We start from the raw sequence: 990,940 nt of genomic DNA, 5'->3' as shown, positions 1-990,940 counted from the left end.
AATCAGTTGGGATCATCAGTTGTGTATCATATATATTTGACATGGTCTGTAATATATATGATACATTAGCATTATATTTTAATAGACATTAAACCTGTGACTGATTGGAAGAACTATGGTAGTGACTCAAGATTCTAGTGACTTGGATCACAGCCAGTCCACAGACCTCCCTGAGTCATACAACACCGAATGCCTGTGGGATGGACACATACTGAGATGCAGACTGTGTGGAGAAGAGGAACGAGGTGAGGACAGGGAAAAACAAAGGGGCCAGGAAACAAGTGCTTAAGAACTTCAAGGGATAAGGGCAAATTAGAACAACCATACTGAATTAACGAGGTAATTGAAAATAATTATAGGGAAAATAGCCACTAGATTACCAGGAAAGGATGCCTTTCCTTTTTTGGCAATGCTGTTCAGGAGCACCAAGAGAGACAGTCATGAATAGGCTCCAGCTGGAATAGTACTGACTAAGGAAAATGTGGAAGGAAGAGAAGAGAAGGACATACTAATTTCACTACTCTACAAGGATGTCTAAGAGAGCTACCAATGTGCAGATTGGAATGAAGAGCTGAATGCAAACTGGGCAACAGTGGAGCACACTCCAATGTAATGTTGGCAGGCAACAAGTGACTGGAGGAACCACAACAAATTTTCTCAAGATGTTTACTGGCTCAAAGACCATGGTAGGTCGATTTGTGTAGTACAGCATAAGGGTGTCATCATGTATGATGCTGTACACTAAAGATCTCCGCTCAACCTGCGGTACCAACCTTCCAGATTAAGATGACCAACAACACATTAACAGAATGACACATTAGACCACATTCTTTTTTCCATGCCTGTAATTCACAATTACTACACAACTCATGTCCAACCAGACACTGCATAGAGGTGAAACAGTAGACCACCAGCACCTGAACTTGTACTCGGGTGAATCCTGGCATCTCTAATGTCAGGTACGACTCAGAATATCTAGCACTGTTCCAGATGCCCCCCAGCATGAAAGACAAGCAGGCGTAAAATTTGGTCATCCACTGTGTGGTGGTTCATTTTATAGTCCACGTAACACCTTTAGAGTCGAGAAAGCTTTTATTTCCAAAAAGATGAAGAGCTCTAAATGACACCTGGCAAGTTCTCATGCTCTCTCTCCCCTTCTAGAATCCTCTCATAAACATTCTTCAAAGGAAACTTATCAGAGGATAATTAAGGATATACCAACATATTCAATTTTACACGAAGTCCTTGAGTTTTTTAGGCTTGTACCTCAACCGATCACTTGCACTTTAGGGCTCAAAACTGAAGCGCCCAGGTACGAAGCAGTCAGTGACGTTCCCCCTCATCATGAGAAGGAAGGCCTTGAGGCACCTTTGCTATGCTGAACAGGTCATGCCCACAGGGCTGTGACTTCTTCAGCCCAGCAAAGTTCAGCTCAGGCAGCTGGGAGCCTGTGCAAATAGCACATGTCTAGCTCCTGGCTGTCTGACCTGAAAATGAAGAGTGTCTGTCAGGCTGAACTTTGCTCAAGGGGGGCAGAAATGGTCTAAAATAAATTTGCCCCCCCACCCCTCCGGGGAGCGACCCTTGCCTACGGTGTCGCTCCCCTTGCGTGACATTGACACAAAAAAAAAGATCCCCGGTGCCTAGTGGTTTCTGCCCCCCTTGGGGGCAGATTGACCTAAAATCGTCCGATCTATGGCCTAAATACAATTTGCCCCTCCAGGGGAGCGACCCTTGCCTAAGGGGTCGCTCCCCATCTGTAAAACAAAAAAAAAAAAATCCCCGGTGCCTAGTGGTTTCTGCCCCCCCTGGGGGCAGATCGGCCTAATTAAAATAGGCTGATCTGCCCCCAGGGGGGCAGAAATGGCCTAAAATAAATTTCCCCCCCAGGGGAACGACCCTTGCCTATGGGGTCACTCCCATTGCGTGAAATTCACGAGAAAAAAAAACTCCCTGGTGTCTAGTGGTTTATGTCCCCCTTGGGGGCAGATTGGCCTCATATAAATAGGCCAATCTGCCCCAAGGGGGCAAAAATGGCCTAAATATAATTTGCCCCCCAGGGGAGCGACCCTTGCCTAAGGGGACGCACCCCACCTCTAAAAAAAAAAAAAAAAGATCCATGGTGCCTAGAGGTTTCTGCCCCCACTGGGGGCAGATCGGCCTAATAATAGGCCGATCTGCCCACGGGGGGCAGAAAAAGCCTTAAAAAAATTGCCCCCCCTGGAGCGACCCTTGCCCAAGGGGTCGCTCCCTCATGCCAATTTCCTATAGGAAATTTAATCCCTGGTGTCTAGTGGGCGTTTTAGCAGCCGGATTGCTTTGCAATCCGGCAGCTAATACGCTCAGAGAGACTTCAAAGGGAAGGAAATTCATTTCCTTCCCTTTGAAGCCTCTCCGGCCTCCTCCATGTGATCGCATTTCTCTTCCGATCGCGCTGGAAGCTGAGCTTGTAGCGCGATGGGAGGAGGCCTCTGTGATAGTCCGCGCGAAATCGCGTGCTGGTGTCACACGGGGATGGGGTTGGGGGAGGAAGGGGAAGGGCTTCCCCTTCCATCCCTACCTTGCGGGAGAGGGTTGAGGGGGGGGACCCCACAGTGGGAGCGCTAGCACTCCCACTGGGAGCGCTAGCACTCCCTCTGGGCTCTGTGCCCAGGACGTAATGGTTACGTCCTTGGCACACGAGCACTGTGTCGCAGGACGTAACCATTACGTCCTGGGCACAGAAGGGGTTAATATACTAAGGATGCCAAAAAATAATCCCATCAATATTCTGAGTGATCTAATCCCAGAAAATGTTCCTGATTTTATATATGGATCTAATAAAATTGCCTTTGACCAAATTTTACAAAACATTGCACTAATACAAAAACTTTTGGTCCTATGGCCCAACAAAAAAATCTTTATCTTCAACCAAGACCTTTCATTTGGATCTCGGATAACAATTCCAAAAATTAAAAACTCTGTTGTTAAACCTGATGCTCTGGAGAATCTAAAAAGAGCTAATTTAGATGATACCTTCTCTGATGTTTCTGAGCTAGATGAAGAGAATGACTTAGTAGAAGTGTAATTTGCTGAGATGATTTTGATGAAAATGTAAAGTCAGATGCCTCAGATGAAAAGAATAAAAGGATCATACCTGCACCAGAAAAAGAGAAGAAGTAAAGATGTTGATGCAGGAGAAGGCTTGTCTAATTCACAAACTCATTTTTGATCCAGAAGAAATTATACATTACCACTCTTCCAAGTGGACGTCTTCTCAAAAGAGCTGCGGCATATACATTAAACTGATTAAGAAAACCTTTTGCAAATGAAGTAGACAAGTTTTCCACACTCTAGACATAGTTCCTAAATTATCAGTATAACTGAGAAAGTTGATTGAAAACTCAAAATGGGTAATTAAAGATCTTGGAAAGACTGTCAAGATAGACTCCTAGATTTCACAGGTCCACTATCACAGACCCTTGACCTTGGATTCCCAGCTAAGGATCAAAGTACCACTATTGATCCTGACATTCTGGCTTGTTGTGCTGAGACGGCCATTTGGCTTTTAGACAACACCAACTGTGCCCTATCGGCTGAATGTCGAGGATCCATTCTGCTAAGTATTGACACCAAGCTTATGATCTAGCAACTAACAAAGCTGGACGGGCCTTCAACTGGAGGCTTACTGTTTAGAAATATGTTTGTTAAAGAAGTTTCTAGAATCATCAAAATATTTACATCTTTGGATAAGACCCAATCAGATCTGAAAAAAGTATTCAAGTCTAAACTTTTCATCAAGGCTGGCAGGGGCCCCTCCACTAACTATTTCTCCTACCAGCCTGAACTCTGGCCACATTCTATTTCTGCAATTTATCCAGAGAGACATTCTGGTCAGGTCCAGGCTGTATAATATCCTTCCACCAGCAATTTTAACATTAACAGCTTGGAGGCTGGACACAATACCATAACTGCAGAAACCAATATTAAGGGATTGTTAAAAATAACCATGAAGCCTATATTTCTCCCCATCAGACTTGATCATTAGAAAGCCTTGGAAAAACCTTTGGCCTGGATGGCAGAAAAGGCAAAACATTCTGGCTGTCTAGGGTATTAGCACACTGCTCTGTTACACCTTCAGTGGTGAACAACTGGAGGCATTAATCAGAGATTAGAATTTAACAGCTCACCGTCTTCTTCATTTACATTAATGCACTCTTTTCCAATATGAAACCTCAATTAGTTAATGCAATCTCTGCAGGGCTGTTTATATGTGACTGTGTGTGCAATCAGAGAGACACAGAATTGAACCCTGGTTTGTGCAGTGGGGAATGCAAATTGTGTATTTATGGTTCTACAAGGTCTCAGACTGCAACTGAAAGCACTATGAACTTACAAGTCATTAAATTAAAATAGAGGCAGTAGGTTAGCAACTTTCTATTTCAAGAGTTTTACAACAGTTTACAACAGTTTGAAGATTTGTTTTAGCCCTCATTGCTCAAAAGGGTGCAATTATTCATACTTGTTGCTTTCCATGGACTACATTGCTTGGTTTTACTTGTGCGATATTGTCACTCCACGTATCACACATTTGGCAGTTAAATGCCACTCATAAGTAGATTAAAACCATGGGAATGTAACACATAAGCAATCTGAAAGCTTGGCAGTGATGGAGTGTAGTTGCGTAAAGTGAAGTATGCATGGTGTAGTAGTGCACTGCAGTGTATCAACCGAAGGCCTCAACCAACCTGCAAAAGAAGAACTTGGTAAACAAACTGTATGATTTTATATGTATTTTTAAGGTGATCCTCCATCAGTTCCTATGGTGCATAGTTGTGCACAAAAAAGGACTATTTTCATTACATTTCTAACATTCGTATCTCAAAAAGTACACACCCAAATCTGTTGCTTTTGGTCTTAGAATTTATATAAAAATCTGAAGTATTTCATTAAATTAGTCTCAAGTTATTCCTTTGAGTGTGTCAGTTGCAGGATTGTTGCTGTGGATACAACAAATACTTTGCACTTCCCCAGGACTGGCCTAACTGCTCAACCAAGCTACCATAAACTTTAGAGCATTGGGTGGCCTAGTTTTTACCCCTGTAAACCAACGTGTGGTTGACTGGACTCCCTGCACAGTGTGACTAGCTTTGCATACTACATAGAGGTCCAGCCTCCTACAGCCTTCCTCCATCATACTCTGTAGGAAGCTGGAATTTTATGCTATACACCATTCAAAAAGTCCTGATGACACTTGTTGGTTTACAGGGGCTTACTTTAATAATCCCAAGTGCTCTACTTTTGGTAGTGTGGTTAAGCAGCTTAGGAGTATCAGAGAGGAGTGGTGAGCATTTGTTGTACACACCCAGTCAATAAATGAGACACACACTCAAGAACGTAATCCAATACCAATTTATACAAATAGCACAGAAGTTTATGTATATTTAGAATCCAAGATCATCAATACTGGGTAAGTACTTTAGACATTAAGATTTTGTAGAAATAGAAGAAACACAGTTGAGTAACTATTTTGAGGTATGAGCCTTGAAAGTGGTAATGTTATCTTATGGGACAAACATACACTACATATATATGTTTGCAAACACATTTGGGGGGGGTCTTCCAGGATTTAAGGAGATTAGGGGCTGAGGTCCAAGGTACCACCAGCAGTTTAGTTTTACCTGCTCTAGTGATTCTGGTTGCAGAGGTGCTGGTTGTGTTGTTAGCCTTGAGCGCTACGCAATGAAGTCTATGGAAAGGGGACCTGCAAAAGAAAGGCTGCAAGGGGGGGCTTGGGGACAGGTCTGGCAGAACCCAAAGGGGGCTTGGTTCTTAAGGGGCTCTGGCGCACAGGGACAGAAACCGGTCTGTGGTGGCAAGATGATCGACACCAGTCAGCCAACACACTAAGGGACTACCAGGTTTTCAGGGCACCTCTAAGGTGCCCTCTGGGTGCATTTCATAATAAATCCAATACTGGCATGGGCACAGATTTATTAAGACAAGGTGTTTGATACCAAAAAAAAAGAATTTTCAGTGAAGCCATCATGTAGCTGTGTAACTTATAGCGACCAGTCCCCAGAACATGACCTCAGAATGGCTTACTGAACACTTGCAATGTCTAGCAATGGAACTAAACATCACAGGGTTACATCTGCTGAATCTGATGTGCCCTCACATGTAATATGATGCACCCTGCCTTTGGGCTCTAAAGCCTGCTGTAGGGGTGACTTACATATAGTACATGCAGTGGGCATGGGCATGGCACACCGAGTGTGGGGAATGTCATGTTTTCAAAATGGTTTGCACCCTTTCACGCATTCTGCAATGGCAGGCTTCATGTGTTTGAGGGTGGGTCCCTTAGAGTGCCATAATACATGTTGCAGCCCTTAGGGATCCTCTTTAGTACCCATGCCCTGGTGCACAGGGACACAGTTGGTTTCGGTGAATCCAAGTTGGTGGGCTTGGGTGCAGCGGTGTTTGGTCCTGCGGGTTGCTGCAGTTAGAGGCTCTCACTTGATTTAGGTGACCTGTAGCAGGAGAGAAGACAGGTCAGCAGGGCCACTTTTGATGATGCACCTTGTTGGCAGGTCAATGTCGGCATCAGTGGTGTCCGGCCTGGACACACAACAAGCCTTGGTAGTTGCAAGGGCTCTGGTATTCTCAGCATTAGTGCTGTGAACCTCCTGGAGGAGTCAGCGTCTCAAGACTTGGTGAAGTGACGGGGCTGACTGCCTGGACTCACAACAACCTCATCCTGGCGAGTTGCTCCCTCGTGGGCCCAATGGCCAGCAAGATGAAGTACTGGGTCGGTGCCTGCAGCTGCAGGGGGATGGCTCTTCCACCTCCAGGGAGATGCTGCTTGGTTTTTGAATGGCAGAAGAGTCCTCTAAGGGTTTGGGGAGGCTATTCAGCTGCTAGACGAGTCCATATGCGTGACTGTCTCTGTGAAAGCAGTCAGGCAGGGTTTGGTGCCAATTTCGGTGCAGGACCTCTGTTCTCATTACTTCGGCTCTTCTTTGTCCTTCCTTCAGTTCCCAGGTAGCCAAATCTGAATCCCTGGTGTCAGAGAGACCCCAAAATACTGAATTTAGAGGTGTTAAGGGGAGGGAAGGGTAGTAGCCAATGGGCTACTTACCCCTGGGATGACTTCACCCCATATATATGCCCACTTCCCATGGAGAATGGGCATATTCCTGACCCAAAGTTCCTAATTTCATCAAAAACAAAATGGTGGAACTCTTCCTCGAGTGTCTACTTCAGGTAGCCCACCTTAGGGGAGTGACTGGCCTAAAAGTGAAACACGCCTCCTGAATACCTAATTTCTCACCTGCTCTGCTGCCAAATGGGCCTCAGGATAGGGGGTGACGTTCCCCAGGTTTGGAGGGGAGCCAGAGTTGCATATCAAAGGCAGAGGGGGCTTTGAAGCCCAAGGCTCTGATATGCTAAGTCACTAGCCATCTTGCTGGAGGAGGGAGGATCACATTCCTCTGGTGCAGGCATCGTTTCTGGCCTCTCAGACTGTATGCTCTCACCTACAGGGGGTCAGAAACTCACCTGTAGTGGCAAGCTGCACAATACCAGTCAGCCAACACACAAAGAGACTCATAGGTTTTCGGGGGGGGGCACCTCTAAGGTGCTGTCTGGGTGCATGTCATAATAAATCCAATACTGGAGTTAGTACATATTTATTAAGAAAAGGTGTTGATATACAAAAAACTACACATTTAGTGAAGCCATCATGTAGCTGGGTAACTCGTAATGACCAGTCCCCAATACATGAACTCAGAATGGCTTACTGAACACTTGCAGTGTCTAGTAATGGAACTAGGCATCACAGGGCTACATCTGCTGATGCAGATGGGCCCTCACATGTAATATAATGCACCCTGCCTTAGGGTCGAAGGCCTGCTGTAGGGGTGACTTACATATAGTGCATGCAGTGGGTATGTGAATGGCACACTTGTTGTGTGGAATGTCATGTTCTCAAAATAGTTTGCACCTTTTCACACATTCTGCAATGGCAGTCTGCATGTGTTTGAGGGTGGGGCCCTTAGGGTGGCATAATACATGTTACAGCCCTTAGGGACCCTCTTTAGTACCCATGCCCTTGGTGCCATTGGTACCATTTACCAGAGACTTAAAAGGGTGCTAAGGTCCTTGCCAACTGGGTTACAATTAGGCATTTACTTTGTTTTAAGGGAAAGATCACTGGCATCAGTACTAAGGCAAAACGTCGGGATGACCATGTCAAAAAGGGCACTTTCCTACACCCCCCCAATAGCCAGCATCATAGTCACATAATTCCTCTCAGGTTGAAGTCAGAGAAAGAAAAGTAAACACCAAGTTCCCTCGGAAGACACAGCCCAACATTTGACCTCTGTCTTTGAATACATAACAAATGTGGCAGGCAAGATAAGAATGAAATTCTTAAGAACACTCATGGAAGGATACAGTAAACAGGCTATGCTCCATGGGAGGGATAAAGACATACTGGAAAGCCTAAAAGAAATAATGCCAGCAAATAGAAAGGAAGCAATTGTGAGTTACAAAACACAAAGCCAATGGTAAGCAATGGGCGGAATCCATTCCCAGGGAAGCCATCCGAATGCCCCAAGAAGTCTTTGCAAACAAGACAGCTGCGGTGTCTGGTAGGCTTCGACCTAAACATTTTGTTGTGTGCTAGAAAAATAACATTGTACAGCCTTCTTCTAGCACACCCCAACACCCAGCATGATTATCACACAAATCCTCTCATTTTGAAGCCAAAGAATGAAAAGTAATCACCAAGCTCACTCGGAAGACAGAGCCTGACATGTGACCTCTGTCTTTGAATACACAGTAAATATCACAGGATAAGAACAACATTTAAAAAGCTGTTTACAGAAAGTAAGACCTTCTGGAAGAATACAGTAAACAGTTTCTGAGCCACTGAAGGGATAAAGACATACTGGACAGTCTAAAACTAATAAAGCCTGCAAATAGAAAGAAAGCTGCTATGAGTTATAAAACACAAAGCTGATGGTTAGCAGTGGGTGGGATTCATGCCCAATGGACCTTTCTGAATGCCCTGCAGAAGCCTTTTCAAACCAGACATCCGTACACGCCAACAGACCGAATTCAGGCAAGAGAATCCCAATGTTAGAAGCCAAAAATGTCTTTATTTTGGCTGTCTCCCGCCTGATATTGCCTCCCCTTCAGTAAAAGTCAATGAGGGAAATACATTCTCAAGATTATTTGTTTTAAATCCTCCACTTCCCTTTTCTAAAATGTTGGCATGTATGGACAGCCATGTTGTCTGGTATGCATAGGCATAAAAATGAAACAACTTATAAAAAATTGAAATGATCTTTTGAATTAATTGCAAGAACATAAGTTTCAAATTGTACAAACACAAACCATTTTACAGTTGTACTCTAGAAGACAGCTTCTGGCCCATGGCAAGCCAAGCTCTCTGTTATAGTCTAACTCTTGTTAACACTTTTTTCTGTATGCTTCGTATGTTAGTGCATCCTACAAGTGTAATTCCATGTTTTGTATTATTGCTTGGAACCTTGGTCAGTTCTTGATCAGTTCGAGCACAATGGCAGAGCTGGAGGGATGCTGGCGGATGGGCTCTGTTATTATTTGGCATATCAATAAATCTATTCTTCTACACAAGGTTTTTTGGGAGTCAATTTGATTTATCAAGAGTATATATACTTTGTGACTACAACATACTGGCAAAGAGGCGGAGCATACTCACATTGGACTGGTTGAGGAGGCAATCGGCAGCAAGGATATTGGAAGTGTGTCACAGAGCAACTGCGCTTCAAGCAACTTGAAGCAATCGCATAGGTGGCAAACCAGTAATTTGGGAGCATTAGCGGCATGGCTATTGGAGGAGTGTTGCACAGCCTCTGCGTTGGAGCAATTGCTCAGTCATCAAACCAGTAATTTGGAAGCTTATTGGTTTCAGCTGCTGACATCTGGACCTTGAGCCAATTATCATTGAGGTCATTGGAGTTGGAACAAATGCTGGTAGGCATACTATCAGTTCAACATATCTTCGGCAACGTTCAATCGTCACCCTAGTGATGATATGGTGCAGTGCAAACGTCTTTCATTTCCAGACGCATTCTGTATCCTGGTAATGAAGTTGCACAAAAGTAAACGCCTTCTTTTCTTCAGATGGGTTACTTAGCAAGCATGCGTGCTGTGCGTTTTTACGCTAGCACGCCTGCTTTGCCACCATTTTTTTCTGTCTTTATTATGATATGAAGAAAATCGGATGCACAATGTCAGTACGCTTGTGGAAACTGTGGCATCTGGTAAGTAATTATACTGGTTGCATCTTTTGTGGGGCACTTTATCTTATAATATATTGGTATATATATATATATATATATATATATATATATATAATTATATATTATATTGTGACTATTTGCACATTACCATGTCTGGCGCAGGAGGTGTTCAAACAACCTCCACACTTTTAGATAATCCAGGCAAACCCAGTTTGGAGTGGAAATTCTGGATGTGTGTTTTTGAAAACTGTTTAGTGGCTATTGATAATTTAGCAGAAAGTCTTCCTCCTCAAGAGGAGTTTCGAGATGCAAGTGTCTGGAATGTGTTTATTGACACAGAGAAGAGATAAGCACATCATTTTTTAGAAGAACCAAGTATTGTGTTGGAAGGATTTAATTTCTTTTCAAGGAAACAATCTTCTGAGGAGAACACAGACCAATATGTGGCTGTCCTTAGAAGTTTAGCCAGTACATGTAATTTTGAAAATGTGAAGAAGCAATTCTTAGAAGATCAAATTGTATTAAAATGTTATTCCAAGAAAATCGAGGGGCATCTTATTTGTTTCACAAATCCTACATTGGAAAAGATAGTGAAAATTGCAAAAGGCACTGAACTCTCTGCACAATCTGTGAAAGTGTTAGATGGTACATCAGGCAGTGGCATATCTGGCAATATTTGAAATGCAAATAATAAAACTAATGTGAATGTTGTAAAGAAGATACAGGAGAGTTTTAAGAATAATAGATTGGTTAGGTATAATGCATGTTACAGATGTGAATCATACAATCGCATGGGTCACAACTTGAATTGTCCAGCGCAAGGTAAAAGATATAATAAATGTAAAAAAATAAGAATATGACATTTTGGGGGTCATTCTCCGCCGCCCGCCAAAGTAACCCCGTCGGAAGACCGCGAGGGTCATTCCGACTTTCCTGCTGGGCCGGCGGGCGACCGCCAAAAGGGCGCCCGCCGGCCCAGCGGGAAAGACCCTTCAACAAGGAAGCTGGCTCCGAATGGAGCCGGCGGAGTTGCAGGAGTTCGACGGGTGCAGTGGCACCCGTCGCGATTTTCACTGACTGCAAAGCAGACAGTGAAAATCTTTATGGGGCCCTGTTAGGGGGCCCCTGCACTGCCCATGCCAGTGCCGTGCCTTGGCAGTGCAGTGGCCCCCAGGGGCCCCACGACACCCGTTCCCGCCATCCTGTTTCTGGCGGTGAAAACCACCAGAAACAGGGTGACGGGAAGGGGGTCGGAATCCCGAGCCCAAGCAGCGCCGCCATGGAGGATTCCCTGGGCCAGGGAAAACCCCTTTTCTGACCGCGGCGGTAAAGCCTGTTGGCGGTGCTTCCGTGGTCCCCGGCCCTGGCGGTCATGGACCGCCAGGGTCGGAATGACCCCCTTTATGCAGGTTTTTAAGAACGGAACATTGTGAAAGTTAATTGTGTTCCTGAAATTGAACAGAACGTTGCTGATTGTGATTAGAGTGTAAATAAGGTGACTATATTAACTGTTGATGTTGAGCAACCAGAGGAATTTGCACAAACTGATAATCACAATGTGGGGTTAAATTACTCCGAAAAACATACCCTTTGTGAGGTTAAAATTTGGGATGTTGAGTTAATAATTATGGTGGCCTCAGGTTCACCAGTTATTATGCTACCTGAGGAATCTTTTAAACAGAGCTGGAGTACATACAGCTTTGCTTAAAAAACCTGACATTAGACCCATAGCTTGTGGTAAGTCTGAAATTGAAATACTCTGATTTTTTGGAAGATGTGTTGAAATTTTCTGAAAAGATTATCTTTGCAAAAATGTATGTGGCAGTTAATGGCCGGAACACCATGAGCTGGGTAGATCAAAGTAGATTAGACATAGTACTTAGACCAGGAACCACTACTTGTGTAATGTTACTTGAATGCAATAATGAGAATATTGACAATATTTGAGCTAAATGCCCATTGTGTTTTCTTATTTTATTGGTACAGCTAAAGGATATGAACATGAGATCATTTTAAAGCAAGGTGCGGTACCAGTTAGACATAAAGTAAGATATGTACCCTTATCTATCAGAGAGGACTTGAGTAAACTCATTGATCAATGCTTAGACAAAATAATGGAACTGGTTAATGCAGCAGCATGGATCTGTGAAGTTGTGATTGCAAAAAAAGAAAAATGGGCAGATCCGTTTGTGTGCGGACTTGCATTCATTAAATAAAAACAGTATTGTAGACTGTCATCCACTACTGAAAATCAATTAAATGAATTAGTTTATCTACCTTAGAAGGGGCTAGGGGCCAGATGAAGCAAAGGTTTTTACCCATTCTGTGTCTATGGGAAAAAGTGTTCGTACATATGGCCCTAAGTTCTTCAGCAACATTGATCTAAAAGCGGCTTATTACTAAGTGCCACGTCATGCAAAATCACAATCTCTTACCTCGTTCATCACACCATTTGGAGCATATAAATATTGATGCCTGCCATTCGATCTTGCATCAGTAGCAAGTGTATTTCAAAAGCTGATGTATCAGTTTTTCAAAGACGTGGCAGGAGTTTTCGCATTTCAAGACAAAGGGCCTCATTCCGACCCTGGCGGTCATGGGCAATTCTGACCGCGGCGGTAAAGCCGCGGTCAGAAAAGGGAAACCGGCGGTTTCCCGCCGGTTTTCCCCTGCCCCAGGGAATCCTCCACGGCTGCGCTGCAAGCAGCGCCGCCATGGGGATTCCGACCCCCTTCCCGCCAGCCTGTTAGAGGCTGGCGGGAACGGGTGTCGTGGGGCACCTGCAGTGCCCATGCCACTGGCATGGGCACTGCAGGGGCCCCCTAACAGGGCCCCATTAGGGTTTTCAGTGTCTGCAAAGCAGACACTGAAAATCGCGACGGGTGCCATTGCACCCGTCGCACACCAGCAACTCCGCCGGCTCCATTCGGAGCCGGCTTCATCGTTGCTGGGGCTTTCCCGCTGGGCGGGCGGGCGGCCTTTTGGCCTGCCCAGCGGGAAAGTCAAAATGACCGCCGCGGTCATTTGACCGCGGTACGGTCTTTTGGCGGTCTCCGCCAGGCAGGCGCCACCCGCCGGGGTCGGAATGACCCCCAAAATTCTTATTTTTGCCAAAACAATAGTGGAACACAATAGCATTTTAGATAAAGTGCTCAAAACATTGTGTAAGCATGGTATGGTTGTGTCTAAAGACAAATGTAAGTATTTGGAAAAAACTATAAGAATATAATTATTAAGTTATGCACATACCAGGAGGTATTAATACAAGACCTAGATTGTTTATCTAGACTTCAGACAACTGAAAAGGACATAAGGCATGAGGAAGAATTGTTGGGGAAATAGTGTGCAGTGGCTAGCGTAGATATGGTCAATAGATGTCAAGGCACTATGGGGGTCATTCTGACCCTGGCGGTCGGTGTTAAAGCGGCGGCCAACCCGCCAACAGGCAGGCGGTAAAAATAATGGAATTCTGACCCTGGCGGGAACCGCCAACACAGCCCGCCACTTTAACACTCCGACCGCCACGGCGGGGCAAACAAACAGCGCGGCGGTCACCGCCAACAGATAGGCGGCAGACAATGTACCGCCCACCCTATCACGACCCACCAATCCGCCTCCTTTTCCGGGGCGGGAGCCCCGCCGATAAAAACACGGCGGAAACAGACCACGAACGGGAAAACGCTCACCTTTATACACTCCACGAGCAATCTGGACAGCATGGAACCGGAATTAAACATCCTACCAGCGATTGTCTACCTGCTCCTCTACCAGGAGCACGAACGCCACCGCAGGAGACAACGGTGAGTACTGCACCTACGACACAGGGGAGGGGGAGGAGAAAAGGTAACGGGCACACACATACGCGACACACCCACCCCCCCCCAAATCCCCACACACCAAAGCAGAGCAACAAGTCAGATTTACGCCCCCCAACCCCCCCGGAATAAAGACAAAATAAAATGATCATTAAAATAGAAGTATATTAAAGCATATTTGAACTGAAGTGAAATATGAGATATTTAAAATAAATAAATCACAACATGAACAATGTATACATAGTCCAAAAGTCCGGCACATATTGGGTACATGCCATTGTTCGTGGGCCAATGTGCATTAACACATGGGCAAAGCCCACACACGAGACCCGATTCCATTGGAGAGAACACTGCTGGGGCATCAGATTATAAAACCACAGGCACCTCAGGGGGAAGGGAAGGGGGGGCACCTCAGCCACATGAGTCCACGACGCCAGATCCACGAGGGGCCTCCATGCCCACTGTACCATCCTGGGGAGTGCAAAGCCACAGTCTCTCAAGTCTCTACAGTGGGTGGGTTGCCCACTGTACCATCCTGGGGAGTGCAAAGCCACAGTCTCTCAAATCTCTACAGTGGGTGGGTTGCCCACTGTACCATCCTGGGGAGTGCAAAGCCAGAGTCTCTCAAGTCTCTACAGTGGGTGGGTTGCCCACTGTACCATCCTGGGGAGTGCAAAGCCACAGTCCATCTGGTGGATTACAGACTCCACTGGTTATGGAGGAGGCATGGTGCCCAGAGTGCTTCGTGAAGCCCTGCCCGACACAGATCCGGCCCTGCCAATGGGCCAGCGGTGCTTGAGATGAAGGGCCCAGCGGAGCGGTGCTTGAGAGGAAGGGCCCAGCGGAGCGCTGCTTGAGATGAAGGGCTCAGCGGAGCGGTGCTTGAGAGGAAGGGCCCAGCGGAGCGGTGCAGAGACGGCGGGGCCCAGCGGAGCAGTGCTTGAGATGAAGGGCCCAGCGGAGCGGTGCTTGAGAGGAAGGGCCCAGCGGAGCGGTGCAGAGACGGCGGGCCCAGCGGAGCGGTGCTTGAGAGGAAGGGCCCAGCGGAGCGGTGCAGAGACAGCGGGGCCCAGCGGAGCGGTGCTTGGGAGGAAGGGCCCAGCGGAGCGGTGCTTGAGATGAAGGGCCCAGCGGAGCGGTGCTTGAGAGGAAGGGCCCAGCGGAGCGGTGCAGAGACGGCGGGGCCCAGCGGAGCGGTGCTTGAGATGAAGGGCCCAGCGGAGCGGTGCTTGAGAGGAAGGGCCCAGCGGAGCGGTGCAGAGACGGCGGGGCCCAGCGGAGCGGTGCTTGAGAGGAAGGGCCCAGCGGAGCGGTGCAGAGACGACGGGGACCAGCGGAGCGCTGCTTGAGATGAAGGGCCCAGCGGAGCGGTGCTTGAGAGGAAGGGCCCAGCGGAGCGGTGCTTGAGAGGAAGGGCCCAGAGGAGCGGTGCTTGAGAGGAAGGGCCCAGCGGAGTGGTGCAGAGACGGCGGGGCCCAGCGGAGCGGTGCTTGAGAGGAAGGGCCCAGCGGAGCGGTGCAGAGACGGCGGGGACCAGCGGAGCGGTGCTTGAGAGGAAGGGCCCAGCGGAGCGGTGCTTGAGAGGAAGGGCCCAGCGGAGCGGTGCTTGAGAGGAAGGGCCCAGCGGAGCGGTGCTTGAGAGGAAGGGCCCAGCGGAGCGGTGCTTGAGATGAAGGGCCCAGCGGAGCGGTGCTTGAGAGGAAGGGCCCAGCGGAGCGGTGCAGAGACGGCGGGGCCCTGTTCAGCGGTGCTTCTCACGGCGGGGCCCTGTTCAGCGGTGCTTGTCTTGTGTTCCTAGGGAACCAGATCTGGGCAATCATTCCCGCTCAGTCGCCATCCAACCTATCGCTTGCGGGGCCCTCCTGTGCAGGACTCCTGGGCCCCTGGGTGTCCTCCGTCACACCCCAAATGGGGCTGGTGGGGCCCTCCTGGGCAGCTCGCCTGCTGCCGGACTTGTCCGCCCTGCTGCCCTTGCCCCCCTTGGCGGAATCTCTGGGGCCCTTGCCTCCCTTTGTGGATGGGCCAGGTGACGGTGCAAGGGTGGTGTCCTTGGGGGCAGCCGTCTCAGGCCTGTCGCGCCGGCCCTTCCCTTTTTTGGTTCTTTTCCCATGGGGTGGGCTGGCTGTCCCCTTGCTGCTGGCCCATGTTCCTGCCCTAGGAGCTGGTGGACTCCAATAGCCCTGAATGATGGTCCTAGTAGGTGCAGGGCTTGTGGTGGCTGAGGTGCTGTTTGGACTCTTACGAGATGGAGGTGGTGGGTCAGGTGATGCAAAGAGGTTAAGTTTGGAGAGGAACAACTTTTTAGGAGCAATGGGAAGGGTAGGTGCAGTGGGTATGGGAGTGGAGGGAGAGGATGTGATTGTAGGAGAGTCAAGTGTGCTGTCTTTGGGTGCAGGTGCTTGTGCTGGAGGCTGTCGTGAGGTGGATGGCTGTTGGGTGGGTGACTGCCTGCGTTTGTGTGGTTTGGAAGAGGGGGTGACAGACACAGTGGGAGAGGACACAGGGGACGTGTAAATGGCAGTGGGGGTGGTGACGGCACGTGTGCGGACTGTTCTTGTGGATGTGGTGGTGATGGACGTACTGGCTGATGGTGGTGTGCATGCAGGTGTGAGTGGAGACGTCACAGGGAGGGAGGAGGGAGACGAGGAGGAGGGGGACACAGAGGAGGCAGTGGCTGTTGGCATGTCTGCATGTGGATGTTGCTTGGGTGAATGCTTGTGTGATCTGTGGTGCTTATGTCTGGATGAGCTGCCCTTGGGTGTTGAGGTGTGTGCGGGCTGGTCTGTAGATATGTCTGGAATAGGCAGAGGAACAGGGGAGTGGGACTGGGTTGAGGAAGTTGGAGGGGGGAGGCTAGACACAGGGACAATTGCTGCCGTCAGTGCTGAGGCCAGAGCGTTGAACGATCGCTGATGGGCAGCCTGACCCGAATGAATGCCCTCCAGGTATACATTGCTCCGATGCACCTCCCTTTCTACCCCCTGGATGGCATTCAAAAGGGTAGACTGCCCAACAATGAGCGTCTGGAGGAGGTCAATGAGGGCAGCAGGGGTAACTGGGGCAGCACCTGAGGTGCCAGGGGCGAAGGAGATGCCCGGCTTCCTGGCCGAGCGGGCACGGGGCGAACGCTGAGGGGCTGCTGGGAGGGCGGGGCTGGTGCGCTGGGTGGCGGCTGTACCTGTTGTTGCGGTGGGCACGGGTGGTGCTGCCACCACAAGGGAGGTCCCTTCCGACGACGTGTCGGTGTCGCTGACGTCTCCACGGGTCCCCGTTGTGGAGCCCCCCTCGCCCTCCGTCTCACTGGTGTACTCTGAGTCAGTTGCATGGCCCTCCGGGGCCATGTGAGATGCAGCTCCCTCGTGTGCCGATGCCACTTCTCCTCCGCCTGATGATGCTAATGCACACATGAACAGGAAAACCAAAAAAAGGGGGGGAGACACAGAAGTCCCCTGCACTACTCCGCGCACTCGGGGTACACTACTCAATTATTGTGACTTGGCCTACAAGTCAATGGACGACAAATGCACACATAGGTGAGGCCCAACCATGGATATCTGTACTTAGCACCCTACAGAGGTGGGGGGCGGGGGCACAGGGCCATGCCTAACGGAGGGGCCTAGCCTACAGAAACCGCCCTGGCCTAGAGATAGCCACAGACCTCCTCCCCCACCCAGACACCGCCACTGTGCGCTAATATAGCAGAATGTGCTGATACTCACCCCCTTGTGTCTGCTGTGATGTCCTCACGCGCCCATCCAAATCGGGGTAGGCCACCGCCAGGATCCGGGACATCAGGGGGGTCAATTGCCGTGTGGCACCCCTCCTAGGTTGGGAGGCCATCCCCAGCAGAGCCTCGGCGGTCTTTCTGCTCCCGCGGCAGATGTCCTCCCACCTCTTGCGGCAGTGGGTGCCCCGTCTGTTGTGGACCCCCAGGGCCCGGACGTCCTTGGCGATGGCACGCCAAATGTCGATCTTCTGATGGGCACTGACCTATGTGACATGGACAGGATGGAACAAGAAATATCATCACTTTCCTGCATGGTCGATGTGAATGGCCCCCCCTCCCCAACCTTGCCATGTGGCACATGCTCTCATCTGTCGTGCGTTGCACTCCCCATTCGCACCCCTCCCCACCATCTTACACCCACCCTACTCAACACAGGCATAGCCCATACTACGTGCTCCCTGTGTACTTACCTGTTGGTCTGGAGGACCGTAGAGTAGCGCATACTGGGGGAGGACCCCATCCACAAGTTTCTCCAATTCCTCAGATGTGAAGGCAGGGGCCCTTTCCCCAGTCGCAGCAGCCATTGTATCTCCCAGACCGAGGTCACAGCAGCACTTGCAGTATAGGTCCTCTCCTGTGAATGATCAGGTCTCGAGTGATTAAGCAGTTAGAAAATGGCGGTCACGCCCGCGGCGGTGCGTACCGCGGCGGTGCGTACCGCGACCGCCGGCGCACATCGTCATTGGCTCCTGAGACCCATAGGGTTCAATGTTAACCAATGCTGCTTTGCGCCGCGGTCTTCGACCGCCTACCGCCACGGTGTGCCACGCCAGCGCATTGACCTCATATCCCATTGTCACACTTCACAGGTCAGGCAGCCGCCATTTCAAGGGCCCACATGGCTTAATTTCTACTGCGTCACACAGGCCTAGGCCTTGCATTGCCACTCATACAAGCCATTCAATGCATAGCGAATCGTGTTTTGTGCAAGCTGTGGTTACGTACCTGTGGGTTGCTTGACTCTGTGCTCCATGTTGTCCTTCCTAGGCACCGTCCGCTGGGACTTGCGAGGAGATGGAGGAATCCTCCCGTGTACAGACCGCTGGTGGACCTGTCGACAATGGAAGAACGACATGTCATACTGACATACAGACTTGACAGAGCCACTATACAGGAACTGTGTGCCCAGGTGGAGCCAGACCTGATGTCCCCCATTCGCCAACCCACAGGGATTCCCCCTCTGGTGCAGGTTCTGTCAGTACTCCATTTTTTGGCAAGTGGATCATTCCAAACAACAGTGGCCATATCATCAGGGATGTCTCAGCCTATGTTTTCTAAGGTTTTGTCCAGAGTGTTGTCTGCCCTGATGAAATACATGCGGAGCTACATTGTTTTCCCTGAGGTGGGTGATTTGGCTACAGTGAAGGGTGATTTCTATGCCCTTGGACATATCCCCAACATCATTGGTGCCATTGATGGGACCCATGTGGCTTTGGTTCCCCTCAGTGGAAGTGAGCAGGTGTACAGGAACATAAAAAGTTATCATTCGAATGTCCAGGTGGTCTGTTTGGCTGACCAGTACATCTCCCATGTAAATGCCAAGTTCCCTGGGTCTGTGCATGACGCGTACATCATGCGAAATAGCAGCATCCCTTATGTGATGGAACAGCTACAGAGACACCGTGTGTGGCTAATAGGTGACTCTGGTTACCCCAACCTGTCGTGGCTACTTACCCCAGTGAGGAATCCCAGGACAAGGGCAGAGGAACGCTACAATGAGGCCCATGGGCGAACTAGGAGGGTTATAGAAAGAACCTTCGGCCTCCTGAAGGCCAGGTTTAGGTGTCTGCATATGACAGGTGGATCCCTAATGTACTCACCAAAGAAGGTGTGCCATATCATCGTGGCCTGCTGTATGCTTCACAACCTGGCTTTGCGACGCCAGGTGCCTTTCCTGCAGGAGGATGGTCCAGATGGTGGTGTTGTAGCAGCTGTGGAGCATGTGGAGAGTGAAGAGGAGGAAGACGACGGGGACGACACAGACAACAGGGACACAGTGATACAACAGTATTTTCAGTAGCACACAGGTACGAATCAACCACGCCATTTTACATTTACTTAAAGTCTCCTGCCTCTCTACTGTCTGAGTTCCCCCCCAGTTCCTGTTAACTGAGTTGTGACTTTCCCTTCCGTTTTCAGAGCTGTGGGCCCCACTGCGTGACCTCTGCTTTGTTTGCCCATGGACTACAGCTGTGTGCCAGTGGTATGTTGTCATCACAATGTAGCTGAACATTTTGGCACTGTTATGTCTAATACATTTGTTCAAAATACAAGCAGACTCCAGATTTTTTGGGTGCAAGAAGTGATTTAATTCAAGTGCTAAATTTAAGGAACATGATTGTAAAACGGGGATGGGTGATGGTGGAGTAATGTCCATGGCAGAGTCCAGTTCTCAGTCGCACAGGTGCATTGTCCATATGCCTGTGGAAGGATGGAGCAGGGGCAGTTCAAGGTTGGACAGGGTGACAATGTGGGACAGTGGGATGACATCAGGGGGTATCGTTTGCTGGCGGGGGTCTTGCAATCCTACTCTGTCTTCTTGTGAGATCTCAGGTTCCGCTTGCGGGGTGGTTCTTCTTCTGCAGGAGGTGGGGTTCTGGTGGCCCGTCGTTGTGTGGGGGCCTCCTGTCCACTAGCGCCGGTGGAGGTGGTAGGCTGTTCCTGGTCCAGGCTAGTGACAGGGGCCCTTTGTGGTGCCACATGGTCCCGCAATGTGGTGACTATCTGGGTTAGGGCCACGACAATGGTCCCCATTGCGGAACTAATGTTCCTCAGTTCCTCTCTGAACCCCATGTACTGTTGCTCCTGCATGACCTGGATCTCCTGGAACCTGGCCAGTACCGTAGCCATCGTCTCCTGGGAGTGGTGGTATGCTCCCATGATGGAGGAGAGGGCCTCTTGGAGAGTCGGTTCCCTGGGCCTGTCCCCCCCCTGTCGCACAGCAGCCCTCCCAGTTCCCCTGTTTCCCTGGGCCTCTGTCCCCTGGACGGTGTGCCCACTACCACTGCCCCCAGGTCCCTGTTGTTGTTGGGGTGGTGGGTCAACCTGGGTGCCCTGTAGTGGTGGACACACCGCTGATTGACGTGTCCTGGAGACAGAGGCATGGGCCCGCTGGGTGGGAGCTGTGCTGGTGTTCCCAGAGGGGGTTAGGTCTGGTGTAGCCTGTGGCTGTCTGTGGGGAACCGACTGTCCCGAGGTCCCCGATGGGCCGGGCTGGTCATCAGGGTCCAGGGAGACAGAGCTGCTGTCATCACTGGGGGCCTCTTCTGGGGGTGGGATGGACATCTGGTGTGGTGGCGTTCGGGTCCTGCAGGGGTATAAGAGTTTGGTTATTGCTTCTGTGTGTGGCATTTCGTGTAATGGGTGGGTGGCCGTGTCCCCCAGTGCTGGCATTCCCTTGTGGGGGCTTTTGTGACGGTGGCTTGTGGGGGTGATGGGTGTGTGCAGTGGGCATGCTTTGGGGATGGGTGTCCATGCTTTGGGGACGCACGCAGGGCTAGGTTTTGGGATGGGTGGGATGTGATGGTGAGCCATTTGCAAGGAGTTGGTGTGATGGGGGTGGGGGTGAGGGTGGGGGTATGATTTGGCATGCAGGTGGGGTGGGGGGAATGAAGTAGTGAAGATTTGACTTACCAGAGTCCATTCCTCCGCCTACTCCTGCGAGGCCCTCAGGATGCAGGATGTGCAAGACTTCCTCCTCCCATGCTGTGAATTCTGGGGGAGTAGGTGGGGGTCCGCCGCCAGTCTTCTGCACCGCAATGTTGTGCCTTGATACCATGGAACGCACCTTCCCCCGTAGGTCGTTCCACCGCTTCCTGATGTCGTCCCGATTGCGTGGATGCTGTCCCACAGCGTTGACCCTGTCCACTATTCTTTGCCATAGCTCCATCTTCCTGGCAATGGTGGTGTGCTGCACCTGTGCCCCGAAGAGCTGGGGCTCTACACGAACTATTTCCTCCACCATGACCCTGAGTTCTGCGTCAGAGAACCTGGGGTGTCTTTGGGGTGCCATGGGGTGGTGTGGATGAGGTGAGGGGTGGTGTATGTGTTGTAGAGTGTGGTGGGTGTGGTGGTGTATAGTGTTTTGTGCGTGGAAATTGTGTGGGTGATGTTGTGATTTGCCTCTGTGTGATGGTGTACTCTATGCTGTGCTCTCTCTCTCTGTCCTTCAGTCGCAATTGTGGTCGTAGGGGTTTGTGGGTGATGTGGGTGTGTGTTTTATATTTAATTGGGTGTGTGGGAGTGGTGTGCGTATGTGTCTCAGGTGTGTGTATTTTGAATTATCCAATGTGGTAGTGTTTTGTAAAGGTGTGTGTATTTTGACCGCGGCGGTGTGTACCGCCAATGGAATACCGCGGTTGAAAGACCGCTGCAGGGATTTGTGGGTCGGAATGGTGTGGGCGTATTTCTGTTGGCGTGACGGTGGAGGTTTGGTCATCGCCAGTTTCCCGCTGACCTTTGGTGTGGCGGACTTTTGTGGATGTCGGGTTTTTGGCGGTTTGCCAGTTGCAGGTCAGAATGACCGTGGCGGTTTACCGCGGCCGCGGCGGTGTTATGGCGGTCTTCTGGCCGGTGGTATGCGACTTTTACCGCCAAGGTCAGAATGACCCCCTATATCTGAAATGGAATGTAACAAGACTTACGAAGAAGATGTTTTGGAAAAAGTTGTATAATTTGTTCAACAGAGATGGCCTCCTGTTAAGGGACTCAAATGTGAAATATGTTGTTTTTGTCAAATGGCTGAACAATTCACTAAGAGACAGGCATTTTATTGAGATTGAGGAAATTTGTAATTCCTAAAGTGTTGCGGTTAAAAGTCATTGAATTGCTGGGCATTTGGGTATCACAGCTACAAAGAAAACCCTGAGAAACTATTTTATAAAGATGTGGATGATTTTGTTAACACGTCATTTATGTATTACAAACATTGGAAGTTACAGGATACCCCTTTGCTTTCTACTTCCATGCCTAAAGGACCATGGTATAAGTTACCTTTAGTTTTAGTAGGACCCATTTTGTCTTCATCTGACAAGTTAAAATATTTGATTGTGATAAGTTTATTTTTACAAATGGATCTATTCGGAAACTTCTACTCAGACAGTTATTCAGTGTAAGGAAATGGCTCCCTGTTGCAGTTACCCCCCACTGTTTTCCTGATACTGATGCTGACTTGACTGAGAAGTGTGCTGGGATCCTGCTAACCAGGCCCCAGCACCAGTGTTCTTTCACCTAAAATGTACCATTGTCTCCACAATTGGCATTACCCTGGCACCCAGGTAAGTCCCTTGTAACTCGTACCCCTGGTACCAAGGGCCCTGATGCCAGGGAAGGTCTCTAAGGGCTGCAGCATGTCTTATGCCACCCTAGGGACCCCTCACTCAGCACAGACACACTGCTTGTCAGCTTGTGTGTTCTGGTGGGGAGAAAATGACTAAGTCGACATGGCACTCCCCTCAGGGTGCCATGCCAACCTCACACTGCCTATGGCATTGGTGAGTCACCCCTCAAGCAGGCCTTACAGCCCTAAGGCAGGGTGCACTATACCACAGGTGAGGGCATAGGTGCATGAGCACTATGCCCCTACAGTGTCTAAGCAAAGCCTTAGACATTGTAAGGGCAGGGTAGCCATAAGAGTATATGGTCTGGGAGTCTGTCAAAAACGAACTTCACAGCTCCATAATGGCTACACTGAATACTGGGAAGTTTGGTATCAAACTTCTCAGAATAATAAACCCACACTGATGCCAGTGTTGGATTTATTAGAAAATGCACACAGAGGGCATCTTAGAGATGCCCCCTGTATTTTACCCAATTGTTCAGTGCAGGACTGAATGGTCTGTGCCAGCCTGCTGCTGAAAGACGAGTTTCTGACCCTGTGTGGTGAGGGCCTTTGTGCTCTCTGAGGACAGTAACAAAAGCCTGCTCTGGGTGGAGGTGCTTCACACCTCCCCCCTGCAGGAACTGTAACACCTAGCAGTGAGCCTCAAAGGCTCAGGCTTCGTGTTACAATGCCCCAGGGCACTCCAGCTAGTGGAGATGCCCGACCCCTGGACACAGCCCCCACTTTTGGCAGCAAGTCCAGGGGAGATAATGAGAAAAACAAGGAGGAGTCACCCACCAGTCAGGACAGCCCCTAAGGTGTCCTGAGCTGAGGTGACCCCTGCCTTTAGAAATCCTCCATCTTGATTTTGGAGGATTCCCCCAATAGGAATAGGGATGTGCCCCCCTCCCCTCAGGGAGGAGGCACAAAGAGGGTGTAGCCACCCTCAAGGACAGTATCCATTGGCTACTGCCCTCCCAGACCTAAACACACCCCTAAATTCAGTATTTAGGGGCTCCCCAGAACCTAGGAAACTAGATTCCTGCAACCTAAGACGAAGAAGGACTTCTGACCTGAAAGCCCTGCAGAGAAGACGGAGACACCAACTGCTTTGGCCCCAGCGCTACCGGCCTGTCTCCCCACTTCAAGAAAAACTGCAACAGCGACGCGTTCCACAGGGTCCAGCGACCTCTGAAGCCTCAGAGGACTACCCTGCATCTAAAAGGACCAAGAACTCCCGAGGACAGCGGCTCTGCTCCAAAGAAGAAACATCTTTGCAACAAAGAAACAACTTTAAAAGGACTCCACGTTTCCCGCCGGAAGCGTAAGACTTTGCACTCTGCACCCGACACCCCCGGTTCGACCTGCGGAGAAACAACACTACAGGGAGGACTCCCCGACGACTGCGACCCTGTGAGTAGCCAGAGTTGACCCCCCTGAGCCCCCCCCAGCGACGCCTGCAGAGGGAATCCAGAGGCTCCCCTGACCGCGACTGCCTGCTTCAAAGAACCCGACACCTGGTAAAGACAGTGCACCTGCAGCCCCCAGGACCTGAAGGATCCGACCTCCAGTGCAGAAGCGGCCCCCAGGTGGCCCTCTCCCTTGCCCAGGTGGTGGCTACCCCGAGGAGCCCCCCCCCCCTTGCCTGCCTGCTTCGCTGAAGAGACCCCTGGGTCTCCCATTGAACTACATTGCAAACCCGACGCCTGTTGGCACACTGCACCCGGCCGCCCCCGTGCCGCTGAGGGTGTACTTTTTGTGTTGACTTGTGTCCCCCCCCCCCGGTGCCCTACAAAACCCCCCTGGTCTGCCCTCCGAAGATGCGGGTACTTACCTGCTGGAAGACTGGAACCGGGGCACCCCCTTCTCCATTGAAGCCTATGCGTTTTGGGCACCATTTTGACCTCTGCACCTGACCGGCCCTGAGCTGCTGGTGTGGTAACTTTGGGGTTGCTCTGAACCCCCAAAGGTGGGCTACCTTGGACCCAACTTTGAACCCTGTAGGTGGGTTACTTACCTGCAAAACTAACAAACACTTACCTCCCCCAGGAACTGTTGAAAATTGCACTGTCTAGTTTTAAAATAGCTTATTGCCATTTGTGTGAACACTGTATATGCTATTTTGCTAATTCAAAGTTCCTAAAGTTCCTAAGTTCCTAAGATCTCTCTATCTCTCTATCCCACTATCTAACTCCCTCACTCTCCACCTCCTCCTATCTTCCTATCTCTCTATCTATTTCCCTATCTATCGATTTCCCTATCTATTTTCTCTATCTATTTCTCTATCTCTCCCCCCCTCCCTCACCCCCTCTATTACCTATCTTCCTATCCTCTCACTCTACCTCTCACCCTCACCCACCTCTACAACCCCCCCTCCCCTATCTTCTCAACCCTACTCCTATCTTTCTCCCTTATCTCCTAAACCTCCTAACACTCACCCCCCTCCCCCAGCTCTTCTCACTCTACCTGTCCCCCCTCCCTCGCGCTTTCCCGCTGCGACCTCCTGCACGCCCCCGCCCCCCAGCTCCCATTCGCCCCCACCTGACCCCTCCCCCCCCTCCTACCTCATATGGCGGCCGCTGCGCGACTGCGCAGCGGGCGCGGGCAGCGGGCACGCGCAGCAGGCGCGCCAGAGGCAAGCCCGTCTGCGCCCGTCTGTGCCTGGCCCGCGCCCAGCGCCACGACCCCTGGTCCCCAGCTCTCCCAAGCCCCGCTGACCCGCTACGACCCCACCACCCTCCACGCCCTCAACCCAGGACGCTCCAACACCTGCTTCCAAGCTCACCCCAAACGCACCCATGGACCCTTCGCCTGCAACTCCTGCAAACGCACCTTCCACCACGCAACAACCGCGACCACAAGCCCACGCGCCATCAACCACCTCAAGTGCATCCTAGTCAACGCTCGCTCCGTCCACAAACACGCCATTGAACTCTGGGACCTCCTGGACTCCATAGCACCGGACGTCGCCTTCATCACGGAGACCTGGATGAACGCCTCCTCGGCCCCTGACATCGCCACTGCCATCCCCGAAGGCTACAAGATCTCCAGAAAAGACCGCACCAACCAGGTAGGAGGAGGTATCGCCATCGTCTTCAAAGACTCCATCAGCGTCACCACCTCCACCGAAGACACCCCTCTCGCCGCTGAACACCTGTATTTTCAGATTCGCACCGATCCGAGGACCACCCTCGGAGGATCCCTCGTCTACCGTCCTCCCGGGCCACGCGCCCCTTTCAGCGACGCCATCGCCGACTTCATCTCCCCGCACGCCCTCGCCTCGCCGGACTACATCCTCCTAGGTGACCTCAACTTCCATCTAGAACAAAACAACGACCCCAACACCACCACCCTGCTCGCCAACCTCGCCAACCTCGGCCTCAAACAACTGGTGAACACCGCCACCCACATCGCCGGACACACGCTTGACCCCATCTTCTCCGCCAGCAAACACGTCTTCTTCAGCCACGCCTCCGCCCTACACTGGACCGACCACAGCTGCGTCCACTTCACATTCCGACGCGAGACCCGCCACCTCCGCACCCAACCCATCCCTCGTCGACAGTGGAACAAGATCCCCGAAGAGCAACTCTTCTCCGCACTCGCCGCCAACCAACCCACCCTCACCATCGACCCCAACGACGCAGCCCTCAACCTCACAAACTGGATCTCCAACTGCGCAGACATCCTTGCTCCCCTCAAACGCACGCATCGACAGACCAACACCAAAAAACCTCTCTGGTTCTCTGACACCCTCAAAGAATCAAAGAAAACTTGTCACGCCCTTGAGAAAGCCTGGCGCAAGGACCGCACCGCTGACAACATGACCGCCCTCAAGAACGCTACCCGCGAACACCACCACCTGATCCGCGCTGCCAAAAGGAACTTTTTCACCAACAGACTGGACAAAAACAGACACAACAGCAGAGAACTCTTCAGCATCGTCAAGGAGTTCTCCAACCCCAGCGCCAACGCCAACGCCGTCACGCCCTCACAGGATCTGTGCGAATCCCTCGCCACTTTCTTCCATCGCAAGATTAGCGACCTCCACGACAGCTTCGGACACCAGACCCAACCATACACCACCGAACCGGCATCCACGGTCATCACCCTCAACAACTGGTCCCACATCAACACGGAAGAAACCAAATCCATCATGAACTCTATCCACTCCGGCGCCCCTTCGGACCCCTGCCCGCACTTCATCTTTAACAAAGCCGACAACATCATCGCCCCGCACCTCCAGACCGTCATCAACTGCTACCTTCCCCGAATGCTGGAAACACGCCGAAGTCAACGCCCTACTAAAGAAACCTACGGCTGACCCGAGCGACCTAAAAAACTTCCGCCCCATCTCTCTTCTGCCTTTCCCAGCCAAAGTAATAGAGAAGACCGTCAACAAACAGCTGACCACCTTCCTGGAAGACAACAACCTGCTCGACCCCTCACAAACCGGATTCCGAACCAACCACAGCACTGAAACCGCCCTCATCTCAGTCACTGACGACATCAGAACCCTGATGGACAACGGTGAAACAGTCGCCCTCATTCTGCTCGACCTCTCGGCTGCCTTTGACACCGTCTGTCACCGCACCCTAATCACCCGCCTCCGCTCCACCGGGATCCAAGGCCAGGCCCTGGACTGGATCGCCTCCTTCCTCTCAAACCGTTCCCAAAGAGTTTACCTCCCTCCGTTTCGCTCAGAACCCACCGAGATCATCTGCGGCGTACCCCAAGGCTCATCACTCAGCCCGACACTCTTCAATGTCTACATGAGCCCCCTCGCCAACATCGTACGCAAGCACGACATCATCATCACCTCCTACGCCGACGACACCCAACTTATACTCTCCCTCACCAAGGACCCCGCCAGCGCCAAGACCAACCTACAAGAGGGTATGAAGGACGTCGCAGATTGGATGAGGCTCAGCCGCCTAAAGCTGAACTCTGAAAAAACGGAAGTCCTCATCCTCGGCAACACCCCGTCCGCCTGGGACGACTCCTGGTGGCCCACGGCCCTCGGCACCGCACCGACCCCCACAGACCACACCCGCAACCTCGGCTTCATCTTGGACCCTCTTCTCACCATGACCAAGCAAGTCAACGCCGTGTCCTCCGCCTGCTTCCTCACCCTCCGCATGCTCCGCAAGATCTTCCGCTGGATCCCCGCCGACACCAGAAAAACCGTGACCCATGCCCTCGTCACGAGCCGCCTGGACTACGGCAACACCCTCTACGCCGGGACCACAGCCAAACTCCAAAATCGCCTGCAACGCATTTAAAACGCCTCGGCCCGCCTCATCCTCGACATACCCCGCAGCAGCCACATCTCCGCACACCTGAGACACCTGCATTGGCTCCCTGTCAGCAAAAGGATCACCTTACGACTTCTCACCCACGCACACAAAGCCCTCTACGACAAGGGACCGGAATACCTCAACAGACGCCTCAGCTTCTACGTCCCCACCCGCCTCCTCCGCTCCTCTGGCCTCGCACTCGCTGCTGTCCCTCGCATCCGCCGCTCCACGGCGGGTGGGAGATCTTTCTCCTTCCTGGCGGCCAAGACCTGGAACTCCCTCCCCACCAGCCTCAGGACCACCCAGGACCACTCCGCTTTCCGGAGACTCCTAAAGACCTGGCTGTTCGAACAGCGATAACCCCCCCCTTTTTCCCCTAGCGCCTTGAGACCCGCACGGGTGAGTAGCGCGCTTTATAAATGTTAATGATTTGATTTGATTTGATTTAAGTGAAATACCTTTCATTTGAAGTATTACTTGTAAATCTTGAACCTGTGGTTCTTAAAATAAACTAAGAAAATATATTTTTCTATATAAAAACCTATTGGCCTGGAATTGTCTTTGAGTGTGTGTTCCTCATTTATTGCCTGTGCGTGTACAACAAATGCTTAACACTACCCTCTGATAAGCCTACTGCTCGACCACACTACCACAAAATAGAGCATTAGAATTATCTCTTTTTGCCACTATCTTACCTCTAAGGGGAACCCTTGGACTCTGTGCATGCTATTTCTTACTTTGAAATAGTGCATACAGAGCCAACTTCCTACATTCAGTTTTTAGGTAAGGCCTTTATTTTGGAAGGTTATCCTCAGGAGTTATTCTCTGATAATGGTGTTCAGTTGGTATCAGAAAGTATGGACATTTTTGTCAGCGACAGAGGCATTAAGTACTACTGTGTACCAATATATACACCGGAAGTGAACGGTATGGTTGAGCAGGTCAACCGTTTACTTAAGGAAGGGATTCAGACGTCATTAATGTGTGGTGTAGAATCATTCATTCTAAAAAAGTTTGGGCTTATCATAACACACCTCATAGTGTTACAGGTGTATCACCTTTTAGTTTGTTAAGGGGAAGGCAATCCCGTACAGGCTTATGTCCAATTTGGTTGAAGGAAAAAACAACAGGTGACTTAAAGGATGTGGTAGATGTTAAGGAAGTGCGAGCTAAAGTAAAGCTTGACCAGGAAAAAAATGAAAACATATCATGATAAAAGAAGCATGTAGTTGTGAAGAAAATTTGTGTTGGGTCATGGGTTAAGTTAAAGGACATGAGACCTAAGAAATCGAAAGTGGATTTCCACTTTAATGGCCCATTTAACACCTTCTGTGCCGAGGACGTAATGGTTACGTCCTGCGGCACAGTGCTGCTGTGCCCAGGACGTAACCATTACGTCCTGGGCACCAAGCCCAGAGGGAGCGCTAGCGCTCCCTCTGTGGGGTTCCCCCCCACCCCCCCAAGTCAGGGATGGAAGGGAAAGCCCTTCCCATTCCACCCCTGACCCCCCCCACCCCCCCCCCCCCCCTGTGACGTCATCGTGTGAGCGCGCGCTGACAATCACAATGCCTCCTCCTTCGCATGATCAGAAGAGAAATGCAAAGCATTTCTCTTCCGATCACGGGGAGGAGGCAGAGAGGCTTCAAAGGGAAGGAAATGTATTTCCTTCCCTTTGAAGTCTCTCTCTGCGTTTTGGCAGCCGGATTGTAAAGCAATCCGGCTGTCAAAACGCCCACTAGACACCAGGGATGTATTTTTTATTTATGAAACTGACAAAAGGGAGTGACCCCTTGGGCAAGGGTCGCTCCCAGGGGGGCATTTTTTTTGAAGGCCTTTTCTGCCCCCCCTGGGGGCAGATCAGCCTATTATTAGGCCGATCTGCCCCCAGGGGGGGAAGAAACCTCTAGGCACCAGGGATCAAAACTTTTTTTTTTTTTTTTTGGTTTAGTTTTTGTTTTTTGAGGTGGGGAGCGACCCCTTAGGCAAGGGTCGCTCCCCTGGGGGGCAAATTATATTTAGGCCATTTCTGCCCCCCTTGGGGGCAGATTGGCCTATTTTTATGAGGCCAATCTGCCCCCAGGGGGGGGCAGAAACCACTAGACACCAGGGAGTTTTTGTTTGTTTGTTTGTTTTTCACGTAAGGGGAGCGACCCCTTAGGCAAGGGTCGTTCCCCTGGGGGGCAAATTTATTTTAGGCCATTTCTGCCCCCCATGGGGGCAGATCAGCCTATTTTTATTAGGCCGATCTGCCCCCACGGGGGACAGAAACCACTAGGCACCAGGGATTTTTGTTGTTGTTTTGTTTTACAGATGGGGAGCGTCCCCTTAGGCAAGGGTCGCTCCCCTGGAGGGGCAAATTGTATTTAGGCCATTTCTGCTCGCTTTGGGGGCAGATCGGCCGATTTTAGGTCAATCTGCCCCCAAAGGGGGCAGAAACCACTAGGCACCAGGGATCTTTTTTTTGCGCCGTCTCGCAAGGGGAGCGACCTTGTAGGCAAGGGTCGCTCCCCGGGGGGTGGGGTAAATTTATTTTAGGCCACAGATCAGCCTATTGGTATTAGGCCGATCTGCCCCCAGGGGGGGCAGAAACCTCTAGGCACCAGGGCAAATTGTTTTTTTGTGGTTTTTTTTTTTGTTGGTTTTTTTAGAGATTGGGAGCGACCCATTAGGCAAGGGACGCTCCCCTGAGGGGCAAATTCTATTTAGACCATTTCTGCCCCCCGTGGGGGCAGATTGGCCGATTGTAGGTCAATCTGCCCCCAAGGGGGGCAGAAACCCCTAGGCACCAGGGATCTTTTTTTTGCGCTGTCACGCAAGGGGAGCGACGTTGTAGGCAAGGGTCGCTCCCCGGGGGGGTGGGTTGGGGAGGCAAATTTATTTTAGGCCATTTCTGCCCCCCCTGGGGCCGGCTGAGCTAGAGGCCAAAATCCACAGGTAGGCACTGTTTTCCATGAAAAAATGTGATGTGTCCACGTTGTGTTTTGGGCCATTTCCTGTCGCGGGCGCTAGGCCTACCCACACACGTGAGGTATCATTTTTATCGGGAGACTTGGGGGAATGCTGGGTGGAAGGAAATTTGTGGCTCCTCTCAGATTCCAGAACTTTCTGTCACCGAAATGTGAGTAAAACGTGTTTTTTTAGCCAAATTTTGAGGTTTGCAAAGGACTCTGGGTAACAGAACCTGGTCAGAGCCCCACAAGTCACCCCATCTTGGATTCCCCTAGGTCTCTAGTTTTAAAAAATGCACAGGTTTGGTAGGTTTCCCTAGGTGCCGGCTGAGCTAGAGGCCAAAATCTACAGGTAGGCACTTTGCAAAAAACACCTCTGTTTTCTTTCAAAAAATGAGATGTGTCCACGTTGCGTTTTAGGGCATTTCCTGTCGCGGGCGCTACGCCTACCCACACAAGTGAGGTATCATTTTTAGCAGGAGACTTGGGGAAACGCTGGGTGGAAGGGACTTTGTGGCTCTTCTCAGATTCCAGAACTTTCTGTCACCGAAATGTGAGGAAAATGTGTTTTTTTAGCCAAATTTTGAGGTTTGCAAAGGATTCTGGGTAACAGAACCTGGTCAGAGCCCCACAAGTCACCCCATCTTGGATTCCCCTAGGTCTCTAGTTTTCAAAAATGCACAGGTTTGGTAGGTTTCCCTAGGTGCCGGCTGAGCTAGAGGCCAAAATCTACAGGTAGGCACTTTGCAAAAAACACCTCTGTTTTTTTTCAAAAAATGTGATGTGTCCACGTTGTGTTTTGGGGCGTTTCCTGTCACGGGCGCTAGGCCTACCCACACAAGTGAGGTATCATTTTTATCGGGAGACTTGGGGGAGCGCTGGGTGGAAGGAAATCTGTGGCTCCTCTCAGATTCCAGAACTTTCTGTCACCGAAATGTGAGGAAAATGTGTTTTTTTAGCCAAATTTTGAGGTTTGCAAAGGATTCTGGGTAACAGAATCTGGTCAGAGCCCCACAAGTCACCCCATCTTGGATTCCCCTACGTCTCTAGTTTTCAAAAATGCACAGGTTTGGTAGGTTTCCCTAGGTGCCGGCTGAGCTAGAGGCCAAAATCTACAGGTAGGCACTTTGCAAAAAACACCTCTGTTTTCTTTCAAAAAATGAGATGTGTCCACGTTGCGTTTTGGGGCATTTCCTGTCCCGGGCGCTAGGCCTACCCACACAAGTGAGGTATCATTTTTAGCAGGAGACTTGGGGGAACGCTGGGTGGAAGGGACTTTGTGGCTCCTCTCTGATTCCAGAACTATCTGTCACCAAAATGTGAGGAAAATGTGTTTTATTAGCCAAATTTTGAAGTTTGCAAAGGATTCTGGGTAACAGAACCTGGTCAGAGCCCCACAAGTCACCCCATCTTGGATTCCCCTAGGTCTCTAGTTTTAAAAAATGCACAGGTTTGGTAGGTTTCCCTAAGTGCCGGCTGAGCTAGAGGCCAAAATCTACAGGTAGGCACTTTGCAAAAAACACCTCTGTTTTCTTTCAAAAAATGAGATGTGTCCACGTTGCGTTTTAGGGCATTTCCTGTCGCGGGCGCTACGCCTACCCACACAAGTGAGGTATCATTTTTAGCAGGAGACTTGGGGAAACGCTGGGTGGAAGGGACTTTGTGGCTCTTCTCAGATTCCAGAACTTTCTGTCACCGAAATGTGAGGAAAATGTGTTTTTTTAGCCAAATTTTGAGGTTTGCAAAGGATTCTGGGTAACAGAACCTGGTCAGAGCCCCACAAGTCACCCCATCTTGGATTCCCCTAGGTCTCTAGTTTTCAAAAATGCACAGGTTTGGTAGGTTTCCCTAGGTGCCGGCTGAGCTAGAGGCCAAAATCTACAGGTAGGCACTTTGCAAAAAACACCTCTGTTTTTTTTCAAAAAATGTGATGTGTCCACGTTGTGTTTTGGGGCGTTTCCTGTCACGGGCGCTAGGCCTACCCACACAAGTGAGGTATCATTTTTATCGGGAGACTTGGGGGAGCGCTGGGTGGAAGGAAATCTGTGGCTCCTCTCAGATTCCAGAACTTTCTGTCACCGAAATGTGAGGAAAATGTGTTTTTTTAGCCAAATTTTGAGGTTTGCAAAGGATTCTGGGTAACAGAATCTGGTCAGAGCCCCACAAGTCACCCCATCTTGGATTCCCCTACGTCTCTAGTTTTCAAAAATGCACAGGTTTGGTAGGTTTCCCTAGGTGCCGGCTGAGCTAGAGGCCAAAATCTACAGGTAGGCACTTTGCAAAAAACACCTCTGTTTTCTTTCAAAAAATGAGATGTGTCCACGTTGCGTTTTGGGGCATTTCCTGTCCCGGGCGCTAGGCCTACCCACACAAGTGAGGTATCATTTTTAGCAGGAGACTTGGGGGAACGCTGGGTGGAAGGGACTTTGTGGCTCCTCTCTGATTCCAGAACTATCTGTCACCAAAATGTGAGGAAAATGTGTTTTATTAGCCAAATTTTGAAGTTTGCAAAGGATTCTGGGTAACAGAACCTGGTCAGAGCCCCACAATTCACCCCATCTTGGATTCCCCTAGGTCTCTAGTTTTCAAAAATGCACAGGTTTGGTAGGTTTCCCTAGGTGCTGGCTGAGTTAGAGGCCAAAATCTACAGTTAGGCACTTTGCAAAAAACACCTCTGTTTTCTTTAAAAAAATGTGATGTGTCCACGTTGCGTTTTGGGGCATTTCCTGTCGCGGGCGCTAGGCCTACCCACACAAGTGAGGTATCATTTTTATCGGGAGACTTGGGGGAACGCTGGGTGGAAGGAAATTTGTGGCTCCTCTCAGATTCCAGAACTTTCTGTCACCGAAATGTGAGTAAAACGTGTTTTTTTAGCCAAATTTTGAGGTTTGCAAAGGACTCTGGGTAACAGAACCTGGTCAAAGCCCCACAAGTCACCCCATCTTGGATTCCCCTAGGTCTCTAGTTTTCAAAAATACACAGGTTTGGTAGGTTTCCCTAGGTGCCGGCTGAGCTAGAGGCCAAAATCTACAGGTAGGCACTTTGCAAAAAACACCTCTGTTTTCTTTCAAAAAATGAGATGTGTCCACGTTGCGTTTTAGGGCATTTCCTGTCGCGGGCGCTACGCCTACCCACACAAGTGAGGTATCATTTTTAGCAGGAGACTTGGGGAAACGCTGGGTGGAAGGGACTTTGTGGCTCTTCTCAGATTCCAGAACTTTCTGTCACCGAAATGTGAGGAAAATGTGTTTTTTTAGCCAAATTTTGAGGTTTGCAAAGGATTCTGGGTAACAGAACCTGGTCAGAGCCCCACAAGTCACCCCATCTTGGATTCCCCTAGGTCTCTAGTTTTCAAAAATGCACAGGTTTGGTAGGTTTCCCTGGGTGCTGGCTGAGTTAGAGGCCAAAATCTACAGTTAGGCACTTTGCAAAAAACACCTCTGTTTTCTTTAAAAAAATGTGATGTGTCCACGTTGCGTTTTGGGGCATTTCCTGTCGCGGGCGCTAGGCCTACCCACACAAGTGAGGTATCATTTTTATCGGGAGACTTGGGGGAACGCTGGGTGGAAGGACATTTGTGGCTCCTCTCAGATTCCAGAACTTTCTGTCACCGAAATGTGAGTAAAACGTGTTTTTTTAGCCAAATTTTGAGGTTTGCAAAGGACTCTGGGTAACAGAACCTGGTCAGAGCCCCACAAGTCACCCCATCTTGGATTCCCCTAGGTCTCTAGTTTTCAGCAATGCACAGGTTTGGTAGGTTTCCCTAGGTGCCGGCTGAGCTAGAGGCCAAAATCTACAGGTAGGCACTTTGCAAAAAACACCTCTGTTTTCTTTCAAAAAATGAGATGTGTCCACGTTGCGTTTTAGGGCATTTCCTGTCGCGGGCGCTACGCCTACCCACACAAGTGAGGTATCATTTTTAGCAGGAGACTTGGGGGAACGCTGGGTGGAAGGGACTTTGTGGCTCCTCTCTGATTCCAGAACTATCTGTCACCAAAATGTGAGGAAAATGTGTTTTATTAGCCAAATTTTGAAGTTTGCAAAGGATTCTGGGTAACAGAACCTGGTCAGAGCCCCACAATTCACCCCATCTTGGATTCCCCTAGGTCTCTAGTTTTCAAAAATGCACAGGTTTGGTAGGTTTCCCTAGGTGCTGGCTGAGTTAGAGGCCAAAATCTACAGTTAGGCACTTTGCAAAAAACACCTCTGTTTTCTTTAAAAAAATGTGATGTGTCCACGTTGCGTTTTGGGGCATTTCCTGTCGCGGGCTCTAGGCCTACCCACACAAGTGAGGTATCATTTTTATCGGGAGACTTGGGGGAACGCTGGGTGGAAGGAAATTTGTGGCTCCTCTCAGATTCCAGAACTTTCTGTCACCGAAATGTGAGTAAAACGTGTTTTTTTAGCCAAATTTTGAGGTTTGCAAAGGACTCTGGGTAACAGAACCTGGTCAAAGCCCCACAAGTCACCCCATCTTGGATTCCCCTAGGTCTCTAGTTTTCAAAAATGCACAGGTTTGGTAGGTTTCCCTAGGTGCCGGCTGAGCTAGAGGCCAAAATCTACAGGTAGGCACTTTGCAAAAAACACCTCTGTTTTCTTTCAAAAAATGAGATGTGTCCACGTTGCGTTTTAGGGCATTTCCTGTCGCGGGCGCTACGCCTACCCACACAAGTGAGGTATCATTTTTAGCAGGAGACTTGGGGAAACGCTGGGTGGAAGGGACTTTGTGGCTCTTCTCAGATTCCAGAACTTTCTGTCACCGAAATGTGAGGAAAATGTGTTTTTTTTGCCAAATTTTGAGGTTTGCAAAGGATTCTGGGTAACAGAACCTGGTCAGAGCCCCACAAGTCACCCCATCTTGGATTCCCCTAGGTCTCTAGTTTTCAAAAATGCACAGGTTTGGTAGGTTTCCCTAGGTGCCGGCTGAGCAAGAGGCCAAAATCTACAGGTAGGCACTTTGCAAAAAACACCTCTGTTTTTTTTCAAAAAATGTGATGTGTCCACGTTGTGTTTTGGGGCGTTTCCTGTCACGGGCGCTAGGCCTACCCACACAAGTGAGGTATCATTTTTATCGGGAGACTTGGGGGAGCGCTGGGTGGAAGGAAATCTGTGGCTCCTCTCAGATTCCAGAACTTTCTGTCACCGAAATGTGAGGAAAATGTGTTTTTTTAGCCAAATTTTGAGGTTTGCAAAGGATTCTGGGTAACAGAACCTGGTCAGAGCCCCACAAGTCACCCCATCTTGGATTCCCCTACGTCTCTAGTTTTCAAAAATGCACAGGTTTGGTAGGTTTCCCTAGGTGCCGGCTGAGCTAGAGGCCAAAATCTACAGGTAGGCACTTTGCAAAAAACACCTCTGTTTTCTTTCAAAAAATGAGATGTGTCCACGTTGCGTTTTGGGGCATTTCCTGTCCCGGGCGCTAGGCCTACCCACACAAGTGAGGTATAATTTTTAGCAGGAGACTTGGGGGAACGCTGGGTGGAAGGGACTTTGTGGCTCCTCTCTGATTCCAGAACTATCTGTCACCAAAATGTGAGGAAAATGTGTTTTATTAGCCAAATTTTGAAGTTTGCAAAGGATTCTGGGTAACAGAACCTGGTCAGAGCCCCACAATTCACCCCATCTTGGATTCCCCTAGGTCTCTAGTTTTCAAAAATGCACAGGTTTGGTAGGTTTCCCTAGGTGCTGGCTGAGTTAGAGGCCAAAATCTACAGTTAGGCACTTTGCAAAAAACACCTCTGTTTTCTTTAAAAAAATGTGATGTGTCCACGTTGCGTTTTGGGGCATTTCCTGTCGCGGGCGCTAGGCCTACCCACACAAGTGAGGTATCATTTTTATCGGGAGACTTGGGGGAACGCTGGGTGGAAGGAAATTTGTGGCTCCTCTCAGATTCCAGAACTTTCTGTCACCGAAATGTGAGTAAAACGTGTTTTTTTAGCCAAATTTTGAGGTTTGCAAAGGACTCTGGGTAACAGAACCTGGTCAGAGCCCCACAAGTCACCCCATCTTGGATTCCCCTAGGTCTCTAGTTTTCAGCAATGCACAGGTTTGGTAGGTTTCCCTAGGTGCCGGCTGAGCTAGAGGCCAAAATCTACAGGTAGGCACTTTGCAAAAAACACCTCTGTTTTCTTTCAAAAAATGAGATGTGTCCACGTTGCGTTTTAGGGCATTTCCTGTCGCGGGCGCTACGCCTACCCACACAAGTGAGGTATCATTTTTAGCAGGAGACTTGGGGAAACGCTGGGTGGAAGGGACTTTGTGGCTCTTCTCAGATTGCAGAACTTTCTGTCACCGAAATGTGAGGAAAATTTGTTTTTTTAGCCAAATTTTGAGGTTTGCAAAGGATTCTGGGTAACAGAACCTGGTCAGAGCCCCACAAGTCACCCCATCTTGGATTCCCCTAGGTCTCTAGTTTTCAAAAATGCACAGGTTTGGTAGGTTTCCCTAGGTGCTGGCTGAGTTAGAGGCCAAAATCTACAGTTAGGCACTTTGCAAAAAACACCTCTGTTTTCTTTAAAAAAATGTGATGTGTCCACGTTGCGTTTTGGGGCATTTCCTGTCGCGGGCGCTAGGCCTACCCACACAAGTGAGGTATCATTTTTATCGGGAGACTTGGGGGAACGCTGGGTGGAAGGAAATTTGTGGCTCCTCTCAGATTCCAGAACTTTCTGTCACCGAAATGTGAGTAAAACGTGTTTTTTTAGCCAAATTTTGAGGTTTGCAAAGGACTCTGGGTAACAGAACCTGGTCAGAGGCCCACAAGTCACCCCATCTTGGATTCCCCTAGGTCTCTAGTTTTCAGCAATGCACAGGTTTGGTAGGTTTCCCTAGGTGCCGGCTGAGCTAGAGGCCAAAATCTACAGGTAGGCACTTTGCAAAAAACACCTCTGTTTTCTTTCAAAAAATGAGATGTGTCCACGTTGCGTTTTAGGGCATTTCCTGTCGCGGGCGCTACGCCTACCCACACAAGTGAGGTATCATTTTTAGCAGGAGACTTGGGGAAACGCTGGGTGGAAGGGACTTTGTGGCTCTTCTCAGATTGCAGAACTTTCTGTCACCGAAATGTGAGGAAAATTTGTTTTTTTAGCCAAATTTTGAGGTTTGCAAAGGATTCTGGGTAACAGAACCTGGTCAGAGCCCCACAAGTCACCCCATCTTGGATTCCCCTAGGTCTCTAGTTTTCAAAAATGCACAGGTTTGGTAGGTTTCCCTAGGTGCTGGCTGAGTTAGAGGCCAAAATCTACAGTTAGGCACTTTGCAAAAAACACCTCTGTTTTCTTTAAAAAAATGTGATGTGTCCACGTTGCGTTTTGGGGCATTTCCTGTCGCGGGCGCTAGGCCTACCCACACAAGTGAGGTATCATTTTTATCGGGAGACTTGGGGGAACGCTGGGTGGAAGGAAATTTGTGGCTCCTCTCAGATTCCAGAACTTTCTGTCACCGAAATGTGAGTAAAACGTGTTTTTTTAGCCAAATTTTGAGGTTTGCAAAGGACTCTGGGTAACAGAACCTGGTCAGAGGCCCACAAGTCACCCCATCTTGGATTCCCCTAGGTCTCTAGTTTTCAAAAATGCACAGGTTTGGTAGGTTTCCCTAGGTGCCGGCTGAGCTAGAGGCCAAAATCTACAGGTAGGCACTTTGCAAAAAACACCTCTGTTTTCTTTCAAAAAATGAGATGTGTCCACGTTGCGTTTTAGGGCATTTCCTGTCGCGGGCGCTACGCCTACCCACACAAGTGAGGTATCATTTTTAGCAGGAGACTTGGGGAAACGCTGGGTGGAAGGGACTTTGTGGCTCTTCTCAGATTCCAGAACTTTCTGTCACCGAAATGTGAGGAAAATGTGTTTTTTTAGCCAAATTTTGAGGTTTGCAAAGGATTCTGGGTAACAGAACCTGGTCAGAGCCCCACAAGTCACCCCATCTTGGATTCCCCTAGGTCTCTAGTTTTCAAAAATGCACAGGTTTGGTAGGTTTCCCTAGGTGCCGGCTGAGCTAGAGGCCAAAATCTACAGGTAGGCACTTTGCAAAAAACACCTCTGTTTTTTTTCAAAAAATGTGATGTGTCCACGTTGTGTTTTGGGGCGTTTCCTGTCACGGGCGCTAGGGCTACCCACACAAGTGAGGTATCATTTTTATCGGGAGACTTGGGTGAGCGCTGGGTGGAAGGAAATCTGTGGCTCCTCTCAGATTCCAGAACTTTCTGTCACCGAAATGTGAGGAAAATGTGTTTTTTTAGCCAAATTTTGAGGTTTGCAAAGGATTCTGGGTAACAGAACCTGGTCAGAGCCCCACAAGTCACCCCATCTTGGATTCCCCTACGTCTCTAGTTTTCAAAAATGCACAGGTTTGGTAGGTTTCCCTAGGTGCCGGCTGAGCTAGAGGCCAAAATCTACAGGTAGGCACTTTGCAAAAAACACCTCTGTTTTCTTTCAAAAAATGAGATGTGTCCACGTTGCGTTTTGGGGCATTTCCTGTCCCGGGCGCTAGGCCTACCCACACAAGTGAGGTATCATTTTTAGCAGGAGACTTGGGGGAACGCTGGGTGGAAGGGACTTTGTGGCTCCTCTCTGATTCCAGAACTATCTGTCACCAAAATGTGAGGAAAATGTGTTTTATTAGCCAAATTTTGAAGTTTGCAAAGGATTCTGGGTAACAGAACCTGGTCAGAGCCCCACAATTCACCCCATCTTGGATTCCCCTAGGTCTCTAGTTTTCAAAAATGCACAGGTTTGGTAGGTTTCCCTAGGTGCTGGCTGAGTTAGAGGCCAAAATCTACAGTTAGGCACTTTGCAAAAAACACCTCTGTTTTCTTTAAAAAAATGTGATGTGTCCACGTTGCGTTTTGGGGCATTTCCTGTCGCGGGCGCTAGGCCTACCCACACAAGTGAGGTATCATTTTTATCGGGAGACTTGGGGGAACGCTGGGTGGAAGGAAATTTGTGGCTCCTCTCAGATTCCAGAACTTTCTGTCACCGAAATGTGAGTAAAACGTGTTTTTTTAGCCAAATTTTGAGGTTTGCAAAGGACTCTGGGTAACAGAACCTGGTCAGAGCCCCACAAGTCACCCCATCTTGGATTCCCCTAGGTCTCTAGTTTTCAAAAATGCACAGGTTTGGTAGGTTTCCCTAGGTGCCGGCTGAGCTAGAGGCCAAAATCTACAGGTAGGCACTTTGCAAAAAACACCTCTGTTTTCTTTCAAAAAATGAGATGTGTCCACGTTGCGTTTTAGGGCATTTCCTGTCGCGGGCGCTACGCCTACCCACACAAGTGAGGTATCATTTTTAGCAGGAGACTTGGGGAAACGCTGGGTGGAAGGGACTTTGTGGCTCTTCTCAGATTGCAGAACTTTCTGTCACCGAAATGTGAGGAAAATGTGTTTTTTTAGCCAAATTTTGAGGTTTGCAAAGGATTCTGGGTAACAGAACCTGGTCAGAGCCCCACAAGTCACCCCATCTTGGATTCCCCTAGGTCTCTAGTTTTCAAAAATGCACAGGTTTGGTAGGTTTCCCTAGGTGCTGGCTGAGTTAGAGGCCAAAATCTACAGTTAGGCACTTTGCAAAAAACACCTCTGTTTTCTTTAAAAAAATGTGATGTGTCCACGTTGCGTTTTGGGGCATTTCCTGTCGCGGGCGCTAGGCCTACCCACACAAGTGAGGTATCATTTTTATCGGGAGACTTGGGGGAACGCTGGGTGGAAGGAAATTTGTGGCTCCTCTCAGATTCCAGAACTTTCTGTCACCGAAATGTGAGTAAAACGTGTTTTTTTAGCCAAATTTTGAGGTTTGCAAAGGACTCTGGGTAACAGAACCTGGTCAAAGCCCCACAAGTCACCCCATCTTGGATTCCCCTAGGTCTCTAGTTTTCGAAAATGCACAGGTTTGGTAGGTTTCCCTAGGTGCCGGCTGAGCTAGAGGCCAAAATCTACAGGTAGGCACTTTGCAAAAAACACCTCTGTTTTCTTTCAAAAAATGAGATGTGTCCACGTTGCGTTTTAGGGCATTTCCTGTCGCGGGCGCTACGCCTACCCACACAAGTGAGGTATCATTTTTAGCAGGAGACTTGGGGAAACGCTGGGTGGAAGGGACTTTGTGGCTCTTCTCAGATTCCAGAACTTTCTGTCACCGAAATGTGAGGAAAATGTGTTTTTTTAGCCAAATTTTGAGGTTTGCAAAGGATTCTGGGTAACAGAACCTGGTCAGAGCCCCACAAGTCACCCCATCTTGGATTCCCCTAGGTCTCTAGTTTTCAAAAATGCACAGGTTTGGTAGGTTTCCCTAGGTGCTGGCTGAGTTAGAGGCCAAAATCTACAGTTAGGCACTTTGCAAAAAACACCTCTGTTTTCTTTAAAAAAATGTGATGTGTCCACGTTGCGTTTTGGGGCATTTCCTGTCGCGGGCGCTAGGCCTACCCACACAAGTGAGGTATCATTTTTATCGGGAGACTTGGGGGAACGCTGGGTGGAAGGACATTTGTGGCTCCTCTCAGATTCCAGAACTTTCTGTCACCGAAATGTGAGTAAAACGTGTTTTTTTAGCCAAATTTTGAGGTTTGCAAAGGACTCTGGGTAACAGAACCTGGTCAGAGCCCCACAAGTCACCCCATCTTGGATTCCCCTAGGTCTCTAGTTTTCAGCAATGCACAGGTTTGGTAGGTTTCCCTAGGTGCCGGCTGAGCTAGAGGCCAAAATCTACAGGTAGGCACTTTGCAAAAAACACCTCTGTTTTCTTTCAAAAAATGAGATGTGTCCACGTTGCGTTTTAGGGCATTTCCTGTCGCGGGCGCTACGCCTACCCACACAAGTGAGGTATCATTTTTAGCAGGAGACTTGGGGGAACGCTGGGTGGAAGGGACTTTGTGGCTCCTCTCTGATTCCAGAACTATCTGTCACCAAAATGTGAGGAAAATGTGTTTTATTAGCCAAATTTTGAAGTTTGCAAAGGATTCTGGGTAACAGAACCTGGTCAGAGCCCCACAATTCACCCCATCTTGGATTCCCCTAGGTCTCTAGTTTTCAAAAATGCACAGGTTTGGTAGGTTTCCCTAGGTGCTGGCTGAGTTAGAGGCCAAAATCTACAGTTAGGCACTTTGCAAAAAACACCTCTGTTTTCTTTAAAAAAATGTGATGTGTCCACGTTGCGTTTTGGGGCATTTCCTGTTGCGGGCTCTAGGCCTACCCACACAAGTGAGGTATCATTTTTATCGGGAGACTTGGGGGAACGCTGGGTGGAAGGAAATTTGTGGCTCCTCTCAGATTCCAGAACTTTCTGTCACCGAAATGTGAGTAAAACGTGTTTTTTTAGCCAAATTTTGAGGTTTGCAAAGGACTCTGGGTAACAGAACCTGGTCAAAGCCCCACAAGTCACCCCATCTTGGATTCCCCTAGGTCTCTAGTTTTCAAAAATGCACAGGTTTGGTAGGTTTCCCTAGGTGCCGGCTGAGCTAGAGGCCAAAATCTACAGGTAGGCACTTTGCAAAAAACACCTCTGTTTTCTTTCAAAAAATGAGATGTGTCCACGTTGCGTTTTAGGGCATTTCCTGTCGCGGGCGCTACGCCTACCCACACAAGTGAGGTATAATTTTTAGCAGGAGACTTGGGGAAACGCTGGGTGGAAGGGACTTTGTGGCTCTTCTCAGATTCCAGAACTTTCTGTCACCGAAATGTGAGGAAAATGTGTTTTTTTAGCCAAATTTTGAGGTTTGCAAAGGATTCTGGGTAACAGAACCTGGTCAGAGCCCCACAAGTCACCCCATCTTGGATTCCCCTAGGTCTCTAGTTTTCAAAAATGCACAGGTTTGGTAGGTTTCCCTAGGTGCCGGCTGAGCTAGAGGCCAAAATCTACAGGTAGGCACTTTGCAAAAAACACCTCTGTTTTTTTTCAAAAAATGTGATGTGTCCACGTTGTGTTTTGGGGCGTTTCCTGTCACGGGCGCTAGGCCTACCCACACAAGTGAGGTATCATTTTTATCGGGAGACTTGGGGGAGCGCTGGGTGGAAGGAAATCTGTGGCTCCTCTCAGATTCCAGAACTTTCTGTCACCGAAATGTGAGGAAAATGTGTTTTTTTAGCCAAATTTTGAGGTTTGCAAAGGATTCTGGGTAACAGAACCTGGTCAGAGCCCCACAAGTCACCCCATCTTGGATTCCCCTACGTCTCTAGTTTTCAAAAATGCACAGGTTTGGTAGGTTTCCCTAGGTGCCGGCTGAGCTAGAGGCCAAAATCTACAGGTAGGCACTTTGCAAAAAACACCTCTGTTTTCTTTCAAAAAATGAGATGTGTCCACGTTGCGTTTTGGGGCATTTCCTGTCCCGGGCGCTAGGCCTACCCACACAAGTGAGGTATAATTTTTAGCAGGAGACTTGGGGGAACGCTGGGTGGAAGGGACTTTGTGGCTCCTCTCTGATTCCAGAACTATGTGTCACCAAAATGTGAGGAAAATGTGTTTTATTAGCCAAATTTTGAAGTTTGCAAAGGATTCTGGGTAACAGAACCTGGTCAGAGCCCCACAATTCACCCCATCTTGGATTCCCCTAGGTCTCTAGTTTTCAAAAATGCACAGGTTTGGTAGGTTTCCCTAGGTGCTGGCTGAGTTAGAGGCCAAAATCTACAGTTAGGCACTTTGCAAAAAACACCTCTGTTTTCTTTAAAAAAATGTGATGTGTCCACGTTGCGTTTTGGGGCATTTCCTGTCGCGGGCGCTAGGCCTACCCACACAAGTGAGGTATCATTTTTATCGGGAGACTTGGGGGAACGCTGGGTGGAAGGAAATTTGTGGCTCCTCTCAGATTCCAGAACTTTCTGTCACCGAAATGTGAGTAAAACGTGTTTTTTTTAGCCAAATTTTGAGGTTTGCAAAGGACTCTGGGTAACAGAACCTGGTCAGAGCCCCACAAGTCACCCCATCTTGGATTCCCCTAGGTCTCTAGTTTTCAGCAATGCACAGGTTTGGTAGGTTTCCCTAGGTGCCGGCTGAGCTAGAGGCCAAAATCTACAGGTAGGCACTTTGCAAAAAACACCTCTGTTTTCTTTCAAAAAATGAGATGTGTCCACGTTGCGTTTTAGGGCATTTCCTGTCGCGGGCGCTACGCCTACCCACACAAGTGAGGTATCATTTTTAGCAGGAGACTTGGGGAAACGCTGGGTGGAAGGGACTTTGTGGCTCTTCTCAGATTGCAGAACTTTCTGTCACCGAAATGTGAGGAAAATTTGTTTTTTTAGCCAAATTTTGAGGTTTGCAAAGGATTCTGGGTAACAGAACCTGGTCAGAGCCCCACAAGTCACCCCATCTTGGATTCCCCTAGGTCTCTAGTTTTCAAAAATGCACAGGTTTGGTAGGTTTCCCTAGGTGCTGGCTGAGTTAGAGGCCAAAATCTACAGTTAGGCACTTTGCAAAAAACACCTCTGTTTTCTTTAAAAAAATGTGATGTGTCCACGTTGCGTTTTGGGGCATTTCCTGTCGCGGGCGCTAGGCCTACCCACACAAGTGAGGTATCATTTTTATCGGGAGACTTGGGGGAACGCTGGGTGGAAGGAAATTTGTGGCTCCTCTCAGATTCCAGAACTTTCTGTCACCGAAATGTGAGTAAAACGTGTTTTTTTAGCCAAATTTTGAGGTTTGCAAAGGACTCTGGGTAACAGAACCTGGTCAGAGGCCCACAAGTCACCCCATCTTGGATTCCCCTAGGTCTCTAGTTTTCAAAAATGCACAGGTTTGGTAGGTTTCCCTAGGTGCCGGCTGAGCTAGAGGCCAAAATCTACAGGTAGGCACTTTGCAAAAAACACCTCTGTTTTCTTTCAAAAAATTAGATGTGTCCACGTTGCGTTTTAGGGCATTTCCTGTCGCGGGCGCTACGCCTACCCACACAAGTGAGGTATCATTTTTAGCAGGAGACTTGGGGAAACGCTGGGTGGAAGGGACTTTGTGGCTCTTCTCAGATTCCAGAACTTTCTGTCACCGAAATGTGAGGAAAATGTGTTTTTTTAGCCAAATTTTGAGGTTTGCAAAGGATTCTGGGTAACAGAACCTGGTCAGAGCCCCACAAGTCACCCCATCTTGGATTCCCCTAGGTCTCTAGTTTTCAAAAATGCACAGGTTTGGTAGGTTTCCCTAGGTGCCGGCTGAGCTAGAGGCCAAAATCTACAGGTAGGCACTTTGCAAAAAACACCTCTGTTTTTTTTCAAAAAATGTGATGTGTCCACGTTGTGTTTTGGGGCGTTTCCTGTCACGGGCGCTAGGGCTACCCACACAAGTGAGGTATCATTTTTATCGGGAGACTTGGGGGAGCGCTGGGTGGAAGGAAATCTGTGGCTCCTCTCAGATTCCAGAACTTTCTGTCACCGAAATGTGAGGAAAATGTGTTTTTTTAGCCAAATTTTGAGGTTTGCAAAGGATTCTGGGTAACAGAACCTGGTCAGAGCCCCACAAGTCACCCCATCTTGGATTCCCCTACGTCTCTAGTTTTCAAAAATGCACAGGTTTGGTAGGTTTCCCTAGGTGCTGGCTGAGCTAGAGGCCAAAATCTACAGTTAGGCACTTTGCAAAAAACACCTCTGTTTTCTTTAAAAAAATGTGATGTGTCCACGTTGCGTTTTGGGGCATTTCCTGTCCCGGGCGCTAGGCCTACCCACACAAGTGAGGTATCATTTTTAGCAGGAGACTTGGGGGAACGCTGGGTGGAAGGGACTTTGTGGCTCCTCTCTGATTCCAGAACTATCTGTCACCAAAATGTGAGGAAAACGTGTTTTATTAGCCAAATTTTGAAGTTTGCAAAGGATTCTGGGTAACAGAACCTGGTCAGAGCCCCACAATTCACCCCATCTTGGATTCCCCTAGGTCTCTAGTTTTCAAAAATGCACAGGTTTGGTAGGTTTCCCTAGGTGCTGGCTGAGCTAGAGGCCAAAATCTACAGTTAGGCACTTTGCAAAAAACACCTCTGTTTTCTTTAAAAAAATGTGATGTGTCCACGTTGCGTTTTGGGGCATTTCCTGTCGCGGGCGCTAGGCCTACCCACACAAGTGAGGTATCATTTTTATCGGGAGACTTGGGGGAACGCTGGGTGGAAGGAAATTTGTGGTTCCTCTCTGATTCCAGAACTTTCTGTCACCAAAATTTGAGGAAAATGTGTTTTTTTAGCCAAAGTTTGAGGTTTGCAAAGGATTCTGGGTAACAGAACCTGGTCAGAGCCCCACAAGTCACCTAATCTTGGATTCCCCTAGGTCTCTAGTTTTCAAAAATGCACAGGTTTGGTAGGTTTCCCTAGGTGCCGGCTGAGCTAGAGGCCAAAATCTACAGGTAGGCACTTTGCAAAAAACACCTCTGTTTTCTTTCAAAAAATTTGATGTATCCACGTTGCGTTTCGGGGCGTTTCCTGTCGCGGGCGCTAGGCCTACCCACACAAGTGAGGTATCATTTTTAGCAGGAGACTTGGGGGAGCGCTGGGTGGAAGGAAATTTGTGGTTCCTCTCTGATTCCAGAACTTTCTGTCACCAAAATTTGAGGAAAATGTGTTTTTTTAGCCAAAGTTTGAGGTTTGCAAAGGATTCTGGGTAACAGAACCTGGTCAGAGCCCCACAAGTCACCTAATCTTGGATTCCCCTAGGTCTCTAGTTTTCAAAAATGCACAGGTTTGGTAGGTTTCCCTAGGTGCCGGCTGAGCTAGAGGCCAAAATCTACAGGTAGGCACTTTGCAAAAAACACCTCTGTTTTCTTTCAAAAAATTTGATGTATCCACGTTGCGTTTCGGGGCGTTTCCTGTCGCGGGCGCTAGGCCTACCCACACAAGTGAGGTATCATTTTTAGCAGGAGACTTGGGGGGAACATAGATTAGCAAAACAAGTGTTATTGCCCCTTGTCTTTCTCTACATTTTTTCCTTCCAAATATAAGAGAGTGTGTAAAAAAGACAAATGCCCTGTAATTCACATGCTAGTATGGTCACCCCGGAATTCAGAGATGTGCAAATAACCACTGCTCCTCAACACCTTATCTTGTGCCCTTTTTGGAAATACAAAGGTTTTCTTGATAGCTATTTTTCACTCTTTATATTTCAGCAAATGAATTGCTATATACCCGGTATAGAATGAAAACGCACTGCAGGGTGCAGCTCATTTATTGGCTCTGGGTACCTAGGGTTCTTGATGAACCTACAAGCCCTCTATATCCCCGCAACCAGAGGAGTCCAACAGACGTAACGGTATATTGCTTTCGAAAATCTGACATTGCAGGAAAAAGTTACAGAGTAAAACGTAGAGAAAAATTGATGTTTTTTTCACCTCAATTTCAATATTTTTCTTTTTCAGTTGTTATTTTCTATAGGAAACCCTTGTAGGATCTATACAAATTACCCCTTGCTGAATTCAGAATTTTGTCTACTGTTCAGAAATGTTGCGGTTTCTGGGATCCAGCATTGGTTTCATGCCCATTTCTGTCACTGACTGGAAGGAGGCTGAAAGCACAAAAAAATCGAAAAAATTGGGTATGTCCCAGTAAAATGCCAAAATTGTGTTGAAAAATTGGGTTTTCTGATTCAAGTCTGCCTGTTCCTGAAAGCTGGGAAGCTGGTGATTTTAGCACGCAAACCCTTTGTTGATGCCATTTTCAGGGAAAAAAAACACAAGCCTTCTTCTGCAGCCCCTTTTCCCCATTTTAAAAAAAAAAAACGAAATGTTCACTGTATTTTGGCTAATTTCTTGGCCTCCTTCTGGGGAACCCACAAAGTCTGGGTACCTCTATAATCCCTAGGATGTTGGAAAAAAAGGACGCAAATTTGGCGTGGGTAGCTTATGTGAACAAAATGTTATGAGGGCCTAAGCGCGAACTGCACCAAATAGCCAAAAAAAGGCTCGGCACAGGAGGGGGAAAAGGCCTGGCAGCGAAGGGGTTAAGGTAGCCAAAGAGACACTCTCATCAGTCAAATTGGAGGATCGACACTGGTGGGCAAAAGGGAATTCAGATTTTCCTAGCTTTAGTAAAGGAAAGTCTAGATTTTATTAAAGACACAGAGGCGAGTATTATGCTTTCCTTTCTTGCTTTAATCGAATAGCAGCCAAGATAACATATTACAAAAACTACATATCCCATGAAACATGGGGAAAAAAATCAATAGTGATGTCACAAATAAACAACCAATGATGAACGACCAATCCCAATAACCATCTTAACTACGAGCAACAAGTCCTCTTTTCTTGCAGGAGCAGGTCAAAGCGGACGGAATAAAGGAATTATAATCAAAATAATGGAAACAGCCATTAATAAAGTGAAAAAGTATTTGGCAAAGTCCAGAGAAGAAAGAGGAAACAGTTCCTTGGGGGAATCACAACATCCCGATAACGGTAAGCGATGAACATGGGAAGTGCCAGAAGAAAGATGACTCCGAAGAAGGGCCGTACACTCGGAATTGACCTCTTCAGGATGAGACGATTGGTTCAGGAGGAGCCGGCACTGAAAAAGAAAGGGTGGGTTAATAAAGCGGTGGGATAATACTCGCCTCCGTGTCTTTAATAAAATCTAGACTTTCCTTTACTAAAGCTAGGAAAATCTGAATTTTATTACAAGAAACGGAGGCTCTTATTATGCTTGTTTAAAGCATATTAACAACTGAATCAGCCATAGAAGAAATAGGTTTGCAATAAAAGGTTCTAAAGGTAGTAACATTAGACCAATCCGCTGATCTAAGAATGTCCTCCAAGCGAGCTCCAGTCCAAAAGGCCTTAGAAGCCATGGCACCTCTAGTAGAATGAGCTCCAAAAGCGGTAGTGTCAATACCCGCAAGGGTCATAACCCATTTAACCCAACGAGCCAGAGTAGGGGAAGAAACAGGTTTATGAGGTTTAGAAAATGAAATCAATAACTGATGAGAGGAGGACGTTCTTAAATCTGCAGTTCTGGCAATATAAACTTTTAAACATTTACCAACGAATAACTTAGGATGCAAAGGAAAATACGGATAATGAATTAAAGAAATGTTGGTTTTAGTTCTTCTATGAACTCTAAAAGTTACATTAGAAGGAGAAAACTGGACGGAAGATATATCCAAAGCTCTTACGTCAGAAACACGTTTCAAAGAAACTAAGCATAATAACATAGTCAACTTCGCAGAAAGACACTTTAAAGAAAGTAAATCATTATCGAGCCAAGAATTTAACAAATTTAAAACCAAATTTACATCCCACAACTGCGAGTATCTAGGAGTAGGGGGATTAGAAAATCTTACTCCCTTCAAAAGACGACACACCAGAGGGTGTTCTCCAACCGGTTTACCATCAACACGAACATGTTCAGCAGAAATGGCGGATCTATAAGTATTCACTGTTCTATATGCCTTTCCTTGGGAAGCAAGAGATGCTAAAAAATTAACAATTAGAATTACATCGGCTGAAAAGGGATCTGAGTTCCTGTCCAAACACCAGCCACACCAGACCAACCAGGCAGACTTGTAGGCCTTGGATGTTCCTGGGGCCCAAGAGTGACGGATATATTGAGCAGCTTCTTCCGAAATTCCTGGGGTTTTCCAGGCTGACCCGAAATCTTCCAAGCTACCAGAGTTAAGGAGTGGTCGAGAATCATGTCGTGAGGTCGTCCTTCTGGATCCAGCAAGAGCTCTGGGAAGGAAGGAATCAGGACAGGAGAATCTACTGACAATTCTAGAACCGAGGGGAACCAAGGTTGGGTTTGCCAAAAGGGGGTCACCAATACAAGGGAGGCTCGTTGACGACGAACCTGGGCTATAACTCTGGCAATCATCACAAAGGGAGGAAAGGCATAATTGAACTGGGGAGACCAGTCTTGGAGAAAAGCATCCATATCGAGAGCCTGGGGATCCGGTCTCCAGCTGTAAAAACTTGGGAGGTGAGAGTTCAATCGAGAAGCGAATAAATCTATTGACATGAGACCGAATTTCGAAGAAAGTTTGTTGAACACTAAAGGATGAAGACGCCAATCGCTGGAATCTTTTAGGTAGCGTGAGCACCAATCCGCTATGGTATTCATTTTTCCTGGAAGGTATTGTGCCGTGACCGACAATTTTCGTAGAAGGCAAAATTCCCAAAAGCTTTTGGCTAGATCGGCAAGGGGTTTGGATTTTGTTCCCCCCAGATGATTGATATACTTTACGGCGGAAATGTTGTCCATCTTTAGAAGAATAGAACAGTTTACCCTGTCCTTCGCAAAGGTCTTCAGAGCAAAGGAGCCTGCAAGCATCTCTAAACAATTGATGTGCAAGGCAGACTCCCTCCCTGACCATACGCCTCCAGTCGAGACGTTGCCACACCTCGCGCCCCAACCTGTCCGACTTGCATCGGATTCTAATACTAGATCTGGGGCCGAAGAGAAAATAGCTCTCCCGTTCCAGGCTTCCAAATGATCGAGCCACCATTGTATCTCTGCGCGAGAATCCTGATCTAATCGAACGATGTCCGAGTACTGAAGGCCCTTGCGGAGATGACGAATCTTTAGTCTTTGGAGAGCCCTGTAATGTAACGGACCCGGGAATATGGCCTGAATGGACGAAGCCAGTAGGCCCACAATTCTTGCTAAGGATCGTAGAGATAGATGGGAAAGACTGAGGACCTGACGTAATTCGTGCTTTATACGACTTACCTTCTGATGGGGAAGGGACAGAGATGAGGTTTTGGAATCTATGAGGAAACCCAGAAACTCCACCTGAGTTGAGGGAACCAGAGAAGATTTTTCCATGTTCACTAGAAAGCCAAGGGATTGTAGAAGATGAAGGGAAATGTGCAAGTGTTGCAACAGGGTATCCTTGTTTTGAGCCATAATGAGAAAATCGTCTAGATAGACGATCAATCTTATTCCCTGAGCTCTTAAAGAAGCTACCACTGGTTTCATCACTTTCGTGAAGCACCAAGGAGCCGAAGCTAGACCGAAAGGGAGGGCTTTGAACTGAAAAATCGAGTCTTCCCATTGAAACTGAAGGAACTTTCTGTAAAAGGGATGGATAGGAATTGCAAAATAAGCGTCCTGAAGATCCAGTCGAACAAACCAATCGCCCTCCAGCAGAATGTCCCTGAGATGCAGGATCGATTCCATCTTGAAATGATTGTAGACAACATAATTGTTGAATGATTTTAAATTTATCACTGGGCGATATTTCTTGTTTTTCTTTTGTATCAAAAATATGGTGCTGAGAAAACCCAAGGGATGGAAGCAAGTCTCTTCTATTACATTTTTTGAAATTAAAGATGAAATTTCTAGATTCATCAAACGAGATTGTTCTTGAGAGAACCTTAGAGGAAGAGGTAGAGAGGTTTGGCTGGGAGTTTGATAAAGATCTATGCAGTACCCTTGAATGGTTTGAAGAACCCAAGGATCCGCGGTAATTCGGTACCAATTTGACAAAAAATGAGCTAATCGACCACCTACAGGAAGAGGGCCAAAACATAAATCTCTTACCTGAGACCTGTCCTCCCCTTTGACGGAAGCTTCTGCTCCTGAAGCCCCTTCCTCTTTGGGGATAGAACTGAGGTCTGAAGTCCGTGGAGTAGACGGAAGAGCCTCGGAAACTGCCACCGCGGGTGGCGAAACGGCCGGTAAAGCGGCTCCTTCCTTTACCGGCCCTGGCAAAAACTCTGGAATTGAAGATCTTCTTCATTGAAAACTGAGCCTTATCCAAAGTTGCAAAGGTAGAAACATATCTACCGAGCTCTTTAATAAATGAGTCTCCAAAAAGAAGGCCGTCCGCCTGCTGTCCTTCTTCTCTGGCTGCGAAACTGCCCAATTTAGGCTCTATCTTGAGCAAAAGACTCTTGCGTCTCTCTTGAGAAATTGCGGTGTTTGCATTTCCCAGCAAACAAATTGCCCGCTGGGCCCAATTGGACAGAGCTTCAGGGTCAATTTGAGAGCCTTCCAACCTGGCATCCTCAGCTAAATCAAGGATCCTAGTTAAAGGACCAACCAAATCCAATAATCGGTCCTGGCAAACGGACCACGCACGGTCGACCCCTTTCTTAGGATCCTTACCAAACTTGGAGAAAAATAACACCATGTTAGGATCAATTACCGGTGTGGAAGTAATTTTACAAGGAAGGGAGGGGCAGGGACATTCAGATCGTAGTTTATTTCTCGTGGCTTTATCTAACGAGTGTCTCAGATGACACGCAACATATTCCGCCACGTGATCCGACGGGAACCATTCCGTAGAATTTGGATGGTGAATTAGTGTTGGATCAAACATTGGTTCCCCCATAGCATCCAATACTGTGAAATCATTAACCTGTGAAGGATTTGCATCAGAAAGAGAAAATGTTAGCCTCTTCTCTAAAGGCCCTTTCCAAGGGTCGTCAGAGCCCTGTAAATCATCATCGTCCCCAACATCATATTCCATTTCATCATCAGTATCCCTCAACTGAACATTATTCAAGGGAGAGGGACCCTTTTCCACCGTTTTGGATTCCTTACGGGGGGAAGGACCAGCCATCTGGGGAGATTCATCAGCGCTCGAATGAATTTGAACTTTGGAAAAAATGCGCTTTTTACCTTTACCCGGTTCCAAATTATTAGAACCCTGAGAGGATATTTTCTTAATAGACAACTCTAGCTTTTTTGACATTTGTTGCATAGACGAAGAAACAGCCTGTTGTACCGTATCCTGAATAAAAGAATTCAAATCAGCTCGTAAATTATCCATATCAATGACATTAGACTGATCAGTTATTTGTTTTGACATATTAAAGAATAAAATACTAATAATAAAAATACTAATAATAATAAGTAGGATGCCAGGCAGGAAAAACCCCCAAAATTGAAGGGAAACTGTTTAAAAATTAAATAGTAAAGTAAGGGTTAAAAGTGGCCAAATCGGAAAGAAAATATACAAAATACTGAAAAGGGGGCGTGTCGCGCCTCCCGCGATGAATTCGAGCCTCTCAGAAACAGCTGAGAGGAAACGGAGCCTTCCGATGCAGGGAAAGGGTTTCCCTGACGACGCGTCAGTGCCGGGCCGATCTCTTCAGAGGAACGCGTCTGAGGAAAGACGCGCTCCTCAAGAGAGATCGGCGGGAGAGCCGAACGTTCTAAAAGAACGCTCCGCTCTGCCTGTAAAGCGCGAGGCAGCGCTTCTGGAAAGAAAAAACGGCGAAGAGTCCTGAAACTGAAGACGAAATACATAAAATAAATAGATTAACAATAATAATAAATATTACATGAAGACAATTCCAAGTATAATATTAATATACACGAAATACACAAAAGAAGAAAAACGAGATGAAGAAAGAACTTATCTTGACTGCGAGCAGCAAGAAAAGAGGACTTGTTGCTCGTAGTTAAGATGGTTATTGGGATTGGTCGTTCATCATTGGTTGTTTATTTGTGACATCACTATTGATTTTTTTCCCCATGTTTCATGGGATATGTAGTTTTTGTAATATGTTATCTTGGCTGCTATTCGATTAAAGCAAGAAAGGAAAGCATAATAAGAGCCTCCGTTTCTTGTAATAAAATCTGATTCTTTTAAGTGAAATGCAAAGCACTGTTGTAAGAGACAGATTGCAACAACTTGTGACATTGTTGTTACCTCCTATAAGGGGTATGTGGACAGATAAGGTTGTTCATCAACAGTAGCCTGTAGTAATAGATAACGGCCACATTATACACTACTGAAGACTCTGCAAATCCCATAATACATACTCATGAAACTTATTCTGCATTGGATAATACCGAAATGAATACCACCAGTGAAATAATAGCAAAAGTGCCATTGAACAATGCATCTCTACTAGAGAGCTGTTTTTAGGCTGTCTAAAAAACCTAGTTATTTGAAAGGAATGCATGTCTAGTTCTGTCTTTGCTTGATTTAATTTATTGTTATATAAAGGGAGTTCTGTTGTATTCTAACTCCAGTTAACACTTGTTTCTGGTTCTGTATGTTTTGTGTAAGCGCATCGTACAAGTGCCATTCCACGTTCTGTTTCCTGCTTGGAACCTTCGTCCGTTCTTGATCAGCTGGAGCAGGACGCTAGAGCTGGAGGGACGTCGGCTGCTGGGCTGCGTTAAATCTATTCTTCCACACAGCGTTTTTGGAGTCATTGGATTTATCAAGAGTATGTGCACTTTGTGACTACAAAACTCTCTTGGCCTCCTGCAACTTTCCTATAAAACATGCAATATGTGGGAGCACAAGCGTCGCAATTCCTACAACTAGAACAGCGAACCTGGTAAACTGTAAACAGAGGGAGAACAGAAACGACCCGCAGAACAAGATGTATATTTGAGTGCTGCGGCCATTATTGAACGGGAACACTGATTCCTAATCCCGGCTCGCCCAGATTGGGAGCCGTAGGGGAAGTTCCGGAAAACATATTAGATGGCAGATAGTGGGTCCGGACGAGAAGCGAGCTGGCACGCAGGCGGTCAATATCAATCACAATTCGTGTTTAATAAAATAAAAAGTAAAACGTCTTGCCAAATTATAAATATTTATAAATAGGAGTTTCCAAAAAAAAACACACAAATTCTTGTGCAGAAATGCGAGGAGTTTTAATTATAAAATGGTGTTCCCTGGACCACGGCCGGCCAGTCCTCTTTCTGTGCTGATGATCGCTACTCCAGCGTCGGCCTGGGATGGGAGTACACCGGGATTGGGAGCGGAGCTCTGGCAGGGAGGAGGAGGCTGGCCAAGGGAAGAGACCCGCCGCAGGAAGGACGGAAGAGGGGCGACGTCGAGAGAGGGAGCGGGCGGCCCAGGCCCCCTGCGGTCTGCTCTAGGACTGTGGGCGGCGGCTGTAGTCAGAGCCTTTGGGGCGGCTCCAGATTTCATCGCTGTCTGAGCTCTGAAGCCGGCATAAGCCCGAGGCTGAGGGCAGCTGCGGGCCGGGTGTGCGGAGTTGCGGGTCGTCCTCTCCCTGTCATTAGAAGGTAGCGGCAGCTGCCGATCTCTGGGGAAACATGTCGCGCCCCGCCGTGCAGCCGAGTCAGCAGAAGCTGGCCGAGAAACTCACCATTCTCAATGACCGAGGCATCGGGATGCAGACCCGACTTTACAACATCAAGAAGGTGAGGCGGGGTCCTGTGGAACTCTGACAACACTGCTCGGGGAGTTTGGAAGGGGCAGTGGTGGGCGTTACCAGCCCAGGTTCAGCCTCATCTCTGTATTTCTAGTTTCTAATTGTCGTGTCTCGCTTCATAATTGTACGCTTACCTCTTGCACCCTAAAGGTTTCGGAAAGCAAATCAGGGCAGAGGAAATGGTAATCAAAATTCTTATTCAGAAAGGTTTACCCCCACGACTGCGTAAGAGAAGAACTAATTTTGCTTCCTATTTGTCCCTTTTCCCTGAAGAATCCTCTTCGTATGACCCCATTTCTAGTGCTTTATACACGTTTCAGTCGTTGCCACTTTAGGGAAACGTTCTGAGAACTTGAGGCGAAAGTGAGCATCATTATCCTGGCCACTCCTTACCCACGCCCCGAGAGTGTTTATCACTTTGGTCCTTGCACGCTGCACACCCGCCCCTTCAGGTGAGGTGTCCTCTGTATGGCTTACCGGGCCTTAAGATGTACAAGTCCCTACACGTCGTACACCTCTTTTGAACCATTTCGCACCACACCCAGCTGCTGCTGCTGCCAGAGTTGTACAGATTATCCATTGACTGAAGCAGTGAGTAAGCAGTCGATGAAAACTATGCGCCACCGTGCTTTTAAATGAAGTACTCAAGTACAGAGTGTTTGACTGCTTTCTGGATCCCGACCTGTAAAGTTTCTCGATGTTACGTACGTTATATGAACAAAAGATGAAGAGGCACCTGTAGACACATAAACCAGTCCAGGACAGCGCCCCATATATGCTCTCTGAATGGTACAAAATGAGGGGGATCACAAAGACTTTAAAAAAAAAGGCGCATTCACAGAGCGGAGTAAACGAGATAAATTCACAGTGTAAAAACATATCTTTTATATTGTTGCAGCACACACTTAGCTGGGTTGCAACAAAGCACTGTATATTATGAGGAGTGATGGAAGCCTAAGCAAGAATGGATACATCAAGTGAGGGTTTAATTCTTTGAATTACACACAGTTACATTCAATTATGGCATCATTCGAGATTAAGTGATTTGCCCAGAAATGCACAATTGTAGGTCAACTGCAAAGCCGGGTTCAAAACCAGGTCCCCTTGTTGATTAAGTCACTACTCCACATCTTCCTTAGTTGTATAATAAAACATTCAAAAAAGGTTAAGAGTTGAAAATGCTCCCAAAGTTTACCTTCACCAATCCTTGTGAACACTTAGATTATTTTGATGTTTCCTGTAGGCGTTATGCTCAATTCCTTGTGATGTCTAGTTAGTAGACTGAATGTAAATTTTTGTGGTATGTAAGTAATACAGAGGGATTATACCTTAATTACTTGTCTCTTTTAATGTTCAAGTTTATAAATGTGCATATGCACTATACATCAAAGTATAACATGATATACAACATAAATATTTACGTAGTTTAAAAAAAATATAATGATTTATTAATAGTGATGCATCCTCTTTGTACCCATCAGGGTGGATCAGAGATCATGGTCCAGATGTTGAGTACCTTTTTTTTTTTTTTTACTGGGATATTTTCTACCATTTAAAATAATATACAGAGGGGCGATGAATCTTTTTTTGGTCTTTGGCACTACAATCCTTTGTGAAATGGCTATGCGCTTCTCTGACAGGTATAGCACCAATATTGCAAATTACAATTATGAAGCAAATTTCTGTTTGAAAGTTGCAGGTTAAATATATTTCACAAAAATACAGCTACTTGCCAAGGACAAATTTACACCCAGTCAGATTTTTTTTTTCCCAGAATGAAAAAGGGTTGGCTAAAGATGCCAACATTTAAATATGTGTATGCTGCCCCAGAAATTAATTTTGGTAAATAATGTTGTCAGCCATGTTTATGAAGGAGCCAAAGCTGTGTGACAATAAGATTCAATCTTGTTATGGTCAGCATCAATCGCACAGGACACACTGCTGCAAGATTAGAATGAGTGATATGTGGATAACCAGATGGAGACCTGGACATAGACAGATGTATGTGGGGGGCGCAGGATAGTATGAAAGTATAAACAGTGTTGAAGCCCAGGTGACTGCCTCTGGACAATGTAATAAAAGTAAAAATACACTTAAGTAAATGGGTAGGAAAAAGTAGACCCGGGCAAAAAAGCTAAGAAACAAATAACTAATATGAACAAAGGAGGCTCCATCTGCCATTGGCTCTTGATCAGGGAGGGGCCAGTGTGAGGGTGGAGGTGGTGGCCAATGGGAGATCTTGCCATTGTATGTGAAAATTCAAACTTTCAGCAGGAGCCAGAGATCGGGAAACGAAGCCTGTGAAAACGGGAGCCCAATATGGTCTGGCGATTTCTGGATTTGGCTCCAATTATTACCCTATAGAGAAATAGTGGGTCAGCGGTCTGCAGTCATTTGGGTACTACAATAACTATATTTTAGCTGCCAATGGGTATTTCTTTAACAATGCCTAGAGGTGATTTTAGGAGATGGTCTAGCACTAGGAGATATGGCCAGTTACCGAGGTACATCTTCCAAGGGTGCCAGGGGTATCCAATTTTGGTCTGCTCTGGAATGGTTTAGGGTCCAACTTACTTACTGACTGACCTAAGAGGGCTTCCCTGATATTAGAAAGTAAATGAGTTCACCTTGTTGAGTACTAAGTAGGGATCATAGAGGAAATTTGGGGGTACCAAATCAAATTTTTTTGGGATGGAGCTTGAAGTTCCAGCCCAATAGATAGGCGTGATTTTGAGAATTTCATACATACATTTTTATATCTAGCCTTGTATTGAAATGGATGTTCAATACGCATGATATAAATATTTTGAATTGCGTCAATATCAAGAAATGTTATTTATGTATCTTTAGGAAAATATGTCTAGAGAATGTTTAATTCTCAAAACCAAGTGTTGTGTCCTCATGGTACTTCATTGCTTTGGTGGGCCTTGTTGAGTGTATTCACTCAGATGTCATTCTGAGTCAACTTCGGAGAGTCCCTCACTTGTACTAACTGTTGTATCTGGAACCAAGCTTGAGCTTTAAAAAACCCTTTTCAGGCAGACATTCAAACAGTGGGAACTATCTGTACAGCGTCTCAGCAGAAGGCGCATTAACGGACATGACTAATGTGCCAGATTGAAGTTGGCTTAGCTCAGAAGAAGGCAGGGTGGGCCCCAGCTGCTGCAGCAGTAAGCTTTGGTGGATGCAGTGTTAGATGCTGTCTGAGCACAATGCCATGTAGATCTACTTGTCAGTCCATTACGTGTTCCGCTAAGAAATACCTAGGGCAAGAGGCACAGTCTGCGTTCTTTGAGGAGGAGTGTGTAAGATCAACACCCAGCAGCTCTTGAAAAGTCGCAGTGGAATATGGCAAGCCACGTTTGTCCCTACTCTGGTGCACATGTTCCGCCATAGCCAAACTGAGTTAGACTGCATTCATTAAGTAGAGAAGCACTGTGACCTTCTGCTCTCCTCTGCTGCCTTTGTATGGAGTGTTAAACTAACTGCATGACTGTTAAATTAATGGTGTGGCCTATTATTAATCAAACCATCATCCTGACGCTAATACTGCCTGACAGACTCACAGACTCACAGGTGACATCAGCGCTTGGGAAATGTCTGGCCTTCCTTCTGGGTTTAGAACAGGCAGCCAGGAGCAATTTGTTCAGAGACTGCCCTCAGGACCATCTTTTAAATGTGCCTCACCCCACTAATAAGTGCTGGTGCCACCTACAATCAAATCCCAAAACAAAATAACTGCCGACCAGACCCACATATCCCAATATCATTTTGCATGTTCTGACATTTTAGCCAGTACTTTGAATTTTTAGAAGCAAAAACACAAGTGCCCCAGAATGCAAGATGCAGTTGGTAAAAAAATATTCTGGACAGCCTGATGGACATTGAATCACTGCAGTACCATTTAAAAAAAAAAAAGAAAACTGATTTATTCCCTTTTATTGCATGTATATAGCACTTGCTTCACCTTGTCAATGGTAGTAAGCGCTATATAAATTCAATTACATACAGTTAGGGACGCTAAAATTATGCAACAAGGGAGGACCAATTTATACAGAAGGGTTGAGTAAATTTTGTGTCAAGAAAAGAAAATTACGTGGTGTAATGTGAAACACTATTTCATTATGTTGTCATTTTTCCACTTCTAATTGTCTGGGCATAAATTGCACCTGATTAGTATAGTATAAATCCCAAATAGAGCAAAAAGCAACAGCTAGTTGACCAGTCAAGATTTGCAAAGGGCCTTTCACTGCCCAATAATGTGTTGCTGCATATTTAGTAACATTTGAACAATTTGAGCTAGAAACAAATTAGATTTTTGTTAAAATCTACAGATTATGCCGCAGATGATGGATTATGTGGTGAATGCAGTAAATCTATGGTTATTTCGAAAAATGCTAGTCTCATAGTTCTAGTAACCCTGCATACAGTATCATTTGTCATCTGTACCTTCTTTGCCTGGAAGGACTCGGGTTAACAGTCGGGTTGGGAACATGGTCAGGGCCGGACTGGGAACCCAAAGCAAAGTTTGTGAGACTAGCCTCCACAGGGTACATGGTAAGTGAGCCTGACCACCAAAATGAGGCTTGTTCAAAGCCCCTGAGAACGCCTGGATAAAATTGCCAAAAATGTTGCATTTTACAACAAATTTTTCATTATACATTCGATTGTCTTCCTGTTTAAAGCATAGTAAATGATGACCTTTCAGAGCACCAGGATACAGTAATCTTTATTGGTGCTCTTCAGTGATTCCCTTACCGTCACCCTCTAATAGGGCCTCTCATCGCTCCATAGCCCCTCTCACATGTATTTATTTGTTTTATAGTGCCTCTCTTACCAGCGTAGGGTGTTGGAGTACTTTACATCACACGCACAAAGAGAGTAAATCATACATGTGTAAATCAGTGTATAGAAAATGTTACATGAGACAAAGATGACTACAAGGTGTAGGATTCACATGTTGCATTTTTTTTTTTTAAGTGTGCTTGGTCTGGGGAAGCATCAACTCAGGATTCCGAGCGTAACACAGTGGTTAGGGTTGACTTTACTAATAACAATGTATTTATAGCAAAATTAGGATAGTCGAGCACTGAGAAAAAAACATTACATTCTAACCTGTGACATGCAGTTTGCATGCAGCTCTTTGGCAGTTCATAGCTCACTGTGCTAGATTATGATTGTAAATTATGAACTGCACAGTAACAAGGGGATCTCTATGACAAAAGCAGTATCCCACTAATTTCTGCACATAAAATAGTGTTCTGTAATCTGCATAGTACACTTCTTTGCCGCAGGCACATTAACCCCCTGCGCTACATTAAATGGGGGGTTGGGGGATTGAAGCCCCTCTAACCCAATAGGCGTTGCACACCTGGAACCAGCCATATGTATTCATGAATAATCTGAAATTAAATGTCTATTTTATATGAACAGAATAAATAAGGCTTTGAACAAACACAGAAACCTTTAACATTTTTAACCTGCTTTCATCGCTCAAAAGAGTATTCTTGGAGTTGGACTGGCACAACAACACTGCAGCTCCTTGAACTCACATATTTAAAATCCAGTAAGTCCAATTAAAGAGAGCATAGAGAGTAAACACCTGTATCCTCAGATGATAACTAAGTATGACAGCATTTACCTGCCCTCCTCTTTTATTCCCCTAGTAGAAGGCAGTCTCCATACTCTGAGCAAGGTCAAGTCAGGCTCCCAACTGGACCCCTGTCTGCGTGCAGCTATGTTGTCAATTACTGAGGCAGTTACTTGGACACTACTTGAGTTACTTAATTTGTTATCCTGAATAGTTTTAAACATGTAATGTTTATTCCACTCCTAAAAAAAAATATTGTGAAAATCTATCGCCCAATCTCATTGATGCCCTATTCTTCTAAAACTATGGAGGCACACATAGCTCAATTATTGTGCAGCAACTGCAATATTCAAACTTCCTGGACCTGCTACAAGCAGGTTTCCACCTGGGTCATAGCAAAGAATCATTGATATTCTCGGCTGTTGATGATTGGAGATGGGAAAGTGATGAGGGCCAGATGACGGTACTGGTCCTTTTGGAGTTACCTTCTGCATTCAGTGTGGTTGGCTGTATGATTCTTGTAGATAACATGAGGGCGGCTGGGCTGAGAAACCCAGCCTTGAGCTGACTGACTTTGTTTCGAGAAGCTGCTCGACTTAGTCCTTTTATCTTAACTACATCATAGCTTCCATGCAGAACTTGTTCAATGTTTATATCAAGACCTTATTTAGGGTCTGTTCACTAAAGGCTGTATCTATAATTCTGCAGATGACTCAACTCCTTTTCCTTATATATGATTCAACAGCCTCCGAGAAAGAGTTACAGAACACAATAAAACTCACGTGGCACTTGATGGACAGCAGCCAATAATGCTCAGTGCTGACAAGACAGAGATGGTCGTTTTTTTTTAATAAGCAACTTTATTGATTTATATGCATAGCAACTTGTCACAGTACAGGAGAACGCAATTCGTGACATCACACTATAGTACCATTTCAGCAACTGACAATAAATATGCAAGTTAGTCATTATCGTGCAGCCCCGGCTATCCAATCCACACCTTATTGTACTTTTTCAGGCAGCCCCTTGCTTGATACACAGGCCTCTCCATTCGGGCACAGTAGTCCACCCCTAGTCTCCAGCGGGACAGCAAGGTGGGTGCATTCATCGGCCAACAAATGCCAGCATCTCTTTTTGCCATAAGTAACGCAGTACCCAGAAATGTTTGGAGTGCGCCGACTCCTTCCATCACACCCAGCAGGACCATAAGCTGCAAGGGCTCCACGACGAGACCCAACACCCTGGAGAGTTCATTGAGAATTTGTGTCCAGTATCTCAGAATACTAGGGCAGGACCATGCCACGTGGAAAAAGTCAGCTGGTGAGTGAGGACATCCATTACACTGCGAGTCAGATCGTAGCCCAGCTTGATTAAGCCTGGTAGCGGTAAGATAGACACAGTGCAAGTAATATTATTGCACTAAGCCTAACCTGGCAGAGATTGTGACAGTACGTGGTGCCGTTATCACAACCCCCCCCCCCCCCCCCCAGTCTTCATCTTCTATTGGCCTCCCAGCGAGACCGTAGGGGTTGGAGTGAAGGAGAGGCGTTCAATATAAGGGAATGGTATAGCTGTGAGATCCCTATGGCACCCAATCCCCCCATCAGTGCCTTGGCCTCCAGAGGGCTAAATTCAGGTATGGGGGGTACCTGTGGCAATGTGTAATTTTTAATGCATGTCTCAGTTGTAGAAACTTATGCAACTGTGTTTTAGAAATGCATATGTCTTCTGGAGTTCCTGAAATGATCTCATATGGGTCCCTTCCCAGACATCCCCCACCACTGTAAGGCCCATAGCATCCCATTGTGAAAGTCCCTCCAAGTTCACTACCTCCTGCAAAGTGGAGTGAACCGGCCCCACCATCCTGTCTGTGTTTGAGCTGGGCGCCATCTGTGCAGGACCTGATTTGTGAGATGGTGATTTTAATTAAGCGTGTTGATCTCTGGTCAAAAGGCCATTGGAACTGGGCAACCCCTCCAAACCATTGGCAAAATGGGGATTGTGGTAGTCACCTTTAAAATGGCAGCTCAGACAGGTGCAGTCACTACTTAATGTGCCTTCCTTTAAAATCAATTGAGAACATTTCAACACTAGAGTTCATCAACTCTGTTTGGTTCTACTGACTGTGACTACTCAGAGGCTACAGTTTATTCAGAACGAAGCAGCACCTTCCATTTTTTAAATTGCCAAGAAGCTTAAATGCGACACCTGTCCGCAAACAACTTAATTGGCTACTTATACGACACAGAGTTCAGTTTGGGTCCAGGTGTTACATTTAATAATCTGTCCCCTTGTTTCCTGAATTAGAAAATGAGGAAATATGCGCCGGCCTGCACAACTAGTTCTTTTGGACTGACCTATTTACCTGCCCCCAAATATAAGAGAGAAGAGTGAATGGACAAAGTTTATCGATGCTGACTCCCACGCTATGGAACTCCCTTCCACAACACCTGTGAATGGAAATAAACTTCCTTAGATTTAGAAAGTACTTAAAAATGTGGGTTTTTTAGACAAGCATTTAACGAATAGAGTTGTGACTCAGCAGGTTTTACTCCTGGTAACTATGTAATCTGTGGTGACTGTGTTTTACTAAGTGAATTTAATATAACATAACAGTAGTTGCGACTGCTATGATTATAAAACAAAATTATACCTTAGATATATTGAAGCAGAAGACTTGAAATCTTTACCTTGTGGAACTTTAGCTATACAATATATACAACTCAACTCCAATATGGAAATCTATCTAATTGGGGCTCTTTTCATCACCTTTTATTAAGTTTAGGCTGAATGCCTTGTCGCCAGGCTATTTTAACATTATGTCATGCAGAAATACCCACTCTTTGCGGATGTTTATGCAGTGATGATCTAGTAGATGTTTGTTTCTTGATGTTCCATTGCTATTCATGACTAAGGTCTGGGTCAAAGCTGTTCTTGAGCAAAGTAGCATGATAACTCGAAAGCAAATAAAGAATGCTAAAATACCATGTTGCACTCTAACCTGTTATATACCATGCTAGTCTCCAGAGAAAGAGTTTACATCTGTTTTATGATTTTGCAAAGATATCAAGATGGCTAAGACCTGGGATTCTCAATAAATTCACCCTCGCCACAGACCAGTGGAGAATTTGATCTTTTTTCTTTTGTAAGGTCATTTTGTTTGTATAGCGCTATTGGTACGTCACTACAGGTTACTGTGTGATATTGTTGATTTAAAATTTATGTGTAACATTATCATGGTAAGCCTTTTAATTTTAGGATGTTTGGTCGTGAATGCTGTTAGATTGGGATTTTTAACACATTCGAACATTTGCAGTGCTTTATATACATTTTAAGAGAACAGAAGATAAACAGTTATTTGAAATACCTATATATTTTTTTCCACCTGCAACTTTTTATATTTGTGTATTAACCCCTTCGCTGCCAGGCCTTTTCCCCTCAGGTGCCAGGCCTTTTTTTGGCTATTTGGGGCCGGTCGCGCTTCGGCCCTCATAACCTTTTGTCCACACAAGCTACCCATGCCAAATTTGCGTCCTTTTTATCCAACATCCTAGGGATTCTAGAGGTACCCAGACTTTGTGGGCTCCCCTGAAGGAGACCAAGCCAAAATACAGTGAAAATTTCGTTTTTTTCACAAAATTGGAAAAGGGGCTGCAGAAGAAGGCTTGTGTTCCCCCCCCCCCCTGAAAATTGCATCAACAAAGGGTTTGCGGTGCTAAAATCGCCAACTTTCAGGAACAGGCAGACTTGAATCAGAAAACCCAATTTTTCAACACAATTTTGGCATTTTACTGGGACATAGCCCATTTTTACTATTTTTTTGTGCTTTCAGCCTCCTTCCAGTTAGTGACAGACACGGGTGTGAAACCAATGCTGGATCCCAGAAAGCGAAACATTTCTGAAAAGTAGACAAAATTCTGAATTCAGCAAGGGGTAATTTGTGTAGATCCTACAAGGTTTTCTTACAGAAAATAACAGTTGAAATAAATAAAAATATTGAAATTGAGGTGAAAAAAACCAGCAATTTTTCTCCACGTTTTTTACTCTGTAACTTTTTCCTGCAATGTCAGATTTTTTAAAGCAATATACTGTTACGTCTGCTGGACTCTTCTGGTTGCGGGGATATATAGGGCTTGTAGGTTCATCAACAACCCTAGGTACCCAGAGTCTTTAAATGAGCTGCACCTTGCAATGGGTTTATATTCTAGACCGGGTATACAGCAATTCATTTGCTGAAATATAAAGAGTGAAAATTGGGCATCAAGAAAACCTTTGTATTTCCAAAATGGACACAAGATAAGGTGTTGAGAAGCAGCGGTTATTTGCACATCTCTGAATCCCGGGGTGCCCATACTAGCATGTGAATTACAGGGCATTTCTCAAATAGAGTTCTTTTTTACACAGTGTCTCACATTTCGAAGGAAAAAATGAAACGAAAGACAAGAGGCAATAACACTTGTTCTTCTATTCTGTGTTTCCCCAAGTCTCTCGATAAAAATGGTACCTCACTTGCGTGGGTAGGCCTAATGCTCGTGACAGGAAACACAACATGCACACACCACATTTTTACATTGAAATCTGACGTGTTTTTTGCAAAGTGTCTAGCTGTAGATTTTGGCCCCTAGCTCAGCCGGGAACTGGGAAATCTACCAAACCTGCGCATTTTTTTAAAAACTAGACACCTAGGGGAATCCAAGATAGGGTGACTTGTGGGGCTCTCACCAGGTTCTGCTAGACAGAATCCTTTGCAAACCTCAAAATTGGGCTCAAAAACACTTTTTTCCTCACATTTCGGTGACACAAAGTTCTGGTATCTGAAAGGAGCCACAAATTTCCTTCCACCCAGCGTTCCCCCCAAGCCTCCCGATTAAAAATGGTACCTCACTTGTGTGGGTAGGCCTAGCGCCTGCGACAGGAAATGCCCCAAAACACAACGTGGACTGATCACATTCTCCCAAAGAAAACAGACCTGATTTTTGCAAAGTGTCTAGCTGTGCATTTTGGCCTCTAGCTCAGCCGGCACCTAAGGAAACCTACTAAACCTGCGCATATTTGAAAACTAGACACCTAGGGGAATCCAAGATGGGGTGATTTTTGGGGCTCTGACTAGGTTCTGTTACACAGAATCATTTGCAAACCTCAAAATTAGGCTAAATAAGACACTTTACTCACATTTCGGTGACAGAAAGTTCTGGAATCTGAGAGGAGCTGCAAATTTCCTTCCACCCAGCGTTCCCCCAAGTCTCCCAAAAAAAATGGTACCTCACTTGTGTGGGTAGGCCTATTGCCAGCGAAAGGAAATGCCCCAAAATCTTATCTGGACAAATCAAAATGATCAAATACAAAACTACCTGTTTTTGCGGGGGTGGGGGGGGGCACCTGCGTTTTTTGGTTCTGGGCTCAGCAGCCATTTAGGGAAACCTACCAAACCCAGATATTTCTGAAAACTAGACACCCGAGGAAGTCTATTGAGGTGTGACTTGCATGGATCCGCCAATGTTTTCTTACCCAGAATCCTCAGCAAACCTCAAATGTAGCTAAAAAATCAAAATTTCACTGTGGGATCACCGCGCTGGGACACATTTCTTACCACCCAACGTTTCCCTCAGTCTCCCGGTAAAAATGATACCTCACTTGTGTAGGTGGGCCAAGTGCCTGTGACAGGGAAGACCCAAAAACATGTTGAAATTGAGGGGGAACCAAAGCGGGTCCAAAAGGGAAGTTTGGGAAAAAATAAAAAAAAATAGGCTCACAAGTGCAGCACAGTTATTATCGGTGTAGATGAAACAATGCCCCGGTGGTAGGAATTTTCGGGATTCCTGCAGATTCTGGAATGTTCCATCACAAAAATGTGGGAAAAATGAGTGATTTCCAGCAAAGTTGAAGGTTTGCAGGGCATTGTGGGTAAGAAAATGGTGTGGGTGCATGTGAAGCACTCCACACTGGAATCACCCAGATGTTTAGTTTTCAGATGTGTCTAGGTCTTGTGAATTTTTCTACATGGCAGCGTCCCAAAGTACAAAAAGTGCAGCCCTCACCATTCCAAGAGGGATGATTTTGAGAGTTAGCCAAGCTCTCATGGCCCAAATGTAAAACAAAAACCCCACATAATCAAATGTCCTCTTGCTTGCCGTGAGATAAGATGTTTTAGTGTGTGGGTGGAGATCTGAAAGACTGTTACCCCCTTCAGTTGGGGTGGGGGCATAATAACCAGGCCCATACTGGTTGGTAGCCACAATCCCACTATTTTCTATATATATATTTTTAATTAATTACCTTGCATCTAGTATGCTTTCTGCCCCCCCCCCCGCCCCTGGGGAGTGGATCCGGGGTAATTTCCCCATCTGCCCACCGGTGAGCAGAACAACTTTGGCCCCATTTATTTGGGGTAAGGATATGGCCATACCCCCACCCTCTTATTTTGGAAAAAAAATCTTCCCTGGTCTCTGGTGGGCTTTCTGCCCCCATTAGGGGCAGATGGACCTTCCAAAAATAGGCTGCTCTGCCCCCAGGGGGGGCATATATAGCCTACAGTAATGTGCCCCCTGGGGAGTGACCCTTGCCCAAGGGGCTTCCCCTCCCACCCCCCCCCCAACAAAGCACAAACATACACACACACCAATCCCTGGTGCATAAGTGGTTTCTGCTCCGCTCCCCCCCCTTCCGTGGGCAGATTGGCCTAATAGAAATAGCCTAGAAATGGCCTAAAAAATAAATAAATCCCCCCCCACCCCCTCCCCCAGAGGAGGAGCGACCCTTGCCTAAGGGGTCGCTCCCCTTGCGTGAAATAATAATTCCTGGTGCCTAGTGGTTTCTGCCCCTTTTGGGGGCAGATCGGCCTAATAAAAATAGGCCGATCTGCCCCCAAGGGGGGCAGAAATGACCTAAAATAAATTTTCCAACCCTTGCCTAAAGGGTCGCCCCCTTGTGTGAAATCCACGCAAAAAAATAAAAAATCCCTGGTGTCTAGTGGTTTCTGCCTAATGGCCTAAAGGCAATTTGCCCCCCAGGGGAGCGACCCTTGCCTGAGAGGTTGCTCCCCATCTATTAAAAAAAAAAAAAAAAAAGTAAACGTAAAAAAATATATCCCTGGTGTCTAAGGGTTTCTGCATTCATCCCCTCCCCCGCCCCCATTGGGGGGGCGGATCGGCCTAATTATAAGAGGCCGATCTGTCCCGGGGGGGGGGGCAGAAAAGGCCTAAAAATATTTTGACCCCCCGGGGAACGGCCCTTGCCCAAGGGGTTGCTCCCCACATACATAAAACAAAAAATAATCCCTGGTGTCTAGCGGTTTCTGCCCCCCTTGGGGACAGATTGGCCTAATAAAAATAGGGGGGCAGAAATGGCCTACAAATACATTTATTTATTATGCCATAAACAAAACACAAAAAAAAAAATCACTGGTGTCTAGTGGCATTTCAGTTACCTGATCGCATCGCGATCGAGCAGCAGAAATGCTGAGAGAGACATGAAAGGAGATGAAAGGCCTTTCCTCTCCTTTCATGCCTCTCTTGCCCCCTCCACGTGATTGGAGGAGAAATGCTTTTGCATTTCTTCTCCGATCCGCAGCCTCTGATGAGGTCAGGCCGCAGTCGCGCGCTGACGTCATCAGACGACACAGGGGGCTCGGCAGGGGTGGAAGGGAAAGCGATTTTCCCTTCCACTCTTGCCCAAGGGAGACGGGTGCCAGCCCCCTGGGGGGAGCTCTAACGCTTCCCCCATGGGCCCTTGTCTGGATGTAACTGTTACATCCTGGGCACCCGAGCGGTTCTGCCCAGGACGTAACCGTTACGTCCACGGCACCCGAGGGGTTAAGAACAATGTATGCTCATTAATTTTGTGTTTCAAAGAAACATTTTTATAGTGATAGTTGTGGATAAAATTAACTGGAATTCAGTGGCAGGAATAAAACCCGAAACAGTTTGTGGTCTGAAGTTTGTTAGTTAGCAGCTGTAGTTGCCTATTTATCTTCTGTGACTCCTGCAGCCTTTACATTTTCTGCAGTAGAAATCTCACAGGACGCAAATTGCTAAACAATATATTGAAACATGAAGAGTACTCTTCTCTCACTGTTTTATTGCTATTCACCTAGAAATAGAATTTTCGATGGCATGAGGTGAAAAAGCTCCGTTTAGGAGTGTCCCTTGTGATTTGCAAACTGCTTCACATAAACTTCCTTTCTGATGGATTCCTCACCTAAAGAATTTTCCCCCACGCGCCAGCATTCGCTGGAAATTTTCTTCTAACTCTGCACCTCAACGATGACGCCACAATTGCCCGACTCCCACGTGACGCGGTATGACGTCATCCAGGCAGTAAGAGGTCCTCGTCATCCAGGCAGTTCCCTTCTTTCCGTGCCTTCGAGTAACGTTTTTTTCTTCGAGGGTACCAGGGAGCTACTGTTTCACTTCGTGTGTAACAATGTCGCAGCCAAGGAAGTTTGGTTTTAAACCCAGTAGGGAGTGCGGAGGTCGAATGTCGGTCACAGACCCACATGAGAATTGTTCGTGGTGTCTGAGTTCTGACTATGAGGTCGAGGTGTGCGGTTCATGTCAGCGCATGAATCCGAAGGCCCTTAAGGAGCGGGAGGCCAAGTTGTTCCTGGCAAGATCCAAGAAGAAGGAGAAACATCATCGCGTGAGTCTTCTTCTAAGTCCTCGAGATCTCACCGGCGTCATTGAGACTCCCGACGCCGGCATGGATCATGGCGCAGGTCAAGTAAGGACCGCTCCCGCTCGAGGTCGCCATCGGCTCGGGTCGACCGACTTAGGTCAGTCCAACTGTTAACCTTCCGCCTCAGACGACTCCAGCTTCTCTGACGTCACCACTGTCGGTCTTTGAAGTTGATCCACATCAGGAGCCGAGGGCCTCTCTGGCGCAGATGGAGATGCCGGAGCCGACGCCGGCTTCGCCTCATGCACCGGCTCCAGAAAGTTATCCGGCGTTCCCTGCCCCAGGCACAGACCCGGCCGCATTTCTCAATGCGATGTTCAACATCTTTGCCACCATGGCTCCGGGAGGTGTGCATTCGGGGCCTTCGGGTCAACTGGCCTACGACATGGGTGTTCCGGCTTCATACAGACCGACGTCCTTCATGCCTTTCCTTCCTTCGGGAAGTGCTGGTTCCGTCCCGGTACCAATGGCGTCACCTAGAAGACCAGTGACCCCCGACGACGGCCCCGGCGCCGATGAGTTCGCCACAGCTTTAATCTACCTTGAAGAAGCCTATGGCGCCGATGGATCCGGCGTCTGATGAATCTGATGGTCAACACCATCGGAGGTCTTCTGCGTCGGCTGATGCCTTATCGTTGCTGGGGATTGAATCCAGGCTCCGCTCCAGGAGGTTGGCTCTGACGCTGCTAGAGGAGCAGGAGTATGAGAAGCAGCTCTTGGATGAGGGAGAGATTGTGGAGCCACTAGGAGACCTGCAAGGCTTGGACACGGCAAGTGGTTTGGACACTTCCCCAGAGTGGGACTTGGCTTCTCCGGGGGAGTACACTGAGAAGGCTGCCTCTTTTCATCTGGTGGTCCGGAAGGCGGCAGATTTTCTGGACCTTTCTCTTCCAGCTGCGTATGTCAAGACAAACCATCTCACTGAGGTTTTGCATCCATCATCCGCTGTGGCAGAGCCGCTTCTTCTGTTTAATGAGGCACTTATTGATCCAATTATGGAGGTGTGGAAGAAGCCTGTGACTTCGGCTGTGAACAGGTCGGCGGCAAGAAGGTATCTGGTGGCTCCAGGTGACCCGGCGTTCTTATCCAGATACCCGACTCTGGAGAGTTTGGTTGTGCAAGCTTCATGCTCCTCTCGTTCTGCTCTGGATCTTTTCCAGAGGTTCCCGTGGACAGGGAGTCTAAGAGAATGGACCAGTCTGCTAAGAAGGCGTTCTCTTCATGTAGCATGGCCCTCAAGTCTACGAATGCTACTTGTATTCTAGGAAGGTATATTTATGCTCTTATGGACGAGGCCAAGATGCACTCTGAATTGCCTCAGGATGTGCTTAACCTTTTGCCGGACGCTCAGGCGGCGGTGACCCAGGTTATTCAGTCTGGGCTTGACACATCAGACTCTGGCCAGGACTATGGGCACGTCCATTGCGACAAGACGACATGCTTGGCTACGGTCTTCAGGGTTCTCTCCCGATGTGCAGACTACTCTACTCGACCTGCCCTCTGGGGACAAACTATTTGGAGCAAAAGCTGACTTCTGACTTTGAGCGGTTCAAGGAGAGTAGGGCCACGGCAAGATCTTTGGGAATGCAAGCAGCCACCTCCACTTCCTTAAGATCATTTAGGAGGTATAGGGGGTTTGGGCATGGCTCTTCCTTCCTTTCGAGGGAGGTTCCAGGCAGCATGACAGCAATCTTCAGCAGCTCACCCTTATAGATCTTTCAGGGGAAGGGGTAGAGTTCGTAATAGAGGGGCCTCCCAGCAGCACTCTGCCTCTTCCGCTTCCTCCGGAGGGGTGCAGCAAGGAAAGCAGCCTTAGTCCTCCATTACTCCCTTTACACACATCTCCTGTAGGGGAGAGACTGTCTCAGTTTCTTCACATGTGGGAGTCAATAACATCGGACTCCTGGGTGACTGAAATTGTGGGGAAAGGTTATACTCTTCCCTTTCTGGAGTTTCCCCCTCCCATCCTTCCCCACCCATCCTTCTGTTCGGAAGACCATCTTCTTTTTCTACAACAGGAAGTGCTTATCCTTTTGTCGAAAGGTGCAGTGGAGTTGGTTCCAGAGCAGGAGAAGGTTCAGGGCTGCTATTCAAGATACTTCCTGATCCCCCCAAGAAGGATGGTCGGTTGAGGCCAATCCTGGACCTGAGGATTTTGAATTGGTTCCTCAAGCAGGAAAAGTTCAAGATGCTGACCCTGTCACAGGTTCTTTTGGCATTGAACGAAGGAGATTGTATGGTGTCTGTCGACTTGCAGGATGCTTACTTCCATATCCCGATCCTCAAGTCGTACAGGAAGTATCTCCGGTTTGTGGTGGGGTCGCAGCACTATCAGTTTGCGGTCCTTCCGTTTGGTCTTACTTCGGCACCTCGAGTCTTCACAAAGGTGATGGCGGTGGTTGCGGCAGAGCTCAGAAGAAGGGGGATAGCAGTATTCCCTCATCTGGACGATTGGTTGATCAGAGCCAAGTCTCTGGAGCTCCTGTGGCGTCACCTGCAGTCGACAACTCAGTTGTTGTTCGATCTGGGATTTTCAGTGAACGTGCCCAAATCTCACATGGAGCCTTCTCAGAGCCTCCTGTTCATAGGGGCAGTACTGGACACCACATTGAATCGGGCCTTTCCTCCGCTGCAGTGGATTCAGGACATTCAGGCGTTGATTCCAATGTTCAAGAATGGAGCGATTGTTCCAGTCCTCAAAGTCTTTCGTCTGCTCGTTCTGTTCGCTTCTTGCATTCTGCTGGTCACTCGTGCACGCTGGCACATGAGGGCGCTTTAGTGGTGCATCCGCAGGCAGTAGTTTCAACACAAAGGAGATCTTGAGGAATCCATAAAGATCTCCAGAGATGCTGCAGCGGATCTTCGATGGTGGGCTGCGGACGGCAACCTTTCCCAAGGAAAGCCGTTCTCGCTGCCGCCTCCGATGGCCACAGTGATAACGGATCCCTTCACTCTAGGGTGGGGTGCGCATCTGGAGGGACCTGGAGGTCAAAGGTCATTGGTCTCCAGGGGAACAGAGGCTTCACACCAATCTGTTGGAATTGCGGGCGACCCATCTGGCTCTCAAGGCCTTCCTCCCTTCCATTCGCGGTCAGTCGGTTCAAGTCCCAACGGACAACACTACCGCAATGTGGTATATAAACAAGCAGGGCGGAGTGGGGTCGTATCTTCCATGCAGGGAAGCTCTACGGCACTGGTCCTGGGTTCAGGACCATCGGATTTGCTTGGTAGCAAACCATTTGGCCGGAGTTCTGATCGTGCTGGCGGACGTTCTCAGTCGGTGTATCTCGACCGATCACGAGTGGCGTCTTCATCCAGACCTGGTCCTTTACATTTTTCAGATGTGGGGGTTTCCTCAGGTGGATCGGTTTGCCACTTGGGAGAACGCGCACTGCCCGTTGTTCTGCAGCCTCCAGTATCCGGTGCAAGGAGCTTTGGGGGACGCGTTTCAGATGTCCTGGAAGGGTCAGTTGCTTTACGCTGCCCCCCCCCCCCCCCCCAATACCCTTGATTCCTCGGGTCCTGAGGAAGATTCACCAAGACCGGGCTCAAGTCATCTTAATAGCTCCGGATTGGCCAAGAAGGGTGTGGTGTTAGACCACCTCCAACTCTCTTTGTGCCCTCCGCTCTGTCTCTCTTACAGGGCAGACCTCCTCTCGCAGTCGCAGGTTCCCACCTCCAGAGCCTGCACCTACACGGGGCGATCTGAGTGCTTTTTCTCTACCACCTGAGGTGGTGGAAGTTATATTACCGGCCAGGCGACATTCCACGAAATCTATCTGTGCAAGCAGGTGGGCTAAATTGGTAAATTGGTGTGGAGAGAGTCAAATTGATCCCTTGAGTGCCCACTTATCTGACACACTGTTGTTTGCATTATCCTTGGCACAGAGGGGTTGTGCAGTTGCCACTGTTAAGGGTTATTTATCCGCGCTGTAGGCCTTTCTGTGCCTTCCAGACCAACCCTCCTTGTTTAGGTCTCCAGTAGTTTTGAGGTTCATTAAGGGTCTCACTAACAAGTTTCCGCCCACTCCTTTCGGTATGCCACAGTAGGATTTGAACTTAGTATTGACCTTTCTTATGGGTACATTGTTTGAACTGATGCATTCTTGCCCATTGAGGCTTTTAGTTTTAAAAACTGTTTTTCTGGTTGCCATAACATCTGCTAGAAGGGTGAGTGAGCTCCAGGCTCTTAGTGTGGGACCCCCATATATTTCCTTTTACAGGGACAAAGTGGTGTTAAGGACCCAGGCGGCTTTCCTACCGAAGGTTGTTACACCCTTTCATTTAGGACAGTCCATCACACTTTCTTCCTTCTATCCTCCACCTCATCCATCTAAGGAGGAAGAGAGGCTTCACCGACTTGACCCAAGAAGAGCGTTGAGCTTCATCGCCGACAGGAAGAGGGAGTTCAGACAGGACGATCAGCTCTTCGTCGGTTACGTGGGGAAGAGGAGAGGCAAAGCTGTCCACAAGAGAACGCTTTCCAGGTGGGTCATTCTTTGCATCAAATTGTGTTATTCTTTAGCAAAGAAGGAACCTCCTGTGGGGCTACATGCCCATTCCACCAGGGCTAAGGCGGCTTCATCGTCCTTAGCTAGAGGTGTTCCTGTGGTTGACATCTGCAAGGCGGCAACTTGGGCATCCCTCCACACTTTTTCCAAGCATTATTGTTTGGACTCTGAGGTTAGGAAGGATGGCCATTTTGCACTCTCGGTGCTGCAGGATTTCTTGGTTTGACCATTCAGGCACCCACCACCGGGGGCGGTACTGCTTTGGGACTCCATTCTTTAGGTGAGGAATCCACAGGTAGTTCTATCCATCAGAAGAACAAGTTACTTACCTTCGGTAACGCCTTTTCTGATGGATACATCTACCTGTGGATTCCTCACTCATTGAATTTTTCCCCATGCGGCAGCATCCGATGGAAATTTTCTCCTAGCTTCAGCACGTTGACGAGGACGTCACAATTGCCCGACTCCCACGCGACGCTGTCTGACGTCATACAGGCAATAAGAGGTCCTCGCCGGCGTGCTGACGTCAGTTCCCTTTTTTCCGTGCCTTCGAGCGACGGTTATTCTTCGAGGGAGCAACTGTTTCTGCTGCGTAGTTACAGCTACTGTATCTATCGAAATGCCACAACGAAAGTAGGGCTTTAAGCCTTGTAGAGAGTGCGGAGGCAAGATGTCGGTGACAGACCCACATGTGGATTGCTTGTGGTGTCTGATCTCCGACCATGAAGTGAAGTGGAAAAATTTGAATCCTGTCAACGCATGAATCCTAAAGCGTTGAAGGAACGAGAAAAGGCGTTACCGAAGGTAAGTAACTTGTTCTTCTGGTGGATACATTAGCTACTTGTGGATTCCTCACGGTCCCACCCGCCTCTCCGTTGCCTGACTGGTCTTACCACGAATTCCTTGGGTGAGTACCTGTATGTTGTACATATGTATATACTGATGCAATGATTTATATATGTGTATATAGTTGTTTCTGTATATATATTTGAACAAAGAAAAAAGAGGACATGTATATATTTATGCATATATTTCGTATTGTTTATTTATATTGGTTATGTTTCATATTAGTGGAAATAAATGTTGGTATATAAGTTTGATTGATGTGCTCATATCACATCTGTAGTGTCAATGTTCTCCTGTTCGCCTCAAAGGCACGTAAAAAAGAAAAATGGTGAGAACTGACGTCTGCACGTCGACGAGGACCTCTTATTGCCTGGATGACGTCATATGGCGTCGCGTGGGAGTCGGGCAATAGTGACGTCACTGTCGACATGCAGAGCTAGAAGAAAATTTCCGTTGAATGCTGGCGCGTGGCGGAAAATTCTTTAGGTGAGGAATCCACAGATAGCCAATGTATCCACCAGAAAAGGCGTTACCGAAGGTAAGTAACTTGTTCTTCTGTGCATACTACAGACGTATCTCATGGGTTCATGTAAAATGCTTCAGTGTCGTTTGAGACCGTTAGGTGCTGTATAAATGTCCGGTATAAACACTAAAAACAACATCTCTATTAAACTTTTCCTGGTCTGTGGTTCACAGGTATTTCAGTGGTTTTTGGGAAACCCTCTTACAGACTAACATGCGTACAGTTTGAAGTGTCCATGTGCAGAGCACCAGTGGTGGATAGTTAAATGGAGGGACGCAAAAGGCAAAACAAACATTATATAAAAGAAAAAAGGTTTCACTTACCTTTCACTGCGGAAGCACATCCCTGATGTTCAGCAGCATGTCCTTAATATTGTGTTGCAGGCCCCAGACTTCAGACTTGAGTGATCAGTCCCACAGCCAACTCCTTTTTTTCCAATCCAGACGCTGCTCTCTTGCTGTATGGAAACATTAAAAAAATACATGTCATAGCACCTGCCTAATCTGACATGGGGTACATGTGTAGGGAATACAGTATCCCTAAATATGCACCTAATGATTATATGCACACTGTCTCTAGCTTCAGTGACCCAATTAAGTTACTCATGCTGTCACAAAACTCCCTGGTGGCTTGCACTATCCCTGATTGTGTTCAGAATCCGTATGCATCTTAACATTCGCATCGGGACCTTGTGGCAAGCAGTTAGTATGTTATTGACAATGAGCATTGTTTTGTTTAAAAATACTTGCACACTGAGACAGGTATTTTTTTTTTTTTTAACTGTATAACTAATATCAAATTAAGTTAGTCTTTCTTTCTTGAACAAATTAAAACATACACTTATAAAAGTAACCCTAAAACCCAATCGACTTAATTGCAAATAAACATTCAATTTTCACTGATTTTGACAGATTAAAACAGATAGAAAACAATGTCTTTATTAATGTTTGAAAGTGGAAAAATACAGAAAATTGTGCTTCTTGAGAGTGACTCTAATATATGAATTCCAGGCCAGCAGCAGAGCAGACAGCCAGCATGGCCAATTACAAAACAGGATGTGATTTCCTTAAATACATGTATGTGTTAATGTATCTATGTATATAATGCTAATATTTACCTGTGGGTGTAGTGTTTTTGGTATATTGGGCTGCTTTATTTGGTAAAACGCGACCGGTATTAAACTATGAGTGCATGTTTATTAGTTAAATATATATGGAAATGTACAATTGTATGACTCCATTCGCAAAACACAGGATAAATATGGATAAATGCCAGTAAGATGGTAAAAAATGAACATAGATTAATACAGGCGTAATTGTAAAAAATAAATATATAGAAGTACCATAAAGCAGTGAATGTTAATTACAAAGCATATTTATCAGAATCCCAGGTGAACAAAACTCTTGTCTGAACACAATTAACTATTCACAGTTGTTTGATTATTTCATCTGATTTCAAGCCCAACTCTTGTGTGTCGAACAGAGCCCCCAAACTTCCACAAATATGCGTCAATAAATTTAACAAGGCTACCTATGAACTGCCAGTATTTCTTATGAAACCTAACCAGTTTCACGCTGCCAGTCTCACAAATTCTAAACCATGATTTGAAAGTCTTTAGCTATCAGCTTTGGGTGGATGCACAGAAGGTGTGAGGATGTCTCCTCAGTCTCCTCTCAAAGCCAGCAACAAGAGTCATTTAAATCGTAATTCACTTTTCCATTTTTGCTGAAATTCTATCGTTGTGAGAAACAACTGGAATCAAATGGTTTGTCTAATTAAATGCCATCAAGGCACTGAACCTCAGTATATTTGAGAAGTGAGAATATTCTGAGGTTTTCTCTTTTCAGTTTTTAAAATAGTTTTTGAAACAGGAGAATCCCATACTACGGACTTAAATATCCAGAGCCAAAGGGCGGATGGAAGTGCAAGACAATGGTTGCATGTCTGCCTTCTGAAGAAGTAGCTGCTTTGACAGGGTTAATAGAGACATTCTTTGGATAAAAATGCAGAGCTGGCCCACTATTAAGGACGATTCATCTTTTGCACTGGGACAACTGAGAGCCTGTCTCAAGATCAGCAAAAGGGATCACAACAAATCATGGTCTCAAACGCAGCAATGTCGGTACATCAAACATGGTATCTTGGCCAAAAGGAATCAGAAATTCCCATCTGCCATTAGTGGACGTTATCAACAATACAGTAGTTGAAATTATTGGATTGTGAAGGTTAACAAAACCTACAATCATACAAGTGCAAGAAATCCATATTTTGCTGGGCGTTAATAGATTGTAAATCATTCAGTAGAAAACGTGCCACTATATGGATGTGTGAGGCAAGAAAGGTGGGCAGGTTGTAAGGCTCATCAAAATGCCCTCACAATTATTTTAGGATATTTACTGAGAACACTTTTTAAAAACTCTACATTACAACGTATTCTTCCATTTGCCCAGATTTAAGTCCAAATCTATGCAATCTTTGATTTATGAGGGCTTAACAGTCAGAGGTAAGTTGACACCCTGGCTCAGCCAGGCCATAGATGGTTGTCTAAAATGTATTTTTAACCCACCTTAGTCTTCTATCGGGGACTCAATTAAGAATTTAATTTGGGACGAAGAGTATGGTATTTACTGTTTACTCCTGTTATAAAAATTACTGTTTTCACTTAAGGCAGGTCACAGAAGGATTCTTAATATATATGTGGTATTTTGCTAGACCTAGAGGTCATCCTTCCTTCACCTGCATTTTGTAAATTTAATTATTGACTGCTTAGGAATAGAGATAATATTGTCTAATGTTTCACAGTCTTTTGTGCATCTGGCTTTTTTTTTTTTTTTCTTTCGAGCTTATTTTTATTATTAAACATGTTCGAACACCGGTATTACATTATAGTCACAAAATTTCTGTATATCAGTACATGGGATATATTCGCTGTTATAAAGATGACGCACAGTTATGTATATCTTGTTGCCAGTTAAACATTATTTAAGCGATTGAGAGGATTAAGAGTAATTACATGAATCCTAGACTGAGGCAGTCCTACTGACATTGTTCTTTGCTTCTTTCCCAATTGCCAGCGGTAGTCCTTTGTTATCTTATTTTGTTGTTATACCCAATACTTGCTTGTCCATGGGTGATCGCCCACATGCTTTTAATTAGCCAGCAAAGCGTGAATGCGTTTTAGCATTCCATTCTTCTGTTCGATATGTATCCCAGTACTGAGCAGCTATATCCCCATTTCTGTTTCGGTATGTTACAACCCCTGGTATAGTGACATAGATCATTGCCTGGTACTGATTAAAGTTATATTAAGCAACCCTCTCCCCCTTACACTCCAAGCCTGCTTTTTCCTGATCTGTGCTCCTTTCTGAATAATGGCAATAACTGCTGTTTTGCGAGGGGGGGGTGGGCAATAATGGGGGCAGACCCCCCCCTGTCTAAAACTTAGAATAGTATCACAGCTCAGTTTGGCTGGTTGGTGCCTGTGCCCTCTAAAATCTCAAGGGTTTTCCCCACCCATTCTGTTGGAGGTGTTCCAGTAACAACTGCCACTCCGCTGACACAGAGCGTTTCCGCAGTCCCCTGTGTTCCTCTCTATACAAGGCTGCACCATCTGCCTCCCCTCAGCGGAGTAGTTCCGTTCTCCATGTTTGGTCTGACAGGAGTTTGAGGGACTTCCAGCGAATTGTGATTAACTGTTTAGCTAGTATAAGTGCTAGGTCGACAAATCTAGTAGTCACACCCGCCCTCGCCGGTCTAGGATACAGGTCCACTATGCAATGGTCTGCTGAGTCCCAGGAAAGAGAGCACAGTGATTTCACAAAGTGTGTTGCGGACGCTATTCCAGTAATGTGTTGGGGACAGGCAGGCCCACAACATGTGGAGAAAATCTGCATCCTCTGTTTGGCTCTGGGGACAAGTGGATTTGGCAGCTGGGAAAAGGGAGTGCAACCTTTGAGGACTTAAGTAGGGTCTATGGAAGATTGTAATCTGGATAAATTTACATTGTGCATTGGGGGGGATCTGGGATGCATGCTCTGTAAGAAATTTCCATTCCCTATCTTGCAAGGGGTGTGCTAAGTCTGTTTCCCATATTTCCCGCTGAGTGGACAGTGCTATATCATAGTGCGAGCGTTGTGCTTTATATAGCCATTTGACCAAGTGCTTCCCTGTCCTCAGGTCATAGAGTGTCTGTATTAGGGAACAAAAACAACTTGCAGCGGGACAGATTGTAACCAGCAAGAGACCGGGTCCATTGAGCTACTCTCCAAAGGCCCAATAATGTACATAGATGGGGAAGACTGAAGCAGTGAGATGGAATCAAACCATTATCATCAAATAGCGAAACCTCCAGAAGCCTAGCCTATTGTAGTCACACGTACCTGCAAATAGCATAGAAGAGCAAGTCATGGAAGCAAAACAAAAGCAACCATGCGAGAAAGATCTTAGGTTCATGCGTCATCCACAATTAACAAGACAACAGAAAAAGTTGAAAAAAAATCTTAGTCACAAAACAAAAAATAAATAATAGACAGAGTGGGCTAGGGAATCGTCACCAGACTTCTGGGCAGATTATGACATACTTAATTTTCCAGCAGAGATCGCAAACACGTGATAAATGAAACCAGCTTCCAGGATCACACTAGCATGGTAATTAATCAGGTGGGGGAAGGGAAGGAAGAGTCTCCTAAGGGCATAAACATGGAAGACAACCTAAATCTAGAGTAAAAAAAAAATACAAAGCGGCCCCTGACCAAATTTGCTCCAATGGCCATAATCACGAAATAGTAAAGGTCAGCTGAACCCCAACAAGAGAACAAGCTGCTTCATGGATTGAAGAGGCAGAGGCCGATATGGGCCTAGAAATATTGGCCGCAATGGAAGGAGATGAGGAAGGGGAGGCCCCACAGAAGGCATTGTCAAAAAGAAGCAGCCACCCCTGATCCTCCAGCCGGCTCTAGAGGAGCACCTCATAGCCTAAGGGAGCTAAGACTCCATTACATGTAAATAAGGAAGCTCCTAAATGTCATGAAATGTATAACAGAAAGGTTAGGACAAGTCCTGCAATTCAGCACCAAATCCAGGAAATGTCCACCCAAGGACCCAGTAACCAAGCAAGTAGAATGGAACAGGAAGGGAGACAAGAGTATCACCTCCGGGAACCCAGTCCAAGACAAAAAAAAAAGAGTTGACTGGAAGGTCAATGAAGAAACCTTTGTACATACAGAAGCTATGGAGACTGTGCAGGAGGATGCATGGAGTAGAGAATACAGACAGCAAATACCTGTAAACACCACCCAACCACAATTTTTCACAACATATAGGCTAGAGAAAGAGCGGGTGTTTCAGGGACGCACTAATACAAATAGCATAAACAGGAAGGATACCTCCAAACAGCCGACAATAATAATATTCTCTCCCCTGTATATGTATCACAGGGCTCCTAGGATATACTTAACAGAACAAACATCTTGAGATTACTGCATCAAATACCATCACAATCGACCCTTACATCAGGGAACTTGCTAACAGTAAATTTCAATAAATAGCCATGGATCTGTCCAGGAGAGTCAGCATTAACATTCTGGGCTAACCAGGACATGGTTGATAAAATCCTTGAATTTGAGGGACTTCTGGCATAAAAATTAGCATACCGAAAAAAAAGGCGCTATCCGCAAGTCCTGATAAGGGAATCCGAAGTTACGTGCCCACCCAAAAAAATCATTCAGCACCTTGAGGGGCACCCCGGCGGTAAAACCTCTGATAATAGACAAAAGCATTTCAGTACAACTAATAAAAAAAAAAAAATTGTAATGCCCCAACTGGAGAGCACTAATTTGGTCCATAGTTCTATGGGTTGGTCAATTCGGGATTGGCTCTCCACAGCCTTGAACTTCAAAGAGAATACAAATCTTTAATATCATTGGATCCCCATGCACTAATTCAGTGAAAGTTATTAAGGTCAGTTGTTGGAATGTGGCAGGGCTGGCCTCTCTCATCAAAAGCCCTAATATTGAAGTTTTTTTTTTTTTTTTTAATGCAAACATGGTGTGCCTGCAGGAAACCTACTACTATACTTTTTGCTGGAAGAAATATGGGTGGTATCGTAACATACCTTAAATTAGATCGAGCAGTGAAATTAGCCCCTTGGGAGAAATCAACGAGCGATGTACATGTAATAACCATATATGGTCTTTCCCTGACCAAAAAAGTAACCCCAATAGCAATGATAAATGTATAGATATAATCAAGTTATCGTACGATGTCTGCAGGGCCAATACCGACAGTTTGAGGACCTCGCTTAAAGTAATTTTTGATGATGCCTCGAGTAGTTGGGCCAACTACCTGAGGCAAGCCGTGGTTCATTTTGACCTAGACCCCGCACTTCTATCGGACCCCCGAATTTCGAATGCCCATCTGAAAAAGCTATTGAAAGAATATGGTACGCAAATCTCTAGAGAGACGGACATTGCCACAATCAGGTAAATTAGGGGGGCTGAGGGCTTGGCCGACTCATGCCAACCTCCAGCTGTATATGAAAGCAGCCCTGAGAGTTCGAACATTTTAGGGTATTCGACACATGCAGCTTCTAACTCTACCTGCTTGGGAATATAGATGTAGTAGGAAGCCAAAATGTGGTCTCTCTCAGCAATGCATACTGTGTAACTATCCCATCGAATCTATTGGTCATTTAATATGTTGTTGTCAGGGATTGGCCTCAGAGAGACGTCAACTTCTAAAACCCCTATTCCTGAAGCACGGCTTACGGACATGTAAAGAAGCTATTAAATACATTTTCACTGTTGAAATTCCCATGGAGTTGGCCCACTTTGGGAAATCTTTCACCATCACAAGGATAAAACTACTGTTTGCACATGACCATAGAGGCTCCGAAATCAAAGAGGGGGCGGCAGCACCAAAAGCCACGTTATTAACAAAGTGGCTGTTGCATCCTCTGTAATACTGACCCCTATCAGTTTTTACAGAGGATAATTGCTCCATGCACTGGTCATTTCTACAGGGGGTGGTGGTGTGTGGTGGAGGTCATTGCATCGTAGGGTAGTCACATTTTAGCAGAGAACAGTGGCACCTATGTCTTGTAGATACCAAAAGAGCTTTAGGAAATGGTGTGATGATAGATGTCTAGAAGGTTATGGTTTTTATGGATGCACAGGTATTTAGCCCGGTAGTTACCATAATAATTTTTTTAATGCATTTTTTGCAAAGGTTTTAATTAATCATGCAAGCAAAGTTATTCATTCATTCATGTATTAGGGAATGAGTCTGGCGGTCCTTTCCGGAGGTGGCCCATTGGTGGAGTATAAAATGTAACAAATTGGCTTGTAATAGAAATTGGGAGCCTGGTAGTTGGGTTTGGGCAATAAGCTCCCTATGGGAGAGGAGGTGGCCCTCAATGAAGAGGTCCCCTAAGCTTGAGGATCCAATCCCTTCTAAATGCCTCAGCCTTGTCATATAGAGCACCCTACCTGGGGTGAGAAAGCCACACAGGAATGTTGGGGGTGTATGGGGCCTTGGTCTTAGTCAACCTGAGCTCCATGCGTCAATATCACAACACGTTTTGCAACAGTAGGGGTAACCGCTTTGTGTGTTGCAGCCTCCCTGGCAATAGAAGAGATTGTAGTTCTCCACTTTCTAGCTGTGTCTGTGTGTAAATTATCTCCTTTAGGTTTATTCTTGCTAACCAGTAGGCCAGCCATTGTAGTTGTGCCGCAATGCAGTATGTCAGAAAATCCCTCCTTCCCCTATGGGCGACTGCATTTTGAAGACTAATATGGTGGCACCTTGTGGCCCATATTAACTCTGCCAGTAAGATGTTAGGTGTTTTGAAAATCGACCTTGGTATTTCAATCGGGAGGTTCACAAAAAAACACAATAACCTGGGAAGCATCACCATCTTGGCTAATGACAAGCGGCGAGCCGCTGGGAGGGGCAGTGAAGTCCAGAATTTGATCTGAGACCTCAGTGCGGTTATCGTGTTGTTCAGATTACCTTCAAGTAGGTCATCTGGGGAATGATAGATTTGAACCCCATGGTATCTGAATGTTTGGTGGGCTACGGGGATTTCAAGCACTCCCAATGAGACTTTGGCAGTGGTGAGCAATCCTTCTCTGAATGAAAACACAATTGAATTTTAATGGTTTATTATCAGGCCTGAGATGGCACCAAATTGTTCTAGTGTGGGTCTAATCCGCTCATGCTCATCATTCATGTCGTGCACATATAGCAGCATTTCATCCGCATAAAGCGATACTGTAAGCATTCGACCACATCAGGAATCTGCCTCCCTCCTGTCTCAGCTTTTGGGCAAAGGATTCTATCCCAAGAGCAAACAGTAATGGAGCAGTGGGCAGCCCTATCTGGTTCCCTGGGAGACCTGATAGGGTGGCGAGATATGCTTGCCTGTCTTAGCTCTGGCTGCATGGCGGGAGTACAATACTTTAATCCCTCTTATATAACCAGACAGTATGCTGAATTTCCTGAGAGTAGCAAACAGGTACCCCCAGTCTAGGGAATCCAACATCTGTTGCAGACCTAGTGAATATCATCCCGCTCTTGGGTAGGCCGCCAGCGAGACCTCCATCACCTGATACAGGTGGCGAATGTTTAAGGAAGTGCTCCTGCGAGGTACAAAACCACATTGATCCATGTCAATCAACTGAGGAAGGAGCGGCAGAAGTCTCTGTGCAAGGACTTTGCTGAGTATTTCATAAGCAGTGGTTAACATCGACAAAGGTCTATAAGAGGTAAGCTTGGTGGGTTCTCTGCCTGGTTTCAATAAAGAAGTGACTAGTGCTTGGCTCAAGGTTACGGGGAGCTCCCTGCATTCTAGTGCTGATTTGTACATTGCAACCAATTTTGGGGCAAGCTGTGACACAAGTGCAGAGTAGAATTCAGTTGGCAACCCATCGATACCCGGGGGCGTATTGCGTGGAATCTCCTTTATAGCCTGGTGTACTTCCTCTTCCGTTATGGGCCCAGCCAATTGTGTACAGTATTCTCTGGACAGGCGTGGGAGTCGGTGGTCCCTGAGGAACGCCGAACAGAGATCAGGAGGGAGGGTGGGGGTGGCGGCATATAGGGACCTATATTATTCTTGGAATGCCCAATTTACCTCTAATTGAGTGGAGCTCTGTCTACCAGATTGCGATACCCGAAGGACTGGTTCGGGGGTCCTGGGCAGTTGTAACATAAGCGCTAATAAAGCCCCCGCCCTGTCCCAGTCTGCATGCACCCGGTGTGTATAGGCTCCATAGTCATAAACCTGCAGGTGCTCAATGAGCTCTACATAACGTTTTCTATTTGCCAGTAGTTCAGGGGAGTGCCTAGGATCCTCAGTCGCCTTTCGTTTAAACCTGCTCAATCGCTCCTCTATATCTGTAGATTTACGTAGTATCTGGCTCCGAGCCCCTGCCATTGTTTTAATGGCTGCCTCCCTGATAACCACTTTGAATGCGTTCCATTCTAATACTTTTCACAAAGCGGTACCCTCATTTATAGTAAAGTACTTAGTTATGGCAGTGTTCACAGTGCTGCGGAAGGACACATCCTTGAGATGGGTTAGTTACATGTGCCATGTGGTGATTGACGAGGGGGCGTGGCCGGCGGCTGATGGAGACACACGCTTAGAGGAGAGCTCTGGGAGAGCAAACGGGGCCCGGCGTGCTGCAAACCACCGAATAGCGTCCTGAGCTGGCTCCAGTGCATTGTGGACGCATCGGAATGCGCCGAGATGACAATTATCCCGTTTTCGCCCAGAAATAACCTTGGGAAACATCCGAATTTAAGACACTTACATCCGCGGCCGCTCGAAACAAAATGGCGGCCGCGACCAAGGGATTTCCATACAGACCCGTCCCGTAGCGCCGAGGAGATTGAGCACCCGCGACGAGTCCCAGGCGGCCCCCGCTGACTGGGGGGGGCCTGAAGTGGAGGCAGTTAGGAATCAGGAAGAATCGGTGAGTGAGGGAGCGGGTGGACAACACCTTCGTCCACCCGCGGCCGGTAGACTGTCCCCGCCAGCCCGGGGACCCCCAAGCCTCCCAGAAAAAATAAACTCACCAGAGACCCCCGGGCGAGGAGGGGGGAAAAAAGAAAAAAAAGAGAAAAAGAAAACTCAGAGAGGGGCACGGGGACCCCTTTCAACACTAACTCAGAGGCGCGTTCCCCACCACACCACAACTAGAGGGCACCTCGGCTGCTCTCCGCCCCGGGCGCGTGTGAGGGACTATCCCCCATTGGGTCCGGACTAACAAATAAAATTAATAACACAGGACCGCTTGTGTGTGAGCGGTGAATCCCCTTCCGCAAATTTGAAAACCAGAGAGTGAGATGACAGGAATTAGGGGACCACTGCTCGTGCCTAGGGGGTGCTGGAAAATAGTTGACAAGACCGGGTGCTCGCGGCCTTCCCCTCCACATCAGTGCCTCGTCCTGCATCAAAGGGCGAGATCGCCCCACGCTGAAGTTCCCCTGTATATCGCACTATGAATAATTGAGCGCAAGAACGATCATAGGCCGCATCACAGGATAACCATGAGGACCCCCCGTAACAACTCAGGTCTAAGTCGAACACGGAAAACACCAGTGAAAAACAACCTGAGCTGACCTGGAAAGTTGGGGGCCCTAAAAACACTGAGGGTTCCACCCCGAAACTACAACGCAAAATTAGGAGCCGCCCATCGATGTGGAATACTCTCCCCCGCACCGAAATGGGGAAGACCAAAAGACGCGAAGAGCAGAGCCTAGACGAGGCCACAAACACTAAAACCACTAGTCACTCCACAAAATTAACCTCTCCAGATGACAAGTCGCAACAAGAAACAACCCTGGATACGGTCCTCCTGGCCACCAGGGACTCCCGGGAAGCATTGGAGAAGAAAACAGATTGCTTAGCAATGGACCTTGCATTACTGCGAGAGGACCACCGCAAATTAAAGGAAAGAGTGGGAGCAAATGAAAAAACTCAGCAACAACTCTAACACAAAACTCTACTACCACAGAGTTCACAGATCTCTCTCTACGCATTAAATCTCTGGAATCCAGAGCGGAGGACGCTGAAAACCGTGCACGCAGGAGTAACCTTTGCCTGTTTGGGATCCCAGAGAGAACAGAGTCTTCAGCAGACAGTTTAGAAGCTTTTCTGGAAAACTGGATCAAAACCACAATACCCAGGATGGACTCACAGCATTCTTAGCAATAGAAAGAGCCCATAGGGTACCCAACAGAATGCCCCCACCTGGGGCCAGGCCTAGACCAATTGTAGCAAAGTTGTTGAATTACAGAGACTACATTCTCTCACAAACACGTCAACTTGGTGAAATAACATGCAATAACCAACGAATTATGATGTTCCCAGATTTCTCCAGAGAAGCGCAAGCACAAGGGCCTCTTTTAATGACTCTAAGAGGACACTACGTGAATGTGGTATAAAATATGCAATGCTCTTCCCGGCTAAGCTCCGTGTGGAACATGACGGCAAAACACACTTTTTTCTATCACCACAATTAGCACGGGAATGGATGGAAACCTTAAACATAAACAACCCGTCTCCTCCTCCTAGAACGTCACGTAAGCCTGTCCGGAAACACAGCATATCCACCAAACGAACTCTGGAAGCAGCCCCTCCAAGACAACAATCGCTCCTGGAGATGCGGAATGCGGTAGAAACAGCAGCAGCTCTAAGTGGAGGAACCAGCCCTCGGCCTCGGACCCCGGACAATGTCTCCGACCTCGATTCTGTGGGGGCTCATCGACATCCTCGCGTGATACTATCACACGCCTACCCAAAATAACACCTGGTACTGCCGAGGAGATTATCTAATTGCTATCTAGGAGGATCAAGTTTTAGGTGATCACCAACATGGTCCTAATTAACACACCCAGGATAATAAGCAACTATCCTTTCAAACCAACTGATGGTTCATGTCTCTTGAGTACACGCTACTGGAAACAATACACTGTACAGCCGGGCCCCAGGAGCGACTCCGGGCGGGGGCTCTCGGCCGCCGACACATCTCCCGCCTAAAGGACGCTAATTTAAGAATGTTTAAGGTATGGACGGGGAAAGTTTTGGTCACTGGTCCTGGGGAGTGGGAGTTTAAATTTGTTCACATAGTTAGAGGGGTTAATGTTGCACTAATCACTAATGAATCAAAAATTCTCGTCCTGGATCCTTAATCAGTATTCTTAACAAAAAACTTATCAATAGGTCTACACCCACCCACACTTACAAATCTAAAATCCACAGATCATGGCAGCAATCTACAAAATAATAACATGGAACATCAGGGGCCTAAATAATAATATGTCCAAACAGTACAAATTATACGACTACCTCAAACGGAGGGGCACACACATAGTCCTACTGCAGGAAACACATCTGTTAGAACACAAAGTCACTGCACTAAAAAAGAGATGGAGAGGACAGATATTTGCCACTACCTACTCGGCATTTGCCGTGGGAGTGCTAATATGGATCCGACCGGAGGTTCCCTTTCAGGCACTACAAACAACCATAGATAAAGAGGGGAGATAACTAGTGGTTAAGGGTAGACTAGATGGGAAGGTGGTGACAATTGGCGGCCTATACGCACCGAATCTAGATCAGTGAGGCTCGGACCCAGTTCTTGAGATAGTTTATCAAAGAATTGTTTTTGATCTAGATCTTTATCAATGTTGAATCAAGATTATAAAATACTAAGCCGGATACTGGCAAACCGACTTTTACCCCCACATGACATCACTGATTTATCAAGACCAATCGGGTTTTATCCCACAACGCAGTACAGCACAAAATATCAGACGCTTAGTCTCCATACTGCATACCCTGCCCCCAACAATGCACCAAGCAGCGATAATCTCCGTAGATATAGAAAAAGCCTTTGATAGCCTAAGGTGGGACTACTTAGAACAGGTCATGCTAAAACTAGGACTAGGAGAGGGATTCACACGCTGGACAAAACTACTGTATACCAACCCCACAGCAAGAGTACGCACAGGCAACACCATTTCTGACTCCATCCCTATAGGTAGAGGAACCAGACAGGGCTGCCCACTTCCCCCCCTTCTGTTTGCTATAGCAGTAGAACCCCTTGCACAAACAGCAAGATCCAAGAAGTGCTTTGAGGGTATCGTAATTAATAGCTGGACACATTACATAGCACTATACGCAGATTACATGCTATTATTCCTTAAAAACCTGAATATAGGCCTACCTGGCGCAATAAACATGCTAGAAAATTTCGGTATGGCCTCCGGTCTCCGAATCAACTGGAGAAAATCCTCAATTTTCCCACTATCCATGGACTCTGCAGAACCTGCAGATACCAGGGGCTTACCCTGGTCCCCGAACACATTTAAATACCTAGGGGTCAACATATACCACACGGTAGAAGATCTGTTAGAGGGAAATGTACAGAGGGCAATCAGAGGAATCAAAGCTAATATGCTCTTCTGGAGCACACTACCATTGACTGTTTTTGGGAGAGTTGCCCTGATCAAAATGATAGTACTACCCAGGTTACTCTACTACTTTTCCATTATCCCGCTGATAATCCCGAAAAGAGTGTTCAAAAACATAGACTCCATAATTGTGAATTTCATATGTGGCCCGAACAGGCACAGAATCGCTTTTAACACCCTCCGGAGGCCCACTTCGGAGGGTGGTTTAGCTGCACCAGACATGGAAATCTACTACTGGGCAGGACAACTACAATGGCTGGCTAAATTAATCACCGAACCCTCCGGCACAATGGATTTACGAATCCCTCTAAACTGTCCTCTTGAAAATATTGTTCACATACTACTGAACCCCAAAAAACCTAAACAACCACTCCCTTTAGAATGGGAAACTTCAAGACATTGCTGGGACCAATTTCTGAGACGCATCCGTGCAAATTCCCCATACTCTCCCGAGATCCCCCTAGTAGCCTTAAACCCCTTCCTGAAGGAACTCACCACAACACACACTAGTAAACTGATAGCACACATTATGAAAGTTGGGGATTTGTATAGTAATGGTAAGCTCTGCTCCTACGCAGAGCTTCAAGAACAGTTTAATCTCCCCTCCGGCTTGTTCCTTGCTCACAATGCCTTGGTAAACACCATCCAAAAACTATGGGGAACAAAATCTAATGAACCAAAAACACATGAGAAGGGTGCCAGCTCCTCTGTAAAAACGGGAGACCACAAGGGGGCAATCTCTGGAATATACAGATCCCTACAGAGCGGCACCTGTGCACCAATGAATAAACTCAGAACCAAATGGCAGACAGACTTAGACATTATACTGGAGGACACTCAATGGTCTAGAATCACCTCTCACATCTACACAGTATCTAGGAATGCAAGATTCAAACTGATAAACCTATATATCTACCATCGGGCATACCTTACCCCATAATTGCTATCCAAATTTTACAACACGAATAGCTCTAAATGCCCCCATTGCGGTGAACTCACAGCAGACCTAGTACATATGCTATGGAGCTGCCCGAGAATTAGCTCATATTGGTTGGAAGTGTTCAGGAAAATATCCTCCAGCACAGAAAAATCACTATCGCCCACCCCAGTAGTGGCAATTCTGGGGGACTTTCCCCGCCCTTCAGCTCAAAAAAATAACCAACAGGTTTGCAGACCTGGCACTAATACTAGCAAGGAGAGGAATAACGGCACACTGGAAGGACCCGGGAGGCCCCCAAATGGCAAGATGGCAAAATGCACTAGAGAAATGGGCTGGATCCAAAAACTCGGTGCTGTTAAAAGAAGCTCTACAGGGTCAAAGGTCTATAGACGATGCCAGACATTAAGACTCTCTGCTGGAAAATGTAAAGTCTATGGATGCATCCACATCCGAGGATAACATCTCTGACAATGAACCAGAAACTGAGTAGACCGTCACAACCGCACTACCAAAACTCCATAGAGTACTGTTGCGGCTTCTAATAGCAGAAAATTGTTGTAATAAGAGTCCTTGATGATGGGCAAAGTGCACTTGGGGAGAGGGGGGTAAGATTTCGTTGCTGTGTCTAATTTAGTAAATTGTGTCATTGCATACTATAATCCCTTGTTAAAAGCAATAAAAACAAAAAAATAAATGTGGTGATTGACACCGGCACGCTGCCCCATTGGAGCAACACTTCTAGTGGGTTGTGATCTGAAAAGGTTGTAGCAAAGTATGTAGGGCCTGTAAATCGATTTGTCATTTGGGTCGAGCAGAGGATGCGGTCCAAATTGTGTCTGTAAACCGTGCAGTGGGGAGAAAAAAGGGAATTCCCTTTTGTTGTTTGCCATACGTCTGCTAATTCCCAATGAACCATCCAGTCTGTAAGGGCCTACACCTGCTTTACTGGGTTGGTATGAGGAAGTGGAAGATGGGAGCTGTCTAATGTAATATCTAAAATTGCGTTAAAGTCTCCTTCTATCTCCCACGGCACATGCAGCCATTCCGGCAGGCTGCGGAAAAGCATTGCAAGAAGATATTTAGGTCTGTGTTGGGGCTGTATATGCTCCCCAATACCATCTGTATTCCGTCCAAATATCCCAGTGCAAAGGCATATCTACTTCTATTTTGGTGTGTATAATCTGAAAAGGGACTCTTGTTCTGATCCAAGTGGCAGCACTTCTGGCAAGCCCTGAATAGGAGGTGGCTGTTACTTGACCTCTCCACTTTGATCGAAGCCAGGCCGCCTTGGGTAATGATAAATTAGTTTCCTGTAGATAGAATATAGATGCCTTACGGCAATGTAGTTGGGCTAGAACCCTATGCCTCTTTTGAGTGGACCCCAACTCTCTAACATTCCATGTCACTATCTTACATTGATATGGCGTCATCGCCATCTTTCTATTGAACGATCAGTTGCAACCTCCTCTCTCTCCTCCAGTGGGGAAGGGCATCTTGTGCAAGGCAAAGCTACATTTTGTATACCCTAATTCTTTGTTCCAACATGGAACATCTGTTCTACCAAATATTTATCAAAACTTTGATAACCACACAAGTGTAAACATAGGTGAAAGTGAACATGTGGGGGGAAGGGGAGTACCTTGGATCGTTTAAGTCTAGTGAGCTCTAATGTTCCCATGATGGGATTAACGGTAAGCCAGCCCACTGGCACCTGCACTGGAGAGCCCATATCTGTTAGAGATCTATGTCCTTATCCAGTCACAACATCCAAGGCAAGTGCTCATAGGTCTCTCCTCGGCTCCCTGGAAGTGATGGCAGTTCTTTAAGCTTCATGCATAAGTCGGGGGATCCCATAGCGGGGCACCAGTGTAGTCAGATAATAGTGTTGGCGGTCTGCAGGGTGATCGAGGGGAAAAGGGCCCCACTGGAGTCTGACTCCGCATCTAACAGGGATGTTGTGGAGTGTTGAGATGGCGACAGGTCGATCTGGCCCTCTATGTTCTTCATTTATTGTAATGCTGCCACCCTACTCTCACAGGCCTCCTGGGGCTATCCTTATGTTGTTCCGACGTGCTCTGCCTCCTGCATCTTCTGCTTGGTCATGAAACCTTTGGACACGACGTTGGAGGTCTCCAAGGTTGTCCAGTTCGGGTTTGTTGGGTGGGCCAGCTCGGTCAGGGTGCCCTCCACAGTGCGCACTTTGTCTGCCAGCTTCTTGTGATCCTCCCTTAAGATGCAGAGGTCTGAGACAAAAATGTTGATGCGGTGTTCAGTGGCCACCCGGGACTTGTGGATTTCCTGCCGCATCAGGTCTAATTTGTCTGTGGGGGGAGCATGATTGGTGGGAGGGATACAGTCCCCAGCGGCTGAATTGTAGCTCTGTGCCTGGTACGCCCCATAGTCCGCCGGGTGGGACAGAGTGTGGGTCGCCTTGTAGCGGCGCATTGTTCGCTTGCATCTGACCCCAATCTCCTACTGGCTTGGCAGCATCTCCCGATAGCAGACCCCCCTCCAAGTCTCACTATACCGTTTAATCAAGTGTTGTGCTTCAGGGCGACCGGTGTGAAATCGCCTGTTGGATCCGGAACGATGATGTGGCGCTGTAGGGCCCAATCTATATCCCCACCGGCTACTAATCTTTCCCCTGATTTAAATCAGGCCAGGGGGGGAGGGGGCCACCTCACTTCTCCTCACTGCTGCACTGCTCCTCTCAGTGGGTCCACGTTGCAGGACTTCCGTCTCGATCAGGTCCCATAGCGATCCTGGATCTTGTGGGGCTCTGCTCAATTTAGCGTGACACTGGGGGCACCAGTTCCCACAGGGCATCGCCTTTTTGAGGAGGTACCCTGGGGGTGCCACTTTCCCATGGGCCGTGTGTCTTTCTCCACCGGGCCCTCTGCCTCCAATACCTCCTCGTATCCTTCCTGGTGTGACGCTGCCGCATTGTCTCTCCTACCGTCCCATCTCAACGGCAGGGGCGAAGGGGAGGGTCCGTGTGGTTCTGGGCGATTCACAAATCAGTCAGGCCCCAGGGATGTGCAGACATCGATGGCTCTCCCCTTAGTGGTGTCCCCACTCGGCGCAGGGCCATTGCTCGCACTCACTGGAGCGCAGACGTGCAGTCCTGGTCAATGCTTGTGGGGGGTGGTTGTCAGATACCACCGCAAGTCTTCAGCGCCCTGTCTCCGGTCCCGGGCTCGCGCCTCAGGGGAGGCGGCCGGCCTATGTAAGGGCCAAGCGAGGTCAAAATCGAGGCCGTAGCCCAGGCCTGCGTAGGCCACGCAGTTCTCGCTATCGGCTGACCGGGGTCTGGGCATCAGGGGGTGGCATAAGGGACCCCGAGGGTTCTCTCCTCGCCGATCTCCTCCATCAGCTTCGACTGAGCCGGGCGAGAATCCTGGCTGGAGCTGCAGGATTCCTTGGGACTCCCAGACTAGTTGCGGGATATCAGCTATTCTGCGTCCGCCATGTTCGGTGCTTGCCCTCTTCCCCCCCCTCCCCTGTGCATCCGACTTAATGCAAAGTTAAGGTTTTAACTTTTTTCACCCAACTTCCTAGCTTCTTCAATGACATCGTCACATACATTTTCAATTTTCAGTGTAAAATCAAAAAGACACTACTCACTAGGATTATTTATGTTGCCTCATTTAAACAGTGGGTGTAGTATTGAATTACGCTTGGAATCAGGAATGAGACGTAGCTGCATACAGCCCAAAATAATAGTCAATTTAAGCACCAAAATGAAACCTTTTTTTTTTTTTTAACCATAAATTAATTGGGACCATATTGGGACCTGGGGCTTCCAAGCTGTGGGCTGTAAATAGTTCAGTCACTGTCAGTGGCCAGGTGGTCGAGGCCACATCCAATTAAAGACCTGTAATTTAATTGACCCATTCCACCACTTGGATTGAGCTATTCATGTGTTTTTTTCTTTCCACGTTTCCATTCAAATTACATATAAATTTCCATAATCTTTTTGAGTCTGTCTTTCAGCCAAGATAATTCTGTTATGTTATGAATACTGCTTCCTGTAAGTAGGAGCCAACGGTTTCAATAACATTTAGTTAATGAATTTGAGAACGATTTGATGGAATAGTGATCATATTTAACAAATTACCTCCATCTATGTAATTGGCTTGAATATGGCTGGAAAAGTATGGAGTAGCTTGCAATTTCCTGATCTCCTTATGATCGTCCTGTATCTCCTGTACATTCTGTACAGCTCTGCTTGATCCAGCAAAACTAATATAAGGCGCAAGATCTAGTAACCGAGAGAGCCTGGGACGTCTCATAATTCGGTGATTAACACAGGGATAAGAATTAAACCGATAGCGTCCCATGGCTGACTGCTGAGATTCAAGACCTCCCCATGAAGGAGGATCCTGTGCCAGCTCCCCTCTTGCTGCCTGCTCAGCAGGTCTCCCGATTGCACTCCTCGTTTGCCTTCTTTCGCCTTGCCTGATTCTTTTGGGCATTTTGCCTAGCTACTACTGCTTTGTTTGCCACCCTGCCTTCTTTCCTTTGATATCTTTATTAGCACTCCTGCAGCCCAATAGCATAGCTATTGGGCTGCAGGAATGCCCACTAGACACCAGGGAGTTAGTTTTTTTGGTGGTAAACCATGAAGGGGAGCGACACCTTGGGCAAAGGTTGCTCTCCTAGGAGGCATTTTTTTTTTTAAGGCCTATTTTAAGTAGGCCAATCTGCCCCCAGGGAGGTGGGGGGGGGCAGATGCCACTAGGCACCATGGAATTTTTTTTTTTTACTAGAGGGGAGCGGCCTCTTAGGCAAGGGTCACTCTCCTGGTAAGCAAATTAATTTTAGGCAATTTCTGCCCCCCACGTGCAGATCAGCCTATTTTAATTAGGGCGATATGCCCCCAAGAGGGGCAGAAACCACTAGACACCAGGGATTTTTTTTTTTTGTGCCACAAGTTCACGCAAGGGGAGATACCCCTTATGTAAGGGTCGCTCCCCTGGGGGGGGAAATGTATTTTCGGCCTTTTCTGCCACTTCTGGGGGCAGATTGGCCTATTTTAATTAGGCGACATGCCCCCCAGGGTTCAGGTATTTTTATTTTTTATTTTTTTTAGCAGATGGGGAGCGACCCCTTAGGCAAGGATCACTCCCCTGGGGGGCAATTTTATTTTAGGCCATTTCTGCCCACTGAGGGCAGATCAGCCTATTTTTCTTTAGCCAATCTGCCCCGAGGGGAGCACAAACCACTAGGCATCAGGGTTTTTTTTTTTTTTTTGCCAATTTCACACAAGGGTAGTTACCCTTTAGGCAAGGATCATTCCCCTGGGGGGCAATTTTATTTTAGGCCATTTCTGCCCAAACTGGGTGCAGATCTGCCTATTTGTTTAAGCCAGTCTGCCCCCAAGGAGGGCTGAAACCACTAGACATCAGGGATTTTTTTGTGCCAATTTCACACAAGGGGAGTGACCCCTTAGGCAAGGGTCGCTCACCTGGGGGACAAATTTATTTTAGGCCATTTCGGCGTCCTTGGGGGCAGATCGGCCTATTTCTACACTGGGGTGTGTGTTTTGTTTGGGGGAGAAGACCCTTGGGCAAGGATCGCTCCCCATTACTGATGGCCAATGAAATCACACATTTTTCCCAAATTGTTGTGATGGAACCTTCGGAATCTGCAGGAAGCCCCAAAATTCTTAGCACCCAGTATTGTGTCATCTATACCAATAACAATTCTGCCCCACTTGTGAGCCTAAATTTTTTTTTTTTCCAAACTGCCCTTTTGGACCCGCTTTGGTTTCCCTTTAGTTTCAACATGTTTTTGGCTCTTCCCTGTCACAGGCACTTGGCCCACCTACACAAGTGAGGGTTCATTTTTATCGGGAGACTGAGGGAAACGTTGGGTGGAAGGACATTTGTGCCGGTGCTGTGATCCCACACAGAAATGTGGGGAAAATATGATATATATATATATATATATTTTAGCTAAATTTGAAGTTTGCTCTGGATTCTGGGTTAGAAAACACTGGGGGATCCACGCAAGTCACACCTCTCTGGACTCCCTTGGGTGTCTAGTTTTCAGAAATGTCTGGTTTGGTAGGTTTCCCTAGATGGCTGCTAAGCCCAGGACCTAAAATGCAGGTACACTGCCCACCCCCTTGCAAAAACAGGTAGTTTTGTAATTGATAATTTTGGTGTGTTCATTTTGTGTTTTGGGGCATTTCCTGTCGCAGGCACTAGGCCTACCCACAAAGGTGAGGTACCATTTTTATCTGGAGATGTGAGGGAATTCTGGGTAGAAGGAAGTTTGTGGCTCCCCTCAGATTCCAGAATTTTGCAGCACTGAAATGTGAGGAAAAAGTGTTGTTTTGCCAAATTATGAGGTTTGCAAAGGATTCTGGGTAACAGAACCTGGTGAGAGCCCCACAAGTCACCCCATTCTGAATTCCCCTTGGTGTCTAGTTTTAGAAAATGTATAGGTTTGCTAAGTTTCCCTAGGAGCTAGAGGCCAAACTCCACAGCTAGGCACTTTACAAAAAACACATCCGATTTCAATGTAAAAATGTGATGCTTCCTCTCGTGGGCAGCAGGCCTACCCACACAAGTGAGATACCATTTTTATAGGGAGACTTGGGGGAACACTGAATAGAAGAACAAATGTTATTGCCCCTTGTCTTTCTCTACATGTGTAGGAGGCTGGCCTGGCTTATAGTGGGTACCTGATGGTACTTACACCTTGTGCCAGGTCCAGTTATCCCTTGTTAGTAGATAAGTAGTGTTTAGCAGCTTAGGCTGAACTAGGAGACATGCAAAGCTCCTACTATACCACTTATATCATATAGGTACTATATCATAAGAAAGACAATACTCAGTTACTAAAAATAAAGGTACTTTATTTTAGTGACAATGTGCCAAAAGTATCTCAGGATATACTCCCTTAGGAGGTAAGTAAAATACACAAAGTATACACACAAACCAAAATCGGGTAAGTAAAACAGTCAGAAAGTAGTGCAAACAGTGTAGAATACAATAGGATGCAATAGGCCTAGGGTCAACACAAACCATATACTCTGAAAGTGGAATGCGAACCACAAATGGACCCCTAGGCTAGTGTAGTGTGTAGAGGGTCGCTGGTAGTGTAAGAAAACACTAAGGGTGTCCAAGATACCCCACCCCAAGACCCTGAAAAGTAGGAGTAAAGTGATACTACTTCCCCAGAAACACACTAAACTCGTAATAGAGGATTCTGCAAAGACCATAACAGACTGCAATGCACTGAAGACTGATTCTTAGACCTGAGGGACCTGCAAAGAAAGGGGACCATGTCCAAGAGTCGTGAAAGTGTCCGGGGGGCCACTAAACCCCGGCTGAAGGTGCAAAATGGCTGCCTCCGGATAAAAGAAGCTGAAGATTCTGCAACAACGAAAGGTGCTAGGAACTTCTCCTTTGTGCAGAAGATGTCCCACGGAGTGCTGGAGGATGCAGCATTGTTTCTTTGGAAAAAGACTGCAAACAAACCTTGCTAGCTGCAAAGGTCGCGGTTGAAGAAAAAGGGTGCTGCCGGGCCGAGGAAGGACCAGGATGTCGCCACTTGGGAGAGGAAAAAGAGGGGGCCCTCAGCAACACAGAGAGCCCACGCACAAGAAGGCAGCACCCGCAGAAGTCCTTGAACATGGGTTCAAGAAGACTGAGCACGGCAGTCGGCTCAACACTACAAAAAAGGGTCCCACGAAGCCGGAGGTCAACTCAGCGAGTTGAGCAATGCAGGATGGAGTGCTGGGGACCTGGGCTAGGCTATGCACGAAGAATTCCTTGCAAAAGTGCACAGAAGCCCTAGCAACTGCAGTTCACGAGGTGCACAGGATTACTGTCTGGCGTGCGGAGGCAAGGACTTGCCTTCTCCAAATTTGGACAGTTGGACCACTGGACAGTCTGGGTCACTTGGGTCCACCACCTGTGTTCCACGGGCCACGCTTGTCAGGATGAGAGGGATCCCAGAGTACCGGTGATGCTGACGTTTGGTGCCTGGTGGAGCAGGGGGAAGATTCAGTCGACCCACGGGAGATTTCTTCGTGGCTTCTAGGGCAGGATGAAGGCAGACAGCCCCCCAAAGCATGCACCAACCGGAGACAGTCGAGAAAGCCGGCAGGATTAGGCGCTACAATGTCGCTGGTAGTTTTCTTGCTACTTTGCTGCAGTTTTGCAGGCGTCCTGGAGCAGTCAGCGGTCGATCCTTGGCAGAAGTCAAAGAGAGAGGTGCAGAGGAACTCTGGTGAATTCTTGCAAGTCGTTATCTGAGGAAAAGCCCACAGGAGAGACCCTAAATAGCCCTCAGAGGAGGATTGGCCACCTAGTCAGGTAAGCACCTATCAGGAGGGGGTCTCTGATGTCACCTGCTGGCACTGGCCACTCAGAGGATTCCATTGTGCCCTTACACCTCTGGATTCAAGATGACAGAGGTCTGGGACACACTGGAAGAGCTCTGGGCACCACCCCTGGGGTGGTGATGGACAGGGTAGTGGTCACTCCTCTTTCCTTTGTCCAGTTTCGCGCCAGAGCAGGGTCTGGGGGTGCCCTGAACCAGTGTAGACTGGCTTATGCAAGGAGGGCACCATCTGTGCCCTTCAAAGCATTTCCAGATGCTGGGGGAGGCTACTCCTCCCCAGCCCTTCACACCTATTTGCAAAGGGAGAGGGTGGAACACCCTCTCGCAGAGGAAATCCTTTGTTCTGCCTTCCTGGGACTGGGCTGCCCAGACCCCAGGAGGGCAGAACCCTGTCTGTGGGATGGCAGCAGTGGTAGCTGCAGAGAAAACCCCAGAGAGCTGGTTTGGCAGTACCCGGGGTCCATATTGGATCCCCGGGGATGCATGGGATTGGCACCCCAAAACCAGATTTGACATGGGGGGACGGGACAATTCCATGATCTTAGACATGTTACATGGCCATATTCGGAGTTACCATTGTGAAGCTACATATAGGGATTGACCTATATGTGCACGCGTGTAATGGTGTCCCTGCACTCACAAAGTCTGGGGAAATTGCCCTGAACTACGTGGGGGCACCTTTGCTAGTGAAGAGTGTCCTCACACTTAGTAACTTTGCACCTAACCTTCAGCAATGGAGGTTAGACATATAGGTGACTTATAAGTTTCTTAAGTGCAGTTAAAAATGGCTGTGAAATAACATGTGCGTTATTTCACTTGGGCTGCAGTGGCAGTCCTGTGTAAAATTTGTCTGAGCTCCCTATGGGTGGCAAAAGAAATGCTGCAGCCCATAGGGATCTCTTGGAACCCCAATACCCTGGGTACCTGGGTACCATATGCTAGGGAATTATAAGGGTGTTCCAGGGTGCCAATTAGAATTGGTATAAATGGTCACTAGCCTATAGTGACTATTCTAAAGGCAGAGAGAGCATAAGCACTGGGGTTCTGGTTAGCAGAGCCTCAGTGACCCAGTTGGGCACTATACAGGTATACACATTCAGGCCACAAACTATGAGCACTGGGGTCCTGGCTAGCAGGGTCCCAGTGAGATATATAAAACACACTGACAAATAGGGTTTTCACTATGAGCACTGGGTCCCTGGCTAGCAGGATCCCAGTGGGACAGTAAAAACACTCTGACATATACTCCCAAACAGGCCAAAAGTGGGGGTAACAGTACTAGAAAGAGGCTACCTTACTACAACATGAATCCTTCTAAATGTAGGACAGTGTGTAAAAAAGACATCTATTTGAGAAATGCCCTGTAATTCACATGCTACTATGGGGACCCCAGAATCCAGAGATGTGCAAATAGCCACTGCTTCTCAACACCTTATCTTGTGCCCATTTTGGAAATAGGAAGGTTTCCTTGATACCTATTTTTCACTCTTTATATTTTATCAAATGAATTGCTGTATACCCGGTATACAATGAAAACCCATTGCAAGTAGCTCGTTTATTGGCTCTGTGTACCTAGGGTTCTTGATGAACCTACAAGCCCTATATATCCCCGCAACCAGAAGAGTCCAGCAGACGTAACAGTATATTGCTTTCAAAAGTCTACCATAGATAGAAAAAGTTATAGAAGAAAACGGGGACAGAAATGGCTTTTTTTTTTTTTTTTTTTTTTTACCTCAATTTCAATATTTTTTATTTATTTTAGCTGTTGCTTTCTGTAGGAAAACCTTGAAAGATCTACACAAATGACCCCTTGCTGATTTCAGAGTTTTGTCTACTTTTCCGAAAAGTTTAACTGTCCGGGATCCAGCATTTGTTTCACCATCCATTTTTGTCACTAACTGGAATGAGGCTGAAGGCTTAAAAAAAAAAAAAAATGTAAAAATGGGGTATGTCCCAGTAAAGTGTTAAACTGGTGTTGAAAAATGCGGTTTTCTGATTTAAGTCTGCCTGTTCAAGCCGGGAAGTAGGTGATTCTTAGCACCGCAAACCCTTTATTGATGCCATTTTCAGGAATAAAAAACACATGCTTTCTTCGGCAGTCCTTTTTCCCATTTCTTTTTTTTAAAAAAAACAACAACAAAAAACGAAGTTTTAGCTGTATCTTGGCAAATTTCTTGGTCTCCTCCAGGGGAACCCACAAACTCTGTGTACCTATAGAATCCCTAGGATGTTTGGGGGAAAAAAAGGACACAAATTTGGCATAGGTAGCTTATGTGGACAAAAATGTATGAGGGCCTAAGCACGAACTACCCCACGTAGCCAAAAAAAAGACTCTGCACCTGAGGGAAAAAGGCCTAGCACTGAAGGGGTTAAAGTGCCTGTGTAAATCCTTATTGTATTTCTTCTTGTTTTGTGTTTTGCTCTGTATACACCTGCTTGCACGACGCTTGTTTTCCCTGCTTTTTCGCTGCTGTCCCTCCCGCCAGTTTCGCCCACAACCCACTGTGTGCTCCTCCCTCCTCCGAGGATCTACTTAATGGAGGCCACAGTGCGACCCTATAGAGCAGATCCCTGTGCCATCTGCCCCCTTGCTTCCCACTCAGCTGGTCTTCTGACTCTGCTGCTCATTTGCCGTCTGCTGCCTTGCCTTCTGCCTCTTTATTTTGTCTGCTTGGCATAGCTGCTGCCTCTGTTTTGTTTGTCACCCTACTGTCCTGTTAATTGTCTCTAGTATTTGTTTTGTCAGTATTTCTGACATTCTTGTCTTTAACATATCCTCACTGTTAATCGTTTTAGTGTTTTGCCAGTGTCTTGTCATTATTTTATTTGTATTCTGAATCTCCTACTGTTCGCTTAAGCATAATTATCTCTTACCTCCTCTCTTAATTGTCCAGCTGTATTGTAAAGTGCCTCTATTTCATTGTATTTTCTCTTGTTTGTATTTAAGTTGCAGCTGTATTAAAGTGTCTTTGTAAATCCTTACTGTAGTTACACCTATTTTGTGTTTTGCTCTACCTGCACCAGCTTCCTTGCCGCTCGCTTTTCCTGCTTTTTTTTGCCGCTCCCCTCCTGCTTCCCACCAGCCACTTCAGCTGCAACCCATCAAGGCCGCATTTTAGACGCCGACAGCAGGTGTGCCGCGAGGGCCAAATGCAAGCCCATCTGCACCTGGACCACGTCTAGCGCCATGAACCCTGGCTCTTGCTACACACAGTTACTCCACCGCCAAACTCCTAGCCCTGGACATCAGACTGCATAACAACTGCTGCTGCACTTTTCCTCGATCAATGGTAGGACCCTTCTCCTGCTGGTATAGTTTCTTTTCCTGCAACACCAGCGCTCCTGCATGCACAATGACCAGCACCACGCCTACCACAACTGCTTCAGAACAAATCTACTCCATCCTGCTCAATGAATGATCACTCTGCAAGCACACCACTGAAATCTGGCATACCATCACCTCCCGCAGTCCCAATGTCATCTTCCTCACCTAGGCATGGCTCAACCTCGCATCCGCGCCAGACATTGCTTTCGCTACTCTCAACAACAAGATAGCACACTGGAACCACATCAGCAAACATGGTGATGGAATCGCCATCATCCACAAACGAACCATCCACTGCACCATCGCCACAGATGACACTACCCCGATCATGGGATAGCGCAATTTCAAACTCCAAACCAATGACAAAACCACCATTGGAGGCACCCATACCTACAGACCTCCAGGACCACGTCTTAGTTTCTGAGACACCATCCCCGAATTCATTGTCTGCTTGCCATTAGCTGCAAACATGACATCTTCCTTGGAGACCGAAGTTGTCACCTCAACAATCCTCACAACACCAACACCGCCTTCCTTCTCAGAAGCATGGCTATGTTGGTCTTGCCCAACTAGTCTCTGACCCTACACACTACGCAGGACACATGCTGAACCCCATCTTCATGGGCAATGACAGTCAAGTACAGCCATGTCACGAGCTCCCCTGAACAGACCACGCCATAGTTAAGTAAAAAATCACAGCATCCCTCAGCACAGCCACCAAGCCACCCAGCTTCTCAGACCGCAGCTGCAACAAAGTGTCATAGATTGAGAGGACCTACACCCTCCACACCTCCCACCCTAATACCATAACCAATAAAGAACAGGTTGTGAGGAACTTCTCTGCCAGGATCACCAATTGCGCCAGCAGTCGCCCCCGTTAAACTGACCAAACGCGAGACCCACTAAGCAGGCCAGTTGGCACACCACAGAACTGAGATCCATAAAACACAACTGCAAGCTACTAGAAAGGAAATGGTGCACCAGCAGGGAGCCCTCAGACAGAGCCACCTTCAAGTCTTCCCACAACCAATACCACCAACTACTTAAGAAGATGAAAAAGAGCACCCTAGCCAACCGTATCGAAGCCAGCTGAGGCCTCAAAATATCATAAAAATGTTACTAGACCTACAGAATTAGTAACTTGAATAATCTCCTCGACCATAACTGTAATGTACTTGACCCGTAAACAGGTCTCCAACTGTGTGATCCTAGTCAAATATTTTAGTTAGTCAACTTCTTCTTCATTGTCACACACTAGGGTACCTTCAAATATGTGAGCTCAGCATTTCTGCTTTACAAAACTGCTGTTTTATTAAATAGACTAAACATTTGCTCCATGTACAAAAAGAATCTAGCTCATATATAGGGAATACATGATCCATTACTCGCCAATTAATTTACTAATAACATTTGCCATCAGGGCAGGAGGGATGTTTAAACACTCACTTTTAATAAATATATTATTAAAGCATGATGTGGTTGCACACTGTCATTTGCAGACAGAACATTTCCAATAAATATCCAAAACCCTTCCCACTAACTTGCAGCTTTACTGATAAAATTATATAATGAATTAACAATCTGTGAAAATCAGGTTTCAGAAAACATATTTATTCTTTGCACAAAGCAAAGTAAGGTGTTTTGATTTGGTTTGTTCCTATTCAAATATTTTGTTTTCATCACACAGAAGTACAAACAATGGGCTTTCACAACTAAAATATATTTTGGAAATGTTTGTACAGTTGGCTTAGCTATTAAAATATTGTGTGTTAGGAAAAACCTGACAAAATCCTGGAACTCTGCAGTGAAAAGAAAAATGTATTGTAAGACAAACTGACTTTTGTCCTCTGTCTCTGAACACAGAGCAAATGTAACAAAAACAAAAAATCTTTAGTGCTCCTAGACTTTCTGACTGAACAAAACACCTATTCTTTGTCAAGTCGCCAGAAGGGGCGAGTATGTCCTAAAAGTAGCTCAACCTGGTAAACTATGACTCACTATAGCGAGTGGGCAAGTAGATTTTTCGAGGCCTCAAGCTCTAACCACAGCAAAGAACTCTTTAACATCGCTGGAGAGTTTTCCAACCTCTCAGCCACTGAAAACGTCATCACCCCTTCTCAGGAACTCTGTGACACCTCTGCAGACTTTTTCCATGACAAGATCTCCACCATTTACAACTTACAACTTACAACCTTCAACCCACAGCTGCTGACACACTCAACATCCTCGCCCCAAGGATGCAAACCCAGATGCAGACTTGGGGCACCTGCTCACCACCTTGGAGCAGATCATCACACAAAACACCACAGCCATCATCTCATGAACTTCGTCCACTCAGGAGAGCCATCCACAGGCATAAGGAAACTCAAGAACTACCATCCCATCTCTCTGCTCCCCTTTCCCTACAAAGTCCTTGAAAAAGGCTGTCAACCTCCAAATCACAGAACACTTGGAAACCACAATCTTCTGGACACCTCCCAATCTGAATTCAGCACCGTAACTCCCCTGATTGCTGCCACTGACAACATCAGAACCTTTCTTTACCACGAAGAAACGGCGGCCCTGATCCTACTCGGCCTCTCAGCAGTGTTCGACACTGTATCCCACCACACCATCAGATTGGAATCCAAGCATACGCTTTCAGATGGATCACCTCCTTCTTCACCGGAAGAACCCAGAGAATCCACCTACCACCATTTACCCCGGAACCCCGAACATCCTCTGCGGCTCCCTCCAGGCTCGTCCCTTATCCCTACACTGTTCAACATCTACCTGACCCCCTTGGCCAACATCGTCCGAACCCACAAAATGAACATCATATCCTACCTAGACGACACTCAGCTCATCCTCTCACTATCAGAAGACCACTCCACAACGAGGGCCAGCTTCCAAAGGTGCATGACTGGCATTGCCGAATGTATGAAAATCAAATGCCTCAAATTCAGCACAGACAAAACCGATGGGCTGATCTTGGGGAGCAACACCACCCCATGCAACGACTGCTGGTAGCCTTCCGAACTACGACCCTTACCCACTCCGACAGACCACGCTTGCAACATTGCCGTCATCCTGGGCTCATCATGAAGAGCTTGATCAGCGCAGTCTCTTGTGCCTACTTCCTCACTCTCTGCATGCTCCGTAAGATCTTAAAAAAGCTCCCCATCAACACCAGATGAACCATCACTGAAGCCCTAGTCACCAGCCGGCTGGATTACGGCAACGCACTCTACATAGGAATCTCCATGAACCTCCTGAAGAGACTACAGACCATACAGCAGCCAGACTCATCCTCCACCTCCCCAAACGGACCCACACCACCTCCCCCACCCACCTCAAGAAGCTCCACAGGGATGCTAATTTAAGATGCTGATCTGCAGCTATAAAGCCCTTCAAAATTGAGGTCCTGAATACATCAACCCTCCAGACACCTGCGCTCGGCTTCACTCTTCTCCCCCCAACCCCCCCAACCCCACACACACACACCAACCTGCCTAAGCAACACTCCTCCTTCCTTGTGGTGAAATCCTGGAATGACCTGCCCCTTTGCCTACGGACCTCATCCTCTCTTCTGGAATTCAGGAAAGAACTTGAGACCTGGCTATTTAACTGAGCCCCAGAGCAGCAATGCTAACAGCGTCTGGATAGCCTCACGGTTGATTAGCTATGCTCTAGAAAGCCTGATTGATTGAAGATGACTCCAAAAAAGACACTGGGCTCGGACAGCAGAAGTTGGAAAAGGACCTAGCATTTAAGGACTGAGCCCAGTAAGTAGAATAACAAACTTGATTTCAGATGACTGAGAGGTGTGGTGAGAAACGGAGGGAAGGAATATGGCAATGAAACCTCACCCCCACCCCACCAACCAGCATGTTTCCAGCTTGCAACTGATGACCACTCAATAGGAGAAAAAGGGAGAGATGATTTTGTGTATGTCTTCCATGTATATTAAAAGTTTAGTTGTAATAATGATCATCCATACTTCTAAAGCTCTCTGTGGATCAAGATCTAGTTCCGGTCTTGATTGTACTATTTTATGACAATTTTTTATGGACTGGTCACTAAACCAAAGGTTTGAGGGGGGATTAACCCAAGGCATAGAGGGGGTATATACAGTTTGTCCCTGAGGCCTTGGAAATTCTCAAATCTTCTGCCTGTGCTTTGAAAAGTCTTTCCATACTCTCACTATATTTGGAGCTTCTTTGCCCTTTTAGCTCCTAGGCTTTGCATTTAGATCAGGTCTGTCTTGTGATATGATTTTACTCCTTTAATCACCTTTCATGAGTCAAACATGAATATTTTCCTGTTGTGACTTAGTTGCAAGGTCTGCCTATTACCTTCTGCCAGGCAGCATGTTACTAGCGCACTTAGTGTGACATGTTGCTGACACTTTTGTTAATATCTTCATGGGTACAGAGAGAGTGTAGCCAAAGGATGATGCAGCATTCAGGCTGTGACTAAAGCTTTTTCACTCTGCCCTCTTTTCAGCCTACTAAAGTGCAACTGTTTTTAGTTCAAATTCACCTCTGTAGTGTGATATAAAGTGTGGGTGGGGCTATTAATTCCCAAAGCGTCAAGCATCAGTTATTTTGGTATGAAATGCTGTGGCTCAAATAAAACATAATCAGATGATGTCACATTTGTTTAAAGTATATTTAAATACTTCGGTCAAATGTTCCACAAAACAAGGTCATGACCTGTCATCTACCAGTCTTGAACTGCTGAGAAATCTATCACCTCTTAATTTGTTTCATTGAGGCTGAAAATTCGAACTGCAAATTATCTTGTTTTTGACTTTCCTTGTACATTCCATTAATGCTTGTCTATGATTCCCAATGTGCTTTCGTGATTCCAAATGAACCACAGTTAAACATGTGGTATTGCTGAAAAATTGTACAGTTAACTGAAGGGGAACTATTCACCTGTGCGTCTTTAAAAAATATCTGCACACTTTCTTAAATTGGGGTAGATTATTTTATGGAATGATCATAGATTCTAGTTATGATAGTTAAATATTGTTTGTAAGTGAATGATAAATTGGTATATGTCAAAGTCTCCTAAATGTTGATCCCTGACATTGATCTGCAGATTTTGGTATGTTTGCCAACCTCTCCCATCAAAGTTTTAAATGCAGTAGCTTTTTTGTCTGATCTTGAAAAATCGGATTTGCCAGCCCTTGCTTGGTGCATAAGCCTCTTAAATTATCTAGGGAAGATCTCAGGTGATAACACGGAGAAGTCATTTTTCTGTCTGAACTCTGGTATTTTGTGCCATAATTTAATTTCTTAACATTTTGAGTTTTCCTAGAAATATGTGTAGGAAGGGGAGAATTGTGTTGGTGCCTTATGCAAGATGAAGACCAGCAACCTACCATAAGGGTGGGAGCAGAAGTTTGTCAGAATCTGAGAGCAGGTTGCTTGGGGAGTATGAGCGAGACACTTATGACAGTCTTGGATTGAGAATCCAGGATAGGGTAGGCTAGGGTGAGACTCAAAGTTCAAGTACAGATGATTGGCCTGAAAAATCAAAAGGGGAATCAAATTAAATACGTCCCGGCTCCAATGGAGGCACATGCAAACTGGTAAAAGAGGAAGACTGGGATAGGAGGAGGGACAGAAATGAGGAAACAGTTGGAGCATGGAACTGGAATGGAGGAACCAGAATGGAGGAACCAGATTGCACTTACGTGTTCCCCGAACCTGGTAGCACTTTGAGGCAACAAAATGTCCCCGGAGCATATTGAAGTATCCCCCACTTAAGTACTAGCTGCTTGATCAGCAAATGAAAAGGAAAGGAGCATTGGCTGATAATCCGATACACTGCCTCCACAACCAAGAGGAAGTATTTGTGTGACCAGGGGCCTTAGCACCTGCTTGTGGATGCCAAACATCTTGCCTAAATGTATTCATTTAATTACAATGTGGCAATCCTTTTCCCTCTCCAGGCCCAACTACTATGAAAATTTGGATCCCTTCATGCAGTCTCAGCCCGAGGTACAGGTTTAAGCTTTCTGCCAATTAACTCCAGTGAGCAGTTGGGAGAACCAGTTGCAAACCACCTTACATTTATGACCACTGATGTGCTTTTGTTGCACATCCCAGATAGGATGTGTTGTGCACTTCCTAGAGATCACTTGAAAGTAGAAAGCAGAGGGAAGCAGCCATTCTTAATGAATCTTCCTGCATAATTTTTGTCCTTGGCAGAATTGTGCTTCAGTTTTGCACAGAGTTTAGGGATTAACCTTGATGCACTCAGTTTTCCATTACCTTGTAGCATAAATAATTGTGTTCCTTGACAGCCCTCAGAATTCCTTTGCTTGGTCTGATCTCTTTATCTAATCTCTGACCCCACATTTCAGTTTTTTTCTGGGGACTCACTACCTATTAGTTAGGGTTTAAATTCTATGATTTTGTTGAGGTGGTCCTGAAAATGATGAACATGTGAGGTCCTATTCAAAGTGGTAAGTTCATGTGGAAATCTACGCTTATACCTGGGTGTAGACTTCCTCATTTATAAAATTCATAATTTTTTATGTAGATCATCATCTAGATTCCTGCATCACTATCTTGTGAATGAAGGGATGGAGACTTCTATGACTGAATTCATGACTTAAAAGTTACTATTACTGGCTTTCTGCCTCCTTGTGGAGCTCTCTGCAGCTGAGGCACATAACTCTCAATCGAAAGTATATTGAGGAATTTTAAGAATATAACTTTAAAAAATATATATATTTTTTAAAACATCATATTAGAAATATTTGACAACAAATTGTGATAAACTAGAGATTTTCGAACTATATTATTCTTCGTAGTCTTAGCTTGGATGAAAAGGCTATTATTGAAGGCAAGATTCAGTTAGTTGACATGGTTGTAAATTAATAGTATGGATGCAAAGCTGTTTTCTGGACTAGAAGCATTCCTTATGCAGCAATGGACCCAGTAGGTCTAGCACTGCTTTCGCTCATTTCAAAATTAGAAATGAGATTAGAACTACATGAGCTCATATACCGAGCTAGAATACGGTGAGCTGCTGATTTCTGGATAAGCAGAGGAGAAAACAAAATGTACTGCGGTAAAACCACATAAAAGGAATTATAATAGCCAAAATTCAATGTCTAAACCACTATTTTCTGAAAACTGTAATGAAGAAATTAAGTGATTTTCTGTAAGACCTTTAGTAAAAGAAAACAGATGGGGGTACACTTGGTAATATGATCCTTAAATGAAAGAGGTGAATAAAAGACAACGTCCAAGTTGTGGTCTGAAGAAGCAGAGAGAGGGGCTGAATTCCTTTCCACGTAGCCACCAGTCTTTGCACCTTACGGCAAGGAATAATCAAAGACCAGGATGTCACAAGAAGGCAGTTTTTGAATTGGGCCAGAAGATTGTCTCTCCCAAATTGACATAAACCTGATTTATGAGGCACAATGATGGAATTAAACTATAGAAATGCAGACTTGTGCATTGCTGATGCTTTCTTACACCTTATTAGAAAAAGGGAGCAGAGGTAAGGGCCTATAATTTGTAAGAATATTAGGATCGGTGTTAGGTGTTTTCAAAAGTGATACAACCAAAGCTTTTCTCCAAGCAACATATAAGATACGGAAAGATCGTAAATTGTATTACGAAAAAGGAGCAATGGTGAAAACTGAATTTTTTGCAGTTTTCATAGAGCATGGAGCATCGTAGATGAGGGAGAATTAAGAGAGTAGAGTACTAGTAACAGAATTGATTATGGTAGACTAAAGACACAGAATCATAAAGGTTTAACATTTTCCCACAAAAGGTATCAAATAGGCCAGAGTGAGATCTTCAGAAGTTGTAATCTCAAGCTGCACACTTCAGGAGATGTGAGCCCATTACAAGTTTTGAACATCTCTCGTCTGATTAGAAGTCTCATCGAAGCAATTTTGAAACTAGGCAGCCAAAAGCTGAAGAAGATTGTGTAGCACTGAAGCTCATCCTTATAAATGGATTAATTAAATACTTGATTAGTGATGTGCCATAGGCGGTCCAAAACATGGTCAGCCTCAGTCATTTCAGGGTGTACTACGGAGCTGAAGACCTTTCCTCAAAAATCCAAGTGAAAACTGATTGTCCTGGCCTCTGGCTTGAGTGATAAATGTGGCTGTTACACATGCAGGTCATTGAAATAGATATCCGAGTTTGATACATGCTCTGCCCATACTCTGTTAGGCTGAAGCGCAGGAATGAGGAGCTCAGCAAGAACCACTTTGTGGTCTGGTCTCGACAGTTCATGTAAGTGACAAGATTACAAGTAGAAAACAAGTGTGCGGCCGGTAACATATATTGGACCTGCTACCAGCTGTTTGAGATGCAAAGCGGATCTAGTGTCAATAAGATGAGAAGTCACTGAGAGTGGTCTTTAATCCAAACATTGAAATAATCTGCAGGTTGTTAGCTCATAGACAAATGGGAAAGATGAGAGATGTGATTCAAGAAAGGGTTAATAAAATTATCTAAGTAGCCCTGGTGTTTTGATAGTGAGCTATTTAAGACATTAGAAAGTTAAGTGAGAGCATTTTAGCAGCTGAAAGGGAAGGCTGAAAGAGTTGCATAATTTGAATAGGAGAAAGATTCATAACCTCAATGTGGCTGCCCACCTGAAAAGAGTGATAGCCAGTTGCGGCTCACATTTAATAGAAGGGGCGGGGCGGCACACAGGTGGTGGTGGGGGTGGGGGGTGACGGCGGCTGCGGAGATAATTAAATTAAAAAACAAATAAAAAATAATAATAAAAAAACACTTGCCGCCGCACACTGCTGCATCCGCTCTGCTCCTCTCCTCATGGATGCAGGCACAGGCTCCTAGCCTGCCATGCGGCCAGTCCTGACGCTGCTCAGGGTGCTTCCAGGCAGACTGGGAGCCTATGCAGGCTCTCTCCAGCCCAGCAGCTATGTTGCTGGGCAGGAGAGAGCCCTGTGCACATGTGTGTTTGGCCAGCCCAAGACGTCCGGCCAAACACACATGCGCTCTGAGAGGGAGTGCTTTGCACTCCCCCCTCAGTGCACGTCATCCCCGTGGCCTTGCCCCTTTTCCCAAAACACAATCATAAACACAGTTTATGATCGTGTTTTGAGAAAAGCTTTGCAGCGGGTTACGCTCCCCCGCCCTTATGGAGGAGCCACCCCTGGTGATAGAATAAGATTTTAAAACCATAGGGATTGGGCTTGTGATGTCCAGCCTAGAGCTTTTTATGAGTTCAATTACAGAAATGTTTATCCTGGCATCAAGAATTACATAATGCGATTCTGTGTCATGTTTGACTATTGAGCGAGCATTATTTAAACCACAGGCTAAAGAAGACTTCAGGTGGTTACCGAAATTGTCTAAGGGCGGTGTAGCTCAGTGGGTGACTGCAAAGGACTTACTAAGGTTGGTGCATTACTAAAAATTACAAATCTCTAATCTTAGACTCTGTAATCAAGAGGAAAATCACCAGGATCCCCCCACATATGGATCTGAGACTGACTGGTGTGTGTGTTTTTTTTTGTTTTTTTGGGACTTCATCAATTATGAGCTTGAAATGACTGGTGGTGAAGCACTATAAAAAGCTTCAGTGTTCTATTGCCTGCAGGCTACCTGAGCTGAGAGTAAATTGACTAACTGTTCATATGTATATCCTCAAACTAAAACAGCAACAATCTATAGAAATCTCTGTCACTACTTTAATAAAAGACTTAAAGACATCAGTGATTCAAAGGTGGATATTTTAGTTCACTTCTCTAATGATGTATGCATTACTTTCCTATCAAAAGAAAGTTTGTTGTGACCTTAAAATATACATTCAGCACATAATAAACTGGCATTGCAAAGCACCTCTAAATTCAAACATAATGTTTGGAAATCTAATGTATGTTGGAAATGCAACAGTGATATAGGCCCCTTCATGTACCATTTTGAAGCGCAACAAGATTGTTGAATTTTTAATACTCTCACTACTTCTATAGTAGTATCCTTCCACTGCTGATAGTAGGACCGGTTGAGGTAGTGCATGAGCTGGATGTGCTCTCGCTTGCGAGATGTATTATTTACAGTAAAGGGCTTGGAGCCCACTTTTGCTTACCATTTGTTGGCTTAGTGTCACTTTTCTTTGCTGCCTCCTAATCGGCCAGCGCAGGCCAAGCATCACTTCTGTTCCTTTCTGTGGGGCATGGACCAGGCACAGATTGATTCAACTTAAATAGTGCCTGTTCACTGCTTGCACTGTTTAAAAGTACTATTTCCTCTTTTCCCTCCCACCCAACCCTTCTCGGTGTGCTGTTCCCATGTGTTGACTTTCCCCCTTGTATTGGTTTTCTCCTCTACCATTGTTGCTGTTCCCATCCACCTCCCCTGCACATATGGCACAGCAGTGTGTGGGGCTGTGCAAGATGGCATTAAAAAAAAAACAAAAAAAAAAAAAAAAAAAGCACTACGGCAGAGCCAACATTGGTGACTTAGATTGCTTTCTTTCTTGACTTCAAGCCACATTGCACAGCATCTTGTGCTAAAAGAACATATTTAGTTTTCCATGACTGAAGAATTAAACCTAAAAAGGGTCAATAATGACCTCCTGCAGATGCATGCAGTTAATTCCCTTATTGTTTTAATGATACCTTTACCAAACACCAATATTCCCTTCACCCTTACAGCTTCATCCATAACCTCCCACCCCAAGCCCTTCATGCATAAATACTTAAGACCTTACCATTTGACACTTAAGCCCTTCACTGTTCATCTTTCAGCCCATCACCTTTCACATCTAATCCCTTTACCCCTTCATTATTCACTCAAAACCCTTCACCATGAACCCATTAAACCTTCCAATCTTCACCCTAAAGCTTTCATCCTTAAAACCCTTTAATCCTTCAACCCTGCATCGTTCACCCTAAACCATACGTCCTTCACCGCAAAGCCTTTCAGTCATCATTATTAATCTAATTGCTCCCCCCTTGAAGCCTCTGCCCATGAACGTTTTGCCCTTAAACAACTCATAAGATTACCCTGTCTCAAAAATATTATTTCTATTTTATTGTTTGTGTTTTGCATTATTCTACTTGCAATAAAATGACATATTAGCAGGTCTACAGCAGGCTTCTCCAGTGAGTAGCTCATCAGTAATTGCTGGCCCTTCATCTACCTGTAACTAGCTCTCCTGTGAACAGTGCAGCCTACTTGCTTACTTAGCTAGTTACTTATTAATCTACGTAGCTTTTGCTTGATTTAATTGGCCCCTTTGCTGCTGCCACCCAGTGCTGAGCCGTTTTTGGGATATTTGGGGTAGTTCATTGTTACGCCCCCATAACCTTTTGTCCACTTAAGCTATCCACCCCAAATTTGCCTCCTTTTTCCCCCAACATCATTGGGATTCTAGAGGTACCCAGAGTTTGGGCTTGTTGAGAAAAATGGGGAACAAAGTGCTGCAGAAGACAGCATCTGTTTTTTTCCCTGTACGTGGGATCAACAAAGGGTTTGCAATGCTAAAATCACCATCTCCCCAGCTTTCAGGAACAGGCAAACTTGAATCAGAAAAACAAAATTTTCAATACAATTTTGGAATTTTACTGGGACATACCTCATTTTTACAATTTTTTGTGCTTTCAGCCTCCTTCCAGTTAGTGACAGAAATGGGTGTGAAACCAATGGTGGATCCCGGACAGCTAAACAATCCTGTAAGGAAGACAAAATTCTGAATTAAGCAAGGGATCATTTGTGTAGATCCTTCAAGGTTTTCCTACAGAAAGTAACAGTTGAAATAAAAAAAAAATTAAACTGAGTTGAAAAAAACAGCCATTTCTGTCTGCGTTCACTTCTGTAACTTTTTCCAGCTATGGCAGATTTTTTTAAAGCATTATTCCGTTAAGTCTGATGGACCCACCTGATTGCGGGGCTATATAGGGCTTGTAGATTCATCAACAACCCAAGGTACCCAGAGCCAATAATTGCACCTTACAATGGGTTTTCATTGTATACTTGGTATACAGCAGTTCATTTGGAAAAATATAAAGAGTGAAAAATAGGTATCCAGGAAACCTATGTATTTCTGAAATGGGCACAAGATATGGAGTTTCGAAGCAGTGGTTATTTGCGCATCTCTGAATTTGGGGATACCCATACTAGTATATGAATTACACAGCATTTCTAAAAATGACTTCTTTCTTACACATTGTCTTACAGTTGGAAGGTGCAAATGTAGAGAGAGACAATTGGCAATGACACTTGTCCTTCTATTCTGTGTTCTACCCCCCAGTCTCCCGATAAAAAAAAAGTGCGTGGGTAGGCCTAGTGCCCGCAACAGGAAATGCCCCAAAATGCAACATGGACACATCATATTTTTCTAATGAAAAATGGTGTGTTCTCTGCAAAGTGCCTAGCTGTGGATTTTGGGCTTTCTAGCTCAGCCACAACTTGAGAAACCTACCAAACCCACACATTTTTAGTGGGCCTTTAACCATGCCCACCGCCTGCCCATCAATATCACTCGTTTGTGGACTCTCCTTTCAAAAATCCTTTATCATCATTGGTAAATGCTTTACGTTTGTCCCTCCTTGGGGAGGTTGATTTACCGCCTTGAACACCGACCTTGTTACATGTATAATTGCACTTTTTACCAATACATTTGACTGGGAGCGAACTTCTTTTTCCTTTTGTGTCTCTCCTTCGCGCTCACGGCAGAAGTGTCACTCTGAATCAGCTCGCTTATGTCAACTGTTTTACTTTCCATTTTCAATTTAATTGGCAGAAAATGTCCAGTTCTAACTTGATCAAACGCAAGACCCATTGCATTGCAAATGCTTGTTGAAAACTAGACACCTAGGGGAAACCAGGAAGGGGGTGACTTGTGGGACTCTCACTAGATTCTGTCACCAATTCTTGCAAACCTCAAAATTTGTCCCAAAAAACCACTTGTTCCTCGAATTTCGGTGATGGAAACTTCTGGAATCCGAGGGGGAGGCACAAACTTCCTTTCAGCCAGCATTCCCCCAAGTCTCCCGATTAAAAATGCCACCTCACTTGTGTGGGTAGGCCCAGTGCCCGAAACAGGCAATGCCCCATAACACAATGAGGACACCACATTTTTTCAGTGAAAACGGATGCACTTTTTTGCAAAGTATCTATCTAGCGGTGGATTTGGCCACTAGCTGAGCCAGCACCTATAGAAACCTAGCAAACCTATACATGTTTTAGAACTAGACACCTAGGGGAATCCAGAAAGAGGTGACTTGTGGGGTTGTTACCAGGTTGTGTCACCCAGAAACCTGTGCAAACATCTACATTCGTGTAAACACATTTTCCTCACATTTCAGAGATGCAAAGTTCTGCAGTCGGAGGCAAGCCACAAACTTTCTTCCACCCATCATTCCCCAAAGTCTCCCGATACAAAATGGTACCTCAGTTGTGTGGGTAGGCCAAGTGACTGCAACAGGAATGGGCCGAAAAACGTACTGTGGCGATAATGATGACTGACGTGAGTGTACTAATTAGTCCTGGGATCTGTAACCACTTAGGGAAACCTACCAAACCGAGACATTTATAATAAAAAAAATAATAATTCCCCAAAGTCTTTTTACCCAGAATACGCTACAAAGGTGAAATGTTGAGTAACAACAGTATTTTTCCTTGCATTTCTTTGAAGTAAACTACAAGAATATGCATGGATCCACAAACGTCTTACCACCTAGCATTCCCCAACTTGTCCTGATAAAAACGCTATCCCACTCATGTGCCTGGGCCTAGTGCCCGTGACAGGAATGGATCACACAAGGGTCAATGGTAGTCCTTGCATGAGGGCTACTGTTGACCCTTGAATGATCCATTCCTGCCACGGTCACTAGGCACAGGCGCACACAGGTGGGATTGTGTGTTTCTCAGGCCAAGTGGGGAAACACTGGGTGGTAAGAATTTTGTGGATCCCTGCACACTTCTGTAGTTTATGTGACGAAAAACCAAGGAAAAATTGTTTAAAACAAATGTCTGGGTTTCCCTATATGGCCAACGAGCCCAGGACCAAAGACACAGGTGATTGTCTTACAAAACCAGACTTTTGTGATGGGTAATTTTGAAGTCTCCACAATACGTTTTGGGCCCTTCCTTGTTGCGGTCACTTGCCCACCCACACAAGTGAGGCAACGTTTTTCTCTGGAGGTTTAGGGGAACTCTAGGTGGTAGGAAATGTGTGGCTGCCTGAAGATTTCAGGACTTTCCCTTATGGAAAATGTGTTTTTTAAGCAAAGTTTATGATTTCAAGGGGATTCTGGGTGAAGGAAAACTGGTGAGAGCCACACAAGCCCTACACCCTTGGTCTCCCATGGTACTAGCATGTTAAAATGAATCCACCACTCACACTGGTTGGTTTTAGCACTTTCAGAAATTATGGTTTCAAAGCATGAATACTTATCTGTGTATCTGAATATTGAAATCAAGCTTTCTGAAGGTGAGCCATAAAGCCACTTCACAATACCCACCGTTTTATGGTCCATTTACACGGCATTCACGCACTACACACAACACTTTCATACCGCTGGCCACGGGCCCAATCCAACCAATCACTGCACTCACATCAATTTACTGCCACCAGACAAGGGCCCATCACATTCATACGCCACAGGACGGAATACAGTTGACTACATTTACCACCAGTCAAGTAACCGCCTCCTTCTTCCTGAACATTACCGAAGGCATGTGTAAGGAACCTTGACTAATCGCTCCCATGACAGCCACATGAGGCTCAGGAAGACATGTTTTTCATGCTCCTTTAGCGCATTCACTCTGCAACTCCTTCCAGTTTGTAGATGCAAGTTGGCGGTTTCAGAGTATTCCTTGTAAGGCCTATGCCTTGAAAAGATCTACCTTTGAAATTAAAGCAGACATGCTGGAGAATTTTCAGGAAGTTCTCTAAAGAGAACGTCATAAACTATGAATCAGGGTAGTGTTTGACACACAGGGTAGTTCGTGAGAATGTAGCATATGTCCCAGCCACCGTTATGTGCAGTGCTGTGACTGTAGTGCACTTATCATACAGCAAATTGAACATCTACTAAGTTCTGATGGAGGATGAACATGGCAGGCAGGCCAAACACTGACCTATATGTGTCATTGTCCTTCAGTGCCAGCTTGGCGACAATGGGTTTGAATCCATAGGTGTAGATGATGTGCATATGTACTACCTTTACTATCTGCCTCCTACCTGTGCAATATCCCTGGTGAAGCACACCTACCTTTTTCTTATTCATGTCTTGTGCCTCATCAGAGTCCTGACTAATCCTAAGTAATTGCCAAGTGAACCTATACTAATGCCTTCAACCATTAGCTACTTGAAGCTCAAGAAAACATGTCTTTCATGCACCATCAGCGCACTTGCTGCGCTAAATCCAACTCCTTCCAGCTCGTGGATGCAAGTTGGGGGTGTCCGCGTATGCTTTGCAAGGCCCATTCCTCGAACTGAGCGAGCATATCTACAGTTGAAACTAAGACAGACAGGATGGTGAATACTACCTAAGTTCTCTAAAGTAAAAAGTCAAGCAAATATCCTGTGGGACTAATTAACCAACATTTCTACTTTTGCTTTGAAAGTGAAGCTACGAATAGAGTTTGCACACTTTAAAACAAGTAGAAATGTTGGTGAATATGTCCCACAGGACATTTGTTTGAGTTATTATATTACTCTTGTTCTCTGCAATCATGGTGGTCCTTGTTTAGCATACACATGATCCCCAAAAAGCACTTCAAAATTCAGTCACTCTCAAAAATTTTCCACACCGGGTACTGCATGACAATGTGGCATATGTTCTGTCCACAAGTATGTGCAGTATGGGCACTATAATGAACATTAATTGAACAGGACACCTGCCACGTTTCTGTCAAGCGGGCCATAAGAAAGTCTATGATTTCCTGGAGTAGATGAACTAAAATTCTGTGGCTGCTTGCCTAACAAAGCAGTGGCCCATGGACGTTCAGTATCAATGCACAGCCACTGAAAGGTTTACCCAACGTCCGCTCCACCTCAGTCGATTTCCCAGAACTTTGCTTTAGTATGATGCAACGTAAAACAAGTAGGTAAACAGAGGCCTGGCTATGACATGGATGATCCTTTTGGAGTGTTTTAGGAATGGGATCAGCAAAGTGTCGCTCCTGCAGCCTTGCCACATCCGCTAGAACATACGAAATGGAGGCTGCAGCTTCTGTAGCATCAGTGAGGCTTTCAGTTGCAGACAACTGCACAGACTTGATTCTTCCTGTGGTTGTCTGACAATAAACAACGTACGCATTGTATGTAGCCATCTGGATCAGGTGGGTAAACAGTTTCTTGTACCAAGTGTGAGTTTTACGATGCGCATTGTATGGTTGAAGAACCTGGTCGTTCTGGTCTACTCCGCCCATTTTCTTATTGTAATCAAGTATACAGATGGGCTAGTGGACTGTTGCTATCTGACCGCAAACCGTTATGGTGGAAGTGCTCTCATCATGAATTGTAGTGAGCACCTATCCAAGAACTTGACTGCGAGCAGGTCATTGGAACACAATTCAGTACTCTAGAATTTCTGGAGCTTCATGCAAACAAGCTTCTGCGAAAATTCTTTGCAGTTACAACCTACAGGGTTTAGTGTGGAGTCCTTCCCTGTATACACTCTCAAGCTGTACACATAGCCAGAAGAGCTCTCACAGCGTGTACAGCTTGATGCTATAGCGAGCTCTTTCGCTCCCAATATACTGTCTGAAGAGCAGCCGCCCTTTGTACAGGATCAAGGACTCTTCGACTGCTATATTCTTTCCAGTAGTATAGGTCTCTGGAAACCTGGCAGACAAATGTTCCACGACAGGCCAAACTTTCAACAACCTGTCTTGGTGTGGATGGTCCCAGGGCAATGCAGCACAATTGTCATTGAAATGCAGCATGTGCTGCCCAAGCAAAAACGATCTCTGCTCATGCACGGTGTGAAGATGGGGGGGAGGGGTTACTCAAACCCTGCGAGTCATCCAGTAGGACTGCAAGGTGGGTTTCTGCACTAACCCCACTTTGAGCGTAAAGCCCAAAAATATCTTCAAGTCTGCCAGCGAAGTGGAAGTCCACTGGCGTGCCCTAGAACTGGGCCCTAGAGTGCCTCCATGCTCGCTCAGAAATTGTTCTGCACGGAAATTTGTTTGCTGCACAATTTGCTGAAGGAAGTCAACATCCAGAAAAAGATGGATGTAGTCGACTGGCAAAAAGTTGGCCGTATCGACTTTACATCCAACCTCACCAGTAAAAGGTGGAATTTGGGGCTGAACTAAATTGGGGGGGGGGGCTTCCAAGAGAGCACTCTGTCTCTGCTTGCCGCTGCACGCACCTGCTCTCTGGGTTGGGCTAACCCACTGTTTTCCCGCTGCACAGACTGTGCTTGCAAAGGGACAGCATGACTGTCCTTACCGTCTCCCTCAATCACTGGAAGAGGTTTTGCCGGATGGGACTATGTCAACTGAAAAATCACTCCCAGATTGTGCTCCATTGTCCTTTCCCTCAGATGCTGTCTCAGTATCTGATGTCTCTGTCTCTGAGACTGCCTCATAGCTGTCTGTCATAACCCGATTTCCGGCTTCAGCAGCAGTCATCCAACGAGACTCCATCTCTGCTACTGGCTAAGCTGTCTCTCTAAAACACTAGCCTACGTAGAAGACAGGTGTCAGCAAAATTGCTGGTTTGTGTGTTAGTTTGTGTGATGTGTGCAACAATAAATGTCAGTCACCTTACCTTTGCTTCTTCCTTCAATCAGCAGGTTCTCTCAAGACACTGGCAAAAAACACACTATTATTTTATCTTGCCACATTCCCATCATCACAGCCTCTTGTGCTAGTGGCGCCCAGTGCGACAATCATTTTTGGCACGCCTGTCCCATGACCACCTCCTTGTATTCCCACACTACCACCCAGCAAAAGTGCCCTTCGTCTCTTCATAGCCCCCCTCTCACATACATTTAGTTTGTTTTAAAGCACAGGTAATGGCTGGCTTTACTAATCCACTCCGCTATTCACATAAAATGCAGCTGTGTTCTTTGCAGGAGGCATATAAACCTTCTGCGCTACTTTCTGGCGTCAAAACTTCCACTAGACAAAAGTCTGATCTCTTTCTCTAGCAGCAACATAATCACAAGAGTAATCTTGACATTTTTATTGCTGCCTGAAAGCGGTCTATGCCTGAAAAAAAAAAATATATATATATATATACACACACACGCCATGAAGGCATCGATGGAAAGGGGAGACTCTCTCCTTCTTTATTTCGATGCCTCCCTGGGATCTGGGAAGGCCGTTCTAGCACCCTCCCTCCCCCCCACACCAGAGTGGGGAGAGGACGCCATTTACTGGATCCTATATTTTTGCTGACTTTTATACTCTGTACACTTTAACCCTGCAAACCAGTAGTAAAGTGCCTGTGCTCCCTCTCTAAACGTGACTTGACTTCGCATATTCCTAATTGCTATATTTAATGTGCCTTTAAGTCCCTAGTGTATGATAAAAAGTGTATCAGAGCCTAGAATTTGAATGCTACTGGTGCTAAAGAATTCTGCTTTTGTCCTACCAGGCATCTGTCTGTGGGTTTGTTAGGGGTACAGATGAAGTTTAGCGTTGGATGTACTAGGATTACCATATCACACTCCCCACACACAGGCAGAAACCAAGTTGACCGAAGACATCAGCCATCTGGAAAGTTCCCAACATGGGCAGGGTTGTCCCTAGGAACTTTACTGCATTGGTTATGGTGTACCCAGGGGTCATTCCCACCCATTAGCTTGTGCCAGGCATAAATGTGGCCCCTCCAGGCACCCACTTCAGAGCAGTGCGAGACCTGAAGAAAAAAAGAGAAAGATTGGACGTGCTGCCTGTGCCCTGAGAGGATACCTTAAGGACTGGCTCTGTTCCCTGTTATACCCAGGACAAAAAAGTTGGCTCCAAGGGTTATGAGGCTGACCTCCTCTTCAAGCCACAGGCATATAGCAAGCTACAAGAGTCCTTTCCTGCACCTTCCCAGCTGACCAGTGGCAACTGGACCTGGACCGGACCCTGCTGTTGGCCTGTGCTTGCTGCACTGTGGTTTCGAAGTGCCTCTTAGTGTTCCCCTGGTGGCCCGAGGGTGGTTAGAACTGTGCTGCTGTGGTGGATTGGGACTTAAAGGACTGTCAGAAGGTAAAATGTTTGACCAGGAGGAACCTGGTTGGTTTATCCAACCTGCACTCAATCGGGCCAGCTTCAAATTGCAGCTAGGTCCCGATCAACTGCGACCATTGAATATCATTGGCACATTGTGCTTCTTGGTGCTATTCGTACTTGAAACTTAGTCATATCTCTGTTTCAATTTAGTGGATGTTTGTCATTTTTGTGTCATTTTTCTTATTCAATTGTACTCTTTTTTCATATTCATTTTGGGATTTGTGATTTGACTTTTTGACTTTATTGTTGTTTTGGTACTTATAAATACTTTACACACTGTCCCAAGGTAAGCTGTTTTCTCTGTGTGATAGCCTCCACTGCTTTGAGCTCATTTAAATTTAGTGACTTTGAAGCTTCACTCGGACAAAGGTTGTAATTATTCATTGAGGTGTATAGTCGCCCATCCCAACTAATAATCCAATTTCCCACACAGAAAAAATGCATAGGATGAGCTTCTCACACAAGGCATGGAACAAACTGGTATTTACATTACTTGTATAGTGTTGAAAATATTAGAATGTGGCTTTGCTTCAAACAAATATTTCACTCTTAAACTTGACTTGCCCTTTATCCAATGTCTGGTTCTTCAGTCATTTTTGTATTACTAACTGTATTCTGGTAAAAATGTCCTGAATGAACACAAAAAACAAGAGTAGACCTCTGCTTTTGCTTTTCTGCTTATAATTGACTGTTTGGTGTCTAATGAAGAATTCTGTCTCCACACTGGCAAACAAGAAAGGTCGAAAATCTATGGGAAAATGTTACAACTATAATTCTTCAATATGGCTCTCACCAGCTGGTGTTTGCTGATATACCAGTCTGCCTGTTGTTTTTTAACTCAGTTTGCCCAAGCCTGCTTTGCTTCAAGTTTGACATGCTCTGGGAAAGTTTTTTCGTGACTGATTGTGCCTGTTTGATTCCCAGTGCAGACAAAGACTGCACCTGTTCAGAGACTAAATATACTGTTGTCCTTATGGAGTCTGTCCTTCCTTTACTGGAAGCAGATGACCTGCGGCAAGGATCTAGCGATTATTATATTTTTTTCCTCTTCTCTCTTTTCAGGCAGAGTTGTTCATATCCAGTCCCTGGGAAGTTGTTGTCAGCCTTCACAGGGCTGGCTTAGTTGTGGCAAGTATTCTCTCAACAGCTTTGTAGTGTACTTTAGTGTGAAGACGTCTTCTTTCAGGTTCTTTCCTGTTCTTTCCTATCCATTATTTAGCGGTTTGCTTGCATGTACCTCTCCAACCAGGTATGATTATGCTGGTACTGACTGTACTACTAGTTGCTACCAGTCGAGATCTAAAGTAAAAAAAGCTTTTTCATTGTGATGTAGAAATTGGCCTCCCCTGAGCAAACAACAGGCCCATCTGATGGCTGCACACAAAAACCTTATTTCTGGCCATAGAAGGTGTAGTTTAGTTTATCCATCCTCACCTATTCAGTGCTAGGTGATGCACTCGCCTTATCTGTCTACTTTCCAGACATGGCCCTCCATCATTTGTCTGGGGATGGCGAGCCTATTAACAAGCACTGTTAAAGCATTTGTTTTCCTCTTGATTAAAGTCTTTTCACTTCTACTGATTGGCTGCTCGTGAAACCTGGAATTTGCCCTTCTCACTTTCCTGATGAATTTCACTGTGACAAAGTAAACGGGCATGATGATAACCATCACCATTTATTTTCAGTGTTCGAGTGCTATTAATGCATGCACTGAGTACTAGGAGTCCTCCCTCAAAGTTCTTTATAGTTGCATTGTACACATTGAGCACTCTATCAGGGCAGGGATTTTTATAATCTAACTGTATAGATAGATTCCAAGTCTTGTACTTAGCTTCTTCCAGGATCCGTCTTGAAGTGCATAGTAATTCCTGGAGCTCTCATTCTTTACAGCTCTACCAGCGGGTACTAGCTAATCTGAAGCCTTGATACCATGCCACAACACTTTGCTGGTTCTTGGTTTAAATAGGGTGCAGTGTCCCAAAGATGGCTATCAAGTTTCTTTAAGATTATGTAATCTTGTTAAAATTAATCTGAAATTTCATAATGCAGAAAAAACAGTGAATTTAGCTGAAGTGCCCTCTGATGTTTATAGGCTCCTGTGAAAATGATGGTTTAACAAAATGGCTGCACACCTCCTGTTAGATCACATCATTGTGCTAGATTTGAACTTAAATATCTTAACGTGATAAAAACCACAAGCATAGAATCGTTTGAAGAATGTGGTGCACTGAAAGGAGATGTATAGTAAAAAGTAATTTATACTTATACAAACCGTCCTTCCTTTGCCAAACAAAAATAACATTTCTTCTTATCAGGGCATCCAATTATCAAATGGAACATGTTTCACAAAGTTCTGACCAGCTGAGTGTGACACTTATCTTTTTACTTAACTCTGTGTTATTTTTGTGCCTGCCAGGAGATGGAACGGTATTTATTTAGCTTTATATACGTATCAAAGGTTCATCTTGCCCTTTCTGAAGATGTCAGTAGACCAGGCTTCTCTGGGTATTGAGTTTGCCATTAAACTGTTGGGTTCATTGCCCAGCAAGGTCTATGAATTTACCCAACCCTCAATTTCTGTCTCGTAGCAGGTATAAAGATACAATCATTTTGAATATTGATTTTAACAAGTGTCCAATATCCAGTACCAGCTAGAAACATGGAAAATAGAGCAATGACTCAGACGCAAACCCCGAGAATCCTGTAAATAGTTAGGACAGTCTTCCAACCATACTTCAACTTGCCCAAGGAAATAAGATAGACTTGAAAGCAAATACTTATGTGGTAAGTAATGTTGGAAATTGAGTTTCACAGGTAAATATATTTTCCCACTAAATAGTTGACAAAAAAATAATCTGAGTTTTATTTTTTGGGCAATATTCAAGCAACACTTTCCATAGTATTTGAACCAGGTTTGGCCCCTCCATTATGGCGAAGGAGCGCCGCCCCCCTTCTGAAAGGAGGAAGCAGAAAAATAAAAGCATTTTTATTATAATTTGACTTTTCCGGTAAGGTAGGGCGAGGCGGGGTCAGCATTCTCCGCATTACAAGTGGTGGGGAGAAGGAGTGCTAGTTGGACTCCAGGGGCACATGTCGGTTTAGCCGGCTGTCTAAGGCCAGCCAAACTGACATGCGCACTTAGAACTTTCCATCCTACTGTGTTTAACAGGCGGGTGGAGACCAAGTGCAGATTCCCAATCCCTCCCTGAGTGGCATTTTAGCCCGCTCAGGCCATTCCCGGCCCATACTGTGTCTGGATAGGGTGTAGGGGGGATAAGGCAGAAGCACTGAGGTGAGGTGGCGTGGTGTGGCAGGAAAGTGTTATTTTTAAATTAAAAAAAATAATTATTGTCCCCATCCCCCCTCCCCTACGTGCTGCCCCACCAGCTGCCCCTGATTTTAGCCCCAGCTTTTCTCTGGCAGTTTCCTTAAGTGTCACATATGACAGTCATCCCAGTTCAAAGTGGTATTTAAGTTCAAAGAGCCATAATTATGTACATTCCCAAAAAAGGTCAAAGATTAATTTTTGGGTCCTATCTACTCCTTAGGAAAACTTTTTGGTAGTAAAATAAACTTTTTAAACAGATCCGAGCTTGAACCAAGGAGTTCGGGAGCCCAAATATTCTCAATCAGTGGAGAATTGTGCCTATTCCATCTGTTTTGAAAGCTCAGCAGGAAAGGTTCATTCCCTTAGACCAGTGCTGGTCTGGCATTAATTTTGCTTTGATTATGACCAGCATTGGAGAAAGAGTGTGTTGTAATTTCAGGTGAAGTCCTCTATGTGCTAATGTAAGGGATGTTGCCTTGGTTATAAAACTGAATGGCATCAGTCTGGCCTTATTGTGCAAACTAATTTAAACTTAGGCATTCACAAATGCTGTTTATATGTGCTCTGTGCACAAATGCCATTTATTATATTAAACCCAGTTCTCTTTGTTTTACCAGTGCAATGACAAAAAGTAGCTAAATAAATATTACTGTCTGTATGGAATTCATGTTAGAGATAAATAAATGAATTTGACAAACAGCATGATGCTCCAGGGTACTTTTCTGATAGAAAGTAGTCCAGTATGTATTCAGAAGGAAGCACGTCCTGGAAGTTAGAACAATGCACCAAATAGTTTATAGCATGATGTGAGAGTGATACTCCTGCATGAAGGCACTCTATGTAGATTTGAAGGAACGTATGACAGTACGTCTTGCAGAGAGATGTGCTGCCAATTGAGGCCTAATGATAGTTGGCATTTAGCTGGTCTATTCTTCGAGCCAGAATCCCGAACAATTATACCATGTCCTCCTTTCCACCTACTTATTATTAAAAAACAAAAAAAAAATCATCTTCCATCTGGCCTCCTCTGCTAACATCCCAAAATATATTTATTTTGCATTAAATATGTTCAAGACCTGCTTGTTAACTTCATTAGAGTTCTCAGTAGCTTATAATAATTTGCACAAAACGGTGCTTGTCCCTTCATGATTCTTTGATCTGCTAATTGAAGTACCACAAAAAGACGGGATCTCTTCTTTAGGGAGAGCGACCTTACTTTGGCTTGTTGATAACCCAAGTCATCCATGTGAAAGCAGAACAACTTGGTGCTAAAAGGTGCCCCTGCTTCAAACCTAAGTTTCAGACTGACCCAGGTGTTATTGTTTAATCATCAAATGACTTATTAAAAATAAGAGATTAGGCAAATTAATTGCTCTTGCCACAGTAAGGTCTTCTTTGTCGTGTACAGGGTCAAAGCTAGAGTGACTTGTAGTGTCATGAACCTTTGTGTGCTAGGGCCCTTGCAGGTTTAGGCAGACTCAAAAAGGATTTGCATAACTTGTTGGGAGTTGTTAAGGTGTAGTTATCAATGGTTATGATGTCATCCGTGAATAGTGTGTGATCGAATGCAGAGGAATAAAGATGTCAGATAATGACCTCCACATATGGCGTGGTCATTTACATGCTCCCGGGCTAGTGAGGACACTTCAACTACCAATGGGTAGGATCTCTGTGTCCCAAATTTACGAGACTGCTCTTCCTGAGAGTTTTCAATGTTACAGCAAACTGTTTGTGCATGCCACATGCACTAAATCGAAGAGAAGCAATTCGAAGTTGGTGTGTGTGAAGTCGAAGCTTCACTCTAACCCATGTACAGCCCTCAAAGAAGTAGAAGGCCCTGTGAAAATCCCACCAGAATTCGTTGGGAAGTCTGAAAGGAGAAATACTGTAGTGCCATAACACAGAGACTTCATTGATACAAAAGGAATATCTAAACACAGTGACAACCAGGTAGGATGCATCAAAACTAAATGCAACAATGATCAAATACGAGAAAAGGAATCGTTACTCACCGTCAAGAAAGAAAATGACGATCTACAACCTTCGATTGGGCATGATGACCAAGGTGCGAGCCACAGCCAATGCTTGCAGAGGTTACGCATCCTGGTGAACAGCGGCCATTATCTGAACAGCATATGCTCTCAAGGGTGATAGAAAAGAGCACTAAGTAAGGTGCAGCTGTCTTTCTGAAACCACCACCGCCATTCAACACCAATAACAAGCAAAATATTGGTGCCAGATTGATGGCTCGAGATGTTTGATGACTTCATAAATGCCCTTGTAGACGATAAGAAAATCATTGAGCATTTAAAGAACTTTACCGGTAAACTGAGTAAAAGAAATAATGAAGAAAATCTCACAGACTGATGCAATATCATGCTATCTGATGAAAGAAGCCTTGGGCTCCAAAGTCAATCCAATGCCGAATGTCAACTTTGAAAGGTACATTTTTAATCAAGTGGGACCGAAAGCTGGTGAAACGATGGATGAGTTTGTTGAAAGACTTGATGTATTGCAAGTTTAGTAAAATTAGTGATGAAGTAGCCATACCCGTCAGAGCCATCAATGACTTTCTTTCAGAAGACGCATGTTGAGAGCGACACTCAGGCCCTCATTACGACTTTGGTGGTCAATTCCATTGACCGCCAAAGCCGAACCCGCCATTCGACCGCCAAATTACGAGTGGTGGCTGCTCACCGCCATTTTTGAGGCGGAGAGCAGTCATCATTCATTCTGACAGTCGGCGGTGCAGAGGCTGTTCCCTTGCCAGCACCGCCACGCCAGCATGACTCTGCCCTCTGTATTAAAAGCCGTAATAGGGCTTGGCGATGTCCTGCTGATGTGGTGGTGGCGGAGAGGGAAGTCCGCCAGGACCCATCCCCTCCCGGACATCGTCCTCGATGGAAGAGGTAAGTGGGAGTCCGAAAGGGGGGGGGGGGGGAGTAGGGGGTCTGTGGTGTGTTTGGCTGAGTGTGTTTGCGGATGGGGTGCTGAATGCGTACGTGTCTGCGAGTGTATGTGTGTGCGCGTCTGGATGAATGCGAGTGAGTGGATGTGTCTGAGTGCATGTATGCGTATGCTGAATAGTTGTATATGTGCATGTGTGCATGAAGGAGTGGGGGGGGAGAGTGCCTGTGAGTGTATGGACGGGTGAGGGTGACTGTGTGTATGTGTGTTGACGTGTGTACCGGCGACAGGAATGAAGATTCCTTTCGCCGGGTGCATGACCGCCAGGCTTTTGGTGCTGAGGTGACCACCACAGAAAGCCTGGTGGTGTGCAACCTCGTAATCCGGACGGCAGCCTGCGGCCTACTGCCGGATCGGAGGTCGTCCCCTCCGGCCACGCGGTGCAACTGTACCGGTGGGCCAGGCGGAGTTTTGGAGGTTTGGCTTCAGCCAAACCCCACAGCTCGTAATACGGCGGTCTTCACTGACAGCTCTGCGATGGTGAGACCGACACGGCGAGTCTGGTGGTCCCAAGAACACTAGACTCGCAATGAGGGCCCAAGTTTAGAGAAAATATTATTGGTTGCAAGAGCGGATGAAAGAATAGATCAACAAGATGGTGATATGGAATCAGGAGCAGCGAAAAATGAATTTGCGTTGGTCATGAAAACCAAGTACAACGTAGATGCACACCATTCAATCTCTTCAACAAAGAAAAAGTTGTGTTTTTCGATGTGGGTTTTCATTTCCCCATGATGGCAGATGTCTTGTCATGGGACAGATGTATAGAGATTGCAGGAAAGAAAACCACTTCAGAACAGTTTGCAAAACGAAAGGAAAAACAAATATGTCACAGCAAGAAAAAACAAATGGATGCAAGCAGGATACCAAAAGCTTTTTAGACATGCCCATAAGGCCAAACGGCAGTAGCAGTTCAGACAACGTGACAAAGTCGATCGTCATCAAGCTCATCCTACACATGCTCTACAATGGCATTATCAAGCTCCAGTGAAGATGATGTATGTACCATGATGTTGTTGACCAAGAAACGACATGCGCATGATGGTTGGCTGCTTGCAAGGAAGAACAACAGACAAAGGCAAACAATTAAACGAAACAACTGAACCCATTTGGACACTCCCCCTAGACTATAGTAAAAGTCAATGGTTGCCCCATCACCTTTATCATAGACAGTGATGCATTAATCAACATTGTCGGTCGACAAGTTCAAGAGACTGTATCCTGTGCCATGACTCAACCCGCCAGACCCAAAGGTATACATGTGGGTTGCCTCCAAACCGTTCAAGAGTCATCGGTCATTCATAGCAACAGTGCGACATAAAGCAGGATCAGTACAAGCACCAATTCATGTTCTTTCAATAAGCTTTGTCTAGTGCATGCCTACTCAGTTTTGCCACTGCTGCTGGCATGGGACTGCCCTGTCTTAATTACAACCTTCACATTCAATCTGAAATTGTAAGTCAGTTTCATGGCCCTGAAGAGCTCAAGACCATGAAAGTGCGACTTTATTGAGGACATTCACTTTCAAGAAGCTGTTGAGAAAGAACTAAAAGCGCTATTGAAGCTTGACATCATTGAGCGCTCCACCGGTCCTACGCCATTGGTTTCACCCATAGTGGTAGTGCGAAAAAGGGACAATACTTTGTTGACCTGGTTCATAACAACACAGATGCACACCAGGCCAACAAAGTATTCGAGAGAGAACGACATACTGGTCCACACTTAGCAGACATAATCATGCAGCTGAATGGAGCCAAAGTCTTCTCCTGACATGAGCTATCATCAACTCGAGTTGGAAGAAAACTGCAGGTACAGCACTACTTTTTCAACTCATGGTGGTTTGTTCAGATACAAAAAGTAGAGTTTTGGGTTGTCATCAGCTGCTGAAATATTTCAGTATGTTACAGGTCGAATAGGTCAACCTGTCACGCATTATTTTAATAACAGGGATGGCATACTAGTATTTAGAGCAACGCAAGAGGAGCATGACAAGGCTCTTGCACAATTGTGCCAGTTGCTTGCTGATGCAGATCTCACTCCGAACGTGGCAAAGTGTGAGTTTCAGAAAACCAAACCTAAATTTGTTGGCCACATAGTCTCTGATGGAGTAATGACTCCTAACCCAGATCAAGGGCAAGCGCTGTCAGTTACTTGCCCCCAACAAGATATCACCATGGTGTGATCTTAATTGAGCATGGCCAGTTATTGCTCAAGGTACATTTGTGACTTTGCTACAGTGAGTGCCCCGTTAAAAGACTTGACAAAACAAAATGCTCCTTTTCAGTGGTCTCCTGAATGCGATCAAAGCTTCAGAAGAATAAAAAACGTGATTGAAAATACCACAGAAATGGCCTATTTTGACCCCAGGTTACATACTGAGGTCACAGTAGGATGCAACCCCGGTGGGGCTGGGGACAATCCCTTCTCAACATAATGTTCAGCTGAATGCTCAGACACGCATCGTAGCCTATGCCAGTCGAAGCCTGTCTGACATGGAATGTGCCTATTCTCAGCCAGAAAGGCTGGCTGTGGTGCGGCCCTGTGATCATTTTCATGTGTTTCTATACAGAAAGCGTTGCACTATCAGTACTGACCACCAACCACTGCTCACTATTTTTGGAAAACCAAAAGCCTAGATGCCCCCTCGCATCGAGAGGTAGGGGTTGTGACTGCAAGAGTACAATTATGCAATTATATACAAACCGGGTAAAGGTCAGAACCCTGCCTATTACTTTTCACGAGTACCACTACATTGTCTCATTTGCTACATCTTAAACAGTTGAGCAGTACATTAACTTCATTGTGAGGTCAAGTACGCCAGCAGTCCTATCCATTGAACAGATTAATGCTGCCACTAATGCCAATAAAAACATGCTTGTCCTTAAATACATAATTTCACCTCTGCAAATGTTTACAGGCATAATTGCGAGGTTTGTGCTAAAGCATTATCCTAGTAATTGGAACTGTGGCAAGTGGTTCCCAACCTTTTGACTTCTGTGGACCCCCACTTTATCAGTATTGGAACCCAGGGACCGAAACACACACAGACACACAGACACACAGACACACAGACACACAGACACACCTCTGAAGGCTGGGGACCTAACCTGTTAATATTATTACATTTTCTAAGCAGTCGTAGACCCCCTGAGAATGCTTTGCGGTCCCCTAGGGTTCCCCAGACCACAGGTTGGGAACCATTGGTCTAGACAGTTACAGCGCACCAAATAAATTATGCAGCACAGAAAGTGTCTATAATAGTTGGGTGAGTCCACTCATTTTAGGTTTTACACGTTGTTCAGTTAAAAGAAATAAATAATATTTTGTGAAAATCTCAACTTTTTGCAGCTTTTGGACACCTCTTCATTGGGAATGCAGTGTATAATTATTGTCAATATTTTTCTGCATTGTCGGTTAAGCTATCATTTGCTGAGTAGCATATTCCTGTGGCAATAAGTGTGGTTCATTGGGCCATGTATTCAGACTATAAAAACCTTACACTGATAATTACTCCGATATGGCTCTTAAATGGTAAATAAAACCATTCAAAGTAAAGGGTAGGTTGATGTGATAGTTAATGACAGATATCCTGTAAAGGAGCTGTGTACTGCTGTTCAGTTCTTTTTGGCTGGGGATATGCAGATGGAGGGAGGACCATTTAGAGCTCATAATGGGTAGGCAAAGGAAAGGATGTTTAAGAATGAGAATGGAATGCTGCTGTGAAAAGGTATGGTTTGGTCTCCTTTTTGAGTTCTCACCTACCTAAGTGGCTCCTCTCTTGTGAATCTGCTTGTTTACAATGCAGGACTTCAGAAATCATTTTCGCAAAATACTTGTACCCATTGACATATACGTTATAGTACGGTGGGGTCAACAGAGCTGCCATCTATAACCTTTTAAAAAAGATTATTGCTTTTTTATTTTTAAGAAGACTATGGGGGTTATTCTAACTTTGGAGGAGTGTTAATCCGTCCCAAAAGTGACGGATATACCACCAGCCGTATTACGAGTTCCATAGGATATAATGGACTCGTAATACGGCTGGTGGTAAATCCGTCACTTTTCCGTCACTTTTGGGACGGATTAACACCTCCTCCAAAGTTAGAATAACCCCCTATATGCCTTCATTAAATATTAGTTCCTTTGGTATTTTTCATCGACACCATGTTTTCCTTCCTTGATCGATTGTTTAATGACATGCATTTGAGGCCTTTGATTTAAAAAAATAAATAATAAAAAATAATACATAAATGTAATTCACTGATGGTGTTCAGTTTGCATGCTAACATGAGTATTTTAGCATGTTAATCTTTTTATCTCATTATTTAATAATGCAAAATGTGCAACCTTTGTCTTTCTACCATTTCCCTTTTCAGGTTTTTAGATTATTTAACAATTGTTTTAATATGAAATCTGGTGTTAAATGATGCATACTTTTACTTGTTGTTGAAATTCTGTTATATCCTATGTTAAATGTGTGTAAAATGTTAGTTGCTGGATTTAGTCTTAAATTTGTTGTGCTGGCAAAAAGGACAATGTTGCTACGTCACAGTCCTTTTCACGTGTCAATTGTCATTTTACAAATCTATGTTTATGTGTAATTTTCTCTCTTTTTGTTTAAATGCTTCCCCAGCAAGGACAAGTTTGGAAGGTTTGCAAAGATTTTGCCTTCCCCCTTCCCGCTTGCCCTTTTTCACATCACATTCATACTCCATGGCTCCTACCTCAATATTTCACAACACTGCCATAGAAATTGATGTCAAAGCTAAGTACAAGTCTAGAGTCCCTATAAGTTCCTCAGCTACTCTTAATTGGATGACCATGGTATGCGATTTATACATTTGTGTGAATCACAGGTTTCTTTCAGGACAGTTAGAGTTCTATAACCCTTTAAATATATCGCTCAACCCATTTAAGGACTACATAGAAAGCATTCAAATACTTTTTAGTTTAAAGAAATCCTGCATTGAAAACATTTGCAACCATTATTTTCATTGGAGGTGTTTTGTCAGCTATTGCACGCACTGCTTTTTTGAGAGATTGCTTCAGCTGTAGTCAAAAACACAGCAGAAATAAGCTCAGTGAACACCACAGTGAGCCGGAAAATTGTTTACCTAATATCAGCTGCATAGTTACACTTGCCTTGGCACATTTGCATGCGTGCAGTGATTACTGCTTTGAATGTTTTTTAGCTTCTGCCTTACCCTTCATATTGTTGGATTTATTGTTTGTCGAGACATGGAATTGTGATCAAGGAGACTTGGATTATGCAAATGTAGTATTTCCCTCATTGCCTTTGTACTCTATGAATACTTGGGTTACAAATGTTTTCACTCAAGGCCGTCTACACTGTCACCCTTTGCATACATAAAATTTTATTTTCCCTTCACTTATCCCCATTATGTCATCTCACACAAAAAAGCAATTTAACTTTAGTTTATTGCAGTTTTAAAGACAATTATATTTTCAATGTTTGCTTTCCTTTGTTTTTTTAGGCATGTGGCGATCCCAAAGCAAAGCCATCCTATCTCATTGACAAAAATCTGGAATCTGCTGTGAAATTTATTGTTCGGAAGTTTCCTGCTGTTGAAACACGAAACAACAATGTAAGTAGACAGTCACCTAAGCAATTCGCGGCTGAGATTGGTTGAGCTGACACAAAATAGAAGGTAGTGATTGTACCTCTTTTGGGAAGCATGTGCGAGTCCTTTAATTGATTAGCTCATAGCCTTGTCTTGAAGAATGTGACACACTAAATATACATTTTGATATCCGTAAAAATAATTTTCTCTCTTTATTGTCTGGGCTATTGTTTAACTATACAGACTTCAAACCATAAGTGTTTAAAGTTTGTGTTGCATTTTATGATGGATTTCCATAATTTTAGTCAATGTGAGAGTCAGCTTGATTTTGTATCTGTCAGTTGAAAAATTACTGTTCCACATGACATGATGGTTACAGGTTTAATACGTGTGCAGAGTGTCTCCCTGTTAAAATGTTAACTTCACCACATATTGGAAATGCAGATCTTCATCCACAATTTATCAAACTATTAAGTGTTAAACATTTAACCTTTAGTATTCAGGAAAGCATGTTATATATTACCCACATTTACATTCAGAATGGGTTATTTTCGATTCTGTTGCAATTGTTGTTTATGAATTAATACTGTAGTCCTGTGATGTTCTTTGTAGCTGGTTACTGATAATGGCTGGTATTTTTGATTGATATCATCTCATTTTAATGGAGTGTTTAACTCCTATCTTGATTGTGACGGCATGGTTTACCATTAAGATGGTAACTTGCACCTTTAACCTCTGTCAGGTGCCTCACTTTTTTTTTTTACTGAAAAAACAGCCAGACCCACCGGTATTTGTTTGAAAGCAGTTTACTTATGGTTGGTGGAGACTGTATTGACTATTCTCCTTTTAAATGTTTTGAATCTTTTTAAAATAATCTTACCTGAATAGTGGTTTAACCTTTTGTACTGCTCATCTTAAATTCTTCCCATTGTTAGTGGTAAGAAGAAGCCACATTTGCAGTTGGTTTCCCTGACTGTTATGTTACCATTATTTTTGTAACCCACTTTTAACATTTGTTTGCCCTTTAGCATTTTCAGACTCCGTTTTTTTGCCTATAGTCAAGTATGTTGTTGCAGTGTTTGCATTGCGAAAAACTGTCCATTATGTAAATTATTTAGTATCGATTTGTATTTGGTTGAGAAGGCGGTGTACAGTCTTGTCAGGCAACTTTGCAGATTTTTAGAGGCATAATTGCGAGAAGGTTTGTGCTAAAGCATTATACTAGTAATTGGGACTGTAGCAATGTTAAGGTGGTGAGAACGTGAAAGAAAGGGAGCCTGTGAGTTTTTTTTTTTTATGCTTCCCAATGTAGTAATGCTGAACCCACACCCACTTTGTGTGGGTAGTCGCGACCATGTCAGCATCAGCAGGTAAAAAACAGGAGAATCAGCGTGGCCAGCCTCTCCCAGGAGGCAAACTTCAAAAAAGTGAGCTAAATTAAAAGATGCGACTTTCCTTTGGATGACAGAAATTGTCCCTCAGTTAGTGTGTTTGAACCTCTGTAGAAGGCAACACTTGGAGTAATGGATGGGTGAGCCTGCTTTAGGAGAGGTGAGTTTGTGGGCATGTTAATGTTGTACGAGACAGAAAAAAATCAGTGTAGGGCTGTGAGTCACTTTCATTGTTAAGAAATCTGAACTGGAACAGGTGTGATGTGCTAATATGTGCTGTTTTATGTTTGGTCACTTTTTACCCGGAAGGAAGGGAGAAGGTATGCATGCATATGGTTTTGAATGTGCAAATGAATTGGAGCTCACACATCATTTTGATGGGAGGTTGGACTGTGCTTAGCTACAGTGAGATTATTTGATCCATTCAATAGGATTACATGAAGGGGCACTGCTACAAGTGACTGTTCGTTGACTGTGAGGACTGCTGCTTCAGGAGTTCACAGTACTAAGCATCAGTAAGATAAATGTTTTAAACAGAATTATGATTTCACGTGACGATTGTGCAAGCAACCAACACTCTCTGACACACTAAGGTACCTCATTAAAGCATCACAACCTGCTGTGCAGTTTCTCCACATAATGACTCAATTGTGTTGTGAATATATCAGGGACACTAACAAGGACAGCAAGTAATAATTTGTTAGGAACAAGGCTTTATTTGCCGACTTCTGCCTCTTGGCTATTGGTTTTCCCATCAGACAGGGTAAACAAGCCCTTGGACGCTACATGACCTGAAAGTGGCTAAGAGCACTGCCATGAGTTGGTACAGAACTTGTACTACTCCCTCTGTAATCCTAATTTGGGTGCAGATGAGATTTTCAACCCAGAATGTGGGAAACATGCAGAATTTGGAGCACGAACAAGGATCACCATGGCAATTCTCAGTTCCTCAGGATCAAATGTATAATGGTGTGGTAATGCCACACCCACTAATTAGTGCACTCTGCCTTATCTGAAATTCTGTCTGTGGTGTTACCAGGACCTTTTAATGAGGGTCTTAGTTGTTATTACAGTTTCAGTGCAAAGAGGATGGAGAAGTTACTCCAGCATTTCTGGCGTTGCATAAGGGTGGAAGAGACTGTCCAGGAATGGAATGCAATGCAATCTCTGTTGCCGGCACTAGAACAGAGTTTAATCAGGCAGACATAGCCATCTCGCATATAACTACTGGACTCCTGTTATTGCTGCCTGTAGACCTGATATCCCCTCAGAGGAGTCTACTATTCATTGTAAAATATTTATTTACCCCGAAGGTTTATGAGGCTCTTAAAAAAAAACAAAAAAAAAAAAAACGAAGAATTGAAGAAAGGTAAAGCAAAATCAAGCAGCACAAACTTTGTTTTAAGCTGCAGGACAAACTAGCTGCAGGTCGAAGATGGCTCTTTCGGCGCAGTCTGACCTCTACCCAGCAAACTCAACAAAAGTAGCTACAGTCTTCATCTTTTCAACAAGGCGGTGTATGAACCAGCAACTATTCCTATTACAGGGGCTTAAAGAAATGTGGTGCTAACCTGGGCTAGCAATAAGAAGGCATCAATCTTCCCAAGATCTAAACATTGATCAGAGAGGAGGCTGGGGTCTTTACCCAAACAATAGGCGATCACTCCAGGCAAGAGGTCATTGTGTAGTTAGGTCATCTACCATTAGGAAAGGCAAATATCAGACAGAACTATTTGCGATTCTCTGAATATGAAACATCCTCTTGAGATAGTTATTTTAAGATTAACATTAAGATTACCTAATTTTAAGACAACTACTCTTTAGGATAGCCATTACAGAATACGCATCTCAGCAGGTGTATGGCACTCCTAATGTAACACAAAGTGATTCATTTAACTCAAATTGACACATTAAACCTACAGGGTGCTGCAAAAATACTTCCTAGCCAAGGTAATCTTTCTCCATGAAACCAGAAAGAGGTACTCTAGGATAATGGGAACCTTAAAGTTGCATATTGCAGATATTGTCCGGTCACTGATGTCTTTGGAAGGTGTTAAATATCACTCAAGCCCAAACTTCCACTTATTAGGACGGAATGCCCCACCCACCCTTTGGTGTTTATGCTTCATAAAATGCCTCGTCCTCAAATTAGTCAAGAATGTTGAATCACTCTGGGATGCAACCCTTATTAGAGGAGCTTTTTGTTGACCCTATTCCCTTCAAATGTAATGCAGATAAAAACAAAGGTGGGCAACAACAGGAAGGTAAAACTAATTACTAGTTGGCAAACATGTTATTCTGATCACTAGCAAGCAGACTAAAAAAACAAGAATACAGAGGAATACTTTGACCTTGCTAGAAGACCGACATGTTTAAGCCCACATGAAAATGCCACAAACTGGGTCAAGGGGCTTTCTTTACAAAAAATGCTGTTTCTCTGCATCTTATTTGAATCATTACTTTCTTTGTGTCTCTGACTAATTGTAAGTACATCATTTAATGAACCAGGTAAATACTTGGGGGGGGGGGTGTAACCTTTCACTGTCCCTTGAAACCCTCTCTCAATATGTATTGTACCTAAAACAGCAGTTTGGAGGAGATACCAGGGTTAATTGGCATGTTCCTGTGCAGCACCATCCTGCTGCGTTAGTTAACACTATCCATTGTGTAGGGGGTTATACTCTTACATTTATTTTCCTTTCTTCTCTCTTCAGGTAGTTTGATCTTATCATTGGCCACAAAACAATGTACTGATTACAGAAACAGGGGGACAAACTCCTGGGTTGACACAGGGAATACAGCTTTGAGCATTGTAAAGGTGCATATTGTACACTGCAGAACATGCACCAGGCTTGGTCAACTATCTGGCAGAGAGACAGAAGTGGGTAAATAAAGCCTTGTTCCTAAAAAAGTATGTTCAGATGTGGGCACATTTCTGGGTTTGTGACAAGGGACAATGTGATATGCCAAAATTACACATCCTGCTGCCTATTGTCCCATTTCCAGAGGTGTGTTCTTTAGTTAGGTTGGTCATGGTTATTTGTATATGCTTTCACATTTTCTATTGCTTCGGTCATGCAGAGTATAGAAGATTTAATAATATAGCACACAGAATGTGGAATACGTTGATCTAAGATGGAGTCTGTGATCAACTGTATTGACACAGTGGGATAATGAGGATGTGACTCATTATAGCCTGCATGTAAGCCAGACTCAATAAAAAACTGGATGTAAAAGGCATATTTTTCCAAGCCCAGCACAACATGCCAGATTTATAAGCAGCATTTTAATCAACAGCGATACAAGCTGCCAATTTATGATTACAAGTAACTATCATTTTTCATATTTGCACAGATGAATCAGATCAGTGATAAATGACATACACATATGTGCTGTTGTCAAAGCCAAGAGGTAGTGTGCCAGAGAACGAAAACATTAAGCAAATTTTAATTAGCGTTTGGAAGTGTGCTTTTAGAAATTGAAGTGAAGCAAAACAGAAAAGATTATTTTTGTTTAAAAACCACTGCATTGCAGAGGACAAAATACATCTAATTGCACTTTACGTAGTTTAAATGGATCACAACCTAGATTACAGTACTTGACAACAACAGATAACTGGTGCACACATAACTTAAAATGTGTCCTCTGTCTAGCAATATTAAGTCATGATTTGTATGCCACTTTATTTTGGGGTCTACGTTATTGGTATGTGTATCTTTTTATGAGTTGGTTTATTTCTGGTTACCACTGAACAGTGGCCGTTTGAACTTCTCTGTTTAAGATAATCTCTAAGAGAGGTTTTAGATGTGAGCGGATATTTTATAAAACATCAGGAAATTAGACATTACTTTTTTAAATGTGTGTCTTAGTAGTGTACTTGAAATCATTCCAATACATATTAAAGAAAGGAATGTAAACCACACAAAGATTCAACAGTAGACTATTTAACTTAGTTATTGGCAGTGAAGAATTGTATTTTCGCAATTACTGTAATGCAAAACCCTACTTTGTTGAAATTCATTGTACTGCCCCGGCTTACCAATTAGATTTTTGATTAATAATGAAGATATTGTTGACCCTGACTCCTAAGCGTCCTTTGATGTTTTATATCTAGGTAATAACGTTGTACATTTTGGTACAGGTTAATGCCCATGGCTAGTCCCGAGGTTTCATAGCAGGAACCGGTTTTAGAAATGTGTTAACAAATGTTGCAAAAGTAAATTGCCCTCATAACCTGGGCAACATAACTCATCTACTTCTAACTGGAATAGAAAAGTGTGCTTTCTACTGTGGGTAAACTGGTTATCTTCGGTGATTCCAATTTCATTTCACAAGTGGATGTTAGTTAAGGGTAGTCAGGGTAGTACCTGTTTGTGCTATTGTTCTCATAAGTCGAGAGGTCAGTAGCAAGAACAGAAAGTAAGCAGGCCTCTTAAAGTGTTGTTTCTTACTGTAGTTTATACCTCTGACCCACTCAGTTGTGAAATGGATTATAATGAGAGACTAATAACAGGTCTTTGAAAATGGGTGAGGGTGGTTAAAGGGTCTGTGATGTTACTAACCTTATCCTGGTATTTTATTTAATGGGTGCATATGGGTTTGCTATTAATATTATGCCTGTTGACAACCCACTCCAAACAGAATTGTAAAACAGTATTATTCAATAAACGTCTTTTCAGTAGGGTAGAATCTTGGAGAACGAATCCAACCCAGATCCTGTCCCAGATTTCTGTGCTTTCACTTGTCATTCAGTTTGTGATTCAAGGTAAATTGGGTCAGGTGCTGCACCAAACATGATACCTAACTCCCTCAGTGGGGTTCCACCATATAAAATAAACTTGGATGCATGTAAATATTGTATGTTCAGTCATTTCTTTAAAAAAAATAAACCTGTCAGAAGTTATACACTACATAATTCCAAGAAAGCAATTGAGTCCTTAACTTTTTAAGGAATATGTATCAGAGATCCAAAAGTGGGGGTTGTTCAGAATGAGCTAAAATGTAGATTCTCCTAATAATTTATGAAGGAAAGTCTTAATTTTATTAAAGACACGTATGCGAGTATTATGCGTTTCTTTTCTTGCTAGAATGTAATAGCAGCAGTCCAGAATAAATAAATAAACTACAAATCCCATGTGGCGAGGTTAACAAGCCAATGGGAAACAAATCGTAGTACACAGTGAACAACCAATCAGAATAACATATACATTATAATGACGTCACTTGACTGCAAACAGCCCTCATTTCTTGCTTGAGAAGTTATTAAGTTTGGAATAAAGGCAAAATAGACAACATAATAATCAGAGCCATGATAAATGAAAGAAGTTAATGACAAAGGTTCATAAATCCAGGAAACAGTAACATGTAGGGAGGAACGGAAGTGACTGGATTCCAAAATAGGTTTGGAAAAGGAACGTCAACGTGTCTGAATCCAGAAGGACTAACAGCAGAGTTATGAGGTAGGCTGTGAGGGAGCCGAAGCCGCTGTCAAGGTGGGAAAAAGCAAGTATTCAGAAAACATTGTGGTGCGACAATACTCGCCTCTGTGTCTTTAATAAAATCAAGATTTTCCTTCATAAATTACTAGAAAAATGTACATTTAATATCAAGACTGGAGGCACCTATTATGCTCGTTTAAAGCGAATTAATCACAGTTGAAGAAACCTTGTCAACAGGTTTGCAGTAAAATACTCTAAACACATTGTCATTTGGCCAATTAGTTGATCTGAGAATATCCTTTAAACCGGAACCTGCCCAAAGTGCCTTAGAAGCCCTAGCTCCCCTCGAGGAATGGGCGCCAAAGATGGAAGTATCAATACCTGCTAAAGACATTATCCATTTAACCCAACTGGCAAGTGTAGGGGAAGACACTGGCCTAAAAGGTTTTCTAAAGGAAATGAGTTGTGATGCAGAGGACATTCTTAGATCAACAGTTCTGTTCGTAACCCTTTAGACACTGTCCAACGCAAAGTTCGGGATGGTCAGGAAAATAAGGGTAAAATACTGATAAGAGATGACTTTTAGTACATCTAAAAACTGTGACCAAAACACCTGTTAGAGTAAATTGACTAGGAGAAATGTCTAATGCTCTAACATCAGAAAGTCCCTTAATAATAATGAGGCATAACAACATTGTCAATTTTGCAGATAACCTCTTCAGAGAAAGAAGAGGATTATCAGGCAATGACAAACAGATTTAAAACGGCATTAACATCCTATAATGTTCTGTATTTAGGAAGAGGAGCATTAGAAAAGGTTACTCCCTTTAATAGATGGCAAATGAGTGGATGTTCTCCCACTGGTTTTCCATTGATGTAAGGATGGTTGGAAGAAATCGCTGAGCTATACAAATTGATTGTGCGATAATCTTTCCCTTTGCTATCCTCTGCAGATACTAAATTAATAATGAAAGTTACATTTGCTGAAAAGGGATCTATGTCTTTTCCCATACACCTGCTATGCCATAAAGACCAAGCTGACTTGTAAGCCTTCGTAGTTCCTGGAGCCCAGGATTTTTTGATATAGTTTGAAGCTTCTGACGAAATGAGAGGGAAATATTGAGAGTTTCCGAAATCTTCCAAGCCGAAAGGTTAAGAAGATTGCTACGACTAGGGTGTGAGGACGATTTAGGGGATCCAACAACATGTTCAGAAATGAAGGACGAAGAATGGGGAAATCCATGGACAGTTCCATATGGGTTGGGAACCACACCTGGGATTGCCAGAATGGAGCTATGAGCACCAGAACAGCTTGTTGTCATCTTAACTGCACGAGTAACCTGCTGATCATGAGAAAAGGAGGAAAGGCGTAATTCATAGACGTTGACCAATCCTGTAAAAAAGCATCTGAGGCTAACTCTGATGGATCTGGGTGCCAACTGTAAAATTGAGGACGTTGGGAGTTGAGGCGAGAAGCAAATAGATCTATTATCAAGGGACCACATATGTGCTGAATTGACTGGAATACAGGGGGATGAAGTTTCCAAATGCTGGTGTCTCGAAGATGCAGCGAATGCCAATCCGCTGCGGAATTTAGATTGCCTGGTAGATATTATGCATGAACTGAAATTTTGTTTGAGAGGCAGAATTCCTAAAACCCTTTTGCTAATTCCTCTAGAGGTTTGGATTTGCTTCCCCCTAAATGGTTGATGTACCTTAACGCCAAAATGTTCTGAATTCTGAGAAGAATAGCACAACCTGCTCTGTTTTTTTACAAAGGAGCCGGCAAACATCTCTAAACAATTGATATGCATTCTGGACTCCTTTAATGACCATGTACCTCCAGTTGAGATTAGTCCACAGCTTGTGCCCCAAGTCGTGCCGCTTACATCTTTTTTTTTTTTAATACAAGGTCTGGGGCTGATGCAAAGATGGGTCTGCCATTCCAGGCATTTAAATGGTTTGTCCACCATTGAAGTTCTATGCGGGAGGCTTGATCTAAAGAGATGATGTCTGAATATGCAAGACCCTTTCATAAGTGTTGAATTTTTTATCTTTGAAGAGCCCGATTAATGTAAAGGGCCTGAAAAAATGGCTTGGATAGAGGAGGAGGGTTGCTATTTGTGCTAGAGATCTGAGAGAAATTGGGGAGCTAAAAGGAATCTGAAGGATTTCCAATTTATGGATTTTACCTTTTCCGACGGAAGATGAAGAGTGACAGATACTGAATTTATAAGGAAACTTAAAAAATGGATTTGTTAGGAAGGAGACAGAAGAGATTTCTCTTTGTTGATTAGACATCCAAGGTCTGACAAAAGAGAACATGTTAGAATGATGGGAGATTAAAGAGAGAGAAGACTCTGGTTCATTATGAGATTGTTGTCTAAATAAATAATGAGTGACACCTTGACCTCTGAGAAGAGCTACCACCGGTTTCATGAGCTTGGTAAAACACCATGCCGGGGAAAGACTGAACGGAAGAGAGGAAAAATGGAAGGATTGACCTAACTGCTGAAATTGTAGAAATTTCCTGTAGTCTGGATGTGTAGGAACAGTGAGCATCTTGTAAATCCAAACAAACCATCCAATCGTTTTGGAGTAACGAATCTCTGAGATGAAAAATCGTTTCCATTTTGAAATTTCAATAAACTACAAAAATGGTTGAAGTGCTTGAGGTTGATGACTGGTCATATCTTTTTGTTTTTCTTTTGTATTAGAAAAATGGAACTGATGAAACCTGAGTGGTCTGAATGACGAGGGGTGATTGCTTGTTTCTGTAGAAGGGACTGTACTTCTATGGAAATGAGGTTGGACATTTCTGTTAAAAACTGGGAAGGATGTGGAAGAGCAGACTGAAAAAGTTTTGAGTAAAGTTCGATAACATAACCTTGTACTGTGTCTAACAACCCAAGGGTCTGCAGTGATACACAACCATTTTGGATCATCACTAACATCCTATAGCAAAGGAGAGCTGTCAATCTCCATAATTATTGATAAAAGTAATTGAATTATGCAGGAACAGAGCAAAACCAGAAAGGAAGGGGTTACAATCTAAAGGTGTGGACTATAGTGACTAATCTCTGCATGTGGGCGGTAAAATGAGGAAGAGGGGCGTGTTTAAGGGCGTGGCCGTCAGAGACCTCGTTGCTAAATACAGAAGCGAACAAGGCTTGAGTGAAGCGGCAATAGAATCCGCTTCCTGGAATAAATTGATAAATATTTAGGAAGAACCTGCATGAAGCGGTGAGTGTGAAGCATAGCGTTCCTCAGAAGCAGCCGAAAATGACAACTGTTATTTGAGGAATGCGTTTGAAACTGAGCACAAGGGAGACGGTGCTTGTGAGGTGTGCAGCAACGACCTGACTGCAGAGAAATGAATAGAAACCATGTGAGTGTGCAGTCCACAAGTATTATAATAAAAACATTAATATAAAGCAGCAACATGCTGACTGTAGAGAAATTAAACTATGTGAGTGTGCAGCCCACAAGTATTATAATATAAACATTAATATAACACCCTTAACCATTACTACAAGGTCATAACAACAAGCTGAATAATGTATGATAGAAAAAAATATGGAGTACTTAACTTGACTGCGAGCAGCAAGAAAAGAGGGGTGTTTGCTGTCAAGTGACATCATTATACTGTATATGTTATTCTGATTGGTTGTTCACTGTGTACTACGATTTGTTTCCCATTTGCTTGTAACCTTCGCCACATGGGATTTGTAGTTTATTTATTTATTCTTGACTTGCTGCTATTAAATTCTAGCAAGAAAAGAAAAGCATGATATAAAATTATTTATAAGGTTTACCCCATGACGTGGAATAATAATTGTCACTAGGGTTGAATTCTAATCCATTTCTTTTGAAATTTAGGAAGAAAACCTACTTCTACTGAACTTTACTTTTGATGTGCTTATGTAGCATAGTACACTATGTACTTTTTTAAAAAAAAATTTACTTACATTGTACAGACTGGATTATTTGTGAGAAATTGTAATTAAAAAGTGCACTCATGAACCGGGGAAATAAGAGGAGCTCATGCAATTGATAAGCAAAATATAGATAAATAGGTTGGCAGTTAGTTCTGTGTTGATTTATGGATATAGATGATATCTGAGCTTATGGATTTGTGTGTTTTTGTATATCTTTTTCTGGTGTTTGCCCAAATCAAATTTCGAAACAAGCTAGGAAAGTCATACCTTTTTCAAGTACAGTATCTGAAATATTATTTGCTGAAAGGGCACATGAATCTACCGAACTGAGTCTGAGCTGCCATAGGCATTTAATCATTGGCCATTCTGAATGTTGATTCCAGTGGCCGTACTTTTCCCTAAACTTCAGTATTTACTGATGTGTATCCTTGTTAACAATATCAATTAAAATTGCATCATGCTTTTTAGCATTATTTTGCCACACATTATTTTCATGGACTTCAAAAATAAAAGCATCAATTTCGATTTTCTTTTGACACCTTGTCAATGACATTATTTCTAGTTGTCCAATATGAATGCTTATGACAACTACAGGACATATTACTTTATTTCTGTAATTAAACATAGTTCGCAAAAGTCCCAAAAGCGTATCTTTGAACACTATAGAAGAGTTACTGCTGCGTACATTCAGTTTTAATGATATGGCATACATAAAAATGTTTATTTATAGTACAAAATACAGAACAACAAGCAGAAAGAACAAACACAAATGGGTGGCACCTTTCCTATCAAGATAGCTGCCACAATCAACCCAGGAAGGAGTAGATGGGTAACCGTCCAAGTCACAACATGGCAGTCTCAAAGCAATACGGCGAAGAACTCTGAACTAGTATTCATCCCAGCAGAGGGAGTAGGATAGAGTTCTACAGCTGGTGGGTAACATGCTGGGATCTCCTTGTGCATACTTGGGCTTTGGGATCCAGCTGCTCTGTAAGGTCGCGCCCCCAGTTCCTGCAGCTGCTGATCAATAATGTGCAAGCAGCAGAAGCGAATGCACGCTGATGGCCAACTGCTGCTCCCCAATCTTTTACATGGGCCCTCACCTCCTCCATCTCCTAATGTCTTACTTGCTCTGCTCTCTGGCATACCACGATACACCAGTTGAGCTTTTGTCTGCTTCCTAGGGCCACCACAGCCGTTGGAGGCCACCTCATTGTGCCTACTGAATTAATACCCCATTAACAGAATATATTTTTTGGGCAATTCAACACTGTTCTTTTATCCTGATTGTTGACTCTCCCATGCTGATAGTCTGCTTTGGAAGCCATCGGCATCCTCCTCTTTGCACTTTGGACACCTGAACTGGAGAAAAAGGCAACACTTTTTTGACTCTTCCACCTCCAGCAATAGTTAGTTCCTCTTTGAGAGCTTTTTTAATGTTAGTATGGGGCTCTGTATTATTGTGTGGTGAGTGTTTGAGGTGTGTTTCATAATTTATTGCTCACAGGGAACTGCAAGTCCCTCCTCATACACCTTTACACACACATACATTTTTAGAATGGTAAACGAAATCAAAATAGGTATTTTTTTATATCTGTAGTTTTGGGCTTGTGTGTGCCTGTGTGATTATGCTCCTGCAGGGAGCAGGTGTGAATTTGTAACACACATACTCCCTTTGCCCGTCCATTTTCTTTTCTTTTAAGATACACATATACGATGTGAAGATATTGTGTGGGTGTGTGGGACAGGGTTTATTTGATTATCACATAACAGGTATGCCTCTTCCTCACATTGCCAAACACTAAAACATCCCCTGGGCCTGTGAGTGAGTCTACAGAAAGATATTGGGAGATGACACATCCCACTGTCCTTGCCAACTCCTTGCTCTGCCCTTGCTTATGCCACTGCTGTGTCTCTGATCTCCCATGTCCTCCTCCTTTACCTCTTCCTATAAGGTTTTTGTCCCTCAGTCCTCTCAAGGTTCTTTTTTTGTGCCTGTGTTGCCCATGTCTGTTACCTCTGCCTGACTTATCTCCCTTCTTTCTTCCTAATTTCTTCTGTTTCTCTGATCTGGCATGCCCTTATTTCTGTTCTTCTGTATTTTGAATCACTGTCTCACCACATTGGTTGGAAACGTTCTCTCTAAACATCCTGTGCCTTGTGTGTGTGTGTGTTTGTGTGTGTGTGTGACACTTCTCTGTTCCCTTGGAATGTGTCTCATATGTCTGCCTCTGTGCACCTGCTTCACCTTTGTGCCTCTGGTGTTTTTTTTTTTTTTTTTTTTTTTTTTAAACCTATGTTCTTCTTTCTCTCTCTGTTTGTTTCTAATCTCTCACATCTTTCCATTTGTTTTTTCTTTCACTCACAGTCCTTTGCCTTTAATCGTTTTGTCTCCAATTTCCTCCCTTCTTCTCTTCCTTACTCCATCCCTCCCCGGCCACAAGAATATTAGAGAGGGGGAGAGCTGTAGAATAGTATTAAAAAGGGGGAGAGCTGTAGGAGTCCTTCCTCCCAATTCACAACACCCAGTCCTCCTTTGTTGCGGGGGAGGTAGATCCATGTTATTACAAAAGCACAAGATGTTGCCCAGGCCATTGATTCACTCTTCCCTCCCCTGCAGCCAAGGGAGATGATTGGAAATTTGGGGGAAGACTGGCGTTTTCATTCTTTACTCACCGTTCGTTCCTGTTCCAGATCTTTAAAGTTAAACAAAGTAAAGGGCTTCACAGCTACTCTCCTTCCATCCTCAGGCATGGCGGCTCCCTCATTGTCATTAGTGCCAATCCTCAAAGACTCGGGCATGCAGCAGTGATGCCCGTGGAATGATGTTACACATGTTAGGAACACGCAATCTGAACTGCTTGCACTTGGCCCCCTACTGCCCACTTCCCCTTGATGCCACATATTCGGTATTAGCCGCATGGAGTGTATTTAATTAATTCTACTGTGCCCCAATTCGTACAAAATCAGGCACGACAGACAATGTATGTATATAGGACAGTTTAAGGCCCTGTAGTATTTCATAAGCCATTCAGTGATTTAATTATAAGACGTGCACTGTTGTGTTGATACCTCTAGGTCTCAGCAGTCGTTGTATTTTGTGATCAGCGTTTGCAGTGTTGAAGTATTGTAATTGTTGCTGTATTTAACAATTAAAAATAATGAAAGCTAATTGAATAATTACATCTACTGTTTATTTTCTCAATACTGTCGTAACAAGCTTTCTTGATTTTCTTCTGCCTTTTATGTTCTTTTGTGAGCGCTTTTGTTCTGTGATATTTTACATATAAAGGTTTTAGTGTTTTTTATGTTTGTATTTTCAATTTATTTTGCATGCATAACGTGGCTTTGCCTGGATGTGCTTTGGTAAGTGAATTTAAATAGGTATATATGTTTGTAGGAATACCGAAATATTAACACACTTGTCTCCTACTTCATATGGTTATTTTCCTGTTTAGCGTGTTAACTGGCTATATTTTAAATGAGTATCTCATAACCACTAAACCACTAACCACAAAAACTACTTTTTGTAAGTATGTCATAATTGACAGGTTATCATGATTTATGGAATAGTTCCACGAGCTAAGTTGCAACTTAAACGCATCTTCGTTTTTTATCTTCTGTTAAATAAATCAGTTCTGTTAAAATCGGTGGGAAATAGTGTTTTAGCCTCGAAGGCAGACAGCAGAGTGCATGTTTCTTCATTTTACTGTATTTTTCAGCTCACGTGTTCTGTAGATTGAAAACTTACAACTCAATCAATCAATCAATGAGCGATTTGTAAAGCGCAGCTACTCACCTGTGAGGGTCTCAAGACACTGGGGGAGGTAGGGCAGGGGGTGCTGAGGATCAGTCGAAGAGACAGCTCACTGGATAGTTTTGCTGGGCTGGTTGCGCTAACTTTGCTGGCCTGCCCTCCATGAATACTAAAAATGCAAGTGGAAACTCTGATGAACCATGTGGGTGCAGAGACCTGGCTCTTCTCATTTCAGAACAGGCCAGGCACCTCCATCTATGTGGGTCAAATAGCACATTCCTTGCATAGGTCGTATAGTGTTACTGCAGGAAATATAGGTGATTTCATTTTTCCTTTCTAAATAAGGTGTAGAAATAAAATGGTATACACCAGTTTGCAAGACTGTTGGTGTGCTAGCAATGCTGTTAATGTAGATGTTTACCCTTTGCCTGTATTGCACATTCTCCTGAGTAAGTCATGCACCAAATCAGAACTAGCACATCATAAGGGAATATGTTGCAGTTCTGTTTGCATTCCTCTATGAATGAGGAATGAACACAGCCCTGAGTCAACCATATGTAAAACCCTGCCACGACACACAAATATGGCGTACAGATGGATCTGCACAGATTTGTTAGGAGACATGCAGCCCATTTTGCACATGTAAACATTCTTATTGTTGATTAGTACACGTGCAGAATGTATATTAAAGTGGGAATGCAGATTTTTCTTTTTGTTTTTGAAATATCCAAAGCACTGTGAAAATGGCAAAAACCTTCACACACATTTATTAGACCAGGTCATGCCACCTATGCCTTTTGGAGCACTGGTAATGCACAACATTTAGCAGAGGGCATATTGAGACAAAGTACAGTAACTGTGCTACCCTGTCTTAACCCTCCACTTCAGCTTCCTCTATCTTAGTGTTTCAACTCCTTAACATGATAAGAAGTGGTGGTCAATGATTCCATTGGTCTTGCAAGTCGACATTTAATTTAGTTTGTTTTTTTAATTTCAGTTTTTTCCTTTCACCATGAACAAACGGCCTCATGTTTTTAAAAATGGAAACAAAAGCACAAAGGTTATGTCAAAAATGTACTCCTTTGACTACTGTGGTGCTTGGGTGATCTGCAGTTTAGAGATGGCAATTGAATGCTTGTCTTAGCATAGCCCCAAATGGATCTGCTGAGGAGAAAGGAAATTGAGGACTAGAGAACGTTTGACCCAAAGAGCAAAGGAACAAATGTTAGTTCCTGTTACTTTCAGAATTGCATATTCTAGACACTGATATTTCTCTTAAGAAATAGAGAGAAATAGGACTCTTATCAGAGCATGAGGATAAGCTAATTCTAGCTTTTCAGCTGTTTAATAAATGGCTCTGCTTGGGGACCCTACCTCTGGCTTTTGGCAAGGTGAGGGGCATGCAATGGCATCTGGTGTTGGAGCGTGGGGGGCTTGAATCAACTGATTTCCGATACCTCAGATGCATTTTAGACCTGAAGATTTAAAGACAGAAGGCCTCTTACCTCCTTTGAAATGCAGGGTTGGCATCCAGTTACCATGTGGTGGTCTGTTGGAGGGTTATGGCAGCATCCATGGCCAGGCAAGGCATGTTTGTGCTGGAAAGCAGTAGTGGGTGCTGTAAGAAAATGCCTCCTTGGCATGGTTACCCCCCTAACATCTTGCCTTTGCTGATGCTAAGTTATGATTTGAAAGTGTGCTGGGACCCTGCTAACCAGGCCCCAAAACCAGTGTTCTTTCCCTAAACTGTACCTTTTGTCTCCACAATTGGCACAACCCTGGCACTCAGGTGAGTCCTTTATAACTTGTACCCCTGGTACCAAGGGCCCTGATGCCAGGGAAGGTCTCTAAGGGCTGCAGCATGTGTTATGCCACCCTAGGGACCCCTCACTCAGCACATGCACACTGCCTCACAGCTTGTGTGTGCTGGTGGGGAGAAAAAGACTAAGTCGACATGGCACTCCCCTCAGAGTGCCATGCCAACCTCACACTGCCCGTGGCATAGGTAAGTCACCCCTCTAGGAGGCCCTACAGCCCTAAGGCAGGGTGCACTATACCACAGGTGAGGGCATATGTGCATGAGGACTATGCCCCTACAGTGTCTAAGCAAAACCTTAGACATTGTAAGTGCAGGGTAGCCATAAGAGTATATGTTCTGGGAGTTTGTCATACACAAACTCCACAGTTCCATAATGGCTACACTGAAAACTGGGAAGTTTGGTATCAAACATCTCAGCACAATAAATGCACACTGGTGCCAGTGTGCAACTTATTGTGAAATACACCCAGAGGGCATCTTAGAGATGCCCCCTGAAAACATACCCGACTTCTAGTGTAGGCGGACCAGTTCCTGCCAGCCTGCCACACACCAGACATGTTGCTGGCCACATGGGGAGAGTGCCTTTGTCACTTTGTGGCCAGGAACAAAGCCTGTGCTGGGTGGAGGTGCTTCTCACCTCCCCCTGCAGGAACTGTAACACCTGGCGGTGAGCCTCAAAGGCTCACCCCTTTTGTTACAACACCCCAGGGCATCCCAGCTAGTGGAGATGCCCGCCCCTCCGGCCACTGCCCCCACTTTTGGCGGCAAGGCTGGAGGAGATAATGAGAAAAACAAGGTGGAGTCGCCCACCAGTCAGGACAGCCCTAAGGTGTCCTGAGCTGAGGTGACCCCTGCCTTGAGAAATCCTCCATCTTGAGTTTGGAGGATTCCCCCAGTAGGATTAGGGATGTGCCCCCCTCCCCACAGGGAGGAGGCACAAAGAGGGTGTAGCTACCCTTAAGGACAGTAGCCATTGGCTACTGCCCTCCCAGACCTAAACACACCCCATAATTCAGTATTTAGGGGCTCACCAGATCCCAGGAAACCAGATTCCTGCAAGCTGAAGAAAGACGAAGGACAGCTGACCTACAAGCCTGCAGAGAAGGAGAAAAACGACAACTGATTTGGCCCGAGCCCTACTGGCCTGTCTCCATCTTCGAAAACCTGCTCCAGCGATGCATCTGACAGGGACCAGCGACCTCTGAAGCCTCAGAGGACTTCCCCGGACTACAGGACCAAGAAACCCCCGTGAACAGCAGCCCTGTTCAAAACCTGCGACTTCTTTGCAACAAAGACGCAACTTCCAAAGACTTCACGTTTCCCGCCGGAAGCGTGAGACTTCACACTCTGCACCCGACGCCTCTGGCTCGACCTGCAGAAAACCAACACCTCAGGGAGGACTCCCTGGCTACTGCGAGCCTGTGAGTAACCAGAGACGACCCCCCTGAGCCCCCACTGCGACGCCTAGAGAGAGACTGGGGAGGATCCCCCTGACCGCAACTGCCTGTAACAAGGGACCAGATGCCTGGAAACAGCACTGCACCCGCAGCCCCCAGGACCTGAAGGAACCGAACTTCAGTGCAAGAGCGACCCCCAGGCAACCCTCTGCTTAGCCCAGGTGGTGGCTGTCCCGAGAGCCCCCCGTGCCTGCCTGCAACGCTAGAGTGACCCCCGGGTCCCTCCATTGTTTTCAGTCTAAAACCCGATGATTGCTTTGCTCACTGCACCCGGCCGCACCTGTGCCGCTGAGGGTGTACTTTGTGTGCCTTCTCGTGTGTCCCCCCGGTGCTCTACAAAACCCCCCTGGTCTGCCCTGAGGACGCAAGTACTTACCTGTTGGCAGACTGGAACCGGAGCACCCCTATTCCCCATAGGCGCCTATGTGTTTTGGGCACCTCTTTGACCTCTGCACCGGACTGGCCCTGAGCTGCTGGTGTGGAAACTTGGGGGTTGCCTTGATCCCCCAACGGTGGGCTGCCTATGCCCCAAACTTGAGACTTGTAAGTGTTTTACTTACTTTCAAAACTAACCTTTACTTACATCCCCAAGGAACTGTTGATTTTTGCACTGTGTCCACTTTGAAAATAGCTTAATGCCATTTTTACAAATACTGTACATGATATTGTCTTCATTCAAAGTTCCTAAAGTATCTAAGTGAAGTGCCTTACATTTTAAGTATTAAGTGTAAATCTTGATCCTATGGTTATTAAAATAAACTAAGAAAATATATTTTTCAATATAAAAACCTATTGGCCTGGAGTAAGTCTTTGAGTGTGTGTTCCTCATTTATTGCCTTGTGTGTACAACAAATGCTTAACATTACCCTCCGATAAGCCTACTGCTCGACCACACTACCACAAAATAGAGCATTAGAATTATCTACTTTTGCCACTATCTTACCTCTAAGGGGAACCCTTGGACTCTGTGCACATTATTTCTTACTTTGAAATAGTATATACAGAGCCAACTTCCTACATTGTTGGCAGCGGTGGGATCTAAGACTTTGCATTTGCTGGACTACTCACCAATACCTGATCACACAACTAAATTCCAAAAATTGTCATTAGAAACTGATTTTTGCAATTTGAGCTATTTTTCTACATTTTTAAAAGTCCTGCTAGGGCCTTGTGTAAGTCCCTGTTAGCTTTTCTTTTAGAGTTTAAAAGTTTGTAAAAGTTTAGATTAAGTGCTAGAGATAGTTTTAGATTCTTAAAAAGTCTCCCAACTTTTAGAGAAATAATGTCTAGCACAGAAGAGATGGTGGTGGAACTCGACCTCACCCCTTACCTGCATCTTAGGATGTCAGAGTTAAGGACTCTCTGTAAAATAAAAAATATAAAAACGGGATCAAACCCTACCAAAATACAGCTCCAGGAGATTTTGGCTGAGTTTGCTAGAGACCACCCCTCTGAAGACAACCTCCCAGAAGGGGAAACTAGTGACCAGGCGGATAATTTCCCCCTCCTGTCCTACTTAGGGAGACTAGGGTTCCTTAAACCCTGACTCCACAAGTGATAGTCAGAGATGCTGCTTCTCCCACTGGGGAGTCCAGCAACTCTGGGAGCATTGAGGGCAGCCTTAATGAAGATGACCTCCTGTTAGCCAGGATGGCCAAAAGATTGGCTTTGGAGAGACAACTCCTAGCCATAGAAAGGGAAAGACAAGAGATGGGTTTAGCTCCCATCAATGGTGGCAGCAACTTACATAGGGTCAGAGAGAATACTGACATGCTAAAAATCCCCAAAGGGATTGTAACAAAATATGAAAATGGTGGTGACATCACCAAATGGTTCACAGCTTTTGAGAGGGCTTGTGCAACCAGAAAAGTAAACAGATCTCACTTTCTCCTTTGGGAAATGTTCACTGGAAAGTGTAGGGATAGACTCCTCACACTCTCTGGAAAAGATGCAGAATCCTATGACCTCATGAAGGCTACCCTGATTGAGGGCTTTGGATTCTCAACTGAGGAGTACAGGATTAGGTTCAGGGGGGCTCAAAAATCCTCGAGCCAGACCTGGGTTGATTTTGTTGACTTCTCAGTCAAAAAACTAGATGGTTGGATTAATGGCAGTGGTGTACATGATTATGAAGGGCTGTATAATTTGTTTATGAAGGAACACCTTTTAAGTAATTGTTTCAATGATAAACTGCATCAGCATCTGGTAGACCTAGGTCCAAATTCTCCCCAAGAATTGGGAAAGAAGGCAGACCACTGGGTCAAGACAAGGGGGACCAAGACTTCCACAGGGGGTGACCAAAAGAAAGGGGTCACAAAGCCTCCCCAGGGGAAGAGTGTTGAGACATCCAAGGGAAAAAGTAAAGTCTCTTCTACAGGGCTCCAAAAACCTGCACAGGAGGGTGGGTCCAAAGCCTCTTCACAATCCTCATTTGGGTACAAGGGTAAAAACTTTGATCCCAAAAAGGCCTGGTGTCACAGCTGTAGTCAGCATGGACATCAAACTGGAGACAAGGCCTGTCCCAAGAAAGGTTCCACTTCAACTACTACTCCAGTTAGCACTGGAATAGCCAGTCTCCAGGTGGGATCAACAGTGTGCCCAGAGCAAATCAGGGTTCACACTGAAGCTACATTAGTCTCTGAGGGTGGGGTGGACTTGGCCACACTCGTTGCCTGGCCTCCTAACATGCAAAAATACAGGCAGCAGCTCTTTATTAATGGGGCTAGAGTAGAGGCCCTGAGGGATACAGGTGCCAGTGTCACTATGGTGACAGACAAACTGGTTTCCCCAGGACAATACCTGACTGGACAAACTAATCCAGTCACCAATGCTGACAATCAGACTAAAGTACATGCTATGGTAACTTTAGAATGGGGATGGGTCACTGGCCTGAAACAGGTGGTAGTCACATCTGCTATACCAGTTGAATGTCTGCTTGGAAATGATCTGAAGTCCTTAGCATGGGCTGAGGTAGAACTCCAAACCCATGCAGCCATGCTGGGTATCCCTGAACTGGTGTGTGTCAAGACAAGGGCACAGTGCAGAGCTCAGGGTGAAAAAGAGGAGTTGGAGTCTGGAATAATGGCCCAACCCTCCAAGAGAAAAGGCAAGAAGACTGAGGAACCAGCTTCAGCACAGATAAAGAAACAGAACCTCTCTTCTCAGGAAGAAGTTCTATCCCCTGAGGGAACTGAGCCTATAGAGTTAGAACCTTATCAGGTTCAGCTCTTGGACCCAGAGGGACCTTCAAGGGAACAGCTGTGCAAGGGGCAAGACACTTGTCCCTCTCTTGGAGGCCTAAGGCAGCAAGCTGATGACCAAGAGAAAGGAAATGTCAGTGGAACACACAGGGTCTATTGGGAAGATGGACTCCTTTACACTGAGGCAAGAGATCCCAAGCCTGGTGCCACTAGGAGAGTGGTAGTGCCTCAGGAGTTTAGGGAGTTCCTTCTGACCTTAGCCCATGATATTCCCCTTGCTGGGCATTTGGGACAAACCAAGACATGGGAGAGGTTAGTCAACCATTTGTATTGGCCCAATATGTTGCATAAAGTAAAGGAGTTTTGTGCCTCCTGTGCCACTTGCCAAGCCAGTGGTAAGACAGGTGGCCATCCAAAGGCCCCCCTCATTCCACTTCCAGTGGTGGGGGTCCCCTTTGAAAGAATGGGAATGGATATAGTGGGTCCACTTGAACCCCCCCCCCCCACAGCCTCAGGGAATCAGTATATCCTAGTAGTAGTGGATCATGCTACTAGGTACCCTGAAGCAATTCCCCTTAGGTCCACTACTGCCCCTGCAGTAGCCAAAGCACTCAATGGTATTTTTACCAGAGTGGGATTTCCTAAGGAGGTGGTTTCTGACAGAGGTACCAACTTCATGTCAGCTTACCTAAAACACATGTGGAATGAGTGTGGGGTGACTTACAAATTCACCACACCATAACATCCACAAACCAATGGTCTTGTTGAAAGATTTAACAAGACATTGAAGGGCATGATCATGGGGCTCCCTAAAAAGCTCAAAAGGAGATGTGATGTCCTCTTGCCATGCCTGCTTTTCGCCTGCAGAGAGGTGCCCCAGAAGGTAGTAGGGGTTTCCCCCTTTGAACTTCTGTTTGGCCATCCTGTTAGGGGACCACTATCTCTTGTGAAAGAAGGCTGGGAGAGACCTCTCCATGAGCCTAAACAAGATATAGTGGACTATGTACTAGGCCTACGTTCCAGGATGGCAGAGTACATGGAAAAGGCAAGTAAAAACCTTGAGGCCAGCCAACAACTCCAGAAGATGTGGTATGACCAAAAGGCTGCTATGGTAGAGTTTCAGCCAGGGCAGAAAGTCTGGGTTCTGGAGCTTGTGGCACCCAGGGCACTTCAGGACAAATGGAGTGGCCCTTACCCAGTGCTAGAGAAAGAGTGAGGTCACCTATCTGGTGGGCCTGGGCACTAGCGGGACCCCCAAGAGGGTGATCCATGTTAACCGCCTAAAACTCTTCCATGACAGGGCAGATGTAAACATGTTGATGGTTACAGATGAGGACCAGGAAGCAGAGAGTGAACCTCTCCCTGATCTCCTCTCCACTGACCCTAAAGATGGCACAGTAGATGGAGTGATCTACTCAGACACCCTCTCTGGCCAACAGCAAGCTGACTGCAGGCAAGGCCTCCAGCAGTTTGATGAGCTCTTTTCCTTAACCCCTGGTCAGACACACCTGCGTACCTATGATGTGGACACAGGAGACAGGATGCCTGTCAAACACAAAATATTCAGACAGTCTGACCAAGTTAAGGAAAGCATCTAAGTGGAAGTCCACAAGATGCTGTAGTTGGGAGTGATTGAGCATTCTGACAGTCCCTGGGCTAGCCCAGTGGTCTTGGTCCCCGAACCTCACACAAAAGATGGCAAGAGAGAGATGAGGTTCTGTGTGGACTACAGAGGGCTTAATTCTGTCACCAAGATAGATGCTCTCCCCATTCCAAGGGCAAATGAGCTGATTGATAAATTGGGTGCTGCCAAATACCTGAGTACATTTGACTTGACAGCAGGGTACTGGCAAATAAGAATGGCACCAGGAGCAAAAGAGAAAACAGCATTCTCTACACCTGATGGGCACTACTAGTTTACGGTGATGCCCTTTGGCTTAAAGAATGCCCCTGCCACCTTCCAAAGGTTGGTGAATCAAGTCCTTGCTGGCTTGGAGTCCTTTAGTGCAGCTTATCTTGATGATATTGCCGTCTTTAGCTCCAGCTGGCAGGATCACCTGGTCCACCTGAAAAAGGTTTTGCAGGCCCTACAAGCAGCAGGCCTCTCTATCAAGGCATCTAAATGTCAGATAGGGCAGGGTACTGTGGTTTACTTGGGACACCTTGTAGGTGGAGGCCAAGTTCAGCCACTCCAACCCAAGATCCAGACTATTCTGGACTGGGTAGCTCCAAAAACCCAGACTCCAGTCAGGGCATTCCTTGGCTTGACTGGATACTATAGGAGGTTTGTGAAGGGATATGGATCCATAGTAACACCCCTCACCGAACGTACCTCCAAGAAGGTAAACTGGACTGTAGAATGTCAACAGGCCTTTGACACCCTGAAACAAGCTATGTGCACAGCACCAGTTCTACAAGCCAGGGCATTCCTTGGCTTGACTGGTAACTATAGGAGGTTTGTGAATGATTATGGATCAATAGTGACCCCCCTCACAGAACTTACCTCCAAGAAAATGCCCAAGAAAGTTAACTGGACCTTGGACTGTCAAAAGGCCTTGGACACCCTGAAGCAAGCGATGTGCACAGCACCAGTTCTAAAAGCTTCAGATTACTCTAAGCAGTTCATAGTGCAGACAGATGCCTCTGAACATGGGATAGGAGCAGTCCTGTCCCAAACAAATGATGATGGCCTTGACCAACCTGTTGCTTTTATTAGCAGGAGGTTACTCCCCAGGGAGCAGTGTTGGAGTGCCATTGAGAGAGAGGCCTTTGCTGTGGTCTGGTCCCTGAAGAAATTGAGACCATACCTTTTTGGTACTCACTTCATAGTTCAAACAGACCACAGACCTCTCAGATGGCTCATGCAAATGAAAGGAGAAAACCCTAAACTGTTGAGGTGGTCCATAACCCTACAGGAAATGGACTTTATAGTGGAACACAGACCTGGGACTGCCCATGCCAATGCAGGTGGCCTTTCCAGGTTCTTCCACTTAGAAAATGAAGACTCTCTTAGGAAAGGTTAGTCTCATCCTCTTTCGTTTTGGGGGCAGGGAGGGTAGGTTGTGTAAGGAAATGCCTCCTTGGCATGGTTATCCCCTAACGTTTTGCCTTTGCTGATGCCAAGTTATGATTTGAAAGTGTGCTGGGACCCTGCTAACCAGGCCCCAACACCAGTGTTCTTTCCCTAAACTGTACCTTTGTCTCCACAGTTGGCACAACCCTGGCACTCAGGTAAGTCCCTTGTAACTGGTACCCCTGGTACCAAGGACCCTGATGCCAGGGAAGGTCTCTAAGGGATGCAGCATGTGTTATGCCACCCTAGGGACCCCTCACTAAGCACATGCACACTGCCTCACAGCTTGTGTGTGCTGGTGAGGAGAAAAAGACCAAGTCGACATGGCACTCCCCTCAGAGTGCCATGCCAACCTCACACTGCCTGTGGCATAGGTAAGTCACCCCTCTAGGAGGCCCTACAGCCCTAAGGCAGGGTGCACTATACCACAGGTGAGGGCATGTGTGCATGAGCACTATGCCCCTACAGTGTCTAAGCAAAACCTTAATAATTTTAAGTGCAGGTTAGCCATAAGAGTACATGGTCTGGGAGTTTGTCATACACGAACTCCACAGTTCCATAATGGCTACACTGAAAACTGGGAAGTTTGGTATCAAACTTCTCAGCACAATAAATGCACACTGATGCCAGTGTGCAATTTATTGTAAAATACACCCAGAGGGCATCTTAGAGATGCCCCCTAAAAACATACCCGACTTCTAGTGTAGGCTGACCAGTTCAGAGCCAACTTCCTACAGGTGCCTTCTAGGCTCGATCTGAAGTTTCTCCCATTGAGCCACAACAGTGAGAATTGCCTGGACATGCAGTAGCAGGGAGCATGCTAAATACGGTCACAGATCTTTAGCTGAGGAGAATCCTGAACGGTTTAATGGAGTTAATCCTCTTAGGCTCTAGGACGTGTGTTGATGTATGTACCAAAGTGTTGAAATATAGCTATTTGACCGCAATTACCACATTGACCGCAGGGTGTTATTCATGGAGAACATGCTAGAGTAACTGTATGAACAAGTATGTCAGGTGCTGAAGAAGTTCTTTCGAAATGGATTGCAAGGTGGTGTAGTTAGAATCAAAGTTTTAAGACCATGAATTGGCATTACAGGGCCATTTAAAATCTATAAGTTGTGCTGTAAGCTCAGTGGTATTTTTCAAACAGGTAGAACTCTTGGAGAACAGGATGTGGACTCCGAAACTTCAACACAGGATTTTCCAGTCTTTAAATCTAAAGATATTGGGGGCATAATGCTATATTTCTTATAAGTGCAGGAGTTCCCAGTTAGGGCTCTGGAGCAGGAACTTTGAAGGAGTAACAGGCCTGATGGAATTAGGTACCCCATCTCAAAGAAGAGTGTTGTGTGTGCTGTTGTCAAAGAATGTGTTGATGTTTAGACGGTAGCATCCCAGAAGAGAAGAAAGGAGCTCCAAATTCTTAAAATGGTATGAAGAATTTAATTATTTGTACTTTGGTTTCCTGCATAGCTCCAGATGTGTTATGAGCGCACATCTCATATCTTCACTCAACTAGAGAGGTTTGTAGACTTCATAAGGTCCAGAAAGAACTCACTGATACCAAGTGGTAAAGCAAGTAGACACAGATATCATATGCAAGTCTTCCACGTTCAGACTGACACAGAATATAACCAATTTAAGGCTGGAGTAGATGCAGAGACCTTGTTTACTATGAGTAAAATGTTTTCTCATTTCCTCCCTCTGCCTTTTTATGCCCTGAGTGTGACAGGAGCACAGAGTTCAGAAATATGCATTGTTTTTTTTTTGTCCAGGAAGTTTCATTTTCCACTGAAGGGATGGTGTACCTTTTGAATTTTATGCCTGATTATGCCTAGATTTAAACCAAAAAGCAAATAATATCAATAATGACTCAAAAGACCACTGGGTCTGTTCGAGGGACAGACCCACTACTTACTACCTTCTTGAGGAAGGGGCCTCTATGGGCAATATCTTAGACAACAACTTAATTTACTCATAATACTTTTGTTGCAAAACATTGTCTTGATTTAGGTCCTGAAGCTGAAGCTTTGTTGGAGGGATTGTGGTTTAGCAAATCTTTGGATAGTTTTGTTTCATCCAAATTGACTAGATGTTGCTGGGGAATCTTTCAAATGTATTGAATTTGTACTTATTCATTTCAAACGCAAATATCATACCTTCTGATTGATACAACTACCTGTGGATTCTCTGTGCAGTCTTTGCTAATTGCTTTCTTTGCACACCTCTGATATTCAGATGCCTAGTTCACAAAGTTTATTAGGAACTGACTGGGGACTGGATAGTTTCATATGTACTTTGTGAAGTAGTACCCCATCTGCATCATGGAACACGTGGGACATGAGTGGCATTAGACAGCGTCTTGACAGTGTGCAAAAATATTCTGGGGGCCCGGAACCTGCAGAGGAGACCAGTGACCTGTCAAAACCAATGTTACTGGAGGTGGCCTTTTTTCCCTCAGTCCATGCTAGTGCCAATTGGAGACAAAATGTTTGAGAAAGTATCCCTATGTTTTTTCTAGGTATTAATGTTGTGTCAAAAGTAAAATGTATAACAATTATATCAGTATTTGAAGATTTGTCAAAGTGTGTATTTGATTTTTTTTCTCTATTTTATAAGATTAATTGGTGAACATCCAGGCATGCCTCTTTTTCTAAATTATGACCAGATCTCTGAGTAAAGAATGTTGTTTTGCCTGTTTCAGAACTTTTTTAAATGAGGCTGTTGTGAATATTTGTCTATATTTCATCATTTTCATGCTTCCTTCCAGTACAATTTCCAGGGGTTGGCAAAAACTTTCCCTTTTGTGTATATATGTCTGTTGGTGTATGTATGAATGTTATTTCTATAGTGCTGTCCTAGCCAAAAGGCAGTAGAGTGCTGTACAGAGTCAAAGATGAGCTTAAATTTGTTGACTGATAGGAGAGAAAGCCTGAGGGTTAATTCATTGTGATCTAGTATTTTTTAAAGCGATGAGTCTTTAACTCTTTCCTACATTGGAGCAGTGCTGAAGTGGTCCTGATCGACACTAGGATGTTGTTCTAGAGCCTGGAAATATAGGAAACGCCTGCTGCCTTGTTTTTTATTTTTATTTTTTTTAACGCAACTTAGGCTGCAGTCTTACAGTTTCATGGCTGCAGAAAACCACCGAGATGGTGAGTTTCTCAGCAAGTTACGTGGATTTGCTGGTCATGATTCCTTTGTAAATGACGCTTCTGGTTTTGAAGGTGGTGCGGGCTGGCAAGGGGAGCCAGTGGAATTCCATCAGGGCCGGAGTGATGTAGTCATCTTTCTTCAGGACCTGGATGAGACTTGCTGCAGCTTGTAAGTTGCAATTAGGGGGTAGGAGTGTGGAGCCTAGAAGGCTGTGGAACAGGGTGTTAGTACAATTCAGATGTGATAGTATAAAGACTTGAACAGCACTTCTGAAGACACTTGTGGAAGAAATTGTTTCACTTTCTCTAGAAGAGAGAGCTGGTACCAACCTCTCTTGGTTTTTTTTTTTTATAGTGTTTCCATGAGAGTGATATTGATGTTCAGGGTGAATCTAACTGACTTGGCATTCAATTAAATTTGAGGTTGAAAACTATTAAGATTTTTGCCTTTGAGCCAGGTTTGTACTGTTTCTTGTTTGATGATCATGGTAAGTAACAGGAATTCTGTCTTGTTTAGGTAGAGCTTCACATTGGCGCTGGACATCCAGGTGTGGATGATGTGTAGACAGTTTTTGAGGTGTTGAATGTCCAAAGTAGATGAGACTTTCAGTTGCAATTGTCTATCTTCGTCATATTGGTGACTAATGATGCTGTTGTCTGTGATTAGTGCACCAAATGGCTCCTTGTACATGTGAAGATGAAAGATACAGTATAGAACCATAAAGAACTCCACAGGGGATTGAAATCTTTGTGACCTGGAGGTGTCCATGTGAACAAACTGTGTCGGTCGGAAAGGTAGGAGGAGAATCAGGGAAGGACATTGTCTGTGAATCCAGTTTGAGACTTCAAGTTGGGTGTAAGGGTGGGGTGGGGTGGGGTGGGGTGGGTTGGTTGGTTGGTTGGTTGGTTGGTTGGTTGGTTGGTTGGTTGGTTGGTTGGGTTGAAGGCAGCTTGATGGTCTACCAATATCAGGATGCTGGGTTCATGTTTGTCTGTGGTTAAGATGATATTGTCTCGATGTGTAAGGTAGTGGTCTCTGTGCTGCAGCATCATCTGGAACCAGACTGGTAGTTGTGCAGGGCATATTTAGCTCTGACGTGTTCTTGGAGTACAACATAGACTGCTTTTTAAATGATTGTGCAGATGAATGGTAGATGAGTGATGAGCAGGCAGTTAGCAAGGTCACCGCTATCTGGTGTAGATTTGTTTAGTAGTGGGAGGACCTGCCCTGTCTTGAGAACTTCTGGGAAGATGCCTTGAGTGGGGGAGGCTTTGATATTTCCTTTGAAAAATGAAGCTCTTGCCAAATAATAGCTTTCAGAAAATTCTCTGGAACTATCTGTGAGATTGGAGAGTACTAGAGCAAACTTTGCTTCAGTAGTTTTAGTCTTATACAAATAAACTCTAAATGAATTTAGGATATGAAGTAGATTCAGAAAGACAAAACAGCAGTGTAAATATGTGATGCTGCATCAAGTGGTCCAGGCACACTGGTTAACCTGTGAGGGCAACCATCCCATAATTTAATGTCGGCATAAACATAGTTGATTCAGCCTGTTGAGGTTAACTGTGGACCTGTCACAGGAGGCTAGGTACAGCTGGGGACCTCCTCTCTAGTCAAACCAAATCTCCAATAAGATTATTATTTTTTCACATTCAGCACATAGCACCACATCATATAGAATTCTTGAACAGTACAATGATTACATTTTCTGGTGGTTCAAGGCTATTTTAAGTTGCAATGTAAAGTATTCATAAATCACTGCAGATGTTTTGTTTTAAGTACATTGCAGTAAGCAGATGAAACTGATTTGTAAGCTTTTTGAGGTGCTTTATATGCGCATAAAAATGCTTTAGTAATATTTGCATTGCATTATCAGAATCCACTTAAATGTATCTGCAGGTTATTTTAAATGTCCTACACACTACCAGCCTTTACTGGTAATAGGAAACCTGCAATAAAAGATGCATACTTGTGGCGTTGGTGCATTGATTACATTTGGATCGCTGTTTTTGAAAGCGTGATATTGTAAGTGTCCTGCTCTGCATAGTACATATTTGGATAAATAACTCCTACATCCTCTAAACTCTTAAGATTTTGTGCTTCCCTACAAAAGTTTGACTGATTACTTCTACGTGTGTTTGTTTTACAGCAACAGCTTGCACAACTTCAGAAGGAAAAATCTGAAATTCTAAAGAATTTGGCCTTGTATTACTTCACTTTTGTTGATGTTATGGAGTTTAAGGTAACATTCATATCAATTTGTTCTGTTTACTAGTATTCACCTCAAACTGCAATTAATCTTTATCTGTGTTGCTTTAGTTGTTGATACTCCTAGAACTCGATGTGAGTGGTAGGCTTTAATTAGCACCGAAGTGGAAAAGACTGTATTTTGTTGCTGGTCAGGCCCCGACATCCCTCCACTGTAGTGTGCTGTGGGTAAATATGGAGTGCTGCAGGAGCATGAGCAGCTCTCACTTTAACGTTTGGGTCTAAAACAACTCCATCCTCCCACACCATTTGCACAGCCTCTCTTGTAGTGGCTGCTGGTCACACATGGCTGTCTGTACTCCTCCCATTGCTTTTGATGAGAGGGCATCACAGTCTGCCAAAGAAAAGAAACGTAAACAACCTTTTTCTACTTTTCTTTGATTGATTGGGCTTTCCTTTAACCCCTTAGCTGATAAATCCCCACCCCCCCAAAGCCTGAGCACTTTTTTTATTTTATATTTGGGGTTGTTAATGTTTAGGGGGTCCCAAACTTTTTTTCTAGATAAAGTATCCACATCAAACTTGCGTCCTTTTTCCCAACATTCTGGGGATTCTAACAATACACAGGGTTTTTGGATTCCCCTGGAGGAGGCCAAGAAAATAGGCAAAATATAGCAACATTTTGACAAACAAAATAAGGAAAAAGTGCTACAGATAAGTGTCTGTTTCCCCCCCAAAAAATGGCATCCATGAACGGTTTATTGTGCTAAGTTCACCCTCTATCCAGCTTTCCAAAACATGCAGCGTTGATTCAAAAATCCTAATTCTGATGGATACAACTACCTGTTGATTCCTCACCTAATGAATACTCCCATGGCGCCAGCATTCAACGGAAATCTTCTTCCTAGCTTCTGCACGTCGACGAGGACGTCACATTTGCCCACGCGACGCCGTCTGACGTCATACAGGCAATAAGAGGTCCTCGCCGACGTGAGTTCCCTTTTTTCCGTGCCATTCGAAACGGTTATCTTCGAGGGAGCTACTGTTGCTTTCGAAGTTAGTGTGTTTTTCTGCTGCTTGTTTTTTTCTCTGAGGTTACTATGTCTCAGAGGAAGTCTGGTTTCAAGCCCTGTCGGGAGTGTGGGGGCAAGATGTCCGTTACTGACCCACATTCGGACTGCTTGTGGTGCTTAAGTTCCGACCACGACGTAGCTACATGTGATTCATGTCAACACATGAATCCGAAAGCCCTGAAGGAGCGTGAAGCCAAACTCTTTATGGCGAAGTCGAAGAGAAAGGAGAAGAGACATCATAGAAAGTCCTCCTCGCCGAGGTCTCATCGGCGTCATCGAGACTCCCGGCGCCATTCGAGCAAGGAGAGGTCTCGTTCGAGGTCGCCGTCGGCTCGGCGTCGGAAGACTTGGGAGGTCAGTCCCACAGTCACTCCACATCCATAGACGCCGTTGCCTTCTCCGGCTTCGCCGACTTCGCCTGGGCAGACGTCTTCAGTGGTTGAGGTGCCACTGCCTCAGGTGTTTTCTCCGGCGTCGCAGACGTCTAGGTCGGGGTCGCCTTCGATCCAGGCACCCCAGTATCCAGCTTTCCCGGCCCCTGGAGCCGATAATACCGCATTTTTAAATGCGATGTTCACCATCTTCCAACAGATGGCTCCAGGCAGTGCTCCGACTGGTCCTTCGGGCCCGTTGGCTTTCAGCTTGGGTGCTCCGGTGCCGCTACGGCCCGCACCCTTCATGTCCTTTCTCCCCTTGGGGAATGTGGGCTCGGCGCCGGTGTCGGCTCCGGTGGCTCCAGAGGTTTCGGCCCCGGAGGCTTCAGCTCCATCGACTTCGGGGTTTCGGCCAGTGACCCCGTCTGGACCATCTGAGACGCACCTCTCTTCATCCGGCTCCTAGCTCGGCGTCGAAGCTTCCTGTGGCGCCTGACATGGCGTCGGATGGATCCGGCGATCGGCGCCGTTCCTCGACTTCGGCAGACACCATGTCGACGCCGCGTATTGAGGAGAGGTTACATTCTAGGAGACGTGCTCTCCGTCTCTTGGAGGAACAGGAATATCAACGGGTCCTGGAAGAAGGTGAGATTGAGGATTCTGAAGGTCTTCATGGACTGGATACAGCTAGTGGCCTTGATACTTCCCCTGAGTGGGACTTGTCATCTCCAGGGGAGTATACTGAGGAGGCAGCCACTTTTCATGCTGTGGTAAGGAAGGCGGCTAACTTCCTTGAACTGCCTTTGCCGGTGGCTGAGGCGAAACAAAATTTACTAACTGAGGTCCTACATCCGGCCTCTACTGCGGCAGAGCCTCTTTTACCATTCAACGAGGCTTTGCTTGAACCGGTATTGGAGGTCTGGAAGAAGCCGGTATCTTCCTCGGCTGTTAATAGATCTGTGGCCAGGAGGTATCGGGCTGCACCATCTGACCCTGGCTTTCTGTCCAGACACCCTACGCCGGGGAGCTTGGTGGTCCAGGCTTCCTGCTCTGCTAGATCTGCGCCTGGATCTTTTCCAACAGTGCCGGGGGACAGAGACTCCAAACAGTTGGACTCCCAGTCGAAGAAAATATTTTCATCTTGTAGCATGGCGCTGAAGTCCACCAACGCTACATGTATCTTGGGGAGGTACATCTATGCTCTTATGGACGAGATAACATCATCGCATACGGAGCTTCCTCAAGGACTCTTGAATATCGTGTCGGATGCTCAGGCTGCTGCAACCCAGGTTATCCAATCTGGGTTGGATACAACTGACTCCGTGGCTGGAGCAATGGACACGGCGGTGGTTGCGAGGAGACAGGCTTGGCTTCGCAACTCGGGGTTTTCTTCGGACGTGCAGTCGACCCTGTTGGACCTCCCGTTTGATGGGGGACAAACTTTTTGGTGCCAAAGCGGATTCAGCCTTGGAGAGGTTTAGAGAAAGCAGGGCCACGGCCAAGTCATTAGGACTGCAAGCCGCTTCTTCTGCCTCCTCCAGGTTTTTTAGGAGGTTTCGAGGATTTGGTCGTGGCTCATCCTCCTCTTCCTTTCGGGGGAGATTCCAACAACCTACCTCCTCTCTCACCTTTAGATCAATTAGAGGGAGGGGTAGGGTCCGTACCAGGGGAGCCTCTCAGCAGCACTCTGCCTTTTCCTCGTCCTCTGGAGGGGTGCAGCAGGGGAAGCAGCCTTAGGCTTCCACCAATTCCCACTCACTCCTCTCCTGTAGGGGGAAGGTTACTGCATTTTCTTCACAAGTGGGAAGTTATCACATCAGACAGCTGGGTTCCCTTTCGGGAGTTTCCGCCCCCCATCCCGCCCCGCCCATCTTATTGTTCGAAAGAACACCTCCTGTTAGAGCAGGAGGTTCAAGTCCTCCTTTCAAAGGGCGCGGTGGAGTTGGTTCCAGAGCAGGAAAAGGGTCAAGGTTGTTACTCAAGGTACTTCCTGATTCCCAAGAAGGATGGTCGATTGCGACCAATCCTGGACCTGAGGATTTTGAATTGGTTCCTCAAACAGGAGACGTTCAAGATGCTGACCCTAGCTCAGGTGCTTTTGGCGTTAAACAAGGGAGATTGGATGGTGTCTGTCGACTTGCAGGATGCTTACTTTCACATCCCGATTCTCAAGTCGCACAGGAAGTATCTCCGTTTTGTCGCAGCACTATCAGTTTGCGGTCCTCCCGTTTGGTCATACTTCAGCACCTCGAGTCTTCACGAAGGTGATGTCGGTGGTTGCGGCAGAGCTCAGGAGGAAGGGGATAGCAGTATTTCCTTACCTAGACGACTGGTTGATCAAAGCCAAGTCTCCGGAGCTTGTGTTGCACCATCTACAGTCGACAACCCAGTTGTTGTTCGATCTGGGCTTTACGGTTCATGTGCCCAAGTCTCACCTAGAGCCCTCTCAACGCCTCCTGTTCATAGGGGCAGTACTGGATACAACATTGGATCGAGCCTTTCCTCCGCCTCAGCGGATTCAAGATATTCAGGAGTTGGTTCCAATGTTTCGAAGTGGAGCGGTCGTTCCAGTCCTCAAGGTCCTTCGTCTGCTCGGCCTGTTTGCCTCCTGCATACTGTTGGTCACGCATGCTCGCTGGCACATGAGGGCTCTTCAGTGGTGCCTCCGAAGGCAGTGGTCTCAACACAAAGGAGATCTCGAAGGTTCTGTCAAGATCTCCAGAGATGCTGCTACGGACTTGAAGTGGTGGATTGCGGGCGACAATCTTTCTCAAGGAAGGCCGTTCACGCAGTCGCCACCAGTGATCAAGGTCATAACGGATGCTTCCACTCTAGGGTGGGGAGCTCATCTGGGGGATCTGGAGATCAAAGGGCTTTGGTCTCCAGAGGAACAGATTTTTCATATCAATCTGTTGGAGTTGCGGGCTGTACGTCTGGCTCTCAAGGCCTTCCTCCCATCCCTTCGCGGTCAGTCGGTTCAGGTCCTGACGGACAATACTACCGCGATGTGGTATATAAACAAGCAGGGAGGAGTAGGGTCGTACCTTCTCTGCAGAGAAGCTCTTCGACTATGGTCCTGGGTAAAGGACCATCAGATTTGCTTGGTAGCAAATCATCTGGCCGGAGTCTTGAATGTACGTGCGGACAGTCTCAGTTGCCATTTCTCGGCCGACCACGAGTGGCGTCTCCATCCAGATCAAGTCCGTCTGATCTTCCAGTTGTGGGGGGTTCCTCGGATAGATATGTTTGCCACCCGGGAGAACTCGCACTGTCCGTTATTCTGCAGCCTCCACTATCCGGTGCAGGGGGTGTTGGGGGATGCGTTTCAGAGAACCTGGTGCGACCAGTTGCTTTACGCGTTTCCCCCCCATACCCTTGATTCCTCGAGTATTGAGGAAAATTCGCCAAGACCGGGCCCAAGTCATTTTAATAGCTCCGGATTGGCCAAGGACGGTGTGGTATTCCGACCTTCTTCAACTCTCAATGTGCCCTCCGCTCCGTCTCCCTCTCAGGGCAGACCTCCTCTCGCAGTCGCAGGGGCAGGTTTTACACCCCAACCTCCAGAGCCTGCACCTTCATGCCTGGAGATTGAACGGGGCAACCTGAGTTCCTTCTCTCTCCCACCTGATGTAGTGGATGTTATTTTAGCGGCCAGGCGACACTCCACTAAAACTATCTACGCTAATAGGTGGTCTAAATTTGTGGTATGGTGTGGGGAGAGACAGATTGATCCCTTACGTGCTCATATGTCAGATGTTTTATCTTTTGCTTTGTCTTTAGCGCAGAAAGGTTGTGCAGTGGCTACTATTAAAGGTTACTTGTCTGCCTTGTCAGCCTTCATTTGTCTTCCAGACCAACCATCGTTATTTAAATCTCCTATAGTGCTTAGATTCTTGAAGGGCCTTATGAATAAATACCCTCCAAAACCCTTCGTTATGCCTCAATGGGATTTGTCCTTGGTCCTGACTTTCCTTATGGGGTCCCCTTTTGAGCCTATGCATTCTTGCCCCTTAAGGTTCTTAGTTATTAAAACAGTTTTCCTGGTGGCCATAACATCTGCAAGGAGAGTGAGTGAGTTGCAGGCTTTATCGGTAAAACCCCCTTATACAACTTTTTATGGGGATAAGGTGGTGTTGAGGACCAAGGCTGCTTTCCTTCCGAAGGTTGTTTCACCCTTTCATTTGGCCCAGACAATTACTCTGTCCACGTTATATCCTCCGCCTTATCCTTCAAAGGAAGAAGAGAGACTTCATCGCTTGGACCCAAAGAGGGCGTTAAGCTTCTTCATAGACAGAACAAATGATTTCAGGCTGGAAGATCCGATTTTCATCGGATACGTGGGCAAGAGGAGAGGAAAGGCAGTCCACAAGAGAACACTCTCCAGGTGGGTTGTTCTTTGCATTAAAATGTGTTACTCTTTAGCAAAGAAGGATCCTCCTGATGGTATTAGAGCTCATTCCACCAGGGCTAAGTCGGCCACTTCGGCCTTGGCTAGGGGTGTTCCTGTGGTCGACATCTGCAAGGCCGCAACTTGGTCGTCCCTTCACACTTTTGCGAAACATTACTGCTTGGACTCTGAGGTTAGAAGGGACGGCCATTTTGCACGGTCAGTGCTGCAGGATTTCTTGGTTTGACCATTCAGGCACCCACCACCGGGCGCGGGACTGCTTTGGGACTCTATTCATTAGGTGAGGAATCCACAGGTAGTTGTATCCATCAGAAGAACGAGTTACTTACCTTAGGTAGCGACTTTTCTGGTGGATATATTAGCTACCTGTGGATTCCCCACGGTATCACCCGCCTCCCCGTTGCCTTTTTGGTCTTACCAAGTTATCCTTGGGTGTGCTCCTCTTGGTCTTTAGGACTGCAATAGGTTATGTATATATGGATATTTGTATATATTTATTTTTGTATATACATATTTAGTGTATATATGTATTGTTTAAAAAAAATAAATAATAAAGAGGTTTTATTAAATCTATAGCCATCTTCTTGCAAAGATGTGTAGTTTACAATGTTATGTGATGTTGCCTTTATCTTTCATTGCATTGGATTATTGTTCTCAGGCACGTAAAAAATGTTGGTACTGACGTCGGCGAGGACCTCTTATTGCCTGTATGACGTCAGACGGCGTCACGTGGGCAAATGTGACGTCCTCATCGACGTGCAGAAGCTAGGAAGAAGATTTCCGTCGAATGCTGGCGCCATGGGAGTATTCATTAGGTGAGGAATTCACAGGTAGCTAATGTATCCACCAGAAAAGTCGCTACCGAAGGTAAGTAACTCGTTCTTTTGTACCACTGTTTTGGCATTTTTCTATGAGGTAGCCTATTTTCCCTATTTTTTGTGTTTTCAATCTACTTCCAGTTTTTTGGTGGAAACCAGTGTGAAACCCCTGGGAAAAGCTATACATTTCCGAAAACAAGACAAGAATCCGAATTCAGCAAGGGATCTTAAGTGTAGCTCCCTCAAGGTTTTCCCAAGTAAAATAATTGTTGAAATAAAAAATAAGGAAATATTGAAAATGAGTAGGAAAAAACTGGCATTTGTGGCAATATTTTCATCAGGAACTAGTTGTCACAATGCCAGATTGACAAAAGAAATATTCCATTACATCCACCCCAACCCTTTGGTTGTGGGGAAATTTAGGGTTTGTAGGTTCTCGAAGAATCCAAGGTACCCAGAGCTAACAACTGAGCTGCACTTTACAGTAGGTTTACATTGAGTACCGAGTATATGCCAATTCTTTTACGGAAATAGGCACACATTTTCCTCACATTTCTGTGATGGAAAGTTCTAGAATCCATGAGGAGCCACTAAGATCTTTCCACCCTGCATTTCCCCAAGTTTACAGATTAAAAATGGTACCTCAGTTGTGTGTGTATAGACCTAGTGCCCATGACAGGAAATGGTCCAAAATCCAACATGGATGTTGCACATTTTTCCACCTAAAACTGCCCTCTTTTTCCAATGTGGGTTACTCTGGTTTTCAAAAATAGACAGGTTGGTTAGGGTTTCCTTGGTGCCAGCTTAGCTAGGGTCCAAAATCTATCTCTGGATGGACCGGCTTGTGTGGGTTTCACAGTGGTGTGTTACCCACAATTCCTTGCAAACCTCAAACTTTGACTAAAAAACACATTTACCGCACAATTCTGTGATGGAAAGTTCTACAATCCATGGGAAGCCACAGATATCCTTCCACCCCGCACGCCCACAAACTTTGACTAAAAAAACACAAAAAAGGGTACCTCAGTTGTGTGCCTGATCCTAGTGCCTGCATCATAACAAATCAAACCAAGGTCAGGGAGGGTCCCTTTGTAAGGAAGTCTGTTGATGTTAGTTTGATCATTTTGATCAGTTCCTGTCGCAGGCACTAGACCCAGCCACACAAGTGGGGCGGCATCTTTATTGGGACAAGCAGGGAAACACTGGGTGGAAAGAATTTTGTGGTTTCCCTTCTGATTCTGAAAGAATATGGCACAGAAATGCAAGGGAAATGTGATTTTTAGTCATATTTTGAGGTTTGCAGGGCATTGTGGGTAAAAAAAGTGTTGGGATCCACAAGAGGCACCCCACCCTGTTCTTCCCTAGGTGTCAAGTTTACGAAAATATCTAGAGTTGGTAAAGTTTCCTTAGGGACAATGTACACCCTTGCCGAGAAAGACAGAAAAGACAAATACTACTTCACAACCATGTATTCCTCAAGTACACACACATACTGGTTGGATTTGGCACAAGGGTGAGTGAAGGTTCACAACATAAAATGTTATTAACAAGAGATTTCACAAAAATGAAATACACTGTTAATAATTGAAAGGTCAAAAAACTGAACCAGTGACTCTCACCGCTTGTGACCTGTAAAGCTACGTAATAGCACCAACCACTTTACAGGCCATTCACACAACTTTATACATAATACACACAAGACAACACAGCTCCAGCCGCGGGCCCAGCACATTACCACACTTACATTAATAGACAGCGCCATTCAAGGGCCCATCACTTTGATACACCCATATGAATGACCCATCAGTCACAATGTCTGTCGGCTGGCGAAGCTTGTGGGCTGGGGTTTGGCTGGCAGAGTGTGTAGTGAACAGCAGCATGTCACTACTCACACACTGCCAGCCGGATGCCAGCTCACACACATTGCCTGTCAAGCTCCAGTCTATGCATGCCACCAGCCAAGCGCCAGTCCACCCACACCACCATCACATTTATTTTTTTACAGAAAAGAAAACACAAACCATTTGGAAGTAGATGCAAAACTATACCTACAAACACATCAGCCCTAACTAAATACATCACACTAATGCCAACCGTGAAATCTGAACAAAATATAAAATGATACAGACCAGTCAGTTAACTTTAACGGTCATGGTTGCTCCCAATAGCTCTGTTGCGTATGGTACAATTTAAAACATGCGGTCACACGTATCCAAGGTTTAGAAGGACACTCGGGGCAGTACATACGACTCTCCTTTTGCATGCCTCTCGGGTACAGACTCTACATCTCCTACTGGAAACTTTTTCTTTTGGCCATGGGAGGGATGTAATCAGGAAAGTGGCGATCTTTCAGTCTAGCCACATCCTCCACCACTCCAACTCTAGGAACTCTTGCCTATTACACTGCCTCTAACGCTTTTTTGCAAGCAAGCTCTTTTGGGTAACTTCACAGTTAGAGCAGATCGTGCCACATTAAACAGTGTCCACTTTGAAAATTTCCCTAAACAATTGCACACCAGTGTTGAAGCTATCTTTGTATAAATGGTGACCTTCATTAAAAAGTCCTCTACCAAGTGCCCACATAATTTTCTCACTATCTCCAAAAGTGGACACACAACCAGGGGGGGTCAATACTCAAATCCCTAATGTGTACACCCCGAAATTATATAACTATCCAGTCCTGCTCTCAGACAACATATGCCATAGAGTGCCCTTTTGTTAGGAATGTAGTGCCTAAAAACCAAATAGGCCTTGAACAGGACCAAATACTCATCCACAGCTATTTCTTTTCCTGACACATAGATCTCTGAAAATTGATCTGCAAAGTGGTCAAGAACAGGCCGAATCTCAGGGTGGTCTTGTGGCAGCGTTGAAGCATTATCAAGAAAATAGAGCATCCGAAGAAGCAAATACCGATCATGACTCATGGTTGCAGTAAATATAGCCGTTGCCATCAAGACACTAGTAGACCAATGTGAACAGCTTTCTTATCAAGCTCATCAAAAAAGTTAAACCTGTGAACCTCTTCAACTCATCCGGATTTGTGGGAGCCCATAGGATGCTCTAGAGTGGGGCTAAAGTCTGGCACTGTTGTCCCTCAAATACTGTCCAACATACAAATTAATCTGGTCAACAGTCTCATACATCGTCCATAAACAACTGAAAGAAATTTGTAGGCAAAACGTTTTCAGTATTCACTATATGGCCTGCAACACCAGTAAAGGTAGGCAACGCAGGCTGCACTGTTTGGGGCAGCCCAGAAATCATCACTTCCAACGGGAAGCCTTTCAGCCCCAGGCTGCAATCTAGATGCCTCTGGCTGCACTATTGGCACATCAATCTCCTTCCCTAAACGGGGCACTTCCTCTGCACAGACAGTGGCTTCATCATCAGATGATTCCTCTTGGACAGAAGATTCACTGCCAGAATCTTGGACTTTTGCTTCTGTCTCAGATGCAGTCAGTCTCATAATCATGGTCAGAGGAAGAATCAAAGTATACCAACAACCTGCTGAGTGGTAATCCTCCGGCTAATCCTTACTTTCTAAATTGACAAATAATCCAATAATAACCAACACTGTGTATAATAAGTAATAAAGTATTGCTCTATCACAAAGACATATATACTTAAAAACGATACCACTCACTTGCCAGAGACAGCTAGACTCAGCAGCACCTACTCGGCACAGCCACACCAAGCACCAATGATAATCTCACTAAATAGGCAAAACAAGAGAATATTACACATAAGGCAACACACTTCACATCATATACAAATCCAAATAGAATTCCACACATGATAAAACAGAAGTTAAATAGGCTGCTATTATTACACCAATTTTCAAAAAACACAATAATTCACGGAAATGATACTCATTTAAAATAAACAGTACAAAAAACTTTTTCTTACCAAACACATCCAACTACACTACCTGCAGGCCTACCAGTGCAGATACTGCAAACAGGAGTCGCAGCAAAGGAAATCATACGTTTTGCACTAGATTAAAAAGGAGAAACAAAACATTACAATCTTAAATGCAAATGATGACAAGGAATAAAACAGTTAATGTAATAAAACACTACCCATCACCACCCAAATGCCAGCCACACAAAGTGTCAGCAAGAAGCTAGTTGACACACACCACCAGCAAAATCACCAGTCCACTCACACTGCCAGGCAAGCACCAGTCCACTCACACTGCCAGGCAAGCACCAGTCCACTCACACTGCCAGGCAAGCACCAGTCCACTCACACTGCCAGGCAAGCGCCTTTCCACACACACACTGTCAGGCAAGCGCCTTTCCACACACACACACTGCCAGGCAAGCACCAGTCCACTCACACTGCCAGGCAAGCGCCTTTCCACACACACACTGTCAGGCAAGCGCCTTTCCACACACACACACTGCCAGGCAAGCGCCAGTCTGCGCACACTGCCAGGCAAGCACCAGTCCACTCACACTGCCTGGCAAGCGCCAGTCTACTCACACCGCCAGGCAAGCGCCATTCCACACACACTGCCAGGCAAGCGCCAGTCTGCGCACGCCGCCAACCAAGCGATATTCCACACGTACCCCCAGCCACATGCCAGTACAGGCAAACCACCAGCCGAACTCCAGTTCGTATTTTTTCCTTCACTCTCTCTCTATCTTGACCTCTCTCTCTCACCTCCCCCTCACCCCCCCACCCCCCCCACCATCCCTCTCTCCCCCACCATCCCTCTCTCCCTCCCTCCTTCCTTTCTAGTGGGCCTAAAAATATCGCCAGTATGTCCCCAAGGGCAGAAACGATCAAAATATGTGCCTAACAACCTAAGGGGCTGCTTTCCGAATTGCGTCGATTGGCAAAAAATCCCTGGTGTCTTCCTTCCCCCTCAGAAGGTAGATTGGCCATAAAACGAGCAATCTTAACTCAGGGTGGGTTCAACAAAAAAAAAATCCCTTGTAGTTTAGTGGGCATCCTCTCTCGAAGGTGCGCTGCAAGCAAATGGTTTCCGGCACATCATGGCTGCATTTTATGACGTCGGTGTGCCGTGCACTCACCAGATTGGGGGTGGCAAAAGAAGAGCTTCCGCTGCCATCTCTGGTGGGGTGTTGAAATGGGCCAGCGCTTCCCCCGTGGGCGAGGACGGAATGGTTCTGTCCTCATCACATGCCCACTGCAGCTGAGAACTGAACCGTCCCAGCCTCACCATGGAGCGGAGCCGTTTGCCACGTGTGTACTGCTAACATCCATAGAAGGGGCAAAGGGAACTGCTGCTTCATCACCCAAACATCCAGGAAAGAGGCTGCACATTCTTCTGTAGGGCTGCCTATTTTGGGTTTAAATACTAATAACCGTGTTAAGCTCACCTGCAGGGTAATACCGGCTGTTATTATTCCTCTTGTTACGTACTCTTCTGCGTGGCTCAGTCCTGTAACTATGGGGAGGGCAATCAACTTTTGTTATTGCCTGCAGTGTTTCTTTGGTCTACAGTTAACTTTAGTTTTCAAAATACAAATGTAAAAAGTTTTAAGCAAAGTATTTTATAATCATGCATACATTAATGATGCAACCATGGATATATTCTGAGGTCTTTGTATCGTTGAAAACATATTTATATTCGTAAGGCAAAATCTTCAGTCACATTGTGTGCACATTAATAAAGCATCACCGAAAAAGCATCATCGAACATTTGTTTCACCCCTTAAGGCACACACTCCTTGCACTTTCTCAGGGCTTATCAATAAGACTGGTTAACAACCATCAGGCTATGTGTGGCTTCATACCTAGGTAGGATGAGGAAAAGCTTTGCTGTCTGTTCCTAAGGTGTAGTATCAGTGTGGTTTGTTATACTAGTCTTGTGAGGTCAGCTGTGTGTGTGTGTCCCCGATTCCACTTGGGCTTTCATTTTGCCAAGTGAAATGCGTGCCTTCTCACCCCTCAAAAATTGGGAAGCTAATCAACCTAAATTTAGTGAAGAAACCTGAACCCGAACATGAGCCTTACAACACCAAATTGCCTTGTTATAATTTTTTACGCATTTATTTTTTTCAACCTGGCACTTCTTAATAGCATTCACTCTGTAAATACTTATACCAAAGAGTGGCATTCGTTCCAATATCCGCATCATAAAAAATGTTTTTTTTAAAACAAATTTGTAGAGTCACTCAGACTCTCAGAGGAGTTTAAAATACCACCACCTGGGCTAATAGTTTGAGGAAAATACTAAGAACAAAAACATAATTTAAAGAAGTGTTGCTCAAGGGGCTTCATGTAATATTCTGTTACGGCCATCTGTATTGTGGTGATAATTTACCTCGGGCATTTGCACGTCATTTTAAGAAAGATGGAAATTAGCCACATTCTCTTTAAGGGGACGGTAAATCCACCATGTGTGATTAAAGTCAGTGTATTCAGAACTGCTGACATTTTTCAATCCGTGAAGATAGTCTCATCAAAAGATAGAAGGGCATTAATTCATAAACTCCCTTAATGTCTTTGTTTTATTTGGTCTGCTTTGTGATTTTGCAGTCTGTCTTCAGCATTGCCAATGGTCTATAGCTGCCACATTACCCACCTATGCCCACCAATAATACAACGCCTGCAGTCTCTAAGTGGGTGTTACCGTCTCTATTGGGTGTTCTTTAGTGACTTTTCTTATAGCGCAGCCCCTTTGATTTTGGTGTCTCAGGAACTCAGCAGATATGCACGAAGATCCAAACCCTCCTCAGACCTGTATACACCCTCACAAATGCTAACTCATCCTGAGGCACACTCTGCACAACTTCAGTCAGACTCCTGTGTGCTTTCCGGGTGGATAAAGTTTATGAAATTCAAACTTTGGGGCCTGTAGTGGGCCAGACTCTAAGCGCACGCCAAAAGCTTTGTTGTACGAAAAAGATAAGAGGCCATGTGGCGATCTGTGCAAGAAATAGTTGCCATGGACAGGAACATTCTACTAAGTCAGAAGTAAAATGAGGTGCAAGAGGAAGGTGTTAGTCTGCAGTCTTATTCTAATTAATTGTGTACTGTCGTTGGCTTGGCTTGTTATACAGTGTATGTTTGCCATTGAAACACCTTCTCACTCGGTCATGATTTATCTATGGCCTGTTCCCCATTATGCCTTTGGTAGAATTCCTGTGCTTTCTTTCTTGTCTTTTTCTGTTAAACATATATTTTAAAATGTATTTTCGCACAACAAATGATCACTTAACTGTGTTTTGTTTTCTTTTGTACACTCACTTAGATGAACATATATTTTCATTGAAATGCATGTTTTGTGATTCTGTACAGGTATCCTGATTGCATTGTGTATTGCAGCTGCATTTGTATTGTGCTTCATACCCTGGCGATGAGCTGAAACTAATTGATGGAAGAGTTGCACACTACACTGTAGGGGAGTTCTTGCTCGGAAGAGTTTTACATTTCACTGAGGGAAATACTTTGGTGTTGTGAGTAATTAAACAGACTAGTGCCCTTATCCGTACTTGGGTCGCTTCGCCTAAGCCTGTAAAGGAGAGAAGTGGAGTGAGGAATAGAACTCATTCATTTTACATTCATTTTATTGCTGTGCTTGGTTGAAGAGGGTTATATAGAGTGAACCAAGAGCAACTCAGAAGCAGCGTATGGAATACACTCCCTACAGGTAGACAGGGTAAAAGAACTCTATAGGGTCCATCGAGTAGAAAGTAGGTGGGCTACCCACTAGGTATACAGCTGATTGCAGGCACTCAGTGTGAAAGCTTTATGGAGCTTGCCCTAGAGAACAGAAGAGCACCAATACCATCACTGACTGGTTGCAGGCAGCCATTGGGAAAATATACTCAGTCCAGAAGTGACAGAGTAGTAATCCATGAGCGTGTGCAAGGTAAACGCAGTCAAAGCAAATGCTCTTTAGAGACTACATGGGGATGAATGGAAGCAGAAGGGGGTTATCCCAAGGCATGTTTTGGTTACAGACAGCCAATGCCCCAAGGTCATGGACTGGCATGCAGGTACGTGAACAAATGAAACAAGCTAATTTGTGGAAAAAGAAAAAAGAGAAACACGGGCAAGCATATTTTAATATTTGATTGCTAGTGTACATGTTCTATACGGTTCTCCTAGGGATAACAGAGAAGAGCTCACCGCATGCGCTGATTAACAGCAGCCAGGATGTGCGCTTTATATGGGTTCAACAATGAGTGAGAAAAGAGAGTTTATGCTGTAAAGTCTGGTAAAGAATTGCCAGTACTTACCAAACAGATATTTCCAAAAACAAATATCTTACAATGAGAAATGTAAATATGTTTATTGTCTTAAAAAGTGTTTATTTTGTTCTTCTCAAGGACCATGTTTGTGAACTTCTGAACACTATTGATGTTTGCCAAGTCTTCTTTGATATTGTAAGTATATGTAGTAAGTGTTTTTGTTTTACTTATCAAATCGTTAATGTAAATAAAATGTGCCAAATGTAAGTCTTATTCACAGATTGCATCACATTTTTAAGAAACCACAATAGATAACACCACATATACCTATTTGTAAAATTAAACAGCTTCAGTAGAATTACTGTGCCATCATCATGATTTCTGTTTTTGGAAATGTGGAGACAGGCCTAGCAACCTACACTGGACCAAAATGTAGCAGAATATGTGAGAGATTCCAGTTTCACAGAACATAAACGGCTTAGCTGGTCCCCCTTCAGCAAGACCAACCATAAACCTGTAGTAGTTAAGAGCCCGCTGTCCCAGCCTAAATAGCAAAGGTTTGTTTTCATCAGCTGCCAGTTGCACGTACAGTCCAGATTGCTTAATCTCTGTACGCCACACCAATATGAGAAGCATACAAGGGCTTAAACATCAAGTGATCATAATCCATATTAGAGCTAATTTCTCCTCTATTCACCTTTTAGACATTACTTGATCCTCAGGTGTATAAGGCGGTTCCCTTTGCACCGCATCAAATTGCAACAGTTCCACACTTTCTTTGACATATTTCTCACATTGGAAATAGTCCGCTCTTGTGCCCTTAAGCTAGTTTTCTTAGTATTGATCATGTTATAGCATCCTCATGATTGCTGGGACAACACAACAATTTGCCGAGTCAAACCCAAATCCTAACCTCAAACATGGGGGAGGTATTGATTTTCTGAGGTTTAGCACTTCTCTTAGAAATGGTCCTTTACTAGGATCGAATATTTTTTTCTTTTCAGATTTCAGTCGATAGGTGAGAGACGTTGCATGTTGTGACCAGTGGCAAAACTGACAGACCCCAACATTTCATATGAATTATATCACATGTTGTGGAACTGGATGGTGTAGCTTAACCTTCCAGAAATACGTGCAGTAATATTGTTTCATGTTTATCAGTAAGCACACATAACATTACTCTGCAGCTTGCTCCAGTTTCCCACCAAATATTTATGATTCTTGCAAGGAGATTGTTTACCAAAGACCATAATCTGACCCTTAGGCTCTTAGGTCGATTTTAAATGTGTTATTTCTGCAGCAAAATAACTTTGCCTTGAATAATTTAAAAATAAAAAAAACTGGAGACTGATGTTTGTATGACTCAGTTGGACAGTCATAGATGTTAAGTAGAAATGCGCAGTCTCCTGTCATAGCTTGGAAGGGTGTATGTATATATATATATATGTATATATGTTCGATGGCATGTGTAGCTGCAGATACACATGCTGTGCATTATCCTGCCATCTAGTGTTGGGCTCAGAGTGTTACAAGTTATTTTTCTTCGAAGAAGTCTTTTCGAGTCACGAGACCGAGGGACTCCTCCCCTTTCGGCTCCATTGCGCATGGGCGTCGACTCCATTTTAGATTATTTATTTTCCGCCATCGGGTTCGGACATGTTCCTCTTCGCTCCGTATTTCGGTTCGGAAAAGTTAGTTAACAAACGGAAAATTTGACGGTATTGTTTGCGATCAGTATCGGGTTAGGCATAGCACATCGACACCGACGAAAAGAAGAGCTCCGGCAGCCCTTCGGGGCTTCCACTCCTCGACGGGGCCTGGTCGGCCCGACCGCGTGCATCTTTAAGGCTCATGGAACGGACCCCATTCCGCTTCTGCCCCAAATGCCCGCTAAGTATCCTTATACAGACCAACATTTGGTCTGTAATCTGTGTTTGTCCCCCGAACACAAAGAGGATACGTGTGAGGCCTGTCGGGCATTTCGGTCCAAGAAGACGCTGCGCGACCGGAGAGCTCGAAGGCTTCAAATGGCGTCGACACCGGCCGGACACCCTGACGTCGAAGAAGAGGAGACATTCTCCATCCCAGATTTGGACTTGGACGAGCCCGAGAGTGAGCAGCCGACGAGGCAACAAACCGTGAGTAAACTAACCCCTGCCAAAACTCACTCGAAAATCATGAAGGCCCAGGGGACGCCACCGCCGACAGGCCATGGCTTTACCCGAAAGCACGGTGACCAAGCATCGGCACCGAAAAAGGGCACACAGCAGCCGAAGACATCCAACTCCGGTCGAGATAACGGCTCAGAATATACTCGGCACCGAGATACCGGCTCTGACCAAATTCACCACCGAGAGATTGGCACTCCTGAGAAGGTTTCGGTGCCGAAACACCCAGCCTCGGAGCCGAAACAAAGCTCCTATACGGACGAACAGGGCCTTTCCTCACAACTACAAGGCCACAAGTTTGGACAAGAACTGGAGATGGGAGAGCCAGACCATACACAGAGGAGGCTCCATATACAAAAAGACACGGGAAAATAAGAACTCTTCCCCCAATTAAAATGAAGCGGAAGCTCGCATTCCATGAAACGGAAATGCAGCCAAAAGCAAAGGTGGCTAAAGAAAAAACACCACCACATTTTTCTCCACAGCCATCGCCACCGCCCTCACCACATCTCTCCCCAATAGCAACACCCCCAATGATGCAGTCACCAACGCACACAGGGATGAGCCAAGATGACCCATATGCATGGGATCTGTATGATGCACCAGTCTCTGATAATAGTCCGGACTGCTACCCGGCAAGGCCATCACCACCAGAGGACAGTACTGCTTATATGCAGGTGGTTTCCAGGGCAGCTACTTTCCATAACGTAGCATTACATTCAGAATCTATAGAAGATGACTTTTTGTTCAATACCCTGTCATCAACACATACCCAATACCAAAGCTTGCCAATGTTACCAGACATGTTAAAACACGCCAAACAGGTGTTTCAAGACCCGGTCAAGAGCAGAGCCATCACACCTAGGGTGGAGAAGAAATATAAACCTCCCCGTATGGACCCTGTTTACATTATGCAACAACTAACTCCTGATTCAGTGGTAGTAGGAGCGGCCCGGAAAAGGGGAAACTCACAAACTTCTGGGGACGCACCACCACCCGACAAAGAAAGACGGAAATTCGATGCAGCAGGCAAAAGAGTGGCAGCACAGGCAGCCAATCGATGGCGAATTGCCAATTTACAAGCTGTACTGGCAAGATACGACAGGGCACATTGGGACGAAATGCAACATTTCATTGAACACCTTCCCAAAGAGTTCCAGAAGCGTGCCCAACAGGTTGTAGAGGAGGGCCAAAGTATCTCCAACAACCAAATAAGATCGGCTATGGACTCCGCAGACACAGCCGCCAGAACAGTAAACACGACGGTCACCATTCGGAGACACGCGTGGCTACGCACCTCCGGATTTAAGCCAGAGATCCATCAGGCTGTGCTGAATATGCCTTTGAACGGACTACAATTGTTTGGGCCGGAGGTGGATACAGCTATAGACAAACTAAAGAAAGACACTGACACGGCCAAAGCCATGGGTGCGCTCTACTCCCCACAGAGCAGAGGCACTTTTAGGAAGCCAAACTTTAGAGGGGGGTTTCGGGCCCAAGCCACAGAACCTTTCACCTCACAGGCCAGACCCACATACCAGAGCCAATACCAAAGAGGAGGTTTTCGGGGACAATATAGGGGTGGACAGTTCCCTAAACCAAGAGGGAAATTCCAAAGCTCAAAAACCCCACAAACTAAACAGTGACTCCAATGTCACAAACCCCCAACACACAACACCTTTGGGGGGGAGACTCACAGATTATTACCAAAATTGGCAAGACAGAACTACGGACTCATGGGTCCTAGCCATTATCCAACATGGTTATTGCATAGAATTCCAAAAATTACCACCAAATGTGCCTCCAAGAGCACACAACATGTCCAAACAACACTTGGATCTGTTACAAATAGAAGTCCAAGCATCGTTACAAAAAGAAGCAATAGAACTAGTACCCAACCATCAAAAAGGAACAGGTGTTTACTCCCTGTATTTCCTAATTCCAAAAAAGGACAAAACACTGAGACCCATATTAGACCTCAGAACACTAAATCTTTACATCAAATCAGATCACTTTCACATGGTGACACTTCAAGACGTGATTCCCTTGCTCAAACAACAGGACTACATGTCAACGTTAGATCTCAAGGATGCTTACTTCCACATACCCATACATCCTTCCCACAGGAAATACTTAACGTTTGTAATCCAAGGCGTGCATTACCAATTCAAAGTGTTACCGTTCGGGATAACAACAGCACCAAGAGTATTCACAAAATGCCTTGCGGTAGTAGCTGCTCATATCCGGAGGCAGCACATGCACGTATTCCCTTACTTAGACGATTGGTTAATAAAAACCAGCACTCAGAAACAGTGTCTTCTACACACAGAATACGTCATAGAAACCCTTCACAAGCTAGGGTTCTCTATAAATTACCAAAAATCACATCTACAACCGTGTCAAATACAACAATATTTAGGAGCAACAATCAACACACAGAAAGGGATTGCCACTCAAGTCCACAAAGGGTACAAGCATTCAAAATGTAATACTAAACATGCACCCAAACCAACAGGTTTGTGATGACTTCTAGGCATGATGTCTTCATGCATATCCATTGTCCCAAACGCAAGACTACACATGCGGCCCTTACAACAGTGCCTAGCAACACAATGGACAAAAGCACAGGGTCAACTTCAAGATCTAGTGTTGATAGACCGCCAAACACACTCCTCGCTTCAATGGTGGAATCCTATAAATTTAAACCAAGGGCAGCCATTCCAAGACCCTGTGCCTCAATCCGTGATCAAAACAGATGCTACGATGGTAGGGTGGGGATCACACCTCAACCAGCACAGCATACAGGGACAATGGGACACTCAACAATGCCAACTTCATACCAATCATCTAGAACTGCTAGCAGTGTTTCTAGTGTTGAAAGCATTTCAACCGTTAATAGCCCACAAACGCATTCTTGTCAAAACAGACAACATGACGACAATGTATTACCTAAACAAACAGGGTGGGACAAACTCATCACAGCTGTGTCTTAGCACAAAAGATTTGGCATTGGGCGATTAACAATCACATTCGCCTAATAGCACAGTACATCCCAGGAATTCAAAACCAGTTAGCCAACAATCTCAGTCGAGATCACCAACAAACCCACAAATGGGAAATTCATCCCCAGATACTACAAACTTACTTTCGAAGCTGGGGAACACCGCAAATAGACCTATTCGCAAAAAAAGAAAATGCAAAATGCCAAAACTTTGCGTCCAGTTATCCACACCCTCACTCCAAGGGCAATGCGTTATGGATGAGTTGGTCAGGGATATTTGCTTACGCTTTTCCCCCTCTCCCACTCCTTCCGTATCTAGTAAACAAATTGAGTCAAAACAAACTCAAACTAATACTAATAGCACCAACTTGGGCTCGCCAACCATGGTACACAACACTACTAGATCTGTCAGTAGTACCTCATATCAAACTACCAAACAGACCAGATCTGTTAACTCAACACAAACAACAGATGAGACACCCAAATCCAGCATCGCTCAATCTAGCAATCTGGCTCCTTAAGTCTTAGAATTTGGACACTTAGACCTTACACAAGAATGTATGGAGGTCATTAAACAAGCTAGGAAACCTACTACAAGACATTGTTACGCAAATAAATGGAAAAGATTTGTTTATTACTGCCATAAAAATCAAATTCAACCACTACATGCGTCCGCAAAAAACATTGTAAGCTACTTCTTACACTTACAAAAATCAAAGCTAGCTTTTTCATCCATTAAAATACATCTCACAGCAATATCTGCCTATCTGCAGATTACACATTCAACATCACTCTTTAGAATCCCAGTCATCAAAGCATTTATGGAGGGTCTAAAGAGAATCATACCCCCGAGAACACCACCAGTACCCTCATGGAACCTCAATATTGTATTAACACGACTCATGGGTCCACCATTTGAACCCATGCACTCTTGTGAAATGCAATACTTAACCTGGAAAGTAGCCTTCCTAATAGCGATCACATCTCTTAGAAGAGTAAGTGAAATACAAGCATTTACTATACAAGAACCCTTTATACAAATACACAAACAGAAAGTGGCTCTACGCACAAATCCCAAATTTTTACCAAAAGTTATATCACCGTTCCACCTAAACCAAACAGTGGAACTCCCAGTCTTTTTTCCACAACCAGACTCGGTAGCCGAAAGAGCCCCACATACATTAGACATCAAAAGGGCACTAATGTATTACATTGATAGGACAAAACAATTTCGCAGGACAAAACAATTGTTTGTAGCCTTCCAAAAGCCTCATGCAGGAAATCCAATATACAAACAAGGCATTGCCAGATGGATAGTGAAATGTATTCAAACGTGCTATGTTAAAGCAAAGAGAGACCTGCCTATTACACCAAAAGCACACTCCACTAGAAAGAAAGGCGCCACAATGGCCTTTCTAGGAAATATACCTATGACAGAAATCTGTAAGACAGCCACATGGTCTACGCCTCATACATTAAAAAAACATTACTGTGTAGATGTGTTAACAACACAACAAGCCACAGTAGGACAGGCAGTATTACGAACATTATTTCAAACAACTTCAACTCCTACAGGCTAAGCCACCGCTTTTGGGGAGATAACTGCTTACTAGTCTATGCACAGCATGTGTATCTGCAGCTACACATGCCATCGAACGGAAAATGTCACTTACCCAGTGTACATCTGTTCATTAAGTTCTATGGTTCTGTGCGTGTAAAATCTGAACCTATGACATCCCTGTAAGATTTAGCATTTTAGTTACTTCAGGGGTGTGGACATTAATAAAATATCTACTTGTCCATGGGACAGGTTGCTTCTTAAATCTACTTGTCCCTTTGGGGCCATGTAGTGCAGTGACAAATTATGGCAGCAATCTCACTCATTATGTAAGAGCTCTGATAATAGCCTCTCTGATTATGGTAGGGCTAATACTATAGCAGGGCTTAAATACTTGCAAATTTAAGCCCTGCTATAGCAATTTTATTGTTTTGCCACTTTTGGGCAAATCTACATACAGTGGCTGGAGAAAGCAGTAAGCAATTGTTCTTGGGGGTTGTGGGGGGTGCCTTTGACTCTCTGCAAACCTACTAACTTGCATGTTTTATGGATTTTCACCAGCTCTTCTATAACCTTTTACCATACTGAGAAAGGTTGGAAAATTACTCCTGACAAGGGCAGAAGTAGAAGTTCTTCCAGGGTTGGGAAAAAAGTGATTGGAGGGAAAGTGAACTTGTAAACGCTCAATAGATTTTCACATGAGCAAATCTACACGCACATATTTGCTTGTGCTAAAATACAGTTCACAAATATTTTCTAGGAGTGTGATTTTCATGGTCTACTTCTACAACTTCTTGTGAATTCATGAAAGCTACTAATTTGAAGACATATATCAGGGGTGCACTTATGTGACTTTAAGGATTGGGACCCTAAATAGTTCTGGCATTTTGCTTTCGTTAACATTCTATTTATCTATCAATTGGCTCACTTTACTGTGAGTTATAGCATTCTGCTCTTCCACAGGGAGCATATTGGCACACAAAGTGGTTTGTTCACTGCCAGGAACTACTGTGGCAATCAGTGCTTTTTGTGACCAAAAAACGTTTTTGCTTTTTGCCAGTGTTTGTTGCAATGGTGAGGGCCTGGTAGCTCCCACAATAATAATTAGTTACAAGAGCCATATCAAAACAAGACACACATTGACAAAACCAAAAGGCTGACCACCAATGTTGGATCGGTTGGCTTTGCCAGTGCTTGTTTATTTTCATGTTTCCCATAATCTTGATGATTACAACAATTTTCCATTATGAATATTGTTAGGAAACACTAGCATGCATCAACACATTTTATTAAACGATGCTTCAAAGAAATAGTTCAACAATTTTGCAGTAATTTAGCACAATGTTGTTTTCCTACTTGCATTTCCTTTCTAAACGTTTTATTTTGACAGTCAAGACTCATCAGTCTTGCTTGCAAGCTTCTGCAGATATGTGCATCTAATCAGAGATCTTTCTGGGAGCATTATACGTAGCCTCACATTGAACTTTTCAAACATGTATGTACACTTTTTTATTTTAATTTTAACTTGAACCACTGTCAGTAAGTAGTGCAGGGTGATCTTACAGCAGTTATTTAGAACTCTCACCCTAATAAATAGATGAACTATAAATACAAGTTCAAACTGCATTAACATAGGGGCACAAATATTACCTCAACTGCAGACAGTCGCTTCTCTGTAAACTGGCTGCGAAAACGTTTGTGCTGCAAGGGGTTCGGCCCAAGGACAAAATAAACATCAAAACTTATTGTCCTTGACCCCAAACAATATTTCCTGTGCGTCGGGCTATAGAGATTTCACACCCCTGTAATTTCTATGTTTTTTTAATTCTATTTCCTAACTATAACGCCTCTTTAACCTTTGTTTGTTTCAGTGAATTTCTAGGGTTTTTAATGTTAAGTAAGATGCCTATAATAATGCACAGGGGGCTGGACAAAGGGCCTGGCCTTGTATTGTGCTGTCGCCACCCAGGCCTGCTGCTCTTGCCCCCCCCCCTCTCCTCCTTGCCAGACCATGCACCTGCTCCCTCATTACAGCCCTTTGTGGTTGTTGTTTTGCCACTGCCCTTCCTGCCTTCCCTGAACTTTAGCTTGCTGCTTAATCCACTTCCTCCCTACCCTCTGTTGTCTGAGCCCATGCACCAGCCCCCTCCCTCTTGCACTGCATGGTCCTATGAGCTGCCACTGTCCTCTATTTAGAGTTCACTGCCCACTCCTCCTGACCTCCATTTCCCAATTGGGTGGGCCATTATTGCCTTCTGCTTAGCTTGCTGCCACTACCCTCTTCCCCCTGCCCACTATTGTCTGTGTGCATGCCTCTGTTCCCGCTTTTTGCCCACCATGTTCCATGGGTCTGCCACTGCCCCTTCTATCTACTTTAAGTGTTGTTTTGAGCTGCAACTGCCCCTCCCGCCTGCTTGGCATGGTCATATGGCTGCCGCCTGTCCCTGCCACCTCCACCCTGCCTGTCCGAGTTCCATGCCTCTGTCCCCTCACTTCTGTCCTCCATCGTCCATTTTTCTGCCATTCCCTGTTGCCCTCCATTCTCTGTTGTGCTGCAACTGCTCCGCCTGTATGTCCTGTTGTGAATCCCCTTCACCTGCTCTCTCTTGTCTGTGTCCAGCCCCTACCTCTCCCTTCTGTCCTCCGTGATCCTTTGTGCATTCCTTTGCCCCGTCCCTCTTACCCAGCATCGCGTTTGTGCTGCCACTAACCCTCCGACTTGCCATGCATGGTCTTCTGTGCTGCCACAGCCCCTCCCACCTACCCTGTGTTGTAAGCTTGCTGCCCTTGACTCCCTCCCACCTTCCCTCCATTGTCTGTGTATATGCCAATATATTCTCACTGTTGCCCTCCATGGTGTGCTGTGCTTCCAGTACCCATACTGCTTGCCCTCCAAGGTCAGCTTGCTGTTTCTACCCTGCCCCTTGCCCACTGCCCTCTGTTTTCTATGTGCAGGCCCCCCATTCCCTCCCTCCTCCCTTGTGTGGTCTATTGTCGTGACCATACCCACCCCCTCCACCTTCATGATCTGATATGCTGCAGCTGCCTCTTTCCCCTTTGCTTTCTGTTGTCAATGTGCATGGCTCTGTCCACTACCTATTGCTTTTGATGGTCAGTTGTGCTGCAAAGCAGTCCTGCGGTGTAAGGTCAATCTGGTGCCCTTGCCCATCTTCCTCCTGCTCTCTGTTATCCAATACCATGTCCATACCTCATTCATGCCCACCATGATCCATTGTACTATACTTGCCAACATTTTGAACTTGGTAAGAGAGAGTTTGAAACAAAACCTGCGGAATAGAATTTCCCTATAGACTTACATTGAAAAACAGGAGATTTTAGGCAGGAGACTGATAAAATAAAGCTTTTTTTGGCCTAAAACATGCCCAAATCAGGTCTGTTGGCATGTATTATTGTAATGCCACTGCTTCCTCCTTCTGCCCTCAATGGTCTGTTATATATTCACAACCTCTCTTCCCTGTCCAGCATGGTTGGTTTGTTGCTCCTGTCGCCCTTTTCCCTGCCCTCCATGGTTCGCTGTGCTGCCACTGTCCCTCAAGCCTGCCCAGTGTGGCCAACTTGTTGCTTCATCACCCTCCTCCCTGCCCTTAAATATCCAAGTCTACGCCCCTGACCGCTGCCTCCCCACAGTATTCTATTGACCATTGCTAACATTCTGACATCCTCTTGATAAAATCAAACTGTAATGCCTAAAGCGTTTCCTTTAGAAGTCATACAAATTAAAGGGTCTTATTTCCGTAGAAGTTATGGTTAGTAATCTTAAAAACTAAAATGAGGAGACATATTGTCTGAGTTCTCAAATAGTGACAAAGCACTTCTAAATTATTTGCTAATGTTTTGTTATTTTATCCAGTTCATCACTTAGTTATATGTTTCACATAGGGCAGAGGATGTAGAGTTGGGGCCACAGCTGCAGACTTTGCAACTGGGGAACCAGGTCCATGTTTTGGCATCTACTCAAGATCCTGTGGTTCTGTACAAATCACTTAATCTCCCCATGCCTGAAACCAAAATGAATGAGTCCTTGTGTAATGTAACTGATGCTCCTGTAAACCACTCCAATACTTTTGAGTCAATGCTGCGCTATATAAAACTGTACAGAAACAAAGAAATTAACCCCTTGGGTGCGGGTCACGACCAGTGGCCGACACCAGGGAGGGGGGTAATAAATCCGCACCCGAGGATTTTTTTTTATTATTATTTTTTTTTGTTTAAACTCTGGGAGACACAGAAGCTTTTCTGTGTCTCTCCCACCCGCCCCTCTGTGACATCTGCGCGCTGCGAGGCCCCCTCGGAAAACGGTCCGCATCCTCCCCCTGCCCAGGGGCATATTTAAAAAAAAAAAAAAAAAGTGATCGCCTAACCCCCCCTCCCAAAAGCTACATTTAAAAAAATAAAAAGAGAATAAAAAGAAATGGACAGGGGGTCGCCCGTGGGCAGGGCGACCCCCTGTGGGGGCAATATATTTTTTTTAGTTGTTGTAGGGTTTCCCTGGGGGCCATACAACTACAAAAAAAATATAGATCTATATATAGGTCTGCTTTCTGAGGACCAGTACAGGTTTTTACTGGTACGGAAACCATTGGCACCCTGCTTTTATCTGTTACCTAAGATACACAAGGATATCTTTAACCCTCCAGGCCGACCAATAGTTTCAGCAAGAGGTAGCCTTTTAGAGAATGCTTCTATTTACTTAGATCATTTCTTAAGTCCGTATGTATTTAATTTTAGTTCTTATTGCAGAGATACTACGGATTTTTTGACAAAAATACAGGGCATCCCGTGGCAAACTCATTACATTAAGGTGACTATAGATGTTGTATCGTTGTATACGTGCATTCCACATGAGAAGGAAATTCAGGCGTGCAGACACTTTTTCAGAGACAAACCTATTAGACTCTTGGAACATTCTGAGTTACTTCTGAGTATGTTAAGGTTCTGTTTGGAAAATAATTTCTTTATATTTGAGGATCAGTAGTTTAAACAAGCAACCAGGACTGCAATGGGGAGTTGCTTTGCTCCGAGATATGCTTGTCTCTTTATGGGGTGGTGGGAAACACAATGGGTGATGGATGAGAATTTGAAATGGTTCCAGCATATTATTTTCTGGACACGATATATTGATGATATATTCATGATCTGGGATGGTTCTGAATCACTGTTATATGAATTCTTTACCAAATAACAACTTGAATTTACAATTTTCATATAAAATACATAGACAGATCATGGAATTTTTTAGATGTAGAGGTTAGTGTGGAAGAAGGCACTTTACACACTAGGTTGTTCAGGAAAACCACAGCGGGAAACAGTATCCTACACCCCGCAAGTCACCACCCACCCAGTGTTAAATGGAGCATTCCCTATGGGGAATTGCTTAGAGCAAAGAGGAACTGCAGTACACGACAAAGCTTTGACAGGGAACAAGAAACAATGATACAGAGGTTCAGATCCAGGGGATATCCATATAAAATTATCAAGAACGCCTGCCGTAAAGCGAGAAGTCCAAAGGGATAAGCTATTAGTTGCAAAAAAGAAGGATACTGACCTTAATTCCCCGAGATTTGTGACAACCTTTAATGCATACTCATTGGAAGTTAAAACGATTCTTATGAAATATTGGCACTTAATTAAGGCTGAAAAAGTGATTGGTCAGTTAGTCAGCCCTCTACCAATGATAACATATAAGAAAAGTAGCTCCTTGAGAGATATCTTGGTACATAGTTATGCAAGGAGAAAGAAGGGAACCTTTTTAGATACACAACTATGTTTCTACAAATGTTCCAAATGTAAAGCATGCAGATATAGCACCAGTCGTAAACCGTATACATTACACACGGGCAAGAAAGAGAACATTAAGAAATTTATCAATTGTACTTCAGATTTTGCTATTTGTTATTGAGTGCCCATGTGGGCTGCAATATGTGGAAGCACAATTTTGCCCCTCAAAAAACGCATTTTAGAACATTGGAGAGGAATAGTGAATAAGGACACCATGTACCCAGTAGCGCGACACTGCAACCTAGCACATGATGGAAAACTGGATAAGATGCAATTTTTGGTATTGACAGGGTAGTGGGTACCCCAAGGGGGGGGGGGGTGACAAAGAGAAACAATTGAGGAAGTTCGAATCGGAATACATTATTCGATTAAACTGTTGTTTCTCCTGGGGATTGAATAAGGATGAAGAACTTCATGTTCATATTGGATAGCCAGATATTGTTAAGAATTGGGAGAATTGGGTCAGGGTTTCAGAGTTTTGTATTTTTCAGTATTATTTTGTAATTTTGTTAGTAAAGTCATGTGGTCACCCCACCAGTTCGAAAACAATGTTGAAGATATTGATACATTGTTTATTAGGTTAACTTTGAAGGTTGGATGAAAAATGGTCAATACTAGAGATGATGTGGGTACTTGGGTAATTAATATTTCAAAATCAAAATAGACGTAGAATGCACACGGTAATATATAAAAAAAAAAAAAAAGTTTTTTTCTATGTCTATGCAATGGATCAGTGGTTATATAAAGAGTAGAATGGGTCACATGACTTGAATACTTGGAGGGCCAAGGAGGAAGACTGTGATGGTTGAAACGCGTCGCCTTAAATCTTTGATTTCTGAGTTACATGGATTGATATGGAATTTTGGATATAAATAAAGGACAGTAATCTGCATGGAGTGCCATCGTTCGAATTTTATGTGCAGCATCTATATATATATATATATATATATATATATAGAGAGAGAGAGATCTATGTAGATATATTTATAGATCGATCTATACATAGATATATCTATATCTATGTAGATAGATATATATAGAGATAGAGATAGATCTATATATATATATATATATATATATATATATATACATACATACATCAGTTTTGTCAATACATGTGTGGTTTCCCTGGGGGCTGTGATCGGCCACCAGGAAAACCAGACCCACATATAAAAGTGATCTATATATGCCACCAGTTGTCTTGCAGTTGCAGCTTGCGTCTTCAAAGCAATGCACATACTTCAACTGATGCATTTCAACTGTAGCTTTTAGGCAGCAATAAAAAAAGTCAAGTATTGTGATTATGTTTCTGCTACAAAAGGATCAGACTTTTGTCTAGTGGCAGTTTTAGTGCCATAAAGAAGCGCAGAAGGTTTATATGCATACTGCAAAGAGCAAATCTGTATTTTATGTAAATAGCTGAGTACATTAGTAAAGTCAGCCATTACCTGCGCTATAATACAAATGAAATGTATGTGCGGGGTGGAGGGTGGCTATGGAGAGATGAAGGGCACTTTTGCTAGGTGGTAATGAGGGAATCCAAGGAGGAGGGAGTGGGAGCACCAATAATGATTGTTGGACTGGGCGCAGGAGGTGCTAAAGACTGTGACGAATGGTATGTGACAAGGTGTTTTTTGAGTGTCTTGAAAGAACGTGCTGATTGAGGGAAGAAGCGCAGGTAAGGTGGCCTCTACTGTTGCACATATCTCACACACACCATCGATTTTGTGACTGTCTACGTAGGCTAGTGTTTTAGAGCAACAGTTTAGCCAATAGCAGAGATGGCATCTTGATGGATGACTGCTGCCGTCACTCGGGTTATAGAGGACAGCTCTGACATAGGATCAGAGACTGAGACATCAGATACTGAGACAGCATCTGAGGGATAGGACAGTGGCGCAGACTCTGGGAGTGATTTTTCAGTCGGAGGAGTCCCATTCGATAACTCCTCTTCCAGTAAATTATGAGGGAGGTGATGAGGACAGTCCTGCTGTCCCTTTGCAAGCACAGTCTGTGCAACGGGGTAATAGTGGGTTAGCCTAACCCAGAGAGCAGGTGAATGTGGCGGCAAGCAGAGAGAGAGAGTGCTCTCTTGGGAGCTCCCCAATTTAGTTCAGCCCCAAATTCCACCACCCAAATCGTATTAGAGACATCAAAATTATCTATCACAAAACAAACTGGTTTTGTAAGGCAGGCACCTGTGTTTTTGGTCCTGGGTTCAGCGGCCATATAGAGAAACATACTAAACCCAAACATTTCTGGAAACTAGACATTCGGGGGAGTCCACAGAGGTGTGACTTGTGTGGATTCCCCAAAGTTTTCTTACCCAGAATACCCTGCAAAGCTGAAATGTTGAATAAAAACTCTATTTTTCTTGCATTTCTGTCACACAAACTACAGGAATATGCTGGGATCCACAAAATTCCTACCACCCAGTGATTCCTCACCTGTCCTGATAAAAACACTACCCCACTTGAGTGCCTTTACCTAGTGCCTGCGTTAGGAATGGATCACCCCAGGGTCAACAGCTGCCTCATTTAAGGACCAACATTGACCGTTGTGTGATCTATTCCTGTCGCGGGCACCAGGCATACCCACACAAGTGAGGTACCATTTTTATCGGGAGACTTGGGGGAAAGCTGTGTGGAAGGAAATTTGTGGCTCCTCTCAGATTCCAGAACTTTCTGTCACCGAAATGTGAGGAAAAAGTGTTTTTTTTTTTAGCCACATGTTGAGGTTTGCAAAGGATTCTGGGTAACAGAACCTGGTCCGAGCCCCACAAGTCACCCCATCTTGGATTCCCCTAGGTCTCTAGTTTTCAAAAATGCACAGGTTTGGTAGGTTTCCCTAGGTGCCGGCTGAGCTAGAGGCCAAAATCTACAGGTAGGCACTTTGCAAAAAACAGCTCTGTTTTCTGTCAAATAATAGGATGTGTCCACGTTGTGTTTTGGGGCATTTCCTGTCACGGGTGCTAGGCCTACCCACACAAGTAAGGTATAAATTTTATCGGGAGACTTGGGGGAGCGCTGGGTGGAAGGAAATTTGTGGCTCCTCTCAGATTCCAGAACTTTCTGTCACTGAAATGTGAGGATAATGTGTTTTGCTAGCCAAATTCTGAGGTTTGCAAAGGATTCCGGGTAACAGAACCTGGTCAGAGCCTCACAAGTCACCCCATCTTGGATTCCCTTAGGTCTCTAGTTTAAAAAAAATGCACAGGTTTAGTAGGTTTCCCTAGGTGCCGGCTGAGCTAGAGGCCAAATTCTACAGGTAGGCACTTTGCAAAAAACACGTCAGATTTCAATGTAAAAATGTGATGTGTCCATGTTGCATTTTCTGTCGCGAGCATTAGGCCTACCCACGCAGGTGAGGTACCATTTTTATTGGGAGACTGGGGGAACACAGAATAGCAAAACAAGTGTTATTGCCCCTTGTCTTTCTCTACATTTTTTCCTTCCAAATGTAAGACAGTGTGTAAAAAAGACGTCTAATTGAGAAATGGCCTGTAATTCACATGCTAGTATGGGCTCCCCGGAATTCAGAGATGTGCAACTAAGGCCCAGCAGCTAAGAGGTTAAGCGTTTTGCACACTTCTGTCATTGGGCTTTACTTGGGCTACATTTGGGAGATATTTTTGCTATATTTGGGCTTTTTTTCTCTGGTGGCCATCTTGGGAGACTTACTTGTTATGAAGCTCCAAGGTTTCCTCGTGTACTGCAGTATCCGTTTTCGACTTGGATTCCATCAAGATGGTGTTCAGATGTTGCCACTTTTGACATGAATTCAGAATGTTAGCATTCTAGTTGGTTAGAACATTGTAGTAAAGCCACTGATCACAAGGGAGTTAACTAGCAGTCTTCTGCTGGTGTTGAAAGTGCGTATTTCAGTCTGCATGTCAGAATGTTTTAATGAAATAGAAGAGGAAGATAATTGAGAACTCACTTTAAACGTGTCCTAATTTTTCTTTCTACTGTACCATGATTTCTGTGACAAAATTAATCCCCTCATTTTGTTCTTTTCTGAATTTAATGTCTTAAGTTTTACCAGTTTGATTCAATCCAGATGGCTTCAGATATGTCACACTTTTATGATAAGTAATACTGTTGGCGCTCTAGTTGTTCTTTAGAGGACTCGGGGAGGCTGAAGTAGAACACAAGGGAACCAACTGACAAACTGCTCTTGTTGGAAGTTCATATTTTACCCGTAATGTCAGACTTTATTCTCATGTGGCTGAAAAAGACAGTGTGAATTTACCAAAAATAAACTCATATTTTAGCTTTTGGAGCACCTTGAATAACCTCCAAAGGAAAGTCATGAGAAAACAGTTATCTCTCAAACATTGTTCATAAAGTCCTAACAGGGTAAAATCGCCCTAGAAGACAGCACATTTCCCAAAATTAGTATGGTACCATCAACAATGATTTATATTGTAACTAAAATTTGTTATCACCCTTTATACGTTCGTCTTTTTGTGATCCTCAAAACCTGCCGTTCACTGCAATGTATTTCAATGGGTTACTGTCATGCATGTTGGTCCCAGAATGGCTGCCAGAACTTCCTGGTTGAAGTGCCGACAGCCAGTCAGATCTTAACATGTAAACTGTGCTTAGGCTCCGCCTAGATATACAAATATCTTTTTCCTTAATTATCTCCATCTACTGGACAGATTTACACCAAATAACAAAAAGTGGGCTGAACCAGGAGCTACCTTTCTGCCATTATTTCTGCAATTCTGTGCAGCGGTTCGGGGTGTAATCATGTCCAAAATCCCTGTAGACATTAACATGGGAAATGCACTTCTCTGCCCTGCTTGACGAATCACCTTGAAACTTTCTATACACAACAAGACCCAACAAAACACTTTTTTAGAACATTTCATGAAGATTCTCCAAATGGTGTTGAAGATATAGCCAAGTCAAAAAAGGCTTTTCGTGTGGAAACTAAATCCTAACTAAAACTGCCTACTGACGACCTTCTGACCAACCAATATTGGGTTGTGACCTTTGGGAAACATTGGTCTAGAGAATAGAGCTGCTTAGAATTTTCTTTACATGATTTTGAACCGCCAGTGTTTCAAGATAAAATATGTATAGCGTGTGTGTGTGTGTGTGTGTATATATATATATATATATATATGTATATGTGTGTGTGTGTGTGTGCATGGTGAAATCTTTGCAGCTCTGATTCAGTTTGCAAGATACTTGAATCTGTATAGTCCATATGGTACCCCCTCTGATTGCACCAGAACCCATTTGAATTGATTTATCGTTTGTGTGCCATGACTATTGCTTCGAGGTTAACTAAAGAGCAGTATACAGGAAACGTTATGCATTTCCCTCCTAAAGAAGCTCACCCTTGTATTAGAAAGTATAAAGCATTTGCATAACCTAGTATGCGCTCTCTTTTCTAGGGACCACTCAGAAATTTAGTTGTAAAGGTTTTTCAGTTGCACCTTACTGGTAGTGTTAAACATTACCAGAAGTTGATAATTGCCCTGACATGAGTACCTTTCTTAAATATGGGATTCAATATCAAGCCCTCTCAAGCATTGGGCTTAGACGAACCAGCTAAACTAACATCAAATGCTGTATTTTGGACTGTTTCATCAAGTTGAGTGCCTCGTCAGAGCTACACTGGCAAGACTGTGGAACTATTCAAGAAACTGACCGTTCGATGGCATCTGTCGCTGTAGATACACATGGTATGCATGAGCTCGCCATCTGGTGTTGGGTCGGAGTGTTACAAGTTGTTTTTCTTCGAAGAAGTGTTTTCGAGTCACGGGACCGAGTGACTCCACCTTCTGTGCTCATTGCGCATGGGCGTCGACTCCATCTTCGATTGTTTTCTTTCCGCCATCGGGTTCGGACGTGTTCCTGTCGCTCCGAGTTTCGGAACGGAAAGATAGCTGAAAACGGAAGATTTTCGACGGTATCGTTGCGATCCGGTTAGAGATAGACACATACGACGACGCGTTGAACATCGAAGCGCTTCGGTGCCCTTCGGGGTAGATTTCGGCACCCCGTCGGGGCCTAGTCGGCCCGACCGCGTGGAGGACAACGCCGATGGAACGGACCCCGTTTCGATTCTGCCCCGAATGCCACAACAAATATCCTTATACGGACCTACACTCGGTCTGTAATCTGTGCCTGTCACCCGAGCACAGCGAAGAATCCTGTGAGGCCTGTCGGGCGTTCCGGTCCCGAAAAACTCTGCGCGACCGTCGAGCGAGAAGACTGCAGATGGCGTCCACGCCAAAAGAGCGTCGACAGTTCGAGACAGAAGAGGAACAGGAGGAATCCTTTTCCATCCAGGATTCAGACTCCGACGAGCTACACTCTACAAGAACTGTGAGTAAGACGTCGAGATCAAACCTTAAAAAAGGAAAGAAGGCCCAGGGGACGCCACTGCCAACCGGCCATGGCTCCACCCAAATTCTCGGTGACCAACAATCGGCACCGAAAAAGGCCCATTCAGTGTCGAGATCGTCCGACTCCGGTCGAGACACCGGCACGCAGCCTCCTCGAGACCGAGAGAGTGCTAAACAGAAGCATCGACACCGAGAGTTCGGTGTCGACACGGATCGACGCCGAGACAGTGGCGCCGAAGACCATAGAGGCCAAGAATTTTCGGCACAGAAAAAGAGGAAGGTTACCTCGGAGCCGAAAAAACAATCGACAGGGTTTTCGGAGCCGAAAAAAGCGACATCAGACCCTGTTTCTGGCTCCTATACTGAAGAGCATTCTATGTCTTCTCAAATGAAGAAACATAGATTTGAACAAGAACTGCAATCCACTGACGTGGATCACACGCAAAAGCGTATCTTTATTCAGCAGGGGACTGGGAAGATCAGTACCCTTCCACCTGTCAAACGAAAGAGAACGCTTCAGTTTACTCCTCAGCAACAAACAGCACAAAAGGTAACACCTCCTCCCTCGCCTCCACCTGTAACTCCGGCTTCGCCAACTTACACCCCGTCACATTCGCCAGCTCACACCGCCATGAGCCACGATGACCAAGATCAGGATGCGTGGGACTTGTACGACGCACCAGTGTCTGATAACAGCCCAGACACATACCCAACTAGGCCATCACCACCGGAAGACAGCACAGCCTACTCACAAGTGGTGGCTAGAGCAGCACTATTCCATAATGTGGAACTACACTCGGAACAAGTAGAGGATGATTTTTTATTTAACACCCTCTCTTCAACCCACAGCTCCTACCAAAGCCTGCCGATGCTCCCAGGCATGCTACGCCATGCAAAGGACATTTTCAAGGAGCCAGTTAAAAGTAGGGCAGTGACGCCTAGGGTGGACAAAAAGTATAAGGCGCCTCCTACGGACCCTGTATTCATCACCTCTCAGCTGCCACCAGATTCTGTGGTGGTAGGGGCTGCCAGAAAACGGGCAAATTCACACACTTCTGGGGATGCACCTCCCCCAGATAAAGAAAGTAGGAAGTTCGATGCAGCCGGGAAGAGGGTTGCTGTCCAAGCAGCAAACCAGTGGCGCATCGCAAATTCACAAGCGCTGCTAGCGCGATACGACAGAGCCCACTGGGATGAGATGCAGCATCTCATTGAACATCTCCCAAAAGATCTGCAAAAAAGAGCAAAACAGGTTGTTGAGGAGGGTCAAAACATTTCCAACAATCAAATACGCTCCTCCATGGATGTAGCAGACACGGCCGCAAGAACCATTAATACGTCGGTTACCATCCGTAGGCACGCATGGCTCAGAACGTCTGGATTCAAGCCAGAAATTCAGCAGGCAGTGCTTAACATGCCAGTAAACGAAAAACTTCTGTTCGGTCCGGAGGTCGACACAGCCATAGAAAAGCTCAAGAAGGACACTGACACTGCCAAGGCCATGGGCGCACTCTATTCCCCGCAGAGCAGAGGATCTTATAACACCTTCCGCAAAACACCTTTTAGAGGAGGGTTTCGGGGTCAGGCCACACAAGCTAGCACCTCACAGTCCGCACCGCCCACCTACCAGGGACAGTACAGGGGAGGTTTTCGGGGCCAGTATAGAGGGGGGCAATTCCCTAGGAATAGGGGAAGATTTCAAAGCCCCAAAACCACTACCAACAAGCAGTGACTCACATGTCACACACCCCTCCCACACAACACCAGTGGGGGGGAGGATACGTCAATATTACGAAGCATGGGACAAAATAACTACAGACACATGGGTCCTAGCAATTATCCAGCATGGTTATTGCATAGAATTCCTGCAATTCCCTCCAGACATACCACCAAAATCACAAAATTTAACAAAATACCATTCACAGCTTCTAGAGATAGAAGTTCAAGCACTACTGCAAAAAAATGCAATAGAATTAGTACCAAGCACACAAATAAACACAGGAGTTTATTCACTGTACTTCTTGATACCAAAAAAGGACGAAACACTGAGACCAATTCTAGACCTCAGAGTAGTAAACACATTCATCAAATCAGACCACTTTCACATGGTCACACTACAAGAAGTGTTACCATTGCTCAAAAAACACAACTACATGACAACCCTAGACCTCAAGGACGCATATTTCCATATACCAATACATCAATCACACAGGAAATATCTAAGGTTTGTATTCAAAGGAATACATTACCAATTCAAAGTATTGCCTTTTGGTTTAACAACCGCTCCAAGAGTATTCACAAAATGCCTAGCAGTAGTCGCTGCACACATCAGAAGGCAGCAAATACATGTGTTCCCGTATCTAGACGACTGGCTAATCAAAACCAGTTCGCTCACACAATGCTCAAACCACACAAATCAAGTCATACAAACCCTCTACAAACTAGGGTTCACCGTCAACTTTGCAAAATCAAACATTCTGCCAAGCAAAGTACAGCAATATCTAGGAGCCATAATAGACACGACAAAAGGAGTAGCAACGCCAACTCCACAAAGGATCCACAATTTCAACAGGGTCATTCAACACATGTCTCCAAACCAAACAATACAAGCAAGAACAATACTACAGCTCCTAGGCATGATGTCCTCATGCATAGCCATTGTCCCAAACGCAAGACTGCACATGAGGCCCTTACAACAGTGCCTAGCCTCACAGTGGTCTCAAGCACAGGGTCACCTTCTAGATCTGGTGTTGCTAGACCGCCAAACTTACCTCTCGCTTCTATGGTGGAACAGTATAAATTTAAACATAGGGCGGCCTTTCCAAGACCCAGTGCCAGAGTACGTAATAACAACAGATGCTTCCATGACAGGGTGGGGAGCACATCTCAATCAACACAACATAAGAGGACAATGGAACATACATCAAACAAAACTGCATATAAATCATCTAGAATTATTAGCAGTTTTTCAAGCACTAAAAGCTTTCCAACCAATCATAACCCACAAATACATCCTTGTCAAAACAGACAACATGACAACGATGTATTATCTAAACAAACAAGGAGGAACACATTCAACGCAGTTAAGCTTGTTAGCTCAAAAAATATGGAAGTGGGCAATCCACCATCAGATTGGTCTAATAGCACAGTTTATTCCGGGGATCCAGAATCAGCTGGCAGACAATCTCTCTCGAGATCACCAGCAAGTCCACGAATGGGAAATCCACCCACAGATTCTGTACACCTACTTCACACTCTGGGGAACACCACAAATAGACTTATTTGCAACAAAAGAGAACGCAAAATGCCAAAACTTCGCGTCCAGATACCCACACAAGCAATCCCAAGGCAATGCCCTATGGATGAACTGGTCAGGAATATTTGCTTACGCTTTTCCTCCTCTCCCTCTCCTTCCTTACCTAGTAAACAAATTGAGTCAAAACAAACTCAAACTCATTTTAATAGCACCAACTTGGGCAAGACAACCCTGGTACACAACACTGCTAGATCTGTCTGTAGTACCACACATCAAACTGCCCAACAAACCAGATCTGTTAACGCAACACAACCAACAGATCAGACACCCGGACCCAGCATCGCTGAATCTAGCAATCTGGCTCCTGAAATCCTAGAATTCGGACACTTACAACTTAGCCAAGAGTGTATGGAAGTCATAAAGCAGGCCAGAAGGCCATCCACTAGACACTGCTACGCAAGTAAGTGGAAAAGATTTGTTTGGTACTGCCATCATAATCAGATACAACCGCTAGATGCAACTCCAAAACATATAGTAAATTACTTGCTCCATTTACAAAAAGCAAAGCTAGCCTTCTCTTCTATTAAAATACACCTTGCAGCAATATCTGCATACCTGCAAACTACCTATTCAACTTCCTTGTATAGGATACCAGTTATCAAAGCATTTATAGAAGGGCTTAAAAGAATTATACCACCAAGAACACCACCTGTTCCTTCATGGAACCTAAACGTGGTTCTAACAAGACTCATGGGCCCACCTTTCGAACCCATGCACTCTTGCGGAATACAATTCCTAACCTGGAAAGTTGCCTTTCTCATCGCCATTACATCTCTAAGAAGAGTAAGTGAAATTCAAGCGTTCACAACACAAGAGCCTTTTATACAAATACATAAAAATAAGGTCGTCCTACGACCTAATCCAAAATTTTTACCAAAAGTTATTTCACCATTCCATCTAAATCAAACGGTAGAACTACCAGTATTTTTCCCACAGCCAGATTCTGTGGCTGAAAGAGCACTACATACATTAGATGTCAAAAGAGCATTAATGTACTACATTGACAGAACAAAGAACATCAGAAAAACTAAACAGCTATTTATTGCATTCCAAAAACCTCATGCAGGTAACCCAATATCAAAACAAGGTATAGCCAGATGGATAGTTAAATGCATCCAAATCTGCTACCTTAAAGCAAAAAGACAACTGCCCATTACTCCCAGGGCACATTCAACAAGGAAAAAAGGTGCTTCAATGGCCTTTTTAGGAAACATCCCAATGCAAGAAATATGTAAGGCAGCCACTTGGTCTACGCCTCACACATTCACCAAACACTACTGTATAGATGTGCTATCCGCACAACAAGCTACAGTAGGTCAAGCTGTATTAAGAACTCTATTTCAGACAACTTCTACTCCTACAGGCTAAACCACCGCTTATGGGGAACTAACTGCTTACTAGTCTATGCATACCATGTGTATCTACAGCGACAGATGCCATCGAACTGAAAATGTCACTTACCCAGTGTACATCTGTTCGTGGCATCAGTCGCTGAGATTCACATGGACCCACCCACCTCCCCGGAAGCCTGTAGCAGTTCAAAAGTTACCTTCAATTTTGTACATTTGTATATATATTACTTAATCCTTTAATAGGTACATACTTACATTTTTCATTGCGCGGGCACTATTACTATAGTACAACTCCTACCTCACCCTCTGCGGGGAAAACAATCGAAGATGGAGTCGACGCCCATGCGCAATGAGCACAGAAGGTGGAGTCACTCGGTCCCGTGACTCGAAAACACTTCTTCGAAGAAAAACAACTTGTAACACTCCGACCCAACACCAGATGGCGAGCTCATGCATACCATGTGAATCTCAGCGACTGATGCCACGAACAGATGTACACTGGGTAAGTGACATTTTCATTATTTGTCAGATCAGAAAGTGGATTCAAAATTCGGTTACTATGGTGCATGGGTTGCTTGTCTTGCCTATGCTCCCCTCCTCCATTTATGGAGCACTTTTCATATCATTTGTTTTTGCTCCTGTTGTGCATGGTCTATGTAAATTGAGAAAGACTGGAGTCCTTTTTAATGACCCTCAGCCCTGGTCATTCTGTGCTGGGATCTAAGATCACTGTCAAATCAGATTGAACTGCTCTCCTTGAACATTGTGATGGATGAGCCATACAATCAATGGGTTATGTCCCAAAGAGCATGCCTCAAAGATATCAGACTACTGTACTGTACATATGTCACCTAACTAGCTTTCAAGCGAGTGCTAGATAATAAGCATTACATTACATATATCTCACAATTGCAGAAAGTAGACAGCAGAGCGTGACCAACAAACATAGATAAACATGCATCCACTTTCACTGTCCCCTACTGCGCTCCTTTCTGTTTTTCTTTATTTATTTTTTTAAATAGTGTCTCACCTCCCTATCTGACCTGCCTTCGTCTCAAAGATGCATGCACAGCATAGCACCAAGCTGCAATTAAGACTTAAACTTTCCACTTGCTTGCATTCCACAACTTGCTACCACAGGATCCACTGCCAAAGCTTGCGTGTTTACTCAGACTTCCTATCACACAGGCAGATAAGTAAGTCCAGGCAACAGGAAGGGAAGGGACTGCATACAAAATGGTCAGTCCTCACACATTTTCCATGTATGTATGCATAAATATTTATAGAGGGCGAGCATAGCTTGGAAAGTGTGTATTAGGCAAATGTTGGTAGCCAATTCTTAATCTATGTGGCTTGTGTGTTTGAGAGGAAGATCACCCACATTGAGAGCCACTTCCTGAGCCTTGCACATACACAGCAGTGTGGAACTGCTCGTTAGAGTGGGCTGGTTTCTACGCCTCGCACTCATCTTCCTTCTGTTGAATGACCTTCTGTATGGTGTAAAACATCCATAAGTCAGCCTGCATAAGATCTTTGTGGTCCCGAGGAGCCCTCAGGGACAGTGGGCTCTTTCTTGGTGGAGTGGAGTCTTAAAGTCTCAAAAGAGTACCCACTACGTGTCTCCCTTTTCCTTATCCACTTCTTCTCACAGTTTGCCATTTCTTCCTTGTCCCCTTTTAATCATTTTCCTTCCTCTATTCTCTTAATGCTGTGGGCAAGGTGGGCAATTGGCTTTTGCCCGATGGGCTGTGGCAGAGGCCAGATGGTGGGCCATTTCTTTTTAGCTGTGGATAAAGCAGTTCCACATGTCTGGGCCGACTTTGCTGATGGCTTAGTAACCAAAAGGGCTGCTGTGGCCTTAGGTGAAAGTTAGTCTGAGCATGCCACAAAAGCATGAGCCGAACCGAGCTGGCACAGCATGTGGTGCACCTCCTCCCGTCCAAAGAGGTGCTTCTTTTAAGCAGCACAATTAACTTTGCAGATGACCTGATTCCGATCCCATGCTCAGTCTACAAAGAGGCATTCCAAAAAGGTCGCTTCTGTAACTCGATGGGAGAGGCGATTGTTATTGCGCTCTTAAAGTTGGACTTAAGTTGAATACTTCTATTATCCACCGAATTTAATTTATAAATTGAATTGGGCTATTAGCTGTGAACACAAACTCATGCTCCTGCACTTAAGTATAATTATTAGAGCTTATACTTTCTAAACCATGAATGGTTTAGAAAGATTGTAACTCTTTATAGAAAGTTCTTATGTTCTGAAAAATGGTGTAGTGCTGAAGTGGAGAATATGAGTTTATAAAACATTTTTGTGTGGACTGTCTCCCTTCCTGCATTAGTATATGAAGATTAGCTGTAAACCAGGCTTTTGTCCCCTGCAGCAGACCACAAAGATTGGACAGTCAAGCTATAGGTGTCTGCTGCGCCCCCAGTCTTTTCCCATGCTGTACTGTCGACGCTCGAAGAGCAATGGAAGAAGAAAAAAACACTAAGAAGCCCAAATGTTTTAAACAACTTTAAATTTGAATATATGAATGGAAATGGATAAAACAAAACCACATTTTTTTGACTCCATTGCTGTAAAAATCCTCATTCAAGCGCCATCCTGAGGTAAAAAGTTAAAGATAGGGGAGCGCTAGAGAAGGAAAGGAGAAAAAGATAAAAGGAAATGAGACTGAAAGAAGGGTAAAGAGACAAACCGAGGGGTAGATGAAATAGGTATAATTGAGAGAGAGAGAGAGAGAAGAGAGGAAAGAGGAGAACATGCTGAATAAGCTGAGAAGAGGGAAGAGACTAACGAAGATGAAGTAAGGAAAGACTGAGTGGGGAGAAGGGTAAAATGAGATCTAGGTATAAAGAGAGAGAATAAAGGGTGGGAAACAAAAGTGTAGAGAAACAATATGACAAAGGGAGAAAAACTGTGAATGATGAACCCCAAAAAGTTTTTAATAACTTCAAATTTAAAGTAAAGTATGAATAGATATGGGTAAAAAGAAGGCACATTTTTTCCACAATGTTGCTGTAAAAAACCTAATTGGCCCCCACCCTCCATCCTGGAGTGAAAGGGCAGAGGCAGTGAAGAGCTAGTCAAAGAAAAGGACAGAGAGCGATACAAAAGGCAATCAGAGACTGTGAGAAAGAGGTGGACAGACAAATAGATGTGGGAGTGAAAAGAGGAAAGAGAGGAGGGAAAAAATAATTCCAGATGTAGGGAGAGAGGGACCAAAGTGAAGATGAAGCAAGGAAAATGGAGAGGGGAGAACAGTAGAATGAGATTGGCATAGAGAGAGAGTGAAGTGTAGGAAACAAAAGTGGAGGGAAAGGAGATGGCAATGCAACAGTGAATGATAAAGTAAAGATGGATGGAGAAGATGATGTCAGAAGTTCCCTGGTTAGTGAGAATACTGAAAGGATGGATTAGAGCCTCATTCATACTCCTTAGTTCTCTGACGGTCCAGTGGGCCAGCAGTTTACGGCTTGATTTAGAGGTTGGCGGGGTACCTATAGGAAGCATTAAATTTGTAATCAAACCTACAAGTTGTATGTCCTTAAAGAAACATATAGTGTGGTAAAGGGAATACGACCAGTGGAGTCTCTTTAGGTTTTACCATTTCGACCAGAAATATGTGGCTTTTCTTACCACCCAACTCAAAATTAGGATCTTGGACGGTCTATTACCAGGGGTAGAACAAAGCCCTTCCACATCCCCGAATCACCCTTGGAATAATGTGGAACTCAAAGCACTCACAAGAACCGCAATCATTTAAATTTCTATGGGGAATGGCGTTCTGCTAATGTCAAGGATTGCTGTAGCACATAGTTCATGACTACAAGAAAGCAATAAATAAAACACAACAGAATATTACATTTGTTGTAGTGTAGGGCACAAAGGCTTTCAACAGATGGATGGAAATGAGTGAGTGTGACACAAAAAAACAGAACTGATGAAAGGAAGAATTTGCAAGACAGAAAAGAGAACTGAAGTAAAACTTAAAAAGGGGCTGAAACAGAGTGGGGAATAAAGAGGTAGGTAGATAACATGAGAGAACCTATGTAGGAGACAGAGGACTAAGAGAGGGGCAACTTTATAGTTTAAGAAAAAGAAAAGTGGAGAGAGGGAAAGAGCGTTCACGATGAGGGAAGTGGGGAAAATGAGAGAGACTAAGGGTAAGAGACACAGGGAAAAAGAAATGTAAAACAAAAAAGAAGGGAAAAGAGTGGGAAGGAGAGTGATAAAGGGGAGAGTAAAATAGATAAAAGGGCTAAGAGCATGGCTGGATGTTGATGGAGAACGAAAAGCTAATATGATAAATGGAGAGACACAGAAACATACTAAGTCCAATGGATGCTTTGGGTTAGAATGTGAGAGTGGAGGTGAAATGATGAAATAAAAAAGGGGCTAAAGGGAGGAGAGAATGATTATTCATACGTGTGGGTGAGCGAAAGCATGGGCGCAGATAATATATACAAAATTAAATTGAAAGCTGGAGCTGAAGCGAGCTCCTGTAGCATGTCAAGCAGATTTGGATCATATCTCTTCTCACAGTGTAAATGTTATTGAGTATCAAGCTGTCCTACATTCTCATGATATGACCTGCAGAGATATTTCTTTGGATCCATGAAAGCCTTATTAGTTGTGTACAACCATTGATACATGCATTGGGGCTAACTTTTTGCTTGAGTGTGAGGCAGTGTGCTCCCTTTTTTCTTTTTGTCCAATAGGTGAAAGACTTTTGATTACTTTTTCAGCACAAAACGAAGTGACTGCATTTACCATGATGCATTGGGGCTAACTTTTTGCTTGAGTGTGAGGCAGTGTGCTCCCTTTTTTCTTTTTGTCCAATGACTGCTCCCTTGAGCTAACGAGCTGACGAGCTCTGGAGAGGCACCTGTGCGCCAGTGAGTGGTACATAAACCCGAGAAGACTTTTGGCGGCATTTCAAGCAACCCCACAGACTTGGCTGCTCTCTGCTGATGACGGGCTAAACCTAGAAACACGTGTCCAGAGATACACAGCACTTGCTGCACCTACTTAGGTGAAAGACTTTTGATTACTTTTTCAGCACAAAACGAAGTGACTGCATTTACCATGATGCATTGGGGCTAACTTTTTGCTTGAGTGTGAGGCAGTGTGCTCCCTTTTTTCTTTTTGTCCAATGAATGCTCCCTTGAGCTAACGAGCTGACGAGCTCTGGAGAGGCACCTGTGCGCCAGTGAGTGGTACATAAACCCGAGAAGACTTTTGGCGGCATTTCAAGCAACCCCACAGACTTGGCTGCTCTCTGCTGATGACGGGCTAAACCTAGAAACACGTGTCCAGAGATACACAGCACTTGCTGCACCTACTTAGGTGAAAGACTTTTGATTACTTTTTCAGCACAAAACGAAGTGACTGCATTTACCATGATGCATTGGGGCTAACTTTTTGCTTGAGTGTGAGGCAGTGTGCTCCCTTTTTTCTTTTTGTCCAATGACTGCTCCCTTGAGCTAACGAGCTGACGAGCTCTGGAGAGGCACCTGTGCGCCAGTGAGTGGTACATAAACCCGAGAAGACTTTTGGCGGCATTTCAAGCAACCCCACAGACTTGGCTGCTCTCTGCTGATGACGGGCTAAACCTAGAAACACGTGTCCAGAGATACACAGCACTTGCTGCACCTACTTAGGTGAAAGACTTTTGATTACTTTTTCAGCACAAAACGAAGTGACTGCATTTACCATGATGCATTGGGGCTAACTTTTTGCTTGAGTGTGAGGCAGTGTGCTCCCTTTTTTCTTTTTGTCCAATGACTGCTCCCTTGAGCTAACGAGCTGACGAGCTCTGGAGAGGCACCTGTGCGCCAGTGAGTGGTACATAAACCCGAGAAGACTTTTGGCGGCATTTCAAGCAACCCCACAGACTTGGCTGCTCTCTGCTGATGACGGGCTAAACCTAGAAACACGTGTCCAGAGATACACAGCACTTGCTGCACCTACTTAGGTGAAAGACTTTTGATTACTTTTTCAGCACAAAACGAAGTGACTGCATTTACCATGATGCATTGGGGCTAACTTTTTGCTTGAGTGTGAGGCAGTGTGCTCCCTTTTTTCTTTTTGTCCAATGACTGCTCCCTTGAGCTAACGAGCTGACGAGCTCTGGAGAGGCACCTGTGCGCCAGTGAGTGGTACATAAACCCGAGAAGACTTTTGGCGGCATTTCAAGCAACCCCACAGACTTGGCTGCTCTCTGCTGATGACGGGCTAAACCTAGAAACACGTGTCCAGAGATACACAGCACTTGCTGCACCTACTTAGGTGAAAGACTTTTGATTACTTTTTCAGCACAAAACGAAGTGACTGCATTTACCATGATGCATTGGGGCTAACTTTTTGCTTGAGTGTGAGGCAGTGTGCTCCCTTTTTTCTTTTTGTCCAATGACTGCTCCCTTGAGCTAACGAGCTGACGAGCTCTGGAGAGGCACCTGTGCGCCAGTGAGTGGTACATAAACCGAGAAGACTTTTGGCGGCATTTCAAGCAACCCCACAGACTTGGCTGCTCTCTGCTGATGACGGGCTAAACCTAGAAACACGTGTCCAGAGATACACAGCACTTGCTGCACCTACTTAGGTGAAAGACTTTTGATTACTTTTTCAGCACAAAACGAAGTGACTGCATTTACCATGATGCATTGGGGCTAACTTTTTGCTTGAGTGTGAGGCAGTGTGCTCCCTTTTTTCTTTTTGTCCAATGACTGCTCCCTTGAGCTAACGAGCTGACGAGCTCTGGAGAGGCACCTGTGCGCCAGTGAGTGGTACATAAACCCGAGAAGACTTTTGGCGGCATTTCAAGCAACCCCACAGACTTGGCTGCTCTCTGCTGATGACGGGCTAAACCTAGAAACACGTGTCCAGAGATACACAGCACTTGCTGCACCTACTTAGGTGAAAGACTTTGGATTACTTTTTCAGCACAAAACGAAGTGACTGCATTTACCATGATGCATTGGGGCTAACTTTTTGCTTGAGTGTGAGGCAGTGTGCTCCCTTTTTTCTTTTTATACCTGAGGTTTAGCAGTGAGTTGTTTTGCCACTTAAGAGGGATAGGGGGAGAAGCTTCAATGTGAAAAGGAATGTCAGTGATCTGAAGCAAGCAAGGACCTTTGGGATGTGAAATTGAGCAGGGGTTTTAATTGTCTGATGCAAGTAGGAACCTCAGGGTCCTAAGTTGAGCAGAAGCTTTGATGATCAATCCCCCTGAAAAGGAACCTCTGAGCATCTGGTAGGGACAGGGAGTCCAAGTAAATGACAGAGAAGAAGCCTTGGGCACCACATGGTGAGCGGGAGCCATTAGGGCAAGCAGGGGCCTTTTAAGACCTGAAAGTGAACAAGGCTTAGGAGAAGTGAGAGTGAGCAGAAACCTCCTGAACCTGAAGGTGAGCTAAGGGGAAAGGACCTAAATGAAGCAATGTCTCTAAAGCAAATTTTCACCCCGTGCCTACTGGGAACATTGATGGTGAGCATGAGTTTGAGTTCTGGCACTGACCATGAGCCTCAATCCCTTAGGGGGAGCAGAGTTCAAAGGGAACTGCACAGAAATATAAGCTATGCAGAATCTCATAGTAAGCACTGTTTTCAGGGAAAGGAGGGTACCCTGAATCTTCTAAGTAAGAGTGGTCACAGAATACTTGTTCTAATGGTACCCAGGGAAATTACGTGACCAGAAGATCAGCTGGAATCCAAAGGCACATGAGACTAAATTGGAACCTCAGGGATCTGAGTTTTAGCAGGATCTTTAGGGGACAGAAGACTGGAAATTGTTTTAAGGGACCTATTGATAAGTGGATAGTTTAAAGATCAACTGATGGGGAGGATAATGTTCAAGGCCTTAGGTTGAACAGATTTGGGTCCCATAGGGTGAGTGGAAGACTACAGTCTTGAGAATGAGTGTGAACCTCTGAGGTCATCCTGGTGAGTGGCAAGTGAGAATCCCTAAGAATGACCAGGATATTTAGAACCTGACATGGAATTCAGAGATACGAGAGTGAGCAAGGGCTTAGGGATTCAAGAGTGAGCAACAGATTCAGGCACCTGAGAGTGAAAAGATTTATTGACCTGAAAGTATGCGGCAGAAGACCTGCGGGTGACCTGCAGTGGAATAATGGTGTTTGCAGTCTTCGATAATGTTACTGGCCATAGAGTCCTTGAAAAGATTAATTTACTACATTTTTTCCCAAAATTAAATCCCGGATACTATTAGTGTGATGTTTCAAGAAAGGTTGCCACTAGCCCAAAATGGATAAAGTGTTTTAAGGGAAAGTATAATGGTAAATAAAACACTTTAACTAACCCATTATGTGATTTTTATGAAAGAACATTTGGATTTAAAATGCTGATACGCTGTGCTAGATGAAAAGAGCCTATAACAAATGCATATGAAAACATAAGTTCATTACAATGTTTATGATCCTTTATTTAACTTCTGTTGAGAAATAATATTGCACTTCACTTTTCTTTATAGACTGTCAACTTTGATTTAACAAGGAACTATTTAGATTTGATGGTAACATACACAACCCTCATGATAATGTTGTCTCGAATAGAAGAAAGAAAAGCCATAATCGGGTTGTACAATTATGCCCACGATATGACACATGGATCAAGGTAAACTTTAGTCTCTGTCTACACAAGCATTGAGAGTTATGTTGCAAATGATGGCTTGCTGTGTTTTTTGTTAACCAAACTTTTAATTCTCTGAGTGGCTAAACCACATTTAAGAACCTTAAGTTGTGGTCTGATGGCATATGTCTAGCTTGATAAATATTCTCAAGCATAGGGGAAGTAAAATGTTGTTACTAGGCTTTTTGCTACTCTCGGCCTCTTACACCTCTGTTACAGTTGGCTAATACTCTTGCTGCCGTCTTCTCCTTGAAAAGATGTGCTGGTTTTAAAGATGTGAAACTGGGTCCCCTGGGCTTGGATCAGTGGTCTTGCCATCCTTTGCACTACGTGTCATCAACAAAAACCTTCCTGCTTCTATTTTTCCTCCAAGGAACGTTGATAGAATGCACACACCGTTTTAATGTTAATTTATTCCTGTGATATTGGTTACAAAATATTTTTAAAAGATTCTGAGGTTTTCTCAACGTTTATTGAACCTTAGCTTTTGGTCACGCTTTGTTTTCCTTCATACAGCTTGCATTTTTCTTTTGTTTTGTTCATCTCGTATAACATGATGCATACTCAGCTGTCTTTTCTAGCATTTGTTAGAGTGGCTAATTGTATGATGGTCTGTAACTCACTGTTGCCTACTGCTGGAATGAGGTTTCTCAGAAGCGTTTGTAGCTGGTTTAACAGGGTTTGCATGCCACATGTGGTTCCACAGGCATCAGAGTTTTTTTTATCCGGGCTTAGTAATGTACCTCCTGCAAAACACCCAAAACCTACCTGACTTGAGCTAAGCAGTACCACGTCTCCCCTGTGTAGAATTGACAGTGGCCAAATCATAACGGACAGTGTTTTCACCAACAGCTCATTGTTTTTAAGTGTGTTAGTCTTAGTGGTTTAGTGAAATAATACTAGACTAGAACACTCAGAATGTTTTAGATTATCAAACAAAGGTCCAGAACTGGAAACTTAGTCTGTGTTGATCTGGAGGGACGTGATTGAGACAGCAGAAATGTAAATTCTGATAGAAACTTCTAGCTGCAGATTTCTCACCTTTTGAATATTCCTCAGGAGTCAGACTGGATCCAGAAACTTTTCAGCAGCACCTCTGCGTGAGTGACATCGTACAGCTGCGCACTGACAGCGTTGCATCACAGAAATTACGTGCGGAGCTTATATAAACGTGGCCACTCCAATGTTCTGATGTCCCTTTCGTTCAGCACCACCAGACACAGATCTGGAGCTACTGCTTGTCTCTTTGAGACTCTAACCTTGCTTAGCTTAACAATTCTGGTTACAGTGTGGAAGGGCATGTCACCTCCCAAAATGGCTGGTTTTAAGACGTGTAAGGATTATAGCAAGCAAATGTCTGTGACCGATCCTCACCAAATTTGTCTGTGGTGGAGCCGTGACTCTAACACCTGTAGTTTTTTGCGCGGCCATTAACCCAAAGGCTATTTCAGACCGCAAGTCTGAACTCTACATTGCCAAGCACCGGAATACTTTGCAACGGTACAGGTCCTAGTAGAAAGTTCTGTTAGGGACCCAGAACCTGTCTGAGTCGTTCCAGGGGTCGGTGTTCCTCTCAATTCAAATCTTGAGATAAGTCAAAGAAACAATACAAGAAAACTAATCAGTACTTGGCCCCTTCCTGCCACTCACACTCCTCCCATCAGTGCATGTTTTGGTTTTGTACCTTTTCCTCGGGATAAAGAGTTCAGGACATTCAGGTTATGAGCTTTGGTCTGGTACTTTACAGAGGAAGACTCTGAGGATGTTGGGACTGATGCTCTTCTGCATCCTGCTCTTTGAGCACGACAGGTGGCATATGCGGTCTCTGCAGTGGAATCTGAAGTCTTAGTAGGCCCAACATCAGGGGGACGTCTACAACCACTTTCAGCTTTTGGAGGAGACTGTAAAAGACCTGCAGTGGTTGTTACTGGACCACAATTGGGTCACCGGGAGACCCTTCTCCTTTCCCCACCCAGAGCTCGCAGTTGTAACTGATGCATTGCTTCAAGGTTGGGGTGGTGATCTTGGAGAAGTGGAGATCAGAGGTCTCTGGTCCATAATCATTCTGCTGAAGTTAAGGACTATCCCCTTGGTGTTAAAAGCCTTCCTTCCTGCTGTCAAAGGGAGGCTGGTTCAAGTGCTTACGATGACACCACTGCCATTTAGTGCTGCATAAAGCAGGGTAAGGTGAAGTCATGGCCCCTTTCTCAGGAGCCCTGCACCTCTGGCAATGGCTGAACCAATAAGGAATTTTCCCGGTGCTGATCCACTTGGCAGGATCATTGCATACCAGTACAAACTCACAGCGGTTGCTAGCAGATATCAAGGGGCGGTTGCAGCCGAAGGAGCCGCAGGGTCTCCTCCCTGAGTGTGGAGAACCTGGGTGCGATCCGTTTGCTACTACAGAGAATGCGCATTGTCAGCACTTCTGCGTGTTGGAGTTTCCAATGCGCCTTTCACTCAGGGATGTGCTCCACTGCAACTTGGGCATTCTGTATGCATATCTGCTAATTCCACTCCTGACCCAGGCTCTCAAGATGAGGACTGGCCATGCCAAAGTCATCCTAGTGGCTCTGGATTGAGCAAGGAGAATATGGTATTCAGAACTCCTGGGCTTGAGCTGCTGACCTCTAATCAGGCGGCTCCATGGGAGGGCTTGCCTTTGCAGTAACAGGTCTGGGCTCTGTACCCGGGTTTTCCCAATCGCCACATTCACGTTCGGATATTGAGCTTCATTGGCTGAAAATCTTTCAGCTTCCTCCAGTGGTGGTTGTCATCTTGGCAGCCAGTCAACCCTCAACAAAAAGTACGTATGCCTGTTGTTGAGTCAAATTTGTTGCTTGGTGTGGTACTCTGCAGATAGGTTCCCCTCCAGGTAAAGTTTCCTGATGTGATTTGATATTTGTTATAGCCTTGGACCAGCAAGGCTTTGCTCTGGGCACAGTCAAAGAGTACCTTTTGCCTTTTTTGCAGTTGCCCGATTAGCCATCAATGTTTAAATCACCAGTTGTTTGGGAGTTTTTGAAAAGTTTCCACCATATATTCCCTCCCTCTACATTTGTTATTCCACAGTGGGACCTTGACTTGGGCCTCATGTTTCCGATATGTAGTCCCTTCAAGCCACTTAACTTCTCCTTGTGGCTTCTTACCCTCAATTCTGTGTTTCTCATCTACATAACATTGGTGTGGCATGTGAGTTAGCTTTAAACTCTGTGTCAGTCCACCAAACTTATTGCCAGGCAAGCTGGTTTTGAGGACCAAGACATTTTTCTTGCCTGAATTTGTCACCATCCTACATCAGTCAGACCATCACCTTACTGGCGTGCTATGCTCTCCCTTACCCCACTAAGGAGGAGAGATGTTATGAAGCATCAAAGACCCAGAACAGGTAAGGAAATGATCCTTTTATTCTTTATTTTACAAAGATCTGAGTTTCCATCAGTAAAATCCCAACCTCCTCTCCTCCGAGGTTCTAATTCTACCTCCATTACAACACACCTCACCCCTATGTAACATAACCAAAAAAAATGCAAAAACTTTAATAATTACAATAATTAGAAAAACATAAACAAAATTATCAAGATAAAACAAATTTTCAAGGTACCAAATGTGCAAGCAAAACAAAGATATACATTAATTCATAACAAAGTTCTTGAGATGGAAAGGAGTCCTGATACTTCTTTTTGGCCTTTCATCCACCGCATTTGAAATATTTTCTCTCCGTCCATTTAAGATGTAGTCCTTTAGGTGTGAAGGAGTCTTTATGTTCCTTTCAGACTTCCTTGTTTCCATATCGTCAGCAGGACAGGTGTTCTCCTCATGTTGACACCTTAAAGTATCCAAACCCGTAGCATAAGCATTAAATTTACTTATTCTACTTAAGTTCCAAATTCGGCCATCACTCAGTTTAACAGCATTAGTGAAAAGTTTCACAACCTTTAAAGGAAAGCAAAATCTCTTACTACTAGTCTTCAACACAGGATTCTTGACCATAACCCAATCACCAACACTTACAAAAGTCTTCTTCACCGCATTCCTTCTATCAAAATAACTTTTACTCTTAAAAGATTTCTCTTGTTACCTGAATTTCCAATCCTCATCAACACTCTTTCTTCCTTTCTCCCTCAAAAATTCATTGACCCAATGTGGCTCAAGAATGGTATTCCCTCGTCTTCCTCGAAACAAAACAAACGGAGTCTGTCCCGTTGTAGAATGTGGAGTATGTCTATATACCGCAACTTTATTAATTATCTCTTGTTTCCAGTTAAGATGATTATCTTTAGCCAAGGATATAGTTTCTTTTAAAACTCGGTTGAACCTCTCAACCAATCCATTACACTCAGGATGATATAACGCACATAACTTATGCTTTATACCACATTTCTTAAGAAAATCTTCCATCTCTCTCGAAGTCAATTGTACCCCATTATCAGTAAGTAAGATAGAAGGAATGCCTTCCCTAGTAAAGAGAGTCTTAAGATTCTCTCTTACTTTCCGCGTATCAATCCCTCTGGTGAAAAATATCTCAGGCCATCTAGAATACATATCCATGACCACAATAACATAATCAACAGCACCATCACCATATATAGGACCCAAAATGTCTAGTGAAATATCCTCCCAAGGTCCCTTTGATTTGTCTCTAACTATGATCGGTTGAATCCTAGACTTCATCGTCTTCTCATTAAGAGCACACTGTATACAGTCACGAACAACTCTCTCTACATGAGTATCCATCCCAGGCCACCAATACGATGATCTCAACCTCTCCTTTGTTTTAGATATTCCCATGTGACTGTCATGTGCTTGACCAATAAGTAAACCTCTTACACTAGATGGTGGAATCAACCTCATCCCTCTAAGTAATAAATCTCGAGCAATACTTAACTGATCTCTCACATTCCAAAACTCTCTGCACTCTACACTGCCTTGATTTTTGCTCTTCCAACCAGAACAAATTAACTTGAGTACTTCCTGTAAAACTTTGTCAGACTTGGTATCTTCACGCCACTTTTCTTCAGGAATCATTTCAAGATCCAGCACACAAACACTATCAAATTGCTCGAAGTCCTCAACATCTTCAAAATCTGACGTTTTAGAAGATACCAATCTTGATAACACATCCGCAGAGTAATTATCAGTCCCAGGAACATACTCAACTAGAAAATCATACTCTTGTAAAGCTATGATCCATTTGGTAATTCTGCTTGAGATTGCATCAACACCTTTGGAATTAAAAACTTCAACCAGCAGTTTGTGATCGGTTTTCACAACAAAAGGTCTTCCCCACAAAAACTTTTTTAATTTCTTTACTGCCCAATAAACCGCAAGAGCCTCTCTCTCTATAACAGAGTAGTTTTGTCTCAGTATCTTTCAGACTCCTGGCGATGAATGCTATTGTATTCTCTGCACTACGTTATCCTTGTTGCAGAACCGCACCCAACCCTTTACCACTGGCGTCAGTTGTCAGTATAGATTGCAGTTTAGGATTAAAATTCTTCAGTTTGGGAGCGTTACACAAACAATTTTTTAACTTAATGAATTCTTTCTCACACTCCTCATCCCACAGAAATTCTTTACCTTTCTTTAATAACTGTCTCATATTGAAGCATTAACTTGCAAAATCTTGAACAAATTTACTATAATACTCAGCCATCCCCAAAAATCTCATCAGTTCTTCCTTAGAGGTAGGAGAAGCCAAACCCTTAATCGTGTCAACAAGATCTTTCTTGGGAAATAAACCACCACCAGTTATAGTATGTCCAAGGTAGTCAATGTTCCCCACTGCAAATTTGCATTTTTCCACCTTAATGGTCAAACCATGTTCAGAAATTTTCATTAACACCCTTCTGAGGATTTCATCATGGGCACCACTGTTCTCCCCATAAATCAGAATGTCATCCTGATATACACACACACCATTGATCCCTTTTAAAATGCGTTCCATTGCCCTTTGAAAAACAGACGCAGCCGAGATTAAACCAAAAGGCAATCGAATTAATCTGAACGTACCAAAAGGTGTGACAAAAGCCGTTAGATCTCTTGAAGATTCATCTAAGATGATCTGATGATAAGCTGAAGTTAAATCAATTGTAGAGAAAACCTTAGCACCGAAACCATAGTTAATAAATCAGAAATGTTGGGAAGAGGATATTTGTCCACCATTACCCATCTATTAAGCTTGCGAAGATCAACACAAATCCTGATTTTACCATTAGGTTTTTTAGCTACAACTATGGGGGACAACCAATCAGTTCCCTCCACTTCTTCAATTATCCCTTGATCTTCTAATTTTTGGAGTTCTGATTGTAACTCATCCCTTACCGCAAAAGGAACATTCTGCACTTTACTACAACATGGTATAGCATCAGGAAGCAACTTAATTTTATGAGAATATCCCTTCATGCAACCTATTCTGTCACTGAAAACATTCGGAAATTCTTTACGCAAGTTCTCTGTGAGATCAGTTGTAGAAATTACATCCACACCACCCATATCCCCTAAATGTTTCACTATAATAGGAGGCGAATTGTTGGGATCAAGCATCACACCAAGATCTTTCTGATGCCACCAATTTATGATGCTATCTCCCTTTTTTGGTACATAGACTTTTCCAGAGGTGAATCGTTGATCATACTCTATCAACCCAACAAAATAACCATGTAAATCAATGGGCTCACCACCATAGCCACAAGGTTTGATATCAGGTTTCAAAAGATTAACCTTACCCTTTAACTCATTTTGATAAAACTTATTAGACACAATAGAAATCTTCGCCCCTGAGTCAAAAAGTACTTTAGTTCTTTTACCCTCTACAGTAATATAATCTAGAGGGCCAGACAACTTGTTCCCAACTTGAAGTATAATTTGACCACAGGCAAGATCAGATTCAGCCTTACAGACATCAAAATCATTATCAACCACTCTCACATGTTGTTTTGTTCTCTTCAGATTACACACCACCGAAAAGTGACCCTTCTTTTTGCAAAACAAACAAAGATTATTAAGAGCCAGGCAAAGCTTACTATTAGCAAGATGTCCCCCTCTTCCACACCTAAAACATTTCTTGCTAGCAACACTGGAGGATAATTCTTTATCAAGAGGTTTGATTATTTGGGTTTAGTATCTCCAACTACATGAACCTCTTTGAAATCACAGTGTTTCACAGCATCAACACACTTAAGAGAATGTTCAATTCTTTTAGCTAAAGAAATAACTTGATCAATCTGAGGATCATCTAAAAGCCATAGTTCACTCCGTACTTTTTCAACATTACATCCCAACATGAATTGGTCACGAATTCTCTCATCTATTGTGGACCCAAATTTACATGATGAGGCTAAACGTCTCAAATCAGTGATATAATTCTCAATAGATTCACCCTTCAATTGAAAACGCTTCCCAAAATAATACCTCTCAAGAATTGTGCTAACCTTAGGAAGATAATGTAAATCTAGCTTTCTAATACATATTTCATACTCATTCAAATTGATCGCTTCATTGTCTGGAAGATCAGGAAGATGGTCAAAAACCTCCTGACCCTCTGTTCCTAAACAATGAAGAAGTAAAGCAGTCCTCCTCTCATTGCTCAACGAAGTACCACACAGTCTGGAGTACCTCTCGAAGACTTTCTTCCATTTAGCCCACTTAATTGGGGGTTCACCAGGAGTGGAAAGAAAGAAAGGAGGAGAGGAAACATTCTGCATATTTGTAGAAAGAATAAATAATAGTAAGTAATAATGTATCTAAACTACACCGTAACAGATATACCCATAAAAATATTTATACTAATATGAAAGCTATTCTTAGTACAACAGAACATAAAAGCTTAAACCAAAGTCGTTTGAAGAAGCATTCTTAATAAAACATTAAATGCTAAGTCTAAAGTTGCATGAATATCACCATCACAACATATACAGAAATTACAAGAAAAAACCCCACAAAGATTAGTTAGATAAATACTAGAATTCTCGAGCAAAATGTACTGAAGGGGTTTCCCAATGATCTGTGAACAAGCGTCTCTAGTTGCCGATGATTCACAGAAAAGCATCTTTTGGTTGCCAAGAGAAAACAAAGGAAAGAACAAAAAAAAACCAACAAAAAACACCAGGTGCGGCACGATGACGTCTGAATGAATGATTAGGAGCAACACGCCGGGTTGCGCTGTCCTTGACGAATGTGTTTTAATAAACACACAAAAGTCCAAGAAGAAATAATACTCTTGAAATAATTGGTCGATGACAGCCGGAAGAACTCTTCTCGTCTCCGCCTCCTGATCCGCAGTAGAAAGAGCTGACCTCAACTCCGCCTCCGCTCCAAGACTTGACCGGTTCCCCAAGAAAGCGGATCCGGAGCACCGCCGAACTCGAAAATACAAAGGAGTTGGGATGTCAACACGCAGAGTTGACCATCCTCGTCGCCAGTGTTATGAAGCATCAAGGACCCAGAACAGGTAAGGAAATGATCCTTTTATTCTTTATTTTACAAAGATCCGAGTTTCCGTCAGTAAAATCCCAACCTCCTCTCAGGAACCAACCATCTCTCCACAACCCTCGTGCCCCGCATTCCCGAACCTCAAGAGGTTCTAATTCTACCTCCATTACAACAAGAGACTCCATCGTTTGGACCCCAAGAGAGCGCTGAGTTTTTACACAGATCGATCCAGAGAACAACAGGGGGATGATAATCTGTGGAGTTCTGTGGATCTAAAAAAAAAAATGACATGGGTGTGCAGAAGAGAATAATCTCCTTGTGACCGTGATCTGCATTAAGATCTGCCACACATTGGTTAAAAGGCAGCTTTTGGGAGGACTGCATGCTCCTTCTATGAGTGTTTAAGCTGCTACTGCTGCGTAAACAAGCAGAGTCTCTGTCTAGGACATCTGCCAGGCAGCTGTGTGTGCGTCCTCCCATATGTTCACCAAGCCCTGTTACCTGTACATTCAGGTTTGCCAAAAGATACATTTTGCCCACTTGGTCCTGCAAGACTAGCTGATTTAAGTCCATCCAGAGACCCACCTCCAAATAGGTACTGCTTTAGTATCTGTTCAGAAAGTGAGGAATCTGTGGTTAGAAATATTTTCAGAAGAAAATGTTACTTACTTTCAGTTTCTGGTAGAGACTCTGTTTAACTGTAGCTTCTTCACCGTCCCTCTCATCATCCCTGTTTTGTTGTTGGCCTCTATCCATTAATAAGATCCCAAGTCTCGGAATTGGCACATTGGTCTCACCAATTTGAGGAACTCTGCTTCTGGGGACACAAATCTCAAAAGCAACTGGTGCCAGCATGCCGGAGTGGAATACATATTGGCCCTGCACATCATTTCTGGAGTAGAATGGCGTAGTTGAAGAGCCACACAGTGCCACTTACCCACGTGCAGAGCTACTGCTGAAAGATTTCCACATCCAGTCTGATGCTTGGAGAATACTAAAAAGGTGAGAAATCTGCAACTCGATAGGGTCTCTACCAGAAAGAGTGTTCCCAAAGGTAACTCGTCCATTTAAACAGTCTCCTATCTTATCACCTTCACACAGTCATTTGATATTTTGGGAATCTTTCAACTGACCATCTGCTCTTGTAATACCACCACCTCGAATGTCTCCTTGAATTAACATTTATTACTTTAATGTAAAAGCTATATACAAAACTTTCAGCCAATCCCACTCCTGCACCACAACAGCACCTAAAAATGCTTAAAAAAACAGAATCCCTTTTATTGTTTCCCAGAATCCACCTTGAACCCTTAACTCCATATTGACTGCATAAGCTCATTAAAACAACAGTTCACTACTAGGGTGTTTGTATATTTCTGTCCTGGTGCTTTATCCAGGTGTCTCTTTGATATCTATGCAAGCTATGTTGTTTGATACATTCGGGTTCTATATGTTTGTGGAAACCCCACATTTCATTGCAGCCTTAAGATATGATAAAAAAGTGGAAATACTTTTATAGTCTCAAAAATGTACTTAGTGTTTTGCCACATTTCTCAAAAGGGCACTCCTAAATCCTTTACCAAGAAACTATTGTACCAAATGTCTAGAGTTGGGGAAATATCAAGTATGTTTGTGTTTCTGTATGCAATGTAAACTGCTCGAATAATGATGTAATAGGAGTTTTCTAAATGGTGGCTGAATCACTTTTTATTGTGCACTGTTTATTTTTTTGGCATATTAAAATTGGGATTATGTGGAAAGTATAATAAACATATGGTTTAAAATTCTGCAGAAACCTAAGGATTGAGACTTTCCTTGCCAGTAGAAGATGCTGAACATGTTAACCAAATTAACACTTGCTTTCCCCCAAACCATGGTACTTCTCTATAGTCTCATTCACGCAGGAAAATATCCATGCCATGGCTTAACCCCAATCTCGATTCCTCTGGGTCTCCCGAGGGAGTAGTACTAGTAGGAGTTCCAAAGATATATATATTTCCTATAGGTTCAGGGGGCTCACAGGCTATATATACATTGAGTACAGTACATACTGCAACTGAAAGCAAAGTGGTGGTATAAGGTACCGATCCTTTATTTGCAGGTCTGACCCTCCCCCTGCACTCTTTTGGAACGTATCACCTCATACTACACATCTATACATCCGAATTTTTCTATCTCTGGGTGCCAAACGTACCTCACCCTGGCTAGCTGGGTGGAAGATTGTGATGAACATGCTGTCGGATTTTTATTTTTTTATTTTTTTTTAAATCACAATAATTCCCTACAATGTTCGTTTTGCAAGACCGTAACCCCGCCAAAGCCTGACCTCAAACTTTGCTTCTACAAAATTCTTGAGAATGAAGCACTTGTTTTTCTATGGGATCAGAATGCTCAAAGGCGATAAACTGAGTGTAGTGTATTTTGGAAATTCGGAAAGCAACTGAAAGCAAAATGCTGTGTTGGAGTCCCTATCGTTTGGTGATAGGCATCAGCAGTTGGCTCTATAGAAACATACCACAACAATATATTCCTACCATCTACATATGTTAAGATTTCAATCACTGGATGGCAGACCTCCTTGCCATGATTGGTTGTCAGGAACAATCCATTAAACTTGACGACGTTAGTTAGATTTTCTTCATTTATTTTTCCAAAACGGTAATTTTCTTCAGTCTTCCTCATGCAGGAAGATATCACTGCTTGACCCATGTATGTGTCGTTTCTATTTTCCTTACTGGGGTTTCAATGGGTTTGAGCAGGGAGCTACATAAATGGCATCAAAAATAGTTTTTGATGGGTGAGCTTTTATACGGAACGTTTGCGGTATTGGACCCGTGATTGCTAAGCACTCAGGAAAACGAGACAACACATTTCTAAAAAGTCGTGACATACAGAAACCCAGGGTGGTGTGGCTTGCATGAGAAACAGCATATTGGTTTAAATAGAGTGCCCTATAAATGTCAAATCACAATTTTTTTCCATCAGAACACTCCTGAATTTTTGGTAAAACGGCAAAAGCCCCACCCGCCAACATTCCAACACTTATCTTCATAAAAACAGTATCATATATGCGAGGGTGGACTGTTGCATGGGACAGGGATATGTCAAATCTTTGACCATGTGAAGACTAATTGTCCTGTCCATTATGATAGACTCGCCTACAAATGTGAGGTACAGTTTCAATCAGTTTTTGAGTAGGACCACTTTGTACTGCTTAACTAAAAAAATTACAATCGGGGGCAAATACCTAATTTAAAACACAGAACAATCAGAGCCTGCACTGGTCAATAAAGACAGAAATGTGTGGCGTGTATTATTTAAAGTGGTATTTCTAGCGCACAGTGAGTCTGGTAAAACCTGTTGAAGTTGCTGCATAGTAAATGTACCACGCACTAAGGAAGAATAATATTTATAATTAGGAGGAACTAGAATTTGGAAGGTCACATTACATACAACTCATTAAAGATGCGCATAAGAACTGAATTATAATTTCTAACTTCTGTTACCCGAAAAAATTGGCCTCGAGGCCTTAGCAGGCAATTTTGTTGTATGAGTAGATTACAAATGAGACATATTATATGCACAGGATATTCTACGCCCAAATCACATAGTTTGCAACAAGTTCAGGTCAATTCTGAATTTCCCTCATAAGTCTTTCTAAGCATTCAGAACTAGTAATATCTAAACCAAGGAAAGACTATTAAAAGCTTTTTCATTGTGGTAGGTAATATTTAGTTTGAGAGCTAAAGCCCAAACTATTCTATGTAGGAAAGGCTAGACAAATATATTTAGATTTCACTTATTTTTATTATTATTCACAAAGCAATAAAACATAAGATGAGCATTTCCCAACACTGAGCCCTAGCACCTTCCCCCTATTTAACTCTACCCAACGCCACTTGTCACCGCCACATCCTGCCGCTGTTATTCTCAATTTTCCTCGTTTCTCTGGCAATCAAAGATGAGACCGTAGGCCTAGGATTATTGTTTCGGGAATTAACTACACCCCCTTCCGTGGTGTTTGTGAAACACTGTTAGACCGATTCCAAAATTTCCCCAGCTACGAGCAATGGGATGTGGGGTGTAGTTCCCTCCACTCTACAACCACATCAATACTTGTCCGACTTTGTGCGGTCTACTGTGTGCAGCCTAGGTAGGGCCATCTATAAATAATCTTGTTACCTGTCTACTATGGGCGTTCTTGCGTTGTTACTGGCTGGTATGAACATTTCCTCCCATTGTTGACAGTTGACTTTCAATTATCATTAACTCCTCTTTCAGAAACTGCTGGAGTATAACTCGGGTCAGACCCCCCAGCTGGTTGATGCCCCAAGAAAACGTAAAGATGACATAGTGTAACTCTACTAATTGTTATGCACTATAATGCTACTATTTGCTATGTGTGTATTATGCTATATTTGGCTGTTTAGTTTGCTAAACTATGACAAACCAGTTAGTCAGCATAACTTTATTAGGCAAGGATGCCATTAAAGTACACAAGAAATTATATCAAAGTGCATGTGCACTCCACAGTTATAAACAACAATTAAAATTGACTTTGAGAAGCTAACATGATAAAACTAGTCATTAATTCATAATTATTTAAAACAATGAGACCAAATAAAACTGGCATCACAGTATGAGAACGCATTTATTAGTTAAATACTTATGAAAATGTAAATTTTACAGCTTAATTTATTCCCAAAACACACATAATGGTAATTATCAAAAAGCTGGGCAAAAAAAAAATAAGGATAAATACAGATGGACTTGTTAAATATAAATACCATAAAACCGGAAGACCTAGTTATGCTATAGACTTCTCTTGAGTCAAATTCCAATCTGTTGACTGGATTCAGTGTGCCTTTAGGCACCATATATATGCAGTCTGTGCATATGCTTCATATATACAACTTTTAAAGGTATTATGACAAATAGTAAACACAAGTGAACTTGCAGTACACCTTTAGGAAGGTAAAATAGATGGCGCAGAAGAGAGCATGGCGCGTATCCATATGTTTGAAAACTTTGTGGACTATAGGTCAGTGCTGAGAAAATTCTGACATAAATTACTTTCAACAACTGAGCAATACAGTAGTTGGACAGTCTAAAGTATCACCCATGAGACTTAATGCTTTTTGTGACCAGTTTGTTCGAACATCGGGCCCATATTGAGGGAGCTTCCAGAAAATGCTTCAATGGGTAAGAACTTTTTTTGTCAAGATATTAAATTATCAAAACTTCTACAAGAGGTGTTTAGCATTCCCAAAGTCATGTTCTATGTGTCAATAATATTTGAAAAGATTAGCCCTGTGTGTGCACCAGTGAAAAAGTGCAGAACTATGTCCTTAAGTCTAGTTATAAAACAAAACCTTTCAAGGATCCCAGACCAAGACTCCGTGTGAACCTTCCAGTTTTTGTTGCTGCTGTTTTTGTTGTATATTACAAAACCATTTCAACCAAGAATGTGCTCACTATATGTAAGTATTCTCAAACATACCACTCAAACTCGTGCCCTAAGGTAACTATAACTCTCAACCCACCATGTACAGTTTTTTCCATCAAAAGTGTTACTGCAAATATTACATTGATATTATCAATTATGTAATGATAATGAATGCCTTAATTTGTGGGGTAATTAGCAATGCATGTCGAGGGCATGAGCTATAGTTACCTTAGGATATCAGTTATAGTTACTTGAGAGAACTCTTAATATAACTGGTCAGTTTCTGTGGTTCTCTGTTTAAAATGTGAGCCTAACTATAACATCCCTGTAACCTTTATTTTGTTCAGTGAATTTCTATTTTTTTTTTTTTTTTTTTAAACGTATAGCAATTTTCACCAATATACGTTAATCCAACCACTGCGGAACAAACACGTCAGCGGTTGGCCGCAGGGCCTGACCTCCGACCAACCTCCTATAACCACCCAACTCACCTAGACTAGAACCCTTAACCTTTATTGTGCATGTCTGAAACCTTACCCACTAGACCAGAGGTGACCGTGACCAGCAGTGTCCAGGCTTAGCTAGGACATTCAACCCACATATTTTGAGGGGAAAAAGACTTCAATGTTCCATCACTAGGATTGTTGAACCATTAAAACTGTACAAAATAAACTGATGCACTTCCTAGCAGTACTAGGATTTCAACCTTCAGCCTACTGAGCAACAGCACAAGACCTTGTCCATTAGGCCAGAAGTGACTCTGTTCTGCTCTGCATCCAAACGTGACTATAACATACCAAACATCTTGCTAGTCTGACTCTTTGAAGTCGTTGTTTGGAGAGACTATTGTAATAACAATATCTATCTATCTCTTTCTCTTTCTCTTTCTCTTTCTCTTTCTCTTTCTCTTTCTCTTTCTCTTTCTCTTTCTCTTTCTCTTTCTCTTTCATCCCGTCAAGGGATGGAAGAGAGAGTGACATGACCTTGGGGGTGCCTGAAGGGCCTTCACGGTCCTAGCCTGCACTCCATGTCCTGCAGGAGCCGACATTGCTCCACAAGCAGGGAGTTGCTTTAAATAGTAGCTCCCTGCTTGCAGGAGCAATGTTTTCATCCGTTTCCCTGCACGCATATTAGTGTGCAAGGAAACAGATGACAGGTTCACTTTCTGCAAGTGAGGGCTGTTTGACAGCTCTCACTTGCAAAAAGTGAAGATTTTGATTTGACTTGGCGGGAATTGTCAAAGCAAAGTCAGACCAAACACCTGGGTGGGCACTCCATGAGGGGGTCCCCCTCGCATGTTCAAAGGCCTTCCGCATATGAAAGTATTCACTTGCCCCAGGGCGGTGGTGGTCCCTGGGGCGGGGAGGAAAATCACCCCAAAAATTTAACACAGCAGCTGCTATAATGAATATGTGTCATTACCCTTACTAATACGTATTGCATCTCCATCTGACATTTTTATGGATAGATCAATATTTTGGTAACAGTCTGATAATGAAGAGCGTGGTCAAGGTTGTAGCTGCAGATACACATGCTGTGCATATCCCGCCATCTAGTATTGGGCTCGGAGTGTTACGAGTTGTTTTTCTTCAAAGAAGTGTTTTCGAGTCACGAGATTGAGGGACTCCTCCCATTTCGGCTCCATTGCGCATGGGCGTCGACTCCATCTTAGATTGTTTTCTTTCCGCCATCGGGTTCGGACGTGTTCCTCTTCGCTCCGTGTTACGGTTCGGAAAGTTAGTTAAATCTCGGAAAATTCGACGGTATTGTTTGCGTTCGGTATCGGGTTAGTTAACGCAGATCGACACCAAATTAAAGAAGAGCTCCGGTAGCCCTTCGGGGCTTCTACTCCCCGGCGGGGCCTGGTCGGCCCGACCGCGTGCGTCTTCAAGGCTCATGGAACGGACCCCATTCCGCTTCTGCCCCGAATGCCATAACAAGTATCCATACACAGATCAACATCTGCTCTGTAATTTGTGTTTGTCCCCCGAACACAAAGAGGATACTTGCGAGGCCTGTCGGGCATTTTGGTCGAAGAAAATGCTACGGGACCGGAGAGCACGAAGGCTTCAAATGGCGTCGGCGCCGCCAGGACACCACGACGTTGAGGAAGAAGAAACTTTCTCCATTGCTGACTGGGACGAGCCCGAAACAGAGCAGACACCGAAAACCGTGAGTAAACCAGCCCCGGCCAAAACTCACGCTAAAATCATGAAGGCCCAGGGGACGCCACCGCCGGCAGGCCATGGCTTAACCCGTAAAATCTGTGACCGTCCATCGGCATCGAAAAAGGGCACACACGTGTCGAAGTCATCCGACTCCGGTCGAGATACCGGCACAGAACATACTCTACACCGAGACCCTGGTTCCGAGCAAACTCAACATCGAGATACCGGCACCGAGATAAGTCTGCACCGAGAGATCGGAACACCGAAAGCGAAAAAAGTGGCTTTGGAGCCGAAAAAGACTGTAGAAAAAGTTTCGGTACCGAAACATCCAGCTTCGGAGCCGAAAACAAGCTCCTACTCCGAAGAACAAGGCATTTCAGCACAACTGAAAGGCCATAAATTTGGGCAAGAGCTAGAAGCAGGGGAGCCAGATTATACACAAAGAAGGCTCCATATTCAAAAGGATACAGGGAAAATAAGAACTCTCCCTCCTATAAGGATGAAAAGGAAACTTGCTTTCCAAGACAAAGAAAAACAACCACAAGCAAAAGGGGCAAAAGCAGTAACTCCACCTCACTCTTCACCACAACCATCACCACACCACACCACACCACTCACCGCAACCGTCACCAATTGCAACACCCCCTATGATGCAATCTCCAACGCACACAGGGATGAGCCAGGATGACCCAGATGCATGGGATCTCTATGATGCGCCTGTATCAGACAATAGTCCAGACTACTACCCAGCATGACCATCACCACCTGAAGACAGTACTGCCTACACGCAGGTGGTGTCCAGAGCAGCTGCTTTTCACAATGTGGCACTGCATGCTGAACCCATTGAGGATGACTTTTTATTTAATACTTTGTCGTCGACACAGTCAGTACCAAAGTCTCCCAATGTTACCAGGGATGTTGAAACACGCGAAACAAGTATTTCAAGAACCCGTCAAAGGCAGAGCCATCACACCTAGGGTGGAAAAAAAAGTACAAGCTTCCCCCTACAGACCCCGTAACATCACACAACAACTGACTCAGTAGTAGTGGGCGCAGCACATAAAAGGGCTAATCAACACACCTCTGGAGATGCACCACCACCCGACAAAGAAAGTCGAAAGTTTGATGCAGCGGGAAAGTTGCAGCACAAGCGGCCAATCAATGGCGCATTGCCAATTCACAAGCTTTATTGTCGAGATATGACAGAGCTCATTGGGATGAAATGCAGCACTTTATAGAACATCTGCCCATGGAGTTCCAAAAGCGTGCACAACAAGTGGTGGAAGAGGGCCAAAGTATCTCGAACAACCAGATACGATCGACAATGGATGCAGCGGACACAGCCGCAAGAACTGTGAATACAGCGGTCACTATTCGGAGACACGCATGGCTATGCACCTCCGGGTTTTAACCAGAGATCCAACAGGCTGTGCTTAATATGCCTTTTAATGGACAGCAGTTGTTTGGGCCGGAGGTGGACACAGCTATAGAGAAGCTGAAGAAGGACACTGATACGGCCAAGGTCATGGGCGCGCTCTACTCCCCACAGAGCAGAGGCACATTTAGGAAGACACAACTTAGAGGGGGGGGGTTTCGGGCCCAAAGCACAGAACCCTCAACCTCACAAACCAGACCCACATACCAGGGCCAGTATCAAAGAGGAGGCTTTCGGGGACAATACAGAGGCGGACAGTTCCCTAAAACTAGGGGAAAGTTCCAAAGACCCCTCAATCTAAACAGTGACTTCAGTGTCACAAATCCCCAACACATAACACCAATGGGGGGAAGACTCACAGATTATTACCAGATTTGGGAGGAAATAACAACTGACTCGTGGGTCCTAGCCATTATCCAACATGGTCATTGCATAGAATTCCTACAATTACCACCAAATGTGCTTCCAAGAACACACAGCATGTCCAAACAGCACTTAGATCTATTACAAATAGAAGTCCAAGCGTTGTTACAAAAAGACGCAATAGAACTAGTACCCAACCATCAGAAAGGAACAGGTGTTTATTCCCTGTATTTTCTAATATCCAAAAAAGACAAAACACTGAGACCCATCTTAGATCTCAGAACACTAAGGCGCCAAGCGGGAACCGCCAGAATACCGCTGCGCGGTCAAAAGACCGCCGCGGTAATTCTGAGTTTCCCGCTGGGCGGGCGACTGCCAGAAGGCCGCCCGCCCGCCCAGCGGGAAACCCCTTCCCACGAGGATGCCGGCTCCGAATGGAGCCGGCGGAGTGGGAAGGGTGCGACGGGTGCAGTTGCACCCGTCGCGATTTTCAGTGTCTGCTATGCAGACACTGAAAATCTTTAACTGCAGGGGCCCCCAGGGGCCCCACGACACCTGTTACCGCCATCCTGTTCCTGGCGGTGAAAACCGCCAGGAACAGGATGGCGGTAAGGGGGTCGGAATCACGATGGCGGCGCTGCAAGCAGCGCCGTCGTGGAGGATTCCCTAGGGCAGCGGGAAACCGGCGGGACACCGCCGATTTCCCGTTTCTGACCGCGGCTGTACCGCCGCGGTCAGAATGCCCATGGGAGCACCGCCAGCCTGTTGGCGGTGCTCCCGTCATTTTAGCCCTGGCGGTCGTCGACCGCCAGGGTTAGAATGACCCCCTAAATCTTTACATCAAATCAGATCACTTTCACATGGTGACACTTCAAGACGTAATCCCCTTGCTCAAACAACAAGACTAAATGTCAACTTTAGATCTCAAGGATGCGTACTTCCATATACCCATACATCCTTCACACAGGAAATACTTAAGGTTTGTAATCCAAGGAGTACATTACCAGTTCAAAGTGTTACCATTCGGGATAACAACAACACCAAGGGTATTTACAAAATGCCTTGCAGTAGTAGCTGCACATATCAGAAGACAGCGCATACACGTATTCCCGTATCTAGACGATTGGTTAATCAAAACCAACACTCAAGAACAGTGTCTTCAACACACAAAATACGTCATAGAAACCCTTCACAAACTGGGTTTCTCACTAAACTACCAAAAATCACACCTACAGCCGTGTCAAATACAACAATACTTGGGAGCAAAAATCAACAAAAAAAAGGGATTGCCACTCCAAGTACACAAAGGGTACAAGCATTCCAAAACGTAATACAAAGCATGCACCCAAACCAGAAGTATCAGTTAAAGTTAGTGGTGAAACTACTAGACATGATGTCTTCATGCATAGCCATTGTCCCAAACGCAAGATTACACATGCGGCCCTTACAACAGTGCCTAGCAACACAATGGACACAAGCACAGGGTCAACTTCAAGATCTAGTGTTGATAGACCGCCAAACACACACCTCGCTACAATGGTGGAATCATGTAAATTTAAATCAAGTGCGGCCTTTCCAGGACCCAGTGCCTCAATACGTGATCACAACAGATGCTTCCATGGTAGGGTGGGGAGCACACCTCAACCAACACAGCATCCAGGGACAATGGGACACTCAGCAGAAACAACTTCATATAAATCAGCTAGAACTACTAGCAGTGTTTCTAGCGTTGAAAGCATTTCAACCGCTAATAGCCCACAAACACATTCCTGTCAAAACAGACATGACAACAATGTATTACATAAACAAACAGGGAGGCACACACTCATCACAACTGTGTCTCTTAGCACAGAAGATTTGGCATTGGGCGATTCACAATCACATTCGCCTATTAGCGCAATACATCCCAGGAATTCAAAACCAGTTGGCCGACAATCTCAGTCGAGATCACCAACAGATCCACGAATGGGAGATTCATCCCCAGATACTACAAACCTACTTCCAAAACTGGGGAACACCGCAAATAGACCTATTCGCAACAAAAGAAAACGCAAAATGTCAAAACTTCGCATCCAGGTACCCACAGCCTCACCCCAAGGGCAATGCGTTATGGATGAGTTGGTCAGGGATATTTGCTTACGCTTTTCCCCCTCTCCCACTCCTTCCGTATCTAGTAAACAAATTAAGTCAAAACAAACTCAAACTAATACTAATAGCACCAACTTGGGCACGACAACCTTGGTACACAACACTACTAGACCTGTCAGTAGTGCCTCATATCAAACTACCAAACAGACCAGATCTATTAACTCAACACAAACAGCAGATCAGACACCCGAATCCAGCATCGCTCAATCTAGCGATCTGGCTCCTGAAGTCTTAGAATTCGGACACCTAGACCTTACACAAGATTGTATGGAGGTCATCAAACAGGCTAGAAAACCTACTACAAGACATTGCTACACAAATAAATGGAAACGATTTGTTTATTACTGTCATAATAATCAAATTAAACCATTACACGCGTCCGCTAAAGACATTGTAAGCTACTTACTACACTTACAAAAATCTAAGTTAGCTTTTTCATCCATTAAAATACATCTCACAGCAATTTCTGCTTATCTGCAAATTACACGTTCAACTTCACTATTTAGAATCCCAGTCATAAAAGCATTTATGGAGGGTCTAAAAAGGATCATTCCACCAAGAACACCACCAGTTCCTTCGTGGAACCTCAATATTGTATTAACGCGACTCATGAGTCCACCATTCGAACCCATGCACTCTTGTGAAATGCAATACTTAACTTGGAAAGTAGCCTTCCTAATAGCTATCACATCTCTCAGAAGAGTAAGTGAAATACAAGCCTTTACCATACAGGAACCCCTTATACAAATACACAAACATAAAGTGGTTCTACGCACAAATCCCAAATTTTTGCCAAAAGTTATATCACCGTTCCACTTAAACCAAACTGTGGAACTCCCAGTGTTTTTTCCACAACCAGACTCTGTAGCTGAAAGAGCATTACGTACATTAGACATAAAAAGAGCTCTAATGTACTACATTGATAGAACCAAACAGTTTCACAAAACAATTGTTTGTAGCTTACCAAAAACCTCATACAGGAAATCAAATATCCAAACAAGGCATTGCCAGATGGATAGTTAAATGTATTCAAACCTGTTATGTTAAAGCTAAGAGAGAACTGCCTATTACACCAAAGGCACACTCCACTAGAAAGAAAGGCGCCACAATGGCCTTTCTAGGAAATATACCAATGACCGAAATCTGTAAGGCAGCCACATGGTCTACGCCTCATACATTCACTAAACATTACTGCGTGGATGTGTTAACAACACAACAAGCCACAGTAGGACAAGCAGTACTAAGAACATTATTTCAAACAACTTCAACTCCTACAGGCTAAACCACCGTTTTTGGGGAGATAACTGCTTACTAGTCTATACACAGCATGTGTATCTGCAGCTACACATGCCATTGAACGGAAAATGTCACTTACCCAGTGTACATCTGTTCGTGGCATGAGACGCTGCAGATTCACATGCGCCCTCCCCGGGAGCCTGTAGCCGTTATAAGTTGATTAAAATTAAACTTGTACATTTGTAAATATAACACTTTTAGTCACATTATGTACATACATACTTATTCCATTGCATGGGCACTATTACTACATACACAACTCCTACCTCACCCTCTGCGGGGAAAACAATCTAAGATGGAGTCGACGCCCATGCGCAATGGAGCCGAAATGGGAGGAGTCCCTCGATCTCGTGACGCGAAAAGACTTCTTCGAAGAAAAACAACTCGTAACACTCCGAGCCCAACACTAGATGGCGGGATATGCACAGCATGTGAATCTGCAGCGTCTCATGCCACGAACAGATGTACACTGGGTAAGTGACATTTTCTATATATATATATATATATATATATATAATGTATATATATATAATGTAAATAAAGCATAAGCTCTAAGCTCCTTGGGGTTATATTTATAGTCTTTTTTCTCTTTTTCACCCAATAAACTTAAAGCGCTAATATTCAATGTCACCAGGTCCCGCCGGGGAACAGAAACCCCAAAGGGCCACTGGAGCTCTTCAAAATTCAGTGTTGATCTGTGTTAACTAACCCGATACTGAACGCAAACAATACCGTCAAATTTTTCCGATATCTAACTAATCTTCCGAACCAAAACACGGAGCGTAGAGGAACATGTCCGAACCCGATGGCAGAAAGAAAACAATCTAAGATGGAGTCGACGCCCATGCGCAATGGAGCCGAAGTGGGAGGAGTCCCTCGATCTCGTGACTCGAAAAGACTTCTTCGTAGAAAAACAACTTGTAACACTCCGAGCCCAACACTAGATGGCGGGATATGCACAGCATGTGTATCTGCAGCTACACATGCCATCGAACATATATATATATATATATATATATATATATATATATATATATATATATATATAATGTAAATAAAGCATAAGCTCTAAGCTCCTTGGGGTTATATTTATAGTCTTTTTTCTCTTTTTCACCCAATAAACTTAAAGCGCTAATATTCAATGTCAATGCTTTAGTTCTGGGACTACATATCATCATCCAACAGTTATTCATTCTGTTCATAAATGGACATACTAGGCAATTTACGCTCATTCACATAAAGCATTTCCTACATCCACGGAAGAGAAGTGTGTAATATATATATATATATATATATATATATATATATATATATATATATATATATATATATATATATATATATAGTTTGATTACAAAGAATCTTCCAAAAACAGTTGATCTGGAATGCAGTAGTCTTCATTAAGAAAAGTGATAAATATAGGTATCTGTTAGTTCAGATTTGTGTTGCCTGATAAATTATTTATATTTTATTGTCAGAGCCATTATTGTAAATTGGATTTATATACCGCTTACTACCCCTAACAAGGCATTGAAGTGCTTTGCACCAAGTAGCACGCTGCTCTGGAACGCAAGATTAAAGTTAAATAATCAGTAAAATTTGCTTTCTTTTTCCCTTGTTGATTAGTTGTGGTAAATTTGTGCTCTCGAGTTCTGGTGTGTTTAGTAGTGTTTGAAGTAGGGTAATATTAATGGGCATTGTCCATTGTTAAAAAGTAAGTCTCTAGTTGGCAGAGGTATGCACCGTGTCCAAGTAAGGACCACAGTCTTAGTCAGGGTAAGTAGCAATACAACCTAAATTATCCTGTGCTCACCCTCTCATAACTTGGAACAGAGCAGGCAGTCATAACTTAGAAGGCAATGTATGAAGTATTTGTGCAATAACTCATACAGTAATACAGTAAAAACGCCACAAAAAGACACAAGGTTTGGAAAATAAGGAATATTTTTTTGAGTAAAGCAAGACCAAAACGACAAAAATCCAACCAGAAGTTGAGCTATAAATTTAAGGTTCTATCCGAAATAATGCTTAGAAGTCACTAGCAGTCAAAAGGTTACTTGAGGTTGTGAGGGACCGGTGCAAAACCAAAGTTCCGGCCGACCACGATGGCGGGTAGGCTGGCTACCGAACCCATACAGGGTCCGCTGAACAGTACCTTTGGAACAAAGTGTTGACATCGAGGGTATGATGTATCAGTATTTTCCACGCAATCAGGTCACTGTGTCAAACTCTGTTGAAGTGAATGTGATGCATCGTCACCGAGCCACACAGAGTGTTGTTGAGCTGTGCAGGTTGTGAAGCCTCTGTGTTGCCGCTGAAGGAGCGATGCAGCTGCATTGTATCCACACTTGGGGCAATGTATTGTTTTTTGCAGGCATCAGCTGCAGAACTCACTTCTGAGGCCGAGAGCTTGGAGGGGGCACTTCAGGCAAGGGGCTAGGTTGACTCACAGAAAGCAGAGTCCAGCAGCACCAGAAGAGTTGTAGGCAGTCTTTGATGTCTCTGAGATTGCAAGAGAAAAGGGGTAAGCCAGCCCTTGGAGTTCCCTTTTGAAGGGAAGGCAGAGTTCTTCCAGCAGGGTCAGAGAGCAGCAGGTAGCAGGGCAACAATTAGAAAAGCAGTCTAGTTCAGCCCTTTGAGGAGCATAGCAGTCCTTCTGATAGAGGTTCGGTTTCAGGTGCAGATGTGTCTGATTTGTAGGGGTCAGAGACCCAGTACTTATACCCAAACTTGCATTTGAAGTGGGGTAGACTTCAGAGAGTGACTTTGAAGTGCACCAGTTCACCATTGAGCCCAGTCCTGTCAGCTGGGCTGTCTGGTGGGGGAAGGGGTAGTCTGTGCTTTGTGTGGGGTGAGGCCTCTACCCTTTGAATTGTAAGTGTGAGCCCCACTCATCCTTCCTGCCCAGGAATACCCATCAGTAACCAGATGAATGCAGGTGCAGTTGAGTGTCCTGTGTTTGTGGCTGTCTGGATGGAATGCACAAATGTAGCTGTCGCCCAGCCCAGTCATGTACTGGAGACCGGCTGTAAGCCGCACACAGCAGTAAGAGCAGAAAAATGCCTACTTTCTAAATGTAGGGCAACTTTAGCAACACAAAAGAATGATGGACAGAGTGCTGAAACTTTACAAATACTCAGCCACAGATCTGTTCTTTTGCTCGCCATGCCACCCCAGTTTGGACCCAGCCATATGCAAATCAATCTTGACCCTGCCCCCCCATGGGAACAGTCCTGCTTGAACTGCCAGGCCATGTTCTCCCTGGACTGAAACACGCATTGTTTTTTTGCCCACCCTGTCAACCCAGTTTGGACCCAGCCATTTGCAGATCGTGACTCTGCTCCCCATGGGAACAGTCTAGCCCGAACTGCCAGGCCAGGTCCTACCTGTTCCAAAGGCAAGCATCCTGGGACCTGTTTCATAGTATCTCCCCTCATCAGCCAGGCTAGCGTAAATCCAGTGGCGCAGAGAGCACAGGACTGACATCTGGCATACCCTTCCCATTTAGAGCGACATAAGCAAAAAGAACAGGGGCCAGAATGCTAAACAATGCAGACATTCACCCTCAGTCACAGAGATCAGAGTTTAATCCATTGTTTTTTTGCCCACCAGATCAACCCAGTTCAGACCTAGCCATATGCAAATGGATCTTGACCCTGCTTCCCATGGAAACAGTCCAGCCCGAACTGCCAGGCCAAGTCCTCCCTGGACTGGAATCAAGCATCGTGAGAACTTTCTAAAAGTGGCATTTCTAAAAATAATGTTAAATCTGACTTTACAAGTAAAGAGGATTTATCATTACCATTCCTAAGATTTAAAACATGAGTTAGCTACTCCTTTCTGATCAGGAATTACAGTTTAAAAGTATATTAAGGAATTTCCAATGCTGGCCTATGAGAGGAGCAGACTTCACCGTAATGAAAAACGACTTTGGAAGTTTTTCATTACCAGGACATGTAAAACTTAAAAGTACACGTCCTGCCTTCTAGATGCATGGTACCCTGCTCTATCGGCCACATAGGGCCTGCCTTAGTGGGAACCGGTATATAATAAAAGGGGAGTTTAAGGCTTGGCAAGGGGTTTTAAATTCCAAGTCGAGGTGGCAGTAAATTGCACACACAGGCTTTGCAATGACAGGCCTGAGACATGGTTAACAGCACAATCAGTGGTGCTGGCCCACTAGTAGCATTTAATTTACATGCCCTGGGCACATATGGTGCTCTTTAGTAGGGACTTCTAAGTAAATTAAATATGCCAGTTGAGTAGGAGCCAATATTGACATGTTTAGGGGAGAGAGCACAAGCACTTTAGCACTGATCTGCAGTAATAGTGTGCAGAGTCCTAAAACCATCAAAAACAAGATCAGAAAATTGGAGGGAGTCAGACAAAAAGTTGGGGGAAAATGACTGTAAGACTATCAGGTCTAACAAGAATGAATTAGAAAAGGTAAATTGTACTTTTTATGGGGCGGTAGTGAACATGCGTGTCTCTTACTTGGGTGAATTGACTAAAAGTAAAAAAGGTGAGGGGGTCTGAAATGGGTGTTTGGGAGTTCATAGTAGTCAGAAAGGTTCTGGATGGATCTGAAAGAGGAGGGAAGAGACAGAAGGTGAAGGACATAGACTGTTTTAACAGACAACTGAAATAAACGTATATATCCATATATATTACCATCACTTAGTAAAGTTTTAATAGCAGGCATAACCCCCTTTATATATACGCACATCTTCATGTACATAGAAGCCACAATCTTTGCATAGTCTAATATACACATGTACCTTGTGGCTAAGTATACAAAATTGTTTTCCGTCCACTGATATTAATGGATCTGCTTATAACCGGGAACATTGTTCCATGTATGAGGACACACGTATAATGACAAACTCGTCTCCGTACCCTGAGAGAAACATCATCTAACCCTGCTGTGTCTGGCCAGAATGTATCTTCAGTTATCCTCTTCGATGCAGGCAGTGTTTTAATTGGAAATATAGAAGTTAAGGTACTGTTTAGAATATCTGTTTACTATTGGGCAGTGCCGTTACTCTCCCATTAAATGCATTGTAGCAGTGTTGAGAAGTGCAAGTACTTCCTTTGAAATTAAAAAAAGTACAAGTACTCAGTAATAGACGGGTACCTGTCCATTTAAATCCCCTGATACAGTGTATTTTGATTTATTTCAAGCTACAGTGGTTATTTACTAACTTGTTGAGTGAAATACATAAGTACTTGTTTGTGCATCACCTAAAACAAGAGCCTCTCCTGCAAATAGTTTTCATAAACAATGTCCAGGCGTCATGATATTCCCCTACCATTACTGTGTGTTCCACATTCACTGTTCCCCTTCCAGGGATGATGTTTTAAGCCAAAAACACCTTTAATTTGAGCTTTCCCATGCTTCTAACCTACTCCGCTTCCATGCAAGTCAGTTGGGAAATGAAATTCTGCTTTCTAAATCTTCATCTTATCTGTTCCCAAAACTTAGCATGTACACCCCAACCACCCCAAAAGTCATGCAGACACAGGAGGCACACACTTTATTCCTGGCGCATCAGTGGAGAGTCAAGAGTGCATTGCCTACATGAAAATGAATTTCAAATGCAGGGACAAACCTAAACTGTCACTTATTCATCCATCCGTTCTGTAAAATGGATCACCCATGCACTTATTCACCCATCTGTGCATCTCTCTCACTGATCAAGCTATGACATCTCACATCCATTGACCCACTCGGACATTTAAACACTAACCCATTTCACCCACACATGCAGTCAGCCTCACTGGCTTGGGATACAAGCTCTTCCTCCCATTAAAAACAAAACCTACCAGCAAAAAGGTATGCAAGTAGATGAACGCCTTGAGCAACAAACAGCCCTTCACAATATGTTCATATGATGCAAGGTCACTTTCGGTAGCTCCGTTCCTTGTGGTGCATTTGCCCTGCAAGATCAATGAAATCCACCCTGAAGCAGACGGCGTGTGAAGCGAGATATAAGGTGCTTTTTTAAATGATGGTTTTAGGCAAGCTGTAGCAAAAATATAGTCTGCCTAATAAAAATGTTAAATTAAGCACTGAAATTATTTAATAAGCAAATATAGTCTGTATATAATATACGTGCACACAAGTTGAAAATATCTGTGATGTACAACACATCAGATCTGTTTATTATAATATACTTAGATTTCCTAAAATCTAATCCTACATTTATTTTCAGATTTGATTAACTTCAGTTTTTAAAAATGTTTTGACACATAGGCCAGACTTTTTCCGAGAGACCTACTTAGCACACGCACCCATTTAGAAGATTAAAGAGAACATAGCAGCTCTGGGCTATCTATTGGGATAGCTATGTTAGCTGCTTATCATTAAGAAACATAGCAAGTTTACTTCAAAATGTTTAAATTACATTGTGCAACAGGATCTCCAGGCCCTGAAAATGCCTGGAGACAATGTCATCTTTGCACCCCAGCTCAAGGTATTGTAAATGGATGTAGTTGCTGGAATAGCTGTTCAAAAGCACATGAAAATAACGCTCCATGAACTCCTTAGATCGTTTTGTTAAGTATAAGTGTTGGCTTAACAAATGCAACATATTTGGTTAAATGGCCATTTGCAATAGTTTGAATAATTCCAGTTTAAAGCATCTACTGATGTACTTAAGAGAGAAATTTGCGAATTAGTATTTGGTGATATTGGAACAACGGTTTATTGTTGCACAGTGTTCTAAAATGAGACTATACCTTGCTTTTAAATAACACAGCACTATGTCACAAATTATTAGACAAAGCTGAGAATCTATAATTGTTTCCAAATGTTCGAGAATTAGAGGTGATTGCGAGAAGCAAAGTTACTGGTAGTTAGTTGGACCAAAGCCAAAGAACTGTCAAGGTTCTCAAAACATTTTTTTTTTATACAAGCCACCCTAATTGGGTACAATTTTCATTTACTGTCTTCTCAATTACACAGCTGACTGGGTGGCAGAAATCGGAGGCTAACAATGACAAATGTTTAAGGTGTATGACACAAAGCACTGTGCTGTACTTCATGATGTAGTTCCTGGGAATGTGATTTTACATGTTATTTTAATGGCATAAAGTCTTAATTTTAGTGAAGACAGAGACCAGTATTATTCTGTTCTCCCTCTTGCTCTAATCAACAGCAGCCTTATTCAAAACACGTTACAATGACAGTTGGAAAGAAAAACCTCACATCCCAGAAAACCAAGCAACTGAATTACTAAGTGAAGGCATGATTGAGGTCATAGTGCCTGAGTGTGAAATATATAGCCACCTCTGACATAATTACTCCTCTATCTTTATGCATAATTGAGCTGCAGTACTAACATGGAGTCAAACTAATATGAAGCAGAAAAACAGAAGAATAATTGCTAACATGAAATAGCTAACTTGGAATTAGCTAGAATGAAGGACAAAACCAGAAGAATAATTGCAACAGTCCATTCGTTTTCTTGTTGGAAATCTTCAAATGGATTGAGGGACTGAAGACGTTGTGACTAAAACATAATATATAAGAATAAAAGTAGAACAAATTAAAATTCATTAAAGTTTAGATGGGAGGGAACAAAAATGTATTACTGTATACAAAACATAAGTGCCATGGTATAATACTCCACCATTGTCCTTAATAAAATAAAATTAGGACTTTCCATCATTAAAATATCTTGGAACATCCTCATTGTGTTACATGACCGGAGTCCTTTCTTATTTTTATTTTTTATTTAAGTGCAGTAATGACTGAAGAAGGAATATGAACTTTTTTTGTACTCAGAAAGTAGAAGCTGAAGATCATTCAGCTTCTCTGAGAACAGCCTCGAGCATGGCTCCTGAAGCAAATGCTTTCGAAGCTATTGCTCCTCTATAAGAATGAAAATGTTGGTGTCAGTGCTATTATCCATTTGACCCATTTAGGAAGAATTGTAGAAAAGGTTGGAAGATATGCTTTTCAGAAAGTAGTATATAGCGGAGAAGCAGAGGTTCTGTGTGTGCTGGTAAAAGATTTATTAGAAGAAAAAATTGTTTCTAGTACAAATAAGTAAAACAACTATTGTAAATGACTTAAATGAAGTTTTTTTTAGGCAATGACTAGATCTTCTAGATAGATAATTAGTATGACTTCTTTGGAATGAAACAGCCAGTTTGAGAGGCTTGATAAAACATTGAGAAACCAAAGATACACCGAAAGGAAGGGCGATGAAGTGTTAGAAATGATCTTGCTACTGAGACTGTAGAAGACTGGTGATCTTTCCTGTGTGGTTGAAAGATTGGAACAGTTAAATATGGAACCTTTAAATACAAATGAAACAGCCTGCCTACTAGTTGAAGACAAGCCAGCAGATGGAAAGTTGAATGTAGATAAATCTTCAGAATTTCAATTATGTAGTTTATTACACATCTTAAGTGTTTTTCTTTTCCTCTAAGAGTTTGTGTAAGGAACTGTCCGCTTGATAGAATTGTTCCATTTCTGCTTTTGAGAAAGGCCTTGGATTTATAAATCTATATGAGTTGAGTCCTGATGTGATAGCTGAACAATGTGGCCATGAAACTTGACCTGGATCTGAATATAACTTAGTTTGAAAACCTTTGACAGTTTGTATTATCCAGGGATTTCTGAAACACCAGTTTGTTTAGGAAATTAGTCATGTGAACCTCCCAGCCTCTGTTGAGGAAGCATATACAGACACTTACTAGTGTTATATCCTGTTGCAGTCAGTGAATAGGTACAAATGTAGACTAGTAGTGATAGACTGGTGCACACAAGTTATGTGGGTATGGCTTAAATGCCTGATTGCTTCTCATGCTGCCATAAAATATTTGCTTGGCTTGCTTGGAGTTCATTAATTTCATTCTGATCATGGGCTAGCTCTAAGGCAGTAGCAGATGCACTTGCTAAGCCAATATTAGCATCTCTTTGGCCTAGTTCAAATGGGATTTTGGAGAGAACTAATGGTACGCTAAAACAAGTCTTGACTGTGAGGGTTTGAGACAGTAGTGGTTCATGTTTCCAAAACCCATTAGGGGCACAGATAGCAGCAAATATGCCAAGTCTATAGTACTGTGCAACAACTCTCCTTATGAGATTCTCATTGAACCGGACCTTCCAGGATGGAAGAATCATCCTGAGCCATCACTGCTTTCCCTGTTGCAGGATTTGCAGCACACCCAGGATCTAAGTCAGACACCAACTCCAACTCTGTTTTCCGTGATCGACTGGCTATCGAAGTTGGGTGAACTCATTGTAGGGGGTTTGGGATTGAAGGAAGAGTTCAACCCGACCTATTGAGATCCTATACTGATGCTGGGAATAAAGGAAACAACAACAATAACAAGATTAGTGGCAGTAGACAGTGAACTCCTATCATGTTGCTTGTCTTGTGCAGCAGAGCCGTGTAAATACAGAACCCTCTGCTAACTGTGCAACTGACAACTCTGTCTTAGACTGTGTCCTGATCTGAATACCCTCCTAGAAATAAAAAGCAGTCCGAAGTACAGATCAACAACTGGTAAACTCTGAAAGAACTGTTGATAAGTCATACTTTAAAAGTGCACCACCTTTACATTTAGATAATAAATCAGGTTAAAATGTTGAATGTTTGATGTTTCAGTAAAGACTTCTCTGTATGTAAAACTGTTATTTTTGATGACTTAATACTGGGAAATCTACCTGCTCCAAGGAACCGAGTTAATGAGAGATCTTTTACCCCAAAAATGAAAGAAATTTAAAGAAAGTATAGAATAATACCTTGGACATCTGTCTGTCTTACATTAATAGTGCTTTCACTAATGATTTAGTTAATGATAGTGGTTTTCATTACAGGAATGATGCATGGAGAATAAGTCCCAGAAAAAGAAAATCCATTGTCAGCGCTTTTAAAGCCAAACAATCAGTGTAAAATTGTTACTAGAGAAGTATCTCAGAAAAGAATGGTAGTCACCCCACTGGAAGATGGGGTGTTTACTGTGAGGAGTTAAATCAAATTTTGGGAACAGCAACTACTGTCCAAGTTCAACACACTTTTCATCTGGACTTAGATGACACCTTGCCTCCTAGCAAGTGAAAGCTATAGAGAGATCATGAACAATTTGCAGATGGAACTTCAAGTATACACTTAGATATACAATGCTGTCACTGGTCTCGCAGCGGAAAATTAGAACAAGCACATGTACTGCTACACCCATTATGCTGACTAATATTTACATATGTTAAATGCAAGAACTTTATACACACATCAACAATGGAAAAAGTGCCCAATTTAGGGAAGCAGGAGTAAATCGAATTTGAAGTGAAATGTTTCCCTTTTAAAAAAATCTCCATTGAAGTATAAAAATAATACTGAAACTTCTTTCTATAACCAAAATGCTACAAAACTTGAACATGTGTTTATTTCTTGACACAAAGTATTATATAATCCTTTGAATTTGTAGTATGAGTATAGTGAGAAAGAATATTCAGCTTGCAATCTATCAGTAACAGTTAAATCGGTGTGGGCAAAAGTAGGTTGGCAGATTCTAGGGTCAGACACTTTGTTTCCTGCGTGTTATATATATTCATTTATATTTGCAGTATGAGTATACTGATAAAGGTTATTGAACGTGGAATACAGCTATACCAGGGAAATTGGTAGGGTGAAAAGTAAGTGGGCAGAGTCAAGGGTCATATACTTTATTTCCAGCATGTTTTATATTTTTGAATGGTACAATTCAACAAATGTGGTGGTTTCGCAGGTGTAAGTGAATTGCTACCATCTTTAATACCTTGAGAAAATTATTCTTAAACTAAATGAGAATGAAACACATTTATTAATTAATAATAGTATTTGAAGAGTTGGATGGTTAAACACCATTGAGGACTAGAATAAGTAAGAACATTCAGAAAAGATAACAATCCACTATGCTGGAGCAGTAGCAACTAACACATTTAGAGCAGTTGAAACTGCCCTTATAATTTTAAGTTTAAAAGAACCCATACTGATCTCACGTTCTGAACATGCCATCGATACAAACCTCCTATATCTCCCTTGCCGAAGTTAACTTACATAAAGGATATAGTAAACTGGATAACAGAAAACAGGGAACAATAAAAATGTCAACAAAACAACCTAAAATACCTGAAATAAAATAGAACAGATTTTGTTGCACTACAGAAAGAAAATACTTAAAACATGTTAAATAATTTCAAAACCTTTATGCCGGACAGGGTTCATTCTTGTTATGTTACCTTGCTTGAGGTCGTACACCACAGTGTCACGTACATCGTTCACTTCACTTCCCAAGATCTGTAACACGTCTTGCTATTCCAGACCCTACCATCATACAAGACCACTATTTCATTTTTCAATTTCTTCACTTTAATCGGAAATTAAAATCAAGAGGACCCCTTCCTAACACCAACTTGTTTCTTGGCCCTCCTCTCTTCACTACTCGTTACTATGAGCTTTTGTTTATCGAAGACATTGCTCAGTCACCCACCACACAAACTCTTCTTGTTCTCCAAATGTCCCTGAGATGAACTAGCATTGTTCGTTTTCTAGAACTTCTTTGCATTTACAGGTTTAGCACTTCCCTCTGCTGCTGCCACCACCACTGCCATTTCTTCCATATAAGGTTCAGCTTGTTCAATTCCCCTTGCTACATTCAAATCAGGTTCTAAATCAGGAATTTTCTTCTTAAAGAGTTGCTTCTCGATGTTGTTGGTTCTCTTTATGAGCTGGTCACTAATGATTCAGTCCTTGAGGTTGTGATAGTTACATGTGGCAGCTAAAATTTGCAAAGCAGCCAGAAAATAATAAATGGAATAACCAGGTTGTTGTGCTCTTTGGATGAATTTGTGCCTTTCCAAAACGCCATTCGTGACAGGACTTAACCTTTTGTCCACTGTTTTAACATTGCTTAATATTCTTCAACAACCTCCTTAATATCACCACCTTCTCCAGAATATGCCTTTACTTATCAGAGGTGAAGTTTTCAAAATAGTTCTGCTTTTGGGGCCTAGATGGTGCATGAGCAAGGCTGTTTCCTTTTTAGCTCTGAAAGTATCAGTGGTGTCAAGATGTACTTTGAATGCGTCACGTCATTGTTACCAATTCATGGCAGAAGTAGCCGGCACTGCCACAAATGGCAGACATGTTGACACATCCTCTATAGTATGGTATTCTTGTAAACAGCACTTAAAATGGACTTTTTGACTGTAGCCTTATTATAAATACATACTTAAAAGATTTTATATTGAAATTTGAAAAAAATGCAACGTATTGGTGTAAACTCATCTGCAGATTAAATATAGAGGTGGCTTATTAAGTTATTCATGAAAGGTTATATTAATTACACTAGAGAGTAATGAAAATAAGCTCACCATAAAGCAGATCACAGTGCTGAAATCAATACTCCACTTAGAAGCTTGGACATAAGCAACAACAGTAAATAGGATGCCAGTGGCTAAATGCACAGCATGTTTGTCAAAACAATTTTCATTTACTTGAGCAAGCAAACCTAGAAAGCATAAAAAGCACACTATCCCTGGGTGTTTATCATTAGGGGCAGTGTAACTGAATTAATGAGAACAGTTGTGGCGAAAAGCATGAGTTCTCTGGGTTCAGTGATTCTAATGATTGTCTTAGTGAATGAGGCTAGGCGTGTTTGCGCAATCCCCTGGTGGGTGTGGCTCCCTCTCCACAGTTGCCATATCAAAATAAGTATAATACCGGGGATGCTTGCACTATCTAGATGTCGTGCGTTATTACGCTGAGCAATCAAGAGACCATTTGAAAGTGTCAGCCATTCTGACTAACAAGTAGGTTTGCTGGTTGAATTTTTTTGTTCGTGCATCTTTGCATAAGAGTCGCAACCAACAGGTTTCTCCGTCTTGAGATGTGGTGTCCTGGGGCTTTTTCAAGGAATTTTGGTAGATATAAGGAAGGCATATTCTTATCACAGATCGTCAGTCTCATCACAGGACGTCTTGTTTTTTTGCTGTACATATGTTATACTCAGGACTTAATTGTTGCTGTGCTCAGGGTGGTTCTTCAGTCAAGATGTTGGGGCGATCCAAAAAGTGTTGTGGAGACTAAAGAGCATCATTGAACAGAAAAATCATTACATGCTTACAGTTCAGTTGTTGGCCCTGGGTATGGTGTATTTTTGGACAACTAGCAAACATTATAAATTTAGCAGTCAGAAGGGACTGAGCCATCAGGGAAAAACATGACAGAAGAAAACATCAAATTCTGAATTTTGTCTGCTTTCTACAAATAAATTGCTTTCCCAGTTCATCCATTGGTTTTACACCGGTCTCCAGCACAAACTGCAAGTTAACTTCTTCAGAATAACATGTAGTCATCTGGTTTATCTTGCCAGTTTCTGCATGTTGTTCCCTGTTAAATTAACATGAGACTTTGCCTGTGTGATCTCTTATTGAAATACCACATTACTACAGTATTCCTGCAAACCTTAAAATTCAAACTGCATTGGTAATTCAGGTCCCGCCCCCTTTGGAATTATCTGGTCATTTATGATGAATACCTAAGTGTATATACATCTTCATATGCATTGCACCAGTGTCTTTAAGTTGAAATGTTTGTTGTGATATGAATTTGAAATGAGTACCAAATTAAAAGCTGTTTTAAATCCAATCTGTAATGCTGCATTAGAAATATATAAATGTACGTATGGAAAATAAGAATATAAAGTAAAATTCTTCATGAATAAACATGTCTGCTGAAAATGTAATACCTTTAAAATGTACACTGTACGTTTCAATTTTTAGTGATCGAGAATATCCACGTCTTGGACAGATGATTGTGGACTATGAGAACCCCTTAAAGAAGATGATGGAGGAGTTTGTACCACACAATAAGGTTTGTATTAATATTAGATAGTTTTTGCTCTTCTTGACTGATTACTGTTTGTAAGCATAATTAATTCTCACCGGACTTTCATTAAGCACTTCAAAATGCCCAGCACACGTAAAGATGCTTACTAATAGAAACCGTGCACCTTGAAAGTGATGGTATCACTATTCATTGTATTTCCCAATCATCTTGAAGATGTTGCAGCAAGTTCACTATTTTCCTGAGTTGGTAGTTAATAGATGCTTTATATGTAAGGTGTCACAGACATTTGCTTTATGTGAATGAGCGTAAATTGCCTAGTATGTCCATTTATGAACAGAATGAATAACTGTTGGATGATGATATGTAGTCCCAGAACTAAAGCATTGACATTGAATATTAGCGCTTTAAGTTTATTGGGTGAAAAAGAGAAAAAAGACTATAAATATAACCCCAAGGAGCTTAGAGCTTATGCTTTATTTACATTATATATATATATATATATATATATATATATATATATATATATATATATGTTCGATGGCATGTGTAGCTGCAGATACACATGCTGTGCATATCCCGCCATCTAGTGTTGGGCTCGGAGTGTTACAAGTTGTTTTTCTACGAAGAAGTCTTTTCGAGTCACGAGATCGAGGGACTCCTCCCACTTCGGCTCCATTGCGCATGGGCGTCGACTCCATCTTAGATTGTTTTCTTTCTGCCATCGGGTTCGGACATGTTCCTCTACGCTCCGTGTTTTGGTTCGGAAGATTAGTTAGATATCGGAAAAATTTGACGGTATTGTTTGCGTTCAGTATCGGGTTAGTTAACACAGATCAACACTGAATTTTGAAGAGCTCCAGTGGCCCTTTGGGGTTTCTGTTCCCCGGCGGGACCTGGTCGGCACACCACGTGCGTCGACAAGACTAGTGGAACGGACCCCATTCCGCTTCTGCCCCAAATGCCACAACAAGTATCCTTACTCAGATCAACATTTGGTCTGTAACTTGTGTTTGTCTCCAGAACACAAAGAGGATACCTGTGAGGCCTGTCGAGCGTTTCAATCGAGGAAAACGCTGAGGGACCGGAGAGCGAGAAGACTTCCAATGGTGTCTGCGCCATCAGGACACCAAGACTTGGAAGAAGAAGAAACCTTCTCCATCGCTGACTCGGACGAGGCCGAAACAGAACAGACACCGAAAACCGTGAGTAAAACCGCCCCAGCCAAAACTCACGGAAATTTCATCAAAGCCCAGGGGACGCCACTGCCGGCAGGCCATGGCTTAACCCAAAAACTCAGTGACCGTCCATCGGCACCGAAAAAGGGCACGCATGTGTCGAAGTCATCCGACTCCGGTCGAGATACCGGCACAGAAAAGACTCGACCCCGAGACACCGGGTCCGAACAATCTTGACATCGAGATACCGCTCGGCACCGAGAGATCGTAACACCGAAACACAAAAAAGTGGCTTCAGAGCCGAAAAAGGTGGTGGAAAAGGTTTCGATCCCGAAACATCCAGCTTCGGAGCCGAAAACAAGTTCATACACGGAAGAGCAAGGGCTTTCCACACAAATGCAAAGCCATAGATTCGGACAGGAACTAGAGGCAGGGGAGCCAGATTATACACAGAGAAGGCTCCATATCCAAAAAGAGACAGGGAAGATAAGAACTCTCCCTCCTATAAGGATGAAAAGGAAACTGGCTTTCCATGAGAAGGATAAACCACCACAAGCAAAGGTGGCAAAACAAGTAACTCCACCACCATCACCTCCACGCTCACCGCAATCATCACCAGTCGCTAGCCCACCAATGGTGCAGTCTCCAACACACACAAGCATGAGCCAAGATGACCCAGATGCACGGGATCTTTATTATGCGCCTGTGTCAGATAACAGTCCTGACTGTTACCCAGCAAGACCATCACCCCCTGAAGACAGTACTGCTTACACACAGGTGGTGTCCAGAGCAGCTGCCTTTCACAACTTCACACTGCACGCTGAACCAATCGAGGATGACTTTTTATTTAACACTCTGTCATCCACACAGTCAGTACCAGAGTCTTCCAATGCTACCTGGAATGTTAAAGCACGCAAAGGAAATATTTCAGGAACCCGTGAAAGGCAGGGCTATTACTCCTAGGGTGGAGAAAAAGTACAAGCCTCCACCAACAGACCCTATGTACATTACGCAGCAACGGACACCGGACTCTGTAGTAGTTGGCGCAGCACGAAAAATGCAAATTCACACACCTCCGGTGATGCACCACCACCCGATAAAGAAAGTCGCAAGTTCGACGCAGCGGGAAAAAGAGTGGCAGCACAAGCAGCCAATCAATGGCGCATTGCGAATTCACAGGCTTTGCTGTCAAGATATGACAGAGCCCACTGGGACGAAAAGCAACACTTTATTGAACATCTGCCCAAAGAATTCCAAAAACGTGCACAACAGGTGGTAGAAGAAGGCCAAAGTATCTCAAATAACCAGATACGTTCAGCAATGGATGCAGCAGACACAGCTGCAAGAACTGTAAATACAGCGGTGACAATTCGGAGACATGCATGGCTGCGCACCTCAGGATTCAAGCCCGAAATCCAACAGGCTGTGCTTAATATTCCTTTTAATGGACAGCAGTTGTTTGGGCCGGAAGTGGACACTGCTATCAAAAAGTTGAAGAAAGATACAGATACGGCCAAGGCCATGGGCGCGCTCTACTCCCCACAGAGCAGAGGCACTTTTAGGAAGACGCCATTTAGAGGGGGGTTTCGGGCTCAAAGAACAGAACCCTCAACTTCACAAACTAGGCCCACATACCAGAGCCAGTATCAAAGAGGAGGCTTTCGGGGACAGTACAGAGGGGGACAGTTCCCTAAGACTAGAGGGAAGTTCCAAAGTCCCAAGACCCCTCAAAACAAACAGTGACTTCAGTGTCACAAATCCCCAGCACGTAACACCAGTGGGGGGGGAGACTAACAAATTTGTACCAAAATTGGGAGGAAATAACGGACTCGTGGGTCCTAGCCATCATCCAACATGGCTATTGCATAGAATTCCTACAATTACCACCAAATGTGCCACCAAAAACACACATGTCCAAACAACACATGGATCTATTACAAATAGAAGTCCAAGCGTTGTTACAAAAAGAGGCAATAGAACTAGTACCCAGTCATCAAAAAGGGACAGGGGTTACTCCCTGTACTTTCTCATACCCAAAAAGGACAAATCTCTAAGACCTATATTAGATCTCAGAACACTAAATCTTTACATCAAATCAGATCACTTTCACATGGTAACACTTCAAGACGTAATCCCCTTACTCAATCAACAAGATTACATGACGACATTAGATCTCAAAGATGGGTACTTCCATATACCCATACATCCTTCACACAGGAAATACTTAAGGTTTGTATTCCAAGGAGTACATTACCAGTCAAAGTGTTACCATTCGGAATAACAACAGCACCAAGGGTATTTACAAAATGCCTTGCAGTAGTAGCGGCACATATCAGAAGACAGCACATACACGTATTCCCGTATCTAGATGATTGGTTAATCAAAACCAACACCTAGAAACAGTGTCTTCAACACACAAAATACGTCATAGAAACCCTTCACAAACTAGGGTTCTCACTAAACTATCAAAAATCACACTTACAGCCGTGTCAAATACAACAATACTTAGGAGCAACAATCAACACAAAAAAAGGGATTGCCACTCCAAGTCCACAAAGGGTACAAGCATTCCAAACCGTACTACAAAGCATGCACCCAAACCAAAAGTATCAGGTAAAATTGGTGATGAAACTGCTAAGCATGATGTCCTCATGCATAGCCATTGTCCCAAATGCAAGATTACACATGTGGCCCTTACAACAGTGCCTAGCAACACAATGGACACAAGCACAGGGTCAACTTCAAGATCTAGTGTTGATAGACCGCCAAACACACACCTCGCTTCAATGGTGGAATCCTGTAAATTTAAACCAAGGGCGGCCTTTCCAAGACCCAGTGCCTCAATACGTAATCACAACAGATGCTTCCCTGGTAGGATGGGGAGCACATGTCAACCAACACAGCATCCAGGGACAATGGGACACTCAGCAGAAAGAACTTCACATAAATCAGCTAGAATTACTAGCAGTGTTTCTAGCATTGAAAGCATTTCAACCGATAATAACCCACAAACACATTCTTGTCAAAACAGACAACATGACAACAATGTATTACTTAAACAAACAGGGAGGCACACACTCATCACAACTGTGTCTCTTAGCACAGAAGATTTGGCATTGGGCGAATCACAATCACATTCACCTAATAGCGCAATATATCCCAGGAATTCAAAACCAATTGGCGGACAGTCTCAGTCGAGATCACCAACAGATCCACGAATGAGAGATTCATCCACAGATACTGCAAGCCTACTTCCAAAAGTGGGGAACACCGCAAATAGACCTATTCGCAACAAAAGAAAACACAAAATGCCAAAACTTCGCATCCAGGTACCCACAGCCTCATTCCAAAGGCAATGCGTTATGGATGAGTTGGTCAGGGATATTTGCTTACGCTTTTCCCCCTCTCCCACTCCTTCCGTATCTTGTAAGCAAATTGAGTCAAAACAAACTAATACTAATAGCACAAACTTGGGCACGACAACCTTGGTACACGACATTACTAGACCGGTCAGTAGTGCCTCATATCAAACTACCAATCAGACCAGATCTGTTAACTCAACACAAACAGCAGATCAGACACCCGAGTCCAGCATCACTCAATCTAGCGATCTGGCTCCTGAAGTCTTAGAATTCGGACACCTAGACCTTACACAAGAATGTATGGAGGTCATCAAACAAGCTAGAAAACCTACTACAAGACGCAAATAAATGGAAACGATTTGTTTATTACTGTCAAAATAATCAAATTAAACCATTACTCGAGTCCGCAAGAGACATTGTAAGCTACTTACTACACTTACAAAAATCGAACTTAGCTTTTTCGTCCATTAAAATACATCTCACAGCAATTTCAACATATCTGCAAATTACACATTCAACTTCACTATTTAGAATCCCAGTCATAAAAGCATTTATGGAGGGTCTAAAAAGGATCATTCCACCAAGAACACCACCAGTTCCTTCGTGGAACCTCAATATTGTATTAACGCGACTCATGGGTCCACCATTCGAACCCATGCACTCTTGTGAAATGCAATACTTAACCTGGAAAGTAGCCTTTCTAATAGCTATCACATCCCTCAGAAGAGTGAGTGAAATACAAGCCTTTACCATACAAGAACCCTTTATACAAATACACAAACATAAAGTGGTTCTACGCACAAATCCAAAAGTTTTGCCAAAAGTTATATCACCGTTCCACTTAAATCAAACTGTGGAACTCCCAGTGTTCTTTCCACAACCAGACTCTGTATCTGAAAGAGCATTACATACATTAGACATAAAAAGAGCTCTGATGTACTATATTGATAAAACTAAACAGTTTCGCAAAACAAAACAATTGTTTGTAGCTTACCAAAAACCGCATACAGGGAATCCAATATCCAAACAGAGCATTGCCAGATGGATAGTTAAATGTATTCAAACCCGTTATGTTAAAGCTAAAAGAGAACTGCGTATTACACCAAAGGCACACTCCACTAGAAAGAAAGGTGCCACAGTGGCATTTCTAGGAAATGTACCAATGACAGAAATATGTAAGGCAGCCACATGGTCTAAGCCTCATACATTTACTAAACATTACTGCGTGGATGTGTTTACAACACAACAAGCCACAGTAGGACAAGCAGTACTAAGAACATTATTTCAGACAACTTCAACTCCTACAGGCTAAACCACCGCTTTGGGGGAGATAACTGCTTACTAGTCTATGCACAGCATGTGTATCTGCAGCTACACATGCCATCGAACGGAAAATGTCACTTACCCAGTGTACATCTGTTCGTGGTATGAGACGCTGCAGATTCACATGCGCCCTCCCACCTCCCCGGGAGCCTGTGGCCGTTTTAAGTTGACTGGAATTAAACTTGTACATTTGAAATATTGTAAATATAACGCTTTTAAGCACATTATGTACATACATACTAACTCCATTGCATGGGCATTATTACTATATACACAACTCCTACCTCACCCTCTGCGGGGAAAACAATCTAAGATGGAGTCGACGCCCATGCGCAATGGAGCTGAAATGGGAGGAGTCCCTCGATCTTGTGACTCGAAAAGACTTCTTTGAAGAAAAACAACTTGTAACACTCCGAGCCCAACACTAGATGGCGGGATATGCACATGCCACGAACAGATGTACACTGGGTAAGTGACATTTTCCATATATATATATATGTTCGATGGCATGTGTAGCTGCAGATACACATGCTGTGCACATCCCGCCATCTGGTGTTGGGCTCGGAGTGTTACAAGTTGTTTTTCTTCTAAGAAGTCTTTTCGAGTCACGAGACCGAGGGACTCCTCCCATTTCGACTCCATTGCGCATGGGCGTCGACTCCATCTTAGATTGGTTTTTTTCCGCCATCTGGTTCGGACGTGTTCCTTTTCGCTCCGTGTTTCGGGTCGGAAAGTTAGTTAGAATCTCGGAAAAAACGTCGGTATTGTTTGCGTTCGGTATCGGGTTAGTTACAACAGATCGACACCGAATTTGGAAGAGCTCCGGTGGCCCTTTGGTTTTTTTTTTTTCGATTCCCCCGTCGGGGCCTGGTCGGCCCGGCCACGTGTGACTTCAAGGCTGATGGAACGGACCCCATTCCGCTTCTGTCCAAAATGCCATAACAAGTATCCGTATACGGATCAGCATCTGGTCTGTAACTTGTGCTTGTCTCCAGAGCACAAGGAAGATACTTGTGAAGCCTGTCGAGCGTTTCGGTCAAGGAAGACATTAAGAGACCGAAGAGCCAGAAGACTGCAGATGGCGTCGACGCCGACAGGACAAGAGCGTTTCGAGGAGGAGGAGGAAGCTTTCTCTATCCACGAGTCGGACTCGGAAGAGCTCGAGGCCGAAAAAATTCCCAAAACCGTGAGTAAGACGTCGAAACATAAGACTCACGAGAAGTCAACAAAAGCCCAGGGGACGCCACCGCCACCAGGCCATGGCTTAACCCAAAAATTAGGTGACCGATCCAAGGCACCGAAAAAGGGCACGCTTGTGTCGAAGTCATCCGACTCCGGTTGAGATACCGCCACACAGCAATCTCGAACCCAAGACATCGGCTCATAGAAATTTCGGCACCGGGACAGTGGCACTGAACAAGTTCGGCACCGAGACACCACCACGCCGAAAATAAAAAAAGTTTCTTCGGAGCCTAAAAAGACGTTCGAAAACGTTTCGGTTCCGAAACATCCAGCCTCGGAGCCGAAAACAGGTTCCTATACAGAGGAACAAGGATTGTCCTCCCAAATGCAAAAGCATAGATTCGGAGAGGAACTTGAAGCAGTAGAGCCAGACTCAAAGAAGGCTCCACTTTCAAGAAGACACAGGGAAGATAACCACTCTTCCCCCAATTAAAATAAAAAGAAGACTTGCCTTTCAAGAAAAGGACAAGCAGCCACAGGCAAAGGTAGCAAGGAAAACAACTCCACCACCGTCTCCACCACCGTCAGTGCACACATCACCGGTAGCAACTCCTCCACTGATGCACTCCCCGACTCATACTACAATGAGTCAAGATGATCCCGATGCATGGGACCTTTACGATGCTCCAGTATCGGACAACAGCCCAGACTCGTACCCTGCCAGGCCGTCCCCACCTGAGGATAGTACATCTTACACACACAGGTGGTCGCAAGGGCAGCTGCTTTCCATAACGTCACCTTGCATTCCGAACCAATTGAGGATGACTTTTTGTTTAACACGCTATCTTCCACTCATAGCCAATACCAAAGCCTACCTATGCTCCCAGGAATGCTAAAACATTCAAAACAAATCTTTCAGGATCCTGTTAAAGGCCGAGCCATAACTCCAAGGGTGGAGAAAAAGTACAAGCCACCGCCAACAGATCCAGTTTATATTACAACGCAGTTAACACCAGACTCAGTAGTTGTCGGGGCACCTCGTAAGAGAGCAAACTCTCATACCTCGGGGGACGCACCACCTCCAGACAAGGAGGTCGCAAATTTGATGCTGCGGGCAAAATGGTTGCAGCACAAGCAGTAAACCAATGGCGCATTGCCAATTCGCAAGCACTTTTGGCAAGATATGATAGAGCTCACTGGGATGAGATGCAACATTTCATAGAACACTTACCCAAGGAGTTCCAGAAAAGAGCACAACAAGTGGTGGAAGAAGGACAAAGTATCTCTAATAATCAGATACGGTCTTCAATGGATGCAGCAGATACGGCTGCAAGGACAGTAAATACTGCAATAACAATAAGAAGGCACGCATGGCTTCGCACGTCAGGGTTCAAGCCGGAAATTCAACAAGCCGTGCTAAATATGCCATTTAATGAACAGCAGTTGTTTGGGCCGGAAGTCGACACTGCTATTGATAAACTCAAGAAAGACACTGATACAGCAAAATCCATGGGCGCACTCTACTCCCCGCAGAGCAGAGGCACATTTCGCAAAACACCTTTTAGGGGAGGGTTTCGAAGGCAACCTACAGAAACCACAACATCACAAACAAGGCCCACTTACCAAAGCCAATATCAGCGGGGAGGTTTTCGGGGGCAATATAGAGGGGGACAATTCCAGAAAAATAGAGGAAAGTTCCAAAGCCCCAAAACTCCTCAAAATAAGCAGTGACTTACAAATCACACATCCCCATCACATAACACCTGTGGGGGGGAGACTAAGCCAATTTTACAAACATTGGGAGGAGATAACAACAGATACTTGGGTACTAGCAATTATCCAGCATGGTTATTGCATAGAATTTCTCAAATTCCCTCCAACAGTCCCACCGAAAACACACAGTATGTCAAAACAACATATAGATCTTCTAGGATTAGAAGTTCAAGCATTGCTCCAAAAAGAAGCAATAGAATTAGTACCAAAACAAGAATTAAACACAGTAGTTTACTCACTGTATTTTCTAATACCCAAAAAAAAAAAAAAGTCTAAGACCTATACTAGATCTCAGAACATTAAATACATACATCAAATCAGACCACTTTCACATGGTTACATTACAAGAAGTAATCAAACAACAAGACTACATGACATCACTGGATCTAAAGGATGCATATTTCCATATACCAATACATCCTTCACACAGAAAGTACCTAAGGTTTGTATTCCAAGGGATACATTACCAATTCAAAGTGTTGCCATTCGGACTAACAACTGCGCCAAGAGTTTTTACAAAATGTCTGGCTGTAGTAGCTGCACATATCAGAAGGCAGCAAATACATGTGTTCCCGTACCTAGACGATTGGTTAATCAAAACCAACACGCAAATACAGTGTTCACAACACACAAAATATGTCCTAGAAACCCTACACAAACTAGGTTTCTCAATCAACCACCCAAAGTCACACCTTCTGCCGTGTCAAACACAGCAATACCTAGGGGCAACAATCAACACAGTAAAAGGGATTGCCACTCCAAGTCCACAAAGAGTCCAAACATTTCACAATGTAATACAAGCCTGTATCCAAAACAAAAGATACAGGTCAAAATGGTAATGAAACTGCTAGGCATGATGTCTTCATGCATAGCCATTGTCCCAAATGCAAGGCTGCACATGCGGCCCTTACAACAGTGCCTAGCAGCACAATGGTCACAAGCACAGGGTCAACTTCTAGATCTGGTGTTGATAGACCGCCAAACATACATCTCACTTCAATGATGGAACAGTATAAATTTAAACCAAGGGCGGCCTTTTCAAGACCCAGTGCCACAATACGTGATAACGACAGATGCATCCATGACAGGGTGGGGAGCACACCTCAATCAGCACAGCATCCAAGGACAATGGGACATACAGCAAAGACAGTTTCATATAAATCACTTAGAACTGTTAGCGGTATTTCTAGCGCTGAAAGCATTTCAATCCATAATAACCCACAAATACATTCTTGTCAAAACAGACAACATGACAACAATGTATTACCTAAACAAACAGGGAGGCACACACTCGACACAGTTGTGTCTCCTGACACAAAAAATATGGCATTGGGCGATTCACAACCACATTCGCCTAAAAGCACAATTTATTCCAGGGATTCAGAATCAGTTAGCAGACAATCTCTCTCGGGATCACCAACAGATCCACGAATGGGAAATTCACCCCCAAATACTGAACACTTCCGAATTTGGGGAACCCCACAAATAGATCTATTTGCAACAAAGGAAAACACAAAATGCCAAAACTTCGCATCCAGGTACCCACAACATCAGTCTCAGGGCAATGCGCTATGGATGAACTGGTCAGGGATATTTGCGTACGCTTTTCCCCCTCTCCCACTCCTTCCATATCTAGTAAACAAGTTGAGTCAAAACAAACTCAAACTCATACTAATAGCACCAACATGGGCAAGACAACCTTGGTACACAACACTACTAGACCTTTCAGTAGTACCTCATGTCAAACTACCAAACAGACCAGATCTGTTAACACAACACAAACAACAGATCAGACATCCAAATCCAGCATCGCTGAATCTAGCAATTTGGCTCCTGAAATCCTAGAATTCGGGCACTTAGACCTCACACAGGAATGTATGGAGGTCATAGGACAAGCTAGGAAGCCTACCACTAGACACTGCTATGCAAATAAGTGGAAAAGATTTGTTTATTACTGCCATAATAATCAAATTCAACCCTTACACGCATCTGCAAAAGATATAGTAGGATACTTACTACATTTGCAAAAGACAAAACTAGCTTTCTCTTCCATAGAAATACATCTTACTGCAATTTCAGCTTATCTGCAAATTACGCACTCAACTTCATTATTTAGGATACCAGTCATAAAAGCATTTATGGAAGGCCTAAAGAGGATTATACCACCAAGAACACCACCAGTTCCTTCATGGAACCTCAACATTGTCTTAACACGACTCATGGGTCCACCTTTTGAGCCCATGCACTCTTGTGAAATTCAATACTTAACGTGGAAAGTTGCATTTTTAATTGCCATCACATCTCTAAGAAGAGTGAGTGAAATTCAAGCATTTACCATTCAAGAACCATTTATTCAAATACACAAAAATAAAGTAGTTCTACGGACAAATCCAACATTTTTACCAAAAGTAATCTCACTGTTCCACTTGAATCAAACGGTAGAATTACCAGTGTTCTTCCCACAGCCAGATTATGTAGCTGAAAGAGCACTACATACATTAGACATCAAAAGAGCACTAATGTACTACATTGACAGAACAAAACTAATTCGAAAGACAAAACAACTATTTATTGCCTTTCAAAAACCTCATAAGGGAAATCCAATTTCAAAACAAGGCATTGCTAGATGGATAGTTAAGTGCATTCAAACCTGCTATCTTAAAGCTAAAAGAGAGCTGCCTATTACACCAAAGGCACACTCAACCAGAAAGAAAGGTGCTACCATGGCCTTTCTAGGAAATATTCCAATGAACGAAATATGTAAGGCAGCGACATGGTCTACACCTCATACATTTACCAAGCACTACTGTGTAGATGTGTTAACTGGCAACAGTAGGTCAAGCTGTACTAAGAACATTATTTCAAACTACTTCAACTCCTACAGGCTGAACCACCGCTTTTGGGGAGATAACTGCTTACTAGTCTATGCACAGCATGTGTATCTGCAGCTACACATGCCATCGAATGGAAAATGTCACTTACCCAGTGTACACCTGTTTGTGGCATTAGTCGCTGCAGATTCACATGCGCCCACCCGCCTCCCCGGGAGCCTGTAGCCGTTTAGAAGTAGATCTTGAACATTTGTACATTTGTAAATATATTACTTTAAAATTCATTATATACATACGTATTCACTCCATTGCATGGACACTATTACTAGCATACACAACTCCTACCTCACCCTCTGCGGGGAAAACAATCTAAGATGGAGTCGACGCCCATGCGCAATGGAGTCGAAATGGGAGGAGTCCCTCGGTCTCGTGACTCGAAAAGACTTCTTCGAAGAAAAACAACTTGTAACACTCCGAGCCCAACACCAGATGGCGGGATGTGCACAGCATGTGAATCTGCAGCGACTAATGCCACGAACAGATGTACACTGGGTAAGTGACATTTTCTATATATATATATATATATATATATATTAAACAAAAGCGTCCTCTCTGTGAAAGCGCACTCCCACCAGGTTAATTTAGGAAAATCGAAATTCAGCAACTCACAGCGAATTCCTTTCAGTCTCAGGTGCTTGCAATTGAATTTGCTGAACGAGCCAGGTATGTGGTCTTTAGAAGGAATGAGAGTCTGGAACACATCCAGCAATGGCTGCACCTACGAGGGTGATATATTTTTTAGTTTCTCTGCTGATGAGGGGATCAACCCCGAAACACGTGTCCAGAGATGTTTTTTCAATATAGGCCTGAATTTTGAAAAGACTGAAAGGAATTCGCTGTGAGTTGCTGAATTTCGATTTTCCTAAATTAACCTGGTGGGAGTGCGCTTTCACAGAGAGGACGCTTTTGTTTAAAATATATATATATATATGTATAATATTATTGATCATTGCCATGACTTCAAAAATTTCCTATTCAAAATTAATTTCTTGAGCGTTTAGATTTTTATTTTTTTCACTTCCAGCAGTTTGCTCATTCAGTTAAACATTATTTTTTAAAAATATTTCTTTGCCATTTCGTTCAACAGTGACAAATGTCCATCCTTCAAATCAGTTGAAAGGTCAACTCCTTGCATTGGTCAAAATATAAGCGCCACGTATCATGGACATCTCCTTATCTAAACGACTAGGAAACCAAACTAACCCCTATGCACCATCCCCCATCCACCATCCCCCATCCCTCACCCCCCTTCCTCCCCAACTTCCATGGAGAGTATAATTTGCCACAACTAATTTTATCTCATACAGCCCAGGTGTGAAATCCTCATTATTTGAGTGCTATGTAGTGGGGCTCCCAGCCACATGTTTATCCCTTGTAGCCTTACCCCCTCATGCCTGACTCCGAATCTGTGCCTTTCTGGCTTGGAATGATATGCTTTAGTAGCACCTGTTTTATTAGAGCCCATGCCATTAGGATATCCTGCGCTTTCTCAGCCCCCGCCCACTCCACCAGGTCCCTGTGCCAAGCTTCTCTTGTTGGGAGACGCAGGCTTATCCAGCGAATTGCAGTATGCCTTTTCGCTACTGTGAGGCCCAATAGTGCATAGCACCTAGGGAGTTTCATTTTTTGGGTTCTCTGGGAGGAGCCTCAGCAGGCTTTTGTTCATTGTTTGTGGAATGTCCCTTCCTGTCGCCGTCCTGAGCTGTACCATAAATTGCCCTGCAACAGTCCACTACTCCAGGACAGTGTCATACCATATGGATGTAGTCTGACACCTGTGCATGGCAGCATTTCTCCCTAAAGGGATGGATGGATGGAGTGGAGACACTGTGGGGAAAGGTTTTTCATGTGTATGATACTGTACTGTATCTAGTGCATACCACCACCCTTCAGACACCCTTATGTACCTTGGACCAGTCCTGTGGGGAATGGGTTCCTCGCTGTGTTGCTTCCAGGTGCCTTCAATGCACAGTTATTTTAGTTGCCTATCGAAGCGTAGTGCTCGTTACAAGTGTGTGATAAACCATTGTTCCCCCGCCATCACCCGTAATGTGACTAAAGTATGTGTGGGTTTGGGCACCTCTGAGACTGTTGGCCACAGTTGCCTCGCTGTGTTGCATGTTCGCGTATTTAAAAAGTGACGTGAGCCTAGATTGAACATTGCTTGCGCCTCTTGTATGGTGACGAATCGTCCCTCTGGGCCAAAAGCATTATGCAGCCACCTTAGTGCCACCTTTGTGGCATTTGCCAACCACCATTATTTGGGCAATTCGTCCAAAAGGGGACATCAACCACACATCCACATCAGAGGCCTAGGGTGCCCTCCTCAGTACCTGCCTCACTGCTCTTTCCTAAATCCTACCCATCAAACAGATCAGATGTGGGAGCTCCTGGGGAAGGCTGGTGCCTCGTGTTAGTAGCTCCCCTAATTGGTGCCCGTCATGAGACCCCTCCAAGAGGGACCTCTCACAGTTGGCCTCTCCATCTTCCTCCATAGAACCTCCCTCAATTTGCATGTAGCACTTAAAATTGTGACTCATTGAAAAGCCATAGGAATAAGAAAAAAGAGATCATGAAGCCAGCTCCCTGTATGTGGGCTCCTGGTGTCCTGATCAGTTTATATGCACCATTGCTATAGTGTGCAGCCCAATGTTGCCTTCTTTTCGTCCCATAGATTGGGGGGGGGGGCTTCTATTCTGATGGGGTTCCTGGTTGGGAGGCCAGGAGAGCTGCATTCATTCTTGTTGTTTAGTAAGTAGGGTCTGCACAGGCTGCGATCCCAGAAATTCCCATTCTACTATGCCGAACAGACTTTTCTTGGGCCACTTGTGGTGACCAGTAATTCTGCTGGAGGCCCTGAGGGACTGCTACTGCTCTGGCCGTGGGGCCCAGGTTTGCACCTATACACTCCGCAGGTGCAGGTTTTTCCGCCGAGTCCAGCTGCTAAATGTATCAGCCCATAGTTTATGTAAGGATCGCTTGCCGCAGGGCGTCTGCTCCTATTGGCATGCTTGAATGCTGCCTTTGGCCTCCATCACCCCTGTGGCTCTATCATTGAGGTGCTATTTGCGCATACCGTCCACTGTTTATGGCGACTGCTGTGCTGCATGAAGGAATGGGCCTCTGCACAGTTATCCCCAGAGTCACCGCCTGCCAAGAATCTCGATCCATCCACCAGGGTTGCTCGGCCACGGCTGCACTTCCCTCCGGTCACTGGCTTACTTTTCATTGGGGTGCCGCCCCGGTGCGCCAAGTCAAGCTCTAGGCTATGTGCACTCTCCAAGCCTCGTATCCACTGCCTTGTGGTCAAGGGCCGGATATCAATTTTCCATGTGGCCTGCTGTCCTCAGTTCGTCCCTGGACCAGGGACGCAGTTCCACACTAAAGGCCCAGTTAGCTAGGCCTTGGCCATGCCCGACGGTCCACTCCTCCTGCTGTCGCCGATATTACAAGAGTTCTGGCTGCCCGACTCAGGAGAAATACAGCCCCCAACTGATTGCTTCCTGGAATTAACTTTTTGTAACCTTGGGGGTTACAGGATTATGCTGATCGGCAGCTTCGGTGAGGCACATCTAATCAGCCATCTTGCCTGGCCACACCCCCCGTTAATTTGGAATTCATGATTTCTGTGGACTCATAATGATTTATCAATCAACATTGCATTCATTTCCTTGTAGATCAATCTAGTTTGTTCATATGCTTTGAAAAACTAACATGGCTATTTTTTTTTCTAAAGAGGATATTCTTTACAGATAATAAAACTATTAGTTGTGAGAAATATAAAAAAGAAATTGTCATTCATCTGATAAATATCTCCACGTCTTCGTGAATTTCTTATTCAGATTAATTCTTTGAACATATGAAAATTCCCTTTTTTTAACTTGCAAAATTTTGTGCCTGATTTAGAGTTTGGACGATGGGATATTCTGTCACAAGCATGACAGATATCCCCTCAGCTGTACTACGTTCTTTATGCATACAAATTGGCATATCATTTGATCTGATCCAGTTATTGGTCCGTTGGTATCCAGAAATCACCATATGATATATCGAAGGGCCCATTCAATGAGAGACGCCCTGGTCAGAAACAGCCTGGATGTAGTTAAGGCAAAGAGTTAGCTCACTCCTGTTGCGTTGGCACTCGTTGTACCAATGAGGCTGCTGGATTTGGGCAGCAGCATTACCTGAAATGTGGGAAACTGAGTCTAGTCCCACACCATGTGACAAGTGTCGGGCTAATCCATTTCTGGACAGCTAGCGTCTCATCTCTGCCCAAGAGCAGCAGTAGCAACCGGGCGCATTACATGATGACTTCTCAGGGAAATTGTGGTGGATCAGATCTCATCTTTTTCTCTTGGTTACATTTGTCTCACACATGCAAAGACGAACAGAGGCAGGAAATGGTTCAATAAGATTTATTGACTCAGCTGCGTCTTACATAAAATGGCATGAAATGCAATAATTAGAATGATGAAACATACTAGGAGCAGAATGGTGAAAAGGAAAATGAAACACAGGAAAAGTCCCACCATGCTGTCACTGTGTACAATATATGTGAATTTCTACCTAAGCTATGTTAGGGCACAGCAGGGTAAGTCCTATTCCTCCCTTCAGGATTCTCCCCAGGAAGACATCACCTTCCATACTTGAATATGACAGTGGTGAAGATGCCCTTTATCTATAGAGACACCATACCATGTAGGCCTGGGAGCTGGTGGTCTCAGCAAGCAGTTGTAACTGAGTCAGACAGCATGCGGTCATGGTGATCTGGCTGGAACCTCCCTTTAACGTGCATGGGACATGGAGGGGTTTTTATAATAAAAAACTGATGTAAAAATATCCCCACGTAAAAATACGTGTGTTTCTGGGAATTTTAGAGGTGCAATGTACCACTTGTGCCCACAATCCTATCTCGCTAACGCCTTGAGGAAACCACAGAGTGCTAAGAAATGTAATGCTTTCCTAGGCGAAAGAATAACTAAAGAAAATAAAACACCACGAATGTGGCCGATTCTAAAATAATAAAATGAAACAGAATAAAATGTTACTAGGTTAAAGGGCACAAGCAGCAGGCCGAGTTGCTAAAATAACGTGCCCAGAGACATCACAAAAATGGTTCCACAACACTCCCAAGAAAGAATTTTACGAATGTAAAAAATATAGAACGTGCCCAATAGGGCTGAACTGCTCTGAATATCACACCTCCTTCATGGAAGATTATGGGCACTTTTAGCTGCAGGACTGATTTTGCAGTATATGTACTTGCATCTAGTTGCAATCTACGATACGTAGGGGGTACTGTACTGTATACTACAACACTTGGGAGACTGTGCAGAATATCACAGCAGCAATATGATGCAGATGATAGATTTTGTCATCGATTCTGGTCTGCCAAGCATGCTGGGTTGGGGGGGGGTTAATCGTGTGAAAGCTTTGAGGAGGCTAGAGACCAGATATAGCCTTGATCTTGACTCAGTTTTCCCAAATTGGCTCAATGCAGAGGAGGAGCTACACACTTGGTTGTAATTTGTCAAACAATTCAGTGAAAGCAATTTAGATTGCGGTTCAGTAATAATCATTTCATAGGTAATTGTAAGTTTTTCTTTTTTTATTTACTTGATGCTTATGGAGCACTAGAGTGGCACACAGTATGAAGCTTTCTCTCGTAAGGCAAAATGAATTCACCAATACAATAATCATGGGAATGCAATGTAAGGCAAAAATGAATTCAACAATACAAAATAATCATGGGAATACAATAAAGATTTAAAGGATGCCAGTGTAAGCACGCCCACTTGAGCTTAAGTATGCAACACAACCATGCATGCACTATATAGTAATATTTTGCTTAGGAGTGCACAGTGGATCATAAAGGATAAGGTTGCTTTTAATGAACATGTAGTTGAGTGTACGGTCATACTTTGCTTATGTGCATCAAAATATGCAATGATGATTGCTCACTTGAGCTTAATTGTGTTAGCAACCATGTTAAGAAATGTGATGTTAGAGCACTCGTGAGTTACTTTGCTTAGGATGATTAAAATAATGTGCGAGGTAAAATTTGCATTAACCTATTTGGTGTTAAACTAGCAGACAGCAATGAAATTTTGGGTAATCCAAGCAACAATGTAATAATTACCAGTCAAGGTTTTTTTATTTTTATTTTAATAGCTGCAAAAATATACAAATAATGTTATTTTGGTTTTCATTTCTTCTTTTTTGTAATAAGTGTAATCATATTGTTGTGTTAAATGCAGTATTGTGCATGTTCTTTTCTTCAATTTCCATGATTACACAAGGTGTTTAAAAGTGTCAATATGGCACTTTAACTATTGTGTGATCAAGGCTATCAGTGGCGACCGAAACGCATTCCTTTGAAACTTTGCATGGCAACAAAGCACTAATTCAACATTATGAGTCTGCATCAATCCTATGTGGGAAGCATGGTGTCTGGGATTGTTGGTGTTTTTTGTTTTGTTTTTTCATTTAATCTGTGTGTGTGTGTGGACCATTTAATTGATAATTGCCTTGTCTTCACAAATTCCATATTCAAACTTAATTCCTTAAGTATAAAGATTTTATTTGTAACTTTCAGCATTTTGTGAAACTTATGATTTCTGTGGAATGTGTAATGTTCTATCAGTCAACATTGCATAAAAAATAATTTCTTCGTAGCTCAATCTAGTTTGTTTATATGCTTTGCAAAACTAACAAATGGCTATTCGTGTTATCCTAGAGAGGATATTCACTACATGTAAAAAAAAATTAGTTACGAGAAATATAAATAAGAATCTGTAATTGATCATTCCTTGAAGTTTGAGCATACAATTCCTTTTTTAGGCCAAGCACGCAGGCACTATCTGTGGGCTTTTAATCACACCCACCACACACCCATCACTATCACTCGTTCATGGGCTTGCCTTTCAAAAATCCTTTGTTGTCATTGTTAAATGCTTTACGTTTGTTCCTCCTTGGGCAGTTTCGTTACTGTCTTGGCAATCAACCTTGTTACATGAATAATTGCACGTTTGCTGTTACGTTTGACTGCAAGTGAACTTCTTTTTCCTTTTGTGTCTCTCCTTCGCGCTCACACTCAGGGCAACCATCGCACTTTGAATTTGCTTACTTATGTCAACTGTTTATTTTTCATTTTCAATGTATGTCGGAAGGAAAGTCCAGTTAGGAATTTACAACTCTAATAGCTCTAACTCGAGCAAACGCGAGACCCATTACATTGCAAATGCTTGTTTAAACTTGCAAAATTTGGGCCTGATTTAGAGTTTGGCAGATGGGATATAAACATGACAGATATCCCCTCTGCTGTATTACAAATTCTATTAGATAGGTTTGGACAGGCCCCACTTATATGAAGCCGTAACTTATAGTTTTATTATACCTCAAACAGAAGGGAGACATTCTAGAATTAAACTTATGAGTTTTGGGTGTATAATAGATCAGCTATTTTGCATATTTATTCTTAAGTCTGGAATGAGCGCAACAAACAAACTCCTAAGAAGGTTGTAATGATTCTTACTTATGTAAGTTTCACCCGCCTTTTTTCCTGATTTAAAAAAAAAAAAAGAAATTCTTCTGCCCATCTATTTTCAATGATGCTCTATTCCACTTGGGACACAGGCCCAGCTGTACACACTTCAGGAGAATATCCCAATAAGTTTATCTCATTTCCCAACTTTTCCATAGAATATGAATGTTTATCACTTCATTTTAAACATAAGTTTAAAAAAAATCTGAAATAGTTATATCCATCAAACTGATGAAGAAAATGGAAAAATAACACTGTTAGTTCACTTATTTTTAGGAGAAGTCACAACAGCATTGTTCCTGTTGTAAACATAATCAGAATAATGATACATGTTCCTCTCCAGTGCATTTCAGGCAACAATTTTCCCTTCTTCAGGGAGAACGGAGCTGCAACTTATTTTCTGCTCACGACATTAAACAAGGTTCAGAAATGTAGTGGACCTCATAACCCCTAAATTAAGCATGCTATACACATGCAACCTAAAATGTCATCCAAAAACAAAAAAACTGCTGATGTGTAGTCAACCTAAACATCCTCAGAACAACAGGCGAAGGGATCCATTAATGCAGGTGAACCCATAATAAAACTACACTTAAGAATCAAGTGAAAAACGTCCTAACAACTGTGCTCGCAAACACAAGGCACCCTGTGTGAGCTCTACAAAGATGACGAAATAAAATGATGTATAGTGGTCGTGAAAGTAGAGTACAAACAGCTATTTGCATGCACACCCTAGTAAATAATCTGTCACCAGTCAGGAAGAAAAACGTTCAAAGCTTTCTTATAAAGAGCATGGGACAAATCAAAATGTTGTGTACCCAGCATGTTTGGCAAAAGTTCACTCTACAAAATCCACTAACTTTCCAGTCAGTTGAAAGAAAAGTAAACTCAAATCTACAGAATAAATAAGCAGCAGTTAGTTAGAAGGAAGTAAGCTATTTGTCCCCTGTCTTTGAATGCACAGCAAATATGACAAGGTTAAAAATGATTTTAAATGCACCTTTATTGCACATTCACTTTCTGAATGAACAGAACACCTGTTCTCTGACACCTTGAGCTCTCTTTCCTGATTGCGCCAGTAGGACCTAAAAATAGCTTGCCTTGATAAAATCTGATTTGCTGTAGCCAGTGGGTGAGTGGATTTCAGGAGCACCTGAATGGTGTTCCACAAGGCCCCATGCATGGGTATATATCAGGTTTGGCATGGAAGACTGTTTAGGTGACTCCACTGTTAAACAATACATTTGGTTACCCTTTGGGAAGAAACAGCCCAATATCACACCATCTGCTATTGGACACACACCTACTTTGTGTCAGAACATTATTTTGGATGTCAAAAGAGGCCAATGACATCAACAAAAACCAATAGCCCAAAAGTGTTTTAGAGCAAGATCCAGAATTTTAAACACCAGAGAAGTCCTAAAAGTTAAAACCTCAACAGATGTCTCTTGTGAAACATTAATTAGTATCAAACATATGAATAGGAAACTACCTATAGCTTCATCTGGACCTTCTTTAGGTGCTTGGTGACAAACTTTGCTAAAATTACTACTGCAAACCAAAATGATCCTGATTTTCCTAATGAAGAGGGGCTGAGCCATGCAAGAAACCAGAGTATATGGGATGTCTAAAGGATAGCTTCCCCATACATGAAAGTGATTGTTACCATCTTGCTCCACGTGTATAGATCCATCCTTGTTACAATTGGTTACTAATCAAAATGAAATATGAATTCCTGGTTACGGTTTATTTCCTGTTGATTTAGGGTTTGGAGTTCAGGCATAAGTTACGATTGGAGTTATCTCAGCAGAAATATAAAGTGGTGTAATCTCAGACGGGTGGAGGTTGGATTGCGTGACTCCTGGTACTGAATACAATTCAAGCTAACACAAAGCATGGAAGCATACGTAATGATGTCACATTTTCCACTATTTTGTGGAGAAGAGCAAGCAGTGTTATTCTGTGGTTCATTACAGGAAAAACCCTGAGGTAGGGGTTTCACTTTCAAAGATTAAAACCGATTTATGCATAATAACTTAAAATAATAGATCCATACATGCAAGTTCACAATAGCGACACTGCTGGACATAACACTTCCCATAAAGTGAGTTTCCATAATCATTGAAGAGAACTGTCTTCATTTAATTGTGCTTAGCAGTGGTTACCCCTTCTCTGCAGAGAGATAATTTCTATCTGCATCTTTCCTGAATGATTGGCTGCAAAAGGAAACTTAGCAAGAATTATATTTTAAACACTACAAAGTCACAGTACTACCAAATTCAGTAGGCTTGACATTCAATGTGACAACATCAAAGTTGTAGGTAAACAAACGTTATTCTGGAAATAACTGGGACATTTTCTCCTTTCATCTTGCTTTTGATTGACCCTGTGTTTACCCTTGGGGGCCCAAACATCTCTGAGCCCAACTGCAGGTGCCGTTTTTGGGGTTGTGCTGCAGCAATGCACCACGTTTTGGTGGGCTTGGTGTGCCTCCACAACCCCATTCCAACAGGTTGACCTATTCATCAACAAGAAAGTGGTGCCTGGAGGCAGATTCTTTTGAGGGTCACTTGGCTTTTTACCCTTGCCCTGTCAGAGTAACCTACCAACCACATTGGGGAAAAGGCCATTTACTGCTGCTCTTCCCTTCCACATGAATGTGAGATTAGCTGAGGTGTGAAGTGAGATAAAATAGTATGAATGAGATTCTCTCAAAGGACATGTTAAATGCAACAGTAGAGGATGGTTTCCTGCACAGAGCAAAACCATATTCACTTCCACGCCACTGAAGCAATCTCCTTAGCTGTGCTACAGAAACCCCTTAGTGGAATCATCCATGTCTGGTTTCTAGCAATGTTCTAAATTTAGCCAGAGCTGTTCCTGAACACAAAGAACTGACCAAATACTCACTCTGCTGCTTGGCATTTCTGCTTGCAGGTCTGTTTCTAGATCATATTCTTCCCTCACTTTATATGTTTGATATGTTTGTGTAGAACGTACAACCTGAGGCCATCTGAGTCTTCCTCACTGATATGGGCTGTCTAGAAGTTGCAGAGACACTGTACAAGGAGTCTGCACTGCATCCTTGGGATTCCATATTTTTGTTTCCCTGGTGCCTTTTGCACCCCCTCGCCGTGAAAGTTGTGAAACAAAGCCTGCAAAAATGGTCTCAGGTTTGTTTGCCAGGTGTTATGGATGTTGTGGTTAGCACCAAAACTTCATCAGCCCTGCCTTCCTATCAGTGCCCTAATTGTAAGCAAATACTGACCCCATGAGCTAGTAGATTCTATTTGTCTGGCTATCAGAAGCCATTTTTTCACCAGGACCAATGGGCATCTTCCTAAAAACAGAAATCTGTAAGTTAATGTTTTCATCAAGCAAAGGAACTAGCCTAGGAATCCGGAGGAAGCCCTCCTGCTGCAATTTACTTTGGATGAAGAGGAAACTATGCTTCCTGGAATAGCCCAGTAGGTAAAGGGACAATACCCAGGTACATGAAGCCTTTGTGGATTTCTTCTTGATGAACAAAGCTGCCCAGGAACCACAGGGACCTTGCAAATGAACTAGCCAGAGGCACCCTACAGATCTCTAGTTTTGTTACCCAAACTTCATTGGGGTCACACCGGTAGAACCCTTAACCCCTCAAAAGGTAAAAATAGCCTTTTTGGAGAAATTGAGAACTGGCACTCCCCTATTCCAATCTCACAGAGTTAAGCTTGAAAGGAAATGAGTGTTTACAATCAGAAAATGTCTCCTCTCATTTTTAGGTGATATACAAAGAGAGCCCACTCCATGTGCCTGAAATCTGTACACACATGCAATGATTAGTATTTCAATACATGATTGTTTTTTATACACTATTGGTCTACACGTTGTGTGCAGTATAATGATTGTATGTGTTGAAAACATCTCAGCTACAATTATGCAAATCAGGGCAAAGGTCAAATTCAGAGTTTACTGTTGGATGGTGGGTATTTGGGTGACTGGAAACCTGTTTGTGGTTTGGGGCATGCTTTATAAGGGAAAGGTTGTCATCCCTCTACATTTTCAGAATTTAGAGGGGTAGGTAGATAAATAGGTAGATTTTACTTAGCCCTTTTCTTAAGCTTCTTGGTTTTTCCTGTTGTGGAAAGAAGTCTCAAAGACGTGAAGGTCAAACGAACAGTTTTTGTAGTTTGTTTTTCAGATACACATTCCATATAAGGTTGAGATGTTTTAAGTGGGTGCCAAATGTGAGGATTGAGGACAGGGAAGGACCTTCACTGAATGCTAAGCTGATATTACTAGGAAAGCAGCTTGAATCCTCTTCTGTGGGTTACTACCTATTTCAAATACCGATGACTCTTCTTCAAAACTAGTGAGACCTCCTCTCGTACTCAAGGAGGTTCCCTCAGTTGAGCATCATTATTGCCTCCATTTGTGCGCACACATGAAGTTGTGGTGCTGAATTTGAGGACTTAGCTTGCTACAAAGCACTCAAGGCAATTTATATTGCAACAATCTTCAACATGATTATCTTCAATGGTGATGAGGTATATACAAAGCCTTGACATCGCCTGTACAATAGATGCATACTATCAAACCTACAGAATATATTGCCCTACTCCACAAAATAATTCCTTACAGTGGGGTGAACCATCCCCTTCAGTGGAATGGATAGAGTAGTCTATGCATATTTTGAGTGTCTCCATTAACTTAACTTCAAGTGCTCACTCCTAGGCTATACATTCACACAAGGGCGTCCCCTTCTCCAATCCAGTTGTGCCTGCAAACTCATGCAGGACCTTTCGCCATATCTCCAGGTCCCTGATCACTTTGTAATCCCTTCTGACTAGTTTTATCTGTAATTCCTCAGCCAGTACCTACTCCTTCAAATCCCTGAGCCACAACACTGTACTTGGACCCCTTGAATTCATCAAGCCTATTTATTGCTAAACACAGTACTTGGTATATAAAAAAAAAAAAAAAAAAAGAAAGGGAGAACCCTGCTCAGTACTTGGTATTCCCTGAAACCTTGTGCACCTGTACCTGTAACAATCCTACAGTCCCTATAACTTCTCTGTTCCCTATTGTCCAGTTCCCAAGACGCTCTTGCCTTAACCGCTGGCTTGGGCCTATCCATTTATCTAGATCTATATATGTACATCACTATATGTCAAGTAGCACCCAGCTACAAGACTGTCTCAAGAGTCTTCATAGAACTACAAACAGCAGAAAACACATTCCAGATCTTCCTCATCATCCCTGCAGGTTTCACATATTTTAAAAATTGACCAGGGCTCACTGAAATCGCATCATGTGCCTCCAGAAAACGTAAGAAATTGTGTTTCGGGGTACAGGTCCCACAGGGTACGGCGGTATAATTGTTCAACTCATGTTTTTACAACACTTGCCATTCCACACTTTTTTTTAAACAATGAATGCCTTCACCTTTCATCTGCCCTTATCATGTAGGTAAGCATAAATAAGGCAAGTAAAATATATTATATATATCTGTGTGTGTTTGTGTGTGTGTGTGTGTGTGTGTGTGTGTTTGATGGCATGTGTAGCTGCAGATACACATGCTGTACATATATTGCCATCTAGTGTTGGGCTCGGACTGTTACAAGTAGTTTTTCTTCGAAGAAGTCTTTTTCCGTGTCTCCTCTTGGTGATAGTGCGCATGGGCATCGACTTCTTTGTTAGATTGTTCCCTTTCCTCCATCGGGTTTGGATGTGTTCCCTCTCGCTCCAGGATTTTTGGTTTGGAAATTCTCTAATCTTTCAAACTTTTCTTATACTGTCAGTATTGTTTCGAGTGTGGATTCTTTCTTCACTTGATCCAATAATACCGTCCGGATCAAGTAAATGCCCTTTTAGGCGCTCGCGCCCTCTTTGGGCCTGGTTGGCCCTACTGTGTCACAGGCTAATGGATCGGACTCCATTCCGAATCTGTCCTGGGTGCCACGCCAGATTTCCATAAACTGACCAGCACTTGGTCTGTAATCTCTGCCTTTCTCCGGAACATTGAGAAGAAAGCTGTGAGGCGTGTTGGTCTTTTCGATCGAAGAAAACATTACGAGATCAAAGGGCAAGAAGACTGGAGATTGCATCTAAACTCACAGCGACCACCACTGACGCCCCTGAAGAGAAGCAGACACAAACAGCAGTTTCAATCCCAGACTCCAACTCTAACATGGTTCAGATGATGACAGCCAGCCAATAGCAGCATCGCAATACGTGAGTACACCTGCCACAACACAAGATTTTAAGAAATGAGGCAAGGCCTGGGGTGCATCACTGCTGTCAAGCCATGGCTCCACCCGAAAAAAGTTAATTGTCAATTGACCCTTGGGTTCGCCGCCAAAACACTCCCACAGGTTACCACGCCTGTTTCGGTGTCTGGGTTGAGTAAAAAAATACAAGCCTCAACCTCCGAACCGAGTCGACGCCCAACATCATCGGATCCAAAAAGAGTACGCTCTGCTTCTGAGCCGAAACCTCTGCTAAAGGCTTCGGACCCGAAACATCTCGGTCCAACATCGGAGTCGAAAAAGCATCATATACTGAGGAGACAGGGCTTTCGGCTTGCTTGAATGAGGCATGTGCCCAAAACATTTACTGAACATTCCTCTAAGGGCACAAAACATACCTCTAAACATCAAACGGAGGAATCGGACATTCAACCCATTTTGGAGGTTATGGACAGCAGGGAAAGAAGATTCCAAATCCAGAAAGAGAATGGAAACATTATTACTTCTCCGCCTCCATAGACTAAAAGAAAGTTAGCATTTCAAGAGACTCTTGATATTGCCCCACCACTGGCAAAAATTTACAAGCAAAAGAAAAAGCCGAAACCTCTTGAGGTTTTTCCACCACTTTCACCGCAACTTTCGTTTTCACCACAACCTCTCACTCCACCACCACCAACTTCACCATCACACTCTCACACTTCCTCACAAGAAGAAGAAAAGGGTGATTCCAGCTACACTGTAGACCCATGGGACGTGTATGATTCGGATCCTATCCCAGTTAATGATTCGGATCTCTATCCTACCAGACCATCTCCACCAGAGAATAGTACAGCATATAACCAAGTTATATCCAGGGCAGCTGCATTTAGAACCTTTAGAGGAGGATTTCCTTTTATATATACTATCCTCATCTCATAAGCAATACCAGTGTTTACCAATGCTTCCTGGTATGCTTAAGCATGCAGAAGAAATATTCAAAGAACCAGTTAAAGCTAGGGTTCTAACAGCGAGGATTTACAAAATATAAGCCTGCACCAACAGACCTATTTTACATCACACAACAATTATCGCCAGATTCTGATGTGGTCAGTACAGTCAAGAAGTGCGCCAATAGTGAGTCTTCTTAGGTCTGCTCTAGATGCAGCTGACACCCCTGCTAAAGGAATTAATACCAGCATCACTATTAGACGACATGCATGGTTGAGGTCCTCAGGTTTCAAACCAGAGATACAGCAGGCAGTCCTTAATATGCTGTTTAACAAAGAGCAGCTTTCTGATGGATACATCTACCTGTGGATTCCTCACCTTATGAATTCACTCATGCGCCAGCATCTGACGGAAAATCTTCTTCCCAGCTCTCCACATCAACGAGGACTTCACATCTGTCTGACGTCACCGTGCTGACGTCAGTTCCCTTTTTTCTGTGCCTTTGACTCTAACGGTTTTCTCCTAGCTCTCGCTACTGTTGGAGGTGTTCCATCTTGTTGCTAGTATCTATCTGGTTTCTAGTTGCAATGTCTCCTCCTAGGAAGTCTGGATTCAAGCCATGTCGAGAGTGCGGGGGTCGCATGCCGGTTACGGACCCTCATGACGGTTGCCTTTGGTGTCTGAGCATGACGTCGAGGAGTGTCTCCTGCCAGAGCATGAATCCTAAGGCTCTGAAGGAAAGAGATGCCTAACTCTTTTTGGCAAAGGCAAAGAAGGGGCATAAGAGCCATTGTAGATCTCTTTCCATACTTCTTTGAAGAGTCATAAGAAACGCCGTTGTCCTGACTCTCGGCGTTGTTCGGTTCGGAACCGGTCAAGATCAAGGTCTCCATCTCGACGGCGCTGCGTGATGTGGGAGGTGAGTCCGGTGACTCCACAACCTCAGAGCCCTGAGGCTTCTCCGGCACGGTCAGTCTTCGAGGTAGTGGCACCTCCGGACAATCCTCGGTTTTCACCTGCTGCTCATGATTCCGATATTCGGCAAGCACAGGTGCAACATGGAGATCAGCGGGATCCGGCGGAATATTTTAATGCCATGTTCTCTATGTTCAATGCTATGGCCCCTGCTGGTCCACCGGCTGGTACCACGGGTTCCGTTGGCATTTTCGCTGGGCTCCCCTTCTCCATACAAGGCGGTGCCGTTTATGCCATTCTATCCGGCTGAGGGTGCCGGACAGGTGCCGATGACGTCGCCTCGAGGCCCTGTGGTTCCCAAAACGTCGCCTTCCAGACCTGTGGTGCCGATTTCATCGCCCCGTCAGTTGACGCTGATGGTGGAGCTGCAAGTGTCCTCAGCACCGTTGGGATCCGCTCCAGCGCAAGATCTGAATAATGGATTCGACTGAAGCCAGCTTTCCTCTCCTGTTCCGTGTTGAAGCCAGTGTCATCGACGTCGGCCAATTCTATGTCACCACCGAGGTTAGAGGCCAGACTGAGGTCACACAGAAAGGCCTTGAGACTCTTAGAAGAGGAAGAGTACCAAAGGCAGTTGTTAGAGGAGGGGGAGATTGTGGAGCCTTAGAGCCAAGGGCTGGATTCGGCCAGTGGGCTTGACACTTGCCCGGAATATGGACTTGTTTTCACCGGGGGAGTTCACGGAGGAGGCAGCATCCTTTCACACAGTGATTAGAAAGGCAGCAAACTTTTTAGATCTTCCATTGCCTGCTGCAGAGGTTAAGACACACATTTTAATGGAGGTCCTGCACCCTTCTTCAACTTCTGTGGATCCTTTGCTTCCGTTCAACGATGCTCTTACGGAGCCCATATTAGAGCTTTCGAGGAAGCTTGTGTCGTCACCTGCAGTTAATAGATCTGTAGCACGAAGGTACAGAGGGGCGCCTGGAGATCTAAGGTTTTTATCGAAACATCCTACCCCGGAGAGTCTGGTTGTTCAGGCCTCTTGCTCTACACAGTCTGCTCCAGGCTCCTTCCCTGTGATTCCATCGGACAGGGAATCCAAAAGGATGGAGCAATCCGCAAAGAAAACTTTCTCTTCTTGCAGCACGGCTCTCAAGGCTGCGAATGCTACCTATGTTCTTGGTAGATACGTCCACGCCCTGATGGACTCCGCTAAGGCTATGGTTTCTGACCTGCCACAGGATGTACAGAGACCATTTGGTGAACTTCTATCTGATGCTCAGGATGCAGCAAAACAAATAATCCAGTCTGGTCTGAATTCCATGGACTCTGTGGCCAGGGCAATGGGTACATCTATTGCTACCAGGAGGCACACTTGGTTGAGGTCCTCTGGGTTTTCTTCAGATGTACAGACTACTTTATTGGATTTGCCCTTTGATGGAGTGTAACTGTTGGGTGATAAAGTGGACTCTGCCCTAGAGCGCTTCAAAGATAGTCGGGCCACGGAGAAGTCTTTGGGTCTGCAAGCCTCTTATGTTAGCCCTTTCAGGCCCTTTTGGAGGTTCAGGGGGTTTGGGCGTGGAGCCGTTTACCGTGGGTGGCCCCAGTCCATGGTCCAGCAGCCCACCAGCCTCCCATATCGATCCTTTAGAGGGCAGGGTAGGGTTCGGACAAGAGAGGGCCACCCAGCAGCACCCTGCATCATCCTCTTCTCCTGGAGGACAACAGCAAGGGAACCAGCCCTAGTTTTCTCCCCTTTATCGACCCCACTTCCCCTGTAGGGGGAAGATTGTCTTTTTCTCCCAAGAGTGGGAGTTACATCAGACTCATAGGTTCTAAACATTGTGAGAAAAGATATGCGCTCCCTTTTCAGGAGTTTCCTCCTCCCATCCCTCCCCGTCCCTCGTTTTGCTCAGAAGACCATCTCCTGTTGTTGCAGCAGGAGGTTCAGATCTTATTGTCAAAAGGTATGGTGAAGTTGGTTCCAGAGCAGGAAAGGGGTCAGGGTTGTTATTCAAGATACTTCCTGATCCCCAAGAAGGACGGTCGTTTGAGACCAATTCTAGGCCTGAGGATTCTGAATTTGTTCCTCAAACAGGAAAAATTCAAGATGCTGACTCTGTCACAGGTACTTCTGGAGTTGAACCGAGAGGATTGGATGGTGTCTGTCAACTTGCAGGGTTCTTACTTTATATATCCCTATACTCAAGTCGCAGGAAGTATCTCCGATTTGTGGTGGGGTTGCAACACTACCAGTTTGCGGTCCTTCCGTTTGGTCTTACTTCAGCACCTCGAAGGTGATGGCAGTGGTAGCAGCAAGTCTCAGAAGGAAGGGGGTATTGGTATTCCCTTACCTGGACGATTGGTTGATCAAAGCCAAATCTCCAGAGCTTGTGTTGCATCACTTGCAGATGACAACTCAGTTATTATTCAGTCTGGGGTTTTTGATAAATGTACCCAAGTCTCACCTGGAGCCCTCTCAATGCCTCCTGTTCATAGGGGCAGTACTGGATACTGCATTGAATCAGGCCTATCCTCCGCCTCCGCGGGTTCAGGACATTTAGGCATTGATTCCAATGTTTCAAAATGGAGCGGTTGTTCCATTCCTCAAGGTCTTAAGTCTGCTCGGTCTGTTCGCTTCTTGCATTCTGTTGGTCACTCATGCACGTTGGCACATGAGGGCTCTTCAATGGTGCGTCCACAGGCAGTGGTTTCAGCACAAAGGGGATCTCGAGGAGTCGATAATGATCTCCAGAGATGCTGCAGCGGAGTTATGATGGTGGGCTGTGGACGGCAACCTTTCTCAAGGAAGGCCGTTTTCACTGCCGCCTCCAGTGGCCACGGTCATGACGGATGCTTCCACTCTAGGGTGGGGAGCTCATCTGGGGGACCTGGAGATCAAGGGTCGTTGGTCTCCAGTGGAACAGACTTTTCATATAAATCTATTAGAATTGCTGGTGATACGTTTGGCTCTCAAGGCCTTCCTCCCGCCCCTTCGTGGTCAGCCAGTTCAGGTCCTGACGGACAACACTACCGCGATGTGGTATATAAACAAGCAGGGAGGAGTAGGGTTGTATCTTCTCTGCATCTCTAGTCCTGGCTTCAGGACCATTGGATTTGCTTGATAGCGAATCATCTTGCCAAAGTGCTAAACATGCGTGCAGACTCTGTCGACATTTTTTGGTCGATCATGAGTGGCGTCTCCATCCGGATCAGGTCCTGCACATCTTTCAGATATGGGGTTCTCCAGTGATAGGTCTGTTTGCCACTCGGGAGAACACGCACTGCCCGTCATTCTGCAGCCTCCAGTATCCGGCGCAAGGAGCTTTGAGGGATGCCTTTCAGATCTCTTGGTGCAACCAGTTGCTTTAAGCATTTCCCCCCCATACCCTTGATTCCTCGGGTTTTGAGGAAGATTCGCCAAGATCGGGCTCAGGTCATTTTGATAGCCCTGGATTGGCCAAGAAGGGTGTGGTATACGGACCTTCTCCAACTCTCGCTGTGCCCTCTGCTCCGTCTCAGGGCAGACCTCCTCTCGCAGTCGCAGGGGCAGGTTCTACACCCCTCACCTCCAGAGCCTGCATCTTCATGCCTGGAGATTGAACAGTGCAATCTGAGCTCCTTTTCTGTCCCACCAGATTTAGTGGCTGTTATTTTATCGACCAGGTGACACTCCACTAAGACTGTGTAGGCCGGCAGGTGGGCAACATTTGTGGCTTGGTGTGGAGGAAGACAAATTGATCCTTTGAAGACCCACCTCTCCGATATTTTATTATTTGCTTTAGATTTAGCAAAGAACGGTTGTGCAGTGGCTTCACTTAATAGTTATTTGGCTGCTCAGTCAGCCTTTCTTTGCCTCCCCGGATCAGCCCTAATTGTTTAAATTGCCTATTGTGATTAGGTTTCTGAAGGGATTAGTTAATTGTTTTCCTCCCACTCTTTTTCATGTGCCTCAGTGGGACCTAAATCTTGTTTTAACCTTTTTAATGGGGTCACCTTTTGAGCCCATGCACTCTTGCCCATTAAGGTTTCTGGTGCTTAAAACAGTTTTTTCTTGTTGCTATAACCTCGGCTAGGCGGGTTTATAAGCTTCAAGCTCTTTCTGTTAAACCCCCCTTTACCTTGTTTGTTTTTCCTGAATAAAGTGGTGTTGGAAACCAGTGCGGCTTTCCTGCCAAAAGCTGTCACTCCTTTTCATATAGGGCAGACCATTACCCTTCCGTCTTTCTACCCTCCTCCTCACCCCTCGAAGGAGGAAGAGAGGCTCCACCGTTTGGACCCTAAAAGGGCACTTAGTTTTTATATTGAAAGGCCGAAAGACTTTCGCCTGGAGGACCAGCTGTTCGTGGGGTATATTGGACAGCGGAAGGGCAGAGTAGTTCATCAAAGAACAGTCTCCAGGTGGGTCATTCTTTGTATCATAATTTGCTACTCGATGGCAAAGAAAGTTTCCCCTAAGGGTATCACAGCCCATTCCACCAGGGCTATGTCCGCTACTTCGGCCCTGGCAAGAGGGGTTCCAGTGGTGGATGTTTGCAAGGCAGCAACTTGGGCGTGCCTCCACACCTTTGCAAAGCATTACTGCTGGAGGTTAGGAGAGACGGCCATTTTGCGGGATCTGTATTGCAGGACTTCTTGGTGTAACCAGGCAGTCTCCCACCTCAGAGTGCGGTACTGCTTTGGGACTCTATTCATAAAGTGAGGAATCCACAGGTAGTTGTATCCATCAGAAGAACAAATTACTTACCTTCGGTAATGCTTTTTCTGGTGGATACAATAGCTTAGCTACCTGTGGATACCTCACAGTCCCACCTGCCTCCCCGTTGCCTGTCTGGTTACACTAAGATATGTGGTTGTATAGGTGGGGGGGGGGGGGGGGTGTGTGTGTGTGTGTGTGTATATATATATATGTCTTTTCCTGTATATGTAATTGATGGTTTTGATTATATTGCGTTGTGGTAGTTTTATGTAAATATGTATTTATTGGAGTTATTGTGGGGTCGGTTCTCAACTGTTCGCCTCAAAGGCACGTAAAAAATGGGTGAAACTGATGTCAGCACGCTGGCGAGGACCTCTTATTGGCACAGTGACATCAGACGGAGTCGCGTGGAGCTGTGCAATTATGACGTCGACGTGGAGAGCTGGGAAGAAGATTTTCCGTTGGATGCTGGCGCATGGGTGAATTCATAAGGTGAGGAATCCACATGTAGCTATTGTAGCCACCAGAAAAAGCGTTACCGAAGGTAAGTAACTTGTTCTTTTGGACCAGAGGTGGACACAACCATAGAAAATTAAAAAAAGATTCTGACACAGCAAAACCCATGGGAGGTCTTCATACCACACCATTTCGGGGTTCCTTTCGAAAACCACAATTTAGGGGAGGTTTTAAAACCCAAACTACAAAGGCTTATACCTCCCATTCAAAACGAGGCCAGCAGTACTACCCAAGGGGGTCATTCAGAGGCTCTTACAGGGGCCAACATTTCAGGGCCAGAGGTAAATTCCCAGCTTCAATGGGTGCTTCCACATCCACAAAACAATGACTTCCCAAACAATCCACAATTCCATACATCTGTGGGAGGAAGACTGCAACAATTCCATTCTCACTGGCTACAAATTACTACAGATCAATGAGTACTCTCAATTATCCTCAATGGTTATTGCATAGAGCTCATCTCCGCTCCACCAAACATTCCACCTTGTTCTCACAGACTCTCTCCAGAACAGACTATTCTGTTAAAATAAGAGGTACAATCTCTACTACTCAAGGAGGCAATAGAAATATTTCACATCTCACAGCAAAGAACAGGAGCATATTCCCTATACTTCCTTACACCAAAAAAGGATGGTACTCTCAGGCCCATTGCTACAAGAACAAGATTACATGACAGCGTTAGAACTAAAGGACGCTTACTTCCACATTCCTATACACCCAGCTCACCGCAAGTATCTAAGGTTCGTAATTGCAGGCAATCCCTATCAATTCAAGGTGCTACCATTTGGGGGTAACAACAGCACCAAGAGGTTCCAGAAAATGTCTAGCTGTAGTAGCAGCATACCTAAGAAGGCAACAGATACATGTCTTCCCTTATCTAGATGATTGGTTAATAAACCCCAGCACCATTCTAAAATGCCAACAACGTACACAATACACGCCCTACACAAATTAGGGTTCACAATCAGTTAGCAGAAATCTCACCTTCAGCCAGCACAAATTCAACCTTATCTAGGCGCTATTCTGAATACTCAACAAGCATTAGCCTACCAAATCCACAGCGGATACAACTCCCTCATATCCCAATTGCAGGCCAATCAAACATACACAGTAAGATTTGACATGAAACTATTGGGAACAATGGCATCATGTATAGCAATAGGGCCAAATGCACGTCTAAACATGAGACCACTGCAGCGGTGTCTCTTGTGACAATGGTCTCAAACACGGGGTAGACTGAAACTTATAAATCTCTGCAATGGTGAAGGACCATTATTTGCCTCTATCTCTACATGTGTTTTTAATCTTGACCGACTCCTCTCTCGCTTAATAAATTTGGTTCTTCATGGAGGCGACGAGCCAATTTTCTCTTTTTTTTTTTTCTCTCTTCAGCTTTTCTCTTGTTTTGGCCGTAATCTGTGGCTCATTACTCTTTCAAGATTTCCAACAAAGAGGCCCCCTTAAGGGTCCCATCAGACATTGCAGTGCCGGTCTGACGTGGAGCAAGCCCAATGATGAAACATGAGGGCCCTTGCTTCTGAATTCACTTGTACCTGAGACACTTGATATTCTGTGTGTTTTTATGCCTTTATTTTTTTTATTTTTTTGGAACAGTGTACCTAATTTTTGCAATATTACAAATAGGGAGAGTGTACACTGGAACAATCAATCTCCCAGTCCCTCTCTTTTTTTTTATATTGGATGGTATTTGACCAGTCCAGAGCTGTAATACTGTGCCTGGAGTGGTAAATGGCTTTTGTTATTTTACAGCCCGGCGAGGATGACACTGTGTCAATCCTATGCTTAAAGATTTTGCTGTACAAATGGTTAAGGACTTTGTCCCTATCTAGCTCGGCGTGGATAGCACTGTGCTGATCCTATGCTTAAAATCTTTGCTAGATAAACAGACATTTGAGGTGAGCAAATCTAGAGTGTCGCTGGTGTTGCAGAGTACTCCTTACTAGAGCTGCTCTCCACCTAAATTTGGGAACTACCCACAGTTCTCGCTTGTGTTTTTCTTATATATATATAGTGTGTATACTTTATATATGTATACATACATTGTGTTTGCGTCTACATGTGTATACATACATGTGTATATGCATATGTATACATGTGTGTGTGTGTATATATATATATATATATATGTGTATGTGTGTGTGTGTGTATATATATATATATATATATATATATTTATTTATTTTTTGGGGGAAGGCCCCCCTAAACTCTACATTTTTTTTGCATTTTAGTTTTAATGGGGGGGGGGAACCCCCAAGGCCCATTTACTAATTATCCTACTCACCACAAACAATATATACCCTTATCCACCTTTAAGCCCTAAAAATACCCTTACCACTTAATACCCTTTTCTTGCCCTAAACAATAAAAATATCCTTACCACCCTAGTCTCCTACCCATCGCTAAATCCTTAAATATCTACCTTAACTATACTCACCATGTGTGGTAAAGGTATGTGTTAGCATTAAAAAAGCATGCGTGATAAATGCATGCTTGGTAAAAGTTATGTGGTAAAGGTACTGTGCGGTTGATACTGCGCTGTGTTGGATGTTTCCCACAGGGTGATGCAGCCTCCCTCCCACCACTGAGACATCATCAAGATCTCATCAGTGTGCTTGAATGACTGCAAAAATCCGATATCCATTTTTCTTGCAAAGGGTGGGCCTTTTAGCATCTGCTTGGTGATCCATTCCCATATAGTACCTACCTGACGTACAACATATAGACACCCCCATGGACTATGACTGCCTCTCAGAAGAAACTCTAGAAGTGAGACATCTCGATGTGTGCCTTTTAGCAAGCATTTCTACCAGTTGTCTTCTTCGGCAACTTAAATAACAGCATGCTTGAATGTATCTGGCATAGTAGTATATTTCCATACCTGAAAGTTTAAGACCTTCCTCTTCCAGGTCTTGTTTTTTTTTTTTTTTTGGAACATCTTGTGCCACCCTACTGCTCTTCTCTGCCCTTACTAGGAAGTCTGATAAGTTATCTAAATCCTTGAATATCCACAGCGGTATGCATACAGCGACTTGAGACCCTAACGGGTGAGCAGTGTGCTATACAAGTGCAAAGTTTTATTCATGTTCATGCCAATGACCTCCACAAAGCTCTCCAATCACACCATTAACCAGGCCACCGAGTCTCTGGGAATCCGCAAATATGTGCATCATCAGCATAGAAGGATGCAATATGCGCGACTTTCCTGAATTTTAATTATCCATTCCCCCAGTTCAGTTTAAATCTGCATCGCAAGAGGCTCAAGAGCTAAGGCAAACAGCAGTGGGGAGAGAGGACGACACCCATGACAAGTCCCCTGCCCAACATCCCAGCTGTCTGGTACAGTCCTACCACCACGCACCTGGGCATTGCATGCAATAAACTTACCCAACTGCAAAGATCTGGACAAATGCCCACGTGTGTGAGAACCTCCTTCAGGTAATCCCAATTTAGCGTGCCACAGGCCATTTCTAGATCAGGTGACACTAAGATCATTTTCTTTTCCCGATCCAAAACAGAGTGCATTACATATAAATACAATTACATATGTCAGCCGTCGTATAGTCATCATCATGCAGTGGCCTGTAATAAAACCACACTGATCTTCATGAACCAGATTCCCCACTACAAAACTTAATCTGGTCAGTACCTTACAGAGCACTTTAGTATTGGAATTAATCATAGTAAGTAGGCGATAGGACAAAGGATGGAGTCACTACACTATACATATTGCACCTTTTCTCATAGGAAGAGAAACATCACTCACCAACAGAATTTCCCAGAAAATCTCCAATAATTTTTCTATTAAATATGGAGCAAAAACCTGACACAGTTCAGCTGGAAATCCATTACTGCTGGGGGTCTTGCCTTTCAGCATCAGCTTTAAAGATTCACCTAACTTATTGAAGGTAATGTCGTCCTCCTTGAGTGATTCGCGAAAGGGCAGAAAAGCAATGGCATTGAGATAGCCTGCCAAGTGCTCAGGGGACACTCAATCTTTGCTGCAATAAATCAATTGTAAATAAACGGACAATGTTCTATTTATTGCCAGCTATTTCCTGACCACCATTCGTCAGGATTGCAGAACGCCAATATGAGATTCCTGTGCTAGGATCTAAGCCAGCAACTTAATCAGCGTATCCCTTTCCCTATTTAGTCGCTGACAATACTGTCTCACCTGAACTTATCTAGTCTATTCTAGGTGTCCCGAGTGACCAAACAGTTGGTTACACTTCCATGTCAGTGGCACTCGAAGGCTAGATCGAGAAAAAGCTGATGAGGATATGGATTCTGATTGTCCGGGGTCCTAACTGTAAAGCCCAATCCAGTCTACAATTGGCTTCGTCTATCATTTTATATGGTGATATTTCATGAAGTGATCAATAGAGCAACCTGAAGGGTCAATATAATACTATCGCTCCTCAGGAAAAAAAAAACTTCAGTAGTCTTCTAGATTCTACTACTTAACGTACCAGTAAGATCCCTATTTTCTGTAGCCCCAGGATGCTAGGACCTACCTTGGATTTGTTCCAATATTTGGGATTAGTGAATCCACAAGGAAATGTAGTAATATATTGTTCAGCATTCTTAACTAAGGTCTTCTCTCTGTAAGTAAAACATTCCCTGATTGTATCAGCAGAATGAAAATAGTGCAGCCAGTAACTGTCTACCTCAGCTGCTCCTTCTCACAAGAAGTTATTTTCATGGATAACATGAGGGTGTGACCTGCCAGATGCCTGCTACTCTTCGAGCTACTGATCCTACACTGGTTTATAGTAGAAACAGCCAAGCCTTAGGGGATTGAGTGGTGGGAGTGTTCAGAATGACTGCCTAAGGTTCACATTGAATAACTTCTAGAAATAGTAAGTCCTTAAGTAAATATGTATTTCACTATCGGTGCATTGAGGAACATGGTATAATTTACTGCTGGTTATTACCCTGGCCTTGTGATGAGGGCTTTATTGCTCAGGTCGACATCTTTCAGCTGTAATTGGGCTTTTCTCTGAATCTGCACATATGACACATTTACAGCACATCCTGGATAGTAACCTTTATAGCAGCAATCACATTAGCAAGAAAGGTGAGTGAGATCCAGGTGCTCTGCATTCATGAACAGTCTACAGTTTTCTCTGGGAATAAACAGTTGCTTATGGCTTACCCATATTTCTTCAAAAGGTTTGTTTTGCTTTCCATAGTTATAAGATAATATTTTCCCAATAGTCTTTCTAAGCCTTACCTTAGCAGCTGAAAGGCATCTACATACCTTGAATCTTAACTTGAATAATACATAAAACAATATACAAAAATGGACATAAATCTAAGTGTTTCTTTGTAAACTGACTTTTACTTAAAAGTTGATTCAACATCTAAACAGTCCATCTTGAGGCAGACAGTATCTTTAATAATTAGATTTTGGCAGAAGGCTAACAGACCACTGTTGGCAAAGATCTGAGATAATTGTACGTGGGAACGGCTAGCATTGATGTTCTTTATACAACGTGCCCATTTGAAAAGCAGGTTAAGCAGTAATCCAGAGGTCTGTACACACCTTTGCTAATCATTAATCTATTGAGTGGCTCTGAGGTTGATGCAATACTAACATCTCAGTACAAACGTTTTGCTTAAATATAGTAGTTCTTTTATGATTGCCAGGTTCTTCCTACGGCTTTACTTCACATGGTCTTGCTGCTCTATTCTTCTGTTTGAGTATCAAAGCAAATCCCGTGTTGGAATAGTAAAAGTTAATTAGTAGTCAAAGTTATCCCTCATAGGTATTTTATTTGAATTATTAAATACCCTATATTTCTTTTCACTGGAACCTGTGTACAGATACATTCTTTGGGTGGCAGATGCTTCTCCAACCTGCCACTTGAAACGCACCTGGCCCTGCAGAGTTTTGTATGGAATATTTCAGGTTCTGAAATTACTTAAATGAACAAGATTGGGTGTTCTCTCTTTGTCAAAAGCAAAAATCCTGGCATCATTTCAGTTGTGGTTTTTTTGTTTGGTTGAAGTAAATTGTATACGTTTGTATGCAAGACAAAAAGAAGGGTTAAAGTTTCAAGTGGGTCTGAAATCTCTTGTGCGGTTGGAAATATTCTTTTTGAAACTGAAAAACCCATAATGGAGAACAGTGATTTCAAGCAAGGCACTTTTGCATTTTGTCATATGAACTTTACAAAGGAGTGGATATTACTTCATTGTTGACTTGGATTAATTCCTGGATGGTGTGGCAGGGGAAGTATTTTAACCCATGAAATTAATATTAAAAAATAACATACATATATATATATATGTATATATATATATATATATATATATATATATATTTATTTTTACAGCTAAATGCTTTGACATTTTAAAGCATTTATGTTTGCTCATATTATTAGCCATGCCTAGTTTGTCTACTCTGTTTTGCTGTACTGTGTAGATGTATGCAAATGCCCATAGATGTTTATTACATGCATCCCTCAATATAAATGTTGTACTTTGCTTGAATACAAATTGCGTGAATTGATTAAACAAACCATTTCCCTTTGTTTTGTAGTCCTTGTCTGATGCGCTCATATCACTTCAGATGGTCTATCCGCGGAGGAATCTCTCAGCTGACCAGTGGAGAAATGCACAATTACTGAGTCTCATCAGTGCCCCAAGCACAATGCTAAACCCAGCACAATCAGATACAGTATGGCTGTTTACATATATATTTCACTATAGTCTGAAATAATTTTTGATTGTGTGTGTTTTACATTACTGATTCTTGTGCATCTTGGTCTCTTTGTCAAAAAATAAAGTAGTTCACAAAACATTAAGCTAGTCTTAGAGCATGGCACAATCAAGTAAAGCTCACATATTAGCTATCTTTCTTCAAGGCCATACTAGAGGATCTCCTTTCTACTTTTCTCCAATTAAAATAGAATTGTGATTTTGGATTGATTAAGGTCTCACCTAGACTGTTTCAAGTTGGTGGTCATGCTACTTTTTTCTTAAACTGTTTCATCCCTTCCTTTCTGCGTGCTGTCTTCTATTTCAAATTGTCTATATCTCCAAAACCATGATGGTTAACCAGCTGACATAATTACCTATTTTCCTATCACTTGCTTAACTCACTTGCATCATACTCTTCTATGGAGGCATCCACGCAAAAGAGACCAGTTTTTTCACTTTTGGTGATGCCAACCACACAACATTTCTCAATCTCAGTCCACTCCTACATTACGCTTATGACTGTCAACTGCCAAAATATCTCAGGCAAGTGGCTAGAGTGATTTGCATGCTGTACCCCAATCTTTCATGTGTGTGTTTTGATGCTCCTTACACATTAATCTACTTGTTTCCAGTGCTTGGGCCCCCATATACATATATATAGGCATAGGCATCTGCCACCTGTATGCGAATCGTACATAGTCTGTCATTTCCTTCTGTAGCTCCCATGCTAAAAAATGTATGAAAGACCAATCTCCAGGCACTGAACAGCTAGATCATACATCTAAAACAGTGGTAAGGTACATTCCTGCTTCATCTCCTGTAAGACCATGTCCTCCCTACTGCTCCCTTTTATGCTGCAACTCACATCCCACTTAGACAGGCACCAGGGCGTGACGTCAATACCACTACCAGGCGTAAGTTGTTCTCTACAAGAAAATGTCTCCTTGTTGCAGTTACCCCCTCCCCACCCCCCACACTTTTTGCCTGATATTGAGGCTGACTTGAGTGTGCTGGGACCCTGCTAACCAGGCCCCAGCACTAGTGCTCTTTAATTAAAGATCTACCATTGTTTCCACAATTGGCACACCCTGGCACACAGATAAGTCCCTTGTAAAAGGTACCAGTGGTACCAAAGGCCCCTTGACCAGGGTAGGTCCCTAAGGGCTGAAGCATGTGTTGTGACACCCTAAGGGACCCCTCACCTAACACATACACACTGCGATTGTAAATTGTGTGTGTTGGTGGGGAGAAAAAGGCAAAGTCGACATGGCATCCCCCTCACGGTGCCATGCACACAAAACACTGCCTTTGGCATAGGTAAGTCACCCCTCTAGCAGGCCTTAAAACCCTAAGGCAGGGTGCACTGTACTACAGGTGAGGGCATAGCTGCATGGGCAATATGCCCCTACAGTGTCTAAGTCCATTCTTAGACATTGTAAGTACAGTGTGGCCATATTAAGTATATGGTCTGGTAGTTTGTCAAAACGAACTCCATAATGCCATAATGGCTACACTGAATACTGGCAAGTTTTGTACCAAACTTTCCCAAATAATAAACCCACACTGATGCCAGTTTTGGATTTATTACCAAATGCACACATCTTAGAGATGCCACCTGTATTTTCCCCAATCTTTCAGAGCAACACTGACTGGTCTGTGCCAGCCTGCCACTTCCAGACGAGTTTCTGACCCCGTGGCGTGAGAGCCTTTGTGCTCTCTGGGGCCAGAAACAAAGCCTACACTGGGTGGAGGTGCTTCACACCTCCCCCCCTGCAGGAACTTTAACACCTAGCGGTGGCACTCAAAGGCTCAGGCATGGTGTTACAATGCCCCTAGGGATAATGAGAAAAACAAGGAGGAGTCACCCCCTCAGCCAGGTCCACCCCTAAGGTGATCAGAACTGAAGTGACCCCCTCCTTGAGAAATCCTCCATCTTGCTTTGGAGGAGTAGGACCAATAGGGATGTGTCCGCTCCCCAGAGGGAGTGGGCACAAGGAGGGTTAGCCATCCTCAGGAACAGTAGCCATTGGCTACTGCTCCTGACCCTAAAACACCCCTACCGGCTTGTCTCTTGCTTCAAAGACCCTGCAACCAAAAATTGACGCGTTCTACAGGACCAGTGACCCCCGAAAAGCCTTCAGGCGCCTGCCTGCAACACTGAGGACCAAGAACTCCTTTGGGCAGTGGTTGTGCCCAACCAGAAGAAGACATCCATCTTCAAAGGGACTCCCACCTCACTCCAGAAGCGTGAGTCCCCACTACTCTGCACCAGACGCCCCCGGCCCGTGTCCAGAGAAACTGACTATCCAGAGAGGACCCCCAGGTGACTCCTACGATGTGTCCACCCTGGGCTGACCTCTATGCACGCCCTCAACCATGCCTGCAAAGGGAATCCCGAGGGCCTCCCTGACCGCTACTGCCTGGGATGAAGATATCCGACGCCTGGAGAAGCAATGCACCCACAGCCCCCAGGCCTCTGAGAAACCGACCACAGGTGCAGCAACGACCAGCAGGTGGCCCTCACCCTTGCCCAGTCAGTGGCTTGCCTGAGGCCCCCCTGTGCCCTGCCTGCAGCGCCTAAGTGACCCTCCAGGTCTGCCCTCTGACAACGCGGGTACTTACCTGCAAGCAGACTGGAACCGGAGTACCCCCTCTCTCCATAGGCACCCACGTTATTTTGGCTCTTGTTTGACCTCTGCACCTGACCGGCCCTGTGTTGCTGGTGCTGGGTGTTTGGGGTTGCCTTGAACCCACAACGGTGGGCTACCTATGTCCTGGAGACTGAACTCGTAAGTGTGGTACTTACCTCAGAAACTGTACTGTACTTACCTCCCCCAGGAACTGTTGAAAATTGCACTGTCCACTTTTAAAATAGCTTTTTGCCATTTTAATGAAAACCGTGTACAATATTGATTTGATTCAAAGTCCTAACTATTACTATGCAAAGTACCTTTCATTTAATGTATTTGCCTGCTAAATGATTCTTGTGGTTCTAAAAATAAAGTAAGAAAGAAAATAATATTTTTCTATATAAAAACCTATTGGCCTGGAGTTAAGTCATTGAGTGTGTGTTTTCACTTATTGCTTGTGTGTGTACAACAAATGCTTAACCCTACCCTCTGTTGAGCCTAACTGCTCAACCACACTACCACAAATAGAGCATTAGTATTATCTATTATTGCCTCTGTCAATCCTCTTGGGGAACCCCTGGACTATGTGCACACTATATCTCATTTTGATATAATATACACAGAACCAGCTTCCTACATGCTACTTTTTTCTGCATCAGCCATGAGAACCCATATACTTAACATCAGAAAAAATAAAAAAATTCCCAACCTGTCCCCGCCTTCTCATCTAGAGCACGTCACTAATTAACAATTTAGTGATCAATATACTTGTCTACTGCAAGAGTTTGAGTTGCCTTGTATGAAATGTCTGCACACTAGAAAACAAAATTATCTTTGCTACAAAATTATTGTTCACTTTCTCCGAGCATACCCTGCCTTACTCTGTTGGCACTAAGCAAGCTGGCTGCCATGAAGCATGAGGCCCTATGTAAACCTCTTACACAAGTGTTATAAACCATATAGGGAACATTACCCTCCATTATTTACTCATCCTCTTTCATGTGATTGTGGTTTGCACTCACTGCTCAGCCAACCAAAGCATTCTTTTTTGCTCAACTCACTTTGCACCTCCTAGGTTTTTACCTTTAAATTACTATAATCTTTCCTATGAATGGTCTGCTTAGTCGGTTCAAAACCACCACACTCCCCTTAATAAGTTGAACCTGGCTCCCAAAGATCCACCCAAGTCTTGAAAACACTGTAGGCTGATGAGCTCAACCTGTCCTCCCTCTGTTTCTCACCAGTCATAGCTTGTGATCCCAATCCTGTGTAAATATCCACCTGACACCCATTCTTATGTGCCACTTTTGTAGATTATCAAGCACTTCTTGTAGAAGGACTCCCAATTCTCACGAAATACAGAGGCATAGATACTACAGAACATTATAAATCAAAAAGTAATTTACATATTTGTAAGGTGATGATGTGAGCTAATTGCACAACCAGTAATTAGTTTTGGCTTGTTACGAGAACAGTTGGTGACATTGAATATGTGATGCTGCATGTGTATGAGTATGTATACATTGGTACTTGTAGAGTGTGAACCTAGATTGAGTACAGGAGAGCACTGAACTGGGGGGGATGGCCCAAGGGAATGTAAAATTATTTGTCTAGATCAAGGGTAGAATGTCATGGTTTGTGTTCCTTGAAGAGGTGTATCTTCAGCTTTTTTCTGAAGGGTTGGTGCTGATCTGATGTTGATAGTGATGTTATTCTAGATCCAGTGAGCTTGACCAGAGAAAGCATAACTTCTGCTTTTTCTGTGTTCTTCTTGAGTGCTCTATAAGTGATGCAGCTTGTCTTGAAGATGATCTGGATGAAAGGGTGACCAAGAACATGTTTGTGGTTGTATATGTAGGGTAATGTGATTCAGTTACTTCAAGCAGGGTATTGTCTTTTTCAAGATGGGAGAGAATTAAGCTTTAAACTGTTATTCTGAAGTTATCTTCTGGGGAAAAACGGTTTCCCTTTCTTCAAGAGAGAGTTGGGGCCTTGCTGAGTTGGCCTTCCTTGCAATGTGTTGCTTGAAGGAGAGGTCTGTGTCAAGAGTGAATCTCAGAGGTTCTGCATGTTCTATCATCTGGGAGGGTTTAATTAAGCCTGGTACGTTACAGTTGCAGAGCCAGGCGTTAAACCGAGGTTGTTTACCGCTTGTGGCACACAAGAGGAATTCAGTCTTTGTCGGCTTTAGCTTCAGGAAATTAGTTGACATCCAAGATCTGATAAGTTTAAGAAGGAGTGAAGAATGGAGGTCAGTATTCCCTGTACAGTATACAACAGTTAGTTCTGAAGTTTACATTGATCCCCATGCTTAAAGGCCGCCAACTTGCTTGATACAATAGGGTGAAGTGTATGTATGCCATGTAGTGAGGATATTTTTATATAGAATTGGGTATCATTTGAAGATTCTTTGAGGGGTTCCATGTAGAGTTTAAAAAGGATGAGAAAATGGAGTCCTTTGGTACTCCAGTGGAGAGGAGGAGTGCACCTGTGATTAAGTGGAACCTATTTGTCAAGGGTACAGTGCCAGTAATTCACCTAATTTAGGTGTGGCCAGGATTGCTGCAGGGTAAAGGGAGAGGGGAGTTACTGGGATGGTACCCTTAACGCAGGAGTGACTACAGGGAATCTGCCTCCTGCACTTGCCTATGAAGCAGCAGCCTTAACATTTTAGGGCACTAATATGTTTCCAACATTGCAGAAAGTATGGTTGCACGTGTTTTTGTTTTGTTTGTCCATTTTCAATGCACCTAACAGATAAAGGATATTTAGTGACTTACAACTTATCCCATACAGGGTAAGGCCTGTCCTGATGAAAGCCCAGGATCCTTAGAGACTGATTATGCTAGGGCTGAAACGTTGTCAACAAAAAAAGAGTAGGGTGTAGGGAGAATAAGGTACCCTAAAGCACCCAAATAAAAAAAACTTTTTAACCATACATAGGGCACAAATAATAAAGGGATACATTGTGTTTGTAAGGTATTTATATATAACTGGACCCCCATCAGGTAATATCCTTACATGCTTCCTGGAGTATGGTCGAGCCATCCTGGTTTACAGGATGAGACCAGATGATGAAGCACACTACTAACAGATTGAGTGAGGGTCTTAAAATAAACAAGTAAAGACTCCTGCTAGAACTTTTCCACACCAGTGCTAAGTCTGGAGATAGCTAGGGCTGTAGAATACTTGTGTTAGTTAGGGAGAGTGTGTCATATACTCCAAGTGTGAAGCCTTCTCCTCCCCCTCACACAATCACACAAACCACCCCTCAACCTGTCACAGGGATGCCAAATTAAGGTCATTTTGATGTGAGATTGATAGAAACAAAACATTTTGCGTCATAACAGTTTGAATTATAGTGTGTGCACTTAAAATCATTGAGAAAAGCTTGCTCATACAGGAGAAATAATTTATAATTGTGCAAAAGTGAGCATTACAGTTAAACTACAAAGGTGGTTACCGGAAGGAGATGTGACAAGGGTGAGACCTTTACCCCAATGTATATATTTTTGAAAGTCGAGTTACTGTGTTTGATTCCCATATTGCTGTCTTTGGCTGTTATAAACAACTTATAAAGTAGTTCAGGAAGTATTATTGTTTTATGTCACACTGCACACTCTTTAGTAAAGGTTTTTCTTCCCTCTCATTTGAATCAGATGCCATGTGAATATTTGTCGTTGGATGCGATGGAAAAATGGATAATATGTAAGTAACACCCATTTCAGAACTGTATCCTTGTTTAAATATCTTATTATTTTGTAAAGTCGGGCTTATGTTTTACAATATATGTTTTATCTGGCCATGCCCACCTGCTTTTCCTGAGCCCTAAACATTTCCTGGATTTCAATGAAGACAACCAGTTTGGCTAGCTTGAAAAGTATGAGTGGTGCATTAAAGTGTGTATGCACTAAAGTATAAGCCAGTGAATGTAGAGATGGATGTAAAAGATTATTATTATTTTTTTGTTGATAATCAGTAGCCGCCACTAAGAGGACACTGCTTTACTGGATCACCCATGAGGCTCTTACTATTGCTCTGTGTTTATCAGGTATTAGTGTTAGAATTTACCTTTTAGATTGATGTTTGTTTAGTGTCTCTTCATATGAGAAACTCTAAATGTTGCGCAGTCCTGCTAAAAACACTCTAAATCAAAATACATTTTTAACATTAAATTGTAAGTATAAAAAATATTAATTTCCATCACTACTTAAACATATTGGCGTAGTTGGCAGAAGGGCAATAGATATACACTCTTTGTATTATGCAAACATTTACAAGCCTGTAATTCAAATGTTGGGGCATATTTTCTGTGTTGACGTACTACAGAGAGAAAAGCAGTAGAAGGTCTAGCTTGATGTATTATGAACTCTCTACTGCCGAGTTGCCTGCCGTCCACCTGTAATGAAGCAGCATGATAAGGATGGGCTTGTGTTGGGTGCATTTTCCAGTAAAAAAAAAAAAGTCAAGCCAGTGTGGTGTGCTACCAGCCCTTATGTTTTTCTTGTTTTGACCTCTGTCTTCTCCCAAGGCCTCTTCATTCTAGTGGGCTGTGACTGGAGTGGGTACTGTTTATGTTGCTTTATGCTAGTTTTTCTAGTGCGTTAGTATGGTGCTCTTTGTTTCTTGTGGGGACTAAGTGCTCTTCGGCACATGCAAATTATAGTCATCCTGTTGATGGCAAACCAGCTGTTCCCGTTAAGGTCACTTAGCTGCACTTTGAGCACTGTGTGTGCAAACAGCCAATGGAGCTGGGGTGGTTGCACTGGAACCGGAGTCCACCACAGCGAGCAGCAGCTAGAAACACCTACAGAGCTGTTTGTGTGAGGCTGGAGAGAGAGTCCCAGAACAAAGGGTAGGCATCAATGGAAGAGGGTGAGACTATTCAGTGGGGTTAACTGGTGCTTGGTGTAAACACAACCGGTTGTAGGGGTTGGTGAGTTGGGGGAGGGGCTGCAAGGGCGACTGTGCAGAGGTTATCAAAAGTCGGTTAACAACCAGCCTTGGTTATTAATCTGCATACTATCTTTGAACAGCCGCATTAGAGAAAGCATAACGTCATGGCTCACTAGAGAAGGAAGAGAACTTCTCTTAGGAATGATTGATGCAACATTGTTCCTAAAATAAGACTTGTTCATTGTTAAATAAGTACACAGTATGTCTTTAATCATGGTCTCATCGAAAACGCAAGCAAACTGTTAAATCCTTAATGGAAAAAGCAAAACACCCTAAATACAGACAACACTACACCCAAAGCATTTTCATACCCCTCCCAAATTAGCATCAAACGTCTTCACTGATTGGTTAATTTGTATGCGTGATATTTTGGGTGACTGCAAGAATAATTCAATGGGTTGATGAATATATGCATGAGTGTAAGGATGATCAATTAAGTGTATAAATTAAAGGAGGGATGAGTGACTGTCTCAGTTGAGGCACTGTCAGTTGTAAGCCAAACCTACTGGTGTTGACAGTGCTGTTTTATTTATGATTAATCATCCATTCACTGAATCACAGGTTGTCTTGGTGCATTTAAAGAGGTCTCTGACTTTATTGTTGAAGAAATGAAAGCAGACTTTAATGGTGTTTAAAATCCATCTGTTGCAAGCGTGGACAATATTAACAATTAAAGAACCTGTTAAAGCAGCACTGCACTTCTGTGTGCAAAAGGCAATAAAGAGATAACAGTAGATCAAATCATCAAATAGTCATTTTATCTGCTGATAGCTATATCCTTGATCATACTTTTTCGCGCTTGCTTATGTTTAAGTACAATATTTTGCTGTGTATTTTATCGGAAAAAAAAGTTTGTATTCTTTCTCCTGTTTAAGTTGGATTTATCCTGTGCCATGGAATTTTGAATACGGATGCTACCTCTTTGAACCTTTGGAAACTTGCACTTCAGAGCAGTTCATGCCTGTCTCTGTTCAGAGATGAAGTATTCCACATACACAAAGCAGTAGAAGATCTATTTGTAAACATACGAGGGTACAGTATTAAAGCTTAATATGCAATGCACTTAATAATGTAAGAAATGTCTCACAGTACTACCTTGTTCTATTTATGTTGTATGATAATTGAATACTATATTATTTCTTTGTTTCTTTATTTTAATTTTCAATTCTTTGTTGTTAGCAGGTTTCAAGTATTCTGTATATATGTAATGATATATATATTGGAGAAACCAGTAAGGCGCTTTGATTGTGGATGAAAATTAGCAGCTTAATTTATTTAAAAAAATCCAATTATAAAAATGCAGTTGAAAGGTTATTTGTGATCCAGAACACTGAAATCTTCCCAGATAAGGTTGTTTTGACCATGCTTTTTTCCAGTACACTTGCCTCTTTTGTACACCGTGTACTAATTGCAGCAGTGTTCTGCTCAGATTGTAGCCTGTGACTACACTCTGTGCAGAGTGCTCATTACACCATAGCATCACTCTGCATTGCTACGTTACTCTCCCAGTTCTTACTCCCTCAGTCACCACTCCGCACTGCTGACTTCAGCAACACAGGGCATAGTGCCTGGCCTTTGGTTAAACCCTGTACTAGTACAATTGCCTACACTACCTGCCAATATTGGCTTGTAGTCATACGCAGGACCCCCTCATGCCAGTATCTGTTAGGTGTGGCCCACAGTCTTGACCAGCTGTACTACCTTAGCATTTGCTAAACATGGCCAAAGTGTCTGGTGGGCATTGGCCATAGAGGGTGTTATTTGGCAGCACTCTCTTCCCAGGTCTCTCTTCCAATTTCTAATGAGCATTTAGCGCTTGTGTGTCTGTATCAAGTAGCTGCTGGGCCCAGCCCTCACTTTTTCTGGCAATTAAGTATGGCTAAAGGCTTCCTTTGTGCCCTATACTTACATTTCCTGTTTCTATGTCTGCTGTCCATTTTCCGGTACTTCGGTGAGTGTTTGATTTGGCACCGAAGTGTAAAGTATCTGTTGTCTTACTTCGGAATTTCTTGGAAGTGCTCCCGTCAGATTGCCAACCACTCAACTTGGCCCTACATACCCTGGGCAAAAATGCTTTTAAAACAAGATTTGACAATTGGCAGAGCTACCTGGTGACCCAAGTATTGGTTGAGAGAGCAAAATCACCAATACATTGTGAATTAGGGTTGAAAATAATCTAAACATCTGTCAGTGAAAGCATGTCGTATGACAAATAGGTTGCCCCCATAGTATTGTCTATACTGGCAGACTTACGTCTGTGAGAAGTGAACTAGTAGATCATTGCCAACCAGTTGTAAGAATAGAGTGTTCCACAGATAACTGTGTTTTCAATGAATGAGGCACTTGAACATCAGTATTTTATTTTTAGATGTTACCAAAGGAGTCTATCAGGAATGTTTTTTTTTTTTTTTTTCTTTTTTTACTATTTATAACATTTCAGTATTTTTTATTGTTCAAATTTCTCTATTGATTTTTCAAGTTTTATTAGAACAGAGAGTGACGAGCACTTACCCCAGGAGCTCCCCCTCCCCCTGGTGCACAACTAATCTGTACAGTTGTATTTGAGCCACCAGGCTTTCTTAGTGTTTTCCCACCTAGATCCCTTAGGTTTCGTCCCCTTCTGATAGCCGTAGAAGTCGCAGGTATTTTGGGCAAATCAGCTCCCTGAACTCTCCAGAGAGAAATGAGAGAAAGGGGTGAGTGTAATTTTTTCCATCCCCAGAATCCGCCATAGCCGATGCAGCCAACCTAGCTGTGTGGGGATTTATGCAGTTCCCCAGTGGGTCAGTATGTTTTGTAGGGCTGCTCCTCAAGCTAGACCAATCTGGCGGCTTCGCTGTGACTTAAGCAGGAACGTCAGAGGGTTTCTCCCAGTATGACGTAGGCCGGGAATCTTGTGAGTTGAGTGTCAAAGTGCTGGTTGGTATCATTTAGGATGTCTTCCCAGTAGGTCCCCAATCTCGGGCACTCCCATAGCAAGTGGGTCAGCACGGCTGATGCCTTCCATCCCCTCCAGCACAAGGACATCCGCGGCTGGTCCTTCTCATGAAGGCAAACTGGGGTGAGGTACCAGCAGGTAGCAATCTTCACTGTCATCTCCATGCAGTTTGTACTGTATGCTGTGTCATATGCCCTGTAGTAAATCCCCTCCCATTCCCGAGGTGCCAGCGATCTATCCAGTTCTGCCTCTCATCGGGCCTGGCCTGGAGCCCTAGCTGTTGGAGTCGCTTGCTGAAGTAAGTCATATAGGTCTGAGATTATGTGCTGGTCTGTTGTTTTTGTCAGCAGCCATTGTGTGAGGGGACTACTCGCTGTGTCCAATTCGCAGGCTGCATTGCCCAGTGGCAGACCTGTAAATAGTACATTCTCTCCGTCTCTGACAGCAAATTTGTGGTCTTTAGGGTTTCGAAGGGCACAAGCCCCTCTTCATCAAACAAATGTCCAATTGAGCAGCATGTTGGAGATGCCCAGGTGTGGAAGGCTCCCCGGTCTAAACCCAGCGTGCAGTCTGGGTTCCCCACAATGGGTGACAGGGGGGAGGGGGAGGAGGTCAAGCCTCAGGTGTATGCTGTTTGGTCCCAAGCCTTCAGGGTTGCTCTGACGGGGAAGGAATATAATCCCCATGGTCTGCGAAGTCTGGGCAGAAAGGTTATCCCCCAAAGAGGGGTGCCGGCGATCGCCTGTTCCATAAACAGCCATCGCCTGTCCTACTCCGGCTGGGAACACTCCACCAAGTAGCGGAGTTGATTGCCTCTATAGTATTGCTGTAGGTCTGGGATTCCCAGGCCTGCCCTAAGTGGGAGCTGACGGGCCAGTGTGCGGGTCACTCTAGGCTTCTTGCCTGCCCAAATTAATCAGTTGATTGCCCTCTGCAGCGTCAGCAGGGTGCCCGGTGGAGGGTCGGCCGGCAGTGCATGGAAGAGGAATAGGGCCTTGGGGAGGATTGTCATTTTTTTATTGAGGCTATTCTCTCAAGCCAGGATATGGGGTATTGTCGCCATTGTTTCAAGTCTTTTTTGACCCCCTCCAGAAGGAGCTGATAATTCCTCTTTGAGGTCTCTGGGACTGTTCTGGCTATTTGGATGCCTAAGTAGGGAACAGAATGTGTCTGCCTCTGGAAGAGATACTGCTGGGCCATCGTGTACACCACCCCTCACCCCCTCGAAGTGTGAGACTGTGTACCTCGGACTTTGAAACGTTCATCTGGAATCCGGACACCTCTCCAAAGGCCTCCATCTCCTTCAAAAAGGCCAGGAGGGCCCTTATCAGGTCATCCAACGTTACCAACACATTGTCCACGTATAGTGCGATGGTGTATTCTTTCATGTCCTGAATACTGCCTCGGTTATCTTCGGGCTGTCCCTCGCCCTTTGGGCAAAGGCTCCATGTATAGGGCGAACAGGAGCAGGGAAAGCCGACATCCCTTACTGGTTCCGCAGCCAGTCAGGAATTTGGCAGAGGTCTCCCCATTGCCTCAGACCGAAGTCTTCAGGTGGCTATACAATCTCTCTATTCAGGCTCGGAATGGGGGGACCCATACCGAAGTGCTCTAGCATGGCCTGCAGGTATTGCCAGTGGACGTGGTTGAACGCTTTCTCTGCGTCTTTACTTAGTAGCATTAGTTCCCTCCTTGAGCGCTGGGTTTTATCTAAAATATGCATGAGCTATTTGGTATTGTCCCCACGCTGCCAGTTTGGGATAAAACCCGCCTGATCAGGATGCACCAAACCGGGCATGAGCGTGATCAGGAGGCTAGGATGCCCATTAGAAGTTTGAAGTCTGTTAAATTGAAAGATTGGTCTGTAGGACCTGCATTGTGTGGGGTCTGTCCCCGATTTAGGGATCACCACAATAACTGCTTCCAACATGGATGGCAGGATCTCACTGGGGCCCATGATTGCATTAAAGAGGCGTGTCAGTATAGGGCTAGGCTCTTGCAGAATGTTTTATAGAACAGGCCTGGGAACCTGTCCATCCCCGGTGACTTTGAGGCCTCCAAACGGGCAGTTGCTGAGATTACGTCCTCTATCTTGATTGGGGCTTCCAGCTGAGCCGCCTCTTCAGCCGTCAGTTTATCTGTGTGTGCTCAGGGTGAGATACTGGTGGGGAGCATCTCCACTCGTCCTCAGGGGGGAGTAAAGGGTCCGGTAGAAGTCACGAAATCTCGAGACTATCTGCATTTCATTTGTTACCTCCACCATATCCGGGCTTGGGTCGCAGCAACCGCGATTGTCTGCCTATTGGCCCTAAGCCTGTTGGCCAGGAGGCATCCGCACTTACAGCCCTGCATGTAAAAGGAGTGTCGAGGGCGCAGGGCTGCATACTCCGCTCTGTCCGTATCGAGGCTCGCTGTCTGCATTCTGGCTGTGCTGAGTTTTCTCCATATTTGGGGAGCCCTGGTCCTTTCGTGAATTGTCTCTAATTCAGTCACCTGTTGTTGCAGTTGGGTCCACTTCTCCCGTCTGAGTTTATTATCTGCTACTGATATCACAATGAATTCCCCTCGGATAACTGCCTTCATTGTCTCCCAGAGTAGTGTGATGGATGTGCCTGCAGTGCCATTGATCTCAAGGAAGTGGGAAATGGCCTTCGTTATCTGTGCGACCACCTCTTTCCTCAGCAGAAGGGTGGTTCTTAACTGCCAAGGGCAGTGTCTTCTGGATTGGGATGTGCAAGACCAGTGATAGTGCACACTGCTCAATGTCTATCTTCCTCAGTGTCTGTTCTATTTCTTTGGAGCTCAGGGAGAAGTCATTGCGGGCAAATGTCTTGTGTGCATGCGAGTAAAGTAAAATGTATAGTCCCTGGTTATAGCATGTTTGCCCCTCCTAAGATCTCCCAGTCCTATTCCCCTCAATCTCTGCACTTCCTCTATAGACAGCGCACCTGTCCCTCCATATTTAGAGAATGATTTGTCACAGTCATTGTTGAGGACAATATTGAAGTCCCCTCCCACCAGTACCTGTCTGTCCTGTGTCCCCGCAGCACCCAGTGTATGAACCCATCCTGTCCCTTGTTTGACGCGTATATGGATGCAACAGTAATTTGAAAGTCTCCTATATGTATCCGAAAGGCCAGTAGGTGATCTCTTATTTCAGCTATCTTGTCTCCCATCTCGCCCACGGAAGGACCGTGAAACAAGTGCCACCCCCACCACTTGAGGAAAAGTATTGTTTTGGGAAAGACCATGAGCGGAGTCTGTGGTGGTCCGCGGGCACTAAATGAGTTTCTTGTAAGAGGCATATGTCAGTCTGTGTGTGTGTTCCAAATAGGAAAGGACTGCTGTATGCTTGGTTGTGTTGTTTAACCCTTTAACGTTGAGGGTGACTACTATAAGGGTTATTGTTGTGATTCAGGTAAGCTATTGATGGCCTGTGGGTGCTTCTAGTGAACCCGCTGTCCTCCTCGCCCTCCATGGGAGTGGTGGTCTGTCTTTCATGCCTGTCCTCTGTTTGTGTGCGTCGGTACTGAAAAATTGAGCACCCTACCCCACATTAAACAAATAGAACTCTATGTACATGTCCTGTTGGCTCACCTGTGGGAGCCCGAGATCTTGCATAGTCCAGGAAAGAAGGTTAAGTGTCAGGAGCATCCCACCCTGGGGATTTCCGGTCTCTCTCAGATGCTCCCCACCCACTTCCCCATGCCCTCCATGCCATCGTAATGCTTTCCATTCCCTGTCCCCTCACCCCTTCAGGATTTTTCATATCCCCGCTAGGGATTCCAGTACCCCCATTCTTTCTAATGCTATAGTCTCTAAGTCTGGTTTGATATTCCCAGTTGGTGCTGTCTGCCAGCGTGCTCGGCTCCGTCGATCTGGTCGTTGTGAGTGTGGGAGTTCCTCTGAGGGTTCCTCCAGCTGTAGCAACTTATACACCTCTCTCGGTGAACGCAGCTGGTGCATCTTGCCCTCCCATTGGAAAATTAGTCTGAAGGGATGACCCCAGGAGTAGGTGACTCCCTTGTCCCTTAGGTGGGAGGTGATCATGCGGAAGTCTCTCCTCTTTTGTAGGTTTATCGCTTAAAGGTCCTGGTATAGGAGCAGGGTGTGCCCCCAGAACTTCAGAGGGTGTTCTTGTGCTAGCCGTAGAATACTCTCTTTGAGGGGAAATTCATGTAGACTTGCCAAAATGTCTGCTCGGGGCACATGAGACTGTCTCGGCGGTCCTACTCTGTCCATTCTGATCTCCTTGTCTGCCCCCCCCCACACACAATTTTCCAAGTCCTCCTCATGGGTCTGGAGCTCAGTCTGTTGCTCCTTCAAGCGGATCACTCCCTGTTAGAGCTACTTGATCTCTTTATCCCTGCTAGTTTTCCAGGGTGGCCACCCTCTCACCGACCTTCTCTAGCTCACCCCTTACCTCCCTCAGGTCCTTCAATAAGTCCCTTTTAACTGCTTGTAAGTCCGCTTTCAGTGATGTGAACATGCTCTCAAGAAATTCCCGCATTATGGCATAATGGGGCCCCTCTCCTTTCTCCTCCCGTCCCTCGCTCCCCTGTCTCATTCTGACAGCGGTGTCCCCTTCAGCTTTGCTCAGTGCAGGCCTGGTTAACATATCTTTCACTGATCTGTCTTTTTTGGAGCACGCTATAGCCATTGCCCATGGTGGGCTCTGTCCTAGGCCCCTCCATTTGATGGCCAGGGGATCTCCGTGAGGACTACCCCACCAGGTCCCACCTTCGCTGGATGGGTCTGAAAGTGGGCCCGCTGTGCTGGTGTCCTCCTGGGCACCTCTCCCTTCGCTCCGGACTCCTTGGTTTCTCCCCTGCATCTCGGCTGGCCGCGCTCTACTGATCCGCGGTCACTGCTGGCCCAGGGACCCGCTAGACCTTCCGCTTGCTGGGCTCCTGCTCTGCTTCTGTCGCCCTCTCATCTGCTCCTTCCTTTGGCAGGGCAGGGGCGCTCCATTAGTCTTGGGGAGCAGGGGGCATTTTTTTTTTATTTGCCCCTGGGGGGGGGACGGGTGGTAGGGGACTCTCGCTGGGCCATCGGAGAGGCCTGGGAATCCACCCTACACGTCCGCCATCTTAGCTCCTCCTCTTATTTCAGCATTTATTTATTTACATGCAAATGATACTGGTGGTTCGAAATACTTTTCACAACACGCAAGAGTCCCTCATATCACTGAATCTCATCTTTCCTATGTGGTTGAGGTAGATGGTTTTTCCATACACACATCTTCAGTCAAAAGACCAGTTACTGAGCAGCCAAAATGGCCTTGCCTTCTCTCCCCAACAAAACACGCAGAATTTGGCCCCATTGGTTCTAGGGTTATAGAATTCAGTCATTCTAGGTTACCTGGTGAATGCAGAGACATTCAAGGAGAGGCATGAAATTATACAGAAAGGTCATGCAATGTTAGCAAACGGAAAAGGTTTACAATATAGTGTGTAAAAAGACATAACTTACAATCAGTGTGTGGGTGAGCACAGAGCCGAGTTAGGGTGTGTACAGCTGCATAAGTGGTAGCTGAAATGATTCAGGCAATACTTCCCTCTTTAGGAAAGCAGGGGTGTGGATGTTTCTAGGGAAATAAGCATACGTTCATTTCAAGCACAAAGGTAGCTAGTTTACAGGAGCTGAATCCAGCCTTCACTGGGCAGGCGAGATTTCCTTTTGAATTGATTTGTAAATGTAACTTTAAGCATCTATTATGGAGCATCTTGTTCTATCTGGTGATCACTCTAGCATGTAAACTACATGAAATGTACTGTACTGTTGATGTTAAGTTTTATAAAATTTAGTTTATTAGAATTCAAAGACATTTGAAATTGTTTCCAAATGTAATTTTTTTTATTGTCAGATTTCTGTAGCACGCATGTCACTACCACAAGGAATGTCCTGCATTGTCAAGATTTCATTTAACCTTAGTATACAGTTAGTAATATTCCTTAAGGGATGCCTTCGATGCCAAAAAATAAAAGGTCATGGTGTAATACTTGCAAACATCTCAGCACTGGCAGTCACTCACACTACATTGCAGTCCTTTTATTCTCACTGTGCCACTCAATATGGGGAGCACCCATTTGCAAGCATGTGCACAAAGAAGTTAAAATGACTGGGCGGCTATTTGAGTTAGGATGTGAAGTACAATATTATTATCAAAGTAAGCTTTAAAAAGGTGAACTGAAGAATTCATTTTAACAAGTGGACGCATAGCTTAGAAGTATTTGCATGGCATGCCTAAAATACACCAAACCAGAGGTAATGTCTCAAGGTCTCTTTCATAGTTCAGTTTCCAGGAGATTTGTAGAGAAGCAAATTGAAGTTCGGCATGTATGTTTAGGTGACCATACTATCTTGGTTCAGAAAATTGGGCAGGATGCGCACTCAGGGTACGCTGTGCTTCAAAACTTATTGGGGATTGTTTCAAGCTCTGATCACCAAATTATAATGTTTAATCCATGCAAGGCATTTGGCTGTCTGTGGTACATACAAAGAAGGATAAAGTTACTTACAGTACTTTCACATTTTATCTGTTTTTGATTCCCAAGAGATGTATTGGGTTTTTCTGAAAGTTAGTCTCTGTAGTAATTTTAATGCAATCATAATGAGAATTTCATTATTGTTCTATTCACAGTTACAACAAACGTATTAATGACATCAGGGAATGCAAGGAAAACGCAATATCTCATGCGTAAGTATTTATATTATGTAAAGCGCAGAAGTGTGCATGGGAGATAAGAGGACGTTGTCACTGTTGTGGTTTTTTTGTGTGTTTTTTTTTTTACTATTTAGTGTAACTTGTCTGCAGTTATTGGGTAAAATCATGCCACAACTCTCAACGAATAGTATGCATCATCTGTAATTTTATTTTAACCAATGCAGACTAATCGTTTTTGCATGGGAAATTCCCTTTGATTCATAACTCAGAACATTGCTGGTTTCAGAAATAAATTTGTAGATCCTTGCTATCGAACATTTGCAAGCATCTGAAGACAAACTGCTAAAATCTGAAAATATAGGCACTGAATTACTTCTAAAAAGGAGGTTTTTTTTTAGTGTTGTGGCTGGTAAATTTAGAAAGGGATGCTGGAGGAGTATTGGAGGTTGTGTATACGACTTAGTAAATGCTCTCAGACTCTCAATTTGTTCCAGAAAGTCATGCTTTGAGATCGGTGCTGGTTGGCTTATCAGCCTTTGTTCCTCAGGCTGTTATTACAACTATTCTGTGTGACTTCTTCACAATAGCCTACACTTTGCCGGTTCTGAAATCTTACCTAGCTAGTGCTTGTTAGAGCAGGGATGTGAAACTACCCCTGCCTTTGGTTTAATGCTGAATGTGAGGTGCAAATGTATGGAGAAAGGCTGGGGTACACTTTACTTTTTCTGACTTCAGTCAAGCCAGAATTGTTTGCAGAAACCAAATTGTGACGATTAAATGGGAATCTCATAATTAGACATGACCAGAGACTTACATAAAGGTTTTGGGGAAAAAACATGATGACGGGGAGTGAGCACACTGTAACACTTGGTCCATTATAGTTAAAGATGAGCATTTGAGTTTTAGCTTAGATAAGAAGAAAAATAGTGTTTGTAAGTGATTGATAATTAAAGGTAACCTAGAAAGTATGTTCACATAATCTTTATATAAATCTATTTTAAATTCACTTGTTGGCCATTAGCTTTCCTTTTAGTGGTTTTGTTTGATAACCACTTTCTTAATTAAAAATGTTGGCATTGATCATAGTAGGCATGCCTAAAATAACTCACTATGGCAGCAACCTGGGCCAGACGTACACTTGGATGTTACCTGCAGATGTTTTCTGTCATCTAGATTGGTTGCAAGCAGAGTACTAGAGCAGTAGACTAGGATTAGGGATGGCTATAGACTGAAGACTTGAGCCATCAATTATTCAAATTTCAAAGGACTACAATGAAAGAGAGTGACTCCTGAAAATACTAAAGTTCTAGGCATTATTATGCAGTTCTGGCCTTTTTTGTTTGTTTGTTTTTTTACAGAGGAGAACCCATTGCCTTGAGTGTTTCAGGGGATTTCCACAGTTCATTACCACAGATTGTGCAATTGGTTCACCAAGGGACCATGCCAACATGAAGTGCAAGCCGTATTTCTAGCTTAAAGCCCTCAGAATACAAAATGAAAAGTGTTGGGTAGTCACCAGGATCGCATCAGGCCAGTGGTTGACTATTGAGATATTTGTAGGCAGCATGAGCAGATAGCTCAGGTTCCGAAGGGAATGTTCTTAGACAATGAGAAGGTCAAGTTCTTCAAAACTGTAATTAATGATGAGGAAGATGTGAAAGATTTCAAGGGTAGCCACTGAAAATGTGAAAGACTATTCTGTCAGTCCTATCGGACATTAAATGAAATAAAGACAACAAAAGTCTATCTTCTGTAAAGCCAAGGTCCTTTGAAGCTGTTTTTCGAATCGGTGAACTGAACTGATTGCAATGCTTTATCTAAGCTGTTAGCCTTTAGGCACACAGGAAAAATTGATGCCATTAACCCTGGAAATCCATATTGTCTCAATTTGAAAAACATTGCAAAAAGGACCAGCAAAAGGTCCACAATATTTCAGCTTCAAAACCTATGCCACAAGCCAAACACAAACTAGCTTTTGTGTAAGCATTGATGTTAACACCTTCAATGCATTCAGATAAGTGCTACAGCAGAGATTTATGGAAAAGGCCTATTTTCACACCAGCTCAGAGTAATAGAGGCCCATAAACTAATATGAAAGGAGATTTTAGAAAGATTGTGTAAAGTGCAGAGATGTCCCCGTGAGAGACAAGGGCCTACTAATTTCGTAAGGCTTTACCCTCTGAGGGTGGCAGCACGTGACATCAAGAATGGTGAAGTATTACGGGTCAAGTTGAAGAACAACTGGGCACATTTGTAGCTAGAAACTATGATCACCTGCGAATACAGCTAAATATACTTAAATAAGTAAATAAGACTTTGTGACACCCATGTTAGGTCCCAAATATGTCTGCCCGTAGGATCCCAGATCCATGCAAGGTGATTTAGAGGCCGAATCTGCATATTTGCTAAAGAAACAGAACTTGTTGAACTTGCCTCCTAACACAGGAACTCTACAGGATAAAGAAAATCAACAGTCAGTTGTAGTAGGCTATAAAGCTGAAACAGTTAATGTCTTTTTTTTTTTTAACACATTTTTATTGAGTTTTCAATTAAACAGATAAAACAAACTTGTACCTGTTACTTCTCTGTTAAGTTATGCCATGCCGGTGTAGTGGGTCACTTCCCAGTTTGCTTGTGTCTTCTAAAGCATCATCTCTTAAACTTTGCTACAGTATAGTGTATAAGTGCTCAAGTTTACAGCTCTGTTGGCTGGGGGGTGGGAAGGAATAAGGCTTGGGAACAAGAGAGCATCAGACAGCGGTGTCTACACATCTTGTATTCATATAGTCCTACAGTTAGACATATTACTGTTCCTCTGAGGGTACGGTTGGTTCCTTTTGGTTATTGACTAATGCGGCTTTTGCATAACCTGTATCCCTCATTTCACGTCTCGATGCCACGGTGTCCCCTCTGTGCCTGCCCATTTTTGGAGCACCCTCAACCATCCCTTGCTCATAGGGCCAGTGAAGCTTTTCCAGTTCTTAGTTATCGGTCTGTGTGCTAAAATCAGTGCAGGTCTTATGAACCTACTTGTCACCTGTTTCGCCTTGGTTCTGCCATACATTCCGAACAGAAATGTCTCAACCTCATGGGACCATATTTTGTGCCAGTCTGTGATTGTCCTTATCTTTACTCCTACTTCACCCAATACAGCTCTAAGTGTGGGCAGGTCTGTACCATGTAATAAAATGCTACATCTGGGTGGGCACATCTGGGGCATTATGCTAGTGCACCCAGCTAGATTTTGTTAATTCTGTTTGCTGTTAAATATGCCAGTGTTTTATTTATAGTTGTATCTACCAGAATCTAGCATTCCTGGATGTTCTGTAACAGCGAACACCCTAGCCCACTCTTCTTCCGTGATGCCCCTTTGTATGTTGGTTGCCCATGTCTCCTGCAAATCATTGATGTTGTGTTTGGATTGATGAATTAGGGTGTGGTACTGCTTTAATATTTCAAATAGTGCTGCATATAGTCTTCAGTCCCTTATGTTCTGTTAGTTCCACTGTTCCCTTTCTTCATAACGTGTTGCTGTCCATGTGATAGCCGCATGCTAGTTCTCTTTTCCAGCAGTGGTGGAAAACCTGTTGTAGTCTATCTTCTTCCCTCTCCTATCCCCCAACACCCCCTACACACATAAACACCCTGGGTGCTTTAGCAGTGTTGCTAGTGTCTCTGTAAGGTCTGTGTCTCCAAGTTGATCCCTGCCCGGCGCAGTAGACTTATTCATCCCCCTAGTACTCCTCTGCAGCTTCCCTGCTGGATAGATAATACAGCTCAAAGTGAGGGGCAGCTAGACCCCCCTCATCCAACAGTAGCTGTAATTTTGTCAGACGAAGCTCTCTTTGCCCCCTTCCCCTTTTTAGATGCACCAATATGAAGTCCATCTCTATAAACCACATTTTCCATATCTGGACTGTGATTGTATTGAAATAATACAATAGTTTTGGCAAAGGATACAATTTTTTCTAGGGCCACTCTCCCTGCAACAGAAAGCTGCATTGTCCTTGTGGCCTCGAGAACACTATGAAAACTGTTATATCTTTCTTTGGGAAGCACATCACGTTACCAACTGGTGTCATGGTTTGTGGAAACAGATTTCCAGTACGTGAGAGGAAATTTATGGCTGGTGAGACAATTTTAATAGTCTTCTGAAAATCATACTTTTTTTTCATTTCGTCTGAAGGCTAGATGGTCATCTTTTAGTGTATACTGACGGAAGGGATGATGTTCCAGGCTTCAGCAAACAAGACAGAAGCGGAGTGTCCACACCATTTAGTCTTTTTACATCTGGGAACCACCACCATTTACTGGATGATATTATGTAAATCTTTAAGACTAAATTGTGGGTGAAGGATCCTCAGTAGGCCACATATATTATATTTCAAAAGTAATGCATTTAAACATGGGAAGTGATGCCACATCCCACAAGACAAAAGTCAAGCTTTTCACCAGTAACAACAAGCAAGAAGTAAACCTGGCTCAACATAAAAACCACCTCAAAGTCAGGCTCAGCAACCCAGTGCAGTGTCGCTCGGATTTAGCTTGAGTACCTACCACACCATTAAGGATCATAGCGCTACGAAAATCAGTTGTTCCTCTCCAAGAAAGCAAAATCTTTTCTTTCAGAAAGTGACTTCACAACTGCTGTTCAAGCCCAAATACCCTGACTTCAGAATTATAGCAATGCCCTGCTCCATGGCCTTTCATGCCCCACACTGGCCACTCTCAAAATCTGCAGCACTCTTCATCAAGAGCCTTGAGGAATATAACCACATCAGCCTCAAACTGATGGAACTCCACTGGTTTACTTTGCTTGCCCACTTCAAAATCAGCTATGTTATCTACAAAGCCATTGAAACCAGTTTCACCACATATCTGGCTGACATGTTTACTAGGTCTGGTGACTCTCAGTACACCAGCTGTCAGGGTACCATCATTTTGGTGTCCGTGAAGTGCAGTGATGAAGTGCCTCTGGACATCTCCATGTAGGCACCTTCAACGTCTTCCCTGTCTTCATCAGGAATGTCCAAATCATGCTCTATTTTTGGAAAGAGTACATAATAGCACCATTGATGATGGAGTATGAAACAGGAATAGAGGCACATACCTTAGTTTTTGACAAAGTAATTCCACTCATCTCTATTGCTGGAACATAGTTCCCTGAGCATTATACCTCCTCAACCACCTGTTAAACTTCTAGTGATCAAGGCAGAGAAGGAATTTGATGAAGAGGATGATTTTGGTCCCATTTAAAGCGCAGGTCATTTGAAGGTCCATTGCCACCATCATAAGGAAGAAGTTGGTTACTCTACAGTAGAACCTTGCCACACAGCTGCAGCATTTTAATCCTTCCTTTCCACAGTGTGGAGAGGAAGACTGGCCAGATGAAAATGCTCATGACTGCCAAGTTGACCTTTGTGATGAGGAGGAAGATATATACCACGAGCCACCACAAATACACATACCAGTCGAACTCATTAGAGATCTACAACATGACAGACCATTACATAACTTTTCCTAATGGCCCGTTTCCACAGTCTCCACCCTGTCAATTACTGACTCTTTACAACATTCCTCCACCAGAACAGGAGCTAGCACAAACCGTGCATCAGTTATCAGGAGGATTATTGCTCTCACCACTTCCAGTACCATTGGTTCAACAGTTTATCCTTCCCGCGGAGCCCCCATCAAGGCTGGTACAGACACATCATAGAGCAAGATTCTGATGGCGTTGAAACAGAGCTACATGATGCTCCTCCCACTCTGAGGGGATAACTGTGTGCCTTCAGACAATGAAACGGTCATCCCTCTGCTCGTAGATTCACCTCTGGATGATATTGCCAAATGCCATACTCTTTTAGAGAGAGCTTCTAAAAGATTTGAGATTCCTATATCAGTCAAGGGTGCAAACAGTTTTCTATCCAGTTTTAGGGAGCCGTCCAGAAAATCATTCAAAGCTATACTGGTCATAGTTCACGACTGGTAAGAAAGATTAACATTATTATAAATTCCTGTAACATTAGAGGTTGTGATTCCCAGACTGCAAGAAATATAAAAACACCAGACAGCACATCCCCACATCACACAGGGCATCACAATGCAGGTGGCTCAAAGGAGATCAAGAAATGGAAGCACTCCATGTACAGTCCTTTCCAACCCCACCCCCTGCCTTTTCCGCCTTTCCCCACCCTCCAGACAGGAAAAGGCAGAGAATGGATTCATTTCTGAAGACTGTGTCCTTGCGGCTACCATATCTCCAAGGGCAGCTAACGCTATGGCTATTTTAGGAAGATATGATTGTCAAATGTGATCAGATATAGTGCTTTATGTAGACCTTTCACCAGGAAACGAGGAACTAAAGTGATCCATCACGAAGCAGAGACGGCTTCTGCAGCTTCCACAGTATCTGTTATAGGTGAGTGAAACATTGGGATTTTGTCAGCTCGCAGGAGTGTAGGTGCTGGACAGGCAAGGATGACTTACTCAAAAGATTTCCTTTTGATTAGAAGTCCATAATCATAAATTGAAGATGTCATTTAATGGGGAAAAAAACCTGCTACTTCTGAAACACTGACACTTCCAGCACTCAAATCCTTACTGTAAGTTACTGTGGGGCTAAACCACAGGTTTACAGAGTTCCTCTAACAGCTGCTTACACCAGACAGCAGGCCACACAAAGAGGGCTTGAGGGGATGAAGCTACAATCTCAGAATACTGGACTTTATTAGCTACTGACGTCTTGGCAGAAGCTACCATCTTTACTCCTTCTCTGACTCAGGGCCCATAGATTGGAGGATATCTGCGTTCTGGCAGGAATGGGCGCAGATCACTTTGGAGATTGCTCAGTGTCCTCTACAAACACCAATACCTAAGCTCTAGCACAGACATCTTAACTAAAAACCAGAGGTTCTTATCAGGCTACACAAAGGAAAACCTTTCCACATTCCGATGCTGGATAAAATAGGTACTAGGTAGAAAGTGAATTTATGGCCTCTACAGACTTCCACAATTTCTGGATCGAACATTATTATAATTTGAGGTAGCAGGTCGCAGTTATGTATTCAATGTGCTCCTCTTTGGCCTAATATCATCTCCCAATTGCTTCACAAAATATATGGCTTCAGTAACTGCTCATCCTTGCCACTAGGTGATGAGGTATTCCTTTCCCATGTTGACTGGTTGGTTGAAGGTCGTTCCTTTGTAACCAAAAAGCAATCAACTGCAGCTTGTTTACTGTTATTCCATAGACCATGCCTTACCTTTTTTTTTAACCATTTTTGTTAATTTTTGCTCCAAATAAGAAAAGCTATCCGTACAATATCTAATGTTGCTTGAATATACACAGTCTTAAAAAGTTAGTGTGGGGAATATAGTAAACTACATTTCAGGTTTAGGAGTATGAGGTTCATTCAGCAATAGTGATAACCGATGACAAACAAAAAAGAACTGTCTTGTGATGCCATTTTTCAGAATATGAGTGAACTTTGCTACTATATGCCTTATGGCACAGGGCAGGGTCGCTGCAAGTCCAGTATGAGCATAGGCTGTTTATTAGATTAGGTATGTTAGCCATGCAGAGCGGGTCAGCTTTGTGTTCTATCCTGGTATGTTTGGAGTTCCAGGAGTAAGGTCTTCCAATCTGTTGCTATCAGGTATTTGCCCAGGCCGCATGTGTCCTTGTGGCGCAGCGCTACTGCCTCTGCTTGGCCCCGTTTTAAATTAACTGCGCACCAGTGGGTAAATTCAGGCAGGAGTGAGGCTTTCCAATGCATGAACATCAATCTACACTAGTGGTTCCCAACCTTTTGACTTCTGTGGACCCCCACTTTATCTTTACTGGGACCCAGGGACCCCCACTGAATCCTTATTGGAACCCAGGAACCCCCCCCCCCCCCACCAATCAGTCATCACTGAAAGCTGGGGATCTAATCTGTTAATATTATATAATTTTCAAAGTGGTCGCGGACCCCCTGAGGAGGCTTCATGGACCCCCGGGGGTCCCCGGACCACAGGTTGGGAACCACTGATCTACGTGCTATGAGAATGCTAGGTCTATAAAGCGAGTTGTGGTCTTTGCCATTTTTGGACGGTGGAAGAGTCTCAGTAGTGCTCCCTCATTTGTGCCCAGCCCCATTCGTCAGGTAGTAGGAGACTCCAATAATAATCACTGCAGACCAAAAGCATGTTGGACGCAGCACACTCCCAGAACATATGAATCATGTCTGCTTCAGGCTGTTGACCGTGTGTGCAAGACGTTGAGGAGCCAAACGTGTAGAACATAGTGGCAGGGATGCGGTAAGCTCTATAAAGGATATTAAATTTTACATATTGAAACTTTGCATTTCGTAAGACTTTCCTAGAATATAAAAGTGCAGCATCCCATTCTTTGTCTGTAAATTCCCTGCTTATGTCCCCTTCACAATCTCTGCAAAGTGTGGTCAGCGGGTCTCGTGTCGTATGTGCAAGAGCTCAGGTGAGCCAGGTGGCAACCTTCATCACACATCCCATAAGGTGTAGTGTATGAATCCGAGGATGTTGGGTAGGTTCTGAGTTTGAAGTACCCCACAACCTTTCAGTTTCTGCCACTAATTGGCCTTAAACTAAGAAATGTCCTCTTGGTAGCCCATATTCTTCGCACAGTTGTTCAAAAGACATACGCACTCCCTCCTGGAAAAGTGCACCTAACTTGTCCAGTTTTTTCCAGATAGTCTGCCTTGCTTCTGCTAGTATTTCCCAAAAGGAGGATATAGAATGTAATGGAATTTCTGAGGAATAGAGAGGTATTTGCGGCATGAGACGTAAACTGTGGAGAAAACAGTTGTGTGCGACTCGCAATAGTACCTTAGTCTCTCGCAGGAGACGTGTGTGAGAGAGAAAGAACTGGAGAACTGTGTTGTTTTCTTGCATCGCGGTAAGATATCTCGGTTTAAATAATTGGTGTACTGCGAGCCAGGGGTCAGGCCTCTGCAGCTGTGTAGCCAAGTAGTATTGTTCAAAGTTAGGTGCACCCAAGCCTCTCAGAGTGCTGCTCAGTGTCCTCCCTTATTCCATAAGAAGCTCCCCAGCGCTAAGTGTAGGGTGTGGAAGGTGGTTCACAGGATACGAACCAGTAACTTCTGGAAGTGGTAAAGTAGTCAGGGTAATATGACCATTGTAGCTACTCACACCCAGCCCTGGACTGTAAGGGGTAGCATGCTCCAAAACATCATCTACGACAGCAAAGGCCCAATAGTTCTTGGTAGGTTTCCGTCTGTCAAGTCTTGAGTGTTATGATAAATGTTGATCCAGAGATATTGGAATGTGCAGGGTTCCCAAAGGAACAGTCACTCGTCCACTGGTGTCGGGGGCAATTTAAGTGTAAAGGATATAGACACAACATAGCCCCGCTTACGCGCATGCCAGATGCTGCTTAAAATTCCTGTAAAATGTTCTGTATCCGCGTAATGAGTTCTCGTATGTCCCTGATATAGATCAGTACATCACCCGCATACAATAAGACTATGTGGAACTCCTCTCCTATCCTGATGCCCCAGTCATGACCTTGTTGCCTCAATTGCTGCAGCAGGGATTCAATAGCTAAGGCGCATAGCATTTGGGATAGTGAGCACCCCTGACAAGTCCCACTGTTTACTTTAAGGAGGCCGATATATACACTGGTCAATCTTTACTCGTTTTATCGGCTCCGTATAGATGTATGAGGGCGTCAGTATGAGGGCCTGTGCAAAGGCCTTGTAATAAATACCGAACGTCGTTAAGGTTGAGGAAAAAATAATCCCAATTGACAGTATCGAACTCCTTCTCTAAGTCCAGAATCAGGCATGCGACATATGGCCACTGGCCTGAAGGAATCTACATCACATTATAGAGGCAACGTATGTTTAAAGTGGTGGATCTGTCAGGTAGAAACCCATTTTGGTCTGGGTGTATCAGACGCATCATTAGCTCATAGAGGCGGCTTGACAGAACTTTTCTCAGAATTTTTAAATCCGAGCTGAACCTTGATAGGGGCAGTAGGAGGCCAGTTTCTTTTGGGGGGGGGGGGGTGGTAAGGGAGTCTTTCCCAGACTTTAGGATTGAAATTAATAAGGATTCTCAGAGGAATGGTGGGAGTCAGCCTTCCTTGAGTGCCATCTGGTAGAGCTCTGGTAATGTGGGAGCTAATTAATTTTCATATGTTTCATAAAACTCTATAGAGACCCCGTCCATCCCTGGTGTTTTGAAAGTGGCTGCTCCCCTTATGGCACAGCACATTTCTTGTACAGTGAGAGGTGCGCTGAGGTCGTTTCTTTTCTGTGAAAACAGGAATTGGGTAAATAAAAGCTGTCAGTCCACAGGCTGGAGGTCGTATAAGGTTTGATAATGTGCTGTGAATGCTGCAAGGGTTTCTGTTTGAGTTAAGACAACTTCATTAGTGGAGATCATGATTTCAGTAATTGGCCTTGAGGGTTCAGACTGCGCAAAAGCCATGGTAGTAAGCGGCCTGGTTTAACCCCGTCAGCATGTGTTTTGGCTTGGTAAGCACAGAAATCAAAGCCACACAGTTGTTCTATTAGTTTTGCATGTGTGGTGAGTGCTTTAGTCAGGGCTGGTCATTTTGCTGGGTTCTAGCCTAGCCTTGAATTCTAGGGCTCCCAAAGCAGACTCAAGTTGTGACAAGTCGTTATGGATGGTCATCCGAATGCCGAATGTAGTTTGAATACTGTGTCCCCTGATCACCAACTTCATGGCCTCCCAGTCTATTAACTCGGAGGTGTATGTGTCCCAGTTGCCTGTAAAGTAATTCAGACCATGCCTTACCTTGAATAAGATAAAATCAAGCCTTCAGTTGTCATGAGCTATCAGTTCGTTAGTTATGATCCTAACTACTGTGGAAGTTAAGGCATACCCTTCACATGAAAGGATAGTGAGCCTTTCAGCATTAGCAAGCCAGATTCAAAGCAGCCAAATATCAAGCAACTTCTGCTGACTACATGTGCAAACACGCCACGAACTAGATAAGAGGTGGACCCAAATAACAATCTTGTTTGACAATGAAGTACATGTCTCATCGAGGATGCTTTGATGGATGGTTGAGGAGTGCACCTCTAAGAGCTCGTAGCATGTGGACTCTGGTCCATCACAAAATAATTGTGCACCATCCGTAATGTAGAACTGAGGGTCATCAGACAAGGTCTAATAGTTTTTCCTGCACTGAATGCATCTTTTATCAGGACTACTCCAAATGGACTACACAACATTTTTGTTTTACGGCAACAAGTGGGGAGGAGCAGTCTTAATTTGTGTCAGCGGAAGCCCAACAACTATATCTGAAAATGGGAGGGACAGGGAGATTATGTGGTCCAATGTACAGTCTCCCTGATAGTAATACCAATCCAGATAGGTACACTGTTCCAAAAGGGGAGATCCACTAGGCACTCCTAAAAATAGAAGCAATTGCCCTCACACATCCATTGGATGTCATGCTTCATCATAAGGCTTGCTCCTCGCCAGGCTGGCGCTGCAATGTCTGGAGGGCCCCACAAGGGGGCTCTTTACCGGCGATCTTGAATTAAGGTGCGTGCCGAGCTGAAAAAATGTAGAGATCAATTTTAACCTAGTAAGAGGAGCTGGAGAGAGAAAGTTTTTTTAAATTGGCTCGAGCCTCAAAAACCTATATATTTTATTGATCGTCAGGGTTCTCGGTCCAGGTTAAAAATATCAGTGAGAGGGAATGAGATAATGTTCCGTCACTCTACCAACAAAAAGGGGGGTTGGGGGGGGGGGGGGTTGAAAAAAGTGTTCCTTCAACCACAACTATAGGTCAACATGTTTCACACCTATGCAGTCAATTTGTGTTTCATCAGGACCAAAACAAAAAATCTCCTAGGCTACACTAAATACCAAATATTCTTTGGGAAATGTATGGCAAAACTAGAAAATGAACTTATTATAGTAGCTTTTCATCTAGCATACCAGATAGATGTAGACCTGTGGAAAGAGAAAACAGAACAAAAAAACAAACCAATCAAGAATTGATTTTTGGTAGTCTGATCCATCATCAAAAATCAAGAACATATAAAGTGATGTGGCACACAGTGGAGACATGCTGCCATGCTGTGAGTGGAGGCAATTCAAATGGAATAACAACTTAACCTCCACTATTAGGGGCGGGGCTCCATGGGAAAGTGCGTGCTAATGGACTGTCTTTGCTTCTATAGCAATACAGAAGTAGCCATACATCATTTATGGAAATGGACAGGACACTAGAATGCCTGTTAGAGTAAGTATGATGCTGACACAGTCTCACTCTTAAAAAAAAAAAAAAGGTTAATATAAAGAACTACTACTACTTGTATGTCTCACCTTTTATCGGGAATAAGTGTTAGCTCATGTGGTGGCCAGATTCAGAAAATAATATTCAAGACTATTAGCCCAATCATGTATGTGATAATCATAATAAGTACAAAAGCAAACAAAAAACATCAAACCAGTCCTTTAATTTGTTCACACCTAATCGGAAACAGGTGAAAAAATAGTATATTGATCGGGCAGAGGACTGGGTTGAATCAATAGTCAATCAGAACACGAGGGCCGAAGTAGCGTGGAATATGAACGCAACTTACAGAAATCCCAGATGTGTGCTTGAAAGTCATAATCCCTTTCATGGCTCAGACCTATTTTTCAATCATGTGTGTGACAAATAAATAGATGAAAGGACCGAAGTGGTCATAGCAAGAAAAATTTAAAGTTCACTCTAAGTCATGTACAGCGAGAAAAATAATAATATATAGGAAGCGTTCAGAGTCTGCTGATCGCAGGGAAAACACAGTTGAAAGTAGGTTAGCAGACTGGAGCCAAACAACTATAGCACTGGGCCTTACATCATCTGATTGCCATATGAGCAAGGAATTTCCCTGGGACTGACATTGACCATGCAGTGCAACTTGATCACACTGCACGAAACTGCCACTAATGGAAATTTGTTAACAATTTTATATGGAAAGTATTTAATGCATGTGGAATGCTAAAGCTGGGCCTGTTTATGATAGAAACAAACACAAAATGCTGATTTTACACAAGCAGATAATCGCAGACAGTCTTGTGTGATGGAATGCAGATTTGATTGCTTGGTTAAGGGCATTAACATATGCCTTTCCTCCTCTTCCCCTGACTCCTAAGGTTGTTGGGAAGCTGAAAGGAGAATCAGGCAGGATAATTCATTTTGCCCCTATGTTGCCCGGGCCATATTGGTTCACAGACCCCTTCACCTTGCAGAGATGTCACCTGTTTCACTGCACTTCAAATGAGCCTCCTATACAGATAACATGGTCGGGTTCTACTCCACAGCAGAGATCTTTTAAACTAGCCCACTAACTTTACAATCAACGCAAAATGGAAGAGTTTCTGTATTTGGTATTCATCTAAAGGCCTCCCTCGAATTACCATCCAACCAATCAGCGTTTCCTCCTCATTTGATAGAAATAGCACAATATGGCCTGAAGCGTACATCGATCAACGTGCATTTTCTGGCACCTCGAGGTTCCATCGATCTCCGAACTCTCCTCCTTTATTCCTCATGGAGCTGTTATAAAATGTGCAACATGATATCCACCTTTGAAATGGGAGTTCAACACAGGATTATCTCAGTTAATGAGAATGCCATATGAGCCAATCCACAGAATAAGTATTAAGTACTTTTCATGGAAAGCAGTATTACTGTTAGCTGCCACTTCTCAGTTGAAGTGTTTACAGTGAAAGAGCTATAATCTGTGATTCAATTTTAGAGTTAATTGTGCTGTAAACCACAATTTATTCCAAATGTATCAACTGAATTTCAGCTATACGAAACAGATGTCCAAGGTTTTTAGCTGATAGAGACTTCTAGCTGCAGATTCCTTACCTTAGAATATTACCTGGGCATCAGGCTGGATACAAACGTTTTGAACAGTACCTTGCATGCCAGTAGATGGTGGGGTGGTGGTGTTCAGCTGTGCATTGTCCGCACCAGAAAGGACGTGCGCCGTGCCTATATAGCTGCCACTTAGGCACACTGATGTCAATAATTTCCTCAGTCGCTATTTGACTTTAAAAAAAAAATATACTTTTTCTTAAACTTTTTTCTCTCCTGGTGTAACAAGATGTCGCTGAGTTCAAACCATGTGGCGCCTGTCACAGACAGACGTCTGTGACAGACCCAAACTTAGTTCGTCTTTGGTGGTTGAAGAGGAACACGGACTCCAACATCTATGGGGACTCCTGTTCCCTGTTCCTGTTCCCACAAGCTCCTGGTTACCTGACAGTCCTATGGTGCACAAAATCCTGGTCATGTGGAATGTCTCAGGACCACTCACGAAGCCGCACTCAGTAGTTATCTCGTTCAAGGGCATCAGGTAAGTCCCACTGCACATTATGAAGAAATCCAAGATGTTGGAGAGATTTTAGACTTTGTTGCACCATCTTTGGAGTAGACCCAGGAGCATTGGCGCTCCAGACCACGCACTTTGGAGTCTGGGTTAGGGTCTACTTTATGCTTCCCTCACTTTCCTGGTGGACTGTTGCAATCCCCCCAGCTGAAAGAGTTTTATGAGGCCATATTTGGGTGGCCAGACCCCTCTGAAGTGCCTTCAGGCTGCATCGGGCTAAGTCGGGGCCCCTACTAGATCCTTGCCAGCTAGTTCATCCTTGGTGCTAGTTGGCCCCATGAATCTGGCGTGGGTCAGAAACAGAGCTGGCTTCGAGACCAAGACCTTGCTCGGCTCTGGCTCCATTGCTGACACCATGTGGTGACAACATCCTCATTGTCTTCCAGACTCTGACCCAGAGGTGGACGGGCGTCTTCCAGTGCTGGTTCTGCTGCCAACCAGTACCATGCTTTCCGGGTCAGAGCCTTTTTCATTCAACAGGACTGGAGAGGGAGACAAATGGGAGGGGTCTGAAGACCCTTATGGATACCAGCATCCCCTAGACGATACTGAGATCAGCTAGTATGAGGAACTGGGAGGTGCCAGTGGGTTAGACACCTCACAGAACACTGGCTTGGTCTCTTCCCTCTACAGTGGCTACAGAGAAAGGTGATTCATTCTGTATGGTGGTGAGTAGGGCAGCTGATGTCTTGGACCTCCAGTTGCCCTCTGGTGCTTCAGCCGGTAGTTGCCTCCCTGAACCCTTACTCTCTGTTAATGAAATCCTTACCATTGTCCTACTCTGTGCATAGGACAGTTGCCTGCCTCCATCGCCCCACTTTTCCGGACCCCTGTTTTCTTACCCAGCACCCCACCCCAGAGAGCCTGGTGGTTCAAACCTCCACCTCTAAGTGAACCCTGGTGTGTTCCCTACCAATCCACCGGATAGGGAAGCCAAAAGGCTGGATACCTTTGAGAAAAGAATGTTCCTTTCTGCCAGCCTTGCACTGATGTCGCTGAACACTGCGTGCCTTTTTGGCAGATACTCCCATACAGTATAAAGATTTGGTTGCACAAGTGCTGCCTATGTCTCAGAGGAGGCCCAAACCATAGTCTCCCAATCAATTGCTAACAGGAGAGATTCAGCACAGTTCACCATATGATGTGGACCACATGACAGACTCACTGAGTAGAGTGATTTCATTGTCAGTGGCAGAACTAAGGCCAGGTCCTTGTGCTTCTCCATGGGCCCTTGCTAAACTCAGTCCGCCTTCCAGCCATTTCGTGGTCTGGAAGGGGTTTCCAACTGCGTCCATACCCTCCCAGCCACCATGGCCAAAAGGCCTCTAAGCCTTTTCGTGGCTGAGGAGGTGGGTCCATAGACCACATGGGACTGGTCACCGGACATTGGGCAAGTTCCTCACCAACTTAGCAGTTGCAGCCACCAAACCAGTTTAGTTTGCCCTCCTACCATCATGGGCATCCAGTGTGGGGCAGGGTACGCCATCAACTGCACCACCGGAGGTCAGTATCAGACTGTTGTATTTCACAGATTTTCTGAAAGAGCTACTTCATCCCATTTGTGACCACCCCTCCACCAATGCCACCCACATATGATCTGCTGACGGATTACCACCTCTCCTTGCTACGTCAAGAAGGGTTGGCTCTCTTGGCCAAGGGAGCCACTGAGAAGTGCCGGTATCAAAAGTAGGTTACGGTTGCCATTACTGCTACTTTCTGCTGCCCAAAAAGGACTGAGTTATTTGTCATATCGTAGATCTGCTCCTTCGCAATCTCTTACTGAAAAAAGCGAAATTCAAAATGCTTACTCAGTCAAGTACTGTCTGCCATGGACGCAGTAGACTGGATGGTAGAGTTGGGCTTGCAGGATGCATATTTCCACATCCCGTCCTGCCTGCTCAATGACATTACCTGTGGTGCACGCAATCGCTCCTGGGATATGGTGGCCATTTAGGGGAGGTGTGGATCAGAGGACTCTGGTCTCGAGCGGAATCCAAGCTTCACATCAGCCTGTTGGAGCTTCAGGTGATCTGCTTGGCATTGAAAGTCTTTCTTCCTTTGAACGGAAGGCTGGTCGAGGTGTTCATGGAAAATACCACTGCCATGTGGTACGGCAACAAACAAAGTGAGGTGGGGTTGTGAACCCTTTGTCAAGAGGCTCTGCGTCTCTGAACATATTTGGACAACCATGGCATTTCCCTGGTGGTTCAACTCCTGGTGGGTTCCCTTAACGCCAGGGTGGACGAACTCGGCTGATGATGCCTAGCGGATCACAAATGGTGGCTTTATCCGGAGGGGGTGCAAGGTCTTTCTCAAGAGTGGAGAGAGCCGTGGCTAGATCTGTTAGCCACCGCTGTCGATGCTTCATATCCACAATTTTGTGCACTGGAGTTTCCAAGGTGGCTGTCGCTCTGAGACAGTTTTGTGGAACTCTGGCCTTCTTTAAAGTTTCGGTATTATCACTCCTGGCCAGAGTTCTCGAGATCAACAGGAACCACTTGGACCAAGTCATCCTCCGGATTGGGCATGGAGTGTCTGCAAGCTGTTGAGCGTGAGCATTGGTCCCCTGATCAGGCTGCCTCTTCGAAAGGATCTTCTGTCGCAGCTTTGGGGGAGTGTGCTGCACTTGAAACTGCTCATCCTTCACCTTCATTCGTGGAGATTGAGCATTGACATTTGACAACTTTTGACCTTCCTCCCCAAGTCTGTTATGTTACTCTGGCAATCAGTCGTCCCTCTACCAAGTAGGTATACACCTGCCACTTGGATATATTTGTGGCATGGTGTGCATCTAGGGACATCAGTCCTATTTTAGCATCTGTTTCTCAGGTTCTTCTGTTTGCTCAGCAATGCTCTGCTCTGGGCAGAGTAAAGGATACCTATTAGGCATTTCAGCATTTTTGCAGTTGCAGGACCTGTTGTGGCTAGGTTCCTCAAAGGTTTGCAACATATGTTTGCTCCCAGGCCATTCATTAGGCCCCTGTGGGACATAAATCTCGTCCTGACCTTTTTATTGTGTGTCCTGCAGACCTTGCCTCTCCAGTTATTAACCATCAAGACTGCTTTTCTAGTGGCTGGTACATCGGCTAGGAGAGTCAGTGAATTTCAGGCGTTCTTTGTACACCTTCCCTACATTACCTTTCAACCGGGCAAGCTGATACTCTGTACACATCTCCTTCCTCCCGAAAGTTGTGACTCCTTTTCATGTAGACCAGAACATCACACTGCCTAACTTCTTTGCTCCACCTCAACCTTACAAAAGAGGTGGAGAGATTTGACCATCTGAACCCAAAAAGTGCATTATCGTTCTGCCTTGATTCCTGAAAAGAGTTCCGGGTGGATGACCAACTGTCCATAGGGTACGTAAAGGCCAAGGAAGAGATTAAGCAGAAACAGGCCATCTCAAGATGGATAGTATTCTGCATAAAGATCTGCTACTCATTGCCAAGAAGCAATCCCTTGAGGGCTTGCGTTCTCATTCCAACAGAGCCAAGGCTGCAGTCACTGCGTTAGCCTGCGGGGTCCATGCCCTGGATATCTGTCATGCAGTAACATGGGCATCTCTGCACATATTTACCGAGCCGTACTGCCTGGACAGTCAGGTCCATCATGGACGTACACTTTACTCATTCAGTCCTGCAGGACTTCCTGGTTTATATTTGCTTCACAGAGCCACCTCCGGGAAGGCATCACTTGGGTATTTTTTCTAAGGAAAGGAATCTGCAGCTAGAAGTCTCTATCAGATAAACAGATTACTTACCTTTACACTTTATCTGGTAGAGGCTCTGTCTAGCCATAGATTCTTTACTGATCCTCCCCACTGTGCGGGCTGATGACAGTGTGAGGTTCATCCTTCTAAGGTCCTTAGAATTTCACACTGGTTTTCAGGCTTCATTGGGGCTATGCGCTCCTGCTGTGTGAATGCTGTGAAAGGAACTAAGATCAGCGCAGTTAGGATTCTTCATATCAGTTAGGATTCTGGAAATCATTGTAATTTTAGGCACTTATTGAAATGTTTACCACCTAATACCTGCTTTAAAGGAGAAGTTTCACCCAACTCCTCCTGCTGGCACACACTCCGAAGATCTTCAGATGGATCCCAGCAGACTGTCGCAGGACAGTCAACCACGCCTTAGTCAAGATCAAGCTGGACTACGGCAATGCCCTCTACGCCGGCACCTCAACTAGGAACATCAAAAAACTTCAACTCACCCAGAACCCCGCCGCCAGACTCATTCTGGACCTCCCTCACTGAGAACACATTTTCCAACACCTGAGGGCCCTCCACTGGCTAACGGTCGAGAAGGGAATCACCTTGAAGCTTCTCACCCACACGTACAAGGCCATACACAATGCAGGACCAGCCTACCTGAACCTCTGCATCTCCTTTCACACCCCCGTCAGATCCCTCCGCTCCGCCCAGATGGCCCTTGCCACCGTCCCTTGCATCTGCAAAACCACTGCTGGAGGATGATCTTTTACCTACACTGCAGTAAAGAGTTGGAACAACCTCCCCCTGCACCTCAGACAAAGCCCGTTGCTCACCATCTTCAGGAAGAACCTCAAGACTTGGCTCTTTGGATGAAGCCCCCAGCCCTCCCGCGCGCCTTGTGACCCTCATGGGAGAGTTGCTGCGCTTTACAAATACTGATTGATTGATTGATTGATTGATGTTACTAGGGCATTAAAGTGCCAAGAACTTAAAATTACATTCACCCAGTCATTTTAGGTTTTGTAATTTAATTTCCGGTACTTTTTTGCAGCTTTAACAGCTGAAAGGTAACAATGAACTATTACTTTATTTGTCCCTCCCTCACGTAGAAGTTATAGCCAGCATAACATTTCTTAAAGCTGTACTTGAACCAGGTGAGTCTCTGCTGATCTAAAGTTGGTTTATAACACCCACCATCATAAATTCATTGTGCACGTTCTAGCTTCCGGAGAGGTCTGTACTTGAGGATAATGCCTATGAGAGCTACTAATGCATTAGCAAGAAAAAAACGGAGGCCCGAAGGAATTTTGAGGTATGATAGTATTTACGTGCTCCCACATTTCCTGCAGCCTACTTAGGGCACCCATTTGAAGTCCAACTGTGTGGCCTTCTCCAATGCACAGAAATTGCACTAGCACATTTTTCACAGACTGGCTCAAGTAAGGGCTCAGTTTGCCCCCCGTGGGTGTAAAAGCTTTACTGTTTTCTAATAGCATTTTGCCTGCAAAGTACATTAATGAATTAAATGACAAAACTCAGCCGTTTATCCTTCTTCACTTTGTGAACCTGTGTTCCGGTGACAGAAAAATAATTCTGATCATATGTATTGATCATGTTGGTATTCAGTGCAGGCAGTTATTTCTCATCCATGCTTGTACAACCCCTGCTCATATGTCCAGTTCATGCAAGACCTTGTCATGTTCTTTTAACACTGAGTAAGAAGGACAGCTGAGTGTTGCCTTGCAGATATACTTCACCCCACTTTCAATCGCTTGTGCAACAGGACAGAGGAAGGGGAAAACTCCACGGGTCGCAAAGATGGAGTTGTTAGATGCACCTCACAATTCCCCTATGTAATTTAGGCTGACAAACAGTGTGTGTCTCCGAACCAAAATGTCTTGATTTAAACCTGCTCTACATTTCCACACAAACCCTTCCCACTAATAAGAGGAGTGTAATGCTCATCTTTGTAATGGAAGAATAGGAAGAATGGACAGATCCGTTTTTGTTTGGTACTTGCTTTAGGCTTTATTTGAAGAAGCACACTGCGCAAAAGCACAGAGACTTACAATACACCTAAGATGCTGTTCTTTCAGAGGTATAAGATAGTTCCCCTAGCAAGTCCTTCAGACTTTTAGCTTCCCAACAAAGCCTCTCCATGTTAAACACTAGTGCATTTAAATCAATTAATACACTGCTGCTTTTAAATCCACGTATTTGTTCATTTATTTATCTTCTGAATTTGTGCTCTTTGTCATCTGGCATGTGACACAATTTCAGGTCATTAAGCATTTTGAAAGAATAACTAATCACCGATGCACTTTACAGTGTACCATGATGTTGCTAGCTACAGCTTGTAGCGGGGTAGCATTTGAGTTTGTTTTTGGTGTTAATCTTACTTTGTTTCGTTAACAAATTGAGCTGCGATTGTTAAATGCAAGATATCTATGAATAACAGTTTTTGTTTTTCATGTATAGAGGAGCCATCCACCGTGAAAGACGCAAGTTTTTACGCTCTGCATTAAAAGAGTTAGCAACTGTTCTTTCTGACCAGCCTGGATTGCTGGGTCCCAAGGTAAATATTTCTATCAATATATATAAATAAATAAACAAAGACCTCTAGGTTTCTTTATTCTTTTTTTCCAAAAGCCTACTGTTATACTTCAGTGTGTGAGCATTTCTACCCAGGATTCTCTTTACCAAAAGATTTACCTGACAATGGAAGTGCCTGATTCCTCCTATACTTCTAGTGGTGTTCCTTTCTTTAACATCTAAGAGTTCATCTGCTATATTTCCTTCATAAAAATGTTGTAACGATATTTTTGCCTTTCTTTGTTTATCTCCCATCAAGTCTTAGACCATCCCACCAAAACAAGATTATAAAACTCACTAAAAATAAGCAAAAGTATACTCTAGTCTAAGAGATTCCGGGCCTTACTTAGAGTTTGGCGGGTGGGCTACTAATTTACAAACATGATGGATATCTCACCCTCCTTCTTCCAAGTACATTGTACTCTGTGGCACTTGTAATAAGGCGGACTGGCTATCTGTCACATTTGTGATGGAGTACCCGCCCCAAGTGGAGCTTCAATACAGTACAGACTCAACAGCATACATTAGATGCACTAACACTACAGTCTGAAACAACAATTCGTGCCTGGTATCAGATACTTTTTTTTTTAACACATTCATGTCCGTCACTAAGAACGTCATATAACCCAACATACTGGCCTTTCTCCCCCCCCAAGCCTAATTTCCCCCATGTTCCTAATCCTCTCATATTCATAGAAGACTTCAGAAATGCACATTAAGAAAAAGCAATCAACACATGTAGACACCTCAAACATATGTGCCCATAGTCCAACAATTCTCTGAAATTGTACCAATATGAGGCTTAGGTGGTGATGGTAGTTACCGGTGAGATAGCAAAATCTAAATCCTCTAGTTGTCGCAGAATTTACTTCAGTTGACAAGCTGTGAACATTGACAGCTTCGCTTTAAAAATTGGTTACATTGTCTTTTGTTTTGATTTTTTTTTTTTTCATTTCCATGCTGTCTAATAGATCTGTGTATGAATAGTAACAGTGAACACCAGCATACATTTTCTATTGCAAAGTTTAAAACCAAATACCTGTGTCTGTGTGCTTGCGGTGTGTGTGCACACGCGGTGGTGTGTTCGTGCAGTGTGCATGTGTATGTGGTTATGTGAGGTAGTATGCCCAAAGAGAAAGCCTGTCAGTGGGAAGAGACAGCCCCATGTTCATATATATTGTGGATTAACAATGTTTCTGATGAATACATCTAACTACAAATTGCTCACCTTTTGAATACTCCCATGCTTCAGACTGGATCAGAAGAATTTTGTAGCATTGCTCCCGCTCAGTGGTTGGCGGCGTTGTGAGGCTCCTTGGTGAATCCACAGCGACCTGAGAGAGATGGAGGGTAGCCACATATAAGCATAACTTCTGCATGCTGAATCAGTTCAGTTTTTCAGCGCCCTCGTTCCCAATTTTGTTGGTCTTTCAACAGCTCAAAAAAACTTTTCCCAGTGCGTTAGGAAATGGTGTCCACTCCGATTCAAGCCATGCTGAAACGTCAGGAAGCATGTGTCAGTCATGTACCTGCAAGATCTTGCGAGAAAGTGTGCCCTTATGGCACCCTATTGTGATATCAAAGCAGCTTCTGTGAAAATTCCACTTCTTAATCAAAGTCTTCCAGTAAGTGAATTCAAACTCTAGACACTAGCTTAAGAAGGCCTTCTAGGTGGCAATACTGCATATGTTTGGTGCAGTTCCGACACCCTCTGGTGTGCTTTTGTGCCCCATTTAGCTGAAGTGGTCTCCAGTCAGGCTTTTGGCAGTGGATCTGTTTTGACACGGTTTGCTGCATGGGGATCGGCTATCAGACACTTACCGACTCTTATGGTAACTTCAGCTCCAAGCTCATGCAGGTTTCTTCCGTCCAGACGCAGAACAATGCTGATGGCGCTTGGTGATCTTTTTCTTACACCTGTTACTGACCCTTAAGTGATAATGGTCTTCTTTAGCCCTGTGTTGCACTGTAAAAAATTATGAAAGTGCTACCAGAAGTTATACAGCTCGATTCCAATTCCAGACCTCTTCCTTGACGTCAGTATCATTAGAGGATTCATGTTGTTTTTGGCTCTGATTCTGAGCCAGTTGAGGTTGCCAATATCGCTTCAAACACTGATGGTGATAAGGAAGGGTACAGATTGCTACCTCCTCATGATACTGATAATGCATCATATTTGGCTTACAAAATGACAGCCGGATGAACGGGAATTTGAGTCTGCACTTGGACCACTGATGGAAAGTGCTTTGTTTGCCGTGGTGACTCAGAGGATAGCTGAAACACTAGAATTGCAGTTACCCCCTATTGAAATGAAAACAAAAGTGTTAACTGAGCTTTTCTAACCAGAGCCAGCTCCATCTGAGCCAATGTTTCCGTTTAATGAAGCCCTCCCTGATGCCTTTCTGGCTTTATATTCAATGCCATGCTTATGTCAGTCTGAGTGACTAAGATTCAGCAAGTAAATCCAATCCTTCTGCTCTTTCTGATGGATCCCCTATCGAACTATAAATTCCTCACTGCTCTCCCACCTCTGCCCTGTCAAGTGAACTTTTTAATATCTAAAAGAAAGTTCCAAGTTAGAGATTGGCACACTGTCTCAGATAATTAATTCTAGGCTCCGTGTCTGAGGGTGCTGGAGGAAAAAGCTTCATAAAACTGACATCAGAAAGGGGTGGAGCTGCACAGCTGCACCTAGAGGTGCATGGGAGCACTACTACAAACCTCTTTGGGTCCAATCTGATGCTTGATAGGTTATAAAGATGAGGAAAATGCAGTGTCCACCAGAAAGATTGTTGACAAAGGTAACTTCCTAGTTTCATTGCAGCTTAGCTTCTCATTCAAGTTGCACGTATTCCGTCTCAGTATTTTGGTTTACTATTATGACATGGCATATAGCTTCGTATCCACTAATTTAACCATATTGTTTGTGCTTAGATACCCAGGAAGGCACTGCTGATGCAATCTTTTAAAAATTAATTTTGGGTGGAAGCAGTGTATTTTGTAGGCCCCATCGTTGAGAGGTGACTGAACATAATTGGTCACCACTGAACATAATAGGTTCCTGGCAAATGCATTTGCTTAGTTCCACCTGTGAAATTAAAGGTAGATCTGTTCTGTATTTTCATGATACTAACAGGGTTCACCTGTATGGCTTAGGACGACTTGTGTATGGAGCAGTATAATCACTTTGTTTACTGGCTCGTGATGTTTTTGCAATGTTTTGGAATCTGTTAAGACCGAATGTGCCATTGTATAAATTTGCGTACTGTATCTATGGTATAAGCAGCGCTGAAGGTGTTCAACCAAACACTTGTACGGGCTCTCTTCTGGCTTACTTTCAACATTAACTTTTTCTGCATATTCCTTTTTAGTATGCATGGACATTTCTCATAAATGTATGCTTTATACATGGCTGTGTCTGCTTTTTGTGTCCTCGAAAACTATATCTTGTTGTGCATGCATTTAGGTTTTTTGTGTAATGTATAAAACTGTATTCTTTCACTGATGATGTCATTGACAAATGGACAACACTCTAACCCTTGAATCACAAAAGCCATATTCATGGGCATTTAACCTTAGCTTTGAGAGCACAGAGAAATGTTTGATCATGCTTAAGCTAGTCTGCATGTCACCAGCTCATCCTACTACCCCACAGGAGCCTGTAAACTCAACGTGGCAAAAGCTTCTGTCTAAGTCCTAAAGTGGGCCAGAGCCCAGGTTCACTTAGACCCCCCCCCCATTCCATTACTTTAGCACATAACTTGAATAGGTGAGTTTATCCATGTGATTCACAGTCATCTATCTTCATCCGATGCCCCTCTGCGTCCTTAACAATATAAGGGAGTTTCAGTTTGGGATTGCATGATTTCTGTGAAAGCTCTGGAACGTCCATTTACTTTATTGAGGCAGCATCTCCAGATATCTGGTTCTATTAGAAATTCATGCATAATGTATCACACCATTTGGAGCATGGTAAAGGGAATCTATTGCACAGTAACTCAGTGTTTGCAGTGTGCTGGTGCAGATGTTACAGCAGACATATTTTGCCATATTCATTTGGCTCCAGGAATAATATGAGAAATTTGCATGTCACTGCGCTGTTGGCTTCTAGGAAAACATGCTTGGCAAACAAGTAGCATATATTTTAGGAAAACAGCAGTGAAGATCAGACAAACTGATATTTCTTTTCCAGCGGTTCTTCATTATTAGTCATAAGCACTAAAGTTTCCTGCCCATTGGTGGGGTCAGAGAACACTCTTCTTTTGAAAAGCCATTTTTAAACAACATATTTTGATGGTCTTTAGAAGGGTTATTGGCCAGCTTTTGCCTATATTCTTTAAAAAATTTAGCATGCAGAAAAAAGGGTCACTATAAATCTCACAGTGACTAGACCGTTTTTTTTTTAATATAAAGAAAGGGGAGAGTAAATATAGCTTAATAGACAGCAGCCCGAATGACTTTCAAAACTGACACTGCTCCTTTTAAGGAGTACAAACCACCAGTATCCCATCATGCATTGTCAGTGGCAATTGACCAAGTTTTATTTCCAGCTCCTGGTAACAGGCTCCTGGAGCGCTAAGTTTGACCTTTTCTATGGGTTTTTCGTCTTTGTAAACCTCTCTAAACATTCAAAAACACATTTATTCAAAGTCTTTAAAGACACAGAGAGCTTCTTTCCTGATTCCCGACAAATTATTTTTTTCGTCACAGTATATGTTCTCTTCTGAAGTGCAGTATTCCTGGGAAAGAAAAAGGGCACAAATCGACCCTTATGACTTTGAAGGACATGGGAAAGATCAGACTAACTGCACTCAAGGAGGACCAGCACAAGCGTGAAGTATCAGTGTCTGGAAGAATTAAGGGACATGGAAAGGGTTTGCTTTCTACCACATCTCCTTTAACCATTTCCAGGACTCCTGATGATGGAGTTGCAAGGAAGTATCTCACAAGGAAAAAGACTTATGCATGCATTCAACACCAAAATCCATGACGTCGAAGGCCGGATTCATTTATACCCTACTTGCTGTTGCGGTTAAGACCTCATTTGACGCCCAAGGGAGCAGGCATATGAAAGTCTGGAGCGTAGATATCTATCAGGGCTTCCATCTATCTGTGGATTGAAACTGCATGATAAAGTAGAGGTGAGTGCCTTGTAGTCTGGATTCAGGTTACTCCAGGACACATTTACCATCCCAAGCAGTCTCACCAGCAGTAACATGGTGTTCTGTTTATACTCCTTGATTTCTTTTTCCAAAGGAGAGGGGCTCCCAGCTACTGTACCAGTCTTGCCTGCATCTCCGGAAACTCCTCAGCCTGTGCTGCCTCCTTAGACACCTTTGCTACCTTCTTGTGCTGAGGCTCCTGCATCTCCAGTTAAGTGTCCTAGTGTACCAAGTGAGGTATCACATCTGAGGACTTGTTCAAGAATCCTTCTTTGTAGGAAACAATATTCCAGTTGTTCAAAACCTCGCTCACACTCTTTCACTGGCATTCAAGATGCTACTGCAGATCCACTTACGAAATGATGGCCGTTTGTTGCACAAGATTTCGACTTCATGTATACTCTTCATTGCATGATCCTTTCGTCAGTGGAACAATGTTCTCTGCCTGACTCTCCTATAGAGAGGGTTTTACCAATGAATGACACCACAGCTTGTGACAGCCTTGGTAAGGGGTGGTACAGAACTCTAAACACCCACACCAACTACTCAGTTGAAGAATTCAGCAATCTTTGAAACAATTCATCATCAGTTCCTCTTCTAAAAAACTTCTAACCACATATTCCTCACCTTTTGAATTTTTCTCAGATGTTCAACTGGATACAGAAGATATTTAGCACGCTGGATGGTGATGTCCTTTGGCTCCGGAAGAGACCTGCGCGGTTGCGTATCAGTGACACCCATGTGCGCTGAAATCAGTTCCTTTCTTTCTGCGCCACCAGATGTGGTTCTTGAGCTACTCCTGGTCTCTTTGAGACTGCTTTTGCAAATATTTTCCTAACATTCCAGTGTGCTAGTTCACCCTTAAAGGTACAGGGATTAAATCTTGTAAGAACTCTTACATGCAAATGTCTGACAGATCCCAATCAGGTTTGTCTGTGATGCCTGAGGTCATAGCATAGCTCCAAGACCTCAAGTGACTGTGCTTGATGAACCCCAAGGCCATGAGCGCCAAGCCAAACTTCATATTGCCAAGCACCAGACGAGTCCACATTGTGACTGATTGAGACGGAAGGCAAAGTATGTTACCCTGCCCCTAAGTCGTTCCCGTGGCTGATCTTAGTCACACATGAAGCCTTCAGTTAAGTTGAAGAAGAAACATAAAAGTCCATGCAGGACGCCGCCCCTTCCCACCACTCTTGAATTCCAGAGAAAGTGGGAGGGCATCATCGTGCCTTGCTGTCTCGCTTCTGACGCCGATCCCCTTCAAAGCCATTTCCAACCCTTGTTCCTAGCCAACCCAAATTTCGGCATGCTCTGGCAATACTGCAGCAAATCCAGGAGTTTTATGAAGCCATACTGCTCTTTTTTGGCTTTGGTTGCTAGCTCCTTCCAGGCCCCAAGGAACCGCGAGGGCCTCCATCTGGAACTCCGCTGGTGGATCCTCGACACTTGGCCGTTTAAATCCTCTGGACCTGTCACGGGCTCTGCACTGGCTTTGAATCTTGCTGATCCTAGCATCAAACCCACACCTGATCATGGAGCATTGGTGCTGGATGACGAAGCGCAGCAAATGTGCGCTCTGACTCAGAGTCTTCCTTAAAAAACAAGGGCAGCCCTTTCTCAACGAGAACCAAGGCATAAAGTGTTTAAAAAAAAAAAAACAGGGGTTATCATTAGTGATGTAATTGAAACAAGAATATAATTGCAACAATGGCTGTATATAATTGTCCTGTTCACGTTAAACACTGATAGTCATCACTCAGTGCATATATCCATCATTATTATATATTTAAGTGCATACTGCCCCACGTGAAAAGAGGAATTAAACAAAATAACAACAAACAATACATACATGTAACAAAAAAGAAAGACCGCTTAAACACGTGTTCCATAGAACAACAACCAACCATGTATAGCTGTCTAAATCAAAGATTATAATAAATCCATGCCCTTTTATCAGTCAAGGCTTTCTATGTTTTCGTATCTATAGCTGATGTACGGTCCCCGAGGGAACAAATTAAGGTAGAGTGTCATCTATTATCTAATAATGTGGCCTGAGTAGAGTTTTGGTTTTATTTATTTTTTAGGTGTCCCTATATTTTTTGTTCCTGATGATACCCAATATCCAAAACTGTGTTGAAATGCCATCAACACTTCAAAACATGAATAAGGCAATTAGATATTCATGAAGCAGTACTGTCTAGACAGCCAAGTCTGATGAGAAGGGCTTTTTTCCCGCTCGGTCCTGCAGGACTTTTTGATTTGAGCCATTTCACAGACTCATCATATGGGAAGTTCTGCTTTGGTATCTATTCAGAAGTTGAGAAATCTGCGGTTAGAATTGTCTGCCAGAAGAATAAGGTACTTAGGTTTGGTAATGCCTTTTTAGCATATACTCTGTCTAACTGCAGATTCCTCACCTACCTTCCCAGGTCTAGGGATCTGCACACTGGTTCTTATGATCTGCTGTTGGCCTCTGTGTTCGGGGGTGTGGAATACCTAGAAAGCAACTGATGTTAGCGCTTATCATTGAAGCCTATGTGCAACTCCTCAAGTCACTCCCAACATGGCGCATCGTCGCAGGCTTTACGATGCCACCTACCAGCACGCTGGGATACTGCTAAAGATTTGATGTTGGTCAACGCACTGCTAAAAAAAACACTTGGCAGACCCTACAAGACGAGTAAACTGCTTCCTGATCTTCCTTCTACACTACTCAGCCAGAGTGATGAAAAAAGACATAAACAAGCAACTCTCTCTCCATTTCACACCAGCTCCTGGACAACATGCAATCAAGTTTTGGCCTAACCATAGCACAGAGAGTGCCTTCATCACAGCATCCGCCAACATGAGGACGGTTTTAGACTGTGCAGTCCCAACAGCCCTCATACTACTGGATCCGTCTGCAGCCTTCAGCACTACACCCGGCTCGAAAGACTGCATGAGACAAGAGTATAAGGACCCACCCTCAACTGGATTTGTTCCTTCCTCACAGGAAGAACACAGAGTCAGCTTGCCACTCTACTCTTTATGTGGAGTCCCTAAGACCTATGTTGATCTATATCTACATGACTCTGCTAACGGACCTTATCAGATCCTACAACATCAACATAATCTCCTACGGAGACAATACCTAGGTGATACTTTCGCTGTCAGACAAGACCCCCACTACAAAAACAGCTTCGCAACATGCATGAACGTTGTAACCACATGGATGAAAACCAACTGCCTCAAACTTAAACGCTAACATAACTGAAGTAGCGATCTTCAGAAGGAAAGCTTCTACCTGGGACTCCACCTGGTGGCCTGCTAACTTCAGACCTTCACCCAACACCACCACCCCGCGCAAAAAATCTTGGAATCATCCTGAACGACAAGCTCCACATGACAGCCCAAGTAAACAAAGTGACCTCCCCTGCTTCTGCATCCTTAGAATGCTATGAGACATTCTCTGAGAGCTTCTTGGGAACACCAGGAAGGAGATCACACAGGCCTTGATCACCAGCAAACCCAGTTACGGCAACACATTGTAAGCATGAATGACTAAGAAACCCTGAACCAGCTTCAGACAATACAAGATGCTGCAGCAAGACTCAAACTCAACATACCTCGTCGCACCCACATCATCCCTCACTTGCGAGAACTGCACTGGCTCCCAGTTCACAAACACACCAAATTCAGACTGCTCACACACATACAAAGCACTGCATGACTTTGTCCTGCATACCTTAACAGCCACATACACTGCTTCACACCTCACAGGCAACTCTGCTCAGTCGAAGTCACTAACATCATTACCCCGCATCTGCACAGCCATAGCTGGAGGTCCCGTCTTCTCATATCTCTCCCCCAAAGCATGGAACTATCTTCCTCACCACATCGGAGCCTCCTCATTGCCTCTCGAATACCACAAGAAGCTGAAGACTTAGTTCTTCAATTATCCTCACTAAAAGGTAAGTGACGTATTCTTCAATACCTTTACTTCCTTTGGTGGCCCTCTTTGCGAGCCTCCGAGAAGTCCAGCTCACTTGAAGAAGAAATATAAGCCGAAGTTAATTTGCCTCTATTGTGCGTGAATACCATGCCACCTCTTCACAGTGCCTCATGAAAAAGAGAGTAAGAAAATTAATGCTTTTAGGAGAAAGTTATGTTTCAAGCCTGCAACTGCCATTAAGACTACATGTGCTTCTGCCCTGCTTGGGCATTATCACATGTCCCTCTGGGAGACTGTCCAGCATCTTCAAGAGAAACTCCCTCATGAGGACAGATAGAGCTTACAAGAGGTGTTACAAGAGACAATGATGGACTCCAGTCAAATAGTTAGTGCTGCCTCTGCTGAATCATCTGATTTGGCAGTCTAGGGATTCTGTAGGGAATTGACTGTAAATTGTTCTTCATGGCCGTGTATTACTGGTTTCAAACCAGAGGCACAAAGGAGAATCTGCTGCTCTCTGGAGCCACCCTCTTTGGTGTGCATGCACACGATAAGATGCCGCGTGAAGGCTGACTTGGAGACACTCAGAAAGAGTACAGAAACACCAGTCCAAACCCAGCATCTCCTAAATCCTGCAAGCAATCTGAACATTTTGAAGAATTAGGAAAGGCCTCATCTTCAAATCTGACTTACGCAGCCCCCAGGGTGGCAAATGTATCCTTAAACTGAATAACCAATAGGTCTGAATATTTGCCCTTTACTCACTTGGTTCCAGTTTTCCAGAATTTTAGGTCTGTTATCTGCCCAGCATCCTTTGGCTGCAGTCCTTCAAGCATGTTTACTTGCAGGAGCGAAATTCCAATCAGGCACTAGATTGAAATCTGTACATAATATTGTGGCAATAATATCGCAAGCCGTTTCTTTATTTGCCTGATTTTCCTAGCCCCATCCTCCGGAAATTGTGTATGCTGTATGTTCTGTGTATGCTTAAAAAAGCTAATTAACAATTATGTCAGGCCGTGTTCCATGTTCCTTGTTTGATGCTTGTATTGAGTATCACTAATATCACTTCTTATGAACCGTGCTTTGTGATCTGTTTCATACTGAGTTGATAATTGAGAGGCTGGCAAATTGGAACAAATCTTGTTTTTTCACATTGTTATAATTATTACAATTATCATTTAAAAACATCTCAGCACCATAGCCTCTTTCCGCCGTTGTCCTGCCATTTTATGCCATGTTACCAATACATTTATTAAACAGAGACTTTACTGTAAGAGGCAGTGGGTCGCCGAGTAATGCTTCGAAAAATAACAAGAATAGCTATACAAATATTTAAAAAACACACTCGTAAAAATGTATATTTTAAAAATAAATTAACATAGAAGGGACTAGTTATTCATGTATCACACACTCTGATGGACTGCTTTCTGCTGGAATTGAGTTGAAGGGAGTTGTACAGCATTATGTGTAATCTGTGGGTTGTTAAGGCTTAACATTTTCCCAAGTTCTCTTTTGTAATCCTGATCACACTGTGTGGATTCCAATAGCACATTGTGAATCTCTAGAAGGCTGTTGATTTAAGAAGTAACATTTTCATTATTTATCTGCTCCTGAATTATATATTGAAATGTCTGTTCGTAGTTTGTGTTGCTGTAGATACATGTTCTGCATAGTCCTGACACCTAGTGTTGGGCTTGGATGTTTGCATTTTTTTTTTTTTTCAAGAAGGCTTTCTAGTTACAAGGTATATGTTGACTCCTCCCTTAGTTGGCGGTGTACATGGGCAACAGACTCCTTATTAGATTATTTTTTCCACCATCAGGTTCGGACGTGTACTACTAGGGCTCAGAGTTTGATGCTTTCCTCAATGTATTGTTCCGGCCCACCTTTAACTCCAATATTTTGAGTTGGATCATCTTCAGTGCTGCTATCAACTGCGTCCTAGATGCTGCGGATCCATGTTGCTGAGCTACATCATGTGCCCCCTGTGGTTGAATGACATCCTTGACAACATCTTCATGAGAATGTACCTAGGATGATGGAACGAACACCCTTACAGAACTGTCCTGAGTGCCATGTGTGCAACTTCTGAATATCTCCTGACCACCATAGGTGCAAGGCCTACCTTACCTTACCTTACATTTAAAGAATGCTTTCGGTATTGAGGCGAGAGAAGGTGGGCACTTCAGAGAATGCAGCAGCAAGCCACCAATGACGCACTGACTTCTTGGGGGCGCAAAACTCACCTGACAAAGGGTGAAGATGCTGGTCTCTCACACAACCCGTCCCAACAGCCATTGCATAGTCTAGAGGTGACTTTCTCTTCTGACCCAACTCGCAAGCAGAGGAGGCTCCTTTCACCTCACCCTTGATCCCAGGGCAAAGTCCTCAATGAGGACTGTGAGGGGGTCGGACATCGAGCGCATCAACTAAAACTCCCGTGGTTTCTGGGCAGCATCTGCCAGATGCCTCGAAACCTCCAACTCTCCATTCAGAGGGGCTGACCCTTCATAGCCATCAAGCCTAAAAATAAGCCTCAGCTCTTTGAAGCTGAAGACTTTTGCGGTGCCAGCACCGAGAGTAGACCTGAATTAGAAGCTTCCCGAAGGCTCTCATCTGCATTGAAGACAACACCTGCATCAAAGCCCTGTTCAATGGCAGGCTCCAGCGACTCGGTGGAACCTATCCCTTAGGGACTTCAGAAGGAGCTGGATGCAAGACAGAAACAACTGTTCATTCATCCCTAGACAGGTGAGATCTCCATAAATCTGCTTTCAAAGCCCTCTGAAACATTTCTTTGAAAGAAGAAACTGACCTTCTCGAGTACTTCTGCTGTAAAGTGGCCTTACTTGTCATCATAACCTCTCTTAGGGGTATTAGTGAATTATTGGCCCCATGCGCTGCAATAACTCATTGTTTCAGGTTCATAAAGACAGATTAGTACTCAGAATTAACCATATACTTCCCCCTAAGGTGTTTTCCCCTTTCCATCTCAACAAAACCACAAAGCTCCCAGTCTTTCTCACACAGTCTCATCTAAGATGTCAAAATCATTTTCTTGTATTACACTGATAGGACCAAGCTCTTTTGCAAAGTGGACCAGTTATTTATTGCCTTTGCTAAACCTTGGGAGGGCCACCCTATATCCAAAGCCGGCATTGTCAAATGGATAGTCAAATGCATCCAGACCTGCTATCACAAAGCTAAGCGAACCCTCCCTGTTATACCCAGGGTGCAATCTACACACTAGAAGGTTGCAAACATGGCATTTTTGGGACATATTCCGCTAGCTGACCTATGTAAAGCTTCCACTTTGTCAACCCCACACACCTTCACTAAATATTATTGTGGGACTATCCTAGACAGACAGTAGCAGGCCAGACGGTCTTAAGGACCATATTTCAGACATCTGCATCATCCGCACTCTTGCCAGCTCTCTTGTAGGGGTTACGGCTTTACAATCTGTGCACAGTATGTGTACTTACAGTAAAACATGCTGTGAAAGAAAAATTTTACTTACCCTGTAAGCATCTGTTTGAAGCATGTTGGGCTATAGATTCACTTGTGCCAACCTTCCTCCGTGGGAGGGTGTGGCTCTGATCACAGGTCTTCTCCTTTATTAACTAGCTTCCCTTTTAAAGTCCTCATGTGCACCAATCTGCGTCTAGTCACCAATCCATACCACTCTCACCTGCTGTTTTAAAAACAATCTTGGTATGGAGCTGGTGCACATTGGCATATCCAGCTAAGGAGGAGTCAACATTTTCCTTGTGACTGGAAAGATTTCTTCTAAAGTCCGAACTACAGCACTACACACTATAAGCACATCTTTACAGCATAAGTCACCTTTCTTTATTACAGTTTTCATTGTCTGTTTTTTTTCAAGTGCATTTGTAGACTTTAAATGTATTTGTATTTCAGGCACTTTTTGTATTTATGGCTTTATCGTTTGCCCGTGATGAAATAATATGGCTTCTTCGACATGCAGACAATATACCCAAAAAGGTTGCTGATGACTTCATGGATAAGTAAGTATGACTGATGAACAAATGTTTTTTTTTAAAAAAGTTAGTTTGGTTTAGATATGTGCATGATACTGCGCATGTAAATGTAGCAACTTACATTTACTGATAAATGACAGGCTTAACTTTTAAAATATATTTATATGCAAGGAGAATAATTCATCTAAATGGCAAGCTCTTTCTAATGTCAGACTTCAAACATTTTAAAATTTAACACTATTTTGCTTTTTAAAGCTGTTCTAAAACAGAAGTTTTCTAGTTGTTTCACTGCAGAGCCTTAGCCATCTTCCACCGACAGCGTTGTAATCTTTAACTTACACCCTGAATGGGCTTTAGGTCTGCCCCATACATGTGATTGGATGGCTGTGTTGCTATCTCACTTTCCTGCTTATTCATTGGAATACATGCTGCCTTGTACTTGTGTTTATCAGACTCAGAGGAGCATTTGAATGTATGTATCCTTTCATCCTGACATGACAGAAGACATTTTTTTTCCTCTGAGTCCAGGATCCTTGTTGGAACCTGAACACAATAAAACATATGCACCTGCTGGCACTACCGTGCTCTGCTACTCACTGGTTGTAACTGCCGGTATTGGCTTCATAAAGGCATTGACTTTTGTAAAGCTGATATCAATAGTGGCAGCCATCTTGGAATTCTATATTTGTAATTCATGGTCCAGGATGGCTACATACATGTTGCAATGTGATGCGACATGGTGGCCATCTTAAAACAGTATACCTCTATCAAGAGTGCAAAAAACAAAATTCCATGATGACCACCACTGTGTTCCAGAGTGGTCACCCACTGGTATTGGCTTCACCAATGCTTGCACTGAGCAAGCATTGTCAAAGCCAGAGTGTGTACACGCAAAATGAGACCAGTTTGCTTCACAAATGCTTGTTGCAGAAGGCATTTCATAAAGTGGCGAGCAATCTGATCTTCTCAGTTTTTCAATAATGTGTAAGGAGAAATATCATGAAGTAATTGATGTAAAAATATCTGATCTCCACTGCAAGTCTCCTTTTCTCTTTCTGCCAAATTGTTCTATTACAGCATCAGTTGGATACTGTGTATATTACATTGAGTAGATGTTTCTGCCTAAAACTATCCTAGAGAATGACTCAGCAAATACTGTCCTTTAAATGACATCTGGAGAGCAATATTGATGGGAATATTATTGGATTACATTGAAAAACATGTGATTTAATATTTCTGATTTCATAAATTACCTACTTAGCAATATTCCTTGCAGTGGTTCCATATGTGAACCTTCCCATAAGTCACACTGGGGCTGTAATTTGTTTCTGCAGCAGCATTTCGACTGCTTTAGATGGTGCTGAACTTCTGTCATGGATCCACCTCAGACAACACTGTGATGTGAAGTCTGAAATCAATATATGGCTCCTGGAACATGTGACGTCAGTTCTCTTACACTATAGTTGTTATAACTTTAAAACAAAAGTTTTGAGAATACATTTCTAGTAGGTTTTGAATGCCCATAGGGCAAGTCTGTCAAAAAGTAAACCAATTGAAGGAGGATTTCCATAGTGCTTAAAATCTGTTATGAACGAGTAGGTAATCCACAAGGGGGTTTTAGAACTCATCAAAAAACAACAGGAGGGGCAGTAAGAGGGATATTTGGAGGATAGACTCCTGGTCCAGTGTGTGGAGCTCCCGATACTGTATAAACCAAAAAATTGCACACACAGTTCCAAAAGGCGGGAAATAGTATCTACCGGTTCTGCAAATCAGGGAAACCAAAAGGTTGTAAGCACGAGCCCTCACTCACCTTTCGGTGACATGCTTCATCATAGGGCTGTGCTCCTCGTCAAGCCGGCGCTGCAATGCCTGACGGGCCCCACACGGGGGCTCTTTGCCGGAGATCTTTTAGAGTGAAAATGCGTACCGGTCAAAAGTAGAAAACGAGGATTGGAATAGGAAAGGTTAAAAATGTCTAGAGGTAAAAACTGTTGAATTCTTGAATTAAATGTTAGTACCTCTGGCAAGATAAAAAAAAACAACTAGGGATATAGTAAAATAATGTCTACACTCCCCATAAAACGTCAAAAAATGCTATTTATAGCTACCGCCTCTCATACTAGGGAGTGGTATGAATGAAATGAGGTAAACACAGGGTCCCCTGTGTTACTCTACATCACTGTTCAACATGTTTCTCGCTATGTGATTCGTCAGGACCTCAAAAACGTACCTAACCCTTCAAATACTTGGGCTGCCCATACTAGGGAAAGCAGAACCCTTCAAAAGCTAAATGCGGGGCATCTTCGGGGGACAGACATTGTATTGAAAGAAACCTCTATGGTTAATGTAAAGTCGTGGTTCCAACTGCAGACCTACGATCGATGTGGTCCCCCGGAACTTTGACGTTTTATGGGGAGTGTAGACATTATTTTACTATATCCCTAGTTTTTTGTTTTTAATCTTGCCAGAGGTACTAACATTTAATTAAAGAATTCAACAGTTTTTACCTCTAGACATTTTTAACCTTTCCTATTCCAATCCTCGTTTTCTACTTTTGACCGGTACGCATTTTCACTCTAAAAGATCTCCGGCAAAGAGCCCCCGTGTGGGGCCCGTCAGGCATTGCAGCGCCGGCTTGACGAGGAGCACAGCCCTATGATGAAGCATGTCACCGAAAGGTGAGTGAGGGCTCGTGCCTACAACCTTTTGGTTTCCCTGATTTGCAGAACCGGTAGATACTATTTCTCGCCTTTTGGAACTGTGTGTGCAATTTTTTGGTTTATACAGTTTTAGAACTCAGTCAGCTAGTTAAAAGCGGATACCTGGGCCCTTTAGAGAGGGGTTCAGTTGAGGCAGTATGTTAAGCTGTTACCTTGTGTAAGGAAATGCCTCCTTGGCATGGTTGCCCCCTGACTTTTTGCCTTTGCTGATGCTATGTTTACAATTGAAAGTGTGCTGAGGCCTGCTAACCAGGCCCCAGCACCAGTGTTCTTTCCCTAACCTGTACTTTTGTATCCACAATTGGCAGACCCTGGCATCCAGATAAGTCCCTTGTAACTGGTACTTCTAGTACCAAGGGCCCTGATGCCAAGGAAGGTCTCTAAGGGCTGCAGCATGTCTTATGCCACCCTGGAGACCTCTCACTCAGCACAGACACACTGCTTGCCAGCTTGTGTGTGCTAGTGAGGACAAAACGAGTAAGTCGACATGGCACTCCCCTCAGGGTGCCATGCCAGCCTCTCACTGCCTATGCAGTATAGGTAAGACACCCCTCTAGCAGGCCTTACAGCCCTAAGGCAGGGTGCACTATACCATAGGTGAGGGTACCAGTGCATGAGCATGGTACCCCTACAGTGTCTAAACAAAACCTTAGACATTGTAAGTGCAGGGTAGCCATAAGAGTATATGGTCTGGGAGTTCGTCAAACACGAACTCCACAGCACCATAATGGCTACACTGAAAACTGGGAAGTTTGGTATCAAACTTCTCAGCACAATAAATGCACACTGATGCCAGTGTACATTTTATTGTAAAATACACCCCAGAGGGCACCTTAGAGGTGCCCCCTGAAACTTAACCGACTATCTGTGTAGGCTGACTAGTTTTAGCAGCCTGCCACAAACCGAGACATGTTGCTGGCCCCATGGGGAGAGTGCCTTTGTCACTCTGAGGCCAGTAACAAAGCCTGCACTGGGTGGAGATGCTAACACCTCCCCCAGGCAGGAATTGTCACACCTGGCGGTGAGCCTCAAAGGCTCACCTCCTTTGTGCCAACCCAGCAGGACACTCCAGCTAGTGGAGTTGCCCGCCCCCTCCGGCCAGGCCCCACTTTTGGCGGCAAGGCCGGAGAAAATAATGAGAAAAACAAGGAGGAGTCACTGGCCAGTCAGGACAGCCCCTAAGGTGTCCTGAGCTGAAGTGACTCTAACTTTTAGAAATCCTCCATCTTGCAGATGGAGGATTCCCCCAATAGGGTTAGGATTGTGACCCCCTCCCCTTGGGAGGGGGCACAAAGAGGGTGTACCCACCCTCAGGGCTAGTAGCCATTTGCTACTAACCCCCCAGACCTAAACACGCCCTTAAATTTAGTATTTAAGGGCTACCCTGAACCCTAGAAAATTAGATTCCTGCAACTACAAGAAGAAGGACTGCCTAGCTGAAAACCCCTGCAGCGGAAGACCAGAAGACGACAACTGCCTTGGCTCCAGAAACTCACCGGCCTGTCTCCTGCCTTCCAAAGATCCTGCTCCAGCGACGCCTTCCAAAGGGACCAGCGACCTCGACATCCTCTGAGGACTGCCCCTGCTTCGAAAAGACAAGAAACTCCCGAGGACAGCGGACCTGCTCCAAGAAAAGCTGCAACTTTGTTTCCAGCAGCTTTAAAGATCCCTGCAAGCTCCCCGCAAGAAGCGTGAGACTTGCAACACTGCACCCGGCGACCCCGACTCGGCTGGTGGCGATCCAACACCTCAGGAGGGACCCCAGGACTACTCTAAGACTGTGAGTACAAAAACCTGTCCCCCCTGAGCCCCCACAGCGCCGCCTGCAGAGGGAATCCCGAGGCTTCCCCTGACCGCGACTCTTTGAATCCTAAGTCCCGACACCTGGGAGAGACCCTGCACCCGCAGCCCCCAGGACCTGAAGGACCGGACTTTCACTGGAGGAGTGACCCCCAGGAGTCCCTCTCCCTTGATCAAGTGGAGGTTTCCCCGAGGAACCCCCCCCCTTGCCTGCCTGCAGCGCTGAAGAGATCCCGAGATCTCTCATAGACTAACATTGCGAGCCCGACGCTTGTTTCTACACTGCACCCGGCCGCCCCCGCGCCGCTGAGGGTGAAATTTCTGTGTGGGCTTGTGTGTCCCCCCGGTGCCCTACAAAACCCCCCTGGTCTGCCCTCCGAAGACGCGGGTACTTACCTGCAAGCAGACCGGAACCGGGGCACCCCCTTCTCTCCATTCTAGCCTATGTGTTTTGGGCACCACTTTGAACTCTGCACCTGACCGGCCCTGAGCTGCTGGTGTGGTGACTTTGGGGTTGCTCTGAACCCCCAACGGTGGGCTACCTTGGACCAAGAACTAAGCCCTGTAAGTGTCTTACTTACCTGGTTAACCTAACAAATACTTACCTCCCCTAGGAACTGTGAAAATTGCACTAAGTGTCCACTTTTAAAACAGCTATTTGTGAATAACTTGAAAAGTATACATGCAATTTTGATGATTTGAAGTTCCTAAAGTACTTACCTGCAATACCTTTCGAATGAGATATTACATGTAGAATTTGAACCTGTGGTTCTTAAAATAAACTAAGAAAAGATATTTTTCTATATAAAAACCTATTGGCTGGATTTGTCTCTGAGTGTGTGTACCTCATTTATTGTCTATGTGTATGTACAACAAATGCTTAACACTACTCCTTGGATAAGCCTACTGCTCGACCACACTACCACAAAATAGAGCATTAGTATTATCTCTTTTTGCCACTATCTTACCTCTAAGGGGAACCCTTGGACTCTGTGCATGCTATTCCTTACTTTGAAATAGCACATACAGAGCCAACTTCCTACATTGGTGGATCAGCGGTGGGGTACAAGACTTTGCATTTGCTGGACTACTCAGCCAATACCTGATCACACGACAAATTCCAAAATTGTCATTAGAAATTCATTTTTGCAATTTGAAATTTTTCTAAATTCTTAAAAGTCCTGCTAGGGCCTTGTGTGTTAAGTCCCTGTTTAGCATTGTCTTTTAGAGTTTAAAAGTTTGTTAAAAGTTTGAAATTAGATTCTAGAAACAGTTTTAGATTCTTTAAAAAGTCTTCCAACTTTTAGCAAAATAATGTCTGATACAGAGATGAATGTGGTGGAACTCGACACCACACCTTACCTCCATCTTAAGATGAGGGAGCTAAGGTCTCTCTGTAATATCAAAAAAATAACCATTGGCTCCAGACCTACCAAAATTCAGCTCCAGGAGCTGTTGGCAGAGTTTGAAAAAGCCAACCCCTCTGATGATGACCTTACAGAGGAAGAAATTAGTGACTTGGAGGCCAATGTCCCTCCTCCAGTCCTAAATAGGGAGAACAGGACCCCTCAAGTCCTGTCTCCAACTGTGTTAGTCAGAAATAGTGAGTCCCTCACAGGAGGGTCCCACATTTCTGAAATCACTGAGGATGCTCTCAGTGAAGATGACCTCCTGTTAGCCAGGATGGCCAAAAGATTGGCTTTAGAGAGACAGCTCCTAGCCATAGAAAGGGAAAGACAAGAGATGGGCCTAGGACCCATCAATGGTGGCAGCAATATAAATAGGGTCAGAGATTCTCCTGACATGTTAAAAATCCCCAAAGGGATTGTGACAAAATTTGAAGATGGTGATGACATCACCAAGTGGTTCACAGCTTTTGAGAGGGCTTGTGTAACCAGAAAAGTGAACAGATCTCACTGGGGTGCTCTCCTTTGGGAAATGTTCACTGGAAAGTGTAGGGATAGACTCCTCACACTCTCTGGAAAAGATGCAGAATCTTATGACCTCATGAAGGGTACCCTGATTGAGGGCTTTGGATTCTCCACTGAGGAGTACAGGATTAGGTTCAGGGGGGCTCAAAAATCCTCGAGCCAGACCTGGGTTGACTTTGTTGACTACTCAGTGAAAACACTAGATGGTTGGATTCAAGGCAGTGGTGTAAGTAATTATGATGGGCTGTACAATTTATTTGTGAAAGAACACCTGTTAAGTAATTGTTTCAATGATAAACTGCATCAGCATCTGGTAGACCTAGGACCAATTTCTCCCCAAGAATTGGGAAAGAAGGCGGACCATTGGGTCAAGACAAGGGTGTCCAAGACTTCAACAGGGGGTGACCAAAAGAAAGGGGTCACAAAGACTCCCCAGGGGAAGGGTGATGAGACAACCAAAACTAAAAATAGTAAAGAGTCTTCTACAGGCCCCCAAAAACCTGCACAGGAGGGTGGGCCCAAAGCCTCTTCACAAAACAATGGGTACAAGGGTAAAAACTTTGATCCCAAAAAGGCCTGGTGTCATAGCTGTAAACAGCATGGACACCAAACTGGAGACAAGGCCTGTCCCAAGAAAGGTTCCACTCCAAACTCCCATCCAGGTAACACTGGTATGGCTAGTCTCCAAGTGGGATCAACAGTGTGCCCAGAGCAAATCAGGGTCCACACTGAAGCTACTCTAGTTTCTGAGGGTGGGGTGGATTTAGCCACACTAGCTGTCTGGCCGCCTAACATGCAAAAATACAGACAGCAACTCTTAATTAATGGGACTAGAATAGAGGGCCTGAGGGATACAGGTGCCAGTGTCACCATGGTGACAGAGAAACTGGTTTCCCCTGGCCAATACCTGACTGGAAAAACTTACACAGTCACCAACGCTGACAATCAGAGAAAAGTACATCCCATGGCAATGGTTACTTTAGAATGGGGAGGGGTCAATGGCCTGAAACAGGTGGTGGTCTCCTCAAATATCCCAGTGGACTGTCTGCTTGGAAATGACCTGGAGTCCTCAGCATGGGCTGAGGTAGAACTAAAAACCCATGCAGCAATGCTGGGCATCCCTGAACTGGTGTGTGTGAAAACAAGAGCACAATGCAAGGCACAGGGTGAACAAGTAGAGCTGGAGTCTGGAAGAATGGCCCAGCCTACCAAGAGAACAGGAAAGTCAGTTGGGAAACCAACTACAACACAGCAAAAGAAAGGGAACCTCTCTTCTCAGGAAGAAGTTCTGCCCTCTGAGGGAACTGAGCCTTTGGAGCTTGAACCTTATCAGGTTGAGCTCTTAGGCCCAGGGGGACCCTCAAGGGAGGAGCTGTGTAAGGGACAAGAAACCTGTCCCTCTCTTGAAGGCCTTAGGCAGCAAGCTGCTGAAGAGTCCAAAGGCAAGAAAAATGGAACGCATAGGGTCTATTGGGAAGATGGACTCCTGTACACTGAGGCCAGAGACCCCAAACCTGGTGCCACTAGGAGAGTGGTAGTGCCTCAGCTGTTCAGGAAGTTCATCCTAACATTGGCCCATGACATTCCCCTTGCTGGACATTTGGGACAAACCAAGACGTGGGAGAGGTTAGTCAACCACTTCTACTGGCCCAATATGTCCAACATGGTTAAGGAGTTTTGCCTCTCCTGCCCCACCTGTCAAGCCAGTGGTAAGACAGGTGGGCATCCAAAGGCCCCCCTCATTCCACTTCCAGTGGTGGGGGTTCCCTTTGAAAGAGTGGGTGTGGACATAGTTGGTCCACTAGAACCTCCCACAGCCTCAGGAAATATGTATATCCTGGTAGTAGTGGATCATGCTACCAGGTATCCTGAAGCTATTCCCCTTAGGTCGACTACTGCCCCTGCAGTAGCCAAGGCCCTCATTGGTATCTTTACCAGAGTGGGTTTCCCTAAGGAGGTGGTGTCTGACAGAGGTACCAACTTCATGTCAGCATACCTAAAGCACATGTGGAATGAGTGTGGGGTGACTTATAAATTCACTACACCATACCATCCACAAACTAATGGCTTAGTTGAGAGATTCAACAAGACATTAAAGGGCATGATCATGGGGCTCCCAGAAAAACTCAAAAGGAGATGGGATGTCCTCTTGCCATGTCTGCTTTTCGCTTACAGAGAGGTGCCACAGAAGGGAGTAGGATTCTCACCCTTTGAACTTCTGTTTGGTCATCCTGTAAGAGGACCACTTGCTCTTGTTAAAGAAGGCTGGGAGAGACCTCTCCATGAGCCTAAGCAAGACATAGTGGACTATGTACTTGGCCTTCGCTCTAGAATGGCAGAGTACATGGAAAAGGCAACCAAAAACCTTGAGGCCAGCCAACAGCTCCAGAAGTTTTGGTATGACCAAAAGGCTGCACTGGTTGAGTTCCAACCAGGGCAGAAAGTCTGGGTTCTGGAGCCTGTGGCTCCCAGGGCACTCCAGGACAAATGGAGTGGCCCTTACCCAGTACTAGAAAGGAAGAGTCAGGTCACCTACCTGGTGGACCTGGGCACAAGCAGGAGCCCCAAGAGGGTGATCCATGTGAACCGCCTTAAGCTCTTCCATGACAGGGCTGATGTCAATCTGTTGATGGTAACAGATGAGGATCAGGAGGCAGAGAGTGAACCTCTCCCTGATCTTCTGTCATCAGACCCAAAAGATGGCACAGTAGATGGAGTGATCTACTCAGACACCCTCTCTGGCCAACAGCAAGCTGATTGTAGGAGAGTCCTACAACAGTTTCCTGAACTCTTCTCCTTAACCCCTGGTCAGACACACCTGTGTACCCATGATGTGGACACAGGAGACAGCATGCCTGTCAAGAACAAAATCTTTAGACAGTCTGACCATGTAAAGGAAAGCATCAAGGTGGAAGTCCACAAGATGCTGGAATTGGGAGTAATTGAGCGCTCTGACAGCCCCTGGGCTAGCCCAGTGGTCTTAGTCCCCAAACCTCACACCAAAGATGGAAAGAAAGAGATGAGGTTTTGTGTGGACTACAGAGGGCTCAATTCTGTCACCAAGACAGACGCTCATCCAATTCCCAGAGCTGATGAGCTCATAGACAAATTAGGTGCTGCCAAATTCTTAAGTACCTTTGACTTGACAGCAGGGTACTGGCAAATAAAAATGGCACCTGGAGCAAAAGAGAAAACAGCATTCTCCACACCTGATGGGCATTATCAGTTTACTGTTATGCCCTTTGGTTTAAAGAATGCCCCTGCCACCTTCCAAAGGTTGGTGAATCAAGTCCTTGCTGGCTTGGAGTCCTTTAGCACAGCTTATCTTGATGATATTGCTGTCTTTAGCTCCACCTGGCAGGATCACCTGGTCCACCTGAAGAAGGTTTTGAAGGCTCTGCAATCTGCAGGCCTCTCTATCAAGGCATCCAAATGCCAGATAGGGCAGGGAACTGTGGTTTACTTGGGACACCTTGTAGGTGGAGGCCAAGTTCAGCCACTCCAACCCAAGATCCAGACTATTCTGGACTGGGTAGCTCCAAAAACCCAGACTCAAGTCAGGGCATTCCTTGGCTTGACTGGGTATTACAGGAGGTTTATGAAGGGATATGGATCCATTGTGACAGCCCTCACTGAACTCACCTCCAAGAAAATGCCCAAGAAAGTGAACTGGACTGTGGAATGCCAACAGGCCTTTGACACCCTGAAACAAGCAATGTGCTCAGCACCAGTTCTCAAAGCTCCAGATTATTCTAAGCAGTTCATTGTGCAGACTGATGCCTCTGAACATGGGATAGGGGCAGTTTTGTCCCAAACAAATGATGATGGCCTTGACCAGCCTGTTGCTTTCATTAGCAGGAGGTTACTCCCCAGGGAGCAGCGTTGGAGTGCCATTGAGAGGGAGGCCTTTGCTGTGGTTTGGTCCCTGAAGAAGCTGAGACCATACCTCTTTGGGACTCACTTCCTAGTTCAAACTGACCACAGACCTCTCAAATGGCTGATGCAAATGAAAGGTGAAAATCCTAAACTGTTGAGGTGGTCCATATCCCTACAGGGAATGGACTTTATAGTGGAACACAGACCTGGGACTGCCCATGCCAATGCAGATGGCCTTTCCAGGTTCTTCCACTTAGAAAATGAAGACTCTCTTGGGAAAGGTTAGTCTCATCCTCTTTCGTTTGGGGGGGGGGTTGTGTAAGGAAATGCCTCCTTGGCATGGTTGCCCCCTGACTTTTTGCCTTTGCTGATGCTATGTTTACAATTGAAAGTGTGCTGAGGCCTGCTAACCAGGCCCCAGCACCAGTGTTCTTTCCCTAACCTGTACTTTTGTATCCACAATTGGCAGACCCTGGCATCCAGATAAGTCCCTTGTAACTGGTACTTCTAGTACCAAGGGCCCTGATGCCAAGGAAGGTCTCTAAGGGCTGCAGCATGTCTTATGCCACCCTGGAGACCTCTCACTCAGCACAGACACACTGCTTGCCAGCTTGTGTGTGCTAGTGAGGACAAAACGAGTAAGTCGACATGGCACTCCCCTCAGGGTGCCATGCCAGCCTCTCACTGCCTATGCAGTATAGGTAAGACACCCCTCTAGCAGGCCTTACAGCCCTAAGGCAGGGTGCACTATACCATAGGTGAGGGTACCAGTGCATGAGCATGGTACCCCTACAGTGTCTAAACAAAACCTTAGACATTGTAAGTGCAGGGTAGCCATAAGAGTATATGGTCTGGGAGTTCGTCAAACACGAACTCCACAGCACCATAATGGCTACACTGAAAACTGGGAAGTTTGGTATCAAACTTCTCAGCACAATAAATGCACACTGATGCCAGTGTACATTTTATTGTAAAATACACCCCAGAGGGCACCTTAGAGGTGCCCCCTGAAACTTAACCGACTATCTGTGTAGGCTGACTAGTTTTAGCAGCCTGCCACAAACCGAGACATGTTGCTGGCCCCATGGGGAGAGTGCCTTTGTCACTCTGAGGCCAGTAACAAAGCCTGCACTGGGTGGAGATGCTAACACCTCCCCCAGGCAGGAATTGTCACACCTGGCGGTGAGCCTCAAAGGCTCACCTCCTTTGTGCCAACCCAGCAGGACACTCCAGCTAGTGGAGTTGCCCGCCCCCTCCGGCCAGGCCCCACTTTTGGCGGCAAGGCCGGAGAAAATAATGAGAAAAACAAGGAGGAGTCACTGGCCAGTCAGGACAGCCCCTAAGGTGTCCTGAGCTGAAGTGACTCTAACTTTTAGAAATCCTCCATCTTGCAGATGGAGGATTCCCCCAATAGGGTTAGGATTGTGACCCCCTCCCCTTGGGAGGGGGCACAAAGAGGGTGTACCCACCCTCAGGGCTAGTAGCCATTTGCTACTAACCCCCCAGACCTAAACACGCCCTTAAATTTAGTATTTAAGGGCTACCCTGAACCCTAGAAAATTAGATTCCTGCAACTACAAGAAGAAGGACTGCCTAGCTGAAAACCCCTGCAGCGGAAGACCAGAAGACGACAACTGCCTTGGCTCCAGAAACTCACCGGCCTGTCTCCTGCCTTCCAAAGATCCTGCTCCAGCGACGCCTTCCAAAGGGACCAGCGACCTCGACATCCTCTGAGGACTGCCCCTGCTTCGAAAAGACAAGAAACTCCCGAGGACAGCGGACCTGCTCCAAGAAAAGCTGCAACTTTGTTTCCAGCAGCTTTAAAGATCCCTGCAAGCTCCCCGCAAGAAGCGTGAGACTTGCAACACTGCACCCGGCGACCCCGACTCGGCTGGTGGCGATCCAACACCTCAGGAGGGACCCCAGGACTACTCTAAGACTGTGAGTACAAAAACCTGTCCCCCCTGAGCCCCCACAGCGCCGCCTGCAGAGGGAATCCCGAGGCTTCCCCTGACCGCGACTCTTTGAATCCTAAGTCCCGACACCTGGGAGAGACCCTGCACCCGCAGCCCCCAGGACCTGAAGGACCGGACTTTCACTGGAGGAGTGACCCCCAGGAGTCCCTCTCCCTTGATCAAGTGGAGGTTTCCCCGAGGAACCCCCCCCCTTGCCTGCCTGCAGCGCTGAAGAGATCCCGAGATCTCTCATAGACTAACATTGCGAACCCGACGCTTGTTTCTACACTGCACCCGGCCGCCCCCGCGCCGCTGAGGGTGAAATTTCTGTGTGGGCTTGTGTGTCCCCCCGGTGCCCTACAAAACCCCCCTGGTCTGCCCTCCGAAGACGCGGGTACTTACCTGCAAGCAGACCGGAACCGGGGCACCCCCTTCTCTCCATTCTAGCCTATGTGTTTTGGGCACCACTTTGAACTCTGCACCTGACCGGCCCTGAGCTGCTGGTGTGGTGACTTTGGGGTTGCTCTGAACCCCCAACGGTGGGCTACCTTGGACCAAGAACTAAGCCCTGTAAGTGTCTTACTTACCTGGTTAACCTAACAAATACTTACCTCCCCTAGGAACTGTGAAAATTGCACTAAGTGTCCACTTTTAAAACAGCTATTTGTGAATAACTTGAAAAGTATACATGCAATTTTGATGATTTGAAGTTCCTAAAGTACTTACCTGCAATACCTTTCGAATGAGATATTACATGTAGAATTTGAACCTGTGGTTCTTAAAATAAACTAAGAAAAGATATTTTTCTATATAAAAACCTATTGGCTGGATTTGTCTCTGAGTGTGTGTACCTCATTTATTGTCTATGTGTATGTACAACAAATGCTTAACACTACTCCTTGGATAAGCCTACTGCTCGACCACACTACCACAAAATAGAGCATTAGTATTATCTCTTTTTGCCACTATCTTACCTCTAAGGGGAACCCTTGGACTCTGTGCATGCTATTCCTTACTTTGAAATAGCACATACAGAGCCAACTTCCTACATTGGTGGATCAGCGGTGGGGTACAAGACTTTGCATTTGCTGGACTACTCAGCCAATACCTGATCACACGACAAATTCCAAAATTGTCATTAGAAATTCATTTTTGCAATTTGAAATTTTTCTAAATTCTTAAAAGTCCTGCTAGGGCCTTGTGTGTTAAGTCCCTGTTTAGCATTGTCTTTTAGAGTTTAAAAGTTTGTTAAAAGTTTGAAATTAGATTCTAGAAACAGTTTTAGATTCTTTAAAAAGTCTTCCAACTTTTAGCAAAATAATGTCTGATACAGAGATGAATGTGGTGGAACTCGACACCACACCTTACCTCCATCTTAAGATGAGGGAGCTAAGGTCTCTCTGTAATATCAAAAAAATAACCATTGGCTCCAGACCTACCAAAATTCAGCTCCAGGAGCTGTTGGCAGAGTTTGAAAAAGCCAACCCCTCTGATGATGACCTTACAGAGGAAGAAATTAGTGACTTGGAGGCCAATGTCCCTCCTCCAGTCCTAAATAGGGAGAACAGGACCCCTCAAGTCCTGTCTCCAACTGTGTTAGTCAGAAATAGTGAGTCCCTCACAGGAGGGTCCCACATTTCTGAAATCACTGAGGATGCTCTCAGTGAAGATGACCTCCTGTTAGCCAGGATGGCCAAAAGATTGGCTTTAGAGAGACAGCTCCTAGCCATAGAAAGGGAAAGACAAGAGATGGGCCTAGGACCCATCAATGGTGGCAGCAATATAAATAGGGTCAGAGATTCTCCTGACATGTTAAAAATCCCCAAAGGGATTGTGACAAAATTTGAAGATGGTGATGACATCACCAAGTGGTTCACAGCTTTTGAGAGGGCTTGTGTAACCAGAAAAGTGAACAGATCTCACTGGGGTGCTCTCCTTTGGGAAATGTTCACTGGAAAGTGTAGGGATAGACTCCTCACACTCTCTGGAAAAGATGCAGAATCTTATGACCTCATGAAGGGTACCCTGATTGAGGGCTTTGGATTCTCCACTGAGGAGTACAGGATTAGGTTCAGGGGGGCTCAAAAATCCTCGAGCCAGACCTGGGTTGACTTTGTTGACTACTCAGTGAAAACACTAGATGGTTGGATTCAAGGCAGTGGTGTAAGTAATTATGATGGGCTGTACAATTTATTTGTGAAAGAACACCTGTTAAGTAATTGTTTCAATGATAAACTGCATCAGCATCTGGTAGACCTAGGACCAATTTCTCCCCAAGAATTGGGAAAGAAGGCGGACCATTGGGTCAAGACAAGGGTGTCCAAGACTTCAACAGGGGGTGACCAAAAGAAAGGGGTCACAAAGACTCCCCAGGGGAAGGGTGATGAGACAACCAAAACTAAAAATAGTAAAGAGTCTTCTACAGGCCCCCAAAAACCTGCACAGGAGGGTGGGCCCAGAGCCTCTTCACAAAACAATGGGTACAAGGGTAAAAACTTTGATCCCAAAAAGGCCTGGTGTCATAGCTGTAAACAGCATGGACACCAAACTGGAGACAAGGCCTGTCCCAAGAAAGGTTCCACTCCAAACTCCCATCCAGGTAACACTGGTATGGCTAGTCTCCAAGTGGGATCAACAGTGTGCCCAGAGCAAATCAGGGTCCACACTGAAGCTACTCTAGTTTCTGAGGGTGGGGTGGATTTAGCCACACTAGCTGTCTGGCCGCCTAACATGCAAAAATACAGACAGCAACTCTTAATTAATGGGACTAGAATAGAGGGCCTGAGGGATACAGGTGCCAGTGTCACCATGGTGACAGAGAAACTGGTTTCCCCTGGCCAATACCTGACTGGAAAAACTTACACAGTCACCAACGCTGACAATCAGAGAAAAGTACATCCCATGGCAATGGTTACTTTAGAATGGGGAGGGGTCAATGGCCTGAAACAGGTGGTGGTCTCCTCAAATATCCCAGTGGACTGTCTGCTTGGAAATGACCTGGAGTCCTCAGCATGGGCTGAGGTAGAACTAAAAACCCATGCAGCAATGCTGGGCATCCCTGAACTGGTGTGTGTGAAAACAAGAGCACAATGCAAGGCACAGGGTGAACAAGTAGAGCTGGAGTCTGGAAGAATGGCCCAGCCTACCAAGAGAACAGGAAAGTCAGTTGGGAAACCAACTACAACACAGCAAAAGAAAGGGAACCTCTCTTCTCAGGAAGAAGTTCTGCCCTCTGAGGGAACTGAGCCTTTGGAGCTTGAACCTTATCAGGTTGAGCTCTTAGGCCCAGGGGGACCCTCAAGGGAGGAGCTGTGTAAGGGACAAGAAACCTGTCCCTCTCTTGAAGGCCTTAGGCAGCAAGCTGCTGAAGAGTCCAAAGGCAAGAAAAATGGAACGCATAGGGTCTATTGGGAAGATGGACTCCTGTACACTGAGGCCAGAGACCCCAAACCTGGTGCCACTAGGAGAGTGGTAGTGCCTCAGCTGTTCAGGAAGTTCATCCTAACATTGGCCCATGACATTCCCCTTGCTGGACATTTGGGACAAACCAAGACGTGGGAGAGGTTAGTCAACCACTTCTACTGGCCCAATATGTCCAACATGGTTAAGGAGTTTTGCCTCTCCTGCCCCACCTGTCAAGCCAGTGGTAAGACAGGTGGGCATCCAAAGGCCCCCCTCATTCCACTTCCAGTGGTGGGGGTTCCCTTTGAAAGAGTGGGTGTGGACATAGTTGGTCCACTAGAACCTCCCACAGCCTCAGGAAATATGTATATCCTGGTAGTAGTGGATCATGCTACCAGGTATCCTGAAGCTATTCCCCTTAGGTCGACTACTGCCCCTGCAGTAGCCAAGGCCCTCATTGGTATCTTTACCAGAGTGGGTTTCCCTAAGGAGGTGGTGTCTGACAGAGGTACCAACTTCATGTCAGCATACCTAAAGCACATGTGGAATGAGTGTGGGGTGACTTATAAATTCACTACACCATACCATCCACAAACTAATGGCTTAGTTGAGAGATTCAACAAGACATTAAAGGGCATGATCATGGGGCTCCCAGAAAAACTCAAAAGGAGATGGGATGTCCTCTTGCCATGTCTGCTTTTCGCTTACAGAGAGGTGCCACAGAAGGGAGTAGGATTCTCACCCTTTGAACTTCTGTTTGGTCATCCTGTAAGAGGACCACTTGCTCTTGTTAAAGAAGGCTGGGAGAGACCTCTCCATGAGCCTAAGCAAGACATAGTGGACTATGTACTTGGCCTTCGCTCTAGAATGGCAGAGTACATGGAAAAGGCAACCAAAAACCTTGAGGCCAGCCAACAGCTCCAGAAGTTTTGGTATGACCAAAAGGCTGCACTGGTTGAGTTCCAACCAGGGCAGAAAGTCTGGGTTCTGGAGCCTGTGGCTCCCAGGGCACTCCAGGACAAATGGAGTGGCCCTTACCCAGTACTAGAAAGGAAGAGTCAGGTCACCTACCTGGTGGACCTGGGCACAAGCAGGAGCCCCAAGAGGGTGATCCATGTGAACCGCCTTAAGCTCTTCCATGACAGGGCTGATGTCAATCTGTTGATGGTAACAGATGAGGATCAGGAGGCAGAGAGTGAACCTCTCCCTGATCTTCTGTCATCAGACCCAAAAGATGGCACAGTAGATGGAGTGATCTACTCAGACACCCTCTCTGGCCAACAGCAAGCTGATTGTAGGAGAGTCCTACAACAGTTTCCTGAACTCTTCTCCTTAACCCCTGGTCAGACACACCTGTGTACCCATGATGTGGACACAGGAGACAGCATGCCTGTCAAGAACAAAATCTTTAGACAGTCTGACCATGTAAAGGAAAGCATCAAGGTGGAAGTCCACAAGATGCTGGAATTGGGAGTAATTGAGCGCTCTGACAGCCCCTGGGCTAGCCCAGTGGTCTTAGTCCCCAAACCTCACACCAAAGATGGAAAGAAAGAGATGAGGTTTTGTGTGGACTACAGAGGGCTCAATTCTGTCACCAAGACAGACGCTCATCCAATTCCCAGAGCTGATGAGCTCATAGACAAATTAGGTGCTGCCAAATTCTTAAGTACCTTTGACTTGACAGCAGGGTACTGGCAAATAAAAATGGCACCTGGAGCAAAAGAGAAAACAGCATTCTCCACACCTGATGGGCATTATCAGTTTACTGTTATGCCCTTTGGTTTAAAGAATGCCCCTGCCACCTTCCAAAGGTTGGTGAATCAAGTCCTTGCTGGCTTGGAGTCCTTTAGCACAGCTTATCTTGATGATATTGCTGTCTTTAGCTCCACCTGGCAGGATCACCTGGTCCACCTGAAGAAGGTTTTGAAGGCTCTGCAATCTGCAGGCCTCTCTATCAAGGCATCCAAATGCCAGATAGGGCAGGGAACTGTGGTTTACTTGGGACACCTTGTAGGTGGAGGCCAAGTTCAGCCACTCCAACCCAAGATCCAGACTATTCTGGACTGGGTAGCTCCAAAAACCCAGACTCAAGTCAGGGCATTCCTTGGCTTGACTGGGTATTACAGGAGGTTTATGAAGGGATATGGATCCATTGTGACAGCCCTCACTGAACTCACCTCCAAGAAAATGCCCAAGAAAGTGAACTGGACTGTGGAATGCCAACAGGCCTTTGACACCCTGAAACAAGCAATGTGCTCAGCACCAGTTCTCAAAGCTCCAGATTATTCTAAGCAGTTCATTGTGCAGACTGATGCCTCTGAACATGGGATAGGGGCAGTTTTGTCCCAAACAAATGATGATGGCCTTGACCAGCCTGTTGCTTTCATTAGCAGGAGGTTACTCCCCAGGGAGCAGCGTTGGAGTGCCATTGAGAGGGAGGCCTTTGCTGTGGTTTGGTCCCTGAAGAAGCTGAGACCATACCTCTTTGGGACTCACTTCCTAGTTCAAACTGACCACAGACCTCTCAAATGGCTGATGCAAATGAAAGGTGAAAATCCTAAACTGTTGAGGTGGTCCATATCCCTACAGGGAATGGACTTTATAGTGGAACACAGACCTGGGACTGCCCATGCCAATGCAGATGGCCTTTCCAGGTTCTTCCACTTAGAAAATGAAGACTCTCTTGGGAAAGGTTAGTCTCATCCTCTTTCGTTTGGGGGGGGGGTTGTGTAAGGAAATGCCTCCTTGGCATGGTTGCCCCCTGACTTTTTGCCTTTGCTGATGCTATGTTTACAATTGAAAGTGTGCTGAGGCCTGCTAACCAGGCCCCAGCACCAGTGTTCTTTCCCTAACCTGTACTTTTGTATCCACAATTGGCAGACCCTGGCATCCAGATAAGTCCCTTGTAACTGGTACTTCTAGTACCAAGGGCCCTGATGCCAAGGAAGGTCTCTAAGGGCTGCAGCATGTCTTATGCCACCCTGGAGACCTCTCACTCAGCACAGACACACTGCTTGCCAGCTTGTGTGTGCTAGTGAGGACAAAACGAGTAAGTCGACATGGCACTCCCCTCAGGGTGCCATGCCAGCCTCTCACTGCCTATGCAGTATAGGTAAGACACCCCTCTAGCAGGCCTTACAGCCCTAAGGCAGGGTGCACTATACCATAGGTGAGGGTACCAGTGCATGAGCATGGTACCCCTACAGTGTCTAAACAAAACCTTAGACATTGTAAGTGCAGGGTAGCCATAAGAGTATATGGTCTGGGAGTTCGTCAAACACGAACTCCACAGCACCATAATGGCTACACTGAAAACTGGGAAGTTTGGTATCAAACTTCTCAGCACAATAAATGCACACTGATGCCAGTGTACATTTTATTGTAAAATACACCCCAGAGGTGCCCCCTGAAACTTAACCGACTATCTGTGTAGGCTGACTAGTTTTAGCAGCCTGCCACAAACCGAGACATGTTGCTGGCCCCATGGGGAGAGTGCCTTTGTCACTCTGAGGCCAGTAACAAAGCCTGCACTGGGTGGAGATGCTAACACCTCCCCCAGGCAGGAATTGTCACACCTGGCGGTGAGCCTCAAAGGCTCACCTCCTTTGTGCCAACCCAGCAGGACACTCCAGCTAGTGGAGTTGCCCGCCCCCTCCGGCCAGGCCCCACTTTTGGCGGCAAGGCCGGAGAAAATAATGAGAAAAACAAGGAGGAGTCACTGGCCAGTCAGGACAGCCCCTAAGGTGTCCTGAGCTGAAGTGACTCTAACTTTTAGAAATCCTCCATCTTGCAGATGGAGGATTCCCCCAATAGGGTTAGGATTGTGACCCCCTCCCCTTGGGAGGGGGCACAAAGAGGGTGTACCCACCCTCAGGGCTAGTAGCCATTTGCTACTAACCCCCCAGACCTAAACACGCCCTTAAATTTAGTATTTAAGGGCTACCCTGAACCCTAGAAAATTAGATTCCTGCAACTACAAGAAGAAGGACTGCCTAGCTGAAAACCCCTGCAGCGGAAGACCAGAAGACGACAACTGCCTTGGCTCCAGAAACTCACCGGCCTGTCTCCTGCCTTCCAAAGATCCTGCTCCAGCGACGCCTTCCAAAGGGACCAGCGACCTCGACATCCTCTGAGGACTGCCCCTGCTTCGAAAAGACAAGAAACTCCCGAGGACAGCGGACCTGCTCCAAGAAAAGCTGCAACTTTGTTTCCAGCAGCTTTAAAGATCCCTGCAAGCTCCCCGCAAGAAGCGTGAGACTTGCAACACTGCACCCGGCGACCCCGACTCGGCTGGTGGCGATCCAACACCTCAGGAGGGACCCCAGGACTACTCTAAGACTGTGAGTACAAAAACCTGTCCCCCCTGAGCCCCCACAGCGCCGCCTGCAGAGGGAATCCCGAGGCTTCCCCTGACCGCGACTCTTTGAATCCTAAGTCCCGACACCTGGGAGAGACCCTGCACCCGCAGCCCCCAGGACCTGAAGGACCGGACTTTCACTGGAGGAGTGACCCCCAGGAGTCCCTCTCCCTTGATCAAGTGGAGGTTTCCCCGAGGAACCCCCCCCCTTGCCTGCCTGCAGCGCTGAAGAGATCCCGAGATCTCTCATAGACTAACATTGCGAACCCGACGCTTGTTTCTACACTGCACCCGGCCGCCCCCGCGCCGCTGAGGGTGAAATTTCTGTGTGGGCTTGTGTGTCCCCCCGGTGCCCTACAAAACCCCCCTGGTCTGCCCTCCGAAGACGCGGGTACTTACCTGCAAGCAGACCGGAACCGGGGCACCCCCTTCTCTCCATTCTAGCCTATGTGTTTTGGGCACCACTTTGAACTCTGCACCTGACCGGCCCTGAGCTGCTGGTGTGGTGACTTTGGGGTTGCTCTGAACCCCCAACGGTGGGCTACCTTGGACCAAGAACTAAGCCCTGTAAGTGTCTTACTTACCTGGTTAACCTAACAAATACTTACCTCCCCTAGGAACTGTGAAAATTGCACTAAGTGTCCACTTTTAAAACAGCTATTTGTGAATAACTTGAAAAGTATACATGCAATTTTGATGATTTGAAGTTCCTAAAGTACTTACCTGCAATACCTTTCGAATGAGATATTACATGTAGAATTTGAACCTGTGGTTCTTAAAATAAACTAAGAAAAGATATTTTTCTATATAAAAACCTATTGGCTGGATTTGTCTCTGAGTGTGTGTACCTCATTTATTGTCTATGTGTATGTACAACAAATGCTTAACACTACTCCTTGGATAAGCCTACTGCTCGACCACTACCACAAAATAGAGCATTAGTATTATCTCTTTTTGCCACTATCTTACCTCTAAGGGGAACCCTTGGACTCTGTGCATGCTATTCCTTACTTTGAAATAGCACATACAGAGCCAACTTCCTACATTGGTGGATCAGCGGTGGGGTACAAGACTTTGCATTTGCTGGACTACTCAGCCAATACCTGATCACACGACAAATTCCAAAATTGTCATTAGAAATTCATTTTTGCAATTTGAAATTTTTCTAAATTCTTAAAAGTCCTGCTAGGGCCTTGTGTGTTAAGTCCCTGTTTAGCATTGTCTTTTAGAGTTTAAAAGTTTGTTAAAAGTTTGAAATTAGATTCTAGAAACAGTTTTAGATTCTTTAAAAAGTCTTCCAACTTTTAGCAAAATAATGTCTGATACAGAGATGAATGTGGTGGAACTCGACACCACACCTTACCTCCATCTTAAGATGAGGGAGCTAAGGTCTCTCTGTAATATCAAAAAAATAACCATTGGCTCCAGACCTACCAAAATTCAGCTCCAGGAGCTGTTGGCAGAGTTTGAAAAAGCCAACCCCTCTGATGATGACCTTACAGAGGAAGAAATTAGTGACTTGGAGGCCAATGTCCCTCCTCCAGTCCTAAATAGGGAGAACAGGACCCCTCAAGTCCTGTCTCCAACTGTGTTAGTCAGAAATAGTGAGTCCCTCACAGGAGGGTCCCACATTTCTGAAATCACTGAGGATGCTCTCAGTGAAGATGACCTCCTGTTAGCCAGGATGGCCAAAAGATTGGCTTTAGAGAGACAGCTCCTAGCCATAGAAAGGGAAAGACAAGAGATGGGCCTAGGACCCATCAATGGTGGCAGCAATATAAATAGGGTCAGAGATTCTCCTGACATGTTAAAAATCCCCAAAGGGATTGTGACAAAATTTGAAGATGGTGATGACATCACCAAGTGGTTCACAGCTTTTGAGAGGGCTTGTGTAACCAGAAAAGTGAACAGATCTCACTGGGGTGCTCTCCTTTGGGAAATGTTCACTGGAAAGTGTAGGGATAGACTCCTCACACTCTCTGGAAAAGATGCAGAATCTTATGACCTCATGAAGGGTACCCTGATTGAGGGCTTTGGATTCTCCACTGAGGAGTACAGGATTAGGTTCAGGGGGGCTCAAAAATCCTCGAGCCAGACCTGGGTTGACTTTGTTGACTACTCAGTGAAAACACTAGATGGTTGGATTCAAGGCAGTGGTGTAAGTAATTATGATGGGCTGTACAATTTATTTGTGAAAGAACACCTGTTAAGTAATTGTTTCAATGATAAACTGCATCAGCATCTGGTAGACCTAGGACCAATTTCTCCCCAAGAATTGGGAAAGAAGGCGGACCATTGGGTCAAGACAAGGGTGTCCAAGACTTCAACAGGGGGTGACCAAAAGAAAGGGGTCACAAAGACTCCCCAGGGGAAGGGTGATGAGACAACCAAAACTAAAAATAGTAAAGAGTCTTCTACAGGCCCCCAAAAACCTGCACAGGAGGGTGGGCCCAGAGCCTCTTCACAAAACAATGGGTACAAGGGTAAAAACTTTGATCCCAAAAAGGCCTGGTGTCATAGCTGTAAACAGCATGGACACCAAACTGGAGACAAGGCCTGTCCCAAGAAAGGTTCCACTCCAAACTCCCATCCAGGTAACACTGGTATGGCTAGTCTCCAAGTGGGATCAACAGTGTGCCCAGAGCAAATCAGGGTCCACACTGAAGCTACTCTAGTTTCTGAGGGTGGGGTGGATTTAGCCACACTAGCTGTCTGGCCGCCTAACATGCAAAAATACAGACAGCAACTCTTAATTAATGGGACTAGAATAGAGGGCCTGAGGGATACAGGTGCCAGTGTCACCATGGTGACAGAGAAACTGGTTTCCCCTGGCCAATACCTGACTGGAAAAACTTACACAGTCACCAACGCTGACAATCAGAGAAAAGTACATCCCATGGCAATGGTTACTTTAGAATGGGGAGGGGTCAATGGCCTGAAACAGGTGGTGGTCTCCTCAAATATCCCAGTGGACTGTCTGCTTGGAAATGACCTGGAGTCCTCAGCATGGGCTGAGGTAGAACTAAAAACCCATGCAGCAATGCTGGGCATCCCTGAACTGGTGTGTGTGAAAACAAGAGCACAATGCAAGGCACAGGGTGAACAAGTAGAGCTGGAGTCTGGAAGAATGGCCCAGCCTACCAAGAGAACAGGAAAGTCAGTTGGGAAACCAACTACAACACAGCAAAAGAAAGGGAACCTCTCTTCTCAGGAAGAAGTTCTGCCCTCTGAGGGAACTGAGCCTTTGGAGCTTGAACCTTATCAGGTTGAGCTCTTAGGCCCAGGGGGACCCTCAAGGGAGGAGCTGTGTAAGGGACAAGAAACCTGTCCCTCTCTTGAAGGCCTTAGGCAGCAAGCTGCTGAAGAGTCCAAAGGCAAGAAAAATGGAACGCATAGGGTCTATTGGGAAGATGGACTCCTGTACACTGAGGCCAGAGACCCCAAACCTGGTGCCACTAGGAGAGTGGTAGTGCCTCAGCTGTTCAGGAAGTTCATCCTAACATTGGCCCATGACATTCCCCTTGCTGGACATTTGGGACAAACCAAGACGTGGGAGAGGTTAGTCAACCACTTCTACTGGCCCAATATGTCCAACATGGTTAAGGAGTTTTGCCTCTCCTGCCCCACCTGTCAAGCCAGTGGTAAGACAGGTGGGCATCCAAAGGCCCCCCTCATTCCACTTCCAGTGGTGGGGGTTCCCTTTGAAAGAGTGGGTGTGGACATAGTTGGTCCACTAGAACCTCCCACAGCCTCAGGAAATATGTATATCCTGGTAGTAGTGGATCATGCTACCAGGTATCCTGAAGCTATTCCCCTTAGGTCGACTACTGCCCCTGCAGTAGCCAAGGCCCTCATTGGTATCTTTACCAGAGTGGGTTTCCCTAAGGAGGTGGTGTCTGACAGAGGTACCAACTTCATGTCAGCATACCTAAAGCACATGTGGAATGAGTGTGGGGTGACTTATAAATTCACTACACCATACCATCCACAAACTAATGGCTTAGTTGAGAAATTCAACAAGACATTAAAGGGCATGATCATGGGGCTCCCAGAAAAACTCAAAAGGAGATGGGATGTCCTCTTGCCATGTCTGCTTTTCGCTTACAGAGAGGTGCCACAGAAGGGAGTATGATTCTCACCCTTTGAACTTCTGTTTGGTCATCCTGTAAGAGGACCACTTGCTCTTGTTAAAGAAGGCTGGGAGAGACCTCTCCATGAGCCTAAGCAAGACATAGTGGACTATGTACTTGGCCTTCGCTCTAGAATGGCAGAGTACATGGAAAAGGCAACCAAAAACCTTGAGGCCAGCCAACAGCTCCAGAAGTTTTGGTATGACCAAAAGGCTGCACTGGTTGAGTTCCAACCAGGGCAGAAAGTCTGGGTTCTGGAGCCTGTGGCTCCCAGGGCACTCCAGGACAAATGGAGTGGCCCTTACCCAGTACTAGAAAGGAAGAGTCAGGTCACCTACCTGGTGGACCTGGGCACAAGCAGGAGCCCCAAGAGGGTGATCCATGTGAACCGCCTTAAGCTCTTCCATGACAGGGCTGATGTCAATCTGTTGATGGTAACAGATGAGGATCAGGAGGCAGAGAGTGAACCTCTCCCTGATCTTCTGTCATCAGACCCAAAAGATGGCACAGTAGATGGAGTGATCTACTCAGACACCCTCTCTGGCCAACAGCAAGCTGATTGTAGGAGAGTCCTACAACAGTTTCCTGAACTCTTCTCCTTAACCCCTGGTCAGACACACCTGTGTACCCATGATGTGGACACAGGAGACAGCATGCCTGTCAAGAACAAAATCTTTAGACAGTCTGACCATGTAAAGGAAAGCATCAAGGTGGAAGTCCACAAGATGCTGGAATTGGGAGTAATTGAGCGCTCTGACAGCCCCTGGGCTAGCCCAGTGGTCTTAGTCCCCAAACCTCACACCAAAGATGGAAAGAAAGAGATGAGGTTTTGTGTGGACTACAGAGGGCTCAATTCTGTCACCAAGACAGACGCTCATCCAATTCCCAGAGCTGATGAGCTCATAGACAAATTAGGTGCTGCCAAATTCTTAAGTACCTTTGACTTGACAGCAGGGTACTGGCAAATAAAAATGGCACCTGGAGCAAAAGAGAAAACAGCATTCTCCACACCTGATGGGCATTATCAGTTTACTGTTATGCCCTTTGGTTTAAAGAATGCCCCTGCCACCTTCCAAAGGTTGGTGAATCAAGTCCTTGCTGGCTTGGAGTCCTTTAGCACAGCTTATCTTGATGATATTGCTGTCTTTAGCTCCACCTGGCAGGATCACCTGGTCCACCTGAAGAAGGTTTTGAAGGCTCTGCAATCTGCAGGCCTCTCTATCAAGGCATCCAAATGCCAGATAGGGCAGGGAACTGTGGTTTACTTGGGACACCTTGTAGGTGGAGGCCAAGTTCAGCCACTCCAACCCAAGATCCAGACTATTCTGGACTGGGTAGCTCCAAAAACCCAGACTCAAGTCAGGGCATTCCTTGGCTTGACTGGGTATTACAGGAGGTTTATGAAGGGATATGGATCCATTGTGACAGCCCTCACTGAACTCACCTCCAAGAAAATGCCCAAGAAAGTGAACTGGACTGTGGAATGCCAACAGGCCTTTGACACCCTGAAACAAGCAATGTGCTCAGCACCAGTTCTCAAAGCTCCAGATTATTCTAAGCAGTTAATTGTGCAGACTGATGCCTCTGAACATGGGATAGGGGCAGTTTTGTCCCAAACAAATGATGATGGCCTTGACCAGCCTGTTGCTTTCATTAGCAGGAGGTTACTCCCCAGGGAGCAGCGTTGGAGTGCCATTGAGAGGGAGGCCTTTGCTGTGGTTTGGTCCCTGAAGAAGCTGAGACCATACCTCTTTGGGACTCACTTCCTAGTTCAAACTGACCACAGACCTCTCAAATGGCTGATGCAAATGAAAGGTGAAAATCCTAAACTGTTGAGGTGGTCCATATCCCTACAGGGAATGGACTTTATAGTGGAACACAGACCTGGGACTGCCCATGCCAATGCAGATGGCCTTTCCAGGTTCTTCCACTTAGAAAATGAAGACTCTCTTGGGAAAGGTTAGTCTCATCCTCTTTCGTTTGGGGGGGGGGTTGTGTAAGGAAATGCCTCCTTGGCATGGTTGCCCCCTGACTTTTTGCCTTTGCTGATGCTATGTTTACAATTGAAAGTGTGCTGAGGCCTGCTAACCAGGCCCCAGCACCAGTGTTCTTTCCCTAACCTGTACTTTTGTATCCACAATTGGCAGACCCTGGCATCCAGATAAGTCCCTTGTAACTGGTACTTCTAGTACCAAGGGCCCTGATGCCAAGGAAGGTCTCTAAGGGCTGCAGCATGTCTTATGCCACCCTGGAGACCTCTCACTCAGCACAGACACACTGCTTGCCAGCTTGTGTGTGCTAGTGAGGACAAAACGAGTAAGTCGACATGGCACTCCCCTCAGGGTGCCATGCCAGCCTCTCACTGCCTATGCAGTATAGGTAAGACACCCCTCTAGCAGGCCTTACAGCCCTAAGGCAGGGTGCACTATACCATAGGTGAGGGTACCAGTGCATGAGCATGGTACCCCTACAGTGTCTAAACAAAACCTTAGACATTGTAAGTGCAGGGTAGCCATAAGAGTATATGGTCTGGGAGTTCGTCAAACACGAACTCCACAGCACCATAATGGCTACACTGAAAACTGGGAAGTTTGGTATCAAACTTCTCAGCACAATAAATGCACACTGATGCCAGTGTACATTTTATTGTAAAATACACCCCAGAGGGCACCTTAGAGGTGCCCCCTGAAACTTAACCGACTATCTGTGTAGGCTGACTAGTTTTAGCAGCCTGCCACAAACCGAGACATGTTGCTGGCCCCATGGGGAGAGTGCCTTTGTCACTCTGAGGCCAGTAACAAAGCCTGCACTGGGTGGAGATGCTAACACCTCCCCCAGGCAGGAATTGTCACACCTGGCGGTGAGCCTCAAAGGCTCACCTCCTTTGTGCCAACCCAGCAGGACACTCCAGCTAGTGGAGTTGCCCGCCCCCTCCGGCCAGGCCCCACTTTTGGCGGCAAGGCCGGAGAAAATAATGAGAAAAACAAGGAGGAGTCACTGGCCAGTCAGGACAGCCCCTAAGGTGTCCTGAGCTGAAGTGACTCTAACTTTTAGAAATCCTCCATCTTGCAGATGGAGGATTCCCCCAATAGGGTTAGGATTGTGACCCCCTCCCCTTGGGAGGGGGCACAAAGAGGGTGTACCCACCCTCAGGGCTAGTAGCCATTTGCTACTAACCCCCCAGACCTAAACACGCCCTTAAATTTAGTATTTAAGGGCTACCCTGAACCCTAGAAAATTAGATTCCTGCAACTACAAGAAGGACTGCCTAGCTGAAAACCCCTGCAGCGGAAGACCAGAAGACGACAACTGCCTTGGCTCCAGAAACTCACCGGCCTGTCTCCTGCCTTCCAAAGATCCTGCTCCAGCGACGCCTTCCAAAGGGACCAGCGACCTCGACATCCTCTGAGGACTGCCCCTGCTTCGAAAAGACAAGAAACTCCCGAGGACAGCGGACCTGCTCCAAGAAAAGCTGCAACTTTGTTTCCAGCAGCTTTAAAGATCCCTGCAAGCTCCCCGCAAGAAGCGTGAGACTTGCAACACTGCACCCGGCGACCCCGACTCGGCTGGTGGCGATCCAACACCTCAGGAGGGACCCCAGGACTACTCTAAGACTGTGAGTACAAAAACCTGTCCCCCCTGAGCCCCCACAGCGCCGCCTGCAGAGGGAATCCCGAGGCTTCCCCTGACCGCGACTCTTTGAATCCTAAGTCCCGACACCTGGGAGAGACCCTGCACCCGCAGCCCCCAGGACCTGAAGGACCGGACTTTCACTGGAGGAGTGACCCCCAGGAGTCCCTCTCCCTTGATCAAGTGGAGGTTTCCCCGAGGAACCCCCCCCCTTGCCTGCCTGCAGCGCTGAAGAGATCCCGAGATCTCTCATAGACTAACATTGCGAACCCGACGCTTGTTTCTACACTGCACCCGGCCGCCCCCGCGCCGCTGAGGGTGAAATTTCTGTGTGGGCTTGTGTGTCCCCCCGGTGCCCTACAAAACCCCCCTGGTCTGCCCTCCGAAGACGCGGGTACTTACCTGCAAGCAGACCGGAACCGGGGCACCCCCTTCTCTCCATTCTAGCCTATGTGTTTTGGGCACCACTTTGAACTCTGCACCTGACCGGCCCTGAGCTGCTGGTGTGGTGACTTTGGGGTTGCTCTGAACCCCCAACGGTGGGCTACCTTGGACCAAGAACTAAGCCCTGTAAGTGTCTTACTTACCTGGTTAACCTAACAAATACTTACCTCCCCTAGGAACTGTGAAAATTGCACTAAGTGTCCACTTTTAAAACAGCTATTTGTGAATAACTTGAAAAGTATACATGCAATTTTGATGATTTGAAGTTCCTAAAGTACTTACCTGCAATACCTTTCGAATGAGATATTACATGTAGAATTTGAACCTGTGGTTCTTAAAATAAACTAAGAAAAGATATTTTTCTATATAAAAACCTATTGGCTGGATTTGTCTCTGAGTGTGTGTACCTCATTTATTGTCTATGTGTATGTACAACAAATGCTTAACACTACTCCTTGGATAAGCCTACTGCTCGACCACACTACCACAAAATAGAGCATTAGTATTATCTCTTTTTGCCACTATCTTACCTCTAAGGGGAACCCTTGGACTCTGTGCATGCTATTCCTTACTTTGAAATAGCACATACAGAGCCAACTTCCTACATTGGTGGATCAGCGGTGGGGTACAAGACTTTGCATTTGCTGGACTACTCAGCCAATACCTGATCACACGACAAATTCCAAAATTGTCATTAGAAATTCATTTTTGCAATTTGAAATTTTTCTAAATTCTTAAAAGTCCTGCTAGGGCCTTGTGTGTTAAGTCCCTGTTTAGCATTGTCTTTTAGAGTTTAAAAGTTTGTTAAAAGTTTGAAATTAGATTCTAGAAACAGTTTTAGATTCTTTAAAAAGTCTTCCAACTTTTAGCAAAATAATGTCTGATACAGAGATGAATGTGGTGGAACTCGACACCACACCTTACCTCCATCTTAAGATGAGGGAGCTAAGGTCTCTCTGTAATATCAAAAAAATAACCATTGGCTCCAGACCTACCAAAATTCAGCTCCAGGAGCTGTTGGCAGAGTTTGAAAAAGCCAACCCCTCTGATGATGACCTTACAGAGGAAGAAATTAGTGACTTGGAGGCCAATGTCCCTCCTCCAGTCCTAAATAGGGAGAACAGGACCCCTCAAGTCCTGTCTCCAACTGTGTTAGTCAGAAATAGTGAGTCCCTCACAGGAGGGTCCCACATTTCTGAAATCACTGAGGATGCTCTCAGTGAAGATGACCTCCTGTTAGCCAGGATGGCCAAAAGATTGGCTTTAGAGAGACAGCTCCTAGCCATAGAAAGGGAAAGACAAGAGATGGGCCTAGGACCCATCAATGGTGGCAGCAATATAAATAGGGTCAGAGATTCTCCTGACATGTTAAAAATCCCCAAAGGGATTGTGACAAAATTTGAAGATGGTGATGACATCACCAAGTGGTTCACAGCTTTTGAGAGGGCTTGTGTAACCAGAAAAGTGAACAGATCTCACTGGGGTGCTCTCCTTTGGGAAATGTTCACTGGAAAGTGTAGGGATAGACTCCTCACACTCTCTGGAAAAGATGCAGAATCTTATGACCTCATGAAGGGTACCCTGATTGAGGGCTTTGGATTCTCCACTGAGGAGTACAGGATTAGGTTCAGGGGGGCTCAAAAATCCTCGAGCCAGACCTGGGTTGACTTTGTTGACTACTCAGTGAAAACACTAGATGGTTGGATTCAAGGCAGTGGTGTAAGTAATTATGATGGGCTGTACAATTTATTTGTGAAAGAACACCTGTTAAGTAATTGTTTCAATGATAAACTGCATCAGCATCTGGTAGACCTAGGACCAATTTCTCCCCAAGAATTGGGAAAGAAGGCGGACCATTGGGTCAAGACAAGGGTGTCCAAGACTTCAACAGGGGGTGACCAAAAGAAAGGGGTCACAAAGACTCCCCAGGGGAAGGGTGATGAGACAACCAAAACTAAAAATAGTAAAGAGTCTTCTACAGGCCCCCAAAAACCTGCACAGGAGGGTGGGCCCAGAGCCTCTTCACAAAACAATGGGTACAAGGGTAAAAACTTTGATCCCAAAAAGGCCTGGTGTCATAGCTGTAAACAGCATGGACACCAAACTGGAGACAAGGCCTGTCCCAAGAAAGGTTCCACTCCAAACTCCCATCCAGGTAACACTGGTATGGCTAGTCTCCAAGTGGGATCAACAGTGTGCCCAGAGCAAATCAGGGTCCACACTGAAGCTACTCTAGTTTCTGAGGGTGGGGTGGATTTAGCCACACTAGCTGTCTGGCCGCCTAACATGCAAAAATACAGACAGCAACTCTTAATTAATGGGACTAGAATAGAGGGCCTGAGGGATACAGGTGCCAGTGTCACCATGGTGACAGAGAAACTGGTTTCCCCTGGCCAATACCTGACTGGAAAAACTTACACAGTCACCAACGCTGACAATCAGAGAAAAGTACATCCCATGGCAATGGTTACTTTAGAATGGGGAGGGGTCAATGGCCTGAAACAGGTGGTGGTCTCCTCAAATATCCCAGTGGACTGTCTGCTTGGAAATGACCTGGAGTCCTCAGCATGGGCTGAGGTAGAACTAAAAACCCATGCAGCAATGCTGGGCATCCCTGAACTGGTGTGTGTGAAAACAAGAGCACAATGCAAGGCACAGGGTGAACAAGTAGAGCTGGAGTCTGGAAGAATGGCCCAGCCTACCAAGAGAACAGGAAAGTCAGTTGGGAAACCAACTACAACACAGCAAAAGAAAGGGAACCTCTCTTCTCAGGAAGAAGTTCTGCCCTCTGAGGGAACTGAGCCTTTGGAGCTTGAACCTTATCAGGTTGAGCTCTTAGGCCCAGGGGGACCCTCAAGGGAGGAGCTGTGTAAGGGACAAGAAACCTGTCCCTCTCTTGAAGGCCTTAGGCAGCAAGCTGCTGAAGAGTCCAAAGGCAAGAAAAATGGAACGCATAGGGTCTATTGGGAAGATGGACTCCTGTACACTGAGGCCAGAGACCCCAAACCTGGTGCCACTAGGAGAGTGGTAGTGCCTCAGCTGTTCAGGAAGTTCATCCTAACATTGGCCCATGACATTCCCCTTGCTGGACATTTGGGACAAACCAAGACGTGGGAGAGGTTAGTCAACCACTTCTACTGGCCCAATATGTCCAACATGGTTAAGGAGTTTTGCCTCTCCTGCCCCACCTGTCAAGCCAGTGGTAAGACAGGTGGGCATCCAAAGGCCCCCCTCATTCCACTTCCAGTGGTGGGGGTTCCCTTTGAAAGAGTGGGTGTGGACATAGTTGGTCCACTAGAACCTCCCACAGCCTCAGGAAATATGTATATCCTGGTAGTAGTGGATCATGCTACCAGGTATCCTGAAGCTATTCCCCTTAGGTCGACTACTGCCCCTGCAGTAGCCAAGGCCCTCATTGGTATCTTTACCAGAGTGGGTTTCCCTAAGGAGGTGGTGTCTGACAGAGGTACCAACTTCATGTCAGCATACCTAAAGCACATGTGGAATGAGTGTGGGGTGACTTATAAATTCACTACACCATACCATCCACAAACTAATGGCTTAGTTGAGAGATTCAACAAGACATTAAAGGGCATGATCATGGGGCTCCCAGAAAAACTCAAAAGGAGATGGGATGTCCTCTTGCCATGTCTGCTTTTCGCTTACAGAGAGGTGCCACAGAAGGGAGTAGGATTCTCACCCTTTGAACTTCTGTTTGGTCATCCTGTAAGAGGACCACTTGCTCTTGTTAAAGAAGGCTGGGAGAGACCTCTCCATGAGCCTAAGCAAGACATAGTGGACTATGTACTTGGCCTTCGCTCTAGAATGGCAGAGTACATGGAAAAGGCAACCAAAAACCTTGAGGCCAGCCAACAGCTCCAGAAGTTTTGGTATGACCAAAAGGCTGCACTGGTTGAGTTCCAACCAGGGCAGAAAGTCTGGGTTCTGGAGCCTGTGGCTCCCAGGGCACTCCAGGACAAATGGAGTGGCCCTTACCCAGTACTAGAAAGGAAGAGTCAGGTCACCTACCTGGTGGACCTGGGCACAAGCAGGAGCCCCAAGAGGGTGATCCATGTGAACCGCCTTAAGCTCTTCCATGACAGGGCTGATGTCAATCTGTTGATGGTAACAGATGAGGATCAGGAGGCAGAGAGTGAACCTCTCCCTGATCTTCTGTCATCAGACCCAAAAGATGGCACAGTAGATGGAGTGATCTACTCAGACACCCTCTCTGGCCAACAGCAAGCTGATTGTAGGAGAGTCCTACAACAGTTTCCTGAACTCTTCTCCTTAACCCCTGGTCAGACACACCTGTGTACCCATGATGTGGACACAGGAGACAGCATGCCTGTCAAGAACAAAATCTTTAGACAGTCTGACCATGTAAAGGAAAGCATCAAGGTGGAAGTCCACAAGATGCTGGAATTGGGAGTAATTGAGCGCTCTGACAGCCCCTGGGCTAGCCCAGTGGTCTTAGTCCCCAAACCTCACACCAAAGATGGAAAGAAAGAGATGAGGTTTTGTGTGGACTACAGAGGGCTCAATTCTGTCACCAAGACAGACGCTCATCCAATTCCCAGAGCTGATGAGCTCATAGACAAATTAGGTGCTGCCAAATTCTTAAGTACCTTTGACTTGACAGCAGGGTACTGGCAAATAAAAATGGCACCTGGAGCAAAAGAGAAAACAGCATTCTCCACACCTGATGGGCATTATCAGTTTACTGTTATGCCCTTTGGTTTAAAGAATGCCCCTGCCACCTTCCAAAGGTTGGTGAATCAAGTCCTTGCTGGCTTGGAGTCCTTTAGCACAGCTTATCTTGATGATATTGCTGTCTTTAGCTCCACCTGGCAGGATCACCTGGTCCACCTGAAGAAGGTTTTGAAGGCTCTGCAATCTGCAGGCCTCTCTATCAAGGCATCCAAATGCCAGATAGGGCAGGGAACTGTGGTTTACTTGGGACACCTTGTAGGTGGAGGCCAAGTTCAGCCACTCCAACCCAAGATCCAGACTATTCTGGACTGGGTAGCTCCAAAAACCCAGACTCAAGTCAGGGCATTCCTTGGCTTGACTGGGTATTACAGGAGGTTTATGAAGGGATATGGATCCATTGTGACAGCCCTCACTGAACTCACCTCCAAGAAAATGCCCAAGAAAGTGAACTGGACTGTGGAATGCCAACAGGCCTTTGACACCCTGAAACAAGCAATGTGCTCAGCACCAGTTCTCAAAGCTCCAGATTATTCTAAGCAGTTCATTGTGCAGACTGATGCCTCTGAACATGGGATAGGGGCAGTTTTGTCCCAAACAAATGATGATGGCCTTGACCAGCCTGTTGCTTTCATTAGCAGGAGGTTACTCCCCAGGGAGCAGCGTTGGAGTGCCATTGAGAGGGAGGCCTTTGCTGTGGTTTGGTCCCTGAAGAAGCTGAGACCATACCTCTTTGGGACTCACTTCCTAGTTCAAACTGACCACAGACCTCTCAAATGGCTGATGCAAATGAAAGGTGAAAATCCTAAACTGTTGAGGTGGTCCATATCCCTACAGGGAATGGACTTTATAGTGGAACACAGACCTGGGACTGCCCATGCCAATGCAGATGGCCTTTCCAGGTTCTTCCACTTAGAAAATGAAGACTCTCTTGGGAAAGGTTAGTCTCATCCTCTTTCGTTTGGGGGGGGGTTGTGTAAGGAAATGCCTCCTTGGCATGGTTGCCCCCTGACTTTTTGCCTTTGCTGATGCTATGTTTACAATTGAAAGTGTGCTGAGGCCTGCTAACCAGGCCCCAGCACCAGTGTTCTTTCCCTAACCTGTACTTTTGTATCCACAATTGGCAGACCCTGGCATCCAGATAAGTCCCTTGTAACTGGTACTTCTAGTACCAAGGGCCCTGATGCCAAGGAAGGTCTCTAAGGGCTGCAGCATGTCTTATGCCACCCTGGAGACCTCTCACTCAGCACAGACACACTGCTTGCCAGCTTGTGTGTGCTAGTGAGGACAAAACGAGTAAGTCGACATGGCACTCCCCTCAGGGTGCCATGCCAGCCTCTCACTGCCTATGCAGTATAGGTAAGACACCCCTCTAGCAGGCCTTACAGCCCTAAGGCAGGGTGCACTATACCATAGGTGAGGGTACCAGTGCATGAGCATGGTACCCCTACAGTGTCTAAACAAAACCTTAGACATTGTAAGTGCAGGGTAGCCATAAGAGTATATGGTCTGGGAGTTCGTCAAACACGAACTCCACAGCACCATAATGGCTACACTGAAAACTGGGAAGTTTGGTATCAAACTTCTCAGCACAATAAATGCACACTGATGCCAGTGTACATTTTATTGTAAAATACACCCCAGAGGGCACCTTAGAGGTGCCCCCTGAAACTTAACCGACTATCTGTGTAGGCTGACTAGTTTTAGCAGCCTGCCACAAACCGAGACATGTTGCTGGCCCCATGGGGAGAGTGCCTTTGTCACTCTGAGGCCAGTAACAAAGCCTGCACTGGGTGGAGATGCTAACACCTCCCCCAGGCAGGAATTGTCACACCTGGCGGTGAGCCTCAAAGGCTCACCTCCTTTGTGCCAACCCAGCAGGACACTCCAGCTAGTGGAGTTGCCCGCCCCCTCCGGCCAGGCCCCACTTTTGGCGGCAAGGCCGGAGAAAATAATGAGAAAAACAAGGAGGAGTCACTGGCCAGTCAGGACAGCCCCTAAGGTGTCCTGAGCTGAAGTGACTCTAACTTTTAGAAATCCTCCATCTTGCAGATGGAGGATTCCCCCAATAGGGTTAGGATTGTGACCCCCTCCCCTTGGGAGGGGGCACAAAGAGGGTGTACCCACCCTCAGGGCTAGTAGCCATTTGCTACTAACCCCCCAGACCTAAACACGCCCTTAAATTTAGTATTTAAGGGCTACCCTGAACCCTAGAAAGATAGATTCCTGCAACTACAAGAAGAAGGACTGCCTAGCTGAAAACCCCTGCAGCGGAAGACCAGAAGACGACAACTGCCTTGGCTCCAGAAACTCACCGGCCTGTCTCCTGCCTTCCAAAGATCCTGCTCCAGCGACGCCTTCCAAAGGGACCAGCGACCTCGACATCCTCTGAGGACTGCCCCTGCTTCGAAAAGACAAGAAACTCCCGAGGACAGCGGACCTGCTCCAAGAAAAGCTGCAACTTTGTTTCCAGCAGCTTTAAAGATCCCTGCAAGCTCCCCGCAAGAAGCGTGAGACTTGCAACACTGCACCTGGCGACCCCGACTCGGCTGGTGGCGATCCAACACTTCAGGAGGGACCCCAGGACTACTCTAAGACTGTGAGTACAAAAACCTGTCCCCCCTGAGCCCCCACAGCGCCGCCTGCAGAGGGAATCCCGAGGCTTCCCCTGACCGCGACTCTTTGAATCCTAAGTCCCGACACCTGGGAGAGACCCTGCACCCGCAGCCCCCAGGACCTGAAGGACCGGACTTTCACTGGAGGAGTGACCCCCAGGAGTCCCTCTCCCTTGATCAAGTGGAGGTTTCCCCGAGGAACCCCCCCCCTTGCCTGCCTGCAGCGCTGAAGAGATCCCGAGATCTCTCATAGACTAACATTGCGAACCCGACGCTTGTTTCTACACTGCACCCGGCCGCCCCCGCGCCGCTGAGGGTGAAATTTCTGTGTGGGCTTGTGTGTCCCCCCGGTGCCCTACAAAACCCCCCTGGTCTGCCCTCCGAAGACGCGGGTACTTACCTGCAAGCAGACCGGAACCGGGGCACCCCCTTCTCTCCATTCTAGCCTATGTGTTTTGGGCACCACTTTGAACTCTGCACCTGACCGGCCCTGAGCTGCTGGTGTGGTGACTTTGGGGTTGCTCTGAACCCCCAACGGTGGGCTACCTTGGACCAAGAACTAAGCCCTGTAAGTGTCTTACTTACCTGGTTAACCTAACAAATACTTACCTCCCCTAGGAACTGTGAAAATTGCACTAAGTGTCCACTTTTAAAACAGCTATTTGTGAATAACTTGAAAAGTATACATGCAATTTTGATGATTTGAAGTTCCTAAAGTACTTACCTGCAATACCTTTCGAATGAGATATTACATGTAGAATTTGAACCTGTGGTTCTTAAAATAAACTAAGAAAAGATATTTTTCTATATAAAAACCTATTGGCTGGATTTGTCTCTGAGTGTGTGTACCTCATTTATTGTCTATGTGTATGTACAACAAATGCTTAACACTACTCCTTGGATAAGCCTACTGCTCGACCACTACCACAAAATAGAGCATTAGTATTATCTCTTTTTGCCACTATCTTACCTCTAAGGGGAACCCTTGGACTCTGTGCATGCTATTCCTTACTTTGAAATAGCACATACAGAGCCAACTTCCTACATTGGTGGATCAGCGGTGGGGTACAAGACTTTGCATTTGCTGGACTACTCAGCCAATACCTGATCACACGACAAATTCCAAAATTGTCATTAGAAATTCATTTTTGCAATTTGAAATTTTTCTAAATTCTTAAAAGTCCTGCTAGGGCCTTGTGTGTTAAGTCCCTGTTTAGCATTGTCTTTTAGAGTTTAAAAGTTTGTTAAAAGTTTGAAATTAGATTCTAGAAACAGTTTTAGATTCTTTAAAAAGTCTTCCAACTTTTAGCAAAATAATGTCTGATACAGAGATGAATGTGGTGGAACTCGACACCACACCTTACCTCCATCTTAAGATGAGGGAGCTAAGGTCTCTCTGTAATATCAAAAAAATAACCATTGGCTCCAGACCTACCAAAATTCAGCTCCAGGAGCTGTTGGCAGAGTTTGAAAAAGCCAACCCCTCTGATGATGACCTTACAGAGGAAGAAATTAGTGACTTGGAGGCCAATGTCCCTCCTCCAGTCCTAAATAGGGAGAACAGGACCCCTCAAGTCCTGTCTCCAACTGTGTTAGTCAGAAATAGTGAGTCCCTCACAGGAGGGTCCCACATTTCTGAAATCACTGAGGATGCTCTCAGTGAAGATGACCTCCTGTTAGCCAGGATGGCCAAAAGATTGGCTTTAGAGAGACAGCTCCTAGCCATAGAAAGGGAAAGACAAGAGATGGGCCTAGGACCCATCAATGGTGGCAGCAATATAAATAGGGTCAGAGATTCTCCTGACATGTTAAAAATCCCCAAAGGGATTGTGACAAAATTTGAAGATGGTGATGACATCACCAAGTGGTTCACAGCTTTTGAGAGGGCTTGTGTAACCAGAAAAGTGAACAGATCTCACTGGGGTGCTCTCCTTTGGGAAATGTTCACTGGAAAGTGTAGGGATAGACTCCTCACACTCTCTGGAAAAGATGCAGAATCTTATGACCTCATGAAGGGTACCCTGATTGAGGGCTTTGGATTCTCCACTGAGGAGTACAGGATTAGGTTCAGGGGGGCTCAAAAATCCTCGAGCCAGACCTGGGTTGACTTTGTTGACTACTCAGTGAAAACACTAGATGGTTGGATTCAAGGCAGTGGTGTAAGTAATTATGATGGGCTGTACAATTTATTTGTGAAAGAACACCTGTTAAGTAATTGTTTCAATGATAAACTGCATCAGCATCTGGTAGACCTAGGACCAATTTCTCCCCAAGAATTGGGAAAGAAGGCGGACCATTGGGTCAAGACAAGGGTGTCCAAGACTTCAACAGGGGGTGACCAAAAGAAAGGGGTCACAAAGACTCCCCAGGGGAAGGGTGATGAGACAACCAAAACTAAAAATAGTAAAGAGTCTTCTACAGGCCCCCAAAAACCTGCACAGGAGGGTGGGCCCAGAGCCTCTTCACAAAACAATGGGTACAAGGGTAAAAACTTTGATCCCAAAAAGGCCTGGTGTCATAGCTGTAAACAGCATGGACACCAAACTGGAGACAAGGCCTGTCCCAAGAAAGGTTCCACTCCAAACTCCCATCCAGGTAACACTGGTATGGCTAGTCTCCAAGTGGGATCAACAGTGTGCCCAGAGCAAATCAGGGTCCACACTGAAGCTACTCTAGTTTCTGAGGGTGGGGTGGATTTAGCCACACTAGCTGTCTGGCCGCCTAACATGCAAAAATACAGACAGCAACTCTTAATTAATGGGACTAGAATAGAGGGCCTGAGGGATACAGGTGCCAGTGTCACCATGGTGACAGAGAAACTGGTTTCCCCTGGCCAATACCTGACTGGAAAAACTTACACAGTCACCAACGCTGACAATCAGAGAAAAGTACATCCCATGGCAATGGTTACTTTAGAATGGGGAGGGGTCAATGGCCTGAAACAGGTGGTGGTCTCCTCAAATATCCCAGTGGACTGTCTGCTTGGAAATGACCTGGAGTCCTCAGCATGGGCTGAGGTAGAACTAAAAACCCATGCAGCAATGCTGGGCATCCCTGAACTGGTGTGTGTGAAAACAAGAGCACAATGCAAGGCACAGGGTGAACAAGTAGAGCTGGAGTCTGGAAGAATGGCCCAGCCTACCAAGAGAACAGGAAAGTCAGTTGGGAAACCAACTACAACACAGCAAAAGAAAGGGAACCTCTCTTCTCAGGAAGAAGTTCTGCCCTCTGAGGGAACTGAGCCTTTGGAGCTTGAACCTTATCAGGTTGAGCTCTTAGGCCCAGGGGGACCCTCAAGGGAGGAGCTGTGTAAGGGACAAGAAACCTGTCCCTCTCTTGAAGGCCTTAGGCAGCAAGCTGCTGAAGAGTCCAAAGGCAAGAAAAATGGAACGCATAGGGTCTATTGGGAAGATGGACTCCTGTACACTGAGGCCAGAGACCCCAAACCTGGTGCCACTAGGAGAGTGGTAGTGCCTCAGCTGTTCAGGAAGTTCATCCTAACATTGGCCCATGACATTCCCCTTGCTGGACATTTGGGACAAACCAAGACGTGGGAGAGGTTAGTCAACCACTTCTACTGGCCCAATATGTCCAACATGGTTAAGGAGTTTTGCCTCTCCTGCCCCACCTGTCAAGCCAGTGGTAAGACAGGTGGGCATCCAAAGGCCCCCCTCATTCCACTTCCAGTGGTGGGGGTTCCCTTTGAAAGAGTGGGTGTGGACATAGTTGGTCCACTAGAACCTCCCACAGCCTCAGGAAATATGTATATCCTGGTAGTAGTGGATCATGTTACCAGGTATCCTGAAGCTATTCCCCTTAGGTCGACTACTGCCCCTGCAGTAGCCAAGGCCCTCATTGGTATCTTTACCAGAGTGGGTTTCCCTAAGGAGGTGGTGTCTGACAGAGGTACCAACTTCATGTCAGCATACCTAAAGCACATGTGGAATGAGTGTGGGGTGACTTATAAATTCACTACACCATACCATCCACAAACTAATGGCTTAGTTGAGAGATTCAACAAGACATTAAAGGGCATGATCATGGGGCTCCCAGAAAAACTCAAAAGGAGATGGGATGTCCTCTTGCCATGTCTGCTTTTCGCTTACAGAGAGGTGCCACAGAAGGGAGTAGGATTCTCACCCTTTGAACTTCTGTTTGGTCATCCTGTAAGAGGACCACTTGCTCTTGTTAAAGAAGGCTGGGAGAGACCTCTCCATGAGCCTAAGCAAGACATAGTGGACTATGTACTTGGCCTTCGCTCTAGAATGGCAGAGTACATGGAAAAGGCAACCAAAAACCTTGAGGCCAGCCAACAGCTCCAGAAGTTTTGGTATGACCAAAAGGCTGCACTGGTTGAGTTCCAACCAGGGCAGAAAGTCTGGGTTCTGGAGCCTGTGGCTCCCAGGGCACTCCAGGACAAATGGAGTGGCCCTTACCCAGTACTAGAAAGGAAGAGTCAGGTCACCTACCTGGTGGACCTGGGCACAAGCAGGAGCCCCAAGAGGGTGATCCATGTGAACCGCCTTAAGCTCTTCCATGACAGGGCTGATGTCAATCTGTTGATGGTAACAGATGAGGATCAGGAGGCAGAGAGTGAACCTCTCCCTGATCTTCTGTCATCAGACCCAAAAGATGGCACAGTAGATGGAGTGATCTACTCAGACACCCTCTCTGGCCAACAGCAAGCTGATTGTAGGAGAGTCCTACAACAGTTTCCTGAACTCTTCTCCTTAACCCCTGGTCAGACACACCTGTGTACCCATGATGTGGACACAGGAGACAGCATGCCTGTCAAGAACAAAATCTTTAGACAGTCTGACCATGTAAAGGAAAGCATCAAGGTGGAAGTCCACAAGATGCTGGAATTGGGAGTAATTGAGCGCTCTGACAGCCCCTGGGCTAGCCCAGTGGTCTTAGTCCCCAAACCTCACACCAAAGATGGAAAGAAAGAGATGAGGTTTTGTGTGGACTACAGAGGGCTCAATTCTGTCACCAAGACAGACGCTCATCCAATTCCCAGAGCTGATGAGCTCATAGACAAATTAGGTGCTGCCAAATTCTTAAGTACCTTTGACTTGACAGCAGGGTACTGGCAAATAAAAATGGCACCTGGAGCAAAAGAGAAAACAGCATTCTCCACACCTGATGGGCATTATCAGTTTACTGTTATGCCCTTTGGTTTAAAGAATGCCCCTGCCACCTTCCAAAGGTTGGTGAATCAAGTCCTTGCTGGCTTGGAGTCCTTTAGCACAGCTTATCTTGATGATATTGCTGTCTTTAGCTCCACCTGGCAGGATCACCTGGTCCACCTGAAGAAGGTTTTGAAGGCTCTGCAATCTGCAGGCCTCTCTATCAAGGCATCCAAATGCCAGATAGGGCAGGGAACTGTGGTTTACTTGGGACACCTTGTAGGTGGAGGCCAAGTTCAGCCACTCCAACCCAAGATCCAGACTATTCTGGACTGGGTAGCTCCAAAAACCCAGACTCAAGTCAGGGCATTCCTTGGCTTGACTGGGTATTACAGGAGGTTTATGAAGGGATATGGATCCATTGTGACAGCCCTCACTGAACTCACCTCCAAGAAAATGCCCAAGAAAGTGAACTGGACTGTGGAATGCCAACAGGCCTTTGACACCCTGAAACAAGCAATGTGCTCAGCACCAGTTCTCAAAGCTCCAGATTATTCTAAGCAGTTCATTGTGCAGACTGATGCCTCTGAACATGGGATAGGGGCAGTTTTGTCCCAAACAAATGATGATGGCCTTGACCAGCCTGTTGCTTTCATTAGCAGGAGGTTACTCCCCAGGGAGCAGCGTTGGAGTGCCATTGAGAGGGAGGCCTTTGCTGTGGTTTGGTCCCTGAAGAAGCTGAGACCATACCTCTTTGGGACTCACTTCCTAGTTCAAACTGACCACAGACCTCTCAAATGGCTGATGCAAATGAAAGGTGAAAATCCTAAACTGTTGAGGTGGTCCATATCCCTACAGGGAATGGACTTTATAGTGGAACACAGACCTGGGACTGCCCATGCCAATGCAGATGGCCTTTCCAGGTTCTTCCACTTAGAAAATGAAGACTCTCTTGGGAAAGGTTAGTCTCATCCTCTTTCGTTTGGGGGGGGGTTGTGTAAGGAAATGCCTCCTTGGCATGGTTGCCCCCTGACTTTTTGCCTTTGCTGATGCTATGTTTACAATTGAAAGTGTGCTGAGGCCTGCTAACCAGGCCCCAGCACCAGTGTTCTTTCCCTAACCTGTACTTTTGTATCCACAATTGGCAGACCCTGGCATCCAGATAAGTCCCTTGTAACTGGTACTTCTAGTACCAAGGGCCCTGATGCCAAGGAAGGTCTCTAAGGGCTGCAGCATGTCTTATGCCACCCTGGAGACCTCTCACTCAGCACAGACACACTGCTTGCCAGCTTGTGTGTGCTAGTGAGGACAAAACGAGTAAGTCGACATGGCACTCCCCTCAGGGTGCCATGCCAGCCTCTCACTGCCTATGCAGTATAGGTAAGACACCCCTCTAGCAGGCCTTACAGCCCTAAGGCAGGGTGCACTATACCATAGGTGAGGGTACCAGTGCATGAGCATGGTACCCCTACAGTGTCTAAACAAAACCTTAGACATTGTAAGTGCAGGGTAGCCATAAGAGTATATGGTCTGGGAGTTCGTCAAACACGAACTCCACAGCACCATAATGGCTACACTGAAAACTGGGAAGTTTGGTATCAAACTTCTCAGCACAATAAATGCACACTGATGCCAGTGTACATTTTATTGTAAAATACACCCCAGAGGTGCCCCCTGAAACTTAACCGACTATCTGTGTAGGCTGACTAGTTTTAGCAGCCTGCCACAAACCGAGACATGTTGCTGGCCCCATGGGGAGAGTGCCTTTGTCACTCTGAGGCCAGTAACAAAGCCTGCACTGGGTGGAGATGCTAACACCTCCCCCAGGCAGGAATTGTCACACCTGGCGGTGAGCCTCAAAGGCTCACCTCCTTTGTGCCAACCCAGCAGGACACTCCAGCTAGTGGAGTTGCCCGCCCCCTCCGGCCAGGCCCCACTTTTGGCGGCAAGGCCGGAGAAAATAATGAGAAAAACAAGGAGGAGTCACTGGCCAGTCAGGACAGCCCCTAAGGTGTCCTGAGCTGAAGTGACTCTAACTTTTAGAAATCCTCCATCTTGCAGATGGAGGATTCCCCCAATAGGGTTAGGATTGTGACCCCCTCCCCTTGGGAGGGGGCACAAAGAGGGTGTACCCACCCTCAGGGCTAGTAGCCATTTGCTACTAACCCCCCAGACCTAAACACGCCCTTAAATTTAGTATTTAAGGGCTACCCTGAACCCTAGAAAATTAGATTCCTGCAACTACAAGAAGAAGGACTGCCTAGCTGAAAACCCCTGCAGCGGAAGACCAGAAGACGACAACTGCCTTGGCTCCAGAAACTCACCGGCCTGTCTCCTGCCTTCCAAAGATCCTGCTCCAGCGACGCCTTCCAAAGGGACCAGCGACCTCGACATCCTCTGAGGACTGCCCCTGCTTCGAAAAGACAAGAAACTCCCGAGGACAGCGGACCTGCTCCAAGAAAAGCTGCAACTTTGTTTCCAGCAGCTTTAAAGATCCCTGCAAGCTCCCCGCAAGAAGCGTGAGACTTGCAACACTGCACCCGGCGACCCCGACTCGGCTGGTGGCGAGCCAACACCTCAGGAGGGACCCCAGGACTACTCTAAGACTGTGAGTACAAAAACCTGTCCCCCCTGAGCCCCCACAGCGCCGCCTGCAGAGGGAATCCCGAGGCTTCCCCTGACCGCGACTCTTTGAATCCTAAGTCCCGACACCTGGGAGAGACCCTGCACCCGCAGCCCCCAGGACCTGAAGGACCGGACTTTCACTGGAGGAGTGACCCCCAGGAGTCCCTCTCCCTTGATCAAGTGGAGGTTTCCCCGAGGAACCCCCCCCCTTGCCTGCCTGCAGCGCTGAAGAGATCCCGAGATCTCTCATAGACTAACATTGCGAACCCGACGCTTGTTTCTACACTGCACCCGGCCGCCCCCGCGCCGCTGAGGGTGAAATTTCTGTGTGGGCTTGTGTCCCCCCCCGGTGCCCTACAAAACCCCCCTGGTCTGCCCTCCGAAGACGCGGGTACTTACCTGCAAGCAGACCGGAACCGGGGCACCCCCTTCTCTCCATTCTAGCCTATGTGTTTTGGGCACCACTTTGAACTCTGCACCTGACCGGCCCTGAGCTGCTGGTGTGGTGACTTTGGGGTTGCTCTGAACCCCCAACGGTGGGCTACCTTGGACCAAGAACTAAGCCCTGTAAGTGTCTTACTTACCTGGTTAACCTAACAAATACTTACCTCCCCTAGGAACTGTGAAAATTGCACTAAGTGTCCACTTTTAAAACAGCTATTTGTGAATAACTTGAAAAGTATACATGCAATTTTGATGATTTGAAGTTCCTAAAGTACTTACCTGCAATACCTTTCGAATGAGATATTACATGTAGAATTTGAACCTGTGGTCCTTAAAATAAACTAAGAAAAGATATTTTTCTATATAAAAACCTATTGGCTGGATTTGTCTCTGAGTGTGTGTACCTCATTTATTGTCTATGTGTATGTACAACAAATGCTTAACACTACTCCTTGGATAAGCCTACTGCTCGACCACACTACCACAAAATAGAGCATTAGTATTATCTCTTTTTGCCACTATCTTACCTCTAAGGGGAACCCTTGGACTCTGTGCATGCTATTCCTTACTTTGAAATAGCACATACAGAGCCAACTTCCTACACCTTGTCTTTGCTGTCCTTTTCAGGACATCGATATTTATATGCTCACCTGAGAATGGAGTCTCAATTTGGTATCTTTGTGCTTCATAGCTTCCTTGAGTAGCTCTGTTCTCTTCTATCAGACCATCTGCGCTTAATAACTGTTTTATGAATGGTTATCCAAGCAAGCCACATATCCATTAGCAGAACAAGTGTAATACTATACTATAACTACTATAAAACTAATGGAAACTGTTATACACTTTTCACCTCCCTCCTGCAGTAAGTAAGGGGAGTGGTTTTGTATTTTCTTTGTTTCCAGTTTCTGTAGTATCCATGTAGTGCATAGAAAATATTTGAGCAGAACTAAGATCACTTGCCTTGGTACACCATATACTGGTTTTGTAATGTCACCAATGTTTGAGTGGTGCAGACCTGCCATGTTAGTATTGCAACATCACTTGGTACTGAATTGTATGGTTACAGATACAGATTTCAGATCCCGTTTGGCATGTTAACAGTCTCACTTAAGAACGTTGTGGAAAGAAGCGATTCCATCAGCAAGAACGGTAATAAAGCTAAGGAATTGTTACTTTGCTGCCCCCAAAGAACTGCCACACCAAGAACAGAAGAGGACTAATCAAGTCCACGTTTCTTGACTGCCATTAAGTGCATGCACGTCCCGTCTCCTCGAGTGATGAAGGTGAACTCGCCAGGGAAAAATGCATATCGCCTAACCTACCAGCTGAGGGTGTGATTGAGTATATTCCAGCTTGCTCCTCACAGACCATAAAGGTATATGGCGCGTAGGCCTGAATCGCTAGCAACAGAAATAGAAAGAAGAGTGCATAGCTGTCAGCGTCAGGAGAGTGAAGTGGTGCTCTTGGCTTGCCTCTTATCCTTGATCCAGTGCAAGTGATCATTCTGGGAATGATGTAAATGTTCGACTGAAGAATATGCTCTGCTGAGCCCAGAGGTTAACTGATCTCACCAATACTGCCTCTAAAAACACCCCTGCAGTCTTATACAACATATAGCCAAACTTAACCTCTTCACATTTCATCTATTTTCCTCCTCAGCATCACGTACCAGGCCTTAAGAGCATATTGCCGTTTAGCAAAACACAATACATTATTCCAAATAATAAAATGCATTAACGTATTCAATAACTGAAATGAAATTGTTCTCTACAAGAGGGTGTGCTGCGTTGACCACACATGGATGTACATTGCAATGCGCAGTGCTATGTTTTACAGATTAATCTTTCCCTTTTTTCCCCTAGGGAGTCTGGGACATGCCAAGAACAAAAATGTTTTACTCTGTCATTAGTAGTAGAAAATTGATAGCATCCATATCTTTAAATAGAATCATCAGAGGCTCTTTTATGCAGTCGTTTGTTTCTCAGTTCTTGTATTGTATTGTTCGAACTTTTTGTTAACATTTAACATGCTATTGCTCACATGATATCATATATTTATTTCTGCTTGTGGTTTGTGGCACCTAAGTGTTATGCGAATTGTTTTGGCCTTGGCTGGATGTTACAAAAGTAAAGAAAAAACTGCATAAAAACACACTTTTTTCAACATTTTTGTAACCGCTTATTTGTTTTCCTTCCTAAGGCACATAGCTGAACTGATTTTCTATATGGAAGAACTCAGAGCACATGTACGAAAATATGGACCAGTGATGCAAAGATATTACGTGCAGTATCTGTCTGGCTTTGATGCAGTAGTCCTAAATGAGCTTGTGCAGGTATAGTTATTACGGAGTTTGGAAAGTTTAACAATCCTGTAAGTAATCGTGCAGTATAAATGTTACGCTACGCTATTTTGATTTCATTTGTATAAAACTTAACATAAACAAGAACATTAACTGAGGTTACAGATCTTGTGCTAGATTAATGCATTTAGTTATTTTCCTCACTTTATTGGAACATCAGAGAGAAGTTAGGGAATCCTGCTGAGTAATTAAAAGTTCAGTGTATTCTTTCTGTTCCTTGCTGGCTGCTCCTTATTTCAGTAAACTGGCGCTGAGATCGCGAGTGCAGCATGGCCCAACCCTTAGTGGACAATACTCTAAGCTGTGGTTCCCATGAGAGCGGTTGCCTCCTGTTAGTCAGTTACATTGTCAATCTGAGACCCAGTACTTGCCTAACAGGCTTTGCAGCCCTACTGTCTCCAGCCTGAAGCTAGCTACTCCTCCTCTCTTATGTGTGGCTTGGACACAGGAAAGGAGCGGACTGACTGCCATCTGTGAAGAGTCCTAATCATTATCAGCAAGTACTGTGACCAGAGACAGACCCAACAATGGTGCGGCCAATGTTTGTCCGATCATCTGTGCTGCAAAAGACACTTACAGCACTGCAGCTAGAGACTCTGCTGCAACTCACCTAGTGCGACAGACCCGTAGGCCCTCTATCCACTGGCTGCACTAGTGAGACAGGCAGCAAAGTGTGCGTTGGTCGACTGCAGAACTTACCAGACCTGTCTCCCTTTGGCAGAAATGTGGGACTTTTGCCAGAGCCAGCATGACAGTTAGAGACTGATGCTTAGGTTTGAAAGCTGTGTTGACTGGAGCCTACTGCTGCATGCTCTGCAGTTCCAAGAGAATGGCAAGGCCTTTACCAGACAGCATACCAGTGAGTGGGCACTTTGGCTGTTACGTGCGCAGTCTCTGGAGAAGAATGCATGTTGCAGTTTGTCTGGTTTTTGAGTGAGTGTAGTCTTTTCTGGCAAGTCTCTAGTTGGCCCAGGCTACAGGAGTGCTGCACATGATTCATTATGCTTAAATTCCTCTGCATTTTGCAGCAGTAGTTTGCAGTCACATTTTAGATAATTACTGTTTCTTAGAGTGGAAAAGCTAAATCTCATGAAAATGTGCAGCATTTGATGCTGTCGTCTGGTGCTCCCTGAATACTTCTCCTTAGCTTCGCCATAGAAAAACGTTTTGGACCATGTTTACCTAGCCTGAAAAGTGTGACATACCTTTTCCAAAAAACTGATGTAAAAGTGAAACTACAAGTCCCAGAATGTAGGTATGTGATGATGGCTAAACTCTAGTACTAGCTGAAGGTATAACACCTGGAAGTTCATTCCGTCCCAATTACCAGCACTGTTGGGCAGTGCTGTGCACAAGGTGCAGTCTTGCCTGGTGGAGGATTGATATATTGTTTCAGTACGCAGTTTTTAAAAAAAAAGGCTATTCCTGTCACTACCTCCACAGCCTAGCAATGGTTATTACAGTGTAGTGATTACAAAAAAAAGGAGACTAAGACCTTACTTATGCACATCATGAATGGGGCAGTGGTTTTAAAACTGTTTCTTGGCTGGTGCAACCTTTATAAATCTCTTCCACATCCATAAAAGTTCACAAAAAGTTTGAATTCTGAAACATCTCATTTCAAGTGCAGTAATCATTTGTGCTAATGTTGAAAAAGTGTGAATAAAAGTGTAACAAATAGAGCACTGAATTCTGATGAGAACATCTTCATGCAGATTCCTGTCCTTAAGAATATCCCTCAGGTGTCAGACTGAGCCAGAAATAATTTTCTCCAAAAATAGCTTTCCTACACTGCCAGGTAGCACCACGCGACTTCAGTCGTGACTCTGCCTGCCAGACATTAGAACTCTGGCATAATGACTCCTACATGAGCCATTTCAGGTGTCCCAAGTGGGTGCCTGTTTAATCAATGTGGTATTTTGGCTCCAACTGTGCCTCAGTGCCATGTGACTCGTGCTCACTAGCGCACAATGAGGGATGAGTAGCAGTGGGCAAGTAATTTTTGACCAGCTCTCTCTTGGACATACCAAAGCATATCCTGTGTCCTAGAGTGAAATCTTCTCCTGGGGATCAAACTCCCAAGAGGCCTTCCCACAAATAACAAAAAAAGTGCTATCGGAGGCAGAAATCCTCTTCTTTCTTGGGAGGAGTATTGTGTTTTGTGGGGCCATTCTGAGTCACAGCACACATCCTTGTCGCCAATTTTCCCTCATTACAGCAGAGTCCGAAGCTGCAAAAAATCCTACTGGAATTCTCTGCTGATCCCACATAGGTTGAGGCCTTCTATCTGGCCATGTTGGATAGCTTTAGGACTGATTCGGGACCCTCTGAAATAATCAAAGAACCTTTTTTAGTTGCCCTGGAGGGGTCCCCTCTGGCCCAACAGTCTACAGGCAAATTTCTTGAAGCTATATGCCAGCTCTGGGTGATCCAAAATTCTTCTCCCCACACCCTTCACCAGGAAGGCATTTAGTTCATGTTTTATTTTCTAATTTAAACTGAACCCTATGGCCTTCCCAACTGCCTCCCAGAACAGGGAATCTATAGAACTGGGCACCTGACCCAGAATGATTTTGCTTCAGGCAGTCTTTCCTTATTGCGAAATGCCACGGGCCTGTATATCTGATATATCTATACCTTGTGGAAGTTGACCAAACTGGTTTTTGCAGTGCTACTGGACGACATGTATAAGTCATTTTACAGTTTGGTTAGTGACATCTTGGATTCTTCGTAGCAGATCTTGATGTGCACCAAGAATTTCCCAGATACAGTTACTAGGTTCAGGGGCGCAAATGTTGCACTTTTCCGCTATACCTGGATGTGCTCTTTTGGCTTCTCTTGGGGACATGATGTTTGGTGGCAAGTAGATTTTTGGCAGACAAGGGTTTCAAGTCCTACCTTTCGGGGTCACGACCGATCCCAGAGTCTTCACAAAGTGTTTAGCAGTAGTTGCTGCATACCGCAGGAGACAGAACATCCACGTGTTCCCTTACCTAGATGACTGGCTCATCAAAGCCAGTACCTTACAACACTGCCAATATCACACTCAGTTGACAGTGGATCCCCTTCACACTCTGGTCTTCACACTCAACTTTTCCAAATCCCACTTCCAACCCCTTCTAATGCAGTCTTATCTAGGAGCTATTCTCAATGCAGAATTGAGGCTATCATACCCAAACCTGTCCGTGTTCAGAGTCTTCAGTCACACATACACTGTCAGGACTATTATGCGCCTGCTAGGGATGATGGTGTCCTGCATTGCCACCGTTCCCCATGCCAAACTCCACATACGTCCCTTACAGCATTGTCTGTCTTGTCAGTGGTCTCATTCATAGGGTCACCTGGAAGATCTAGTGTTGTTAGACCGCCATACTCACTTTTCTCCGCAATGGTGAAACACCACCAGCCTGTTGAAATGGTGGCCTTTTCTGGACCCTGTGTCTCAGGTCATTCTGATCACGGATGCATCACTGACAGGTTGAGGCGCTCACCTCCAAGACCTCACAGCACAGGGCCTCTGAGATATGTCACCAGTCCCTACATATCAATTATCTTGAGCTTCAGGCAGTATTTCTAGCCCTGAAAGCTTTTCTTCATCACCTGTCTCACAAGGTTGTCTTAGTCGGCATGGGCAACATGACAGCCATGTACTACCTACAGAAATTGGTGGGGGTGGGGGGGTGGGGGGGAGCGGGGGGAGCGGGAGACATGGTCATTCCAATTGTCACAACTCTCTAAAAAAAAAAAAATATGAAAGTGGGCTGTCCACCACCACATTCACCTGGTGGCAGAGTATCTCCCAGGGACGGACAGCGACTTTGCAGACCTGCTGAGCAGGATGCAGCAACAAGTCCACAAGTGGGAACTCCACCCACAAGTCCTTAAAACATACTTCGCAAAGTGGGGAACTTCTCAGATAGACCTTTTCGGCACAGCAGAAAACATAAAATGCCCAAGCTTTGCCTCCATGTATCCACACCCCCTCTGTCCAGGGGCAGCGCTCTATGGATGAACTGGTCAGGGATATTTGCTTACGCTTTTCCACATCTTCCTCTCATTACGTTTCTGGTTCGGAGGATCAGGCAAGCTTCTTTTACCATGGTCCTTGTAGCTTCCACTTGGGAGCGTCAGACATGGTCCTCCACACTTCTAAACTTGTCAGTAGTTCTCCAAGTGAAGTTTCCCAACAGTCTGAATCTTCTCACTCAAAATCAAAGACAGATAAGACGTCCAGACCCCAGGTCACTCAACCTTGCGATATGGCTCCTGAAGTCATATAGTTTGGTTACTTAGGATTGCCTGTGGAACACATGGACATTCTCGGGAAACTCGTAGACCCATAACTAGAGCATTTTATGCTGCAAAATGGAAACGTTTTGTTTGCTACTGCCAGCCCAAACGTATTGACCCCATCAAAGCTACTGTTGAGGACATAGTTAGTTATTTGTTCCATTTACAAAAAGCAAATTTAGCTTACACTTCCATCCACTTATACCTTGGAGCTATGGCTGCATATCTACAGAACAGACAACCTAGTTTTTTGTTCAGAATCCTAGTCAGTAAAGCTTTCCTGGAAGGCCTTAAAAGGGTCATTTCAACCAGGGTGCCTCCTGCACTATTCTGGAACCTCAATATAGTGCTTATCAGGCTCATGGGCCCTCCTGTTGAGCCAGTTCATTCATGTTCTCTTCAATACCTTTCTTGGACGGTAGATTTCTTTGTTGCCATTACACCACTCAGACATGTCAGTGAGCTCCAGGCCCTAACCTTGGAAAAACCTTTCTTCCAAATCCATAGAGGCAAGGTGTTCCTTCGCACAAACCCGAAGTTCCTTCCTAAAGTGGTTTCACAATCTCATATAAACATATCCTTTGAGTTACCAGTCTTCTTTCTGCAGCCTGACTCTGTTGCGGAAATGGCTCTCCACTTTCTAGATGTTAAGAGCTCTCATGTTTTACATTGAGAGAGCCAAAGAGTTTAGGAAAACTAGACAGCTCTTTGTAGCTTTTTCACTACCTCACAAGGGCAGTCCAGTATTCATAAACAACATAGTAAGATGGATAGTTAAGTGTATACAGACTTGCTGTGCAAAAGCAAATATACTGTTACTTTTTACTCCTAGAGCACATTCTACTAGGAATAAGGGTGCCACTATGGCTTTCCTTGGAAATATTCCTATAGCTGACATTTGTAAGGCAGCTACATGGCCTACACCATATGCATTCGCACAGCGTTACTGTGTGAATGTACTAGCATGTTAACAAGCCAACATAGGTCAAGCTGTGCTACGAAAACTTTTCCAGTCAACTTTAACTCCCACAAGCTAGCCACCGCTTATATGGAGGGACTGCTTTACAGTCTATGCAGAGCATGTGTATTTACAGCCACATATGCCATAGAACAGAAAACGTTACTTACCCAGTAAACATCTGTTCATGGCATGTAGTGATGTAGATTAACATGTGAAGTCCCTCCTCCCTTGGCGCCTTTGGCTGTTCCAGTTACATTCTGTTTGTATTTATGTGTACATATTTAGTTGCATTTGCATGGACATCTCTTTCTCTATACTCCACTCCTTTACTCACCGGCCTCCGGAAAACAATCTAATAAAGGAGTCAATGTCCATGCGTACTATCAGCGAGAGGAGGAGTCACTCGATCCCGTGTCTCGAAACGCTCCCTCGTAAAAAAAAAAAAATAACTTGCACCACTCCTAACCCAACACTAAATGGCAAAAGTATGCAGAGCATGTGACTCTACAGCACTTCATGCCACAAACAGATGCTTACTGGGTAAGTAATATTTTCCTTTCCAGATAGTTAGCTAAATTACAAATGTATTCTTGCTCTAAATGTGATAAGTATTCCCTTAGCCTTTTGTTAAGAAATAGGGGTATATTGTAATCCGAAAATCCTTAATATGTTTTATTTCCTTCCTCTTTTCCCAAGTGGATTCTAGCGCTGTGGCTGATAGATGTTTAAACCATGCGTGTCCATGTTGGACAATAGATAAACAATGGATGGTCTTGGTTTGCTCCCCAGCACAGGTTCAAGAAATCCAGTAAAATGTTAACCTGAAGGCTTTTTGTTTGTTAGACTTCATACCAGCTGACGTAATGTTGTGGTTTTTTAAACAAGATTTCAGGTATACGCGGAGTGTACAGTAGGAAATTTACATTTAAAATCAAACTTAAAGGTGAACAGTTCTCATTTTGTCCAGCTAGAGCTCTGACTTATCCTACAATGTTTCTTCCATAAACATTTGTCTCACTGTATTTAAAAATTTGTCAAGGTTGGCATGTGTATGATTTAAATGTTCTGCATATTTGTTATTGCTATGGCACTCTTTGTAAGGGGTGGATTTAGGAGCTCAGTTGTAAGTAAGTGCTATTGTACAGCAGACTCTTGTAGAAACAATATCAAAATATGGCCTTTAAACCCTGAGGATTTGAATGTTGTATGCTTAAGGGACAGATCCAAGTGAGGCACTGCAGTGGCATCATCTTGCATTGAATGGTAAAGTTTCTAACACTTTAAGTTTATTCATTCTGGTATAAACATTTCAAATTCTCTGCTGTGTTTTTTTTATTTGCTCCATTCATAGTCTGTGAAGTTTGTCTTCTCTGACTTTGCTTGTTAGCAGTTTAATAAAACCCCGAAAGTAGATTTAAGAAAATTAATTGCATTTCTTTTTATATTTTCAGAATCTTTCAGTTTGTCCTGAAGATGAGTCTATCATTATGTCCTCATTTGTAAACACAATGACGTCGTTAAGTGTAAAGCAGGGTAAGTCAGATTTATTAAAATAGCTCAAATGAGAGCTCTTGGCAATGTGTTTTAGTAAAATATCCCAGTTTTTTAAAACACAATGAATAGGGTTTTGGGAATATGTCAAATGGTTTCTAAACCTTGACACTGGTGCAGTTCCTCTATAACATGCACCCGGAACATTTCAAATTACAGACTGAACAGATGGCAATCTTGCTGATGACTCAGGGTGAAACATCAGGCAACCCCATATAAGGATTATTTTTTGGGCTGCTGGTACTTGATGTTTCTGATGAAAAGGAGAGAAACTCGGAACTGATATATTATTTGTGGGATTTTGTTTAAGCCTTATTGTAGTAACCAGTGCATAGCTAGGCAATCCAGTTACATCAAAACCTGGAAACATTTACAGTCAACAAAAGAAAATCAGCTCTGCCAGGCACTCTGGAAGGAGATCAGCTCAAATCCTAAAGCCAAGTCAAGATAGTATTTAGATCAGGCCTTAGAAGACTTGGAATTATGGGGCTCAAATCTCCCCTATTACGCGTTCAAAAAAAATCTTAAACTGAACAGTGAAGAAAAGATCGGTAATTATGGATAAGAGCCTACTAGATTGCGCTCTTGGATGGTAATAAATGAGTACAAGCTCCTGAAATATCAGCCTTATCTGGAGGCTTGGTGGTCAAAAGCAGACAAGGATTCTTTCATCAAACATCGCTGTGGCATTATTCTTGGTAATGCCCATCGACCCCAGTGGGAACGCACTGTAACAATTCCTCAGTGTAGGCTGTGCGGATGTGGACTGGAAGATATAATTCACCTGATCTGTATCTGTAACAACCTATGAAACTACCAATTTTTTTTTATTAAAGGCGGCATTCAACCAAAGGGGGATACGGTCCTGTAGACAAGCGGTGATTGCCTGCTTTAAACCTTCTGACTTTGTCTTAAATGTAAAAATTTACAAAATTGTTTACGTTTGATATAAAAAAAAAAACTACTACTAGTTCAAAATAAGTAAAAACATAACATAGGTACACGCTGGCTCATGGGCTCGTATAGTAAATACGAAAATATTTTTAGCACCTACCTTTTAAGAATTACTTTTATAACATACTCGGATCACAAGCATAAAGACGAGGGCACTGTTAAATGATGTATTTTACAACAAAATTGTCGGACAACAATATGCTCACCTCTAAATAGGAGGTCATTGCAAGCATTAAACAACATTATCCTTCCCATGTAATATACACTAGGAAAGTTACGGTTAGAGATGCTGGACTGCACGTAAAGACAAAAAGTAAATTTGTAGACTGAAATGGGGAGTTTCTTAAAATGTATTTATCTTAAAATGTAGGTATGATGCATTGGTTTTTATTAACCACGCATTTAAATAAATAAACCTAAACCTGAAGCTTTATTGTAGTAATCCTTATATTCTGGTCTAGTGTTGTTAAAAATACATTTTTATTCCGATTCATGCTGCAAATCATTTTATATTCAGGATAACACAAGTGGACTGCACTAGTTGAAACTCAGGGAACACAAACCCTTTAGTAAGATCAACTATCCACCTTAGAGTAGCTGATAATGTGTTATTCAGCAGTTGTTCACCAGATTTGATTTCCATCAGTCATGTGACTCAACCAAGTTCATTGTTTAAGGGGACCGTTGAGGGCAAATATATACATACGTTGGCGTTGTTAGACAAATCTTCATGAAAGTTTCAAAAGTAGTACACCAGTTAGTTCAGCTGCGCTCTGGAAAGTTTTTAGGGGGATTCGTCAAATGGGGGCAGAGAAAAAGGGAGGAGTGGGTTCCCAAAATGTTTCTTCCCCAAGGAATGCCTGAGGATTTTGACCTTTTCGAAAATGACTACAGCCTGAACCGCCGAAAGGAATTACACCAAATTTTGCAGAAAGGTATATCTTGGTCTAGAAAGAGCCCTGTTTGTAATTTGGTGTAAATCTGTTCAGTAGTTTTGGAGTTATTAAAGAAAAATTATATTTGTATAGCTAGACCAGCGGATCCACCTTTGGGGGAATCTGCGGATCCGGGGGCAAAAGCAAGGCCCTGTTTGGTGGCCTCCATTTTGTTTCTTGGCTGGGCCCTAGGGAGAAAACATGACTAAAAATTCCCATTAGGGGTCAGGATAGAGGTATCCTAGCCCCATAGGACACATGGAGGGGGTCTCTGAGGGACCCCTCATGGGCAACAAATTGCCTCAGATTATATTTTTTTGACCTGCGCAAGGATACGCAGATCCACCACAGGACTCAGCACGGCACCCAGTGTAACTTTTCGAGTGAGACAGGTATCTGAAAAACAAACAAAAAAATGACACCCACTCAGACAACAAAACCCTGCTGCACACACCCAAAGGGCATGCACAGTGTGGGGTTAGGGTCATTGGGGTGGGGTTTGATCCCAGGTCCTACCTGAAGGCCTTGTGTGACCATGGATGTATTAAAGTATGGTAATTATATATTACTTCATATTAAACAAACAAAAAAAATAGAACTTCACTGGAAAAACAGCGGAACTTTATAGTTAGGGTCAAGTTTTATTCTCACAAAACAAAAACAAATTCAGCAGTTACAGGTTACACTTATCTGAAGAAACCATAACTCATGCTGTAAAGTAACTTTAGACCACAAGTTATAGTTTCTTAACACAATCATATATAAATATGTTTGGTGGTATGTGTCACTGTAGATACACATGCTGTGCATAAGCTTAACCATCTAGTGTTTGGTTTGGAGTAGAACAACTTGTTTTTCTTTGAAGAAACTTTTCGAGCCACGGGATCGAGCGGCGACTCCTCTCTGTAATGCCTGGCATGGGCCTTTAGTCCTTTGTTAGAATGTTTCTCTCTGCCATTTGGTCGGACATGTGTTCCTCTATCTCGGGGTTCTCTGCTCCATACAGTCTAAAACTGTATTCTTTCAGTCTTTCTATCATCGTCGGTATTGTTTTTAATTGCGTATTCTTCAATACTTTATCTTTCGGTTCCATTTTTACACCTGGAATTGAATTTTTCAGCCCTTTGGGGCGATAAGAAGCCCTCTCTGGCCCTCTTTGGACCAACCTCTTCCACGTGCCATTGAACTATGCAGCCATTTCGGATTTGAAAACTCACACACCGAACTCCACTAGGTGTGTAATTTGTGTCTTTCTCCTGACCACAACGAGCAGACCTGTGGAGCGTGCTGTTCTTTTCAATCAAAGGAGACACTTGATATCGAAGAGCTCGTTGGATGGAAATGGCATCTCGACATTCAGATGACACACCAGACATCTTCGGTGATGAGCATGCTTGGGAAGAATTGGAGCAGGAGGGGGCCTTCTCCTTTCCAGATTCGAACTCTGACGTGGAGTCGGACATCGAGAGTCAACCATTACAGGCAGCGCAGACTGTGAGTAAAAAGACCCCTTTTCCATCCACCAACACAACATCAAAAGAGATCTCCCGTCCTCCACTGCTTTCCAGCCATGGTCAGAGCCAAGAAACTTATTTGGATGCCCCACCTTCCAGCTCAGCACTGAAGAAAGCCTAAGAGAAATCTTCAGCATTGACCTCCAGCGGCTCTGTTTCAGCTCTGACAAGACCGAAGATACATGGTGCTCAGGTGCCGAAAACTTTGATACCGACCACTTCAGCACCGGAAAACGAAAACCATCCAACCACAGTTTTGGCACCAAAAACTTTCCATCCACAAAAAACTGGGAACTGAAAATATTAGAAAAGACTTTCAGTGATTATGGACAGTCTATAACCACCACTCCATCACAGGTGGAACCAGTTTCAGAAGTTATGGAGCGCCGACTTTAAAGAAGGGACAGGGCGGATTATAACATCACCTCTGTCCCCTTTAAAGAGGACATTAACTTTCCAAGGAAGTCAAACCTCTCCACCTCTACCTAATTCTCCATAACATATTCCTCCACCAACATCTGTCCCTTCTTTAGGGTTCACACCACCTGGCGGGGCTCAAGATTTAGGGGATACATTAGATGAACAGGACCCATGGGATGAGTATAATCTGGATCCTATAACACCAAATGATCCACATCTTTAGCCAGCTAGACCGTCACCACCTGACGATTCCACCTCATATCAACATGCTATAGCTAGAGCAGCAGCATTTTCACAACGTACATATGTAATCTGATCCAATAGAGGGGGATATTTTATTTTGACACCCTTGGTGCAACACATAAGGAAAGTCGATTCCTTTCAATACTTACAGGCATGCTCAGGCTTGCAGATGAACTAAAGAGTCTGTTAGATCAAGGGATATCACTCCCAGAGTGGATAAAAAAACAAAAACAAGGCTGCACCCACCAATCCTTTATTTATAAAAATAAAAACACAGATCCCTCCAGACTATTGCATGCAAAAGGGCTAATAGTTAGTCAACAGGAGCCACACCTCCTCCTGATAATGTACAAAAATTAGATGCAGCAGGGAAAAGTGGCAGCCCAAGCAACCAATCACTGGTGAATTGCGAATGCTCAAGCTTTGTTATCCTGGTATGATAGAGCTCATTGGGATACCAAGGAGGAGCTTTTACAATACCTCCTAGAGGAACACTGTAAAATGGGGGGTAGAAATTGTAAATGAGGGACAAACAATTTATAACTCTATTAGATGTGCGCTTGATGCTGCTGATACAGAAGCACATAATGTTAACACCAGTGTCTTCATTAGGCACCATGCCTGTCTCAGATGTTCAGGGTTTAAACCGGAGGAACAATAAGCAGTTTTAAACATGCCCTTTGATAAAGAGCATTTATTTGGGCCACAAGTGGATACCACACTTGAAAAATTTAATAAGAGTATCAAACAGCCAAAGCTATGCTCTGCAAGCCAGCTCACACAGGGGTACTTTTCGGATTTGCAAGGGGCTTTTGATCATCATGTCAGGTACATTCGTCCAATCAAACAAAGCTTACCTCTCAATAAACCAGAGGTTACTTTAGAGGATCATATAGAGGCAACAATATCAAAGGAAGAGGAAATCACTCAACCTAGCGATATGGCTCTTGAGGTCATAGAATTTGGATATTTAAAATTACCAAAGGAATGTATGGATATTCTTAAACAAGCACACAATCCTACAACTAGACAATGTTATGCGGCAAAATGGAAACATTTTGTTTGCTGTTGTCAAACACAAAACAGTGACCCTCTCAAACCAACAGTACAAGACGTTGTACAATGTTTATTACACTTACAAAAAGAAAATCTAGCTTACACATCTATTTGTTTACATTTAGCAGCCATAGCTGCATATCTTCAAAACAGACAGAATATTTATTTGTTTAGAATTCCAGTTATCAAAGCTTTTATGGAAGGACTAAAAAGAATAGTTCCCTCCATGAATTCATCCAGCTCCATCTTTGAATCTTAACATTGTACTCACAAGGCTTATGGCTCAACCGTTTGAGCCAGTTCACTCCTGTTCCTTACTATTCCTTTCATAGAAAGTAACTTTTTTAATTGCGATCACCTCCCTTAGACATGTCTGTGAGCACCAAGCTTTATCTTTGGAAGAACCTTTCTTTCAAGTTCATAAAGAAAAAACTGTGTTAAGAATAAATCCAAACTTCCTTCCAAAGGTATCTTCAAAATTCCATATTAATCAATCAATATAATTCCCAGTTTTCTTTCCACAACCAGATTCAGTAGCAGAAACAGCTATATATACTCTAGACGTTAAAGGGGCTCTTGTGTATTATATAAATAGAACAAAAAATGTTTGGAAAACAAAACAAAGTTTTTGCGTCTTTCTCCTTACCACAGAAAGGAGAGCCTATATCTAAAACATCTATAGCTAGATGGATAGTCAAATGTATTCATACTTGCTATAGTAAAGCTAAACAACAATTACCTGTACCACCTAGTGCACACTCCACTAGGAAAAAAATTAGCATCTGTGATATTTGTAAAGCAGTAACATGGTCTACATCACACACATTTACAAAACATTATTGTGTAGACGTTTTTACACGACAACAGGCAAATGTTGGCCAAGCTGTACTCGCAACACTCTTTCAAACAATTGCAACTCCTGCATGCTAGCCACTGCTTTATGGAGGGACTGCTTTACAGTCTATGTACAGCATGTGTATTTACAGTTACACATGCCAACAAATGGAAAATTTTACTTACCAATAGACATCTGTTTGTGGCGTGTAGCCCTGTAGATTCACATGCACCCTCCCTCCTCCTCGGACGCATATAGATGTTGCAATTTAATAATATTTAAACAATGTACATATTTAAATACATCGCATGAACATCTTTACTATTCTGCTCTTTATCTTTCACTACTTCACTCTCATGCCTGCGGAGAAACAATCTAACAAAGGACTCGAGGCCCATGCCTAGTATTACGGAGAGGAGGAGTCACTCTATCTTGTGACTCAGAAATTTTCTCCAAAGAAAAACAAGTTGTACTACTCCTAACCCCACGCAAGATGGCGAGCTTATGCACAGCATGTGAATCTACTCCACTGCATTCCACAAACAGATGTCTACTGGTAAGTAAAATTTTCCATATATATATATATATGTTCGATGGCATGTGTAGCTGCAGATACACATGCTGTGCGCATCCCGCCATCGAGTGTTACAAGTTGTTTTTCTTCGAAGAAGTCTTTTCGAGTCACGAGATCGACGGACTCCTCCCCTTTAGGCTCCATTGCGCATGGGCGTCGACTCCATCTTAGATTGTTTTCTTTCGGCCATCGGGTTCGGACGTGTTCCTCTTCGCTCCGTGTTTCGGTTCGGAAACTTAGTTAGATATCGGAAAATTCAAAGGTATTGTTTGCGTTCGATATCGGGTTAGTTAACGCAGTACGACACCGAATCAAGAAAAAGCGCCGGTGGCCCTTCGGGTCTTCAATTCCCCGGCAGGGCCTGGTCGGCCCGACCACGTGCGTCTTCAAGACTAATGGAACGGACCCCATTCCGCTTCTGCCCCGAATGCCACAACAAGTATCCTTACACAGATCAACATTTGGTCTGTAATTTGTGTTTGTCTCCCGAACACAAAGAGGATACCTGCGAGGCCTGTCAGGCGTTTCGATCGAAGAAAACGCTAAGGGAACGGAGAGCACGAAGGCTTCAAATGGCGTCGGCGCCGTCAGGACACCACGACATTGAGGAAGAAGAGACTTTCTCCATTGCTTACTCGGAAGAGGCCGAAACAGAGCAGACGCAGAAAACTGTGAGTAAAACAGCCCCAACCAAAACTCACATAAAAATCATGAAGGCCCAGGGGACGCCACCGCCGGCAGGCCATGGCTTAACCCGTAAAATCGGTGACCGTCATTCGGCACCGAAAAAGGGCACACATGTGTCGAAGTCGTCCGTCTCCGGTCGAGATACCGGCACAGAACATACTCGGCACCAGGACCCTAGTTCCGAGCAATCTAGACATCGAGATACCTGCACCGAGATGAGTCGGCACCGAGAGATCGGAACACCGAAACCCAAAAAAGTGGCTTTGGAGCCGAAAAAGACTGTTGAAAAGGTTTAGATACCAAAACATCCGGCTTCGGAGCCGAGAACAAGCTCCTACACCGAGGAACAAGGCCTTTCAGCACAAATGCAAGGCCATAAATTCGAGCAAGAGCTAGAAGCAGGGGAGCCAGATTATACACAGAGAAGGCTCCATATTCAAAAGGATACAGGGAAAATAAGAACTCTCCCTCCTATAAGGATGAAAAGGCAACTTGCTTTCCAAGACAAAGATAAACAACCACAGGCAAAGGTGGCAAAACAAGTAACTCCGCCACCATCACCACAGCACTCACCGCAACCATCACCAATTGCAACCCCACCTATGATGCAGTCTCCAACGTACACAGGGATGAGCCAAGATGACCCAGATGCATGGGATCTTTATGATGCGCCTGTATCAGATAATAGTCCCGACTGTTACCCAGCAAGACCATCACCACCTGAAGACAGTACTGCTTATACACAGGTGGTGTCCAGAGCAGCTGCTTTTCACAATGTGACACTGCACGCTGAACCGATTGAAGATGACTTTTTATTTAATACTCTGTCGTCAACACATAGTCAGTACCAGAGTCTACCAATGTTACCAGGAATGTTGAAACACGCAAAGCAAGTATTTCAAGAGCCCATAAAAGGCAGGGCCATCACACCTAGGGTGGAGAAAAAGTACAAGCCTCCCCTACAGACCCTGTGTACATCACGCAGCAACTGACACCTGACTCAGTAGTAGTAGGTGCAGCACGTAAAAGGGCGAATTCACACACCTCTGGAGATGCACCACCACCCGACAAGGAAAGTAGATAGTTCGATGCAGTGGGGAAAAGAGTTGCAGCACAAGCAGCCAATCAATGGCGCATTGTCAATTCACAGATATGACAGAGCTCATTGGGATGAAATGCAACACTTTATAGAACATCTGCCCAAAGAGTTCCAAAAGCGTGCACAACAAGTGGTGGAAGAGGGCCAAAGTATCTCGAATAACCAGATACGATCGGCAATGTATGCAGCAGACACAGCTGCAAGAACTGTAAATACAGCGGTCACTATTCGGAGACACGCATGGCTATGCACCTCAGGATTCAAGCCCAAAATCCAACAGGCTGTGCTTAAAATGCCTTTTAATGGACAGCAGTTGTTTGGGCCGGAAGTGGACACAGCTATCGAGAAGCTGAAAAAGGACACAGATACGGCCAAGGCCGTGGGCACGCTCTACTCCCCACAGAGCAGAGGCACATTTAGGAAGACACAATTTAGAGGGGGGTTTCGGGGCCAAACCACAGAACCCTCAACCTCACAAACCAGACCCACATACCAGAGCCAGTATCAGAGAGGAGGCTTTCGGGGACAATACAGAGGTGGACAGTTCCCTAAAACTAGAGGAAAGGTCCAAAGACCCTTCAAAATAAACAGTGACTTCAGTGTCACAAATCCCCAACACATAACACCAGTGGGGGGAAGACTAACAGATTTTTACCAAAACTGGGAGGAAATAACAACAGACTTGTGGGTCCTAGCCATTATCCAACATGTTTCTTGCATAGAATTCCTACGATTACCACCAAATGTGCCTCCAAGAACACGCAACATGTCCAAACACATGGATCTATTACAGCTAGAGGTCCAAGCGTTGTTGCAAAAAGATGTAATACAACTAGTACCCAATCATCAGAAAGGAACGGGTGTTTACTCCCTGTACTTTCTCATACCCAAAAAGGACAAAACTCTAAGACCCATCTTAGATCTCAGAATACTAAATCTTTACATCAAATCAGATCACTTTCACATGGTGACACTTCAAGACGTAATCCCCTTGCTCAAACAACAAGACTACATGACGACATTACATCTCAAGGATGCGTATTTCCATATACCCATACATCCTTCGCACAGAAAATACTTAAGGTTTGTAATCCAAGGGGTACATTACCAATTCAAAGTGTTGCCATTCGGGATAACAACAGCGCCAAGAGACTTTACAAACTGCCTTGCTGTAGTGGCAGCCCATATCAGAAGACAGCACATACATGTATTCCCGTATCTGGACGATTGGTTAATCAAAACCAATACGCAAGAACGGTATTCTCAACACACAAAATACGTCATAGAAACACTTCACAAACTAGGGTTCTCACTGAACTACCAAAAATCACACTTACAGCCGTGTCAAATACAACAGTACTTGGGAGCAACAATCAACACAAAAAAAGGAATTGCCACTCCAAGTCCGCAAAGGGTACAAGCATTCCAAAACGTAATACAGGGCATGCACCCAAACCAAAGGGTCCAGGTAAAATCAGTGATGAAACTACTAGGCATGATGTCCTCATGCATAGCCATTGTCCCAAACGCAAGATTACACATGCGGCCCTTACAACAGTGCCTAGCAACACAATGGTCACAAGTACAGGGTCAAGTTCAAGATCTAGTGTTGATAGACCGCCAAACTTACACCTCGCTTCAATGGTGGAATACTATAAATTTAAACCAAGGGCGGCCTTTCCAAGACCCAGTGCCTCAATACGTGATCACAACAGATGCTTCCATGGTAGGTTGGGGAGCACACCTCAACCAACACAGCTTCCAGGGACAATGGGACACTCAACAGAAACAACTTCATATAAATCAGTTAGAACTACTAGCAGTGTTTCTAGCGTTTAAAGCATTTCAACCACTAATAGCCCACAAACACATTCTTGTCAAAACAGACAACATGACAACAATGTATTACCTGAACAAACAGGGAGGGACACACTCAACACAGTTGTGTCTCTTAGCACAGAAGATTTGGCAATGGGCGATTCACAACCACATTCGCCTAATAGCGCAATACATACCAGGAATTCAAAACCAGTTAGCCGACAATCTCAGTCGGGATCACCAACAGATCCACGAATGGGAAATTCATCCCCAGCTACTACAAACTTACTTCCAAAGATGGGGAACACCGCAAATAGACCTATTCGCAACAAAAGAAAACGCAAAATGCCAAAACTTCGCATCCAGGTACCCACAGCCTCACTCCCAAGGCAATGCATAACGCAGTTGATCAGAGATATTTGATACGCTTTTCCCCCTCTCCCACTCCTTCCGTATCTGGTAAACAAATTGAGTCAAAACAAACTCAAACTAATACTAATAGCACCAACTTGGGCACGACAACCTTGGTACGCAACACTACTAGACCTGTCAGTAGTGCCTCATATCAAACTGCCAAACAGACCAGATCTGTTAACTCAACACAAACAACAGACCAGACACCCGAATCCAGCATCACTCAATCTAGCAATTTGGCTCCTGAAATCTTAGAATTCGGACATCTAGACCTTACACAAGAATGCATGGAGGTCATCAAACAGGCTAGGAAACCTACTACAAGATATTGCTACGCAAATAAGTGGAAAAGATTTGTTTATTACTGTCATAATAATCCAATCCAACCATTACACGCATCTGCAAAAAACATTGTAAGCTACCTACTACACTTACAGAAGTCCAAGTTAGCTTTTTCATCCATTAAAATACATCTCGCAGCAATTTTGGCTTATCTGCTAATTACACATTCTACTTCACTATTCAGGATCCCAGTCATAAAAGCATTTGTGGAGGGTCTGAAAAGGATTATTCCACCAAACACCAACAGTTCCTTAGTGGAACCTCAATAATGGATTAACACGACTCATGGGTCCACCATTTGAACACATGCACCCTTGTGAGATACAGTACTTAACATGGAAAGTAGCCTTCCTAATAGCTATTACATCTCTCAGAAGAGTAAGTGAAATACAAGCCTTTACCATACAAGAACCCTTTATACAGATACACAAACATAAAGTAGTCCTACGGACAAATCCCAAATTCTTGCCAAAAGTCATATCACCGTTCCTCTTAAATCAAACAGTGGAAATCCCAGTGTTCTTCCCAGAACCAGATTCTGTAGCTGAGAGAGCATTACATACATTAGACATAAAAAGAGCACTAATGTACTACATTGATAGTACCAAACAAATTCGCAAAACGAAACAATGGTTTGTAGCTTTCCAAAAACCTCATACAGGGAATCCAATATCCAAACAAGGCATTGCTAGATGGATAGTTAAGTGCATTCAAACCTGCTATCTTAAAGCTAAAAGAGAACTGCCTATTACACCAAAGGCACACTCAACCAGAAAGAAAGGTGCTACCATGGCCTTTCTAGGAAATATTCCAATGAACGAAATATGTAAGGCAGCAACATGGTCTACGCCTCATACATTTACCAAGCACTACTGTGTAGATGTGCTAACTGCACAACAAGCAACAGTAGGTCAAGCTGTATTAAGAACATTATTTCAAACTACTTCAACTCCTACAGGCTGAACCACCGCTTTTGGGGAGATAACTGCTTACTAGTCTATGCACAGCATGTGTATCTGCAGCTACACATGCCATCGAACGGAAAATGTCACTTACCCAGTGTACATCTGTTCGTGGCATTAGTCGCTGCAGATTCACATGCGCCCACCCGCCTCCCCGGGAGCCTGTAGCCGTTTAGAAGTAGATCTTAAAAATGTGTACATTTGTAAATATATTACTTAAAACTTTATTATGTACATACGCATTCACTCCATTGCATGGGCACTATTACTAGCATACACAACTCCTACCTCACCCTCTGCGGGCAAAACAATCTAAGATGGAGTCGACGCCCATGCGCAATGGAGTCGAAATGGGAGGAGTCCCTCGGTCTTGTGACTCGAAAAGACTTCTTCGAAGAGAAACAACTTGTAACACTCCGAGCCCAACACCAGATGGCGGGATGTGCACAGCATGTGAATCTGCAGCGACTAATGCCACGAACAGATGTACACTGGGTAAGTGACATTTTCCATATATAATGTGTTTGATGGCATGTGTAGCTGCAGATACACATGCTATGCATAGGTCCTGCCATCTAATGTTCGGCTCTGAGTGTTACAAGTGTTTTTTCTTCTAAGAAGTCTTTTCCAGTCACGGGATCGAGTGACTCTTCTTCGGCTCCATTGCGCATGGGCATCGACTCCATCTTTAGATTGTTTTCTTTCCGGCATCAGGTTCGGACGTGTTTCTTTTCGCTCTGGTAGTTCAAGTCGGAAGAGTACTACAAACTCTCTAAATTCGTCGGTATTGTTTCGATTGCATACCATCTATCATCGACACTTCGGTACTGGCGGATACAGCTCTCTACTTGCCCTTCGGGGCACCCGCGCCCATCTCGGGCCTGGTCGGCCCGACCAAAGCCTCGTCGAAGCCTCATGGACCAGACCCCATTTCAATTCTGCCCTCGGTGCCACGCCAAGTTCCCGTATACGGACCAACATCTTGTCTGTAACCTGTGTCTATCACCAGACCACCGAGAGGATACTTGCGAGGCCTGCAGATCCTTCTGCTCGAAGAAGACTCTACAAGACAAAAGAGCGCAAAGGTTGGAAATGGTGTAGAGAAGCACCGAACGTCTCGACTTAGAGGAGGGGGTGATTATGCACACCACAGTCTCTGTTCGGGGGTCCGACTCCGAGCACGAGTCAAACAATGACAGACCAATCATGGCAGGACAGCACGTGAGTACCCCTGCCCCTGCCAAGCCTCTGGACGCCACTGCCAGAAGGCCATGGCTCCACCCGTAAAAAAAACTTCCGGTGTCCAAGCAACAACTTCGGCACCGAGAAAGGCCACGCCGCCTAAGCCTTCGGACTCGATCCCGAAGCACAGGCTCTGAAATAGTCAAGCACTGACCCATCGAGTCGAAGCCTCGAAAATCCCCCTTGGAGCCGAGGCCAACGTCTACTCTTGGCCTTTTGATCCCGAGGAGACCGGCTTCGGAGCCGAAAAGATCCATATATACAGAGGAGCATGGACTTTCCTAACAATTCAAAGAAAGCCATAGATTTGCAGAAGAACTTAACCAATGGAGGAATTTGATGAAAAACAGGCCAGAATTCAAATTCATAAAGACACTGGCAAGATCCTCACTGCACCTCCTCTAAAAACAAAGAGGAAGCTGGCCTTTCAAGGACATTTGGACACTGACCAGCCACCGGCTAAAGTGCCAAAACCCAGACAAAAATCTCCACCTCCTCAGTTCTCACCTCACCAGTCTCCTCCTCATTCTCCTCAACTGTCTCTCCACCTATAACCCCCACTGCACAATCTCCAGTACACTCTGCAGTCACACCAAGATGATGTCGACCCATGGTGGGACCTTTACGATGATCCTGTTTCTGACAATAGTCCAGAATGCTATCCGTCAAAGCCATCACCCCCAGAGGATAGCACCTCATACACTCAGGTTCTAGCTAGGGCAGCGTCATACCATAACGTAGCCATGCACACACAACCTCTTGAGGATGACTTTCTGTTTAATACGTTGTCTTCAACTCACACCCACGTACCAGTCTCTACCCATTCTTCCTGGCATGCTAAAACATGCACATCAGATCTTTCAGGAACCAGTTAAGGCAGGAGCAATCACTCCTAGGGTAGAAAGAAATGTAAGCCGCCTCCCTCTGACCCAGCTTTTATTACCCAACAGCTACCTCCAGATTCCGTAGTGGTCAGCTAACTCCCAGTCGTCTGGTGATGCACCGCCACCAGATAAAGAAAGCAAGAAATTTGATGCTGCTGGTAAGAGTACCATCACAAGCATCCAATCAATGGAGAATAGCCAATTCCCAAGCGCTAATGGCTAGATACGATAGGGCCCACTGGGATGAGATGAAAGATATCATCCAGCATCTCCCCAAGAATCAACAGAAAAGAGCCCAGCAAATAGTCGAGGAAGGGCAGGCCATTACAAATAATCAAATCAGGTCAGCGTTAGATTCCGCAGACACAGCCGCAAGAACAATCAATACAGCAGTCTCCATTAGAAGATTTGCATGGCTTTGGTCATCAGGCTTTAAACCCGAAATCCAGAAAGCTGTCCTTAACATGCCATTTAATGAAAAACAGCTGTTTGCCACACAGGTTGATACAGCCATTGAAAAAATGAAAAAGGACGCTGATACTGCTAAAGCTATGGGAGCGCTTTACTCAACACAGTACAGAGGCTCATTTCGAAAGCCTCAATATAAGGGAGGTTTTAGAGCCCAAACATCTGAGGCATCTACCTCACAATTCAAACCGTCTTACCAGCCACAGTACCAAAGAGGGGGGTTTCGAGGAACCTACAGGGGCCAATTTTCCAGAATTAGGGGAAAATATCCGCCCTCAAAGCAAACCACACACACAAAGCAGTGACTTGCTCCACATCTTCCCTCACCACACTTCCCCTGTGGGAGGAAGACTGCAAAAGTTCCACACACACTGGTTACCCATCACAACAGACAATTGGGTCTTATCCATTATCCAACATGGCTACTGCATAGAATTCGCACAAATTCCTCCAGATATACCTCCAAAACCACACAAACTCTCCTCCCAACACATTTCAATGTTGCAAGCAGAGGTACAATCCCTATTACTCAAACAAGCCATAGAACTTATACCACATCATCAAATAGGAACGGGGGTTTACTCCCTGTATTTCCTCATTCCCAAAAAAGACGCAACACTGAGACCAATACTAGATCTCAGGACTCTCAATCTTTACATCCTATCAGAACACTTTCACATGGTAACACTACAGGATGTATTCCCACTGTTACAACACCAAGATTTTATGGCAACACTGGATCTCAAAGATGCGTATTTTCACATAACCATCCATCCAGCGCACAGAAAATATCTCAGGTTCGTAATACAAGGAAAACATTACCAGCTCAAGGTGTTATCTTTTGGGTTAACAACAGCTCCCAGAGTATTTACAAAAAGCCTTTGCCGTATTCGCAGCCTACATAAGAAGGCAACATATCCATGTCTTTCCATATCTCGACGACTGGCTAACAGTCAGACTGTGTCAACACTATACACGTTATGTAATACAAACCCTACACACACTAGGGTTCTCAATAAACTACCAAAAATCTCACTTACAACCAGCACACGTTCAACAGTATTTAGGAGCCACATTAAATACCCAAACAGCACTTGCATGCCCAAGTCCACCAAGGGTACAATCATTCCACAATATATTACCACAAATCCAGCCAAACCAACCTTTACACTGTCATGTTTGTCATGAAACTGTTGGGCATGATGGCATCATGCATCGCCATTGTCCCCAATGCAAAACTAAACATGCGGCCCTTACAACAGTGCCTTGCAAAACAATGTCACAGGCACATTGGTCAACTTCAAGATCTAGTGTTGATAGACCGCCAAACACACATCTCGCTTCAGTGGTGGAATTCCCCAAATTTAAACAAAGAGCGGCCATTTCAAGACCCCGTGCCTCAAGCCACACTTACAACAGATGTATCAATGATTGGATGCGGATCACACCTCAACAATCTCAACATTCAGGGACAATGGGACAACAAGCACAAACAACTTCACATAAACCACTTAGAATTGCTAGCTGCATTCCTAGCACTCGAAGCCTTTCAACCTCTTCTCGTTCACAAACACATTCTCATCAAAACAGACAAAATTACTACAATCTATACCTAAACAAACAGTGAGGGACCCACTCATCACAACTTTGTTTTCTAGCACACAATAAATTGGCATTGGGCAATTCTCAACATTATTCACCCTGTAGCACAGTACATTCCAGGGATTCACAATCAATTAGCAGATGTTCTCAGCCGGGATCATCAGCAAACACACAAGTGGGAAATTCACCCCCAGGTACTTCACAAGTACTTTCGCCAATGGGGAACACCAGACATAGATCTATTCACCACCAGCCAGAACGCAAAATGCCACAACTTTGCATCCAGGTTTCCACACCCTCTATCCAAGGGCAATGCTCTATGGATCAACTGGTCAGGGATATTTGCTTACGCTTTTCCCCCTCTCACGCTCATTTCATTTCTGGTCAAAAAACTGCATCAAAACAAACTCAAACTCATACTTATAGCACCAACGTGGGCACATCAACCATGGTACACGACATTATTAGACCTATCACTGGTACCACACATCAAGCTGCCAAACAGCCCGGATCTGTTGACACAAAACAAACAACTGATCAGGCACCCAAATCCAGCAATACTCAATCTAGCAATCTGAAGTCTTGGAGTTTGGATATCTACATCTTTCACCAGAATGTATGGAAGTAATTAAACGAGCAAGAAAACCCACTACCAGGCAGTGCTATGCAAACAAATGGAAAAGGTTTGTCTTTTACGGTCAATCCAAACATAGAACACCTCTTTCCGCATCCATACAAGACATTGGGGGTCATTACAACATTGGCGGTAAAAGTCGCTTACCGCCGTGCAGAAGACCGCCAATACACCGCCGCACCTGCGGGAGACCGCCACAGCTATTATGACACACATCACGGAATCCGCCGAAATTCAGACACCCACGCAAGTCCGCCACACCAAAGGTCAGCGATAAATATGCAGAAACAAATCCTCCACCTCCACGCCAACAGAAACACGCCCATGCTATTACGACCCACGAATCCACGCGGCGGTCTTTCAACCGCGGTATTCCATTGGCGGTACACACCGCCGCACTCAAAATACACATACATCTCCAAAACACCGCCACATTGGACAATTCCAAATACACACACCTGATACACATACACACACCACTCCCACACACCCAACACTATATAAAACACACACCCACATCACCCACAAACCCCTACGACCACAAATTAGAGACGAAGGCCAGAGAGAGACAGCACAGAATAGATAACACCATCACACAGAGGCACACTACACCATCACCCACACAACATACACGCACAAAACACCACATACCACTACACTCACCACACTCATCAACACACACACCACCCCACTCATCACACACAACACCCCATGTCACGCCAAAGACACCCCCGCTTCTCCGAGGACGAGCTCAGGGTCATGGTGGAGGAAATCATCAGGGTAGAGCCACAGCTATTTGGCTCACAGGTACAGTACACATCCATAGCCAGGAAGATGGAGCTATGGCAAAGAATAGTCGACAGGGTCAACGCTGTGGACAGCACCCAAGAAATAGGGAGGACATCAGGAAGAGGTGGAACGACCTACGGGGGAAGGTGCGTTCCACGGTATCCAGGCACCACATCGCGGTACAGCGGACTGGCAGCGGACCCCCACCTCCTCCCCCACAACTAACAACATGGGAGGAGCAAGTCTTGTCCATCTTGCATCCTGAGGGCCTCGCAGGAGTCGTTGGAGGAACGGACAATGGTAAGTCAAATCTTCACTATCATATCCCCCACCCTACCTGCATGCTATCACACACCCCCACCCTCACACCCTCCCCTATCACCCTAACTCCTCACTAATCTACCCATAACACCAACCACCCATACCAACCGCAAGACCTGCATGACACAACTAAGCATGGACACCCATCACTAAAGCATGCCCACTGCACAGACCCACAACACCCCCCAACCATCACCACACAAGCCCCCACACAGGAATGCCTGCACTGGGGTTCACGCGCACCCAACCATTGCACACCATGAACACACACATGCAATAATCATGTACTTATACCCCCGAAGGAACGTCACCACACCAGAGGGTCCAGACAACACCACTCCACCCCCAGAAGAGGCCCACAGTGACGACAGCAGCTCTGTCCTACTGGATCTTGATGACCAGCCCAGACCATCGTGGGCCTCAGGACAGTCGGTTCCCCTTGCCCAGCCACAGCCCAACACCGAGCTTCCACCCTCTGGTAACCCCAGCACAGCACCCACCCAGCGGGCCCATACCTCCCTACCCAGGACAGGTCAATCAGCGGTGTGTCCACCACTACAGGGCACCCAGGGTAACCCACCACCCCAACAACAACAGGGACCTGGGGGCAGTGGTAGTGGGCACACGGTCCAGGGGACGGAGGCGCAGGAACACCGGGGAACTGGGAGGGCTGCTGTGCGACAGAGGGAGGACAGGCCTAGGGAACCCACTCTCCGCGAGGCCCTATCCTCCATCATGGGAGCATACCACCACTCCCAGGAGACGATGGCAACGGTCCTGGACAAGTTACAGGAGACCCTGCGTCTGCAGGAGGAGCAGTATTTGGGGTTCAGGGAGGAGCTCAGGACCATCGCCTCCGCCCTGGGCACCATCATAGGGGTGCTGACGGACATTCAAAAGACCTTGAGGGACACCGTGGCACTCCAAGGGGCCCCTGACACTAGCCAGGACGATGAAAGGCCCACCACCTCCGCCGGTGCTAGTGGACAGGATGCACCGCCACAGGACCACCACACCAGCACCCCACCCCCTGCAGACGGACAACCACCACGAAAGCGGGCCCTGAGATCCAGGAACAGGACAGAGCAAGATGGCAAGACCCCTGCCAGGAAATAAGAAAACCCTGATTGTCCCCCCACTGTCACACTTTTTACCCTGTCCAGATTGGAACTGCCCCAGCTCCACTTCCAATGGCCAGATGTGCAATGTACCTGTGAGACTAATAGACAGGACTCTGCCATGGACATTCTTCCACCATGACCTCTCCCCATTTCACAACCCCCCTATATTTTTATGCACTTCAATAAACACCCTTGCAACCTCAATAATATTGGAGTCAGTCAATGATTGTGAACTTTGTTTTGTCAATTACAGTGTTAAAAAAGGTTACCCATTGGAAGGTCAACATACCAATGTCACACATCACAAGCCTTTCAAGGGTGCAAGCTGTTGACACGTAGGTTACCACATTACTGAAACTGAAATGGAAGGGGACAACTCGGATACCAAATAGTGAGTGAAATGTAGGTAGAGGATAGAGGTAGACGTGTGAAATGTAATATAATGTGAAACATGAAATTGTACTCACCTGTGTCTCATTGAAAATATTGCTGTATGACTGACTCCCTGTTGTCGTTTTCATCTTCATCAGCTTCCTCCTCATCACTGTCCACAGGCTCACCCGCTGCAACAACACCGTCATCTGGATCATCCTCCTGCAGAAAAGGCACCTGGCGTCGCAATGCCAAGTTATGGAGCAGGCGATGATGATGTCGCACACCTTCTTCGGTGAGTAGAATAGGGACCCACCTGTCATATGGAGGCACCTGAACCTGGCCTTCAGGAGGCCGAAGGTACGCTCGATCACCCTCCTAGTCCGCCCATGGGCCTCATTGTACCGTTCCTCTGCCCTGGTCCTGGGATTCCTCACTGGGGTCAGTAGCCAGGACAGGTTGGGGTAACCAGAGTCCCCCAATAGCCATACACAGTGCCTCTGGAGTTCATCCATCATATCAGGGATGCTGCTATTCCGCAGGATGTAGGCGTCATGCACTGAGCCAGGGAACATTGCATTTACCTGCGAGATGTACTGGTCTGCCAAACAGACCATCTGGACATTCATCGAATGATAACTCTTCCTGTTCCTGTACACCTGTTCATTCCTGCGGGGGGGACCAGAGCTACATGGGTCCCATCAATGGCACCTATGACGTTGGGGATATGTCCAAGGGCATAGAAGTCACCTTTCACTGTAGTCAAATCCGCCACCTCAGGGAAAATGATGTATCTCCTTAGATGTTTCAGCAGGGCAGACAACACTCTGGACAACACGTTGGAAAACATAGGCTGGGGCATCCCTGATGCCATGGCCACTGTTGTCTGAAAAGACCCACTTGCAAAGAAATGGAGCACTGACAGCACCTGCACATCAGGGGGGGATTCCAGTCGGATGGCGGATTGGTGACATCGGGTCTGGCTCCAACTGAGTACATAGTTCCCGGATTGTGGCATGGTCAAATCGGTAGGTCACGATGACATGTCGCTCTTCCATTGTAAACCGGTCCACCAGCGGTCGGTACACCGGCGGATTCCGCCATCTTCCAATATGTCCCAACTGACGGTGCCTAAGAAGGGCAACAGCGAAAAAACTGTCAGCATTCCTCCAGGTATGTACCCACAGTCACACACAAGACTACACCAGACAATTAACCCATCCGGGAAAGGTTTTGAGTGTAGGCCTCGGTATGTGTGACGCAGTAGTAATTGAAGCCATGTGGGCCCCTGAAATGGCGGCTGTCTGACCTCTAAACTGGGACAATGGAATTGTGGGGTAACTTCGCTGGCGTTGGACACCGTCGCGGTAGGCGGTCGTAGAGCGCGGCGCAATGCTGCATTGGTTAGCATTGGACCCTATGGGTCCCAGGAGCCAATGAACAGGTGCGCTGGCGGTGATGATGCGCACCGCCGCGGACGTCACCACCATTTTCTATCTCTTCAATCATTAGATACCTGACCATCGACAGGAGAGGACCTACACTGCTAGTGCTGCTGTGACCTCGGTCTGGAAGCGACGATGGCTGCTGCATCTGGGGAAAGGGCCCCTGCCTTCACTGCACAGGAGTTGGAGAAACTTGTGGATGGGGTCCTCCCCCAGTGTATGCTACTCTACGGTCCTCCAGACCAACAGGTTAGTACACAGGGAGCACGTTGTATGGGCTAGGCCTGGGTGGACAGGGCTGGGTGGATGAGGGAAGGGGGCAGAGTACATAGAACAGTCATGCATGGGGATGAATGGGCCACAGGGATAGAGTTGGGAGGGGGCCAATTACAACGACGGTGCTGTAGGTAATGACTGTTCCTCTTTCCTTGTGCATGTCATGTAGGTCAGCGCCCACCAGAAGAGGGACATTTGGCGTGCCATCGCCAAGGAATTCCGGACCCTGGGGGCCCACCAGAGACGGGGCACCCACTGCCGGAAGAGATGGGAGGACATTCGCCGCTGCAGCAAGCAGACGGCGGAGGCTCAGCTGGGGATGGCCTCCCAACGTGGGAGGGGTGCCCGTCGCACCATGACCCCCCTGATGTTCCGGATCCTGGCGGTGGCCTACCCGGAGTTGGATGGGCGCTTAAGGACATCACAGCAGACACAAGGGGGTGAGTACAACCTCATCCTATGGACTTTGCGTGCAGTGGAGCTGTCTGGGTGGGGGTGGTGGGCTGTGGGTGTCCCTAGGCCAGGGCGAGTTAGGTAGGCAAGGCCCCTCCGTTATGTAGGCCATGTGGTACTCTACCCCAGCAAAAAAAAAAAAAAAAGGCAAATTGATGTATAGTTGCCCCTTTGCCATCCATGTGGGCAGATTTCTACCATTGCCATGTAGGCCATATCCCAGAAATTGCATGTGCAGAGGGCAGGAGCACGGCGTAATGCAGGGGGCTGCTGCGTTTGTCTTGTCCGCCGACTGTAGCGGTATGCCATGCACTAAAACTCTTTCTTCTGTCTCCACCCTTTTTCTGCTCTCCCTGTCCTTCTGTACATCAGCATCAAGAGGCGGAGGTACAGTGGCACCAGAGCACGAGGGAGCTGCATCCCACATGGCTATGGAGGGCCACACCACAGACTCTGAATTCACCAGTGGGACGGAGGGCGAGGGGAGCTTCACGTCGGCCACAGGATCACCAAACAGCGACACGGACTCGTCCGCCGATGGGAGCTCCCCTGTGGTGGCGGCACCATCTGTGTGCCCCACTTCTACAGGTACAGCCGCCACCTCCCCTACCAGCACCACCCTCCCAGCAGCCCCTCAGCGTTCGCCCCGTGCCCGCTCACCCAGGAGGGTGGGCATCACCTTCGCCCCAGGCACCTCAGGCCCTGCCCCAGTCACCCCTGCTGCCCTCAGTGAGGAGGCCATTGACCTCCTCAAGTCACTCACTGTTGGGCAGTCTACCATTGTGAATGCCATCCAGGGTGTAGAACGAGAGTTGAAACACAGTAATGCATTCCTGGAAGGCATTCATTCTGGTCAGGCTGTCCTTCAGCGAACCCTGCAATCTCTGGCCTCAGCACTGATGGCAGCCATTGTCCCTGTGTCCAGCCTCCCCCCTCCAACTTCCTCCACCCAGACCCAATCCCCTGTACCCCAGCCCATCCCAAGCACACCTACAGACCAGCATGCACACAAGTCAACACACACAAGTAGCTCAAGCAAACATAGGCACCACAAACACCACAGGCACTCACACAAGCATCAGACCCATACAGACACAGCAACATCCACTGTCTCCACTGAGTCCCCCACCTCCTCTTCTCCCTCCTCCCTCCCAGTGTCATCTACACACACACCTGCATGCACCACATCTACAGGCACTAGGACTCGCAGCAGGACACCCAGCACCACAAGCCGCTCACCTGCACTCACCACCTCCACTGCCATATACTGTACACGTCCCCTGTGTCCTCTCCCAGTGTGTCTGTGACGCCCCCTCCCAAAGTACACAAACGCCGGCAATCACTCACCCAACATCCATCCACCTCACGACAGCCTCCAGTACCTGCACCTGCACCCAAAACAGCTAAAGTGACACCTCCTACAACCACCTCCTCTTCCTCCACTCCCAGAGCCCCTCCAGCTACCCATCCCAGTGTACGTCAGAAACTGTCCCTATGTCAAATTGACCTTTTTGCCCCCTCCCCCCCCCCTTCCAATTCATCAGTCCCGTCGTAGCGCCTCAGCCAAAAAGCCTCCAGTACCAGTGGTGCGTGTACCAGGTGTTTGGAGTGCCCCGTCCACCAGGGCAGGCAGTAGGACCCGGAGCCAAGGCACTGTCAGCCCACCCCCTGTAAAGGCTCTGAAATTGGAGAATGGACGACGGGACCGTGTCAAGACTCCTGGTGGGACAAACAGTGAAATGGGATCCAAGGCGATTTGTGAGTCATCTGTAACTCAAAAGAAGGTGGGGAAGGTCCCGAGGAAGTCTCCCCAACCTGTTGTGAGTGTCACGGCGGAGAAGTGCGCCATCATTTCCGGCGGTCCAGACACAACCGCCAGCACCGTCGTCACTGGTCCAGAGACCACCGCCAGAGTCATAGCCCAGGAGGGCCCAAGTATCGTTACTGGTCAGGAGACCACTGCCAGAGTCATAGCCCAGGAGGGCCCAAGTATCGTTACTGGTCAGGAGACCACCGCCGGAGTCGCAGCCCAGGAGGGCTCAAGTATCGTAACTGGTCAGGAGACCACCGCCAGAGTCATAGCCCAGGAGGGCCCAAGTATCGTTACTGGTCAGGAGACCACCGCCGGAGTCACAGCCCAGGAGGGCTCAAGTATCGTAACTGGTCGGAGACCACCGCCAGAGTCATAGCCCAGGAGGGCCCAAGTATCGTTACTGGTCAGGAGACCACCGCCACCGCCGGAGTCACAGCCCAGGAGGGCTCAAGTATCGTAACTGGTCAGGAGACCACCGCCAGAGTTATAGCCCAGGAGGGCCCAAGTATCGTTACTGTTCAGGAGACCACCGCCGGAGTCACAGCCCATGAGGGTCCAGAATCCCACAGCCCCGCTGGGCAATGATGGAACGTCAAGCCACACACACCAACGTCCAGTGTGGAGTTCGTCATGCCACACACCAACGTCCAGTGTGGAGTTCGTCATGCCACACACCAACGTCCAGTGTGGAGTTCGTCATGCCACACACCAACGTCCAGTGTGGAGTTCGTCATGCCACACACCAACGTCCAGGGTGGAGTTCGTCATGCCACACACCGATGTCCATTGTGGAGATCGTAACGCCACACACCAATACCCGTACCAGAACCGCCATGGCAAAGCACCGCTGAACAAGGCCAAGACCGCCATGGTGAAGACCGCTGAACAGGGCAAAGACCGCCATGGTGAAGACCGCTGAACAGGGCAAAGACCGCCATGGTGAAGACCGCTGAACAGGGCAAAGACCGCCATGGCAAAGCACCGCTGAACAAGGCCAAGACTGCCATGGCAAAGCACAGCTGAACAGTCCATAGCCAGCCATGGCAACGCACTGCTGAACAAGGCCAAGACCGCCATGGTGAAGACCGCTGAACAGGGCAAAGACCGCCATGGCAAAGCACCGCTGAACAAGGCCAAGACTGCCATGGTGAAGACCGCTGAACAGGGCAAAGACTGCCATGGCAAAGCACCGCTGAACAGGGCAAAGACCGTGTGGGTATGAATAGTCCGGCACATCAGGCATCGTTCTCCCATGTGCAGCTGGGACTGTGACAGGACATGTATTTTCACGGGGAGACTCATCCAGTCTGGGCACCAGTGCCACCCAGTACCAGTAGAGGACTGCATCTACTTGCGAAGATGTGTCTTTGCACTCCCCAGGATGGCACAGTGGGCAACCCACCCACTGTAGAGAGTTGAGAGACTGTGGCTTTGCACTCCCCAGGATGTAACAGTGGGCAAGCCACCCACTGTAGAGACTTGAGAGACTGTGGCTTTGCACTCCCCAGGATGGCACAGTGGGCAACCACCCACTGAAGTGACGTGAGAGACTGTGGCTTTGCACTCCCCAGGATGTAACAGTGGGCAACCCACCCACTTGTTAGACTTGAGAGACTGTGGCTTTGCACTCCCCAGGATGTAACAGTGGGCAAGCCACCCACTTGTTAGACTTGAGAGACTGTGGCTTAGCACTCCCCAGGATGTAACAGTGGGCAAGCCACCCACTGTGGAGACTTGAGAGACTGTGGCTTTGCACTCCCCAGGATGGCACAGTGGACAACCCACCCACTGAAGTGACTTGAGAGACTGTGGCTTTGCACTCCCCAGGATACATCAATGGGCATGGAGCCCCGTCGTGGATCTGGCTTCGCATTCATCTGGCTGAGGTGCCCCCCCTTCCCTTCCCCCTGCGGTGCCTGTAGTGTTTCTATCTGATGCCCCGGCAGTGTTCTCTCGGATTTTGGTCAGGTATCTATTGTGGGCGTCGCCCATGCATTTTTGGACTGTTGGTGCACGGACATTGTTGTGTACATATCTGCACTACTTCTTGTATTGTACATTTATTTTTGACAGATTTCGTGATATATATATCCGTATATTTTTTAATGAGTAGTATATTGGCACAATACAAAGTTTGATCGCTATTCGCTTTGTCTTTTCATTCTTCCGGGGGGATTGTGGGTTGTTACTGTGATTTTTGTGAATGCATTGGTGTGTATGTTGTAATATGCGAGGGTGGGGGTGGGGGTGTTTGGTGGGTGTCCCCGTAACTTTTGCCTCCCCCTCCCCGTGTCGTAGGTGCTGTACACACCGGTATGTTCTGAGCCTACGTCACTGTTGGTCGTAGATGAGCAGGAATGCAAGGGCAGGGAGTATTTGTAGTTCCGGATCCATGGTGTCCTTGTTCCTCGTGGGATGTGTTGAGGTGAGCGTTTTCCCATAGCAAAAGCTGTTTCCGCTGTGTTTTTATCCACGGTGAATCCGCCACGGAAAAGGTGCCGGATTGGTGTTTTGTGATAGTGTGGGCGGTACATTGTCTTCCGCCTGTCTGTTGGCGGTGACCGCCGCGCTGTTTGTCTGTACCGCCGTGGCGGCCGGTGTGTTAAAGTGGCTGTCTTAGTTGGCGGTTTCTGCCAGGGTCGTAATTCCCTTTTTTTGTCCGCCGGCCTGTTTGCGGTATTACCGCAGCTTTAACACCGTCCGCCAGGGTTGTAATGACCACCATTGTAGGTTACTTACTTTACCAACAAAAAGCAAATTTAGCTTTTTCATCCATTAAAATACATCTCACAGCTATTTCAGCATATTTACAAAATATACAAAACAAGTCTCTATTTAGAGTCCCTGTCATCAAAGCCTTCATGGAAGGACTAAAACGTATCATACACCCAAGAACACCACCAGTGCCTTTATGGAATCTCAATATTGTACTCACACGGCTCATGGGTCTACCGTTTGAACCCATGCACTCGTGTCAGATTCAGTATCTAACGTGGAAAGTAGCACTCCTCATTGCAATCACTTCATTACGAAGAGTTAGTGAAATACAAGCATTCACTATTGAACAACCCTTTATACAAGTACACAAACATAAAGTAGTACTTTGCACACACCCAAAATTCAGCCTCCAGTACCTGCACCTAAAACAGCTAAAGTGACACCTCCTACAACCACCTCCTTTTCCTCCACTCCCAGAGCCCCTCTAGCTACCCATCCCAGTGTACGTCAGAAACTGTCCCTATGTCAAATTGACCTTTTTGCCCCCTCCCCCCCCTTCCAATTCATCAGTCCCGTCGTAGCGCCTCAGCCAAAAAGCCTCCAGTACCAGTGGTGCGTGTACCAGGTGTTTGGAGTGCCCCATCCACCAGGGCAGGCAGTAGGACCCGGAGCCAAGGCACTGTCAGCCCACCCCCTGTAAAGGCTCTGAAATTGGAGAGTGGACGACGGGACCGTGTCAAGACTCCTGGTGGGACAAACAGTGAAATGGGATCCAAGGCGATTTGTGAGTCATCTGTAACTCAAAAGAAGGTGGGGAAGGTCCCGAGGAAGTCTCCCCAACCTGTTGTGAGTGTCACGGCGGAGAAGTGCGCCATCATTTCCGGCGGTCCAGACACAACCGCCAGCACCGTCGTCACTGGTCCAGAGACCACCGCCAGAGTCATAGCCCGGGAGGGCCCAAGTATCGTTACTGGTCAGGAGACCACCGCCGGAGTCGCAGCCCAGGAGGGCTCAAGTATCGTAACTGGTCAGGAGACCACCGCCAGAGTCATAGCCCAGGAGGGCCCAAGTATCGTTACTGGTCAGGAGACCACCGCCAGAGTCATAGCCCAGGAGGGCCCAAGTATCGTTACTGGTCAGGAGACCACCGCCGGAGTCACAGCCCAGGAGGGCTCAAGTATCGTAACTGGTCGGAGACCACCGCCAGAGTCATAGCCCAGGAGGGCCCAAGTATCGTTACTGGTCAGGAGACCACCGCCACCGCCGGAGTCACAGCCCAGGAGGGCTCAAGTATCGTAACTGGTCAGGAGACCACCGCCAGAGTTATAGCCCAGGAGGGCCCAAGTATCGTTACTGGTCAGGAGACCACCGCCGGAGTCACAGCCCATGAGGGTCCAGAATCCCACAGCCCCGCTGGGCAATGATGGAACGTCAAGCCACACCCCAACGTCCAGTTTGGAGTTCGTCATGCCACACACCAACGTCCAGTTTGTCATGCCACACACCAACGTCCAGTGTGGAGTTCGTCATGCCACACACCAACGTCCAGTGTGGAGTTCGTCATGCCACACACCAACGTCCAGTGTGGAGTTCGTCATGCCACACACCAACGTCCAGTGTGGAGTTCGTCATGCCACACACCAACGTCCAGTGTGGAGTTCGTCATGCCACACACCAACGTCCAGTGTGGAGTTCGTCATGCCACACACCAACGTCCAGGGTGGAGTTCGTCATGCCACACACCAACGTCCAGGGTGGAGTTCGTCATGCCACACACCAACGTCCAGGGTGGAGTTCGTCATGCCACACACCGATGTCCATTGTGGAGATCGTAACGCCACACACCAATACCCGTACCAGAACCGCCATGGCAAAGCACCGCTGAACAAGGCCAAGACCGCCATGGTGGAGACCGCTGAACAGGGCAAAGACCGCCATGGCAAAGCACCGCTGAACAAGGCCAAGACTGCCATGGCAAAGCACCGCTGAACAGTCCATAGCCAGCCATGGCAAAGCACTGCTGAACAAGGCCAAGACCGCCATGGTGAAGACCGCTGAACAGGGCAAAGACCGCCATGGCAAAGCACCGCTGAACAAGGCCAAGACTGCCATGGTGAAGACCGCTGAACAGGGCAAAGACTGCCATGGCAAAGCACCGCTGAACAGGGCAAAGACCGTGTGGGTATGAATAGTCCGGCACATCAGGCATCGTTCTCCCATGTGCAGCTGGGACTGTGACAGGACATGTATTTTCACGGGGAGACTCATCCAGTTTGGGCACCAGTCCCACCCAGTACCAGTAGAGAACTGCATCTACTTGCGAAGATGTGTCTTTGCACTCCCCAGGATGGCACAGTGGGCAACCCACCCACTGTAGAGAGCTGAGAGACTGTGGCTTTGCACTCCCCAGGATGTAACAGTGGGCAAGCCACCCACTGTAGAGACTTGAGAGACTGTGGCTTTGCACTCCCCAGGATGGCACAGTGGGCAACCACCCACTGAAGTGACGTGAGAGACTGTGGCTTTGCACTCCCCAGGATGTAACAGTGGGAAACCCACCCACTTGTTATACTTGAGAGACTGTGGCTTTGCACTCCCCAGGATGTAACAGTGGGCAAGCCACCCACTTGTTAGACTTGAGAGACTGTGGCTTAGCACTCCCCAGGATGTAACAGTGGGCAAGCCACCCACTGTAGAGACTTGAGAGACTGTGGCTTTGCACTCCCCAGGATGGCACAGTGGGCAACCCACCCACTGAAGTGACTTGAGAGACTGTGGCTTTGCACTCCCCAGGATACATCAATGGGCATGGAGCCCCGTCGTGGATCTGGCTTCGCATTCATCTGGCTGAGGTGCCCCCCCTTCCCTTCCCCCTGAGGTGCCTGTAGTGTTTCTATCTGATGCCCCGGCAGTGTTCTCTCGGATTTTGGTCAGGTATCTATTGTGGGCGTCGCCCATGCATTTTTGGACTGTTGGTGCACGGACATTGTTGTGTACATATCTGCACTACTTCTTGTATTGTACATTTATTTTTGACAGATTTCGTGATATATATATCCGTATATTTTTTAATGAGTAGTATATTGGCACAATACAAAGTTTGATCGCTATTCGCTTTGTCTTTGCATTCTTCCGGGGGGATTGTGGGTTGTTACTGTGATTTTTGTGAATGCATTGGTGTGTATGTTGTAATATGCGAGGGTGGGGGTGGGGGTGTTTGGTGGGTGTCCCCGTAACTTTTGCCTCCCCCTCCCCGTGTCGTAGGTGCTGTACTCACCGGTATGTTCTGAGCCTACGTCACTGTTGGTCGTAGATGAGCAGGAATGCAAGGGCAGGGAGTATTTATAGTTCCGGATCCATGGTGTCCTTGTTCCTCGTGGGATGTGTTGAGGTGAGCGTTTTCCCATAGCAAAAGCTGTTTCCGCTGTGTTTTTATCCACGGTGAATCCGCCACGGAAAAGGTGCCGGATTGGTGTTTTGTGATAGTGTGGGGGGCGGTACATTGTCTTCCGCCTGTCTGTTGGCGGTGACCGCTGCGCTGTTTGTCTGTACCGCCGTGGCGGCCGGTGTGTTAAAGTGGCTGTCTTAGTTGGCGGTTTCCGCCAGGGTCGTAATTCCCTTTTTTTGTCCGCCGGCCTGTTTGCGGTATTACCGCAGCTTTAACACCGTCCGCCAGGGTTGTAATGACCACCATTGTAGGTTACTTACTTTACCAACAAAAAGCAAATTTAGCTTTTTCATCCATTAAAATACATCTCACAGCTATTTCAGCATATTTACAAAATATACAAAACAAGTCTCTATTTAGAGTCCCTGTCATCAAAGCCTTCATGGAAGGACTAAAACGTATCATACACCCAAGAACACCACCAGTGCCTTTATGGAATCTCAATATTGTACTCGCACGGCTCATGGGTCTACTGTTTGAACCCATGCACTCGTGTCAGATTCAGTATCTAACGTGGAAAGTAGCACTCCTCATTGCAATCACTTCATTACGAAGAGTTAGTGAAATACAAGCATTCACTATTGAACAACCCTTTATACAAGTACACAAACATAAAGTAGTACTTTGCACACACCCAAAATTCCTACCTAAAGTAATCTCACCGTTTCATATAAATCAAACAGTGGAACTTCCATTCTTCTCCCCACAGCCAGACTCAGTAGCAGAAAGAGTGCTGCATACAATAGACATTAAAAGGGCTTTAATGTATTACATTGACAGAACAAAATTATTTAGGAAAACTAAACAGTTATTTGTCACATTCCAAAAACTGCATACTGGTAATCCTATCTCAAAACAAGGACTAGCCAGATGGATAGTAAAATGCATCCAAACCTGTTACCTAAAAGCTAAATGGCAGCTATTAGTAACACCAAAAGCACATTCCACCAGGAAGAAAGGAGCAACAATGGCATTTCTAGGAAATATACAAATGACAGAAATCTGTAAAGCAGCCACTTGGTCAACACCCCATACATTTACCAAGCATTACTGTGTAGATGTGTTAGCAACACAACAAGCCATAGTAGGACAGGCTGTACTAAGCACACTATTTCAAACAACTTCAACTCCTACAGGCTGACCACCGCTTATGGGAGGAAAACTGCTTTGTAGTCTATGCATAGCATGTGTATCTGCAGCTACACATGCCATCGAACGGAAAATGTCACGTTCGATGGCATCTGTCGCTGTAGATACGCATGTTCTGCAATAGCTCGCCATCTGGTGTTGGGCCGGAGTGTTACAAGTTGTTTTTCTTCGAAGAAGTCTTTCGAGTCACGGGACCGAGTGACTCCTCCTTTTGTCTCCATTGCGCATGGGCGTCGACTCCATCTTCGATTGTTTTTTTTCCGCCATCGGGTTCGGACGTGTTCCTGTCGCTCCGAGTTTCGGAACAGAAAAAATAGTTAATTTCGGAAGATTTTCGTCGGTATTGTTGCGTTCGGGATCGGCGTACTTAGATTCAACACCGCATCGAAGATCGAAGAGCTCCGGTGCCCTTCGGGGTAGTTTTTCGATCCTCCGTCGGGGCCTGGTCGGCCCGACCGCGTGCTGAGGAACGCCGATGGAACGGACCCCGTTCCGTTTCTGCCCCAAATGCCACAATAAATACCCCTACACAGACCAACACTTGGTCTGCAACCTGTGCCTGTCACCTGAGCACAGCGAAGACACCTGCGAGGCCTGTCGTGCGTTCCGGTCCCGAAAAACACTCCGAGACCGTCGAGCCAGAAGACTTCAAATGGCGTCCGCACCGACAGCCCGACGGGAGTTCGAGGAACAGGAAGAGGAAGGTACCTTCTCGATCCAAGACTCAGACTCCGAAGGATTCGACGATACACAAACCGTGAGTAAGACGTCGAAAACCACACAAAGAAACATTTACAAGGCCCAGGGGACGCCACTGCCACCAGGCCATGGCTCAACCCATAAAATCGGTGACCGACCGTCGGCACCGAAAAAGGCCCAAACAGTGCCGAGATCGTCCGACTCCGGTCGAGACACCGGCACGCAGCCTTCTCGGGACCGAGAAAGTGCTGGAGACAAGCCTCGACACCGAGATGCCGGTGTGGACACGGCTCGACGCCGAGACAGCGGCACCGAAACAGATCGACGCCGAGAGGTTTCGGCCCCGAAAAGGAAAAAAGTCACCTCGGAGCCGAAAAAACACGCAGACAAAGTTTCGATGCCGAAACAAACTGCAAGCGACCCAGCTTCAGGCTCTTATACAGAAGAGCACTCGCTAACCTCCCAAATGCAGAAGCATAGGTTTGAGGAAGAGCTACAAGCAACTGATGCGGACCATACGCAAAAGCGTATCTTCATTCAGCAGGGGACAGGAAAAATAAGCACCCTTCCCCCCATTAGGAGAAAGAGAAGGTTGGAGTTCCAGACGGAACAAGCACCACAACCAAAAGTGGTGAAAAGAGTTACACCACCACCCTCTCCTCCGCCCGTGATTAACGTTTCACCAGCACAAACGCCATCACACTCCCCAGCTCACACCACCATGAGCCAGGGTGACCAAAACCAGGACGCATGGGACCTATACGACGCCCCAGTGTCAGATAACAGCCCAGAGGCATACCCTACAAAACCATCTCCACCAGAAGACAGCACCGCGTACTCTCAGGTGGTGGCTAGAGCAGCACAATTTCACAACGTAAGCCTCCACTCAGAACAGGTCGAGGATGATTTCTTGTTCAACACACTCTCCTCCACCCACAGCTCCTACCAAAGCCTGCCTATGCTCCCTGGTATGCTCCGGCACGCAAAAGACATATTTAAGGACCCGGTCAAAAGTAGGGCAATCACACCAAGGGTGGAAAAAAAGTATAAGCCGCCTCCTACGGACCCGGCTTTCATCACAACACAGCTGCCACCAGACTCTGTTGTTGTAGGAGCAGCTAGGAAAAGGGCCAACTCTCACACATCTGGAGATGCACCACCCCCAGATAAAGAAAGCCGCAAGTTTGATGCAGCTGGTAAGAGAGTCGCAGCACAAGCTGCAAACCAGTGGCGCATCGCGAACTCCCAGGCACTACTTGCGCGCTATGACAGAGCCCACTGGGACGAGATGCAACATCTCATTGAACATCTGCCCAAAGACTTCCAAAATAGGGCAAAACAAGTGGTTGAGGAGGGACAGGCCATCTCCAACAACCAGATCCGCTCCTCCATGGACGCTGCAGATACAGCTGCACGGACAATTAATACATCTGTAACTATCAGAAGGCATGCATGGCTCCGAACGTCTGGATTTAAACCAGAGATTCAACAAGCAGTTCTCAATATGCCTTTTAATGAAAAAGAACTGTTCGGTCCAGAAGTGGACACAGCGATTGAGAAACTCAAAAAAGATACGGACACTGCCAAAGCCATGGGCGCACTCTACTCCCCGCAGAGCAGAGGGAATTACAGCTCATTCCGTAAAACGCCCTTTCGAGGGGGGTTTCGGGGTCAAAGCACACAAGCCAGCACCTCACAAGCCACACCGTCCAGTTACCAAGGACAGTATAGAGGAGGTTTTCGGGGACAATATAGAGGAGGGCAATTCCCTAGAAATAGAGGAAGATTCCAAAGCCCCAAAACCCCTACTACTAAACAGTGACTCACATGTCACTCACCCCCTCCACACAACACCAGTGGGGGGACGAATAGGTCATTATTACAGAGCATGGGAGAAAATCACTACAGACACTTGGGTTCTAGCAATTATCCAACATGGTTACTGCATAGAATTTCTACAGTTCCCTCCAAACATACCACCAAAAGCACAAAATTTAACAACACACCATTCCAAACTCCTAGAGATAGAAGTGCAGGCACTATTGCAAAAGAATGCAATCGAATTAGTGCCAAACACACAAATAAACACAGGAGTTTACTCACTGTACTTTCTGATACCAAAGAAGGACAAAACACTGAGACCAATCCTAGACCTCAGAGTAGTCAACACTTTCATCAAATCAGACCACTTCCACATGGTCACACTACAAGAAGTATTGCCATTGCTAAAGCTGCACGACTACATGGCAACTTTAGACCTCAAGGATGCTTATTTCCATATACCAATACACCCATCGCACAGGAAATACCTAAGGTTTGTATTCAAAGGAATACATTACCAATTCAAGGTACTGCCTTTCGGATTAACAACCGCACCAAGAGTCTTTACCAAATGTCTAGCGGTAGTCGCTGCACACATCAGAAGGCAGCAAATACATGTGTTCCCATATCTAGACGACTGGCTAATCAAGGCCCATTCGTTAATAGAGTGCTCAAATCACACAAATCATATCATACAAACCCTCTTCAAACTAGGGTTCACCGTCAATTTCACAAAATCCAAAATTCTGCCACGCAAGGTACAACAATACCTGGGAGCCATAATAGACACATCAAAAGGAGTAGCCACTCCAAGTCCACAAAGAATTCAAAATTTCAACACCATCATACAACGCATGTATCCAACACAAAAGATACAAGCAAAGATGGTATTACAACTCCTAGGCATGATGTCATCATGCATAGCCATTGTCCCAAACGCAAGACTGCACATGAGGCCCTTACAACAATGCCTAGCATCACAGTGGTCTCAAGCACAGGGTCACCTTCTAGATCTGGTGTTAATAGACCGCCAAACTTACCTCTCGCTTCTGTGGTGGAACAACATAAATTTAAACAAGGGGCGGCCTTTCCAAGACCCAGTGCCACAATACGTAATAACAACAGATGCTTCCATGACAGGGTGGGGAGCACACCTCGATCAACACAGCATACAAGGACAATGGAACGTACATCAAACAAAACTGCATATCAATCACCTAGAACTTCTTGCAGTTTTTCAAGCACTAAAAGCTTTCCAACCAATAATAGTTCACAAATACATTCTCGTCAAAACAGACAACGTGACAACAATGTATTATCTAAACAAGCAGGGAGGGACGCACTCCACGCAGTTAAGCCTGTTAGCACAAAAAATTTGGCATTGGGCAATTCACAACCAAATTCGCCTAATTGCACAGTTTATACCAGGGATACAAAATCAACTCGCAGACAATCTCTCTCGAGATCACCAACAGGTCCACGAATGGGAAATTCACCCCCAAATACTGAACACTTATTTCAAACTCTGGGGAACACCTCAGATAGACTTGTTTGCGACAAGGGAGAACGCAAAATGCCAAAACTTCGCATCCAGATACCCACACAAACAATCCCAAGGCAATGCCCTATGGATGAACTGGTCAGGGATATTTGCTTACGCTTTTCCTCCTCTCCCTCTCCTTCCTTACCTGGTAAACAAACTCAGTCAAAGCAAACTCAAACTCATATTGATAGCACCAACTTGGGCAAGGCAACCCTGGTACACAACGCTGCTAGACCTATCAGTGGTACCCTGCATCAAATTGCCCAACAGGCCAGATCTGTTGACACAGCACAACCAAAAGATCAGACACCCAGATCCAGCATCGCTGAATCTAGCAATCTGGCTCCTGAAATCCTAGAATTCGGGCACTTACAACTTACCCAAGAATGTATGGAAGTCATAAAACAAGCAAGAAGGCCATCCACCAGGCACTGCTATGCAAGTAAATGGAAGAGGTTTGTTTGCTACTGCCATATTAATCAAATACAACCATTACACACAACTCCAGAACATGTAGTGGGTTACTTGCTTCACTTACAAAAATCTAACCTAGCTTTCTCTTCCATTAAGATTCACCTTGCAGCAATATCTGCATACCTGCAGACTACCTATTCAACTTCCCTATATAAAATACCAGTCATTAAAGCATTCATGAAGGGCCTTAGGAGAATTATACCACCAAGAACACTACCTGTTCCTTCATGGAACCTAAATGTTGTCCTAACTAGACTTATGGGTCCACCTTTTGAACCCATGCACTCCTGCGACATACAGTTCCTAACCTGGAAGGTGGCATTTCTCATCGCCATTACTTCCCTGAGAAGAGTAAGCGAGATTCAGGCGTTTACTATACAGGAACCTTTTATACAACTACACAAAAATAAAGTCGTCCTAAGGACCAATCCTAAATTTTTGCCAAAGGTTATTTCACCGTTCCATCTAAATCAAACAGTGGAACTTCCGGTGTTCTTTCCACAGCCAGATACCGTAGCTGAAAGGGCACTACATACATTAGATGTCAAAAGAGCATTAATGTATTACATTGACAGAACAAAAAACATCAGAAAGACTAAACAACTCTTTATTGCATTTCAAAAACCTCACGCAGGAAACCCAATTTCAAAACAAGGTATAGCCAGATGGATAGTTAAATGCATCCAAATCTGCTACCTTAAAGCTAAACGACAGCTGCCCATTACACCAAGGGCACACTCAACCAGAAAGAAAGGTGCTACCATGGCCTTTCTAGGAAACATCCCAATGCAAGAAATATGTAAGGCAGCCACATGGTCTACGCCTCACACATTCACCAAGCACTACTGTGTAGACGTGTTATCCGCACAACAAGCCACAGTAGGTCAAGCCGTATTAAGGACATTATTTCAGACTACTTCCACTCCTACAGGCTGATCCACCGCTTTTGGGGAAATAACTGCTTACTAGTCTATGCAGAACATGCGTATCTACAGCGACAGATGCCATCGAACTGAAAATGTCACTTACCCAGTGTACATCTGTTCGTGGCATCAGTCGCAGTAGATTCGCATGTGCCCACCCGCCTCCCCGGGAGCCTGTAGCAGTTTGGAAGTTACCTTCAATTATTTATATATGTATCATCTCAACCTTAAATAAGTGCATACTTAGTCACTCCATTGCATGGGCACTATTACTACAATTCAACTCCTACCTCACCCTCTGCGGGGAAAAACAATCGAAGATGGAGTCGACGCCCATGCGCAATGGAGACAAAAGGAGGAGTCACTCGGTCCCGTGACTCGAAAGACTTCTTCGAAGAAAAACAACTTGTAACACTCCGGCCCAACACCAGATGGCGAGCTATTGCAGAACATGCGAATCTACTGCGACTGATGCCACGAACAGATGTACACTGGGTAAGTGACATTTTCATTACCCAGTGTACATCTGTTCGTGGCATGTTCCGCTGCAGATTCACTTGCGCCCTCCCTCTGCCTGTAGCCGTTTAAGTTACACATTCATTTGTACATATGTATATATATATCTCTATTCCATTTGCATGGACATCTCTTTTCTTTACACTCGATCACTTCTACCTTACCCTCTGCGGGAAAACAATCTAAGATGGAGTCGATGCCCATGCCCAATGGAGCCGAAGAGGAGTCGTCACTCGATCCCGTGACTCGAAAAGACTTCTTCAAAGAAAAACAACTTGTAACACTCCGAGCCCAACACTAGATGGCAGGACCTATGCATAGCATGTGAATCTGCAGCGGAACATGCTACGAACAGATGTACACGGGGTAAGTGACATTTTCCATATATATATATATATATATTCACTTAAAAAACCCACCTGTTATAGTAAGTTCTCTCAAGTAACTATAACTCGCGTCCCTGCCATGCACAGTTGTTACGCCAAAAATGTTACAGCACATACTACATTGATATTATCAATGATGTTATCAAAGATGTCATGAGTGCCGTAGTTTGTTGGGTAATTAACAGTGCATGGCGAGGGCACGAGTTAGTTACCTTGGGGCACGAGTCAGTTACTTGAGATAACTTTCTATGGTTTTTTACATTTAAAATATGAGCTGAACTATAACGTCACTTTTTTAAAGTGAATTTCTATGTCTTTTTAAAGATTCTGTTTCCTAACTAGAACGTCCATGTAACCTTTGATTTTTTTTTTTTCAATGCATTTCTATGACTTTTTTAACGTAAGGTTATATTCATTACTACATGTTAATACAACTACAACCGCACACAGCCGAGGCCAGTCCCTGCGGCCAAGCCCCCTAACAACCCAACCCTGTGAGAGAAAGTGAGAGACTGAGAAGGAGAGCGCGATTTAGGCTTTGATGAATGATATACGTAGAATGAGAAATTTAAGGACAAATTAAAATGAAAAGTGTATTTGTCATTTAAAATGAGCGAGATCACCTTTCAGTATAAACCTTTAACTTTTGAAGTTTAAAATAAATTAACGAAGGGAAAAGGCCACAGACACACCTGGAGAAGAACCCTCAACTTTCACTGTGAGGGTCTCTGACCTTAACCTTTACACCACAGGTGACTCCTTGCCCTGCTGTTTCCAGACTTGCCTGTGACATTCAACCCAGACATGATAGGAAAGAAACATGAATGTTCCATCACTAGGAAGATTTAACAGTCAAAACACTAGTGAATAAATTAACACACTGCAAGCGATACTAGGATTTGAACCTTCAGCCTACTAAGCGACAGCACAACACCTTGACCATTAGGGCAGATGTGACTCGGTTTTGCTCTGCATCCAAATGTAACTATAACACTTGTACCAAACATCTTGCTAGTCTGACGCTTTGAAGTTATAGTATGAAGAGAACATTGCAATGACAATCTCTCTCTTACAGCTCTTTATGGGATGGGGTAGAGTGAGAGAGTGACAGGACCAGGGTGGGACCTGTAGGCCACGGCGGTCCTAGCTGGCTTCCACATCCTGTGGGAGCCGGCATTGCTCCCGCAAGCCAGGTGCTGCTTTAAATAGCAGCTCCCTGCTTGAGGGAACAATGTTTTTATCTGTTTTCGTGCACACATTTTATTGTGCAGGGAAACAGATGAAAGGTTTACTTTCTGCAAGTGAGGGCTGTTTGACAGCAAGGTTGGTAAAATTGACACGTATTGCAAGCACAAAGTCTGTATAATTTCTGCAACAAAATTGTCAAGGCAGCTTTGACCAATCTTCCCTCTTCTCATTGATTCCCGTAACCAACCCAACAAGTCTTAACACAACTGTAAATCCTACTAGACGAAAGAAATCCAAAACAAGCTTCAGTATCCACCTCACTCCCTCCCCAAGGCTGTGGCGGTCTGACCGCCACATTACCACCCTGGCGGTCCGACCGCCAAAAGACTGACGTCCATTCCAGGAGGGATAGGGAGGCTCCTTGTGCAACAGCATTGTACTCAGCTCCATGTGAAGCAGAGTCCAATGCCGCTGCATGATTTCCACTGGGCTAACTGGCGGAAACCTTCGTTTCCGCCGGTCAGCCCAGTGGAAAACTCGTAATGGGGCCAGTGGGAAGCCCACCAGCACTGTGGTGGTCCCCTCATCTGGAGTTTGACAGTTTAGTTTTTCTGACCACAAGCTCATAATCAGCCCCAAAATTCCAAATTTGGCCAAGCCAGGTATAGGGGGCAAAGGGATAAGCATTTAGAGTACTGTTGCTAGCTGTCTGAACATTTTTCCTTTTTGTATGCCATATAATCTTCAGAGTAGCGTGAGGAAAGGAGAGTGAGACATTGAACTAAGTACAAAATATTTCTCATATCTTTCCTTCAGTTCACCTTTGGCTATCACTCCTTTGCCCAATTATTCATAATGAGGCTAAGGTTGAATGACAAGAATCTGAACTAATAAAAGTTAAGAGGCATGTTTTGTGGCAAGTGCTGTGCTACCCTTTTTTTCTGTGTCCAAGTGGTTTACTTTATTTCTGTATTGGTTTATTTTTGTATTGGAACAGTTGCAGCAAATGAGACACTGCAATACGTTTTTTTAAATGTCTGTTCAAACAGTTGCCCATAATAATTTTTTTTTTTTCAGTGGAAGATGGAGAAGTGTTTGATTTCAGAGGCATGAGGCTGGACTGGTTTCGATTACAGGTAAAACAAGAAAGTTATATGTATCTTTGGCACACTTTTTGTAATTACATTAAACAAGGACCATACTGCAACTCCTAGTTTAAAAAGCGCTTGTTGCCACTCCATTTACATCTTATGGCTCTGTGCATTTGAATTTAAAAGAGGGATGTTTATAAAATATGAATATATGTTGTGATATGGAGGTATTTATCAAAGTCCACTAATATTTATTGCTCCCATTTATGTAGGTTCCAGATTGCCCTTGACTAGGTGTTCTTTCAATACTGAGATTACTTTTCAGTCTTCAGTTTTTTGCTAAGGCATGGGGTACCACCTGTGGCAAGATCAGAAACTGTTTTATTAGTTAAGACAAAATGTGTGTGCAGTCACTATGTGTATGTATACCCCTTTTGACTTTGCAATTGAACCTTCATATCTTTCTTTGCTTTACAGTTGCTTTTATTGTGTTAGTTTGTGGACAGTAACTTTTTACACACTCGCTTGTTCACCTTGTTGTTATTCAGTTATAATTACCACTTGCAAATCCAGAATATGCCAATGGTAAGTTTTTTTATTTTTTTTTTATTTTTTTAGCCCTAGTATTTCCCCCATACTTTCTATTGTGTTCTAAATACAACAGTAAGGAAGGACAATATTTGGTCACTTTTGTAGCTATCTGTTCCAGGAGACCAAAAGTAAAAGTAGTTTACAGTATTAAGGCACTGTGTGTCATTCGATTTCTTAATGAAGAGCTTAAAAGAGAGGTGTTCCAAAATGCCATTCTAACTTATAATGGAGTACAGTTGCTGTCCAGAGAAATGGAAATGTTTCTGAGGGAAAGAGGGTTTACCCAAAAGCAGATGTTTGCTGCAACATGCAGATATGAATTGCATAATGGAGAGATTTAGCAAAGTAATAAAGGAAGAAATACAGTTGGTCAAGAGCAACTGTAAAACGTGGAAAGATCTAGTAATGAAAAATATAAATGTGTATAATCTGACCCCACACACAGTGAACAGTATATTACTATTCTAATTATTTAAGAATAGGAAACCCAGCTCATTTGCCAGTCCGGGTTGGGTAAACACACCGAAAACAATAGGAAGATACATCTTCCTGTAGATTATAGTAAAAGTAACAAAGTTGTTTAGCAGCCCTATAAAAACTGAAGAAAGCTGGATGTGGAATTTAAGCAGAGGAGTGAAATTCCCAAAATGAAAGAGACGAAAGGACAGTGAATCAGATGGTGTCATGCCAGAGAAGATATTTCGAAGAGGGCAATGACAATGGAAGTGGGAGAAAAGATGGAAAGCTGAAGAGTTGAAAAGAGAATCCCACAAACCTGTGCACCTGAAGGTCTCTGTTGAAAATGTATGGCTTAAGTGTGATGCACAAGACTTGTGTATATCATAAATCTCTTATATGTTTAGATTGATGATGTTCTATTACTATAAATAATGGTGTAATTCTATAAATGAGCTTACAGTTGCACTTATAATAGCCTTATAGAGGGTTAGAATTATATTTTCTCATTTCAAATACATTTAGGTAAATGGTGGCTTGTGCATTTATAGCTAGCACGATGGATCACTACAGAGATTAACAGACTCACCAGGTCGAGATTAGTGTGCCACGTTTGATTATTCAGATAGAAGGAATAACTGGAAGTGGTGACATCCCTTAGCTTTTAGAGGGGGTCTATACATATAAACACCCAATTTTCACAAACATTTCCCAAAACATGGAGAATCCTTGCTTTTTTACTGAAAGGTTTGATATAAAAGTAAATAAAGCACCTAATGCGTAAGCTCTCTTTTTTTGTTTTTAATTGTAAGCTTTATTGAAATCAAGGAAGACACACGATTCAATCCCATATCTGTAGGGAACAAAAACAAGTACAACAGAGTCGGAATCAGTGGCATAATGTGGTGAACAATGAAATGTATGGTGAATACACTTAGGGCCTTATTATGACCTTGACAGAAGGGTTTTCCTCTATCATAAACGTGGCGGATATTCTGTCTGCCATATTACGATCCCATTATATTCAATGGAGATTGTAGGAAAATGGCTCCCTGTTGCAGTTACCCCCCACTTTTTGCCTGATATTGATGCTGACTTGACTGAGAAGTGTGCTGGGACCCTGCTAACCAGGCCCCACCACCAGTGTTCTTTCACTTAAAATGTACCATTGTTTCCACAATTGGCACACCCCTAGCACACAGATAAGTCCCTTGTAAAAGGTACCAGTGGTACCAAGGGCCCTGTGACCAGGGAAGGTCCCTTAGGGCTGCAGCATCTGTTGTGCCACCCTAAGGGACCCCTCACCTAACACATGCACACTGCCATTGTAGATTGTGTGTGTTGGTGGGGAGAAAAAGGCAAAGTCGACATGGCATCCCCCTCTGGATGCCATGCCCACAAAATACTGCCTGTGGCATAGGTAAGTCACCCCTCTAGCAGGCCTTACAGCACTAAGGCAGGGTGCACTATACCACAGTTGAGGGCATAGCTGCATGGGCAATATATGCCCCTACAGTGTCTAAGAATATTCTTAGACATTGTAAGTACAGTGTGGCCATTTAAGTATTTGGTCTGGGAGTTTGTCAAAAACGAACTCCATAGCTCCATAATGGCTACACTGAATACTGGAAAGTTTAGTATCAAACTTCTCAGAATAATAAACCCACACTAATGCCAGTGTTGGATTTATTTTAAAAAATGCACACAGAGGGCATCTTAGAGATGCCCCTTTATTTTACCCAGTCCTTCAGTGAAGGACTGACTGGTCTGTGCCAGCATGCTGCTGAGAGACGAGTTTCTGACCCCATGAGGCCAGGAACAAAGCCTGCTCTGGGTGGATGTGCTTCACACTTCCCCCTGCAGGAACTATAACATCTAGCAGTGAGCCTCAAAGGCTCAGGCTTCGTGTTAAAATGCCCCAGGTCAGCCAGCCAGTGTAGCTGCCTGCCCATTGGACACAACCCCCACTTTTGGTGGCAAGTCCAGGGGAGATAATGAGAAAAACAAGGAGGAGTCACCCACAAGTCAGGACAGCCCCATAGGTGTCCTGAGCTGAGGTGACCTCTGCCTTTAGAAATCCTCCATCTTGGGGTGGGAGGATTCCCCCAATAGGAATAGGGATGTGCCCCCCTCACCTCAGGGAGGAGGCACAAGGAGGGTGTAGCCACCCTCAAGGACAATAGCCATTGGCTACTGCCCCCCAGGCCTAAACACACCCCTAAATTGAGTATTTAGGGGCGACCCTGAACCCAGGAAATCAACAAACGTGCAACTTTTCTTCAACTTTGAAGACCTCACTCTTTCCGCCGGAAGCGTGAGACTTCACACTCTACACCCGGCGCCCCTGGCTCGAGATCCAGAGAACCAACACCACAGGGAGGACTCCCGGGCAACTGCGACCCCGTGAGTAGCCCGAGACCACCCCCCTGTACCCCCACAGCGACGCCTGCAGAGAGAATCCGGAGGCTCCCCCAGACCGCGACTGCCTGTAACAAGGGACTCGACGCCTGGACCAAGCACTGCACCCGCAGCCCCCAGGACCAGAAGGAACCGAACTTCAGTGCAGGAGTGACCCCCAGGCGACCCTCTGCCTAGCCCAGGTGGTGGCTGGCCCGAGAAGCCCCCCTGTGCCCTGCCTGCACCGCAAGAGTGACCCCCGGGTCCCTCCATTGTTTCCTATACATAACCAGACGCCTGCTTTGCACACTGCAACCGGCTGCCCCTGTGTCTCTGAGGGTGTTTTTTTCTGTGCCTACTTGTGTCCCTCCCAGTGCTCTACGGGTACTTACCTGCAGGCAGACTGGAACTCCATAGGCACCTATGTGTTGTGGGCACCTCTTTGACCTCTGCACCTGACTGGCCCTGATCTGCTGGTGTGGTAACTTTGGGGTTGCCCTGAACCCCCAACGGTGGGCTACCTATGCCCAGGAACTGAGACTTGTAAGTGTCTTACTTACCTCACAATCTAACCAATACTTACCTCCCCAGGAACTGTTGATTTTTGCACTGTCTACTTTTAAAATAGCTTATTGCCATTTGAACAAAAACTGTATATGTTATTGCTCTAATTCAAAGTTCCTAACTTACCTGTATGGAGTACCTTGCATTTTATGTATTTACTTCAAATCTTGAACTTGTGGTTCTAAAAATAAATTAAGAATAGATACTTTTCTATATAAAAACTATTGGCCTGGAGTAAGTCTTTGAGTGTGTGTTCCTCATTTATTGGGAGTGTGTGAACAACAAATGCTTAACACTACCCTCTGATAAGCCTACTGCTCGACCACACTACCACAAAATAGAGCATTAGAATTATCAATTAAATGCCAGAATACAAAATATTACTTAAGAAAGACTAAAGCGTATAAGCTTAGTTTAAAGAGTTATTTGTTGAAGGAGGTTTGGAACGCGGCAGAGGTAAAGAGTTATGAATGCATTCTTATATATAATAACCATTAGAGATCAGCAAAAGCTATAATAAACTTATACATGAGTTTCTGAAAATTACTATGAAGAAATATGAAAAACAAAAACAAATTGCAGACATATCAGGGGCGTTTAAAAGTGTCGGCTCTGAAAATTTGGTTAGCCACACAGGAGGTACTAGCGTGTGTTCAAAATGTAGTAAGAGGTAACTATAATAAATCCCTTTTGATAGCTAGATGAGTAGTGCTAGGGAAGGTATATCCAAGCTGTGATGGCATACTACATACCACACCACCAGGATTTATAGCAAATATTAGAAGAGTTTTTCCAATTAGTAGCAATCTGTTGGAAAGCCATGGCAATTAAAAGACCAACTAAGCTATTACTAGAGTAAGTTGAATTCCAGTAGTTTTTGGCTAAACTACCTAAGAAGATAGAGAATAACAACAAGCATTGAAAATGCAATGGGTCTCGCGTTTGCTCGAGTAAGAGGAGTTAGCATTATAAACTCCTAACTGGTCTTTTCTTGCCACATAAAGTGAAAATAAAAAGTAAAACAGTTGACATAAGCGTGCCAATTCAAAGCGCCACGGCCGCCGTGAACGCGAAGGAGAGACACAAAAGGAAAAAGAAGTTCACTTGCAGTCAAACGTATCAACAAAAGTGCAATTATCCATGTAACAGGGTTGATGGCCAAGGCAGGGACAAACGTAAAGCATTTACCAATGATGACAAAGGATTTTTGAAAGAGAAGCCCATAAACGAGTGATAATGATGACCTTGAGGTGGGCGTGGTTAAAAGCCCACAGATAGATTACAACAGGCCAGAGCGCTTGAGTGGTTGACCTAAAAAGGAGTAGCTGTTTGAAAATTAAGATTAATTTGCCTCAAAACATAATGCCAAAAGTGTATAGTATTGGGGCAGAAAATCATGTGTTTAAGATCAGTGTGCCTGTTATCACAGGATAAGTAGTGGGTATTGGTAATCCCAGATAGTTTAGAGTGGGAAAGAGGAATATAGTTTAATCTGTTTTAAATGAAGAATAAAGGCTGAGTATGGGAGGCCATTTTGGAGGTTTTCTGAATTTTAATCCACAATTTATCCCAAAGGGAAAGTGACTAGGAGTCTCAAGTCTACTTCACAGAGCAATTCAATTAAAGTCTTAGTTCTGGCAGGTCCAGAAGAGTTTAAACTTGTATATTTAAGCCTTAGGATTGGAAGCTGAAATTTGGAGCCAAGGAGTATTTATTAGGGTGTCACTAGAAAGGTTTGGTATAATAATGAAGATTAGCCAGAAATTAGGTAATTTAAAAAGCAAAATTATATTGAAAAGTCTTAGGGTAATTAAACATCTTTTGGAAATGGAGAAAGGAAATAGGAACCCCCAACCTCAAATAAATCCCCTGTCCAAATTATACCTGTATTTCATATGTATTAAACATAATAATAATTAAAAGAAAGAACTCTTGTCATTGAGTTTGATAAACTGCTTATACCAAGTGGGCATCTGAAGAAAGAATTACGAGAAAAAAGTGTGCTGGTAGTAGTTAGCAAGCATGTTTAAAAATAGGGGATGAAAATGGAGGGGGATGCGAGGATTGGGAAGGAAGGAAAAAGGAGAAATATGAGCTCTTTCCATAGTGAGCCCAAGCAGTACAAAAATGAGATAACTTTTGTTGTAACTAGAAAGAAGTGTGTCACAGGCCAAAGGCCTTATGATAGTGTGGAAAATCTGTAAAGTTGACTTGTAAGGCATTTTGAGTTTGAACAGAGATGTGAGAGTTCTTTCCATACCATAAAAGGTTAGATAAAAGCAAATCAAGCACTGAAGCCTTGTCCAGCGGTACAATAATTGTACATATCATCCCCTCAGTTATGTGGGTTAATGGATTTTTTCATCCCTGCTCCTTACTGTGAATCACCATAAATGATTGTACTGTAATATTGTTGCTCACTATATGCTTCATTATTCATATGATATAGAATTAGTTTTGACATGTGTAACATGCTTTAAAAGTTGCCAAAATGCAATAAAGTTTGTGTTGAAAAAAACTGTCCTTATAACAATAGGACAGAGTTTTCAGAAGTGAGAAGGATCACGGCATTGCTGCGATGTATTAATCTCACAAATACTTCAAAGGTGTTCAAGGGAAAAAGTCACTTGTTTAATTAGCTTACCTTCAAATTGAACCTCGCCCTGTTGGTCTGCATGAAGACAGCGTCATAAAGGCCATAAGGAGCAGGGAGCTCAGCACCGGCTGCATCTTTGTAGGGATGTTTGTCAGAATAATTACTGCCATTGCAACAAATGACTTTACAGCGCAACCTCTATAATGAAAATGCCTTCATTAAAACTTTATCAGGGATGCCTTTACCGCGAAAATGTAAGTATTTAACAAGTAAGTATGAACCCTTTTTATGTATGTGTGTGTATGTATTTATGTATGTGTGTATATATAAAACCTAGCGGTGGTCGCCACTAGATAGTTAGGACTTAGGACCTAGTTTGTATACAAAAAGCGTCTTTTGTTTTGCTAATAACTTTGGCGCTGTTTGAATCGTCACTAAATTTTCCCCAAAAAATACGACACTCACTTTAACATCGGTCTGGAAAGTTTCAGGTTGATCTGTCAAGCAGGGGCTGAAAAAAAAGGAGGGGGTCCCATAAGAGTTTTCTCAGTATATTTTTCCATAGAAATTTTGAACAGGAATAGTGCCCGAACTACTCGACAGAATTACACCAAATTTGGCAGAAAGCTTGTTCTTGGTCCAGAAAGCGATCTTTTTGTTATTTCGTGTAAAACCGTTCAGTAAGTTTTGAGAGATTAGAAAAAATTCTGTTGTTTTATATATAGAGATGCGAAGGCTCAGCAAACCCTACTGATTTTGTAATGAGATCTGATTGGCTGCCATCACTTCACCAAGGAAGTGTTCGCAGCCATGTTAGACCAAGTCCCAGAAAAAAAGATTAAAAAAAAGAAAAGGGGCCAGGGTAGAGATACCCTGACCACTTAGCTCTGGTGCTGGGTTGCAGGGACCTCCCCCGCCCCCAGACCAAAAAAGCATTTCTTTTCTTTTTTTTTATTTTCAGCAGGAGTTGCGGCGGATCTGCCAAAAGAGGTCCGTGGGGCCAAGATTGGGTTAAGGAGGGAGTAGCGTGGAGGGAGGGGACTCGAACCTGCGGCCAACTCCTGCTGTGTATGGCCAAAGGGCGTGCACAGCGTGTGGTTGGGGGGAGTTGGCTGCAGGCCAGGCCCTGAGGTAGCTGCGCATGAGAGAAGCTCTATGTAGGCAGCACTGTCCATTAGGCGTGGAGTTGTTGGATTAACATACAGCAGTGGTTCCCAAACATTTTCGACCCACGGCTCCCTTGATCTATTGGCCACTGGCTGCGGCTCCCCATTATGTTACTTTTTGTTGGCGGGTGGGGGATGTAAGCCTGGCCTAGGGAGTACATCCATTTTTCTCCCTGAAAAGAATTGGGATGACGCCAATGAAGGTATTGTAATTCTATATATAACTGTAAAAAATAAAAATGTAACAGTTGTTTAATTACAGCATGCATAGGGTTTTTTAGTAAGGGGAAAATATTGGTTGACGGTAACCCTAGTAAAATGGGCAGGTCTCATTTTTATGTAGTTATAACATAACTGTTTAAATATTGTGAAATGTAGAATCCCTTTAGTTGTGTTTAACCACCAGAGGGCGCTCAAGGACAAAATTAAAAAAGAGCTGCTACAACTGAGTAGTTTTATTTTGTGCGAACTGGCCCAAGGGCTATAAATAGCTCAGTGGTTCCCAAACTGTGTGCGGCGCCCCTGGCTAGTTTTGATGGCGCACCAGCGAGCCGCGGCGCACAGATTGGGAACCACTGACATACAGTAATGAAAATTACTGTACGTTAAAAAAAAAAAAAAAAAAAAATCACTGAAAAAAACAAAGGTTACAGCGACGTTATAGGTAGGAAATAGAATTAAAAAAACACAGTATATATATATATATATATATATATATATATATATATATATATGTTCGATGGCATCTGTCGCTGTAGATACACATGTTGTGCATAGCCCGCCATCTGGTGTTGGGTCGGAGTGTTACAAGTTGTTTTTCTTCGAAGAAGTCTTTCGAGTCACGGGACCGAGGGACTCCTCCTCTTTGTCTCCATTGCGCATGGACGTCGACTCCATCTTCGATTGTTTTCTTTCTGCCATCGGGTTCGGACGTGTTCCTTTCGCTCCGGGTTTCGGAACGGAAAGTTAGCTTAAAATCTGAAAATTACGTCGGTATTGTTGCGTTCGGGATCGGATTAGATAGCATCGACATCGAATCGATACAATAACATCTCCGTTGCCCTTCGGGGTAGTTTTCGATCCCCCGTCGGGGCCTGGTCGGCCCGACCGCGTGTGACATCGACGCTGATGGAACGGACCCCGTTCCGATTCTGTCCTAAATGCCACAACAAATACCCATATACAGACCAACATTCGTCTGTAACCTGTGCCTGTCGCCTGAGCACAGGGAAGAAACTTGTGAGGCCTGTCGTGCGTTCCGGTCCCGAAAAACGCTCCGTGACCGCCGAGCCAGAAGACTGCAAATGGCGTCCACGCCGACAGGACACCGAGAATTCGAGGAACAAGAAGAGGTAGAAGCCTTCTCGATCCATGAATCGGACTCGGACGAATTCGACGACCATGAAACAGTGAGTAAGACGTCAAAGATAGCACATAAGAAAACTGACAAGGCCCAGGGGACGCCACTGCCATCAGGCCATGGCTCAACCCATAAAATCGGTGACCGACCATCGGCACCGAAGAAGGCCGAAATAGTGCCGAGATCGTCCGACTCGGGTCGAGACACAGGCACCCAGCCATCTCGGGACCGAAATAGTGCTGCCGACAAAGATCGACGCCGAGATAGCGGAGCCGAAGCTTCTCGACGCAGAGACAGCGGCACCGAGGAGGATCGACGCCGAGAGGGTTCGACTCCAAAAAAAAGAAAAGTCGCCTCGGAGCCGAAAAAGAGCGTGGACATAGTTTCGGTGCCAAAACGACCCGCAACCGAGCCAACTACCGGTTCCTATTCAGAGGAACAATCACTGTCCTCTCAAATGCGAAAGCATAGATTCGAGGAGGAATTACAATCCACTGAGGTGGACCACACTCAAAAACGGATTTTTATACAGAGTGGAACAGGGAAAATAAGCACCCTTCCCCCTATTAGGAGGAAGAGGAGACTTGAATTCCAACAAGAACAAGCACCACAAACAAAACTGGTGAAGAAGGTAACTCCGCCACCCTCTCCTCCACCTGTAGCTCACATTTCAACGGCACAGACTCCGTCACATTCACCGGCTCACACCACCTTAAGCCAAGGTGACCAGGACCAAGATGCTTGGGACTTATACGACGCCCCAGTGTCGGACAACAGTCCAGAGGCGTATCCTACAAAGCCCTCACCACAGCACAGCATGGGAAAGACAGCACGGCATATTCACAAGTGGTGGCTAGAGCAGCAGAGTTCCACAACGTGTCTCTACACTCGGAGCCTGTCGAGGATGACTTCCTCTTCAACACCCTCTCTTCCACACATAGCACCTACCAAAGCCTGCCTATGCTCCCAGGAATGCTAAGGCACGCAAAGGAAATATTCAAAGAGCCTGTCAAGAGTAGGGCAATAACACCGAGGGTGGAAAAGAAATATAAAGCACCTCCCACAGACCCAGCTTTCATCACCTCACAACTGCCACCAGATTCGGTTGTGGTAGGGGCAGCTCGCAAGAGAGCAAACTCTCACACATCGGGCGATGCACCACCCCCAGATAAGGAGAGCCGCAAGTTTGATGCAGCCGGTAAAAGGGTCGCAGTACAGGCTGCAAACCAGTGGCGCATCGCTAACTCTCAAGCGCTCCTAGCGCGCTATGACAGAGCCCACTGGGACGAGATGCAACACCTCATTGAGCATCTACCAACAGAACTACAAAAGAGGGCGAAACAAGTGGTTGAGGAGGGCCAAAACATCTCCAATAACCAGATACGCTCCTCTATGGACGCAGCGGACACAGCAGCAAGAACAATTAACACGGCAGTAACCATACGAAGGCACGCGTGGCTACGAACATCTGGTTTTAAACCAGAGATACAGCAGGCGGTGCTCAATATGCCATTCAATGAGCAACAATTGTTCGGACCTGAAGTGGACACGGCAATTGAGAAGCTAAAAAAGGACACTGACACTGCAAAAGCCATGGGCGCGCTCTACTCCCCGCAGACCAGAGGCACTTTCAACACCTTCCGCAAGACAACCTTTAGAGGGGGGTTTCGGGGTCAAGCCACACAAGCCAGTACCTCACATTCAGCACCGTCCACCTACCAGGGACAGTACCAAAGGGGAGGCTTTCGGGGCCAAAACAGAGGAGGACAATTCCCTAGAAGCAGGGGAAAATTTCAAAGCCCCAAAACACCTACAACCAAACAGTGACTCACACGTCACTCATCCCCTCCACACAACACCAGTGGGGGGAAGAATAAGTCAGTATTACCAAGCGTGGGAGAAAATAACAACAGACACTTGGGTCTTAGCAATTATCCAACATGGTTATTGCATAGAATTTCTACAAATCCCTCAAAACATACCACCAAAATCACAGAATATATCAAAACAACATTCGGACCTCCTAGAAATAGAAGTTCAAGCATTACTGCAAAAGAACGCAATAGAACTGGTACCAGATACACAAACAAATACAGGGGTTTACTCACTGTACTTTCTAATACCAAAGAAGGACAAAACACTGAGACCAATCCTAGACCTCAGAACACTAAACACATACATCAAATCAGAACACTTTCACATGGTCACGCTACAGGAAGTGTTACCATTGCTAAAGCAACAAGATTACATGACAACCTTAGATCTCAAAGACGCGTATTTCCACATACCAATACATCCGTCGCACAGAAAATACCTAAGGTTCGTATTCAAAGGAATACATTACCAATTCAAAGTATTGCCGTTCGGTTTAACAACTGCACCAAGAGTCTTCACAAAATGCCTAGCAGTAGTGGCTGCACACATCAGAAGGCAGCAAATACACGTATTCCCGTATCTAGACGACTGGCTAATCAAGACCGACTCACTGACAAGGTGCTCACACCACACAGATCAGGTCATACAAACCCTCTACAAACTCGGTTTCACCATCAACTATGCGAAATCACACATTCTGCCGTGCAAAGTACAACAATACCTAGGAGCGACAATAGACACAACGAGGGGAATAGCCACTCCAAGTCCACAAAGGGTTCAAAATTTCCAAATGATTATACAACGCATGTATCGAACACAAAAAATACAGGCGAAGATGATATTACAACTCCTAGGCATGATGTCATCATGCATAGCCATTGTCCCGAACGCAAGACTACACATGAGGCCCTTACAACAGTGCCTAGCATCACAATGGTCACAAGCACAGGGTCACCTTCTATATCTGGTGTTAATAGACCGCCTAACATACCTCTCGCTTCTATGGTGGAACAATATAAATTTAAACAAAGGGCGGCCTTTCCAAGACCCAGTGCCACAATACGTGATAACAACAGATGCTTCCATGACAGGGTGGGGAGCACACCTCAATCAACACAGCATACAAGGACAATGGGATGTACATCAAAGAAAGCTGCATATAAATCACCTCGAACTACTAGCAGTTTTCCAAGCATTAAAAGCATTTCAACCAATCATAACTCACAAATACATTCTTGTCAAGACGGACAACATGACAACAATGTATTATCTAAACAAACGGGGGGACACACTCGACACAGCTGTGCCTTCTGGCACAAAAAATATGGCAATGGGCAATTCACAACCACATTCGCCTAATAGCACAGTTTATTCCAGGGATCCAGAATCAACTTGCAGACAATCTCTCTCGAGATCACCAACAGGTCCACGAATGGGAAATTCACCCCCAAATTCTAAACACTTACTTCAAACGTTGGGGAACACCTCAAATAGACTTATTTGCAACAAAGGAGAACGCAAAATGCCAAAACTTCGCATCCAGATACCCACACAGGCAGTCTCAAGGCAATGCCCTATGGATGAACTGGTCAGGGATATTTGCGTACGCTTTTCCCCCTCTCCCTCTCCTTCCATATCTAGTAAACAAATTGAGTCAAAACAAACTCAAACTCATACTGATAGCACCAACATGGGCAAGGCAACCATGGTACACAACACTGCTAGACCTATCAGTAGTATCCCACGTCAAGTTGCCCAACAGGCCAGATCTGTTAACACAACACAAACAACAGATCAGGCATCCAAACCCAGCATCGCTGAATCTAGCAATCTGGCTCCTGAAATCCTAGAATTCGGACACTTAAACCTCACACAAGAATGTATGGAAGTCATAAAGCAAGCTAGAAGACCATCCACTAGACACTGCTATGCAAGCAAATGGAAAAGGTTTGTTTGCTACTGCCATCATAATCAAATTCGACCATTACACGCATCTCCAAAGGATGTAGTGGGTTACTTACTACACTTACAAAAATCAAACCTGGCCTTCTCTTCCATTAAAATACACCTCGCAGCAATATCTGCATACCTGCAGATTACCCATTCAACTTCACTATTTAGGATACCTGTCATTAAAGCGTTTATGGAAGGCCTCAAAAGGATTATACCACCAAGGACACCACCCGTTCCTTCATGGAACCTCAACATCGTCTTAACAAGACTCATGGGTTCCCCCCCTTGAACCTATGCATTCTTGCGAAATACAATTCCTAACCTGGAAAGTTGCATTTCTCATCGCCATCACATCTCTAAGAAGAGTAAGTGAAATTCAGGCGTTTACAATACAAGAACCTTTTATCCAACTACACAAAAATAAAGTAGTCCTAAGGACCAATCCTAAATTTTTGCCAAAGGTTATTTCACCGTTCCACCTAAATCAAACGGTAGAGCTACCAGTGTTCTTCCCACAGCCAGATTCCATAGCTGAAAGGGCACTACATACATTAGACGTCAAAAGGGCACTAATGTACTACATCGACAGAACTAAAAACATCAGAAAAACTAAACAACTGTTTATTGCATTTCAAAAACCTCACGCAGGAAACCAAATATCGAAACAATGTATTGCCAGATGGATAGTTAAGTGCATCCAAATCTGCTACCTTAAAGCAAAAAGACAACTGCCCATTACACCAAGGGCACACTCAACCAGAAAGAAAGGCGCTACCATGGCCTTCCTAGGGAATATTCCAATGCACGAAATATGTAAGGCAGCCACATGGTCTACGCCTCACACATTTACCAAGCACTACTGTGTAGACGTGCTATCCGCACAACAAGCCACAGTAGGTCAAGCCGTACTAAGAACCTTATTTCAGACTACTTCCACTCCTACAGGCTGAGCCACCGCTTTTGGGGAGATAACTGCTTACTAGTCTATGCACAACATGTGTATCTACAGCGACAGATGCCATCGAACTGAAAATGTCACTTACCCAGTGTACATCTGTTCGTGGCATCAGTCGCTGAAGATTCACATGTGCCCACCCACCTCCCCGGGAGCCTGTAGCCGTTTGGAAGTTAGCTTCAACTTTGTACATTTGTAAATATATTAAATCTTAAATAGGTACATACTTATTCACTCCATTGCATGGGCACTATTACCAACAAACAACTCCTATCTCGCCCTCTGCGGGGAAAACAATCGAAGATGGAGTCGACGGCCATGCGCAATTGAGACAAAGAGGAGGAGTCCCTCGGTCCCGTGACTCGAAAGACTTCTTCGAAGAAAAACAACTTGTAACACTCCGACCCAACACCAGATGGCGGGCTATGCACAACATGTGAATCTTCAGCGACTGATGCCACGAACAGATGTACACTGGGTAAGTGACATTTTCAATGTATTTATTTATTTATTTATTCAATGGCATGTGTAGCTGCAGATACACATGCAATGCTTATCTTTTCCGACATCTAGTGTTGGGCTCGGAGTGTTACAAGTTGTTTTTCTTCGAAGAAGTGTTTTCGGAGTCACGGGATCGAGTGACTCCTCCTCTCGGTTAGAGTGCGCATGGGCATCGACTTTCATTGTTAGATTGCTTTCTTTCCGCTGTCGGGTTCGGACGTGTTTCCTCTCACTCCGAGATTTCGAATCGGAAACCTTAGAAAACTAATTTAATCATCGGTATTGTTTCAATCGGTTCCATCTAGCCTCGAACCGATAGTGCAGTCGGAATATAGATTTCACCCTTTTGGGCACGTTCGCCTGACTCAGGACTGTTCGGGTCTACTGTGTGGAAGCCTGATGGATCGGACTCCATTTCAATTCTGCCCTCGTGCTGCGCGAAGATTCCCTATACAGACCAACACCTGGTTTGTAACTTGTGTCTTTCTCCGGACCACTGAGAAGAGGATTGTGAGGCCTGTTGATCCGAGAAGACCTAGAGAGATCGAAGAGACTGAAGGTTAGAGGTGGTGTTGAAGAGTACAGAGCATCTTGACATCATGGAAGAGGAACAGGCGCAGACAGCAGTCTCCATCCGAGATACTGACTCTGAGCAAGAATCAGAAGAAGATACGCCTATTACTGCTGGCCAGCACATGAGTAAGTCTACCCCTACGCCCACATATAAAAAAGTACCGAAGGCCTTGGGTACACCACTGCCGGAAGGCCATGATTCGGACCAAAAAAAAGACTGTCCTCGACCGGCCTTTTGGTTCAGTGGCGAAAAAGGCCACTCCTCCGTCCACTTCAGAGTTGAGTAAGTCAGTTAAAAGTTCTGCCTCGGACTCCAGTAAGCATCCTCACTCCTCGGAGTCGAAGCTTCAACACCCTGCTTTGGAGCCGAAACAGCCAACTTCATTTTCGGTACCGAAAAGATTCAAACTTTGGAACCGAAGAAAGCCTCTTATACAGAGGAACAAGGACGTTCGAGGTGACTCAAGCAAGCCTCGAAGCCAATGCAAGAATCTTACAGTCCTTCTGAGGATGACATGGAGATTCAGCCTATATTGGAGGTTATGGATGAAAGCGAATCCAGAATCCATACACACCTGTCCCTACTTCTCCTCCTCATTCTCCACAGCTTTCTTTTTCACCTCCACACAATAGCCCACCACTGTTGCCTTCTCCAACGCACTCACAGTAATCTCATGGAGATACAGTGGATCCCTGGGACCTGTATGACCCAGATCCTATTCCAGATAATGATCCTGACTTGTACCCCTCAAAGCCTTCTCCACCAGAGGACACTACTGCATACACACAGGTTGTTTCCAGGGCAGCTGCTTATCATGGGATGCTTATTCATACTGAGCCCCAAGAGGAAGATTTCTTGTTCAACACTCTGTGTTCCACTCACTCTAGATAACAGTGCCTTCCCATGTTGCCTGGAATGGTCCAACATGCAGACCAACCAGTCAAAGCGAGAGTAATTACTCCAATAATTGACAAAAAATGCTCCTGCAGACCCAGACTACATCACACACCAAGTTCCTCCAGATTCAGTGGTGTGGTGAGTGTGGCTAGAAAAAGGGCTAATAGCCAATCTTCAGGGGATGCTCCTCCACCTGATAAAGAGAGCAGAAAGTTTGATGCCGCTGGCAAAGAGTGGCCACTCAAGCCACCAACCAATGACGAATTGCGAATTTGCAAGCACTTCTTGCCAGATATGATAGAGCACACTGGAATGAGATGCAAGAACTCATACAGCACCTCCCAAAAGAGCATCAAAAAAGAGCACAACGGGTAGTAGAAGAGGGCCAGGCCATAAGATACAACCAGATAATGTCTGCCCTAGATGCTGCTGATACAGCAGCAAGAAGTGTAAATACTGCCATTACAATAAGAAGGTTACGCTCTTCTGATTTTAAACCAGAAATCCAACAGGCAGTACTTAACATGCCTTTTGATAAGAAACACTTATTTGGGCATGAAGTCGATACAGCCATAGAGAAGCTGAGGAAAGACTCCGATACTGCCAAAGCTATGGGAGCATTATACACCACACCATATAGAGGCTCCTTTCGCAGGCTACAGTTTAGGGGGAGATTTAAACCACAATCCTCTGAAGCTTTTACCTCCCAAACAAAGCAGGGACAGCACCAACAATATCAGAGAGGGGGCTTTTGAGGATACTATAGAGGACAGTATTTTAGAAGCAGAGACAACTGGGTGTTATCAATCATCCGCAATGGCTGTTGCCTATAGTTAATGTCCACCCCTCCAAACATTCCACCACGTTACCACAAATTGTCCCCAGAACACAACGTTCTGTTGCAACAGGAGGTATAATCTCTACTACTAAAACAAGCAATATAATTGGTCCCACAGTCTCAACAAGGAATAGGAGTATACTCAGTGTACTTCCTCATTCCCAAAAAATATGGCAATCTGAGGCCTATCCTAGATCTCAGGCCTCTCATTCTATACATCCTGTCAGAGCATTTTCACATGGTAACTCTGCAGGATGTATTTCCACTACTACAACAGCAAGATTACATGACTGCTTTAGACCTCAAAGATGCGTACTTCCATATACCCAACCATCCAGCTCACAGAAAATACCTCAGGTTTGTCATAGCAGGAAAACATTACCAGTTCAAAGATCTGCCATTCGACATAACAACAGCTCCAAGGGTGTTCACAAAGTGCCTAGCAGTAATAGCAGCCTACTTAAGAAGGCAACACATTCACGTCTTCCCATATCTAGACGATTGGCTAATAAAATCCAGCAATATTACACAATGTCAACAACACACTCTGTATGTAATAGAAACCCTACATACATTAGGGTTCACTCTAAATTACCAGAAATCTCACCTTCAACCAGCACAGGTACAACCTTACCTAGGTGCCATTCTCAATACTCAAAAAGCCCTAGCATATCCGAATGCACAAAGGATACAAGCTTTCCAAAATCTCATACCACACATGCAGCCAAATCAATAATACACTGTAAGATTTATCATGAATATTCTAGGAATGATGGCATCTTGCATAGCTATAGTACCACATGCAAGACTCAACATGAGGCCTTTACAACAATGCCTCTCACAACAATGGTCTCTGGCACAAGGTCAGTTGCAAGATCTAGTGTTTATAGACCACCAAACGCACATGTCCCTTTAATGGTGGGATCTCAGCAATCTAATGAAGGGGCGGTCATTTCAAGACCCTGTGCCTCAGACCATAATAACAGACGCATCAATGATTGGTTGGGGAGCCCATCTCAAAAACCATACCATTCAAGGGGAAGGGAATTGGATTCCAATCAGAAGAAATTTCACATAAACCTTTTTATAATGATTGTCTGTGTTTCTTGCCCTCTAAAAGCATTTCAACCCCTTCTCAACCACAAGATTGTTCTGATAAAAACAGGCAACATGACAACCATGTATTACCTCAGAAAAAAAGGCGGGACACATTCATCTCCGCTGTCCCTACGAGCCCAAACAATATGGAAATGGGCAATTCACAATCACATTCATCTGTTAGCAGAATACATTCCAGGTATACAAAATCAGCTGACTGATCTCTTAAGCAGAAATCACCAACAAACACACGAATGGGAGATTCACTTCCAAGTACTTCAAAAGTACTTTCAAAAGTGGGGAACACCAGAGATAGACCTATTAGCAAAAAGCCAAAATGCAAAATGCCAAAACTTTGCAGCCAGACACCCACATCCCCTATCCAAGGGCAATGCTCTGTGGATCAATTGGTCAGGGATATTTGCTTACGCTTTCCCCCCCTCTCCCACTCCTTCCATTTCTAGTCCACAAACTACGCCAGACATCTCTCACCATGATACTTATAGCCCCCACATGGGCACGTAAACGTTTGTACACAACACTACTAGACCAGTCTGTAGTACCTCATTCCAAACTCCCAAACAGACCAGATTTGTTAACACAAAACAAAGGTCACATCAGGCACCCAAACCCTAGTGCTCTCAATTTAGTGATTTGGCTCCTGAAGTCATAGAATTTGGATACCTGGACTTTCCATCAGAATGTATGGAAGTACTCAAGCAAGCAGGTAAACCTTCGACTACACAATGCTATGCTAAAAAATTGAAAAGATGTGTCTACTACTATCAATCTAAAAACATTGCTTCACTTATAGCATCAATACAGGGTATTGTATGTTACCTACTCCATTTGCAAAATATAAATGTAGCTTTCTCATCCATCAAAATTCACCTTACTGCAATATCTTCATACTTACAAACTATTCAACACACTTCTCTGTTCAGAGTTCCTGCTATTAAAGCCTTCATGGAAGGATTAAAACACATGATTCCACATAGAACACCACCTGTTCCTTCTTGGATTCTAAATATTGTACTTACCAGAATCATGGGCCCACCGTTTGAACCCATGCAACTCTTGTGAAATTCAGTTTTTGACATGGAAGGTTGCCTTCCTTGTAGCTATTACATCATTACGAAGAGTTGGTGAAATACAAGCATTCACTCTTGAGGAACCTTTTTTCCAAGTACACCAACATAAAGTTGTACTTGGAACAAAACCTAAATTTCTCCCAAAAGTAGTATCTCCTTTCTCATCAACCAAACAGTGGAATTGCCAGCCTTCTTCCCACAGCCTGACTCAGTTGCAGAATGAGCCCTTCATACTCTGGACCTCAAAAGAGCTCTTATGTCCTATATAGATAGAACTAAAGATTTTAGGAAAACGAAACCACATTTTGTTGCTTTTCAGCAACCACCTAAAGGCAATCCTAGCTCTAAACAAGGGTTAGCAAGATGGATTGTTAGATGTATACAAACATGTTACATTAAGGCAAAAAGACAACGTTTGATCACCCCTAGGGCACATTCTGCACAAAAGAAAGGTGCGTCTATGACATTCTTAGGAAACATACCAATGGCTGATACATGTAAAGCTGCCACATGGTCAACTCCTCATAAATTTACAAAACATTATTGTGTAGAGTTGGCCAAGCTGTCTTACGGACATTATTTCAAACAACTTCAACTCCTACAGGCTAGCCACCACTTATTTTTGGGAGGATTAACTGCTTTGTAGTCTATGCATAGCATGCGTATCTGCAGCTACACATGACATCAAACAGAAAATGTCACTTACCCAGTGTACATCTGTTTGTGGCATGTAGTACTGCAGATTCACATGCACCCTCCCCGGAAGCCTGTAGTTGTTTAAATTTATCATTTGTTCATATGTAGATACATTTACATTTGCATGGACATCTCTTTATATTCTTATACTCTGTCACTCATTCCTACACCCCTTGCCGGAAAACAATCTAACAATGGAGTCGATGCCCAGGTGCACTATAACCGAGAGGAGTCACTCAATCCTGTGACTCCGAAAAGACTTCTTCAAAGAATAAGAACTTGTAACACTCCGAGCCCAACACTAGATGTCGAAAGAGATATGCATAGCATGTGAATCTGCAGCACTACATGCCACAAACAGAGGTGTACACTAGGAAAGTGCCATTTTCCACTATATACACACACATACATACATCCACAAAACCCGGAGTACAGAGGCTAAAGCGTGGTCGCCCAAGTTGGGCTCCGGTAGTCCCACAGTATTCACACAAATTCCTCTTGTCCCTGAAAAACTCAGACACCTACGAATTTCTGAACAGAAAGATGTTTATTAGGAAGATAAGTCTTCACTTCCAGCGTGTTGCGTAGCCTTGGTCACGGATGGAGTGAAAGAGCCAAAGTTATTTTCAAGGTAATGAATACAATGTACCGTAACTTCTACGTCAAATATTTACAAATACACCATATGCAAGAGAAATTGAAATACTGCCTCATATAAACAAAATAATAGTCTCACATGACTAAAGAGTAGTCCCACAATTGCTCCCAAGTAGGCATGTTCTGTCTGATAGTACCACTGGAGTGCAAAGAGTAATGTAGGACAACAACAAAAACTCCTTGGCTAGCTACTCTAAAAATTCAATTCATACCTGTGTGCAAAGAGAGAAATGAATAAAAAAGAGAGAACTCAGACAAAGATTTGGTGTCTACCCTTAACAGAAATTAGCTTAATTTACATTTCACAGAACATATCAGTAAGACACAGATGGAGTTTTTGGATGTAGAAATTAGGGTTAAAGACAAACAACTTGCCAACAGATTGTTCAGGAAACAGACGGCAGGCAAAAGTCTTATGAATGCCCAAAGTACTCATCCATCTGCTCTTGTCTATAGTATCTCATATGGAGAATTGTGATCAGCTTGACGGATCTGCAGCACAACAGAGGTTTTTGAACTTGAGAGTAAGACCATGTGTGAGAGGATTAAGGAGAGGGGCTACAATACTAAGATAATAACCCAGGCATGTGAGAAGGTAAATAAAGTCTCCAGGGACAGCCTGCTTCATCCCGTTAACAATCAGGATGTGGATAAGCAGGATTCTGATAGGTTTATCACTACGTACTATAGATCAAGCATACATGACTCATGGGTCCACCTTTTGAGCCCATGCACTCTTGTGAAATGCAATACTTAACGTGGAAAGTTGCATTTTTAATTGCCATCACATCTCTAAGAAGAGTGAGTGAAATTCAAGCATTTACCATTCAAGAACCATTTATTCAAATACACAAAAATAAAGTTGTTCTACGGACCAATCCTAAATTTTTACCAAAAGTAATCTCACCGTTCCACTTAAATCAGACGGTAGAATTACCAGTGTTCTTCCCACAGCCAGATTCAGTAGCCGAAAGAGCACTACATACATTAGACATCAAAAGAGCACTAATGTACTACATTGACAGAACAAAACTAATTCGAAAGACAAAACAACAATTTATCACCTTTCAAAAACCTCATACAGGAAATCCAATTTCAAAACAAGGCATTGCTAGATGGATAGTTAAGTGCATTCAAACCTGCTATCTTAAAGCTAAAAGAGAACTGCCTATTACACCAAAGGCACACTCAACCAGAAAGAAAGGTGCTACCATGGCCTTTCTAGGAAATATTCCAATGAACGAAATATGTAAGGCAGCAACATGGTCTACGCCTCATACATTTACCAAGCACTACTGTGTAGATGTGCTAACGGCACAACAAGCAACAGTAGGTCAAGCTGTATTAAGAGCATTATTTCAAACTACTTCAACTCCTACAGGCTGAACCACCGCTTTTGGGGGGATAACTGCTTACTAGTCTATGCACAGCATGTGTATCTGCAGCTACACATGCCATCGAACGGAAAATGTCACTTACCCAGTGTACATCTGTTCGTGGCATTAGTCGCTGCAGATTCACATGCGCCCACCCACCTCCCCGGGAGCCTGTAGCCGTTTAGAAGTAGATCTTAAACATTTGTACATTTGTAAATATATTACTTAAAAGTTTATTATGTACATACGCATTCACTCCATTGCATGGGCACTATTACTAGCATACACAACTCCTACCTCACCCTCTGCGGGCAAAACAATCTAAGATGGAGTCGACGCCCATGCGCAATGGAGTCGAAATGGGGAGGAGTCCCTCGGTCTCGTGACTCGAAAAGACTTCTTCGAAGAGAAACAACTTGTAACACTCCGAGCCCAACACCAGATGGCGGACTGTGCACAGCATGTGAATCTGCAGCGACTAATGCCACGAACAGATGTACACTGGGTAAGTGACATTTTCCATATATGTTCGATGGCATGTGTAGCTGCAGATACACATGCTGTGCACATCCCGCCATCTGGTGTTGGGCTCGGAGTGTTACAAGTTGTTTTTCTTCGAAAAAGTCTTTTCGAGTCACGAGACCGAGGGACTCCTCCCATTTCGACTCCATTGCGCATGGGTGTCGACTCCATCTTAGATTGTTTTTTTTCTGCCATCGGGTTCGGACGTGTTCCTTTTCGCTCCGTGTTTCGGGTCGGAAAGTTAGTTAGAATCTCGGGAAAATTGTCGGTATTGTTTGCGTTCGGTATCGGGTTAGTTACAACAGATCGACACCGAATTAAGAAGAGCTCCGGTGGCCCTTTGGGGTTTTCTTCCATCCCCGTCGGGGCCTGGTCGGCCCGGCCACGTGTCTCTTCAAGGCTGATGGAACGGACCCCATTCCGCTTCTGTCCAGAATGCCATAACAAGTATCCATATACAGATCAACATATGGTCTGTAACTTGTGTTTGTCACCAGAACACAAGGAGGATACTTGTGAGGCCTGTCGAGCGTTTCGGTCCAGGAAGACACTCAGGGACCGAAGAGCAAGAAGACTGCAAATGGCGTCGGCGCCGACAGGACAAGAGCGTTTCGAGGAGGAGGGAGAAACATTCTCCACCCAGGAGTCGGACTCTGAGGAGATCGATCCCGAGGAAACGCCGAAAACCGTGAGTAAGACGTCGAAAACAAAAACTCACAAGAAAAGCGCTAAAGCCCAGGGGACGCCACCGCCCCAACAGGCCATGGCTTAACCCGAAAAGTAGGTGACCGTTCATCGGCACCGAAAAAGGGCGAGCTGGTGTCGAAGTCATCCGACTCCGGTTGAGATACCGGCACACAGCAATCTCGGACCCGAGATAGTGGCTCAGAAGATTCGGCACCGAGACAGTGGCACCGAAACGGGTCGGCACCGAGAGAGCACGATGCCGAAAGTTAAAAAGGTTTCGTCAGAGCCGAAAAAAGCAGCCGAAAAGGTTTCGGTACCGAAATATCCGGCCTCGGAACCGAAAACAAGTTCCTACACTGAGGAACAAGGACTGTCCACACAAATGAAGACACATAGATTTGGACAGGAATTACAGGCAATAGAGCCAGATCACACACAAAGACGGCTCTTTATTCAAAAAGATACAGGGAAGATCAGCACTCTTTCTCCAGTCAAAATGAAACGCAAGCTTGCCTTCCAAGACAAAGACAAACAGCCACACGCAAAGGTGGCTAAACAAGTAACACCACCACCATCCCCACATCACTCTCCGCAACCATCACCGGTAGCCACTCCACCAATGATGCAATCCCCAACTCATACAGGAATGAGTCAAGATGACCCTGACGCATGGGACCTTTATGACGCACCAGTGTCAGACAATAGTCCAGAATGCTATCCAGCTAAACCATCGCCACCAGAGGATAGTACAGGCTACGCACAAGTGGTGTCAAGAGCAGCTGCATTTCATAATGTCAGCCTTCATTCAGAGCCCATTGAAGACGACTTTCTTTTTAATACACTGTCGTCCACACACAGCCAATATCAGAGTCTTCCTATGCTACCCGGAATGCTAAAACACTCCAAACAAGTGTTTGATGAGCCTGTTAAAGGGAGAGCCATTACTCCAAGAGTAGATAAAAAATATAAACCGCCACCAACAGACCCAATGTACATTACACAACAGCTAACACCAGACTCTGTTGTAGTGGGAGCAGCGCGCAAAAGAGCCAACTCTCATACTTCAGGAGATGCACCACCTCCAGATAAAGAAAGTCGAAAATTCGATGCTGCAGGCAAAAGGGTGGCGGCACAGGCAGCAAACCAGTGGCGTATTGCAAATTCGCAAGCTTTGCTAGCCAGATATGATAGGGCCCATTGGGATGAGATGCAACACCTTATTGAACATTTACCCAAGGAGTTCCAAAAAGAGCGCAGCAAGTAGTAGAAGAAGGACAGGGTATCTCAAATAATCAGATACGGTCAGCAATGGATGCTGCAGACACAGCTGCTAGAACTGTCAACACAGCTGTAACAATAAGGAGACATGCATGGCTGCGTACATCAGGATTTAAACCAGAGATACAGCAAGCTGTGCTGAATATGCCATTCAACGGACAGCAGTTGTTTGGGCCGGAGGTGGACACTGCGATCGAAAAACATAAAAAAGACACTGACACGGCCAAAGCCATGGGCGTACTCTACTCCCCACAGAGCAGAGGCACATTTCGAAAGAGACAATTTCGAGGGGGGTTTCGAGGGCAAACCACAGAAGCCACCGCCTCACAAACAAAGCCCACTTACCAGAGCCAGTATCAGCGGGGAGGTTTTCGGGGACAATATAGAGGGGGACAATTTCAAAGGAACAGAGGAAAGTTCCAAAGTCCCAAAACTCCTCCAAACAAACAGTGACTTCAAGGTCACAAATCCCCAACACATAACACCTGTGGGGGGGAGACTAACCAAGTTTTACAAACATTGGGAGGAAATAACAACAGACACTTGGGTCTTAGCAATTATCCAGCATGGTTATTGCATAGAATTTATCAAATTCCCTCCAAACATTCCACCGAAAACCCACAATATGTCAAAACAACATATAAATCTTCTAGGACTAGAAGTTCAAGCATTGCTCCAAAAAGAAGCAATAGAGTTAGTACCAAAACAAGAACTAAACACAGGAGTTTACTCACTGTACTTTCTGATACCCAAAAAAGACAAAACTCTAAGACCTATACTAGATCTCAGAATATTAAATACATACATCAAATCAGACCATTTTCACATAGTTACATTACAAGAAGTAATCCCACTGCTCAAACAACAAGACTACATGACAACACTGGATCTAAAGGATGCATATTTCCATATACCAATACATCCTTCACACAGGAAGTACCTAAGGTTTGTATTCCAAGGGATACATTACCAATTCAAAGTGTTGCCATTCTGAATAACAACTGCGCCAAGAGTTTTTACAAAATGTCTAGCAGTAGTAGCTGCACATATCAGAAGGCAGCAAATACATGTGTTCCCGTACCTAGACGATTGGTTAATCAAAACCAACACGCAAAAACAGTGTTCACAACACACAAATTACGTCATACAAAACCCTACACAAACTAGGTTTCTCAATCAATTACTCAAAGTCACACCTTCTGCCGTGTCAAACACAGCAAAACCTAGGAGCAACAATCAACACAGTAAAAGGAATTGCCACTCCAAGTCCACAAAGAGTCCAAACATTCCAAAATGTCATACAAGCCATGTATCCAAACCAAAAGATACAGGTCAAATTAGTAATGAAACTCCTAGGCATGATGTCCTCATGCATAGCCATTGTCCCAAACGCAAGGTTGCACATGCGGCCCTTACAACAGTGCCTAGCATCACAGTGGTCACAGGCACAGGGTCAACTTCTAGATCTGGTGTTGATAGACCGCCAAACATACATCTCGCTTCAATGGTGGAACAGTATAAATTTAAACCGAGGGCGGCCTTTTCAAGACCCAGTGCCACAATGCGTAATAACGACAGATGCATCCATGACAGGGTGGGGAGCACACCTCAATCAGCACAGCATCCAAGGACAATGGGACATTCAGCAAAAACAGTTTCATATAAACCACTTAGAACTGTTAGCGGTATTTCTAGCTCTGAAAACATTTCAACCCATAATAACCCACAAATACACTCTTGTCAAAACAAACAACATGACAACAATGTATTACCTAAACAAACAGGGAGGAACACACTCGACACAGTTGTCTCCTAACACAAAAAATATGGCATTGGGCGATTCAGAACCACATTCGCCTAATAGCACAATTTATTCCAGGAATTCAGAATCAGTTAGCAGACAATCTCTCTCAGGATCACCAACAGATCCACGAATGGGAAATTCACCCCCAAATACTGAACACTTACTTCAGAATGTGGGGAACGCCACAAATAGATCTATTTGCAACAAAAGAAAACTCAAAATGCCAAAACTTCGCATCCAGGTACCCACAACATCAGTCTCAGGGCAATGCACTATGGATGAACTTGTCAGGGATATTTGCGTACGCTTTTCCCCCTCTCCCACTTCTTCCATATCTAGTGAACAAGTTGAGTCAAAACAAACTCAAACTCATACTAATAGCACCAACATTGGCAAGGCAACCTTGGTACACAACACTAATAGACCTTTCAGTAGTACCTCATATCAAACTGCCAAACAGACCAGATCTGTTAACACAACACAAACAACAGATCAGACATCCAAATCCAGCATCGCTGAATCTAGCAATTTGGCTCCTGAAATCCTAGAATTCGGGCACTTAGACCTCACACAGGAATGTATGGAGGTCATAAAACAGGCTAGAAAACCTACCACTAGACACTGTTATGCAAATAAGTGGAAAAGATTTGTTTATTGCTGCCATAATAATCAAATTCAACCTTTACACGCATCTGCAAAAGAAATAGTAGGATACTTACTACATTTGCAAAAATCTAACCTAGCTTTCTCTTCCATTAAAATACATCTTACGGCAATTTCTGCTTACCTACAAATTACGCACTCAATTTCATTGTTTAGGATACCAGTCATAAAGGCGTTTATGGAAGGCCTAAAGAGAATTATACCACCAAGAACACCACCAGTTCCTTCATGGAACCTCAGCATTGTCCTAACAGGACTCATGGGTCCACCTTTTGAGCCCATGCACTCTTGTGAAATGCAATACTTAACGTGGAAAGTTGCATTTTTAATTGCCATCACATCTCTAAGAAGAATGAGTGAAATTCAAGCATTTACCATTCAAGAACCATTTATTCAAATACACAAAAATAAAGTTGTTCTACGGACCAATCCTAAATTTTTACCAAAAGTAATCTCACCGTTCCACTTAAATCAAACAGTAGAATTACTAGTGTTCTTCCCACAGCCAGATTCTGTAGCCGAAAAAGCACTACATACATTAGACATCAAAAGAGCACTAATGTACTACATTGACAGAACAAAACTGATTCGAAAGACAAAACAACTATTTATCGCCTTTCAAAAACCTCATACAGGAAACCCTATTTCAAAACAAGGCATTGCTAGATGGACAGTTAAGTGCATTCAAACCTGCTATCTTAAAGCTAAAAGAGAACTGCCTATTACACCAAAGGCACACTCAACCAGAAAGAAAGGTGCTACCATGGCCTTTCTAGGAAATATTCCAGTGAACGAAATATGTAAGGCAGCGACATGGTCTACGCCTCATACATTTACCAAGCACTACTGTGTAGATGTGATAACTGCACAACAAGCAACAGTAGGTCAAGCTGTATTAAGAACATTATTTCAAACTACTTCAACTCCTACAGGCTGAACCACCGCTTTTGGGGAGATAACTGCTTACTAGTCTATGCACAGCATGTGTATCTGCAGCTACACATGCCATCGAACGGAAAATGTCACTTACCCAGTGTACATCTGTTCGTGGCATTAGTCGCTGCAGATTCACATGCACCCACCCGCCTCCCCGGGAGCCTGTAGCCGTTTAGAAGTAGATCTTAAACATTTGTAAATATATTACTTAAAACTTTATTATGTACATACGCATTCACTCCATTGCATGGGCACTATTACTAGCATACACAACTCCTACCTCACCCTCTGCGGGCAAAACAATCTAAGATGGAGTCGACGCCCATGCGCAATGGAGTCGAAATAGGAGGAGTCCCTCGGTCTCGTGACTCGAAAAGACTTCTTCGAAGAAAAACAACTTGTAACACTCCAAGCCCAACACCAGATGGCGGGATGTGCACAGCATGTGAATCTGCAGCGACTAATGCCACAAACAGATGGACACTGGGTAAGTGACATTTTCCATATATAGATATATATATATATATGTTCAATGGCATGTGTAGCTGCAGATACACATGCTGTGCACATCCCGCCATCTAGTGTTGGGCTCGGAGTGTTACAAGTTGTTTTTCTTCGAAGAAGTATTTTCGAGTCACAAGATCGAGGGACTCCTCCCCTTTCGGCTCCATTGCGCATGGGCGTCGACTCCATCTTAGATTGTTTTCTTTCCGCCTTCGAGTTCGGACGTGTTCGTCTTCGCTCCGTATTTCGGTTCGGAAAGTTAGTTAAATCTTGGAAAATTCGACGATATTGTTTGCGTTCGGTATCGGGTTAGTTAACGCAGATCGACAACGAATTTGGAAGAGCTCTGGTGGCCCTTCGGGGTTTCGATTCCCCGGCAGGGCCTGGTTGGCCCGACCCCGTGCGTCATCAAGGCTAATGGAACGGGCCCCATTCCGCTTCTGCCCCGAATGCCACAACAAGTATCCTTACACAGATCAGCATTTGGTCTGTAATTTGTGTTTGTCTCCCGAGCACAAAGAGGATACCTGCGAGGCCTGTCGAGTGTTTCGGTCGAGGAAAACGATAAGGGACCGGAGAGCAAGAAGACTTCAAATGGCGTCGGCGCCGTCAGGACACCAAGGCTTGGAGAAAGAAGAAACCTTCTCCATTGCTGACTCGGATGAGGCCGAAACCGAATAGACGCCAAAAACCGTGAGTAAAACACCCCTGGCCAAAACTCACGGAAAATACATTAAAGCCCAGGGGACGCCACCGCCGACAGGCCACGGCTTAACCTGAAAATTAGGTGACCTTCCATCAGCACCGAAAAAGGGCACACGTGTGTTGAAGTCATCCGACTCAGGTCGAGATACCGGCACAGAACAGACTCGACACTGGGTCAGAGCAATCTCGACATCGAGATACCGGCACCGAAATAAGTCGGCACCGAGATATCCGAACACCGAAAGCCGAAAAAGTGTCTTCGGAACCGAAAAAGACAGTTGAAAAGGTTTCGATACCGAAACATCCTGCTTCGGAGCCGAAACCAAGTTCCTACACTGAGGAACAAGGCCTGTCCTCACAAACGCAAGTACACAAATTCGGACAGGAGCTAGAAGCAGGGGAGCCAGATTGCACACAGAGAAGGCTCCACATTCAAAAGGAGACAGGAAAAATCAGAACTCTCCCTCCAATCCGAATGAAAAGAAAACTTGCTTTCCAAGAAAAAGACAAACAACCACAGGCAAAGGTGGCAAAACAAGTAACCCCGCAACCATCACCACATCGCTCACCACAACCATCACCAATGGCTACCCCACCGATGATGCAGTCTCCAACGCACACAGGGATGAGCCAAGATGATCCTGATGCATGGGATCTTTATGATGTGCCTGTTTCAGACAACAGTCCTGACAGTTATCCAGCAAGACCATCACCACCTGAAGACAGTATGGCTTACACACAGGTGTGGTGTCCAGAGCAGCCGCATTTCACAATGTCACCCTGCACGCAGAACCAATTGAAGATGACTTTTTGTTTAATACTCTGTCGTCCACACATAGTCAGTACCAGAGTCTTCCTATGTTACCAGGAATGTTGAAACATGCAAAGCAAGTATTTCAAGAGCCTGTGAAAGGCAGGGCCATCACTCCTAGGGTGGAGAAAAAGTACAAACTTTCCCCAACAGACCTTGTGTACATCACGCAGCAATTGACACCGGACTCAGTGGTAGTAAGTGCAGCTCGCAAAAGGGCCAACTCACACACCTCGGGAGATGCACCACCACCCGACAAGGAAAGTCGCAAGTTCGACGTAGCAGGGAAAAGAGTTGCGGCACAAGCAGCCAACCAATGGCGCATTGCCAATTCACAGGCCTTGCTATCAAGATATGATAGAGCTCATTGGGACGAAATGCAACACTTCATAGAACATTTACCCAAAGAGTTCCAAAAGCGTGCACAACAGGTGGTGGAAGAGGGCCAAAGTATCTCTAATAACCAGATATGGTCGGCAATGGATGCAGCAGACACAGCTGCAAGGACTGTAAATACAGCAGTCACCATACGGAGACACGCATGGCTACGCACCCAGGATTCAAGCCCGAAATTCAACAGGCGGTGCTTAATATGCCTTTTAACGGACAGCAGTTTGGGCCGGAGGTGGACACTGCTATCGAGAAACTTAAAAAGGACACAGATACTGCCAAGGCCATGGGCGCGCTCTACTCCCCACAGGGCAGAGGCACATTTTGGAAAACACCATTTAGAGGGGGGTTTCGGGGACAAAGCACAGAACCCTCAACCTCACAAACCATACCCACATACCAGAGCCAGTATCAGAGAGGAAGTTTTCGGGGACAATACAGAGGTGGACAGTTCCCTAAAACTAGGGGAAAGTTCCAAAGTCCCAAGACCACTCAAAATAAACAGTGACTTCAGTGTCACAAATCCCCAACACATGACACCAGTGGGGGGGAGACTAACAGAATTTTACCAAAACTGGGAAGAAATAACAACAGACACGTGGGTTCTAGCCATTATCCAACATGGTTATTGCATAGAATTCCTACAATTTCCACCAAATGTTCCACCAAAGACACACATGTCCAAACAACACATGGATCTATTACAGCTGGAGGTTCAAGTGCTGTTGCAAATAGATGCAATAGTACTAGTACCCAAGCATCCGAAAGGAACGGGTGTTTACTCCCTGTACTTTCTCATACCCAAAAAAGACAAAACTCTAAGACCCATCTTAGATCTCAGAACACTAAATCTTTACATCAAATCAGATCACTTTCACATGGTGACACTTCAAGACGTAATCCCCTTGCTCAAACAACAAGATTACATGACAACATTAGACCTCAAGGATGCGTATTTCCATATACCCATACAACCTTCCTACAGAAAATACTTAAGGTTTGTAATCCAAGGGATTCATTACCAGTTCAAAGTGTTGCCATTCGGGATAACAACAGCGCCAAGAGTCTTTACAAAATGCCTTGCCGTAGTGGCAGCCCATATCAGAAGACAGCAAATACATGTGTTCCCGTATCTGGACGATTGGTTAATTAAAACCAATACGCAAGAACGATGTTCTCAACACACAAAATACGTTATAGAAACCCTTCACAAGCTAGGGTTCTCACTCAACTACCAAAAATCACGCCTACAGCCATGTCAAATACAACAGTGCTTAGGAGCAACAATCAACACAAAAAAAGGGATTGCCACTCCAAGTCCACAAAGGGTACAGGCATTCCAAAACGTAATACAGGCCATGCACCCAAACCAAAAGTTCCAGGTAAAATTAGTGATGAAACTACTAGGCATGATGTCCTCATGCATAGCCATTGTCCCAAATGCAAGATTACACATGCGGCCCTTACAACAGTGCCTAGCATCACAATGGTCACAAGCACAGGGTCAACTTCAAGATCTAGTGTTGATAGCCCGCCAAACATACACCTTGCTTCAATGGTGGAATACTATAAATTTAAACCAAGGGGCGGCCTTTCCAAGACCCAGTGCCTCAATACGTGATCACAACAGATGCTTCCATGGTAGGATGGGGAGCACACCTCAACCAACACAGCATCCAGGGACAATGGGACACTCAACAGAAGCAACTTCATATAAATCACTTAGAACTACTAGCAGTATTTCTAGCGTTGAAAGCATTTCAACCACTAATAACCCACAAACACATTCTTGTCAAAACAGACAACATGACAACAATGTATTATCTGAACAAACAGGGAGGGACACACTCGACACAATTGTCTCTTAGCTCAAAAAATATGGCATTGGGCGATTCACAACCACATTCGCCTAATAGCGCAATTCATACCAGGAATTCAAAACCAGTTAGCCGACAATCTCTCTCCGGATCACCAACAGATCCACGAATGGGAAATTCATCCCCAGATACTGCAAACTTACTTCCAGAAGTGGGGAACACCGCAAATAGACCTATTCGCAACAAAAGAAAACGCAAAATGCCAAACCTTTGCATCCAGGTACCAACAGCCTCACCCCAAGGGCAATGCGTTATGGATGAGTTGGTCAGGGATATTTGCTTACGCTTTTCCCCCTCTCCCACTCCTTCCGTATCTTGTAAACAAGTTGAGTCAAAACAAACTCAAACTAATACTAATAGCACCAACTTGGACACGACAACCTTGGTACACAACATTACTAGACCTGTCAGTAGTGCCTCATATCAAACTACCAAACAGACAAGATCTGTTAACTCAACACAAACAGCAGATTAGACACCCGAGTCCAGCATCGCTCAATCTAGCGATCTGGCTCCTGAAGTCTTAGAATTCGGACACCTAGACCTTACACAAGAATGTATGGAGGTCATCAAACAGGCTAGAAAACCTACTACAAGACATTGCTACGCAAATAAATGGAAACTGTTTGTTTAGTACTGCCATAATAAGCAAATCCAACCATTACACGCATCTGCAAAAAACATCGTAAGCTACCTACTACACTTAAAAAAGTCCAAGTTAGCTTTCTCATCCATTAAAATACATCTAACAGCAATTTCGGCTTATCTGCAAATTACGCATTCAACTTCATTATTCAGAATCCCAGTCATAAATGCATTTATGGAGGGTTTGAAAAGGATTATCCCACCAAGAACACCACCGGTTCCTTCGTGGAACCTCAACATCGTATTAACACGACTCATGGGTCCACCATTTGAACCCATGCACTCATGTGACATACAGTACTTAACATGGAAAGTAGCCTTTCTAATAGCTATCACATCTCTCAGAAGAGTAAGTGAAATACAAGCCTTTACCATACAAGAACCCTTTATACAAATACACAAACATAAAGTAGTTCTACGCATAAATCCTAAATTCTTACCTAAAGTCATATCACCGTTCCACTTAAATCAAACAGTGGAACTCCCAGTGTTCTTTCCAGAACCAGATTCTTTTTTTTTTAACATTTTTTTTTATTTAGAGCACACAGCGGGTTACATGTTTGCAACATAAAACAAAAAAAGAAAAAAGCCGTGAGTACATCAATGTTGTCATACAGGAGAAACATGCATTCTGATTAATAATCATAGTTTCTGCTTTTAGAGATCTCATATAAGATTACTTATTTAGTTAACATATTCTCGGGGCCCAAGAGCCATGCAGAAAATAGTGCCCAAACTCTAGTGAGTCTTTTACCGGCCGCTGCTCCTTTTAGTTCATACAGGCTATTCTCCAAGTGATACATAGATAAAAGTCGTGAAAACCATTGATTAAATCGTGGGGGGTCTACATCACGCCACAGAGATGCTATGCAGCTGTGAAATACCGACATTGCTATGAGCAGGAAGTATCTATCTCGCCTATTACAGACTGCATGATCAACTCCCAGCAAAACCATTTGAGGTGTCAGATAGATAGTCTGTTTCAAGATTTTCTTCAATATATCGGATATCCCGGTAATCAAACTTTCCAGTTTTACACATTGAAAAAACATATGACGGAGATCTGCTTTCGGGAAACCACATCGTGGACACATGATTCCCACTGTTTTACCCCAGCTCGCAATCTTAGCAGGTGTATAACATAAATTATACAATACCATAAAATGTTCAGCTTGCGGGCCCGCAGACAATAAAACAGTCCGTGCCATTTCCATAGACTCACAAATCTCTGTCTCTTTAGCTCCAACCCGTCCTATCCCATTTTTTAACAAGTAAAGCCCGGTCATCCTGTATAGCATTTAAAAGCAATGGATACAGGTTTTTAATGCCGCAGCTAGTGGGGTGTCGTGAAACTTCCATTAGCTTAATCTTGTCTATGTGCCAACCTTGGGTCATACTAGTTAGTAGAAAGGCTCTAATCTGTAAAAAATTTAAAAAGTCTGTTTTTTACAGCGCAAATTCCACACTCAGTTCCTCAAATGATTTGAAGTGGCTGCCAGAATGAAAAAGGTCCCCGACTTTATGAATGCCCCGATTACTCCACCTCAAACAATAGTGGTCTTTAAATATCGCCGGAAGCGTGGGAGTAATCCACAGGGGAGTGTAGTAGCTGATTCGTCCTATACCTATCTTGCGCTTAACCTGAGTCCATGCCTTAAATGCAGCATAAATTACCTTAAATTTAACCTTTTTGTAGTAGCTGGGTTCCAGAATCCGCAGAAAGACTGCATCTGCTTCTTTGCCCAAAATCAGGGTATATATCGAAGGGAGAGCATCTTGCCCGGATCTATCCGTAACATAAAGTGTCTGTGCATACTGAAGCACTGCTGCCAGATAGTAAAGTTTAAAATTGGGAAGTGCCCACCCCCCTTTCTCTCTAGGAAGAGTCATATAGTGGAAAGCCCGGCGCGGCTTTGTATAGGACCAAATGAAGCTATTGACCAATCCCTCTATTAGTTTGAACCAGTCTTGCCCAATCTCTAGGGGGATTGTTCTAAAGAGATAGAGTACTTTAGGTAGAAAAAACATTTTTATCACGTTGCAGCATCCCATGAGTGACAAATGTAGATTGTTAATGCGAGCGAGATCTTTCCTAGTCTTTGTTAAAATCGAGCCCATATTTATTTTCACCACTTCGTCAAGGTTTACTGTGAGTTTAACATCTAAATATTGTACCTGTGTCAGCGCCCGCTCATCCTTAAAATCTATTGAGTCGTTCACCAACATTTGACATTTACTTTTGTTCAACAAATAGCCAGATCTATTCCCAAACTGCAGGGCTTCCTGCTCTATTTCCAATATAGCAGTCCTGGGGTCCGTGGTCACCACCGCAATATCATCTGCATATGCTAAAATCTTAGTACACCCTCCTTTCAGTGAGACTGGAATGATCCGATCATTCCTGATCAAGGGGTCAATATATAGCACAAAAAGCAGTGGTGAACACGGGCACCCTTGTCGCGTACCTCTCTGAATACTGGTTGAGGCCGACTTTAGCCCGGCAACTTGTATCGTAGCCGTTGGTTTGTGGTAAAGCTGTTGAATTGCTTTAACAAATCCGGGACCGATGTTGTTTTTACGCAGGACAGACCATAAAAAGGGCCAGTGAACCCGATCGAAGGCTTTTTCCGCATCTAGCAAGATTACTGCCATGGGAAGCTTGGCTGTTGCACTAACATCAAGTAACGTGATGGCTCGTCTTATATGATCTGCCGTGCTCTTCCCCGGGATGAAGCCATGCTGCCATGGAGATACTAAACCTGAAATTACCAAACTCAGGCGGCTGGCAAGTATTTTAGCATAGATTTTGGCATCACTATTAATTAGAGAAATTGGGCGATATGAACCAGGCTGAGTGGGTTCCTTGTCCTTTTTCAGAAAGACTACTATCTTAGCCTCCCCCCAGGAGGCCGGTTGAGGAGCCCCTGCTTGTACTTCAATAAATAAGTTAAGTAGCTGTTTACATATCTCCACAAAAAAAACTTTATAGAATTCTAGTGGAATTAAATCCCCCCCTGACGCCTTCCCGCTTGCCAAGGCGCGAGTTGCTATATCCAATTCTTCCAATGTCATAGGTGCTTCTAAAGCTACCTTATATTCCTCTCTTAACTGATCTGATATCTCATTGCCCGTAGCATCAATCCCTTCCTCTTCTTGGGGCTGTTCTTCCTGGGTATATCATTTTTGATAGAATCGTCTAAAAACTTCCATAATCTCTGGACCGTTGGTTGTGTACCATCCGCCCCTCTTCATTCACTAAGCTTTTAATGCTCCCAAATACCTGCTTTTGTCTTATTCTTAAGGCCAGCTGTTGGCCCACTTTCCCGCTATACTCATAGCATTTCTGGCGATATACAAAAAATTTAGCAGCAGCCTTATCCATAAAATCTTGGTGGCTTCTGCCTTAATGATATTCACCTCACACAGAATGTCTGAGATCTCTACTCCGCTGCAGATCACTTCCCCTAGTCGCTGCTCTGCTTTAACCAGCTTTGTCTGAACTAATTTTAACTGATCCATGCATATTTTCTCCTTTCTTAACCCATAACTCAGGGTTTCTCCTCTGACAGCAGCTTTAAATGTATCCCAAACTGTCTGGCAAGAAGCAGAGTCCTGATTTATCTTAAAGAATTCCGGGATCCATTCCTTCATTTTTTGGATATACCCTGGATCGGCTAATAGTGCCCTATCAAATGTCCAAGATCTAGGATGCGGGCCCTTTCTCCCAGTCTCTAAAGCCAAAACCAATGGGTTGTGGTCTGATATGATTCTAGGAATTGTTGACCCTTATTTGGTTTTGTAGAAAGGCTGTCACAAAAAAGTAGTCTAACCTGACTAATTTCTTATGCGGGGCAGAGAAAAAGGTGAACCCTGAATCCTGCGGGCAACACAACTCCCAGACGTTGATCAAGCCATGATTAATGGCCAATGACTGAAGTGCCCTAAAAACTTTATTCTTTCTACCCAGGTAGCGTGTTTGTTCCTGAATGGGTTCTTTATTATGTAAATGTATATTGAAATCTCCACACATTATGATAGGCGTTGCCCAAGTCGTAAGTTATAAATTAAGCCAATCCAGTATCTCTGGATCATCTGTGTTGGATCCATAAATAGAGTGAACCTTAGCCCCTTAGCCGAACATTCCAACAGAACCAGCCTGCTGAGTTTATCAGCAAATTGTTTATGTATAACCAAAGTACTGATCCGAGTTAATATTGCGACCCCTCTAGTGGTTGTGTGTTGTCGTGTAAAAACCGCTAGCTTCCACCCATAAAACTCCATTAGCTGCTTTTGTGTACCTGAAATGTGTTTCCTGCATACAAATAATATTGACATTCCATGACTTGAAAACCTCTTCTACAAGCTGCCGCTTTTTGTTATTATTGAGCCCACAAACATTCACTGTGGCAAAACGTATTTCACTTTGCTGTCCCATTTTTATGGATGTTGGTCCTTCTGGCTCCCCTGTATGCCCCATTCAACTTTGCTGCTTTCACACCCTGACCCCTTTTCCACTGATAAGAGCCATCCCCAATCCCCCTGCTGTGTGTCCCATTATCCTTTTTGTCCCTGTGACCCCCCCACCCTCCTCTAGCCCACCCCCCCAACCCTTACCCCTACAAATGGAATTGCCAGGCTCCTGAGCCTGTAATATGGTATTTGCCAGTCCCGTTAGCCCACCCATACGTAAAAAACCTTCACACATCTATGGCTTGCCAATCCTTACCGGCGGCCCCTCTTCTTCACCCTCCCGATCGAAACCCTTGACCAATAAACATTCAAAAAAAGGCAAAACAGAGATACATAAATAGAAAGAAAAAAAAGAAACATAAAAAATAAGGGAGTAGAGAGCGGAGTGAAGGGGGAGTTTACCTACCCCCAATCAGTATCACATACATTTACATATAAACTGCTATTTATGGCAATCCCTCCCCCCCCCTTCTCCCGTACCCCCTGCACTTGACCGGTTTTCAGTTGCTGTACATATTCCCCTGCCTTAATTTCTGAGAGAAAAAATCAAGCTTCCGCCCCCAACTCTTGGAATTGAGCAATCATCTGCCTGAGTCGCCACTGTCTCTCTACAGTGGCGTGTGCAAAGTCTGGCCTACTAAAGAATGATACACCTTCCACCATCACCTTTGAATTGGGGCGAGCTTTTTCAAACACAGCCTGTCTCAATAAAAAATTACCAAAATACACTATAATAGCCTGTGGATAGCTCTGGTCTCTACCGGTAGAAGTCAAGGCTTGTTTTTTCCTCATTAACGGAAAACGGTGTGCTCTCTGAATCTCCTTTTCCCAATCCCACCCAATCAGGTCTGGGAATGCTCTCTTAAAAAGTGAAGCTATGTAGGCCCTAGTATCCTGCCCCTCGAGGTCCTCTGCTATACCCAAAATCCTCAAGTTACTCCGCCGCTGGCGGTTTTCCGCATCTTCCAGTTTCCATTGAATATCCGAGATCTGCTGTCCTTGTGTCGTCGTCTGTGCTGTTGCTACTTTAACTTCGATTTCCAGCTCCTCAGTTCAAGTCTCCATGGTGGCGATGCGTACACCAATGTCCTGGCAGGATTTGACCACTTTTTTAATGGATAATTGTAACTGTCTGTTTGCTGCTTTCATTTTCCTGCTCTCCCTCTGTGCCTGTTCATGATTCTGATGGATACAACTACCTGTGGATTCCTCACCTCATGAATACTCCCATGGCGCCAGCATTCGACGGAAATCTTCTTACTAGTCTCTGCACGTCGACGAGGACGTCACTGTCGCCCACGCGACGCCGTCTGACGTCATACAGGCAATAAGAGGTCCTCGACGACGTGCGGACGTCAGTTCCCTTTTTTCCGTGCATTCGAAACGGTTATCTTCGAGGGAGCAACTGTTACTCTTGCGGTTACAGTGTATATCTTGCTGCGTAGTCTTTCGCTGTGGAAATAATGTCGCAGAGAAAGTCTGGATTTAAGCCTTGTCGTGAGTGTGGAGGCAAGATGTCGGTGACGGATCCTCATTCCGATTGCCTTTGGTGTTTGAGCTCCGACCACGACGTCTCGACTTGTGATTCATGTCAGCACATGAATCCAAAGGCTCTTAAAGAACGTGAGGCGAAGCTGTTTATGGCCAAGTCAAAGGAGAAGCATCACAAGAAGTCTTCTCCAAGACATCGGCGTCATCGAGACTCCCGGCGCCGTAGAGAATCTCGGCGTCATTCAAGAGAGGCTCGTTCCAGGTCTCCGGATCGGCGCCGAAGAACATGGGAGGTCAGCCCCACGGTTACGCCGCATCCTTCGACGCCGTTGCCTTCTCCGGCGTCTCCAACTTCACCTGGACAGGCGTCGGTGATTGAGGTATTGGAGCCTCAAGTGTTTTCTCCGGCGCAGACGCCGAGGCCGGCGTCGGGGTCGCCTCCGAGACAGGCACCCCAGTATCCGGCTTTTCCCACCCCTGGAGCCGATAGTTCCGCATTCTTGAATGCGATGTATGCCATCTTCCAACAGATGGCTCCAGGGGGTGCTCCGGCTGGGCCTTTGGCCTTTTCTTTGGGTGATCCTGCGCCTCTTCGGCCGGCACCCTTTATGCCCTTTCTCCCGTTTGGGAACGTGGGCTCGGCGCCAGTGTCGGCGCCGGTGGCCGCTCCGGTGGCTTCGGAAGGATTGGCCCCAGGGATTTCCATCCCGTCGAGATTTCGGCCTGTGACTCCGGTGGGTCCATCCGTTTCAACTGCTCTTCAGTCGGCGCCGAAGTTACCTGTGGCGCCGGATGCGGCGTCGGTGGCTTCGGAAGATCGGCGCCGATCTCCGACTTCGGCGGAGGCATTGTCGACTCCGCGGATTGAGCAACGACTGCATTCAAGGAGACGTGCTCTCCGGGTACTAGAAGAGCAGGAGTACCGACGAGCCCTAGAGGAAGGAGAGCTAGAGGACTCGGGTGATGGGCTGCGTGGACTGGAGTCGGCCAGTGGGCTGGACACTTCCCCTGAGTGGGACCTTTCGTCCCCGGGGGAATATACTGAGGAGGCTGCTTCCTTTCATGCAGTGGTACGGAAGGCAGCTAGTTTTTTGGACCTGCCTTTGCCGGTGGTGGAGGCGAAACAAAACCTTTTGACAGAGGTGTTACATCCGGCCTCAGCCGCGGCGGAGCCTCTGTTACCTTTTAATGACGCTCTGCTGGATCCGGTTTTAGAGGTGTGGAAGAGGCCGGCATCTTCCCCAGCAGTTCACAGAGCCGCGGCCAGGAGGTATCGGGCGGCTCCAACTGACCCTGGTTTTCTGTCCAGGCACCCTACGCCGGAGAGCTTGGTGGTGCAGGCCTCCTGTTCGTCCAAGTCAGCGCCTGGTTCTTTTCCGACGGTGCCTGGGGACAGAGATTCAAAGAAGCTAGAGGCGCAGTCGAAGAAGATTTTTTTCGTCCTGCAGTCTGGCGTTAAAAGCCACCAATGCAACCTGTATCCTGGGGAGGTATATTCATGCTCTGATGGATGACATCTCCTCTTCGTTTACAGAGCTTCCCCAGGGTCTTTTGGATCTTGTCTCAAATGCCCAGGCTGCTGCGACCCAAATTATCCAGACGGGACTGGATACCACCGACTCGGTAGCCAGAGCAATGGGCACAACTGTGGTGGCAAGGAGACAGGCCTGGCTCCGTAACTCGGGCTTTTCGGCTGATGTACAGTCCACATTGTTGGATCTCCCGTTTGATGGGGACAAACTGTTTGGGGCTAAGGCTGATTCGGCCTTGGAACGTTTTAAGGAAAGCAGGGCCACGGCTAAGTCGTTAGGGCTCCAAGCTCCTTCTTCCACGGCCTCTTCCAGATTTTTCAGGAGGTTTCGTGGATTTGGGCGTGGCTCTTCCTCCTCTTCCTTTCGGGGAAGATATCAGCAACCTGCCTCTTCCCATCCCTATAGATCTTTTAGGGGGAGAGGTAGGGTCCGCACCAGAGGAGCCTCTCAGCAGCACTCTGCCTCTTCCTCATCCTCTGGCGGGGTGCAGCAGGGGAAGCAGCCTTAGGCTTCCACCATTTCCAACTCACGCCTCTCCTGTAGGGGGAAGATTACAGCATTTTCTCACCAAATGGGAGACTGTTACGTCGGACAATTGGGTTCTCAGTGTTGTGGGAAAAGGCTACACCCTTCCTTTTCGGGAGTTTCCGCCCCTCATCCCGCCCCGCCCTTCGTATTGTTCACAAGAACACCTCCTGTTGCTAGAACAGGAGGTAGAAGTCCTCCTTTTAAAGGGCGCGGTGGAGTTGGTCCCGGAGCAGGAAAGGGGTCAAGGAGTTTACTCAAGGTATTTCCTGATTCCCAAGAAGGATGGTCGTTTGAGACCAATTCTGGACCTGAGGATCTTGAATTGGTTCCTCAAGCAGGAAAAGTTCAAGATGCTGACCCTAGCACAGGTGCTTTTGGCGTTGAACATGGAAGACTGGATGGTGTCTGTCGACTTGCAGGATGCTTACTTTCATATCCCGATACTCAAGTCACACAGGAAGTATCTCCGGTTTGTGGTGGGATCGCAACACTATCAGTTTGCGGTCCTTCCGTTTGGTCTTACTTCAGCACCTCGAGTCTTCACGAAGGTGATGTCGGTGGTTGCGGCAGAGCTCAGAAGGAAGGGGATAGCAGTATTCCCTTACTTGGACGACTGGTTGATCAAAGCCAAGTCCCCGGAGCTTGTGTTGCGTCATCTGCAGTCAACAACCCAGTTGTTGTTCGACCTGGGTTTTTCGGTGAACGAGCCCAAATCTCACCTAGAGCCCTCTCAGCGCCTCCTGTTCATAGGGGCAGTACTGGATACAACATTGGGTCGGGCCTTTCCTCCGCCTCAGCGGATTCAAGATATTCAGGATTTGGTTCCAATGTTTCGAAATGGAGCGGTAGTTCCAGTCCTCAAGGTCCTTCGTCTGCTCGGTCTTTTTGCCTCCTGCATTCTGTTGGTCACGCATGCTCGCTGGCACATGAGGGCTCTTCAGTGGTGCCTCCGAAGGCAGTGGTCTCAACACAGAGGGGATCTAGAGGGTACTGTCAAGATCTCCAGAGATGCTGCTGTGGATTTGAAGTGGTGGATTGTAAGCAACAATCTTTCGCAAGGAAAGCCGTTCCAGCAGTCGCCACCAGTGGCCACAGTCATAACGGATGCTTCCACTCTAGGGTGGGGAGCTCATCTGGGGGATCTGGAGATCAAAGGTCTTTGGTTTCCAGAGGAACAGATTTTTCACATCAATCTGTTAGAATTACGGGCTGTACGTCTGGCTCTCAAGGCCTTCCTCCCTTCCCTTCGTGGTCAGTCGGTACAGGTCCTAACGGACAATACTACCACGATGTGGTACATAAACAAGCAGGGAGGAGTGGGGTCGTACCTTCTCTGCAGAGAAGCTCTTCGACTATGGTCCTGGGCAAAGGACCATCGGATTTGCTTGATAGCAAACCATCTGGCCGGAGTTTTGAACGTGCGTGCGGACAGTCTCAGTCGCCACTTCTCGGCAGACCACGAGTGGCGTCTCCATCCAGATCAAGTCCGTTTAATCTTCCAGAGGTGGGGGTTTCCTCGGGTAGATCTGTTCGACACTCGGGAGAACGCGCATTGTCCGTTGTTCTGCAGCCTTCAGTATCCGATGCAGGAAGCGTTGGGGGACGCGTTTCAAATGACCTGGTGCGGCCAGTTGCTTTACGCGTTTCCTCCCATACCCTTGATTCCTCGAGTATTGAGGAAGATTCGCCAAGACCGGGCTCTAGTAATCTTAATAGCTCCGGATTGGACAAGGAGGGTGTGGTACTCCGACCTTCTCCAACTCTCAATGTGCCCGCCGCTCCGTCTCCCTTTCAGGGCAGACCTCCTCTCGCAGTCGCAGGGGCAGGTTCTACACCCCAACCTCCAGAGTCTGCACCTACATGCCTGGAGATTGAACGGGGCAACCTGAGTTCCTTCTCTCTCCCGCCTGAGGTAGTGGATGTTATATTAGCGGCCAGGCGACACTCCACTAAATCTATCTACGCTAATAGGTGGTCTAAATTTGTTGCGTGGTGTGGAGAGAGGCAGATTGATCCTTTGCATGCTCATCTATCGGACGTTTTGTCTTTTGCTCTATCTCTGGCGCAGAAAGGTTGTGCAGTGGCTACCATTAAAGGTTATTTATCGGCCTTGTCAGCCTTCTTATGTCTTCCAGACCAACCATCTTTATTTAAATCCCCTATTGTTATCAGATTCTTGAAAGGTCTTCTAAATCAATATCCTCCAAAGCCATTCGTTATGCCGCAATGGGATTTGTCCTTAGTCCTGACTTTCCTTATGGGGTCCCCTTTTGAACCTATGCATTCTTGCCCCTTGAGGTATTTGGTTTTAAAAACAGTCTTCCTGATAGCTATAACATCAGCAAGGAGAGTGAGTGAGTTGCAGGCCTTATCAGTAAAACCCCCTTATACAACTTTTTATGGGGATAAGGTGGTGTTGAGGACCAAGGCTGCTTTCCTCCCGAAGGTTGTTTCACCCTTCCATTTGGCTCAGGCAATTACTTTGTCCACGTTCTATCCTCCGCCTCATCCTTCCAAAGAGGAAGAAAGACTGCACCGTCTGGACCCAAAGAGAGCGTTGAGCTTCTTTATCGATAGAACAAAGGATTTCAGGCTGGAGGATCAGCTGTTTATTGGATACGTGGGCAAGAGGAGAGGAAAGGCAGTCCACAAGAGAACACTATCCAGGTGGGTTGTTCTTTGCATTAAAATATGTTACTCTTTGGCAAAGAAGGATCCTCCTGAGGGCATTAGAGCTCATTCCACCAGAGCTAAGTCGGCCACTTCGGCCTTGGCCAGAGGTGTTCCTGTGGTCGACATCTGCAAGGCCGCAACTTGGTCGTCCCTTCACACTTTTGCAAAACATTACTGTTTGGATTCTGAGGTTAGAAGGGACGGCCATTTTGCACGGTCAGTGCTGCAGGATTTCTTGGTTTGACCATTTAGGCACCCACCGCCGGGCGTGGTACTGCTTTGGGACTCTATTCATGAGGTGAGGAATCCACAGGTAGTTGTATCCATCAGAAGAACGAGTTACTTACCTTCGGTAACGACTTTTCTGGTGGATACATTAGCTACCTGTGGATTCCTCACGGTCCCACCCGCCTCCCCGTTGCCTTTCTGGTCTTACCAAGTAATCCTTGAGTGCGCTCCTCTTGGTCTTTGAGGGTGCAATAGATGTATATATAATATATTTATATATATATATATGTATATATGTATATATCTTTATGTATATACTTGGTGTGTGTATATATTTTAAAAGAGAGAGTTTTATATATATATATATGTACATAAAAAGATTTACAGTTATTCATACAATGTGGTGTATTTTTACAATATAATGGATGTTGCCTTGCTCTTTCATTGCATTGCCTGGTTGTTCTCATGCACGTAAAAAATTATTGGTACTGACGTCCGCACGTCGTCGAGGACCTCTTATTGCCTGTATGACGTCTGACGGCGTCGCGTGGGCGACAGTGACGTCCTCGTCGACGTGCAGAGACTAGTAAGAAGATTTCCGTCGAATGCTGGCGCCATGGGAGTATTCATGAGGTGAGGAATCCACAGGTAGCTAATGTATCCACCAGAAAAGTCGTTACCGAAGGTAAGTAACTCGTTCTTCTGAACCATTGTCCTGTAAATAAGATCCAACGAGGGAGGCTCTGCAGGGCCACCTGTGGAAGGGGGCACTAGAGTACTGCAGGCCGAATCACTTTTCGAAAAGGCCTGTTGGGTGGCCGTATAATCCCACTGCATTTCACCATCCTCCTCTTGAGGCTTAAGCGGGTCTCTCCTAAGCTTGGCCCCTAAACTACTCCTAGCATCAGTTTGCTCGACTGATTTTCTTCTGCATGTTGAGTAGTTAGATACCCAGATACTTGCTGCAGAGCTACTCTCAATATCTGAATCAGTTAAAGGGATTTCTTCGTCTAAATCTGAGTCTCTAGACTGATCGGAGAGAGAAAAAAAGCTTTCTGCTGTATCGAATGTCCCCTGATCAATGTTTGCTGGTTTCGCTTCTTTCCCCCTCTGGACTGGAGCTGGGGGGATAGTCTCATATGTCATTGAGGACTTGGCCATACCCTCAGCTTGTTGCGAGTTTAACTTGCAGCTTAATGCGCGAGGTTGTACTTCACATTTCTCTGAATTAGATTCCTGAGGCCCCTGATTTGACTCTTTGGGTTCCTGCTCAGATAGCTTCTCAGACCCCATTGGGGGGGGGGGGGCCACCACCTCCCCCGCTCTTTCCTGGACTTGTACTGGCAGTCTCTTGACTGGGTGGCTCCCTCCCCCCTGCATCGCATATAGGAGTGAGTACTTCAAGAGATGTAAATGCAACAGGTACCTGCTCATCATTGACTCCTGGCCCGTTGGATTGCGAATCACATGCTGCCTTCTCCGTAGACCTTTGCTTAAGCTGCATCATGCTGGTAAACATTGTTGGAACAGAGTACCTTGCGTCTTTTTCCATGTCAGTTGTTTTATGCAGGCCCCCTTTCACATGAGGATTGCTGTGCTCCTTCAATCCGGGGACCGGTAGCTTTTTGTCCTTTCTGGTTCCTCCTGGATCTTGGTTCTGCCGTGCCCGTAAGAAGCGAGGGGTCCTGTTTAACTTCGGCGCCATCAGGGCATCCCACACACCCCACACGCCAACTAATGTTGCCAGGAAACGGCGGGGATCGCGCTCGATCGAGAGGAACATGAGCGCGGATCTAGGGCGAGCGCCGCGCTCGCATCTTCTTGCGGGGCCCTCCGGTGCTTGCCGTCGCGGTCCCGATCCTAGCAGGGGCCGCCAAAAAGCCGTGAAGTGCCCGCAGCGGTCCGTGCTGCAGGCGCAAGGTATCCGTGGCATCCGCGGCTTTCGCGGGTGAGTGGAAACCGCGTGTGATCTGGGGGTGGGCTAGAGCGGTAGTGGCGATCAGCCGGGAAATCCGGCCGCCATCTTGGATTCCTCCAATGCCTTGTATTCCTCCCAGAACCAGATTCTGTAGCTGAGAGAGCATTACATACATTAGACATCAAAAGGGCACTAATGTACTACATTGATAGAACCTAACAAATTCGCAAAACAAAACAATTGTTTGTTGCTTTCCAAAACCTCATACAGGGAATCCAATATCCAAACAAGGCATTGCTAGATGTATAGTTAAATGTATTCAAACCTGTTATATAAAAGCAAAAAGAGAACTGCCTATTACACCAAAGGCACACTCCACTAGAAAGAAGGGTGCCACCATGGCATTTCTAGTAAACATACCAATGACTGAAATCTGTAAGGCAGCCACATGGTCTACACCTCATACATTTACTAAGCATTACTGCGTGGATGTGTTGGCAACACAGCAAGCCACAGTAGGACAAGCAGTATTACGGACATTATTTCAAACAACAACAACTCCTACAGGCTAAACCACTGCTTTTGGGGAGATAACTGCTTACTAGTCTATGCACAGCATGTGTATCTGCAGCTACACATGCCATCGAACGGAAAATGTCACTTTCCCAGTGTACATCTGTTCGTGGCATGAGACGCTGCAGATTCACATGCGCCCTCCCACCTCCCCGGGAGCCTGTAGCCGTTTTAAGAAGACAAAAAATTAACCTTGTACATTTGTAAATTTCTAAATATATCACTTTTAGTCACATTATGTACATACATACTTACTCCATTGCATGGGCACTATTACTATATACACAACTCCTACCTCACCCTCTGCGGGGAAAACAATCTAAGATGGAGTCGACGCCCATGCGCAATGGAGCAGAAAGGGGAGGAGTCCCTCGATCTCGAGACTCGAAAAGACTTCTTCGAAGAAAAACAACTTGTAACACTCCGAGCACAGCACTAGATGGCGGGATGTGCACAGCGTGTGAATCTGCAGCGTCTCATGCCACGAACAGATGTACACTGGGTAAGTGACATTTTCCATATATGTATATATGTGTGTGTGTGTGTGTGTGTGTGTATATATATTTGGTTTATTTTTACCTGTAAAATACCTACATTTTTGTGCTAAAGACATCCATGGTAAAGGTATGTATAAATATTTTGGCATAATAAATACACGTATACATAATTTATTTATATATATATATATATATATACCCTTAAATCCCTTCCCACCCTAAAATTCCCTTACAACTCAAAAATCCATACCCACGTAAACAATTTCCTTATCAACCTAAAACCCATACCTACCCTAAGCCCTAAAAGGTCCCTTACCACCCAAAGAACCACACCCAACCAGAACCCTTAAAATTCCCTTCCCACCCAGAAACCCATACCCACCCTAAACCCTAAAGATTCATTTTCCACCCAACAAACCTACACCCACTCTACACTCTAAAAAATGTATCTTTCCAACCCAAAGTACCCTACCCCCTTTTCTTTTTTTTTAATGTTTTCTTTTGGGACTCGGCTGAAGTATTGGATATGTCACATATGAGCATTGGGACTCTTGGATCCGTGGGGAACTTCGTCCCTAGATATCTATATTTTTTTTTCCTTTAAAATGTTTAAAACTAATAAATGGATTTACACCAACTCACAAAAAGCAAAATCTAACTTCCTGCTAAATTTGGTGTAATTCGGTCCAGCCATTTGTGCTGTAGGCTTGTCTACAGAGCCTATGGGAAAATGCATGGCGAAAACACATTTTGGGACCTCTAGCCTTTTTCTCAGTCTTCACTTGATGGATCACCACAAAACTTTCAAGACAGCAGCTGAACTGACTGTCGTATTTGTTTTGAAAATTTCGTGAAGATTCATCAAAAAACGGCACCAAAGTTATTGGCAAAACAAAAAACGCTTTTCCGATGGAAAGTAGGTCATAACTATAACTACCTACAGGCAGCAACCAGTATGTAATTAATATACACACACACACATATATGTATATTTAAAAGCTTTTTACTTACCTGCGTAATGCTTACATTTAACACGATTTTCGTGGTAAAAGTTATCTGTGTTAAAGGAATATTTGTTGTTAACTTTTGTTGTAAAAGTCTTTCGTTGTAAAGGCATTTTAGTTATAGAACTTGGTTGTAAAGAAATTAGTTGTTTAGCCTTTGTTTTAAAGTCTTTTGGGTGATTTTAGGGTACAGGGGTAGGTAGAGGTAAGGGTGATCTTAGGTTTCAGGTGGGTAGAGGTAAATGGGGGAGAGGTTGATTTTAGGGCTTGGAGGTGGGTATAAGTAGACTGAAGTGAGGGTGATTTTAAGGTTTGGGATGAGTAAGGATAATAAATCAAAAAATGTGCCTGTGAGAAGCAAGGGAACGAGTGACCGTGCAGCCAAACAAAGGTAAGGCATGGGCGGGCCCAGAGTATTTTTTTTATATAAAGTAATAAAGTATGTTTGCAAGCAGCAGCGCATGCACTGGCTCAGGCAAGACCTAGAAATGGATTACCCTGCTGTTTAACATATGCAGGATTTAAAGCTTGTATGAACATTTCTGCAGTTTAATCCTCACCAGACATTGCCAGAAATGTATTCCTTATTCTACCAATACAACATGCCCGCAAACTCAACTGAAATTGCTTTTGAATTTGTTTGGTCAGTAAGTTGTGGGGCTTTGGGTGGGGGGGGATCAAAGGCACAATTAAAGAAGCAGTCAGATGCAAACCAAACAATGACTACATTATTTTTGCTTGTCTATGGCAATGCCTTTGTTTGCGAACATAGCTACTGTAGCAAACTATAAGGTTGTTAGAGGCATTAGCTTTTACCCTGCCAATTTTTATAGTAACTTGAACTTTCCATTAGAGTATTTCTTGCACAGGCCTGAAGTCTAGATAACTTTGTGAGGTCCCTGTGTTGACTACTCACCCTTTTATGAATCACTCATTGTGATTTGTTCTGGACTGTTATAGGAAAGTGCCTCTTTTTAACATGGTTACCCCCCACTGTTTTGCCTAGTATCTGATGTGATTTCGACTGAAAATGCACTGGGTTCCTGCTAACCAGGTCCCCAGGCCCGATCTCTTTTCCAAAACTGCACAGTTGTTTACCCAATTTGCATAACTTTTAGAACCCTCTGTAAGTCCCTAGTAAATGGTACCCAGGGCCTAGGGAACTAAAGAAGAACCCTAAGGGCTGCAGCATGAATTGTGCCACCGTAAGGGACTCCTCCCCAAGCACATGGCAGGCTTACATTTCAGACTGCTTGTCTTGGTGCAGACAAAAGTGAAAACACTACATGGCAAAACGCCTGTGTGCCATGCCCCCTAACACTGCATGCAGTTTGTTTGTCACCTCTATAGGCCTTACAACCCTAAGGCAAGGTGCAGCTTATATGTGAGGGCCTATCTGCAGGAGCAGATATGCTCCTTCTATGTCTTTGCCAAGTGTCAGACATAGTAAGTGACTAGGGAAGCCATTTTCAGTGTGTGTGCTGGACACTGGTCATTAGGATCTCTTCACCTACATGACTTCACTGAAGATAGGGATGTTTGGTATCAAACATCTCGGATTGGTGTACCCACACAGATGCCAGTGGTGAATTTACCAATACGTGCACCCAGCGGGCACCTTAGAAGTTCCCCCTGAAACACTACCAGCCTCTAGTGTGCCTGCTGATAAGTTTCTGCCAGCCTGCCACTCAAGGCACCACTTTTGGCCCCTAGAGTTAGACCCTTCTGCTCACAGAAGGCCCGAACAAAAACCTGTCTGGGAAGAGGGTGTAACACCCTCTCCCACAGGATGCCCTGCTGATTAGCCTTCCGAAGGCGGCAAGCCTCAAAGGGCTACCGCCTTTGAAATGCAAATTTGGCTCCCCTCGCCGGAGAGCAAGCCATCCCCCTGTTCAGAGCCTATTTGGCAAATGGACAGGTGGGAAAATTAGCTAGTGAAGGCAACATGCCACCTCTAGGCTAGTACCAACCCCTAAGGTGGGCTGCTGTGAGGTGAACATTATTTTTCAGAGGTAGCCATCTTTGAGTTGGCATATCTAGGAATTTTGGGACATGGTTATGCCCACTTCCCACATGAAGTGGTCTCATAGGGGTGACAGTGACCCCAAGGGTCAGTAGCCCATTTGCTACTACCCTACACACCCCTAATGCCCCAGATGCAGTATTCAGAAGAGCACCTGGCACCAGAGAAGTAGATCCCTGCTGACCTGAAGAAGGAGGACACTCCAGAGACGCAAAAGGCAAGAATTGAAGATTCCTGACGGACTCTGCGCCAACCCTGCCAGCCTACCTGTGGACTTTGACAAATGCGAGAAAGATGCCTCGTACTCCAGCTTCTGAAGCCCAGGAAGACTGCCAGCCTTCACCCCAGCACAAAGAACTCCGTGGAGTAGCGGAGCTGCTTCCCTACATCCTTGCGGGCACCCAAGAATCATTGAAGCAGACTCCGGATCGCCAAAATGGCCGCCAGACAGCACCACTGCACCCGAGCCTTCCAGCTTGTGTTGAAGTGGGCCAACTGTTCCAATATGGACCCCAGCCTCTCCAAAGTCCATTGTGGGTTTCCCCACTTCAACCTTCAATCCAGGCCCGCAACCTCTTCTGTGAGCCCCACGCCAATTGTGACGTTCACCCAAAGGCCTAAGAATCCTCTGCATCTAGATGCCCCGGACCGAGGAGAAGAGGACCACTGGTGTCCCTACATCCTGAGCACTGCAAGATCTGAGCCCATTCAGTGGGTCACCCAAACTGGGTGCCTAGTCCTAGCCTGCAGCCTCTTTTCGCAGTGACTGATCTCCATAGCAACGCACTGGGCACCCGGCCGCCCCTGTGCCATTGAGGCTGTACTGTTAGTGCTGCCATGGACCTTGCTCACTACTAACCTTAACCCCAGGAGATTGGTCTTGTAAGTCACTGCACTCTCCCTGTTTGCAGAACTTGTTTTTACCCCCATAGGATAACATTGTAGAACTCGGAAATAGCACTGTGTCCACTTTTTAAAGTGAAAAGAGTTCTTATTTAAAAACATGCCTACCTAAACAATTTTTCTCTAATGCCTAAACATGTTTAAAGATACCTGCTATTTTTATAAATTGGTGTGGATATCCTTTTTGAGTTGTGCATCTCATTTATTGTTTATTGTGTGTATTTGTAGATGTCTTGCACTCCTCTGTGTGAAGCCTAAGGCTGCTCGACCACACTACCCCTAAATAGAGCACTTTGGGATTGCATAGCAAGCACTGTCCACTCACTTGGGAACCCCTGGACCCCTTATACGGTATTCACATACCACATAAAGGGCCAGCTTCCTAAAACAGTGTATATACAGCCCTATTAGAGGGTGAGCAAGACGCAGGAGTGTTTGGGATGGGTATCTTCTGTTGGGAAGTGCAGATGGCAAGAGAAGGGAATGGAAAAGCATGAGATGTGAAGGGAAAAAGAGGGGTTAATTATTGGACCGGGAAAAGCAAAGATAGAGCGAAAAGGATGGCTTGAGAGGGAGTGTAAATAAGTGGATCTAGTCCTAGATAGTTTCTATAATAGAGTGAAACATGAAGCAAGATGGAGCATATTGGTTAAACAGGAGATAAAGGGCTGAGGGGAAGGAGGAACAGATAGGGACACATGAAAAAGTAGAGACGGTGAAGGATAGAAGAAACAGAAGAGAGCATGACAAAAAATAGACACAGAGAGGGCAATTACAGACATTAACAGACACAGAGTGGTGAAGGAGACTGTCATGAAATATGTACATCAGCGATTGTAAATGTATGTTTATTATCACTCTTTAATGTAAGGGTCCGTGCCTCATTGGAGCACATTTTCCTCACTCGTAATTGTTACTGTGATATTAACAATGCACTCCTTGAAGACACCTTGCATGGGAAGCCAAGAGTAAAAAAAATATTTCCTGCCTAACTACTAGTAGAAAATATATAAAAAGCATACAATGATCTAGATTTTGACATAATTTTAGGGAGTGTGAGAGTTCAGGTTAGTTTGTGGTATGTTTTATAATTTATGTTTAAAAAGCAATTTGGTTGTACACTTTTATTTTCACTACAAAAATGATTCGAATCATTAATCGGTGCTTTTGCCAATTTATGCTAAAAACAGCAAGAGCATACATTTATTGTTAACCACCAGTTTACATAAAATGGGAACAGTATGCTACATTTACTCCTCTTTCTATGGTTGTAGAATACACCGCAGTGGGCATGCTCATGACAGTACGTGTCATGTAACTTTTTCCTGAAGATTGCACACTTTGTAATATTAAACCATTAGTATCATTCTAGTGGTGTTAAAACCCTAATATACCAAAAACTAAAAGCATAAGAATTTCGCTTGACCCCATGTAGTCTATACAGAACCTGGGGAAAAGACAATCCTGCTTTCCGTGTCCATACTGCCTTCACTCAATGAGGCTGGTTTTGAAAGACATCTGGCAAATGTAATCAAGGTGAAAACATTGTATGAATATTTTCCCACTAGACCCTTGTGATATGATGGCAACAGACTGAAGCTTCAAAGGACAGTACCATCCCTGCTTATTCTTATATTTGATGTAATAAAATGGGCCTTGTGTGACATTGGGATTTACTGAGCTGGTAACTGCAATTCTTATTGTGGCCTCTGTAATTCATGTGGCTCCGTTGTGACTGTTTCTACCTACTTCGAAATGATTAGAATTTACATTAATTGTATCTTTTTTAATTTTGATACCTTAACTTGCTCTTCCTTAGTTTTGAACCCGCAACCCACTGAATAACACCTGGTTGTGATATTGTTTTTATTTATTTATTTATTTTAAATGTTTAAGATCTGGGTTTTGAAAGCACGCTGTCAAACGGGCCTATTGCTAACAATATGCTTTGGGTGGGCTTTGGATACACCCTTTCAGGCAATTTCTTTCTTCAGCCAGCCTCTTTCAGCCTTTGGCTTGAGGCCTTTATAATCACAGCTTGGCTCAGCCCAGTGTTATATTCCTTCTACACTTAATTGGCTGTATCCTTCTGCCACCACTGTCGTGCTTGCATTGATCTTTATGATGAGGGACTACTTTACAATTATAGCCTTCTCTGCTGACTCCCTCTTGTTTGTCTTGCTCTAATGTGGTTATGATGCAAGCATTAATACATTCAATCCAGAACATTTGGTTTTTCCAAAGCTGCTCATAACTAATGCTCAAGTTGATTTCAGGTGGTATCAATTGTACTATTTGTAAGGTTAAAACCTTTGTGCAGTTTTAGGATATCCATATTAGGGCACATGAGCTAATTGGTCATAGATTTTTACCTTTGATTTTCCATAACGTTTTCTGTGCGTAGGAAATTCTTCGCTGACACTACAGGGCTGTCGCTTCCTTTGCAGTTTGTTACAAAGGGAAAGCCTGTAGTACTGAAACATTGCTGTCCTCCTTGATCAGATAGTGCAGGAAAGACTGGAAAAAGATGATTAGTAAGTGCGGGGAGGGGACGTTAGGGCACCACAATGAAAGGAGAGTGTAAGTAGGCAGAAAAATGGAAGCCTACCCATTAGCAAACAAATGTGGCTCAGACGTACGACAGTGTGAAAGTAGGAATGGGTCAACACAGCTGTTTAAGAGATGTTGCATGGAATGGCAACTGAAAAGGAGGTGGACAGGAGTATGTATCAATATATTTTAACAGGTTTTGTAAAATGTTTGTCTTTACAGGCCTACACCAGTGTGTCAAAAGCTTCACTTAGTTTGGCTGACCATCGAGAACTTGGAAAGATGATGAACACAATAATATTCCACACTAAAATGGTGGATTCTCTGGTAGAGATGTTGGTAGAAACATCTGATCTTTCTATATTTTGGTATGTAAGACCTTTTTTAAAATAAAGATTGTGCTTTTTGTTTTTCTTTGTCTTACTGGAGACAATTTCAATTTGTTCTGTAAATAAAATATTGAAATGAATGCGACTTAGTGTTCCTTATGGCACCTAAAGGCTGTGTGACCTGATTCTCTCCAGGACAGGAATTTAGAAAGCTATGGCCATCTTTTGGGCGATTGTGTTTCCTGTTTGTCTTAGGCTCACCCTTGTTGTGTACTTGAGTAAATAAACCTTTCATTTCTGTAGCGCTTTATGTTCTAATTAAGGGACAATGGCCAAACCCTATTTAGAACCATTGAAATGCTGTATAGGAATTTTTAACTACACTTCACCATATGTTCATGACGTCTAGGTGTCTTTATCATATGGGTAAACACTTGTGAAATAATTATTGTGATTAATAGTGTAATAGCGCTAAGCACGCTCAATAAACCTTGAACACAGTAAGAGTTTTTGCAGGTAATACAATATGACACTGGGAAAAAAGATAGAAGTTGACTAGGAGATTGAAGAGTTGAGGCAAGTAATGCAAGGGAAAAAGAGGCAGGCGGGGAGTGGTCCTAAATGTAGAAATTTGTTTACTTTTCCTCAACCCTCAACAGGGGGTTTATATTTGTTTCCCACTCTAATTACAAGTCGGTATAGGGCGTAGAATATTAAAAGTTTTTTGCTTGTTGGGGCAAGACCCATTTCTCCTTCCACCTGGTTTCTGAGAGGAAAGATCTGTGTATCTGTTCCCCATCAAGGAACCATTCGCTGTTGGAATTTTTCTTAGATGTTTTTCTGTAAACCTGCAATGAACCGCCATTTCATTTTGTCTTAGCCCAATAAAAAATCCAGACAATGTCTGGCTTGTTCCTAGGAAAAACAGCTTCTTACTCTCACAATGCTTGTGAAACATTGTGAGAGTAAGAAATAATTTATTTATACCCCAACAAGGAGCCAGATTCTGTTTGGACTAATTTATAGGCTAATAAAAAATCCACAAAGCATCTTGTTCCTTGTTGGGGCGTGGAAGTTTGTCTGTGCCTCAGAAAAGAGGCAAATGCTGTTATCTCTGCTGAGGAAAAATCCATACAGCATCTGGTTTCTTACTAATGCATACAATTTTGTACCCAAGCCCTGAAAGGAGCCAGATGTTGTTTTGATATTTTTCTTCCCTATGGAAACAGTATCTGATGCCTTGCTGGGAGACGCACACACAGCTGCTTCCTCTTAAATTCTTCTTAAGGAAAGATAAGGATTATGAAGTAGCTGTGTGCCTGTGCCCCAGAAAGGATCCAAATGCAGTTTGAATTTTTTCCAACAACCAATAAGAACTGCATGTGGCTCCATGCTGGGGTACATCGCACAATACTCCTTCCTCTCACAATGCTTCTTTGGGACAGAGGAGATTAGTGTGACAAAGGACAAATTGATTGGTGTGAAATGTATTCAGGAAGTGGAGATTTGTAAGGTGAGGAACTAGTATCAAGGTTTTTTCTGTTAGTGCCTCTGTGTCAGTTCCCACCTCCTGGTATGGGGGGCAGTTGGTGGTGGAGGTGGGCGTGTGTGTGTGTTTTTAACAGGATTGTAGGAGGGATGGTGGGATAAGCTGGGCTGCTCTCCTTGCCCCTTTTCTCCCACCTCGCTTGCTCCCCACCTCCAGAAGAATTGATTAGTTGGTGAGCATAGTTAGGGAGAAGATAGTAGCTGTGATAGCTGTCCATAGACGGTCCCACATCCCCAGCTACTGGTTAAACTCACAGAACAGAGCACAAACAGGCAAGCGTACTCCCTCCACCCCACCATTAAAAGGTAGTTGTCTCCTTTCAGGAGGAACAAAAATGTTATACAAATCAGGGCCTTGGGCAGCCAAGCAAATAAGACGTATATGACTGTCCTTAGCGCATCCTGGAGACACACATTCATGATGTTATAAGGGCAGCCAAAGGGTTAAAAATGTACAGTTTTAAGAGTCTTCTGCTTATTCCCCAATATCCAAGCATATCTACCCGCCTCTTTTGGATGGAGTCCTCTGTGACTCTCTCTTTTGAAATAAAACATGGTTTATTTCCTTGTTCAAATGAGAGCACTATAACAATACATGAACAGTCCTCTCTCCGTTTTTTTGTTTTCTTTTGTTTGCTCAATCACACAGATGCTCTGTCACCGGTAAACCTATCCACTATGTAACTTAGGTTGACCCAGATGAATTAATAAAAAAATCACTTGTCGTTTTGGCAACATAGATTGCCAATACCAGTCTGACTGATACTTTTGTGGGAGAGCAGCACAATGCCCGTTCTCAACAGGATTGACAATTTTTTCATTTTTTCGGACCTTGAACTTTTAGAGAGAGCCTAACAAATAGAGGTGATGGCATGGCGATAACTTCCTTGCATCCTTCTATTGGTAGACTCCTCAGTTTTTTTTCATATCAGAGTAGATGTAATACCTCAGCCAATTGTAAAATGTCTTCCTTAGCAAGATGAGGATTACAGAGTTGTATTAAAATACTATCTCAGATACAAAGGCCTGTAATAACAAGATTTGTCATCAAGAGTAGGAGCTCTTGAACAGACTTTCTCTTAATCCCCAGGCCACCCAATTGTCTATAGGTAATCTCTGCAGTGCAGTATGTGCATTCATAGAATAGATATTAAAAACTCTTATCGGAGAAGTAAATTATGAGAAAATTAATATAGCATAAAACAAATCAAATATACTTCACCAAGAACAGTTAAAACAATTAACTATAGTGAATTAGGATGTGAGGGAAGGAGCAAGAGAAGCAATATGGGTCTGAAAAAGGGTTAAGAGAAGGAATGAAAGTACAGAAATGTCCTCACTCAAAAGAGAAAAACAATACATTTTAATAATAGATGTTGGAGGTGTGTCTACCTCCACCCTGCCATGTGCAGCAAAGGAATTTAGTCTGTAAATAAAGGAATGAAAAGTAGTAAGAGGGAAGGGGTGGTTTGGGAAGTAGCTCTGGATCATTTTTCTCCATGAAAGGTTTGGAAAGTGTGGCCTGCCGACATTTATTCTGGGAAAATTGCAGGTATGCAGTGTTTTCTGCAAAATTTGGAATTCTAGTATGTCGGATAACAGGAATTAATGCACATACCAGAATTGAAAAGGACAATCATAATGAGGGTCTTAGCAGGGAAAAAGTACACCACATTGTAAATGTCAGAGAAACATGAAACCCATACATCTGTAATCTGGATCTGTGCCAGGCGTTGTCTATGTAAATAAAAAATGTTCACACCCCTAGTTTCAATAGCTCATGTTTGCATCAACAGCCTATCCCTCTTTGACTAAAGTTTATTCCAGTGCACATAGTCCATAGTGGCAGGGAAATCCATGAATGAGATGTTGGCCAGTTGCTGTTTAGCCCCTTTGTATATTTACTGACAAGCGATGATAGGATAAGTCCTTCTCCTAATGTAGAGCAGTACTTTGTGAGATCGGCATCATAGCGGACAGTGGGGATAACATATTTTCCTTCATCCTTTCAGGGAGTTTGTGTAGCACTTCAGAAAGACTTTCCTTTTAGTGTCCGTTGATAAAATAGCTACTAAAATGCCACACGTTCTATTTCTTTTTTCATGTTTATGCATATATGAATGGTGCTAATTTAGTCTATTATGCTCTTCATACCTCTCGGCATTAAGATGTTTCAAGATAGTCGTTATAAAGGGATCGTTATTGCAAACAATTGTTAGGCTACGTCATAAACGATTACCGATAATTTCCTCAGGACCTATAGAAATAACTTGAAACATGGTGATAGAATCTTCAGGCTTATCGGGAACAGAAGGCTTGTCTAAAGAAAAGTGCTGAAATGATTCTGAAATCTCATTTCACTTTTGCATTGGCACATGTAGTTCTCATTGGATTAGTAGATAATTTTCTGTTCCTTGATGGATCTCTATAGCGGATCAAGATATGTCTCGTAAATGTTAATACTTTTGACCCAGCAAAGTTGTCACTCTCTGCACTAGGGTCCATAATGGTACTATATTTACTATGTTGTACTCTACCTCGACTAACCCCAACACAGCTTTCTTTGAGCTAAGACGACTGCTCATACTCAGCTTTCTAGGGAACTAAGGAGGCTTGTGATTCCCCCTTTCCATTTCAGACTGAGTACTAGTGTCCTGGAACAGAGTTGTGGTCCATTTGTTGTTGTTTGTCTTTGGCATATGCTAAACCCAGAAATCGTAGTGATGTGTAAAAATTCATTTTCTATAGGATTGTCTCTTTTGGCTTAGCGCTTCAGAAACCAAGTAAGAGAGAGAATATGACAGTTATTTTGATTAGTACAGTGCTGCTAAAATGCATTGGTAAATGCTTTTCATTTCCTGACTTATTTATGAAGGGAGGGAAATGTTACACAGTACTTTGGAGTAAACTTGAAATTGGTTTGTCTTTTCTGAGTAGGTTTCTTTGATAGAGACCTGTATTGCTGGGTCATTGAAATTGCCTGCTTGCAAAAGTAAAATGTTTTACCTTGCCCTTTAATAACTGCATGGCTTCATTCCTGCTGTGCTAATCTGATAGAGGTGTCAAGCTGCACATTTCTTACCTTAGAATTATCCCCAGGTGTCAGACTGGATCCAGAAGATTTTTTTGTGAGCACTACCCCTGTGCTCCTCTAGGTGGCGTCATTCAGCTCTGCATGGTGTCGTTGGCATTGTCCACGCCGGATTTGATATTCACAGTGCCTATACAGGTGCCAGACAGGCACGCTTACGTCAGTCTTTTCTTTTCTGCTCCAGGCATCGCTGATTCAGAGAAGAGCTGCCCTTAGCCAATTTTTGACTAACTTTTTTTGACATTTTGTTGAGTTCTTTTTGAGTTTTTCCTCCTGGTATTACATGGATGTTATTGAAGAAGGCTGGCTTCAAGCCCTGCGGAACCTGTCACCGACCGATGTTGATGATGGAACCGCCTCTTGTATGCCCTTGGTGCCTCGAGCCTGACCATGACCCCAAGGCCTTGAGGGAGAGATCCCTCATGCTTCTAGTGGCTCCAGAGGCGATCAAGGTCCTGGTTGAAAGGAAGAACCTGGTAGAAGTTGAGGAATCTGTAATATTAGTCACAATCCAAGTCATCGGGCACCTCAGGTAAATCTTGTCACCCACAAGAAGAAGTTGAAGAGTTTTTTTGTCTTCTCCACATCAGTCGGCTGTCGTTGTCGGCATTCGAGGCCTTGGTCCACGGTAGAACCTTCGCCTGGCCCATCTCCCCACCTCTCCGATTTTCCTGGAGCCCAAGCCACTCCCACCCAATTCAAAGAATTCTATGAGGTTATGTGCCTCTTTTGTGGGTGCCCCGATCCCTCACGCACCCCTTCGGACCCTGAGAGTTTGGCAGGGGCCCATTCTGGTTGCCCATCTGCAGCTCGGGTCCTGATTATCCATTTCTGGACTGGCACCGGTTGTACTGTTGCATAGGTTGTCATTATCCTAATGAGACTACTGGATTCACTCAGCAGAATCACTTGTACCGTGGGGACTGAGTCTGATCCCGCACCAAGTGACACCTGTCTGCCTAATCTGGGTTTGTTCCAGCTAACTGGCAGTGCCTCATCTCCACCCGAGAGCAGAGATGATTGGGGAAACCGGGCGCATGACTTACATGACTCGTGGTCACTCCGATCTCCTCCATTTCTTTGTTACATTAGTCTCACGTATGCCAGTACAATTAAAGGCAAAATTCAATAAGGTTTTATTGAAGTAACTGAATCTTAGATAGTAAAGCATGTATTGCAGTAACTAGGAAGATGAAGCACAATAAGATTACAATTGTGACAAGGAGAGTAAAAGACAAGAATAACGGTACCATACTGTCACTAATGTTTGTAGGGATAGTTTCTTCCTAAGCTACATTAGAGCACAGCATGTTAAGCTCTAATTCTGTCTTTCAGGTCCCCCCGGGAAGATATCATCCCTCATACCTGAGCAAGAGGCCTGTAGTCTACATAGGCAGCTGCAGCGAAGCAATCAGTATACATTTGTGGTCATCTGGCTGGAATCTCTCTCTAATATACATGGGTCAAAGTAGTGTTTTTAATAATCTAATGTTCCAAGAAAGGATCCCCACGTAAGAGTGTGTGTGTTTCTGTGAACATTGGAAACAAGCATACCACTTTTGCCGGCAACCTATCTTACTGCAGCCTTGAGAAAAGCACAGAGTGAGACAAATGCCTTGTTTAGGAACGCAGTCCTGACCTAGGCGAAGAACAGCTAGATAAAGAAAATAAAACAAGGCCACAAATGTGAACAAAGCTACAATAAAAGGTATCTAGGTTAAAGTGCACAGCGGCAGGCCTAGTTTGCTAAAATAACTTGTATAACGCTATAGCTAAAAATGGCTACACCACAGTACCACCCTGACCTTCCCCAACGCAGATCCCGATACCGATGGTCCCGACACCCCATACTGATCCTTACTCTGACACCGAGCTGGAGGGGTATCTCCCAACGCCGTATCTGGTGCCATGTCTTCCTGGTCGGAGCCTGAGCCCCATCCCTATGGGCTAGGACTTGGGGAGGGGTCGCTGGTCCCTCAAAAATACCAGCACTATGAAGAAATCCCTAACGTGGACTGATGTGAGGAACTGGGTGAAGCCAGTGGACTGGATACTTCTCCAGACACTGGAATGCTTTCTCCCCTAAGGTGGCTATGGAGGAGGGAGCATCCTTTGCAGTGGTGGTGTGGAGGGCGGCTGAGGTCCTGGACCTCAGCCTACCCTCGGTGGGAATGAAGACAAAAGTGTTTACAGAGGTCCTGCACCTGGGAGCCTCCCCTTCTGAACCTCTGCTCCTGTTCAACAGAGCCCTCACTGACGTCCTACTTGGGACATGGTTCAAACCCAGCACAGGGGCTCCTGTAAATAGGGCGATTGCCCACCTGCCTGCTCCAGAAAACCTAAACGTCTTTAACCAACAGCCTATCCTAGAGAGCTTGGTTGTCCAAGCCTCTATGTCCCATGTAAATCCTAGCACATTGCCTCCTGCACCCCCAGGCAGGGAATCCAAGAGGCTGGACACCTTGAGGAAGGATGATGTTCTCTTCCACCAGCCTGGTTTTGTGGTCCATGAACACCACCTGCTTTTTGGGCAGCTACTCCCACCCTTTGTGGGACACCATTGCACAGGTGCTACCAGTGGTTCCAGAGGAGGGCCAGGCCGTGCTCTCACGCTGTCGCCGACGGGAGAGATGCAGCGAAGTTTATCCTATGTTGTGAACGTGACTCGACTGACTCACTGGGCAGAGCGGTTTCATCAACAGTGGCCTTGAGGTGCCACACCTAGTTGAGGATGACTGGCTTTTTGGAGGATGTCCAGTCTTCTTTGATGGACATGTGCCTTGATAGCTCCTGTCTCTTCGGAGGCAAGGTGGATTAGGCAGTGGAGTTCTTTAAGGATAGTCGGGCTATGGCCAACTCCTTGGGCCTTTCTATGGCCTCCTGTCACCCTCAATTTGCCTTTCACTCCTTTCGTGGCCACAAAGGGTTTCCAGCCATGCCTTTACCCTCCCAGCCGCACTTGCTCCTTAATGCTCATGTTAGCTCAGGTCCTGTCCACCAAGGAGACCGGGTGTGAACGTTGGACTTGTGGGATGCATAATTTCACATCTCGTCTGCCTGGCTTCCCGTCTACAGGTGTTACCTGTGGTTCACGGTAGCCAAAGAGAATTTTCAGTTCACCATGCTCCCTTTTGACTTTAACAGCGCCCCTTGGGTGTTCATCAAGGTGATGATGGTTGCAGTGCATATATTGAGATCGGGGTGCCATGTTTCCCCCATCTCAATGACTGGCTGTTAAAGGCAGGAGCGCCCATAGGTTGTTGTCCCTCACCTCCAGACTACAATGGACCTCCTGCATTGCTGGAGTTCACTATCAATTTGCCAAAGTCACACCTGACTCCCTCTCACACACTCCCTTTCATCAGAGTTTTTCTGGATATTTTCGGGTCTGTCCTCCCAAACAAGTCTAGGATGTTCAGGCCTTGGTACCGATATTTCTTCCTGGATTTTAGTGAAACAGACTGTGAGGCTGCTGGGTCTCCTTGCCTCCTGCATCCTGCCAGTAACGCATGCCTGCTGGCATATGCAGGCTCTGCAGTGGGACCTTACGTTCCAATACGCACAGCATCAGGGGAAACTCTCAGACAAGGTCCAGATCTCTGAGGAAACTTCAGATGATCTGCAGTGGTGGCTTACTGTGATTGGGTCAGCAGCAGACCCCTCGCTCTTCCCCAACCAGATCTCATAGTAGTGACAGATGCGTCACTCCTGGGATGGAACTGCCATCGGTGGAGATGAAAATCAGAGGACTATGGTCTCCGTTGGGATCTGGACTCCACATAATCCTACTGGAGCTCCAAGCAATCGGATTGTCTTTGAAAGCCTGTCTACCCTCCATCAAGTGAAGGCTAGTGCAGGTGTTCATAGACAACCCCACCGCCATGTGGTACTGCAACAAATAGGGCAGGGTGGGTCTGTGGCCCCTTTGTCCAGAGCCCCTGCGTCTCTGGACATGGCTGTAACGTCAGGTAATTTCCAGAGTGGTTCAGTACCTGGGGGCTCTCTGAACGCCAAGTGGACAAACTCACTCAAAGATGTCCAGTGGATCACGAATGGCATTTCCAGCTGGAGGTGGTGCAGGGTCTCTTTCAGCCGTGGGGAGAGCCTTGGTTAGATTTGTTCACCTCTGCTTACAAGGTGAATGTCAGCAGTTTTGTGTGCTGGACTTTACAAGACGGCTCTCGCTCTGAGAAGTTTTTCAATTCGAGTGGGGCTCAGGCCTCCTGTATGCCTTTCTGCCACTACCACTCCTGCCCAGAGTTTTCAAGAAGATCAGGAACAACTGGCCCCCAAGTCATCCTTCTGGCTCTGGACTGGGTACACAGAGTCTGATATCTCAAAGCTTTTGAGCATGGTCATTAACCATCCGATCAGGCTACTTCTTTAGGAGAATCTTCTGCCACAGCAGCTGGGGAGGGGTCCTCCACCCTAACATGTCCAGTCTCTGCCTTCTTGCGTGGAGATTGAGCAGCGATAGTTGATAACTTTTGACCTTCCTCCTGCTATGATGTCATCTTTGGCAGGCAGACATCCCTCCACCAAGACACTATACACCTGTTGTTGGAAAGAAATTGTGACATGGTGTGCAGAAAAACAAATAGATACCCTTTTTGACCCTCTTTCACAAGTTCTGCTTCTCATTCTCTCTCCTGCTCAGCAGGGCTCTGCTCAGGGCACTCTTAAAGGCTACTTTTCCGTTCTCTGTGCTTTTTTTGCTGCTGCCTGACCAGCCATAGGTTCTAAAAGGTCTTGTTCATCTTTTTCCTCCTTCCATTTATCGTGCCTCAGTGGGACCTTAATCTCACACTAACTTGTTTAATATGTGCTCTTTTCGAGCCACTCCATAATTGTTGTAGGAAAGTGTCTCTTTTGACGTGGTCACCCCCCCAACCCCACTTTTTGCCTGGTTTTGGGTGTAATTTTAAATGATAGTGCTCTGGGTTCCTACAGACCAGAACCCCAGGGCCAGATCTTTCCCCAAAAAATGCACAGTAGTTATTCCAAATTGGCAAAACCTTCAGAACCCACTAAGTCCCTAGTAAATGGTACCCCTGCTACCTAGGGTGTGGGGTACTAAGGAGGGTCCTTAAGGGCTGCAGCACAAAGACCTAAGAGACCCCTCACCAAGCACATGACCAGCTGCAATTGCAGGCTGTGTGTCTTGGTGCAGACAGAAGTCAAAACACAACATGGAACACAGCCTGTGTGCCATGACCCTTAAGCACTGTATACAATCTATACAAGTCACCCTTCTAGCAGGACTTGCAGCCCTATGCCGGGTGCATTATATTACATGTGAAGTCATATCTGCACAAACAGATATGCCCCTGCTATGTCTTTGTTGATTCTCAGATATAGTAAGTGACCAGGAAAGTATTTTTAAATGCATGTGCTGGTCACTATGAGTTCCCCAGCTAAATGATCGCTTCTCTCGATATAGGGATGTTTGGTTTCAAACTTCTCAGATTAATAAACCCTCACTGATGCCAGTGAGGGATTTATTAATAACTGCACCCAGAGGGCATGTTAGAGGACCCCTCCCTCCCCCCCCCGAAAACCTACAGCTAGTAGTGGGTTGACTGCCGAGTCCTGACCAGTTCAGCCACCTTAGATGCGTTTCTGGACTCCCAAGGTGAAAGCCAGCGCTCTCAAGAGCCAGAGACAAAAGCCTGCACTGGGTGGGGTGTTATCACCTCACCCAGGCAGGATGGACGTTCCAAGGCGGGAAGCTTCAAAGGCCTAGTCGCCTTTATAATGCGACCCAGGTCTCTCCAGATAGTGGAGATGACTGACCCTCCTGTCCTGACCCCACTTTTGGCACAGCAAAGGTGGGAACATTAGGCAAGTTAGGAGGTGTGCCCACTCCTAAGGTGGATGAGCTGAAGTGGACACTACATTTTAGATTCCTCCCTCTTGTTTGGAAGGAATTAGGTCACTAGGGTCAGGGCTATGCCCACTTCCCAGCGGAAGTGGTCATAGAAAGGGTGTAGCCACCCTAAAGGTGGGCAGCCCATTGGCTACCACCTGGCACTCCCTTTAATGCCCATAAATTTAGTATTTAGGTGGCACTCCTGAACCCTATAACTCAGATCCTGAGAACCTAAGAAGCAAACAACAAAGAAGAGCCACACCTCCAGAAGAGGACAAGAAGCAGCAGCTGACTTGGAACCAGCCCCTCCGGCCTGACTGCTGACCTTGACTGACTCTGCCCAAAAAGATGACTCATCCTACAGCTGAGCCTCCAGGAAACCCAGGAGGACTGACTGACTGCCTGCCTTCCATAAAGACCCAAGACTCCAGTGAGAAGCGGCTCTGCTTTGCAACAAAGTCTCAAGAAAGGACTCTGCAGCCTCCGGAACAGCAAAGACCCGACACCCAAAGTGACTTCTGCACCCAACGTCCACAATGCAAGGTGAAGCCAGCCAACCGTGCCAGCAAGGTTACTCAGCTGTCCCGAGTCCAAGTCCAGTATAGCCTCACCCATCGTGGATTCACCCAAGTTGCCTGTAGCCCCTGCACTCGGGCCCCCTCTCCCACATCCTTGTGGTGGGAAAAAATCTGACACCTTTAGCAACTACTGCACCCGTTGCCCTTGACCCCATCTGAGGTATATCCCTTTCTCCAAACTCTCTAGGGAGTCTAGTTGTTTAGAGTAGTCAGGTGCACCCACACTACTCTAGCAAGATGTCTTCAGTGTATAAAAAAAAAAAAAACTCCGGTCACGGACTCTCAGTCTGAGAACTGTCCTTTTCAGGAGTTGAGGGAGATGTGTACTTCCAGGAAGCTGAAAACAGCGAGAAATCCCAACAAGAGTCTACTTCTGGGGTTACCACTCCAGGCTGACCAGGAAAACACAGGCAGCTAGGAGGAGGAAGTAGTAGAAACTGACCCTCCAATCCTAGACATAGTAGACTTAGGCTACAATGAGGAGGGTCAGGAAACATCTGAGGATCGCCACAGCCCAGTTAGGAGCACTGTTGGTAGTGAAAGGGGGGGGGGGGGGTCACTACAGTAGGCCCACTTTTACTCCTAGTGGGTTGGTTCAAAGGGTCTCCAAGAGAAGTGATAGGTCCTCATCGGTCAACACCCATGCCTCATCAGTGTCTGATGGGACCCACCACTCCAACTCAGGGGAGGATTCTCTAGATAGGGAACTCAGAAAGCTGAGGTTGGAGGAGGTCAAACTGAGACTACGGCATCAGCAGTAAGCCCTAGATAGTGAGGCCTTAGCTGTGGGGAGGGAGCGACAGGATTTGGGACTAGCTCCCCATGGTGGCAGCAATATCCACTTCAGAGACACCAAGGTCAGGGAGGGCTCCTATGCCTCTAGGAACCTGAGTAAGATAGTCCCACCTTACGGTGTGGGAGATGACGTCTACAAGTGGTTCACTGCCTTAGAGAGGGCCTATAAAGTACAGAGGGTCCCTCAGAGGCAGTAGGCAGCAATCGTGTGGCTCTCCTTGTCTGACAAAGGCAGAGACAAACTCCTCACTGTCAGAGAGGAAAATGCAGATGATTACCAGGCACGTACAAATTCACTCTTGCATTGGTTTGGGCTGACCACTGAACAGTACAGAATTAAGTTAAGGGAGACTAAAAAGGAGTCCTCCCAGGATTGGGTAGACTTTGAGAACTGTTCCATTAAATCTCTGAAAGGCTGGTTGCATGGAAGCAAAGTGAGTGACTATCAGGGCTTGTATGATCTGATTCTGAGAGAGCACATTCTTAATAATTGCATTTCTGATCAGCTGCATCAGTATCTGGTGGACTCTGATCTGACCTCTCCCCAAGAATTTGGAAAGAAGGCAGACAAATGGGTCTTCACCAGGGTGGGTTGGAAAGCTCACACAGAGGGTGACCACAGGAAGAAGGATTCAGGTAAGAATCAGGACAAAGGTGGGGACACAAACAAAGAAAAGGATTCTTCATCAGGCTCGTCTAAGTCCTCTTCCTTTGCCCATAAGAAACCTTGGTGCTACATCTGTAGAAAACAAGGCCATAGAGCAGGTGACTGCACCTGTCCTAAAACCAGCACTAAGCCTCCTACCACTACTACTACCACCACCACTCCTACCCCTAGTGCCCCTAGCAGTAGTACTAATAGTGGTAATAGTAGTCAGTCCAAAAATGGTCATACGTACCAAGTGACTGATGCTCACAACAGCACTGTGTGCCGCCCCATGGCAGTTGTTGACTTTAGTTGGGGGGGAGTAGGGATTACTGTCCCTAAGAAAGTTGTAGTATCCTCTGATCTACCTGTGGAGTGTCTGCTAGGTAATGACTTGGAGACTTCAGCTTGGGCCGAAGTGGAGTTGGAGACCCATGCAGCAGTGCTGGGCATCCCTGGGCATATTTTTGCCCTGACCAGAGCACATGCCAAAAAGCAAAAGGAACAGGGAACCCTGGAGCCTGCAACAATGGCCCAGGAGGTCCCTAAAAAGAAAGGCGGGCAGGGTAAAAGGTTACCCACTGCCCAAACTTCCAGTGAGGATTCTGCTCCTGAGGGAGAGGAGTCTACTCTGAGGGTGAATCCTACACCAGAGGAGCTTAAAAATGGCCCTTTAGGTACAGGTTGCCCACCAGGGAGGAACGCAGTAGGGAACAGCAAACCTGTCCCACACTAGAAGGTTTAAGGCAGCAAGCTGCAGCAAAAGAAGCAGGGGGTGTCAGTGGTACCCATGGGGTCTTCTGGGACAACAGCCTCCTTTATACAGAAGCAAGAGACCCTAAACCTGGTGCCATCAGGAGATTTGTCATCCCTCTGAAATTTAGGAAGTTTCTGTTTACTTTGGGCCTTCTAGGGTAAAGCAAAACTTGGGACAGGCTTGTCCCTCACTTTCACTGGCCCCACATGTCTTAAGACACCAAGGGGTTTTGTTGCTCCTATGTCACTTGTCAAGCCAGTGGCAAAACAGGTGGTACTCCAAAGGCTCCCTTAATTTCACTACCAGTGGCTGGGGTACCCTTTGAAAGGGCTGTAGTGGATATTGTTGCCCCCCTGGACCCTTCAACAGCCTCCGGAAACAGATTCATACTGGTGGTGGTAGACCATGCCACCAGGTATCCAGAGGCCATTGCTCTTAGGACCACTGCAGCCCTTGCAATGACAAAGGCCTTCCTGGGAATCTTCTCCAGGGTCGGTATCAGATAGAGGTGCAGACTTCATGTCCGCTTACCTTAAAGCGATGTGGAAGGAGTATGGCGTCTCTTACAAACTCACCACTCCTTGCCGTCATCAAACAAATGGGTTTGTTAGGAGATTCAACAAAACCCTCAAAGGCATGATCATGGGACTCTCAGAAAAACTCAGAAGGAGGTGGGATGTTACAAGCAGTCTTTCTAGCACTCAAATCCTTTCAACCACAACTCTTCCACAAAGTGGTTCTAGTCCGCACAGACAACATGACAGTCATGTATTACGTACAAAAATAGGAAGGGGACACATTTCTTTCAATTGGCCCTTGTTCCTCAGACAATTTAGAAATGGGTAACGTTTTAGTATGGCAACAAGCTAATGTTGGCAAAGCGGTGCTCAGGACACTTTTTCAAGCTACTCCAGCTCCAACAGGATAGCCACCGCTTGGAGGGGACTGCTTTACAGTCTGTGCAAAACATGTGCATCTACAGCCACACATGCCATTGAATGGAAAATGTTACTTACCTAGTAGACATCTGTTTGTGGCATGTAGTGCTGTAGATTCATGTGCACTCTCCCTCCTCCCCAGAAGCCTGTGATCTTGTAGTGGCACTATTATATAAATATTGTATATATATATATATATACACACTGCATGGACATCTTCTTTCCTTTCTTTCCTTACCTCACTCGCCTGTGGGAAAACAATCTAACAAAGGACTCGATGCCCATGCGCAGTATCACAGAGAGGAGTCGTCACTTGATCTCGTGACTCGAAAAGATTCTTAGAACAAAAACAACTTGCAACACTCCGAGCCCAATGCTAGATGGTGGAGACTTATGCAAAGCATGTGAATCTAAAGCACTACACGCCACAAACATATGTCTACTTAACATTTTCCTTCCTCGTGGCCATCACATGTGCCCGAAGAGTGAGTGAGCTCCAGGCTTTATCATCCAAGCCTTCATACCTTTCCATCCATCGGGACAAACTTTCTCCCAAAAGTGATGACTCCATTTCACATAGGCCAATTCATCTCTTTGCCTACTTTTTATGCTCCTCCACGTCCTTCCAAAGAAGAGGAGCGACTCCATCATCTGGACCTAAAAAGAGCATTGTTGTTGTATCTTGAGCGAACAAAAGTTCGTGGTGGACGACTAACTCTTCGTAGGACGAAGAAAGGATGGGCCATGCAGAAGTGCACCATCTCCAGATGGGTTGTACTCTGTATTAAAATCAGCTAAGCACTGGCCAATAAGCAGCCCCCTGAAGGCTTGTGAGCTCATTCCACCAAAGCTAAAACCACAATAACTGTGTAAGCATGCGCGCTTCCGGTCCTGAACATCTGCCATGCAGCAACGTGGGCTGCCTTGCACAAGTTTACAAAGCACTACTGCCTGTATAGTCATGACTGTTAAGACGAGCACTTCACCTGTTCGGTCCTGTAGGACTTGCGTGTGTGAAATGGGTCTGCAGACCCACCTCTTGGGATGGTATTGCTTGGGTATCTATTCTAACGTAAGAAATCAGTGGCTAGAAGTTTATCGCTGCTGAACAAATCACTTACCTTGGTATCGCTTATTGGGTAAAGCCTATATCTAGCTGCATATTCCTTACCAACCCACCCATCCTCCCTCCTCTGCAAACTGTTTTCCAGGAATAGGGCTGTTCCCTTTCAGAGCTTCCGCGCTTCTAGTGTGGAAAGTTGTTAAAAGAAAATGATATCAGCGCTGGGGTGGTTCCTATATAGGCACTACAAACTTAACTTCCGGCACGGAGGCCGTCGTTGATGCTATGCGGAGTCGAACATCACCACCTACTAGCACGCTGAAGTACTGCTCACGAAAAATCGTCCGGATCCAGTTGAACGCCTGAGGATAATTCTAAGGAATCTACGACTATAGTCTCTGCCAGATAAGGCGTTACAAAAGGTCAGCAACTTGTTCATTTATTGTGGTTTATTTATTTAGATCATGACTTTTTTTTTTTTATCGGAGGACAGCAATATTAACTTCCTAACAGTCTTTTAATAGTATATTGTGCTGTGTAGAATGATTTGAGATTTTCATTGTCATTCAGAAGCATTAAGTGCATTATGTTTCTTTTATCTGATTTCGGAATTTAAATGTGTTGTCCTTAACTATGTATGTCTAAAGGATAACAAATAACCAACCCATAATCTGCGATTTGGGAGACTTGGAAGGAATGTTGACCACCACGAGGCACCTGGTGAGCACTGTTTGGGAGGCCACCTCTTAATCGATAGCTCAAGTGTAGGTTAAAGGTACCATGAAACACTGCCTGTAGAACTGTCATCGGGGTTGAGGAGGGAGCCTGAGGAGCGAAGTAGTGTCTCTATGGTACTTTGATGACAATACTACGTTTGAAACAGTACTGTGGCCCACTTTTCTGTTATATTTTGTGTAATAATGTAATTCGTTTGGGCGGTGGAAAGAAGAGAATATATGACGATAATCATGAAATCCTGTTTCTCATCGTAATTTTGGCAAATAAATCTTTCACTATTCTGCCTTCGATTTGCTCCCTTCTGGATTTTCTTCAAAGGATTGCGAAACAAAAGTGCACATATTAGTCTATATTTTTCGTGGATTAGGAAACAGAAAAGTAAAAGGATCGGTATGTCTAACATAAGTTCCCATCCTGACATGACAGTCCGTGCCTTAGCTTTAATGGTACAGCAGTGTTATTTTGGCATCTCTAGAACCTTTGAAACATTACAGTTGAACAACTGTGTTTTGGAGGAGAACCAGTTCTCAAACGGTTTTTCTTTCTTCTGAAAAATGCTTTCACTGCAGTAAGATTTACAGGTTCTCAGACAGATGCTGCCGACCTACAGTATTCACACCTTTCAGTGATTCTGTTCTGTCTCCAATGTAAACAACCTCAAAACGACACGTTTATACCACCTTGTTGGTCCATTGTCTGTCCTGTGATAAACACAATCCCCTTTCACCCCACACTGATGTAGTTGTCTGAAGTAAATATCGAGGCCAGGATTGTCATGACTTAACACGGAAAAGGCCCTGGGTAGGATTATTTTAAGTGAAGCCCTACCCTGGAACGAACTATATTACGATCTGCTTTTCCCTTGAATAACATTTTCTTTATTTAAATAAATCAAGCGCTGCAATACTAGTGGGTAAACCATTAACAACCAAGAGCAGTGCCCTAGCATCAGAGTGGGAGTACATTAATCCGACTATTAACAGTCCTATAAGCAGTCATTCAGGGAATACGTTTCTACTTACAAACGTCTATCTTCACCCTTGTAGGAAATCAGAATCTCCGCATATTACTACTCAAACTCTGTTCCAATCTTAACACCTATTAAAGAAAAGAGAGTGAAAAGTCAGAGTGACAGGTAAATTAAAGTTTCTAGATGCTTCAAGTCAGATACAGATTGGGTATGACTTCGAAAATGTGTAGTTGGTCATTAAGTTTGTAGAGTAAGCTTTCATGGGAGGCCATGGCCGCCATGGCATCACACTAAACTTCCAGTGTTTGGGATGTAGGAGCCTCCCATTAACAGTGTATGCATTTCTTTGCAGAGCTCGGCCCCCATCTTTTGTGATTGGTTATTCTGGGTATGTTTTTTTGCTTGTGATGAAGCATAGCCAGCTTCATCGAGGTGTGAAGTACAGGTTTGCTGATTTGAGCCCGTTTCTCCCAGATCTTTTTCCAAAATTCCTGGATGGCTTGTACCTTGTCTCACTTTCAGCAGAGGACGGCACATAAGCAACTTTGTAGTTGGTAGTATTATAAGAAAAAGCTCTGGTGCAACCGACATTTGTTCTATCCTGAAAAGGTTTCAATCTTCCATCTGTTAGGACATGAGAGAGTACTGTTCGGACTTTCTGCTTCTATTTGTGCCAGCTAAAAGGACAGCCTGCAGTCAGCAGCTCAGCATCGTTCCAGATGGGTGCCTCAAGTTGGATGAGACGTTCCTATATGAGAAGATGGTTCATGTTGGAGATAATGGGGTTTCCCTTTGCTTCTTTAGGGATGTTTCCTAAATATAACATTTACATTCTCGTCAGGCCATTCCGGATGTTGTTTTGCAACATCACCCAGTCCGGCACATCCAAGTCTTTGGTAAAGAAATATGTAATTTGCCACAAGTATTGTGCTTAGTAGTACGTAGTGGCGTTTGGCAGTCGTAGGCCTCCTGAGGTTGTGTCCACATATAAGTTCGCCATTGACAATCAAGGTTTTTCTGTTTGTCGAATATAAAATTTGATCATTAGGTCTGATTTGGCTTAGTAGTCATTGCGGAACTATTAAAAGCAGCATCCCCAGTATGTAATTGAAGCAAGGCACCGCAACCAATTTTATTGTTTGCACGCGCCCCAGAGCAATTGTTGTAGTGCACTCCATTTTGCAAAATCTTTTTGTGTTTGCTTGATCAATATTAAAAGTCTGGTCATGATCATTGCTGAGATTCACGGGCATAACAAGATTGCCCGATACTTAATCTGTTGTGAAGTTCTCTTGAGGATAAACTGATATTCAGCTCTTACATTCTTAACTGTTAATCCCTTCACAGGTTTTCTGCCAGGTTAAAACATCCAGCATTCCAGGAGTGACATAGCGTTGACTCACGTCAGCTGTTTCGGGAACATTCTTTCGTTGAACACACACACATCATTGACAGAGACTACACCAAAATTAAATGTCAGCCGAGCTACAAACTATGCACCCACTGGGCCTTCTGCTAAGTACTCCAGTTAGACATGTATGCATAGGACCTTCCAGGTGCACATCCTCAAATTAAAATCTTTTTGCATCATTTATAAGGTCATGCATATGACAAAAAATATATACCAGAAAATCTACTTAAAAAAATAAAAAAAGATAGGCATAGGAAATACAATTCTGCAGCACTGTAAACCTGAGCAGTGGGTGCAAACATAAAAAATGAGCGAGATTGGTTGGTATGGATCTGGTGGTGGTTTACTACTATAGGCAATTTACTTTCTTATGCTGTACTTTACATCGTGCAGCCCCTAGGCGAAAATTAATGAATAGTTGGATAAATATATGGAAGGCGCATTAGTAAACTGACATAGGGACATTGGTTGTGTAAATAGACCGAGAAATAGAAGGATAGCTAGCAACCTTGATGAATTAATATGTTGATGAAAGGTGAATGAACAGATCAATGGGTGGATGGATTGACGATAAATGGGAGGAAAGCAGGATGGATGTGTATATTGAAGAAAGATGGTTGGACGGCTGGATAAATGAATAAATGTGGGCAACTGAAAGAGTGGATTTATACATGAATAGAAGGTGCATGTGTGTCTGAAAAGATGAACGGCTCGATGAATGGCTTGATAAGGATGTGCAAAGGAGTAAGCAACGGAGAAAGTTGCACTTTATGGTACTTTACCATAAGGTATGTTTCCTGCTCATTTGTGGCACATGGACTGGAGGAACGAAGGAATGAATGGGTTGAAATTGTTTTCTGTGTGGTGAAGATTGCTAATGTGATAGTGCAGTGTGGTGAATGATGTGGTCTTTCAGTGGAAAGGCTGGTAATAGCATGATGTGGGCTGATGGTGTGGTCCTGGAGTGGTAGTCTGATGCTAGTGATGTTTAAACAGGGTTAAAGTTTAGTTGTGCAGTATGGTGAGGGTGGTAAGTTAATAAGGTGGGCATCAGTGGTGTGCTTCTGGCATCTGTTTTACTGAAGTGGTGGTAGTGTGTCTTTGGGAAATAGTAGTGATGTGTCAGTATGTCGATTTGTGGTGCTGAAGTTTGAGGTCATTAGCGGGAAAAAGTTTAGTGGTGCTAGAAAAAATGTTTGTGCTGTAGAGGATAGTGTAATATCGGAAGAAGTAATGCACTGCTTTGACACTGTAGTGCAGTGGTAGTTAGCTTTAATACTACTGCAGTTGTGGGTCTATCAGTGTAGTGTTCTGCGGAGGTAGTGTAGGATACAAAAATAGCACATTGCAATAATGAGGCTGTAGTGGTGTGAGTGGGGCCATGAGTTGGTAGCGTGTTTCGAGGTAGTTATTTTGGCCATAGTAATGCAGCAGTCATGAAGGTAGCTGTATGTTGGTAGGTGGATTGCAGTGGGGTTAGGCTTGCAGACAAATCACAGAAATGTTTGCTGTTGGCCCCTCTGTCTGCTGCCATATAACAAATACAATGGACAGAAACATTTGTGTTTTGTGACATCCAAGCTCACCAGTCATTCAAGATGTTAAAATAAGTATGAAAGTTAATTAGCAGAACATGTTACACTTCAAGCTACAGGCAAAGCAGCATGTTACATTTCACACCGCAAACAAATACAAGCATACTAGGAATTGAAAAAAACATTCACCCATGTAGTAACATGTCAAACTTCATAAAAATTTGTGTAGAGTAGCATAGTAATGGGCATCCCAGGAAGACATAAAATACACAATTGCACTTTGAAGTTAATCATGGAAAGCGCAGGGGGAGGGTGGTGGAACTACAAAACATCAATAAGTTCCTTGTGACTGCTGTCCTTCAGTCTGTACTGCTGTCAGGGAACAGCAAATTATCTATTGCTTTAACAGCATCACAGTGTAATGTGTGACCTAAAAGTCAAGCTCCATTCCATTGTAACACAATAGCTTGACTTAGTACGTTATGTGCGTTAAAATGAGCCTTCTCTAGCAAGCCATACTGCTGTATGCTCACATAGCTTGATAAACAAATGATCACAGCTGCGTGCAGTGGGAGAGTTCATTTCTGTGGAAGCACACCGTTTTTGCGAAATCAAAAGCTGTACTCTTGTGAACAAACATCTGAGTGGATGCCTAGTCTCTCACTGTAGCACACCTCAGTTATTTTTTTTCTGTTGTTCACAGCCAGTCTCTCAAAAACTGTGCTCTAGATTGAGATCTAAATACCTGAGATATGAAAGAAAATGTTCCCATCTTAGTCCTATTACTCCACAAGTATATGTGGGCTGCTAAACTTACTATTTTTGTAATGCATTCTCACATGTATTAAGCCTCATTGATATAGTGTTTAACACTCACATATTATTGTGGCTATGGAGATATACTTACACAAGGGTTCTTTGTCACAGTCAAAATGTATGTTGAGATTTCATCTTAACTTAAAAACGAGCAGCAATCAAGAATACCAAAGAATATGTTTTAACTAAGCCGGGGCAGTTTCCATGACAGCTGGATGCAGAACACATAGAAATCTTCTTGGAGCCTAGTTGAAACCCATTGAGTATTTTATGAGACAGATTACAACATAGTCAGTAAATCCTCCCATGCCACACTTTCTCATGACCACTATAGCTCCAAAGCAATATGGAAACAATGTGCAACTCTCTAATTCAATGTACATATCACTTACTGACTGTGTTATGTGCAAACATATCAGTTTTACCTTGAAATCCAAATGTTGTGCCCATGGCTGAAACACAATGTCATAAACCCTGTCCACTTAGAAATGCACTAATGAACCAACTCAGCCATACCATTTGTGGAAGATGGCAAAAACCCTAAATATCTCAGTCAACTTAGTTAACTTGCTGCATTTCCATCTATAAGTACACACAATGTCTTGTTTCTAGGGGGCCGAGCCAGATGGTTGATCATCTTTGGTGTATTATAATTCTAAAAATAAATTACTGGATTCTGGCTCAAAGTAAGAAAATTAACTGTGTATTGGTTCTAAAATGTAAAACTGATGGAAAGAGTAACTGTCGTGGGCAGTAGAGCTTTTCCAGTCTTTGTTGTTCTCCCTGTCTCCAAGGATCTCCAGACTTTCTTTCCTTTCAGCACAGATCAGCCACCTTTCTCTCTGCACATAAAGTTCAGAATGGATGGGATGACGATTAGGGTTGTGTATGGAGTGATTTTCGGCCTTGTGGCCATCAGCAGTTAAATCCTATATGTGGCTCTTTGGAGAATTTGAATTGCTCCGAAGAGTACGTTTGTGGCTTATCTTGTGAAAATTATTGTGCATGACGTCATTTAGTTGCCCATGAGCCAAGAGCTTTAAGACTTGTGGAGGAATAATTAATTATTATGGGTGCCCGCCTGTGCTGCCAAGTGATTGCTTGAATTGTAAGATCAGGGGAAGGGGGCGGGTGTTTGGCCCATGGAGCATCAAAAGAAAGAGCGATGTAAAATAGTCTGGTCCAAATTTGGCAGTTATAAAAATCATTGACACCATTTAAGGTATGCAAAGGGAAAACTTTCACAGTTCAGAGAAAATATTTTTAGTAAATTTAACTACTTGGCTGGATGATTTTATATCTGTGTTAATAAAGGAAATTTCAGTCTAATGGTTCATAATTAATTTCTTACTGCTGACACTTTCAAATTATGCATAAAACAATTGAAGGCTAGTAGGACAATGCCAAGGATCACATGGATTACTGAATACTCATTTGAGCAATTTGACAGTTTAGGAGAGTGGTTTGTTTTCTACATGGTCAAGTTTCACTGCTCATTTGGGGCAATTTCATGGTTTTTGTTGATTATTCTACAGAACATGAAGAATATTCCAAAATGCACAATCCATTTGTTTTAGTTGTTGGGGTTTCATTGGGGCATTGCTTTTGCTCTGTTTTAAATATGTACTCACTCATGTTAGTGATTTGTAAGGCACCATGTTGCTCCCAGGAAATTAACTTGCAATTATTTCATTAATTTGTATATTAAATCCAGTGGTGTGTGTTTGATGGATGAGGCTACCTCTAGTGTTATGGTGAGACGTTTCTTCAGTTATACATTTTAATTTCAACATCATAACTAAAAATGTTGTTGTTTCTCTTTAATTTTAGCTTTTACAGTCGTGCATTTGAGAAAATGTTTCAACAGTGTTTGGAGCTGCCATCTCAGTCGAGGCATTCAATCTCTTTTCCGCTGATCTGTACTCACTTTATGAGCTGCACACATGAGCTGTGTCCTGAAGAGGTAATTATTTAAGATTTTAATTGAGAAAACAGTGTTGAATTGTGTGTGTTCCTGTAGTGGATAGTTTAATATAAAAAAGTGGGGTGTAATTCCTGGCCAACAATGCATTAAGTGGGCTGGTAAGGCAGTGAGCCCTATCCTACTCAGCCACCTTCCATAAGGGTGTGGGATTGAGGGTCACCCTGAAATCCTCAGGGAATACGTATGAAAAATGAAACCAAATGATACATTTTGCACCACAATTTTCAAAGCATGGGCTAAAAGGGCACAGGCCTTTTACAAGCAATTATTTGATACATTTATTTAAAAGATCTATACACCAAAAGTTCAGGAAAGCAAGCAAATGAACCATTGTAGAAGTGAAATACTTCCCATCATAGAAGAGCGTCATACGCAAACTCTCATTATAAACTACAGAACCATTATATGGGTATTTTCTCAAGGGTTGTACACTTCTAGGAGCAGTGAATGGAAGGCTGCATACCAGCTATTGTCAATGAGGTGATGGTGTGGACAATTGGTGTGTGTAGCATATCTAAAATCATACATATCAATATTGCAGTCACTTTCTCCATGGCCTTTTGTTACAGGCCATCTGAAAGGACTCTAAAACAATATTGTAAAAAGTCATGGTATACTGATTCATTCTAAACCTCCAACAGTCTCTTGGTGCTCTATACTTTCTTCCCAGAACCTAGAGCCAGTAAGTGATTTCCTTTTTTGCACCACTTCCCTAATACGTTGGCTATAAATCATGAATTTTAAGACAGTTTAAATAATCTGGTTTAACAATTTGAGGTGGTCATTTTAAAATGTTTAATGCGTCTTCTTTCACGTATACCTACTGCTTTTTTTATTTTCTCTTCCTGGCCCCTTGGAGGTGTACTCTTAGTGATATAATATAATTATGAATCTTCTAGAAGGGGATTGAAAATGACAACAACATACAGATCTTGGGGTCTCCAGACTTCTGCAGCAGAGCTGTCCATCCACTTAGATATATCTTACTGGCTAGAATAGCGTTATAGCTATTATTGAGTTACACTGATCTTACATGTTCGCATATGATGTATAAAGATAATGTTATGAAAATTTTGCAGTTGTATCCACACATGCCTTGAACTAATCTCAATACCAGCAGCAAGTATTTGATACTAGACATCAGTGTCTAATTCTGTGAAAATCAATTTGTTTATCTCTGAATACCAGATTACCTGAACTGAGGTTCTGGAAGAGTAGCTTGTCATAAAAAGAAATCCCATCATTTTGGACTCAAATACCCCATTTCTATCTTTGGCCAAAATGCAAATTTAGTTCACAAATACCAAGCTAACATCTGATTGTGTTCCAAAATATGATACGGATAGCCATTATGTTGTCAGCAGTACCACGAATATGAAATGTTTGCCGTGCAGACTGATTCACCCATACAGTGTTGCACACTCAAACAAAAATAATGCTCAGACCCACACATGCATACACTCCCCCAACCTATTTGGACACCCAGATTTGTGGGGACACATGAACAAAGAAACTCAGACCACAGCAGACATACATACTCAAATTATGACTTAACCTCCCAACTCCTCATTTACGTTGTAGGAAGCTGGCTATCTGTGTAGTGTACCAAATGTAAGGGAACACTATGGAGATAGTCCAGACAGCACTTATTGGATTACAGGGATTACAAAATAATCCCAAATGCTCTTTTGTGGTAGTGTGGTCAAGCAGTTTAGGCTTATCAGAGGGTAGGGCTAAGCATTTGTTGAACGCAGAGGCCCTCATTTTGACTTCAGCGAATGGAAAAGCCCGTCCGCCGAAGTCCCGCAGTCAGGACCGCCAGTACGGTGACCTCCCTGCAGCCCCTATCACGAGTTTCCTGCTGGGTCAGCAGACGGAAACAGTGTTTCCACCCTCCTGCCCAGCAGGAAACAGCCCACAACATTAATGCCGGCTCATAAGTGAGCCCGCAGCAGTGTTGCAGTGCATAGGGTGAATCAGCACCCACTGCACTTTTCACTGTCTGCAAAGCAGACACTGAAAAGCGCAACAGGGCTGGCCATGGGTGCCCCTGCACCCTGTCTCCTCCAGCATTTACATGGTGGTGCAGCTAGAGGAGAGAGGGGTCGTAATCCCCAGGGCAGCGCTGCCCTGGCAGATTGAGACTGCTGGCACCGCCAGGATGTCAGCTGTCGGAAACGTGACGGTGCCGTCGGTCCAACCGCCATCGCGACCCTGCCGGTCTCAAGACCGCCAGGGTTGTAATTAGGGCCACAGAGTCAATAAATGAGACACACTCAAGAAGAAACTAGAGACAAATTTTTGAAAAATATAGGTACTTTTATAGATTGTTTCAACTCGAGAAAAACTTCACAAGAAGGTAAGTACTGTTGCAGTGTATCAGTTTTTGCAAGTAAATACAAAAAAAACTCAAATGCACTTTTATGCGGTAAAGGACTTTTTTGGATAGATTACTTTGATTGCATAAGGGTCTTTGCAGTCTGTTCTCAGGGGTCCCTTTTAGGTCGTAGGATGCTAGAGGGACAAGGTCACAAACACCAGCTTTTCAGTTTTACCTGCCCTGGGTCGTCTGGGAGCAGAGGTGCTGGATGGGTCTGGTCCCTTGGCGCTGCATGGTTGGCTTGGGGAGCTGGGGGTGGGGCACGTGGAAACAGGCTGCAGAGGTGAACTTGGGGACAGGTCCGGGAGCTCCTAATGGGGGCTCGGTCGGGCGGTCCTGGAAGCAAGGGTACATGGTTGGTTGTTGTGGATCTGGGCTGTGGAGCTTGGGTGCAGTGGTTTTTTGTTGTCGGTGGCTCCTGCATAAAGGCATCCACAATTCTTGTGTGGACCTGCAAGGAGAGGACAAATAAAACAGGGCAGCTGGTCCACTCTTAGTGATGACCTCTGCAGTGCTGATGCCCCTCCAAGGCTTGTCTCTGGTTGCTGTGTTTGAGTTCGGTCTGGACTCAAACAAGCATTGAATGATGCAAGGGGTCCAGCACCCAGGTATTGGTGCGGATTGACTCGTGTAGGTCTTGGGATCTTCTCACATGGTGGCGAGACATGTAGGTCCTGCAGGCACTCAGTGACCTTCTCGTCGGCTGCTGTGTTTTTGGATCCGGTGGTCAGCAGAACAGTAAACCGGACATTGCGGTTGGTGCCTGCAGGGAAGTGGCACCTCCTCTTTAAGGGAGATGCTGACGGCTTGGAGAAGTGCTGGAGGCTTGGAGAAGTGCTGGAGGCTCCACAAGGCTTTTGGAGAATGCACAGCAGAAGGACAAGTCAGGTTGTCGTGATTGCCAGGGCAGGAACAGGTAAACAGACAGGTGTTTGTACCAAAGTCCACAGTTCTTGCTTCTTTGGGTCTTCTTTCTTAAGTCAGTAGAATCTGTTCTTCTGATGTCAGAGGGCCACCTAAATATGCAATTTAGGGGCATGTAGAGTAGTGGCTAATGGGCTACTTACCCTCGGGTGACTACATCCCCTATATGAACACTTCCTGTGGGGAGTGGGCATAACTCTGTCCCCGAATTCCTGTTTCCACCAAAAACAAGATGGTGAAACCCATCTTTCGTGGAGCACAATAGCACTTCAGGTGTGACTAGCCTAGTAGTGCAACATGCCTACCTGCATGGCTAATTTCTCACCGGTTCTGGTGCCAAATGGCCCTCAGGAATTGGAGTAGCAACTCCCAGTTATGGGGGAAGTCGAAGTAGCATACCAAAGCGGCAGAGTCTTTGAATTTCCTGACTGTGGTATGCAGATTCAGTAGCCATCCTGCTGGAGGTGATATCACCTTCCTCCAGAGCAGGCATTGTTTCTGACCTCTCAGAGTGCGGGGTCTCACCTCCAGGTGGTCAGATACAGGTCTGTGGTGGCAGGCTGGTCTATACCAGTCAACAAGAACACTTAGGATCTGGTAGGTTTCAGGCGGATGCATGTCATAGTAAATCCAAGATTGGCATCAGTCTGGATTTATTAAGACGAGGTGATACCAAATACCTTAGGACACCATAGGTTTCAGGGGAGCCATTATGTAGCTGGGTGACTTGTAATGGGGGAGTGTCCAGTCCATCCTTATGAAGGCTTCCCTATTCACTTGTAGTATCTAGTAATCGAGCTAGACATCACAGGGGCATATCTGCTTGTGCTCCAAGATTTGCACAAAATATACTAACGCTGGTCAGCACTTTATGGAAAGGTGTTTACAGCTCAGGCGCCATACAGTGCAAGGGAGCCCCTTGAACTTTTTATCACACCATCTGGAAATCCCTGATGAAGCATACCTTTTGACCAAAAGTCCATCTGTAAATGATGGATGTCTTTGACATAAGGACAGGCACTGCCCACGCAGAGTGAAAGTTTGGATAAAAGGAGATCTGGATCTCCCCAAGTAGATAACCCAGTATAACTCTGGATTGAAAATGGGATGTAGCCAGAGAGTAACTGTTGCTTGACAGTGAAGATGCCAGTTTGCCAAACAAAGGAGAATAGTAGGTCCTGGAGTGAATGGAGTGCCTGCTGAGAGATGGACACTAACAGTTTGGGACTAGGGAGACGTCAGAAACAAAGAATATTCTGCATTTACATCACATGCACATTTAAGATTTTCATGATGGTCAAAGGAGAAGCTTTTTGGTGAATCTGAGCTGTTTTTCCTTTTTCATCATCTGGCAACAGTGATTGTGCTTTCCTACATAGCTCAAAGATTTGGAGTGGCCCATTGGTATTGAAAGGTATTAGGAAAAGAACAACAGGGATGGAAGGAGATCTGGGAGGATACAGTGAGAGGCAAGTTAACAGAATCCCAGTACACAGCTAGGGTAACAGTATTGTAGTTATCTTTCTGAGGGATACTCCTGAATTCCTGCCTTGCTGAAGTAGAATATGTGGCTGTAGAAATCCATATCCGGTTAAGTAAAGATAAAGCAACACTTGGGGAATTTAACACATACTCAGTTATTTCCAACCTACTGTTACGTACATTGTAATTCTACAGTGTTGGGTTTTACTGTCTTCATATAAACAGGCAGCAGTCCTTTCTCAGAAACCCAACCTAGAGGCTTTTTACACCATTAATTAGAGAAAACTAAATGGGTATGCAAGGTCATGGCAGTTTTTCACAACTATGGAGCAATTTCACTGAATTAGTTTAATCTGAGCAGACTACAACTAGAATTGTAGTCTCTTATATTGAGACCAGCACTCCTGTGTGATAGAGGATAGCCTAGGCTCTTCTGATGAGTAATGTTCCTTTTCCAGACAATTGCAAGACCCCTACATGAAGACTCATTCATGGAATTGCTAAGAATATTGTACAGAATTGAAGGGGAATTCCGTTCTATGCAGATCTTATTTATTGTCATTGTAATGACTATACAGCACATTTATACATGCTTTTGAGGGTGAGTTAGCTTGCTATTCCATTCTGTATTTTATGAATATCAGAGAAATCCCATAATGAAGAAAGAGGCACTTACTTGTACATCTACTTCTCTATCAAAGGTATTATTTTTGAATTTGCAGAAATTAGCAACCACCTCAAAGCACTCCTAAATAATAGTCTGTATGTGGGTCTCTTTAATTTTTACTTGTGCCTGCCCTTCAAAAACAAACTTACCTGACTCCTTACTTGCCATGACTGGATAGTGTGTTTCTTAAAATCTCAGAGCAGTTTTACACTGTTTTTTGTTTAAATATAAGAGGACAGATTCCTGCTTTCTTCTGAAGTGTAACCAATGATGTTTCATTCACGTTCACTACAGCACAATTTGTCGATTTTATTTTTTAAAAGAAAATAAATACACACAGATATTACCACATAAAGGTGTGTTCACTTGTCATAATGGATTTTAGTTTTGAAACCTTTTTTTTTTTTGTTTTTTTTTGTTCTAGGAGCCTGCACATATAAGAATAATATAGTCTGTTATAAAACAAGTATAAAATATATTCAGTGAGGACTTGGAGGAATGCAGATACTTTAAAGATCACATAATCTAAAAGTCAAATGGTGTAAGACATTGAGGAATGTGTCTCTGATGTACATACTGAAATTTAGGACATTATTCAGTGACCTGTGCAAGAGTGAATTTATAAAACAGCGCAATCATGCAGGCATCATCACAAGTTGCTCTAGTAGTGATAGTTCTAAAAGCAAAAAAAACTATGGCGACCAGAATTTGTTTTTTTCCCCCTCACTAAAACTGTGCAAAGCTATACATCAAAGGTCTCTTACCTTTTCTGTAATAAGAACTATTTCTGCTCGCTGAAAATCATCCTAAGCTGCTAATAATATTAGTATTGTAATAGTGACCTCATCAGACAATATTTGAATATTTGATTATTAGCGATCCCATGCAACATTACTAGCAGTGAGCACCTCAGTGCATTAGGCTGGGTTTCCAGTTGTAATGTAAAAAAAGGCTTTGTTAATTTTGAATACCTTTTACCTGGGTAATACATAACAGCCACAACACCCCTGGCTAGCACCAAGGTAATAATTTGGTTAATAATATAAGTAATAAGCCACCCAATGTCGAAGATTCATCACACAAATGTTTGTCTATTATGGAAATTCAACCTTTGTCTCCTGTCATGAGCTAATGAGTTCTGAAGATACATGCGTTTTGTCCTGTATAGTGGCTTTTTGGTTTTGCTATACGTATACTCAGCCAAGCAAAAGCTTCAGATTTATTGGAAAGGGTTATACACAGAGAACTACTTACCAATTGCTTGAGAAATAGTAGCAGCTTGCAAGCTCCTTGTTGGAGAAGCCTGCTATACATAGGCAGATTGCTTTTGTAGATTACTCTTGGGAGAGACCAATGTTGAAGAACAGATGCAGGAGTGTGAGGTAGCTTTCAGTGTGGCTGATATAGGGTTTAAATACAAGGATGGGGGAAATGGTGTAATTTTAGAGCATATACCCACGTGGGAGAAGCACTCCTTAAATAGTAAAAAAAAAAAAAAAAACTGCCCTAAAAAGGATATTTGTATTTCACATATATTCTAAAAAAAATAATACACTTGACATAATACAAGAATGCTGATTGTAGTCAAGATGTTATTCTTTATTTATTTCTTTTAATGTAAATTATGAACACAGCCAATGCGTTTTGTACCTACACATTGGGACTACTTTCATAGCTGATAAAAATACATAAATATAATAAACATTAAAGTCACTTTTGCAAAAGTTCTGTGAACAATAAAAACATATTTATACCCATAAATAAAAAATGTATGGGGCTCATAACCACACAAAAGTGTGACACCAAAATCTGTAAATGACATGCGCTATAGATACATTTGTGGTGTATTTATCATACAATTTAGTATATCCTTGGCTTATAATTCACACTGGCATCTTCCTGAAATATTTCATTAATATACATTTCCCGAACACCTCCATTTTTTTGTTTTTCAAAGTTCAGTATTGGCATAAACGTGTATAAACAACATATCATAAATGAGATGTGACCTTAAACAGTCAACCGTGACTGATAAAAATGTATTTGTGTATTGTAACAATAAAACGGGCTGCAATAATCTACAACATATTCCCAGTTTAAATGCTGTCCCCTAGCACTCACCGATAATGGTGGTTTGTGTTTTGTAGAGATACTTAGCACAGCTGAATAGATTTATGTATTGGAATAACCTATGCTATTCTAATCGGCTGGTACTACATAATCTAATTACTTTAAATAGTATTCAAAACATTAACCTACATAAATGTTATTCTTCCATAAAGTTTTTTTTGTGTTTATCTCCCATCCATTTCTTTGAGTCATAATTAATTCAGCATAAAACATCAATAAAATTGAAAAGATTGTTTTTAGGTTGCCTGGTATCTTTTTTTTCTCCTAATATTATGTATTCAAAGGAAAAAAGCAATTAATTCTTGTTGAGTTTAGCCTATATGAACCCATAGTAAGGAAAAAAGCACCAACAAAGTGCATCGTTGTCTAGATAATGACAGTGTTTGTAAACAGTCTGTAATGGCAAACCAAGGCTATTAAAAAGCTCGTATATAAAGATTAGACAAAGAATCCCAACCTCCTATCTATGTTGTTCAGCTTAACGAGGGCTAATTAAGTTTGTTTCCAATATGTAGATTAGGTGAAAACATAATTAGAGAAAACTGAACAATACCAAAACAGACTTGCATTCAGATCTGTGCTTCAAGGAAACGTTATACTCTGTTCAGCCATTTTGGAACGGCATTCCTCCATATACTTTCATTCTAAGTAATAGAAATATCCCACACATCATACACAAATGATCAACCAAAACCAACCCTTTTCGAGCGTAGAAAGAGGAAAAACCACGGCACATCGCAGATTCGTAGAAATGTCAATTTATTCTCCTGTGGTGTATCAGAAAAGAAATCACCTGGCCCAGTGAGACAAATGATCGAGGTGTCAATAGGTTCAATACAGTTCTCATATTCTGAAAAAACAACAGCCAACACGTGTTTTGTCAGAAATGACTTTTTCAAGGCTCCAACAAGTGGAAGTATCAACTTATATTGTCAAGCTCCGATGGGTACTACAATTTGTCAGATAGAGTAACATATGAAAAGGTCCAAAGACCATGATAAGCCTCCGAAAGGAATGGATAATGTCTTGTCGTTATACTAGCGGCGTTGCATGGTGTCCTTTTCAAGCGTTATGTTCACTGTGCTCCAGTAGATATGTCGTGTAACATTATCATTAGATCAAACTAGACAGTAGCAAAATGGACAGACATCCAGACCAGTATCCAAAAGAAGCCTTAGACACCGTTCAGCCATTTTGGAGCGGGACATTTCAAATCAGCTTGCATTCCAGATGATAGTAAATCAAATACCCTGAACCTGAAAAGGCAATCCAAAATTCAACTTCTGAAGTATGTGAAACTTAACATCAATCTAAAATTTAAGCATAGTATCCTGGTCTGAAGCAAATCAGCAAATTCCCAGTGTCTAAGTTGGTGATGGCCATCAGTGTTTCAAACTGAAATTGTTCAGCTATCTTAAGACAGGTCCATTAAAAACCTCCAGATACTAAACAACTAAATAAAGGTCTCAAACCATTGTACATGCAAAATATTAAGCAACGAAGTGAAACATGGTTCTTTAAATAAAAAATCTAATTGCCTGCCAAAAATTAAAAAATCGGGTATTAAACTATAATCCAAGCCTATGTACCTTCACCTATTTCATAACCATAATACCTTCACATCCAATTTTGTTCATATTTATGTACCTTAATCGGGTAACTTGAGCTGTGCTATGGCGCCATGGTCACGTATCAAAAGAGTGCCATGCTCTAATACTCTCCAATTTATAGATAGTGACCCCAAAGTAATTTCAGTGTTTTATACACATGGCAGCTATTTAGGTACACATCTGAAAACCACATTCAGTTGGCGACCATCTTGGAACAGGTGACAAACCCCACTCTCATTTAATAGAATAATGTTTTTATGACGACTTTTATATGCACAAATCTAATACAGACATCAACTTTATGATGTGACATCACGCAATCCACAACATTAATTCCAATTCTCTTAAATAACGATCCAGAATACTATATTAGGCTATTGATTACTGTTTACCAAGTGCTTCTCCCACATTTGTGAAGATCGATTCTGTGATACTTCTTTTTTTTTTCTTTTTTTTTTTTAACCTATAAGAGCACCTATGTTTTGAAACAACTGGAACTGCTCTGATTTGACTTATATATTATTTTAGAGCACCTCTGGTTTAAGGGGATGAGCAGTAACTTTGGAGATTGTCTTGATATGTTGGCTTGAAGAAGAAAGTTTACTTGGTAAAATCAAAGATTGTCACAAATTTCAGGATGTATTACACATTCATTGAAAATATTTTTTTAGGTAGAGAGGACAATATCATACCTCCATTTTGGCTGAGGAAGATATTTAATTTCTGTTGTGAGGCATATTAAAGAATTTCTGTTAATAGAAGACAAGCATTGGAGCATTTTGGTGGCCAGGAATGGGTGGTATATTACACAAGTGGGTTACCTCTCAGGAGACATAGACTTAGTTCCAAAGACAATACCATGGTTTTTGAGGAGTTAATGTGGGAACAGCTTCAGGATATTGCAAAATAAGGATAGCAATTGCAGCACACAGGAATAGAAAGAAATAATATGTGGACAGCAAAAAGGTGTTGCTGCAGAATAGATGTAAAGGTGGAGAGCTAACTGAGTTAAGCATTTGTCGCATTCAGGAAAAGGGACTCCCTCTGGTCAGACCCTCTAAAGCTGATTGACATGTTTAAGAATGCTGTGACAATAAAAGGAATGAAAGTGTGAACTCTTAAGAGTCTCAAAATTCAAGGGTTTTGGGGCTGGAGTGTAAGAAAATCTCGTAGAGCAAATATCAAGAAAGAAAAGTGGTAGTGTTTGAGTGTGTCAGTATCAGAAGTATGAGCTAGTAGCTAAATCATATATCTGATATTCTAGCATCCTAATCCAGAATTTGGGATAATAGGAAATAATTTTCTGTGGAATTTGCAGGTTCTGTCTGAATATTTTCTATTCTCAGTTGTATGCTCCTTTCCACATTTTGGGTTGCTTTTCTTATTCAAATAATTCTGAATCCTAATTGCATGTTCCCATCTACATTTGTTTGATAAATTGTAGTTCTTCTTTTCTTTGAGGAGTGAAAGTATGTGGTAGCACATTTCTTACAATAGTAAAATTGTATCAGTTTGGATGAGGACTGTAAAATAAGTTTGGTTATGACTAGGAGAAGATAAAACTGTGTGGACATCAGCAGTTGGCAGGGATTTCTACTGTTATTGATGCCTTGTTCTGCTAATAAACTGAGTAACAAGCCTATCTTCAATGTGGCGAGTTTTGTTGTTGGAGCTACATTAACTTTTTCTTGAAGTACCTCATTTTCACAAAATGCCAAGAAGATCCCTCAGACTACTCAGATGATCTGAACAATATTTTGCATTGTTGTTGACTGGCTTTCGACCTGTATGAGACTTGGAGTCAGTTTCTGTTGTGTTCTTCATCAATCTGACATTCAGGCTATATCCAGGAGATGCTGAAGCAAAGGTCTTTCAAGACTTTTAACTAGTGTTTGACATAGTAAACTTTAACATCCTACTGATCTCCCCTTCAGCAAACTGTGGCAATGTCTTCATTTAGGTATACCTTATATCTTCATTCAGTAACCTGTGACCTCCAGTGCTAACAAATGTGTATTGTTTGCCTTTGGTATAGCTTGTTGAGTTGTTGGAAGGCTAGTTTTTCATCTTTGTGGATGCTATGCAGGTTATCTTTTTCTGTTGAGTGGAATGTGTCCTGGCTGTGCTCTGCTTTCTTCCATGTGGCATTCTTGTCTGTTCCTTTTGGGACTAATAATGAATTGAGAGGGTGACTGTGTCCGTGCAGGAGCAGCATTGTCTGCCGTTAGCTCAGTGCTGTTCTCTCTTCTGTTGAACACCACTAGGCATACATGCTGTTGCTCTCTGGCAAGCTCACCATGTGAGGTGCATAAACGTTCACTCTCACCAGCATATATGTTACTCTGCATTGAAAAGAACAAACATATGTTAAGAGGTGATGTGCCTGTGATCTTTGTCAAGAACTGATACTGTTGAGACAGAAGGGCTCTCTCTGGTTCCTGCAGCAAATCAGCATTTAAAGAAGGACTGTTGTCTCTTGAGTATGTGTTCCATGCTTTGGCATATGTCCTTATGTGAAGATGACTTTCTCAGGTTTTTGATATGCCATTTGTTTGCGAGTTCTAACACAATTCGAGAGTGTCTTGCATTCCCCTCTGTTAGACTATGAGGGCAACGGCGGTACATCTTGTAAGGGAGTGGAATGGTTTGATTATTTCCAAACCTTAGCCTGTAATCTTACACTCTTTATTGTAAATGCATGGTGTAGGAAGTTGGCTTTGTATGCACTATTTCAAAGTAAGGAATAGTATGCACAGAGTCCAAGGGTTCCCCTTAGAGGTAAGATAGTGGCAAAAAGAGATAATACTAATGCTCTATTTTGTGGTAGTGTGGTCGAGCAGTAGGCTTATCAAAGGAGTAGTGTTAAGCATTTGTTGTACATACACACAGGCAATAAATGAGGAACACACACTCAGAGACAATTCCAGGCCAATAGGTTTTTGTATAGAAAAATATCTTTTCTTAGTTTATTTTAAGAACCACAGGTTCAAATTCTACATGTAATACTTTGCTTGAAAGGTATTGCAGGTAAGTACTTTAGGAACTTTGAATAATCACAATAGCATATATACTTTTCAAATAAAACACATATAGCTATTTTAAAACTAGAGACAGTGCAATTTTCATAGTTCCTAGGGGAGGTAAGTAATTGTTAGTTCTTGCAGGTAAGTAAACCACCTACGGGGTTCAAATTTGGGTCCAAGGTAGCCCACCGGTGGGGGTTCAGAGCAACCCCAAAGTTACCACACCAGCAGCTCAGGGCCGGTCAGGTGCAGAGTTCAATGTGGTGCCCAAAACGCATAGGCTTCAATGGAGAAGGCGGGGGCCCCGGTTCCAGTCTGCCAGCAGGTAAGTACCCGCGTCTTCGGAGGGCAGACCAGGGGGGTTTTGTAGGGCACCGGGGGGGACACAAGTTAGCACAGAAAGTACACCCTCAGCAGCACAGGGGCGGCCGGGTGCAGTGTGCAAACACACGTCGGGTTTTCAATGTAAATCAATGGGAGACCAAGGGGTCTCTTCAGCGATGCAGGCAGGCGGGGGGGGGGGGCTCCTCGGGGTAGCCACCACCTGGGCAAGGGAGAGGGCCTCCTGGGGGTCACTCCTGCACTGGAGTTCCGATCTTTCAGGTCCTGGGGGCTGCGGGTGCAGAGTCTTTTCCAGGCGTCGGGATTTGGGAATCAGGCAGTTGCGGTCAGGGGGAGCCTCGGGATTCCCTCTGCAGGCGTCGCTGTGGGGGCTCAGGGGGGGCAACTCTGGCTACTCACGGTCTCGTAGTCGCTGGGGAGTCCTTTCTGAAGTGTTGTTTCTCCACAAGTCGAGCCGGGGGCGTCGGGTGCAGAGTTGCAAGTCTCACGCTTCTGGCGGGAAACACAGTTGTCTTTAAGTTGCTCCTTTGGAAACAAAGTTGCAGTCTTGGGTGAACAGGGCCGCTGGTCTCGGGAGTTTCTTGGTCCTTCTAGAGCAGGACAGTCCTCTGAGGATTCAGAGGTCGCTGGTCCCTGGGGAGAGCGTCGCTGGAGCAGTGTCTTTTCGAAGTGGGGAGACAGGCCGGTAGAGCTGGGGCCAAAGCAGTTGGTGTCTCCGTCTTCTCTGCAGGGTTTTTCAGCTCAGCAGTCCTCTTCTTCTTAGGTTGCAGGAATCTGAGTTCCTAGGTTCTGGGGAGCCCCTAAATACTGAATTTAGGGGTGTGTTTAGGTCTGGGAGGGCAGTAGCCAATGGCTACGGTCCTTGAGGGTGGCTACACCCTCTTTGTGCATCCTCCCTGAGGGGAGGGGGGCACATCCCTAATCCTATTGGGGGAATCCTCCATCTGTAAGATGGAGGATTTCTAAAAGTCAGAGTCACCTCAGCTCAGGACACCTTAGGGGCTGTCCTGACTGGCCAGTGACTCCTCCTTGTTTTTCTCATTATCTCTCCTGGACTTGCCGCCAAAAGTGGGGGCTGGGTCCAGGGGGCGGGCATCTCCACTAGCTGGAGTGCCCTGGGGCATTGTAACACGAAGCTTGAGCCTCTGAAGCTCACTGCTAGGTGTTACAGTTCCTGCAGGGGGGAGGTGTGAAGCACCTCCACCCAGAGCAGGCTTTGTTTCTGTCCTCAGAGAGCACAAAGGCTCTCACCGCATGGGGTCAGAAACTCGTCTCTCAGCAGCAGGCTGGCACAGACCAGTCAGTCCTGCACTGAACAATTGGGTAAAATACAGGGGGCATCTCTAAGATGCCCTCTGTGTGCATGTTTTAATAAATCCAACACTGGCATCAGTGTGGGTTTATTATTCTGAGAAGTTTGATACCAAACCTCCCAGTATTCAGTGTAGCCTTTATGGAGCTGTGGAGTTCGTTTTTGACAGACTCCCAGCCCATATACTCTTATGGCTACCCTGCACTTACAATGTCTAAGGTTTTGCTTAGACACTGTAGGGGCATAGTGCTCATGCACCTATGCCCTCACCTGTGGTATAGTGCACCCTGCCTTAGGGCTGTAAGGCCTGCTAGAGGGGTGACTTACCTATGCTACAGGCAGTGTGAGGTTGGCATGGCACCCTGAGGAGAGTGCCATGTCGACTTAGTCATTTTCTCCCCACCAGCACACACAAGCTGGCAAGCAGTGTGTCTGTGCTGAGTGAGGGGTCCCTAGGGTGGCATAAGAAATGCTGCAGCCCTTAGAGACCTTCCCTGGCATCAGGGCCCTTGGTACCAGGGGTACCAGGGGTACCAGTTACAAGGGACGTACCTGGGTGCCAGGGTTGTGCCAATTGTGGAGACAATGGTACATTTTAGGTGAAAGAACACTGGTGCTGGGGCCTGGTTAGCAGGGTCCCAGCACACTTCTTAGTCAAGTCAGCATCAGTATCAGGCAAAAAGTGGGGGGTAACTGCAACAGGGAGCCATTTCTTTACACATGGATGAAGAGTAAACATCTAAATCTCAACACTTCAAAGACACAGATGACCTGTGTACAATGGCACAAGTACCAGCCTATCACCAGATGGCCCAAGCAGCTTGATGCCCCACTATCTACACCAAGAGAGGTAAGAAATTTGGGGGTAACAATGGATTCGGGCCTATCCCTTAACCAACATGTCAACGTGGTCTGAAACAGCATGTTCGTTCTACGCAGTAAAAACACTGTGATGCACCTTTCCATACCTTGGATTGTCTGGATACCAACAAAAGCTTTAGTCTGTGCTCACACTCCAAGCCTGGTTCGGCCAACAGACTATACTTTCGTGCTCTAAGTTTTCAGCAAACTTAAAATAAAACAAATCCAGAATGCCTGTGTAAGAATCCTTCTCCATTTCCCAAATACAGAATGTATGACACCAGCCCTGCTTAACACTACCTACCCGATGCTGGAGGAGCAATCTTGAATGCACTCTGCATCGTTCACAAAGCCTCCCAAGGAAAAGGACCTCTTTACCAACAGATTAAATTCAAGCAATACAAAAACACAGGGCATCCTGTTACACTGTGATTTGTCATACACTGTAAAAAAAAATCCATAAGAGGCACTGCTTTGTCAGTACAAGTCGCCAAGTTCTGAAACTCACTTGCATCCAAGATTTAAGGCATTCAGGAGAAACATGGATGTAAAGAGAGGAGAAAACACAGGTGTTTCCAAAATAGTTAAACCATTCCATAACCCTGGTATAGAATCCAGAACAATAAACATTCCTTCAAGGAAAATCTACGTCCACAGATATGCAGCAGCCCAATCTGCACACTTATATGTTTGCAAATGCTCCAATAACTTTCTGTATTTATGTAGTTTATGAAGGGCTGGTTAGTTTCTTGCCAGGGTAGTATATAGCAATATACATTCATATATAAGCCCAGAGCCCTCACTAGCATTATCCCATTCAGAAGGTTGTGCAGTCAACATCGGTTCAAACAGGTTGCATTATAGCTCTCTTACATTGCAGGGCCCTCTTACATCAGACAGAACCACTACAGATAACGTCTATTACCCAGTGCTGAACCAGCCCAAATCAGCAAAGCACCCTTCATCATTTGAACAGTTATGGAATAACTGAGTTCTGCCACTTTACTGCTGGCCTCCAGAAGACTCTAATTTATTCCACCACTTCTAGTCCCAAGTAACCTTAAAATTGCAATTGTTTTGAGGCTTCTCACAATGACATCCATTTATGGAATGATTGTAACAAAGCCCATGCTAGCCGATCTGCTGACCCTCCCTCCAACCTTTGCCTGCGCAGGACCTTAAACATAAACAAAAGATCTCTGAATGAACAACACTGTGTGGTAACCAATATAGTGTACTGTTATCATAAAAAAATGCCACGAAAGGGACCTTCAGAAATATTTGTTTATGATCAAAGCACTGATCAAAGATCTCACACTGCTAAGCACTGCAACCCATAACATGATAACCGCACGTCTGTGGTTCTCACACACCACATGCAAACACGTCTCTTGTAGGACCAAAACATGAACACCCCTCTTCCAACCATACACTTCACGAGATAAGATGCTGCCCTTTTAGGCAAGTGTTTCAGCATCCCACGAGAGGTAGTAAGCCCGAAAATAAATGTTACAGTAAAATTCTTCAACTGATAATAATATCCATATTTGTGAGTGAATAGTTGCTCATTGGTGTTGCTCTAAGTGTTAGGACAGATTATTGTGATGCCGCAGTTCCACATTTGATCATTTCTCATCCAGTGCCAGTATCATCCACTCTCTATAGTCTGTCGGCACTCCTAGTAAGACCTGTGCTGTAGCAGTATAGCAATAGAGTGGGTGCTTGTTTTGCTTCAATAATGATCGAGCTGAAACACTCATGCACTGACAAAAATCTCTGGAACGTGTTTTATTCCAAAGAAGACATTTATTTTTTCACTACACAAGGTTCCTAAAAGGAGATTAGCATGTTGAAAGCACACGTTTAGAAATGGTCACAACAATAATGTAAAAATGATTCTCCACTGAAAAATATACAGCAAATATATGTATCTATATTATAATGCAAAGCAAATAATGAATTAAAAAGTATGCATCACCATGAGGCAAGGGCAAAACTCCTTCATCTCTCTCCTATCATCATCAAATCGCCAGATCCCAGAATCGATTGAGGAGAGCGAGATCAATTATCCTCACGTGAAGGATGACATACTCCAGTGTCCTGTATGCGCCGGAGATCTGCTCTGTCCCCGGTCCATCTGGTCTCGGCCTCTTATACTTTAAACAAACAAGAGAGGAAAATTCCAGACTTCCCTCTCCCTGCAGAAGTTTAGTTAATCAAAAAAATTCTGATTGCTTTCAGCTAGCTTTGAAAATAACACGTCGGGATGTGGCCACCATCCCAAGGTGATAATCCAAAACAAGGCCGTTCCCTGCCGTCTGAGTGCATTCTTATCAACCAAAGCCTTTGGTGGGAAAAAGTATGAAAACAAAACAGAATGCACATTGTACAAATGGAAAATCACTTTGCAGCTTTTAACATGGCAGTGAAGCTAAGGCTAAGCTGAATACAAAATGGAGTCTGTAACTGGTGACCACTATTGTGACAGTGGACAGCTAAGCCAGGTGCAAAGTGGTGCAACACGAAGTCTGGTCAAAACGCACATATCACTACAGTGCTTTGCAAGGGCAAGAAAAAGGGGAAAATGAGGTCAGGTGAAACGGTCCTTGGATACCTATTGTAGGTTTGCATTATACCAGTGAATTACCCTTGAAGATTTCAGAGGGTGAGGTCTGTTGGCATCTCATTGGGCAAGTGCTGGAATGCCCTCCATGTCATGCTCCAAATAAGATGAAAATCTTGAAAAGCCTGGCTTTGTAGAGAGCCTTGTGATGAAAGCTGGGCATTATTTAGAAACCTGTTCGGTTTGATGGCATGTGTGGCTGTACGTACACATGCTCTACATATTTCTGCCATCTAGTGTTTGGTACGGAAGGTTGCAAGTTGTTTTTGTACGGAAAGTCTTTAGAGTCATGAGGTAGAATGACTCCTCCTCTAGCTGGCAATGCACATGGTCCTTGACTCTGTCTTCAGATTTTCTTCCACTATCGGCCTGGTTGTGTGTTGTGTTCGCTTGGAGTTCCAGTCCCAGACAACATCACGTCTCTTTGGTTCAGAAAAAACGTTCCAACCCTGTTGGTATTTTTATAGATCACATGTTTTCTTTTTCACTTGCGTTTCGGGATCAAAGAAATCTTTGTTGTATTGAACTCTTCTGTTCGAGACCCTCAGGGATGTGCCCTTTGGGCGTCCATTTTCTCCATTCTTCATCTCAGAGAATGAAAGCCTGATGGAACGGACACCTTTCTGTTTCTGTGTGAAGCATCACTCCAGATTCCATCGGGCCAATCAACAGCAGGTCTGTAACTTCTGTCTGTCACCAGAACATAGGTAAGAAGACTGTCAGGCCTGCCAGTTACTCCAGTCCAAAACAAGACTGCAAGACAGAAGAGCCGGTCACCGAGAAATGCAGAGGCAAGACACAGAACAGGAGTAGGACATCCAGGATGCTTCTACTGCCGAAGAGGAGGTAGTTTCCATTCAGGACTCCGAGTCCAAAATGACTCTCAAAAAGCAGGAAAAACCCTCCAGGTCAACAAACAGTAAGTAAACAACCCCCTGCTCTGCCCCAAACAACTCACCAGTTCAGAAGCAAATGAGATCGACCAGACACTGCCCTCTGACCATGACAGACATCAAAAGACTTTTTTGGATGGCTGCTCTCAGCCTCTGCACTGAAACCGAAAATAACCGCTTCCATCAGGAGCCGAACACCATCAGCTATGCTGCTGAAACCTTCTACATCCCACTCAGCTCCCACTGTTTCAGTACCAAAATGGATGCCTACCTTGGCACTGACAAATTGGGCACTGAAAATTAAAAGTGCTTTGACACTGAAAAAACTTGAACCCAAACTCTCAAAAGCCGAAAACACCATCAAAAGATGAAGCAACAGATCCATGTTAAGCAGTCGCAGCTTCATATCCAGCTACAAACAGGGAGACTTCTGGTTAAAACTGTTTCCATTCACTCCAAGCGACAGCTCACTTTTGAGGAGGTCTTAGAAATACTATGTCTCCAGTTAAATACAGGAGAATGGACAAGGACTTGGAAGAGGTTCAACCACCTCTGCCCACATCTCCTCCACCAACCATTCCACCACCACACCAAATCCTTCTCCACAGCATTCTCAGGGTGACCCTTTAGATATTCCTCTGGAAGGCTCACCTCATTCCTTTCATGATTCTCGAGACATGGAGCATGATACAGCACACTTTCAGGTCGACATAGACCCATGGTCTTAGTATGACGTAGACACCTATACTGATAAAGATATAAAGGCTTACCCAGCTAGACTTTCACCCTTGATGACAACACTTATTTTCAAGAACTAGTGGGGAGAGCAGCTACATAGCACTAGGAACCTATGGGGGATGATTTTTATTTGAAACGCTAACTGCCTCACAAAGGTCCACGCAATACCTCCCCATGCTCAAAGGAATGTTAAGACATGCGGATGATATATTTCTAGACCCAGCTAGAGCCTGTATTACTCCATGAATGGTGAAAAGATACAAGGCTTCTCCCTTAGATCCTATCTATATCAAGGGTCAGGTTCCTGACTCTCTAGTTGTGTTAAATGCTAGGAAGAGAGTTCAAACCCAAGCTGCTAAAAATGCACCGCCACCTGATAAGGAGAATATACTTATTGACACCTCAGGCAAGTGTGTGGCTGCTCAGGCAACAAATCACTGGTGTGTGGCCAATATGCAGGGACTCCTGGCAAGATACGATCGTGCCCAATTGGACAAAATGGAGCAGTTACTCCAATTCCTCCCACAGGAGCACAGAAAAAGAGTGCAAGGAATTGTTAGCAAGAGACAATTAACTACCAACAGTTCCATGTTCTGTGTTTTGGACGTTGCTGATACAGCAGCCAGAGGTATCAATACCAGTGTCCTCTTATGCCAGCATGCATGGCTACATATTTCCAGATTCAAATAGGAGGTACAACAAACAATATTAAATGTACCATTCAATAGAGAGCATCGTTTCGGTCCACAAGTAGATCAGGAATTAGAAAAGATGAAAAAGGACAACGCGGTGGCAAAATCCATTGGAGTGCTCCAACTTCCTGCTTCTTTTGGAGCTTTGTGTAGGCCACAATACAAGCCAGCCTCTAAATCTTCTTCAAATGAAACATCTTCATCATACAGTAAAGGTCAGCCACACATACCCTCACATATAGGTTTTACAGGGGTTCATATAGGGAAAACAACTACAGGGGTGGAGGTGAAGCACCCTCTCCTCGATCCTCTGCCATTGTCTCTAAACAGTGACACAGACCAGCTTTCCTTTAATTGCCAAACACCTGTAGGAGGGCGTCTTTAGTTATTTCTCCAAAATTGCCAGCAAACTAAAACAGATCAATGGGTGTTGGATATTATCCAACATGGTTACTGCCTGGAGTTCAGTTACACACCTCCAAACATCCTACCTCGCCATCACAAACATTCACTGGATCACATCACTCTCCTCAAACAAGAAGTACAGTCTTCTCACCCCCTTACAGGTACAGCCTTAACTGGGGGCCATAATCAATATACAGCTAGGCATAGTTTTCCCAAATACAGTAAGAATACAGAACTTTCAAACACAGCTTCTTCACTTTCCCCCCCAATCAACAAGTCACAGTCAAGTTGATCATGAGACTTCTGGAAATGATGGCTCCTTGCATTGCAATTGTGCCACGTTCATGTCTTCACATGCGCCCGTTGTAGGAATGTCTTATCACACCAATGGTCTCAGGCACAGGGTCATTTATAGAATCTAGTGTTGGTAGATGCACCTTTCGCTCTCTGCAGCAGCTAACAAAAAGCCTCTTGAAATGGTGGCCACTTCTGGGCCCTGTTCCACAGGTCATTCTGACAATGGATGCTTCCCAGAAGCAATGGTGTCTCACTTCTAAGACCTCACAATACAGGGTCTTTGGGATCATACTCAGACTTTTGCACATCAACTATCTAGAGTTGCTAGTGGTTTATCTAGCACTTGCGGCCTTTGTTTTGCATCTCATCAACAAATTAGTCCTCATCTGCACAGACAACATGACAACCATTTTTTAATCTGCAGAAACGGGGGCACACTCACTGCAGTTGCCTTGCACAGACAATTTGGCACTGGGCTGGTAGCCACAACATTTACCCATTAGCGGAACACCTTCAATGGTCACACAACAATTTTGTCGGCCTCCTCAGCAGGATGCGGCAAGAAGTCTACGAGTGAGAACTCCACCCCAGAGTCCTCCAACCCTACTTCCAGACATAGATTTATTCGCAACAAAGGAAAACGCAAAATGCCCAAACTTTGTTGCCAGGTTCCCATACCCTCAATCCAAGGGCGATGCTCTATGGATGAACTGGTCAGGGATATTTGCGTGTGCTTTTTCACCTCTCCCTCTCCTTCCTTATATGGTTTGGTAGCTCAGGCAAACTTCTCTCACACTAATCCTAGTGGCACCCACATGGGCAAGACAACCATGGTTCACCACTATACTGGTCCTATCAGTAGCACCACACTAGAAGCTTTCCCTTGACCTTCTCACTCAGAGCCAAGGTCAGATCAGGCACCCAAGTCCCAAGGAGTTGAATTTTGCAATTTGGCTCCTGAAGTCATAGAATTTGGGTATTTAAATCTACCTCAAGAGTATATGGGCATTGTTAAAGAAGCATGCAGGCCAACCACTACAGCATGTTATGCAGCAAAGTGGAGAAGCTTTGTTCACTATTTCATTTCTAAAAACTGGGTGTTTGTACAAAATATCCCTTTGTAACTTCTCTATTTGCAAAACGCATACCTGCCATATACCTCTGTAAGATTACATTTAACAGCCATAGCTGCTTTTCTGCAGAACAGACAGAATTCTTCTCTTTTTAAAATCCCAGTCATAAAGGCTTTTATGGAAGGACTAAAAAGAGCGATACCGCCATGTAAAGAAATGGCTCCCTGTTGCAGTTACCCCACACTTTTTGCCTGATACTGATGCTGACTTGACTGAGAAGTGTGTTGGGACCCTGCTAACCAGGCCCCAGCACCAGTGTTCTTTCACCTAAAATGTACCATTGTCTCCAACTGGCACAACCCTGGCACCCAGGTAAGTCCCTTGTAACTGGTACCCCTGGTACCAAGGGCCCTGATGCCAGGGAAGGTCTCTAAGGGCTGCAGCATGTCTTATGCCACCCTAGGGATCCCTCACTCAGCACAGACACACTGCTTGCCAGCTTGTGTGTGCTGGTGGGGAGAAAATGACTAAGTCGACATGGCACTCCCCTCAGGGTGCCATGCCAACCTCACACTGCCTATGGCATAGGTAAGTCACCCCTCTAACAGGCCTTATAGCCCTAAGGCAGGGTGCACTATACCACAGGTGAGGGCATAGGTGCATGAGCACTATGCCCCTACAGTGTCTAAGCAAAACCTTAGACATTGTAAGTGCAGGGTAGCCATAAGAGTATATGGTCTGGGAGTCTGTCAAAAACGAACTCCACAGCTCCATAAAGGCTACACTGAACACTGGAAAGTTTGGTATCAAACTTCTCAGAATAATAAACCCACACTGATGCCAGTGTTGGATTTATTAAAAAATGCACACAGAGGGTATCTTAGAGATGCCCCCTGTATTTTACCCAATTGTTCAGTGTAGGACCGACTGGTCTGTGCCAGCCTGCTGCTGAGAGACGAGTTTCTGACCCCATGTGGTGAGGGCCTTTGTGCTCTCTGAGGACAGAAACAAAAGCCTGATCTGGGTGGAGGTGCTTCACACCTCCCCCCTGCAGGAACTGTAACACCTAGCAGTGAGCCTCAAAGGCTCAGGCTTTGTGTTACAATGCCCCAGGGCACTCCAGCTAGTGGAGATGCCCGCCCCCTGGACACAGCCCCCACTTTTGGCAGCAAGTCCAGGAGAGATAATGAGAAAAACAAGGAGGAGTCACTGGCCAGTCAGGACAGCCCCTAAGGTGTCCTGAGCTGAGGTGACTCTAACTTTTAGAAATCCTCCATCTTGCAGATGGAGGATTCCCCCAATAGGATTAGGGACGTGCCCCCCTCCCCTCAGGGAGGAGGCACAAAGAGGGTGTAGCCACCGTCAGGGCTAGTAGCCATTGGCTACTAACCCCCCCAGACCTAAGCACACCCCTAAATTGAGTATTTAGGGGCTCTCAGAACACAGCAAGATAGATTCCTGCAACCTAAGAAGAAGAGGACTGCTAAGCTGAAAAACCCTGCAGAGAAGACGGAGACACCAACTGCTTTGGCCCCAGCTCTACCGGCCTGTCTCCCCCACTTCTAAAGACACTGCTCCAGCGACGCTTTCCCCAGGGACCAGCGACCTCTGAATCCTCAGAGGACTGCCCTGCTCTAGAAGGACCAAGAACTCCTGAGGACAGCGGCCCTGTTCACCAAAGAAACAACTTTGAATCAAAGAAGCAACTTTGAAACAACTTGCGTTTCCCGCCGGAAGCGTGAGACTTGACACTCTGCACCCGACGCCCCCGGCTCGACTTGTGGAGAGCAAACACTTCAGGGAGGACTCCCCGGCGACTGCGAGACCGTGAGTAGCCAGAGTTGCCCCCACTTAGCCCCCACAGCGATGCCTGCAGAGGGAATCCCGAGGCTCCCCCTGACCGCGACCTGCTTTTCAGATCCCGATGCCTGGTAAAGACTCTGCGCCCCCAGGACCTGAAGGATCCGAACTCCAGTGCAGGAGGGACCCCCAGGAGGCCCTCTCCCTTGCCCAGGTGGTGGCTACCCCGAGGAGCCCCCCCCCCCTTGCCTGCCTGCATCACTGAAGAGACCCCTTGGTCTCCTATTGATTTCAATTACAAACCCGACGCTTGTTTGCACACTGCACCCGGCCGCCCCCGTTTCGCTGAGGGTGTACTTTCTATGCTAACTTGTGTTCCCCCCCCCCCCCCGGTGCCCTACAAAACCCCCCCGGTCTGCCCTCCGAAGACGCGGGTACTTACCTGCTGGCAGACTGGAACCGGGGCACCCCCTTCTCCATTGAAGCCTATGCGTTTTGGGCACCACTTTGACCTCTGCACCTGACCGGCCCTGAGCTGCTGGTGTGGTAACTTTGGGGTTGCTCTGAACCCCCAACGGTGGGCTACCTTGGACCCAAACTTGAACCCTGTAGGTGGTTTACTTACCTGCAAACACTAACAAATTCTTACTCCCCCTAGGAACTGTGAAAATTGCACTAAGTGTCTAGTTTTAAAATAGCTTTATGTGATTTATGTGAAAAGTGTATATGCTATTTTGATTATTCAAAGTTCCTAAAGTACCTACCTGCAATACCGTTCATTTGAAGTATTACATGTAAAATTTGAACCTGTGGTTCTTAAAATAAACTAAGAAAATATATTTTTTCTATACAAAAACCTATTGGCCTGGAATTGTCTCTGAGTGTGTGTTCCTCATCTATTGCTTGTGTATGTACAACAAATGCTTAACACTACTCCTTTGATAAGCCTACTGCTCGACCACACTACCACAAAATAGAGCATTAGTATTATCTCTTTTTGCCACTATCTTACCTCTAAGGGGAACCCTTGGACTCTGTGCATACTATTCCTTACTTTGAAATAGTGCATACAGGGCCAACTTCCTACATTGGTGGCAGCGTTGGGATACAAGACTTTGCATTTGCTAGACTACTCAGCCAATACCTGATCACACGACAAATTCCAAAAATTGTCATTAGAAACTGATTTTTGCAATTTGAGCTATTTTTCTAAATTTGTAAAAGTCCTGCTAGGGCCTTGTGTTAGTCCCTGTTAGCATTTCTTTTAGAGTTTAAAAGTTTTGTGAAAGTTTGAATTAAGTTCTAGAAATAGTTTTAGATTCTTAAAAAGTATTCCAACTTTTAGAAACATAATGTCTGGTGCAGAAGAGAATGTGATGGAACTCGACCTCACACCTTACCTCCATCTTAAGATGAGGGAGCTAAGGTCTCTCTGTAAAATAAAGAAAATCCCAGTTGGCTTAAGACCCTCCAAACAACAGCTCCAGGAGCTTTTGGCAGAGTTTGAAAAAGTCAACCCCTCTGAGGATGACCTCCCAGAGGAGGATGTTAGTGACTTGGAGGAGAATTCCCCCCTTCCAGTCCTAATTAGGGAGATCAGGGCCCCTCAAGCCCTGTCTCCAAATATAATAGTCAGAGATGCTGCTTCCCTCGCAGGAGGGTCCAGCACCTCTGTAATCACTGAGGAGAGCCTCGGTGAAGATGACCTCCTGTTAGCCAGGATGGCCAAAAGATTGGCTTTAGAGAAACAGCTCCTAGCCATAGAAAGGGAAAGACAAGAGATGGGTTTTGGTCCCATCCATGATGGCAGCAACATAAATAGGGTCAGAGATTCTCCTGACATGTTGAAAATCCCAAAAGGGATTGTAACTAAATATGAAGATGGTGATGACATCACCAAATGGTTCACAGCTTTTGAGAGGGCTTGTGCAACCAGAAAAGTAAACCGATCTCACTGGGGTGCTCTCCTTGGGAAATGTTCACTGGTAAGTGTAGGGATAGACTCCTCACACTCTCTGGAAAAGATGCAGAATCCTATGACCTCATGAAGGCTACCCTGATTGAGGGCTTTGGATTCTCCACTGAGGAGTATAGAATTAGGTTCAGGGGGGCTCAAACATCCTCGAGCCAGACCTGGGTTGATTTTGTTGACTACTCAGTAAAAACACTGGATGGTTGGGTAACTGGAAATGAAGTGCATGACCATGTTGGGCTTTATAATTTGTTTATGAAAGAACACATTTTAAGTAATTGCTTCAATGAAAAGTTGCATCAGTATCTGGTAGACCTAGGTCCAATTTCTCACCAAGAGTTGGGAAAGAAGGCAGACCACTAGGTCAAGACTAGGGTAACCAAAACTTCCACTGGGGGTGACCAAAAGAAAGGGGTTACAAAGCCTCCCCAGGAGAAAGTAGGTGACACTAGAAATAAAGAAAAAGAGTCCTCTGTAGGCCCCCAAAAACCAGACCAGGTGGGTGGGCCCCGAGACACAACCCAAAACAAAGGTGGGTACCAGGGTAAGAACTGGGATGCCACTAAGGCATGGTGCCAAAACTGTAGACAAGACAGGGCACCACACCAAGGACACTTCTTGTCCCAAAAACAAGCCCCCTAGCAAAATCCCAGGGGTGACCAGTGTAGCCATTGGGGATGACTCCTCAGATGAGGAGGTCTTCATAACCTTCAAATGGAAAAAGGGCCCAACAGGTGAGTTGGAGATTCCAGAGGGAAGTAGACACTTCCACTACCTACTGGTGAATGAATCCCAGCCACTGCCCTGAGAGACACTTGTGACAGTCACACTATTGTGCATGACAGGCTGTTGTTCTCAAACCAGTGCATCCCAGGTGAGACTGCCAGAGTAAGAGTTAGCCCAGACAGGGTCACTGATAGGCCTGTGGCTTTTGTGCCCATAGAAGTGGGTGGGACTTTTAGCTGGAGAAGGGTGGTAGTCAGTACAGACCTCCCCCTTGATTGTCTCCTTGGAAATGACTACCCAAAGGTTAGTCAGAGCCCAAGAGAGGAACTGGTTCAGGGCCAGTCCTCTCCCATGGACTCTGGAGGTGCTACCCCTGCAGTAACTGCAAGTAGGCCCCAGAAGAAAAAGAAAGGAAAACAGAGTAGGAAAGGTGGACAACCTTTAGCCAAGGTTCCAGCAATCCAAGGAGATTGTGCTCCAGTAGGGGAGAACTCCAAAAATGGCACTGGTAAAGTCCAACCTGACCCACAAGAAGTCCTGGCTAGCCAGGCAACTGTTAAACCTGAGTGGGTGGCTCCTCAGTTAACAGAAGAAAGAGTGGAAGAAGGGTGTTTATTGCAAGATGTAGTAACCCCCCACTCTTACACAGCAGACAGGCACCCTGAACACAAAGAAGTATGTAACTTAGTTGCTTCCCTTGCAGGTGAAGAGCTAAAGGTGTGGTTCTGGGCACTGACAGCTGTCAGTGGCCTCTGCTGGGTGTTAGCCTTTATGGCTGCACTATCCTTGGCATGGTGGTCTGACCCCATGCCAAATAGCAAGTTAGGTCCCCTGACCCTGTTGGTCATGGTGGGGTTACTCCAGCTCTGGGTAACCTCTTTGGGTAAGCTAGGGGTGACCCTGGCTAAGATAAGATTAGCAGAGGTGGATACCTCTAACCCCAAAATAGAGAGAATGGGTGGAGACATTAAAGACACAGACAAGAGGCAATTCAGACTAGGTCCTATAACTGTGGAAGTGGGTCAGTTCCCCAGAGTGAATGACCTGAACAGGAAGATGTAAGGCAGAGTAGGCCCTGCAACAAACCAGCCTATTTCCTCTTTGGTGTCCAGGCTGATTACAGCTACGACACCAGGCCTTTTTGGGATCAAAGTTTTTACCCTTGTATCCAAAAACAAAAATAGTAAAGAGTCTTCTTCAGGCCCCCAAAAACCTGCACAGGAGGGTGGGCCCAGAGCCTCTTCACAAAACAATTTTGGGTACAAGGGTAAAAACTTTGATCCCAAAAAGGCCTGGTGTCGTAGCTGTAATCAGCCTGGACACCAAACTGGAGACAAGGCCTGTCCCAAGAAAAGTACCACTTCTAACTCCACTCCAGCTAACACTGGAATGGCTAGTCTCCAAGTGGGATCAACAGTGTGCCCAGAGCAAATCAGATGTCACACTGAAGCTACATTAGTCTCTGAGGGTGGGGTGGATTTAGCCACACTGGCTGCCTGGCCTCCTAACATGCAAAAATACAGGCAGCAGCTCTTAATTAATGGGACAAGTGTAGAAGGCCTGAGGGATACAGGTGCCAGTGTCACCATGGTGACAGAGAAACTGGTTTCCCCTCGTCAATACCTGGCTGGACAAACTTATCCAGTCACCAACGCAGACAATCAGACTAAAGTACATCCCATGGCTATGGTAACTTTAGAGTGGGGAGAGGTCAATGGCCTGAAACAGGTGGTGGTCTCCTCAAATATCCCAGTAGACTGTTTGCTTGGAAATGACCTGGAGTCCTCAGCATGGGCTGAGGTAGAACTGAAAACCCATGCAGCCATGCTGGGTATCCCTGAACTGGTGTGTGTCAAGACAAGGGCACAGTGCAAGGCTCAGGGTGAAAAGGTAGAGTTGGAGCCTGGAAAAAGGACCCAGCCTACCAAGAGAAAAGGAAAGACAACTGGGAAACCAGCTGCAACACAACAACAAAAAGAGAACCTCTCTTCTCAGGAAGAAGTTCTGCCCTCTGAGGGAACTGAGCCTCTGGAGTTAGAACCTTATCAGGTTAAGCTCCTAGGCCCAGGGGGGCCCACAAGGGAGCAGTTGTGTAAGAGGCAAGAAACCTGTCCCTCTCTTGAAGGCCTTAGGCAGCAAGCTGCTGAAGAGTCCAATGGCAAGAAAACTGGAACACATAGGGTCTATTGGGAAGATGGACTCCTTTACACTGAGGCAAGAGATCCCAAACCTGGTGCCACTAGGAGAGTGGTAGTGCCTCAGGAGTTTAGAGAGTTCATACTGACCTTAGCCCATGATATTCCTCTTGCTGGGCATTTGGGACAAACCAAGACGTGGGAGAGACTAGTCAACCACTTCTATTGGCCCAACATGTCCCAGAAGGTCAAGGAGTTTTGTGTCTCCTGTACCACCTGTCAAGCCAGTGGTAAGACAGGTGGACACCCAAAGGCCCCCCTCATTCCACTTCCAGTGGTGGGGGTCCCCTTTGAAAGAGTGGGTGTGGACATAGTGGGTCCACTTGAACCTCCCACAGCCTCAGGGAACATGTACATACTAGTAGTAGTGGATCATGCTACTAGATACTCTGAAGCTATTCCCCTTAGGTCGACTACTGCCCCTGCAGTAGCCAAGACCCTCATTGGTAGTTTTACCAGAGTGGGTTTTCCTAAGGAGGTGGTGTCTGACAGAGGTACCAACTTCATGTCAGCATACCTGAAACACATGTGGAATGAGTGTGGAGTGACTTATAAATTTACTACACCATACCATCCACAAACTAATGGCCTTGTTGAGAGATTCAACAAGACATTCAAAGGCATGATCATGGGGCTCCCTGAAAAACTCAAAAGGAGATGGGATGTCCTCTTGCCATGTCTGCTTTTCGCTTACAGAGAGGTGCCTCAGAAGGGAGTAGGGTTCTCACCCTTTGAACTTCTGTTTGGCCACCCTGTAAGGGGACCACTAGCTCTTGTGAAAGAAGGCTGGGAGAGACCTCTTCATGAGCCTAAACAAGATATAGTGGACTATGTACTTGGCCTACGTTCAAGGATGGCAGAGTACATGGAAAAGGCAAGTAAAAACCTTGAGGCCAGCCAACAGCTCCAGAAGTTTTGGCATGACCAAAAGGCTGCAATGGTTGAATTTCAACAGGGCAGAAAGTCTGGGTTCTGGAGCCTGTGGCTCCCAGGGCACTTCAGGACAAATGGAGTGGCCCTTACCCAGTGCTAGAAAAGAAGAGTCAGGTCACCTACCTGGTGGACCTAGGCACTAGCAGGAGCCCCAAAAGGGTGATCCATGTGAACCGCCTTAAGCTCTTCCATGACAGGGCTGATGTGAATCTGTTGATGGTAACAGATGAGGACCAGGAAGCTGAGAGTGAACCTCTCCCTGATCTCCTCTCCACAAATCCTAAAGATGGCTCAGTTGATGGAGTGATCTTCTCAGACACCCTCTCTAGCCAACAGCAATCTGATTGTAGGAAGGTCCTGCAACAGTTTGCTGAGCTCTTTTCCCTAACTCCTGGTCAGACACACCTGTGTACCCATGATGTGGACACAGGAGACAGCATGCCTGTCAAAAACAAAATATTCAGACAGTCTGAACAAGTTAAGGAAAGCATCAAGGTGGAAGTCCACAATGCTGGAATTGGGAGTCATTGAGCACTCTGACAGCCCCTGGGCTAGCCCAGTGGTCTTAGTCCCCAAACCTCACACCAAAGATGGAAAGAGAGAGATGAGGTTTTGTGTGGACTACAGAGGACTTAATTCTGTCACCAAGACAGATGCCCATCCCATTCCAAGGGCCGATGAACTGATTGATAAATTAGGTGCAGCCAAATTCTTAAGTACCTTTGACTTATCAGCAGGGTACTGGCAAATCAAAATGGCACCTGGAGCAAAACAAAAGACAGCATTCTCCACACCTGATGGGCATTATCAGTTTACTGTTATGCCCTTTGGTTTAAAGAATGCCCCTGCCACCTTCCAAAGGTTGGTGAATCAAGTCCTTGCTGGCTTGGAGTCCTTTAGTGCAGCTTATCTTGACGATATTGCTGTCTTTAGCTCCAGCTGGCAGGATCACCTGGTCCACCTGAAGAAGGTTTTGAAGACCCTGCAATCAGCAGGCCTCTCTATCAAGGCATCTAAATGCCAGATAGGGCAGGGAACTGTGGTTTACTTGGGACACCTTGTAGGTGGAGGCCAAGTTCAGCCACTCCAGCCTAAGATCCAGACTATTCTGGACTGGGCAGCTCCAAAAACCCAGAATCAAGTCAGGGCATTCCTTGGCTTGACTGGGTACTACAGGAGGTTTGTTAAGGGATATGGATCCATAGTGACAGACCTCACAGAACTTACCTCCAAGAAAATGCCCAAGAAAGTAAACTGGACTGTAGAATGCCAACAGGCCTTTGACACCCTGAAACAAGCAATGTGCACAGCACTAGTTCTAAAAGCTCCAGATTACTCCAAGCAGTTCATTGTGCAGACAGATGCCTCTGAACATGGGATAGGGGCAGTTTTGTCCCAAACAAATGATGATGGCCTTGACCAGCCTGTTGCTTTCATTAGCAGGAGGTTACCCCCCAGGAACTGTAATAATGTAGGAAGTTGGCCCTGTATGCACTATTTCAAAGTAAGGAATAGTATGCACAGAGTCCAAGGGTTCCCCTTAAAGGTAAGATAGTGGCAAAAAGACATAATACTAATGCTCTATTTTGTGGTAGTGTGGTCGAGCAGTAGGCTTATCAAAGGAGTAGTGTTAAGCATTTGTTGTACATACACAAGCAATAAATGAGGAACACACACTCTGAGACAATTCCAGGCCAATAGGTTTTTGTATAGAAAAAATATATTTTCTTAGTTTATTTTAAGAACCACAGGTTCAAATTTTACATGTAATACTTCAAATGAACGGTATTGCAGGTAGGTACTTTAGGAACTTTGAATAATCAAAATAGCATATACACTTTTCACATAAATCACATAAAGCTATTTTAAAACTAGACAGTGCAATTTTCACAGTTCCTAGGGGGAGTAAGAATTTGTTAGTGTTTGCAGGTAAGTAAACCACCTACGGGGTTCAAGTTTGGGTCCAAGGTAGCCCACCGTTGGGGGTTCAGAGCAACCCCAAAGTTACCACACCAGCAGCTCAGGGCCGGTCAGGTGCAGAGGTCAAAGTGGTGCCCAAAACGCATAGGCTTCAATGGAGAAGGGGGTGCCCCGGTTCCAGTCTGCCAGCAGGTAAGTACCCGGGGCACCCCCTTCTCCATTGAAGCCTATTCGTTTTGGGCACCACTTTGACCTCTGCATCTGACCAGCCCTGAGCTGCTGGTGTGGTAACTTTGGGGTTGCTCTGTACCCCCAACGGTGGGCTACCTTGGACCCAAACTTGAACCCCGTAGGTGGTTTACTTACCTGCAAACACTAACAAACTCTTACTCCCCCTAGGAACTGTGAAAATTGCACTGTCTAGTTTTAAAATAGCTATATGTGATTTATGTGAAAAGTGTATATGCTATTTTGATTATTCAAAGTTCCTAAAATACCTACCTGCAATACCTTTCATTTGAAGTATTACATTTAAAATTTGAACCTGTGGTTCTGAAAATAAACTAAGAAAATATATTTTTTCTATACAAAAACCTATTGGCCTGGAATTGTCTCTGAGTGTGTGTTCCTCATTTATTGCTTGTGTATGTACAACAAATGCTTAACACTACTCCTTTGATAAGCCTACTGCTCGACCACACTACCACAAAATAGAGCATTAGTATTATCTCTTTTTGCCACTATCTTACCTCTAAGGGGAACCCTTGGACTCTGTGCATACTATTCCTTACTTTGAAATAGTGCATACAGGGCCAACTTCCTACACGCCAAGATTACCTCCAGTGACTTCTTGGAACTTTAATATAGCACTCAATAGACATATGGGCCTGCCTTTTGAACTACTGTATTCATGCCCTCTGCAGTTTTTCGTGGGAAGTAGCCCACTTAGTTGCAGTCACTTTTCCGAAACGTGTAAGTGAGCTCCATAACATTACAAGAACCTTCCAGATACATAAAGATAAGGTGGTTCTTCACACTAACCGAAGATTTCTACCAAAGACAGTATCTCAGTTCCATCTCAATTACTATTGAGTTGCAGTTTTTTTCTCAAAACCTGACTCATTTGCTGAAAGAGTTCTACACACTTTAGATGTGAAAAGAGCACTCATATTCTATATTGATAGAACAAAATCTTTCGGAAAGACAAAACATATTTTTGTTGCTTTTCCTAACCACATAAAGGTAATCCTATTACTAAATCCAGTAAAGCAAAATGGATGAATAAATAAATCCAAACTTGTTGTGCAAAATCTAAAAGGCTACTTCCTATTACCCCTAGAGCACATTCAACACGTAAGAAAGGTGCATGTATGGCATTTCTAGGTAACATATCTACAGCTGACATTTGTAATGCAGCTACATGGTCAACACCACACATGTTCACTAAACACTATTGTGTGGATGTTTTAGCAAGGCCAACTTAGGTCAGACAGTGCTGCATACTCTTTTTCACGGCACTGTAACACCCACAGGTTAGCCACCACTTCTTGAGAGAGACTGCTTTACAGTCTATGCAGAGCATGTGTATCTACAGCTACACCCGCCATCAAAGGAAATTGTTACTTTCCCAGTAAGCATCTGTTTGTGGCATGTAGTGCTGTAGATTCACATGCTCCCACCTGCTTCCCAAGACACCTGTGGCTGTTAGTCTTTTTGTATACATTATCATGCATGGTTATTTCACTTGCTTATCTTTTCACTACACTCCATACATTGCCGCCTGTGGGAAAACAATCTGAAGATGGAGTCACGGACCTTGCACATTTCCAGCAAGAGGAGGAGTCTTTCTACCTCGTGACTCAAAAGAGTTTTCAAACAAAAACAACTTGCAATCTTCTGAACACAACATTAGATGGTGGAAGTATTCAGAGCATGTGAATCTACAGTACTACATGCCACAAACTGATGCTTACTGGGTAAGTAACATTTCCCTTTTTGCCCAAGTGTAAAATGTGAAGCAAAACTTACAAACTGAAAATAAATGTGTTTTAACACAGTTTTGGGGAGGATTTTTAACTTGAATGCTGTATTTGTAATTCGGTTTGCCTCATTCACTTAACCATTAAAACTAGTAGGAAAGAAGAGAGTTGAGTGGAGGAGAAAGATTTTATGAACTTCCTAGTAAGGGAAATGTTATGCTTCAGTGGAACCGTGAATTAGTTTTAAAGATTGTAACAGCTTAGTGAAGTCTGAAGAGAGTAGAAGCATCATACCTAACAACGAACATTACAAACAATGATGACATAACTACGAACATAACAAAGAAAAAAGTCTTGCTGACCGCACAGTGTGCGTTTAGTGATAGTTCCCATGTGAGCTAAAGTAATTATATGAGCCAAGAGCAGTTTTTCAATCACCTGATAGGTTGAGCAACTGTACATTCCTTTTTTAAGTTTTGCCTGCACAGCGCTCGTGCTGTGCTTGTGAAATTTAATGTATTTAATTTAAATATCAAAATCGTCTAATATCCCACTCTCTTGCTTTCATTGGTTGCTGTGCTAGTCACTTACTTTTCCTCTGTTTCTATTGGCTGTCACGCTATTTTCTTCCATTTACCAATGCTTTTTTTCCTCGTGTGCTTGTGTGTTTGGTGTTCTCCACATCCCGAGGTCCAAGCACTGTGTACATCAACCTTGGTACTGCCCGGTGCCCCGGGGCAACACGCACTCACCAGTCCCACCCAGGCTGAAGCAGGCACCCACTCTAGTGCTCCCTTTTGGTTGAGGCCTGCGCAGCCGCTATTGTAGAACTTCTGTTATAAATGCAGGGTCACGTGGTCCTGGACATCCCCTGCCACTGCCCCATCACAGGCCATCTGAGAGACCTGTACTGGCTCCCAGTAAACTAGAGAATCACCTTCAAACTCATCACCAATGCTCACAAAGCACTGCACAACACATGACCAGAATACCTCAACAGATGGCTCTCCTACACCCCGACCCGGCATCTCCGCTCCGCTGACCTCGCCCTCGCAAACGTCCCACGCGTCTGCAGAACCACAACCGGCGGCAGATCATTCTTGCACTTCGCCGCCAAGACCTGGAGCACTCTTCCCACCCGCCAGCATCAGACCAAAGACCTTCTTACCTTCAGGAAACTTCTCAAGAGCTGGCTGTTCGAGCAGTAGAGGCACCTCTCCCCCTCCAACCCCGCACATCAGCGCCTTGAGACCTTCACGGGTGAGTAGTGTGCTTTACAAATTCCTGATTGATTGGCGTGAAAAGCAGGACCCGGTCTGTTTACTCTTTCTTCTATTTAATAGTCCTATTGCTCTGTTACATTTCATTGTATTCTGGGGCTCCACCTGATGTTTGGAGCGTGGTATCAATTAGCCATTTGAGCCTCCGATAGATCTCTCTCCCCGTTTCAGGTTCGTAATTAATAGTCTTCCTTGTGTTTCATTTCGGTGTTACTTCCAGTGTCACATTTTCCTGAGGTAATTAACCATACCCAGAATGAAGACGGCCTGCTCTTAGATGTGGCTTCCTAACTTATATTGCACACCTATTCACCAAACTACAACTAACAAAAACAAGAAAGCAAATATTGATCACATTGGCGAAACCTAATGCATTTACCAATGCTTGTTTACTAAGCAATCTGAAGAAGGCAGTATGAGACCAGTTTATTACCTTGCCGAGGCTACCTCTAGACTCCATCGTGCAGCTGATGTTTCTAGGTCTGATAGGAGGAAGAAGAAACATTGTTTTTGAAGTTGGTGGTAGTAGTGTGGTGTGCGTGTTGAAAATATGTGATATATATTAGCACTATTTTTAACCATTGCTGCTTGATTTCGGTGCTTGTACTCTAATTTGTTTTCTTGGACTAAGCATGACTAAAGTTATCATGTTTGTTCAGTTAAATACCGTATATGTTCAGAAATACACATGTATCCAGTCTTTATTATCCTAGCTGTCTTCATAAAAGCATAAAATTGACTCTCTTGAGCCTATTTGTTATTGTTTGGAGAGCATAAGAAGCTTCTCGTACTGGACCCACACTGCACCCTGTTGACTCTCCCTTCTTCAGGTTGTATGTATCCTTTGTGGTCCTGAAGTGGTCTTCTGATTGAGAGACTTCATCTTTATTATTTGCTCATTTTGCATGTCCTGCCTTTCATGTCGAATCCATTACTTCGAATATGACCCAGAACGTTTGACTTTGATGCTGACTTTTTTCTACTTTCAGAGGCATCACATTGGAGATCGAAGTCTTTCCCTATGCAACATGTTTTTAGATGAGATGGCAAAGCAAGCAAGAAATCTAATCACTGATATTTGCACAGAGCAGTGCACACTTAGTGACCAGGTAAGCGTTTTAAGGGATTCCCCACCTAGACTGTTGCTAGAGGTGGTTTGATATTTTTGTTTCTGAGCTGTGATAACACTCTGTTGTGCATGCGTTAAACCACTCAATAATTTTGCAAAATGTCACCCTCTTTGGAATGCAAAGCATATTTTGCTACTAGTGCAAATTAAATACATTTTTGCTATCCTCCTGTGCCTAAACTCCTGTCTTACAGTTGTTGCCCATGTCGAAATAAATCACCTCCCACTGGTACAAGAAGTTAGTACACATTTATTAAAAGTAAAAATAAAACAATCCGTGACCCACAAGATTGAGCATCATGTAGTCTCCCTGCTGTGGTGAGCATCTAAAGCTGAACCCCTTTCCCTCTAGGGCCAGGAGGGATTTATAAATGTACACACACACGCCACTAATAGGCAAAGGAATAAAACTGAAACAGTTTCCTCATAACAGTTGTACAGCGTTTCGCTGCCTCCAGTTGACCTTTTGAGGATGTACAAGAATGTAAACTATGATGACGCTAATCAAGCAATTTGTGAATCCTCACTTATTGCTGCCAGGCATGATAATGAGGCTTAATAGTTTATAAGTGGCACAGCTTGGTACTACTAAAGTTAACATGACCTGGCAGCATGGCATTGGCAATTACAGTAACACACACCTATTACACATACTTTCACCAAGTTCTGATATGTAAATATGCTGTGACACAGTACAGTAAGTGGCCCAAGTCGGGAAGCATGACGCTGATGAGCTGCTTCAAAACATTTACTTAGCAAAGAAGCAATAATAAGCTCCAAGAGAAATCCGTTTTAATTTTAAGTGGTTAAGCAACTGGCAAGGTAGAAAAGAGCAATTGTTTCACGTCCCTTAGTAGCTGTTAGATCAGTTCCGAAATCCTCTTTCAGACAACTTCAATGTTGACCTGGGCAACACAACATTGCTCATAAGCCTATATAGAAATGTAGAATCTCCAATGAATGTGTAAAAAAAGCACACTGCTTCAAATGCACTAAAAGTTAGCTTCTGTCTCACAGTCCCACAGCTGGAATACTGCCTTATCATTTGATTAGGGAACATCCCAGCATGTCTCTACACCTTCATGTTGGCGTGCAACAGACATGACTGGGTCCTTTCTTATCAAGGTGCCCGGCAGTACATTTCTTGTTTGTTACATTTTTTAGCTGTACCATTTTATTTACGTTTGTTATGTCTGCATTTGAACACAGAACTCCACAATCTTGTTATCCCTTCATGTATCACATTTAGATTTTAATAATGAAAGAAAGAGGGTGGTGCATGAATCCACTCTTGTTGTGGTTCTGGATGTTTGTCTCTGTACAGGAAATGCTTTTTTGCAAATTTATCTTAGTATCTCAAAACGACCCTCCACAGTCTGGATGGATGTAATTATTTATAGAGTGCTCAGCCGCCATACTTTAATCGTTCTACAGAACAAAGAATAAACACAAAATGCCCTTCACTTTTTATGATTCAAACAGCCAATGGTTGGGATGCAACAAACAGCTAAGCTTAAAGCTATTTCTGAACTTCTTTGTGGAGGTGGAGAGGCACAGTGTTCCTCATCTTTGTTGCAGAGATGGAAATAGCTCTGTCCTCAGTGTTCTGGACATCAGTATTTGAGCCAAGGCCATATTGGAGGTTCTATGGTCTTTGCTCAGTTTATGCTAACTAAATATGGATACTGTAAACTCAGACTGGTCAGTGAAGTGTCTTTTGTACAACATTACAGACCTTAACCATACTGTCTTATTTCTTTTGCAGTAGTGTAAAGGCCAAGGAGTGTTGGACATATGGTCCAATTTATTAGCCTAGCAAGCAACTAAGATGCAGAATTTTTGAATTGGCTGTAAAGGATTGATTACTGATTCATAGGCCTATAAGTAGATGCTATAGCCAGGGTCAGCAAAAGGTGCTGACTAAGGTAATATACAAATGCGGTTAATAAATTAAAGGATTCTTCACAGATTTGTAAGACCAAAAAACAAGTTTGCAGCAGAGAAGACCTTGTTTTCCAAGAATATCTGTGATCCCAAGTAAGGCATTGAGTTAGGCTGACTAAGTTTGGTACCCTTACGTGCACCTCAGGTGAGAGCAGTTTACACCAAACAATGAGATGTAAGGCGATTAAGGTCTTACAAGTGTTCAATTTTAGGAAGGTTGCTGAAGTACAACAGCCAGGCAGGAAAAATGTGTAAGCCTGAGAAGAGAAAAGGGGTAGTGCCATCAACTAGTAATTAAGTGTTGGAAATATCTAAGCCACTCTAAGACCTATCCCATACATCCAGTGCTCCGCCAGTCCCATTCATCTCTCGACTCAGCGAGTAGTTAGAAGGCTGCCAGCTCAAATCTTTCAGGTTTAAACCTGGCTCGGAAGAAGTGAAGTCCATTGTTTTCCAGGAATTTTTGAAGCATAACAGCCCTTTGTAGAATCTTGATGTTTAGATCAGGAGAGTGATAGGGTGAAATTTTTTAAGGTCTGTTTGATCGGAATTAGGTTTTTTTAAAGAGAAGAGTGACAATGGTCCCTTTGTTTCTGCTCCGAAAACCTTTCCTTAATGGAGGCGTTAAAAATCAGTAATAAGTTTCACCCATATAGCTTCTCCCTCTTTTTACAGAACCTTGGTAATCACAGCTCATTAGTTTGATCCCCAAAGCCTGTGGTCCAAGATGAAGTTTTAAAACAAACTTTTAGAACTTCTGTGGTGACAGCATTGTAATTCTGCCAAGGGGAATCTAGGGCCTAGGGAGCCAGCAGTGGATTCTAATCTGCAGCAGGTGAGATTTCCTCTTCTATTAAGAATCTGATATTATCTAGTTTCTGCCATATAAAGGTTTATGGGTGCTTACAGTTAGCCTTAGATGGCTGGATGGATGATTGCACTGTTAGATAGTTGTACTATTCATCCACGATTTTAAGTAGTTTTTGCCTTTTTTCTGCCAAGGAGATATGATTATTAAAGTGGTAGTTTTTCAGATTTACAGCTTTGAGGAATTCACAAGGGTTTACAGAAGCAGACATTTAAACTGTACCCCTAGCTAACTTTATTTGAATTCTGCTTTTGCTTGAGCAGATATACACATGCATATTTGCTCTTGGGAAAATAGCAGTTTCATTTTCCCTACATTCCTTTTTCCCCACCGTTGAAAGCATTTTAATCTTGCACTTCTTACGAGCACATTTCCCACACTTTCTATTGGGAAGAGAGGGTTTGCATGGACGTTTGTGGGTGTACACAGATGAACTGGGGATTCCAGCCCTAGAGGTACTGCATCCCATTACTTGTATGCAGCTTTGGAGAAAGGTTAGAAAACAGAACCAGGCTGGCATTCAAGTCCTGCTATGATGTGAACCCTGGCATATCTAAACAGGCTGTTATCAGAGCTTTGAAATGCAATCACTACCATAAATTGCTTTCTAAAGCATCCAGTCATTTGGACAAGTAGATATTTTATAAAATGCCACACCTCTGGTAGCAAATGGCAGCTCCTGCTGGGCTCTCTAATCAAGTACTTCTTCACCCGTGGCCTGAGGATAAGTTGGCTCCTATATTTTGTCAGTTTATGGAATGTTATGTAGACAATACATTAAAACTGTGTGAAAGCCGGTATTGCCATCTTTCAGAACTGAACATGTTCTTCTCTTGTATGGGACCAGACCCAGGCAGACAGTACTCAACCTATTTTATTACCTCCGAGTTGCCTTCTTTATTCCTGAATACTTCTCAGTTGTGAGCATTCTTTTGCTTGTGGCATTTGTGTGCATGCATCCATCGTATAGACTTTCAACAGCATCTTCCCCAGAATGTGATTTGTAAAGTAAACATGTGAACCATTCTTTGCTGCTCTTGTAAAAACAACAACAAATGGAAGGAATGCAGAGCAAATCAAACATTCACCCCCAGTCACAGAGCTGGGTTTAATCCATCAGTTTTTTTGCTTGCCATGCCGTTCCAGTTTGGACCCAGCCATATGCAAATCAGTCTTGACCCTGTTCCCCATGGGAACAGTCCAGCCCGAACTGCCAGGCCAGGTATTCCCTGGACCAGAAACAAGCATCCTGGGACCGGTTTCAGGGTATCACCTTCATCAGCCAGGCTAGCTTGAATCTGGTGGCATAGCAAGCACATTTGTGTTTTGCTTTGCTACTTTTGTAGTCACAAAATAGCAATGGTCCTAATGATTTCATTTATAAATACTTCGATAACTTGAGGATCAGTAAATCGCACCCTGAAAATAAATTAAACTGATCTAAATTAATCCAAAAGAAATAGGATCGATAAATGTTTACTCATAAATTGCAAGCTGTTAGGCGCACTCCACTATGTTTAGTATTGATAAATTTATGTTAATAAGTAACTATCAGGTGCTCCATGGATAGAACCCAGCCCATTCATTTGCAGTCACCAGTTTCATGAATCTCCTTTGCTTTGATCCAGTGCCACTTGCACAATAACTTGACATCAAATGTCTCCAAGGCCAGGCCCATCAGCCTTGTAGTGTTCAACAAGTGGGGCTCCTGCTGTACCCCACATGATCCTTCTTTAATGCTAAATGGTGTGCACATTGACTTTTTGTGTTGTTTGGCCTACATATACAGTCACCGGGAACCCAGGTAGCATAGATCACGTTTCCGGCATTACAGTTGGTAAATTTCTGCAATGAGAGTCTTACATTTTGAGGTAAAAACAATTTTGTTTTCAAGACATGCACACCTTGCAGCTTGCACACATTTGACCAAAAATCTACGATAATCCTAATTTAGAGATTATAGTAGGGAGCTCTACAGGTAATAATCTAGACCAAACCACATTGTCATGAGCATTTCTACCTCTCTTGAATGACAATAAATGTGGGATAGAAACAACCAGGATGGCCAACATTAAATGCTTATGTTTGTTCAAAATTATTCTGATATGGTTGCTTTGAGTGCAGCATAAGGTCAAACAAATCAAGCCTTCATGGTCCCTCGTGCCTTACTTCTGGCTGTAATAAGTACTTTCTAAGGTGATACCGGTCCTTTTACATGCTTGTTTCAAATATCTGGTAGGGTAACATCTTTCCTTCGGACACACCAGAGCAGTAAATACATTTTGTGCTAAATATATAAATTTCTCATACAATTCCCCTAATTCTGAATGATTGGTCAAATGGTAGGGTATCACGCAAAACCACGTGGGTGGTGACTGGAAGAGTATTCAGAGTATTGTGTTGCGTAGGTTTGCCGAACATTGTGGTTTATATTGTATGGCCCGCTGCTTTGATAATCCGGTCCAAGGAAGGCCACCTCAGTGAATATATGTGACATGGTGAATTGAATATTGAATATCAGTGGACGTGAAATTGAGCAAGATGTGAAAAGATTCCAGTGCACTCTTATCACCTGTCCAAACCATGAAAACATTGTCTTTGTACCATTTCCATTGGGTGATAAATGGGCTTATGCTTGCTGCAAATGTGCAGTTCAGAAGTGTCCATAAATATTTTATCTGCACCTAGACCAAATCTGCCCCAAAGGTTACCTCTTAACTTGAAAATAATAGTCAATGCTCAATTTTGAATAATTATTTGGAAGTGCAATATCCAGTAGGGAGACAATTAAGTCTGTAAGGACTTGGTTAAGACATGATCTAGCTTCCAAACTGGCCTGATAACTGGCAGAGACTCCGTCTGAAGGATGTTTGTTTACAAAGACTGTATGTATATATTTGAAGTGTTGCCAACAACTCCTGGAAAGGGGTGAGGGGGTGTTGAGAGTCAAACTCAGGACTGTGGCGAGGGGCTAGATGAACAAAGCCATGTATTTACACAAAGGCTACAGCACTGAGTCACATCTGGAGATAAGTCTCCCAGTTGGATTATCTGTTCTTTTATGGATTTGGGGGGTGTGTAAATAGTAAAGCGTTCACAGGTATTTCCCATTCTGAACAGCAAATTCACTCTGACTCAAGATCCCAATTTCAAATTTCACCTTTGTACTAGTAGGATTAAGATTTTGGCTCCCCTTAGTGAGATTAGCACTCTTAACGCTCAGGTATTGATAATCGTAAAATTACCTTATCATGGTAGTATCCTGTACAATGAACATTAATGTTGAAGAAAGAGTTCTAGGATGTAGAATTATAAAAACAAAATAGCGATTATATTGACTTTTAGATCCATATTTCAAAAACGAACCCTTCATCTGGATGAATCATCCATCACCCAGTTCGCCTATCCATAGGCAAAGCAAATTTAGAGCTGGAATTTGCCGTTAGTGGAGCCCCCATTTGCTTTCTTTTTTACAGTGTTTTCCATGCCTTTGAAGACAGGTGTGCCAAGATAGTAGTACAAATGTCACTATAGTGAGAAACTTTGTAACATGCTAGTCTTATCTGTAGTTATAACTAACTTTATTATAATTTCTCCACAAGTTCCATTAGTTTATATTGCTTATTTTGATGCACTAGTACCATAATAACATAATAATTGACTCATTAGAGATCTGTGGTTTTTATATTTTTCCCTGTTGTAGTTGTTGCCAAAACATTGTGCCAAGACCATCAGCCAAGCAGTGAATAAAAAGTCAAAAAAACATACCGGAAAGAAAGGCGAACCTGAAAGGGAGAAACCAGGAGTTGAAAGTATGAGAAAAAACAGACTGCTTGTGACCAAGTGAGACCATTTGTTTTAAGTAAAAAAAACATTCTCTATTTATGGATGTTATTTAAAATGAACTGTTGTACACAAACAGGAAATACAGAATTTCAATGCTTTTTTTCATCATACTTTTCACACCTTACCACCTTGTGTAGGAGCTCTGCTCTTCAATGTAAGGACCCTCAAACTGCTTTTAACAAGGTACCATTTGTTTTCATGGGTCACTTTTCTGTTTCTACATGTTCACCTCTGCAGCTTATGCTCTGTCCCCTGCATGTTTACTTCTGACCCTGCCATTTACCAGTCCTGTAGCATTTTGTATTTCTTGGTTAAATAAAAGCCTTTCCTTATTGATGTAATTTTTGCCTTTTTTTATTATTTAGTAAATATTTTAATTGTTGATGTGCACAGTTCCTTTTTCTGTAAATGATTCTCTTAAATAAATAAAAAGGCAAGTTTTAGACAGATCACAGGCCTGCTTTAGTCATGGTTCTTATTTACAACCGGATTCTATAAATGAATCAAGAACAAACGGTAGCAACTGAAAAAACAGACTCCATCACTTACCTGGGATTCTCTGTCAGTTTGTGTCCTGCTTATTTTGTGTTGGACTAGCAGTACAGCCTGTTAGAAGTTGCAGAACCAGTCAAAATAGCTGCTTATCTCTGAGTTCCAGTGAAAGTCTTTGCCTTCATATTTGTTGTGGCAGCTGAAGTGTCTCTTGAACAATGTAGTGGGCTGCTTCTGGGGGAGCATTTTGGCGTGGGACTGCTATAGTTATATCATTGTGATGATACTAGCGACCACTGACATTGAGGAGGTGGGAGCTTTACTTTTGATGGCCAATTGTGCTTGTAAGATGGTGGCTTTCAATGGATACCAGGCTCAGCTTGTGGGGGACGTGCCTCAAGCTTCATGTTGTGCATGCCATTGCAGATACTGATGCATTTCTAGTACGCTGAACCAGGGTCAGTCATCACTTAGAACCTAGCTTGAATTGAGTACCACTGAATTGAGATGAAGTGGGTTTACACTCCAGAGAGCGCTGCTGCATTTTCAGTAGATTCTAGCCTAGACAGGTCGCAAAGCGACTGGTGCAGGAAGACTAATTGGCAGCCAACTATGAGAAGCTTGACATCTTCCAGCTACAGGCTCGAAGGAGGTAGGAAGATGGAAAGAAGAGCAAGGACCTTGTAGGAGATTAACTTGCCAAGTGACAGAAGCAAATGATAGTATCACTTTACACTTTAGGCAGCAGTAACAGCTGTGGAGTCCACGGTCTTTATGGTGAGTTTAAACAGATTTACAAGCTGTGGAAAGTTCCAGCAAAGGATTTTATCACCAAGAGGGTTTTGCGCACCAGCCAGAGAATATGGAAAGAGCAGCCATGATAGCTTCCTGAGGTTTCCTTGTGCTGTAGCAAACAAATACAACACCAAGCAGATGCAGGTTTTTTTCAAGAACACATGCTTGCAGTTGAATTACTAAGGTTTCAAATTAATTCAGCCTTATGGTCAGTGTTATCCCATTATACAGAGTTTGAATTCTTTCACACAGATTTGCTATAGTGTTTGTAAACAAATTTCATTTCCTGGCGCCAAGATGCAAATTATTCAGTTTGATGCTATCTACTTCCATCTGTAGTGGTCCATTCTGCTTCTCTGTTCTTGAACAGATTACACCTCTCAAGAACTCCGTCTTCATGCTTCATGCTCTGTCTCTTTTAGCAAGCTCACTTCCCATCCGGAGGAGTGAACAACAGCCACCACTCTAACAAACCCAGAAGGACCAGACTGGGAGTAAACTGGAAAACTCTACCCATAGCCGCCACCAGGGAGCATTCAACCAGTGACCACAATTGTTGAATAATTGGACATTCCCAAACCATGTTTCCATCACTTCTAAGTAACGGATGCATTTTCGATCCAATCTATTCATTTTCCAAAGCCTCTCAAGCATACAGTAAACTTTGCTGAGGTATTTGAATTGGATTAAACAAAGGAATGCCAAAAATAGTAGGCATCTATGAAGGGAAAACAAATATATATATAAACAAAATAGGAAATCCTTTTTCAGGGATTTAACATTTATCACTTAGAGCTCATCTTATATTTCCCTCAAAACAAGCAGCAGTATTGGCACTAATTTACCAATTATGTTGCATGATGTTAGTGTGCAAGATTTCTGAAAAGTAAGCATCTATCAGGGTCACAGGATTTCCGTCCCTTTTCTCCATTGTGCCAGCAGGTGCTTCCTCTGTCAGCAGTTCCATGCAAGTTACAAGCTGATACATTAGCTTTTGGCTCCATTTTTGTTATGTTAAAGTTTTCTTTCAACAATATATTCAGTTATGAGAATTGCAATTGTTACTCTTAAAGTAATTGGTTATTTGTTATCCAGAGTATATAGTTTTCAAACCATTACAGACTAGCAAATTCTGATTTTATGAGCAAAATCAACAAATACTTTGCTTCAGTAGGCTGTGTTATTGAATTGCTCTGCTTTTGTTGAATGAGCACTTCACCAGCTGTTGTTTCATTTGTTTTTAGCTTGGACAAACTGCACACAGCACTTTCTGAGCTCTGTTTTTCGATCAATTATGTACCAAATATGATGGTTTGGGAGCACACTTTTACGCCGAGGGAATATTTAACTTCTCATCTAGAAATCCGCTTTACCAAGTAAGATTTTATAAATATTTTATCCCAGAAAGTGAAAGTATTTCAAGATACTGTAATACATGTGTAAAAGGAATAGTAAAAATAATATTGTATCTGCTGGTGAAAGTAAACGAATGTTATGCTCTAGGTAGTGTTTTAAATTATTGTCTGATATTTTGTCACTGTTGTTCGTTACAGTGATATATTCATATGTGAATACTGTTTAATTTGTAAAGATGTTGAAGTATGGGGATTAAAACTTTTGTGATGTGTTTAAATTATAATTAAGCAAGAGTTACAGTAAAATGAGGATGACCTGCAGTAATAACATACAAATTTATCGAAACAGAATTATGATTGCTTCAGAAAAAAATCACTGGTATTTGATTTAGTGTTTCTATTCATATTTTAGAAGCTTTAAAATTACCCAAGGAGATTCTCTTTGTGTGTGCAGGAGTGGTATTTGTGCACATATTGTTGATGACGCTGACTGTAGCTGCCGTGGGTCTATACTTGCAAAGATTGTATTTACTGTGGTACTTACGGTAGCTGGGTTAATGAGTCAAAGATCACTGTGCTGTTTGTAATGAAATTTAGCCTTCCTAATCTAGCAGATGGACTCTGATTTTCTGGAGAATTATGTAGAGAGTTAGTCTACGTATCCCACACTCTGTACATGTATTTTTTAATTTTTGTATGGTGTGGTCAGGAAGTCAGATGAGGCCTCTTCATCTTAAAGACTTAAAATGTGCAGAGGTGCACCTCTCCCTTGTCGTACATTAAGCGATGCTTCATTAATTCAGGGATTAAGAAGTAATTAATGTAGGTTTTCTTAGTTAGGATTTTGACTGACGTCATGAGTTTATGTGCTTTTGCTTGGAACATCTATGTCTTGAGGATTCAGTGATCGAGACAGAACCTTTTAATGTGTTATTAGGCCGTGTGAAGGTTTGGCCTGGCTGGCTGTTTGATGCAGTTAACATAGGCCTTTAATGATGGTTTGTATTGTCTTTCCTTTTTAATTTGTATATAAAGGATGTTTTCGTTTGGATTTGTATATTGCACATTCACCCTACATAGGTATCTTGATTGTTGAAAAGAATGTAGTGAAACCTAGCTGGGTGGATCAAGAATTATTCAGCACAAAAGAACTGGTCTTCGAGTTGGTTTTTTCAGTTGAAGACCGGCAGGAAAAGCATTCCTTATCATGGCCACATGCACATGAAAGGCATGGTTGCTCATAGTAGGTGCGCTAAAATCAAACAGGAGAGGTAAAAGCAGTATCTGGTTGCCACTCTGCTTCTAAACCTCTCAATCTTTTAATATCAACAGGAGTGTAACCACTTAACCCAAGCCACCAAGGAGTCCCTGCAGTTTCTTTTAAAAGAGCCTCATCAGCTATTTTCTACTACGAGCATGTTGCTTCTCTGGTGTACTCAGCTCATAACATCATCATGGGGTCTCTTCTTTACCCTAACCAAGGGGACCGTTTCCACACAAGTCAAGGAAACTGTTAGGGATCTGTGAATAGAAAATAGTGCAGTGAAGGTGGAAAAGTGATCTAAAAATACCTATATCACTCAGCTACAATCCCACTTTACTCTGACTTGGATAGGGTATATATAAAAGCAAATGTGATGTGTCAGGAACTAATTACGTGTCTTTCGCATTTATCAGGTCCACATGTTTTAGCCCAATCTTGCCCAAAGGGGCCGTTAGCTTTCTTCAGGACCAAGAAATCTGCGGATCCCCAAGTACCTAGATATGGATATTACCTTCTAGAACTTCTCAATTTACTGCAATGACTTTGTGAGCTGCATACTTGAGATGCTCAAGTGCTTCTATGGTGAAGACATATATGCAGGGATAATATTATTAATCAATATAGTTTCTTTAATATAACTACTTGTACACCTTTTCTAATTTGAAGGTGGTAACTTAAGTCCTGCTTTATGTATATCTGTAGTTGAACTAACATATACCACATATTCAAAACGTATTAATATAATAAAAAATAGACATAAGCAAAAAGAGAAAATTCCACTTATGTGGATTACAGTCCCCTGAATTCTAAAATGACCTTCCTTGTTTATTCAACACACACAATTCTCTCCAATTCCACCTGCCTTATTCAAAGAATCCTCTACTTCATCTGTTATTTACAGAGAGAAATCTCTTGATGATTTACATTGTTATAATGACAACCAGATGTGAAAATCATTAATGTACTCATACCTATCTAAGTCTCTACCTAAGCCTTCATCTGTTGATCAGTTTTCCAAAAAAAAAAAAAAATTGTTTACAAATGTGGGCACTCTCACGATTAGTAAACTTACCTTGAATTCCTTCATATGCCTGTATTTTCAGCAGGCAACAGTTAAGTAGCAATAAGAAGGGAAGAGTATGTTCCATGGCATGTGTGGCTGTAGACAGACATGCTTTGCATAAGTCCGTGATCTACTGTTGTGCTCAGAGTATTACAGGTTGTTTTTCTTCGAAGAATATTTTTGAGTAACAAGATTGAGTGACTCCTCCTCTTGGTGATAGTGCACATGGGCATCGAACCCTTTGTTAGATTGTTTTCTCTCCACTGTCTGGTTCGGATGTGTTTCCTTTCGCTCCGGTAGATCTCGGTTCAGTCTCTTTCGAACGTTTCTTTCCGTCTTTCTTTTGACAACGGTGTAGTATTTCCATTGCATATTTCCACACTTAAGCTAATCAATTTGATTTTCAGCATCTGGGTCAGTTCGACGTCCTTAGGGGCCTCAACGCCCTTCTTGGGCCTACTCTGTCAAGTGCTGTCGACCCTTGACAACAGTCCAAGTTCCTGCACGCAGATCAACACTTGTTGTGTAACTTGGGCTTGTCGCCGGAACATAAAGAGGAGACTAAAAGACTTTCCGGGAACAAAGAGCAAATCGGTTGGAGATGGCGTCGAAGATACTGGGTGACACTCCTGACATCTTCAGAGAGGAACACTCACAAGAGGAAATTGGACATCAGGAAGCCCTCTCGATCCGAGACTCTGAGTTGGATGAAGATTCTGACACCAGCCCCATCTTCACACATAAAGACATTGAAAAAAAACCTCCAAGCTGATCATCGGCCACCACTGCCTTCGGGCTATTGTAGAATCCGAAAATTACATTTGGATGCCCCATCCTCTGGTTTGGCACCGAAATTTGACAAGCCCAAATGACTTCGGCATTGACCAATTACTGAACAGCATCACAATCAATCTTGGGATCGAGTGGAGCTTTCGATTCCAGCACTTTGGCTCCAAAAAAGCTGCCTTCAAGATTGGCTTAGGAGCCAACCCCTTCTGTTAAAAAAAGACTTAAATTCCGAAAATTGTGGAACCGAACATTATGCTTTCCAAAGACCCCACAATTTCACCTGAAGGGACTTCACGAGCAGAGCCCATTTCAGAAATAATGGACACTTTTCAGCGCAAGATACATAAACAAAAGGACACAGGGAAAATAATTGCTTACTGTTCCAGTTACAAGGGGACGTACCTTTCAAGAAACATTGGACAATGCTCCTTCTCCTTAAAACATCACCAAGGACAAACACAAGGCTCCAGATCAACCTCGGGCTTCTCCATCTCACTCTCCTGTACTTCCTCCTACTCCACCACCACCGCAGTCACCTACATCTTTAAAACAGTCACAATTCTGTCCACAAGGAGCATCATCACCTCCTAGAGATGACCTAGGTAATGTTCCACAAGATATAGATCCATGGGATTTATATGATCCAGATCCCATAGTCCCTAATGACCCTGATTTATATCCAGCGGGGCATTCATTGTATACAACAGCATACAACCAGGTTATTGCAAACACAACTGCATACCACAATGTACATATGCACACTGACCCTATTGAAGAGGATTTCCTCCTTGATACTTTAACCAACACTCATAACGAGAGTCAGTTCCTACCCATGCTGCCAAGTATGCAAGACACCATCTACTGAGCCTTCCACCTCCCAAACCAAACAAGGAACACGTTTTTACAAAAGAGGTTCCTTCAGCGGCTCTTATAAGGATGCAAATAATAGAGGCAGAGGTAAGGCGTTCACCTCTAGCGGTTCTGCCTCAAATACAAGACAGTGACTTCTTACAAATCCCCACAGCACACACCTCTCTAGCGAGGAGGGGGGGAGACTTACAAATTGCTATCATCAATGGTCTAATATCACCTCAAATCAATGGGTTCTATCAATTATTGTAGGAACATGCCACTGTTGGCATGGTTATCCCCTAACGTTTTGCCTTTTATTGATGCTAGTTATGATTGAAAGTGTGCTGGGACCCTGCTAACCAGGCCCCAGCACCAGTGTTCTTTCCCTAAAGTGTACTTTTGTTCCCACAATTGGCACAGCCCTGGCACACAGATAAGTCCCTTGTAAATAGTACCCCTTGTACCAAGGGCCCTGTAGCCAGGGAAGGTCTCTAAGGGCTGCAGTATTTATTATGCCACCCTATGGGGACCCCTTGCTCAGCACATGCACACTGCCTCACAGCTTGTGTGTGCTGGTGGGGAGAAGAACACTTACGTCGACATGGCACTCCCCTCAGAGTGCCATGCCCACAACCCACTGCTTGTGACATAGGTAAATCACCCCTCTAGCAGGCCTTACAGCCCTTAGGCAGGGTGCACTATACCACATGTGAGGGCATAGCTGCATGAGCACTACGCCCCTACAGTGTCTAAGCCAATCCTTAGACATTGTAAGTGCAGGGTAGCCACAAAGCGTATATGGTCTGGGAGTTTGTCATACACAAACTCCACAATTCCATAATAGCGACACTGAATACTGGGAAGTTTAGTATCAAACTTCTCAGCACAATAATTCTACACTGATGCCAGTGTGGGATTTATTGAGAAATGCACGCAGAGGGCATCTTAGAGATGCCCCCTGTATACCATCCCAACTACTAGTGCTAGGCGGACCAGTTTCTGCCAGCCTGCCATATCCAGACAGGTTTCTGGCCACATGGGGTCAGTGCCTTTGTGCACTCTGTGACCAGGAACAAAGCCTGTACTGGGTGGATGTGCTTCACACCTCCCCCTGCAGGTACTGTAACACCTGGTGGTGAGCCTCAAAGGCTCAAGCCTGGTGTTACATCGCCCCAGGGCACTCCAGGTAGTAGAGATGCCCTCCCCCCGGACACAGCCTCCACTTTTGGCTGCAAGTCTGGAGGAGATAATGAGAAAAACAAGGAGGAGTCACCCTCCAGCCAGGACAGCCCCTAAGGTGTCCTGAGATGCGGTGACCCCTGCCTTAGGAAATCCTCCATCTTGCTTTGGAGGATTCCCCCCAATAGGATTAGGGATGTGCCTTCCTCCCAACAGGGAGGAGGCACAAGGAGGGTGTAGCCACCCTCAAGGACTGTAGTCATTGGCTACTGCCCCCCAGACTTAACCACACCCCTAAATTGAGTATTTGGGGGCGACCCTGAACCCAGGAAAACAGATTTCCTGACAACCTGAAACAAGGACTGCTGACCGGAAATCCCAGCAGAGACGACAGAGACAACAACTGACTTGACCCCAGGCCTACTGGCCTGTCTCCAGACTCAAAGAACCTGCAACAGCGACGCATCCAGCGGGACCAGCGACCTCTGCTGACTCAGAGGACTGCCCTGCAACCCAAAGGACCAAGAAACTCACGAAGACAGCGGCTCCGTTCAACCAATAAAGAAGAAACCATCTTTAAAGGGACTCCAGCCTCACTCAGGAAGCGTGAGTCCCCAACACTCTGCAACCGACCCCCTGGCTTGTGTCCAGAAAATCCAACACTGCAGAGAGGACCCCCGGCGACTTCAGCAACATCGGCACCCTGAGACGACTTCCCTGCATCCTCACAGCGACACCTGCAGAGAGAATCCAGAGGCTCCCCCTGACCGCAACTGCCTGGTAGCAAAGAACACGATGCCTGGAAGAAGCACTACAGTGCTGGTGTGACCAGCAGGCGGCCCTCTCCTTACCTAGTCAGTGGCTGGCCCGAGAAGCCCCCCTGCCTGCATCTCCAGAGTGACCCTCTGGTCTCCACTGATTTCAATCTAAAACCTGACACCTACTTTGCACACTGCACCCGGCCGGCCCTGTGCCGCTGAGGGTTTATTTTGTGTGCCTGTTTGTGACCCAAGTGCTCTACAAAACCCCCCTGGTCTGCTCCCCGAGGACGCAGATACTTACCTGCTAGCAGACTGGAACCAGAGCACCCCTAGTCTACATAGGTGCCTATGTTATTTGGGCCTTACTTTGACCTCTGCACCTGACCGGCCCTGTGTTGCTGGTGCTAGGTGTTTGTGGTTGACTTGAACCCGCAACAGTGGGCTGTCTATGCCCCGGAGACTGAAACTGTAAATGCTTTAACTTCCTGATAAACTAACTTGTACTTACCTCCCCCAGGAGCTGTTGATTTGTGCACGGTGTCCACTTTTAAAATAGCTTATTGCCATTTTTGCCAAAACTGTTTACATTACTGTTTTAATTCAAAGTTCCATATTTACCTATGCCAAGTATCTTACAATTTATGTACTTACTTGAATTTGGAATCTTGTGGTTCTAAAATATATTTACGAAAATAATATTTTTCTATATAAAAACCTATTGGCTTGGAGTTAAGTCTTTGAGTGTGTGTTCTCATTTATTGCCTGTGTGTGTGTACAACAAATGCTTAACACTACCCTCTGATAAGCCTAACTGCTCGACCACACTACCACAAATAGAGCATTAGTATTATCTATTATTGCCACTATCAATCTCTCAGGCGTACCCCTGGACTCTGTGCACACTATCTCTTAATTTGAGATAGTATATACAGAGCCAACTTCCTACAATTATCCAACATAATTATTGTCTAGAACTCATTTCCACTCCACCAAATATTCCCCTTCATGTTCACAAACTCTTACACCATCATCTCATTCTCTTAAAAGAAGAGGTACAATCCCTTCTTCTCAAAGAGGCTATAGAACCAGTTCCCCTATCTCAACAAGGGTTAGGAGTATATTCCCTATAATTCCTTATATCAAAGAAAGACAATTCGGGATCTCGGCCCTCTCAACCTTTACATAGTTTCAGAACATTTTCATATAGTCACTGCAAGATGTTATTCCCCTATTACATCAAGGAGATTACATGACAGCATAAGATCTCAAAGATTCTTATTTCCCGTACATCCAGTGCATTGCAAATATCTCCGATTTGTCATTGCGGGAAAACATTGTCCATTCAAGGTTCTACCATTTGGGGTAACAACCGCCCCCAGGGTGTTCACATAATGCTTAGCGGTAGTGGCGGCATTCCTCAGTCAGAAGACAACATATTCATGTTTTCCCATCCTTGGACGATTCGCTCATCAAAGCCAGTACTGCCCAACAATGTCATAAGCCTACTCAGTACACAGTAAACCTTGTACACACTCTGGAATTTGCAGTCAACTTTCTCAGATCCCATCTCCAACCCTCACAGATTCTGCCTTATCTGGGAGCAATTCTCAATACTTACTCAGTTGATATATCCAAACCCAGCACTGATTCAAGCTTTCTAAACTCTTCTGTCTCAATTACAGGAGAACCATACTTACACAGTGAGGCTAGTGATGCAGCTATTCGGGATGATGGCCCCCTGCATTGCCATCGGTCCTCATGCCAGACTACACATGCGTCCATTACAACAGTGTCTGTCCTGTCAGTAGTCACAGAGTCATCTTCAGGATCTAGTTTTGTTGGACCGCCAGACTTGCTGCTTCTGCAATGGTGAAATCATACCAACCTTTCAATGGGACGGCCCTTTCAAGACCCTGTGCCTCAGATCACTCTCACTACAGCTGCATCACAGATAGACTGGGGAGCTTACCTCAACAACCTTACAAAACAAGGTTGATGGGATCCCATTCAGCAAACTTAACACATCAACTACTTGGAGGTAATAGCAGTCTTTCTAGTGCTCAGAGCATTTCTGTCACAACTCTCGGACAAAGTGGTTCTAGTCCCCACAGACAACATGACAACTATGTATTAACTGCAGAAACAAGGAAGGACACACATCTCAATTGTCCCTTCTAGCTCAGATAATTTGGAAGTGGGTAATTCACAATCACATTCAGTTACTGGCGGAATATCTCCCAGGAATGGACATTCAGGTTGCAGGCCTCCTAAGCAGGATGCAGCAACAAGTCCACAAATGGGAACTTCACCCATAAGTACTTCACCAATACTTTCACCTCTCTGGGGAACACACAGAAATAGATCTCTTCACCACCGTAGAAAATCCAAAATGCCAAAACTTTGTGTCCAGATACCCACATCCTGAGTCCAAGGGCAATGCCTCTCCCACTCATTCCATTTCTGATTTGCAAACTGAGACAAACATCACTCACCATGATCCTTGTAGCCCTCACATGAGCACGTCAACCTTGGTACACACTATTGGATCTGTCTGTGGTTCCCCACCAGAAACTTCCCAACAGAGAAGACATTTTGACTCAAAAGAGAGATCAAATCAGACATCCAGACCCCAGAACACTCCATCTTGGGATATGGCTCCTGAGTTTGAATATTTACAACTTCCATCTGAATGTATAGACCTACTTAGAGAGGCATGTAAACTTACAACTAGAAAGTGTTATGCTGTAAAATAGAAATGTTTTGTATTCTACTATCAGCCTAAACATATTTATACCCTCAAAGCATCAGCACCAGACATTATGTGCTACTTTTACAAAAGGCAAATCTAGCATACTCATCTATCAGACTTCATTTAGCAGCTATAGCTGCTTACCTCCAAAAACAGACATCATATTTCTTTGTTCAATATTCCTGTAATTAAAGTGTTTATGGAAGGACTTAAGAGGGTTATCCCACCCAGGGTTCCTCCAGCTCCAGTATGGAACCTTAATATTGTCCTTACTAGACTTATGGGTCCACTATTTGAACCCTTGCACTCCTGTTCTTTGCAATTTCTTAAATGGAAAGTTGCCTTTTTAGTGGCTATCACTTCTCTACGACATGTAAGTGAATTACAAGCTTTGACTTCAAAGAAACCCTTTTTCCAAGTAGTTCTTAGAACAAACCCTAAATTTCTCCCAAAAGTAGTTTCACCATTTGAGGTTAACCAATTGAGTTACCTGTTTTTTCCCCACAGACTGACTCGGTTGCTGAAAGTACTTTGCACACACTAGATGTTAAACAAGCTCTTATGTATTACATTGACAGGACTAAAAGATTTAGAAAATCTATACAGCGTTCTGTAGCATTTTCAATGCCTCACAAAGGCAATCCAAATTTAAAAAATGGAATAGCTAGATGGATAGTCAAGTGTATTCAAACTTATCTGAAAGCTAAAAGACAGTTACCTACAGCTCCTAGAGCACACTCTACCAGAAAAAAAGTGCTTCTATGGCCTTTTTAGGAAAAATCACATATGGCAGATATTTGTAAAGCTGCCACTTGGTCTACACCACACACGCTCATTAAGTACTGTTGTGTAGATGATCTGATAGAGAATTCTAGTTGTAGATTCCTTAGCTTAGAATTTTCTCCCAAACGTCAGACTGGATCAAGAGATTTGTCTTGGGTGCATCATTTCTGGAAAGCCATGGTTCCACCCGAAAGAAAGTAGTCGGTAACCAGCCCTTGGGTTCAGTGCAGAGAAAGGCCAAGTCACCCCATCAACAGGCCATGCCTGTTTCGGTTTCGGGGTCGAGCAAGAAAATAAGCAGCTCCACCTCTGAACCGAGCAGATGCCTACAATCTTTGGATCCAAAATTACTGCATCTGGCTTCGGAGCCGAAACCTCGGCTAATATCTTCGGGACCGAAACAGCTCAGAACCGCTTCGGTACCGAAAACGTCCTTCTATACAGAAGACAGGACTTCGACCCGTTTGTAACATATGCCCAAAACAGCCACTGAACAATCCTCTAAGGGCACAAAAACATTAGAACATCAAATAGAAGAATCTGGTATTCAACCAATTTTGGAGGTTATGGACAGTAAGCAGAGAAGAATACATATCCACAAAGAGACTGGGAAAATTATTGCTTCTCCACCTCCACAGACAAAAAAAAAAGCTGGCATTTGAAGAGACTCTTGATACTGCTCCACCACCAGCAAACATTTTCAAGCGAAAGGAGAAGCCATCACCTCTCCAGCTTTCTCCACCACATTTGCCACAGCTTTCTTTCTCACCACCACCTACTACCATCACCATCACACTCCCATACCTATTCACAAGGAGACACAGTGGACCCATGGGACATGTATGACTCGGACCCTATACTGTCCAATTATCCTCATCTTTACCCCACTAAACCATCACTGTAAGGAAATGGCTCCCTGTTGCAATTACCCCCCACTTTTTGCCTGATACTGATGCTGACTTGACTGAGAAGTGTGCTGGGACCCTGCTAACCAGGCCCCAGCACCAATGTTCTTTCACCTAAAATGTACCATTGTCTCCACAATTGGCACAACCCTGGCACCCAGGTAAGTCCCTTGTAACTGGTACCCCTGGTACCAAGGGCCCTGATTCCAGGGAAGGTCTCTAAGGGCTGCAGCATGTCTTATGCCACCCTAGGGACCCCTCCCTCAGCACAGACACACTGCTTGCCAGCTTGTGTGTGCTGGTGGGGAGAAAATGACTAAGTCGACATGCCACTCCCCCCAGGGTGCCATGCCAACCTCACAATGCCTGTGCCTAGCGATTTGGCTCCTGAAGTCATAGAGTTTGGATATTTACACCTTCCACAAGAATGTATGGATGTTCTAAAACAAGCACGTAAACCAACAACCAGGCAATGTTATGCAAATAAGTGGAAACAGTTTGTATACTACTGCCAACCTAGAAATCTAGATCCACTTAAAGCATCAGTACAGGATATAGTATGCTATTTGCTTTATTTACAAAAAGCAGACCTGGCTTTTTCCTCTATTAAAATTCATTTAATGGCCACATAGGTGTAACTACAAACCATACAGCATACTTCTCTCTTTAGAGTTCCTGTCATAAAAGCATTTATGGAAGGACTTAAACACATTATTCCACCCAGAACTCCATCAGTTCCTGCATGGAATCTTAACATTGTACTCATGTGACTAATGGGCCCACCATTCGAACCCATGCACTCTTGTCCTCTTCAATTTCTCGCATGGAAGGTTGCTTTCTTAGTAGCAATTACTTCATTAAGAAGAGTAAGTGAAATTCAAGCATTTACTCTAGAGAAACCGTTCTTCCAAGTACACAAACAAAAAGTAGTACTTAGGACAAACCCAAAATTCTTACCTAAAGTTTTTTTACCTTTTCACATTAATCAGTCAGTGGAATTGTCGGTCTTCTTTCCACAGCCAGACTCTGCTGCTGAAAGACGCACACACTCTTGACCTTAAGAGAGCTCTAATGTATTACATAGACAGAACAAAAGACTTTAGGAAAACAAATCAGCTTTTTGTTGCTTTCCAACAACCACATCAAGGTAATCCCATTTCAAAACAAGGATTAGCTAGATGGATTGTGAGAGGTATTCAAATATGTTACCTTAAGGCAAAAAAGCAACTATTAATAACCCCAAAAGCACATTCCACCGGGAAAAAGGGTGCTTCTATGGCATTCTTAGGAAATATACCAATGGCAGATATATGCAAAGCTGCCACATGGTCCACACCACATACGTTCACAAAGCATTACTATTTATCTAGACAACAAGCAAATGTTTGTACATGTATAAATGTTCAATGGCATGTGTAGCTGCAGATACACATGCTCTGCATAGCTCTTCCGACCTCTAGTGTTGGGCTCAGAGTGTTACAAGTTGTTTTTCTTTGAAGAAGTCTTTTTGGGGTCACAGGATCGAGTGACTCCTCCTCTCGGTTACAGTGCACATGGGCATCGACTCCATTGTTAGATTGTTTTCTTTCTGCTGTTGGTTCGGACGTGTTTCCTCTCGCTCGGAGATTTTGAATCGGAAAACCTTAGAAAACCTATTTAATTGTTGATATTGTTTCAATCGCGTTTTACATCTAGCAGCGAACCAATAGTACTGTGGGAATCTAAATTTCGCCCTTCTGGGAGCATGCGCCCGACTTTGGCCTGTTTGGGCCTACCGCGTGGAAGCCTGATGGATCGGACTCCATTTCGATTCTGCCCTCGGGGCCACGCGAAGATCCCATATACAGACCAACATCTGGTTTGTAATTTGTGCCTTTCTCCAGACCACCGAGAACAAGATTACGAGGCTTGTCGATCATTTCGATCTAAGAAGACCTTAAGAGATCACAGAGCCCGAAGATTAGAAATGGCGTTGAAAAGTACAGAACATCTCGACATCATGGAAGAAGAGAAGGCGCAGACAGCAATCTCCATCTCAGATACCGACTCCGAGCAAGAATCGGAAGAAGATACACCTATCACTGCTGACCAGCACGTGAGTACATCTGCCCCTATGCCCACATATAAAAAACTACCGAAGGCCTTGGGTATACCACTGCCGTAAGGCCATGGCTCGGCCCAAAAAAAACTGCAGTTGACCGACCTACGAGTTCGGCACTGAAAAAGGCCACTCCTCCGTCCACTTCAGAGTCGAGCAAGCCGGTTAAAAGTTCCACCACAGACTCCAGTAAACGTCCTCACTCCTCGGAGTCGAAGATTTGATGCCCTGCTTCGGAGCCGAAACAGCCAACTTCATTTTTGGGACCGAAAAGATTCAAACTTCAGAACTGAAAAAATCCTCATACACTGAGGAACAAGGACTTTCGAAAAAACTGAAACAAATTTTGAAACCGATGCAAGAATCTTACAAGCCTTCTGATGAGGACACTGAGATTCAGCCAGTATTGGAGGTTATGGATGAAAGACAATCCAGAATCAATATTCATAAAGAAACTGGCAGAATTATTACCGCACCTCTTTTAAAGACTAAAAGAAAGCTGGCTTTTCAAGAGGAATTAGGCTCTGTTCAACCACCAGCAAAAGTCCAAAAACAAAAGGAGAAACAAGCACCTGTCCCTATTTCTCCTCATTTTCCACAGCTTTCTATTTCACCTCCACACAATAGTCCACCACCATTGCCTTCTCCAACACACACTCTCAATATTCTCATGGATATACAGTGGATCCTTGGGGATCTATATGACCCGGATCCTATTGCAGACAGTGATCCTGAGCTATACCCCTGCAAACCTTCTCCACCAGAGGACACTACTGCCTACACTCAGATAGTCTCTAGGGCAGCTGCCTATCATGGGCTGCTTATGCATACTGAGCCCCTAGAAGAGGACTTCTTATTCAGCACTCTCTCTTCCACCCACTCTAGATACCAGTGCCTTCCCATGTTGCCTGGAATGGTCAAACATGCGGACCAAATTTGTTGTGAGCCAGTCAAAGCTAGAGTAATTACTCCCAGAATTGACCAGAAGTATAAACCTGCGCCTACAGACCCAGACTACATCACTCACCAAGTCCCTCCATATTCAGTAGTGGTGAGTGCGGCTAGAAAAAGAGCTAACAGTCAATCCTCAGGGGATGCGCCTCCACCCGATAAGGAAAGTAGAAAGTTTGATGATGCTGGCAGGAGAGTAGCCACACAAGTGGCCAACCAGTGGTGTATTGCGAATTCGCAAGCACTTCTTGCCATATATGATAGAGCCCACTGGGATGAGATGTAAGAAACCATACAGCACCTCCCCAAAGAGCATCAAAAGAGAGCACAACCGGTTTTAAAAGAGGGAAAGGCTATAAGTAACAACCAGATAAGGTCTGCCCTCGATGCTGCTGATACAGCTGCAAAGAGTGTAAATACTGCCATTACAATAAGAAGGCATGGATGGTTACGCTTGTCTGGTTTTAAACCAGAAATTCAACAGGCAGTACTTAACATGCCTTTTGATAACACACACTTATTTGGGCCTGAAGTAGATACCACTATTGAAAAACTAAGAAAGGACTCTGATACTGCCAAAGCAATGGTAGCATTATATACCACACCATATAGAGGCTCCTTTTGCAGGTCACAGTCTAGAGGAGGATTCAAACCACAATCATCTGAAGCTTCTACCTCCCAAGCAAAGCAGGGACAACAGCAGCAACAATATCAAAGAGGGGGGTTTAGAGGGTCTTATAGAGGTCAATATTTCAGAAACAGAGGCAGGTTCCAAGCCTCAAAACAAGCCACTACGCCTTCCAAACAGTGACTTCTTTCCCACCCCTCCACCACACACTGTGGGGGGGGGGGGGCAGGAGAGAGAGGGAGACTACAGCAATTCCACTCTCATTGGCAAATTATCACCAGACAATTGGGTGTTATCCATTATCCACAATGGCTATTGCCTAGAATTAATCTCCACCCCTCCAAACATTCCACCTTGTTACAAAAAAGTGTCCCCAGAACACAGCGTTCTGTTGCAACAGGAGGTGCAATCCCTACTAATAAAACAAGCAATAGAATTGTTCCCACATTCTCAGTAAGGAACTGGATTATACTCACTATACTTCCTCATTCCCAAAATAGAGGGCACTCTAAGGCCTATCCTGGACTTCAGACCTCTCAATCTATACATCCTGTCGAAACATCTTTACATGGTAACTCTGCAGGATGTCATTCCACTACTACAGAAGCAAGATTACATGACTACTTTAGACCACAAAGATGAGTAATTCCATATACCCCATCCATCCAGCTCACAGAAAATACCTCCGGTTCGTCATAGCAGGAAAACATTATCAGTTCAAAGTTTTGCCGTTCGGCATAACAACGGCTCCAAGAGTGTTCACAAAATGTCTAGCAGTAGTAGCAGCCTACTTAAGAAGACAACACATTCACATCTTTCCATATCTAGACGATTGGTTAATAAAATCAAGCAATTTTACACAATGCCAACACACTCAGTATGTAATAGAAACCTTACATACACTAGGGTTCACTCTAAATTATCAGAAATAACACTTTCAGCCAGTACAGGTACAACCTTACCTAGGTGCTATTCTAAACGCACAAAAAGCCGTAGAATATTCAAATACACAAAGGATACAGGCTCTCCAAAATCTCATCCCACATATCCAGCCAAATCAACAATACACTGTCAAATTTGTCATGAAAGTTCTAGGGATGATAGCATCTTGCATAGCCATAGTTCTATATGAAAGACTAAACATGAGGCCTTTACAACAATGGTCGCAGGCATACGGTCAACTTCAAGATCTAGTGTTGATGGACCGCCAAACGCACCTGTCCCTTCAGTGGTGGAATCTCAGGAATCTAATGAAGAAGCGGTCATTTCAAGACCCTATACCTCATACCATAATAACAGACTCATCAATGATAAGTTGGGGAGCTCATCTCAAGAATCATACCATTCAAGGGGGATGGGATCCCAAACAGAAACAATTTCACATAAACCACCTAGAATTATTGGCGGTGTTTCTTGCCCTAAAATCCTTTCAACCCCTTCTCAAACAGAAGACTGTTCTGATAAAAACAGACAACATGACGAACATGTATTACCTCAAAAAACAGGACGGGACAAATTCATCTCAACTGTCTTTGCTAGGCCAGACTATATGGAAATGGGCAATTCACAATCACATTCATCTATTAGCAGGATACATTCCAGGAATACACAATCATCTAGCGGATCTCCTAAGCAGGAATCACCAACAAACTCACGAATGGGAGATTCACTCTCAAGTACTTCAAGAGTACTTTCAAAAGTGGGGAACACCAGAAACAGACCTATTTGCAACAAGCGAAAACGCTAAATGCCAAAACTTCGCAACCAGACACTCGCATCCCCTATCCAAGGGCAATGCTCTATGGATCAATTGGTCACTGATATTTGCCTACGCTTTTCCCTCTGTCCTACTCCTTCTCTTTCTGGTCAGCAAACTACGTCAGACATATATTAACATGATACTCATAGCCCCAACTTGGGCACGTCAACATTGGTACACAACACATCTAGACCTGTCTGTATTACCTGATTCCAAACTCCCAAACAGACCAGATTAGTTAGCACAGAACAAAGGTCAAATCAGGCACCCAAACCCCAGTGCTCTCCATTTAGCGATTTGGCTCCTGAAGTCATAGAATTTGGTTACCTAAAACTTCCATCAGAATGTATGGAAGTGCTTAAACAGGTATGTAAACCTACTACCAAACAATGTTTTGCTAACAAATGGAAAAGTTTTGTTTACTTCTGTCAATCTAAAAACACTAATCCACTTACAGCATCTATACAAGATATTGTATGCTACCTACTTCATTTGCAAAAATCAAATTTAGCTTTCTCATCCATCAAAAACCACCTTACTGCAATATCTGCATACTTACAAACTATTCATCACACTTCTCTATTCAAAGTCCTTGTTTTTAAAGCTTTAATGGAAGGATTAAAACACATTATTCTACCTAGAACACCATCTGTCCCTTCTTGGAATCTAAATATCGTACTTACCAGACTCACAGGCCCACCTTTTGAACCCATGCACTCTTGTCAAATATAATTTTTAACATGGAAGGTTGCCTTCCTTGTAGCTATTACTTCATTACGAAGAGTTAGTGAAATACAAGCGTTCACTCTTGAGGAACCTTTTTTCCAAGTACACAAACATAAAGTTGTACTTGGAACAAATCCAAAATGTCTACCAAATGTAGTATCTCCTTTTCACATCAACCAAACAGTGGAATTGCCAGTCTTCTTTCCACAGCCAGACTCAGTTGCAGAAAGCTCTTCATACTCTAGAACTCAAAAGAGCTCTTATGTACTATATAGGTAATACTAAAGATTTTAGGAAAACAAAATGACTTTTCGTTGCTTTTCTACAACAACATAAAGGCAATCCTATATCTAAACAAGGCTTAGCAAGATGGATTGTTAGATGCATACAAACATGCTAATTCAAGGCAAAAATACAACTTTTGATCACTCCTAGAGCACATTCTCCAAGGAAGAAAGGTGTGTCAATGGCATTTATAGGAAACATACCAATTGCTTATATATGTAAAGCAGCCACATGGTCTACTCCTCATACATTTACAAAACACTATTGTGTTGATGTTTTCTCACAGCAACAGACCTGTGTAGGCCAGGCTGTCCTAAGAACACTATTTCAAACAACTTCAACTCATACAGGCTAGCCACTGCAATTTTTTGGGAGGACTAACTGCGTTGTAGTTTATGCATAGCATATGTATCTGCAGCTACACATGCCAACAAACGGAAAAAATCACTTACTCAGTGTACATCTGTTCATGGCATGTAGTGCTGCAGATTCACATGCACCCTCCCTCCTCCCCGGAAGCCTGTAGTCGTTTAAGTTTATCATTTGTACATATATAGATACATTTACATTTGCATGGACATCTCTTTATATTCTTATATTCCGTCACTCCTTCCTCCACCCTTTGCCGGAAAACAATCTAACAATGGAGTCGATGCCCATGTGCACTGTAACCGAGAGGAGGAGTCATTCGATATATATATATATATATATATATATATATATATATATATATATATATATATATATATATATAATGTATGTTCGGTGGCATGTGTAGCTGCAGATGCACATTCTGTGCATTATCCTGCCATCTAGTGTTGGGCTTGGAGTGTTACAAGTTGTTTCTCTTCGAACAGATTTATTATTCCTAGACGTCGGTATATGACTAAAATTCTCCTACGTTATCTCAACAAACAAGCCAAAATAAACCCTCTTGTGAGCTAAGGGCTCTCTTCTCATCGTGCCCTGTTATCTTTAGCTTTTTTATTTTTGATGTGATATAATGATAATCGTAGCTACATAAATTCACTTGCATACTGCCATTGCAGATTGTGTGTGTTGGTGGGGAATAAAATGCAAAGTGGACATGGCATCCCCTTCAGGGTGCCATGCCCACAAAACACTGCCTGTGGCATGGGTACGTCACCCCTCTAGAAGGCCTTACAGCCCTAAGGCAGGGTGTGCTATACCACAGGTGAGGGCATAGTTGCATGAGCAATATGTCCCTACAGTGTCTAAGTCCATTCTTAGACTCTGTAAGTGCAGTGTGGCCATATTAAGTATATGGTCTGGGAGTTTGACATTTCGAACTCCACAGCCCCATAATGGCTTCACTGAATACTGGGAAGTTTGGTATCAAACTTCTCAGCACAATAAACCCCACTGATGCCAGTGTGGGATTTATTAAAAAATGCACACAGAGGGCATTTTAGAGATGCCCCCTATATTTTACCCTATCCTCTAGTGTAGGACTGACTGGTCTGTTCCAGCCTGCCACTAGCAGACAAGTTTCTGACCTCATGGGGTGAGGGCCTTTGTACCCTCTGAGGCCAGAAACAAAGCCTGCTTCATATCTCCCCCGCCTCAAAGTCTCAGGCATGTTGCTGTGCGTCAACCTCTGTGGTGTATTGGTGAGAGGTAGAAAATACTCCTGACCTCTTTCGGGTTCTGAACCTCAAAGATCCCCAGCAGCTGGATGTTCCTGATGTCGAGGTGAAAGTGGCCTTCTTGATGAACAGTGTTGGCTCTGATGTTGGCGAAGAGAAACTCTCACCGGTTCAGCATCTGCCTCCAAAGATGGTTGCAGTGAGTGCTACTCTGCATACATCATCCATCCCCAGAAGATGCCAGCTTCTGGCTCCCAAGCTGTTCATGAGGCCTCTGTCCCACCACTGTTTCAAGTCCATGGTCGACACAAGTTACCGAAGCCAGACCCGATGCCTGTACGACACTTGGTGACAAAGTCCTCCCTGATGCCTCCTGTGGTGACATCGTCGCTGCCTTGACGCTGGTTTCAGAGACACTCTCCAGACCCCCGTCAAAACCCACAAAGTACCTGAGTCGAGATTCATTGAGCCAAGAGCCATGAAATTGAAACTTCCTTTGATGCCCTTGGGTCAATTGACCAGACTGGCATCCACAGCTTCCTCTGTGGATCTTGATCAGCCAATCCTAAAATGCGTGCACAAACTGCTCAATGGCATGCAGAGAAACATACACATCCAGCCTGGCTCCAGTTGTATCCTGGCTAAGACTCCCCATGCACCTAAAGATCGGGTTCTTCACAAGAGGAAGCTGACTTTTGGGGAGGCCCTAAACCTGTCGGTGGAGCCGACCCCCAAGAAGCCTTAGCGCCATGATAGGGGCACCTCCCCACTCTCTCCTCGGCCTTCTCCACCTCCCGTAACTCCCCCTGTCTACCTCGCCTCTGCTACTTGTGGACCCTCAGCCGCATTTTCCACAGTGTTCTCTGCATTCTGGGGAAGTGATAGTCATGGATCCCAATATGACCCTTATGACCTGCCATATGATCCCCAGGCCCAACCCTTGTGACGACTATGCACTAGCTGAAACTGACCCAAACCTATATTGCTCCAAGAACTCACCCCCAGATGATAACTCCTCATACCGTGAGGTACTGTACAAGGCTGCCACCTTCCATTAGGTGGAAATTCACATTCAGCCAGAGAAGGATGACTTCCTCAAGGAGACCTTCTTGTCAATGTAGCGATCCCTCCAGTGCCTGCCCATGCTGAAGGGTATGCTTAAGCTTGCTGGTGACATCTTCAATGAGCCGTTAAAGGCACAAGTAATCATGCCTCTGATGACTGAAAATATAGGGATTTCACATGGACCAAAATTATCAGGGACCTGCTACCTCCCCATTCTTTGGTTGTACACACGGCCAGAAATCTTAATTCTCAGGGTACAGGAGATGCTTCCCCTCCGTACCAGGATAGTAAAAAGATTGATGCGGTGACAAGCCAGTTGCAGCATAGTCTGTCAATCATTGGCATATTGCCAAATCTATAGGCCTATTCTCCTGGCACAAGCAGGCATATGGGTCAGATAGAAGACCTTGTTCAGCATCTCCCAGACCAATATAAAAAAAGAGCGGCAGGAGTTGGTCGTCGAAGGAAAGGTTGATTCCAGCACCAAGATCCGGTGTGCCTTGGATATACTAGACACCTCTCCTCGAAGCCTTCACATCAGTGTCCTCTTTCAATGGCACACCTGGCTGCGCATGTCCAGGTTTAAACCAAAGGTCCAGCAAAATCTCCTCAACATGCCTTTCGATGGGGATCATCTTTTCAACAGACAAGTAGGCTAGATGTTGGAGAAGATTAAGAAAGACACTAAGGACCAAAGCCATCAACACACTTCAAACCCCATCTGCCTGTGGCTCCTTTCGTCGCTCGCAGTACTGGGGTGGAGCAAAGACTCTTATGTCCGAGACCCCTGACAACACAACACCTGCCTGAGGACTGTTGCAGGGGTTCCTGCCACAGTGGGCAGAAATTACCTCCAACCAGTGGATCTAGACATCATACAGTATGGGTATTGCTAAGAACTCACGTGTACACCACCACACATTCTCCCATACCCCCACAAACACAGACTATCCCTTGAACATCAGCTTCTGCTCCAAGCAGCGATGCATGCACTATTCGCCATGCGGGCATAGAACCAGTGCTGTCATTACACTGCAGCAAAGGTTTATACTCCCTAAACACCCTAATCCCCATAAGTACCAGTCCCTAAGGGCCATCCTTGATCTCAGGCCCCTCAACAAATACATTGGGTCAGAGCAGTTGCACATCATGACACTTAAGGATATCATTCCTCTTCTACAACAAGGTGACTTCATGTTGCCGCTCGATATGAAGGATGCCTACTTCCACAGACCCACCCACCCACCCTGTACATCAAATATTCCTGCAGTTTGTGGTAAGTGGAGAAGCATGATCAATTAAAAATGTTGCCCTTCGGGGTGACCACTGCCCCCCCCAAGGTGTTTACCAAGTGTCTTGCAGTGGTAGGCTGTCAAGAACCCTCAAACTTGCCATGTTATAACAGTAAAAGGTAAAGGAAAATCAGTAGGAGTATTGGTGAAGAAGTATCCGCAGTGGGATTACGTCTTGCAAGAGGCGATGTCCTTATTGGAAGATAGCTTGTCAAGTTGCACTGCACAAATTGCAAGGAAGACACAGAAAAAGCAATCCAAGATGACCGACGAGATGTTCAGATGCAAAGTTGCAGTCCTAGTGTTGCACTCTGTTTTGGTACTGTGATACGCGCGAGCTGGTAGAGCGCTTCACACTTCAACCGTATGCTGACAGGAATCCAGAGGCGTAGAGAGAGCGCTCTTGTGAGGTAAATGTTTTTGGGGCAAAACTTTGCTTCTGATGCATTTTCAAGGACTATTCAAGTAAACCACAGATAATTCTTAATGTTTTCAAGAGTGAATACAGTGTTGAAAAGATTTGCGGCATTTCCAAGAGTTTCCAGCTGGGTTAAGCAATTCAAAAACATTATCAGAATATTATTGACAACCAAACAGATAATTTAGTTATTTAAATACTGACAACCCGAGTACAGAAATTTACTGAGGCATTGAAATACGACGCTTTTGAAGATACATACTACAGATTACCTTTTACTCTTTTTTATATATATATATATATATATATATATATATATATATATATATATATATGTTCGATGGCATGTGTAGCTGCAGATACACATGCTGTGCACATCCCGCCATCTGGTGTTGGGCTCGGAGTGTTACAAGTTGTTTTTCTTCTAAGAAGTCTTTTCGAGTCACGAGACCGAGGGACTCCTCCCATTTTGACTCCATTGCGCATGGGCGTCGACTCCATCTTAGATTGTTTTTTTTCCGCCATCGGGTTCGGACGTGTTCCTTTTCGCTCCGTGTTTCGGGTCGGAAAGTTTGTTAGAATCTCGGAAAAATCGTCGGTATTGTTTGCGTTCGGTATCGGGTTAGTTACAACAGATCGACACCGAATTGAGAAGAGCTCCGGTGGCCCTTTGGGGTTTTTCGATTCCCGTCGGGGCCTGGTCGGCCCGGCCACGTGTCTCTTCAAGGCTGATGGAACGGACCCCATTCCGCTTCTGTCCCAAATGCCATAGCAAGGATCCATATACAGATCAACACCTGGTCTGTAACTTGTGTTTGTCACCGGAACACAGGGAGGATACTTGTGAGGCCTGTCGAGCGTTTCGGTCGAGGAAGACACTCAGGGACCGAAGAGCAAGAAGACTGCAAATGGCGTCAGTGCCAACAGGACAAGGGTGTTTCGAGGAGGAGGAAGAAACATTCTCCATCCAGGAATCGGACTCGGAGGAGGTCGATCCTGAAGAAACGCCGAAAACCGTGAGTAAGACGTCGAAACAAAAAACTCACGAAAACACTGCCAAAGCCCAGGGGACGCCACCGCCAACAGGCCATGGCTTAACCTGAAAAGTAGGTGACCGTCCATCGGCACCGAAAAAGGGCGAGCTGGTGTCGAAGTCATCCGACTCCGGTCGAGATACAGGCACGCAGCAATCTCGGGCCCGAGATAGTGGCTCCGAAAAGATTCTGCACCGAGACAGCGGCACCGAAGTTGGTCGGCACTGAGAGGGCACGACGCCGAAAAGAAAAAAGATTTTGTCGGAGCCGAAAAAAGCAGCAGAAAAGGTTTCGGTGCCGAAACATCCGGCATCCGAACCGAAAATTAGTTCCTATTCAGAGGAACAAGGACTGTCCTCTCAAATGAAGACACACAGCTTTGAAGAGGAACCGCAAACAATAGAGCCAGATCACACGCAATGGCGGCTCTTTATTCAAAAAGATACAGGGAAGATCAGCACTCTTCCCCCAATCAAAATGAAACGAAAACTTGCCTTCCAAAACAAGGACAAGGACAAACAGCCACAAGCAAAAGTGGCTAAACAAATAACACCACCACCATCCCCACATCACTCTCCACAACTATCACCGGTAGCCACTCCACCAATGATGCAATCCCCAACACATACGGGGATGAGTCAAGATGATCCTGACGCATGGGACCTTTACGACGCACCAGTGTCAGACAATAGTCCTCAGTGCTATCCAGCAAGACCCTCGCCACCTGAGGATAGTACAGGCTACATTCAAGTGGTATCAAGGGCAGCAGCATTTCACAATGTCAGCCTTCACTCAGAACCCATTGAAGATGACTTCCTTTTTAATACACTGTCGTCTACGCACAGTCAATATCAAAGTCTGCCAATGTTGCCCGGAATGCTAAAACACTCCAAACAGGTGTTTGAAGAGCCTGTCAAAGGGAGAGCCATTACTCCAAGAGTAGATAAAAAATATAAACCGCCACCAACAGACCTAGTGTACATCACACAACAGCTATCACCAGACTCTGTTGTAGTTGGAGCAGCGCGCAAAAGAGCCAACTCTCATACCTCAGGAGACGCGCCACCTCCAGATAAAGAGAGTAGAAAATTCGACGCGGCAGGCAAAAGAGTGGCGGCACAGGCAGCAAACCAGTGGCGTATTGCAAATTCGCAAGCTTTGCTAGTCAGATATCATAGGGCCCATTGGGACGAGATGCAACACCTTATTGAACACTTGCCACAGGAGTTTCAAAAAAGAGCGCAGCAAGTGGTCGAAGAGGGACAAAATATCTCCAATAATCAAATTCGATCATCAATGGATGCTGCAGACACAGCTGCTAGAACTGTCAACACAGCAGTAACCATAAGGAGGCATGCATGGCTGCGTACATCAGGATTTAAACCAGAGATACAGCAAGCTGTGCTGAATATGCCATTCAACGGACAGCAGTTGTTTGGGCTGGAAGTGGACACTGCAATTGAAAAACTTTAAAAAGACACTGACACGGCCAAAGCCATGGGCGCCCTCTACTCCCCGCAGAGCAGAGGCACATTTCGGAAAACCCAATTTCGAGGGGGGTTTCGAGGGCAAACCACAGAAGCCACAACCTCACAAACAAAGCCCACTTACCAAAACCAGTATCAGCGGGGAGGTTTTCGGGGACAATATAGAGGAGGACAGTTTCAAAGAAACAGAGGAAAGTTCCAAAGTCCCAAAACTCCTCAAAACAAACAGTGACTTCAAGGTCACAAATCCCGAACACATAACACCTGTGGGGGGGAGACTAAACAAGTTTTACACACATTGGGAGCAAATAACAACAGACACTTGGGTCTTAGCAATTATCCAGCATGGTTATTGCATAGAATTTCTCAAATTCCCTCCAAACGTCCCACCGAAAACACACAATATGTCAAAACAACATATAGATCTTCTAGGACTAGAAGTTCAGGCATTGCTACAAAAAGAAGCAACAGAATTAGTACCAAAAGATCAATTAAACACAGGAGTTTACTCACTGTACTTCCTGATACCCAAAAAGGACAAGAGCCTGAGACCGATACTAGATCTCAGAACATTAAATACCTTCATCAAATCAGACCATTTTCACATGGTTACTCTACAAGACGTAATCCCACTGCTCAAACAACAAGACTACATGACAACACTAGACCTAAAGGATGCATATTTCCATATACCAATACATCCTTCACACAGAAAGTACCTAAGGTTTGTATTCCAAGGGATACATTACCAATTCAAAGTGTTGCCATTCGGAATAACAACTGCGCCAAGGGTTTTTACAAAATGCCTGGCAGTAGTAGCTGCACATATCAGAAGGCAGCAAATACATGTGTTCCCATACTTAGACGATTGGTTAATCAAAACCAATACGCTAAAACGGTGTTCACAACACACAAAATATGTCATAGAAACCCTACACAAACTAGGTTTCTCAATCAACTCCGCAAAGTCACACCTGCAGCCGTGCCAAACACAGCAATACTTGGGAGCAACAATCAACACAGCAAAAGGGATTGCTACTCCAAGTCCACAAAGAGTACAAGCATTTCACAATGTAATACAAACCTTGTATCCAAAACAAAAAGTACAAGTCAAAATAATACTGAAACTACTAGGCATGATGTCCTCATGCATAGCCATTGTCCCAAATGCAAGGTTACACATGCGGCCCTTACAACAGTGCCTAGCATCACAATGGTCACAAGCACAGGGTCAGCTTCTAGATCTGGTGTTGATAGACCGCCAAACATACATATCGCTTCAATGGTGGAACAGTATAAATTTAAACCAAGGGCGGCCTTTCCAAGACCCAGTGCCACAATACGTGATAACAACAGATGCTTCCATGACAGGGTGGGGAGCACACCTCAATCAACACAGCATCCAAGGACAATGGAACATGCAGCAAAAACAGTTACACATAAATCACCTAGAACTGTTAGCGGTATTTCTAGCGCTGAAAGCATTTCAACCCATGATAACCCACAAATACATTCTTGTCAAAACAGACAACATGACAACAATGTACTACCTAAACAAACAAGGAGGGACACACTCAACACAGTTGTGTCTCCTAACACAGAAAATATTGCATTGGGCGATTCACAACCACATTCGCCTAATAGCACAATTTATTCCAGGAATTCAGAATCAGTTAGCAGACAATCTCTCACGGGATCACCAACAGATCCACGAATGGGAGATTCACCCCCAAATACTGAACACTTACTTCCAAATTTGGGGAACACCACAAATAGATCTATTTGCAACAAAGGAAAACTCAAAATGCCAAAACTTCGCATCCAGGTACCCACAACATCAATCTCAGGGCAATGCGCTATGGATGAACTGGTCAGGGATATTTGCTTACGCTTTTCCCCCTCTCCCACTCCTTCCATATCTAGTAAACAAGTTGAGTCAAAACAAACTCAAACTCATACTAATGGCACCAACATGGGCAAGGCAACCTTGGTACACCACACTACTAGACCTGTCAGTAGTACCTCATGTCAAACTACCAAACAGACCAGATCTGTTAACACAACACAAACAACAGATCAGGCATCCAAATCCAGCATCGCTGAATCTAGCAATTTGGCTCCTGGAATCCTAGAATTCGGACACTTACACCTCACACAAGAATGTATGGAGGTCCTAAAACAGGCTAGAAAGCCTGCCACTAGACACTGCTATGCAAATAAATGGAAAAGATTTGTCTATTACTGCCATAATAATCAAATTCAACCCTTACACGCATCTACAAAAGATATAGTAGGATACTTACTACATCTGCAAAAAGCAAAACTAGCTTTCTCTTCCATAAAAATACATCTTGCTGCAATTTCAGCTTACCTGCAAATTACGCACTCAACTTCATTATTTAGGATACCAGTCATAAAAGCGTTTATGGAAGGCCTAAAGAGAATTATACCACCAAGAACGCCACCAGTTCCTTCATGGAACCTCAACATTGTCTTAACACGACTCATGGGCCCACCTTTTGAGCCCATGCACTCTTGTGAAATGCAATACTTAACGTGGAAAGTTTCATTTTTAATTGCCATCACATCTCTAAGAAGAGTGAGTGAAATTCAAGCGTTTACCATTCAAGAACCATTTATTCAAATACACAAAAATAAAGTTGTTCTAGGAACAAATCCCCAAATTTTTACCTAAAGTAATCTCACCGTTCCACTTGAATCAAACGGTAGAATTACCAGTGTTCTTCCCACAGCCAGATTCTGTAGCTGAAAGAGCACTACATACATTAGACATCAAGAGAGCACTAATGTACTACATTGACAGAACAAAACTAATTCGAAAGACAAAACAACTATTTATTGCCTTTCAAAAACCTCATACAGGAAATCCAATTTCAAAACAAGGCATTGCTAGATGGATAGTTAGGTGCATTCAAACCTGCTATCTTAAAGCTAAAAGAGAACTGCCTATTACACCAAAGGCACACTCAACCAGAAAGAAAGGTGCTACCATGGCCTTTCTAGGAAATATTCCAATGAACGAAATATGTAAGGCAGCGACATGGTCTACGCCTCATACATTTACCAAGCACTACTGTGTAGATGTGCTAACTGCACAACAAGCAACAGTAGGTCAAGCTGTACTAAGAACATTATTCAAAACTACTTCAACTCCTACAGGCTGAACCACCGCTTTTGGGGAGATAACTGCTTACTAGTCTATGCACAGCATGTGTATCTGCAGCTACACATGCCATCGAACGGAAAATGTCACTTACCCAGTGTACATCTGTTCGTGGCATTAGTCACTGCAGATTCACATGCGCCCACCCGCCTCCCCGGGAGCCTGTAGCCGTTTAGAAGTAGATCTTAAACATTTGTACATTTGTAAATAGATTACTTGAAACTTTATTATGTACATACGCATTCACTCCATTGCATGGGCACTATTACTAGCATACACAACTCCTACCTCACCCTCTGCGGGGAAAACAATCTAAGATGGAGTCGACGCCCATGCGCAATGGAGTCGAAATGGGAGGAGTCCCTCGGTCTCGTGACTCGAAAAGACTTCTTCGAAGAAAAACAACTTGTAACACTCCGAGCCCAACACCAGATGGAGAGATGTGCACAGCATATGAATCTGCAGCGACTAATGCCACGAACAGATGTACACTGGGTAAGTGACATTTTCTATATATATATATATATATATATATATATATATATATATATATATATATATTATATATAATATATAGCAACTTTTCATTACAATTTAAGGAATGTGAAGACAAACAAACTTAAAACATATGTCTGCACAAAGATTGTAAAACAGTCTAACCTTCATTCAAATAAGATAACAACTTCAATGAAACTCATTTGCAATTCATTTTTATATCCATCATTAAGAAAGAGAGAGGCAAATTCCTCAAGGAATTCAGGTAAAGAGAGATGATATAACTGCCAATAAAATTAATTATTAGTAAACTTTGAAAGATAATATAAGTTAGACAGTGTGTCCCTAGTAATTATATTGTAATCTTTCAGGTGCTGCTTTCCAGATTAATCGAGAAGTGAATGTCAGACTGAGTTATTGAAGAAACAAGACCATTGAGGCAGTCTCTCTAAATCCCATTCTCCTTCCCCTCCAGGGTGCTAAAAACAGAGATTCTATTTCGTTGCGAGTAGTCTGGGCTGGGTCAGAGGATTAATCTTCTGCTTCTTAGGCAATTGAACCAAGGTATCTGACATAGTCGCTCACCTCAGAAGAAACCGCGTCCATGTCTTACCTTACCTGTATGAGTGGCTTCTAAAGAGCGACACGCTGCAGCAATGCCTAGTGCACACATAATGCAAGCATATATATTCTCCAAAGCCTAGAGTTAACTATCAATGCAACCAAATCGCACCTCCTACCCCTCCAAGTGCAGCTTTTCCTCTGGGCCGTTCTCAGCTCCGGCATAGGGAAAGTGTACCCCAGCACAGCAAGGATAGAAGCATTCCAAGCACTACTACTGCTTTTTCAGCCAGGTCATCCAGTAACAGTCAGGGAAGTGATGCTTGCTTGGCATGATGCGCAAAGTGGGCGCAAACGCCTATTGCACCCCTGGGGCACTTTATATAATATGGCACCTAATGCTCCACCCCCAGTCAGGCTGGATAATTACCTGCCATCTTCAAATTGCTTCTCAGCCGTCCAAAAGGCAACTATGTTTAGAAGAGTCTTTGGACATTACAACTCCTTCTAAGCAGAGAACAAAGATGGGCAAGGCCACAAGCCCTTTACACATCTCTAGCCCACCACCCCTATCTGCTGCACGTCATTCACCCTCACCTTCTGCTCACCAGCTGACCCGAACCATATTCACCTCAAGGGTCACCTCACTCATACAAAGGGGCAAGATCTAAAAGCCACCTCTAATATAAAACCACATCCTGATCTCTGGGATACATATTGCATTGATCCACCAGTGGCTGCAGACTCTGACCTGTACCCCCCAAAACCATCCCCCACCACTCCAATGACACCATTTCCTAATATGACCTTGTTGGTAGGGCTGTCAGCTTCCATAAGGTACAATAACACACAGAACCCCTAGACGAAGACGACTTCTTCTAGACTCTTTCCTCCACATAGTATTCCACCCAGTACTTCCCAATGCTAAAGAGCATGCTCCACCATCCCCAGATATTTTCAACGACCCAGTAAGAGCTAAGGTCCTTCCACTGTACATACTGGATCAACCTCCACCTGACTCTTTAGTTATAGCAACTGCCCGTTAAAATGTAAGCTTTCAAACCACTGGTGACACCCTTCCACCAGATAAGGAGAGTAAAAGAACAGACGCTGCAGGCAAAAGGGTAGCCGCCTAATCGGCCATTCATTGGTGCATTGCCAGTTCTATTTGCCACCTTTTGAGGTACAGTCCGGCCCACTGGGATGAAATGGAGGAACTCCTCCAGTACCTTCCAAAAGAACACAAAAAAAGAGTCTACCAAATAACCTACCAAATAGCTTCTGAAGGCAAGGTAATATCTAACACAGCCATACACGGTGCCCTAGACGTCGCAGATACTGTGGCTTGGGACTTAAATTCAAGTGTCTCACTACTGAGACATGCCTTGACTCCGGGTCTCCAGTTTAAAACCGGACGCCTAGCAAAACCTCCTTATTCTGCCTTTCGATGGGGAACATCTTTTTGGCCCTCAAGTAGATACTTTATTAGAAAAAATGTAAAAGGACAATGAAACCGCAAAGGCAATGGGTGCCCTTCAAACCCTTTCCCACCACGGCTTCTTTTCCCTCTCAGTCTAACGTAGAGGTTCCAACACCACTTCTCCAGAAACCTCCACACCATACCAGCGACCACAAACCCGAAACACTCCTCCCAGAGGCTATTTCCAGGGTTCCTACAGAGGAATCAGTTCAAAAGGTGAATGTAAATACTGATCTCCCAAATGATCTGCCCCCACCAGCAAGCCTTGACTCACATCTCATTCCCGCCAATCAGAAAACACCAGTCAGGAGTCATCTCCAAGGGTTTTCCTGCTGGCCGAACATCACCTCCAACCAGTGGCTGTTGGACATTATCCATCATGGTTGTGTGGAGCTCACTTCCACACCACCCACCATTCAAACTCTCACCACAGCACACCAGTTACTCTGGGAAGAGGTTCAAGTCCTTCTCCAGAAAGGAGCTATAGAATCCATCCTTCAACGTCAGCAGGTTATGGAAGTTTATTCGCTATACTTCTTCATTCCCAAAAAGGATGGGTTCCTCAGACCAGTCTTGGGTCTCAGGCCCCTAAACAAATACATTCTCTCAGAGCACTTTCACATGGTCACTCTTCAGGATGTCATCCCACTACTACAACAAGGCGACTAAATGGCCACCCTTGACCTCAAGGACATTTGTTTCCACATTTGAATCCATCCTGCACATTGCCAGTACCTCAGATTTGCAGCAAGTCAGTAGTATTACCAGTGCAAAGGCTTCCCATTTAGAGTTACTACCATTGCCAGGGTCTTCACCAAGTGCCTCGTGGTGGTGGCCGCTCACCTATGCAGACAGGTCATCCACTTCTTTCCGTATTTTGAAGATTGGCTCTTCAAAAGTGCCACCCGTCTAAAATGTCTCCAACACACTCGGGTCACCATTAACCTACTTCACGAGTTAGACTTTAACATCTACACCTCGAAATCCCATCTCCAACCCTTCACATGCAGCCTTATCTAGAGATAATTCTCAATTCATAGATGGGTTGGCCTACCCAAATGCCACCAGAATGGAGTACTTTCAGACACTCATTCCTCGATTTCAACCAAACCAGCAGTTTACGGTTAGGACAGTTATGCTCTTCCTCTGTGTGATGGCCTCATGCATCGCTATTATAGTGCCCCATGACAGGATACGCGTGTCCATTGTTGGAGTGCTTAGTGCACCAAAGGTCTCAATTGGAGGATCATTAGGAAGATCTTGTGTTGGTTGGCTGTCAAACTTGCCACTATCTGCAATAGTTGAGTACTTGCCTGAAGTGGACAGTGACTTTGCCGACCTCCTTAGGAGGATGTGGCAACAAGTCTGTGAGTGGGAACTCCAGCCACGAGACCTCCATCAGTTCCTACAGTGTTGGAGACTATCAGAGATCTCCTTGCCACAGCAGAAAACGCCAAATGCCCAAACCTTACCTCCAGGTTCCCTAGCCCGCAGTTCAAGGGCAGTGCGCTAAGGATGAATTGGTCAGGGATATTTGCATACACTTTTCTACCTCTCCCTCTGCTTAACCTCCTCAAACTCTCAGTGCTCCCACAGGAGCCACTCCCTAACACCCAAGACCTGCTCATGCAGAACCATGGAGAAATCAGACACCCAGATCTCTTAACCTTGTGATCTGACTTAGAAAGTTCCTGAGTTTGGATACCTTAATCTCCCACCAGAACTACAGGACTTTCTCAAAGAAGCGCGCAGCCCTACAACTCGTGCCTGTTAAGCTGCTAAGTGGAAGAGGTTTGTTCACTATTGCCATTCCGAACATATTGACCCATTAGCAGCCAAAGTACAAGACGTCTGCAATCTATTTCGCTTGCAAACGTCTGGTCTAGCCTACACATCCATAAGACTGAACCTAGCAGTTGTATTCTCTTATCTTCAGAACAGGCAACACATTTCTCTAGTCTCAATTCCTGTCATTAAAGCCTTCATGGAAGGTCTTAAGAGTTATCTCTCCTCAGGTGCCACCAGCTTCGACATGGAATCTCAATATTGTATTGGCAAGACTAATGGCCCCGCCATTTGAGCCCTTCCAATCCTGCCCACTCCAGTTTGTATTGTGGTAGGTAACCTTTCTTGTTGCCATCACTTCATTTAGATGTGTCAGTGAGCTTCAGGCACTAACCTTGGAAGAACCCTTCTTCCAAATACACAGATACATGGTTGTACTCTGCACAAACCCTAGATTTCTCCCAAAAGTGGTCTCTCAGTTCCACCTCAATCAGTCCATTGAACTTCCTGTATTTTCCCCCCCCATTCTTACTCAGTTGCAGAAAGTGCTCTACACACATTAGACGTAAAATGAGCTCTCATGTATTATATTGATAGGAGTAAATCATTTACAAAACACAGCAGCTTTCTGTTGCTTTCTCCAAGCTCCACAAAGGAAGAACCATTTCTGAATCAGTCATTGCAAGGTGGATTGTTAAATGCATCCAGACATGCTATGCTAAAGCTAAAATAACTTTACCCATCCATCCTAGTGCCCACTCCACTCGTTAAAAAAAAGGGCTTAAATTACTTTCCTGGGAAACATCCCTATAGCTGATATATGTAAAGTAGCTACATTGTTGACACCACATAACTTTACAAAACATTACTGAGTAGATATGCTGCCCCATCAACAAGCCAGCATGGGCCAGGCCGTTCTACATACACTATTTCAAACAGCTGTTTTTCCTACAGGCTAGCCACCGCTTATGGAGGAGGACTGCTTACAGTCTACCCACAGCATGTGGATCTACAGCCACACATGCCTCAAATAGAAAATGTTTCTTACCCAGTAAGCATCTGTTCGTGGTATGTAGTGCTGTAGATTCACATGTGCCCACTCTCCTCCCTGGACACCAGTGCGAGTTACAGGTACTTTCACTCTTTTTTTCCCAAACTCCTTCAACATGGACATCTCGCTATACTACTCTTTGCTTTACGTTTCATCTTCACCCACCATGCGAGAAAACAATCTATCAATGGAGTCAGCAACCATGTGTAGGAAGCTGGGTTCCGGTTGCAGTACCCCTCCACTTTTTGCCTGGTTTTTGGTGCATCTTTGACTGACATGCACTGGGTTCCTGCTAACCAGGTCCCCAGTGCCAGTGTTCCTCCCACAAAACAAGACACCTGGTCACTGGATCCCCCTGTAGCACTTTTCTAAGTCTCTAGTAAGTGGTACCCCTAATACCTAGGGCCCAGGTACTGCAGATGGTCCTTAAGAGCTTCAGCACAACTTGTGCCACTCTGGGGGACCCAGCACCAAATACATGCAGGCAGCATGACGAGGTGCTCCCTAAAGATGAAAGCACAACATAGCACACAGCCCGTGTGCCATTTCCCCTAAACACTGCATGTAATATTTGTAAGTCACCTCTACAGCTGGCCTTACAGCCCTAAGGCAGAGTGCACTATTTTACATTTGTGGGTATATCTGCAGGAGCAGTTATGCCCCTGCTATGTCTGATTATTAGGTGTAGTAAATACACGGGGAAGCCATTTTAAGTAAATGTGCTGGACACTGGTCACTAAAATTTCCCCAGCTACATTAACAGAAAATAGGGATGTTTGGTATCAAACAACTTGTAATAATAATCTCTCACTAATTCCAGTGGTGGGTTTATTAACACATGCACCCAGAAAGGCACCTTAGAGGTGCTCCCTGAAAACCTACCAAGTGCTGGTGAGCTTACTGATTAGCTTTAACCAGTGTGCCAGACCAGGGTGAGAGCCTTTGCTCTCTGGTGGTCAGAAACAAAGCCTGCTTGGGCAGGGATGTTACACTCCCTTTCCCACAGAATGATCTGCATTTCAAGGCAGGAAGCTTCAAAGAAGCCCCCTGCCTTTTGGTATGCAAAACTGACTCTCCTCAGAGGAAGATGCCGACCAGTGCCCCAGGGCCCATCTGGTACCTGGACAAGTGGGAAATCTAGCTATGCAGGAGGCTTGTTAAACTTCCAGGCTGGAAACATCCCTAGGGAGACCAGCATGAAGTGGACACAGCCTATATAATTCTACCTTATTGTGCGTGGTGGAATTTAGGAACTCTGGACAGGTTGATGCCCATTCCCCATAAGAAGTGGTCATTTAGCGGGTTAATGACCCTAAGGGTAAGTAGTCCATTGGCTACTACTTTCCTTGCCCCTTAAATTGAGTATTTAGGGAACTCATTGATACCAAGAAGACAGATCTTCGCTGGACGCAAAAGGAGTAGTTAAGAAGCTTGATAAACCAGAGTACTGCGGAGCACAACAGACTTGATACCAGGCCTGCTAGCCTGCCTGCTGAACCCGACCCTTGAGGAGCAACTGATCTGTCCTGCCGCTGCAGCCTCCTAGAAACTAGGAGAGCGGCCAATGCATCGCAAATCCCCAAGAGGAACTCCCTGGGAGTAGAGGAGCTACTTCCCTGCATCTGCAGGCACACAAGACAGGACCATGATGACTGAGACCTCCAAAAACTTGATGCCAGACAGCACCACTGCACCAGAGCCTCCTAGCCCGAGCTGAAGTGGGCCAAAAGGCCAGCGTGGTTCCCAGGCCCTCCAGAGACGAAGACCACCCTAAGCTTGCCCTTTGTGGACTTCTCAATGGTGTCTGCAGCCTGATTCTACAGACCCCCTTCACCACGACCGCCTCTGGTGACGGAGACCCAACTGTTAACTGCACCTCTGCACCCGGATGCCCCGGACCGAGGAGAAGAGGGCCACTGGTGTCCCTACATCCCCCAGACTCGTGAGACACAAGCCCACTTGTTGATTCGGCCAGCCTGGACCCCAAGTCCCCACCTGCAGCCTATTTCTGTGGGACCCCTTGCACCGCAACCACCTCTGGTGACATTAAACCCAACGGTCCAAACCACCTCTGCACCCGGATGCCCCAGACCAAGGAGAACAAGACCACTGGTGTCCCTACATCCCCAAGCATCTCAAGAACTGAACCGTGTTGGTGGTTCACACGGACTGGACTCTCCGTCCACCCCTGCAGCTATTTTGTAACAAAACTGATTCCCATATGCTTACATGGGGAACTCGACTCTGAACTGCACCCATGCACCCGGCCGCCCCAGTGCTGTCCGAGGTGACCTGCTTGTGTTGTGTTGGACTTTGCCCTTAAGTCCAGGAGATTGGTCCCGTAAGTCGTTGTACTATACCTGTATGCAGTGCTTGTTCTTGCTTCGCAGGATAACATTACTGCATCTGAAAAGTGTCAACTTTTGCAAAGTCAAAAAATTCCTAACTCGAAAAATACTCAACTGACTCTGGTGATCTTGGTATCTATATTTATATAAAAGTATGTTATTTTTATAAATTTGTGTCTGATTTCTTTAAAAGAGTGTCTCACTTACTGTAGGAGTGTGTGCCTTATATGATTAGCACTACCCTCTGCTATGCCTAACTGCTCAACTACACTACACCAAAAGGAGATCATTGTGGATGTCATTTGTGCCTCTGTGATACCTCTGGGGATTGCTTGGACTCTTTGCGCAGTGTACCTCATTTTGGTCCACTATATAAAGAGCCAGCTTCCTACACCATACACATAACCAGCAAAAGGAGGCGTCCCAGTGACTCAAAAGACTTTCTGTGAAGAAAACCCCTTGCGCACATCCTAGCCCAACACTAGATGGCAGGATTATGCACAGCATGTGAATCTGCAGCACTACATGCCACGAACAGATCCTTACTGGATAGGTAACATTTTCCTTTTGCTGCCTGGGCTTGGGATACAACTGTAAGTTGTGTGAAAGATGTGATTTCATGGACCCAAAGGCAACTTGGTACTGGGAATCTAAGTTTTATGTTGCCAAACATAAGAAATCACCGCTTTTGCATAGATCACTGTAGGAAGGTGCCTCTTTCCTGGCATGGTTACCCCCCACACATACACTTTTTGCCTGATATTGATGCTGACTAAGAGTGTGCTGGGATCCTGCTAACCAGGCCCCAGCATCAGTGTCCTTTCCCAAAAGAGTATGAGTGTTCCCACAATTAACACACCCCTGAAAACACAGCTAAGTCCTTTGTAAAAGGGTCCATGGTACCAAAAGCCGTGTGGCCAGGGAAGGTCCCCAAGGGCTGCAGCATGGATTGTGCCACCCTAAGGGTCCCCTCACTAAGCACATGCACATTGCCATTGCAGCTTGTGTGTGTTGCTGGGGATAAAAAGGCAAAGTCAATATGGCGTCCCCCTCATGGTGCCATGCCCACAAACCACTGCCTATGGCATAGGTAAGCTACCCCTCTAGAAGGCCTCACAGCCCTAAGACAGGGTGCACTGTACCACAGGTGAGGGCATAGCTGCATGAGCAATATGCCCTTGCAGTGTCTAAGTCCATTCTTAGACATTGTAAAGGCAGTGTGGCCATACTGAGTACATGGGCTGGGAGTTTGTCATCACAAACTCCACAGCTCCATCATGGCTTCACTGAAGTCTGGGAAGTTTGGTATCAAACGTCTCAGCAAAATAAACCCACACTGATGCCAGTGATGGATTTATTGCAGAATGCACCCAGAGTGCATCTTAGAGATTTCCCCTGTATTTTAACCAGCCCTTAGTGCAGGACTGACGAGTCTGTGCCAACCTGCCACTAACAGACAGGTTTCTGACCTCATGGGGTTGTCGCATAGGTTCTCATTATCCTAATGAGACTACTGGATTTGGGTGGCATAATTACCTGAATCGTGGGGTACTGAGTACAATCCCACACCATTTGACACCTGTTAGCTCAGTCTGGGTTTTCCGGCCAAATAGCAGTGCCTCATCTCTACCCGAGAGCGAGGATGATTATGGCAACTGGACGCATGACAAAGAAGACTCCTCATGGGAATCGTGGTCAACCAGATCTCATCCCTTTCCCTCAGTTACATTAGTCTCACACATACAGAGACAAACAGAAGCAGAGTATAGTTCAATATGGTTTATTGAAGTAACTGCATCTTAGATAAAATGTCATGTATTGCAATAAATAGGATGATAAAACACACTAGAAGCAAAGTTGTGACAAGGAGAGTCAAACACAAAAACAGTCCCACCATATTGTCACTAGGAATAATATATATATTTCCTACCTTAGATATGTTAGAGCACAGCGTGATAAGCCCTAATCCGCCCTTCTAGTTTCCCCCCAGGAAGACATCATCCCCCATACCTGAGTAAGGAAGCCTGTTGTCTAGAATGACACTGTCCCCATATAGGCCAGGGAGTTGGCAGTCTAAACAAGCAGCTGTAGCGAAGACATTCAGCAATCAGCATGCAGTTGTGATCATCTGTCTGGAATCTCCCTCTAACGTGTATGGGGCAGAGAAGTGTTTTATAATAAAACAACTAATGTTGTAAGCAAAGGTCCCCACGTAAGGATATGTATGTTTTCACAAAGATGCTGCCGATGAAGCCAGGGGGTCGGTTCTGGAAAAGCCAAAGGCTGGACAAGGAGGAGGGCCGCCTGCTGGACATTGCTACACTGAATATTGGGTTCCCCAAGGCTCAACTTGGGCCACTGCAATCCAAAAAATGTAAGCACCTAGAGTCTATTGGTGCAAACTAGGTGCAAGAGAACTAAGGCAATACCCAACATTTTATCCCAAGTACTGGGAAGATGCGCAGAAAGGTCGTCATGGTGGCAATTGTGGTTTTGGTAACCTTATTTGTCCTCAGGAGAAGAAAGAGTTTGGTGTCCATGACCACCCCAGTATTCCTCACTTTGATTTTGTTGGTTAAAAAGTTGGTTCTAGTTTCATGAGCAATTTGGCAGTGAGTGGTGGTGCATGGACCAGCTTCTGGAGGGGAAGATATTTTTTTGAAACATTAAGTTTTAAGTGGTTGTGTTACCTCCATAAATCCACTGCTAGGAGGCTGGAACGCATAGTGTAGAAGATTAAGTGGGTTGGCTTTTTAGTATGGTTATCTTTGTAGTTGTAGAAAGAGGTGCTGAAAGATCTGATGATGTTTGGGACACCTGCAAAGTTGATGCTGACGAGAAGTGGTGAGATGGTGGCACCTTGGCATATGCCTGCATTGGAGAGAGGAACTAAGGAAGGGAAATTGTTTGCAGTCTCTTTGAGACACATGATTAAATTCAGTCCAGTGCATTCCCCTTAAATTCAGAGGTCACCCAGTCTGGGAAGTAAGGTACGATTACTTACTGCATCAAAGGCCAAAAATATCAAGGAGGTGGTGAGTAGTGACTCCATTCTGAACAGTGATTTGAAGTCATCCTGGTAGGAAGCTAAAGAAGAATGTGTCAGAGCAGAATCTTTCTGGATAGACAGGAAGTAAATTATTGTCTTTGTAGAGAACGACTGTTGCTTTAAGGTTACTCTCCTAATGAACTTGCCTAAGGATAGCCCATTTGGGGGCCATGTTTGTAAGAACTTAGTAGGCAGGAGGTGGGTCTTTTTTCTTAAATAGAAGTTTAATTTTGGGAGTTTTGTGAGTGTTGAAGGAGAAACTCATAATGTCTCTGGGCGGGTTTGTTCTGCAGTGGTAAGGAGGATGTGTTCAAAAATGTGTTTGGGGCATGAAGGCCCAGAGTAGTGCCAGACACTTCTACATGACCTGTTAGGTCATCACAGGAGAACTTGTTGAAAGATAGATAGCTATATCCAGGAACTTTTAAATGAATGTGTGAATATTTTAATAAAGTAAGTGCTATATTACCTAAAGAGGCTCTGACGCTAATTAATATTAAACGTATTAATTTTGCTGGCTTCTCCAAAAATTTACTCCTAAAGAGCTGGGTCTTCATAAAAATAAAAAATACTGTTTTATTTTTTTGTTTTTTCAATAAATCTTAGCAGCCAAAACAAGACATACGTTGAGCACTGTCATCAATAGTTTGCCACATCAAAGTATGATTAATACTCCTGCCTCCCCCAATTTCATCTCCAGTGGCATTTGGTGAGACCCTGGTAGCCCGTTGTCCTCGAATACTGGTATTCTTATACAAAGTGAGGAGGAATGAGTTCCACAGAACCATCCCTAAGTATGACAAGAAGCAGACCCTGATTGGAACTGCCTAAATCATGGACCCTGCAGATATTCTGATTCAGGGCACCTAACAGTGAGAGTAGGAATACAATGAAATATTTTTTCATGAACGTACTTTGGCCCTGTCGCTTGGAGTGCTTTTTGAACAAGGCTTATGGACTTGAAAGACATCTTTCGGCTGACAGCCAGTGCAGATTGATCACATAGGTCTTCACTGGCAATGGTCTCCCTAAGGTCAGAAGAAGATGGGCCTCAGACTTTGTGAGTATCTTTAGCCTACTAATTAGGTATTTTGGGAGGCCTATGTATAACGCATGTCCTTAGTCCATTCTTGCGGAAATAACAGATTGGCTCACTAATCTTTTTCACCAAACTGCCAAAGAGGCAGAATCTTCCTCAGAGAGCAAAGAACCATAACACAGGTTGCTCCCTTCTTATTGATTTGAGGATTGAAGAAAGCCTTTCATCACATATGAAGCTAGTGTTATGTACTGGCTCAACTGGTGTAGGGCCTGTTAGTATATTGGTTGGTCACCAAGTATTTGTCCATACTGATGGAGATCTGCTCATGATTACAACCTATTTTTTCCAGAGTTTAAGTTTAGCATCTTAGTCAACATATAATCTGCTCTTTTCCTCAGGCAGACCGCCTATGGCATTTCCTAGTCATTCATCAAGGCACACCAATATCTGTGTCATCTTCATATGCTTATAACAGAAATCCGAATGATCTTATAAGTGCACCCAAAGATGCTAAATAATTATTAAATAAGGTGTGTCTTAATGGTGATTCATCTGCTACCCCACTCTCCAGGTATTTGAATGCAGATTGATACAGAAATATAAAAACTGCCAGTTTCTCTATTCGCAATAAAGGAGAGACGCTTCTAGAGCTAGAGAGATTATTCCTATATGTGCCAGGCGTTACAGTAGAGTAAAAGATCAGGTATAATAAAGGTTGTGGCAGCACTGCAATCCATAGCGATTTAGTATTATCCAAAACTGCTACTAGGACCATCTTGCTGCCATTACATGCTGTAATGTCTGATTGGGCTGAATGTAAGACATCCCTTGCTCCACGAAGGCAGCTAGCTGTGAATTAACTGCATTCTCTGTGATTTCAGCTTGATTTTCTGTGATTTGACTTTGGACTTGAAGTGTGTTCTTAGCACATGTCTTGGGTCAGTGATCACATCCTGCTTCTGGAGTGCACTGATGGGTTTGTGGAGTTCTCTGGAAGAGCAGGTTGCTTCAGCAGTAGATGTTTTCTAGTGATATCTTTTTGCTTTCTTCACTGTGGTTTTGCATAATCTACATTGGATTTAAAAGCTAACTTTGTCCTCATAGTTGTGGCTGCATCTTCCAAGGACTTTTGAGGGCTCTGTTTTTTTTTTGTAATGTTTTTTTTTTTTTTAGCTTTTACTGGCTTATGTCCTCTGAAGAACCAGCCTCCTCTGCCTGTTTCCAGGAGCCATAATTATGTATTTGGGTTTGTTGCCTTTGTCCATTCAGTGGGTACATTGTAGTGGAATATGACTGTATGATAGTCGCGTTACTTGAAAGAATAATTATATGGAGGTCACTGAGGATATGTAATAAGCTGTTGATGAGGGCAGAAGTAATTATGGCAGTAAAGAAGGGTTTCCGTCAAGACTAATTGTTTCAAAGGGAATCTGCAGATCAGCGAGCCCTTGATCAACAACAGTAAAGTGCTTCTGAAGAACTCAGATACTCCTCCACTATTGTTTTCGATGAGGAATTGTGTCCCCTGGTTGGATAGCCTTCTGACTGATTAGCGAACATAATCTTCTATTCATGGTTCATTTATGAAAGCAGACAGCAGTCAATGTCCATAAGTCAAAAATGGTAAGCAAGCTCTTTTTCCATGGCTCTTCTATTGATGAGGATGAGGCACAGTGGGGTGGGTGGGAGCTGGGAGAGGACAGGTGCCAGGAGGCAGCATGGTAGACTATGCATTTTGGTTGTTGACAGCAACCCCCAAAAGGTTTAGGACTTAAATAATAGGAGCAAAGAGCAGGATTCTATGGGGAGGACTTAAGGAGGCAGCCAGAGGAGATGGTGGCTATTGTTAGCATAAAAGGAGAGTCAGAAAAGAGGGTCTGGTGAGTCGAAGGGGGGATAGGAGGAAGGAAGGAAGTGGCGTTCATAGGGATGAAGGAGTGATTGGAAGGAGCATTCTTAGTCGCCTAAGCTAGATGTAGTGCTAACCTGAGGGCGGGGTGGCCGGGCAGGGGAGAAGAGAGAGTGAGAATATAGTTTAAACAGGTTTCCTATAGCAATTTGTAATTGCAATTGGTATCATTCATTGTTTGTGTACAAAACTCATGTTGACCCCTGCAAAATATTACTACACTACGTGGTTAGATTACTGTGTGAAAACCATGGTAGTGAGCTTTGTGGAAGAAAAAGGTGGAATGTTTAAAAATAAAGGTAGGGTTTGGTAAAAATAAATCCTGAAGGGTAGGAGATCTGAGATATAGGAATAGTAAAATAGAGGTAGAATTTCCCAGAGAAGTGAGCAGTTATTAAAGATTGGTATGACCTGACGCTTAAGTGTACCTGGAAAAATCCTAAGGAATATAGTGTTGTGACTCACAGGTCCAACACTATGCAACTAGTGGGCGAAGGTACTGTCCTATTATCAGAGTGTCAGTGGTCTACTCAGGAGCAACAAAGATGCAGCTGATACAGGACGCCCCTTTGTACAATCACCAGCTTCAGAAGCTGTGAGTGGTCCACCGCACGACAAGGTATGCTAGAACATCTAACTTCCAAAATCCCCCCCAAAAAAAGCATTGGTAAAGCCAATAAGTCCTGCCTTTGTGACCTATTGGCTTTGCCAATGTTTTTAACCATGCTCTACAGCATGGCTAAAAAGAATAGGGGGTGGGGAAGGCTAGCTGCGTCATTTTCATGGTCGTGCACACCAAGCTTTCATGTGTCTTAAAAAAAATCTTTTAGAAAAAAACTGCCACAACTCCATATTTTTTTTTCTTTACCTTCCAAATTGGACTGGTAAACAAAAAGAAAAAAAGTATTGCGGGTTGGATAAGAGGAAGACGGGATGGAGAAAGCAGTACAGGAGTGGGCAGAAGTAACACTGCTGGCACATGGGTGAAAGCAGCACATATAGGGCACGTGGGGGGACAGCAAACAGATAGAGAGCTGTGGAAGCAAACTGAGGAGAGAGCGCATTATGGAGCTGGGGAGAAGCACAGGTTTGAGATTAAAACAAATGGGAGGAGAAGCACATGAGAGCAAGGGCATCAGGGAGGTGGGCAGGGTGCTGCACACAGGAAGAGAAAGAGCAACATGAGGGCAGTAGAGAAGTACAAGAGGGAGACAGCTGAAAAATGCATGGACTTTTGTGGAGTACTTAAACTAAAAGAAAAACTTAGTGCCTGAAAGTGAGCACTGGAAGGACACAAGCAGTGCGTTCATGCCCCAAGGAAGGGACAAATGCATGAAGAGGAAGTAAAGCCCACACAAACTAACAAATCATTAGCAAGCAAACAAGAGTGACAATGATGCAATGGTGGGTTTTAAGCCCACTGTGAGCTGACAGTACGTCTTGCAAAATACAGAGGTGAGACCTAAACACCAGAGTTTATCAGAGTCTGAGATCTTTCCACGAGTGAAGTAGGTGAGATATATTGATGATGTAACTTCCCAAAAACGATCACACTATTGGAGGACATATTGTACCCAACTGATGGGGTGCAACCATTGGAGTACAAAGGAAATGGAGGGCGCGGCCTCGGAATGTGTTAGGATTACGGACAGATGGAGAAGGGGAAGTTCATAGCATGGCATAGTGAAAGGAAAAGAGAAAACAGCGAGGCCCTATGCCAACAAGGAAGTTGCTAAAGGATGTCACCTTTAACACTCACTCTTAACCGTGATGTTGGTCTGGACACCCTGGGGTTGAAGGCTTAGGCAGATTGAAAGTGAAAAGGGAAGAGAGTAAGTGTCACATGATCTGTGAGGGCTTTATAATAGAGAATATCCAAAGTGTGCATCCAACAGGTGCACACTTTTATAAAAAGATGCAACACTATTACAATTACGAATCAGCGGTTTTCACTTGTTTTCTTCAAAAATAACACCCTCTGTGTCAAACAGGCAGAAGAAATAGCTGTTAGGAGAGGGCAAGCCCCATAGTGGAATTGACACGCTACATAATGGTTCCATGCAAGTGGTGGTCAGTGGTTGATGCTTTTCTAAAAAGATTTTAGGCATCAGGGAGGCTTGGTAAGCTGAACGCTAACTGTTGATAAAATGCAGTGTGCCTTAGGTTATGAGTTTGCTTTGCAACAACACATACTCATGTTCCACCTTTCTGTAGGCCAGTAAACAGCATAGTACAAATTTGACGAATGATTACATCTGGTATTTGGTATACTATGTCTCCCAGAAATCGCAGAATTGTAGTAAATAACCCTAAACGAGCACTGGCACTTGCAATAAGTCTGGCTTAAAAGGCACTATCAAGTGTAATAGAATTACAATGGCATGCATGTGCCCCTAAAAGTTAAGCTCAGGCAGATGGATAATTTAACAAAATGATCACAATTGTGTAGAGGCAAAACAGTATTTGTGGAAACCACACAAACGTCTGCAAAATCAAAACATGTACTACTGGCTCTCAATATATGGGGGGAGCCAAAGCTCCTCTCCTAATGATTGTCACGTAATTGTCTGGTGACATCTGAGCTGTCAAGCTAGACCTTAATAAACACAATGTGTTATTGTGAAAGTCGGCATGCAAGTGCAGTTGGTTGTAATGTCACAACTCCTCATTCCACACCAACAATGTCAATAGCTAATGAATGTTATTCCATGTAGGACTTTTGAAACAACTGTTTTATTCATCACATTAAATGAAAACTTTTTATCTGAGACAGAAAAGTGTGGGCGTTTGAAGAGTGATGGCTTACATTTTACTTTCTACTCATTTTATACGATAGCAAACATTTTTGTAGACAGATAAACTAAAACTTGTTTGAGAAACTAGAAAGAGACTTTTCCTTCCCTAGTTTTCAGCCACACAAAATATTGGTATGTTTAATTTATTTGATATATTTCATATGCACTGTCACTATATTGTTGAAGGTGAAGTGTTGTTCATCTGCGCATACATGGACTTTAAAAATCATCATTTATGTTCCTACCTTTTCTTTGTATCACATTCCTTACTTTTCAGGTCCATAGTTGGCATGACCATGTACAACCAAACCACACAGGAGATTGCAAAGCCTTCAGAATTACTGACAAGTGTAAGATCGTATATGACAGTGCTCCAGTCAATTGAAAATTATGTTCAAATTGACATCACAAGGGTGTTTAATAATGTTCTTCTACAGCAAACCCAACATCTAGATAGTCACGGGGAGCCAACAATCACCAGTCTATACACCAATTGGTAAGATCTAAAGTTTTACATAAAAATGTACATGCATAATGTTTTTGGGGGTAATCTGTGCCTTAAAATGAAGTGATGAAGTGCTATCCTGACATCTTTGTTTTATTGCATGTGTTTCCCATAGTCCTATCTGAATTTGCATAATTGTGATTCTTCGTTTCCTTTGAACATTAATAGAACAGCCTGCTAGACTTTCCCAGTTAATTTTTACATGAAAATGCTTTTCTTTTCCAGGTATCTAGAGACTTTACTAAGGCAAGTCAGCAATGGCCATATAGCTTATTTTCCTGCAATGAAAGCATTTGTTAACTTGCCCACGGAAAATGAACTTACATTTAATGCAGAAGAATATTCGGACATATCAGGTGAGCACTTTAACACAGTTTTAAGTGTGTTATTTCACTTTCATATTTGTGATATTCTACAGTAGAGGTAAACTGATATTGGATATAGGTCAATAATATGTCAATTGTAGAGTTTATTTAAAGTCATCGTTTGTTTTACAGCCCGCTACCATCCCCATTAGACACTTAAATCTCAATATCTTTACAGGTGGTGTGAATCTAATAAATTATCCCCAAGATGCACCCATATTGTTGATAATTGTTATGCCTTTGATAAATATGAAGTACACATGGGATAAAAACAATCTAATTGAAAATCTTGGCATATTGTTACATTTATCATAACTTCCACATTTCTCAAAGATAACCACGAGTTTGCATATTCTGGGAAGCATTTCACATTTGAGCCTCAAGATTTGGTGGCTTAGAGTTCAGACAATTATTCCTAATTTGGTAAAACCAGATGCACTTTATTTTTTATTTTTTTTAGAGCCTCAAGATTTGGTGGCTTTGAGTTCAGACAATTGTACCCAGTTTGGTAAGACTAAATGCGCACAATGATGGCCATCTCTTCTTGGGGTGTGGTTTGACACCCTCTTGGGCTTTGAGCAGCAGCTAGGGTTAACCATACACTCGGGCACAGTGATGGTAGGTGGTCGAGGCAGGGCATGCCTGCTGAAAAGGGGCAACAAGAACTAGCTTTGTGATGTCATACTACATTAAGGATTGTCCCCCTCACTTTCGTCCTAATCCCCTCTGTACCTTTTAAGATGTGCCATGGTGTATTGCAGTGAAACCGTGAGCAGCATGTACTCTGCAAAAAACACAGTGGGCCTTTAGCTCCTGAGGGAACCCCACAGACAATCCTAAGGGTCTGAGGAAGTCTTTATTGTTTTCAGAATAACATAACAATATTGAATAAAAAGTTTAAAAAACACTTTGGCCAGAATGAAAAGCATCAATAGAGAAAAAAGTATATTATGATTTAAAATACATAATTACTGAAAAAACTGGTATTGGTAATGTAGGATGATTCTTATGCCTGCCTGATAAAATTATGAGTTACAGAAAATTTAGTGCAAAAATTGATTCAATGCCCCACAATTTAAAACTTTACCTTTATGTTTTGGCAGATCCCAACTAATTTTATAACCTGTAGTACAAAAGGAACCCAAGCCTAAATTTATGGTACAGCATATGATTTAGACTGTATCCAGTCTAGGTAAGCATCAAAGCAAATACACTCTTATGAAACAAATAATTCCACGTCAACCTCAGTGTTGCTTATTATCCTCCCCCAGACTCTGCTCACTCCATCATCAGCAAGCACCCCCTCCCCCCAGTGTTACTTTGTGCCTAGGTTTGCACAATAGAGGTACTATATGCATACACTACAGCCTGGTGCAACTAAAAAAATGCCCCCGAAATGTCAACCGCCTACTTCTGCCCATTTAATCCTTATGAATCTATTGGTGCTAGAGCACAGTTCACATTCTCTAAACCATCTGTCAGCTAATGCATCAATTCCAGGCTACCTGAATGAATCCCTCAATAGTTTTTTCATTAATGACATACCCAGAGGTACACATTTCCCATCCCTAAATGGTAAATCACCATCCACTAGTAATTCCTTGGAAAGTTGGAAGAACACCACACTCTCAGGGTTTAGCGATTTATGTTCCTGCTAGCCATTTTTCACACAGCTCTTCACATATTTGAAAATCTCATCATTTTTGTCAGCTTCTGCCACTCCAGCTTAAATCAGCAAGCTTCCCAGATATCACCCCCCTCTCCCCCCCTACCCCCAATATGGCATCAACGTCCGTATCCTACTCAAATTCTGCCTGCCTGTTTTTTTTGTTTTTTTGGGGGGGGGAGGGGGGATGTTATACAGTAACCTAGAAAGGTTTGTGATTAGATCACAGTTCAAAAAGTGCCCCTCACACTTAATCACAGAAATGTTCAACCGACAATACATATGCTAATAATTCCTTCTCTATCCCTACATATCTTCTCTCTGAGGCATTCTGAGTCCTGGAAGCAACGACCACATTCCATTCATCATTTCCCACCCATTAAGACAGAACTGGCCCCAGACCATATATACTGTCATCAACCATTATCACATTTATTTCTTGAGCAATATGGTTTGAGGCTAGGAGCTTTCATAGGTCATAGTTAATCCTTACAAATACCAACTGTTGTTGTTCTACCCATTCAAACATGCATCCTTTTCTAAACAGTTTCTTGAAGGATCCAATTTTCTCGGCAACATTTTCTTTAAACTTGGTATATTATTCAGATAGGCCTGCAAATGACAACAGCCTCTCCATTTTGTCAGGAGCGTTTGGATGGGTTCAAGAATAGATTTCTTTGGTATAATTCCTTCACCAGAAACCGTGTCACCTAAGTACTCCACTTCTTTACAAAACAGTTTACATTTATCTTAATTTAATGTTGAATCATTTTACGCAGTCTTTCACACACTAGTTACTATTTTGAATAATGAGCCAACGGAGGCCAGGCCAAACAGCATTCTTTTCAATTGAAACAAACCAAGATTGTAATAAACGCTGTTAATTATCTAGACTCGGGCACAACGCAATAATGTGATATTCCGATCTCAAGTCAAAAGTGGAGAAAATAGTGGTCCTTCCTAAAGTGGCAGTTAATTAATAGATCTTAGGGAGGAGAAAGCAATCAACCACAATGTTGGTATTAAGCGCTCAATGATTGACACACAATCTTAGTGTTGTCCTCCTTCAGTTTTGAAGCTATTGGGGACATCGACTTTCAGGACGCTGCTTTCTCATTGATTTTATCATGTATAAGTTTCTTTAGTATCTCTTCCAATTCCACTCTTAGACACATGGAAACACTTCCAAGTTTTTGCTTAACTGGAATGGCCCCATTTTTAAGCATACTGGGGTGCAAAAAAATACACAGCTCACCTAAGTTATGTGTGAAAACCCTGGATAATAATTTCTTAATCCACTGTGCATTATCAGTATCCTCTTCACACAAGACTTACTCTTTGGAGCATTAATTGAAAAATATACCTAATTCCCATTGGTCTCTGCATCCCAAAATATGACTCATTTTGCAGCCATAACTAATTTAGTATCAGCTGCTCCGTCTTTAAGTATGATTCATACTCTGCAGAATCCCAGCATATCCATGTTATAGCTGTCGAACCCCACAGGTCCAGTGCCCGATTTCTCTGAATGATCTAACCTACAAATTCCCTAAAATATATTCAAAAATGTTTCTTTGGTAACTGTGATCTATGGAGAACCCACGTCTGCCATCCGTTCTACTTTGTGCCAAACATTAACACAATACACTTCGGTGGTTTCTTTGAAGTACTTTCCCCCTCTAAATTATGTAAAAACTCTTGATCAGATAAGGCTAAAACAAAACCTTATTCTTTAAGCATTATTGTCACTTTCATCTTGGTCATTACTAACACTTAATACTTTTACTCAATGATGTTCTTAGCATCTCTACACATTCTAGTGAATTGTCTATACACCAACAATTTCTACAGTCTGTGCCAAGCTACCACACTTATACATTGTTCCTCTCCATTTAAAAAAAATATATTTTTTAAAAGACACAAGCGCATATCGCTAGCTGGAAGGAATCGGACTAATAATAAACACAAGCATTTGCAATGCAATAGTTCCAGCATATTTTTGAGCCAGAGCTATTGGCATCGTAAATTCATAACTGAACTTTTCTTGCCACATAAATTGGTCAACCCTCCCTCATAATTTCATCTTTTTCTGCCATATAATTCCAGTGGCCCAGCATTTAACTTAAGCACTTCCATTTACCTTCTTCCTCCATCTCAAAACATACAATTATCATATAAACCTTTATCAGAAATAAACTTTTGGCATTAGAGTGTAATGCTCAAAACACCATAGTAAAAATATAATTTGGGACGGATTGGAGGTTGAAAGGAAAGAGGGAGTTGGGAGTAAAGATGGAAAGGACAAATGGCCTAGTGATGGTTTTATGGGCCCTGGAGTAATAAAAGAAAATGGTTGACTGGAAGTTTGGGAGGAAAACAGAGCAGTAATTAGAGTTGCGTGAGGTCTGTAGGTCTCTGGGCCCCAGGCCGCTGCACCTGTTGCTCCATTGATAACTAGGCCTCAGGAGAGAAAGCGGATGAGGCTGAAAAAGAGAAGTGAAAGGAATACAACAGACAAAAGTAAGAAAGAAAAGAAAGAAAGGGAAGAATGAATGAGAAAATTAAAGTACAACTAAGAGAAGAAATAGAGCAAAGGTGTGAGACAAAAGAGAAAAGTGAAGGAAACTAGCGACCGAAAGAGGAAAAAATAATGAAAGAAGTGTGAAAAGAAAGAGAAAAATTAACGTTAGAGAAAAAAAGAGAGATGGTGAGAGAAACAAGCAGAGAAGGAACCAGTACATCTATGTACTCACACATTTCCTACAGACGCAGAATGGTAAGACCACTTTGGCACGTCGGGTCCCGACAAGTAATTTGTGGCTTCAACATACAGACGGGAAGAAGAAGAGTTTATAGTAAAATGTGAATAAACATATAAAGATAAGATAAACACCAAAGAAAGGAATGAAGAAAGCTATTAAAAATTTAAAAAAATAAAAGTGAAAGGACTCCTACCGAGTCAAAGGAATGGGCAAATAAAAGACAAAGAAACAATGAAGGAGAGGGAAAAAAAGTGAAAGAATGCACATCTGATGAAGAAAACAAGGAAAGAAATAGCCAAGCTTTTGTGAGTTTGAAATAGGAGGTAGCAAGAGGAAGAGGGAAATAACATTTTTTTTTTTTTTAAAGGGAAAGTAGTAGAAATAAACAGTTCAAAGAAAGAGCAAAACTGGTAATGTGTGGCTTTTAAGAGCTGGGAAGAGAAAAGTGGGGAAGAAAGAAAACAGAGTAAAGGAAAGAATAGAGTGAGATAGGTGAAACAGCCCCTCCCAAATAAAGATGGCCGCTAAGAATAGATTTAATTGGCTCCTCCATGTCCTCAAACAAAAGTCAGAGTGTGGAACATTGGGGGCACTGCAGAACAGCAGGAGGTGCAGTAGCAGAGTTGTATGTGAACCCCAATACAGCAATATTGGGCGCTTCAGATCAGGATTGGGGGTATAAACAGAGCTTTGTCCCGGCCTAGTGCTAGAATAACAGAAAGGTAGCGGGTGAGAAATGAGAAACTGAGGGCTGTGTAATTCATGGTATTGGAATAATGGAGCGCAGCAGGCTAGGGTTGAGGCGCACTGACAAGAGTTGTATGTGGGCTGTAGTATTGGAATAGTAATGAGTGCACAAGGTCGGAAGTGAGGTATGTTAATGGAGTTGTGTGGAACCTAGTATTGGCGTGCAAGTGTTGACAGTGTTAGCCTGGAGGTGCCCTGGTGAAGCTGCGAGTGGGGCCCAGCATTGGAGTGGCATTGCATCTGAACCACAGAAGTGAGGAGTCCTGAATGGTGTGTGTGGGAGTCTTACTACAGAGAAGAAATGTGCACTGAAATTGATGGATTCTGGCAGAGCTGTGGTGGTTCCCATCAACAGTGGCATTGGATGTTAGAATAAAGGTGCACTGGCTGAGCTGTGTTTTGCTCTTTTGAGGCCAGTATTGGCTTTGACTGATTATGAAAATTGAGCTGCTGCAGTGCATATGTATGTGAGCGGGGTCCCAGTATAGGAATGGAACTGACCTTGCCGGGTTAGAGCTGAGCTACACCAGACATCCCACTACTGGAGCAGCAGAGTGTGCTGACTGACTCTAAGAACTGACGTGCTCTGGCAGACAACGTGTATGGGGTTCCTGGCAGGGCTGAGAGCTTGGAGTATGTGAACTGAGGTGCACTGATGGAGCTGCACCCGAGGTCCCGTTACTGCAGCAGCAGAGTGTATTGACTGGAGAAACTGAGGTGCTCTGGCAGACAGCGTGTGTGGGGTTCTGGCACTGGCACAGCTGAGGGCTTGGAGTGTGTGAAATGAGAAGCACTGATGGAGCTGCGAGTGGGATCTAAGTATGGGCACTGTCTCTAAGGATTGCAGAGCTCTGGTAGAGTTGGTAAAGAAGATCTAAGCCAAGAAAGGGCAGGAGCCAGGCTGCTAAGAGAGGGTGCAGAGAAACCACAAAGACCAAATATGACCAAGATAACTGCCTGATTTATAGCCTTGTTTACAGCTAAGCTCAGAGCAAGAATGCTCTGCAAATGAAAAAGGGAGCTTCCCTGGACAGGAGCAGGAAACCAAGTAAAAAAAAGTCCCCTGCAGACTAGATAAACAGGACAAAGTGTAACTATACAGTAGTTTGTCCCTGCTCCCACACAGAACAAGGAGGGGCAAAGAGGCATGACTGGCCACTATCAAGCAAGGATTTTTAAATGAAACTGAAACTAACAAGTGAAATAGCTGTAAGCCCACAGAATAAGTATACTTAAAAGTATACAAGTGGTCGTATGCTTGAGCTTGACCTAAAAGAATAAAGCTTTAAAACACTAAGTAAAAAGAAATGCAACATACATCTCCTTAAATTAAACAAGCACCCACACCCTTTCTAAGGCAAGCCCCAACTACTTAAGGGTACTTGAAACATAAGCTGCCCACCTATGTGTACCTCCTCTTTCATAGGCTATCTTTTGGCATGCATGCCTTAAGATAAACCCCTGTTTTTCGATGTGTGTGATATTTGAGAATCCAGTCAGGTGCGGCCCGTCCTTTAGGGCGGAGGGGCCACGATCCCCCCCACCTTTTACCCCTCATGAAGAGTGTCTGTCAGGCTGAACAAAGGTCAGCATAACAGACAGTCTTCATTTTCAGCTCAGGAGTGAGACATGCACGATTTGCACAGACTCCTGGCTGCCTGAGCTGAACTTTGCTGGGCTGAAGAGGTCACAGCTCCTATGGGTGTGACCTCCTCGGATCAGCAAAGGTGCAGAGGAAAGCGTCACCCATTGACACTCACCCTGGGCGCTTCAGGTTTAAGCCCTAAAGTGCCCAGGGTCAATCAGTGGCACTTTGTCACAGAGTGGGGTGGGGTCAGCAGTCTCACTGATCCCATCCCCATCTGTGACCAGGGGGGACTGCTGCCTTCCCTCATTGGCTGACCAAAGGTCAGCCAATGAGGGAAGGCAGCAGCCCCAACCCTCCTGGGACCTCGAGGCTGAAGGTAAATGTGTGTGTGTGTGAACTTTTCAAATGAATGTTTGGTGCATGCGTGCATGTTTGAATGTTATGAGTGTTGTTAATGGATGTGTGTGTCTGTGTGTGAAAGAATGAATGAGTGTGTGTGTGTGTGTGTGTGTGTGTGTGTGTGTGTGTGTGTGTGTGCGTGCTTCCCGACCGCCCCCCTCCCTCCTTAAGCTGCCAGCCACCACTGAATCCAGTATAGAAAGTGAGTGAACTCATTAATTTTAGCAATAGTCTTGGCATCAAGCTTTAATCATAGGGCTGTCAGAGAACAACCATGTCCCAACTGCAAAAGCAACCTTAAAGAGTTTTCAATTATTTACAGCTCTTTGTTATCTGTATAACCAAACAGTTCTGCTTCATAAGTATCAGCTGCTACTTTCTCCATATTGTAAACTTTTTTGTAGCAGTTGTCTACCTTTTATCTTCTTGTTAGTGCAGCACTATATTGTTTTGTTATATGTACAGCCATCTCTCTGTTTCACCAAGTTAAATCTTGAATCAAAACTGATGCTAAGGTTACTCAAATTTGTTAACACATTAAATACATTTTTCTTTGATTGAAAAGAAGCTTCTTAAAGCAGGAGTACTCTTCAAAAGCATGACTTTGGCGTCTTTATCCTACAGCATTCATTGGCTAACAGAAGAACATGTACAATAGGACTACCTTATTTAGGTATGTCAATGTTCTGCTTTCCTGCATAATCGTCAACAACATTCAGGAGCAAGCTGAAGAGTAGGGAGCAAGGATACGTCAGGAGCAAATGCACAACTGACCAAATGGAAAAGCTGTTGGTATACTCCCCAGCTTGCAATACTGCACTCTTGCTGTTGTATTTGCATGGAGGCCTCAAATGATGTCTATTATGTCAGTCTCAAGGCTTTGGTGGTTAAATGATAGCCATAATAGGTCAAATACCTACTAGGTCAAATGAGTGTTTAGGTCCTCTAATGGAAAAAATAAGGCTCCCCTTTTTATTTGTCCACATTTTTTGCAAATCATAAAGCCACATGGCTTGATCTGTTGTACCCATGCCAGGTCTAAAGGCTGCTTGGGCATCAAAGGATAGCTTCTGAATCAGCCAATCCCTATAAACAATATAGTAGTATTTTCTTAACCCCGTCCAACATTGATATAGGCTTATAATTGGCTGTGTCCACCTGGCTTCCTCTCTTATGCTAAGGTGCAATTGTTGTGGACCACAATGAACACGAAATAACACCTGACCCTATCACAGCATTAGAAATCGTAGTACGGACCAGAGCCCAAACTTTAATGTTTATGCAGTATGAATCATATGGGACGAGATCAGTACCCTGGGGCTTTATTCAACTTCTGCCTTAGGATAGCTAATTTATCCTCTTTAGGCAAAACTATTATAACAGGGCACATGATAATTTTTATCTGTTCCAGCACAATAGTGCTTGGTGTACTAAACTTCGTTATTAATTAAAGATAACATTTTGAAATACCTTACCCATTCATTTGCACCTGTCTGTTATCTACTTGCCGTTTCTAGTGCTGAGCCAGAAATTCAGTATTATGTTCAACTTTCCCAATATCAGTAGAATTAGTGTACCCTAGTATAGACTTGTGGCTATGCAAGAGAGAAGAAAGGCCTTTTTTAGGGTCATAGCATCGCATACGCAAGACAACCTCAAAAGGGAGTTGGACAAAGAAGAACCTTGAATGGGCAATATGACCTTAGGGAATAAGTGCTGTCAGACCTTGTCAGAACTACAAAGTACATAACTCAGGAGGCCACAACAAAAGAAGGTGTAAAACACAAAACGTGAAAGATGAGATGTTTGGTCACTAAAATAACAGCAGTTGACACACAAATCCAGGCATATGACTCTGAGATCCAGCAGCAGAAGTAATTCATAAATTGTATTATAATATGTAATTCAACTTGAATCAGGATAGAAGACTGAGAGCAGTCAAAGTCTGAGTCCTGTTGGCCCCACCCTTCCGAGAGGCTTACAGAGAGGTTTGAGGGCACTCCATCATACATTTTAATATCCATGAGGTGGTTAGAATCCTCCATTGTGAGATTATGGCTAAAACCCATAAAACCCCAAACCCGTGGTATCTTTATAGATGATTTAGGCTCTCAGAGGCAGACCAAGGAACCCGTGAGAGCAGCAGCTAAAAGAAATGTTTCCCTGTGTGGCAAAGTTACTGACAGTCTGTGCACTCCTTGTTTATGTAACGAGAAGATTGTCATGGTATCATTTCCCACAGCCACCCGTGAAAGGGACCTAGTCGTTATCACCGTTTCAAGGTACTGGTCCAAGACTCGACAGAGTGACCTACTGCGAGAAGTTCATTCATACTTCTGACCTAGTGATGGAAACAGATTCTATCAAGTCCGATCTTTAACTGCCAGAATGAGCCCTCTTTCAACCAAAGATCAGTGTCTGCGTGGAAGCGGTGCAACTTGAAAGCCATGCACCAATCTGGAGAAACATGTCCAGAGATCTTCTAGGCTGGACTCATTTTCATTAGAAAAGTTTCTACATGTACACTCCTCTGCCCAACACAAATATACATATTTTCGTTGATATTTGTTGGCAGTTTTCAACCCATTCAAACCTGCACATGTCTGTTCTTTGATTGGGTTCTGATAATTGTGTGCTTGCTGACACCACCACCTGAATGAGTCATTACAAAATCTAATGTTTCATCTCTGGCACAGATGGCTGAGTGTAGGGTGTATGCATAATGCTATTCTCCTCTGGAAACCCATACTCCTCCAGCACACTCACTGGAGTGGTCTGTGTAGGAAAGTAGCATCCTTCTAGCATATTTACCCCCACTTTTTACCTGGTGCCAGTGTGTTTAGACTGTAGTACACAGGATCCTACTAATCTGGACCCCAGTATCTGTGCTTTCTCCTTTAAATTTGGTTACCTGGTAACTTTTACACCCCAAAATTTGCATGCTGGTGCACCCATGTAAGTATCTAGTTTCTGGTACTCAGGTACCTAAGGCATTGGTACCCCAGGGGTCTCCCATGGGCTGCAACATGTATTATGCCACCCATGGAAGCCCATGCGAACTGTCTGCAGGCCTGCCATTGCAGCCTGCATGGAATGGTGCATGCACCTTTTACTTTAGATACACCTAGGCTAGGCCCTTTAGCCCATGGGCAGGTGGCATGGTCCTGTGTGTGGGAAAACCCCTGCATGAGCAGAGGTACCTTTACAAACCCCAGACCCCATTCTCTGGGCTTTGTAAGTGCTGGGAAGTCATTTTAAGGTAGGTAGGAGACACAGGGCAACACGAGTAGTCCAACTACATAATGGCTTCACTGAACCTAGGCATGTTAGGTATCAAACATATTAGAATCATACAGCTACCCCACTTCCAGTGTTAGTTGCATACCATGTACTCTGGGGGTTCCTTAGAGGATCCCTCAGATCTGCCTGTACAGCCTTGCAGGGACTGCCTGCCTGCCAGCCAGCCCTCGCTGCTGCAGACCCCCAGACATAGTTCTGCCCTCCTGCTGCTGAGCCTAACTCAAGCAGGGGAAGGCAGAACAAAGGGTTTCCTGGAGGAGGGAGTGGTGACCACCTCTCTTTTAGAACCAGGTGTCTCTGGGTATGGGTGGGGTGGCCTCTCAGCACCACCAGACTGCTTTGGAGCGCACATTTGGTGCCCCCCTTGCAAAACCGTGTTGCACCAGTGTAGGAACCCCAGTTCCCGCTGTGGTGCAAAACCACACAAAGGTCAGGGGAATGACCACCCCCCTGTCCAGCTACTCCCCTAGGGAGGTGCACAGAGCTCTGCCAGGTGGCAACTTTATTCTGCCATCTTGGAAATAAGATGTGCAGAGGCCCCTGGAAGCATCTGACTGTTTTGGCCAGGTAGATGATGTTCCTGACCCCCTCTGATAGGTGGGTTACTGCAGATAGTGTCCAACCTCCTTTTTGGGTTACTTAAGGGCTCCCTTGAGAGTGGGTCCCCAGATTCATCGAGCAACGGAACTCTCTGCAAGATATCTTATACTCCTGGCCTCTGGAACCTCAGCTGGTCTGCCTTAGGAACTGAAACAAGACTCTATCCAGTTGGGAGGGCCCCCACTGCAACATTGTTTCTCCAGCTCCGGTAAGATTTCTGCAATGTTCATGGCTGTGCATCCTCTAGGGTCACTAGGATTCTGTTTGCATCAAGTAGCAAGAAGGAATCTCCCTTGGAGCGAAGGCGTCACTCTCCTGCATCCGCAGACCCCTTAAGACGACAACAACCGGCTGGTAGATCCTGCTCTCCCACAGACATCGAAAGGCTCTGCAACACAGGTGGTGGTTTTGTGGTCCTCTCTAGGTCCAACTTGTCTTCTGACTAACTTGGGAGATGGTGGGCCCTTGCTGAAGCCACTGGAATGGAACCCTTGTGCACCGCGACAGTTGCTTTTACCAAGGATTGTTCACTGTTCCTCCAGCACGCCTTCAAGCTCCACAAAACCTCAACCTCCAGCACTCTGCAACTCAACGTTCAGCTTCCACTCTGCAACTCATGCGGCGTGTGACTTCTTTGTTGTGCTGCTGAGACCTCCTTGCGACTCCTGCCAATGGGTCTCTCGTGGGGTGTCAAACGATTCCATCTGGCTCTCCAACGTGCTAAGGGTCAGCCTTCACTCCCATCCAAGGGTCGAGTCACTTGGACCTTACTGGTTCCCAAAACCCTGCAAACGTCTCTGCAGGTTCTCTTGCATTTGTCAATGCTTGTTGCTGGCCCCGCTGAGCACTGACACTCCTGCAATCTGGTGATCAATGTGGAACAACTCGTGGATGACTCTAAGGATCTGCCTGCATCCCCTGGACTCCACAGCTGGACTTCTTACTTCACTGACCTGCAGGAACTTCACCTCTAGAAGGATCGGCATTGCCTACCTGCACTGCCTGGACAATTCCAAGCGGTCTGGACTCTGTCCCTTCCTTTTTCAGGTTCTTCTCATCTGGAATCCACCTTTGGGTCCCACCGACCTGGTCCGCCGGTTGCAACAGCAGCTCGACAAGGAAGTCTCCCGTTGACTCCAACAAAGGTTTCCAACGTCACTTCACCCCTGTGCACCCGGGCTTCCTGGTGTATGTACTCCACTTCCCTGAGTATCCATCTGTGAGGGCACTATCCAACCTTCCTTCTGCCAACTGGTTTCCTTGGGGGGCCTCTGGGAAGGGTCTGAACCCCTGAAACGTCCAACCGTGATGTTCCTGTGTTCACCTATGGGTCACCGCCTCGACAATGACCCTGCACCGGGCGTCATTTTGATTTGTGATACTTAACTCTGGTAATACCTTACTCCCCCAGCCCTTGGGATTCTAACACACTTACCTTGGTTGGGCACTTCCATTCTTATACCACTTTCTTAGTATATGGTCTCCCTGCCCCCAAATAGGGCTCCATGTATTCCTGTGCTACTACTGATTGTTCCTAAGTACATATTTTGTGTGTGGATATCTCCAAGTGGTGATATACCAACATTAGGGATATTGCTAGTGGTATAATAAAGAATACTTCATTTTTGTAACACTTGGTGTGGTTCTTTGTGGGAACATCACTGACTGACTACTGTGGTATTTTAAGTGCTTTACTCTCCTCCTTGATAAGCCTGAGCTGCTCGGCATAGCTACCCCTAGAGAGCTTTAGTTATTTAGGCACCAAAACAATATCAGTTTTGGTTGCCTGGATTCAGTGTAGGGTGCCACACAATAGGTGTACACCATAAACTTAGCCAGTCTCCTACATTGGTGGTGCTGCAGTGGGATAAAACACTTACATTGCTTTACCACATGGGTCACCAGTGACTTTTTATAAGAAAGAACACTACTGACTTGGGTACATAATGTACTTATAACATTCGAGTACTTCTAAACTTTTGGCATCTGTAGTCAGAAGTCTAGCATAACCCTTTCTCCAAACTTCTTAAAAGTTTAGAACTCTAGAGCAGGGTAGGTACACACTCAAACTACTCTAACACCATGTCTTTAATTGAGGGAGGTGGCCAGACTCGGGAGTCTAGGTATGGAGTTCTAAGTTTAATGAACATAGGACTCTGTGGACGGTTAGGCAGCTTAAGACCGGTAGCAACCGCACTAAATCTGTGCTCTTAGAGATGCTCATCAAGGCTGACATCCAGAACCCTGACAGGGAGAGAGAGCTAGATGAGGCGAGTGAACCACCAGTGCTGTACAGGGAGGTACCTGATACTTCCTCTGGCCACACAAGACAGGACTTTGAGGATTCCTTGGACCTGCAGGGGGCATTACTTGTAGTACATAGAGGGTTGTAGTAGTAGGCCCACTTTTTCTCCATCTGGGGTGGTAAAAAGGATTTCTAGAAGGAGTAGATCCTCCTCATCTTCCCTTGCCTCAGCATATTTTGCTGGGTCCATTCACTCTAGCTCAGAAAAGGAGTCCTAGACAAGGGGGTTTAGCTTGCTGAAACTTGAGAAAGCCAATCTCAAGTTGAAAAAGCAACAGCTACCGCTTGTGAGAGAGGCCCTAGAAATGGAAAGGTAAAGCAGGAATGTGAGGGTAGAACCCTGTGATGGCAGCATTAGAGAGTCCAGAGTCAATGCAGACCACTTTGATTCTAGGAATCTCATCAGGATAGTTCCTCCTTACAAGTCTGGGGATGACATCCATAAGTGGAACACTGCTTTAGAGAGGGCTTGCAAAGTCCAGAAGGTCCCCAGAGGCAGTGGCCAGCTATCCTGTGACTCTTGTTTGCAGACAAAGGCAGAGAGAAACGTTTGGCGTTTAGAGAAGAGGATGCAGACAGCTACCACGTCTTGAGAGGCTCTGATTGATGGGTTTGGACTCACTACTGAGGAAAATGAGATTAAGTTCACGGAAACTCAGAAGGATCCTTTCAAGACTGGGTAGATTTTGTAGACTGTGCAGTTAGGGCTGTGAAAGGCTGGCTACATGGTAGCAATGTACATGACCATGAAGGGCTGTACAATCTGATCGTGAGAGAGCACGTTCTTAATAACTGTGTCTGAGAAATTGCACCAATACCTGGTGGACTCTGAGCCAACCTCTCCCCAAGAAGTAGGGGAAAAAAGGCAGACAAATGGGTCCACACCAGGGTGAGTAAGAAAGTGCATATTGGGGGTGACCAGAAGAAAAAGAATGCTTCTAAATCCCAGAAGGATGGGAAAAACCTAAAGAAATGAAGGAGTCTTCTACAGGGCCACAACATTCTTAGGCGGTGGGTCCAAATCCTCCTCCTCTTCTAATAGAGGAGGGAAAAAAGTCATCGGACAGGTGATAGCAAACGTCCTAAGAAAAGCAGTAAGAATACTACTACTACTCCCCGTAGTGCCCCTAGCAATAGCACTGGTAGTGGTACCACACCCAAGGGTGTACCTGGGTTCACCTTGGGCAATGCAGTGAACTCTGGCCTAGAAGGAGAAACCACTGAGGCAGTCCTAATATCAGAGGGTAGTGTTGACCTTGCCACTCCTGCTGCCTGGCCTCCTAATATGAGGAAATAGACAGACAGCATCCCCTTATAATGGTATTGAGGCAGAAGCTTACAAAGACCATGGTGACTAAAAACTGGTGTCGTCTGAGCCAAATCTACATGAGCAAAATTACCAAGTGACTAACGCTGATAACATCACAAAGTGCCACCCCATGGTAGTTGTTAACTTTAGCTGTGGGCGAGGGGGGTTATTGGCCCTACAATTTGTAGTGTCCTCATCTATTGCTGTAGAGTGTCTTATGTGCAATGATTTGGAGACTTCACCCTGGGCTGAAGTGGAGTTAAATGCCCATGCAGCAATGCTGGCATCCCTGAGAATGCCTTTGCGGCTACTAAAGCACAAATCAGGGAGGAAAAGGAGCATTGGAGCCTGGAATAATGGCCCAGACAGCTCCCAAGAAGAGCAGCAGGAAGGGTAAAACGTTACCCTCTACCCAGACCTCATATGAGGATGAGTCTTCTGAGGGACATGGTCTTGCCCCATGTGAGAAACCTACACCAGAGGAACTTGGGCCTGACACGGCAGAGCTCGTAGGTGCAGGGGGACCGTCCAGGGAGGAATTGAGCCGTGAGCAGAAATCCTGCCCCTCTTTTGAAGGCCTCAGACACCAGACTGCTGCAGAAGAGGCAAGGGATGTCAGTGAATCCCCATGATCTATGGGTAGAATGGTCTCCTTTACTCTGAGGCTAGAGATTCCAAGCCTGGTGCTACCAGGAGGTTCGTCATACCTCAGAAGTTTAGGGAGTTGTTACTGACCCTGACACTGTCCCTTGCAATACATCTTGGGCAAAGCAAGACTTGGGACAGACTCGACCCACACTTTAACCTGCCCCACATGTCTGAAGACACCAAGGAGTTTTGTTGCTCCTGTGTCACCTGCCAAGCCAGTGGCAAGTCAGGTAATGCTACAAAGGCCAACTTAATTGCACTACATGTGGTTGGGGTTCCCTTTGATAGGGTTGGGATTGACATTGTTGGTCGGCTTGACCCTCCTACAGCCTCTGGGAACAGATTTATTCTGGTGGTGGTGGTGGTGGACCATGCAACCAGATACCCAGAAGCCATTTACCCTTAGGACTTCTACAGCTCCTGCAGTGGTCAGAGCCCTCCTAGGAGTCTTTTCCAGGGTGGGCTTCCCTGGGGAGGTTGTATCCGACAGAGGTGCAAACTTCATGTCTGGATACCTCAAAGGAATGTGGCGTAAGCTACAAATTCATCTATCCTTACCATCCACAAGAGAATGGGCTGGTTGAAAGTTTCAACAAAACCCTTAAAGGTGTGATCATGGGTCTCTTGGAAAAACTCAGAAAGAAATGGGATGTGTAAGAAAGTGCCCCTTTTGTCGTGGTCCCCTCCCCACAGTTTTTGCCTGGTATCTGATACTAACTTGACTGTGTGTGTGCTGGGATCCTGCTAACCAGGCCCCAGCACGTGTGTTCTTTCTCTAAACTGTATCATTGGTTCTACAATTGACACACCTCTGGCACACAGCTAGTCCCTTGTAAAAGGTACCAGTGGCACCTAGTGCCCTGTGGCCAAGAAGGTTCTCTAATTGCTGCAGCATGTATTGTGCGACCCTAAAGGACCCCTCACCAAACTCATGCACACTGCATTGCAGATTGTGTGTGCTGGTGGGCAGAAAAAGGTAAAGTTGACATGGTGTCCCTCACAGGGTGCCATGCCCACCACCCACTGTCTGTGGCATAGGTAAGGCACCCCTCTATCAGGCCTTACAGTCCTAAGGCAGGTGCAATATACCACTGGCAAGTGCATAGCTGCATGAGCAATATGTCCCTACTGTGTCTTAAATCAATTCTTAGACCCTGTACGTGTAGTGTAGCCATATTGAGAACATGGGTTGGCAGTTTGTCATTACGAACTCCACAGCTCCATGATGGCTTCACTGAATGCTGGGATTTTTGGTATTAAACTTCTCCGCTCAATAAACCCACACTGATGCCAGTGTTGGATTTATTGTAAAATGCACACAGAGGGAATCTTCGAGATGTCCCCTGAAATGCACCCATCTCTCTAGTGTGTGGCTGACAGGTTTATGCCAGCCTGCCACTAGCAGATGGGTTTCTGACCCCATGGGGTGAGAGACTTTGTGCTCTCTGGAGTCAGGGACAAAGCCTGCACTGGGTGGATGTGCTTCACACCTCCCCCCTTACAGGAACATCAACACTTGGCATAGATCCTCAAAGTCTCCTGCCTGTTGTTTTTGCTGCCTCAGGGCACTCCAGCTAGTAGACCACTTTTGGCGGCAAGTCAGGCGGCAAAATTCGTGAACACCAGGAGGAGTGTCCACCCCAGCTGGGGTCACCCCTAGGGTGGCCAGAGCTGAGGTGAACCCCTCCTGGCAGAATCTTTCATCTTGTTGTGGAGGGTGTTAGCCAGTAGCATTAGGAATGTGCCCCTATCCCCAAAGGGAGTGGGTACAGTAAGAGTGTAGCCACCCTCTGGATCAGTAGCCAGGCCTGCTACCCTCTGCCCCCTGTAACACCCCTAAATCTAGTATTTAGAGGCACCTCTGAACCTTGCTCTTCAGATTCCTGGCAACCTGAAAAGAAGGACTGAAGAGCGACATCAGCAGAGAAGACAACAGACTTGTCCCCAGCCCTACCAGCCTGTCTGCAGCTTCAAGACTCCTGCTACAAAAAGGCCACGCATCCTGCAGAATGAGCGACCTCTACAAACCTCCAGAGGACTGCATGCCTACCATAGGACCAAGATCTCCCAAGGACAGTGGCCCTGTCCACACAGAAACCTCCAAGAAGGACTCCAGACCCTCCTGGATCCATGAGTCCTGCCCACTCTGCACCCGATGCCCAAGGCCTGAGTCCAAGCAGCCCAGCGGTCCAAAGAAGGTCCCCAGGCGATTCTGACCTCGAGTCCACCCTGGGTTGACCCCTCCTAACCAACACGATGGCGCCTGCAGCCTATATCCAGAAGATCCTCTGACAGGCTCCGTTAAAGATTTCCTGATTCCCACAGGTACCCCTGGCACCCACAGCCCACTGGCCTTTGGGAAATCATCCGACCAGCCAGCATCGTCCAGTGGGCTCTCTACTTATCTGTCCAACCGTTGGTCTTCTTCAGCCAATTGCCTGGACCAAGCCCTGCAGCATCTTTGTGACCCCTGGGGTTTATCCATTGAAAAGCATTGGGCACCCAATGCTGTGTTTTCACCTTGCATCTGGCTGCCCGTGCTGCTTGAGGGTGTGTGTTTGGTGCTGACCTGTGCCCCCTACCGCTGTGCTGATCTAAACCCCCCAGGTCTGTGCCCTGAAGTCGCAGGTACCTGCCTGCAAGCTGTTTTTTTCTAAGTGTCCCAATCTCCATAGGACTCCATTGGGCTCCTGACACCAATTTTTGCCCCGTGTTGCTGGTACTGCGTGCTTGGTGTCTTCCTAACTTTGCCCTGTGGACACCCTAACCCCCGAAGATTAGGATCATAAGTCAAGTACTTAACTGCAGATTTTGCGGTTTCTTTTCCTTCCCTAAGACTGCATTGCTTTCTCTGAGAAGTTGCCCTGTCTGCTTTTGAAATTGAAAAGTATTAGATACCTGAAAACTGTTTTATGTGTGAATTTTAAACAAAGTGCGTTTGATACTTGAAGGTGATACATTCTTGAAACTGTACCTACTTGCACAAAGATCTGTTTGGTTCTAGAAATAAGATAAAGTATATTTATCTGATAGAGACTTCTAGCTGCAGCTTCCTTACCTTAGAATTCCCTGGCGTCAGCTTCGAATCCGGAGTTTTTTCTGAGCAGTACCCTGCGCGTGCGACGTCGGACGGCGTCGTTTGGATCCGCGTGCGTCGACTAGCTCCGCGTGCGTCGTCCGCATCGTTGGAGCCGTCTATGACATCGCGGTTGTCTATATAGACGCCGTCTCAGCGCGCGTACGTCAGTTCTTTTCCTTCCGCGCTGGTTAAGCGCAGTTTTGGAAAGAGCTACCCTGCTTCGACGGTTTGTCAACGCTTTTTTGGCTGTTTCAAGTCATGTCTTTGAGAAAGACAGGATTCAAGCCGTGTGGTGCGTGTCTTCGCACCATGTCGGTGACGGATCCGCACCGAGTTTGTCTTTGGTGCCTGAACAAGGACCACGATTCCACCTCGTGCTCCGATTGTTGGGCCATGGCGCCGAAGGCCTTGAGGGAGAGATCCCTTAAGCTTCTTGCGGCCCGACAAGCGTCTTCGGTCGTCGCGACTCCGCGGAGGTCACGGTCTCGCAGTAGGAGGAGGTCGCAGCACCGCTCACGGAGCCCCAAGTCCTCTTCCTCGCATTCGAGGTCATCGTAAGGTAAGAGGCACAAGAAGAAGAAGAAGAAGTCCAAGCGGACTTCGTCTTCGCCAAGCCCGTCGACCGACAAGGTGTCTAGGGAACATCAACATTCTGAGTGCGGTTCTGCGGAGCAGTCGCCAGGGTCAAATCCGCGTTTTCCACCTTTTTCGGGGACCGGATCGACCCCCGCTCAAAAGAATTCTACGAGGCCATGCGTCTCATCTTTGAGCGGGCTGTACCCTTGGGTGGGTCTTCGGGCCCCGCGGGGTCAGCAGGGGCCCCTTCGGATTCGACGCCGGCGGCTTCGGCCTCGGCGCCGTTGGGGACCTCAGGATCTGATAACGGATCTGGACCGGCGCCGGTCTCTCACAGTCGACCTCCTTCGGCGCCGGGTCCGACGTCGACTATTCTGCCACCGGTGGCAGCCCCATCCTTATTCCGGATGATCCGGAGCGACGTCGTACGACGTCGACTCCAGCGGAGCCGATTCGGCCCAGATCATTGTCTGAGCATTATTTGGAACAGCCAGACGCAGGAGAGGAATGGGAGGGGTCTGAGGACCCTTTAGAATCAGGATTGCAAAAGGACTGGTATGAGGATCTAGGGGAGGCCAGTGGACTGGACACATCTCCAGATACTGGTATGCTCTCTCCTCCTAATGTGGCTACGGAGGAGGGGGCTTCTTTCGCTATGGTGGTGCGTAGGGCAGCTGAGGTCTTGGACCTAGATTTGCCTTTGGTGCCAGTCAGGACGAATATCCTGACAGAAGTGCTTCAGCCGGGGGTGTCAACATTGGAGCCGTTGATGCCCTTCAATGAGGCTCTTACAGACGTCCTTCTGGGTACGTGGTCCAAACCCAGCACAGAGGCTACTGTGAATAGGACGGTCTGCCGCCACCATAGACCCGCTCCCAGCGACCCTAGTTTCCTGACACAACAACCCACTCCTGAGAGCTTGGTTGTCCAAGCCTCTACTTCCCGTGGTGCCTTCCCTTCCTCTCCCCCGGATAGGGAATCCAAGAGGCTGGATCAGCTTGGGAAGAAGATGTTTTCTTCTTCCAGCCTGGCATTGAGGTCTGTAAACACCTTTTGCCTATTGCGCCGTTATTCCCATACTTTATGGGATATGGTGGCGCAACTGCTGCCCCAGGTCCCGGAGGGCGTACGGGACACTCTCACCCAGGCTGTACAGGATGGGAGAGATGCAGCCAAGTTTACAATCCGGTGTGGCTTGGACATGACCGACTGGCTGGGCAGAGCGATTTCATCGTCAGTGGCCCTACGTCGCCACGCCTGGCTACGTTCTACTGGTTTTTCAGGGGATGTCTAGTCCAGCTTGATGGACGTGCCCTTTGATGGCTCTCGCCTTTTTGGCGAAAAGGCAGACTCCGCGCTTGAGAGGTTCAAGGATTCTCAAGCCACGGCCAGATCCTTGGGCCTTTCAGCGCCGGCACGACAGCAGTCTGTCTTTCGCCCCTTCCGAGGCTTCGGGAGGGGAGTGGTACCACGCCAGCCACAGTTTAGCCACCGTCCTCAGGCTTCACAGCATCCCGGAAGAGGACGTGGTCGTGGTACCATCAGACCCAGAGGGTCTGGCCAGAGGTCGGCTGCTACACAGCCCCCCTCCACTGCGCCCAAGCCCTCCTAGTGTGGTTCTTCGGGATCACGTGCGTCCAGTTGGAGGGAGGATTCGTTTTCATCTCTCTCACTGGCTTTCCATCACCACGGACAAGTGGGTCCTGCAGATCATACGGAAGGGCTATTCCCTTCCAGTCTTTCCCTCCTTCTATCCCTCCGACAAAGGAATGGCTGATGGAGGACCATCTAGCTTTGCTCCGCGAGGAAGTTACGGCTCTCTTGGCCAAGGGAGCCATAGAAAGAGTCCCGATATCAGAAGTAGGCAGTGGTTGTTATTCCCGCTACTTTCTGATTCCCAAAAAGAACAAAGGCCTTCGCCCTATTTTGGATTTAAGGGATGTCAATCTCTTCCTCAAGAAGGAGAAATTCAAGATGCTCACTCTTGCTCAGGTTTTGTCTGCCATAGAACAAGGAGACTGGATGGTAGCGTTGGATTTGCAGGATGCTTATTTCCATTTTCCTATCCTGCCAAGCCACAGGCATTACCTGCGGTTCAAGGTGGGCCACGAGCACTTTCAGTTTACCGTGCTTCCTTTCGGTCTCACCAGTGCCCCTCGGGTGTTCACAAAGGTGATGGGGGTGGTGGCAGCTCATTTGCGCAGGTCCGGGATTTCAGTCTTCCCCTACCTGGACGATTGGCTGTTGAAGGCTCCTACGCCCCAGGCTCTCGTCACCCACCTCCAGATGACGGCGGACCTCTTGCATTCGCTGGGGTTGAATATAAATGTGCCAAAGTCACACCTGACTCCCTCTCAGAAGCTCTCTTTCATCAGAGCTGTTCTGGACACAGTGCAGTATCGGGCTTATCCTCCCGTTCAGCGGGTTCAGGATATTCAGGTTATGATTCCGATGTTTCGGCCTCTATCCTGGATCTCGGTGAGACAGACTTTGAGGCTGCTGGGACTCATGGCTTCCTGCATCCTGTTGGTCAAGCATGCCAGATGGCGCATGAAGGCTCTGCAGTGGGACCTGAAGTTCCAATGGGCACAACATCAGGGAAATCTTACTGACTTGGTTCAGATCTCGGAGAGGACTGCGGAGGATCTGCAGTGGTGGTTAGTGAACTGCGAATGGGTCAAGGGCAGACCACTCTCCCTTCACCAACCAGATCTAACGGTAGTGACAGATGCATCACTTCTGGGATGGGACGGCCATCTGGGGGTGGTGGAGATCAGAGGTCACTGGTCTCCGGCGGAATCTGGGCTCCACATCAACTTGTTGGAGCTTCGGGCGATTCCGGCTAGCATTAAAAGCATTTCTTCCTGTTGTGAAAGGGAAGGTGGTGCAGATGTTCACGGACAACACTACCGCAATGTGGTACTGCAACAAGCAGGGCGGTGTGGGGTCGTGGACCCTTTGTCAAGAGGCTTTACGCCTCTGGACATGGCTGGAACAGCAGGGCATGACCCTGGTGGTTCAACACCTGGCAGGTTCTCTGAACGACAGAGCAGACAAACTCAGCCGAAATTTTTTAGAGGATCACGAATGGTGTCTCCATCCGGAGGTGGCGCAAGGACTCTTTCAGGAGTGGGGAGAGCCTTGGTTAGATATGTTCGCCTCCGTAGAGAACGTGCAATGTCAGCAGTTTTGCGCGTTGGAGTTTCCAAGGGGGCTGTCGCTAGGCGACGCTTTTCGTCGTGAATGGAGTTCAGGCCTCCTGTACGCTTTTCCGCCTATACCACTTCTGCCCAGAGTTCTCAAGAAAATCAAGAACGACCGGGCCCAAGTAATCCTTGTGGCTCCGGATTGGGCATGGAGAGTTTGGTATCCAGAGCTTCTCAAAATTAGCATTGGTCCTCCAATCAGACTGCCTCTTCGGGAGGATCTTCTGTCGCAGCAGCAGGGGAAGGTTCTCCACCCGAACCTGTCAACTCTGTGCCTTCATGCGTGGAGATTGAGCGGCGACAGTTGATGGTTTATGACCTCCCTCCCGAGGTCTGTGATGTCATTCTGGCAGCCAGGCATCCCTCAACTAAGTCGATCTACGCCTGCCGTTGGAAACGTTTTGTTTCTTATTGTTCAGAGAGGTCTATTGATCCTCTTTCTTCTTCTCTGTCTAACATCCTTTTGTTTATTTTGTCTCTGGCCCAGCAGGGTTCCTCCTTGGGAACTCTTAAGGGCTATCTTGCAGCCTTATTGCCTTTTCTTCAGTTTCATGATCAACCATCTCTGTTTAAATCACCTATAGTACAGAGGTTTTTGAAAGGGCTTGTACATATGTTCCCGCCTGTGCCTTTCGTTATGCCCCAGTGGGATCTTAATCTAGTTCTTACCTTCCTTATGTGTGCTCCTTTCGAGCCCTTGCATAACTCTCCTCTCCGGCTGCTCACTATTAAGACCGCCTTTTTGGTGGCAATTACATCTGCCAGGAGAGTGACTGAGCTGCAGGCTTTATCTTCTAAACCTCCTTATCTCATGATATATCCTGATCCTGACAAAGTGGTGTTAAGAACTCGTGCCTCTTTCCTCCCCAAGGTGGTGACCCCTTTCAATCTGGGTCAAAATATCACCCTGCCCACCTTCTTTGCACCACTGCATCCCTCTAAGGAAGATGAGCGTCTCCATCGACTGTACCCAAAAAGAGCGTTATCGTTCTACCTTGACCGCACTAAAGAGTTCCGGGTGGCCGACTAACTCTTTGTGGGGTACATTGGTGCAAAGAAGGGTCGGCCAGTACAGAAACGATCCATTTCGCGCTGGGTCGTTCTCCATATAAAAATATGCTACGCTTTGGCGAAGAAGCAGCCTCCTGCGGGCTTGAGAGCTCATTCCACTAGGGGGAAAGCTGCTACCACTGCCTTAGCACGTGGCGTACCGGTGGTGGACATATGTCAGGCCGCAACGTGGGCTTCTTTACACACGTTTGCGAAACACTACTGCCTGGATAGCCAGATGAGAAGAGAGGGGCATTTTGCCCGTTCTGTCTTGCAGGACTTCCTTATATTAAAAAAAAAAAAAAAAAAAATCTCCTTCAGACCCACCACCATTGGTTATAGCTTGGGTATCTATTCTAAGGTAAGGAAGCTGCAGCTAGAAGTCTCTGTCAGATGAACAAGTTACTTACCTTCGGTAACGAGGTATCTGGTAGAGACTCTATCTAGCTGCAGATTCCTTACACCCGCCCAAGCCTCCCCGCTCTGGGGAAATTCTTTCTCATGTGGATATGTGTATATATGTTTCTATGTGTACATATGTATATTTTTTGATTTTGGCAACTTTTGCCTTTCTTACAGGCATAAAAGTGTTTTTACTCCAAACAGTCAAAGAGGTTAAAAGTTTATCGGTTGTTTCTTCCATGACTTTGTGCTTCTGGCACGGGAAGTTGTGGAAAAGAACTGACGTACGTGCGCCGAGACGGCATCTATATAGACAACCGTGATGTCATAGACGGCTCCAACGATGCTGACGACGCACGCGGAGCTGGTCGACGCACGTTGTAAGGAAATGCCTCCTTGGCATGGTTACCCCCTGACTTTTTGCCTTTGCTGATGCTAACTTTTGATTTGAAAGTGTGCTGAGGCCTGCTAACCAGGCCCCAGCACCAGTGTTCTTTCCCTAACCTGTACTTTTGTTTTCACAATTGGCACACCCTGGCATCCAGGTAAGTCCCTTGTAACTGGTACCCCTGGTACCAAGGGCCCTGATGCCAGGGAAGGTCTCTAAGGGCTGCAGCATGTCTTATGCCACCCTGGGGACCCCTCACTCAGCACAGATACACTGCTTGCCAGCTTGTGTGTGCTGGTGAGGACAAAACGAGTAAGTCGACATGGCACTCCCCTCAGGGTGCCATGCCAACCTCACACTGCCTGTGCAGTATAGATAAGTCACCCCTCTAGCAGGCCTTACAGCCCTAAGGCAGGGTGCACTATACCATAGGTGAGGGCACAAGTGCATGAGCACTGTGCCCCTACAGTGTCTAAGCAAAACCTTAGACATTGTAAGTGTAGGGTAGCCATAAGAGTATATGGTCTGGGAGTCTGTCAAACACGAACTCCACAGCACCATAATGGCTACACTGAAAACTGGGAAGTTTGGTATCGAACTTCTCAGGACAATAAATGCACACTGATGCCAGTGTACATTTTATTGTAACATACACCCCAGAGGGCACCTTAGAGGTGCCCCCTGAAACCTTAACCAACAACCCGTGTAGGCTGACTGATTTTAGCAGCCTGCCACACTTGAGACATGTTGCTGGCCACATGGGGAGAGTGCATTTGTCACTCTGTGGCTAGTAACAAAGCCTGTACTGGGTGGAGGTGCTTCACACCTCCCCCTGCAGGAACTGTAACACCTGGTGGTGAGCCTCAAAGGCACAAAGAGGGGGGTACCCACCCTCAGGGCTAGTAGCCATTGGCTACTAACCCCCCAGACCTAAACACGCCCTTAAATTTTGTATTTAAGGGCTCCCCAGAACCTAGGAACTCAGATTCCTGCAACCTAAGAAGAAGAGGACTGCTAAGCTGAATAACCCTGCAGAGAAGACTGAGACACCAACTGCTTTGGCCCCAGCTCTACCGGCCTGTCTCCCCACTTCTAAAGACACTGCTCCAGCGCTTTCCCCAGGGACCAGCGACCTCTAAATCCTCAGAGGACTGCCCTTCTCTAGAAGGACCAAGAAACTCCAGAGGACAGCGGCTCTGTTCACCCAAGACTGCAACTTTGTTTCAAAGGAGCAACTTTAAAACAACTGCGTTTTCCGCCGGAAGCGTGAGACTTGCTACTCTGCACCCGACGCCCCCGGCTCGACTTGTGGAGAAACAACACTTCAGGGAGGACTCCCCGGCGACTACAAGACCGTGAGTAGCCAGAGTTGCCCTCCCTGAGCCCCCAAAGCGACGCCTGCAGAGGGAATCCCGAGGCTCCCCCTGACCGCGACTGCCTGCTTCCCAGATCCCGACGCCTGGTAAAGACTCTGCACCCACAGCCCCCAGGACATGAAAGATCGGAACTCCAGTGCAGGAGTCACCCCCAGGAGGCCCTCTCCCTTGCCCAGGTGGTGGCTACCCAAAGGAGCCCCCCCCTTGCCTGCCTGCATCGCTGAAGAGACCCCTTGGTCTCCCATTGATTTCCATTGGAAACCCGACGTGTGTTTGCACACTGCACCCGGCAGCCCCCGTGCTGCTGAGGGTGTACTTTCTGTGCTAACTTGTGTCCCCCCCTGGTCTGCCTCCAAAGAAGTGGGTACTTACCTGCTGGCAGATTGGAACCGGGGCACCCCCTCCTCCATTGAAGCCTATGCGTTTTGGGCACCACTTTGAACTCTGCACCTGACCGGCCCTGAGCTGCTGGTGTGGTAACTTTGGGGTTGCTCTGAACCCCCAACGGTGGGCTACCTTGGACCCAAACTTGAACCCCGTAGGTGGTTTACTTACCTGCAAAAACTAACAAACTCTTACTCCCCCTAGGAACTAGTTTTAAAATAGCTATATGTGATTTATGTAAAGACTGTATATGCTATTTTGATTATTCAAAGTTCCTAAAGTACCTACCTGCAATACCTTTCATTTAAAGTATTACATGTAAAATTTGAACCTGTGGTTCTTAAAATAAACTAAGAAAATATATTTTTCTATACAAAAACCTATTGGCCTGGAATTGTCTCTGAGTGTGTGTTCCTCATTTATTGCCTGTGTGTGTACAACAAATGCTTAACACTACTCCTTTGATAAGCCTACTGCTCGACCACACTACCACAAAATAGAGCATTAGTATTCTCTTTTTGCCACTATCTTACTTCTAAGGGGAACCCTTGGACTCTGTGCATACTATTCCTTAATTTGAAATAGTGCATACAGAGCCAACTTCCTTCACACGTGGATCCGAACAACGCCGTCCGACGGCGCGCGCGCAGGGTATTGCTCAGAAAAAACTCCGTTTTCGAAGCTGACGCCAGGGAATTCTAAGGTAAGGAATCTGCAGCTAGATAGTCTCTACCAGAAACCTCGTTACCGAAGGTAAGTAACTTGTTCTTTTAAACATAAAACATTGGCCTAAAGTTAGCCATTGAATGTGTGCCTCATTTATTGACTGTATGTGTACAGAAAATGCTTAGCACTACCCTCTGAGCCTGACTGCTCAACCACACTACCACAAAAGAGAGGATTGATAATATCTACTTAAGCGTCTGTAAAGACTCTGGGGATCCACTGGACTCTGTGCACACTATACCTTACTTTGGTATAGTATATACAGAGCCAGCTTCCTACATCGGTGAATCAGTGGTGGGGGGAGTCTATGACTTTACATTTGCTGGACTACTAAGCCAACATCTGATCACACAACTAAGTCCCAAAATTGCCTTTAGATTCAATTTGATTTTTTAATTGACATGTTTTCCAAATTTGTAAATGTCTGCTAGGTCCTTGGTTAAGTCGCTTTTAGCATTCCTTAAAAAGTTTAGATAATTAATATAGTCAGGAGTAGTAACTTGAAGTAGTTTTAGTTCATAAAAGAAATCCCCAATCTTAGTAAAATAATGAGCAGCTCAGAGGACATGGCTGTGGAGCTCAACCTCACCCCTTACCTCTATCTCAAGATGAAAGAGCTACGGTCCCTCTGCAGTCTCAAAAAGATTAAAACTGATTCCAATCGTCCAAAGATCCAGCTCCAGGAGCTCTTGGCAGAGTATGCAGAGGAACACCCTGCTGAGGAGGAAGACCTCCCTTTAGATGGGGGAGAAGGTAAGGTTCAGGAGAATGACCTCTCACCCCCCCCCTCCCCTGCCCCCCCCAAACCTAACTAGGGAGGACGGGACTTCTGTACCCCTGACTCCAAGGATAGTACTCACATGACCTGGGTCTCCCACAGGGGAGTCGGGTTCCTCGGGGAACACTGAGGGCAGCCTCAGTAAAGCGGACCGCCTTTTAGCGAAGATGGCAAAAAAGGCTGGCTTTGGAATGATAGCTCCTAGCTGGGGGAGAGCAGAACTGGGTTTAGTACCCATTAATGGTGGCTGCAACCTAATACATAGGGACAGTGACCCTAAAATCCCCAAAGGGATTGTTCCCAAGTATGAGGATGGTGATGATATCACCAAGTGGTTCACAGCTTTTGCGGGCATGTGGAATGAGAAAAGTGAAGAAAACTCACTGGGGAGCTCTCCTTGTGGAACTGTTCATTGGTAACTGTAGGGATAGACTCCTCACTCTCATTGAAGCAGATGCTGAGTCCTATGACCTCATGAAGGCTACCCTGATTTGAGGGCTTTGGACTCATCACTGAGGAGTTTAGAATTAGGTTCAGGGGGACTCGCAAAACCTCGAGCCAGTCCTGGGTTGACTTCATAGACTACTCTGTGAAAACACTAGATGGTTGGTTAACTGGAAGTGAAGTGCATGATTATGATGGGCTTTATAATTTGTTTATGGAAGAACATATCTTTTATAATTGCACTAATGAAAAGTTGCATCAATGTCTGGTAGACCTAGGTCCAATTGCTCCCCAAGAATTTGGAAAGAAGGCAGAACACTGGGTCAAGACTAGGGTGGCCAAGACGTCCACTGGGGGGTAGCGAAAATAAAGGGGTTACTAAGCCTCCCCAGGGGAAGGTAGGCCAGACACCTAAGGATAAAAGTAAAGAATCTTCTCAAGGCCCCCAAAAACCTGATCAGGAGGGTAGTCTTTGAACATCTTCACCATCCACTCATGGGTACAAAGGTAAAATCTTTGATCCCAATGAGACCAGCTGCAGACAGAATGGACACCAAACTGGAGACTTGGCCTTTCTCAAAAAGAATCCCCCTTGTACTGCCCCACCTATCACTGGTATAGCCAGTCTCCAGGTAGGATCTACTGTGTGCCCAGAGCAAATCAGGGTTCACACTGAAGCTATTTTAGTCTCTGACTGTGGGTAGATGTTGCCACTCTTGCTGTCTGGCCCCCTAATATGGACAAATACAGACACCATCCCTTGATAAATGGGACTAGAGTAGAAACCCGAGGGATACAGGTGTGTCACCATTGTGACAGAGAAGCTGGTTTCCCTAATACAGTACATGCAAACATATATTCAGTTACCAATGCTGATAATGTAACTAAGGTCCATCCCATGGCTATGGTGACCTTAGAATGGGGAGGGGTTACTGGCCTGAAACAGGTGTGGTCTCTTCTGCATTGCCAGTTAAGTCTGCTAGGGAATGATCTGGAGTCTTCAGCCTGGGCTGAGGTAGAACTCAAAACCCATCCAACCATGCTTGGAATCCCTGAGCTGGTTGGTGTAAAGACTAGAGCACAAAGCTGAGCACAGGGTGAAAAAGAAGTGTTGGAGCCTGGAATAATGGCCCGATCTTCCAAGAGTAAAGGCAAGGAGACTGGGGGACCAGCATCTGGACAGCAAAAAGTACTAGTCTCCTCCTCTCAGGAAGATGTCTTATTAAACCCAGAGGGAACTGAGCCCATGGAACTTGAACCTACACGGTCGAGCTCTTGGGCCCAGGGGGACCCTCTAAGGACCAGCTGTGCTAGGGACAAGAGGACCTGTCCCACTCTTGAAGACCTGCAACAGCAAGCCGCTGCACAGGAAAAGAGAGGTGTAAGTGACTACCACAGGGTCTATTGGAAGGAAGGACTCCTGTTCACTGAGGCCAGAGACTCCAACCCTGGTGCCACTGCGGGAGTGGTAATGCCTCAAGAGTTCAGGGAATTCATCCTCACACTATTAAATCCCCCTAGCTGGAAATCTGGGCCAGGCCAAAACTTGGAATAGGCTAGTCAGACATTTCTATTGGCCCAGCATGTCTCAAAAGGTGAAGGGGGTTTGGAGCTTCTGTGCCACCTGCCAAGCCAGTGGTAAGGGAGGTAGCCATCCCAAGGCCCCTCTAATCCCAATATCAGTGGTTGGTGTTCCGTTTGAAAGGGTTGCTGTGGACATAGTGGGTCCACTTGGGCCATATAACCTAATATATGCTGGTAGTAATGGATAATGCTACCAGTTATCCTAAAGTAATTCCCCTTAGGTGTACTTCAGCCCCTGCAGTAACAAAGGCCCGCATTGGTATCTTTACCAGGGTATGGTTTCCTAAGGAGGTGGTTTCTGACAGAGGTACCAACTTCATGTCATCTTACCTAAAACACTTGTGGAATGAGTGTGAATTGGCCTACAAGTTCACAACATCTTATCACTCACAAACCAATGGACTTGTTGAAAGGTACAACAAGACATTCAAAGGTATGATCATGGGTGTTGGGCTTTTTTTTTGCTTATGCAGGGTCATTCCCAGTCTTTTTGCCTCCTGCTTCCTATTTTTTCTGACCTGTTGCTGTTGGCTTTTGAACTCTGAGCACTTTACCACTGCTAACCACTGCTAAAGTGCATATGCTCTCTGTGTAAATTGTATGTAATTGGTTTATCCATGATTGGCATATCTGATTTACTAGTAAGTCCCTAGTAAAGTGCACTAGAGGTGCCAGGGCCTGTAAATCGAATGCTACTAGTGGGCCTGCAGCACTGGTTGTGCCACCCACATAAGTAGCTCTGTAATCATGTCTCGGACCTGCCACTGCCGTGTCTGTGTGTGCAGTTTTAACTGTAAATTCGACTTGGCAAGTGTACCCACTTGCCCAGCCTAAACCTTACCTTTTCTTACATGTAAGGCACCCCTAAGGTAGGCCCTAGGTAGCCCTAAGGGCAGGGTGCAGTTTATGTTTAAGGTAGGACATATAGTAATGTGTTTTATATGTCCTGACAGTGAAATATTGCTAAATTCGTTTTTCACTGTTGCAAGGCCTGTCCCTCTCATAGGTTAACATGGGGGCTACCTTTAAATCTGATTAAAGTGTAGATTCCCTTTGGGAGCGGATGGACATGTGGAGTTTGGGTTCTCTGAGCCCTCAATTTAAAAATACATCTTTTAGTAAAGTTGATTTTAAGATTGTGCGTTTGAAAATGCCACTTTTAGAAAGTGAGCATTTTCTTGCTTATACCATTTCTGTGACTCTGCCTGTTTGTAGATTCCCTGTCTGGGTCAATTTGACAGTTGGGCTGGTTGCACCTCACACTAGACAGTGACACAAAAGGAGCTGGGGTGTAGTCTGTATTTCCTGATGAGCCATCTGTGCTAGGAGGGACGGGAGGAGTGGTCACTTACACCTGAAAGGGCTGTGCCTGTCCTCACACAATGCCGTCTCCGACCCCCTGGTGAGTGTCTGGGGCCTGGCCTGGGAAGGGCAGGATTTCACATTCAAAAGAGACTTTACTTTGAAGTAGGCCTACTTCAAAGGAGAAATTGGGTATAAGAAGGGCACCCGAAACCACAGATTTTAGAACACTTCCGGAAACAAGAGGAACCTCTGCCTGGAGAACAGCTGAGGAGAAGTTCTGCCCTGCCTGTGACTGTGCTTTGTGGAGCTATCCTGCAGTTGCTGCTCCTGCCACAGTTAGAGGGGAAATACTGGACTTTGTGTGCCTTCCATCTTGTGAAGAAATCACCAAGGGCTTGATTTAGAGCTTGCCTCCTGTTGTTTGAAGTCTCAGGGACAGCAAAGACTTCTCTCTGCCAGCACCTGGAGTCTCTGGAGAGACTCCTGCTCTGACAAGCGGTGCCCTATCCAGTTCCTGGACCCTTGAAAAGAAAGCTGGTGGAAATCCAAGGAAATCGACTTCGGACGACTTCAGACCGACGCCGCTGCTGAATCCGGTGACGCCACCTGCAACCAACTCCGTGATCTTCGCTGGAACGCGACGACCTTCGCGGGCCCGACGCCGCTGCAGCCCCGCTGAAGTCCGCGACTCTGTGGAAGTCGCCTCACCACGTCGTGACAGACGCCGCTCAAAGTGCGCAGATTCAACGTTTCGCAGAGACGCCGCGATTCCCGACTTGTTTTCATTCTTCACCAAAGGTACTGTACTTGGGGGTCTACGCGACTCCGTATCCGGCGCCGCTGGTATCTGCTTGTTGGGAAACGACTCTGTCACGACGCCGTCTTAACACCTCATCGAAGCATTTTGTGTTTCTAAGTGCTATTTTTGAGTTTAATCTTTAAAAATTCATAACTTGACTTGTGTATGTCGGATTTGTGTCGTTTTGGTCTTGTTTTGTTTAGATAAATATTTCCTATTTTTCTAAACCTGTGGTGTTTCATTTTGTAGTGTTTTCATTAAGTTACTGTGTGTGTTGGTACACATACTTTACACCTAGCACTCTGAAGTTAAACCTATTGCTCTGCCAAGCTACCAAGGGGGTAAGCAGGAGTTAGCTGAGGGTGATTCTTTCTTACCCTGACTAGAGTACTTGCTTGAACAGGGGGTAACCTGACTGGCAACCAAAGACCCCATTTCTAACAATGGGACTCCCTGAAAAGCTCAAAAGGAGATGGGATGTCCTTTTGCCATACCTGGTTTTTGCCTACAGAGAGGTGCCTCAAAAGGGAATAGGGCTTTCCCACTTTTAGCTTCTGTTTAGCCATCCTGTTTGGGGACCATTTGCTCTTGTGAAGGAGGGTTGGGAGAGACCTCTCCACAAATCTAAGCAAGATGTGACGGGCTATGTACTAGGCCTACTTTCTAGAATGTCAGAGTGCTTGGAGAAAGCATCCAAAAACCTTGAGGCTAGCCAACAGCTCCAGAAGCAGTGGTATGACCAAAAAGCTGCACTGGTGGAGTTTAAACCAGGGAAGAACGTGTGGGTTAAGGAGACTGTGGCTCACAGGGCACTTTAAGACAGATGGAGTGGCCCTTACACTTTCTTTGAGAAGAAAAGTGAGGTCACCTACTTGGTTGACCTTGGCACTAGCAGGACTCCCCAAGAGGGTGATCCACGTGAACCGCCTCAAACCTTTCTCTGACAGGGCTGATGTAACCGTGCTGATGGTTACTGATGGGGATTAGGAGGGAGAGATTAAACCTCTCCTTGAACACCTCTCTCACAACCCTAAAATGGGTCATTTAATGGAGTTGCCTACTCAGACACCGTCTCTACTCAGCATCAGGCTGACTGCAGGCAAGTCCTACAGCAGTATGCACAGCTTTTCTCCTTAACCTCTGGACAGACACTGGTGCACCCATGATGTGGACACTGAAGACAGCTTGCCTTTCATATCTAAGCTCTATCGGCAGTCTGAGGGGAGAGCATCAGTGTTGAAGTCTCTGGGTTTGAATGAAAGTAAGATGAAGTGGAGAAGGATGTAAGGGTTTTGATAAAATGATTTTTAAATTGATTATTCAACTTTTATCAACCTTTTCTTTCCGAGTGACTATAGGCATTTCATGGTCACACTTGGACGTGGAAGCATTTAAATATTCTTTCTGTCAAAGTGAACTTAAAACTGGATCACCATTTTCTGTGGCGTTGCTCTCCCTTTTGTCTAGGTCCAAATGTTCTGTGTGGCATCTGGTTGGGAGACTACATGGATCTTCCCAGACTTTAGAATTGGCACAGCCAGCATTTATTTCATATAAAGGGGTAGTTGCAGATATTTATTTTAGGGAATGTGGTTGCAGTTGGGGGAGAATGGACAGCCTTTTACCGTCCAAAGTTAAATCACAGTTCAATGACGTGTGTGGCTGTAGATGCACATGCTTTGCATACTCTTGCCTTCTGGTGTTGGGTCCAGAGTTCTGCAAGTTGTTATTCTTCAAAGAAGTTTTCTGAGTCACAAGGTTGAGTGACTCCCCCTCTTGTTATTGCACATGGGCGCTGACTTTATTTTTGATCGTTTTCTCTCTGCCATCGGGTTCAGACGTGTGTGCCTATGCTCTGTCTTCAGCTCAACTGTTCGGTAAGGTTCTTCAATCTTCCTACTGTCTTCGATGATATTGTTTCATTCGTCCTTTTTCCACTCTTGGGCTGCTGTCGACTTTCATCGGTTCAGGCTTCGGCCCCCCACTCTTCGGGGCGCCAGCACCTGTCTCGGGCCTACCTTCCAGCATGTCTGGCTCCATCAAGGATGTGTTCCTAATGCAACTGACACCCTTTCGATTTTGCCAGCATTGATGCTCTAAATACCCACACACCGACCAACACCTCATGTGCAACCTCTGCCTTTCCGCAGACCATAGAGAAGCTGACTGCAACACCTGCAAATTGTTGAGGCCCATGAAGACACTTTGGGACTGAAAGGCTCAACAACTGGAGATGTCTCACACGGCTTCAGAGGACGCTCCAGATATTTTTGGAGAGGAGCATGCCAACGAGGAGCTGGATGCTGGAGAGGAAGAGACCTTCTCTATCGAAGAGAGCTCCGGCTCAGATGTTGAGCTTAGTCTTGAAATGCAGGACTCACCACCCGGCCAGCACCTGAGTACCGTGGCCCTTCTCCTCCACCCAAGCTCCCCACAAATTCCACGCTACCGCTATTAGAGGTCACCGGACCTCCATGGCCATGATCAGTTCCAAAAAACTGTCTTGGCCACCCTGCCATCGGTACCGAGCCGGCAGCCACCTCCTTCGACCTCTGCACCGAAGAAGCTTCACAAGTACAAGCCTTTAGTACCGAAGCCTTGGAGCCAAAGGACTCTGGCCCGTCTTCGACCTCTCCTTCACCTATTCGACTGATTCTCAAGAAAATGGACGCCAGACAGAGAAAACTGATTCAAGAGTGGACTTGTTGCATTATTGTAACTCCTTCCTTCACTGCACTTCCGAAGAGGAAGTTAACATTTGTAGAGGCCTTGGACATAACTATCCTTCCAAAAAAGAAGACAGGACAAGGCGACCAGCCTTGCCTATCATCCTTCTCCTCCTCTCCCCCCTCCTCCTTTCCCCCCCTCCTCCACCACCCACCCATTACCTTTGCCTCCTTCCCCTCATTTCACTCAACCACCACAATCCCCTATAGATGACCCACTCAATGATACTCATCAAGGGTCTCCACACTCTTTTGTACTGGGTAGGATTTCGGGTGACCATTAGGTGACACTGACCTGTGGGACACTTACGGCCCGGATCCCACTGCCCCTAATGATCTGGACCTCTATACAGCTCGTCCCTCCCCTCCCGAAGATATCACCTCATATCAGCGAGTTATCTCCAGAGCAGCAGCGTTCCATAATGTTGAGCTCCATAAGGAATCCCTAGAGCAGGACTTCTTATTTGATACCCTTCTTTCCACCCACAGGGACACCCAATTCCTCCCCCATGCTTCCAGGAATGATGAAACATATATCCAGGTGGATCAGAAATACATGGCGCTCCTTCAGATCTTCTCTTTTAGAAGTCCTGTTCCACCTGATTCTTTTGTTCGCACCACTGCCCGCAAATAGTCAGGCCACTGGGAACTCTTCTCCTCCTGAAAAGGAGACTGAGTACATTGATGCAGCTGGGAAGAGGATGGCGGCACAGACTGCAAACCATTGGCACATTGCCAATTCGCAGGCCTTCTTCGCCTGCTATGATAGGGCACATTAGGATGAGATGGAGGAACTGTTGCTATACCTCTCAGAAGAAAACCGCAAGAGGGGCAGCAACTTGTCACTGAAGGACAGATCATCTCCAATAACGCCATACGGTGCACCTTTGACACAGCAGATATAGCAGCCAGGTGTATTAACACCAGCATCCTGCTAAGAAGGCATGCACGTCTGCAGTGTTCTGATTTCAAACCAGAGTTCCAGTAGGCAGTTTTAAATATGGAGCACCAGTTTGTCCCACAGGTAGATACAACATTAGATAAAATGGAGAAAAAAAAACCAGATACAGCCAAGGCGATAGGAGCATTACAAACTCCAGCTCACAGGTGCTCCTTTCGTTTGGCTATAGAGAACCATACAAGTTCTCCTCCACGGATGCTTCCACATCCCAACAAAAGCAACCCCAGTCATCCTACACCAAAGATTGTTACAGAGGTTCCGTTAGATGTGCAAACAACAAGGGTAGGGTAAAAGGGTGCCACAATACGTGGATCAACTTCCACTACAAAGCAGCGACTGCCTACACTCATCCACCCTCCCCCCCCCCAAAGCATTTCCACATGGTATGAGATACCACCACCATCACAGACCAATGGGTACTGGCCATTATCCAACATGGCTATTGTCTGGAGCCCATTACCACATCCCCTTGTGCAACCACAGACTACCACAGGAACACCTATCACATTTCAAACAAGAGGTCCAAGCCCTTTTCCTCAAGGGGGCCATAGAACCCGTTCCTCTGCAACACCTAGGCTCTGGAGTATACTCCCTATACTCAAAAAGTTATTCCACCTCTGGTTCCTCCAGCACTCTCTTGGAACCTTGACATTGATCATTCTAGACTCATGGGTCCCCCAGTTGAGCCTCTTTACTCATGCCCACTTCAGTTTCTGTCATGGAAGGTGCATTCTTAGTAACCATTACCTCACCCAGGCATATTACTGTGCTCCATGCTTGAATCTTTCCAAATACATAGAGACAAAGTGTTTCTTTGTGCTAATCCTAAATTCCTGCCAAAGGTAGTTTCACCTCAATCAATCCATTAACTCCCAGGTTTTTTCCCTGCAACCATATTCTATTGCAGAAAGAACTCTTCATAACTTAGATGTCAAAAGAGCGCTCATGTTCTACATAGAATAACTAAAACTTCTAGAAAAACAAAATAACTTTGTAGCCTTTTCTCCACTTCACAAAGGCAACCCTATATTCAAATCTGGCATAACCAGATACATAGTTAACTGTATTCAAACTTGCTTTATTAAGGCCAAAAGAACTTTACCTGTTTCTCCCAGAGCACACTCCACTCGTAAAAAGGGATATAATATGAGCTTTCTTGGAAACATTCCCATAGCTGAAATCTGTAAGGCAGCTACATGGTCTACACCGCATACCTTCACCAAGCACTACTATGTGGATGTTTTGGCATTCCAACAAGTCAGTTGTAGGTCAGGCAGTGCTATGTACCTTTTATCAAACTACTGCAACTCCTACAGGCTAGCCACCACCTCTAAGCAGGGACTGTTTTGCAGTCTGTTCAGAGCATATGTATCTACAGCCACACATGCCAACCAACAAATATTTACATACCCTCAAAACATCTGTTCATGGCATATAGTGCTGTAGATTCCCATGTACCCACCCTCCTCCCCGGACTCTTGTGGCTGTTGCAGTTAACTTTAGGCACGGGTGGCTGTAGATGCACATGATTTGTATGCTCCTGCCATCTAGTGTTGGTTCCAGATGTGTGCAAGTTGTTTTTCTTTGAAGAAGCTTCTCAAGTCACTAGGTAAAGTGTCACCTCCTCTCGGTGATATTGCGCATGGGCATCGACTCCATTGTCAGATTGTTTTCTTTCCGCTATCGGATTTGGACGTGTTCTTCGGTGCTTCAGTTTGAGACCGTTTCTTCAGACACTATTCAGTACAGCCTCACCTCGATTCCCGTTGATACTGTTCTCAATCGTATTTATTATCCAGCACATCGATAATAGAGAAAGCAGCCACTCGTCAGTTCAGCGTGCTTCAATCATTGCCTTCAGGTCCAGCCTATCTGGGCCTTCTGTTCTCATCCCATCGATCTAGAACTACAATGAGCTACTAACGGAATGGACTCCATACTGATTTTGTCCTCGCTGCCACGCAAAGTACCCTCATACTGACCTTCCCCAGGTCTGTAACTTGTGCCTGTCTCCTGACCACAATGAGGAGAACTGCGAAGCCTGTCGATCGTTACAATCGAAAAAGATGCTACGGTATCATAGAGCACGGTAAAAGGAGATGCAGTATAAGGACCTCAAGGACACCCTGACATTTTCGGTCTCCATCCCACTGGACAGGAAGAGGAATGGCACGAGGCCTTGGCGGTAGAAGAGGAGGCCCTTTGCATTCCGGGGTTCGAGTCAGACTCTAAAGGTGGAGTTTGGTATGCAAATCCAACATCTTCTGTCGGGACAGCGCGCAGTGAGTACAAACGGCCAAAGACATTCAGCTCTGACAGAAACTTCTGGTCGCGGGCCACCACTACCCACAGGCCATGGTCGGCACCGAAACATCAGCTAATGCCCCACCCTCATTCCTGGCACCAAAAGGCAAGCTGAAGCACATCTCCACTGTACCCAGACATCAATTTTCTGTGTCAAGCTCACAGTCTTCCTCCTTGGCTCCAAGCAATTCCAGTGATACCGCTTCGGGTCCGACCATCTCTACACCAAAATGCAAACCAACTTTGGCACCGAAAAAGTCTGACTCAGCACCAGAACCGATCCTAGAGACTATGGCAGAGAGGATCAACCCAAAACAAAAGAAAATACACATCCAGCCTTCTACTGGACGCATATGGCAAATGCAGTACAATCAACACCTTCCATGGATGGATTCCGGACGTGGAGGTCCTGCAAAGGAAGGGGACAGAGTCGAGCACACTTGGATGTGCCCAGGTGGTGCAGATGGCAATGCCCACCCTCCTGAAGTTGAAGTTCCTGCAAGTTGGTGGAAGATGCCCAGCTGCGGGGTCCAGGTGCTGCAGTAGATCCCAGGAGTCACCTACGAGTCTCTTGATGGTCGCTGGATCTCAGGATGGTCAGTGGCCAGTCAGGTCACCAACAAGCACTGGCAAATGTAAGCAGGAGCTGAAGTGTTTGCAAAGTTTTTGGGACCAGCAAGGTCCAGGAGAGACTAGCCAGGAGGAGGAGTCAGGACTGGTCCTCAGCACACAGGAAGGCCAGCAGAAATCGATGGAGCACCCACCAGTGACCCTCAGGCAACGCACACAGTGTCACAAGGAGGCCTCAGCAGCACAACAAAACAGAAGCTGCAGGAGTTACAGGACAGGGGGTGATCTTCGAGTTGCAGAGTGCTGGAGGCCGGGGCTTCTTGGTCCCTGAAGATCTCCTGGAGGAAGTCAACAAGCCTTGGCAAGTGCAGCAGTCACATTGCACAGGGGTTCCAGTCCAGGGGCAGGAGCAGGGGCTCACAGTTTCCCAAGTTGGTTAGAAGACGAGCATGACCCAGAGGAGGCCACAGACTCACCCCGTGTTGCAGTGCTGTTGAATATTCGTGGGATAGCAGACTCCACCAGCCAGTCAATGTCTTGAGGTGCCTGTGGTTGCAGGGGAGTGACTCCTTCACTCCAAGGAAGATTCCTTTTTGCTTCCTTCTGCACACAGAGTCCTTGTGACCCTGGAGGATGCACAGCCTTAGATGTTACAGAATTCTTGCAGGATCTGGAGAAGCAATGTTGCAATGGGAACCTTCCCACAAGAAGCAGCCTTGTTTCGGTTCCAAAGCAGACCAGCAGCGGTTTCAGAGGCCAGGAGCAGAAGATGTTTTGCAGAGAGTTCCTTGGAGAGCTTTGCTTGACAAATCTGAGGTCCCACCCATGGAGAAGCCCTTACGTAACCCTAAAAAGGAGTTGGTCAGTCTCTGAAGTGACCCACGTAAGGGGGTCAGGGACATCATCTACCTGGCCTAACTAGTTAGAGGCTCCCAGGGGCCTTGCCCATCTTGTTTCCAGAATGGCAGATTTAAGTGGCCACCTGGCAGAGCTCTGGCCTACTCCCTAGGGGTGTAGTTTCGCACCAGAGCTGGAACTGGGGGTTCCCGAACTAGTGCAAAACAGATTATGCAAGGAGGGAACCAAATGTGCCCTTCAAAGCAGCCTGGTGACGCTCAGGGGCCACCCCACCCCAGCCCTCAGGCACCTAGTACACAGGGGCAGGTGGTCACACCTCTCCCTTGCAGGAATTCCTTTATTCTGCCTCTCTGGCCTGAGCCAGGCTCACCAGCAGGAGGGCAGAACAGTGTCTGTGGTCAGCAGCAACGCGGGCTGGCAGCTAGACCCCGTAAGGCTGCACAGGAGGGACTGGGGGATCTTCTAAGGAACTCCCAGAGTACATGAAATCATGTAACTAACACTGGCAACAGTATAGTTGCATGATTACAACATGTTTGATACCAAGCATGTCTAGGTTTGGAGAAGCCATTATGTAGATGGACCACTCGTGTTGACCAGTGTCCACTACAAACCTAAAGATGGCTTCCCCACACTTAGAGTACAGAAACTGGCCTGGGGTCTGTAGGGGCACCCTCACACTTAGGGACATGCACTGTGTCCATGGGCTGAAGGGCCTACCAGAGAAGTGACTGGTAGTGTTTAGTGACCTGGGTTGGTGCCAATTGTGGGTGTAGAAAGTATACCAGCAACCACATTTAGAGGAGGGAGCACAGACCCTGGGGTCTTGGTTAGCAGGATCCCAGTGAACTACAGTCTAAACACACTGACATCAGGCAAAAAGTGGGGTTAACTATGCTAGAAAGATGGCACTTTCTTACAATAGCTATGGTCGCTTCATACCATCAAGTCCCATTGCATAAAGATCCTATAGAGGATGACTTTCTTTCTGATACATTGTCCTCTACCACAAGGACATGTCAGTATTTCCCCATGTTGAAAGGAATGACGCGTCATGTAGAATCTTTAAAGATCCAATATGTGCATGCTTAATAACACCAAGGGTAGACAAAAATATAAGACTGCACCCTCAGACCCCATATTAAGGGTCAACTCCCTCTCGATTCTTTGGTAGTTTCAAATGCACAGAAAAGGGCAAACTCCCCAACATCTGCAGATGCCCCTCCACCTGATAAAGAATCTAAGCTGATTTGTGCTTCTTTTAAAAGGTTTGCAATACAGGCAGCTGATCACTGGTGCATAGCCAACACCCAAGGGCTCTTATCAAGGTACGATAGAGCCTGTTGGGATGAAATGGAGGAACTTCTTCAGCATTTCCCCAACGAGTATAAAATTGAAGAATAGCAAATTGTTCAGGAGGGACAATTAATTTCCAACAACTAAATTAGATGTGCCCTTGATGCAGCAAGCACGGCGGCGAGGGATATTAACACTAGTATTCTATTGCGCAGATGTGCCTGGTTACGCATATCTGGTTTTTAAACTAGAAGTGCAACAAAAAAATGAAAAAAGATAATTAAGTCGCCAAATCTATAAGGGCACTTCAAACTTGCACTCCTCGGGACTCCTTTCAGCGCCCCTTGTACAAACAGGGCAGCAAATCAATATCAGATTCCTCTACTTCTTCCTACAGACATCATCAAACAACCCCCTCCAGAGGTTTTTACTGAGGTGCATTTAGAGGATGCAATTCAGAGAATTGTGGCAAATCTACCTCCACTCGCACCACTCCCTCCACCTCTTTCCATTCCCCCAACAATATAACACCTGTCGGGACATCTACAGTTCTTTCCTGCCTGGAAAAACATACCAGCAGATGAGCGGGTGTTGGATATTTTCCAACATGGTTATTGGCTGGAGCTCATAAACACACCTCCAAACATCCCACCTCGCAGGCACAATCTCTCCACAGACTTGCGTACTATCAGAACACTTTTATATGGTAACTCTACAGGATGTGACCCATTCTGATACAACCAGGAGACTTTGTCAGCACTAGACTTTAAGGATGCTTATTTTCACATTACAATACATCCAGCGCATCGCAACTACCTCAGGTTACTCAGCACTTACCAATTCAGAGTGCTTCCATTTGGAGTCCCTACAACTCCCCCTGTGTGTTCACCAAATGTCTAGCAGTGATTGTAGCATGTCTACGCAGACAGAATATTCATATCTTCCCATGTCTGGACGACCTGCTTATCAAAGCCAATACGAGTTAGTTGTGTCTGCAGCATACTCAATCCACTCTGCAATTTATGCACCAACTGGGTTTTACAGTCAGCGCACACAAATCTCACCTTCAGTCGTCCCAAATTCAGCTGTACTTGGGGGCTATCCTCAATGCACAGCTGGGATTAGCCTACCCTAATACAGCCAGGGTCCACAACAGCATCAGGCTGATTCAACAATGTCATCCCAATCAACACATAACAGAACAATTCTGAGGCTTTTAGGCACGATGGCATCTTGTGTTGTAAAAGTGCCACTACATATGCGACCGCTGCAAGAGTGTCTGGCAAGTCAATGGGCCAAGTCACAGGGTCTATTACTAGATCTAGTGTTGGTAGACAGCTGCCCACATCACTCTGCAGTGGTGGAACACACAAAACCTGTTGAAAGGGCAGCCGTTTCTAGACCTTGTTCCCAGATCACTCTCACAGCGGATGCTTCACTCGCAGGATGGGGAGCACATTTACAGAATTTCACAGTTAAGGGTCTCTGGGACACCAAACATCAGACTCTTTATATCAATCAATTATTTGGAGTTTCTTCCAAGCAGTTCACCTGGCACTGGAAGCATTTCTAACATATCTAATAGGCAGAATTGTCTTAGTCCGGACAGACAATGCAACAGCCATTTCCTATTTACAATAATGGAGGGGCAGGGGGGCCACTCTCAACAGTTATCATGCCTATCTCAGGAGATTTGGTGTTGACCAATACGTCACAGTATTCACCTGTTAGCGGAACACCTACCAGGGATGAACAACAACTTTACAGACCTCCTCAGCGGGCTCTGGCAACAAGTCCACAAATGGGAACTCCATCCTTGAGTCGTCCTCCCATACTTTCAAAGGAGGGGATTTCCACACATAGACCTGTTCGAAGAGACGGTGGTAAAGTATAGCACAATGCCCTTGTGGCCACCTGCCCTGTGGCTCACACCCAATGGATTGGTTTGCATCCCCCTGTCCCCAGTGGCACTGAATTGCTGCTATATCACATTGGACAGATGTGTCTTACTGATTGTCCAGAGGGACTAAACCCTACCTTTCATTTCCTCCCCATTCCACATTTCTCCTTCACTAGAAAAAGGTTTGGATTGTCCATGCTGCTGAAGGGTACACTCCTCTTACTCACCGAGGGTGCTGGCTTGTGGGTTACAGTCTGAGAAAGAGGCGAGGGATATTATTCACGCCACTTCCTAATCCTGAAAAAGGATGGGGGCATTAAGCTTATCCGGCATCTTCGATCCCTGAATGCCTTTCTGTGGAAGGACAAATTCAAAATGCTCACATTGTCTCATATATTATCTTTTCTGGACCAGGGAGACTGGATGGTGTCCTAGGACTTGTAGGAAGTGCATTTTATATTCCTGTTCTGCAGTTCCCTCAGGCATTACCTGCGATTCAAGGTGGGCCAGATACATTTTTAGTTTGCCATTATCCCCTTTGGCTGTGCCTCCAGCCCTTCAGTATTCCCAATGGTAATGGTGGTGGTGGTTGCTATCTTCGGAGGTCGGTCTTGTATTCCTGTACCTTAATGTCTGGCTTCTGAAAGTAGGCTCACCACAGTCAGCCAGAGACCACCCTTCAGGCAACAGTGGAACTTCTAACCTCGTTGAGTTTCACCATAAATGACTCAAAGTCCCCCTAGTTAACTCACAGTCTCCCATTAATTGAACCAATCCTTAATAATGTGAGAGTCAAGTATTTTCTTCTACCACAAAGAGTCCAGGACATATTTCAGGTTTGATTCTGGTAAGGGTGGCTTGGAGGCTTGTTGAGTTTTTTGCATTGTGCATCCTCCTTGTCAATCATGCTAGATGGCACATGGAAGCCCTGAAGTGGAACCTGAAATTCCAGTTGGCCCAGCATGAAGTCCTCCGTTCCCACTCCATCCAGATCTCAAGGAAGACTGGCTGACCAGTTGCAATTTGTGGCTGACCAATCACAGTGTGTCCTGGTGCAGACAACTTTCCCTTCCCCACCCATAGCTGACAGTGGTGATGGCGCATCACTACTGGGTTGGGGGAGAGGGAATGTTAGGGAATGTGAAGATTAGAGGCCTGTGGTCCCCAGCGGATAGCCAGCTCCATGTGCACCTGGAACTATGAGCTATCCCTTTAACCCTAAAAGTTTTGTTGCCATACATCAAGTGGAGGCCAGTGCAGCTTCTCACAGACAGCTGCACCACCAAGTAGTAAAGGGCATATACTCCCTTGCCGTGGTGTCACCCTTTAACAGAAAAGCTTTTACCTCCTCTTTGAGAAGCTGAAGATGCTGAGGGTTAGGGTCTGTCTAAATGGAGGAATATTTGGGCAGGAAATGAGGTTAGTTCCAGGCAGTATCTATGGCTTATGATGGATAGTACCCACTTGTCGGATGTTATTTGTGGCCACAGTCGGTGAAACTGATGCAGCCTTTCACCAACAGGTAATGTGTGTCCTAGGAGAATATGTGGTGAGTTACTGTTTGGAGGTGGAGGCCCTCTTGCCGGGAGTTTCTCTACATCTGCCTCTCTTGAAACCCTCTTTGTACTAATTTTTACCATCTTGCTGTGATATGTCTGCTGTTGCTTTTGATATGTTTGGCTGTCTCGGAAGTCCCTCTTGCCCTGATATCTGCGAAAGGACTGCTGCTTGTAGTAATTGCTTGTAGTAATTTTTACCATCTTGCTGGTGATATGTCTGCTGTTGCTTTTGATATGTTTGGCTGTCTTGGAAGTCCCTCTTGCCCAGATATCTGCGAAAGGACTGCTGACAGGGAGTAGTGGACTGCAGTGTCCCCATAGATTTCTTAGTCTGTGTCTTTTTTCCTTCTTTTTTTTTTTTTTTTTAATAACTGGGAGCCTACCTCGGGGCTCAAATGGGACATGCCCTTTACTTGTTGATACCCAAAAAAGATGGAACTCTTAGGTCACTATTAGACGTACATCCTCTCAGTCGCTTCAGTCTGTCTGAACACTTTCACATGGTGACACTACAGGCTACAATACCACCACTACTACAAGAAGGCAACTTCATGACGGTACGCGACCTAAGGAACGCATACTTTGATATACGATTCACCCAGCACATCCCCTGTACCTCAGGTTTATGATAAGTGGATGTCATTACCAGTTCAAAGCGCTGCTGTTTAGGGATGACAGCAGCCCCAAGAGTGTTTACCAAATGCCTAGCAGTAGTGGCAGCTCACTTAAGAAGACACAATGTTTATGTCTTACCTCATCCTGACGATTGGCTGATCAAGAGTTCAACTAAATATAGGTGTCAGCAGGATACACGGGCCACCATAAATCTGTTACACATATTTGGGTTCACCATAAGTGCCACTAAATCACATTTACAACCTCTTCCGATAAAGCCATATCTGGGAGCGGTCCTCAATTCTGAACCAGCCAAAGCATGCCCCAGTGCCAGAGGGTTCTCACTCTCCAGAACCAACTGGCCATTTTTCAGCCACATTGTTGCTTGCCGGTCAAATCATTGATGCACCTTCTGGGCATGATGGCCACCTGTATAATAATAGTTTCTCTTGCCACGCTCCACATGCAACCTCTACAGGAGTATTTAGCATCTCACTGGTCACAAGGGGGAAGGGGGTGGATGTAAAAGGATCTAGTTGGTTCTACCCAGTGTCCACCAATCATTAGAGTGGTGGAGCTCAGAGAATCTTCTCAAGGAGCTCATAATGATTCAGATGGCTCTAAAAGCTAACTCAGCAATATAACCAGGAAGAACGTTCTTCTCCAAACAGGCAACATGACAGCAATGTATTACATTCGGAAACAAGCAGGAGCACACTTGATACAGTTGTCTCAGTTGGCACAAGACATTTGGCACTGGGTTATCCCCCATCACATCAATCTCTTGACTTAATATCTCCCAAAAGTGGACAATTGGATGGCAAACCTGCTAAGCAGGACCCAACAACAAGTCCACGGTGGGAACTCCACCCTGAGTCCCCACTGCTACTTCCAGCGGAGGTGGGACACCGGGCGTGGATCTGTTTGCCATCCTAGAAAACACAAAATGCTAAAGAACTTTGCCTCTATGTACCATCATCCATAGTCCATGGGCAGTGCTCTCTGGATGGATTGGTAAGGGGTATTTGCATACAGCCTCTGCCGCACATTCCATATCTTGTCAGGAAAGTCAGACAGACATTTCTTAGGATGATTTTTGTAGTGCCCAAGGAGGTGTGACAACACTGAGGGTTGTCCCTAGTACTTCATAAGAGCCTTTCTAATACACCAGGCCCTCTCACTAACAACATGGGCAGGGTCACGCATCCAAACCCCAAACAACTCAACCTGGCAGTCTGGCTCCTGAAGTTGTAGAGTTTGGGTACCTACAATTGCCCTCAGAGTGTGTCGACATTCTAAGGGAGGCAAGATGTCTCACCAGAAGAGTTTGAAATGCAGATAAATGGGAACACCACTGTACAGCCCAGCACATAAACCCTTATGTTCCTACAGTACAACAGATAGTATGCTATTTGTTTCACCTACAAAAGTCACATTAGTTCATAGACTTTCATAACTACTGCACCTTGCAATAATTGTGGCTTATCTGCAAAACCGTAAGCATCACTCACTTTTTCAAATTCCTGTGGTTAGGGCTTTTAAGAAAGGTACCACCGGTACCTTCCTGGAATTTGAATGTTGTTTTTACACAGTTAATGGCTCACCTACTGAACGGTTGCATGATTGTCCACTACAGTACCTCTCTTGGAAGGTTGCTTTCCTAGTACCTATCACCTCCCTTAGAAGGTTTAGTGAAATTCATGCTCTTACCATAGAAGAACCTAATTTCCAAGTTTCTCACAATAAAGTACGGCTGCAGACAAATCCTAAATTTCTTCCAAATGTAGTCTTTCATTTTCATTTACATCAAACACTTGAACTACCTGTTTTCTTTCCTAAACTAGAAACCGTGGCAGAGAGAGCACTTGATGTTGAAAGAACACTAATGTGCTACATTGAGAGAACTTGACATTTTTTAGAAAAACACAACAACTTTGTGTGGCTGTCACAAATCCAAGAAAGGGTAAAACCTTTTCTAAAGCCAGTTTTGCACAGTGGACTCTGAAATATTTTCATATTTGCTACATTAAAGCCATAGTGCTGTACTAACAGATCAGCACAAACATTCTACTAAAAAGAAGGGTGCTTCCATGGCTCTCATGGGCAACATCCTGTTAGCTGATATTACTAAAGCAGCTACTTAGTCAAATACACACATATTCACTAAACACTATTGTGTGGATTTCCAGGCAAAACAGCAATCTCTTGTGGAATAAACAGTACTATGGATGCTTTTTCAAACATCTACACCATTTAATGCCTAGAGCCTCCACGAGAGGAGTACTGTTTTACAGCCTTTGCGAGGCATGTGTATCTGCAGCCAACACATGCTGCAAATGGAGTATATTACTTACACCTAGTAAGCATCTATTCGTAGCATTGAGTGCCTGCAGATTCAGATGCGCCCACCCACCTCCCCGCCAGGCATGCACTGGTGTCAGATTTATGTGCATTATAAGTTGTAGATAGAAATATTTACATGTTTTTAGTCACACGCACATTCATACTTTAGAGTAACTTCACTAGCTTCATCCTCACTTGCCATTATGGTGGGAAATTTTGAAAAATCTAACAATGGAGCAGTTGAACAGGACCATTCTCGAAAAGAGAAGGAAACTCAACCTCACGTCGGCAATAACACTTCTTTGAGAAAAATAAGTTGTAGAGTGCGAGACTAACACTAGATGGCTGGAGTGTGCATAGCATGTAAAACTGCAGCACTACACGCTACGAATAGATGGGTACAAGGTAAGTAACATACTCCTGACGCATACTCTGTTAAGGACATATTCCTTTTTGCCTTCTTATATCCCTGTTCTGTGGAATGGCTGTCATTCAAAAAGGTCCCAAGGTTAGAGGTCAGCACACTCTGCCCTACTTTTGTTGAGAGCTTGGAAAGGGAAAAGAAACAGATATCAACCTGTTGCGGTGACCTTGTAGCGCTGATGCTCAGTTACTTCCAGGGTGGCATGGACCCACATTAAGCCACCTACCAGTGCCCAGGAGCGTTTCTGAAAACTTCTCTGGATTCAATTAAGAAAGTGCGGTATCTGTGGTTGGATTGAGCGCCCACCAGAAAGAGTTACTAAAGGTAAGTGTCATGTTTATATTGTCAGGTCATGCTGTGAATTCATGTTTTTTGCCAGGCAAAAAGAAAGAAATATAAGTAGGTGTCGCTTGCCCCCTTTCTAACAGCTTAGAAGTGGATAGATCTGTGTCTTTCTCCGTCATTGGCGTCTCAGACAGTGCTGGGCAAGTTACTGACTGCCCAGCTGTACCTGCTTTGCAGTGGTACGAACACGGCTGTAGAATCTCTGGATTTCCCTCTTTTTCTGTCATCTTGTATACACATTCTTAAAAATAATTGCATATGAAAGTGTATTGAAGCATACTTTTCATAGTACTCTGAAAAAGTCAATTGGGAGGCCCAGGACCTCTATAATGTAATAAAACTAATCTTACTTAAAAAAAAAAAAATCAAAGTAGCAGCTCGCAGGATTGGGAACACTTCGTTGAGCACTTTAATGTGAAAAGTGAGGTGAAGCAAATTAAAAAAAAAAAATGCTCACAAAACTCCAGAGTCTAAAAAGTGTTGTTTCATGAAGCTTCGGAATAAGTGAAGACTAGAGGAAGCGGCAGAGTGCAGCACTTGTGAGAGTGCAGGAGGGGCTTGTTAGTGTCCAGGTTGTTTTAGTAGATGTGTTGTTAGTTGGTATTAGGGTTTGGAGGTGCATGTTTGTGAATTTAGGGCCTGTTGAACTTGATGGATGAAAGTGCGGTTCGAAGGATGCAGGTAGGGAGTGAGAGTCTCACTACAGGGAGTTAAATCGTGTGAATGGGAGTGAGCGAGTTAATGTGAGCGCATAGTAGTGAGAGCTGATGGGGGGGGAAAAATGAGCAACCATGGAATGAATTTGTGTACATACCTTCAAGTGTTACCAGTCCTGATCTTTGTTTGAATTTCATCTGGATACCCGACGCAGGATGTGCTCACAATCCAGCAGTTTGATGAGTAGTGGGTTCAGCTGTTGCAGAGGTCCCACTGGGCTAAAAACAACTTATGGCACAGCTTCCCAAATTAACCTAACACTCTGAGATTCATAGTGTGCAGATCAGGTTTAATGTGAATGATACTAGCTGTAGAGCAAGGTATTGAAGCTTGCTTCTATATGTGGACAAACAGCTTTTTATAAACGAGAAGGGCAATCTTTTAGTTCTCTCCAACCTCCTAATATCTGTCTCTGTTTCCAGGCTATATGGATACCACAACCGTTTTAGGAAATACAATAATGCAATAATATTTGATTCAAAGACTTCCATAATTATATCAGTTTAGTCCTTCACTGTTCGTGAAAATGTTGCTGTCCATTCAGTCATGAGTATGTGTACCACTCGACTTAGTGTTCATATCAGATTTATGCACCACACGCAGCGAACACTAATGAAGCCGCACGTAATCTACACTGCTAGTTATTGGAAAGCGCCAACAGCGTAGCCCCCTTCAGGAAACCGACATAGCAAAACACCTGAATGGGTCACGACAGACCTACAAGAGTGCAAACTCTCCTGCAGACGACTGGAACGGAAATGGAGGAACAGCGAATCAACCGAAGATCGCATAGCCTACTAGAACACAGTCACCACGCAGCACCAGAACATCAGATCTGCCATTCAAGAACCCCTCAGTGCCAGCACTCACACAAGCAAAAAGCTCTTCACCATCGTCAGAGTTCACGAACCCCGGGACAGACACCTCATCCATCCGTCCCTCCCAAGGCCTCTGCGACAACCTCGTCACCTTCTTCCACCAAACAATCCAGGACATTTACGAAGGCTTCAAGAACTAAAACCCGCCGACAAATACTACCACGGACCCAGCACCACACCAGATCCTGAACTCCTGGATCCCCATCATTAAAAAGGACACCCAACGACAAATGAATTCAATCCTGTTGGAAAATGGGTTATTGGTAGGGCAGGTAGGTACCTACACCTAGCAACAAGCCACAAACCTCCACAAAAGTACAGTTAGGTCTCAGTAAATTAATCCCAGCTCTACCCTTGGTAGCTTAGCATCGAGCGTCAAGGCTTAACTTAGGAGACAAAGTGTAAAGCATTCAAATATCACAAAACAGTAATTAAATAAAACACAGGAAACAGTTTAAAAATCCAAAACCAATTTATAAAAATAGCTTATATTTTTATCTTTAAAATGACACAAAAACGATTAAAATCGGTTCAGGGGAACCGGAGATATGAATTTTTAAAGTATTATTATTTTCTAGCGCTCAGAAACGAAAAGCGCCAATCGGGTCATCTGGTTGCACCAGGACCGGGGCAAAGTCAAACTTTCAGGCCGACCGCGATGGAGCCCTGCTCGGCTACAAGTCGCGGGAGGCCTCGGTTACAAAGTTACCTTCTGACTTAGTCTCTTTTTCGATGTTTTTCTTCCCCGGGACGAACCTGCCAGTTGGATCCGACCTCCTGGAGCCCTTGTCCGGATACGCGAAGTCGGTTTCCTCGGTGGTGATTTTTACCTTCGGACTTAGTCGTTTTTTCGAGATGAAAATCCTTCGACCGGGGTAAACCTGGATCTTGATCCGACGTCCGTGGAGCCCTTCTCGGATACGATGGCTGGAAGGTCCCGGTCAACTTTTTACGTTCGGACTTAGTCGTTTTTTCTGATGTTTTTCTTTACCGGGACGAACCACGAAGTCAGGCCGGGTCGCGGTTGAGGCAAGCCGGCTAGAATTGTCGGGTCGGTCACTTTATGGAGCTTTTTTCCAAAATTTCTCCAATCTTTTCCAAACTTCTGGGGCTTCACCCAGATGTTCTTTTAAGGATCTTTTGGGGTCCACAGCTCACCCCAAGGGTCCAGAAGTTCTGTGATGGTCCTTGGGAAGTGCGGACTTCAACTCCCAGAGTGCACCTGGCGCAAACTCCTTTTTGGCCACTGGACAGTGGTCAGCTGGTCACTTTTTCAGGAGTTGGTGCAGGGGACTCTGGTTAGCAATTTTTCACCTGTAGCAAACAGGGAGTCCCTCCTTGAACCAGTGGAAGCCAGGCAAAGTCCTTCTTGTGGTGAAGCCCAAGTGTGCAGCTGGTGCAGTCTTTCTGAGTGCATGGTCCAGGTGCAGGCCAGGGGTCCAGCAGGGCAGTCCTTCTTCTCCTTGTAGTTCTTTCTTCTTGAAATTTGGTGGGGATCTGAGGCGTGGGTGCAGGTCTGCCAGTTTTATCCTTGCTCCTGGGTGAAAAGCAGGGGGGCCCTGGTCCTCCAATCAGGGACAGGGCCGTCCCCCTGTGATGACCACTTCCTGGGAAGTGTGGCAAAAATCCATCCCAGAAGGCAACAGTCTCTAAAAATCCAAAATGGATGAATCTGATTTTTAGAGGAGAGATCTGGCTGAGCCCACCCACTGGTGTGGCTAAAAATCATAAACACACCCCTCTCCTGCCCTCTCCTAATCTAATCAAGGGGGCACCTAGCTGTCTGGGTTTGCAGGATGTGGGGGTGTTGCTGGGTGCTGCAAATGTCCTTCTCTGCCTTTGAAGACCAGTTTGGCAGCCCTCCCCTTCCTGCCTCACCATCTGCTGAGGGGAGATTCTCTCCCCCAAGCACATTCCTTTGTGTGAAGTCAGGCCACTTCACACCTCATTAAAGTAGCCTGGCAGAAGCTGCTGCAGGCTGGCCAATCAGAGCACAGCAGCAAAAACAATGCAGAGCTGAAATTGGCAACTTTTTAGGTAAAGTCTAAACTTTTTACCTGCACTAGTTATATTAAATCCAACAACTGGAAGTTGTGGGATTTATTATAACAATCAATTTGATACCAAATTCTTGGTATGTAACATTTAAGGAGACTTTAAAATTTTAAATAAAGTCTGCCCATTCTAGCCTATGAAGGCCATTTACTTCAATGAGGGAAAAACGAATTTGGCTGTTTTTACCTCACCAGGGCTTATAAATCTATTTTTATAAAGTCCCTGCTTATAGTTACATGGCACCCAGCCCTAGGGGCACATAGGGCACACCTTAGGGGTGACTTATATGTAAAAATAAGGTAGTTTAAGACTTTGGAAGTACCTTTAATTCCAAAGTCGAATTTGCATATAACTTTAATTTAAAAGCAGCCAGCAAGGCAGGCTTGCTTTTAAAATGACACTGGGCACCTCAGCAATGCACCTAGGTGTGCACCACCTATGCTGTGGTCCCTAAACCTACATGCCCTACCATATACTAGGGACTTATAGGTAGGTTAACTTAGCCAATTATAATTAGCCTAATTTGCATATCCATTTTACACAGAGCACAGGCCCTGGGACTGGTTAGCAGTACCCAGGGCACCATCAGAGTCAGGAAAACACCAGTATAAAGTGGAAAATGGGGGCAAAAAGTTAGGGGGCCTCTGCAATCAGCCCCAGTTTCTCACAAATCCACTCGGAAGCACCCTCAGATCTGTGCCCTCATCACATCTTCAACCTGGCCAGCGCCACCATAGCACCTGAGCTCTGCCGAACTATCAACCGATCCTTTGGGATTGCCACCTTCCCTTTAGACTGGAAGCACGCCTAGAGCACGCCCTGCTGCTCAAGAAACCCATCGCCGGCTCAAGGGAGCTGAAAAACTACAGACCCATCCCTCTGCTTCCTTTCCCAGGCAAAGTAGCAGAAAAGGAAGTCAGTCAGCAACTCCCCAAAATGTTCGCGACACACCAAATCCTAGACCCATCCCAATCCAGATCCAGGAGCAACCACAGCACCAAAACAGCACTTCTAGCAGCCACCGACGACATACGCACCATACTAGACCACAGAGGCATGGCCGCAGTCATCCTCCTTGACCTCTGCGCCACATTTGACACTGTCTCCCACTCCACCCTCCGCACCATACTCCACGACGCCGACATCCGCGATGAAGCACTAGAGTGGATCAGGTCCTTCCCCCACCAGAAGTACACAGTGTGTCAGACTACCGCCGTTCACATCAGAACCCAAAGATATTCCAAACAACACGGGCTAAACATAGTCTCCTACGCCGATGATACCCAACTGATCCTCTCCCTGTCCTACGACCCTGTAAAGGCCAAGAGGAATTTCCACAATGGGATGAGAGCAGTCACCGCCTGGATGGATGGATGGAAGGAAGCTAGCTGCCTCAAACTCAACTCGGACAAGACGAAGATCCTTGTAATCTGCTCCACCCCTTCTGCCTGGAAGGACTCCTGGTGGCCTACCGCACTAGGAAATGCCCCTGCTCCCACGGACCATGCACACAATCTGGGCATCATCCTGGTCTCCTCTCTATTCATGACCCGCCAAGTTCCACACCCTCTAACTCCTCTGAAACGTCTTCAAGTGGATCCCTTCTGACACGAGGAAGACCGTCACCCATGCACTCGTCACTAGGAAACTGGACTATGGCAACACTCTCTATGCCGGCATCACCAAGAAACTGCAATCAAGACTACAAAGAATCCAGAATGCAGCAGCCAGACTGATCCTGGACATCCCCCGACACAGTCACATTTCCTCCCACCTCAGAGACCTACACTGGCTCCCAGTCAACAAGAGGATCACATACAAACTCCTGATCCACACCTACAAGGCACTACACAACATACAATCCGCATATCTCAACCACCGCCTAGCCTTCTATGTACCCAACAGACAACACTGCTCTTCCTAGCTCGCCCTCACAGCTGTTCCAAAGATAAAAAAAAAAAAAACACAGAAGGGGGAAGATCCTTCTCCTACCTCGCAGCCCGGACCTAGAACACGCTACCCCTCAAACTCAGACAGACCCGCATCACTGAAGCAGTTCAGGAAGGACCTCAAGTCCTGGCTTTTCAATTGAGCAGCTCACCAGGAAAACAGCGCCTTGAGACCCCACAGGTGATTAGTCACGCTTTAGAAATTACTGAGTTATTGATTGGACAATGATCTGGTGACCCTTACAGTATCTGAAATACCAGGAATACATTTGTTTGAGCTGGTGCTCAAGTAGATGTACATAGTGTGAATTTGCTGTTACTGTAGTTGACACTCAGAATAGACATGCAAACTACAGTCAAAATAGAGAATATCTATGATTGTGATTGGTGATTCCATCTGGCTCGTTCGTAGGGCACCTTCATGTATGGCCTTTACAATTGCTACTCTCCATTTTAAATATACATCGACAAGAGTGTAGTAGAGAGGGGGCGAGGGAGTGAGTTGATTGTATGTGAGTTATTTGTGGAGGAGATGGAATGCATAGGAGGAACTGTGGGGGGAAGGGAAGGTTTAATCATTTAGCCTTAGAAATTCATTAGTCTGTTGCAAATTAATACAATAAATTCAATTTAGTGTAGATTTGTTTACGTTATGTGATAATTTAATGTTTTTGATTTTATTTGTGCAATTATTTTTTTTCATTTTCACTAAGAACAGTGTGACCTTTGAAAAATAAATGCAAACTAATGTCTGCGGTTTTTGGTTTGGAAGTTCTAGGTTTAGTGAGAATTATGTGGGATGAAATCCCTCTGTACTAGCAAGCTAAGATTTGATGCATCTTAATTATGTGTTTTTAGTCAAATTTTTAGATTGTGAAACTTTGTTTTGCTTTTCTAGAAATGAGGGCACTCTCTGAATTGTTAGGTCCATACGGTATGAAATTTCTCAGTGAAAGTCTGATGTGGCATATTTCATCACAAGTGGCTGAACTTAAGGTAAATGTAATCCTGTGTTTTTGGAATGTTTAGTTCTCAATGTATTTTAAGCGTGCAGCATATGCGTATCTTTTTTTCCTAAACACTGCAGTACTTACATCTTAAGGGAATTATGCGCATAATTCTAATAATTGTTTGAGAATTTTATTTTATTTTATTCATGCCTTTCTGCCAGCTTCTCCCTTGGAAAAAGTAAATAAACTTATGTATTCCAACAAAGTAAACAACACTCTTCCTTTTTACTAGTAGAAGATGAGTAGCTCAGCACTAGGTCTGGGTAACATTGGTGTAATGTCTGTGGGGAAAGTTATTCGAAATGCGCAAAATGTTCTGTATAATAATGCAAAATGCCAGTTTCTGCAGTTTACACTATTGTTTAGCACTCTGTCTCCCAGCGTCCATTTGTGGCACAATGGCACATTACATGCTGACAAATTAGCAGAAAGACATGTCACACGAGTCATAGCTGATTACATTCATTTTGTTTGCATCACTCCCATGCTGATGCAATAGGATTTTTACTTGAACTTCCTCAGACGGCGTAAAGTAATTTTACGTAACAATCTTAACTCTAAATGCAAGAAATTACACAAGATTATTCCAGTGTAATAAAATTTTGCCTGAGGTTTCTCAGTACCCAGTGATATATATATTTTTTTAAGTTGGAATGGCTACTCATTTCTCCAGATTCCTCGTCTCAAGTAACTTCTACTAGCAGATTGAACTCAGAATTTCTTTTTAGAGTTTACTAACATAAGGTGGTGGCGCTATTGAACTGACCACAAATCAAATTGATGCCTTTTTCAGCAATCACATATGGGGGCCACAAATTCTCAACGCATACTACTGCTAACGTTTTGCACACACTTCAGAATCCATAATCCACAGCTGTGAGGGCTGTGTGAATGGTATTTTGACCGTTTTTGACAGATCCTTTTTCTCATGTTTGACAAATTACAACACCTACATTTTCCGGTTTAAGCTGCATATTGATTGAAAGGAATACTTTTTTGCTCCCAGTCCCTGTTCACCAAGTCAGTGATGCCTGGGCATTGAAGGCTGTTCTGGGCTGTGCAGCCTTATGCTGACCAAGAGAAAGAAGAAGCAGAGTTTTTAAGGCTTCCTATAATCAGGGGCACACAACTAGGATTCTCTAGACTCCTTTAATTATTTATCGCTTGAGGAAAGATCATTGTGCCGTGAATGTCACAAACAGAAAAATCAAAATGACATTCCACGTCCTACCATCACAGGTCAGACAGCCAACGCAGCAATTACTACTAAAAGAATGACTCTTCCTTCGTCAGAGACAATACAGCCTGAAGTTGTAAGGAAATCTCCTCAGATACTACTTCTAACCAATTGCAAACGGTAGAATGTCCCGCCCAAACAGCATCCAGTTGCAAAAAATCACGGATCAACACCTGCCTATGATACACTGACTATTAAATGGTGCTAGTGATGAGTGGGGGCCTTAGGTAGGTGACAGTGATAACTGCTGAGCAGCAGCAGCACTCCACTGACTGCCCTGAACAGCAGCTGGAACATTTTCCACATACTGTAAACGATAGCTGAGGCAGCCCCCTTCTTTTAAAACAAATTGCAAAGCTTGGAGAAATATGTAAACTGCATTTACAAATAAGAAGGCTTTATAATTTCATACAGCCCTGCAGAGCCATGCTGTTTAAACGGTGACGATTCCAGCAGCTTCAGCCCTGACCATGCATCCCTCTCTAATAAAGTCAGGGCTTCACACCTCAAGTCCATCAGCATCATATCCATTACCTGGATTGTTTTTGAGGCGCTCTATGTAACAGAGGAAACTGAGGGAAAGCTCCAGTATTTACTAATTTTAAAAAATATATATTTTATTGGTTTTAAGCACAAATTGAAAATAAAAAATAAGAAACAGTAGTAGGCATAATACAGGGATGACATCACACTATACATGAGGTTATGTCATTAATATTAGCATTTCGGGGCATTACATAATGTGTAATTGGCCCCACTGAGTGTAATCTCCATCTTGGGCTCCCCCCTCCCATCCACATATCCCCTCTGTAGACCTTGCACGGGGACCATATTTTCTCGCATTTCATGGGGGTTCCCCTGCTCTGATAGATTGTCTTTTCTGCAAGCATGCACAAGTTGATATCATGCTTCCAGTCTTGCAGTGCCAAGGATTCCGCCACTCCCCACCTTGTTCTATGTTCCACTTAGCTAATCCAAGGCCCGGGGATAGCCACAGCTTGTTATATGTGGGTGTAGGGTCATCGCCCCAGATGTTCAGTATGCAGCATTTAGCTGTGTCTGGTATGGTGCTCCACGTTACTGCTCTTAGAGTTTGCTAAATGGATGCCCATTATGTTTGTATCCTAGGGCAGCTCCACTCCAACTGTAAGAAGGTCCCCACCCCACCACAGCTCCTCAAGCACCTTGTTGTTGGGCATCTGACCATGTGATGAAGGGTTGCCCAGGAGTAGTAGGAAAGGTGGAGTATGCACAGCTGGACTAATCTGAACCCTCACTTAATGGTGACATCGCTGGATACCTCAGTGCCTCTTCATACTCCCCCTCCTCAAAGTCCCCCACCTCTTAACATTTAGCCTTGAGTGACTGCATATGTGAATTACTGTTCTGATGTGCATGGGTAGTGTTCGAGATAGCTTGGTCTTGTAGAGTGCCCCTTCGTAGCCCTTGTAAGTTTGGGCTGAACCTCAGTCTCTCTAGGACAGCATGCATATAGTCCAGTTCTAGGATGTTGAAAGCCATAGAGACGGTCATCGAAAAGACCATTGTGGAAACTCTGTCATCTGCTGCATCTGCCATTACACCAAAGAGTCTTCTGAGGTTAAGCCTAGTTCCCTTGTTAGGCATGAAGCCCGATTGATCCGGGTGAATCATGGTAGTGATAATTTATCTGACCCATTAGACAATACTTTGGCCAGAAGTTTAACTTCTACATTCAAGAGGGATATTGGTCTTTATGAATTATAGCAGTCAGGAGGCTTGTTTCCTTTATGTATCACTAATATTGTAGCTTGGCATTGGTCAAATGGGAATAGTCCCATGGCTTTAGTCTCTTTTGACATATTTATTGGCGGGGGCCTACCTTGGCTGCCAGGCCTTTGTTTAGTTCAGTGGGGTTTAGGCCCCATAGCCTTCCCGGGGTTAAGGGAGTGGATGGCCTGGAAAGTCTCGCTGGGTAAGAAGTCTCTATCTAGCATTTGTTTTCTGCTGAGAGAGTAGGGGTGTTTGTCTTTCAGGAAAACATGGATATTGTGCAGCTGAATTTCACCCCTAGGTGTGTATAGTTCGGAGTAGTAAGTGGCAAATTCCTCTGCTACATCTTGAGTGGCAGCCCTGGTCTCCTCATTGTCAGTCGTAATTTGTAGCACCCAGCTTCAGGTTTGGTCACACTTCTCTAGCAATACTAGCAGTTTTCCAAGCTTTGTTCCCAACATCATAAAGCATCCTTTGAGTCATGATTTGGCCTTACATATGTGGCCTCCTCAGCCAGGTCTCTATATTCTTTGTTTCAGTGGAAGAGTGTGTGTCTCTCTTGCATTCTCCTCACTAGGGTGGTCTTTCTCTGTAACTTTGCCTTCCAGGCAATCTAGGTCGGCTCTCGCCTCCTTTCCAGCAATAAAGAAGTACGCCTGGCCCCAGAGCGCCATTTTATAGGCTTCCCAAAAACTAATGACCAACACTACTGACCCTACTTTGTTGGTGAAATAGTAGTCTGGAGTTTGTCCCAGGGTTGTCATTACCTTATTATCCTTCTAATACCAGGTATTTATGGGTCCTGGGCCTATGTTCCCTCTTGAGTCCCCACTCAGCTCTAACCATACTTGGGAGATGTCAGATATGCCCCTAGCTAGGTGTTTCACTGCAGCTATTCGAGCTAAATGGGCATGTTGTGTAAATATATGGTTCCGGTGTGAGGCACTATTGTGCACTGCCGACAGGAACATATATTGACACCTCCCTGGGTGGAGTCGCCAGGTGTCTGAGACCAAAGATTTCAGCAAATGTCGCTAGTGGAGTTGCCATCCCAAGACGTGGTGTCACTGTCTGTCCATCTCTTCGGACATTACTGTGTCCCTAAAATCAACATGCCTGAAAGCAGTATCAAGGCACTCAATGCCGGAAAGGTTATCTGGAGTTGTCATGGTGGTATATATATATCGAGGATATATTGACAGTGATTCCATCCCATCAGCTTGATTAGGCTGCATATTTTCCCTGTAGGTCTATCCAGGTCCCAAAGGGGGGTGAACAGGGCTGTGTTTTTTTAGTAGTATGCCTATACCTCATGAGTCGGATGTGAAGCCCTCATGGGCTCTTAACTTGTAGCCGCTTCTAGACAGTGCTTTACAGGAGTTGCTCAGGAGATGGGTCTCCTGGAGTAATACTGTATCAGGGTTTCGCTGCGTGATGTGTTGCATGACTGTCTTTTCAGCTTGTGCCCTAGCCATTGACATTCCAAGACATCACCCTAATGGAGCAGTGCATAGCTGTGTGCGTCTGGGTTCCCTGCATTTTGTGGTTTATTGCTGCCCCTAAATGTGTGAGTCTCTGAGCGTGAGCAAGTTTAGAATGCATCATATATGCCTGCATTATGAAACGTAAAACTGCCCACCTCCCCCAATTTGCAGAGAACCTGTGGCCCACATGAACATGGTAGTGTAACTGTTAACTGGGGTAGAGCTTATTCAGTCCAACTAGGCACCAGCACACCTCACCCCTGTCTAGAATATGTTTATTTAGGGCCCCGCTCAGGACGTGTCTTGTATTTAGCAGTGCCCATTGAACAAAACCAGTCCACTCAAGCCCCCAGCCCCCCACAAGTGGTCTATAAGTCAGACATGCATATAAGTACTCTGTGCTCTCTTACACTCCACTATCTTTGGGATCATGTTGTAGTCGATCTCCGAGCCACTCTTCTTTGTCCCTCTCTGTAAGGCCCCGGTTGCAGCATGGGGCATCATGGGCACCACATTTCACAGCTCCCCCAGGATTCCAGACACCTAGGTTTGAGGGTTGTTAGCGACCAGCCCTCCAACCACTCCCAAGTCTCTTCAGGGGTTAGGAAATGCCAGGTTTTACCTTCTGCTATAACACATAGTTTGGCCAGAAAGAGCCTTCTATAAGTCCTGGGCACGGAATCTTTCTTCACTTCTACAAAGCTTCATTGTTGTTGCATCTTGAGGGTGATGTCAGGGTAGAGGCTGATAGTTGCGTTTTCGTATTTCAGGGCCGGTTTCAGACTGGCTTCCTGGAGGATGACATCTCAGTCTCTATAGTTGAAGATGCGAGCTATGATTGTCTTTGGGGGTGCTCCCAGTCTGGCACGCGGTCCTGGTGTTCTCTGAACCCTTTTGACAGAGAAGAATTCAGAGGCCCCAGGCTGTAAGATATTGATTATGAGGTGTTCTACAAAGAGGTCGACACTGGAGCCCTCAGCCTTCACAGGGAACCCCACCAAGTGCAGATTGTTCCTTCGTGATTGACCGTCAGTGTCTTCCAGCTTACCATGAATTTGAGTGTTGCCTTTCAGCAGGCGATCTGCCTGTTGCCAAAGTGTGGTGGTGGAGTCTGCGATTCCTGTCACCGAAGCTTCTGTGTTTTTTTTACTCTGTCATTGATCTGGTTGACATCTGCTCGCAACAGAAATATTTCCTCCAAGTTGATCTATTTTTGATTTCAGTTCCAGTTGGGCAGAATGTCACTGGCTTCGTGCGCACGCCTCCGGTCCTGCATCACTCCAGGAGTGGGTGGTCTTTCAGGCTGCCTGGAGTGTGCAATCTAGCCCCAGCTTCCAGGTATAAATCAGATGCTCGTCGGAGGATTGTCCCAGTGAGGCCCAACACTTTCCTCAGCAGCCCGGGCTCGAGTGAGCAGGGGCTGTGTCAGATTAATGCAGGATTTTACAGATGGTCGCCCTGAGGTGTCTGCGCTCGATTGGAAGCAGCCACCATTCTTCCCTGCAAAACCCCCAATTCCCCCCCCCCCCCCCATCAAACGGGTTCCAGTATTTTCTTGATCTTGACACATTTGAGACCATATAGCTGCAGAGTTTTGCAAGATTGATTGTGATTACATGTGACAAGGAAAGCAGGTCGACAAACCCTTCACAGCCAGGTAACGTGTTGGTGTGTAGTGCACTAATTCAGACAGATATTATAGTATACTAGATGGCTTGTGTTCAATAGATAGTAAACTTCAAACTGAAGTCAATGAAAGCAGTGAGTACTGTTTGGTATTTGGACTTTACACTTTCACTAGGATTGTTGCACTTGACATCCATTGGAAGCCGTTACATCTAAAATAGGATTTGAAACTGCTAATTAATCTGCGTTATTCATAGTCTTGATGTAGAAGAAGTGAAACTTTTTTTTAAAATCTTCACTGCTGTTACTTCGGAGCAGGGAAGCGGTTACCTTCCTGGTACCCCCAATTCTCCAGCTTCTCTGAGACTTGAGGGAAAAGGTGGAAGGGCAGCTATAACATAACTTATCTTCAATTTGAAGAAAGCAGAGTTGACTGTATGGAGTTCCTTTTATGATGGGGACAAATCGTATTTGTTACAAATAAAAATGCTGTCTAATGAGCCCCCTGTCAGGCAGTTAACAAAGGACCTAGAACAAAAGTCCAGTGGGTTTGGCTTTTCTAGGATTGGTAAGGCCAGGGCATCAAGACCCAGTCTGGCATGGCCATGTGATGAATTGTGCCGCCATGCATGAACGAGAAGTCCTCCGACCACAGGTAAGTTCATTACCTTGGTACATGACAGTGAACATGTTTTGGGATGGACACAATTGCTGGACCCCAGACTAAAGAGTAGCTGTGTAGTGATAGTGCAGGAGTGGATGTAAGGAGAAGCCGTGTAATCACAGATGCTTGGGCTGCTGATTGGGAGATAAACTGCAAGATGTTGCTATACTAGAATGTAGGTCGGGCAAAATGTTTTGTGCTCAACTAGGAGGCGATGTTCTGTGCTTAAAAAAGCTGCACTGCGGGGGGAGGAGCCAAGATGGCGATGAGGTCAGATGCTCAGTAAAGAGCTCTGCGGCGATCCCCAATACATCCTGCAATATCCTGCCAATTTGGAACAACCTCTGAGGCGGCACCGGGTGGTGAAGCGGAGAAGGGCGATGGAGTGCGGTCACAGCCGCAAAAAACCATTAGCTATTGGTGCGCTCCCATGTGCTGCCCTTGACTGGGAGCGGTGAGCCCCTGCTCTTGGCGGGACAGCGGCCGTGGAGAGAGGCAAGGCTGCCTGGTACTGAGGCACCCACTGAGGCGGTCAGCATTAGTGGGGGAGGGCTCTGGCCGCGGTGACAGGGAGGAGGAGGAGGAGTGCCGGCCTCTGACCCCACCAGAGGAACTGTGATGAGCGGCGGTTGAGGCCTGGCTGCACCACGGCGAGAGAGGTGAGCATGGGACAGGCTGCAATGATCCCCTGGTGCTTCCACAATTGGCACACCCATGGCCCACAGTTAAGTCCCTTGTAAAAAGTACCCATGGTACTGAGGGCCCTGTGACCAGGGAGGGTCCCTTAGGGCTGCAGCATATATTGGGCCACCCTAAGGGACCCCTCCCCAAACACATGCACACTGCCAATGCAGCTTCTGTGTGCTGGTGGGGATTAAAAAGGTAAATCGACATGGCATCCCCCTCAGGGTGCCGTGCCTACAAACCACTGCTTGTGGCATAGGTAAGTCACCCCTCTAGCAGGCCTTTCAACCCTAAGACAGGGTGCTCTATCCCACAGGTGAGGGCAAAGCTGCTTGGAAATTTGCCCCTACAGTGTCTAAGTCCATACTGAGACATTGTAAGTGCATTGTGGCCTTATTAAATACATGGGCTGGGAGTTTGTCATTACGAACTCCACAGCTCCATAGTGGCTACACTGAAGTCTGGGAAGTTTGGTACCAAACCTCTCAGCACAATAAACCCACACTGATGCCACTGTTGGATTTATTGGAAAATGCACCAAGAGGGCATCTTAGAGATGCCCCCTGTATTTTAGCCAATCCTTTAGTGTAGGGCTGACTGGTCTGTGCCAGCCTGCCACTAGCAGACACGTTTCTGACCCAATGGGGTTAGGGCCTTTGTGCTCTCTGAGGCCAGAAACAAAGCCTGCTCTGGGTGGAGGTGCATCGCACCTTCCCCCTGCAGGAACTGTAACAACTGGCATTGAGCCTCAAAGGCTCAGGCGTCCTGTTACAGTGCCCCAGGGTACTCCATCTAGTGGAGATGCCTGCCCCCCAGATGAAGGCCCACTGTTGGCAGCACGTCTGGCAGGAAAATTAGGAAAAACGGAGGAGTGCCACTCCAGCTGGGACCACCCCAAGGTGTCCAGAGCTGAAGTGACCCCCTCCCGGCAGAATCCTCCATCTTGGTTTGAAGGACAGGGACCAGTAGAGTTAAGAATGTGCCCCCTTCCCAAAAGGAGTGGGCATAGGAGGGTGGAGCCACCCTCAGGGACAGTAGCCATTGACTACTGCCCTCTGACCCCTGGAACACCCCGAAGTCTTGGATTTAAGGGCTCCCCTAAACCTAGCTTGTCAGATTCCTGGTGACATGAAGAAGAAGACAGAAGAAAGAAGGACTGCTAAGCTGACCCCCAGCAGAGAAGACTGAAGACACCAACTGAATTAGCCCGAGGCTGACAGGCATATCTCTAGCATCTGAAGCCCTGCAACCAAAAGGCGACGCATCCTGCAGGACCAGCGTCCTCATAAAAGCCTCAAGAGGACTGCCTGCACCCCAAAGACCAAGATCTCCCATGGACAGCGGCCCTGTCCAGTAAGAAACACCAACAAAGGACTCCAGAACCACACCGGATCAGTGAGTCCTGCCCTCTCCGCACCCGACGCCCACAGCCTGTGCCCAGGTACCCCAACCTATTAGAGCTAGTCCCCAGGCGACTCCGACCTAGTGTCCGCCCTGGATTGACGCCTCCTGTCCAACACAAGGACGCCTGCAGCCTAAATCCGGAGGACACCCCTGACGGCGAGAGAACCGGACGAAGATACCCGTCTCCCAAAGGTACCACTGCCCCCTGGCATTGGGGAATCTGACTACTGGTCCAGTGATGTCCAGCAGGCGGCCCTCCTCCTTGGCCAGCCTTTGATTTCCGGAACCAACCCCCTGGACTTAGCCTGCAGGATCTTGTGGCCCCCGGGTCCCCCTATTGGAAAGCATTGGGAGCCCGACGCTGTGTTTTGCACCCTGAACCCGGCCATCCCTGCGCCACTGTTTGGTGCTGACCTGTGCCCCCCTAGTGCTCCTCTAAACCCCAAAGGTCTGCCTTCCGGAGACGCCGGGATTTAACTGCAAGCAAGCCTGATTCTGAGTGCCCTCAGTCTCCATAGGAGCCCATATTAATTCTACCTCTGCTTTGACCTCTGCACCTGGCCGGCCCCATGTTGCTGGTGTTGGGTGTTTGGGATTAGCCTGAACCCCAACCTGTGGACATCCTAACCCCCGGAGACAGGAACTGTAAGTCTTGTACTTACCTCGAAACTGTGCTAACTTTTCTCTCCCCCCCCCCCCCCCCCAAGAACCAGAACTGTTTCTGAAAACTACAGTCAACTGTTAAAACATATTATTGCTCTATTCGAAAACCGTTTAACTTGCCATATTCAAACAAACTGGCATTGATACTTATGTTGGATACTTACCTGCAACTTGAATCTCGTGGTTCTAAATATAAAATAACAAAATATATTTTTTCTACATAAAAACCATTGGCCTGGAGTCGGTCATTGAGTGTGTGCTTAATTTATTGCCTGTGTGTGTACAATAAATGTTTTGCTCTACCCTCTGATAAGCCTAACTGTTTGACCGCACTACCACAAAAGAGAGCATTAGTATTATCTACTTTAGCCTCTGTTAAGCCTCTGAGGAACCCCTGGACTCTGCGCAAATTATATCTTATTTTGATGTAGGATATGCAGAGCCAGATTCCTACACCCTCCTAGCGCATTCTAGATTCACCACAGGCTCCCACGGAGTCACAATATTGATAAGGAAAGGGGGTTTCGCAGTAGAAAAAATATGGCCTGACCCCAATGGAACTTATGTAGCTGTTATGGGTACATAGAACAGAATGAAGGTAACCCTGATGAATGTCTGTGCCCCTCCACACCTCCAGCAACCCACCTATAGCAAAATAGCTGAGATCTTACTAGAGACAAATGCCTCCCTTCACTTAGTGGGAGGGGATTTAAATGATGTTATTAACCCAGAATGAGATCGCTCAGGCCCCGCCTCTGGGCACAATCTGGAGACCCGACTCACTGGGTTTGTGAACTCACTGGGATTGATGGATCCCTGGCGCCACCAGCACCCATGGGTGAGGCAATACTCCTACTTCTCCAGGGCCCACAGTGTTTTTTTTCTCGCCTGAACTACATACTGGCACTGGTAGGGGAGGTTTTGGGGGTAGAGGAAACGCGCCATGATAGGACCCGCTGATGACTGAATGCCTGGGAACTGAGAGCCAACACAATAGCCTGTGAAATGAAAATAGAGATGGTCCGGAAAATAAAGACTCAGTTGCCTCGGCTATTATCGTCTGGGAAGCTTGTAAAACAGTCCTAGAGATAGGGCCCAAAATAGAATAGCCTAGAAAGAGAAAAGGGAACAGCAAGATCTGACCTCCTTGGAACACCAGCTGCTGAATCTGGAAAGAGGCCCAGGAACAGACCCAAACCACTCCATCATGCACAGAATTCTGCTCATACGCAAAGAATATCATGCTCTAGCCACCAGTGAAGCGAAAACCCTGCCATTGGCAATGCATCACCGCATCTGTGAGGCTGGCGACAAGGCAGGCAGGCAGGTAGGTTTCTGGCCTGGCTGGGTAAGAGAGAGTTAGAGTTGCATTGGGTACACAGTTTTAATGGGTCTAATTGAGAAAGCTACAAAACTGATCAAGGGATAGCTGATGAGCTTGCGAGATATGATAGGGAACTGTACCAGACATGTCCACTCGCATACGAGCTCCAAGTTAGAGGATACCTGGATGAGGTGTGGATTCCGCTCCTGTCTGTGGAAGACTGTAGATCACTCAAGCTAAAGTTGGAATTATCTGAGGTAAAAGAGGCTATATGCAAATTGAAACCAGGGAAAACATCAGGCGCCACCGATATCCCGGAGAAACTATTTAAGAAAAATGTAGATACCCTCAGCAATTACCTCCTAAGTATATTTATTGAAGCCAGAGACAAGGGGACCCTCCCATATGATTTCTGTAGAGCCACAGTAGTGGTGATTCTGAAGGACTTGTAGACCTCCCACAGAGTGTGGTTCATACCATACTATCTCCCTCCTCAGTGTTGAGACAAAGATCCTGGCAACAATATTGACCATGAGACTGATTAGTCATATCGCCCTTGACCCACCAAGATCAATTGGGCTTTATGCCCAAGAGGTCCTCCAGTTTTAACCTTCGTAGACTTCACAATTGCCTGTACGAAGTGCGAAACAGGGAGGAGCTCAGCATGGTCCTGTCCTTAGACAGTGAGAAAGCGTTTGACATGGTCCACTAACCCTTCATGATGCAAGTGCTACAAAGGTTTGGGCTAGGGCCCAACTTTTGGACATGAATTAAGCTACTGTACATGAGCCCGCTGGCTGCAGTACGCATCAGTGGGACAATGTCAGCTGAGTTACCGATCGAGCAGGGGAGGAGGGACACTGCCCCGGGAGCTAAAAACATTTGAAGAATATAGCACCCATTTCAACTATCGGATTAAGTGGTCCAAGTCATTTCTATGCCAGGTGGTGGGCCCCAAGAGCCCTTGGAATTGCCGGGGTAGATGCATAGAGTCCAGGAAGGGTTCAAATACTTGGGGATCTCTGTGACTCTGGACAAGGAACAGTGCCTTGACCTCAATATCCTGACGACCCTCACTGACTTCATACAGATGTGGAGAAATGGGGAAACTGCCTCTGACACTATTTGGTAGAGCTGAAATGTGCAAGATGATTACCCGACCGAAACTATTGTACTCCTTGCAGAACACACACGTTAGGGTGCCAGAGGAGGTCTTTGCTAGGGAGGATAGGGCAGTCCGTAAGCTATGGAATGAGAAACACCCTTGTGTGTCTCTGCAAATGCACCAACGCAACCCGTACAATGAAGGGTTTGCTCTCCCAGATGTATGGACATATTAGTGGGCCGCACATCTTACCGCCATTAACGACTGGGAGCATGAGCCAGGTGATAACCCCACATATAAGCTAGAAAGAAATCAGTTTAAGGGTCGATCACACCTGCACTACCTCTATGGCGGAACGAGAACAAAACAACTCTTTCTACCTACATAATTGACCATAGAAGCCTGGACAAAAGTGGGGAAAAAGGATGGGATGGCATGCGAAGCTCGCAAGGGAAACCCCCACTGTTGGAGGGTGCCATACTGAGAGAAATTGGGAAACTCCAGGGTTTAGAGGCCTGGGACAAGATCGTGATTTTCAGACTGGGTGACCTGATAGAAGACAGGAAACGAATGTAATTCGCCACCCTGCAGAGAGAAAATCACTTGACCCTCTCACAGTACTATAAGTTCATATGATTAGAGCATGCCTGGCGGGCACAGAGGATAGATCTATCAAATCTCCCTGAGTACGCTCCCCTAGAAGGAATGCTGTTTCAAGGTCGTTTGGCTGAGAAAGATATTACTTGGACATATAAAACAATAACGCACCAGATACATGGGGAAAGCTTAGGGGAAAGTGGGAATGGGACCTGGGGGAGATGGACGAAACAGACTGGGAGCCAGCTCTTATGTACCCACGCGAAATAGCAATTAAAACATGATTGCGCTTAATACAATTTTAAATCCTGCACCCGGTATACTACAATAGGGTACGGCTCCATGGGTTTGGAAAAGCATAATCACCAAGCTGCCTGAGGTGTGAAATGAGCAGGAGAACATACTCACACACCCTCTGGGACTGCCCAAGACTTCAGTCCTATTGGTTAGAAATCCTAGGTGAGCTGGGGGCAATACTAGAGGTAGAGATCCCTGCAGATCTGAGGTATGTACTCCTGGGGATACCCTCTGACGTAGATATGCCACGACACACTCTTTTTCGGTAATTTAGGGTTGGTGACAGCCAAAAGAGAGGCGGAAAAATATTGGGGAGCTGTGGAAACGCCTACACAAAGGGAGTGGTGAACAGGTATGGACCTTTATATGATGAAAGAGAAAGTAACCTATAAGGTAAAAGGGTGCCAGAAGAAGTTTGACAAGATCTGGGGTCCTTGGCAGGCTTACTATGGTGAATAAGGTGGTAAGGCTGAGGGAAATCTAATGCGGGTGAACATCAGACTGTTGCCACTGAGTAGTAAGGTCTGACCTTATCGTCTAAATGAAAATTCATTCAATGTTAAAGAACATTGTGGTATACTTAGTTCACGATTGTATAGCTAAATCCACTCTTGCTACTTTTACCGTTCCCCTGCCGGGGCTCGTTGGTAAACCTGATCAAATGCAAATAAAAATAAATAAATAAAAGGCTGCACTGCATCAGTGAGCAGAATGGCAAGCATATTTTGAAATATATTCCAGATCTGTATTGAAAGATAACAACTGTTTGGTAAAATCACCTGATGCAGAGCCAAGGACAGTCTTATAAACAGCAGCTTAAAAACAATAAATGATATTTGATATTGAGACATCTAGCTGCGGATTCCTTACCTTTGAATTCTCCCCAGACTGGACCATGAAGATTTTTGTGAGCAGTACTGCTGCGTGCCTTTAATTGGCGTTTATCAGCTCTCATCGGTCATCTGCCTCATCCATGCCAGAGATATGACATTGCAGTTACACTATAGTCACCATCCCCGGCACACTGACGTCAGTTCTTTTCTTTCTGAGCCAGCAAGCACTGATCCGAAGGGAAGTACCCTGCAGTCAGTTTTTGACTGACTTTTCTTTTTTTTTTTCTAACTGGTAATCACAAAAAGTGGAACACATCCAACGGTAGGCTTTTTTTTTTTTTTACCATGTAGCCGAATAGCTTCTTGAGACAATACCTTATCTCCCAATAAAGCCACAGATTAGTGCCTCCAATATTGATCTTCTGTAGAGCCATTGCAGCCTATGTGATGGTTTGTAAGTTAATATACTTACTGCAATGACATTAAAATTGTAGGTAATCCATTCTGTATGGTCCTGACGAAAGCCCCGGACCTATAGGGGACACACACGGCTGAAACATGTTGATCAAATCACTAGATGTGTAGGATTAATAATTTGTCCATAAAACCTCACTGTGATTTTTACCTTATCCCTATCCTTTTTCCTTGCCTGTTAATAAATACTATTTTCAGGATAGGAGATAATTTTGAACCACATGTCATTACTCTCTTCACTTAGACGGTTCTCTTCCTAGTTCGAGGATGCGTTCATGGGACACTAAAGTGAATGAGACCTTATGATGATGCTACCCACAACATACACTGTTAGGGTTGAATACGCAGATGAGGGTCTTAACCCCTTGGGTGCCGGGGACGAGCTGGTTACGTCTTCAGCCACGGTTGCCGTATGCCGAGGACGTAACCAGCTCATCCTGCATCCGGCCCACAGGGCAGTGATAGCGCTCCCCTGTGGGCCTCCCCCCCTTCACTGGGCAGCAATGGAAGGGGAATCACTTCCCCCTCTAACCTGACACCTCCTCCTCCCTCCCAAATTTGAAAAACATTCTTCCCTGGTGGGCTTTCTGCTCCACCCTCCCTCCCCCCCACCCAATTGGGGGAAGATCGGCCTATTTCTATTTGGCCCATCTGCCAAGGGGGCAGAAACCACTTCGGCACCAGGGAGTGATCTGTGTGTTTTGTTTAGGGGCGGCAGCCCCTTGTGCAAGGGTCTCTCTTCATGGGGGCACATTATTATTGATCGGCCTATTTTTTTTTTTAAAGGCCCATCTGCCCCCCGAGGGGGGCAGATGGGCCTTTAAAAACACCCCACCAGACACCAGGGAAGAATTTTTTTTCAAAAAAGAGGGTGGGGTTATGGCCATAACCTCACCCCAAATAAATGGGGACAAGGTTGTTCTGCCCACCGGTGGGCAGATGTGGCAGTTACCCCCGATCCACTAACTGGGGGGACAAAAAGCCTACTAGATGCCAGGGAATGGAAAAAAAAATAGTGGGGTGGTTGCTACCAACCAGTATGGACATGGTTATGCCTCCACCCCAACTGAAGGGGGTAAGTGTCTTTCAGCTCTCCCTCCACACACTAAAAGATCTTATCCCAATAGCAAGCAAAATGACATTTGATTATTTTGAGTTTTGGTTTTACATTTGGGCCATGAAAACTTGTCTAACTCTCAAAATCGTCCTACTTGGAATGGTGAGGGCTGCACTTTTTGGACTTCGGGATGCTGCCATCTAGAAAAATCTACAAGACCTAGACACATCTGAAAACTAAACATCTGAATCCAGGGTGGTGTGCTTCACATGCACCCCACTCCATTTTCTCACCCCCAATGCCCTGCAAACCTCCAACTTTGCTTGAAATCACACATTTTCCCCACATTTTTGTGATGGAACCTTCTGGAATCTGCACGAATCCACAAAATTCCTACCACCCAGCATTGTCACAGCCATACCAATAAAGATTCTGCTCCACTTGTCAGCCTAAAAATGTTTTTTTCAAGCTGCCCTTTTTGGACCCGCTTTGGTTCCCCCTCAATTTTGATATGTTTTTGGGGCTTCCCTGTCACGGGCACTTGGCCCACCTACACAAGTGAGATATCTTTTTTTATCTGGCGACTGAGGAGAACGTTGGGTGGTAGGAAATTTGTGCCGGTGTGGTGATCCCACACAGAAATGTGGGGAACATGTGATTATTTTTTTTTCGATACATTTGAGGATTCTGGGTAAGAAAACACTGGGGGATCCACGCAAGTCACACCTCCCTGGACTCCCTCGGGTGTCTAGTTTTCAGAAATGTCTGGGTTTGGTAGGTTTCCCTAGATGGCTGCTGAGCCCAGGACCAAAAATGCAGGTGCTCCCCCTTTCCCTGCAAAAACAGATAGTTTTGTAATTGATACTTTTGATGTGTCTAAGTAGTGTTTTGGGGTATTTCCTGTTGTGGGCACTAGGCCTCCCCACACAAGAGAGGTACCATTTTTATCGGGTGACTAGGGGGAATGCTGGGTATTGTGGTTCCTCTCAGATTTCAGAACTTTCTATCACCGAAATTTGAGGAAAAAGGTTGTTTTTTGCCAAATTTGGAGGTTTGCAAAGGATTCTGGGTAACAGAACCTGGTTAGAGTGCCACAAGTTACCTCATCCTGGGTTCCCCTATGTGTCTAGTTTTCAAAAATGCACAGGTTTGGTAGGTTTTCCTAGGTATCAGCTGAGCTAGAGACCAACATCCACAGCTAGGCACTTTAAAAAAAACACGTAATTTTTCAGTGTAAAAATTTGATGTGTCCATGTTGCGTTTTGGGGCGTTTCCTGTTGCGGGCACTAGGCCTACCAACACAAGTGAGGTACTGTATTATCGGGTGACTTGGGGGAATGCTGGGTGGAAGGAAAGTTGTGGCTCCTCTCATATTCCAGAACTTTCTATCACTGAAATTTGAGGGAAAAGTGTTTTTTTGCCAAATTGAGGTTTGCAGAAGATTATGGGTAACAGAACCTGGTGAGGGCCTCACAACTCACTCCATTCTGAATTCCCCTCGGTGTCTAGTTTAAAAAAATGTATAGGTTTACTAGGTTTCCCTCAGTGCCGGCCGAGCTAGAGGTCAAAATCCACAGCTAGGCACTTTTAAAAAAACAGGTCAGTTTTCTTTTTTGAAAATGTGATGTGTCCACGTTGTGTTTTGGGGCATTTCCTGTCGCGGGCACTAGATCTACCCACACATGTGAAGTGCCATTTTTATCGGGAGACTAGGGGAAAGCTGGGTGGAAGGAAATTTGTGGCTCCTCTCAGATTCCAGAACTTTGTAGCATCGAAATGGGAGTGAAAAGTGGGGTTTCTTTGCCAAATTTTGAGGTTTGCAAAGGATTCTGGGTAACAACCTGGTGAGAGCCCGCCAAACCACCCAATTCTGAATTCCCCTAGGTGTCAAGTTTTAAAAAAAATGCACAGGTGCAGTAGGTTTCCCTAGGTGCCGGCTGAGCTAGAGGCCAAAATCTAGAGCTAGGCACTTTCCAAAAAACACATCAGTTTTCAGTGTAAAAATGTGATGTGATCGTTTTGCGTTTCCTGTCGCGGGCACTAGGCCTACCCACACAAGTGAGGTACCATTTTTATCGGGAGATTTGGGGGAACACAGGATAGAAGAACAAGTGTTATTGCCTCTTGTCTTTCTCCACATTTTTTCATTCCAAATGTCAGACAGTTCGTAATAAAGAAGTCTATTTGAGAAATGCCCTGTAATTCACATGCTAATATGGTGACCCCGTAATTCAGAGATGTGCAAATACCCACTGCTTCTCATCACCTTATCTTGTGTCCTTTTTGGAAATACCAAGCTTTCAATGATACCTATTTTTCACTCTTTATATTTCACCAAATGAATAGCTGTATCCCTGGTATACAATGATAACTCATTGCAAGGTGCAGCTCATTTATTGGCTCTGGGTACCTAGGGTTCTTGATGAACATACAAGCCAGAAGAGTCCAGTAGATGTAACAGTATATTGTTTTAAAAAATCTGCCATAGCTGGGAAAAGTTATAGAAGAAAACGTGGACTGAAATGGCTCTTTTTTTCACCTCAATTTCAATATTTCTTTATTTTAGCTGTTACTTTCTGTAGGAAAGCCTTGAGGGATCTACACAATTGACCGCTTGCTGAATTCAGAATTTTGACTACTTTTCAGAAATGTTTAGCTGTCCTGGATCCAGAATTGGTTTCATACCCATTTCTGTCACTAACTGGAAGGAGGCTGAAAGCACAAAAAAGAGTAAAAATGGGTTATGTCCCAGTAAAATGCCAAAAATGTGTTGAAAAATGTGGTTTTCTGATTCAAGTCTGCCTGTTCCTGAAAGCTGTGAAGATGGTGATTTTAGCACCGCAAACCCTCTATTGATGCCAATTTCAGGGAAAAAAACCACATGCTTTCTGCTGCCGCCTTTTTATCCCATTGGAAAAAAAAAAAATGAAATGTTATCTGTATTGTGCCTAATTTCTTGGTCTTCTCCAGGGGAACCCACAAACTCTGGGTACCTTCAGAATCCCTAGGATGTTGGGGAAAAAAAGGACGCAAATTTGGCGTGGATAGCTTATGTGGATAAATAGTTATGATGGCCTACCACGAACTGCCCTAAATATCCCCCAAAAAAAGGCTCCACACAGGAGGGGAAAACTCCTGGTAGCGAAGGGATTAAAGAAAATATTTTTTGGGGCCCTTGACATATAGACATTGTGATTCACTTTTTGTGATTGTAAGTATGTGCATTGGGAAGCTGAGTGAACCTTCTTCAGTTGCTTCCACCTCCCTTTTTTGGTTTATACATTTTTTTCACTTTTTGTCAAATATTTTTAAAGTGTTCTACTCCTCGTACATTAAGGATGTCCTCCAGAAAGGACAAAAGCCCTGTGGATCCTGTCATCAGGCAATGTCCGTGACTGATTTCTACCTTTTGTGTCTCAGGTGCCAGGAGCATGGCCACGATCAGTAGTCATGCTCAGAGTGTCGGGCCATGCATCCTTTTGCTTTAAGGGAGTGGTCCCTGAAGCTGATGGCGGCCCAATGCTAGACTCGGCGCATGTCGAGATCTCAGTCATTTTTGGGCAGCCTGACACTGCTGGAGCTGTGTGTCTATCAAAAGGTGCCCTTTCGAGTTCTGGGCCGCCAGCATAGGCCTCTGTGCCGAGGGCTACCCAGAGATCCAGTCCTGGGTCCGGACCGGCATCAGTTGTACCACCCCAACCTTCTCCAACGCAGATGCTGCCATCACCGTCCACGCCCACAGGCTGCACCATCCCTATTATAATTCACGACTCAAACATGGAACCAGATGGGCGTTGTACGACGCGGACTCCTGCAGGAGCTTTGCCTCCTAGATCAGATCCTGAGACCTTTTACTATTGATTAGTCCTCGGGGATGAATGGGGGAGGGGCACTGGACCCTTTAGAATGCTAGCAACATGAAGGAATAGACTGCTGTGAAGAATTGGGTGAGGCCAACGGTCTGGATACTTCTCCAGGTACTGGCAAGCTTTCTCCCCCTACCATTGCTGCGGAGGAGTTGAGGTCCTGGAATTCCAACTGCCTCCAGTGGCCATTAAGAGTAATTTCTTGACAGAGGTGCTACAACTGGGAGCTTCCTCCTGAGAACCCCTTCTCCTGTTTAATGAGGCCCTCTCTGACATCCTTCTGGGTACCGGGTCCAAACCCAGCACAGGGGCTTCTGTGAACAGGATGATTGCCTGCCACCATTGCGACCCACGTTGTTGATGCAACACCTCACCCCTGAGAGCTTGGTGGTCCAAGCTTCTACCTTCCAGGGCACATTCATGTCTATTTGCCAGATAGGAAATCCAAAAGGTTGGACTCACTTGGGAAGCAGATCTTTTCTTCCTCTAGCCTTGTACTATGGTCCGTGAACACCACATGTTGTTTGGGACGTTATTCCCACACGCTGTGGGACATGGTTGTGCAAGTGCTGCCACAGGTCACGGAGGAGGCACAGGCTGTACTGTCGATGGGAGAGGCACAGTGAAGTTCACAATCTGTTGTAGACAGGACACAACCGATTTGCTGGGCAGGTTAGTTTCATCAACATTGGCCCTGAGGTGCCATGCCTGGCTGAGGATGTCTGGCTTTTCAGGAGATGGCGAAGCTTCCTTGATGGACATTCCCTTTGATGGCACTCATCTCTTCTGAGAGAAGGCACGCTCTGCGCTGGAGCGCTTAAAGAATTCTTGGGCTATGGGCAGGTCTTTGGGTCACAGAGCAGCCCCACATTCTTATCCACCCTCCCACCCCCTCGAGTTTGACTTTCGTGGCTACGGAAGGGGCTTCCTATCTCTTCATTCCTGGGCAGCCATCATGCCGCGCATGCTGCCCAGCTTCACTGCATGGCAGAGGGCATGGGATCCACTGATCTCGTGGATCAGGTGGCCAGTGGTCTGGACAGTCCGATGCTACCCAACACCCCCACACTCTTCCCCCTGGAGCAGCCTTGAAACCTTCCTAGTGCGGCACTCCCCCACCTAGGGCCATTTGGCGGAAGCATTCTCCATCACCTGCTCCACTGGCAATCCATCACGTCAGGCAGGTGGGTTTTGCAGATAGTCCAAAAGGGCTACTCCCTCCCCTTCGAGACTACCCCTCCAGCCATGCCACTGGCGTACGATCGGATGAAGTGGGATCATTTTTCCCTTCTCCACAAGGACGTTACCCTTTCTATGGCTGTCTTGGCGAAGGGAGCCATAGAGAGGGTTTCCGTGCCAGAAGTAGGCTATGGTTGCTAGTCCTACTACTTTCCGGTCTCCAAAAAGGGCATGGGTCTTTGCCCTATGCTAGACCTTCATTCCCTCAATCTCTTCCTCAAGAAGGAGATTTTCACCATGCTCACACTGGGTCAGTTTCTATCTGCCCTGGACCCAGAAGACTAGATGGTAATGTTGCACTTGCAGGATGCTTATTTTCATATCCCCATCCTGCCTCCCTACAGATGTTGCTTGCGGTTCACGGTAGGCCACAATCACTTTCAGTTCACTGTACTCCACTTTGCCCTTACCAGTGTCCCTCGATATTTACCACAGTGGTTGCAGCTCATCTGCAGAGATCAGGGGTTTCAGTCTTCCCCCACCTCAGCGACTGACTGTTGAAGACGGGCTTGCACCAGGCTGTGTTCTTCGACCTCCAGACTTCAGCCGATCTCCTGCATTCACTAGGGTTCACTATAAATGTGCCAAAGTCACACCTAAATCCCTCCCATCAGAGCTGTTATGGCCACAGTGCAGTTTCAGGTTTATCCTCCCGAGTGACGAGTCCAGGATATTCAGGCTTTGATACAGATGTTTCAGCCAGTGAGAATGACTCTGAGGTTGCTAGACTTCATAGCCTCCTGCATCCTGCCACATGACATATCCAGGCTCTGCAGTGGGACCTGAAGTTCCAGTGTGCGCAGCATCAGGAGAATCTCTCTGATAAGGTCCAAATCTCACAAATTGTATTTGGGTCAGGAGCAGATGCCTCTCCCTTCTGACAGTAGTGACAGATGTGTTGTCACTCCTGTGATGGGGCAGCTATCTGGGAGAAGTGGAGATCAGAAGCATCTGGTCTCCGACAGAATCCAGACCCCACATCAACCTGTTGGAGCTCTGTGCGATCCGGCTAGCATTGAAAGCATTTCTTCCCTCTCTCAAGGGGAAGATGGTGCAGGTGTTCAAGGACAACACTACTGCCATGTGTTACAGCAACAAGCAGGGTGAGATGTGGTCATGGACCTTTGTCAAGACTCTCTGCGCCTCTAGGCGTGGGTGGAACAGCAGGGCATATCCCTGGTTGTTCAACATCTGGGGGAATCTCTGAACTCCAGAGCGGACAAACTCAGCCGAAAATGTCTAGCAGATCACAAATGGTGTCTCCATCCAGAGGTGACACAAGGTCTCTTTGAAGAGTGGGAAGAACCTTGGTTAGATCTGGTTGCCTCATCAGAGGACGCGCAGTGTCAGCAGTATTGAGCGTTGGAGTTTCCAAGGTAGCATTCACTCGACAATGCTTTTCGTTTGGAGTGGAACTCAGGCTTCTTGTATGCCTTGCCCAAAGCACTTCTGCCCATAGCACGTCTGCCCAGAGATCTCAAGATCACTCTGGGCCCATGTAATCCTTGGGGCTCCAGACTGAGCACAGAGTCTGGTATCCCCAGCTGTTGAGCATGTCAATCGATCCTCCAATCAGAGTGCCACGTTGGGAGGGTCTTCTGCTGCAGCAACAGGGGAGGGTTCTGCACCTGAGCCTGTCCACTCTCCGCCTTCTTGTGTGGAGATTGAGTGGCAACAGTTGACAGCTTTCGACCTTCTTCTGAAGTCTGTAACATAATCTTGACAGCCATGCGTCCCTCTCCCAAAATGGTACACGCCTGTCTTTGGAAGAAATTTGTGGCATGGTGCATATACGAGTCTGTTGACCCCTTTTCTGCCCCTCTCTATGAGGTCATGTTTATCCTTTCCCTTGCCTAGCAGAGCTCTGCTATGGGCACTCTTAAACAATATTTGCCTACTATTTCTGTGTTTTTTTGCAGTTGCCTGAACAACCTAATTTCTTCAGGTCCTCTATTGTACATAGGTTTCTCAAAGGTCTTACACATCTTTTTTTTTCTCAGTTCCCCATTCATTATGCCCCAATGGGATCTGAATTTGATTTTGACTTTTCTGATGTGCGCTCCTTTCGAGCCTCTCCACAGTTGTCCTCTCAGACTTCTCACTTTGAAACTAGCCTTCCTTTCGCCCATTACATTTGCCCGCAGGGTGAGTGAGCTGGACGCATTGTCATCTAAGCCTCCCCTACCTTTCCATCTATTCTGACAAAGTGGTGCTTTGCACTAGGGCCTCTTTTTCTGCCTAAATTGGTTACGCAGCTTTCACATAGGCCAGTCCATCACCTTGCCTACTTTTTACGCAACCCCACATCCTTCTGAGGAAGAGACGAGAGTCCACCACCTGGACCCACAATGAGCACTGGCATTCTTCATTGTACAAAAGAGTTCTGTGTGGGTGTGAAGAAAGGTCAAGCAGTGCAGAAGCAGACCATCTCCAGAACGATAGTACTCGGCATTAAGCTCTGTTATGCACTGACTAAAATGCAACCCCTTGAGGGTTTGCGTGCTTATTCTACCCGAGCCAATGCTGTGGCGGTTGTGTTAGCATGTGGAGTTCCAGTCCTTTACATCTGTTAGGCGGCAGCATGGCCACCTCTGCACACGTTTACCAAACACTACTGCCTGGACAGTCACATCCGTAGGAACGGGTACGTTGCCCATTTGGTTCTGCAGGACATTCAAGTATGAACTTGGTTCGCAGACCCACCTCTCGGGATGATATTGTTTGAGTATCTATTAAAAGGTAAGGAATCGGAGATATTGTCTCTCCCAGATAAGTTGTTACCAAAGGTACGTAACTTGTTCTTTTATTACATTTCTTGTCAATTTCATGGATAGAATGTCATTTTTAAGAAACAGACACCAGTAAATCCTTACCCTTCACATAGCCTATTTACACCGTCCACTTCTGGGGTATTGTACAGTATGTATGAATCTCGAATGGCCAAAATATGTGTTTTTTAATTGTGTGTTCTTTGTAGATAAACTTACTAACTTGCAACATTTATGATGAATATCAGGATTTTATTGATGAGACCTCTTTGTCTCTATCTGCGCATTTATGTTGGTAGGGCTGGTATAGCAGCTGTGGTTGCTGCAGAGCTTTATCTTTGTCCATGAGTCTGCAGTCTGTTTGTAGAAACAGAGTGTAGGTGTATTATGGATCAACAATGTTTAATTACATAAAGTTATTGTTCGATGGCATCTGTCGCTGTAGATACGCATGTTCTGCAATAGCTCGCCATCTGGTGTTGGGCCGGAGTGTTACAAGTTGTTTTTCTTCGAAGAAGTCTTTCGAGTCACGGGACCGAGTGACTCCTCCTTTTGTCTCCATTGCGCATGGGCGTCGACTCCATCCTCGATTGTTTTTTTTCCGCCATCGGGTTCGGACGTGTTCCTGTCGCTCCGAGTTTCGGAACAGAAAAAATAGTTAATTTCGGAAGATTTTCGTCGGTATTGTTGCGTTCGGGATCGGCATACTTACATTCAACACCGCATCGAAGATCGAAGAGCTCCGGTGCCCTTCGGGGTAATTTTTCGATCCTCCGTCGGGGCCTGGTCGGCCCGACCGCGTGCTGAAGAACGCCGATGGAACGGACCCCGTTCCGTTTCTGCCCCAAATGCCACAATAAATACCCCTACACAGACCAACACTTGGTCTGCAACCTGTGCCTGTCACCTGAGCACAGCGAAGACACCTGCGAGGCCTGTCGTGCGTTCCGGTCCCGAAAAACACTCCGAGACCGTCGAGCCAGAAGACTTCAAATGGCGTCCGCACCGACAGCCCGACGGGAGTTCGAGGAACAGGAAGAGGAAGGTACCTTCTCGATCCAAGACTCAGACTCCGAAGGATTCGACGATACACAAACCGTGAGTAAGACGTCGAAAACCACACAAAGAAACATTTACAAGGCCCAGGGGACGCCACTGCCACCAGGCCATGGCTCAACCCATAAAATCGGTGACCGACCGTCGGCACCGAAAAAGGCCCAAACAGTGCCGAGATCGTCCGACTCCGGTCGAGACACCGGCACGCAGCCTTCTCGGGACCGAGAAAGTGCTGGAGACAAGCCTCGACACCGAGATGCCGGTGTGGACACGGCTCGACGCCGAGACAGCGGCACCGAAACAGATCGACGCCGAGAGGTTTCGGCCCCGAAAAGGAAAAAAGTCAGCTCGGAGCCGAAAAAACACGCAGACAAAGTTTCGACGCCGAAACAAACTGCAAGCGACCCAGCTTCAGGCTCTTATACAGAAGAGCACTCGCTAACCTCCCAAATGCAGAAGCATAGGTTTGAGGAAGAGCTACAAGCAACTGATGCGGACCATACGCAAAAGCGTATCTTCATTCAGCAGGGGACAGGAAAAATAAGCACCCTTCCCCCCATTAGGAGAAAGAGAAGGTTGGAGTTCCAGACGGAACAAGCACCACAACCAAAAGTGGTGAAAAGAGTTACACCACCACCCTCTCCTCCGCCCGTGATTAACGTTTCACCAGCACAAACGCCATCACACTCCCCAGCTCACACCACCATGAGCCAGGGTGACCAAGACCAGGACGCATGGGACCTATACGACGCCCCAGTGTCAGATAACAGCCCAGAGGCATACCCTACAAAACCATCTCCACCAGAAGACAGCACCGCGTACTCTCAGGTGGTGGCTAGAGCAGCACAATTTCACAACGTAAGCCTCCACTCAGAACAGGTCGAGGATGATTTCTTGTTCAACACACTCTCCTCCACCCACAGCTCCTACCAAAGCCTGCCTATGCTCCCTGGTATGCTCCGGCACGCAAAAGACATATTTAAGGACCCGGTCAAAAGTAGGGCAATCACACCAAGGGTGGAAAAAAAGTATAAGCCGCCTCCTACAGACCCGGCTTTCATCACAACACAGCTGCCACCAGACTCTGTTGTTGTAGGAGCAGCTAGGAAAAGGGCCAACTCTCACACATCTGGAGATGCACCACCCCCAGATAAAGAAAGCCGCAAGTTTGATGCAGCTGGTAAAAGAGTCGCAGCACAAGCTGCAAACCAGTGGCGCATCGCGAACTCCCAGGCACTACTTGCGCGCTATGACAGAGCCCACTGGGACGAGATGCAACATCTCATTGAACATCTGCCCAAAGACTTCCAAAATAGGGCAAAACAAGTGGTTGAGGAGGGACAAGCCATCTCCAACAACCAGATCCGCTCCTCCATGGACGCTGCAGATACAGCTGCACGGACAATTAATACATCTGTAACTATCAGAAGGCATGCATGGCTCCGAACGTCTGGATTTAAACCAGAGATTCAACAAGCAGTTCTCAATATGCCTTTTAATGAAAAAGAACTGTTCGGTCCAGAAGTGGACACAGCGATTGAGAAACTCAAAAAAGATACGGACACTGCCAAAGCCATGGGCGCACTCTACTCCCCGCAGAGCAGAGGGAATTACAGCTCATTCCGTAAAACGCCCTTTCGAGGGGGGTTTCGAGGTCAAAGCACACAAGCCAGCACCTCACAAGCCACACCGTCCAGTTACCAAGGACAGTATAGAGGAGGTTTTCGGGGACAATATAGAGGAGGGCAATTCCCTAGAAATAGAGGAAGATTCCAAAGCCCCAAAACCCCTACTACTAAACAGTGACTCACATGTCACTCACCCCCTCCACACAACACCAGTGGGGGGACGAATAGGTCATTATTACAGAGCATGGGAGAAAATCACTACAGACACTTGGGTTCTAGCAATTATCCAACATGGTTACTGCATAGAATTTCTACAGTTCCCTCCAAACATACCACCAAAAGCACAAAATTTAACAACACACCATTCCAATCTCCTACAGATAGAAGTGCAGGCACTATTGCAAAAGAATGCAATCGAATTAGTGCCAAACACACAAATAAACACAGGAGTTTACTCACTGTACTTTCTGATACCAAAGAAGGACAAAACACTGAGACCAATCCTAGACCTCAGAGTAGTCAACACTTTCATCAAATCAGACCACTTCCACATGGTCACACTACAAGAAGTATTGCCATTGCTAAAGCTGCACGACTACATGGCAACTTTAGACCTCAAGGATGCTTATTTCCATATACCAATTCACCCATCGCACAGGAAATACCTAAGGTTTGTATTCAAAGGAATACATTACCAATTCAAGGTACTGCCTTTCGGATTAACAACCGCACCAAGAGTCTTTCCCAAATGTCTAGCGGTAGTCGCTGCACACATCAGAAGGCAGCAAATACATGTGTTCCCATATCTAGACGACTGGCTAATCAAGGCCCATTCGTTAATAGAGTGCTCAAATCACACAAATCATATCATACAAACCCTCTTCAAACTAGGGTTCACCGTCAATTTCACAAAATCCAAAATTCTGCCACGCAAGGTACAACAATACCTGGGAGCCATAATAGACACATCAAAAGGAGTAGCCACTCCAAGTCCACAAAGAATTCAAAATTTCAACACCATCATACAACGCATGTATCCAACACAAAAGATACAAGCAAAGATGGTATTACAACTCCTAGGCATGATGTCATCATGCATAGCCATTGTCCCAAACGCAAGACTGCACATGAGGCCCTTACAACAATGCCTAGCATCACAGTGGTCTCAAGCACAGGGTCACCTTCTAGATCTGGTGTTAATAGACCGCCAAACTTACCTCTCGCTTCTGTGGTGGAACAACATAAATTTAAACAAGGGGCGGCCTTTCCAAGACCCAGTGCCACAATACGTAATAACAACAGATGCTTCCATGACAGGGTGGGGAGCACACCTCCATCAACACAGCATACAAGGACAATGGAACGTACATCAAACAAAACTGCATATCAATCACCTAGAACTTCTTGCAGTTTTTCAAGCACTAAAAGCTTTCCAACCAATAATAGTTCACGAATACATTCTCGTCAAAACAGACAACATGACAACAATGTATTATCTAAACAAGCAGGGAGGGACGCACTCCACGCAGTTAAGCATGTTAGCACAAAAAATTTGGCATTGGGCAATTCACAACCAAATTCGCCTAATTGCACAGTTTATACCAGGGATACAAAATCAACTCGCAGACAATCTCTCTCGAGATCACCAACAGGTCCACGAATGGGAAATTCACCCCCAAATACTGAACACTTATTTCAAACTCTGGGGAACACCTCAGATAGACTTGTTTGCGACAAGGGAGAACGCAAAATGCCAAAACTTCGCATCCAGATACCCACACAAACAATCCCAAGGCAATGCCCTATGGATGAACTGGTCAGGGATATTTGCTTACGCTTTTCCTCCTCTCCCTCTCCTTCCTTACCTGGTAAACAAACTCACTCAAAGCAAACTCAAACTCATATTGATAGCACCAACTTGGGCAAGGCAACCCTGGTACACAACGCTGCTAGACCTATCAGTGGTACCCTGCATCAAATTGCCCAACAGGCCAGATCTGTTGACACAGCACAACCAAAGGATCAGACACCCAGATCCAGCATCGCTGAATCTAGCAATCTGGCTCCTGAAATCCTAGAATTCGGGCACTTACAACTTACCCAAGAATGTATGGAAGTCATAAAACAAGCAAGAAGGCCATCCACCAGGCACTGCTATGCAAGTAAATGGAAGAGGTTTGTTTGCTACTGCCATATTAATCAAATACAACCATTACACACAACTCCAGAACATGTAGTGGGTTACTTGCTTCACTTACAAAAATCTAACCTAGCTTTCTCTTCCATTAAGATTCACCTTGCAGCAATATCTGCATACCTGCAGACTACCTATTCAACTTCCCTATATAAAATACCAGTCATTAAAGCATTCATGGAGGGCCTTAGGAGAATTATACCACCAAGAACACTACCTGTTCCTTCATGGAACCTAAATGTTGTCCTAACTAGACTTATGGGTCCACCTTTTGAACCCATGCACTCCTGCGACATACAGTTCCTAACCTGGAAGGTGGCATTTCTCATCGCCATTACTTCCCTGAGAAGAGTAAGCGAGATTCAGGCGTTTACTATACAGGAACCTTTTATACAACTACACAAAAATAAAGTCGTCCTAAGGACCAATCCTAAATTTTTGCCAAAGGTTATTTCACCGTTCCATCTAAATCAAACAGTGGAACTTCCGGTGTTCTTTCCACAGCCAGATACCGTAGCTGAAAGGGCACTACATACATTACATGTCAAAAGAGCATTAATGTATTACATTGACAGAACAAAGAACATCAGAAAGACTAAACAACTCTTTATTGCATTTCAAAAACCTCATGCAGGAAACCCAATTTCAAAACAAGGTATAGCCAGATGGATAGTTAAATGCATCCAAATCTGCTACCTTAAAGCTAAACGACAGCTGCCCATTACACCAAGGGCACACTCAACCAGAAAGAAAGGTGCTACCATGGCCTTTCTAGGAAACATCCCAATGCAAGAAATATGTAAGGCAGCCACATGGTCTACGCCTCACACATTCACCAAGCACTACTGTGTAGACGTGTTATCCGCACAACAAGCCACAGTAGGTCAAGCTGTATTAAGGACATTATTTCAGACTACTTCCACTCCTACAGGCTGATCCACCGCTTTTGGGGAAATAACTGCTTACTAGTCTATTGCAGAACATGCGTATCTACAGCGACAGATGCCATCGAACTGAAAATGTCACTTACCCAGTGTACATCTGTTCGTGGCATCAGTCGCAGTAGATTCGCATGTGCCCACCCGCCTCCCCGGGAGCCTGTAGCAGTTTGGAAGTTACCTTCAATTATTTATATATGTATCATCTCAACCTTAAATAAGTGCATACTTAGTCACTCCATTGCATGGGCACTATTACTACAATTCAACTCCTACCTCACCCTCTGCGGGGAAAAACAATCGAGGATGGAGTCGACGCCCATGCGCAATGGAGACAAAAGGAGGAGTCACTCGGTCCCGTGACTCGAAAGACTTCTTCGAAGAAAAACAACTTGTAACACTCCGGCCCAACACCAGATGGCGAGCTATTGCAGAACATGCGAATCTACTGCGACTGATGCCACGAACAGATGTACACTGGGTAAGTGACATTTTCAATATATTGCATATGCTGTTGCCCATTTCCCTGTAGTTTTTGTCTAGTCAACTTGAAATGTTCTTCTGTTTTAGAAACTTGTGGTGGAAAATGTGGAAGTGCTCATGCAAATGAGGACCAGCTTTGATAAACCTGAGCAGATGGTGGCACTTTTTAAAAAATTAACATGTGAGTATATTGCTATTTATTTTTAATTTGGTGATATTTGCTTTTGTGCTGCCTTTTAACAAGCATAACCCTTATGCTTTATAAAAATATTTGCAACTTTTCTCATTTATTGCCTTCTGATTTATCATAGAGCCTACCTTTTAGTAAAATAGAATGCCCTTTCATGATTTACTGGTTTTGTATAAGTTTGTGTGTTTGTCAAACCCCATTCAGGGAGCTGCGTGGGTCTGCTGGGCCAAACTGTGGTAGTGGTTTGCCAATGGTGTTCTCGGGCCCATCCTAATATGGCTGTGCACCTGGGACCAAATACTACCCTTGTCTCATCTGTCACTCGAGGTAGCGCTGGCCAGCAATCACAGGCTTCTCTGGGAAACAGTATGGAAGGAAAGATATCAACACTCAACAGTGAACCAGCAGACACAATAACGAAATATCCAATACAGGTCTCATCTTTATGTAAGAGAAAATACTGTTATTCTGTTGAAATAAATACCACACAGTGCAGTTTAGTTAGCGAATATAGGGTGATACACCTGGTTATAATCTCTAGTGGGTGCTACAAATTCCCTCTGTTGTAATCTCTCCTGCCTAGGACACACACACCTACACACACACACCTCCACACACACACCTCCACACACACACCTCCAAACCTCCACACACCTCCATACACCTACACACATCCATACACCTACACACCTCCACACACCCCTCCACCACCCTTGTGTGCCGATGTCAGTTTCTTGCTTTACTCTTTCTGCACCCTAGGATATAGAGCACAAAACAGTTGGCAGTATTAGTATGCAGTTCTCTGATTTGGTACCTTTTTAGATGGCAAAAAATTGCCATTCCACATAATGGGGGATGGGAGGGCAGTGAGGAATCTGTGGTTGCATAGTATCCATCAGAAAGAGTATTGCCGAAGGCAAGTAACTTGCTCTTCTGATAGTTACTTCTAAACACAAAATCTGATAGAGACTTCTGGTCGCAGATTCCTTACCTTAGAATTAGCCCTAGTCATAGCATTGGATCCAGATTTCTCATGAGAAGTACCACTGTGACCCGGTAGGTGGCTTCGTTTGGCTCTCCTTGCTGTTGTTGGCATCATCCATGCATGCCACTTCCGAAAGTGACATGCGCAGTGCCTATATAGGCACCACCCTACCATGCTGACGGCAGTTCTTTCCACGCCAGTCAGTGCAGATCTGGCGAGAGCTACCCCCAGCCAATTTTTGGATGACATTTTTCAACTTTTGCGACTATTCTCCTGCGATGGCAGGATGCCAGTTAGGAAGACCGACTTCAAACCCTGCAGCGCGTGTCACTGACTGATGTCAGTGACGGACCCACACCTTGTTTGCCTATGGTTTCTCAAATGCAACCATGACATTAAGACCTGTGCTGACTGCAGCAGCATGCTCCTTGCTGCTTGATGTACAATGCTGCAACTGTCTCGATCCCGGTCAAGAGGATGGTCCTGGATCAGTTGCGGAGCCCAAGATCCTTGGCACACACTGTCAACTTCAGGTAAGTTCCACTAGAGAAAAAAGAGTAAAACTTCGACTTCGCCGCGTCTATTGAGGCCTGACTACACAGTTCAGTCTGCACCTTGGCCGACTCTGCCCCTTCTTGAGTTTTTGGGAGCCTGAGCGGCGCGCGCCCAATTTCACAATTTCTATGAGGCCATGCACCTCACATTTAGGCCTCGTCGGTTCGGGAGGGGCTCCATCTGGCTCTCTGCCAGCAGTTGCACCCCCAGCTCCAGTCAGGCCACTTGGATCCACAGCTGGATCTGGACTTACGCAGGTCATGCCACCTCAGCCTTCACTGGCGCTTGTGCCAGTGCTCCTGGATTCACCAGCACCATCCAAATTATCATCCCTACTCCAACACAGAGCCAGTGGGGCAACGTCCACCAATTCAGGCGCCAACTGAAGCCATGCCTTCCAGGCCAGCCCATTAGAACCAACATGGACTAGTGTGAGGAATCCACAGAAGCCAGTGGCCTGGACGCTTTTCCAGACACTGGCAAGGTCTCTCCTTTTACCGTGGCTATGGAAGAGGGATCCTCCTTCTCTATGGTGTTGGGAAGGATGGGCTGGGTTCCTGGACCTTAGCCTACCCTCAATGGCAGTCAAGACTAATGTCTTGACAAAGATGCTTCAGCCAGGAGTGACTCCCTCGGAACTGTTTCTCCCATTTAATGAAGCCTTCACAGATGTCCTGTGAACAGGGCGATTGCCCGCTGCCATCGGCCTTCCCCATGGGTCTCCCCACATTCCTCACACAACACAAGCCTCCATCTCCCTTGTTAATCCTGGTGCATTCCCTACCACTCCACTGGATAGAGAATCCAAGAGACTAGACACCTTAGGAAAGAAAATGTTTACTTCCACCAGCCTGGCACTGCGGTCCAGTAACACTGCTTGCCTTCTGGGCCGTTATTCCCAGGCACTGTGGGATTAGGTTGCACAGGTGCTATCTATGGTCCTGGGGAACACCCAGGCCATACTCTCCCAAGCTATGTTTGATGGGAGAGATGCAGCGAAGTTAACAAATTGATGTGCGCCGCATCGGGCTGAGAACAACTGACTTTTCCAGGGATGTCCAAGCATCGCTTATGGACATGCCCTTTGATGGCTCCTGTCTCTTCGGAGACAAGTTGGGCTCAGAGTTAGAGCACTTCAAGGATAAACAGTGTTTCCACCCGCTGGCCCAGCGGGGAACAGCCCCCAACATTGACGCCGGCTCATAATTGAACTGGCAGCAGTGTTGCTGTGCATAGGGTGCAACTGCACCTGTTTTGCTTTTCATTGTCTACAATGCAGCGACGGGGCTGTCCATGGGGGCCCCTGCACTGCCCATGCCGGTGCAACCACCTTTTCATGGCCCCCCGTTAACTCCAGTTCACCTTTTGCTCCATCATAATCATTTTCTCATTCATACTATACACCTGGCTTCTGTTCTGTTTTCTTCTATTATTCATATGATCTTTTCGTGGGACATTGATTAGAGCAATACGATTTTGTACTTTATTACTGATCATGTATACAGTTGGGTTAATTTAAAAAAAAAAAAGGTTTTTCATGAAAAGTTCATTTTTAACAAAACAAAACAACCTCCCTAGGTTAGCCCCTTTTACATTGCTAAGTGGGAGGATCATTCCTTGATTCTCCCACTATGAACAACTGCAGCCGAGCCCCGTGATTGAAGTGTGTGTTTTTGTTTTTTTGTTGAACTGGATAAAAATCAGTCTTCATAAATTCTCTGCTTTTTAGACTGCACAGTGGAAAATACTGACTCTTAGAAACAACTGGGATTCCCTCCTTTCCTATATATGTTGAGGACGCCTCTGGCTCATACTGAAGACTGGAGATCTAGGGAAGCAAGTTCTCTTGAGTGTTTTCCTTTGCTTATCACCAGCCTTTCTATACTATATCTCAGTATTTTAGTAACCCATGCAGCTAGTTCATTGGTTTAAGTATGGTACACCATAGTAGGTAGTGCCCTAATTATGTAGTGGATGACATGTTCCCCAGGTTTAGTCACATAGTGTGTTCAGATCTGTTAGCAGTTCCTTCACAAACCCCACCTTGGGAAAAGACAGAGATATCTGGATTAATACTGGAAAATGACAAAGTAAAATGTAAGAGGGTACATGAGGAAAGTGGGGAGTATAATCAATGATTGACAGAACACACTGACAGCCTCTGGTAAAGGAGTCCCAATAATATCTGTGGGTCAAAAAGATGATTGATTGTAAGTAATGAATACAAAATTGGCGGTGGTGCTTCCTGGGGGTATATTTGTCCCGTACTGGCACAACATACAGTTTTCCTTCACTTCCACACAGATAACAGGCAAACTAAATTAGTAATGTTGTAGGTACATTGATGTACGCCAGGCAAGTCCCAGCAAGAGTGATTCAGTGGGGAAATGCAATTTCAAATGAGTAGTTATTACTACATTTCCTATTTCACTTTGATGTGAAGACAGTCCTATACAACAGACCGGTTCATTTTTTGCAAGTAGTTGTGACAAAAGGTTTTCATTTCCTCTGGGTTCAAGCATTAGAACAAAACTCTTCTTAAGCTTATATTCTTTCTTACGAGATTTTCTGAAGACATGGTCTTTCATCTCTATAAGTTTTCCCCTTCTTGCTGTAAGAGAAGCATGTCAGTCTCTTTTTGCTTTTTTTCCTTGGTTGTCAGAGATTCCCCCCCTCCCCACAACCATCAGTCACTGTGCTTCATTCAGCCATTTTTCTAGAAGTTCCTGTGACACTTCTTACAAGGGGTCGAATAGCATAGTTCTTAACCCTACAAAATTATAGAGAACTCTTGAGATCTTATAACATCCTAGGTCCTCTTTCTCTGTAGTATCTTTTCAGAGCGACAAAGATAACTCTTCTCATCTCCATTTGCACGATAATGAGTAATGTGGAAAACAGGACCATACTGGTGGTAACTGGTTGTATCCTGCTTCTACTGTATTGGTAATTTCCTCCCCTTGACTGTAGTCGGCATCATAAACCTTTTAATTTCTCCTCACAGAGACTATGATCTTACCTGTTTTCACACTTTTCTCACATTGTGATTGGGGTCACATGCAAACCTTATGTCTTCACTCCTCACATTAAGACATTCAAAGCATTGAGTCTTGGGTTGAGGGCTGTTTCACAATATAGACGAATACCACTGTCTTCCCTAACTGAGAGTACCTCAACCATTGCTTGAATCAGATCAGTAGTCTACGTAGTGAAGAAGATCCCCATCCTTCCCCCCACTGAAAAGTTTTAAACCTCATAAGTTCTTAAATTTGAGTACAAGCAATTAAGGATTCGTTAGACTTACTCTGGTGTGCCCTGGGCCCCACCAAAGGAGCTGCAGGGGCCCTCAGTCGACTTAACACCAGCACATCCATCCTCAGCTCCATTTGACCCCTTTGGACTGTCGCGTAGGTTCTCATTATCCTAATGAGACTACTGGATTTGGGTGGCAGAATCACCAGAATTGTATGGTAGTGAGTACAGTCCTACACTATGTGACACCTGTCAGCCCAATTCGTGTTTTCCGGCTAACTAGCAGTGCCCCATCTCCACACGGGAACGGGGATGATTGTAGCACCCGGGCGCATGACAGAGATGACTCCTCAGGGGAATCGTGGTCGATCAGATCTCATCCCTTTCTCTGTCACATTAGTCTCACACAGGTAGAGACAAACAGAAGCAGAGTATAGTTCAATAAGGTTTATTTAAGTAACTGCATCTTAGATAAAATGGCATGTATTGCAATTACTAGGATGATGAAACACACTAGAACCAAAATTGTGACAAGGAGAGTGAAACACAAAAATAGGCCCACCGTACTGTCACTAGGAATAATATGTTTGATGGCATGTGTAGCTGCAGATACACATGCTATGCATTAGGTCTGCCTTCTACTGTTGGGCCTGGAGTGTTAAAAGTTGTTTTTCTTCGAAGAAGTATTTTCTGGAGTCACGGGATTGAGCAAGTCCTCCTCTTGGTCATAGTGCACATGGGCATTGACTCCTTTGTTAGATTGTTTTCTTTCCGCTGTCTGGTTTGGACATGTTTCCTCTCGCTCCAATACTTTCGATTCGGAAACTTTATACTAACTTTATTCTACCGTCTGTATTGTTTCGATCGCGTTTCCATCTGAAATTGAGCCGATAGTACCGTCGGAAACCAGAAAACACCCTTTTGGGCACTCGCGCCCAACTCTGGCCTCTTCAGGCCTACCACGCCATAGCCTGATGGATCGGCCTCCAATCCGATTCTGTCCTCAATGCCACACGAAATTCCCTTAAACCGATCAACACGTGTTATGTAATCTCTGTCTCTCTCCCGAACATTGAGAAGAAGACTGTGAAGCCTGTCGGTCTTTCCGGTCGAAATAGACACTGCGTGCCCGAAGAACAAGGAGACTCGAAATGGTGTTGAACCATACAGAGTTCACTGACATCTTAGAAGAAGAGCAGGCACAGACGGCTGTTTCGATTCAGGACACCGACTCCGAAGCAGACTCAGATGAAGACAGCCAACCGATCACTCCGGCTCAGCATGCGAGTACACCTGCCCCTACGCCCACTTCCAAGAGACCTATTAAAGCCTTGGGTACACCACTGCCAGAGAGCCATGGTTCTACCCGAAAGACAATTGTCTGCGACTGACCTTTAGGTTCGGTGCCGAAAAAGGCCATGCCTGTTTCGATACCGGAGTCGAGCAAGTCTATTAAAAGCTCTGCATCTGAGCCGAGCCAACGTCCACACTCTTTGTAGTCTAAAATTCGACATCCAGCTTCAAAGCTGAAACCACAGGCTGTATATTCGGCACCCAAAAAATTAACCACCACTACAGACCCGAAAATTATTTTTTTGTACAGAGGAACAAGGACTTTCGAGCCGATTAAAACACAGCTCAAAGACAATTGATGATCAATCCTCTAAAAGAGTTAGAACATCAGAATATCTTTCTGAGGACTCTGGTATTCAGCCAATCCTTGAAATCATGGACACCAAACAAAGAAGGATACATATCCAAAGGGAGACAAGGAAAATCATTGCTTCACCTCCTCTACAAACCAAGAGAAAGCTGGCATTTCAAGAGACTCTTGTCACTGCTCTACCACCTGCAAAGATATTTGAAAGGAAGGAGAAATCATCACCTTTACAGATTTCTCCACCACATTCGCCACAACTTTCTTTCTTTCCACCACCTACTACCCCACCACCATTGCCCTCACCAACACATTCTCATACATATTCACATGGAGATACAGTTGACCCCTGTGACTTGTATGACCCAGATCCCATACCGCTAAATGACCCAGATCTCTATCCATCCAAACCTTCAGAGGATAGTACGGCTTATACACAGGTCATTTTGAAAGCAGCTTGGAGTTCAGATGCATTCTGAGCTTTTGGAGGAGGATTTTCTTTTCAACACATTGTCCTCCACCCACTCGCGCTACCAACGCCTGCCAATGCTGCCTGGCATGCTTAGACATGCAGATGACATATTTGAAGAACCTGTTAAGGCTAGGGTTTTAACCCCTCAGAATAGACAAAAAATACAAGGCTGTGCCAACAGACCCAGATTATATCACACAACAGGTACCACCAGATTCTGTTGCACTGCAAGGAAAAGGGCCAATAGCCAATCTTCATGGGATACCCCTCCCCCTGACAAGGAAAGGAGAAAGTGTCATGTAGCTGGTAAAAGGGTAGCTACACAAGCAGCTAACCAACGGCGTATTGCCAATTCCCAAGCCCTGTTAACAAGGTATGACAGGGCACACTGGGATGAAATGCAGGAATTCTTGCAATACTTACCAAAAGAACATCAAAAGAGAGCACAGCAAATTGTTGAGGAGGGACAAGCAATCACCAATAATAAAATAAGATCTGCTCTTGACACAGCCGATCCCGCAGCTAGAAGCATAAACACTAGCATAACGATCCGTAGCCATGCATGGTTAAGATCTTCAGGGTTAAATCAAGAAATCCAACAGGCAGTGCTCAATATGCTCTTTGATAGAGAGCATCTATTTCGACCTGAGGTTGACACAAGTATTGAGAAACTCAGGAAGGACTCTGACACTGCAAAAGTCATGGGAGCCCTGTACACTACACCTTACAGAGGTTCCTTTCGTAAACAGCAGTTTAGAGGTTTCATGCCCCAGTCTACAGAGGCTTCCACCTCACAGTCTAAACAAAGCCAGCAGTACTATCAAAGAGGATAATTTAGAGCCTCTTTCAGAGGTCAACATTTCAAAGCCAGAGGCAAATTTAAAACCTCAACGAGTGTCACCACTCCCACAAAACAATGACATCCTCAACCTACCACAACCCCACACATCTCCTGTGGGGGGCAGACTTCAGCAGTTCCACTCTCAATGGCAAAACATCACCACAGACCACTGGGTGCTTTCAATTATCAGCAATGGTTACTGCCTAGAACTCATTTCTACTCCTCCAAACATTCCTCCTCGCTCTCAGACTGTCCCCAGAACACAATGTTCTGTTACAGCAAGAAGTGCAATCTTTATTGCTAAAAGAAGCAATAGAATCAGTCTCAAAATCTCAACAGGGAACCGGAGTATATTCACTATATTTCCTCATACCAAAAAAGGATGGTACTCTCAGACCCATTCTGGTCAGGACATTTTCACATGGTAACTCTGCAGAACGTTATTCCCCTACTGCAAAAACAAGATTACATGACTGCCTTAGATCTCAAAGAAACCTACTTTCATATCCCCATACATCCAGCTCATCAAAAATACCTAAGGTTTGTAATAGCAGGAAAGCACTACCAATTCAAGGTTCTTCCCTTCGGCATAACAACAGCTCCAAGGGTTTTCACAAAATGTCTAGCTGTAGTAGCAGCTCACCTTAGAAGACAACACATACATGTCTTTCCTTATCTAGACGATTGGCTAATCAAATCAAGCAACATTATACAGTGCCAGGAACACACTCAATACACAGTAGAATCCCTACACACATTAGGGTTCACAATCAATTACCAAAAATCTAATCTTCAAAGAGCACAGGTTCAACCTTACCTAGGTGCTATTCTCAATACCCAAAAAGCCGTAGCCTATCCAAATTCACAAAGGATACAGGCTTTTCAAAACCTTATATCACAGATACAGCCCAATCAACGTTACTCTGTAAGATTTATCATGAAACTATTGGTATTGATGGCATCATGCATAGCAATAGTACTGCATGCAAGATTAAACATGAGAACACTACAACAGTGTCTCTCACAACAATGGTCTTAAGCACAGGGTCAATGGCAGGATCTAATGTTGTTAGACCGTCAAACTCACAAATCTCTTCAATGGTGGAATCACAACAATTTAATAAAGGGGCGGTCATTTCAGGACACTGTGCCTCAGATCACAATGACAGACACATCAAGAACAGGTTGGGGAGCTCACCTCAGCAACCGTAGCATACAAGGGGAATGGTATTCAACGCAGTTAACTTATCACATAAACCATTCATAATTGTTAGCTGTGTTTCTCGCCATAAAAGCTTTCCAAAACAGTTTTAATAAAAAAAGACAATATGACAACAATATATTATCTGAAGAAACAAGGAGGAACACATTCATCTCAACTGTCCCTTCTACAATATGGAAATGGGCAATTCACAATCACATTTACTTGCTAGCGGAACACATCCCAGAGAATCACAATCAGCTAGCAGGCCTACTAAGCAGAACACAGCAACAAATACACAAATGGGAAATTCACTCTCAAGTACTTCAACAGCACTTTCAATTGTGGGGAGCACCAGACATAGAACTTTTCGCAACAAGCGAAAACGCAAAATGCTAGAACTTCGCATCCAGACACCCACACCCTCTGTCCAAGGGCAATGCTCTATCATCTGGTCAGGGATTTTTGCTTACGCTTTTACCCCTCTCCCATTAATTCCATTTCTGGTCAACAAACTGCGTCACACCTCTCTCACCATGATACTCATAGCTCCCACGTGGGCACAACAACATTGGTAATCAACACTCCTAGATCTGTCAGTAGTACCACATCACAAACTTCCAAACAGACTAGATCTGTTAACACTGAACAAAGGAAAAATCAGGCATCCCAATCCCAGTGTTCTCAACTTAGCGATTTGGCTCCTGAAGTCATAGAATTTGGATATTTACACCTTCCATTAGAATGTAGGGAAGTTCTAAAACAAGCACGCAAACCTACAACTAGACAATGCTATGCTAACAAGTGGAAACGTTTTGTTTACTACTGTCAGCCCAAAAATATAGACCCACTTAAAGCATAAATATAAGATATTGTATGCTACCTGCTTCATTTACAAAAAGCAAATTTAGCTTTCTCCTCTGTTAAAATGAATCTTACTGCTACATCAGCATACTTACAAACCACATAACAAACTTCTCTCTTCAGAGTCCCTGTCATAAAAGCCTTTATGGAAGGACTTGAGTGTATTATGCCACCAAAAACCCTACCAGTTCCTGCATGGAATCTCAATATTGTACTCACAAGATTAATGGGACCACCATTAGAGCATCAGTTTCTCACTTGGAAAGGTGCTTTCTTAGTTGCAATTACTTCATTAAGAAGAATTAGTGAAATACAAGCATTCACTCTGGAGGAACCATTTTTCCTTCCAAGTACACAAACATAAAGTAGTACTTAGGATCAATCCAAAATTCTTGCCAAAATTAGTTTTTCCTTTTCACATTAACCAAACGGTGGAATTGCCAGTCTTCTTCCCACGACCAGACTCAACTGCTGAAAAGGCTCTTCATACTCTTGACCTTAAAAGAGCTCTGCTGTACTATGTTCATAGAACAAAAGAGTTTAGAAAAACTTAACAGCATGTTGTAGCCTTTCAACAGCCACATAAAGGAAATCCTATCTCTAAACAAGGATTAGCTAGATGGATTGTAAAATGCATCCAAACATGTTACATTGAAGCAAAAGGCAACTTTTAATTACCCCTAAAGCACATTCCACTAGGAAAAGAGGTGCTTCCATGGCATTTCTAGGGAACATACCAATGGCAGACATATTCAAGGCTGCCACATGGTCCACTCCACATATATTTACAAAGTATTACTGTGTGGATGTACTTTCAAAGCAACAGGCCATTGTTGGTCAAGCTGTACTTAAAACTTTATTTCAAACTACTTCAACTCCTACAGGCTAACCACCGCTGTTTTGGGAGAAGGACTGCTTTTTAGTCTATGCATAGCATGTGTATCTGAAGCTACACATGCCATCGAATTGAAAATGTCACTTACCCAGTGTACATCTGTTTGTGGCATGTAGTGCTGCAGATTCATATGCTATGCATTAGGTCCGCCATCTAGTGTTGGGCCCGGAGTGTTACTAGTTGGACTAGTTACAGTCTCCTTACTGTTTTCTTTTTTAATATTTGTATTGATGTTATAAGGCAAAGGCAAAAACACAAGAAGAGAATACATTAAAACATAAGAATCAGCTCTATCTTACAAATTCTAAAAGACCTGTGAACAGAGTAGTTATGCAATATTTAAAGTGCAGATGCTGCCATGTCGCATCGGGCTGCCCACCTCTCTTCAGGCTGAGAACCGGTAAAGTGCAAGTTAAAAGTACAGAATTGTATAAAACCATTCAGAATTGTACTCCAACCCAATACAGGAATACACTAATAGCCTGAGATTCAACTACTTTACACAAAAAAACACCCATAGAACCTGACCAATGATACCGAACTTAAAGTGCAAGTCGTGCTGTTGTTAAGCACCTCCCACTGAATGTCATAGGGCTTCCATCCGCTGCGCGTACAAAAGAGGAAATACTAGTCGAGTCAGCCAAACAGAGTAGCTCTCATACATTATAAAAGCCTGCTGTTAGTTCCCTAAATCTATATATTCTGGAGGGGGAGTTGTTGTCAATTGGTATATTGCCCTAAGTAACACCCACCATCATGCATAGCTTTTTAGGTTAAGATATTGCTTTTGAAAATGTACCCTTTCTAGGCTAAATAAAGCCAACAAATGTGGGAGCCATTGTGAGAAAGACGGAGGAACTGATTCAAGCCAGGCCAAGGGTATACATGAACGGAGCAATGCCATGTCAGCAAAAACAGACGGGTGGCCCTGGAACCGCCTCATTGTGAACCCCCAAGAGAACTAATTGCAGGTTTAAGACAATATCACAGTCCAGGGATTTTTCAAGAAATTTGCTAATTTCCCTCTTGAGCAGTCACAGTTCTGAACAGGCAAAAAACATATGGATTAAATCCACTTTATGAGATTGACACCGTGGACAACGAATGTCAGCCGTTCCCTCCCATTTAGCAATTTTTGCAGGTGTATAATTTAGATCAAAAATAATTTTGTTATATTGGGCTTGGAGAGCGTCTGAACATAGAATTGTTCGACCTAATTCGAGAGACTCAAGAAAGGAGCAATCCAGCAACCCAAGTTTCTCCTCCCACTTCCCAGTCTGTTTCTCCTGATCGTCGCATGAAAAAACATTCAGAGTGATATATATTTGGCTGATTGAGCATTCCACCCTGTCCACCAGTAGCTCCATCACTTCTACTAAAACAAATTTGCTAGGCCCCCCCTTTCCTAAAAATAAAATCCCGAATTTGAAGGTATTTAAAAAAAAATCCTTGTGCTTTACACCAAAATTTCCCTGCTGTTCCTCAAAGGTGACAATGCCATCCCCATCATAAAAATCGCCCAACCTCTTCAGTCCCTGACCTTCCCAGGCTCATACACAGGGATCGTTACATATTTTGGGGAGCATTGCTTTCTTTTTGGAAGGGAGTGTAATGATTCAGATGCCCCACCTCTAATTGTTTTTGCAGCGTTGTCAAAATCTTGCCTGCAGCCCAGAGGTCTTGAACCACACTTTGTTAATGTAACTGGGTGTGAGCTGTCTTAAAACACATCCCTGGGCTTCTTCTCCAATCAAAAAAGAATAAGCCGAGGGTACTGCACAACCTGATCATCTGTCTTCATTTCGGCCCCCTACCACACAGTGGTATAATACACATATATTACATTATACAACAGCCAACAATAGACAGATGTAGATTATCTAATCGCCAAAATTTATTTTTTGCCTTTGCAATAACCGCCGCTAGATTTTCCTCCACAATTAGATCAATATTAGCCATCATGGTAACTCCCAGATGTACTGCTCTTTCAGCGACCTTTGTATCCTCAAACTGTTACTGTTGATCACAATCAGAGTCTTCCTTCAGTTCAACAAATAGCCTGCAAATTTGCCAAATGCAAGCACCTCCTGTGCTATCTCCTTTACGGCCACCCTCTGGTGCGGCGTGACTATGGCCACATCATCTGCATAGGCTAATGTCTTTGTACCCCAGCCTTGACAGCTAATAGGTCAAATTAAATCATTGCTCTCAAGCTTCCTAAGCAAGGAGTCGATATAGAGAGCAAAGAGAAGGGGAAACATGCAACCACCCTGTGCCCTGCTGAAGCTAGCCTGCCATTATCTGCAGCCTAGCCGTAGGCTGGGAGTAGACAGCCTATACTGTCTGAATAAAATTTGGCCCGATTCCAAACCAGCCTATCACCTGCCACAGGTATCTCTAGTAGACCCCATCGAACGCCTTTTCTGCATCCAGCAGAATTGGATCCGTAGGGTCACCAGAGACTGTTACAGCATCAAATAACGTTATTACTCTGACTCGGAGTATGGTAGGTGGTCCCCCTTCTGAGGATGAAACTGTTGCTGTGTCGAGACAATCTTGCCTATTATTTGGCTAAGCCTTGAGGCCAGCACCTTGTAGTAGATTTGTGAGTCACTTTTTATCAATGTTATGGGTCTTTTGAGGGTATTTCCCTTTTTTTAAGGACGACAACGATACAGGCTGAGGCTGGGACAAATGCTTTTAAAAAAAAAAAAAAATGTTAGCCCCATAAATAATTCTACCAGATCAGGAACGATTACATTGGAAAAAACTTTGTAAAATTGGAGCGGATTTTTGTCTGGGCCAGCTGCTTTCCTAGATGCAAGTTGCTAAGAGCTGCCAGAATTTCTTCCCAAGTCGTAGGGGCGTCCAAAAATGCCTGATCTACTTCTACTTCTCCTAGCTGATTTCCTATTAAGGATTCTTGATGTTGAAAATCATTAATAACCCTCTGCCTCTTATTCTCACGATACGCCCCCCCCTTAATATCTGTGAAAAACCTCCCTAATCTCATCACAACTTGTCGCTAACTTTTCCTGGTCATAACTGATTTCAGTAATCTCGACTTTGGCTCTACTTCTGTCTGGTTCACACCGCTTAAAGATGGCCCACCCATTCACTAAATTCATGGTATTCCTGCTTCCGGGCTAGAAAGTGTTCGGCTGCTTTCTTAGCTGGGATATCACTTATTGCCACCATGGCCGCCACCTGCAGAAATTAGTTGGGCCTCCACTTCTGCCAGTTTCCTATAAAATACCTTGAGCAGTTGAAACTTTCTTTTGTCGGTTTAAGCTGAAGCTTGGTATCTCTTTCCCCCCCCGTCCACTTCACCCTTAAAGGCACCCCAGACAATCCTGGGCAAGGCACTCCCCCTATTAAATTTCAGGTATTCCTGGCCAATCATGTGCTGAGTATATTCCTCTTCCCTGAGCAAGGCTCTCTCAAAGGACCAATTATGATAAGCCTTGTCCAGCCCCTCCACCTGAATCTCTAATACAAGCGGGTTATGATCGGACATGACCCAAGGGTATTTTTCAGTCTTGCAGCTTTGAATCAAACTGCAGGAAATCAAGAAGTAGTCAAGCCTTAAAAGTTTTTTGTGGGGAGCCGAAAAGTAGGTATATCCTGGGTCTGGAGTCATCACCTTATGCCATACATCAGTCAAACCATGATCCCGCCCTAAATAAAGTAGAGATTTAAATGCTTGGGGTTTCCTACCGTTGTAGGTTGAAACCCCACCTTTGAGAAGATCATCGATCAAATTAATGTTAGAATCCCCACAGATTGGGGTTGGCCATAAAGCCAATTCTTAATTCAGCGAGTCGAAAATAGATGACTCATCCAATGTTGACACATTTTGAACGGAGGGTAAAGGAGTTTTTCCTCTCTCGATATACCACTATAGCCCATCACCCAAGGTTATCGGCTAAGCTGCGTTTCAAGCATCCTGCATTCTTGCATGTCATTATTGTCACTCTTCATGTACTAGTGCAATGAGACATGCAAACTATTAATGTAAATCCTAGGTTTTCCAATAATTTCTGTCCAGCCCTTTCAATATGAGTTTCCTGCAGACATAAAATGTCCACATGTAAGACTCGAGAGCAACCTTCAGTCTTTTGACATTCATTCATCCCGCATATATTGACAGTAGCTAAGAGAAGTCGAGCCAGTCTAAATATTCGGCTATCTACCCCTGCATAGGCCTGACAGCCAGACTGAATGCCCCAGACTGTAGATTTGGGAATGAGGACTGTCCCCGTACCAATGCCGGTGAAGACTTCCACTCTGACTCCGAGACCTATGCCAGACCCTTCCACATTGACGTCAGTAAACGGCACCAGAAGTTCTTCTGGTATTGATACTGGTTTCTATCAATGTCAAACTGCGAAATCTTCAAAATGCAACTTGCCGTCATCCACCCTGATCTGACCCAGTGCCTCTACCACTTTATACACATAAGCAGAGGCTCCTTGGTGCTTTTGAGCCTGACTCTGATCCTCTGGCAGAATAAGGAACACCCCAGCATGTGGGTGGTGATGTCTTTCTCTCGCCTCACTGCACAGATGATGATATCTTTAACATGTATTTGGAAGATGCTTCAAACTTCTTCTGAGTTAGAACTTGACGCGTCTTGTGAGCGGCCAGTGGAAGAAAGAGTCTTGTGTGTAGTGGTGGTTGGGGGTGTGGGGGAGCAGCTGGATACTGTACTTACAGCTGCCTTCAGGTGAGACTAGAATAAGCATTTTTAAAGCCTGGGACAGCTACTTCTGAATCCTTGCTCATTTTTTAATAGGCCTTTACTGGTACCTTTATGTTCACTTGGTCTAAGCCCTGTTCCTTTCCACCTGGGAAATTGGTAGGTAGCTAGGCATCAGTGAACATTTTCTCGTGACCCTGATCTTACCAAAGGTCCTACTCCACTGAGCCTTATTATACAGGCCTTAGTCAGTGAAGTGAATTCCAATTCATTACCAGCCACTCCTCCAGACAGAGGATCAAAGAGAAGTGAGGCTTTTGCCATTCGTATGTTTTCCTTCATCAGTCTAGCACTGCGGTTAGTAAAAGTTATTTCCTATGCATGTGCTGTGTGCCCTGTCCAGCGAGATCTTGCCATCGGTCCATGGAAGACCGTAAGGCCTCCTTGACCCAAACTCTTCAGGACAAACAGAAGGCAGCCAAATATGTTTTCCCTGCAGGTCTGGTTACTAAAGACTGCCTGTGGAGGGCAGTCTGTGCTAGTCTTGCTCTTTGTCGACACAAGTGGATGTGATCCAAATGATTTTCCATAAATGTACGATCTCCCTCATGGATGTACCCTTTGATGGGTCACTCCTTTTCAGTGAGAAGCAGACCCTGCGTAGGAGCGCTTTAAGGAAAGTACAGCTAGGGCGCGTTCCTAAGGTCTCTTGACACCTGCCAGACAGTTTCCGCACCAATTCAAAAAGTTCATTGTTGCTGTATAGGCAGGGACATTCTCCCACCAGTACAGCAGTCATCCCAGTCCTTTGAAGGTCATGGACACTGATAGGGCAGGCAGCGCACAGTCAAGCAAGGACATCAGTTCTCCCATTCATCTGCCACTTCTACAACACCCTTAGAGGCGCATGACCATCCATAGTGGGCAAAGTCCATAATTTCCTCCCAGGATGGCAATCCATCATATCTGACAGATGGATTTTTCAATTCATTCAACATCCTATGCCTGCCTTTTTTTTTTTTTTTTTTGCCCTGCCAACTATTACCCCACTGCATGACAAGCACCTGTCTATTCTACCGAAAAATGTGTGACTTACTTCCCAGTGGTGGTATTGAGAGAGAAATGGACTCTGAAAGAGGGACAGGGTTGTTACTATCACTAGTCCTGTGCTTTGAAGAAAGAGGACGTTCTCAGCTCTATTTTGGACTTTCAGGCTCTGAATTCCTTTTTGCAGAGGGCCAAATTCAAATTGTTAACACAGGCCAAGATCATGTTTACCCTGGACCTGGGTGACTATGCTGTCCTTGAACCTGCAAGATGGATATTTTCATAAACCCTTCCTGCAGTCCCACAACGTTCTCTGTGGTTCAAGGTAGGCCAGGTGCATTTTGAGTTTGCTGTGCTCCCTTTGGCTTCACCAGCACCCCTCAGGTGTTCAAAAAGGTGATGGTGGTGATTATTTCCCACTTTCAGATGTTGGATATGCCAGTTTTCCCCACCAGTATGGTTTGCCACAATCATTCAGCAATGGTGAATCTCTTCACATCGTTGAAGTTCACTATCAATGAGCTGAAGTCACACTTGACTCCTTCACAGAGGCTTCCATTCATTGGATCTCTTTTGGACAAGGTGCAGTTCTGACCCAGCCTCCCCAATAACACAAGTCCAGGATATTCTATGTATGATCCTGATGTTTTTGCTTCAGTCCTGTATTACAGTGAGAGCAGCTCGGAAGCTGTGTTTCCTTTTGGCTTCCTGCATCTTTCTTGTCAACTATGCCAGGTGGCGCATGCAGAATCTGCAACGGGATTTGAGGTTCCAGTGGGCCCAGAAACCAGGAAATCTGGCAAATGCCATCCAGGTTTCAGATGGGATGGCTCAAACCTCAATGATAGCTGCTCAAAAACAATTGGTCCAGCAGCAAGCCCCTCTCCTTACCCACCCAGAGATGATGGTGTGGGTGGGGGGGGGGTGCTTCACTACTGGGTTGGAGAGGTCATGTGGGGAAAGGACAGATCGAAGGACTCTGGCTCAGAAACCAGCTCAATCTCACTGTTTTGGAGTTGTGGGCCATTGATCTGGTGTTGAAGACCTTCCTGCCGTCCATCAAAGGGAGGCTGGTGCAGGTTCTCACAGGGAAACACCACCTCCATATGGTACTGCAATAAGTAGGGTGGAGTGGGGTGTTGTATCATGTGCCAGAAGTCTCTAAGCCTCTGTAGATGGGTTTAGTGTTAGAAGATTTCCATGATTATAAAAAACATGGACGAGGAATTTTAATGCCATGGCAGATAAGCTCAGCCGGAGTCTGGCAGGTTCCGAATGGAGTCTACATGACCAGGTGGCACAAGGCACCTTTCCATAGTGAGTAGAACACTTTCTAGATCTTTTTTATCAGCGAGTGTCCAACATTTTGCACATTAATTTCCGCAGAGACACTTGCTAGGACATGCATTCCAGCTGGAATTGAACACAGGACTCTGCCATCCTTCCCCAGCGTCCCCTGAGCTCTGAAAAAGATCAGGAAGACTTGGGACCCAAGTCATCCTAGTGGCCAGGAGAGTGTGCTACCTGGAACGTCTGGGCAAGAGATCTGTCCTCTGATTATGATACCACTTCAAGAGGATCTTCTGTCACAGCAACAGGGCAGGGTCCTTCATTCGAACCTTCATAGCCTTTCATGGTCTGCAGTACATTGCCCTGTTGACGTTCCTTACATCTTGAAAGAAGAGAAGAGGTTTTATCGGCTAGACCCCAAAAGAGCTATAAGATTTTCCTTTGATTGTAATAAAGACCATTGTGTGGACAATCAGCTTCATGTGGAGTTCCTGAAACAAAGAAAGGAAAATTTGTGCGGAAGATGACTATGTGGAGGCAAATAGTCCTCAGCTTTAAGGTCAACTACGTACTGGCCAAGGTGTTCAGGAATGTCTGAAAGCCCATTCCTCCACAGCCAAGGATGCTACCACTGAAGTAACACTCAGAGTGGTCTCTTTGATATATATTAACAATATGCATTCATTCTACAGGATTTCTTTTAACAGGTATCATGCATTTATGCAGCCTGTATACATTAATTAAACAATTTGAAGTATGTATGAATGTACACAAGAACCTGTCTTGGCGAGTAAAAGAATTTCTATATTTTATACAATAACCCTTGAATAAAAATGGAATCAACAATTGTGCAGCTGTGTGGTGCTCAGCAAATGTGAATACAACATTCTAATAAGCGAACCAATCAGGAGTTATCAAATCAATGGTAAACAGAATAAGTCTAGACGACCCTTGATAAAATGTAGATGTTTCGACCCACTAATATACATCTGTAGGTCTCATCAGGACATATGCCATCTGCCTTTTAATCTTATTTGTGAACTAAAGTTCACAAACATCAATAGGTGAATGACTCCTGTCTTCATAGTAGACCATTTGACTCAATGATTAGATCGGTAAATCTGTAGAATGAGGATCGTGGTAATCTTTGAGTCTGTTTCTGACTGATTGCTACAGTGTAGAAGATGGTGGTCAATCAAGTTTGAATAAATGCACAATACCTATAAAAAAGGAAATTCCACAGAATCATTGCACATTATATGGTAGTGTGTTTGGTGCGTATGGTAGTGTGTTTGGGCATTAGTGTTATACCTGTGTTTTGTGTGTTTTTTATCTGCCAGTGCAACGTTTTTATTCTGAGTCCACTTCACAGACCTTCTACTTTGGGAAGGTACTGCTTTGATACCTATTTTAAGGTGAGAAATCTGCGGTGATGTCAGCTAGCAGATCGGCGCTTATATGCGCCTTGTAGGGAGCTGGGTTCTGGTTGCAGTACCGGTCCCCTCCCCCCCACCCTCCACACCTGCACACACCTTTTGTCTGGTTTTTAGATGCAGCTTTGACTCAAGTGCATTGGGTTCCTGCTAACCAGGTCCCCAGTGCCAGTGTTCCTTCTCCAAAACAAAACATCTGGTCACTTGATCCCCAAGTGGCCAGGCCCTTCAGCCCCTCTAGAAGTCCCTAGTTGATGGCACCCCTGGTACCTAGGGCATGGGTACTGAAGAGTTGCAGCATAATGTGTGCCACTCTGAGAGACCTAGCACCAACCTTATCCAGACTGCCATTGCAGGCTGTGTGACACGGTGCTCCCAAACTTGAAAACACGTTGTCCCCTAAAACATTGCTTATAATACCTATAAGTCACCCTACAGCAGGCCTTCAGCCCTAAGGCAGGGTGCAATATATTACAAGTGAGGGCATATGTATGCCCCTATTATGTCTCCATCGATTCTTAGATGTAGTACGTGTGCAGGGAACCCATTTTAAATACATGTACCAGGCGCTGGTTACTATGGGTTCCCCAACTACATGAAGGCTTCTCTGAACCTAGGGATGTTAAGTATCAAAATCTCATATTAATAAACCCTCACTGATTCCAGTGATGGATTTATTAACGCATGCACCCAGAGGGCACCTTAAAGGTGCCCCCTGAAAAACCACTAACTGCTGGTGAGCTCACTGACTGGGTCTTGCCAGCCTGCCACCAACAGACAAGAAGCTGACCTCCTAGGGTGAGAGCCCCCTCTCTCTCTCGAGGTCAGAAATGAAAGCCTGTCCCAGCTGGGGTGTTAACCACCGCTCCCCACAGGATGACCTGCATTCCAAAGTAGGAGCTTCAAAGAAGCCCACCGCCTTTGGTCTGCAGATCTGACCTTCCTCAGAGGAAGATGCCACCTCTTCCTCTACGCCCCCCACCACCACCCCCCAACCCCCCCCCCCCCCACCCCCCCCCCCCCCCCCCCCCCACCCCAAGGGAGCATCTGGCACCTGGAAAGGCAGGAATACTAGCTCTGCAGGAGGCGTGTCACACTTCCAGACTGGGAACACCCATAGAGTGACCAGCCTAAAATGGACACGACTTAGGAAATTCTGCCATCTTGTGTGTGGTGGAATTTAAGAACTCTGGACAAGATGATACCCATTCCCCACAGAAAGTGGTCATCTAGGGGGTGTAATGATCCCAAGGCTAAGTAGCCCATTAGCTACTACCCTTCACTCCCCTTAAATTAAGTCTTTAGGAAACCCCCTGATACCAGGACCTCAGATCTTTGCTGGGCACAAAAGAAGTGGACAAGAAGCCTGCTGAACCGAGGAGCATAACTGACTTGGCCCCAACCCTGCTAGCCTGCCTGCTGCACCCGACCTTCGAGGAGCAACTGACCAACCCTGCTGCTGCAGCCTCCAAGAAACTGGGATAGCTGCAAGTGCTTCACAAATCGCCAAGAACTCCCTTGGAGTAGAGGAGTTGCTCCCCCTGCAACTGCAGGCACCCAAGAACGAACTGTGAGGGCTGAGACAAAAACCCGACAGCGGACATCACCAATTCACCCAAACTGCCTAGCCCAATCTGAAGTGGGACAACTGTGTCAGCGTGGTCCCCAGGCCCTCCGGAGACTAAGCTCACCCCAGGCTTGCCCTCTGTGGACTTCCCGATGGTGTCTGGTTCTGCAGACTTCTCCCCCCCACCCCCATTCACCGCAACAGTCTCTGGTGACGGAGACCTGACAATCCACTGCACCTCTGCACCCGGATGCCCCAGACAGAGGAGAAGAAAACCACTGGTGTCCCTATGTTCCTCAAGCTCCTGAGATGCAAGCCCACCTGTTGGTTCGGCTTTATTGGCTCCCAGTCCACACTTGCAGCCTGTTTCTTTAGGCCCCCCCCCGCACCACCTCTGGTAATGGTAAACTCGACGGTCCAAACCACCTCTTCACTCGGACGTCCTGAACCGAGGACAACAGGATCACTGGTCTCCCCGAGCATCGCAAGAACTGAACCCCCTCGGTAGTTCACCTGGACTGGACTTTCAGTCCACCCCTGCAGCAACTTTGTGACCAGACCGATCCCCCATTGACTTACATGGGGCACCTGACATTGAATTGCACCCAGCTGCCCGAGGTGACTTGTTGGTGTGGCCTTAGACCTTACCCCATACTTACCCCAAGTCCAGGAGATTGGTCCCGTAAGGCGCTGTACTGTAGCTATATGCAGTGCTTCTTCCTCTAGAGGATAACATTACCACATCTGAAAAATGCAGTGTCGACTTTTGAAAACTGTAAAGATTCATAACTTGAAAAGTACTCACTTGACTCCGGTGATATATAAAAATGTTATTTTTATAAATTAGTGTTGAACTTCTTTGAGTGTATCTCTCACTTGCTGCATGAGTTTGCCTTACATGCTTAGCACTACCCTCTGAAATGCCTAACTGCTCGGCCACACTACCCAAAAAGAGAGCATTTGGGATGTTGTTTGGGCCTCTGTGAATCCTGTGGTGATTGCTTGGACTCTGCACAGTGCAACTCATTTTGGTCAACTATATAAAAAGTTGGATTCCTACACACCTTCTCTCTGTCACTTCTTGGGTAGTACAGAGTCAGTGTGGCCCTGCACAGTGTCAGCTAGTGCACCAATGCGGGAACATTGCTCATACAGTTTCCACATCTAGTTTTGCGCCTGCCGAGTAATGTAAGGGAAGAATGTGGAGTTACATAGTGTATGCACCAGAAAGAGTGCTACCAAAGGTAGGTAACTTCTTCATCTATCAGAGGTTATAGAGTTTACAGCATCACAAGTCTACACCTACAAATACTTAGCCTGGGATAGAAATACAGCCTAAGATGTCGTGGTGCATTGGGTTTTGAGGGGGGAATCGCAAGTCTTCTTGAAACCGAAACCTATTTGTCAAAGAAGAACAACGTGCTCCACATTAAATGGCAGATGTGTGCACAGAATCTACAGCACTATAAGCTGCAACCGAATGTTGCAAGTAAGTAGCGTATTACTCCAGCGTAGTACCCACTTTTATTTCAGTCTTTTTGTAAAAACACTTCAAGATCCTCCTTTTTAAAGACATTCTTCACATGGTGGTGGTAATTTGTGGTGCGAACTGTTACATGGGAGGGCTAGCATTGTGAGTAACTTTCTAACAAAATGCCTTCACCATGCCTGTTTCTAGCGTGCTTTTTTCTGAAAATGCGAACTGTTTTTGTTTGGCAAAAATGTTCCTAATTGTTTTTTGTTAACATTTTTTCAGCTGTCGACAGTGTGTTGAAGAGAATGACTATTATTGGTGTTATACTATCATTCCGTTCACTAGCACAAGAAGCACTTAGAGATGTAAGACACGTTTGCTTTCATTTTGAAATATGAGTGTTGGTGGTTTTGTATGTATGAATGCATGCATATGTTTCTTGTGGATGGTTTTCAGTGAGCACCACTGTCGTCCAAGCCCAATTCTAAATCTGGTTATTAAATGCTAGAATGTAGCAACAGGAGACAACAACAGTTGCTTCCCCACTCTTCCTGCCTTATAAAGAAATTCCAGTGTGATTTCAAAGGGCTTCCTGAGAGCCGTTCAGTAGAGCGCTGGCTCTAGTACAGCTTTGGGAAGGGTGAGAAGTCACTGGGATTGGTGGGGGGGTTCATGGCAGGAGGCCAGTTTTTTAAATTTATTTTACATTTAGAATGAAGTAATGACCATGTTGTGACTCACCCATTAGTACTCTGCTGCTTCATAGCAGATGAAAGCAGGGGCCGATGATTTTGAAGGCCACACTATATAAAAATAGAGAGGGGTAAAAAGTGAATTATGGAGATGCTTTTCATCTCTAAGTGACATTATAGATATCTCAAGCTAGCCATCTATAATTCTATATGACTTAAATGGTATAGTAGAAGATATATTTCCTTTAAATGTTTGCTTTTATGCATATTTTTTCATGAAATAACTTTTCAAGTCGTTAAAAGCCTTAATTCATCATCTTTTAACCATAAACATTTGGTAACTGCACCCTCAAAGTGTTAATTTTTTATCAATTGTCAGTGCTTTCCAAGGATCTGTAATTGAGTACAACACCACTGGACAGAAGTTAATGGACAAGAGAATGAACTTTAATGAAAGACTCAATCACATCAAGGCTTCATGCTAGACCAAATTTTATTCTCCCTTGAGACTCTGTGGATACATTTGCAAGCCTGCTCTTCCCACGTAGATGCTTGATTCCTAGAAGCAGCAGAACATGCTCATGATAATCTGACACACCTCACTGTACACACACTTTCCCAACCACCCTTTTCCTTTATTTTCTGCTAAAAGAACGGGCCTTTACAACATTCGCTCTTCATATGTCTCCCTCTGCGTAGTTCGCTGTCAAAATATACCTTTTGCTGGGTTCCCAACAAATCAACAAAGATCAACACTCGGAGCTCAGCATAGTGTGTTTTTTTTTCTAAGAGTCTATCCTCCTATTTTCCATTTGTCATTCGTTTCCTGAAGGTCTACTATTACAACCACTGATTTTTTTTGGTGCTAATGTAATCTGCTTCTGACCCACACTGGACACCTTCCATAATCAAGATTTGCATTTGCCATCAACAAATCTGCATTTTTACTCATGCCCTACTCCCTTTCGCTCTTGAGAATCCAGGTTTCTGAGATTAATGGCGCACCTGACATTCTAGTCTGCTTTTTAGTTATTCACTCCTTCTATGCCAACATAAAGGCTGTTGATACTTAGTGAATGCCTCTTGTTGGGTAGGAAAAGCCCTCTGGCTATTTCATGAGGAGTATGACTGGTGTCCATTTTGTCTGTTTTAACCTCCTGCTCCAGCAAAATGTTTGGCAGTTGCCCCCTAAATCCCTTCCGCTACAGCCAATTTATTTTTTATTCTATTGTATTGTTTATGTTGTACCTCAATTAAGGCCCTTAATGGGTGTCTTCTTGTGGGAAATCCCCATGATCTTCAGTAGGCCCTCAAGTGCAATACATATATGCTGTTTTGAAGCCATAAAGGTCAAGCATAGCCTCCCACCACCTGTAGTGCACGAACATAACTGTGCTTGCCTTGCAACTTCGCCTAATTCTGCAATAACGTCTGTGGAAAGGACAACACCTGTGTAGAGGATGTGGGAATATCAGGACAAGAGGCAAGGCATTGCTAGGCAAATCTGCTGACATACTGGAGAAGCAGAGTGCTGGTCTGAGTCTTAAGGTTATAAGGGGCTCCACATGAATGCTAGAGCAGGGAACAGTTAATTCTCAAACAAATTGGAGACCATAACTTTTAGGAACACAGATTTGAGGATTTGATATGTTGTGATGAAGGATACTGATCCACTGGAGCTAAACTAAACAGTAATGAGAGGGATTATATTTCCGGGACTATCAAACATAGTTTCCTTTTGATGCAAGTATAGCATTCAAGTTCCCGTGAGAGAGGCTTATCAGGCTGGCTCTCCATCACTCCCAAATGAAAAATGAATTAGAGTTCTTATGGAGCACCTTGATTGAAAATTAAGAAGCAATGATGAGATTCAAACAATTGAACTCTGCCAGAGACGAGGCTAGTCTTGTGAAATTAGAGAAATGAGAGGAAGTTCACAAGTCAATGCCAAGGTGTACTGAGCAGTGTGATTGGTTCTTTTAACACAAAGTGCCTCTTTTATTCTTGTCTGCTGACCTGAAATTACAGAGAAACACTGACACCCATGAGGTGTATTGACAAATAAAAATAGCAGTTGACTAATAAACAGCATTTGACTGCAAAGAAAGAAACACTATCTGAATGATGAATGTCAAAGAACAGCAGTGCATAGTGATGATCAAACTTGAAGAATTACAATAAAGTAAAGTTGTAGTTTTGATATTAATGGACGCCAACCCAGCTCTAAGTAGCTATATTTCTTGAAATAGACTCCAGACTTGTTTATTCTTTAAGGCAGCAGTATAGACTAGACATTCCCTTCTAGGAGATAAACTGACTATGGATTAACCATCAGTGGTGTTGCAGGACGTTTGTAAATTTAACAATTAATATATGTGCTTTTATTTTTGATAAGTTGTGGGTCAAATTTCAATGAGTCTGTAAATTAAAAAAAAAAAATTATAGCCATCCTGGAAATATTCCATCTATTGTCAGACTCTTGAACTTGTGCTCATAGCCTGTGTTGTGTTAGGTGCATGTGCTTTGAGCACAAGCCTGTTCCAGGTTGGGGCAAAGCACTGCCCGAGGTGGTTGGGCATTGAGCCAGCAACTAAAATACATTGTGGTACATATTACTGCCAGGCTGCTGATGATCAGGCCACAGGCGATTCTCCCCTGCCTAACAAGGAGAATAGAAAGCTAAATCCTGCTGTGAAGTGGGGAGCGGTAGAAGCCACCACCCACTGGAGGATAGCTAACTCTGTTGGCTTCCTCTCCTGATATGACAGAGTGCAATGGGATGAGATTCAGGAGTTAGTGAAGCATGATTTGAACACCACCTCCCTAGACCATACCCCCTCCTACCAGAGGCAGCTGCAGTCCAACCACCAGCAGACACAGAGAGGGTGCCAGCGGTGCCTACATGGGCAACAGATACGGGGGCAAGGGAAGATCCAGCAAAATGGTCTCTATCTCCTAGCACTGACTCCCCGTGCCTCTACAGGGATCAGGCTGGAAGATTTCCTTCCTTGTTGGCAGGAAAAAACATCAGACAAGCGAGTCTTAGCAGTGTGGTTCACCATTGCTACTCCCTAGAACTTCTTACAAACCATCTCTACATCCCATCCTGTACCATATCCTGGGCAGAGAACATCTCAAGCACTCCTTCAATAAGGGACAATTGAACCAGTGTCCCCATCAGCGGGGCAAAGGGATTTTCTCCCCATACGTCCTCATCCCCAAAAAGGATGGCTCCCTGAGGTCCATCCTGGACATCAGGTCTCTGAACTGTTACCTTCTCTATGTACACTTCACTCCCATGCTGCACATTATGCAGATCAATGTTTGTCACACCATCAGTGTGTTGATTATCCACTTTTCCACTTGGCTCTTGTCTTGTTAAACAATTTATTAATTTAAATGTAATATAAATATCTATTTTAAGACTTGAGGTTTTGTTTTTCATTTTCTCCTAGGTCTTATCCTGCCACATTCCTTTCCTTGTCAGTTCGGTTGAAGATTTCAAGGATCACATTCCAAGAGAGACTGATATGAAGGTAATGTTTCATCTCTAAACAGGAGTTGGTTACTACACATTAGGCTCAGTCTGATTTTGTTACCTTCTGTGTTTGGTAATAGAACAAAGTTTGGGATTGCTTCTGATATTTCCATTTGTATATATCCCCATTTAACTGTATTCAGTGTTAATACATTGGAGAGAGAAAGAAGCAGAGATGGAAATGGTACCTAATTTCTCACTCTCTGAGATGTTACAACTGAGATCAGAGATCATTCATTATTTTTAAACCCTGCGCTTAAAATAAGGCTGTCTTGGAATACCATGTGTTTTGGTAGGCAGTCATTCTATCCTATCCTATTTTCTGATGGTAACTTCTAACCCCAAGTACCTCATTTTTAGAATATCCTCAGATGCTGGACTAGATCTGCAATTGCCTGTAGGTGACATTGTGTGATTCGGCATCAATTCTTCTCCCTGCCCTAAAACGGACTGGAACCCCACGTAGGCATCACCCAAGCGCTGACATCAGTTTCTTTCATTCTGTGCCTTCGTACACGGATTTAGAAATAGCGCCTACTTTTTTCTCTAAAGGATTCTTTCCAGTGTGCAAGGAAATATGTCCCCTCCAAAACCTGCAGGGCTTAAGTCCTGTAGGGACTTTCACAAACAAACTTCTGTGATGGGTCCACCCAAGGTAGGTATGTCTCTGGTGTTTCTGGTCGGGCCATAACTCTTAGTTGTGCAAGAAGTATGCCGTGATGCATCCGAAGACTTTTCGGGACCGCAAGGCCATGCTGCACATTGAAGGGCACTGAAGAAAGTTGTGTAAGGGCTTCTCTCACTCAAAGTCAAGGACATGAACCCTTTCTCACTCTCGAGGCTGTGACAGGTCATTGTTGCAGTCCAATTTTGCGGTTAGTCCAAATCCAAAAAGAAGTGCAGGAAGTCCAAGCATCCTTGTCATAGCCTCACCACTCTGTCTGAGAAGTCGCAGGGATGTCATGGTGCCCTGCAGTCTCGCTCTTGGTCCCTACCTAGTATCCACTTTTGCAGCTGATTGTAGTGCACCCTGTATTTCTGGGTCGGTCATAGATGCTACTCCATCTGTATCTTTGTCTTCCTTCCTGCTCCATCTGGCTCTACTTCAGACCCCCATGGGTCTGAGGAGGAGTCCAGTCGAGTTATTGCCGGTGTGTCCTCCCTCTGTGCCGCCTGAACCCCCTATGGGGTCAGCTCCAACTCGGGAGCTGACTTCACGTCTGGCATCATGATCTGTGCCAGTTCCTGTTGTGTTGATGCTGGTACTGATGCCTCCGACACCAGTGGAGGAACTTGATCCCATAGTTCTATCCTACACAATGCTTCTCGACTTTAACAAAACTGCACTTGAGCTCAACTCCAGTTTGACTGGCCCCATTTTGGCTCTGATAAGACTTCCTTTGCCAAGGAGCCCCTCGTCCCCCCCCCCCCTTCCCTCACCCCCCTTCCCTTGCCAGGGGTGCTCTAACAGCTTTTCAGATCAGACTATGACCAGAACCAGCCAGCGTTTGGCAATGATGGTTGCCACAACACAATGACTACCCTTTTTATATGACTCCCCTGACCCCCGTTCTTTCCACAGACGTTTTGGATCTACAACTACTTTCCATTGAGGTAAAAACCAACATCCTCACAGTTTACAGTTCAGACAATTCTCATCTGAACTCCTACTGCTATTCAGCACTTTGACCTACCCCCTCAAGAGCACTTAGACCAATCCCAAACCATGCTTTGCATTTGCATAAACAAAAAGTAAAGCAACACTTCTTTACAGACCGGTTCTGGGTGTCCCCGCCTTTCTAACACAATTTCCTCCTCCTGAGAGCCTGTTAGTACTGAACTCCATTAGCAGGGTCAATCCCAATTGTTTTTCCACTACCCTTCAGACAGAGTTGAAAGATTTGAGGCAGATATAAAATGGATGGTTTCTTTGATTAGTTGACATCAGTTGTTTGCTGGGAAGGTACTCTTGCACATTATGGAACTCAGTTGCTGAGGTCCTACCTTCAGTCCTGGAATGATTCTGTGCCAGTTTGGCACGGACCATTCAACATGGCCACATTGCGGCCAAGTATGTCATCCTGTTAGGCCTGGACACAACAGACTGTTTAAGCAGAGTGGTCCACACTAGTAGGGTGCTGTGGCACCACACGTGGATGAGATCTGTGTGCTCCTCAGGTGATTTTCAAGCATCACTCCTGTATGTGCCTTTTGACAGGTTTCGCCTCATTACAAAGGTTAACTCGACCCTCGAGCGATTTAGAAAAAAATAGAGCTACTGTACTCTCTCTCTCTTTCTGTACCTGCAACTGGCATCACCAACAATTTTGCAGCTTTCGAAGCATCACGCTAGGTGTTACGCCTTCGGAAAGAGTGTTCCTTTCGAGGTCAGGGTAGGGGGTCCAGCAGGAGCCTCTCTAGCAGCAGCATCATCCAAGCCGTTTAGGTTTTATCTAGCAGCTCATGATCACCCCATGGAAGGCAGGATCACTCATTTTCCCCATGAATGGCAAGCCATAACATTCAACAGGTCGGACCTCCAGATTGTCAAACAAGCCTATGCCATGACATTCCTTTCTGCCCCGGCAGGAAGTTTAGGCTGTTTAGGAGAAAGGACCCACAGAGACGGTGTTTTGCGATGTGAATCTTTTCTGGATTCACATGCTGTGCATTATTTCGCCATTTAGTGGTTGGGTCCGGAATTTTTTCAGTACCAAAACCAAAGGGGGATATAAATCCAGGGAGAATTATATGGTCCAGTGAATCAATCTCCCTACATAAACCTATAACTGAGATGCACTGTTCCAAAAGAAAAGACTCTGTTCTATCAATTAGGCTAGGGGTCTTCCTGGTCCCCACAATCATTAGCCTAGCAAGGACAATAGCCGCCACACACTGTTAGGTTACATGCTTCATCATCAGGCCATGCTCCTCATCAGGCCGACACTGCAATGCCTGACAGGCCCTTCTAGAGGGCTCTTTGCCGGAGATCTTTTTAAGAAAAATGCCGGTGGTGAGTGGATGTGAGAGGGGCTGGCAATAAAACCGTTAAAATTGGCTACAGGTGCCCAAGATCCAAGCTTGGAAAAAGGGTAGGTCATACTGACCACAGCACTCTTCAGACAAATTGCCTTGATAGAGGAGTGGCCAACATCCATGCGATGATCATGGGTCCTGCATACCTGATCTAGGAGGGTCCCCGCAGAAACATTTCAAAGAAACCATGCCTGGGGTTTATCCTCCTCCAGTTGAAAATTAAATACACTGCTGCCAAGCCAGGTAGGAAACCAGTATCTGCCCATGCTACCAAGTATTTTCAATCAAGGCAGGAAAACCTTTAAGGAACCAGCTACCTGCAGAGCAGTCATGCAGAGGGCAGAGACAAAATAAAAGTTCTCCTCTAAAGACCCAGTACATTAAAGGGTACTGTTCCAGCAGCAGATTCTGTCATAACATCTATGGCAACAAAGAGGGCGACCATCCCATGGAGCCACCCCCAGATAAAGAAAATAAAAGGATGGAACTTATGGGCCCGCAGGTTGGAGAGGAGTGCTGCAAACCAATGGCTCATTACAAATTCCAGTGCTTTGCTTAACAGTCACACACATCAGCATTGGGAAGAGATAGTTGAACTAATGAGGCATCTCCCAGAACAGTACAAGAAGAGGTTGCTCATCTGGTAGAGAGTGAAAAAGCATAGCAAACTCTTGCTTGAAATCTGCACTGGATGCTGCGGACACCTCTAGTCGCCAGTTGATAATGGGGGTTACTTTAAGGCATCATTCATGGCTAAGAAGTTCTAGATTCAAGCCAGAGGTTCAAGCAAGCAAAACATAATAAATACCCCTTTTAACGGACAACAATTGTTCAGGAATACGGTTGAAAAAAGCCTCAACCAGCTAAAAAAGAACGATGAAATAGCTAAGTCCATGGGTGCATTGCAGTTTCAGGGTCTTTCACACCAAGAAGACCAGCCTCTAGAGGGACATTTCAGGCGGGAAGCTCTTATCAGGGTTTCCACTGTGGCACTCAGACCTCTGCATCACAACAAAGTTGGCCGTACCAACAGCTATGAAGGAATTATTTTCAAGGAAGAGCCAGAGGAAGAGGACAATTAGCTAGAGGAGGTACAACTCCCACTGTTGTGGGGCCATTTTAGTGATGTTTGTGGGCACGTAATTTTTGCAACTAGGCCTGCTGCCTGTACCCTTTAGCCTAGTAACGTTTTATTTTATTATATTCTTTTAGATGCAGCCATATTTGTGGTGATGCTTTATTTTCCTTTATCTTGCTGTCCTTTCGTCTAGGAACATTTGCATTTCCTAGCACAACATTCTTTCCTTCCGTGCTTTTTCCAAGGCTGCAGGGAGATAGGATTGCTGGCACAAGTGGTGCACCTCGTCTCTAACATTTCACAGAAGCATAAGTATTTTTTACGTGGGAACTCTTTCTCAGAACATCAGTTGTTTTATTATAAAAACATTTCCCTCTTCCATGCACTATAGAGGGAGGTTCCAACCAGATGACCATGACTGCATGCTGACTGACTTTGTTCCATCTGCTCACAGAGATGGCCGGTTCCCTGGCCTGCAAAGGGATGGTGTCTCTGAAGACAACAGACTTCTCTACTACTTTCATACTTTGGTGTGGGGGATGATGTCTTGCCAAGAGGGGTCCGGGGGAGTGGGGTTTGGTTAGTAAGAGCACACTGTTAACAGAAATACAAGCAGGACATTCTTATAATGATGAAGACATTGTAACATTGTACTCTGTAGGCTTCTCATTAAACGTAGAGAAGTAATCTTCAGGACAGGAGAAGTTTTTTCGTGGGAGCAAGATTGAATTTGATTCCCCAGCTAGAAGAGGGCGGAGTCTCTTCTGGTTGAGGTTCTCTGTTACCGGAAGGGACAAGCTCTGACAGCGAGGACTGGGGAGGTTGTTGAGAAAGATGGCATTGTGCATTCCCTTGATCCCATGCGTGAGACTTCATATGAGACCAATCCAGGAGTGGCATTAAAATCAATGGTCGCAAGCGAAAGGGAGTTGGGAAGAGCTAGTAGTTGTTACGAAGAAGGTGCTGGAGTAAATTGCGTGGCTCAACAGAGAAAACATTGCACAAGGATGACCATTTCAGCAACCTATTCCTTCAGTAACGATAACCACAGATGCCTCACATTTAGGATGGGGAGCTCATATGGGCCCTCTGAAGATACAGGGAATCTGTAGGGGGCAAAATGCAGTACAACACATCAACCTCTTGGAATTTTTCTAGCATTGAAAGTTTCCAGAAGCACATTCAGGGAAAAACAATATTAATTCAGGCAGACAACACAACAACAATATTTTCCATCAACAATGGGGGGAGGGTGGGGGCTCAATATCCACCCCTTTCTAGACTAGCTTGGCAACTCTGGAAATGGACAATTCAGAAGAACATGGAGATGCATGCAATACATCTGCCAGGAAAGGACAAATGCAAAGCAGACAGACTAAGCAGGCAAGCATCAGGCTCCCACAAATCAGTTACCCAGCTACATGATGGCTTCACTGAAGATAGGGATGTTTGGTATCAAACCTATTGTATTAGTGAACACACAATGATGCCAGTGTTGGATTTACGAATACATGCGTCCAGAGGGCACTTTAGAGGTGCCCCTAAAAACCCTACCAGCCTCTGGTGTGCTTGCTCTGACCAGTTCCTGCCACCCGAAACACTGTTCTGGACCCCCTCTGTGAGGGATTTCTGCTCTCAGAACAAAAGCCTGTCTGGGAAGAGGATGTAACTTTCCCTCCCACAGGATGACCTGCTGATTAGCCTACCTAAGGCGGCAGACCTCAAAGGACTGCAGCCTTCGCAATGCAAATCTGTCTCCCCTCACAGGAGAGGAAATGAATCCCCTATAGAGAGCCCATTTGGCACCTGGACAGGCGGTAAAATTATCGAGTGAGGTAGGCATGCCACCTACAGGCTAGTACCCACCCCTAAATTGGGTTACTGAGAGGTAGACACAATTTTCCAGAAGTAGCCATTTTTGTGATAGCATACTTAGGGATTCTGGGACAAGGTTATACCTCTTTCCTATTGGAAGTGGTCATATATGGGGCATTTAGGCTGGCCGTGTTGTACTGGAAATATACAGCTCTTGCAAAACAACCTCTATATGTTGCGTTTGTTGATTTGAGATCAGCCTTTGACCTGGTTCCAAGAGAGAAGCTATGGGAGGTGCTACAGAGAATAGAGACACCAGCTAATATAATTCATCTCCTGAAGTGACTCCACAAAGATACATATGCGCAAGTGCGATGGGGCAATCAAGGCAAACTAACAGATAAAATCCCCATAAATAGGGGTGTTCGCCAGGGATGCATGCTGGCACCATTTTTATTTTCTATTTTTATTAATGAGGTGGTACAGGTTTTGATGGCATGCCAGAACGACGCTCCCACCTTGTGCGCTCAGAAAATCCCAATCCTTATTTTTGCAGATGATTCCCTACATATTTCCAAATCCCCTATGGGTCTACAAATTCTTATAGACAGATTCAATCTATTTTGCCGGGACTATGGCCTGGGATTGAATCACAAGAAAACTAAGCTGATGGCACTGCGCTCTGGATTGCAGAAGAAATGTACTATTCGCTTAGATGGCGATCCTCTGGATAAGGTCAGCTCCATTGACTATTTGGGTGTAAGGCTCACTGATAATTTGCACTGGGCAGAACAGGTTAATAAAAGTGCTGGTCTTTTGCAGCATGGTGCAGCATCCATCCTGCGCTTTTATAGAGGTACGACGACAAAAACTGTCTCCCCAGCAATCAAGATCTACGTTGCTAGGGCACAGGGGGCTGCTGCCTATGGTGCGGAGGTATGGGGTTTTTCCGATAGCAGTAGGCTAACCATTGGAGAGAACAGCTTTGCGAGGGCTCTATGTGCTTGCCCTCCCAGCACTCCGCTGATCCCATTGTTCTTAGATCTGGGCCTGAAACGGATAGCCGACCTAATTATTTTAAGACCTCTTTTATATTGGGTAAGGCTATGGACCGTCCCAGAACTAGTTGTTCACAAGACCTCACTCCTAGATCTGCTAAAGTGTCCTAATTCAGCATCCATCCCCTGGGTCAAACACGTATCTAGCTGGTTTAGCAACATGGGCCTAGGACATTTTTGGGAGAATCCCCATAACCTTGAGAAAGCCCACACCAAAGTGTTGAAGCGTGTAAATTGGTCCTATGTTTGGAACGATTACATTAGATCCCATGGCTGCCTAACCAACCTTTTTATTGACCTCAAATGGTATCCACAGTTTGAGTTATATCTAGATATTATACCCAATATTTTAGGCAAAAGCCTATATGCTAGATTCCGCTTTGGGACCCTGCCGCTGAAGACTTTGACAATAACTGACATATGTCCCGCGTGTGGTATATCTTCTGAAACTGTCGAACATTTTATGTTTTTTTTGTCCCGCATATTCTTCTCCCAGGTCCAAGTGGATCCACAATATTTGTCGGGAAATGGGAATAAGGGAATGTGCTTTTGCTTTGAGGATTTAAAAAAACCATTGTTCTAAAGTCACAATATAGGCTGTTAGTAAGTACTTACTGGCAGCATGGCGTACACGTAACTCTTTTATTAGCAATGTATTTTAAGCATGATGGATGAGATTCTTTTAGATGGTGCAGTGGGGGTGCCGCTCTTGCCTTTTGGTCTTAAAACGGTTTTAAACTGGAACTGTATTTTTACTTTTTAGTTGTTATTTATTTATTGTGTTTATTGTGTATTTGCTTTGATGATCTAAAGATCGAATAAAGCTTGTGTTGATGATGATGAAGACTTTCACAGCAATAATTCTGAGGAAGAGAAACCACAAAGTAAGAGGAAGGAAAGCACAGTGTGGACCTTTTTTTTTTTTTTTTTTTTTTTTTTTTTTTTTTTTTAAATCCCTGAATGAGAAAAGAATGTGAATGCACGAAAGATGACATGCACATTGTGCAAAAAAGTACTCACTGGGGATCTGAGATGAATATTTATGTGAACTTCATCCATGATGAAGGCTTTCTAAAGTCTCAATAGTACACGCCTTGTCAGAGCACAGGGAGAAAGGGAACTCTCCCTTGGAACATCCAGTGAACATGATTCGCAGCCAGGCATATCATCTGGCCCTATGTTCTCTGCAGAGCCACCAGCCGCTGTTTCTGAATTTGCTGCAGTGTGACAATACTTCCTAAAATGTAAGGCCATTTTGAGTGTTGGGGAGCAATCAATCCCCACCATTTTTAGCTGCGCCAACACTCATAAGTGTTAGTTTTTTTTCCTTCTATTCTTCGGGAAGATTTGTGTGTTTAGTTGAAAAATGTACAAAAAAGAAAAAAATGGGAAAAAAAAAGCAAAATTTAGTGCATGAGTGGTGCATGAGTGATTTACTGAGTACATGACTGTAAGTGCATGAGTAGTATATGGATCAGTGAGTTGGTGCATAGGTAGTGTATGGGTGACTGAGTGAGTGCATGAGTGGTTTATGAGTGATTGAGTGTATCTGTAGGTGAGTGAGAATGAGTGGTGTATGGGTGATTGAGTGCATGAGTGCATCTATAAATGAGTGAGTGGCTGTATGTGCCAAGTACTGTATGGGTGAGTGACAAGAAACCAAACTGGTGGCAACGCATATCAAATACTGTCTATGCAAAAAGACTATCTCCATAAGTATTGCAAAGAAATATTTATCTGCCACTACTAGTATCTTGACACATTTGATAACATATATCTCTCCAAACACTGTTGAAAAAGAAAACTAACATAATAATAAGTTAGTATTATGTTTACAAGACCTTTGAAACAAAACTGTATACACTGCTTATGCTGTAACACTATATGACATTACGTTAAAACATGTTATTTTCCCACATTTTCTGTTGTCAGCGTTTACCCTCGTACATTTAAATGGAGTACTGAATAACCATCATTGAACAGTGAGTCAAAACGGTCATGTAGATTGTAGAATAAAAACCCACAACTTCAGTGTTTCACCACAAATAAGTGATACTGTGAATTGCAGTCATTACATGTTCTAAATTATTTAATTAAGCTAGAGTTACTGCACTAAACAAAAGACTGTAATAAAAGACTACGATCAGTTATAATCCACACTTAAATTTTGCACATCGGTTTGTAGACATCACTCCCGTCAGGCCGAAGGATGTCTTAAACAATAATGATCCATGTAGAGAGAAGACCATATAGTAATTTTCTTTCAGAAATCCTATGAACGTATTTCATTCACACTTCATTTTTGGATATGTGTTTGTTGATATCACACCTGATAAGCCGAATTAGGTCTTAAACAGTGATGATCCACGTAGAGAGAAGACTGTATAGTTACTTTCTTCTGGAAATCCTATGATCATATTTCATCCACACCTCCTTTTTGTATATGCCTTTGTTGAAATCACCTCTAATAGGCCGAATTATGTCTTAAGCAGTAATGATTCACATAGATAGAAGAGTGTATCCCATATTTTTTCCATAAATACTCATTAGAACTTTGGCTGAAGAAAAAATAGGTAAGAATTAGGAAGTTTGAAAGGTAGTGTATGCTGTCATTGCATTTCGTCCATCCAGTTTGAGTCTTTAAATATACAGTATAATGTCTAGATGTAATATTAAGGCCTTTATGGAAGATGATAGCTAAAGTACAATATGTTCTTACAGAAATTGATTTGTCCAGCATTAAAGTTTGTAATTTCGCTGTCCAGTTTCAATCCATTTGCTCTGCATTGTTGAAACTTTGCTATAATGTATTTTCCACTTCCCTGTATAAGCAATGTGGACAGTACATTTGATTTACAATTTGAACAGGTCATGCTTTCGTCACTCTTTTTTATTAGTTTATTAAAACAAACTTTTAGAATCTGGCGGAGTTAAGCAGAGAAATCGCTCAGATTGGATTTCAGTGGTTGATGAGGACGAGCAATCTTCATACTCATGGTTCCATGTATAACTCAGTCCCAATATGTCCTCAATATTTACATCATCTTCTTCTAAAACTCCAAAGGTCACCATCTTAAATTCCTATTCATCTTGTTGAGCGTTCAGAGGACATACTGCAGATCCACTATATTTGTCTACTAGTTCTCAAATGCCTGAAGCAGAATGTATTACAGTTCTGTCACAAGATAAGCGTTGAAGGCAATGAAAAAAGGCAATGAAAGAGTGATGTACACAAAGTGTTAAGTGTTTTTTCTTGAAGTGCATTTACAACATGTGGAATAGCATAGCAATTACACTATTAGTGTTATCCAACTGGTAACCTACAATATCTCTGTCATTTTCCATGTTTTATTTTCTTAACACCTTTTTGTGTGTCCTTGTTTACTGTCTTTTCAGGACTATGCATTGATTCTTTTGTGAGTTTCTTCTTAGGACATAATATCTGTTTTTCCTAAACAGGATACTGTCCTAAATGAGGAGCACATATACTTCTTAATCTGTTGTACTCTCTGACATAGCCGCATGTAAAATAAGCTTCTTATCATCACAATCAACCAGCAATAAACCAGACAATGTTCAAACTTGTGACAGTGCTCTATATGACATTCCTTCTTAAAAAACAGTTCTTCCAGTACTAACAAATGCAGCATCCACACTTAATCCTTGTGATTTATGGATAGTTACAGCATACGTAAGACAGACTGGGAACTGCTTTTGCCGGACATATATTTATTTTACAAGCAAAAGGCACACAGACCAGTTTGCTTCACGCCATCAACCTGATCAAATTTTATAGCTAAGTATTAAACCTTATCACGGTGAGGGAATTTGATGAAATCAATAACTTCACCCATCACACCATTTACTAATCCGTCTTCAACACTTAAGTTACGTCTTAAAATTACACTACAGTTTTTGCAGACACCTAAACACTTCTCTAGTCCAGCAGTGCTGGATACAGATTTCTCCAAAGAGTTACATTTTTCTTGTAGTTTTTCACTGAGCAACACGGTCACTCCCTGGTATTCCATTTTGTCAGTAGCTGTAGTCTCCAAAATGTCTTCCTTCTCTAGTTTTAGTAATTCATTGTTGATTAAAATCAGCACACTCTTGAAGTGTAGGCATTGACATAACTATGGATTTCCCTTCTTTGCAGAAATTAAACATTAGCTCTGCTGCTGTGTTGTTAATGGAAAACAGTTTCTTAATAAGTTGACTTTCCAAGGTATGTTTTCCCTCCTCTGTCAGAACTCCTACTCTAATGTCCTTTATAATGTTTTCGTATTCCATCTCAGAGGTTTGATGCATATTTCTCACAAGTTCCTTGTTTTTGAAATATTGCCAAATGTTTACATTTCCAATACTTCTCAATGAGTTCTGAGTTTCTTTATGTAAAAGAGTCTTGAAAATAGGCTGACTTTTCACAGGGGTAAGTTGTAGTAGGTCACCAAATACAATTAAATGCTCTCCTCCAAACAAGACGTCATATTCAGTTTTTTAAAATATGTTGCATTCTCACATGAACAAAGGCAAGCCTTACATTTGAAACCATGCTTAACTCATCAGTAATTAAAAACTTCAATTTCTTCAAAACTCTTACCACCTCATGGCAAGCTTCACCAGATAACTTCTGGTATTCCAGTTTATTGTGGTGTTGAACCGTTAGCGTAAATAGTCTGTGTAAGGATATTTCCATGATATTGTGTGCAGCTAATCTAGTAGATGCTGTTACTACACACGATAAGTTTGATTCTGTAGTCTTGTGTAGGTAATTGCAGAGGACTTTAATTAAACAGCTTTTCCCAGTACCAGCTTGGCCACTGATATATAAAAGTATTGGCTTGAATGATGAGCAATTGCATTGTTTCTTCTCATGTAGAAATCCATGTTCTATTTTGGCTTTTACTTCACTACATGTGTCTTTTTGTTCATTGTTGAGTTGTGCAACTAACTGTTCCTGATCTACAGATTCCAGTCTTGCTTGCTGCACTACAGTTTCCACTTAATTCATAGCTATTGCAGCTTCGTTTTCAATAATGTAGTAGAAAAAAGATTGGTGAGCCCCCCCTAAATGCGATGTAAGAGTCCAATCTTCACATGCAAATGTTTTCAATCAATACTCTAAGCCATGTCAATGAGTCCAGTGGTCATTTATTACAGAAGTTTCAAAAGCAACAGCCGACACGTGTTTTGCCCCCTAAACGGTGTATGTACCTGGGGCTTTCTCAAGGCTATTAATACGTTCAGAAATATGTATCCATTTCTGATTTGCTTAGATTATGTAGATAATCGGACAAAAGTATCTCTGTACGAATAAGTTTTCTATAATTCATTTAGTCACGGGTGGAATCCCGAGCATAGGGTTTTCAGTAATATGTTGTCCAAGAGGATCCTGACTCAGTGGTCCTGAACTTTGGCTGCTTTGAGAACTATCCTGAGCTTACCTCAGCAGCAATTGTTTCTTCTTGTTGCATCTCACCATTTAACATTTGTAAATAGTTTGTGAAAACTGAGTAGGATCTTTGACAGTATTGAAAGAATCATCATAGCAGTCATAGGGGGTTATTCTAACTTTGGAGGAGGTGTTAATCCGTCCCAAAAGTGACGGAAAAGTGACGGATTTACCACCAGCCGTATTACGAGTCCATTATATCCTATGGAACTCGTAATACAGCTGGTGGTATATCCGTCACTTTACCGTCACTTTTGGGACGGATTAACACTCCTCCAAAGTTAGAATAACCCCCATAGTCTCCAAGTAATTCCTATTCACTACGTAAAGGTTTGAACAGTTGAAGAGCCAAATAGAAAAACTCTCTTTTGTCGGGAGTTTGGCAACTAAGTTTTCAGTGGTTAATTAGATTTTCTTTTGCGTGTTTGATGAAATAACCATCACGTCCAAGTACTGCATATTTCCCTTCTTCTATATTCTCATTACATTGCTTCTATATCTGTAGTGTTGAAGAATTTCATAAAGGCACTTGTCTTCTACATGTGGACTCCTTCTTGGATAGTACATATCCAACATATTTGATTTCACAATGTCTGTACTGTGTGGGTCGAACTCTGCTAGATACTGAATTTCTGGGAAAGACTTTAACACACTATTTTGTGTACTAGCAAGGCCTAGACTTACCCAAGAACACTTCGAGAACAAAGTTGCCAAACTCAACCTGTCACAGGCTTCATAGGATCCCATTTCCCTATGGGAAAGCATTTTCAAGCTAAAGGAGTACAATTTCTTGGTAACAAAAATCTCCTCCCGCATCACTTTCATCTGTCTTTTCTGATGTTGTAATGTATGAAGTGACATACTGAGCCACAGCGATGGAGTTGTCTGCTACAAATTGTACGTTCATATTAGCATTTCACATTTTAAGTATCTCAAGATTATGGTCATTAATAAATTATGGAAGCCTCTGTTCTACTTAGGTTATATGTGTTCTTTGGTGATTTCCTTGTCAGTGTATGTCTGCCTGAAGGAAAAAAGCTGTTCACTCTTCCTTTGGAAATAACAGGTCAACTAACTCTAGCGAGATTTTTTTATTCTTAGTTCGCACACCATTTACTAGAATGACAAGTGGCTCATCAATGTCTTTGTCTACCCCACACTTCCAATTTTCTGTTTAAAGTCCAATGGCAAATACACTATTCCTTTATGGCCTTTCCTTAACTCTATTGATGTAATTTACTTGTTTTTGGTTCCAATCATATAATTGCTTGAACTGGATGTACAGATTGTGTAAGTATAGATTCACAAACATTTAAATCTCGTAGTTCTGGAACAGTCACTAGTTCTATCTTGTTATGTATTGCTCTAGCTGGTATTTTATTATCATCTAACTTATCATAGCAGTACTTGTATATAGTTTGCTGCACTGGCAAGTCAAATAGCTCCTTTACAAATAAATAAGCAGCAAAATCTTGCCACTTCTCTCTGTTTTCCTCTTCAGTTTTGGAGAATGCATCTACATTGCGAGTTAGACTTTTGTAGTGAGTCGTCGACGACAAATGCAAACAGTTTGGTTTTTCAGAACACACTGTGTTAAACTTTTTAATCTCTTCTGTAAAGTTCTCACTACCAATACCTGTGCTCTGTTCTTCAACACCTATCGGTATGAATCCCCCATTTCCCCTACACTCCTCTTCTGGACCAAAGAAGCACAACTGCACATCCTCACAAACTTTTACTACCTCTGCTACTGTACCATGCAGAAAATCTCTATACATTTCCCCAAAAACATTAAGGTTCAAGTATTCACATAGTTAAGCCTCCTAACTAAATTTTGCGTTTTTGAGTGGTTAATTGCCAATATTCTAAAGTGATGAAAGGTGCTTTGGCACACTCTTTTTGATAGACATGCTAATGAATGTATTTGTAAATGACTATACTTTCTTACTTTGCATAGATCTAATTCTTACAGAATTAAATTTTTTGTTTGACTTCTGCATGAAAAATCACGTACAATAGTTCTTAGTAAATCAGTTGATTGCTGCCAAATACTACAAATACTGCTACAGATCCATTTGTAGACCGAGAGCTCCCTGTACCTCTTCAGCTATCACTTCTTCAACATTTCTAGGAACAATCTCTTCTTTTTCAATGGGACTACCATCCTTTACCTCATAACATCGATCAGTTGAATCAACTGCATGCACTAATGTGTTCTCTTGGAAGTATCCTTCTTTTTTAAAGACAGGCTCTGTACTGGAGATATGCTTCCATTTACCACTAAAAACTTTACAAAAATTAGTTTTGTTAACAAGTCTTTTTCTTTGGCTGCATCTCTTCATACACACCACTGTTTTATTCGCTGCTCTCATTTTTGTTAGAATCAAAATAAAAAGCTTCCTCATTCAGGTGAATGCTTTATAAACTACAGCCTCAGCACATTGCATTTGTTTTCACTACTTCTCTTCTCCTTTTGTACTGCTTCATAGTTCTAATAAGGTTCTGAATTACCCTGCCACAGAACATTCTAACTCTAATTTCCATAACTGTTGCTATCTTCTGGTTAAGCTATCTGCTTTCTATAATAATTTCTTACTGTTATTCTTAAGTGATTTTTGTCCTTTTTTGGCTGATTTCAAACTTTCCTTTTTTGCTTGATTTTGCAGACTTTGTAGTTTCCCACAAACAACTTTAAGAATTGTTTTGGTTTTCTTACCAACAGCTCTTTTCTCTTTAACTACATTGTCCACATATTGTCCCTTTTGTTTCTCTGTTGCAAGTAGATAGTATGCTTTCCTCGGTTTCTTTTGTTTTTCAGTTCTTTTGGCATTTTAGACACCTGTTTTTAAATACAAATAGATGTCTGAAATAAAAAGATTTGAACATAGTTAAATTTTCATTATATACTGTTCAATTATATATCATAAGCATTTAATTCTAATACAGTCACATCACTATGTTGTAGGCACTATATGCCTGTACTCATATTTAAAGTAGAGAATGAGTACCTCTGTTGCTACAGGTGTCAGTGTCTGACTCATTGTTTTACTCAGTGTGTACTTTGATGTGTCACTGTATATCAGTGTGTGCCTGTGTATCGTTTCACATGCATTGGTGTCTCTCTGGGTATGTTATTGTATGCATACGTGTGATTCTTGGTGTGTCAGTATATGCATCTGTCTATGCCTGGGTGTATCTGTATATGCAAAAGGGTGTGCCTGGGTGTGTTAGTGTATGGTTCAGTGTAGGAAGGTGCACCTTTTGGTGTGGTACCCCCTCCCCCACCTACCTTTTGCCTGATATTGATACTGACTTGAATAAGAGTGGGCTGGGACCCTATTAACCAGGCCCCAGCACCTACGTTCTTTCCCTAAACTGTCCCATTGTCTCCACAATTGGGACCACCCTGCCACACAGCTAAGTCCGTTGTAAAAGGTACCAGTGGGACCAAGGGCTCTGTGACTGGGGATCCCTAAAGGCTGCATCATGTACTGTGCCACCCTAAGGGACCGCCTCACCAAGCACATACACACTGCCATTGCAGATTGCATGTGCTGGTGGAGAGAAAAAAGTTAAGTCGACCTGACACCCAGGGTACTATGCCCCCAAACTACAGACTGTGGCATAGGTAAGTCACCGCTCTAGCAGGCCTTGCAGCCCTAAGGCAGGGTGCATTATACCACAGGTGAGGTCATAGCTGCATGAGCAACATGCTCCTACAGTGTCTAAATCCATTCTTAGGAATTGTAAGTGCAGTGTGGCCATATTAAGTACATGGGCTTTGAGTTTGTCATCACAAAGTCCACAGCTCCATGATGGCTTCACAGAAGACTGGAAAGTTTGGTATCAAACTTCTCAGAACAATAAACCCACACTGGTGCCAGTGTGTTGGATTTATTGTACAATGTTCCCATCTTAGAGAAGCCCCCTGTATGTTAACCAAACCTTTAGTGTAAGGTTGGATAGTCTGTGCCAGCCTGCCACTAAAAGACAGGTTTCTGACCTCATGAGGTGAGAGCCTTTGTGCTCTCTGAGGCCAGAAACAAAGCCTGCCCTGGGAGGAGGTGCTTCATACCACCCCCCTGCAGGAACTGTAACACTTGGTGGTGAGCCTCAAAGACTCAGGCCTCCTGTTACATTGCCCCATGGCACTCCAGCTAGTGAAGGTGCCCGCTCCCAGGACAAAGCCCCGCTTTTGGCGACAGGTCCAACAGGAAAATTGGGTAAAACAGAGAGGAGTGACCACTCCAGATAGGACCCACCCCTAAGGTGTCCAGAGCTGAAGTGACTCTCCTCCCTGCAGATTCCCCCATCTTGGTTTGCAGGATAGAGACCAACAGGGTTAGGAGTGTGCCCCCTCCCCAAACGGAGTGGGCACAGAAAGGGTGTAGCCACCCTCAGGGACAGTAGCCATTGGCTACTGCCCTCTGACCCCCTCGGATTTAAGGGTTCCCCTGAACCTAGCTCACAAGATTCCTGGCAACCTCAACAAGAAGAAGAAAGAGAAAAGACTGCTAAGCCGAACCTCCAGCAGTGAAGACTCCAGACGACAACTGACTTGGCCCCCGCAGCTTCAAGGGCTGCTACCACAAGGTGACACATTCTGCAGGACCAGCGACCTCTCCAAACCCCCAGAGGACTGTCTGCCTACCAAAGGACCAAGAACTCCAAAGGACAGCGGCCCTGTCCAGAAGAAACCCTCTAAAAGGACTCCGGAACTGCTCTGGATCAGAGAGTCCTGCACACTCTGCACCCGATGCCCATGGCCCGTGTCCAGGTGGCCCACTGGTCCGGAGCAGGTCCCCAGGCAATTGGCCTTGTGTCCACCACGGGGTTCACCCCTCCTGGCCAACACGACGATGCCTGCAGCCTAAATCCAGAGGACCCCCTGACCGTGAGAGAACCGGATGAAGATTCCTGATGCCTAAAGGTACCCCTGCACCCTCAGCCCCCTGGCCTTTGGGGAATTCGACCACCAGTCCAGCAACATTCAGCTGGCAGTGCTCCTCCTTGTCCAGCCTGTGGTTTCCTGGAACCGACCCCCTGGACCCAGCCTGCAGCATCTTTTTTGAACACCATGGCCTCCCTATTTAAAAGCAATGGTAGCCTAACACTGTATTTGCACCTGGCTACCCCGTGCCACTGAGGGTGTGTGTTTGGTGCTGACCTGTGACACCTCACCCCCATCCCCAGGTCTGCCCTCCGAAGTTGCGGGTACTTACCTGCTGGCAGATCTGTTTCCAAGTGCCCCCGGTCTCCATAGGATCCCATCTAACTTCAACTTTGACGTCTGCACCCGGCCAGGCCTGTGTTGCTAGTGGTGTAAATTTGGTGTCATCCTAACTCCCAGAGACTGGAACTGTGAGTCGAGTACTTACCTCAAAACTGCGCTAACACTCACCTCCCCTCCCCACCGAACTGTTCTGAAAATTGCACTGTCAGCTTTTAAAAGTGAAAAGTGTTACTTGTGTGTAACCCAAATCTAAACAAAGTGCTATTGATACATATGTTCGATACTTAAATGCAAATGTACTTACCTGCAACAAGATCCTTTGCGTTCTAGAAATAAAGTTACAAAATATATTTAATACATTGGCCTGGAGTTAGTCATTGAGTGTGTGCCTCATTTATTGACTAAGTGTGTACAACAAATGCTTCGCACTACCCTCTGATAAGCCTAACTGCTCGACCACACACAACCACAAAAGAGAGTATCTACGTTAGCCTCCTTTAAGCCTCTAGGGAAGCCCTGGACTCTGTGCACACTATATCTCTTTTTGATCTTGTATATACACAGCCAGCTTCCTACAGTCAGTATGTGACTGGGTGTATCAGTGTATGCATGTTGGTCATTATGGGTGCTAGTACACACGAGTCTGTCCTTGATGTGTCAGTTTATCCATCAGTGTCTGGTTGTGTGCATTAATATATGTATCAGTGTCTAGCTCTGTGTTTTAGAGTATAGGTCAGTATGTGAGTGAGTGTGTTAATGTGTGAATCAGTATTTGCCTTGCTCTGTCAGTGTATGTGTCTGGGTGTGTCACTGACTCAGAGTTTAATGGTATGCATCAGAGTGTACTTTGGTCTGTCATTGTATGGATCAGTTTGTGCCTCTATATCTTATCACATACATCACTGTGTCTCTGAGTACGGTAGTATATGCATAAGTGTGAGCCTGGGTGTCAGTATAAGCGTGTGACTCTGTGTGTGTCGGTCTATACATAACTGTCTGCGTAAGTGTCTCAAGGTATGCATTATGTTGCTGGGATTCGCAGTGTATGCAAGAGTGTGCACCTAGGTATGTCAGGAATTGCATCAGTGTGTATCTCGGTATGACAGTGCATGTGTTGGTATCTGGCAGGGTATGTCAACATATGCATCAGTGTGTGCCTGGGGGTGTCACTGTGTGTCAGTGTATGCATGAGTGTATGTCTGGATGTCTCAGTGTATGTATCAATATCTGCCTGGGTGAACAGCGTATGTATGAGTGAGTGCCTGGCTGTGTCATTGTATGCAAGAGTGTGTGTCTGTGTGTATGCATGATTGTGTGTGTCACTGTTTGCGTCAATGTGTACCTGATTGTGTTTGTTTCAGTGTATGCCTGATTGCATAACTGTATGTATTAGTGTGTGCCAGGGTGTCTCAGTGTATGCATCAGTGTGTGCCTGGGTGTTACAGTGTGTATATTACTGTATGCTTGGGAATACAGTTGTATGTCTTAGTATGTGCCTAAGTCTATCAATGTATTCATGAGTGTGTGTCTGGTTTTATCAGTGTGTGCCTGGGTGTACCATTCTGTACATCCGTGTGTGCCTGTCTGTCTCAGTATATACATGAGTGTGTCCCTGGGTGTGTCATTGTATGCATCAATGTGTACATAGGGGTGTAGCTGTATGCATTAGTGTGTCTCAGCGTAAACATCAGTGTGTACCTAGGCATGTTTGTATGAGTGTATGCCTGGGTGTGTTAGCGCATGTAGGAGTGTATGCCTGACTGTCTTAATGTATGCATAACCCAGAAAGTCCGCCTCCATCCACTCCCCAGCCACCAAGATCATCTGCGGAGTCCCCCAATGGTCCTCCCTCAGCCCCACCCTTTTCAACATTTACATGGCCCCGCTCGCTATCATCCTCCGGCCACACGGAATTACCATCATATCCTACGCAGACGACACCCAGCTCATCATCTCCCTCGCCCGAAACCCTACCACCGCCAAAACCAACCTCCACGCCGGACTCCTTGACACCGCCAAATGGATGACAGCAAACCACCTCATGCTAAACTCCAACAAAACCGAAATCATCATCATCTTTGGCCCCAACAAAACTATATGGGGCGACTCCTGGGGGCCCACCGCCCTAGGATCCCCCCCAACACACGCAACCCACGCATGCAACCTCGGCATCATCTTGGATTCTTCCCTCTCCGTGACCCAGCAAATCAACGCCATCACCTCCTCCTGTTTCAACACCCTCCGCATGCTGCAAAAAACCTTCAAATGGATTCCCAGAGAGACCAGAAAGACCGTCACCCATGCACTCATAAGCTGCAGACTAGACCACTGAAGCGCCCTCTACGCCGGCACCACAGTCCAGCTTAAGTGAAAACTCCAGAGGATCCAGAGCGCAGCCGCCCGCCTCATCCTGGATCTCCCACGCCATGAACACATCTCCTCTCACCTCAGATCCCTTTACTGGCTTCCGATCAACAAAAGGATCCTCTTCAAAATCCTCATCCACGCACACAAATCCCTCCACAACACTGGACCAACCTACCTCAACGAAAGAGTGAACTTCCACACTCCCACTCGCCACCTCCGCTCTGCCGACCTCGCACTCGCCACAGTCCCCCGCATCCAACGTGTCATCACCGGAGGCAGATCCTTCTCCTACCTTGCCCCCAAAACCTGGAATTCCCTCCCCACCAATCTCTGCAAGACTCAGAACCTCCTGCTCTTCAGAAAACACCTTAAGACATGGCTTTTCAAACAGTAATCGTCTCCCCCCCCCCCCCCCCCCCCCCCCCACCAGCGGCTTGAGACCCTTACGGGAGAGCAGCGCGATCTATACATTTTTTGATTGATTGATGTATGAGTGTGTGCCTGGGTGTACTCTGTAAATATGTTCTCAAATATATGATTACCTTAATATCTTTTTTACTGGGTAGGTGAGTACAACTATGCTTTTCTTGCACAGTATAGGTGAGACACTGGATCTATAATACACCATCTGGAACTGAAAGTGCTGAAGTGATAAACTGCAACTTCAAAGTATCTCTCTTACCTTACAAGCACACACTATCCTCCCTACTACCTATGTATATTCTACTTTAGACATAACTTAAATTTAGTAAACAAGGAAGTCCACGTTTTGGAAAATGGTTATAAAAAGCAGCTAAATTAGGAACTGAAAGTCTGCTGGACCACGCAAAATGTATGGTTTAAAATCTACAAGTGTTAATCGTTTTCTCAAATAATAAATACCTTACTACACATGTGAATAAAAGTATCTGGCTGTATCTGTAACACTATAGTTTTGTCTATGTCTAATGCACTTGTATCCCGCCAATCTATAGAGAGAGCTGTTAATGTACATTTGTTGTAAGCATGCACTCTAATTCACAAACCTGTTAAATGGCAACCTATTCAACTTTGGTCTCAGTGATACTGTCTTATATAAATAAGTGTGTTTCATATTTTATTTTTCGTCTCCCACATCTGAATGGTTAGTGGCTGTTAACTCTTGTAGTTTTAGAAAGAAGCCCAATTTGGTTGTGTGTACGGCTGGAGTCCCAACTCTGTTGTGGCGCTCGGCCTCTGGACATTATCGGAGACATTCACAAATCTACTGACTTTTTGTTTTAAATCACGCCATAATTTTATCTAACAATATATTTATAACATCCAGTGAAATGTGTGCTTTTTTTCAAAGCCAGGAGCTGCCCTCCATTTAACCACCTCTGATTTTGAACACTGCCCCATTGAGCTCCGGCCTTCTCCTGTGTGCTACTGCTCCTTCCCTTCAAAATGGTTAGTGTGGATTGTAGGTCAAAGCTATGATTTTTGGGCTAGTGGGTATGCTAGAAAGAGTGGCATTGACTGGGACCTGGGTTTGTCTAATGTGTATATTACTTGGGTTGGCCAGAGAGGGTTTCAGTGGCATCAGTTGCTTCCATTGGTTAAAAGTATTGTGGATTCTCTGCCTCCTCACCTTCTGATTGTGCACTGTGGTGGTGGTAATGACCTGGGCACACAGAGTGGGGTAGGACTGGAAATCCTAATGAAGGATACCTTTTTTCAATTAATGAAACCTTTCCTCCACTCCACCTTGGTGTTCTCTAACATATGCCAAAGGCAGAAATGGAAGTGGTCGACTTAATTCTGTCCACAGATAGACAGAGCCAGGAAACATTTTAGCAAAGCTGTTTCAGCTTTCCTCGGAGACCATAAAATTGGCTCTATCTACAATAATAACCTCCACTTTGACATGGATGGAATATATAGAAGAGATGGTGTTCACTTCATGAACGAAGGCAACAAGGTGTTTCTTTGCAACTTGAAACTCTGTATCCACTTCTATGTGCACAAATCATATACACACAATAAACACTAAGGCTCTTCTCAGAGCCACCCTGTTTCCCGAACACTAGTTAATTTCCAAACAAAATCTGATTTCTTTTTCTTTTTTCAAAAATGTTGGAGTTGCAACTCCATTGTAGATTCGCAGACTAAAAGCACACGTTCATTGCACAACACCAAACTTATTATTCACATGTCTTTCTTAAATCTATACCTGTCCCAATAGCTTTCTCAATACCTGTGACAATGTCTAATTGGCTGTGCGAGTGATTTAGTGGATATGTAAGTTGGTGCACAAGTTTGAGTGGATCTCTGAGGGGATGTGAGAGTGTCTGAGACTGGCTGCATGAGTGTCTGAGTGGGTCTGTGATTGGGTGCGTGAGTGTCTGGGTATGTGAGTGAGTACATGAGTTAGTGGATCTGTGAGTGGGTGCATGAGTGTGAGTTCGTCTGTGAGTGGGTACAGGAGGTTGAGTGGGTCTGTGACTGGGTCTGTGAGTGGGTGCTTGAGTGAATTGGTCTGTGAATGGGTGTTTGAGGGTCTGTGGGTGCATGGGTGTCTGAGTGTGTGTGAGTTGGTCTGTCATTGGGTACATGAGTATGTCCGAGTGGGTGTATGCAGGGATCTGTGAGTGGGTGTATGTGTCTGTGCACCTGTGAGTGGGTGAAGGAGTGTCTGAATGGGTCTGTGAGTGTGTGTATGAGTGTCTGAGTGTGTGTGACTGAGTCTGAGAGGGTGCATGACTGAGTAGATGTATGAGTTTCTTTGCGGGTCTGAGAGTCTGTGTGTGTGTGTCTGAGTGGGTCTGAGAGTGGGTGTACACATGTCTGAGTGGTTGTGTGAGTGGGTCTCCGAGTGGGTGCATGAGTGTCTGAGTCTGTTAGTGGGCGCTCAGGGTTTGTGAGTAGGTGCAAGAGTGTCTGAGTGGGTCTGTGAGTGTGTGCATTAGTGTGTGAGTGTGAATGTATTTTTTTTTTTTATGCAGTGTTCGCTACTCTCCGATGGTGTTACAGGGGGCAGTGCTGAGCGCAGCGAAAGAGTCTCGATTCCACGCATGTTTAAAAAAAAAAGTGTGGGGGGGGGGGGGTGGTTTGAGCTTTTTTAAACTAATAAGGGATCCCTCAGATAACCATTACATTCCCCCAGGGGGTCAGAGTACCTCTACCCTGACCCATCTATTCATTTTACCCTCTATTTTCATCCCCAGGACCATGCACCGGTTCATAAAATAGCAACCACAATCTGTGCACAAGTTGTGGCCAGCAAATCACAGTACTGCTTCTGGTGCTTGGAGCTGCAACTCTCCAGGCAGGAGTCGCAACGGATCTGTATCTCCATATATACAAATTTGGTTTTCTCTTAATAACTAGAAAACCACCGAATGGATTTAGACCAAATCACAAAAAGGGTGCCTGACCAAGAGCTAGCTTTCTGCCAAATTTGGTGTGAATCCAGCCTGTGGTTCGGGCTCTATTCCTGTTCAAAATCCAAATGGAAATTAACATGGAGGAAACACGCTTTGGGCCTCCCCATTTTTCTTGGACCCCCTCCCCTGCATGACAAATCACCCCGAAACTTTCCATACAGCAGCTGAGGTGAGCGTAGATATTTTTTTGGGGGGGAAACATTGGGAAGATTCATCAACTGGCACCAAAGATATAGGCAATTCAGAAAACACTTTTTCTATAGAAACTAGATCCTCACTATAACTGCCTAGTGGGGACCGTCGCTAGGTTATTTATATATATATATATATATATACATATATATATTCGATGGCATGTGTAGCTGCAGATACACATGCTATGCATAGTCTGCCATCTAGTGTTGGGCTCGGAGTGTTACAAGTTGTTTTTCTTCGAAGAAGTGTTGGGTATCGACTCCATGTTTGATTGTTTTCTTTCCGCCATCGGGTTCGGACGTGTTTCTTTTCGCTCCGATAGTTCGAGTCGAAAAAGTTCTAAAACTCACTAATTCTCGTCGGTATTGTTTCGATCGCGTACCATCTTCCATCAACACTTCGGTACCGTTGGGTCAAACATCTTTACTCGCCCTTCGGGCCTCGAAAATCGCATTCGGAGCCGAGGCCATCATCCACTCACAGCCTTCCGATACTGAAAAAAACAGCTTCGGAGCCGAAAAGGCCAATTTATACAGAGGAACATGGACTTTTGTAAGCACTCAGCATTCACAAATAAAGGCTATAGATGAAAGGCAAGCCAGGATTCACATCCACAAGAACACTGGCAAAATTATAACAGCACCTCCTCTAAAGCCTAAGAGGAAATTAGCCTTTCAAGAACAATTGGACACTGCTCAGCCACCGGCTAAAGTGCCAAGATCTAAAGAGAAATCTCCACCTCCTCAATTTTCTCCTCCTCACTCTCCTCACTTGCCTATCTCTCCCCTACTACTCCCACACCTCTGCAATCTCCTGTACATTCATTTGATTCACAGCAAGACCATGTGGATCCATGGGATCTGTATGATCCAGATCCTATTCCAGATAACAACCCAGACTGCTATCCCTCTAAGCCATCACCACCAGAGGATAGTACAGGCTATACTCAGGTCATAGCTAGGGCGGCATCCTATCAAAATGTCGCCATGCACACTGAGCCCTTAGAGGATGACTTCATTTTTAACACACACTCCTCTACACATACCACCTATCAGTCGCTTCCCAGGCATGTTAAAGCATGCACACCAAATATTCCAAGAGCCAGTGAAGGCTAGGATAATTACTCCTAGGGTGGAGAAGTAGTATAAGCCACCTCCTTCTGATCCTGCCTTTATTACACAGCAATTGCCTCCCGACTCTGTAGTTGTAAGCGCAGCCAGAAAAAGAGAAAACTTGCAGTCATCAGGGGATGCACCCCGACAAGACAAGGAGGACAGAAAGTTTGATGCTGCGGGCAAAAGGGTGGCATCGCAGGCAGCCAACCAGTGGAGGATAGCCAACTCCCAAGCATTGTTGGCTAGATATAATAGGGCCCACTGGGATGAGATGAAGGATATATTACAGCATCTCCCCAAAGACCAACAGAAAAGGGCACAACAGATAGTTGAGGAAGGGCAGGCTATTACAAACAACCAAATCAGGTCAGCCCTAGACTCTGCAGACACAGCAGCTAGAACAATCAACACTGCTGTCACCATACGAAGACACGCATGGCTTAGGTCTTCGGGATTTAAGCCTGAAATTCAACAGGCGGTCCATAATATGCCGTTTAACCAAAACCAGCTTTTTGGCCCCGAGGTAGACACGGCTATTGAGAAAATGAAAAAAGATTCGGACACTGCTAAAGCCATGGGTGCTTTGTATACAACGCAATACAGGGGATCCTTTCATAAGCCCCAATACAGAGGTGGATTTAGAACCCAAACACCTGAGGCATCCAACTCACAAACAAAGTTGGCCTACCAACCTCAATTTCAAAGAGGTGGGTTCAAAAGCACTTAAAGAGGCCAGTACCCCAGAGGCAGGGGAACATATCAATCAACCAAACAAGCCTCACAACAGCCAAAGCAGTGACTTAATGCATCCCTTCCCAACTCACACCTCACCTGTGGGGGTAAGACTGCAATGGTTCCACACCAATTGGCTACCCATTACAACAGACAACTGGGTATTATCTATTATCTGCAATGGCTATTGCATAGAATTGGCACAAAGTCCCCCAAATATTCCAGCAAAACCACGCAGCCTCTCCACACAACATATCGCCATGTTGCAAGAGGAAGTAAAATCTCTATTACTCAAACAAGCAAAAGAGTTAGTGCCACAAGATCAAATAGGAACAGGAGTTTACTCACTGTATTTCCTCATCCCCAAAAAGGACGGAACCTTAAGGCCAATAATAGATCTCCGAACCCTCAATCTTTACATCCTGTCAGAACACTTTCACATGGTAACACTACAGGATGTGGTCCCTCTGCTTCAGCAGCACGATTTCATGGCAACATTAGACCTCAAGGATGCGTATTTTCACAACCCATCCATCCAGCTCACAGAAAATACCTCAGGTTTGTAATTCAGGGAAAAAATTATCAGTTCAAAGTGTTACCCTTCGGAATAACAACAGCTCCCAGAGTATTCACAAAATGCCTGGCGGTAGTGGCAGCCCACCTAAGAAGGCAACACATTCACGTCTTCCCATATCTCGACGATTGCCTAATAAAATCCAGCAGTCATACACAGTGTCAAAAACATACGCATTATGTAATACAGACCCTACACACCCTAGGGTTCTCCATAAACTACCAAAAATCTCACCTACAACCTGTGCAAATTCAACAGTATTTAGGAGCCACACTAAATACACAAACAGCTCTTGCAAGCCCAAGTCCACAAAGAATACAAGCATTTCGCAATATAGTGACACAAATACAGCCAGCCCAACAGCACACTGTCAAATTTGTCATGAAACTGTTGGGCATGATGGCATCCTGTATCGCCATCGTCCCACATGCAAGACTAAACATGCAGCCTTTACAATAGTGCCTTGCAGAGCAGTGGTCACAGGCACAGGATCAACTTCACGATCCAGTGTTGATAGACCGTCAAACATGCATATCACTTCAGTGGTGGAATTCCACAAACCTGAACAAAGGGCGGCCTTTTCAAGACCCTGTGCCTCAGACCATACTTGCAACAGGTGAATCAATGATTGGCTGGGGGGAGCACCTCAACAATCACAACATTCAAGCACAATGGGACGCCAAACACAAACAGTTACACATAAATCACCTAGAATTGCTAGCTTTAGTCCTAGCACTCAAAGCTTTTCAGCTTCTTCTCACTCACAAGAACATCCTTATCAAAACAGACAACATGACAGCAATGTATCACCTAAACAGACAAGGAGGAACCCATTCATCCCAACTCTCCCTCTTAGCCCAAAAGATTTGGCAATGGGCAATCCACAACAACATTCACCTGGTAGCACAGTACAGTCCAAGGATACACAACCAATTAGCAGATGTTCTCAGCCGAGATCATCAACAAACACACAAGTGGGAGATTCATCCCCAAGTGCTTCAACTATACTTTCACCACTGGGGAACACCAGACATAGATCTGTTCGCCACCAGCGAAAACGCAAAATGCCAAAACTTCGCATCCAGATACCCACATCCCCTATCCAGGGGCAATGCTCTATGGATGAATTGGTCAGGGATATTTGCTTACGCTTTTCCCCCTCTCCCGCTCATTCCATTTCTAGTCAACAAACTCATACTCATAGCGCCAACGTGGGCACGTCTATCCTGGTACACAACGCTATTAGACCTGTCAGTAGTACCACATATCAAACTCCCAAACATACCAGATCTGTTAACACGAAACAAACAACTGATCAGGCATCCAAATCCCAACATACTCAATCTGGCGATTTGTCTCCTGAAGGTATAGAGTTTGGGTATCTACAACTGCCAACTGAATGTATGGAAGTAATTAAACAAGCAAGAAAACCCACTGCAAGGCAGTGCTATGCAAACAAATGTAAAAGATTTGTGTATTACAGCAAAACCAAAAAATAAAAAAAAGGTAAGGGCGGGAAAAGTGCTTCGATGGGGGTGTTTACATACATAAAACAACCAAGCTTACTATACAAAGGCATTGTCCATATACGTGTGTGGAGGTATTTGTCTAAACAACAGGCCAATGTTGGTCAAGCTGTACTTAAAACTTTATTTTAAACTACTTCAACTCCTACGGGCTAGCCACCTCTGTTTGGGAGAAGGACTGCGTTTTAGTCTATGCATAGCATGTATATCTGCAGCTCCACATGCCATTGAACGGAAAATGTCACTTACCGAGTGTACATCTGTTTGTGGCATGTAGTGCAGCAGATTCACATGCACCCTCCCTCCTCCCGGAAGCCTGTAGTCGTTGCAGTATTTATTTGTACATATGTATCTATTAGTTTTTTACATTTGCATGGACATCCTATCTACTTACTACATTTACTTGTACATTTATATTCTTTCACTCTATCACTCCTTCCTACACCCTTCTGCGGGAAAACAATCTAACAAAGGAGTCGATGTCCATGCACACTATCACCTAAGGGAGGAGTAATTTGATCCCGTGATTCGAAAAAAGACTTCTTCGAAGAAAAACACCTTGTAACACTCCAAGCCCAACACTAGATGGCGGAAGCTTTGCATAGCATGTGAATCTGCAGGACTAGAGATGGGAGAGCCAGACTATACACAGAGGAGGCTCCATATACAGAATGACACAGGGAAAATAAGAACTCTTCCCCCAATTAAAATGAAGCGGAAACTAGCTTTCCATGAAACAGAAAAGCAGCCAAGAGCAAAGGTGGTGAAAGAAAAAACACCACCATGTTTTTCACCACAGCCATCGCCACCGCACTCACCACAACTGTCCCCAATTGCAACACCCCCAATGATGCAATCACCAACGCACAGAGTGATGAGCCAAGATGACCCAGATGCATGGGATCTGTATGATGCACCAGTATCTGATAATAGTCCGGATTGCTACCCGGCAAGACCATCACCACCAGAAGACAGTACTGCTTACATGCAGGTGGTCTCCAGGGCAGCTACTTTTCATAACGTAGCACTGCATTCCGAACCTATAGAGGATGACTTTTTATTCAATACCCTGTCATCAACACATAGCCAATACCAAAGTTTGCCTATGTTACCAGGCATGTTAAAACATGCTAAACAGGTGTTTCAAGACCCAGTCAAAGGCAGAGCCATCACACCTAGGGTGGAGAAGAAGTACATACCTCCCCCTACGGACCCTGTGTACATAACGCAACAGCTAACTCCTGACTCAGTGGTAGTAGGAGCAGCCCGGAAAAGGGCAAACTCACAGACTTCTGGGGATGCACCACCACCCGACAAGGAAAGTCGGAAGTTTGATGTAGCAGGGAAAAGGGTGGCAGCACAGGCAGCCAATCAATGGCGAATTGCCAATTCGCAAGCTTTATTAGCAAGATACGACAGGGCACATTGGGACGAAATGCAACATTTCATTGAACACCTTCCCAAAGAGTTTCAGAAGCGTGCCCAACAGGTTGTAGAGGAGGGCCAAAGTATCTCCAACAACCAAATAAGATCTGCTATGGACTCAGCAGACACAGCCGCCAGAACAGTAAACACAGCAGTCACCATTCAGAGACACGCATGGCTACGCACCTCCGGATTTAAGCCAGAGATTCAGCAGGCTGTGCTAAATATGCCTTTTAATGGACAACAATTGTTTGGGCCGGAGGTGGACACAGCTATAGAAAAGCTAAAGAAAGACACTGATACATGCCAAAGCCATGGGCACGCTCTACTCTCCACACAGCAGAGGCACCTTCAAGAAGCCACACTTTAGAGGGGGGTTTCGGGCCCAAAGCACAGAGCCTTCTACCTCACAGGCTAGACCCACATACCAGGGCCAATACCAAAGAGGAGGCTTTCGGGGACAATATAGGGGTGGACAGTTCCCTAAACCAAGAGGGAAATTCCAAAGCCCAAAAAACCCACAAACTAAACAGTGACTCCAACGTCACAAATCCCCAACACATAACACCAGTGGGGGGGGGACGGGACTCACAGATTATTACCAAAATTGGAAACACATAACTACGGACTCGTGAGTCCTAGCCATTATCCAACATGGTTATTGCATAGAATTCCTACAATTACCACCAAATGTGCCTCCAAAAGCGCACAACATGTCCAAACAGCACTTGGATCTATTACAACTAGAAGTCCAAGCGTTGTTACAGAAAGATGCAATAGAACTAGTACCCAACCATCAGAAAGGAACAGGTGTTTACTCCCTGTATTTCCTAATACCAAAAAAGGTCAAAACACTGAGACCCATCTTAGATCTCAGAACACTAAATCTTTACATCAAATCAGATCACTTTCACATGGTGACACTTCAAGACGTGATTCTCTTGCTCAAACAACAGGACTGCATGTCAACATTAGATCTCAAGGATGCTTACTTCCACATACCCATACATCCTTCACACAGGAAATACTTAAGATTTGTAATCCAAGGAGTACATTACCAATTCAAAGTGTTACAGTTCGGGATAACAGCAGCACCAAGAGTATTCACGAAATGCCTTGCGGTAGTAGCTGCACATATCAGGAGACAGCACATACACGTATTCCCTTACCTAGACGATTGGTTAATAAAAACCAGCACTCAGCAACAGTGTCTTCAACACACAAAATACGTCATAGAAACCCTTCACAAGTTAGGGTTCTCAATAAACTACCAAAAATCACATTTACAACTGTGTCAAATACAACAATACTTAGGAGCAACAATCAACACACAAAAAGGGATTTCCACTCCAAGTCCACAAAGGGTACAAGCATTCCAAAAACGTAATACTAAACATGCACCCAAACCAACACTATCAAGTAAGGTTTGTGATGAAACTTCTAGGCATGTCTCCTTCATGCATAGCCATTGTCCCAAACGCAAGACTACACATGCGGCCCTTACAACAGTGCCTAGCAACACAATGGACACAAGCACAGGGTCACCTTCAAGATCTAGTGTTGATAGACCGCCAAACACACTCCTCACTTCAATGGTGGAATCCTATACATTTAAACCAAGGGCGGCCATTGCAAGACCCTGCCCCTCAATACGTGATCACAACAGATGCTTCCATGATAGGGTGGAGAGCACACCTCAACCAACACAGCATACAGGGACAATGGGACGCTCAACAAAGCCAGCTTCATATAAATCATCTAGAACTACTAGCAGTGTTTCTAGCATTGAAAGCATTTCAACTGTTAATAGCACACAAACACATTCTTGTCAAAACAGACAACATGACAACAATGTATTAACTAAACAAACAGGGAGGGACACACTCATCACAGCTGTGTCTCTTAGCACAAAAGATTTGGCATTGGGCGAGTCACAATCACATTCGCCTAATAGCACAGTACATCCCAGGAATTCAAAACCAGTTAGCCGACAATCTCAGTCGAGATCACCAACAAATCCACGAATGGGAAATTCATCCCCAGATACTCCAAACTTACTTTCAAAACTGGGGAACACCACTAATAGACCTATTCGCAACAAAAGAAAACGCAAAATGCCAAAACTTTGCATCCAGGTACCCACACCCTCGCTCCAAGGGCAATGCGTTATGGATGAGTTGGTCAGGGATATTTGCTTACGCTTTTCCCCCTCTCCCACTCCTTCCGTATCTAGTAAACAAATTGAGTCAAAACAAACTCAAACTAATACTAATAGCACCAACTTGGGCTCGCCAACTATGGTACACGACACTACTAGATCTGTCATTAGTACCTCATATAAAACTACCAAACAGACCAGATCTGCTAACTCAACACAAACAACAGATGAGACACCCGAATCCAGCATCGCTCAATCTACCAATCTGGCTCCTGAAGTCTTAGAATTTGGACATTTAGACCTTACACAAGAATGTATGGAGGTCATTAAACAAGCTAGGAAACCTACTACAAGACATTGTTACGCAAATAAATGGAAAAGATTTGTTTATTACTGCCATAATAATCAAATTCAACCACTACATGCGTCCACAAAAAACATTGTAAGCTACTTATTACACTTACAAAAATCAAAGCTAGCTTTTTCGTCCATTAAAATACATCTCACAGCAATATCTGCCTATCTGCAGATTACACATTCAACATCACTTTTTAGAATCCCAGTCATAAAAGCATTTATGGAGGGTCTAAAGAGAATCATACCCCCAGGAACACCACCAGTTCCCTCATGGAACCTCAATATTGTATTAACACAACTCATGGGTCCACCATTTGAACCCATGCACTCTTGTGAGATGCAATACTTAACCTGGAAAGTAGCCTTCCTAATAGCTATCACATCTCTTAGAAGAGTAAGTGAGATACAAGCATTTACCATACAAGAACCCTTTATACAAATACACAAACATAAAGTGGTTCTACGCACAAATCCCACATTTTTACCAAAAGTTATATCACCGTTCCACCTAAATCAAACTGTGGAACTCCCAGTCTTTTTTCCACAACCAGACTCAGTAGCCGAAAGGGCATTACATACATTAGACATCAAAAGGGCACTAATGTATTACATTGATAGAACAAAAAAAATTCGCAAAACAAAACAATTGTTTGTAGCCTTTCAAAAACCTCATGCAGGAAATCCAATATCCAAACAAGGCATTGCCAGATGGATAGTTAAGTGTATTCAAACTTGCTATGTTAAAGCAAAGAGAGAACTGCCTATTACACCAAAGGCACACTCCACTAGAAAGAAAGGTGCCACAATGGCCTTTCTAGGAAATATACCTATGACATAAATTTGTAAGGCAGCCACATGGTCTACGCCTCATACATTCACAAAACATTACTGTGTAGATGTGTTAACAACACAACAAGCCACAGTAGGACAGGCAGTATTACGAACATTATTTCAAACAACTCCAACTCCTACAGGCTAAACCACCGCTTTTGGGGAGATAACTGCTTACTAGTCTATGCACAGCATGTGTATCTGCAGCTACACATGCCATCGAACGGAAAATGTCACTTACCCAGTGTACATCTGTTCGTGGCATGAGATGCTGCAGATTCACATGCGCCCTCCCGCCTCCCCGGGAGCCTGTAGCCGTTATAAGTTGATCAAAATTATATATTAGATGTTAATAAAACTTGTACATTTGTAAATATATATCACTTTTAGACACATTATGTACATACATACTTACTGCATTGCATGGGCACTATTACTATATACACAACTCCTACCTCACCCTCTGCGGGGAAAAATAATCTAAGATGGAGTCGACGCCCATGCGCAAGGGAGCCGAAATGGGAGGAGTCCCTCGGTCTCGTGACTCGAAGAGACTTCTTAGAAGAAAAACAACTTGTAACACTCCGAGCCCAACACTAGACACTAGATGGCAGGATAATGCACAGCATGTGAATCTGCAGCGTCTCATGCCACGAACAGATGTACACTGGGTAAGTGACATTTTCCATATATATGTATATATATGTTCGATGGCATGTGTAGCTGCAGATACACATGCTGTGCACATCCCGCCATCTGGTGTTGGGCTCGGAGTGTTACAAGTTGTTTTTCTTCGAAGAAGTCTTTTTTCGAGTCACGAGACCGAGGGACTCCTCCCATTTTGACTCCATTGTGCATGGGCGTCGACTCCATGTTAGATTGTTTTTTTTCCGCCATCGGGTTCGGACGTGTTCCTTTTCGCTCCGTGTTTCGGGTCGGAAAGTTAGTTAGAATCTCGGAAAAATCGTCGGTATTGTTTGCGTTCGGTATCGGGTTAGTTACAACAGATCGACACCGAATTAAGAAGAGCTCCGGTGGCCCTTTGGGTTTTTTTCCCATCCCCGTCGGGGCCTGGTCGGCCCGGCCACGTGTCTCTTCAAGGCTGATGGAACGGACCCCATTCCGCTTCTGTCCAAAATGCCATAACAAGTATCCATATACAGATCAACATCTGGTCTGTAACTAGTGTTTGTCACCAGAACACAAGGAGGATACTTGTGAGGCCTGTCGAGCGTTTCCGTCCAGGAAGACACTCCGGGACCGAAGAGCAAGAAGACTGCAAATGGCGTCGGCGCCGACAGGACAAGAGCGTTTCGAGGAGGAGGAAGAAACATTCTCCACCGAGGAGTCGGACTCTGAGGAGATCGATCCAGAGGAAACGCCTAAAACCGTGAGTAAGACATCGAAACCAAGAACTCACGAGAAAAGCGCTAAAGCCCAGGGGACGCCACCGCCTACAGGCCATGGCTTAACCCGAAAAGTAGGTGACCGTTCATCGGCACCGAAAAAGGGCGAGCTGGTGTCGAAGTCATCCTATTCCGGTCGAGATACCGGCACACAGCAATCTCGGGCCCGAGATAGTGGCTCAGAGAAGATTCGGCACCGAGACAGCGGCACCGAAACGGGTCGGCACCGAGAGAGCACGATGCCGAAAGTAAAAAAGGTTTCGTCGGAGCCGGAAAGAACAGCCAAAAAGGTTTCGGTACCGAAATATCCGGCCTCGGAACCGAAAACAAGTTCCTACACTGAGGAACAAGGACTGTCCACACAAATGAAGACACATAGATTTGGACAGGAATTACAGGCAATAGAGCCAGATCACACACAAAGACGGCTCTTTATTCAAAAAGATACAGGGAAGATCAGCACTCTTCCTCCAGTCAAAATGAAACGCAAGCTTGCCTTCCAAGACAAGGACAAACAGCCACACGCAAAGGTGGCTAAACAAGTAACACCGCCACCATCCCCACATCACTCTCCGCAACCATCACCGGTAGCCACTCCACCAATGATGCAATCCCCAACTCATACAGGGATGAGTCAAGATGACCCTGACGCATGGGACCTTTATGACGCACCAGTGTCAGATAATAGTCCAGAATGCTATCCAGCTAAACCATTGCCACCAGAGGATAGTACAGGCTACGCACAGGTTAAATAGCAGCTCCCTGCTTGCGAGAGCAAATGTTTTCATCTGTTTCCCTGCATGCAAATATGCATGCAGGAAAACAGAAGAAAACTCCGCTTTCTGCAAGCAGGAGCTGTTTGACAGCTCCCACTTGCATAAAGTTTAGTTATGTTTTCTTTTGCCTTTGTGCTCTCTGAGGTCAGGAACAAAGCCTGCTCTATTTGGAGGTGCTTCACACCACCCCCTGCAGGAACTGCAACACTTGACGGTGAGCCTCAAAGGCCCAGGCCTCCTATTACAGTGCCCCAAGGCACACCAGCTAGTAGAGATGCCAGCCCCCGGATCAAGACCCACTTTTGGCAGCAGGTCCGGCGGTAAAATTAGAAAAAAACAAGGAGTGACCACTGCAGCTGGGACCACCTCTAGGGTGTCCAGAGTTGAAGTGACCCCCTCCTTGCAGAATCCTCTGTCTTGCTTTGGAGAGTAGCCAGTAGGGATAAGAATGATCCCCCTTCCCCAAAGGGAGTTGGCACAAGAATGGTGGCGCCACCCTTAGTGGCTACTGCCCTCTGACCCCTGAAACACCCCTAAATCTAGTATTTAGGGGCACCCCTGAACCTTGCTCTTCAGATTCCTGGCAACCCCAAGAAGAGGAAGGACCACTGAAGAGCCGTCCCCAGCAATGAAGACTCCAGACGACAACTGACTTGGCCCCAGCCCTACCGGCCTGTCTGCAGCATCAGAACTCCTGCTACAAAAAGGCGACACATCCTGAAGGACCAACGACCTGTCCAACCCCCAGAGGACTGCCTAACCACCAGAGGACCAAGGACTCCAGATGACAGTGGCCCTGTCCACAACAAACATCCAAGAAGGACTCCAGAACTGCCCCGGATCCACGAGCCCTGTCCACTCTACCCCAACACCTGTGGCCTGAGTCCAGGTGGCCCACTCATCCAGAGAAGGTCCCCAGGCGATTCTGATCTCGAGTCCACCCTGGGTTGACCCCTTCTTGGCCAACATGACAACACCTGCAGCCTAAATCCAGAGGACGCCCCTGACAAGATCCGACAAAGATTCCTGACTCCCAAAAGTACCCCTGCATTCTGAGCCCCTGGCATTGGGGAATACGACTGACGGTCCAGCAACGTCTAGCAGGCTCCTCTCCTACCTATCCAGCCTTTGTTTTTCCGCAACCAACTATCTGGACTCAGCCTGCATCATCTTTGTGACCCCTGGGGTTCCCCCATTGAAAACATTGGGCGTCTGATGGGGTGTTGTCCCCAGCCTCCTTAGGATTCCATTAGAAACCAACACCATTTTTTATAACTGCACCTGGCGGACCCTGTGTTGCTGATGGTGTGCTTTTGGGGTCAACTTGAACCTTGACCTGTGGACATCCTAACACCTGAAGACTGGGATCGTAAGTCAAGTTCTTACCTGTAAGCTGTGCTAACTTTTTCCTCCCCTCGGACTGAATTGTTTCTATGAGATTGCACGGTCTACTTTTGAAATTGAAAAGTGTTACTTATCTGAAAACTGGTATATCTGCAAAACCTAAATAAAGTGCATTTGATATATAAGCTTGATACAAACTCACAACTGTACTTACCTGCAGCAAAGATACTTTTGGTTCTAGAAATAAAGTAACAAAGTGTATTTTTCCTATATAAAAACATTGGCCTGGAGTTAGTCATTGAGTGTGTGCCTCATTTCTTTACTGTGTGAAAAAAAAATGCTTTGCACTACCCTCTGATAGGCCTAACTGCTCGACCACACTTCCAGAGAAGAGAGCATTAATATCATCTGATAGAGACAACTAGCTGCAGATTCCTTATCTTAGAATTCTTCTCCAGGCATCAGACTGGTTAGGTTAGCCTCTGTTAAGCCTTTAGGGATCCACTGGACTCTGTACACATTGTATCCCATTTTGGTATAGTATATACAGAGCCGTCTTCCTACAGCATTGGTGTAAAGTGGGGAAAAAGTGTTTTGGGATCTCCACCCCCCTTTTGTTTTTCTCAGCTCATAACTTTCAAGACAGCTGCTGAACTGACGAAAGTATACGTTTTGAAAACTTTGTGAAGATTTGTCAAATGGTGCCAAAGTTATTGGCAAAACAAAAAATGTTCTGTCTGTGGTACCTGCCAGTAGGTAATATATATATATATATATATATATATATATATATATATATATATATATATATATATATATATATATATATATATATATATATATATATATATATGTGTGTTTGTGTGTGTATATATACATATATGTTCGATGGCATGTGTAGCTGCAGATACACATACAATGCATAGGGGCTCGGAGTGTTACAAGTTGTTTTTCTTCGAAGAAGTCTTTTCAGAGTCACGAGATCGAGTGACTCCTCCTCTGAGCTAAAGGGTGCATGGGCATCGACTCCATTGTTAGATTGTTTTCTTTCTGCGGTCGGGTTCGGATGGGTTTCCTCTCGCTCCGAGATAAAACTTCAGAAAACCTACTTATTCATCAGTATAGTTTCAATCACGTTTCCCATCTAGCATCGAACTGGTAGCACCGTCGAAACCTTCATCTCGCCCTTCGGGGCGCGTGCGTGCCCAACTCGGGCCTATCGCGTGGAAAGCCTGATGGATCGGACTCCATTCCCATTCTGCCCTCGGTGCCACGCGAAGAACCCCTATGCAGACCAACACCTGGTTTGTAATTTGTGCCTTTCTACAGACCATCTGGAGGAAGACTGCAAGGCCTGTCGATCATTTCGATCAAAGTAAACCCTGAAAGATCGCAGAGCCCGAAGACTCGAAATGGCGTCGAAAAGCACTGAACATCTCAACGTCATGGAGGAAAAGTAGGCGCAGACAGCAGTCTCCATTCGAGACACAGACTCCGAACAGGAATCGGAAGGCGACAGCCCATCACAGCTGGTCAGCATGTGAGTACGTCTCCCCCTACACCCCTTCAGAAAAAACATTCAAAGGCCTTGGGTACACCACTGCCGGAAGGCCATGGTTCGGCCTGGAAAAAGACTGTTGGCGACCGACCTTCGGGTCGGTGCCGAAAAAGGTCACTCTGCCGTCCACCTCGGAGTCGAGTAAATGGATTAAAACCTCCACTCCAGACTCCAGTAAAAGAACCCATTCCTCGGAGTCGAAAATTTGGCAATCGGTTTCGGAGCCGAGACATCCGACTACTTTTTCGGGACCAAAAAAGATACACGCTTCGAAGTCGAAAAAATCCTCATATACAGGGACTTTCCAAAAAATTAAAGCGAATCTCATAAGACTTCTGAAGAAGAGACCGAGATTGAACCAATACTAGAGGTTATGGATGGACAATCGAGAATCCATATACATAGGGAGACAGGAAGAATCATCACTGCACCTCCTTTAAAAACCAAAAGAAAGCTGGCTTTCCAAGAGGACTTAGACTCTGTTCAACCACCAGCAAAAGTGCAGAAACAAAAGGAGAAGCCAGCACCTCTCCATACTTCTCCTCCTCACTCTCCACAGCTTTCTTTCTCACCTCATAATAGTCCACCACCATTGCCTTCTCCAACACATTCATTATACTCACATGGAGATACCGTAGACCCATGAGATCTCTATGACCCTGATCCCATCCCGGACAATGATCCAGACCCTTACCCATCGAAACCTTCTCCTCCAGAAGACACTACTGCCTACACCCAAGTAATATCTAGGGCAGCAGCTTATCATGGAGTGGTTAAGCATTCTGAACCCCTGGAAGAAGACTTTTTATTTAACACACCGTCTTCTACTCATTCCAGATACCACTGTCTCCCAATGTTACCGGGAATGGTTAAACATGCAGACCACATTTTTAATGAGCCTGTCAAAGCTAGGATCATCACCCCTAGAACTGATAAAAAAGTATAAGCCTGCTCCTACTGACCCAGACTAGATCACTCATCAGGTCCCTCCATACTCAGTAGTAGTCAGTGCGGCAAGGAAAAGGGCCAACAGCCATTCATCACAAGATGCACCTCCTCCTGATAAAGAAAGTAGAAAATTTGGTGCAGCTGGGAAGAGGGTTGCCACACAAGAAGCAAACCAATGGAGAATTGCTAATTCTCAGGCACTTCTAGCCAGGTATGACAGGGCTCATTGGAACGAAATGCAAGGTCTTATACAGCATCTCCCAAAGGGGCATCAAAAAAGAGCACAACAAGTGGTGGAAGAGGGACAAGCTATCAGCAATAACCAAATAAGATCTGCCCTTGATGCTGCTGATACAGCTGCAAGGAGTGTCAATACAGCCCTCACAATTAGAAGACATGCATGGCTAGGCTCCTCTGGTTTTAAACCAGAAATTCAACAGGCAATACTTAATATGCCTTTTTACAAGAAACATCTATTTGGTCCAGAAGTAGACACTACCATTGAAAAACTAAGGAAGGACTCAGTTACTGCAAAAGCAATGGGGGCTTTATACACCACACCATATAGAAGCTCTTTTCGCAGACCACAGTTTAGAGGAGCGTTTAAACCACAATCCTCTGAGGCTTCCACCTCCCAAACAAAACAGGGACAACAAACCCAATACCAGAGAGTGGGGGTTTATAGGATCCTATAGAGGACACTATTTCAGAAGCAGAGGTAAATTTCAAACCTCAAAGCAAACCACAACATAAACAGTGACTTCCTTCCCACCCTTCCACTCCACACTTCGCCTCTCTCATTGCCAAAATATCGCCACAGACAATTGGGTATTAGCAATTATCCGCAATGGCTATTGCCTATTATTAATCTCTACCACCCCTACCCCCCCCAAACATTCCACCAAGATACCACAGATTGTCCCCAGAACACACTGTTCTGTTGCAGCAAGAGGTACAATCTCTACTGTTAAAACAAGCAATTGAATTAGTTCCACATTCTCATCAAGGAACAGGAGTATACTCACTTTACTTCCTCATTCCCAAAAAAGACGGCACTATCAGGCCCATCTTGAACTTCAGGCCCCTCAATCTATACATCCTGTCAGAACCTTTTCACATGGTAACTCTGCAAGATGTTATTCCATTACTACAACAACAAGATTACATGACTGATTTAGACCTAAAAGATGTATATTTCCACATAGCCCCTCGCTATCCAAAGGATACAAGCTTTCCAAAATCTCATGCCACACATACAGCAAAATCAACAATATACTGTAAAGTTTATCATGAGAATCCTAGGAATGATGGCATCTTGCAAAGCCATAGTTCCACATGCAAGACTAAGCATGAGTCCTTTACAACAGTGCCTCTCACAACTGGTGTCAGGCACACGGTCAACTTCAGGATCTAGTGTTGATAGACCGCCAAACACATATGTCCCTTCAGTGGTGGAATCACAACAATCTAATGAAGGGGCGGTCATTCCTGGACCCTGTACCTCAGACCATAATCACAACAGACGCATCAGTGATCGGTTGGGGAGCTCACCTCAACAATCGGACCCTTCAAGGGCAATGGGATGCACAACAGAAACAGCTTCATGTAAACCACCTAGAACTATTAGCTGTATTTCTTGCTCTAAAAGCGTTTCAACCTCTTCTCAAACAGAAAACTGTTCTCATAAAAACAGACAACATGACAACCATGTATTACCTCAACGAACAGGGCGGGACACACTCATCTCAGATGTCCCTCCTAGCCCAAACAATATGGAAAGGGGCAATTCACAATCACATTCATGTATTAGCACAATACATTCCAGGGATAGACAATTAGCTGGCAGATCTCCTAAGCAGAAATCACCAATAAACACACGAATGGGAGATTCACACCCAAGTACTTCAAAAGTGCTTTCAAAAGTGGGGGACACCAGAGATAGACCTATTTGCAACAAGCGAAAACGCAAAATGCCTAAACTTCGCATCCAGACACCCACATCCTCTATCCAAGGGCAATGCTCTATGGATCAGTTGGTCAGGGATATTTGCTTATGCTTTTCCCCCTCTCCCACTCCTTCTTTTTCTGGTCAACAAACTGCGTCAAACATCACTTAGCATGATTCTAATAGCACCAACATGGGCATGTCAGCTTTGTTACACAACACTCCTAGATTTGTCTGTAGTACCCCATTCCAAACTCCCAAACAGACCGGATTTGTCAACCCAGAACAAAGGTCAAATCAGGCATCCAGATCCCAATGCTCTCAATCTAGCAATTTGGCTCCTGAAGTCCTAGAATTTGGTTACCTAAAACGTGCACCAGAATGTATGGAAGTAATTAAACAAGCACGTAAACCTACTACTAGACAATGCTATGCAAACAAGTGGAAAAGATTTGTATGCTACTGTCAATCTAAAAACACTGACCCACTTACAGCATCCATACAAAATATTGTATGATATTTACTTCATTTGCAAAAGTCACATTTGGCTTTCTCATTCATCAAAATACACCTGGATATATCTGGATACTTGCAGAGTATTCAACATACTTCTCTGTTCAGAATTTCTGTTATTAAGCCTTCGTAGAAGGACTAAACGCATTATTCCACCTAGAACACCACCTGTTCCATCGTGGAATTTAAATATCGTAATTACCAGACTCATGGGACCACCATTCGAGCCCATGCACCCTTGTCAAGTACATTACTTGACATGGAAGGTCGCTTTCCTTGTAGCTATTACTTCTTTAAGAAGAGTTAGTGAAATACAAGCCTTCACTCTTGAGGAACCTTTTTTCCAAGTACACAAACATAAAGTTGTACTTAGAACTAATCCAAAATTAGTATCTCCTTTCACATCAACCAAACAGTGGAGTTGCCAGTATTCTTTCCACAGCCAGACTCTGTGGCAGAGAGAGCTCTTCATACCCTAGATCTCAAAAGAGCTTTTATGTACTATATAGACAGAACCAAAGATTTTAGGGGAAAAAAAAAACTTTTCGTTGCTTTCCAACAACCACATAAAGGCAATCCTATATCAAAACAAGGTTCAGCTAGATGGATTGTTAGATGCGTACAAACATGCTACATCAAAGCAAAAGACAACTTTTGATTACTCATGGAGCACATTCTACAAGAAAGAAAGAAAGATGTGTCAATGGCATTCTTAGGGAACATACCAATGGTTGATATATGTAAAGCAACCACATGGTCAACTCCTCATACTTTTACAAAACTCTACTGTGTTGATGTTTTTTCACAGCAACAAGCCACTGTAGGCCAAGCTGTCTTAAGAACACTATATCAAACAACTTCAACTCAGGCTAGCCACGCTTTTTTGGGAGGACTAACTGCTTTGTAGACTGTGCATAGCATGTGTATCTGCAGCTACACATGCCATCGAGCGGAAAATGTCACTTACCCAATGTACATCTGTTTGTGGCACGTAGTGCTGCAGATTCACATGCACCTCCCTCCTCCCCAGAATCCTCTAGTTGTTCAAGTTTAACATTTGTACATATGTAGATACATTTTCATTTGCATGGACATCTCTTTGCATTCTTACACTCTATCACTCCTTCCTTCACCCTTTGGGGGAAAACAATCTAACAGTGGAGTCGATGCTCATGCGCACTGTAGCCGAGAGGAGTCGTCACTCGATCCTGTGACTCCGCAAATACTTCTTCGAAGAAAAACAACTTGTAACACTCAGAGCCCAACACTGGATGTCGGAAGAGCTATGCATAGCATTTGAATCTGCAGCACTACATGCCACAAACAGATGTACTCTGGGTAAGTGACATTTTCCATATGTTTTTTTAAAGCCTTTCTGTTGCTCAAAAAGGTAACCCTACACTCAGCACAATAAAGACACACAAATGATATTATGCTTTTTCAGCAGGCTTACCCAATAGCAAGGTGTAGAAAGCTGGCTCTGTATATACTATATCAAAATGAGATATAGTGTGCACAGAGGCCAGGGGTTCCCCAGAGACTTGACAGAGGCAATAATAGATAATACTAATGCTCTATTTGTGGTGGTGTGGTTGAGCAGTCTTTTTTCTGAGGTTAGTGTTAAACATTTGTTGTACACACACAAACAATAGAAGAAACACACACCCAATGACTCAACTCGAGACCAATAGGATATTATATGGAAAAAATATCCTTTGTTAATTTTTTTCTAGAACCACAGCATTCCATTTGCAGATAAGTACATCAAATGAAAGGTATAATCAAGACTTTGAATGGAATCAACAATGTACACAGTTTTTCTTAAAATGGCAGAAAACTATTTTAAAAGTAGACTGTAAGGAAATGCCTCCTTGGCATGGTTACCCCCTGACTTTTTGCCTTTGCTGATGCCAAGTTATGATTTGAAAGTGTGTTGAGGCCTGCTAACCAGGCCCCAGCACCAGTGTTCTTTCCCCAACCTGTACCTTTGTTTCCACAATTGGCACACCCTGGCATCCAGGTAAGTCCCTTGTAACTGGTACCCCTGGTACAAAGGGCCCTGATGCCCGGGAAGGTCTCTAAGGGCTGCAGCATGTCTTATGCCACCCTGGAGACCCCTCACTCAGCACAGACACACTACTTGCCAGCTTGTATGTGCTGGTGGTGAGAAAATGACTAAGTCAACATGGCACTCCCCTCAGGGTGCCATGCCAACCTCACACTGCCTATGGCATAGATAAGTCACCCCTCTAGCAGGCCTTACAGCCCTAAGGCAGGGTGCACTATACCATAGCTGAGGGCATAGGTGCATGAGCACTATGCCCCTACAGTGTCTAAACAAAACCTTAGACATTGTAAGTGCAGGGTAGCCATAAGAGTATATGGGCTGGGAGTCTGTCATACACAAACTCCACAGCACCATAATGGCTACACTGAAAACTGGGAAGTTTGGTATCAAACTTATCAGAAAAATAAATGCACACTGATGCCAGTGTACATTTTATTGTGAAAATACACCCCAGAGGGCATCTTAGAGATGCCCCCTGAAAACATACCCTACTTCCAGTTTGGGCTGACTAGTTTTACCAGCCTGCCACACCCCAGACATGTTGCTGGCCACATGGGGAGAGTGCCGTTGTCACTCTGTGGCTAGTAACAAAGCCTGTACTGGGTGGAGGTGCTTTACCTCCCCCTGCAGGAACTGTAACACCTGGCAGTGAGCCTCAAAGGCTCACCCCCTTTGTTACAGCGCCCCAGGGCACTCCAGCTAGTGGAGATGCCCACCCCCTCTGGCCACGGCCCCACTTTTGGAGACAAGGCCGGAGGAGATAATGAGAAAAACAAGGAGGAGTCACTGGCCAGTCAGGACAACCCTAAAGTTGGCCTGAGCGGAGGTGACTCTGACTTTTAGAAATCCTCCATCTTGCAGATGGAGGATTCCCCCAGTAGGAGTAGCGATGTGCCCCGCTCCCCTCAGGGAGGAGGCACAAAGAGTGTGTAGCCACCCTCAGGGCTAGTAGCCATTGGCTACTAACCCCCCCAGACCTAAACACACCCCTAAATTGAGTATTTAGGGGCTCCCAGAACCTAGCAAGATAGATTCCTGCAACCTGAAGATGAAGGACTGCTGACCTGAAGCCCTGCAGAGAAGACGGAGACACCAACTGCTTTGGCTCCAGCCCTACCGGCCTGTCTCCCCACTTGGAGAAAAACAGCGACGCGTTCCAAAGGGTCCAGCGACCTCTGAAGCCTCAGAGGACTTCCCTGCATCTAAAAGGACCAAGAACTCCCGAGGACTGCGGCTCTGCTCCAAAGAAGAAACATCTTTGCAACAAAGAAGCAACTTTTAAAGACAACACGTTTCCTGCCAGAAGCGTGAGACTTTGCACTCTGCACCCGACGCCCCCGGCTCGACCTGCGGAGAAACAACACTACAGGGAGGACTTCCCAGCGACTGCGACCCTGTGAGTAGCCAGAGTTGAGCCCCCTGAGCCCCCCAGCGATGCCTGGAGAGGGAATCCAGAGGCTCCCCCTGACCGCGACTGCCTGCTTCTAAGAAACAGACGCCTGGTAAAGACACTGCACCCGCAGCCCCCAGGACCTGACGGATCCGACCTCCAGTGCAGAAGCGACCACCAGGTGGCCCTCTCCCTTGCCCAGGTGGTGCCTACCCTGAGGAGCCCCCCCTTGCCTGCCTGCTTTTCTGAAGAGACCCCTGGGTCTCCCATTGAAACCAATTGCAAACCCGACGCCTGTTTGCACTCTGCACCCGTGCCGCTGAGGGTGTACTTTTTGTGCTAACTTGTGTCCCCCCAGGTGCCCTACAAAACCCCCCTGGTCTGCCCTCCGAAGACGCGGGTACCTACCTGCTGGCAGACTGGAACTGGGGCACCCCCTTCTCCATTAAACCCTATGCGTTTTGGGAACCACTTTGACCTCTGCACCTGACCGGCCCTGAGCTGCTGGTGTGGTAACTTTGGGGTTGCCCTGAACCCCCAACGGTGGGCTACCTTGGACCCAACTTTGAACCCTGTAGGTGGTTTACTTACCTGCAAAACTAACAAACACTTACCTCCCCCAGGAACTGTTGAAAATTGCACTGTCTAGTTTTAAAATAGCTTATTGCCATTTTTGTGAAAACTGTACATGCTGTTTTGCTGATTCAAAGTTCCTAAGTTACCGAAGTGAAATACCTTTCATTTGAAGTATTACTTGTAAATCTTGAACCTATGGTTCTCAAAATAAACTAAGAAAATATATTTTTTTATACAAAAACCTATTGGCCTTGAATTGTCTGAGTGTGTGTTCCTCATTTATTGCCTGTGTGTGTACAACAAATGCTTAACACTACCCTCTGATAAGCCTACTGCTCGACCACACTACCACAAAATAGAGCATTAGAATTATCTCTTTTTGCCACTATTTTACCTCTAAGGGGAACCCTTGGTCTCTGTGCATGCTATTTCTTATTTTGAAATAGTACGTACAGAGCCAACTTCCTACATTGGTGGATCAGCGGTGGGATACAAGACTTTGCATTTGCTGGACTACTCAGCCAATACCTGATCACACGACTAAATTAAAAAAAAATTCATTAGAAACTGATTTTTGAAATTTGAGCTATTTTTCTAAATTTTTAAAAGTCCTGCTAGGGCCTTGTGTTAGTCCCTGTTAGCATTTCTTTTAGAGTTTAAACGTTTTGTAAAAGTTTGAATTAAGTTCTAGAGATAGTTTTAGATTCTTAAAAAGTATTTCAACTTTTAGAAACATAATGTCCGCTGCAGAAGAGATAGTGATGAAACTCGACCTCACCCATTACCTGCATCTTAGGGTGTCAGAGTTAAGGTCTCTCTGCAAAATCAAAAAGATAAAGACTGGTTCAAACCCTACCAAAGTACAGCTCCAGGAGCTCTTGGCAGAGTTTGCTCAAAATAACCCCTCTGATGATACCTTCCCAGAGGGGGAAGCTAGTGATGTGGAGGATTTCCCACCTCAAATCCTAGATAGGGAGCCCAGGGTTCCTCAAACCCTGTCTCCACAAGTGATAGTCAGAGATGTTGCTTCTCTCACAGGAGAGTCCAACAGCTCTGCAAGCATTGAGGGCAGCCTCAATGAAGATGACCTCCTGCTAGCCAGGTTGGCCAAAAGATTGGCTTTGGAAAGACAGATCCTAGCCATAGAAAGGGAAAGACAAGAGATCGGCCTAGGTCCCATCAATGGTGGCAACAACATAAATAGGGTCAGAGATTCTCTTGACATGTTGAAAATCCCTAAAGGGATTGTAACTAAATATGAAGATGGTGATGACATCACCAAATGGTTCACAGCTTTTGAGAGGGCTTGTGCAACCAGAAAAGTAAACAGATCTCACTGGGGTGCTCTTCTTTGGGAAATGTTCACTGGAAAGTGTAGGGATAGACTCCTCACACTCTCTGAAAAAGATGCAGAATCCTATGACCTCATGAAGGCTACAACAGGATTAGGTTCAGGGGGGCTCAAAAATCCTCGAGTCAGACCTGGGTTGATTTTGTTGACTACTCAGTTAAAACACTGGATGGTTGGATTCATGGCAGTGATGTAAATGATTATGATGGGCTGTACAATTTATTTGTGAAAGAACACCTGTTAAGTAATTGTTTCAATGATAAACTGCATCAGCATCTGGTAGACCTAGGACCAATTTCTCCCTAAGAATTGGGAAAGAAGGCGGACCATTGGGTCAAGACTTCCACAGGGGGTGACCAAAAGAAAGGGGTCACAAAGACTCCCCAGGGGAAGAGTGTTGAGACATCCAAGGGAAAAAGTAAAGAGTCTTCTACAGGGCCCCAAAAACCTGCTCAGGAGGGAGGGTCCAAAGCCTCTTCACAATCCAATTTTGGGTACAAGGGTAAAAACTTTGATCCCAAGAAGGCCTAGTGTCGTAGCTGTAATCAGCAGGGACACCAAACTGGAGACAAGGCCTGTCCCAAGAAAGGTTCCACTTCAAACTCTACTCCAGCTAACACTGGAATAGCCAGTCTCCAGATGGGATCAACAGTGTGCCCAGAGCAAATCAGGGTTCACGCTGAAGCTACATTAGTCTCTGAGGATGGGGTGGACTTAGCCACACTGGCTGCCTGGCCCACTAATATGCAAAAATACAGGCAGCAACTCTTAATTAATGGGACAAGTGTAGAAGGCCTGAGGGATACAGGTGCCAGTGTCACCATGGTGACATAGAAACTGGTTTCCCCTGGTCAATACCTGGCTGGACAAACTTATCCAGTCACCAACGCTGACAATCAGACTAAAGTACATCCCATGGCTATGGTAACTTTAGAGCAGGGAGGGGTCAATGGCCTGAAACAGGTGCTGGTCTCCTCAAATATCCCTGTAGACTGCTTGGAAATTACCTGGAGTCCTCAGCATGGGCTGAGGTATAACTCAAAACCCATGCAGCCATGCTGGGTATCCCTGAACTGGTGTGTGTCAAGACAAGGCTACAGCGCAAGGCTCAGGGTGAAAAAGTGGTGTTGGAGCCTGGAAAAAGGGCCCAACCCTCCAAGAGAAAAGGAAAGAAGACTGGGGAACCAGCTTCAACTCAACAAGAGAAAGAGAACCTCTCTTCACAGGAAGAAGTTCTGCCCTCTGAGGGAACTGAGCCCATGGAGTTAGAACCTTATCAGGTTGAGCTCTTAGGCCCAGGGGGATCCACAAGGGAACAGTTGTGTAAGGGGCAAGAAACATGTCCCTCTATTGAAGGCCTTAGGCAGCAAGCTGCTGAAGAAACAAAAGGAAAAATCACTGGAACACATAGGGTCTATTGGGAAGATGGACTCCTCTACACTGAGGCAAGAGATCCCAAACCTGGTGCCACTAGGAGAGAGGTAGTGCCTGAGGAGTTTAGGAAGTTCATTCTGACCTTAGCTCATGATATTCCACTTGCTGGGCATTTGGGACAAACCAAGACTTGGGAAAGGTTAGTTAACCATTTCTATTGGCCCAACATGTCCCAGAAGGTAAAGGAGTTTTGTGTCTCCTGTGCCACCTGTCAAGCCAGTGGTAAGACAGGTGGACACCCAAAGGCCCCCCTCATTCCACTTCCAGTGGTGGGGGTCCCCTTTGAAAGAGTGGGTGTGGACATAGTGGGTCCACTTGAACCTCCCACAGCCTCAAGGAACCAATACATACTAGTAGTAGTGGACCATGCTAGTAGATACCCTGAAGCAATTCCCCTTAGGTCCACTACTGCCCCTGCAGCAGCCAAAGCACTCATTGGTATCTTTACCAGAGTGGGATTTCCTAAGGAGGTGGTGTCTGACAGCGGTACCAACTTCATGTCAGCATACCTGAAGCACATGTGGAATGAGTGTGGGGTGGGTGACTTACAAATTCACCACAGCATACCATCCACAAACCAATGGTCTTGTAGAAAGGTTTAACAAGACATTGAAAGGCATGATTATGGGGCTCCCTGAAAAGCTCAAAAGGAGATGGGATGTCCTCTTGCCATGTCTGCTTTTCGCCTACAGAGAGGTGCCTCAGAAGGGAGTAGGGTTTTCCCCCTTTGAACTTCTGTTTGGCCATCCTGTAAGGGGACCACTAGCTCTTGTGAAAGAAGGCTGGGAGAGACCTCTTCATGAGCCTAAACAAGATATAGTGGACTATGTACTTGGCCTACGTTCCAGGATGGCAGAGTACATGGAAAAGGCAAGCAAAAACCTTGAGGCCAGCCAACAACTCCAGAAGATGTGGTATGACCAAAAGGCTGCTATGGTTGAATTTCAGCCAGGGCAGAAAGTCTGGGTTCTGGAGCCTGTGTCTCCCAGGGCACTTCAGGATAGATGGAGTGGCCCTTACCCAGTGCTAGAGAGAAAGAGTCAGGCCACCTACTTGGTAGACCTAGGCACTAGCAGGACCCCCAAAAGGGTGATCCATGTGAACCACCTCAAACTCTTTCATGACAGGGCAGATGTGAATCTGTTGATGGTAACAGATGAGGACCAGGAAGCTGAGAGTGAACCTCTCCCTGATCTCCTCTCCACAGACCCTAAAGATGGCTCCGTTGATGGAGTGATCTATTCAGACACCCTCTCTGGCCAACAGCAATCTGACTGTAGGAAGGTCTTACAACAGTTTGCTGAGCTCTTTTCCCTAACCCCTGGTCAGACACACCTGTGTACCCATGATGTGAACACAGGAGACAGCATGCCTGTCAAAAACAACATTTTCAGACAGTCTGACCAAGTTAAGGAAAGCATCAAAGTGGAAGTCCACAAGATGCTGGAATTGGGAGTCATTGAGCACTCTGACAGCCCCTGGGCTAGCCCAGTGGTCTTAGTCCCCAAACCTCACATTAAAGATGGAAAGAGAGAGATGAGGTTTTGTGTGGACTACAGAGGACTTAATTCTGTCACCAAGACGGATGCCCATCCCATTGCAAGGGCAGATGAATTGATTGACAAACTAGGTGCTGCCAGATACTTAAGTACCTTTGACTTAACAGCAGGGTACTGGCAAATCAAAATGGCACCAGGAGCAAAAGAAAAGACAGCATTCTCCACACCTGATGGGCACTATCAGTTTACTGTTATGCCCTTTGGTTTAAAGAATGTCCCTGCCACCTTTCAAAGGTTGGTGAATCAAGTCCTTGCTGGCTTGGAATCCTTTAGTGCAGCTTATCTTGGCGATATTGCTGTCTTTAGCTCCAGCTGGCAGGATCACCTGGTCCACCTTAAGAAGGTTTTGAAGGCCCTGCAAGCAACAGGCCTCTCTATCAAGGCATCCAAATGTCAGATAGGGCAGGGAACTGTGGTTTACTTGGGACACCTTGTAGGTGGAGGCCAAGTTCAGCCACTCCAGCCCAAGATCCAGACTATTCTGGACTGGGCAGCTCCAAAAACCCAGACTCAAGTCAGGGCATTCCTTGGCTTGACTGGGTACTACAGGAGGTTTGTTAAGGGATATGGATCAATAGTGACACCCCTCACAGAACGTACCTCCAAGAAAATGCCCAAGAAGGTAAACTGGACTGTAGAATGCCAACAGGCCTTTGACACCCTGAAACAAGCTATGTGCACAGCACCAGTTCTAAAAGCTCCAGATTACTCCAAGTAGTTCATTGTGCAGACTGATGCCTCTGAACATGGGATAGGGGCAGTTTTGTCCCAAACAAATGATGATGGCCTTGACCAGCCTGTTGCTTTCATTAGCAGGAGGTTACTCCCCAGGGAGCAGCGTTGGAGTGCCATTGAGAGGGAGGCCTTTGCTGTGGTTTGGTCCCTGAAGAAGCTGAAACCATACCTCTTTGGTACTCACTTTTTAGTTCAAACTGACCACAGACCTCTCAGATGGCTAATGCAAATGAAAGGTGGAAATCCAAAACTGTTGAGGTGGTCCATCTCCCTACAGGGAATGGACTTTATAGTGGAACACAGACCTGGGACTGCCCATGCCAATGCAGATGGCCTTTCCAGGTTCTTCCACTTAGAAAATGAAGACTCTCTTGGGAAAGGTTAGTCTCATCCTCTTTCGTTTGGGGGGGGGGGGTTGTGTAAGGAAATGCCTCCTTGGCATGGTTACCCCCTGACTTTTTGCCTTTGCTGATGCCAAGTTATGATTTGAAAGTGTGCTGAGGCCTGCTAACCAGGCCCCATCACCAGTCTTCTTTCCCTAACCTGTACCTTTGTTTCCACAATTGGCACACCCTGGCATCCAGGTAAGTCCCTTGTAACTGGTACCCCTGGTACCAAGGGCCCTGATGCCAGGGAAGGTCTCTAAGGGCTGCAGCATGTCTTATGCCACCCTGGAGACCCCTCACTCAGCACAGACCCACTGCTTGCCAGCTTGTATGTGCTGGTGGGGAGAAAAGGACTAAGTCGACATGGCACTCCCCTCAGGGTGCCATGCCAACCTCACACTGCCTATGGCATAGATAAGTCACCCCTATAGCAGGCCTTATACCCTAAGGCAGGGTGCAGTATACCATAGGTGAGGGCATAGGTGCATGAGCACTATGCCCCTACAGTGTCTAAACAAAACCTTAGACATTGTAAGTGCAGGGTAGCCATAAGAGTATATGGTCTGGGAGTCTGTCATACACGAACTCCACAGCACCATAATGGCTACACTGAAAACTGGGAAGTTTGGTATCAAACTTATCGGCACAATAAATGCACACTGATGCCAGTGTACATTTTATTGTGAAATACACCCCCAGAGGGCATCTTAGAGATACCCCCTGAAAACATACCCGACTTCCAGTGTGGGCTGACTAGTTTTACCAGCCTGCCACACACCAGACATGTTGCTGGCCACATGGGGAGAGTGCCTTTGTCACTCTGTGGCTAGTAAGAAAGCCTGTACTGGGTGGAGGTGCTTCTCACCTCCCCCTGCAGGAACCGTAACACCTGGCGGTGAGCCTCAAAGGCTCACCCCCTTTGTTACAGCGCCTCAGGGCACTCCAGCTAGTGGAGATGCCCGCCCCCTAGGGCCACGGCCCCACTTTTGGCGGCAAGGCCGGAGGAGATAATGAGAAAAACAAGGAGTCGTCACTGGCCAGTCAGGACAACCCCTAAGGTGTCCTGAGGTGACTCTGACTTTTAGAAATCCTCCATCTTGCAGATGGAGGATTCCCCCAATAGGATTAGGGATGTGCCCCCCTCAGGGAGGAGGCACAAAGAGGGTGTAGCCACCCTCAGGGCTAATAGCCATTGGCTACTAACCCCCCAGACCTAAACTCACCCCTAAATTGAGTATTTAGGGGCTCCCAGAACCTAGCAAGATAGATTCCTGCAACCTGAAGATGAAGGACTGCTGACCTGAAGCCCTGCAGAGAAGGAGACACCAACTGCTTTGGCCCCAGCCCTACCGGCCTGTCTCCCCACTTCGAGAAAAACTGCAATAGCGACGCGTTCCACATGGTCCAGCGACCTCTGAAGCCTCAGAGGACTACCCTGCATCTAAAAGGACCAAGAACTCCGGAGGACAGCGGCTCTGCTCCAAAGAAGAAACATCTTTGCAACAAAGAAGCAACTTTTAAAGACAACACGTTTCCCGCCGGAAGCGTGAGACTTTGCACTCTGCACCCGACGCCCCCGGCTCGACCTGCGGAGAAACAACACTACAGGGAGGACTCCCCGGCGACTGCGACCCTGTGAGTAGCCAGAGTTGACCCCCCTCAGCGACGCCTGCAGAGGGAATCCTGAGGCTCCCCCTGACCGCGACTGCCTGCTTCTAAGAACCCGATGCCTGGTAAAGACACTGCACCCGCAGCCCCCAGGACCTGAAGGATCCGACCTCCAGTGCAGAAGCGACCCCTAGGTGGCCCTCTCCCTTGCCTAGGTGGTGGCTACCCCGAGGAGCCCCCCCCCCCCAGTGCCCTACAAAACCCCCCTGGTCTGCCCTCCTAAGACACGGGTACCTACCTGCTGGAAGACTGGAACCGGGGCACCCCCTTCTCCATTGAAGCCTATGCGTTTTGGGCACCACTTTGACCTCTGCACCTGACCGGCCCTGAGCTGCTGGTGTTGTAACTTTGGGGTTGATCTGAACCCCCAACGGTGGGCTACCTTGGACCAAACTTTGAACCCTGTAGGTGGCTTACTTACCTGCAAAACTAACAAACACTTACATCCCCCAGGAACTGTTGAAAATTGCACTGTCTAGTTTTAAAATAGCTTATTGACATTTTTGTGTAAACTGTACATGCTATTTTGCTGATTCAAAGTTCCTAAGTTACCTAAGTGAAATACCTTTCATTTGAAGTATTACTTGTAAATCTTGAACCTATGGTTCTTAAAATAAACTAAGAAAATATATTTTTCTATACAAAAACCTATTGGCCTGGAATTGTCTTTGAGTGTGTATTCCTCATTTATTGCCTGTGTGTGTACAACAAATGCTTAACACTACCCTCTGATAAGCCTACTGCTCGACCACACTACCACAAAATAGAGCATTAGAATTCTCTCTTTTTGCCACTATCTTACCTCTAAGGTGAACCCTTGGACTCTGTGCATGCTATTTCTTACTTTGAAATAGTACATACGGAGCTAACTTCCTACACAGACACTGCAATTTTCAACAGTTCATGGGGGAAGAAAATAAAGTACAGTTTTTGAAGTAAGTAACAAACTTACAACTTTAGTCTCTGGGGCATAGGTAGCCCACCGTTGGGGGTTCAAGATAACCCCAGACACCCAGCACCACAACACAGGGCCAGTCGGGGGCAGTGGTCAAACAGGAGCCAAAATAATGTGGGCCCCGGTGGGGGGGTATTCCGGTCTGCTTGCAGGTAAGTACCTGCGTTGTCGGAGGGCAAACCAGAGGTCTCTAGAGGAGCACTTGCAGGCCCCAAGTAGGCACCAATCCCACACCCTCGGCGGCACAGGGGCGGCCGGGTGCAGGGTGTACACAGGGCTTTGGGTTCCCAATGGAACTCTATGAGGGAACCCCGGGGGTCACTCAGGCGCTGCAGGTAAGGAACGGGGGCTCCTCGGACAAGCCACCGACTGGATAGGGAGGAAGGCCGCCTGCTGGTCACTGCTGCACCGGGGGTCCATTTCTCTTGAGTCTGGGGGCTGCGGGTGCAGTGCTTCTCCAGGTAGTTGCGGTCAGTGGGATCCTCAAGATTCCCTCTGCACGCATTGTTGGGAAGGGTTGGAGAGGTCAACCCAGGGTGGATACTTGGTTGGAATCGCTGGGGGTCCTCTCTGGATAGTTGGGCCACTGGACCCGGGCTGTGGGCGTCAGGTGCAGAGTGGTTAAGACTCCCGCTTCTGGAGTGGAGTGGGGGTCCTAAGTTGCTGTTTCTTTTCTTTTCTGGACAGTTCTGCTGTCCTCTGGAGTTCTTGGTCCTTCTTGGGTCGAAGGGCAGTCCTCTGGAGTCGGCCAGAGGCCATTGGTCCCGCTGGATGCGTCGCTGGGCAGGTGCAGGTTCTCTGAAGTAGGAGACAGGCTGGTAGGGCTCGGGCCATAGCAGTTGTCGTCTTCCTTCTTCTCTGCTGGTGTTTTCAATTTAGCAGTCCTCCTTCTCTTTGTAGGTTGCCAGGAATCTGACGACTTGGGTGCAGGGAAGCCCTTAAATATTAAATTTAGGGGCGTTTTAGGGGTCAGAGGGCAGTAGCCAATGGCTACTGTCCCTGAGGGTGGCTACACCCTCTGTGTCCAGTCCCTCTGGGAAGGGGGGACATCCCTAATCCTATTGTCCCTGATCCTCCAAACCAAGATGGAGGATTCTGCAGGGAGGGGGTCACCTCTGCTCTGGACACCTTAGGGGTGGTCCTGGCGGAGGTGGTCACTCCTCCCTGTTTTCCCTGATTTTCCCGCTGGACTTGCTGCCAAAAGTGGGGCTTTGTCTTGGGGGGTGCGGTCATCTACACTAGCTGGAGTTCCCTGGGGCACTGAAACTCAAGGCTTGAGCCTTTGAGGCCTGCAGGGGAGGGGGGGGGGGGGGGGGGGGGTGTGCGCTGCGCTGAAGCACCTCCACCCAGGGCAGGCTTTGTTTCGGACCACAGAGTACACAGTGGCACTCACCCCATATGGTCAGAAACTTGTCTGCTAAGGGCAGGCTGGCACAGACAGGTTGGCTAACATACAGAGGACATCTCTAAGATGCACTCTTTGTGCATTTTTCAATAAATACCACACTGGCATCAGTGTAGATTTATTGTGCTGAGAAGTTTGATACCAAACTTCCCAGTATTCAGTGAAGCCATTATGGTTCTATGGAGTTCCTAATGACAAACTCCCATACCATACGCTTAATATGGCTACACTGTACTTAAATGTCTAATAATGGACTTAGACACTGTAGGGGCATATTGCTCCTGCAGCTGTGGCTTCACCTGTGGTATAGTGCACCCTGCCTTAGGGCTAAAAGGCCTGCTAGAGGGGTGACTTACCTATGCCATAGGCAGTGGTTTGTGGGCATGGCACCCTGAGAGGGGTGCCATGTCGACTTTGCCTTTTTTCCCCGCCAGCAAGCCAGTGTGCATGGGCTGAGTGAGGGGTCCCCCAGTGTGCCATAATACATGCTGCAGCCCTTGGGGACCTTCCCTGGCCGCAGGGCCCCTGGTACCATGGGTACCTTTTACACGGGACTTAACTATGTGCCAGGGATGTGCCAATTGTGGGAACAAAGGTACAGTTTTAGGGAAAGAACACTGGAACACTTAGCAAGATCCAAGCACACTTTCAGTCAAAGATTGCATCAACACTAGGCAAAAGTGGGGGGCAACCATGCAAACAGTGGCATTTTCCTACACAAGGCATAAAAAGTAATCTGAGAGTTTGCATACACACAAAGGGGTTGTAGCCCAAGCTAGACGTATCTGGTTTCACATAATCCATTAAAAAAAAAATGAACAAAATAAGTAGCACTTTCCGACTCCAACCTCTAGATGGTGGGATATATGCATTGTATGTGAATCTAGACAAGCGATGCTGCAAAACTATTCTTCAATGTACCATGTAAGTAGTTTCCTATATAGGGAATCCACTAGAAAGATCATTACTGAAGGTGGTTAATGTGTTCTTCAAACAGATCTCCGTTGGATTTTCAATTTACCATCACGTCTTATATCTACTTTTTTATTTGTAATAACTATAGGTAATCGTTATTAGATGGGTCCAGCTCTTCCTTGTCGTACTGATTAAGGTTGAATGCATATTCTAGATATACTCAAACCTGCTTGCAGCATGCTCATTTGATTGATAGTGGCTCTTTGATGGGCAATTCGATGAGGCTTTGAATAGTACCATCAAAAATCAGCTGCATGCTGATAACTTGTTCTTTACAGCTCCACAGTTACATTCTGGGTCTAGAACTTACATCTATTGACTTCAGATATTTCTTCACAATGCTAATTGTCATTAGCCTTAGCATTATCCTGCCTGCAGTAAGAGGTGCTGACTGAGACTGGCACTGAGAAATCTGGCAAAGGACCCTTAAAACCCATTTAATAGGGAGTGGCTATCTTCACACACTGTCACAATAGATAATACAATGTTTCCCCATGTTACAGCTTAGCAGTTCATCCACAACATAAATGAGTTGCTTCCAATGCCCCTGAAGTGGTGTGTGTGTACCATAACTTTCCTCAGGGAGTATGGATCCAACAGATGTAGGGTGTCTTGATAAAGCCTTGTCTACACTTGTTTCCCAGGAATACTGTCTGACCTCTATTGATCATGCAAAACCAGGTTTGATAAAGCAGCCATATATCCTAGTGAACACTATTATAGAATTGTAGTGCGACTGTAGAGGAGTCTTTCAAATCCGCTGGATAGCTACTCTCTCTTGTCTTTTAGTTTTATTGTCAATAATATTCACCACTTTAGTGTGAGTTAAGTAATCCAGTAAGTCTTGGTTCGGATGCTCATGACCTGCTTGTTAAAACTACAACAATCTCATTTCTGGTACGTTGCTGAAGTGGGGACTGACTGAGTCTGTGGTCTGGAAAAAGATTCTTGATTCCACCTTGCAGTACTTACTCAATATATTGAAAATGTGCAGCTGAAGAAATGTTATCTAGTAAAACAAAATTTGATGAAAATGTAAGTTGTTCCATTTTGACTCTTTCATTTAGGTAGCTATGAATGTGTATGAGCTGTCATCTGCTGCTGGATTGCCTTGTGAGATTGATCCAGCCTTAGTTGTAGCACTGTCCTCTCAAAAGTCAGGTAAGTTTTTGCACAACATTGTGTGAACTTTAGCCTTTCCTATCACCAGGCCCTCTTCCCCTCTGTCATTTGAAAATGTAAGTATGTATACGTTTTAAAGTGCGAGTCTGTGTGTTATTTAAATATACGTTACTGACTTTAGAGATACCCACTTAAAAACATACGCAATATTTTTAAAGAAAGGAAGCTTCAGTTCACATGTGGCTAACTTTAATATTCAATATGAAACACAGTAATCTGTTTATCTTAATTTACACTCCGTTCCATTTTGATCACACTCAAAACGTTTCTTCCTCTTTAAAATATTTATTGTGAATTTCGAAAAATTTATAATAAGCTACAACACAATTCATGCGTACAAAACATTCTAAAGTTAGACTCTCACTTAATAGAGCTAATAATAGCCTGCTCGTGAAGTGTTGCTGCATGACCATATTCTTGTGCTACCTCAAAGAGTGCTCATGGGGCCACTGGCCATAGCTTGCCAGCATAGTGCCATTTTTACTCTATAATGTCAGTGAAACAAGCGGAACTGCTGTTAACATTGAAGATACAATGGTTGTTACAAGGGCATCTGGATAATACTCCTGCAAAAACAGTAAATAGTTAGTGTCATCTTAGGGTAGTGGTCTGTTGAAATGTTAACAGCAGAGCTACCAATGATTTCTTTAGGAATGTAAGTATGCATATGGTTTTTAATGCCACAATAGTTCAGTCAGTTGTGAAGAGAAGACTAATCTCTAAATGTGACCCAATGTAACTCAACATATCTGCCTAGTACAGCTGTATTGCAAAAGGCATAGAGCACGTTTGTGGGGCGTACCTTCTCCCCCATAAGATTTATTCTCTTAACTATTTCTGTCTAGTTGTTCTGAATCAGAGGTCTGAGCTACTTGTGATCATTAAAAATTATCCTGAGCTTCTACTATAATTATTGTTGTAATAGTGATCACATTAGACAAGATTACATCAATGGTCACCCTATGCAAGTTTACTGGCACTGATCCCCACAGGGCATCAGGCACGGTTGCCAACAGTAAGGTAACACAACCATTTGCAATACAATAGGCCTCGCATTTTCTTGAGTTAGAGCTAATGGCATTGTAAATGCATAACTGGACTTTTCTTGCCACATAAATTGGTCAACCCTGCCTCATAATGTCGTCTTTTCCTGCCATACAATTCCAGTGGCCCAGCATATCACTAAAGCACTTCCATTTATCTTCTTTCTCTATCTTAAAACATATACAATTATCATATAAGCCTTTATCATAAATAAACTTTTGGCATTAGAGGGTAATGCTCAAAAAACCATAACAGAAATATCAATTGGGACAGATTGGAGGGTGAAAGGAAAGAGGGAGTCGGGAGTAAAGATGGTGTAGTAACGGTATCAAGGGCCCTGGAGTAAGAAAGGAAAATGGTTGACTGGAATCTCGGTAGGAAAATAGAGCATTAATCAGAGTTGAGTGAGGTCCCTACGTCTCTGGGTCCTGATGCCACTGCCCCTGTTGCTCCATTGGTAACTACGCCTCAGGAGAGAAAGCAGATGTGCAGAAATAGAGAAGCGAAAGGAAGCCAACACACAAAAGGAAGAAAAAGAAGGGGTAGCAAAGAAATAAAAGAAAGAAGGGAAAGGAAGAATGAGAAAATGAAAACACAACTAAAAGAAGAAAGAGAGCAAGCCTGTGAGAGAAAATAAAAAAGGGAATGAAGCTAGCAAACAAAAGATAAAGAGGGAAAAATAATGATAAGTTTGAAAAGAAAGAGAAAAATTAACATTAGAGAAAAAAGAGAGATGGTGAGAGAAACTAGCAGCGAAAGAACCGGGGCATGTATGTACTAACACCTTTCCCACAGACACAGAATGGGAAAACCACTTTGACACTTAGGGTCCCGACAAGTAACATGTGGCTTCCACATACAGATGGGAAAAAGAGGGACTCACAATAAAACGTGAATTGGCAGATAAAGAAGATAAGACAAACACAAAAGAAAGAAAGAAAGATCTAAAAAAAAGTTAAAGGACGCATACTGAGTCAAAGGAAAGAGCAAATAAAAATGACAAAGAAAGAATGAAGGGAAGAGAAAAGAAATATTGAAAGAATCCACGCCTGATGAACAAAAAAGAGAGGAACGAAACAAGGAAAGAAATTACCAAGTTTTTGCAGGTTTGAAAGAGGAGGGAGGAAGAGGGAAATAAACAAAAAAAAGGGAGAGTAGTAGAAATAAACAGTTGAAAGAGAGCAAACTGTTAATGTGTGGATTTTAGGAGCAGAAAGAGAAAAGTGGGGAAGAAAGACAACAGAGTAAAACAAAGAATGGAGTGATGTAGGAATATGCCACTGTTGGCATGGTTGCCCCCCCCAATTTGTTGCCTAGTGTTGATGCAAACTTTGAAAGTGTGCTGGGATCCTGCTAACCAGGCCCCAGCACCATTGTTCTTTCCCTAAAACTGTACCTCTGTTCCCCCAATTGGCACAGCCCTGACACACAGTAAAGTCCCTTGTAAAAGGTACCCATGGTACCAAGGGCCCTGTGGCCAGGGAAGGTCCCCAAGAGCTGCAGCATGCATTATGCCACCCTGGGGGACCCCTCACTCAGCCATGCACAGTGCCTTGCAGCTTATGTGTGCTGGTGGGGAGAAAAAGGCAAAGTCAATATGGCACCTGCCCACAAACCACTGCCTGTGGCATAGGTAAGTCACCCCTCTAGCAGGCCTTACAGCACTAAGGCAGGGTGCACTATATCACAGGTGAGGGCATAGCTGCAGGAGCAATATGTCCCGACATTGTAAGCGCAGTTTAGCCATATTAAGTATATGGCCTGGGAGTTTGTCATTAAGAACTCCACAGCACCATAATGTCTTCACTGAATACTTGGAAGTTTGGTATCCAACTTCTCAGCACAATAAACCCACACTGATGCCAGTGTGGGATTTATTGAAAAATTCTCACAGAGGGCATCTTAGAGATGCCCCTGTATGTTAGCCAACCTGGTAGTGTAGGACTGACCTGTTTGTGCCAGCCTGCTACTTCCAGACAAGGTTCTGACCACGTGGGGCGAGTGTCTTTGTGCACTCTGAGGTCAGAAACAAAGCCTGTCCTAGGTGGAGGTGCTTCACACCTCCCCCCTGCAGGAACTGTAACACCTGGCGTTGAGCCTCAAAGGCTCAAGCCTCGAGTTACAGTGCCCCAGGGCACTCCAGCTAGTGGAGATGCCTGCCCCCCGGACAAAGTCCCACTTATGGCGACAAGTCTGGCAGAAAAATTAGGGAAAACAGGGAGGAGTGACCACCTTAGCCAAGACCACCCCTAAGGTGTCCAGAGCTGAGGTAACACTCTCTCTGCAGAATCCTCCATCTTGGTTTGGAGAATCAGGGCCGTGCCCCCTCCCCAAAGGTAGTAGACACCCAGAAGGTGTAGCCACCCTCATGGGCAGTAGCCATGTGGCTACTGCCCTCTGACCCCCTAAACCTCCCCCCCAAAAAATGTAGTATTTAATGGCTTCCCTGGACCCAAGTCGTCAAATTCCTGGGGACCTACAAAGAGAAGAAGGACTGCTAAGCTGAAAACCCCAGCAGAGAAGAAGGAAGACGACAACTGCTTTGGCCCCAGCCCTACCGGCCTGTCTCATACTTCAGAGAACCTGCACTAGCCCAGCGATACATCCAGCGGCATCAGTGACCTCTGGCTGACTCCAGAGGACTGCCCTATGACCCAAGAAAGACCAAGAACTCCCAACGACAGTGGCACTGTCCAGAAAAGAAGAAAAGAAACAGCAACTAAGGACTCCCACCTCACTCCAGAAGCGTGAATCCTAACCACTCTGCACCTGACGCCCACAGCCCGTGTCCAGGTGGCCCAACTATCCAGAGAGGTTCCCAGGCGATTCTGACCAAGTGTCCACCCTGAGCTGACCTCTCCACCCCTCCCCGATGACCCTTGCAGAGGGAATCCCAAGGACCCCCCTGACCGTGACTGCCGGGGACGAAGATGCCCGATGCCTGGTGAAACACTACACCTGCAGCCCCCAGACTCTAGGGAAATCGACCCTCAGTGTAGCAGTGATGAGCAGGAGGCCCTCCTCCCTATCCAGTCAGTGGCTTGCCCGAGGAGCCCCCCTGTGCCTTACCTGCAGCGCCTGAGTGACCCCCGGGATCCCCCCATAGAGGTCCATTGAGAACCCGATGCCCTATTTGCACCCTTCACCAGGCAGCCCCTGTGCCGCTGAGGGTGTGGGATTGGTGCCTACTCGGGGCACCGCCAGTGCTCCTCTAAACCCCCTGGTTTGCCCTCCGACAATGTGGGTACTTACCTACAAGCAGACCGGAATACCCCCTGTCTCCACAGGGGGCCCACGTTATTTTGGCTCCTGTTTGACCTCTGCACCTGACCGGCCCTGTGTCGCTGGTGGAGGGTGTTTGGGATTATCTTGAACCCCCAACATGGGCTACCTCTGCCCCGGAGACTAAAGTTGTACATTTGTTACTTACCTCAAAAACTGTACTTTTTCTTCCCCCAGGAACTGTTGAACATTGCACTGTGTCCACTTTTAAAATAGCTTTTTGCCATTTTAAGAAAAACTGTACATTGTTGATTCCCTTCAGAGTCCTGATTATACTTATGCAAAATACCTTCCATATAATGTACTTACCTGCAAATTCAATCTTGTGGTTCTAGAAACAAATTAACAAAAGATATTTTTTCTATATAAAATCTTATTGGTCTGGAGTTAAGTCAGTGAGTGTGTGTTTCTTCTATTGTTTTTTGTGTGTACAACACATGCTTAACCTACCCTCTGACATGCCTAACTGCTCGACCACACTACCACAAATAGAACATTTGTATTATATTTTATTGCCTCTGTCAAGCCTCTGGGGAACCCCTGGACTCTGTGCACATTATATCTCATTTTGATATAGTATATACAGAGACAACTTCCTACAAGTGAGATATGTGAAAGAGACCCTCTCACATAAAGATGGCAGCTAAGAATAGATTTAATTGGCTCCCCCACATCCTCAGACAGAAGTCAGAGTGTGGAACAGCAGGGGGCAATGCAGATCAGCAGGAGGTGCATTAGCAGAGTTTTATGTGAACCCCAATAAAGCAAATTTGGGGGGACTTCAGATCAGGATTGGGGGTGTAGACAGAGCTGTCTCCTGGCCAATTGCTGGAATCACAGAAAGACAACAGTGAGGAATGAAAAACTGAGTGCTGTGTAATTCCTAGTATTGGAATAATGGGGCACTGAAGGTTAGGGCTGAGGTGCACTGACAGTATTATATGTGGGCTCCAGAACTGGAATAGTAACAGGCACATACATAAGGTCAGAAGTGCGGTATGTTAATGGAGCTATGTGTGGATCCTAGTATTGGCGCGCCAGTGTTGCCGAATTTTAGCCTGGAGGCGCCTTGGTGAAGCTGCGAGTGGGGCCCAGTATAGGAGTGGCTTTGCCTCTGTACCACAGAAGCGAGAGCCATGTTGGGTGAGCCTTAGAACTGAGAAGAAACATGCACTGAATGTTAGAATTGATGGATTCTGGCAGAGCTATGGTGGTTCCCATCAACAGTGGCGTTGGATGTTAGACTTGAGGTGCAGTGGCTGAGCTGTTTTGCTTCATTTGGGTCCAGTATTGGCTTGGCAGTGGGACTGAAAATTAGACTTGAGCTGTTGTAATGGAACTGTATGTGAGCGGGGTCCCAGTATGGGAAAGGAGGTGACCTTGCCGGGGTAGAACTGAGGTGCGCTGATGGAGCTGTGCCTGAGGTCCCAGTACTGGAACAGCAGTGTGTACTGACTGTAAGAACTGAGGTGCTCTGGGTGGCAGTGTTTGTGGGGTTCTGGCACAGGCAGGGCTGAGGGGCCTAGAGTGTGTGAACTGAGGTGCACTGATAGAGCTGCACCTGAGGTCCCAGTACTGGAACAGCAGAGTGCACCTACTGTAAGAACTGAGGTGTTCTGGTTAACATCGTGTGTGGGGTTCTGGCACAGCTGAGGGCCTTGGAATGTGTGTACTGAGGTGCACTGATGGAGTTGCTAGTGGGATCCCAGTATTGAGCAGAAGTGGGCACTGTCTCTGAGGATTGCGGAGCCCTGGTAGAGCTGGGTACATAGGCTATAAGTAATTACAAGCGATCCTCCGCCCTGGGGACCACAGACAGGTACTCTTGGTAAAGAAAATCCAAGCCAAGAAAGGGCAGGAGCCTGGCAGCTGATAGAGGGTGCAGAGAGCCCACAAAGACAAGATGTGACCAAGATCAAGATAGCAGCCTGATTTTTAGCCTTGTTTACAGCTAAGCTCAGAGCAAGAATGTTCTGCAAATGAAAAGGGTAGGATCTCTGGACAGGAGCAGGAAACAAAGTAAAAAAGAATTCCCCTTCCACCAGATAAACAGGGCAAAGCGTAATTATACAGTAGTTGGTCCTTGCTCCCACACAGAAGGAGGAGGGACAAAGGGGCATGACTGACCTCTAGCAAGCATGGATTTTTAAATGACACTGAAACTAACAAATGAAAATGCTGGAAACCCACAGAAAACGTAAGTATACAACTATTCTGTAATAGGTCATCAATAACATGTTTTGTCATTTATATCCAAGCTTGAGAGAATGTGTCAAAAGGGAAGGTACTCTAAACACTAGTCAAAACCCCCACTTCTAATATTCACACTGTGGATACTTTTACACATTAGTAAGGCCTGTCTGACCAGACTAGTATGTACAGTATCACAACTTAACTGCAATGTTTGAATAAGTCTAGACCATTTAAACATTGCCAATTTAAGTGCATAATTATGAAAAATTCAGAGGGGGGGGAGGGACAATGGTTTTTTTTTTCCCCACTAGAGAGCGTGGAATTTAAAAGTTTGAAGACCACTGCCCTAGCCCTGTATCACTTATCACTCAAATATTAGCTTTGAATACATTTTGGGAATGCAACCATTTTTCTCCAAACATCCACTTACAAGAAAATACACACAATTAGGTGTTGAATAAACACTTTCCACTTTTGGTATATGTATATTAATTCAGTGAGCAAAACTTTGTTATTGAAAGCTCTGGTTGCTCATAGCAGAGATAATTAAAGGTATGTGGAGAGTTAACATTAGCTTGCGCACTACTCGCTGGAGAAAGGTGGTCCTGAAGTCCCTCCCGAGAATAGTTATCAAGTGGAGCTTTGTATTGCTTTTCCATTTTGGCATGACCTACCTTTGGCAGAATTAAAAACAATATTATTATTTCTTTGTGCCCTCTGGAAACCCAAGCATAAAGGGATCGTTATGCAGTGGCTCAGTAGGTTTCACCGTAGTCTCACAAACAATAGAGGTCTGCACAGGCACAGAAGAAATCGCTATGCTTATTTAAAATGTTGGCTTTCCATCTTGTGATGACTGTAATGTAGGATGAATCATCAGGCAGGTGCCGGTCCATTTGGCCTTTTGTATTTCTCATCTGAAGGTGAGTAGTTGAAAGTCCACCAGCTTTGAATCATTTATTCTACATTCTCATAATAGGAAGTGATTATAAGTCTCATAGCATCTTGTGGGTTCGTAGGTTGATGGAATTGAGATGCTACTTTAGGCATTTGAGGCGCCTTCATGAGCAGGAAAGAATCCCAGCCATTTATGCAGGAGTCTGAGACTTTACAGCAGTAGTACTTTATTAAGGAACAGGGGTACTAAAACAAACTGAAAGCATGTGATTGATTTGGCCAATAGGGAAAAAATGAGAGGAAAAAAGAGAGATGAAACAAAAGATATAAAAGAGAAAACAATAATATTAATAAATGTCCAAATAAAAATCAATAAATAAAAAAACAGAGGTGAAAGAGGATGAACCACGTCCAAGGTCAACCACACTGTATGTGCTAATGACTGAACATAGAACAAATCCCTCTATGTACATAACATGCATGGATCCTCCTGAAAAATCCATAAAAAATGTGTACCACACGTGAGTTGCGTCAACAGTGAGCAATAATCGTGAGAAAAACCAGCATAAAAAATAAGTACTACCTAAGTGGTAGCATACAGCAACAATAGAAATCACAATGGGACATCAGATAAACCTAGATGGGGTCGCTGAAAAAGGTAGAACATAAGAAATTAGACAAAAATATAACCATGAAAAATATAGACCAAATAGGGGTGCAAAAAAAATAAAACAATATAAACCCACTGGGCGCAACCAAACTTAATAAAATTAGGCTATTAAGTAAGATCCTGAATGGGTAAAATCATTGTGGCGCCTCTCACAACCAGTTTAGAAACTTCTAGGTGCAGATTCCTTACCTTTATAATTTCCTGGCATCAGCTTAGAATCTGGAACTTTTGCAGAGGAATACCCTTGCGCGCCCGTCCGGTAGCATGGTTCGGATCTGCTTGGCATCGGTGTTGTTGGAGCTATCTGTGATGTCACGATCTCCTATTAAGGCACCACCACGGTGTTCGTACGTCAGTTCTTTTCCTTCCACGCAGTTTAAAGCTCAGATCCGGAATCAAGCTACTCTTTCTTTTTTACAGGCCTTTTTCTACCTTTTTGTCAAGACTTTTTTGCAACTGTGCAGGATGGCTTCAAGGAAGACCGGGTTCAAGCCATGTTGCATCTGCCACTGTGTTGTTTTGGTGACGGACCCCCACCAGGTATGTCTATGGTGCCTAGACCAAGACCAGGACTCGAAGGCAATGGCTCGGAAAGCTTTGGGGGAGCAGTCCATGAAGCTCATGGCGGTGCACAGTCGACATTGCCTGGCGCGACTTCAGAGGTCATGGTCCCGGTCGAGGAGGTCGTGGGACCACTCCAGGAGCCTTAAGACCCCTTCCTCGGTTTTGCGGTCCTCCTGGCACTCTGGGAAGAAGCACAAAAAGAAGTCCAAGAGCACTTTGACTTCACCTCGTCCGTTGACTGACGAGACAAGTTAGTAACTTCGTTCCAGGCATGGTTCCGTGGAACCATTGCCAGATTGCCAGGTCTGACTCTGACCCCCTTTCCAGGAGCTGGAGCGACCCCCGTTCAGCTCAGAGAGTTTGAGGACGCTATGCGTTTTGTAACAGGCTGGACCCTCCGGAGCGCCTCCGGGCCACGTGGGGTCGGCAGAGGCCTATCAGGTTCCATGCCGGCGGCTTCAGCCATAGTGCCGGTGGGGTCTCTTGGATTGGATATCTGCACAGTCTACCTCCTCCGGCGTCGCTCCTGATGTCGACACTCCCAGCGCCCACCGGTGGTGCAAACCCTATTCTAATAAACCGTGATCCAGAACGGCATTGCACCCACAGGTGCCAAGTTATTGCCTGAGCATTTTTACGAAGAGCCAGGCACTGGTGAGGAATGGGAGCGGTATCAGGGCCCTCTAGAGTTCCAGTTAGAGCTTGTGGACTGCTATCAGGAGCTAGGAGAGGCCAGTGGACTGGACACCTCTCCAGATACTGGCATGCTCTCACCTCCTACTGTGGCTATGGAGGAGGGTGCATCGAATGCAATGGTGGTACGCAGGGAAGCTGAGATCCTGGACCGTGAGCTTCCCTCGGTGCAGAACAAGACAAACATCTTGACAGAGGTTCTTCAGCCGGTGGCCTTGTCATCGAAACCCATGTTGCCCTTTAATGAGGCCCTCACCGATGCCCTGCTGGGGACGTGGTCCAAACCCAGCACAGGGGCGCCTGTAAACAGGACAGTTGGCCACTGCCATCACCCGGGTCCGGGCGACCCTAGCTTTCTCATGCAACACCTCACCCCAGACAGCTTGGGGGTCCAGGCTTCCACTTCCACTTCCCATGGTGACTTCTCGTCCGCCCCCCTGGATAGGGAATCCAAGAAGCTGGAAAGCTGGATGTTGGGAAAGATGTTTTCTTCCTCCAGCATGGCATTGAGGTTGGTAAACACCTCATGCCTATTGGGCCGTTTTCCCATACACTACAGGATATGATGGCGCAGGTGCTGCCTCAGGTCCCGGAGGACGTGCAGGCCACGCTCTCACAAGCAGTTAAAGATGGGAGAGATGCAGCCAAGTTTACTATCAGATGTGGTTTGGACACAACAGACTCACTGGGCAGAGCTGTTTTCTCGACAGTGGGCCTTCAACGCTACATCTGGCTACATATCTCTGGCTTTTTAGGGGATGTCCAGGCAAATCTTATGGACATGCCCTTCAAAGGACTTCTTTTAGGAGGTGTTTTCATATCAGGTGATCAGTTAGCCAACATATTGTGCAGAACTTGCTGATCCTTTGTACAGCCATGGCATTACTCTTAGACAATCATCTTAGCTGGGCCTTAGAAATATGAAGCCGGACGCTCAGCTGAAGATTTGTACTCTTCCGGTCTCAGTCTCAGGCTCTGCTCTGTCAGGCCAGCATAGAGAAGTGGTGATGCTTCACATGAAGAATTAAACAATTCGGAGGATTTTTTTAATGTCCAGTAGAGCAATCTACATGTCTGAGGAGTTCTGTGGTTTTCTCTAGAATAGATCAAACCCTTGAGGAAATCAGACCAACTATTTGCCAGTTACCGTCCTTTGTGCTCAGATTTAGCTATGTCTAAATAATCTCTTCCACAATAGATTGTTTCATGCACTACCTTTTATCAGTTGGCTAATAGGTGTCTACCAAGCAGACCTAAAGCTCATTCCATTAGGGCAAAAATAATAACTACAGCATAGTTGTGGAATGTGGTTTTACTAAGGTTAACTTTAGCTGCCCCCCATCCATAATTCCAGCATGGTCTTTCTTTTAGAAATTCAGTACCTTGCCAATTATTTCAGATTTAAACATGCCATGTATACCCACAAGCGAATAATGCCACTAAACTGTTTTATTACCCACATGTTCTTCATGGAATCCTGCCTCTGCTGTTCGTGCCTCAAGAAAGCAATCTGTTGCTAGCATTTTTCACTATACCTCATCCTAGGCCTGAAGGCACACACCATGTGTCGCATGCCTTGATTACAACCAAACAGTGGTTGCATTGAAACTCTTATTTCTGAAGGATACTTTTAACAGCAGATTCCTCACCTGTACAATATTCCCCAGGGACCAGACAAAATCCAGAATTTTTCATTTCATAGCAGTACTCCCATGCGCTGCTAGGTGGCACCGTGCTGCTCCGCATAGACTCACTGTCTACGTTCTGTCCCAAAAGTGACTGAGAAGAGTCTCATATAAGCACAACCCTGCATGGCAGCGTCAGTTTCCTTTTTTTTCTGCTCCTTCATACAAGGAACTGAAACTCAGTTCTTGTTTGTTCCTGTTCATCAGTTGACGAATTCTTTCCAGTGAGCAAGGGAACAAAGTCCCCAGTAAAGACTACAGGGTTCAAATCATGGCATAATGGTTGGAGATGTTGGAAATATCTGATAAACTTCTAGCTACAGATCTCCGAGAAAAACCTGCCTTGGGAACTCCAATAGACACTGCACATTCTCAGCAGTGGCAAATAGATCGAATCATGACTTCCTTCAGGAACTCCTTATCTGGTAGAGACTCTAGTCGCAGATTCCTTACCTTAGAATTAGATCCGAAAGTTTTTCTTGTGCAGTACTCCTGCATGCCTGTAGTTGGCGTCCTTCGGCTCTGCGTGGCATCGTCCACACCAGAGATGACATGCGGTAACTATATAGACACCACCCCAGCGCACTGACGTCAGTTCTGTTCTTTACATCCCAGTAACCGCAGATCTGGAGAGAACTACCCCAACGTTCACTTTTTGAGTGTACTTTTTCAACGTCTTGTCAAAGCTTTTCCATGAAGTCTTATCCTGGTGTGGCAGGGACGTACACTGTGAAGGCCGGCTTCAAGCCCTGTAGCGCCTGTCATCGGAAGAAGTCACTGATGGATCCACACCTTGTCTGCCACTGGTGCTTGAAACGCAACCATGATGCGAAGACCTGTGCTGATTGCCATGCCATGCACCCGAAGGCCTTGCGGAAACGATCCCTCAAGCTCCTTGCCACCCGACATGCAACTCTTTTGATCCCATTCAAGAGGGAGGTCTTGGGATCAGATGTAGAGTCCAAGATACTTGTCCCATTCCAAGATGTCGGGCCACTCATGTAAACCCACAAAAAGAAAAAACAGTTAGAAGTCGAAGAGATCTTCCCTTGGCCAAGGAGACGAGGGAGCATCAACATTCAAGGCATGGCTCCGTGGTTGCGCCAGCGCCCGGGTCACGCCTCGCTTCCCCGAGCTCCACCCTCTGCGTGAGTCAGGCCTTTTGGATTCATAGATGGATCTGGACCGGTGCCATTCATACCACCTCAGCCTTCCCCTGCGCCGGTCCCGATGCCGATACTCCCAGCACCTCTGTCATCCCCCTGCAGCACAGCCCCCATTCTGATCCTCAACTCTGCCTCGAGCTCGAGAGGAATCATTCAGTGGCAACTCCAGTGCTGACTGGAGCCATGCCTTCTAGGCCCGAGCTTGAGCCCTATTTCTCTGGACTAGGACTTGAGAGAATTGGGAGGGGTCGTGCTTGACTCTGAAGAATACCAGGCCTTAAATCCAAACATGGACTGGTTGACGATTTGGCTGAGGCCAGCGGAATGAACACTTCTCCAGATACTGGCATGCTTTCTCCCCATACTGTGGATACAGAGGAGGGATTGTCTTTTGCAGTGGTGGTGAGAAGGGCAGCTGGGGTCCTTGGCCTTAACATTGCCTTCTGATGTAGTCAAGACTAACTTCTTGCCGTAGGTGCTTCAGCCAGGAGTCACCCCCTTGGAAACTATTCTCCCCTTCAATGAAGCCCTTACTAATATCCTGCTTGTGACCTGGTCCGAGCCCAGCACAGGAGCTCCTCTGACCAGGACGATTGCCTGCCACCACTGCCCCGTCCCCAGGGGACCCCAATTTCCTCACACAACACCATACCCCAGAGAGCTTGGTGGACCAGGCCTCTACCTCCCATGTAAATCATGGTGCATTCCATAACGCCTCACCAGATAGGGAATCCAAGAGGCTATATACCTTGGGAAAGAAAATGTTTTCTTCTACCAGCCTGGCACTGCCTATCTTATGTTTTGAGCGGTTATTCCCATTCTCTATGGAATTCGGTTGTGCAGGTGCTGCCCATGATTCCAGAGGAGGTCCAGGCCATACTCTCCCAGGCTGTTGCCGACGGGAGAGATGCAGCTAAGTTCACAGTACGATGTGGACTGGATGCCACCGACTCGCTAGGCAGAGCAGTTGCATTGACGGTGGCCTTATGACGCTACGTCTGGCTGAGGGCAAATGGCTTTCCTGGGAATGTCCAAGCATAGCCTATGTGCATGCCCTTTGATGGCTTCCATCTCTTCTGAGTCAAGGCGGATTCTGCCCTGGAGTGCTTTAGGGCCCTTAATGGGCTTGCAGTCGTGTCTAAACCCTGCCACTGCAGCGCACAAGCTTCGCAGCCTCTGCGTGGCCAAGGACAACATACCCACAGACCTTGTGGGTTGAGCAGCCAGAGGTAGGGCCAGTACACCACCTCTCTCCCCCCCGCCCCAATTTCCACCAGCAGCAACCGCCTCCAAATTCTTATAGTGTGTCCTCTTACCAACATGGGCATCCAGTGGGAGACAGGACTTACCATCATCTACCCCACCGGAGGTCTGTAACATTAGACCAATGGGTTTTGCAGATTGTATGAAGGGGCTTCTCCTCCCCTTGGTGGCTACCCTGTCACCCATGCCACCTGCTTGCGACAGGCTGATGGAGGACCGTCTTTCTTTGGTCCACCATGAAGTGATGGCTCTCTTAGTCTGTGGAGCCATAGAGAGGGTGAAGATGCCAGAGGTAGGTTGTGGTTCTTATTCCCTCTATTTTCTGGTGCCCAAAAAGGACAGAAGCCTTCATCCTGTCCTCAGCCTGCACCTTCTCAATGTCTTCTTCAATAAGCCGAAGTCAAGATGCTCACGCTCACTCAAGTCCTGTCTGCCAGGTAGACCGGACGGTAGCATTGGACTTGCAGGATGCATATTTCCACATCCCATTCAGCCTACCAACAAACTTTATCTGCGGTTCACTGTAGACAACAAGCACTTTGTTTGTCGTGCTTCCTTTTGGCCTTACAAGCACCCATTGTGTGTTCACCAAAGTGATGGCAGTGGTTGCATCTCATTTGTGGAAATTAGGGGTGCTAGTCATTCCCTATCTCGACCGCTGGCTGTTGAAAGCGGGTTGTCTCCCACCTCCAGGTAACGGCAGACCTCTTGTACTTGCTGGGGTATGTTATCAGCTTGATGAAGTCACACCTGACTCCCTCTCAGACAGTCTCTTTCATCTGAGCTGTTCTGGACACTGAGCAGATTCGGGCTTTATCCTCCCAAATGGTGAGTCCAGGAGATTCAGGCTATGATACCAATGTTTCACCCTCTATCCAAGGTGTCGGTGGGACTGATTGGGGATGCTGGGCCCATGGCCTCCTGCATTCTGTTTGTGACACATGCCTGCTGGCATATGCAGGCTCTGCAGTGGGACCTGAAGTTCCAGTGGGCTCATCATCAGGGAAATCTTTCCGACTTTGTAGGAAGGGTGGCAGCCTGGTGTGCGGTGGACACCTATGGTGTTTGCACCTTATACCAGGTCCAGGCAACCCTTATTAGTTAGTTAACAGTGTCTAGTGGTAACTGTGGTGAGCACCCCAGACTTATCTAGGAGGGGTATAAAGCAGCTGCAGTACCACAGTAGTCACACAACAACTTATCTCACATGAAAGGGACCACACAGTGTTGCAAAAATAAAGGTATTTCATTACAGTAACACTGAACTAGATGACTTATAGGCAGACCCCTCCCCCCCCCACCTGAGGTAAGTATACACTATAAATACACTAAGTACTAGGAATTAGCATAGACAAAACAACAAGCATTGGTAAGAAATAGCGAAACATAGCTAGGGCCATGTAGGGGGGCCAAACCATATACTAAAATAGTGGAATATGAAGTTAGGTCCCCCACCCAAGGATATGGAGTAGTTAGTAGGGCGCTGGGAGAAATAGGAACTCCAAGAGGTGAGTGTCTAGATGACCCCCAGCGACCAGGAGGGCAGAGGTAAAATACCGGGTCTTCCCATAGACTAACAAGGGAACTTGAAAAAGGAAGCTTGCAAGAACAGGACCAGTCAGATGGAACCCAACAGTGGATTCCGGATGAGGAGGACCTACAAAAGAAGAGGACTGAGTCCAGTCCACGCCGGAGTGTCCAGGTGGGACAGGAGCCACTGCCCACCCTTCTGTGGGAGACGATCCGGGTTGATGATGGAAAATGAAGGTCAGCTTTGGAGTCTAGGAGCTGCAGAGGAGTTCCTGAACTTGTGCCAAAGGTGTCCCACATTAGTCGCCGGGTCGCAGACGGGTCAGTGGTCAGGACCACTAACAACAAGTCTTGGCAAGTCCAAATCTGGGCAGAAGAGGAATTGCAGAGCTAAAGAGGACCAGCAAGGTCCAGGGGACTCGACCCCTGGAGGGCAGTTTGGGTTGACCCTTGGCAGTCATTAGAGCCAACAGAAGCAGTCTTAACCCCCACAGGCAACCCACTGGCAGTAGGCACAGCAAGTCGCAGTGAGGCCCAGTCAGCACACCTGGAGAGGAGTCCCATGTCGCTGGAGCAACAGAGAGGGGACTGTCCTTGCAAAGATGAAGTGCTGGAGGCCGGGGCTACTTGGAGCCTGAAGATCCCTTGGAGCAGGAGTCAGCAAGCATTGGTTGCTGCAAGAGTCGCAGTGCACAGAGATTCTGTCCTGCAAGGAGAGGCTAGGGCTCACAGTCTCTCAAGTTAGACAGATGGCAGAGAGGACCAAGGGGACCACTCAGAACTACCTGTGTTGGGGAATCCATGTAGTTCCAGCGGCAAGCATATCCCAGCAGCTGGACTTCGTTTACTTAGGTGCCTGTAGATGCAGGGGAGTGACTCCTTCACTCCAAGGGAGATTCCTTCTTACTTCTTTGGTGTAGCTGAAGTCTTGTCCACCCCAGAGGATGCACAGGCATGCAAATGTTGACATTGCTGGGGAAGTAGCCGGAGAAACAATGTTGCAAGGCAAGGTCGTCTCTGAGGTTGCAGTGTTGTTTGGTTCCTGAGAAGTCCAGCAGCGATTCGGGTGACCAGGAGCAACCTGTCTGAGGGACAGCAGCAGCAAGAGCTGCTCGCAAACCCTGGAAGACTGGTGGGAGCAATACTAGGGGTCTTCTAAGGCGTCGCTAGAGTGCATGGAATCATGCCACCAATACTGGCATAGGTATTTGTGTATGATTCTGACATGTTTGATACCAAACATGCCTAGTTTCGGAGTTGCCAATATGTACCTGTGGCTAGTACACAGGTGAAATGGCTTCCCCACACTTACAAAGTCCAGTGCATTGGAACTGGAGTTTGTGGGGGCACCGCTGCTCATGCAGGGGTGCCCTAACACACAGGAACCTGCACCCTGCCCTTTGGGCTGAAAGGGCCTACCATAGGGGTGGCTTCCAGTGACCTGGTATAGTGACCAGAAGTGAAAGGGTGCATGCACCTTTTCACCCAGGCTGCAATGGCAGGCCTGCGGACATATTTAGCATGGTCTACCATGGGTGGCATAATACATTTTGCAGCCCATGGGAGACCCCTGGTGTCCCAATGCCCTGGGTCCCCAAGTACATATGCTAGGGACTAATAGAGGTGCACCAGTATGCCAATTGTGGGGTGTGCAGAGTACTAAGGCAACCAAATTTTGAATGAGAGAGCACAATCACTGGGGTCCTGCTTAGCAGGATCCCAGTGAAAACAGTCTAAACACTCTGATAGGAAACACGTGGGAATAACTGTAGGAAAGTACCATCTTCCTTGGCATTTCCCCCCCATTTTTACCTGTATGTCAGTATGTTTTTGCCTGTCTCACTGGGATCCTGCTGGTCAGGACCCCAGTGCTCATAGTTTATGGCCTAATGTGTGTGTCTGTATAGTGTTTGACTGTGTCACTGAGGCTCTGCTAATCAGAACCTCAGTGCTTATGCTCGCTCTGCTTTTAAATTTGTCACTATAGGCTAGTGACTTCACTTACCAATTTCAATTGCCACACTGGACCCCCCTTATAAGTCCCTAGTATATGGTACTTAGGTACCCAGGCCATTGGGCTCCAGGAGATCCTTATGGGCTGCAGCATTTCTTTTGCCACCCATAAGGTGCTCAGAAAAACCCTTCCACAGGCCTTCCATTGCAGCCTGAGTGAAATAGTGCACACGCTATTTAACAGCCATTTTCACTGCACTTAAGTAACTTATAAGTCACCTATATGTCTAACCTTCACTTGCTGAAGGTTAGGTGCAAAGTTACTAAGTGTGAGGGCACCCTTGCACTAGCAAAGGTACCCCCACATAGTTCAGGGCCATTTCCCGGGACTTTGTGAGTGCGGGGATGCCATTACACGCGTGCACTACATATAGGGCAATACCTATATGTAGCTTCACAATGGTAACTCCGAATATGACCATGTAAGGTGTCTAAGATCATTGAATTGTCCCCCCTTCCAAATCTGGTATAGGGGAGCCAATTCTATGCATCCTGGGGGCTCCACTATGGACCCCCAGTACTGCCAAACCAGCTCTCTGAGGCTTGCACTTCAGCTACAGCTGCTGCCACCTCACAGACAGGGTTCTTCCCTCCTGGAGTCTGAGCAGCTCAGTCCCAGGGAGGCAGAACAAAGCATTTCCTTTGGGAGCAAAGTGTTACACCCTCTCCCTTTGGAAATAGGTGTTACAGGCTGGGGAGGGGCAGCCTCCCCCAGCCTTTGGAAATGCTTTGAAGGGCACAAATGGTGCCCACCTTGCATAAGTCAGTCTACACCGGTTCAGGGACCCCTTGTCCCCCTGCTCTGGCGCAAAACTGGACAAAGGAAAAGGGGAGTGACCACTCCCCTGTCCATCACCACCCTAGGGGTGGTGCCCAGAGCTCCTCCAGTGTGTCCCAGACTTCAGCCAGCTTGCTTTGCAAGGTGTGGGGGCACTCTGGAGGACTCTGAGTGGCCAGTGCCAGCAGGTAACGTCAGAGACCCCTCCTGATAGGTCCTTACCTGATAAGGTAGCCCATCCCCCCCTCAGGGCTATTTAGGGTCTCTCCTGTGGGTTCTCTTCAGATTCTGCTTGCAAGTTTCCTTCAGGAATCCTCTGCAACTACTACTTCATCCTCTGACCTCGGATTAGCCGCAGCCTGCTCAAGGAACCGCTGTAACAGCAAACAAAGTATCCACAAGGGATACTTTTCTTCTGCAACTTCAGCTCCAGCAAGCAACTGCAATAGTTTCCACGGTGTGCATGCTCTGGGGACTCCCTGTCTTCATCTTGCACCAGAAGGACCGAAGAAATCTCCCGTGGGGTGACTGAGGCACTCCCCTACTCACGCAGGCACCTACCAAGTCGACAGCTGGTACTCCTCGACTCCTCTCACAGCAACGAGCGTGCTCCTGGACTCACAGAGGGTGGACCCCATCGACACAGACTGTCCTGAGGTCCTGCTGGCGCAATTTGGAGGAGGTAAGACCTTGCCTTCCCTGAGAGCGACAGTACCCTTGTGCACCATGTCTTCTTCACCTCCTGAGGCCTCTGTGCACTATTTGCAAAATTAGTTCGTGCACAGCCTGGCCCAGGTTTCCAGCACTCCATCCTGCAACGCTCAACTCGTTGAGTTGTTCTCCAGCGGCGTGGGACCTTCCTTTGTTGTGCTGCACCAACTGCGTTTTTTGCACCGCCTTTGTCCCCGTGTCCTGGGACTCCCATGAGTGCTGCCTGGAATCCCGAGGGCTCTCTAAAGTGCTGGGAGCCCCTTTTTCCTCCTCACACAGATTTGAGGCCCCCAGGTCCCTCCTGGGTCCAGCCAGTGCCATTTTGACACAATACGCATATTTGTCGTAACCAAGGCTTGATGGCGACTTCCAACACGAAATCACATCTGCATCCATCTTCACGTCGTGGGACATCTTCTGCATCACGCAGGAGCCCGCTGGCATCTTCCTACGGTGCATTCCTGCAGTCTTCGTCCAACCAGGGACTCTTCTTTTGCACCCTCTTCTGGGTTGGCTGGGCTCCTGTCCTTCCTGGAACTTCTTTCGACTTCTGGACTTGGTCCCCTTCTTTTGCAGGCCTTCAGGTCCAGGAATCCAGCAGTTGTTGTTTGCAGACTTAGTTGGTTACTGCAATAATCCATATCACAAGGTGTAGTGTGTCCTAAGGAAACTTGCAGTACTTTACTCCTGCTTTTCTGTGCTCTGGGGTGGGGTAATTTACTTACATTTACTGTATTCTCACTCTCCCAGCGATTCTGCACACACTACACTTTTATAGGGGGGAATTTGTGATTCGCATTACACTTTCTCACTATATGGTTTGTGTTGCCCCTAGACCTATTTTCTCCCATTGCATTCTATAGCATTTCCTATTGTTTGCACTATCCTATGTCTAATTACTTACCTTATTTTGGTGTCTAGTGTATATATTGTGTATAATACCTCTAAGATATTTTTGGTACTGTGTCACCCAAATAAACTACCTTTATTTTTGGTAACGCTGAGTATTGTCTTTACTTGTTTATAAGTACTGTGTAACTATAAGTGGTATTGCATGAGCTTTGCATGTCTCCTAGTTCAGACTAAGCTGCTCTGCTATAGCTACCTCTATCAGCCTAAGCTACTAGCACACTACTACTTCACTAATAAGGGATAACTGGACCTGGTATAACATGTATGTACCCAAGGTATCCACTACAAACCAGGCCAGCCTCCTACAATGACCATGCCAAAAAGAGGGTACTTTTCTACAGACATGGCTAGATGTCTGAGGGAACTGCAAAAGATCTGCGGCAGACCCCTCTCCCTTCCCCAACCAGATTTGACAGTGGTGACAGATGTGTAAATCCTGCGATGGGGCCGCCATCTGGAGGATGTGGAGATCAGGTGCCTCTGGTCTGCAGTGGAATCCACATCAGCTGAATAGAACTCCGAGTGATCCGACTGTCATTGAAAGCCTTTCTACCCTCCATCAAGGGAAGGCTAGTGCAAATGTTCACGGACAGCACCACTGCCATGTGGTACTGCAACAAGCAGGCTGGGGGTTGGGATCATGGACCCTTTGTCAAGAAGCCCTGTGCCTCTGGGCATAGCTGGAATTATAGGGCATATCCCTGATGGTTCAACACCTGGCGGGCTCTCTGAATTCCAGGGTGAATTAACTTAACCAAAGATGCCTAGCAAATCATAAATGGTGACTCCACTTGGAGGTGGTGGAAGGTATGGCTTAGCAGTGGTGAGACGTGGTTAGATCTGTTTGCCACCACCAAAAATGCCCAATGTCAGCACTTCTGCGTGCTGGAGTTTCCAAGGCAGCTCTTGCTCAGAGACGCTGTTAGCGGAACTCAGCCCTCCTGCCAGTACTTCTCCTCAGAGAAGATCAGCAACGACCTGGCCCGAGTCATCCTTGTAGCTACAGACTGGGCTCTGAAAGATTGATAGCCTGAGCTGTTTAGCTTGGCCATCGGTCCTCCAACCAGGCTGCATCTTCGCAGGATCTTCTGTTGAAGCAGCAGGGGAGGCTTCTCCAACTGATCCTGTCAGCACTCCACCTTCATGTGTGGAGATTGAGTTGCGACAATTAACAGCTTTCGCCCTTCCACCCTAAGTCTGCAATGTTATCTTGACAGCCAGGCATCCCTCCACCAAGATGGTATGCATCTGCCGCTGGGGCAAGTTGTGGAATGGCGTGCAGAAAAGCAAGTTGACGACCTTTCTGTACCCCTTTCTCAGGTCCTTTTCTTTATTCTTTCTCTTTCCCAGTAGGCCTTTGCTTTGGGAACCCTAAAAGGCTATCTTTCTGCCATCTCAGCCTTTCTGACGTTGCCAGATCAGTCGTTCCCTTTCAAATCCCCTGTTGTTAATAGGTTTTTGTAAGATCTCCTACATAAGTTTGCACCTTAGCCCATTATTATGCCTCTGCATAACTTTCCTCTCAGGCTCCTTACCATCAAGACGACCTTCCTTGTAGCAATAATGTCTGCTCAGAGGGTAAGTGAACTCTAGGCTCTCTCATCTAAGACTCTAGATGGCTGGGTCTTCACACTAGAACTTCCTTTCCCCAAAAAGTTGTCACTCCCTTTCATGTAGGCCAGTCCACCACCCTGCCTAACTTTTATGCTCCGCTGCTTCCCTCTTAGTAGGAAGAGCAACTCCATCAACTGAACCCAGGAAGAGCGTTGTCATTGTACCTTGACCGCACAAAAGAGTTCGGGTCAGGGACCAACTGTTCTTTGGGTATGTCATGCTTAGATTTCTGATGTATGCTCTTTTTGAGCAGCTTCATGACTGTCATTTCATCAAAATGGCCTTCCTTGTGGCAAAAACGTCTGCCCAGAAGGTCAGTGAGCTCCAGGCTCTCTTGTCTAACCCTCCATACTTAACCATCTGTAGGAAAGTACCCTCTTTTTGGCATGGTTACCCCCACTTTTTTCACTGGGATCCTGCTAACCAGGACCCTAGTGACTGTGCTCTCCCCCTTTAAATTTGGTTGCTTGGGACTTGACACACCCTACATTTGGCATACTGGTGTCCCCTCTAAGGCCCTAGTATATGGTACCCAGGGCATTGGGGCACCAGGGGTTCCCCATGGGCTGCAGCATGTATTATGCCACCCATGTGAGCCCATTTAAAATGTGATTACATGCCTGTCATTGCAGCCTGCATGGAAAGGTGCATCCAACCTTTCACCTCAGGTCATTTCACCAGTCACTGTAAGTCACCCCTGTGGTAGGCCCTCCTAGCTCAGAGGGCAGGGTGCAGGTACCTGTGTGTGAGGGCACCCCTGCATGGGCTGAGGTGCCCCATGAACTCCAGCTCCATTTTCCAGGACTTCTTGGGTGCAGGGAAGCCATTTTACCTGTGTACTGGACATAGGTTACCACCTATGTCCAGCTACATAATGGTAACTCCAAACCTAGGCATGTTTGGTATCAAACTTGTCGGAATCATACCCCAATACGGTTGCCAGTATTGGTTGTATGATTCCATGCACCCTGGGGGGCTCCTTAGAGGACCCCCAGCTTTGCTCCTCCCAGTTTGCAGGTTTTTCGCTGCAGCCTGCTTTGCTGCCATCCTACCAACAGGTTTCTGCCCTCCAGCTGCTTGATCAGCTCAACCCCAGGAAGGCAGAACAAATGATTTCCTTTAGGAGAGGGAGGCAACACCCTCTGCCTTTGGAAATAGGTGTTACATGGCTTGGGAGGGGTAGCGTCCCCTAGCTACTGGTATGCTTTGAAGGGCACATTTGGTGCCCTCCTTGCATACACTGGTTTGGACCGGCCCAGGGACCCCCTGGTCCCTGCTCTGGCACGAAACTGGACAACGGAAAGGGGAGTTACCACTCACCTGTCCATCACCACCCCAGGGGTGGTGCCCAGAGCTCCTCCAGGTGGCTACTTGATTCTGCCATCTTGAATCCAAGGTGGGCAGAGTTCTCTGGGAGCATCTCAGTGGCGAGGTCAGGCAGATGACATCACAGCCCCCTCTTGATAGGGTGTCACCCTGCTAGGTGACCAATCCCCCTTATAGGGTTATTTAGGGTCTCCCTCTTGGGTGGGTCCTCAGATTTGAAGTACAAGATTACAGCAGGAGTCCTCTGCAATGTTTACTTTGACTTCTGGCCACGGGAACCTACAATCTGCAGCTCCAGCGACGTCTTTGCTCTGCAACATTGCTTCTGAGGCTCCTTCTAGCAACTGCAGCATTCCTACCGCTCTGCCGCCTCTGAAGGCAGCAAGTCTTCAGTCTGCACCAAGAAACAAGAAGGAATCTCCATTGGAGTGAAGGAGTCACTGCCCTGCATCCACAGGCACCACCTGCAACAATGATCTGCTGCATGGGTCCTTTCTCCTGCAACTCTGGGTGGATTCTGCCACACAGTTGGTGGTCTTTAGTGGTCCCGTTGGTCCCCTGTACCAGCTGTCCAACTTTGGTGGTGGTGATTCTTTGCCTCTCCTTGCAGGACAGTACCCCTGTGCACCGCGACTCGTGCAGCTTCTAAGGCTTGTTGGCTCTTCCAAGGGATCTTCAGGCTCTGTGTAGCTCTGCCCTCTGGCACTCTTCGCTGCAACGCGTAGTCTCCTGCCTGCTGCTCCAGCGACGTGGGACTCCTTTCCAGAGGTGCTGAGGGGGGCCTCACTGCGACTCCTGTGCCTGCTGCCTGTGAGTTGCCTGTGGGGGCTGCATCCGTGACTTCTTGCTCTCCTGACTGCTAGGGGTCGGCTGGGACTCCCCTCCGTGGGTTGAGTGCCCTTGGACCTTCCTGGTCCCCAGCAGCTCTGCAAATCTTCTCCTGCAACCCTTGCCTTTGCCAAGGCTTGTTGGTGTTTTTTCCAGACGACTGCAACTCTTCTTCCGATGTGGGACATCCTCTACATCACTTTCAGAACACTCCTTCTGCTCCTGTGCTGCATAGCCGACTCTTGGTCTCCACTGTCGATCGGCCCTGCATCCCCAGAAGGGTGGGTAGTGGCTCCTGCCAAAGACGGACACTCCAATTGGAACTGGACTTGGTCCCCTTCAATTGCAGGTCACCCTGTGTGTGGATCTTCTTCTGTTTCTTTCAGTCTTGCATGGGTCTTGCACAGTCCTTTTACAAAGTTTCTCTGTGGGTTTGGGAAGAACCAGGTACTTTCCTCTTCTCTCCTGGTCGCTGGAGGGCACTCTGGTACTTACCTTTTGGGGTTCCTAGTTCCTCCAGCTCCCCTCTACAGATTCTGCTCACCTGGGTCGGGGTTCATCATTCACATTCCATTTTTTTTTTTTAGTATATGGTTTGGGCTCCCCCTAGGGTCACTATTGACTATTGTTATTGCATTGTTTTCTATTACTTTCTATGCTCATCCCTGACAACTGAGGTGCATATAATAGTGTGTTTACCCACCTGCTAATAGAGTATTGCCTATATGGTATTTTAATATTTGTGTTGCTAAAATAAAGTACCTTTATTCTTGTAACACTGTCTGGTTCTTTCATATGTGTAAGTGTTGTGTGACTATAGTGGTGTTGCATAAGCTTTGCATGGCTCCTAGATAAGTCTTTGCTGCTCATCCACAGCTACCTCTAGTGAGCCCTGGCTTCCTAGACACTGTCTACAGTTCACTAATAAGGGGATACCTGGACTAGGCCAACTTCCTACATCATCTTTCCAGACAAGCTGTTTCTTCGCACTAGATCTTCCTTTCTGCAGAATGTTGTTGCTCCTTTCATGTAGGCTAGTCCATCACCCTGCCTCTTTTATGCTCCGCCGCATCCCTCTAAGGAAGAGAAGCGACTCCATCGACTGGACCTAGAAAGAGCATTGTCATTGTACCTTGACCTCACATAAGAGTTTCGGATGGAGGACCAACTCTTTGTGGGGTCTGTCAGAGCAAAGAAGGAGAAGGGCGTGCGGAAACTGACCATTTCCTGATGGGTCATGCTCTGCATTAAAATCTTCTTCACAGTGGCCAAGAGGCAACCCCCTGAGGGTTTGCGTACTCTTTCCACCAGAGCTGAGACTGTGACCACTGCGTTGACTCTCATAGTTCTGGTCCTAGAGATCTGTCAGGCAGCAACTTGGGCTTCTCTGCACATGTACACCAAGGACTGCTGCCTGGATAGTCAATAGGTATGGGTACTTTGCCCTTCCGTCATGCAGTATTTTCTAGTGTGAATTCACTGTGCAGATCCACCTCCTGGGAGGTATTGCTTGGGTATCTATTCTTAGATGAGGAATCTGCAGCTAGAAGTCTCTATCAGATTAACAAGGTTCGATGGCATCTGTCGCTGTAGATACGCATGTTCTGCAATAGCTCGCCATCTGGTGTTGGGCCGGAGTGTTACAAGTTGTTTTTCTTCGAAGAAGTCTTTCGAGTCACGGGACCGAGTGACTCCTCCTTTTGTCTCCATTGCGCATGGGCGTCGACTCCATCTTCGATTGTTTTTTTTCCGCCATCGGGTTCGGACGTGTTCCTGTCGCTCCGAGTTTCGGAACGGAAAAAATAGTTAATTTCGGAAGATTTTCGTCGGTATTGTTGCGTTCGGGATCGGCGTACTTAGATTCAACACCGCATCGAAGATCGAAGAGCTCCTGTGCCCTTCGGGGTAGTTTTTCGATCCTCCGTCGGGGCCTGGTCGGCCCGACCGCGTGCTGAGGAACGCCGATGGAACGGACCCCGTTCCGTTTCTGCCCCAAATGCCACAATAAATACCCCTACACAGACCAACACTTGGTCTGCAACCTGTGCCTGTCACCTGAGCACAGCGAATACACCTGCGAGGCCTGTCGTGCGTTCCGGTCCCGAAAAACACTCCGAGACCGTCGAGCCAGAAGACTTCAAATGGCGTCCGCACCGACAGCCCGACGGGAGTTCGAGGAACAGGAAGAGGAAGGTACCTTCTCGATCCAAGACTCAGACTCCGAAGGATTCGACGATACACAAACCGTGAGTAAGACGTCGAAAACCACACAAAGAAACATTTACAAGGCCCAGGGGACGCCACTGCCACCAGGCCATGGCTCGACCCATAAATTCGGTGACCGACCGTCGGCACCGAAAAAGGCCCAAACAGTGCCGAGATCGTCCGACTCCGGTCGAGACACCGGCACGCAGCCTTCTCGGGACCGAGAAAGTGCTGGAGACAAGCCTCGACACCGAGATGCCGGTGTGGACACGGCTCGACGCCGAGACAGCGGCACCGAAACAGATCGACGCCGAGAGGTTTCGGCCCCAAAAAGGAAAAAAAATCACCTCGGAGCCGAAAAAACACGCAGACAAAGTTTCGATGCCGAAACAAACTGCAAGCGACCCAGCTTCGGGCTCTTATACAGAAGAGCACTCGCTAACCTCCCAAATGCAAAAGCATAGGTTTGAGGAAGAGCTACAAGCAACTGATGTGGACCATACGCAAAAGCGTATCTTCATTCAGCAGGGGACAGGAAAAATAAGCACCCTTCCCCCCATTAGGAGAAAGAGAAGGTTGGAGTTCCAGACGGAACAAGCACCACAACCAAAAGTGGTGAAAAGAGTTACACCACCACCCTCTCCTCCGCCCGTGATTAACGTTTCACCAGCACAAACGCCATCACACTCCCCAGCTCACACCACCATGAGCCAGGGTGACCAAGACCAGGACGCATGGGACCTATACGACGCCCCAGTGTCAGATAACAGCCCAGAGGCATACCCTACAAAACCATCTCCACCAGAAGACAGCACCGCGTACTCTCAGGTGGTGGCTAGAGCAGCACAATTTCACAACGTAAGCCTCCACTCAGAACAGGTCGAGGATGATTTCTTGTTCAACACACTCTCCTCCACCCACAGCTCCTACCAAAGCCTGCCTATGCTCCCTGGTATGCTCCGGCACGCAAAAGACATATTTAAGGACCCGGTCAAAAGTAGGGCAATCACACCAAGGGTGGAAAAAAAGTATAAGCCGCCTCCTACGGACCCGGCTTTCATCACAACACAGCTGCCACCAGACTCTGTTGTTGTAGGAGCAGCTAGGAAAAGGGCCAACTCTCACACATCTGGAGATGCACCACCCCCAGATAAAGAAAGCCGCAAGTTCGATGCAGCTGGTAAGAGAGTCGCAGCACAAGCTGCAAACCAGTGGCGCATCGCGAACTCCCAGGCACTACTTGCGCGCTATGACAGAGCCCACTGGGACGAGATGCAACATCTCATTGAACATCTGCCCAAAGACTTCCAAAATAGGGCAAAACAAGTGGTTGAGAAGGGACAGACCATCTCCAACAACCAGATCCGTTCCTCCATGGACGCTGCAGATACAGCTGCACGGACAATTAATACATCTGTAACTATCAGAAGGCATGCATGGCTCCGAACGTCTGGATTTAAACCAGAGATTCAACAAGCAGTTCTCAATATGCCTTTTAATGAAAAAGAACTGTTCGGTCCAGAAGTGGACACAGCGATTGAGAAACTCAAAAAAGATACAGACACTGCCAAAGCCATGGGCGCACTCTACTCCCCGCAGAGCAGAGGGAATTACAGCACATTCCGTAAAACGCCCTTTCGAGGGGGGTTTCGGGGTCAAAGCACACAAGCCAGCACCTCACAAGCAACACCGTCCACTTACCAGGGACAGTATAGAGGAGGTTTTCGGGGACAATATACAGGAGGGCAATTCCCTAGAAATAGAGGGAGATTTCAAAGCCCCAAAACCCCTACTACTAAACAATGACTCACATGTCACTCACCCCCTCCACACAACACCAGTGGGGGGAAGAATAGGTCATCATTACAAAGCATGGGAGGAAATCACTACAGACACTTGGGTTCTAGCAATTATCCAACATGGTTATTGCATAGAATTTCTACAATTCCCTCCAAACATACCACCAAAAGCACAAAATTTAACAACACACCATTCCAATCTCCTGGAGATAGAAGTGCAGGCACTATTGCAAAAGAATGCAATCGAATTAGTGCCAAACACACAAATAAACACAGGAGTTTACTCACTGTACTTTCTGATACCAAAGAAGGACAAAACGCTGAAACCAATCCTAGACCTCAGAGTAGTGAACACTTTCATCAAATCAGACCACTTCCACATGGTCACACTACAAGAAGTATTGCCATTGCTAAAACTGCACGACTACATGGCAACTTTAGACCTCAAGGATGCTTATTTCCATATACCAATACACCCATCGCACAGGAAATACCTAAGGTTTGTATTCAAAGGAATACATTACCAATTCAAGGTACTGCCTTTCGGATTAACAACCGCACCAAGAGTCTTTACCAAATGTCTAGCAGTGGTCGCAGCACACATAAGAAGGCAGCAAATACATGTGTTCCCATATCTAGACGACTGGCTAATCAAAGCCCATTCGTTAATAGAGTGCTCAAATCACACAAATCATATCATACAAACCCTCTTCAAACTAGGGTTCACCGTCAATTTCACAAAATCCAAAATTCTGCCACGCAAGGTACAACAATACCTGGGAGCCATAATAGACACATCAAAAGGAGTAGCCACTCCGAGTCCACAAAGAATTCAAAATTTCAACACCATCATACAACGCATGTATCCAACACAAAAGATACAGGCAAAAATGGTATTACAACTCCTAGGCATACTGTCATCATGCATAGCCATTGTCCCAAACGCAAGACTGCACATGAGACCCTTACAACAATGCCTAGCATCACAGTGGTCTCAAGCACAGGGTCACCTTCTAGATCTGGTGTTAATAGACCGCCAAACTTACCTCTCGCTTCTGTGGTGGAACAACATAAATTTAAACAAGGGGTGGCCTTTCCAAGACCCAGTGCCACAATACGTAATAACAACAGATGCTTCCATGACAGGGTGGGGAGCACACCTCAATCAACACAGCATACAAGGACAATGGAACGTACATCAAACAAAACTGCATATCAATCACCTAGAACTTCTAGCAGTTTTTCAAGCACTAAAAGCTTTCCAACCAATAATAGTTCACAAATACATTCTCGTCAAAACAGACAACATGACAACAATGTATTATCTAAACAAGCAGGGAGGGACGCACTCCACGCAGTTAAGCCTGCTAGCACAAAAAATTTGGCATTGGGCAATTCACAACCAAATTCGCCTAATTGCACAGTTTATACCAGGGATACAAAATCAACTCGCAGACAATCTCTCTCGAGATCACCAACAGGTCCACGAATGGGAAATTCACCCCCAAATACTGAACACTTATTTCAAACTCTGGGGAACACCTCAGATAGACTTGTTTGCGACAAGGGAGAACGCAAAATGCCAAAACTTCGCATCCAGATACCCACACAAACAATCCCAAGGCAATGCCCTATGGATGAACTGGTCAGGGATATTTGCTTACGCTTTTCCTCCTCTCCCTCTCCTTCCTTACCTGGTAAACAAACTCAGTCAAAGCAAACTCAAACTCATATTGATAGCACCAACTTGGGCAAGGCAACCCTGGTACACAACGCTGCTAGACCTATCAGTGGTACCCTGCATCAAATTGCCCAACAGGCCAGATCTGTTGACACAGCACAACCAAAAGATCAGACACCCAGATCCAGCATCGCTGAATCTAGCAATCTGGCTCCTGAAATCCTAGAATTCGGGCACTTACAACTTACCCAAGAATGTATGGAAATCATAAAACAAGCAAGAAGGCCATCCACCAGGCACTGCTATGCAAGTAAATGGAAGAGGTTTGTTTGCTACTGCCATATTAATCAAATACAACCATTACACACAACTCCAGAACATGTAGTGGGTTACTTGCTTCACTTACAAAAATCTAACCTAGCTTTCTCTTCCATTAAGATTCACCTTGCAGCAATATCTGCATACCTGCAGACTACCTATTCAACTTCCCTATATAAAATACCAGTCATTAAAGCATTCATGGAGGGCCTTAGGAGAATTATACCACCAAGAACACTACCTGTTCCTTCATGGAACCTAAATGTTGTCCTAACTAGACTTATGGGTCCACCTTTTGAACCCATGCACTCCTGCGACATACAGTTCCTAACCTGGAAGGTGGCATTTCTCATCGCCATTACTTCCCTGAGAAGAGTAAGCGAGATTCAGGCGTTTACTATACAGGAACCTTTTATACAACTACACAAAAATAAAGTCGTCCTAAGGACCAATCCTAAATTTTTGCCAAAGGTTATTTCACCGTTCCATCTAAATCAAACAGTGGAACTTCCAGTGTTCTTTCCACAGCCAGATACCGTAGCTGAAAGGGCACTACATACATTAGATGTCAAAAGAGCATTAATGTATTACATTGACAGAACAAAGAACATCAGAAAGACTAAACAACTCTTTATTGCATTTCAAAAACCTCATGCAGGAAACCCAATTTCAAAACAAGGTATAGCCAGATGGATAGTTAAATGCATCCAAATCTGCTACCTTAAAGCTAAACGACAGCTGCCCATTACACCAAGGGCACACTCAACCAGAAAGAAAGGTGCTACCATGGCCTTTCTAGGAAACATCCCAATGCAAGAAATATGTAAGGCAGCCACATGGTCTACGCCTCACACATTCACCAAGCACTACTGTGTAGACGTGTTATCCGCACAACAAGCCACAGTAGGTCAAGCTGTATTAAGGACATTATTTCAGACTACTTCCACTCCTACAGGCTGATCCACCGCTTTTGGGGAAATAACTGCTTACTAGTCTATTGCAGAACATGCGTATCTACAGCGACAGATGCCATCGAACTGAAAATGTCACTTACCCAGTGTACATCTGTTCGTGGCATCAGTCGCAGTAGATTCGCATGTGCCCACCCGCCTCCCCGGGAGCCTGTAGCAGTTTGGAAGTTACCTTCAATTATTTATATATGTATCATCTCAACCTTAAATAGGTGCATACTTAGTCACTCCATTGCATGGGCACTATTACTACAATTCAACTCCTACCTCACCCTCTGCGGGGAAAAACAATCGAAGATGGAGTCGACGCCCATGCGCAATGGAGACAAAAGGAGGAGTCACTCGGTCCCGTGACTCGAAAGACTTCTTCGAAGAAAAACAACTTGTAACACTCCGGCCCAACACCAGATGGCGAGCTATTGCAGAACATGCGAATCTACTGCGACTGATGCCACGAACAGATGTACACTGGGTAAGTGACATTTTCATTTCCTAACTTCGGTGATGCCTTCTCTGGTAGAGACTGTCTAGCCACAGATTCCATACCAATCGACCCATCCTTCCTGCTTTGCAAATGGATCTCTAGGGCCAATGTTTTTTTCCCCGCTTTCAGCAGCCTGGTTTTCTACACTAGTGGTCAGTGTTCTACACGGTTCAGTTCTCCTGGCATGGAAAGTCACAAAAAGAAACTGGGATGGCACCACGCATGTCACTTCTGGCACGGATGATGCTGATGGCGCAATGTGGAACTGAACGGTGCCTCAAACCGGCGCACAGTTGTACTGCTCACGAAAAATGTCCAGGTCCAGTCTGACACCTGTGGATATTTCTAAGGTAAGGAAACTCTGACTAAATAAGAGTCTCTGCCAGGTAAGGCATTACCGAAGGTAAGCAACATGTTTGTCAGCGTTCAGTCTATTTTCCACTTCAGGGAATGTGCAGTTTCCAAGCGGTTGTGTTTTGGAGCTACCAAGGTAGGTCTTCCTCTGAGATGCCTTTTGCCAAGACTGGTGCTTGAGATTCCTGTACGCCTCACTGCCCTTACCTATTCTGACCAGAGTGCTGAAAAAGATTACAAAGGAGTGGCCCCAAATCATCCCTGTGGCTCTGGACAGATCCAGAAAAGGGCTGTCCAAATAAATTTTGGTCATGAGAATTCGTCCTCTGAACCGGGTGCCCTTTGTGAGGGACCTCCTGTCGCAACAGCAGGGCAGTGTCTGGCTCCTGGCCCTGAACAACCAGCACCTCCATGTGTGGAGATTGAAAAGTGACAGTTGATGGCTTTTGATGTCCCTCCTGAAGTGGTTGGCATCATCTTGGCAGCCAGGTATTCATCCCCAAAACTGTATATGCAGCACACAGGGAGCATTTTTTTGTCTGGTGTTCCACCTGTAACATCCCACCCTTACATTCAAGATTGTCGGTCATTCTGTTGTTTTGTCTTTCTTTAGCCCAGCTAGGCTTGCTGTGGCAACTGTTAAGGGTTATCTTTCTGCCCCTTCAGCGTTTAATTTGGTTCTTACTAGAGGTGCACTCTTTGAATCATTAAACAGTGGCCCTCTGTCTGCTAAGCATAAAAAATGTTTCACATCGCCATAACATCCAGCAGGCGATATAACAAACTCTGAGCTGTGGCTATGAAACTGCCATATGCATCCTATTTCCGGACAAGCTGGTCCTCCTGATGGAAGCGGCATTCCTGCCAAAGTTAGTCATGCTGTTCCTCATTAGGCATTACATCACCTTGCCACCTTTCTATGTTTCATCTCCCTCCTCTAAGGAGGAGGAAAGGCTTCAAAAGAGGGCGTTAAGTTTTTAAATTGATCAAACCAGAAACCATTAATTGGATGATCAGCTCTTTGTGGATTTCTATGAAGCAAACAAGGGGAACAAGGTGCAGAAAAGAACCATTTCTTAATGATTTTTTAAAATATATTAAGATATGTTATGGGCTAGCCAAAAAGCAGCCCTTCAGAAGCCTTATGCACTCATTCCATTTGAGCAAAGGCTGCTACCATTGCACTGGCATACCTTGTGCGGTCCAGGACATTTTCCCAGGCTGCCATGTGGATGTCACAAAGGACTGGCAGGACCGGCACTTTGCCCAGTCTGTCCTGCAGGATTTCTTGGTGTGAGCCATTGCACAAACCCACCACCTGGGGAAATACTGTTTTGGTACCTATTCACAAGGTGAGGAATCGGCAATTTGAGGTCTCTGTCAGAAGAACCAAGGTACCCACATTCGGTATCCTCCTCATTCTGTGAGTCAGACTCATACAACCCATTAGTAAGATTCCAATCTACAGATCTGCACACTGGCATAGTCTGATTTCTATGGGCTCTGCGTCCTTCTGCCCAGAGGGAGATCAGAAAGAAACTGACATCAGCACATAGAGGTGACACAGATATAGTTGTACCGACATCACATGCGGGGCAGAACAGACCAAACGCAGAGCTGTGCAGCTCCACCTACCAATGCGTGAAGGAAATTCACAAGGTGAGGAATCTGCGGTTAGATACATTGTCATAAAAGGTGTTACCAAAGGCAAGTAACTTGTTCCTTGAGCTCATGCACAGGGCCCTTCATAGAGAAGCACATTCCTACCATTGCAACCTGATGGTTCCACACCCTGTGTGAAAATACCCAGGGTTGACCAACCAAAACATACTGTTCGATGGCATATGTTGCTGCAGATACACATGTTGAGCACAGTCCGCTGCCTGGTGTTGGGCTCGGAGTATTACAAGTTGTTTTTCTTCGAAGAAGTCTTTTTTGGTCACGGGACCGAAGGACTCCTCCCTCTTCGGCTCCATTGCGCATGGGCGTCGACTCCATCTTAGATTGTTTTTTTCCGCTGTCGGGTTCGGACGTGTTCCTTTTCGCTCCGTGTTTCGGTTCGGAAAGTTAGTCAGAATCTCGGAAGAAAGCGTCGGTATTGTTCCGTTCGGTATCGGGATAGTTAGGTACATCGACACCGATCATCGGAAGACTTTGGGGTAGCTTCGATCCCCCATCGGGGCCTGGTCGGCCCGACCGCGTGGGACGCCGAAGCCGATGGAACGGACCCCGTTCCGTTTCTGCCCAAAATGTCACAGTAAGTATCCTTATACAGATCAGCACTTGGTCTGTAACTTGTGCTTGTCCCCCAAGCACAAGGAGGATACCTGTGAGGCCTGTCGAGCCTTCCGGTCCAGAAAAACACTGCGGGACCGAAGAGCCAGGCGTCTACAAATGGCGTCCACGCCGACAAAACAACGTTTCGACGACGAAGAGGAAACATTCTCGGTTCCGGACTCAGAATCCGGAGACTCCGACGTCGAACAACAACAACAAACAGTGAGTAAGACGTCGAAAATAAAGACCATTGAAAAAACAAAAGCCCAGGGGACGCCACTGCCAACAGGCCATGGCTCGACCCATAAAACCGGCGACCCGTCGAAGGCGCCGAAAAAGGGCACGCCCATAGCGAAGACACCCGACTCCGGTCGAGGGACCGCCATGGAGCAACCTCGGAGCCGAGATAGCGGCTCCGAGAAACAAAGACAAGATGCCGGCACCGAAAAACATCGGCACCGAGACACACTGCCGAAAGCCACAAAAATTCAGTCGGTACCGAAGCCGGAAAAAGATTCTCTCTCGGCGCCGAAAAGTTCCACACCTCCTTCCTACACAGAGGAACAAGGAATAAGTTGCCAGATGCACAGATTTGGACAAGAGCTCCAAAGTGTAGAATCAGACTACACACAAAAGAGACTGTACATCCAACAAGACACAGGGAAGATATCAACCCTTCCCCCAATAATGAGAAAAAGAAGGATCGGATTTCTCAAGGATGACGCACAACCACAAGCCAAAGTGGTTAAAAAAGTCACGCCTCCGCCCTCTCCACCACAACAGGCATCGCCGGCACAAACTCCGCCACAAATGCACTCACCAGCGCAAACTACTATAAGTCAAGATAATCAGGATCAAGACGCTTGGGACTTATACGACACCCCAGTGCCGGACAATGATCCCGATTCATACCCCACAAATCCGTCACCGCCAGAGGACAGTACCTCATACTCGCAACTGGTGGCTAGGGCAGCAGAATTCCACAATGTCCAACTGCATTCCGATCCTATAGAGGATGATTTTTTATTTAACACCCTCTCGGCTACACATAGCCAATATCAATGTCTCCCAATGCTACCAGGGATGTTACGGCACGCAAAACAAATTTTTGAAGAGCCCGTAAAATCAAGAACCATCACCCCAAGGGTGGATAAGAAATATAAACCACCACCCACAGACCCAGTGTTTATTACTTCGCAGTTACCACCTGACTCCGTAGTAGTAGGGGCAGCTCGCAAAAGAGCAAATTCCCATACATCTGGCGACGCCCCACCTCCGGACAAAGAAAGCCGAAAATTTGATGCGGCAGGAAAAAGAGTCGCATCACAGGCAGCCAACCAATGACACATCGCAAATTCTCAAGCGCTGCTAGCCCGATATGACCGCGCACACTGGGATGAGATGCAACTTCTCATAGACCATCTTCCCCAGGAATACCAAAAAAGGGCACAGCAAATAGTTGAAGAGGGACAAACGATCTCGAACAATCAAATCCGCTCTTCAATGGACGCAGCCGATACTGCAGCAAGAACAGTCAACACTGCTGTCACCATAAGGAGACACGCATGGCTCCGCACTTCAGGGTTCAAACCTGAAATCCAGCAGGCTGTCCTTAATATGCCCTTCAACGAAAAACAACTTTTTGGCCTTGAAGTGGACACAGCCATTGAAAAACTTAAAAAGGACACAGACACGGCCAAAGCCATGGGCGCACTCTACTCCCCGCAGAGCAGAGGCTCTTTTAGAAAAACTCCATTTAGAGGGGGGTTTCGTGGCCAACCCACAGACACCACCAGCCAACAAACAAGAACCACACCCTATCAGGGTTCATTCCAAAGGGGAGGTTTCAGGGGATATAGAGGGGGTCAATTCCCAAGGAGTAGGGGGAAATTCCAAACTCCAAAAACACCTCCACCTAAACAATGACTTTCAAGTCACACAACCCCTTCACTCAACACCAGTGGGGGGAAGACTAAGCCAATTCTACCAATCTTGGCAGCAGATTACAACAGACAATTGGGTACTAGCAATAATCCAACATGGCTATTGCATAGAATTCCACAAATTCCCACCAAACATCCCTCCAAAAACACGCAAAATGTCACTACAACATTTAGAACTTTTAGGACTAGAAGTTCAAGCACTACTGCAAAAGGATGCAATAGAATTAGTACCAGTACAACAAAAAAACACAGGAGTTTACTCCCTGTACTTTCTAATTCCAAAAAAAGACAAAACATTAAGACCAATATTAGATCTCAGGACACTAAATACCTACATCATATCGGACCACTTTCACATGGTCACACTACAAGACATCATTCCACTGCTCAAACAGCAAGATTACATGACCACATTAGACCTAAAAGATGCGTACTTTCATATACCGATACATCCTTCTCACAGAAAGTACCTAAGGTTCGTATTCAAAGGAATACATTACCAATTCAAGGTGTTGCCATTCGGAATAACAACTGCACCAAGAGTATTCACAAAATGTCTAGCAGTAGTAGCAGCACATATCAGGAGACAACAAATACATGTGTTTCCTTACCTAGACGATTGGCTAATCAAGACCAACACAGTAAGAAAGTGCACAAACAACACCACATATGTCATACAAACCCTTCACAAACTGGGTTTCTCCATCAACTATACAAAGTCACACCTCGAACCGTGTCAGACACAACAATATCTAGGGGCAACCATCAACACATCAAAAGGAATTGCCACTCCAAGTCCACAAAGAGTTCAAGCATTCCACAAGGTAATAAGTGCTATGTTTCCAAACCAAAAGATACAAGCAAAATTTGTGCTAAAACTTCTAGGCATGATGTCATCATGCATAGCCATTGTCCCAAACGCAAGACTACACATGCGACCCTTACAACAGTGCCTAGCATCACAATGGTCACAAGCACAGGGTCAACTTCTAGATCTGGTGTTGGTAGACCGCCAAACATACCTCTCGCTTCTATGGTGGAACAGCAACAATTTAAACAAAGGGCGGACATTTCAGGACCCAGTGCCTCAATACGTTATAACAACAGATGCTTCCATGACAGGGTGGGGAGCACACCTCAATCACCACAGCATTCAAGGACAATGGGACGTACACCAAACAAAATTTCATATAAATTACCTAGAACTGTTAGCAGTATTTCTAGCGTTAAAAGCCTTTCAACCCATAATAACACACAAATACTTTTTTGTCAAAACAGACAACATGACAACAATGTATTATTTAAACAAACAAGGAGGAACACACTCAACACAATTGTGTCTCCTAACACAAAAAATATGGCAGTGGGCGATTCACAACCACATTCGCCTAATAGCACAATTTATTCCAGGGATCCAAAACCAACTAGCAGACAACCTTTCGCGAGATCACCAACAAGTCCACGAATGGGAAATTCACCCCCAAGTTCTGAACAATTACTTTCAAATTTGGGGAACACCCCAGATAGATTTGTTAGCTTCCACTAGACACTGCTATGCATCTAAGTGGAAAAGATTTGTTTGCTACTGCCATACCAATCAAATCCAACCATTGCATGCCTCTACAAAGGACATAGTGGGATACTTACTACATTTGCAAAAAGCAACCCTCGCTTTTTCATCTATAAAAATACACCTCGCAGCAATATCTGCTTACCTACAAACTACTCATTCATCGTCTCTATTTAGAATACCAGTTATTAAAGCATTCATGGAAGGGCTAAAAAGAATTATACCACCAAGAACACCACCAGTTCCTTCATGGAACCTTAACATCGTCTTAACAAGACTCATGGGTCCACCTTTTGAACCCATGCATTCCTGTGAAATGCAATATTTAACGTGGAAAGTCGCATTTCTCATTGCAATCACATCCCTCAGAAGAGTACGTGAAATACAGGCATTTACCATACAAGAACCATTTATTCAAATACACAAAAATAAAATAGTTCTAAGAACAAATCCAAAATTTCTACCATAAGTAAGCTCACCATTCCATTTAAATCAAACAGTAGAATTACCAGTGTTCTTCCCACAGCCAGATTCCGTGGCTGAAAGGGCACTACATACATTAGACATCAAAAGAGCACTAATGTACTACATTGACAGAACAAAGTTAATCAGGAAAACAAAACAACTGTTCATAGCTTTTCAAAAACCACACATAGGAAATCCAATCTCTAAACAAGGCATTGCTAGATGGATAGTCAGATGTATTCAAACATGCTATCTTAAAGCCAAGAGAGAATTGCCTATTACACCAAAGGCACACTCAACCAGAAAGAAAGGTGCTACAATGGCCTTTCTAGGAAACATTCCTATGAGCGAAATATGTAAGGCTGCAACCTGGTCTACGCCTCATACATTTACTAAACACTACCGTGTAGATGTACTAAATGCACAACAAGCTACAGTGGGCCAAGCTGTACTAAGAACATTATTCCAAACTACTTCAACTCCTACAGGCTAAACCACCGCTTTTAGGGGAGGTAACTGCTTTATAGTCTATGCTCAACATGTGTATCTGCAGCAACATATGCCATCGAACTGAAAATGTCACTTCCTCAGTGTACATCTGTTCGTGGCATTAGTTGCTGCAGATTCACATGTGCCCTCCCGCCTCCCCGGGAAGCCTGTAGTCGTTTAGAAGTAAATCTTAAATCTTAAACATTTGTACATTTGTAAATAATTATTATAAACTTTTTATGTACATACGTATTCACTCCATTGCATGGGCACTATTTATAGCAAACAACTCCACCCTCACCCTCTGCGTGGAAAACAATCTAAGATGGAGTCGACGCCCATGCGCAATGGAGCCGAAGAGGGAGGAGTCCTTCGGTCCCGTGACCAAAAAAGACTTCTTCGAAGAAAAACAACTTGTAATACTCCGAGCCCAACACCAGGCAGCGGACTGTGCTCAACATGTGAATCTGCAGCGACTAATGCCACGAACAGATGTACACTGGGTAAGTGACATTTTCATTCTGTACACCCAGTTAAATACAAATGTTTTGAAGACAGAAAACAGCATGTGCAAAGTCCTCTAAGCTTTCCTTCATGAAATTGCTTCAAGTTTTACTTCATGAAATTCCTCAAACTGTACCTGTTCCAACAGCCCTTTGAGCTTTATCATAACAGGCTGACCAGTTTGTGACAGGCCGTTGCATCTCTATCATGGTCCAAGCTGATAATCTCACTTGCAGATCTTCTGTTTAACGTTCTTTTGTGAAGCCCTCTGAAACCACCACTAAGCTGTGCAAGCCTAATACTGAATCAGTAAATAAATGATGCACCTAAATATATGGTTCGCATTGACATACTAAAGCTCATGTTAGGAACTGGTTTTGCTACCAATTACCTCTTAATTTGCCTGAAATCAGGTTCAAATTTTCAGGCACATTATCAAAGTGCAACTCATTTACTCTCATGTGTGGCCAGTTAGCAAGAATGTAGACGGCTGCCCCACTTGTATTCATGTGTGTCAGCAGGCTTCCTGTTGTCTAGCTTAATGTGCTATGGTAGGTGTTTTCATGTAGTCAGGAAGCCCTTCCATGCATGCCCATTTATGGGTGGGGGAGCATAATGGATAGGGACTGAGATAAGTACGAGTCCCTATCTCACACTTCTGCTTTGCCAGTGGTGTAGACGGTCATGAATTACACTTCACATAAAATATTTCTACTGTGTTGGAAGAAGTGAAACACATTGCAGGTTTTCTTACAAGGAGGCTGTTGCCAAATGAGAGATGGTAGGATTTCATAAACCAACCAAAAGTGTTATCTAGTATTCTAATGTATACGATAAATGAGGCCAAACAGCCAAGTTGCTCTCTTTCACTGATTGTCAAGAGATATCTTGAAGGATGAAGAATTAGGTGATCTTATGATGCTGACAATTTAGATCACTCTAGGGCAGGAGTGGATATATGAAGATGATTTTGGCCAAGATATCTTGTATCTCTCATTTACTGAGGTCTGTCATTGTAGCATGAATGTGGTATCTGTCTTCAACTTCTAACCATGGAAAAATCATCCACAATTTAATAAAACAAATCCATGCTTGTGAGGAAATGTGCCAATGAAAGAATGAAGAGCAGTATCTGATAGACTTCTAGTTTACGATTCCCTACCTTAGAAACGCCCCAGGCATCAATCTGGATCCGGAGATTTTTTTTTTTTTTTTTTTTAGCAGTATCCCGGCGTGCTGTCAGGTGGCGACCGTCTGCTCCGTGTCTGTTGTTGGCATTGTGCGTGCACACATTTGTTTTGTGGCTGGTATGACGTCACAAAACTTATGTATGTGGAACCCCGGTGTGCTGACGTCAGTTCTTTTCCTTCCGCACCAGCCAAGCACAGATCCCAAGATGAGCTGCCCCACAGTCACTTTTTAACTGATCTTTTTTTAAGATTTTGTCAAAGTTTTTGGAGTGTTTCCACTTCTGGTGCATTGAGGATGTTATCACACAAGATCAGGTCCAAGCCCTGAGTATCCTGTCATCAGGCGATGTCTGTGACTGATCCACACCTTGTGTGGTTGTCGTGTTTGGAGCGCAACCACTACCCAAAATCATGCTTCAAGTGCCAGGACATGACTACGAAAAGTAGTGCTCCAAGTGCCAGGTCATGAGTCAGAAAGCTTTGAGGAAGTGGTCTCTAAAGCTCATTGTGGGCCGGCACTTGGCTCAACGTCGCTCCCTATGTCGTTTGAGAAGAAGGTCCCGAGAACGGTTGCTTAGCCCCCATTCTTCATCATCCCACTCCATGTCCTCAGAACAGTTGGGTAAGTTGAGACACAAAAAGAAGTCGGAGAAGAACAAGTGTTCTTCGACTTCACCCCGTCCGTTGCCCGATGCAACCAGGGGTAAGGAGAGTCGTCGCTCCAGGCCTCTGTCCTCTGAGCTTGTGACTGGACTGACTCTGCACCTCCCCGAGTTTCCAGGAGCTGGAGCGACCCCTGCCCAACTCTGTGAGGTCATGCACCTCATATTTGGGCTGTCTGCTGGAGTGCCTTCAGGCCCCACGGAGTCGTCAGGGGCTCCCTCAGGATCCACGTTGGTGGCTTCGACCTTGGCTCCAGGGGCACCCAAGGATCTGTTCCTGGAAACAAACCGGCGTCGTTCATACCAACTTGACCTTTCCTGATGACGGTTCTGCCGTTGACGCTCCCGACGCTGCCCATGCCCATGGTCGGCGTGAAACCCATCCTCATTGCGGACTCCGACACGAAGTCGGACTTGCGTTGCGGATTCCAACTTCATCAGGGACATTCCTCCCTAGGTTGGATCCTGACACTGATTCTATTGGGTTGGGGTATGGTGAGGATTGGGAAGAGTCACTGGACCCTTTGGAATACCAGCCTGAAGACCCCATGGACTGGAGGACGGACCTGGGTGAGGCTAGTGGTCTGGACACTTTGCTGGACACTGGCATGCTTTCTTCCCCTGTGGTGGCTACGAAGGAGGGGCATCCTATTCCATGGTGGTGAGGCGAGTGGCTGAGATTCCGGGCATCGAGCTGCCTTCAGTGGCAGTCAGGACTAACCTGACAGGTGCTTCAGTCTGGGGCTTCCACTTGTGAACCCCTTTTGCCCTTTAATGAAGCCCTCATTGATGTCCTGCTGGGACCTGGTCCAAACCCAGCACAGGGGCTCATGTGAATGGGACAATTGCCCCCTGCCATAGGCCAGCTCCAAATACCCAGTGCTCCTGACACACCGCCCGACCCCTGAGAGCTTGGTTATCTAAGGCTCCATGTCCCCAGGTGCATTCCATTCTGCCTCCCCGATAGGGAATCCAAGAGGCTAGATCAGCTTGGGAAGAAGTTTTCTTCCTCCAGCCTGGTATTGCGGTCTTTGAACACAGCATGCCTTTTGGACCGTTACACTGATACCTTATGGGACATGGTTGCGCAGGTGCTGTCACAGATCTCAGAGGAGGCCCGAGCCATTCTCTTAGAAGCTATTGCTGACTGGAAAGATGCAGCGAAGCTCGTAATACGATGTGGGCTGGATATGACTGACTCTCTAGGCAGATCAGTTGCTTCAACGGTGGCCTTAAGGTGCCACGCTTGGTAGAGGACGTCTGGCATTCTAAGGAGACAAAGCAGACTCGGCACTCGAGCACTTTAATAAGTCCTGGGCTACGGCCAGGTCCTTGTTCCTCACAGCTGCCCCTCGCCCCACTCAGTTTGCTTTTCACCACTTTCTTGGCTGCAGAAGGGGCACTCAGCCACACCCATTCCCCTCCAAGCCCCATGCCACACATGCTGCCCAGCTTCTGCGTGGCCAGGGGTGTGGGATACAACATCCCCGCAGATTCGGGAGCCAGCGGTCTAGTCAGTCCACCGCCCCAACTTGTCCCACATCCCCTCTCTGCGGCAGCCACCAAACCTTCCTAGTCTGACCACCAGGTGTCAGCCGCAGGAAGGATTCGCCATCAGCTGCCCGTTGCAGTCCATCACTACAATCGGATGACGGAGGATCACGTGGCACTTCTCCAAAAGGAGGTTACGGCTCTCTTGGCCAAGGGAGCCATAGAAAAGGGTCCCCGTGCCAGAAGTAGGTCATGGTTGTTATTCCTGCTACTTTCTGGTGCCCAAAAAGTACAAGGGCCTCCACCCTATCTTAGACCTTTGGGCCCTCAATCTCTTCCTTAGGAAGCAGAAGTTCAAAATGCTCACTGTCTCAGGTTCTATGTGCCCTGGACCCAAGAAACGGGATGGTAGCATTGGACTTGCAGGACGCCTGTTTCCATAGTCCCATCCTTCCTGCCCACAGACATTACTTGAGGTTCACAGTAGGTCACAAGCATTTTCAGTTCACCGTTCGCCCCTTTAGCCTTACCAGCGCGCCTCAGATGTTCCCCAAGGTGATGGCGGTGGTCGCAGCTCATCTGTGCAGGTCAGGGGTTTGAGTTTTCCCTTACCTTGACAACTGGCTGTTGAAGGAGGGCTCACCACAGGCTGTCTTCACCCAACTTCAGACTACGGCAGACCTCTTGCATTCACTGGGGTTCGCTATAAAGGTGTTGAAGTCACACCTGACTCCCTCTCAGATGTTCTTCTTCATCGGAGCTGTTCTGGACACAGTGCAGTTTCGGGCTTATCCTCCCTAGCGGCGAGTCCAGGATATCCAGGTTATGATACCAGTGTTTCAGCCTCTATCCTGGATTGTGTCGATAATGACTGAGGCTGCTGGGCCTCATGCCCTCCTGGATCCTGCTGGTGTCACATGCCAGATGGTATATGCGGGCTCTGCAGTAAGACCTGAAGTTTCAGTGGGCGCAGCATCAGGGAAATCTCTCTGACATGGTCAATATCTCGGAGGGAACTGCACAAGATTTGCAGTTGTGGCTCTTGAACCGCAACGGGTCAGAGGCACAACTCTCACCCTTCCCCAACCAGATCTGACAGTAGTGACAGAGGCGTCACTCCTGGGATGGGGCGGCCACATGGGAGAGGCAGAGATCAGAGGTGGTGTCTGGTCTCCAGTGGAATCAGGGCTCCACATCAGTCTTTGGAGCTCAAGGCTATCAAACTAGCATTGAGAACATTCCTTTACGGACAACACCACCGCCATGTGGTACTGCAACAAGCAGGGCGTGGTGGGGGTAGTTGAATTTGTCAGGAGGCTCTGCGCCTCCAGACATGGCTGGAACATCAGGGCATTTCCCTGGTAGTTCAACACCTGGTGGGTCATCTGAACACCAGAGCGGACGAACTCAGCCAATATTGCCTGGTCGATAACGAATGGCGTCTCCATCCAGAGATGGCACAAGGTCTCTTTCAGCATTGGGGAGAGTCTTGATTAGATCTGTTCGCCTCTGCAGAGAATGCACAATGTCAGCAGTTTTGCATGTTGGAGTTTCCAAGCCGGCACTCGCTCGGCTACGCTTTTCATTTTGAGTGGAGTTCATACCTCTTTGACGCCTTTCCGCCTTTACCACTACTGCCTGGAGGTCTCAAGAATGACCAGGCCCAGTGATCCTTGTGGCACCGGACTGTGCAAGAAGTGTCTGGTATCCCAAACTCTTGGCCAGTGATCCTCCAATCAGACTGGTACTTTGTTCGGATCTTCTGTCGCAGCAGCAGAAAAGGGTTCTCGACCCCAACCTGTCCAGTCTCTGCCTTCTGGCGTGGAGATGGAGCAGTGGCAGGTAACTACTTTTGACCTTCCGCCCAAAGTTTGTAATGTTATCTTGGCAGCCAGGCGTCCCTCCACCAAAACGGTATAAATATTGTATTTGTTGGAATAAATTTGTGGCATGGTGCACAGTCTATTGATCCACTTTCTACCCCTCTTTCAGAGATCCTCTTGTTTATACTTTTTTGCCCAGTAGGGTTCTGCTTTGGGCACCCTTAAAGGTTATTTGCCTGCTATCTCTGTATTTCTGAGATTACCTTGCCAACCCTCTTTAAGACTCTTAGAAGGTTCTTTAAGGGTCTTACCCACATGTTTCCTCCATCACCATTCATCCTGCCCGAAAGGGATTTTGAATTTGGTTCTAACATTCCTCATGTGTGCTCCCTTTGAGCCACTTTACAATTGCCTTCTCATGCTTTTAACGTTACAAACAGCCTTCCTTGTTGCCATTACATCTGCCCGCAGGATTAGCGCGTGGCAGTCATTGTCATCTAAGCCAACCTACCTTTCCATCTATCCTGACAAAGTGGTGCTGTACACACAGGCCTCCTTTCTTCCGAAACTGGTTACGCCCTTCCATGTAGGCCAGTCCACCACCTTGCCTACTGTTCGATGGCATGTGTAGCTGTAGATACACATGTTCTGCATAATCCTGCCATCTAGTGGTAGGTTTCGAGTGTTGCAAGTTGTTTTCCTTCGAAGAAGCATTTTGGAGTCACAGGATCAAGTGGTGACTCCTTCTCGGTAATAGTGTGCATGGGCATCGACTCCTTTGTCAAACTGTTTTCTCCCCGCCGGCCAGTTCGAAAGTGTGTCTCTTTGCGCAGTCTTCTCCTCACTACTGTTTCAAAACCCTTCTTTCCGTCTTTTGCTTCATCAACGTTATTGTTTTCGATCGCATTTTCTTACATTCTTGCACTCACCTCACTCCATCGGTCTGACAATCGAGCCCATGTCCTCCGGAGCCCCTCGCCTGTTCGGGCCTACCTCAACACGTGGCACCAATCACTATGCTGTGCTGATGGAAGAGACGCCTCCTTGGTGCCATGAGAAATTCCAACACACCGACCAACTGTTTTGTAACCTGTTCCTCTCCTCCAACCATCAAGAAGCCACCTGCGATGCCTGTCGATCTTTCAGATCGAAAATGACCCTTCGGGACCGAAGAGCTCATTGACTATAGATGGCTCACAAGACTCCAGAAGACACTCCAGACATCTTTAAGAATGAGCACGTCCAGGAGGAGCCTGAACAGGAGGAGACTTTCTCCATCCAGGACTCCGACGTTCAGTCAGATATCGAAAGCTACAAGGTGGCATTGCTTTAAAAAAACAAGGGAAATCCAAGGATGGTTGGGGACTAAGGGTAATGTGCTATGAGGAACAAAAGCAAAAGGAAAATAGTATCTAATGCACTGGGGAAACAAATCTAGCCAATGGGAACACTCAATCAGCTATATAAAAAAAATCTATTTATTAATACAGAAGGTTAGTCATAAAGATAATACCCTTACAGAGGCCATTTGTACAGGTACATAGCATATACAGGCAAAAGAAAAGTGACAAAGCCAAAAAATATATAGTCACAGTTTCCTGTTAGAATGGAACACTGCTGCACCCCATATTAAATTCAAGGGGGGGGGGGGTCAGAGTGCTTTAGTCAACGAAGTTTCGATCCACATAAAATGTGAGGGTCATCATCAGGATGATACGATGTATCCCTGGCACCATATACCTATACCAGAGGAAATTAGCTATATGGGTACCTGTGTGGGGGAATAAAGAAAAGAAAGAAAAGGAAAATAATGTATTTAAAAAAAAGTACCTCAGGAAATGTACTGTCTGCATAGGTGAAAAGCCATGCAACAATATCTCTATGTTGGGGTTGTTGTTATGTAATAAGGCACAAAACGCGGTCAATGTGAAGGTGGCGATTGTGGATTAGGCGAATAATAAACCGTTAGTGGAAGTGTCAATGAACGTGAAGGACCTCAATTATCAATTAAGGCCAGAGAGACTGTGGCTTTGCACTCCCCAGGACCAAGCAGTGGGCAAAGCACCCACTAGAGAGACCTGGCTTGCATGCAGCACACAATGAAATCAGACTGAAAATAATAAAACAACAAAGAAAAAGTACCAACTGTTGGAATTGCATAAGAATGCAGCATCCAAATTTACAGGGCCACTTCTAGGGCCATATTCAGCTGCATTCACAAGAATGAACGCAGGTGCTAGGAGGGAGCCAAAATTAAATTAAGCGCGCCCTCATATATGCCCAAATAATTCTACTGCAGAATTTGCCCATATATTTAACTATATCTATGGAGCAACTGGCAATAAATACCATGTCCAGGAAAGGTAACAATAATCAGGATGGTCACACGGTCTGTCCTCTGTCATTAAAAACAACCAGGAACAAAAATGCGGCTAATAGACTTCTTTTGAGTTATAACAACAAAAAGCGGCATGAGCAGAATCTTACCGCAAATAGGTGCCGTTGCAACATGTATTACATTAATCAGGTCTTACTGAATTCTAAGGTGCTGAAAAAGAAGAAAGAGCTAAACACAGTATGTGATTACTGTAGGAAGGTGCCCCTTTTGGCATGGTTCCACCACCCACACACTTTTTGCCTTTTATTAATCCTGACTTGACTGAGAGCGTGCTGGGATTCTGCTAACCAGGCCCCAGCACCAGTGTTTTCTCCCTAAACTGTACCATTGTTCCCACAATTGGCACATCCCTGACACACAGCTAAGTCCCTTGTAAAAGGTACCTGAGATACCAAGGGCTCTGACCAGGGAGGGGACCCTAAGGGCTGCAGCAGGTATTGTGCCACCCTAAAGGAACCCTCACCAAGCACATACACACTGCCATTGCAGATTGTGTATGCTGGTGGGGAAAAAAAGGTAAAGTCGACATGACATCCCTCTCAGGGTGCCATGCCCACCAACCACTGCCTGTGGCATAGGTAAGTCACCCCTCTAGTAGGCCTTGAAGCCCTAAGGCAGGATGCACTATACCACAGGTGAGAGTTTAGCTGCATGAGAAATACACCCCTACAGTGCCTAAGTCCATTTTTTGCATTTGTAAGTTCCGCGTGGCCATATTTAGTACATGGACTGGGAGTTTGTCATTATGAACTCTACAGCTGCATGATGGCTTCACTGAAGGCTGGGAAGTTTGGTTTCAAACACCTCAGCACAATAAACCCACACTGATGCCAGTGTTGGATTTATTGTATAATGCACCCATAGGGCATCTTAGAGATGCCCCCTGTATTTTAACCAACCCTTTAGTGTAATGCTGACCAGTCTGTGGCAGCCTTCTACTAAAAGACAAGTTTCTGACCCCATGTGGCGAGAGCCTTTGTGCTGTCTGAAGTCAGAAGTGAGGAATACAGAGCTGAAGTGACCCCCTCCCTGCAGAATCCTACATCTTGGATTGGAATACGTGGACCAATCGGTTAGGAATGGTCCCCCCTCCCCAAAGGGAGTGGGCACTGGAAGGGTGTAGCCACCCTCGGGGACATTAGCCATTAGCTACTGACCTCTGTAAAGCCCCTAAATCTAGGATTTAAGGGCATCCCTGAACCTAGCTCACCAGATTCCTGGCGACCTCAAGAAGAAAAGATGCAAGAAGGACTGCTAAGCTGACCCCAGCAGAGAAGACTCCAGACACCAACTGACTTGGCCCCAGCCCTAGCGGCCTTCTGCATCTTCAGAAGCCCTTCTACAAAAAGGCGACACATCCTGCAGGTCCAGCAACCTCTCCAAACCCCCAAAGAACTGCCTGCCCACCAGAGGACCAAGAACTCCCAAGGACAGGGGTCCTGTCCACAAGAAACTCCAAAAAGGATTTCAGAACCACCCAAGATCCACAAGTCGTTCCCGCTCTGCACCCAAGGCTCGTGGCCAGGTGGCCCAACTGTCCAGAGCAGGTCTGACCCCTCCCGGCCAACATGACGACGCCTGCAGCCTAAATCCGGAGGACCTCTCTCACCGTGAGAAAACCAGACGAAGGTACCAGACGCCCAAAGGTACCCCTGCACGATAGCCCCCTGGCCTTGGGGAATCCGACCAATGGTCCAGCAACGTTCAGCAGGTGACCTGCCTCCTTGTCCGGCCTTTGGTTTTCCGGAACCGACCCCCTGGACCCAGCCTTCCGCATCTTTGTGACCCCCCGGGTTCCCCTATTGAAAAGCATTGGGAACCCAACACTGTGTTTCCACCCTGTACTCGGCCGCCCCTGTGCTACTTAGGGTGTGTGTTTGGTGTTGACCTGCGGGCCCCCAGTGCTCACCTAAACCCCTCAGGTCTGCCCTCTGAAGTCATGGGTTACTTACCTGCCAGCAGATCTGTTTCCGAGTGCCCCCAGTGTCCATAGGATCTCATTCTAAATCTAACACCAACTTTGACCTTTGCACCCGGTAGGTCCCATGTTGCTGGTGGTGTATGTTTGGGGTCATCTTGAAACTTGACCAGTGGACATCCTAACTCCCAGATACTGGAACTGTAAGTTGAGTACTTACCTTAAAACCGCACTAACTCTTCCCCCTAGGACTGTTCTGAAAATTGCACTGTCAACTTTTGAAGGTGAAAAGTGTTACTTGCCTGTAAACTGTTTAATTTGCCAAACCTAAGCAAAGTAAATTTGTTACATATGCTTGATACATACTTACAACTGTACTTACCTGCAACAAGAATCTTTTGGTTCTAGAAATAAAGTACCAAATATATTTTTCCTATAGAAATACATTGGCCTGGAGTTAGTCATGGAGTGTGTGATTCATTTATTGCCTGTGTGTGTACAACAAATGCTTTGCACTACCCCCTGATAAGCCTAACTGCTCAACAACACTACCACAAAAGATAGCATTAGTATTATCTACTTTAGCCTCGGGGAAACCCCTGGTCTCTGTGCGTAGTATATCTCATTTTGATATAGTATATACAGAGCCAGGTTCATACATTGGTGGATCAGCGTTCGGGTGTACGACTTTGCACTTGCTGGATTACTCAGCCAATATCTGATCACACAACTAAGTTCCAAAATTGCCTTTAGATTCAATTGATTTTTGAATTGACAATTTTTCAAAAAAAAATGTAAGTCCTGCTAGGGCCTTGGTTAAGTCCTCTTTAGCATTTCTTTTTCAGTTTTAAAAGTTGCTGTAGTTGGAGTAAGTAGCTAGAAGTAGTTTTTAGCTCCTAAAGGTAATCCCCTGCATGAGTAACAAAATGAGCAGCTCAGATGACATGGTGGTGGAACTCAACCTCACCGCCTCTGCAGACTGAAACAAATCAAAACTTGTTTCAACCCTACCAAGACTAAGCTCCAGGAGCTCTTAGCAGAGTACACTAAAGGACACCCTACTGAGGAGGAAGACCTCCCCTCAGATGCGGAAGAAGTTAGGGATCAGGAGGATGAACTTCCCCCTCCTAACCTAATTAGGGTGGACAGGGCCCCAAGGTCCCTGTCTCCAACTATAGTGCTCACAGGATCTGGATCTCCCACAAGAGAGTCCAGCTCCTCTGAGAACATTGGGGGAGCTTCAATGAAGAGGCCCTTCTTTTAGCAGTGATGTCCAAAAGGTTAGCCTTGGACAGAGAGTTCCTTGATATAGAAAGGGAGAAAGCAGAAATGGGATAAGCACCCATTAATGGCGGCAGCAATACAACAGCTAGGGACAGAGAGCACTCCGATATCCCTAAAATCCCCAAAGAGATTGTCTCCAGGTATGAGGAAGGTGATGACATCACCAGGTAGTTCACAGCCTTTGAGAGGGCCTTTGGAATGAGAAAAGTGAAGAAGTCTCACTGGGGAGCCCTCCTTTGGGAACTGTTCACTAGTAGATGTAGGAATAGGCTCCTCACTCTCACTGGTGCAGATGCTGAATCCTATGACCACATGAAGGCTACCCTGATTGAGGGCTTTGGATTCACCACTGGGGAGTATAGAATTAGGTTCAGGGGGGCTCACAAATCCTCGAGCCAGTCCTGGGTTGATTTTCTAGACTGTTCAGTAAAAACACTAGATGGTTGGATAACTGGCAGTGGAGTGCATGACTATGATCAGCTTTATAATTTATTTGTGAAAGAACATCTTTTAAGTAACTTCTTCAATGACAAGTTGCATCAATATCTGGTAGACCTAGGTCCAATTTCTCCCCAAGAATTGGGAAAGAAGGCAGGCCATTGGGTCAAGACTAGGGTGACCAAGACTTCCCGCTGGGGGTGACCAAAATAAAGGGGCTACAAAGCCTCCCCAAGGGAAGGGTGGTGAGACAGGGCCCCAAAAACCTGCTCAGGAGGGTGGGCCTGAGCCGCTTGACAATCTTCACATGGGTAAACAATTTGATCCTAAAAAGGCCTGGTGTCCCAACTGTAAACAGAATGGACACCAAACTGGAGACTTGGCCTGTCTCAAAAAGAATCCCTCTGGCGCTGCTCCAGTTAGCGCTGGTATAGCCAGTCTCCAGGTGGGAATCAACAGTGTGCCCAGAGCAAATCCGCATTCACACTGAAGCTACTTTAGTCTCTGAGTGTGGGGTAAATGTTGCCACTCTTGCTGTCTGGTCCCCTAACATGAACAAATACAGACACCACCCCTTAAATAATGGGACAACGGTAGAAGCCCTGAAGGATACAGGTGCCAGTGTCACCATGGTGACAGTTAAACTGGTTTCCCCGGGACAGTATCTGGCTGGACAAATGATCCAGTCACCAGTGCTGACAATGTAACTAAGGTCTATCCCATGGCTGTGGTGATCTTACAGTGGGGGGGAGGGGTGTACTGGCCTGAAACAGGTGGTGGTCTTTCCTGCAATCGCAGTAGAATGCTTACCAGCGAATGATCTGGAGTCCTCAGCTTGGGCTGAGGTAGAACTGAAAACCCATGCAGGGAATCCCTGAGATGGTGTGCGTGAAAACTAGAGCACAAAGCCGAGCACAGAGTGAACAAGAAGTGTTGGAGCCTGGAATAATATCCCAAACTTCCAGGAGAAAATGCAGGAAGACTGGGGGACCAGTATCTGAGCAGCAAAAGAGACAGGACTCCTCTCTCAGGGAGAGGGCTTGACATCCTCTGAGGGACCTGAGACCATGGAGCTTGATTCTTATAAGTGAGAGCTCTTGGGTCCAGGGGGACCCAAAGGGGACCAGCTGTGACAGAGAACCTGTCCCACTCTTGAAAGCCTAAACCAGCAAGCACCTGCACATGAGAAGGGAGATGTCAGTGGCTCCCACAGTGTCTATTGGGGGGAGGGACTCTTATACACTGAGGCCAGACTCCAAACCTGGTGCAACCAGGAGAGTGGTAGTGTCTCAGCATATTAGAGAGTTCATCCTCACTTTAGCACATGACATCCCCGTAGCTGGGCATCTGGGCCAAACTAAAATGTGGAATAGGCTTGTCAGCCACTTCTACTGGCCCAGCATGTCCCAGAAGGTGAAGAAGTTTTGCAGCTCCTGTGTCACCTGCCAAGCCAGTGGTAAGGAAGGTGGCCACCCAAAGGCCCCCCTAATTCCACTGCCAGTGGTTGGGGTTCCCTTTGAAAGGGTTGGTGTAGACATAGTGGGTCCACTTGAACCACCCACAGCCTCAGGAAACCAATATATACTGGTAGTAGTGGATCATGCTTACCAGGTATCCTGAAGCTATTCCCCTTCGGTCTACTACAGCTCCTGCAGTAGCCAAAGCCCTTATTGGTATCGTTACAAGGGTAGGCTTTCCTAAGGAGGTGATTTCTGACAGGTAGGAAGCTGGCCTGGTGGGTGGTGGAAAATTGTGGTGTTGGAACCTTATTCCAGGTCCAGGCAACCCGTATTAGTGAATGAAGACAGTGTCTAGGACGCCAGAGCTCTCTAGAGGTAGCTGTTAATTAGCAGTCATGCAAAGCTTATGCAATACCACAATAGTCACATAGTAACTTATCACACATGAAAGGAACCACACACTGTTACAAAAAAAGGTTCTTTATTATCGTAACACTACGCTAAATTACTTATCAGCAGTCCCACCAACTGGAGGTAAGTATACACTATATACACAATTGCAATCAGAAATTAGCATAGAAACAACAAGCATTAGCAAGAATTGTAGAAAATCGCTAGCGCTCTAGGGGAGGGCCACACCATATACTAAAATAGTTGAATGCGAAGTGAATCCTCCACCCAAGCATATGGAGTAGTTAAAGGGGAGCTGAGAGAACTCTGGACCCCAAGAGATGAGTACCTTAGGGACCCCCAATGACCAGGAGAGCAGAGGTAAGTACATGGTTTTCCCAAGGACTAACAAGAGGACTTAAAAATGGATTGTGCAAGAACACGACCAGACCACAGGAAACCAAAGGTGGATTCTAGAAGAAGAGGAACTGCAAAAGAAGGGGACAGATTCCAGTCCACGATGGAGTGTCCAGTTTGGGCAGGAGCCACTACTCACCTTTCTGTGGATGAAGATCTGGGTCAACGGGGGAAGAAGAAACCCAGCTGTGGAGTCCAAGGGCTGCAGAGGAGTCCTTGGAGTGGTGCAGATGGTGTCCCACGTCAGTTGTCAGGTTGCAGATGGTCAGTGGCTTAGGAGAACCACCAACAAGCCTTGGCAAGTGCAAGAAGAGGCAAAAGAAGAATTCCAAAGCTGAAAAGGACCAGCAAAATCCAGGGGACTAGACCCTTGGAGGGGAGTCCGGGCTGACCCTCGGCAGTCGGAATAGCCAGCAAAAAGCAGTTGCAGATCCCACAGGCAACCCACTGGCAGCAGGCACAGTAAGTTGCAGTGAGGCCCAGTCACCACACCTGGAGAGGAGTCCCACGTCGCTGGAGCAGCAGAGGAGAGACTGCCCTTGCGAGGATGAGGAGCTGAGGGCTGGGACTACTCGGACACTGAAGATCCCTTGGAGCAGGAGACAAGCTTTGGTTGCTGCAAGAGTCACCGTGCACAGGGGTACTGTCCTGCTAGGAGAGGCAAGTGCTCACCGTCTCCCAAGTTGGACAGCGGGCAGAGAGGACCAAGCGGAGCACTCCAGACCACCACCTCTGATGCAGGATCCACGCAGTTCCAGAGGAGAGCAGATCCATGCAGCCGGATGTCATTGCTGTAGGTGCATGCAGATGCTGCGGAGTGACTCCTTCACTCCAAGGGAGATTCCTTTTTGCTTCCTAGTGCAGCTGAAGTTTTGCTGACGCCAGAGGATGCACAACCAGGGAAATGTTACAGTTGCTCGAAGGAGCCGGGGAAACAATGTTGCAAGGCAAGGTTGTCTCGGGAGTTGCAGTTTTGTCGGTTCCTGAAGTGTCCAGTTGTGGTTTCAGTGACCAAGAGCAGAAGTAAACAATGCAGAGGAGTCCTGCATGTCGAATCTGGGCACCCACCTGCAAGGGAGTCCCTAAATAGCCCTGAAAGGGGGTTTGGTCACCTTGCATGGTGACAACCTATCAGGAGGGGTCTCTGACGTCACCTGCCTGACCGGGCCACTCTGATGCTCCCAGGGGCCTAAGTGGCCATCTTGGTTTCAAGATGGCCGAATCGAGTGGCCACCTGGAGGAGCTCTGGGCACCACCCCTGAGGTGGTAATGGACAGTGGAGTGGTGACTCCCCTTTCCTTTGTCCAGTTCCATGCTAGAGCAGGGTCAGGGGGGAGCTGGTGCAAACCAGTTTATGAAAGGAGTGCACCAAATGTGCCCTTCAAAGCAACCTAGTAGCTTGGGAGGCTACCCCTCCCAAGCCTCGTAACATCTATTTCCAAGGGAGAGGGTATTGCCTTCCCTCTCCCTCAGGAAATCCTTTGTTCTGCCTTCCTCTGCGTGAGCTGGTCAAACAGCAGGAGAGCGAAAATCTGTCTGAAGGGCTGCAGCAGCGAAGGCTGTCTGGAAAACCCTGAAAGACTGGTAGGAGCAATACTGGGGGGAGGGGAGGTCCTCTAAGGAGCCCCCAGTGTGCATGGAATTATGCAGCCAATACTGGCAACAATATTGGGGTATGATTCTGACATGTTTGATACCAAACATGCCCAGGTTTGGAGTAACCGTTAGGTAGCTGGACACAGAGTACAATCAGAGCTGGCAGAGTGCAATCACAGCGTTGGGAGCTCAATGCTTTTCAATGGGGGAACCCCATGGGTCACAAAGATGCTGCAGGCAGGGTCCAGGGAGTCAGTTGCAGAAAACCAAAGGCTGGACAAACTGTCTGTTGGATTCCCCAAGGCTGGGGTTTTAGGGGCGCAGGGGTACCTTTTGGGCATCAGGAATCTTCGTCTGATCCAGTTGCGGTCAGGGGGATCCTCAGCATTTATGTTGCAGACATAGTTGTGTTTGCCAGGAGAAGTCAACCCAGGGTGGAGTCGAGGTCTAAATCGCCTGGGGACCTCCTCTGGACCGGTGGCCCACCTGGACACGGGCAGTGGGCATCGGGTGCAGAGTGGGCAGGGCTTGCGAATCCAGGGCAGTTCTTTGAGTCCTCCTTGGATGTTTCTTGTGGACAGGGCCGATGTCCTCTGGAGTTCTTGGTCCTCTGGTGGGCAGGCAGTCCCCTAGGGGCTTTTAGATGTCAGTGGTCTTGCAGGATGCGTCGCCTTTTTTGTAGCAGGAGTCTTGAAGCTGGGGCCAAGTCAGTTGACGTCTGGAGTCTTCACTGCTGGTGTCAGTTCTTCAGTCTTTCTTATTCTTGAGGTTGCCAGGAATCTGAAGAGCAAGGTTCAGGGGTGCCCCTAAATACTTTATTTAGGGGTGTTACAGGGGGCCAAAGTTCAGTAGCCAATGGCTACTTTCCCTGAGAGTGGCTATTCCTTTGGTGAAGGGGTGCATTCCTGTCCTTATTGATTACTCTCCTCTAAAGCAAGATGGGTGATTTTGCAAGGAGGGGTTCACTTCAGCTCTGGGTATCCTAGGGCTAGTCCCAGCTGCAGCTGTCATTCCTCCTTGTTTTTCCTAATTTTCCTGCCAGACCTTCTGCCAAAACTGGGGCTTGGTCTTGAGGGCGGGCATCTCCACTAGCTGGAATGCCCTGGGGCACTGTAACAGGAGGCCTGAACCTTTGATACTCACAGCCAACTGTTGCAGTTTCTGTAGGAGCAAGGTTTGAGGGACGTCCAACCAGAGCAGTCTTTGTTCCTGACCCAAAAGAGCACAAAGGCTCTCACCCCATGGGGGGCAGAAACGTGTCTGTTAGTGGCAGGCTGGCACAGACCTGTCAGCCTTACACTAAAGGGTTGGTTGAAATACAGGGGGCATCTCTAAGATGTCCTCTGTGTGTATTTTACAATAAATCCAACACTGGCTTCAGTGTGGGTTTAATGTGCTGAGAAGTTTGATACCAAACTTCCCATCATGCAGCTGTGGATGGAGTTTGTAATGACAAACTCCCAGCCCCACGTACTCAATATGGCCACACTGCACTTACAATTTCTAAGAATCGACTTCGACACTGTAGGGGCATATTGCTCATGCAACTATGCCCTCACCTGTGGTATAGTGCACCCTGCCTTAGGGCTTGAAGTCCTGGTAGAGGGGTGACGTAACTATGCCACAGGTAGTGGTTGGTAGGCATGCACCCAGAGTTTGATGCCTTGTTGACTTTACCTTTTTCTCTGCACCAGCACACACAAGCTGCAGTGGCAGTATGCATGTGTTTGGTGAGTGGTCCCTTAGGGTGGCTTAATACGTGCATGCGTGCTGCAGCTTTAGGGGGCCCCCTGGCCACAGAGTCCTTTGTACTATTGGTACCTTTTACAAAGGATTTAGCTGAGTGCCAGGGGTGCGACAAATGTGAAAACAATGGTATAGTTTTGGAGAAATAACACTGGTGTTGGTGCTGGGTTAGCAGGATCCCAACACACACTCAGTCAAGTTAGCATCAACATCAGGCAAAAAGTGGTGGGTAATCATACGAAAAGGGGTGCTTTACTACATGCAGTTTTGCAGGTAAGTACACAAATTCAGGTCAACACCAGACAATGTTCAAATCAGTACCAAGCATGCACCCAGAGCGACAGAGGGGTGGCTGGGTTGTAGAGGTCAAGTTCGAAGTCGGGGGCCTAAGATTAACCTATGGAGACTGGGGGGTGAAAGAAAATGCACCTTCCACAGGCGATTAAAGCGTTGTTAGGGGTTGATCTCATGGGGTTGAGGTAAGCACAAGGGGGAGCCACAAGGTAGCACCAAACTTACACCCTCAGTGGCATGAGTGACCAGGTGCAGAGTGCCAACACAGTGTCGGGCGGCCAGTGTTAGCCAATGTAGACTGGGGATAACTGAAGATGCGCTGCTCACAGGTAAGGAGAGCGGTGTGAGGGTTCGATCTCCTGGGATTGAGGTAAGCACAGTGGGGACCACAAGGCAGCACCAAACTTGAACCCACAGCGTCACAGGGGCAGCAGAGTGCAGAGGTGGATGCAACTGCAGTTTTGCAGTTCCTCAGGGCAGAGTTATTTTTCTTTTATAGTTGATTTGTTCTTGAACAGGTCTGCTGTTCTTGGGAGATCTTGATCGTTGTCGAAGGCATGCATTCCTCCCAAAGCTTTGGAGGTCGCTTGGCTGCAGGACAGGTCGTCTTTTGGTGCAGGATTGTCACAGGCTACACACAGGCCAGTAGGGCTAGGCAAAGTCAGTTGGTGTGTAGTTTTCTCTGCTGGTGCGACTCTTCTTAGGTTGTCAGGAATCTGGGTTCTAGAGTATAGGGGTGTCAATTTAGGGGCATTACAGGGAGTGCTAGGCGGTAGCCAATGGGCTGCCCACCTTTAGGGTGACTACATCCCTTCTTGCGACCACTTCCACTGGGAAGTGGGCATAACCCTAACCCTGGAGGCCCATCACTAGGATCAGAAAAGGTTTATTATTCTGAGATGTTTGATACCAAACATCCCAGGATTCAAAGAAGCCATCATGTAGCGGGGGTTCTCGTAATGACCAGTGTCCAGCACATGCATTTAAAATGGCTTCCCTCTACACTTAATATGTCTGAGAAGTTGTGCTGCAGCTCCAAGAGGCCCTCTTCAGTGCCCATGTCCTAGGTACCGGGGTACCATTTACTAAGAACTTACAGGGAGCTGAAGGGCATGGCCACTTGGGGATCGAGGTACCAGGTGACTTGTTTTAGGGAAGGAACACTGGCACTGGGGACCTGGTTAGCAGGTACCTAGTGCACTTCAGTCGAAGTTGCATCTAAAACCAGGCACAAATTTGGGGGTGGGTACTGCAGCCAGAACCCAGCTCCCTACAACAAGAATTTGCCTCTAGGTACCCACATCCTCTATCCAAGGGCAATGCTCTGTGGATGAGCTGGTCAGGGATATTTTCCTATGTTTTTCTTGCCTCTCCGTCTCATTCCATTTCTAGTTCAACAGATCAGGCAGACATCCCTCAGAATGATACTTATAGCTGCCCTGGTTCACCACACTACTGGACCTCTCAGTAGTCCCCCACGAGAAGCTTCTCAGCAGGCTGGATCTTCTCACTCACAACCAAGGTCAGGTCAGGTCAGACCCTCCAGACCACAAATCTCTCAACCTTGCAATATGGCTCCTGAGGTCTTAGAGTTAAGTTACTTGGATTTGCCTGCAGAATGTATGGACATTCTCAGTGTTGCTTGTAAACCCACTGCTAAAGCATGTTATGCTGCAAAGTGGAAATGCTATTTTTTCTACTGCCAACCCAAACACATTATTCCCATTAAAGTACTGTTAAAGACATTGTCTGCTGTTTGCTTTATCTACAAGAAGCAAATTTAGCCTACACCTCCATTTGCTTATATCTCGCTGCTATAGCTGCATATTTACAAAACAGACACCATTCATCCCTGTTTCAAATTGTAGTGTTCAAAGCATTTATGGAAGGCCTTAAATGAGTCATTCCACCAAGAGTGCCTCCTGCACCATCATGCAACCTCAAATTTTTCCTTACCATACTCATGGGACTGGGATCTCCTTTTGAGCCACTTCACTCATGCCCTCTTCAGTACTTCTCATGGAAAGTGGCTTTTTTTAGTTGCTATCATGTCTCAGATGTGTTAGTGAGCTCCAGCCCCTAGCCTTGGAAGAACCATTTTTCCAAATTCATAGGGACAGAGTGGTTTTTCACACTAATCTGCAGTTTCTTCCCAAAGTGGTCTCTCAATTCCACATTAATCAACCCATTGAGTGACCAGTCTGATTCAGTTGCCGAAAGAGCCCTTCACACTTTAGACGTTAAACATGCATTAATGTTCTACATTGTTAGAACTAAGGAATTTAGAAAGACTAAACAGCTCTATGTAGCTTTCTCACTACCTCATAAAGGCAATCCAATATCCAAAAGCAGCATAGCTCTGTGGATAGTAAAATGTATTCCAACTTGTTATACTAAAGCAAAAAGACAACTTCCTGTCACTCTCAGAACGCACACACTACCAGAAAGAAAGGAGCCCCTATGGCTTTCATTGGAAATATACCCTTAGCTAACATTTGTAAGGCAGCTACGTGGTCTACAGCCCATACGTTTACAAAACACTATTGTGTAGTTGTACTTGCAATCTTTGTTGGGTATATAGATGGGAAGAAAGGTCAGGCAGGGCAGAAGAGAACCATCTCTGGATGGGTCGTTCTCTGCATTAAAATGTGGGAAGGTTTGCATGCTCAGTCTACCAGAGCAACAGCTGCAACCACTGCGTTAGCGCGCTGAGTTCCAGTCCTGGACTTTTGTCAGTGGCGTGGGTATCCTTGCACACGTTCACCAAACACTACTGCCTAAACAGTCCGGTCCAAAGGGATGGGTACACTGCTGTTCGGTCCTGCAGGACTTCCTACTATGATCTTGGGACTCTCCTCCGGGAATGGTATTGCTTGGGTATCTATTCTAAGGTAAAGAATCTGTAAATAGAAGTCTCTATCTGATGAGCATGTTAATTACCTTCGGTAACCCCTTTTCTGATGGATACAACTACCTGTGGATTCCTCACCTTATGAATTTTCCCAATGCGGCAGCATTCTATGGAATTTTTTTCTTCCCAGCTCTCTACGTCGACGAGGACGTCACAGTTGCCCGACTCCCATGCGACTCCGTCTGACGTCATTGTGGCAATAAGAGGTCCTCGTCAGGAAGTTCTTGTCCTTTTATCAAAAGGTGCAGTGGAGTTGGTTCCAGAGCAAGAAAGGGGTCAGGGTTGTTATTCAAGATATTTCCTGATCCCTAAGGAGGATGGTCGTTTGAGGCCTATCCTGGACCTGAGGGTTTTGAATTGGTTTCTTTAAACAGGAGAAATTCAAAATGCTGACCCTAGCGCACGTGCTTCAGGCGTTGAACAAAGAGGATTGGATGGTGTCTGTTGACTTGCAGGATGCTTACTTTCATATCCCTATTCTGAAGTCGCACAGGAAGTATCTCCTGTTTGTGGTGGGGTCGCAACACTACCAGTTTGCGGTCCTTCCATTTGGTCTTACTTCCGCACCTCGAGTCTTCACGAAGGTGATGGCGGTGGTTGCAGCAAGTCTCAGGAGGAAGGGAATAGCGGTATTCCCTTACCTGGATGATTGGTTGATCAAAGCCAAGTCTCCAGAGCTCGTGCTGCATCATATGCGGATGACAACCCAGTTGTTGTTCGATCTGGGCTTTCTGATAAACGTGCCCAAATCTCACCTGGAGCCCTCTCAGCACCTCCTGTTCATAGGGGCAGTACTGGACACAACGTTGGATTGGGCCTTTCCTCTACCTCAGCGGATTCAGGACATTCAGGCATGAATTCCAATGTTTCGAAATGGAGTGGTTGTCCCAGTCCTCAAGGTCCTACGTCTGCTCGGTCTGTTCTCTTCTTGCATTCCGTTGTTCACTCATGCATGCTGGCATATGAGGGCTCTTCAGTGGTGCCTCCGCTGGCAGTGGTTTCAGCACAAAGGGGATCTCGAGGAGTCGATAATGATCTTCAGTCTCACTGCAGAGGACCTGCAGTGGTGGGCTGTGGATGGCAACCTTTCCCAAGGAAGGCCGTTTTCACTACCGCCTCCAGTGGCCACGGTTATAACGGATGCCTCCACTATGGGGTGGGGAGCTCACCTGGTGGACCTGGAGGTCAAAGGTCATTGGTCTCCAGTGGAACAGATGTCTCTGTTGGAATTGCGGGCGATACGTCTGGCTCTCAAGGCCTTCCTCCCTTCCCTTCGCGGTCAGTCGGTCCAAGTCCTGACCGATAACACTACTGCAATGTGGTATTTAAACTAGCAGGGAGGAGTAGGGTTGTACCTTCTCTGCAGTGAGGCTCTGCGGCTCTGGTCCTGGGCTCAGGACCATCGGATTTGCTTAGTAGCAAACCATCTGGTTGGAGTTCTGAACTGCGTGCGGACAGTCTCAGTCGGCGTTTTTCGGCCGATCACAAGTGGCGGCTCCATCCAGACCTGATCTGTTACATCTTCCAGATGTGGGGGTTTCCTCAGGTAGACCTGTTTGCCACTCGGGAGAACGCGCACTGCCCGTTGTTCTGCAGCCTCCAGTATCCAGTGCAAGGAGCACTGGGGGAAGCGTTTCAGATGTCCTGGAACGGCCAGTTGCTTTACGCGTTTCCCCCCATACCCTTAATTCCTCGGGTTCTAGCTCCGGATTGGCAGAGAAGGGTGTGGTACACAAATCTTCTCCATTTTTCACTGTGCCCTCCGCTCCGTCTCCCTCATAGGGCAGACCTCCTCTCGCAGTTGCAGGGGCAGGTTCTACACCTCCCCCCCCCTACAGAGTCTGCACCTTCATGCCTGGAGATTGAACTGTGCAGTCTGAGTTCCTTTTCTCTCCCACCAGAAGTGGTGGACGTTATTTTATCGGCCAGGCGACACTCCACCAAGTCTATCTATGCTGGCAGATGGGCAAAAGTTGTTGATTGGTGTTGAGAGAAGCAAATTGATCCTTACAAGCCCATTTGTCGGATGTGTTATTGTTTGCATTGTCCTTGGCACAGAGGGGTTGTGCAGTTGCGACTGTGAAGGGCTATTTATCGGCACTGTCGGCCTTTCTATGCCTTCCTGACCAACCTTCCTTGTTTAAGTCCCCTATAGTTGTAAGGTTCATAAAGGACTAACTAATAGGTTTCCTCCCACTCCTTTTCTTATGCCTTAGTGGGATTTGAATTTGGTTCTCACTTTTCTGATGGGTTTGCCGTTTGAACCTTTGCATTCTTGCCCGTTAAGGCTTTTGGTTTTAAAGACAGTGTTCCTCACAGCCATCACGTCTGCTAGGCGTGTGAGTGAGCTTCAGGCTCTGTGTTAAGCCCCCTTCACATCTTTTCATGCAGACAAGATGGTGCTGAGAACCAGGGTGGCTTTCATACCAAAGGTAGTTACTCCCTTTCATATGGGGCAATCCATCACACTCTCGACCTTTTACCCTCCTCCCAATCCATCGAAAGAGGAGGAGAGACTGCATCGGCTTGACCCAAGGATGGCTTTAAGCTTTTATATTGAAAGGACCAGAGAATTTCGCTATGTGGGGAAGAGGAAAGGCAAGGCCGTCCATAAGAGAATGCTGTCCAGGTGGGTCATTCTTTGTATTAAAATGTTATTCTTTGGCAAAGAAGGATCCTCCTGTTGGAATCAGGACCCATTCCACCAGGGCTAAGTCTGCCACTTCAGCCCTGGCTAGGGGTGTTCCAGTGGCTGACATTTGTAAGGCCGCAGCTTGGGCTTCCCTAGACACTTTCGCTAAGCATTATTGCTTGGACGCAGAGGTTAGGAGGGATGGCTATTTTGCACGGTGTTGCAGGATTTCTTTGTGTGACCACTCAGGACCCACCTCTGAGTGCGGTACTGCTTTGGGACTCAATTCATAAGGTGAGGAATCCACAGGTAGTTGTATCCATCAGAAGAACAAGTTACTTACCTTCGGTAATGCTTTTTCTGGTGGATACACTAGCTACCTGTGGATTCCTCACAGTCCCACCCTCCTCCCCATTGCCTGTCTGGTCATACCAAGTTTTCTTTGGGTGAATATGTATATAATATATATATGTATATATTTATTGTTACTGTTTATATTCGAATAAATATTATGTATTATATTTGATTGATGTATTTATGTTGAGTATGTGATGTCGGTAATCACCTGTTCACCTCAAAGGCACATAAAAAATGGTGAAAACTGACGTCAGTACGCCGACGAGGACCTCTTAGTGCCACGATGACGTCAGGCGGAGTTGCATGGGAGTCGGGCAATTGTGACGTCCTCGTCGGCGTAGAGAGCTGGGAAGATAAAATTTCCGTCGAATGCTGCCACATTGGGAGAATTCATAAGGTGAGGAATCCACAGGTAGCTAGTGTATCCACCAGAAAAAGTGTTACCAAAGGTAAGTAACTTGTTCATCTGGTAGAGACATATTCTAGTAGCAGATTCCTTACTGACCCACCCATCCTCCCCGCTCTGCGAACTGATTTCTAGGGACAGGGACTTTCCATTCAGTGCCCTAGTGTTGCCAACCAGTGTTATTCACGGCTCCACCCTTCTGGCGTGGAAAGTCGTGAAAAGAAACTGACGTCAGTGCGCCGGGGTGGTGCCGATGTAGGTTCCACAACGTCATACCTAGCACGCACGATGACTGACGCAAAGCCGACTGATAACACCTAACGTCGTGCAGGGGTACTACTCGAGAAAAAAATCTCTGGCTCCAGACTGATGCCTGGGGAAAGTCTAAGGTAAGGAATCTGCAACTCGAATATGTCTCTACCAGTTAAGGCGTTACTGAAGGTAAGTAACTTGTTCATCTGGTACGTCTGCTGATGAAGTGATGTGTAAAATATCATGATTGGATTTCTAAGGCTAACTGAAAGAGGAGCAAAGAGAATTCAACATTCCTTCATTTGTCATCTTGATTGTCATCTGATATAAACAAGCTGAGTAGAGTGTATAAACTCAGAAACCACTGATTCTACCTTTTATTGTTTTACTTTTTCATTAAATTTGTAGCACAAAGTACAATTACCAATAGATTGACAAAAAAGCCTTAAATGTAACAATATGTTGTTTGGATTTAATGTTAATTTGTTTACTTAACTTTTTAGAAAACATCAGCCCTGAAGAAGAATATAAAATTGCCTGTTTACTTATGGTCTTTGTGGCAGTTTCATTGCCAACGTTGGCCAGCAATGTCATGTCTCAATACAGTCCAGCTATTGAAGGTAATTGTTTTTCTAGAAAATTTCATTGCAGTTGAGAATTATAACTTGCTTTGTATGTGCAAAAAGGCATGCAGACCTGTATTTCTAGTAATGATTCTTTCTGTAGATTCTACTTTTTTCTAGATGTCTGGCATAAGGCAAGACCTGTTTTCCTAAATAAGCCTTCAAAATACCCGCATATACATACGTTCATACAGGGGTTTTCAGTAAGCCTTCTTCATCCATTGATCGCTTGTAGTGTCATCCATATTTTGCTTCCTTCAAGCACAGCACACACTGTGGTAAATCAGTCCACTCACTTCAGCCATTATTCCCTTTTGAATGAGTAATGGCATTCTTCTCATGCGCATTGTGGTCATCCACACAGAAAATTGTCCAATCTAATAGAGACATCTAGTTGCAGGTTCCTTGCTTTGGAATTTCCTCTAGCTGTTAGCCTGAATCCGGAGTTGTTTTCCTGAGTAGAACCCCTGCGTGCTGTTAGGTGGTGTCAATCGGCTCTGCGTCCATCGTGGGTCCTGTATAGGTGCCACCCCGGCACACTGATGTCCGTTCTGTTCTTTCAGCGCCAACCATCACTGATCTGAAGAAAAAGCTAACCCTCAGTCACTTTTTGACTGGTCTTTTTCGACTTTTGTGAAAGCTTTTTTGAGTATTTCTGCCCCTGGTGCATGAAGGGATGTCTTTTGGTAAGATCAGGTTCAAGCTCTGTAGATCCTGTCATCGGAAAATGTCCGTGACTGGTCCGCACCTCATGTGCCTTTGGTGTCTGGAGGGTGACCCGAAGTCGAGCTCAGAGTGCCGGGCCATGAATCCAAAAGCTTTGAGGGAGCAGGCCCTAAAGCTGATGGTGGCCTGGCCCTCTCCGCATTAGTCCTGGTCTTGTTCGAGAAGAAGGTCCCTGGATCAGTCGCGGAGTCCCCTCTCTTCGTTGTCCCACTCCAAGTCCTCAGGACAATTTGGTAAGTCGAGGCATAAGAAGTTGAAGAAAGCAAAACGTTCTTCGACTTCACCTCGTCCATCTGCCGAGGAGGGAACAGGAGCATCAGCGATCTAGGCCTTCCTATGCAAAGTCTGGCCGCCTCCGCGCCTCCCGGAGTTCCTGGGAGCCAGAGCAAATCCTGCCCAACGTAAGAAATTTTGAGGCCATTTTTAGGCAGTCCAACTCCGCTGGTGCGCCTTAGGGCCCCGCAGTGTCAGAAGGGGTCCCTTCGGCTCCGAGGGGCACCGATTGATCCGTTCCTAGATCGAGAATGGCATCGGTCGTACTACCTCAACTTTCCCCTGGCGCCAGTTCCGATGTCAACTCTCCCGGCGCCACCCATGCTCCCCGGTGCCTCTGTTCCCATCCTCATTGCTGACAAGTAGCCTGATGGCCTTACATCCTGTGTCAGATCCTGAACTAGGTTACGGTGAGGAATGGGAAGGATCACTGGACCCTTTGGAATACCAGCTGCAAGACACCATGGACTAGCATATGGAAATGGGTGAAGCCAGTGTACTGGATAGCTCCCTACCGTGGCTGTAGAGGAGGGAACTTCATTGTCATTGATGGTATGGAGAGCAGCCGGTTATCCTGGACCTTGAGCTGCCTTCATTGGCAGTCAGGAAAAACCTCCTGACAGATGTACTTCAGCCTGGGGATTCACCCTCCGCACCCCTGCTCGTATTTAATGAAGCCGTTATGGATGTCCTACTGGGTACCTGGTCCAAACCCAGCACAGGCTCCTGTGAACAACACAATCGCCTACCACCATGGCCATCTAGTGTGACCCAGGTTTCCTGACGTAACCCCCCCTGAGAGCTTGGGTATCCAAGCCTCCACCTCTTAGGGTGTGTTCCCTTCCACACCCCTGGATAGGGAATCCAAGAGGCTAGACACACTTGGGAAGAAGATGTTTTCTTCTGCCAGCCTAGCATTGCAGTCCGTAAACACCGCATGCCTTTTGGGCTGTTATTCCCACACGCTGTGGGATATGGTTGCACAGGTGCTGCCACAGGTCCTGGAGGGGGCCTGGGTAGTACTTTCCCAAACAGTTGCTGTCGGGGAGACACAGCAAAGTTCACAATCCTATGGAGACTGGACACGGCCGACTAACTGGGCAGAGTGTTTGCTTCAACAGTGGCTTTGAGGCGCCACGCCTGGTTGAGGGCGTCTGACTTTTCGGGAGATGTCCAAGCCAATCTTATGGACAAGCTCTTTGCGAGCATCCGTCTCTTCGGAGAGAAAGCAGACTTGGTGCTGAAGCCCTAAAGGATTCTTCGGCTACGGCCAGGTCCTTGGGCCTTGCAGCAGCCCCTCACCCCCCTCAGTCTGCTTTTCGCCTCTTTCGTGGCTGCCACGTCTAGTGCTGTCCAGCCACTGTGCCATGCATGCTGCCCAGCCTCTGCGTGGTCGGGGATGTGGGATCCACCGCCCTCGTGGAGCGGGGACCAATTGCAGACAGGATTTGCCATCACCTGCTCCACTGGCAATCCATCACGTAAGACTTGTGCGTTTTAGGGACAGACAGTTTGAAAGAGCTCTTCCCTCCCCTTCAAGTCTACCCCGCCATCCATGCCACCATCCTACAATCGGATGACAGCACTTCTCTCAGAGGAAGTTAAAACTCTCTACAACTCTCTAGGCCAAGGGAGCCATAGAGAGGAACCCTGTGCAAGAAGTAAGTTGTGGTTGTTAATCCCGCTACCTTCTGGTACCCAAAAAGAACCAGGTTGTCCTCTGCCCTATCCTAGACCTCTGGTCCCTCAATCCAGTAGTTCCCAAACTGTGTGCCGCGGCACCTCAGTGTGCCGCCATATCCAGCCAAGGGTACCGCAGTGGCAGATGCTGAGCTGAATTGCACCAGCCTCTGGAGTGCAGACCGGGTGCGCTGTGTCTGGGGCCCACTAGGGGGTGCGCTTTTTCTGCCTCACCTAGTTTACACCTATGTAGCTCACAGTGTGCATGATGCATCACTCAAATGAATGACGTGAGCTTTAGCACTCTAACCTCCACGGAGACAAGACCAGGTGAATTATTCAAAACAATTTAGGCACAGAAACTGTATTCCTGTTTAGGCATGTTAAAAACAGCACGAATATCCACAACCAGACGTACCCAAGTGCCCTTTTTCTTGGCATGGTTACCTCCGTTTTCTGCCTGTTCTCAGTGTCTTTGACTGCGTTCACTGGGATCCTGCTAACCAGGACCCCAGTCATTATCCTCTCTCCCTTTTAACTTGGTAACTTGTACCTTTTTCATCCCACATTTGGCATACTGGTACCCCCATGTCCCTAGTATATGGTACATAGGTACCCAGGGCATTGGGGTACCAGGAGATCCCTATTGGTTGCAGCCTGTATTATGCCACCCATAGGGAGCCCATGCAAAGTGTTTTGCAGGCCTGCCATTGCATCCTGCGTGAAAGGGTGCATACACCCTTTCACTACCAGTTCACTGCACCAGGTCACTGCAAGTCACCCCTATGGCAGGCCCTCCTAGCCCAGAAGGCAGGGTGCAAGTGCCTGTGTGTGAGGGCACCCCTCCAGTAACAGAGGTGACTCCACGAACTTCAGCTCCATTTTCCTGGACTTCATGAGTGCGGGCCCCATTGTTTTGCGTGTACTGGACATAGGTCACGACCTTTGTCCAGCTACATAATGGTAACTCCGAACGTTGGCATGTTTGGTATCAAACATGTTGGAATCATACCCCAATACTGTTGCAAGTATTGATAGTATGATTACATGCTCTCTGGGCGCTCCTTAGAGGACCCTCAGCATTGCTACCACCAGTCTTACAGGGTTTCCCTGGCAGCCCAAGCTGCTGCCACCCCTCAGACAGGTTTCTGCCCTCCTGCTGCTTGATCTGGTCAGCCCAGGAAGGCAGAACAAAGGATTTCCTTTGGGAGAGAGAGGTAACACCCTCACCCTTTGAAAATAGGTGTGACTGGCTTGGGAGGGGTAGCCTCCCCAAGCCACTGGTATGCTTTGAAGGGCACATATTGTGCCCTCAGTGCATAAACCAGTCCAGTCCACACCAGTTCAAGGACCCCCATTCCCTGCTTTGGTGCAAAACTGGACAGTGAAAAGGGGAGTGACCACCTTTAAGTGCCATGGGCCAATGTGTCTAAAAAATAAAAAAAAGGTTTTATTTCACGATGGCCAAGCAGCTCCCTAGGCACTGCTATTGATTCCTCATTGAACTGTGCCTTATCCCAGGAAGGCATTGCAGGCCGCACTCAACTTTAAATGGGATTTAAAACCGTTAAAATGTGGCTGCGCACAATTATGTCTCCATATTTTTTTGGGTGATAGTAAAAAGAGGACTGTCCATGGTCATGTGAGCGCATGCATTTGCAGCCAATTTTAAGTAGTTTTTACTAAAGTATAGCAAAAACATTCCAATATGCCAGTCTTCGTGTATAAACACCCAGACTGCCATGTTATAGAACTATTGATACAGTAATTTCATATTCACATCTATCTAAAAAATAAAAGTACAAAATCCTATAACAATTCTAGTCCCTGTTGCAAGAACTTCTTCAGACAGAAGAGATCTAAATATCTAATAATATAAATCAATAACTGATCTCAAACATGTCAAAAATAATCATGCCATTCTAAATATGAGGATGGCTGAGTAGTTATAAATTAGTTAAATCTAATAATTATTAGATCACAAAATGCTAATCAGACTACTCAGTTTCCTTGTTGAAATCCAAATCTTGATTATCTTATATATGTGGTCTTTAAGTTCCCCACTATCTAGCAGTAGTGCTTCAAACTTTATAATTCTTCACAGTTATGTATAAACTGCTGCAAATAACATGTGACATTTTACTTAAACCTCTCCTTTATTTAAGACCTTTCCTTACCTTTTAAAAAGGCAACCATAACCATCAAAGTGCCATTACAGAAATGGGTTTCCTAGCAGCTACAAATCTCAAGCAAATGGGCAGCTTTTATATTCGGTCTCAATCAAAACGGCTACCACCACATGCACTTAAATGTTCTAACTCTCTGTGGTACATTGCTGTGATATATCTCCCCTGCAAAATGGCACCTAGAAGAATGTGGCTACAATTCATGATTATTATAGCACCTTCAAGTAGTAAATAATCAATGTCTGTCCAACTCCCTTGTCATCCAAAATGCCTGCAAGCGGGCCTCTGCTTAGCCCACAGACGATGCACCGCTACCTTACAGAGAGCAAGAAGCTTGTCGCAGAGAGTGGTTATAGGAAGTGGTTACCCACTGGCTCCTAACACATTTTGTAGACTCTCTTTCTGCTATGATGGGTCCCAGTGGCAGGAGATGCAGGAGCTGTTTAAACGTCTACCTGAGGGATTCAGTAAGAAGGGGAAGGAGATATTGTCAGAAGGCAAAACCGTCTCTGTAGGAAGCTGGCTCTCTGTATGGTGCTTTGAAATGAAGTACACAATGTAGAGAGTCCAGGTAACCCTTACTGGTTAACATGGCTTTCTTCAAAAATCCCAAGTGCTCTGTTTTGTGGTAGTGTGGTCGAGCAGCTTAGGCTTATCAAAGGGGAGTGTTGAGGATTTGTTGTACACCCACACAGTCAATACCTGAACCAAAAAAAACACATTAAAGAAACCCGACAATAAATCCAACACCAATTTATAAAAATAACACAGATTTTTATATTATTTTATGCACCAAAATCTTTGTGATCAGGTAAGTACTTTTTAAGATAGGTTATTAACATTTAAATAGGCAATACTATATTTGCGGTAATGTTAATCTATGGGGAAAAACATACGCTGCATAAGACCCATTGTCAACAACTTACAGGGCTGTTCTTCAGGACTTAAGGTTTGTAGGGGCCAAGGTCCAAGGCTGCACCAACAGGTCACCTCGATTGGTGCGGGGGCATCTGGGTGCAGAGGTGCTTTTTGGTGTCAGGGCAACCCATTGAAGTCAATAGGAAACGTTCCCTGCAAAAAGAAGCTGCAAGCGGTGACTTTGGGGGGGGGGGGGGGGGGGGGGGGGGCAGTCGGTTCAAACCCAAAGACCCATGGGTCTTTAGAGTCTCTGGAGCCAGAATGTATCGTCAGTTGATCGTGGCTCAGGGTGGGGGTCTTGTGTGCAGTGGTCTTTTGTCCGGTGGGCCGCAGCGGTCAGAGGCACTCTGGTTACACAGAAAGAGGCTGCAGATATGGACTGAGGGTCCAATCTTGCAGAGCTCAAGGATGAGTTCAGGTCTTGGGAGTCTCTGGGTGCTAGAGACACCGTTGGTTCACTTGGACTCAAGCTGTGAGACTAGGGTGCAGAGGTGTTTTGAGGTGTCGAGTCACAGCTGTCAGAGACACTTGCTTCCGGTGACGATAGATGAGATAGGGACAAAACAAAACAGCTCGGCCACTCTGGATGCTGGCTTCTGGCGTTCTGATCTCCCTTGTCAGCTGGTTGATCTCTGTTGGGTCGGTGTCCATGTTGGGCTGCCAGCAAGGCTGCTGCAAGGGGTCCGGTATCCCTGATATTGGTGCTGGGGTGCTTCTGGCAGATCTAGCATCTTTTACTTTGCTAGGGAGACGGGGTGACCTCTATGAGCACAGAACACCTCCTCTTGAGTGGCTGCTGCATCTCTGAGGCCAGGGGTCAGCAGTTCAGTGAACCGGAGCCTGCGTTGCGGTCCCTGCAGGATGCAGGGAAGTAGCTTAGCTACTCCACGGGAGATGCCAGCTGTTTTGCAAAGTGCTGGCAACCCTCCCTGGCTTTTGGAGACTGAACAGCTGCAGGACGAGTCGTCCTTGTCGCAATTGGTGGGGACAGCAGGCAGGCTAGCAGGGTTGGCCCTAAGTCAGTTACTGCTCCTTACGCTCTTTGGTGTCCTTCTTCTTGAGTCCTTTAAATCTGAGTTCCTTGTGTCAGGGGGCCACCTAAATACTGGATTTAGGGGCGTTAAGGGGAGTGAACGATAGTAGCCAATGGACTACGTGCTCTAGGGGTTAGTACACCACCTATATGACCACTTCCTGTGGGACATGGGCATTACCCTGTCCCAGAGTTCCTAATTCCACCAAAATCAAGATGGTGGAATTCTTCTTTTGTGGGTCACATCAGGCAGCCCACTTTAGGGGTGTGACTGGCCTTACAGTGCACCACGCTTCCCTGCATGTCTAATTTCCCACCTGTCCTGGTGTCACCTGGCTGGAGGTGCAATCTCCCAGGTCTGAGGAGCCAGGGATGTGTATCAAAGGAGGCAGAGGCTTTGAAGCCTTTGGCCTTGATATGTTGATTTACTAACCTTCCTGCAGGAGAAGGTGATAGTACCTCGTGCCAGAGTCGGCATTGTTCCTGACCTCCTGGGAGCATGGGCTGTCACCTGCAGGTGGTCAGAAACACTATAGGACTAGTAGGGTTTCAGGGCTTTGGGTGCATAGCATAATAAATCTAGTACTGACATGAGTACATGTAGGAAAGTACCCTCTTTTTGCCATGGCTACCCCTACATTTTGCCTGCTATCAGTGTGCTTAGACTGTTTTCACTGGGATCCTGCTAACCAGGACCCCAGTGACTGCGCGCTCTCCTCTAAATTTGGTTGCCTTGGACCTTTGTGCCCTCTACAGTTGGCATACTGGTGCCCCTTATAAGTACCTAGTATATGGTACTAAGGTACCCATGACATTGGGGCACCAAGGGTTCCCCATGGGCTGCAACATGTATTGTGCCACCCATGAGAGCCCATCCAAAATGTGTCTGCAGGCCTGCCATTGCAGACTGCATGAAAAAGTGCATGAACCCTTTCACCACATGTCATTGTACCAGGTCATTGTAAGTCACCCCTATAGTAGACCCTCCTAGCCCAGAGGATAGGGTGCAGGTCCATGTATGTGAGGGCACCCCTGCATGAGCAGAGGTGCCCTTGCGAATTCCAGTTCCATTGCACTGGACTTCGTAAGTGTGGGGAAGCCATTTTACCCATGTACCGGACACGGGTCACTACCTGTGTCCAGCTACATAATGGTAACTCCGAACCTGGGCATGTTTGGTATCAAACATGTTGGAATAATACCCCAATACCGTTGCCAGGATTGGTTGTATGATTCCATGCACTTTGGGTGCTCTTTAGTTGATGACCCCCAGTATTGCTTCTACCAGTCTTCTGCGGTTCTCCAGGCAGCCTGCGCTGCTGCCACCCCACAGACACATTTCTGCCCTCCTGGTGCTTGACCAGCTCAGGCAGGGGAAGACAGAACAAAGGATTTCTTTTGCGAGACGGAGTCAACACCCTCTCTCCTTGGAAATAGGTGTTGCATGGCTTGGGAGGGATAGCCTCCCCAAGCCACTGGTATGCTTTGAAGGGCACATTTGGTGCCCTCCTTACATAAACCGTTTGCACCAGTCCAGGGACCCCTGGTCCCTGCTCTGGTGCAAAACTGGACAAAGGAAAGGGGAGTGACCACTCCCCTGTCCATCACCACCCCAGGGGTAGTGCCCAGAGCTCCTCCAGGTGGCCACTTGATTCTGCCATCTTGAGTCTGAGATGGGCAGAGGCCCCTAGGAGCATCTGTGTGGCCAGGTCAGACAGGTGACGTCACAGCCCCCTCCTTATAGGTGGTCACCTTGCTAAGTGACCAATCCCTCCTTCCTGGGCTATTTAGGGTCCTCAGATTCAACATGCAAGATTTCACCAGAACTCCTCTGCATCGTTCACTTCATCTTCTGGCCACTGGAACTGCAACTGGACTCTTCAGGAACTGACAATCTGCAACTCCAGCAATATTGTTTCTCTGGCTCCTTCAAGCAACTGAAACATTTCCCCGGCTGTGCATTTTCAGAGGTCGACGAGACTCCAGCCTGCAACAAGATGTAAGGAGGAGTCACTCCCCTGCTTCTGCAGGCGCCACCTACAATGACGACCAGCTGTGTGGATCTGCTCTCCTCCAGAACTGCATGGATCACAGGTGATGGTCTGAAGTGGTATTTCCATGGATCTTCAGGGTTCGTGCAGCCCAAGCCCACAGCACTACTTCCAGCTTCTGTGTCGTGGGGGTCCTTGGGATTCCCTCTGCAGGTGTCATCGTGGAGGGGTGGAGAGGTCAACCCAGGGTGGGCACTTGCTCGCAATCGCCTGCGTACTCTCTCTTGCTAGATGGACCACCTGGACACAGGCCGTGGGCATCGGGTGCACAGGGATCAAGACTCACGCATCCGGAGTGAGGTGGGAGTCCTTGGTTGTAGGTTTCTTCAGACAGAGCCGCTGTCTTCGGGAGTTCTTGGTCCTTTTGGGTGCAGGGCAGTCCTCTGGAGTTGGCAGAGGTCGCTGGGCCCGCTGGACACGTCGCTGGTCTTTTTGCAGGCTCTTTAAAGCCTGAGACAGGCCAGTAGGGCAGGGGCCAAAGCAGTTGTTGTCTTCCTTGTTCTCTGCTGGGGGTTTCAGCTTAGCAGTCCTTCTTGTAGGTCACCAGAAATCTATTGAGCTGGGTTCAGGGAGGCCCTTAAATCCTAGATTTTAGGGGCGTTTTAGGGGTCAGAGGGCCGTAGCCAATGGCTACTGTCCCTAATAGTGGCTACACCCTTCCAGTGCCCACTCCCTTCGGGAGGGGACCACCTCCCTAATCTATTGGTCCATGTCCTCCAATCCCAGATGGCGGATTCTGCAAGGAGGGGGTCACCTCAGCTCTGGACTCCTTAGGGGTGGTCCTGGCTGGAGTTGTCACTCCTCCCTGTTTTTACTAATTTTCCCGTCGGACTTGTGGGGCTTTGTCCGGGGGGGTGGGCATCTCCACTCGCTGGAATGGCCTGGGGCACTGTAACCCAAAGCTTAAGCCTTTGAGGCTCACTGCTAGGTGTTACAGTTCCTGCAGGGGGGAGGTCTAAAGCACCTCCACCCAGGCAGGCCTTGTTTCTGACCAAAGAGTGCACAAAGGACTCACCCTATGTGGTCAGAAGCTTGTTTGAAAGTGGCAGGCTGGCACAGACCGGTCAGTTGTAAACTAACAGCTTGGGTAACATACAGGGGGCATCTCTAAGATGCTCTCCGTGTGCATGTTTCAATAAATCTCACACTGGCATCAGTGTGGGTTTATTGTGCTAACACGTTTGATAACAAAGTTCCCAGTATTCAGTGAAGCCATTATGGTGCTGTGGAGTTCATAATGACAAACTCCCAGACCATATACTCAATATGGCTACACTACTCTTACAAAGCATGGACTTAGACACTGTTGGGGCATATTGCTCATGCAGCTGTGCCCTCTCCTGTTGTATAGTGCACCCTGCCTTAGGGCTGTAAGGTCTGCTAGAGGGGTGACTTACCTATGCCACAGGCAGTGGTTTGTGGGCATGGCACCCTGAGAGGGGTGCCATCTCGACTTTGTCTTTTTCTCCTCACTAGCATACACAAGCTGCAAGGCAGTGTGCATGTGCTGAGTGAGGGGTTCCCTAGAGTGGCACAATACATGCTGCAGTCCTTAGAGACCTTCCCTGGCCACCGGGCCCTTGGTACCATGGCTACCTTTTACAAGGGACCTAAGTGTGTGCCAGGGCTGTGCCAATTGTGGAAACAAAGGTACAGTTTTAGGGAAAGAACACTGGTGCTGGGGCCTGTTTTGCAGGGTCCCAGCACATTTTCAATCAAAGTTGGCATCAACACTAGGCAAAAAGTGGGGGGGGTAACCATGCAACAATGACACTTTGCTACACAACCACCCCTAACCACCCCCCGCTCAAATGAAAGAGGAAGAAACTAACCTTTACCAAGAGAGTCCTCATTGTATAAGTGAAAGAACCTGGAAGGGCCATCTGCATTTGCGTGGGCAGTCCCAGGTTTCTGTTCCACTACAAAGTCCATTCCCTGTAGGGATATGGACTACCTCCAAATTTAGGGTTCTCACCTTTCATTTGCATTAGCTACCTGAGAGGTCTGTGGTCAGTTTGAACAACAAAGTGAGTACCAAACAAGTATGGCCTCAGCTTTTTCAGGGACCAAACCACAGCAAAATCCTCCCTCTCAATGGCACTCCAGCGCTTCTCCCTAGGGAGTAACCTCCTGCTAATGAAAGCAACAGGCTGGTCAAGGCCATCATCATTGGTCTGGGACAGGACTGCTCCTATCCCATGTTCAGAGGCATCTGTCTGCACAATGAACTTCCTAGAATAATCTGGAGCTTTAAAAACTGGTGCTGAGCACATTGCATCTTTCAGGGTGTCAAGGGCCTTTTGACAGTCAAGGGTCCAGTTTACCTTCTTTGGCATCTTCTTTGAGGTCAGTTCAGTGAGGGGGGTTACAGTGGACCCATATCCCTTCATAAACCTCCTGTAGTACGCAGTTAAGCCAAGGAATGCCCTTACTTGAGTCTGAGTTTTTCTCAGTCCAGAATTGTCTGGATCTTGGGTTGTAAAGGTTGCAGTCTGCCTCCACCTACAAGGTGGCCCAAGTATTCAATTGTGCCCTGCCCTGTTTAGCACTAGGATGCTTTAATAGAGAGGCCTGCTGTTTGCAAGGCCTGCAAAACCTTCCCCAGGTGGACCAGGTGACCCTACCAGCTGGAGCTAAAGACAGCAATATCATCCATAAATGCTGCACTAAAAGTCTCCAAACCAGCAAGGACTTGATTCACCAACATTTGGAAGGTGGCAGGGGCATTCTTTAAGACAAAGGGCATAACAGTGAACTGATAATGCCCATCAGGTGTAGAGAATGCTGTCTTTTCTTTGGCTTCTGGTGCCATCCTAATTTGTCAGTACCCCGCAGTTAAGTTGTTGTGTAGCCATTTTAGTTATAGCTTCATACACGTTATTTTAGCAAACTAAGCCTGCCACTGGGCACTTAAACCTAGATATATTTTACTCAGCTTTGTTTATTATTTTAACAATAGCCACATTTGCTGTCTTGTTTCATTTTTCTCTATATAGCTGTTCTTTGCCTAGGTCAGCACTGCGTTCTTAAACAAGACATTTCTTTCACTCTGTGCTTTCTCAAGGCTGCACTAAGATAGGCAGACATTTTCTCAGAACCTGAAGGGCAGAACTAGAGCTTAACATGCTGTGCTCTTACTTAGCCTAGGTAGGAATTATTTTAATGATTCTAGTGACAATATGGTAGCGTTATGTTTATGCTTTACTCTCCTTGTCACTATTTTAATCCTGTCATGCTTCATGGTCCTAGTTATTGCAGTACATGCTTTATTATCTAAGATGCAGTGGCTTCAGTAAAACCTTATTGAAATATATACTGCCTCTGATTGTCCTTGTTTATGTGAGTCTAATGTAACTGATAGAAACAGATGTGATCTGAGTGACCACGATTTCCGCAAGGAATTCATTGTTTCATGCGCTCTGCTGCCCAATCATCCCTGCTCTTGGGTAGAGATGAGGAACTGCTAGTTAGCCGGAGCAAAACCCGGATTAGGCTGACGGGTGTCACCTGTAGTGGGTTCAGACTCAGTCCCCCACAGTGCAAGTGATTCTGCCGCCCAAATCCAGTAGTTTCATTAGAAAAATGAGAGCCTACAAGACAAAGTCAAAGGTACTTAGAAATTTGGCTGCACCTAACTTGTCAAGCAATTCATCTGCTCTGAGTATTGGGTGTGCATCTGTCTTTGTGACAGAATTAAGCCCTCAGTTGTCCACACAGATCTTCATTTCTCTCTCGTCATCGTTGGTATGAGGTTTGGGGCCCAAGACCACTGGGCTAGCCCAAGGACTGTCAGAGTGCTCTATTACCCCTAACTCCAGCATCTTGTGGACTTCCACTTTGATGCTCTCTTTGACTTGGTCATACTGTCTATAGTTTTAGTTTTTGACAGGTAAACTGTCTTCTGTGTCCACATTATGGGTGCCCAGGTGTGTCTGATCAGGGGTCAAAGAGAAGAGCTCAGCATACTGCTGTAGGACTTGTCTGCAGTCAGCTTGCTGTTGGGCCAGAGAGGGTGTCTGAATAGACAACTCCATCTACTGACCTATCCTTAGAGTCAGTTGAGAGGTGGTCAGGGAGAAGTTCACTCTCTACTTCCTGATCCTCATCAGTAACCATCAGCATGGTTATGTCTGCCCTATCATTATAGAGTATCAGGCAGTTAACTTGGATCACCCTCTTGGGGTCCTGCTAGTGCCCAGGTCCACTAAGTAAGTGACCTGATGTCAGAGTCACCAGATCCTCGGGGTCTGTGCACGTTTCCAGCACGTCCACCACTGAACAGCTCCAAGACTCTGATAGATAAATCACAGAGACTGAGAGAGTTCAAGAGGGGAAGAGGGGATTAGGAAGGGAACAGCTGGGAAGGAGACCTGTAGTAAGAAAAAGGTTAGAACACACAATATGAAAATTATATCTCCTGAAATCAATACTAGACTATGATTCTAAGTCTAGTCACTCTGAAAACATGAACAATCTAAGAGTTAAGTTTAAAATGACTAAGTTTCAAGATGGCCGGATACCTGTAAGGGAATCAAGATGAATTAAATCAAAACTTTCTTATTCAAGTACTTTCCTTTACATGAGAATCAGAAAAAACATTCTGACTACATTTTAAACCAGTCATATAAATCCTGTTTTGAGAATGTATACTAGGACCATACATTATTGCATCTAGAAACTCTGGCCTTCTGTGTACTCTTAAAATGTTTCAATACAAATTGCGCATATTGCAGATAGATGTATATAGATATAGATAGATAGATAGTAAACACCATAAAAGGATTGTGCACCATGAATAACACAATATGGATTCAGGAAACAAATCACATAACTTGTCAACTCGAATATTACATAATAAACATCTTAGAATAGTGGCATACAATAAACAACATGAAATAAACTCGAGGAGAGAATCGTGCGTCTTGCCGATTCGAGTGTCACCATGTAAAATACCAAGAAATGGTAGCACGCAATGAATATCAAAGTCAAATCATTATCAATCGAATTGCGCGTCTTGCCGATTCGTAAAACACGATGTAAATGTCAAGAAATAACAGCTCACAATAAATAACAAGATCAAAGTACAATGAAACGAATCGCGCTTCTTTTGCCGATTCTTTAGCTACCATGCCAATGTCAAGAAATGGTAGCACGCAATGAATAACAAAGTCAAACCTTTATGAAACAAATCGCGCGTCTTGCCTATTTGTAAACTACCATATAAATGTCAAGAAATGGTAGCGCGCAAGTAATCTGTTACTCATTTAAGAATTAAACCAAGAATATGAAAATTCTCAATAACGGTGTCTGAACAGTCCAACCACGTCTTACCGCCTGGAACAATGATCACCAATGAAGGGCAGAAGACTGGAAGATCCAAATAGGCCGCTGGGACAGGAGCTCAGGAAGAAGCTGCTGCTCTGCACCGGGACCTCTGAATAGTGAGCACTGGGAGTTGGGCTGGCTCTCTTCTATAGAGTCTTGGCCCAGCCCAGAACCACGCCCAGGCATGTTGCAGGGAAAGTCCCTGGAAGGCCCTGGAAAGGGGCCACACCCTAACACACTCTGAAAACCTGCAGCAATACATTGCAAAGGAACAGTATTTGTAATCATATTAACAATAAGTTTTCAGGATTGAACTCTGCAATGCAAAAGGTTAAACCACAACATATCAGCACAATGCATAAATTACGTTGTTTTGAGAGTGCTGGGTTTTTGCATTTTTGTCGCCAATAGAGCGCGTACTGCTCTGGTGTTGACACCTGACTCTTCTTCTCTTGGACTGGGGAAGGGCCACTCCATCTGTCCTGAAGTTCCCTGGGAGCCACAGGCTCCAGAACCCAGACTTTCTGCCCTGGCTGGAATTCAACCATTGCAGCCTTTTGGTCATACCACAACTTCTGAAGTTGCTGGTTTACCTCAAGGTTTTTAGATGCCTTTTCCATGTACTCAGCCATCCTAGAGCAGAGGCCAAGCACATAGTCCACCACATCTTGTTTAGGATCATGGAGAGGTCTCGCCCAGCTGTCTTTAACAAATGCCAACAGATGATCAAAGGAGGAAAACCCTACTCCCTTCTGAGGCACCTCTCTGTAGGCAAAAAGCAAGCATGGCAGGAATACATCCCATCTCCTTTTGAGTTTTTCAAGGAGCCTCGTGATCATGCCCTTCAATGTCTTAATAAATCTCTCATCAAGTCCATTGGTTTGTGGATGGTAGGGTGTGGTGAATTTGTAAGTCACCCCACACTCATTCCACATGTGTTTTAGGAAAGCTGACATGAAGTTTGTACCCCTGTCAGAAACCACCTCCTTAGGGAAACCCGCTCTGGTAAAACATACCAATTAGGGCTTTGACTACTGCAGGTGCAGTAGTTGACCTAAGGGGAATTGCTTCAGGGTATCTGGTAGCATGATCCACTACTACCAGTATGTACGGATTCCCTGAGGCTGTGGGAGATTCAAGTGGACCCACAATGTCCACACCAACCTTCTCGAAGGGTACCCCCACCACTGGAAGTGGAATGAGGGGGGGCCTTTGCGTGACCGCCTGTCTTGTCACTGGCTTGACAGGTGACACAGGAGCTACAAAACTCCCTCACTTTCTGGGAGATGTTGGGCCGATAAAAATTGTTCACAAGTCTGCTCCATGTTTTGGTTTGTCCCAAATGCCCAGCTAGGGGGATGTCATGGGCCAAAGTTAGGATAAACTCTCTAAATTCTGAGGCACTACCACTCTCCTAGTGGCACCAGGTTTGGGATCTCTGGCCTCAGTGCCAAGGAGTCCATCCTCCCAATAGACCCTGTGGGAGCCATTGACATCTCCCTTTTCCTGTTCAGCAGCTTGCTGTCTCAGGCAATGAAGAGTGGGACAAGTCTTTTGTCCCTTTCACAGCTGTTCCCTTGTGGGTCACCCTGGACCCAAGAGCTCTACCTGATAAAGCTCCAGCTCCATGGACTCAGTTCCCTCAGGGGATAAGACATCTTCCTGAGAAGAGAGGTCTTGCTTCTTTTGCTGTTCAGAGGCTGGTCCCCCAGTCCTCTTACTTTTTCTCTTGGAAGGTTGGGCCATTATTCCAGGCTCCAACACTTTTTTTTCACCCTGTGCTCTGCGGTCTGGGTTTCACACACAACAGTTCAGGGATTCCCAGCATGGCTTTTGAGCTCTACCTCAGCCCATGCTGAGGACTCCAGATCATTCCCTAGCAAACATTCTACTGGGATTGCAGATGAGACCACTACCTGTTCCAGGCCAGTAACCCCTCCCCATTCTAAAGTCACCATAGCCATGGGATGGACCTTAGTTACATTGTCAGCATTGGTGACTGGAAACATTTGTCCAAGCAAATACTGTCCTGGGGAAACCAGTTTCTCTGTCACCATGGTGACACTGGCACCTGTATCCCTCAGGGCTTCTTCCTTTGTCCCATTGATTAAGAGCTGCTGTCTGTACTTTTGCATGTTAGGTGGCCAGGCTGCCAGTGTGGCTATATCCACCCCATCCGCAGAGACTAAAGTAGCTTCAGTCTGAACCCTGATTTGCTCTAGGCACACTGTTGATCCCAACTGGAGGATGGCTATTCCAGTACTAACAGGAGTAGTGCTAGTGAGATTTTTCTTTGGACAGGCTGTCTCCAGTTTGGTGTCCATGTTGCTTACAGTTGTGACACCAGGCCTTCTTAGGATCAACGTTTTTACCCTTGTACCCATTTGTGGACTGTGAAGAGGCTCTGGCCCTCCTAGGCAGGTTTTTGGGGCCCTTGCGAAGGCTCTTTGCTTTTTCCTTAGGTGTTTCACCACCCTTCCCCTGAGGAGGCTTTGTGACCCCTTTCTTTGGGCCACCCCCTGTGGAAGTCTTAATCACCCTAGTCTTGACCCAATGTTCTGCCTTCTTTCCCAATTCTTGGTGAGAAATTGGACCTAGGTCTACCAGATGTTGATGCAGCTCATCATTGAAGCAGTTACTAAACAGGTGTTACTTCTAATTATAAAGCCCATCATAGTCATGCACTCCATTGCCAGTTATGCAACCTTCTAGTGTTTTCACTGAGTAGTCTACAAATTAGGCCAGGACTGGCTCGAGGTTTTGTGAGCCCCCCTGAATCTAATCCTATACTTCTCAGTGGAGAATCCAAAGCCCTCAATGAGGATAGCCTTCATGTGGTCATAGGATTCTGCATCTTTACCAGACAGTGTGAGGAGTCTAGCCCTACACTTACCAGTAAACAGTTCCCAAAGGAGAGCTCCCAGGTTAGATCTGTTTAACTTTCTGGTTGCACACACCCTGTCAAAAGCTGTGAACCACTTGGTGATATCATCACCTTCTTCATTCATATTTTGAGAAATCCCTTTGGGGATTTTTAGGATATCAGTATTCTCTCTGACCCTATTTATATTGCTGCCACCATTAATGGGTGCTAAGCCCATTTCTTCTCTCTCCCCCTCTATAGCTAGGAGTTGTTCCTCCAAAGCTAACATTTTGGCCATCCTTGCTAAAAGGATGTCCTTTTCATTGAGGCTGCCTTTAATATTCCCAGAGGAGCTGGACTCCCCTGTAGAAGATCCAGATACAGTGAGTTCTATCTTTGGAGACAGGGGTCTGGTGACCCTAGTCTCCCTAGTTAGGTGAGGAGGGGGGAAATCATCCACCTCATCTCTAACATCTTCCCTGTCTGAGCGGAGTTCTTCCTCCTCAGCAGGGTAGTCCCTGGTGTACTCTGCCAAGAGCTCCTGGAGCTTGACCTTGGTGTAGGGTTGGAACCAGTTCTAATTTTTTTCAGCTTACAGAGGGACCTTAACTCTGCCATCCCTAGATGGAGGTACGGGGTGAGGTTGAGTTCCACAACCATATCCTCTGAGCTGCTCATTATGTTACTAAAAGTTGTGATTACTTTTTAGAAACTAAAAACTACTTCTAGTATCTAAATCCTAAATAAAAAATAAAGTTTAAACTTAAAAAGAGATTCTGAGGGGACTTAACCAAGGACCTAGCATGACTTTAAAAAAATTTGAAGAAATAGTCAAACTCAAAAATCAGTTTTCTAAAGGCAGTTTTGGAATTTAGTTGTGTGATCGGATGTTGGCTGAGTAGTCCAGCAAATGCAAAGTCGTAGACCACACCGCTGATCCACCAATGTAGGAAGCTGGCTCTGTATATGTTATATCAAAGTGAGATATGGTGTGCACAGAGTCTAGGGATTCCCCAGAGGCTTAACAGAGGCTAAAGGAGATAACACTAATGCTCTCATTTGTGGTAGTGTGGCCGAGCAGTTAGGCTTATCAGAGGGTAGTGCAAAGCATTTTTTGTACACACACAGAAAATAGAAGCACACACTCAATGACTTAACTCCAGACCAATGGTTTTTATATTGTAAAAATATATTTTCTTAATTTATTTTTAGAACCACAAGATTCAAGTTGCAGGTAAGTACCTTAAAAGATTCGTATTTCACACAGGTATCAACAGTACTTTGTTTGAAATAGGTAAGTAACACAGTTTTTGAATTATTGGCAATAAGCTATTTTAAAAATGGACACTGCAATTTTTAGAATCCGTTCCTGGGGGGAAGAAATGTTAGGTCGGTTTACAGGTAAGTACAACACTGACAGTTTCAGTCTCCAAGTTTTCGGAAATCCACTGGTTGGGGTTCAAGTTAACCCCAAACACCCACCACCAGCAACATGGGCCGGCCGGATGCAGAGGTCAAAGTTGAGCAAAATTAACAAGGACTTTTATGGAGACGGGGTGCTTGGAATCTGGCCTGACTGCAGGTAAGTACCCGCGGCTCGGAGGGCAGACCAGGGGGGATTAGAAGAGCACTGGAGGGGCCAGAAGTAGGCACCAAACACACACCCTCAGCGGCTCGGGGGCGGCCGGGTGTAGGGTGCAAACAGGACATTGGGTTTCCAATGCTGGTCTATGAGGAGACCCCGGGGTCACTCAAAGGCTGCAGGAGAGGTCCGCGGGGGGAGGGGGAGGGGTGTCTCAAGCACAACACCGGTCAGACAGGGAGGAGGGCCACCTGCTGAGTGATGTGTCACCAGGGGTGGGTTTCTCCGAGGTCTTGGGGCTATGGGTGCAGTGTGTTCTTAGGCATCAGATATCTTCGTCCTGAACTTTGCGGTCAGGGGGGTCCTCAGGATTCCCTCTGCAGGTGTTGTCGTGGTGGGGTGGAGAGGTCAACCCAGGGTCGCAATCGCCTGGGGACCCTCTCTTGCTCGGTGGACCACCTGGACATGGGCTGTGGGCGTCGGGTGCACAGGGGTCAAGCCTCGCGCATCCGGAGTGAGGTGGGAGTCCTTGGTTGTAGGTTCTAAAGACAGAGCCACTGTCCTCTGGAGTTCCTGGTCCTTTTGGGTGCTGGGCAGTCCTCTGGAGTTGGCAGAGGTCGCTGGACCCACTGGATGCATAGCTGATCTTTTTGCAGGTTCTTTGAAGCAGGAGACAGGCCGGTAGGGCTGGGGCCAAAGCAGTTGTCATCTTCCTTCTTCTCTGCTGGGGGTTTCAGCCTAGCAGTCCTTCTTCTTCTTCTTGTAGGTTGCCATGAATATGGTGAGCTGGGTTCAGGGAGGCCCTTAAATCCTAGATTTAGGGGCGTTTTAGGGGTCAGAGGGCAGTAGCCAATGGCTACTGTCCCTGAGGGTGGGTACACCCTCCCTGTGCCCCCCTCCCTTTGGCAGGGGAGCACATTCCTATCCCTATTGGTCCCCTGTCCTCCAACCCAAGATGGAGGATTCTGCAGGGAGGGGGGTCACCTCATCTCTGGACACCTTAGGAGTGGTCCTGTCTGGAGTGGTCACTCCTCCCTGTTTTTCCTAATTTTCAGTTGGACTTGCCGCCAACAGTGGCGCTTTGTCGGGAGGGTCGGGCATCTCCACTAGCTGGAGTTCCCTGGGGCACTGCAAACCGAGGCTTGAGCATTTGAGGCTCACTGCCAGGTGTTACAGTTCCTGTAGGGGGGAGGTGTGAAGCACCTCCACCCAGAACAGGCTTTGTTTCTGACCACAGGGTGCACAAAGGCACTCACCCTATGTGGTCAGAAACTTGTCTAAAAGTGGCCGGCTGGCACAGACCGGTCAGTCTTACTCTAGCTGTTTGGCTAGCATACAGGGGGCATCTCTAAGATGCCCTCTGTGTGCATTTTTCAATACATCCCACACTGGCATCAATGTGGGTTTATTGTGCTGAGAAGTTTGATACCAAACTTCCCAGTATTCAGTGAAGCCATTATAGTGTTGTGGAGTTCGTAATGACAAACTCCCAGACCATGTACTCAATATGGCTACACTGCACTTAAGATGTCTAAGAATGGACTTAGACACTGTAGGGGCATATTGCTCATGCAACTATGCCCTCGCTGGTGGTATATTGCACCCTGCCTTAGGGGTGAAAGGCCTGCTAGAGGGGTGACTCACCTATGCCACAGACATGGCATGGCACCCTGAGAGAGGTGACATGTCGACTTTGTCAGGTGCTTCAGAAGGGAGTAGGGTTTACCCCCTTTGAACTTCTGTTTGGCCACCCTGTAAAGGGACCATTGGCACTTGACCTCTCCATTGGCCTAAATAAGATGTGGTGGACTATGTGGTTGGCCTCTGCTCTAGGATGGCAGAGTACATGGAAAAGGCATCCAAAAACCTTGAGACTAGCCAACAACTCCAGAAGTTGTGGGATGACCAAAAGACCCCACTGGTAGAATTCCAGCCAGGGCAGAAGGTTTGGATTCTGGAGCCTGTGGCTCCCAGGGCACTTCAAGCCAGACCCTTACCCAATACTAGAAAAAAAGAATCAGGCCACCTACTTGGTGGACCTGGCACTAGCAGGACACCAAAGAGAATGATCCATGTTAACCGCCTGAAACTCAACAATGATATGGCAGACATAACCATGCTGATGGTTACTGATGAGGATCAGGAAGCAGAGAGTGAACCTCTCCCTGACCTCCTCTCAACTGATCCTAAGGATGTGTCAGTAGATGGAGTGGTCTATTCAGACACCCTCTCTGCCCAACAGCAAGCTGACTGCAAGTTAAGTCCTACAGCAGTATGCTGAGCTCTTCTCTTTGACCGCTGGTCAGACACACCTGTGTACCCATGATGTGGACACAGGAGACAGCTTACCTGTCAAAACAAAAATGTATAGACAGTCTGACCAAGTCAAAGCGAGCATCAAAGTGGAAGCCCACAAGATGCTGGAGTTGGGGGTAATTCAACACTCTGACTGCCCCTGGGCTAGCCCAGTGGTCTTAGTCCCCAAACCTCATACCAGAGATGGTAAGAGAGAAATGGGGTTCTGTGTGGACTATAGATGTCTCAGCTCTGTCACCAAGACAGATGAACAGCCTATACCCAGAGCAGATGAACTAATTGGCAAATTAGATGCAGCCACATTTTTAATTACCTTTGACGTTAACTGCAGGATACTGGCATATTAGGATTGCACCTGGAGCAAAAGAAAAGACAGCATTCTCTACACCTGATGGGCATTATCAGTTTACTGTTATACCCTTCTGGCCAAAATAATGCCCCTGCCACCTTGCCAAGGTTGGTGGATCAAGTGCTTGCTGGCTGAAGTCCTTTAGTGCAGTATATCTAGATGATATTGCTAGCTTTAGCTTAACCTGGCAGGATCACCTGATCCATCTGGTGAAGGTTTTGCAGGCCTTGCAATCAGTAGGCCTCACTATTAAAGCATTAAAGTGCCAAATAAGGCAGGGCATAGTTGTATACTTGGGTCACCTTGTAGGTGGAGGGCAAGTGCCACCCTTACAGCCCAATATCCAGACAATTCTGGATTGGGAAGCTCCATAAACCCAGACTCAAGTCAGGGCATTCCTTGGCTTGACTGGGTACTACAGGAGGTTTGTGAAGGGGTATGGATCCATTGTGACTCCCCTCACAGAACTGACCTCAAAGAAGATGCCCAAAAAGGTAAACTGGACTTTTGACACCCTGAAGGAGGCAATGTGCTCATCACCAGTACTCAACCTCCAGATTTCCCTAGGCAGTTCGTTATGCAGACAGCTGCCTCTGAACATGGGATAGGAGCAGTCCCGTCCCAGACCAATAATGATGGCCTTGACCAGCCTGTTGCTTTCATTAGCAGGAGGTTACTCCCCAGGAAGCAGCGTTCGAGTGCCATTGAGAGGGAGGCCTTTGCTGTGGTTTGATCCCTGAAGACGTTGAGACCATACATGTTTGGTACTCACTTCACTGTGACCACAGATCTCTAAGATGGCTAATGCAAATGAAAAGTGAGATCCCTAAACTTTTGAGGTGGTCCAAATCCCTACAGGGAATGGGCTCTTCAGTGGAACACAGACCTGGGACTGCCAATGCAGATGGACTTTCCAGGTTCTTCCACTTAGAAAATAAAGACTCTCTCAGGAGAGGTTAGTCTCATCCTGTTTCGTTTGGCGGGAGTGGGCGGTTTGTGTAGGAAAGTGCCACTGTTGGCATGGTCTCCTCCCCCAATTTTGATTGAAAGTGTGCTGGGCTCCTGCTAACCAGGCCCAGAAACAGTCTTCTTTCACAAAATCTGTATCTTTGTTTCCATAATTGGCACACCCATGGCATACAGATAAGTCCCTTGTTAACGGTACACGTAGTACCAAGGCCCTATGGCCAGGGAAGGTCCCCAAGGGCTGCAGCACATATTATGCCACCCTGGGGGACCCCTCGCCAAGCACATGCATACTGCCTTTGCAGCTTATATGTGCTGGTGGAGAGAAAAAGACCAACTCGACATGGCACCCCTCTCCGGGTGTCATGTCCATAAGCCACTGACTATGGCTTAGGTAAGTCACCCCTCTAGCAGGCCTTACAGCCCTAAGGCTGGGTGACCTATACCAAAGGTGAGGTCATAGCTGCATGAGCAATATGCCCCTACAGTGTCCAAGTCAATTTTTAGACTTTTTTTTAAAACAAATTTTATTGGTTTTCTGCATTAACTTGATACAACAGACAAAGTGTAGGATTAATATCATTACACATCCGGTATGAATGTAGGTAACCCGTCTACTTCTAGGCCTGCAGGTATGACTTGCATAAGAGTGTATCTTTTAATCTTAACAATGAACATCATAACTCCCTTCCCTCGTCCCTCCCCCCCCCCCCCTTGCTTCCGTCATAAAGTGTACACGATAAGCCATCCATAGTGTTAGTGACCTTAATCCCTCGGTTTTTCCTACCGTAAGGGAGGATCGCCATCAATAGTCTCCAGTTTCATGAGACATCCGTAGTTCGGGTACGACTAAAAAAGAACCCCATGATGTATCATGCATGTAGGTCTCAGGTTTCTTTGCCCTCTCTTCTCGCAGCACCTCTGAGGCACTCCGCTCACCCCAGTGCAGCTGGTCTTGCGTTTCATTCTGAGCCCTGAGCGCATCCACCAAGTTGTCCCATTCCAGAGATATGGGTTTCTTTCTCAGCCCTCTATATTCCTCTCTTTTAATAGCTGCACTTTCAGCCTGTCCCCAGCGTAGTACTTCCTCTACGACTAAATAGTTGGGGCCTGGAGGGTCTTCCAGCGTCTCGTCAGTTGCTGCTTCGCCAAGAGCAGAGCTAGGTCCATGAAGCGTGTCATTACACTAGAACCTCGTAGGCCAGGGTGCAACCCCAGGAGACAATAAGCAGGCGCCAGTGCTACCGTCACCTCCGTAGTCTCCGTCAAAGCGGCTCCAATGGTAGACCAATACTGTGAAAGGGACAGGCAGGCCCAGAGCATATGGAGAAGGTCATCATCATGACACCGAGGACACTGCGCTGTTATCGAGGGAAACATCCTATTGAGTCTATGCGGAGTGAGGTATGCCGGATGTAAAAGGTAATATTGTATCAGTTTAAATCTAGTATTGTGGGACACCTTTTTAGCATATTGTAATGTCAAAGTTCACTCCCTATCAATAATATCATTACCTATGTCAGTCGCCTATTTAGTTCTCAGTGTATCTAAGAATGTGTGAAGATGTACTCGGAGCCCTCGGTATAGCCATCGAATCAGATGTGTGCAGTGCCTGTGGGGCTTCAGTGCCTTGTCCTGCCCAGCGTGTGCGTACATAGCGCAGTATTTGAGCATGTGTTAAAGGGTGTCAGGCAACCCATGTGCTTGCGCAAAGTCCGAGTGCGGCATTAATATGCCATCCTCGAATAGGTCCCCTAGTGTCCGCGGTTCCTCTTGTTCCCATGCTCTAAGTATTGTTGCTGTAATCATACCTGAGGGGGTAGGGTGCATAGGGGGTTGCAAAGGCTGTGTATCGCGTAGCTAGCTTCCGGTAAGCTACCGCTGTTCACAAATGTAAATTAGCCCCGGGGGTAACTTTGGAGACCCAGGACATATCGGACGAGGAATGAAGCCCTTCGCCCATAATGTTTCTGTACAATTTATCTCTTTCAGATTATGGCCGGCTAGACAGTAGGCCAGCCATTGGAGTTGGCCCCCCATACAATAAGCCTTAAAGTCTGGGGCTCCCAGTCCTCCCACAGCCGATGGCAGTTGCAGTTTCGTCAGGCCTAAGCAACCACGACCCCCCTCCCAAATGAGATCAGTCAGTAAGGAGTTCAATGTTCAAAATATGCCAGGTGGAATCATGATCGGTAAGTTAGCAAAATGGTATAAAATACGGGGCAATCACCATTTTCACCAGTGCCACCATCCCTGCTACCGAAAGCGGTTGAGCGATCCAAAAATCAACTTGGGTCTGGAGTGAAGCTATCGTCCGGCCTAAATTCCATTCTAGCAGATCCGCCTGGTCTCGGTATACTCAGATACCAAGATAGCGGAAGGTTACAGGTGCCACAGCAATGGTCATTGGTCCAAATGGGACCGAATAGGTGCCCTGGAAGGAGTATGCATAGGATTTATCGGGGTTGATCTGAAGCCCTGATAGCAGTACAAATCTAAAAAAAAATCTGCGCTGCCCTCTCCGTGTCATGCCGCAAATCCCTGTAATGTAGTATCATATCATCTGCATACAAGGAGCAAGCGTGGATAGTGGGGTGAAGCACAATGCCCCAATCGGTCGCACTATGGTGAAGGTTTTGTGCCAGTGGTTCCAATGCTAATACAAACTAAAGGGGGGGACAGAGGACAGCCCTGCCTATTTCCACTACATTTGGGGTAAGAGGCGGATATGTGCGCTCCCGTCTAGGCCCTAGCAGTCGGTGCAGTGTATAGGAGCTTCACCCACGGTATAAAAGCTGGGGGTATGCCATAGGCTTCCAGAGAGGCCAGCATATATTTCCAGCTGAGTGTCGAATGGTTGCTGCATATCTAAGGAGATACAGCCGTCATGCGGATACTTATGTTTTTGTCTCATCCATCAGTTGAAATAGATGGCGGATATTCATTGATGTGCCACGGCCAGGCACAAATCCACATTGGTCCATATGTAGTAGACGCAGAAGAAGTGGAAGCAATCTGTGCGCTAATACTTTACTGAGGAGTTTGTATTTGGTGTTTAAAATAGACAAGGGCCTGTATAAAGACATCCGTGTAGGGGCTCAATCTGGTTTAAGAAGCGAGGTCACCACTGCTTCACGAGTTGTTGCTGGATACATTCTCTCCTCAAGAGACCCATTATATAACTTCTCTAGCTGAGGGAGGAGGCGATTAGCATATGTGCCATAGAATTCCACTAGTAATCCATTGGATCCGGGCGTCTTATTACGAGCCATTGCCTTCAATGCCTCGCGCATCTCGGTAATCGCGAGTGGAACTTGCAGTTCTTCTCTTTCTAATGCTGTCACCTGCGGTAGTGTACATTGGTGCAAAAATCTGTGTATGGTGTGGTCATCTACTGGTGGGGGCGCATCGTAGAGATCTGTATAATATTGCCGAAAAGGCTTCATTAATGTCAGTTTGAGAATTCACTATTCCCATCTGTGACGATTGTATCATTAGGATTGGCGTGGGAGTTTGCTGTGGTCTGATTAGTTTAGCAAGGAGAGCACCCGGTTTATCTGTTTCTGCATGTGCCCTTTGGGTGTAAGCTCTGTTATCCACAACTCGCAAACGCTCCAGAAGCTCCGCATGACGGATCCGCACTGTTTGTAATTGCTCTGTCTTAGTGTCATCTAGGGCTACCTCTCGCTCCAGAGTGCCCAAATTTTCCTCTACAGTTGTGAGGTCATGTAGAATGTCGGCCCGTGCTCCTACCCGCATGGAAATTAGGGATTTTCCTATGGCCACTTTGAAGGCCTCCCATTCGATCAGTGGGGAAGAGGTAGTGCCTGTGTTTTCTAAAAAAGAATGTGTCAATAGTCTTAGTTAGGCTTTCTCTACAAGCAATATCCTCCAATAGCATGGGCTGTAGCCTCCATGTTGGTATCGGGGTGGGCACCCATCCCCAGGCCAGCTGGATCTTCAGCGGGTTGTGGTCCGAGAGCTTCTTACCCAGATATGTAGCATGCTTTAAGTGTGATTACAGACTGGAAGTGCACAAGAAGCGGTCTAACCTGGAATGGAGCATATGCGGGTAGGAGTAGAAGGAGTATTCCCTCACTTATGCATTGCAGCTCCTCCATACATCCACCAGGTCCCATCCTTCAACCCATTGTCTCAATGCTCCAGCCTGGCGAATCGGTGCCGCGCTCCGAGGGGTGGGTGTGAGCGGTCAAGGAGAACATCTAGTACTGCATTCGAGTCCCCTCCCAACACTCATGGAAAATGAGCCCATTCCGCCAACACGTTAGATATACTGGTATAGAAAGCCTCCTGTTCTTGGTGCGGTGCATAAAGACATCCCAGCACGATTTGTTTTCCATCCAGTAGTCCCCTGAGGAGTACGTATCTACCTTGTGTCTGTTTTTGTGTCTTGTACTGAAAATGGAATCCCCACCCTTATCCATATGGTGGCTCCTCGGGCATTCGCCGAGAATGACGTATAAAACAATTGTCCCCTCCATTTACGCTTCAGCTTTAGGGCTTCTGGTGTAGTAAGGTGTGTTTCCCATAGGAAGGCAAGATGGGCGTGTCTGTGCAATTGTGCCAGCACCCTATGTTGCTTATGGAGTGACCCCATCCCCCTGATGTTCTAATAATTATGTTGGATTATTTAGTGATTGTGGCCATGATAGTGTGGGTAATGGCAAGCAGTTCTATTCCCATGGCTCTGCTTTATCCTCCCAGTGTTTCCATGATTACGGAAGCATTATAATTACAAAGAACACCCCTTCCCAGTTTGTGGTCCAGCATGCAAAACAGTGCTCAACCAGTACAACAAATACAACCAAACTGTAACAACATAGAATTGTCTGGCTTACGCTAGTGGGGTACTTAAGGCCATACTCCAACATGCCAATAGTTATAGGTCCGGACCCAGGTCACGTGTAATAAAGTATTCACATATTAAGTCCCAGCTTCTAGCTAATACAAGGGTATCACATGTAGCTGGTTAAGTGTTATGTGTACGAATTCTAGCTAACCACAGCATATATATATAGGAGTCAGGGTAACAGACTAATGGACAGTGAGAGACAAAGGTTCCCCACAGCAACATTCGCAGGATCGCCAAGACGGGGATGAGCAACATTGTGTGAAACTCTTGGTCGTTCAGAGTTCGTTAGCGGTCTGTGGCGTTATAGTAGGGAATAATGCTACACTACCCTCAGTCTCAGTGTCTGAGTCCCCAGCCACAGGTGTCTCTGTACTGGAGCGACGAACGTGGCCCCACAGCGTAGTAGCTAGGTAGATGGTCTCCAGATGACTCTCCCGCACCTGTCATGGGGATGGCCCCCCCTCTGCCATTGTTCGTGGTGTCCTGTTTGCGGCGAACACGCCGGGCCCGACGGTTCGACTGCTGGGATCCAAACTCCTGTTGGTAGTCACTCCGCGTGGCCCTAGAAGTTGAGCTCTAGCCATTCTCTGGCTGCTGTTAGAGTAAAAAAAAAAAATGGGAACGTCCGTCATGTATAACTTTCAACTTTGCCTGGAAGACCAATGATATACAAGGCCGTGTATTCTGAGGTGTCTTAACTTCCTGAAAGGAGGACTGCGCCAACAGCGTGTAATCCAGATAAAGAGACACCCTAGAGCTGGCCACAGTGATCGGCGCTCGCGCCACTCGGAGTAGCGTGTTCCTATCTCTGTAGTTAAGTATTTTCACCACTATAGGCCCCGGCGGGGCCCCAGGTACCAGTCTTTTAGTAGGCACACGATGTGCCTGCTCCACAGTGTAGAGGGCAGACAGGCCTTCCGGCGCCACTGATGTCTGTAGCCATGTCTCGATGAACTGCGTGGGTCAGACTCCCTCGGTGCCCTCTGGAAGACCCACTATACGGATGCTATTTGTGCGCGCCCTTCTGTCGGCCTCCTCAGCATGATCCTGGAGCTGTTCTACTTGCTTGTGCATTCGCATCAACAGTTTGTTGTGTTCCATTTGCATCCGTAGTAAGGTGGCCAATGTTTGCTCTGTCGATTTGACTCTATCCGCCAATTTATGCTGGTCATATTTCAGCAGATTGAGGTCCGTAGTTATAGCATCCAGTTCCTGTTCCATAATTGCTCTGGAGCCCCTTATTTCTTGCAAAATAAGATCCAGCTTGTCCCCTGAGGGCTCTGTACTCAAGGGGGGAATACAGTCAGAGCGCGTGGAGGCAATTGAGGCTTCAGAGGGTGGGGAGCTCGGCTGCGCACATTCTCCAGCCTTGGGAGGTTTATTCTTGTTGCATCCCATCTCGCCTATGATTAGGCGCTGCTAGGTCGGTAGCCCTCACCACAGTCCAAATGTACACCCCTCACAGTTTGTGGGGCAGGGCGCTTCTACTCCACTTCACTTCCCACTATCTATGGCTGTACATATCCACTCTTTGGTTATGTGGTCTGCTGCTGCTGTTACGGAGCCTTGCCAGCAGGTTCCACCACAGGTCCACTCACCATTGCTGTCCACTAGTCTCCCTATAGTAGGGCCCTCTCAGGTCCGGTTAAAGTGCCTCCTTCCATCAGCCTCTGCAGTGCCCCCAACTCTGCTGTCTCCGGGGGGGGAGGAGGGTGCGGGGGAGGTGGAGGGGGTTCCAGGCCCAGCCCGTTTTCTGCACTGGTCTAGACAGGCACCCCCGCTCCGGATCTGTGTCCACCGCCGGTGTTTCAACAGGCAGCAGGCTCCCCTCTGTGCCCCAGTTGGGCCATTCGCGGTTGAGTTATGGCTGTGCCTGGCCCTCCTCAGTCTCACCACAGCAGGCAACTGGCAGTCACTGCAGGGGGACACACACACAAGCCGCTGCGAAGGCCTGCGTTATCCTGCATGACCTCCTCGTTCGGGGCCTTGCACACTATTCCCTGGGGCACCCGATCAGCACACTTGCTCAGCTGTTCCAGGCAGAGCGGTCACCTTCGCTTCACCTGGTCTGGCCACTAACCGGCAGTCCCATGATGTCGGCGGCCCAAAGCAGTCTTCCTCAGGCCGCCCGGAGGCATAGGAAAGCAGGTGGGTGGCCTCGTGGCAGGCCGCAGCTGTCCACCGAGGACCGCAGGAGACCGCCCCTGCACCGCCGTTCGGGCTTCGCCTCAAGCCCAGCACTTCTTCAACCTCCCTCGGTTTTGTGACGGTACCAGCGATGGTCTGGGGCCAGCATTCAGGTATAATTGCTCGACTTGGGTCCGGAGCCGAGGAGTTAAGCGTCCGCCATGTTGGACGCTTGGCCACGCCTCCATCCATTCTTAGACATTGTAAGTGCAGTGTAGCCATAATGAGTATATGGTCTGGGAGTTTGTCATTATGAACTCCACAGATCCATAATGGTTTCACTGAATACTGCTTGGTATCAAACTTTTCAGCACAATAAGTGTGGAATTTATTGAAGAATGCACCCTGAGGGCATCTTAGAGATGCCCCCTGTATATTAGCCAAACTGCTAGTGCACGACTGACCGGTCTGTGCCAGCCTGCCACTTTCAGACAAGTTTCTGACCACATGAGGTGAGAGCCTTTGTGCTAGCTGTGGTCAGAAACAAAGCCCGTCCTGGGTGGAACTGCTTCATACCTCCCCCCTCCGCCCCCCCGCAGGAACTGTAACACCTGACGGGGAGCCTCAAAGGCTCTGGTTACAGTGCCCCAGGGCACTCCAGCTAGTGCACTTGCCCGCCCCTCGGACAAAGCCCTCTTTTGGCGGCAAGTCTGGTGGGAAAATTGGGGAAAACAAGGAGGAGTGGCCACCCCAGCTAGGACCACCCCTAAGGTGTCCAGAGCTGAGGTGACCCCCTCCCTCCAGAATCCTCCATCTTAGTTTGTAGGACAGGGACCAATAGGGTTAGGTTTGTGTCCCCCTCCCCAAAGGGATTGGACACAAGAAGGGTGCAGCCACCCTCGGGACAGTAGCCATTGGCTACTGCCCTCTGACCCGTGAAATGCCGCTGGTCCAGGATTTAAGGACCTCCCTTAACCCAGCTCAACAGATTCCTGGCGACCTGATAAGAAATAAGGACTGCTTAGCTGAACTCCCAGCAGAGAAGAAGGAAGACAACACCTGACTGCCCTACTGGCCTGTCTCCTGCTTCAAAGAACCTGCACAAGGACAGCGACGCACCCAACAGCACCAGCGATCTCTGCCAAGCTCCAGAAGACTGCCCTGCACCCAAAAAGGTCAAAGAACTCCTGTGGACAGAGGCCCTGTCCAAGAAGAAAGAACACCAAGGACTCCAGCACCACTCCAAATGTGTGAGTCCTGACCCCTCTGTACCGGACGCCCACTGCCCGTGTCCAGGTGGCCCAACCAGAGAGGATTCCCAGGCAGTTCTGAGCAAGGGCCCACCCCGGGTTGACCTCTTCACCCATCCACAACGACGCCAGCAGAGGGTATCCCAAGGACCACCCTGACCTCAAAAGCTCAGGACGAAGATATCCAACTCATAAAAGATCACTGCACCCGCAGCCCCCAGGCCTTGGAGAACCCGACCCCCAGTGCAGGTACATTCAGCAGGCAGCCCTCTTCCCTGTCGAGCCTGTGGTTTGACAGAGACGACCCCCTGGACTTCGCGTGCAACATCTGAGTGACCCCCTGGTTCCCCTCGTAGAGAACCATTGGAAACCCAACGCCTTGTTTGCACACTGCACCCTCCCATCCCAGTACCGCTGAGGGTGTATGTTTGGTACCTACGTGTGGCCCCCCCAGTGCTCTTCTATCCCTCCAGGTCTGCCCTCCGAAATCACTGGCACTTACCTGCAGGCAGGCCTGATTCCAAGTGCCCCCCGGTCTCCATAGGAGCCCATGTTAATTTTGCCTCAACTTTGACCTCTGCACCGGGCTGGCCCTGTGTTGCTGGTGGTGGGTGTTTGGGGTTAACTTGAACCCCAACCTGTGGACTTCCTAACCCCGGGAGACTCGAACTGTAAGTGAAATACTTACCTGTAAATCGTACTAACTGTTCTTCCCCCCAGGAACTGTTTTCTGAAAATTCACTGTTAACTTTTAAAACAGATAATTGCCAATATTTCAAAAACTGTATAACTTATTGATTTCAAACAAAGTACTATTGATATATGTGTGAAATACAAATCTATTGAAGAAATTATCTGCAACTTGAATCTTGTGGTTCTAGAAATAAATTAAGAAAATATATTTTTTCTATGTAAAAACCATTGCTCTGAAGTTGTCATTGAGTGTGTGCTTCTTCTATTGTCTGTGTGTGTACAACAAATGCTTTGCTCTACCCTCTGATATGCCTAACTGCTCAACCACACTACCACAAAATAGATCATTAGTATTATCTACTTTAATCTCTGTTAAGCCTCTGGGGAATCCCTAGACTCTGTGCACACTATATCTAATTTTGATATAGTATATACAGAGTCAGCTTCCTACAAATGGTTGTTGCTTTTATAATCTTTACGGTCTGCTAATGTGTATATAATTGGTGTGTTTACCTCCAGTTGGGGGACCTCCTGTTAGTAGTCTAGTATGTGTGTTATCGTAATAAAGTACCTCTATTTTATTTAACGGTATGTGGTTCTTTCATGTGTGATAGTGCTGTGTGACTATAGTGGTATTGCATAAGCTTTGCATATCTCCTAGATAAGTCTTGGCTGCTCATCCACAGCTACCTCTAGAGAGCCCTGGCTTCCTAGACACTGCCTACACTTCACTGATAGGGGATACCTGGTATAAGGTGATAACACCATAGGTGCTCACCTCACACCAGGCTAGCTTCCTACACCCAGCACAAAAATAAATATTCAAAGTATGTTTTGACTTGTGCATGTCCGCCGGCCGACAAGATGTGAAACATCAGCGTTCTAGGCCTCACTCTGTAGTTGAGCCTGCACCTGGGCCATCTCCATGCTTCCCGGAGTTTCCGGAAGCCGGAGCAACCCCCACTCAAATGAAAGAATTTTATGTCGGTATGTGTCCCGTATTGGAGTGGGCCGACCCATCCAGCGTTCCTTTGGGCCCTGCGGGATTGGCATGGGCCCCTTATGTTTCTGTGCCAGCTGCTCTGGCCCCGGCACCAGAGGGAGTCCGAAGGATCCATTCCTGTCATACCACCTCCACCTTTCCCAACACCGGTTCTGATGCCAACGCTTACAACAACGCTAGCACCCACCTGTGGCCCCATTCTAATCTACAACTCCCATATGGAGCCGGAATGGCATCGCTCGACACTGCATCCAGCGCCATTGGGAGCCTTGCTTCCCAGATTGGAGCCTGAGCCCTATTCCTATGGGCTAGTACTTGGGGTGGAATGGGAGGGGTCACTGGACCCTAAGGAAGTCCAGCCTTATGATTGTGATACGGACTGGTGTGAGAAACTGGGTGAAGCAATTGGCCTGGACACTTCACCAGATGCTGGCATTCTTTCTCCCCCTACTGTGGCTATGGATGAAGGACCGTCTTTTGCAGTGGTGGTGCGGGGGGCTGCAGAGGTTCTCGACCTTCAGTTGCCCTCATTGTCAGTCAAGACCAATGTCTTGACAGATGTGCTTTAGCTGGAGTCTCCTCATTTGAACTGTTCCTCTCGTTTAATGAAGTCCTTACAGATGTCCTTTGGGTACCCTGTCTAAGCCCTACACTGCGTCTCCTATGAATAGGACAGTCGTCTGTCACCATCGGCCAACCCCAGGGGTGTTAAGTTCAGTCACTCAACACCCCACCCCTTAGAGTTTGATGGTCTACACTTCCACCTCCCATGTTAACCCTGGTGTGTTCCCTACCGCTCCACCAGCAGGGAATCCAAGAGGCTGGACACACTTGGGAAGATGTTTTCTTCGCCACACTGGCATAGCTGTTTGTGAACACTGCATGCTTTTTGGGCCACTACTCCCATGCTCATTTGGGTACGGTTGCACAAGTGCTGCCTAAGGTCCCGGAGGAGGCCGGGGCCGTGCTCTCCTGAGCTGTAGGGGGACGGGAGAGATGCAGCAAAGTTTTCAATTCGCCCTCGGACCTGAGACCAAGTCGCTGGACAGAGCAGTTTCATTGACATTGGCCTTAAGACGCCATGCCTGGCTAAGGATTACTGGCTTTTCGGGTGATGTCACGTCTTCTTTGATGGGCATGCCCTTCGATGGCTCCAGTCTCTTTAGAGACAAAGTGGACTTGGTGCTGTAACATTTTAAGGACATTTTTTTTACAGCCCACTCCTTAGGCTTATTTTCAGCCCCACACCATCCCCAGTCTGCACTTCACCCTTTTTGTGGCTACAGAAGGCTTACCAGCCACGCCAATACCGACCAACTTCTGTGTTGCAGAGATCACGGTATCCACAACCCCGTGGATCAGGCAGCCAGGGGTCAGGTCACCTCCCAACCTCTTAGTTGCAACCTCCGAACCCTTCTAATCTGTCTTCGTACCATCAAGGGTACCCAGTTGGCAGCAGAATGTGCCATCACCTGCTCCACTGGCAGTCCATAACATTGGACAGGTGGGTTTTGCAGATAGTCCAAAGAGGTTACTCTCTCCCCTTCGTAACTACATCTCACCCCATGCCACCATTTCAGGACAGGCTGACTGAGGATCAACTTTATCTTCTCAAGGAAGCTGTGGCCTTCTTGGCCAAGGGGACCATAGAGAGGTTCCAGACTCCAGAAGTAGGTTGTGGTTGCTGTTCCCACTACTTTCTGGTGCCGAAGAAAGGAATTCAGGATGCTCACATTGGCTCAGGTTCTGCCTACCCTGGACCCAGGAGACTGGATGGTAGCGTTGGACTTGCAGGAGGCATATTTTCACATCCCTGTCCTCAAGCCACAAACCTTTCCAGGTTGCCGTGCTCCTTTTTGGCCTGATCAGCACCCCACGGGTGTTTACCAAGGCGATCGTGGTGGCTTAGCCCATCTGCAGAGATCAGGGTATCAGTCTTCCCCTATCTCCACGACTGGCTTTTGGAGGTGGGATTGCCCCATGCTGCCCCCCACCTCCAGACTTTGGTGAGCCACCTGCACTCGCTTAGATTCACTATAAACATGCCAAAGTCAAACCTGAGACTCTCACAGACGATCCCTTTCATTGGAGCTGTTCTGGACACACTGCAGTTTCTGGGTTATCCTCCCCAGCAGGGAGTCCAGGATATTTAGGCTATGACACCAAAGTTTCAGCCTCTATCCTGGGTTTCCGTGGGAGAGATTCTGAGGCTGCTGGGACTGATGTCCTCCTGTGTCCTGCTGGTAACAAATGCATATTGGCATATGCAGGTTCTCTAGTGGGACCTGATGTTCCAATGGGCACAGGTACATGGAAATCTCTCTGACATGGTCCAGATTTCAAAAGGAACTGCAAAAGATCTGCAGTGGTGGCTAACAAACTGCAATTGGGTCATCAGCAGTTCACTCTCTCTTCCACAACCAGATCTCACAGTAGTGACAGATGCGTCACTTGGATGAGGGGGCTATCTGGGGGAGTTGGAGTTCACAGGGCTCCAGTCCCCTGCAGAATTCGGGCTCCACATCATTTTTCTGGAACTCCAAGCTATCCGACTGGCATTGAAAGCCTTTCTACCCTCCATCAAGTGAAGGCTGGTTCATGTGTTCATGGACAACACCACCACCATGTGGTAGTGGTACAAACAGGGCAGGATAGGGTTGTGGACCCTTTGTCAAGAGACTTTCCATCTCTGGACATGGCTGGAGCATCATGGCATATCCCTGGTGATTCAACGCCTGGCAGATTCACTTAATGCTGGGGCGAACAAACTCAGTCAAAGATGCCTTGCGGATCACAAAAGGCGTCTCCATCCAGAGTGGTGTAAGGTCTCTTTCAGCAGTGGGGAGAGCCTTGGTTAGATCTGTTTGTCGATGGAGAGAACTTGCAATGTCAGCAGTTTTGCGCGTTGGAGTATCCAAGGCGACTCTTGTTCAGAAATGCTTTTCTTCTCCAGTGGCGCTCAGGCCTCCTGTACGCCTTTCTGCACACACCACTTGTGCCCAAAGTTCTCAAAAAGATCAAGAACGACCAGGCCCCAGTTATACTTGAGGCTCTGGACTGAGCACGGAGACTGTGGAATCTCTAGCTATTGAACATGGCCATGGATTCTCCAATCAGGTTGCCCCTTCAGGAAGATCTTCTGTCACCGCAGCAGGGGAGGGTTCTCCACCCAAACCTGTCAAGTGTCCACCCTCTTGCATGGAGATATAGCTGTGGTGGTTGACAGCTTTTGACCTTCTGCCCCAAGTCTGTGATGTCATCTTGGCAGCCAGGATGATACACGCCTGTCACTGGAAGAAATTTGTGACTTGATAATCCAACAGAAATGTCGATTTCCCCCTTTTCTGCCCCATTTTTTTGTTCTTCTCTTCTTTTGGTCTATTGCCCAGCAGGGCTGTGCTCTGGACACTTGTAAGAGTAATGTTTCTGCTGTCTCTGCGCTACTCAGATTGATCAACCCTCTCTCTTCAAATCTCCTGTTCTACATAGATTCTTGAAAGGTTTAGTTCATCTCCCCCCTCCTCCTGTTTTTCATGCCTCAGTGGGATCTGAATCTGGTTCTCACATTTTTTATGTGTTCTCTCTTTGAGCCACTTCACAGTTGTTCCCTGTTGTTGCTGACCTTCAAAACAACTTTCCTTGTGACTAAAAGCATCAGGCCTTGTCTTCTAAGCTGTCTTATTTATCCATTCTTACAAAGTGGTGCTTTCTTCTGAAGGTGGTGACACCGTTTCATGTAGGCCAGTACATCGCCCTACCTATTTTCTGGCCTCTACCTCACCCCTCCATGGATGTGAGCATCTTCATCACCTGAACTTCGAATGAGCATTGTGGTTTTACCTTGACCACACACAGGAATTTCAGGTAGACTATCAACTCTTCATAGCGTAAGGTGGAGCTAAAAAGAGTTGTGCTGTGTAGAAAAAGACCATTTCCAGATGGGTCGTGCTTTGCATTAAAGTCTGCTATGCATTGGCTGAAAAGCAACCCCCTGAGTGCTTGCACGCTCATTCCACCAGGGCCAAAGCTGAGATCACTGCGTTAACATGTAGAATTCTGGTCCTGGATATCTGCTAGGCAGCAATGTGTTTCTCCCTGCACAAGTTTACCAAACATTACTGTCTTGACAGTCAGGTCTGTCTTGAGGGACATTTTGCCTGTTTGGTCCTGCAGGACTTCTGCTGAAATTGGCCTTCAGACTCCCTTGGGTATCTATTTTAAGGTAAGAAATCTGCAGCTAGATGTCTCTATCAGATGGACAAGTTACTCACCTTCAGTTGCGCCTTATCTGGTGGTGGCTATATCCTGCATATTCTTTACAAACCCACCCATTTTTTCATTCTGCAAATGTCTAAGGATAGGCCTGTATCCCTTTAAGGGCCCAAGTTATCCACTTCAGTGGTCAATGTCCTTCGTGGCTCCACACTGCTGGCATGGAAAGTCATGAAAAGAAACTTACATCACTGTGCCAGGTTGGTGCTTATATAGATACTTCAGCGTCATTTCTGGTGCGGATGACGCCACTGATGCAGGAGGAGCCTAACCACGCCACCTACATGCGCGCAAATGTACTGCTCACGAAAAATCTTCAGGCTCCAGTCTGACGCCTGGAATAATTCTAAGGTAAAGAATCTTCAGCTAGATACAGTCTCTAACAGGTAAGGCGTTACCGAAGGTAAGTAACTTGTCGTATATCACACATGGACACATTCATTTTTTTGTAGTTATGGGGAGATTAAGGGGTTTGTCTAGAATTGCTGGATGTTGAGCCAACACTGAGGCTTGAACCTGGTTCCTCAGTTCCATAGTTGGCAACTCTTGCAGTTACACCACATCTTCGCCCTAAGGCCTCAGTCCTATCAGTGAAAGTAGCTTTCAGGCTCCTGGGCATTTTGGCCTCATGCATCCTGATTGTCAGCTATGCCAGGTATCATGTGCAGGCTGTGAAATGAAACATGAAGTCTCAGTAGGCCCAGCACTGGTGCAACTTGTCAGATTCCATCCATGTTTAGGAAGAGACTGCAAAATATCTATAGTGATGACTTTTCTATCTTCACTGGACTGACAACACACCCCTTTGCCTACCTCACACAGTGGTGATAGATGTGTTGCTGCTGTACTGGTGAGGTCATCTAAGAGAGGTTAGAGATCAGAGTACTCCACTTAACATCAGTCTGTTGGAATTGAGGGGCATTTGCCTGATGCTGAAAGCCTTCCTACCCACCACCACGTGGTCCTGCAGCAAGCAGGACAGGATGGGGTCCTGGGTCCTAAACCAGACGTTTTTTAGTCTCTGGAGCTTCCTGGAACATCATGGCATTTTCCTGGTCATGAACCACCTGGTGAGATTTTTGATCCCCCAAGCCTGACAAACTCAGCCGGTGGTGTCTGGCAGCTCACAAATGGCGAATACTTCCTGAGGTGGTAAAGGGCGTCTTCCAGCAATGGGGAGAAATCTGACTAGATCTTTTCACCAACGGATGCACATTGTCCAAACGTTTGCATGCTGGAGTTTCCAAGAATGCTTTCTCTCGGGGAGTGGACTGAAGCACAGGACTCTTGTACGCCTTTCTGCCTCTGCCTTTCTGCCCTGAATTCAGAAGATTAGGAGCAACAGGGCTCAAATCTTCTAAACAACTCTGGATTGAACAAGGAGAGTGTGGTACTTAAACCATCTGGGCATGAGCATCTGTCCTCCAATCAGGCTACTGCTTTGAGAAAATCTTCTGTTGCAGCAGCATGGACAGGTTCTGCTCCCAAGGCTGCCAAATTTACACCTCTGTGGATAGAGATTAAGCATCAGTGCTGTGAGGTTATTTTAGCATCATTGCTATAGGCACGTTATTTTAGCTATAGGCCTGCAGCTTGTGTCCTTTGGCCTAGTGGTAATTCATTTTAATTCATTTTATTTTCTGAGCAGAAGCTTCATTCTGCAGTGGTGTTTTTATTTCTTTTATCTGTTACACTTGTAGCCTAGAAACTGTTTTCATTTCATAGCGCAGCATCGTCAGTCTATGCTCGCTCAAGGCTGTACACAATATTGTTATCAGTACAAAGTAGAACATCACATTCCCGGCCACTTCACAGAAACATGCGTGTTATTACGTTAGGACAGTTTTTATTTTTTTATTTTTATTTAGAATGGCAACAGTTTTATCATAAAACATCTCTCTGCCCCCTATACGTTAGAGGGAAATTCCAGCCAGAAACTGCCACTGCATACTGTTGCTTTATTGCAGCTGTCTGCAGAGACTTGATGTACTTTCCGCCTATATGGGAGAGGACTCTTGGAAGACCAGCGGCCTTCTTCGCTACTAGCATATTCAGGTATGGGGGATGGTGTCTTCCCAGGGGTCCTGAAGGGTGGATTAGGGCTAACACTGCTGTGCTATAATATAGTACTTTAGCGGCGTAGGTAGGAATTCCCATACGTAGCATTGTGACACTATGGTGGGGCTTTTCTTGTGTTTCATTTTTTGTCACCGTTCTGTTATCATGTTTCGTTATCCTAATCATTGCAGTATATGCCATTTTATCTAGAACACAGTTGATTCAATCAAATACATTGAACCAAGTCCTGCTTGTGTTTGTCTTTGCATGTGTGAGATGAATGTAACTGAGAGAAAAAGGTAAGATCTGTTCCACCACAATTTCCCTGAGAAATCAGAATGTCATGTGCAAGTTTGCCACAAACTACTGCCACTTTCGGGTGCTGCTGAGGTACGGCTAGCTAGCCGGAAAGGTTAGGCCGACAGTTGTCACGCGGTGTGGAATCGGACTCAGTTCCCCACAATGCAATGGTGCTGCCGCCTGAACCCATCAGTCTCATTGGTACAATGAGAGCCACTACAACATGTAGCCACTAAAGTTTGGTCAGGCACTGAATTACGGATTTTCCTCAGTAACTCTGTCACTCTATATGCTAAAGGCACCCCCAATACTATATTTGGAGATGTCCATGGTTTTGAGGATCTCCTCAGCTGGATAGGAAGCACCTATTTAAGATTGTATATTTTTCAGGCTTGAACCTTAAAATGATTAATCCCCAGTTGGTGACCCTATCTCTGAGTGTATTCAGTATGGCAAATCAACAACAGGTGAGCCCCCCACTCACTAATCAATTATTCAATAGTTGTCTTACAGCACAGGGGATGCTGTTACATTTGTTGTTGAGGCACATCCAGATTGTGAAACAGAAATTTTCTATTCTTGGGTCAATTTTCTAGCAATTGATGGAACACTAATAAATGTCATCACTATACACATGCTAATGCACCCACACAATACAGAGCATACGCATACATAGAAATACCTCTAACATTTCAAGACCACCAGAACTGGCTTGATGGTGCCGTACCACATACACTTCTTGTTAGCTAGGTCCTTTGAGCAATGACAGCACTACCTGGCCTTTGTCACCGTTCTGTTAATATTATGTTTCATTATCCTAATTGTGGCAGTATCAGGCCTTGAAAATTCTATTCGCCCACTCGTTATGGCACTACCAGGCCTCAATTAGCACCGTATGTAGGAAGCTGGCCTGGTGTGTGATGAGCACCTATCACCTTATACCATGTACAGGTATCCCTTATTAGTGAGGTGCAGACAGTGTCTAGGAAGCCAGGACACTCTAGAGGTAGATGTGGATGAGCAGCCAAGACTTATCTAGGAGGCATGCAAAGCTTATGCAATACCACTGTAGTCACACTGCACTCACAGACATGAAAGGATCACACAGTGTTACAAAAATAAAGGTACTTTATTATGGTAACACAATTACTAAAATGCTGTATAGGCAATTCCCAACTAGCAGGTGAGTAAACACACTATTATTTACACATTAGAAGTCAGGGATTGGCATAGAGAGCAGTAGAAAACAGTGAAATAACAGAAAATAATGGAGACCCAGGGGGAGACCAAACCATATACTAAGCAAGTGGAATGCAAAAGTCAGTCCCCCAGTTAAAGAAGTGGAATCTGTAGAGGGGAGATGGAGGAACTAGGAACCCCAAAAGGTAAGTACCAGGGTGCCCCCAGTGACCAGGAGAGAAAAGATAAGTACTTGGTTTTGACCCAAACCCACAGGTAAAGTTTGGAAAAGGACTGTGCAAGACCCAAGCAAGACTGGAAGAAACCAAAGGTGGATCCTGACAGAAGAGGACCCGCAAATGAAGGGGACCAAGTCCAGTTTGAGTTGGAGTGTCCGATTGGGGCAGGAGCCACTAACCCACCCTTCTGGAGATGCAGGAGCAGGTTGACGGTGAAGACATGGAGTCAGCTATGCAGCACATGAGCAGGAGAAGAGTTCCAGAAGTGATGCAGACGATGTCCCACATCGGAAGAAGAGTTGCAGTCAGTCAGTGGTGTGGAAAAAGCACTAAGCAGCCTTGGTAACTGCAAGAGTCGTGGTGCACAGGTTTTCTGTCCTGCAAGGAAAGGCACATGCTTACCGTCTCGAAAGTTGGACAGCATGTAGAGAGAAACGAGGGGACCACTCCAGACCATCACCTGTGTTGCAGGATCCACACAGTTTTGCAGGAGAGAAGATTCACGCCGCCAGACATCGTTGCAGGTGGTGCCTGCGGATGGAGGGGAGTGACTCCTTCACTCCAAGAGAGATTCCTTTTTGTGTCTTGTGCAGGCTGAAAAGTCGTCGCCCTCTGAGGATACACAGCAAGGGAAATGTTGCAGTTGCTGGAAGGAGCCAGAGAAACAATGTTGCAAATTGGTGTTGTTGCTCGAGTTGCAGATTGTCGGTTCCTGGAGGGTCCAGTTGCAGTCCCAGTGGCCAGAAGATGAAGTAAACGATGCGGAGGAGTACTCCTGGAATCTTGCATGTTGAATCTCGAGACCCACCTGGGAGGGAGTCCCTAAATAGCCCAGGAAGGGGGATTGGTCACCTAGCAGGGTGGCCACCTATGAGGAGGGGGGCTGTGACATCACTTGCCTGACCTGGCCACTCAGATGCTCCTGGGGGCTCTGCCCACCTTGTATTCAAGATGGCAGAATCAACTGGCCATCTGGAGGAGCTCTGGGCACCACCCCTCGGGTGTTGATGGACAGGGGACTGTTCACTCCCATTGCCGTTGTCCAGTTTTGCACCACAACAGGGTCCGGGGGTCCCTGGACTGCTGCAAACCGGTTTATGCAAGGAGGGTACTAAATGTGCCCTTCAAAGCATGCCAGTGGCTTGGGGAGGCAACCAATCCCAAGCCATGTAACACCTATTTTCAAAGGGAGAGGGCGTTGCCTCCCTCCACCCCAACCTCCCCCTAAAAAATAATTTGTTCTTCTTTCCCCTGCTTGAGCTGGTCAAGCAGCAGGAGGGCAGAAACCTGTTAGAGGGTGGCAGCAGAGCCGGCTGCCCGGAAAACCCCAGAAGACTGGTAGGAGCAATGCTGGGGGTCCTCTAAGGAGACCCCAGAGCGTATGGAATCATAAACCAATACTGGCAACAGTATTGGGGTATGATTCCGAAATGCTTGATACCAAACATTCCCAGGTTCGTGGTTACCAATATGTAGCTGGACACAGTGTCCAGCACACAGGTAAAATGTTTTCCCCACATGAAAATGGAGCTGGAGTTCATAGGGGCATCTCTGCTCATGCAGGGGTGTCCTCACGAACAGGTGGTTGCACCCTGCCCCTGGGCTAGGAGGGCCTGCCATGGGGTGTCTTACAGTGACCTGTAGGGAAAGGGTGCATGCACCTTTTCACCCAGGCTTCAAAGGCAGGCCTGCAGACACATTTTACATGGGCTCCCATGTGTGGCATAATATATACTGCAGCCCATGGGGGCACAGGTATTGCAATTGTGGGGTGTGCTAAGTCATAAGCAACCACATTGAGTGGGAGAGAACACAGTCACTGGGGTCCTGGTTAGCAGGGTCCCATTGAACACAGACAAAACACACTGACAGCAGGCAAAAGTGGGGGTAACCAACCCAAAAAGAGGTTACTTTCCTACAATGTACACACCACATCCTGATATAGGCACCTTGGCAGTAGCTGAAGTTTGGCCCTTATAGATTGAGCCTGTAGCATTATATAGACTCTTAATACAATTTGCAATGCAAACATTAAACACTAACCCAGCATGGGCTGCTCCAATAAAACCACATGCAGTCACACGAGGTATTAACCAACGCATTTGATTGTGGGTAAAGTAACCGCAAAACGTAAAGAAACTCCGTTTTGGTTAGCTCAAAAAATAAACGCGCTGGAAGCAGTGTTTCCCCATTCGGGACCCCAAGATAAACACAGAATTCTCACAATGAGCTTGCCATTTGGGATGGTTCTCGTGGAGGATTACTGCACCACCTGGGGCAGGGTATTTGCCATGCTCTACAGTACTGCACACGGTACACCAACACTTAACAATCTTCTGGAAGTGTTAAAACAAATACAACATGAATACGAGGCTGCCCCAGCCCTCGATTTGGGGATGCAATTAATGGGCGATTTGCTACACTGTCCTCACTAATATTAAGTAAGCTTAAAGGGCAAGCAAGTAGCACTGGCAGTGCGCATGCAGATCTGGGATGTTCCTCCACAGGATCAAGAATGTGGGTACCTAAAATTATTGTCGAACCCTATTCAAGTATAGGTTGGGATATTTTGGGAGCCAGACCTAGTAAACCACAATTACAAGATAAATTAAATAAGGATTGTACCAAGCAAGCAGCTGAGGGTTCTGAAAAACACTGGGATAAACAAACAACTAAAAAGGCAGGGGAAAATCTCCACAGTAGAAGACCCCTCAGAAACGTTATTACCTAAGAAATAGGGATAATATAAAAACTCCTGACCGATATCAATATACTGATACAAGACAGTCTCGTTCCTTTCAAGACTCAGCAGATAAACATAGAGAGAGAGGTGGGTGATCAGAACAACGGAGTACGTGAAACCAAAAACAGATTCTCAACGCTCATCAAAAGTTTCAATTAAAATAAAAGAGAAACTTAGACAACAAAAACCCCAATTCAAAAAGGAGGTGGCAGCTATTTCTGCAAGAAATGCCACGCAAGATGAGAGTTTTATTGAGGAACAGGAACTGGGCAGTGGCTCTTCTAGACAGTGCAGCTGAGGTCACAATAGTTCGCAGGAATCTTCAAGAACATCTGGAGGTGAAAGCAAGTGGCAACTTTTTAGAAGTCAATACTGCTTCTTTTTTAGAAACAATTAACTGGTATTTATGACATTTTGTTGGCTGAAAAAGATTGGCTGCCAGAATTTGTCCATGATGTCCCACGGGGGAAGAGATTATTAAGCCTTCCTTCTCGCCCCTGGTTCCTGTAAAGTTAAGGAAGTCATATGCACACTGTATTGCAATCATGTTGGGTGGGATAAAGATTCTCTCTACCACATAATACTAATTAGTTCCCAACCACAACCTCAATATCCTATTAAGCATGAGGCTAAAACACCTGTGAGAGAGATACTCACACAGTTAGAGTACCAAGGTGTAATTAAGCCCTGTGTCTCACAAATTAACAATCCCCTAGTTCCTGTAGCTAAACCATAACATTCATATAAAATACCCTTATATTGCAGACATTTAAACAGTCATACACTCACATTTGCTATTCGACATGTAAATAGCACAACACTCGTTAACAATATAGTGCACAAAAAATACAAAAAACCATTGGATATTTCCAACGTCGTCTTGTGCCAAAATAGAACGCCTGAAGGCCAGGATTAAACGGCATTTAGTGCTTCAGGCTTGCAGAAAAAATGCAGGCCTCCACAGGTGTATGAAAACAGTCCTGGGCTATTCTCAGCACGTGCAACATCCATTTTACACAACATTGACCCTGAGGCATTGTCCTCTGTCGACAACATCTACTTAACGGATGATGATCTCATTTACCACCTAAAACGGGTGGCCCGCATTGTTGTCAGATTTGCTGAATTAGGCTACCAATTTAATTTTAAGAAAAAAGCTGCCTTCATCAGTGTCCTGTTTTTTAATACAAGTTATCAGATGAAGGCAAGATCCTAGCGCCTCACTTTCTAGAGAAGCATGCACAATTGGAACCACCAAATACCATAAAAAAAGCTCTAGTCTTTATTGGACCTTTTAAACTTTGGCAGAACGTACATTCCTGATTATGCACAACACATTAAACCATTATATGATTTAATACACCGAGTTTTCAAGCAAATATTGGACAGTCAAACACACGTTATCAGAGCATTGCAGTAAGACATGCTTGCAGCAAAACACATACACAGATGGGAGAACAAACCACATTTGATCATCAGAGTATTTGCTGGTGCTGTTGGCTTCACCTATGTAACATTTAATGAGGGTGATACAGTCCCTTTTGCATTCAAATCGCACCTGTACTCCACAGCAGAGCAACGCTTTGCTCTCACAGAAAAGATTCTGACTGCTGGTCACATGGCTGTCATTTAAGAGAGACCTCAGGCTCAGAAAAAACGCATTATTCTTGTCTTTCCGATACCAGCCCTTGAGGATGTCACAAAGGACAGCGTTCCGAACGCAAAAGCCTTACATCCACACTGGAATCAGTGGTTATCATCTATGAAAGCCATTGATGTTGATTACATTTTCGACCCCAAATTTCAAACTCAAGAATCCCTTCAATACAAAATGGAATATCCAAAACCAGCAAACTCTGCCTATTGATCAATATCAAACAATTATTTACACTGATGGTTCAGCCCAATCAGCTGTAGGCACTTAACACCAATACTCGCCCGCTTGAGCTTCTACATTCAAGTTGGTGAATTCCAACCACAAAATACTTCTACACAGACCTTAGGGGACTGTACTGCACAACTAGCAGAGCTCAAGACTCTGGTGATGCCACTGAAACACACGGACCAGAACAACTGGTGTTAATAGTCTGTGATTTGTACTACTGTGTCCAGTCCTTTAATGAATACCTGTATTACTGGTGTCAGAATGGGTTCAGAGATTCAAAAGGCAACATAAAAAAACACAGGTTACTGTGGTGGAAACGCGTCTGCCTGTGCTGCATCCTTGGGAATAAGGGATACACCAATAACGTATGTCGGCTGGATTCTGAAAGTTGGGGTTTTAGTGTGAGAAAAGACTGCTGTAAAAAATGAGTTTGGTCCTTTATCTTGTGCACCGGTTTCAGTCCTGGGAATACACGTTACCAGAACTATTATTCTACCACCACTTCCTTTTTCAAAAGCAAACTGTTTTGTCTCCATTGATAATGTCAAGTTACACCATGCAGCAGATCCTACACAACAGACCCAGAAAACTCATGGGTAGTTCCCGGATCCCTTTCACTGCAGACCACGAAGTTCCTCTACAGGTTTTAAGCAGCAATGCTGAAATTCCCCGAGCTTTGGGAGGGTGGAAAATGATCTTTCATTAGTACGTCTATCTTCATCTGCAACAAAAAAAAACCAAAATTATGAGCACTATTACTTAAATGCAACTCAAACTGAAGGAATCATCTACTACGAACCACTGAGGAAGACTTCTGCTATAGTTCTCATCTTCCTCACACAGCTCCAACTTTTGCACTAACTGCTTCTAGATATTTCGCCTATTGCAATGACTCATTCTCTGACCCACCACTTCTGCTGCAACATCATTGTCAAGACCACGTAAGCTGAACCATTGGCTCAAAATTAACTATTCCATTTGTCCATTTGAACTATCTGTGGCTCTCACTAAGTTTACTTGCCTTCCTCCTTTGTATTGGGTTTAACATCGTCATTTTCCTAATCATACACAGTCATTACCTTCCTGAACACTCTGCAGTCGAACTGGTGGATGAGGTCCTAAAACCAAATGTTTCCTCAAGTCGAGACTTGTCTCTAGTGAACTTTTCAGCTATACCAGTTCCTGACAGGATTGTTTGGGACAGAGTAGCTTTTTATATATTTGGTCAGACGGAGGTTCTTCAAATTGCATAAGTTTTCAAACTTTCCTTAAATGATTTGATAACACCTGGGGTTGTTTCTGATGACTGGGATGTAAAAAACAGTTGATTCTGTGCTTTCTGAGCCAGAGTACATTACTGTATTTGAAAGTGAAGATATTTGCCAAAGAAAATTATGGTGATATGTTCTTTTATAATTATGAATGACATCACTTTATTCAGAGTGCTTTAATTATACACAATGGGAATGTTGCCCTACCCCGCCAGTGGGGAGCTCTAAAACATATTTGGAAAAGTTTACACATTTTTCTGGGCATAATGTTAAAAATGCTGCTTCAGATTACTTTAAATTGCCTCTAGTGGAAATGCACAATGTTGTTGTTAATGGACACAAAATTGATTTTCTTTGATTCCTTCGTTTCTCAGTTGGCAGTAGAAGGCTATGTTATTGGATGTTGTCAATTGACTCAAAGAGAGTTTGGGGAACTAAAAATTGACAAATACTGGAAAGGGAAGTTTTATTTAAAGCATGCCTGATACTTTTACAAATTATAAGTTTAAATGACACAGTACAACACACATGATGTTTAGACTTTGCAAGAGTTGAATGTGCCCAGTGTCCCCACAAAATTTTACAAATGACAAAAATACATTACAGCATCTGTAGAACAGCTCGATGGCTGGGTCCAAAATGTTACATTTAACACAACACTTTCAAACCCTGGCAGGTGTTTATTGTGGCCAGTGGACATAAATGATTGTCATGCGCGTTTTGTAAACTCCACTGGGGTTTTAGAGCGAACAACCAGACATTTGCTGTGTGTCATCAGAACATTTGAGTATTGTGACAATATACAGTGTAAGAAAACTATGCCAGCAGAGGTTAAAAAAATCCCCACTAGATGCTGTAAAAGAACACCTCAGTCTCCTGTCAAACAACACATATTTCCAAGATTTTCTGTTAGGCCCCAGATGACAACATAAAAAAGCACTTCTTACATTCTTCTTATAACGAAATTTGGAAACTCTCACAACAAGAAGGCAACTGGATCAGGAAAACTTTAACACCTTGTCGGACCGTATATACACTCTTAACCACATAATTTCTTCTGCATTTGACACACAAACTATCATGTCATCTTTATAACATGGACAGAATCAACTTCGGTCCATTATGCAGTTAGGTTGGACACTATAGGTATTGAAAAATGGTTTTACATTCCATAGCAGCATGTCAGACAAAAAGACTTGTTGCCGCATTTAATTTGACGCAACAGCAACAAATAATGGCTAAGAAAGAAGTGACTTATGTTATGCTGAACATCGAGAAGATAGAAAAGTTGACTTTTACTATGGCGTAAATAGCATCTGCAATCTGCTTAGTTCATGGGATTATCAATCTGCCTATTTCAACACTCCAGGTCACAGTTTGTTTGAAACACATTCCTATAGGCAGATATGAAAGGCTAGGAGATAGTTACATTCATGAGGTGTCGGAGCTACACTTCTCATATAAATGTTTCAACGGCATGAAAGATGTCTTTCTTAGCGGCAGCGAATGCGAGACCTCAGTGAGCCATTCAATGGTTTGCGAACAGCTGTCCTTGGCATGGAGCTTGTAACGCTGCTGCAGCAAATTTGGCCTGTTATTTTAAGGGCGGTCCTGTCCCCTTAACTCAACCAGTGTCCCAGGTGCTCTCAAATGCAAGTTATGAGCTTGTAAACAGCGAGTGCTGTTTTGGAATGTGAGCCGGAATTGCCTGTGTAGTTTGTCTCCAAAATTGCAACTTGTTGCGGTAATGTGCTCCCTCCCCCACTCCCCCCCCCCCCCCCCGCCCTGCAACAGATGAAAGTAGCAGACATTTGGCCTCATATTGCTACTTCTAATGTTCAGAAACATGTAGCACTGACATCTGCCCGCAAAACCTACCTGCTCCAAGTAGCAAGGTCATCTGCTGAAGTATAGTCCTTCTTAAATACAAACGTTCTGAGACACTTTGTGGGACAAATTTTAACACTTCTTATACTGCCAGGATTTTACACTTCTTTAAGGATGTTGGTTCTAGGTTTGTCAGCACCTTTTTCTCTATATTTTGCGTTATACCTTAAGCCGTACACTCAATATTATTGAGGAATTTGCAATTAATTTGACCTTAATTGTTGGCATTTTGCTGTTGCTATTTTTTATTCGCAATGGCTGCCCCCTCTCAGCAAGGAGGATTGATGGCGCTTCCACCAGTGTAACTGTGTCATGAATGCATGATGCAGAACTTCGAAGCACCACTTCTTGAGGAACTGGAATGCAGCTGGTCTTTGTCTTTTAGACCGGTCCTGGCCTGTGTGCAGCCCATGTTTTGTTGCCTTTGGTGCCTCTTAAAATGTGCACAGAAATTGTCTCTTTCCATGCTTACTTTCACTGGATGCTGATCTGTTGAGGTTCTTGCTGAGGGCTCATTTGCAGACGTGCGTTGAGGGTGCATTTGCTACGGGAAGCCTCCTATAAGCCGCCCTTCATGGATCAAGAGACTGTTGGCACCTTAACATTTGGCAGTACACTGAATGCTGCAACCTTGGCTTAAGCTGAAGCTAACACGAGTGCTCTCGGTTTTCCTTGGCCCCAATTTGGTCACACTGACACCTGCCGAAGGGGAATCTTTCCTTGATTCAGTTGTCATGGACACATTTGGCGATTTTCAAAATGATAATGACTTTTGATGTAATGTTGACATTCGACTTTTTGCTAAATTCTAAATTGACTGTTTTCATTTGTCTTGCTTCAGTATATTTTGCTTGTGAACTTGGACACTGATGTACATATTTTAGTTTATTTTTTTTACATAGTACATTTATGCTGACCTCTACAATTTGAAACCGACATGGGGAAGGTGTTGTGAGGTTATTTTAGCATCATTTTTACGGGCACATTATTTTAGCCCTAGGCCTGCAGATTATGCCCTTTAGCCTAGTGATAATTCATTTTATTTTCTGAGCAGAAGCTTCATTCTGCAGTGATGTTTTTATTTATTTGATCTATTGCACTTTTGGCCTAGAAATTGTTCTAATTTCTTAGCACATTTTCATTCTATGCTTGCTGAAGACAGAACACAATATTGTGGTCAGTACAAAGTAGAACATCACATTCCCTGCCACCTCACGGAAAAATACGTGTTCTTGTGTTAGGGAAGTTTTCTTAGAACACCAGCTGATTTATTATAAAACATCTCACTGCCCCCTAGGGACGTTCCAGCCAGAAACTGCCACTTCATGGTGTTACTACATTGCAGCAGTCTGCTGAAACTTGACATCCTTTCCACCTACATGGGAGATGAAACAGCTCTCTTTGCTACTACCTTATTCAGCTAAAGGGGGTGGTGTCTTCACAGGGGACCTGGGCGGCAGGTTAGGGCTAACACTGCTGTGCGCTAATATTGTACTTTAGCGGCATAAGTAAGACTTCCAGTACTTAGCATTGTGACACTATGGTGGGACTTTTCTTGTGTTTCAGTTTCTTTGTTACCGTTCTGTCATTATTATGTTCCAATATCCTAATTGTTGCGGTACTAGGCCTCGAAAGTTTTTCTCGCCCACTCGCCATGGCGAGTCATATGTTACCAGATTGAGCTATTTTTAGGACTTACTCGCCCCTCCTGGCTAGTTGACTTAGAACAGGTGTTCTGTTCAATCAGAAAATGAAGGAGGCCTTTAAATCTTGATATTGTCACATTTGCTCTGAATTCGGAGACAGGTCAAAAGTCAGTTTGTCTTACAATTAACTTTTCTTCTGACTGCAGTGTTTCCAGGATTTTGTCAGTTTTTTTCATAACGCACATTTAAATAGCTAAGTCATCTGTACAAACATTTGAAAATATATTTAATTAGTTGTGAAAGCCCATTGTTTGTTCTTCTGTGTGATGGCAAAAATAGTTTAATAGGTTGGAAACAGATCAGAACACTTAACTTGGTGATGAGCAAAGAATAAATAGTTGGGAACTTATTTTCACAGATTTGGTAATACATTATATAGTTTTATCAGTAAAGCTGCAAGTTAGTTTGAAGGACTTTGGACATTTCTTGGAAATACTCTGTCTGTAAATGACAGTGTGTGACCATATCATGCTTTAGTAACATAATTATTAAAAGTGAGTGTTTAAAAATAAACCCTCCTGCCCTGGTAACAATGCTATTTGTAAACTACAAGGCAAGTAATGGATCATGTGTCCCCTATATGTGGGCTAGATTCTTTTTGTACATGGTGCAAACGTTTAGTCTATTTAATGAAACATGGAAGATTTTTGTACAGCAGAAATGCAATGATTACATATTTGAAGGTACAAGTGTGGGAATGAAGAAAAAAGTGCCTCTGTAAACTAAAATATTTGCCTAGGATCACACAATTTGAGACCCGTTTACGGGTTAAGTACGTTGCAGTTATTGTCGAGTAGATTATTCAAGATCATCGACCTGTAGGTCTAGTAAAATTTTTATTGTTTTTCAAGGTCTGAGGAAATGCCCTTTTTTCTAGAACACAGTTGATTCAATTAAATACATTGAACCAAGTCCTGCTTCTGTTTGACTTTGCATGTGTGAGACGAATGTAACTGAGAGAAAAGGATAAGATCTGTTCCACCACAATGTCCCTGAGAAATCAAAATGTCATGCTAACGGCTGCCACAAATCACTGCCACTTTTTGGTGCTGGTCAGGTACGGCTAGCTGGCCAGAAGGGTTAGGCTGATAGTTGTCACACGGTGTGGGATCGGACTCAGTTCCCCACAATTCGGTGGTGCTGACACGCAAATCCAGCAGTCTCATTGGTACAACAAGAGCCAACACGACAGCAGCAGTTTACTGTATTTGATCTCCCTCCTGAAATTGTGCATGACATCTTGCATGACATCTTGCTGCCAGACATCTTTCTACCCAGCAAGGACTTGCAGTGGACACTAATTAAAGGTTATTTGTCTCTTTCGATCTTTTTGCATTTGCATTTGCCAGACCAGCCATCCTTGCTTTAATCACCTGTTGTAATGAAGTTTCTAAAATGTTTGATACATGATTCCACCCACCTCATCCCTCGTTTGTAATGCCACAGTGGAATCTTAATCTTGCACACTCCTTTTGAACTGATGCCTAGCTGCCTACTGTGACGCCATACCTTGAATACTGCATTCCTTTCTGCAACCCCTTCACCTCTGTGAGCATTAGGCTTTCTCAATGCAGCCACCCTACACCACATTGTTTCGGACAAACTGGTGTTGAAGAAGAGAGCATCCTATTTGCCTAAAGTCATGACTACTTTTCATGTCAGAAAATCCATTTCCCCTCCAATGTACTTTTCTTCACCTTACCCCTCGAAAGAGGAGAAGAGACTCCATTGGCTAGACCCCAAAAGAGCCTTGAGTTATTATTTCGATAGATCACACTAAATTCCATCAGGTGGATGATCAGCTCTTTGTGGGGTTCCTTGGGGCGAATAAAGGAAAGGAAGTTCAGAAAAGGACTTTTTCAAGGTGGTCAGTCTTTTGCATCAATATCTGCTACACATTGGCCAAGAAGCAGCCCATTTCACCTGTGCCATGGCTGCTACCATTACATTGGCACATGGAGTACCTGTTCTTGATATCTGTCAGGCCACAACGTGGGTATCAGTGCACATGTTCATGAACCACTACTGCTTTGAAGCGAAGTCCGATGAGAAGGACATTTTGCCCGTTCAGTCCTGAAAACATTTAGATCTGAACCATTCCACAGACCCAGTATCTTGGGGTGGGGGGGGGGGGGCAGGTACTGCTAAGTTGCTTACCTTCAGTAATGCTCTTTCTGGTGGATACTCAATCTAACCGCTGATTCCTTACTGCCCTCTTGTCTCCCCTTTCTGTGGAATGGTCTATTTTTCCCTCTAAAAGGTCCTAAACTAGAGATCTGCATACTGGTATCTCTGATTATTGTTGAGCCCCGTGTCTGAGGGTGTAGAGGTCACCTTGCAGGTTTGGCACTTGCATGCTGCTCTCATCACATTCCTAGGGTGGAAAAAAGTCAATGCAGAGTCACATGATACCACGCAACAGCATGTGAGCAAATCTTCAGGATCCAATCTGGCCCCTGGGGATATTCTAAAGGTGAAGAATTTTTGGTTAGAGTATCCACCAGAAAAAAATAATCGACTGTTTGAAGGAAGCTAGCTCTTTATATAGTGGGCCAAAATGAGGTACACTGTGCAAAGAGTCCATGCAAACCACAGATGTATCACAGTGGCACAGATGACATCTCAAATGCTCTCTTTTGTGGTAGCTTGTTTGAGCAGTAAGTGAGACACACTCAATAAAGAAATCTGACACTTATTTATAGAAATAACACATTTCTGTATAAACTTTGATACCAAGATCATCGGGAACAGGTGAGTACTTTTCGAATTATGAATTTATATAGTTTGCAAATGTTAACAGTGCATTTTTCAGATGCAGTAATGTTATCCTACTGAGGAAGAACAAGCACTACATACATGTATAGTACAGCGACTTACAGGACCAATCTCCTGGACTTAGGGTAAGTATGGGGCAAGGTCCAAGGCCACACCAACACATCACCTCCTGCAGCACAGGAGCAGCTGGGTGCAATTCAGTGTCGGGTGCCCTGTGTAAGTCTTTGGGGATCGGTCCTGTCACCTAGTTGCTGCTGGGGGAGGACTGAGAGTACCACCAACAGAGTTCAAATCTTGTGATGCTCAGGGACACCATTTGTCCTGTTCTCCTCTGTCCTGGACGTCCAGCTGCAGAGATAGTTTGGACCGTCAGGTCTTCCGTCACTGGGGGCTGTGGAGTGGGCCCAGAGAAACAGGCTACAGGCGTGGACTGGGGGTCCAGTAGGGCCGAACCAACACGTGGGCTGGGGTCTCAGAAGGCTGGGGGATGTAGGGGCACCAGTGGTCCTCTTCTCCTCAGTTCAGGGCGTCCGGGTGTGGAGATGCAGAGGACCTTTGGGTCTCCGTCACCAGAGGCGGTAGCAGTGAAGGGGGGTCTGCAGAATCAGACTGCAGATGCCATCAGGAAGTCCAGCGAGGGCAAGTTCTGGGTGGATTTAATCTTTGGATGGCTCAGGAACAACGTTGGCACAGTTGGCCCACTTCAGCTCGGGCTATGCAGCTCGGGTGCGGTGGTGCTGTCTGGGGTTGTGTTTTTGGCAGTCACAGTCCTCACAGTTCTTTCTTTTGGTGCCTGCAAATGCAGGGAAGCAGCTCCCCTGCTCCAAGGAAGTTATTTGTGGTGATTTTCGAAGCACTAGCAGCTCTCCTGGTTTCTGCAGCAGCAGGACAGGTCTGTTGCTGCTAGAGGGTGGGGTGCAGCAGGCAGGGCAGCAGGGTTGGGGACAAGTATGGCGTGCTCCTTGATTCTCTGATTCAGCAGGGTTCTTGTCCACTGCTTTCTTTGTGTCTAGCAATGATCTGAAGTGGTGCTATCATGTGGTCCCCTGAATACTCAATTCTGATCGATACATACTACCTGTGGATTCCTCACCTTATGAATTCACCCTTGCGCCAGCATCCAACGGAAAATCTTCTTCCCAGCTCTCCACGTCGACGAGGACGTCACAATTGTACGTCTCCATGGGACTCCGTCTGACATCACCATGCCAATAAGAGGGCCTCGCAGGCGTGCTGATGTCAGTTCCCTTTTTTTCCGTGTCTTCGACGCTAACGGTTTTCTCCTGGCTCTCGCTTCTGTTGGAGGTTTCATCTTGTTGCTCTTTGTAGTTACAATGTCTACCCCTAGGAAGTCCGGTTTCAAGCCTTGCAGAGTGTGTGGGGGTCTCATGTCGGTCACTGACCCTCATGATGATTGTCTTTGGTGCCTTAGCTCTGAGCAGGACGTCGAGGAGTGTGTGTCTCGCCAGAACATGAATCCTAAGGCTTTAAAGGAAAGGGAGGCCAAACTTTTTTTGGCCAAGACGAAGAAGGCTCATAGGAGCAATAGAAGATCCTCTTCCCTTGCTTCTTCGAAGAAGCATAAGAAACAGCACCGTCATGACTCTCTGCGCCGTTCGGCTTGGAGACGATAGAGGTCTCCAACTCATCGGCGACGTGGGAGTTGAGTCCGACGGTGACATCTCAACCCCAGAGTCCTGAGGTTTTTTCAGTGCCATCCGTCTTTGAGGTTGTGGCACCTCAAGACAGTCCTCGATTTTTACCTGCTGCTCAGGTGTCCGATGTTCAGCAAGCACAGGTGCAACAGGGAGACCAGCGGTATCCTGCCTTTCCGGCTCCAGGAGCAGATCCGGCGGCATTTTTGAATGCCATGTTTTCTATGTTCAACGCCATGGCCCCTGCTGGTGCACCGGCTGGTCCCACGGGTCCACTGGCATTTTCGTTGGGCTCCCCTGCTCCGTTCAAGGCCAATGACATCGCCTCGAGGTCCTGTGAATCCCATGACGTTGCCTTCTAGATCTATGGCGCCGATATCATCACCCCGTCAGCCGGCGCCAATGGTGGAGCCACATGCATCTTCGGTGCCATTAGGATCGGCGCCGGATCTGAGTGATGGATTCGAACGGAGTCAACCTTCCTCTCCTATTCCTCGTCAGGTGTTGAAGCCGGTGTCTTCGACGTCGGCAAATTCCATGTCGACGCTGAGGTTGGAGGCTCGATTGAGGTCACGCAGGAAGGCCTTGCATCTCTTGGAGGAGGAAGAATATCAAAGGCAGTTGTTTGGGAGAGTATCAGGGCCTGGAGTCGGCCAGTGGGCTGGATACTTCCCCGGAATGGGACTTGTCTTCACTGGGGGAATTTACGGAGGAGGCAGCTTCTTTTCACTTGGTGATCAGGAAGGCATCTGACTTTTTAGAACTTCCATTGCCTGCTGCAGAAGTTAAAACGAACATTTTAACGGAGGTGCTGCAGCCTTCTTTGGCTTCTGCAGACCCTTTGCTTCCTTTCAACGAGGTTCTTAAGGAACCCATATTAGAACTTTGGTGGAAACCTGTATCGTCGCCTGCGGTGAATAGAGCTGTGGCAAGGAGATATAGAGTGGCGCCTGGTGATCAGGGTTTTTGTCACGACATCCTACCCCGGAGAGTTTGGTGGTCCAGACCTCTTGCAGGTCTGCTCTGGGCTCCTTCCCTGTGGTTCCATCTGACAGGGAATCCAAGCGGATGGAACAATCCGCAAAGAAGACTTTTTCGTCTTGCAGCATGGCTCTCAAGGCTGCAAACGCTACCTGTGTGCTAGGTAGATATGTCCACGCCCTCATGGACTCCGCGAAGGCCATGGTTCCTGATCTGCCGCAAGATGTACAGAGACCATTGGGGAACACCTGTCTGATGCGCAGGCTGCAGCGAAACAAATAATTCAGTCTGGCCTGGACTCTACGGACTTGGTGGCCAGGGCAATGGGTACATCAATTGCTACCAGGAGGCACATTTGGTTGAGGTCCTCTGGGTTTTCTTCTGATGTACAGACCACCTTGTTGGATTTGCCATTTGATGGGGAAAAACTGTTTGGAGCTAAAGCGGACTCTGCCCTAGAGCGCTTCAAAGATAGCCGAGCCATGGCGAAGTCTTTAGGATTGCAGGTCTCCTCTGCTACCCCTTTTAGGTCCTTTCGTAGGTTCAGGGGGTTTGGACGTGGGGCAGTTTATCGAGGGAGACCCCAGTCCTCGGTTCAGCAGCCTACCAGCCTCCCATATCGGTCCTTTAGAGGGCGGGAGGGTTAGAACAAGAGGGGCCACCCAGCAGCACCCTACGTGATCCTCTTCCTCTGGAGGACAACAGCAAGGGAAGCAGCCCTAGTTTTCTCCCCTTTATCGACCATACTTCTCCTGTAGGGGGAAGATTACGTCTTTTTCTCCACAAGTGGGAGTTAGTTACATTGGACTCATGGGTTCTAAATATTGTGAGAAAAGGATATGCTCTCCCTTTTCAGGAGTTTCGTCCTCCCATCCCTCCCTTGTTTTGTTCAGAAGACCATCTCCTGTTGTTACAGCAGGAAGTTCAGACCCTATTGTCAAAAGGTGCGGTGGAGTTGGTTCCAGAGCAGGAAAGGGGTCAGGGTTGTTATTCAAGATACTTCCTGATCCCCAAGAAGGACGGTCGTATGAGACCGATCCTAGACCTGAGGATTTTGAATTGGTTCTTCAAACAGGAGAAATTCAAAATACTGACTCTAGCGCAGGTACTTCTGGCGTTGAACAAAGAGGATTGGATGGTGTCTGTCGACTTGCAGGATAAGTATTTTCATATCCCTATACTCAAGTCGCACAGGAAGTATCTCTGGTTTGTGATGGGATTGCAACACTACCAGGTTCTTCCGTTTTGTCTTACTTCAGCACCTTGAGTCTTCACAAAGGTGATGGCAGTGGTGGCAGCAAGTCTCAGAAGGGAAGGGATATCGGTATTCCCTTACCTGTACGATTGGTTGATCAAAGCCGAGTCTCCAGAGCTTGTGTTGGGTCACTTGACAACTCAGTTGTTGTTCAGACTGGGTTTTTCGATCAGTGTACCCAAATCTCACCTGGAGCCTTCTCAACGCCTCCTATTCATAGGGGCAGTACTGGACACAACATTGAATCGGGCCTATCCTCCGCCTCAGCAGATCCAGGATATTCAGGCGTTGATTCCAATGTTTCAAAATGGAGCGGTTGTTCCAGTTCTCAAGGTCTTACGCCTGCTCGGTCTGTTCGCTTCTTGCATTCTATTGGTCACTCATGTACGTTGGCACATGAGGGCTCTCCAGTGGTGCTTCCGCAGGCTGTGGTTTCAACACAAAGGGGATCTCGAGGAGTCAATAACGATCTCCAAAGACGCTTCAGCGGATTTGCAATGGTGGGCTGTGAACGGCAACCTTTTGCAAGGAAGGCCCGTTTTCACTGCCGCCGCCGGTGGCCACGGTCATGACGGATGCTTCCACTCTCGGGTGGGGAGCTCATCTGGGGGACCTGGAGATCAAGGGTCATTGGTCTCCAGTGTAACAGACTTTTCATATCAATCTGTTGGAATTGCCGGCGATACGTTTGGATCTCAAGGCCTTCCTCCCTTCCCTTCGCGGTCAGTCGGTCCAAGTCCTGACCGATAACACTACTGCAATGTGGTATATAAACAGGCAGGGAGGAGTAGGGTTGGATCTTCTCTGCAGAGAAGCTCTGCGTCTCTGGTACTGGCTTCAGGATCATTGGATTTGCCTGATAGCAAATCATCTGGTCGGGGTGCTCAACGTGCGTGCGGACTCTTTCAGCCTGCTCCTTTCGGCCGATCACGAGTGGCGTCTCCATCCGGATCTGGTCCTGCACATCTTTCAGATGTGGGGTTCTCCGGTGATAGATCTGTTTGCTACTCAGGAGAACGCGCACTGCCCGTTATTCTGCAGCCTCCAGTATCCGGTGCAAGGAGCTTTGGGGGACGCGTGTCAGATCTCTTGGTGCAACCATTTGCTTTGTGCGTTCCCCCCCCCATACCCTTGATTCCTCTGGTTCTGAGGAAGATTCGCCAAGATCTGGCTCAGGTTATTTTAATAGCCCCGGATTGGCCAAGAAGGGTGTGGTACACGGACCTTCTCCAGCTATCGCTGTGCCCTCTGCTCTGTCTACCTCTCAGGGTAGACCTCCTCTCGCAGTCGCAGGGGCAGGCTCTACACCCCCACCTCCAGAGCCTGCACCTTCATGCCTGGAGATTGAACGGGCGACCTGGGTTCCTTTTCTCTCCCACCAGATGTAGTAAATGTTATTTTATTGGCCAGGCGACACTCCACTAACCATTTATGCTGGTAGGTGGGCAAAATTTGTGGCTTGGTGTGGCGAAAGGCAAATTGACCCTTTGAAGGCCCACCTTTCTGATATTTTATTACTTGCTTTGGACTTAGCAAAGAAGGATTGTACAGTGGCTACGGTTAAGGGTTATTTAGCTGCTCTGTCAGCCTTTCTTTGCCTCCTGGATCAGCCCTCATTGTTTAAATCACCTATTGTAGTTAGGTTTCTTATGGGTTTATTTAATAAGTTTCCCCTCCGCTCACTCTCCTTTTCATGTGCCTCAGTGGGACCTAAATCTTGTTTTAACCTTTTTAATGGGGTCACCTTTTGACCCCATGCACTCCTGCCCGTTAAGGTTTTTAGTGCTTTAGACAGTTTTTCTTGTTGCCATAACCTCGGCTAGGCGGGTTTGTGAGCTCCAAGCTCTTTCTGTTAAACCCCCTTTTACCTTGTTTTTCCCAGATAAAGTCGTGTTGAAAACCAGGGCGGCTTTCCTGCCAAAAGTTGCCACTCCTTTTCATATAGGGCAGACCATTAGGAAGAGAGGCTTTACCGCTTGGACCCTAAAAGGGCGCATAGTTTATATATTGAAAGGACGAAGGACTTTCACCTGGTAGATCATCTGTTCGTGGGGTACGTTGGACAGAGGAAGGGCAGAGCAGTCCATAAAAGAACTATCTCCAGGTGGGTTATCCTTTGTATCAAGATCTGGTACTCGTTGGCGAAAAGGTTCCCCCTGAGGGTATCAGAGCCCACTCCACCAGGGCTAAGTCTCCTACTTCGGCCCTGGCAAGGGGGGTTCCGGTGGTGGATATTTGCAAGGCAGCAACTTGGGGGTCCCTCCATACCTTTGCAAAGCATTACTGCTTGGACTCTGAGGTTCGGAGGGACAGCCATTTTGCAAGATCTGTTTTGAAGGATTTCTTGGTGTAATCAGACTGGCACCCACCTCCGAGTGCGGTACTGCTTTGGGACTCTATTCATAAGGTGAGGAATCCACAGGTAGTTTGTATCATCAGAAGAACAAGTTACTTACCTTCAGTAACGCTTTTTCTGGTGGATACAATAGCTACCTGTGGATTCCTCACAGTCCCACCCGCCTCCCCATTGCCTGTCTGATTGCACTAGGATATGTAGTGTATAGGTGTATGTATATTTTGATATTTTTCCTGTATATATAAATGATGGTTTTGATTATGTTGTATCATGAAGGCTTTATGTATTTATGTATTTATTGGAGTTATTCTGGAGTCTGTTCTCACCTGTTCGCCTCAAAGGCACGTAAAAAATGGGTGAAACTGACGTCAGCACACCGGCGAGGACCTCTTATTGGCACGGTGACTTCAGACGGAGTCGTGTGGAGCTGTACAGTTGTGACCTCGTCGACGTGGAGAGCTGGGAAGAAGATTTTGCGTCAGATGTTTGGCGCAAGGGTGAATTCATAAGATGAGGAATCCGCAGGTAGCTATTGTATCCACCAGAAAAAGCGTTACCGAAGGTAAGTAACTTGTTCTTTAGGGGGTGTTGAAGGGAGTGAAAAGTACAGGGAGTGCAGAATTATTAGGCAAATTAGTATTTTGACCACATCATCCTCTTTATGCATGTTGTCTTACTCCAAGCTGTATAGGCTCGAAAGCCTACTACCAATTAAGCATATTAGGTGATGTGCATCTCTGTAATGAGAAGGGGTGTGGTCTAATGACATCAACACCCTATATCAGGTGTGCATAATTATTAGGCAACTTCCTTTCCTTTGGCAAAATGGGTCAAAAGAAGGACTTGACAGGCTCAGAAAAGTCAAAAATAGTGAGATATCTTGCAGAGGGATGCAGCACTCTTAAAATTGCAAAGCTTCTGAAGCGTGATCATCGAACAATCGAGCGTTTCATTCAAAATAGTCAACAGGGTCGCAAGAAGCGTGTGGAAAAACCAAGGCGCAAAATAACTGCCCATGAACTGAGAAAAGTCAAGCGTGCAGCTGCCACGATGCCACTTGCCACCAGTTTGGCCATATTTCAGAGCTGCAACATCACTGGAGTGCCCAAAAGCACAAGGTGTGCAATACTCAGAGACATGGCCAAGGTAAGAAAGGCTGAAAGACGACCACCACTGAACAAGACACACAAGCTGAAACTTCAAGACTGGGCCAAGAAATATCTCAAGACTGATTTTTCTAAGGTTTTATGGACTGATGAAATGAGAGTGAGTCTTGATGGGCCAGATGGATGGGCCCGTGGCTGGATTGGTAAAGGGCAGAGAGCTCCAGTCCGACTCAGACGCCAGCAAGGTGGAGGTGGAGTACTGGTTTGGGCTGGTATCATCAAAGATGAGCTTGTGGGGCCTTTTCGGGTTGAGGATGGAGTCAAGCTCAACTCCCAGTCCTACTGCCAGTTCCTGGAAGACACCTTCTTCAAGCAGTGGTACAGGAAGAAGTCTGCATCCTTCAAGAAAAACATGATTTTCATGCAGGACAATGCTCCATCACACGCGTCCAAGTACTCCACAGCGTGGCTGGCAAGAAAGGGTATAAAAGAAGGAAATCTAATGACATGGCCTCCTTGTTCACCTGATCTGAACCCCATTGAGAACCTGTGGTCCATCATCAAATGTGAGATTTACAAGGAGGGAAAACAGTACACCTCTCTGAACAGTGTCTGGGAGGCTGTGGTTGCTGCTGCACGCAATGTTGATGGTGAACAGATCAAAACACTGACAGAATCCATGGATGGCAGGCTTTTGAGTGTCCTTGCAAAGAAAGGTGGCTATATTGGTCACTGATTTGTTTTTGTTTTGTTTTTGAATGTCAGAAATGTATATTTGTGAATGTTGAGATGTTATATTGGTTTCACTGGTAATGATAAATAATTGAAATGGGTATATATTTTTTTTTGTTAAGTTGCCTAATAATTATGCACAGTGATAGTCACCTGCACACACAGATATCCCCCTAACATAGCTAAAACTAAAAACAAACTAAAAACTACTTCCAAAAATATTCAGTTTTGATATTAATGAGTTTTTTGGGTTCATTGAGAACATGGTTGTTGTTCAATAATAAAATTAATCCTCAAAAATACAACTTGCCTAATAATTCTGCACTCCCTGTAGTAACCAGTAGGCTACTTACCCTTGGGGTCACTACACCCCCTAGATTACCACTTCCTATGGGGAGTGAGTACCACCCGTTCCCAGAATTCCTAATTCGACCACACACAAGATTGCAGAATTCCTGAGACTGTGTTCATTTTAGGCTGGTCACCCTAGGGGTGTGTAGAGCCTGGAAATGCAACACGCCTCCTGCATGGCTAATTTTCACACCCTCTGCATGCTCCGCAGAGTTTACAAATGGATCCCAACAGAAACAAGAAAAACAATAACCCAGGCCCTCAGCAGCAGACTCGACTACGGCAACGCCCTCTACACCGGTATCTCATCCAAATGCATCCAAAACGCCTCCGCCCGACTCATCCTCAACATCCCTCGCCACTGCCACACCCCCCCACCCCCCACCTAAGAGACCTTCACTGGCTCCCCGTCAACAAGAGGATCACCTTCAAACTCCTCACCCATGCACACAAGGCACTCCACAACACCGGACCATCATACCTGAACAACAGACTCAGCTTCTACACCCCCACCCGGCATCTCCGCTCCGCTAACCTCGCCCTCGCCTCCGTCCCCCGCATCCGACGCAAATCTTCCAGCAGCAGATCATTCTCGTACCTCGCTGCCAAGACCTGGAACACCCTCCCGCCGGATCAACGACAGACCCAGGACCTTCTTTCCTTCAGAAAACTACTCAAGACTTGGCTCTTCGAGCAGTAGCAGCACCCTCCACCCTTCCCCCCCCAGCGCCTTGAAACCCTCACGGGTATGTAGCGCGCTTTACAAATTGATTGATTGATTTTCCTGCCTGTCCAGGTGCCAGATGGGTCCTAGGGCGCAAGGGGGGCGGGGTTGGCATCCTCCTCTGAGGAGAGCCAGGTCTGCATCCCAAAGTCTTTGAAGCTTCCAGCCGTGGAATGTAGATTTGTGGGTTAGCCTGTTGGGAGGGGTGTGTTAACACCCCTGCTAGTGCAGGCTTTGTTTCCGACCTCCAGAGAGCAAAGGTTCTCACCCTTGGGGGTCAGATTCTCATCTGTTGGTGGCAGACTGGCCTATACTAGTCAGTGAGCTCACCAGCAATTGGTAGGTTTTTAGGGGACACCTCTTTGGTGCCTTCTGGGTGCAGTTAATAATAAATCCATCACTTGAATCAGTGAGGGTTTATTATGACGAGATGTTTAATACCAAATATGCCTAGTTTCAGTGAAGCCATCATGTAGCTGGGGAACTTGTATTACCCAGTATCCAGTATTTAAAATGGCTTCACTGCACACTTACTATGTCTAAGAATCGACAAAGACATAGCAGGGACATATCTGCTCTTGCAGATATTCCCACACTTGTAAAATGATGCACCCTCCCTTAGGGCTGTAAGGCCTGCTTTAGGGGTGATGTACAAATTTTACATGCAGTGTTTTAGGGGACATGGCACACACGGTGTGTGCCATTTCGTATTTTCACTTTTGGGGAGCCCCTTAGCACGCAGCCTGCAATGGCAGTCTGCATGAGGCTGGTGCTGGGTCCCTTAGAGTGGCACAAGTTGTGCTGCTGCTCGTATGGGCCTTCTTCAGTACTGATGCCATAGGTACCAGAAGTACCATTTACTAGGAACTTACAGAGGGTGCTAAATGGCCTGGCCACTTGGGGGTCAAGTGCCCAAGTGTTTTGTTTTGGGGAAGGAACACTGGCACTTAGTACCTGGTTAGCAGGAACACAGTGCACCTGCACTTAAGTCAAAGTTGCATCAAAACCAGGGAAAAGTGTAGGGGTACAGCAACCAGAGCCCAGATTCCTACACTGTTCTGCAGTCAGATTATGCTATTCAAATATGAGAGAAAAGTTGTCTTCTGTGGCAAGCCTCATACATCAAATATCTAGGGAGATTTGGTTCTCTAGCTTCCTGCAGGATTTAGCAAGATACAATGAACATTTTAAGTTATTTACCTTCCGCTACAATCTATTAAGAGTATATCACCATCCCAATAAATATTGTTTGATAGTGTGCAACTAATGGGCATCCACTGCTGCATTCTGTATCCCATAGTCAATTTAGATGCATGAGAACTCAGAATTACTAACTGCACAGAGCACTGCCTCTACAGCAATAAGGAAAGAAATAAGTGACAGGAGCCATTCCTGTCTCAAGCCCTGACCTAGGTCGTAACAGCCAGCTATAATTATGTTGAGGGTAACTGGCAGTGGGGTTGTTCTATGATTCCATGACAAGTGCAAATGTCTATCACTTCACTAAGAAAGATCTAAGAGATGTTATCAGAGATTTTCTCCTGCCAGTGTGTCTATATTCATAGCCTTCTCTATAATACTTCATAACAAACAAGTGCTGTTGCAAGTCATTCTACATTCTTACAAGGATGGATGATGGAATGAATTCATCAGAGAGATGTTGGTCCATATTTTTTAGGGATTTGAGGGTCCTTGCCTCTTTTGGGAAGAACACAATGGTGCCTTCAGTTGTTGATCTAGCAACTTTACTAGTAGATTCATTATGGTGGAAGAGAGACTCCAGGCGTTCCTGTTCAGGGACTTTGAAAAAGATAGTTATTATTACATTTTTATTTCTTTTCTCTCAAACAGTCTGTTTAACAGAGACCTGTTTTTGTCAGAAAGTGATGAAAGATTTATGGAAGGATTATAATTTTTTCTCTGGTATCAGTGCTTTTAGAGAGTTGAGTAATAATTCTGGATAGCAATTGTTGAAACGTTAGCTTTATAGAACTTCTTCGGAAAGAGACTTCTAGCTGCAGATTCCTCACCTTTTTACTATTCCCCAGGCGTCAGACTAGACCTTCAGACCTTTCAGCAGTACCTCTGCATACCATAAGGTGGTGCTGTGCAGCTTTACACTGGCGTTGTTCCTCTCCAGCAATGAGGTACAGAGCCTATATAGGTACCAATCCTGTGCCTTGACATCAATTCTTATCTGATACAGACTTCTAGCTGCAGATTCTTCAATATAGAATATTCCCCATGCACCAGACTCGATCTGGAAACTTTGTTAGCAGTACACCTGCTTGCTGGTAGGTGGGGTTGTTCGATTCTGCATGGCGTCATTTGCGCCGAAAGTGACAAGTGTGGTGCTAAACCCCCCACTCACTTTTTGACATACCTATTTTTGACCTTTTGTTAAAAAACGTTGAGACTTTCTCTAATGGTGTGCAGGATGTCCACAAAAAAGATAGGTTTTAAACCACTGCTGTGCCTGTCACCGACCGATGTCCCAAGTCCGGGAGGAGGCCCTGCTGGCAGGTTTACCACGGCACCATTTTGGCCCCAGGTATCCATTGACTGATCTGGAACGGGCACCAGTCGAGTGACCTCAACTTTCCCCAGTGCCGACTTCACTGCCACCGCACCTGATGCTGAGAAGTGGCCCACCCCATCATCATTTCAAATTCGGATTTGGGGCAGGACATGCGTCATCTAGGATTACGACAGGGTTTTTTTAAGCACTAAGTTGGAACAGAAAGCACAAGGGCCTTCATGCTGTAAGATAATTCCATGCAGTATTTTATTTATGACAGCATGCCAGTACTCTATAAAAATCGTAGAAGTTCCACATACATTTATACATTCATTAAAAAGGGATGGGCACTTTTATGCGCCTTGCTTCGGCACCTTTGCACTCTAACAAAAGTAAGAATAAAGGCTATGAAGCACATGTTCACAATTTGCTGCGATTTCACTTTTGTATGTGGCACTAAACACTAGGCTCTATAATCAGGTTAGCCATCAGATATACATTTTGTCAATTTCAGCCTTCAAAAAGTCCACAGCTTGCAGCACACTAAGGGGTGAAACACGCGTTGGCAGTTTTGATCCATTACAAAGATGAACTACAGCTGCCCTTGACTTGCCACCTAGGAGGAATATGACAAAACGCAAATCTATGACATAAAAGGGTTATATTTGACTTTATACCGAGGAGTATCACAAGACTATTCGATTGTTAATCAAGCAGATATGAGATACGACAATGTGGTGTAAAGACAATGACAGAATAATCAGAAAGCACCCAGATTTATAAATTTGGGGAAGCAGTTGCACTGAAGATCCTATTACTATTTCCCTCAGAATCATATTTTTTATGAAAATAAGAGCTACTTGACATTTATGATGTTATAAATGAACATTTAGACTATGGGCCTGATTTAGATATTGGCGGACGAATTACTCCATCACAACGGTTACAAATATCCCTTCTACCGAAATCTAAATCCCATTATATCCGATATTTCAGTTGACAGGATATCTGTCACTGTTGTGACAGAGTATCCCGTCTGCCAATATCTAAATCAGGCCCTATGTCCATTAGGACAATACAAAAGCACAAAAACTTTGGGAAACAAACACAAGCTAAAGAGACCATATTGGGGGCATCGGCCAAGCCATGCCCTGGCCCACCGGTCAATCAGTAAATTGCTTGTCGCTATCGTCCTGCTCCAGGCGAACCAGCTTTTCTTTCTCAGCACCCCTCACCAGGAAGCATAGTGGTGCAAACTTCCACAACCACTCTACTCCCAACACATTTCCTACCACTCCCCTAATAGGCAATCTTAGCGAGTGGAAACATTCAGCAAACATGTCTTTTCATCTATCGGTTTGGCCTTCCCCTCTGTTAATGCCCTCAGTTTGTTGGGATGCTACTCTCACGCCCTCTGGGATTGGGTTGCAGAAGTCCTCTGAATTGTGTCCCAAGGCCTTCACCCTGTCCTCTCTCAGGCGATTTAAGATGGTCTTTGTGCTGCCAAGTTCATAAATCGGCATTGCTTGAACACCACTGATTTCATTAGGCGAGTCATAGGCACCAGCGTTGCCTTTTACCGCCATGCGTAGCTGCATTCAGCTGGGTTTTCCGGCGATGTCCAGTCCTCCCTGATGGACATGCCCTTTGATGAGACTCACCTGTTTGGGAACAAAGCTGATTCTGCTCTCAAGCATTTTAAGGAGAGCAGAGCTAAAGCTCACTCTCTGGGCCTTGCTGCCCCTTGCCACCTGCAAAGAGTTCCATGATGACTTCGGCCAAAGTGTCCCCTATGGCCAGCCTGTCCAGCCCCCACTGGAAACCCAGCAGTTTCACAGTAGAGGTCAAGGTGCCTAATGCCCCTGTGGCGGAGGTTAGCGTGCTGCCCAGTCTTCTACCCTCCTGCACCCCCACCTGCTATACCTATTTAGCGTGTCCTTACAGGGACACAGCCACTCTTTGGGAAGCAGAAATCACCAATTCTTTCTGGGTTGGCAGGCGATCATGTCGGACAGGTGGATCATACAAATTGTTTGAAGTGGATATGCACTACCCTTCCTTTTTTCCCCCCACCACACCCTCCACTGCCCCCACCAAGCATCTAATGGAGGACCATCTCTTCATTTTGCAGCAGGAGATGCAATCCCTTTTAGCCAACGGGGCATGTTGAGAGGGTGCCAGCACCAGAAGTAGGATATGATTGTTATTCTGGTGCCCAGGAAGGGTGGAATCCTTTGGCCTGTTCTGCCATCTCAACGCCTCCCTTCTTAAAAAGAAACTCAAAATTATCATGCTGGCCCGGTTCTTGCTGCCCTCAACTCTGGAGCCTGAATGGTGGCATTGGACCTGCAGGACCCCTATTTCCATTTACCCATACTGGTGGTTCATTATCGCTACCTGCTGTTAATGGTGTGACACGTGCATTTTCAGTTCAGACTACGGTCCTGATCTTTCTGCCTCAGTCCTGGATTTCATTGTCAACTCTAGGGCTGCTGCAACTGATGAACTAGTGCATCTTGCTGGTGAGGCACACCAGGTGGCATATGCAGGGTGTACAGTGGGAATCTGAAGTCAGAAGTCCCAGTGGCCCAACATCGATGGGACCTCTCCAACCACATTCAGATTTCAAAAGAGCCTGCAAAAGATCTGCAGTGGTGATTGCTGGACTGCAATTGGGTCAGCATCAGACCCCCTCTCCCTTCCCAATCAAGAACTGACAGTGGTGAGCGAAGCATAGCTTCTGGGTTGTGGCGTCATCTGGGAGAGCTAGAGGTCAGAGGACTTCCCTTCTGCAGCAGCAGCCCATCTGATTGGGGTTTAAAGCCTTCCTTTTGTCCATCAAGGTGGGGCCTGTACAGGAGCTCATGGGCTGGTTGGTGTCACAGACCATGTGCCAGGAGGCATTAAGCCTCCAGAAATGGCTGGACCGCCAAGACATTTTAATAGTGTTGAACCACCCAGCAGAGGCATTGAATGCCAGGGTGGATGAGCTTACCCACTGATCCCTTTGAACAAATCACAAACTATTACACCCTGAGTTGGTGCAAGGTCTTTTCTGCGATTGATAAGAACCTTGGCTCAGTCTTTTTGCAGCCGACAAGAACGCACAATGTCCACATTCTTTTGTTCGGAGACACGTTACGCCTCAAGTGCAACTCTGGACTCCTGTATGTCTTCTCGCAGATATCACTCCTGCCCAGAGTTCTCAAGATCAGGACAGACCAGGTCCAAGCCTTCATAGTGGCTCCAGATTGGGCATGTACATTATAGTATCCAGAACTCCTGGGCTTGAGCATATGTCCTCCAAACCTCCAGTTCTTTAATCAGGATGCCCCTTCAAGAGAACCTGCTGTTGAAGGAGTAGGGCAGGGTTCTGCATCTGGGCCTTCACAATCGTTACCAGGGAGATTCCTTCTTTTTCTTGTGTAGGCTTTAGAGTTGCAGTCTTCTGAGGATGCACAGCAGGGGAAATGTTGCAAAGCTGGCAGGAATTCTGGATTCAATGTTGCCGAAGAGTCTTCCTTGTGGATCTGCAGCTTGTAGGTTCCTGGAGGGTCCAATTGCGGTTCCGGAGGCCAGAAGTCGAATCTTGCAAGCCGAATCTGAGGCCCCACCCCAGAGGAAGACCCTATATAGCCCAAAGAGGGGGCCTGGTCCCCTAACCAGGTAACTACCTATCAGAGGGTGTCTCTGACATCAACTGCCTGGCCTGGCCACTCAGATGCTCCCAGGGTTCTCTGCCAACCTTGGAATCCAGATGTAAAGAACCCAGGGACCCCTCTGGAGGAGCTCTGAGCACCACCCCTGGGGTAGTGATGGACAGAGGAGTGGTCACTCCCCTTTCCATTGTGCAGTTTCACACCAGAGCAGGGACTGGCTGTCCCAGAACCGGTGTGGACTGGTTTATGCACAGAGGGCACAAAATGTGCCCTTCAAAGCAAACCAGTGGCTTGGGGAGGCTACCCCTCCCAAGTTTTCCGAGGGAAAGGGTGTTCTGCCTTCCTGGGCTTGATCAGATCAAGCAACAGAAGGGCAGAAACCAGTCTGAGGGTTGGCAGCAGCTAGGCTGCCCGGAAAACCTTTTAAGACTGGTGGTAGCAATGCTGGTGGTCCTCTAAGTACTTGCAACAGTATTGTGGTATGATTCGGACATGTTTGATACCAAACATGCCCAGGTTCTGAGTTACCATTCAGTAGCTGTACATAGGTAGTGGCCTATGTCCAGTACACACATAAAATGGCATCCCCGTCCTCACAAAGTCCAGTAAACTGGGGCTGGAGTTCATGGGGGCATCTCTGCTAGTGCAGGGTTGCCCTCACACACAGGTACCTGCACCCTGCCCTCTGGGCTGAGAGGGCCTACCATAGGGGTGACTTACAGTGACCTGTATTGAATCCAGGTGCATGCATACTGGGGACTTACATGGGAGCACCAGTATGCCAATTGTGGGGAAAAAAGTTACCAGCAACCAAATTTAGAGGAGAGAGCACAGTCACTGGGGTCCTTATTAGCAGGATCCCAATGAACACAGTCAAACACACTGACAAACAGGCCAAAAGTGGGGGTAACCAAGCTAGAAAGAGGTTTCTTTCCTACAGATACTTTATGGGATACAGTGGCACAGGTCTCAGAGGGTGTACAGGGCACACTCACTCAAGCCCTCAAAGATGGGAGAGACGCAGCCAAGTTTATGATTCAGTGTGGTTTGGACACAACAGACTTGCTGGGCAGGGCGATTTCATCAACAGTGGCCTTTTAATGCCATGCCTGGCTTCGTACTTCTGGCTTTTCGGGGGATGTTCAGATAAATCTTATGGACATGCCCTTCGGCTCACGCCTGCAACAAGCAGGTGTAGGGTCGTGGACCCTTTGTCAAGAGGCTCTGCGGCTCTGGACTTGGCTGGAACAGCAGGGCATAACCCTGGTGGTTCAACACCTGGCAGGTTTTCTGAACACCAGGGCGGACTAACTCAGCCGTTGGTGCCTAGTGGATCACGAATTGTATCTCCACCTAGAGGTGGCACAAGGACTCTTTGAGCATTGGGGAAGGCCTTGGCTAGATCTGTTCGCCTCCGCACAAGAATGCGCAATGTCAGCAGTATTGCGAGTTTCCAAGGCGGCAATCGATTGTGACGCTTTTCGTCTCAAGTGGAGTTCAGGCCTTCTGTATGCTTTTCCGCCTTCTACCACTTCTGCCCAGAGTTCTCAAGAAGATTAAGATCGACCGGGCCCAAGTAATCCTAGGGGCTCTGGATTCGGAACAGAGAGTCTGCTATCCCGAGCTTCTGAAAATGAGCATCGATCCTCCGATCAGGCTGCCCCTTCGTGAGGATCTTCTGTCGCAGCAGGAGGGGAGGGTTCTCCACCCGAACCTGTCAACTCGGAGCCTTCATGCGTGGAGATCGAGCGGCGGCAGTTGATGGCTTTTGACCTTCCTCCTGAAGTCTGTAAAGTTATTTTGCCAGCCAGGCGTCCCTCCACTAAAACGGTATATGCCTACCGTTGGAAACGCTTTGTATATTATTGTACAGAAAGGTCTATTGATCATCTTTCTGCTTATCTTTCTGATATCCTTCTCTTTATACTATACCTTGCTCAGCCCAGTTCTGCCTTGGGTACTCTCAAGGGCTAACTTTCTGCCTTATCGGCATTCCTTTGGCTGCCTAATCAGCCTTCACTTTTCAAATTTCCCATTGTACATAGATTCCTCAAAGGGCTTGTACATATGTTTCCCCTTATGCCCTTTGTAATGCCCCAAAGGGGCTTAAATTTGGTCCTCACATTTCTTTTGTGTGCTCCCTTCTAGCTTTTACACAACTGTCCCCTCCGGCTGCTCACCATCAAGACAGCCTTTTTAGTGGCAATAACATCTACAGGAGGGTGAGTGAGATGCAGGTTCTTTCATCCAAGCCACCGTATCTCACCATGTTTTCAGACAAGGTGGTTCTCAGAACTCGTGCCTCTTTCCTCCCCAAGGTGGTGACCCCATTTCATCTGGGTCAGAACATCACCCTGCCCACCTTCTTTTCTCCACCGCATCCCTCTAAGGAAGAGGAGCGACTCTACCGGCAAGCCCCACAGCCGTCTTCAGCCGGCGCGACTCCGAGGAGGTCACGGTCCCACAGTAGGAGGAGGTCGCGGCACCACTCCCGGAGCCCCAAGTCCTCTTCCTCGCATTCAAGGTCATCGGGGCACTCAGATAAGAGGCACAAAAAGAAGTCCAAGCAGTCTTCGACTTCGCCATGCTCTCCAGTGGACGAGGCGTCTAGGGAACGTCGACGTTCTGAGCACGGTTCCGCGGAGTCATCGCCAGGGCCGACTCCACGTTTTCCCCCTTTACTGGGGACCGGAGCAACCCCCGCTCAAATTAAAGAATTTTACGAGGCTATGTGCCTTGTTTTTGAGCGGGCTGCACCCTTGTGTGGGTCTTCAGGATTCAACAACGGATCTGGACCGGCACCGGTCTCAGTCGACCTCCTCTGGCGCCGGGTCCAATGTTGACGCTTCCTCCACCACCGGTGCCTCCTGGTGGTAGCCCCATCCTCATTCTGGATGATCCGGAGCCGGAACGATGTCGTACAATGCAGATCCTGACTTCGGCGGTGCCGATTAGGCCCAGATCATTGCCTGAGCCTTATTTTGAACAGCCAGGCACAGAAGAGGAGTGTGAGGGGTCTGAGGACTCTTTAGAGTGTGAACTGAAGCAAGAACAGGACTGGTATGAGGATCTAGGGGAAGCCAGTGGACTGGATACTTCTCCAGATACTGGCATGCTCTCTACTCCCAATGTGGCTACAGAGGAAGGGGCTTCTTATGCCATGGTGGTGCATAGGGCAGCTGAGGTCTTGGACCTAGGCTTGCCCACAGTGCCAGTCAGGACGAATCTCCTGATGGAGGTGCTTCAGGCGGGAGTGACTACATCAGAGCCGATGTTGCCACTCATTGAAGCCCTAACGGACGTCCTTCAGGGAACATGGTCCAAATGCAGCACAGGGGCTCCTGTGAATAGGACAGTTGGCCGCTGCCATAAACCTGCTCCAAATGACCCTAGTTTGCTCATCCAGCGCCCCACCCTGGGGAGCGTGGTGGTCCAAGTCTCCACTTCCTGTGGTGCCTTCCCCTTCCATCCCTTCGGATAGGGAATCCAAGAGGCTGGACCACCTTGGAAAGAAGTTGTTTTCTTCCTCCATTGAGGTCAGTAAACACCTCTTGCCTATTGGGCCGTTTTTCCCATACTATATGGGATACAGTTGCACAGGTGCTGCCCCAGGTCCTTGAGGGCGCACAGGACACTCACCCAGGCTGTCAAGGATGGGAGAGATGCAGCTAAGTTTACTATCCGGTGTGGATTGGACATGACCGACTCGCTGGGTAGAGCGATTGCGTCGACAGTGGGCCTTCGTCACCACACCTGGCTACGTTCTACTGGCTTTTCAGGGGATGTCCAGTCGAGTTTGATGGACATGCCTTTTGATGGCTCTCGCCTTTTTTGGTGAGAAGACACTCTGCGCTTGAGATGTTCAAGGATTCTTGAGCTACGGCCAGATCCTTGGGCCTCTCTGTGCCAGCTTGCCAGCAGTCTGTCTTCACTCCCCTTTGAGGCTTCGGAAGGGGTGCGGTATCATGCCAGCCAAAACTTAGCTACCGTCCTTCGGCTTCACAGCATCCCGTGCGAGGACGTGGCTGTGGTACCGTCTGACCCAGAGGGTCTGGCTAGAAGTCGGCCACCACACAGCCCCCCCTCCACAGCACCCAAGCCCTCCAAGTGTAGTTCTGCAAGACCATGTCCGTAAAGTTGGAGGGAGGATTCAATTTCATCTCCCTCACTTGCACTCCATCACATCGGACAAATGGGTCTTGCAGATCATATGGAAGGGCTATTCCCTCCCCTTCCAGTCTTTCTCTCCTTCTATCCCTCCAATTAAAGAACAGCTGATGGAGGATCATTTGGTTTTGCTCTGCGAGGATGTTACGGCCCTCTTGGCCAAGGGAGCTATAGAAAGGGTCCCGATGTCAGAAGTAGGCAGTGGTTGTTATTCCTGCTACTTCCTGATTCCCAAAAAGAACAAGGGCCTTCATCCTATCCTGGATTTAAGGGACATCAATCTCTTCCTCAAAAAAGGAGAAATTCAAGATGCTCACTCTTGCTCAGGTCTTGTCTGCCCTAGACCAAGAAGACTGGATGGTAGCCTTTGACTTGCAGGATGCGTATTTTCACATCCCCATCCTGCCTGCCCACAGTCGTTACTTGCGGTTCAAGGTGGGCCACGAGAAATTTCAGTTTACCGTGCTTCCTTTCGGTCTCACCAGTGCCCCTCGGGTGTTCACGAAGGTGATGGCAGTGGTGGTAGCTCATCTGCGCAGGTTAGGGATTTCAGTCTTCCCCTACCTAGACGATTGGCTGTTAAAGGCTCCGATGCCCCAAGCTCTTGTCAACCGACCTCCAGACGACTGCGAACCTCCTGCATTCGCTGGGGTTCACTCTAAATGTGCCGAAGTCACACCTGACTCCCTCTCAGAAGCTCACTTTCATCAAAGCTGTCCTGGACACAGTGCAGTATCGGGCCTATCTGCCCTAGCAGTGAGTCCAGGATATTCAGGTTAAGATACCAATGTTTCGGCCTCTATCCTGGATTTCAGTGAGACAGACTCTGAGGCTGTTGGGATTCATGGCTTCCTGCATCCTATTGGTCAAGCATGGCAAATGAGGGCTCTGCAGTGGGACCTGAAGTTCCAGTGGGCACTGCATCAGGGAAATCTTACCGACGTGGTTCAGATCTCGGAGGGAACTATAAAGGATCTGCAGGGGTGGTGGTTAGTGAACTTCAATTAGGTCAAAGGCAGACTCCTCTCACTTCCTCAACCAGATTTCACAGTAGTGACAGATGCGTCACCTCTGGGATGGGGCAGCCATCTGGGAGAGGTGGAGATCAGGGGTCTCTGGTCTCCGGCGGAATCCAGGCTCCATATCAACTTGGAGCTTCGGGCGATCTGACTAGCAATAAAGACGTCTTCCTGGTGAAAGGGAAGGTAGTGCAGGTGTTCACGGACGACACTACCACAATGTGGTACTGCAACAAGCAGGGCGGTGTGGGGTTGTGGACTCTTTGTCAAGAGGCTCTACGTCTCTAGACATGGAACATCAGAGCATAACCCTGGTGGTTGAACATCTGGCAGGTTCTCTGAACGCCAGGGCAGACGAACTCAGCTGCTGATGCCTAGCGGATCACAAATGGCATCTCGATCCGGAGATGGCGCGAGGACTCTGAGCAGTGGGGAGAGCCTTGGTTAGATCTGTTCGCCTCCGCAGAGAACGCGCAATGTCAGCAGTATTGCGCGTTGGAGTTTCCAAGGCGGCTATCGCTAGGCAAAGCTTTTCATCGTGAGTGTAGTTTAGGCCTCCTGTATGCCTTTCCGCCCATACCACTTCTGCCCAGAGTTCTTAAGAAAATCAAGAATGACCGGGCCCAAGTAATCCTAGTGGCTCTGGATTGGGCACGAAGAGTCTGGTATCCAGAGCTTCTCAAAATGAGCATCAGTCCTCCAATCAGGTTGCCTCGTCGGGAGGATCTTCTGTCGCGGCAGCAGGGGAAGGTTCTCCACCCGAACCTTTATTCATATAAGTCACTGATCTCATATTCACAGTGGTGTTTCATCTCTGTGGTAACCTCTCATACTTTTCTATGAGATGGTCTTTCACTAGTTAGACTTTTGGTATTTGGTATTCTCTTGTGTGCCATCATTTCGCCGTTTGCACTTGGGCAGTATTTCATAATTCTCCTTTCTGTTCTCTTCCAAATAGATGGTCTGTTCTTATTTTGTATTTTTTTTTATTTTTACAGCCTTGCGAAAGCCCCAGGTCTATACACCACTAGGGGAGCGAAACACGTGTTGGCGTTTGCTCCTTACCTATGTATGTTGAACCGGCTCTCTGTTGTCCATGCAGTTTAAAATAAACTCTCATTGGGTTTATTGATTGGACTGGATATATTGACTATAACTAAAACTGGAATATTGAAGACATGAACTAATCAATTGAAGCATGGGTTTACCAATAATTTACTACTAAACTTCATTTACAGAGGTCAACTTAAGGGGTCCTTGGTAACCCATAATCACCAATAATAGGGCATTTAGAAAGAGAGTCTGGACTCTTTTTTGGAGTACACATCTCCACCCGAACCAGTCAACTCTTTAGCTTAATGTGTGGAGATTCAGTGGCGACAGTTGATGTTTTATGACCTCCCTTCCGAGGTCTGTGATGTCATTCTGGCAGCAAGGCGTCCCTCTACTAAGTCAATTTACGCCTGCTGGTGAAAACGTTTTGTATCATATTGTACAGAGAGGTCTACTGATCCTCTTTCTTCTTTTTCTAATATTTTTCTGTTCATTCTATCACTCGCCCAACAGGGTTCCTACTTAGGGGCTCTTAAGGACTATCTTTCTGCCTTAACGGCTTTTCTTCGCTTGCCCTATCAACTGTCTTTGTTTAAGTCCCCATTGTACAGAGATTCTTAAAAGGCCTTGTACATATGTTTCCACCTATGCCTTTTGTTATGCCCCAGTGGGACCTTAATCCAATGCTCAGTTTTCTAATGTGTGCTCCTTTTGAGCCTTTACATAACTGTCCTCTTTGACTGCTCACTATCAAAACAGCCTTCTTAGTGGCGATAACATCTGCCAGGAGATTGAGTGAGATGCAGGCTTTATCATCAAGACTGCCGTATCTCACGATATATCCTGATAAGGTAGTCCTCAGAACTCGTGCCTATTTCCTCCCCAAGGTGGTGACCCCTTTTCATCCGGGTCAAAATATCACCCTGCCCACCTTCTTTGCTCCAACGCATCCCTCTAAAGAAGAGGAGTGTTTCCATCGGCTGGATCCAACAAGAGCGTTATCGGTTCTACCTTGACCGCACAAAAGAGTTCCGGGTGGACGACCAACTCTTTGTGGGGTACGTTGGTGCAAAGAAGGGTCGGGCAGTCCAGACACAAACCATTTCGCGCTGGGTCGTTCTCTGCATAAAAAATTTGCTACGCTTTGGCTAAGAAGCAGCCCCCTGAGGGCTTGAGAGCTCACTCTACCAGAGGGAAAGCTGCTACCACTGCGTTAGCTCGAGGCGTGCCGGTACTTGATATTTGCCAAGCAGCAACGTGGGCTTCCTTGCACACGTTTGCAAGACACTACTCCCTGGATAGCCAGGTGAGGAGAGAGGGGCATTTTGCTCGCTCAGTCCTACAGGACTTCCTGGTGTGAAGTATATTCTTACAGCCCACCACCAGGAGTAATAGCTTGGGTATCTACAGGGAGTGCAGAATTATTAGGCAAATGAGTATTTTGACCACATCATCCTCTTTATGCATGTTGTCTTACTCCAAGCTGTATAGGCTCGAAAGCCTACTACCAATTAAGCATATTAGGTGATGTGCATCTCTGTAATGAGAAGGGGTATGGTCTAATGACATCAACACCCTATATCAGGTGTGCATAATTATTAGGCAACTTCCTTTCCTTTGGCAAAATGGGTCAAAAGAAGGACTTGACAGGCTCAGAAAAGTCGAAAATAGTGAGATATCTTGCAGAGGGATGCAGCACTCTTAAAATTGCAAAGCTTCTGAAGCGTGATCATCGAACAATCAAGCGTTTCATTCAAAATAGTCAACAGGGTCGCAAGAAGCGTGTGGAAAAACCAAGGCGCAAAATAACTGCCCATGAACTGAGAAAAGTCAAGCGTGCAGCTGCCACGATGCCACTTGCCACCAGTTTGGCCATATTGCAGAGCTGCAACATCACTGGAGTGCCCAAAAGCACAAGGTGTGCAATACTCAGAGACATGGCCAAGGTAAGAAAGGCTGAAAGACGACCACCACTGAACAAGACACACAAGCTGAAACGTCAAGACTGGGCCAAGAAATATCTCAAGACTGATTTTTCTAAGGTTTTATGGACTGATGAAATGAGAGTGAGTCTTGATGGGCCAGATGGATGGGCCCGTGGCTGGATTGGTAAAGGGCAGAGAGCTCCAGTCCGACTCAGACGCCAGCAAGGTGGAGGTGGAGTACTGGTTTGGGCTGGTATCATCAAAGATGAGCTTGTGGGGCCTTTTCGGGTTGAGGATGGAGTCAAGCTCAACTCCCAGTCCTACTGCCAGTTCCTGGAAGACACCTTCTTCAAGCAGTGGTACAGGAAGAAGTCTGCATCCTTCAAGAAAAACATGATTCTCATGCAGGACAATGCTCCATCACACGCGTCCAAGTACTCCACAGCGTGGCTGGCAAGAAAGGGTATAAAAGAAGGAAATCTAATGACATGGCCTCCTTGTTCACCTGATCTGAACCCCATTGAGAACCTGTGGTCCATCATCAAATGTGAGATTTCCAAGGAGGGAAAACAGTACACCTCTCTGAACAGTGTCTGGGAGGCTGTGGTTGCTGCTGCACGCAATGTTGATGGTGAACAGATCAAAACACTGACAGAATCCATGGATGGCAGGCTTTTGAGTGTCCTTGCAAAGAAAGGTGGCTATATTGGTCACTGATTTGTTTTTGTTTTGTTTTGTTTTTGAATGTCAGAAATGTATATTTGTGAATGTTGAGATGTTATATTGGTTTCACTGGTAATAATAAATAATTGAAATGGGTATATATTTTTTTTTGTTAAGTTGCCTAATAATTATGCACAGTAATAGTCACCTGCACACACAGATATCCCCCTAACATAGCTAAAACTAAAAACAAACTAAAAACTACTTCCAAAAATATTCAGCTTTGATATTAATGAGTTTTTTGGGTTCATTGAGAACATGGTTGTTGTTCAATAATAAAATTAATCCTCAAAAATACAACTTGCCTAATAATTCTGCACTCCCTGTATAATAAAGTAAGGAATCTGCAGCTAGAAGTCTCTATCAGATGAACAAGTTACTTACCTTTGGTAACAAATTATCTGGTAGAGACTATCTAGCTGCAGATTCCTCACACCCACCAAAGCCTCCACGCTCTGCGAATATATACATTGTTTTTCATATTTTTTCCCTTTCTCAAGGGCATATCTTTTTACTCAAACAATCAAAAGAAAAGTAAAGAATTGTTGGTTCTTCCATGACTCTGCGCTTCGGGCGTGGAAAGTTGTGGAAAAGAAGTGTCGTACGTGCGCCGAGGTGGTGCCTATATAGAAGACCGTGGCATCACAGACTGCTCCAATGGCGCTGACGATGCCACGCTGAGCCGGAAGACGCACGAGGATCATAACAACGCCACCCAACGGCGCACGCAGGGTACTGCTCAACAGAAAAAGTCTGGATTCGAAGCTGATACCAGGGAATTTTAAGGTAAGGAATCTGCAGCTGGATAGCCTCTACCAGATAATTTGTTACCGAAGGTAAGTAACTTGTTCATCCATCTTCAGTTTTACTGGCCCTGACCACCAATTGATTCTTTTTTAATTCTATATAGAAGTGAGAGCTCAGACCTCCCACCCCGTTTAACATATACCTTTTTGATTTCCCATTGTGAACCCAAGTGTGAGCTATTTGGAGGAGGATCTTATGTTCATGTTTACTCTCCTGAATTCCTATAGTCTTTTTTTTTTTTTATCCACTATCATGAATATGTATCCCTTTCTTGGTCTTAATACCATTCATGACACATTACTTTTGGGTTGTGGTTCATATATCGAAAGGCACTTTTATATGAATACATGGCCTGATATAACTATGGGTTCTATTTTTGTTCGGTAATGCAAGGAAGATAGGTGGTGTGTATTAATAGGTAGTCAGCCCTTCCATCAAAGTTGCAAAAACTCCAGTCTTCTGACACTTTTGTAGGAAGTACACATATCGGCTATCTGTGAGACCTACAATGTCTGAATTCGAACTGTGAATTTTTATCCAAAATGCCATCCTTTGTGAGACTGAAATCTCCACCAAATATATTTACATCAGGAGGGAGAACTGGCAATTTATTGTCGAACACTCCCCAACATTCTAGAACAGCAGTTTCACCCTTTTAACTTCTGTGGTGTGATCCTCCACTGAATCACTACTGAAAGCCCAGGACCCCAGCTTAAGGAATTTCTATGATACGAACCTCAAAACAATACACAAATATGCAGAAACAAGTATCAATCGAGCAAGTACACAATGAAATATTTTATGTAATTCGGAAATGGAAAATATATTACAAAATAATTTTAATGGGAAAATTGAAGGTTTTGAACATTTTCTAAAAGGTAAAGTGATTTGCTAAACTCTAGCATATCACTGTCATTTTTTGCTTTTAATGCATGCTTTCTTTTTTTTTCTACGCATACTAGTGCTTCTGTTGAAGCTACCAATTGTCCTTACGTTTCTGTTTATTGTGCTTGAGCTGCTCCTACAAATCTAGCTAAGTATACAACTGCAATATTTACTTCCAATTTCAAATTCCTTCAAATTTATAGAGGGGTTTAAATTTTACAGTTTGCTTTTTTAAGTATATGTTAGGCCTGGGTAAAATTTGAATTACGCCAGAGTAATCAGAGTAATTTTGTATTACTGTTCTAGTTACTGAAAATTATGCCCTGTAATTTATAATAATGTTGGGCAAAAATGCCTACCCACGAGCAGGAGAACAGAGCGCAAGCAGTTTCTGATGTTCTTGTTATGTTGCATTTAGCTGTGTTTTTATAGTGCAAAATGCATACTCTGCTTCATTTTGGATGCAAGGGTGCATTTTGTGGTAAGAAAATAGTGCTAAATGCAGAGTAATGCTCTTCATATGATTGTACATAATCTCACTTAATATTGCTGTAATTTTGCGTAATTTTTACATCATGTAACATGAGTTATGCCCACCCCTGTGTGTGTGTGTGTTTGTGTGTGTGTGTGTGTATTCACTGAAAACAACAAAGGTTAAATTGACGTTATAGCTAGGTGAAAATGTCAGTTAAAACATTGTGTTTTAAACAAACAAAAAAACACTGAAATTCACTTGTTATAGTTATCTCAAGTAACTATAACTCGTGCCCTAAAGTAACTATAACTTGTTCCCTAGTGTAGCCGTAACTCGCCTCCCGCCATGTAATGATCATTGATGTCATTTTAGATTTTGCAGTGATGTTATCAGTTGTCTCATGGAACATGCCATGAGTGTTGTAAAATGTGAGGTAATTAGCAGGGCGTGGCGAGGGCTTTAAAAAAAAAAAAAAAAAAACCCAGGTGGGCCAGGGGCGGTGGGTTCAGAGGGCTGCTATCTAAACAAAAGGGAGAGGGGCACGCAGCCCCCCCCCCCCACCCCGAGCCTCTGGAAGGCCGCAGAGACCCCAGGCCCAGTGGCACCTGCAATTAAAAGAAGATAGGGGGGCCCAGGCCACCCCACCCAAGCCTCTGAAGAAGCCATGGACCACATCCCCTGGGACTGCATGCAATGAAAGGGAGCCATGACCCCTCCCCTATGCTTGGAAGCGACAAAATCCCCTGGGACTTCTATATTAAGGGAGAAATGGGGCATGTCTCTCCCCTCCACAAGCCTCAAAAGGCCTGGGGACCCCATCCCACAGGGATGGTTTAATGCTTGTGTCCAGGACAGCCCATTCCCAGGATAATTGTTTCCCTGCCCTCCAGCACGGTGGGGAAAGACTTGTATACTCCCTCCAGGTGGGAGGCACTGCACAACACCGGACCAGAATACCTCAACAGACGGCTCTCCTTCTACACTCCAACCCGACAGCTTCGCTCCGCTGCCCTTGCCACCATCCCACGCATCCACAAAACGACCAACGGCAGCAGATCATTCTCCCACCTCGCCGACAAGACGTGGAACACTCTTCCCACCCACCTGCGACAGACACAGGACCTACTTACCTTCAGGAGACACCGCAAGACTTGGCTGTTCGAGCGCCTTGAGACCCTCACGGGTGAGTAGTGCGCTTTACAAATACCTTGATTGATTCATTGACATGTTTTCTTCCCTGCCCACACTCTTGCAGTCAGGGAAACAGAGATTGCTCCCACCCAGCGGAAGCAGAGGACAAAACAAGTTGTGTGCCTGTGTGTGGCCTGGGTGGGACTGGGGCACCCATCTTAGGCCCTGTGGGATGGAATCCCCAGGGCCAGTATTTGCTCAAGAGGGAGGACCCCATAAAAAAAATATATATATAATTTGGCCCCGTGCGATGAGATTCCTGGGACCAGCAATGGCTTGGGGAGGCAGTAGGTGCCCTCAGCCTTCCAAAGTTTTTTTTTTTTTTTAATGTTGTAGGGGGCTAGAACCATAGTCTCCTTGCTCATTAAATCCATGACCCCAAGAGAGCTTACAATTTTTTTTTAAAGCACTCCGAGCTGTGGTTCTGTGCTGTTCAGCTGGAGTGCAGTGACCTCTACTGGATATTTCTATGATTGCATTTTGTACCTTGATAAATCTTGAAAGAAAGACTCAGACGTTAATGTTTTTTCCCCAAAAGCCTTTATTTGAAATATTTTGACAATCACTTTTATTAAACATTGTAGTGTGTGCATTCATGAAACATACATTGGAGTATAGTTATTGATGACTTTTTGACAAAGCCAGTATGTCTCCTTTACATAAAATTGCAATTGCGCCCTTTGTATTGTTACATATAGTCAGCCATGGCTGACCAAAAGCCATTTTTATCTAACTGTAACAAACACACCTCTGCTCCCCCAACCTGCTGGGATAAGCTTTAAAACACACACTCCTTGTAAATATAAAGTGCTTCTTTATTCACCTGCAGTTTGCTGCTGGCGAATAAAGAACCGCTTTATATTTCCAAGGAGTGGCTGTTTTGTAGTTTGTTTGAGTGGAAGTGATTGTAAAGGTGTGAATCCACTCCCACAGATGGAGGCAAATGCTACAACAGGACTTTGTACAGCTAGTAGATCAAATGTGTATCCGCACATATCCTAGTTTCAGTTGCCAGAAGGCAGTTATAGTTAGGACGTAGTTTCCATAGGAAAAGTGTTTTTTGTTTTGCCATTGAATTTGGCGCCGTTTGATGAATCTTGATGACATTTTCAAAATTACTACGAGTCAGTTCAGCTGCTGTCATAAAAGTTTTAGGGTGATTCGTCAAGTGGGGGCCAAGAAAAAGAGTGGGTCGCAAAACGCGTTTTCCTCATGCAAATTCCCATAGGGGTTTTGAACATGACTACAGCCTGAACAGCTGGGCGGAATTACACCAAATGTGGCTGGAAAGTAGCTTTTGGTCCAGAGAGTGTGCTTTTTGTGGTTTGGTGTAAATCCATTAAGTAGTTTTAGAGTTCTTCAAGGAAAAAGAAATATAGATATAGAGGGACGTAAAGGCTCCACAGATCCCAGAAGTCTCATCCTGAGATCTGATTGGCTGCTAACTTTTCAACCAGGTACCCATTTTGGAACTTGGCTTCAGCCAGGTCTCAAACAAAAAGTAAAAGAAAAAGAAACGGAGGGCAGGATAGGAATACCCTGACCCCTAGCCTTGGTGCTGAGGTGCCCCTGAGACCCCGCTAGGGCAGAATTATTATTATTATTATTTTTTAAACATTTCTGCAAATTTGCAGAGGATGCACGAAAATGCTAAAATTGTAACAAAAAAAACATGCAAGGTCTCCAGCGCTTGTTCGCAATGTAGCCTCCAGCTGGGCCAGGTCCCATGGGGCATTTGGCAATAATTAAAAAAGGAACGAAGCCCACAGGGCCCCAGGGACCACCATCTCCTTGGGGCTTGATTATTATTATGGAGGGGAGAAGCACGGGCTCACTTCCTGTGGCTCTTTGAGCCCAAGGGACCACCATATCCCCGGGGCTAAATTACTAAATAAGTAGGATGGCCGCGTGGACCCCCCAGGGACTACCACCTCTCTCGGGCCAAATGCATAATTTAAACAGGGAGGGCGTCCGCGCGGCTGTACTCCCCGGGCCAAATAAGACTTAGGGACTACCACCAACCCCACCCCACCCCACATCCCCTCCCCCCACCCCACCCCCACTGCGCACCGGCCCATGCAAAAAGTGCATTTCTATGTTTTTTTTAATTCTAGTTCCTAACTATAACGTGTGTGTGTCTGTGTGTATATATATATATATATATATATATATATATATATATATATACACGTGTGTGTGTATATATATATGTTCGGTGGCATGTGTAGCTGCAGATACACATGCTGTGCATTATCCTGCCATCTAGTGTTGGCCTCGGAGTTTTAGAAGTTGTTTTTCTTCGAAGAAGTCTTTTCGAGTCACAAGACCGAGTAACTCCTCCCTTTCGGCTCCATTGCGCATGGGCGTCGACTCCATCTTAGATTGTTTTCTTTCCGCCGTCGGGTTCGGACGTGTTCCTCTTCGCTCTGTATTTCGAATCGGGAAAGTTAGCTAAATTATCGAGAATTCGACGGTATTGTTCTCGTTCGGTACCGGGTTAGTGTTATTGTATCGGCACCGACAGGAAGAGCGCTCCGGCGGCCTTTCGGGGCTTCCTTTCTTCACCGGGGCCTGGTCGGCCTGACCACACCCATCGTCGAAGACTAATGGACCGGACCCCCTTCCGCTTCTGTCCGAAGTGTCATTCAAAGTATCCCTATAGAGACCAGCACCTGGTCTGTAATCTGTGTTTATCACCGGAACACAGGGACGATACTTGCGAGGCTTGTCGAGCGTTTCGATCAAAAAAGACCCTACAAGATCGACGAGCAAGAAGACTGCAAATGGCGTCGACACCGAGAGAGCAACTCGACGTCGGAGAGGAGGAAAGCATTTCAATCCAGGGATCGGACTCGGACGAATCCGAAAGTGACTGAACCTCGACGGTGCAGCGAACAGTGAGTAAACCTGCCCCGTCCAAAACTCACACAAAGATCTTTAAGGCCAAGGGGACGCCACCGCCAACAGGCCATGGCTTAACCATCGAAAAGAAGGTGACCAAACATCGGCACCGAAAAAAGGCCAAGGATTTTCTGAAGACTTCCGACTCCGGTCGAGATTGCAGCACCGAACGTTCTCGACATCTAGAATTCGACTCAGCCAAAGTGAGAAAAATATCATCGGAACCGAAAAAGACTATATCTGAAACCTCGGTACCGAAAAAAGCGGCTTCGGAGCCGAAAAGAAGCTCTTACACAGAAGAGCAAGGACTTTCCAGCCAAATGAAGGAAAGACATAGATTTGAGCAGGAATTAAGTATGGACAAACCGGACCATACTCAAAGGAGGTTGCATATCCAGAAAGAGACTGGAAAAATACAAACTCTACCTCCAATCAAGTCTAAAAGGAAACTGGCATTTCAGGAGACAGAAATGCAGCCTAAGGCGAAGGTGGTTAGAGACAAATCCCCACCACCAAGGTTTTCACCACAACCGTCCCCACCACACTCACCACAACTATCTCCAGTGGGAATACCTCCAATGCAGTCACCCACACATACTGGGATGACACAGGATGATGCTGATGCATGGGACTTATATGATGCACCAGTATCGGATAACAGTCCGGATTGTTATCCAACAAAGCAGTCACCTCCAGAGGACAGTACTGCATATACGCAGGTACTATCCAGGGCAGCTATGTTCCACAACGTAGCAATGCACTCAGAGCCAATAGAGGATGATTTCCTGTTTAATACCTTAGCATCCACCCACGCTTCCTATCGGAGTCTGCCAATGCTCCCGGGTATGCTCAAACACGCAAAACAAGTATTCCAGGAGCCAGTTAAAGGAAGGGCTATCACGCCTAGGGTTGAGAAGAAGTACAAGCCTCCCCCAACAGATCCTGTGTTCATAACACAACAACTTACACTGGACTCAGTGGTTGTAGGAGCAGCAAGAAAGAGAGCAAACTCTCAATCGTCCGGAGACTCTCCACCACCTGACAAAGAGAGCAGAAAGTTTGACGCAGCGGGCAAACGAGTGGCAGCACAAGCAGCCAATCAATGGCGGATTGCTAATTCGCAAGCCCTACTTGCTCGATACGACAGTGCACACTGGGACGAGATGCAACACATCATACAGAACTTGCCCAAAGAACACCAGAAACGTGCCCAGCTGGTTGTGGAAGAAGGACAGGCCATATCCAACAACCAGATAAGGTCCGCCTAGACTCGGCAGACACAGCAGCACGAACGGTCAACGCGGCGGTAACCATTCGCAGGCATGCATGGTTAAGAAGCTCAGGATTCATGCCAGAGATCCAACAAGCGGTGTTGAACATGCCATTTAACCAAGAACAATTGTTTGGGCCGGAAGTGGACACAGCAATTGAAAAGTAAAAAAAAAAAAAGACACGGACACGGCCAAAGCCATGGGTGCGCTCTACTCCCCACAAGTCAGAGGCACCTTTAGGAAACCACAATTCAGAGGAGGTTTTCGACAGCAAACACCAGAGCCTTCCACCTCTCAAACCAGACCCACCTATCAGGCACAATATCAAAGGGGAGGGTTTTGTGGTTCCTATAGAGGACAATTCCCGAGAGGAAGGGGAAAGTTCCAGTCAACCAAAACAAGCCAGACCAAACAGTGACTTCAATGTCACAAAACCCCAACACTTATCACCAGTGGGGGGGAGGATAACCCCATATTATCAACACTGGACACATATTACCACAGACGCATGAGTCCTATCAATTATCCAACATGGTTATTGCATAGAATTCACAAATTTCCCACCAGATGTGCCACCAAGAGCACACAGTATGTCCAAACAACACTTAGACCTATCACAAATAGAAGTGCAAGCACTATTACAAAAACAAGCAATAGAGCTAGTACCCAACCATCAGAAAGGAACAGGCGTCTATTCACTATATTTCCTAATTCCAAAAAAGGACAAAACATTAAGACCTATCTTAGATCTCAGAACACTGAATCTCTTCATCAAATCAGACCATTTCCACATGGTAACACTTCAAGACGTGGTTCCCTTACTAAAAAAGGAGGACTACATGTCAACATTAGATCTCAAGGATGCGTATTTCCACATACCCATCCATCCATCCATCTCACAGAAAATACTTAAGGTTTGTAATAAAAGGCATGCACTATCAATTCAAAGTGCTACCGTTCGGGATAACAACGGCCCCAAGAGTATTCACCAGATGCCTAGCAGTAGTAGCCGCTCACATAAGGAGACAGCACATGCACGTATTCCCATATTAAGACTGGCTAATAAAAACAAAGACTCAACAACAATGTCTTTTTCACACGCAATACGTCATAGAAACTCTACACAAACTAGGGTTCTCTATAAATTAACAGAAATCAAATCTGCAACCATCCCAAATACAACAATACTTGGGAGCAACACTCAACACACAAAAAGCAATTGCCAGTCCAAGTCCACAAAGGGTACACGCGTTCCAAAATGTAACATCAAGCATACAGTCAAACCAACACTACCCAGTACGTTTATAATGAAACTTCTAGGCATGATGTCTTCATGCATAGCCATTGTCCCAAATGCAAGGTTACACATGAGGCCCTTACAACAGTGCCTAGCAAAACAATGGACACAAGCACAGGGTCAACTTCAAGATCTAGTGTTGATAGACCGACAAACACACTTCTCGCTTCAATGGTGGAACCCTATGAATTTAAACAAAGGGCGGCCATTCCAAGACCCAATGCCTCAAGCTGTTATCACAACAGATGCTTCCATGATAGGGTGGGGAGCACACCTCAAGAAGCACAGCATACAGGGCCAATGGGACAATCAGCAAAAACAATTTCACATAAATCATTTGGAACTGCTAGCAGTGTTGCTAGCATTAAAAGCATTTCAACCACTGGTAGCCCACAAACACATCCTTGTCAAAACCGACAACATGACAACAATGTATTATCTCAACAAACAAGGGGGGGGACACTCGTCACAACTGTGTCTCTTAGCACAAAGAATTTGGCATTGGGCAATTCACAATCATATTCGCCTGATAGCACAATACATACCAGGCATTCAGAATCAGTTAGCCGACAGTCTCAGTCGAGACCACCAGCAAACTCACGAATGGGAAATTCATCCCCAGATCCTACAGGATTACGTCCACCGCTAGGGAACACCAAACATAGACCTATTTGCAACAAAAGAAAACGCAAAATGCCAAAACTTCGCGTCCAGGTATCCACACCCTCAATCCAAGGGCAGTGCACTATGGATGAGTTGGTCAGGGATATTTGCTTACACTTTTCCCCCTCTCCCACTCATTCCTTATCTGGTCAACAAACTCAAACTTATACTCCTTGCACAACCTGGGCTCGCCAACCATGGTAAACAACACTGTTGGACTTATCGGTTGTACCCCACATCAAACTACCAAACATACCAGATCTGTTAACACAACACAAACAACAGATCCGACACCCGAATCCAGCATCGCTCCATCTAGTAATCTGGCTCCTGAAGTCTTAGAATTCGGACATTTACATCTTACACAAGAGTGTATGGAGGTCATTAAACAAGCAAGAAAACCAACAGCAAGGCATTGTTACGCAAACAAATGGAAAAGATTTGTTTGCTACTGCCACAATAACCAGATCCAACCACTACATGCCTCCACAAAGGACATTGTAAGTTACTTATTACACTTACAAAAGTCTAATCTAGCATTCTCTTCCATTAAAATACATCTCACTGCAATATCTGCCTATCTGCAGATTACTCATCCAACATTGCTTTTTAGAATCCCAGTCATTAAAGCCTTTATGGAGGGACTAAAAGGAATCATACCCCCAAGGACACCACCAGTACCTTTGTGGAACCTTAATATTGTATTAACACGACTCATGGGCCCACCATTCGAACCCATGCATTCTTGTGAAATGCAATATCTGACTTGGAAAGTAGCCTTTCTAATAGCTATCACATCACTTAGAAGAGTAAGTGAGATACAAGCATTTACTATTCAAGAACCCTTTATACAAATACATAGACATAAAGTGCTTCTCCGTACAAATCCGAAATTCTTACCAAAAGTCATATCACCATTCCACCTAAACCAAACTGTGGAACTCCCAGTCTTCTTTCTGCAACCAGACTCAGTAGCCGAAAGAGCATTACATACATTAGACATAAAAAGAGCACTAATGTATTACATTGACAGAACAAAACAATTTCGAAAAACAAAACAATTGTTTGTAGCCTTCCAAAAACCTCATGCAGGTAATCCTATATCCAAACAAGGAATCGCCAGATGGATAGTTAAATGTATTCAAACTTGCTATACTAAGGCAAAAAGAGATTTACCTATTACACCAAGAGCACATTCCACAAGGAAAAAAGGCGCCACAATGGCTTTTCTTGGGAATATACCTATGACAGAAATTTGTAAGGCAGCCACATGGTCTACGCCTCATACATTTACTAAGCATTACTGTGTAGATGTGTTAGCAATGCAACAAGCCACAGTAGGACAGGCTGTATTAAGAACATTATTTCAGACAACTTCAACTCCTACAGGCTAAACCACCGCTTTTGGGGAGATTACTGCTTGGTAGTCTATGCACAGCATGTGTATCTGCAGCTATACATGCCACCGAACGGAAAATGTCACTTACCCAGTGCACATCTGTTTGTGGCATGAGACGCTGCAGATTCACGTGCGCCCTCCCACCTCCCCGGTAGCCTGTAGCCGTTCTTAGTTGAATGAAAATTGTAATTCTTTTGATACACATTAAGTACATACATAACTACTCCATTGCATGGGCACCTCTAGTATACTGCCAACTCCTACCTCACCCTCTGCGGGGAAAACAATCTAAGATGGAGTCGACGCCCATGCGCAATGGAGCCGAAAGGGAGGAGTCACTCGGTCTTGTGACTCGAAAAGACTTCTTCGAAGAAAAACAACTTAAAACACTCCGAGCCCAACACTAGATGGCAGGATAATGCACAGCATGTGAATCTGCAGCGTCTCAATATATTTCCACTAGTCCCATGCAAAAATGGTGGCATGCCGGTGGGCTCCAGATCACTGAGGTGCTCATTCAGGTAAGATACCGCCACGTGTACTAGTAATATTCAAAGCAACACTCTCCTCTCAATCCGGGAAAGGACGGCACTCCGGAAGCTTGTGTGGGAGCCAAAATGCATTGATAACTACCTGTATGGCGCTTCCGGAATGCCATACATTCCTGTACTGAGGTTAGGGTATTGTTTAAAAAAAAAAATCAATATATATATATATATATATAGCAAAAAAGAGATGTCCTCAATGAAAGCGCGCTCCCAACTGGTTATAATAAGGGTTTTGAAAACAAAGCCAGCAACTCACGGTGAGTCCTTGAAGCATTTTCATTCTTTCTGGTCTTTAGTAATAAAGTCATCTCTGATCTCTGGACACGTGTTTCAGGGTTGATCCCCTCATCAGCAGAGAAAATGTAAAAAGTATTCCACCCTCGTGGGTGCAGCCAGTGCTGGATGTAATTCAGACTCTCTTTAAAAGCACCGAGTGCGAGGCTCTTCAGCTAGTTTGATTAATTGCAGGCAACTGATGAATCCATTAACATACCAGTCCTGCCCCTGTGGGCCTCTGTAATGGCAAGTGCACACTGGTTATAGTAGTCCTGCAAAGTCGTATTCCCCCAGTGGGTTGCTAGAGCCAAGCACGAAAAAATGAAAAACAAAGTGCATAACCTATGTAGGCAAGTTCACAGTAAAATTGTCGGTTTTGCTAAAAATATCCCAACCATGTTGTTCAAATGTGACCATGAATCTAGTCACAACGACCTGCTCCGATGTGCAGTGGGCGCTTTCCCGGCTGGACAAGCCGGTTATAAATAGCAAAAAAGAGATGTCTCAATATATTTCCACTAGTCCCATGCAAAAATGGTGGCATGCCAGTGGGCTCCAGATCACTGAGGTGCTCATTCAGGTAAGATACCACCATGTGTACTAGTAATATTCAACGCAACACTCTCCTCTCAATCCGGGAAAGGACGGCACTCCGGAAGCTTGTGTGGGAGCCAAATTGCATTGATAACTACCTGTATGGCTCTGCAATGAAATTAATAAATATTTGAAAGCGCTTCCGGATTGCCATACTTTCCTGTACTGAGGTTAGGGTATTGTTTTAAAAAAAAAAATCATAATATTATTATTCTATATATATATATATATATATAAAACAAAATCATATATATATATAAATCTTCTAACGTTATTTAATTTTCTAAACAGTTAGGCACCCCAAGTTAAGACCTGTTGTTCCAGAAATAGTAGCATGTTAGCATATTTAATGATTAGATAAGCTCTTCTGTTTAATGACAGCATTTTAAAGCTGCTCTTCAGGATATACGTAGAAGGGTGGCTGAGTATGTAGCTTCAGTCTGATGTACAGGCACTGGGTAGGTTAGCACAGCATTTCGCTGTACCAGAAGAGCATATATTGTTACTATATTTACCACTTTTAACAGAAATTAGAAAGTATTTTAATAAGAGCGGTGATTATTAATAGTATGTCAAATCAATCAGTAAAATCAGAACAAAGCAGTCCCATAGCGTAGTTTTAGATAATGCCAATTTGTGAGCCCGCCCATTTAGTGAATTTAATCTTCCCCACGTGTGACAAGATCTGTTCCGTGTTTTGATATCTCAGCGTATTGAAGATCATGTCTCTAGAAAACCTTGGGTTCCCCAGGTTCTGGGTTGGAACTCTGGGTTCCTTTTATTTCAAATGGAGAAAGAGATTGCCATGATACGAGGGATACATGCTTCCAAGAACTCCTAGCAGGCACTGGCAGCATCGTCTGTCCCTTTAAGCAGAGTGCAAACATGAAGGTTCTCCTTCCCACTTTTCTTTGTAGACTCTTTATATGAATCTTTGTTGGTTTGAATAGTTTTTTGCAAATGCGGTGTTGTATCTTTTAATTGGTCAACCCTCCACTCTACTCCATTTACTCTCCAGGCCAGTTTTTTAAAATCTTTGCTGATTACCTGTGGTTTTTACCTCAGTGAGATCAGTTTTAATCTTCTTGCTTAGTTAATAACCAACATTTTGTTCAAGACCAATTCAAGTGTGGGATAGATTTGTGTTTGTCCTTGATCAGAGAATCCTGTAATGGCGTTTGTGTTTGGCTTTAGCGCACTTTAATATTACCTCGCTTATCTTTTCTCTTTATTTAAGCCATAATTGTGTTTTATAATGAAATTGTTTTTGAGCTATAATGGTACCACAAATGATCTGGATAAAATAATTTCTACCGAAAAACCTTACTCCGATTGCCATCAGCATGATATTCACTAATTGTCAACCATGAGTGCACCCATCATAAATAACGCTTTCCAGTACGAGAGCCCTAAGTAAATGCAGTACTATGGTGGCACGGTGAATAGAAAGGAGAATGAGAAGAATTACTTCACAGCTCAGTGCTTAGTGATTTGAAAGAGAGCATATATATATATATTAAAGGTATAAGTGAAAGATTGCTACTAATAGCAAGTGAGATCGCTGTAATTGCTAATTAGGTAGATCACAGAGCTATATCCAAAGGCGGCTTCTTGTTTGGTTATGATGGGCCAGTACAATTTACAGCAGGGTCTTTGAGCCAGGTAAGCGGGATTACATTTAACACCACCTTTAATATTCTTAATGGTAGTGCAGTTCGTCCATTCAGCATCATCCTTGGATTGGGAGTAATAGAAAGAACAACCTTGGTACTGTACAGAAACTCCAGTCACCGGTCACAGTGTGCAATCTTCATTGGCTTCACCTGCATCCCACAGCAGCAGTCGGCAACTTGAAATGCCTTGTGGTGTCATTGAAGCCACATAGGAATCCATGATTGAGTCTGTCTGTCATTCTTTTCGGTTTCTTTTTTTATTCTCCAGTGTGACCCTTAAAGACCTCCCCTGCTCTATCTTCATCCACACTCGTCAAGCTGTGCTCTTTGATGCATTCTTTTCTCTGTTTGCTGAAGTTTATCTGTTCCCTGGTATCACTGTCTCCTTTTTACCTGCCCACAACTTCACTCACAAGTCCCTAGAACAGTTTTATAACTTGGCACCAAGCTTTTAGTATTTAGATTTTTGTTCTGACACTAAGCTATCTGTTTTTTTTAAACAAAATAACACTACACAGCATGTTTGATTCTTACATTTACTTACATTTTTGTTAAACAAATGTGCATTCTATATTTGTCATGTATTTTGAAGGGTATAGCTTTTTCCAACCTTTTCTTTACTGCACAGAAAACAGGCTATATTTCTCTACAATGGAAAACACCAAATTTGATGTTGTCCCTAAAATATTACAGAAATCACTGAAAAAGGCACATTGTGTAAGCCTAGCTTTTCATTAGTGGAATGGATCATATAAGTGTCAACCTTGGAATCTCAAGTAGACACAGCACAGTATTCTCCATGCCAGTCTCTTGGTCTGCTCTTTTTTAAAAAGTTAGCTTTGAATGCACAGTGAGTCCACTTAATAGAAGTTTTTTAAGATGTGTTACCTTTAAAATTTATTACTTTCTCCTAAATGTACAGTTGTGTGCTATAGTGTTCCCTCTTAATGCCCCAATAAGCTTGTAATGCATTGGTACCAGACTCCACAGGGTTTGGGGGTCTGGTAAATAATGATTTTTGTTACACACGTAATTGTAGCTGGCACCTTTTAATGCACATGATTTTTTCTATTTAGGACACTGCAACAACATACATTGCCTGGCAAAAGCTATTAACCAGATTGCTGCAGCCTTGTTTACTATTCACAAAGGGAGCATTGAAGACCGCCTTAAAGAATTCCTGGCTGTATGTATAATTTTTATGTATCATTATTTTAGAAGCTGAACCTGCACTAAAAAACAAATGCTCTGCCTCTGTGGGAAAGCTCAGTGCTATGGCATGAAAGATCGGTGTGTAAACTTGAGTATGTAAACACATTGGGGGTTGAGGATATTTCATACCCAGCCTTTACAGTTTATTTGTTTATAATACTTGGATCTGTGTATCAACCCATTCTCCTATTTTCCTCAATACAGTCTATTTGTGGCAACACCAATCAAGGAACATTAGAGTTGGAGCTTACATAATTAACCTTATTTGGTAAAGAGCCCTTGCATTTATACGGGTTCCGCAGTGAAACAAGCCCACATTGTGGTGGTCCTGTTGACCATCTGTATGCTATGCAGGAGTTTGCTGGGAGACCCACCAGGTGAAAATGGACTGTGGTGACTCTGGTGGTAGACTGATTACAACGGCCATGTGCCTAAATGAACAAGGCCTGCACTGTTCTGGAGAGTAGGTGTCTGGACCTACACTGATCCTGCAGCTTGGTCAATACATATTGTTGGTCACATTCAAGATATTGTTGTTAGCTAACTGATAGACTTCTAGTCGCAGATTCCTTACCTTAGACTATCCCTCAGCATTAGATTTTTTGAGTCCGTGCCAGAAGTGATAAGCGTGGAACCTATGTAGGCACTACCCCGACACACTGATGTCAGCTACTTCCGCAACTTTCCATTCCTGGCGCGCAGAGGTTCAATGAGACCTGACCACTGATGCAGGAAAAATTAAGGCTCTGAGAAGGATATTCCTGATACTACAGTGGAGGGAGAGTCAGTAAGGAATCTGCGGCTAAATAGAGCCTCTATTAGATAAGCTATTACCACTGGAAAGTAACTTGTTCATCTGATAGACTTCTAGCACAGATTCCTTAACTTACAATAAATACCCAATCAGTGCATTCCCAAAGGTGGGTCTGCAAAGCCAGTTCTGAATCAGAAAGTCCTGTGGGACCAAACAGGTGAAGTGCCAGTCGTGATGGACCAGACTGTCCAGTCAGTAGTGTTTGGTAAATGTGTGGAAGGATGTCCACATTGCTGCCTGACAGGTATTTAGGACAGGAACTCTGTGGGCTCACTCAGTGGGTGCGACCTTACCTCTGGTGGAATAAGCAAGCAATACCTAAGGGGGTTACTTATTGGCCAGCGCATAGCAGATCTTAAAGGCGAACGGTTTTAATCTAGAGATGGTCCATTTCTACACATCCTTTCCCCTCATAGCAGCTACGTACTCCACGAAGAGTTGATCATCTACCGAAAGTCTTTTGTATGTCCAATAGAATGACAGTGGTCATTTGGATCCAGACATTGGAGCCTCCCCTCTTCTTTAGAGGTATGAGACTGAGCAAAGAAGTTAGGCAGGGTGATGTTTTGGCCTACAAGTAAGGGAGTCACAGCCTTTGAAAGGAAGAAGGCACGTGTCTGGAGAACCAACTTGTCCAGATAGAAGGTAGTCTGAGGACAGTGTGCTGAGAGCTTCTTTAATTCGCTGACCTCTCCTAGCCAATGATACAGCCCCTAGAAGGACAGTTTTGAAGGTCAAGAGCTTGAGAGGGCAGTTGTGCAGAGGTTCAAACAGTGCACACATCACGAAAGCGAGGGGCAGGTTCAGATCCCGCTCGCACATAATGAAATATGCGTAATGGTGGGGGGCGGGGGTGTAACGTGCACAAGCCTTTAAGAACCTAGACACAACAGGTGACCTAAATCACAAAGTTTGGTCTGGCAACCGCAAAAAAAAGCCGAAATGGCTGAAAGATAACCTTGAACTGTGCCCAGAGTAGAGCCCTACTGGGCTAAATAGAGAGCAAATAGGAGAACCTGGAATATTGGTGCACAAGGGGGTCGATGTTGTGAGAATGCCAGCATGTCACAAACCTATCCCGGCAGCAGGCATACACCAATGTGGTGGTGAGACACCTGACTGCCAGAATAACACAGACTTCGGGAGGAAATTCAACAGTTATTAACTCTCACCTCTCCCTTGCCACTCATAAATGTGAAGGGTGCACAGGTTTGGGTGCAGAACCTTCCCATGATGCTGTGACAGATGGTCTTCTCAAAGGGTCAGCTTGATCAGAGGACCGATTGTCATGCTCTACAGCTTGGGATACCAGACTTTCCATACTTAATCTGGAGCCATAAGAATAACTTGGGTCTGGTCGTTGCTGATGTTTTTGAGAACTCTGGTCAGAAATTGTATTGTAGGAAAGGTGTACAGGATGCCAGAGCTCCAATCGAGACGAGAGTCACCTTGGAAACTTCGGTGCGCAAAACTGCCAACATTTTGTGTTCTCTGTGGTGGTGAACAGATCTGACCACGGTTCTCCCCACTGCTCAGAGAGTCCTTGCACCACCTCTGGACTGAGATGCCATGTGTGATCCTCTAGGCATCTTTGGCTGAGTTTGTCCGCCTTGGTGTTTAGAGAGCCCGACAGGTGTTGAACCACCAAGGAAATGCCCTGGCATTTCCGCCATGTCCAGAGACATAGAGCATCTTGAAAAGGGTCCAAGACCCCACCCTGTTTGTTGCAGTACCACATGGCAGAAGTGTTGTCCATAAACACCGTTGATCTAAGGTAGAAAGGCTTTCAATGCCAAACAATTCGGCCAAAGCTCCAACAGACTGATGTGGAGCTCAGACTCCACCGGAGGCCAGAATTATCTGATCTCCACCTCTCGCAGATGGTTGTCCCAGCCCAGGAGTAACACATCTGTCACTACAGTTATCTCTGGTTGGGGAAGGGAGAGGAGTCTACCACTGACCAAGTTGTGGTTCGTCATCCACCACTGGAGCCCTTTAGCAGTTCCCTCTGAGGTCTGGACCACGTCAAAGATAGTGCCCTGTTGCTGCCCCCACAAGGACTTCCGTCCCCATTGCAGAGCATGCATAGGCCAATGAGCATGTGTCACAAGCAGGATGCAGCAGGCCATGAGGCCCAACAACCTCAGAGTGTTTCTCATTGAAATCCAGGATAGAGGCTGAAACATCAGTACCATAGTCTAAATATCCTGGACTCACCGCTCAGGAGGGCAAGTTTGATACTGCATTGTGTTCAGACTGCTCCACTGAAAGGGAGTGTCTAGCAGGTAGACGGGTGTGACTTTGGCATGTTGATAGCAAACCCCAGCAAGTGCAAAAGGTTTGCCGTAGTCTGGGAGGTGAGAGACGACTACCTAGGGCTAGCCCACCTTCAGCAGCCCATTGTTGAGGTAGGGAAAGACTAGAACCCACCACCTGCGCGTATGAGCTGCAACCAACGCCATCACTTTGTGAACACCTGAGGGGTGCTGACGTCAGGCAGCAAGGAGCTTGAAGATCACTCCCTTAGCGCATTCAGGTACATGGTGGGGTCAGTCCCCACAGGTCTCTTAGTTGTGATCACGCTCCAGACACCACAAACACACCAAGTTGGGGGTCTCTCGCTGACATCTGCCTGTATCAGGCTCAGGATGGTATGAAACCAGCCAGTTTCTTGGGTGACATCCTTCACACCAGGAGGGGAAAAACTCCCAAAGAGTTAACAAAAAGCAAGTAAGAAAATGACTGGATGGTCGCTCAGCCCAGATCATTGCTATCTTTCGCAGAAAGGAAAGAATGGATGTCAGCATGCCTGGTGGCACCTGTATAGGTACCATTCACATTACTTCAGGCGCGGACAGTACCAATGCAGAGCTGAGCGACACGGCCTACTGGCACGCAGAGGTACTGCTGAGAAATCTTCCAGATTTTGTCTGATGCCTGGGGATATTCTAAGGTAAGTAATCTGTGGCTAGATAGTCTATACTGGATAAGGCATTACCGAAGGTAAGGAGCTCATTTTTCTCTACACCATGCCTCCTGAGTAGATTGAGCAGGACACTAAGGATAAAGATTTTTTTTTTTTTTTTGTTAACAGCATGCCCAGTTATCTTCTACTTGACATGACACAGGCTACAAACATACAGGGCACACTCCTGACCTCCCTCACACAGGAGTGCTCATTCTGCTTAACAGGTTGAATGGCCTAAGATCTATCACTGAAGGTATTGAGACTTTCTGCTGAAGGACAAATTCATAATGCTCACATTGGTTCAGATTCTGTCTGCCCTGGAAGCAGTAATCTGGATGATGACCTTCAAGTTACAGTTCCACAGGCGTTACTTGTGTTTCAAAGTGGGCCATGAACACTTTCAAGTTGCCAATCTCACATATAGGTTAATCTCCGGCCTGTTGGATGTTCACTAAAGTAATTGAAGTGAACATTGCCAATCCTTGGATCTTGGGGTTCCTGTATTTCCGTCCCTCAACAGCAGCTGATCAAGATGGGCTCACTGCAGTCATTTATAGATCACCTCTGGACGACTGCAGAACTCATAACATCATTGGGTTTCACTATAAATGAGCCTAAGTCTCACCTGATACCCCCGTAGAGGTTACCATTCATTTGGGCAGTCCTGCACAAAGTGAAATTCAAGGGCTTGAGGTTATGATCCCATGTTTGTAGTTTGGTCCTGGGTCACTGTGGCTCTGAAGCTTCTTGGTCTCCTGACCTCACGCATGCTCCTTCTCCGCAGCACCAGGTGGCACTTGCAGGCCATACAGTGGCATCTGAAATCCGAGGGCACAGTATAGAGGCAGCTACTCTGGCTCCATGATCGTCATGAGGGAGATAGCCCAAGATGTGTGACGGTGGCTGACCAATCCCAGTATGTCCTATGACAGACCACTCTCCCTTCACCACCTAGTGATTTGATTGGATTGCATTGAGGAGAGGAGGGCTCATCTAAGGGAGGTGCAAATCAAAGGCCTCTGGTCCCCAGCAGAAAGCATGGTTCTACATCTGTCTTTTGGAGTATGTGGCCATTCGTTTGGCCATAAAGGCTTTCCTGTTGTCTATTGAGGGAGACTGGTGGAGTTTCTCAAGGATAACACTATCACCATGTGGTACTTCAATAAGCAGACTGGAGTGGGGGTCCTGGGTGATATGCAAAGAAGTCTCTGTAGGTCTCTGGAGCAGCAGAACATCTACCAGAAACCCACCTGTAGGGGTCCCAGAATGCCAGAGCAAACAAATTGAGCAGACGTCTGGCAGATCATGAGTGGTGTCTGCAACCCAAGGCGGCATATTCAATGTTATGGGTAGAGTTCTAGCTAGATCTGTAAACTGTAGGAAAGTGCCACGTTTGGCATGGTTAGCCCTCCACATTTTGCCTAATGTTGATGCTAATTTCACTGTGTGTGTGTTGGGATCCTGCTAATCGGGCCCTGTCACCAGTGTTCTTTCCCTAAACTGCACTACTGTTTCTACAGTTGGCACAACCCTGGCACACAGCTAAGTCGTTTGTAAAATGTATTAAGCCATCCTAAGGGACCCCTCACCAAACTCATGCACACTGCCATTACTGCTTGTGTGTGCTGGTGGAGAGAAAAAGGTAAAGTCGACATGGCATCCCTCTTTGGATGCCATGCCTACCAACCACGGCATCCCTCTTTGGATGCCATGCCTACCAACCACTGCCTGTGGAATAGGTAAGGCATCCCTCTAGCAGGCCTTACAGCCCTAAGGCAGGGTGCACTATACCACGGGTGGGGGCATAGCTGCATGTGTCACTACAGTGTCTCTAAGTGCATTCTTAGGCTTTGTAAGTGGAGTGTGGCCACATTAAGTAGATCGGCTGGGAGTTTGTCATTACGAACTCCACAGCTCCATGATGGCTTCACTGAAGACTGGGAAGTTTGGTATCAAACGTCTCAGCTCAATAAACCCACACTGATGCCATTGTTGGATTTATTGAAAAATCTCTAAGATGCCAACTGTATTAATGACTGGTCTGTGCCAGCGTGCCTCTAAGAGAGACGTTTTTGACCACATGAAGCCTATGGAGTGAGAGCCTTTGTGCGCTCTGGGGTCAGGAACAAAGCCTGTGGGTGGAGATGCTCCACACCTCCCCCCTGCAGGAACTTCAACACTTGGCTGTGAGCCTCAAAGGCTCAGGCCTCCTGTTACACTGCCTAAGTGCACTCCAACTAGTGGAGAATCCCGCCCCCTGGACCAAGCTCCACTTTTGGGAGCAGGTCTGGTGGGAAAATTAGGAAAAACGAGGAGTGACTACTGCAGCTGGGACCACCCCTTAAGTGTCCAGAGCTGAATTTACTCCCTCCTTGCAGAATCCTTCATCTTGCTTTGGATGGGAGTAGCCAATAGGGATAGGAATGCCTCCCCCCAAAAGGGAGTGGGTACAGGAAGGGTGTAGCCACCCTCAAAGACATTAGCCATTGGCTACGGCCTTCTGACCCCTGTAACGCCCTAAATCTATTATTTTGGGGCACCCCAGAACCTGGTTCTTCAGTTTCCTGGCAGCCACAAGAAGAAGGACTGAAGAAGCAACCCCAGCATTGAAGACTCCAGACGACAACGGACTTGGCCTCAGCCCTACCGGCCTGTCTGCAGCAGAAAGACTCCTGCTACAAAAAGGAGACACATCTTGCAGGACCAGCGACCTCTACAAACCTCCAGAGGACTGCCTGCCCACCAGAGGACCAAAAACTCCTGAGGACAGCAGCCCTGTCCACAAGAAACATCCCAGAGGGACTCCAAAACCACGCAAATCCGCAAGCCCTGCCCACTCTGCACCTGACGCCCACAGCCCAAATCCAGGTGGCCCACCGGTCCAGAGAAGGTCCCCAGGCCATTCTGACCTAGAGTCCACCGTGGGTTGACCCCTCCTGGCCTACATGGCAACACCTGCAGCCTAAATCCAGAGGACCTCCTTCACTGAGACTGGATCAGAAGATTCCCGTCGCCCAGAGGCACTCGCAGCTCCCTGGCCTTGGGGAATCCAGCCGACAGTCCAGTAATATCCAGCAAGTGCCTAACCTACTTGTCTAGCCATTGGTTTTCCACAACTGACTTCCTGGACCCAGCCTGCAGCATGTTGTGACCCTTTGGCTTCCCTTATTGAAAAGCATTTGGCTTTTGTTGCTGTGTTTGTTTCCTGCCACCCCTGTGCTCCTGAGGGTGTATGTTTGGTGCTGACCTGTGCCCCAACACCCCCCACCCTTGGTGCTCATCCAAACCCCCCAGGTCTGTGCCCTGAAGTTGCGGGTACTTACCTCCAACCTGTTTCTTTCCGAGTGTCCCATTCTCTATAGGATTCCATTAAAAACCCAACAACAACTTTGACCTCTGCACTCGGTTGGCCCTGTGTTGCAGGTGGTGCACTTTTGGGGTCAACTTGAACCCTGACCTGCGGACATCCTAACCCCCGAAGACTGGGATCGTAAGTCGAGTACTTACCTGTTAACTGTGCTAAAATGTTACCTCCCCTAGGACTGTATTTGTTCCTATGAGAAATTGCAGTCTACTTTTGTAATTAAAAAGTGGTAATTACTTGTAAACTGTTTTACCTGCAAAACATAAGCAAAGTATATTTGATACAAACTTACAGCTGTACTTACCTGCCACAAAGATCCTTTTGGTTCTAAAAATACAGTAACAAAATATATTTTTGCAATATAAAAACATTGGCCTGGAGTTAGTCATTGAGTGTGTGCTTCATTTCTTGTCTGTTTGTGTGTACAACAAATGCTTCGCACTACACTCTGATAAGCCTAACTGCTCGACCACACTACCACAAAAGAGAGTATTAGAATTATCTACTTAAGCCTCTGTTAAGCCACTGGGGATCCACTGGTCTCTGTGCACACCATACCTCATTTTGTTATGGTATATACAGAACCAGCTTCCTATATCAACGATTTTCTATGTTTGCATTCCCACCAGGGCAATAATTCTGGTTAGAGTGGAACAGGAGACAAGTCTACACCTTGCTACCACTACTTCTCCTGCAGAGAGCTCTGAAGATGATCAAGAACCTATTTGCCCCAGACAGGTCCAGGATTGTGTGGCACTAAACCTGGGAGCATGACCATCTGTCATTCAATCACACTCTCACTTTGGGTTTATCTCATGCCTCAGCAACAGTACAGGTCCTTCATAAGAGCCTCCACAACTTACACCTCCATAGATGGAGATTGAGTTGTGGCAATTGACTGCTTCGTTGGCATCCTTGCTACCAGGGACCATTGCACGAAATCCATCTTTGCTGGGCATTTCAACAGATTTGTTGCCGGGGTGATGTCTGAAACACTGAAAGCCCTTACAAGCGAAGCTTTCAGATATTTTTGTTTATTCTTTCTTTAACCCAGCAAGACCTTATGTTGGACACTACAAAAGATTATTTGTTGGCTGTAGAAAAGTGCCCCTTTTTGGCATGGTTACCCCCACTTTTTGCCTGATACCTGATGTGATTTTGACTGAAAATGCACTGGGTTCCTGCCAACCAGGTCCCCAGTGCCAGATCTCAACTGGACCATTGTTTCCCCAATTGACAAACCCTTTAGCACCCTCTGTTAGTCCTTAATAAAAGGTACCCCCTAGTACCTAGGGCCTGAGGTACTAAAGAGGGACCCCTCCCCAAGGGCGTGACAGGCTGCCATTGCAGGCTGCATGTCTTGGTGCAGACAAATATGAAAATACAACATGGCATTCAGCATGTGTGCCATGTCCCCCAACACTGCATGCAATATATGTAAGTCACCCCTACAGCAGGCCTTACACCCCTAAGGCAGGGTGCATAATATTGCATATGAGGGCATATCTGCAAGAGCAGATACGCCCTTTCTATGACTTTGTCGATCCTAGACTTAGTAAGTGGGCAGGGAAGCCGTTTTAAATGCCTGTGCTGGCCACTGGTCAGAATGAGTTCCCCATCTACATGATGGCTTCACTGAAGATAGGGATGTTTGGTATCAAGCATCTCAAATTGATGAACCCACACTGATGCCAGTGATAGATTTATCAGTACATGCACCCAGGTCGCACCTTATAGGTGCCTCCTAAAAACCTACCAGCCTCTGGTGTGCTTGCTTACTAGTTTGAGTGAGCCTGCCTCCACAAGATAAGTGTTTGGACCCCCTAAGGTGAGAGCCTTTGCTCTTAGGCGGTCAGCTACAAAGGCTGCTCTGGAAGGGGTGTTACACGCCTCCACCCAACAAGATGACCTGCAAATCTACTTTCCAAGGCGGGGAGCTTCAAAGGAGCCCTCCACCCTTGGTATGACGATCTGGCTTCCCTCACAAGGGATATGCCGACCTCCTTGCTCCAGGGCCTATTTGTCACCTGGACAGGCAGGAAATTTAGGGTTCAGAGAGGTGTGACCACCCCTCGGGTCAGTCCCACAGGTAACGTGAGCTGCCTGATGTGGACACCACATTTTAGAATCTGCCATCTTGGTGTGTATCTTCTTTTTGAGTTGTGTGTCTCATTTATTGACTATTGTGTGCATTTGTGGATGTCTGCACTACCTCCAAATAGAGCACTTTGGGATTGCACAGCAAGCCCCTGTCCACTCATTGGGGTCTTTACATGGAATGTCTAGTTATTGATATACCACATAAAGAGCCAGCTTCCTACATTGTTTGTTTTTGGCCTTTCTGCTTTTCCTGGACCAGCCATCCTTGTTTAAATCATCAGTTGTGATCATATTATTTAAATACCATGTGTTATCACATTGTGATTTAGTCTTACTTTTTAACCAATGCCTTTTCTAATGCAGATATCCCATCCTGAAGTATTCCTAATCATCTACCTCATAAAATAATATATTAACTTGTCCTGAGTAATACTAGTTTTTGGCTGTAGGACGGAGTTATAAATGAGCCTTATTATGCAACTTTCTTAGTTCTGTGATCACCGTCTGGTCACATTTTCACATTTCTATAGTGATCCATAGTAGTTATTCAAAACAATGCTACAGTCAGGCAATATTTAAACATTAATATTATTCATGCTCACAGAAATGGTAGATCAACATGAAAATGGAGGGGGGGGGGTGGCCAATTGCCTGACAAGATGGTCGCTTGTTAGCATCGCTCTGACAATCCAACAACGTAATCCCCCTAACATCCGTGTAACTATGCGTCCTTTCAGCTAATGGGCATAGTTGTGTGCTTTGTTGGCTGAAGGGATGCCATTGCATCGGAAATACAGGGTGTGAAAACTGCCTTGGAGACAAAAATATACTTGATTTCAATGGGGGGTCACCCTAGTTAGGGCTGATTTGTGAAATGAAGAAGGTAGAAGAGATCATGACAACTCTTAAGACAGACGCGAAGGAGATGCAGGCCCAGATCTGGGACTTGCAGGCCACAATCAAAAATATGGAGCTGCAGCTTGAGGACTGTGAAGGCCGTTCAAGAAGAAATAATATTTGCATAATTGGAGTTCCAGAGCACTCTGAAGGCCCTGTGGTCAAGTTATTCGTAGAGAATCTAATAGCTGACCTTTTGCAGCCACGTGGCCTATCTAAATTCTTCTCTGTGGGCACACTGTGCCCAGCAGTCCACCTAGACGGGGAACGCCACCTCGCCCTATTATAGCTCGTATTTTTAATTTCAGGGACCGAGATCTCATACTGAAATCGGCGCGTGCTGCCCCACCCCTCATTTATGAAAATGTCACCATTAAATTTTTTCCTGATTTTACACTAAAGGTCCAAAGACCTCAATGTACCTTCCTGAATGGTAAAAGGGCTTTGAGGGAGCAGGAGATCAAATATGCAATGCTCTTTCCTCCAAAATTGAGAGTGGCAGCTGAGGGAAAAACGTGGTACTTTAAGATGCCCGAAGACAGGTGCCGGGCTTCAAAACGCAACCACGCATTGGGAAAGGGAGACATACATGCAACACACCTGACACCCAGGGGGTAGCTGAAGACCCCAAAGCAGTGGTTCCCAATCTGTGCGCCGCGGCTCCCCTGTGCGCCGTCAAAACTAGCCAGGGGCGCCGCACACAGTTTGGGAACCAATGCTATATTGCCCTCCACATTGAGTTAAATGACAATAATAAAAAAAATACGTATCAGTGGAAGATCAGTATCAGCAGCCTGCAAGGGGCATAGCCACTAAGGAAGGCTCGCTCGATTTCGAGCACTAAAACAAAATCGTTTAATCTGCATTCCGTTGATTTTCCATTTTATGATTCGGACCTAAATAATGAAAACTAGTTTGTGGTGGATATACGCACTGTCTCCTATTTAGTAAATCCTGCAGCGCCCTCTAGTGGCCATGAACTGTCACCTATAGTCCTGGTGTGCTTCACTTCTCTGGGCTGCTAATTCAGAACACTGGCTCAATCAATGTAAATTTAAATAAAAGCAGTGGCCTAGCAAAGGTGTAATTAGCCCTAATGCGAACAAGACAATGGGAATCCCTTTTCCTCCCTGTTGGTTACTTAAAATAACCATGCTTGGGGTACAGTTCCCCTAGTATCCCTGTGCACCAGCTGCACGTACTGCACTAATGCATCATCTTACAGGGATATGAGGTCCTTTTGATTTGAATAATTTAATCATTCTGTGGGCAAATAACGAGGTGCCTTTTAAATATGTTTTTTTAGAATCTGCTCTGTTTTTCAGGTGATGATTTTCCACTTTTAAACTATTGAGACATTTACAAACCACTGAACCAAAGATAACAAATATAATATTTGTTGCATACATGCCAACCCGATTTTGACGAGATACTCCCAAATTTAAAAGCAAAATTAACTATTTTTAGCTGTCTCCTGTCTGAAATTGCTCTCACCTTAAATATGTCATTGAGGAAAATACATTTGCCCGATTTTGTTCTTAAAATTTACCACTTTCAGTTCTACAATGTTGGCATGTATGGTATGGCAATCATTATTGTGTAATATATGAAATTACCTCACGATGAAGAAAACCGGACAAATATCTATCAGATATTTGTCAAGTTGCTGTAGGAGAGGAGGAAGGAGAGGAGACAGCTCAATCTACTCGTGAGAATGTGGGTGCTCTTCTCATCAAATGATCCCTACCTCTTTCACTTATCTCTTCGGTACCATGAATTGCTAGGTGTTACGTTTTTTTTTGTAGAAGTGACTTAGCAAATCGACACCTATATGATGCCTCAGTAGGAGGGAGCCTAAATCTTGGTGAGCTGCCTACGTAACGTATACTAGTGGGGAGCATAAAGAGAGCACAGATTTTACAGACCTGTATAGTAATCCCTCAGCATTAGTAGGCCGTGCTCAGATCTTAGTGAAGCCTGATTAAGGCCTTTCTAGTAAAGAACCCAAATATCATTTATCGCTCTGCACAAGGAGTCAAGTGCTTAGTATTATTTCCAGCGAAAAAAATAGGAGTACCCCCGAGGCCGTGCATACATCCCCCCACCCATGAAAAAAAAAGTAACATAATGGGGAGCCACAGCTCACAGCCAATAGGTCAAGGGAGCCACAGGTCAAAAAAGTTTGGGAAACACTGCCCCAAAGGAACAGTGATACCCCGGGATAAAAGGCATCCAGGAAATACACTCTAGGAGCAAGTGGGGAGATACCCGTTCCTAGTGAATACTAATGAATATAACATAAAATGTTAATTGCATCAGACCTTTTTCACACCAATGTGACCACGAGAAGAGTGTGGAGAGGTAGAGATTGCTGGAGTTTGATAGCAAGCAATGTTGAACAACACTGGTAACGTTTAGGATTTGCTTTGGGGGAGAAGTGATGCTGTGGGATGATGATTGGAGAGTGTCTTTACTACCTGTAGTTGATTAATGTTTAGTAGGGGTGTAAGGAAATGCCTCCTTGACATGGTTACCCCCTGACTTTTAGTCTTTGCTGATGCCATGTTTTGATTGAAAGTGTGCTGGGACCCTACTAACCAGGCCCCAGCACCAGTGTTCTTTCCCTAATCTGTACCTTTGTTTCCACAATTGGCACAACCCTGGCACTCAGATAAGTCCCTTGTAACTGGTACCCCTGGTACGAAGGGCCCTGATACCAGGGAAGGTCTCTAAGGGCTGCAGCATGTCTTACGCCACCCTGGGGACCCCTCACTCAGCACATGCACACTGCCTCACAGCTTGTGTGTGCTGGTGGGGAGAAAATGACTAAGTGGGCATGGCACTCCCCTCAGAGTGCCATGCCAACCTCACACTGCCTGTGGCATAGGTAAGTCACCCCTCTAGCAGGCCTTACAGCCCTAAGGCAGGGTGCACTATACCACAGGTGAGGGCATATGTGCATGAGCACTATGCCCCTACAGTGTCTAAGCAAAGCCTTAGACATTGTAAGTGCAGGGTAGCCATAAGAGTATATAATCTGGGAGTTTGTCAAGCACGAACTCCACAGTTCCATAATAGCTACACTGAAATCTGGGAAGTTTGGTATCAAACGTCTCTGCACAATAAATGCACACTGATGCCAGTGTGCACTTTATTGTAACATGCACCCAGAGGGCATCTTAGAGATGCCCCCTGAATACCAATCCGACTTCTAGTGTGGGGCTGTCCAGTTTCTGCCAGCCTGCCACAACCAGACAAGTTGGTGGCCAAATGAGGAGAGTGCCTTTGTCACTCTGTGGCCAGGAACAAAGCCTGCACTGGGTGGAGGTGCTTCACACCTTCCCCTGCAGGAACTGTAACACATGGCGGTGAGCCTCAAAGGCTCACTCCCTTTGATCCAGCACCCCAGGGCATCCCAGCTAGTGGAAATACCTACCCCCCCCCCCCCCCCCCCCCCCCGGCCACTGCCCCCACTTTTGGCGGCAAGGCTGGAGGAGATAATTATGAAAACAAGGAGGAGTCACCCACCAGTCAGGACAGCCCCTAAGGTGCCCTGAGCTGAGGTGACCCCTGCCTTTAGAAGTCCTCCATCTTAGTTTTGGAGGATTCCCCCAATAGGATTAGGGATTTGCCCCCCTCCCCCACCCTCCCCACAGGGAGGTGGCACAAAGAAGTTATAGCCACCCTCCAGGACAGAAGCCATTGGCTACTGCCCTCCCACACCTAAACACACCCCGGAGCCCAGGAAATCAGATTCCTGCAACCTGAACTACAAAGAAGGACTGCTGACCTACAAGCCTGCAGAGACGACGGACAACGACAACTGCTTTAGCCCCAGCCCTACCGGCCTGTCTCCAGAGTCAAAAACCTGCAACCAGCGACCTCTGAAGCCTCAGAGGACTGCCCTGACCTCCAGGACCAAGAAACTCCAGTGAGCAGCGGCTCTGCTCAAAAACAGCAACATCTTTGCAACAAAGAAGCAACTTCCAAAGAACTCACTCTTCTCGCCGGAAGTGTGAGACTTCACACACTGCACCCGATGCCCCTGGCTCGAGACCCAGAGAACCAACACCACAGGAAGGACTCCCCGGCGACTGCGACCCCGTGAGTAGCCCGAGACAACCCCCCTGGACCGCCACAGCGACGCCTGCAGAGAGAATCCAGAGGCTCCCCCTGACCGCGCCTGTAACAAGGGACCCGACGTCTGGACCAAGCACTGCACCCGCAGCCTCCAGGACCTGAAGGAACCGAACCTCAGTGCGGGAGTAACCCCCAGGCAGCCCTCTGCCTAGCCCAGTTGGTGGCTGTCCCGAGAAGCCTGTCTTACTTACCTCACAAACTAACCATTACTTACCTCCATAGGAACTGTTGATTTTTGCAGTGTCCACTTTTAAAATAGCTTATTGCCATTTTAACAAAGACTGTATATGATATTGCTTTAATTCAAAGTTCCTAACTTACCTGTGTGGAGTACCTTGCATTTTATGTATTTACTTCAAATCTTGAACTTGTGGTTCTTAAAATAAACTAAGAAAATATATTTTTCTATAGAAAAACCTACTGGCCTGGAGTTAGTCTTTGAGTGTGTGTTCCTCAGTTATTGCCTGTGTGTGTACAACAAATGCTTAACACTACCCTCTCATAAGCCTACTGGACTCTGTGCACACTATTTCTTACTTTGAAATAGTATGTACAGAGCCAACTTCCTACAAGGGGTGACAGGCGCTCTGAATGTTTGGGGAAGTGGACGAGTTCTAGTCCGCAATGCAGGGTGGAAAGGGGGGTTAACAGCTTAAAGGTTGTGTTCCACATGTAGTTTTTTTGTTTGGATGTGTGGCACCGCATGAGGTGTGTGTTCTCCTCTGCCTGGGCCCAGTATCTGCCCACCCCTCCAATCTAACGGCTGCCAGAGGGGTTCCTTGACCCAATATAAACATGGCCAGGAGATCTGCAGAAATACACTTTAAGGTACTCTACTGGAACGTTAACGATCTGGGAGATAGGATTAAAAGCAAAGTGGTGCTCAATTCATTAAGTGGCAGTCCCTTAATTTTGTACTCCTCCAAGAGACACATCTCAGGGGAAACACATTCCGGGTTCTAGATAGGTGGGGCTACTGAGGCATGGCCTGTGCAGGTTACACTTCTGGATCTAGAGGGGTGGGCATACTAGTAAGATGCACCATACCCTACACTATCACATGCATTAAATACAATGATCATGGGAGATATGTAGTTGTTTAAAGAACATCAGGGGGAAACTGTAGGAAGCTGGCTATGTATATACTATATCAAAATGAGATACAGTGTGCACAGAGTCCAGGGGTTCCCCAGAGGCTGAAGTAGATAATACTAATGCTCTCTTTTGTGGTAGTTTGGTCGAGCAGTTAGGCTTATCAGAGGGTAGTGCAAAGCATTTGTTGTACACACACAGGCAATAAAGGAAGCACACACTCAATGACTAACTCCAGGCCAATGGTTTTTAAATAGCAAAAATAAATGTTGTTACTTTAGTTCGAGAACCACAAGATTCTGTTTGCAGGTAAGTACATTTGCAAGTAAGTAGCACTTGTAATGACAAACTCCCAGCCCAGGTACTCAATATGGCCACACTGCACTTATATTGTGTAAGAATGTACTTTGACACTGTAGGGGCATATTGCTCATGCAGCTATGCCCTCACCTGTGGAATAGTTCTCCCTGCCTTAGGGCTGTAAGGCCTGCTAGAGAGGTGACTTACCTATGCCACAGGCAGTGGTTGGTGGGCATGGCATCCTGAGAGGAAAACTATGTCGACTTTACCTTTTTCTAACCACCAGTACACACAAGCTGCAATGGCAGTGTGCATGTGCTTGGTGAGGAGTCGCTTAGGGAGGCATGCTGCAGCCCTTAGGAACCCTCCCTGATCACAGCGTCCTTGGTACCACTGCTACCTTTTACAAAGGACTTAGCTGTGTGCCAGGGGTGTGTCAATTGTGGGAACAATGGTACAGTTTTAGGGAAAGAACACTGGTTCTGGGGCCTGGCTAGCAGGATCCTATCACACTCTGTCTCAAGGCTGCATCAATATCAGGCAAAACATAAGAATTTAGAATGCTGTTGCTGCAACTCCAGGAGGGAGGGCTGATAATGGGGGGAGACTTTAATGCCACCCTTTGTGACGAGGTTGACTGCTGGCCACCGCAACAGACTTATTCCACACGTAGTCATTTGGCACTGGGGTTGGTAGACACCTGGAGAACACTGAACCCCATGACACAGCAGTTTACCTTCCTCTCGGTGGTGCATGGTAGTCACTCCTACACTATATTATCACTCTTTCACACCAACTTCCCTGCTTCCAAGACATTTGCCATCTGTCTAGAGGTATATCGGACCATTCCCTGTTATGGGCTACATATAGGATACTGAGCAGTCACAACCAAAGGTGCATAGTTTTGAGCCCCTGGTATCTACAACATCTTCAGATTAAGACTAATCTTCGCTAAATGATAGATGAATACTTTGCAGAGAACAAAGGGTCTATTGCCTCAGCACAGACCATATATGAGGCATATAAGGGGCCAAGGCATATCCTTGATGGTTGGACAAAAATAAAAGAAAAAAAGAGCACAACTGGATAAACTTGAAGCAGAGATTCTGGACCTTGAGTCCTGCCTCATGGAGATGAATAGCCCAGGCACATGACATCACCTGACAATTAAATAAAAAGAATATAGTGCTATAGAGAGAGATGATTTATGAGGTGGGAGATGAGGCAGGGAAACTTTTGGACTGGCTTGATAAGAGAGATAGAGCAAACCGCTGGGTAGCGACCTTGCAAAATGAGCTGGGGGACTTTATAAAAGCTTGCCAAGAAATCGCGGAGGCGTTTGCGACTTATTTTGCATGCATTTAGTCCGCGGCTGAGAGGGTCACGCCGGAGGAGGCGCAGGCCTTTTTGTCATATATTCAACTCCCAGGACTGTCTACAACGGACTGAGTACTCTTAGACCAGGAACTAACAGAGACGGAAATCATACAAGCGATCCGGAGCCTCAACTTGGGGAAGGTAGTGGGGCCAAATGGCTTACCCATACCTCCACAAACTCATGATGATTAAACTTGCCCTACATCTACTGAGCATGTTCAATGAGAGCTGTGAGAAGGGATCCATACCATTCAACCAGCGAATGGCCAGTGTAGTCCTCATACACAAGAAGGAAAAACCGGCAGATGAATGTAATTTATATAAACCAATGTGCCTCTTAAATGCTGAAATTAAGATTCTAGCTAAATTATTAGTAACGCATATGACCAAGGTGCTAACGTCATTGGTCCATCCGGACAAGTCCGGCTTAATGCCAGGACGTAATACTGCACTTAACCTGCATCGCCTGTATGGAGTACTAGGAAGGGTGGCGGACATCCGTGAAGATGCCTTCATTATGTATCTTGACGCCTGTATGGCATTTGACAGGATCGAATGGCCATTCCTATTGGCAGTACTGACTAAATTAGGCTTCGACCCAAACTTTTCTAAATGGGTGAGGCTCCTTTATGCAGAATCACTAGCACAAGTGGTAGTTAATGGAGGCCTATCTCCACTTTCTGCCTGCAGAGAGGCATGAGACAGGGCTGCCCGCTTTCCTCCATGCTATTTGTGGTGATACTCGAGCCACTTGCAGCATGGGTCAGAGGTGATACGTTGATTAGGGGACTCAGGTGGAACGCAGAATGGGAGGATAGACTATCCCTCTATGTGGATGACATCCTACTGTATGTCGCTGACCCAAACACCACATTAAATAGAATAATGCATATTTTTACACTCTACAGGCAACATTCTGGATATATAATTAATTGAAACAAATCCCTAATCAACTTAGTAAGAGGTCAGAGACCAAGGCTCCCTCGAGATTGTGAAGCAACAGTGGTGACAGAGGGGTTTAGCTATTTGGGCATCTATGTTAGGACTGACCCGGGGACCTTCTATACAAAAAAACACTAGAGCCTCCGCTTACACGTCTGGGAAGTGACGTCCACCACTAGAGATCTCTCCCACTGTCCCTCCTTGGGAAAGCCGCCCTATCCAAGATGATGGCCTTACCCCGCTTGGTGTACATTCTCCAGAATACACCATACTCTGTCCCAGTATCCTATTTCAAGAGCATTGACAGCTAACTTCGTACCTTACTGTGGGATGGGGGGTCACCTAGAATCTCCCTTACGAAAATGACACAAAGTTGGTACAACGGAAGGATTTCCCTACTGGACATGCAGAAATATTATTGGGCAGTGCAACTGGTGGTCCTTAATCAGTGGGCAAATGCATCAGTGGAGGAACCTGCCTGTTGGATGGACAGATATGTTATGTGACCCCGGGAAAATCTCAGGGCTCTTTATGGCACTACCCACACTAGACTTTTTCCACACCCCACGGCAGTCACACTAGCGATATGGCAGGACGTATCCAAGGCATTGGGTTGGAGAGGTAAACTCACAGAGACTGCTCCCTTCTAGGAGTCGACAAGCCTGGGCACCCTGGTGGGACCTCATTGGCATTTCCAAAGTGGGTGATCTCTGAAAGACGGGGCGAGGTGATCCCGTTTAGGGACTTGCAACAGGAATATCAGTTAGCATCTATTGAGACATACAAATATTTGCAAATCCGTTCAGCATTGCAGCAAGCTATACAAAGGGGTGAAATTCAGGATAGGCTCCTTGATGAACCAATGCCGAAAAGGGCAATCTCCCTTACATACTGAAAACTACAAAATAACTTACCTGATCTCTTAATAATGCTGAGACTTCGATGGGAGCAGGACCTTGGGGACCCTGAAGACGAGGATTGGTAGGCGGCATTGGCTTCCCCACAAGAAGTAGCCATACTATATAGATTTAGATTAATACCACTAAAAATCTTGCATAGGAGCTACTAAGCATGCACCACATTAGACAAGATGGGGAAGATGTCTACTGCGCTGTGTCGTAGAAACTGTAGTCATGTGGGAGCTTTCTCTCACATGCTCAGAAGCTGCCCTCTCATCCAGCAATGCTGGGAGACAGTTGTGACTTGCCTCAACACAATAAGTGGCAATACCAGGCAAGCATCAACCTAGTGGTGCTTCTTGAATAGCTGGGGTGAGACTGACCTTTCCCGCATGATCCAGATCTGGGTAACCCTGGGCTTAATAGTCGCTAAACGTAACATAGCTAGCCTTTTGGTGACTGACCGGTCACCACAATTGTGTGATTGGAAAAAAAATATGGACTGGTGCATGGTGGCGGAGCGGCCGGTTTACGAAGGTAGAGGATGTCCCAGTAAGTGGGGTAAAAAATGGAGCAGATGGAATGATTATCGGGGAGGGGGGTCTCTCTGCCCCTCTGGAGAGCACCAACGGTGCTTATCCGCGCCACAGATGTACTATCTCTGACACATCCTAATGCGTTGGGATGGGGGAAGACAACCATAAGGCTTTCTTCCCCTTCTGCCCCTGCATGAGTTAGTGATAAACTGGTTAGTTTTTCTTTGCTTTATACATTTGCAATAAAAATATGTTCGATGGCATCTGTCGCTGTAGATACGCATGTTCTGCAATAGCTCGCCATCTGGTGTTGGGCCGGAGTGTTACAAGTTGTTTTTCTTCGAAGAAGTCTTTCGAGTCACGGGACCGAGTGACTCCTCCTTTTGTCTCCATTGCGCATGGGCGTCGACTCCATCTTCGATTGTTTTTTTTCCGCCATCGGGTTCGGACGTGTTCCTGTCGCTCCGAGTTTCGGAACGGAAAATTAGCTAATTTCGGAAGATTTTCGTCGGTATTGTTGCGTTCGGGATCGGCGTACTTAGATTCCACACCGCATCGAAGATCGAAGAGCTCCGGTGCCCTTCGGGGTAGTTTTTCGATCCTCCGTCGGGGCCTGGTCGGCCCGACCGCGTGCTGAAGAACGCCGATGGAACGGACCCCGTTTCGTTTCTGCCCCAAATGCCACAATAAATACCCCTACACAGACCAACACTTGGTCTGCAACCTGTGCCTGTCACCTGAGCACAGCGAAGACACCTGCGAGGCCTGTCGTGCGTTCCGGTCCCGAAAAACACTCCGAGACCGTCGAGCCAGAAGACTTCAAATGGCGTCCGCACCGACAGCCCAACGGGAGTTCGAGGAACAGGAAGAAGAAGGTACCTTCTCGATCCAAGACTCAGACTCCGAAGGATTCGACGATACACGAACCGTGAGTAAGACGTCGAAAAACACACAGAGAAACATTTACAAGGCCCAGGGGACGCCACTGCCACCAGGCCATGGCTCGACCCATAAATTCGGTGACCGACCGTCGGCACCGAAAAAGGCCAAAACAGTGCCGAGATCGTCCGACTTCGGTCGAGACACCGGCACGCAGCCTTCTCGGGACCGAGAAAGTGCTGGAGACAAGCCTCGACACCGAGATACCGGTGCGGACACGGCTCGACGCCGAGACAGCGGCACCGAAACAGATCGACGCCGAGAGGTTTCGGCCCCGAAAAGGAAAAAAGTCACCTCGGAGCCGAAAAAACACGCAGACAAAGTTTCAACGCCGAAACAAACTGCAAGCGACCCAGCTTCAGGCTCTTATACAGAAGAGCACTCGCTAACCTCCCAAATGCAAAAGCATAGGTTTGAGGAAGAGCTACAAGCAACTGATGTGGACCATACGCAAAAGCGTATCTTCATTCAGCAGGGGACAGGAAAAATAAGCACCCTTCCCCCCATTAGGAGAAAGAGAAGGTTGGAGTTCCAGACGGAACAAGCACCACAACCAAAAGTGGTTAAAAGAATTACACCACCACCCTCTCCTCCGCCCGTGATTAACGTTTCACCAGCACAAACTCCATCTCACTCCCCAGCTCACACCACCATGAGCCAGGGTGACCAAGATCAGGACGCATGGGACCTATACGACGCCCCAGTGTCAGATAACAGCCCGGAGGCCTACCCTACAAAGCCATCTCCACCAGAAGACAGCACCGCGTACTCTCAGGTGGTGGCTAGAGCAGCACAATTTCATAACGTAAGCCTCCACTCAGAACAGGTCGAGGATGATTTCTTGTTCAACACACTCTCCTCCACCCACAGCTCCTACCAAAGCCTGCCTATGCTCCCTGGTATGCTCCGGCACGCAAAAGACATATTTAAGGAGCCGGTCAAAAGTAGGGCAATCACACCACGGGTGGAAAAGAAGTATAAGCCGCCTCCTACGGACCCGGTTTTCATCACTACACAGCTGCCACCAGACTCTGTTGTTGTAGGAGCAGCTAGGAAAAGGGCCAACTCTCACACATCTGGAGATGCACCACCCCCAGATAAAGAAAGCCGCAAGTTCGATGCAGCTGGTAAAAGAGTCGCAGCACAAGCTGCAAACCAGTGGCGCATCGCGAACTCCCAGGCACTACTTGCGCGCTATGACAGAGCCCACTGGGACGAGATGCAACATCTCATTGAACATCTGCCCAAGGACTTCCAAAATAGGGCGAAACAAGTGGTTGAGGAGGGACAGACCATCTCCAACAACCAGATACGTTCCTCCATGGACGCTGCAGATACAGCTGCACGGACAATTAATACATCTGTAACTATCAGACGGCATGCATGGCTCCGAACGTCTGGATTTAAACCAGAGATTCAACAAGCAGTTCTCAATATGCCTTTTAATGAAAAAGAACTGTTCGGTCCAGAAGTGGACACAGCGATTGAGAAACTCAAAAAAGATACGGACACTGCCAAAGCCATGGGCGCACTCTACTCCCCGCAGAGCAGAGGGAATTACAGCACATTCCGTAAAACGCCCTTTCGAGGGGGGTTTCGGGGTCAAAGCACACAAGCCAGCACCTCACAAGCAACACCGTCCACTTACCAGGGACAGTATAGAGGAGGTTTTCGGGGACAATATAGAGGAGGGCAATTCCCTAGAAATAGAGGGAGATTTCAAAGCCCCAAAACCCCTACTACTAAACAATGACTCACATGTCACTCACCCCCTCCACACAACACCAGTGGGGGGAAGAATAGGTCATTACTACAAAGCATGGGAGGAAATCACTACAGACACTTGGGTTCTAGCAATTATCCAACATGGTTATTGCATAGAATTTCTACAATTCCCTCCAAACATACCACCAAAAGCACAAAATTTAACAACACACCATTCCAATCTCCTGGAGATAGAAGTGCAGGCACTATTGCAAAAGAATGCAATCGAATTAGTGCCAAACACACAAATAAACACAGGAGTTTACTCACTGTACTTTCTGATACCAAAGAAGGACAAAACGCTGAGACCAATCCTAGACCTCAGAGTAGTGAACACTTTCATCAAATCAGACCACTTCCACATGGTCACACTACAAGAAGTATTGCCATTGCTAAAACTACACGACTACATGGCAACTTTAGACCTCAAGGATGCTTATTTCCATATACCAATACACCCATCTCACAGGAAATACCTAAGGTTTGTATTCAAAGGAATACATTACCAATTCAAGGTACTGCCTTTCGGATTAACAACCGCACCAAGAGTCTTTACCAAATGTCTAGCGGTAGTCGCTGCACACATAAGAAGGCAGCAAATACATGTGTTCCCATATTTGGACGACTGGCTAATCAAGGCCCATTCGTTCATACAGTGCTCAAATCACACAAATCAGATCATACAAACCCTCTTCAAACTCGGGTTCACCGTCAATTTCACAAAATCCAAAATTCTGCCACGCAAGGTACAACAATACCTGGGAGCCATAATAGACACATCAAAGGGAGTAGCCACTCCAAGTCCACAAAGAATTCAAAATTTCAACACCATCATACAACGCATGTATCCAACACAAAAGATACAGGCAAAGATGGTATTACAACTCCTAGGCATGATGTCATCATGCATAGCCATTGTCCCAAACGCAAGACTGCACATGAGGCCCTTACAACAATGCCTAGCATCACAGTGGTCTCAAGCACAGGGTCACCTTCTAGATCTGGTGTTAATAGACCGCCAAACTTACCTCTCGCTTCTGTGGTGGAACAACATAAATTTAAACAAGGGGCGGCCTTTCCAAGACCCAGTGCCACAATACGTAATAACAACAGATGCTTCCATGACAGGGTGGGGAGCACACCTCAATCAACACAGCATACAAGGACAATGGAACGTACATCAAACAAAACTGCATATCAATCACCTAGAACTGCTAGCAGTTTTTCAAGCACTAAAAGCTTTCCAACCAATAATAGTTCACAAATACATTCTCGTCAAAACAGACAACATGACAACAATGTATTATCTAAACAAGCAGGGAGGGACGCACTCCACGCAGTTAAGCCTGCTAGCACAAAAAATTTGGCATTGGGCAATTCACAACCAAATTCGCCTAATTGCACAGTTTATACCAGGGATACAAAATCAACTCGCAGACAATCTCTCTCGAGATCACCAACAGGTCCACGAATGGGAAATTCACCCCCAAATTCTGAACACTTATTTCAAACTCTGGGGAACACCTCAGATAGACTTGTTTGCGACAAGGGAGAACGCAAAATGCCAAAACTTCGCATCCAGGTACCCACACAAAAAATCCCAAGGCAATGCCCTATGGATGAACTGGTCAGGGATATTTGCTTACGCTTTTCCTCCTCTCCCTCTCCTTCCTTACCTGGTAAACAAACTCAGTCAAAGCAAACTCAAACTCATATTGATAGCACCAACTTGGGCAAGGCAACCCTGGTACACAACGCTGCTAGACCTATCAGTGGTACCCTGCATCAAATTGCCCAACAGGCCAGATCTGTTGACACAGCACAACCAAAAGATCAGACACCCAGATCCAGCATCGCTGAATCTAGCAATCTGGCTCCTGAAATCCTAGAATTCGGGCACTTACAACTTACCCAAGAATGTATGGAAGTCATAAAACAAGCAAGAAGGCCATCCACCAGACACTGCTATGCAAGTAAATGGAAGAGGTTTGTTTGCTACTGCCATATTAATCAAATACAACCATTACACACAACTCCAGAACATGTAGTGGGTTTACTTGCTTCACTTACAAAAATCTAACCTAGCTTTCTCTTCCATTAAGATTCACCTTGCAGCAATATCTGCATACCTGCAGACTACCTATTCAACTTCCCTATATAAAATACCAGTCATTAAAGCATTCATGGAGGGCCTTAGGAGAATTATACCACCAAGAACACCACCTGTTCCTTCATGGAACCTAAATGTTGTCCTAACTAGACTTATGGGTCCACCTTTTGAACCCATGCACTCCTGCGACATACAGTTCCTAACCTGGAAGGTGGCATTTCTCATCGCCATTACTTCCCTGAGAAGAGTAAGCGAGATTCAGGCGTTTACTATACAGGAACCTTTTATACAACTACACAAAAATAAAGTCGTCCTAAGGACCAATCCTAAATTTTTGCCAAAGGTTATTTCACCGTTCCATCTAAATCAAACAGTGGAACTTCCAGTGTTCTTTCCACAGCCAGATACCGTAGCTGAAAGGGCACTACATACATTAGATGTCAAAAGAGCATTAATGTATTACATTGACAGAACAAAAAACATCAGAAAGACTAAACAACTCTTTATTGCATTTCAAAAACCTCACGCAGGAAACCCAATTTCAAAACAAGGTATAGCCAGATGGATAGTTAAATGCATCCAAATCTGCTACCTTAAAGCTAAACGACAGCTGCCCATTACACCAAGGGCACACTCAACCAGAAAGAAAGGTGCTACCATGGCCTTTCTAGGAAACATCCCAATGCAAGAAATATGTAAGGCAGCCACATGGTCTACGCCTCACACATTCACCAAGCACTACTGTGTAGACGTGTTATCCGCACAACAAGCCACAGTAGGTCAAGCCGTATTAAGGACATTATTTCAGACTACTTCCACTCCTACAGGCTGATCCACCGCTTTTGGGGAAATAACTGCTTACTAGTCTATGCAGAACATGCGTATCTACAGCGACAGATGCCATCGAACTGAAAATGTCACTTACCCAGTGTACATCTGTTCGTGGCATCAGTCGCAGTAGATTCGCATGTGCCCACCCGCCTCCCCGGGAGCCTGTAGCAGTTTGGAAGTTACCTTCAATTATTTCTATATGTATCATCTCAACCTTAAATAGGTGCATACTTAGTCACTCCATTGCATGGGCACTATTACTACAATTCAACTCCTACCTCACCCTCTGCGGGGAAAAACAATCGAAGATGGAGTCGACGCCCATGCGCAATGGAGACAAAAGGAGGAGTCACTCGGTCCCGTGACTCGAAAGACTTCTTCGAAGAAAAACAACTTGTAACACTCCGGCCCAACACCAGATGGCGAGCTATTGCAGAACATGCGAATCTACTGCGACTGATGCCACGAACAGATGTACACTGGGTAAGTGACATTTTCAGTATATATATTTATTTATTTATTTTTATAAAGGAAATGGCGAGGACAAACACTTTTTCTTTTTTTTTTTCTTCAGCTCGCATCCTCAAGTTTACTGAAAATTGGCCAGGAAACAGATAAAACGACGACAAGGAACCGAGAGTCTGTGTATCTACTTCTTGACATGGTAGGTTTGTTTCTGTGTTGTAAAATGAACATCAACATGTCAACTATCAATTTTGATTTCCTGTATTTGTATTTGGAATCATATATCCGTTGTTGACACAGGTTTCTTTTCAGACTAGTTGGGCTGGTTGACCATTGGTGGCAGAGTAGGGTTACCACGTAATGATTCTTAATGGGAGCGGATTTGGGTGCGGCCTGGCAAGGACATCTTCCCACCATCGGTGTGTAACTGGCCTGCCTCATTAAAAGTATCTTTACTAAAAGACATATGAGGACTGCACACTTTGGCCTCCTTCATTGGTATTTTAGGAGCTATAGACTTTGTCTCAGTAGTGCATAGATTTGGACCAGGGGAGGAGTGAGGGCCTAAGGACTGGGAAGGTGTAGTGGGGGCCCTCCCCTCACCCAACAGATTCCCCTTTGGAAAAAAAAAGGAAGGTTCAGCACACAGAGATGTAGTATTCCTCAGATATCCCTCACAGAAACTGAAGGTGTACCCTTCTAAAAAAAGAAAAAGGGAAACAAGGGTTACCCGCTAGCCCCACAGCATCATGAACAGATCCAGGTGAGCCTATGGTCCCAGGAAAGTATGTCTGTGGTAAATACTTTGTCTCAGTAGGTGCTAAGAGCTGGACCAGGAGTATTGTGAGAGACTGGGGGACTGTGAAGGTGTGGTGGGTGCTTTTATCCCCCACCACCCAAGAGATCCACCTATGGAGGGAAAAGAAAGTCCACCCCAAAAACAGACGGCATACTTCAGACATACCTCACAAAATTGCTGGTGTACCCTGTGAAATGGTGGAACATTGAGTTACCCGTTAGCCACTACAGCCTCACGATGGTCAAAGTTAGGTATTGATTGTGTGTGTGTGAGGGCTGAGGGGTGGGGAGGAACTAATACCCTAGACAGCATCTCATACTTCAAGTAATGTGCCACACATGCTCTGAAAAAAAAAAAAAAAAACACCAGCCTCGGATATTCGACTTTTCAGGGCAATCCAACTCAAAATCACAGGCAGATGAATCGGCTCTGGTGCCTATTGAACCCAGTGTATAAGAACTGAGGTAACATATTTAAGCTCTGCGCAAGTATATCCATTTCTTGAAACATCATGCTGAAGGCTCTTACGGCTACTTCAGGAGGAAAAGAATCGGGGTGATAAGTCTTTTGAAAAGGCAGTAGTGCCTAGTGCTGAACTGTTTTCTTGTGAAAAGGATCATAAAAATATTGATTCTAAATGGAACTATCAACATGCTGAACTCGCGTAATCCCCCCCCACCCCCCACCCCCCCCTTTCAGGCATACCCTTTTATCTGAGCCATTCTGACACAGTGCAACTCCACGCCTAATGCACCAGAGCCTCAAGTCCTGGTTATTCAGGCTATGATTCTGAAATTCCAGCCTCTATCCTGGATTTTGTTGAGACTTACTCTGAGGCTGTTGGATCTTATGGCCTCCTGCATCCTGCTGGTGAAGCATGACTGATAGCATATGCAGGCTTCGCAGTGGATCCTGAAATCCCAGTGGGAGCAGCTTCAGGGTAATCTCTCCAACCTGGTCCAGATACCTGAGGGGACTGCACAAGATCTACTGTGGTACCTCATGAATCCTCCCCCTTTCTCACCCGAAGCAGACAGTGGTGACCAATGTATAGCGTTGAGGTGGTCACCTGGGAGAGAAGATTATCAGAGGTCTCGGGTCTCCAGCAGAGTCCCAGCTCCACATCAAACTTCTGGGGCTGGGGTTGATTTGTTTGGCATTGAACGCCTTCCTTCTCTCCATCAAAGGAAGGCTGGATCAGGTGTTTTTTTCATTTTCACACAAGGAAATCCCTTTACTTACATTTATATTAGCCAGGTTATAACACCATCTACTTGGAATTAACCAATTGTACTTTAAACAAACACTATCTGATAGAGACTTCTAGCTGCAAATTCCTTACCTTATAATTTCCAGGCATCAGCTTGGAATACAGAACTTTTTGCTTAGCAATACATCTGTGCGCCGTCGGGTGGTTCTGTTGGGCTTTGCGTGGTGTTAGAGCCATCTATGACATCACGGTCACCTATAAAGGCACAACCCAGTCACGTGTGTCCATTCTTTTCCTTCCATGCCAGTTAAGGGCAGATCCGGGATAGAGCTAGCCCTCTCTCTTTTTTGACAGCTTTTTTTTTACTTTTTGTCAAAGTTTTTTTGTATTTGCGAGGATGTGATCGAGTAAGATGGGATTAAACCTGTGTGATGCCGGTCATCGCCCCATTTAGTGACATACCCCATCTAGTATGCCTCTCGTGTCTCGAGTGCGACCATGACTCGAAGTTGTGCTGGGACTGCCGGGCCACGGGCCCGAAAGCTTTGAGGGAGTGGTTCCTGAAGCTCCTTACGGCCCGGCAATCGACATCGGCAGGCGTGGCATTGAGAATGTTGCTTGACCTCTTCCGGAGCCCCAAATCCTCTTCGGCTGACTGAAGGTCTTCCGGGCACTCGGGGAAGAGGCACAAGAAGAAGTCGTCATCCAAACGGACTTTGACTTCACCTCACCCAGTGGCCGATGTTGCAAGTCAGGAATGTCAACGTTCCAGGATTTTTTCCACGGAAACGTTGCCAAAGCCAACTCCGAGCCTCACCCACTTTCCGGGAACCGGAGCGACCCCTGCTCAGTTGAAGGAATTTTACAAGCCATGCACCTCATGTTTGAGCGGGCTGGCCCCATTGGAGAGCCTTCGGGCTCCGTAGGGTCACAGGAGGCCCCATTAGATTCCACGCTGGCAGCTTCAACCTCAGCTGGGCCTCAGGGATGCAATTCTGGATCCTGAATGGCACTGGTTGCATACAGTCAACATTCTCCAGTGCTGTTCCCGAAGTCGATGCTCCTGGAGACATTGACGTCCACTGGTGGTGATCCCCCCCCCCCCCATTTTGATCTCTGATGATCTGGAGCGAGAACGGCATTGCACAGCGTCAATTCCAGCCCTGAATGCCTCACAGGTGTCAGATCATTGCCTGAGCTTTTACTACACCAGCCAAGCACTGTAGAGGAATGGGAGAGGTCTCTGGACCCTTTAGAAACCCAGATGGAGCCTATGGAATGGTTTGAGGAACTAGGAGAGGCCAGTATACTGGACACCTCTCCAGATTCTGGCTTGATCTCTCCCCCTATTGTGGCTACAGAGGAGGGGGTGTCCAACGCTATCGTGGTACAAAGGGCAGCAGAGATCCTGGACCTCAAACTTCCCTCGATACAAGTCAGGTCTAACCTCCTGACGGAGGTGTTTCAGCCAGGGGCTTCCTCATCTGAACAAATGTTGCCCTTTAATGAAACCCTCACTAATGTCCTGCTGGGGACCTGGACCATACCCAGCACGGGGGCTCCTGTAAATAGGACATCTGGCCACTGCCATCGCCCGACTCCCGGTGACCCTAGTTTCCTCACCCAGCAGCCTACCCTTGAGAGCTTGGTAGTCCAAGCCTCCACTTCCCATGGTGCCTTCCCTTCCGCACCCCCGGATAGGGAATCCAGGAGGCTGGATCAGCTTGGGAAGAAGATGTTTTCTTTCAACAGCCTGGCATTGAGGTCACTGAACACCTCATGCTTATTGGGCTGTTTTTCCCACACTCTGTGAGATATCGTGGCGCAAGTGCTGCCCCAGGTCCCGGAGGACGCACGGGCCATTCTCTCCCAAGCAGTGAAGGATGGAGAGCTGAGGCAAAGTTCACCATACAGTGTGGCTTAGACATGACTGATTCGCTGGGCAGAGCGATTTTGTCAACGGTGGCCCTTTGGTGCCATGCCTGGCTACGTACATCTGGCTTTTCTGGAAGATGTCCAGACAAACCTTATGGACATGCCCTTTGATGGCTCAAGCCTATTCGTTGAAAAGGCAGACTCTGCGTTGGAGCGCTTTAAGGACTCCCAGGCTATGGCCAAGTCCCTGGGCCTCTCTGAGACCTCTCACCAACCATCTGTTTGCCGTCCCTTTTGTGGCTATGGAAGGGATGTGGCACCACATCACCCAGAAGCCAGCCACCATCCTGCGCCAAGTCAACAGTTTGTGCGGGGATGCGGCTGTGGTGCCTTCAAACCCAGAGGGTTTGGTCAGAAGTCGTCTGCCACCCAACCCCTAACCTCCACAACACCCAACTCTCCTAGTGTGATTCTGCAAGACCATACTTGTCCAGTTGGAAGGAGGATAAGTCATCATCTCTGTCACTGGCGGTCCATGGCATCGGACAAATGGGTCTTGCAGATCATACAGAAGGGGACTACTCCCTCCCCTTCCAGTCTTTCCCTCCTCCAATGCCTCTCTCAAAAGAACGGCTGATGGAGGATCATTTGGTTTTACTCCACAGGGAAGTTACGGATCTCTTGGCCAAGGGAGCCATAGAAGATCTCTTGGCCAAGGGAGCCATAGAAAGGATCCCGATATCAGAAGTAGGTAGTGGTTGTTATTCCCGCTACTTTCTGATATCCAAAAAGAACAAGGGTCTTCTCCCTATTCTGGGTTTGCGGGACGTTAATTTCTTCCTCAAAAAGGAGAAATTCAAAATGCTCACTCTAGCTCTGGTTTTGTCTGCCCTAGGCTAAGGAGACTGTATGATAGCGTTGGATTTGCAGGATGCGTACTTCCACATCCCCATCATGTCTACTTACAGGCGTTACTTGCAGTTCAAGGTGGGCCACTAGCACTTTCAGTTTACCGTGTTACCCTTCGGCCTTACCAGTGCCCCTCGGGTGTTCTCCAAGGTGATGGCGGTGGTCGCAGCTCATCAGCGCAGGTTTCCCTACCTCAGTGACTGGCTGTTGAAGGCTCCTTTGCCTCAGGCTGTCGTCTCCCACCTCCAGACTATGGCGAACCTCCTGCATTTGCTGGGGTTCCCTATAAACATGCCAGAGTCACACCTGACTCCCTCTCAAATGCTCCCTTTCAATGGAGATGTTCTGGACACAGTGCAGTTTTGGGTTTTCCTCCCAAGCAGCGAGTCCAGGATATACAGGTTATGTCCTGGATTTCAGTGAGACAGACTCTGAGGCTGCTGGGCCTCATGGCCCCCTATCCTGTTAGTAAAACATGCCAGATGGCATATGTGGGCTCTGCAGTGGGACCTGAAGTTCCAGTGGGATCAGCACCAGGGGGATCTCTCCAACATTATCCAGTTCTCGGAGGGAACTGCGAAAGACTTGCAGTAGTGGGTAAAGAACTGTGATTGGGTCAGAGTCCGACTACTCTCCCTTCCCCAACCAGATCTCACAGTAGTGACAGATGTGTCACTTCTGGGATGGGGCTTCAGTCTGGGAGAGGTGGTGATCAGGAGACTCTGGTCTCTGGCAGAATCTGGACTCCATATCAATCTACTGGGGCTACAGGCAATCCGGCTAGCATTTAGGTTTTGCAGCTAAAGCAGTTTACAAGTAAGTAACACTTGTCAATTTTAAAAGTTGACAGTGCAATTTCTCATAGGAACCAATGCAGTCCTAGGGGAGGAAAAGTGTTAGCACAGTTAACAGGTAAGTGCTTGACTTACGATCCCAGTCTTCAGGGGTTAGGATGTCCAGAGGTCAAAGTTCAAGTTGACCTCAAAAGTGCACCACCAGCAACAGAGAGCAGACAGGGTGCAAAGGTGGCTTTTCAGTAGAATCCTCTGAGGACTGGGGACACTCGGGAGAAAACAGATTTCAGGTAAGTACCTGCGGTTTCAGGAGACATGCAGGCCTGGGGGGGGTTTAGGTCAGCACTGGGGGGCCACAGGTCAGCACCAAACACACACCCTCAGCGGCACAAGGGCAGCGGGGTGCAGGGTGCAAACACAGTGCCAGGACCCCAATGATTTCAATGGGGGAACCCCGGGGTCACAAAGATGCTGCAGGCTGGGTCCTTGGGGGTCGGTTCCAGAAAACCAACGGTTGGACAGGAAGAAGAGGTGCCCTCTGGACACTGCTGGACCATCGGTCAGATTCCCCAAGGTCAGGGAGCTGCAGATGCAGGGGTACCTTTGGGCGTCTGGAATTTTTGTCCGATCCAGTCAGGGAGGTCCTCTGGATTCAGGCTGCAGTTGTCGTCATGTTGGCTTGGAGGGGTCAATCCAGGGTGGACTCAAGGTCGGAATCCCCTGGGGACCTTCTCTGGACCGGTGGGCCACCTGGACTTGGGCCATGGACATAGGGTGCAGAGTGGACAAGGCTTTGCTGATCTGGGGCAGTTCTGGAGTCCTTTTGGAAGATATCTTCTGGACACGGCCACTGTCTTCAGGCGTTCTTGGGCCTCTGCTGGGCAGGCAGTCCTCTGAGGGTTTGTAGAGGTCGCTGGTCCTGCAGGATTGTAGTAAAGTACCCTCTTTTTGGCATGTTAACCCCAATTGCTGCCTGATGTCAGTGTGTTTGACTGTGTCACTGGGATCCTGCTAATCAGGACCCCAGTGCTTATGCTCTCTCTCATCTAAATGTTGTCACTGCATACTGGTAACCCAGTATTTAACCCAAAATTGGCATTGTACTGGAAGTATGATTCCATGCACACTGGGGGCTCCTTAGAGGACCCACAGCATTGCTACCATCAGTCTTACTGAGTTTTCCGGGCAGCCCAGCTGCTGCCACCTTTCAGACAGGTTTCTGCCCTCCTCCTGCTTGATCTGATCAAGCCCAGTAAGGCACAACAAAGGATTTCCATTGGGAGAGGGAGGTAACACCCTCTCCCTTTGGAAACAGGTGTGACTGGCTTGGGAGGGGTAGCCTCCCCAAACAACTGGTTTGCTTTGAAGGGCACATTTGGTGCCCTCTGTGCATAAACCAGTCCAGGCCAGTTCAGGGATATCCAGTACCTGCTCTGACGCGAAACTGGACAATTTGGGTGAGGCCCAGAGCGCCTCCAAGAGGGTCCCTGGGTTTTGCCATCTTGTTTCCAAGGTTAGCAGGGAACTCTGGGAGCATCTGAGTGGCCAGCACAGGCAGGTGACGTCAGAGCCCCCACCTGATAGGTCCTTACCTTTTTAGGTGACCAATCCCCTTTTCAGGGCTATTTAGAGTCTCTCTCTCTCTTGGGTGGGTCCTCAGATTCGGCTTACAAGATTCCAGCAGGACTTCTCTGCAACCTCTGCTTTGACTTCTGGCCACTGGAACCTCCAGGAAACGACAAATGCTGCTGCAATGAGAACTCTTCTGCAGCTTTGTTTCCACGTCTTTGCTTTGCAACATTTCCAGGGCTGTGCATCCTCGGAAGACTGCAACTCTTCTGCCTGCACAAGAAGAAGAAGGAATCGCCCTTGGAGTAAAGGAGTCACTCCCCTGCAACCACAGGCACCTACCACAAGCGACGACCGGCTGCGTGTATCCACTGTCCTGCCGAACTGCGTGGATCCTGCATCACGGTGGTGGGCCGGAGTAGTCCTCTTGGTCCTCTCTGACTCTGTCCAGCTTTGGTGGTGGTAAGCCTTTGCCTTCCCACGCAGGACAGTACCCAGTGTACTGCGTCTCTTGTAGCTGCCAAGGCTTGTTTGCATCTCCTCCAAGGGATCTTCAGGCGACGTGTAGCTCCTGCCCCCAGCACTCCATCCTGCAAAGCACAGCCTCCTGCGTGGTTCTCCTGCGGCGTGGGATCCTCTTTTGTAGTGCTATGTTGGATTCTTCTGCAACTCCTGTGTCCCTGTCCTGTGGGACTCCTGTAGATGCTGCTTGTGCTCCTGTGGACTCTGCGACACTTAGGGTCCCCTGTGACTCCCCCTCCTGGGTTGAGTCCTCCTGGGTCTTGTTGGTCCGTAGCAGCACCTCTTTTACACTAACTGTAAGTTTGCATTTGCCAAGGCTTGTTGGTGGAAATCCTGCACCAACACCCGTCTGCAATCTTTCTTCCAGCATGGGACTCCATCTGCATCCATCAGGAACTCTACTCTGGCTCCAGGGCTGCAGTGCTGACCTGTTCTTTATCACCGTCGACCAACTCCTGCATCCACAGCTGGGTGGGTAGTAGCTCCTACTCCTGGACGCCACTGTGACACTTGGACTTGGTCCCCTCTCTCCACGGGTCTTCTTTCTTCAGGAATCCACCGCTGCTTTTCTTGCAGGCTTATCTGGGTGTCTATTTTTCTTCTTTTCCTCCTTTTGGTTGGTTTGGGAAAAATCCAGTGTTTTATTCTTGCATTCCTGGTTGTTCGGGTGGCGGGGTACTGCGTTACTTACCTCTCTGGTTTTCTAGTACTCCCAGCTCTCCTCGACACATTTTACTTACCTTGGTAACTTTTAGTATATGGTTTGTGCTCCCCCTAGGGTCACTATTGGTTATTGCTATTTGCACAGTTTTCTAACCTTTTTTTTCTATGCCTGTTTCTGGTAACTAGTCTATATATTTAGTGTATTACTTACCTCCCAAGGGTGGGTACCTGTCTAGTATTTTGTGGTGATTTGTTCCAAAAATAAAGTATCTTTATTTTTGTACAACTGAGTTTTTCCTTTCATGTGTGTATGTGCTGTGTGACTACAGTGGTATTGCATGAGCTTTGCATGTCTCCTAGATAAGCCTTGGCTGCTCATCCACAGATACCTCTAGAGAGCCTGGCTTCTAGACACTGCCAACACTACACTAAGAGGGGATATCTGGACCGGGTGTAAGTACCATAGGTACCCACCACACACCAGGCCAGCTTCCTACAGTTTAGTAGCGCATGATCTGATACAGACTCAATCTAGCTGCAGATTCCTTACACCCACCCATGCCTCCCCTTGAGGGTTGTCCCTTTCATGGCCCTAGTTCTGCCACAGCCAAACCTTGTCAGTTTCTTCCGTGGCTCTGCGCTTCTGTGGAAGTTTGTAGAAAAGTAACTGAAGTATGTGCGCCTGGGTGGTGCCTTTATAGGTGATCCTGGCGTCTTAGACGGCTCCAACGACGACGACATGCGAAGCCGAACAGAGCCAGCTGACGCCTCACAGGGGTATTGCTCAGCAAAAAGTTCAGGATTTCAAGCTGATGCCTGAAAATTCTAAGGCTGGGATTCTGCATCTAGATAGAGCCTCTACCAGATAATGCATTACCTAAGGTAAATAACTTGTTCAACATGTCTAGAACTACACAGAAAGATTAACATTGGGTCTGATAACCAGAGATTAGGTTTCCCATGCAATCGTTTTTAAATCACTGTGTTTGGTGCACAGGGCGATGTACTCACCTGGTGGTTCCTTATTAGGCACCACCCTCCCCAGTTAATGAGATCAAATAACCAAACTCTTTCAAAGGTGCTGTGATTCTTTCGCTCTGCCAATGGGGGGGACAACCTGTCCGATGGTATATGTGGCTGTAGATATGCATGATGTGCTTTATCCTGCCATCTAGTGTTGGGCTCGGAGTGTTGTAACTTGTTTTTTTTTTAGAAGTGTTTTCGAGTCATGGGATCAAGTATCTCCTCCTTCTGCACAATACGCATCGAGCCCTTTGTTAGATAGTTTTTTTTCTCTGCCGTCAGGTTTGGACATGTTTCACTCTAATCTGTTTGAAAATAATTTTCCATCTTTACATTCCATCAACGGTATTGTATTCGATCGCGTTTTCTGCATCTTAAACTTGATAGAGTCCGGTCAAATCTAAACTGTGTACTTTCGGGACAGGCTTCGCCTGGCCCCGGGCCTATCTCCACGTGGTTAGAAAGTTATGAGACCCTAATGGAATTGACGCCGTTTAGATTTTGTCCACGGTGCAACGCCAAGTTTCCACACACAGATCACCTAACCTCTGCCTTTCCCCTGATCACAACAAAGCCACTTGCGACGTGTGTTGATTGTTTATATCCGACAAAACACTTCGGGACCGAAGAGCTCGCAGGCTGGAAATGGCGCACTCATCGCAAGACAGTACCCTAAATATTTTCAGTGAAGAACACACATGAGAAGAGCTGGAGCAGAAAGGGGCATTCTCTGTCCAAGACTCAGACTCAGACTTTCAAGAGCCGAAGATGTGAATAAAAAAAAAACTCCCTTTCCCCAGCCTCTAAAGACAGTGAAAGAAACTCACAAAAGAGGTCCCCAGGCCCTCGTGCCATGATAGATCTCGCAAACTTGCTTCGGCTGCCCCGCCCTCTGGCTTGGCTCCAAAATCTGGAAAGACTGTACCTGGGTCTTCACAATCGACCTCTATTACTTTGGTCCAAACAAAAGCATCCAAGACTTCAGAACTGAAAAGTCTGGGACTAACTACTTCAGTGCTTACAACTCTAATTGTGTGTTGAGTATAGCCCCTAGATACGGTTGATTTGGAGATTCAGCCGTATCTAGGGTCTCACAATTTCATATTAATCAAACTATTGAATTGCTGTTTTTTTCCCCCACAACCAGACTTCTGTGGCAGAAAGGGCACTACACACATTAGATGTTAAAAAAACATTAATGTATTAAATTGACAGGACAAAAGAATTCAGGAAAACAAAGCAGCTTTTTGTAGCTTTTCCACTACCACATAAGGGTAATCCTGTTGCAAAAAAGCAGCATTGCAAGATGGATTGTAAAATGTATACAAATATGTTATGCTAAAGCAAAAAAACAATTATCACTTTCTCCTGAAGCGCAACCCACAAGGAAAAAGGGTGCCACTATGGCATGTTTAGGAAATATTCCATTAGCTGACATTTGCAGAGCAGCTACCTGGTCTACACCACATAAATTTACAAAACACTACTGTGTAGATGTACAGGCTCGTCAACAAGCCAATGTGTGGGACAAGCTGTCCTAAGATCACTTTTTCAGACAACTGCCACTCCCACAGATTGACCACTGCAAGGGACTGCTTTGTTACTTACCAGTAGACATCTGTTTGTGGCACATAGTGCTGTAGATTCACATGCGCCCTCCCTGGAAAACTTGTGGCTGTTGCTTTGTACTTGTATATAGATGTATATAGTTACTTATATTTGCATGGACATGCTTCTTTCCATACTTCTGTATACCATACTATACCCTTTTACCCGCCTGCGGGGAAACAGTCTAACAAAGGACTCGATGCCCAGGCGCAGTATCACCGAGAAGGAGGAGCCACTCGATCCTATGACTCGAAGAAAAACTAGTTACAACACTCAAGAGTCCAACACTAGATCGCAGGATAATGCACGCATGTGAATCTACAGCACTGCATGCCACAAACTGATGTCTACTGGTAAGTAACATTTGCCTTTAGATAGCTGCTGCACAGAGGTGGACAGATTTCCATTGGTCGATATCTGCTGCAAAAAGGTGGACAGGCTCCTCCAGAAAATTAGGATTGACTCAATCATATGTCTGTATATATCCATATCCATGTATCTATCTATCTGGCTGTCTGTCCAGTGGCGTAGTGTGGGGGGGGGCAGGGGGGGGCCGGCCGCACCGGGAGCAACATCTGGGGGGGGGGGGGGGGGGGGGGGGGGAGGGCGCGCTTGCACTCGCGAGTGCTAAAATCCACGGGTTAGGGTGCGCAAATTACTTGCCTTGCCCCGGGTGCTGACAACCCACGCTACGCCACTGTGTCTGTCTATCTATCTATATCATTGCATTACTGAGTTTTGGTAGCCATTCTGTATTTCTAGCAGGATTCCAAGAAATATTAATTTCTTCTCATTTCAAGGGGATTCCAATGCATTTTCCATATACTTTGCCCACAGACAGAGCGGCAAAATGGCTGAAAGGATTTAGGTCAAATTTTGCACGGATGTTGAGTATTGTATAGAAATGCTATTTTTTATTATTTGATCTAAGTGTAGTAAGTTAGAAGGGACAAAAGCATAGTTATTTATTGAGCTGTGATACAGAGCAATACATAGCAAAGATGAAACCATATTAGTGGTTAATCAAAGCCCTTGCAAAATGAAAACGCAGCCATAGTGTTTAGACCACACTTTTTACTCTGTGTTCTTACATGAACATAGCTTACTACTGTTTTTAAAATGCATAGGAATAAATTAGGCAGTTTAGGAAAGTCTGTAGAGTTGATGAAAAGTTTTATTGATTGATGTACTTTCAAAAGAAAGTGTAATACTATCACAAAATTATCTAGAAAGTACAGCAGTACCTATTAAAATCTAAACATTAAAATGTATATATGACAAACGACACTCTAAAATTCCACTCTGACACACCACTCCACTCAACATTTTACTCCACTCAACATTTTACTCCACTCTGCCCCTACACTGTACTCCACTCTTTGATACTACTCCACTCTGCATGGCACTGCACTGTACTTCACTCTACGGCTTGCCACTCCATGACACAAAACTACACTCAAACCCACGCCACTCCACTCTACGACACTCCATGCCACTCCACTCTGACACATCACTCCACTCTGACGCGCCACCCTACTCTATGCCACAACGCTATATGCCAATCCACTTAACAACACTCAACTCTATGCCACTCGAAGGTACACCACACAGAGACAATCTACCCCGCTCCACCACACTGAACAACACTATGCCACTCCACTCTACAACACTTCACTCGATCAGACGCCACTCTGCCACTCTACTCTACAATACTCTACTCCATTGTATGCTGCTCTGACACTGTACTCAATGCCACTCTATGCCGCTCCACTCAACATGCCGCTCCACTCTGCCACTTCACTCCGCTTTGAGAGACCCCACACAAAGCTACTCTGATACACTGCTCCACTCTTCACCATGCCTCACCACTCCACTCTGTACTATGTCATGCTACCCCACTAAACTCTACAACCAACAATCTACGCCACTTAGCTCTGCGCCACTCTACAACACTGTCCTCCACTCTGTGCCACTTGACGAGACTCCACAACATTCCACTCGACACTGTACTCCACTCTAAATACAATTAGGTATCACTGTAGTAGTCTATTATAAACTTACCACCTTAACGCACATGTTTAACTTAACTTACCCGTAATTCTTATCTCTATATTACTTACAATGGTATGTTTCTGATAACTAAATAAAATATGGTTAATACTGGTACAAACTATTTGTTTTAACACATTTGGTTAATTTTGACAAGAATATTTTTCTCTTCTTTTTTTATGCTTTTTTTCTGGAGTTTTTTTTTTCTTCAGGTCAGAATGACCTAACAAAAGTCTAGACAGGAGTAAACTTAAAAAGAAAAAAAAAAGCTAAGGATGTTGGGGAAGACACTGGAGAGCAGTGAACAGCTTCTGGTGTATGGTCATATCCCACTCTTCAACAACAATGAAAATATGGCAGAGGAGGCGGTATGTCGCAGTACTGCCATACTTCTCTATAATTTCTCTACTCTGTCTCAACCAATCGATTGACACCATGGTACCGGGAGCAGGAACTGATTGAATGACCGATGCATGGGGTGGTGTTGGAAGAGCAGAGGTAGCAGATGAAGTCAAAGGTGCTACTGGAGGGACAGATGAAGTGGTTGGTGGAGGAGGTGCTGACTTTGCAGAAGGTGTTAAAGATGCTTCAGCCTCTTGCAACTCCCTCTCATGCCTTATTCCCACACATGCCAACCTTCTCAAATGACTTGCCTGCTTGTGGTTCCTCATTCCCATGGTACCAAATGAGTAATATTTCACATTCCCACAGGAAATTACTTCCTTGCAGAGGTTGCAGGTTACCAGTTTGGAGTGCAGCTTTTGCCCACCAGCAGGCAATGAGAAAAATTCCCTCACGATTGACACCTTCAGTTTTTTCCCCCACTGAATTTCCTCTTCCTCCTGCTGCAACTGCACCTCTTCTTCCTGCTGCTGCAAAACCCCAGAATCATCATCAGCTTCAGTCATTGCAGGTGTTGAAAAGTTGCAAGGAGTCTTCTGAAGAAAATATATTCACTCTTCCAAGCATCACAGCCTTTGCCTTGGAAGAAATCAAATTGATTGGGGATAAGAGTTATGCACTCCATGTTTCCAACAATTGACAGAGCCCTAAGCCAAAGAAATGCTGTTCTACAAATGTGAAAGTACTGTAGTAGTATCTTGACACTATTGCAGTACCCACAGAGTGTTTTAGAGTGTATTGGAGGGCAGTGTCGTACAGTAGAGGAGAGTGTTGTTTCAGTGTATTGTTGAATGGAGTGCTGCAGAGTGGAGTAAACTATCATAGAGTGGATGTGTCGGGGAGTGGTGTTACAGTGTAGTGGTGTTTCATAGAGTGGAGTTCCATGTCGTGGAGTGCCATGTCATAGAGTGGAGTGGTGTTATACAATGCTGTAGAGTGTAGGGGCATAGAGTGGATTAGTGTGTTGTGGAGTGATGTGTCGTACTGTAGAGTAGATTAGTTTAGTGTGGAGTGGTGCCTTGTGGAGTGGCTTGTACACTGCATTACAGAGGAGCAGAGTAAAGTTGCATGCAGTGGCATAGAGAGAGTTGCCTTGAGTGTTATAGGAAGGAGTACAGTGTCTTCATAGTTGAGTGTAGCACAACTTTGCTTTTTTAAGGTATTGTAAAGTGAGGATTTTCTTTGGCATAGGTGAGTCTTATGAAATACATAATGCAAGACATTAATAAGCTAAATACAGTAAAGTTTTCAACTTGAGCTGTTTTCAGCTAGTCCATGTAAAATAATGTTTTCATCAACTACTTATTAATAGGGTGCAGTCCAAATTACAACATGGGAAAGAAACAGTCTGTTCTCTGTTGCCGAGGGCTGAAGGACAAGGTGTCTTGGTAGAACATGCAGAGGAGAAGATAGAAACATTGGATAAGTGTCTTAAACTTAATCATAATGTTTTGGCCAATATGGAGCTTGAACTTCAATGGGCACAGCTGATGCAAGAGAGGCACCTTGTCAGGACCCTATCAAACCATCACCACACATACTTCATAGTGAGTTCCAAGAAACACATGAACAGTCAATGGAGAATTCAAGGATGCAGGCCATATGTTACTTTAGTTAGGACTGTTGACATCCTAGTGCCACTAACTGCATCTTAAGTGACATCTTCATATTTCTACCAGGCAGTAAGTATCCCAGATGTTGCCTACACCCAGAGACTTCTAATGTCAGTGTTCCATCAGTGTCACAATCATTTCAGTCTAGTACAGTCATGGCGTACGTTTGATATCCACGAGACTTGCTCAGCAAAAGGACCACTTAATCTTGGTCTGATGCTGTTTACATTTACAGATATCCCAGGGTCCAGTTGTACTCAGTAGAACCAGATTGGATAAATTTTCTCGTAATGTATTATGAAACGAAAAGCTATGATTCAATTAGATAACCTTCTCTAGTACATTAAATCGCTCAAACATCTTGAAGTATTTTTGCTTTGAGAAAGTTCACATAAATCTGTTCCACCAGTTTTTATGTCTACCAGTATTGTAATGGCTAGATACCATTAGATGATTCTCCAACTGTGACACAATAAAGTCACCAAAATAAGTCTACTAAACAAGGCAAGGGTGACGTCAGCTGTTTTTTACTTTGTTACAGGAGAGCATTTGATCAGATCCAGGGACACTGTGTCACTGAGTTCACTGATTAAGGCCTTTTCAGTTTAGGTACTTGCCCTTCTAGATCCCCTTCCTTTAACACTTCCTTATGTAATTGCTATAGTATCAAATATATGTCTGAATAAATCATGGGGTTCCTTTCCCCATTCATTACCGACATATCTTTTAGCTGACGGCAAAGTTGAAGTTGCTTGTTTGTATCCTATTTAGACGTCATCTGGTAAGCTTACTTTTAAGGTGCACATCAGACCAGTATACTGACAGCAAGAAATAAAACCAAACATATTCCTCCTTAGTTTACCTGCACAAAAAAGAATGTTAAAATTCCTACATGCTAAAAGCAGTGTACGATACTCTCTGCATACATCGAATCTTTGTCAATTCTGCATTCTCCTTATCTGGTAGATTAGAAACTAGATGTTTGTGGGGTTTATTTGTAGAATTTATTTTCACCAAAAGATGTGAAAGCCAAGGAACCAGTTGCTGCCTTTGTATAATACCTAATTCTACAGAAATATTAAACATATTAGGAGAAAACACCCGACCCACCAGATGGTGGCATACATCATCATTAATGTTTTTTCTCACCCCGGTAGGGCACTGCTGCCTTGATGAATTCAACCACACCTGGGAGCTTTTATAGATTCTGTTCTCTGGATAGTTATAGGCAGTCCAGTACAGTGTTAAGTGTTTTTGGATATCCCCTTAATATATTTATTCAGTTGGGAACCATACTATAATTAAATATATCCAATGTATGCCAATATGGAAATCAGTGGTTCCAGCATTCTCTCCTAGCCTATATATTTCAGCTGACTTCAAGATGTCACATCGGTCACTCTGCCTTTGTCTGAGTTTCTAGACCTCCCTGCATACCCTTATTCTCATTCTAAAGGGTGTGTGCAAAATAGAGGAAGTTTAAGGCTCTCCTACCCGAGTGTACACATGATGTCACAGCGGCAGGATGAAGATGCACACATTTTCAAAGAGGATGTTGAAGGGGAAGCAGATGTCTCTCCTTCTGCCGATCAATCAGCCTCTTTCAGTCCAGAGCTGAGTTCTCTTTTGTGCTCTGAGACTGAAGACCAGTGGTCCCCGCTCAGCCAGCATCAGAAAACGGCAACCAGGTGTATGATTTCACATTGTTCCCGACACCAGTCGACCACCACTCCTTCAGGGGTCGGGTGTCAAGTTCACAATCCATCCATCAGCCTTCCGGTCTACCACTGCCTCCCAGCCACAGCAGACGCCATCCTAAGGCTTCAAACTGACACCCCTTCCCCATCTCCATCTCTGGCATCAAAACAGCCCTCCCCCACCAACCTGCCCTCTGTTGTGCCAACTTCTCAGCACCATCGTGCTCCTCAGTGCTGGTGGAGCCATAAAAGTACTCTGTTTAAAGACCTGCCTCGAAGCCAAAACAGACTTAGGCATCCTGTTGACAATCGACAGCTCATTCCTAGGTGGACTGTGAGGAACAGGACCTCCCAGTTCTTCAGTACCTACAGGAGGAATTGGATACCAGTCAGTAAAGACTGTTTATCTACCCACAAACAGGCAATATTTCTGCCAAACCACTCCCAGAGGTGCAAGAGACCTTCTTGCAAAAGGAACCTTTCCTTTGAGGTTGAGGAGCAACTCACTTTGAAGTCTCCACCACCTCCAAAGCTCAAGAAGCATCATTATAGAGGCACTGGTCCTTTACCCTCTTGCCCCTCTGTCCTGCCACTGCCTCTACATCTTCCTTATCTACCTCCACCAGAGGAGTCCCCCTCACTCGGGAGGGCAGTTCTGCAGAACCTAATGACACCCTTTACGAGCCGGAGCCCCAGGATGATCCATGGGATGGTTGACGTGGTTTCCCCAGATGACAATGATCTAGACCTGTACCCAGCAAAACCCTCCCCTCTGGATGACACTCCCCCTTACTACAAAGTTATCCATAGAGCAGCCACCTTTCATAAGGTGGATCTCCATACCGTTCCTGAGGTGGGTGATTTCCTCATTGGAACGCTCTCAAACACCCACAGTTTTACCCAGTACCTCCCCATGTTCAAGGGCATGTTAAAGACTGTCCAGGGCACCTTTATAGACCCTGTGAAGGCCAGAGTGATTACTCCAAGGGTTCAGGGGCTGACCCACATTACATTGGAGGTCAACTCTCACCAGACATGTTGGTTGTGGTTGTGCATACTGCACATAAATGAACTAATGCCTAGGTTACCAGAGATGTCCCGCTGCCCAACAAAGAGAGCAAAAAGATTGACGCAGCAGGGAAAAGGGTGGCCACTCAACTGCCACCTTCTGGTGCATCTCCATTTAGTTTACTCTTCAGGTATGACAGGGCTCAGTGGGATAAGATTGGGGACCTGATATAAAGGTTCCTGGGCCAGTATAGGTAGCTGGCACAGTAGTTAGTTGCATGGAGTCAGACAATTTCCTACTGCATCACTAGGTGTGCTCTAAGTGCGGCGGACATTGTTGCCCGAGTAATAATTAAAGCATTCTTATACACCGTCATGTCTCGCTCCGTTTCTCTGGCTTTAAGTAAGCCAGAGGTCCAGCAGCACCTGATCTACCTGCCTTTGATGGGGAACACATCTTTGGGCCTCAGATTGATTAGATGCTAGAGAAGATCAAGAAGGACACGGCTAAGGCAATTGGGGATCTCCAGTCCCCACTGCCATGCAGGTCCTTTTGTAAGTCCCAGTTTTGTGGCAGCGCCAAAGCCACCTTCCCAGAGGGTTCCACCTCATATCAAAGCCAGCAGCAGTACCAGTAACCCTACTGCGGTTTCTCCATGGGTGCCTACAGAGAGAATAAACCCAAAGACAGGGGCACATGTGGTGCAGCAAAAGTTTTAGTGCCTGCCAAACAATGACTCCCTCTGCCTCTCCCTGACTGCATAACATCTTTCGCTAGACAACTCCAGGGGTTTCTCGAATGCTGACAAATCATCACCTCAGATCAGTGAGTCCTTTCCATTGTAAAGCAGCGTTACTGCCTAGAGCTCACTACTCCACCACCAAATGTCCTCCCCACAAAACACTCCCTCCCTACAGCACTTCAGTGTCTCCTTCTAGAGGAAGTTAACACACTCTTACTCATAGGAGCCCAAGAGCGTGTGCTGCCACTCCAACGGCAAAGGAATATGCTCCCAGTACTTTCTAGTCCCCAAGAAAGATGGGTCCCTCAGACCCCTCAACAAGTGCATCCCCTTGGAGCTCTTCCATATGTTTACGCTCCAGGACGTAATTCCTCTGTTAAAGCAAGGTGACTTCATGCGCAGCCTCAGCCTATTGAACGCCTGTTTTCACTTTCCAATTCATCCTGCGCAGAGTCAATCCTATAGGTTTGTAGTAAGTGGGCCGATCTTCCAGTTTACAGTTCTGCCCTCAGGGGTAGCTACCGCCCCCAGAATTCTTTTTCCAAAATGCCTTACAGTGGTAGCCGCTCATCACCAGTGGCACGGCATCCATGTCTTCCCATACTTCAACAAGTGGCAGATAAAGAGTGAGAGCAGACAACAGTTCTTGACCCACACCCAAATCATCTTAGATCTTTTACACAACCTTGGTTTCACTATCAGTGTGGGCAAGTCCCACCTCCAACCCCTTCAGATACAGCCCTTTTTAGGGGCAATTCTCTGTTCAGTGAGTGTGATTGCTTATCCCAGCCCTCCACAGGTTCAGGCCTTCCAGTTTTCAATGCCGCTTTTTCAGCAAAATCTACCTCCTAACAGTCAGAACACTAATACACCTCCTCAGCATAATGGCTTCCTGCATCACCATTGTTCCACACGATTGATTACATATGCGTCCACTTCAAGAGTGCCTGGCAGCACATTGGTCAGTAGCAGAGGGTATCCAGGAAGAGCTAATGTTGATTTGAGCCAGCACCCAACGCTCTCTGTTGTGGTGGAACAGCAACAACCTCCTTTTGAGCCCCTTCATTCTTGCCCTTTTCAATTCCTTTCTTGGAACGTAGCATTTCCAGTCGCAATCACTTCCCTCACGCGTGTGAATGAGCTTCAAGCTCGCACGCTGAAAGCCCTCTTTTTCCAAGTTCACACTGACGGAGTCGTTTTTAGGACTAACCCAGAATTTCAACCCAAGTGAAAATTTCCTTTACACTTCAACCAAACAATTGAGGTCAGGTGTTCTTCCCAAAACGGACTCAGTAGCAAAGAGAGCCATTTACACAAGATGTAACAAAGGCCCTAATGTACTACATTGATGATACAAAACCCTTTTGTAAAATGCAACAGCTATTTGTTGCCTGCCCTAAACCACACAAAGGTAGTGCCATTTCAAAAGTGGGGGTAGTTTGATGTCTAGTCAAGTGCATTCAAACCTACAGTAGCAAGGCCAAAAGATATCTCGCCGCTCCACCTAGGCCACATTCTACAAGCAAAAAGGTAGCCTTCATGGCTTTTTTGGTAACATCCCAGTCGCTGAAATCTGTAAGGCAGCTACCTGGTTCACTCCACATATGTTCACCATACACTACTGTGTGGATGTGCTAGCATGCCTGCAAACTCAAGTAGGCCCAACTGTACTGCATACATTTTTTCAGTCCTCTGCAACATCCTCTAAATTACCACCTCTTGTGGGAGAACTGCTTTACAGTCTATGCGCAGCATGTGTATCTACAGCATGGATACTCAAAGTACGGCCTGCGGGCCTCATGCGGCCCCTCTGACCTTTACATGCGGCCCCTTGGGCAACAGGAGCACTGGGCAGCTGTTTGCTCGACTCCGCACTAACAATAAAAATATTAAATAGACACACAATCATTTATTTCAAACTTATTTGGTGTTAAAGAAATGAAGTAACTAGGGACTCCTGCACTTAACTTTTGAAACGCCTTCATTTTTAAAGACATCTTGCAGCACAAGTGTAAAACTAAGACAGTCTCTTCAAAATTCAAAAAGTGTATTTAGTTAACATTCAGAAATGTTTTGCCTTAGTACAATTTATTTTATCAGTGCTTTGAGATGTATTCATTTAAAAGTGATAGTTTTCAAACATAAATTTGGAAACATAAATTCTTTCCCCTACCCTGAGAACACCATCAATAGTAAATTAAAGAGGCAAGCCACTTGGTATGTGCACTTTATGGGTGGCCTGGGTTCCTATCATACATTAACAACATTATAGTTTAATAAATCAAACGTAGAAGCAGGTTTTGTGCAGCGCACACCATGAATCATGTATTTTGAGGTCATCTTAAATGTGATGACGTAGAAAAAGGAGGGAAAGTGAGACTAAACAATTGCCTAGGATCACACAATTTGGAAAAGTTGGTAAGCCGGGATTAATTCCAGGTTTTCTGGTTTCCTATTGTTTTTTTCAGCCACTAGATTTATATAATTTGCTTCTCTTACACCTACCTTGCCACCAATCCCCCCAGCTACCCCACCCGACCGCCACTGCCCTGACATCAATGCGGCCCCCAGGCACGTCACAGACCAAACTTTTTGGCCCCTAGGAAAATGTTTGCGAGTACCCATGATCAACAGCTACACATGCCACAAACGGAAAATGTTGCCCTGTAAGCATCTGTCCATGGCTTGTAGTGCTGCAGATTAACGAGTCCACCCTCCTCCCTGCCAGCCTTCGGTTGTTGCAGATGTTTTCCTTTACATTTTTTTGATACATTTATTTGCATGGCCATCTTCTTTAACTTCTAGGCTCCATTTCCATCCTCACCCCCACTGTGGGAAACCTATCTAGCAATGGAGCCAACCCCCATAAACATTACCACTCCTAAAAGGAGCCACTCACTATAATTTGTGGCTTGAAGTACTACTTCAAAGAAAAACTAATTGCACATATTGGAGCCCAACACTAAATGGCCAGAGAGAATGTACAGCATGTGAATCTACAGTATAAGTAACATTTTCCTTTCTAGTAATCACATGGAAAAACATCCTCTTCAGGTGTGAACTTACAAGGGTGAAAAATGCACTGGGGTCAACCACCTGTCACTAAATAAGGCTGCATAATGTTTAATGCACAAAATTGTTTTATTCCCAGCCAGAATGTAGTGTGTTGAGATTTTCATTGAGTATCTGTTGACATCTGTTTCACAACAAACATGCCTTCATAGTCTTTTAATGTAAGTCAGTGCATGTGTATCGATCTGAGACCTGCAACCTAACTAATGGATTCAGAGCAAAGCAGTTATTTTAATAACTTTAATTTAAGAAGATTCAAACCATGTAGAAATTACATGAATGGTTCTCATAAAGACTATGTTAGTATTAACGTGCACATAGACTTCGATCCTACCACATACTGCAGATTCTAACTTTGTATTTTGTAATATGTTTCAGTGCAGTTCTAACTGGGGGTTACACCTAAAATGTAATTTAATTTAATAAAAAAAAAAAAACACCTAACATTTCGGCGCAGTCCCGCGCCGTGCTCCTCTTGCCTGCTGGCTGCACGCACGCATAGGCTCCCAGCCTGCCCTGTGGCCAATCCTGACAGTGCTCAAAGCAGCATCAGGATTGGCTGGGAGCGCCCTGGCTGGGTGCTCCCAGGCAGACTGGGAGCCTTTGCAGGCTTTCTCAGTTGCCGGGCTGGAGAGAGTCTACCGCGCATGTGTGTTTGGCCAGCCCGAGCCAGCCAAACATACGTGCGCAGTGAGGGGGAGTGTTGAGCACTTCCCCTCACAGATCCTCGCCCCAGATGCCCTGCCCCTTTCACAACAAGGGGATAATTAACATAGTTTATTATCCCCTCGTGAAAGTTTAGCAGCTTCTGCTGCAGGCAGGGGGAGGACGCTCCTCCGCTCTAACGGAGGAGCCACCCCAGTTCTAACGAAGTAATCCAAATGAGCTTGTTTTTTCAATTAATCGTTTATCTGCATTGTTATTTGTATCATTATTACTGCAGGAAGCTAAATGTCCTTCCCGTACTGTAACTTGTATTAGATATGAAATTAAATGTCTTTGTAGACCTCTTTAATTTTTTTGTTTCTGCTTGAGTCATGGGTCAGTGTGTTTACTTTACAGACGAGTAATGACTTAGAGTTACTTCAGCAGAAAAACATTGATATCACTTTACTCATATGCATTTCAGAACGTTTCAGTCTCTTGTATTCATTTCTGATTAAAATCAGTTTTTAAAAGCAAATTAATAATTATTCAACAATTTTGCAGACTTTTGCAATCAAATAGTCTGAAATTATACAATTTACCTACGAAAGTGCACTCGAGCAGAAACCTATTCACATTTTTCTGGTTTTTTTTTTCAGATTGTTCAGGAGTCTCCCTTCTTAACAATGGACCTTTTGGAGTCATGTTTCCCCTATGTCTTACTGAGGAATGCATATCATGCAGTCTACAAGCAAAGTGTCACATCCTCTGCGTAACACACTTGACACCTCAGATATCAGAAATTCATGGTGGCTCAGATTCCCCTAAAAACACAAAGCTATTTTACTTTATGGCTTGACGATTGTTTTTGTGAATTAAGAAAAGTAATATTTTCTTCCTAATATTGTATTTTTGATCAGCTGTTTCTATCTACTTTTTATTATGAATTAATAGTTGATTTGAACTGCACATTAACAAAGATATTTTCTTTTTTCCAACTGTATTTGCATTTGAAAGATAAAAACATTACTTCAGCTCTGTTTTTTGAAAATGAATTATGCAAAAGTACTAGTCATTTATTTCCAACAGGAAATGTATTAAGTAATTATTTTAGACAGTGTTCTAGCTTTCATCTGTATGTAAATTATTTCACATAGGTAGACTTTTAATCTATACCTGTTATTCCTATGGGAAAAGAGAGGTGTGTTTGTTTTAGGGAGTACCTGCACCATTTATAAAATTTCTTTATGCCAAAAGATTCTTCTAAACACTATAAAGATTGTGTAACATTTTACAGTGTTGCAAGACTGTATAGACTTGATGGGAGGGGCTGTGGCCCTTCTTAATGTTCTTAAACAAGTGTTTGTATAAAGCATATTATACTTTTATAGAATAACTTCCATATTCCTTGCTTGGCACAGACACTACTGTTGCATCCGACTGTATGGTATGAATCCATTCTTACACATATATACATTGTTGATAAATCGTTATCCTTAAAAACTTTTTATATGTTTTAAAATGTTGAAATGCTATTATTCCTTTCATAACCTACAATAAACACAGTACCAAACAATTGCAGAGTTTCATATTGAATATATTGCAAAATACTGTTCCATTACAAAATGTTTTTCCCTGTGTATATATGCATATTATTTGGCAAGGATATTAGTGTATTCAATAATTTCATGGAGCAGCTTTCATACTAGGGGGCTCTGATCTATGTTACTTGGGCAGTGCTCAGACGTGTAGAAAGTGTTTTGCCACGCCATACTGTCTGGATTCTGAGGTGTGTAGAAATGGTCATTTTGCAAGATCACGCTTGCAGGATTTCCTGGAATAACCATCCATTATCCCTCCACCTGAGTGTTTATGGCTACCGAATGTATTCTACAGGTGAGGAATCTGCAGGGAGAAGTATCCATTAAAAGAAAAAGTTATGTACATGCGGTTCCTGTCTTTCTGGTTGATAGTCTATTTGCCTGCGGAGTCTTCACTGTCCTTCTTGCCTCCCCTTTTGACGGTTAGTTATAGGCAGTGCCACTTGAATCATGCGATTCTGCGAACACAGCTTCATCCACATAGTTATGGATTTGAAGCATTTACCACATGATCTGTTGACTAATCTACAGATTTTTAACAACAAATAATTTTGTTTGTAGCTCAAATATATCAAAAGTTACTAAAAATGTGGCAACTTATTTGTGTGCAGTGGGAGGTCCTTCGCAAAAGTTAAAAGGTCATCTTTTAGTTACTTATTTCTGTATTTGGTTGTTAAACAGGTACTAAAGAAGTGAAATCTTTACCAAGACAGTATTACCATGTGTGAAAATTACAAAATAATGAATAATGCTATTAAAAATGTGTTGCGTTATGCCACATAATTTGCTTTTTCTTGCCACATAATTTAATCAACCCTGCTGCATAATTTGGTGCTCCCCTGTTGCATAATTCCATTTGCCTTGCTTATAAGGGAAGATAATAAGATGCTAAATATGTATATATATATTTGGTACTGCACTGTTCTATTGATATCAGTCCATTTTTTCACATCAAAGGCTAGGAAACCATGGTTGGAAACTGATGACTTTGTGCCTTGGCTTTCATGATGTCATCTGATGCCACTTCCAGTGTCAGCATGAAGCCAAGTACCTCTTTTCAGCGGCATGAGAGCTTTGAAGTTTCCGGATGCAGTCTGACCCATGGAATTATTCTACAAGTTATGACTCTACAGGTAGAGTATCCACCATTTAGATTACTATTGCTGGTAACTAAGTTTATCTGATAGAAACTTCTAGTTGCAGATTCCTTACCTTTGAATTTCCCCAGGCGTCAGACTGGATCCAGAGATTTTTCTTTGAGCAGTACCTCTGCGCACTGTCTGGTGGCGTTGGTCGACTCCACGGGCGTCGTTGGCATTGTGTTAGCCATGATGATGTCGCGGTCGTATATAGGGGGCAGGCTGACATCAGTCCTTTTCTTTCCACGCCAGCCTACACGCAGATCCGGACAAGAGCTATCTCAGTCAGTTTTTTACTACGTCTACACTTTTGTTGAAGTTTTTGACAAGTTTGTGGATGCGTTGAGGGATGTGTCCCACAAGACCGGTTTCAAGCCCTGCGACTCCTGTAACCAACTTATGTTGGTGACGGATACGCACCTCGTGGTGCCTGGAACGCGATCACGACCCGAAGTCGTGTTCCGAGTGTCAGGCCATGAACCCAAAAGCCTTGAGGGAGCGGTCCCTAAAGCTCATGGCAGGCGACACTCAACTCTGTGGCGCTCACGTTCTCGTTCGAGAGGAAGGTCTCGAGATCGGCCGCGGAGTCACCACCACTCCTCGTCCTCCAAGTCATCGGGACATTCGAGTCACATGAAGTCAAAGAAGGATGAGCGTGCTCAGACGACGTGACGCAGGAATAGCGTCAACGCGCAAGGCCTTCGTCATCGGACCCTTTATCTGGGTCGGCTCTGCGCTTCCCCGACTTCTGGGAGCCAGAGCCACCCCTGCCCAGCTTACAAATTTTTATGAGGCAATGTGCCTCATTTATGGGCAGTCCGACCCACCTTCGGTGCCCTCGGGCACAGGTAAGTCATTTGGGGCCCCCTCGGGTGCGAAGTCGTCGGCTTCGGCCACGTCTCCGGAGGGTCCCTCCGGATCCAAATGTGGATCCGTTCCAACGCCGGTCGTGCCACGGCGACCTTCCCCAGCATCAGGTCAATCGGCAGCGCTCCCGACGTCTGTTGGGCCCACAATCAACGTCGATCCCATCCTCATACCCGATGGCCTGGAGCCGGAATGAAATTGATCAACGCCGATTCCATTCTCTATAGGCTCTCCTGGGCCCAGGGTTGATCCAGACCCTTATTCTTGTGGGTATGGAAATGGGGAGAGTATGAAGGGTATGCTGGACCCTTTACAATACCAGCTTGACCCCCAAATGGACTGGGTGCAGGATTTGGGTGATGCAAATGGTCTTGACACCTCCCCTGACACTGGCATGCTCTCTCCTCCTACCGTGGCTACAGAGGAGGGTGCTTCTTATTCCATGGTAGTGAGAATGGCGGCTGAGATCCCCGACCTCGAGCTACCTTCTGTGGAGGGTTAGACCTGATATCCTAACCGATGTGCTTCAGCTGGGGTGTTCCTCTTCTGAGCCCCTTCTTCCCTTTAATGAAGCACTGACCAACGTCCTTTTGGGTACTTGGTCCAGACCCAGCACAGGTGTTGAAGTAAGCCTCAGCAAGGCCTACTAGGGCAAGGGGTTCGCCCTTCTCTGCACAAAGTCCTCAGACCATATAGGAAGAAGTTGGCACAGAAACTGAAATAAAAGACAAACTTTATTAAACCTCATGAGGTGGTACTACAGTTCAAACAGCACCCTTCGGTAATGTTTGAAGTAGCACACTGAACTAAGAGAGCATGGTCCTTTTATACCCACGCAGGGGCTAAAAGAAGGTGGTACAATTATAGAAGCAAGACTTACATACATATAAGGTCATATGGACATGCACAGTCGACAGGTAGGAGGGGCTAACAGTTTTCAAGGACTAGTTGACACATTACTGTCTGTTACTGATTACTAACAGCTGCAGATCTTACTGGGCATGTGCGAAAGTGGGAGATGCTAAATATAACTTGTCACTAGCCAGATTTTCAAGAGTAGTTAAGAGAAAGGTAGGACAGAGCACATGGCAGAGAAAATGGCTGCCATGAATACAAAATGGATTCCGCAAAATGTTCACAATAGTTGCTAAATACAAGATGTCTTCTGCTAATGCTTAATCTAATCGCTACTGACTTACAACACAGGGGCTCCTGTGAATAGGACGATTGCCTGCTGCCATCGGCCTGCGCCGTCAGACCCGTAATTCCTCTCCCCAACACCCCACGCCTGAGAGCCTTGTCATCCAGGCTTCTTCATCTGGCGCATTCCCTGCCGCACCCCGGACAGGGAATCAAAAAGACTGGGCAACTTGGGGAAGAAGTTGTTTTCTTCCAACAGTCTAGCGTTGTGGTCCGTGAGCACTGCATGCCTTTCGGGCCGCTATTCCCATACTCTCTGGGATACGGTTTGGCCAAAGGAGCTATAGAGAGGGTTCCGTTGCCAGAAGTAGGTCGTTGTTGCTATTCCCGCTACTTTCTGGTGCCAAAAAATGACAAAGGTCTTCGGCTTATGTTAGATTTTCGACCCTCAACCTCTTCTTCAAAAAGGAGAAGTTCAGAATGTTGACATTGGCTCTGGTCCTATCTGCCCAGGATCCTGGAGACCTGATGGTAGAGTTGGACTTGCAAGATGCATACTTCCACATTTCCGTCTTGCCGTCTCACAGACGTTACCTATGATTCTTGGTCGGTCACGAGCACTTTTAGTTTACCGTGCTCCCCTTTGCCCTTACCAGTGCCCCTCGGGTGTTCATGAAAGTGATGGTAGTGGTGGCAGCTCATCTGCGCAGGTTAGGGGTCCTAGTCTTCCCCTACCACGATGATTGGCTGTTGAAGGCGAACTCGCCCCAGACAGTTGTCTCCAGCCTACAGCTAACCTTTTGCAGTTCGCTGGGGTTCACTATCAATGTGCCGAAGTCACACCTGACTCCTTCTCAGACCCTCCCTTTCGTCGGAGCAGTTCTGGATACAGTGCAGTTTTGGGCATATCCTCCCAAAAAGCGAGTCCAGGATATTCGGGCTATGATACCGATGTTTCAGCCACTGTCCTGGATTTCAGTGAGAATGTCTCTGAGGCTGCTGGGCCGCATGGCTTCCTGCATCCTGCTGGTTCAAAATGCCAGATGGCATATGTGGGCTCTGCAGTGGGACCTGAAGTTCCAGTAGGCGCATGTAGGAAGCTGGCTCTGTATATACTATATCAGAATGAGATATAGTGTGTACAGAGTCCAGGGGTTCCCCAAGAGGCTTGACAGAGGCAATGATAGATAATACTAATGCTCTGATTGTGGTAGTCTGGTCGAGCACTTATGCTTATCAGAGGGTAGTGTTAAGCATTTGTTGTGCACACACAGGCAATAAATGAGAAGACACACTCAGTGACTTAACTCCAGGCCAGTAGGTTTTTATATAGAAAAGTATTATTTTCTTAATTTATTTTAGAACCACAAGATTCAGATATCAAGTAAGTACATAAATTGTAAGGTACATGGCATAGGTAAATATAGAACTTTGAATGAAAACAGTAATGTACACAGTTTGACTTAAAATGGCAATAAGCTGTTTGGACACATTGCACACAGTGAAAAATTCAACAGTTCCTGGGGGAGGTAAGCAAAGGTTAGTTTGTCAGGTAAGTAAAGAACTTACAAGTTCAGTCTCTGGGGTATAGGCAGCCCACCGTTGGGGGTTCAAGTTAACCCCAAACACCCAGCACCAGCAACACAGGGCCGGTCAGGTGCAGAGGTCAAAGAGGGGCCCAAATATCATAGGCGCCTATGGAGACTAGGGGTGCTCCGGTTCCAGTCTGCTAACGGGTAAGTACCTGCGTCCTCAGGGAGCAGACCAGGGGGATTTTGTAGAGCACTAGGGAGGGGTGGGAAGGATCCCAAACAGGCACACAAAATACACCCTCAGGGGCACAGGGGCGGCCGGGTGCAGTGTGCAAACAAAGCGTCTGGTTTGTGATTTAAATCAATGGTGGGCGGTGGAGGTCACTCTGGCGATGCATGCAGGGCGGCACAAGGGGGCTTCTTGCGCCAGCCACTGACTGGGCAAGAAGGAGGGTCGCTTGCTGGTCAATCCTGCACCAGTAGTCAGTTCCTCTCGGGCCTGGGGGCTGCGGGTGCAGTGTTTCTTCCAGGCATCGGGTTCTTTGTTACCAGGCAGTCGCGGTCAGGGGGATCCTCTGGATTCTCTCTGCAGGCGTCGCCGTGGGGGTGCAGGAAGGTCGTCTCAGGGTGGACCTGCCGTGGGAGTCGCCTGGGGGGTCCTTGCTGCAGTATTGGTTTCTCTGATCACAGGCCGAGGACATTGGGTGCAGAGTGTTGGGGACTCACGGTTCAGGAGTAAGGTGAGAGTCCCTTTAAAGATGGTTTCCTTTTTGTTGTTTTGGACAGAGCCGCTGTCCACAGGAGTTTCCTGGTCCTTTGGGTTTGCAGGGCAGTCCTTTGAGTCAGCAGAGGTCGCTGGTCCCGCTGGATGCGTCGCTGTTGCAGGTTCTTTGAATCTGGAGACAGGCCGGTAGGGCTGGGGCCAAAGCAGTTGTCGTCTCCTCCTTCTCTGCGGGGTTTTCAGGTCAGCAGTCCTTTTTGATAGGTCTTCAGGAATCTGATTTCCTGGGTTCAGTGTCGCCCCTAAATACTACATTTAGAGATGTGTTAGGGCTGGAGGGCAGTACGCAATGGCTACTGTCCCTGAGGGTGGCTACACACTCCTTGTGCCTCCTCCCTTTGGGGAGGGGGGCACATCCCTATTCCTATTGGGCTAAATCCTCCAAAGCAAGATGGAGGATTTTCTAAGGAGGGGGTCACATCAGCTCTGGTCACCTTAGGGTGGACCTAGCTGAGAGGGTAACTCCTCCTTGTTTTTCGCATTATCTCCCCAGACTTGCCAACAAAAGTGGGGGCTGTGTCCGGGGGGCGGGCATCTGACTAGCTGGAGTGCCCTAGAGCATTGTAACATGAAGCCTGAGTCTTTGAGGTTCCTTGCTAAGTGATACAGTTACTGCAGTGGGGAGGTGTGAAGCACATCCACCCACTGCAGGCTTTCTTTCTTTGTTTCTGGCCTCAAAGAGCACAAAGGCTCTCACCCCAGGGGGTCAGAAAGTCATCTCTCAGTGGCAGGCTGGCACAGACCATTCAGTCCTGCACTGAAGGATTGGGTAAAGTACAGGGGGGGGCATCTCTAAGGTGCCCTCTGTGTGCATTTTTCAATAAATCCAACACTGGCATCAGTGTGGGTTTTTATTCGGAGAAGAATAAGAATTTAATACAAAACTTCCCAGTATTCAGTGTAGCCATTATGGAACTGTGGAGTTCATTATTATACTTAATATGGCCACACTGTACTTACAATGTCTAAGAATGGACTTAGACACTGTAGGGGCATATTGCTCATGCAGCTATGCCCTCACCTGTGGTATAGTGCACCCTGCCTTAGGGCTTTAAGGCCTGCTAGAGGGGTGACTTACTTGTGCCACATGCAGTGTTTTGTGTGCATGGCACCCTGAGGGGGATGCCATGTTGACTTTACCCTCCCCCCCAGCCCCCCAAACACACACACAATCATCATTTGTTTTAAAGTACTGGCTTTACTAATCCACTGTGCTATCCACGTAAGCTGCTGGACAAAATAGAGAGGGGAGGGCGCATGTTGCCTTCGAGGATGCAGACTGGAGGGCACATTCTTCCACACACTTTGGAGCTGCCCCCGTTTGAGGGACTTCACGGGGGCAGTGAGAGAATCTCTAGAAGGGGCAGTGGAGCTACAATCCCAGCTAGCACTGCTGGGTATATGGGGGCTAAAGGATCTATCCTGATATCAGAAAAGTTTGGTGAACCTGGGATGCATGGTAGCAAAGCACGACACCGCTCAATGGTGGGATTCTGGGACTACCCCACAACTGGGAGATGGGAATGGAATACTGCAGGGTGATAAAACGCAAAGTCTGTAAGGGACGAGGCTGCCTAAAGAAGTTTGGGAAAATCTGGGATAACTGGGGAATGGATGGTGATGGAGAACTCGGGTGAGCTGGATATACACACACCAGCAGTATGGCTGGGAGGACATGGTTGTCAACACTAAAGACTTAAACGTCCAGGAGCTAGGCTGCAGGGGTAAGGGTATGAAAGTATGGGTAGGGGAAAAGATGTGAGTGATCTGTTTTATGTATGGTCCGAGCCTGATTTGAACTTCCCCATGGGCTGCAGCATTGTGTATGCACCCTTTCACTACAGGTCACTGCACCAAGGTCACTGTAAGTCACCCCTATAGTAGGCCCTCCTATCCCAGAGGGTGCAGGCACCTGTGTGTGTGAGGGCACGCCTGCATGAGCAGAGGTGCCCCTACGAACTCCAGTTCCATTGCTCTGGACTTCATAAGTGCGGGGAAGCCTATTAACCTGTGTACTGGACACAAGTGACTACCTGTGTCCAGCTACATAATGATGACTCCGAACCTGGGCATGTTGCCAGTATTGTTTGTATGATTCCATGCATTCTGGGGGCTCCTTAGAGGACCCCTAGCATTGCTCCTACCAGTCTTCTGGGATTTTCTGGGCAGCCCGCACTGCGCCCACCCCTCAGACAGGTTTCTGCCCTGATGCTGCTTGACCAGCTCAGATAGAGGAAGGCAGAACAAAGGATTTCTTTTGGGAGAGATAGGTAACACCCTCTCCCTTGGAAATAGGTGTTACATGGCTTAGGAGGGGTAGCCTTCCCAAGCCACCGGCATGCTTGGAAGGGCACCTGTGTGCCCTCCTTGTATAAACTGGTTTGCACCAGTCCAGAGACCACTGGTCCTTTCTCTGGCGTGAAACTGGACAAGGAAAGGGAAGTGACCACTCCCCTGTCCATCACCACCCAAAGGGTGGTGCCCAGAACTACTCCAGGTGGCCTCTTGATTCTGCCATCTTGAATCCAAGGTGGGCAGAGGCCCCTGGGAGCATCTGAGTGGCCAGGTCAGGGAGGTGACGTCACAGCTCCCTACTGATAGGTTGTCACCCTGCTAGGTTACATATCCCATGGCTATTTAGGGTATCCCTCTTGGGTGGGTCCTCAGATTTGACATGCAAGATTCCAGCAGGACTCCTCTGCAACGTTTACTTCATCTTCTGGCCACTGGGACTGCAACTGTACTCTCCAGGAACTGACAATCTGCAACTTCAGCAACAACTTCGCTCTCCAACATTGTTTCACCAGCTCCTTTCAGCAACTGCAACATTTCCACGGCTGTGAATTCTATGAGGGTGGCGAGTCTTCAGCCTGCACAAGAAGTAAGAAGGAATCTCCCTTGGAGTGAAGGAGTCACTTCCCTGCATCTGCAGGCACCAACTGCAACAACAACCAGCTGCGTGAATCTGTTCTCCTCCGGAGCTACGTGGATCCTGCATTACAGGTGATGGTCTGAAGTGGTCCCCTTGGTCCTCTCTACCAGCTATCTAACTTGGGAGACAGTAAGCCCTTGCCTCTCCTTGCAGGACAATACCCCTTTGCACCACAACTATTGCAGCGGCCTCCAGCACTCCTTCCTGCAAAGCACAGTCTCCTGCCTGGTGCTCTAGCAACATGGGACTTTTTCTCAGGTATGCTGAGTAGGCCTCACTGAGGCTCCTGTGCCTGCTGCCAGGGGGTTGCCTGTGGGGGTTGCCTCCTCTTCTTGTGACTCTCCCAGCTGCTGAGGGTCACCCCAGACTCCCCTCCTTGGGTCGAGTCCCCTGGATCTTGCTGGTCCTCTTCAGCCTTGCAAACCTTTTTTTCCGTCTAGCATTTGCTGAGGATTGTTGGTGGTTTTCCAGCACCACTAACCGACTACATCGCAACCGTTGATGTGGGATTTTACTTGCTTCACTTCTAGGACTTCACTTCATCTCCTGTGCTGCACTGCTGACCTTCTTCATCCACCGTCAACCTGGTCCTGCATCCACAGAAGGGTGGGTAGTGGCTCCTGCCACAACCAGACACTCCATCACGAATTGGACTTGGTCTCCTCCCTTTGCAGGTCCTCTTCTGTCGGGGTCCACCTTTGGGTTCTTCCAGTATTGGTTGGGTCTTGCATAATCCTTTTCCAAATTCCTCCTGTTGGTTTTGAGGAAAACCAGGTACTTACCTCTGCTCTCCTGGTCGCTGGGGGTCACTCTGGTACTCAACTCTTGGGGTTCCTAGTTCCTCCAGCTCCTCTCTACTGATTCCACTTCCTTGGGTGGGGGACTGCCTTTCACATTCCACTTTTTTAGTATATAGTATGGCCCTCCCCTAGGCCCCTCAATGTTTACATATACTTTTATCAATGCGTATTGCTTTCTATGCTCTTTACTGATTGCTAATGTGTATATAATAGTGTGTTTACTTACCTTCAGTTGGGTGGATTGCCTATTCAGTATTCTAGTATTTGTTACTATGAAGGAGTACCTTTATTTTTGTAACAGTGTGTTTTTTTTCATGTGTGATAGTGCTGTGTGACTATTGTGGTATTGCATAAGCTGTGCCTGTCTCCTAGACTTATGTCTTGGCTGCTCATCCACAGCTACCTGTAGAGTGCCCTGGCTTTTTAGATACTGCCTACAATTCACTAAAGGGGGATACCTTGACCTGGTATAAAGTGATAACACCATAAGTGCCCGCCACACACCATGCCAGCTTCCTAAAGTGTGTATAAAAAAACAATAAACCCATACAACTAGCCAGGAGCCTCTATTGCCATTGAATAAGGCCATTATGGACACACTGTTGGGCACCTAGGTAAAACCAGCATCCTGTCCACCAGTTAATGGGCAGATCCATAGGGTTACATATGCCTACTCTGGGGAAATTGCAGCACTTGGCATGCCAGCCAAAATGGGATGAGGTAAAACATTGCTCCTAGTCTGCCTGTGCAGACTGGAAGGCTACTTCAAAACTGCTATCTCGTCTTTGCCATTTTAATCAGTGGCAAAGCCTAAACATCCTTTCTAATATGTGAGAGTCACCTCTACAGTAGGCCTATCGAGCCTTAAGGCAGCGTGCAGCATATTAGTAACTTAGAGCATGTGGTTCACATGTTCTAGCAGTACAATTACACAATTATCGTTTTTACTATAGAAACGATTGTTACCTCTTCCAGACAGGAAGCCACATAGTGTTCACACACACAAAAGGTGAGCATCAAAGGGGAAGCTGCTTTTGAAGGACAAATAGCAAACACACATGGGAGGGGGCTGCCCTATTGTGTAAATAGGACCAAGAGGGAAACCAGTTCCCAAACCGGTTTTCCTAGGTGCCTGTAGCCAGTGGTACCCACACCACTAGGGCTACCAAGCATTTGAGACCAACACAGGGGTCCTCCTAACTTGAGAGTGGACAGAATAGACATCTGGGATATCCATCACAGGAAGTTGTCATCAGGCAGGAGGGAACCTGGTAGCCCATTGGCTAATGATCGTGACTTCCCCTGAGGGCATTTTCTGGGCATAAAAAGGGCACCCCTTGCTCTCTGATATCATTGACTGGAGAGAATTGAAGGACTTCCCTGCTTCATCATTGAGCCAGTGAAGAGAGGCTGCACTGACGTGTACTGCACCTGCTGTACCTGGTGGCTAGAAAATGTAAAGGGGCTGTGTCTGCTGAGTCCTGCTCATGGGGAAGTCTTCATCTGAGCCCGGCTGAAGCATGAGACTCCAAGATTCAGTTGACTGACATTTTCAACACATAGAGCCACAACACCTGAACAAGTCTGTGGGGGCAAGTTGGTAGCCCAAATTCCTGAATCACAGCTCCAGAGGACCAAGACCTGATGATCAAAAGTTGCCCACAAGTCTGCTGGAACCAGGAGAAGTGTCTGAGTCCTACGAAGTTGCCCAGAAGGCTAGTTACTGCTTGAAGAAGAAAATCAGTTTACCAGGCCACTGTACTTCTACCCAGCTCAAGAGTACTTCAAGGGACATCGAGCCCTCTGGCCAGGATTGCCTCACCTAGCCCATTGACTGTAGCCCTAAGAAGGTCCCCGTCAACCAAACAGCATCTTCAGCATCCTTGAACATCCTCTATCCCTTGTATCAGGACCACACTATAGCGGCCAATGGGAAGTTGCCACTGACACTGGAGCTGACCTGAAGACTATTTCTCAGGACAGGGTAACTGTTTCTGTGAACCTTGCTGGCTCCCCTGACTAGCTTTCTGATGAAGTTGTTTACCTAAAGTAACTGTAAATTACTGCATTGGTACTTACCAAAGTTATTCCTGAAAAAGTTTCTAAGCGCCATCTTCATTGAATTTGCCAATGTTTGTCAGTGGTTATGTCTTGTAAATTGTCTTGTAAATTCTGTATACCTGGAACCCTTTGCTTGATCGTTTTTTGGTGTCTAAATTTACATAAAAATATAATCTATTTTTATAAATTGACTTCAGTTTCTTGAGTGTCTTGTGTATTTCTTCTGCAATTGTTTTGGTGCTGTTTACATGATTTACACTTGTTTCTTTTGAGACTGACTGCTCAGAGCCACAGCTACAAAGGGTTGAGTTAAAAGTTTAACAAACGATACCTACAGGTTCTATGAGGGTTGGTAAGTGTATTACGCAGTGCGGTCGCTCAAACACACCATGTAATACCCCCTATTTCTTCACATTGGTGGCAGTAGTGAGATTCAGAAATTGCCTTTGGCAGTTCCATACAGTTGTTGGAGCCTGGGACTACTGAAAATCCTCCTAGAGTGATGCCTAGAAAAACATTCCTGTGCCTCCTAAGCAGTAGTTGAGCTTTGATATCTTCTAAAGCACCGTTTCCAAAGGTTTTACAAGGAGTTGAGAAATGTTGTGATAAAGTTTCTGCAAAGTTTGAAAAAGTTTCCAAAAAGTTTGCGGAGTCACTTCTGGAGCAAGAAAAATGGAGCTTGTGATGGCCAGTCTGTGCAACCTCAAATGTGATGAGTTGAGGGCACTTTGCAGGGACGGAAAGATCTACATGGGGGCCTGGGAGAATGACCTGATCAAAGCCTTTGTGACTTGGAAAGAGGCCCACAGAGCTCTTCCAGTACTGGAGAACTGAACAACCAGAAGGTCGTGGGGAAAAAGATGATGATGGAAGGAGAGACATTGAGGAAACAGAAGAGATGAGAGAGACCCTAGCCCCCAACACCAGCCCAAGGCTCCATCACTAGCCATAGGTACCTCCACAAGAACATTGGAGCTGAAGGAGAGAGTCATAGCCTTAAAACAAATAAGGCTAGCCCTTGAGCAAAAAAGGGCTAATTTGGCTAAGGCCCAGAATACATAGTGTAAAGAGTAAGGTAATAGTATCTGATGGGGTGCCCCTGAGGTCAGTTTCCTCAAAGGGATTTGTGCCTAGCTGTGTCCATGGGGGTAATAATGACAAGTGGCTTGTATGAGAGGGCTCTCATAATGAGGAGGATGGGTACACAACACTGGGGGACACTACTCTGGTAGTTGGTTCCTGTAGTCGGAAAGGGTAGACTACTCACATTTGAGAATGAAATGATAGAAGCTTAGCCAGGCATGAAGGCAGCCCTTGTTGAGCTCTTTGGACTAATGCTTGACGAGTATAGACAAAACCTTAGGGCAACACAAAAGGGGGCAACCCAGACTTGGGTAGACTTCATAGACACCTTAATTAAGGCACTTGAATGGCTGGATTAAGGGCTATAAAGTGGACACGTATGAAGGGCTCTGTAATCTAATTGTTATGGAGCACATTCTAACTAGTTTTTTATCGTCTGGTGGACTGTAAGTTGTCTAGCTCCAGTGAAGTGTAAAAGACAACCAATGAGTAGGTTTGTGCCAGGGGTAGGAAGTACCTAAGTGATCCCAGCGACCAGGTGAGCAGATTTAAGTACCTGGTCTTCCTAAGGACTAACAATAGGAATTAGAAAAGGAGCTTTGCAAGAACAGGACCATAGCAGAGAAACCTAAAGGTGAATTTGAAATTAGAGGACCTGTAAAAGAAGAGGAAAGATCCCAGTACACAGTGGATTGTCTTGACAGGGCTCTCTCTACCTTTGTGTGAAGATCCGGGTCGACGGGGGAGGAAGATGATCAGCTGTGGAGCCCAGGGGCAGCATAGAAGTCCTTGGAGCCGTGCAGATGATGTCCCATGTCGGTCGCCGGGTTGCAGTCGGTCAGTGGTCAGGGGGACCACCAACAAGCCTTGGCAAATACAGGTTGGAGCAAAAGCAGAGTTGCAAGGCTGAAGAGGACCAGCAAGGTCCAGGGGACTCGACCCTTGGAGGGGAGGCCGGGCTGACCCTAAACAGTCAGGAGTGCCGGCAGAAGCAGTCGCAGCGCCCACTGGCAGCAGGCACAGTAAGTTGCAGTGAGGCCCAATGAGCACACCTGGAGAGGAGTCCCACGTCGCTGGAGCAGAAGAGGAGAGACTGTCTGGGCAAGGATGAAGTACTGGAGGCCAGCTCTACTTGAAGCCTTAAGATCCCTTGGAGCAGGAGACAACAAGCCTTGGTTGCTGCAAGAGTTGCGGTGCGCAGGCGTACCATCCTGGGAGGAGAGGCAAGGGCTCACCGTCTCCCAAAGTGGACAGAGAGGACCAAGGGGACCACCCCGGACCACCATCTGTGTTGCAGGATCATGCATTTCCAGAGGAAGGCAGTTCCACACAGCCAGATGTCATCGCTGTAGGTACCTGCAGTTGCAGGGGAGTGACTTCTTCACTCCAAGGGCGATTCGTACTTGCTTCTTGGTGCAGCTGAAGTCTTGTCGACCTCAGAGGATGCACAGCTGTGGAAATGTTGCAGTTGCTGGAAGAAGCCGGGGAAACAATGTTGCAAGGCGAGGTCCATGACTGACTCACTGGGACAGCGATTTTCGGAGTGTAATAACTCGCCACAAGATGAAGTAGTTGACAAGTTTATTGAATAGACTCTTTGCATAACACCTCCTTTGCCTCCAGCTTCTTTCCCTCGCTCCTATCTTCTCACACACTCTCTTCATCAACATTCTAAGGTGCACTCTAGGTCGTACCATCAGCCAACATTCTAAAGGAGGGAACTGGAGTGCTCCACTTAACTAGTACAACTAACATATGTTCCTAAAAGGAAGGAATTAGTCCCGTGGAATTTGGGATATGTAAATAATTTAACAGTGCTTATATAATAGGGCAACGTACTATGATACATCAGTTTATAACATCAATATGACAATATGACAACACTTCCCCTTCCCCACAAATACATAAAGGAGAATGGATCACTATGTTGTTCATTGCCCTCGAACATAGTCCTTATGTCATGACATAGTTCTTAAGTCAGGACATAGTTCTTATGCCACGTCGGAGTTGTTTTTATCCTGGGAAAATCAGTCTGGTCTCGTTTGGGAACGGTTTCGCTTCGATCTTCACTTTTCTCCCGTTCCTTGTCTGATTGGTTGTCTTGGATGGCAGATATACGGTCCATGCTCCATACCCGACCATCCTCTAAAGTTACTACATTTTTATGTACTTTTGTAATTCGTAACGGTTCTGAGAACTTACTTGATCCCTTCCTGGCTGATTCTGGAAGTTTTACCCTGACCCACTGTCCCACTATCCAATGTTTACTCCTAGTACCATACTTGTTATTATACCATTCCTGGTACTTTCTTTGATTTTTACCAATTCTCGCCATAACTTCTTCCCGTTGAATCAGAACGGATTCCCCCCCCTTTAACCAATTGGAGTTCAATTTGGTTCCTGGTTGCCTACCCTTTAGGGACACAAAAGGAGATACTCCTGTTACTAAGTTTGGTGTGGTGTGATATGACCACAACATACGCTCAATCGCACTTTCTCCTGGCTCTCGAGATATGCTAGCTAACTGCAAACATTCCTTGACCATTCTGTTAACCCTCTCCACCAGACCATTAGCTCTTGGGTTGTACAGTGCTGACCGAAAATGTTGGACCCCGCTGTTCCTTAAGAATTCCCCCATGGCTCCAGATGTGAACTGCACCCCGTTATCTGTCACAATGGTGCTAGGAACACCTTCTCTGGTAAAGCCTTCTTTCAGAAATGCTATTGCTTCTTGTGTAGTCACACTGTTCACAGCTTTTGTCATCACCCAGTGTGTGTGGTAATCGACTAAAACGAAAATGAACCTTGCTCTTGATCCTAAACAGTTAAGAGGTCCTAGGATGTCCAACCCTAGCTTGTCTCAAGGTTTAGCGGGGACCTCAACTGGAGATAAAGGAGACTTGTGCGTAACCTTGGTTTTGTCACTCATTGCGCAAAGGACACACTCACGCACGGTGCTTTCAACTAGCCTGTCCATGGTGGGAAACCAGTAAAAAGCGCGAAGTTTATTTTTGGTTAAGGTCCTTCCTAGGTGTCCTTCATGTGCTAAAGCTACAAGTTTTTCCCATAACACCTTGGGAGGAACAACTCGCTCACCTCTCATAACTAGATCGTTGGCTATATGTAACTCGGAACGCACTTCCCAATACCCCTTGAGTTCGTCTTCGCTCGGTTGTCGTCTTTCAGGCCACCCATTCCTTATTTTGCTTTTCAAAGCCTGTATCACCTGGTCCTCATTAGCGGCTGTAACCCATTCTTCTTTAGTGATGCCTGACAATTCTACATGGAGCACAGGTTCAAGGGTTTCATCAGTTTCATTTTGTCTCTCTTTCCTGGGTAGTCTGGAAAGACAATCTGCTATTATATTTCTTTTTCCTGGGACATATTGCATATCAAAATTAAACCCCTCCAGCCCCATGATCCATTTAGCAATACGTGGTGTGGCATGATCTTTACCTTTAATGGTGAACAATGAAATGAGTGGTTTGTGGTCCGTTCTAACCAAGAAAGGCAAACCCCACAGATAGAACTTGAAGTGATTGATGGCCCAGAAGCACGCTAAGGCTTCTCTCTCAATTGTGGAGTAATTAAGTTCTGCCTTCCTCAACGATTTAGATGCAAATGCCACAATTCTTTCTTGTCCATCAACCCACTGGGATAATGTGGCACCAAGACCTCTCCCACTGGCGTCCGTGGTAAGCCATGTTTTCCTAGTGGGGTCAAAATTTCCTAACGTGGGACAATGAATTATGGCTTCCTTGACTTTTGTAAATGCGATTTGACATTCATCACTCCACTCAAAGGGTACATTCTTCTTTAGTAAAACTCTCAAGGGAGCAGTGACCACCGCAAAGTTGTGAACAAATTTAGACATGAACTCAGCTAAGCCTAAGAACGACCTCAATTCCTCTTTATTGGTTGGGGCTGGGGCTTCCTCCACTGCCACGACCAGATCGCACTTGGGTACTACCCCATCTTTATTTATCTTATGCCCTAGGTACTCTACTGACTGAACTCCCAGTGTGCACTTTTCCTTCCTAATGGTCATACCAGCCTCATCCAGGGCTTTGAACACCTCTCTTAAGATGGAGTTGTGTTCACTCTCCGTACTTCCATACACTAATATGTCATCCTGGAAGCACATAATCTGTTTAATTCCATGCAATATGTTTTGCATAATTCTTTGGAAAACCGCAGCCGCCGACGCAAGACCGGAAGGCATCCGACGATATCTAAATGCCCCAAAAGGAGTAATAAAGGATGTGAGTGGGCGCGACGATGGGTGTAACTCCATTTGATGGTAAGCGGACGATAGATCAATCACGCTAAAATATTCGGCTGATCCTAACATGCTCACCATCTCGTTTATTTTGGGTAAGGGGAACCTGTCCACCCATATGTTGGCATTTAAGTCCCTTAAATCTACACATAAGCGAATGCCTCTGCCGTTAGGTTTCTTTGTGACCACTATGGGTGCTAGCCATAATGAGCTTTCAATGGGCTCAATAACTCCAGAATTAACTCATTTGTCCAATTCTTCTTTCAGGGGCTCTCTCATTAGGTACGGTACAGTTCTGACCTTGTGTACGACTGGTGTGGCACCCTCTTTGAGTTTAATTTTGTGTTGGAAATTCTTCAACAACCTCAGTCTGTCTTCAAATAGATTGGGGAAAACACTTATGCTTTCGCTAATTCTCTGTAAGTCTACTAATAATACTTGTTCTTTACTATTAGGATCCAGTTTGATACCAAGATCCTTTTGGTGTCTCCATCCTAATAGGTTAGATCCTTTCTCTGTGATGTACACTATTCCCTTGGTGTGCCTATCCTTAAACGTGATGCCTAGTTCTAACATCCCTTTCAGTGGTATAGGATCATTGTTGTAACCACCAGGTTTTATATTAGCGGAGTTCAATTTGTACCCCTGAGCTTGGAATTTGTCAACGAAGGTTTGGTAATTCATGAAGGTATATGGTGAGCATGAATCAGCGTACGCTTTCACACAGATACAATCAAAGCTGATGTCACACGACGGATAATTGTTACAGGAGGGTCCTATTCCCTGACTTGTCTTGACTTGCAGAATGAACTTAGTTCCTGGGTCAGTGATTTCCTCCACCTTATTACTCCTTTTCTTCGTGTTTCTATCATTTCTACATACCCGTGCATAGTGCCCTTTGGCTCCACACTTCCTGCAAAGACAGTTGCGTGCGAGGCAAAGGGGACTGTTGGCCAAGTGATTGGGGTTTCCACATCTAAAACACTTCCCTTTTGATATTTCTTCCGTTGAATTTTTTTTCATGGCTGTGGCTAACAATACTAAATCTTCGACTTTGTTTACCACACCTTCATCTTGTTTGATACAACTCTTGATTTCCCTCACCCCATCTACCTCTGGTGAGTTTTTGATTTCCTTCATACATTCCATTGTATGCTCAATACCCTTAGCTATGTCCACGGCTTCTCTAAGGGAGGGGTTATGTGTGAGGAGTTTCTCCTGTACCCTTGGATTATTTGTGCACCTCACCAATTGGTCACGTATCAATGAATCCTCCAGATCCTCAAAATCACATGTATGGGCTAGCCCCCTCAAAGCTGCAATATATGTGGCTACCTTCTCTTCTTTGCCCTGTACTCTGCTAAAAAATCTATGTCTTTCCAGGACAATATTGACCTTGTGACCAAAATGACCTTCCAACTTGACAAGTGTTTGTTGGAACACATCAAAATGTTCTCCACCCTCCTCACCCTCCATTTCCGCATCAGACAAGCTCTCGTACACCTTTCTTCCTTGGACTCCCAGATTATGTAGTAGTATATGTTGTTTTCTTAATGCTGTGAACTTTTCTCCCCCAATAGCAATTAAGTATGATTCAAACAACTTTGACCATTCTTTCCATGGCAGAGTCGGTTCACCTATTTCATTCAAGAATGGTGGAGGTTGGGACATTCCTGCTGCCGCCATTCTCTAAGGATATATATATATTTTTTCTTTTTTTTTTTCTATTAAATGTGTGATATTTGTCGTTAATCTGAACTAAGCGTATACTGTATCTCTTAACCGATCAAATCTTAGGTAGGACTTTACCAATTATGTCGCACTGAGTTACCACAAAATTTGTCAACAATACATTCATCACATATTATTGAAGAATATGAAGAACCTACTTTACACAAACCTAAACTACCTTTTTACACTGTCAAAACCCCCAATACAACAAGACAAAGGACATTTAACTCTTATTTTGGAAGTGTTCTCAGGTTCTTGCAGATAGGACTCTTATTTTGAACAATGTTCGGTTGGAGAAGACCTGGGGAGACTTTATTCACATATGCCTCCTCACTGTGATGTTTTGATTTCAGCGTGACTCCGTTCAAACCGGGAGTTTGAACCTGCTAGGAAGAATTGCCTCCGTTTTCCTCCTGTCAAATTTATGCGCTGTAAGCCGACAGGTTTCCTCCCTTTTTCGATTTTCTTCCCCAGTTCAAATTATGAACCCGCTCGAGGAGTTCAGCGTAAACGCCGCGTTGACTGCGCCGCTGTGTGGAAGGCTTTACCACACTCTCCGTAGACGTACTCGGAGGCTCGTTCGAGGGACTCAGCGCGCTCGCCACGGCGACTGTCCCGACTCAGCACACACTTCACCATGTGGTAGGTTTCACCGCTTGCGCATTGCCCCGTAGGCGCACTCGGAGAACGCACTTGCATCGATCGAGTTTTTTCTTTTCCTTTTCACTCCCGGAGCTTTATAGCATCACAGGATTTGTTGCTATTGTGAACCAGAAGCACCTTATAGGTTTCCCACGACGCTACCTGCACCTTGCCCTGCGCCAAAACACTCGCCTCCACACAATTCTTGTAATGCCTGCCACCTCACTGCTCTGGATCTTGTAAAGTACAATTAAAAAAAATACTCTCAGTTCGATGTTCCAGTTTCCACAGGTGCGCTTGCTCATACCTGGATTCCTCCTGATTTCCTTTTTCAGATAATCTCGTGATGAACAATCACAGCAGGCGTAACTTAACTGTACCTTCCAGATTATACACGGGCTGGACAATATCTTGCTGAGGTGCTGAATAGATCAGGGGCAAAGAGTCTACACCGCCCCTGCGCAGTATCCCATCCTCGTCGCCAAAGTTCTTCTGTAATAACTCGCCACAAGATGAAGTAGTTGACAAGTTTATTGAATAGACTCTTTGCATAACACCTCCTCTGCCTCCAGCTTCTTTCCCTCGCTCCTATCTTCTCACGCACTCTCTTCATCAACATTCTAAGGTGCACTCTAGGTCGTACCATCAGCCAACATTCTAAAGGAGGGAACTGGAGTGCTCCACTTAACTAGTACAACTAACATATGTTCCTAAAAGGAAGGAATTAGTCCAGTGGAATTTGGGATATGTAAATAATTTAACAGTGCTTATATAATAGGGCAACGTACTATGATACATCAGTTTATAACATCAATATGACAATATTACAACAAGTGGCCCTTCGACGCCACGCCTGGCTACGTACCTCTGGCTTTTCGAGTGATGTCCAGGCAAATGTTACGGACATGCCCTTCGATGGGTCCCGTCTTTTTGGGGAAAATGCAGACTTGGCGCTGGAGCACTTCAAGGACTCCTGGGCTACAGCCAAGTCCTTGGGCCTCTCGCTGACCCCTCGCCCAACAGTCTATCACCCCTTTCAAGGCTTTGGAAGGGAGTGGACACCACGACATCCACAGACCAGCCACCGTCCTCTTCCAGGTCAGCATCCTGTGCTGGCATGAGGTTTTGGTGCCTTCGGACTCAGAGGGTCTGGCCAGAAGTCATCCACCACCCAGCCCCCCCCCCACTTCCACAGCGTCCAAGCCCTCATAGTATGATTCTGCAAAACCATGTACATCCAGATGGAAGGAGGATTCAATTTTATCTCCCTCACTGGCACTCCACAACATCGGACAAATGAGTCTTGCAGATCATACAGAAGGGCTATTCCCTCCCCTTCCAGTCTTTTCCTCCCCCAGTACCTCCCTCAAAAGAACGGCTGATGGAGGATCACTTGGTTTTGCTTCACAAGGAAGTTACATCTCTCTTGGCTAAGGGAACCATAGAAAGGGTCACGATATCTGAAGTAAGCAGTGGTTGTTATTCCCACTACTTTCTGATATCCAAAAAGAACAAGGACCTTTGCTCTATTCTGGATTTGCAGGATGTAAATCTCTTCCTCAAAAAGGAGAAATTCAAAATGCTCACTCTGTCTCAGGTTTTGTCTGCTCTAGGCAAGGGGGACCACATGGTAGCGTTGGACTTACAGGATGCGCATTTTCCTATCTTCATCCCACCTGCCCACAGGCGCTACTTGTGGTTCAAGGTAGGCCACAAACACTTTCAGGTTACTGTGCTACCCTTTCGCCTTACCTCGGGTGTTCACCAAATTGATGACGGTGGTCACAGCTTATCTGCACAGGCTATGGGTTTCAGTCTTCCCCTACCTCGGTGAGTGGCTGTTGAAGGCTCCTTCACACCAGGCTCTTGTTACCCACCTTCAGACTACTGCAAACCTCCTGCATTCACTGGGGTACACTATAACCATGCTGAAGTCACACCTGACTCCTTCTCAGACGCTCCCTTTCATTGAAGCTGTTCTGGACACAGTGCAGTTGCGGGCCTATCCTCCCGAGCAGCGATTTCAGGATATTGAGGTTATGATTTCGATGTTTCGGCCTCTATCCTGGATTTTGGTGAGACAGACTCTGAGGCTGTTGGGCCACACGGCCTCCTGCATCTTGTTAGTAAAACCTGCCAGATGGCATATGAGGGCTCTGCAGTAGGACCTGAGGTTCCCATGGGCACAGCGTCAGGGAAATCTCACTGACAGGACAGGAGGGACCTGCAAAAGATGTGCAGTGTTGGTTAGTGAACTACGGTTGGGTCAGTGGTAGACCCCTCTCCCTTCCCAAACCAGATCTCAGTCTGATGGGTCACTTCTGAGATGGGCTGCCATCTGGGAAAGGTGGCGATCAGAGGCCTCTGGTCTCCAGCGGAATCTGGATTGCTTATCAACTTACTGGAGCTCTGGGCGGTTCGACTAGCATTGAAGGCATTTCTTCCTGTTGTCAAAGGGAAGATAGTGCAGGTGTTCACGGACAACATCACCGCAATGTAGTACTGCAACAAGAAGGGCGGTGTGGGGTCGTGGACCCTTTGTCAAGAAGCTCTGCATCTGTGGCATGGCTAGAACAGCAAGGCACAACCCTGGTGGTTCAACACCTGGCAGGTTCTCTGAACGCCAGGGCGGACAAACTCAGCCGTTGATGCCTACCGGATCAGAAGTGGCGTCTCCATTCGGAGGTGGCACAAGGACTCGTTCAGCAGTGGGGAGAGCCTTGGTTCGATCTGTTTGCCTCCAAAGAGAACGTGCAATGTCAGCAGTATTGCGCGTTGGAGTTGCCAAGGCGGCAATCGCTTGCCGATGCTTTGCATAGCGAGTGAAGTTCAGGCCTCCTGTATGCCTTTCCACCCACACCACTTCTGCCCATAGTTCTAAAGAAGATCGGGTAATCCTGGTAGGTGCGGTTTGGTATCCCAAGCTTCTGAAAATGAGCATCAATGCACCAATTAGGCTACCCCTTTGATAAGATCTTCTGTCCCAAAAACAGGAGAAGGTTCTCCACCCAAACCTGTCAACTCTACGCCTTGATGCGTGGAAATTGAGCAGCAGCAGTTGACAGCCTTCAGCCTTCCTCCCGAAGTCTGTAAGGTTATTTTGGCAGCCAGGTGTCCCTCCACCAAGACCGTATACATCTGGCGTTGGAAACGCTTTGTATATTATTGTACAGAAAGATCTATTGATCCTCTTTCATCTTCTCTCTCTGACATTCTTCTCTTTGTCTTGTCCATTGCCCAGCAGGGATCTGCACTGGCCACTCTCAAAGGGTATCTTTCCGCTTTATCGGCGTTCCTTTGGCAGCCCAATCAGCCTTCATTATTCAAATCACCTATTGTACATAGATTTCTCAAAGGGCTTTTACATATGTATCCTCCTACACCCTTTGTTATGCCCCAATGGGACTTAAATCTGGTCCTCACATTTCTCATGTGTGGTCCCTCTGAGCCCTTACACAACTGTCCCCTCCGGTTGCTTACCATCAAGACAGCCTTCTTAATGGCAATAACATCTGCCAGAAGGGTGAGTGAGATGCAGGCTTTCTCATTTAAGCCGCCGTATCCTACCATGTTCCTGGTCAATGTGGTGCTTAGAACTCGTGCCTCTTTCCTCCCCAAGGTGATGACCCAAATTCCATCATTACACATGGAGAGAGGAAGAGGGAGGAGGGGGGATAACTATGGAGGAACACTCCGTACTTAGCTCCCTATAATTCAAAGTACACACGAAAGTACGGGGTTCTCTAGAAGCGGACGTCGCGGACATTAGCGTAGTCCTAGGTTGTATGTATTCCTATTTGGAAGGGTAAAGTCAGTGGAATGTCAGTTGGAAATTACCGAGTGGAACAGCGAGGGGTGGGAAGAAGGGAATTTCCTTTTACGGACTAGGTGGTCTCACACACTATATAGTGTCATGCTTCATCATTTGACCACCTAGACCCACCCAGGTAGGACAGTGCCACCTGGGCGGACTCAACCTCACTGTTAAAGGAACAGGAGGGAGTGCGTAAATAAACTTGTTTCTGGAAAGATCGGGATCCAGCTAATCTACTGAAAAACTAAAAACACCTAAGCAGACACCTGTGAAGAGCAACAAATTTAATGGTGGTGTCTGTCTGGTGTAGTTAAAAAGGGGGGTTGGGACACCTCTGTGAGGACAAGGACTCACAGGGTCACCTAACTAATTACTAGCCAACATGTTTCTGCCCTCAAAAGTGAGCCAATGAAGGTCTCGGGGCATTCGTCAGGGCCTAGGATCCCTACGTCTCACGTTGGAGGAAAATACTCTATGGGGAAATCAAAGAGTGAGAAAATGAAAAAAGAATGATCTACATTACCCAAGGAATTACCTTGAGGCGGCCCTTTTCTTAGAGGCAGCTAGCCTCTGGTATCCAGGAGGGGGAGTGTCCCCTTATAGTCACACATACATCAAAGGGGACGCTCGCCGTGCGCCTACTTCGTCCTCTCCTTGGACCGCTTGTGACCAGCTGCCTCTAAGAAAAGGGCCGCCTCAAGGTAATTCCTTGGGTAATGTAGATCATTCTTTTTTCATTTTCTCACTCTTTGATTTCCCCATAGAGTATTTTCCTCCAACGTGAGACGTAGGGATCCTAGGCCCTGACGAATGCCCCGAGACCTTCATTGGCTCACTTTTGAGGGCAGAAACATGTTGGCTAGTAATTAGTTAGGTGACCCTGTGAGTCCTTGTCCTCACAGAGGTGTCCCAACCCCCCTTTTTAACTACACCAGACAGACACCACCATTAAATTTGTTGCTCTTCACAGGTGTCTGCTTAGGTGTTTTTAGTTTTTCAGTAGATTAGCTGGATCCCGATCTTTCCAGAAACAAGTTTATTTACGCACTCCCTCCTGTTCCTTTAACAGTGAGGTTGAGTCCGCCCAGGTGGCACTGTCCTACCTGGGTGGGTCTAGGTGGTCAAATGATGAAGCATGACACTATATAGTGTGTGAGACCACCTAGTCCGTAAAAGGAAATTCCCTTCTTCCCACCCCTCGCTGTTCCACTCGGTAATTTCCAACTGACATTCCACTGACTTTACCCTTCCAAATAGGAATACATACAACCTAGGACTACGCTAATGTCCGCGACGTCCGCTTCTAGAGAACCCCGTACTTTCGTGTGTACGATGACCCAAATTCACCTGAGTCAGAACATACCCTGCTCACCTCCTTTGCTCCACCGCATCCCTCTAAAGAAGAGAAGCGACTCCACCGGGTGGACCAAAAAATAGTGGTGGTGTTCTACCTTGACTGCACAAAAGAGTTCCTGGTGGATGACCAACTCTTTGTGGAGTACAGGGACCAAAGAAAGGTCGGGCAGTGCCAAAGCGTCCCTTTTCACCCTGGGTGATTCTCTGCATTAAAATCTTCTACGCACTGGCCAAGACGCAGCCTCCTGAGGGCTTTAGAGCTCATTCTACCAGGGTCAAGGCTGCTACCACTGTGTTAGCACGAGGTGTCCCAGTCCTGGACATCTGTCAGGCAGCTACATGGGCGTCCTTGCATAGGTTCGCAAGACATTACTGCCTGAACAAGCAGGTCTGTAGAGACTGGCACTTTGCCCGTAAGGTCCTGCAGGACTTTTTAGTGTGAGAAGATCTGTCTGCAGCCCACCGCCAGGAGGTTATGGCTTGGGTATCTATTCTAAAGGTAAGGAGTCGGGAGCTATAAGTCTTTATCAGATGAACAAGTTACTTACCTTCTGTAACGCATTATCTGGTAGAGACTCTATCTAGTAGCAGATTCCTTACACCTATCCATGCCTCCATGCTCTGTGGACACATCTGATAGGGTTAGGGATTGTCCCTTTCAGGGCCCTACTTTTTGTTGGTATAGACGAACTGTTAGTTCTTTCCATGGCGCTTCTGGAATGGAAGTTAGTGGAAAAAGAACTGATGTATGTGTGCCTGGTTGGTGCCTTTATAGGTCACAGACAGCTCCAACTATGGCACGCGGATCCGAGCGACACCACCCGACGGCGCGCGCAAGAGTATTGCTCTGCAAAAGTTCCAGATTCTAAGCTGATGCCAGGAAATTCTAAAGGTAAGGAATCTGCAGCGCGATAGTCTCTACTAGATAATGCGTTTTCCAAGGGTAAGTAACTTGTTCATATTGGATTTTTGCAAGGGGGTTGACTCCATCTGGTGCACCTGCGGGCCCCATGCGTCCACTATCATATTAGCTAGGTGGATTCCCATAGCCATATCAGCAAGACCCATTCTTGCCGTTTGTGGGAGGCCTGTGGTGTCCAAGCCTCATTCAGCACTGAGGTAGTTGACGTCACCAGTCAAACAGAAGACACGTGTGCCGGTTATGCCTTTTATGATGTCAGCTGGATCTCCTGTGGCGTTGCATCACTTGACTTCGGCACAGTCCATTCCTTCGGGCCAAGGTTCAAAGTGCCTGGCGCTATTGCCTGATTTACTGGTGCTGTTACCAATGTCACTGATGCTGATGATGAAGACAAGGCAGAAGTCTAAAAGAGAGGCTCAGAGGCTTCTGAAATAGGTGATCTTGAAGAAGGGGAAATAATACAACTCTACCCTGATTTTGAGTGGTTAGATGTAGCAAGTGGACTGGACACTTCCCCTGAATGGGAGCTGTTGTCTCCAAGGGGATTCCCTCAACCTGAGGTCATGTTGTATCATTCTGTGATAATTAAGGCAGCTGAGATGTTGGATCTGCCAGTTGCAAGGAGGTACAAACCAGCTCCAGGAGGCCCTTTGTTTTTGTGATCCCATCCTAGACCTGAAAGGTTGTTTGTGCAGGCCTTTTCTAATAGACTCCTGGGTTGTTCCCTACTTCCCCACCAGATAGAGAGCGAAAAAAAATGGAGCATTCAGCAAAGGCGTTCTCTTCATGTAGCATGGCCTAGGACTCAACGAATGCAACACTTTTGTTACGTTGTTACAGACATGCTGTAATGGACTTGGCTAACGGTGTGGTACCAAAACTGCCTGAAGATGCCCAGGGCCATTTTCCTGAACTTCTAAATGATGCTCAAGCTGCTGCTTGCCAAATTATCCAGTCAGGTCTGGAAACAGCTGACTGTGGCAAGAGCAATGGGAACCTCAGTTGCTTCCAGGAGGCATGCTTTGTTAAGAGACCTGGTTTTTATCCTGACGTACAAATAACCTTATTCGATTTTCCATTTGATGAGTCGAAATTGTTTGGTGCTAAAACTGAGTCGACCTTGGGCCTTCAAACGCAACCCAAGACCTGTAAGAAGTTTCCGAGGTTCTGGGAATTTGGGAAGACCTTTTCCTTTCGAGGAAGACAACATCAGCAGCAGCAGCAGTCTAATCCCTGTAATGCTATCTGTATTTAACCACTGGCTCCATCTTGACCACTGACTCCATTTTGTGCTTAGTTTAGCTGCAAACGCGATCACATTAGTGGCGCAGGTATATTTCCGCACACAGCTTGTGCAATGTATTTTCGCTCTTTCACACTGAAGGATGGGTACATAACATGGGAGAGTGAGGCAGCAACCTTCCCACAATACATAAAGCACAGGGGCTGAATAGCAGATACAGACAGGAACTGTTAATCATGTAATTGTGTGCACAACCGTGTGTCCCTCTCCCCCCCTCCTTTGCATGCATTAAGTCCTATCATGCTTGCTTCTCCTTATGCATAATGTCCCTCCAAATGTACATAATAGTGGACTGACTCGATTGTCAATGGCACATGTTGTTGTATTGTTCTTTCAATTATTCTCTCTCTTATACTAAACAATAAAGAGATCTAAAAAAAAAAAAAAAAAAAACATGGGAGAGTGAGGAGCAAAGATAAGATGTACCAGGCTGAGAATGTTTATAGTAAGGCAGGGAACAGGTCAGTCTTGGAAAAACACAGTGAGATTTGGCCAGTGTCTAGAGTGTTCTTTTCAACACTGACCTGGTACGGCCAGTGTTTGAACAAAAACTTACCGGATGGTAGGGGGAGTTTCTAGGACTCTCCTTTCCAGTTTGTTTAAAGTATATAAGGTAATGGGAGGTTGATGGCTGGATGGACGGATCTCATCTGAGGAGGGACGCATTGCTCAGAACATAATCCCATTGCAGTTAGTTCTCTCTTTCCGTTCGTCGGGTTTCCATGGCCTGATGCTGGCAAACAAAGGGATGATGTCAATGTCAAGCCCCATGGTGATGCATTTTTTATTCTTATTTTTAGCTTTGCGTTGTGCATGCGTGAATACGTAATCTAAATATATATTATAACCATTGTTGAATTCTGGAATCAGTAATATTTCACTGATGTGATAATTTTCAGAATTGCACATATGTTTCTACATCTGAAATAAAAGTTCACATTATTCTTTCTGTGCATGAGACTTGGGAAGTGTCTTAATAAATTCATTACTCAGACTAAGAGTGCTGCATTCTTGGCTTTCCTTTTGTTTTGTCTCCTCTCAGTCTGAAGTAGAGCAGAACAATCTGGTGTAGTCTGCAGTACGAGGGATTAGATGAAAAGTGTAAGTTTAAAAGTGAAAAATGTTTGGCAAGAAGTCGAAAGTAGCTTTACAAGCCGTTTTTCAAGTTTCATGTGAGATTCTAGGGTGGATCAAAGAGTCTTATAATGTCCTGGCAAACAAATGGATTGGTTGTTCTGGGCTTTCAGTATCATGGGAGGAATGTCTTGGTGAAGCTGAACCCCAGAATGTGCTTTTATGTTTTTAAGAAAAGTACCTCATGAACGGGGTGGTAATGTATCTATTTTAGGTTGGAGAGGGTGGATATTGCTTTCTGCTCATAGAAAAATGTAAGCGATTGGAACAGGAAAACCAGCAATTAGAGAGGCAGCTTGTTGAAACTAAAAATACTGTAACCATGCTGTCTTGTCAGAAAGTTATTACAAGGTAAGGCCGATACCTATCAGTCTGTTGCAGAGGGGGCAGCTGTCAGAGTTGCTCAGGAGGACAGATTTCGGAAACGCAGAGGTAAAATAAATCAAAAGAAAGTTAATTTACCAATTGCCAAAGCTGGGTTTGATTGGAATCCGGGTGGATGGGACATGAATATTTGGAAAAGTACTGATTTCTTAAACTCCAGTGATGAAGAGATTAAAGAATTGGGTAGCAGTTTGTGCCAGATGAGCCAAAAATGGTTTGCTCACATCCCATATTTAGATGAAAAATACAGGGCACCCCACAGAATCCGGCAGAAATTGAAATGCACTCTTTATAAGATTATACCCAGCAGGAAGTTAATTATGTTATTGATAGATTCAAGGAGAGAGTGGGGGAAACATTACTCAGATTGATGGTGTGAGTATTTGACACACAAGCCTCTGGAGTAATGTTGGATATAGGAGACGACCTAAGTTTTGTACTCTTAGCACTGGCCCATAATACAGGAGCAGTTTAGGAGTTATCAGGGCCACCATCGGATCACCCTACTGCAGTTAGCAGTTGAGGGAAGCAACCATAAGTATCATACAGGATCAGATTGGCCACCAAATTACAAACCCTGTTACACCTTAAGAGATGCAATGCAGAGAATTAAAGAGGAGGGAATGAAAACAGCTATTTTCCTGAGTGATGCTCACCGTCTGTTAGACTGACCGCTCTCTGTATCAGTATGAAATAAAATTGTTCACCTTGCCAGTCTAGCCTATAAGCAAGTAATAATGACTCTTCTAATGAATCAGACTGGGCAGTCATTGAAAGTTGTGCTAGAGGCAGTTCGCGAGCTATGAGAGCTTGGAGACTGGAATAAACCTGAGAGAGCTTTGAGGCTTGAGGGTCACACAGATAATAACAGAGTATCTAGGAGAGACACGTTTATGGCATTATTGAAGGATGGTGTCAGCAAGGAGCAGATTGAGGGAATAGATACTAAGAGCTTGTGGGATATGTACCGCAAAAGAAGGTTGGACCGAGAGGAAGGTAGTAGAAAAGTAAACAAGCAGGATAACAAAGGAGTGAATTAGTGCCAGCCACAGATGCAGGAGAAT

General features: G+C 45.5%; 1 protein-coding gene across 1 annotated transcript; it reads left to right on the top strand.

Annotated features, from left to right (window-relative positions):
- The first annotated feature begins 55,039 nt into the window (after positions 1-55,039).
- On the top strand, positions 55,040-961,951 carry NCKAP1 (NCK associated protein 1). The gene is made up of 31 exons (XM_069225777.1): positions 55,040-55,438; positions 132,669-132,779; positions 162,140-162,232; positions 177,181-177,237; positions 209,098-209,240; positions 244,322-244,412; positions 283,496-283,633; positions 289,946-289,994; positions 292,118-292,274; positions 300,824-300,880; positions 321,443-321,539; positions 334,577-334,683; positions 380,627-380,759; positions 387,489-387,570; positions 426,804-426,862; positions 479,893-480,038; positions 502,585-502,717; positions 537,985-538,104; positions 544,640-544,779; positions 547,314-547,445; positions 591,096-591,314; positions 591,549-591,679; positions 645,508-645,605; positions 675,080-675,173; positions 697,697-697,779; positions 701,562-701,642; positions 758,060-758,153; positions 820,572-820,688; positions 912,501-912,610; positions 938,284-938,373; positions 961,035-961,951. Exons 1-31 carry the CDS (start codon positions 55,331-55,333, stop codon positions 961,149-961,151), a joined length of 3,387 nt encoding a protein of 1,128 aa, XP_069081878.1. The 5' UTR covers positions 55,040-55,330; the 3' UTR covers positions 961,152-961,951.
- Positions 961,952-990,940: the final 28,989 nt, after the last annotated feature.

The sequence above is a fragment of the Pleurodeles waltl genome, chromosome 3_1 (assembly GCF_031143425.1).
Source record: "Pleurodeles waltl isolate 20211129_DDA chromosome 3_1, aPleWal1.hap1.20221129, whole genome shotgun sequence".
Classification (NCBI taxonomy): domain Eukaryota; kingdom Metazoa; phylum Chordata; class Amphibia; order Caudata; family Salamandridae; genus Pleurodeles; species Pleurodeles waltl.
Note: the sequence above shows the minus strand (reverse complement) of the source record. Positions and strands in the feature narration are given on the sequence as shown.

What these genes read in the sequence shown, in the direction of transcription:
- NCKAP1 (XM_069225777.1), top strand. Translation starts at nt 55,331, where the DNA reads ATGTCGCGCCCCGCCGTGCAGCCGAGTCAGCAGAAGCTGGCCGAGAAA. An exon ending in GCTGATGACTTCATGGATAA is followed by an intron (nt 334,684 to 380,626) that starts GTAAGTATGACT and finishes TTCCTTCCTAAG; the next exon opens with GCACATAGCTGAACTGATTT. An exon ending in CACAAGTGGCTGAACTTAAG is followed by an intron (nt 645,606 to 675,079) that starts GTAAATGTAATC and finishes CTTCTGTTTTAG; the next exon opens with AAACTTGTGGTGGAAAATGT.